The sequence below is a fragment of the Ambystoma mexicanum genome, chromosome 2q (genome assembly GCF_040938575.1).
Source record: "Ambystoma mexicanum isolate Mex_15411 chromosome 2q, UKY_AmexF1_1, whole genome shotgun sequence".
Lineage (NCBI taxonomy): Eukaryota > Metazoa > Chordata > Amphibia > Caudata > Ambystomatidae > Ambystoma > Ambystoma mexicanum.
In genome coordinates this window covers 172,456,192-173,609,624 of record NC_090924.1, presented here as the reverse complement: position 1 = coordinate 173,609,624, position 1,153,433 = coordinate 172,456,192, and the positions used below count along the sequence as shown (strand labels likewise).

Here is a 1,153,433-nt window from a genome sequence, read left to right as displayed (position 1 = left end):
CATCTCCACGTCATGGGTGATCGCAGTAGTCCATTTTATTCGGAAAGTCTATCCAGCAACATATGACTGCAAAGGAATCACAGACTAGAATTCTAGTTCGTGGTGTGATCAGTGAGCTTGCGAACAAAATGGTTGCCGGAAAATGAGGAAAACGGTCTGGTGGTGTGAGGGAACACGGTTCGACCATGCCTTTGATGATTCCATATGTTCACCATCCTCTTCTGGCTGTAGATTCTGCAAGGTCGAGTCCGAAAAACGAATCCATCAAACATGTGATGATTAATTGCCCTGGCCTGGCTGCAGAGCGTCACCAATTTCTAACACCTCTTTTTCGATCCCTACAAACACTGGACGACCATCAACGATGGATTGCATTGATGAGTGGCATCTCCACGTCATGGGTGATCACAGTAGTCTACTTTATTCGGAAAGTCTATCCAGCAACATCTGACTGCAAAGGAATCACAGACTATAATTCTACTTCGTGGTGGGATCTGTGAGCTTGTGAACAAAATGGTTGCCGGAAAATGAGGAAAACGGGAGATCGTGGACTTTTACCTTAAATGTTTGTTTGTCTTTTTGTAAAAATTGCTATGCAATTAAATTCAAATAAATAAAATTAAAAAAATAGTGCTTCCTATGTATGTTTTCATACAGATGCATTGGATTGCATAGCCAACAAATTTGGTGTTGCAATTGATTAATTGTTTCACTGTTTTTTCTTTCCCATTTACCAATACGATGTTGTTCATACCATTAACTATCCGTAGGCAGAGTTTGCAATTTCCCCATATATATGTGCCATGCATTGGTTTTTGATTGAATAGACTCATAAGATCTTGTTGAGCAGGCGATTTTAGATGGCTGGGACTAATTAGATGTTTTAAAGTTGGTGCTTTTCTGTAGAAGATCCAAGGTGTTTCATTAATGTGATGAGATATCTTGTCATCAAGTTTCAAAATTTTCCATTTTTTGAAAAGGATTTTCCCAAGAATTGGAGCATCTGATCCATAAGTGGTGATACATTTCGTGGTTGTCAGTACTTTTGTTTTCTGAGGTTTGTCTTGTAGTAAGAAATCTCTTGAAACTTGTTTTGCTTTTTTAATGGATTCCTTCAATTTGCGTGTTTTGTATCCTCTTTGTTTGAATTTGTTTATTGTCTGTTCAATATTACATTCAAATGTTGTTTCTGTAATGCAATTCATTTTAATTCTGAGGATTGCTCCTTATGGAATGTTGGCAATGATGTGTTTCGGATGGTTGCTGTTAGCATGTAAAATGCTATTGCCTGCTGTGGGTTTAGTATGCAGATTGGTTAGAATTTTGTTTTTGTCTGTGTACATTTCCAAGTTTAGAAATTGAATTTTATCTTTACTATGATTTGTGGTAAACTTAAGGTTATATTCATTGTTGTTTAGATGTTCCAACTATGAGTTAAGTTCCATTATTTCTCCTTCCCAAATCATGATAATATCATCGATATACCGACCCCCGAAAACAAGTTTATAAAATGTGGGCGTGGTTAGATATATTTTGGGTTTATGTCCAGTACTTGTGGTATTTTTATTGTGGTATATTTGCTATGGTGGCTTTTTAATGGTATTTCTATAGTGGTGAGACTAACTTCAGAATACTGCCTAATAATTATTTCACCCAGGTCACTACCAACAAACAAACACTGTACTTAATACACTGAATAAATGGTTCATACTCTCCTGTGATGTTTTATTTACAACATCACAATGATGCCCTTTTGGCTGTGTTCCCACAAATGTAAAGCATGCAATTGAAATACAACACATTCAGTCAGCCTCTCTAAGTAAAACAATTCACTGCAATCACTCATTACAAAGACTTTATTTAAACATGTATAACATGCATTTCAATAAAGATTGTGCACACTTTAAATAGCTTTTCTAATAATAATCTTCTGTTACGCATTTGTTTGCTGGCTGGCTAACACACGGTCTGATGTCACTTTGAATGTTTCTCTCATACAGTTCTTGGCAGCTATAATTCCCTTGTCTTAAAAAAGCTTGCCTCAAAATGGGAATCCATGCAAAATATAGATTGTGAATTACTTTGAGAAAACAAACATATTTCTATCACACCACCTGTAAGAATTTCTAATGTACGCTACACACACTCCTCAATTGCTGTATATTTACCTATATCTAGCTGGTGATATTCCCAACTCCGCTTGGCAGTAAATCTTTCCCCAGCCTTTCTGCCTGCCTCGCACAGGGTCAACCCAGGTAAGGTTTCTCGAGACTTCGCAGCTCTGCTAATTGTTGCCAGCCAGGAGAGAAAAAGCTTCAGCTTTAATCATCTTGCAATCAGCCCAGCACCAGCCCTCTGCTCCCTTTGTCAGTCAGTGCCAGAAGAGGAATGCCCCTACCCTGCCTCAGAACTCTTTTTTATGAAACACCCTATCACTCCAGAAAACCACCTCCCCTTGACCAGATCCACCCATTAAAACATCACATGATTTCCTCTGTGCCTCTCATTGTACTAACTGCATTGTTGAAGAGCAGAAAGATACATATCTCTTGTGCTTCGTTCTCCAAGGCAAAGCCATGTGTGTAGGGACAGATTTTCACATTTTCCAGCTTAGCACAAAGCGCAGATTCAGCATGGATGTTTAAAGTGAATTGGTCTTCCTATTTTCAGAGCATTATGCATTGGCTCAATCTGCATTGAGTTTATTTCATGGGCTAATTTGCAGTACATGTTATTATGGGATTCAGTTACATGTTAGATGGGGTTGGGTTAATTAGTATCTTACATTTATGTTAGTATTATATTCAGTGCAGCTCAGTTCATTCAAATAGCATCCTGGAGTAAAGTGATAATTTTCTAGCATGTGCTCTGTGCATTGGCATCTCATACTCTTGACACATTAATGAGTCTCACACCCTTGGTCCTAGTTAAAACTCAAGCCTTCACTAAAATGTGAATGCTCAAATGAGGCTCTAGATGTTGAAACGCGGAATCTTGATGCCCACTCCTACAACCCCTCCTTTTTTTCTGCTGGGATATAATTCAAAATCACTGCAGGAACAACAAACATACATGCTCTAATTCCAATAAACCACATCTTAATAGTCAAAAATAAATAACATGCAAATGGTAATATCATACACAACAAACATTATGTATATAACCCGAGTCTTGAGCAAAAGAATTATGAGTCTGGAAAAAAAAAGAAACACAATCTTTAAGAAAACAAAACATAAAAACCTTTTCTTAGAATGTGCGTCTTTTTTCATTTTTTTCATCTCTTGATCACCTTTATATTTTATCTTCTTTTAATTGGTGATCTATTTTTTATTTATTTTGTAATTTGTTTGGAATTTTTGTTTGAATTTAATTGCATTGTTTTTGAAATATTAAAGAAAAACATTGACACTTTCAGAAAACATACGAAATATAAAACGGTGCCACTGGCGTCAGATAGATGTAAGAATCAGAAAAAAATCAGTTTGTGATAAAAATCAGTTTGTGATAAAAATAGTAAAAATAGTCTTTGATAAAAATAGACTTTGTAAATAATTTAAAAAAATCACACAGGAAACCGTACTTGGAGAAATGGACCTCCATCCCAGGACTTCATGGGACTTCTTTTGGGGTCATCAAATACACGGCTTTCAGGGTCATCATCTTCACCCCCTTCTTTGGTCCAGGGGGCTTTCCAGGGGACTCCAGCCCAGTGGTATCCTCCAGGGATCTGGCGCTCCAAGGATCCGGTGCTGACGGAGAAAACAATTATTTTTCTACAGTAAAAAGAAAAGAAACTTAAGTATCAAGCACATCAAACCCTTTACTTTTCCTTTCGCACTGGGACATCAGAAATCAAATTCAGTTATGCACATAAATGCAGATTATACTAAATAACATATCATAAATGGTATTTTTTCTGGAAACAGACTTAACACAACACTCCTTTCTCTTAGTTGCTTACTTGTATTTTTGTTCACTAGCTTGACATGTTCTCTTAAAATCTCATTTTGATATCCTCACACAACTTACACCTATCCACCTGCTATGGTAATTCTATTAATAGATAAGCGTTTTACTTTTTCACTCCCTGCTCGTCTCAACTCCTCTAGTCTTTTCACTTCATGTTTTGGGTGAAAGGGTTTAATTTGTTTAACATGGACAAACTGTTCCACTGTTAATTCTCCCTCCTTTTTAGCCATTCTGTAGACCACAGTTGAAATCTTATCTACAATTATATATAGCACTTACCATGCTGCAATGAATTCTGGGTTTTTATGCTTACCCTTTCTGAAATGCACCGTCAGCAACCTTTTCCAAATCTCGCTGCGCAAATGCAAATGCATATTGCAAGTGCTTTCGCAATTCTTCCACATATTCATGAATTGTGGACTCATTTACAAGCAACTGTTCATTTGTTCTGTAAAGTAAGTCTTGTGGCAGAACCATTTTCCTTCCTGTCAATATTTTTTGGGCACTGAGAATTATTGATTTAGAGGGTGTCGACCTGATAGCCATTAGTACCAATGGAAGCCGCAAATCCCAACTAGATCCTTCTTTAGCTACAACCTTTTTCAACATATAAACTATCAATCTGTTATACCGTTCTACTCCCCCTAAAGAGGAGGGCCGGTAAGAAATGTGTAGTTTCCTCTTCACACCCAAGATTTGCCATATGTTTGTCATTAATGCACTAGTGAAATGACTTCCACTGTCTGACTCTATTCTTTGAGGTAAACCAAATCTTGAAAAAATATGATTTACAAGTAGAGTTGCTGCCGTTTGCGCACTGCAGTCTGGAGCTGGAATGCACTGTCATCCATTTAGACATTAGAAAAACTACTGTCAACATGTCTGGTTTCCCCTTGGTTTCCCCTTGCCGAACTCCTCACAGGCCCGACATAGTCATCTTGTAAATCAGACCATGGGAGTGTCACAGCCCTGTTCATTAATGGTGCTCTATGTAATGGTGATGCAGGTTGAAACCGTGCACACACTAAACACCATCTTGGGACATATGCGGCCAATAGGCATAATCTTTTAAAATTTCCAAAGTTTTCTTTGAACCTCTGTGTTCAGCAGTTATGGCATTGTGGGCATGATATAATATCAATCCCCGGAGTGACAAAGGCATTCTCTTTTTGTTTTTTAATAGCACTCTCAATTCCGCTTTCCCTTTGCAGTCCTCTTCAGTCAGTGGGTTTTGTTCTGCATTTAGAAAAATGGTTGTAAAATAGGCCTAGCTTAAGATCTTGCTTTTGCGCTTTGATCAAGTCCTGATCTGGAGTATCAAAACTCCATTGCGCCACAGGCTTTTCAACAGTTTTTGAAGTTTTGGAACATGTTGTAGCATCTACCTGTATTTCACCAAGCAGGTGTTCAATGGGGAATTACTCCCCCATTACAACTCCAATTTTGGCTAACTGATCTGCCTTATCATTTCCTTCCTTATCCTCACCTGGTGTTTTCAAATGACCACACATTTTCCTCCAATGGATTATTAAGTCATTTTCTGACACAAACTTGTCTATAGCTTGAATCATCTTACCATGTTTAAGTGGCTTATTGTTACAGGTGAGCATGCCTTTCACCTTCCAGTCAGGTAAATACTCCACAAAACTATTTTGTGCATAGTCAGAATCAGTTACTAGAACTATTTCTTTGAGTTTATTTTCTACTGCTGTAGATATTGCCTTATAAATAGCAGCAAATTGTGCCACTTGACTACTTTTGGGGCCTATCCTCATGCTTACTCTTGGAATATTGTCACATTTAAACCAGGTGTTTCCTATTCCTGCTACAAGTTATTTTTCCATGTCATTTTCAACATGGTGTGCACATCCATCTGCATCCACATTTTTCTTCTTTGAATGTCTTGTGTGGGGATTGATCAAATTCATTCAAACTTGTCTCTAGCTCTGTGTCATCAGGTCCACAGACAGCTGCACAATCATGCAATGTTGCTAGTCCTTGAGCAACTGGGTTCTTTTTATTCTGTCCATATCTCACTTCTACAGGAAACCCCTGGAGTGCTAATGTGTAGGAAGTAATTATTGACTGGCCCAAATTACCTGATCTGATTCTCTTACTTTGCCAAAATTGCAGAGGCTTGTGATTTGTTTCAACAATCACCCACTCCCCTTGAATTATGGGATGGAAATGTTGTCATGCCCAGACAGTGATCAGAAGTGTGTTTTCACACTCACTGAATTTGGTCTCCACCTGTGACAATGCTTTGCTAGCATATGCAATAGGTTTTGTTATTTGCATCATGATATAACACTGCTGACATGCATTGATATGTAAATCCTATTTCTGCAAAGAAATCCTGATTTTGTGTTGGATATACCAAACATGGTGCTTTTATTAGACACTCTTTTAACATGACCACTGCCTAACTTTGTTCCTTTTCCCATTTCCAGGATGTGCCCTGCTTCAGTAATCTCATTAAAGGTTGTGTAATCTCTGCATAACATGTGATACATTCCCTGTTGTAACTTGTCATTCCTAACAAACTCTTTACACTTTTCAAGTTAGTTGGATCCTTTAGTTTATGAATCACCACCACTTTTTTCTTTTGTTGGTTTAACCCATGCTCTGTCACTTCATGACCTGGGAAGTTTACCCTTTTACTGCACCACTGTGCTTTCTGTAAAGATACTTTTTCACCAGCCTTCTGTAGCTGACTGAGCACATGCCTAATCTCATTGAAATAACTGTTCAAATCTTCCTTTTTGATTAGCACATCATGCACATAGACTATTGTCCCCCTTTCAGCTGCATCCGGGAGTGCCTTGCTCAGGAATATCCCAAACTCACTGTCATGCCGCTGACTTGGAAGGTATGGCATCGGTGGACCTCTGTGCATCGGAGGTAACTTGGTTGCTGAATAGTTAGTAGAAGCGCTAGTGGCAGTCTAGTCTTCTACCAACATGGTCGACGGAGACAGCGTTTCCATATCAACGCTCCCAGCCTTCCCTTCAGCACGTTGTATCTATCTTCCTGATAGCCGCTTGGTGTCCTGCCGTCTTCCGGTCACTTACCCTTTGGATTCTTTCTCCGGTGACCTGTTAGACCCTCTTCGTGAGCGGCTGTGTATTACCGGCTGCATTCTTCCTCCTGCGATCTCTACGTTCCTCTTCCTTTCAGTGTCGGGTTCTCTGGCAGTGCTCTCCCTCTCTCTTTACCTTCCTTTCACTGTGGTAAAGCCTCCCTCTCGGACCACTGCCTTTCTCTCGGCGGACTCTCGGGTTCACAAGTCACTCCTCCTTTACTTTGCTTCTGCACACGCTGCAGCCGTTCTGGCATTCACAATCTTTGCTTACCTGAACTTTCGCTTACCTTTTCTCTCTCTATTGCTTACCTGCCTATTTCTAATCAGTCTCTCGAACCGTCCGCTGCACTTGCAGAACCTCTCATCAACATACCCAGCCTCTAGTCATCCTCACAGTGGACTTTCAGTTGCATCATTGGAATCACCATATACTACAGCAAGTCGTCAGTCCACAACAGGGTTTTTTGGTGCTAAGAAGCGTTTTCCCTGTATCTGAGGCAGGCTTTCTGGGGTTCCCTTTGGTCAGGAAGCTATATCCTGCCAAGGTGGCCTCCAGTGGAGCCCGTCCTTACCTGCACGACAAGAGGGTCAAGATCAAGAAGAACCCTGAGGAAAAGAAGACACAGAGGAAAGGGATTTCAGAGACAAGGAGCAGTTCACCTGAAGATACAGGTGAGGAGGAGTCTTGGGAAAGTACAACAGACTTTACCAGTTACAACATTATACAATGCCCACAACCCTCAATGGCCTCATTAGAGCAACATCAAGAATTGGTGGCGGCCATCCAGGGATTAACTGCTCAGATGCAAAATATGCAGGCTGAAAATACAGCATTAAGACAGCAGGTGGCTGCTCGGAGCGAAGAAAGAGGTGATCTACCTCCCATGCCGCTGTCCTTTGGTAAATATGATGGCAATCCTAAAACCTGGAAGGAATTCATGGACTCTTGTTGAGTATATTTCACCTTTCGAGCTAAGGCATTCGAGTCTGACAAGGCCAGGGTGGGGTTCCTCCTTTCTAATATGGTCACGAATGCACTGGCATTGGCCACTCCACTGGTGACTAACAACGACCCAGCTTTACAGACTTTTGAACAGTTTTCCCAGCTTTTTCAGACCAGATTTGACAGAACTGAAGTATTGTTTGCCTCCTATGAAGCAATCCTGGATATTAAACAAGGAGGTTTGGACATCCAGTCTTATGCGGCTCGATTCCAGAAGCTTGCTGCAGATTCCGGTTGGCCCGATTCTGCACAACAAACCATATTTAGAAGAGGTCTGCATGAAGATCTTAAAGATGAGTTGGCCCAGGTTCCATGACCAGGGTCTTTCCGGTAACTAGTCACGTTGACCCTTCAGATCAAGTACCGAATGAGTGAGAGATGACAAGAGAGAAGACGACACAGAGTTTACTCTCCCTTACCTGACCTTCCTCACCCTTCCACGGAATCGACTAAGACTGAAGGCACCCTGGAAGAACCGATGCAGATTGGATCCACACGGGACCCCTAACACCAGAATAAATAAGGAGAAGAAAGGAATTAGGCCTGTGCATGTACTCCGGGTCTTCATGCCATTTGCGCCGTAATTGTCCAGAGGTGATTCCTAGGAGGAAGGGAAACGCTACCCCCGAGTCAGTGCAGGAGTGACTCCGGGGGAAGTAGAAGACAACCTTGCAACCACACTCAAGCAATAAGGACAACCAATGACTCCAGGCTAATGGTGTTTTTAATCTGGTTAATAATCGCTCCAAAGAGTGTGGTGGAAGACCTGGCTATGTTGGATAGTGGAGCCGCATGTAACTTCATAGATGTCGCCTGGCTGAAGGAACAGGGCATTCCTGTCTTGAGCAAGCATAGAGCAATACCTGTGGAGGGAGTGGACGGTTCCCCACCACCTCAGGTCCCATTGTATTGGAGACAGAACCTATAACCATCCAGATGGGAAGACATCAGAAAACAGTCATATTTGACGTAATTCGAGCCGCCCATTTCCCGGTGATCCTGGATATACCTTGGCTCAGGAAGCACAATCCTCAGATCGACTGGATGCTGAATACCATGAGTTTTGATTCAGCTTATTGTCAAGAAAATTGCCTCCATCCACTTACGCAGGGAGAGCAGTTGGGTCTGAACATTACGCTTCCTTCAACTGTGGTGTCTAGCATACCGGTAGACTACCAAACCTTTGATGGAGTATTTGAGGACAGAGTACCTCGATTGTTACCTCCACATAGACCCGAAGACTGTTCAATTGAACTGCAGCCAGGGGCTGTGGTACCTTTTGGAAGAATGTTTCCGCTCTCCCTTCCAGAGAAGAAGGCTCTCAAACAATACCTCAAGGAAAACATGCAAAATGACCTCATACGTGAATCCCGATCTCCAGAAGGGGCTTCCTTATTCTTTATTCCCAAGAAAGATACCTCTGAATTACACCCTTGTATAGAGTATCTAGGTCTCAATAGCATCACTCTTCGGGATCGGTATCCTATGCCCCTGATAAGAGACATCTTGGAAGCAGTACAAGGTTCTACAGTATTTACTAAGCTGGACCTTCAGGGGGCATATCACCTCCTTAGGATCAAGGAGGGGGATGAGTGGAAGACCACGTTCCGTACTCCTTTGGGACTCTTTGAATATAGAGTGATGCCATTCCGCTTAGTGAATGCACCTGCAATTTTTCAGGGATATATGGACAAGCTATTTTCTGACCTACTATATTTGTTTCTGGTGGTTTATTTGGATGACATCCTGATTTGCTCTCCAGATCTCATTGCACACACTCACCAGGTGAAGGAAGTACTCAGACATCTTCAGGAGAACCAAATGTTTGTGAAACCCAAAAAGTGTCAATTTCATGCAGAGTCGGGTTCTTACCTGGAGTTTATAATTTCTAAGGAAGCCATACAGATGGACCCCGGCAAGGTCGAAGCCATACTACGATGGCCTGAACCTAAGAGTGTGAAGGAAATCCAATGATTTTTGGGGTTGGCTAACTTTTATCGCCGCTTTATTCCCCAGTTTTCAAGTTTAGTCCTTCCCATTACTGCCTTTTTGAAAAAGGTAGTAAGGTTTCACTTGTATTCAGCCGTCACCCAAGCCTTTCAGAAGCTAAAGGAGCTATTCACATCAGTATCCATTCTTGTCCAACCTGACCAGTCATGACCTTTTATTCTGGAGACTGACCCTTCAGATGGGGCAATAGGAGTAACCCTCCTTCAGTAGTCGGTAGACGATATGGAACATCCTATCGCTTACTATTCAAGGTCACTTAATCCCAGTGAAAATAACTATTCAGTTCTAGAGAAAGAACTGCTGGCCATTAAAAAGCATGTGAGGAATGGAGGCATTTATTACAAGGATCCATTGAGCCTTTCATTGTAAGAAGGATCATCGCAATCTATGGGTTCTCAAACAGATGGAGTGTTCCAATCCCGTCATGCCCGGTGGGCATATTATTTCTCTCAATTCGATTTCCTAATCATATATATCCCAGACTCACAGAATATCGTAGCTGATGCTCTTTCTAGGAGCTGGCAGGTGGAAGACGACACACATCAGGGAAAGGAACTGCACCTGTCTAACAAGAGGTTCATATCTGTCATGTCAGGATTTTTACAGGCAGTCCAAGAAGGGATTAGGCTGGAAATAAGAATCATGAACTGGTTCTCAAGGAAGGTTTGTTGTATCACACGACAGCCTTGTTCATTCCCACCACGGATCTACAAACACAGGTGTTAACCTAGTGTCATGCCACACCTTTGGCGGGTCACAAGGGCTTAAAAAACACCCTGGAATTAGTTAAGAGACATTTCTGGTGGCCTACCATGTCCCAAGATGTGCAACGGTATGTATCCACCTGACCCATATGTGCTACCGGGAAGCCAATGTCAGGCAGACCTCTAGGTCTGTTACAGCAACCGCCTCTGCCCTCTCAACCTTGGGAGCAGGTATCCACGGATTTGATTGTGGACCTTTCAGAATCAGAAGGACATCGAGCCATTAAGGTAACTGTTGACACCTTTAGTAAGCTGGCCCACTTTACGGCACTTCTGGCTCTTCCTACTGCACCTCAGATGGCTACTGTCTTTGTCAAGGACATTGTCCGGCTGCACAGATTACCCAGGACCATCCTCTCGGATAGGGGGTTGCAGTTTACGTCAAAATTCTGGTCCACCATGTGTAATCAGTTAGGCATTCAGAGAGCACTTTCTTCTGGATTCCATCCACAAAGCAATGGACAAACAGAAAGACTAAATGCTACCCTTGAGCAGTACTTAAGGTGATTTTGCAACAGTCAACAAGATAACTGGTCTCCATGTTACCATTGGAGGAATTCTCTTATAATAACAATTATCATACCGCCATTAAGATGAGTCCATTCCTTTGTACTTATGGGTTCCACCCTTCACACTTGCCTTGGTGGAATCATGCCCGTCCAACTCTCCAACGGTTGATTGCCTCTTGGAGTCCATACTAAATTCCCATAAAGAAGCTGTGAAGGCTCTGGAAGAGAGCAGAATGAGGTATAAGGAAGGAGCCGATCGCCATAGACGAGCCAATCCTAATTGGTCACCTGGAACTGTAGTATGGCTCTCAACCAAGTATTTACCCCATTGGTTACATCTGGGCAAATTCGCTCCTCAATACATTGGTCCCTTTCCCATTCTGGAGAAGATCAACCCAGTCGCTTTCAGACTAAAGCTCCCATTGAAGATGAGAAGAGTACACCCAGTATTTCACACCTCCCTATTGAAACAATTCAGTCCGGATCCTTATCTCAGGAAGAATTGTCGGACTAGGATCGGACACCTATAGAACTGGAGGAATATGAAGTCTCCCATATTGTAGACTCCAGATATCACCGGGGCACATTGCAATACTTGGTACACTGGAAGGGCTACTCTGAATCAGAACGTACTTGGGAACCCAGACATCATCTTCATGCTCCCCGACTCCTACAACAATTCTATAGCAGACACTCCAGTAAGCTGGGGGGTTCCCCGAGGAGAAGGGGGCATACTCCCATGCCACTGACTTGGAAGGTATGGCATCGGTGGACCTCTATGCATCGGAGGTAACTTGGTTGCTGAATAGTTAGTAGAAGCGCTAGTGGCAGTCCAGTCTTCTACCAACATGGCCGATGGAGACTGCGTTTCCATATCAACGCTCCCAGCCTTCCCTTCCGCACGTTGTATCTATCCTCCTGGTATCCGCTTGGCGTCCTGCCATCTCCTGGTCGCTTACCTTTTGGATTCTTTCTCTGGTGTCGTGTTAGCTTCTCTTCGCGAGTGGCTGTGAATTACCGGCTACATTCTTCCTCCTGCGATCTCTCTGTTCCTCTTCCTTTCAGTGTCCGATTCTCCGGCAGTGCTCTCCCTCTCCCTTTACCTTCCTTTTGATGCATTAAAGCCGCTGCCTTTCTCTCGGCGGACTCTGGGGTTCACGAGTCACTCCTCCTTTAATGTGCTTCTGCACATGCTGCAGCCGTTCTGGCATTCACAATCTTTGCTTACCTGAACTTTTGCTTACCTTTTTCTCTCTCTATTGCTTACCTGCCTATTTCTAATCAGTCTCTCGAACCGTCCACTGCACTTGCAGAACCTCTCATCAACATACCAAGCCTCTAGTCATCCTCACAGTGGACTTTCAGTTGCATCATTGGAATCACCATATACTGCAGCAAGTCATCAGTCCACAACAGGGTTTTTTGGTGCTAAGAAGCTCTTTACCTGTATCTGAGGCAGGCTTTCTGGGGTTCCCTTTGGTCAGGAAGCTATATCCTGCCAAGGTGGCCTCCATTGCAGCCCGTCCTTACCTGCAGAACAAGAGGGTCAAGGTCAAGAAGAAGCCTGAGGAAAAGATGTCACAGAGGAAAGGGCTTTCCAAGACAAGGAGCAGTTCACCTGAAGATACAGGTGAGGAGGGGTTTTGGGAAAGTACACCAGACTTTCCCAGTTACGACACTCACTTCCACTATTGACATACGCAAAAGGGGTCTGGGACCATGCATATTGTGATTTGTCAAATGGAAAGGCAAATACATTTTGAATATCTTCTGATAGTGGTATACACCAGTATCCAGCTGTAAGGTCTAATGTGGTAAATACCTTTGACCTATGAACTTGTGCCAGGCCTTGATCAATAGATAGAAGTGGCCATATTGAAACAGGTACCTTTTTGTTTAATTCTAGTAGATCTGCAGACAAGTGCCATTGGCCATTGGGTTTTAGCACACCTAATATAGGGGTATTTGATGTACTATGAATAGGCCTAATGATTCCTCTAAATTCTAGATTTTTGATTATTTCAGCTAGTGATTCCAAACATGCCAGGGGTAACCTATATTGTCACACAAATACTGGCTCCTTACCATGTTCTTCTGGTGGTGTGGCAGCATGTAAATCGGTCAACCCACAGTCATAGCAATCTTTGTCAAAAACCTGTTTGAATTCAAGAATTATTTTTTCGCAATTTGTCTTTTTCTTATTCAATTGTGCAAGCATCTGCAGCTTGAATTTGCTCTTCTGCCATTTTGAAAACTCTGGGAAGTCCTCCAAAGGAGTGCCCTCTGTACTTTCCTCTTATCATGTGGCAGTGTCTCTTTGTAGGGTTGCTACACTCAAGTATTATGGAATATTGACCTCCATATAATTATGCTGTTTTTCTCTTTTAGCTTCACTTAATTTGAATAGAATACAATCTTCATGACAGACTATTATACTTGGCTCATAAAGGTACACTCACAGAACTTTAAAGATTACTTTAGGCTTCGACTCCAATGATTCTGGTAACTCACCGTGTGCAGTCACATAGCTTTCAGGAATGTTTCAGGAATGTTCCCGATCACTGGGTTACTGAAATCTGCAGTGTAGTATGATTTCTGTATTGCCATTCCTATTGCTGAATTCTCTTCCAAATGAATGTCTTGACACCATTTATTGTCCACCAGGATTTGAATGGGTCCATCCCTGAACTCTATCAGTGGTATCTAGTCACATTCTAACTCTTGCTGCCTTGTGGATTCATTTAGGCATACAAATAGATCAGAACTTTTTATCCGTTGTCCCTTTCTGTATTTTAAAGCTACTGTAAATTGTCTGGTGAATGCGGGAATGGTAAAATCTTTTTTTTACCAGAAGCTCAATTGCATATGGCGTCATTTGGGCACAATGGGAAGCCTGTCTTTTGTCTTCAAACTCAACCTGGACCAAACTTTTGATTTAAAAAGTCTAATACCATCCACATCCTGTGCATGATGTTGTTTCCCAAATATAATTTGTTTACTGTCCCGCTCAAGATCCACACATTGTGATGAATACTCCTAGGGCCAATTTTAATCTTTAAAATGCATCTTCCTACAATCCTTTGTCCAAAATCGGGGTCATCTAAGCCAAAAATGTGTTGATTCTTTATTCTGAATTTTGGGATATCCTCCCTGTCCATTATTTGCTGGATTATCTTTTCATTAAATAAAACTCCTTTCATGTTCAAGCACCAAAGTGGCTTCAATAATTTCAGGATGCCCATTCACATGGATAGGGACGCATGGCTTCCCTTCTCCCATTTGTATTTCTGAGAATTTTGAAATGTGTTTTTCCTTTTTTACCTCTGGAGTGACATTTGGTTTGCATTTTTCTTCATTTAGATAACAACGCAGCACGTTTTCATCTATGTCTGTTTGCCAGTTTTTCTTGGGGTCCAAATAAATCTCTAAAGACTTTCTCTCCCCGCATTTCATCCTCACACATGAGAATGACAGTGACGTTGGGCACAGAGCCATTCTGAAGATATACTTCCACTGCACTTTCTGATTTAGCAATGGTGTGGCATTCTTTTACATTGTTGCTTTGGGTCATTATTTTCTTGGGTCTCAATGGATTTTTATCTAATGACCACAAAACCCCATTTAACCCATCAATGTAGGGCAACAATCTCTTAAGGCAATTTGTCCATATGAGAAAGGGTATTTCATTAATGATGTGATCAACACTCCCTGTCTCATCCGATGCTTCCCTATCTTTATGTCAACCTCAGTGACACCTTCGATTGGTATTTCTTCGCCATTGAATTTGCGCACTGGGCCTTCATTTCGCCTCACCTTATTTGATTTTGTGGGGATCTGCCTTCATTGATACTTTTCACCAGTTATTTTGACATTATTGTTGCTTGGGCACCGGTGTCAATCATAGCAGATGCATGACATTGTTCTCCAATGGTCATTGGAGCATAATATCTATCTTCAACCTCTTCTAGTACACATAAGAAGTGTGAATTTTTGCTAATTTCAGGACTTACTTTTCTTAACTCTTTTTTGCTCTTTGCTAGGCAAATGGGCATATGAAATGACATTTTAACCTCCTTTTTGCCCACTTCATTTTGAATTTCTTTGTCTATTCTCCTGGGTTCAGAACCCAAATGGAGTCTAGCCACTGACTGCCCCTCTGACTTGGGACCACTGGTGCTCACACCCCAATTTCTCATTGTACTTTTCTCATTGTCTGGGTACTCAACATTTATTTGTACACTGCAAACATTTGGCTTGGTATTTTCACAAGTGTCACATAACAGCCTGTCAACTTCTAGCACATGACAATTATCTGCGTTTTGCATGGAGCCCGTCATTTCTGTCCCTTGGAATATCCGTGGTTCAAAATACTACTCAAGTGACTGACCTGCACCTGCCTTTGGGCAATTGTTTCCTCTGTGTGGGTATCAACGATATTCTGATCATCAAGTAAGGATACCCTATCTGTTGATCTTAATTTTTCGTTTTGTGTTTCACTTTCATATTGGATGTTCTTTTTAAATCTGCTTCTCTGTTCTTTGGGTTTTTCTTGTTCATTTTCCACCTCTTGATCTATCTTCATTTTCACACACCTGAATAGCCTGGTTCAACTCTAAATTGAAATCACACTCCCTTTTTGTGTGTGTTGAAATTCCCTGTTTCACTTTCATTTGTAGGTTTTCTCTTTTTAAATCAGCAAGAAATTCAGTACAGTTATTCAAAGGTTATTTATAGGCATTCATGTTTTCTTCAGTGCAGAGATGATTAGCTAGTCACTTGTTGTCACTACACACACATTCACTCCTATGGCCTCAGCACCTTCACTTGGCTGTTGCCTTTGGACTGCACATAATTTTCCTGTCTGTTCAGACAAAATTTTGACTTGGGCCTCTAAGCATTGAAACTTGTCCATGTGGCCTGGCCCGGTAATGATTAAACTTACCCCAATTAGACCTGTTCTGACATCTCTCAGGGGACTGATTTCTATTTTGTGTTACCTCTTAATTCACGTGACACAGGACGGGGAGAACTCGGAGTGACCATCCTATGACCATGGTCGACTGGTGGTGGTTATTCCATATATTGGCGAGGGACATCATTCATATTTGGTCTTTCATTTGGTGGGAATTGTTCCCAATGCTGGATTCCATTTTCATAGACTCTATCCACACATTGTGGTCTTTCCTGGTGGCCATATACCATTGTATTAGGGTCAAATCTACTCTGGGCCCCAAGTGTCTCATATGGGTCATTGTACATTTGATTTTGATTGTTATTTAGGCCTAGCATGTTGTGGCAAAATCCCACTCTGGGAGAATTACCAAGATATCTAGGACTAATGTAAGACTCCCTATTGCTGGGATCAATGAATTGGAACATAGGTGTTTGGGGGGATGTCCTCTGTGGGGGCATACCCCTTTTACTAGATGTTATATTGTTCCTTGCCTGAGTTTGGGCTGATGATATAGTGGCATCTTTACAAATTTTACCTTTAAAATTGCTGATGTGGATTCCTTAGACTTTGGTTTTATCTCTTTATTCTTAGTTCTCTCCTCAATCTGACCAAATATCACTTCATACAGTTTGGTCCCATGTTCTATTATCCATTCTAGCGACTTTTCCCTGTCAAATTCACAAATTAACTGGGGCACCATTTCTTTTTGGAGCCCATAAAAGTATGCAGTCTTAAATTCAACAGAGTTAGGATTAAAGCCCACATCAAATTGTGAAAATGCTCTTTTTAAATTTTGGAGTTATTGGCAAGGTGGCCTATCTGGCTTTGCCTTCATAGCATACGCTGCTTTTTTGGCATCCTGTATAGACTGCTAAGGTGAGAATTGATGTCTAACCTCCGTCTCAAAGTTCACTCATGACACATTTTCCTGTCATTGAGACCACGAATGATGCGAGCTAATGTTGCATCTATGGTTAGGTGAAAGTACTGCCTATATTTTTCCCTCGGTATCGGGAGGGGTGTGAATATATTGTGAATGGTTTCTAAACGGTCTTCCATGCAACAATCACCTCCCCTTTTGAATGGTTTGATTAAAATCTTGATGGATTTCCTGATTTATATAGGACTACATGGTGCATTCTGGTATGTGTCATTTTGTCGCTCATTCCTGTTCTCTTGTGGGCAAGAATTGTTGTGAATATTTGCAGGTGAATCAGACTCCACCATTGTGTTATAACCAGGTCTGGCCAAAGGGACATCTGTTGGTACATTGTTTCCTTGGCCATGCTGTGATTGAGTTTAGCTCCAGTGAATGTAGTACCCTGTCGCTTTTTCTGAGATCTGAGATTAAATGAGTAATGTAAATATTTCCTGTTCATAGCATGGAGTCTTTATCTTTCTCCCTGCCATCTTATCTGAGGGCTCGCATTTCCGAAATAGCAGCACCTTTATCATGCCTTATGTCCTCTAAAATTGCTTTTAAGTGAGTTAATTCTTGCTCACTCTCATTGAATTGTTTCTCTCTCTGAGCCAATTGAGCAGCAAGATCATTGCATTTGCCTTGCAACTTTGTGTCTAGCTCCCGCTGCTTTAATACTGCATTTAATAGATGCACCTGATCACATTCTTTGTCCAAAGTGCATTTTAACTTACTAATAACTTCACTGTCATTCCCTTTCATCTTTATGGATTTGTGTAGCTGGAACCACAGTTTTGCCCACAGTCGGATGATTCAGGTCTTCGCTTCCGTGCGATCTGATGCTCGGAATAGCATAAGGAGGCACACCTGCGCAATTCTGCCTTCATCAAAAACATTTTCAAATGCCTCCTCTCCTAACTCAGTAGTAATACCTTTTTTTCATATTGTCAAATTTTCTGAGGACCAAACTGCATGGGCATAATGCTTTCACTCGAGGTAATCTGATAGAAAACTCAGCCTGGATCTGGGACATGGCAGCACTATTGCCAATGGCACTATAATGTGAGTCAAATGAGCACACAGTCCTGCACTACCTCACCACACTAATTCAATTGATGATTGCACAATATGGTTATGCTTTTGAATGCAAGGCCACAGCCAGTAATTGGGGGTCATTACGAGTTGGGGGTTAAGGGTTTACCGGCACCGTTAAGGATGCTGGTGCCGGTAAACCCTTACCGCCCTATTCCGAGGTCCCTTAGCGGGTCCCAGCAGGAACGACTGGTCTGACCGGCCATTCTCTGCGGGACCCATTAAGGGACCTTGGAGCTAATAACGGCCCACAATTTGCGGGCCCGTTATTAGCGCCTTCCCCATTCCCATTGAGCCCAATGGGGGCTCAAATGGGAATGGGGAATGGTTTACTGAATGGGGAGTTACCGTGTCTGCATAGGTCGGAATGTCCCGGTAAGTCCCCATTCAGTCAGACCGGACCCGGGTTTGGAGGCAGCCATGGCGCCTCCAAACCCGCTATCAGCGCCATGGCTGCCTCCAAACTCATAATGACCCCCATTGTCTTAAAGTTTCCCTGCCAATGCACCAAATCTGTTAGATATATTTCAGGGTTATGTCTAGTACTTTGTGGTATTTTATCATGGTATTTTTGCTATGGTGGTATTTTTGTGGTATTTTTATAGTGGTGAGACTAACCTCAGAATACTGCCTAATAATTATTTCACCTGGGTCACTACCAACAAACAAATACTGTACTTAATACAATCTGAATAAATGGCTCATTCTCTCCTGTAATGTTTTATTTACAACATCACGATGATGCCCTTTTGGCTGTGTTCCAACAAATGTAAAGCATACAATTGAAATACAACACATTCAGTCAGCTTCCCTAAGTAAAACAATTCACTGCAATCACACACACCCATATAGCACCTCTGAAATGCGAAACTCCCATGATTAATTTACCTTATATTTTGCCACATGTTGTAAAATGTGAATTACCGCCTGTAGCAAAATAGGTTTACCACCAGTTGGACCTCAGTTAACTATAATTCAGACACATAATACAATGTTAGTTCAATTTGTTTTTCTGTTTTATGGCTTTATAAAATGTTAGAATTCAGAAAATGACCAAACAGTTGTATTCTGCTGTACTCCTTTACAGAGACTTATATTTAAACATGGATAAAATGCATTTCATTAGAGAGCTTGCACTTATTAAATAGCTTTCCTTTACAGAGACTTATGTTTAAACATGGATAAAATGCATTTCATTAGAGAGCTTGCACATATTAAATAGCATTATATGTTTGCTGGCTGGCTAACACACAGTCTGATGTAACCTTGCATGCTTCTCTCATACAATTCTTGGCAGCTATAATTCCCTTGTCTTAAAAAGCTTGCTTCAAAATGGCAATCCACGCAAAAAATAGAATGAGAATTACTTTAAGAAAACAAACATATTTCTATCACACCACCTGTAAGCATTTCTCATGTACGGTATCTAGACTTTCCATCGAAAATACATTCATCTAAGTAATTTCCATCGAATTGTATTCATTGAAAAAACTTTCCATTGAAATGCATTTTCATTGAATAAAATGTTATGGATATTTGATGGATTTTTTAAATTTAAGGGCAAGGGTTAGAATTAGGGTTAGGGTAAGGGTAAGGATTAGGGTTAGGGTAAGGGGTAGGGAAAGGGTTAGGCTTAGGGCAAGGGTTAGGGTAAGGGGTAGGACAAGGGTTAGAATTAGGGTTAGGGTAAGGGGTAGGGCAAGGGTTAGAATTAGGTTTAGGGTTAGAGTTGGGTTAGGGTTAGGGTTAGGGTTAGGGTTAGGGTTAGGGTTAGGGTTAGGGTTAGGGGGGGGTGCCTTGGGGTTTGGGGTTGAGGAGAATGCCCCCCCCCCCAAAAAAAACTTGAAACATTACACGAAGCTGGCCAGTGCCGAAATACTTTGAAGATTCCAGCATTGGACAGCCCCATGTAATGTTTTAAGGTGAAAAATAAATGCATCCAAATGATAAGTTATACCTTTAAAAGTACATATCCATTGAAATGTGTCCATTCCTATATTTGACGGACAAGTTTCGATGGATATGTACCTTTAAATGTTAAAGATAGCATGTGGATGGATTTGCTTTTTGATGCATTTGTGTGCGTTGAAAAAACCATAAACCCTCATGTACGCTACACACACTCCTCTGTATATTTACCTGGATCAAGCTGCAAAAGTCCCGACTCTGCTTGGCAGTGAATCTTTCCTCAGCCTTTCTGCCTGCCTCACACAGGGTCAACCCAGATAAGAATTATTGAGACTTTGCAGTTCTGCTAAGTATTGCCACCCAGGAGAGAAACAGCTTCAGTTTTAATCAGCTTGCAATCAGCCCAGCACCAGCCCTCTGCTCCCCTCGTCAGTGAGTGCCAGAAGAGGAAGGCCCCTACTCTACCTCAAACCCTTTTTTTTTTAAACCCCGTCACTCCAGAAAAACAGCTCCCCTTGACCAGATCCACCCCTTAAAACATCACACGATTTCCTCTGTGCCTCTCATTCTGCTAACTGCATTTTTCAGTTTACCACACAGCACAGGTTCGGCCTGCGCATTTAAAGTTCATTTTTCTTCCCATTTTCAGAGCATTATGCATTGGCTTAATCTGCATCCAGTTTATTTCATGGGCTAATTAGCACTAAATGTTATTATGGGATTAAGTTACATGTTAGATGGGGTTTGGTTAATTAGTATGCTAAATGGTTGTTAGTATTATATGTAGTGCAACTCAGTTCATTAAAATAGCATCCTGGAGCAAAGTGATCATTTTCTAGCATGTGCTCTGTGTGTTGGCATCTATGTGAATTCAGTCTGAGACTCATACTCTTGACTCATTAATGAGTCTCACACCCTTGGCCCTAGATAAAACTAAAGCCCTCACTAAAAGGTGAATGCTGAAATGCAGAGTCTAGATGTTGAAATGCGAGTCTATATGTTTACTCCATTAAAAAATAAAGGGTTCCTGGAAATAATCTATGGTCCTCCAGGTTACGATAAAGTTCACAATAGGGGTGTGGACCGATAGATCGAGAATGACCAGAGAAATGTTTCTTAAATCTTCATGGGCCTGTGCTGCAGCCAAAGATGGATGCAAACTAGTGAAGGTTTCAGCGTTGATGGTACCACACATGCAATTTAGTCTGGAATCGGCAGACTTTAAGTTGGACTGTGAATGCCGCAGAATATGCACTCACACCTCATGGATCATCAATAAGTAAAAGAATAATGACAATGAGGACGATCTGATTTCTCCATATGGTCAAAAAAACAGTATACCATTTTGGAACGGGAGAATGGTGAAAGAAGTTTTTTGGAGGCAATAGTAACCCTAAGTGAATAAATAGCTCTAATTCAATTATCTGTGATTTGGTCTGCAAGGGCAGCACTGCGGACGTTTGTACTTTGTTCAACAATGATATATTGGGGATGATGTCTCTCACTGCACCCACTTTTGAAGCAAGGCATTTCTGGCATAGAGTTTCTGTTCTGATGAAAGTTGGATCAACACGAGGGCCATAGTTGTAAGGCATGAGAGAACCGACCGAAACACGTATCATTTATGGCATGTACAGACAGACAAAACTGGATTTAAGAAAGGGTGTACAAACTTTGTGTTAGTTGTCTCTTAGAGAGAGAGATTGTAGGTTGAATGTGTGAATGCGTATAAACTGTGGAAAAAATTAACGTGAGATTGTCTATATATGTATTATGATATTGATCATGGTGAAGATTACTGTGTATTTAAAAAATTGATAAGGAAATAAAATAATTTTTGTAAAGAATTAAGAAAAATGTCTCTGGTCATCCTCGATCTATTGTTCCACACCACTAGTGTGAACTAGATGCTTACTCCTACAGAGGATCTACCCACAATGAGGCAACAGGGTTAGTATCAGGTACACCTGACTCAATGAGTGGTAAACAAGGTGGAATAGTCCAGGCAGCACTCTCAGGAGGTCAAAGGGCTGCAACCACCATAAAAATCAGGTATGGGCGACACAATATATTAAATCGTTCTACATAATTTTTATGCAGGATAAAAAAGGTAATGCATGAGAAATGCATAGTTCAACTCTATAGTGTGACATCCAGACAAGTTAGGATCTCCAGAAGAGGTCACAGTCAACCAGGGCCTCTGGGTACCAGGATTGCCCAAGTTATGAATGGGGTGTCCCGACGTCAGTGTTTGGAATATCCCATACCTGTGAATGCAATGGTGTAAAACGACTAGGCAAGCCTTTGCGGTTAGAGGCAAGCAGATGTGAGCTGTCAACAAGTTTAGAAATACATTTGAAAGTCAATGGTCAAGAGCTGAAGAGACTACCTCACATTGATTCCACTGAGGAAAAGGAAGGCTCCTTTGCATGTAGAAATCATTTAGAGCCAGAGATGTTGCTGAGTTGGATTAATAAATGATCTGATGCTAGGTTATAATGATTCAGCTGTCAGTAGCCAATGGTTACAAGCTGGTGCAGACAATACCTCAGTAGTTCAGATCAAGTAGCACAGGTTTCCTTGAAATACAAGTAGTCTAAGATGCATGTTTCTTGATTTTAGGTTGTCCTTTTGTAACAGTAGGACACTGGCTGCAGCAGTCCTTACTCTTATCTGTCAAAACCTTCTGCCATCTCTGGTCAGGTTCTGCGTGGCAAGTAGCAGGGCTTCTCTTAAGAGCAGAGGGGTGTTGGTGGCTTTCAACCCATCTGGTCCACACTTGTTAAAAGTGGCTTTACATCAATGTGGATGAATCCACCTATCAAGATCAACAACAAGATGTTATTCTGGCCCAATTGATATCTAGGTGGAATCCTTCTGATAGGTCACTTGGTTATGACCATGGCTCGCGGGTTTCCTTTAGGGCATTGCAGGAGGTTCATGACCGCAGAGATTGCTTATACAGAGGGTATAGGGAGGGTATAGGTCTCTCGGGCCTGCTTACCAATTGAGACACTTGTAGATACCGACCTCACAGAGACCTTGGCTCAGATGAAGGACCAGGAACACTTGGCCTCAGCTGTCTGTAAACCTTCAAGCTTCAGATTGGAATACCAAGCTCTTGTGGGAGTGGTCATGCTGTCTTACTTCTGAGATGATGATATTGTGATGTGAGGCCTTCCATAGGAATATTCCAAGAATATCAATTAATGTAGGCGAGCGAGCACAGTAAATCCATCTGCTAAAAAGAGTATACTGCACACCAGTGAGATTGTGCAAACAAGGCCAAGTACATCTGAAGCATGCTGGAGGTGTAAACAAAGTAAGAACACTAGAGCATATGCTGTGGGACTGTTATAAGGTCTCCTGGTTCCTGTACCTGGCTCTGGGTGTGGACATGAAATATGATTTTGACAATCTGATCTTTGGAGAAGATGCAAAGCTCAAAGATCTGACCTACTCACAGTCAACCTAGCTCTGTGGGACTTCCATGGTAGCCAAAGAGATTATACTGCAAAACTAGAAATCGTCCACTTTCTCAACCAAGTCTATGTGACTGCAGGAGATGTATTCCCTCTCTAACATAGATAGAGCTTTTTTGAAGTATCAAAAGAAAAGACATCTGAAGACATATGGGGAGAGTTCTGAAGATGAACCTGGATTGAATAACCAGGAAGGAGTGATCACAGTCTCAGTGACTTCCATTTTCTCTTTTCATTCTCCTTTTATTCCCATCCCCTTCTCTGCACCTCTTTATATGGATGTTATTGTGTATTCTTTTAAAGTGTAAATTCATTTAAAAAAAATACCTAAAAAACATCCTCATGAGGTATACTCATGTAGCATTTGAAATAGAAATATTTTTAATTGTATCTTACTTATGTTGAGGGCTTTACAGGTAGGATTACTCTGACGCAAATATCTTTATGAAAACATGAAAACACAATATTATAATGTTTAGTATTATTGTTATTGTTGTTTTTATTCCAATTACTGTTTTCAAAACGGTATAGCAAGTCCCGCTCCAAGTAATATAATCAGTCCAAAAGAACCAAAAAAACAACAAAAATGTATTATAAGACAGGGAATCATCTAAAAAGACATTCAACTACAAATTGCAAAATGGCTGGTTATATAGCACATTACCGGAAAGAAAAGACAACAAATTTTAGCTTGTTTGCACTTTCCAGGTTTTCATTGTTCACCGTCATTTGCACTATGGGTGCTTCAATGAATTTCCTAACTCAATTGGTGTATTCTAACCTCGGGACGAAATTTAATATTACAGTGCTCATTAACATGCCTTGAGGTCATCTCCTGTCACACGTTTACTAATTGGCTGGCACTCTCCAAAACATGTTTAATTCAATTGGCTGTTGTAGTAGGAGTACGTGTGGAGTGAATAATTGAGTAATTTTCAACCAATCCCTAGGTGAAGTGTAACAGTGTAACATTGAAATTATAACTTTCACATCCTTTTCCATTGACCTAAGCGATTGATACCATATTACCACATTCTCATCATTGTGGACTGATTTATATTGAGTACACGTTGCGACTCGTCATTGGAAACAATACTTACATGTCCTTCATTTCTCATGCTTTCATCGGTCCTGCCTAGGACCCTAAGCTTTGGGATTTAGCTGCTTGCAAACTTCATTCTCACACAATGGCATGGATATATGTGTATATTTATATGTGTACCGGTGCTTGTATAACTTGTGATTGCATCAATTGTGCTTACTGTTAGGGAGAATTCTCAGAAATGTGCTAACTTCCTCCACCTTTGAGACCCCCAGCAACTTTGCTGGATTTTGAGGACACATTTTTTCTAACCTTGAGAGAGTAAGACCCGTTTTTCCCCACTTCTCATGTATTTTAATGTGATTTTTGACCTCTGTGTTTCTTTTGGTTATGGAGCCTGAAAAACTCCATAGGCATCATCTTTTACATTGTGTCACACAGCACCTTCAGTGCAGTGGTACAGGGAAGTCTTCCAGATTTCCCCAAGGTTTAAATACCTTCTCTGGGATAAACTACTGTTTCCCAGAGCAGTGAAGTGAAATTTACTTTACTTACATTTGTAACTTTCTAGACCCAGCACACACCATCTTGCAGTAGGGTGCTGGATGGGTTACTTACTATCCCATTTGTCTAGCTTCTTATCTAACATTTTTTTATGTTACCCTTTCCTCACTGAATGGCTGGTGGCAGTGGTTTACGTTTAACTACTGTGGTGTACATTTACTGTGGGCTGCATTTGCAGCTGCAGTAAAGCACCCAAGGTTGCCATTTTTGTGAAAATGGCCCAAGTCTTGTTTTTACACCATATCTTTGTGGAAAGGTCCTTCTTGAGATTTACTCTGCACGCCAAACCAGAGTTGGTCCCTTAGTTCACTTTGACTTTGGCGGGATTCACGAGTGAAGCCTGCCTCTGGCTCCAGGGTGTCTGGTGGGGGCAGCAAGTGAGGGAGGTGCCCAAAACCCCCTGTGCTTAGTCTCCTAGGAGACCCAAATGCACTCTGTAGTGATTGGCCGGCTAACTCTCTGGCAAGGACAGTTACCCTGCTGACAGCAAGGCTGGAATTAGTAGGGGAGAACTGAATACATGGTAAAGCTTTTGGCTTGGAAGGCAGAGTCGACCGCTGGACAAAGGAACCGAAGAAGAATTTAAAGAGGACGCCTGCTGCAACTCCTAGACTGTTGGTTTGCCCAGTGAAGGCCTGCTGCTGTGCTGAAACTCCAAATTCGTATCGACAGAGAAGCCTCTGCAAGGACCACTTCTGTCCTTGAGTTGGTTGGACCATCAACCCCAAAGTAAGCCACTTGGACATCTTCTTGGAGCTGGTTGAATCTCTACAGAGTTGCTGCTGGAAACCAAAATGCCAGGGAGAGCAACACCCGATTGTGTGCGTTGCTTTTAAATTGGCCAAGAGTTCCAGGTTGATCCTCCGGACTCCCAGGAAGCAGGACTGACCGAGCCTGAGCCCCCTCAACAGAGTGCAGGACCCCAGAAGCAAGGAAAGTACATCTCGACAGTCAGGAACCACAGTGTTGCTGTTTGGGGTAGTCATAAGGTGCCACTTGTTTGAAGATTGCCAGTTGCAAGCGGTGACCATCCCATTGCAGTGTAGGAGTCCCCAGAAGTTCTCCCTCTTGTCCCTACAACTGAGTCCCAGGAACAGTGAGATCTGCAGAGCTGCACAGGAACAGAAGTCATCTGCTGAGCTTTTTCTTCAATCCAAAGGTACTGTAAAGTCTGAGAGAACTTACCTCTTATTGTAGAGTTGCTTGCATCTTCTACTATTCACAAGCCTAAACAGCTTGTGGCCCTACAGTGATTCTTCTTTTCTTCAAAGACTTCTAGAACATTGTGCAAAGACTTTTCTACTTACCTACCAGAAGTGCTTCAGCCCATAAAGACTTTTGCCCATTGACTTTGGCTTAAACTGTTTACTGAATGACTCTGCTTAGGGGATCCAAAAGTATTTGCCTGCTTAAGAATATTTGTGATCTTTTGGTTGGTCTAATAACCTTTTCCTTTGACCAAGTTCTAATAGTATTCTAAATGCAACAGTAAGATATTAATGCCCCCAGCAATCTATTTATTGAAGTCACGTGAGGGTGTAGGTTGTGACTGTGCACCATCTCAGAAGGGTCTTTACTGATTCAGAATCTAAGAGTGTGTATTTTGGAGTGTACTTCTGTGTTGCTTTAATATTGCTCCATTCTGAAGAAGGCTTATTATAACTGACTGATTAATAAATTAATAATTGTTTAATAAACCTGCTACCAACCTGGGTAGTACAGACGTATACCAAAGGTTGGGTTCCTATTGCCAGGAGGTCAGTGTTGTTGGAGTACATACAATTGTGCCTAAAACATACTTCTATTATGCACATGCTGTGAATGGTTATTCAAGAATTTCCATGAGAATCAACAGTTACTAATTATTCTTACCTCATGAGTAATAGTTGTTTCTATGACTTCTTTCTTAATAATTGGTGCTCTGCAATTTATCCTACAGAGGGCAGTGCTGCACCTCATTCATTCTGTCTCGACAACCAGGTTTGTACACTGTGTATTGCTCTATTCCCACTGGCTTGTGACCTTCATTATAATACATTTTGATGTACTGCTTAGAAACATTACTTGTTATATCTCCTTTTAATACTAGCTTGGGAAACCGGCTAAGCTGATATGTTTTGACCAATCAGTGTGCAGGGTTCTGTCCTTTAGCTCTGGGGTCTGCTATCTCTCTGTGTTGCTCTTTCATGACCTCACTGCCACAACTTGGGCCTGGGAAGATGCTCACTCCCCTTACCTTAACCAATCACTGCATGGCATTCAGTCTTTTACTCTGGGAAGTTGCACCTTGAAATGTGTGCGTCTCTCTGCAAGGATCTGGCTAATGGTTTCTGCTGAGGGTTGGGGGGTTTCATGCTTCAGGAATGGCAAACTAGATCTTGAGGCTTGTGTTCACTGTATGTTCAGCTAATATAAAGGACTACAGTCCTTCATTATCACTATGAATATTTATTCTATGCTTCCCTAACTATTGTTAAATGATGCTGCATTTACTTAAGGACACATAGTTATGTTCATCTTTAAGGTGTATGCATTATGGTTTACTAAATCATGGCTGCTAGATCCTTGTTGGGCCTGTGCAGGAAAGCCTTCTTTGTATGAGGCTGCACTGGCCTTTTCATAGTGACTTTTGCAGTTCCTATTTTCGTGCACGTTCAAGGCGTTGGATGTATTCTCCAACATTGCTGTAGTCCCAAACATTTTCATACAACCATCACAGTGAAATGGCAACAGAAAACTTTCTGAAGAGAACAGGATATATAGATGCATTTTTCTAAAGAATACTTCCTGATTAACGAAACTAGACAGAAATCAAAAGTAAACAAAGGTAGCTACTTACAAAAAGAACAACAAAAGCAGCTAGTCGCAAAGGGTTCAGGGGAGGAAATGCTGCTCATGGTATCATCCAATCGATCAAACTGTGGGATCCTCGAATCCCAGTAGCATTTCACCTTCAGAATGTGATTTTGGCCAGGATCTTTGACTAAGTGTATTTCTTGACACTTTGGTAGATCACCTTATTTTACACTTATTTTTGAAGGCATTAGAAAGTATTTGTCCTGTCTCCATTATTCCTTTCTCTATAGACAAACAACTAGAAATCACACTAAATGAACTGGAGGCGGAAACTCGTACTTAGGTGGCCAGAAATTGGAAAAAAAAAAGTGTAACCACCTCATCTTTTCATAAGATCAAGAATTGCTTGATAATTGTAGCAAACGTTGCTTAATAATTCTGGTAGGCAAATGACGAAAAGGACGGACGGCTTCGGTCGGCTGCTTTTCAATTATTCCTCTACCCAGGTGATATTTTTCCACTTGACACCTTTTTTCTGTTCTTCGTAACCTCTCACATTTCCCTATTTCATTTATTCACATGTATTTTCCTTTAGTGTTTTCCCTGCATCGCAGACACGTGCTTTACCCGCACATAAACATTCGATTAAGCGAGAGTGAAATCAGTGAGCAGAGCATCCTGTGCCTAGCTCCATTGAAGGCTAAGGATACATTTACAGAAAAATGCATGTTCCAGTGACTTCTTTCAGTCAAGCCGTGCTCTCACTGACACGGATACATTTTACATTTACAAGTTGCATTACTGGTGAGAACAATGTCTTATTCTGAAATCCAGAAATAGGCCAAATCATGTGAACCGTGAGCATCAAAACTGGAACTTTCCTCTGAATAAAAAGCTGTCAAAATGTGCTTCAGAGAGAAAAAAGAGCTACCAAAATGAAAGCCGCTTATCTTCTGAATATTCAACAAAATAAGTTATTCCCATTTTGCAGTGTTATTGGAGGTAGGGTTTAGGGGTCTGCCTAATGGAAGACATATGTTATGCTTTGTAGTTGTCATGGCCGCCTGTGGCATCATGGGAGTGATGGAACTGTAGATGGTCGCTTTGTCTGGCTTAACAGTCAGTGGCATCAATTCTGTATTGTAGCACTGGCTGCTATCCTTCGTATGATAGGTTGTTTGATGTTGGGTTAACATAGCTGGTGTTCTGTGATCAATAACGCAGATCACCCCATAAATTCTAATGTGTTTGGAACCTTTGCCCAATGAAAACAGATCCACCATTGGGCTACTCTGAATACCTCTGCATCTAATAGAGAGATAGCATAGTGGTGCCAGGAAATGGCCCATATGTCCAGGAGATCAAAGAACAAAGAGACCTTGGCTGATCAAATCCAATACCCTGTGTCTTTTCTGGAGAGGCAGCGTCCATGACTTCAGCATTTCCCCAGCATTCTGTGCTGTCTAAAGCCCAGAGCATAGTGAAACTACCAAAAAGAGAAGACAGGCTCGTGCTTCACCTGTGTTTTTGAACAACAAATTATGCACGCTCCTAAAGATTGGTGAAGCTTGGGTGGTTCTCGTTTACCTTATCTTGAATCTCTACCTTGTTGATGACGTCCTCATACCATATAGTCCCCAGGTTCACACAGAGTTGTTTTGCTGGCATGCTTGAACCTTTGAAACTTGTATATCCTCTCACATAATACGTGAAAGCTCTAGCAGACAGATGGTAAATATGACTAAATAATCTATGCTACTGAAAAATGGTCTTGTACATTATGGCTTCTAATGGAGCATAACAGCATATGCAGATGTAACCTTAATCAAGTTTCTTCTTCCTCTTTGCAATATGGGCCCAGCATGAATTGTTTTATAAATGATTCCTCAGTACTCCTTAGTATTGCTCTGGGCAACGATGATCACAAACGAGTGTTTTATTTTTCATATGTCGTATGTCTTCTGTTACTAATCAGTTTTTAAGTATCAAAGTGTTCCTTAGTAATCAATTCTAGGTGGGTGGCCACCTCGAGGCCTGTCATATGATATTTGTTAAGCCAACATATGTCACACCCACCCACTGCCAGCCAGAAGGTAGTGATTTTTCAAGAACCTACATGAAAGGAACAATCGCTGTCAAGCTGAATGTTTTTTTTTGTGGGTGTGTGTGATTTAAAGCCCAGGCTGAAACAAGTTATTTGTGTGTTTATATTTTGTATCTGTATGAGCCGGGGAGTGAGAACATCCCAGTGAAGTGTGTTATAACAATGTTCTGGATGCTGAGGAAATTATAGAAAAAAGTATCACGGACTGGGTACCACACAGACTGGCAACAAAGACAATGTACAAAGTACCAAATATAGTAGATATTAGTCAGATAAGCAATGTGTTTAAAGGAGGAGAAGAGGTGTCCATGAGAATGTATTCAAGGGAGGGGGTAAATGAGCTGGGTAATGGCTGGGTCTCCTTTCAGTGAGGAGAAAGGGTTAAAGGCAGACATGAATGCAGGGAGTGTTGACACTAGAAGGTGGTCATTGTTTTAATAGAGGTCAAGGAGCAAAGGGCTAGCAGTGAGAGGTGGTGCATTGGGGAAGGGCACAGAGAGGTTGAGTAGGGTGGATAGTCAGCTATGAGTCGGGGATTAGCAGGGGATTAGGTTAGTCAGGTAATGAGGGCAAGGCCAGGGATGGTTGTAATGGAGAGTAATAGTAAAGTTAAGAGTGAACAGAGATACATAGAGAGTCACCTCAATTGAGTCAATGGTCAGGATAGGATAGAAGAAGAATGTGTAGAGTGCAAGTTGCAAAACTATGTATCCTGTTGAGAGGGGCAAAGCAGTAGAGAGGGAGACCCAATAGAAGGCTTGTGCAATAGTCAAGATGACTAAGAACTATGGTGGAGATAATATGTTGTGGAGTGTTATGTGAGGAGGGGTTGGCTGTTTCTCATGTTAAATAAGATCCCAATGTTGCAGACCTGGTGGAGGAGAACTAAGGTTGGGTGAAAAGAAAGTTGGAGGAAAAGAGATTAACAGTCATATTAGAAATTACCCTGGCGGGCGTGGCTGTGCACCGGAGCTGATGAATGCTTAATCCCGTACCCCCACTCTGGCAAGTTTATATACTAGTATATTGCCGTTTATATGCAGAGAAAACATTAAAAAATTGTTTGCCTGCATGTCCGAAATCAACGTGTAGGAGCTGGCTTTCTGTGTGGAGCCTGTATTCCGCCTGAACAGTGAGGCTGATGAAGTGGGATAGAGGTGTGGGCGCGGCCTACAGCAGTGAGGTTGGGTCGCGGGCAGGCTGACGTTCCTGTCAGCTGATGCGGCCAATGCGAAGGAAACATACCGCCTTGCGCATGGAAGCGTGGTTCCTCCACAACTCAACTTGTTATGAGCACAACACTATAAATGAAGGTACTTGTAACACACAGCTGTATGGATAATAAATGAAAATTAGTAATTTAAGTCCTGAGGCTTTCATAACCAGTTATCTAGTGGCTGGTATAATTTCTGGGCAATTTCATTAATGTAATTTTGGAGCAAGATACGAAGCTATGGCTTATATGAGAATTCCCCTTCACTAATAAGGTGCACTATTTATATGGCTTTCCCACCTTTCATGAAATCCTGGGGCAAAATCTCTGTGTTATTTATCAATACAATATATCATCAAGTTTTCAAGCTGTGGCTACATGGTATTTCATATCCATTAACAGGATGCACTAGTTGTGTGGCTTTCTTGCTACTGGTTGCATTTTTGAGATTTGTTTTTGCTTTACCACAACCTCGCAATAAACTGTGAAGTTACTGGCTCATATAGAGCTGTTCTATCAGTAATAGGGTGCACTATTTCTGTAGTTTTTCAATTTTTGACTGAACGTCAGAGCAGCTATTATATGCTAATCTACGACCACAACCTTAACAAGCTACTGGGGGTTGACATATTTGACCTTTGTTACTACATAAGACATAACGTCTGGATTATACCCTCACTATCAATTGAATTGTGAAGCAGAAATTCTATGTTAAAGTAGTACCAGATTTGTTACCAAATTATGGCTTTGAAAAAAGGGAAAACCAAGGACGTGTCCTTAAATTATACTTAAGTTTCCTAAAAGACAGAAAAGTGAGTCCCCCACACTCAAGGACGATCTAAAATATCCTGCCATGCAAACATTTCTAACAGCCATTAAAGCCATTAAACCATTTATGGAGGCCACAACTGCCAAGCTGCAAATGTTAGATGAATAATGGTCCACTTTCGAATCAAGAATTAACAAAGTAGAAAGAAGTGTTAGCGATGCTGAAGATGTAACAGGAAGAGTAGCGTCACTAGAAAATTCTGTCAACTCTTTGTAGAAACAAGCTGAAAAGTTGGAAAAAAGAAATAATTTACGAATTGTGGGTCTTCCAGAGAAAATTGAAAAGGACAATCCTATTCAATTCCTATACTATATGCTTCCTTTGCTCCTGGATCTTCCTATAGTGAAAATACCAAAATCTTTCTGTCTCAGGATGTGTCTAATGCCACTGCGGCGAGAAGAAAAGAACTGTTGATGTTCAGGCCTGCTCTAAGGCAATTAAATGCTAGATACAGAGTCATCCATCCAACCGTTCTAAAGGTTACTGGGTATACTTTCACCTTCCAAAATCCAATTGATCTGTGCAACTTCATTCAGAGCCACAGAAGAGAGGAAATTGACACATCAAGACCACCAATATGAACTTCAATGTGCAACATGAAGTATTCATTCTTTTGTGATGTCCTTGCTGGAGTGGGATGCTGGTTGAGCCCTTCATTATCCAACTCTCCATCCCCACTATTCTCTGTTCCAATCACAACATGGTTTAAAGTGGCTGTTTCTTTTAGCCACTACTCCTTCATACAATATTCAGTTTACTTGGAAATGACAGAATTCCATGTTGTTTAAGTTCGTCTTCCCCTGTCCCTTATGTGTCTCTCCCATTAGTCCATTAATGCAGTTATTGAATACCTTGACACTACTTCTTGTACAACTGCTATTTATTCAGCTATCTATCACCCAATCTCTATCACTCCCTTCCTGGGTAAGCTCCTGGAGAAACTGGCCATCTCCCAGCTTAATCTCCATGCTGAATCTGTTGGTAGTCTTCATGACCATCAGTCTGGCTTCAGAGCTGCCAGAAGCACGGAAACTGCTCTCCTGAACATCCGCGAGGACCTGCTCTCAAACCTTGACTCCAACACTCCTTGTGTTCTCATTTTGCTCAACCTCTCATCTGCCTATGACACTGTCAACCACACCATCCTGCTCAACCGTCTCCGTGATAACCTGGGTATCACTGGTCAGGCTCTGGCATGGCTGACCTCCTTCCTCTCCAATCGATCCTCCCAGGTTCAACTGGGTTCCTTCCTCTCTGACATATTTTTCTCTACCTGTGGTGTCCCCCAGGGATCTAACCTCTCCCCCTGGTTGTTCAACCAGTATCTGGCACTTCTTGCTCACCGCATCGCCGCTCTCTGTCCCAACTTTCAGTGCTACACGGATGATACCCAGCTCATTTTCAGGCTAACCTCATCCTCCTCTTCCCCTTCCCTCATCTCTGACTGTCTTTCTGCTATCCAGGAATGGTGTGCCGCCAACGACCTCTACCTTAATGCCAGTAAGACTGAGATTCTACTCATCGGCACACCCACTCCCTCCTTCCCTGCAGCTCTCTGGCCGGCCTCCCTTGGCCCTCTTCCTGCTCCTACCTGCAAGGCAAAAAACCTTGGGGTCCTCTTTGACTCCACACTCTCTTTCTCTCCTCACATCTCTGACGTCTCTAAGAAGTCACACTACCAGCTACACCTCCTCAGAGGTATCCTTCCTTTCCTCTCCTTCCCGCAGAAGCTCACTGTCTCCAGAGCCCTGGTTCTCTCGAAGCTGGATTACTGTAACAGCCTCTATCTAAATCTTCCTGTCTCTACTCTCCGCCCTTTGCAACTCATCCAGAACAGGACTGCGAGACTTGTCCTTGGCCTCAAGCCCAGGGACCGTATCTCTCCAGGACTGAAATCATTACACTGGCTCCCAGTGGCTGCGAGGATTAAGTTCAAAACCCTCTGCATTGTTCACAAGGCCTTCTGGGGCCTTGGGCCAAAATACCTTCAACTCTCTCTTCCTAAATATCTTCCTTCTCGAGCTCTTCGCTCATCCACCTCCAACTACCTCAGGGTCAGCCGCTTCGCCAAGCAACGAGTTGGGGATAGATCTCTCTCCGCAGCAGGGGCCTCCCTCTGGAACAGCCTTCCTGCCTCCCTGAAACTTGAGGAGAACCATCTCCGGTTCCGGAAGCACCTCAAAACCTTCCTCTTTGCCTCTGCTTTCTCTCCCTCTCTCCCCTGCTAAAATCACTGAACCTGCACTGAATCTGCAACTGGGCCACTCACCAATCTCGGTCCTTGGCCCAGCCACTCTTCCCTGCACTGCCTACCTGCACTATGGGACTGTCTCTGTTTCCTACAGCCCCTTCTCCCGGCACTTACCTTGCACTTGCCACCAGCTGGCCCTATTATTTATCTTGTATTCTACTAACCATGTACTGCACTTTCCCCTCTCCCCTTCCCCTTGCACTTTTCCCATTCCCCTCTACCCTTGCACTTGCGCGATCTGAATGACACCTGGCCTAGTAGGATCGTTATCTGTCTCCCCTTGTCCCCCCCCTGCCTCGTCACGCCTTGAAACACTTGTGTATAGGCGCGTTACAAATGCCATATCATATCATATTATATTCTACATTTCATAAGAGAATGTATTATTCTTCAGCTCTTTCCATTTATTACTGTAATTTACATTTTGGTGTACCTTGTTCCCATTGTCATTTATGTCATTTAACATAACTTCATGAAATGTTAAAGGGCTGCATAATCCGATCAAAAGATGTCCTTTCCCATCTCAATAGAGCCGAGCCTTCCATAGCTTGCCTGCAAGAATCTCACCTTTCTTAGATGGAAGTGGCTAAACTGAAACGTCTAGGGTTGGGTCAAGTATTTTCTAGTGCGGCGAATAGGAAAAGAAATGCAGTTGTTATGCTCATCAACAAACCTTTCCAATGCAAGGTTATATCCACAGAATCAGATGATGTCGGAAGAAGGGTTCTGCTGAAGTTACTTATTCTACTGAATATTCGATTTTAAATGTATATGGCCCTACTATTCCTGATCCTGCATTCTGGATTCAGTTAACGAATCATATCCTCAACTCTAGCCCTAATAACCTCATTGTGTGTGGTGACTGTAATGAGATTATGGATCACTTTCTTGATAGGAAATCAAATGTTTGCTTAAAAACCCATCTGTTAGGCATTCACATCCCTTGCGCCTTTTAGATCATGTTTCCTTTCTCAGGCGCTTTTGATTTGTATCCCGTTCCAAGATGGCACCCAGATGTTTTTACCATGTTGTGACATCATCACGCGTACGTGATCCTGGACGTCAGCCATCCAGAAATAAGTAGTGAGCAGTCTGGAGGCGTGCCGCATTGCAATTGAACTTCATTTGCGGTATGCTAGTTTTGACTTCAGACCGAATTCCTTGCTTGTCTGCTTGTTGTTTCCCCTCTCCGTTCCTTTTCTCCGTGTTTCCTGGTTCCTCCTGGCTCAATCGCGCTACTTCCTCGGCAGCACTCTGGTTCTCCTGCCTGCTCAGTACAGTCTCTTCCATACTTCCCTGTTCTTTCTGGGTTCCAGTGGTTCCATCAGCTCTGTCCTTTCCTCTGCTCTTTCCTGCTGGCCCTTGCTGGTTATGGGGCAGCGGAGCTTCAGTAGCATTCTACCTCCGTGTTCACTTCCAGGAAGCCTGCAGCACTGCTACTGCCTGATAGTCTTCTGGGATTCTGAGTCTTCATTGTTGCATCTTGAAGTTGATGAACTTTCAGCACATACTGAAAACTGGAGATTTCCTCTTATCTTCACTGAAGAGTCTCTTGGATCTTCCACTTACCTGGACAGCTTCTCTGCACCTTGGGGTATTTTCCCCCCTCAAGGTTTTTTTTCCCTGGGACCTGGCTCTCTGGGTAGCCCTGTTGCCCACCTATTTTCCTACATTTTCTTTGCACAGTGGCTACCTGAAAGGACATGCCTTAACTCTTCTCAGCAAAGGAAGCAAAGACTAAAGAGATAAGGGCTGAAACGGACACCATCCCTCTGACTTAGAATATACTTTTTACTCCCCCCTCACAACTCATTCTCAAGAATTGACCATGTCTTTATCTCAAAATCCCTCACTAATTGTCTGCTAGATGCCAACATAGAGTGTATATCTCTATCTGATCATGCAACTGTTCAGGTTCATCTATCCAATCCATAAAATTCACTTAAACATAATAGATGGAGATTTAATGCAGCACTCCTGAAAGATGAACAATTCTCTCAATTTATCCAACATCACACAAACCTTTTCTCTGAAAATCTTAGTGTTGATACATCCATTGTAAATAACTGGAATTGCAATAAAGCTGTTCTTAGAGGGCATATCAATTCCTACACAGCTATTAAAAAGAACAATGCTTAAACAAGAAGCTGATGATATTCTTAAAAACAATAAAATCTCTAGAATCTGAGTATGTACACTCTAACTCAACCTCAGTCCTTCAGAAAATCACTAGACTTAGAATACAGTATAACAATATGGCTACATAATACTTGTGTGCTAGTCTGCTACAATATAAATAAAAAATGTATCACTTCTCTAATAAATCTAGTAAATCTCTGGCATCCTTTCTTTAAATGAAAAAAGAAAATACTAAAGTTACAGTTATTAAGATTCGAAATGGCAATAGAATCTTCTCTGATAAAGAAATTCTACAAGCATTCTCAAACTTCTACATAAAAAGATATTCCTATGAAGCCCCGACCAATAGCACCCATGCTCATGATTTTCTTAGAAAGACACACCACAACTCATTCAAACACACATTTCTAGACGTTAAATGCTCCCATTTACCCTAGTGAAATTAGAAATGCTATCAAAAACCTCAGAATAGGTAAGGCTCCAGGCCCTGGTGCCTTTCCAATTGACTTTTTCACCCACTTTAATGATCTGTTAGTTCCTGAACTCAATCAACGTGATACCTCCTTCATTGCTAACAAAAAAAGCTTTTGGAACCTTTTCAGAAGCAATGCTTATTGTATCCTCTAAACCTAACAAAGATTCTGAAATGACCCAGAACTACAGACCTATTTCACTCAATACTGATTGTAAAATATTTGCCAAGATTCTAGCTAATAGACTTTTTCCATATCTTCCAAATGTAATAAAAAATGATCAGGTGGGTTATGTTAGAGGGTGATTATCCTCAGCCAACATCAGACTCTTTATTGATATTCTTAATGTCAATCAGAAATCTACTAACCCTTATGCAGCAATAGCGCTTGATGCAGAAAAAGCCTTTCATAGGGTTGAGTGGAATTATATGTTCCAGGCTCTTAAATGGCTCAGAATCACTGATCTGTTTATTTCTATGGTCAAAGCTTTGTATTCCAATCCCAAAACATCTTTCTTTGTAAATGGACAGATGTCTTCTTTTTCCCACTTCACAGAGGTACTCGCCATGGTTGTCCCCTCTCCCCACTCCTCTTTATTCTTGCGCTAGAACCCTTCCTTCAAGCAATTTGACAGGACGATAACACAGCTGGTGTTTTTTTTGATGGTATCCAAATTAAGACATCTGCATATGCTGATGATGTATTACTACTCCGCAATATAACAGACATGTGTTTGCATAATCTACTTCATGCTATTGCCCAATTCACTCTGGCATCAGGATGCAAGCTCAATGTGGATAGGTCAGAGATCCTACTACTTAATCTACATTGTACCAAATATCATAGTTCACTCTCTGACATGAAATGGTGCCCTGCAGATATTAAATACCTAGACATTCATATATCCTCCTCCATGAAAGAAATGATCAAACAGAATACCACAACTATCTTGATGAAATTAAAGGAGATTACTAATTCATGGTCCACCTTTTTTTATCATGGTGGGGTAGAATAGAATTTGTCAAAATCTTGATCGACCCATTTATACTTTACTTGCTATACATGCTCCCATTCTCCTTTGCCGCTTCATTCTTCAAATCACTGGATTCCTGTATTGTAAAGTTTATCTGGGGTAAAAAGAAACAAAAAAATATCCCTATGTAAACTTAAGAAGCCTTGAGCTGGTGGTGGAGTTGGCTTCCCTGATTTTAAAAATACCACATGGCCTTTGTGTTACGTTAAGCTCAACTGTGGTTTATAAATACTGGTTCTAACATACCCAACAGGCTGTGTTTAGAGAAAGCAATGGTCTTCCTTCATGTTCTTGCAGATGTTCCTAATATTAATGGAAATAATGCATTTCTTACTTGTCCCAGTATTAATAATTCTGTTACATACCTATTTATTTCCATCCATCACAAAAACTTCCCAATTTGTCTCACAATACATTTGGATGAATCCCAGGAGAAAGGTCAACAAAAGCTTCATATGCTAGAGACCATGGTTTTCTTTAGGTATTACGTGTGTTGACGTGTTTTGGACAACTCTTCATTCATGGTACTCCACTCACTTTTAGTGAGATGGTAACTAGATACCATTTGCCAATTTCATTTATACAGCAACATTTTAGTCTGATTGATTCAATCATGGACAAATATGATGTACTAATATGTAATCCTAAATTCTACCAAATTGAAAGAATACAACACGTGTCTAATTCAAAATGTACAGCCTCCATGTTTTATAGGATGTGGTTATTGCGTCCAACCAATGAAAACCTGTGGAATTTTCTAGTGGCATGGAATCAGGAATGCTCATTAACATACTCATAACTATTATGTCCATCTCTATGGAAGAATATATCTAAAGCTATAGTCTCAGCTAACCTACTCCAAACCCTGTACTTCTTTTACCACAGGGCTTTTGTCACCCCACTAATTCTCTTTAAGGGTAGAGCTACGCAAAATTATAGTTGCTGGTCTTGTCTTCAAGCTCAAAGCTCTTTCAAACATGTTGGTTTGAATGTACCTATGTTAAGGAATTCTGGGACAATGTATGGAAAACCCTCAAGTGTATTTTTCATCTGCAAAAAGATATATGTTTTAGCTTTCTCTACACTGGTAGTACAATGATAAAACCAACAACTGACACAAATAAATGTCATTTGTTTGATCTTTTAATGGCAATAGCAATTTAAACCATCACCTTTAACTATAACATATAAAGGGTCTGCATGTCAAAATATGGTGGAACTCTGTTTGTAAATGTCTGTGTGAACCAATATAAAGGTTAATACTCTGCTGTTAGTGTATATTGCTAGCATACACCCCTTGTCTATGTCCGTCCTGTATGTCTTTGTTTGTTTAAGTTTAAGATACATTTCTTACACAACTATGAGTTTGTCTTAAATTGCATTTTATGCATTAGGTTATAGAATTCATACTTTACCATATGTTATCAGTACTTTTATAGCGCATGGTCGCCCAAAGGCATCATGGCGCTTAAGGAGAGAGAGAACAGGCAACTAAGTGAGTTTTGATCCTCTTTCTGAACTGAAGGTAGTTAAAGATTTGCTCGCCCGCCTACACGTTCACGGTTGTAACTAGGTACTAGAAGCATTTCGGCAGTGGCGGAATGAAGATTGCGAGTAGGATAATAGCGAGAACATTTCGCTTGGGGTACTCCGCTCCCTGATTGTGAAGAGCACGATGAACAATACATAGGGCCTTAAACTCCACTCGTTGGGCCACCGGAAGCCAGTGCAGAGTCTGGAGCACCAGTGAGATGTGAACTCCTTAAGGGGTATCAGTGGCCACCCGAGCGTGCAGGTTCTGTAAGCGCTGCAGTCATATTATCAGCTTCTTAGGTTGGGCCAGATATAGGGAATTACAATAGTCTATCCGTGATAGTACCAAGGCGGCAACTACCGGGGGGGCGGAGAGGGGTCGGGATCAGGGGCAACACCTTCCTAAGGGTTTTTTATTGGAGGTGTCCAGCCTGAAACAATGCTGTAACCTGTTGGCCCATAGACAGAGAGGCTGATAGCATGACACCCAGGTTTTTTACTTTCTTAACTGGGGTAGGTAAGGGACCCAAAGAGGAGGGCCAGAAAGAGGACACCCAGAGTTTAGGATTAGGAGGGTAGCCCACCACCATCACCTCAGTCTTGTCACCGTTCAACTTAAGCCAATTGTGGCCCATCCAGTCCCCCACCGCCGGCAGACACCCCCGCAGGCACGACGACACCTCAGATTGATCAAGATCTAATCGAATCAATATCTGGGTGTTGTCGGTGTACGAGTAGCATCTGACGCTGAAGGAGCGGATGAGACACACCAGGGCCCAGATATAAATGTTGAACAGGATAGACGACAGAGAGGAGCCCTGTGGAACCCCACAGCTCAGGTGACAAGGAGAGGAAAGGAAGGGTGACATTGCTAGGGTCTGAAAACGATCTGCAAGGAATGACCTGAACCGGGCTAGTACCTGCCCTGAGATACCAAACTGGGCGAGGTGGGACAACAAGATGGAGTGGTCGATCGTGTTGAAGGCCGCTGATAAGTCCAACAAAATCAGGGCCCCCACACCACCAGTGTCCACCAGCCTCGTCATGTCGTCCAAAACGGATACCAGAACACTTTCTGTGCCTCAGCCAGGGCAAAAACCAGATTGAACTGTGTCCAAAAATTTTTGGATTCCAGATGAGAGGAGAGCAGAGGGGACACCAGTGACTCCAGAAATTTAGCCAGGAGGGTGAGTAGAGAGATAAGAGATAGGGCGAAACTTAGATGGGATAGTGCAGTCCAGAGTCAGTTTCTTCAGCAGAGGGACCACTCTTGCTGATTTCAATTCCTGTGGGATAAGCGCTGTCAGAAATGAGTTGTTAACAGCAAGGGTGATCAACTATAGGAAGTAGGGAGCTATCTCTTTCATGACCCTCAAAGGGATGGCATTAGAAGGGGAGCAAGATTTAATCTTCTTAATAGCCTTCAAGACTGCTTCCTCAGAGAAAACTGGGAACGTGGACCAGGTATTAGTTGTGTGAAGAACTGTGGTGATGGGAGAGGAAATAAAAGATGTTGTGGCCGCCCTGATTATAGTAGAAGAAATATTTTGCCTAATAGTCTTGATTTTCATGATAAAGAAGCGAAATAGTGCATTGCATAGTTCTTCAGATGGCGTAACTAAAGGGGTAAGTCTCTCCATCGAGGCAAGAGCCTTGACCGCAGAGAACAGAGCCCTCGGCTGAGATAGGGACGATTCGATGTTAGTGGTAAAATATTGCCTCTTGGCAGCTTTAATTTTAACTTCATAGGCAATAGAGCATGTTTTATATCTTACTTTAAGAATGGGATCATAGGTCCTACGCTATTTCCGTTCTGCTTGACGCCGTTTAAGGCGCTCCTCCTTCAGAGGGTCAGTGAACCAAGGCTCCAGGGCAGTCTGCGAGGTTGGATCAGCTGAAGTGGGGCCACTTCATTAGCAACCTCAGTGATCACCTTGAATAGTAAAGATAGAGACACTGTAGGTTCCTTACAGCATTTCGTTTGAATTATATTAACCAGATTAAGGGTATTCACTGCACGCCAGGAGCGCTGCCAGATTTTTCCAACTGTGATGTTAGAGGGCTTACCTCTATTTTCAAGTCTGCACGAAATCAGACAGTGGTCGGACCATAAAACGGGTTAGACTGACTGAAGTGTCAGGAGAGTTTTTTCAGAGAAGATCAGATCTAACATATTGCCCAATTTATGAGTAGGGCTATCAATGTGTTGATGAAGATGGAGGTCTGTTAGACTCTCAGCAAACTGATCCAGGACGGGGGGCCTGGGAAGATTATAGTTTACATTAAAATCTCCCAGAACCACCAGGTGATTATATTGGACATGAAGATCAGCCACAAGATCAGGGAATGTTTCAAGAAAGCTACTTTGAGAAGTACTCAGGGGTCGATATATAAGCAGAAAATGACAGGTAATAATGGATTTACTCACATACCTAAATAGCAGGGATTCCATGGGTATATTGTGGGGGCATTCAAGTTGGGTTATCATAATCTCAGACCTGAAGATTACTGCAATACCTCCACCATGATGTGGTGATTCACGGTCAACATGAAGTACACAATAGCCGGGAGGCATAGCTTGGAGGAGGTGAGGGCCGGAGCTGACCTGAAGCCACGTCTCCGTAAGGCATAAAAGAGTAGGGCGACATTCTTCTAACAAGGTGCAAAACTCATCAGCATGCACAGGGAGCAAGCGAGTGTTAAGCAGTAGTACTGTAAAATCACTCAAAACAATGCCAGCTGAGAGTTTAAGTTCAGCAGTGTATGGTTTGTTACAGATACTTTTCCATCCAGGAGGGAATATCGTACCCTTCGGTGCACAGTTAAGCAGGAAATCTCTAGATAACATAATGTTTGACTGGCATTCCACGGCCATGACACGGGCGGGCACAGACAGGCTTGCCTTAAGCGTGCCTTCTGCACGCTGTAGGTGTGCCTGCTGCGCCCGTCCACTGCGCCTCTGGTAAATGAGGCACATAAATGCTCGCACTGACAGCGAGGGGAGGCTAAGCCGGCCCCTCAAGAAGTAGAAAGGGGACTGCCGAGGCAGCGTCCCAAATAGCAGTCAAGCGTTAGGTAGAAGTAAATAAACAAGTTTAGGTAGCGAGACTAGAGCGCACCTCTAGTGCTCAAGAAATAAGTAAAAACAGTTAAAACACAATTTCAATAAAAAAACACGCAGAGGCTTTATAATGATCAGCTCCAGGAGTTGTCTCACCTGTCTAGCTTGTGCAAGGACTGCCGGCACTAAATGCTCGCGGTGAGAGGGAGGGGAGGCTAAGCCCGCCCCCTCAAGAAGTAGAAAGGGGACTGCAGAGGCAGCGTCCCAAATGATACTCTGTCATGGTTCCCTCTACTCCAGATGATCGGTTTGTTATATCTTCTGCCTTTTCTTATCACTTGTCTTTGTATATATTGTAAAAGTCTTATATGCTAATTGATTTCAATAAAAATATCTAAACAAAAAAAAGACATTACCCTGGTATATGAAAAGGCCCTGCAAATAGCAACTAGACAGTGCAGGAACCTTTAGAGGCTTGCACCACAAACAATCCCAAAAAGTACTCTAACTAAGGGCCCACCTTACAATCTAAAGCCTAAAAAATAATGTACATGACCAGGTGTGGGTTGGTCATTTTTCAACTGTTTACAAGGAAACTAACCCTGCTTCTGAAGAACAGCCAGTATATACACTAACTCAAAATGCCAATCCGACAGAGGAACAGGTATCAGTAGAATGTTCTATACAAGAGGTACTGGTATCTATTACAAAACAATTGAAGAATTGATCCGCTGACTGGACAGAATCCCTGCCGACTCATTCCGAGATAAGATAGAATTCTGTGCACCTATCTTTGCGATTGTTTACAATTTTTTAAATAAATCAGTCAGGTTCCTGAATCATGGAAATTAGTGGTAATAAGCTAAATATTTTAAAAGGAAATAGATCCAGACTTTTTCTGCTGGACAAACTGGATCATTGGTTAACCATAAAAAATATTATTGCAGGGGTCTTACTGGGTTTCGGTCCAGGGCTGGTGAAATCGAACTAATTTTCTGTATATAAAACAGGAGCCATCATATGTAGTCTTTATGGACCTGAGCATAGGCTTCAACAAAGTTAATAGATCTAAACTTCGGTCTGTGCTCAGGTCTCTGAATTAAATCTTCAAAATTTCATGCACGTGGAAAAATACATGCGCTCTCTGCAACCATATATATATATATATTTATTTTTATTAATTTTATTGGTTTACAAACAAACCTTTAAAATATCACAAGGAAAACAGAGCTTAAGAACATCCATCCCCACCCTTCTCACATTCTCTTTTACAATTTTCAGCGTCTCGCCAGGGTATATAATAAAATAAAATTTCCTTTACACTATATTGAGTCCAATATCAGCAATTTTTCGATCTCATTTAGCAAAAACATTAATGGGATTAATAATTTCATGTCCGTACCATTAAACATTTTCTGCCACCATTCGTCTGAACTCAGAGAAGGATGTTTAACGATCCAGGGTCCCAAATGTTTTGTTCTCGCTGACCAGAGCTCACAGCAGAACAACACCAGATGTTTAAGGGTCTCCTTTTCTTTTGCACAAAACCTACAAGTTGCATTTAGGCTTGCATTACTCGACCATGCTTGGAGTCGCTCTTTTGTCTTAAAAGTGTTCAAGCGAAAAAGCATGAATAATCTCCTTCCATTCGTGTCTGGAAAAAGTTTGACGTATCGTTGGAGACTTTTAAAGCCCCTGGCCTCGATAGGTGCGTCCACCATAAGTTTGTTTGCACCTCTCTGTGAGCTGGTCAGTTCCCAGTCAGCCCGCCGAATTTTTTTCTTTGCTAAATTTTAATTTTCGTGTAGCGTTGTTAGCTTAATGGCAAACTCTTCAAGCAGCGTTTCACACCGACTAATCCACATAGACAAAATGTCAGTCTTATTTGACTTTGCACTGTGCAGAATGCCAAATTGAGGAATTTTCTCTGTAGATCTTGTTTTTCGAAATAAAGACAGCATATTCCAACAAGTTCTTGCAAGTAATGAGATCAACAATAACTCGTATCGTATGCAAGCTGTCGACATGCCTTTGGGTAGACCCAACACTTTAGACCAATAGATGTTTTCAAGGGTTGACCACAACTTGTGTGGACAGCCAACCGCATTTTCTGCTCCATATATTAAGACCGGGATTACTTTCTGTTGGTAGAAGTTCATCACCGGTTTTAAGGAGAACTTTCCGAATTTATTGTTCAGGACAAGCACTTGGCTGGCAAGTTGTCTGCACTTTCTCTTGGTCTCTAAGATCCATGGGCCATCATAAATGCTTGCACTTATCAGCATGCCCATGCATTTTACGCTACTTGATATTCTCAATGTTTCCTGCCCCAATTTCCAGGAGGCTTTCTTACAGCTGGTATTCTTTGCCATTTTAAGATTATGGAGTACTAAGATCTCGCATTTTTTGTGTTGATCTCTAAGTGATTCAATTTCACGTAATCTTCCACTGCATTCAATTTTCTATGCAGACCTATAGGAGTTACATCCAACAGGATCAAATCATCTGCATACAGGAGCCCACTTAGATGTGATCTATGTATCTTTGGAGAGAAGGATTTCACAGTGTCTATGGCGGCTCCAATATCGGATATGAACAGGCTGAATATGTTTGCCGCCAGGGGGCAGCCTTGTTTTACTCCCCTAAAAGTTTTAATCTCTGCAGACAAGATGCCAGTCTGGTCTAGTCGGATTTTGATATTTGGCTCTGTTTGTAACTCTCTAATAGCTGCCAACAATCCATCTGGACATCCCACAGAGTAGTTCATGGTCAATGCTGTCAAAGGCATAAGAGAAGTCAATGAATGCAAGATAAACCTTTGTGTTTGATCTCAGAGCCTCCATTTTGATTAAATTCAACAACAGAAGGTTTAGCGTGCATCCTACATTCTTCACAAAACCCCTTGTCTCAGATCCACATAGTTATATGTTATGGCCCACTCAACTAACTTTCGTTGTAACAATGTTGCGTAGATCTTTCCCAACACATCCAGTAAAGCTACTGGGCGGTAATTTTTTGGACATGCTCTATTCCCTTTTTTAAAAATGGGAACAATTACTGCAGATTTCCAGGACCTCGGCGTATGGCATTGCGAGTTGATCCTTTCAATCAATGCTAAGCATAACTCTGCCCAAATTTCAGGATGTTGATTTATAGTAAAATGTGTTAACCTGTCAGGGCCAGGTGCTCTAGAACCTTTTGCCTTTATGGTTATGCTCACGATATCTTCTTTTAAGAAGGTTAACACCCTTTTTTCCGTGGATTCATTTTTTCTACACAACTCACCAAAATATGATATCCACTCAGCGTCGGTCACCAAGCTGGTTTGCATTGCGCTTTGTGGCGCCTGTATGTTGTTAATTAGACGCCAGAAATCACCAGTGTTTTTATTTCGTAAGCTTTCCAGCATCACTTCAGCGTCATTTTGAAACATTAGATTTTTGTGCGCTTTCAACCAATTTTTGTAATTTTGTTTCACAGTGCGTTTTTTAGAATTTTGCTCTTGTGCATCCAATCCTTGTTTCTTACAAATCTCACAGCGCATCAGACGCTTTCTTTTTAATATTTCAAGGTTGAAACAATGTTTGCGGACAAAATTCAGATGTCTTAAACCTGCTGTTTTTGTTTTCAACTGCATTAACAGGTGAGAATATTCCACTGCAGGGCTCCCCGTACAGAATTGTTTAGAAATCTGGGAGACTTCAGATTCATCCAACCTCAGTCTTACTCTGTTAGCTTCCACAGAAACTCTATGGGTCCAGCTAGAATGTATATGATTATTGAAGGTTAATAGTTCCATTCGTAACATGTCGTGGTCGCTGTTAGTCATTTGTATAACCTTCATGCTTTTCACTCTGGGGTGAAGAGCTTCCGAAACGAACATATAATCAATGGTTGATTTAAGGTCTGCTCGACGCAATTTTGTTGCATATGGTATTTAGCATGTGCATTTCGCTTACGTCCATCTCAGCTTGCCATTCTTTTGCCAATTTCATCATCTTGGGTTGCGAGTTCTTAAAATAGTCTATATTGAGATCTCTGCAGATGATTATACTGGCAGGATTTGCGGCTTCTACCAAAGCATCCAGAATTGTCAATACTTGATCTACATAGGGGTACTTGCCTGCTCTACTGTGGTTCCAATATAAGTTTATTAACGTTACTTGATCGATAAAGTTAGTAAGTGAGTCAGGGTTTCCTAACGGTCACTTGGATAAAAGGCGAATGATTTGTTGTTTCTATGATCCAATATCCTGACTTTCTTTTGACTAGAGTTATTAAACCAGCCATTGGATGCCCCTTATCCATCTTTATGGCCGGGTTAAACGCAAGCTCATACCCTTCCACAGACGGAGATTGACATAGCCAAGTTTCTTGTAAACATACAATCTCCAGCCCTTCTAGCCAATTTAAATTGAACAAGTACATAAATCCCCTTGTGTTCCAAGAAGCAACCAAGCTCACATGTGTGGTACTCTCCCTCTGGCATTACTTTTGAGTTTCTATATTCAAAGACTTTGTCAGCCATTGCCATTCCAGGTTGTGTTCAGGTTTACTCAGGCTTTTAAGATCCCTTTCTTTACCTTCATGGAAACCATTCAACACTTTTATGGTTATTCTGATTTTCTTTTAAGCCCTCTTTTAATTATGATCGATCACCGACAAACGTGACTTTATGTATGCCAGAAACAGTCTTTTCATTCAACTCTTGATCTTTCGTTCCAAGATTTTTGGTTTCACGCAATAAATTCACAGTTTGACAAGAACAATTGTTGGCATCTGTTGGAGTCTGCAGATCCATGTTCACTGTCGTCAAGGATGCAGTTTCAACATTCTCAGTGGATTGCACTGTAAAAGCTGCATCCACTTGTTTATATACGTCAAAGCCCAGAGATTAAAGGACAGCACTTGCTTCTAAAATGGTTGCTGCAATTATGTTTGATACTAAATGCAACACCACTTTATCATTTTGCACTTCGTCTGGAAACTCTACTATTTTCACGTCATTAGAAATGATTGTTCGTAAACTTGGAACATAATGAAGCAATTTTATGACATTGATCTGATTTAAAATCAGCTTGTCTCTAGAATCCACCCGTTCTATCATGATCTTGTAAACAGGATAGCTCTCATCACATCTTCTAAACTCATTCTCTTTAATCGTAGAGGAAGGCTGTTTGTTGGATTCTTTGATGTTTTTTCTTTTTGTATTGGAACCAACCGTCCTCCCGTCATGTCCTGCTGGATTTTATGTCTACCAACTTCAACGGGGGGTCCAATATCCAGCCTTTTATGATTTACTTTAGGCTCTTTATCAGATTGTGTTTGCATTCTGCTGCTTAACATCTCTCTTTTCTCATGAAGCATGAGAAACACTGGACTCGAGGGGGCATCCTTTTTAATGACAAGTCCTCTACAACTGGAATGATGGTGCACATTTCCAGCATTAAAACGGGATACACTGCTCTGGGGATCTACATCACTTTTACTTACACTCAGCTGTACCCCTTTTGTGGTCTGCTCATCTTTACCCTCATATATGTCAGTTGTTTTGACATTGTGTTGTACCTCTGGTGTATTTTAGTCATCATTGCCCTCATTTACCACGATTGTAGTAGCAGTCACTTCAGGCTCGCCAAGTGCCATATCGTCATATGTTGACATATTCAGTAGATCAGCTGAAAGATCATCTGGAAGATCATCAATGCACGTCACGTCGCTCGCTTGACTTGTTTCTGGTAATTCATCAGCGATTTTATTTACGATGACATTCCTCTGGCTTAGCCCGGTATTCTTATTATTATCTTTTGCCATTACGTGAACTACTTTTATATTGCGCAAACATTTTTCTTGCACCAGTTGCATGAGTACTTTTTCTCCCTGGCAAGTTTTGGATTTCTTAAGTAAAGACCGAACTGGTTGTTTACCTTTCGGATCTTTCGTATGAGCCTGATTACCTCGGTTAAAAATTGAAAATACCCCGGATGTGTTAGATTTCAGGTCGTCAACGATTTTGACTGGGGTATTTTTAACCGGGCCTGGATTTTGATCTCCTGAAGACCTGGATACTTGCACGTTAGAATGTGCCAAGTTATCTTGACTTCTAGCTTGTTCAACAGCTGTGTTGAATGAAATCTCAGCAATGTTAGGCACTGGTCAGTTACAGGGTAAATTTACATTATTTATGTTGGTTACACAGTCTTCCATAATTCTCTCACCCCATTCTGAGTTAATACCGGAACTAGATTCCAAATTCTCAGTACAAGTTTCATAAGAGTTCATCCCCAGGTCGACGACTTTCACAGCTGTGTTTGTACATTTGCCTTTTCCTTTAATCTCCTCAGACGGGCTTTATTAAGTAAGATGTTACTCTGTGACCTATGAGTAGCTATTAAGTCCTCGTCTTCCACACTTCTACATGTTGGTTGCTTGCCATTTGATCTCTTTCTTGAGACTATATTTTCGTGTTTAAATAAGGATAGAGCCACTTTGGTTACTTCCGCAAACAGTTTTTTGTCCGTTGTGTCATTTCGCTTTTGTTCACTTAAGGATTTTAAGGATGCGTCTAGTCTTTTAATATGTACATTTTGATCATTGTTAGACCGGCCAAATAACTCCTCTAGCTGTAAAAGCTTAGAGTTCATTAATGCCACCAAGGTTGTCAGGTCTTTCGTGTTTTCATTGATGTTTTCATATAATCTTGAAAATGGCACAAGTGAAATTGCCAATGAGGAAATCAAAACAGATTGTAGCTCATTTAAAAGTACTTGATCGTGAACAACCAAGATGTGGATCTGTACCGGTGGTTTCTTTCGTTATTGAACGTGCACTCCTCGAAGTACTCGCCTTAGCCCTCCTAATTTTGGGAAATGGGCGTTCCATAAATGATGAATCGGAGGTTGAACTGTCTGACGACTCTAGGTCGTCACTGAAGGGTAGTTGAAACCATTTCTTTACCGGCAGACATATCTCGTTCTGCACTCTCATTTTGTCACCAGAGATTTTTCTAGAGTTGGGCTGGGAACAGATGATATCTTGTGCTGAGTTGCCTTTCAATTCTCCTTTTGACATCCTCATCTGTTTATATTTCACACTCGTCCAAATATCCTCATTGGTGTCTAATAATCGTTGATTATTTCTCTTCAAACTACCATTTTCTTGAATTTCATCTTCAGGAGGGGTCTCTTCCTGGTGGTTTTCAATCAGTGGCGTTGCTAGGGGGGGCCTGGGGAGGGCAGGGCCCCACCTATGAAACCCTGGGCCCCCCATGTGCATCCCTACCTAAGACAAGCAGTGACCATGTTCTCCCCTTACTTTTGTCTGTGCCCCCCTACTTTTGTCTTTGGCCCCCTCTCTGCCCCTCCTAAATTTGATTCCTGGTAACGCCACTGTTTGCAATACGTGCTTTGTTAATCTGAACAAGATTTTGCAATACTTTGTTCACCACTTCCAATGAATTGCACCTGTCAGCTCTCAAGGAAACCAGTGTTGTATGCTACAATAAGCTACTGCCACCTTGCGCAACAGCAGACTGCCTGCTGATGCATGGGATGGCACCTGAGGACTCAACGTCAGAGGTCAATACAAAGAATACCTCATCATCTGCATCTGCAGCAGTGGGAGTGTTTGGCTCATTAACTTGCAGACTGATTGTTGTGGCCATTTTATTTTGACTGCCAGCTGCTTCTTGCAAAGTGGACTGCAAGTTTCTTCTTGAAGAGTTATGATGCAGTGGGTCATTCTGGAAACTGGAAGGAGTGGAGTGATTGTCCAACTCGCCTATCCACCCAGCTCGTTCTTTGCAAGTTTGTAATGTATCAGCTACCGGTCCCCCTGTTTCAGTGCACAGCTCCCCTTCAATGGGAGCACTATGTGTATTAGACGTGTTGTGAGCACATCACGCAAGAGCGCGCAGGGAAGGAGGCAAGATCAAAGGAGACGCGTCAGGAACTCGCCATCTAAGTGCCTCACAATTTGTAACAATTGACTGCCCCCGCTGGCTCTCAGATAGCATCTGTGTGCTCAGCATTTCTGATGACTTGTTTGAATTGTTCGAGTGAAAATGTGACGTCACAAGTTCAGAATTTGCCATTGATTCCTGACAATGCTGTCTAAACACAGGTCCCAAAAAGCCAGTGCCTATAGCATCATTACCCAAAGCATTTGAAACCTTGGATGGCTTTGAGGGCGTAGGCAACATGACATCATTTACCACTGTACAGTCATTTGTCTCTGTTGAGTAAGATAACTTACACAGTGTCGCCAGAGTCAAATCCTCAGACTCTGAAATACATGAGAAGTAGCGACTTACTTGTGCATGTCGAGATCGATGGACCGCCTCTGAATCTTCTATCAGCACATCTCATTTTCTCTGTGCTATAGTCTTTAAAGGGGTGGTCACATGCGCTTGCTCACGTAGCACCCCAGGCATAGCTCGTAACTCGTTGAGCGAGTGTACTGATTAGGCAAGGGGAGGTTCAAATGACCGTGCTGCCGTACACAAGCTTGATGCCGCCTCCACCTCCACCACACACTGCAGCAGATGAAGACCAATATACGCCAACTCGCCAAACAGCAAAACACTAAATCCTCACCCTTTCTCCTCAGGGCTTACGCCGCAAGGGCGTTAGAGGCGCTGTTTTATGGTCAGCTGACCAGCACACTCGGCTCCCGCTCTTAAAACAGCAGGCACCTTCAGTCCTTAGCTCACCGGGACTCAATGTTCAGGATGCAGCAATGTCCTGGCAGTCTCCACTCCGCTCCTCTATCACACTCGCCACAGCAAAACAGTAAAGCCTCACCCTTTCTCCTCAGGGCTTATGCTGCAAGGGCGTTAGAGGCGCTGTTTTATGGTCAGCTGACCGGCACACTAGGCTCCCGCTCTTAAAGCAGCAGACACCTTCAGTCCTTAGCTCAGCAGGACTCAATGTTCAGGATGCAGCAATGTCACGGAAGTCTCCACTCCGCTCTTCTCTGACACTCGCCACAGCAAAACAGTAAAGCCTCGCCCTTTCTCCTCAGGACTTTTCGCCTTTGATCCTGGAGAATTTCTTACAGAAATCAGAGCAAAACCCACAAGGTGAGAGGTGAGTTTGGATAAGAACCATATTTAAAAGAACACATCCCTAATGAACGATTTGTATATGTATCCATAGCAAATTAATTGCATTTCACCAGCTTCTGCAGAATGCAAATCATGGCATATTATGCCCTTTTTGTAATTCAAACAATTGTTCCACCATACAAATAAACTCACATAGCCAATATGTCATACTATTTCTTCTAAGGTTCAATGCAGATGGTACCAAAAATAACTGTAAGCTTACAGGCTTCACACATGGCCAAGTATCTCTCGGAATGAAAACCTTCAGAACAGTAGGTATCGTATACCACACTTGTACCACAACCACTTCAGAGCACTACACTGCATATTTTAAAAAAAAATGGTTGCTTTGAATGTAACGATACCTACGTTACTCCTAAACATAGGTTACCAGCAAATTTAACAAATGCCTAAATTAATATTCCTTCAACCCAAATTTAGTCACTAAACTATAGCACAATGAACAGTTAGAATACGCCAACAGGTATCTAACTACAACCATAATCTAAGATAGCTCAGTGGGTTGAGCGCTCGCTGCTGCAATCTGAGCGGGATCTGCAGGTCGCAGCTACGAATCCTGGGAAGGCCAACTCAGCCTTTCATCCTTCCAAGGTCGATAAATGAGTACCAATTTCGGTTCGGTGATATTATATGTAAATATGTGCTCTGTAAGGTCTAGGAGAGACTTTCAGAGCACCTCACTACATTAGCTTCCAGATATTATCACTCTCCTTTCCATTCCCACCTCCGCCAGTCCACTGGATCGTGAAACATACTCATACTATTTGTTTATGGCATCACTGCCACGAACACACATTCTTTTGACATGATCAAACTAGTCACTGCAGGCCTTCTGGTATCAACACCTTGGTTATTACAAATAAAACTCTGAAATGTCCAGCACTATCACAAAACTCACAGAAAGCCAAGTAAACCATCTGGGTCCTTATTAAAGGATTTAAATGGGCCGAGTTAACACTCTAAACACTCCAACACCATTCAGCCTTTAGCAGTTCCCGTTTGTGTACAAGCCCCGTTTCCATTATATCTCATCTGGGAACATGCAATGTTTATCTAGTAAACACTTTGCTGCATTATAAGTAGTGGCGGCTGGTAAATCTTTTATCTGGAATGGAGTAAATATTTGTCCCAGATATGACAGAGTGACTCAGCGTAGCGAGGGATGCCGCACCACTGAAGGGTTTTTTTAAATAATGGGTGAAAAAGGTTCATTTTAGAGCGCACCTTTTAGAAAAATTGTGTAAAAAGCCAAACGTTTGCAATTGGGTTTTGTAGGGTAACTCATGAAAAAAATCACAATAGATGCAAGAAACCAACAGTGCACAGGAGCATTTCTCGGACACATTTTCATGATTCTTTCTCACACAATATGTGCCAGTATAAAACTTTTTCACAATGGTTGTGCCCATATATTTCCATGCTGACTGCTCCGTTATACCTTATATTTCCCATCTAAGAACATACTCATGTTTGCTTTGTGCATAATGCTAGAAAAGATACTATAAGAACACATCTCCATGTTTATTCCCCCAACATATGGCAGTATCACCACGTAAGAACATACTCCAGTTGGCATTACCATTAAAAATGCATACCAAAGTATGAAATCATGTCCAAACTGGCTTTACTAAAACGCCAGTTGAGCTACATAATAACACTTATCATAGTTGCTTTATCAAAGATGCCCAATACAAAATGCCATACCACAATAAGAAATGACTAGACTGGCCGCATTGAAATACCAGTCTTGCTACATAATAACAATTATGCTTGTTTTCCAAAGATACCTAATAAAAAATGTCATGCCACAGTAAGAGTAATACCACTGATCCTGCTTGCTTTGTAAAAAATGCCCAATACAAAATGTCCTGCCTCAGTAAGAAATGGCTATACTGGTTGCATAAAAAATGTCAGTCTTGTTCCGTAATAACTCTAATCATGCTTGTTTTATCAAAGATGCCTAATACAAAATGTCATACCACTATAGGAAATGCCTAGACTAGCTGCATTGTAATGCCAGTCTAGCTACATAATAACACTTATGCTTGTTTTTCCAAACATGCCTAATACAAAATGTCATGCCACAGTAAGAAATACACCACTGATCATGCTTGCATTATTAAAGCTGAACAATATAAAATGTCATAGCACAATAAGAAATGGATAGAATGTCTGCGTTAAAATGTCAGTCTAGCTACATAATAACACTTATCATGCTTGCTTCATCAACCATGCACACTAAAAAATGCCATGCCTGCTCCATGGTGTGCTAGCGCCTTGCAGTCAGACATAATCGCATTAATGGTGAATGTGATTATGTGTGATTGTGAGGCACTGAGGGGCTTAGGATGCAGATGCATGTCAGGAGCTGGGGTCCCAGGGTACAGTCATGCCATTTTCTATTGGACATAGATGCCAAGGAAAAACTGCCATGGCCGCCCCCTAATGCCCCATGCGCCTCACAGGCAAACATTCATTGTGTGCATGCAAGGTGCTGGGGGGCACATTCATGGTATATTTACTGGGCATCTATCAGATGCCCATTAATAAATGACATTCCTTCCATCATTGCCCTCCAGCACCTCACATGCACAGATAATCAATTGTGTGTACATGTGAGGCACTGTGGAGCTTAGAGGTCAGGCTTGACATTGCATGTGAGGCACTAGGAATCCCAGCGGATTGCATACCCAGTGCAAAATACCATGCCTGTCCCCTGGGCCCCAGTGCCTCACATTTACACAATGAGTGTGATTGTGTGTATGTTAGGCGCTGGGGGCACTGTGGAAAGGCATGTTTTTTTTTTTTTACTGAACATCTATCATAGATGCCTAGTAAGAAAACATGACACACCTGTCCCCTGGGTCCCGAGATCCTCACACACGCACACAATCAATGTGGTTATGTGTGTATGCCAGGCACTAGGATCCCAGGGGTCAGGGATGCTATTTTTTTACTGGACCTCAATCATAGATGTCCAGCAAACAGTACCACGCCTGTCCGCTGGGCCCCACAGCACCAATCAAACTAATTATGTGTGTATATACTAGGAGCTGGGTGCCAGGGGGCAGGTATGGTATTTTTCTACTAGACATCTATCATAGATGTCCAGTAAAAAAATACCATCCCTGTCTCCTGGGCCCCACAGCACCTCAGACGAAGAGCTGATTTTGGCCAGTGGGGAGGGGGGTTGTGCAACAAAGGCATTTTTAAAATGTGTTTGTTGTACAAACCTCTTACCCCCACTCGCACACTTACACAAAATACACAATGCAATCACTTGCAGACTCATTCACAGTCATGAGCATTCATCATGCACTCACTCATAACACAAACATGCTCGCATTCATACACATATTGAAATAATAGATAAATGAACATACAAACACACACATTTACACTACATACACACAGCAAGCACTCTCTGTCTTAGTCACACAAGCACCCATCATGCAATCACTCATAACGCAAGCATACATGCATCCACACACATATTTAAATAATGCATAAGTAAACATACACACACATTTACACAACATACACACAGCAAGCACTCTCTGTCTCATTCACTCAAGCACCCATCATGCACTCACTCATAACACAAGCAAACACACATCCATACACATATTTAAATAATAAATAAAAATACAAACACACACAAAAAGGTACATACAATTTAGCAGACGCCCCTCTCTAGAAAGAACATGGCATGATAACCTGCTCAGTGTTTTTACCCACTTTGAGAGTCCAGAGACATCGCTTTTTGCTCACTGTACTTTTCACAAATGAGGAACATCGATTTGCATATCAGTCTTTGCCCCGCCCACAAGTGCAGTCCAGCACCAAAATGCCAGGCAAACCTCCTCTGAACAAGAGTACCAACAGCAACCCCAGACACATGTTTCAGCCTTGTTGGGCCTTCTCAGTGAGATGGAGCTGTGCCTCTCTGAGCACAGTGAGCAAGGGGTTCACGTCTGGGTTCCCCCAGGTAACCTAGGGTGACCAACCCCAAGTTCTTTGTAAAAAGACAAAAAAGGTAGCAGGCGCACCTCTCGAGAAAGAACATGGCATGATAACCAGTTTAGTGGTTTATACCCACTTTGAGAGTCTATAGCCATCATTTTTTGCTCAATGTATATCATTCTTTGACACTGTTTCAGCTTTGTTGGGTCTCATCAGTGAGGTGGAGCTGTGCCTCTCTGAGCATAGTGAGCAAGAGGTCCACATCTGGGTTCCCCGAGGTAACACACATATACAGAAAATACACACAGCAAACACTCTCTATTTGAAACAAATGAACATCCATCATGCATTCAGTCATAACACAAGCATACACACATCAACACACATATTTAAATAAATGAACATACAAACACACACATTTAGACAACATACACTGAAAGACCAAAGAAATATCGAGGCTTAGTACCACAAAATGAAATACGCTAATCACGGGTTGAACAGATACAAGTTTCTTTTATTCTGTACAGTTTCAAAGCAAACAGATAGCTATCTGGCTCCCAACACCTCACAGTGTGTACCAGCAGACACAGTGGGGGTGAGAGTGCTGGACATCTTAACATGGACACTTTTATACAATTTCCAAAACATTGTCCAGCCCCTCTCCAAACTAATAATTTACATGCTAGGGTTCGTGCCTAGTTCACATGTCAAATATTACAATATTGTACAATGGATTAAACAAGTTTGCATGTCCATGAAGTTACAATGATGCTGTTGGTTCTCTAATTCACAGTAAGCCTTGTTTCAAGAATTGCTACAATGCAGTTCGGCAAAAGCTCACGATCTGAGTTTGGTTGTTTGTTTGTTTGTTTATTCACTTATTATGCAAGGCTTACATAGTTATACAATATACATATATATATACATGTATAGTAAAAGCTTCTGTAGATACAGAGCACAGTTTGATGTGCGAATATGGCAGCTATATAATTACAGTAAAATATAATGTACAACTTTAAAAATTATAGATAACTCCTCCGTGGAGCCCTGGTACACGCAGGTAGAGTAGTTACATAGACATTTCAACAAGATGCAATGTTCAAATATGCAGATTACAACATGTTACACTCCCATGTAACAATTAGACTCTCAGGTAGAATAGATTCCACATGTGTTTCAGTGGTAGCATGAGGTTAAAAAGGGATAGAGGGTAAGAGGGAATAAGTGACTCCACACAGCCTGAGTTTATTCTACATTGTCTCATTGCGTATTTGAGGATGAGGCTTATGAGCGCAGACAACACTTGGATTGCAGTTAATTCGAGTCACAAGGTTTCTTTGCATTGAACAAACAGTCTGCTGTTGGTCAGCCTAAACATTAACAAAACTCAAAGGTCGTTCGGCTCGACTGCAAGTTGAAAACACAGTCCACCATTTTAGAAAAGGAAAAAATTGGTACATTACAAATACGGTTTTCTGTGGAACACAAATGGGTTTAGGCTAATATTCATAACGAGGCAGAATTATATGAATACGGTTTAACAAACCCTCCTTTTAGCGTAAGCCAAGAGCATTAGTCAAACATTCACTTTACTCAAAACCCTGCGTCTCAATTTACGTACATCCTGAATCACATTCTTAAGAAATATTAATCGCCATAAGTTCCTTGATAGTAACATCCTTCATTACAAAAGCATTAGCAGTTTTCTTGGGCGCATGTACTTTTGGTCCCAATGTACCTATCGTTTGTACACAACATCCTCCTAACATCGAACATATGGCAGGAAGACATTGTATACAGCAACAACAAAACAGTAGAACACCAAGAACTATCATTAGGACTGCAAAGAGCTTCCAACCCCATGAATATAACAAGTCCCAGAACCAAGCACTAAGATTCCAGTTTCCCTCAGGACATGTACTTCTGTACTCAAGGTATACAGATTTTGTATTGCCTTGAATATGGTAGGGGAGGAGTCCGGTACGAAAACACAGCACGCAGATCCCACCAATTTACATACCCCACCACGCTCAGCTAGGATGATGTATAACACCATCCTATTTGGTAGGGCCACTAATCTAATGGCCTTTTGATCTAGTGTCATGTTGTACAGTATATTGGTGGTTCTGTTGATGGTTTTCTCCAGTACTCTTGCTAGTCTTCTGATATCCTCAGAGTTTATTATTTGTCCCCAGAATGGCAGAAAAGATTTTGCTACATCACCCATGACTTGTGAAGGAGTATCACCATTCTCATCCCACCTTTGACAAGCTCTAGAGACTTCAGGGCTGCTAGCCACATATACCCCTGGTAACAAGATACCCAAATAACAAGTACCCTGCCAATCTCTAGGTAACCAAGGATAAGCTTTATTAACACAAACAAAGTAAACAGGATCTCCTACGTACAAAGGCCTGCTCTCACTAGTCAGATTTGCAATGTTGGTACAACCCTCAAATGTACCCATTGGCTGAGAACCATTCCTTAGTATAAAGAAGGAAACAGAGTTGGGGCTATGATTGATAGTATAGGAAGGGGGCATGACATCCCGTTTGCCTACAGGAGCCATCTTGAAAGAAATCAATGATTGAAAAGGTCTAGAGAGTCTATCAGAAGGCCTGATAGAAGCAACATTGAGTTTGTTCCTATTTGCAAAGAGGGAACATCCCAAAGGTGTTAGGACTTGTTTTTCGAGCTCATTCAGATTAGTCCCATCGAAGTTCCATTAAATACTGTCATTCCAACGACCAAAGAATAGTGCCCTTAGTGAGGCGTAGCATGCAGTAGTTAAAGGAAGAGGATGAATATACCAGCCCAACCCCTTTTTCTCCGTGTTGTGGTAAGTGTGAACACACCCAGCAATCCGTCCTGTTTAGAATCGCCTGGGTCGCATTCATGATCAATAAAAGAGTGTTATTATGATAACCCTGTCTATGTTGGGAGTCTTGAGGAGGAAGAGTGTGCAGATGCACGAAAGGCAGAGACACAGTGGAGATAATTTCAGTAGGTAACAAAGTCCCAAGCGGATGCACCCCTTCCATATACCAAAACCAAAGCAAAAATACAATTACCAAACAGACCAATACTGTGATTAGAAAACAATGGGTCCTCAAGAAGCATGATCTCTGATGAACAGATTCTTTGTCAGCCACACGACCAATAGCTTGTTCCACACAAGTAGATTTAGGAAAGGACATTGTTTCTCAGAGTCCGTTTAGAAGCCTCTCTGTTAGGCTCTTTTAGTTCATCCATCGGTGGCTCCTGACCACATGGCATATCTTGCTTAGAGGTAACTTTGCCGGTCCTTGCCTCTTATTTATTATTTTTTTTGCCAGCGAAAGAGTGACAAGGGACTGGCTCAAAGATGATTCCTTATGGGCACAGCCGATGATGTGCTGTAAATCTGATTCCTTGGACGCAGATCGTACCTCAAGACTCCAGGTACTGCATGATCTGTAACAGAGTTTCGTCATTTCCTGAAGGAAGTGATGGATCAGAAGCAAGATTGCTCAATGGTGCAGAACGATCCAAAGAAGAACTTGAAGGCAAAGCGGCAGTCTCCCCAGGTCCCACGGGCTGAGGAAGGATTTCCGGGACACCATCAGTGTTGATTAGAAGAGATTTGCGATGCAGAACAGAGGGAACAATGTCCTTCTCTTCTCCTTCATCATGAGGCAGAGGAAAAGGTATACTTTTGATGTGAGTTGCGTGAATCCAGTGTTGTTTTCCTTCTACTCGTACAGCGGTCTGTGTGGCCAACATGACTTGAAACGCTCCTTTCCAGCGAGGTGCGAGACAGGATGCTCTTTCAAATTCCTTGGTGAGCACCGAGTCGCCAGGTCAGAGTCGATGACCTGGCCCCTCGTATTTTACTGGGAGGGCTTCTCGCACCTGTTGATGAATCAAATACAAATTTTGAGTTAACTGGTCACAGTACTCAGAAATTAGAAAATGCTCTACATCTTTTAACCGCTTAGGCTTAGGTACATTCCAAACTTTGGCTGGTCTTCCCATGATTATCTCATAGGGAGAGAGCACAGTCTTCATTTGTGGGGTTGTCCGCATGGACAATAGAGCTATCAGTAAGGCATCTGGCCATTTCAAATTGCTACTGGCACACATGTTTGCCAATTTGTTCTTCAAAATACCGTTGTGGCGTACTACAAGTCTGGCACTCTGAGCGTGTATGGCCGAATGGAACAGTTTACCGATCTGTAATCCTGCGCGTACTTGCAGGATAACATCAGTGATAAAATGTGGACCATTGTCCGACCAAATGACCCTCGGAAAACCAAACCTAGGAAAATATTCCCTCAGCATGGTTTTCGCCGTCGTCATTGCTGTGGCATCTTTTAAGGGAAAAGCTTCGACCCATTTGCTGAGAGCACAAATAACTACCAGAACATATTTATAATTCTGACAGTGCTCCATTTCAATGAAATTGAAATGTATAACCTCAAAAGGCACAGAGGGGGGACAAAAACTACCCCTCGGTGTACCCTTCCCCACATTATGCTGTAAGCATAACATGCAATTTTGGGCCAAACGCTCAGCAGTTTTCGAGATATTTACATTCACCCAGACAGGTTCTAACAGTTTACAAATCTTCCTAGCACCTATATGAGCTGGACCATAAGCCATTGTAACCATAGCGGTGACATAAGCATTGGGTAGCCTCCACCTTTGTTGTGTATTATCTACCCAACAACCTTCATTGTCTAAACTTGCTAAACCCTCAGCCCATTTCTTAAGCTCTTCTGGAGTGGCATCAGCCTGAATGCCTTTTATGCATCATCTATTATACAAGTGTTAGTGACTTCTCTCGTTATATACATTTCAGAATACAAATTGGTGGCAGTCTGTTTGGCTATCCTGTCAGCAAAAGTGTGTCCTCTCCCCACATCATCTGCTACTTTCTGGTGTGCTGCACACTTCATTATTGCTAGTCGAGTAGGAAGCGCAAGTGCTGAGAGTAGCCAAACTATCAAAGTGCCATGTTGTATCTTAGTTCCATGTGAGGTCTAGAAATATCTCTCTGCCCATAATCTACAAAAGTTGTGAACCACCCCAAAGGCATAGTGACTATCTGTAAATATATTCACATTAAGCCCTTCAGAAAGTTCACAAGCTTGAGTCAATGCAATAATGTCAGCGGCATGTGCTGAGATATGCAGAATTTTCTTGGTCTCCACAATAGTGCTTAATGTAGTGATGGAATAAGCAGCAGTGGATGTACCATCCGGAGGTTTGAAGCAGGAGCCAATGCAAAACAGCTCCCCTTGTGGATCTTTTAACAGTGTATCACTTAAATCAATTCTGCCTTTAGTTTCTTGCTCTGTGGTATAGCGGCAGTCATGTGACGTCTTGTCACTGCAAGCAATTTCTTGCGGAAGAGGCAATACTTTGGACGGATTTAATGTGCAACATCTCTTAATTTGGCCATGCGGTGCAAATAGAATCAGCTTGTATCTTGTTAATCGTGCTGATGTGAGATGTTGCGTTTGTGTTCTGTTTAATAGAACGTCTACAGAGTGAGGTACCATCACATTTAAGGAGTGACCCAGAACCATACCCTCACTTTGTTTTACAGATGCAGCGGCAGCAGCAACAGCTCTCAAGCATCTCGGCAAAGAGCATGCAACAGTCTCAAGCGTGGAGGAAAAATAACTGCACTGTAGATGCAGCGGCAGCAGTAACAGCTCTCAAGCATCTCGGCAAAGAGCATGCAACAGTCTCAAGCGTGGAGGAAAAATAACTGCACTGTCTATTCTTCCCTCCATGTTCCTGCGTTAACACAACCAAAGCGCATCCATCACTTTCATGCACATAGAACACAAAGGCCTTTTCATAATTTGGTGTGCCCAAAACCAGTGCTGAACACAACTCAGCCTTGAGCATATCAAAAGATTTCTGGCAATCCAAGTTCCACAGTAAAGGCAAAGAAATGCCCTTCTTTGGCAATGCCAACATTGGTTTTATCATTAACGAAAATTATTGGATCCACTGTCTACAGTACGAAGCCATGCCTATCAAGGCTTTGACCTCTTTCTGTATATTTGGGACAGACATGCTAGAGATGCTTTGTATTCATTCAGGTGTCAGTCGTCTCCCCTCCTGTTGACAATATTGAAACTTTGTCAATGAAGCCTTATGCCCATGCTCTGCTAGATGAATAAGCAGCAACACGTTGGCCTCCTTGCAAGCAACTTCTGAATCTGCAGCTAAAAGAAGATCATCAACATACTGTAACAATGTACAAGTGGAAGGCAACTCAAGTGTATCGAGCTGCTCCTTCAAAGCTCTACTGCAAATGCTTGGACTCTCAGTGTACCCTTGTGGCACACAAGTAAATGTAAACGAGCGTCCCCCTATGGTGAACGCGAACAAAAATCTACTGTCAACATGTACAGGAATACTAAAGAAAGCATTCTTTAGATCTACAACACTAAAATTAGTAGCTGAGGCTGGAATCATTGTTAATATAGTGGTCACATCAGGCACAATTGGTAATTGTGGAGCAACAATCTTATTAATAGCAAGTAAATCAATAATAAAATGGAAAGGAGCCACATTATCCCCTTTCGTATACACCGCTAGAATCGGACTATTACACAAATGTCCTGCAATTTCCTCTATCACTCCTCGATGTACAAAACAGAAACTATACTCTTTAAAGCTTGCTCACTGTCAACTTAAATCTTATATTGTGGAATATGTGGTAGTTTAACACTTGGTGTCAACACAATTTTAAAAGGTTCAATTTGTAAAATACCAACGTCATTATCATGAACCGCCCATAAGCATGCTGGAACTTTATCCAATTCAGTCGGTAAGGGCCTAGTCAAGAATTGTGAAAGAGAAGTTTGCTGAGGTGAAATCGTCAAATGCACTCCATCCAGCGAACAATAAATGACCGCATTCAATTCTTTCAACAGATTCAACCCCAACAAATGTTTGCCACAATTCATCATCAAAAGAAATGGACATTAATCAGTGAATGGCCTCAGTGAAATCGGTACCAGCTGAGAAACCAGACTAACCACTGGCGTACCAGAGAACCCTACAGAAATGTTGTTCTGCCCTGACAGTGGAATATCTGGAACCCGCAAATGATCAACGGAACCCTTCTGTGCTCCTGTATCTATCAAATATAGATGCTTCCTATTCCCCGCCTTCATTTCTACGTAGGGACCTTTCTGATCGACGGGAATAGGTACTGGTTCCATACTCTGCTTCGGACTGTTCTAGCAGAACAATACATCATCAAATGCAAGATCCTCAGAAAGATAGCAGCCGAAGGATCATCAAAAATGTTCCCATTATTTGCACTATGCTGCTGACTATCCTGTGAATATGACTGTTGATTGTAAGTACAAGTGTAAGTACAAATTCACCTTTGGTACAAGCCTTTACTACACAGTAAAGTGGTAGCGATGGCTGAGCAGCCAGACTTGTCTCAAGAGTAAAGTGAGCAGTACAAGAAGTTACACCAAGGATAGCAATTACTATGGTACAAATAAACACTGATTCAAGGTTTCTGAGTAAAAGAATATACATTTATTTACACCATCAGTTATAAAACAGTTCACTATTATAAAGCAGCAGAAATGCACAATCTTACTACAACACCACCCAGTCAATTCTGGACAAGTTAAGCTCAAAATGAAGTGTGAGCAAAATGCCACTCCAGTAATTTAAAAGGGAGAAAAGACAAGGTTATCCAAAATCAACAACACCAACAAGTGATAGGCAGGGCAATCTAGAAAAAGCTACTACAACAAGGATTCAAGTCAATAGGACTGGGCCAATGTTAATGGTTCAGAGTCTTTGCAGAGGATCACACAGTTCAAAGTAGTTCACGGTTAAGTCTTTGCCAAGAGTTCAAAACGAATTTGGTTGGAGGAAATGTTATTCAAAGGAGAAGAGAAGGACAAGCCTTTGGATAGGTGAAAGATTTCAAACACTTTCACAGCGGGCGGAAGGAACGAACAACCAAATTTGCACAGTACCTTAAAAGAAGAAGAATGCTGTCGCTGAGGCAGTTGTTCCTGGCAGTTCCTGCAGGCTCACGGTTCCTGAAACCACTGTTGTGGTGACAAGAAGAAGGACGCATGGAGGGTCCTGCACCGCCCAGGGAAGAAGCCAGCAGCAGAGCAAAACGTTGAATAAAAGTTGTGCTCCTTAATGCCCAAACAGGTTCTGTTCCTCCTGGCTATACGGTTCACTGCAGTGATGTACAGCAAATTCGTCCAGGAGAAGCAGGCCGGCATTTGGTGTCTGGCGAGCTGATTGGTCCTACCAAGGTCAAGGGAAGAAGATTCCTTGCAGATCTTCTCTGTCGTCTGAGTTTTGGGCGATTCAGACCTGCAGCAGGGCTTCACTGGGTGTCCAGTAGTTGCAGCAGTCGTCTTCCTTCAGCTTCTCGTTGGTTCTCTCGTTCCAGTGGTGACTCTGCTTTCCAGTCCTAGAGACTGGCTTTTTATGCACCAAATCCCCCATTCACACAGCCTGGCTGTCAATCACACAGCAGGGTGGCTGTCCTGGCAGGACAGCCACCTAGCCAATCAAACTAGAGTGCACCTTGGGCCTCCAAGGAGACCCTGTGCAGGAGGCCTCAAACCTTTCCCTCACATCCTGTCCACCCAGACACTCGGGTGCCTAAGGAGGGCTTCTGTGCAGAAGCCCACCAAAGGCCAGCGAACAAAGGAACCAAACCTGGTTTGGAGCGCAGAGTAAAACATGAGAAAGACCTTTACAAAAAGAAATGGCGAATAACCCATCCGGAACCAAATAAAAATAAAAGGGGTCCAGTGGGTTAGAGTTTGAGGCTACCACCATAGCCTCTAATGTTACCAAGGCTATTTTCATAGCTTGCGGTAGAATAAAAATGGTAGATACCACTGCCACCAGCCAAATCTTAGAGAAAGGGGAACATAAAAATGTCCCATGAGAATTAGACAAAAAGGGATAACTATTAACCCTTCCAGTACTATATTGGATGTGCTGGGTCTGTTAATTAAAAAAGACTAGTAAAGTCAATGGCAACTTTACATGTTCTGGGAGACAGTAGTCAGTCCCAGAAAATGGAGTTAAAAGTGGGAAATCTGGAAAGACAACCCTGTGTCACTGCACTAAAGGTGCTGTGTGACACATAGTAAAAAGATGATGCCTATGGAATGGGTGAGACTCCATAGGCCATGAGCATAAAAATAAAACACATTGAAAATAAACAGTTCAAAGGCCAAAAATATAGCAAAAGAGTTAGAGTGGTCTAAGGTAGAGGGAATTTAGCACTTGTGTGAGAAATCTCCCTAACACTGACTTCTACCAGGACCCCCTATCTCAGGACAGCCTCTGGATCGTCTACCCATGGTACCATATGTGTTATTCGATCGCTGCTGAAGGATTGGGCATTGTGCTCGCACATGACATACTTGTCTGCAATAAGCACATTGGTTCATGTGTACAGGACCCATTTGCGCAATACTCTGTGGTGCAAATTGGCCTCTAAACTATGTATTCCCACCTCTCGTTCCTCTTACTATTTGCTGCAACAATACTCCTGTCTATAAGTGTCCCTTCTTCTTTAAAATCCTCTCTTTTTCATTATTGACCCTATTTTTGTAATACTGAGCCATGCGCAATACTTCAGACTGCGATTTTGCTTGCCAGGCGCATTCAGAATTCATAATTTTTGTTTGGATATCAGGCAACAATCCACGCACAAATGTGTCCATAAACAACCTTTTTCCTGACTCAGTACTCAAATCCTGACCGCCAAAATCTGAAAACACTTGTTCTAACCGATTACAAAACTCGGTAGCGCCCTCAGATGTCCCCTGGATGCAAGCTGTAAGTTTGTCCCAAACTATTCTTCTCGCAGGAACCAAAGTCTTCAATGTAGTGACTATTCTGTCTGGCAGTGTCAATATCACCTGTGGCATTCTCTCACTAGCCTTCCTCTCTCCATCTATCCATACCAAGTTAACCCATGTGTCACCCAATCCTGCCAAATCATCTACAGTTCTAATCTGTTTCCATAAATCAGCAGGTAGAATCACAGGGAACAAGTCTATATCATCCAATGTGAAAACTGACAAATGCAAGACAGATTCAATGTCTTTATAAAACCTGTTGGATTTTTCCTAATGTCTGGAATTGACTGTCTAATGGTATTCACTTCCTGTCTAGAAAATGGGACATGAACAGACTGTTAAACATAATGAGCTTCAATAGTAGTGGCTGCTGTGCATGTTGCAACATTTGTTATGAATTTCTACTTTAGGAACAAATATCGGAGGATCTTCCTTCATTGGCAATTGAGAAGTTGGCAATCCTGAACGTTCATTAAGCAGCAAGGCTAAATCAAGTGACAAAGTAGTCAAAGCAGTATCGGACGAAAATGCTCTCCTATAAATAACCATCAAATCTGCAGGACAACAAACATTTTTCTTCATACACTCATCCTGCAGGTACTCTACCATTACCTGTAACACTTTCCTTTGCATTGCTGGAGTATACTGACTAAACGTGTCATATACTTCAATGGGAGCAATTGAAACATCTGAAATCCATCTAGTGTGTCTCTTGTGCAAATACGCGTCTCTTCAATCATTGGTTTACAAGAAGGAAGAAATAATTTCTGCACATACGAAGCGTCCAATCTATCGCCATCCATATCATCATTGTGTAACCAATCTAACTCCCTCTTAAACTCAAAAACACTCTCAACATGGTCATGTACTTTCTCTGCAGTGTCCCATGAGTAATCTATGACATTCAAATCCCTCAACCCTTGTGGGATATCCATGTCCGTCAAATCACTCCACATTTCAGCCAAATGCATTTCCATCCCCTCTATCAAAATATTCCATTCGGGAATACTTTCTTGGGCAGAAATTGTAGTTAAGACAGCTGATTTTTCACCTTCTTCTATACATTTCTTAGCCCATGCATACAGTTCTCTTTTTCTAGCCTTTAAAACTGTACTACGAGTCACTACTTTTGAATCAGCACTCACCCCTTCAATCGCTACAAGTGGAACAGAACCACTTGGAAAAGAAAGTTCAGATAAATCTTGTACAACAGGTAGTGGAGACACTACTGCTAAAGACGGAATTACGGGAACAGCTACTGTCGGTAAGGACGGAGTTGCAGAAGGGTGCACAAAAACAGGAAGAGGAGCAACAACTAGAGGAGGAGCAACAACGGGCGGAACAGAAATAAAAATGGGAGGAGGTGCAACAGCGGGAAGAGGTAAAACAACAGGGCTTGTCACATAAGGAGGTGGTGCGGTAGCAACAGTCCTACGTTCATTCAAAAGCTTATCGATTAAATAATATGAAATATGAAAATCCTGAGACGGATATATATTCTGTACCCCAAGTTGAAAAGCCGTATCCAGGTTTCTAATAGATTCCGACAGTTTCTGTTGATCATAGAATAATGCTTTCTCAGAGTTAGCCATATGTCGACCTGCGTGTTCCTCTTTACTCTTAAGTTGCTGCATATCTTCTTTTCTCCAAAGATATAGGGCCTCATTACATGGTAGGCGGTAGCCATGGCGCTATTAGCGCCATTGCTACCCCCTTATCGCATTCCGGGTCCGTGTTCCTGGAATGGGAACTTACCAGGTCATTCCGACCTTGGCGGGACCGGTAAGTCCCCATTCCGGGAACTGATGAAACTGATGAAACCAGGCGTTAAGGGAGGGACCTGCTAAGGGACCTCGTAGTAGGGCGGTAAGGGATTACCGACACCGGTGTCCTTACCGGTGCCGGTAATCCCTTACCGCCTACCATGTAATGCGGCCCAGAGACTCCAAATACTCTATATGGGCAATTTCTAAACTACCATGAACTGGCCACTGCAATTCTGAAGCATGTCTACTTTGCCTGTGCCAAATATCGTTGAATACTATACTACCAAGACTGTACTTACAGTACATAGTACACGCCGGTGAACCCTCAGGTGGCTCTGGTCGGCCATATTCCAAAGATTGTCTGTCTCTGTGGAATAAACCCCTGAAACGGCAGACAATTTCCCATGCATGTAAGATCACTGATGTTACCTGGCGTTGTTTGAACTTGCGAGTGCAAATCTACAACCAAATATCAGGATACCTAGGAATCGGGGCATGACTCACCTGATTACAAAATGCAAGGGATGTTCGGTCGGATTTTAAAGGATCCTCGTGGTTGGCGATTTCGGCAAAGAGACTGCCTCGATATGGGGACCCTCGTCGAGATGTCCTCTTGAACCACTGTTCAGGGATCGGATTGTACAAAGGGGCCCCCTTTTTCTCACTCCCCGATCCCGGTCCGTCTTCTTTTCAGCGAGGAGACATATATCTTGAGGGTCCCTGTTAGGGCTTCATCTGAAAGACCAAAGAAATATCGAGGCTTAGTACCACAAAATGAAATACGCCAATCACGGGTTGAAAATATACAAGTATCTTTTATTCTGTACAGTTTCAAAGCAAACATATAGCTATCTGGCTCTCAAAACCTTGCAGTGTGTACAAACAGGCACAGTGAGGGGTGAGAGTGCTGGACATCTTAACATAGACACTTTTATACAATGTCCAAAACATTGTCCAGCCCCTCTCCAAACTTATAATTTACATGCTAGGGTCCGTGCCCAGTTCACATGTCAAATATTACAATATTGTACAACGGATTAAACAAGTTTGCATGTCCATGAAGTTAAATGATGCCAATGGTTCTCTGATCCACAGTAAGCCTTGCTTCAAGAATCGCTACAATGCAGTTCGGCAAAAGCACACAATCTGAGTTTGTTCTACATTGTCTCATTGTTTACATGAGGATGAGGCTTGTTAGTGCAGTCAACACTTGGATTGCAGTTCATTCGAGTCACAAGGTTTCTTTGCATTGAACCACCAGTCTGTTCTCGGCAGCCTAAACATTAACAAAACTCAAAGGTTGTTCGGCTCGACTGCAAGTTGAAAACACAGTCCACCATTTTAGAACACAAAGCAGGAGTCAAAATCAAAATGGCGGATGATTCTTAAAATGGCGGTGAAATTAATCAAAAATCGGTACATTACGAACGCGGTTTTCTGTAGAACATGAATGGGTTTAGGCCAATATTCATAACGAGACGGTATTATATGAATATGGTTTAACAACACACTGCAAGCAGTCTGTCTCATTCACACAAGCACCCATCATGCACTCACTCATAACACAAGCATACACACATCCATACACATAATTAAATAATAAAGAAACGGACAAACACACACATTCACATAACATGCACGCAGCATCCAGCATCATTCATTCATTCACCTAACAACACAGCATGCAGGCATCGACACAAATAATTAAAATAAAATAAAACAAAACATAAATACACGTACCTTCTCGTTCTGGTCTTTCCTCACCAGCTCTCAGGCCCCGGCTAGCATGAACAGGAATCAGGAAGCTTCCTGGTTTTTGCTCATTCATGGAGGGGCCTGAGCGTGGGTGATGAGATGCTCACTCCAGCCTGCCGTGTCTGTATGTGCGAGGAGGTGCAGGAGCACCCCCTTTCACATACCGACATGCCATACCCCAGCCAGCATTTCCAGTGAGCAATGCGAGGCAGGGGAAGCAAATGCCCCCAGCCTTTCATGGTTCATTGCGCTTGCACGGGCTAGGGAACTTTAACGTTAAAGGGAAACAGTGTGTCCCTTTCACAGTTAGGAGCGCTCCCTCAGCAGAAAAAAACAGCTGATGGAGTACCCCTATTTCACTGTGCTGGCTCCTCCAAAATAGGTGAGATGGGGCCAAGACCCAGTGGGTCGACGCCCCCTCTCCCATTATTGACGACCCATCCCTGATTATAAGCACACATTAAAAACACAAGACTTCATAGTGCTATGGGTGAAAGTAAAAAATCATATGTCCCCACACTTTGTGCAACTCTGAGAGCTAAAACAGCGACCAGATTTATAAATCTGCTTTCAGTTTACCACACGATTATATAGGCAACTCCTGTGATAGCATGCCCACACTGAGCACCCATATGACCGCAGCCCCAGTCATTCTCATCATCCGTGACTGTTCCCTCACTTACCAATGGGCACTTACCAACCACCTCTGCCTCTACCGTATGGTCATGATTCAGTTATCTTTCATACATGCAGGTGTTTTACAAGACACCAACAGCAATTATAAAGGTGCGCTTGAAAGAGAGAGTTAAAAAGTGTACACACAAATGTTTTTGAACCGAATAATAATGCTCCTTATATAACCCTTACTCCTCAAAAGCTCTTGTTTGATTTTGGAAAAGCTAATTAGAGATTAGGATTTGGGATTTGCAGCAGACCTGGCTATGCAGAGAAACTAAAGGAAACTAAAAAGATTAGGGTGATTAACATGAGTTATTGCTTTCTTCTTTTTTGTGTAAGAATACTGCAGTCGTTTTGTTTTACTAATTTGAAATGTTTCCTTGGAAAGGTATCTGCTTTTCATTAACACAACATCTTTGATGAAAAGCTAAAGGATTTACTAATTATGAGCACTCACTGCAAAGTAACTATTGGCATAAGAAAGACTTTTTGCATGTGCTTAAGACAATGCTGTTGATCTTTAATTGGCACTTGCCTGATCTCCTGATGAAAGAGACACGTTACTGTAGATATAAGCAGATTTGCCCCTTGTGGACTTAAACCCCCAATTTATTGGGGGCTATTAAAATTAGAAAATTACATTATATTAAACTAATTTCACGAACATGCTCTGTGCCGGGTCATATAAAGTCTTGTGGAAGGTGCTGCTTTATTTAGCTGCAGGTGAACAAAAGGGAAAGAAAACGATGGTAATACAAAACACGGATGTTTCATTGTTCTTATTAGGCGCATGATTCATTTCGTGCTGGTAAATTTACATAAGACACATAAGACTCAGCTCACCTGTCTTCTGGCAAATGAGTTGTGGAGGATGCACTGCAAACCTAGCTCTTGTCCAGGAGCCTGCGCCATCTTTTCCCATTCTTTGCATCTATCTTTCTCATCCTTATTCCATTCACCTTTCTTTTGTACTTTCTTTCCTTCTCTCTTCCTTCAGTGGGCTGCGAAAGTGGTAAGCCAAAGAAAAAAGGAAGGGGGGGAAGAAAGAAAAAGGAAGGGGAGGCCAGTGGGGCAAGTAAAGCAATAAGGCATGAACAAATGGCTACGTCCATTGTGCAGTGTGCTATGCACCCATTAAAAACCGAAATTACCTTTTTTGGTTATTGATATTGCAATGGCACCACCTGCCATTAACACTGCTGTAAATATGTAGAAATTAGGAGCACTTATAGTGTAAAATGAGTATTATGTGTAAAAAGCTCTGTTGTCAGTGTAGTTTATCTGATCTGGCCAGCTATGTATTATTAGATATTAGCACACTGTGGTCATTATTGACTCCTTCCCGACAATCAGAATGCTCCAAGCGCAGTCAACTACTACTGGTATTAACCTGACAAGGAAACAGCAAAACACATGTATCTGCATTTAAGAAATAGTAATGCAATCCGGGGATAGGTTTTTCTTTCACCGCAGCACCCAATTTAACAACAGGAAGCTGAAACACGGGAAAATGCTTTCACTTTCTTATAGAAAAAAGGTTTACTTTCATGTTACATCTAGTACAGGGTTAGCAAACCGGTCACGTGGAGATGTTTTTGGTCTAGGGAAGCCATGACCCAACCCCCCTCTGATTATGCTGGCTGAGGCTGATGGGAATTGTAGTTGAAACTATATGGACGGTGATGACAGGTTAGCTACTCCTGACCTAGTGCCCGCGCCTGTTGAAACTGTTCGAGTTCACTCGAGTTTGTAATAACTAAAACACGTCAGATATGAACACAACCTTGCTATTTAAGTACTACAGAATAAAACCTAATTTCATTTATTAATGCTGTTCGTCTACTTAAAAAAAGTGTTGTTTTTCAATTCACCACCAAAACTCCAAAACGTGCATTGCTATTACCACAATGTTCTAATAAATAGCCTATCAACCTTGGAAAAGGTCCTTATATATTGGGATACTGACCCGTCCCCCTATTATCTGGCAGGTCGTTATCTCACAATATTGACCTTTCCCTTGGTAACTAAAACTGCATTATGCCCTCACAATAAACTCGTTTTAAAAAAATAATAATAATACACACAAAGGGCCAGTTCAAGAACTGTTTTCCTCACTTTTTCCCCCATATTTGGAAAAATACTGCATTTTGCACGTGTCACTACTTGAAATTGAATCAGCCTGTATGGAGGCCATTGTGCAGGAAAGTGCTTGGTATCCACGTTACAGTCAAGGAGCGGAGTAGAGGCATACCATACATATCCCCGAGTGCCATTATGTTTCACAGCACTCCAAATGCAGTTCGTGTGTGGCACATGTCCATTTTGCCTGGTTTGCCCTGTGAAAAGCCCGGTGCTTGGGAGTGCATAATGCAGTTAGACGTGCTTTCAGACCTCTGCATGCATGTTTATAACACGAATAGAAATGCTCATGCTAAGCAAGTGGTTTTCTAATTTCATCACATTTCCACCACTGAAATATGGTGACTGTTATTGGCAGTGACTGACCTTTAAGGTCCACCACTGCTAATGCATAGCCAAAGGTTCTATGAGTTGATGACTGGCTGCAGCTCTCTACCTAAGTGGTGGTATGGGGATGTTCCATGCATAACTGAGCGTTGGGCACTGCTTTTTGTCCCTCAAGTTTAATTTTTATTATTTTCATATCCCATTTCACTTTATAACCAGTTTAACCAAGTGATTTAATCATAACCATATTGATACATTTGGTCTCATAAAATGTCTCTCGATCATTACCTTCATTGCTCAAATGTGAGCGGTATCCCCATCCTCTCCTCCCTTTGAGGCCCTTCCTAAAGTCTGCAAACCTTCCTACATTTTCCTCTGTTGAGCTCCCACTGTTACCCTTTGTGTCTTTCACCTCCTTTTACTCAGATGTATTATAATTCTTTCTTTTTGTTGTGAAGATTTGGAGGTTTAACAGGTCGATTTCCTGTAGGGTTTATATGGATCAATTTTCACAAGTATTTACTTCTTACTATCCATGGGGCAGTCCCTAACGGTCTGTAGCTCCTCGATTACGATAGATTCCGGTCTGAATTCTGACTGCTCCATCAAAAAGAAAGAATTATAATACATCTGAGTAAAATCAGAGATCAAGCTAAATACATGTATACCTCCTGATGAGCCACTGCATTCAAAAGTGGTGAAACACGTGTAGAGGACAATATTCTGAAGTTACAATTAATAAACCCATATTGGAGCGCCTGCCAATTAGTGTTTTAGAGTTTTTTCTTTGATACATCTCTTATCCAGGACTATATTGTTGGGCCCTCAGGGCATTTCCATGACATTGCTATTCTTCTCTTTGCTAGGATGAATAGAAATTGTACCATCTTTTCTTGGGCCCTGGCTGTCGTTCCTTCTTCCCGGCACCAGTCCCCACAGACAAACATCAGGACTCTGCTTATATGTTCCCTGTATCAGGGAGTTGACTCCAGTGAGTACCCCTTTCCAGAAAATTATTATTATTGGACATTCTCACACCATATGCCAGAACCCAGCAGAGACCCTACCTCATCCTGGGCAATAGTGTGATACCTGTTGGTCAAGAACATGTGCTCTCAATGGAGTCATGTATGCCCTAAGTAGATAGTTAAACTGGAGTTAAACTGGAACAGTCTGAACCTTGTGTTACTCAATACCATTTTAACCTGTTCCCATATTCAGACCCATTTCTTCTCTTATATCGTGAACCCTACATCTCTTTCCCACTTAACCTTGATGCCCAGTTCCCATGTCTGTTTCTGTTCCTGAAGTCCCTTATATTTGCGTGAAATAATCCCCTACACTTCATCCTGTGCCAGAATGATCTGTAAGAGTAAATATGTGTCTGGTTCTTCTGGGATGCAACAAAAGAGTCCGGCAAACCTTTTTACCACCCGTGCATGTGCAAGAAAGGAGCCCTTCTGCATGTAATATCTGTGACTCCATTGTTCAAAGGTGAGTAATCTCACGTCTAAAAAAAAAGGTCTCCAATCTTCGAGCAGCCATTACCCTGTAATTTCTTTAGATCTGGTGTCCCACTATCTCCCAGAGGCGATTATCAAACCCCAAGGGGAGGTCCAGGCTGTACATTTCTTCAACTTACATTTTTTGCAGGATCTTGCTCCAAATCTCCCATTGGACTTTATATATATTCGCCATCCTTATGATACCCATCATGTCCCATAACAATTCAATCCCCTGCCTCTTTTGTGGAATGTTGCCCAGTAATCATCTCAAATCCCCTTCCGAGAGTCATCCCATTGGACTACTGTCTGCAATTGGGCAACCATAAAGTATAATTTGAAATCCGGAAGGGCTACCTTCCTTCTTCCTGTACTTCACAGTAATTCCCCTATCTTCATGGCTAGCATTGTAAAGAATATCTTTTTGATCATGTATGGGATATTTACAAAGTAATACAGTAGCCTCGGCAGTAGCACCATGTTGCATAATACTATTCTTCCCATTAAGGATAAGGGTATCTTTTTCCAGAAGTCCACAGAGTCTCCAACCCCCACCAGTACCCTACTGATATTGTAGACAAAGGTCTCCTCTATATTATGGAATATCTATACCACTAGGTATCGGATGGATCCAGTTTCCCACTTAATCTCCCAATTCAGAAGTGTCTCCCTTCACCTTTCCCTCAGTGCTTCCAATGGGAACACAAGGATTTCTCCAAGCTTATTAAGGACCCTGATAGTCATCCACTTACAATGATATATTGTGAAGAATACTGCAAATTCGAATCCCCATTTCTGTGACATATTTTCTCAAATACCCTGCCAGAGGTTCTAACGCCATGGCCAATAAAAGCGGGGAAACTGGACACCTCTGTTTGGTAATCCTCTCCAGAGTCCAGCGCAAGGAAATCCACTCCCCTGCCTTCACTCTCACCATGGAGTTCTTGTACAGAACCATAATCCATCGTCTGATGCTTGATCCTAGGCCAAATGCCTCTAACACCCTGAAAAGCCATTTCCATTCTATTGAGTCAAAGGCCTTTATGGAGTACCATATGTGTTATTCGATCGCTCCTGAAGGATTGGGCATTGTGCTCGCACATGACATACTTGTCTGCAATAAGCACATTGGTTCATGTGTACAGGACCCATTTGCGCAATACTCTGTGGTGCAAATTGGCCTCTAAACTATGTATTCCCACCTCTCGTTCCTCTTACTATTTGCTGCAACAATACTCCTGTCTATAAGTGTCCCTTCTTCTTTAAAATCCTCTCTTTTTCATTATTGACCCTATTTTTGTAATACTGAGCCATGCGCAATACTTCAGACTGCGATTTTGCTTGCCAGGCGCATTCAGAATTCATAATTTTTGTTTGGATATCAGGCAACAATCCACGCACAAATGTGTCCATAAACAACCTTTTTCCTGACTCAGTACTCAAATCCTGACCGCCAAAATCCGAAAACACTTGTTCTAACCGATTACAAAACTCGGTAGCGCCCTCAGATGTCCCCTGGATGCAAGCTGTAAGTTTGTCCCAAACTATTCTTCTCGCAGGAACCAAAGTCTTCAATGTAGTGACTATTCTGTCTGGCAGTGTCAATATCACCTGTGGCATTCTCTCACTAGCCTTCCTCTCTCCATCTATCCATACCAAGTTAACCCATGTGTCACCCAATCCTGCCAAATCATCTACAGTTCTAATCTGTTTCCATAAATCAGCAGGTAGAATCACAGGGAACAAGTCTATATCATCCAATGTGAAAACTGACAAATGCAAGACAGATTCAATGTCTTTATAAAACCTGTTGGATTTTTCCTAATGTCTGGAATTGACTGTCTAATGGTATTCACTTCCTGTCTAGAAAATGGGACATGAACAGACTGTTAAACATAATGAGCTTCAATAGTAGTGGCTGCTGTGCATGTTGCAACATTTGTTATGAATTTCTACTTTAGGAACAAATATCGGAGGATCTTCCTTCATTGGCAATTGAGAAGTTGGCAATCCTGAACGTTCATTAAGCAGCAAGGCTAAATCAAGTGACAAAGTAGTCAAAGCAGTATCGGACGAAAATGCTCTCCTATAAATAACCATCAAATCTGCAGGACAACAAACATTTTTCTTCATACACTCATCCTGCAGGTACTCTACCATTACCTGTAACACTTTCCTTTGCATTGCTGGAGTATACTGACTAAACGTGTCATATACTTCAATGGGAGCAATTGAAACATCTGAAATCCATCTAGTGTGTCTCTTGTGCAAATACGCGTCTCTTCAATCATTGGTTTACAAGAAGGAAGAAATAATTTCTGCACATACGAAGCGTCCAATCTATCGCCATCCATATCATCATTGTGTAACCAATCTAACTCCCTCTTAAACTCAAAAACACTCTCAACATGGTCATGTACTTTCTCTGCAGTGTCCCATGAGTAATCTATGACATTCAAATCCCTCAACCCTTGTGGGATATCCATGTCCGTCAAATCACTCCACATTTCAGCCAAATGCATTTCCATCCCCTCTATCAAAATATTCCATTCGGGAATACTTTCTTGGGCAGAAATTGTAGTTAAGACAGCTGATTTTTCACCTTCTTCTATACATTTCTTAGCCCATGCATACAGTTCTCTTTTTCTAGCCTTTAAAACTGTACTACGAGTCACTACTTTTGAATCAGCACTCACCCCTTCAATCGCTACAAGTGGAACAGAACCACTTGGAAAAGAAAGTTCAGATAAATCTTGTACAACAGGTAGTGGAGACACTACTGCTAAAGACGGAATTACGGGAACAGCTACTGTCGGTAAGGACGGAGTTGCAGAAGGGTGCACAAAAACAGGAAGAGGAGCAACAACTAGAGGAGGAGCAACAACGGGCGGAACAGAAATAAAAATGGGAGGAGGTGCAACAGCGGGAAGAGGTAAAACAACAGGGCTTGTCACATAAGGAGGTGGTGCGGTAGCAACAGTCCTACGTTCATTCAAAAGCTTATCGATTAAATAATATGAAATATGAAAATCCTGAGACGGATATATATTCTGTACCCCAAGTTGAAAAGCCGTATCCAGGTTTCTAATAGATTCCGACAGTTTCTGTTGATCATAGAATAATGCTTTCTCAGAGTTAGCCATATGTCGACCTGCGTGTTTCTCTTTACTCTTAAGTTGCTGCATATCTTCTTTTCTCCAAAGATATAGGGCCTCATTACATGGTAGGCGGTAGCCATGGCGCTATTAGCGCCATTGCTACCCCCTTATCGCATTCCGGGTCCGTGTTCCTGGAATGGGAACTTACCAGGTCATTCCGACCTTGGCGGGACCGGTAAGTCCCCATTCCGGGAACTGATGAAACTGATGAAACCAGGCGTTAAGGGAGGGACCTGCTAAGGGACCTCGTAGTAGGGCGGTAAGGGATTACCGACACCGGTGTCCTTACCGGTGCCGGTAATCCCTTACCGCCTACCATGTAATGCGGCCCAGAGACTCCAAATACTCTATATGGGCAATTTCTAAACTACCATGAACTGGCCACTGCAATTCTGAAGCATGTCTACTTTGCCTGTGCCAAATATCGTTGAATACTATACTACCAAGACTGTACTTACAGTACATAGTACACGCCGGTGAACCCTCAGGTGGCTCTGGTCGGCCATATTCCAAAGATTGTCTGTCTCTGTGGAATAAACCCCTGAAACGGCAGACAATTTCCCATGCATGTAAGATCACTGATGTTACCTGGCGTTGTTTGAACTTGCGAGTGCAAATCTACAACCAAATATCAGGATACCTAGGAATCGGGGCATGACTCACCTGATTACAAAATGCAAGGGATGTTCGGTCGGATTTTAAAGGATCCTCGTGGTTGGCGATTTCGGCAAAGAGACTGCCTCGATATGGGGACCCTCGTCGAGATGTCCTCTTGAACCACTGTTCAGGGATCGGATTGTACAAAGGGGCCCCCTTTTTCTCACTCCCCGATCCCGGTCCGTCTTCTTTTCAGCGAGGAGACATATATCTTGAGGGTCCCTGTTAGGGCTTCATCTGAAAGACCAAAGAAATATCGAGGCTTAGTACCACAAAATGAAATACGCCAATCACGGGTTGAAAATATACAAGTATCTTTTATTCTGTACAGTTTCAAAGCAAACAGATAGCTATCTGGCTCTCAAAACCTTGCAGTGTGTACAAACAGGCACAGTGAGGGGTGAGAGTGCTGGACATCTTAACATAGACACTTTTATACAATGTCCAAAACATTGTCCAGCCCCTCTCCAAACTTATAATTTACATGCTAGGGTCCGTGCCCAGTTCACATGTCAAATATTACAATATTGTACAACGGATTAAACAAGTTTGCATGTCCATGAAGTTAAATGATGCCAATGGTTCTCTGATCCACAGTAAGCCTTGCTTCAAGAATCGCTACAATGCAGTTCGGCAAAAGCACACAATCTGAGTTTGTTCTACATTGTCTCATTGTTTACATGAGGATGAGGCTTGTTAGTGCAGTCAACACTTGGATTGCAGTTCATTCGAGTCACAAGGTTTCTTTGCATTGAACCACCAGTCTGTTCTCGGCAGCCTAAACATTAACAAAACTCAAAGGTTGTTCGGCTCGACTGCAAGTTGAAAACACAGTCCACCATTTTAGAACACAAAGCAGGAGTCAAAATCAAAATGGCGGATGATTCTTAAAATGGCGGTGAAATTAATCAAAAATCGGTACATTACGAACGCGGTTTTCTGTAGAACATGAATGGGTTTAGGCCAATATTCATAACGAGACGGTATTATATGAATATGGTTTAACAACACACTGCAAGCAGTCTGTCTCATTCACACAAGCACCCATCATGCACTCACTCATAACACAAGCATACACACATCCATACACATAATTAAATAATAAAGAAACGGACAAACACACACATTCACATAACATGCACGCAGCATCCAGCATCATTCATTCATTCACCTAACAACACAGCATGCAGGCATCGACACAAATAATTAAAATAAAATAAAACAAAACATAAATACACGTACCTTCTCGTTCTGGTCTTTCCTCACCAGCTCTCAGGCCCCGGCTAGCATGAACAGGAATCAGGAAGCTTCCTGGTTTTTGCTCATTCATGGAGGGGCCTGAGCGTGGGTGATGAGATGCTCACTCCAGCCTGCCGTGTCTGTATGTGCGAGGAGGTGCAGGAGCACCCCCTTTCACATACCGACATGCCATACCCCAGCCAGCATTTCCAGTGAGCAATGCGAGGCAGGGGAAGCAAATGCCCCCAGCCTTTCATGGTTCATTGCGCTTGCACGGGCTAGGGAACTTTAACGTTAAAGGGAAACAGTGTGTCCCTTTCACAGTTAGGAGCGCTCCCTCAGCAGAAAAAAACAGCTGATGGAGTACCCCTATTTCACTGTGCTGGCTCCTCCAAAATAGGTGAGATGGGGCCAAGACCCAGTGGGTCGACGCCCCCTCTCCCATTATTGACGACCCATCCCTGATTATAAGCACACATTAAAAACACAAGACTTCATAGTGCTATGGGTGAAAGTAAAAAATCATATGTCCCCACACTTTGTGCAACTCTGAGAGCTAAAACAGCGACCAGATTTATAAATCTGCTTTCAGTTTACCACACGATTATATAGGCAACTCCTGTGATAGCATGCCCACACTGAGCACCCATATGACCGCAGCCCCAGTCATTCTCATCATCCGTGACTGTTCCCTCACTTACCAATGGGCACTTACCAACCACCTCTGCCTCTACCGTATGGTCATGATTCAGTTATCTTTCATACATGCAGGTGTTTTACAAGACACCAACAGCAATTATAAAGGTGCGCTTGAAAGAGAGAGTTAAAAAGTGTACACACAAATGTTTTTGAACCGAATAATAATGCTCCTTATATAACCCTTACTCCTCAAAAGCTCTTGTTTGATTTTGGAAAAGCTAATTAGAGATTAGGATTTGGGATTTGCAGCAGACCTGGCTATGCAGAGAAACTAAAGGAAACTAAAAAGATTAGGGTGATTAACATGAGTTATTGCTTTCTTCTTTTTTGTGTAAGAATACTGCAGTCGTTTTGTTTTACTAATTTGAAATGTTTCCTTGGAAAGGTATCTGCTTTTCATTAACACAACATCTTTGATGAAAAGCTAAAGGATTTACTAATTATGAGCACTCACTGCAAAGTAACTATTGGCATAAGAAAGACTTTTTGCATGTGCTTAAGACAATGCTGTTGATCTTTAATTGGCACTTGCCTGATCTCCTGATGAAAGAGACACGTTACTGTAGATATAAGCAGATTTGCCCCTTGTGGACTTAAACCCCCAATTTATTGGGGGCTATTAAAATTAGAAAATTACATTATATTAAACTAATTTCACGAACATGCTCTGTGCCGGGTCATATAAAGTCTTGTGGAAGGTGCTGCTTTATTTAGCTGCAGGTGAACAAAAGGGAAAGAAAACGATGGTAATACAAAACACGGATGTTTCATTGTTCTTATTAGGCGCATGATTCATTTCGTGCTGGTAAATTTACATAAGACACATAAGACTCAGCTCACCTGTCTTCTGGCAAATGAGTTGTGGAGGATGCACTGCAAACCTAGCTCTTGTCCAGGAGCCTGCGCCATCTTTTCCCATTCTTTGCATCTATCTTTCTCATCCTTATTCCATTCACCTTTCTTTTGTACTTTCTTTCCTTCTCTCTTCCTTCAGTGGGCTGCGAAAGTGGTAAGCCAAAGAAAAAAGGAAGGGGGGGAAGAAAGAAAAAGGAAGGGGAGGCCAGTGGGGCAAGTAAAGCAATAAGGCATGAACAAATGGCTACGTCCATTGTGCAGTGTGCTATGCACCCATTAAAAACCGAAATTACCTTTTTTGGTTATTGATATTGCAATGGCACCACCTGCCATTAACACTGCTGTAAATATGTAGAAATTAGGAGCACTTATAGTGTAAAATGAGTATTATGTGTAAAAAGCTCTGTTGTCAGTGTAGTTTATCTGATCTGGCCAGCTATGTATTATTAGATATTAGCACACTGTGGTCATTATTGACTCCTTCCCGACAATCAGAATGCTCCAAGCGCAGTCAACTACTACTGGTATTAACCTGACAAGGAAACAGCAAAACACATGTATCTGCATTTAAGAAATAGTAATGCAATCCGGGGATAGGTTTTTCTTTCACCGCAGCACCCAATTTAACAACAGGAAGCTGAAACACGGGAAAATGCTTTCACTTTCTTATAGAAAAAAGGTTTACTTTCATGTTACATCTAGTACAGGGTTAGCAAACCGGTCACGTGGAGATGTTTTTGGTCTAGGGAAGCCATGACCCAACCCCCCTCTGATTATGCTGGCTGAGGCTGATGGGAATTGTAGTTGAAACTATATGGACGGTGATGACAGGTTAGCTACTCCTGACCTAGTGCCCGCGCCTGTTGAAACTGTTCGAGTTCACTCGAGTTTGTAATAACTAAAACACGTCAGATATGAACACAACCTTGCTATTTAAGTACTACAGAATAAAACCTAATTTCATTTATTAATGCTGTTCGTCTACTTAAAAAAAGTGTTGTTTTTCAATTCACCACCAAAACTCCAAAACGTGCATTGCTATTACCACAATGTTCTAATAAATAGCCTATCAACCTTGGAAAAGGTCCTTATATATTGGGATACTGACCCGTCCCCCTATTATCTGGCAGGTCGTTATCTCACAATATTGACCTTTCCCTTGGTAACTAAAACTGCATTATGCCCTCACAATAAACTCGTTTTAAAAAAATAATAATAATACACACAAAGGGCCAGTTCAAGAACTGTTTTCCTCACTTTTTCCCCCATATTTGGAAAAATACTGCATTTTGCACGTGTCACTACTTGAAATTGAATCAGCCTGTATGGAGGCCATTGTGCAGGAAAGTGCTTGGTATCCACGTTACAGTCAAGGAGCGGAGTAGAGGCATACCATACATATCCCCGAGTGCCATTATGTTTCACAGCACTCCAAATGCAGTTCGTGTGTGGCACATGTCCATTTTGCCTGGTTTGCCCTGTGAAAAGCCCGGTGCTTGGGAGTGCATAATGCAGTTAGACGTGCTTTCAGACCTCTGCATGCATGTTTATAACACGAATAGAAATGCTCATGCTAAGCAAGTGGTTTTCTAATTTCATCACATTTCCACCACTGAAATATGGTGACTGTTATTGGCAGTGACTGACCTTTAAGGTCCACCACTGCTAATGCATAGCCAAAGGTTCTATGAGTTGATGACTGGCTGCAGCTCTCTACCTAAGTGGTGGTATGGGGATGTTCCATGCATAACTGAGCGTTGGGCACTGCTTTTTGTCCCTCAAGTTTAATTTTTATTATTTTCATATCCCATTTCACTTTATAACCAGTTTAACCAAGTGATTTAATCATAACCATATTGATACATTTGGTCTCATAAAATGTCTCTCGATCATTACCTTCATTGCTCAAATGTGAGCGGTATCCCCATCCTCTCCTCCCTTTGAGGCCCTTCCTAAAGTCTGCAAACCTTCCTACATTTTCCTCTGTTGAGCTCCCACTGTTACCCTTTGTGTCTTTCACCTCCTTTTACTCAGATGTATTATAATTCTTTCTTTTTGTTGTGAAGATTTGGAGGTTTAACAGGTCGATTTCCTGTAGGGTTTATATGGATCAATTTTCACAAGTATTTACTTCTTACTATCCATGGGGCAGTCCCTAACGGTCTGTAGCTCCTCGATTACGATAGATTCCGGTCTGAATTCTGACTGCTCCATCAAAAAGAAAGAATTATAATACATCTGAGTAAAATCAGAGATCAAGCTAAATACATGTATACCTCCTGATGAGCCACTGCATTCAAAAGTGGTGAAACACGTGTAGAGGACAATATTCTGAAGTTACAATTAATAAACCCATATTGGAGCGCCTGCCAATTAGTGTTTTAGAGTTTTTTCTTTGATACATCTCTTATCCAGGACTATATTGTTGGGCCCTCAGGGCATTTCCATGACATTGCTATTCTTCTCTTTGCTAGGATGAATAGAAATTGTACCATCTTTTCTTGGGCCCTGGCTGTCGTTCCTTCTTCCCGGCACCAGTCCCCACAGACAAACATCAGGACTCTGCTTATATGTTCCCTGTATCAGGGAGTTGACTCCAGTGAGTACCCCTTTCCAGAAAATTATTATTATTGGACATTCTCACACCATATGCCAGAACCCAGCAGAGACCCTACCTCATCCTGGGCAATAGTGTGATACCTGTTGGTCAAGAACATGTGCTCTCAATGGAGTCATGTATGCCCTAAGTAGATAGTTAAACTGGAGTTAAACTGGAACAGTCTGAACCTTGTGTTACTCAATACCATTTTAACCTGTTCCCATATTCAGACCCATTTCTTCTCTTATATCGTGAACCCTACATCTCTTTCCCACTTAACCTTGATGCCCAGTTCCCATGTCTGTTTCTGTTCCTGAAGTCCCTTATATTTGCGTGAAATAATCCCCTACACTTCATCCTGTGCCAGAATGATCTGTAAGAGTAAATATGTGTCTGGTTCTTCTGGGATGCAACAAAAGAGTCCGGCAAACCTTTTTACCACCCGTGCATGTGCAAGAAAGGAGCCCTTCTGCATGTAATATCTGTGACTCCATTGTTCAAAGGTGAGTAATCTCACGTCTAAAAAAAAAGGTCTCCAATCTTCGAGCAGCCATTACCCTGTAATTTCTTTAGATCTGGTGTCCCACTATCTCCCAGAGGCGATTATCAAACCCCAAGGGGAGGTCCAGGCTGTACATTTCTTCAACTTACATTTTTTGCAGGATCTTGCTCCAAATCTCCCATTGGACTTTATATATATTCGCCATCCTTATGATACCCATCATGTCCCATAACAATTCAATCCCCTGCCTCTTTTGTGGAATGTTGCCCAGTAATCATCTCAAATCCCCTTCCGAGAGTCATCCCATTGGACTACTGTCTGCAATTGGGCAACCATAAAGTATAATTTGAAATCCGGAAGGGCTACCTTCCTTCTTCCTGTACTTCACAGTAATTCCCCTATCTTCATGGCTAGCATTGTAAAGAATATCTTTTTGATCATGTATGGGATATTTACAAAGTAATACAGTAGCCTCGGCAGTAGCACCATGTTGCATAATACTATTCTTCCCATTAAGGATAAGGGTATCTTTTTCCAGAAGTCCACAGAGTCTCCAACCCCCACCAGTACCCTACTGATATTGTAGACAAAGGTCTCCTCTATATTATGGAATATCTATACCACTAGGTATCGGATGGATCCAGTTTCCCACTTAATCTCCCAATTCAGAAGTGTCTCCCTTCACCTTTCCCTCAGTGCTTCCAATGGGAACACAAGGATTTCTCCAAGCTTATTAAGGACCCTGATAGTCATCCACTTACAATGATATATTGTGAAGAATACTGCAAATTCGAATCCCCATTTCTGTGACATATTTTCTCAAATACCCTGCCAGAGGTTCTAACGCCATGGCCAATAAAAGCGGGGAAACTGGACACCTCTGTTTGGTAATCCTCTCCAGAGTCCAGCGCAAGGAAATCCACTCCCCTGCCTTCACTCTCACCATGGAGTTCTTGTACAGAACCATAATCCATCGTCTGATGCTTGATCCTAGGCCAAATGCCTCTAACACCCTGAAAAGCCATTTCCATTCTATTGAGTCAAAGGCCTTTATGGAGTACCATATGTGTTATTCGATCGCTCCTGAAGGATTGGGCATTGTGCTCGCACATGACATACTTGTCTGCAATAAGCACATTGGTTCATGTGTACAGGACCCATTTGCGCAATACTCTGTGGTGCAAATTGGCCTCTAAACTATGTATTCCCACCTCTCGTTCCTCTTACTATTTGCTGCAACAATACTCCTGTCTATAAGTGTCCCTTCTTCTTTAAAATCCTCTCTTTTTCATTATTGACCCTATTTTTGTAATACTGAGCCATGCGCAATACTTCAGACTGCGATTTTGCTTGCCAGGCGCATTCAGAATTCATAATTTTTGTTTGGATATCAGGCAACAATCCACGCACAAATGTGTCCATAAACAACCTTTTTCCTGACTCAGTACTCAAATCCTGACCGCCAAAATCCGAAAACACTTGTTCTAACCGATTACAAAACTCGGTAGCGCCCTCAGATGTCCCCTGGATGCAAGCTGTAAGTTTGTCCCAAACTATTCTTCTCGCAGGAACCAAAGTCTTCAATGTAGTGACTATTCTGTCTGGCAGTGTCAATATCACCTGTGGCATTCTCTCACTAGCCTTCCTCTCTCCATCTATCCATACCAAGTTAACCCATGTGTCACCCAATCCTGCCAAATCATCTACAGTTCTAATCTGTTTCCATAAATCAGCAGGTAGAATCACAGGGAACAAGTCTATATCATCCAATGTGAAAACTGACAAATGCAAGACAGATTCAATGTCTTTATAAAACCTGTTGGATTTTTCCTAATGTCTGGAATTGACTGTCTAATGGTATTCACTTCCTGTCTAGAAAATGGGACATGAACAGACTGTTAAACATAATGAGCTTCAATAGTAGTGGCTGCTGTGCATGTTGCAACATTTGTTATGAATTTCTACTTTAGGAACAAATATCGGAGGATCTTCCTTCATTGGCAATTGAGAAGTTGGCAATCCTGAACGTTCATTAAGCAGCAAGGCTAAATCAAGTGACAAAGTAGTCAAAGCAGTATCGGACGAAAATGCTCTCCTATAAATAACCATCAAATCTGCAGGACAACAAACATTTTTCTTCATACACTCATCCTGCAGGTACTCTACCATTACCTGTAACACTTTCCTTTGCATTGCTGGAGTATACTGACTAAACGTGTCATATACTTCAATGGGAGCAATTGAAACATCTGAAATCCATCTAGTGTGTCTCTTGTGCAAATACGCGTCTCTTCAATCATTGGTTTACAAGAAGGAAGAAATAATTTCTGCACATACGAAGCGTCCAATCTATCGCCATCCATATCATCATTGTGTAACCAATCTAACTCCCTCTTAAACTCAAAAACACTCTCAACATGGTCATGTACTTTCTCTGCAGTGTCCCATGAGTAATCTATGACATTCAAATCCCTCAACCCTTGTGGGATATCCATGTCCGTCAAATCACTCCACATTTCAGCCAAATGCATTTCCATCCCCTCTATCAAAATATTCCATTCGGGAATACTTTCTTGGGCAGAAATTGTAGTTAAGACAGCTGATTTTTCACCTTCTTCTATACATTTCTTAGCCCATGCATACAGTTCTCTTTTTCTAGCCTTTAAAACTGTACTACGAGTCACTACTTTTGAATCAGCACTCACCCCTTCAATCGCTACAAGTGGAACAGAACCACTTGGAAAAGAAAGTTCAGATAAATCTTGTACAACAGGTAGTGGAGACACTACTGCTAAAGACGGAATTACGGGAACAGCTACTGTCGGTAAGGACGGAGTTGCAGAAGGGTGCACAAAAACAGGAAGAGGAGCAACAACTAGAGGAGGAGCAACAACGGGCGGAACAGAAATAAAAATGGGAGGAGGTGCAACAGCGGGAAGAGGTAAAACAACAGGGCTTGTCACATAAGGAGGTGGTGCGGTAGCAACAGTCCTACGTTCATTCAAAAGCTTATCGATTAAATAATATGAAATATGAAAATCCTGAGACGGATATATATTCTGTACCCCAAGTTGAAAAGCCGTATCCAGGTTTCTAATAGATTCCGACAGTTTCTGTTGATCATAGAATAATGCTTTCTCAGAGTTAGCCATATGTCGACCTGCGTGTTTCTCTTTACTCTTAAGTTGCTGCATATCTTCTTTTCTCCAAAGATATAGGGCCTCATTACATGGTAGGCGGTAGCCATGGCGCTATTAGCGCCATTGCTACCCCCTTATCGCATTCCGGGTCCGTGTTCCTGGAATGGGAACTTACCAGGTCATTCCGACCTTGGCGGGACCGGTAAGTCCCCATTCCGGGAACTGATGAAACTGATGAAACCAGGCGTTAAGGGAGGGACCTGCTAAGGGACCTCGTAGTAGGGCGGTAAGGGATTACCGACACCGGTGTCCTTACCGGTGCCGGTAATCCCTTACCGCCTACCATGTAATGCGGCCCAGAGACTCCAAATACTCTATATGGGCAATTTCTAAACTACCATGAACTGGCCACTGCAATTCTGAAGCATGTCTACTTTGCCTGTGCCAAATATCGTTGAATACTATACTACCAAGACTGTACTTACAGTACATAGTACACGCCGGTGAACCCTCAGGTGGCTCTGGTCGGCCATATTCCAAAGATTGTCTGTCTCTGTGGAATAAACCCCTGAAACGGCAGACAATTTCCCATGCATGTAAGATCACTGATGTTACCTGGCGTTGTTTGAACTTGCGAGTGCAAATCTACAACCAAATATCAGGATACCTAGGAATCGGGGCATGACTCACCTGATTACAAAATGCAAGGGATGTTCGGTCGGATTTTAAAGGATCCTCGTGGTTGGCGATTTCGGCAAAGAGACTGCCTCGATATGGGGACCCTCGTCGAGATGTCCTCTTGAACCACTGTTCAGGGATCGGATTGTACAAAGGGGCCCCCTTTTTCTCACTCCCCGATCCCGGTCCGTCTTCTTTTCAGCGAGGAGACATATATCTTGAGGGTCCCTGTTAGGGCTTCATCTGAAAGACCAAAGAAATATCGAGGCTTAGTACCACAAAATGAAATACGCCAATCACGGGTTGAAAATATACAAGTATCTTTTATTCTGTACAGTTTCAAAGCAAACAGATAGCTATCTGGCTCTCAAAACCTTGCAGTGTGTACAAACAGGCACAGTGAGGGGTGAGAGTGCTGGACATCTTAACATAGACACTTTTATACAATGTCCAAAACATTGTCCAGCCCCTCTCCAAACTTATAATTTACATGCTAGGGTCCGTGCCCAGTTCACATGTCAAATATTACAATATTGTACAACGGATTAAACAAGTTTGCATGTCCATGAAGTTAAATGATGCCAATGGTTCTCTGATCCACAGTAAGCCTTGCTTCAAGAATCGCTACAATGCAGTTCGGCAAAAGCACACAATCTGAGTTTGTTCTACATTGTCTCATTGTTTACATGAGGATGAGGCTTGTTAGTGCAGTCAACACTTGGATTGCAGTTCATTCGAGTCACAAGGTTTCTTTGCATTGAACCACCAGTCTGTTCTCGGCAGCCTAAACATTAACAAAACTCAAAGGTTGTTCGGCTCGACTGCAAGTTGAAAACACAGTCCACCATTTTAGAACACAAAGCAGGAGTCAAAATCAAAATGGCGGATGATTCTTAAAATGGCGGTGAAATTAATCAAAAATCGGTACATTACGAACGCGGTTTTCTGTAGAACATGAATGGGTTTAGGCCAATATTCATAACGAGACGGTATTATATGAATATGGTTTAACAACACACTGCAAGCAGTCTGTCTCATTCACACAAGCACCCATCATGCACTCACTCATAACACAAGCATACACACATCCATACACATAATTAAATAATAAAGAAACGGACAAACACACACATTCACATAACATGCACGCAGCATCCAGCATCATTCATTCATTCACCTAACAACACAGCATGCAGGCATCGACACAAATAATTAAAATAAAATAAAACAAAACATAAATACACGTACCTTCTCGTTCTGGTCTTTCCTCACCAGCTCTCAGGCCCCGGCTAGCATGAACAGGAATCAGGAAGCTTCCTGGTTTTTGCTCATTCATGGAGGGGCCTGAGCGTGGGTGATGAGATGCTCACTCCAGCCTGCCGTGTCTGTATGTGCGAGGAGGTGCAGGAGCACCCCCTTTCACATACCGACATGCCATACCCCAGCCAGCATTTCCAGTGAGCAATGCGAGGCAGGGGAAGCAAATGCCCCCAGCCTTTCATGGTTCATTGCGCTTGCACGGGCTAGGGAACTTTAACGTTAAAGGGAAACAGTGTGTCCCTTTCACAGTTAGGAGCGCTCCCTCAGCAGAAAAAAACAGCTGATGGAGTACCCCTATTTCACTGTGCTGGCTCCTCCAAAATAGGTGAGATGGGGCCAAGACCCAGTGGGTCGACGCCCCCTCTCCCATTATTGACGACCCATCCCTGATTATAAGCACACATTAAAAACACAAGACTTCATAGTGCTATGGGTGAAAGTAAAAAATCATATGTCCCCACACTTTGTGCAACTCTGAGAGCTAAAACAGCGACCAGATTTATAAATCTGCTTTCAGTTTACCACACGATTATATAGGCAACTCCTGTGATAGCATGCCCACACTGAGCACCCATATGACCGCAGCCCCAGTCATTCTCATCATCCGTGACTGTTCCCTCACTTACCAATGGGCACTTACCAACCACCTCTGCCTCTACCGTATGGTCATGATTCAGTTATCTTTCATACATGCAGGTGTTTTACAAGACACCAACAGCAATTATAAAGGTGCGCTTGAAAGAGAGAGTTAAAAAGTGTACACACAAATGTTTTTGAACCGAATAATAATGCTCCTTATATAACCCTTACTCCTCAAAAGCTCTTGTTTGATTTTGGAAAAGCTAATTAGAGATTAGGATTTGGGATTTGCAGCAGACCTGGCTATGCAGAGAAACTAAAGGAAACTAAAAAGATTAGGGTGATTAACATGAGTTATTGCTTTCTTCTTTTTTGTGTAAGAATACTGCAGTCGTTTTGTTTTACTAATTTGAAATGTTTCCTTGGAAAGGTATCTGCTTTTCATTAACACAACATCTTTGATGAAAAGCTAAAGGATTTACTAATTATGAGCACTCACTGCAAAGTAACTATTGGCATAAGAAAGACTTTTTGCATGTGCTTAAGACAATGCTGTTGATCTTTAATTGGCACTTGCCTGATCTCCTGATGAAAGAGACACGTTACTGTAGATATAAGCAGATTTGCCCCTTGTGGACTTAAACCCCCAATTTATTGGGGGCTATTAAAATTAGAAAATTACATTATATTAAACTAATTTCACGAACATGCTCTGTGCCGGGTCATATAAAGTCTTGTGGAAGGTGCTGCTTTATTTAGCTGCAGGTGAACAAAAGGGAAAGAAAACGATGGTAATACAAAACACGGATGTTTCATTGTTCTTATTAGGCGCATGATTCATTTCGTGCTGGTAAATTTACATAAGACACATAAGACTCAGCTCACCTGTCTTCTGGCAAATGAGTTGTGGAGGATGCACTGCAAACCTAGCTCTTGTCCAGGAGCCTGCGCCATCTTTTCCCATTCTTTGCATCTATCTTTCTCATCCTTATTCCATTCACCTTTCTTTTGTACTTTCTTTCCTTCTCTCTTCCTTCAGTGGGCTGCGAAAGTGGTAAGCCAAAGAAAAAAGGAAGGGGGGGAAGAAAGAAAAAGGAAGGGGAGGCCAGTGGGGCAAGTAAAGCAATAAGGCATGAACAAATGGCTACGTCCATTGTGCAGTGTGCTATGCACCCATTAAAAACCGAAATTACCTTTTTTGGTTATTGATATTGCAATGGCACCACCTGCCATTAACACTGCAGTAAATATGTAGAAATTAGGAGCACTTATAGTGTAAAATGAGTATTATGTGTAAAAAGCTCTGTTGTCAGTGTAGTTTATCTGATCTGGCCAGCTATGTATTATTAGATATTAGCACACTGTGGTCATTATTGACTCCTTCCCGACAATCAGAATGCTCCAAGCGCAGTCAACTACTACTGGTATTAACCTGACAAGGAAACAGCAAAACACATGTATCTGCATTTAAGAAATAGTAATGCAATCCGGGGATAGGTTTTTCTTTCACCGCAGCACCCAATTTAACAACAGGAAGCTGAAACACGGGAAAATGCTTTCACTTTCTTATAGAAAAAAGGTTTACTTTCATGTTACATCTAGTACAGGGTTAGCAAACCGGTCACGTGGAGATGTTTTTGGTCTAGGGAAGCCATGACCCAACCCCCCTCTGATTATGCTGGCTGAGGCTGATGGGAATTGTAGTTGAAACTATATGGACGGTGATGACAGGTTAGCTACTCCTGACCTAGTGCCCGCGCCTGTTGAAACTGTTCGAGTTCACTCGAGTTTGTAATAACTAAAACACGTCAGATATGAACACAACCTTGCTATTTAAGTACTACAGAATAAAACCTAATTTCATTTATTAATGCTGTTCGCCTACTTAAAAAAAGTGTTGTTTTTCAATTCACCACCAAAACTCCAAAACGTGCATTGATATTACCACTATGTTCTAATAAATAGCCTATCAACCTTGGAAAAGGTCCTTATATATTGGGATACTGACCCGTCCCCCTATTATCTGGCAGGTCGTTATCTCACAATATTGACCTTTCCCTTGGTAACTAAAACTGCATTATGCCCTCACAATAAACTCGTTTTATAAAAATAATAATAATACACACAAAGGGCCAGTTCAAGAACTGTTTTCCTCACTTTTTCCCCCATATTTGGAAAAATACTGCATTTTGCACGTGTCACTACTTGAAATTGAATCTGCCTGTATGGAGGCCATTGTGCAGGAAAGTGCTTGGTATCCACGTTACAGTCAAGGAGCGGAGTAGAGGCATACCATACATATCCCCGAGTGCCATTATGTTTCACAGCACTCCAAATGCAGTTCGTGTGTGGCACATGTCCATTTTGCCTGGTTTGCCCTGTGAAAAGCCCGGTGCTTGGGAGTGCATAATGCAGTTAGACGTGCTTTCAGACCTCTGCATGCATGTTTATAACACGAATAGAAATGCTCATGCTAAGCAAGTGGTTTTCTAATTTCATCACATTTCCACCACTGAAATATGGTGACTGTTATTGGCAGTGACTGACCTTTAAGGTCCACCACTGCTAATGCATAGCCAAAGGTTCTATGAGTTGATGACTGGCTGCAGCCCTCTACCTAAGTGGTGGTATGGGGATGTTCCATGCATAACTGAGCGTTGGGCACTGCTTTTTGTCCCTCAAGTTTAATTTTTATTATTTTCATATCCCATTTCACTTTATAACCAGCTAAACCAAGTGATTTAATCATAACCATATTGATACATTTGGTCTCATAAAATGTCTCTCGATCATTACCTTCATTGCTCAAATGTGAGCGGTATCCCCATCCTCTCCTCCCTTTGAGGCCCTTCCTAAAGTCTGCAAACCTTCCTACATTTTCCTCTGTTGAGCTCCCACTGTTACCCTTTGTGTCTTTCACCTCCTTTTACTCAGATGTATTATAATTCTTTCTTTTTGTTGTGAAGATTTGGAGGTTTAACAGGTCGATTTCCTGTAGGGTTTATATGGATCAATTTTCACAAGTATTTACTTCTTACTATCCATGGGGCAGTCCCTAACGGTCTGTAGCTCCTCGATTACGATAGATTCCGGTCTGAATTCTGACTGCTCCATCAAAAAGAAAGAATTATAATACATCTGAGTAAAATCAGAGATCAAGATAAATACATGCATACCTCCTGATGAGCCACTGCATTCAAAAGTGGTGAAACACGTGTAGAGGACAATATTCTGAAGTTACAATTAATAAACCCATATTGGAGCGCCTGCCAATTAGTGTTTTAGAGTTTTTTCTTTGATACATCTCTTATCCAGGACTATATTGTTGGGCCCTCAGGGCATTTCCACGACATTGCTATTCTTCTCTTTGGTAGGATGAATAGAAATTGTACCATCTTTTGTTGGGCCCTGGCTGTCGTTCCTTCTTCCCGGCACCAGTCCCCACAGACAAACATCAGGACTCTGCTTATATGTTCCCTGTATCAGGGAGTTGACTCCGGTGAGTACCCCTTTCCAGAAAATTATTATTATTGGACATTCTCACACCATATGCCAGAACCCAGCAGAGACCCTACCTCATCCTGGGCAATAGTGTGATACCTGTTGGTCAAGAACATGTACTCTCAATGGAGTCATGTATGCCCTAAGTAGATAGTTAAACTGGAGTTAAACTGGAACAGTCTGAACCTTGTGTTACTCAATACCATTTTAACCTCTTCCCATATTCAGACCCATTTCTTCTCTTATATCGTGAACCCTACATCTCTTTCCCACTTAACCTTGATGCCCAGTTCCCATGTCTGTTTCTGTTCCTGAAGTCCCTTATATTTGCGTGAAATAATCCCCTACACTTCATCCTGTGCCAGAATGATCTGTAAGAGTAAATATGTGTCTGGTTCTTCTGGGATGCAACAAAAGAGTCCGGCAAACCTTTTTACCACCCGTGCATGTGCAAGAAAGGAGCCCTTCTGCATGTAATATCTGTGACTCCATTGTTCAAAGGTGAGTAATCTCACGTCTAAAAAAAAAGGTCTCCAATCTTCGAGCAGCCATTACCCTGTAATTTCTTTAGATCTGGTGTCTCACTATCTCCCAGAGGCGATTATCAAACCCCAAGGGGAGGTCCAGGCTGTACATTTCTTCAACTTACATTTTTTGCAGGATCTTGCTCCAAATCTCCCATTGGACTTTATATATATTCGCCATCCCTATGATACCCATCATGTCCCATAACAATTCAATCCCCTGCCTCTTTTGTGGAATGTTGCCCAGTAATCATCTCAAATCCCCTTCCGAGAGTCATCCCATTGGACTACTGTCTGCAATTGGGCAACCATAAAGTATAATTTGAAATCCGGAAGGGCTACCTTCCTTCTTCCTGTACTTCACAGTATTCCCATATCTTCATGGCTAGCATTTTAAAGAATATCTTTTTGATCATGTATGGGATATTTACGAAGTAATACAGTAGCCTCGGCAGTAGCACCATTTTGCATAACACTATTCTTCCCATTAAGGATAAGGGTATCTTTTTCCAGAAGTCCACAGAGTCTCCAACCCCCACCAGTACCCTACTGATATTATAGACAAAGGTCTCCTCTATATTATGGAATATCTATACCACTAGGTATCGGATGGATCCAGTTTCCCACTTAATCTCCCAATTCAGAAGTGTCTCCCTTCACCTTTCCCTCAGTGCTGCCAATGGGAACACAAGGATTTCTCCAAGCTTATTAACGACCCTGATAGTCATCCATTTACAATGATATATTGTGGAGAATACTGCAAATTCGAATCCCCATTTCCGGGACATATTTTCTCAAATACCCTGCCAGAGATTGTAACGCCATGGCCAATAAAAGCGGGGAAACTGGACACCCCTGTTTGGTAATCCTCTCCAGAGTCCAGCGCAATGAAATCCACACCCCTGCCTTCACTCTCGCCATGGAGTTCTTGTACAGTAACAGAATCCAGCATCTGATGCTTGATCTTAGGCCAAATGCCTCTAACACCTTGAAAAGCCATTTGCATTCTATTGAGTCAAAGGCCTTTACGGTGTCTAAAGCAACTAGGGCCAATTCATCCCTGGCATTTTGTACTTCCTCCACAACATAATGCAGACATCTAAGGTTCATTGAGGTGTTCCTACCACCTACAAATCCGCATTGGTCCAGGTGTATCAAATCTGTTAACTCTTTTTTTTTTGAGAGCCTCGAAGCAATGATCTTTCCCATGTTTTTTGCCTCCCCGTATATTAATGATATTGGTCTATATAATTTGCAATAACTAGAGTTCTTCCGTGGTTTCAGTCCCACCGTGATCACAGCTTTTTCGCATTGATTCATAGGAGGAGTATCTTATTGTACACTGCCTCGTACACTCGCTTCACTGAGGGATCAGCAAGTCTGCATATGTGTGATAGAACTCTACTGGAAACCTATCCATACCTGATGATTTATTCCGTTGCATGGATCGTAACACGCTTCTTATTTCCACCTCCTTCACCGGTGTGTTTAGCACTGCATTGTGTCATCCGAAAGCCACAGTACCTTCACTGTGTCTAGAACGTCACCTGCTTCCTCTTCTATATATGTATTCTCGCTAGTATAATGCTTTCTGTAATATTCCTTAAATACAGTATTAACGTCACTTTATGAGGTAGCTAAGTTCCCCTTTAAATCAAAGATCTGGGTGATAGCCACCCTTGTCGATTCCTTTCATATCTGCCAGTCCAGCAAACCACCCGCTTTATCCCCCTTCCCATGTATCCTGCATGTTCATTTCCTGTCTGGTTTCCCCTCATTAACTTGTCCTCTAGCTGTTTAATCTCCCCTTCCACCTGAACCAATGATTCATTCAAAGTCTTACGTACCCCTACCATCTGTGATATGTACAAGCCCCTCATTGTCACTTTAGAGACTCCCGACATAATGCCACCTCTATCACCAATCCTTTGTTGACCTCAAAGAAATTAGTAATCTACCCCCATATCATGTTGCAGAACGTTAAATCGTCTAACGCTTCCACCCATAATCTCCAACGAGATATTGCTGATCTCTTGATTGTCCATCTATACATTGTTACCGTTGGGGCATGATCTGATAAGATCTCCCCCAACTATTTCATGTTCGTGAACCAGTGAGCATATTCTCTTTGCCTCTGAAGGTGTAGTCAAGCCGAGAATATGAACCGTGTACAAGTAGAACAAATAGGTACTCTTTGTCATCTCTGTGGGAGCCTTTCCATAATTCCAACAGGTGTAAATCCAATACCACTCTTTTGAGTGAGTCATTCGATTTCTGTTTGATCAAGCCCTCGCTCCCTGACTGGTCCTTTGTGGGATCCAGCCAACAAGTGTAGTCCCCCATATGAAAACGTCGGCCCTATTTTCTCCTGCCATTGCCAGCACCAACTGGAAGTACTCCTCATTGTCTATGTTGGGCATGTATGAATTCACCATACAGATGTCTACACCTTCCATCTTTCCTCCAATCATCAAGGTTTGCCCCTCTGGTTCTCCCTTGGATTCCTCTACTTGCATTGGGACACCCCTATATATCCAAATTATGACCCACCCTGGCATATGACGAGAAGGTGGTTCTATACACAACCCCAACCCATTTCTGGTGAATGTTCTCAAGATCTGGCCTCAATAGATGTGTTTCTTGTAATAAAGCCACCTGTATCCCATTACGCGTAAAGAACTTCCTAACGTTCAATCTTTTCACTCGATTCCCTAGAGCTTGAACATTCCAGGTCCCTATCTTGAGTTTAGTGGGTTCTGTATGAGGTATGTGTATCCCCCTCAATCTTCTTCTGTCTCACCTATTTCAGTTTCTATTCCTTGACTATTTTGTATTGTATGCTGTGGACCAAGCTCATCAACTGTCAACAAAGTAACTGCTACCCTGAACATATTCTTAAAACACCCTCTCCCTTCTCTTTCCCCCCATTTTCCCCTTCCCAGATCATTAATTTTTCGCAGTGTAACCTGAGCATAAGACCCTACACTGCCCCACCCCTCATCCCTCCTGTGACCCTCCAAATTGGACATAACCAGCTTAAATTGCTCCACATATCATGCAGGGTCACTTGCTCTCCATCATCAGTTTAAGATTATCTGTGACCATCAGTCCCCTTATGTTCCTCCGAAGGGTCCCCCCCAGCGACAAATGGACCTGTGGTCAGGGGTGTGTGGCCGCAGCTCTAGGCCTGGACTCATTGTTGTACCTGCAGATAATGTCGCTCCTCCCACACATTTTCCACTTCTGAATTAGCTAAATCCCACCATTTTGGAATAACTGAAGGTGATCTTGTCCTGTCCAACTCTTATTCCTCTACTCCTTTACTTTCGCACCACCTTGGCCCTTCTATTGATGTCCCATCTTCTCACATCTTGACTCCAGCCAGGTCCACACTTCAGATGCAGAGAGGAAAAAGTGAGATTTTCTGTCGGCCAGTACCTTCTGTTTCACTGGGAAAAACATTGTGTATTGTAGGTTGTTTTACCAGAGCCTCCTTTTCACCGCATAGAAGGACCTTCTCGGTTTTTGAACCTCTTGTGTGAAGTCGGGAAGATTAGGATCCTGGCATTACCCAGTTGAAAGTGGCCCGCTCCCTTGGCCTCCTTCAGGATTACATCCCGGTCTCAGAAATGTAATTATTTGGCCACTATTGCCCTTGCCCAACCTCCCGGTGGCAGCACTCTCCCCAGTAATCAATGAGCTCTTTTTACTGTGAACAGTTTTGAATTGCTCTTCAGGTGAAGAGAATCCAGCAGCAATTTCTCCATAAATATATTCACTCAGTGGCCCTCTTCTACTTCGGCTACACCTATCCTCTGAATATTGCATTGTCTGGAATGGCCCTGTGCATCTTCTGCTCTTTCTTCTAGGACTCTCATTGTCCCTGCTAAGACTTTCACTTGAATTTTCAACAGCATTAACGCATCTTCGCGTTGCTCACTCTCTGCTCCATAACAACCACTCTGTAATTTACCTTCTTCAAGTCAGAGCTCATAAGAGACACATCCACCCCGACTTCTTACATTTTCCCCTACAGATACACCCCAGATTTTTGTATTGCCGCCAGGAGGCTTTCCATCATGACAGCTTCCTCCTCCATCTCAGTTTATTTACTGTCTACTTCTGTCATGCCGACCTGCTTGCCATGTTTGGATTTAGCTCCAATATACTGCTCCATCCTCTGCTTTCTTTTCACCATTCTTATCTCCGGAGTGTCTCCAGTCAAGTGGCAAGCGTTTGTTTTTTGAGAGGTGTGAGAGGTTTATTGAACTCTTTGCCTGAGTAACCTCTGCTATACTGGAGTCCTTGCTGTGTTATTCAAGTGTGCAGTCTGTCTCTTCAAGTTCAGATACACTAGAGTTCACTCAAGATCCTTTCACCCTCTGGTGTTTGCAATCATCAGGCTTCCCCCTCCTGTCCAGGTCTGAAAAGGTTCTGGGGTCTCCTCTTACTCTGCTTGTGGGTTTTTTCTTTTCAGCCACTCCGCCTGTTCACCAGGTGAGTTGGATCCTGGTGTGGTCTCGTTACTTCCCGGGACTCCTTCTTTCCCCTTCTGTTTAGATGTAAATTATATTATATATATATATTGCAGTGTTCGTTCTCATAGAGGGGCGCCCATGACTAATGTAGGGAGAGGAGGGGGTTTGTGTGGGGGTTGGGCTAGGGAGAGGAGTGGGGTGGGTGGGGGTTAGGGAGAGGAAGGGGGTGGGTGGATGGGATAGGGAGAGGGTGGGGGGTGGTAGGGAGAGGAGTGGGGTGGGTGGGGGTAGGGAGAGGAAGGGGTGGGTGGGTGGCTTTTAGGGAGAGGGGGATTGGTGGGTTTAGGGAACGGAGGGGGTGGGGGTAGGGAAGGGAGAGGGGTGGTTGGGGGTAGGGAGAGGAGGGGGGTAGGTGGGGTAGGGAGACAAAGACTGATATGCAAATGGATATTTTCAATCTGTGAAAGGTACAGTGAGCTAAAATGTGGCTACAGTACCATCCCATAGAACAGGCCATTTTTGCCGTGTTCGGTCTCATAGAGGGGCACCCTTGACTCATTTTTTTATTTTTTCAAGGGCCTTAGGTGTAGTCACCCTAAGTGTCCTAGGGTCATCCAGACGTGGACCCCTTGCTCACTGTGCTCAGAGAGGCACATCTCCACCTCACTGATGATGCCCAACAAGGCTGAAACACGTGTATGGGGTGCTGTTGGTACTCTTGTTCAGAGGGGTATTGCCATAGCATTTTGGTGCTGGACTGCACATGTGAGCGGGACAAAGACTGATATGCAAATGGTTATTTCCGATCTGTGAAAGGTACAGTGAGCTAAAATGTGGCTGCAGACTCTAGAGTTGGTACCATCCCATAGAACAGGCCCTTTTTGCCGTGCTCGTTCTCACAGAGGGGTGCCCATGACTAATCTTTTTGTAAATTATATTATGCCCAGGTCGGTGGATTCAAATAATAGTACACGCTCGGTCACAGGTGCGCAGGGGCGGGGGTGGCTCCCCTCAATGTGTGCTAACTCTAATCAGCTCTTCTCTTCTTTATGTCTCTGAGGGGTCCCATATCCACATTGTAATCTTCCCCACTTCAGTCAGTATCACCCCCCCCCCCCGGGCAGTAGATGCTCCCTCTCATGGTTTCTCAGCAGAGGTCCACCTGTCAGCCCCTCTGTCTTCTTTCACTCTTTACATCATGCTGGATAGACAATCCACCCCCTTCTTTCACTCTTTGCATCATGCTCGTTATACAAATCACATTTTCACCTTCTATCTGGCAATCCAAATATCAGTGACTGCCTCTATCATTGCAACATTGTTCTTCCCCACAGCATGTTGTTCATATTATGGCTCAGCTGTGGGCGTAGGACATGGGGGGGAAAGGGGGAACAAATCCCCCCCACAATTTTAAGTGGGGGGGATGAATTGTCATTTATCCCCCCAGAATATGTGTTTGGTGTGTTGTGCAGGGATCCGTTTGTGAAGTGGGGGGAGGGGCTGCTTACTATGTAAGCTGCCCTCTCCCCCCTGACCCCCAAAGCATGGGGGAAATACCCTGGGGGCAGATGGGTGATCATATGCCCCCAGGGAAGGGGGGCAAACAAAAAAAAAGATTATTTTTTTAAACATAGTTTTGGGTGGGGTGGGTGCGGGTGGGACCACTAGCCACCGGGGATTTTTGCAAGGGGTGTGGCCCTCTCCTCCCCCACCCTAAGTGGATGGGGGGCAACTTATGTAGCCCTCCCTGGGGGCAGATTTCTGCCCCTAGGAAGGGGTCCATGAGATGTCCTCCATATATTTGGGGTGGGGGGGAGAGGCCAAAGCAAATATTGGCAGAGCCACCCTCCCAAGCCTGGGGCAGTACGTTTTGACCCCCCCGGGAGCAAATGGGCACACGCATGTGTCCATCTGTCCCTAGGGAAGGGCAAAACAAAAATATATATATTATAACTTGTTTTGGGTGGGGGCGCGGGGGCCCACTAGACCACCAAGATTTTTTGTGTTTGAAAAGGGGACGCCCCCCCCCACCCTAAGTGGATGAGGGGGCCCCTTATGTAGCCCTTCCTGGCAGCAGATTTCTGCCCCTAGGAAGGGGTACATGAGATGCCCCCATCCATTTGGGGTGTGGGGAAAGGCCACTGCAAATATTGGCAGAGCCACCCCCCAAGCCTGGGGCAGTATGTTTTGCCCCCCGCCGGGGGCAGATGGCCACACACATGTGCCCACCTGCCCCTAGGAAAGGGGCAAAACAAAAATAAAACAAATTATAACTTGTTTTGGGTGGGTGTGGGGGGCCATTGAACCACCATGGAAGTTTTTAGTGGAAAGGGGGTGGCTCTCTCCCCTCCACCCCAAATGGATGGGGGGCATCTCATGTAGCCCTCCCTGGGGGCAGATTGCTAGCACAATCTTCCCCTAGGAAAGAGGCAAAACAAAAATAAAAAAAATGATAACTTGTTTTGGGTGGGTGTGGGGGTCACTAAACCATCATGGATGTTTTTAGTGGAAAGGGGGGTGCCCACAGGTGTCTTCTTTTCGGAAATGCATGGGGTTCTCTGTTTTTCTTTGGTGGCTTCGACACCCTAGACCCAAATCTGTAGGTTGTCCACATGAGCAAAATCTCCTTTGCCGAAAGGCTTGGGGTTATCAGTGGGTTAGCCTTTTCCCTTTGCGCCGAGGTAGGTGCATCCACACATGTGAGGTACCGTTTTCGTCGGGACACCTTGCAAAGCAGAGCTGTTAGTCGGCTAAAGCAGGAGGCAATGTCTGCACACCCTCAAAGGGTATGTACAACCAAAAGTAATAGGCCCCTCCCCCCATCATGGCTTTAGGGGCCAGTCCCCAAAACAGGGCAAGAATGCTCTCCAATCATCCATGCCCACGAGTATGGTACCCCTCGTGCTCCAGGAACCCTGTTGAGCAACCTCTGTGCTTTCCAGGTGAGACTAACGTTATTTAAAGCCAGAAGTCTAAAAGGTAATTGTTTAATTGCAGCTGGAAATGAGCTCCTGGCGTGATCAAAATGTCTTAACCAAGTGTGACATTATCCCCTTCCTTTATAAGCAATATGTGTGCTGTCACGTTTCTTCATCCACTGAATTACTGTTAGAAACAAAGGCAAGAGATGTGTCTCTTGTGTAGGCATTAGGAAGGCAGTTGCCAGCCTCCAGCCTCTGGCATAATATGCCCATGTTCTTCCAATATTGGCTAGCTGTTGCCATCTTATGGCCAGGTAGGACCATCATGGCAGTGACTGGCAAATGCCTTTTTCCTGCAGACAGAAAAGTGGAAATGAGAGGCCAATTCAAGACACGGAACAAATAGAAGTTAAGACAGATTGCAGCTGCCTTTGCTGTGTAAGGGAGAATATGTTGAGTGTTCAAGCAAGGAGGTATGTATTAAGCAAGCAATCAGTAAGACAAGGGAGAGGCAAATAAAGGCCAGAGGGGCTCTTTGAATAATTTAACAGGGCAGAGCACCCATGCTCTGCTGTCTTAGTAACATATGAGAGAATCAAATAGATCAGGCTTTGCAGCAAATGTTAAACGAGAAAGGAACAGAGTCCAGCTCTGCATTCAGAATAAAAGGCATAGAAAGGCTAGGCTCTGAAGCCAGGATGAGAGGGAATAAGAGGGACCAGACTCATCGTGAGAGGCTGGCCCGGCCCTCACAGGGGCGCTAGAGAAGCAGCCCACATAACAGGCTGCCCCTTTGGCCACCCCCTGGGTCCACATACACCCCACCTACTAGACATCCCCCAGGTCCGGCACATCCGGCCGCGGACCTGGGGAGTGCTTATAAGGGGGTGGGCTTGCGATCGCTCATCCTCATTGTTTGCTGTACCCCCCCCCCCTCCCGGAGGACAGTCAAAGCAGCAACATCACACACCTGGTCCCTCTACTCCCATAACAGGGCTTATTCAGAGGTACAAACAAGATCTTCTCTTTCTTTGAAAGCCCCATCTTTCCATTCCAAGAGACACACACGTCTCCTTGCCCCACACAAAAAAAGTAGCAACTTGCAGTTGGTAGAAAAGGCTTCAACTCCTTTATTTGGCAGGAGTCCACTTACAGGTGATCTGTCTCTTAACGAGCTGGCATCCTAGCTGCGGCCCACTGGAAGTAATTATTTCCTCTCTCTTACCATGAGCTCATAGTCGGATGAAAAATCCAGAAATGCAACATACAAAGACATGTTCTTTGTTGCTGCATCCTTTAATTTTCTTCTGTTTTCTTTTCTTCTTTTATTTTGTTTTATACAGTGACATTTGTAATTTAATACGTACTGCTATTTTAATTCTAATGTTGTGAAAAGTCGAGTTCTTTGACTAAAACACAATAAATAAATAAAGCAAAGTCCCCAAAATGTCCCCTGTCCCCCCCCAGATTTTATGTGTCTCCTACGCCCCTGGCTGTCCCCCTGTCCCTCTCCTTGAAGGGGAACTCACAGTCTGCAACCAAACAATCTCACAGCAGCTGCTTTCTTAATTCACTGCTGTCGACGCCCGGTCTTGTGCCGCTGAATTGAGTGTTGGGCACTGCTTAATACATATGCATGGAGGAGCAGACTGAGGGTCCCCTGCACTCAAAGTCGTTCCCTCCTATGGCACTTAGTAATTCAGGGTACTTGTATGCAACAGATGCAGGAGCATAGTAGAAATATAAAAAAGATACATCATTTATGAATCATCAGGCATTTAATTTTTCTTAAGTGTAGGTGGCTATTGATTTCAGAAATAGTCTTTACTGGAGTAGGTATGAATTTGACTTTTTGTGTGGTTGAGTTGCAGGCATTGAGATTTAGTACACTACCATTGTGAATCAGGAAGGATTTTGTACTGGAAACCAACCGTCCCAAGGTTCATTGTTGGCAGTGCGTTCATTATTTATTGATTGATTGTTTATTTATTATGCACTTATATACAAGTGTTTAGAAAGCACAACCATGCAAGTGAGGGGAAGACATAGGGAAGAGAAGACAAACAATCTTACTAGGCCTGGTACATTCATATTATGCAGGTGAACAGAAATGAAGTGCGTGGAGTGGGGGGCAATTGGGACCGAATGCGCCCAGGCCCGTAAGAACATAGGTTAAGTGCCGAGAGATACCACTCTCATGGGTCGAAACAAAAAGTGCAGTAGTGCTGCGGCAAGTGCAAGGCCCGGGGGAAGGTGCAGGAGACTGGCGAGAAAAGATTGGGACCTGTGAGGCTCTGAAGGTACACCATGCAGCCAGTCAGCAAAACTGAGCAGAAGTAGAGGACAAAGAGTGAGAAAACAGAAAGCGGTGGTTAGCAGGGGAGAGAGAGAGAAGAAGAAGGAGGCGAAAAGGAAAGTCTTGAGGAGTTTCTGAAACTTAAGGCGATCCGGCTCAAGACGGAAAGAGGCATGGAGGCTGTTCCAGAGGGAGGCACCTGCAGTGGATAGAGATCTACCCCCAAGTCTCTGCTTGGAGAAGTGACGCACCCACAGAGAGTTGGAGGAGGACAAGCAGAGGGCTCGGGAAGGTGTGTATTTAGGAAGAGAGCTTTGCAGATAGAGTGGGCCCAGGCCCCAGAAAGTCTTGTGGACAATGCAAAGGGTCTTGAATTTAATCCTTGCAGCCACGGGGAGCCAGTGAAGGGATTTCATCACCAGAGAGGTGTGGTCCCTGGGCTTGAGGCCAATGATAAGTCTAGTGGTTCTGTTCAGGATGAGTTGAAGAGGACGGAGGGTAGAAGAGGGCAGGTTGAGAAACAGGCTCTTGCAATAGTCCAGTCTAGCGAGGAACAGGGCTCTGGAGATGGTGAGCCTCTTGGGGAACGTGAGAAAAGGTAGAATACCTCTGAGGAGGTGCAGTTGATAGTGGGATTTTTAAGAGATTTCCGCAATGTGAGACAAGAACAAGAGAGTACAGTCAAAGACGACACCCATATTTTTTCCCTCATAGATAGATGGAGGTCCAGGGCCAAGGGAGGCCAGCCAGAGTGAAAGAGGGTAGGGGGGAGCAGGAGTCCCAATGAAGACAATCTCTGCCGTACTGGCATTGAGGCAGAGGTTGTTTTCAGCACACCATGACTTAATTGCAGACAGACAGATATGAGTGTGGAAGGGTAGCCTGAAGTAGAGCTGGGTCTCATCTGCGTAACACTGAAAGTTGGAGATGAAGGTTAATATCATATGGGTCAGGGGTTCCATGTAGCCATTGAAAAACCAAGGGCGTAGGCTAGATCCCTGGGGGACACTGAATATAGAGAGAGTGATAGGGGAGAGTAAGGACTCCAATTCCACCAGGGATGGGCAGTCGGAGAGAAAGGAGGTTGTCCACGCCAAGGCCTGATCAGTGACACCCAAGCTATCACCGAGACGTGTGATCAGGGTGTTGTGGTTCACTGTATCAAAGGCAGAGGAGAGATTGAGTAGAATGAGGAAAGAGGGAGAATTAGAATCAAGATTTGAGAGCAGATCTTAATGGGTGTTCAGAAGAGCAGTTTCCAATCCTTTGTATGCTCTAAAGCCAGACTGGTGGTCATGGATGCAACCAACAGATTCAGTGCAGAGGGTAAGCTGAGAAATAGCCAACTTCTCCAGGAGTTTGCCGAGGAAAGGAGTGATAGAGATCAGGCGATAGTTTGCCAGAATGGAAGGGTCAGCAGAAGGTTTTTTATGGGGGTGGTGCACAAAGGAGTGCTTAAGAGCAGTGGGGTAAACTCCAATGGAAAAGGATAGGTTGCAGAGGTCGGTCAATGCTGGGACGAGAGAGTCAATGTTGTCCTTGATGGTTTGGAGGGGCAGGTGTCCACCTGTTTGGAGGAGGCTTTCATAGACCGGACTTGTCTAGTGACCTCCCCAGATGTGCATTAACATGTGAGCTCAACTGTTAGGGCCCGCAATGCCAAATGTTCCAAATGTCGGATATTCTGCCTAGAAGTAAAAAAGGCCAGATTTATTACTTAGTGAGTGCATTTCTGAACCTGATTTACAGATTCAAAACATTTGCAAAAAATGATTTATTTATACTCCTTTCATTTAATCAATGTACTACACCTTTAACAGCATTCAGCTTCTATGCAGTCTGAAAATGCTGTTAAGTCTATAAAACATGAGGTGTGTGCTTTTATCCAATTCAATATTGTACAGGGAGACCAGGCACTGTTAAAAACAGGAGCCGCATTTCATTGTGTTAGCCTAAAGACTAGCGTGCACCGCCTAACTTGAATGAACGCAAGTAATATATCATGCGCGTTCATGTCGCAAGGATTCTTTTGCAACGTTCTCTTTCACAAAAACACGTTTCATGGTGTTGGCATCAGTTGTTGAACATTAATATGCACAGCCTGATTTAGATGAATGCCGGTGATACAATGTTAGCGTTCGTTATTCAAAACTAATTAGGCAGCGTTCTATTTCAAAGGCGCGATCATTGCTCACCTTAGTCAGTTACATTCTTTCATCGGAGTTAGACTGCGTTGCATCTCTTGCCGGCAGCAACTCGTACTCGGCAGCCTTAGCGTATTTGAAAGGGTCACATGATTCTTAAAACGTCACGTGACATCCACTAACGTTCGTAGTATGAATTTACGCTGTGTCCCATAGTTCATGTTTAATAGTGCATGAATGGTGGTGCATTTGGTTTTTTCCTAATATTTGTTTTTACAGAGATCCTCTATTTCTTATTTCAAAAACCGAGTGCAATCTGCTCGTATTGGAAACTCCGGCTGATACTATATACCATGTAATAGTTATGCATCATGGATTTGAAAAAACACACGTAACGCCTATATTAGGCGCGCTAACTGCAGTGCTTTCTCTTTAATCAGATATTCAACTTGAATGGTTGTTATAAGAGCCTGATTTCAAAGGCTACCCAAATAGGATGGCTGCTATTTCGACCGATCCATGCAGAATAACTAAATTTTCACGTAAGTTTTACTCTATATCGTTGTAGTTAACAACACAATGTGATATGGGTATTATTACATGTAAGTGTAGGTAAGGACATCTACAGGTACGTATGGAGGGCCAGCATAACAGAATATTTTTCATCAACAGCTAATCCTCATTTTACTGTGGGAATTTGACAGGTATTCTTCCCAGTCTGCGGTGTCATGTTGGAGATTGCATCAAATAAATGCACTCCATTCCACGGCGATATTAAGGCTGTTTTTAACTGTGTCAAGATTGGAAATCCATTTTTGCTCACATCTAGTGAGATTCAGGTCCCTATTACCTCCTCTCGGGGACGGTTTAATGACCTGAATTACACACCATAATAAATCGGCGCATTTATGTTGTTTAGTTATATAGTGAGCCACTAGAGGTTTATTGTCGATTTTATTATGAATACAGGATTTATGTTCACAGATTCTTTGGCATACCTGTCGTTTAGTCTTCCCTATGTACACAAGGTCACAAGGGCATTTGATAGCATATACAGCCCATTGAGCGAGACAGTTGGTGAACGTCATAAGCTGCACTGTTGTACTACGTAATTGAATGCTTTTCATAGTAGCAGTCTGTGCACAGACAGAGCATTTGCCACAACGGTGGTGGCCCACAACTGGTGGTAAACCCCATAGCTGAGTCTGAGATATTGTAACCCTGGGATTGTTAGGGTAAGTGTGGACCAAAGTGTCCTTAATATTACGTTGTCTTTTAAAGGCAAACCGAGGCACTGATGGATTAAAATCCTCTGTTTTGATCATATACCAATGCTTTTTAATGATCTTTCTTAAATGACTGCTAATTGGACTGTATGTGCTGACACACATGATTTTCTCATCAGTATTACGATGTGTAGGTTCCAAACATGTAGTTCTATTAGTGTGAAATGCTCTTTTATATGCACGATGGATGGTGCTTTTTGGATATCTTCTGTCTTTTAACCTTGATTTCAAGGTTTTGCCATGTTGCTTGAACATCTCAACTTGGGTGCAGTTTCTGCGAATATGCAGGAACTGGCCATAAGGAAGGCCTTCTTTAAGGCTCAAGGGGTGTAAACTGCGATAATTAAGCAGAGTGTTTTTATCTGTGGGCTTCCTGTATAGAACAGGTTCTATATTGCCTGAGTCACTTTTCTGTATTTGAAGATCTAAGAAGGGTATTTTTCGCAAGTCAGTGTGTATTGTAAACTGTAATTTGGGATTCTGAACATTTAGCCATCCATGAAACAGTATCAATTGGTCACATGTACCTCTCCAGATCATGTAGATGTCGTTGATATACCGTAACCAGGTTATAATCGATGTAGAAAAAGGGTCAGAAGAATCAAAGATGAATTGTTGTTCAAGATTATCCATATATAAATTATCTAGGTCGGGAGCAAAGGTCGCTCCCATACTAGTACCCTGTAGCTGGTTGTAAAAACATCCATTGTATAAAAAGAAATGTTCTGTTAAAGCTAATCTTATACATTCTAGAATGAAAGCAGTGGAGACCTGGTTGAGTGTTCTAGTACATTTATCCAGATACTTAGCCATCACCTTCAAACAATCCTGTTGGGGGATACTGGTATAAAGACTGACCACATCCAAAGTCACCAAGATGTCAGATGGATTCAGTTGAAAGGTCTCTAGTATTTTGAGCATGCTTGTTGTACTTTGACATATGATGCCATTTGAGACTCAAAAGGTCTTAAGAACCAATCAGAATAGATTGACAAAGGTTCAAGTACCGAATTTATGGCCGCCACAATTGGTCTTCCCGGGGATGTTTTGTCATTTTTGTGAATTTTAGGAAGGATATAGAAAGCCGGGGTGGTAGGATGTTTGTTTACCAGGAAAGCTTTCTCCTCGGGATCTATCCATCCTTCATCCACAGCATGCTTCATGAGACTTTCTGTCTCTTCTTGGAGCCTGGGTGTGGGGTCCCGTGCCAGTTCCCTGTATGCAGTTCTGTCATTCAGATGTTTCATGACATCAATTTCATATGCTTCCTAATCCCACAACACAATACCACCCCCTTTGTCAGCGGGCTTAATTATGAATTAATCGTTCATTTGTAAGACTTTAAGAGCCTCTCTCTCAGATTTTGTGAGATTGTCTTTAGAGTTGTTTTTAGTTTTTATAACTCCCTGGATTTCATGAGAGATTCTTTGTTCAAATGCTACAATTGCAGGGCTTACAATTGCATTTGTACGGGTACATTTAGATGGAGATTTCAGGCATGTAATGGTCAGTTCTTTACTTGAGGGTGTCGGATTTCTAAAGAAATTTTTCAGATGTATTATTCTGTAGAACTTCTGTAGTTCTACTTATGTCTCAAAGGATTTGGCCCTAATAGTTGGAACAAAGGACAATCCTTTGAAAGGACACTGATCTCAGTTGCAGAAAGAACATAGGAGGTTAAATTAAAAATTGGAACTACCAGGTTGGTGGAGGAGGACCCTAACCAATTCCTGGTCTTCATCCGGGATGGTCCTTGATTTTTGTTGCGTCCGCGCTTGCCCTGTCCCCGAAAAAACTGTGGGGGTGGTCCTGTTTGACTAGTGTCAGAGCCACTGCTGGTAGAGGCTTTTGAGGAGTTTGAAAAATTCACAAATTGTTTCCTCCTATTCCCTGCATTGTATGCTCTGCCCTGGTTAGCTTTTTGTAAGTCTTCATAGTAACTTTCGATGAGATAAGGATAGGTTTTGGTCTCCTTACATTGTTCAACATCCTTCTTCAATTTCCAGATTTTTTTATCTAGAGTCAGTTTCTTAAATTTACTTATTTCGTCTTCAATTTTATCTAAAGTTTCCTTGATGTTTTGAATAGTGTTGTCTTGTTTCATTTTACCCTCTAGTGTTGCGATTTCAATTATTGTAGGCCCGATTCGTCTTCTGCTGTATCTATGATAAGTATCAATAGATCTCTCTAGCACTTATTACTCACTCCACTAAATTTACATTTAAACATAGAGTTGTTGGTAAATACTCTAGGGATGTTTTTAATGTGCAGCCCCTCTGGTATTGTGCCTGCTTTCAAATATGCCAACATCAGTTGGCCGTGGGACTCAGTACGTATATGTTGTTTCTTTTTCTGAGTCAGTAGTTCAGCGTCATTGGACTGTGGTAAAAGAGCTGCCTTGTCAATATTGTCTCCTAATAGTGATGGCAGGCTCATCATTTTTTGATAATATTCATCAGAGAAGAAAAACAAATTTCCATTGTCCATTTCAGTGATTCTCAGCACAGCTAGTACACACTTGTGACAAAAATCAACCCAACAACCAAGGGTTGTCCTATGTAGATATAGATAATTGGGTACTCCCTAATTTTTGTTCACGGGGGGTCAAATCTGTTGAAAGGGAGAGTCTAAAGGAGAAAATATAAAATACAGATTGACTACCCCTCTCTAAAAGTCCTGTATGTAACACAGGTAAGGTTGGAGGTTACCCTGTCTCATTCATTAGCAGGGTTGACACCTTAATGGGGGAATTACTGAAGCTGAATGCAACTTTGCAAAATACAAATCTCTTTAATTGTTTTTCATAAAAACATTAAAAAACATTACAAACATTTTCCAGTGATCATCAATCATACCATTCAATCACCATGTTCCTATTCTAACAATGGAGTGCTGTAACTTGAAGTTTTCTTCCAGCATAACAATTAGTGTGAATATGCGTACAAGACATAGGAAAAAGAAATTAGGTTTTCCCTTATCGGTCGACATAGGTTTCGGCCCTTGATGGTGTACCACTTATGTCAACAGTGGTCACTGAAATAGATGTTGGGCCATCTTTAGGACAGAGGTTACTTCTAGAAGATCAATCTTGTTCCCCATTTGACAAAAATTGACAAATCTAAAAACATAAGTATACATATACCAGTATAAAAAAGAGATAGTGCTCCCCAATAGAACTTATTGAAGGTGATGACTAGTGTAATTTATCCTAGACATTAACACGGCACCCACCTGTGGTCCATAAACTGTAATTTGGACTTCTGAGCTTATTTGAACTCCTGGGTGTAGCAATAATTAAACATCCAGTGTCCAAATTCCTACATTCATAAGGAAAAATAACTGATCAATGTTCTGTTTAGGCTGATTCAGGATAAATGGTATGTCTAATTCAAGAAAAAAACGTACAAGTAAGACACGTCTGTGTGTATGTCTTCTGATCCGGTCTTAATTCTGCCAGAGTAGACAGTTGTCCATTTATTAACATGTGAGCTCAACTGTTAGGGCCCGCAATGGCAAATGTTACAAATGTCGGATATTCTGCCTAGAAGTAAAAAAGGCCAGATTTATTATTTAGTGAGTGTATTTCTGAACCTGATTTACAGATTCAAAACATTTGCAAAAATGATTTATCTATACTGCTTTCATTTAATCAATGTACTACACCTTTAACAGCATTCAGCTTCTATGCAGTCTGAAAATGCTGTTAAGTCTATAAAACATGAGGTGTGTGCTTTTATCCAATTCAATTTTGTACAGGGAGACCAGGCACTGTTAAAAACAGGAGCCGGATTTCATTGTGTTAGCCTAAAGACTAGCGTGCACCGCCTAACTTGAATGAACGCAAGTAATATATTATGCGCGTTCATGTGGCAAGAATTCCTTTGCAATGTTCTCTTTCACAAAAACACGTTTCATGGTGTTGGCACCATTTTTTGAACATTAATATGCACAGCCTGATTTAGACAAACGCCTGTGATACAATGTTAGCGTTCGTTATTCAAAACTAATTAGGCAGCGTTCTATTTCAAAGGCGCGATCATTGCTCACCTTAGTCAGTTACTTGCTTTCATCGGAGTTAGACCGTGTTGCATCTCTTGCCGGCAGCAACTCGTACTCGGCAGCCTTAGCGTATTTGAAAGGGTCACATGATTCTTAAAACGTCACGTGACATCCACTAACGTTTGTAGTATGAATTTACGCTGTGTCCCGTAGTTCATATTTAATAGTGCGTGAATGGTGGTGCATTTGGTTTTTTCCTAATATTTGTTTTTACAGAGATCCACTATTTCTTATTTCAAAAACCGAATGCAATCTGCTCGTATTGGAAACTCCGGCTGATACCATATGCCATGTAATAGTTATGCATCATGGATTTGAAAAAACACACATAATGCCTAGAGTAGGCGCTCTAACTGCAGTGCTTTCTCTTTAATCAGAGATTCAACTTGACTGGTTGTTATAAGAGCCTGATTTCAAAGGCTACCCAAATAGGACGGTTGCTATTTCGACCGATCCGTGCAGAATAACTGAATTTTCATTTAAGTTTTACTCCATATCGTTGTGGTTAACAACACACTGTGATATGGGTATTATTACATGTAAGTGGGTGGGTGCCATGTTAATGTCTAGGATAAATTACACTAGTCATCACCTTCAATAAGTTCTATTGGGGAGCACTATCTCTTTTTTATACTAATATATGTATACTTAAGATGTGTCAATTTGTGTCAAATGGGGAACAAGATTGATCTTCTAGAAGTAACCTCTGTCCTGAAAATGGCCCAACATCTATTTCAGTGACCACTGTTGACATAAGTGGTACACCATCAAGGGCCGAAACCTATGTCGACCTATAAGGGAAAACCTAATTTCTTTTTCCTATGTCTTGTACGCATATTCACACTAATTGTTATGCTGGAAGAAAACTTCAAGTTACAGCACTCCATTGTTAGAATAGGAACATGGTGATTGAATGGTATGATTGATGATTACTGGAAAATGTTTGTAATGTTTTTTAATGTTTTTAGGAAAAACAATTAAAAAGATTTATATTTTGCAAAGTTGCATTCAGCTTCAGTAATTCCCCCATTAAGGTGTCAACCCTGCTAATGAATGAGACAGGGTAACCTCCACCCTTACCTGTGTTACATACAGGACTTTTAGAGAGGGGTAGTCAATCTGTACTTTATATTTTCTCCTAGTTCCTTGCAGACTTTGAAAAGTTTGGCGGTGTTATTGGATGCCGCGGAGATGCAGGATCGAATAAAGACTCTTTTCTTGGAGTGGATGCAGAGTCTATATTGCCAGTTTTTCAGAGGATTTGCCTGATGATTCCCATTTCCGTTCGGCTGACGTGTACTTGCATTTATGGACAGCCAGTTCGGAGTCATACCAAGAGTTGCAATTTTTGGTAGGCTTCAATTGTACCCTCATGACTTGGGCAAGAATATCATGGGTGTTGGAAATGGAGAGTTTAAAGTTAGAGAGGGTTGTTTCAGGGTGGGACTCAGACGCAGGAGTAGAAGGAGCAGAGTAGGTAGAGTCAAAGTGTCTCATCCCTGGAGTATCACACAACTCCTTCCTAGCCACCAAAGCCAAATGCAGTTGACCCCTCCCACCTTGGTCAGCACAGGCTCCTAATTTGAATATTCCCAGGCACCTCAAGGCAGCCAAAGGGGAGAACTGGGGAAACACAGGGAAAAACAACGTAACCTGACCATGCAGCAACCTGTCTCAAACTAGAGTTTCTAAGTAGTCAGTACCCTTATTGATTAGTATAAGGACACTCTTGTCATGCATTCATATGCATCAACTGAGTAAGCAACAAAGATAAGCACAGAAAAGTGTGAATGAAATGAGGCCATGGCTAACTGTGACAAACGTACACATATAAACAAGAACACAGGCAATAATACCCTTCTCATTTAGTAGTGCCCCAAGAGTGTGACTCAACCTCTCTTACTGTGGCACCAGGACATGGTTTAGAATCAGAAGTTGGTTCGGAACATAATGACCTGGTACAAACATGAAATGGACTAAATGAGCAGCCACAAACAAACATACCCTTACATCACGTCATGCATTGATTACTGCCCCAACACTCTGAACATTAGCGTTCCATGCAAACAGCGGTATGCCTAATATTAGTTTGTACTGCTTGGTACAAAACCACGTGGAGTTTCAACGGCACGTGAATCCACACTGTTTTGAAAGATAGGTTCATTAAATTCTTCCCAATGGTGCGTACCGCACCCAACAGAAGAGAACAACATTATTGCATGATATTCGTTCATTAAACACTTATATGAGGCCTGGGGGGGCTCACCGGCTCCTCCCCAGGCAAAGATGCTCCTGCATTGAACAGACTTCTGTGGTGCTCCTGCTCTGTCCCAGAGGGGAATGGAATGCTGCTTGAAACGCAGAGTTTCACCACGGGCCTGATTCCTGTCAGTTTCACCACCTGGCACGGGTCCTGCGTGTATTGCTTCATACAGGCGCATCGTCTGCACACCTGCTCCCTAGGGCCCGTGCCTGCCACGCCAACAATCACCAAAAGGCAGCACGGGCGGAGGGATGCCTAAAAATAGTCAACTCAATACACCTGACTAACTCGGACCAATTGCCACCGCAAAGGATCATGGGGATTGTAGTTATTTGCTTGATTTTGCCCCCCCACCCCCAAACATCCCATTAGAACTGCTTTGCAGGCCCAACAGCCCCTTTTTCCTCCCACAAGGGCAGCTACTGACACTCTATTCATGGGTCGGATGACCTTGTAGATGGGGCAGTGCTGGGTTTACCGATGCAAGAGGAGAAGAGAGCTTCAAGTGAGATTAGAGGAGAGAGTGATCAGTCCAGGAGGGAGAAGTAGTGAGAGGGATAGACAGAGGAAGGTCAGTTGAGATGAGAGCATCCAAGGTGTGGCCAGCGGTGTGCATTTGTCCAGAGGGTAAGATAGAAAGAGAGAGAGAGTCGTAAAGATTACAGAAAAGTCCTGAGGAATCAGGTGAGTCGAGATGGATGTTGAGATCACCCAGTAGGAGAAGTTGAGAAGAGGAGGATATGAGAGAGGAGGCCAGGTCAGCCCATTCCAAAAGGAAGCAGGGAGGCTGACCAGGTGGCCGATAGAAGGTGGCCAGCAGGAGTGAAGAGCTAGGTCAGAGGGAGAGCCTACAGACCAGGCACTCAAAGGGTGAGTAGGCCAGAGTGGGAATGACAGACACAGGGATCCACTCAGTGACGATCATTGCCACTCCCCCCACCTGGTCTGTTTGGTCTGGGCAGAGAGAGTAACTTGTTGCCTTCTGGGAGAAGTGCATCAAAACTCGAGAAATTCTCAATTCTGCCACAGCTGTGTTAGCCTTTTATTTTGGCAGGCTATATTTGCTTACTGCACATATATGTAATTGACTGGCCAGGCCTTGGATATGAGAGCATAATATGCAAAAGTAGGCTATTGGCAAACAGGAAGAACGCAGTTGCTCTGAACCTAATCCGTGGCACGGAAACTCCTTTTGGATATCAACACAATAGCTTTATTTGGAAAAGGAAGATAAGATTGAGACATATCCACCACAATATGATTACCTGCAGAAATTAATAGAGGTATCTGTGTGCACTTAATATAAATGACTGGATAGAAATCACTAAGGTATGAGTTGTGACTCTTCAGTTCTTTTTACCTTGCTCAGTGGATCGGGTATTTCAGTTATATTAATTTACATGTTGATTTTGTTGATTTGTATAGTGTCAAATGCTACCATTGCATGAAAGTAGCCCTTATCAACAGGATACAGAAATACATATGTGTGCATAGTGTACAAAATGAAGATCACAAAGTACTATACAAATCATACGTAGTTTCTCATGATGTTTATAGGATACTATAAACATCAAATAGTAGGGTGTTTGTCAAGGTCTGGGAGAAAGACAAAAGGCGATTTTTACAGAAAAAGTATGGTCTTTTGGGGGTTTCAGTTCTGCGGCTTTTACCCAGAGGATTTCTTTTTTTTACACAATTATAAATGTTTAAATTGACCTGCTAATATTTTGATTGCATGATTTTTAATCAGTTCTCTTTGTGGCATTTTGGGTGTACGTTTTGTTGAGGCAGTCAGGACTTGACTGCAATTGTAGTGTTTCATATTTTTGTATTCTGAAAAACGTCTCTGAATAAAGTATCTGAACAACAATTATCAGTAAAGAAACTTAAGAAAACAATCAATATTAATATTGATTGTAATAGAATTATATGGCAATAAAGAAATGTGCAAACAATTATGACATTGGCGTATTTGCAGGGTTGAATTTGGATATCTAAGGAAGGGAACGGAATAAAAAGTGGCCATGGGAAATTAGCCTCAAAGAGAGAGAGAACGATTTTACTCAAAGGAACATGTATGTTGATGATGATCTAATCTTGGTAAAGAAGAAAAGGGAATTGAGAAGGCTTTGAAGTAGTCTGACATGGCGATGCGTGTATTTTACTAAAGAATATACTTTAAAGATAATAACTATAATGCAAATGCATATTAACTAGCATGTCTATTATGAAAACAATAGACATATTGAATAATTGGAGTAGCCGGCTGAAGATCCTTTTACAAAACGATGTGAAGGAATTCAGAAGATAAACACCAAAAAAAGCTGTCCGGTAAAATGGTCGAAAATAAAAGAGCGAATGACCATTTGATCGAAAGTCAAATGGTCGAAAAAAAAATGGTCGAATTTTTTTATTTATTTATTTATTTATTTATTTATTTATTTATTGTGTTCGGTAAAAAAAAAAATTAATATAGAAAAAGGTGGGTGGGGGGAACCCCCAAGAAAAAAAAAAAAGAAAAAAAAAATAGACAATTTTTTCGACCATTTGACTCTCGATCAAATGGCATTCAATCATTTGGTTTTCGACCAAATGACCTACAACCCAAAAAAAAGAACTGGCAAAATCTTCCAGATCCCGTTTATGAACATGAGATCAACATATTAATAACAACTTGTAACAGTGAATAACTAAACAGACATATAACTGCCCTGCAGAGAGGAACATTTGCTACAGATGGCATTGAAGCAAAAATAAAAAAGACTGAAAAACGCTCTAGCTCTGGGACCAATCAGATTGTCTGGTTTGGACCCAAACTCACATCCTGATTTGTGGTCGGCTGAGTTGATGCCTTTGGTACCATTATTTGGGAACATTATGAGGGTGAACTTTTATTTAACAGCCTTGCATTAATCTATAATGGTTCCAATATACAAAATGGGCAATATGATTATTATTATTATTATTATTATTATTATTATTATTGTATTTGTTGAGCGCAGACCTAGCTTCGAACTCAACTGTGTGCTTTACAGAGGTATATAACAATACAACATACATAACAGAGTGCTTTACAGAGGTATCCAGCCGTAAGAAATGCATAACAGAGGGCTTTTCAGATGTAACAACAGAACTGATATACAGCAGGGGGTGGGATACATAAGAGGGGTACAGATGTACTGCGTCGAGGAGAGGGGGGTGGTGTCTAGCGAGTCAGGTGGCGCGATGGGCCGACGTGATGGCCTAGGTGCTGAGGAGGAGCGACTCCTTGAAGAAGTGGGTCTTGAGTTCCTTTCTGAGTTGTAGGACTGTGGGGGTGAGTCTAATGCTGACAGGAGGGAGGTTCCATAGCCTTGGGATCTAGGCAGAAAAGGCTTGTTTTCTGGTCTTTTACATTTTTGCAGCAGCAGATTTACAGGGTAATTCATAGATTTCAGCACAGAGGCAGCGCAGGCGAGCAGCGGAGAGAGCTAGCGTGCGCCAGTGTGCGCCAGCCATGTGCGCTAAACAGCATTCTGGCGCACTGCGTATTCATAGAATATCAAAGCCATTTTGAGCGCTGGCACAGAGAACATCCCGCAGCGCCAGTTATGCCCCCAGGAACGCCCCTTGCACAAGGATAAGGCATTCAAATCCCCAATGCAGCGCAAAGGGCCGCGCTAACCCTGCACCAGTTCACAGGGCCGGGACAGTGCATTTGGGGGGTGCGCGGGAAGTTTCACACGCGATAGGCATTGGGCGAGTGGGGTACGTGTTTTCCAAAGGGTGCGCGTGGAGAATCACACACGATAGGCCTTGGGGAGCGGGGTATGTGTATTGCGAGGGGTGTGTGTGGAGAACCACACGTGATAGGCCGTGGGGAGCGGGGTACGTGTATTCCGAGGGGTGCGTGAGGCGAATCACACGCGATAGGCCTTGGTGAGCGGGGTACGTGTATTCTGAGGGGTGCACGTGGAGAATCACACGCGATAGGCCTTGGGGAGCGCGGTACGTGTATTCAGAGGGGTGCGTGTTGAGAATCACACGCGATAGGCCTTGGGGAGCGGGGTACGTGTATTTCGGGGGTGCGTGGGGAGGCTTAAACGTGTTTTCGCTGCCACAGGAGGGGTACGTGTACTCCTGGTGTGCCCCGATGCGAATTGGCAGTGTGTGTCCTCCCAGGTGTGCCCTCTCACCCCTCCCAGGCCCTGCAGGCATCCCACAATACAGGGGACTACCCTGCACCCCTGGCCATGCCCCGCAGGTAGCCCATCCACCCTGGCCATGCCCCCCAGCCACCCCACATGTCACCATGCACAAGTGAGCACCGACACATGCCCCCCTGTACCCCCAACCACTCAGCAGTGACAGGCACCTGCCAGCAGGCCCCGACTCATGTCCCCCCACACACTCACCCACCCAGCAGTGACAGGCACCTGCAAGCAGGCCCCGACTCATGCCCCCCTGCATCCCCACCCACCCAGCAGTGACAGGCACCTGCCAGCAGGCCCCGACTCATGTCCCCCCACTAACTCACCCACCCAGCAGTGACAGTGACCTGCCAGCAGGCCCCGACTCATGCCCCCCCAACACCTCATGCCGATCCACAATCATGGACCTTATGGCCACCCAAATCACACCCCATGCCACCCCAGTCCAAACACACAACCAGGTATGACATCCACCCCACAATGAAATCCCCATCACATGATACATCCCAAATGGAAAGTATGCACATCAACATATTTCTGTCACACCCACACAATGGGTGCATGTGATTGAAAAAACACACATTGTGACATGCATGAAACCAAAGAGAGAATACCACAGATTGAAGTAGGAAATAAAAATGTAGTAAACACAAAAGCAATGAATGAAATGAAACACACAAAAATGGAACTAAATAATGAATAGCTGCATGTCCAAAATATAAACCAAAAATGCATGATAGCAAAATCCAAAGCAATCCAAAAGCATGCGTCCAAAGTGTCAGTCCGGCAAAACAAATCCAGAGTCATCCAACTGTCATCTTGCAACAACGTTTTTGCAGGTGATGAAGCACTTGATGCTGTTGAGGAGGAGGAGATGGTGCAGACCCAGGAGGAATCACAGCCACAACCGGGCACCACTGGGGTGGTGGTGGGTGAAAACCCATTTGTCCTACAGACCATGCTGTCCACGGGTGCCTCTGGGTACACCTCCGGAGACCTCTATGAATCAGGTGCTGAATCAGACATTGAGACATATGTGCCGTCGCAGGTGAGTGTTTATGGCAGGGATGCTGTTCTGTCTAACCCACCTGCAATGGGGGTAGACCCCTCTATGGGAATTTCAGTGTCGGAAAGTCTGCCTTTGGCGCTTACAGATGCAGGGTCACACTCCACAATATTTGCTCCTGTTCCTGGGCCAGCAGATCAAAGGAGGAATGCAGTCCTGCAGCCTCAGGCAGTGCCAACACAGCAAGGTGCACATCCCCTTGCCCCAAACAGGTGTGGTGCCCGCCAACGTGGTGGCCGTGCGCCACCAGGCAATACTGTGTGGGAGAACTCCATGTACAGTATAGCAGCAAAACAGGGGGCATCATGTGAAATGATGGCTCAGGCAATGGATAGGGTGGCCACTTCCATTCTCCCCCCTGAAAGGCAGATGGAGCTCCAGCAGAAGGCAACAGACTCCATTTGCCACTCACACAGGGAGGACATGTTGGCGTCCAACAAGGACCGACGGGCTGGACGGGAGACTCTGCGCATAGCCATATCTGTAGAGTCACAGGCCCCCAGGGCAGCCCTCAGGTTAGAACACAGCTCCCTCAGAGAAACTCTGGGTGAACTTGAGGTGTCCCAGAGTACAAGGGCAGAACAGCAGCTGGAGCAGCTGACATGTACACTGTCAGCTGAGCTCCAGGCAACCCGTCAGGAGATCCGGGCATCACGCGAGGCCATGCAGGCAGAAATGCGTGCTACCCGTGAGGTGCTGCATGGGGATCTCCGTACCATTATCCTCCAGAACCAAACCCTCCACACCTGCATGCTTGCTGCCATGGTGGACCATACCATGGCTTTGCGTGGTCTGCCTCCCATATCACAGCCACCTCCTGATATAGCAGCAGAGGGTGATGACAGCGACAACGGTTCTCCCACTGTAGCGTAGCCGTGCAGGCCATGAGCCCATGGAGGATTTTTTTTCTCTCAACATCCACGCATGTGGGTGTTGGGGTGAACCCTGTACCTCATCCCTCCTGGGTGGCCTCCCCCCCACCCTGGTCCACACATGGGCATTTGTTTTAATTTTATTTTACAGTGTGTTGCTTTGTGTGGCTCCCATAGGCATCCACTGTGTATTCCAGCTGGGCACATGCAGGCTTGTCCTGTCTTTGGGTTAGATGCTTGGGTTCCTGACACACACACCCCTCCTGAGTCCCCTTTCCATGGGCTTGCAAAGGGTGTGACCAAGTGACAGTAACTTACACAGTGACATTGGGCTCCCATGAGTTGTGTGGCCAGTCTGTAGTCAAAACTGTGTGTACATCCCTAGTGGGGATTGTTGTTCGATTCTCCACTGCATGGTGGATTGATATTTGCTTGTGCAACCATGTCTTTATCGTGATATACATGTAGCTTTTTCATGTCTTAATAAGCCCATCTCCTTTGCAGATGCAGTTCATGTTGTATGCAGTACACTGACACATTTGCCTGACAGCAACACTCTGTAGTTGGAAGGGGTCGATGTGCTGCCTTAGTCAGGTTGTTACACTTGCAGTACTTTAATTTTTTGCTGTCATATATTGCCACTGTTTCATCCTGTACTGATGTTTTGTGTTGCTGGTAAATATTTGTTCATGTGTGCTGTTTCTTATGGATTACTGAGAGCATATTGTCTGTGGTCTGATTACATTAGAGACAGTGCACTTTGTGACACTTGTGTCATGTGTTGTGCATTCATTTGGTTTCTTTCACATTGCATGCCATGCCATGGTGTGTTGGGCAGCTGAGATGGGTAGGGGTTGGGTGACATGGCACTATTTTGATGTGGTATTTTGCAAGGGGGTAGTCATTCATGCTGCATGAATGTGTGTCTTTTTGGGACACAGCATTGGGTGTCTTTAGGTAGCTAGGGATGCACACAATGTAACACTTCCAGGTGAACAATCTCAGGCTGGCATGATTGTGACAGTTGACTGTCCCTTTTGTCATCATCATTGATTGTCAGCTGGCATGTGCCAGGGCTGTGTGCACTCTGCAGGGGTGGGATTTTAGGTGAAGTAATTTGCCACCAGCTGGGTACGGGCTGCCTCACCAAGTGCCCTTTCACCTCGCATGCGCAGCGGCCGTGGATGTGGTTGGGGATGTGGGGAAACCACCATGTCCACCGCCATGCCCCGGTGGGTTGCAAAGTTGTGCTGGACCCATGCTGCCACTATGATCCTGCACACTACTGGGGGCGCATATAGCAGCTGCCCACCAGAGCGGTCAAGGGAGCGAAAGCGTGACTTGAGCACTCTGAATGTGATCTCCACTATGCCCCGGGTTGCAATATGGGCTGTGTTGTATCTTACCTCGGGTGGTGTGGTGGGGTTCCGAATTGGCGTCATCATGTAGGTGCTCAGAGGGTAGGCACTGTCCCCTGGGGAGGTGATGATGGCTATCATTAGTGGGGTTTTCACATTACTCAGTATCTGACATGCATGCATGTGCAGAGGCATTTATACTCACCAATCAGCCATGTGTCGCCATGCCGCCCAGCTTCCAGGTCCCAGTTTAGGGGTGACATTCTGAAAATGAAACTATGATGGCTTGACCCTGGATAGTTGGCATATACTGAAGTGATGATTCCCTTGGCATCACATACTACCTGCACGTTGATTGAATGCAAGTGCATTGCGGTTTCGATATATGTGGTTGTTTGTTGTTTGCGCGCACTTTTATGCTGCGCGGGGCCGCTTATGCCTGCCTCCTGCTGGCGTACGTGTTTCCAGATTAGCGCGTCTTTTTTGGTGCACACCTTTCCCCTGTTCGATTCCATGAATACGTGTTGTTGGCGCGCATGTGGGCATTGAGCGCATTTACCTGCTGTACTTCCCCCGTAACACCCACATTTTCACGCGGTGTTCCCCATTCCGCGTGTTACGCCCCGTGTTCCGCCTGCCTTTCTTGTGTGTGCTGCACTATGTGCGCTTTCCCTGTGTGTGAAGCACACGCTGCTTAATGACGCGTGCGCCCGGTGCGCCACCCACGATTTTAGCGCGCATCCCAGGATTTTCACGCGCACTGAATTCCATGAATCGATGTGCGCTGCCATTTTCATGCTTGCGCTGTGATTTTCACGCTTGCGCTCCCCTTTTTGGTGCACATTTATACCATGAATCGGCCTGTTAAAGTCTGCATGTGTCCTAACTTCTGGTGGTGCACTGTCCACCAGAGATGCTGAGATTCTTCACGAGGTAGCTGGGTCACTAGAGGGTGACTACATTATAGATGATGCAGCAAGACTTGAAGGTGATTTGTGTGTGCAGTGGGAGCCAGTGAAGGTCGATGAGCACCAGAATGATATGGTCCTATATGCGTAGACCCTTGATGAAGCGTGCAGCCACATTTAGGACACTTCTCAGGGCTGAAGAGGGAGGACAATAGGAGGCCTTTGAGAAGTGTATTTCCCCCATCCAGGTGGCATAGGACCAGTGCTTGAATGGTTGATCTGAAGCTGTCTGGAGGGAGGAAGGGGTGGACTTTACGCAGGTTGGAGAGCTGATACCAAGCTATCTGGGTATTCTTAGCTATGTGTCTCTTGAAGGAGAAGAGTTTGTCGATGTGGCACCCAAGGGACTTGGCGCAGGAGATGAGTTCAGATGTGAAGCCCTCAAAGTTCATGGTTGATAGCCAGACCTGTATGTCAGGGTGTTCAGTCTTGTTGGTGAGGAGTAGAAATTCAGTCTTGGAGGGGTTGAGCTTCAAGTATGCACTGGACCAGCAAGATTGGATCAGCGAGAGGCAGGTGCTGAGCTTATGGATGTCCCAGATGAAGTCCATCTTGAGGTATAGCTATGTGTCGTCGGCAAGAGAAAGGACCCTTAAACTATCACCAATGTGTCCATTAAGATAATACAAATAAGCTTTTCACATCCATAATACTGAAGGAAACATAACTAGATTGAGAGCAAGCAAATATTCTCTAGACTACAAACAGTTTTTGGGGAATTCCACCGAAATCCTCATGGAGTCGTATGGACTTCATAAATGTGAACTAACACGCCACACCACCAGTTGCGATGCAATGCTAATTCCGCCAGACCGAGTGGCGGTAATGGTAAATCTGTTAGGTGGTATTTCAGCAGATTTTCTAAAAAAATACCAGCAAAGCTGTAATGTATTTATAATTGAATTCATCGTATGATTGGTCTAAGTCTATAAAAACTGTAAATAAATTGTAAAGGTTTGAAAATGAAGTTTCTGGCAGACCACAGTCTGAAGCTTAAATTACATAGCATTCATAATGACAAAGTATGTACAACATTAAAAGAGTCTAAGGGCTGTGCATTAATTTAAGAAATAGACTACATGCAGAAGCTCTGTATTGGGTTCCAATGTAATGTGTGATGCTAAGTCTGTAGCTAGTGTTGTTTGAGTGAGGGTTCAAAATAGAGATTGGCACAATGTAGAAGTTAGCTGAAGCCGTGCAAGAGAAGCCCTTGGTGTTTACATTGTAGTGGGATTGGCACACTGAAAATTGTTTGGAAATTGTGGACAATGGCTTTCTTTCCATTTTAATAGTAGATTCATACAGACACTAGAAAGAAACTCGAATCAGACTAACGTTTGTTTTGCAGAGTCCCATTAATATGCAAGTAGGAGTGGAGCCCTGGATCTGCAGACAGGTTTAGAGGATTGGGCAGCATATAGATTAAGGTCTGTTTGTTAGGTGGCACAACCGTCAAAATCGGAAGCAGGGTTGCGAAGGGAGTTTAATAAAGAATATCCAGCATGGTATGCTCTTTCAACAGATGCTGCTAAACTGCTGGTCCCATGGGCGACTGAGCAGAAGGATGATATTTTGAAAAGACCCACTCTGGTAGAGGGTCGAAGAAATCTTCCTCCTGTAACATGCATCTTATCAGCAGAGGCTAATTTGTGAAGAGTTTCCTGATAAATGTGTGATTCGTGTGCACCCATCCTTTTTGTACCAGTTCCTATAGATGGTCAGGTTAGCTCATGCCAGTTGCCAATCTGGGAGGTGCTGGATGGCAATAATGCATTCTACTTTTTTAGATGGTTGATCTTTCTCTCCAAAGTTGTGTCATTTATGGGTTGGATGGCTGCCTTTACTGATGATATTATCATATTGCCTTATTGGAATTATTTGTAAGGGAAAATCATCTTGTAATTAACACCACCAGATCAAAGGTGACCACTTTTCCTAGTACCCGACTATCTAAAATGTTTTGCCGGACTTTGAGCATTAGTAACCTTAATACGGATAAACATTTTCTGTATCTTGGTTTCCCAATTCACAAGTATGACAAGGAAAGTTACAAACATAAGAATACAAAGGGTATTCTAACAGCTCTATGAGGAAGATCAAAAGGAAGCATTGTTGTTTTTTTTAAAAATGTAATTAGGCTAGTCAAGTTTTAGAAGAAGGACGATTATCCTGGTCATGGTATATGGTTTAGAAGTCTGTCAACTTACAAAATGGGAATGACCGAAGCAAATTGTACGTAGGAAAAGGTTATTGAAGCAGTACATGTTCTGCCTACAACAACAGTATTTTTTGAACTAGGCTTGATATCTTTAATTGCTGTGCTAGAATGGAGGAAACTTGTAATGTACAGCAATAACTTGCATGCACCTAAATGTTCCTTCTGTGAGGATTTTCTTTCAATTTGGATAGGAATGTCAGAAAATGTTCTAACTAGTTTCAGCAATGATTGTTATGATATGGGGGAAGCCACAGTTAGTACAAATAAAATGTAAATTAGAAATACCTTATTTGTAAAAAAAAATAAAAAAAAGTACGATACCTCAAATCAATTCTAAGTTGCAAATTGTGAAGTACACAATTGTTAAAGAAACTGCAATTTTGAATTTAAAAAGTTGCGTGTCATTAAATTATTCATGAGTTTTCCTGAGTATTTTGTATCAATATATTTTAATTTGTTCCCATTTGAATAAACGTTTTTCTTTGAAAGTAATGGGTCCTCATAGAAATATGGGAAGCTTGAATACGTAGATTGTGTAAAACGCGCAATAAACTGCAAACTCTGAGATTTGTCATTGTAGGGTGGCTAGTAATAGGCAATTTGCAAAATATGTTTAGAATTTTTCAGAGATATTTAAGGCTAGTTTGTTTACTCATTTATTAAATGGTCAGCAGACATCCTTGGACATATCTCTCTCTAGCCAAGATAATATTTACATTGTATGCAATGTTGGAGGGAAGACCTCCACTCAGTTGACAAGGATCTTTTTACTGCTTTGAGGTTTATTTATTGTTGTTTCTATTAATTGAGTTTTTGCAATGTTTGTAAGATGTGTAATGTTGCTTATAATGTGAAAAGGTTTAAGTGTAAACCATATCACAATAAAACAAAAATATAATTACAAAAACTAATGCATCATGTGAATTTTAACACACGCCTACGATGCCCTGTTTATCTGCATCAACACTTTAAGACAAAATTGGTGGAACTAAAGTTGCAATTCTGTTTGTGCACAATGCATATTTAAATGCCTAGTGGCAATTTGAATCATGACCTAAAAACAGTTAAATCTATAAAAACAATTCATTCAGGTGTTCACAGTTTGTTTTCTTAGATTCCATGCTCTCCTTAGATATACAAGGAAGCACCAATCTACAGGACAGGACTCAGCCTGTAGTAAAAAATATCAAGGCTGGCTGACACTGGGTACATTTGTGTTGCTTCAGTAATGGCATCATGCCTTCTCATCTCCTTAAAACGTGCGCAGAATAAAACAAAATGTGATAAATCCTCAACTGCTGCACCACAACATGGCCAGATTGAGTCTCATACATATCCCTGCCAAGATATGGCATTTACTTGCAGCATCAGGCAGTTGAGGCGTGTTCTTGTCAGGGCCCATCGGTCTATTGGGTTGTTGCTATGTGTCAGGTAGGGATGCATTACATCAATTTTGGTTATGGTAGCATGTTTACTGTTTGATTCAAGCAACATTCCCATTGATTCCCGTTTAGACTCTATAATATATCAAAAACCCATTTTGTATATTTTGCACTCATTCGCATTTACCAAATTCACAGGTCATAGAAAATTTGAAACATTCACATGTTTCATAAATCCACTTATAAACTTCAGACGTGGTATTTTACTCCAGAGGGCGCCATGCATCAATGCCCTAATGATTTCATGGGTTAATAATGCTTTGGGGTTGCACGATTTTGTGCCTGTTAGTTAATGGAGGTCTGTACCTCATTCAATATCAGCCATAGAAGAGAACGTTGATCCCCACTCTTGCTCTCCGTCATGTGGCCCCCATAGAGTCCCACGAAATGGGCAGTCCATGATTTTGCTTCAACGTGGTTCTCCCTGTGTGTCACTATTCCTACATATGGGAAACCTTCAGTAACAAGCTCCCAGTACTTCTTTTGAGTCCCTGGAGGACTCAACACTCAGAAGATCTTCCCATGCTTAGATCTCCAGGAGCTCCTTTGTTGACCTCACAGCCAGTTTATAATCGGCTCTTGCTTTAATTATCTCTCCCATGGGACTGTCTGGCTCCTTCAAGACCCTAAGTAGGTTGCTTTGTGTGCTCCAACATGCCTCCAACATGCCTCGTCACACTACCTCATTGCCCCCCTTCGCCTGCTTGTACATTCCCTTTACAATGAGTCCAACAAAGACCTCATCAGGCCCAGAAACATTTTTGTGACCTGCCATGGCTGTGAATCATATTCGAGTATTGACAACATAAGTTTTCAATTAGATGACACAATTTCCTGTTGGAAGAGCTCAGGATCTCTCTTTGGCCATTTCAATCTACCTTTGCAATGTGGGTTCACATCACAGAGATCTAACTGAGGGAAGCAACGTGCAGATGGCTGAATGTGCTCCCATTTGAAAGACAGACTTATGGGAAAATGATTGGTGCATATTTCCTTTTCTACCTTTAAATCTTGAATTAGATTCCAGTGTTGGACGTGCATAAAAATGTAATCACTAGTGGAGCATCCACGAGTATTTCCAAAAGTCAGTATAGCCGGTATTTCTGACTCAATGTGCCCATTTAGAGCATGCAGACCCCATTCCAGTGACCACACGCCCAATTGCAGATCCTTTGGGCATACCCGAGAGTCCACCATCTGTGTTTGCATAATACCATAGACATGCTCCAAGCCTATTGGATTCTGAGGCATGCAGGTTGTCATAGAAATTAACGAGCACCAAATTATTTCCCTGCTTGGCAGCCATCTTGACATATTGTATACAGTTTGTGTTGGTTGCCACTACCTCAGTACAGATGTTCATAGAACATCTAATCAGTGTCACCAAACCCCCATAACATCTCCCTCTGCTGTTCTTAGCTGCCACGGCAGAAAATGAGACATACACGTCCAATGACATATTGTCAGCAGCCCATGTTTCTTGTAGCTGGACAATGACATGTTGTTTGATATATATCACCCCATCGACAGCCCTAAATTTGGATGCCACCCCAGCTAGATTGCAGCTAAGAATGGTTATAATATCCTCTACATGAATTTCTATTTCCAAGTTAGCATGTTCCCCAAGATTAGTTTTTGCCAAAATCTGGCTGGCAAAACAGGGAAACTGGAAAGAATGTACTTGTCCGACTCCACCTATTTCTGTCAATTTCCCAAGGATTTAAAGCAGTCGCCAATAGCTCAATATGGCTGGGGTTGGCATTGTGACAATTACACAATCTCCCTTCACAGATTTTACAGTTTTTCCTACCCATGAAGCTCTTCTTACCTGGCTTTTACATTCAGTCCATGTTTCTAAGAGAGCCCTGACTTGGAGACCAATCGGATCTAAGTACACTTGAGGGCTGCCAATAATAGATCAGTGGGTATAAATTGGATTCTCCAGGTTCCACAGTAATGTTGTGGCTACTACAGAGGTCAGACCCTTTTGACTTTGTGGTTACAATGGATGGGTTAGAGGCTCTGTAACTGAGTTTTGTGAATTATGGGGTCCCCCAGTTCATGTCAACTTGGCCAGATCCCACTCTTTACACCACATATAAGGGTGTAGAAGGAGCAGACTGATACACAGGTGACATGGTTGTTGGCATAAAAATGTATTATACTAAATAATAAAGAGAACACCTAGCTTTCCTGAACTCTAAGAGGGTTTTCCCTGCCTCAACTTAAAGACTACTGGCTCTGTAAGAATGCGTGTGCAAATCAATAGTCAGCTGTCCTGCATCAAAACCCTACTTCTGTCCCTTACAATCAATACTAAACTAAAGAGATAGTGGATCTTCTTGGTCCAGAAGAATGGCTCCCTTCTTCTGTACAACGTGTCAGAGTTTCAACTGTAAGGTGGAATCTTTACCTGGGGGAATGACTCACTTCCCCAGGTTTCAATCCCTTTCCAAGGCACAAAACAAAGTTCCAAGTTATAATGCTGAAAGCAGTAAAGTTCTCAGTTCAAGTTCACAAAGTAAAGTTCCAGCTCAAACATCAACATTCCTTATTGCCCATAGTTGTTTCTTCACTATTGGGTTCCTGAAGAATGCCTCCCTTCTCCAGGCATCTTGTTCTCAGAGTTTCCACAATGCCATGATGATGTCTCCTTTCCCCTGGTCAAAACACCCATGATAAAGTGCAAAACAGTTCTCCTTGGAAGATAAGTGGAATGGCTCCTTTCCCCAGGTCACAACACAAAAGACAAAGTTCAGCACAACCAGGGGGAATGACTCTATTCCCCTGGTTTTGGTTACCAGTAGAATTACTCTTCTTCTGGTATCTTGATGTTAGAATTCATACCACTTTGTTTACTATGCGAATGCCTCACTTTTTCTAATATCTTGACAGGTCAACACAGCCAGAGGGAATGACTACCTTCCCCTGGTTTTGGTTACCAGGAGAATGACTCCCTTCTCCTAGTATCTTTTCGCTTGATATCACAGTTCCAAATCACCACGAGGAATGACTTCCTTCCCCTGCTCTCTCGTCTCAGAATTACACAGTTATTTGAATCGTCACACACTTCATATAAATGTGCTAATGAATGCAATACAATGTAAATCACTCCTAACAACGGAGGAGCCAAGGTGGAAAAAGCAGATGGGGAAAAAATGCAATCTTTTTGTATGGAAGTCATTGCAATGGATGGGGAATCAACAGAGAAGCAGATTCAAGATCATGAGTCAAATACTTGATAAAAGGGTTGTTATAGCAAATACAGGCTTGTTACTAACAATCTCATCTTGGAAATTTAAACAGGACCTCAAGAAGTAGGATGTACTGGAAAAATCATGGCTATGTTGCACTTTAAATATTTCTGATCTTACTGAAACACAGTGACTCATGTGATTACTAGACTCAGGCCCTTTTCACTTTTCCTCCAGGTTGCTCCAATTTTTCAGAACTAAATATGCAATCTTTCCCATATACAATGGATTATTCCTTTCCTTAGAAAATGCAAATCCTACTCTGTTTGCGGGTTCCAAAACTTGTGGAAATCCTCATAGATGCAATGGAAAAAAAAGTTGCTCACGCCTTCAGCCCAACCCGCTGGACGGATGTTCACCAAATTTGCACCAGGAGTGGCAGATTGGTCCTGAAAGTGTGCTTTTGTAAATTTGGTGAAAATCCACCCTGTAGTTTTTAAAAAAAAACAGCCAAAAAGTATATACATTACATAATTAGGAAAACACATTTGGGGTTATTTGATTGGTGAAAGAGTGTGTGGAATGGGAAGCGGAGTGGAAGGAAGATAATATGGAGCTTTTTTTCAAGGTGAAAGGGGGTGTGCAGGTGCTGCCGAGTCCGCGTTCACCTCTTACTGTCCGTGGACATTATATGGATGGCAAGGGGGTTCTGGGTGAGTTTTGTTATTTGAAGGTGTATTGTAGGTAGGCCATGGCTTGCCCCCAAAAATGTTGCCTACAGCAACACATAGTATAGTAATAAGTGTGTAGTAATTATAGGTAATGCAGGGGGAGTATACAGTATTTGTAATATGGTGGAATTATATAATTAAAGTGTTATTTAATATTTATGATTTTGCTACAATTGAGGATAGTGCTCCTTGATTTCTCATCCACCTTTCATACGTTGAGCCATTGTATCCTTATTAAATGGTTACATGATACCTTTAGTATAAATGACCAGGCACTGGACTGGCTGATCTCTTTTCCTCACTAACCGCCCTTCTCATCTGCAACTGGGCTGCTTGTACTCCGACACCTCACTGTGTATTTGCAGAGTACCCCAGGGTTCTAGCCCATCATTGTGGCAATTACATATCTATATCCTCCCTCTGGCTCACATGATGTGCTTTTTCTCATTTCCAGTGCTATGTTAATGGCACACAGGTTTCCTTAAACTTTCCTGAATTAATTTGTTCTCTTCATTTTCTATCCCTGATTGTCTGACCGCCATTGAGGCATTGTGTGCTGCTGACAATGTCTGTCTCCTTAGTGTATATGATATTCATGATTGTAGTATAATTGAAGATAGTGCTCCTTGATTTCTCGTCCACGTTTAACACTGTGAACCATTCTATGCTTATTAAGTGGTTATATGATACCTTTAGCATCATGGACTGAGCACTGGACCTGCTCATCTGTTTTCGTGACTAACCACCTTTCCCAGCTGCAACTGGGCTGTTTGTACTCCACCACCTCACTGTATACCTGCAGAGTACCCCAGGATTTGTTCATATCATTATGACAATTAAATATCTATTACCTCCCTCTGGCTCACCTGATGTCATTCTTCTTTTCTCATTTCCAGTGTTATGTTAATGACACACAGATCTCCCTAAACTTCCCTGAACTAATTTGTTTTCCTCGCTTTTTTAACTTTGATTGTCTAACTGCCATTGAGACATTGTGTGTGACTAACAATCTCTGTCTCAATAGAGTATATGGTAGTTAGTATTGTAGTAAAATTCAGGACAGTGCTCATTGAAGTCCTGTGCACCTTTTACACAGTGAACCATTGTATCCTTATTAAATGGTTACATGATACCTTAAGCATCATGGACCGGGCACTTGGCTGATCTGTTTTTCTCACTAACCGCCCTTCCCAGCTGATCTGTTTGTACTCCACCACCTCACTGCGAACCTGCAGAGTACCCCAGGGTTTTATCCTATCATTGTGGCAGTTACATATCTATTTCCTCCCTCTGCCGCACCTGACACATTTCGTATTTTCTCATTTGCAGTGTTATGTTAATGATAGACAGCTTTCCTTAAACTTCCCTGAACTAATTTGTTGTCCTAGTTTTTCAGCCCTTTTTTTCCCCTAGCCTGTGGCTGCTGTCTTTGGGCCGGCTTCTCTTACCATTCTGTGATGCCAACAACCTTGGGGTTATCTAGGCCTATGGTTTGAACTTGACCTCCTTACAGGCATTGTACCGTTCCTTTCCTTCCCCCAGAAGCTGAACGTCTGTAGAGCCTTGGTACTATGTAGGCTGGACTACTGCAACAATCTCATCCTTAACCTCCTCATTTGCTGTCTAATACCCCCTTTGGCTAATCTAGAATAGGGCTGCACAACTTATCCTTGGCCTGAAGCCCAGCGATGGTATCGCTGCAGCCCGAAAATGTGTACAATGGGTCCTGCTAATTGCAAGGACTATAATATGTCTAACTTTGTTTTCCTAAATACTACACTGCTTCAGCGATTTGCTGCTGTAACTCCAATACTCTGCTTGTTAAATACTTTTTGAAATGGAGCAGGAGGCATGCTTCTGTTTTTCGGCCGGTGCCTCTCTTTAAAACAGTCTTCCTGCTCCTTTTATACTTGAGCTAGACTTCCTTCGGTTCTGAAAAATTCTCAAAACTGGGATTTTGTGTTCCTGTTTTACTTAATCCCTTCCTTGCTAACTCATACCACTGCCACTGAGACTGGTGGCTTGGTTCCTCATAAACCTCACAGGTTCAAGGCTCTATATCTAGTCGACACTAGTACACCCCACCACCCTTCAGTACTGCCCTTGCGGATGTACCGCCTGGCAGCTGTGTACCACACCCTTGGGACTCCTTTACCCAAGCAGGTAGTTAGTAGCCTCCCACTTTGGCATGTGTTGGTCCTTTCCTTCTGGGCTTCTATGAGCTTTTGGTAATCTCGACTCCTCTTTCCATTCATGCACTTCTTTTACTGTACAATGCATATGTGCATTTATAGCAGCAGTGTGTACAATTTTCTTGAATAAGCAACACATATGGAAAGGATGTGTACAACATTTTTAAGTGGCAGTTGGTGTGTGAAAGTTTAATATGCTGATAGGGTTATCTGTATAGTTTCTTTTAACAAATTGGTGAATATATGTGTGACTGTTTCAAAGCAGGGGATGAGGGATTGTTACAAACATAACAGTAAAAAGGGTAGATGGGCTGTCTTTTGCGATGGTGTGCACATGCAATCCGGGTTTTTTAATAAAGCGTGACACTGTCTGGAAAGTCTGCAGTGACGTCAGATGTTCGCGAACATCAGCGAACAAAAAAGCAGTGAAAAAAGTTACAAAAAGTGTATAGAAGTGTTAAAAATGTTGCTAGGAGGTGGGGCATGCCACAGTTTTAAGTTAAAACATTGAGCATTGATCGAAAATGCAGCTATATTGGGGGTATTATATTAGAAAGTTGTAGCAAATTAGGGTGCACTGTTAAAAACCCATGAAATTCAGTGAAAAAACTTTGTTAAAGGGACATTTTGGGTAAATTGCAGTAATAAAAACCTACGAAATTCAGTGAAAAAACGTTGTTAAAGGGACATTATAGTTACAAGTAAAACCGAAAACCCCCAGAAATTCGCCAGTTATGGTAAGCTAAGCAACCATAACTCGCGCCCCCACCATGCACTGCTAATACTAACACCGAGGACATCAAAGAGGACATCACAAATTTCATTTATGCCATAGCCACTGTGTATGTTGCACCAATACGTTTATTCAGAGCTCATCAGTGATGTTATCAGTGATGCCATCTGTGATGCCATCATTGTGGTCATATGCTGCCCAACAGGGGTTGCAAAGTTACAGTGAACTTGGTGCAAATGCGAGTGCTGAATTTTAAGGGTTTCGTTGCATTAAATCTGATCACATTAACTCTCCCTTAACAAAGATTATTTCACTGACTTTCAAAGATTTAGCTATAGCGTTGTTGCTCTGTGGCCTACTAGCCATGGCCTTTTGCGTTGGACACTGTGCTTGCTGCACCAAAACGTTTCTTTGTGGCCCACTAGCCATGGCATTCTGTAACATGGGGCCACGCTGTTTAAAGTGTTCGTGTTGTAGCTTTCTTTCATCTGAGGTAATTTGAATGTTGTTGTTAATATTATAGCGTTCATTGCAGCTGTGTACCTTTGAAAAGGTTGTACGGTCCAAATGTTTTAGGCATTGCTTGAATTAATACAGATGGGATGGGCATGCTGTAATCTGGTGGGGATATGACATGTGTATACTTCTAAAGTGATGGTGCCAGTACGGAGATCTTTTTTTTAATTCAATGTGTTGCTGCTGCAGCTGGAAACTAACTTAACAATTCATAAAGATGTGATAATGTGAAAGTACAAGAGGCCATTTCAGCTGACAAACCACACATATCACAGTACCACTTTAGAGCCATTACTGGATGATCAACTCCAGATCACAGCTACACATCTGGGCACTATAGGTGTAGGGACAGCTGCAATCCTTATATTGCTGCTCCATATGGTGCTGAAACGTGTAGATTGTTAGTTGAAATGGCCTATTCTACTCTCATATTGTAGGTAGGAGGGCGTTGTCTTGCCTTTTTTAAAACCACCTTCGTGCCGTTCGTAGTTGGTGAGCATTCCCCAGTGTTTCAGTCACAAAGATGTCGATTGCGCTACACTGATGCGTCCCATGAGGGGGAAATCTGTATGTGGTGATTGCATCCGTGAGGGCGTACTGCTGCTCTTGGGCTGATAAAAGTTTGTGTAAAGTACTATTGTCCCATATAAATTACATTTAACTCAGGTGGAGCGCAAATGCAAGGTTTTCAGCTAATTTGCATACGCATAGTGCGTTGATTCTGGACTTGAGGCGAATGGCTACTAGAATGTGCAGTGACAAGTGTGGCTTATAACGTGAAATTACCTTTCTACTTTCACATTACAAGTAGAACTGTTGTCTTGCATTTTGATTCCTAGTGTAATATTCATGGTAATTGCTAAAGCTCTTGTATGCATTCAAATTCATTTGAAAAGCAACATTTGCATAAGGGCAAAATGTGAAAGATACACAAAAGGGGCACAGATAAATGTTGCAGTATTTCTTAGTGATGATTGCACATATCCAAACATGTGAACAACTTGACAGTAAAGAGAAGGACTTGTGATCATACAAGATGTGCATAAGGGGTGGCTGTCAAACCATTGAAACAACGATAACGCCTTAACACCCACATGGACCATCAGGCTTAACAACAAAAGGTACAAATCACTTACTCAGGTTCACCAGTTCACATCTTAACAGGTTCCAAAATGGAGTAAATTGGTTTTAGAATTGGGAGAATATGAAGCGAATCTTTGCAGGACATATTTTCTAAAATTGTTAAACTTTCACATCCGTGTCACACCACTTTAGCAAAGGCAAGTGTAACTGGGGGATTTTCTACTTGTATCATGTTGTTGTGGGTACATTGCAATATGTATTCAGTATCAATGGGCAACATGCACTCTTTTCTCAATTTGGCCCTTGGATTCTCTGTAAACAACCATGCAGGTACAGTTTGCACATGAATGCAAGCACACATTCTTGAATCCTAAATTGTCTACAGTTCACAGCTTTTTATATGAATTAAGCCCACTTGTTATTGTAGCTTTCCATCTGAGGACAAACTGGCACGAAGCTGTTCTTTAATGAATTAGAATAATCATGCCTGTCTAAAGAAGACCACAATTTAGCTGTATATGTCACATGATTCCTGAATCACCTTGTCAACCAAAGTGATTTTCTAACATGTTGGTATATTACAGCTAGTCATTCTCAAATTAGTTTGAGAAAATTCCTATTCAACCACATTTTAATTGATTCAAAGGAAAAGGTTTAAGAGGCAGTCCTCTGCAAAAGAGTTCGGGCTGCCACACAAAATGTTTTCTTCCTCAACCTAGAAAAAGAAAAAATGCTTTGAATACAGAGTGAAGTCAGGTGATGAAGATCTCTGATTGGTTCTCTATACTAACAAGATGGTGACTCAGGGGCCGGGGTGCAGCCCACAGCATGTGGATCCTGGGTCCAGTAGGGGTGCCTGGGGGATTCCAAAGCCACCTGATCTTGGTCCCTTCCACATGGCAGGAGACAGTCACATTTCTGCCCCTGAGGACAGCCCATGGAAGCCAGACCTTCTTTGCTCATCTGGTCTGATATGGCAACTCAGTACTGATAGCTCTGTACCTAACCAAATCTCTTGGGATAGCCCGCAGAGCAACCTTAGCTCTCCCCCTGCCCAACTGAGAGGGATCAAAGCTCTCCTTGAGCAGACCAACATTCATAACATTGTTAAAAGGAACATTCCCTTAAAAGGGGGTTCCATGCATTTCACGTTCGAATTTCGTGCTCAGACACGATTGCCACCATGCCAGATGCGTTAAAGAATTATTTTCTGACACTGGGAGGGAGCCATGGTGAACTCTATGGAACTACAGATACAATACTGTGTGTTCACAAATTCCCCAATGCCAAATCCAGAGCTGGAAGGAGCACTTCAGCTGCATTGTTCACATGCAAGGGATTCTCCCACTTGGGATAACATATTGCCAGTTTCTCACATGCCCAGTGATCCAAGGTATCCCCCAATATATCCCAGTGTATTCAAAGACAAGGAAACACACCTTGGGCATACCAAAGAGTGCTGGCAGCACATAGGTGGGCCATGTTATCAAGAGTAAAACCAAATAAACTATTATATACTTGGTCCAGCCCCTTAGACCCAAAACAGCCACAGGGGCACACAGAGAGGACATCCAATCACAGCCCTCGCCTAATTATTACCACAAGCTGTGACTCTCGTTAGGAGGCCCACCCAATGGAAGGAGTTGGCATACTATGAAAACACTGAAGTCCCTTCAGGCTGTGGGGATAGTAGGAACTGAAGGATCATGTTTGGAGATGACTGTACAATTGTGGGTGAACCAGAGGCTGCAGAGATGGTGGAGTGATGAGCAGTGGCAGCAGTGGTGAGCTATTTAGTATGTAAGATAAAATGCAAGAACACGAGGCACACCTGTGTTTTAAGGTATTGTAAAGTAACCTTAATAGGATTAGGAATAGTTTGAGGTGCGGGGGCACAAAGCTCAACCTTGGCAACTAGGTTGGAAGAGATAGGAGGACAAGAAGTGGTTGTTCCTAAAAATTTAGGAACTCCCGTCCCCTGCACACTGTCTAGTATCTGCAGAGCAGATCAATAACTTTCTTGTATTTTGTATTACTAAAATTCATAACACATTCTTTTACAATAAACAATTAGATAGGTGGAGCAATCAGGGTGGATAATAAGTTCACAAAACGTTTTTACTCAAAATGCGTCAGGCTCAGAGATATTGTACAATACATTTTTTGTTTGTTGTCTATATAAGTTTTGTGAACTTATTATCCACTCTGATTGCTCCACCTATCTAATTGTTTATTGTAAAAAAATGTGTTATGAATTTTAGTAATACAAAATACAAGAAAGTTATTGATCTGCTCCGCAGATACTAGACAGTGTGCAGGGGACGGGAGTTCCTAAATTTTTAGGAACAACCACTTCTTGTCCTCGGGCTATAGAGTGGGTGGCAACATCAGGGGATGAGAGTGAATAGAAGGAGGTGTTGGAAGTTGAGAAGGTCAAGAAGGAGGTAGTAACATAAGGGAGGGATAGTCAACAGAACTAGGTGGTGGGGATCAAGAAGGGGAAGAAGGAGGAGCTGGCGGCTTAGAGAGAGAGAGCAGACAAGAGGAAGTGCTAATCAGAAAATAAGTCATAACAATGGAGGAGAAAGGGCACAGGTGGATTTAGTGAGAGTTGAAAGAGTAGGAGGAGGTGGTAACATCAGGAAAAGGATAGTGGCGGGAGGAGTAGATAACATCAGGGCAGGAGAGAGGATGGCAAGAGAAGGTGGTGTCCGAAAGAAAAAAGGAGGTGACAAAATTAGAGACTCTGAGTGACAATAGGGTAGAGAAAGACACTGAAGAGGTTTTAGGGAGCACCAGAAGGAGAAGTTGGCAGTGATTATAAATCTACCGTAGGAGAAACAAGGCAAAGGATTAAAATACACCAGCGTGTGAGGGTTTGATGAAAGAAGAGAGAGAACATGGGTTCAAAGTGGGAGACAAAGTGGGAAGAGGAATCAGTGAGGTTGAATGATACATCAAGACTAACAGTGAAAGAATACACGACTTGACAGTGGTTAGATGTTAGGGAGCAGAACATGATGCTTACAGGTTTGAAATGGCCCAGGGATGCTACGGACTGTGCTTCCATGCATCACTTCCCTTACAGTATTTGAAAACATGCGCCTGCTCCCTCCCAAAAGGATATATTTACCTGCAGAACCCAAACAGATATGGAGAATCCGATTATTGAGGGCTGTGGAGAAGGTAGCTATTACTCACCAACTCATTTCCTTAGACAAGGAGAAAACCATGAATATTGCTGAAAGGATTTTCTCTATATCACTTATGAAATCTTGTGGCACTAAGCTAGCACAGGATGAGAGAAGCTGCTGACAATAGAGGACATATTGGGACTGAGATGGCAGCAGTGGGCATGAGAGTCACTGAATCTGGTACTTACTCTAGTGTACAGCTATTATGCTCATATTTTGGTAGTGGAAGATGTTGACGTGCCTGGCTTCATCAGATATATGTCATCCATTCACATATTTACATCATGACACCAAACACCGCCGGCATGCACAGTGTGCATGGCATAAGACTCTGGTGCTACCACTCCATTCTGATAGACCTCAGCATGCCTGCTGCTAGGGTATGAACCAGCATTGTGTTTGAGAACTAGAAGAAGACAGGGCGTACCACTGCAGAAGTGTGAGTCATTGTCATAATACCACAACTTAGCGGGTATTATAGGTTTTCAGTGGCACTCTGCCATAAACAAAGGATGGAACTGTACCGAGGTAAAGCTTGCATGACTGCACTTCTAGTGTTCTGGAGTGTCAACCGGTGAGGTACGTGAGGAAGTGAATGAGGAGATTGTGTCTATCCATGGCATTGGCGTGGCCGGGGCTTGAACATTCTAACATTTGATTTAAAGCTCTCTAGGATGGTGCCACTCTACCAGAGCTGGAAATAATTGAGGGGCTGATGACAGAGTGGTAGTGGGAACAGGAGAGAGTACAAGTGGGGAAGGAGATGGTAGAGTGTCACTCTGGTAGTATTAAGGCGTGTGTCATTCATACAATGGCACTTCAAACAGTTCCAACATGTCCACAAAAGTAGACCATAGTCCTCACTCATTGGTGCCCCTAGCTTCTCTGATTAACTAGCACTATTCGTGTACCTTCCTTGTTTCATTGGTCATTCATGTGCCAAACTAATCCATGTGTGACTACCACCATTTTGAGATCGGTATAGCAAACATTTTACAGAATGTTGGTTAGCTCTCACCAGCAAACATTGCAATAAAGCATCATCCGTGTGCCCTTTTCCTTTGCTTACAATGGTATATGTTTGGTTGAGACACAAAGGCACCAACGATGTAACATCCCAGAGAGAAAATGCTTGGCGTGTCTTCCTTTCATTTGATTAGTATTTGAATATGTTTGCTACTGTAGTGGCAACCCAGCGATTAGCATTCTTGCAATCAAATACCTCCCATTTCCTCTCCCAGTAATCTGCCATTTGCATCCTCTGTAGTCATTGCTAATTACTACTAATTGGCATGTCAGAATATGAAATGGTAACTCGGGAAACGTGAAACAAGGCTGTGTTTTAATTAGTTTCTAACAGTGTACACATTACTACTTTTTAATTGCAATGTTGCGAGCATTGTATTAATGCAAATGCTGGCTATATCAACTAACGCAGAGAGAATGTAATTTCCTGTAGCAAGATATACATTTTGCACCACCGTGATAATTAATATTTTTTTATATAGATTGTTATTTGGTGCACTCTTTAAAGCACTCGGTCTAACGTTGACAACGTAGGATCTGATGGGGTAGTGGTTGAGCTTTTAAGCCACTGATTAGGTAGGAATTAAATACAAAAATACAATTGTCGTGCCAAAAGGGGACAAAATAAAAATCTGTATTACTCCATTTCTAAGTGTGAGTCACAACTCACACTGCGTTAAAAGTATGCTTCAAACCTAAAACATTCAGCATAAAATGGTTCTTTATTTATTTATTTTCAAATTTGTTTATTGTCATTTATAAACAAACATGGTTCTTTATAACGCCAAATCCTACATTACAAAAAGGTGTCTGGAGCACAAAGCAACACAGACCCATGTACTACGCTTTGCGTTAATTAACATTAAAGACACGGCCAATTCCATAATATGTCAATGACAACGGTGATTTGTATAGTGCCGTTTCCACTGGCGTGGTTTCAAAGCCCTGTATCTTTGTCTGAAATAGCATGTACGCAGTTTTGGTGGCAGATCAATTAGGACCTGATTTCAGGATCGATGGTGCCTTGGGTGTAGAATGTCTAAATAGGGTGGCTTGCAGTTGTACAGTACAGTGTGTTCCAGACTAGCAGCGCAAGCTCATCACTGCAGTGTACATTTCAAGAGGTGAGTAATGAATGCAGTGACAGGCATGGAATAGGTTAGGTCTATGACTCTGGGTTTCTTGGGTCTTAGCATGTGTGGAGCAAATACCCAATTGCTGGAGTCTAACCTGGGTACTGTTGTGAGTGTTGGTTGTGTATCACTGTACAATGGTGTAATGGCTGATGTTGGAGAACTTATTTGCATGTGACACTGAACAGTAGTTTTGTTTAATGGCTTCAATTATAAAGGCCAGTCCAGTCTCCTCAACATACATCAGAGCAAGGGTTGTTGTAGTTAGTTGATTCTAAGATGCAGGTGACCAGTAAATGATTAGCAAATCAGGTATAGATGTTTGCATTTCATTCGTTACATGCTGATAGTCAGGGAAATTATATGATATGATAAAAAAGCATACCCTGTTTGGCATTATAATAGAGAAAATCAAGGAATAATAAAGCAGATACAATGGGATTATCAATTCCCTTTCTGTGCTTCTCTTCGTTATCTTCTAGTGCACATGCTATAATACTCTCGTCCATTGACAGTATATCACATTCCTTGCTGAGAACATGCCATGCTAGAGGATGTTTAACCTAGCACTATCCACCTCAGCACGCAGTCGTGTTATGCCTGCTTCAGTTCTAGTTATGCTTTTCAAGAAGCCATGTAGGATCAACATATGTAGATATATAATCCAATGAGAAATGTTTAGGAATATTTAGGGATTGAAACAAACAGCTCATGACAATCAACTCAGAAGAAGGATCAGAAACACCAGCCAGGTGGATCCTCCTTGAGATCAACATAATCATGTGTAGCCACAACCACAAAGTAGCTTCTTCTGCAGCAGTAGCCAATGATATTCAAGGATCAGACCGTAGCATAACCTCACCTTGGGTTCAGCCTAGCAAGTTTTAACAGTGTTCACAGCACAGCTTTTCCTTGAATTCACCCTCTCGATGAGCTCAGCGACACACTGCATCTGTAGGGGGAATGGAGCTCTACACTACAATCATAATATCAAGTTCCCCATGATGGTCAACAGAGAATGAAGACAATAGGAAAGGTACTAGGCTTTGCCCTTAAATTGGATTTGCAGTTAAAAAGTATTATTAGCATAAATAATAGCCACCCATAGCTAAGATATTTACTATGTTAAACACTGTGTACCAGTTTTGCCCATGCCACCCTAGGAGACAAAACGTGTCTACTGTAATTCTTTATAGGCCGGAATGACGCAGCATAACCTGTATCAGCTGCAGGTATCAGTTACAAAACACAGTCGGTCCACATGTGAAGGCCAGGATTTCCTTTAAAAGGCTGACCCTTTCACCTAAAATGCTTTATGGTAAAGCCCCACATTTTCTGAAACATCAAGTTTAAGTTCATAGATCCTCTCGACCACAAAGTGCTAGACATTGGAAACAAGTAGCTATTCCACACTGTCAATGGTTCAGAGCATTTGGTAGGCTTTTCTACAAAGTTGTTAGTAAAAAATAGAGTGTGTTGCCAGAGGAAATCTGTAGTACTGAAGACTGGTATTCCTTTAGTAAGAAAATCAACACTGTATTTGTTTCGTTCTTCTTCGGTTTCATTCCTGTTTTTCTCCTCTTCTTTCAATTATGTTATTTCAAGCCTGTACACACCTCTGGGATTCCCCCGACCCCCTAAAATCCAATCACCAAAAACAAATACAACTACCACATATACAGCTATGCAAAGAGAATAAAAGTGATTTGATAACATTCAATTTTACCTTCTTTTAAAAGAATAGGATTACTCAAATTCAACAAATATTTTTTTGATGACCTGAATCTTCCAGGATTTATCATGTTCATAATCCTGCGGCAAAATAGCCCAATAGTAGAGCCTTAATATGCCATGTGTGTCTACTAGACCCCTAAACTGAATACATGCCACTACAGGAGTAAACAAAACTTCCTGAGGTATCTTATACTAAAGTCTGGAAAACATGGCATGATTCCGGTTCATAGCAAATGAGTCAGCCTTTTAGTAGTGGGATGTTCAAGTTTTTGAAATGCTAATCACATAGTTTCGACCATTTTTATTTTTTTCGCAATTTCACTGCATACAGGATTACTCTTTGTCACAAAAGGGGTCTGAGCAGAATGGGTCGAAAATGCCCTTGTGTTGAATCCCTCTGCGATTTCGATCAAGTAAGTTGTAGGAGGGTGGTGAGTATCAGGCGAGACTTGGACCAGCGTCCTGTTTTTGGCTGCCTTGCTCGTTAGAACTGAGGGAGAGGTGTGGGACAGGAGCAGCTGGAATCATTTGTTTTGTTATCAATGGCGGCTAGCCTTGCCAGTCCTGGATGGCTTGGAGACTGTCTGATTGACCCGGCAGACAGGATTCCTGGCACCATTTACTTTCATAGATCCCAGGCTGCACTCTGCAGGAACACATGGCATTTTCTGCACAGTTTAAGTGCTGTGTGGGGAGGTTGGCTCTCTTGCTAGGTGTGGTTTGTGGATCAGCTACAGGGGGACTATGATTGGGCTGCCAGATCATTATTCGTGGGCCTTTCATCTCGCTCAAGATTTGTGTTTTTGAATGGTATATTATTTCTGGCCAAATGACTCTTTATTGTGGCTTCAAACCTTAGAATGATTTACCTGGTGGAAGATGTTTGTGGAAATTTAGAGAGTGACTGATGAGAACAAAGAGAGACAGATTGGCAACGGCAACAATGAGCAAGCTTAGATGAGCCGAAAACGTAGCCTTTTAGAATGGTGGAATACAGCACATGAGAGAAAATAGTCCACACTTCCCACACCTCTTGGCACACGTACCGGTTGTGCACCGTATATGAAGATACTGTTCATCATGTCAACGAGAGTTCACTCCTTGCCATTCAACAGGGGTAGAAACACCCACACGTGTATCGCCCTGGCAACAGGCTTGCTCCCAGTGTGAGGAGAGTGTGCCAGACGCAGTCTTTGAAGAATGTAGGCATTCAAACACCTCTCACTCTCTGTAGCAACAGCAACTGTAGTTTGGAAAGCCCACCTGGTGTGCCCGTGATAGATTGGGAATCAGGAGTGGGGGCAAAATTGCGAAAATTCTGTTAGTGGAAAAATTGGGCATTCCGGCAAAATTCACCCACTTTGCCAATTTTGCTCATGGAGCAATTGGACCTTTTAGTTATGTTCCTTCCTAAAATACTATTTGTTTCATGACATTTTATTTTTGGGGTTACAAAATAACATTTTGAGGAGAAAAACAAGTTTCTGGAAAATGAAATTTGACAGACAAAAAGGGCTAAGCAGGTAGAGAATTGCCTGACTGCAAATTGAAATTGGAGGTGACTTTGAACAATTTCGTTCCACTGGTGGTAATTACACCCACTCCTATTGGAGACAAGAGTTCAAACCAGTTGAGTCTCATGAACTGCTCCCACTCACTTTTAATTCCTTCAGTAAATCATGTATTTCACATCTGTGGCAAGTATTGGTTTGGTTTGTATTTATCCGCTACTCTTTTGCATGTGTTTTTCTATACTTTTTGTGTATGTGGGAAATATCCAGCAGAAATAAGTGTCAGCAAGTGTGTGCAGTGTGTATTGTTGTTTGTTTATTATTTACGCGTTTCATGTAGCCGCTCCTGTTTTATAGTACATATTGAATGCAAGCCATACGTACAACACAAAGGTACTATTCAGCACACATCTTGAGGAACCTCCACGCCACCTCTTTGTTCAAAAGTGATGTTCAGCTCAACCTGCCCTCCCCTTGTTCACATCTCCTTCCATCAACTTGCTTGTTCAAAAGTGTTCTTCACCTCAAGCTTCCCTTCTCCAGCTGTTCACTCTCCATGGAGTTCAGAGGACTGCAGCTTTTGGCTCATCAATCCTTCAGTACTTAGAGCAATATCACAGCAACTGGGGCCCAGGACACAGACAAGCATATTCTACGTGTTAAATGTTTGTTTCATCTACGATACATATAGTGACGTCACTTGAAAGCAATCATACCGACCGTACATCTTCAAAATTGTTTTTGAGCTAATCATACAGTACCCTCCACAATCTTCCCTCAACTTACGACCTATTAGCACCCATCCACACACCTGACCAAGTGCTGACTTGTAAAACAGACAGTTCCTGAACGCTGGCGCCTTTTTTGCAGAACCTGTATTGCTCTAACTGTAAGTCAGCAATTAAACTGTGTATTGAGTGCTGTTAAGACAGCCATTTAGGGCCTGGTTCACAGAAACATTTTACAATGGTGCAGTCCCACAGGAAAACGCTGCGTGAATCAGGCTATTCATGTTTTGTACCATAATCAGGGTTTATAGACATGTTACATCAGTGGTAGAAGTGGGCCGGAGCAGATGGGAGCAGTATTCCTCTACTTAAAAAAAAGTTTTACTGTTCCTATACTTTTATTTTAAAAATAATCAGTTCCAGAATGGTTTCGTTTTAAAATAAAAGTGTAGGAAAAAGTTGAAACTTGCACCTCGATTCACTACCGTCAACGTTCCCTTGAACAGCAGGTGTGTTTGGCGATTGGATTGCGTGTGTAAGGGCGTGGTGATGGGTTTTGTGGGGAGCGGGGGAGGGGGAGGAGGCAGGCCAGCAGGGAACATAGTTCCACTGCTTCTTTCCGCACACTTCGACCACTGTGTTCCACCCTTATGAAACGAAAGTGCCCCATGTGAAAAGGTGCAACATGCCAACACCTTGCAAAAGACCATTACTTGCATAAAGCACTCTGCAGAGGTTTAGCATCTTCACGTGAGAGGTAAGCTCTCACTCTGTAACCCAGAAATCCACAATTCAAAGTTACTGTACAAAAGGTATTAAATAAGAAAGGCGACCCAAAGCAAAGTTCATATTGAAATTAAGAGACAACAATCGTATATGCAAAAGTACAATGTATTAAGTGGGTGACCCAGTTTACAACACAGAACTCAAAGGAAACTAATTAAAAAAGACAAAAGACAGCCCAATATGTGTGTGACTATTTTACCAAGTAAAGGGAAATTGCGTTGACTGTGAAGGTGTTCAGAAATTGTAGAATGTTTAATCCCCAGAGGAAATGCTTGAATCTGTGCTGGGTATCTTCATACATGGACAAACTAGCTCGAGTTATTAAAATAATCTACAAAGAATCCCACGGCCAACCAAGCTTCAAAGCTAATTGCTGTTCCAACTGCAAATAAGTTGCAACTACATACTGTATTGCCTCTGACACCATCTGAATATTAGGAAGGCTAGTGAGCACTATTTTATTTATTCTGCACTTCTTCAATTAAAAGTGACATTGTTTGCTGATAGGCAATTAAATTTCATCACTGGAAGTTGGATCCGAAGCAAAATCCGACCGTTTCTCATTATTTGGAAGCAAATGTCGTATACCTAGTTGGCCTACCATTGACTGAACATTTGATGCAAACAAGACCCGGTTTTCTTGAGTGGCTGGCTGAAAGTCCCCATACTCTGTATTATCCTTTGTGTTTTGTTTGTTTGTTTGTTCGTTGTGTGTAGCTGTTGTTATATTATTTATGGGTGCGTTTTTGCACATAGGTCGTAGTTGCGGTATAAGTAACTAAATAAACGACATAACACCACTGTCCCCGTGAAGCCCAGCGAAGAGTAGCTAAGCACTGGCAGAGCCCTGTGAGTCATCATGTGCTGGAAGAGGAAATATACTGGGCAAGTGCATTGATGGAAGCACTACTGTTAGCTTGTAGGCAAATGGATATTTGCTTCCTTTATACTGTTTGCCAACGTGAAAAAGCAGTAACATAAAATAAACAATTCCAACCCAAAAAGGCTTTTGGAGAAATGAGAGTCACACCCATCTGCGATTGCTTCTCACCACCCAAAGTGAACGCTATCACCAATTCTAAAACAATGCATACATTGGAAGGCTGAAGAAGTATATTTTAGTGTTAACACATCATCTAACATTGCCATTAACTCATGTTAGACAAAACCTTGCACATGGTTATAGTGGTTTATGGATAGCAGAAGACTGTGGAAAGAGGGTGAAGAGAAAGCTGACTTAATACTATTTTACTGTTTATTCTGATGAGATTCATTTTTGTGAATTGAACCTTAATATATTTGTATTTTAAAATCCCCTCGGGCCGTGCAGTCAAATTGTGTTGTGAACTTTGCTGACCTCACTTTTACTAAAAGGCTGCCACGTGTCATTCTGAGATAGAAGTACAAGTCCCAGCGGACATGTAGTTCTCTGACCGTTTATTTTCCCACAACATGCCCGTCAGCGCCGGCGCGTCAGGGACCGACTGATACGGTCAGATAAAGGTTCAGGGAAGTTCAGGTTGGGTTGTTTCCCTCTTCCTTGACATGGGACTTAAAGAAGTCTTGGACTTATTAAAACTTGCACAGGAGAGCTCCCGGTTGAGAATGGAACGTATACAAATTGATACGTTGGCCTGCATTGCACTACTCAATGCTCAGAGCCCGGGTAAGAATGTCGAGCAAACAAATGCTGAACCATCTTTGCTGCTTACGACTAACACTCCGATAGACTCCCCCTTTACTATAGAAAACACAAAACATCATGGATGTAACACCACGAACCACAGTAGCCAAGGGGTAATTACTAAACCCACCCAGGAGGGGGGCTTCAAGAAATATGACTGCTTGACAAAGGTCAAGGGTCTAGATAAGAATAATACTGCTCATCGGCCACATGACCACCTTAATTGTTGCTTATTAAACACCCGCTCCATGGTAAAACATGCAACAGAAATTGCTGACATGATCTACAAGAAGAAAGTCGATATCCTGTTTCTCACAGAGACTTGGATGACCCAAACTACTAGCCATGTGATACCACTGGCTATTCCAGAAAGTCACACAATACTTCATGTAAATCATTTTAACCGGAGAGGAGGGGAGTTGCTATTATTTTTAAAAAGGATTTAAACATTCACATGTCCAGTACCCTTGACCTGGAACATTGTGAAGCTCTTCATGTCAAACTTAAAGCTGATAACGTGACGTCTATAAGCTTCCTACTGCTGTACCACCCCCCCCAAAGCTCACTCCTAAGTTTGATGAACATTTATTGGCTAGTAATGGTAATATCTCTAAAGACAACTCAGCAGTTGTTGTCCTGGGGTATATGAACCTATAGAACAATAACTCACAGGATATAAAAGCTAAGGACCTTAAAGCTTCACTTGAGGCCATTAAATTCCAACAATTAGTTAACACTCCTAACCACAATGCTGGTAACATATTGGATTGGATACTGACAAAAAAACAGGAAATTACCATCACCTCAATTTTAGATTGTGCATGGTCTGATCATCATCTGATCAATTGTACCTGTCACATCACTAATAGACAAAGTCAGTGCCCCACAAAATCTCCACCTATAGGAACCTGGCGTAACAGAAAGGCAGTAACCAGTGAAGCTTTTAAAGTTAAGGTCGGTCCTCTCCTGCCCCTGCTACATCAGCAAACATCCTTGGACTCCTTCACACAGGCCTTTAGAAAGGCAACTAATCAAGCCGTTGATGAATTGGCCCCCCTTAAACCTAAAAAAGTAACAAATCCAACAACGTGAACAAGTGGTTCAAGATATTCTTGAAGCCAGAAGAAATAGGCGTAAGGCAGAACACCTTTGGAGAAAACACCAATCTGTAGCATAACTAGCATTTTATAAGCTAGCTGCTAAGGATTACAAACTGACCATTCTTCGATTCAAAGCTGAACACTTTAATGCAAGGATTCAGCAAGCAAAATCCCAATCTAAGGAAATCTTTTCAATTCTTAAAGAACTGAAAGATCCTCCAATTACACACCCATCTTAAGAGAGCGATAAGTGTTGCCAAGAGATTCATGAAGGTTTCTCTGAAAAAACTAGTAAACATCAACAGGCTATTGAAATCCAAAAAAAACTATTTTCTGATCACGAGTTAACTCACTTAACATTGACTACCGTTAAGAGTGATCTGCCAAATAGTCATTTAGATCTTTTCTCTTTCAAAAAGGTTAAATTTCAGAGGTTTTGGAAGTGATTCATAAGTTGAGGCCATCTTCCTGTCAGGGAGACATGTTCCCTGCCAAGCTATTCAAAGATTACGCAGACACCTTGGCACCATGGGTTTTGCAATTTGTCAATCAATCTTTTGAAGAAGCCTATGTTCCTGCTGATCTTAAGGAAGCATGGATTACTCCTCTTATAAAAAAGGAAAACCTGGATCCTTCTATACCAGGCAACTTCAGGCTCATAACAAACGTACCATTCCTGCTTAAAATTATCGATAGGATTGCCTACAGACAATAGCAGAAGTTCATAGATACCAACAAAATCTTGGCTAATGAGCAATCCGGCTTTAGGGCCAAACATGGAACAGAGACCATGCTTCTGGATCTCCAGGCCAACATTGCTAGTACTGTTGAGAAAGGAAACACTGCCCTACTTATGCTACCTGACCTTTCCTCAGCTTTTGATCTTATAGACCATGATCTCTTGGCTGAGAGATTGAAATCCATTGGCAGATGTTCCCCCCTAGCAATACATTGGTTTAAATCTTTCCTAGGTCCAAGAATGGCCGCAGTCTTAAAGGGCAATTTCAGCTCCCTAAAAACAATGCTGACCTTTGGTGTACCACAGGGTTCATGCCTGTCGCCTCTGCTCTTTAACATTTTCTCAAAACTCCTATGCGAAATGCTTAAAAACCTGGGTGTTCAATTCACAAATTATGCTGATGATACCCAGCTGGTCTTTGAATTGTCAGGTTCCTATGAAAAGGACGTGGAAAGAATAAAGAAAGTGTTCAATGCTATTCAAAAGTGGATGGCAAACAACTCTTTGGCAAAAACAGAACTCTTAATTCTTGGCACACCTCAAAGAATAGGGAAACTAGATCAACAAAACAAAAAAATCAAGATAAACAATAGCTTCATCGAAGTATCTAAGCATGTTAAGACCTTTGCCATTTTTATGGACTCGCATCTCTCGGATAAGAGACAGGTCTCCTCTCTTAAATGCATATGTGCCTTTTACATCAATCTCATATGGCAAATACAACCATATCTATCACAACACTATCTTGCACTGATTGCAGGAGCTATAATTAACGCCAAACTGGACTACTGCAATAGTCTCTTGATGTGTACCTCTAAGGCTAACATTTAGAGATTGCAGACCATTCAGAATGGTGCAGTTAGGGCGGTCTGGGGCTTCAGCGGTGGGAGAAAACATCAGTTGCCAGGAAAAAACTTCAATGGCTGCCAGTTCAACAGCGAATACAATTCAAATGCTCAGTTATGACCTTCAAATGTCAGACAGACATTGCTCCTAATTATCTCACTAAGAGACTAATTAAGGCCCCGGCTCAAAGAACTCTGTGATCTAATGGAAAAAATAATCTGTAGCAACCACAGAAAACCTTGGAAAGAGTTAGTGGCACAAACATTACTCACTAGGCTCTGATGATTTGGAATGCTATGCCATCTCCCATAAAAAACAGACATATCTGTTCGAGAATGAGAAGTCTAATAGAATCTCTATCTTGCTCTCTTTGTAGTCTGTGTTTTACGTTGTTTCTGTCTCTGTTGTGAGTGCTCTGAGGCCTATGGGCGATAGGGTGCTATATAAAAACCAGAATAGATAGATAGATAGATAGATAGATAGATAGATAGATAGATAGATAGATAGATAGATAGATAGATAGATAGATAGATAGATAGATAGATTAGAGTTACTGCAATAAGTTTCTATTCAGGAATATCAATACATGTACACAAAAGAACTAAATCAACCAGAAGTCCTGCAAAGACATAGCAGGGGTTTTGTTCATAGCAAAATGTGCATTGCTTGTCGTCTGATCCTGCAAATCTCAATGATAATTACTGTACACAAGAGATGAGAAATACCTTAAGGTTTGCCTTTCTGTATTTGATCTATCAGGGAGACTGTATGTTGCTGAAAAGTTCTTCTATTCTAGAAAAGGTAACCTGCCCAATCGTAAACTCATTGCCCACGTGGAGAGGCTTTCAAGGATGGACTGATTTAAAAGGGTCTTTGCCAGTGTCAGATTACAATAGTTTTGGAGTGCTTTTTCAGGTTGGAATTAGGGCATAGTTGACATGTTCTCCATGGGGGCTCATAAGGGAAGACCAGAGATCAAACTGTGAGTCACCACATGTTGGCATTTATCGGTATTAGAACATAGACCAGGGAGAGGATCAGAATACACTGGAATTGAAAGGACAGGGGATGAGGTGCTTGCTTAAATATTAATTCTGTAGGTATTGACAATCTCTTTTCTGGTGGACAGAAGTGAGGATGCTGCAGGGATATTACTTGGATGGTTACATTTGGGGATTAGGATGTAGTAGGGTTTCTGAGGTGGGGGTGTCTGGGGTGGACAGCAGTAAGGGGTTGGGGAAAGAGTCTGGGAGATGTGGTGGGAGAGGTAGGAGAGCAAATAGGGTTGTTTTACTGTGATAGATATCATGTGTGTGTGTGGACTAGGTTTGGGGCATAGTGGTTAATCAGTGTGAGAAGACAGATTTGTGCATTGTTATTAAACCTGTGAATATTTAACAGCGAGTGCATTGGTCCTATAAGGACAGACCGGTTAGTCCTACTTCGGCCAGCATGGTTTGATGACTTGTAGTTGACTACATATAATGACGAATGGTCTGGTGGGAAGTTTTCACTAAGGACATATGAGATCGGAGCACCACATCTGTAGATACTTCATAAAAAGCCTCCTCTCAGAACCTCTCTAGCATTTTTAATAACTCTTCAAATAGAGTGTTCCAGTACTGCAGATACTTGTAACAAAACATTAGAAGGGTCACATTTTACCGTTTTCTAGGACAATGTGCAGTGAACCTCCTGCGCCTCCCTTTTAAAGCATGGCCTATTATCTGTGGATCTCTAAATCTGTAAAAAAGCATCACTACTGCTGCTGTTCTCCAACCAAATAAAGACACTATTACTAGTCTAGTATAATGGGGCACAGTCCTAATAGCAATACACCCAGAGCCAATGGTGCATTCCTGCAACAGATAATGCCCCACAGTCTTTATCATAGTCTCACGTTGGTCAAACCTGTAGCTACGAGCATGCTAAATATTCACCTTAACTCCATGGAAGAACCAGTTTGCCCAGTAAACTGGCATTCACAGCTGCCACTATTTCTGTATCAAGTAGCAGTAGAGTAACAATAACATTAAAGACAAATCCCTGCGCTTCCTATTTTAAACTGTTGCACATGGAAACGTGTAATCATCCATCCCAAAATTTAACAACCTCTAATTTGTGTACTAAAATTGGATTGCTAAGCACATACTGCACCTGCATTTATTAGGGCAATTTGCACCAGAACATCCTTTCCATTTCTATTTTACACAATAGCAGTTTGCACAACTAATACCATTCCTATATTATTTATGAAAATATATTGAAAAATAAAACTAATCACACAAATTCTTCATGAAATTAAACACTTGGTTTCACAAAACAACAAACACATGAACACAATGGATTTTCTCTTATAGATAACCACACAGTAAGACAAACCAAATCTTTTTTAAAGCACACAAATTTTCAAATCACCCCACAACAACAAAAACAATCATTTTAAAACAAACCCAGTTTCATATCACCCCCAAAAGCACTTTAACACACACCATAAGTGATGATTTTAGATAAACTCACATTTCTACTGCCTTGTGTTTATTCTTTTATTTTGAGTGGAGGAAGTATACTTAATGATTCTATATCATGCAGCTCACTGAAATAAATTTACTTCCCTAATAAACAACTTCCAACAATTATTCCATCACATTTTTACATATACAGCAGGAGCACTTCATTGTTAGCAAATACAGTAAAAAAAAAACAAGAGCCCCATTATCAACATATTAACAAATAAATCTTTCAACCAAACAATGACAAACAACTGATGAATGCCAATCATATTTTATAACAGGTAACATGAACTGCACAGTGTGAGTTCTACAGTCAAAATGAGAAAAGGAAACAAAATGGGGAGTTTCATACTTTCCAAAATCAAAACCAGAAAAAGAGGACTATATTCTAAGAAAACAAAAAAAAATGGCTGACACATATTAATTGCAACCTATCACAAAGAAGTACACATTTACAACATTAACACACTGCCAATTAGAAACACTGAAAAACAAACAAAACCCTTCCCAGCATCACTGGTAGCCACGGATATTCAACACGGATACACATCTTACTTTTAGCCGTGGCTATACATACATATTCTACAAAGTAAAAACCAAATGAAGCCAACCTTCAAAACTTCAAATAAGACAAGACAGTACCTAAGCACACAAAAAAACACACACATAAAATTATGTGCTATATCATCCACATAACAATATGATTATTGCACAGTAAATGTATGTTTATATACACGGCTATATATATAACCGTGCCTACGAACACAGCTAATAAAAAGACGAACAGTGTTGATGCACCTTCACACATGCTTTTTATACACACGGTTATAGAAAAACCTATACATGAGCGGTCTACTGATAGCCACGGCTATTCGCAAAAACTACAACATAAAATTTTTATTTCCACTCCCCCAAACTCCAAACAAGTGTGCCTAACACATATACCAGCCCCCTTCCACTCCCCATTGTCCTCCACCACTCCTCTGGTATCTCCCAATCCCTCGAAACAATCAATGCATCTATGATGCCACTCCACACAAAATGTCGGGTAGCTGCGGCTACCACACGCCCACAAACACACAATGTGCCACATGGCTGCTCAGGGTACCACATCTACCTGCGGGTAGCAACGCCACGCACTGAGTGGCCGCTGGATAGCTATAGATAATTACAACAGCACCATCAACCAATTACAAACTCGAAAACACAAACATCATTTATACTTTGCTCATACAAACTACTAGAAATTCAAACTTGAAATAATTTTCCTGGAAACAGAGACAGACTGCAGATATCATGGCTGGTTTGAAAACTGTGTAGCTGATTGGAGACAGTTGGCTGTTTTAGTTACTGCCTTTTTAATAAATATATGCACAATACATCAGTCTTCGAAATATTATACATATTAGATCACTCTTAGAAGGGACTCTTTTAGGTAAAAACAGTGTACATTTTTGCACATTAAGGCCTATAGCTGGGTATGGTCCAACAAACCCGTGGCTACCTCCCTCTCCGGTCGTTTGCTGTGGTTAACAGCGCCTCCAATATTTAGCAGGTCATTGGGCTACACCGTAGCTGTGGTTATTCATCCTTGTTTAAAAAAATAATAATAATATCCTTCTATCTGAAAAAAAGAAAACAATCAGTTAGAAAACACACACACTTTAAGAAACACAATTTAATACAGAGGTTCTTATGATCCGCATATCTTGTATGCAGTGCATTACACACACTATATAAGATACAATGCTTGTTCATACAACATTATTGTTCTCTTTCCACATACTAATCATTGGGTCATTGAAAAATAAATCCAACTTGAATTTTAAAAAAAACATTAAAAAGTATGATGTGAGCAGCTTTTGTGCATAATCAATCCCCACACATTAAAAGTGCTGCCACCAACAACCAGAAACTTGAAACACCTGCATCACTCCATTTCTCGAATCATCGGAAATGCTAGACAAGTTCAAAAAGAAGGCTTTCCATTAACTGTCTACAAATGTGCTGTTCCCATCTCCATCAGTACCATTGTGTTTTGAATGTAGGTTGGCCTTTCACAGAAGTTAACAGACCAACATCTGGTGCAAATGCACTGGGATGATAAGAATAATACAGTTAAAACACAATGCAAACATAACAAATTATTAAAATGAACTTACAAAACACCATCAATTGCACTACCTCACAGACAACTAAAACAGCTAAGAGTACTGCATAGTTCAAACTGCATTAAAATTACAACAAATACAATCAAATAATCATTGCACCTCACTAACATGAATACAAAAACGAAATGCCTACATATAAATGCTGTTGATTGACAAATCTAATATTGTAGGTCCATGTTAATGAAAGTTAAGACATACATTAGAAAATACTTGCCACACAATCAGAGCAGATTAAAAAAATGATAATAAACACCATATGAAAGCAGTGATTAATTCCAGCCGCCTTGTCCTCGGCGGGGGGCGTGGCAGCCCCTCAGCCAATGAGGAGGCTCAAAGCTTGGCTATCCCCGCTCCGAGCCTCCCCACGACTGGGAGGCTGCCTTCGTCCCCCGCCGGGGACTCAGGTAAGCTTTTCTTTTTTTTTAAGCAGCGGGGGCATTACCGACTCAGGTAATGTCCCGGGGCCTTTGTTAAGGCCCTTGCTTCGCTCGGGCCTATAACTATGGGCCCCGGGGCATTACCTGAGTCGGTAATGCCCCCGCCGCACGGGTCATATTGCTTATATAATGTGGATGTCATCTGTTATGAGATATTTAAAACTTGGAGAATTCACAATGTTTTAGGTAATGCACAATGAGATAAAATTATTTGACAGAGCACACACTTTGGTTAAGCAGTGTTCTCTAGGTGGTACAATCCTTTTCGGTGCCATGATTTTGGCGTGGGCCTATTTGGCACGGGCATTCCACTGCAGCACCCATTTCGGCCCGAAAGCCATTCTGGCACTGTTATTTTGGAACAAGGGATGTTTGGACTTGGCTGTCATTGCAGCCATGTCTAAATGCCCTCATGCTAATTAAGACCACACGACTGCACTGCAACAAACCTTGCCACCTCACAATTGCATTGCTTTTCTTTTAATTAAATTAAATTAGTTAAATAAAAGAAAAACATAAAGCCTTGAACCCTGGTTTCATGAAAAGTATATGCACGTGTGATGTCATCAGTGATGTCATCAATGTCATTTGTCATGTCATGTCATCTTTGATCCTGGGCGTTAGTCTTAGCATTGCACGTAGGTGGCGCGAGTTATGGTTGCTTAGCTTACCATAACTAGGGAATGTGAAGGGTTTTTCAGTTTTACTCTGAACCATAAAGTCCCTTTAACAAAGTTCTTTTTACTGAATATACATATATGTATTTGGCAGTGATCAAAAACAAAGGGTCTACACATGTGATATTGTCAGTGATGTCATCAATGACATTTGTGATGCCATATTTCATGTGCTGGGTGTTAGTGCTAGTAGTGCACAGTGCTGTGGGCAGGTCTGGGTGCTTAGCCTACTGTAACTGGGGAATTTTAGGTGTTTTCCGGTTTTACTTTGAACCATAATGGCACGTTTGTAAAGTGTTTTTGAATTGCACAGGTTTTTAGTAGTGCAACTTTACCATAACTTCCCCTTGACAAAGTTTTTTTTTAATGAATTCTACGGGTTTTTAGTAGGTCAATTTAAGTGTAACGTCTAGTTAATAAAAAAAAAATGTGTACTGAATGTCACAGATTTTCAGTAGAGCAACGTAACCATAACGTCCCTTTAGCAATGGTCTTTTGCTAAATAGTATACACCTTGTGAAGAATGCCACATGACAATATGCTGGCATACAGCACGGTGACATGTCCCATAATCAGTACACACTTAACAGTAAGATCTATGCCTCGTGGACAGTGTGGAAATAGATTTTATATACGTCCACCTTCAACATTTCCCTTACACAACGCCAACACGTATTGGTATGCAGCGATTACCAATGCACTACACATTATATATCTTTAGCAAAAGGTGTACTTATCTGAAAATGACAACAGCTAAAGCCATCCCTCCTCCCCAAGAAACAGCAGCACTGCTGTAATGAAGAAGCATGAGAAACAGTGCCGCTACCTTGCAAATAACAAACGCACAAAATTTGTCGCCGTACATGTACCGACACATATTACCGTGTGTTGCCTCTTTGCTCATTGCCGTTTGCAAATTGCCTTATTACCTGCTGTACCAAAAAATAAAGTCACCCGTTAACAAAGTAAATATTGTTTTAATAGCGACCTTTCACAGTGTAAATAAATTTAAAAAAATGTGTTGCATACACTGCAAGTACTGCATATTTCTCAGTAAAATACATAGAAGCAATAATCTTTGCCAGTAATGGTCTAAATTTGCACAGCAGTAACGTGTGCTACTAAAAAGGAGGAGTACGTTTTTTAATCTGGAGCGGTTTAGGCGTGTCGGATTACAAAACAAAATCCTTTTTCAAGATGGCCACAATAGAAAGGGAAGGCAGTTGTTTCATACATAGCCCCTCTTCCCTTTCCATGGTAGGCTGCAAAAAGCACAAGTACGTGACGTGACGCAGAACCTGTAAGTACAGTGACGTAAAACCTAATAACTTACATTTTGAAATAATAGACTGGATTGTAAAAGAAAAGTGAACATTTTAGAGTTCGTAAAGTAGGTTTATTTACCAACAAACTGTCAGAGATCATCGGAGTAATCCCATTTTCAATGCAATGATAACAATGGTTCTAAGGGCGGCATGGCAAATGTTAAACATGAGGAACACAGTGGTTTTTTCCAATATAAAAATTATGGTTTCTTGGTTAAAGCAGCTGCTTTGTTTCCACGGTGATTTCCAAAAACGCGCTATGACCTTGAGCCTACAGCACCATAAATGATGTGATGTTGCTCCGAATAGCGAGTTCAGCGTACGGGCAAAGCGGCCTTAGGGTGTCATCCCACATAATTTTTGTGGACAGGCGACCGCTCACAAGCAGTTGTATTTGCCGTCCGAAAAAGCCCTCACTCGGCATCTGGAAACCATGGCACGGACAGTACGGCAAGATGTACCTGGGCGGGAAACGTAACAGAAAATACGTGTCAATAACCAACCTTTACCAAAAAATTTCAATAAAGACACAAAAAATGAGCAAAGTAATACACAAATATAAGTGTTTAGTGAAATGTTGCTATTGACCATGTGTAACTATAGTAACAGGCTACAAACGCCGAGATTCTGCATGCACCGTAAAAAAAAAAATGGCAACTACACAGGAAGACGATAATTCAGTTATGAATGGAAAATGAATGGACAAATATAAAAAGAATGACGTTTCGTGATTTCAAAGAAGACCAAAAAACATGCAAAGTGATACACAAAGCTATCTGAGCAAACATAACGTTTCAAACAAGAAATATTAATGCTAAAAAAGGATGAGTGTAGTCATACCCTACAAATGGGGAACCTGTGCACTCTGCAATGATACAGGAAAAATGTAACAGTGCAGAAAGATAATACGTCAGTTATATTGGCACAATTAGATTGTCGGTAATTTAAAATTAAAGCGTGGGTCGCTGTAGAGTGGGCAAAAGTAAACTTACATAATATTTACTGCCTCCATTCTTTTTGTGCAAGTCAGACATCAATGTATTTGCATCGAAGAATCTTCATGGACTGATATTACATGTCCCTTACAAACTTTTAAAAACATAACCTTATCAATTGCTATTTTTTTCAACCCTTTCATTCCTTGAATTTCTTTTAAGATTTCTGTGTCGCTCAAGGTCAAAAAACAATTGCCCCTTTTACATTCAGTCGGATGTGTGGGCATATTGAGCGTCCAACCAAAAAAGCAACTCATGTGAATTTCACTAAGAAGGCAAATACATTCTTACTTTGTAACAACATATTGAAATCCAATTATGAGAACCGCTACTCCCATACACCTCCATAATAGCTGTTTCCAGCAAACAGTGCAGATGGTGGCCTCAGTTTTCAAAACTTAGGACGCCAGTTTGACGGCAATATTATTCCAAAAACATTTTAACCCACAAGCAGTAATTGGTACTGGTACAGTGAGCAATAACTTCCATTTAAACGTATGACGTTGGTGACAATAAAACTCCACTTTTTCAGTTTGTGCTCCCACATCCCATCCCCCATCAAAGCGTACACGAAAACATGAATATGAGATAGCGGGGACACCAAAAAAAGATGACGTACTTCAAGCTGTTGCACAACCAATCAGGGAAAGCGCCAAATGTTTGCGGCCAGGAACTTTTTCGCCCATTCAGTCTAAGGGGAAAAGAGACGTTTTGAAAACCCTCCTCCCTTATAACTTTGCCCCCCGGACCAAACATCACCAAACTTTCAAAACAAATTCAGAGTGTCCAATATATTTTTTTTGCAAACTTTGGTGAGGAATCGTCCTAGGGGAGCACAGTTATAAAGCACTCAAAAAGTGCTCTTCTATCTAAACAGCAACTTCACCATAAGTACACAACCACTAACGTGCCTGTCTGATATGCTGCAGTCGGTGTGGGCAGGACCTAGAGATTTGGATGTATGTGCATAGATATTTGAATGAGTGGGTGTACATCGGGTTACAACTCCACTGCTTATAAGGTTGTTCTTGGGTGCCTGGCCTTTGGCCAGGCACCCAAGACTGTACACCCTCCCGAGAACCATCTGACTGCTAAGCAATAGTACGGGTGTATGCAATGATGTAATATGATGTGGTGGTTCTGGCCAGGGGCTAGAGTTTTAGGAGTATGGCGTACGGCCTATGGCCTGCAGCCATGCACCCAAAACTCTACATCCTGGCCACAACCACCTGAGTGATGTGTGGTAGTACGGTTGTATCGATAGGTGTGGAATGCTTCACTTGTTCTTGCCAGAGGCTAGACTCCTAGCTGTATGTCAATAGATATTACAATGTTTGGGTGTGCAGTGGCTAATACCTCCAGTGCTTATAACTTTGTTCTTGGGTGCATGGCCTATGACTGTACACACTCCCCACAACCATGTAATTGATATTCAATACTACAGGTGTAACCATTGCTGTGACATGCTGCGGTGGTTGTGGCCACGGCCTACAGTCTTGGAAGTATGACCTTTGGCCTACGGCCTACTGCCATGCATCCAAGACTCTAGTCCCTGGCCACAACCACCGCACCATGATGATTTTGTTCACTGATAAAGGCATAGTGTGTTCAACACCAGAAATGCATTATTTAAACGTGAGTGAATTTATTATGGCATTTGTAGGACAAAAAGCCATGCGACAGTACCGTTAGAACCAGAGGTTTTCACTATGGGGTACTAATTCTGTTGACATGACTGCCAGGTTTAGTGGGCAGGACTATGACAATAGCTGATGACCTCTTATTCAGGCCAAAGAAACCTATGGATGAAGAGGAAGGGCAACTCTTTCCTTTAGAATTACAAGCAGCCATAGTGCAAGCAGACATGGTTTTGCTTGATGGAAATGATCATGACGGCAGACAATGGGGTACAGTGATTGCCATTGGGGAAGGTTACAGATTGACTGACGTCACTGATGAGGATATGTTTGGAGACCATCTGTCAGATGACGAAGTAGTATTTGATTTGAGTATTACTTATTGGGTAAGGGAAATTAAGCGTGAGGTTCCTCATAAAATGATGTTAGCACAGAAACGCCCCGAGTATTTTGATGAAGACATGGCAAAAGTGCCAGTTTAATTGTGGACAAAAGGCCCGTACGACATAGGCCTACTGAAAGGGGCTGGAGAAGTGAAGATTAAATTGAAACCAGGAGCAATTTTACCTCGAGCATGATAGTATCTCTGGTCTCGAGAGGCAGATGAAGGTATTATTAAGACAATATTCGCTATGATGGAACAGGGCATCTTAGTGACGGCAGAGTCACCGTGTAATACCACAATTTATCTGATTAAAAGGGAAAAGGGGGTTGTGGGGTTTAATTCAAGATTTAAGACCGATTAACCAGATTGTAGAGGCTGACTTCCCTCTAGCTCCTAATCCTGCAACGACCTTATATAATATCCCTGTTAAAGCAGAATATTTCACTGTGATTGATTTGAAAAATGTGTTTTTCTCAATCCCATTGCATAAAGACTTACAACATCTGATTTCATTTACGTTTAGACAAAGTCTTCTGAAAAGCACTCATTTACCCCAGGGGTACTGTAAGTCTCCATCGATTTTCAATAGAGTCCTGCAGATGGACTTAAGCAATAATGATTTAGAAAGTGTTGTGTTGCAGTACATGGATGACATACTGATCTGTAGCACCTCATAAGAAGAGTGCAGACACGATTCGTTTCAACTGATGATTATTCTTGCAGACAAATGATATAAAGTAGACAAGGAGGAATTGCAGTATTGTCAAGAAGAAGTGTTATACATAGGTCAGCTAATTTCACCTGAAGGAAAGAAAGTTACTCCTGATAGGGCTGAGGCTATTTTGAAAACAGTAAAGCCACTCATGGAAAAGCACATGTAGAGATTTCTGGGACTGTGTAACTATGTAAGAGCATGGGTCTTTGATTACAGTTCATACATAAGGCGATGTTGTAAACCCTGAAGAAAGCACAGGCAACTCAGGAGAACATTGTTTGGACTGAGGAGATGGAAGCAGGGTTTGATGAGTTCAAAAAGGCATTTTTCAGAGCTCCAGTTTTAGGGATTCCCAATTATGCTGAGGAATTCATTTTGGTCTCACACATGAATGGCACTGTTATGACAGCTGTACTCATGCAGAGAACCATGTTAGGGTACAAGCCCCTTACATATTACAGTGAGATTTTAGACTGTAAGAGGATTCAATTCAACACTACAGCTAAGTCAATGCCTAGTCTGGGATACTGAATGGAAACCCTTATTGATGTATCTTTATGTCCAGTTCATGCGTTCTGGATGACTACCCCTATATAACACCCCTCCCTTGGAATCCCCCTGACCCCACTGAGCCAAGAAGTAGTTCTGTTTTGCAAGTTAAAAGGTTTATTTGATAATTTAAACAATATATATATATATCACACTTTATAATAAATTAATAATTGGATATCACACTTAATCTGATATGTAATCAATAATGGATAGTCTGGCACTAGCACACTTGTGAATAGGAACGGAAGAATAAGGTGGTAGAGAATATTTTATATAAGTTCAGATGGATGTAATGTTGAATGAAAAATGCAATACAGAAAATACTCAATATGATTTCAACAAAACAATGTAATCACTTTTCTCTGGCAATCCCCTCTCCCCTTTATGCAATGCAAGGAAATGGAAGGAAAGCACACAGTTCTCAGAAATACAATCAAATGTAATTCAGTTCACCCCAGCAAGCTTAGAGTACAGATCGGAGTTTTAAACACAGGCCCAAAATGCTTTTACATGTGCTGGCAATGAATTGAAAAATATGCTAAAATGCTTTTAATTCCCTCTAGAGGTTCAGGGTGAGTGAAATATACTTGGGATGAGTTCAGGCTCACTTTATCAAGGATCTAGGAGTAACTAGCAGGTTAAACGAATTTTTGGCAACTAAAAGCAAGAAAACTTCTGTTTTCACACGTGGAGAAATTTGCAAATCGCGGCAAAATTCGCGTGTGCGGTTTTCACGATTACAGAGGAACTACAAGGACGAGCACTATCATTTTGGGGTCCTAGGACAGCCAGAGAACCCACCCCTGTCAACTTTACACACAATCTATATTTGCTCAAAAAACATATTTCATAGCTACACAGTGGTTTGAAATTACATGCACCCATCATGCATTACAGGAGGTATACCCTGTCCAAATCTGCTCTTCCTGAGAGCTTGCATTCAGAAATGGCAATATTTTGCACTTTTTAACTGGTTTGCAATACCGGACATTAACCCAAATTTACACACATGTGCACAAGGAGTATGGACATTAATTGATGAAGGGTCAGATTTTTAACATGCATACATTTTGAGTAATATCCTCTTTTCCGCTAAAACCCCCCTGAACATACCACCGGGTCCTAACACGTCTTAAAATGTGGGCAGAAAAATCACAAGAATTATGGTATCATTTAAATAATTTTCACAAGTCCGTACTATGAGTTATTCATCTTTTTCTAAAACCATATTCTGGCTATAGAGGTGTGTCTTTTCAGGTCACATGGTACAGAAACCAGTCTTTCCAGTTTCTGCCAAGCTCAGAGACCCTGCCCCTCCCAGCTTCTGCCAAGAGGAAGCTGTTTTACGACATCTGCAATAAACCATCTGCCTGGGTGAAGGGGGTTGCATTGTTCAGAGCTCCTGTATTCTGTGGAGGCTCCCCTTAATTCAATTATCAGAGAGATGGCATATCCTTAGTGTGGCCAGCAGGAAACAGCCAGGCCTGGGAAGTTATTTGTGAATCAAGTTTCACTCCTGATGGGGGTAGTTGCCAGGCAAAATTGGAATCTCTTTAAGCCAGTTTTTAGCCATATGTCATTTCTGTTCCCCAGTTTTCTGCATTCAAATAATTAACAATTTTTACATATGCAGCTAGAATGCTGATTCTAAGTTTAAAACTATGACATTTAAACAATTGCAGCCTATGTGACACTCAAAAGTAGGTCACTCATTTCTTTTAAACATTTGGATTTTTAATGTCTGTAGTTCAGTTAAACTTAAAACTGCTGACTCCATAGCTCAGCCAGTTTGGTTATAAGCACAGTTCTGGGCTCTTCATCTTCCCAGATTTTTGTAGGCACACAAAATTTCCTTCTGCCAAATGTCTGCTGGTGTTCAGTGAACGTTTTGCATATGTGCAATGTTTAAAATGGGCATTTGAAGCTTGCATTCAGGGAAACCAGGGTGGTTTTTGAAGCGCTGTTTTGAGCTAACCGGCGCTACTGTTTTTCCTTTGGCAACCCATTTTGGTGTGCGCACAACTGCGCAGCTCTCCTGGATTCTAGGATGAAATGATGGGCGGCGACAGCGCATCCCCATCTTTACCCACTCCAATGATTTATTTTTGTTCTGGGGTAAAATGATGGGCAGCGACAGCTTAATCCCCACATTTACCCCGTCTAATGATTCCACATGGGTCAAAACCCTCCACAAACCCCCCCGCCCGACTGCGCTTTGACTTGAGTCGAGGGGGAGTCGGTTGCAAGGGAGGTTTTGAACCCTGGCGCTGGTATGTCCACATTATCTTCTTCCAATTCTGTAGATGGCACAGTTCAGCCCCTTTTCCTCCATCCGGTCGGATCGATCGGTTCTCCTCGCCGGTCCTGATGGGAATATTGGGCGGTACCCCGGGCCCATTGGATCTTCGTTCCCGGTCCCTGGGTCATCCTCCTTGGTCATTCTCCATGGTTTCATCTCTCCTAGGATGATAAAGCAAAAGCGGCAATACCTACTCATAGACTTTTTTCCACCACTGTTGAGATAGTGGGGCAGCATATGCATTTCATCATAACGAAACATTACATTCTTATTTTGAAAAAAAAACAGTATAACTAAGAGACAGTTTCATGCAAATCACAATATTTTAGAGACTAGATGTGGTATGTTTTATGGTTGGAACTGAATTAGTCTGAGACAGTACCCGCTAGGATTCCAGAGGATTCCTCCAGTTGTTGCAGAGTGTGCCTGGGATGGCAACATATCAACTGGTTTATGTGGACCCACTTGTCTTCCCCCGCTGCCAAAGGACCTTTGGGGATGTGGATTTTGTAGGCCACAGGGGAGATTTTGTCTATAATCTCAAAGGGTCCCTTCCATGTAGGCAAGAATTTCCGCTGTTTTGCCTGGTTTCTTTGGAAGTTGTATAGATAGACCCGGTCCCCCACCTGATATTCCTTCCTGGAAGTCTTCAGGTCATAGTGGGTCTTCATGCTATCAGCCGATCTTTCTAGATTCCGCTGAGCGTAAGCAAAAGCATGTTGGAGGTGTTTCCTTAAATTCTCCACATACTCATGAGTTGTGGAGGCATTTATTAGTGTCTGATCTTGGGTCCTGTAGAGCAAATGCTGAGGAAGCACCATCTTGCGCCCAGTCATCAACTCAAATGGTGACATTTTGGTTGCAGATGAAGGGGTAGATCTGATGGCCATTAGGATCAGAGGTAATCGGATATCCCAACTTGGCCCCGAATCTGCCACAAACTTCTTTAATATGCTCACAATGGTTCGGTTATATCTCTCTACTGCCCCAGAAGAAGCTGGCCGGTAAGCAATATGCAACTTCCTTTTGACCCCCAGTATCTCCCACATCTTTGTCATTACTTCACTGGTGAAGTGGCTACCCCTGTCTGACTCAATCCTTTGAGGTAGACCGAAACGGGAAAAGATGTGGTTAATCATCAGGGCAGCTGCAGTTTCTGCCTTGCAATTTGGGGCTGGGAGACATTCCACCCACTTGGTAAACAAGCATGTCACAGTCAACATGTACTTATTCCCCCTAGCAGAGCGAATCACGGGGCCTACAAAGTCGATTTGTAAATCTGACCATGGCAGTGTCATCCCCCTCTTTTGGAGAGGCGCACGGTGCGTGAGGGATGATGGCTGAAATTGTGCACACACAAGACACCCCTTCAAGTATTGGTTAAGGTCCTGCCCCATGTGTGGCCAGTATGCAACCCCTCTTAAGATTTCCAATGTTGTGTGAAACCCCCTATGACCTGTGGTGGCCGCATCATGGGCGTGACTTAACATCAGGCTTCGGAATGAGGTAGGAACCACCCACTGATCGTGGCCAGCTTTGGATTTCCTTACCAGCAAACCGTCTTGGATTCGGAACATTTTTGGACATTTCATCAACACTCTTAGGTCCTCTTTCCCAGTGTAATCGGTATCCGTCAGGGGAAAGTTCTCAGGGTCCTCAAGGTGCTGGTAAAATTTACCAATTATTGGATCCCCCTTCTGAGCGGTAATCAAATCAGCATCAGGGGTCTCCTTACTCCATTGTGCAATTGAAAGGTCGTTGTGAGCATTTGTCTGGGACCTAGTGATAGCAGTGACCTGGATTTCCCCCAACAGGGACTCAATCTCAATTAGATCCCCTTGGATGGCCCCGGTTTTGGCCAGCTGATCAGCTAAGTCATTTCCAGTTTTGTCTGGTCCCTCTACTTTGGAATGCCCCTTGATCTTTTTCGAATAGATGGTCATCTCATTCGAGGTGACCAGATCGTCAATGTTTTGGATCAACTTCCCATGTTTCAAGGGTTTGTTATTAGCACATAACATGCCTCTGGTTTTCCAATTAACCAGGTGCTCCACGAACCCGTTCCGTACATAATCCGAATCTGTGATTATGACCAGTTCGTGGAGTTGATGCTGGACAGCAGTGAGGATGGCCTGATGCACAGCCATCAATTCTGCCACCTGACTACTTCGGGGACCAATTTTGTATCCAGCGGAGGGTTCTGGGGACTCCTTCACCCATGCATTCCCTACGCCGGCCACCAGTTCTTTCTCCCCGTTGTTGTCAACATGGTAAGAGCATCCATCCACATAGACAGTGGGCATTCCCTCACACTTGTCCTCTTCAAAGACTTTGTGTGGGGAATTAAGGTATGCCTCCATGTTGTCCTTGATTTTTAGACTTTCGTCCTCGAGACAGTTTTCTCTGGCACAATCATGCAAGTCAGCCAGACCTTGCGCGAGGGGACTCTTCTTGTTTTGGCCATATCTGACCTCCACAGGAAAGCCTTGCATTGACTGAATCCAGGAAGTAATTCGGGAATTACTCACATTCCGGCCCGGATTCTGTCACTTTGGAGATATTGCAGAGGCTGGTGTCGAGTCTCCACTATGATGTGTTCCCCCTGGATAAACGGGCGGTAATTCTTCAATGCCCACACCGTTGCCAGGAGTGCCTTCTCACAATCGTTGAATTTTTCCTTCACAGAGGATAAAGTTTTGCTCGCATAGGAGATTACTTTATTGACCTTGTCATGCTTTTGGTATAATACTGCCGTCAAGCACGTATTAGAGAACCCCGTCTCCAGGAAGAACTCCTTGTTTCTGACAGGGTAAGCTAGGCAGGGCGCTTGTGAGAGGCTTCTTTTGAGTTGTCTTACTGCCTCGGATTGTTCTGGACCCCATTCCCACTTGACCCCCCCTTCAAGAGATGAATCAGGGGTCTGGTGATCTCTGCGTAGCCCTCAATGAACTTTCTGCTGTAATTAGTCAGTCCAAGGAGGCTCCTTAGTTCCCGCAGAGTTGTGGGGTCTTTCAATTTTTGGAGGGCTTCCACTTTCTTTTCCTGGGGACAGAGACCCTGAGGAGTAATCTCATGCCCCAAGAAATTAACACGGGTTCTACACCACTGTGCTTTCTGAAAGGAAAGTTTTGCTCCGGCGGCCCTCAACTGTGTCAGAACATAACGGATCTCCGCTATGTGTTCCTCCACAGATGAACTTTTGATGAGGACATCATCTACATAAGCCAGGTTACCCCTCGCACCCAGGTCGGGCATGGCCTTATGTACGAAAATGTTGAATTCATTGCCGGAGTTGAGGTATCCGAAAGGAGTCCGGGTCCATGTATACTGCTGGCCCCCAAAGGTAAAAGCCAGCTTGTATTGGTCCTCCCTACTGACCGGCACAGTCCAGTATCCATTGGTCAGGTCTATTGCAGTGAATACCTGTGACCCCTGAATCTGGGCCAGCCCTTGGTCAATGTAGGGAAGAGGCCATCGGGAAGTATGGACCCGTTTGTTGAGCTCCCTAAGGTCAGCACAGAGTCTCCACTGGCCGTTTGGCTTCAATATTCCCAGCACCGGATTATTGAAGGTGCTGTGGACAGGACGGATTATTCCCCTGGACTCAAGGTTCTTAATTATTTCAGTAAGGGACTCCATGGATGCGAGAGGCAAACGATATTGCTTCACAAACACTGGAGTCATGCCAGGGTCCGTGGGGATTGTTGTTGTGTGGATGTCGGTGCGGCCACAGTCATATGAGTCTACCGCAAAGAGATCTTGGAAATCCAAGGAAACTTGTTTCAACTTTTGCTTTTGTTCCAGAGTCACACAGGCATCAGCTAGGTTGACTCTCTCTTCCACCATCTGCCTGAAGCCTGGAAAGACTTCTGGTTTGGCTATTTCAGCGGCCTCCTCCAGCTGGGTGGAGAAGTCCCTGGTCAGAGTGCTGATTTGTACTGGAGGCTTCAGGTGGGAAAGGCAGCCCTCATGGACCTGGAAAATCACCTCATCCCTCCTGAAGTCACAAGTCACATCTTCCTTACCATAAGGGCAAGAAGTGTACACCAGGAAGTTCCCCCCATGCCGGGTAAAAATCCTGTCTGGTGTTGTATTGTCATCACTGTCACTGTCAAAGCAGTCCTTGGGGATTGGCCCTAACAGTTCATTACCTAAATCTATGGAAAAATGTCGGTCATCAACCGCCATTCCAATAATGGTGCCTGCGGCTATAGTAATACTCTTTAAGTCGCTGTTATCCACCTCTATTGGAATGGTGTCATGTTCTATGTTGACTAATGGAGTTGGGTTTACCCCCAACCCTTGCTGTTGGAGAGAAGCGTTTAGATGTATGTAAGCATCAGGGTTTTTCAACTCTTGTCCCCTTTTAACTTTCACTTCCAGGGAGAATTGTCGGGTCCTTTCTGGGATGGTGACTTCCTCTTTAATCTGAATTTCAACTGCATAAGGTAGCAATTGAGCTGACCTAAATGCTTTTTCTGGATCATCAAAGCCCATGGGATTATCTGCTAATCGGGACCAAGCTTTGAAGTTTATTAGGTCCAAACTAATGGCAAAGCGATTGAGAATGTCACTGCCTAAGTAAAAGGCGGCAGTGACGTCTCGCACGACCAAACAATTATGGACTATGCTCTTGTTGCCAATGGAGATTTTGAGCATACACCTGCTTGGCAGGAGATGTTTGGAATTAGGTGCTTCCAGGTCCATTTCCCATTTGTCTATCAGTTTGAATGTGGGAATGGCTGGATCTTTTGGGAGTTGGCGGAACATGGCTTCGCTGATGAAGCTCTTACCATTGTTCACACACACTCGAGCGAGAACAGAGTCCTTCCCATCATTTAATTGGACAGGGATGAACAACTGCTCTCCAATTTGCTGAATATCAGCCAGGCACTGAGCTGATTTCACATCTTTCTGGACTATAGGAGTGGGAGTTTCTGATTGTGGATTAGTATAGAATCTCAGAGTGTTTCCCTCCAGCGTGGAGTACCACTTTAGACTGGAAGGAAGGTTGATTTTCAGAAATAGAGAGGACCCTCCATCACCAGTCTGTTGTCCTACTGCTATTACTGTCACGTCTGGAATTTGGCTATTCTGGAAGTGAAAGTCTACTTGGTCAGATTTTTGTTCAACCATGTGGCAGGTGCCGTTTAAACTAACATGGTTGACACTCTGTTTTAATTTTATTGGTCGGCTAGTCTGGGTCCAGAGGACCTTGTTTACACAATCTATTAGGGGTGACAACCTTCTCAGGAGGTGATTCCCTAGTAAACAAGGGGTGCCCTCTGGAGTCACAACTATGACCGGGTGTTTCAACTTGTGTCGCCCAATTTTAATGTCCAAGTCTGCCGTCCCCTCGACGGGAATTTCCTTCCCGTCAAAGTTCTGGAGTTGTCCAGGAAGTGAGGTGAGAGGAATTTGGTAATTCCCTCCCCTTCCTGCATTCAGTTCATCAAAGGCCCTTCTGGACAGAAGGGTAGCTTGAGATCCAGTGTCCACCAGTGCCAAAATTGTACCCTGCCCCTGTACTTGTACCGGGGCATAGTATCTTCCCTCCTTCTCCTCAAGGGGGCACAGATTATGCACATTTTTGGACAACTGGTGGGCTAACTTTCTGGTTTTAGACATTGCAAGAGAAGAAATTTGGGCAGAATTCTGTGGAGAGCCTTGGGAATCTGAAAGAAAAAGTTGGCAACTGGAGATCAGAGCCATGGTGGGTTCCCCGGGTTCCGGTTCCGGGCCGCCCCCCCTTTTTGGAGGCAGTCATCAGGATGGGTTTGAACCAGGGGATTTTCTTGCTGTTGGTTCTGGGATGAGATGGTGGGCGGCGGTAGCTCAGTCTCCACATCTCCCCAGTCTGGATTTGCATCCCTAGGGACCCATTTTTCTTTGGGAGGAGTTCCCCCCTCTCTGAAGGAGAAGATCCTTTTCCCAGGATCCTCTGAGGATCCCTCTCCCTCAAATTGGAAGATCTGTACCTCCTCCTCAAACTGAGTCTGTTTGGGTCTTTTGTTTCTCCTACCACCCCTCTGCTCCTTAGGAGGCAGACTTTCAGGGGCAGGAGATTTTGTTTCCGGTTCCTGGGTTTCCAGGGGCTGTTTACAAGTGAGGAAGGAAGCTTCCTCCAAGGCTTTACACCCCCCTTCCCTTTGTGCCTCCTCCCTGGGAACCGGTGAGTTATCGGGGTGCTGCCCCCGTCATTGTTCTGGAGCACCAGGTCCAGAGTTGGGTGCATTCTGTGCCGGCACGCCCATCTGAGGGTTCTGCTGAGCCCTCAGTATGTGACCCAGATCCTGCACCATGTTTTGAACCTGGCGCTCTAACTGGGAAACCCGCTCAGGCTGATACGGGGCCCTGTTTTCTCCCCTGGGCTGATCCCGGGAAGGGTAGCTGTCCCTCCTCTGGTAATACCCCAGGTTGGGAAGATTTGGGTACCCCTCCACCCTTGGCCTCCCCTCTCCCGGATTCAGTGGTCTGGGCTCAGGGAATTGGGGAAAGAAGGATGGATGGTTTTGGGGCTGAAAGTCGGGTGGATATCTGGAAAAAAAGTTCTGCCCAGGGTTTGGTAAATTTCTGCCCTCCTGTGGGAAGTTTGGATGGAAGTTCCCTGGGTTCGGTGCTCGGTTGGATCCCCACCCCTTGGGCTGGGGGAGTCCACACATAACCCAGGATTGGACTGTTACCTTTGTAGCGAGGACTTACATAGTCAGGAGAGCGAGGGACCCCATTGGGGGGACTACCTCTTTCACTCCCTGCCTGTGACTGTCCCGAGTGATTTCTGGGCTTAGGATTATTAGGTGCAGGTAGGTTTTTAGGCCCCCCCATCTCCAAATCCAAAACGGGGGTGACCTTTACCTCTGCCACCTTGGCAGCAGCAGGGGTGCTGTTGGCTTTGGGGTTTTTCTGGGCATTACTTTTGCTATCTACCGGTTTCTGCACCTCATAGATCCGGGTAGCCTGTTCAATGACCCAGTCTAAAGATCTTTTCTTGTGAAAATCCCTCACGAGCTGGGTCATTATGTATTTGGGCAAGGAATGAAAAAATGTATTAATGAATTCTCTACTGTCTGTGCGCACCCTTCTGGTGGTCTGCGCAAAAGCACGTTTCAGTTCTTGCACAAATTCTTGTGGGGCCTGATCCTCCCCACATTGCAAATTGTAGGCTGCCTTGCGAGCCTCTTGAGGATTTCTGTGAACAGAAAAATGTTTCAAGATGGCCGCCTTATAGGTGGACCATCTTAAATGATTTTGGTCCTCCAGCCCCGCAAAGAAACTGGAGAATTCCGGGGAGAAGGTCCACTTTACATATTGAATACAGCTTTGGCTGTCATTCAAATGGAAAGTCTCCATCATTTGCTCAAACAACTCTAAGTGCTCCCAAACAGAATACTTAGCGTTCTTATGGTAAGGCGTGATGACGCTCCTGATCGCCTTAATCTGCTTTAAGGGGTCCTTAAGCAAGGCCCTTTTTGCCTTACTGGCCCTTTTGGTTCGGGTAACCCTGGTCCATTCATCTTCTGACTCAGAGGCACTGCTCCCAGAGGTTCCCGTCAGATCTTCAAGGTGTTCCCGGATTCTGCGAGCCTGGGAATGGCTGGTAGAATGTGGGGATCTGGTCTCCTGTTTCCTGTGGTGCTCAGAGGAGTCTTCAGATCCCTCCTTGCGGCCAGGATTTGCTGGGTACCCCCCCACTGACCTAACTGGGCAGAGGTTTTCAGAATGCCCTTAATGGGCCCACTCTCCTGGGGTTCCCCACTAAATTGCACTGTGCCTGGGTGCCCATACCTGGATGCCCGCCCCTCCATACCTGGGTGGTACTGGCCTATGAGCCCCATACTTTTGTCTGGATAGTAGTCTGCCATCCCTGTGGCCCGGTGCTCATGTGCGCCGGGGAACATGGGGGTGGCAGAGTCCAGGGACTGAGAGGTATGAGGGCCTCTGGTAACAGGGCTCCTGAGGTTATGCTCCGGAGTTTCCCTTTCCCAGCGAACCTCAGCTCTATCCGCCCCTGCTCCCTGTTGCAATGCAAGAGCCTGCATTTGTGCCTTCAGTTCCTCAGTTAAGGCCTTACTAGACTCTATCAGTCTCTCCTGCATCGCTACCTGTTGTTGGAGCCTATCATTGTGTTGACAGAGGGCCTCATTTTCCCTCTGTGCTTCCTGGTTGGTCCTGGAGAACTGGGCCAGTCTTTGCTGCAGGAGGTTTACCTCCTGAGTCCCATCCCTACTGGCCTGCTCCTTTCTTGCCAGAGCCTCTTCCACACTTCTGGTGTGCTCTACCAAGTTCTGGTTTTCTTTTTGGAGGTCACCCAGCCCCTGGAGGGCCAGGTGATTTTCTTCAATTTCCTTTTGTAAGTGGCAGACTTCCTGGCCTTAAGTGTCTCTTTCCTGACTGAGAGCCTGCATCTGTGCTGCCAGGTCGTCCCTCTGCCGTTGAAAGGCACCAGCTTTTTGGCGCTCCTGATCAAACTCTGCCTGGGTATCCAGGTCTTTCAGAATTAGTTTGTTGCTCTCTGCCTTCACTCTATCTAGGTGGCCTTGCAGGGTGACTACCTGCTCAGCACATACCCTGTTGAAGTCCAGTTGTTGCTCCAGCTTTTTCTGGTTTTGCAGTAGGGAGTCCAAACCTTCTTGGTATTCCTTCTGCAAGGCCAGAAATCTGGTATCCTGTTCTGCCTTTTCCTGTTGCAGGATGTCCATATCCTCTTTTATTTTAATGATGTGCTGTCTACTCTCATTTTCTGACTCCTGGCTCCCCTGCAGCCTCTGCTCAGAAGAGACCAGGTCAGATTGGACCTTCTCTAACGCCATCTGTTGCCTATTTGCCAGATTTTGGCTTTCAGCACATCTATCCTGCATGTCTCCCATACATAGGTACAGGTATGCCGCTATCCTAACAATCTTGTCGTGTTCATCTTTGGCCTTAGAGGCCATGTATAGTTCACTCAGGGCCACATGTAAGGGACCCTGATCTCTATATATATCTGACCCTGTTTCAGTGACCTGTTGTGTGATTGCCTGCAACCACGCATCCTGGCCCTGTTCGGTCCATTCACCTCTCACAAATAGCTTATGTAAGAGGTGCTCTCTGGCTATTTTCATGTCCACGAGTGTCGTCATTCTGGAAATTTGATTTCCTTCCTGACTTACAAGAGTTAGTATTTTATTCTTGCAAAACAGACCGTTTCCTTGGAGCGTTCCTTTTGAGGAATGCTTCACAGCGTAATGCAGCGTGGTGATCCGACTGGATGTGTGTATCAGGTCAGCTGGCACACTGTATTACTCTGCACAAATGGTAGATCTAACCCAAACGTCCGGCACGAGCCCCCAATTTGTAAGAGGATTCAATTCAACACTACAGCTAAGGCAATGCCTAGTCTGGGATACTGAATGAAACCCTTATTGGTATATCTTCATGTCCAGTTCATGCGTTCTGGATGACTACCCCTATATAACACCCCTCCCTTGGAATCCCCCTGACCCCACTGAGCCAAGAAGTAGTTCTGTTTTGCAAGTTAAAAGGTTTATTTGATAATTTAAACAATATATATATATATATCACACTTTATAATAAATTAATAATTGGATATCACACTTAATCTGATATGTGATCAATAATGGATAGTCTGGCACTAGCACACTTGTGAATAGGAACGGAAGAATAAGGTGGTAGAGAATACTTTATATAAGTTCAGATGGATGTAATGTTGAATGAAAAATGCAATACAGAAAATACTCAATATGATTTCAACAAAACAATGTAATCACTTTTCTCTGGCAATCCCCTCTCCCCTTTATGCAATGCAAGGAAATGGAAGGAAAGCACACAGTTCTCAGAAATACAATCAAATGTAATTCAGTTCACCCCAGCAAGCTTAGAGTACAGATCGGAGTTTTAAACACAGGCCCAAAATGCTTTTACATGTGCTGGCAATGAAGTGAAAAATATGCTAAAATGCTTTTAATTCCCTCTAGAGGTTCAGGGTGAGTGAAATATACTTGGGATGAGTTCAGGCTCACTTTATCAAGGATCTAGGAGTAACTAGCAGGTTAAACGAATTTTTGGCAACTAAAAGCAAGAAAACTTCTGTTTTCACACGTGGAGAAATTTGCAAATCGCGGCAAAATTCGCGTGTGCGTTTTTCACGATTACAGAGGAACTACAAGGACGAGCACTATCATTTTGGGGTCCTAGGACAGCCTAGGATCTCAGCTTCCAGATGAAAGTTGCTCCAAGTCTCTAGGACAAACGGTCACGGAGATATGAGCGATTAAATAAAGGTCGTTTTTCAGATTTGAAATTTTAAAGTTCAAAAAGACAAGTGACAGCTAGCAACTAGAAAATGACAGGTGACAGTTAGGAGGCAGTTCTACTTAGATTAAAATAGATTGAATTATATTATTTTAACTAAGAGATTGGTTCTGCACAGTCTTGCTAGGTACTCACACTATATTCTTGAATTAGATGGGCCTCGCCACGAATCTGGTCAGGTTTTAGACTGGACTCTGGTCTGGTCTCTGCACTTCACAGTGATCTGGGTCAGCTCTCTCTGGTTCTGCTAACAGCGGTCTGGTCTGGCTCTGCTCTCTCTCTGGATTCTGGAGATTGATGGATTTAAAGTCTGGATCTTTCTGCACAGCTTTCTCTAGAGATTGATGTAGGTAAAGTATGGATTTTCCCGGCAGAGCGTCCCGCAGCAAATGGATTTGAAGGTCCCTATCTGTCCTGACTGTCTGCTTTTATGTGTTTTGAAAATGGGTGTGTGTGCAGCATCACGAGCCAGCCCCTCTCTCAACTGCCCATTGGCCACTTCATCCCCTTCCCCTTGATTGGGGGAATGAAATGAAGTGTCATCATGATGAGGTCTGTTTATGATACAGAGAACCCACCCCTGTCAACTTTACACACAATCTATATTTGCTCAAAAAAACATATTTCATAGCTACACAGTGGTTTGAAATTACATGCACCCATCATGCATTACAGGAGGTATACCCTGTCCAAATCTGCTCTTCCTGAGAGCTTGCATTCAGAAATGGCAATATTTTGCACTTTTTAACTGGTTTGCAATACCGGACATTAACCCACATTTACACACATGTGCGCAAGGAGTATGGACATTAATTGATGAAGGGTCAGACTTTTAACATGCATACATTTTGAGTAATATCCTCTTTTCCGCTAAAACCCCCCTGAACATACCACCAGGTCCTAACATGTCTTAAAATGTGGGCAGAAAAATCACAAGAATTATGGTATCATTTAAATAATTTTCACAAGTCCGTACTATGAGTTATTCATCTTTTTCTAAAACCATATTCTGGCTATAGAGGTGTGTCTTTTCAGGTCACATGGTACAGAAACCAGTCTTTCCAGTTTCTGCCAAGCTCAGAGACCGTGCCCCTCCCAGCTTCTGCCAAGAGGAAGCTGTTTTACGACATCTGCAATAAACCATCTGCCTGGGTGAAGAGGGTTGCATTGTTCAGAGCTCCTGTATTCTGTGGAGGCTCCCCTTAATTCAATTATCAGAGAGATGGCATATCCTTAGTGTGGCCAGCAGGAAACAGCCAGGCCTGGGAAGTTACTTGTGAATCAAGTTTCACTCCTGATGGGGGTAGTTGCCAGGCAAAATTGGAATCTCTTTAAGCCAGTTTTTAGCCACATGTCATTTCTGTTCCCCAGTTTTCTGCATTCAAATAATTAACAATTTTTACATATGCAGCTAGAATGCTGATTCTAAGTTTAAAACTATGACATTTAAACAATTGCAGCCTATGTGACACTCAAAAGTAGGTCACTCATTTCTTTTAAACATTTGGATTTTTCATGTCTGTAGTTCAGTTAAACTTAAAACTGCTGACTCCATAGCTCAGCCAGTTTGGTTATAAGCACAGTTCTGGGCTCTTCATCTTCCCAGATTTTTGTAGGCACACAAAATTTCCTTCTGCCAAATGTCTGCTGGTGTTCAGTGAACATTTTGCATATGTGCAATGTTTAAAATGGGCATTTGAAGCATGCATTCAGGGAAACCAGGGTGGTTTTTGAAGCGCTGTTTTGATCTAACCGGCGCTACTGTTTTTCCTTTGGCAACCCATTTTGGTGTGCGCACAACTGCGCAGCTCTCCTGGATTCTAGGATGAAATGATGGGCGGCGACAGCGCATCCCCATCTTTACCCACTCCAATGATTTATTTTTGTTTTGGGGTAAAATGATGGGCAGCGACAGCTTAATCCCCACATTTACCTGTCTAATGATTCCACATGGGTCAAAACCCTCCACAAGACCCAGTAATGAGAGGTAATTTTCCTTGCGAACAATCTTTGGCTGCCGCCGCGTTCGCCATTGAGAAGGCTGCCGCATAGTGATGGGGTGTTCCATGACGTTATTTGTTGAACATGTATTGTTTGCCATTTTGGAAAAGCCTAAAGGTATGTTGACTTCTCAAAGGACGCCTGCCTATTAGGTGGTCATATTGAATCCAGCGATTAAAATAGTCTGATGCAGGATAGTGAATCCTGCCATGTTTGTAGCAGAACCACTGGCAGGGGATGAGCATGCACATGATTGCTCGAATTATGAGGAACTCCAGAGGGTGAAGGAAAAGGTGTTGGCAGCTGGGGAAATTCTTTTTATTGACGGTTCTTCAAGAATTTATCAAAATGACAGACAAAGATATACAGGTGCCGCTGTGGTGAAGCACATGGCCAATGGAGAATTTGAAGTACTGACAAGTGCACGACTACCGTCTCACTTTTCGGCACAGGTTGCAGAAATAGTTCTGCTGATTATCGCGCTCGAGAGACACGCACAGTGTACAGTGACTCTGCCTATGTGATGTCAACAGAGAACGCAGGGCTAACACGGAGGGGCTACCTCCGAGCGGATGGCACTCCAGTGCCACACGCAGTCTAATTGGACAGGCTTATTGGAGCACTACAACTCCCAGTAGCCAGCGCAGTAGCTAAATTGCCAGCACACTAAAAGCGCAGACTTTATCTCACGTGGAAATCAAAAAGCAGACAAGGAAGCAACTCGAGTTGCATGTTCAGAAATGATCATGTCATTTGATGCGCCTAATGTGAATGAAAGCATGGTGGTAATGATGAGTGTGCCTGAGTGTTATAAGAACTTGTCTAGGACTCATTTGGTAGAGATTCAAGGGGAAGTGCCTCAAGATGAGAAAGACTTGTGGATGTAGAGAGGGTGTTCTTTAAACCCCTCTGGAGCACTGTGGCGACAAGACAGCACTAGTAAACCCGTGATGCCTGTAGCCTTATTAAGGGTGGCATTGGAACAGCTACACTACCCTGTGCACGTTACTACAGAGTGCCTCACGGCAACAATTGCGGAGGATTGGTTCTTAACACATTGCATTTTATGTAGTAAATTGTGTCATATGTCAAAGGATTACTGCTGGGCACACATTGTGCACAATTAGAGGAGTTATCCTAAGACCTAATGGACCCTTCCAGCATTTGCACATCAACTATGTCGACATGCTGCAAGTATGTAATCGATATAGATATATGATTGTAATGGTATGTCCTTTCTCGAGGTGGATTGAGGCTGGACCGTGTACACACCCAGATTCCACCTGTGCAGCAAACATTTTTGTACGAGAAGTGTTTCCTAGATGGGGAATATGTGAAGTATTGAGATCAGATAATTGCCCTCATTTTGGCAATTAATTCTTTGAACAAATAAGCATATGTTGCTTAGCATAAAGCCCAGGTTTTCATCGGCGTATCACCTGCAAGTGAACATACTCTGTGAGAGACTCAATGGCTTGCTTAAAGAGAGAATAGCCAAATGAAAGCTTTCTCTGAAGAAAGGATGGTTGTATTTTCTACCACTGGCATTGTATGATTTGAGAAGTCAGCCAGGTGCAGACCACCATCTTACCCCCCACAAAATAGTGACAGGGAGGCGAATGAGCACACCTCTAACACCTCAATATAGACCTAGAAGTGATGCCCAGACAGCAGCAGAATTGTTAGGAAAGGAGTTGCGTGATTATCTTACATGCATGACTTCAAGTATCTCTGTCATTTCTGATCAGCCCAAGCGGAAGGGGTGTGGGGCAACTTGGAACACAGAAGGAGTTGTTACAACAACCAGAGTTAAAGAGTTATGTCTTCCTAAACCTTTCCCCGGTGATTCGGTCCTAATCCACAACTTCACTAGAAGGTGGCACAAGCCTTATTTGAACAGCCCCTTTATAGTGGAGGACCTGACACCATCTGCAGTCAAAGTGCAGGGCAGACGCGCTTCGATTTTCCTTGGAGATGTGAAAATCTATGCTGGAGCATCACCATCACACCTGTTGGAAGCAAGCATCGGTGAAGATCCAGAGCACGTGCAGACTAGGTCTACGATGAGGAAGAAGGACACAGAAGCTGTTTAATAAAGATAAAGAGTACATTGGACTGTGGCTTTTTTCGGGACACTCTCTTCAGTCACTAAAAAAGGAGTTAAGGGAAGTTATTTGTTGTTGAGCCGAAGGAGTTTGTTGACATTGGACTGAGATATAGTTAAGTCTTGATCATAAAGGAGAGCATGCCAGATTTGGAGTTCCTTTTCGAAGACTGGAAGAGAGAACATTTCCCCGATTCCTTTCTCACTGAATTTCTATTCGGAGGCACGCATGGTGGTACCTAATGACAACGTTTCATGGATCGTTCTTGCAGTTTTCCTGTTCATTTTGCATGCATACCCTGCACTTTTGGGTAGAACTACTAGCGTTCATCTGTTCCTGCAAGATCCTAAGAATGGTCCAATCATAAGGAGATTGCTTGCGGCTATCATTGAGTAAATCCTTCAGCTTCCTGAGTAAAGTAGGAAAAACACAAATGCCCCTATCTGCTGATAATGTGCATAGACTGGTCAGTTTGGTGTTCTATTATCTGAGTGAGGAATGCCTGCATCTCGTTGGGAAACAAACTGATGTTTGCACGTTCCCGAGAGATCCGAGGAATAATGCTGCACTTAATGAAATACTGAGAGACATGATAATACAAGTCAACCGGTACTCTGAGCGAACACTGAGAACTGAATGAGACATTTGAGGCAGAAGATCCAAAAAGTCTACTGGTTAAGGAACTTTGTTTCATGCTGAAGAAGAATCTTCATGTCTTCTGGTAAAAGGCCAATTTGTGGTCTTCACTGGGAACTTTTGTTCATCATCGTATAGCCAGCTGAAGCTGATTGAGGGAACATTTGGAGCCGACTCAGCGTGTTCCAGAATTAGTGCATGATGTTGCCCAATTAAAGTTTCTTCCTTAAAAAAGAGTAAAAAAGGGCAGCATCAATAGCAACATTATTATGGCAGATCACAAGAGACGTCCACGATGTGCAAGAAGCTATTGTTGTAAATGCTCTTATTTGTATGTAATTTACACTTGCATTTTGTTCATAGTGATACTGCTCTCACTTACAGTATGCACCGCCTACTACTTAGATCCAAATGGAGCAAAGATTTCTGTGTATCCTCCTATACATGAGAAGGGTACAGATGTGGCAACTACTAAGCAACCAAGACCCTATGTAATCATCCCTATTCCTGTAGACGGAGTACAATTGCCTGGGTCTATGGCGGATGTCACCAGACATCTTTCTTTAGAAAAAAGTGTTGTGGGGAATGTTCCTGAGCACCAGAAACAGGCTCAAAAGGAGAAACAAAAGAAGATATTCTTTAGGAGTGAACCTACACATGTAGCACATGTAAAAGCACCCAGTCCACCGACGAATGTTCCTATGGTTTGTCCAATAAGTAAGAGTTATGCTGACATGTTTCATGAGATAATTATAGAGGCTCATAAGAAAAGAACAATACCTAACAGAAGTGCTAGGGAGGATGATTATGAGCTGAATGATTACCTGGATATTACAGCACACCTGGGGAATAACATATGGTATCAGCATATGAAATAAGTGGGAAGAAGGCCCTCAAAGGAGGAATGCTTTGTATGTGCACTCCTGCCTTATAGCATTGGGCAGTCTAAAATCTTCTCATAGCTATTGAAATAGATGTCCTAACTGCACATTGCATATCACACCTGGTATTCTGTCGTACAAGAAGCCAGTTCATGTGTCGAACATCCTATCTGAAATGGGCAACTGAATGGACATATCCAGATGAAGACGACTATGTCCATATACAAAGACATGGCTAAGTGATCATACTAAGAATCACGTGGTCAGATACGAAAAGCTTGCAGTGAAAGGAGCTGGAATCAGAAGCGAAGTGACGAAAAGACTTGGGAGTCCAGGAAAATCTACAGAAGACATTGGTAAATGGAAAAACAGAGGCAGATGCATATTTGGGCAACAGTGTTATCACGAGATGGTTGGGAAGAAGGTGTAGTGATCTGCAGAGACTGGGTAATAACAGGTCACTACCAGCCAAGTATTGAGAATGCACAAATGCTGTGTAAACCTTTATAGTGGAAAATTGCTACGTTACTGACCTGGGTCAAAGACAGAGGAGGACCCTTGCAGATAGTGCCTTTGGAGCGTGTAAAGCTGTGCATCAGAAACAATGGCACAAAAAAGTTGGAGAGAATCAGAACTGTAGTCGAATCATTGAGCCACAGGGAATGAGCATTTTGACAGCAGTGATCATGGATCACTACTGGGCTTGTGGATCTAGAGCGTATATATGAAGTTACCCACAGACTGGGGAGGAGTATACTCTCTAGTGAATGTTCATGTTCCAGCGTTGGTGCTTCCTAAAAGTGATTTGAACCTTGACAGTTTCCCGAAAGCAGATGCTCACCTGAGAATGAAGAGATCTATGGAGCTGATTAATTGAATGAAGAGGGAGAATTATTTCTCAGCTAAGTCAATAGAAGCTTTTGACTCCATTCCGTATGAGCACAGACTGTTCAGCAGGACTTCGTCAGTATTCATATTGATCTTCATGCCGAGATCCAGGTTGGAGCAAATACCAAATGACTGCAGATTACCAGATGGGAATTGCTGCAGACAATGAACACTACCATAAAGGGATTCAATGCTATCAGAGAAGAGATGAGAACTATACGACTGATGACTCCTCAGAATGAATATGTCCTGGACATGATCACAGCTATGGATGGAGGTGTTCAGAGAATCATGTTGCACGTTCATACCTTCTCATGACGACGAGAATGGCACTTTGACAGAGAGCATAGAGATGCTAACAAAGCTACACGTCCAGATGATAGACAAAGTAGAAGACATTGCTGATGGCAGCTGGTTTGGATCACTCTTTTCTTGAATTCCACAATGGATGGCAGACATGTTCAAGTTCCTTGGAGCCCTGATCATGTTGATGTTTCTCGGATTTTGTGTGATCAATATAATAATCACACAATGCAAGAAGACAGCAAAGAAAGCCATAGGGATGAAAATCATGATTGATGTTGAATCAGGATGGAAGGCCAGAGATTTGACGGATGAAGAAATCAAAGACTTTGTGAAGGCCAGCATCCAAACATCTGAGGGAACAAAATTCCTGTATCCAAAGAACCATAAGAAAAATGTGGGAAAGTGGATCTATTGCAGCCCAAGTGGACAGTGCATGCCCATGACTTGAAACAAGGATGAGCAAGTGAAATAAGCTGAATGCCTGAAGAGTCATAAATATATGGATCCCAAAGAAGCATTTCTTCAGACAAGTATGTCTAGATGTGAAGGATGATGGGAGAATGGTTGATGAATCACCCAGAGGGGGGGAGTGTAGAGAAGGAGCTAAGTACCCCAACCTCAACCATTTTACCCATATTGCCTATATGTTGGGAACCAGAGTGTGAGACACATGCAGTACCAGTGAAAATACTGATACCGAAGAGAATCCTGGAAGCAAGGTTCTCATTGAAGAAACCATACCTGCATACAAGACAGTATGATGGCCATTTGAATGAAATCCGGAAGAAGAAGGACCAATAAATGGAAGGGGAGAATGGTGATGTCACACAGTGCCAAGCTGATGTACATGGAAGAGATGCAGAGACTAGAGAATGCAGATATTCTATAAGGCATCAAGAAGGTATCAAAGATAAGTGACATCTTGGGATCAGGATGAAGAAACTTATGCTACAGAATTGATGAAGATATCATGTCTTTTTACACGTGTACAGATGCAAAGAAATACAAGCAGATGAAGTACTCTTGAGGCTAGCTTTACAGTGAATAGATTGTGGCATGTGCCAACATATACATATGTATAGAAGTGAGTAACGAATTGATATTTCCACTATGTATTATAACAGAGCTGGGCTAAAGAAAGAAGGCCTCTTTTCCAGTATGTTCAGTCAAAAAACAAATAAATTACAAAGTGAGACTCAGAAAGGCTGGGATGGGTGAGCCAAGATGCCAAGGTCGTATCAGGCTGGGGTGAGCAGACATTGTATACAAATCGTTTGAAAGACCGGAACTCTTGTTCAGGAGGCATGGACAAAAACAAGGAAGACGTCAGAGGTCTATTAGAAAATAGTATTTTAAATACACTAGGGCTCGATTTTGTGGTCTGCAGTCATGTGGAAGGATGAAGTTGGACGAACATGATGGTCACACCTATGCATGAGGCCAGAGCGTGCCTCCACTCCCCTGAATTCTTCGGAGCAATAGAATACTCCCAAGGACAAGTTCAAAGCCTTAATTGCCAGCAGACTACTAAGGTGATGATAGATGATTCTGCTAATTGGTGGGAAGCTTTGGTTGAAGACTAGCTCACCAGCACCTGGAAGACCAGTATGCGTGCTGTTAACATAGGTGGAAAAGAACTGACGGGGGTTAGAGTGTCAACCAGTGGTAGGAGGCTGTGTGATTAAGGGTCCTATAGTTTGTGTAGCCAATGGGACATCGTGTATTTAATGAAGTTCGTAGTGACCTGTTTAAGGGGAGGGATTAGTTGCCCCACCTGATGTTAAGAAACCTATGACCTTTCTTCCCTCTCTTAGACTAGTATGGATCGTATACTTAGAGGTTCCTTACGAACCAATCACTTTCTTCACTAGGTTTTTGTAGTTTGCCACGTAGGATGACTTTAGTAATATATAGGTTAACGTCATCAATGACAAGTTTTTGCTATAAAAGAATGCTTTTTGTTAAGATGCATTGAGAGATCTTATGTTGAGACGTCCGTTGATGTCCGTTGTACTCCCTGTTTTAGATAATTGATATTAAAACAGTTATCCTTTTGCCAACTACGTGAGTCGTTTCCATTATTCATGGTTGAGTACCTTCTGCGTCCCCATCCATCTCAAGGGTATTGCTACCTCGTCTTAAAAGGGTGGAAGCCTCCAGTTCAATTTAATATGTTCAATGATAAAAGGCTATGTAAGAAACGTGTCAAAATCCAAACAATAACATCATTTTAGCATAATGGTTAAGTGCTGCGTCTCAAACTCCTTAAGGCCAGGGTAATCTTATAGCAGTGTTCAGCATAAATGTGATTTATTTTAATTTATTTTTTCTGTGTTATAAAAATGCGGATGCCATGTGTTATGAGATATTTAAATCTAAGAAAACACACAACATTCAGGACGGTGGATTGTCTGCCATCCATGCATGAACCAGGACCGGCCCTGCTTAGTTTTAAAGCAAGGAAGGATCCAGCTCCCTTAGACCATATATTTCTAAGTGTTCATTTAAGGGAGGTCACATATATTAGGCCACATGGCCTTAGTGGGCTGAACCCTTCCTCACTTTGAAGCTAAGCAGGATTCGTCCCAGTTACTGAAGGGATAGGAAACCCACTGTTGCTGTAAAAATACCTATATATTTTTTTAATTATTGACTGGGAGAGCACAAATACCAGAATGCAACTAAGTAAAAGTAAAAAATTGTCTCTGATTGCAAAACCTTCAAAGACTAACAGCAGCACTGTTTAGAAAAAGTAAATAATTCAGATGCCCACTTGGTCGCCCATCCATGCAGTAACCGGTACTGACCCTGCTTAGCTTCAAAGCAGGGCTGACCCTGCTTAGCTTCAAAGCAAGAAACGGGCTGCTCCATTCCTCTAAGTGGTCTTGTAATTTGTGATAATTTATCAGGCAACATGGCATTAGAAGGCTGGCCCCTTTCTCACTTTGAAGCTAAGCCGTGTCTGACCTGGTTACTGCATGAATGGGAGACCTGGAAGGCAATTGCGTCACTGGCTATATAGATATAAAAATATCTGTTGAAAAAATATAACTGCAGGTACCAATCTAAACATACCTGCAAGTCCTTTGTTACCACGGATATAGCCACAAAGATGGTTTTCATTTCTGAAAACCGTGATCCTGCAATGCATTATGGGAGATACAACTATAATTTTTGGGGCAGGGGGCACCCCCTTTTCTCAGTCCAATTTTAAAATAATTATGGCACGGAATAACCCCAAACCATGCATGGATCGTGAGTCAATGCTTCATGCCTAAGTTGTTTTGGACCTGATCCAAATCCGTCCAGCGGTTTAGGCTGTGCAAACATTTCCACCTTTTTAGTCTATGGGAAAATGAATGGCAGTAGGCCACACTTTGAAGCTGTGTTTTCATGATCGGTAATGTTGGCACGAACATTTTTGTTGTGTTCACACTTGTTTTCCCTTTCAAGGGCTTTTCTGCAACTGTCATAATCATTCTATGGGTTGCAGAATGTGCTTGTTGCATGTCTTTTTTCATTTTTGTATTTTATTGTTCTTTTGTAATGCGCCTATACACAAGTGTTTTGAAGCGGAGCAAGGCAGGTGGGATGATGGAGGAACAGGTAGGAGAAAAGTAGCGATTCTAATAGGCTTTACAACATTCAGATCATGCAAGTGTGGTGATAAGAAGTGCATGGGGAGGCGAGCGGGGGAAGTGCAGGAACTGGATGACAGGACCCATGAGAAGGAGATTCCTATGGAGGCCAGGTGAACAAGGCCAGGGGGAAGCAGAGAGTGTGGGGGGTCCACAATTAAGTGCAAAATAAGGGCTGGAGTGGCTCCAAGGGATGCAAGCCAACCAGCCAGTGTAGGGATAGGGGCCCAAGAGGGCAAGTGCGGGATGAGGTTTGGGGGCGGGGTCAGGGAGAAATGCAGAGGTAGACTGGGCAGGGGAGGGCCTGGCTCCCTGTATGACTGTGAAGGAACCAGACAACCAGTCTCAGGCATATGAGAACATTAGCAGGGAAGAGGGGGGGAGAGGGAAGAGAAAATGAAGGTCTTGAGGAGCTTTCGGGACTTAAGGAGATTTGGCTCAAGTTTGAGGGGGGCAGGGAGACCATTTCAGAGGGAGGCGCCTGCAGAGGAGAGAGATCTACCCTCACTCTCTGCTTTTAAAAACGTTGGATTTACAGAGACTTCGAACTAGAAGAGCAAATGGCTCTAGTAAGGAGGTATTTAGAGAGAGAGAGAGAGTTGGATATAGCATGGTCCCAGGCCCCAGAAAGCTTTGTGGATGATGCAGAGGATCTTAAAATGTGATAATCGTAGCAACCTGGAGCCAGTGGAGAGATGTAAGAGCTAGAGAGATGCGGTTCCTGGGCTTGAGGTCAAGGATAAGACTTGCAGTCCGATTCTGGATTAGTTGGAAGAGGTCAAGGGAAGAGTTAGGAAGTTTCAGGAAGAGGCTGCTGTAGTAGTGAAGCCTATTGAGAACCAGAGCTTTGAGAGACATTTAGTTTGTTGGGAAAAGTAAGGAAGGGGAAAAAGCCTCTAAGGAGGGGAAGCTGAAAGTTGCCTTATTGGTCAAGTCTGTGATGTGAGGCGAGGAGAGGGAGGAGTCTAAGATGACAACATTGTTTTTTGCTTCACACGAGGGTGGGGTAGGAGGCCCAAGGAGGGTGGCCAGAGTGTGGGAGAGAAAGAGGGAAAGAGGGATCAGGGGTACCAATAAGAAGGATCACCTCACCATCTGACTGGCATTCAAGGCAGATATTGTTAGTAGTGCAGCAAGCCTGAATAGCAGACAGGCAGTCAAGAATGAGAGAGGAAGAAGAGGAGGTTCAACAGTGTAGCTTGAATGGGAGCTGTGGCTCAGGAGAGAAGGTGGAGATCAGAGGGCTAGATATTGAAGAGTCAGGGCAAGGGGATAGAATCCCTGAGGGACTCCACAGGTGGAGAGGAAAGTGCCCAATTGGAGCTGGAAAGGTTGAACAGAGAGGCAGGAAGTCAATCAGTCCAGAGCTAGGTCTGTGATGCCAATGGTGTCAAAGAGCTGCTTTATCAGGGTGGATTGATTGACCATGTCAAAGGCAGAGGAGAGGTCAAGAAGGATGAGAACAGAAGAGTAGAAGAAATGGAGATTAGTAAGCAAGTCTTCACAGGTGTTCAGGAGGGCAGTTTCCATGACTCTAGCTGCTCTAAAGCAAGGCTGATAGTTGTGGAGGCAACCAACAGATTCAGTGTGGGTGACCAGCTGGGAGATGGCCAGCTTCTCCAAGAGTTTGCCCAAGAAGTGAGTAGTGGATAAGGGGTAGTAATTTCGAGGAGAGGAACAATCAGCAGAATGTTTTTTGAGAAGAGGGTGCTGAAGGGAGTTCTTGAGGGGTGAGGGAAAGGATCCAGTGGCAAAGGATTGATTGCAGAAATCGGCCAAGGCTGGAGCAAGGGAGACAATATTGTCCTTGACAGTTCTGGAGGAGCAGGGGAGCACCTGTTTGGAAGAGACTTTCATACAGTGGACTTGCTTAGAATCCTCATCAAGTGGTATGTGAGAAAAAAAGTGGAATAGAAGGGGAGGGCTGAGCGAATGGGAGGGAGCGGGATGTGCGGTAGAGGTGAGTGCAGTGAGGATGTCCTGAGTTTTAGAGATGATGTGAGAGGCCAGAGACGTGCAGAGTGCCAGGGAAGGCAGATGAGAGGTGCAGATTGCAATGGGATTGGCAAGCTCCTTGCAGATTTTAAAACATTCAGCTGTGTTGTTAGTGGTAACAGAGCTGCAGGCTTGGATATAGGCCCTCTTTTTAGAGCAGATGTTGAGTCCGTATTGCCTTTGGAGCAGGCAGCAGGCCATTTTATCAGAGGGTGTTCTGGAAGCCTGCCACTTCCGCTCAGCTACTCTGCACTTGCGTTTTATAGTGGCCAGAATGGAATCATACCAGGACTTGCATTCGGAAGCAGGCTTCAAGCGGGTCCACCTGACAGGGGCAAGGATGTCCAGCGTGTTGGAAATGGAGAGTTGAAGGTTAGAGAGGGCTGTATCAGAGTGAGAATTAATTGAAGTAGTAGGAGGGAGAGAGAAGGTGGCAACAAAAGCGGCAGCTGACACTAGTTCATCGGTAGAGTGAAGGAGAAGGAGAGGGCTGAGCGAATGGGAGGGAGGGGGATGTGCGGTAGAGGTGAGTGCAGTGAGGATGTCCTGAGTTTTAGAGATGATGTGAGAGGCCAGAGACGTGCAGAGTGCCAGGGAAGGCAGATGAGAGGTGCAGATTGCAATGGGATTGGCAAGCTCCTTGCAGATTTTAAAACATTCAGCTGTGTTGTTAGTGGTAACAGAGCTGCAGGCTTGGATATAGGCCCTCTTTTTAGAGCAGATGTTGAGTCCGTATTGCCTTTGGAGCAGGCAGCAGGCCATTTTATCAGAGGGTGTTCTGGAAGCCTGCCACTTCCGCTCAGCTACTCTGCACTTGCGTTTTATAGTGGCCAGAATGGAATCATACCAGGACTTGCATTCGGAAGCAGGCTTCAAGCGGGTCCACCTGACAGGGGCAAGGATGTCCAGCGTGTTGGAAATGGAGAGTTGAAGGTTAGAGAGGGCTGTATCAGAGTGAGAATTAATTGAAGTAGTAGGAGGGAGAGAGAAGGTGGCAACAAAAGCGGCAGCTGACACTAGTTCATCGGTAGAGTGAAGGAGAAGGAGAGTGGCAGTGTGGATGGAGGCTTAGCTGGGGGACCAAGGAGGACAATGTGAGAGGAAAGGAGGGCATGGTCAGACCAGGAGAAAAGTGTCTGAGGAGATTAGAGCATTCAAGGTATGTCCAGCAGAGTGCCTCAGACCAGAGGGAAGAATGGAGAGGGAGAGAGAGTCACAGGGGTTGCAGAAAACCCCAGAGGCTGCATCATGGGAGTCAAAACGAATATTGAAGTCTCCAAGGAAGAGAAGTTTGAAGGAGGAGGTCAGGAGAAAGAAGGTGAGGTCAGCCCATTCAGTGGGAAACCAGGCCAGTGGGCCTGTAGATGGTGGCCAGAGTCAAAGAGACGCCAGGGGAGACAACAAGCCTGCAGGCAATGCATTAAAAGGAGGAATAGGTCTGAATGGGTATGATAGTAGCAGGGACCCAGTCAGGGAGAATGAGGGCCCGCTAGGCCTGGGTTTATCGAGGATGTTGTAGACCTCAGGTAGGAGAGTGTTGTCAAAACTTGTGACAGAGCTGTCCATAAACCATGTCTCAGTGAGGGCAAGGGCATCTAACTCGAGGTTGAGGTCCTCAAGGAGGTGGCAGATGTCAGAGGAGTATTTGACAGCAGATTGAGCATTGAGGGTGCCTAGATGGAGCAGGTTGCCAGGTCTTCCGAGGAGGGGTACAGGTGTGTGGTACACCCATCAGAGATGGCAGAGGAGCCAGAGGGATGACAGACGGATGGGGAGGCTGGAGAGGAGAGGAGGAATCTGGTGAGAGATGGGAGTCACCTGTCAAGAAGGAAGAAACCCACTTTTGCTCTAAAAATACCTATATATTTTTTTTAATTATTGACTGGGAGACCACAAATACCAGAATGCAACTCAGTAAAAGTCAGAAATTGACTCTGAGTGCAAAACCTTCAAAGTAAGTACAAAATTTTGTGATTTAACTTTGCTGCCTGGGCACTGGGTCTGGCCCTCGGCAAGGACACATGTCTACTCTGATTCGCATATTGTGGAATGAGGCATGGCCGAAGCCCATGCCCCATGGATTGTGGAGACTGGCCATGCAAGCCATGAGCACTGCCCATTGGTTACATTATGAGGGTATATTGGACACTGAACTAGGATGCAGGGTAGATGCAGTGGATAACGGGGGTGCTTTGGTGAGGCTGGGGTCATGGTTGAGCCTCATGCCATAGGCAATTCAATCATGACTTGCATCCCCAGCATGCACTGCTGGTAACGACAAACATCAGTATGCGTTGCAAAAAACATATTTTTTAAAGGAGGTTTGCAGTTCTTTCATATATGTTAAAAGAGGAATTATTAATAACTTATATAAATTGATGTAACATCATGAAACATTTTCACTCATAAAACTCTATGAAATTCACAGAAAATGTTTTGTAAAAAGGGACTTTTTGGTTAAGTCCCACTAATAGAAACCTATGAAATTCAGTGAAACAACTGATACAAGTAAAACCAAAAAAAAAAATAGCCAGTTATGTTAAGCTTTGCAACCATTTCTCGCACCACCACCGTGCACTGCTAAGACTAACATCCAAGACATCAACTACTTCATCACAAATGTCATTGATTGCATCACTGATGGCATCACATATAAAATTAATTTTGATGAAAAATCCCCACAAAGGGTTGTGTTTATAATATTGGTAACAAGATGTCAGGGGTGATCGGGACACCTATCAGGAACTACTTAATGTATTAAAGAATGTAAATGTCTAAACACATTTTTTATTGGTGTGTTGTTGCTAATACAGGAACCTAAAAATACTTACACATAGACAATGGCTGCAGCATGAACCATAGAAGTACATTTGTTTTAATCTGGTAATTTATTATATTAAAATAATGAATGCTATCAAATCAGAGTTTTGAGTAACGTGAAACATGGAATAAATAGCTAACAATTCAAGACTTACTACACAGTTGTGTTAGTACAAACAATACTTATGAAGACTCACAATGCATACAAACCAGAGGCACATAAAGGGAAACTAAAGTAAGGAAGAAAGAAACATCAAAAGAAAATTTCAATAACATTAAAGTTCATCTTCATATATGCAAATGAATTGTGTGTTTGAGGCCTGCTTATTGCTCCGTCCATGTGCACCATGAGCTGAGACCAAACCCGAAGGAAAGCACTTTAAGAACATAAAACAAGGTCAACATCTACATATAAAGAACCTTTAGAATTTTCATATTCTGTCAGTGAACAAAAACACCTGGCCTACATATGTGATGTCATCAGTGATGTCATCAATGACATTTGTGATGTCATCTTTGATGTCGTGGCTGTTAGTCTTAGCAGTGCACAGTGGTTGCACGAGTTATGGTTGCTTAGCTTACCATAACTGGTGAATTTCTGGGGGTTTCCACTTTTACTTGTAAGCATAACGTGCTTTTAACAAAGTTTTTTCACTGAATTTCATAGTTTTTTTTTAGTGAAACTTAACAATAATGTTCCTTTTGCAACGTTTTTTCACTGAAAAAAAAATATATATGTTAATTAAACACACCATATGCAACAATAACTAAATAAAAAACACTTTAAAAAACACCCCTGTAGAAAGAACACAGAATATGCAAGATATCAAAATACAGCACTCTGGCTGGGTAATGAAACAGGTGATGCACATGTTTTTAAAAACAAAAAATAGTCCAAATATATATGTTCTTGAGTTGCAATATGGGATCAATGTGACCCAGCCAGTCTGTATCGCTCACAATGGACCAGTGGGACGGTTATTAGGCATCAATATGTTTGCAATCTCATGGTGGTTCTACAACAGCGAACTAGGCTTCTTGGTGCTGTTCAGTGGTTTGATTTGGTTTGAAATACGGCAGTCACAGTAGTCCATCAGCATGAAGGTACCCATGTGGTGTCAAATGGAAGGATGCTGCTGTTCTAAGTGTTACTCAAGCGATACCGAACATGGAGGTGACAAGGTTCGGTTTGGCGGTTGGGGTTCAACGGCAGTTGAGTTGGTGACGGGATGCACAGGCGAGTAGGTTCGATGTACGGGTTTGAAAGATGAGGCTTGATGAGAAGGTCAGTCTTGCTGGCAGCCGCGAAGACAGCTAGACTATGGGGCTTACCTGCCCACAGCTAAAATGGGCTCAGAGGTCTGACACATCTATAATTTTAATTTCATTTGGATTGTATAACTCTGAGAGATGCCATTCACCAAACGTGTAACTCAACTATGGCATATATTTAGAGTTTAATGTGCAACCAGGACACGATTCTCTTACTTGTGTAATTTTTAGAACAGAGGGTTATATCTTAAATGCAGCCTCTGTGCTGCAGAGACTTGTGTGTCGCTGCAGCTATCAAGAAGGCACCTTTGACCCCTGAACCTGCCACTGGAGAGCAGGCACTTCAGATCAGGGCACTCATTCAGCAGGATCTGTGTGTGCACTATGCTTTTGGCATGGAGCTTATGAGAGGGAAATCTGATCAGCAGATGACCCTACCTGAAAATGAATTATACGCATATTCTTAATATAGTAATACAAATCAAAAATAATTAAGGGCATCTACACCCTTGCCAGATGGAAATTCCTCAAACTGTAAAACTCAACAGATTCTTATGTTCTTTGAAACAAAGCAGCCTTGTTTTGTTTGAGAAATGCAAGAAGGGTGAGCAGCCCTCATGTGTGTCAGGGAATGTTAGCAATACAGCAGGGCATCTGAATGAGATAATGGGCCCATATGGACCATACACTAATATCTGACATAGTGTATGACCTGTTTGATAACAGCAGCAACACCAGACATTTTCTAAGTTGAGTAATAACATTCAATATGGACTGATTGTTTTAGTGATTGTTTTAGACAAACATAATTGGAGAAATAACAGTTGTATAGCTTTGTGGACATCCACCGCAGGCAATACATTTGTCAGCCTTTGCTATTATGATACATGATACATCACAATACAAAATGAAGCATAACATTTTGGGCGTCATCACGAGTCTGGCGGTAACCCTTAAATGCGGCGGTAGCGCTATTACCGCCGCATTTAAGGATCCGCCAGATCATGGCTTTGGTGGATTTCCACGGCAAAATTGCTGATTTTTGTCGCGATAGCGCAAATTTTCCCCATTGGGCCCAATGGGGAATCAGGAGTTCCCGAATGGGCCCAATAGGGAATGGGCAATAACCCTTCCGCCAAACCCGTGATCTGGTGCTAATAGCGCCGGGGGGTTTGGCGGTAGGGCTATTAGCGCCAGCGCTAATACCGCCGGCGTTACCACCCAACTCGTGATGAGGCCCTATAGTGTGTAACCTAATGTAGCACTGCATAAAGTGATATATAACATACAATTACATAACTCAACTATCACACACATTATTGAAGAGTATTTATTTGATGCCATTCTTCATGCATAGATTTACTAGAGTGACTATACAGTTTCCCTTACAATCAGCGGACGGAAGCATCAGTGGGTTGGAAAGCAAAACACATACGCATGCTTCAGATGTGAAATTAGCGCAGGAGAAACATGCACCCATTTCACACAATGAAATGTAAACTCCTCATATGTCCACGATGCACATTGATAGGATACGTTAGTGTACATTTTACGTATGTGTAAATAACACATCTATAGTGGCTACAAGTTTGACCTCTTTTTTCTTCTAATCTACACGTTGTGTGTACAGGAAACACTGCATATGCTAATGGCATTGCACGACTTCACGTAACATGGCTGCAAGTATCATAGGAAACAAATTGGTATGTGCCAGGCCATTCAAAATGGCAGAGCACCGCTGCTAAAGAATTAAGAAAGGATTTACATGTTTGCAGCACCCTCAGTAAAAGAAAATGTGGCAGATTTCCGTCCTCCTCTTTTACATGTATCCAAGTTCCTCTCAGGTTACATTGCTAATTACGACCCCTTTGGTGGCTGTGCACTTTCACTAAGGGAGCAGATATGAGATAAGTGAACTTCTCTGTGCATCGTGCAGTGATTTCATATTTGCCATAATCAACTTTGTGCAAAATATTTTGCCATTTGCATGTGATCCTGATAGAGCTGTATGTCTTGTTTTGATTTTACCGTGGGGTATTATGTGCTCTGTATTAGTACACAATATATTTCATAGCATGATTTTCACTTTTGAACGTTTTTTAATTCACATACATTTATATGCAAATTGAAGTTTTAATGTAATATTAATTCAAAATATTTAACATGATCCATAAATTAATATCCACGACTGTACAATGAATTCGGTTCATAAACAAAGTGTGCCTTCTCGAAATTATATATGAGATTAATATGTACATGAATCCAGAAAAGAAACTGGTCATGGGATAAGTTTAAAACATACTTTCCATAGGTTAACAATCCAGTTGATTACCAGACATCGTGCACAGAAACACCCATAGTGGAGCATGTAGCCGATCATAACAAACATTAAAAATAGTATTCCATTTTGCATAACTAACATGAAAGCTTGAGACCCTGTATTAGTGACATGCTCAATTGAATCAAAAACAATTCTGTTTTGCAAAGCTCTTAAAACATGAATTCAGCTGGTTGAACGACAGTGAAAATAAAAACTTTTAATCAAATACATTTGCGCAAACAGTGAAATGTGCAGTAAGAATTTTAAATTAGTACCCGGCGAGAGTCAAGCAGAATGCAACACGCATTCTGATTGGCTCTCGCCGGGTCCTTACCCGGCCGAGGGGGGGGGTGGCAGCCCCTCAGCCAATGAGGAGACTCGAAGCAGGGACATCCCCGCTCCGAGCCTCCCCACGGCTGAGAGGCTGCCTTCGTCCCCCGCCAGGGACTCAGGTAAGCTTTTTTTTTTCTCTTCCCTTCCCGCGCTCCTCCCTCCCCAGCCCACTTACCTGCTTGCTCCTGCATCCCCGATGGGGGACGATAGCAGCCTCCAGCAGTGTGGAGACTCGGAGCGGGACCATCCCCGCTCCGCGCCTCCACACGACTGGAAGATTCCATCGTCCCCTGCCGGGGACGCAGGTACGTTTTTTCTTTTGTTCTTCCCCTCCTTCCCAACCCCACTTACCTTCTGCTTCTTTTTCTTTTTCAGGAGTGGCACGCTGGGAACACATGTGTTCCCAGTGCGCCCGCCCCCGATGGCCGCCATGGAAAGGGAAAATGGACTCCGTTTTCCCTTTGCATGGCGGCCATTTTCTTGGTCGTTTTTTTTTTCTGTCCCGAAACGCTGCAGCATTTCGGGACAAAAAAAAATGCTTTTAGTGCCCTGGTCACGCACATAATGCGGGCCGGGGTACTAATAGCAATATGATCCTCGCGACGGGGCATTACCGACTCAGGTCGTTAAGGCCCGAGCAAAACTTTGGGGCCCGGGGCATTACCTGACTCGGTAATGTCCCCACCGCGAGGGTCATATTGCTTAAATAATGTTTTGGTTGGTTGTGGAAGCTTAGGAGGATTGTTTGTTAAACCAAGGTTAAAACGCTGAAAGTGAAAAAGTGAAATTGATGACAGTAAGGTAGAATACTTTTGAACAAGAGCTTAGGTTCCTTTTTCTAAGCAGTTCTCTAAGATAAATTCATCAAACGCAGTGCGGAGTACGCAGAGTTGAACATCCTCTATTATGTTATGTGTCATTCGTTTTTATTGCTTTCAAGATGTGCACTAAAAAGAGAACACCATTTGTTCATGAAAAAGCAGGAGGGAAGGAAAGTGGAAGGAAGGATGAAGTCAAGTGCAACATTATTCAGCGAGCAGCAGGAAATTGTGCTAAATGGAATAGTGTTCGAAGGTCGCCAGAGTAAGGAGCTGGAAAATTACAAGTGGGGTGGTGACAGATGAGACCATGAAATTGGGGGGGAAATGCTAAATAAAACATGCAGAAACACATAGAGGATGCAGAGATGAATGAAGGGTTTGAGTTAGAGGGAGAGAAAGAAGGGGGAAAAGGGCTGTTTGAAACTTGGGGTCCCCAAAAGGATGAGTCTCTGAGATGCTGTTTGGCTTTGGCTGGTGCAGATTCATTTGAAGGCTGTGATTTTCTTCTCTGGTAAAGGGGTCTGGCAAGAACACACTCGAAACTGGTGGATGTCTGGACGTTGATGCTGGCAGCTTTGCACAGCATTTGTAGAATTTTCTGACAGCTGCACAGAGCAGTTGGGGTTTGAATTGATGGTGTTGAGACAAGCGTAGCTGCAGGAAAATAAGTTATTTGGATGGTAAATATAAATAGATAAATACATAAGTACAATTCCTCTTGCAGGACAATTGGAAAAGTGCCAGACCGGACACAAAGTAATAATTCCTTAGCCTTTACAGTACCAAAAGGTTCATGAAGTAATCTGTATTTACATTTTCAAATGATAATTTGTCCCTTTGGTGCAACGGGTTTTAGTATAACGAGCCATCCAATGATAAATGGGGAAAAGAGGGTAACAAAAGGCTGAAATCCAAATGTTGTTATATCGCTATAATAACAAATGAATCCAGGGGAGGGTCACTTAGGGTTCTAACACATCTTATGTGCTGTTCCAAAGTTAATGTTGATTTGCACGTGTGATTTATATTTGCTGCTTTCATGTGTTAGTGCCTATGCACAAAAGTGATGTAACAAGATTGTCTGCTACAAGCTGATAAATACCTATATAATGTGGTAACTGGGAAGTTTGTAGCAGTTTTATTGTGTCTAGAGCCTGTCCTTTTTGCGTTGGAATTGAATGAGCCTAATTGACAAAAGGATGATGCATAGCTAAAAGTCACAAACTAAAAACAAAATTAGCAAAAAGGAAGAGTCAGGCTGTTTCTTTCTACATATTTGGTTGAGATACCGGTCAATTAACTGGTGAACCAACCAGACGTGACAATAGTGTGCTGCAAAGGTACATTACAATGGCTTTTAGACATTGTGAGTTTAGCAGACAAGGTGAAATATGATCGAGGTTAGCATGACAGATTTACAAGGCTATGCTGAGCCTAAGTTCTTTGGTTTGGGAACTTGGTCTTTGGATACTATGAATCTATGGAGTGAACTTTTACTTGCAGAGATTGAAAGAGAAACTCCAGATTGATTATTTGAAGAGGGCACGGTTTTGCATTTATGTTTGGTTAGGCTCTTCTACTGCAATTACAAGAAATTGCAGTCAGGCAGCTTGGTTCATTTGGGTGCAAACGTGTGGTTCATTCTTCACAGGAAAATGGACATTCAGAGTCATGAATTACAAACAATGGTGATGTACCAAAATGAGTTGACGGAATAGCGTAAAAAAGTGGTTCAGGTAGAGATAGCCTCAGGCGACGAGAGGCAAGATTTCAAACATCTGCGAGCCAGATATAAAAAGCTAATGGAAGAATTGTCGCAGTTAGAAATACATTGACAGCGATATGTCACATTGCAAAGTGAATGGGAGGGGAAAAGGAAACAAATACAGGAGTGTTCAGAAGATATTGACCAGTTAAAACTGCAAACAGCTCATATTCAAGTTGAAAGAGATGAGGTCAAGACAGAAATAGAATCATTGCATAAAAGCAAACACCTGTCATGTGATGGTCATTGCTTCGACGATGTGATTACTAGTTTGATGGCAGAAAGTGAAACACGCTTAAAAGTAGCTGCTGAGTAAAAGGAACAAGTCACAGAACTCAATGTACTAGTTACAAGGTTAAGATTGGAGCAAGGTAAAACGGATGCAGTACAGGGCTACAGGGCGAGACAGGGGTTCTGAAAGCACAAATAAGAGAATTAAAACCACAAAACAGGGGTTTACGAGGACATATTTACAGTGAACTGAAAAATATGCCAGAATTCTGTTGATGTATTAGTATATAGGAGATGAGGCAGCAAGGCTGTCAAGTATTGGCTGGCTGCCGGAGTCAGCAGGAAAAAAATGCGAAGTGCCTCGAGCTGGCATAGAAAGGTGGAATGATGCAGTGGGTCAGAAGGAGAGAACTGTTTCACTGAAGGAAGAGAGACGGTCACAATAGAACAAATGAGATGGGGACATGATGCTCAGTTAAATATTAGGTGCACAGGTGTGCAGGAGATTGTGAAATGGGAGCAGAGTTCCACACAGGTCTCACAACTATGGGCCTTCCCAAGAAAATGCAATACAAATAGACCCAATTAGGGTTATGAAGTCACTTAAAGAGATTATAAAGCCATTCACAAAGGATGCTCTTGGGCCGTGTAGGTAAAATTAGTGCACCCATTTCATCCATGCGCTAATTTCAACAGAGCCACTGATCTCAATGGGGAAGTAAACCCCAATATGAAGGATCCCAGTGTGCAGCTTGGGTGTGATCTGGGGCTGATGTGAGACACTGATGAGAATCATACAAACCAAAGAAAGGAGTTTGGATTTAGCATAGAATAGCCTGGCAGTGTAGTGTAGGGTAGCGACTAACAATTAACCCGACTAATTATTAATCCACCCACCAATAACCTTAACAGACTAAACTATTAGTAATTAGAAGGCCACACTGCAGGCCGTGAGTGAAACAGCAACATTTACACAGGGATGTGGGTTTAGAAAAAAATGTAGAAAATTCAAAAGCTGACGCTGAACTGAAGTGTATGTGGATAATAGCAGAATGCTTTTAGTAAAAACTCTTTGTTTGAGCGGGAAGCTGCAGGATGAAAATGTTGCATGTTTATCCGGGCCTGGAGAAAGAATGATGTACAGAGGTCATGGTGAAGAAGCAGGAGTGTAGAAATGTATAAAGCGTTAGTTAATGGAGTGGCGTATGATGGATGGTGACTGAAAATACAATTGGAGGGAAATCAGGTATAATTAGGGATAGCGGGGGGCAAACCTGACATATCTGAATCAAAAACAAAAAGAATCCCCCATGCTACAAATAGGTTTTGAGCACAGCACACAACTAGCTGGATTTTATTGGGATTCTCACACTCTCGAGAAAAGTTCAAGCATAGATAAGTAGAAGTTCTAGGAGAATACAACCTGACTTCACCAATAATTCTGTTAAAAAGGATACATTTTAATACAAATTGTAATTGCATAAAAACAAATACATAAAAACTAACAAATAAAAACTGACAACAGTGACAAGTGCTTCAGAAAGTGCTAAGTGCTAGTCACTAAATAGCTGACAATGTGCAAAGTTTGCAATTGATCTGAATCTCTTCTCTGAGATACTATGGTGACATCAAGTGTACATGTAAACATATTAACAGTTCAGGTACTTGTAACCTTAACTCTTTGTTGAACAGCAAACCACACAATATATAGAATCAAAGACCATCATTATATAGTGACTCTAATTTAGATTCCTGAGTCAACATGTACCTTAAGTGCATTTTATATGATTGATACTTGTCCAGATACTTGTTACGCTCACCTGGTATCCACAGGGGCGCCACCCAGCCAGGTTACTCGCTGGTATGCTTCTCAGCTTTGCCCTGATGTGGTCTGCGGGGAAGGTTCTGACTTGTGGTAGAATTAGGCGTGCTCTCCGTCCTGCCTTCTTTGCAGGGGCGCGTTGTCTTTCATGGGTGAGTGCGGTCCAGTTACTTCACTGACGCCAGCCCGTTTGATATTGTTCAGGTAGGTCTTATTGGTGTTCTTTAGTTTTGTTGCTATCCTGCATGCCTTTCTTTGTTTAAAATGTCTCTTTTTTCTCCCTTAGGTATGCAGAGCTTCAGCACAGCGAACTGGCTTGATTGAGCCCCACTGGTAAATGATGGCGCATTAAGAGCTCTATGATGCGGTAAATAAGCGCTATGTGCAGCGCTGCAAAGTCTTGCCTTTGCTAACCTGTGTTTTCCTTCCTTGTAGGTGGCAGTGTACTTCAGCGCAAGTGGAATGTCCGGAGTGGTGCCAGCCGAGAGGCGACCAGCCAGGTAAGCCTTTTGAGCAGTTCATAATTTGTAAATGTCTCAACTGCTTTCTTTAATGTTGCTTCTATCTTCCTCTTTCAGTTCGTCCTGTCCGGGAGGCGTGCAGATTCGAGGAAGCTGTTCTCAGTAGCTGCGAGTGTTTAAAGATGAAGACTGCAGGTAAGATGCTGCTGCTAATGATGTTCCTTTTGTCTCCTTGCAGGTTCTGCTTCTCCGAGGTTCGAGGGAATAGCTGGACACGGTGAGCGTCACGTTGCAAGCTGCAAAGTAACGCAAAGCAAGTTGTCTTGCTCGGGTGTGGTTTAAATAGCCTCAACAAAATAGTCCAGATAAAGTAGTCCCTATGCTACCACACCCAAAACACTAGACCGCATAGCTTGGTTCTTAGGAACCAAGCTATGTGGGTGCCTCCATGTTGGCTGACAATACAATAAAGTAGTTCCCAAGCACATTGTTTTCCATGGTGTATGAGCCTGGCGCCATAGGCACCAGGACTGGCCCCATGAGGGCTTTTGAAGAGGATGCCAGGCTCTAGAGACCTGAGACCTGACTCCACCTGGCCAATGAGTTTGCCATGGGGGGTTTTGGGTGAGGGTAGTGACAATACTTCTCAGTAGTATCTGCGAATACCCTACATGTTTCATTCCTACAGCCTTTAAAACTAGTAACAGGAACTTCTTCAGGGGAACATGTGAGCTGGGGCCAAAGGGCACCCACAGCCCAACTTGTGGTGGTATCAAGATAACACTTGAAGAATTGAAGTTGTCATAAAAGTGTGAGGTCTTGAATGGTGTATCCCAGTGGGCACTTGAATGAAGTAATAGTCCCAGTTTGCTTGTATTTTTTTTTGATAATTTAGTTTGTTTGTAAACTTTTTCATCATTTTCATCTTCATCTGTGGATAGTAAAAACTAATGGTTTAAATTGAGTCTCATGGTGTTCTTTTATTGAGTTCCAATATAGTGCTAAGAAAGAGAGTAATTGTGTATGTATATTTATTGTTATGTCCACTGAGTAGGGCGGCCCATCTTTCTTGAGTGTCCATTTGTCGTGATGAGAGTTGAAAGAAAGCTCCAAATTGGTTACGCTGAGAGGATAGTGATTGGCATTCCATGACCAAGTGAAATAGGGTTTCTGGGATTGCTTGATCCTTGCAGAAACAACAGTAGTTGTTTGTGGCGTCAATCTGCCTCGTTGTTGATAGGTATGAGTTTGTAGGTAGAATGTTCAGATGTATTCTTAAAAATGTTGTTCTAATGATCTGGTCTGGGAAGATTTGAAGATAAGGAGGTAGCTCATGGATTTTCCTGTTATCTTTAGTGCATTGAAGATTCTGTTTGTAGGCATTTTTTGTTTGAATCGTTTTTATCCTATCATTCTGGAGAAGTTTTATTTTTGCGTATTGTGGGCTGAGAGTTAGAAGTTATTCTGTTATCTCTTAGTTTTCCATTTCCTTCCTCATAGAATGTTTCCATTTTTGTAATACCGTGTTGTTGAAGGTATTTGCTTGAGCCCGCAGGATTTGAATCACTGGGGTTTTTTGATCGGTAAGTATTTTTCGGAAGATGTCTAGTCTTTTCCATAGTACAATGGATTCAATTGATTGGGTTGCCATTTCAAATCGTATTCTTGGCATTGGATATGACTGTGGTAGGCAGAGAATTTTGTGCCAAAAAATAGCTTCAAATTTCATCCAGTTTATTGTGCGGGCGTTCAACAATGCTTCTGTTCCATAGGTTAGTATCGGGATGTATTTTTGTCTGTAATAGGCAATGATGGGTCTGAAAGAAAACTGGCCGTATTTCCTCTGAAGTATATATACATCCGTGTCTTGCCAGGGTTTGTGCTGTTTGTTCAATTTTGTCGAGACATTGTTTCTCCGATTTTGATTGATTTATTAGGATACCAAGATATTTAAAGGTTGACACATTTTCTATTTGGTTTCCATTAATATTGTAAGTCAGTTGTTTTTTTTTTTTTTGTAGGTGGTTTGGTTAAGGTCATTGTCTTGGTTTTTGTAATGTTGATCGTTAGTTCATTTTTTTTCATATAGCTGCTCAGGGATGTCAGAGATGCTTGTAGTCCGGTGGGTGTTTTATCCAGCACAACAATGTCATCTGCATATGCATGGCAGGAACTGGTGTTGAATTTATTTTCGGAGGGTTGGTTTGATTACTGCTTAGGTGTTCTTCGATGTCCACTGTGAACAGATTGTATAAGGTTGCTGCCAGGGGGCACCCTTTCTTCAGACCGTTTACTGTAGGAATGGCGTTGGTGGTAGCTCCCTGTTTTGATAGTCTCACTTTTATGGAAGTTTCTGAGTATAGTAGGATGATTGGTTCGAAGATATTCGGTGGACAGTTCCATGCTCTGAGTTTTGACCATAATTTGTGCCGTGAGATGGCATCAAATGCCATCTTCAAGTCAATGAATGCTGCATGTATAGTGGTGTGAGAGTTGATGGCTTCATGCTTTATTAGATGAAGTAATATCAGGTTGATGTTGGTTCCGACATTGGCAGTGAAGCCTGTTTGCCTGATCGAGAATTTGCCATTTTCAATTGCCCAGGCAGTTAGTTGTTTCAGTAGTATTGACGCGAATAGTTTTCCAAGCGGATTCAGCAGGGCAATTAGACCTCCAGGAGTTTGGCATTTGGTTGTGTGTGTTTACCAAAGTTATGATGTGACACATGAAATTCGCCCAGGCGGACGGGTCTTGCTTGATGACTGCATTGGATAGTCCATCGGGGGCCAGGTGCTCTAGACGTGTTCAAGTTTTTAATGAGCTGTATGAAGTCGTCATATTCTGCGTTTACATGCCATTTCGGTTCAGTTCTGGTCGTTTCATCTTGATGCTGCGTTGTTCGGGCTCCATAGATGGTCGAGAATTGCGTGATCCAAGTTTTTTGCGCAACATTAGCTATTAGTTTGTGTTGTTTTTGCAAGTTGTCGTTGAGCAAATTCCATAGCTCTCTCGTGTTGTGTGACTTGTATAGTTTCATTATGTTTTCTGCATCTGCTTGTTGAAGGATTTTTTGTTGAGATTTTCTCCAATTGGTGTATTTCTGTTTCAGATTTTTGATCTGTGTCCTATTTTCTCCGGATGTTATTTTCTTTAAGTGCCGTATTGATCGTGTTAGGCATTTTTTCTTGTCAGCTATTTCCTGGTTGTAGGTATGGCGATGATGTGGATATGGCCGGTTTTTGAGTGTTTGCCGGAAGGGCAATAGGATCCATTCATTATGAGTTTTTCGGGATCTGTCAAGTTGGAAATATAGAGATTCTTCGGTAGGTTTGCCATAGCTGCTTGTGGGATCCGTAAACGTGATGTTGTTCCATCGAGTTCTAGAGAGCCTACTGGTGTTAGTTCTCTTTGTTCAGTTGGCGGCCGCGAGTGCACAGTGAGATGGTTATGATCACTTTTGTCAGTTATCGTTTGAGCTTTCATGACAAATTTGTGTAAATTGTATGAAAGAAATATGTAATCAATGATTGCAGTTGATGATCCTCTGGTTCAGGTTGGCGTGTAAGCTGTGGGGTTGTTCGTTGCATGGTCCAAGAGTATGAGATTGTGAGTTGTGATTTCATTCATCCATCTGTTTGCTTTTGGTGAAAGTTGTGAATGTGCTCGGAGAGTTCCGTTCTGAGTGAATAGACTGATGTTCAGATCTCCGCAGATTATTATTTCTGGTAGTTGGTGATTTTGTCACGACCACGTCAATTGCCATGAATACTTCGTCAATGAATGCTTCATTGATATTGCTGCAGGGTTCCAATACAGGTTTAATATTGCAACTGTTGTGTCATATCCCTTTGGTTCGCTTGTATTAACTACAAGGGAGTTGATCCAGTGTAAACCTAATGATAATAATAGACCACAGACTAATTTGTGTGATCTAATTAGTGTGGTTGCTTAAATGGGTACATCAATCATTTGTTCTCTATGTTAGATGTAAGTAGGAGCTTACCATCTCACAGTGTCGGTAAAGCATCCTCAGAAACTGCATTAATTCTCTGTGTCGCAGTTCCAAAGTATCCCTGTGGACATACAAAATGACAGGACACTCAGCCCTATAAGCCCCATAGGTGAAGAAACTAGGCATCATATGACATTATTGATGTGCTAGAATAATAAAAAGTCAGTAATAATGACAATTACTGATAGTAATAAGACGACTTACTTCAATCGTGCCTCGAGATTAAGTGAGCATCTCGTTTAATAGACATATAGGTTATTTCATAGGGCACGTCAAGTCGGCAAGTTTGAGGATCAACCTGTGAATAGATCAACACTAGGTTAAACGTCCAGGTAGTTAAGATATATGTGTAGATTGATCAACTAATTTTAGCAAAGATCTAAGACAAAAAGTATGGGCTCTAAGGTCTAGTATTAAGTGGAAATGGCGACTTGAGTCGTATGGCGGTAGTTACAAATGGGGAGAGTGTCTGCATAGATCAACTGAATATTGCTATAAAGATAAAGCCGTCAGAACATACCGCACAAAGTGTGGCGGAAAGGGCGTAGGAAATACCTTATAGGGTTCAGGCTGATCAGGCGCTCTAGAGATAGTGCTGCTCTCTGGGCTCTCCCCGTGTCGACTGGGAAACCGTAGCTCCGGTAGCCTGGTATGCTATATTCAATCAACAGGCCCGGATTGCGCATGCGTCGAGCAGGGTGCGCTAATCCCGTAGCTTAGTCACATGTCCCGCTATAGACTATGCCAGCATTGTTAGTGGAACTAAACCTAATGTTGGCGGTGCTAAGCGCATGCGTTCAACGGGGTACACCTCCTCACATCGATTGTCAGACGTCGAGGGGAAGTGGTGACTAGGTCTAATACTGGCAATGCTATGCGCATGTGCGCAAAGGGGTAACGCTACTTCTATTGAATGTCAAGCATTGAAAGGGGAGTGGAGGCTTCCGTGTCCGATCAGTTCACGCCATGTCTCAGACTACATTGCGCATATATATGTACTGTAACGCTAGTCTCTTAGGTAGCTGTCTAACCCTATCGGAACGCACTGTAAATGCCGTTCACAACGTGATTGATTATAGGGTTGTGGCTAATCACAGGTGTATTAAAGATCACGCTCCCTTCTGAGAAAAGCATAGAAAATTTAAAATGTAATGTAGTAGCAACAAGTCACTCACGCATTACTGCAAAAACGAATACTATTGACCCCACATTCTCAACAATGGGTGAAGTGAATAGTAATTCATACTGATTTCAATACTAAGTGGCAGATGAGCAAGTCTATCTCTCTTAAATGGAGTACGGTGTGAAGGGCGCCGAATAGCGCCAGACGTGCAAGGATTAAGACAAATATGTATTAATTAATAAATACATTCCAGTCAATATTTTCATATTGAGGTAACTTTTGGTCAGAAAAATCATCTTTTGCTCTTGTATGCTTACAGTACGTTTATCCACACTTTGATCTTGAGTTTGTCCAATTTTGATAATCACAGTCCATCTAAGTTCTTTTGGTTTGTGTCCTAGGCAAGTGAAATGTCCCGCTAGCGGTGCATTCGCCGTATTATTCCTTATACAACTTTTGTGTTCTCCTATCCTGACTTTGATTTTCCTTTCAGTTTTACCGATGTAAAGTCTATCACAAGGGCACCAGTTGGCATACACTACCATCGTGGAGTTACAGTTGGTAAGGACTCTTTGTTCCCATCGTTTGTGCAAGCCCAAATTAATTTCTTTAGTTCTGCTAGTTTGTGTACATCAATTGCAGTGACCGCATGGACTATGGCCTGTGGTTCTGGGGAGAGCCCAGCTCTCGGTTAGTGTGGATTGTGCACTGGGTTTTACAAATACATCAATTCTGGTTGTCAGTTCTTTCACTTTTCTGCTTCTCCGGAAAGCGCAGTTAGGGATAGATAGTGGACATTCACCCTTTTCCAACACATGCCAATTGTGTCTCACAATCTTGGATATTTCATTTGACAATGGGTTATATGTACTTACAAATACAATCTTGACATTATTTTTTTTTTCTCTCTATATTCCAAAATAGCATCTCTAGTATTGTTAGAGGCTCTTTTATATGCATTCTTAACCACCTTTTTCGGGTAGCCCTTCTGTATCAAATTGTGTTTCATGTTGTCAGCTTCTTCCACAAAATCTCTTTTTGCGCTGCTATTTCCCTTCATGCGTAAAAATTGGTCAAATGGCAAATTTTGTCTCAAATGCTGTGGGTGAAAGCTAGAATACAATAGCATGGAGTTCTTGTCAGTACTCTTATGGAATGGCCTGACTTGAAGTATTGATTGTTCTTTGTTCACAGGCAAAGTACATTATGGAAGGAGGTACAAAAACGGGTGGTAAAATCATATACTTTCTTTATGAAGATATATGCAAGGATGACGGAAGGAAAAAGGCCTTAAAAGGAAGAGGAAACACTAAAAAGGGTGATTTGATTTGGGTGTGATGTTAATTCGATCCATTTCAAAAATACATTCTGTGGCCATTAATGACGGGCCATGGCTCGCGGAAACCAAAAGGAAATGCAACCAACTAGCAAACCAAGCACTGATAATCAACAAGAAATTTGGCAAATTCTCATTACGTCCAGTCTTGGCCTTTTACCAACAGAAGGTCATACCGGTTGTGACATATGGCGCAGAAAATGCGCTGGGATGCCCCCACGAGACCTGGGCCACACTGGAAAATTGTTTCTGGACGAGAGTCTTAACACTTCCTAGAGGTGTGAAAACCTCTTGTATAAGATATGAACTGGCTTTAATATCCTTGCATGCAAGAATATGTTGGAGCCTGTTGAGTTTATATCGAAAGACCTGTAGTCGGGCGCAGATCCCACAATTTGAGATCTCTTACAATGCCCAACCTGGAAATCACAAAATATTCCAGATGTGGTCGAACAGATGTGAGGCAATCTTGAAAAAATATGACATAACAGTCGACTTGCTTCATGAGAATCCGGATGCAGCTAAACTAAAGATCTGGCGTACAGATTGGGACGAGACTTGTGCGGAAAGAGCTGCCGCTAGTAGTTCGCGCAACGCTCCATTAGAAGCACGTGCCTTTAACAGCCTTCAGAAATATGTGCTTCTATTCCCCAATCCACAGGCACGCAGACTATTTACACTGTTCAGATTGAACTTGTTCAAAACGAATGATCGCCTCCGCTCATGGAGGGGTTTTTCCCACCTGAGACCTGAATGTAGGTTGTGCTTAAAGGGAAACGAATCACTAAAACATCTAGTCCTATTTTGCACAAAACTAAGATCTGAGAGGACCATACACTTGGGGCCCTGGAGCTTAGCATATCCATCATTGTGTGCGGACGAGTGGTGGAGCTCAATGTTCCAGGGAACCGACTTAAAACTAATCCTGCCCTTAACAAGGTTGCTGGAAATTATAGAAGCATGTCTGCTACCAATAGTTGAAAGTTCTCTGGTGAATAGTGAACTTGGTTGAACTACCATAGATGGAAAAGAGTTGACAAAGTTATAGCAATGGATGTTATGTGGATGGGTCTAAGGAACTTTGATAAAGATGTGTGGAGAATTTGTGTCAGATTTTAAAGGTTTGTAAAAACCAATAAAAAAAAATAAAAAAAAAATACATTCTTTTATGGTCTTATTCAGCTGATTGCAGTGCTGTTAGCACGTGAATTCTCAAATGAGAAGCGTAATCAATGGATATTCGATCTATCTATGAAGGTGTGGAAAGTCATCTCCCACACACAAAATAAAGGAAAAGAACAGAAAAACAAAGGAAAAGAGGTGGTAGTTTGTACTACAATTGCAGAAATTAAGTGAGGGAGGAGTATGGCTTTGGAGATAGTAAAGACAAGGATTGACATGATACAAAATCAGAAGCAATTGCCAATACAAGGAAGGCTCCAGGCAAAGAGCATGGCATTACCAATGCCAGTGTTATAGTATACCGACCTTAGGATAGAGCTACCTATGTCAGTCCACAGTGTCTAAGAAACTCTCCCTAGGTAGGCTTTCAGTATAGTGCAGCAGAATCACCTCAAGTCGATTGCCTCAGGGACTGTATCAGGCATTGGGAGCTCAAAGTAGGTTTAATACTACAACAATGACATATGGCAACAGTAATCAAATGGAACCAATATATTTAGATAGGTTCATTGAAACTGTATTTCAACAAAAGGAGCAATATTAGCCTAATGAAAGACATAATGTGACAAATAGCCCATGCTCATATGCCCAAGCCACAGCACAAGTGGGTTATGGACAGAGAACAACCCCACGTTCTCCCCCGCACCTGTCATAGGGAAATACTAACCAAATCCAGTCACCTGATGGTAACCATGGCAGCCAGAAAAGGTCAGGGTGATTTTAATCAAATCAATACAGGCCTAGAGAGCAGAGAGATTAATTTAGGGATCAGGAAAGATTTCAGAGCCTAGAAACACAAGTGAAGATTAAGATTGCTGACCAAGTGTGGAGACTGTGTGCTAGCCAAATAAATCACCAACAAATGACAAATCATAGCGAAGAGCATAAGAATGATGTTGCTCAAGGAACTAGTAAGAGACTAGTTAGGCAAACACCCCAAACTGGAGAACAAGTACAAATGACACACCATTGTATAAACATACAGTGATGCACAGTAATTTCCTCCTCCTGGGATGACTCCTTTCCTCGTCCTGGCTCCTGCAGTGTGGGTATTGAGCTCCTGTAAACCTCCTGTAAACCTTTTTGGATGGGAAAATAATTACTAATTTCTATAACAGAGGAGCAAGACAGACCGGTTAATGGCCAAACACCAGTAATCCTATCCAAGGTTTTTCCTTTTTTTTCCAAATGCCTCAACCTTTCATTCATTCCTTCCTTCTGTTACACTAACCATACCTAATCACCTGTTACAATTAACCAATTTGCTCTCAATCTTGTGTTCTGCCCATTGTGGACTATCAGGAATCAATGAACTCACGTAGATCATGGTGCAGCCCTATTTCTGATGTAGCCAGTAGGCCTTTCAGGCCTAGTTTGTTTCACCTGGTTGCTGCATTCTTTTCATTTCATGTTTCGGGCGGAACAGCTTGGTTTAATTTACATGGGCTAACTGTTCCACAACCAAATTGTCTTCCTTCATTAGTATTCTACACACCACAGGTGAAATATTGCCCACACTTTTGAATGGGCCACGACAGGTCATCAGAATTCTCGCAAAATTGAATTTATATGCTTGGCCACCTATCTCATATTCTCTAATGGTTGATTTTCTGTCATAGTAGGATTTGGCACCTTCAGCTGCCCATTCCAGATTTCTCTGCGCAAATGCAAATGCGTGTTGCAAATCCTGCCACAACTCTTCCACAAATTAATGAATTGTGGATGCATTTGGCAATACTTGCTAACAATTGGTCTTCTACAACACATGTTGGGGTAGTACCATTTTCCTGCTGTTTTATCTTGTGTGGGCTGAGATTTGTAGATTTTGATGGTGTCGCTCTAATGGCCATGAGCAGTAAAGGGAGTTGTAAATCCCAACCAGACCCTGCCTCAGCCACACACTTTTTTTAGTATATTCATTATTGATCTGTTGCATCTCTCCTCTCCCTCACTAGATGATGGTTGATATGAAACATTTTCCACATCTTGGTCATTACTGCACTAGTAAATGACTTCCACAGACTGACTCTATTCTCTGGCCCAAACCAAACCTGGAAAATATGTGATTCATCATCATTGTAGCTGTGGTCTGTGCACTGCAATCAAGAGAGGTATACATTCCAACCTTTTTGACATTAAACTCTCAAACCCTTAATATACACTTGATATACTGCCCCCCGGCCCAATCGGGACATTCGAGGATGACATTAACACGATCGTAGCTAACAACCTTAAAAACTCAATGCAAGCACTACTATTAGGTGACCTTAATCAGGGTTTCAACGACCCTTCAGATCTGCCTGCCCTGACAATAGCCAATACACTAGTAGAATTAAGCTTCACCCAAAGAAGTACTATCCCAACCCACAACAAAGGTAGAATACTAGATTGGGTTGCAGACCATAACAGCCATGCCAACATCCTTTCTATCTCACCATTAGCCTGGACAGACCACTGCCTGCTGTCATTTACACTCTCCACCAACAGACCCCTACCCACTTCTCCCTCCATGGCTCCTCCCACTCTTACCAGAAAAAAAAAGTGCATCACAGCGGATAAATGTATCACTGCCTTACTCCAAACCCTCAATGAGCTACCTGATAGTGCTGATCCAGAAAGCTTGGTTGAGGAGTTCAACAAAATGATGGCCTCTTCCATGGAGCAGATAGTCCCGCTTAAACTTAGACCAAGCAAACCAAAAAGCCATCTGAAAAAATGGTTCACACCTTTCCTAAAAAACTTAAGGCAACAAAAAAGAAATTGTGAGGCTGCTTGGAAACTACTACCCTCGGAAACTAACAAATTAAAGCTCACTAAACTCTCATCCCTCTACAAAAAGAAATTTGCTTAGCTGAGCGGGCCTCCTACGACACTCGGATCTCTCAAGCTATCTTCAATATGAAAGAATTATTCACTATTCTTAAAAAATTAGAGACCCCCATCACCATACCAGACACATGTAATAAAGATAAAAAATGGTGCTCAGACATCCAATATGCACTAGCCAATAAAGTATCTACGTTACAAAATGAAATCTCCACAACAACAAAAAACTCCTTAAAGAACACACCATTGCCCAAAACAACTGAGAATACAGCTGAAGCCCAACCTACCCGATTCAACTTCTCCAAAGTATCTGTCCTCGAGGTGGAATCATTCTATCCCTCAAACCATCCAATTGTCAGGGCGATCATTGCCCAGCAAAGCTCATCAAGGATGCAGCGCGAGACTTATCTCCCTTCATATCCAAGCTTATTAACTGCTCTTTTACCACCTGCACCATACCCACTAACCTCAAACAATCTTGGGTACTTTCACTTTTAAAAAAAACAAGGCTAGATCCCTCAATACCCACCAACTATAGGCCTATTACAACAGTCCCTTTTCTTCTAAAAATTATAGATAAGGTGGCCTATACGCAAATACAAAAATATGTGGAACTACACTTACTAGGAGCTAGTCAGTCAGGATTCCACCCACAGCACGGAACGGAGACTGCTCTCATTGATCTCAAGACCCAAGTCAATGAGCTCAGAGACAATGGCAAATCAGCCCTGCTCCTCCTCCTAGACCTCTCAGCTGTGTTCGATTTGGTGTATCATACAATATTATGTGACTATCTTGACAAAGCAGCACATTTCTCGAACAATGCTGTAACCTGGATTAGATTGTTCCTCAGTGGCACAACTATGAGAGTCGTTTCACCCTCTGCAGCTGCAGACTCCATACCTATCACTTGTGGTATCCCACAGGGATCCTGCGTTTTGCCCACACTCTACAACATATTTACCAAGCCTCTTTTCGATGATCTGGACCATCTTGGTATCACCTACACTAAATATACAGATGATACCCAGATCCTCCTCCCACTTTCATGGCATTATGACAAGGATTTTGCCTTGGTGAACAGAGTGTACATCATCATCCAGGCATGGATGGCCACGCACAGTCTATGCCTGAATGATGATAAAACAGAACTCATCATCCTGGGTACCCGTTCCAACTTAAAAAAAATTGGGACCTGACTGCTCATCATTCCTAATTGACGGCAACTGCATTAAGGTAGCACAAGAGGTAAAAACATTAGGTTTTCATTCTCTCATTCTCCAAACAAGTCAACACACTAGCGTCCTGAACGGTCTATACGTGCAAACTAATAAGAACAGGCATTTCTCTCCAACAACAGTTGTATCACCCTGGCCAGAGCACTCATCCTTTCCCGCCTGGATTACCGCAATGCCCTGTACATAGGCTCCAACAAATCCATCATTAGAAAAATTCGAACTTTACAAAACAATGCCTTTAGAGCAGCACTAGGCATCTACAAATGAAACCACATTTCTGAGAATAGACGTCAGAATAATTGGCTCCAAACCAATAACAAAATCCTTCTAAAAACCTTGTCACTCACTCATAAATCTCTCAATAACGCCTCCCCTATCTACCTCTCCGAGAAATTCCACAAACTGAGTTCCACAAGACCCACCAGATCAACAAATAGGGACCGTTTGTCCATCCCTAAATTCAAACGTACCACGATCGGAGGTAATAGTTTCCCTGTTAAAGCGGCCAAACTCTGGAACTCCTTGCCTCCTACACTGAGATTAGACTAACCTTATCTCAACTTCAGAACCAACACCATCCTATGGCTGAAAGCCAACGACTTCTAATTTACATGACGCCCACTGTACTGTAACCAATGCCTACCACTAGCTGCAACCCCTACCAGGTGCCCTCAGAGCATAACCATTGTAATTTTTTTGTAAATTTTGACATTGTAAGAATTTGTATTGCACCTTTCGTGACCCAGTTACCCCGCGGGGACTATTAATACTTTCTTGTATACAATGCTTTTTATAATTTCTGTAAATAGAAATTTTACCTGCTCTGTAATTAATGCATCTCATTCTTGACTCCCTGTAACGAAGCTTCGCATTATCCTGTAACTGTTGTGCCCTGTTACCCTTGGGTCTGGCGCATATTATAAATAATAAACAAACAAACAAACAAACATGTAACTGTCAGCATGTACTTGTTTCCCCATGATGATCTTTGGACTGGACCAATGAAGTTGATTTGCATATCTGACCAGGGTAGGGTCAGTCCTCTCTTAATTAATTGTGCACTATGTGTTGGAGAAGTGGGCTGGAATTGTGCACACACCAAAAATCCCAGCATATACAATTCGACATCTTGGAACATATTTGGCCAATAATCATGTTCCCTTAAAATTTCAAATGTTTTCTGAGTACATCCATGACCTGATGTTGTTGCATCATGGGCAGGATGTAACATCAGCCCCCGAAACGAAACAGGGACCACACACTGAACATTATCTGAAAAGGACTTTCAGACCAACAGTCCATCTTATAACAGAAAATGTTTTTTACTCTTCATCACCCTCAATTCCTCTCTGCCCTTGCAGTCCTCCTCTGAAATGGGATTATTTTCTGCATTAACCATATTATTGTAAAACATACCTATGATTGCGTCTTCCTTTTGTGCATTAATCCTGACCCTAATCCTGATCCTGTTCAGGTGTGTCAAACCTCAATTGAATTACTGGTTGATTGTCTGCCCCTTGGGATTTAGAGAGTGTCACTATATCTAACTGTACCTCCCTGAGCAAGTGTTCAATGGGAAACTGTTCTCCCATTACCACCCCAATGTTGGCTAATTGGTCATCCTTATCTTTCTTTCCTTTTCTTTTTCTGGGGTTGTGGAGTGTCCCCTTATTTACCTTCAGTCAATTTTCATCTCATTTTCCGAAGCAAGATTGTCAATGGACTGAATTTGTTTGCCATGCTTACATTTTTTTTGTTACAAGTGACCATCCCTCACAGCTTCCATCCCAGTAACTATTCCATAAAGCTATTCCAGGCATAGTCAGAGTTGGTGACAATCACTATTTCTTTCAATTTGTTTTCCATGGCTGTGGATATTGCTTTGCATCCAATTCTAATACCTGACTAGTCCTGGAATCTATACTCCTGCTCACTGATTGGATGTCATCATGTTTTACCCACACATTACCGATTACTCCCAATAACTCCTTTACAGGATTATTACTCACATGATATGCACAACCATCCACATATACGGCTGGGAGATGGTTTGTGTGGTGAATGTTACAATTCAATCAAATCAATTTCCAGTTCTGTACTGTCTTTGGTTTCTATAAATGCACAATCATGTAATTATACAAGTTCCTTGGCCACTGGACTTTTTTATTTTGCCCATATCATATTTCTACAGGGAACCCTTGTAATGCAAATGTGCATGAAATAATTCTTGATTGGGCTAAATGTGCTGATCTGATCCTTTTACTTTGTAGAAATTGCAGAGGGTGATGTGCAGTTTCAACAATTACCCTCTCTCCTTGAATAATGGGGTGGAAATATTGTAAGGCCCAAACTGTTGTCAATGTTACTTTTTCACATTCATTAAATTTGTTTTCTACTTCTGACAAATGTTTGCTGGCATATGCAATGGTCTTGTAATTCAATCATGCTTCTGAAACAAGGCCGCTGACATGCACAGGTCCATGAATGCTATTTCTATAAACCAAACATGGGGCCCTTACCAAACAATTCTTGAACGTATCTACCCTCTCAAGCTGTTCCTACACCCATTTCCAGGGCATGGACTGTTTCAGTAGCTTAATCAATGGTTGTGCAATTTATGCATACTCTTCAATGGATTGTCTATTGTAACTTGGCATCCCTAACAAGCTTTTCAAAGCCTTTAAATTTGTGGATTCTTCATCTTTTGAATGGCTTTTACCTTTTTCATCTGCGGGTGTAACCCTGGTCCGTGACTTCATGTCCCAAGAAATGTACCATTTTTCTGCAACACTGCGCTGCGCCTTCTGCAATGATACTTTTGCCCCAGCCTCTTGTAATTGACTGAGGACATGCCTTATTTCACTGAAATTACTTGGTATGTCCTCACTCTTAATCAGGATATCATCCATATAAACCACAGTTCCTTTCTTGGCTGCATCTGGAAGTGCATTATCCCGGAAGATTCCGAACTTGCTTTTGCTTTAGTCATGCATATTGTTTTCCTTGGACGGTAAATGCAAATAGGTTTGCTATGTCCTTTGCTAATGAAACACACCAGTACCCAGCTGTCAAATACAAAGTGGCCTTGCATCTATGCAAGGCCCTTGTCAATAAATGGAAGTGGCCACCTTGACACCAGTACTCTCTTGTTAAGTTCTCTCAAATCTGCACATAACCGCCACATACCATTGGGCTTCAAAACCCAAAATGAAGGCATGTTTGAGGTACTCTTCATAGGTCTAATGATCTCTCTGGACTCCCCGTTTTTAATGATTTCCACTAATGACTCCTTACAGGCCAAAGGTAGCATATATTGTTGGACAAAGACAGGTTCCCTACCATATCCTTCTGGTAATGTGGTTACATGCAGCTCTGTATGATCACAATCATATGCTTCTCTGGTAAATATATCCTTGAATTCTAGAAATACTTTCCTCAACTGGTCCCTCTCTAAATCTAATGTACATGCATCTACAGCTTGTATTTGTTCATCAACCACTTTACTGTCAGAACCCTGGCAAGTGTTGGGGTGGTGGCAGGGAAAAGAGCCCCTATGTTGGGTTATGGAGGGAGGAGGGGGCCTTTGCAGCGCCCAACGGGCTTCTCAAGACGTGTTCTCCACCCCTTTAGCAGGTCGTGTGGCCAGGGGTGGAGAACAGCCAAGAGACTACATTTCCCAGCGGCCCCGGCGGCAGGACACATGAGAACCACGCCCACGCGAGGGCGCATGCGCGAGCCGTGCCCCACGAGCGCTGCTCGCAATCATGCCCGGCAACCTGAGCTGACGTGCATCCGACGAGCTCCAGTCGGCAAGCATCTGCGGGGCACCAGCCCGCCTGAAAGCATACCCCAGGCCCCGCATCACACTTAAGATAAGTAGCGCAAGGTTCCACGCGCAGCGGCTAAATTGCATGGAAGAGATTTCTTATAAAACTAACAAGAAAACCACGAAAACCAAGTCGCGTGCAAAACGAAACTAACTCTTGGGGCACAAACTATTAACCCTGCATGGGTAGTGCTTGCATAACTACCGCATGCACCGTGGGGGGCATTGCATGGTCCAGACTACTAAGACCCGTATGGGGAAAACGAAAGACACGGGCCGCTCGATCTCAGAACAATTAACCCATTAAGGGTAGAACAAGCGCACACATCCGTTCTGACTTTCCTTGTTTGCTTTTAGAGAAAGACGACTCCGCGGAACGGTGCTGAGACAGGAAAGACGGCAGTCGCCGCAGATCATCAGAAAACGAAGCTAAGTCCGAGTTTATGTTTCTTGTAGCTTTTAATGATGGAGTGGGCTTAGCACAGAATTGCCCCTCACATGAAGCAATGTCCGGAATGCTATTTTCTACATGAAGTAATGTGGGAATGCTTATTTCTACATGATGTAATGTGGGAATTTTGCATGCAGTAACCTGGGATATGTTTAGTAGGTGTTTGTGAATAACATAGGCAATCACACAGGCTCTGCAGAAGCAGTTGGCCAAACTGGTTGGAGCTCCAGCACAAAGGCTCCCGAGTTTACCAGAAGAGGTAAAGAGCATTGGAGTGACAAGTCACAACTCCACTGAAAGGAAGCAGGAGCCAAGGAGCATGTTATCCTAATTCCCCCTTCCCTATCCACAACTCCTTCCTCTACCTCTTTCCGGTGATCCTAAAACCCTCTGCCTATCCAATCCACGGACCCTAACCCTCTTTCCCCGAAGGGTCGCGGAAGCCTGCGATGGTGTAATCTCCAGGCCCCAAGACCTAACGGGAAGGGAGGCGTTTGTGCTGCCTCTGCACCAGAAGAAGAAGACTGAAAGCTCTGACAGAATTGCAAGCCCACGTGTAAATCAGGCGCCCAGGCAGTACAACCATGGCGGATGTGGTTACACTCCTTCAGGAATTGAAAGCGGAATTGTCCGCAACCAGACAGGATTACCAGAATCTGGCGGGTCAGGTCCATACTTTAACAATCCAAAGCCAAGCCCAAGCAACGCCACTTCCAACCCCTAGAGTGTCATCCCCAATTCCAGTACAGGTCCAGGTGTCCACAGAACCGCCAATACCACTAGCGGCCCCAGAAAGGTACCATGGAGATCCTCAGACCTTTAACCGGTTTATAATGCAATGTCAACTGCATTTCTTAACCAAATCAGCGGTTTTTCCGACAGCCCAAGCGCGCACCGCATTTGTGATTTCCTACCTTTCGGGCGATGCGGCCTCATGGGCCACCCCCTTGGTCCGAAAGGACGACGGATTGCTCTACGATTGGGATTTGTTCCTCGAGGAATTTGGCAAAATCTTCAATCGTAGGGCAGCAACGCTAGTGAAGGATCGTGAACTATTGACACTAAAACAAGGCAACAGAGAACTGGTTACTTATGTCACGGCCTTTAATCGACTGGCTATGGAAACCGATTGGCCTCAGGAAAAAAGGATGGCTTTTTTCTATCAGGGGCTAAGGGAAGATTTAAAAGACCTAGTAGCACAGGTTGACCCACAACCAGAGACCTGTTCTACAATGATCGATCTTGCTCTTAGATTAGACCAAAGACAAAATGAGCGGCGACAAGACCGGCGCAGGTGGGAGAACAAGCCTCTAGTTAGGCTCGATCAACAAAAGACCCCAAAGACATCGGAAAGAGGAACAGACGAGCCAATGCAGATCGGAACTGTGCGTGGGCCCCTGTCTAAAGAGGAGAAAGAGAAGAGGCGAAGAGAGAAACTGTGTCTATATTGTGGCAAGGCCGGCCACTTTGTGCGGGAATGTACAAACAAGCCTGTGAAGGGAGGTCCTTCGGGAAACGAGACCGCTCGCCCATGAGGGTGGCAAGGACGAGCAAAGTTGAAGACACCCCCGAAATTCTAGCGAACGTGCAACATAGCCAGGCAGGTCATGTTTTGATAGCAGGTCACCTCAGATGGGAGGAAAAGTGGACACCAGTGTCATTGATGGTGGATTCGGGGGCCACAGGGAATTTCGTGGATCGCCAGGTGGCTTGAAAATGGGTATTCCATTGTGTGATAAATCCCGTCCAGAAGAAGTCAAATCGGTGGATGGTTCGCAGTTGGTTTCAGGACCAATTACACAGCAAACACTACCTTTACACTTGAGTTGTGGTGTAAAACATCAGGAAACAATCCGCTTTGACGTAATAGCAGCTCCTCAGTTCGGGTTTATTTTGGGGTTGACTTGGCTGCGGCAGCACAACCCAACCATAGATTGGAGTACCGGGATACTGGAATTTAATTCCACTCACTGTCACGCGAACTGTGGAGCATCAGAGAAGGTAACTCATTGTGTTGGAGGAAGTTCGGAAACCGACCTGCCTATGGAGTATGAAGCATATCGGGACGTCTTTAGCAAAGCCGCGGCCGAGACCCTACCCCCACACCGGCCTTTTGACTGCCGAATCGATCTAGTGGAAGGAGCAGTATTGCCCTGCAGTCGAATATATGCGCTTACGGAAGCAGAAGAAAAACATCTGAAAGAATACATCGAAAAGAACTTGGCTAATGGATTTATTAGACATTCCAAATCTCCGTTTTCTTCACCCCTGTTTTTCGTGCCAAAGAAAACAGGGGATCTAAGAACATGCATTGACTACAGGGCAATTAATAAGATAACCATAAAAAATCGTTACCCCCTGCCTTTGATACCAGTGTTACTAGATCAGGTACGCGGATCCACAATTTACACCAAGCTAGATCTCCGTGGGGCATATCATCTGGTACGGGTAAAACAAGGCGACGAGTGGAAGACAGCATTCCGCACGAAGTTTGGCCTGTACGAATATCAGGTAATGCCCTTCGGGCTCTGCAATGCGCCAGCAGCGTTTCAACATTTTCTAGATGAGGTTTTGCATGATTACATCGATGTATTTGCAGTAGTGTACATCGACGATATACTAATCTACTCACAAGACCCAAAAGAACACCAGAGTCATGTCAAGGCCGTTCTGCAAAGGCTACGGGAACATCATTTGTATGCCAAACTAGAAAAATGTGAATTCCATCAAACAACAGTAGAATTCTTGGGGTTTATTCTGTCTCCTCAAGGGGTCACTATGGACGAAAAGAAGGTGCAATCTATTCTAAACTGGCCCTCTCCTGGTTCAGTGAAAGACATTCAAACAGTCTTAGGATTTGCCAACTTCTATCGCCGTTTTATCGATGGGTTTGCTAAGAAGGTGCAACCGATGACACGACTATTATGGAAAGGAGTTCCGTTCCAGTGGGACGAGAAGGCAGAGGAAGGTTTCCAAGCTTTGAAGGCAGCATTTACCACTGCGCCAGTTCTGCGACATCCGGATCCAGCCAAGCCGTACATTGTGGAAACCGACGCTTCCAGTTATGCAGTTGGGGCAATATTGTCGCAAAGAGATGAAGATGGTCAGTTGCATCCAGTTGCCTTTTACTCCCGGATGTTGTTGCCAGCTGAACAAAACTATGCAATAGCAGACAAGGAGCTACTGGCTATCAAGACAGCCTTCGACGAATGGCGCCATTACTTAATGGGAGCTCGACACACTGTCACGATATACACAGACCACCGGAACTTGCAATTCTTGAAATCAGCCAAAGCATTAAGTCCAAGACAGCTATGGTGGGCAATGCAATTTTCGGAATATGATTTTGTGGTGACATACCGTCCGGGTATGGAAAATCGGAAAAGCTGACATACTGTCACGGTACCCAGAACCTAGTCCGGATTCCAGTCAATCAGAACTCGTGCCAAAGACAATTTTGGACCCAAGTCGTGTCATAGGTAGCATAGCTGTGGATACTATCTTTGAAGACATCAGAAAGGCCATGTCGGCACAGGAATTAGTGCATTGGACAGCCGGAGACAAAAACAAGACCGTGAAAGACGGACTACCTTTCTTTAAATCAGCATTGTATCTCCCAACAGTGCCTCTTCGTCAACAGGCCATTCGATGGTGCCATGACTCACCTTTCGTGGGACATCCAGGGAAGAAAAAGACTATAGAATTACTCCTCCGGCATTTCTGGTGGCCAGGGTTAAGTCAGGAAGTTCAACAACACATCGCCAAATGTGAAACCTGCTTGAGAAATAAGTCGGAGCATCAGAAACCGGCGGGAGTTTTACAACCACTCCCAACACCACCCACTCCATGGCATACCGTGTCTATGGATCTGATAGTGGAGCTACCACAAAGTCAAGGCTACAATGCCATCTTGGTTGTAGTGGACTATCTCACCAAAATGGCACACTTCATCCCCTGCCAAGGAACCCCCTCAGCTAGTACAGTGGCAGACTTGTTTTTACAACACATAATTCGGCTACATGGTGTACCCTATAGTGTGATCTCGGATCGAGGACCACAGTTCACGTCAAGGTTCTAGCAGGCCTTTTGCAAATCAGTGGGAATGGAAATAAGGCTTTCAACCAGCTATCACCCGGAGACAGACGGCCAAACTGAACGCTTGAACTAGTCGTTAGAGCAATATCTCCGTTGTTTGACACAAGGTCTAGAGAACAATTGGGCAAAAGTGATATGGCTGGCTGAACTGGCGTATAATAACGCATTTCACACATCAACGAAAACCTCGCCCTTCTATAGTATGTATGGGCATCATCCTCGCTTCCAGCCGGTGCCTCAATATGAGTACCCAGAGGTACCAGCAGCGGAGACAAAGAAGGAACAGCTAGAGGTCATCTGGCAACAGGTACGAGACAATTTGGATAAAGCCAAACAGGCATACAAACTACAGGCAGACAAGAAAAGGCGTCCCAGCCCACAATACCGGATTGGGGACAGGGTTTGGCTGTCAACACGGAATCTTCGATTACAGGGGTCGCCTAAGTTCAAACCTCGATTCATTGGCCCATTTAAAATCACAGCTCTGATTGGACCAGCAGCAGCAAAACTGGATCTACCGGCAAATATGAAAGTGCACCCAGTATTTCACGTTGCTCTGCTCAAACCAGCCCCGTCTTTCATTCCGCCCAAGAAACCCTCACCTGTCCTGATCGAAGGGTACCCCGAATTCGAGGTTCAGGCTATCCTGGATTCACGTGTAAGGCAAAGTACACTGTGGTATCTGGTGGATTGGGTGGGGTATGGCCCTGAGGATAGGTCCTGGGAACCAGCGTCTAATATTCATGCTCCTCGGCACCTCCGCCAATTCCATCGAAGAAATCCTTCTAAACCTGGGCCCACCGGAGGGAGGGGAGGTACTGTCAGAACCCTGGCAAGTGTTGGGGTGGTGGCAGGGAAAAGAGCACCTATGTTGGGTTATGGAGGGAGGAGGGGGCCTTTGCAGCGCCCAACGGGCTTCTCAAGACGTGTTCTCCACCCCTTTAGCAGGTCGTGTGGCCAGGGGTGGAGAACAGCCAAGAGACTACATTTCCCAGTGGCCCCGGCGGCAGGACACATGAGAACCGCGCCCACGCGAGGGCGCATGCGCGAGCCGTGCCCCACGAGTGCTGCTCGCAATCCTGCCCGGCAACCTGAGCTGACGTGCATCCGACAAGCTCCGGTCGGCAAGCATCTGCGGGGCACCAGCCCGCCTGAAAGCATACCCCAGGCCCCGCGTCACACTTAAGATAAGTAGCGCAAGGTTCCACGCGCAGCGGCTAAATTGCATGGAAGAGATTTCTTATAAAACTAACAAGAAAACCACGAAAACCAAGTCGCGTGCAAAACGAAACTAACTTTTGGGGCACAAACTATTAACCCTGCATGGGTAGTGCTTGCATAACTACCGCATGCACCGTGGGGGGCATTGCATGGTCCAGACTACTAAGACCCGTATGGGGAAAACGATTGACACGGGCCGCTCGATCTCAGAACAATTAACCCATTAAGGGTAGAACAAGCGCACACATCCGTTCTGACTTTCCTTGTTTGCTTTTAGAGAAAGACGACTCCACGGAACGGTGCTGAGACAGGAAAGACGGCAGTCACCGCAGATCATCAGAAAACCAAGCTAAGTCCGAGTTTATGTTTCTTGTAGCTTTTAATGACGGAGTGGGCTTAGCACAGAATTGCCCCTCACATGAAGCAATGTGGGGAATGCTATTTTCTACATGAAGTAATGTGGGAATGCTTATTTCTACATGATGTAATGTGGGGATTTTGCATGCAGTAACCTGGGATATGTTTAGTAGGTGTTTGTGAATAACATAGGCAATCACACAGGCTCTGCAGAAGCAGTTGGCCAAACTGGTTGGAGCTCCAGCACAAAGGCTCCCGAGTTTACCAGAAGAGGTAAAGAGCATTGGATTGACAAGTCACAACTCCACTGAAAGGAAGCAGGAGCCAAGGAGCATGTTATCCTAATTCCCCCTTCCCTATCCACAACTCCTTCCTCTACCTCTTTCCGGTGATCCTAAAACCCTCAGCCTATCCAATCCACGGACCCTAACCCTCTTTCCCCGAAGGGTCGCGGAAGCCTGCGATGGTGTAATCTCCAGGCCCCAAGACCTAACCGGAAGGGAGGCGTTTGTGCTGCCTCTGCGCCAGAAGAAGAAGACTGAAGGCTCTGAAATGGTTGGAAAATCTTCCAAAGGAGGAATTTCTGTGTTTTCCTCTAATCTTGTGGTAGTATCTTTTGGACAGACACCACTATTAAGTATCTTGGCACCTCAGCCCCCATATTAATTTGCTGTTTTACTTCTATCTCATTGCTATCCAACCTAAATAGAATGCAATTGTATGGATGATGACACATCACTTCCTTTGGCTCATAAGGAAACACTGACTGTATTCTGAATACCCTTTTGGTTTTGTAGTCTAAACATTCAGGCCGTTCATCATGTAAAGTAACATACATTTCAGGAACATTTCCAATAATTGTGTTGTTCAAATCTGCAGTGTAGTATGATTTTTTAATTGCCATTATGATGGTGTACCTTCTTCCAAACAAATCTCCCAGCATCCCGTGTTATCTACTAGTATACGGATGGGACTAGCCCCAACTTCTACTAGTGGTATGTATTCATATTATTTTCCCTGTTGTCTCATGGTTTCATTGATACACATAGATGCATCCGACTCCAGCATCTTTTGTTCCTTTTATGGATTTTAATGATATTGTAAACCGCCTTGTGAATTCAGGAATGCTAACATACTTTTACACCTGCAATTCAACTGCATATGGCATTATTTGCCCCCAAATATTTGCTTGCCTTTTATTCTCAAATTCCTCTGGTGCTCTACCCACTCTGGACCAAACCTTTTGATTCAATACATCTACAACCATGCTCATTCTGTACATGATATCATTCCCCGGTAGAATGTGGCCTTAACTCCAGTCTTAAGCTACACATTGTGATTGATGCTTTTAGATCCTATTTCTATTAGAAGCATGCACTCCCCTACAATTCTGTGTCCCAGAACAGATTTATCTAGTGCAAACATCTGTTGGCTTTTTATGGTAAAATATAGTATTTCGTTTCTGTTAAGCATTTGGCAAAACATTTTCTCATTGATAAAACTCCTTTCCTGTTTAAGTGCCAGTACTGCCTCAACCATCTTTGGATACCCATCCATGCACATCAATATTTAGGCCTGACCTTCATCCAAGTATATCTCAGCAATGGCTGAAATTTATTTTTCCTGATCTGACACAGATGTGTCACAGGATTTTCTCATATGAATAGTATCTACATGTGTTTTCATCAACCTGTGTTTTCCAGTTCCTTTTTGGATCTAAGCAAATCTCTAATGGTTGTTTAGCCCTTTTTTTCCTGCACTTCACCCTGGCACTTAAGAATGACTTTGGCACTAGGGACACAGCCATTTTGAAGATATACCTCAATGACCCTTTCTGACTTTGCAATGGTGTGGCATTCTTCTGCATTGCTTACCTGGCTTACCACATTTTGAAGCATTAGGTTTTTTTGACCAATGACCAAAGATCCCCATTTACCCCATCAATTAGCAGTGATAGATACGTCAGACAATTTGTACCTCATAAGAATAGCATCTCCTTTTCTCTTCTTCCTTCCCCCCCAAATAAAAAATAGAATATATTGATGAGTTTTTTCAGCTGAAAATATTCGGCAAAGAACATCATGAAAAGAAATCCTGGTGACCTAAAAACATATTAACCCTGAAACATAAGGAAGCACATATGATAAAGTTGAATATACAACATAATAATATCACAGTAAGTGATCTGATTTTGGCAGATGGAACTTTAGATGCATGGAAGACATTGCAGTGGGCAGTGAAGGGATTAATAAGTGTAGGTGTGTCTATAGTTGCCATCATGATATGGTTAGTGGTGCTTACAATTAAGTTACATGACAATTCAGCTGGATTGATAGCCATAGAAAGAAACAAATTGCATGTATATGGGGCGCAGAATTTCTAGCTATGGAGGTTAGTGGTTCTGCAGAGTCCCCAGTTTTGATTAGTGTCCTCTGCAGAAAAGGTGGGAATGTTAAAGGATTTATGATCTGAAGAATGTGATAAATATTTTCAGCGTGTAGTTTAACATTTAATACTTACACTTAAAATTGGGGGTAAATAGAGTGAGTTGTTGATTGCTTAGGCCACAAAAATGCTAGAACCCCTAGGTGCACGAACAAAGTCAATGCCTTGTGAAGAAAAGATTCAGAGCGTGCAAAGCAATGTAACAGCAGCGAGATGGGCCTTGAAATGAGAACACCCATTGTTAATGCAAAATCAGGAGGGAAGTTAAGGGGAAAGTAGAGTGTGCTAAACGCAATACTGTTTAAAGGTCGCCAGAGTCAGGAGCTGGACAATTACACATGGGATATTGACTGATGACACCATGAAATAGGAGGGGAAATGCTAAAGCAAACATACAGAAACGTATAGAGGAGGCAGAGATTAATGAAGGGTTTGAAATGACAAAGGGGGGTAAAAGTCCTCTTGCAAGATAATTGGAAAGGTGTTAGATTGGACACAAAGCAATACTTCCTTAGCCTTCATAGCACCAAAGGGTTAATGAAGCAAGCTGTGTTTAAACTTTCGAATGGGAGTTTGTCCCTTTGGTGCAAGTAGTTTTAGTATACAAAGCCATCCAATAATAATGAGGAAAGGAGGATCACAAAAGGCTGAAATCCAAATGTTGTTATATCGCTATAATAACAAATCAATCCAGGGGAGGGTCGCTTAGGGTTCTAACAAATCATATGTGCTGTGCAAAGTAAATGTTGATTTGCGCATGTGATTTATATTTGCTACTTTCATGTGTTTGGGCCTATGTGCAAAAAGTGATGTAACAAGATTGTCTGGTCCAAGCTGAAGATTACCTATATAAAGTGTGTAACTGGAAAGTGTGTAGCAGTTTGTGTTGAACCTGTCTTTTTTGCATTAAAAGTGAATGAGCCTAATTGACAAACGGTTCCAGTACTAAGCCTGATGGTGCATAGCTAAAAGGCCCAAACTAAAAACAAAATTAGCAAAAAGGAAGAGTCAGGCTTTTTCTACCTACATTATGTACTCCTTACATGTATCAAAAATAACTCTTGATGAAAACATATATACTAGCTTAACTACCCGGCTTTGCCAGGGATTTCAATTCTCAGATTTTTAAATCTCTGATCGGTAATTCTCACTGCAGTATCTTCAGCAGTTTCATTGCTTTGTTTTTTAGCGGAACAAATTCTCAAATCAGTAAATCTCACTTGAGTTTCTTCAGCAGTTTCATTCCTTCATTATTCAGTAGCACTAATTCTCTTAACAGGTTGTATTGCAGTTTCTCCAGCAGTTGTTTTGCTTTGTTTTTTAGCAGGACACATTCTCTGATTAGTAAGTCTTGCTTCATGTTCTCCAGCACTTTCATTGTTCTGTCTGAGAGCATGTTGATTTCTATCAGCATCATTCTCTTGAGATGTACCTTCTTCAAAATGTTGATCATGTTTCAGCTTTCGATGTTCTGTTTTGATTCGGTTGGGAATAAATACTGCTCTTTTTTTTGGGGCATTTCTGCTAAAATGTATTTGTGGGATTAAAGCATTAATGAAAGGAGAGAATACAGAAGAAGTATTTTTGTTAAACAATGAACCTGATTCAAATCAACTGATTCAACTATGTCATCTTCAAATTGTTGCAAAATGCCATTTGATGTCATGATAGTGAAGTACCTGTCCTTTACAAAATGTTGCATGCAAATTAATCAGGTGTTCATCATGTTTCAGCTTTGATGCGCGATGATGAGCACTTTTTAGAAATGACCTCTAGATGGCTGTGTATCAGCAAATGTAATGCCGAAAAACAAAGCTGAAAAAACAAAAAGATTAATTATCTCGGGAACGGGATGACCTATCAATCCAGAAATAGTTGCATTAATATGGCAATGAAATAAAGAATATGCAATGCAAAATCCATTACACCAGACCTCACCGTTCACGAGGAGTTGCGTTCCCAAGAACGCCACATACAAACCCACAAACACAACTTTGTTTTATGTATAAAGATTTGTCTACATAACTTGATGTGTGAAAGCGTGACTCAGAAGTAAGATTGAGCAAAATACACGGACAGAATCGAAACACTGACATTATGGAGACTCGTGAAATTACGCAAAACTTAAACTCATAGAAGAGAGGAGGCAATGGAGTGTAGACACTACAGTGGAACTAAGGATCATTCTTGCTGGCTATATGTGAATGCAGGCAAAACAATGCAAAAGCAGAAAAAGGAAGGACAGGAGACATAGTGGCTCAGCCACAGACAGATATATATGGGGGATTGAGATTAGTAGCAGGGAATTGGCCTCTGTTGGATGAAAGAGATGACCTACCATAAAACTAAATAGATCTTATCTCAAATAAACAACAAAGAATCGGAAGGATTGTTTTGATGGAGAATTGAGGGACTTATTTTCTTTCATTGGGTCGTATTTAGGTAAAAAATTAAGAGGATGTTAAGTTTAACTGAGAGGCAATTTGGGCCCACTCTGTTGGAGGATTAAAAAGACAATGGGCCTCATTAAAACTGTGGTGGCCAGGGTATGAACGGTGCCGGTAAGGGACCGGCATCGTTCATACTGGGCCGCCACATTACGAGTTCTGCAGCGGGTCCCGCTCTGTACGCCTGCCCAGACCAGACGTGGAGAGCGGTACCTGCTAGCAGAACAGGATGCTAACAACGGGCCATCATTAACTGGCCCGTTGTTAGCATCCTCCCCATTCCCATTGAGCCCTACGGGGGCTCAAATGGGAATGGGGACGTACCGGGTCCGGGTCCCGCGGAAGGGAATTACTGGCCCCTCCAAGGTCGGAATGGCCCGGTAAGTCCCCTTTTGCAGGACCCGGACTCGATTTTGGGGGTAGCCATGCCGCTAAAAACGGCATGGCTACCTCCAAACTCGTAATGAGGCCCAATGTTTGTGGTTGAACTGATCTTGCGTTAGCAATTCTGGGTGTGATGTTGTGATGTCCATTGTTGGAGTTGCAGCATCTGAACAGGGGTTTTGTTTCTAATAATATATCCAAGTGATTGATGAATATTACTATGTTGACATAATAAAGATAATGTATGGCCCAAGTTAAGGATACAAATGGACACTTAGGGATTGTATTTAAAAAAATGGCCCAAGTTTAGGATACAAATGGACACTTAGGGATTGTATTTAAAAAACATGTAAAAGGGTAATATCAAATGAGTCATATTTTGTACTCCCAATTAAAAATGTTTTGTGTATTAAAATATTGAAAATGTTACATCCTAGAGATATTTTAACATTCAATGTTAAAGCTCAAATGCACCAAAATGAAAGTTAAAACCACCCAAATATCTAATCAGTTTGAGTCTGCCATTAATGTTTTTAAATGTTTTTAAATTAGTCCTAAATGGCACTTCTGGGCAATCACAATAGGATTTTAAATATTTATGGTCCTGCAAATGGAGGAAAGGCCCCAAAGAGCAGTGCGTATATGTTCATACAATGACCATTATGAACAAAATATCAAATCTAATTAAGCATTATCGCAGATAGAACAATGCAATACCAGGCAGTAGATTATTCATAGCCTTACTTAACAGCCCGCAACAAAGTGAGGGCCCTTAAGGAGGGTGTTGTAGTGGTTCTGGTAGAATCAGAGCATAGAACACAGTGATGTAGTTGTTGATGATTGAATATGTGCAGGGTTCTAACCTGCAGTGGGTGTAGGCGGTCTGCGTGGCCGGTGGCTCCTTTGGGTCCATACCATCAAAGGCTGTCTCCCTCCACCTGCAGGCTCCACTCTCATCATTTTAGAGGACATACGGCACCTAATGTCTTGCTGCAACCTTAACACTCTTTACAGATTTACTGATGGTGCGGCTGCACCCGCACCTGTTGGTTGTGGCCTAGCCGGCTCCTGGGCTGCTGTCCTTCATGCAGCGGTTTGCGCAGGAGCATCCTTTGAATGCGCTTGTGTGAAGCGCTACATGGAGGACAGCAGCCGACAATTGCTTTGGGACTGATATGGTGCGGCTCCCATGTTGGGAGTACATTTACTTTAATAAAGGTACCTAATTCCTGATTCCAGCCTATCTCCTGTCTTGGTCCTGTTGGTGCCCTGCAAAAGGGGACTCGCACGCAACTTCTCTTTACTGCACATGCACGATCTGAATGTCACAAGGCCTAGTAGGATTGTTTTTGTTTTGTCCTAACTGTTCCCCCACCCCTTGTCTTGTTGCACCTCGACACACATTGTGTGTAGGTGTATTATAAATACCCAATCACCAAATCAATCAACATATAACTAGTTGGCTCCTCCCACATCAAAGTCAGAAGGATTTGAGAAGTGTGACAACTGCTGAGCTTCTGGTGCCACCTTATGTTTGTTGGTGGCATTGGTCCTGCAATTTGCTGATCATATTGGCCTTGAAGAGTGCTTTGTGGAATTGTATTCATTTTCATCTGTATTTGCTAGTGGGCATTGGATTGGTGCATAGGGAGTCGCACCAGGTACAGTCATGGATGCATGCATGTATTACAAGCAACACCTTCTGAACCTGCCATCACATGGGTGCAGCGGAACAAGATCTTTGATGCATACCTCATTGTGATTAGGGAAAGGAGTTACACCCCTGAAAGAAAGCAGGCTATCCAGCTCAACTACCAGGGTGTGGAAGTACGGATGATTTTTTAGACCTTGCCCATACTTTCCATTGGAGAAGGGAAAGGAGATGCCAGGGATGTTTACCAGGCTGCAGAGCAGGTGCCTCTGGCCCAATTAGGACCCTGTGTGAATGTTGTGATGGAGCGACATTTGTTTTTTCCCATTCCCAAAAGCCTGGAGAAAAAGTGGGTTTGTGGATTGATGAACAATAGCGAACTTGTCGCTCTAACTGAAAGTCTTCTACGTGGCCAGATTGTCAGGTGTACTCTGGAAAAGGAGCTAGAGGAATGGTTATTGATGATAAAGGATCTTTCCCTCGCCCAGGCCATCTCCATGGCCAAGGTGGCAGAGAAATCCTTGGCCTACTCAGCGACTCTGAACACTTCCAAGGGTGAAATGAATGCTGTGGGCAGCAAGTCCCCAAAGGCCTTCAGGGCGCAGGCTCCCTTCTCTGCTGCAAGGGGCCAGGGCAGATTTGGTCCCTCCCAAGGGCCTCATGCATAAGCTGCAAGGATGAACATTGCATGTTATGCATGTGGAGAGGGAGGCCACTTCCCAACCAGTTCTCGCTGTCCTGCCAGAAATTTTGTATGTAGAACATGTAAGAAGAAAGCGCACCTGGCCAAAGTGTGTAGGAGTGGAAATGATGTGAGATATGTAGAGGAGGAAAGTTTATTCCACGAAGGAGTCAGTGATTTACCTATTGCTAGTGTTGATCAAGAAGATGTAGATGCTCCATGGTGCGAAGTGCAAGTTGATGGTTGTGAGTTTAGGATGATGGCGAATTCTGGCTCCATATACACTGTGGAAGGAATGGATGCTTTGGAGATTTAGGGATTTACTGTGGATGACTTGGATGTTCTTGATACATCTCCCAGGCAGGGGATATGGGATTGAACCAATCAACATTGTGGGGTCAAATGGCGCCTCAAAACACTTTTTGATGAATAGGCGTCACATAAATGCTCAATAAATAAATAAAATGAAACCCGTGGAGATTGCATTCAAATATAGAGCCATCAGAGATGTGCTGTATGTGGCTGATAAAGGAGTGTCGCTACTTAGCTGAAGACACCAGAAAGAACTACAAATCATTTTAAACCTGAATGCCTTGTAACTCGTAATGTTTGTGGGACAAGATGTGTGCCAACAGTTTCATGTTATGTTTGCTGACCAGTTAGGGTTTTGCCACAATATTATTTTGAAAAGGGGGTGAAACCAGAAGTGCACAAGGTTCGTGCTGTACCCCTGTTGTTGAGAGAAAAGCTAAAAGTTGAGCTTGACAAACTCTGTAAGAATGATGTGATTGAACCAATAGAAGCAGCAGAGTGACTGTCACCCATTGTAATTGCACTTAAGGGAGTCAGCAACATTAGGATGTTTGTGGACCTCAGGTCTGTCAATAACAACATTTGGGTGAACCGACATCTCCTATGTAAGGTGCAAGAAATTATCTCCCAGTTGAATTGTGCCAAGTACTTCTTGATGTTATGATATGATATGATATGGCATTTATAACGTGCCTATGCACAAGTGTTTCAAGGCGCGACGAGGCAAGGGAGAGGAAAACAGTGGAAGACAGACACCGATCCTACAAGGCCAGGTGTCATTCAGATCGGGCAAGTGCGAGGGTAAGGAGAAAGGGAAGAGTGCCAGGGGGAAGGGAAAGGGGAAAGTGCAGTACATGGGAAAGAAGAATAAATACGATAAATAAAAAGGCCTGATTTTGGCAAGTGCAAGGTAAGAGCAGACATAAGTGCTGGTAAGGGGACTGAAGGGATGCAGAACCAGTCCCTAAGTGCAGGGGGTTGCCAGGGAGGCAGGGCACGTGTGCAAAAGGCAGGTCCTGGCCCCAAGATCAGAAAGGGTGGCCAGGTAACCAGTGCAGAATCGGCAGGAATTTCAGCAGGGGAGAGAGGCAGAGAAAGCAGAGGCAAAGAGGAAGGTTTTGAGGTGTTTCCGGAACCGGAGATGGTTCTCCTCAAGTTTCTGGGAGGCAGGAAGGCTGTTCCAGAGGGAGGCCCCAGGCAAGGAAAGAGATCGGCCACCAACTCGTTGCTTGGAGAAGCGGCTAACCCTGAGGGAGTTGGAGGCAGATGAGTGAAGAGCCCGAGAAGGAAGGTATTTAGGAATAGAGAGTTGAAGGTAATGCAGCCCCAGGCCCCAGAAGGCCTTGTGGATAATGCATAGGGTTTTGAACTTAATCCTTGCAGCCACTGGGAGCCAGTGCAGAGATTTCAGTCCTGGAGAGATACGATCCCTAGGCTTGAGGCCAAGGACAAGTCTTGCAGTCCTGTTTTGTATAAGTTGCAGAGGGTGGAGAGTGGAGGCAGGCAGATTTAGATAGAGGTTGTTGCAATAGTCCAGCTTAGAGAGAACCAGGGCTCTGTAGACGGTGAGCTTCTGGCGGAAGAAGAGGAGAGGAAGAATACTTCTGAGGAGGTGCAGCTGGTAGTGTGACTTCTTAAAGATGTGGGAGATGTGAGGAGAGAAGGAGAGTGTGGAGTCGAAGATGACCTCGAGGTTTTTAGCCTTGCAGGTGGGAGCAGGAAGAGGGCCAAGAGAGGCCGGCCAGAGAGCGGAAGGGAAGGAGGCAGAGGGTGTGCCGATGAGTAAGAGTAGAATCTCGGTCTTACTGGCATTAAGGCAGCGGTCATTGGCGGCACACCACTCCTGGATAGCAGACAGACAGTCAGAGATGAGGGAAGGAGAAGAGGAGGCCGAGGGTAGCCTGAAAATGAGCTGGGTATCATCCGCAGAGCACTGAAAAGTGGGGCAGAGAGCGGCGATGCGGTGGGCAAGGAGTGCCAGGTCTTGGTTGAACAGCCAAGGAGAGAGGTTAGAACCCTGGGGACGCCACAGGTAGAGAAAAAGATATCGGAGAGGAAGGACCCAAGTTGGACCTGGGAGGGTCAGTCGGAGAGGAAAGAAGTCAGCCACGCCAGAGCCTGTCCTGTGATACCCAGGTTATCACGGAGACGGTTGAGCAGGATGGCGTGGTTGACAGTGTCAAAGGCAGAAGAGAGATCAAACAAGATAAGGACACACGGGGTGTTGGAGTCAAGGTTGGAGAGAAGGTCTTCATGGATGTTCAGGAGAGCAGTTTCCATGCTTCTGGCAGCCCTGAAGCCAGACTGATGGTCATGAAGACAACCAACAGATTTGGTGTGGAGATTAAGATGGGAGATGGCCAATTTCTCCAGGAGCTTGCCCAGGAAGGGAGTGATGGAGATTGGGTGATAGTTAGCCAGGCAGGAGGGGTCAGTAAAGGGTTTCTTAAGAAGAGGGTGCACAAGGGAGTGCTTCAGGGGGATGGTAAGACTACATTGGCGAAGGAGTGATTGCAGAAATCAGCCAGGGCAGGAGCCAGGGAGTTGATGTGGTCCTTGATAGTTTTGGAGGAAAAGGGGTGAACCTGCTTTGACGAGACTCTCATAGATTGGACTTGTCGAGAAACCTTGTCTGCAAAAAAAGGGGAAAGGAAGAGAGGAAGGGAGGGGGAGTGGCAGTGGAAGGGCCAGAGGAAGAGCAGGGGATAGAGGGAGGGAGTTGATAGGAGGAGAGTGAGGACAGGATGTCCTGGGTTTTGGAAATGAAGTGAGAAGCCAGTGCCGTGCAGAGGGCCTGGGCCGGGGCAGGAGAGATAGAGACTGCAGCAGGATTGGCCAGTTCCTTGCAGATTTTAAAGAGTTCAGCCAAGTTGTTAGATGCCGCAGAGATCCGGGCTTGGATATGGGCTCTCTTCTTGGTGAGAGCGGAGAGCCGGTATTGCCGTTGCAGCAGGCGGCAGGCCAGTTTGTCAGAGGATGAACATGAAGCACGCCATTTCCTCTCGGCCACCCTGCACTCGCATTTAAGGGTGATGAGATCGGAGTCATACCAGGAGTTACATTTGGCTTTGGGCTTTGGGATTCAGGCGGATTCTCATGACAGGGGCAAGGATATCATGAGTATCAGATATAGCAGAGTGGAGCATGGAGAGGGCTGTATCAGGGTGGGAGTCAGCCAAAGGGGAAGGAGGGGGTGAGAAGGTGGCAGCGAAAGCCTCAACTGACACGCGCTTCATGGGTCGGATGACTGCGAAGGTGGGTGGCAGTGATGAAGGTGGCTTGGCCTGAGGGGAGGGAGGGTGATGTGGGAGGATAGGAGAAAGTGATCACTCCAGGAGAGAGGAGTGCAGAGGGTGACAGAGAGGGGAAGGTCAGAGGAGATCAGAGCATCGAGAGTGTGCCCTGCAGAATGAGTCGGGCCGGAGGGGAGAATGGTTAGTGAAAGAGAGTCACACAGGTCACGAAAGTGTCCAGAGGGGGGACAGGAGGCATCCAAGTGGATGTTGAAGTCTCCAAGAAGGAGGAGTTGAGTGGTTGAGGCCAAGAGAGAGGAGGAGAGGTCCGCCCACTCGGAGAGGAAGGAGGAAATCTGACCAGGCGGTCGATAGATAGTAGCCACGGTAAGGGAATTTCTAGGAGAGAGAGAGAGAGAGCCGGCAGACAAGGCATTCAAAAAGAGGAGTAGGTCTGCGTAGGAGTCACAGAGGCAGGAATCCACTCAGGGAAGATAAGGGCAACACCCCAACCAGAGTGGTTGGGCCTGGGCACAGAGAGGATCTTGTAGCCATCAGTTAGAAGCATGTCAAAGCTAGTGACAGAGGTGGTCGTGAACCATGTCTCAGTGAGACCGAGGACATCAAGGTCAAGTTCTTCGAGAAGGCGGCAGATATCAGAGGAATATTTGACAGCAGAACGAGAGTTGAGAGTGACAATGTGGAGAAGGTTGCCATCCTTGAAGGACTTCCGGGGAGGGATACAGATCAGAGGTAATCCCTGCGGAGGTGTAGAAGGAGCCCGAGAGGGGGCAGAGAGGGAGGGAGAAGGCAAGGTAGCCGAGGAAAGGGGAGGGGGGACAGCAGGAGAAGAAAGGAATTTGATGAGGCGTGGGAAGCGTCTATCAAAGATGTGAAGGTTAGCCTGAGTGCCTTGGACCAAGACGGTCCCGTTAGAGTAAACATTAATGATGGCCTTGGAGGAGTGGAAGGAGGCCAAGAGGACATCCCAACGGGTGCCTCCATTAATGGGAGAAGAGGAGAAAGGAGCGAGCACAGAGACCATATGAAGGGTCCATAGGTTGGGTGAAGGCACGACAAAGAGGATGTCGGTGAGAGTTTCCTTGGAGGAGTCACTGGTGTAGGTGTCAGCGATAGGGAGGCCTGGATTGTCTGTTGGGTTGTCTAATGCATACCACCAGATTGTTTTGCACCCTGACTTGAGATTGTTTTGCACCCTGACTTGAGCGCCCTGACTACTTTTGTTATGTGTTTTAGGGCATACCAATTTAAGAAAATGCCATTCAGAAAGGTCTCAGATGCCACTCTTTTCCAGCGTGCGATGGAAAAGCTGTTCAAGGGTTTAGGGTTTGTAAAATGTTTCCAGGATGATACTCTGGTATTCGCGACAGATCTTTAGCACCATGAGAGATATGTAAGTGATGTGTTGTGTTGAGTATTTTGCATCAAGCAGTCTGATGCTTAAGAAAGAAAAATTTGAATTTGTAATGACAGAGTTGTTCTATCTGTGGCATGTCATAGACTGGAGAGGCACCAGGCCTAACACCAGTTTGTGCTAAGCATATTTGGCTAAGGGGGAAGGTGTGTACATGGTTACTGTTGGTGCGGCTGCGCCCACACGTGTTCGTTGTTGCCTCATGGGTCACTGGGCTGCTGTCCCTCATGCAGCGGGGCACGCAGGAACCTCCTTTGAAGGCTCCTGTTGATGCACTGCATGGAGGACAGCAGCAGGCAGCTCAGGGTCTCGGGAGGCCGATGGTGCGGCTCCCAAGTTGGGAGTACATTTACTTCAATAAAGGTACTTACCTGGTTCCTGTTACCATTTCTTGTCCTGGTCTTGTTGGTGCCCTGAAAAGGAGGACTCACAAGCAACGCATGCCCTTCAAATACCAAGCAAGAGGGGGAGGGGTGTGGGAGAAAAAAGCTGTATACCAAAGCTGTATACCAAAGCTGACACAGCAACCACAGTGTGAACCAGTGGGTGAGATTCACGGCCTTGATATCTACATCATTAAGAGGAAGAGACACACACACTCCTAAGGTAAAGGGCCAAAGGGACAAGGATGTAAGAGGGACATCAGGACCAGAAAATGTGTGCAAGAGAGATGGAATGAAGAACAGAGACAAAGGAGAATATATTGGACAGAGGCATACAGAAGTCAAATGGGACACCTGGGGCCTGGAGTATCTGTAGAGGATGTTGACAGTGTCCAAGCTACAAGGAGCCCCGAATTCGGAGCTCTAGCAGAGATCTTGCGTTTCCTCTTTCTGATTGCCTGAACCAGCAGTACAATTACGAAAGGGTGCTTATTATTCGGTTTGTTCGTTGTCAAAAGAAAACGTTCTACTGTGAATAGAGCACCATAAAGAAAAGGTAGACCTTTCACTAGGGTACTATAACTATGGCTTTGCGTATGACATCGCAGCAGATACAAAATATTTGGTCCGGCTTATTAAAAACGTTTTATTTTCATGTTAGTACAAGATAATGATGAAATAACTTTTTTTTTAACAAAATAAAGTCTGAGTTTGGTAATGTGGAATAACGCACGCTATTTGAAAATGTACAGACAATCGCTGGTGCTTAAAAGACGAACAACTATTACTGGCCAGAATCATAGCTATACCAGTCATCATCTTCAAGACCTACTGAAAAAGGGCAATAGCTACACTCTTGGTAATTGTTGCACAAACATGCAAATATTTCGGAATGTGCATCACAAAACCCAAGTCACTATTAGACGGTACTGATGCTCGATAATAAGTCATTATGTATCATACCCTCACCTCGTCATGTTATAACGTTCAGCTAAGAGACCTACCCACCTTACATTCCATTACTGTGATCCCCAGTTTCTCCTTAAAAGATGATGACTGCTTGTTATGTTCCGGTTTGCATATTTGGCGTCATCAAAAATAGTGGGTGAGTTTTATTGCCTTTGCCTGGTCCCACAGTTACCATTTCTTGATTTTAAAGGTCAACCAGCCCTGTAACATAATAATCTCAAGTCATGTTTTCTTAACAAAACCGGCAGTGCCTGTCTATAGGGCAAGCTACGCCATGGGAAGGCAACACATTGCCCAGCAATCGCTGCTACTATGGGATTAGAGCTGCAAAGTCACAGACACCCTAGTGCACTGCTCATCCTGTCATTCACACCCCCTTTAAAGTAACCCCAATTGGGCTGAAGCCCTTGGCAGGTCAAACCAACTCCAGGGAAATGACAGATCCCCAAACAGTTAATTGCCCCACATGCCACTCCAGCCACTTTTGCAGTTGTAGAGACTCCGCCTAGGCGTTTGCAACTTTAGCACTGTCTTATGTTGATCAGATCATGGGTGCTTTTGTAGCAGTTACAACATCCTCTGTGGTTGCATAATCAGTAAGTAAGTATTTGGTCCACCCATGGCAATGATCTTATCAGTATGTCTGGTACTGTTTCTTGAGTCACATGTTTACACCCCTTATCCGGGTTAACAGCGCCACAAGTACATTCGTGAAATAGTGGCCACCTTGATCAACTGTTAATTGTGCATCTTCATGAATATGTGGCTGATGTGAGTGGTCTAAAACAATGCTTAATCTAAATCCCAAGACCAATCACATGTTGTCATTCATTCCAAGGATGCCATTACTTGCTAGTCATACAAAGTGCATCTTCTACTTCTACTACTCATTGATTCCCATGATTCAAGAGTCACCAGTGCAGCTTTCCATTCACTATGATGGCTGCAAACAGAGAAGGCATGCTCAACAGGTAAGAAAATGGTTGACGATCCGTGGTTTCCAGTCCTGAAGTCTATACCCATCATGGCATGTATGTTTGCCTCTTTTTTGCCGAAGTTCCTTTATAGTGCTCTTAGGCGTTCACACATGAGCACTCTGTGGTATGTAACAATTCCGCCTGTTCTCCTGTGATCAGGGAGGAGGGATCCACAGGAAACGCTATCAATTTCCATTCCTCGCCGCTGTCCATGAAGATTGGTTCAAAACCTTCGCTAGACATACAGAGATCAGCCATTGAGGATTCATCAACAGATCAATACAGCGAGTTAAAGAATCACATGGGCAGGGAGCCCTAGCTATCAAAATGTGAACGATACCGCCATCTTAGTCTTCTCATGGTCGTGAATGCTAATACTGCAAAGGCAAGCTGAGATACTTCAATCTCTCCGAATGACAGGGGATCACTTCTTGGCTGCTGGCTTTTTGGCTGCTGGCTTGCCCGTGCCCCCGCCCTTTGCGTCCGTCTTTGCACTGCTCCCTGATTTCTCGCCAGCAGTCTCCTTGCCTCCTTTCTTTCCAGCTCCTTCTTTGCCTGAATTTCCTTTCCCGCCATCTTGCTTTTTGGCTCCGTCTTTCTCTTCTTTGCCTTCTTTGCCTTCTTTGCCTTCTTTCTTTCCTTCCTTTTCTCCCTCCTTTTTCTTGGCGCCTTTGGCCCCGTCTTTCTTGCCATCTGTGCCGTCCACTTTCCCAGAAACTGTGGGTACATCCGTTTTCTTGGGTTCTGCTTTATGAGCTGCAGAAAAACAACAAAAAAATAATTAGCGTATTAGGTCAACTTGACATTAATATTGGGATGTCTTTCTCTGTCGACTTTGTATTGTACTTTAGGAACCGTTACGAGCAGCGCCTATTATTTCAGTCCACCTGATTATGAATGATTTAGATGACAACGTTTCAGTATATGCATAACGGTATTATCCTAACAAAAATCGCAAAATCACAGAAAACTGAAATAATAATAGCATTAATATGCACATTCTACTCAGAAGTCCTGTGGGTCTTCAGAATACAAATGACAACTCACAGGGGTTCATTTTTGTACGAAGTCCTAATTGCATGGAAGGGGTTGTGATGTGGGCCCTTGCATTCTGTTGGAACCCTCCATGCAATGTTCCTCATTTGCAATACAGAGTCCAAAAACAAAGTGTAACAACAGGTGAAATCACCTTTATGATGTGTTTCTCCATTCCATTGAAAGTGGAAAAGCGGAACCCTCCAAGCGGATTTCAAATCTACTAGAGGCTAAACTCGGGAACCACTTAGGCCATGGTTCTTTGCCTTACATTTACCCTAGAGGGCTTAGAAGATGCAGGTGGGGTTTAACCAGTGGTGACAGTAACTCTGGGTTGTGCAATTAGCCCTAGTAATACCATCAAGCTCGTAGTGAGGCCCTTTGTGATTTCATATTGTCCATGCTGGAGGAGCAATTGGTCTCATGGAACATAGCGGGACTAGCTAAAAACGTACCTAACGATGACTGGACGAAATGTATAAGACCACACCAAATCGTCTGTTTACAAGAAACATGGTCAACTTCCACCATCAACCTACAGGTTTTAACCATGTGTGATATTGTGGGTATCGTAGGGGAATCCCTTGCGTTAGTAGACATTGGGGTGAGTAACTTAAACACAAAGGGAGGTGTTCTGTATTTTGGCTGTTTTTGTTGCAGAAGATGGCCCCGTAAAAACGTACTGAATAAGATCATGAATTAATTGCTGAGAAGTCTACCTACGGTAGTCCGCTTTTTGGGATTTTAAAAAGAGTTAGAGAATTGTGCCCTAAATGTGGGGGCATCTGTTTGTATTAGGTGTTATTAATTTTATTAGATATTTTCTAGATAATGTATTGTTTTTTTTATTTTCACTTGTTCACCAGTGAATCCTTTCCTGAAGAAGGTGGCTAATTTATTAATGCCGAAATGCAGCTAGTTTGCCTCCACCAGGGACTACTCGCAAATGTCATTTTGGGCATTTATTTTGCTATTTTGTGTTATCTTATGTCTTTCACTATTGGAATTATGCATATACAATGTAGTTCGTATTGCAAATTGTCCTAGCACTTTGTAACACTGTCAATATGCAAGCCTTTGTTGAACTATTTTAAATTGGAATTAAAGGCTGTTTAGTAAGTAAGCTTGTTGGTTAGATGTCGTTTTACTAACAGGAATTACTTATAAGTAATTTGCTTTGGAGTAACTCATCAATTTTTCCCTCCCCAAGACTCCACTTTCCCCCAAACTAGACATCATAGGGGTCGTTCAATCCTTAGACCAATTGGAGACATATGACTAACTTGGAACATGTTTCCAAAGAAATGAGAGCTGGTTGAGTCAATTGGCAAAGTCCATGGTAACAGCGGAGAAATACAGAGGTGGAATACATGCTTTCTTTAATAGACATGGGCAGAGGGTATATCTCCAGCCCTGGGCCTGCATGGGAAGCAGACCACAGCAGCCACGCTCTATGGGGTGGAATTGTGAGGGAATTGTGAGGGCATATAGATCTGAAAGCACTGAACATAGAGGAAAAGGCATTTTAAAGTGTCTTCTAAGGCTCCCTCAGAGTACACCTAATGCCCTCATTCATTTAGAAGTTAATATGTTCCCCATTGGTGTTAAGGCTGCAGCCAGACCCATCATGTATTGGTTAAGGTCATGACTGAAACTGGAACTTGTGATTTGTAGGAATGATTTGACACATCTGGGAAGCATTGATGGTGCCATGAGTCTCCCACCGGTGGCTCATCTTAGGAAGGGTTGGTCAGACATAAATGAATTAGATATTTGGTCACCTCCAGAGCAGATAAACAAAGCAAAAGTCAATAGTATAAAACGGAAATTAAGTGGTGTATCCTTTAGGGAAAGCATGGTTGCGGCAAGTGGAAACCTCAAGTTAGCACCTAATTACGTGAGAATTAAATCTGATTTTGGCTACGAAGAATACCTGGATTTGGTAAACCCTCCTTTTGCACATGCACTGTATATCAGTTTTAGATTGGGCACTCTGAACGTGGAGAAATCGACTGTGTATTGGGGGCAAGGGTACTCGGGTCTCTGCCCTCTCTGCAGTATCTCCGAAGAGACAGTTGTCCACTTTCTTTTTCTTTGTCCTGAAACCCAGGGACTGAGAGTCTTGTATCTCAGGTCTCTGTTGAGAACTTCAGGTTAACGTCGCACTGCCGCTGATTCCTTGGGACTATGCAAGAGATCTGACGACTGTGATACAGTGTACAGAGTGGCAAATACATACATCGTGCATGGCTCATGAGACCAAAGGTGTAGCATGGGATTCTCTGGGGGCTGCAAGTATAGCATCTCTCCCTCAAAATCTCGGACGATTGTCTGTTTTCCAACTGAATTTAGTTTTATATTCGGGGGTTGAGCGCATATTCCCTCTCCCTCAAAAACATTTACGAATGCTTGTTTTGTAATGGAACATGGTTTTACATTTGGTTATATCATGTTATTTAAAACATATGTGCATGTGTGTTAGGTGATACATTGTAACACCTCATGACCAAGTAGCCTGTGATTATGTTTTACAATCTTTTCCGGCTGCTAATGTGTTTTATTTTTGTGATGCGTTTATGGCTTTGAGCCGAACAAAGATTATTAAAGAAAATATATAAAAAAACAAGTTCTATTACCATTATTTGCACCTATAACCAGTAGATTACATAGATCTCTCCTATCGGTCACATGCACATCAACACACTGAGCTATGTCTTCGCTTGGTAACTGTAATTACTGTAATTACTGAACCTCCTTGCTTTCTATACAAGTTCACTAAATAAGCCAAACAGTTCTGTCACCTTGTGCCTACCCTCAGAGTATTTGTTCTAGGTGGCTTTCAGTCCCATGCTTTCCCTCCATAAATCAATGGGAGCCCTTACTGGGACATTTGAAATCCACCATTTGAGAACTGTTTTACCAAAGGTGCAGATATGCTGTGTTTCTGCGTATGGGGAATCACATCTTAGGTTTAACTTTCTGTTTATTTGATTTTGAAGAACATTTTTGTGGAACATTGTAAACACAAAAATGGATTCATTAATTCCTAACTGGGCAACACATAGATTTCAGGGACAAGACTTACACTCACATCCATAGAAGGGGCCTTGCTGATACAGTGGACTGATTATATAGATATATGACATCTACGCATAACTCAAACCCATTCAGTCAGACCTGGTTTTCTGTATTGCATGCTCGGATATGTAGGTTCACTTTTCATTTAAAACATATTGCTCCAACTGCAGCATTCGATGTACAGAACTAGAGTTGGCTGAATGAGTCACCCCATGACACTGGGCTACTTGACAGGTATGGGGCTATGTCCGGAGGAGGGGATTGAGGCAGCCAATATACAACAACCAATGGCACCTTAAGCATACCTGCCAAGTTGCCGTGCATGACACCTCGAGCCAGTCCTGTTTTTCCCATTGCATTCAGGAACTTGTAGTTGTGTTGTTCCCATCATAAATATACAATGTCACTCGCAACATTACGCGACTTGGCAGCTATGTTTACGACCCATGCCAGCATGAGGTTTGGCTAAATTGGCAAAAGTGGGGAAACACATGGAAGCAATACATTTAGATGAGGAAAATTGTACTGCCCTGGACCTTGGAAAATATATCGTTTTTAGTGTTTGACTGCCAGCCACTGAAAATTGTATGTAAAAGATAAGCTTGCTTATCCTGGGCCGATTGATACCACCTACCTGGCAGTAAATGCACTTCAGTGACAGCCATCTCAGTGAAGATCTGTGCAGCTCAGACCAGACCATATCCCGAGAGGTATGGCAAGAACAATCTTGCCTGGGATTCCAGCCTGTATGTTTGGGCTTGGCATGGATATAATTTGAGTGTCGACAGGGATTGCAGCTGCGACCCCTAGCACTGACTCTGCGACCCCTGAACAAAGATTGCAGAGGCAGTGTGGAAATGAAAATAAAGCTGCACTTAGAATATGCTTTATTTTAAGAAACCAGCCTGTGAAGTTTTGTTTTTTTCTAATGTGCTATAGTAACAAAGATGTAGCTAGAGATTAGAGTTTGTAAATATAGGATAGGCAGACTGGATGCCCCAGACCCAGACCCAGAGTTTCTTATTTAGAATTAGAATGATTTTTTGTTTGTTTTTGAGGCCTATAACTTTGTGCAAAAATACTTCATGTTTTGATGTTACTGTTGTCAAGGGTTTTGACCCATGTTGAATCAATAGACTAGGTAGATGTGGGGATGAGCTGTCGCCGCCCATTATTCTATCCCAGAACAAAATAAATCAATAGACTGGGTAGATGTGGGGATGAGCTGTCACCGCCCACATTCACGCCAGAATCCAGGAGAACCGCACAGTTTGGGCACACCAAAATGGTCACCTAATCTGCCACCCACCAGTGCAAAGAAAGATGGTTCTGTTCAAAATCCGTTTTTATTGATGTCAAAAAAGTTGCTAAAATCATGGGCACAAAACCACTCTAAAAATACAACCTTCTTGTGGGGGGTTCCACATCACCACTCTAAGGATGCCATCAAAACAATGTTAAGCAAGGATCCTATACTATCAAGCAAAATACCACTCTATTGAAATGCATTAATTCAAGACAGATCCCAAAAATGGGTGCAGTACCAGCTTTGTCCACAAACCAGTGCTAGCGGTCTAAACTCTGACAGGAGAACTGCTACTTCAGAAGCTAATCAGCCTCCTGAGACAGCTGGAAACTTCAAAGGCCCGCTGGTTAATTAAAACTCTTAACCACCTGCTGTTCCCAGAGACAATCTGATTGCATTAACAGGCCAAGAGGCTGGGAAACCTTCTCACCTCAGAGACCCACAGAACAGCCCAGGAAACCACAGGTTCATGCTAACCAAATGCAGAGTGGCCCTCTGGCCTGCTGACCTCAGCCGACACAATAGACTCTTGCAATTGAATGGGGTATGTTGATTTTCAGTGTGGACTGTAAACAGAGCCCTGCCTGGGAGAGGAGAGAAATGTGGTACTCCCAAGTTTCTGTGGGTGGACTCAGACACTTTTGTGGAATCATATTGCAGCAAACATATGTTTAAGTTAAATGCTTCTAAAGTATTGTATTAAGCTCATAAAAATGTGCAATTTGGAGAACCTTAATCTAAGAAATGTACCCACAATTCAAGACTTGATTCAACTCTGTACCATGTTCTAGGACCAAACCCCGCTATTTATTGATATTACAGACACTGGGTGTATGCTAGAGACCTAGTAAAGTACTGGAATATGTGTAGAAGGGGGGTGTACATTTGTGTAATTTTTGATGAAAAACCAATGTTGCAAAAACCACTAAAAACGAAAATAAGTTAGAAACATCAGAGTTGGAACAGAGACTACCTTATGTGATATATGATGTGAGTATGTAATGTCAACCACTTGTGTATCTGGGAAAGGTGTTTAGTTATGAAAATGATTTTCTAAGGTAAGAGCAAAGGGGAGTGTTCTTTCTGTATGCCATAAAGAGGACACCTCATGACTCACTCTGACACACAACTCTGTTCTCCAGTGAGAGCACAGAAAACTCTTCAACCTATCAGAACCCTTAGTGGGTTGGGCATGCAGAATCAGCCGACCCACCCACTTTCTAAACACATAAAAAGAGCCACTGGAAGCCAGATAGGATGTTTCTTTTTCACTTTCTGCGGAGCATTTTCACTTCAGACTTTACATCCAGAGATCCAGACTTCAAATCCATCAATCTCCAGAGACCTGAAATTAACTCCAGAATTTGTAGCAGAGAGGCCTGAATCCACAAACTGAATCCTTTTTCAGCAGGCCTCCAAATCATTTGCAAACTATTCAACAGCCGGGCGAGCTGTTTGAATTTTTGCCAAGAACTTTTGTCAGAACCAGAGACCAGACCGCCGTGCTGTGCCGAGAACTTTTGTCAGAACCAGAGATCCAGACCGCTGTGCAGTGCCGCTAGCAGAGCTGACACAGAAGGTAGAATTATCCAGTCATCAGAACCAGGCCGAGACCGTCCGGGGCGAGGGAACCGCAGTCCAATCCTGACCCGATCCGTGGCGAAGTCGCATTCCTGTCCAAAATATAGTGTGAGTACCGCCAAAACTGTGCAAAACCCAATCTCTTAGTTTAAAATGATCTAATCCAAACTATTTTAACCTATTTAGAACTGCCTCCTAGAATCGTGTCATTCTGTCATCTTTAAACCTGAAAACTGTCATCTGTCATTCTGAGCTTTAAAATTTCAAATCCGAAAACTACCTTTACTAAATCAGCCGTATCTCCGGAACCGTTTGTGATAGAAGCAAGATTTTACTTTTATTTTGCTACTCCTCATACTCCCTCCGTAATTGCGCTTGACGCACGCGACTAAATTGCCACGATTTGACATTTTGCTTAATTTCAGCCACGTGTAAAAATATTTGTCCTTGCTTTCCTTTGCTGAAATTCGTTTGCAACCTGACAATCATTCATAGAGCATTGCTAAAGTGATCCTGAACTAATACAAAGTAGCTATCACCTACCCTGAACCTCCTATAGGGAATTAAAAGCATGTTTTGCATATTTTTCACTTAATTGCAACCACATCAAAGTATATTGCCCGTGTTTAAGACTCCTACCTGTTTTCCTCTAAGCTTGCTAGGGGGGAACTGAATTATGTTTGATTGCATTCCTGAGAACTGTGTGCTTTCTTCCCATCTCTTTGCCTTGCATAAAGGGGGAGAGAGGTGAATTGTCAAAGAAAAGTGATTACATTGCCTTTTGTTGAAGTCATATCAAGTTTATTTTCTGTACTGCATTTTCATTCATCATTGCATTGTCCTTGAAGCCATAAAAGCATTCTCAGCTACTTTATCCTCTCTATATCACTTCTAAGCCATCAAAAAGAGTGTACCACTGTAACATTATCCATTGTTGATCACTATCATCTTCACAAGTGTGCTATCAAATATTAAGTTATTATAAAAGTGTGATATATATATATATATATATATATATATATATATATATATATATATATATATTGTTTCATTTTCAAATAAACCTTTTAATTTGCAAAACAAACCTACTTCTTGGCTCAGTGGGGTCAGGGGGATTCTAAGAGAGGGGTGTTATGTAAGGGTTGTCATCCAGAGTAAACAAACTGGACATAAAAATACATCAATAAGGGCTTCCATCAGCATCCCAGACTAGGCATTGACTTAGCTGTAGTGTTGAATTGAAGTTGCTTACACTGTGGCCTACATGTTCCCGTATCCAGAGAAAATAAATCGTATTACATCATATTGTTATGTATAGCGCTTCATGTCTGACTCCTGACTTTTCCTACTTCTAAGTGTTGTAATTAAATTAATTGTTGTTTTAATATCGTATTCATGCCAGATTCAAGCCTGTAAACGTGCGACGGGTATCCCATGCTGCGCGGCTCTTGTTTCCAAGACGAGCGCCTTTCCCCTTAGCTAAGCACCGTATGTGTTATTACTACAAAATATAATGGTACTTAATGTATTAATCTCAGAGGGATAAAGGGCTGATTCAACCCTGCTCATTTATAAACTTCAAAAGTGTAGGCTGGCACATGTCAGAATTGAGCATAACAAGCTTAGCTATCCAATTGCCATAAAGTATGTTGTTTAATCAATTGCTTGATTAAAAATAAACATTTATTTTGCTATCCGCCCGCCCCCCCCCAACCTTCAAGTCCTTTTTAAAACAAAATATAGCACTAATATTATCAGGTTTACTAGTGGGCAATGACATATTCCTTCTGCTTCTAAGCACTGTACAAATAACTGTTGTTTTAATAATAAAGGTAACCTCCCACATGAAATGCATCATGGAATGCCTTGCTATGCATGCTTAAGGGGAAATATCTGGTAAAATAGGTCAGTGGGTTAAATGCTCACTGTTGGGATCTAGGTCACAGGTTCTAATTCTAGAAATGTCCACTCAAACTTTCATCCTTGTGAGGTTGACACATGAGTATTCATTTTGGTTGACAAATAACATTTTTTATTCAAGTATTTTATGTAATATGTGTTGGGGAAGGTGCTATATAAGCAATGGATTATTATAAATTCCTACATTTGTGCATCAATAAATCCAAGCATAGAATAATGTCAAGGGACATTACAAGGCTGGCGGTAGCCGTGCCGGTAAATACAGACATGGCTGCCGCCGGAGTATTTTTTTTTCTGGCACCCGGCAATGGGCAATTACTGGGGCATTATAGCCCCGGTGGACACGGTAATTGCCCATTGCCAGCCGCCAGAAAAATCACTCCCCATTCCCATTTGAGCCCCACTGGGCTCAATGGGAATGGGGAGGACGGTAGCACCGGGACGATTCATAATGGTGCCGGTGATAGCGTCAATGTCTGCGGGAGGGTGCGGATCTGCCCGCCAGATCGGAACTGGCTAGCGGGACGGCACCCGCCCGCAGAACTCGCAAAACAACAGTACCGGCAAGCTTACCGGTACCGTTGTTTCTGGCCCGGAAAGCTTGTAATGAGGCCCATAGTCTTAAATTATTGTCGCTGTAAAGTGCCCTTACTTGCTTGAGAAACATGGGAATCTTATTTTATACTAGAATGCCTGAAGCTGAATGAGACTGGGTAGTTGTCATTTGCTAATTTGCTAGGGAATTTGAGGCTGGACATCACCCATGGTACCAGGCATAAAATTAACTGTGTAGTGTGTTTAGATCGTTTGATGCTGTAATTGTTACATGATAGCATTGGTTACATGTGAGGCTTGTCATATGGTGCCATGTACAATGCATGAAAGGCATTGCATGGTATTACTGGGGCTTGTGAGGCGGCAAGTCACATACGATGGCAGTAATTAGGCATTTGAGGCTCTCCCTTATATATGGTGACTATCCCAGACGCATGAGGCATTAACTGATATTGGGTGGCATTACTGGACACTTGAGGATGCACTTGGAATATGATAGTAGCAACTGGATATATAAAGCTGTAACTAATATATCTTGACTGTACGAAGGCTGTAAGGCTGTACATTTTGCATGCAGTATTATGGCGGCACCCAAAAAGGTATGCCTTTACTTGGCACATGTTTACTAGAACTGACATTTGCTGCTGTAATTGGCAAAACATGTATGGCAAGTAAGAGCTGGCAAAATCCTTAGTCATAAATGGCCATATGAGGCTGTAGTGGCATTTACATGGCTATGCTCCTGGCCTGTGTTGGTTCTACTGGGTCTACCCCTGTCATAACGTGACACCCTTTATTGCATATCAAGGCAGATAGCACAGCAAGTAGATTGCTCGCTTTGACATTGGTGCAGAGCCTGTCAATGCAGGTTCGAATCCCGGCAGCACAGCGCCAAACTCATCATTTGATCCTTCTGAGGTTGATAAATGAGCACCACACACCGTGGCTAATAAGCAGCGCTCAGATGCCTGAGGAATTGTAGCGCTATATACATGCAGATTATTATAATTGCTATTATTAAACTTGTTCAAATATGGCTGGTATCAAAAAGTATCATGTCTGCTTTAGAAATGATTTGGTATTTTATAAAAGTATGCTTTTTTCAACACCCATGAGTCACTTCCGGTAATGTGTTTGGAGCCAAAGGTTGTATTACATGACTTCCTGTGATGTCATTGGGCATGTGATGTCACTTCTGCTCCCCGTGGCATTTTGGTGAATTGACATCCCTGCTGTAAATTGCATACCTTTTAAATAAATTGCACCTATTAATTCAGTCATGTGGACAACACATCATGATATTTGCATTACAATCAGGCGTATTATTATGATTGTTAATATTGTTATAATCAGTAGTTGTAGTAATAGTAGTAGTAATAGTAGTTCAAGTAGTACTGCACCTGCCACACACTTTCACAATTAGCATATTACCATCCTCAATAGATTTCATGTAAGTGACTTCAGTAGGATGCATTCAGACATCAAATGTGATAGACTCTGCCCAGCACTAGTTTACTGTTAGGAGTAAATGCTTGCTACTAACTACCCTGAGATAATATTACCAACCCCAGTGGTACTCATCTGAGTGACCTGACAAATAGTAAAGGCTGCATCATACATGCCTGACATGTAGCTAGCACTGTCCCAGCCATTCGGGACTTTCAGAGTAAATGGGATTTATGCCACTCCCATCCACGCTAGTCATAAAACCAACCTTCCTATGATAAAATGCTGCATTATTCAGGCTTGACGTGACTGACTGTTCCCACAGTACTGAACTGTAAGTCTCATTAAAGTAATAATGGCCATTTTTGTATTGACTTCAGGAAAATGAACGACCGAGATATCTTTTTTGAGGGACAACCGAATAAATAAATAAATAAATAAATAAATAAACAAATAAACAAACAAACAAACAAACAAACAAACCAAGAGGGTCCGTTCATATTTGTAAAGAACAGAGAGTGTGCTGCATTCGCACCTTGACAGAAATCCTTCAGGGGCCGTACTTGTTGATGCTTTGCTTAGCATGTTCTGTGACTTTAATGCTTATGTTAAATTGTGTGCACATTTCAAACAGGGGAACACCAATATGTATTTGTACCTGCATTGCTGGCCCCACCACGCATTGTGTGCTGTCTGCACTGTTAAGTGCAATAAATGAGCACACATCCAGGCTGATCTGGGCTCATGTTCATCATTTGTACTCAGTTGTTCAAACAAGTGTAAACGCCTGCCATCATGTACAGATGGTACGAGGCATTTACAATGGATTTTCATGGAATGTGCCAGCTTTTAGCCTTAGGAGTCCAATGTATTACTGCCAGCAACAAAATCAGATGCAGAGAGAAATGTGTGTGTTTCTTTCTGATCGGCAATGGAGATGGGGGCAGCGGACATGGACATTGTGGTTCGTGCCCCTGCTCTGCCTGTCAGAAACTTCACAGACCCAAGACCAGAAAAAAGAAAAATGATTAAACCCATGAATAAAAATGTCAGGCATGGCTCTTACTCATCAGTGGAATTTGAAAATTAACCCTGCTTGTCAGGTGAAAATGGTAAGGAAAATCAGATAAGCATGTTCCCGAAGACCTGTTGATGGATTTGAAGCTCTTACTGAAGACTAATGGAGCAGAACACACAGTCCATTTAGCTTCTATTTAGCCCAGGCATAGCATGTTGCTAAAGCCGAATCCAGTGCATTCAATGCACAGGTTCAAACAAAAAGGGCCTGATTCGTGGAATTTTTTGGCCGGTGCAAAGTGACAAAGTGAAAACAAACACCCCGGTTCATGGAACAGTGCAATGGGCATCATTACAACCATGCTGGTTCGGTAACAACGTGCCGGTAAGCCTACCGGCGCTGTTGTTACCAGACCGGCATAGTACAACGCTGCAGGCGGGAGCCATCCCGCGCACCAGGGTCAGACCTGCCGGGCAGAATGGCACCCGCCCACAGAGTTTCACGGAAGCACCAGCACCATTATTAACGGTGCCGGTGCTTCCATGATCCCCATTCCCATTGAGTTCTATGGGACACAAATGGGAATGGGGATTAACAATTTACCGGCTCCTGACTTCCCAGAACGCCAGGGTCGTAATCCCCTGGTGTGTCCGGCAAGCCAGGCCCTGGTAGATTGGCAGGGTTACCGCCGGACTTTTAATGAGGCCCAAAGTGTCTTTTTGCAGTGCAAGGTCACTTTGCACTGCAAAAATATACTTTGCACTGCTCCATGAATCAGGGTGGAGCAGTGCAAAGTGTATTTCTGCAGTGCAAAGTGACTTTGCACGGCAAAAAGACACTTTGCATAGTTACATGAATCAGGTTTTGTGTCAGCAGTGCAAAGTCACTTTTCAAAGTCACTTTTCAACTTTGCACCATGCAAAACATTCTATGAATCGGGCCCACATACAGCACTGCCACCTGATAGAATGACGTATACCATGGCCTGCAACTCGACAAAAAAAATGTGACTTGGCAGTTTTCATTTGACTTCATTATACATCCTGGGTGCTTTCACAGCATCTTCACACGGGTACAACTGCAATTATCAGCAGGGCAAACATTGGTATAGTGCAAATAACCTATTCAATCAAAGCATTTTTGCGCCAGGGCAAAGGACTTCGACTCGGACAAACATGGGTGTGTGCAAAATTGCCATTTTAGAATGTCGGTTTACGGGGCAGTTTTCATCCTTGTCCTAATTGTGCAAAGTTTCTGTAATGCCTCCCCTTGAATACTTTATTAGTTTATTTAATAGGCAATCCACAAGCATATGTTTCTACAGATATGCAGCTTTCCCCATGCTTTTCTGACTGAGGATGTTGCCAGCTCTTACTTGCCAGTCATGGAATGCCTCTGCTGGCATCATTGTTCCAGAAAGAGCGGTACATATCAACTCGATTTCAGGTTTAGGCGCACTAACTTTTACAGCTGGCAGCTGACATCTTTCTTCCGGTAGATAAGGGCAGACTGTCTTTACGCGCGAACTAAAACGCAAGATGAAATTATTCCTTTGACTATATAACTCTCGCATTGATAACACGGCTATGTGAAAACCATTTCAGATGTCTGCAGCTGTGCTTTCCTCAGTCGAAATTAATTTCCTGTTCGCTGCTCAGAAACGTTTATTCACTTTGCCAAATCCCTGAAATAGTTTGCAATTGCGCTATCTAAAAACCTTTCAAAGCTTTACAAGTTCAACCATCCAAGTGAGGTATAGTAAAGACCGGACGTAGGTCATTGGCAAGCTGCCAACCTGATATTGCACAGTCAAAATGCCAGAAAAGAACAAAGTAAGAGGGTTTGCTCTAGGTCAAGGGAAATCGCAAAGCAAAAAATCCGAGCTGGGATAGGCCTTGCACATTATGAATCGCAACCAATCATTGGAAACCAAAGGACCACGTAAGCGAAGCATTGTGCGTCGCTTGGAAAGTGAGGTGAAATACGATTGTCTGCGTAGAAGGCACAATTCACAAAAAGGAACCGCCCACGTGCGCCTCCTTCGTGAAAGTGGCTGGCAGTCCAAAAGCACTGAATTCTGAGCCCCTTCTGTCTCCCATCCCTTGCAGTGGAAACCATTCCAAGAGAAGCCATCAGTCACCACATTCTCAGGGTTCAAAGGCCGCCACCTTTCCTCCCTGACCACAGGCGGGCACATCTACAATGTAGACAGAACACCACACAGCCACTTTCATGTCATACTGATGTGTGCTGAATGGAGTCGAGTTTCATGTAGTGCAGGTGAAAGGATGAGTTCTGGCCACCTCACTCATTTGTATCCATGTGGGAAAGCTGGGATTTTACTTCTGGATCTTTGTCCTTGCTGTCACAAATGTATTTTCCAGAGGTGAGACAAGATTGTTTTCTTTCTAAGTGTGCTTTTGAATTAATGTCGGTACTACCTTTGGACTGTCAACTTGATGCAAAGTAGCAGAGAAGTGTAAGTGTCAGTGTGATGCTGCTGTTTGGAGAGGATCACTGCACATCAGGAAATTGCAAATCTGAAATAAATCACTTTACGCCATCCCGCATCCCCCTAACTCCTTTTCTGCGGCACACACAGAAATGTGCGGCCCACTCTCCTGTACGCCTGCAAAGCCAGTTCCCACTCACTAAAGTGGGTTGGAACTGCCGCTGCAGGGTGCCTTTTTCTATTTTTTCATTTCATTTTATTTTATTTTTCTTTATTGTCCCCCGCTTCCAATGTCATGGAAGCAGGCGACACCCCCCGCAACCCCTGAAGCCCATAATGCTGAACAAGGGGAGCAGGGACACCCCTGCAACTCCTGTTCGGCATTATGGCATTCGTTTTTTTTGTTTTTTTAATGCCCAGTGCGCACTAAAAGCGCATTCGACGTTTCTTTTAGTATTTTGGGGAATACCGTTTGGAGATATATGGATGATTACACCTCTGGCATGTTACGGGTCGCATTTGTCGTACATCTTCATTGGGCTGATGGTGGGCGATGTTGAAAAGAATGAGTTTGTGTTTTGGTTTTATTGAACAGAAGTCATCAGTTTTGCTGCAGAGATGTCAGGTTAAACAAAGGGAAATGCAAAATGGGGTTAACAATGCTGTGAAAACTCTTGCAACGCAGCCTTGCTGAATGACGTGGGTTGTGATTATCCGTTAGAAGCCAGAACACTGCAAGGATGTTTTCCGCCCTAGATGAAAGGTAATTTTGCCACTCCATACCACCATCAACCCCATATTCTCTGTCTGCATGAAATATCTCCAAATGTGTCCTGACCCCTACACTTATGTGCCATGCACTTACCCAGTTCTCTGACTAACTGGGCACACTTGGATTTTCCCCACCCTCTGCTCTTGCCCCCCCTCTTCTGTAACGTCTGTGCACCTGCATGATCTGAATGTACCATGCCTTTAAGAACATCTATCTTTGTTACCTGTCTCCCCTCCTTGCGTGGTGGCACCTCAATGCAATTGGTAAAAAATGCAGAATCGCTGTCAGACCTAAGACTTAAAATAAGCTTAAAATAAGCTCTCCATCCTTCTACTTCTAGCAGGGTTGCGTCAAATGGAATCTAGTTCCTTCACTGATCCCTGATAAGGATTAGTATAGTCCAGCTGCGACTATGCTTCTCCTTATGATTGGTAAGTCTTTCTTGAGCTCTTGTGATGCTGTTCGTTCTGTTTAATGTCTTTATATGTTGCTCCTATTTATGCCAGCAATAATGTCTCTCTTCTGTTTTCTTCCCTTAGATGGAAATGCGGCCTCAATGCTGCTGTGAGACGCGTCCGGATGGAAGATGGATGCTACCACAATGTTCGACAGCAGGTAAGTGATGGTTTAAGTAAAAGCGCGAAGTATGGTGAAGTGCATCCTTAAACTGACTGTTTTTTTGAAGTCTAACCTTGTCTTCTGTTTTTCCTTGCAGGCGCTGCTGTCGACGATAGAGCGTGTCGTGCTGCGGTGCCAAGATGAAGTTTTCAGCGTTCCGGAAAGTGTAAAGATGAATGTTTGGTTCGCCGAAGAGATGTACAGGTAAGAACAACTTCCCCCAGTTGGTAAGTATGCTGGTAGGAAGCAGGATGTCCAGTAAGCAGGATCTTCAAAGGTAAATCTGACCTCAGGTGACGGTGAGTGTTACGCTGCTTGCAAGTGCAGAATAACGCAAAGCGTCTGTATTGAGGATCGGGGCAGCTTATATAGCTGAGATCGTGGGCACGCCCATTAGGGCCGGCTTACCAGCCACACCCTCCCACTCCTAGAGAGTGAGCACGTGCAAAGGCAATCCATTAGCACCCACACCCAAGAATACACTTGGGGCTGCTTAATGGGTGGAATGTTCAAGGTTAATGCATCCTGCTTAATGGATCGAATGGTGAAGGTTAATGCATCTGAAGTGCTATGTCCATAATACAAGCTTTTTGGTGTTAAATGGATGTTCTTGTTTACTTGTGTTCATGAGCCTGGCGCCAGGACATTGTCCACCCAGGTCCTGACTTCATGACCATGACAGTGGCTGTCCAAGAAGCCAAGTTCTGGAGCTCTTGTGCCCATTGAGTTTGGGCCAATTGGTGCACATCCAGTCTTGCACGGCCGCCAGGCAGTCACAAGGACAAGACAACACCTCCTGCCAGTCCCGATCTAAGGGGTGCAGTATCTGCATGTCGTCCGCATAAGAGTAACACCTGCAGCCATGAGAGTGGATGAGGTCAACCAAAGGCTCCCTTTAGATATTAAATAATATCAGGGACAAGGCGGAGACCTGGGGGAATCCACAAGAAAGAGAAGAAAGAGAAGAAAGAAAAGGAGGTAAAGATACTGATTAGCCCGTATCGGTCAGAAAGAGGTGAACCACACCAGAATAGGACCTGAGATGCTGATGGAGGCCAGGCAAAATAGGAGTATGGGTGGTCAACAGTGTCAAAGGCTGCTGATAGATCAAGCAAAATCAGTGCCGCCACATCACCTCCATCAACCAGCCTGGCCATATCACCTATTACTGAAACTAGGACACTCTCAATGCCTCTCCCAGGGCAGAAGCCAGACTGAAAGGAGTTGAGCAAAGAAGAAGACTCAGGAAACCCAGAAAGAAGTGGAGATATCAAAGCTTCAAGAGGTTTCATGAAGAAGGTGAGCAGAGAGAAAGGGCAGAAGTTAGACAGAACAGGAACATTCATTGACGGCTTCTTTTAGAAGAGGGACCGCAATAGCCTGCTTAAGTCCTTTAGGGACCAAACCAGAGCAACAAGAAAGATTTACAGCCTGAGTCACCAAAGGGATAATCGCAGGCAAGAGATTTTTTGGAATGAATAGGGGAATAGGGTCGGATAGTTCTGCAGATTTCAAGCAATGACCTGAATGTTCTGAAATGGTCCCATTTGTGATCCGTTAGCATTAGCTAGAATGCTCATAAAATGTAATTCTCAAGTGCTACTGCTATATGAGAATGCAGAATACACCCTTTGTATTCTAAACGTATACTGAGGTACTGGCTCAAAGGTGCCTCAAAGTGAAACCCAGTGTAGGGAACCTAGTGTAGGCAACCTACTGTAGGCAAACCTAGCGTAGGCAAGCTAGTGTAGGGAACCTAGTGTAGGGGTGAGGGCATTCATGTATGCATCTATGCCAGTGCTTTGACCATGTTTTCAATCTCTGTCTAATTTCAGACTTGAGGTTTAGTCCAGTCCAGCTGTGACTCTAATTGACCTGTCATGTATGCTGCTTAATGTTTTACTAGTGGACTATAAAAGTGAGGACCCGCTGTTACGATCAGGCTGTGATGTCTCTGACATTTTATAGGTCTGTCTTTTTATTACTCAACTGCATTATCATATATGACTCGGGGTCAGTATTCAGTGAAGGAACTCATTTTTGTGGAGTGATGCAGAATTAGGTGGTGATTGAGAACCGAACTGAGTACTTGCCCAGTGTTGTGGATTTCCAATTTTCATGACTGTCCGATGATATCAGTGACTTTGAAATGGGATAATCTCAGACTTTTAAAATATTACTTCCAGGTTTCGTTTCGTTTACAATGTAGTGAAACTTGGAAAAGGAACATTAAAATGTAAAGCCTGTATCTAATCAACGTGAATTTATTTTAGTAAGCGTTGTTAAGCTCTTAATCATTTCTGTGATTTTTGGATGGAACGCCTAAGTCAGACAGGGAGAAGCAAAAGCCGGATTTGTTGGTTTTACAATGTCTGTTTAAACGATGCCAAGAGGTAAGCTTCTGTTAAAACTCCTTGCTTATATGCCAGGAAAAGGGTCATATGAGAGCAGTAACTGACTGGATAAGGGTTCTCCGCCCAAAATATATTTCCACAATGTGTTCTCTAAATTTGGCTAATGAATGTGCAAGACGGAATTATTTTTCATCCAGTTGGTGACACGTGGAACACGCCTGGAGATATGTTTAATTGCTGCCTTGGGAGCTCCAGGCATGTTTTATTGTACATATTAAGTTTCCATTGTTCTTTAGATGGATATATGATATGATATGACATGATAGGTTATTTATAATGCGCTCAATACCCAGAGGGTTCTAAGTGCGGACCGGTACCTACGTTGCTGCGTATCGTCTTGCTTCCAAGTTGAGCACGTTGCCCCTGAGCTATCCTGCCAGGACTATGTGAGGTCCAGAATCTCGGCATCCAAATGGCAGCACTGAACTTAGTTAAAGCTGACACAGAGTCACTTGAGATGCACACCCATGCTGTAATTAGCCACGGCTCTCTGGGCTTTCCCCTGCTTATAAAATCCAGTTGACTGTTTCTGAATGGTTTCTTATGGGCCCAGTTGCTCACATCACAGGTAGGTTTGGTACATTCAGGGACGTGATTTTTTCCAAAATGCTAGGGATAGCGGAAGTGACATCACACGAGCCTTGACCTCTGGTGACCTCACAGGAAGTGATGTAATTTGATCCCACCCCAAAATGATTTTGCGGGAAGCAATAGAACACAACCTTTTGCCCCTTGACAAAAAAGGAAGTGGCATCATATAGCATTGTTCTTAAGCACACTACGAAAAATATGGTTAAGATATCACTATAATGTGATACACATTTCCTACAAAAATGTATCGCCATATGTATCATTAAGATCAGTGTGTATAGGTCCATATTACCAAATTGCTGTGAATACAAGCAGACGTCCATGGCCAAATGATAATGATGTGCTATTATATAGCACTTACGCTTAAGTGCTTTATATAGAACAAATATACATACAATATCACCCAACCTGTGTTGATACTCATTTATCGACCTCAGAAGGATGAAAGGCTGAGCTGAGGTGTTCAAGAACAGACTAAATCAGTGACTCACCCCCTGAAGTGTGCCTGTAATAAACCTTTAATGAGTCTAGCAATTATTGTATAGAATTCTAGAAAGACAAATGATTTGCCATTCTCATTCTTTCTTATTTAGGATCACTGCTGAAAGTGTTAGACTTGGGGAACACCCGTCCTTTTTTGTTTTTTTTGAGAGGCCTGAAAAAGAATGCCAGCCAGCCACTCCAGAAGCAAAGAGCCACATGGTGCTGGCCACAGCCCAGGACATTGCATTAAAACAAAGCAAAACAAAACAAACAAAAACAAATATTTTTAATTTTGTTTTAGGGGTAGCAAGGGAGATCCCAGGGGTAGCGAGCAAGACCTAAGGGCTCGCAGTTGCGACCCCTGTCGACCCCTAAATGATGTAACTGGGTACATGCAGGCATTTAAAGCTGCACATGGAATATGGTGAAAGCATCTGCACATGTGGATTTCTTCTTATTGTATGGTGACTGTAAGGATTTCGAATGCATTAGTGGACCATGTGAGGCTGCACTTGGTGCAGGACAATAAACCTGTTGCATTTGTTTTAATAAAGATTACAGTTTTTTGCGAGATTTCTGTTTTTCTGTGGTTTTACTAAACTAGGAATGTTTGATTTGTCTATGAATTAAAATATAATACGTAATCATTTGTGAAGATCCTATTTTTTTTTCTCAGATTTCATCTTTGTAACGTAGTTTACATTGGTATAGGAACCACTCTCCTGAGAACCTACATGGCTCAAATAACCTGTTCTTTGGGCTGGCCCCTGTCCGGGGAGTCTACTGCCAAGCCATTTGCATACCAGTTTGGTCCCACCCACCTGAGCAGTCCAGCACCAAAATGCTCGGCAATTCTCCTCTGAAAAACAGTACCATCAGCAACCCCAGACACACATTTTGGCCTTGTTGGACATCATCAGTGAGTTGACTCTGAGCCTTTCTAAGGCCCAGTGAGCAAGGTGTCCATGCCTGATTCACTCTTGGGAACTTAAGTTAAAACCCTAAGTTTTAAAAAATTGACAAAAGTGTGAGAGGCCCTCTACTGAAGGCCAAGTGAGGAGTCAAGTTCAGCTGGGGAGCTAGGGTGTCATGTGCCTCATGTATGCTTGGGGAGCGTCAATGTGATTTTTAAATCTGGAATTCTCGGTCCTGCATTACAGAGAGTGTGTAGAGTTCAGAATTGACCTATATGACTCCAAAGTATTGCTCTCTTGATATAAGCATCAAGTGGGGGTTAGACCTCCCAGACAATCTATATTTTGCATGGAAAATGGAAGGAGGGGGTTCTTTCCTACACTTCAGCATGCGCTTTGAATCTTGAGACTATTCCAACGTGGTTGCTCGCGTTGAAGTTGTTGACGGATACCCTGTCCTTTTGATATGGCCATTTAAGAATATGTATCCTTCTGGTGATACTATAGAAGTATTACTCAGGGATGCTGCTGAACTCCTCGACCTGTTTGCTCCTCATCCTGATCTTTCCTCCAATGGACATCCATTACATCGGGCATATTGTAAACCTCTACATCAATATCAAAGAGGGTAGGGTGGCTAAGGAGAAGAGATTGTTTTTTCCTTCAGAAAAATAATAAGAACATTACCAGGTTGAGTCAAGACTCTGGGCCTCATTACATGGTAGGCGGTAAGGGTTAACGGTCACCGGTAAGGGTACCGGTGATCGCTAACCCTTACCGCCTGATTACGAGGTCCCTTTGCGGGTTGGTACTTTAACGCCTGCTTTTTAGCAGGCGTTAAAAACCAACCCATTAAGGGACCAGGGTGCTAATTATGGTACCGCAATTTGCGGTACAGTAATTAGCACCTTCCCCATTCCCATTATGCCCTATGGGGCAAAAATGGGAATGGGGAAGGGCAATCAGGGAAGGAGGAATTACCGCCCCGCCAACCTTGGAATAGGGCAATAATTCCCCTTTTCTCCAAGGCGGTGCCAGTATTTTACTGGCATGGACCAAGGTGCTAATAGCACCTTGGTCCACCGCCTACCGTGTAATGAAGCCCTCTGACACTTGAGAGTAAACCTGAGCTTCAAGACATGCGAACAGCAGTTATTCAAATTTGAATTTGTAGTGTGGCATGGGAAACTATTCTGCATGAAGTTGTAAGCACACAGGGAACAAACAGTGAAATTGGACCAAACCAAAAAAAGCAGTCAAGCGTCATTACCAGAAAAGTAATGTCTAAAGGGACTTATGGAAGATTAAGTAGTTGCCCAATTTGTGCCCAGTAACTAGTTACACATTCCATAACTGAGGCCCAACAACAGCGAATCTTTGATCACCTCTAGATTTATACTTATATTTGGGGATATCTGAGAAGAAAGTATTGTCTGGGCGACAGCTAAGACCAGTTCTGTACAACTGTATTTTGTTTTCAAGATAGATGGGTGCCAACCCATGCAAACATTTGAAAACTAAGCATAGGACCTTGAAAGTAATTCTACTTTTAACAGACTAACCATATGCTCTTATTGCTCAATTTCTGCACTGTAAATGACAGGGTTTGTGTATCCTGGGGCACTAAGAACTCAATGGTGTCACTTTTAACCGATACAGATACATTCCCGTTCCGCCATGGATGGGCTGCACCACTCCGGAAATCTTTGATCGAAAAAAAAAATCAATTCATCTAGCACTGCAAAAACTGAAAGGCTGAGTCTCTGGACATTCTTACATCACAGAAGGCTGACTTTCTTTCAATCATTCTTTCTGTGTATGTAGCTGTGGGTCTCACTACAAAATATTTCTCGCGCCAGATTAAAACTGTACACTTATTTTTTATTTTTTTATTTGTGACCTGGTTTAGATAAAACCTTACACAAAAGGAAAATACAAATGTTAAAGAACACAATTACATGAAATTCTTTCCAAAACATACAACATCAATTTAACAGATGAGATCAATTTCATTTAAAGAAATCATACAAGAGCAATAATTAAAGATATGTTCTCGTCCCACATGAAATGTGACCAAAACAGCTCCTTCCAATGATCTGAAGAAAAACTATCCAATTCCTTAGGAAAGGATTTAGTTATGAGCTATCTCAAGGTATGGCAGTTCATAATCCAATGTCTTAGAGTTTCCACAGTAGACAATCACTTACAGAAACGACAAGTTAAAGTAGAAACCTCCTTGGAAGTGATAGGTCAGGTCTTAGCCCTTTCTTTCATGTGAATTTGATTCAACTTGAATCTTAAATATACATAATGTGACTTATCACAAGGGAACTGCTAAGATAAACAGATAAGTGACCCCCCATATACCGAAACCTAGCATATTCGTCATAGGATGAATAAGTTGTCAGTGCTTCAAGAGTCTTTCTCCAATCATCCCTGAACAATTTGATTTCACTGCTTCTGGATTGCTCGACAGTTTCCTTTCAGTGGAAACAATTTGCTCCAACAGATTACGCATTCTCGCCCTGTACATGATGACTGATTTTACAGAGCAATTAGCAATAATCTGATGGAAATCTATGTAAAGGGAGTTGGACGAGGGGATTTTCAAAAACTTAAAGTAAGTCATTAGCTGTTTCCAGTGTAATCTGGCCTGAAGGAGAAATCAAATTTCAAGGGCCCAGGTCTACATACACCATGTCTTCCCCATACAGCAACACGGGTTCTATTTTTCCCAAATAATACTCCAATACTGGATATATGGAAAATGTACACAATTTCCTAAAAATATGTTTCATTTGTGAAGACAGAGGAAACATCTTAACCTTCAGTGACACTTCCCACATATCTACAGAAGAAGAATTGGATAGATTATCACACAGGTATCTAATGGATGCCACCCACTCAACAGTTTAGGCCCCCAGGGTCCATTGCATAACTTTGGGTTTTTTATGGTTAGAGAAGACCACCACCTTAGATTTGGCCCCATTCACCATCAAGTTGTTCTGTTGAGTATAGGAATAGTAGATGTTCAGCTTTCCTTGGAGGCCTTGCAGAGTCCTGTTAAAAATGATGATGTCAATTTGTCTGGATACGGCCCCTTCCTCAGTAAGACATATTCTCAGCGATAAATTGTGATGCAGCATGGCAATGAGCTGAACCAGCTTCCTAGATGCATTAAACCTCAGAAGCTTATCCAACAGGCGTTGATGCACCACAGAGTCAAACGCTGAGGATAAGTCCAGGGAGGCCATGTAGATGTTTCCCTCCTGAGCAGTCTTAGCACTGAGTAGCATATGTATTACTAAGGTAGCATTAAGCGACGTGCCCATCTGTTGGTGAACCCCACCTGAAAATGAGATAGAATATATGTTTTACGCAAAAAGGAGTGAAGGTCTCTAATCAACAGAATGGAAAATACCTTACTGGAGGAATCAATCAGAGCAATGGGCCTACAATGGCACGGATCATGAGATTCTCCTTTTTTGTAGATGGAAATGATAATGGACTGTGTTCAAGAAACCGGGACTTTATGAGAAGCGTATATAGCATCAACATAAGGCTTAAGAAAATAGGCCCATGTAATAGGATCGCTCTTCAGCACAGAATGTGGAAGGTCATCAGGCCTGGTGCCCTGCAAGGTTTAAGACTCTTGATTGCCCAGACAATATCCTCGGTATCCCAAGCACACGGCCCATTAGAGACTGGAGTGTCCAACAAATCTGCATTGTCATCCCATTCCGAAGGAATCCTACATTTTTTGTGTGATAAAAGACACCCAAATATTTTATGAAATGGCATCACCCGAAACTCTGGCAGCTGCTTCAGGTTTCATATTAATGTGGGACCAGAATTGTCTGCTGTCAGCATTCAACAAAATCCTTAACATAGACTGATTGTCCTTTAGAGAAGATTTTTAAAAATTTCGGTGTCGTGGGCACTCATGTTTTTTTCATTTTAAGGAACTCCTCCGTAGAGAAAGATTCATACCCCCTAATTGATGCTGTTTATCCCTTTTGGTGTGATTCATTCTAAGATCAAACCAACGGGGATGTAATCCTTTCAAACGTGTTTCTGACTCTAATGATGCCTTCTTAATGCATTTGGTAATGCATACATCCAAAGGTTTTCTGCCTAGTCAAACAAACAGCTGGCCAGGTTTAACAGCCTCTACTCTTCCCGGCTGTCATCCTGGGCGAGATGTTTTGCAAATTAATTATGCTTTTTCCAATCCCGGCGCCACATTAACCCATTCCTGTCCGATTTTACCAGCACTAACATTGGACATAGCTCATGCTTGACAGTTGAAGCTTTCAATATTTAATTGCCCCTGGATCGTGGTAGAACAAATGACTACACTTGGATTTAAGGAAAGAAGACACAAAAAAGCGATTGATCCATGAAGTAGAAATGCCCTGGTGCCAACTATACAGATATGTACCTGCAATCTGCCCAACCTATAGTTGTTACAAGTCCCAGGTAGACATGAAGGAATCCCACGCCATCCCCCTCTCCAGATTTTGAGTACATGCTAACAGAGTACAGAAAAGGAGGTTGAGATCCTGGCCCTCACAGAAAACATTAAAATATACCCCCACAATCATAGCATGCTGGTACTCCTTAGTCAGCCAAAACTCAAATATTTGTATAAAAAAGAGTGAAAGCCAAGAATAGAATGTTTGGTCGGGTTCCAGTAAAGGTTGACTAGCAAGACATCTCCAACTGCCTCTGGGAAGCATGCATGCGCTGCAAGGATGCCTTCACCAATGAACCACAAGGAGGATGTAAAATGCGCTTAGTATCTAAGGCAATCAGCATACCATCAGTGTGTCTCTCCTTTTCCACACATTTCACCAGGCATGAAAAAGTGACACACCCTTCCATTGAAAATTTACCCATGCACATTGTTTCCTGTAAAAACAGAATGTTGAAATTATGTAAGAAGGAAGAACTCTGCCAGGTATGTCGAAGGTTAGTCATACCACATGTGCACAAAGGTTTTAATAGCAGCCAGGACCAATGCGGCACCTCCTTGGACCTGGTAATAAGGGGTAACTCAGAATGTATAGTAGATGTGTGTTCATATCACCCACATTTGATGGTAATTTTTCGAACAGTGCCAGGTGGTGACAAAAACAGCTTGGCCACTTCACTAGAGTTGAGTTCAACCAAATCGTATTGCAGGGAGTGAACAGTGGCCCTCTGTGTCCAAACCAAATTAGAGACAATGGGCTCATTACGACCCTGCTTTTTGCAGGCGTTAAAAACCAACCCGCTAAGGGACCTCGGAGCTAATTACGGTAAAACCAGACGTTCTTTCCAGGTCCCGCGAGGGGAACAGGGAGCTAATAAGGGGCCATTTGTAATCTGCCCGTTATTACCTCCCTCCCCATTCCAACTGAGCCCTATGGGGGCTCAAATGGGAATGGGGAATGGTTCCTTCAAGGAGGAATTACCAGGTCCTCCAATGTTGGAATGACCCGGTAATTCCCCATTGAAGGAACCCAGTATTGGAGCCCGGTATGGAGGCAGCCATGGCGCTAATAGCACCATGGCTACCTCCATACTCGTAATGAGGTCCAATATGCGAATAGTAATATGAAGCCATGTGATTGTTCTTAGTATTAACTGAAAGGAAAATTAATTGAAGATCCCCATAATGTAAAGGCCTCTGACGGCCGATTTGAGTGAACAAATCAAGCAACCTTGACCTTTTCAACTGGGTGAGGCCATGCCTCTGTTTGTTCACCTCCCAACCAATAATTTTTGAATGACACGTTGCAATGAGATGTGTTGGTAGCAACTGAGCACCTAAAACATCAGTTGGAATTGTCTGATATGATATGATAATATATTTGTATCAAGCTCATACACAAGTATTTCAGAGTGCGACGAAGCAAGGGAGGGGAACAAGGGAGGACAAAACAACAATCTTACTAGGCCAAGTGACATTGAGAATGCGCAAATGGAGGAGAGAGGGAAGTGGGAACATTGCAGGGGGGAGGGGAGAAGTGGAAAGTGCTAAGCAAGGGATACAAACAACTGGTAGTTCAGCCAGCAGGGTGACAAGTGCAGAGTTTAGCGAGCAGACAATGGTGGCTGATAAGTGCAAGTAAGGGGACTGTAGGGTTACAGATAGAGACCCAAGTGCAGGGTTGCCAGGATGCAGTGCGGGAGAGTGGGTGGGTCAGCAGGGACCTGAGACCGAAGTCAGAGTGTAACCAGGTGCAAGGTACAGAAGCAGTTAGATCAGATGGATCAGCAGGGGAGAAGAAGAGCAAAGGTAGAGGCAAAGAGGAAGGTCTTGAGGTGCTTCAGGAAACGGATATGGTTCTCCTCAAGTTTTAGAGTGGCAGGGAAGCTGTTCCAGAGGGAGGCTCCAGCCGAGAAAAGAGATCTACACCCAACTTGTTGCTTGGAGAAGCGACTGACCCTGAGGGAGTTGGAGTAGGAGGAGCGAAGTGCTTCAGTGTGAAGGTATTTTGGACCCAGGCCCCAGAAAGCCTTGTGGACAATGCAAATGGTCTTGAATGTAATCCTTGCAGCCACTGGGAACCAATGAAGAGATTTCAGAGCTGCAGAGATACAATCCCAGGGCGTGAGGCCAGGGACAAGTCTTGCAGTCCTATTCTGGATGAGTTCCAGAGGGCAGATAGTAGAAGCAGGCAGATTTAGAAAGAGGCTATTGCAATAGTGAAGCCCAGAGAGGACCAGAGCTCGAGAGACAGTAAGCTTCTGGAGGAAGGAGAGGAAAGGAAAAATACCTCTGAGGAGGTGCAGTTGGTAGTTTGACTTCTTGGAGAAATCGGAGCTGTGAGGAGAAAAGGATAGTGTGGAGTCAAAGATGACGCTGAGGTTCTTAGCTTAACAGGTGGGAGCAGGAAGAGGCCAAAGGGAGACCGGCTAGAGAGAGACAGAAAAGGAGGGTGCAGGTGTGTTGATGAGGAGAATCTCAGGATTGCTGGCGTTAAGGCTGAGATCATTGGTGGCACACCACTCCTGGATAGCGGACAGACAGTCAGAGATGAGAGAAGGAGAGGAGGTGGTGACTAAAAGCCCAAAGACTTGCTGAGTGTCATCCGCATAGCACTGAAAGTTGGAGCAGAGAGTGGCAATGAGGTGGGCAAGGGGTGACAGATATTGGTTGAACAGCAGGGGAGAGAGGTTAGACCCCTGGGTGTCAGACTCAGCCCCTGTTCTCACCTGTTTGTCCTTAGTAGTCTTCTTCTTTGGAGGTCTTTCGGCGTTCCGGGATGTCAAGGATTTATACAGGTAAGGGTGGTGGTCTTCTGTATCCAGTGTGGGGACTGTAGGCAGTCTCGGGAGAAGACAGGAGTTCAGGGTTCCGGGAAGGTAAGAATCAGGTAGTCTATGTCCGGGATGATGCGCGGAACCAGGAAGGGAACAGCACAGCTCGCAGAGGAAAGGGAGATTGCAGCAAGCATGGAAGTAACCAGTGGTTTCCAGGAAGGAGGGAAAGAGCAGCCTCAGGCGGAGGCGAAGGCCGTGCTAGCACTTCAAAAATGAAGAGGAAGGGAAAGACTATCGGGTGGTAGGTTCTCCGAGAAGTAAGGAAAAGCGAGCACACTAGCCATGAACTCGAAAGGGAGCGTTGAGACGCGCAGCGCCGCGGGGTGTGCCTGTTTTCTAGGAAGCCAGGGTTCCTGCATAAATGCTGAAACGCTAAGTGTCTGAACCGGTGGCCATGTTGGGAGGATAGCGACTCCAATGTTGCGGTGCACCATGGACCAGGAAGTCCAAAAAGGGCATAAACGGTGAATCATGACACTGGGAGATACCACAGGTAGAGAGTGAGATAGAGGAAAGGAAGGACCCAAGTTGGACCTGGGAGGGTCGATCAGAGAGGAAAGAGGTCAGCTAGGCCAGGTCCTGATTGGTGATGCCCAGGTTATCACAGAGACGGTTGAGCAGCATGGCAAGTTTGACCGTATCAAAGGCAGAAGAGAGATTGATTAGGATGAGGAAAGAAGGGATGTTAGAGTCAAGGTTGGAAAGCAAGTCTTCGCGGATGTTCAGGAGAGCAGATTCCATGCTTCTGGTAGCTCTAAAGCCAGACTGATAGTCATGGAGACAACCAACAGAATCGGTGTGAAGATTGAGCTGGGAGATGGCCAGCTTTTGCAGCAGTTTGCCCAGGAAAGGAGTGATGGGGATCGGGCGATAGCCAGGCAAGAGGGGTCAGCTGTGGGTTTCTTGAGAAGAGGGTGCACAAGAGAGTGCTTCAGAGGGGTGGGGAAGGCTCCAGAGGTGAAGAAAAGGTTACAGAAGTCAGCCAGAGCAGGAGCAAGGGTGTCAATGTGGTCCTTGATGCTTTTAGATGAACAGGGAAGAACCGGTTTTGATGAGACTTTCATAGATAGGACTTGTATAGAAACCTTGTCAGGGGAGAAAAGAGGAAAAGAAGAGAAAGTGGGGTGGAGGCAGCTGTAGGCAGGCCAGGGGGAGAGCAGAGAGAAGGGGGAAGAGGAGGAGAGGACGGGAGGGTGGACAGGATGTCCTGTTTTTGTGGGTGAAATGAGAGGCAAGGGCCATGCAAAGGGCCTGGGAGACGACAGGAGAGGTAGAGACTGCAGCATGGTTGGCCAGCTCTGGCAGACACATTGCTGCACTATCCAGACTTATATCTACCCCAGACATAGGGTAATCCTGCAAAGACTCAACATTCAACCCTACCATTCTCATTGCTGGTGGAATCATTTTGTCCCCAATAATCGATTCAACACCAATGTTGTCAGACAGACCAGGTCCCCTGTGGGAGTTCGGTCATAGGAGGATTATTAGTCTTGGAAATTATATTTGGAGACAGCCAAAAAGAGGTAATTTCTTTGCGCACTGAGAGTCTATCATTGCCAAGAGTCAATCATTAACTGGGATTTACCATCAGTCCAATTGTGGCTGATGGGATCAGTCCCTATGTCTTTACACCACACCATGGAACTAGTTGGCTGATCTACCATTGTTGGAACAGATTTAGCCTTATCTATCCTTCCCATTTTTTTTGTATCAATATACCCCCCTCCCCCAGATGTGTAGATGCTGAAGACCTTAGGATTGACACATTCGGCTTAGTTTTGACGGTCTCCCCATGTTTGGGTGCTAAGAGATGAATATCAGACTCCCCTTTTTCTCTACAAGAAAGCCCCCTCAAATATCCCTCCACAAAAGACAATTTTAATTCACACATTCAATGTTTCCGTATTAGACCCCACAGCACTTGAGACCAGATCTTGTTGATCATAAAGTGCTGTTAGCTCTTTATTCACATTAGAGGAAAATCACCCCAAACATGCTCTTTTCTGGGCCTGTGTAACTCGGCCAGAGGAGGTTTACTCCAAAAATCTCCAGCTGGAGATGATACAAGAGGGCAGTACAACACTTCACGTACCACTGTTTGACTGGCTACCTGCCAGTCTGGAGTATGGGGTGCCACGTGTTTACCAATCGTCCTTATTACTTTAGAACAAACTTGGGTATCGTTACCACCTGCCCCAGTGACCCTCCCACAACATTGCAGGTCTGGAAGGCTTTGTAAAGAAAATACACCAAAGAAACTGTGCTGGACCCCCAGCAACATCTCAAAGCTATTTAAGCCCCCCTGGCAGCTATGTTGGCGTTCCAATTAGGGCCGAGTCTCTATGACCCACAGGGCAACCCACTCCCCAGTTTTATTGGCATCAACTTGACCAGTCCCATCCGTGCCCATATTACGTGCCATAGGAATGGGAATGGGAGATTTAGCTGTTTCACAACCAGATAACAACTGCAAGTCAGTAATCTCTTTCAGACTACCCCTTCTCTCTATCTCTATTGATAGGTTCATGAAATAGACATTAAGCAGTTCTCTGGAGAGTTGTCAGATCAAATTTCCTCAGACATTTCTTGGCCCAAGTTAAAATCCACCCAGTTCAACCCCACCTCCTTGTCTGATAAATCTTTAAACATAAAGGAGTGAGCCTGATGAGAACCAAAGACAACAGCATCTGCCATGTGAGTCTGTGGATGCAGACTCTGAGGAGCAGAATATAGACATCTCTGTGATTCACCATATGGCTTCAGGGTAGATGCTGTGCCAGTTTGCTTAACCCACATGAAGATTCCTCTAATGAGAGAACCACCTCCAGTCCCCAAGCCCCCTTTAACCCTTTACTTCCAATCCCGTGCGGAGAACATGAACCCCCTTCCACCAATAGAGTCTGTTCCAAAACATTTACTTCATTAGTCCCAACTCAGGCAGCAAAACACCGATGTCCACTAAATCATGTTGTGTATGTTATTTGAGACTAGACGTGGGCAATACACCATTGGCCAGGCCGACCAAGGACGATGATGTGCCCAATTACAGTACTGCCCCAGACCTTAGTGTACGATGAGACATGGTGAGGAATCTCAGAGTGAAACAAGCATTCTCAGAACAATCACCAGAAGAATAGCTCAAAGGTCATCAATCCGCAAAGTTCAGCCCTAGAGGTGCTAACAATAGTACCCAATGTCTAACAGAGGTACTGTGGCTGTAAAAGCACAGGGTATGCTAGCGGGTTGTGCTAACTTCCTCAGAGGACTGACACAAAGGCAATATACTGACAGTCATCAGTCCTCCGAAAACGTGGAGTGGCAAGTGATCTTAACACAATAATTTCACCCAAAGAGCTCTCTCCGCCCACAGTTGTCAGCTCTCAATTGACTGTACAAGTATAATACAGTATACAACGCAATGGTTATGCAATGATTATTCCAGGAGATGGCATGTTTATGAAGTCGCAGTGCCAACGCAGTACTAGCGTGTAGTGCTAGCTTCCCCCGAGGACTGACTCAAAGGCAATATACCGGCAGTCAACAGTCCTCCGAACTTGTGGAGTAACAAGTAACACTGAGGGTTACACCAGTAAGCTGACTCCATGGCCTTCCGCCCACAGTCTTCAGCACTCAATTGACAGTACAGACACAGGAAGATAACTCTGATGCAGTGGTTATTGCAGGAGCTGGCACGGTTATAATGTCACTGTGCCAACACAGTTCTTACAAAGGCAAATATTCCAGTTTTTTTAAGAATAGGCTTACCATAAGTAAGTCAAAGGTCAGACCGTCCTCACAATACAAACAGAGCTTACGTCCTTGATTCCAAAGTCAGTCGGCCAACTTCCCGATTCTCCCCGTAAGTGAATCCTCTTTGTAAACTGGACCCAACTCAAAGGCCCGTGATTAACATGATCAACATGGACGGCATGGACTGCACTGAAAGCCTCTCTGCCGCATCTCTGCCCCGCACAGCGTGTACAAGAGTTTTTTGTTTAGAATGTGCCTCCTCCACAGTAGACACCAAAAACAGACTCCAACAAAGTATAGTGACTGCACCGACTGCCTCTCTGCCACCTCTCAACACCGCTCGTGGGAACAAGAGGTTTTGTTAAGAATGCACCACCTCCACAATAGACTCCAAAGACAGGCTCCATAAAGTATAGCGGCTGCGCTGACTACCTCTCTGCCGCCTCTCCACGCCGCTCCGCAGGAACAAGAGATTTTGTTAAGAATGCACCACCTCTGCAGTAGACACCAAAGACATACTTCAAAAAGTATAGCGAATGCACCAACTGCCTCTCTGCGGCCTCTCTGCGCTGCACCGTGGGAACAAAAGGTTTTGTTTAGAATGCACTGCCTCCACAGTGGACACCAAAGATAGACTCCAAACAGTATGGCGACTGCACCGACTGCCTCTCTGCCGCCTCTCCGCTGTACACATTAAAAAAAAATAGACATACCTGAATCCCCGGCAGGGGACGAAGGCAGACTCCAGCCGTGTGGAGGCTCGTAGCGGGGATAGCCGTTCCCCCGCCGGGAACAATGGCTGTGGAATACTGGCCGAGGGATTCCCGGCCGGGTAATGCCCCGTCGAGGGCCAATAAGAATGCTTGTTTTATTCTGATTGAGCCCTCGCCGGGTACTAATACACAATATCCCACCCCAAAGGAAGAGCAAAGAAGATGCAACAGACTGGAGAAAGTAGCACCCTGGGGTGGTAGGTAAGGTGCTACTATAAAAAGGATATTGTGTTGGAAACAGGATGGAGGTCAACAGTAACTGGATTTAGTTCTTGCTTGGCTGACACAGTCAGACCCGGGGTCAACTGTCGATGCAAGTGGATCAGGCTCATTTCTGGCAAATAGGATTATGAAGTCCCCGGCAGCAGGCAGACATCAAGTAGGAATGCGGGTGCTCTGTGCTTTAGAATGATGGCTCTTCAAAGATGCAGGTCGATGCGGTCCTAGGAATGCTTTGCAATTAGCCAGGCCAAGTCAGGTTTTAGCCACTGGGGGTGGTTGATGAGTGACAATCCAGCTGTTTGAGTCAGCGGGCGATGATTGTCGAAGTGCTAACCTTGGGTGCGTTGATGTGTGATTCATGAGGCGTCAGTTCAAGGGCTAGCTGGGCCGTGGCGTGGTTGTAACCTCCATTTAGAATCAGAGAGTGGCTCTCCAGTGATTTGGTTCAAGCCCCGGCATTGAGGCATCGCTCTAGGCCTAGCAGTCGTTGTGCTTCACTCGGACACAATGCAATGTCAAGCTCGTTTAGATGCAAGCAATTGTTTGGCTGGTTGGGGGAATGCAAACACCAAGGGTATCAAGGAGAAGCTGGGTCCTCTGGGTTTCTGTCCTGCCATTTGGCAGTATCAGCCCATCTGACCTGAATGCACATACGCTTCCACAACAGAGCTGACACACAGGGGCTGACAAATGTGCAATATCAATTTGGATGTGGCGGCCATGATCATAAGTAGTGTCATGCATAGCCTATTTTTTAGAGGTTACCACCCCCCACCAGCATGATGTATTTTGTGATCATTGGAGTTTTGGTACATGGGGCACATCTGAAATGCTGCCACTGTGCGGCAGTGACTTGGCTGCCGCTGCATCAGTCGAGTGGGCATCTTGTGACCTTTGAGCTTGCTCTGCACCATGAACAGAGCAGGTGCTGTGGATCAGGCTAGAACAAGGGGGATCTGGTTAGCAGATTTCTCTTTGGAGAAGAAATCACTAGCATCATTTTATGCATTAATACAAATGAAAAAGCCAGGGGTTTGCACCCTTGCCAGATGGCAATTCCAGTAGGGTTTAGGTACACACTATGCATATGGCATGGAGCTTATGAAAGGGGAATCTGATCTGCAGAGTTTGCTTGCAGTGATGGATTTACACAGCTAATTTTACTAATGTAATAAAAATCTAAAAATCCAGGGCACACCCTTGCCGAATTGCCATCTGCGACACTGTAACACAAAGCTTGATAAAGAAAGTAAAAATACTTACAAAAAAATATATGGAGCATAGTAACTGCTGAGCCTGAAGACACCCACGGGTACAACGCAGCAAGAACAAAGCCATACTAATCATAATGACCCCATAAACAGACTGCTAGTGAACATGCAGAGAATAGAGTTGCCCAGAGCAATTGGCAGAGGTTTAAGATTAAACCTAAACCTTCCAGCCATTACCTCGTTGTGTTTGTTATGCAGCAGTTGGTCTGGTACTGCCCCCTTTGCATGTAATATAATCATTGGCTAATATGAATATCTGAAAAATGCATAGTGCATCGTTCTCTTCTGTGATGAGAATTCCATTGTCTACCCAGGTCACGGCAGCCAACTCAAAGAAAGCAATTGCAGAGAAACCCAACCCACAAAAACGACAACTCATTGGAAGGCCAAACGACCAAAATGTACGCATTAGTTTCAATGGAAAGCTCACTGAAAGTTAAAAATAAAAAGCAACCTGTTAAAAATTACCCAATATACAGAAAGGGGAAACAGGCATATAAAAAAGATGAACCAAACAGGAAAGAGAAGTCAAATTGAGGTCAGAGGCAGAAATATGTTTTGAAATCAGTTCCCATATTCTGCAACAAAAACAGTGTGGAAGCAACTAAAACGGGCTAAACGGAAAAGATAACGGAATTCGATGGGATGGCTTCAACATCAATGCAGATGATTTGGAATAATATGAAATGGCTGCAATAAATTGGGAATGGGGGGAGTTGGCTCACAATGAGATTTCACAAATGTAAAAAAAGCCCTCAAAATTTGAAAATCTTTCACCACTGTCAATGAATGATCCTTGGGAAAGAGATGTTCCAAGGTTTTAAGAAGCCTTCCTAAGGATCACAGCATCAGTGCAGTGACTCCACAGTTTCTCTCTGCACAGTGGGGGGAAAATAAAGTCTTATGCCTTTCTTCTGCAGCCTTACGCATCCCACATCCTAGATCCTATAGAATTAGCATTTGTGCAGCACAACATGCTTTCAGAGATGTTTTTTGGATGGGGTATGAACCAGGTATGAGGAGGTGCAGAATGTTCCTGTATATACTGCACAATAATGCTGGTACTATTTTTTTTAGCAGATTGGTCATGGTTGTCTTCAATGCAAATCTGCATTCTCTTTTCCACCGCCATAGCAGTGATTCTAAAAAACGGCATCCAGACCCAGCTTCACCAATTTATTTATTTATTTTTATTTTATTACATTTGTTAAACGCCCAGACCCGGGGGTATCACGGCGTAGTTACAGACAATGGGAGAATGCAATCTTAGAATGAACACAGAGGTACACAGGAATAGCAGTCAATAATATACAACAATAAACAAAATAGTCAGATATTATACAACAATATACAAAGCAGTCAGATATGTACAGTTAATTGGAGCGGATTAGTGCTCTGGTTCAGTTAGTACTTATTTAAGAGCCAAGTCTTCAAGAAACTTTTGAATTTAGGGAAGGAAGTTTTGTTCATAATGTGGGTGGGTAGAGCTTTCCAATGTCTGGGGGCCAGTGTTTTGAAGTTGCTACCCCCTGCTTTCTCTCTTTTGTATCTAGGGGTTTCAAGGTATGCGTTTTTTATTGGACCTGAGGAGTCTGGTCTGGGGCTTCATCATGACTGTGTTGTTGAGGTATTTGGGTGCTTTGTTAGCCCTGCATTTGTGAGTGATGCTCAGGGTTTTAAATAGAATTCTAGCTTGGATGGGGAGCCAGTGGTGGTCTCTTCTGGTGTTAGAGATATGTTCAGATTTTTTGATGCCTAAGGCTGCTCTGAGGGCTTTGTTCTGCATGAGTTGAAGTTTGGCTATGTTGGCTTTGGAGGTGCCAAGGAAGAGGATATTACAATAGTCTAGCTTAGACAGTACGAGTGCTCTGGCTAGAGTAACGCAGTTATTGGCTGAGAGGAATTTACAGCTGAGGTAGATGAGTTTGGAGGTGTAGGAAGTGGATGAGGCTAATGTATTAACTTGTTTAGACATGGATAGTGTTGCATCTAAGTAGACGCCAAGGGTCTTGACTTGTTTAAGAACAGGGATTATGGTTCCATTGATGGTGAATGATTTGAAAGCGGGCTCAAGGGTATTGATTTTGCTGGAGGAGCCTAGTATGAGGAGCTCGGTTTTGTCGTCGTTGAGACAAAGGCTATTATTAGCCATCCAGTTTTGAATGAGTGAGTAGATTTGGTTAACCAGGAGGGAGTCTTGTTCGTGATTGTCTCAGAGAGGAATGAGGATTTGGGTGTCATCGGCGAAGTTAGTATAGATGACACCCATGGCATCCAACGCTGCGAATAATAGCTTGGTATAGGCATTATACAGAGTGGGGGATAGGCAGGAGCCTTGCGGCACACCTGCCGGGACAGGCACTGGGTCTGCTGATTCTTTGCCGATGGATACTCTGGAAGTCCTATCGGCCAAGAATGATTTGATCCAGTTGGTGGCGTTCTGAGCTAGGTTGAAATTGTTTGCTAGAGTGTTACAGAGTTTATCGTGGTCAACCAAATCAAAGGCCACTGAGAGGTCCAGGAGCATCAGTAGACAGAGTTTACCTGCTTCTCTAGTGGCATCCATTTGGATCTTCAGATCAAGGAGGACTGTCTCTGTGCTATGGTTGGGACGGAATCCTGACTGATGGTCTCCTAATAGTTGATGGTGTTCCAAATGGTTCTGAATTTGGCAGTAGGCTATTTTATCAATTATTTTTAAGAGGAATGGGACCGTTGTAATAGGTCGGTAGTTGGTGGGTATTGACGGGTCCAGGGATGGTTTTTTTAGAAGTGGTGTCATCCAAGCTTTTTTGATACTGGTGGGGACTGTGTTTGTGAGGAAAGAGGCATTGATGAATTCAGTGATGATGGGTGTAAGGGTGGGGGAAAGAGTTTCACTAGGTGAGAGGGGAATTGGTCTTCTTTACAGTTGGAGGCTTTGAGTTTCATTATGGTGTCAAATACTTCTTTGTTAGACACTGGTGTGAATTGAAATGGGGGGCCAGTAGTGGCATTTGATGTGGTCATTGATATGGTGGGTGGAGTTTTGTCAGCTAGGAGCATTTTTTTACTATCGATTTTATTTTGCAGTAGGAGGATTTTAGATGAGAGGGCGTTTTGTATAGTGGTGCACCAGTCTTTACTAGCGTTGGAGGGTGCTGAGGTTTGACCCGGGTTTTCAAGCTCACTAAGGATGGTAAACAGTTCTTTGCTGTCTGAGGAAGCATTAGTAATGCGAATGTTGAAGGCATTGGCTTTTTGGGTGATTATTGCTGATTTATATGTTTTGTTGGCGTCAGCGAAGGCTAATGCCGATTCTGGGGTATTGTTTTTCTTATGGAGGTGTTCAAGTGATCTTTTTGTGCGTCTTAAGGCTACAAGTTCCTCATTAAACCAAAAAAAGGAACGTTTGTCCGGTCTGCGGGTTTTAGTGGTGATGGGCACAAGTAGGTCAATAGTTTGGGTAAGGCATTGTTGGTATTGTTCTGCTAGGTAGGAAGGGTTATTGGTGCATAAAACCGTATGGGCAAGGGCAGCACTCAGGGATGGAGTGAGTTTGTCGGAAGAGAGCTTTTTGATATTTCTAGTTTCGAAAGTTTCTGGTTTTTTGGGGGTGATGTGATCTGTACTGGCGTTGTCTATAGTGAAGTTAATTACATAGTGATCTGACCAATTGACTGGGAGGATGGAGTCAATGGTGACTAGAGAATTAAGAGTGAGAAGCCAGTCCAGGGTTCTTCCTTTTGAGTGGGTGGGTTTATCTATCAGCTGTACGGAATTCATTTCTGACATGGTTGTATAGAATGTAGATGCCTCCGAGTCCAGGGGGTCATTGGATACTAGGTTAAAGTCACCGAGAACTATGCATTTAGTTTTGGGCTTGATGAGGGGAGTTAGGAGTAGCGGGATGTCCAAATCGGGGTGTATATTTTTATTGGATGATCTGTACACCACTAGTAAGTTGGTAGTGGTTTTGGGGTTGGAAGTATACTTCACTAGTAGGAGTTCATAACCTTGTATCTGTTCTATTGGGCAGACTCTGATTTCCAGAGTGGTTGTGGCTATTATGGCAACTCCGCCTCCTTGGGTGTTTGTCCTGCCTGTTCTAAGGATGCTGACTCCCGGGGGAATGGCAAGGAATTACACAGTGTGGGTAAGGAATACAGAATACCACTGTGACGAAATAACTGTTGCTCTGTAGGTGTACAGTGATGAAAAGTATATACAACTCCTACACAGCCACACGCTACTAATAAATGAGCAGTGATCCCAGCCATAAAGGTGAAACAGACAAAACCCACAATTGTACCATCTTTGCCTCTTAGGGCAGTACAGCCTGAGCACTGTCTAAACTCTTCAGGAGCAGTGTGAGCTGGTACAAAAACAAAGCCAACTACAATAGTATTATGATGCCATGAAAAAGCATATCCCACCAAGGTTCTATAAAAATAGAATGTCAGCCTAAGGTTAAGTCTTGGTATGAACGTTGGTAGTATATGATCACGCTCATTTAGAACTCGGCACTGTCTTTTTTATGTTTTACTTGTATATCTTTACGCTCATTTAGAACTTTTTTTTGTCTTTTACTTTTGTATTTATATCTATATCTAAAGGATGAAATGTTGAGCTGAAGTTGTATGTGCACTCTTGTGTGTAATGTTGTTAATAGTTCTTTGGACTAATAAACAACAATAATAATAAAAATAGAATCAGTATGTAAACTAACAGAAATGCACCCAACTAATAAAAACACTAATAACTGACACTTGTTAGGAAAAACAGAGAGGAAGCAGATTTTAGGAATAAAGGACCACTCTGGGTTTGGAGGCGGGGATGCCCGGCAATAGTTCAAGCAGCATTTGTCAAGGTTATTGAGGAGGTCCTTAAAAAGGTACACCATGGGGACAAACAAGGCACTATGATCCTTTAGGGTAGGTCAGAGGGACATAACCACTTCAAATAGCTTGCATTCTCTTGTGTTTGGGGTTCAGCAGTGTCGACCCAGGCTTCTGGGTGATTTGCTGGCATTGTGTTCGTGTCAGACAGTCAAGATGCACTTTCCAATGGCGAGTCAGAGTTGAAATGGTTTAAGGGGAGGGCTCCCAATTGTCGAGTCAATGGTTTCCAGTAATTCAATTGGGGGGTTGAGTTGGTGTCGAGATGACACTTAGGGTGTGTCGCGTCAGATTCCAAGTCATGTTGAATTCATGGATATCAGTGGGTTGATTCTGTGTTTGAGTCAGGTCGATAAGATGCTTCCATTGGTGGATCATATCAGCGGTCGAGAAATGGCAAATGGGTTACTTCCATGGAGGCAAGACAGTGTGCGAGTCGCAGCAGGACAATTGCCTTCAATGGGTCGAGTTGGAGTTGAGATGGCTTGAAAAGCAGGAAAGTTGATCACAGGTGCTTAGACTGCCAGATGCAGCACTGCATGTCCTGCAGCAGCCCAGAGTGAGTTGACCATGGTTGAGCCAGCTAAAAAAGCATCTTGAGGTGGGATGCAGCCTTTGGGCTGCTGCCTATGGGCTTTTGAGTTGCTGAGAATCTTAGTTCAAGCTGTTGAGGGGTAATGGTAGCCCTTTGTTATGGCCCTCCACAGCCACACTTTTTCCAGAGATCAACTTCAGTGATCCTTCAACTTAATTGATCAGGATCCTGGTTGCAGGGTTCAGACAGCGGATAGGTCTTGGTACACAGTGGCTACCCCATGTCATTCCTAGAGGTGGCTATATAGAAAACCTTCCCTCTTCCTTGGAGGTTATGGCCGTCATCGCTCCAGAAGACGACTTTGATGTAGATTTCACTTGCAATCATCTTCCAGATGAATCATTATTCAAGAATTGTATATATATAGGAAAAATGCCAAAGTGGATTGGTTCATATTAAGACTTCTGCTGATGGCTCAATAATGGCAGCTGTAAGAAGTGTCCATTGCCTTCTGATGTAATTCCCAAAATCTAAGGAAAGTGGGTAGATGAACATGATGTTTGGGAGTCCTAGCAACATTCTAGATTGTAACCCTCTTTGAACTGGAGGTCGATCCTGGGCTATTGTAACACCTTCTCTGTCTGACTGCATCAAAAGGAATCCAGTCATCAACACCCTGATGATAGGTGGCCATTTTAATGGCAGGAGAGTCTAATGGCTAATGTTTTCTTTGTGAGAATGCTATCACAAGTCTAATAAGGCAGTTATAGCTGTTACACACTTAGAACTATAGTAAATGTCTCAACATTACAATAGAGATTTTAAGATTTGACATCAATGGTGTGTTTTATCTTACATGTTATTGTTGCATTTTTTTCATGTCACATGGTTGTTTTTTGGTATACATTGTTTAGTTCTGTCTTGTAATTCTAACAGTTACTTTCTTGTTTATGGTAATCAGTTTTTTTGTTCTCTTCTAGGTCCTATTCTAGGACCGTTGTTCTAGCACACACTTGGTTTACAAATTTGTTTTATTGTCTTTGTCTAATGGTTGTCGTCTAGCATATTAGAAGGTGTGACGGGTGTTTTCCCGTCCTTTTTTACTATTTTTTTTTAATGTTTTTTTATATAATTGTAAGAATAAAATAAAAAGAGATACATATTTATTTTTTCAATTATGACTGTAGTGTCATTTGTTGCAATCGAGAAGCACAGTTCTTAATGTCTCCCCATAGATGAATCCAGATCTCAAAGGGTGAGCCTCTGAGAGGAGTTAAGACTATTTTGTGATAATTTAAACGTTTTGTATAGGGCACTGTCTTAAGCCGCTCTCCCTTTGTTTTAAAAAAAAAACCCCTAGTCCTCTGTAAGTTTTTCAGGAGAGTCTTTGGATCATTGATTTAAGTTGAACCCTCAAGGAGTGTACCTGTTCCCCGGAGAGTATGTCAAGTCTTCTCATGTGCATGAAGGAGAGGGCTTCCTGGATGGGACCCACATGGTTGTTTTGGGTACAGACAGCCCAGGCAGCTGGATATACACTAGGTGCCATCATAAATGAGTCAATGTACACTAACCTGAAAATAAAATTGCATCAGTTGTGACTGTATACTTGTGTAATTCCAGCAATCACCATGTCAAAACCAGATATGATTTAGAATTACTTTTTCAAGTCTTGGTGCATGCAAGTATGATATGTTGAATCAAGGTTGCATACAGTATGGCAATGTAATAAAAAAACAATATATAAACACTTTGACGGGGCAATGATGTGGTTTTCCTTTTTTAACTATCAGCTTTCATGAGTTTTTCTCCTCCTAAAATTACAGTCAGTACACATGGCGAGCAATATTCAAATTGAATTGAACAGACTACAAAATATATCATTCAGACATTGTGATTAGCCTTTTTATCACAGGGGCTAATCTCCACTCCTTCAGCTATCATCTAAGAAAAGATTGAAATGAATTCAGGATCACGAAAATCAGTTATCATTCATCATGTTTCACTGAGCACAACTCCTTCACCAACGCAGCTGGCGGGAGATATTAATAACAGTGGCCCAAAGCATATTGCTATGTTAATAAAAGTCATCATTCAAGAACTGCATTTAAATATTTGGATACAATAAAGCTAGTCGCTGCACCATTTCTTATCCAATGGCTACACCTCTGCTTACGAGATTAACCATGACAGACAATTCAATCCACCACATGTGCTGTTTGCCAGGCTTGTGTCTCTTTAATTGACAGGCTATTATTTTATTTGTTTGCATTTTTAAAGCTCTCACAGAGCCCGCGGGCATCGAGGCGCTGTCGAACCTGTGTTGCTTTGTGTCGTCTTGCTCCCAAGGTGTACATGTTGCCACTGAGCTATCCTCCTGGGACCATTACATGAGGAAATCCTGTACACCATGCTCTGTTGAGCAATCCTTACTCCCTGATGGCTTCTTAGGTCCTGGATAAGGGAAAAGGAGAATGCCTAGCCTAAGCATGAAACATTTTGTCAACTATTAATGTACCTATTTGCATAATTGTATTTGTACAACTTTCAGTTGCCGTTTTACCGGCATGGCTACCCCCAAACTCGGGTCCAGGTCCCGAAAAATGGGAATTACCGGGCCATTCCGACCTTTGCAGGCCCGGTAATTCCCATTCGTGGGACCCGGACACGGTAAGTCCCCATACCCATTTGAGCCCCCATAAGGCTCAATGGGAATGGGGAGGATGGTAACAACAGTCCCATTAATAACGGGGCCGTTGCTACCATCCTGTTCTGCTAGCGGTGCCGCTCTGCGCATCTGGTCTGACCAGGCGTCCAGAGCGGCCCCGCAAGCAGAACTCGAAATGTTTCGGCAAGGTAAAAATGACACCGGTAGCACTACCGGCGCCGTTGTGGACTTACCGCAACAATGAATGTCTTAAAATCACATTTTGATGAGCAGACAATAAAATGGGGTGATGATAGATGCGAGATAAAACATGAACTGGGGATAGAAAACAGACACACGAGAACAGAGAGCTGTATTTACTATTCCTAGAATCATTTTTTGGACAAACCCTGAAAAACCTGACTATCAGGAGCTTCATCCATGTCGAATCTCAGAAAATGTTTTGTTCAAGTTTGTCCCAGTTCGTCCTTGTGCTGTGTAAAGGACACACATGGTAAATGCTTGATTTCACAGGAAGGTTTTAAAAAAGGCAAACTGTTGTTTCTGGAGACAAGCTTAGGTAATGCAGGCAAAGGTTTACTGGAGATAGCATAGCTGAATAGATAGAAGTGGATGGTGAGGTAGTGAAGACTCAGAGTTTGATGTAGGGTAGGTTTTCTTTGGATAGGTTTTGTTTTGTTCTATCTACACTGTGTGACACATTCAGTGTCTATCTCTTGTAGCGAAATAATGACACATCTGGTGACATTTGGTTGGAGGAGGAGAAACAAGGAATACCTAAGGGCAGCTTACGGAAGACACAAACTCATGGGAAGGTTGCAGAGGTTCAGGGTTGTTAGGCAAGATTGTATGCAGTACCCTTTGGGAGACTACACCAACCGTGCCCTCCTGGCAATAGGTAACCCAACCTTTGGTATAAGTCTGTACTACACAGGTTGGTAGTGTGGCTGAGCAGCCAGGCTTATCTGAAGAGGGGTCAATGTGAGCAGTAGGGTTTTTACCTAAAGATTCACAGTGCAAAGTATTCAAATAAACTCTTACACTCAAGGTTGCTTGATTTAACAATTAATAATTTATTTAACAGTCAGTTGATTAAGCCTTCGTCAGAAGGGAGCAATATATAAGTAACACGAAAATACACTTCAAAATACACACTCTTAGTTTCTCTAAATCAGCAAGTACCCATTTGGGATGGCACACAGACGTTTCCTACACCCTGAGGTGACTTAAATGACTAGGACACTGTGAACATTAATGTATCACTGGTACATTTAGAGCAATTCTGAGTTTGGTGTTAAAGGAAAGGGTTTGGGAATAAAACAAAGGCTACACAAATATTCTGAAGCAGGTAAGTACTTTTGAACCCCCAATGCAAAGTAGATTAACCCTTTGCTGGAGGAAAGGTAAAGCACAAAGTCAGAGATGAGAAGAGTCTTTCAGGGAGCCATGCCAACCAATGTTAATTGAGCAAATGTCTAGGTGAGCTGAAGCAATTCTTGCAGGTAAGTAAAAGTCTTGCACAATGTTTTAAAAGTCTTTATAGAAGAAATAGAATCACTCTAGTGCCACAATCTGGGAGGATTGTGAGGAGCATACCTGCACGCAACTCTGCAAAAGCAACCAAGGCAATTCTCAACTGAGAACTAGCAAGGCTACACGACAAGAGGTAAGTCCCCTTAGTTTTACAGTACCTTTGGTTAGATGAAATTGGTTACAGGTGGCTTCTGTTCCTGTGTAGGTCTGCAGATCCTGTTGTTCCTGGGCCTCAGTCGTGGGTACAAGAGGGGGGACATCTGGGGACTCCTGCACTACGAATTGAAGGTCGGCGGTAGCAATGGGCAAACTTCAGATCAGTGCACTTCGCCGCTTCAGCTCCTCGTGGCTCCTGCAAATAGCACCACCGCAGTTCTCGGATACCTCTATGAACTTTCCTCGCATCAGGGGTCCAGCACTCTGTTGAGGTGGCTCAGACCTGGTCAGTCCTGCTTCCTCGGAGTCTGGAGTTTCTTCCTGGAGCTTGGGTCTGACTTAAAGACACTCACTCGATTCTGGTGTTCTTCTCCCTGTCACTTCGGTTCCTGCAGCAGCAATGGAAGTACAGCCAGCTCCGAGGGGATTTCCAGATGAGCTTGTCTTGGGGTCAGTTGGTCCCACCAACAAAAAAGGGGGAAGTCGTCCTTTGCAGGTCTTCTCTAGTTGCAGCGAATTCGAAGCTTCAACACTGCAGCAGGGCTTCACCGGGCAAACCAATGGTCCAGAAGTTGCATCAGGCGTCTCTTCCAAGTTCTACTTCGGATTCCTTTGTCCAGTGGTCGACTCTGCCTTCCAAGCAAAAAGCCTTGCCTTTTATGCTGGTTCTCCCATTCATTAGCTGTCAAACTCGCAGCGATGTGGCTTCCCTCCAAGGACAGCCCTCCAGCCAATCACCCTTGGGTGCATTCTTGTAACCAAGGAGACTAAGCACAGGGAGTTTCAAGCACCTCCCTCGCTCCCTGCCCTGCTAGACATGTTCGAGCCGGAGGTGGGCTTCACTCGTGAATCCGGCCAAAGACAAAATGAACAAAGGGACCAAACCTAGTTTGGCGTGCAGAATAAATCTCAAGAAGGACCTTTGCAACAAGAATGTGGAAAAATGAAGACCGAGGCCATTTGGACGAAATGGGCACCAATGGGTGTCTTACTGCAGCTGCAATTGCAGCCTGCGGTAAAAACATGTGGGATGTATCAACCCACTCATCCAAGCCCTGCAACATCACTGTGCATTGTTGGCAACAGAAACATCATAATGGCCACTGGAAAGCATGCTGCTGGCTAGAAATCACCAGAAATTGCGCAGTGAAAACCTGAAAAATAGGCCACCATCCACTTTTGCCTATCTTAGTGAGCACAGGAGATCACTGCCAAAAACCACCATTGGGCTACCCACAAAGTAGCCTGAAACCACTTGGAAATAGCAATGCTGATTGAAGAAAAGAAACACAGAGCTGTTTGAAAATCCGTTTTCTTGATTGTCAAAGATTGCTAAAATCATGGTTCAAAAAGCACCTGAAAAGATCCAACCTCTTTGTTGGGTGTTCCACATCATTACTGCAAGAATCCACATCAATACAATGTCAGCAAAATTCATATGTTCTCAGGACGAAATCCTCTTTTAAAGATCCTTGATGGAAAGACAGCTGTCCAAAATGGGTGTAATACCGTTGCTCACCTCTACCAGAAAGCCGGCGTTTTAAAACCATTTTTTGTAAAGTTGACCAATTGAACCCCAAACTATGCCCAAGAAAGACTTGCTATCAGAAGCCTAAGAGGTGGATACAATTTAAAACTATATTCTAAAAAGGCTTGAAGGAAGAAATTGTTTAATGTATGTGTTAAAAATCTGGGTTATATTATAAGAAAAGACAATTTGTAGACATTGGGCCTGATCACGACTTTGGCGGTAACGCCGGCGGTATTACTGCCGGCGGTATTAGCCCTACCGCCGAACTCCCCGGCGCTAATAGCACCGGATCACGAGTTCGGCGGTAATGTAATTCCCCATTGAGCCCATTTGGGAATGCCCCATTTCCCATTGGGCTCAATGGGGACAATTTGTGCTCTTACTGCCGGCAGATTTCCCGCCGGCGGTAATAGCGGGAATTTTCGGCGGATTTCCCCCCAGCTCAGAGCATATTCGGCAGTATTAGCGTGTTTCGGCGGATTTCCCCCCAGCTCAGAGCATATTCGGCAGTATTAACGTGACCGCAGGATTTAAGGGTTACTGCCAAACTCGTGATGAGGCCCATTGAGTTTAAGAATTAAGAGTTTCCCACACTGTGCTTCAAACGAATTTCACACCTTTTCCCTGAACAAAGGAAGCTTCCCCTGCCCTTGGCCAAGAGATTGACAGGCTGGTGTGAACAGGAACTAGCAGAGGCACCCTGGCCTGTTGCTCTCAGTCAAGACAATGGATTCTTTGGGATGAATAGGAATATGCTAAATTCGGGTGTAACTAACAACAAACTGCTGGAAGGAAACAAGACATGTGACCCTCTGAGTCAGCCCAGCTCTAGGAGACGGACCAGACTGAGATGTGAATTGAATTGAAAGCAAATGTATGTTTTATAAAAATGCTTATAACAAATTGTACCGAGCTGACAAAAATGTAAAATTTTGAGAGTGTGAAAAATAAAAATTCTCTCACAGTTCAAGACTAAGCCGGACTCTGTGCGATGTTCTGAGACTAAACCCCAAAATGTATTCATATTGTAGCTGCAGTGTTTTTGCTATCAACATAAGAAATTACAGTAATATGCTCAGAGAGGATATGCATGCATGTATCCAATTTGGTATAGAATGAATATTGAGAAACCCTCCAAAAGCGCAAAAATGTTGTCATTTCTGAACCAAAGCTCTTAGGAAGAGAAGAGTTGAACAGAAATATACCTTAGTTAATCTGTCATGTGATTTATGTAGTAGTAACAAGTTGTGTATATTGTAACTATGTGTTTTATGGAAAATAAGATATGCTGTACAGACACAAAGGGGAGTGTTCTTTCCCTAAGCCATAAACATGACACCTGATGTGTGTTCTTTCCCTAAGCCATAAACATGACACCTGATGACACAGGATGACACACTACTCCCTTCTCAAATCAGGGGACAGGGAATCCTCTAACCTATCAAATCCTTAGAGGTTTGGGCATAGAGAATCAGCCTCCCCACCCACTTTGGAAATACATAAATAAGGACTGCTAGGACAGATAGGACACTCACATTTTTCCACTACTCAACTGATTTCTTGGTGTAGCACCCTGCAGGAAGACTCCAGACTCCAGACTCAAAATCTAGACAGAAACTCTAGAACCAAACTCTAGAACCAGAGCTTCAGAAGCAGATGCCTAACCCAAAACTGAACTGTTTGCAGCAGGCCTTCAGAACATAGCAACCTGATTCTAACCTCTAACTTTCACGGGGCCTAACTAAACCATTCAACAGCCTGGCTGAGCTGTTTTGCTTCTAGCTAAGAACCCTGTGCTAGAACCAAGATCCAGACCCAGAAAGCAGCGCTGTATCCAGAACCCGTCAGATCCAGTCCAAGAGGCCGTCCAGACCGCCGTGCTCCTGAGAGCAGAACCCAGAGTGCCTGAGACCTGTCCGGTGACGAGAATGAAGCCAAACCCTTGACCAGATCTTAGACGAGGCCCATTCCATTCTAAAGCCTAGGAGTGAGAATCTAGTCTAGAACTGTGCATAACCAATCTCTTAGTTTAAAGTAATCATCTTCCATCCATTTCAACCTGTCCAGAACTCCATTATAGAATCTTGTGTCCATCCTGTTGATTCCAAATCTGTAAAGCGCAATCTGTCATTTTGAAATCTTGACTTTATTTCTCAAAATCTACCTTCACAAAAACCTCAGTAACTTTTGAACCGCACGTCCAAGAACCAAAATGTAACTGTCATTTTGAAGCTAAGATCCTAAACTTTCCAACAAATAGTTTTTTTGTAATCGCTGTGAATTGCAATTTAGCTCCATTTCACCACATGTTAAAATTGCTGCTTCTTGTTTTCAACTGCTGAAATTCGTTTTCAATCTGATAAATCATTCATGAATCATTGATAGTGTTGACCTGAATCTCCTTTAGTGAATTAAAATCATTTTAGCATATTTTCCCATTCATTGCTATCCCATTAAAAAGTATTTTTGCCTGTTTTAAAATCATACCTGTTTTCGCTACGCTTGCTGGGGGAACTGGGATTGAACTGCATTATTGATTGAATTCCTGAAACCTGTGTGCCCTTCTTTCCATCTCTTCATAATGCATATGGGGGGGTGTAGTCACAGGGGAAAAAGTGATTATATTGTCTTTTGATTGAAACCATATCTAGTTTATTTCTGTGCGGCATTCTTTCCCATCTTGCATTTCCTTGAACCATAAAAGTATTCTCTGCTACCTTATTCTCCTATTCCTACTCCTAACTGATTAAAGAGATTGTTGATATTGTGATATTACCCATTACTGATCATTGTCATATTCCTAAGTGTGCTATTCAGAGATTATTCTATTCATAAAAGTGTGATATATATTGTTCAATTTTTCAAAAACAAACCTACTTCTTGGCTCAGTGAGGTCGGGGAGATCCAAAGAGAGGGGCGTTATATAAGGGCTCATCATCCAGATTTAAAGAACTTTGAGAAAAAAATATATAAATAAGGGCTTCCATTGGGCATCCCAGACTACGCATTGACTTAGTTGGAGTGCCGGATTGAAGTCACTCACAAACACACAATGGTAGTAAAAAGTAAACCACTGCCACCAGCCATTAATTGTAGAAAGGGTAACATAAAAATGTTACATGAGAAACTACACCCAGGGGATACTAAGTAAACCCTCCAGCACCCTATTGTAAGATTGTGTGTGCTGAGTCTAGAAAGTTACAAAATTCAAGTAAAGTTAATTTCACTTCACTGCTCTTGGAAGCAGTAGTTTTACCAAGAGAAGGTATTTAAACCTTTGGGAAATCTAAGAGACTTCCCTGTGCCACTGCACTAAAGATGATGTGTGTCACAATGGAAAGATGATGCCTTTGGAGTTTGTCAGACTCCAAAGTCAAAAGAAACACAGAGTCCAAATAATAAAAAAATACAACAAAGTGGGAAAAAGGTCTCACTCTCTTGAGATTAGAAATTAAAAGTCCTAGAGTGCAGCAAAAAGAGCTGGGGGTCTCTAAGGTAGAAGGAAATTAGCACATTTCTGAGAATTCTCCATAACAAGGGTGGACTACTCAAATATGTCAGAGGCTTGGGGACATTTTATTATTCTCCTGATGATCTTTGCAAATAAGCAGCAGCACTTTGTGTGTGAAGTGGGATGTCAGAATTGCAGGTGGTCATATGAAAGAATACTTGATCTCATGTTCCACAACTCCATCACAAGTCACTCTGGAGAACATGCACTAGTACAAAATCATCTAGGTATTTTTCTGCAATGAACTTCTACTGAGACCACAGGACCAACAGAGGAGGTTGCTATTGAGTTATTATGATTATACATTATAATAGTTCTTTTATAACATGCTTAATACCAACGAGTTGTTTCTAAGCGCAGGAACAGGATTCAAACCCGTGTTGCACTGCACAAACGTGCTGCCCCTAAGCTATGTTTCCTCCCCTAATTCCACATAGCATGCAAGGGTGAGATGAGAAATGGGTGCAGGATCAGAGAAGGACAACACATGATGTGAGTGAAGAGCAGTAGGGTAAAAATCCCACAGCTCTTTTTATTAGAACCTCAGCCACCAATAAATAAGACACAAAACACTTGAGGTGACATTGATGATGATTACAATAAATATTATGATCCATTACAGTCAAGGCAGGAAGGTGTAATGCTGCTGACATGCAGTGATACTGTGGAGGAGGAGTGGGGGCATGCCACCACGGATACAGAGGCAGGCACAGTATTACATGCTGAGCTGTGTAGGGCGTCCTTGATAAACTGTCTTGAAATCTGTAGTGTTGATAGTGCAAAATTCAAATCAAAAGCATTTCAGTACTTCACACAGAATATATAGCAAGACAATCTGGCCACTGGGGCAGACTGCCTGAAAATGGTGTGCTGTTCTCATATGGTGCTGCATCATATGCACACGTGAGAACAAGATCAGAGATCTGAAGTGTGACCCTTCCTATACCATCAGACAATCAGCATACCACCAACAGACTGCACAACTAATCTTGAAAATACTGCCTCTGTGCCACTGCTTTGGACACTGAGCCCTATCCTTAGTACAACAGTAATGCATGTCAGGGATCCACCATAGTGTCAGGGCAGAGTTATGGAATCATTTGAGTGTGGTAAAAATATATCACAACTGGCATGATAGACAGGGCGTTTTCAATGCCAATTTTGGCTATAATGCTGCCACCAGACGATGGTCCTGGTTATTTTGTTGAAAAACCTTTATTCTGGTGGCTTATCTTTTTTTTAAAGGCCAATCACTGCTGGGAAATTCTCGCCTGCCATTTTGTCTCCTGAAAGGTAATCCTGGAATTGTACAATGAGTTTATGGCCATGGTGGCTTACTAACTACAGAAATGCAAGTGCTAAACACATCTTCAGCATGGATATTTTGTTCAATTGTCAGATCATTGACTTCATCATGACCACAGCACACTGGTGATTTGTTCTATGAGCCAAGAGGGATCCAAAAGTAATGCAAGGAGGTAGAAGGAATATGCAGTTCCTCCCCAGGCATTGCTTGCTGTTCATGGAAAGAATTCAGGGCGAAAGCCACAGGGGAGTTGACATCTGGAAGAAGGTGGAGGAGGTGGAGTCAAAGTGGCTAAGGTCTTTTGATTTGAAGTTTGGCTTTGATGCGGTAGGCAGTAATTCAAACGTACTTTCTGCCTTTTGAACTCGCATGACAATGCATATCCTCGCCTTTGAATATGCCCTTTGTCTCCTTATCAAATGCTTTATCAGCAATATTCAAACTGCAAAATGAATGTGATGATCAGCTGTGTTTACCATGCCATAAACGCACTGCATTAACTACAGGTGTAGAAACATATTTGACAAAACAACTTGAAGACCTGAGGGGCCACCCATTGGAACTCTTATTTGCACGTTTGGTAAGCTGCATGTGGAGTGCGTTGCTATCATGGAATATAGCAATATTCACATAAGAACACAAGACCTCATCGGACAGCACTGCCTCCCACTGGAAGCATGTATCACCTACAAATCCTGATGCATTTCCTAAAAGGTAGTTATGTGTGTTCGATCAAACCACAGTGCGCTAATGACCACTCTCTTTATTCTTTAAGCACACAAGGAAAACAGCATTAGGTGGCAGCAAGCTCACTATTCCTACAAACCACCCACAGGGTCTGTGGAATAGAAAGTAATGCGAGTAAGGTGATAAAGGACAGGCTGTCCTTTATCACCTATTAAAACTTAGTTTTACAATGCTTGTATTGACAACAGCGCCATTATTAAAATGTTAGTTCTGTTTTCATTATTTCATCTGCGGTTAGCGTGCAAGTTACCTTTTCAAAACCCTCTATGCATTTCCTAAAAGGCCATAGCCCTCAAATACCCACTCTACCTTACGGACAAGATCAGTACTCCTGAGGCCTACAATGCACCAGGAACAAGAACATGTGCAGAATTAGGGTGTGAAGAAGAAACCAGAAAATGGGCCTCTTTGTCTATGTCCCCAGATGATAGAACCTCCTCCTCCTCATCAACATTAGCCCTCCCTCACGTGTACTGGATAGCCATTCCTTAACTGGTGTTCAACCATTCCAAGATCAAATTCCTATTGCTGACTTCCAGATCTTTACGCTCCTCCAGCGCCAATTATCTGTGTGTCTAAACAGCGAGCTGGTTACCAATCTCTTTCCTCAGCTGGCTCTCTCGTCTGGAACAGCCTCCCCGTTCTTCTCTATCTTGAGCCAGATCTCCTTAAATTCCAGAAGCCCCTCAAGACTTTCCTTTTCACCTCCTCCTTCCCCTTCTGCCTCAATTGCTAAACCCTACTGTCACTGAGTTTGCTGAACAGGGCCCTTATGTGTCCTTCTGGGTCCTGCCCCCTCAAATTGCCTTCATCCTCCACCCACCTCCCAGCACTTGCCCATTAAAATATGTGCACAAAGATGTTAGGACATATCCATCCAAAAACATTGCATTGGGAATACATGGCTCCTTAATACCAGTAAAAGCCGCTGTGATGCCCTCCTTGCCTGCTGCAGTCCTGCTTGGTACTGACCTCCTCGGTTTTTCTAGAATACTATCCACGAATGAGTGATTAAAACAGGCAACTTTTTCAGACAGTTGCATAGCTCCAACTAATCCACCCAGTCCAGGCAAATCCCATTCGATCAAGTGACAGTTAAAGGACAAATGGAGGGAAAACCTTTGGGAGGTGGGTTTATTAGAATCTGGGAGACCACTTACTGTCTTTCCAGACAGAAACAGAAATGGATGAAACCCTTAAAATAGCATGTGAACAGACACCAGCTGCTATAACCAACCCTCCTAATCACCCCTATTATAAGGCAAAACAGGGACTGCTGTATAGAATCATGGTCGAGGCCGATAAGCCCGAGAATGAACAGCTATTTGTACCCCGATCTTATCAGACAGGCCTCTTCCGGTTGGCACATGACCACAATACAGGGGGACATTTGGCAGAAACCATGACACAACAACGACTCTTGAAGGGTTTCTACTGGCCCGGCATATCCTCTGACGTTGCAAAATATTGTCAAGTATGTCCCATATTACAAACAAAAAGTGCCCATATTCCACCTAGGGCACCCTTACAAAAGATGTCCCTTATCAAAGAACCTTTCCAGAGAATAGGTATGGATATGATAGGTACCCTGGATCCTAGCAGCTGAGGTTACCGATACCTATTAGTAGCCGTGGACTATGCCACTAGGTATCCAGAGGCCTTCCCTCTGAGGGCGACGTCAACAAGACAGGTTTGTGATGTGTTATTTCCATATTTTGCACAAGTCAAACTGCCACAGGAAACAGTCACAGACCAGGGTAGCAATGTCATATCCTTGTTGATGAAACAGTTCTTTAAAACCCTGGGAATCCATCACCTGAAAACTACTATTTATCATCCCCAAATGGATGGCCTGGTGAGAGAGGTACAATAAAACCATTAAACAAATGCTATGACATGCAACAGGACCAACACAACTTGGCTGGGACCGAGCCCTTCACTGGGTACTTATGGTTTTTCAAGATACCCTTCAATCCTCCAACAAGTTTCTCCTTTTGAGCTCCTTTTAGGAAGGCAACCAAAAACCATTCTAGAGATCCTGAAGGAGATGTGGTAGAACCAATAAGAAAAAAACCTAACAGATCATCTGTGGGCCCTTCAAAACCATCTGGGGCATTTGAGTGACTTCAACAAAGACAATTTGGGATAAGCACAGTGACAGCAAGAGGAATATTGCAACCGGGCTACTTGGGTGCGCTCCCTCAAGGTAGGCGATAAAGTATTGGTTCTACTTCCTATCAGTAAGAACACATTATTAGCCCAATGCAGGGGCCCCTATAAGGTGGTTAGAGTATGGGACCAGTGGATTATGAAATCAAACAGCCAGATTGGAAGCAACCCGTACAGAACTACCACATCAACCTACTAAAATTTTGGAAGGAAACCCCAGTTCTGATACTAAATACCACCAATGTATATCTCTCACTACTAGAAGAACTGGTCACAAGCAGTAACTGCAACATCAATGACGTACTCCTTGGAGACAATTTAAGTGTAACCCAAAAGAAGGAACTGTTCAAAGTTCTGGCCCCCGTAGCTTCAAACTTTTCCGGTATCCCAACCAGGCTGAACATTCAATTAGAACTGAAGTGGTGTATTGCTCGCCCAGAGTTCACGGACAGTCATTAATCACCAGTGCAATTACAGAGCCAATACTTTAAACACAGGTTGACGCAATAACTTGCAACCACACACACTCTTAGAAAATAATGAGCACTTATATGGCTATTTATTCAAAGCTTGGAAGCAACAAGTGATAACATAGAAATAAATCACAGAAGAAACAGAGAGTTCAAAAGAAAATACATCACTTCGGCCGTAACTGGATCCCTCATTTCAACAGAAGCGGCTAGAAGACCCCAATGACAGCCAGGCCGAGAGCACAACAGCCCACAGGTATGCCGGACGAAAGCGTCCTCCCTCCGGCTGGGGTCTTACCGCTAAGGGGTTCCGCATAATTGCACTCCTCAAAAAGGGGTGGCAATTTCTCGAACCTTCTGGCAACGCACTTGCGCATTGATGATCAGCCGTTGGTTGCCAGCTGGGTCAACCGACAGTAACCTCAAGGAGCAAAGTTCTTCCCTCCTCTCAAAACAAGCACCACAGAAAACAGTCCTGTAACTCATAACAAGACATAACAAAGCTAGCTTTCCCAGCAGAAATGTCCTTGACTGCATATCAGGTTTGGAAAGCATGTTTTCTTCAGCATCTTGAATCTAGCTCTCAGCAAAATGAGTACAGCTTTTCACTGCGGCATGAAGTAAATATCCATCATGGCTCTGAGTGCCCCCAGAATACACTGCGCACCAGCGCCATGTTTTAGCTCAAGCATAACAAGTGTGAAAAGTAGTCAGACTTCGACCCTATCGGATACCAGAAGACAAAAGAGACGAAGTCACTAAAGAGGTGAATGAGACGTTAAGGATGGGCATCATAGTACCATCAAAAAGCGAGTGGTGTTCTCCGGTCGTACTTGTCCCAAAACCAGACATCAGTACAAGGTTCTGCATGGTCTTTTGACAGCTGAATGATATATCCAAGAAGAAGGCTTACCCTACCCCATGCATAGACATGCTATTGGAAAACCTGGGCTCTGCTATGTACCTGAGCACAATAGACGTGACTAAAGGCTATTGGCAAATCCCTCTCAAATATGAAGACCAAGAAAAGAGCGCTTTCTCAACCCTGCAGGCTCTTTTCAAGTTCACTGCCCTCCCTTTTGGACTACACGGAGGACCTGCCACATTTCAAACAATGATGGATATAGTTCTAATACCCCATGTAGCCTACGCTGCTGCTTATCTGAACAACAATGTTATATACAGTTCCTCCTGGGATCAGCACCTTCAACATCTCTTAAAGGTGGTAACAGTACTAAAGGAGGCAGGACTTCATATCAATTCGAGAAAAAACCTGATTGCTGCAGAAACAACCAAGTATCTGGGCTATACGGTTGGACAGAGGATGATAACTCTGCTAACTGATCAACTCCAAGCCATACGGAAGTTACAAGTATCCAGCACGAAGAAGGGGATACAGGCCTTCTTAGGCTTTGCAGGGTAGTGATGCCCTTTTATTCCTCCTTTTTCTACCAATCCTGCCCCTTTAACTGATGCTCTTTTGGCTGATTATCCTGCAACTTTGCCTGCAGAGGCTATCAAGGCATTCCGCGCCCTGATTTCAGCTATATCATGCTGTCTGGTGCTACACTGCTCCGACTATTACAAGCATTTATTTCTGCAGTCCGATGCTTCTGTTTTGTCTCAAGGAGATGAAACCGACCTTCGCCCTGTTGCATTTATCAGTAGGAAATTGTTGACCCATGAGCTACCATACTCTACCCTTGAAAAGAAATGCCTTGCAATCCAGTGGGCCATTGAATCTTTGAGGTACTACATGTTTGGGCACCAATTCACCTTGTTCAAGGATCACGCCCCTCTTCAGGGGCTGGCCCTTCAGAAGCACTCCAACCACCAGTTCCTATGCTGGTTTCTGACTCTGCAACCGTTTGACTTTTCTATCATGCATAAACCGGGTTGTTTTCAATTGGTGGCCGACTATCTGTCTCAGTGGCTGGAACTGCCCAAACGGCCTGGTCCCTTGGTGGGGGTTTGTAAGAGGATGTCTACCTCTACCCGGGTCCAGCCATACAATACAACTCCCATAGTGCAACATTCCCCACAATGCTCCAATTACCTGGTACTTCATGGTTTCCTCCATCTAAACGTACACGACTCTACCGTGTTAAACTCACTCCCTATTCATGGTTGGATCTGAGGGGGCAATCCCGACCCTGTGCACGACCACCCACGGAAAACACAATAGTCCCCGATCCCATGGAGTGCAGGAGCTGTGTGGGCTGGAGCTAGGCTTTGACAGGGTTATGCAGCCCGTAGGAGGTTACCAGGCAAGGGGGTGGGGTGGAATCAGCTGGGAGACACAACACAGTGCTGCGTCCATTGAGCCCACCAATTGGTTTACAGTCAGAAAGGGCCAGACTCAAGAGAAGAGCACTAAGACTTGTTTTCGCTCTATCTTTTCTTTTCCTATGGATCACAGACAGAGAAGAACACAGAATGCTGGAACAAGGACAACAAGAGATTCTGCTGGGCGAATTGAAGTACTGCTCAGGAAAACCACCCAAAGGCATCCATATTCCAGGACCTTACCTTTTTCTTTGAACTTTGACAGACATTGAGTCACCAATACTGTTATGAGTGACTTGTATAAATACCTGAATTAAGGATATTTACATTCAGACAAACCGTCTTCCGTCTGATCACTTTACATGTTCGCAAACATCTTAGATGTTCGGGGGCATCTATGCTTCTTTGTGCATTGCAGGGTTGATGAAAAGCAGTTTTTGGATGGCTTATAACTTTGGTGCCACTCAATGAAACTGCATGACATTTTGGAATTCCATTCTATACCTGATTCTGAATGGTTTTGGAATGTGTGGTGCTCTTTTGTCAAGTGGGAAAGAAATTAGAGGGGGGTCCCAAAGATTTTTAAAGGCTTATAAATGTGGTGACCTTTGATGAATGTGCACAAATTTTACAAAGAGATTTCAGATCTAGATATAAATGTGTTTGCAAAGTTTGGTGGGATTTTGTCAGTAGAGGGCAAAATTAGAGGGGGGGGGTTTAAAAAATATTGTAAAGGCTTATAAATGTGGTGCCATTTGATGAATCTGCACAAACGTTTGCACATTTTTTTATATCTAGATATAAATGTATTTTCAAAGTTTGGTGGAGTTATGTCAAGAGGGGGCTAAATTAGAGGGGGGTTCTCAACATTTGTATATTGCTTATAACTTTGTTGCCATTTGACGAATGTAGTCAACATTTTTCGGATAGATTAGTGACCCAACCTTGAATATTGTGCAAAGATTTTGTCAAGTGGGGGGTAAGTTAAGTGACTATTGTATGCATGTAAATTTGGACACTTTTATAAAATTAAAACATTGTCCGATTTCCAGCAAATTTCTGTAAGGAAAATTGGCAAGGACTTGAAAGCATCATTTTGGAAATGTGTCCGTGTCATAATGTAGGTACAAAAAAAGTGATATACATTTGGTGACTGAGGTATAGCCTGTGGCCATGGGCAGTGGGCAGATTGTCCGGGTAATAGCATAAGGTCATGATGCGGACAGTCTGGCTACTGGCCATGACCACGATGAATGACCAATAGGGATAAAGTAGCCAAGTCCACCAGGTAATGGCTATGTGGTAAAGTTTTTTGAAATTGGGATGGATTTGAAATGGAAAAAAAGTTGTTGAGGTAATATGGTCTTTACCTTCTACAGGCTACCTTGAAGAGCGAAGAGGGGCTCTATACGGAGCCCTGCCTTCCCTTTCCATGGTGGCCATCTTGAAAAAGGATTTTCCTTCCTACAGTGGGATGCTGCGCGCATCCCAGTGTAGGAAAAAAATCCTTTGTTTAGCACCCCGGGTTACCGCTTTGGCAACCCGGGGTAGTAATGGCCTTCATCCCCCATTGGAAAGGCTGCAATGGGGGATAATGGTCCGGATCCCTCGTTATCCATCCTTGCTTTGCTTGGGCAGATAACTTAGGCTGGCGGGCCTTTATCCCCCGTTCCAGTCCCCAGAACTGGAGCTGAATGCCACATTATTCCCAACAGTATAACACAAAATGCTAATGAAAATATTGGATAATCTTATTGAGTCAATGTACTTTACTGAGAAATATAAAGTACATGGAGTCTTTAAGATTTTTTTTGTTCTATTTTTTTTACTGTGAAAGATGGTTCCTAAAGGAACCTTTTTTGTTGTTGTTTTTATTTTGCAGGAGAGGTTGGAACGTAAGGTCGGGAGGGAAATGAGGGAAGAGGCACCAAGCACTAATATGGAGGAACAGGTGGACAGGGGAAGATGTTGCACGTGTGTTACATCTAAGGTGGGGTCAGTGTTCCTTATGCTCTTTGATTACAGCTTCAAAAGCACTTTGAAATTGCTTAGCTCTGCAGAGTGGTGTGTTGCAGTATATACAGAGGACTGTTGTCTTCGAAAGATATGGATCAACAGCCTCTTTTATTGCTTGCAAGTTTCCTGTTGGGATTTTGTATCCAACAGAAGTAGGCTGTGTGGTTACTGTATTGGCTGCAGAAGATGAGGTGGGGGAAGACAGCCTACAGCTTGCTACAACTTGCTAAGAAAGGAACAGCCTTTCTGAGAGCATTGCAGTGGTTGGATTGGGTGTAGTGGCGCATAGGGTGGTCCCGTAGGAGTACTGTCCAGGTACCCCACGCCTGAGTGCACTCAGTGCATTTCACTTTGGTAGCTTTGGCCTTTACCAACAGTGGTAAAGAACTGCCACACCCATGATTCTCTCCTAGTGCTAGAGGTAGGCACTTCCTCTACCTTATCTTCTTGGTCCTCTTCATTGTCTCTGGAAGTATTCCGTTTTTTTTTTCGTGTAAGTCCTCCTGCTGGTGCTGTGGTGGTGGAGGCTCTTGGAGAGGAGGGGTGGCAATAGCTGATGCCATTTTTTAAGATAAATAGCATATTTGCTAATATTCTTCCAAGTATGTTGTTTGTGCTAGTTTGTTAATGGATAATGAGTAAGAATGGGTGAAGGAGCTGTGCAAGGGGAACATTTTGAGCTTGAAAGTTCCTATATCAGTATAAAGTACAGTTCTGAACTGTCCGTGAAGCAATGACCCGATGCGAAGTGCAGACCTGTTCGCGAACATGTCATCATGCTGCGCACGTGGATGCGGTCACATGACACTGTCCAAAAAGGTGTATTAAAGTGTTAAAAATGATGCTAGAAGGTGGGAAATGGCAGAGTTTTAAGGTGAAACTGTAAATTAGACAACAATTTTGCTATATTGGGGTAAGTTAATATTAGTAAGTTGTAGGAAAATATCATGCACTGGTAAAAACCCATGAAATTCACTGAAAATACAAGGAATTGAATCCAAAAGCGATGGCTGTGTCCTGGCCACCTGGATGATAAGACACCTTCAGGTTTTTCACAGCGCACACATGGTAGACGTTCGACTGGGAGAGGGAGGATAAGTTGCTGTGTTCAATTGCCCAACGAGGCAAGGTCATGGAGGAGATGGCCAGCGACATCCAATGCCTGGCTGGCAATGCCATTTCCTCGAATGCTGCACACACTGCTAACCTCTGGAATCCTCTGACTTTTTCAATCCATTTCAATCCGGGTTCATCCTAGCAGGGGTACAGAGTCAGTCTTGGTTTATGTTGTGGACAACCTGACTCGTCTGGTTGATGAGGGTGGGGTGGGAGCTCTGATTCTGCTTGATTTATCAGCAACTTTGGATACCATCGACCACCCTACCGTGATTGCCGGCTTTCCACCGCTGGCCTCTTTGGCCAAGTACTGGCTTGGTTCTCCTCTTTTCTGATAGGATGCTCTCCTTCTGTTTCTCTTCCACCTTCTTACTCTTGGGTGATTTCTTTTCTTTGTGGTGTCCTCCAAGGTTCTTCTCTGTCTCCCACTTTATTTAATTTATATATTCAATCTCTTTTGGCCATAATCCATGCTTTTGGCATGCTATGTTACTCCTACACTGATGGTACCCAAATCATTGTGCAGCTGGATCTTACTAAATCTGAATCACAGGTCAATTTTAAAATTGTTTGCTAGCCATTGGTGAGTGGATGGTGAGAAATTGGCTTAAGCTCAAAAGTGGAAAAACTGAGGTGTTGGTGGTGGGTACGGCTACACCCTCCTTGTTTTGGACCCCGAACTTTGGCCGGAGAGTCAATGCCCATTTCCTCAGCTGGTCTCATTGGTGAAAAGCCTAGGCGGTAAAATCTTGTCCTCTCTTTCTATGGCCGACCAGATCTCTCTTGTATGTCAAAAAGCTAATTTTAAGCTACGGACTCTCCGGAAACGCCTACCTTGTATTCCCGCTAAGCTCCACGCCCCTGTTGTTTCCTCCTTAGTCGTTAGCAATATTGACTATTGTAATGCCTTCTACTTGGCCCTTCCAAAACATCTCTTGCAGCGCCTCCAGCTTCTGCAAAATTCAGCTGCCAGGGCTGTTCTTCGCCCACCATGGGGGTCTATATGACCCATTGATGCGGCATCTCCATTGGCTCCCTGTTGAGCAACATATTAGGTTAAAAGGCAATGTGCATAGTGCACAAGGCATTCTATGGATTAGGTGCTCAGTTTCTTCAGAATAAATGTGGTTTGTATATTCCTTCTGGGCATCTTTGTTCACAGGATTTGAAGACTATACAGCCCCCGAGGGTCAGGCTTGCACGTATGGGTGGGCATGCTTTCTGAGTGGCTGTTGCAAAAGCCTGGAACCAGCTTCCTTTCCTTCTGCTTAGAACTGAATCTCATTCATTGTTCTGTCGAGCGCTTAAGACTTTCCAGTTTTAGCTCTTTTCCTGTGGATTGGATAGACCTCCCTTAGCTTAGAGCCAAGATGCCTTTGGACTTACGCTGTGCTCTACAAGTTTTATTAAGATAAGATAAGAACATGCAACAACTGAGGCAGGAGTTTCGTTATGTGGGGTTGGCTTTAAGACAATACCTGCATGATGAGTTCTTGGCCTCAAGTGTCTCTCAGCGGCAGGAAATGCACACCTTGAAGCAAACACTGCTTATGAAGATGTTGTCCTCAAGGGAATCCCAACATCAAAACATGGATTCCATGTGTGCATACCTGCATGAGGATATGTTGGCCTTAAGGGAATCCCTCCGTAAGTACACAGATTCCTTGAAGCAATCTCTGCCTGATTAAATGTTTGGCACAATGGACCTCCAATGCCAGATGTGTGGTTCTGGGATGTGGCTGCTGAGCCCATACCACTCCTTCCCCCTCTGTTCTGCTGCAATGGCTAAATGCCCAGCATACGGGTGGTTTTGGAGTGATTTGGAGGTCCGTGATGTGGTAGTTTTGGTGCAGGACCCTCTGGGTGATGGGTGAATCTACAGGTAAGTGAACAAGCAGATGGTAAGCTACTGGATCTATGCACTTCCCCCCAACATCCCAGGTTTCCCCAGGATATATTGGCTGGCAGGGTTTGCAGGGCAGATGCTCACCTTAATGACTGAGAAGCAGGAGTACCCGGATTGGCATCTGTCTCCCAGCTGCTTCACTGCGAGTAGTGGCCCAGGCCTGCTGCGGCACACTGGATGCTGGTAGGTAGAAGGTACTCCTTTATGTGCTTTCCTGTAATGTTCAATGCTGTCCTTTAATGTTCTATTGCTGCAGAATTGCCCTTTATACTGAAGGGCGCTGTGCACTGGTGTTTCCTTTCCTATCCGAGCACAATAATATGTCCTTGCTTTTGTTTTGCAGGTTTTCTGCAGCGCGATGCTATCAGCCTGCTGCCGATGCGGAACAAAGCTTGCAGTTGGAAGAAATGCTAAAACAGCTGTTGACAGCTATCAGACTGCTGCCGGAGGCAAGCCATAGGTCAGAGGGATGAGGGGAGGAGCTGAGAATTATTCTGGGTGCCGCCTTGAACTCACTAGTCTTATCCTCTTTGCCTCCAAGGTGCTGTGGGCCATGACGGTGGAGGAGGCTTGCATCAGATGTCTCGGGAGCCAAGCAGGTAAGTGAAGGAGGAACCAGGAGCTTTTGGATCATGTCGGGAAGTGGAGAAGATGCAGTAAGCACGTGGAATCCTGCAGGGCAGAGCAAGCGTTAAGCTGTCTGTCTCTGTCAGCCGAGGAGCACGCAAAGCACTGGGTGTGGCCCAGGGCGGGGTTTATATAGCACCTGGCTGCACCAAGCACCACTAGACCACCACAGATGCTTACAAAAAGGGTTAGCCAGGGGCCATCTTATGTTTTACATGGCATCCTAATCTGGGGGCCATGTTGAAGGTGGTACTTCCAGTGTTAAACTGTACCCTGCGCCAGACAACCATTCCTAACATCCAGCCTTTACCTACACTGTGGTTCCTGCCAGGTATCATGACAGTTCCCACACACCCGTAACCTCTTGCCACAACAACCCCTTCTTCATGTGCCCTGGTGTTCATGAGCCTGTAACAGAAGCATGGATTTATTTTTTCTACTTTTCTAGGCCTTCCCCCACTGCCCAAGGTGCACTGCACTATATATAGTTTTAGTTTTACCCTGTCCAAGATGGACTATATTTTTAGTTTTTCTACTCCTGTCCAAAGTGGATTTTATTCTTTGTAACCCCGTCCAAGGTGGACTATATAATTTTTTCACCACGTCCAAGGTGTACTATAATGTAATTTATTTTTGTCTTTATCCATGGTGGACTGTTTTTCTTTCTTTTCTAATTTCGCCCAGCGTGGACTGTATGATTTTCTTTGTTGTCCTCATGTCAGGGCTGTTGTGCCCTCAAGGGCATTGAGTCCACTTTTTCAAGCTGGGGGACTGGACATACAGCCATGCTAAGTGATGGCAACTGACATGGTGTTGTGGACTGCAACAGCCTCCCACATAGAGTTGAACATTCCATCCAACACTTATGTATATATGTGCAGTCTGTCAGACCGACTCCTTTAGCTGGTACAAACAAATGTCCAATGTCATTTCAGGTATGTTGTCCTAATCCAGTGCCCAAACTCCCTGAAAAGACCCCTGGTCACCCTATTTCCATCCATGTCCCCATTCCCTCTTCTGGACACTGACACTCCAAGCACCAATGCGGAGGCCCAGTATTAGGTTGAGGTGCTGAGGGATCCACAGCACAACAGCAGTACCACCAGCTAAGGTTGTGCACTGGCATTCATGTTCATGGCTGCTAACATATGCATCCCAAAAGTTGTTAAACCGTATTCCTATAATACCGCCTAGTTATGAATATTGGCCTAAGCCCATTCGCGTTGCATGTAAAACCGCATCTGAAATGTTCCGATTTCTGATCAACTTTGCCGCCATTTTAAGAATCATCCACCATTTTGATTTCAACTCTTGTTTCTGTATTCTAAAATGTTGTGCTGTGTTTTTGACTTGCAGCTGAGCTGAACGACCTTTGAGTTTTGTTAATGTTCAGGCTGACTGAGAGCAGACTGTTTGTTCTATGCAAAGAAACCTTGTGACTCGAATGAACTGCAATCCAAGTGTTGTCTGCGCTCACAAGCCCCATCCTCATATAAACAACGAGACAATGAAGAACTAACTCAGATTGTGTGCTTTTACTGAACTGCATTGTAGCAATTCTTGAAACAAGGCTTACTGTGGATCAGAGAACCAACAGCATCATTGTAACTTCATGGACATGCAAACTTGTTAAATCCGTTGTACAATATTGTAATATTTGACATGTGAACTGGGCACAAACTCGAGCATGTAACTTATTAGTTTGGAGAGGGGCTGGACAATGTTTTGAAACTGTATAAAAAGGACCATGTTAAGATGTCCTGCACTCTCACCCCTTACTGTGTCTGCTGGTACACACTGTGAGGTGTTGGGAGCCAGATAGCTCCAGACAGATCTGTTTGCTTTGATTCTGTACAGAAATAAAAGATACTTGTATCTTTTCGACCCGTGATTGGCGTATTTCATTCTGTGGTACTAAGCCTCGATATTTCTTTGGTCTTTCATATTGGCATGATGTGACACACGTAGGGTTGGACATGTATAATTAAATCTGGCGATGATTGGGTGATGGTTGCTGTAAGTGAAAAAGTGAGTTGCCCTACATATTTGTGTGTATGCATGTGCTTTGTGTTACTGGTTACACCTCCACAACTTGCTGCTTGGATTCAGTCTCCTCGGGATGTTCTTGTGCACATGTCTATGGTGAGGGCTGATGCAGTAACTCTTTTTATGTGTGGCATTACAATTTCAGTTCTGTCATGTCAGCCTTGCATGCCGTCTCCTGACATGTGTCATGTCAAGAAGCCACTTCCTGATCAGGGGTAGACTGGCCTATAGGGGAGGCCTCTGTACCCTGGGCCTCTTTTGTGTGGTATTTACAGTTGTTGCCATGGGAAATCGGTTGGGCTTGTTGAAGAAGTGGAATATGGGGTCACATTGAGATTTATTCTCAGTCCACCCCTGTCCATTATTTACAAGCATACAACATACCTGACTCTCAGAATCCATGTTAGGTGATGATCCAGATGACATATATGAATGTGCATGAAGGGTGAGGTATGTTGTGCATTGCTGGTGAATGTGCAGGTGTTGAAGGTCTGCATGTCTTTCTCATGCATCATGTGTAATGTTGCTGCTGTGTTCCCATTGCTGTGATCAAGCATTGTTGATAGTGAGGGGTGTGTAACCTTACATCATTTAGTTTTGTTTGTGTATTCCGTTAGTGCATACATTGCTTTCTGGTCGTTTTGGAGGACATCTTCATGATATGACCAGGACCATGTTGAGTGTATCGGAGAAATGCTTGAGGAGGGAATTGGAGGGCAGCTGTTGCTTTTCCCCATTGCAGCAACACGTACATCACAGTGGTGAGTGGTGGTGAGCAGGAGAAGCAGCTATCGTGCAGAGGGACCCAACATGAAGTTGGCTGTCAGGTGAGCCATTTTTTTTGCACTGGACTCGGGGATACACACGATTGTGCCATTGTGACAGAGGGTGGCTTTGCACTGTCAGCAATTTTGGCTGTGAGACATGGACAATTTTCTTCCAAATTGACTTGAGTGTGGCCATTGTTTGTGCACTTTCTGTGACGGATATCAATGAGATTTCTGTCTATTTTGAACCTGCCATTCAGAGACACGCATTCTCAGGGTTTTGTTATGGGAATACTGGTTTAGCCCGACTGCATCATTGAAGGCCATGAGGGATGTGGCTTTACTGTGTGTGTGTTCCACAAGGGTTGTTTTTTATTTGAATTCAAATTTCAAATCTTTATTCGGAAACAGATTTTTTAACATTAAAGGATACAATAGTAAAAGAACAGTACAAACAGTAAAAACAATAGCATAAAATCAGAGCTAAAATATATAAAAGTAATAACACTTAAAAGGTTTTGGTTCCTAATGACTCAGCGCGGAGCAAAAGAGCATTCTCAACATAAACATAAATGCACTGCGCTAAAGTCAGAGCAGGAACTGAAAGAAGAAGCCTAAGAGCTACTATTACATTCCTCACTCCTCGCTCCCTCCACAATGGAAAGAGGAATCTTGTCCTTGCAATCACAAATATGGGGCAGAAAAGTAAAAAGTGTGGTAAATCATGTACGTTATACCGAGAGCATGCACATTTCTGCTCAATGGAGTCTTTATTCTGTAAAGAAGGTACTAATTTGCTCACAAAAAGTAGATTTGTCCCAAAGCAGAGAAGTATTCCCCTTTTTCTCGACTTTCTGTACAAGTGAACATAACCGGCACTTGGAACTATGGGCATTAAATTCTCATTATAAAATCGCACACTTTGTTTTTTTGCTTCAGTTGTCCTCCTGACATTTGCTTGATAACGAGCAAAACTGGCCACACACTACTTCTCCCCAGCCTTGTCTGTCATCAGCTTCTCATTCAGGAGGTGAGTGCTACCAAATCTGTGAAAGGAAGACTTGATGCAATTTAGCCACTGGGAAAAACCACTGATACTAGAAGTCATTAGACTTCTTACTAAAATTTGAGTCAGCGACAAACTAGTGTTACCCCATAAACGTAACCAGTAGATTAATGGTTGCAATGATATAGTATCATGTATGTGTGGTAAATCTAGTTCTGCATGCAGCAAGTACCCTGGGAAACCCTGGGATAGACCCAAGATTTTCCTCAGGAATTGATTTTCACAGACCTGGGCTGCCTCAGCCTGATAATGGCCCAAGGGTGCTGCACTATATGACAACAGCTGTGTAAATGCGAAGAATGTGCTCTAGTGGCAGCCTACCCAATCGTTTAAGAAACTTCAGGATTCTTGAGTCGGTGAAATCGTGACACCAAAATAACGAAAGGAAGAGACCCATTCCAGTTTTTTGCCTTGTACAGATATTGCGTCACCCCAGGGTTCGCTTTTACCCACGTACATAATCTTTGATTTCCCCAAATTTATTTTCAAATCTTTCTGTACCATGTACCTATTGAACCCATTCACCAATATTTGCAAATGGAAAATGAATTTACATAAAGGTTGAAGAGGAGTAGGGCTATTACACACCCCTGTGTCACTCCCCGGGTCACTCGAAATGCCTGAGTTGTTTGACCACTGATCCCCATTCTTACTATTGCCGACAAGTTTGTGTGTAGCTGAAGTAGGATCTGCCGTAAATCCTTTGACATGCCAACGTCACACAATACCCTCCAGAGCTAGTCATGAGTTACACAATCAAAACAGTTGGAAAGGTCAATGACCCCCAGGTATGTTCCTTTGTAACCTCGAACAAACTTGACGAAGAGCAAAATCAGGTTCAGTATCTGGTCAACTGTACTGATTCCCTTACGGAAACCATATTGGTAATGTGACAAAATCTGGTTTTCGGTAACCAAATCCATAATCCTGTCATACAAAACTCATCCAAACCACTTCGGTGAAGTATCAATTAGCGAGATTGGGTGATAACATGCTGAATCCCTTTGGTCACCTTTCTTAAAGACCAGAACTATACTTGCTTCCCTCCATGAGTTCGGTATGATCTTTAAATGTAGTATCATACTGAAAATCAGGGTAAATACTAGAACCCAGACCCCCATCTCGCTTTTAAAGAACTTGATTGGTATTGAGTGTGGTCCAGCCGATTTACCATTAGCCATTCCTGCAGGGGCTTAAGCAACTTCTCCCTTATTTGAAGTAGCTTTGTACATGCTGGTTGTGTGTGTCCTGTACCTGTGTCCTTTGGCTTGCTAAGGGAATGGGTGGTGCCTGCTGATGAGGGCAGAATCCCTCCGAAGCTCTACTGCTATGCCACAACATGTGGCAATATTATGCAGGACACAACATGCCACAATGATTTTGAAAACTACAGGGCCTGTATATAGCAATAAGCCACCTGAGTGGTCAAGGGAGCAGATGTGTGTCTTAATCACTCTGAATGTGTGCTCCACTGTGTCCCTATAGGATGTATGTACTGCATTGTAGGATGTCTTACCTGGGGTGGCTGTTTTCCTGATGGGTATCAACAAGAAAGGTTACAGCGGGTAGGCACTGTCCCCTGCAAAGTAGAAAATGGTTATTCATTTCAGGTATTGTAACTTATTGTGTTTTTGTGTGTCATGTGACTGCTTGTGTGTGCACTTGATAGTAGATACTCACCCATGAGCCAGCTGTTCCCAAAGGTTCCCAATGCCAGTGCCTGGTTTATGGGAGAATGGCACAAGATGTAGCTGACGTTTGTGCATACTGGAAAATATGCATTGACATGCATGATGTGTCCCTTGCCATCACAAATCACCTGCACATTGATGGAAAGTTTCCTGTTGTGATAGATGTACACTGTCTGTCGGCAGGTTGTAGCGCTACATGGGTGCAGTTGATGGTTCCCAGGACCCGAGGAAAATGTGCACCTGCATAGAATTTCTGGCACACTCTCTGCCTTGCCTGCAGTGTCTGTGGCATATTAATGTGCCTTTGCACACATTCTAGGATGCAGCGCAAGACCTGGTGGAGGCACCATCATTGTGTGGGCTGTGATATTTCCCCAATGCTGGCTGTGGTATGCTGGAATTATCCAGGGGCCACAAAGTGTAAAGCTGCTAGCACTTTAACCAGAGTTGTCACAGCGGGTGAGCACATGATGGGTGAAACCAAGTCATTTTCCCAATCCCTGACCAGGTCTAGGATGACATGAAGGAGGGAAGTGGTATCTTACATGCACCTTGTCATCTGGCATCCCACATAGTGTTTTTTGTGATAGGAAAAATCTGCCCCCCTTTCTCCTCCTCCTCCTCCTCCTTCCATGTAGTAGGATCAGTGCTAGCAAAGCAGGATCTGGCATTGTAGTAATCCTACATTCGTTGGGGTTGCATAGCACTTTTTATACTTGGCCTTTCATTATGCTTTGGGATTGGCGACATGTGAAGGGTGGCGGTAAGATCAGTTTCCTTTGGACCTGGAAAGATTGCCCAATAGCTTCTGTGAATAGGGTTTACTTAACGGTTGAGTGTAGGGTGCCTCCCACCTCACGCCCATGATCTTCCCCATTTTGCACTGCTAATGGGGATTTTGCATGTTCCCCCTTTTTAGTTCTTTGCGCTAGCCCATCCTCTGCGCTGCGCTCTGTGTCACACAAAACATTCATGCACAGCGCAAAGTAGGACGGGCAAGGGCAAAGTCTGATTTGTGAATTGGGAAAAGCAATTTAGCACAGCGCAAAGTGCACATTGTTGGGCGAAGTGATTTTGCTGTGCGCTGAAACTTTTTGTAAATGAGGGCTATTGAGTGTGGACGACTTTCCATTCAAAACTATAAGCTAAGATGTTCAAAAGGATATAATAAAGGTAACTAGGCTCTTTACTATTTCCATAGCCATGTGGTGAGCGTGTGCAACACAGAGTAACATAGTGGAGCATAGAAGGTGGACAGATCAGTAAGGGATGTTTGGGTGGTGGGAGGTAGGGATTACAGGATGCCTCGGGGGCAGGGGAATAAAAGAAATACGGTGCATCGAGGACTGACTGACAAAATGAAATGGTGGGCATAAAGGAGAGGCTCACACGAATAGGATGCAGCATGGTTCTAGCCACCTAATTGGCTGGCCCGTCGCAAAGTGTGTCAGTGCAAAGCCAGTGCAGTCACTTTGCACTGCAAAAATACACTTTGCACCGGTCTGTGAATCGGGGTGTTTGTTGGCAGTGCTAAATCACTTTGCACTAGTGCAAAGTCACATTGCACCACTCTAAAAATTCCATGAATCATGCCCAATGTCTTTTTGAAACAACTATTTTAAAGGTGCACTGCTAAATCACAAATGTACGTCGTGACAGAGCAAGGACTGAATTCATGAATTCATGGAATGGGTTGAGTGCTCTCCTTTGCCGATTTTGGGGCTACTTATAATCTCGTCTCTGAGGTGAGCCTGCTTCCTTTCATTGTGTAATGGGGTAGCAGCTGTGGGAAGGGTGATTTGGTCTGGTTTACAAATTCTTAAAAAGAATTGTCAGAGAAATGTATATCGCCATCAGCTTCATATAGTTAATTGTAACATGGTGTGAAACGTTTACCTTTGATTGGATTACTGTGCTGTTCAAATATATGTGTTGCTCTCTTTTTAATATGTTGTCACAAGGGAAATCATGTTGAAATGCTCTATGTGAAATATAGGTTTTTACCCAACTGCACACTAACCTCATGCATTTAATCTGTGCATGTAAGGAGTGCCCTTTCGCCACAACACCCTTAAACTCAAATGGCATGCATTACATGAAAAACAACTCTTGCGTAATCTTTACATTCACGTTTCACAGTACGCGGAAATCGCCAATCACCTTATTTTGTCCACCTCTTGAAACCACACCTCAAAACACGCTCTGCACATTTTTCAACTTGTTTTTATTTTCCCATAAAGAGCTGACAGTAGCAGCCTGCACACCTGCTTTCATCCATCCGCATTTCCCACTCACAGGTGTAAAGGGCATTTCCTTTTATCTCCCCAGAGAATGACATACATGTGTTCAAATGATTCAATCAAAACACACCTCTTATGACATAGGCTCTAGTAAAGTATGTTTGGCTGGGTTGGACGATATCTCAAAACTATATCACTTGTTCTACACCATAGTAGTATCCAAACTTGCATATATCACATGTATGTAGTCATTTTTTATGTTTATTTATGTATAAATCATGGTTGAAACAGTGCCTTCTTTCGCCAAAGTACAGTTCTATGAATCTTGGCTGACAAGGAGATTCTAAAATGAAAACCCTCGTGACAATCCATGCAAAGTATCGGAGCACATGTGTCACTTTTAGGACATAATTTTATTCATGATGAGTGAGATGCTAATATGGACTGAACAATGGATGAAGGTTACTGTGGACTCTAAATCTGGTGGACTCTAAATCTGGTGAAAAGGGTGACCAGAGTTGCAATTTTAAATATTATCAGGCCATTGTTTTCTTCCTTGTTGTTTCGTCACTCTGATGTTGCTACGCCTTTTCCCAATCAAGGCCAGCGTGTCAGGTATGTTTGAGGCGTATTTTAGGTATGGACATTGGAGGTATTTCATATTAAAACCTTTTGTAGAATATGTGCAATTGTGCAATTCTTTCTTTCGGAGACAATCTCCACGAGTGATTGGAGGCTTGCTAAGTATGTTTATTTTGGATGTGAGCCCTACTAAAGATTGCCAAACTAAAAGATTTGGAAAGCTAATATAGATGATAAAAAGATACACCATTGGACAATTTGGTCCACGCAGTCCAAAATTATGAAAAACAATAAGTGAGTTTGGAAGTGCATCATCCCTCACTGGCTGCTGAACCCAGCGACAAACAAACCCCGGTGCAAAGAACTGCGGTTTTGACCGCCGAGCGCTCCACATTAAAAGAACCAAGATCGTCTCAATCTTGTACATCGACTGAACACAAACAAGAGATGTTGGCGAATTGTCGTTCAGAAATTAGGAAGGAAGTTGATGCGTATATGAGCAGATTTGCTTCGTTACCGATACTAAAAGGGCCCTTACTTGCACCACTCAGCCCCGATACTCCATCCATTCAGCGACCTGGATCTAAACCTTCGGTCTCATTCAAGTGTGACAACACCAAGAAAGTGGCAGTCTCGTCCACTTCCTTGTCTATTCATGATGCTGAAATTGCCTCTTTGCTGAAATCTTTACGCCCTCTTGCAAGCAATCTACCTTGCTCTGCAACAACAACATCCTTCAGTAATCCACCTGTTAAATCAATTATGAAGACAAAAGTGGGTAAGGAAAAAAATATTGCCTTAGTACTCGGTTGTCGTCCAGCACCATATCCACAATATGTGCTAAACCGTCATAGTATCTTACAGATTTTTTCCGATATTCCACTGTTGCAGGACATCGGAACTTCAGATATAGCGCAGGTAGAGTTCTTTAATGATAATTCAGTAAGCACGGCGTGTCTTTGGCTGACGTCCAGAGTTGTTAGAAATCTTATATGGGAAGCGAAGAATCAACTCCTAGCTTTGGGTTTCATACTTCTATTGGGTCCAACCAACTCCTCTGACGGATCACTCAGGGCGGAACCATGGATCAACTCAGCCATAAGCGAACTCAACAAGGGTACAGACTCTACAAAAGGATACTCAAAGGATGATGTGACCTCCAAATGCTGCTGTAATTGTGACTCCAGAAGTTAACTATCGTACAAGGTTAAGAATGAACGTATTATTTCCCTCGCTTCATGGAACACCCGAGGTTTTAGTCATTTGCTAAACAACACACTAGACACTCTAAATAATTATGATGTGACTCTATTACAAGAAACGTGGCTTACAAGCGTTCCCTCTTGGGACAATCATGCCATACACTTTTCACCAGCACTACAAGGCGAAAAGGGGCGACCAATGGCTGGTCTTTTGACGGCCTCGAAATTAAGTTCTAATGCTAGTATAATTTACTCCTACTCCCCAAATTCTTTTGCCCAACTAACTGTTATCTCAATAGAGTCAACCTTGTACGCTTTAATCAACTTATACTGGAATCCCAAGAGCATTGATAATCGGAGGTTTCTGATTGATGTTTCCACGATGCTGGACTTCATTGTATTTATCCCTAAAATACAGTACACAATTGTTGCTGGTGACCTCAATCTACACTGTTTTTCTGCTAATTATGTTTTAGGAGATTCGAGACGCATATTGTGGGAACAACTTATGCTTTCCAGAGGCTTTTGTATGATGAATGGGAGTAAATTTGACATCAGTGATTCAGCTCATACGTGGCAACAAGGTGCTGCAAAAGCCACAATTGATTATATCTATGTGGATGACGAGTTGTATTCGAAAATCCATTCCTTTAATTTAGAAACCAATCCAAATAGTGACCATCGTTTGCTCACTATTAATTGGTTGACCTATGTACCTTCTACCAAATGCAACACAGTGGCAAATTTGGGTCAAATAACTGTTTCTAATCAGTTAAATCGTATAATCTGGAATGAAAACAAACTAAATGATTTAAATAATTCCTTGCGTGCTGCCTTCCGTCACTCATGTGAAAAAACATTCTCCACTGTTGTCCCCTATTATGATCTTATACAACATTTTGCAGATAATACGGTGCGTAAAAAACAGACCTTTAGAGGCTCACATAATTTTGATGTAGAAGCGAAAATCAAAAAAACTGAATTTCGATTCCAAAAAAGAGAGGCCTTGAAGCTCCCATTAAGCATCAGGTTCACAGTTCTCGCTCAAGTTAAAACCTCATACAGAAATTGGCGAAGACACCATCGCAGTAGACTATTCCAACGAGATGGAGAACTAATGCTGCAAACCATCCGCGACCATAACACGGCACAAATTTGCAAAGCTTTAACTAATGCCATATCCCCTGTGCAATCTATGTCGCAACTACAGAGTGTGCCGGAAGCAAGTTGGATTAGCCACTTCTCTAATGTTTACGCTGGTCCACCCAATTCCGAATAAACTCTTAGCACCTTTCCTCATAAACGGTTTCATATCACCATCTCTAAATCTGACATATTGTACTTCATCAATAAAATAAGTCAGTCTAGAGCTCCCGGTCCTGACGGACTGTCCAATAAAACTTTTAAACAACATCCAGTAATATGGTCATCAATTCTACACCAAATTTATGAACATATCAATGAAACTCAAGAGATTCCTGCATCTTGGAAACACTCGTTGATTGTTCCAATCCATAAAAAAGGTGATCGGAGTCTCCAAGAGAACTATAGACCCATTGCCTTACTAGATGCTCCTGGGAAACTTTATAGCCGTATCATTTTACAAGAATTGAACAAATGGACCATAAATGAGCTCAAAAGAGATCCGTTTCAAACCGGCTTTGTTGCTGATTTAGGAACATCAGTGAATTTGATCACCCTGAACATGCTAAAGTCTAAATATGCAGAAGTTAATCAACCATTATATATGGCCTTTATAGATTTTTGTCAAGCATTTGATTCGGTCGACAGAACATTGCTTTTCCAGAAACTGCAGAAGTATGGTTGCCCTCCATCATTATTAACTATAATTAAAAAACTACATACAAAAACATCTATTCAAGTAAGACTATCTCTCGATGGATTACTATCTGCGCACATCGAGACTTTGAGAGGCTTGAAACAAGGGTGCATTTTGGCGTCCACTTTGTTTAATTTATTCATTCTAGATATAGGTGTCTCCTTTGAACAAGTAATATCCGATTCACCAAAACTAGGATCTCAAAAGATCACATGGCTTCTTTATGCCGATGATCTTGTCCTTATTTCTCAAACTCCTAAAGGACTACAAGAATTATTGAACAAACTAGACACTTATACCTGCATTAACAACCTGATCATTAATGTGGACAAGACACAGATAGTAGTATGTCAAAAAAAAGAGACATACAAAATTGGTGAATTTCCAGTGGTATTTGCAGAAAGCCCCTTTAAAGATTGTACCCTTTTATAAATATCTAGGGTTACCATTTTCTGGCACTGTGAAAAATCAAATTCATAATGATACCCTGAAAGCAAAATCCATGACTCTTATATCTCAAGCAAAAATAATTTTGCATAAGTATGGTAAATTTACCTCAGCTCATGTTGTCACTTTTTTCAATCAAAAAGTTGTCCCTATTCTAATTTATGGAGCTGAAACACTGCTTCCACAATCAAGAATTTATTGGGACAGACATGAAGGGAATTTTTGGAAAGCAGTTTTTTGTCTACCTACGTGTACTCCTATGTGTATGTTAAGGTATGAATTGGGCCTCATCTCTCTGTCTGCACTAGTTCTTTGGAAGTTTTGTAACTTTTACCGTAAATGTCTGTTAGGAATCAACACCAAGAATTTGTTGGGCCCAATTGCAATGTACATCTGCTCTTCCAACGATGTGTTTTCCAAAAAATGGGTAAAAGACATTTTGAAAGTATTAGTAAATGCTGACATCTCCATTAACCTGCTACTTACTAACCCTGATCAAGCAAAAAAAAGATTATACTGGCAAGACTGGATTGTAACACAAGAACTTTGTTCAAATTATGTGGATTTTGATTTAAATCTCTTTCCACATAAGAAGTTCAACCAAATGGCCAATTATCTTCTAAAGTCTCCATCGCATTATGTACGTGCAGAAATGTTAAGAATGCGCCTGAATCTTCACCCGACAAATCAAATTTTGGCAAGACGTGGTCTAATTTCAAAAAATGAAAGTTTCTGTCGCTTCTGTAAGGACTATAAACAACTAGAGTCATTAGCTCATATAGTGGTTGATTGCCCGGCTTTGAATGGCTTACGCGAACACTACTTTCGCAATTTGTTGCAATTAAACTGCGATCACTCTTCAAATGAAATATGGAGCTTATTAATGACGAGCAATCGAACTGCCATTCATATCGCTCTTACGCAATTCATAAAAACAGTCTTGCCTTGAAATCCTTTTCTTATGTTTAATTAACAATTTTATGAATTTTCTTAAGATATAGGTTGTTCTTTTTCTTTAATCTATGTTTCGCTAATATTTGTTCAATTGTTTTTTGTGAAAATCGAGAACAACTTCATTTTAATATTGGTTAAACTTGCTATGTCTATCCATATGTGTATTTTTAATGAAAAAGATTATTAATTGATATAAATTATGTAAAAAGTATTTAATCATGTATGTTGTAATGAATAATATTTTGAAAGGTTGAACTTCTTCAGCCAACCAAAATAATAAAAAAAAAAGATAAAAAGATAGGTTGCCTCCACAGTGTGGGGGATACACATCACAACCTACACAGTGATTTGTTGTGCTACTTTTGTTTACATATGCACATGGAGGCACACTTTACGTAGATCCAGTACAAAAACAAAAGTATTGTGTCGTAGGTTGAGGCACCACAACCTTGCAGTATCCTAGCGCGCTTAGGCTGTAAGCAAGAAAGGAGGGGGCAGACCCCCAGGGAGGAGTAAGGTCTTGTTTAATTCTTAATCACCTTGGCTCCAGCAGTGGAAAGGAATATGCGCTGAGTACAATGCAGATGGCTTGACATAACTAACAATTCCCAATCAGCGTCTTCCTTTTTCCTCAGGATCATCTCGCAATTTACATACAGAAGCGCATAGCAATGCTAATGGCAAAGACAGAAGAATTTGTCAGGTATAATTAGACCTCCGTGAATGTGAAAAATGCACGTCAATTAACATGTACCATATGTGCAGAGGTCGCCTACTGCACAAATGAAGACACAGAATACAATAATGGCTGTCGTTTCATAGACGCTTGTTTTCCCATTTTAAAGGTGACGCTAATGTGGTATATAATAAATGGCTACAGGAAATGTCTCCAGTTATGTGCTTTTTGTTTGGCAATTATGCAACGTGCAGCATATACACGTGTGCGGCACACTAGCATGTAGGATTAAATACACTAGAACCCATCAACATTTTGATTTGATCAGTTTTATATGACTTGATCTACATAATATAAACGCTCATATGTGAGTTTATTCCTATAAACATCACATGGATTCTAGCTATGCACGTGTTCATAATTATAATTATAAAAACAATGAATAGTGTGTTGTAGTTCATATGGACCTTTGAAATCAGTTATATTATAAAATAGAAAATCGACAATCACTACACTACACAATAAATCATTTAATCCACGTATTGCATATTTTAAAATCTATACCAGTAACATTTTTAGTGCATTCATATATATATATATATATATATACAAATGCATAGAGTTCCTAATGCAAATGCCTCCACATCTCATTCCTAATGTATCTCGCCAATTAGTGCAAACACCTTTTTAATACAGATAATACAAATCCATATGTGCTTTAAACACCAACACCAATTAATAGTACCATCTGCAGCTGAAGTCCGTTAGTAATGCTCTTTTAATGTAATTACAACCTGCTGCCGCATTCTGTAAAGTGCAATATTGTGTGCAGTATTATTCGCATCTACACAATAATGCCAACATTTGCACATTTTAATGCAATCGTAATCATATACAAACTTCTCAAGATGACACATGTATAAGTTCATCAATGCCATCTGCGGTTCCGGAAGCACCTCAAAACCTTTCTCTTTGCCTCTGCTTTCTCTTCCCCTCTCCCCTGCTAAACTCTTGGCAGGCACGGCACCGGTTACCTGGCCACCCTTTGTGATTCTCGGGCCCAGGCCCCGGCCGTTTCCCTTCTGCACTGCCTCCCTTACTACCCCAGCACTTGGGGACTGTTTTCTGTATCCCTACAGTCCCCCTACCAGCACTTATGTCTGCACTTACCTTGCACTTGCCAACAGTGGGCGTCTTTCTTTTTTTAATTTATCTTATTTATTCTACTATCCCTTGTACTGCACTTTTCTCCTCTCCCTTCCCCACGCACTTTTCCCTCTCCCCCTCCCCATGCACTTGCGCGATCTGAATGATACCTTGCCTAGTTGGATCGTTTTCTGTCTTCCCTTTGTTCCCCTGCCTTACCTCGTTGCTCCTTGAAACACCTGTGTATAGGCGCGTTATAAATGCCATATCATATCATATCATACATGAGGTCATTGCGTGCTTATTTGTTTCATATATATATATATATATCTGCAAACTTGCATATCCTACAGGTTTTGTTTGCTTCTAGAATACCCAGTTGTGGGCCACGTATTGCTTATGTTGGCAGGTGATTCAGTCTCATTAATACACCACATATTTCTGGGGTTTCAAATAATAATGTGTCAGACGTATGTGTTTCTGAAATGTTTTTAAAATGTCTAAGTGTTCATAATTCTTTCTCCAAACCCAAAGTCTTAATTTCTTTTAAAAAATGACCTTCAAGTGGTGATAGTCCATCTCCCAGTTTGGGACCCAGCCAAAGGATTGGAACAGCTTTTCATTTACATTTTTGAAATCACTTAACTTTGTCATGGTTTCCTTCTTCATTACTTTGCCCAATATATTGAGAAATGGATATGCAAGATGTGTTGCTGCTTTTATATATAATATCCCCACTTTATTAAGACCTTTCCTGCCAAGAGGTCAGACCCAATTCCAGTCTGATTGCTTCTATAGGAACACATTGAGATAAGCCCAATATATGTTGCCAAAATGTGCCGTAGAGAACCTTCAGCCAGGCATAGTTATTGGTAACTATCGCCTTGAGTCCGTACAAGAACACCGGACTGAAGCACTGCTTACATATCAATATTACTCCTTTCATACAATAACCGGCTGTCCGTTCCACACATGTTTTGATCATTATTGTTAGGATCATCACCTTTTTATTTTAGTCACAGTCAGTTCCACATAACATTTGATAAACAAATTGGGTGCACCAAATAATTGTAGGTAGCTACTTGCTCAAGAGGCCCTTCAATAATGTTCAAAGGGCAAGGCGGTTGTCTTTTTAGTCCAAATAGGCACTCAGTTCCCTTACTGATCTTGTCCGCCCCATGTACGTGCAGCCTCCTAGAATGACATCATCAGCATATGACAAACAATGAACGTGTGATTGGGCAATGTTCGCTGGAAAATGTCTAACCTCCAGCGGCCTGCCAGGCAAGTCTTCCAGGTACAGTTTAAACAGCATGGGCGGAAGCACTCTTCCCTGTTTACATGCTTCGTATGGATGCTAGCAGTGCATGCACCCATGCTGCTCAATCTGACCCGAACACTGGTACCCTAATACAAATGAACCAATACATTAAGCAAGTCTCTCGGTGTAGACTCAATTCACCTCTAATTTCCACCATATGAGACTCCTACCTACCGAAACAAAGGCTGCCCTAAAGTCCACATACAATACAAATAATGGGGGGTTAGTATTGTTTAGAGACGCATGGATCAATGGGTTTGACGTCAGTATACTATGGTACTATGAGTATACTATGGTGCTGTGACAGAGCCAGCACAAAATTCTGTCTGAAATGTACAGGTTTGCTAACTCAGTGCAACTCTATAATTCTAGCATAATTTTTTAAAATGTTTTTATTGTAAAACTTCAGTTCAATACCGAAATATCAAACTTTTGTTACATTGAGTTGACGCAAAGTTTCCCATTTGTATCCCAAACAAAGTGAAATGAAAGGACGCGTCTTCATGCTTATTTGCGTGGGTGTTCCTCTAAGTCTCATACATGAGATAATTCATGTGTCATTACTTTACATTGGATCTATAACCAGTATTGTATCGAGGAAGTTGATTAGGCTGCATGAAAGCATGATGTTTCTACCAGCTGAAATGAGTTCCCACCATTCTTCGACATCATAGTTTATAGGTTTGAATGTTCTGAGATGTAATTCTCGCTTGGGGATGAGATCTGAGCATGCAGTTATGAGATGTTTTAACGACTCAACTTCACCTGTTTCACAAAACCTACATTTGTTGGTAACAGTGGGCCTCATTGCAACCCTGGCGCTAAGTGTTTAACGGCGCCGTAAAAGGCTGCGGCATCGTTAAACACTTAGCGCCTGATTACGAGGTCCCTTTGCGGGTCCTGACCTTAATGGCTGGTTTTACCAGCCGTTAAAGTAGGGACCAGCAAAGGGACTTTGGTGCTAAGTACGGTACCGCAATTTACGGTACCGTACTTAGCGCCTTCCCCATTCCCATTGAGCCCTATGGGGCAAAAATGGGAATGGGGAAGCGCCATGGAGGAAGGGGGAATCACCGCCCCACCAACCTTGTAATGGGGTGGTAATTCCCCCTTTCTCCATGGTGGAGTTGGTAAGTTACCGGCATGGACCATGGTGCTATTAGCACCATGGTCCTCCGCCTGGGTCGTAATGAGGCCCAGTATCTTTGTTTAGGCGCATCCATAGCATTTCTCTGGTGTTAAATGCATTATTTTTTAATTATTTTGGTTGGCTGAATGATCAACCTTTCAAAATGACAACATATTGTTATAAAAATGCCAATAAAACAAAAACAAATTAATAAAAGATTTCATCAATACATAAAACAATCATATACAGTGTTGAACATTATTGCAGAATTCTGAGAACATAGGCATCAAATTAAGAAGACACACAGAATGAAAAAGGGGAAAAGGAGTACAATAAACTACAAACATAAAACCTTCATAAGTCCATAAAGGGATGATTACCTCTCTATTCCACCATAATCAAAATCCCATTCAGTGTCAGCTCCCAGAGCCTCTGCAATAAGTATTACATTAATTACTCTGGAATTACCACATTAACAAATTGGACCAGTGCTATCTGTATCGAGCTTTTGGAACTAGACAAAAGATGAGCCCACATTTCCTCCCTAGTCCGAGGTAAAAAGGAGTGGCAGCATTTATCAAACAATTTATGCCGAAGCATACTCAAGACGGGACAATCAATTATCAAGTGAGACAGTGATTCGCTTTGGGCAGGATCCTTACAATATCGACAATATGTCTCTTCCTTAGAGATAAGACGTCTCCTTCCTAGAATCTGCCTAGTGGCGCATAAGTTTAGTCAAATGCGCAGCCAATATTAGCACCCTAAGATAGGACCCCTTCCATCGGATACTGTTGTGAATACTTAGGCCACTGTATATTGTTGTGAATATGTTGTAACCTATATCATGTAATGCAACCAATGTAATGTTTGAATGTGACTAATTTCTAAGCTATCTTATAACCTCGCCGTGACACCCGAGGGTCTGGGCGTGTAACAAATAAACAAATAAATAAATTTGAGATCTCACGTTACCAGAGGGAGATTTCACTAAGTAAGGTTCCATACAACGCATTGTTTTATGCTTTAGCAGCTTGATACTGTCAGGAATGGCACTCTGTCAAGAGTGGCAGAGGGTACCCAAGTAGGGCTTGGGTGGCTGTGCTGAGGTAAGGTAGCAGATAAGCACACACAGCAGGAAGTTCAACAAGAAAGAAGAGTAGGAAACAGTAGCTGTGAGCCAAAAGGGGCAAAAGATACAAAGGTACAAACAAACTGGATTCCCTCTTGGGATGTATGCTGAAATGGGAAAGAGTGTTCCACAAACCTTAGGAAACTCCAGCCTTCTGTACAGATTGCTATAACAGAGGCCCACGCTGGATGCTCATGGCTGGGAACAACAGCAGTGGGTGTCTGTAACACTGAAAACGCGACAAAGGAAGGGGCAGAGGTTGCCTGCCGGAAACCAACAGGCAAGCTCTGTACAAAGGGATTACATAAGACACATGAGAAGACAAGAACATAAATATCCAGCGAAAAGGAAGTCAAAGAGCAATCTAGCAGAAGGAAATGAAGGAAAGGCAGTTAGACTGAAATAGATAACCTAAGGTGGAGTACAGAGGACTCAAGGAAGAGAACAAGGGAGCAGCAGTCAGGAAAACAGAAGGGCTGCAAAGTAGGAAGCAGGTCTGCAGTCAAGAGTGGCACTAGGTGCAGGCAAACTGTATTGGACTGCAAAGGACTGTAGTAGGCTGAAAGGCAGGGAGTCCAGAAGAACAGGACAGAGAGAGATTAGTAGTAGGCGACAGACAGAGAGCCCAAAAGAATAGGGCCACTAGGTAGGGAGCCCAAAGGAGCAGGGCTGTAGGCAGCGAAGAGGTGCAGGCTGCAAGGTACGGAGCCCAGGGAACAAGGGCTTGGAGACAGCAGATGGTTGCAAGCTGCACGGTAGGGAGCCCAGAGGACAAGGGCGGTAGGCAGCCGGAGTGAAGAAGGTTGCAGGGCAGGGAGCCCAGAGGACAAGGACGGTAGGCAGCCGGAGTGAGGCAGGCTGCAGGGCAGGGAGCCCGAGGACAAGGATTGTAGGCAGCCGGAGTGAGGCAGGCTGCAAAGCGGGCTGCAGAGGACTAGGACTGTAGGCAGCCGGAGTAAGGTAGGCTGCAGGGCATGAAGCCCAGAGGACAAGGACTGTAGGCAGCCGGAGTGAGGCAGGCTGCAGGGCAAGGAGCCCAGAGGAGCAGGGCAGCAAGGAGTGAGCTCAGAGGAGCAGGGCCGCTAACTGTAGAGGGCTGCAGAGGACTGTAATAGGCTGCAAGGCAGGAAGCCCAGAGGACAAGGGCTGTAGGTAGAAGGCAGCAGAGCGTGATTGGCTGCAAGGCAGGGAGCACAGAAAGGGCACTGGATCAAAACAGGATAATGCAGCAACAGGAACAGCATACAAAGTAGCGCATCAATTAGGGATGTAACTGTATTACGGTATACCGTTAAAGATACCGTGAACCACTTAATTGAACAATAATAACCGTCACATTGTTTATACCGGTATACCGTTCATACCGTTAAGCGTGCTTTTCAGTCTGATTTGAAAAGGCTGCAGTAAGCAAGTGCTGAACAGTCTTGGCCTTTCACTGTTGGATGTGCCGTCTGCCAATTAGTTTCAGTTGGAGCAGTTTTTAATGCCATTCTATAAACCACACATGCCTGACACAAAATCAATATGTTAGCAAGAGAAAGAATAAAAACAGTGCAACGAAGGAAAAGGGTTTCTTTGGGTTGGCGGCTTTGGGATTTATATATTTATGATGGATAATGTTTTCTAAACATATGACAATGGGGGATTTCCCTAGTTCTATCATTGAATTTACATATAATAAGTCACACTGCGAAATTTACTCATCTCTGTGGGTATTCCCTGCTACCATACCAAAGGGTAACATGTCCGTGATTACTGAACACCTTTTGGCCCGCAAGTAAACTAAAGGCTGTAACGTAAAGAGAGAGTGTGTGTGTTTGTGTGTATGCGCACAAGCGTAAAATACCATCAGACTCCATTGATCTGTGGAATGCAGGTTATCAAGATGGCAACATGTTCACCTTCACCAGTAGCCAGTGGGGGAGCTAGAAGCCTAAATGAGCACTTAAGAAAAGCTATTCAGTTTGATTTGCCAGTCGCAGCAGGGCTCCCCCTCCACCCCCTCCTCCTCCTCTCCACACGTGTGTTTGGTGGAAGCAAGGGGTGGCATTTCAGTGGAAAGTATGTTGAAAAGCCCAATTCTGGCCTTGGGTGCCTGGTTTTGTTTGCGATGATAAATCTGACATTTATGACCTTTTAGAAAATATTTGTTAAGATTAGTTAACGCCACCTGCTATACCTTGATAACCATGATATACCGTCATTTGGCAATAAGGTTATTGTACCGTCATAAAACTAATACCGTGACACCCCTAGGGTCAATGCAAACAGGAGCGGGGAGATCTCAAGATGCAAGACACTGTGTCCTGCAGGCAGCTGCTTATATACAGCCCTGCCCTGTTCTGAGGCAGGCTAATTGACAGCACCTGTAGCAGCACACCTGAAGACAATCTGCCTCCTCCCTCTCTGGTCCTGAGCAGGTGGAAGCAGCACTGGCCGCTAGGGCTTCTGGGGATTGTGGTCCCAATAACGATGAATGAGAATAGCCAGGAATTGAGGACTGCAGCCAGGTGCATTATGGTAAATGTAGTTAATTGAATAAAATAAGAAAGAACCAAAGTTGAGCAAATGGAAATAAAAGACCAAGGCGTGAAAAGGAGTTGTTCAAGGAGTATTAGGAGGATAAATGAGTACGAAGTAGTCCATGATGGTTGCCAATGCGTGCGCCAGCGGCGCGGGCATGACAGTATGCACCTCTCCATGCCCCTCTCCAGGCCCTCTGAAGACTGACCAACAAGAAGAGCACGTCCAAGGCCTGTCACACCGCGAGAGAGTCGTATACCAAAAAGGCACATCATGAAGCACCAAAAACTGTTTAATGCTGCAAGGTGAGAGTCTTGAAGGGAGGAGACATTACCAATGTTTCGAACCTTTGAGGTATAATTCAGAAAAGACAACTTCTTAGGGACCAAAAACCCAACAGTGCGTTCATGAACTGAGGAACTGTGGAGATGTGCTGCAGACTCCATGGCATATATTGCTTTGAAAGAAGTGGTCTTCCTTAGGACTAGCAATGGTCCAGTGCTGAAAGGTGGAACCAGAAATTCAGCTGAATTGGTTTCTCTAGGACGGTCGTCCAAATAGTCAGAAGCAGCAATGGCAACATGAAGATTTGCGACAGAGACTTCAGGAGTAACAAATGTTGCAGGAACACCATGAGTTACAGGAAGATCAGGAATGGCAGTAGGAAGTTCAGATGCTGTAACAGCTGGAAGTATAGGTGTCACAGGAACACCAGCCGACAGGGACGCAACTGAGACTGATGGTGTTGTGACTGGTAGTTTAGGTGCTGCAGAGGCACCAACAGTATCTACCGGAGCTGTAGCCTTAATAGTACAACTTTTAACTGGCTTTGCAACAGGTACTGTCCTTGCAGGCAGAGAGGAAGGGGGTGCTTTGACTGCAGTAGGAGTGATCTGAGATGAGGCATCAGTAGCAGATTCAGGAGTACTAGCAGGGGGAGCAGCAGAGATAGGGCTAGCAGATCTTGTAACAAGTAGCATGGTGGATGTAGGACCAGGAAAGGGTAAGCCTTCCGAAGGCTGGCCTGCAAAGTCTTGTGTGCCCAAGTTGATACATGGATCTGGGGTATTGACAGTAGGCAAAGTTGGATTCCAGACAGGTACTGGGTATGTTTCAGGATCTGACTCCTGGTCAGGAGTGCCAATGTTCATAGAAGCAGAATACATCTCAGATCTGGTCACTTCAGTAGAGGCTGTAAGTGGGAGTAAAGGACTGACATCAAGGGCAAGAATGGAACAATCCTTTGACTCAGCGGAATGTCCAGTCAGATGATTACACTTGATCTTTGGTGTAATGGCCGTGTGAGCGATCTGGCCCACTGGAGGAGTCCATCCTTCACTATCTGAACGACAGCCTGTGTTACTGTGGCTAGTAAGTGAATGAGCGGTGTCAAGCTTCAACTGGTATGTATATGCCAAGTTCAAGTCTTCCAACTGCTCTGTATAAGTCTGTATCCTCTTCTGTGTTACCAGTACAGGCCTTAATCTGTTAAACTCTAAAGACAGAATGTCGGGTGTTGGACATAGTGTCAGATGGTCTGGTAAATTGTGTCCCTTAGCTAGATTCTTATAATGCAGATAGACAAATTCATCATAGAGGTCTTCGGTTTGTCTTTTAAGGCTTAAGAGTTGTTCTTGTAACAGGTATGTCCCATTAGCCTGTTGTACATCTTCAGAATCTGGTGCAGCAGAAAATTCGGGTGTTGCAATAGGAAGACTGACCTTAGAGTTATCATGGTTAGTAGTTACTTGGGATGCATTAAGACAACCGATGGTCAGTATTGGTCTTTTGTACCCACGACCAACTGCGCTAACCTCAGGATACTGAATGCCTTGTCCGGTTAAATGATTGTTTACAGCAGTCAGGGGAGGTTGTCTAGCTTGCCAAGCTGATCTTGAGCATATCACTTTGGCAACAGCGTACTCTGGTTGAGAGTCTGCCACAATGAGTGCAATATCCCTGGCTGTAGCAGTGTTACGACATTGCTCCTGAGACAGGGTAGCCTGGGATAAAGGAATACAAGGTTCGTGTACCGGCTGAATGTCGAATGTAGTGTCAGAAGAAATGCCAGAAACCGCATGAGTGTTTTCCACTGGTTGGGCTAACAAAATCTGCAGGAATTCATTTTCTTGCTGCAGCTCTTCTATAGATAGAGACTGCGGATTATAGTTGCAAATGTCATAGTAGTTACACATGGAAGGGTCAGCGAGCCAGTGAGTGTAGTACTGTACTTGTTAACCTTTGTTTACTAGGGTGAGTCTGTCTTTTAAACTATGGTTTTTGTTTGCAGTCCTTAAGAAAACTTTAGATTTTTGCAGAGGTTTCTTGAACCGAAAAGAAAGCATCTTTGGTCTGTGTGTGCCCTTCCTGCCTATGGAACAAGAATCTTTTTGATCTTGCATTCTGTCAGGAATGGCACTCTGTCAAGAGTGGCAGAGGGTACCCAAGTAGGGCTTGGTGGCTGTGCTGAGGTAAGGTAGCAGATAAGCACACACAGCAGGAAGTTCAACAAGAAAGAAGAGTAGGAAACAGTAGCTGTGAGCCAAAAGGGGCAAAAGATACAAAGGTACAAACAAACTGGATTCCCTCTTGGGGTGTATGCTGAAATGGGAAAGAGTGTTCCACGAACCTTAGGAAACTCCAGCCTTCTGCACAGATTGCTATAACAGAGGCCCACGCTGTATGCTCATGGCTGAGAACAACAGCAGTGGGTGTCTGTAACACTGAAAACGCGACAAAGGAAGGGGCAGAGGTTGCCTGCCGGAAACCAACAGGCAAGCTCTGTACAAAGGGATTACATAAGACACATGAGAAGACAAGAACATAAATATCCAGCGAAAAGGAAGTCAATGAGCAATCTAGCAGAAGGAAATGAAGGAAAGGCAGTTAGACTGAAATAGATAACCTAAGGTGGAGTACAGAGGACTCAAGGAAGAGAACAAGGAGCAGCAGTCAGGAAAACAAAAGGCTGCAAAGTAGGAAGCAGGTCTGCAGTCAAGAGTGGCACTAGGTGCAGGCAACTGTATTGGACTGCGGAGGACTGTAGTAGGCTGAAAGGCAGGGAGTCCAGAAGAACAGGACAGAGAGAGATTAGTAGTAGGCGACAGACAGAGAGCCCAAAAGAATAGGGCCGCTAGGTAGGGAGCCCAGAGGAGCAGGGCTGTAGGCAGCGAAGAGGTGCAGGCTGCAAGGTAGGGAGCCCAGGGAATAAGGGCTTGGAGACAGCAGAAGGTTGCAAGCTGCACGGTAGGGAGCCCAGAGGACAAGGGCGGTAGGCAGCCGGAGTGAAGCAGGCTGCAGGACAGGGAGCCCAGAGGACAAGGACGGTAGGCAGCCGGAGTGAGGCAGGCTGCAGGGCAGGGAGGCCAGAGGACAAGGATTGTAAGCCGCCGGAGTGAGGCAGGCTGCAAGGCGGGCAGCAGAGGACTAGAATTGTAGGCAGCCGGAGTGAATCAGGCTGCAGAGCAGGGAGCCCAGAGGACAAGGACGGGAGGCAGCCGGAGTGAGGTAGGCTGCAGGGCATGGAGCCCAGAGGACAAGGAATGTAGGCAGCTGGAGTGAGGCAGGCTGCAGGGCAAGGAGCCCAGAGGAGCAGGGCAGCAAGGAGTGAGCCCAGAGGAGCAGGGCCACTGACTGTAGAGGGCTGCAGAGGACTGCAATAGGCTGCAAGGCAGGAAGCCCAGAGGACAAGGGCTGTAGGTAGAAGGCAGCGGGGCATGATCGGCTGCAAGGCAGGGAGCCTGGAAAGGGCACTGGATCAAAACAGGATAATGCAGCAACAGGAACAGCATACAAAGTAGCGGGTCAATGCAAACAGGAGCGGGGAGATCTCAAGGTGCAAGACACTGTGCTCCTGCAGACAGCTGCTTATATACAGCCCTGCCCTGTTCTGAGGCAGGCTAATTGACAGCACCTGTAGCAGCACACCTGAAGACAATCTGCCTCCTCCCTCTCTGGTCCTGAGCAGGTGGAAGCAGCACTGGCCGCTAGGGCTTCTGGGGATTGTGGTCCCAATAACGATGAATGAGAATAGCCAGGAATTGAGGACTGCAGCCAGGTGCATTATGGTAAATGTAGTTAATTGAATAAAATAAGAAAGAACCAAAGTTGAGCAAATGGAAATAAAAGACCAAGGCGTGAAAAGGAGTACGAAGTAGTCCATGATGGTTGCCAATGCGTGCGCCAGCGGCGCGGGCATGACAGATAGCACCGTCCCCATAGGCCATACATTGGTTACGAGTATGAATCCAATCTACACGAAACAATTTAAATTTTGCTTTAGTTGGATTCAAGATTAATAGTTCAAGTGAGATGTCCGCCTCAGTTAGCGCCTCCAGCATGTACTCAGTCCATTTTTTGGAGAAAAAAGCAGATGATTTGCGAGAATACCCAATATGTTCAAAGAAGAGGCACCCAATATACATTTTCTATATAGAGAACAAAATTTCCATACTACTTGAATGTACAAAGAAATGCTGCCCAGTTTGTGCCGAAGTAATGGTAAGGTGTAGATTGGGGGAGCCTTAGTACATTTTTCCAAAAGGATGCTTCATAGTGGTCCCAATACGATCTTAACTCTGGGAGTCCTGTTTCCGCTCCATAGGAAATAATAGGCACCACTTTTTGTTGATAAAAACTATGAGCTGCTGTGAATTTTCCATATCTGGCCAGCAAAATTCGAGCTTGAGAAGATAAGGAACGCATTTTTGCGTCCAAAGTTGCTGTATATATAAGGTCGTTTTGCAGTTCCGAGAAAGGCAGCACCAAGTATTTGTAATGGGAAACTCGCACCACCTTCTGATTTAATAGGGACCAATTATACCTAGCAGACTTTTTATTAAAAGAGGTTAGACAAGTGACAATTTGAGTTTTAGCTATATTGATGGTCAGCTGGTTCTCGGAGACATACTCTTGAAGTTTGTCCAACAAATTTTGCAAACCACGCGGAGAGCATGACAAGAGAACAAGATCATCGGCGTATAATAACCAAATGATTTTCTGAGAGCCCAATTTTGGAGCATCCGACATGGTATTTTCAAATTGCAACCCTATGTCTAGCAGAAACAAGTTAAATAATGTTGATGCCAAGATACACCCCTGCTTAAGCCCGTGATTTGTTGTAATATGGGCAGATAATGAACCATCCAAACCCAGTCTAACTTGCATTGAGGTGTTAGAATGCAATCATTTGATCAGCATAAGTATTGAGGCAGGACAGCCGTACTGTTCAAGTTTCTTAAAGAGTAATAGTCGATTGACTGAATCAAAGGCATTACTAGAGTCAACAAATGCCATATATAGGTTTTGTTTACGACCAGCGTACTTACTCTTGATCAAACTAAGAAGGAGCATGTTAGGTGAAGTGCCCAGCCCTGAGACAAATCCTGACTGGAAAGGGTCTCTTTTCCCATTAGATTTCGTCCATTCATTCAAAACTTGCAAAATAATGCGACTGTATAATTTTCCAGGCGCATCCAGTAAGGTTATAGGACGATAGTTTTGTGGTTTGGGGCAGTTACCCTTCTTAAACAGTGGGATAATGATGGAGTGGGTCCATGATTTTGGAATCATTTGAGTTAAATTGATATGCTGAAAGATTTGAAACAAAATCTCGGTCTACAAATTAGGGTTATGTTTAAAGATTTTATTCAAAAGCCCATCTGGGCCAGGGGCTCTAGAGTGGCTTATTGAAGAAATGTAGTAATAAATATCAGCCCTTGAGCTATCAAGATGAAACAGAGGCAAACACTCCTCCTCCTGAACTGGGCTTGCTGTCACCGGCAAGGCATACATGTTTGTAAAATAATCAACCCAAGCGTGCTCTGAAACATGTGTATCTGTGTCAACATCTGGGAGGTAGAAACCGCTTCATTGAGCGTAGCCCACATTTGTGCGGTATTCTGATTGCCCAATGATTTCAACATGTGTTCATCATCTTTCTGCCACAGAGTAGCGTGATGTAAGGGCAGCCAATTTTTGTAATTTGTCTTAACTTTAGTTAAAGCTGCTAATTTAAGCTCATCTGGAAGCAAGGCTGCTCTACGTCTCGATGCACGGTACTCAGTTTTTTTCATTTTAACTTAGGCATCATAAGCGTGCCTTTGCATATTAAAAGGTTTTTTGATGTTCCTGTTACTCACTGAGTATCTCTGCATGAGATCATAGTAGCACACATTCCCCATCTCACCCGATAGTCATGAATTTGCATAAGCCGCTGTAAGCAAGTTTGAAAATTGCATTAGGATATCTTCAGACCACCTTATCCGATTGCCCTGCACATTTGCCTTTATGGTTCCAGGAAACTTAGATCGAACGCTAGGAGCCACACTCCAGGGAACTTTCCAGGAACAACATAGTAAACGATGGTCACTATCCACCGAGGGGACTATGTGAAAGCTTTCCATTTGCAACATCAGCTTTGGGTCAACATATATGTAGTCAATAGTGGCGCACACCAGACCTCGTTGCCAAGTGACCTTTGACTGGTTAACATCTATGCGAGATCCATTGAGCATAACTAAGCAGCGCAAGGTCATTATGTGTTTCCACTATGTTTGCCTCATATTTTCACAGGCTCTACCCGATGAGAAGAGATGCAAGTTAAGGTCCCCTGCAACCACCGTATGCACAATGTCAGGTGACAAAACAACTTGATCTAACAGGTTCTCAAGGTCATTAAAGTATGTCATATCATCAATCGCCTGCCAGTTCCAATAAATATTAACCAACGCATACTGTGTGGTACGGACAGATATTATCGTCAATTGCATGAATGGATTTGGCGAGAAAGTAGAGATCAAATTATGACCAACACTAGTTTTGATACACGTAATCAATCCAGCCATGGGGCGCCCTTTAACACCTTGTAACGCGGGTGTACAATGCAGAATGTGATCATTCCAGATTGGAGACGTGGTTAACCACGTTTCTTGTAACATTATAATGTCAAAATTATTTAGGATAGAATTTTGGTTATTAAATAAGTGGGAATACCCACAGGTGTTCCACGAGGCAAGTTTTAATAAGTCCTGCCCACACCGATGCGTTGGCTAACTATTTGACCCACAATTGCAAACACATTTCACTGACATTGCTTGAACACCGGCAGTAGCATTACTTGGAGTTGTCTTAGGGATGTTACATTCCAATAACTCGTCACCAGGGGCAGGACCCAACAGTAGAACAAAGCCCAAATCAAATAATTCATCCTTAGCAGCCAAGATTATATTACGCACCAACCTTGAGCGTAATTTCAGGCAATTCATAGTTAAAACTTTGTCATTCATGAATTCAATTTGCTCGATATCCGCTGATCCTATGTCCTCAAGTTGTTTGACATCAGAAAAAATTTCGAGCAGACTATGCCTATTTAACAAATATTGCGGATGAGGAGCGGGCCTACAACCCAAAATAACCGTGTTTGCATGAGCATCTTGTTTACCATTCGCCACTGGTTTTTTAGAAAGTTGCTTATGGCAATGTTGAGTTGTTTCAACTGGGGCTGTAATTTTCACTTGTTGTTTTGGGAGCAAGTCCTTTAGTAATTTAGCAATCTCATCCCCCCTCCCCTCAAAAGGGTCTGAACTCGCTGGAACTGATGCAACAGATCCAGGGACCACAGACGGAAGGCAATCACGGCGATCCTCATTTGCCATGACTACAAGAGGGCTTTGTTTCAACGCTGATTTAGGCAAGCATTTCACCACATTCAGGCATTTCTCAATCAATTGTGGGGCTCCCAAGATTGACCCTTTATCACAAAACAACACCACTTTAGATGTTGTGTTGGGAGCACCTATCAAGGGAAGCTGGACAAATCTAACCATGTACGCATCCACTTCTTTTCTAATTTCCTCTCGCCTTTTTTTTTCTTCCAAAGGCAAAGAGATGACCTTAGAAGCCAGCGGAGATGCTACAGTCCCATTTTTCAATGGTAGATCAGAGGAGGGTTTGCAATGATCGTTCATGGCCTCGATAAGATTATCCAAGGGAGCATATTGCTTCGTAACAGAATTTTTTGATAGCCCCAGCTTCATCTTTTTTAACTGATTTAACTCCACATATTTTTTCTTCACATTAGCAGCCAAGGCTGCAGAGGAGCTTTTAGTTGGGGTTGTTAGAGCCTTAATAAACTGTTTAGTCGTCCCAGAGGACATATTTTTCTTACCTTTTACATTCTTAGTTTTTTGCTTTATAGCAGTAGTTATGATGCTGTGTCCATTATTCACCCCCAAATTCAGTTTATTATTCTGAGAAGGGGGTGCTTTGGTAGGTTTAGCAAAAATGGTATAAATGTGTCTTTCCATTAACTTAGGTGACTGTGGAGGAATTACACCCTCATTATTACCCGAGGCCAGAGGATCAAGAATAACATTCGGGAAGAGTGGAACTGCGGGGACCTCTTCAATCAAGGGACATGACCAGTCAGGAAGCCTAAAAGGAATCCCAGCTATAGGGGAGGAAGCTCTATCCATGAGATTTCCTTTTCTTGGAGAAACTGCTATTGTCTGGAGACCCACACTCTCGTTGTTCTCCACAGCTCTGGGTTTGGCTTGCCAAGCAATGATATTAGCTATTTGCAGGCTCTGAGCTGAGATTTTATCATTAAGTGATTCAAATAGCTTCACTAAAGTATTCATGGTGGTGTTCATTGCATCAAAGGCCAAGTGCACCATTCTAGTATCCCTAGAGGCAGGCAACCCATCTTCACTCTGCGTAATATGCGTAGGAGTCGGATTGAAAAAGGACGAAGACTTATTAGATCTTGGCGGACTGACATCCGGAAACATATTAGGTGAAAAGGATAATTTTTCTGAGATGGTTTGTGCCGAATAATCAGTATGCATTGAATCTAAATCGATCACTGCTACATCCGCAGGTGTTATCCTAAAGCTCCTACTAACTGCAGAATCCACCATGATAGCCGAAGCCCCTCGTACCACCATGCTATCTGTAAGGGAGCAGATAGAGCCTGGCTTTTGATTTATTGGCTCCTCCCGCTCTTCCCCAAGATTCGCTGGCACGAGTTTCACAGTACCTGCAGTTGGGGGTGGGGTATCAATCACTCTTTCAATGTTTACAGGAAAAAAAACACGAATATCAGCGGTGCCCAGCCCCTTTATGGCTTGAGAAGCACCATTAAAACCTGCAACCTGACCACCCTTCGGGGTCGAGCAATTTTTAGATTCAAAGAAGCTTTTGTAGGACATCGTATGTTTCTTTTCTATCATTACACAGGACTCGGATCTGTGGGTTGTAAAGGCATTCCCGTGCGTAATGTGTAGTACGGAGGTTTCATTGGAAAACAAAAAGGGGAAACTCACTCAACACTAGAGAATTCCCGTTAGGGAGAGCCCACGCCCGCTCGGGACGATCACCGGAGGCGCACCGCACGACACCGCACAACGCCGCGGCGAAGCGGTAAAGCAGTGCTTCACCGGTGCTTCCTCCTGGTGCGCGCGCTGGTGCGCGCGGCTGCCTTGTTTTGTAGCATCACAGCAAGGGGGAGTGGCTTCACAATTAAAGTAGCTGAAAGAATTGAATATGAAGTATATATAAATATGGAATGAGTACTATATACTTAGTATTATGTCCAAAAGTTAAGTAATTTAAGCAAGAGCTTAAATGTCCATATATCCAAATACCAGCAGCAAGAGAGAGAGTCAACAAGTCCAATGATTTCCAACGAGCAGGGGGTCCGGCACAAGCGGTGCTTCACCGGTGCTTCCTCCTGGTGCATGCGCGCTGGTGCGCGCAGCTACCTTGTTTTGTAGCATCACAGCAAGGGGCTTCACAATTAAAGTAGCAGCAGCAAGAGAGAGAGTCAGCAAGTCCAATGATTTCCAACGAGCAGGGGGTCTGGCACAAGCGGTGCTTCACCGGTGCTTCCTCCTGGTGCGCGCATTTAATCTAAATCTTAGGAGCTGATTCATGTGATGGCGTAAAGGGCAGGAAGTTAGATACTTTGGTTGTGCATGTAGTTTCAATATGCTCAGTGAAACAGGGAGAGTTGATTTGAGAGATGCTCGGTGATCATAGGTCGAGATCCAATCCCAGGTCTCTAATTTCTTTTTTGCATGCTGGGTCGATCGAGCAGCTCTTCGACGGTTATATTGGCAGATTCCATGATCATTTTTATTTTTAACTTCCATGATTGAAGTAATCTTGATTGTGTTTGTTCATTTCCGTTGTTGAAAATTTGATAAGCTGGAATTTGCGATCCAAGTAGCATTTTCCTCCATGACGATAGAGATTTCCATATTATCGTCATTTAGAGCGAGTTTAATGTCAATTCATATCTTAATGCCACCATTGAGATGTATTTGGGAAGCCCCAGGCCGCGTCTCCAGAACCTGCCTTCAAGTTTCTGCCAAAAGCAATGGTCGAGATTCCAACCTGTTTCTCCACCAAAGGTTATTGTGGGGATGAACTTCTGCAGGTAGAACGTTAATATCGGAGCAAATGAAAATTTTCTGTAATCTTTATTGATTTTTGCTCCTTGTAGACCTAATTTGTTGGTTCTTTCAAGTAGGTCATTTGTCCAAGCGGATTCACAGGTTGAGTCATTGACCATTATGCCTAAGAAGCGTATATATTTTACGATGGTTAAAGGCACTTTTTCGATTGCCCATCTGAAGTTTTCATCTTTTCTAGATATGCTTTTTCCGATGCACATGATCTTAGTTTTCTCCGTATTTAGATTCAAGTCATTGGCTTTTAAGTAGTCATTTATACTGAGCAGTAGGTGTTGCAGACCTATCTGAGTCCGGTAATCAGCACAATATCGTCTGCATAGACGAGGCATTTGATAGGTGTTCCGTTTACCATTGGGGAGAAGCAGTTGGCTGACTCCAACCATTTAGGTAGGTCTGAGATGAATAATTTGAATAGCTCAGCTGCTAATGGGCACCCTTGCTTTACTCCTTTGTGCGTTGGAATTGGTTGGGTCAGGACACCTTGCATGTTCACTCTTACTTGGACTTTAGTGTTCGTGTGAAGGGCTATGAGCGGGACCAGAATCTGAGCCGGACAATTCCACTCTCGAAGTTTGGACCAGAGCTTTTCGTGATTTATAGCATCGAACGCTTGTCTAAGGTCGACGAAGGTGAAAAATACTTTGTTCTTTGACTCTAGGGCGTCTAGTTTTATTATGGTTAGTAGTGTGAGATTTACATCAACACCTACTTGTTCCGTAAAGCCAGTTTGTCAGCAGTCTGTTCTCTTTGCCCTGGACGCCCATGCCGTCAGCTTCAGTCGAAGGAACAAACCAAATATTTTCCCCATGGTGTCTAGAAGGGCAATAGGACGATAGTTAATCGGATCGTCCCTACTGCCCTTCTTGTAAATCAGAACAAGTATTGCCTTTGCCCACGAGTCTGACGTTTTCATTGATTTTGAGATTTTACTGAATAGACCTTCCATGAGTTTGGCACAGCAATGTTTGTGTTTCTTTAGCATGATGTTAGAGATTTGATCTGGGCCTGCTGCTCGCGAGTTCTTTAGCCTTTGAATTACGGTTTCGAGGTCTTCGCAGGAAGGTGTTATCTCCCAGGATTTTGTGGTTTTTTGAGGATTTTTTTGTACTTCTTGGTTAGGCATCGCGTATATCATTGTGAAGTATTCAACCCACTTCGAGCTTGGGATTTCATTTGAAATGTTTGGAATTACTTTTGTGTTACCTTTGTTTAGAAGTGACCATATCTCTCGCATGTTTTTGGTGATTATTAGCTTTAACATGATTTCAGCTCTGTTTTGTTCAATTATCACAGAGTGAGATTTGAGCCAGTTTCTGTAGACCTGGCGCCTGTCTTTAACTTTTTTTTGTTTGGCGTCTTGATGACTCGAGAACTTCTTTATCATGCGCAAATCTTTCCTCAGTGCCTTTATTGCCTGGCCAATTTCAGGTGTTTTGAGGTATATCCAGATGTTTTTGAGTTGACAAAATTTAGCATGAAGTCGACCAACATCGGAGCATATTCGACATTGTTTGAATCGGAAATACTCTGGGATAGTTTTTGAATCAGAGGTCCATTGGTTCTTAGCCGATTCCCTGCCGCGTTTATTGCTAGTTGTACTTCATGTTTGTCAGGCTCTATATGTGCTTCGCGGTCCCACAAGAGGCACAACATATCATGGTCACTAGAGTCCTTCTGGACTAAATGCAGAGACTCCACTTTTTCAAATACATTTCGGGATACCCAGATGTAATCCAAGGTGTTTCTGCGTTGCAGTCGTTTCCAAGTAGTCTTACAGGGTTGGTCGCCTTTGGTATTACCATTGACCATCTGGCAGTTTCATGATTCGAGACCTTGGGATCAGAGTTGGCCTCGTTCATCTACTTCGCTGTCAGGTAACTGAACGTTTTTCTTCGTTCAATGATCATATCGAAACCAGCTACAATTTTGATCGCCACATATAATCACTGATAAATCGTCGTAATTGAGGAAAGCATCATCGATTAAAGTTGTTACAGTAGTTATAAAATGCGTGGTTGAGATCATTGTCGGGTTCCAGTATCCATTGATTACAAGTAGATGACTGTGGTTGTTAGAGTTTGTCGCAGCAATTTGAATTAGAGTACCCTGTACAAATGGATTCGGATTTACTGATGCCAGTGGGGTCGTCCAGTTATGTATTTTCACTAGTGTTATTAAGCCTGAGTATGGGCGACCTTTGACGTTTTTTTTTGCTGGATTTAAGAAAATGGTGTAGCCATCTCGAGTCGGAACATCACAGAGCCAGGTTTCTTGGAGGCAAATTGCAAAAACGTAATCTAAGGGTTCTGTGAAGTTGTTAAACAAGTGAGTGAACCCACGAGTGTTCCAGGATAGCAACCTCAGCTTGGCCCATGTCACTCATTTTTATTGGCGTTGATCATTATTCGAACGAGGCTCGGTTGTGCTTCCTTCAGCTTTGGCTTGTTTTCCCAGGTCGCTTCGCATACTCTGGAGTATGATAGTGATTTCCGTAGGGAAATCCGACGAGCTTCACTTTGAGGTTCATTTGTATTTGACTTGCTTTCCAATTTCCCATTTTGGGTCGTGGATTCAGATTCCAGGGTGATGTCAAATCCAAATACAAGCAGCTCTTCTATTGCTTGTAACAGAATGTTTTTGACTGCACAGGATGTTATGTGCAGCAACACCTGGTCTGTTGTTTTCTCTGTTGCATACTCAACAATTTTTATGTCGTCGGTCGTTATTGTCCGAAGTTGTGGGACAAAGGCAAATAATTTCAGGACATTGGCTCTGTTCAAATTTACTTCATTTTCATCGGTTTGGAAGTTTTGTAGGTGAAGTTTCCATAGGCTCATGTTAGATTTTGAGCCTTTATCGCCATGTACTCTGGAGCGGAAATGCGCTCCGTTTTTCCTCTGATTCATTGTTTGCTTAGGATTTAGCATGGAGCTTGTAAATGATTACTGAGTCTTTGAAACGTTGAGGTTTCCTTTTTTTGATACTTCCCGAGTTTGCAATTTGATCAATTGAGCTTTTGCGGGAGGTTTCTTCTCTTCAGATTTGTCACTAAGTGTAGTTGCTGGAACCTCAGAAGAGGAGTCGAAATCAGCATCGCTTTCAATTGAATACGTTGATAAATTACATAGGTCAACAGAACTTTCCGCTGCCGAGCTGACTGAACTTTTGGTGTCAGAATCCATACATCGGCGTTTAGCCGTTTGCTTGTTTGGTGGTTGAATCTGTCCTTTCCCCTGAGCTGGCGCTTGTGCTTGTTGGAGATCAGGCTGTGATGGACCATTTTTTCGATGGAACAGGCTTGTTTTTTTTGGTGTTGTCATGTTTCTTATACATTTGTTAACATTTTGACGCACGCTTTTTTGTTGTACATCTTTTTGTCCATGCGCAGTTACTTTCTTTTTGTTGAGCATTGGTCCTTTCCTGGGGATTTTGTTTGTGCCTATAGTTTTGGCTGGGCCACTGAATACATTAAACGAGTTTGGTTGGAATCTGGATTGGACCGGGTGTTTCTTCTTGTGCCAATGAAGCAACCAGCAGAGGAACATTCTCGTTTCCTGAAGCGTCAACATTGGTATTTAAACTTTGAACCACTTGGGGGGATTCGGGTGCTGATAGAAAAGGATGCAGGAGCATTTGGACAAGGTTAGCGGCATTTTGAGGCGGAACAACGCTAATTGAGTCAGGATTTGCGGCATTTGGATGCAGAGCATCGCTAATTGAGACGGCTACATTACTTTGTGAGATGGATGTCGGTGTATGGATCTTTAGGTTGTGATTAACATTTTTCCTCATCCATTTCACAGCATCTAACAAGCCTTCAATTATTGTATCATTTTGGCGATGAGGCCTAGCTGCCAGGTCACTGAGTCATTCTTGCCATCTGATCGATAGGTCAGCATTCTTTGCCATAAGAGTTTGTAAGAATCCTGTGAAAAGGTCGATTTTTTCTATTTTTTGTACCAAATTTTGAATCACGGCCCCTAAGTCGTTTAATTGGCTGTTTAGTGATTCATACAATTTGGTAAAGGGCGCGAGCGCCACAGCAGATGCCGCAAGGACATAATTGTGTATTTGATTTAAGGCTTCAGCAGAAATACTTGCGTGCAGGACATGGTCTGATGTCTTATCTTGTCTAGTTGATGAGGTATTTGAACAATCCAAATTGAACCAAGAATCAAGAGGAGAACAGTTTCTTGTTGTGTTGAGCGGTTGAATTTCATCATAGGAGGGCTTAGTCTGAGCTTGGCGGGTACTTGAGTGCCCCGCTTGGTGGACTTGATCTCTTGGGAGATATTGAGATTCGGACTTAAGCTTGGCTATGCATTGTAATCGTTGCGTCCTTGCGATGGAACTCGTTTCCATGTCGGATAGATTTTGTGCTGACAGTGGCATGAGCTGGCCAGAAGGACGTCTTGGCGAGACTCTAGGGCGTGCTCCTGTTTCCTCAGGGGCCTGACAGGCATAGCTACTGCGATTTCCTTGATCTAAGGAGTCAGGCGTTTGTCTCGGCATGAAAATTCCCCCCTTGTTCTTTGCATTCAGCCCTACAGACTGCAGTGGAGACTCGTGAGTTTTGGCTGATGTGTGTTCTTTCTGGAAGGAGGACTGAACACTGCCTGTTATTGGGACTTCCGCCATTAGTAAAGGCAGGCACGTTGGAAAGCAGATTGAAGAGTTAGACAGTGGCGGTCATTACAACCTTGGTGCTAAGTGCACCAACTTTACCACCATGGTGTAAACTACGTTTACACCATGGTGGATGGCGGATTTACCGCCCCATTCCAAGGTGAGTGGGGCGGTAAATCCCCATTTCCCATTTTCCCTTCCCCATTCCCATTTTTGCCCCATAGGGCATAATGGGAGTGGGGAAGGCGCTAATTACGCCGCCGTAAATTACGGCGGCGTAATTAGCACCATGGCGGGTTAGCGCCATGGACTTTAATGCCTGCCAAAAGCAGGCGTTAAAGTGGGAATCCGGCGTTAAGGGTTAACGCTGTCGTTAACCCTTAACGCCGGGGTTGTAATGACCTCCAGTGTCTTTGGCAGTGGCATGCCTTGGCTCGTGCATTTGGGTAAGTCTCCTTCACTTAATTTCAAAGGTGCAATGTGCAGCGTCGCGTCTCTTGAGCTTGCACAATTTAGGATGAGATGTAAAACCTCAAAATTTGTCAGGCTTAATAATTCATCGTCGCTCACCACAAAAGGGGAAGAACTCTTGTCATTTGGAAGCATAAGTTTTGTGGAACTTACAGCCGTCACATCTATTCGGAGATCGAGTGAGGCTTCAATATTCTCTTCCGAACTGGGTTGAGTGGCATCGCTGCTCGTAGCATGAGGTACAGTTGCTGAAGGCGCTGAACACAAGGAGCTTTCAGACTGGTCAGGTAACTGGTTGGATGGCTCTTTATATGTAGGGCCGTTTTGCTGGAACGGCAATAAGTTCGCAGAAGGGACAAAGTGAGGTGCGACTAATGCTGGATCTTCTATGGCTTCTCGTTCATCGACGACTAATTCATCTTGTACTGGCGTAGGTTTCCCGTATTGTCCTTGATGTAATTGTTTAACAAGATGATTTACTGCCGAGTCAATGTTAGAACTCGGCTGGTAGTCAAGGGGACGGGGAAGCAGTTCGCATTCGCATTCGCATTTCCGCACTTCATGACATGGGTGGACTGTTTGCAGAGCAGACGGCAGATCGAATGGAACTAGCACAGCAGGTAAGGTGAGCGGTGCAAGTAGAATTCGACTTGCAGTTTTGCTTACCCTTTTTCCAGCAGGTGCCTTCATCGCTGTCCATGGATTCATCATTAGCCGATGTTGAATTGTTTTTTTTGCGCGTCTGGGGGCCTTCCGCCAACAGAGTCATTTACTCAAGTCAAGTTGAGTCGGGACAGACAGAAGGGCGGGCGGGCACACTGGCAGCGGACTGGGGGCAGACTGGACTCTGCACCGGACTCTGCTCCGCGCTCCGCATGCTGGATAGGTTTTTAAACATTGAGTTAACTGGAGATGAAAATAGGACTGAAACTCGTAGTGCAGCTCCTCTCACACCAACTAACAGCAGAGCCTGGGGACAAACTGTACTCTGCACCGGACTCCGCGCCACGCTCCGCGTGCTGGATAGGTTTTTAAAGAATGAGTTAATGGTGATGAAAATAGGACTGAAACTCGTGGTGCAGCTCCTCTCACACCAACTAACAGCAGAGACTGGGGGCAGACTGGACTCTGCACCGGACTAAAATAATTGTGGCAAATATCTTGCTGGAAACATCCAACAAGGAGCACAGTCTATAATTAGAAGAGTCCATTCTGGAGTTGTTTTAATGTATCAAGATAAACACTGCTTGCCTCCACGATTCAGGTATTTTTCCTTCCTTAAAGAACTTTTTGTCACTAATATTGAGGCCCGATTTTCAGAGTTTCTCAGCAGCACTGCATTTGCTAAGCCATCAGGCCCTGCTGCCCTAGCATTTTTTTATTTGGTTATGCCCATTACTACACTGTCATAGTCAAATTCCAGTCTAATCCTACCTGTGGCAGAATTAGGCAATATATATGCATGTGTACTTTCGCTTATATAGTTATCTTAATATGTTTATTCCATCCTACCTCACTAATGAGGTTAATAACGATATCAGTTTTCTGGCCCTTGACAGATTTTAGAACGTTACAGATCTTTATTTTGTATTACCATTCCTTAATATCACAAGCATTGTTTGTCACTGTGCGTTTTTTATTGAAAACCTCCATCTCTTCAAGCAATTTGTGTACTTATTTTGAGCTTTCCTAATTAAGGAATGTATTCCTCATTTATTAATATGTCTCCTGTTGGTCTAATATCTTGCCTTAACTCACGTTTTGCATCACAAATTACTTTATCGTACACATTTACAATCTATGTTTGCCCCATGCACAGCTGTTCCCGAAGTGAGCTGCTTAATCCAATCTCATTAGCATTTATATTTTTTATGTGATTAAAAGGATTTTTTCCGGTGGTACTAGCTGCTCACTGACATTATTTACATTTCTATTTGTCCATGTGATCTTATTTCCACCATTGTTTATGTCAACATCGGAATTCTTAATATTGTTTGTGTCATTCCAGTCAGTTTTTATGCTAATTATGAAAGCAGTGTGGTCACTAAAATCATTAAAACATACTGTAAGTTTATCTGCGATGGTCGCTTTACCCGCACTGCCAAAGAAGTAGTCACGAGTGGCCTTTTTATTTCCTCGACGCCATATATGATTGCCTGGAATGCCTCCTCTTAATTGCCCATTTATCATGATAAACTCTCATTCTTCCATAAAACGTGACCGAGACCTTCCCTGCCTATTAGTCTCTTTCTGCAAAATTATGCTTACAGCCTTTAAGTGGATTGTTTCCTCGATGTCCCCTTTATCAGCACAATATGCAAGTGTTTTTGATTTTATATCAGTTTTGATATAACGTGAATATACATTTTATGTAAAATCTATGTATAGATGGGAGCGGCTGTGAGTGGTGCTCGCCGGTGTTTCTTGATCGAGTGCCGAGAGCGAAGTGAGCTCTGAAGACAGGCACTGTGAATCTATGATTTTGCAGAGTGACTCAGTAATGATGTCACATAGGGGTTTCCGCCCCGGGGTGATAGGAAGTGCATATACATTTTATATCCAATTGATAAGCCCCTTAAAGTTTTTATTAGCAATTTTATTGAACCCCCAATCATTTTATATAAACTTTATAGGAAGCGGAAAATGATATAAAGCAATTTTGATATATTTATAATATAAAAATGTATATAAAATATAAACAATATTTTTTGATATAGACATTTTGTTATTATTTTTTTTATTGTGAGTTAGTTTACATATAAACTTTTAACACAATCCACAGTTAAAACAAACATCCATTTTTGTTAAAAACTAAACCATTCCACTTCCAATCCTCCAGATTGTTCAATTAATATTCCGGTCTGTTTGTGTCTGCCACCTCTATTCCTTTCACCAGTTGTTCTAGGAAGTGTATTCCTGCGCACGTAAAACCTATTTGGTTTCCAGTAAGAAACCTTTTCCACCAGTCATCAGCAGATTCTGTGCTTCCGATGTTTACATATCTCCCCAGAAATAGTGTTCTTCTTTCCATCAGTGCTTTGCACTCTGTCATTAGATGTCTGACTGACTCATTTTGGTTTTTGTCTTTACACATCCTTCAGAGACCGTTAGCTGTTCCCCTTTTCCCTGTCTTCCACAGATATTAGTTTGTTAGAAATTAATATAAAAAAACAAAATATACAAAATCATATTTTTGATATGGAATTCCATACACAAAATAATCTGAAAAATAATATTTTTCAATATAGAAATGTATATAAAAATAATATATGTTTTATAAAAAAATGTCACTTCTTCGAATATGTTATCAACAGTTTTTATATGAATTTTGATATAAAACTTTAACGTGGATCCGTACTACTGTGACCAAGGAGTGAGGGCCACTTTCTGGAAACAGACAAGCACAGCAAGAGACGAAGCAAAACATACCATCCAACAAGCAGTGCCAAGACTGCTAGCGATGTAACTAAGGTGGAATGTGAATTCCCAAGCCTGTAGCTGAACATCGAGGAGCACTCCAAATAGAGGCCAAAACTACCCAAATTACTCAAACTGTGAAGTGTCATACAGCCATGAGAGAGACCACAGTATAAATTACAGCCTTAGAATCTGCACCATATAAAGATAGCGACAGCTGGAAACAAATGTTGGCATAATCTACAAAGAAGAAGTGAAGAAACATTGCAAAATAGCAATAGAGAACTTTGAAGGAATGCATATTGGCATAAATTAAAAGACAGTCCATGAAAGAAATACAGAACATTGAGATAAACCATTTGTTGGTTGTTTTAAACTGAATTAAATGATGTGGAAAACTAGTAGTGTGCCCCTGAAGAAATTCCCGAGAAAATTGGTTTTAAAGTATGCAAGAGTGGAATTAAACATGTTGGGTAGAAGAATAAGTATGAAAGAATTGTAAATTAATGTGATGTAAGAAGAAATGCAACAGTTATATTAATTGGAGAGCTAATTTGTCATAACAAAACATTGTTTTTCATTTAAAAAGCTAAGAATTACACTGGTAATCCACAGAATCTAAAAAAGCTGCTAAACATATGAATTGTACTGAGCAAAAATATTTACTGATTGAATAATAAAACATGTGTGGGAACAGTAAATTGAATGGCCTGTACAAATCAATTCCTTCTATTTTTGTGTCCATATTGTATTCAGCTGTTCATATAGGAAATATGTATTATGAGTAAGCCAATAGTTGTAGACCGTGAATGTCAGCACTTGACCACCAAACCATTATAAAGTATTTGTTGAATATTTGAAAAGAGGGATTGTTTGAGGTGGTGAGTAATTTACCCTCTAGTACACCAATCTTATATGAACTGGCTTTTATACATAGTATAAATATGCTTCCCAGAGCCCTTACAAAAGTCAAACTATTGTTTCTAAGGGGTGTAGAGCTTCTCATGCATGGCATACATGTGTCCCTCTGCCACCCACCAAAGAGCTGTTAATCAACACTGCAGGGGTTTTATATTATGACAAGGCCTGGGGAGTCCTCGGCATCTGGTGACTCATAGAGAGGTATTCTAGTGACATCAGAAGAACGCAAAGTTGGGGTTTATATTTAGATCGCTGGAATACAGGATGCTTGCGCCTGCTGTATAAACAAACCATCCATGTGAATACACATGAACAATGTTTACCAACTAAAACACATGGTTATTGGCAAGGCTATTTTTAACTTATGACTGAAAGCCGGCACAGGAAGCATCTGCCAGCTGAACTTAATTTTAGATATTGCTATAACACATAGGAAGCAGTATGCAGAAAATACTATGCTCTGCTTCTGTTGATAAGGAAAATGGCATTGGTCCCAGGAAGCATCTGCTGGGGTTAGGGTATTTTTGGATGTTGTTATAACACACAGGAAGCACTGTGCATGAAATAGAATGCTCTGCTTCTGTTGATAAGAATCCCATGACTGCAAACTAAACAGAAAATAATAACTCTGTGCGTTGTTAATTATTAAACAACATTGAGCTTTCACCCCTTTAAAAGAGGTTCTCTGACTCCAGCAGGGGTACTGTCAACGCCAGTGTCAGAACACCTGCCCGATGATCCACTGAAATGGCAACTAATTGACTTGGATAGAAGTCCTGCAAAGCCTGCAAAGCCTGCTGGTTGGAATATCGGCCTGCTGTTTATTCAGAGTTTTATTTCAACAACAGGAAAAAGGTGAGTTTGGGGGATATTTCATTACTTTAATGTATTGTTTTTGTGGTTGTGACAATTTATGTTGTTTTTATTCAAACTTGATAAGGCATTTTTTACTGTATTTATCGATAGGCAGGTCTTGTTGAGGCTGACCATGAGGCAGTCCCTTTTTGAAACAGGCTAAGCATTTTTAAACTAAATAGCTATGTTCTTTTAATGACGTGTTTGAAAATGTATAGTTAGCTTATAATGCCCTGTGCTTTTGCATATTACTTGGATAGCGAATAGATGTTGGTTGCGCAGGGGGCTATTTCTATGTGTTGAACGTATGTTCCAGAACTGTTATTCAATACTTTCATTTATTGTTTTTTTGGTTATTACAATTTGAGGTTTTAGCCAAGCTTGATAAGTATTCTTTTCACTGTATTCATTGATAGGAAGGCCCTTTTTGAGTCATGCCTCATGGCCTGCCCATTCTGAGAGAGGCTGTGCACTTTTAAATTAAACGGCTGTGTGCTTTTAATGACATGTTTGTAAATGTATAGTTTGCTTAGAATGCCCTGTGGTTTTGAATGTCGGCTAGGATAATGCAAAGATGTTGGTAGCGCCAATTTCTATTTCTGTGTGTGTGTGTTTGTGTTATATCATGTCCTAATGAGGCCTGATCAAGAAATGACACAGGCACAAGGGAGTAAGCGGTGCATACCCAAAGGCCAAAACAGATGTTGACAATCTTCGTAAGACTGACTTTTGCCATAAGATCTACTTTATATTAATTGTACGATCAAACTCACCTGAGTATCAGGGTATGGAAAACATCAATGTGATGCTATCACATTTTTGTGCACAAGTCACCTTTTACTAACAATCAGTACTTTGAAGAACACAATGCACAGTATATAATTATAATTGTATAGTTCTTCTGTCCCATGATTGTCTAACGTTTTTATAATTGTATGGAATAAAATAGGATACTTTTGTACATATATTTGTTTGTAACTCTATGATTTTGTTGAGCAAACAAGGAGGTAATTTTGAGGTTTGTTGGGTGCGCACGCACACAGGTGGTAAGTGCAAAAAGGAAAGGGTAACCCGTTTTCTACCTTGTTTCAGTTGAGGGTATCAAACAATACTCTCATGTTGATATCTGTCAGGAATCATAGGGCAAAGAGGCATTTCAGGAGACATAATACACAAACACTTACGTCTCTTTCTTTGCCTTCTCTGCGCTATCGATCTCCAGACTCATTCAGGAAGCAAATGCCTAGTATATGTGTGTTCGGCCATCCAGTACGTTGTTGTTCTTATAGGAAGCACTGGGCATTATCTTGGAAACGCAGATGCTCCCTGTCTCTGGGCTCAGGTGTCTTCATCAGGTGATCTCTGTGAACTGTCACGTGATGTGCTTACATATATTTATGTCCCTCATATCACTTTCACTTTGCTTCTGAATTGGGTTCTTTGGCTTACGTACTTGCATTTACTCTTGGAACTTGACCCGGCTTGCCTTTTTGGATTCCTGCTTCTTGTCCCCTTACCTACCTTGGTTGCTGTGTTCTTTTGCCTACGACAGTTTGGAATGTTCAACAGACTGTCTTCGGATCACGGTCTCTTCTGTTTGTTCTAGCCCGCATTGTTTAGACCCTAGGAATTGTTTAAAGGACCTGCTTGCTCATCGCTTCTTTGCTTCTTTGCCTGACGGATTGTCGTACTGGAACTCTTCTCTGTGTATTTTGAACCCTGGATTCCTTGAACTTTCTTGTCTACAGTAATTGGATCTGGTACATGGAACTTATGAATTAGAGACACTCCAGTGTTTTAGGCGTCCTCGTGCCTTCATTTTTTAGGTGGACCCAAACTTTCTCTTTGGATTGTGATTTTAGGTGTCCTCGTGCCGGCGATGGGTAGGCGAAACGTTACTTCCAGATCAGGCGTCATTTCTTCATTGACGTTCATCTTTTCACGCAATCTAACAACAACTCACACGTGGTAACACCGTTCCATTATTTTCAATTCATTCCTTCGCTCTAGGTATTGATTGTGTTATTCGTATTGGAATCTAGATGCCATTTTTCTATCCATTGGAATAGCCACCTCTTTGCAGTTCAAGTTATTATTCAGGTACTACATTCTAAGTTATCTGATATTCCTTGCTGTCTGTTTCCTACTGCCTTGCTAAATTGGTGTTCCTTTGCAGGCTGGCTGGTTCCTGAGGCATCCATTAATCTTTAGGTCAATTGATCTGTCAGGGGGTTCTTTTGGTTCCTCTGAGAGATACATTGGCAAAAAGAACTTGCCATCTACACAACGAGTTCAAATCTCAAGCCAGAGCTCTTCCAATTGGTCAAGAAAGGGCTCTGTTGTTACAATATCCTCAATCTGGCCCCACCTCACTCTTGGTCGCCAGTGTGTGTGAAGGGGGGACGATGCGCGTGTGTCAGATTTTAATAATGGGTCTATGAAAAATGATGAAGGGATCACCACTTCAGAGGTGAAAGGGCTGAGGAGAAGTGGGGCGACTGTCCCCACTAGGGCCCTTAAGGGACTTTTAATTAATGCTAGGTTAGCTGGGGCACATCGGAAGGACATTTACAATGTACTTGAGGACATGGCCCCGTATATTCTGTGTGTGACGGAGACTTGGTTTTCGGCCAGCTCTGATCCGGATGTCTGTCAGATGCTGCTTGACTCCTGGTCAAGAGGGAGACCTAGCAATGATCCATCATGCATCTCTTAAATGTTTGCATATTTCTCTAGAACATTCTTTATCATGTGAACTTGTTTTAGGTAAGAGTACAGGTGATCCCTAATATGGTGACCAATTCTTTCCTGGTGTATCGTGCACCTTCACTTAGACTAGTTAACTTTCTAACAGACCTTTAGCAATTGAGTACTGATTTTGCATTGAGATTTTCTAATCTGCTGATTCCCATGATAAAAATGCGGTGGCTAGTTTATCTGACTCCTCTCTCAGTCTGCGCAATTACTTGTCCACCCACTATAGTGGAAAAACTCCTGATCTAATTTTTTTTCTGAAGCGAGTCTGACTGCCACTTTTACTGCCCTTCCATTATTATGGTCAGATCACTTCTTGGGACCTTTTATTGTTTCCTTATTCTACTGCCCTACCAAGGTTTCCTACTTTATGCAAACTGTATGCAAACTTGTCGGTTTTGGAGCAAGGTGGATCTTTTCTCTCATGACAGATCATATGGTGGAGACCAACAATCATTTATCAGTGGTACACGGGAAGATCCATGTACTGCCCTTCTTAATACCCTGACTTTGGTAGCAGACTCTTTAGGTCCAGTAGAGTCTGCCTTCATACCCAAGTCGACCGTGCCCTGGTTTGCTTCTAGTCTGCGGACCCATAAACAAATTTGCAACTGTCTAGAGAGGAAGTGGCAGACAAACTATTGCCAGGAAGCCCGTACTGCCTATAAGCAGGCAGTACATTCTTATCCCAAGTTGATTGCTCCAAAAAAATTGCAATGTTATGCTAATGAAATTACGGAACCTGCATGCTCCCCTTGGGAGCTTTTTGAGTTGCAAACGAGCTTTCTGTGCCTCCCTCCAAGAGGTCTGATAAAACACCGGACTCTCAAACAAACAAGTATGCTATTCATGTTTTATTTTGTGACAAGATTAAGTGTATTCGGCAATCCATCCCTGATAAGAGCCAGATACTTGGGTCTAATGCCCTCAGTGATGGCTCTATTATGAAGCTAGTAACACCTACCCAAGGTGCATTTCTCATCTGGAACCAATGGGCGATGTAACTGTGGCAAGGACCTTGTGTCTGCTCAAATTGGCATCCTCCATTGACCCTGTTCCGCTTCATATCCTTAAAGCACTCCCTTTAAACGCCATTTCTATGCCTACAGCAGCTCTGCAGTACTCATTTTCTTCTGGGCAGATTCTTACTATCCTGAAGCATGCGTTGGTCACTCCTCGCCTTAAAAAAACCTCACATTGACCCTACTCTAATGGATAACTAACAGCCCATATCCTTGTTACTCGTTTTGATGAAGCTAATGGAGGCTATGTATTTCTATTTGTATTTTATTTATTTATATAGCGCACAAGGTCCGAGGGCAATCTGGCGCATATCTTAAGGCACCTGGTTACATGTTTAACAATTACATAGTTGCATGTTTAGCGTGGGTATAGTTACAGACATATTTACAAAAATGGTAGGAAAACACATATTAGATTCACAAGGTAGTAAAGTGCAGGGCCGAGCAGTAGTGGCGAGCTAGATGGTATAGAGGGTACAGTTGGCTTGCAGTGGTAGTATGTCAGATGTGGAGGATAGCCAAAGTTTGGCTTTGTGTTTGAATAAAGTAGGGGATGTCAGGGTTCTGATAAAGAGCGGCAGTGCGTTCCAAAGTTTGGCAGCGAGGACTGGGAAGCTCACACCACCGGCTGTCTGTAGGTTGTATCTAGGTATCGAGAGCCAGTGTGCTTGGACAGATCTGAGTGGTTGTGAAGGGGTGTATTGAGAGAAACGGGAGGCAAGGTTGATGGGGGCTTTATTTGTTTAGGCATTTGTGGGTAAGGGTCAATGATTTGAGTGAGATCCTTTGGGCCACAGAAAGCCAATGTAGGCTCTTCCTAGTATCGGTGATGTGTGCAGATCTAAGAATGTTAAGGGCTGCTCTAATAGCATTGTTTGGGGTAATCTGGAGTTTGTTGAGGTTACGTTGGTTGGTACCTTGGTAGAGCACATTGCAATAATCTAGTTTAGACATGACTAGTGCCCTGGTAAGAATAATGCAGTTCTGAGTGGAGAGGAATGGGCGGCAGGCTGTGATCAGCTTACAAGTGTAAGCTGAGGCAGCGACTACTGCATTGGTTTGACGATTTAGGGAGAGAGTAGAATCGAGGTAGATTCCTAATGTTTTAGTCTCTTTAGCCACTTTGATGGAGTTACCGTCGATATTGAAAATGCTGAACGAGGGGTCCAGCTTATTGAGTCTTTGTTGGGTACCAAGGATGAGGAGCTCTGTCTTGTCGTCGTTGAGACAGAGCTTGTGTTTTGCCATCCAAGCTTGGACGACTTGGTAAATGTCGTTCAGAGCTTTGAAGTCTGCAATGTAGTCACCCGTAATGGGGATGAGTATCTGGGTGTCATCAGCGTAATTGGTGTAGGTGACACCCAGATAATCAAGCACATCAAACAAGGGTTTGGTGAATAAATTGTAGAGTGTAGGCGATACACAAGACCCTTGAGGAACTCTGCAGGGTACTGGGGATGGATCGGCTGATGAGGTGGGTGAGAAAACTCTCATGTGTCTATTATCCAGGAAGTAGCTGATCCAGTTGGTGGCATTGTCCGAGAAGTGGGCAGCTGATTTCAGGCGTTGGCAGAGGATTTGGTGGTTAACCAAATCGAAAGCGGCAGAGAGGTCCAGAAGTAGTAGGAAGGCTAGTTTGCCATTATCTTTTAAGTCCTCAATTTGCGTTTTGAGATCTAATAGGGCTGTTTCTGTCCCGTGCTTAGGTCTGAAGCCGGACTGTCTAGTGCCTAGTAAATTATTAGCTTCCAAGTACTTCTGGATCTGAAGATAGGCAGCTCTATCTCGAATTTTTAAAAGGAACGGGACCGTGGTGATAGGTCTAAAATTGGTCGGTATAGATGGATCCAGTGTGGGTTTTTTCAGTAGTGGGATGACCCAAGCATCCTTCAAATTGTTGGGGACAAATCCAGAATGAAATGAAGAATAAATAAAGGAGGTAATGAAGGGGTAAGGTCATGAGCAGATTCCTTAATGATTGTGCAGGGCAGGAGTCGCCTTGGCAGTTGGATGGTTTAAGGTTGCTGATTATTTTTTCTACCTCAGGTATAGTGAGAGGTTGAAAGCTGAATGGGGGCTGGGTGAAGGTGTTTGCAGTTTTCGGTGCAGGGAATTTAGTAAGGAGGGAGTTTTGTTTGGCATTGATTTTTGCTTGTAAGGTGGTTATTTTGGAGAGGAGCGCATTTTGGATATTTTTGCACCAGGTGCTATCTTTATTGCAAGTATCAGGTATAGGTGAAGGGGATTCTAATTCTTTGAGAATTTTGAATAACTCCTTCGTATTGGATTCAACTTGTGAGATGCTCTGGTAATATGTCTCTTTTTTGGCCTGTATGATCGCTTCCTTATAGTTAAGAGAAGCAATGAAGAGGTTGTCTTTGTTGGTAGAGCTCGGGAGACTTCTCCAGAGTGTTTCTGCCTTATGTTTTTCATTGCGCAGGGTTCTAAGTTGTGGCGTAAACCAAGAGTTCAGGTGAGCTCGTTGTTTAGCTTTCCGTAGTTTGAATGGGGCTATGGTGTCAATGGCTTTAAGCAGAGTTTGGTTGAAAGTGTCCAATAGGGCTGTGGGGTCATTGTGCAATGCGGCACAGTTGTTCAGAATGGGTAGGATCAGCGGTAGTAGCTTATCCCTCGTAATATTCTTTTTATTCCTGGTGGGAATGGAGGGGGCTATAGTGGGTTTGGAGCTGGGATTGGTTGCTGGTAGATGGAAGATGATGATGTGGTGGTCAGACCAGGCACAAGTGGAATTGGAGCTTATTGATGTGTTACAATTTATGTCTGCGATCCAGTCGAGCGTTCTACCTTTGTTGTGTGTAGGTTCGAGGATGCGTTGGAAGCCTAAGTTGGATACGACACTAGCAACTTCAGTGGCCATAAGATCCTTAGGATCCGTTAGGCCAAGGTTGATGTCCCCTAGTAGCAGCACTTGTGAGTTAGGCTTGGTGTAATTGGTCAGGATGGACGTGATATCCTATGAGAAGGAGGTGAGGGTTCCTGGTGGTCTGTAGATGAGATGTAGTGAAGCTGTGTTCGTAGGCAATAGTGTGAGTTTCGCTGATAGAGACTTGGCCGAGCTAAATTGGGTGTTAGGGATAGTTCTCATGTTGATGTTGTCCCTATGAATGAATGCGACACCGCCTCCTCTGGAGAGGTTGGATTGGCGGTTGTTTCTGAGTATCGAGTAGCCATCAGGGATGGCGAGGGCCAAGAGCGGGTCTGAGGCGGTATGAAGCCAGGTTTCTGTGATGGCGATGAAGTCAAGGTTCTGTGTGGTGATGAGATCTGAGATATCGAGGACATGGGCAGTGAGGGATCTAGCGTTTATGAGAGCTCCCTTGAGTTCTGTGGTAGGGGGCGTCGTGGGGTGTTCTGGTGAAGTCTGTGTGGAGGGCTGAGAACTGGTAGCATGATGGCGCTGGACATAGGGTATGCGCGGCAGTCTAGATCTAAGTCTAGCATTCCTGAGTGAGAGTGAGCAAGGTTGGTTGGGTGTTGGTTTGGATGCGAAATGTTGGAGCCACAAGGCAAGATCATTGAGGTAGGGGTTGGATACAGCCTTGTGTGTATGTATAGGGGCGGGGGGGGGAGAGAGAGTGAGTCAGTGGTGTTATGCTGTGGTGCATACTGAGAGGGAATGTACAACGGCAAAGGTATAGAGTCCCAGCGGTATTGATGGAAGGGACGTCTTGTGCATTGACTGCGTACCTTCTAAAGACTAAGTAGATAAGGAGAATGCTGTCAAAGGACTGAGGCATCATATCCACAGTGTCAAAGTAATTCAAATAAAGGAAGACAAACTGGCACGCAGTTGTTGACCAGTTAGTGGGTAGCGCAGATCAAGTATGAGGCCAATCAGATGTTTCATGGTACGGATATGGCACTATTAAATTATAGCAGATGGCAAATCAAAGTAAGGTACAAATCAATGTTGCAATAATTCGCAAAACAGGTATGAGGCCAATCAGATGTTACACGGTACGGATATGCCACAAATAAATCTGATCGCTCTGCTTTTTTCTTACTACCTCCTAGTTAACAACTGTCTGCATCCATTTCAATCAGGTTTCAGGCCCTTAATGGGCACTGAGGCAGTTATGATCCCTCGCCTGGATGATCTTGCACTTCTGCAGGACCATGAAGGGGTTTGAGTGCTGATTCTCCTTGACCTCTTCGCAGCCTTTGATACTGTGGATCGCAGTAGCTTGCTAGGCTGCCCAGAGCAGCCAGGGATTACAAGGGCCCCATCGGCATGGTTTACCTTGTTTTTGGTTGAGCGCACTCAAACTGTCGCCTTTAAAAGCCTTCTGCTCTCCTCCTACTTTTCTTCCTTGTGGTGTATCCCAGGGATTGGCACTCTCCCATCTTCTGTTTAATTTGTATTTGCACCAACTGACAGACCTCGACAGACCTCATTTCGGAATCTGGGATTTTATTTTACACATATGCTGATGACATACCATTATTGTTTCGCCTGCACTCCCTCAATAAGGAACCTCCGCATAAATTGAGACTCTGTTTATCAATTATAGGCAGGTGGATGTCTGCCAACGGGTTAAAACTCAGTGGTGAAAGAAAACCAGATTCTTGCGTTTGGCCACCTGGCGGCGACTAGCCCTTGGAGTTCCCAATTTTGTATTGACTCTCTTGGTCCCTGTCCAACTCTCAGCATGTCTGTGGAAAGCCTAGGTGTCAGATTCTTTCGAACAACTCTTGTGAAGCCCAGATTGCGGCTTTTTGCAATACTGGCTTTCAAAAACCTTTTGAGAAAGTTTCTGCCGACTGCCAGTCCAAAGTAGTCACTTTGGTAATTATGGGATCGTTGGACTACAGTAATGGGGTCTAGCTTGTGAAGCCTGAACATCAAATTCAGTGGCTGCAAGTACTCCAGAATTCAGCTGTCAGGCTAGCCCTGAATGCCCCTAGGATGATCCCTTCTGGAGGTCTGTTGCGTCAAATTCACTTGCTACCGGTAAAGGGGTGGGTTGAGTTAAAACTTTGTGTGTAATTCACCGGGCACTCTACGGTACTGGTGCTATTTACCTGAAGAAAAAGGATGAGAGCTACCATCCTAATAGATGCCTTTGTTTGTCTTCACCTGCACTTCTCAGAGTACCAAGGTATCACTGTTTGGGTGGTCACTCTTTCTCAGTGCTTGCCCCTACTTCATGGAATGGACTCTCCCTGTCTTTGAGAGTAGTCAAGGTGTATCTGCCTTTTCTCAGGGCACTTTCAAACTGTTCCTTTTTGCATGTGCAGGATTTTTCCCTCCGAATGTCTCCTTGTGGTTAGCGCCTAGACGCCTATGGGCCATAGTCATGCTTTATACCTTTTGTTACATTACATTACAGATATCGATGGGTCAAGAATCTATTGTGCCTACTGCCCCCTCCAGTTGCATGTGAATCATGTTTTTTTATCATGCCACTTGTTAGGATCCCCTCTTTCTTACTCTCTCTTTTTGACCAGCGGTTAGTTGTTTTTCTCACCTTTTCAGTATTAGATAAGCCCGGTGGACCACCTCAAACAATATCAGGAGGTACTGCACTGGTCAATTCCTTTGCTTTGCCCCTTTTCCTTCTCATTCTTCATTTCTCCTTCCGAGTTATATAAATCCTAGTTGAGTCATCCACTTAATTTACGACGTGGTTGCAATTGTCAGTAATCATATTCTCTTTAAGAGGTAAGTTTGTCATGCCAAGAATATCTTCCTCAATTTCAGGAATGGCAGTATTTCCACCCGTGTTCTGATTTATTTAAGCGTCATCCACCCCCTGTATATTGGAAAAATAGCTTTAGCATAAGAATTTTCAAAACGTTGTAGAATGAGTCCGTGAGTGCAGATGTCCTTATGCATCTTATTGCATAATTTAAATAAAATGTTTTATAGCAAGTTGCATGGTGCTCATTGTAGTGGTCATTAACAAGGAGTTCGATGTAATTGAGCAGGAGTTATCATCAGTCAAGCTGTGGTTTCAAGAATACCTCGCAGTTGCTGAACATTTTGCCACCGGGCCACAGTGATTACTGCCTGCATCTGCATTTTCCTGTCTCAGATTATCCACAATTTTAGATTGGAGAGAGTAGCATAAATTAAATAAGGAGTTGTTATCAATGACTGAAGGTTTTGAGTTGTTATGCTCCCTGTGTTCAACAGCTCCTGAGGCCTATTGAACGCCCTCATTCGGATTTTCCCCAGGGCAAGAAAAGGCAGTTATGTTCCCGTTTGTGCCCATGTTTACTGCATGCTGATGATCACGCAAATTTCCTTTGGCAGGGGGCAATGGATCAATAGCCAAAGTACCAGGTAACCGGTTGGCTGACTATTTACTGACACTCTTTTAGAGCGAAGATTCTATGCGCCTTTTTTGTTTTCCAGTTTACCGGACATGTTAATGCTGGACACAATGTGGCAATATAGGTGCCTGGGGAATTACTCAGATGCTGCTTGAGCCGCCACCAGCTGTTCAGTGATCCATGTGCCAGGCAATAAGTCTTCTGCCTAGAATGCCTAGAATTCTTTAATTCTATATCTACCTCAGCATGATCAATGGGTCCGCACAGATGGGAGCAGGGCATTTAGAGTGTAATTCATAGAATTCAGCGCACAAGTGGCGCACGCGGCTGGTGCACAGTGTGTGCGTGCGAATCCCTGTGCCAGCCGCGTGCGCTAAAATCCATTTCCGCGCACAGCGTATTCATGGATTCCAGCTACCAAAACCAGCCGTGGCGCACAGTGGCGCAGCGACCCTGCAGCAGCACCAGTTACGCCCCCAAGAACGCCTCTCGCGCAGGGAAAAGCCATCAAAATCCCCAATCCAGCGCAAAGGGCTGCGCTAACCCTTTACCAGCACGGCAAGCGGGCTACGTGTATTTCAGGGGTGCGCGGGAAGTTCCACACGCGATTGGCCCCGTGCGAGCAGGGTATGCGTATTTCAGGGGTGCGCGGGAAGTTCCACACGCGATTACATCAGGGTACATGTATTTCAGGGGTGCGCAGGAAGTTCCACACGCGATTCCATCAGGGTACGTGTATTTCAGGGGTGCGCGGGAAGTTCCACACGCGATTTCAGCAGGGTACGTGTATTTCAGGGGTGCGCGGGAAGTTCCACACGCGATTGGCCCCATTCGAGCAGGGTACGTGTATTTCAGGGGTGCATGGGAAGTTCCACATGCGATTCCATCAGGGTACGTGTATTTCAGGGGTGCGCGGGAAGTTCCACACGCGATTTCAGCAGAGTACGTGTATTTCAGGGGTGCGCGGGAAGTTCCACACACGATTTCAGCAGGGTACTTGTATTTCAGGGGTGCGCGGGAAGTTCCACAGGCGATTGGCCCCGGGCGAGCAGGGTACGCATATTTCAGGGGTGCGCGGGAAGTTCCACACGCGCTTTCAGCAGGGTACGTGTATTTCAGGGGTCCTGGGGAGTACTACACGTGAATTGGCAGTGTGGGTCCTCCCAGGTGTTCGCTCTACAACCTCCACGGCCCCTGCAGGCAGCCCACACCACGGGGGACTACCCTGCACCCCTGCTCATGTCCCGCAGGCAGCCCATCCACCATGGGCATGCCCCCCAGCCAAGCCACATGTCACCTTGCACTACTGATCAACAATGCATGTCTCCCAGCACCCCCACCCCCCAGCAGTCAGGGGCACCCTCCACCAGGCCCCCACTCCTGTCTCCCTGCACCCCCACCGCACAGCAGTCAGGGGCACCCTCCACCAGACCCCCACTCCTGTCTCCCTGCACCCCCACCCCCCAGCACTGTGGGGAACCTGCCAGCAGGCCCCCACTCCTGTCTCCCTGTAACCCACCGCCCAGCACTGTGGGGCACCTGCCAGCAGGCCCCCACTCATGTCCAACTCATGTTCCCCTGCACCCCCACCCCCCAGCACTGTGGGGAACCTGCCAGCAGGCCCCCACTCATGTCCAACTCATGTTCCCCTGCACCCCCACCCCCCAGCACTCTGGGGCACCTGCCAGCAAGCCCCCACTCATGTCCAACTCATGTTCCCCCAGCCAACATGTCATCACAATCTAGATCCCTGGTCCCTATGGTCAGCCTCCAAATGCAAAACACCCACCCGAGTATTGCATCCACCCACTTAGAAATGGAAATAACATGATAGAACACCAATTGCAATTTGGAAACGAACACATGTCCCTCACATACACCCAATGGGTGTCAGTGAATCTCAAAACCCATATCATGATATGCATGAAACCAATGAGATGATACCACACATTGAAGTTTGATCAAAAAATATGTATTAAAGGAAACATGAATTGAATCAAAAATAAACTAACAGAAATGGGAATGTAAAAAAAGTGAAAAGAAGCATGTCCGTGATAAAATGCAAAACAAAAAATCAGAATCCAAAGGAATGGTGTCCAAAGTCACAGTCCACAAAAGAAAATCCAATGGGAAATTATAATTGAAAGCCATTGCGCCATTGGTAAATTTTAAAAAGAAAAGAAAATCCAACAGTGAACTATGTACAGGTGAACAAGCCAGGGTCCATGATCCCAACAAAAGAAATGAAACCTATCTAACAACACTACCTAATAAAAAATAACTATATACAAAAATGTGGCCCATTGTCCAAAAGGTCCAAAGAAAATGCAAAAACAAAGGAAACCTAACACTAACTACATAACTATTTACATGGGCAGCGGTCTAGTCCAACGGCTCACTGGATGTTGTCATGGGCCAGGGCATCATCGAACTCCTGTTCAATGGCTTGGAGGCGGGCATGTTCCCTGGCCCCGAGGTCTCGCAGGGATAAGGCAGTGTCCAGCTCCAACTCCCTGCGAAGACCCTCGAGGCACTCAGCCCACCTCAGCGCCCTCTACATGGAGTTCTCCGCCCTGACCATTGTGAGCCGTTCCTCCTCTGCCCGCTGCCGCTCCGCACCTATTTGCTGGCCCAACTGCTCCCACACGGAAGCCACTCCCATTCCAGGGTTCTCCTGCCCCCCGGCCGATGCCAGCACCCCTGATGTTGATGGGCCCGAGCCATGATGCCTCCCACATCGAGCCTGCCGCTGCCTCCGACGCAACTGCCTGTGCCAGCACGACGGCATCCAGGCTGATGGAATCCACCGACGTTGTCGTGCACGTGCCCTGCCCGATGATGCCGTCACATCCTCCATCTGCTGGGGTCCAGTTGCTGGTGTGTCCAACTCCCGACTGTGTGTCCAACTCCAGTTGCTGGACCTCCGACTCCCGACTGTGGCAGGCATGGGATCCCCACCAAGCCGGCTGCATTGGTCGGGGCAGGTCCACAGGGGGCCCTGGTGGCATCAGGGCCAGAAGATGGCATGGAGAACGACTGGTGCATAGTCACCACAGTGGAGGAGAGGGTCGCCAGATTGACCGACACATGTAGGAAACCCCCGACCATGGCCGATCCCAACTGGGCCACGTCGGCACGGTGCTCTCCGTGATGACGTGCATGCTCCCCCCCGGGAAGCACGCACCTCATCACGAATTGCACCTGTGCACAACGCAACACCAATCAGGACCTTCTCCATACGGCGAGGGGTCCCCTCGTCCGCAGGTGGAGGGGAGTCAGATGACATGGACATCCCCCCTACCTGCGGACGGGCCTGGGATGGGGCATCCCTGCTGGTGCATGGTGGTGCAGTCACAGTGTCAGGGACAGTGACATGCACAGGCCCCTCCACGACGACCTGCGCTGCCTCCTGCCCCTGCCCCTGGACTGCAACACTTGCACCAGCAGGGATGCTCCCACCAGGCCCCATGTGCGCCTCAGTAGCGTCCTCCTCCTCCTCTGTGGAAACCACCAACCTGGATGGCTCCACCCCGTCTTCTGCCGTTGCAAGCCCCTGTGGGGGCTCACCCACCCCTTCTGCTGCAGCTGTGGGGGCATCCCCGCCGCTTTTCTCCACAGAGCCGTCTCTGCCCTCTTCTTCACATGGCGCTGTGTAGAGGGAGACATAGAACACAAGCATCAGGGTACTGTACAATGGTCCCCTAGACAGGAAGGAATAGCAGATGAGTGGCACTGTCAAAGATCACTTCCATCATGTCCCTCCACAACACATGGCTCACTGCAGGTAAAACACATGCAGTAACAGGCATGGCGCATGCTATGGACATTAGCATACATGTCCAAGGGATTCTTGAAACATACAATGTTGTTTTGGGACTCACATGCATCATGGGCCATGCCTATCACATGCACACACTTCACCCTAGTTTCATCCATCTGGCCTCGTACACCACAGACACAGTGGATACAAGGATGACTAGGCTGCATCAGTGAACCTGAACATTGCGACAGACATGTGTCATGCATCCCTGGCATTCACAAGTCACAGACACACAGGTCAGACACACAGACATGGACAGCATACATGTACATGGCATCAGCACCCATCCCTCACCCCCACCTATGTCCAGGAACAGAGACTGGCATGCTTTCATGTGGCCATTCCGCATAGGGCAACCCATGTTGCATTTGAACACATGCACCAACCATGTGGTTCACACATTACTGGTCTCACATGCATGACCTCCCTGCACACACATGCATACATGGCCTATGTCACACATACAGGCAAGTATCAGACAACCAGCACACTGCGACATGCCCTGTCTCACACAGCAATGCTTGGCCACTTACCGCTCAACTCCAGACGGGTCTGCCTCTCAAGGATCTGGGCGTGGAGCGCTGGGCCTACGCATTCCAGGACCCTCATCTGGATGGTAATCATGCGGCCCCGGCCCCCCTCCACGAGGTGCCGGGCCTTCAAGAGGGTCCTAGACCTGCAGTCATCCCAGCGCTTCTTGACATGTTGGTAGTCGTGGACTGGCACCCACTCCGCGTTGATGGCAGTCACGATGTCCGTCCAGATCCGAGTCCATCCTTCCTTGTTGGCGCGCTTACTTCCGAAGAGGGCATCATACTGCCCCAGGACTTGCTCCACCAGGACACCAACTTCGGTGGCAGTGAAGCTGTTGCCCCTCTGCCTCTCTGGCCGGGGGTTGCCAGTGGTGCCAGATGTTTCAGTGCCTCACATGGCAACCCCAGAGGCAGGAGTGGGTGGGCAACTGGGTCCTGGGGCTGGGCTGTGGAGCGATGGTATCCCAGTCGTGAGTCTTCTGTTCCAGCAGGGGTGGACACAGCAAATGGACCCCTGCAGATGGCTGATGTGCAGGCACCAAATGGCAGGGCACAGTGGCAGCAGGCAGGCAGGCAGCAGCAGATGGCTCGTGGGAGGCTGCTCGGGTCTCTGGGGGGCAGTAATTCGGCCTTTTGGGCAGGAGCGTGGTCTTCCGTGTGCTTACGCGTGGCCAGCTTGATACAGAGTGATTTGGCACGTGAAAATCTTGCACGTCTGCGTGTAAATCAAGGAAAGGCCCTTAGCGCGTAAGCGCGTCAGCACGCATGCGCGATTTCATTGGACCAAAGGCCTTTAGTGCCTAAGCGCGTCTGTGACGTTTCGCGCACGGGTGTTTCCCTGGCAGGGCTTGTAGATCCCACGTGCCTTTACATTGCTCTGTACGTGCTTTTCGTGGGGTGCGGTGCGTGTGTTTTGCAGCCGTTGGGGTTCACATGCTATTACTTCACAGAGGGTGTTGGCTACGCGTTCTTCTACACGCAAGGTAGACAGTGTGTGGTAGCCTGCTCCCCCAGGCCCGATCGTGTGATAAACTTCACGCGAACCCCCGTAATACACGTAGCCCGCTCCCCCAGGCCCGATCGCGTGAAAAACTTCACGCAAACCCCCATGATACACGTAGCCCGCTCCCCCATGCCCGATCGCATGATAAACTTCACGCGAACCCCCGATCACATGAAAAACTTCACGCGAACCCCGTGATACACGTAGCCCGCTCCCCCAGGCCCGATCGCGTGAAAAACTTCACGCGAACCCCTGTGATACACGTAGCCCGCTCCCCCAGGCCCGATCGCGTGAAAAACTTCACACGAACCCCAGGCACAATAGCAGTATGGGACATTCATCATTGCTGTATATTGGCGCTTTTGTGATGCGCAGGGACGCTACCGCCTGCCTTCGTGTGGCGGACGTGTTTTGGCCTGTGCGTGTCTTTGGCCGTGCGTGGCTTTGCCCCTCTTTTGATTCATGAATACGTGTGCTTCGCGTGCGTGTGGGCGTTTCGTCTGCTTCCCAGCAGTACATCCCAGTTACGCCCTTATTTTCGCGTGTTGTTCCCTATTCCGCGCGTTACGCCCCATGTTCCGCCCCCTTTTTGGCGTGGGCGCAGAGGTTGTGCGCTTTCACTGTGCGCGTCGCGCACGCCGTTCGGGATGTTTCAGTGACGTGTGCGCCATGCACGGGTTTGGCGCACAACCGAGGAAAACACGCGCAGGGACTTCCATGAATCGCACGTGTGCGCGTGCGCCTGTTTTTTCGCACTTGTGCCTGCTTGCGCCTGCTTGCGCATAGATTTTTGGCACACATTTGTTCCATGAATCGGCCCTGAAGTGGGAGAATGGAAGAACAGGCTCCCGCCCTTCCCCTCTCGCGCTTGGCCTAGAGGATCACGGCCTAGACACCCGCCACGAGAGGAGTTTGCCTACCTACCAGACGACCAAATACCCTGGTACAAGAACATACAGATGTGCCCACCTACCTGCCCAGCAGCCCGCCCTGTCCATGCCGACACCTGCGGCATGGATCAACTCGACTAAAACCTACACGTCGTTAGAGATGCCATGACGACCTAGCCAACGGTTAGCACACCTGTGCAAACATGCACACCGGACACTCCCACACCAATCCACACGAAGAACATACTCAGTGCTATGACGTAGGCGACAGACATACCCACGGACGTGCATCTTTATTATTTTCCACATAGGCTCTCAAAATGCAGAAACGCAAGACGCATAATGAACTTATCTAAAAAGGCTTGCTCACGCTTCTTCTAAGAACCATGTACCATAATGAAGAATATAACAGAGACACGATACTGAGGATAGAGCAATATTATACCGTAACTTAAAGCGCTCTACATCAAACGGTTCCACCTATGCACCAGGCCCAAGTAGGCCGCAAGCAAAAGCTTCCATGAACACTGAATGAGCAAGAGCTCGGTTGCTGACCCTGCAGAATAAGCCCGGCGAAAGCCGACGCCAAGGTCGCACCTGCAAGATAAACCAGGCACACAGTGGGAAAAAACAATATTAATTGTGCTGAATTTTGCCTCAAACACGGTCCCACCTCACATGACAAAGCTAAACCTGACAGGATGCCAAGCCCAGGAGGAAGGAGACGCCTGAATCCCACGTTTCAAGACACAGGCAGATACAATTAAAAGACTCATTGGACATCTGCAGCAGTGGGAGTAGTCGACCTCCCAACATATGAATAAATCCTCACATTGTTTACATCTACCCATAGTAAAACATTGTTGCAAATGACAGGTGCACCGCGAGCTAGGAACAGCGATAGTCTCAGACTGGGAGGCTCGCGAGCGGACCAATCAGAACATGGGGCTCTTATCACTGACGCCATTAACATTGACCGATCCTCAGAGGTCTTCATGTAACAATTTTCATGTATCAAATTGAAGGGACAGCCCAAGTATACCACCTGACTAACCCTCAACCACTAACACCGTTCTCTATATGTATGCTATACTAACCCTACCACTCGAGAAACCAATCCAGAGAGGAAATAGGTTTTTTGCTAAACTTTCTAAGGTGACGCAAGTAGCGCGTCATACTAAGGTAAAAAGGGCCTGCGAGCCCCACGATTGTGTGTGTGTCAGGATGGACGCGTACGATCCTTGACCCATCCCTGCCGTTTTGTCTAATAAACAGCAGAGTCAGCTTGCTTCTTGCGTGTGTCTCATACTCTATCTCTTTTGGGATATACGGGAGGAGTTGGGGCCTCCCTGCCCGGAGGTCTACCGATGGCCCCGGCCGACCCCGGCAGAATTTCCCCCCGACAAGTTGGAGGCACTGCTGAGATCTGTTTAAGATCTGCTTTTTTATTTTTATTTTTTTCCAGGTACTCCCGTTGCGAGGAGGCCCGGCGGCGCGGCCCCCTCTGCCGTTGCCCCCTTCTGAGGACTACAGGACCATCGCGGAACTGCGAGAAGACCGGACAGCACAATCCGGATATTGGCCTTCGGGAGCCGGTTGGGAAGTATCCTGCCCGCGGTTGGCGAGTGTCCAGACGTGGTCCAGACGAGGGGAGGTGGCGAGCCGCTTGGAGGGGTGCACGCAGTCGAGCGGCCCCGCATCAAGAGAACTTGGTGAGCATGCCACGCACAACAAGCAATGTGAAATTGTGAGGGAGGGGGGAGGAATTAAATACGGGAGGTGGGAGGTGTTGCACAGGTGCGCGGCGAAGGTTTGACAATTTAGTGTAGGCAATGAAATGAATGGTAGCCGAACGAGTGCGGGAGCAGTCGGCTACGTTACGCGAGAGAAGGAGGTGGAGCACGAAAACATCACGTGCGGCCGCTCGTAGACACTGATTGGCCTAGGTCGCGACTACGTGTAGGGGTATGTGTGTGGTTTCCTACGATTTGGCATTTATTGATCAATGAGTAGATGAGGATCCCTATTGTTCCAGCCAGAAACTCGATAGGTAGATGTTGTTTCCCTGTAGGCGGTAGCTAGTTAGTTGCCCAATACGGAAGATAATTGGCTGGTTAAGCCCTCCTGTCGAGGGGCGTATCACACGCGAGGCGACGCAGTGTGCGCAGTCCGATTATATTATTGATTACCTTGTTCCAGGAGTGACAGGAAGACAGCTGTGAGGATTAACGGGGGTAGATTGCAAGTGTATTTTAGACTCAAATAATATATGAAGAACTTACCAGTAGTTCGAAGAGATCGGTGACGTCACCAGTAGGGCCTTCATAGGATATCCCGAGCACAAGGCATCTTTCTTTCTGAGAGTGGTGGGGAAGAGAACTGTGGTAAGGGAGTGGAAACGGAGATAAACGGTAATGAGCTGATTGAGGAAAGGCGAAACGGGGGACGTGGCGGCGCACGGAGAACGCCGGCCACGGCAAGTGTAGAAGAAGGAGGAGGAGCAAGTGAAAATAGGACGACTGTATAAGAACGTCACAAGGGGTACGCAGCCGCAGGGGGCTACGTGCGCCTCGGCCGCAGGGGGCCGTAAGGGTGTTGTGTAAAGGAAGAAAGAAAGAAGAAAATATACAAATGTAAATACTATATTTTAATAATTTTCCTTAGCGGACTATCGCAAGTCCCCAAACTTACGGGGCCAGGTAAAGGTATAAGGCTGTGTATTGTAAGTGTTAGTTAGATAATAGCTACCAAATAGGGGAAGGATAACAAGTGAAGCATTACGATGTCATATGGGACGGGATCGGGAGGGTGGGGGAACACCCTCACTACCCCACTACAACACATATGTACAACACTGTCACCCCATAGGGAGAAACTGATCAAGTATAGCATAGAATGGACACAGGGGACGGACAAGAAAATGATAACACCATGGCCGCCTAATGGTAGCTTCGATCCATATACCCAACATTCACTATTAAACCATTTGCATAATACATACAAAGGGAAGAAGTTGACAAACCACGTGGAGGTGTTTAACTTATGGAGGATGTTCCAAGGGTCCCGACCAGGACCAAATTCAATGTTCACTGTGGGGGAAACACCGGAAGAAAAAGAGATTAAGGAGGAAGGAGAGAATGGGAAAAAGGGAAGTGAAGACCCAAAGAACACAGGGAACGGAAAAGAGGGAGGAGAAAAGAATAATAACCCAAAAGAAAATGAAATAAAAAAGGAACAGAGCAACGATACACCCCTAGCAAAGGTAGTGAAAACAGAGGGAGGGGGGTTGTACCCTTTAAGAGAATTAGGAGAAATAGAAAGAGGACAGTTAAGGGCAGCTGAGGGGTACTCGAACCCGGCATACAGCCCGCCACCATATGTGGCTCCTAGGAAGATGCCAGCAGGGGAGGGGAGGACTGGAGAAGAACAAACTGTGGAAATAGGACATGATGAGTGGGTAGCTGCGCAGATACTATTAAAATTACGAGGTTCATTAACAGGAGAAGAGAAGGAGGTAGTAAGGAAAATAGATGAGGATAATACCAGGGAGAGTGGAATGAGAGGGGAAGAGCTGTTACGTCAAAGGGAAGAGATTTTGGAGGAACGACTAGCAGAGTTAAGGAATGAGCAGAATGAACTGATCAAACAGCTCGAGAGGGAGGAAAGAGAGAGAGCGAGGGAAAGGAAAGAAGGTAAGAACGAATTGGAAAAAATAAGGGAACGAACTGAGGAGCAAAAGAGAGAAGCTGAAAGGGTAAGAGCAGCAGCAGAAAGGGTATCAAGAGCAGTGCTACGAGAGAGGACAAGGGAAGAAGAAGAGAAAGAAAAAGAAATGGCAATGTGGAAGAAGAGATTACTATCAGAAACGACTAAGAAATACGAAGAAGGGAGGGTGATAGAGAGTATATTAGAAAGGGAGAGGGTGAGATGGGAAAGGAAGAAAGAGGATGAAAGGATATTGGAAAAGGTGAGCAGTGAAGTAATGGAGGAATTAAAAAGGAAGAGGGAGGAAATTGGTAGAGAGATGGAGGAGAGAAATGAAGGGGAAAGAGAAGATAGGAGAAGGGAAAGTGAAGTAAGGGGGTATGTATATAGAGACACAGAAGTAGCAACGACATCAGCGCAAAGGGGAGCGGTTGACAAAGGAGAAAAGGGAGAACAGGACCTAATAGACTTAAAAACAGTAACAATCAAGGGGGAAAAGACAGAGTGGGGGCTGCTGTTTATGAATGACTTTTGTAGTGAGGAAGAAGAAGGAATGGAGAAGGAAGGAAGAAACAGTGAAAGGGAAAGCCTATATAAACTATACACCACCCAGACTAATACAGACTCACCATGGATCTGTAGGAGAAAGGACGAACTGGAGAGAAGTGAGGAGGAAGAGCAAGGAATAGCGGAAAGACAGACACTTGAAGCCACACCGTCACCATCACACCCTCTCCCATCCCACCCTACATGCTCAACCACCTCACGCTCATTAAGTACAATCAAACTTGCGCCCTTCACAAATGAACTGACACCCTATGCAGGTCGGCTTAGAGACCTCCCTAGACGCAGGCAGGAAGGACGAATACACACGCCCACATTAAATACAGGAAATGATGGAAGAAGGGGAAAAGATGGAGAAGAAAGAGTTACGAGCAGGGGAAATACAGACGAAATTGACGATGTAGGAGAGAGGGAAGAAGAGGAGGGGTGTGAGGACTCGATTTTATGGAACCCAAGGGGTAAAACGAGACACAACTTAATGCCACTTCTGGAGAGGGGAGGGGTTAGACCACAGTACGTCCCTTGGAAACATACAGACAAAGAGAATATAAAGTGCAGGCTCCCATCATTAAGTGGAGGTGCGGGTAAATGGATATATAAAATGGAAAAACACACCGCAGGACAGAAACTGGCAGTGGGAGATGTAAAGGGCCTTCTAATATCGATATAAGGGGATGCAGCGGATGACATTTGGAAGAGAGCGGGATTCCCTGGGGTAACAATAACAAACACATCGCATGATGGGGCACCATTCGCAAACTGCAGACATGCACTATGGCAGGCATTGAGGGTACAGTACCCAGACACATCAGACATAGGAGCAATTACCTCACGCAAGATGCGTGAGAACGAAGATCCTGTTGATTATATCCAGGAAATCCAAGAGAAGTGGCGCATGGAAACTAGAGAACAATGGGACAAAACACCAGCAATATTTTATCATATACTAGTACAAGGGCTCCCAGAAGGAGTTCAGAAACAACTGAAGAAAGTAGTGGGAATGGAAGCAAAAGCATGGCCAGAAATACAACTGACAATAGTGCATCATTGTAGGGCATGGCAAGGAAAAATGAAACAAAAGGAAGAGGACAGGAAAACGGAAGAGGCTAAACTAGCACAGAAAAAACTTACTAAATACACAATGGAAGGGGCACTAATAACTGCACCTACAACAATGACCCAAAGCCCCACACAAGTAGTGGCTGCACAAGATCCCTCCCAAATACCACCCTCACAGACTATAACACAACAGGTGCCGCCACTCCAACCATACACGACCAACATGGGAGGAGGATACTCAATGCCAGGAGCTGGGTATTATAATTACAACAGGGGAAGAGGAGGAATTATGAGAGAGAGAGGATACGGATATAACACACAACAGCAGGTGGGAGGACTTAGAAATTCCTACCCCACCGGGCAACCAGTATACCAGGACAACACAGGAAGCTTTCCATGGCAGAGTAGGGAACCACCGGTGTGTTGGAGTTGTGGATTAGTAGGGCACATGTCACGCACGTGTAGAGTAAGACCAGGTACACCATCATGGAGCGAACAGGGACAACCAAGGCCCACACAGGAACAGCAGGGCATACAGCAACAGCAGACGTTGCAACAGGGAAATGAACAGCAACAACTAATAACACAACAACAGCCACAGACATATTCACTGCCACAACAACAGGTAGCGATAACACAACAACCCCAAGCACAACAAACACAACTGGGTAGGGTGACGGTCCTGGGACACAACCCTTACACAGGAAATGGTCAATCGTTGTACCCTCAATAGGACAGCCCACAGACGGCCTTGGTGTGTCCCATCCTGTCGGTAACACCTAATAGTGCGGAGGAACCATGCATAGAGGTAACGATAGGTGACAAAAAATTATCATTCCTTGTTGACAAAGGGGCGACCCGGTCTTGCATAAGGGAAGGTAAATTTAAGATGTCGGGCGAAGCCATGAACACCCAAGGATTCTCTGGGGCTAGAGGGTTGGTTCCTTTTACTGATAACATTCCCTTATCTATAGGAGATTATGACATGTCAGTCCCACTTTTATATTATAGTGCCTCACCAGTAAATATACTGGGGAGAGACATCATGAACAGGTTGAATATGACGATCTGCTTTACGGAGGACGGCATAATTTGCTCTACTCCAGGAATGAACATGCTCACAGCACGACAGATTATGCAAGCATACTGCGGACAGACAGCGATTAGGGCTGAGCCAGTAGATGGCGAACTCTTCCAGTACGGGACAGACATGGCATTTGCATGGATGCCAGGGATAGAGGGAAAGATCTGGAGGAGGCCAGCAGCCTATTTGTTCAGACCAGAAACACCAGTCAATGAACCAGAAGGAAAGGTGGTTCCAGTGGACATTGAGAGCATTATAGCAACAGCTGATTACATTGCTGTACATGCCCAAGACAGAGAAGGAAGAGCATGGAGGGCAGTGATAGCACTAGCAGAAGGATGTAGACTCACCCATGTGTCAGATGAGGAGCTGTTCTCAGAAGAAAAGGAGGAAGGTGAAATGGTGTTTATGATGAGTGTGGAAATATGGCTAAGAGTGGCATGCAAACAAGTGGCACAGAAAATGGCAATGGCACTTGAGGCACCCACATCCACCCCAGTTCCCTTCTTTGAGGAGGATATAACAAAAGTACCCACATCATTATGGACTACTAGCCCCTATGACGTGGGGTGCATAAAAAGTATAGGGGGGTAAGGATAAAATTGAAAAAAGGTGCCATACTCCCCAGAGTGAAACAGTACCCACTATCAAAAGAGGCAGATGAGAGCATATATGAAACCATAACGGCCCTTATAGATAATGGCATATTGGTCCCCTCAGAATCACCATGTAACACGGCTGTATACCCAGTGCGCAAGGCTAGAGGGGGGTCTTGGCGCTTCATACAGGATCTCAGGCCCTTGAACAACATAGTAGAAGCAGAATACCCCATAGCCGCAAACCCGGCCACAATATTGTGTGGCATTCCAGCAGAAGCATCACGATTTACAGTGATCGACCTTAAAAATGCTTTTTTCTCAATACCATTGCACCCAGACTCACAAGATCTGACAAGCTTCACTTACAGAAACACAAAGTGGAAACACACCAGATTGCCACAAGGGTACTGCGAATCACCCTCAATCTTCAACAGAGTAATACAGATGGATTTGGGTAACATTGAAGTGGAAAGCACAGTGTTGCAGTATGTCGACGACATAATAATTTGCAGTACAAACGAAAGAATATGCAGAGAGGACTCATTAAAGATGCTGACAATATTGGCTGAAAAAGGTTACAAGGTAGACATGGAAAAGTTACAGTACTGTCAAAACAGGTACTTTACATTGGTCAGCTCATATCCCAACATGGAAGAAAGATTGCACCACAAAGAGCACAGGCCATTTCAAAAACGCCAGTGCCACAAACAGTGAGGGAACTGCAGCAGTTCCTGGGTCTGTGCAACTACTGTAGAGCATGGGTATTTGATTACAGCTCATACATAGGACCCCTGCTTGAGGCGTTAAAGGAAGCTAATAAAGGGGAGAAAAAGTTGGGGTGGACAATGGAAATGAAAGAGGCTTTTGATGAACTGAAAGATGCGATATCAACTGCTCCGGTACTGGCAACCCCAGACAATGAGCTACAATTCTTTATATTTTCACATTGCGACTCAGCAGTAATGAAAGCAGTTTTGGCTCAAAAAACAAGCATGGGCTACAAACCAGTAGCATTTTACAGCGGCCACTTAGATCCTGTGATGTTAGGTCATTTCCCTTGCGAACAAGGTCTCGCCGCAGCTGCTTTTGCGGTAGAAAAAGCATCAGCAATCACCATGGGGTGCCCAACTACACTGTTTGTGGAACATGCACTATTTGCAATATTGAATAAACCTAAGTCCACCCTAACCACGCAAAGGGCATCAGGTTATGAGATCATCTTAGCCAGAGCTGAACTATCAATTGTTAGATGTAGCACGGTCAACCCTGCAAGGTTCCTAGCAGAAGTACTTGAGGAAGGAGATTATGCCCACGATTGTACGCAAATAACTGAAATGTACTCATGTACTAGAAAGATTGAAGAAAACGCACTAGAGGGAGGTGAGCTCCTGTTCATTGATGGGTCATCAACTATCGACCAAAGGGATGGTATAAGGAGGACTGGGGCAGCAGTGGTAAAAATGATGGAGGTACCGGTGTGTGTGGCAATGAAATGTGTACAACTACCACAGCATTATTCCGCTCAAGCAGCAGAATTAATTGCACTAATTTTGGCATTGAAGGAAAGCTTTGACAAACGAGTGACCATATATTCCGACAGCGCATATGTTACGTCCACTGTCCACTCAGGGCTGTCGAAATGGAGAAGAAGAGGGTTTAGGAGAGCTGATGGCACTCCAGTGCAACATGCCCTCCTATTGGCTGAACTAATTGAAGCAATAAATGACCCCCAAGAATTAGCTTTGGTCAAATGCACCGCACACACCAATGGTGAAGACCACATTTCAAAAGGGAATGCAGCAGCAGACGCACATGCGAAGTATGCTGCATATTTTGGTGAGATATGGAACCCCCCAGAGTCAGAGAGAGGGAGAGGGAGGGGAATGGCTAAGGAGATGTTGATAATAGAAGGGTACACCCATCTCCCAGCCACACAGATAATGGAGCTACAAGCGGCTGCACCAATGGCAGAAAAAGAAATATGGGTAAAAAGGGGATGCACAATGTCACCAACTGACGCACTATGGCGCCAGAGTGACACTGGGAAGATTGTAATACCACTGGCACTATTGAACACCGCCCTGAGCCAACTACACCACCCAGCCCACACAGGCAGGGAAGTAATTGCAGCACGAATTAGGGAAGACTGGTTCTGCCCCGAGTTAAATTCTCATGTGTCAAATTTTATCAGCAATTGTCTCACATGTCAACAGTTTACGGCCGGTCACACTCTGAAAGTGATAAGAGGTACTATACCCCGGCCAGAGAGACCCTTCCGACATCTCCATATTGACTATGTTGATATGATCAACGTATGTCAAGGAAATAGGTATATGATTGTAGTAGTATGCCCATTCTCGAGGTGGATTGAAGCAGGGCCCTGTTCACACCCAGATGCATTCAGAACAGCTAAATTCCTAGTGAGGGAGGTCTTCCCCAGGTGGGGAGTGTGCGAGGTACTGCGGTCAGATAATGGCCCACATTTCGCAAACGAAATGTTCCAGCACATCACATCCTTACTGAACATCAAGCATAAATTTGCATGTGCATACCACCCACAGGCCAACGGTGTATGTGAACGCCTGAATGGCCTATTAAAGGAGGCAATTGCAAAAATACAGCAAACAACAAAGAAGAGTTGGTTGTATTGCCTTCCATTAGCCCTATTTGAGCTAAGGAATAGACCAGGAATGCCCATTCTCGAGGTGGATTGAAGCAGGGCCCTGTTCACACCCAGATGCATTCAGAACAGCTAAATTCCTAGTGAGGGAGGTCTTCCCCAGGTGGGGAGTGTGCGAGGTACTGCGGTCAGATAATGGCCCACATTTCGCAAACGAAATGTTCCGGCACATCACATCCTTACTGAACATCAAGCATAAATTTGCATGTGCATACCACCCACAGGCCAACGGTGTATGTGAACGCCTGAATGGCCTATTAAAGGAGGCAATTGCAAAAATACAGCAAACAACAAAGAAGAGTTGGTTGTATTGCCTTCCATTAGCCCTATTTGAGCTAAGGAATAGACCAGGTTCCGACCACCACCTCACCCCTCACGAGGTGGTTACCGGACGTCAAATGCGCCTTCCCCTAACGCCAACATCAAGAGCATTTACCGACCACGAGAGTACTGCAAATGTCCTTGGTGATGAAATGTACCAATATGTGTCTTCTTTGATTACTAGTGTAGTGTTTGTGTCTCAACAGCTCGAGCGCACGCGGGGCGGGTCTAACAGCGATCAGCAAGAAGACGCGGATAAAGAATTGGAAAAGGAAAGACTGTGCAAAGTTGCTAAAGGTGACCACGTACTACTCCGCAATTTCAACAGAAAGTGGAACAGCCCACGCTTCACTGGCCCCCATCTGGTAGAGGAGGTATCAACGAGAGCGTTGAAGCTACAGGACAAACGTGCCTGGAACCATCTACACGACGTAAAGATCTACAAACTCCAGACCCGCCCCAGCGCCACCGACAGGGCCACTGGGAGAACAACAACAGCGTCACCAACGGAGGAAGAGACTTCTACCGCAACTAACGGCCTAAGTGTCCCCATACCCTGCCACCCCCCAGATTCCCCAGAGACAACTACTAGACAAGAAAGGGGTGATCCCCATACCGCCCACCCCATGGTTACACGATCAAAAAGTAAAGAGACTTCCGCCAGTTGAACCCCAAACCCTCTGCCCATTGACCCCCTACCCACTGTAGTAATAACTGAACTAAAGGACATTGTCTTGCACATATACACATGTAAACACCTGAATGTTCTCTTTCTTTTCTCTCGCACATGCAGGTACAGCATATTATTGTACTACTAAGAAAGTAGATAACTAACCAATTCACTGCCCAGGAGTAGATGGTACCCTCAGACGATAATTACCTGGAAGAATTGTCACACCAATTTGTATATGAAATAAAAAGGCCAACGTATCTGAAAAAAAGGAGGGTACGTGTCTACTACACAGCATTCCTATTGGCCATAGAACATTCAATGCCCCACCTCCAACCATACTTGCCTGCCCTAAGAGATAGATCGCTTAGATTGGCGTGGGAACAGCTCTTCGCCTGGGCACTGAATGACTACTTGATAGGGAGAGCTTAAAAACGACAACTAACACTAATAACAAGCATATTAGGAATTTTCAGGCGGGCAACTGTAACGTCGCAAGAATAAGCTGCCGGACTGCAGCAAGGTAAGAGCAAAATGCCGGTGAAATTAGCATCTGTAATAAAATTGATGGGGATTTTAATGATCACCGGGTTCTTGGCTGCCTCTGTATGGCAGTACAGCTATGCTATTGATATTATTGCTGTACCCAAACCTAAATCACCCCCACCCCCAGCTGCAACAGGTGTTACGTCAGGTGGTACTAGTAAAATCCCACACAAGGAAAATAGAGCTAAACGCAGCACATACTCAGATAATAAAGGTATTGACAACTACATACAAGATTCAGCACACATCTCAAACAACATATGGTACCAACACATGACCCACATAGGTAAACAGACAACAGAAGACAGCTGCTACGTTTGCTCATTAATCCCATACGCCATGAGCACTTCTCGAACATTTGTTGCCACGGAGATAGATGAAAAATTAGCACGATGTATAATATACCTGGCACTGTTCCAAATGAAAGGAAGATTTCAAGGGACAGTGGCGCAACTGGTGTGGAAAACACGAGATACATATCCATATGAAAACAACTTCCTCAAGACTTATTTGAGTTACCACAAGAGCAGTTTACATGCTGAAGGATTCAGGTACATAACAAGTGGTCCTGAAAAAGGAGAACCAAAGAAAGTAACACTACAGTACCTACCATGTGATTGGTACGCCACTGAAGTCCCTGGTAAAAACGGATTTTGGGAAAGACCACTGGTGATAATAACAGGGAAGGTGTACATGAACAACAAATGGGACATAGGAGTGGTTGGCAGCAACATGGTAACAAGAGAAAATATTTCAACTATTGATGGACACAACCATAGATGTTGGATGACTTGGGTCAAGTACGTACCCATGCTCACGTGGATGGAGAAGGATGAAGACCCAATAACAATACTGCCGCTAAGTGCGCCTAAGGTATGCAACCAACATAAAGGAGAAGTGGACGTAGGATACAACACCAACTGTGAAAGCGTGATGGAGTTACCTGAGGGGGGAGCAGGAACAGCAGTAGTAATGGACCATTACTGGGCCTGTGGAGACAAGGCATACCACACACTGCCCCCTCTGTGTAATGGTGTATGCACAATAGTACACGTTAATGTACCATCACTAGTGGTGCCCCAGAAACATGTGAATATGGCGAATTTCCCCAAAATGGATGAAGGAAACAAGAGGAAGAAGAGATCTGCACAGCTTCAGAAGAAGCCAGAGAACAGGAACAACGGCAACAACACCGTCCTGAATAGGAAGAAAAGACAAGGAGAACCTCTGACAGGAAATTACCTGTGGGGAAGGTCGGAAACAGCACTCACTTCAATTCCGCCAGAACACAGACTATTCAGCAGAGCAGCAATGTTCTTCTCCTCAATAATACATCCGGGACTACAGGCTTACGCAAACGCAAAATGGCTCCAGATAACTAGGTGGGAACTAATGATGACAATTAACTCTACAGTGAATGGATTCAACGCAATAAAAGAGGAACTGCGAGCTGTGAGGATGGTAGCGCTTCAGAACAGATATGTACTGGACCTCCTCACAGCAATGGAAGGAGGAGTTTGCGCTATGATAGGACAATCATGCTGCACATTCATCCCTGCCAACGATGCTGACAATGGTACACTGACAGAAGCAGTTTTACAATTGGCCCAGATGCACTCAAAAATGATGGATGAAAGTAAAGGTGTGAAAAAGGATGACAGCTGGTTTTCAATATTATGGTCATGGATGCCATCTTGGCTGTCAGATGGACTGAAGATTATAGTTGGATGTACTATTTTGGCTGGAGCTACACTGATCATAATAAGATTTTGGAAGGCCCGGAAGGCACGCACCACAGACGAGATGATCGAAATGGTTGGTATGCACCTCCTGATGCCAACAGATGACGGCAAACACACAGGCACAATCATAAAAGAGAGAGAGAAGTTGCGCAACCAGATCATCACCAACCACCTGGACCCACCATCAGTGAAGCTCGAAAACCCAAGAAACCCAAGGAGCTACATAGGGAAATGGGTATACTGCACTCCTGGAGGAACCTGTGCATATATGTATTGGTCATTTGAAGACCATGTTAACCACTATGGACATTTGGGAGGAATAACTAAAATATGGAGAGTAAGAGGAGATAAAGAAAAGGATATGTTTGTGGTCGACAAGTCGACCAGAGGGGGGACTGAAGTGGGAGAATGGAAGAACAGGCTGCCGCCCTTCCCCTAGAGGATCACGGCCTAGACACCCGCCACAAGAGGAGTTTGCCTACCTACCAGACGACCAAATACCCTGGTACAAGAACATACAGATGTGCCCACCTACCTGCCCAGCAGCCCGCCCTGTCCATGCCGACACCTGCGGCATGGATCAACTCGACTAAAACCTACACGTCGTTAGAGATGCCATGACGACCTAGCCAACGGTTAGCACACCTGTGCAAACATGCACACCGGACACTCCCACACCAATCCACACGAAGAACATACTCAGTGCTATGACGTAGGCGACAGACATACCCACGGACGTGCATCTTTATTATTTTCCACATAGGCTCTCAAAATGCAGAAACGCAAGACGGATTAATGAACTTATCTAAAAAGGCTTGCTCACGCTTCTTCTAAGAACCATGTACCATAATGAAGAATATAACGGAGACACGATACTGAGGATAGAGCAATATGATACCGTAACTTAAAGCGCTCTACATCAAACGGTTCCACCTATGCACCAGGCCCAAGTAGGCCGCAAGCAAAAGCTTCCATGAACACTGAATGAGCAAGAGCTCGGTTGCTGACCCTGCAGAATGAGCCCGGCGAAAGCACACCGCCAAGGGCACGATGTTGCAATCTCGCACGCCGCAAGCCGACGCCAAGGTCGCACCTGCAAGATAAACCAGGCACACAGTGGGAAAAAACAATATTAATTGTGCTGAATTTTGCCTCAAACACGATCCCACCTCACGTGACAAAGCTAAACCTGACAGGATGCCAAGCCCAGGAGGAAGGAGACGCCTGAATCCCACGTTTCAAGACACAGGCAGATACAATTAAAAGACTCATTGGACATCTGCAGCAGTGGGAGTAGTCGACCTCCCAATATATGAATAAATCCTCACATTGTTTACACCTACCCATAGTAAAACATTGTTGCAAATGACAGGTGCACCGCGAGCTGGGAACAGCGATAGTCTCAGACTGGGAGGCTCGCGAGCGGACCAATGAGAACATGGGGCTCTTATCACTGACGCCATTAACATTGACCAATCCTCAGAGGTCTTCATGTAACAATTTTCATGTATCAAATTGAAGGGACAGCCCAAGTATACCACCTGACTAACCCTCAAACACTAACACCGTTCTCTATATGTATGCTATACTAACCCTACCACTCGAGTAACCAATCCAGAGTGGAAATAGGTTTTTTGCTAAACTTTCTAAGGTGACGCAAGTAGCGCGTCATACTAAGGTAAAAAGGGCCTGCGAGCCCCACGATTGTGTGTGTGTCAGGACGGATGCGTACGATCCTTGACCCATCCCTGCCGTTTTGTCTAATAAACAGCAGAGTCACCTTGCTTCTTGCGTGTGTCTCATACTCTATCTCTTTTGGGATATACGGGAGGAGTTGGGGCCTCCCTGCCTGGAGGTCTACGGACGGCGCCGGCCGACCCCGGCAGAATTTCCCCCCGACAGCCCCTTAATGCTTGAGTGCCATTCTCTATGTCAATTAAGACATTGGACTTTGTTTAGCACTGGAAGAGATTCACACTGTTAGTGGAAGGAAAGTGCAGGGGAGTGTGGGGGGGTTGCTATTATTGTCATCAATGATGTTGATGTCTGTATGGTTAATGTCTGTCAATTGTTGACATGCGATCATTCGCAACAGTACGGTTTCATTATTATCTGGTAGGGTTAGGTTGGGTATATTATGTGGCGCTCCTGTCTTACCTTATTGTTACTGCTTGCACATTGTTCTTGTTTACGAAATGCCAATAAACATATGGTACAAAAAAAAGAAAGATTTCTACCTTTCCTCTCCTTCAGCCACAAAACACTGACAATCATCGCCCTCATCATGTCAAGAATAGACTGCGCAAACAGCCTCTACCTCGGGATGCCAAAAAACCTCCTGAAGAAACTGCAATGCATCCAAAATTCAGCAGCTAGACTCTTCCTGAAAATGTTAAGACGAGATCACATCACTCCAGTGCTAAAAATGTTACATTGGCTTCCAATCAAACATCGTATCACATGCAAAACAATGTGCAAAACACAGAGGGCAATCAACGGACAGGGAGCATAGTTCCTACAAAAGAAAATAACCACATACAAACCAATGAGACTCCTCAGATCAAGCAATGAAATCTGCCTGGAACCAAAACCTTATGTGAGGAAAAGATTAGGAGGCTCCTCTTTCTCCCACCTAGTAGCAAAAACCTGGAACAACCTACCAAAAGGAATAAGAAATACCAAAGACCACCTACAATTTAGAAAACTACTAAAAACCTGGCTTTTCAACACCTCGGAACCAGACAGAAACAACTGAAACAATCAAATAGGAAATACAAAGAACAGGCTGACAGAATATATGATGGCACAGAGAACACCTAGGAACGACTAAGGGAAACGCCTATAAGAACAAGAGCGACAATGGGCCTCATTACGAATGTGGCGGTAAGGCAACAACGGCGCCGGTAGTGCTACTTGTGCCGTTGTTACCATACCGCCACATTACGAGTTCTGCTTGCGGGTGCCGCTCCACACACCAGGTCAGACCAGGCATGCATAGCATCACCCGTGAGCAGAACTTGTGATTGCACCGGCACCGTTATAAACGGTGCCGGTGCAACCATTCACCCCAACCCCATTCTGCCCTATGAGGCAGAATGGGGATCGGGAGCCCGGCCATACCAGCACCTGCAAATGGGCACTTACTGGCCCATTCAACTCGTTCTGGGCCAGTAATGGCCCACTCGCGGGTGCCGGTGCCGGTAGCGAGATTGGCGGCAGCCGTGCCCTTATTAAGGGCACGGCTGCCGCCAAACTCATAATGAGGCCCAATTCCAGGTGGAATAGAACATGAGCAACAACCTCATCTCGACAGAACAATAGCAGACATGCTTAACACAAAAGCACCCCGCCAACCCACCTACTCAGACCGGACGCAGGGTAGGGATGCAGGGAACATGCAGATTGATCAGAAAGGACTAGATTACACCAACCACAAACTGGGATGTAGGAGCTGACCAAACACATAGATAGAAATGCTAAGACTAGCTAACTTAACATAATAAAAGAGAGATGAGAGACAGCCTTATTGTTCGGAATCCTAATCACTGATAGTAAGACAACCATCTCTAAATTGCCAAAGACACACAATAAGAGTGGGCATCTCTCCCAATTACAAGGCTACTAACCACCCACAAAACTTCTACAAACCTCACCGCTACTCATACACCTCTCACACTCTAACTAAACACAACCACAACCCTCAAACTGCAGCACTCCCACGAACTTCAGCACACTGCAACAACACACACACCACACAGACCTTCACACAACAGCACACAATGAAGTCAGACTGCAAACTACACCAAAAAGCTCAGCGAAGAGTGTTAACTGAACTGAAGCTGACAACAGTACATCACAGCTCCCTTGCTCCTCTCAAAACTTTGTGCCACTAACATACCCTTAACCTACCCCCTTCTCTTTCAGGTCAGCCACAGCGCCAGGGGACCACTCCAGTGGTGATAGTGCGCAGTATAAATATCCTTTAACATTAACTTTACCAGGCATTCTATAGACTTCAAAGTGGGTTGCCGCCTTTGTTTACCGATTGTTGTGCGAAACCACTGCTGCTGGGAGGAGAATCCCCTCCATGTGGCTTCCCTGCATTCCTGATTGATATTGATATTGATATTGATATTTTATTTCTATTGCACTCGTACAAAAGTGTTTCAGAGCGTGACAAGGCAAGGGAGGGGAACAGGGGAGAACAAAACAACGTTCTTACTAGGCCCAGTGACATTGAGAACACACAAATGCATGGGAGGGGGGGGGGGGAAGTGCATGGAAGGGGGGAGAAGTGGAAAGTGTGAAGCAGAGGAGAAACAGATAAATAACAATAAATAAATAATAAAGGCAACAAACAGTGGTAGTGCAGCCAACAATTTGCAAGTGCTAGGTTTAAGGCAGCAGACAGGGTAGGTCTGATAAGTGTAGGAAGAAAAGGGAGGGGCTGTATGGCTACAGATACAGTCCCCAGTGCAAGGGGTGGCCCGGAGGCAGTGCAGGAGGGTGGCAGGGTGAGCAGATATATAGGCCCGGAGGACAGAGGGTGGCCAGGTGCACTGTGCCAAGAGAGAACAGATCAGCAGGAGATAGGGGGAGCGAAGGCATAAGCAAAGAGGAAGGTCTTGAGGTGCTTCCAAAACCGGAGATGGTTCTCCTCAAGCTTTAAAGTGGCAGGGAGGCTGTTCCAGAGGGAGACACCAGCCGAAGACAGAGATCTACCCCCAGCTCATTTCTTTGAAAAACGACTGACCCTGAGGGAGTTGGAGGTAGGGGGGCGAAGAGCTCGAGAGGGGAGGTATTTGCGCAGGGATTGCGCAGAAAGCCTTGTGAACAATGCAGAGGGTTTTTAATTTAATCCTTGCATCCACTGGGTGCCAATGGAGAGATTTCAGAGCTGGAGAGCTACGATCCCAAGGCTTGAGGCCAAGGGCAAGTCTTGCAGTCCTGTTCTGGATTAGTTGCAGAGGGCGGAGAGTAGATGCAGGTAGATTTAGAAAGAGGCTGTTACAATAGCCCAAGCTAGAGAGAACCAGAGCATGGGATACCATGAGCTTCTGGGGGAAGGAGGGAAAGGCAGAGTACCTCTGAGGAGGTGCAGTAGGAAATTTGACTTTTTAGAGACCTCAGAGATGTGGGCGGAGAAGGAAAGGGTGGAGTCAAAGATGATCCAGAGGTTCTTAGCCTCGCAGGTGGGGGTCAAAGGAGGCCGGCCAGAGAGTGAGGGAAAAGGATGGTGAAGGTGTGCCGATGAGGAGCATCTCCCTCTTGCTGGCATTCAGACAAAGATCATTGGCGGCACACCAATCTTGAATGGCAGTTAGGCAATCAGAGATGAGAGAGGGAAAGGAGGTGGCAGAGGGCAGCCTGAAAATGAGTTGAGTGTCGTCAGTGTAGCACTTGAAGTTTGAGCAGAAAGTGGCAATGCATTGGCCGAGAGTTGACGGGTATTGGTTGAAAAGCCAGGGAGAGAGGTTAAACCCCTGGGGAACGCCACAAGCAGAGAGGAAGATAGATGAAAGAAAGCTATAAGATTGATGCCAGGCCTGTTGCCAAGCCATAAATCAGACACATGCAAAAGCTTGCGCTTTCGTGTCACTGCACCACATTCTTTCTTCATCCGAATATGGTGTTTATAAGTAAAGTGTTGCTCCTTCATGGAGGAACACTTTCTTACATTTGCAAGCACCTCAGAACCAGCCCCTCAGACAGCGCACAGTTCAAGTTTACATCTTTCCTTGCTGCAAGCCTTGAGAAGTGTTGTTTAAGGTGAAAGAGGGCTAATGAATCAGTCCCGTACAGCCCCCATCTGAGCACAGCAGACTGCTTTCTATCCATTTCTAGTCAGCGCTGCACTCTGCACATTCTGCAGCATTATATACAAAAGCAACCTTCTCCTCAGCGAACAACTGCAGAAAGACTGTGGCAATACTCCAATTACTCCAAGCAGGCACAGAAGACTACTTTCAATCCAATTCTTGTCCACCTCAAAATGAAAGGAGACCATTACACATGCTGCAAATTTTACATGGGGAATTTTAAAAAAGCATGATGGCCCCAGGAGATGCAGGGCAGGCACCATGTGAGGGATTACAGCAGCCCGGTGAACAAGTAGTAAACTTTGAAAGTGAGAGAATAAGAGCCAGTGTCATGCAGAGCAATTCCTTAGGCACACAAGTCAATCACAAGAGTGCAATAACTACCGTAGCCATGTTATTGGTATAGAAGATGTAGTCATGTGATTATGGGGATTCAGGACATGTAACAACATGTGTATGAATATGGTTCCCATTCAACATGTGTGCATAGAGCCCTCTGAGAATGACTTAATCGAAGTTGAGCTTTTGTTTTATGTTTCATAAGGATTTTCTTAGACATTAAGAGTGGATAGTGCTGGTTTCCATGTACTGCAAGATCGATGTCACTTGTTTAAAAGTTCTTCTTTGCATCTTCTTTCAATGACCGGTTTTGCTCTGTTCTATTGAGCAGTATGACACTTGTTTATGAAGTCATCTTCAAAGTTTCTTCTCTGTTTCCTTATTCGAAGTCCAAAGCAATGGCAGAAAAATATGATTTGAAGAAGTTGTCTACTCAAAGACCATTATGAGAGCACACAGACAGTAGAGGTATGTGGTTACTCTAAAGGGTATTTTTGATACATTTGAGGAAAGCAAAGGGAAATATTATGACTTAAACACTAGGAGGTGTCTCGTGCAGAGAATGTGACATGAGTTCACAACATACTCTGTGTATCACTTCAAAAAATCAGACTTGTTGTCTCTCTATAAGGAGACAGATCTATGTGAAACATATGTATGGTTCACAGTGAAGTGACTGAAAGTTAGGGAACAATAAGTGACTTTCAGAATGAATGAGAAATGGAAACTGAAAATCAGGGTACAGGGAGAATGAAATGGACAGGTACAATAATAAATCTATGACTCCAGAATAATGTGGTAAACACGGACCTTAATGCCTGTAAGGGAAAGACACAGGGAAGAAGTTCTAGTTCATAAGGAATGGGTTGTCTAGTTATGGAATTGGAGAGGACGTTAATGGCTTGGCAACCTCTCTTGGTCTGTTCTCAAGGTGTCATTTCCCCTATGTGCTCTTTTGGTTCCCTGCTCATTGTCCCTTCTGGATTCTCTCATATTCAGCATGCTCACCTTGTGTTATGTAGAAAGCCTACTTTGTAGCTGATGAGGTAGCTCGCTGCACTTTTCATTGCTTTCCTGAGTTTGGTCATTGCCTTTTGGCCAGCCAGGCTTAATCCCAGGCTGAGTGTGTAACTCTCTTTTTATGTGCTCTGCCTTAAGAGTCCTTATGACACCTAAGCGAGGGTTACCCCAAATGTGCCTCAGAGTTTCCCAGCCAAAGCACATGTTCCCTGTTACTTATGTGACTAGGCTGGTGGTGGCTTTTCTTTTTACCTGTGCCACATGGCTCCAGTGGGTGGAATCCATTTGACATGGTTAGGTCCTTTTTGATGCCCTCATCCTTTCAACAAAATGGAGGAGATTGTATTTGTTTGCCTTGAAGACCACCTGAGGGTCCACATGGCCATCCCTAGTCTGCCTATTTCAGAGAAAATGTCTGGCTTATGCATCAGGATGATTGTATCCAAGACTGCAGGCTACAGCCATCTTTAAAATGGTTAAAAGACCCAACAGAGGCCAACAAAACCAAATGGAAAAATGCAGACATCAAATATAAAACAAAACTCAATTAACTAAAAAAAACATTAAAACAAACAAATTGCCTCTGCTTCAAATTCCACAGGGAAACTCTTCCAAATATTGAAAGCCATAGAGAAACCAAAAGCCCTCTTCCCAACATTCCATCCTACAGACATAGATTGCGAAAGGATACAAACGGCATTGCAAAACATAATTCTTAATGCTAGGGAAGAAATAACAAGATGCAAGACAACTAGCCTCCCCCAATCTACCATCACCAAAGAAGAAACTCAAAAAACTCACAGCCCCAAATTCGAGTTTACACCAATCACAATGAATAACAAGAGGAAAACACTCACAAGCAAAAAACTGTACATCCTGTACAGAAAACATACTACCACCAAAACTGATACTATATAACTCAGAAACATTCATCCCATTCCTCACAAGAATGGTAAATGCCTCCTTTAGGGACCATACAGTACCTGCAACCATCAAAACAGTCACGGTTACACCTCTGCCCAAAAAGCCAGAACTAAATCAACAACACCCCTCCAATCTCAGACCTATCACCAACTGTAACTTCTTACTGAAAATATTAGATGCAATCTCCACAGAACAATTACAAGAGTATGTAGACAAAAATAATCTACTTCATCCACAACAGTCAGGATTTAGACAAGCCCACAGCACGGAGTCAGCATTAATCGATCTACAGACTGAGATGCTGGGACTACTGGACCAGGGCAAAGCAGGTCTGCTGATTCCGCTGGACCTCTCAGCAGCTTTCGATCTACTGGATCATCGGAAGCTCCGAGAGGCCCTAGATCTTGTTGGAAATTTCTCCCAAGGAGCCATCGATTGGGTGACCGCTTTCCTTCAAGATAGACAATCCAGAATAATCTGGGGAAATCACGCATCATCATCCAAACCTGTGGATTGCAGCGTCCCTCAGGGAGCTAGTTTTTCCCCACTGTTGTTCAACTTATACCTGCGGTGCTTATGCACCCTGTTGACCCATCTCTGCATATTCTTTACCAATTTCTCTGATGATACTCAACTGGTGTTTGAACTCAGGGGAGACTAAAACCAAGACAGCAATAAACTAACATCTATATATAACACCATTGAATCCTGGATGAAGGCAAATTGGATGTGCCTAAATGGCTTCAAATCAGAGCTCATGATCTTTGGCTCATCCCATGCCAGAAAAAAACTCAGGCCAGCCTATTCCACATTTAACCTAAAAGAACCACCCATCGTAGTATCGGAAAAAGTAAAAACTCTAGACATCTATTTACAGGCATCACTGGGAGCTGAAGCCCAAGTAGCGTACCATAAAAGGAACTGTCAATACCATCAGAAACTATTGAGGAAAATCGGACCCTTACTAGACAAACAAAACAGCACAAGAATCGCCAGGGCCATCCTACTCTCAAGGTTAGACTGTGGAAATGCTCTGCTGTTGGGTGCTAGCAATAAATGCCTAAAACAGTGCCAAATAATTCAGAACAATGCCGTAAGAGCCATAACCGGCAGAACAAAGAGAGAGCACATCACAGGAGAGAAGAGAGCCCTTCACTGGCCAGCCATAGAGGAACGCATAACACTGGCTAGCCATAGAGGAACGCATAACATTCAAATCACTGACACTGGTCCATCGCTGCATATATGGGAATGCGCCAACATACCTTAAGAAGCAATTCAAGAGATATGAAGCAAGTCGAAATCTCAGATCTACAAACAAAGATCTATTACAAGCCATGTCGACCAAAAGGACTAAAGGTCCAGGTAGGGCCTTTCCAGCTACAGCAACAGCCGAATGGAATAAACTACCAGTGACACTAAGAGCGGAAACAAACCTTCAATGTTGAAAAAAAAGACCCTACTCTTCAAATAAACCAGTGCTAATTTAACCGTCAAACACCAAATTCACTTTCCTTGTTTGTCCCGTCACTAAGTCCTTAACGTCATTTAATGCGCTCTGATGCCTGCGAGATGCAGCGCTATATAAACACAAATAAATGAACCAATTCTGAGTGGCATATGCAGATTCATGTTTGGGACAGTATAGATGCATTTCTTTGTGTGAGATACCCTTTCAGATTCCAGAATGCATTGGTGAGATTGGATGGATGGGTGCCACTGGCTGACTGGCTCTCTTTGTTTGAATGAGTCATGGTGTGCGATTGGGTGCTTAGTTTACTCACTGCCTAACCAGGTGGATAAAAGCAGACCCACTCACCTTCTGAACAGCTGAAATTCTGTACCGGCAATCCTGGAATTCTTGCTGAATGACAAATGACAGAACTCTGCACTGTATGCTTTGGTGCTCTGAGGAATCAGATGGGAAATCTCTGTCTCACCAGAAAACCAGAAGGAACTAACTGAGGTGCTCCTACCAACTAATCCAGTGGGAACAACTTGATCAAGGCTACTGCTTTAAGGCATTATCTTCCTGAATCTCATGACTGTGCCTGCATCACGAAATCCAGAAGTGGGTTGCCCATGTGGGTAACAGGACTCTGAGGATTTTCCATGCCACACCAACTAGAGACTCCTATTCCAGAGAAAGTTCCATCTCCCCTGACTAGGAATTTCCCGGGGGCTGCGCCTTAAGTATCCTGCAATTGAATAACCAAAATCTGCCTATGTTCATTCTTCAGGATTTATTTGTTCTTGCTGGCAGTCTTCTAAACTGGACCCCATTCTCAGAAACTGAATCTTGTGCCTCAAGATTGTGTGGCATCACTACCACCAACCACAGCTGACTTGTCTTTCTGCTCCTTTTGCTCTGACCCTCGATCTAGGAATCACCAAATCCTGAATAATCTTCCTTCCCCACCCCTTAGGGCACCTCTATCAATGGTGTGTTGTTGCTGAATCTGAAGGTGATTCCCAAACAATATACACAGTGAACTGCCAACCCTCTGCTAAAGAACTACTTTATCGGTCCAGGGGTGTTCCTATCTTGACTCCCCAGCTTTTCTGGTAAGCATCTTCATATCTTTTTTCAAACCTGGGCCCCCCCTCTTCATCATCAGTTGTCTTATGTGTCTCTAACTTCCCAGGAACTCTAGGAACAGCTTCTTGGGACACTTGCATAGAATGTAACCTTGTCTTGCCAATGACTGCCCTAAATCTGCACACAATTGCCCTTAGCCTGACTTGAAACGTTGTGGCTTCAATAGGCAAAATGTGTTGTTTACCTGCTATTGTATTTTCTCTTTTAGGAAAGACTCTTTGGGTTCGATTCAGGGAATTCTTTGCATGGTTCAAAGTGACTTTGCCCTACTGAAAAGTGACTATTCACTGCTGACACAAACCCAAACGTCTGTTGAAGTGTGTCATTGCCTCGGTTTGAACTACGAAGTACTGCTGCCTTGCTCGAGTCGCCATCCGAATTGCTAGCTTCTTCGTCTCAACTCCTGTGAGTAGTTCAACCTGACCCTGGTGTTCCGCAAACTGCAACCTTCAAGCCGTCACTTCGAACCAACTCGTCTGCGCATCTTGGTACCAGCTCCACCGCCATCGATGCTCGACCCCAAAACCAGACCTGGCTCCTGCCCTATCCGCACAGCTCGAATAGACGCTTCAACAGCATATCTCCCTTTCCGTTCAACCCTGATTGAATGCCAGGTTGCCTCTGGACTATCGTGACTGCTGAATCTGCAACCTAAGCTGACATTATGGTTGACGCCAAGAAGCCTGGCCTGATGCGGTCAAACCCCCAAGACAATTGCAGAGGTATTATTGACTAATATCTGCCCCCTTTTGGTCTAAGTATGGGCCCTAGAGACTGGCTAGGTCATTGAAATGCGTTTTCAAATTCATGAAATATCCTTTTTGAACATTGTGGTCTTTAAATTCCCCTTTCAGTCCCCTGTGTCATTACCCAAAGTGCTGCATCTATTCTATATTTTCATATCATGTGTAATCCTACAGAGGTAGGTTTTTACAGTATTTTCTAATTAGTTATTATTGTACATCGTGTGTTTGATTAAAGTATAGATTTCAATAGAACCTTGAATGGACTTTCATTTATTTTGGACTATTATACTTCACTGTTTCAGGTCTTACTGAACCACATTCACACCCCTCTAAAAGTATAGCCTTCCCTCGGCCCACGCTACCACAAAACGCAAAGGAGGTCTCTTGACTGTGCCTATTTAACTTTTTTGATTGTGTTGGCTCTTGGTTTTTAAAAGTATTAGGGATGATTGAGATGTTGTCCTCTACTCATCCTTGTACTCCTGCAGGGCAGAAGTTATTTTGTCACAGTTTACTTACCTATGATTGTAGTAATTTTTCTCTTAGTCTTTTATATAAAATGTATGTGTGTACAAATATAGTGTGTGGCTATTCTCACATTGGGTATAAATGAAAAGTGTGTACTGTACCTGTTAATCACCAGACTCCACCTCATGAGAGTTAGGCCCCGTCTGTTCTGTCATGACTACCACTTAGAAATCCTGTTGCGCTTGAGAGGATCACTAACAATACCATTCTAAAAGATACAGGTAAATATCTTGACAAGAAGGTTTAAACTAACTCTTCCTAAAACCTTGCAAGTGTTTGGCACCTCCCCTGATCCTGTTCCTCTGCCTCCGACTCTCTGTCCTACTGCTTTGTCTGCTTCATCCATGGTTGCACCCTATACCCTACCACGGACATGGCCTCTGGGTGTCCCACGTTTCTAGTCTAACTTTCCCTTTTGGAGTAGGGCTCAGCGACTGACATCCTTAAAACAGATACACGTGGCCTCCACCCTCTGGGTCTCCATAGATAATTAGGGCTTTACCAGTTGTACTGTATGTGTAAGCTCCATGCGTCAGTTTAGGATATGATTTGTAAAATTTATTGGAAACATTCCACCGGCATTAGTGCTCCATGTCACACTGAGTGCTCCAGGTTATCAGCCATTAACCTTGCTCCAGATAAGTGACACCCTATTATTCTGCCATCATAAAGCATCATCCACACTTCTAGAGTTAATCCTGACCACCTGATTGCTGTATTCTGTAGGCGCTCTCTCATAAAACAGCCCTTGGTAATCCAGCGTAATGCTTTCTTCTACTTATCCCTGAGGGACCACCAAAAGCAGTCAGGTCCCTTGATGAGGTTCAGTGAAAAGATGGAGGTAACAGCTGAGCTTCCACCTTCTAACAGCAAATACCGACATCACTGACATTACATAACACCTTGATGAAAAATCCTCATTGGCTACTCGGGCATTCAAAACACAAAACTGTAAACTTTCTGGTAGAGACTGTGAATATTACGTTCTAAACTGCTTAGTCTGTCTTGAATTTGTATGACACAATACAAAACAATACAATACAATACAATACAATGGTTTCAGCTCACTTGCAAGTTTGAATATGTTGTGGGAAATATGTACCATGTGTAATTTTGATTGAAATCAACTCAAAGACAGAGAGGACTTTCCTTTTGTGCGCAGGGGTTGCAGCTATCCACAGCTTGTTGAACAATGGGGTCCTGAAATGTTCCTTGTCTATAATATTCAACAGAACAGGAATGGTAATGTGTTCAACATTTATATGATGCGATCTCCAACTTACACCGAAGTTCTGGAACTATTGGTGCAGTTCTGGATCTATTGGTGCAATCAAGCTATATAGCCCCTGTCTTCTGTTTTTATCCAACAACAAGATATCAAATATTGCCTACAAAATATGCCAACTTTGAAGGTACTAAAAGGATCTGTGCATTTCGAAGGTACATATTGTAAAATAATTTCTCCTAATGAATATGCAGGAATCTGGTTTGGTAAAATCATCGCATGTTTGTTAGCTGTCAGATGGATCCCCTGCAGTGAAAAAGACCCACTACAGCTAATATGTTTGACCAGTATTCTGAACCGCCGATGTTTGTTCTCTTGCACCCCACTTGTGACATGTTATAACGGTGTATAAAGCAAAGATTCTAGATGTTTTACTGTTGCCACAATAAAACGATGTCTCCGCATTGCCCCTAATGTTTAAATTCACATTGTATTTATTTTCTGGGCGATCAAAGTCTAAATAAATTCCGACCCTACAGCACCTGCCATCATCTACCAATCATTTAATTGGTTACTAACAGCTCGGTGCGGTCATGACTGTAGAGTCACTATGTACATGATGTGATGCAGCCATTCCTCATGCTAATGGAAGGTTAATGTGTTATTCTAGCATATATGTTTTGTTAAATGCATGGTTTAAAAAACATAGTTCAAAGCCTTTTCACAATTACACACAAATTCTGCTTGCACTTAACAGTAAGCAACATTGCATAAACAAAATGTTAGTATTCCACTTGATCCCTCCTCCTTGGTGACATTTTGGGAAAAGGTTGAGCCACGTTTTCCAGTTGTACTTTTTCTACTCATATTTTGTTGTGCTTAGATTTCGCTGCATCCTCCTTTCGGGTAGAGAGTGTGTCTGGCATTACCTGAATGTTGAAAGCTCCACCATTTCGGGAATTGCTTACCTGTTAATGCATTTATTGTTCTTCAGTTTTCTTCTGCCTTTTGTTCTGTGTCAATTTCAATTTCAAACTAACATCTCAAGAAACCATCAATTTGCCATCCACACACCTTACTCTAGTTATTTCACTCCACTTGCCATTATTGGAGACTGACAACTTTACAACTACACCACAATACGCATGTAGATGTAGACATATACATTGGGCCTTGGTACGTGTCCAGCAGTAACCGTGCAGGTGCGACTGGCGGGTTCCCGCCGGACCCATAAAAAATGACCGCCGGCTGACTTCCCGGTGCCACCGGGCTATTCCAAGTCTGGCGGCAGGGAAGTCAGACACCGGCAATTTCGTTAATCCCCATTCCCATAGAGTCCTATAGGGAATGGGCACACGGAAGCACCAGCACTGTTATACAAAAGGAAATGAAGACCTTGGTTGTAAATAAATCAATTATGTGGCAGCATGGCTTATTAATTTCAGACCCACAGCCAGATTGCACCAGGACGAGAAGCTGTGAATGTGGATCAACGCCTAGCTTCAGAGTCAGAAAGCATTATATATGCTTGTGAGAAGGATGACAAATGGCAAAACTATGCAAAGTTATACCATGATTTAATTGGGTTTTTCATCACATAGAAACATACATATTTACAGCACACTTCAACGTTTGGTAACAATATTATTGGGACACTGGTCTGAAGGATCGCATTGGAGTTGCAAGGAGGCCCTTGGGGGGATGGGGAAATAATGTAAACATGTGTGGTGCTCAGCTCTACGGGATTCCAACTTAATGTGACGGAACTTTCTGATGACAGATGAAAGATCCTAGAACCATGGGTAATAACACCTTTAATATTAATTGGAATTTTAAAAATCAGACAGAAATGGCACATTTGCTCAGCTCTATATATCAACCCACCCCTTAGTAAAACATTCCTGCGAGAGAATGAACCAAAAGAACGATTTAGTGTGATCGCTGGCTCACATATGCCAGTAAGGAGTACAATATTTGTCAACACTTTTTCACCTCCTCTGGCAGTAAAAGCTACATTTCTAAATTGTAAGGAGTTGGTGTATTCAATTCCAAACTGTTCATTCAAACAAATATCTTGCAGGTGTGTAGGTGTATAATGGTAATAGCTTTTTAAATGTCATATTTTGTCGAAATTGAATTAATAAATAGAATAGTAATATTAGCAATATAAATAATAACCGAGCAATATTATTATTCGTAGTATTAGTATTATTAGTATTATTAATTATACTAATAATAATAATATGTGTTCCATAAAGAGTAAATATACAATAAAAAAGCCTCAAACATTATATACTGCTACTGATAATAAATATCATTATTGATATTATTATACTTTTTGTTATTATTGTTGTTACTATTATTATTAGTATTTTTAGTATTTTGTAGTCAAAGGTAAAGGTTATTGTGATAATAATACTCATTAATGGTGGAGTCCGCCATTCATTTTCCTTTGGCTTGAATGAAAGTCAATACATAAGTAATGTATTATCTACATACCCAGCTCCATTGAGGAAAACTAAGATTTCCAATTTGTCTTCTGGTCTCATTCATGGCAAGAGTAAAATAAACATAGTGTTCCATGAGGTAATTCTAACATAACACAAAATTCAGTGGACTAATTGTTCCCAAATTGGAGAAATTCAAAGAAAATACACTTTGACCTATGGGATTCGCCATTAAGCAAATGTCATTGAGTTCATAAGTGACCCTTTAGTTTTAGTAAAGGAATATGTTAGCTGACTGGGAATGTATTAGAAACATTGAGGTAAGAAAGGACAGTAGGAGAGGTAAGTTACAGAAAGAAAATAGTTCAACAATAGACAAATGAAATAGAAAGTTCACAGAGCAGAGACTCTCCCAGGAGGCCAAGGGAAGCAGAGGTGAAAGATGCAGCGGGGAAAGATGTTGGTCCCTAGGTGCCTTGGAGAGCCATCTCATCTTCTTCTTTAACAACTGGTAGAGCGCTGACTGGTCTGGTTTGGAGGTGCCCAGAAAGAGTCTGGAGATTTTCTGCAGAGCCTACAGGATAGAGTCAGGAAGATACTGAAAGTCAGGACATGCAACGAAAAAGAGAGACAGTACAGAAATCAGATGAACCAAGAAGATATGTAAAAATAGGAGCAATGCAAAGAAAGAATGGGGAGCCTGGTATGTTTGCATATTTTCACAAGTTCTTCAATTGTTATGGTTATATTTGTATTTTCTCAACTTGAGTATTTGTTCTTGAAGGTAAACTGTCACTGTTGGACATAGGAGACTGATTTCTAATCTCAGCTCTCCCACCCACCACTTTTGTGAAAAAATGACCCATTTCAATGAAGCGGGAGGTTGGTTGAAGAAAGTTGATGAAGGACACTCAAGAATATTAAGGTGATATGCCTCAAGGTGGCAGGCCCACCCAGTGGATAACGGCCCGCCACCCAAGTTAAGGGCTAAGCGAGGCTCCCTTAACGAGAGTGGTGTGCCATTACCCACAGCATGGGCCCAGCCACCGAGGGGCATATCACCATTAGCACCCGTGTAGCATGCTACCCAGGTGCTAATGTTTTTATTTTTTAAATGGAAAGTATTTTCTTTCCTTGCATGGGACGTATCGCAGCATCCCGTTCACAGAGAGAAAATACTGTACCAGCATGGCCACCATGGAATAAGAAGGCAGGGCTCAGTATGGAGACCCTCTTCCATGTCCATGGCAGCCGTAGCGGGGACGAGAGCAGCTAACAGGTAAGTCAAATGGGGGGGTTAAATAGAAAAAGCAGTGTTGGTGGGCGGAAGATGGCGGGCGGGGCAGCTGGCCGTCAGGTGGCATAGAACATGGGATTTCACTGGTCGTGTCAGCCTGCGTTCCTAGTCACCTGATTGGCTGGCTCAGCCATCCAGGGTTCTAATGCACCATATTGTAAGGTTGTATTTAGTAAGGTGTAAACTCAGTCCTTCTTTTCAGATCTACAAGTTCATACCCTGAAGACTTGCTTAACAAAAAGAGCTGAGCAAAGTAAAGGTATGTTCAGACATCAGGTAGTTCAGTTAAAGGGACACGAGAACATGTTCTTTTTCATTGCAGCTAGAACTCCAGGTTGACATAAGTATCCAAAGGACAGGGCAGTAAGAAAGTTAATCTATGTTCTGGCAAATCCATGAAGGAAAATTTGACTTCAACACATTTATCACACATGTATTACCAACATTTACAGTGAAATATCAAATTGAAGATATTAGTAAAATGGAAATAAACTAGCCACAAGCTGTATTGAAAAATATGCCTCTTGTGAAGGCAGGCATTTGACATTTCTTTGCCATTGACATATTTTAAATTACTTCACTTTGTCCATGCTTTTAGTGCAATACGTGTTGGTTCTAGTCCCTCCCTAAATGATATAACGATTGTTTGTCATTGGTAGTCACTTTCCTCCATGAAAGAAATGGATGGATTATTTACTGCCAATCATCATTGCACCCTCTTGCAACCTCCATCACCCCTGACTGCCTATCTTCCATCCAATCCTGGTGCGCCTCCAATGAGCTCTGCCGTAACGCATATAAAACTGAGATTCTTCCCAATGGAACCCCTGATCCCTCCTTCTTCCCCTCATTCTGCCCTTCCTCCTGGGGCTCTCCCCCTGCGCCTTAAACTGAAGCCAGAAACCTTGGAGTCATCTGTAACTCCAATCTCTCCTTCCTCACTTACACTCAGAACATTGCCAAGAAGTCCAAATATCAGCTCTTCCTTCTCAAAATAATTTTACCTTTTCTCACCTTCCCTCAGAGGCTCAATGTGACTGAAGCACTGGTTCTCTCTAGACGTGACTACTGTACAGCCTCATCCTGAATCTTCCTTCTTCCAATCTGAAACCCCTCCAGCTTATCTAGAATAGGGCAGCAAGACTTATCCTCGGTCTTAAGCCCAGGGACCGCATCTCTCCTGCACTAAAAAGTCTTCACTGGCTCCCATTTACGGCACAGATTAAATTCAAATCCCTCTACATCATCCACAAGGCGGTCTGGGTCCGAGAACCACACTATATTTAACTTTATCTCACAAAATACTCTCCTCTAGACCACTTTGTTCGTCTTTGTGTATAAAGCATTTTGCTAAATAGAGGGCTGCGTGTCACTCAATTACCTCAGCGGGCTCCTGCCTTTGCAATAGCCTCCTCCTCTCCTGCGCATTGAGCAGTATCTACTCAAACTCAGGAAGCTCCTAAAGACTGTCCTCTTTTCCTCCTCCCTCCTTATCTTCTCTGCTAATCCCACAGTTGCTGAATCAGTGTCCTTGGCCATTATGCATGCTCAGGGCCTTGACCTCCCACACCCTCCGCTCTGGAGGCTTGCATGTACACCACCAGCGGCGCATGCCATGTAGTACTCAACATTCCTGGCACTATGTCTATGTCTCACCCACAAACACAGACTACCCAGCACTTAGCCCCTCTTCCTTCTTCCTTTCTGCACTTGCACATTTGGAATACTCACAAGGGTTAGTAGGTCCGTCTTCCCCCCTATGCTCATAAATATTGTGCTGGAATGTATTTCCCACCATTGTTTCTCCCTGCTCTGTGGGTGCTCAGAAACAGTATGTTCTTATTGTATAAGTGCCTAACAAGCAAACAATAAATACATAAATATATCATCAATCCTATTCTGGTCTGCATCATCAAAGTGCATATGTTTTGAATAAGTGCCTCCTTTCCAAACACTAGCTCTTGTAACTTAATGTTCCCCATTTTGTTCACCCCAGCCCAGATCTCCATAATCTACCGCTGAGCACACAACACTTTTCCAATAAATCCATGTTTCAAGGACCAAAGTAATTTATTTTAATGTAGGGCGAGGTGGGGTTAAGCACTGTGATGCGAAAGAGAAGGACTACGAATAACAATTATTAGTAATGCACAGAGCAGACATTAACTCCATGCCCCATCACATATCCCTGTCATTACTTTTGTGGTGTGCCAAAGCTAAAATCGCAGATGAATGTTAACCAACAGACCCAGCAGTGAATTGTATTGATGTTCGATTGGACAAAACAAGAAAATGTTTGGCGAAATCAAATGTAGCATTCCAATCTTAAGCCTTCAGGAATTTGAATCAGTAACATGAAGTAGTTTTTGAATAAGGCATGTGAAACTGATCATATTAGCAGTTTACATACCACACCAAAAGTAACTCATTGAACCTCCACCCAGGAAATTGCCCTTCCCTCTCTTCAGTATATCCTCCCTGAATAACTGCAAGTAAAGGAATATCTTCCAAGCATCTAGCCAAAGTCATATTATCCAACATACATCTTCTTATGGGAACTGCTGAAGCCTATTATTTTCCTTGCTGAACCAACGGTACAAAATCGATCACATTATCTATGGAATAGGACAATGTTCTCCTCATAAATAGGGTACGTCGTCTTGGTGTCAAATAGTTTCAGCCAATGTAAAGGATAAGATGACATCTTGTGAAAGATGGGAAACAAGAACATTTGATTTGAAGGCTAAGCCACAATGAAATTCCAGAGGTTAAGACTTCATTCACAGAAAAGGAATTGTGAAGAGAAGATCCCATAGCTTGTCTATCTTCTTGCTGATAGGATTTCAAAGAAACTAACAGTTGTGACAGTAAGAAATGTCATATCATTTCATCCAATAGGTCTCCTTAACGTGGATGATCATACTGAGCATGGGCCCAACTAAAAAGTACACGTTCTGTTTTGGAAGTGTGGAGGTTTAGTCTGTGTTTTGCCATCCATGAGTCCACATGTTTGTGACATCTTCTTAGATCCGAAGGACTGGTTGAAAGTTTGTTTACCAGATTGTAGACAGTTTGGATGTCATCCGCAAAGATTTAGCAGATTAGGCTGATGAGTTTTAGAAGGGGTGTCATGTAGATGTTGAACAGGAAAGGGTGTCAATGTCAACTGTGGGGTACTCTGCAGTATAGACACCACACATGTGATCTGTAAAGGGCCATAACAGTGGTTTGTATTGTGTTGGTGAGGAAGGAGGAAATACAGCACAGGGCCCCTCCTGTTATATCAATGTCTTACATCCTCTTCAAAAGAATATGTGGCTAGTGGTAATATAAGTTGATGCAAAGTCTAGGAGGATTAGTTGTCATCCATGTTGTTCTTTTGCATATCCCATATTGAGCACAAGGTTTATTATATGCAGGGGGCGTGGCTTGGACGGCCATGTAAAGGGTCGCACTCTGGAGGAGCTCTGTTGATCCTGTTTTGATCCTGATGGAAAGGTGCGTCCACGGGGGCCGGCCGACGCTGGAAATCGATGTCCAGGTGTGGGAATGCCACCACTACACCCGCTGAAAGTTTGTGATGTCTAGGAGACCCGGGAACCGAAATAAATTTGATTGACTAGGATGATCCCTGAGTAGGCGGACAAGACAAAATGGCGGCGACACTTTGCGAACACCGAGGACCGTGAAGTCAGCGTCGCGATCACGAGTGCAGGACCCACGGGTCCCTTCGCTTGGGGACTAGTACACGTGAGCACCGCCTAGGACGCACGGTGGCCCGGCGAGCTGGAGGGCCGAATGGATGTAGCTGTGACGACGGGACCGTGGGCCCGGGAGTTGGGGTGCTTGGGGCGTGTTGGATGCCCTATGGTGTGGTGGGCCAGGCTTTGCGCATTGAGTGGCGTGATTCCCCTTCGGCGCCTGGCGGGACGGGCCCCCGCCCGACTCATACAACAGTATGACCACGAGAGGTGTGAAACCCAAGGCCAAACAGCCCACGATGGAGGCTTACGCCAAGTCCCCCTCCTGGGCGGAAGGAGGCAAGAACAAAGAGACCCCCGTGACGGTCGCAGAGTCGCCGGGCACGATACAGGAGGTGCTGGCGGCGATTGCGGACTTAAAAGTGTCATGGGAGACCAAGTTGGGCCTTGCCATGAAAGGGCTGCAGGAAGGCTTAAACCTTAAGATCGGTGCCGTCCAGGAGGAGGTGAATCTGCTAAGACTGGATGTGAGGGCGATCTCGGAGCGCACGGGGACCATTGAGAAGGAGACGGCCACGAACACGGCAGACTGCGCTGCTCACAAGAGGGAACTACACGCCCTTGTGCAATGGGTGGGCAACCTGGAGGACAGAGCGGAGCAGGCGGAGGGACGTGCCAGGCACAACAATATTCGCATTGTGGGCCTACCTGAAGGAACGGAAGGACCAGACCCCACAGAGTTTGTGGAATCCATGCTTTTGCAGGAGATTACCGGCGGGGTGCTGACCCAGGGGTTTGCAGTCGAGAGGGCGCATAGGGCCCTAACCAGGAGGCCGCCCCCTGGGGCCCCCCCGCGGCCAGTGATCGTGAAAATTCTGAACTACCGAGATCGCGAAAAGATTCTTGAATTCTTTCGAAAAGGGGGAACGATTGACAGAGGATCGGCCAAGATCACGGCCTACCCTGACTACACGCTACAAGTACAGCGGAGTCGGATGCACTTCGGGGCGGTGAAAAGGAGACTGCGTGAAGCTGGCCATCGCTACATGCTACTCTACCCGGCCAAATTTTTTTACAGAAACAGATCCCTGTTCTTTGAAACACCGACTGAAGCAATGGACTGGCTGGACGCGCTGGGCAGTCCTCAAGAACCGGGCATCCAGGAGGAGACTACGGAAGATAAGTAGCTTACAGCTGGGTCGCCTAGGGCAATGGGGCCGAGACATTGGGACTTGAATATAGTCATTTATACGGCATATGGTGCGTGTGATGTGGCGCTGACTGGCTGGCCCATTGGGCGTGCCTACCCGTGGTTACTTGGTTGGGGGCTCCGAGAGGCTTCCTTTGTCCCCAGTAGTAAAATATCTAGTTAGTCAGGTCGCTGTTAGATCGGCGACGCCCCGCAGGGTCCTATTCCTTGAATACGGGATAAGACCAGACGCGGGTGGGCCTGAGATCCAGGGATGGAGCTGGGCTTTTGTTGGGGTGGGATGGGTTGTTTGCTGTGGTGTGTAGTTGGGAAACAGGGAGGGGGGACGGGGATCAAGGACGGAAGAGCCGGCGGAGAGTTAGACCAAGGGAGCATTGTGGGGAGGGCGGGGCTGAGTATAGACCGAACTGATGGCATCGGATAATCTTCGCATAGCTACCTGGAATGTCCGAGGCCTCAATAGCTACCTCAAGCGGAACACGGTAATGCTATACCTGAAGAGGATGCGGATAGATATAGCCCTGCTACAAGAGACCCACCTCACTAGGGAGAAATTGGTGGTCAAGAGGAAATGGAAGGGCAATGTGGTGGGTGCCACGTACTCGGCGTATGCTAGAGGGGTTATCACCTGGATGGCGCCGCACGTGCCGTTCCGGGTGCTTGACTCGATAGTGGACCCGGAGGGCAGAATGGTGGCGATAACAGGACTCCTGGAGAACAGGGAAGTACACATCCTCAACCTGTATGCCCCCAATCATGATACTGCAGCCTATTTTAGATCCCTCTATGTCAAACTAGGCCCCATGGTAGGGGGTGCGATGGTGTGGGGTGGGGACTTCAACTGCGTCTTGGATCCCAAAATTGACCGGTCCGCTGATACCAAAGGGAAAATGTCGCCGGCGGCCAAGGCGCTCGGGACATTGCTGGGAGACCTGGGACTGGTAGATGTGTAGAGGAAACTCCACCCCACAGATAGGCAGTATTCGCACTATGCGGCGCCATATGATTTACACACGAGATTGGATTATGTGTTTGGAACTGCCGAGATAGCGGGTGAAATGGTAGGGGCAGAATACAAGGCCCGAGTATTGTCGGACCATTCGCCCCTGGTGGTAGAGTGGCGACACCAACCCCCTAGGCCTCGGGTCCCCACATGGAGGCTTCGGTCGGAGGCACTGCAGGATGAGGGATTCCGGGAGGACCTGAGGGTTGCCATCGGGGAATACTTTGAGATAAACACGGGTAGCGTGCGCTCTGTGGGAACTCTGTGGGAGGCCTTTAAGGTGGTGGTGCGCGGAGTGGCCATCTCTAAATCCAAAGGACTTCAAGGGGGTATCGAGAGGGAGCTTCGGGACACCGAAAGGGAACTGGAGAGCCTAGCTCGTCTCGAGAACGCCACTCAGGAGGACAAGACTAGGGCGAGGGACCTTCAGGTGGCGTGCAGTGCTCTTTGGGATCGACTATGCAGATTGAACCATAGGAAATACACCGAGAGGCTGCACGCGGGGGGCGACAAGCCAGGCAGACTGCTGGCATGGCTGTACAAGAGCGAGTCCCCCCAGGTGGTTATTCATGAGATCTGTGGTGAGGAGGGCTGTCTTCGCAACACTCAGGACGGGGTGAACGAGGAATTCCTCAGGTTCTACAAACGTTTGTATGAGGACACTGGGGATGACAGGAGTCAGGACATCCTGAACACACTCGAAGACATTGGTCTGCCCACCCTAGACGACCTGGAGCGGGAGGAACTGGACGCCCCTATCACTTCAGACGAGCTGGAGGTGGTGATCCGGGGCCTCCCCACGTGTAAGGCACCTGGAACGGATGGACTGCCTAGTGAGTTTTACAAGGTGTACGCGCAGGAGCTGCTCCAGCCACTGCTGGCCTTGTTTAACGAGGCATACGAACAGGGAGAACTCCCGTTGTCCCTCCGTGAGGCCATGATTGTCCCATTACTGAAACCAGGCAAGCCGGCTGTTGAGTGTGGATCTTATAGACCTCTGTCCATGCTAAACCAGGACAGCAAAATACTCACGGCGGTGCTGGCCAACAGGTTGAAGAAGGTGATCGGCAAGCTGATCCACCCGGATCAAACGGGATATGTCCCAGGCAGGAATATCACTGATAACCATAGGAGGCTGCACCATGTTATCGACCATACTAAGGACGACATGGGCGAGATGGCGGTAATGCCGCTGGATGCGGTCAAGGCCTTCGATTCAGTGAGATGGCCTTGGCTGAAAGCGGCCCTGCAGGGATATGGCGTGGGCCCTGGGTATATCAGATGGGTCCAGTTGTTATATAGCAGCCCGGTGGCGAGGGTCAAGACAGGGGCCACAGTCTCGGATGCCTGGCAACTTAGCAGGGGGACCAGGCAGGGATGCCCTTGGTCACCCATGTTCTATATACTCTCGCTGGAGCCGCTGGCGATATGCCTGCGGCAACAATACGGAGAGGTGGGCATTAACACCGCCAGCGGCAGTCACTTAATATCTCTGTATGCGGACGATATGCTGCTTTACTTGCGCTACCCGGAGGAGAACCTGCAGTACGTACTGGAGGTACTGGATCATTACGCTGTCCTCTCGGGCATATCAGTGAACCCCAGGAAGTCTAGCCTGTTCCCTCTGGGCGGGTACAGGGATGTCCCGCTAGAGAGGCTGCCTGTGTTGCCAATACCATGGCGGACCAACACGTTTAGGTACCTGGGGGTAAATATTTACCACCGGACTGAGGCGGTACACAAGCATAACACAGAGAGAGCCATAGAGGGGGTCAGGAACAGCATGGCATTCTGGTCCAGATTGCCCCTGTCCATGATGGGGAGGGCGGCTTTGCTGAAAATGGTGGTCCTTCCCAGACTCCTGCATTTCTTCGTGAACGTCCCGTATTTGATCCCTAAGAGCCTATTTGGGCGACTTCATAGTATGTGTAGGGGCTTCGTGTGGGGTAACTCCAGGAATAGGGTGGCCCTGTGGAAGCTCCAGAACCCGCACGAGAAGGGGGGTATAGGCTTGCCCAACTTCGAACTATATTATCTGGCGGGGCAGCTGTTGTATGTAGCTAGGTGGTTGTCTGATGAAGATTCGGCGGAATCTAGGTTGCTGCGGGAGGATGCGGCCCCATACTTCCTGAGAGAGGTGGTGTGGCTACCAAGGAATAAATTGACGGGAAGAGGGCGGCTATTGAGGTTGGGATGGGAGGTCTGGCACAGAACGTGGAAATTGATGGGGGAGTCAGAACCGCTATCTCGGCAGGTCCCGCTTGTGGCCCTGTGCGAAAACGACTCCCAACTGCTTCAGTCTGTCCGTAGGCACTGGGAGCCGGTGGGCCTGGCCACGCTCGGGGACATATGGCAGGAGGGGGAGGCGTTGGACTTCCAAAAGTTGCAGGATGAGACGGGGGTGCATAGAGGCCAGTACATCACCTATGCCAGGCTAGTGAAACGAGTAAGAGAGAGATGGCCGGTGACGGCACTGGCAGATGACCCTGATGCCACCCTTGAAACTATGTATGATGTCTCAGAGGGCGGGCATGAAATATCACGGATATACGAACTCCTTAGAGCGAAGGCTGGGAAAGAGTTGCTCCAACTGAGGCATCAATGGGAGGAGGAGATGGGTGGACTCATGACGGAGGGTCAGTGGAAGAGGGTCCTGGGGTATCATAAAAAGGTGTCCCGAAATGCACGGCTCCAACAACTCCAGTTCTACATTACTCACAGGGCCTACCTGACTCCCCAGAAGATCGCACGGTTTGGAGGCTCGATCACTCAAAAATGCCCCAGGTGTGGGGTTGTGGACGCAGGGTTGCTGCACATGTTTTGGGCCTGCCCGGAAGTGTATAGATTTTGGGAGGAGGTCAAGATGAAGCTTGCAGGTGGGGGAGTGGTGTTGGACGTGAGATCGGCCTGGTCGTGTATGCTTGGGATCTTCCCCGGGCCCAGACACTTTAGGCACCTGAGCAAGATGAGGGACCTGGCATATGTTCTGGCCAAACGCAGGATTGCCATGAACTGGAAATCGGCCAGCAGGCCGAGAGTGGAACTAAGGTGGGCGGACCTTGTGAGGTGGGCTGAGGCGGAATCCGTGGTATGGTTTGACGCGGTCACTAGAGGGGGCGAGGTGAAGATAGGGCCCTTGCTGGCCTGGCGACAATTGGTGGCCTCTATGACCAACCCACAACAGGGTTTGGACGAATCTGAGAATTCGGATGACGGGCATACGGACAATGCTCCACCTGACGGTGCCCCGACTGAGGATACAAGGGAGCCGGCTCTGGCTTGATGGGGGGTGGGGGGAGTTTTTTTCGTATTTTCTTTTGTGTTTCTGTAAGTAATTAACAGTTGTATTGTGTTGTGTGTTGTTTGGTTTTCTAAAATATAAAATCAATAAAATATTTAAAAAAAAAAAAGGTTTATTATATGCCTCATATTTGTCTAAAGCTATGATGTGCCGCATGGAACAGGTTTCTTGTTTCAATGAACTCCTGGAGTTGAACAAATGTGATATTTCTGTATTCTTATGATGAAGTCAGTGTTTGAAATCGGGCAATACTTTACACTGTCATTTAGGTCTGTTTTTTGTGGCGTGGTATGACAAAAGCTGATTTTAGCAGTGGAGGGATGCTTCAAGTGGTGATTGAGTTATTGAGGAATTAGAAGAAATCAGGTGTCACTTGCACATGATTCATGAAGATTTTAAATAGGTTAGGGGCAAATATCTGTCAGGGTTACAGGAGTCAATAGTCGTGAGATATTAAGTAGAAGGGGTGGAAGGTGGTTATCAATAGGAAGGTTGATTTCATAGGCGGTGTCCCTTGGAGGGGTAACAAAGGTTTTGACATTTATTATCCAGCTATTCTTGGATGCATTGTATGTTTTCAGATCAGGGCATGGACATTTGGTCATATCATTCTTGTTGGGATTGTGGTTCTGTTGAATGTTGCTGGGTTTTTTAATTCTTTAATTATCTTCAAGATTTCCTTTGGTATGTTTTGTGCTAATTCAATGCATCCGGATCAGTGCACTGTATTGTTTTTGATGATGTCTTCCTGTAGGAACATAGCTGTTGATGATAGTCAAGTCTGTCTGGTTGCAAGTTGTGTTACCTCCAAATGTTCTTGAGTTTTTGATCGTTTTCCTTCAGGAAGTGTAATTTTAGTTTGTACCATTTCTAAATATTCTTCTTCTGGATGTACTTGAAATCTGTTTTTTCGATGGCAGCTCATCTAAAGTTGAGTGAATCCAGTTATGAAGGCTGTGGGGTTGTCCCTCCAGGGTGATTGTCAATGTGTAAGATGTGATGGTTGGTTTGTTTGATTACATTATTTCTAAGAATGTGTTGTTAAGCACAACCATCCTTGGTCTGGACATTGTCACAGACCTATGGATGGTTCTGCGTGCTTCTGTGAAACCTGTGAATTAAATGGATAAATTATCTACCCAAGGGAGCAGACTGTGAACAAGTTTTCATTAAAAAAAGTGCCATCAATGGGATGGCCAGCTATGTGCGTACATCATTTTGCAAATTGTTTGAGATGTAGTGCAGCAATGTTAGCTACAAAGGATTTTGTGATGGGATTATCTTCTTTCTTGAGGCAGATGTTAGTCAACAAGAATAGTCAGATTTTGGTGGTCTATGGATTGGTTGATGGCTGAATCCACAAGACTGTATTATGAACTATTGTAAAGGGATCTGTTTCTGAGGTGTAGTTTAGTGAAGAGGTGCGAGAGGGAGAGCAGGTAAGTATGATCGACTCACACTCCCAGATGTCATCAACATAAGGGGTTATGACTTTGCTAGAATCTCTGCTGACTAGTGCTCTCCCTCCACCTTTTTAGTTGGGTCTGTTTGCACATGTGATCTAGAATCCTGCTAGAATACTTTCAGGGATTACTGACGAATGGTCATGAGATAACCAGGTTTCTGTGATAAAAGTCGATCTAGTTAGCCTACTGAGAGGCCAAATATATCAGGCGAGTGTCTGGATAATGATTATGCACTGATTAGAAGATGTCTGTTGACCACCATGTTATGACAGCTAATGTCCGTGGGAGGTTAGTCTGTGGTAGGATCGTTGTTGTTTTCATTTGTTTCCTGGGCTCTTGGGTAGGGCTTTAAGAGTTGAGAATGCTGAGTAGATTGTTCCTGACGTCAGGGTATTCACCTTGGCATCCTTTTGTGATTGTTGTGTCTGTTAAAGAGTGTCTTGTGATGAAAGGCTGTATTGATCAAGACCTCTTGCCATTGTTGTTTTATAGATGGCTGTAGCTTTATAATGAGAGTGGGGTTGTTGGGTTACATTTATGCTATGTTCCTCCTTTAGTAGCTTCTCTCCAGTCACCGGTTATTTCCTCATAGACAAAGTATTCAGGTGTATAATGCAGAAAGAATATGTATATGAAGATCGTTAAGAGTGTTTTAGGATGCAATCAGAAGACTTCTAGAATCTCGAAGATGAGCCACAAGGTGTTGTTACAGTGGCTTAAATCACTTTCTGTTTCCTTTCCTCTCAGATTTTATTGATTTTGTAGTTTCTTGGCACATTGTGGTGTTTATTATGTGGAGTGCATGCTTGATGGTGTGGGTGTAAGTGGAAGAAACAGAAAGGCACAGTTTGTTTGAGTGTGGGTAATTGTTCATTGTGGAGGTTTAGCTATGATACATTTGTTCAGCTCATGCACCAGCTCCGGAGATCTGAACAAGGCATTGATTATGTTACCAAGAGAAGAGTCTCAAGCGGTGCTATAGAAAAACCTGGTGTTGCACTGCGGTTGATCTTGTAATGCTGTTGATTTTGCTTGCAGTTTATTAGAGTTGATCTACCGCAGTTATGCATGTATAGCTGGCAACACAGTGTAATTGATCTAGTAGTGGACTTTACGCAGTTAATGACACAATGAAAAATTGGCCTTGGAGAGCTATGAATTTCAATGGTAGGACTAGGTAATTAATTTCAAAATTGCTAAGGGATCAGTTATTTGGATTTTAGAATTATTTATCTACTTACTTATATAGCGCTATGTAACCCTCAGGCATCTGGGCGCACATAAACACAAAATACCTCACATATAGTACGGGACATGTCAAACTAATACCATCAGATTATGGAACTATGAAATTATAGTCACTCAAAGGACCAAGAGAAATGGATAGAGGGGAGACATTATGAGCAAAGTCTAGTCTTCAAGGCATGGTGAAAGGAACTAATGTTTTGCTTTTGACATAGGGTAGAGGGCAATGAATTCCAGACATTTGCTGCCAATACCAGGAAGGCGCTCCCTAGGTCTTGTAAAACTTCATGACTTTAATCAGTGCGATATTGGCTGACCTCATGTCACGTTTATGTTTATACAATGAAAGGTGCGCTTCCAGATAGGCCCAAGCCCTACCATATGAACACTTATGTACCAGAGAGGCTATCTTAAAGTGGATCAATGTGGGAATGGGGAGCCAATGTAATGATTGTCTTCCCCGAGTGACATGTTGCCATCTTGAAATTCCTTTAACAATGTGCACAGCATTGTTCTGGAGTGTATGAAGTTGCTTCATACATTTCTTGCTAGCCCCCCTTAGTAACGCATTGCAATAATCCAAACATGAAAGGATTATTGCACGTGCAATTGTGGAGCAATTTGCTTCAGTGATGAAAGGCTTGATGTTCCTCAGGAAATTCAGATAATATTGACAATTGTTAGAAACATTGTCTGACTTTTTCAGCACTAATGGATACATTAAATCACACCGCAAGAGTCTTTACTTTGTCCACCACGAGATGGTGCAGTGCTTTAGCTTGAACCACTTATACTCCTGTACTAGTTTAGCTATTGCCAATGGCCTGCCAAATAGTAATAGTTCCATTTTTGCTCCATTCAGAAAGAGACAATTTCTTGTCATCCATTGCTCAATGTCCCCATAGAAGGAATTCAGGTTCCCTGTGTCTAGTCATGATCCCCACTGATCTCCAGAATCAGCATAGTTTATAAAGGAAAACCCAAGGAAGTCTAACATGTCACTGAGAGGTCTGACATAGAGATTGAACAATGTGTGCGAGAGGCACACCCCCTGTGGGACACCAGAAGTAATGGGGACTGATTGAAAGGTTGCATTTTCCCAGCACACAGATAACTGTCTTTCAGAAAGAAACAATTCAATCCAATCAGTAGCCCGCTGCTCACAATTGAAAAGGATGCAGCTTTCCTATGAATGTAACTGGTGTACTAAAGCAATTGATCTGCGTTGTACTTGGGTTCAATTGGTATCAGTGTGTATTTGATGTAACTATGCTTTGGATGCATCAAAGGTTGATGTAACTATGCTTTGGATTTGTCAGTATCACAGTGCAATTGATTTAGTATTGTATGGATTCAACAGGTATCAAACTACAATTAAAGTAGATTTATCATAGATTCAACAAGCATGATATGGATTCAACAGGTAAACTTAAAGATTGAGATAGCCATCCTATAGATTATACAGTTAATACACAGTTGACATAGGTAATCTGTGAATGCAATTGCTATCACAGTGTAGCTGAAGTAGTTATGCGATGGATTCAACAGGTAATTCATTAATGTATTTATTGTATTCATTTATAAAGCGTGCTAAACCCATAGGCATGTTACATCCAGTTATGCAAGTAATTAAGAGGAGGGGAAAAAGTCAGGGGGAGAAGCAGGAGCTTGATTTCCGTAAAGCCTTTGGTGTTCCCCTGAACAGTCAGTAAGATTGTTCCACTCTTAAAGCTGGCAAAAGTGAGTTCCATTGTCTGGTCGCGAAGGAACAGTTACATTAAGAATATTTGATGTAACTATGCTATGCAATTCAGAGGTATTAAAGAGCAATTGAGTCTGCCATGCTATAGATACAACAAGCAACACAAGAATAATTGGTGTAGCTAGGCATTGGATTCATCGGGTAACACACTATAATTGCTGCAGCTATGCTGTGGAGTCAACAGACGACACAGGAATACACCGTGCAGATAAGCTATGGGTTTAACAGGCAAAAGAAGAGGAATGAATGGACAACAGAAAAAGAATGACTAGCTATGCTATGGATTCAATTGGTATCACAGCGTGAAGGATGGAGATGGTATATGGATTTAAAGGTAACCCAAAAGCTGTGCATTATCTGGTGCTAAACAGTACTAGATAAAGCTAGTGCTATTCGTTAGTGGCAGGATGAAGTCAGGGTAGCTATGTTATGGTTCAGCTGAGTGTTTAGTAGCAGGAAAGGAGTTGTAATAAAGGTAGTTGCTGATTTACCATGCTGCTCAGCAGCCTGCTAGAGCAGATATGCAGTAGTGGAGCGCCAACCGCACAGGAACACGGGAGGTTAATTTAGCCTCTAAAGTCCACTGGCTACTCTGGGATGCCTGGTCAAGTAGCTTGATCCAGGTCACGTGACCCCCATATGGGCAGGAGACGGAGGGGCACGAAGCAAGGGGCGAGGAGGGAGAGTATGGGGAGGAAATGGAGGGATACGAAATCAAAGCTGAAGAGCTGATTGCACTTACACTATAACAAAGAGGCAGAGTATTTCCAAAGTTATACAGGCGGGCTCCTCACTCACTAGTTGGCTGCAGAAATATTACAGGTAAATGCCTGGACAACCTGGGTGTTAACAAACCGCATTGACAGAATTTCAGATAGCTGTTCAATATATTTCAGCCAGACGAACAGTTCTCAACAAGGCTCCCATGGCTACCTTACACATGAAGGTGCTATTTACCAGTAGCTACTGTTCATTTTGGCTATCGCTATGCTTCTCCTAAAAGCAAGTCCATGGACTGCGTCTGGTCTATTCACCTGCACATCTCAAATTATGGCCTGGCAGTGTCAATCACCACCATTGCATTCCTGTTGTATTTGTCGTAAAGGACCTGCGGTTGTTCCTCCCACAGCAGTATTGTGGCGGGTCTTCACCATGTTCTCTTAAATGTCTATTCAGGATTTACTTACCGCTATAGATTGCTACGTGGTGCACCAGTGTGTGCTTGAACTCGCCTTGGGTTTCTGGGAATAATACACTGTTGTCGTTGGCTCTACGAATAGTTACTGCAGGAACCTAACATGGCTTCTACTGGCTGAGCCCGTTAAATCTGCCCAGGTATAACCAGTTAGTGAATTCATTGGGAACCAATTTTAATCTTACTTTGCTGAACATTATTTGGCACAGTTGGGTTGTGAGGCGTGCGTGCTTGTGACTGTGCAAATGCCAGTCACGGCCTCTATGTTAAGGTACTTTATAAGGTTAGTGTTGGTAGTGTTGTGGGTGGTCTAGTTAGCATGCTGTCTTCCACATGTTCAACCACAAGGCAATACCGAGATTTGAACTATGAACTGTGCTAGCTTTGAATATTAATGCTTACACTTATCAATGTGTTATGGTGCTTACTTGTGGCTTTGGGCTATGGTGGAACAGTAATGTTATGGTGTGTCTGCAGGACGTTATTTACGAACCTTTTCTTAACTGTTTTTTGTGGCCGAGCAAACCATGAGCCTAGGATGGCGGTGGCATGAATAGTTGCGTTGTTTCGTGTGGGTAATTTGCTATGAAGATGGTGTGATGCTGTAAATATGCTGGGAGTTGTGCTCGGTGACAGGGTCACGCAGAGACGTCTTTATGGGAGGGCATTGATCATGTGCAGTTGCCAAAGTTGAAATACATATTGATACATTTGAGTGTACCGATGGTTCACAGGATAGCTCAGTGTGTTAAGCACTTATTGCAGAGATTTGCTTTCACATGCAAGATTACAATACTAAATTCCAGCTAGGCTGACTCAGCGTCTCCAAAGTGTGAAGTTGTTAAGCCTGCATGTATATGTACATTGTTCTATAGCACTCCAGATGTTATCGCCAATGTACCTGCACTAGATTGCGGCTGCTATAGAAACTAACATAGTGTCAGTAAAATGATGGTCTAGAAATCGGTTTGTTTAGATGGGGAGTTGTAAAACGTAGGCAGGCACCTCCAATGATATGATATGATATGATATGATAAGATTGGTTATTTATAACGCGCTTAATACCCAGAGGTTTCTAAGCGCAGACTTGGGGACCAAACCTGTGTTGCTCCATGTCGTCTTGCTTCGAAGGCGAGCACGTTGCCGCTGAGCTATTATCCTGCAATGATGACAATAAAGTGTTAGAGGTGTTTATGTATCCAAATTCCAGACTGTGGAAACAAAGCGTTCATGCCTGGATCCTGGCTTTGCTAGCAGACGATACAGTGATCCTGGACAAATCTTATATCACTGACCGTACTGTACTGCCTTTTATGAAAAGGTTTTCTTCTAACATACTGGTGGTATTTTTTGGCCAATTACCTGATCTCTCCTATCATGTAGGCCATTTGAGTGAAAGGAGTTCTAGACAGAAGAGAGCAGACCAGATATTGCAGGCTTCCTACTAGCATATTTTAAGGTCTGCTTATGTGTTAACAAAATGGTTTGCTTTTATGTACAATTCAAAGGTTTTTTCTGCATGTTTTTAAATACCAATGCACAAGTCTGTGTTTGGGGTGTATTTTATTTTGTTTATTTGATTTTAATTGTATCAATGACCATTTTTACTAAAATGGAAATACACAAGAATCCAAGGTCCAAGGTTTCATCGTTTTCCTTGAGGTGTGTTTCAAGCTTTACAATACAAAAGAAACACCTATCTGAAATCTTTTAAGATCACATCCATTAGTATGCTGGTATTTATATATTTTCCTTGATGAAGGAGGCAATAAAGCTAGAATAATTCCCATTTTGAATAATATGTTTCTATAATGTTTTTTTTTTAAATGTTTATATTGGGTTATGAGATTTTCATATTTTCCAAGTCAGTTCTGTAAAATGGGATTATTTTAGTTCAAGGTAAAAACTAGAAAATAAATTGGTAAAGAGCAGAAATTGTGGGTACAAATCCCAGCTTCACCTCTTAATCAATGTGTGATCCTGGGTACCTCATTTAATCTTGTATTTCTTCACCTGTCAAAATTGAAAGTCCCTAAACCTTTAAAAATTGTCAGCCCTTCAGAGTGATTCTGTTCTCAGCGTATGATCTTTAAGAAAGACTCATTCATGGTTTCACTGGCTATATATAGTGTTGCTCCTCCATAATGATAATGAGCATTGATATATTACACACCACAGAAACCTGTTTCTTTGCTCTCGAATGGCAAGACTGCCTGAAAACCATGTCCCAATTCTAATATCAGTCTGTCTGGATACAGACACCTTCTTGGTATCTTCAAATCTTTATGCTATGGTATGTGTAGTTTTATCCTTGCTTCCCATTGGTCTTCTGTATCCATGCTTGAGCACTTATGCTGTCTCTGAGGTAGCTAATCTCAGACTATTCTGGATTATGTGTACCTTTGTCATAAAATCTGTGTCCTGCAGTTATACTATGTTCTGTATACCTTCCATGTGGCTGCTCTTGATGACTTGTTTGCTTTACCTATGCTTGAACACAAGTACTCTCACGTAGATGCTAATGTTGCCCTTGAAATGCTACTTGTTTATCACAACATGAATGAAGAGTGTAAGGTATCTGAAAGGACGTTTACCATGCTTATTTTGATCTCTGTGAAGCAGCATATCAAGCTATGGTGTGTTATCGTGGCATGATGTGTGGCACACTGATATTCCATATCCCTTAATTCCTTTTGTCTTTTGGAGGGGGGGCACCAGAGCTGTCCGTGCCCCGGGCTCCCAAAGTGCTTAAGATGGCCCTGGGGTCATGTGAGGTTGGATGGTGTTTGCACAGTGTATGTGTTCAGCTTTGGGTGTGCCCCTTGTTATTGGCTGCAGGTGGAAGGAACGTGTGTGCGGTCAGATGTTGCTTAGTGGTTGCCAGTGTATGTGTGTACGCTTGCAAGTTTTACAGTGGTTTCCTGAAGTTGAGAAGCTGTGGGTGATATGGTTTTGTGAAGACTGTTAGTTAGGGAGGGTTACAAGAAGCCTCCGTTTGTACCCGAGTCTCCTGGTCATCTTCTGAGAAGACAAACTACAATAACCACCTTAAAAATGGTAGATATAATAGACTAATTTTTGCATTATCATGGCATTTTAGGGTTCAATTGGCAAATGCTGTCAGTACCTGGATGTGTGGGTCTACACTAGGCTTAAGGTATTGTTATGAGGTCAGTTGGCGTATGATGGCGGCACATGTGAGGCAATGCCTTACATATGGCAACTTACTGTGCTATGTATTCGGGTGTTTAAGGTTGCACTTTGTATGTCATGGCAACAACTGCATATATAGATCCTATGGCAACTATACAACGAATGCAATGTAATACTTATGGCATTTACGGTTTTACTTGACATAAGACATCCAAATCATATTTGTTTTGCCATTGTGCATTGCCAGTGATAAATTAGGAATGGGGAGTAATTGGCACTGTGGTTCTGAAGCTCATATATTAATGGGGATTTTCTGGGGTAGGCATGAGCTTGGCTTCACAGGTGAGGGGGAAACGTTTAATCTTCTCTCAGATCTGCGCTCTACTCGACGGTCGCAGAGGCGTAGCCAGTATTGTCTAACAAGTGGGGGCTGAAGCTAATGTAGTTGGGCCCACCGAAGTGACCTGAACATCTGTAAATACCCACACAGTGCTGCTGAGTGGGCATTTACAGATTTTGGGTGGGCCTTGCCTGCTCAGGCCCTATCCTGCCTCTGCGCAGGTGGCTCATTTGGTATGTGTGAACCTTGTTGGTGCAGTGGTCTTTAATGGCGGGTCTTTGTTGCACTTGTGCAACATGGAGGGCATTTTTTCTAATAGGTTTATATGAAAGTAGGTGAAAGGTCCTTCTTCTGCTTGTGCAATTTTGACTGGTATCATATGGCACTGGCTTTATGGGTATGCTCTTCTAATCAGTTTTGGAGTTGCTTAAGCTAACCTGTAGGGTGGTGCTCTCTTCTAAATGGTGAACTTTCATCTCAGCAGTTGGTGGGTGGTCTTCTCTGGTAGGTGTGAAGAATGTGTTCAGGTGAAGAAGGGGCCACCTCTTTGAGATGTTCTCTAGTATGAATGATCTTTAAAAGGTGGAGGACATGCAGTCTTCACCGTCACTCAGAAAATGTGACATATATTTATTCACTGGCAGGAAGGAATGTGTTATGCCTGGAGATGTTAATGTGTGGAGTGGAAGTAGGCTGCTGTCTGTAGGAAAGTGCCAGCCCTCACGATAACATCTGGTAGCACTGGCCTTTGGTTGAGGGAAGTGTAATCTGTGCTGTTATTCCGACATGCGTAATACCGGTGACATGTGGTGCGGCCTTAACTGATAGACGAAGGGGTTATTTTACTCTGCTTGGACATGGGTATGACCCATTTCGAAGACTCAAGCTTGATGCTTTGCAGATGGTCAGCCCTAAGATCCAACAGGAACTTGAACCTTATGGGTATTGTTCAGAAAAGCATGATAAGCAGTGCACAACACTGCCACTCCCATGATCCCACCCAAAGGCCACCACCAGGCTGCCCTAGGGCTCAGCATGGCCAGTGGCATCAAGCACCCAATACTGGCTAATGATGGCTAATGAAGGATTTGCTGTGCAGCTCCAGGAGTGGTGGGCTCCAACCCTTGGGCCTTCAGAGGTATCAGGGGCACATAATGGTGCATAAGATATGAGCTCATCCATTCTCAGCCAGAAGCAGGTTGAGGGTGTCAACATAGAAGCATAAAAGCATAAATAGATTGTTCCACCACAATAGGTGGCAAGGAATGGACATCTTGAAACAAACAAGCAGAGCCACCATCAGCCTTGCAACACAGTGGCTTCATCCCACAATGCAGAGCACTCACATGCACAATGCATGCTCTCCTGATACTGCCATATCAAAAAAGAAGCTGAATGCTAGATATGTCTTACCACATCTAATCCAGGCAAAGGGGCGCCTAAGAGCCAGCAGGAGAAGTTGGATAGAGGGAGATATGAGCTAGAAGGAGCATGTTTATTCAGTTATAAGACTTGGAGGAGGGACTAGAGGTAACATTATGATTGGAGTGACTGTAGTATTCATCCACTCGGGGTGTGCATGGTGATGTGTGAATTCTCTACGAGAAGGAAACAACCATATGAACTATGTTGCATCCTAACACACGTACAAAAGGCCACAGAAAGTTCAGGGGTATTGTTGTCAACTTGCTTTTAAGGCAGTAGATAAAAGGAGACTGAGGAAATGATAATTCTAATATTGAACTTTCTTCCAGGGCTATGCAACACACCTGGGAGATGAAGGATTACAACTCATTCAACTAGGATCCTCAGCCCATTGGTCCACGTTACCTGACCCTGTAACCCTGAAGTGACATTGGTCCTATGTGATAATGTTTTTTTTACATGATTTTCATTTACAGGGTACCCCCTGTACAGATATTTTTGCAGGAGGTACCCTCCCGTACTCCTCTTTCTCCCCTATGACCCATATTTATATCTCGTCCTATTACACCCGTCACCACCATGAGGGACAAAGAGGAATACTGAGGCCAGCAACTTCACCGCCAGCAAAGGAAAATGGTATAATGGTCCAGCAACACTGTGACAACTTGTTGATGGTGGTTGCGAATTAGAAGCTACTTCATTCGCTTGAACTTTTTGTGTAGCTGTGCTGTTAAAGCTCACAACAGATCCGTATTTCAAAACTGCCTGGTTGTTCAGAATGTTCCTCACATTTACTACATGGCTGATGGCAAGAGATGGAGAACAGTCAAGTAGAAGCACTCTTCACCATAAGGACACAGAAGTCAGTGTTGCAGAGCTACTCGATTTCAAAGGGACCCTATCAGAAGGTGAAAGTGAAGAGTTATTTTTGAGGAGTACTCGTAGGTGTGTCCTTCTGAGATGTTCCAATCTTTGAGAAGGCTAAATGATTGTTCATGATTGTGGCCATAGTCTTTTGGGTGGGCAGGTGTGCTTTGTTGCTTCGTCTAGTCTAAGAAAAAGGAAATTCATCTGGCTGATTCATTTGCGGAGAGGTAGGTTTTGGAGGAACAAATTTAAAGCATGATCTTTAATCACTCCCATGGACAGCCAATCACACTGTCATTGATCTCTTTCTTAAAGCCCTCCACTCGGTGAGTTGGCTGAGCCACAGGTATTATCTGTATACTAGCTGGCTCTACTCCATACCTATTCCTAGTGTGGATGGAACACAAGTTAAATTGTGTCTCTATGTTTTCAGAATCTGGGCAAACAAGGGGAGGCAACGTTTCTATAAACAAGTGAGAAATATCTCTTAATTATCTCTCAATTGTCTCAATTGTCCCACATGAATAAAAGCAGAAAATGCCTTCCCAAAAAATAATAAAAACAGGATCAGCAATACTAAAAGGGCAAAGGTTCTCACAACAAATATGTATATAACTCTTACAGGACAATAAATGTGTGCACTGAATACTGTAATCCCTTCCATTCCACACCCCAAAACTAGACATATCATGTATTTAATGGTACAAAGGTTACTCTCAGGAGTTGTCATAGAAAGAGGCAAAAATGCAGTACCGCCAGGGATGTCGGTGAGCTCATTCAATGGTGGCACAGTTTCTAGCTTGTCGGCGTACTCCTTTCCTGCTTGTCGTTGCGCGTATCGTGCCTCAATCTCTTTTTTGGTTCGCGGAATTCGGCACTTGAAGATGCAACATAATGTAATAACTGTGGACAAAGAAATTAAAACATTGATTGAGATCACAAAGAGCATAACAAACTCTAGCCAGTGTCATTGATTTGCCAGTATTAAGTCAAAGTGGTGCATGGCGCAAAATACTGAAACACGTTCTTATTCTAGTTCAACTAACATATCTATCTTCTTTATTTCTTAATATTAAAAATGTGAAAGGGCTATAAGCCCATCAGTATTTATCGATACGATCTACTAAGAAAACAGTATTACAGGCACTCATATAACAATATTTAGTATTTTGCACATTGTAATTTTGATTTGTAATGGCGCTTCAATATCAAACCTTGTAAAGAAATAATGTATGTGAAAAAATGCTTTTATTGTCAGTTAAAATGACCAGTGGTTCTACATAATTTCAACTGGTAACCTCATTGAAGTCAGCTATTTACAAACCAACTACTTGGGTGTGCAATGGTGCACACCCACTAAGCTCATCAGTTCAAGGCAAGCTATTCATATTATTCAAACATGCACTCCCCCGCTGCATGTCGGTCCCCCCAAAACAAGGTACATCATTTACATGTGATCTCACATCGGTCTGATAGATCATCGACCTTGGGATCTTTGGCTTCAAACTTCAGATAAAATCAGGGAGATTGGAGTAGGTAATTCCTGACAGGGCTTTTGTCAACCTCCCTTTGAAGTTGGTATAGTAGTTCTGAAGTTTGTTATGGTTTAAAGGTCACACTTTTTGGCTATCAATTCAATTAAGTTTTCACAAAGCAGTACGATTCTCGGTGGGAATCATAATAATAATTATTATAATATTAATAATAATAATACTTTCGGTTTTCCTAAAGTGCTGCTATCATGAGGAATCCAGTTTCTCAGCTCTAAGTTGCCTATTACTGTCATTATTACTAATAATGTAGTAATTAATGTATCGACTAAGGTGATTTGTGGGTAGTGCAGGGGTCAGAGGAGTGGACCGGAGGGTTGAACCAATAATGCACAGACTCATCATGTTGGTAAGGCAAGGGGATGCCACTTGAGCGACCATTCTGGCTTAAGTGCGTGTGACCCCTCTTTGTTGCAGAGCGAAAAAAAAGTATTTAAAACGCAACTCACAGGACTCTTGATACACCCCTCTCGAGCGCTATATGCACCCCTTCACATACACCACAGCTCAGGTAAACAACTTTCGCAAACGCCACACTCGCGCAGCGATCTCCCAACACACGTCGCACACAGCAATTGTAAACGAGTGATACAGTTAACGTTTTGGAAAAATAATAAAAACTATAGCAAAAGCCTGTGGGCCTCATTACGACCCAGGCGGTAAGTTACCGCCTGGGCCGTGACTTTACCACCATGGCGTAAACTACGTTTGCGCCATGGTGGTTGGCGGACTTACCGCCCCATTCCGACCTTGGCGGGGCGGTAAGTCCCCAATCCCCATTTACCCTTCCCCATTCCCATTTTTGCCCCATAGGGCATAATGGGAGTGGGGAAGGCGTTAATTACGCCACCGTAAATTACGGTGGCGTAATTAACTCCATGGTCCCTTAGCGCCATGGATTTTAACACCTGCTAAAAGCAGGTGTTAAGTCCGCCATGGCGCTAAGGTACCTCGTACTCAGGCGGTAAGGGTCAGCGCTGTTTCCGCCGCCGTAAAACCCTTACCGCCTGGGTCGTAATGAGGCCCTGTATTGCATTAACTGGTCAAACACAGAGAGTTGCTGAAATGCGTCCTTGAAGGAAATGTATAAAGTGGTTCACTGGGAGAGCATTCATTCATGGATCACTTCATGCGCTTGAACTGTTTGTGTTGCTGTGCTGTTAAAGCTCCCAACAGATACGTTTTTCAAAACTGCCTGGTTGTTCAGAATGTTCTTCACATTTACTACATGGCTGATGGCAAGAGATGGAGAATAGTAAAGTAGAAGTACTCATCTGTCTCGTGATCGTCTTAGAAGCAAGATGGCACGGAGCATCACAGGTTCGATTTCCGGGTCCGCGCTTACAAATCTCTGGGTATTAAGCGCGTTATAAATAACCTATCGTATCATATCACCATAAGGAGACAGTGTTGGAGAGCTAATCAATTTCAACATGAAGGTGAAAGTAAAGAGTTCTATTTGAGGAGTGCTCGTAGGTGTGTCCTTCTGAGATGTTACAATCTTTCAGAAGGCTAAATGATTGCTAATGATTGTGACCATAGTCTTTTCGGTGGGCAGGTGTGCTGTGCTGCTTCTTCCAATCTAAAAAAAGTGAATTCATCTGGGTGATTCTTACTGTGATACTGTCATTGAGCTCTTTCTTAAAGCCCTTGACTCTATTGGTGGGTTGACTCCGCCACAGGTAGTATATATACACTACCTGGCTCTACTCCTTACCTATTTCTAGTGCCGATGGAACACAAGTTAGTGTCACTATGTCTTCAGCATCTGGGCAAAATAAGGGGAGGCAATAGCTACATAAATACAACATGCATATATTTATTTTTCTTATCACAGCATTGATCTGCAATGACACATCTGTCTATAACTGAAAGATATTTGTACTATTCAGATTCAACTATCAGTGCACAAAAAAATTCATGGCACACTTCCAAAAATCGGGACACCTGCTGAATGGGACGCCGCTCACAAGATAGCTGCTATGAATCTGGAGGGTGGGGCTACATAAGGAGCCCCTCCTCCAGTTCCCTGGCAGCTGGCAAAGGGAGAGGGAGTGAAGCTGCGGCAGTGGGAGTCACCACTGCTCCAATAAGGTAAGAGGGGCTGAGGAGTAGGGTTGGGGTTTTGAAAAATAAATTAAGGGAACGGGAGGGTGGGAAGAAGATGATGTTGCGGGTGGGAGAAGTAGCCTCCAGGTTTTGATGAAATCCGGTCTGAGATTAGCAGTTTCAGCCTACAATCCAGGGAACCTGTTTGCCTGCTATCCACTCCAGGGTGCTAATAAGGATTACGAGAGACAGGACATTGAGTAGTAAGTTATACTCCATTGGCGAGACCTCACAGCAGAGGAATGCAGCATTTTATCTGCTTCCTTAGGTATCCTGTGAAGTTGAAAGTTAAGACATGTAGTAATAAATGTAAGTGGAGAAGTTGGCAGCACTCTAGGTGTTCTTCAGGCCCCTGTTGCCTGAGAGGCACTCATATCAACCTTATTTCACCGCCAATGCTGCTGTTACATGGGGATGGATATGTGGGTTGGAATGGGTTGTAAAAGAACCCTTGAGAGATACTACAAAGCATAGATTATTTGAAAGACAATTGTGCAAGTATATACACATACCTGATGGCTACATCTACCAGAAGCCCTTGCAGCAGGTTATCATCACCTGCACTTGCTGTGAGCTGCAAGTTAAGAGCCTCCCTGATGACGTGTATTGGCACAGAAACCGGTCGGAGGAGAACGCCAGTGGCTTGGAAGGTTGTGCAGGGAACTGGAGTGCGCCCCTTTCCTCGTTTTTTCCATATATATATATATATATATATATATATATATATATATATATATATATATATATATATATATATATATTCAGTAAAAAAACTTTGTTAAAAGGACATTATGGTTAAGCTGCGCTAATAAAAACCTATGAAATTCAATGAAAAAACTTTGTTAAAAGGGACGTTATGGTTAAAATGACCTCTGGAATGGCCTGTCATCATATAAAACAGTGTCTCAGAAATTATACAGCTTGGGAATAAAAATGCTGTCCTATAGAGAATGTGGATCCTATGAAGCAGCTGATCGATTAAGTGGTACTGCATTGTATGGTAAATCTGCAAATATAGTATGGCTAAGTCTTAGTCCAGCTAAATCTAGAAAAAGAGTTCTAAAATCATACGAAGATATAGAAAAAATAGCCAAACATGATCCCAACAGTCAAGACATTTTAAAAAACAATTTATTGGACACATACTACCCAAACAGGAGTACCACTTTGGAAACCATGTGTCTATACCACTTAGCCCAAAACTACACATACAAAAATAATATAAAACCTGATGAACAAAACCGTAAATACAAAGGCCCTCATTAGGACCCAGGCGGTAAGGGGTTTACGCCGGCGTAAACCATGGCGTACCTTACCGCCTGAGTACGAGTTCCCTTAGCGCCATGGTGATTTTAACGCCTGCTTTTAGCAGGCGTTAGAATCCATGGCGCTAAGGGACCTTGTTGTTAATTACGCCACCGTAATTTACGGTGGCGTAATTAACGCCTTCCCCACTCCCATTATGCCCTATGGGGCCAGGAATGGGAATGGGGAAGGGTAAATGGGGATTGGGGACTTACCGCCCCGCCAACCTCGGAATGGGGCGGTAAGTCCGCCAACCCCCATGGCGGAGTTGGCAGCTTAGCGCCATGGACCATGGTGCAAATTGCACCATGGTCCTCCGCCAAGGTCGTAATGAGGGCCAAAGTGACAAACTGTGAAGGCAGCTTAGTAAAACTCACCAAAACAAATTTAATTAATCATATCAAATTGTCATTAAAGACTCCTCAACATAAAGAAGTATATTACATGTCCCTGCTACAACTCTTTAAGCCAAGGAGAAAAGAAGAAGAAATACTAGATAAGTATGACTCATATGAAGACGCTTTCAAAGCAAATGAAAGCAGTATAACTGATGTGAACTTTGCACAGTACAAAACAATGTTGCACAATGAACAGAAACACGAAGAAGAACTCCAGGCCCAGCTAGATAAGGACACTCCTGACAGTAGTCAACCTTCTGTCACAGGAAGCCAAGAACCATTGCGAGACCCACTAATAACAAATGAGGCAGAATTAGCTATGACAGAAGTAGAGAACACCATGTGTCAGTATGAAGATAAAGAAGACTTAATTATACTACAATCAAAGCTGAACAATGAGCAACGTAGCATTTTTCAAGAAGTAACAAAAGAAATTGCACATGGTGTACAGCATGAAAACAAAGAATGCACCTGTCAAAATTACAAACCTATACTATTGTATGTCAGTGGTGAAGCTGGTTCTGGCAAATATATTCCTAATCAAAATCATCAGTAAGTTCCTTCAACAATTGACAAACAACAAACTGTCAGCTGTTGTCACTGCCCCCACAGGTTTAGCTGCCTACAACATAGGTGGTGTCACTTTACACCGATTACTACTCCTGCCAGTAGAAAACCAAAACAAATTAGATTATTACAAACTTTCTGCAGAAGGTGCAATGGAACTAAGCAGAGTATTGAAACAAATGAAAATGCTACTAATAGATGAAGTGAGCATGGCGTCCAACCTAATGTTGGCTTTGATTCACCTCAGATTACAAGAAGTACTCAAAACAAACTATGAAGAGCTCTTTGCAGGAAAACACATTATTGTTTTCGGAGATCTTCTTCAATTGACACCAGTAAAAGGTGAGCCTATTTTTAAAACATTAGGACACAAACTCTGCGGTAAAACTGTTGGCAGCATAGGAAATGTCAACCTTTGGCAACATTTCCAATACAGATAATAAACAGAAAACATGCGCCAATCTGCAGATCTCACTTATGCCAACATCTTAAAAAGTATCAGAGTTGGTATACTTTCTAAAGAAACAGAGCAATATTGAAAACCCGGCACATTCATGCACTTTATGGTGATAATGCATTTGCTACAGATGTTATGGAACAATTAGCCCACAAAAATGTCAATTGTATGGCCTTAATGCCATCTCTTGAAAGCTGTTTCAAATTCAATGAAATAATGTTAAGTAAAGAAATGCAACCAATAATGGAAATTAGCGCCACAGACAAACTAGATTTACATAGAATGACGCTACCCATGTGTGACCAAGCCTCAACAAGAATAAATTGTTTAGAAAAATCAATCTCAAACACAGCAGGCTTGGAAAAGATATTAAAATTATCCTTAAATTGCAGAGTAATGCTGAAACGTAACCTTGACGTGGACCAAGGACTAGTTAATGGAGCATTGGGTACAGTTGTTGGCTTTCAAACATACCCACATGACAACAAAATTCAGTTTGTCAATATTCTCTTTGACAAACTTTTAGAAGTAAAAAGAATAGGACGCTCAACAGCTCGATTCCTTCTCTTCAAAGACATGTATGTCACAGAGAACAATTTTCTCTAACTCTTGCATACGCAGTCACCATTCATAAATCACAAGGTCTTACCCTAGACAAAGCAATGGTAGACATTGGTAACACAGTCTTTAAAGAAGGCATGAGCTATGTAACAATATCATGCTTACGTACACTTGACGGTCTATTTCTAATCAACTTTGATGCAAGTAAAATAAACGCTGATATTCCTTGCATTTTAGAAGACAATAGACTTCGTTCACTATACACTCCCCATCTAAACACATATTCTGTTCCACAAAAAGTAAAACATTATAAAAAAAAAAAAAAAAATCAAACAGAAAAGCAACAGGATGTCACTGCAAATCCTCCAAAGAGAGTAAAAGAAAGTAATATTTCATCAAGTGCCACAAGCAAAAAAGAATCAATTAGGGAAAGTAAACCAGGTACTTCTTCAAAGAAGGAAGACAAACTCCAAAAAAAGCAGTCAGATACAGAACTACCTGGTCCATTTAAACTCTCAAATATAGTTGGTGTAAGTTGCTACGCAAATGTAGCAATGAATATTCTATTTCAATTACCAGCAATTGTTGAGAACATTTACTTACACAGTACAGACCCATTGTGTTTGCAAATGTTAGTACTTCACAGAAATGCAGCAAACAATCCTGACAACACGTATAGTGTTTATGGAATAAGACAACAATTGGACTACTGTGCTGGAATGGTGAAATTCACTATAAACTCACAGGAAGATCCACAAGAATTTCTAATGTACTTACTATTAGTACTGGAAAACAAAAACATACCTATAAATGAAATCTTCCAGATTTCATACATGTGGAAACATACATGCACTCTCTGCAACAATGTGACCCAAGAATAAATCCCCAATGAACGCTTTGTGTATATATCAATACCTAATTGTGAATCAGTTCCATTTCAGCAACTTGTACAAAATGCAAACCATGGTAGATTATGTTCGATCTGCAATTCAGATAATCGCTCCACGTTAGTAATACAAACACATAGTAAATACGTAATACTAATGCTTCTACGTTACAATGCAGATGGTACCAAAAACAACTGCAAGCTGACTGGATTCACACATGGTCAAATTTCACTTGGTAGGAAAACCTTCACAACAATAGGTATAATCTACCACGCAGGAGCCACAACCAATTCATGGCACTACACTGCATATATAAAAAAGAAATGTGGATGGTTTGAATGTAATGATAGTACCATTACTCTAAAGCAGAGATTACCAGCAAATCTTACAAACGCTTATTTAATGTTCTTAAAACCAAAATTTGATAACTAAACTGTACTTAAACCTTAAGTACACTTGTAGTAAAAAAAATATAAACTGTCACAATATTCCAAAAGCTATCTAACTGCCCAAAGATGCTACAACAACTAATCAGATAAATTAATACCACTCAAATAGAGAAAAAAACAGACAGTTAGACTACGCCAATTGGTATCTAACTGTCCCAAAATTTAGAAATATCCAAACAGATAAATCAACACCACGAAATTATATAAAAAAAAGAAACAGTTAGAATATGCATACTGGTATCTAACTGCTCCAAAATTTCACAATATCCAAACAAATACCTAATATCTTACTGCTCCCAAAAACTGGAACAATCCAATGTATAAAGCATTAGCCAGAAACAACAAGTAAACACTGAAAACAAACAAACAAATAAACTGTAGCATAACACAAAAAGGTTTTTATTTCTAATCCAACATGGATTTTCTTTCTCCCACAGACCCAATGATTTTAGCAACAAACACAGAAACTGAGCAAATTGCACAGTACTCTGGTTTGCCATCTACTAAATATGAGGAACAATCCAATTTATAAAGCATTAGCCAGAAACAACAAGTAAACACTGAAAACAAACAAACAAATAAACTGTAGCATAACACAAAAAGGTTTTTTTTTTAATCCAACATGGATTTTTTTTTCTCCCACAGACCCAATGATTTTAGCAACAAACACAGAAACTGAGCAAATTGCACAGTACTCTGGTTTGTCATCTACTAAATATGAGGGTAAAAAAAAGAAGAAAATGTTGATTGTACAATGTAATAAGTCTTTATAAAATACTAATACTAACATGCTATTTTCTTTTATCACAGAAATTAACAAGAAACACATGGACTCCCATTACTAAACCAAATAGTAAGTATAACATGATAAATACAACCATCGCAGCATATCACACCCATACTGGCTTATAACAATGTTCCTTATAAATTTGTTTTTGACCCAAAGTTATAAGCCACTATGAGTGTGATATGCTGCGGTGCTTGTGGCCAGAGCATAGACTCTTGGGTGCATGGCATATGAGTGTGATATGCTGCGGTGGTTGTGGCCAGGGCATAGAGTCTTGGGTGCATGGCCAAATGGCCATGCACCCAACATTCTATACCCTGGCCACAACCACTGCAGCATATCACACCCATAGATTCAAGCATTGCAACCATTTTAATGTCTGCGAACACAAGGAAGATCCTAGAACACATTCAACTTGCCAGAGGACGATACGGACAGCGTCCTCAGGACACCCCCATTTTCTTTATGTACGAACATTTCAGGACAACGCGAGTGTTCTTCGAACACCTTCAGCTTGACAACGAACAATGCAGACAACGTCTTCAGGACACCCCCTGCGAAAATTCCAGAACCCCACAAGTTTTCTTAGAACACTTTTAACTTGACACTGAATACATTCTGCTTATTTACGAACATTTCAGAACAGCCGTGTTGTCCGCAGACAAATCGAACACAACAAAAGCGTCTAGCACATAAAAAAAATACAACATTGCACCTATCTCATACTCCCCCACCCTCCCCAAATACTCTTACACACCAACACACTCCACTAAATACAATTTTTAAACCAAGTTTCTCCTCGCTGTCCGCGGTCGTCCGCAAATGCAAGATGTCGGGCGCCACCAAAAATCTGACACGCTCCATGCCCCACGCCATCCAATCAGCGAACACGTCAGATGTCCGCGGACATCACGCATGCCGCTTGGCCAATCAGGGCACTGTCCGCGGAGCGAACCGGGAAGTCCGTCCGTGAAGCGAACAGAGATATCACAAATTTTTTTACATTACATTTTGGTCATTTTAAAAGAAACTACTGGACGAATTTACACCAAATTTGCAAAAGCACACTTTTGGGACCAAGCCCCCGCTCCTGCCGTAAATCCGTCCAGCGGTTTGGGCTGTAGGCGTACGCACAGTTTTTTCCCATTATGTCTATGGGAAAAAAACAAAAGTTTTGGGACCCCCCCCTATAACTTTGCCCCCCCTGGACAAACCTCTCCAAACATTGCAAAAAAATTCAGAGTGGGCCATATACTTTTTTTGCAAAGTTTGGTGAGGATTCGTCCAGAGGGGGCAAAGTTATAGGGGGAGGTCCCAAAACGTTTGTTTTGTTTTTTCCCAAAGAACGAGCAAAGTTATATAAGCCACCCAAAAAAGCTCTTCCTATGGAAACACCAACTTAACCATAACTACATGGACGCTATTGCGTCCATGTAATATATTTATAAATATATATATATATATATATATATATATATATATATATATATATATATATATATATATATGTATTTATTTTGCAGGTATATGCAGCACAGGTCTCTACCACAACTCCTTTGCATCATGGGTCTTTACTGCGATCCTAAAACGGGTAAACTGGCCATTTCTGGATCTGTCACAGGGAAGTGGTTGGTAGTGGGCAGGAAGGGATTGAAAGGAGCCAGGCCATGAAGAAGAGGTAGAAGTGGAGTAATGCAGTTAACCTGGATCGATGCCGCAGGCACAGGTAAATGTGGGGCGTGGGTGAGGGGGTAAAGTGTGTGCGACACCCTACCCATGCTGGAAGTGTGAGGTGGGGTATGGGGCAAAAGGAAGGACCCTGTATGAAGAAACAGGTCGGTGTGGGACAATGGATTGTCAGCAAGAGAAAGTGCTCTGTGGCATATGTCTGCAACTAGAAAGGATCTCCATTAAATAAGTTGTTGCAAGTGTATGGTGACAAAATGGATGATTAAAATTAAATATAAATTGTTGGGGATTTGAAGGAGGGTTGTGTGAAGTTACAGGACTTACCCTCTTTAGTTGACTGCAAAATCTTTCAAACTTCATGAAGTTACAAACGTTTTCCCAAACACAATTTAATACCTGCAAATTGTATTTTGCAGTGATCTAAGTATGCATATATGGTTATTTGTACAACAAAAAGTTATTTTTATTTTACCTCTTCAAACAAATGTAAAGTCAAATGGTTGCTTAGCTTAACATAACTGGCGAATTTCAGTTTTTGTTTGGTTTTACTTGGAACCATAACGTCCCTGTAACAAAGTTTTTTTCACTGAATTCCATAGGTTTTTAGTAGCGCAACTTAACCATAATGTCCCTTTAACAAAGTTTTTTACTGAATTTCATAGGTTTTTAGTAGCGCAACTTAACCATAACGTTTATGTAACAAAGTTTGTTCACTGAATATAGATATATAGATAATGTAAATTTGATAAATGTTTACTAGGATGCCCTTAGTTTATATACATGTGACATAGAACATACTGAACCCCCTACCTGCACTAGTGGGTCCGATATCCACGGACCATGCGCCTGTTCACGGACGGACTCAGACAACATCCACACTATCCAAAAACTCAGGGGGTATCTTAGATTGTTATATCATCCAAAAAAAACACTAAACATGTTCAGAAAGCAGCACATAAATAAATTACATTCAATAATAAATAAGAAGTGAAACTGTGTATGTAAGACACTAACAGTCCAATTCCATAGCATATGAAACATAGTGGAATATACCGAAACACAATAAATATGCCTCCAACAGAATAGCCTCACAGAAATTGCACAGTTAAAATCAACAGGACTCCTACGCAGCAGTAACAGCAAAACCTAGCAAGAAACTAGTGAGTACACTCCATTTATTGTAAATATTTATAAACTTTCTGTATTAGGTACACTAAAACTAATATTTTTTTTTTTTTTACACAGAGATGTCTAGTACTTTGGAATGACTGGAAAAAACCTTTTCCTCGGGATGAAATGAGTGAAGACAGTGATATTAATGGTAGACACTACACTTCTCTATATAAGCCAATTAATAACCATTACTTTATATGTACTTAACCATTTCTTTTTTTTTAACAGACCATACAAACATTAAACATAATACACCAGGAGAGACGTTAGAAAATCCTCTGCAACGAATGGAGCTAAAAATGGATCTGTTAATGAAAAATGTCATTATTTTAAAAAACGTTGTGGATGACCATATAAGAGAAAAAAATGTAATATCACTGTCCCACATGTACCTGTACCCCCTCTCCATGTCCCACACAACTATCCCCAAAAACTCCACAGCAAGAGAAACGTTACAATGAGATTTCACTCCCTTCCTCCCCTACCATCCATCATGTCCAAAGCCCTAAATCCCCTGCATTTGTATTCATTTCTGCTTCACTGTCTCTTTCATATTTGTATACTTGTATACAATAATAAAATATTAAGTGTGTTGTTAGTATATTCCTCTGTGTCTTTTTTTTTTTTTAAAAGGAAGTTAGGGTGTCCGCGGACAGCGCGACTGTCCAGGATGTCCTCAATTAACCAACATGGGGGTGTCCTAAGGACACTATACCTGTTTGTATTGTTGGTAATCAAAATGTAGGTGTCCTTAAGACAAACAAGATGTCTGCCTGTCCGCAATTAACCAAAATGGGGGTGTCCTAAGGACACTATACCTGTTCGCACTGTCCTCAATCAAGATGGAAGTGTCCTTAGGACACATAAGATGTCCACCTGTCCATAATTAACCAAAATGGGGGTGTCCTAAGCACACTACACCTGTTAAATTGGCTGTAGTCAAAATGGAGGTGTCCGCAGAACACTAAAGACGTCCGTGTTCGTAGCTATGCAAAATAAAGTGTGCTAAGAACATTCCCCTTGTTCGTATTGTCCGTAACCAGAATGAATATGTCTGTAGAGCATATAACCCGTCCGCCTGTCCGCAAAGTTGTGACGCACATTTGTTTTGTTCGGGAATCTGAACACTGTCCGTAGAAAACACCTGCGTGCATTCGTAGCACACCCTTGCCCCTACAAACATTGCGCCTGTGTGCAACTGTCCACTGCACGTGTGTCGCCCTACAGACAGCCGTCCCAATCGCCAACGTTTCCTCGACATCATCATGTGACTGCACCTGCACTAAGCGTAACAAACACTGTCCGGGCCTCTGGACACCAAAAAATTGTTTTTTCAGCAATCCAAGGTATTTTCCTGGGAAAGTTCACACTTGCACATGTCCCACACTATGTTCCTGGCGATCTGCATTCTTTTTGGAATTTTTTTAGCCCTTTCTTAGTGTTCGAAGCGTCCTGGGACAGCGCGGGTGTCCGCGAAGTGCGACCCAGCACCCCTATTAAAGTCCACACCTACTCCTTATTCTGTTTTTGGGCTTCCAGGACAGAGACTGCTCCTTGTTGCATTGGAATGCTCTTGCTCTTTGAAACAGCTGTCCTGATGGCATCCATGTCTGCTGCTGGTGCTACTGCTGTCTCAGCAGCACCCCCAACCCCTCCACCACCAACACCTCGCCAACGGCCTGCAGAGTGATGAAGAGGATGAAGAGGGTGAGGTAGTGGAAGTCCGTACTATTAGTTCTCACCTTGAATCTTGGGTGTGGAGGTTATTTACCACTGTTGATGGAGTACCAAAAGCATGTGCACATAAGGTGACCTGCAATCCGTGCAAGATGGTGCTGAGTCATGGAAAACCGGGTTTGTACAGCTATGGTACTACCTCAATGAAGAAACACTTAAAATCGTTCCACGGTGGGGCTATTCATAAGGTTGTACCTTGCGATAAACGTAGTAGGTTGAGTTCTTCTGCAGCATCACCGTTTCCGCTCCTGCCACCACAAGAGAAACTCCTGTGGGGCAGCACATCCCTCCAGCTGTGTCGCAGGCCATACATGATGCTGTTGATCCTTACCTTTTGAGGGTCACAATATTGTGCATGTACTGCGATGCAGTACTCTGCAGGGGGTAGAACCTTCAATGTGCTTTTGAGTCTGTGGTCAAGGAGCATGAGAAGAACTGCTACCTACCTGAATAAAGCCCACCCTACATCTTCCTCTCTCCACCTGCCCTTTCTTATCCCTGTGCTTGGTGTCCCTTCCTTACCCTCCTTTCCCTTCCTTTCCTTGTGTGTCGTGTTTTACAAAACCAAATAAATATAAAATGCTCTTTTCAGAGCCGCCTTTCACAGTTCAAAAAGAGAAGTGTCAATGAAATGTGCAGGGCCCTGATCATTTTTAGAAGTCCGCAGACATCTAAAATCTGTGCAGTGCTGCCCTGTCACAACCATTGCACTTTTCTCTGGGAAGAAGTGGTGGCTCTGAAAAGAGCCTTTTTGTGGTGGTTTTTTGTGTTTTGAAAACTTCAAATTCCCAAAAAGGTCGCAATGCATTTAGTATATTTCGCAGAAAAATCAGAGTGCCGGCATAAGTAAGATGTACCCCATCTCTGCGAAAAATGTGTACTGTGAAACATAATGTTTTCATTGTGAAAAGAGAACATACCAACATCTCTCAAAAAGGCACAGACAGCCTTGATAACATTGTGCCTTGCTTTCTCCATTTGTGGACCAAATGAAGAAAAACACAGCTACATCTGTCTCTGTGCAATACAGGAAAAAATTACTTTGGAGTTTGGATACATCTCCATGACTTTCCCAAGTCCTACTTTCATTGCAAATTGCAAAGAGATTCCAGACACATGTCCTAAACTGTTCCCTCCACAATTAATAATAATAATGTCTGGATGATGCTTTGTCACCAAAGTAGCACTACGAGGTACCAAATCCAGCCACTTCATTCCATGCACTCCATGCCAGTGCACTTCCAAATGAGGGAATACAAGATGTATAGCCAATCCGCAGCGATCTGCATGCACCTCCAACCAATTTAGACATGAATCTACCAAAATCCAGACAATCTGCTTTCTGAAACACACAGCCATTGCTATCTCCTCTACTCTAAGGAAAAATACTTTCTGACAAACTCTCTGCTCACACATCACACCCAGTAAACCATATTGACTAATCCCTTGCTGTGCTACATCTCAACCTCAGAAATCCTGTATGTAGTATGTGCTGTTCGTGGACCATCGCGGTGTGCACGGACAAATCAAAAAATCTGAGCAGGGGGAATGAAAATGTAAATAGTGTGCCCCATTTCCCCTTTGAGGTTAGCTCTGAAAAGAGCCTTTTTTTGTTTCTTTGGCAGATGCTTCAGAAAGACCTTTTATTTTTTGTTTTTTTTTTCTTATTTTCCTCCAAAAATCTTCACATTAGCTTCTCCAAAGCAACCCTTATGTTCCAAAACAGCATGGCATTTCCCATAACAGATAAAGACATGCCATCTTCTTTAAAGTAATCAACATTACCAGAGTCAATGTTCTCATTGTTGCAAAAGAACATGCCAGCTCTAGTCATAAAAGCAAACATGCCTCGGTTGATTAAGCACATACCAACATTTTGCTGAGGACAAAAAACAGAACTATTATCCTATACTGCCCTAGGTTCCAAAGTAGAAAAATTAACCTTGGCATTTGGAAGTAATTTCATGACTGCCTGATCCAAGTTTTGCAGATATTGCAACCAAGTAGCGGCACTGACATAGCCCAAATGCAAAACACCACAGTGCAGAACAACCACATGTGGACTATTATACCTAGCCATATCCTGACAAACTTCTAGCATTGCCTGCAAATTAAAACCAGGCACAGTGCACCACACCACCTCTACTCCTTTTGTGTCAAAATGGTTAGCCACATTCCTAAATTTAGCATAGTCCTCCAAAGCATTCACAAACATATCTCCAAGCACCACCACCCTGACTTTCTCCACCTCCCCCATCTTCACGGCACACAGCCTCTCTCAATACGAAGCAGAACCTCAACACTTGGCAAATCCTCAAAATACACTCTAATTTTATGCTCGGAAGCCTCGGATGTGGCATGTCCTGTCTGCAAACAGCCGTGCTGTCATCTGAGCGCATAACAGAACACAGAGGCAGCCCTTCTATCCTTTCCATTTCACTCTCTGTACCATTCCCTCATTGGCTACTGTTAAGCAGTCACACAACCATCCACCAATCACATGCAAGACCTCTACATCTAACTCCATCATCACAATTCAGCACTTTATATGTACTGTTGATCACTCCAAATACAATTGTGCTTTGACTGCAAACTACCTACAGCAACTACTAGTAAACTCTCCAACATTTCTACTTGCAGATTCATGCACATCCACATTCATGAACACAAAGTACAGGTATGAATATTTTTTGCACAGTACATCATACATGCCAACATTCCAACCCACCTGGGAGGGACATTTCCTCCGAAAAATCAGGAGACAACATTTGTGTCATAAGAATGCATTGGGCAAAGATGTATTTTTGGTGGGAGAAAGTGCAAAATAATAATATTTTTCATGGAAAAATCAGGAGTCTCCCGCCGAAATCTGGAGGATTGGCATGTATGGTACATGTACATCTCTTGTATAAATGCATATAAACAGAATAACTGCCACTTACCCTTTGTAACCTGTAAAACAAACTTACTGACATTTCTCCCATTTACTAGGGTCAAGTGTCACTTGCAAAGTTGTCTGCTCTCCAAATGTTTATTTACCCATAGAATTAACTGCAATGTGCAAACTGTCATTTTCTTCATTCATTCTATCATTTCTCTAACCACTGCCACATATTTAACCACATTTCAACCATGATAGCATTTAATGCATTATAGTGCATACAACGTAGATACAATGTCCTTGCTTTACATTCTGCATATTTCACATACATTCTATCATTTCAACTTCCTCTACAAATGATTATATTAGTAATCATATACAACACACACAGCTATCTAACAAAGTGTCATTTCATTTTAAAAGATGGGAGAAATAACAGTATAATTATGGAAGAAAGGCTTTCTAGTGTGTTATAAAATTACACGCAGCCAGGATGAGTACATGCATCTTTATTGATGCACACAGATAGCCAATATAATTTGAAAGGCTCCCAGCTGAAACAACACCACTGCCTCTACAACTGTTCTTCCAATCTACACACGTCTCTCATTCCAGCTGGTTGCCCATTCCATTCTAGATTTCAGAACAGCATTCAACTATGCACAGGTGCAGTCATATCTATCACATCATCTACAGATGTGTACAGTGTTGTAAAGCAAGACATACACCCCCCCTCCCTTCAGTCTGCAACACAAGCACCAGGTCCTTCCTTGCAACCCTTACTTTATTTCAGACTCTCCAATCTCCAAGCATCACAGAATCACTCAGTACTTTAGTAATCACCTACTGAGTAATAAGCTGCTGACCCCATCAAATCCTTCTGATTTATTTCCCACACCTTCACAAATACATACATTGCATACTTTTCCATACAGTTCCTGCCATAAATAGCAAACAAAGCATACGATTATTTCTTCTATCTCCTAAAATCGAATAACACCGCCTTACAAAGCCAAGGGTGCTCTCTGCGCTTAGTATTGTACTCATTTTTAAAGCACATTCAACTAACAGATTCTAAATAAAATATACAGAATGCACATAAGCAAAGGAAGGTGCATGTACATGCTATGCACAGTTATCAGAAGCACTACTATTGCAAATACAAAGAAATCCAAGTCTACATTAACAACAGTGCTATTAACACACATATTTACTAACTTCTGTCTTTTACAATTGCAGTGAAGACCACTCGCCTGAAAAGCAGCAGCGTCTGAAGTACGAAAGAAAACTCAGAAGAAACCTACTCTTTCCATCCCAAAAAGTAAGTGCAATACTGCCATAATGCTGTAACTGTTACTCAAACACTGTAGAATTCCAGTATTCCAGAACAAACAATTGTATTAACCCTGCAAAATTAGATTCAGTATTAGTGCTTCCCCTCACCAGCTCCATACTTTATATTGCAATCTGAACACCAGTATAGTAACACACAAATACAAGAATAGCCTTCTCAACCTGATGTAGCAGCCCATTGCACAATCACACACCTCTACATACATCCTTACCATCATACTCACACACTCATGCACAAAGCACAAATACACTGCACAAGATCCCAACCTCACTTTCTTTTTTTCTCCAACAGACCCCAAAGAATTCCTACCAAAAATAATCTCAGCAGAAAACAACGCAAAAGCAAACAAAATCAAACTAAAACTCTCCAAAATAAGCATCCACCTCTAGCAGAATTTGTACAAAAAGTTCAAAGAAAACAGCTAATACAGTCATTAAGCGAAACAAAACAAGCTTTCAATATAGAAACTTTGCCTCCTCTTTCAAAATGTAAAACGAAACAGAAAGTGATTAACAAGACTGCAGCTACCGCTGGTGCTAACACTGCACCTATAAACCTTGATGTAGCGGAAAGCAAGCATACCCAAAACATTTTTTACAAAAAATGTTCCGCCACAGAGTCCTTCCGAACCTTATAAAAACAGGAGAAAAATCGTGCACAACCCTTAAAACCTACCATAGAAAATTAATCCTAGAAGCTCTCATAGACAGTGCAATCCTTCTCAAAATGAAATTATTTATTTTAGTTTTAAACAGAATTAAACCACTAACAAAACTAAGAACTAAACTACAAAAAAATACTACTGAATAAACTAAATATCAACAAAGATAACTTCACAAACATCTGTGGAGGTGAATGGAGTCACACCACGAGCACAGAAACATATTTCAATGAAGAAGCATACAAACAAAAGCAAATAAACCCAATTGCCATACATAGCAGTGGATGAGGGTATGAACAACTCAATAATACCATTATAAAACAAGAAACACTGCTCACACAAATATCCCCAGAAAACTCAGAAACACCTGTCCATTCCACTGAACCAATACGTTCAGTCTACAAATGGCCATGCACATCAATGTGTAACATTGCCAAAAAATCTTTGAAATCTTTACGCCAGTTCCTCAATCAGAATGTGAAAGGTAAAGACAAATTCAAAATTAAATTACTACAAGGTATGGACCCCTGTCCAGTGCACAAATACACAGGACTACAAGGACATTCATTAGCCTGCATTTCTGAACCTTTTTGTTTTGTAAAAGCACCTTCCACCATATCAAAATGGTATCAACACAACATACAACTATAAGAAATCTGGTCCATAAACTGTACTATACCAAAATATCTGCTTTAGCACTAGCCAACTTAAATAACAATCTTCTACATGGTACTGCCAAACTACTACTCGAAGAAATAGAGCATATCCAGAGAAAATATTTGGGAATTGAAAGCCACTTACAAAATGAAATAGATTTACAACAGACTACCAACACAGATGGCAACTTTCTATTACGCACATACAAAAAAGAAATACTAAAATTTAAAAGTACATCTGCTGAAGTATGTTGCCGCAAGACTTGTTATAAAAATAGCACAAAAACTGTAGATATAACATACAAAATAGAAGACAATGAAGATTCCAAATGGTTCCAATTAGCTCTCTATCTTATAGCAGAAAACAAATACGAAATTACTGACCCCTTAATACTAAGCAGTTACTGCACTGCAAAGCTTGACAACAACCAAGCACCTTCACGTGCTATCACAAATAGCTTTTCCCATTACCAAAACCCCTGCAACAACTCAACTTATATGAGAGCATCATAATTCAAACAGTCCACCCATTTCAAGGAATGATACGCCTTCAACCAAAAACAGCAGAACTACCTCCCTCTGAATTAGTGAAAGGCATTTGTGGCAAGGTAGTTTATTTGCCATTAGATCTCAAAGAAAATGTACACACTCTGGAAGTGCAACGTACAATAGATCAATTTTTAATTATCTTAGTAAATGGCGTACCTACAAAAGACAAAAGAATTTGGCAACAACTTGTGGACTTACATAAAGTTAGACAAGCCCTACAATATCTAAAAGACAACAATGAATACTACAGAGAAATTAACATTGAAGAAAACCTGAGGGAAACCACTGATATAATTCAAGAGTCATCAGAAACTGGTCAATTTCAACTTCTAGATCCTGCTACAGAATCCAATATTTTAGAGCATTATAAAATTCACCCATTACACTCTAAAGACACCATAGATGATGCACTGGAAACATACCAAATGCGACAAGCCAAAGGGGAAAAAAGTATAGAAGCATGTGCCTTCCCTATACTCTTTCCTACTGGAAAAGTAGGAAGGTACGATGATAGACCAACACAAATAACAGCATAAGAATACCGCTCTTTACGAATGTATTCTGAAGACCCCAGATTCCGACAAAACGTGGAATGCATATTCCACCTTCTCTTTTAAAGTGAACTAGCAACTCTATGCTATGGAGTTGCACACACATTGAAATCAGGTACCAATTTTCAAAATATGTCAGCTACGGAATTACTACAAAAAGTGCAAGAAAAAGATGAGATTTTGCTGTCAAGCATTACAAATCTTTCAGAAAATATGAGTGGTACAAAATAATACTGGTTCCGACGTCACTGAGATGTACGCTGTATGAAAAGAAACCTTGGCCCACCCACTTCGTTTGTGACATTAAGTTGTGCAGTATATGCTTGGGAAGATTTACATGATTTACTACGCATAGCAAACAAAAACAAAACAAACATAGTTATAAAAACACCAGGAGAACTCTGCTCTCTAGATCCTGTGAATGTATCAAGATATTTCCATCATCGCTTCATTGCAATGATACACTTCATTTATAATAAAACTGTTCCTCCCCTCGGAGAAGTGCAACACTTCTTTTGAAGAAAAGAATATGAAGCCAGACGAGCACCACACATCCACATGCTTTTTTGGATTAAAGATGCTCCTAAATTTGGTCACGTTAGTGATGCCACTGTTTTGCAGTTCATCCAAAAATATGTGACTTGTGAACCCCTTCACAAACATCACATAGTCATCTTCTTGCACAAATTTTAGAATTTCAAGGACACAAATGTGGGAAATATTGTTGTTGCAAATATAAAAACAAAGGGAAATACTACAATAAATGCTGCTTTGGTTTCCCTGGACCAGTTTCAACAACAGGTCAAGGAAAGAACTTCATGTCTTCAGTTAGACATAGTGTCAAAGGTAAATCACCTAAGAACACGTATTACATAAAAAGAACAGAAGAATCAAAATACATCAATGATTACAATGCAATCATTGCCTTCCTATGGAATGCAAACATAGATGTGTAGTACATTGCAGACAATTCCACTGCAGTTGCACAATATGTCACAGCCTACTTAACCAAAGCAGAGAAAACAGAGGTTCAGAACCTCTGGGATGACACATCATCTGACAAAACACTATCACAGAAATTGTACATTTTAGGCATAAAAATTATCTCTCATAGAGAATGTGGCTGCTATGAAGCTGCAGACCATTTAACCGGTACTGCTTTGTATGGAAAAGTTGACAATATAGTATGGCTAAGTCTTGGTCCTGCTAAATCTAGAAAAAGAGTTCTCAAATCATCTGAGGACAAAGAAACAATAGCCAAAAATGATCTCAGCAGCCAAGACATTTTGAAAAACAATTTACTAGACACATACTACCCAAACAGGAGTACCACTTTCGAAACCATGTGTCTCTACCACATAGCCCAAAACTTCACATACAAAAATAATATTAAACCAGATGAAAAGAAAGGTACCTACAGAGTAGCAATTTGTAATGGCAGCTTACTGAAATTTATCAAACGAAGCTTAATTAATCATATCAAGTTGTCATTAATAACTCCTCAACGTAAACAACTGTATAGCATGTCCTTGCTACAACTTTTTAAACCATGGAGAAAATAAGAAGAGTTACTGGATAGGTATGACTCCTATAAAGATGCTTTCAAAGCAAATGAAAGCACTATAACAGACGTAAACTTTACATACTACCAAACAATGTTGCACAATGAACAGCAACATGAAGAAGAACTCCAGGCCCAACTAGATGTGGACACTCCAGACAGTAGTCAACCTTCTGTAACAGGAATCCAAGAACCACTTGGACAGCAACTGATAGCAAATGAGGCAAAATTAGCCATGAAAGAAGTAAAAATCTGCAGAAGACTTTGCTGTACTGAAATCACAACTAAACACTGAGCAGCATAGTGTTTTCCAACAAGTAACAAAACAAATTGAACATGGTGTGCAACATGAAAATAAAAACTGTACCTGCCAAGATTACAAACCTATACTGCTATACGTGAGTGGTCAAGCTGGTTCAGGCATAACATTCTTAATCAAAATCATCTGCAATTTCCTCCAACAGTTGACAAACAACAAACTGTCAGCTGTTGTAACTGCCTCCACAGGTTTAGCTGCCTACAACATAGGCGGTGGCAATTTACAATGATTACTACTCCATCCAGTAGAACACCAAAACAAATAAGATTATTACAAACTTTCTACAGAAGCTGCAATGGAACTACGCAGAGTTTTCAAACAAATGAAAATGCTGCTAATAGATGAGGTGAGCATGGTCTCCAACCTAATGTTGGCTTTAATTCACCTCAGACTACAAGAGGTCCTCAAAACAGACTATGAAGAGCTCTTTGGAGGAAAACACATGAACGTTTTCGGAGATCTCTTCAATTAACTCCAGTGAAAGATAAACCTATTTTTAAAACCTTAGGGCACACACTGTGCCATAAAACTCTTGGCAGCATAGGAAATGTCAATCTTTGGCAACATTTCCAATAGAGAGAATTAACTGAAAATATGCGGCAGTCTGCAGACCTGACTTATGCCAACATGTTAAAAAGTATTAGAGTTGGTGTACTATCTCAAGAAGCACAAACTATATTAAAAACCAGCCACATCCATGCACTCTATGGCCATAACTCATGTGCCACTGATGTCATGGAACAATTAGCACACAACAATGTCAATTATATGTCCTTGATGCCAACTCTTTCAAGCTGCTCAAAATTTAATGAAACAATGTTAAAAAAAGAAATGCAACCAATAGTTCAAATTGCCTCCACAGACAAACTGGACGTACATGGTATGACACTACCCATGTGTCAACAAGCCACAACAATGCTAAACACCTTGGAAAACTCTTTCTCTAACACAGCTGGTTTGGAGAAAATATTAAAATGATCTTTAAACTGTAGAGTAAAGCTTAAACGTAACCTTGACGTTGACAAGGACTAGTTAATGGAGCACTTGGTACAGTTGTTGCCTTTCAAACATACTCATGTGACAACAATATTCAATTTGTCAATATTCATTTGACAAACAATCTGAAGTTGCTCAACTGCCCATTTCCTTCTTTTCAAAGACATGTATGTACGCAGAGAACAATTTTTTCTAACGCATACGCAGTCACCATTCACAAATCACAAGGTCTTACCCTAGATAAAGCATTGATAGATATTGGTAGCACAGTCTTTAAATAAGGCATGAACTATGTAGAACTATCACGCTTACGGACACTTGATAGACTATTTCTTATCAGCTTTGATGCAAGTGAAGTAAATGCTGCTATGTCTTGCATTCTAGAATAAAATAGACTGCGTTCACTCTACACCCCCATCTAAAAACCTATCTTGTTCTGCAAAAAGCAAAACGCTGTAAAAGAAAACTACTTCAGACTCAATCTATGCAGGATCTCACAGCAATTCCTACAACGAAAGTAAAAGAAGGTTATACTTCATCAAGGACCACAACCAAAGAAAAATCTACTGCTCAAAGTAACTCAACTACCTCTTCAAAGAAGCAATGTACACTCCGAACAAATGACTTGGACAAAGAACTGTCAGGTCCATTCAAATTTTCAAATACACTGGTGTAAATTACTACGCAAATGTAGCAATAAATATTCTATTCCAATTGCCACCAATTATTGACAACATTTAATTACACGGTACAGACCAATTGTGTTTGCAAATGTTAGTCCTTCATAGAAATGCAACCAACAATCCTGACAAAACTTACAGTGTTTCTGGAATAAGGCAATAAATGGACTACTGTGCTAGAATGGTCAAATTCACTATAAACTCACTAGAAGATCCACAAGAATGTCTAATGTATTTGCAACAAGTACTAGAAAACACAAACATATCTATAAATGAAATCAGATTTCATACATGTGGAGACATACATGCACTCTTTGCAGGCACGTAGTACAAGAAGACGTTCCTAATGAACACTTTGTGTATGTATCCATACCTAACTGTGAATCCATTCCATTTCAGCAACTTGTACAAAATGAAACCATGGCAGATTATGTACTACCTGCAATTCCGATAATTTTTGCACCTTACAAATACAGAAACATAGTAAATATGTAATAGTAATGCTTTTACATTATAATGCAGATGGTACAAAAAACAACTGCAAGCTGACTGGATTCACACATGGTCAAGTATCACTTGGTAAGAAAATATTCCCAACAATAGGTATAGTCTACCACGCAGGAGGCACAACCAATGCAGGTCACTACACTGCATATATAAAAAAGAATTCTGGATGGTTCGAATATAATGATAATACCATTACTCTAAAGCAGAGATTACCAGCAAATCTTGTAAACACTTGCTTAATATTCTTAAAACCAAAATTTTATTACTAATTTGTGTATGAACATAAACAAAACTTCAAACGTATGACCAGTTAGAATACGCCAACAGGGATCTAACTGCCCCTAGAATCTACAACAAAGAAACAGATAAAAAAATACCACTAAAATTAAACAAGAAATAAACAATGAGAATACGCCAAAGGGTATATAACTGTCCCAAAAATCTACAACAAGCCAACAGATAGATGAATACCACTAAAATGGAAAAAGAAATAAACAAATAGAATACACCAACTGCTATCTAATTGTAACAATACTACCACCACTTCCAAATGAAAAACTATACACCTATTCAATTCCTCAAATTGCACAGTACACTGGTTTGAACTATAGTACTTCTAAAGTACTAACTATGAGGGTCGACAAAAAACAGAAATGTCTACTATGCAATGCAATATTCATTATAAACTACCTACACTAACATGTGATTTTTTCTTTTATCACAGTGATTGAAAATAAATGAGTGCCCCAACTACCCATGTCATGAAAAAACTGCATACAACCACAAAAAGTCAAACAGTCAGTACACAATGATTTGACTCGCAAACATCACAGCATAACACACCCATTCAAGCAAACACCTCACCATAAACCACAATTCAAAATGTTTGCTTCCATGGGTATCTTATGCTGCAGCGCATGCTGCCAAACACTACAATCTTGACTGCATGGCCTGGCCGAAACTTTTCATACAGCCGCAATAAAGGAAACAGTAAGTATATAATAATTAAACTCACAAACACTGCAACATAACACACCCATGCAAACGAACACCTCACCAATAAATACAACCCAAAATGCGTAGAGACTTCAATACCAACAATCTGAACACAATCCAACAAACAAACAAACACACATCATCTCACTAACCTATAAACACTATTACACTACTACCAATCAGTACTCACATTTTTGAAAACATATCCCTAAGCAGCCCACATACCACAATCAAAACGTTTGGTAGCATTGTAGAGTTATGCTGCGGTGGTTGTGGCCAGGGCCTAGAGTCTTGGGTGCATGGCCTACAACCTACGGCCTTCGGCCATGCACCCAAGACTTTAGGCCCTGGCCTCAACCACCACAGCATAACACACCCATAGAATCAAACACCTACCAAATGACCACAACCCAAAAACATAATACATCCACTGCAAAACTATGCACTTCAATTAACATTCTAAAAAATAATAACAACGAACGTACAAACTCTTCAATACATATGCTCTTCACCCAGTGCTCTTCTAATGACCCAAAACCAACATCATACTAAACTAAAATAGCCAGTAGTGCTGCCATTGTTTAGTATGTCCGCGGAAACCCGCAGTGACCGTGGACACCGCAAACACATCACGGCCTTCTCCCACCTAAACAAATACAGCATTTGACCCATCTCTTATTCCCCCACCCTCTCCAAGCACACATACACACCAACACACTCCCCAAAACTGGATTTATGCTCACTTCCAGTGCATGTCCAGGTATCCAATATGACGGGTGCATCAAAACAATTTGACGCACCTCATGCCTCATCCCAGCCAATCAGAGAACACGTTGCATGTCCACAGACATGACGCAAGTCGATTTTCCAATCAGTGTATGTTCCCCGGAGCGGACAGGGAAGTGTGTCCGCAGAGCAGACATAGATATCACTAATTTTTTCAGACCTACGTTTTGGTCATTTTAAAAAAACTACTGGACGGATGTTCACCAAATTTACAAAAGCATGATTTCGGGACTAAGCCACCGCTCCTGTCACAAATGTGGTGAAAATCCGGTCCAGCAGTTTGGGCTGTAGGCGCAACCGAACTTTTTTTTCCATTCTGTCTATGGGAAAAAGACATTTTGTGACCCCCCCATGTAACGTTGCCCCCCCAGACCAAACCTCATCAAACTTTGCAAACAAATTCAGAGTGGGCCATATACTTTTTTTGCAAGGTTTGTTGAAAATTCGTCCAGAGGGAGCGAAGTTATAAGCCGCCCAAAAAGTGCTCTTCCTATGAGTTTAGCAACTTAACCATAACTACATGGACACTACCATAGGCCATGTAATAAAGTATATATATTTATTATATTTACACCAGACTCACTTCAAATACTTCAGACGTTTATGGTAGAATACTTCGGAATACTAGATAATACACTTCCAAGTACACTTTCACTTTTATGTTTGTTTGTGGTTACATTTGTAGCAAAGTTAGAAAGGGAAAAAACACGGTTATCATATTATCGGTAAGTGTGCACTCATGCAGTTTTCAACCAGTCATACAGTAATGCATTTACTCTGCAAACACATATAGGAAAGTCACTTAAAGGGAGGACATTAAGTGATTAGTGCAACATGAGCTTAGCTCAAGTTCCTAAACATGGTTTGTTCACCTAGCAAGTCTTTTAAGTCCAAAAACGCAACCCTAGCTAAAGGCTGTCTGGAGAGGGTTTGAAGTCTTGACAAACACTCAATAATGAAGAGTTCCTGTGGATTTCTTCCAGTGTCTAAAGTTTTTGAAGCATAAAGTTAGCAGCTAACAAAAGAGACCTAAAAACAGACTCAAAAATGGGACACAAGCAGCAGCTTGGGTCAGAGGTCAGGGGTGTTGCCCAGGGACGTCATTTCACCAAAATGCCAGGGGTCGCGGAAGTGACATCACAATGACACGCCCCCAAGAGTGACATCACAGGAAGTGATGTCATTTGACCACGCCCCCGTGTGACATCACACCGAGTGATGTCATTTGACCACGCCCCCGCGTGACAAGTGGCATCGTAAAGCATTATCACTCAGTACACTAAGAAAAATATGGTTACGATATCACTATATTGTGACATTTCATACACGAATGGATCATCATATGTAGCAGTGTGTCAAGGTCCATGTTGCCATGGGAAGTGTATGAACAAAAATCCCCACGGTCGTCTCGGTTCTGCTTGTAAAACTGAAGAATTTCAGTGCAAGAACAGTTTGTAGCTGTAAAAAACGTATGTGTACCATTATGGCATTTGCGGTATAATTTTGGAATTACCCTTATGCTTTACTCAGTAGTTAATTCGGATAACATGATCGATATATCTCAGTTAGTTAAAAGAACAGTCAGATTCAAAATCGATAAATTACATGAAATTGTTACATTAAACATTAAAGCAAAGTCCAACACAAAATTAAGCAACGTCCAAAATAGATATGTTTAAAATGTAATTCTGCTGAAATATCTATCCAAGGCGTATGCAATATTTCCACACGCAAAAGTAGCATTTCTTGGGCCCAAGACACATTCACGTTTACCGATGCTAGGGTGGTAAAAATAAACGAGCTTCTCACTTCAGCATTACTTGTAGGAAGGATTAGAACTGGGGCTGTGTGTTTTTTAATAGAACGTGTGTGAGCAGCCGGTATTGCCAAGGTGAAGAAGATTCATGTAATGAGTGTATGAAAGTTTATATGTTTATAAATCAGCTCCATAAAAGTGTAATGTGTTTGAAAGTGTTGCATAGATGGCAGCTTCCCCCAATGCTCGTCAAGTGCGTATTTTGATTCGTAGTGTATGGAACATTTAATCAAGGTTGGACAGGGACTGGGCCATCACATTGTCTCGGGCGCCAATGAAAAAGTGACCCACTTGTAAATGGCAATTAATTCCCTGCGGCAGCAGCTGCCGGCAGACTGACTGTTTTGGAACGAACCAGTCTGCCAGTGGGCCAGGAGGGCCTGTTAAGACTTGAGGAATAATACAATTATCACGGATAAAAAGCTTCAGGCTATGGTGGGACTGTCATGGTTAGCCAGTAAACAGGCAGAATGGATGTGGCTGGCCGACTTCGTTCCGTTTTGTGTGTTTGGGGTACGGTATTAGGGGGTCGGTGGCACGGTGAGGTGGTGGCGTGGGTTAGAAGGGGTCTAGAGGGGAACCCCCATTAAAAAAACACAGCAAAAATGGCCACAGTGAAAACACAACAGCACATATGCAAACGGCTAAAGTAGCCCAGAGGAAAACACGGGAAACCAAAATAACATAACACAACAAAAATAAACATATCTTTCAATGGAGTGAGGAGGACAGAAACCAGATTGGAGTGAAGGAAAAAGGGAGTCAGAATCAAGATAATATGAATGTCTGAAAATAGACAGCTCAAAATATATTATTAGAAAGGGAAGATGGTAGATTTGATGATCGTTAGAAAGAAGAGAGGAATCAAGAACATACTTTTTAAGAATAGGTAGAATAGTAACATGTTTAAAGAGAGAAGGGAACGTGGGAGCAGGTTGAGGAGAGTTGAATGGAGAAGTAAAATTAGAAAGACATAGGGATGTGCCAGAACAATAAGGGCCAAGGAAAGAGCGATAAACAGAGGCAGCACTGGGATTAGCCTATTACAGCATGAGAGTAAATATATATGGAGATAAGGAAGAAGGCGAGAATGAGACAGGTGAAGAGCAAGAAGAGGAAAACAGAGAGACTGATGTGAAAGCAGAAGGACGATGATCAATCTTTGACAAAAATAAGAAGCTATGTCTGAAGCAGGGAGAAAAGAATTAGGCACAGGATCAGGAAGGAGGGACACCAAAATAGTATTACAAGGAGGAAAGAGATTACATGGATAGTGAGAGTAACAGTAGAAATAGTGCAGTGATCATTTGGCATAAAGTAAACATCGATCATAGGAAGCGTGGAGCGAAGATTCAGTACCAAGATCATATGGAGAATGAGAGAATATGTATTGCATTGCGCTGACGCCCCGTGTGCGAAGCACACACACCCGACCCACACACCCGACCTCAGTCAGCCTGGGCCTGCAGCGGCGGCGCCGTGGCCGCAGGCGAGGGCTCAGGAGCACGCCGCGCACATCTTTTAAAACAGAAACCACGCCAAAATGGAGGACAAGCAACACACAGCACGGAATGAAGATCCCTGTGGCCACGCCCCCTCCTCTGATTGGACGGATGCCAGAGGTCGCAAGAGATTGACAGAGGTCGCTGGCCAATCGTCAGCGGTCGCTCTTGCGACCTCTGGCGACCCCCAAATGACGTCCCTGGTGTTGCCCTGGACACATCTACATGCACTCCAACTCTCTGGAGTGACTTCTTGGAATCAGGTAAGCAATACCTTTTCCCCACAGAACCTTTGGATTGAAAAAAGTGTTTGGGTTGGCTCCTCTGCTATGTGACAGTTCTGGACCCGACCTCCGATTCCTTGCTCTGGTGATGAATGGCAGAACAATGGATGGTGTTTCTCAGCAGCAGTCTCGAGGGAGGACCTGTAGCATGACTTTCAGGAACTTCTTGGTTCACTCTGCGGTTTTGGTGCCTTTTCAACAGCACCAACAAAGGACACAATTGTATGGTCAATCTTCTTTACTTCCTGCAGCCCCACACTCATGTGAGGGGGCTCGGAAGAGTTTAATCACATCTTCTGAGTGTCCTTACAGTTTCAGCAAAGATTTGGATGGATTTGGCCTTTCCACAATGATGCTCACATGCATATCACATAAGAGTTGAAGTACAGAGTCTGGCATGATCTTGCAGAATTCCATTGGCAACCCATTGGGTCCATGCGACTTCCCCGAATTCAATGATGTAATCGATTTCTGTATTTCCTCCAAAGTTAATTCTCCTTCTAGAATAAGTCCCTCTTCTGTTGTTAATTTTGGCATCTCCAGGTCTTTCCTAAAACTTCCTTCTCTTTTGGGTTAAAAGTAATTGAACCATCCATTTGAGTAATTGATGTTATAGCCCTATCTGCCTCTTGATTCGTCAAGCAGTGGGCTAGCCAACGATCAAACTTTTCACCACTTTCAAAATATGTGCTTTTGATCTGAAGTAATATTTGTTGAGCTTTTTCTGACATTTTTGTTTTATACCAACTCTTCATGTTACGAAGCTCCTTAACTTTCTCTTCTTTAGGGTCTCGTAACACTTCCCCCTTCAGATCTTTAATCTTCTTGTCCAGTTTCCTCAGTTTACCTCAGTTTCCTTTTTTCATTTCTTTCGACCACTCGACAGACTGAATAATAATCCTTGCATGGTGCACTTGAAGGCTTCCCAGACTGTTCTAGCATCTATTTCCTCCATATGATTTTCCTCAATAAAATGTTTTGCTTCACTGATAATTTTCTCAACAAGTTCATCGTCTTCCAACAGTCATATATTCATCTTCCAAGAACTACTCTTACTTTTATTAAAACATAGGTCTAGACGCATTTCCTCTGAAGCATGTTCAGATAGATGTATATTCCATATCACACCTTTTTTGTAATTTTCTGCTATTTTGCCTGACACTAGTAGCATAGTCAATCTGGAATATGTATTATGTGCATTGGAGAAGAAATTATAATTTCTGGTCGACGGATGTTCTAATCTTCATGTATCTACCAAATTGTGTTCATCAATTAAGGCGTGTAGGCACATCAAATGCTTACTCTTTAATCTAGTCATAGTACATTTACTTTTGTCCATCAATGGGTCCAAAACCTTGTTGAAGTCTCCCCCATATATTATGGTTGGAGTATTCACGTCCAGTAATGTCTGAGCAATGTATCTATAAAATGTACCATCATCTATCGTCGGAGCATATATGTTACATAAAGCTATAATTTCACCCTGGATACTCATTAGTAGTGTAATCATTCTGCCTTCCTTGTCCGAGTAATGCTTCAATATTAGAACTGGAGAATTTTTACAAACCAATATTGCCACACCACGCGACCTTGAGTCATAAGAATAGCCAAATACTCCCCCGACCCAAACTGAATTTAATCTGTTCTCCTTCCCTTGTAGCAAGCATGTCTCCTGCAATAGACATATATCTGCCTTTAGATCATTGAAATGGTTAATTATTGTTTTCCTCTTCAATGGGTTATTAATACCATTCATGTTCCATGAGACAAAACATAGTTCAACACCTACCTTAGTCATCCTTCGTTCTTTGGCTGAATTGCCGATCACACACCACACGAGCTCTGTTAATAAGACACCCAAGAACAAAAGAACCCCCCTCCCTCTTAAGGTTATGTTAGTTTGGAGATGCAACTGCTTCAACTGAAGAGAAAACATTCCAAACAACCCCTCACCCCGCATCCCTTACCCTTAGTAGAACACTTTAAGTTTATTGTATGTGCACATCACTATATGTTTGATATGCCCTTTACTCCTAATCCTAGGTAAATAATGTAATAACATTAATAAACAATGTATTGCCCGTTCTCAATTTGATGCCCATTAGCATAGTAATGAGATTAATAATAACAACATTTCCTGGAGCTATAACGATTCCAGTATGGCATTGTTATTCCGCCCATACAATATTCCACAATGTATATTATCCAATCTACTCTGAAGGGCTCACTATAAGCTCGGATGCTTCTCAGATATTATTGTATTAAACTGTTCTAAATTATTCAACCATCAAATGATACTACCCACGCTGCTGGGAGATCAAATACCAATGTAGCATTATTTTTTTAATAATCCATCATCCTGCATTTATTTTCTTTCAGTCTACAATCCCTAAATATTATCTGTCTGACTGAACTCATTAGTTTTCCTTGAGACCTTATATTTTAGGCCTGGCGAAGGCACCATAAATGACATTGTGTGGCCTCGGTTCAGTAATTTCTACAGTCACGCATATGTTTGTCAGAGGTGCATTCCACTCAACAGTTACCCCGTTCTCTACACTTTCTTAAAACAAGCTGTAAAAAATGTGTTCATTTATACTAGCGGAGAACAGCCCTAAATCAGTGCTCTTAACTCCCTGCAATTATAGCCACATAGCAGGTCTTCTAGCAGGATTACAAGGATTCCTTCTTCTGTAGCATTCAGTTTGGGTTGGAGAGTGGTTGTACAAGTTGATTGAATACCAAATGTATCACTCCTACCTGGCCGCTTTTAACCTCGTAGAATAGTTTACCTAACAATAGTCAGAGGTGCAATTCTCAATGTAACTGTAGGAGTGCCCAAGGGAAGAATTGTTCCCAAGAAACAACCTAATTTAAGGTTTTGTACGATTGGACCGAAAAAAAGGTCCGACCGTACAAAACGACCGAAAAATGCTACCACCAAAGGTTCGAACACCAAAAGTTTGAACCTTTGGTGTAGCATTGCAGGTAAGTAAAAGAAAAAAAAGACTACAGGGGTGTCCCCCACAACACCCCGCTCAATATACTGTGTGGAATAGTGAGCGGGGTGTTACAGGGGACAACCCCGCAGCACACCCACAAAAAAAATGAAAAAAACGAGGGTTGCAGGGTAAACCCCTGCAGCCCCCTTAGTATGTAAGTGTGTTCGCATGAGAAAGGTGCAAACTTTTGGTAGTTCGCACCTTTCTCATGCGAACATTCTGGCCGTGGCAAAATCAGCCGGGGCCCGATCACTTAGAATCTTATTTAAGGCCTCATTGGGTTGCCTATTCAGCAGATAAATACATGAAACAACTGTTTATCGCGTTTATCGTTTAACGTTTTTGGTGAAATATCTGCTGCTGGGCGCATCAATGTCAAATTTAACAAGTCGCAAATCACTTTGTTCTCGTGGCCCCATGAAATCTTCCACGTTTTCCAGCATCTCACGGGAGGGGGGGTGAATGTCATCATCACAGGCAGTGGTGATTATGCACCTTAACGCAAAATGAGAATTGAATTGGCTTGGGACAGTGCTGCAACCACAGTGGCAGAAAGTGCTGATAGAAGAGCTTGTCATTCCGGAACATAAGATTAATTAAGGTAATAAAAGAGGTGTGGAGAGGGAATGTGTGCAACACTGTCTTCTGGTCACGTAGGGTAACAAATACAACTCTTCTAAGCAGTAGCCAGTTACGAAGCATCCAATGCGATAAACTTTAACAACATATCGAGTTTCTGTCTGTGGATGAACTGTGCAGGGCATTGCCACTGAAGGTAAAGTGTGCCCCAACAATTTTGTTGACGCTCTACTGATTATAGTAATATGATCAACAATGAGGCCCCCAGTAATGGGGCTCTGGGCACATTGCAGGCTCACATTCTGTTATTCCAGGCCTCCTGCAGATCATAAAGCAAGTTTCTGTGCCGCAGCAGGAATTGAAGTGAAAGGCGTTTTTGGATATTACGATTGTTGATAAATAATTCTTCTGGTCATCTCTGTTCTTCCAATTGTCCTTCCCCCTCTTACTTTGTCCCTGAATACTGGTCTCAGCTCTACACCGCGACCAGTTGCCTCATTCGTACTCCTTCGAATCAACTCCATGTTATGATTGACTTCATGGTGAGTTGACGGCTTCCGGGCGTAGATGCACATTTGGAGGTCCATTTCTCTAATGCAGTACAGATTATGGAAACAAGTCCTTGAGGAAGCCAACAATATCAGGCCACAATCCATTAACTGCCTTTTGGAGCCGGCGCCATATTGTGATTATTAAAGTCAATTTGAATAATCTTCTGTAATTAAGCAAATGTTGAAAAGGGCACAGTAGTTTATAAAAGTACCAGAAGTGGGTTGGGTGGAGCACATACCTTAGTGTAATACAATATCTATATGAGAATACGAGGTGGATTTCAAGCCAGCATTTTCAATCCACAATAAGGCTTCAGATCAGCTTCAGAAGAAAATTGTTCTCCATCAGGGAAATTGGCAAATAACAAATTTCAGCCTGTAACAACTTGTGGCAAACTCCAAATGTATTTTAGGATTTTTTGTAGGTTTTTTTTGTTGTTGTATATAGTGACCTGACTTGGCTATGTTGGCGGCAGCATCTCCATCAGGGAGCGACAACGACATGACCCCAACTTTATTTAGGAATGCCTTTATCCCTTTTTAGTAAGCAAGGTTGTTGGCTGCTTTACATGTCCTCTTTTTAACTATTATCTCTTTAGGGTAGTCCAGAAAGAAGTAAATTGGGTTTCCTTTGAAGCAAACACCACCTCTGGTCCTGGCCACTTTGAGCAGTTTTCTTTTTCCCTCAAAGCTATCAATATCTGCCTCTCTCTGGTTGGGGAGATTTTCCCTACCATGTAAGCAAATTTAATTTCATTGAATTGAGATCAAATCAGTACTCAGGCACTCCAAAATTATCTCCAGAACAAAAGTCAATATATTTTCCGTTTTGCCATTTTCCTCCACTCCAACCAGCCTCAAGTTCCTTACACGAAATTGTAAATCCAGTTAAAAAAGTATCCTTTTCATACTGAAGTTCTGTTTTCACATTATTATATGCTCCGAAACTTCCTGTAATCTCCGTCCCCAAAGACACTGATCCAGCTTCCAGTTTAGTGACCCGGTTATCCAGATGAGATACCTTTTGAGTAAGAACAGCCAGAGATGATTTGACCTCACCAACATCCTGAGCCACTTTCAGCAGCAGAGTATGAATGTCCTGGGTGTTGGGGATATTGCCCATTTCTGCAGTCTGCTTTGGCTTCTTAGGAATTGTATTTTCAGCCAGCTCTATCTTTTTCTTTGTGTTCATTATCCTTAAAATGTTATTATAGGTTTAAGCAGCTGCCTCAGCGACCAAAATTTCGGAATCCCAACAACACTGGTAAAGTTACTCCATCTTTTTGTGTGTCTGGCGGAGTCAGGCAAGGGTGTGTGCTGGTGCCGTTATTACTTAATGTTTACGTCAGCACACTTTCCTTAGATTTAAACGAACTTTCAAAGGACACGCCTAGAATACTTGTCAAACACATTTGTCCTTTCTGATGCAGATGATGCTGTCCTCTTTGCTCATACCCCAAAGGCTGTTCAGACACTTACAGATGCATATGTCAGATATAAGGATTCGAGAGAGCTGTTTCTGAATGCTGAAAAATCCAAACATATTTGTGTGGGTAAACCCAGTTGTAATTGCCCCTGTATTCTTGCATTTGAATGAAAATTAGAGGGTGTTCCCAAATTCATTTTAGGATAGTGTTTATTGGTGGATCAAACTGGAAAGTTCACATTAACAGTGTGGCCACAAAATGTGCACACGTTAATGGGGCCATTATTAATTTTGCCAGAGACATTGGAAGCCTAACCACTGATTCTGTACTTTCGCATTTATCAGGCCAGGTCTATTGCAATTAGTATTTATGGGGCCGACTGTGGGGTCTTCCCCACACCATCAATTCAGATTAAATAAAACAATGTATTGCAACATCTTTTGGATCTGCAAAAAGTGCCTGGCACATCTGTTACATTGGAAATTATGTTTGGACTATAAAGGTGATCTAATCAGTCTTAAAATACTATAACTCTGGATTAGACTATGGTTAAATACAAAGTCTCATTTAACACATGACATCATTAAATAATTATTGCTGCCCATTTGTATAACAATTCCGTGGCTAAATCAATTGAAGAAGGAATTTACCTCCATTGGCCTTGTGAAATTATTTAGCTCCTTTCCTAATACAACGAAAAAGTATGTATCTCTGTTCTTATTGAGAATTATAGAACAGAGAAGTTATCTGCGCCATATTGTTGAGTCAAGGAAGCACACAGTCTCCCATTAGTTTGTATATGATAGCCATGTGTCAAAAGCTAATTATGTACGCTGGTTTTTGCGCCTGCATAAGAGGAGTGTCTTATTCTGCTTAAGGGGTAGTTGCCTACCAATACTTACATTGTTAAGCCGCCGCGTAGACAGAAAGGTTTGTCATTTGAGAGATTTTTGTCCCCGTAATAAGAAAACTCTGAGCAACCTCCCACACTTTTATTCTTTTGCCCGTTACCACATAACTTCAGGCTAAGGTTTTTAATTCCTTTACTTAGAAGAAATAAATGCAGTACAATTAATGAAGTGATTAAATATTTATGTCTACTGTTGAACAAATATGACACCCACGCAGTTTATCTATTTATATGAGGTGCATTATCAATGAATGAAGAATGTCTCCAGAAGAACAAAAAATAGTATTTTAATATTATTGCATACGATTTTGTACTGTTATAATTTTTGTGCATTACTGTGTCTTTTATTCTGTGCTGCATTCTTTTATGATGGTTTTAACCTTAGAAATAAAGATTTAATTGATTGATTGATATCTCAGGAAATGATGTTTGTCTGCATACTTGTGACCTGAGGAATCTGTGTGTTTCCTTTGATTTGCTATGTTATCATCCATGTTTTTCATACCAAAACAAATATCATTACTAATTACATTAATTAGAACTAACTCGTTCATTTTTTGGTCAGCTTTGTTTACATTTCTGTTTGTGATGGAAGGAAATGTGTGAATGAGATTTTTCTGCTAAATGTTTGTTAGAAATATTAAACTTCAACACATGTGGTTGTGCATATTTTGCTTTCTGCTAAATGCACGTTAACTAGTAGTAATCTTTAGAAATTGAGGAAGCATCTCTGAACAAATGCATTTTTCTGAACTTCATAGGCAAAAACATCACACATTTATGTATACAATAATTGTTTTGCTGCAATGAGGATTCGTAGGACATTTGGTATGTTCAATGAATGGTTCATCAAACATGTTTGCTGCTGGTGAAGTTGGGGAATACATTAGAACTTTTGCAATTTAGCATAGTTGCGAAGTCGGGAACTACGCAAAATGACGCCAGCGAAAATAAATACACGCACCCATAATTATTTCTTACATGGCTTGTAAATGCTACCTTTACATACAACATTGCTCTAGATTCCATAAAAGAGGTCATGGTCACTCCCCCCTAAAGAAAATGGGGTTATATGCCAGATAGGCTGGTAACTTAAGACCAATCACAAATGTTCAATTTATTTTCAAAATTATTGATCAAGTAGCTACTCTACAGTTTCAGAAACATTTGGATCTCTCTTCTATTCTCCAGCTGAGACAATCTGGCGTGCACCCTAATCATGGCACTGCAGACTCACATGTTGAATTTCATGGATAGCAGTAAGACTGGGTTATATGTGTTACTGGACTTATCTGCTGCGATCAATCTTTCAGACCACAAACACCTCGTGAGGACGTTATGAACAACGGGAGAGAGTTCAGAAAGCACTTTGCAATGTATCTGATCATGTCTAAACAATAGGAGACACACAAGGCACTGGGGTGATGCTACTTCAGAATCAGCTCTGTAGTTTTGCAGAGTTCCCGAGGGTGCATGTTTGTTGCCTGCACTTTTTGATATTTGCATTAAACCACTTTTCGATCTGATTTCTCAAATCAGAGTGCGGTTTACGAACTATAGAGATGACACCCAGCTACTGTTTCGTTTGAATGCTGACTACACCACAAACTCAGAGAAACGATGGGCCTGATTCATGGAATATTTAGCACAGTGCAAAGTGAGTGCAAAGTCACTTTGCACTGCAAAATACAATTTGCACTGCTCTCTAAATCAGGGTGTTTGTTGGTAGTGCAAAGTCACTTTACAGCGCGCAAAGAAAACCATGAATCAGACCCTAAGTGTTATATATAAATCCATGAAACATCGGATGTCCAAGCATTAGATGTCTCTGAATAGTTCTAAAACTGAACTTGTGAAATTTGGATCAGCCCAGGCCATAGCTAAACTTGATTTAAGGTTTTCAAACTTTGTTTTTCAGGACTGTAAAATTCCTGTTTCAAATAATGTTAAAATACTCATGACATTGTTAGAAATGTCTAGTATCATTTGAGACTTCTAAAACAGATTAAACCGTTTGTCTCTGAGAAAAACTGTGAAACTTTAGCCTGAGCTACAATTTTGTAGAACCTTGATTATTGCAATGCCCTTCTGGTTGGGGCAGGCAAAGGTGGTCTTCATGAACTGCACGTTGTGCAGAATGAGGCAGTTTGCATTTTGAAAAATATTTCTAGCTGAGCTCGCGCTCTATATTTAGAAACAAACTACATTGGGTGTCTGTGGATGCTAGAATACAATTACCCTGATACATAAATACCTCTATGACACAGCACCACTTTATCTTAAGGAAAGCCTAATTAAACATGAGTCAAGGAGAGTACTACCTCAAGCAATACTAGCCTTCTTTCTTGTCCAAGAGTTCAGCGTATGAATGGAAACGGTTAGTGTTTTCCAGTACAGGCGGCTAATGACTGCAACTCTTTGCCTATTTGGAAACTTGTGAAAACTCAGTTATTTGAATACTTGATCTCTGCCTGTTATTGTTGATCTTACGTCTATTTTTGTGCCTTGTCTTTTTGTGTTGTGTCTTGTGCGTTTGTGTGCGTAGTGATGCCTGTGGCCTATGGCGAGAAGCAAAAAATAAATAAATGTTAATCCCTATGGCCATTCCCACCCAGTCCCTACCACTCCCCGACCAAAAAACCTCCTCATGGGAATTCTTTCAACCCGATGCCTTCAAGCCTTGCCAGGAAACTTTGCACTCAAAGTGCCTGCCAGTGTTTTTTCAAAAACAGTCTTCTGAGAGTTAATGTCTTAATTGGAGTTGTAAACCCGCTACCAATGTACTAAAAATTAACTAGTATTCCTTCAGCCACTTGATGTATTACCACTCTGTGTGACCTTCACTGAAGTCCTGTTACAAACAAGCATTGCAAAGCCAACTGTTTTGGCTTGTGTATAAGTATTAGGTATTTGCCAGGCACTGCTTTTATATACTCAGATACTGGCACCATTTTGCACCTGCTACCATCAATGGACAGTTAATGCCACTACAGCTGTGTCTGGCAAGTGCCTTTCCCAAGCCTACAGAAAAGCCCAAACTGTTGGCATTGGCAATGCGTGTTTAAAATTACATTTCTCGTTTCATCTGCTGGCCCTTTTATGTCCTCAAGGAGCCCCTATATGAGTCTTTCTCTTCTGGGCTTTAAAGCGTTCTTTTAATTGGCCAACTCTGTAACCAATTATTCTTCTCCAGGTACAACTGCGTACACATTTAAATTAGAAACAAAGGGTACAGAAATGATTACACTTCCTGGACCTGGTATCTTAATTGTTATAGGAAGAAGGGAGTCTCTCCTCTCCCACACTAGTGTTTTGCTCCACCAGTTTTCTCTGCAGCTCTGGGTCACTTTCTTGAAGTAAACCACGGTCAAGTTGTTCTGCATTCCACAATATACACTCAGAGAAGATTAGGAAAACATCACTCCTCCGTCAGGCGACAGGTAGACGGTACGAAGTGAAAAATGGCAGGGCTGCTAAAGGGTCGAACAATCTAAACTCAAGAAAGCTGTTCTTAACAGTGGTGATGTCACTGCGGCATTCAAAGTGGAACACATAACTGCCATTCTGCCTCACCATAGAATTATCAGCACTCTTTCTGCTCGTGCACTTCAATGCAGAGGAGATAAGAGGAGGAAGGATCATCGTGTCCTCCTCGTCCCCCCTGACGGTTGACTTGTATTATTGGCATTCCATGTAACGATGCCCTGCTCTGAGGGGTAAATGTGGATTATTATTCCTTCACTCCACCTGCAAGAAAACGACAGCAGTTCTTCTCCAACAATAGTGGTATTGCCTTTCTTAATAATAATAATAATAATAGTAATGTATCATCCTTTTGTAAAGAAGGGATTCTATACAATACCCTTCCATGAAGTATAAAAGCCTTTGGATCCATGCCATTATGTCATTATTTCGGTGCAAAGTCTCCTCACAGTCTTTTTACCGGCACAAAATCAAGTTTTAAAGTGTGTGTTTTATGTTTTTGTTTTTGTTTGTTACTTTATGGCGAATGGGGCAATCCCTTTAGCGCTCGTTATTCAAATCTGTTGTATTCACCTGTACGTTTTTTTTCAATTTTATTTGACTTTTCATTGCAAAACATTCTCCCACATTTCAAACCGAGCATGTTGTGCTGGTAGAAAGGCACACCGATCATATAATACCTTGTCACCTATTGCCATAGGCCACAGACTGGAGAGTAACTAGAATTCCTTTTGCTGCATGTGTTTAGTGAGGCAGTTGGTAAAAGGTGTATTGGTAAAAAGTGTATTTTTTCAGAAGGAATTTTTATTCATAATGCCAAAAGAAAAAACAATATCATTTATAGTTCATGGTAAAATCAGTAGAAAACGACCGTGAACAACATACCTTGCAAATCTTGCTTTATACTGCATTAGCACATTGTTATTGTCAAACCCCATCTGACCGCCAATCAGAATGCTCATAATTCAGTCAGTAATTGCTGCTGTTGACAACGTTATTTGTTGTAGCGTTCAGCGTATTAGTGGTGCAACCCTGTAGTCATGATTAGGTGGGCCTCTCGTAGGAGGAGTACTCATTCAGATGCGTATACCTCTGTGGTCATGTCAACATCTTCACAACACTTTTCCAAAATAATCTAAACCTGTCTCTGGAAAGTTAAAGGGGGTCCAAAATCTATGTTTACCTTTACATTTCTTATAAGAAGGGTTTCCGGTTTTCAGTGTTATGTTTTGTCAATTTAAGTGGTGTTTGACCAGTGTTTTCAAAAAATATAAAAATCTGTGTATATCAGTGTTTCTACATTTTTTCCAGAAAATAATGGAGCACAACCATGTTTTTTCAGTGTATACGAAAAACATGCGTTCATTAACATACATATTGTTTTAGTAACACTATCATGGGATATACTATGTTCTGAATGGAAAGTCTATGGAAGGAATAGTTTATCAACATACATATTATTTAGAAGTACTAACACGGGATATACAATGTTCTGAATGGGCAGGATATGGAGGGAATCGTCTCTCCAATGGGGAAGCCAATGTGCTTCAGCTCAGATATCTGCCAACAGATATCAGTGAGATGTTACCCTTGGAAAGGATGTAGACAAGTTTGTGTACAGAATGATGCCCTTTATCAATATCCAGGGAAGGTTGCAGGATGTGTGAGGCCTGCGTGGGGGTCATCATTTGCATATGTATTGGCATCAGTCTGAAATTGCAGAAAAGTATGTAACAGGAAGTGGCATGAGTCTTTAATACAACATTACAAGAAATTATCATGAGTGACACAAAAAGCAAACAAAATTTGTGATGTCCAATTTATGTTATGTTATATTGATTTATAGCATTTACCACTGCCATTGTTATGGTATGCAGGCGCTCTATGAATGGTTACTCTTATTAGTTATGTATCATCAGTATGAGTGAGATATGTTGTTTCTAGAGTACAATGTGGACAGAAATAGTTCTTCTACTTTTCATGGATAAGTCACAGTAAATGATTTGCCTAAAATAGCTTTTTGTAAATACAAATATTTGTCAGTGGTCAGCGGCTATTGTGGCCAGTTTTGAGACATGAATCGGAAGCCTAAAAATGGCTGAAATGTGTCTACAATTCCTAAAAATAGCCTCTGATCACTGTTAAATATTTGTATTTTATTTTATTTTGTTGCAAAGAAAACAATGTAGCATAGAATGTATAGTGTTTTTTTTTAATAAGGTCAAGGGAGAAAGCATATATGCATACTTGGGGAGGGCAAATCCATTCTCCTGTTGTATTCCAAGTACCCCCTGCAACCACCCCTTCACCCCCAAAACTCCCTCTCATCCTTACTCAGACTAAAGCAACAATTGGAAGAGGGAGGGCCGTATATTTCGGTTTAAACCGAGGAGGCCCTTTTTAATCCCGGTGGTGTTTTTCCACTGTTTATCAGATTCAACTGAACACCAGAAAGCCTACTTTTAAGCACATTTTGCTCTCACATTCAGCTCAATACACTAACAGTGTTGCACAATTCTTTCCTGAGAATTTGGTGTCTCGTCATGAAAGCATGTTTTTGCTTGTTTTCCAGACACCATCCAGAAGTGGTATATTTAGGCCAAAACACTAATATCAATTTGTGGGCCTCCTGATATCGGCCCACGGACTACATTGTCTTTTTTAGGGACAGGATTGTTCTATATGTCTATGTGAATGCATTTCAGCTTTAAGGATACTAATATGCGGCAACCAGATTGGCCTGTCCTACTACACCCATTATGTTTGGTGTCTGAATGGGAGTCTGTGGAACCTACGGTGAAAAATCACCAATATGAAACATATTGCATCCCACTAGCGATAACCCCCACCAATAAGCTAGCCCTAGGACTTGAGCCAGCTCTCAAATCCAGCTCAAGATCCTTGGTTGGATGGGCTATTAGTAGCCTGCAGATGCACAAAAGGGAAGAAGTGGAAACTGGGTGTGACCACATTGGTGGCTAGATGGGCCTGGGAAATTAACTAAGGCAATTCCCTGAGCAAAGTGGCCATGTGACATGGCTGGAGGCTGTATTACAAACTCAGTCTAAGATATGTTTTGATTAATGTATACTACATCAAGTGGACACCTTGATCTTAGTTTTCCTAGTTAACACTCCCGCGCGCAATGGCAAGAAACAGGTGCTTTGATAAAAACTCAGATATATTTAACAAATGTATTTAAAGATGAGATCAAGGCAAATGTGGCCCTGAAGCTTCATGTAGGGGAAGTTACCACAAAAATATACAATCACAGACAGCTTGTCCACAAAAACAAAACTGACCTGCCTGCAATTATCTCACCATTTCTCACATGCAAACATTAATTTCCATAATCAATTCTGTATACATATTGAGGTCTGCATAACTAAAGCATCCTAGTTGTAACTCTACTCCTTACCGGCCATTGGGTTTAAATGGGCCATATAGCAATCACGAAGGTTGGTGGATTATTCTAAACATTTTAGTTTCTCAAATATGCTACTGTTTAACTGCACATAAAGTTAGACCTGTACATATTTCACAGGACATTTGCTTGCCCCAAATATTACCGACACATGCAGTTAGCAGGGAACAGTTGCATGTCTCATACTTCCCATGTAAATATATTGCTGTGGTCTGCTACCGAGTGTGTGCAGTTTACTATATGCTTACAATAACCTGCATTTGAATTCTGCAGATTTTCGGTTAGGGAAGCTGTGGTATTGATTCAGAACACACAGTTTTTCGATTCAGCCTCTCAAACTGGGAGAAAGGTTTCAGGATTTTGTTATGCAGTTATAATTGTCCCTCCCATTTTATTTCACAGATTAAGTCCCACTTGTGCAAGATTAGGTTTCTATATTATATATTCACGAGGGAGAGGATTGCAGAGGATGTATATTCACATCATTTTTGTGGGAGTGAATATGACACAATTAATTGCTCTGATTTCTTATTCCTTATTAACTAGCTATGGCCTTCACAGAATACACATTATCAAGAACAAATCTTCATTATATTCTGCTATGGATATCAAAGTGCAATGTTAAATATTTCTGTGAAAACATGCTGGTAACAATATAATGAGCTTATGCTTTTCAAAGAGCGGCGTGCTGAATGCACACAACTGCTATCTGTATCATTGAGCCCACAAGTCAGACATATATGTTAAATTGGATTGAATTAACATCTTGCTTAATTTTACACGCAGTGGAATTGCACTGTATTCCCCATTTAAAACAATATATTTTGATAACACTTTCCAAAACCACCACCTTTTAGGGCATTAGCAGGAAAATAGCTTAAGAGAGCATATACTATTTCTTTTTGGGGAACTTCATACTCACTTTTGAGAAGATTCTTTCAATTTTAGGAAGAGACTGGACTCTTTACGATGACATTGTCAACAGATGGGCCCCTCCATATCTGCTTCCATGAAGTTAGGACTGCCTCACATTCTCACTTTGCAAGTTCCACTATGGACAGAACTCATCCACTGGAACAGGAATCTTCCTTCTGCAGTTCTTAAATTGGCCTGGCTCTGATTCATCCGTCCATAATCATAATCCAAGGTGGTGTTTTTTTCCTGCAGGTTTGCCAATGTCGAAATCCTATTCCCTCTGTGCTCACACTATTTAAAGCGTCCAGTATTCCCATGTTTCTTTCTTAATTATGTCAAAATATGTGATTGACCCGATATATTTCAATTGGCCTGCCTCATAGTCAGACACTCCTATGGAATACACATCCACAATCTTCAGTTGATGTTCATAATTTCTAATTCTAAAACCAGAACAAGTTGGAGGCCCAATCTACTCTTACTATTCTTGACAGCAGATTGATTTTTGTTGTATAATTTCTGGTAGCAACACGCTACATTAATAATATAAGGGTTACAGCACTACAGCACTCCCCTCTCTAAGATGCATACCCACATATGCATCCTCAATTTGTGGTGTACATTTTCATAATGCTATGAATATTAATATTGTATTAATTGTAGACATAATGGAGTGTGATTCCTAAATTATGAGCCATTGTTGTTTCCATATGCAATTGCAATGACGATTTGAAATGGTGCTTGATTTCCTATGGATTCCCAGCCTTGTTTTATCAAATCCTCAGACTCCAGAAGGCCCAGAATGAGGGAGTCAAACTGGTGTTCAGAGTGAGTAAGTCCTCTCCCACTCCCATCTCAGGCCTCATCATTCTCTTCACTGGCTGACAGTGCATGATAGGATCGATTTCAAGATTCTGTGTATGATATATAAATGTCTGAACAACCTTGCTCCCTCATATTTATTGGCAAAATTGAGTTTCTATCTACCAACATGGTCCTTTCGATTTGGGGACAGACTGCTTTTGTCTATCCCCTCTACTTTATGTGTATATAGAGGAGACAGTAGATTTTCTGTGTATGGACCCAAATTATGGAATAGTTTCCATTGGAGATAAAGAAACTGGAGTCATCCCCAAAGAGGTAAAAACCTACCTTTTCAAATAATGTAGGCATTTCTTTTATTTTGTAATCATCTACGTAGACATGCTTGTCTTGAAACATGTTTCTCTTGGTATTTGTACCAGCTGTGCCTTGATACAATTAAGTTCAGTTATGCTGCACATTATAAAACCCTCAATCAATCAATCAATCACTGTAATTACAATTATGTATTCTTTAATGACCAACCAGAGCCCTGACTCTCTTGTCATTTCAGATCTTAATCTTTGTTAATAAAATCATGAATTTCATTTCTGTTGCTATTTTAGTGTGTATTTTATTCAGAAGATCTTGTCTTAAATAGACTTTCAAAAGTGGAGGCTGCTCAGTACTCGGATTGTCTGATCACAAGGTGTTTTATCCTGGAAAGGTAATAGGTTCTTCATGATTAAAGCACATAACACATCTGTCCGTCCAGAAAGGCCAAAGTTAGTCCCATGGGAGTGTTAAGCTCCCCATACCAGAACCGCTATGCAAGACCGAAAAGGAATGAGTTCATCAATGATTTCGCTTTAACACTTTTCAGCTTTGCTCCAAGCCAACTCAATGCATTGTATGTTCCTGTATGCCTGAAAGGCCTACTCATTTCTACTTGCATGACAAATACAAACCAACACAAAATACCATACTTCACAAAGTATGTGTAACTATGAATGCATCCATAATCAGCTATTTTAATAAAATGTCATTTTTAAAAAAATGTTATCTGGCAGAAACTTTAGAATCAGAATTTGGGCTATTTCTATGATGTGCAGTGAAAATTTGCTTCTTAGAAAAACATGGCAACATCCTATAAAATCACAGGAAGATTTACTTGACATTTTCATTTTAAAGTGTAATTCTGTAACACAGGCTGTGTTTTTTTGCTTGCTGAATCACATTTCTGACACATGTGCAATATGGTATTTTTCTATGTGCAGTTCCATTGCGGCGGACGCATTTCTCTGTGAATACAGAGAATGTTTGAACCTGGAGTTTTTGTTAGCATTTGCTGTAGTCCACCTTAACTTATTCAAACTTAGTTTTTAGGAACAGCATGAGCTCAAGGCCCTATATTGTTCCTGAGATAGTTTAATTTGTGGCACCATCTGCACCATGTTGTGCCTGCTGGCTCTCAAGATAGCAAGTGACTGGGGAAAATGTTAATGAACTAACTTTACATTGTGGCAATCTCCATGTTGTGTACCATGTGCTGTCCTTTACAAAAGGTGGCACCTATTCACTATTCAATATTTCTCCTAACAGTTGAATCATATGTATCAAACTTGAAGAAGCAGTGTCATGTTTCAGTGCCCTTTGCTTTCAATTCAGACAGTCTTTATTTCTGTTAACCTTTCCCCACACCAGTGACCACTTCATATGGATTGGGAAGACCTGGTAACTTCACCTAACAAGTCACACATGCCATAGTGTCAAGTAGTAACCACCCCTGGAATTTCACCTCCACATCAGAGCCATTGAGCAATGCATTGTGGGTATGCACATTAGCCCAAAGCATGCATTTTGCTCTATAAACGTGTCTTTGTATTTTAGGGCAATACTATTTCATAAATAGATGTATTAACCCAGGGCAGATAGCTCACAAGATTTAAACCCCCAAAAACGTAACGGGCCAGGAATGGTTACTGTGTGGCGTTAAGGCATTTGTGGCTTGTTACCTGATATGGTCTATTCTACTCTCACATTTACGAAAAATTGGCTTTTTATGCATTTGTAAACCCATCACTGTTATGATGGATAAAAAATAAACAAATAAATGCACCTTTTGCCAGGTAACCCTATATGGAAGCTCACCTCCAGATCATATTATTATAGTACCATATCCAGTATATGCAAATTAACTGAATCAATGTGTTATTTTACTCTGTGCATAAGCATTAAATTGTCTTAAAAGGCAGAACAAACAATGGCATCGTTCCAAAATACACCAACTAACCAAGTATGCTTTTCACCCTAATAGGAGACCATTAATGAGGCACAACATGCCATTTTTGTGATATGAGCTTTGTGACATGTTTACCAAACACTATCACTATGATGGTGAGTTTAAAAAAAAGAAAAAAACTTCTACCAGTAATTTGAGAGTAGAATACGCCATTTTAAGCTATCAGAGACATGCAACTACACTACCTAACAGGAACTAGAAGTTGACATTCATATCAGAGCCATACAGAAATGCATCATGGGTCTTCATGTTGAAGAAAGATCTGTCCAGTGTGTTTCTTTCCTACTCATTTCACTCTGCGGTATCTAATGAAGAAGTCTTTGGGACTTCAAATGCAAAGAAAATAAGACGAAGAAGAGAAGATAATGCTCAGCTGTGCCCTGCTGGAGCAGCCACAAGCACTAAATCCATCATCCCACTTACACACCTGACACAAGACGCTTTGAGGTGCAGTTAGTTCTCTTTTTAGACTACTTAGCTGCTACTCAGGATGCTGCATTACTTATTTTTTGAAAACTCATTCTCACTTTTGAAAAGTGTGCAAATTATGGGGGTAATTCATAGAATTCAGCGCACAAGTGGCGCACGCGGCTGGTGCACAGTGTGCGCGTGCGAATTTCTGCGCCAGTCGCGTGTGCTAAAATCCATTTCTGCGCACAGCGTATTCATGGATTCTAGCTTCCAAAACCAGCCGTGGTGCAGAGTGGCGCAGCAACCTTGCAGCAGCGCCAATTACGCCCCCAACCCCTCCCCGTAAGCCATGCACAGCGCACAAATTCCGTACATGGCGCACAGTCCCCCAACCACGAAAACGCCTGTAAAACTCCCCGCGCACCCCTCCGAATACACGTACACCACTGCACGGGGAGTGTCACACATGATTGGAGCGGGGTACGTATATAACAGGGGTTTGCGGGAAGTTTCACATGCGAAATGCCCTGTGCGAGTGGGGTACGTGTATTCCTGGGGTGCGCGGGAAGTTTCTCATGTGATAGGCCCTGTGTGAGTGGGATACGTGTATTCTTGGGGTGCGCGGGAAGTTTCACACGTGATTGGAGAGGGGAACGTGTATTTTGGGGGTGCGCGGGAAGTTTCTCACGCAAAATTCCCTGTGCGAGTGGGTTACATGTATTCCTGGGGTGCGAAGGAAGTTTCACACGCGATAGGCCCTGTGCGAGTGGGGTACGTGTATTCCTGGGGTGCGCGGAAAGTTTCACACGCGAAATGCCCTGTGCGAGTGGGGTACGTGTATTCCTGGGGTGCGCGGGAAGTTTCACACACGATTGGAGAGGGGAATGTGTATTTCGGGGGTGCGCGGGAAGTTTCACACATGAAATGCCCTGTGCGAGTGGGGTACGTGTATAACTGGGGTTCGCGGGAAGTTTCACATGCGATTTTGCTGTCAGAGCGGGGTACGTGAATTTCGGGGGTGCGCGGGGAGTCCTACACATGAATTGGCAGTGTGGGTCCTCCCAGGTGTTCCCTCTACACCCTCCATGGCCCCTGCAGGCAGCCCACACCACAGGGGACTACCCTGCACCCCTAGTCATGTCCCGCAGGCAGCCCATTCACCATGGGCATGCCCCCCAGCCAAGCTACCTTGCACTAGTGATCACCAACTCATGTCCCCCAGCACCCCTACCCCCCAGCAGTCAGGGGCACCTGCCAGCAGGCCCCCACTCATGTCCCACACATGTCCCCCAGCACCCCCACTACCCAGCAGTCAGGGGTACCTGCCAGCAGGCCCCTACTCATGTCCCCCAGCACCCCCACCCCCCAGCAGTCAGGGGCACCTGCCAGCAGGCCCCCAATTATGTCCCACACATGTCCCCCAGCAACACACCCCCCAGCAGTCAGGGGCACCCGCCAGCAGGCCCCCACTCATGTCCCACACATGTCCCCCGGCACCCCCACCCCCCAGCAGTCAAGGGCACCTGCCAGCAGGCCCCCACTCATGTCGCCCAGCATCCACGTCATGACGATCCTCAATCATGGGCCTCATGGCCACCCACATCACACCCCACGCCACCCCAGCCCAAAGACCCAACCAAGTATTGCATCCACCCACAAAGAAATGGCCATTACATGATACAACCCGAATGGCAAGTATGTACATGAACAAATGTCCGTCACACACACACAATGGGTGCAAGTGAATGTGAAAACCCATATCATGACATCCATGAAACCAATGAGAGAATAACACACATCGAAGTATGAAACAAAAATGTATTGAACACAACATGAATGTAATGAAAAAAAAACAAAAAACACTCAATAATGGGAATAAGAAATAAAATGCAGCATGTCCGGAAAAAAATAAAAAATATGAAATCAGAATCCAAAGAAATCCAAATGAAAATTTGTCCAAAGTCTTAGTCCAACAAAGCATATCCAAGGGAAAAAAAATATGAAATCCATTGCGCCATGGTGAAATCAAAATAAAAATGAGAAACATCCACTGTTCAACTATATACAAATCACCAATCCAGGGTCCATGAGCCCAACAAATGAAATGAAACCTACAAAATACACTACCTAATAAAGAACTATATACAAAAATGTGGTGCATTGTCCAAGCGGCCCAAAATAAACAAAAACAGAAAGGAAACCTAACACTATCTAACTATTTACAATGGCAGTTGGCTAGTCTGACGGCTCACTTTTTGATGTCCTGGGCCAGGGCCTCATCGAACTCCCACTCAATGTCCTGGAGGCGGTCCTCTTCCATGGCCCTGAGGGTTCGTAGGGACGACGACATGTTCACCTCCAACTCCCTGCCAATTGCCTCAAGGTACTCGGCCCGCCTCAGGGCCCTCCGCATGGAGTTCTCCGCCCTGACCATTGTGAGCCTTGCCTCTTCTGCCCACTGCCGCTCCACATCTATGGCGTGGCCCAACTGCTGCCACTTGAAATCCGGGGTCCTCCTGCCCTATGGCCAATGCCTGCCCCTCCGATGTTGAAGGCCCTGAGCCATCATTGCTCCCACCATGTTGCTGCTGCTGTGCCTGTGCCTGCACCCTGACTCTTGCTGCCTGCAAGTCCTCCTCCGGCTGGGGTGCAGTTGTCGTGGTGGCCACCCCTGCTGGATGTCCGACTCCCGACTGTGGCAGGGATGTGTCCTCCACCAGCCTGGCCGCTGGGTCAGGGCAGCTCCACAGGGTACCCAGGTGATACATGGGTGGGAAGATGGCATGGAGGACAACTGGCGCGTAGGGGGTTCAGGTGAGGAGGGGGTTGCAAGAATGTCCAGCACACGGAGGAATCCAGCACCAGTGACCCGTCCCAGTAGGTCAACGTGGTCAAAGAGGCATGCAAGACGACGTGCAGTATCTCCACGAAAAGACTTCAGGTCACCTCGCATGCCCCATTGACGCAACGCTATCCCACTCAGGACAGGCTCAACATGGTCCCAGATAGCCACGTCGGCAGGGAGAGGAACGCCAGTTGTTGTGCGCTCATCCCCTCCCTGAAAACGGGTCTGGACGTAGGCATCCCTGCTGGTGCCAGATGATGCAGTGACAGGATCAGGGACAGGATTACACACAGGCACCTCCGCGGCTGCCTGTGCTGCCTCCTGTCCCTGCCCCTGCACTGCACCACTAGCACCAGTGGAATCCCACCTCCAGACCCCATGTGTTTCCCTTCCGTGGCCTCCTCCTCCACCAAACCCCCCACCAACCTGGATGACTCCGTGCCATCTTCCTCCATTGCACCCTGTGGGGTCTCAGCTGCCCCTTCTGCTGCCGAGGACTCTACCTCCGACCTCTGCATCTTGGACCTACCCTCGTTAGCAGCGGCCTTCGACGCGGCACTAGACTCCTCACTCCCCGGCGAGATGACAATCTGGGAGGGAAGCCGGGCCTTGCGTCTCCGGCTGGTGGTGCGATCCCTGCCACTGTGCTCCACAGGACCCTCTCCGCCCTCTTCATCAGTTGACGCTGCAGACAGGGAGAGATAAAACACAGACATCAGGGCACTGTACAATGTACTGATACACACATGACAGTTGCACATGACTGGCAGTGTCAAACTTCAGACATGGCATCACACTCCACGACACACATGTAATTTCAACTCACACACATGAGCATTTCCACAGCAATATTGCACCAGGCAGCAACATCCATACACATACAACAGCATGAACAGCCGAAGGTGAGCCTGACATCACATGAAACACAGGAAGTGCACTAGACATGCACACATGCCACCACACTTACATGCATGTCTACATCTCCTCCAACTGTCGCAGTGATGCGATCGCCATACATGTCACATCTGGCATTCAGCCTTCTACATATCAGTGACACATGCATCCATGTTGCATCACAGTTGCACACTTGTCAAATACACACACATGCACATGTACACAGTGCAGATACATGCAGCTGGAACCACCATCCATGTGTGACACCACAACCATGCCAACGTACATACACAGAAATTCAAACATGTGTGCTCCCACACCTGCATTTGCACAGCATGCTTACCAACAAATACACCATCAATGTGTCTCACACCTAAGAGGACTCACATGTGGCAGCCTCAAGCCCCTGTTCATACACATCCCTACATGGCCCTACGAAAACACATGTGCAACCTGCACACTACTGGCACACCACCACATGCACAGCGTCCAATCAGTATGCATGTACACTTACCGCTCGACTGTAGACGGGTCTGCCTCTCAAGGACCTGGACGTGGAGCGCTAGGCATATGTGTTCCATGACCATCATCTGGTGGTGTCACGGGGCCCTGGCGCCCCTTGGCATCCGCTGCCTTCAAGAGGCGCCGGGCCTTGTTGAGGGTCCTGGACCTAAAGTCCTCCCAGGGCTTCTTGACATGTTGTAAGTTGCGGACTGCCACCCCCTCCACGTTGATGGCAGTCACGATGTCCATCCAAATCCTGGTCCGTCCTTCATTGTTGGTGCACAAACTTCCGAAGAGGGCATCAAACTGCCCCAGGACTTGCTCCACCAGGACACCAACTTCCCTGGCACTGAAGCTGGTGGCCCTCTGCCTCTCTGGCTGGGGGTTGCCAGTGGTGCCGGATGGTGTTATGCCCGACATGGCAACCCCAGAGGCAGCAGTGGGTGGGCAACTGGGTCCTGGGGCTGGGCTGTGGAGCGATGGTATCCCAGTCCGGAGTCTTCGGTTCCAGCAGGGGTGGTCACAGCAACTGCACCCCTGGCTGACGTGCAGGCAGCAAATAGCAGGGCACGTGGGCAGCAGGCAGTCAGGCAGCAGCAGATGGCAGGTGGGAGAGTGCTCGGGGCTCTGGGGGGCAGTAATTCGGCCTTTCTGGGCAGGAGCGTGTTCTTCCGTGTGTTGTTGCGTGGCCAGCTTGATACGGAGTGATTTGGCACGTGAAAATCTTGCACGTCAGCGTGTTATTCGAGGAAAGGCCCTTCGTGCGTAAGCGCGTCAGCACACGTACGCGGTTTCATTGGACCATAGGCCCTTAGCGCGTAAGTGCTTCTGTGACGTGACTCGCGTGGGCGTTTCCCTCGTGACGTGGGCATAGTGGTTCAGCGCGTGTGAAAAAACTGCATGTCCGCGTGTGGATACGTGTAATCCGAGGAAAGGGCCTACACGCGTAATTGATTTGACTCGTGCGGGCGTTTCCATCAACACGGGTGCATGTTCATCATACATGTCCAAAGTGTCAGCTCATGTAATTGGACAAAAGGGCCTCAGCGCGTACACGCGTAAGTGACGCTGTATGTGTGGGCCACTTTAAAAGGTACATGTAGGACCCCATTCCCTTGTACGTGCTTTTCGTGGAGAGAGAGTGGGTGTCCTTCTTGTCGGTTCACACACGATTACTTCACAGTGTTTCAAGTTTGTACTCCATGTTACCTCTGACAGCGTTCTTTATTTTTTTGGGCCTGTTTCCTCAAACAGCGTTCACTTCTAATTTTGTCCTGTCTCCTCAGACAGCGTACAGTTCTTCTTTTGGCGGGGGTGTTGCCTACGCACAAACGCGCATTTTATTCACATTCTTTTTCCAGGCAGATGGTGAGTCGCGCACGCATTTACCAACTGTGCTTGCCCCGTGTGTCGCGTACCCCTTCAGAGGTCATTGTAGGCTGCGTGTAACACGCATACGCTTGTTTTTGTGTTTCTGAGTGCCACAGCGTAGTGCGGGTTCATTTTTCCACACACGTGGTCTACGAGGGGTGGCGTGCACGTTACCTTTAGTTTTTGGGGTGCCTGTGCGTTGCGTGACCCGTCATCTTCCCCCAGTGGTCACAGACAGCTTTGCTACAGCACTAGGGTACGAATTCCATCTAGTACCCTAGCCCTTTCACCCCCAATTGCCCAGGACAATTGTTTACTGCAACTCCCATATGCACAACAACATCAGTGCCATGGTTGGGAGGCGACCAAGCGGTAACGGAGGCAAAGGTGGCCGACCTCCAAAAGGTGAGCGTGGTGGGCGCGGTAGGGGACGTGGCCAGGATTTGCAGGGTGCCCCTAGACCCCCATGTGTGGAGGACCAACCAGGGACACCCATGCACCCCCCCCATGGTTGAGGGAAACGTGGCTGACACCATCCCAGCTCAGCCCTTATTGGACCAGCCCATTATGGAACCTGATGCACAGGATGACTCCCAGGCTGACTTCCAGCTCAGCAAGTCTAAGCCACATGTGCCGGTGCAAGTTGGTGTCACCAGGCCATGTGGATATGGGGAAGCAATGTCATCTGCTGCCCCAAGTAGGCAGGGTGGGGAGGCTGCAGGGGCAGCTGCAGCTCTATCCACCCCAGCTCTGAGTCTCCCAGCCGGGACAGTATCGGTCCTGGTTCATCAAACTGACGTTGCCCCTGCCAACATCCACTTCAGCCAAAGCCTGCACCAAGACCTATGGTCATTGTGCATTCGCACACGCCCAGAACCCAGTCCACCTGCGCTCCTGCCCCTACTGACCAGAGCGGCGCAAGCCACTCAGGCTCTGCTCCACCTTTGAAGAAGAGGAAGAAGGGTGCTCCTGCACTACAGGCTGAGACCCCAGACACGGCTACAAGGTCCGGAACGTCAAGGAAGCCTAGCTTTAATGACCCCGAACTTGATGCACTTGTGAGCTATGTGTCGGCACATAGCCGCAAAATGTTGGTGACTGCAGGGTGCAAGACCACACCTGGTCAACGTAGGGCACACTGGCAGACCATTGCGGACCGCATAAGTGCCCTTGGATTTGTGAGGCGCACAGCTGATGATTGCTACAAGCGGTGGAATGACCTGAAACTCAGAGCAAATAACAAACTGGCCTCAAATCATGCCGCTACTCTGGTGACTGGCGGTGGGTCTCCACAAGAGGACAACAATCTCACTGAACATGAGTCTGTTGCTGGGACCTTCGTCACAGAGGAACAGTTCCAAGGTGTGGGAGATATACCTGATTACGACGCATTGTCCGGTGAGTGCCAATGCGTGTGTGTGTAATCCATGTGTATGTTGTTTGGGTGACGGGTTCTGATTGAGTGCCAGGTGAGGGTGTGTACTCCTGAGTGTTATGGGTCACCCATTTGCTTCCTCCTATACATTCACATGCATTGGATTTGGGTATGACTGTATCCCTTCTGCCCAGAGTTGCCAATTAGGCCCACATTAGTGCACTTTACCTTGAACTGTCATCTTGCAACTACATTGTTCAGATTTTGTAAGTGTTCATTCAGGCTGATTGTTTCCACTCTCCCATTTTTACTGCGCATTATTCTGCCCTATTGCAACATATGTGATATGCTTCGGTCATTGTTTACAGCCCACACTGGGCAACTATTTTTACATGGTTATGTTAAGGATTACACCATTCAGGCCGATGGAGTATTGGGCTGCAGAAATGTTTTATTAGGGCCTGTTTGCATGTGGAAGATGACAGATGTTTCCTGTAATGTTAAAGTGACCAACCATTGATCAGCCCACAATGACTGTGTTATTGGACACTGGATGTGTTTCAGTGTGTGGCACATGCATATTTTGCAACACTATTCAGCATCAATCTTTGCATCATGTCGATGTGACATGGATGTGTGACAGTACTCATTCACTGACATATTGCTGTAGTTTTGTAATTTACTGTGGCTATGCTACATGACATCTGTGTGGTGGCATGTGTCATGTATGTGTATTGGACATGTCACTCAAAGCCTGATGTGTGATGCCAGTGCTACCCAACATGCTGCAAATGTGTTGCTTTTCCATCTTGCTCTCCCCAGTGTCTGCCTTTTTGACTCCATTTCCAACTCTTTGACAGTGCATGCATGGCAGGGTTATAGTCATATGTGGTACATGTGTAAATCATGTACTGGATCTCTGGCTTGTCACGGCCTATGTGTGTGCTATGGTGCTCATGCCTGTTTCCATTTGTTGTCTTTCATGTTTTTGCAGGTGATGACACACTTGATGTTGTTGAGGTTGAGGAGATGGTACAGACCCAGGAGGAATCTCAAGCACGACCGGGCACCAGTGGGGGACGTGGTGTGGTGGTGGGTGAAAACCCAATGTTACAGCAGACCCTACTGTCCAGGGGTGTCTCTGGGTGCACCTCCCCAGACCTCTATTCAGGTGCTGAGTCGGATGATGAGACTTATGTCCCGTCGAAGGTAAGTGTTTCTGGCAGGGATTCTGTTCTGTCCAACCCACCTGGACCAGGGGAAGAACCCTCTATGGGGATGTCAGTGTTGGTAGGTCTGCCTTTGGCGGTTACGGATGCAGGGTCACACTCCATAGCATCTGATCCTGTTCCTGGGCCAGCAGATCAGAGGGGGAATGCAGTCCTGCAGCCTCAGGCAGTGCCAGCACAGCAAGTTGCAGATAGCCTTGCCCCAAACAGGTGTGGTGCCCATCGACGCGGTGGCCATGCGCCACCAGGCAATACTGTATGGGAAAACTCCATGTACGGTATGGCAACCCAACAGGCAGCATCAGTTGAAATGATCACTCAGGCAATGGAGAGGGTGGCCACTTCCATTATCCCCCCTGAAAGGCAGATGGAGCAACAACAGCAGGCAACAGACTCCATTTGCCAATCACACAGGGAAGACATGTTGGCGTCCAAAAGGGACAGACGGGCGGCACTGGAGACTCTGCGCGAATCCATATCAATAGAGTCCCAGGGCCACAGGGAAGCCCTGAGGGTAGAACTACATCAACTCAGGCAGACTCTGGTTGAACTTGAGGCTTCCAGTAATTTAAGGGCAGAACAGCAGCTGGAGCAGCTCACACGTTCGCTCTCGGCTGAGCTGCATGCAACACATGAGGAGATCCGGGCATCACGCGAGGCCATGCGTGCAGAAATGCAACCCGTGATGTGCTGCATGGGGATCTCCGCACTTTAATCCTCCAGAATCAGACCTTCCAGACCCGCATGCTTGCTGCCATGGAGGACCATACCAGGGCTTTGCGTGGGCTGCCTCCCATAGTGGCACCACCTCCTGATGCAGCAGCAGAGGATGAGTTGAGCGACAGCAGTTCTCCCACAATGGCATAGCCGTGCAGGCCATGAGCCCAAGAAGGGTTTTTTTTCCACAACATCCACGCAGGTGGGTGCACCATGTCCCCAAACCTCCTGGGTGGCCTCCCCCGTCCCCCTGGCCCCCACATGGCCATTTTTGATTTTTGATTTTTTTTTTACAGTGTGTTGCCTTGTGTGGCTCCCGTGGGCATCCACTGTATTCTGGCTGGGCACATGCAGGCTTGTCCTGAGTTTGGGTTAGATGCTTGGGTTTGTGAGACACACACCCCTCCTGCTTCCCGTTTCCATGGGCTTGCAAAGGGTGTGACCAAATGACAGTGAATTACACAGTGACGTTGGGCTCCCATGAGATGTGTGGGCAGTCTGTAGTCAATACTGTGTAGACATCTCTAGTGGATATTGTTGTTGTATTGTACACTGCATGGTGTATTGATATGTGCTTGTGCATCCATGTCTTTCTCCTAATCTGCAGGTTCCTTCCTCATGTCTTCACAAGGCCGTCTACTTTGCAGCTGCAGTTCATGTTGTATGCAGTACACTGAGACATTTGCGTGGCAGCAACACTCTACAGTTGGAAGGGGTCGATGTGCTGGCGTATTCAGGTTGTAAGACTACCACTACTTGAACTTAGTACTGTCATGTTTTTGCATGTTTTCATGGTGTGTTGCAGCATTGTGTTGGTGGTATTTGGTAATGTGTGCTGTTAGTTATACATTACTGGGAGCATATTGTGTGTGGGCAGTTTCCATTAGGGACAGTGTACTTTGTGACACTTGTGTCAGGTCTTGTGCATTGCTTTGTTTGCTTTCACATTGCATGACATGCCATGGTGTGTTTGGTGGTGGAGCTGGGGAGGGGTTTGGTGACATGGCGCTGTTCTCATGTTGTATTTAGCAAGGGGGTAATGAATTTAGCAGCATAGGTTCGGGGATGCACACAATGTAACACTTCCAGGTGACCAATCTCAGGCTGGTATGGTTGTGACAGTTGAGTGTCCCTTATGTCATCATCATTGATTGTCAGCTGGTATGTGCCAGGGCTGTGTGCACTCCAAAGGGGCGTGATTTTATGTGAGGTAATTAGCCACCAGCTGCGTACAGGCTGCCTCACCATGTGCCCTTTCCCCTCCCATGCGCAGCGGACGTGCATGTGGTTGGGGATGTGGGGGCACCACCATGTCCACCGGCAGGCCCCGGCGTGTTGCAACATTGTGCAGGACACATGCCACCTCTATGATCCTGCACACTACTGGGGGAGCATATAAGAGCTGCCCACCAGAACGGTCAAGGGAGCAAAAGCGTGACTTGAGCACTCCGAATGTGCGCTCCACTATGCCCCGGGTTGCAATATGGGCTGTGTTGTATCTTACCTCGGGTGACGTGGTGGGGTTCCGAATTGGTGTCATAATGTGGGTGCTCAGAGGGTAGGCACTGTCCCCTGGGGAGGTGATGATGGGTATCATTAGTGGGGTTTTGACATTACTCAGTATCTGACATGCATGCATGTGCAGAGGCATTTATACTCACCAAGCAGCCATGTATCGCCATGCCGCCCAGCTTCTAGGTCCCGGTTTGGGGTGACATACTGAAAATGAAACTGTCATGGGTGGACCCTGGATAGTTGGCATATACTGAGGTGATGATTCCCTTGGCATCACATACTACCTGCACGTTGATGGAATGCCAGTGCTTGCGGTTTCTATAGATGTGCTCAGATGCCCTGGGGAGACGTAGAGCCACATGGGTGCAATCAATGGCACCTAGCACTTTGGGGAATTGTGCCACCCCGTAGAAATCCTGGACGGCAGCCTGCCTTTCTGCAGGTGTTCTTGGCAGGTATATGTGCCTGCGGACTGATGGGCGTGCAGTCATGATGGCCAACGCCTGGTGTAGGCAGCATGATTGCGTGGCCTGTGACACCCCCCCTCCACTATAGCACTTGTCCTCTGAAATGATCCAGTGGCCAAGAAGTGCAGTACATTGAGGACCTTCTCCAGGGGGCTGAGTGCTTGGGAGCACAGGGTGGGTGATGTGAGGTCATCCTCCCACTCACTCACCAGGTCGAGTATTATGTGAGGTGGAAACCTGTACCTCCCATACACCTGGTCATCAGGCATCCCAAAAAGGCTGGTTCTAGGTGTAAAAATTCTGGGCCTGACTATCCTCCTCCTCCTCCTACGGTATCCCACGACCACTGCTGCTAGGAACAGTGTATTCATCTTGGCTCTGAGCTTGTTTGTTGTTTGCGCGCACTTTTATGCTGCGCGGGTCCATGTACGCCTGCTTCCTGCTGGCGTACGTGTTTCCGGATTAGCGCGTCTTTTTTGGCGCACACATTAGCCCCGTTCGATTCCATGAATATGTGTTGTAGACGCGCGTGTGGGCGTTCTGCGCATTTGCCTCCTGTAATTCCCCCGTGATGCCCACATTTTCACTCGTTGTTCCCCATTTCGCGTGTTACGCCCCCTGTTCCGCCTACTTTTGTTGTGTGCACTGCGCTATGTGCGCGTTCACTGTGCGCTTAGCGCACGCTGTTTGGAGACGTGTGCGCCAGCGTGCGCCACACAGAATTTTAGCGCACATCCAGGGATTTACACGCGCACGGACTTCCATGAATCGCTGTGTGCGGGTTTCGCTGCGATTTTCACACTTGCACTGCGATTCGCACGCTTTCGCACATTTGCGCCGAAAATGTCAGCGCACATTAATTCCATGAATTGTCCTGTATATGATATGATAGGTTATTTATAACGTGCTTAATACCCAGAGGCTTCTAAGCGCAGACCCGGGGATTGAACCTGTGTTGCATCATATTGTCTTGCTTCCAAGGCGAGCACGTTGCTGCTGAGCTATCCTCCCAGGACAAATGAGGACCAGGTCTCAAAAGAAACACCAGCAGCTCAGGCCTCAGGAAGCGTTGCAAACCTTTGCATCTAGAGAAAGTAGCCTCCACTCACAAATTGAAATGGTGTAGAGAACATGATAACCATCTTGTAAAACATTGTCATCTTGTCATATGCGATTATCAACGGCCAAGAATGGTGCTTGACTGTGCAACCAGATATCTTCAAACAGCTACTTGACCGCACTTGGCCAAGGGACCATCTCACATTTTATAAATGATTGAAGAATTCCCTCTACTTTCCAAGCCTCTTAGCATTTTGTTTTATACCATTCATTTTTGTCAAAGTTTTCACGAACGACATGCCAGTATCATTAATGAAAATGGAAACAAAACATGTATAAATACATATGTAAATATAACCATATAACAACCCAACCAAGTGCAAAATTTAGAGGAATGTTATTATTATTTGGGTATTTATTGAACGCGGGCCCAGCTTCGGGAAGCAACACAGCACTTTACAATCATAGGGGGAAGAATAAGGTTAGGGAGCATAGAAACAAGGGAGTGGGGGTCTAACAACATGGGAGGGATGGATCAGCAATGGATCTACAAGTCACCCAGGAGGAATACAGGCATCCCTTTGACTTCTATATAATGGCAAAAAGTTCAAAAATGTTCAATTAACCCATTCTGTCACTAAATGGACGACTTTAGTGCTGCAACCATTTAAAATCTAGAAAGCACATTCTAATGAACTCACTTAATGGCACCCATTTTAGACGCCTTGGAAGGAAGAAAGGATGAGTCATCCACATGAGGATTCAGACTTAAACCTGAACGTTGCTCACAGATTTCAAAGTAGATGTTGAAGTAACTTAAGAATCCTGCGAGGTATATGATCTTGGGAAACCAACAAGTACATCCACTTCAAAAAATGGCTTTCAGAAATGTAGCTTGTTGGTTCCCTACGCCAAGCCCCTACTATTTGACTCCATCCCTTCACCTGTCCACTCATTTCATTATCAGCAGTGACGTACTGCACACGTACATGCAGACAATGTTCGTACATACAAAGATTCATATATGCAATGTTAGTGATGGCCCATTGAAGGATGCTTCTATGTTTGAGCCATTACAACTACACACACTTAGCAACACATGTTTCTCATACTGCAAAGGATCCACTGATCACCACAATTCTTTTAATCGCTGAAATACTTCCTGTCGCTCACTCCTGGGTTTCCCTTGCATTCACTGAGCAGCTCTTCCTTGTTTTTGTTTTAAACCAGGCAGTTTGAGTCGAGAGCATATTAAAGTTAACGAGATTCTGATAGGTTCCTGCCAAGAAATCTGACAGCTAAAATACAACATACTCAATTCTACATGTTGTCACTTAATTAGCACAAGCACCTGGGTCCACTTTATAAGAATAAACAGCATGTCAGAGGAAGGCCTGCATTCTGTCCGAATTCAAAGGACACAGTCAATATTTTTCAAAGTAATAGGGAAAGGAAGAGCATGTGCTAACAGTTGAATTTTTAGAAGAGGAATGCCGATTGGTGAAGTCATATTTTTAGAACTGCGTGTCACTGTGAAAATCTGTACAATCCACCCAACATATCACATTTCTAACATGCCAAATTGTTCAGCCAATTAAAAATAGCTAGGAATATGCCTTATGAAGGAATGTCAATGCATGCGTTATTACTAACCAGTGAAAGAGGTGTGGCAGCCTCCCAGCAATGAGGAGGATCAGAACGTGGTCTTTACAACACTGGTAAAGACCCCACTCCAAGCGTGCTCAGAAAGGGAGGCCACCATCTTCCCTCACTGGGAATCAGGTTAGTGTGTACCCTGAGCCCCTTGCATCCCCATCGCCCAGCCCCCTTTTCCTTATATCTAAGCCCACCAACACCTCCCCACTGAACCTGCGCTGCATTGTCCCCACTGGCCCCGAGAACAGTAGTTTTCCCAGCGCATCTCTGACTCCTGAATGGCCACCATGGAACGGGAGAATGGACATATTTTTTTTGTAGTTTTATTGTGAGCTGAGAAACAGCAAACACGCATTTCTCAGCTTGTGATAAAAACACTATTAGTACCCTTTTGCAACGTGCAGGGGAACTATAGAAATATAACCCGCAGAGGGGCCATTACTGGTGGGGTAATTCCCCGTGGTGCTCACGTTAAAGCACCAGTGCACTATCTTACTGGTAATGCCCCCCTCCTCTGGCTATATTGCTTAATATGTGATCCTCTCTTAAAGCATCTGCTCTCTTACCACAATCATGCAGCAGAATGGCCTGTGGTGTGCTCCTTATTCCAGTGAAAACTGTAGTAAAATGACATTCTTAACAGCAATTCCATTTCATCATGCTGCCCATCCTATTCACTCCCATCACACACACACTCCTTGACTTGCTCATTCTTTTTTTGATCTAAATGTATTTGATTTTAGCATTTGCAAAAGAGATTGCAGCTGTAACAGTTGCTACCTTCCCTCCACCCCAATGTTGCATGATCCAATTCTTCTAAATTACACGTGCAAAATCCATTCTTCACTCTACCTGCTTAAATTAGTCTTCCATTTTGTGCCTTCAACTACTCCTTGTGATTCTCCTCATTTTCTGCACCTGGTCTGCTTCACACACATCAGTTCATATGCCCTTCAGATGTCTACTTGGATTTCCTGAGGATCATGTACAAATCCAGTCACATATAAAGAAGATGCCTTTATTACAATTGGCAAGCCTGACTAGTGCGGACAAGGCACCATCTCTCCCTCAACAGAAGGTGAGCTGGCCATTGAAACAGAGTAGAGGGGCGGGTACTATTCAAACAGTAACTGATGTTGTCTGTGTATTAGACCATTGTGTCTCACCATGTCCCTAAATAATTGGTCTGACTAAAGATACATACGATTTAAAAGGATTTGCCAGACGGATCCTCTTGAACTAGGCTGCATTAAAGTGTGTGTTGGGAAACTGTCCTGAGGAATTTTGTGAAATGCGTTCCAGCAGAAACCGGTAGACAAGATTGACGCTGGATCATCTACATTAGTTTGATGTTCTACAGTCTTAAATATGTGATTTTAATGCCGAAACTGACATCACCAGTAGATATAAGAGAGACAGGAACAACAATAAACCATAATACACATAAATTTGTTTTTTGGTTCCAAAATATAATTTCCCCAAAATCTTCATTACATGAATTCATTTGTTTGTTTAACTTGGCTTATACATGGATCAAGTTTAGGAATGATGAGTGACCCATTACCTGAAGGATTAGATGGAGGCAAGGGGTACTTTTGGGATAGTTTTCACACGACTGCACTGTTTTAAGGGCAAGCTAATCTTACTTCTGATGAGGGTTAAATAACCTTTGCTACATTAGTCTGGCTGTTGTTGCTCTAGAGAACTAAAAGCAGATGAACTGTGTGCTTCTGTGCAAGATGGAGATAGTGCACCAACGGGATGAGAGGAGGACGTCCAATGGGAGGGAAGTACCTTTCGCGTTGGCACCCAAGGATAACCTCGGCGGCACATTCCCAAGGACTTAGTCTCGCCATATGAGATCAGGAAAGACATAATGTATAGGTTTGAGGGATTGCAAGAGTTGTGGGGTTCAGCCCTTATTAGCCATCTACCAACAGCTTGAACTGTTGTTAATATTCAGTTGGCTCCTAAGGAGGCATTCACTGGTTCTGCGCAGTGCGTGGTTGTATATCAGTAATTTGTGAGAACATACTAAGTTCTACAAGGTTATAATGAGGGGGAAAGTGGTGTTGACTCAGTTCACACTGAGCTTAGGGACTCAAGAATGGCAAATAGAATATTAGGCATGTGTATGAGAGTCCAGCTCCCCCGAAATAGCGCAATAGAAATTAGATTTCATTCGCTTCACAATGCATAACAATGCTGATTACCCAGCCGGCACTAAGTCACACCACCCCATACTTTCATGTGCCAATGCAAAGCCTTGGGAAAAAGGGCAGGGGGTAAGCCTAGCTGGTGAAAGTCAGCATGGAGATTATATTTGGTCATGGGTTGGGTTGCGCGAGAGGCGCTATCCGCATTAGGCCCGTAGCCTTGGACTAGTGGGAAAACTGCTCTGTTATAGGGTCATTGCATTTAGTCTAATAACAGTCTAGAAGGAATGTTCATTTGTTTAATGTTTACTTTTTTTATGTGTCATGATGAACTTTTTATTGATGATGATGAAATACCAAAGGGGAAATGTGGAAAGTTAGATTCAGGAGACGTACGAGGTGGCATCTTGGTAAAAAGGTTAATTTATTTTTAACCTCTCAGAAACCTAGTTTTGCAAAGGTAGCGGGCGCCCCTCTCTCTAAAGAACAGACTTAATAACCTGTTCAGTGGTTATTAACCACTTGAGAGTTCGCAGCCACTGCTTTTACTCACTGTGCCTTTCACAGATGGGAAATATCCATTTGCATATCAGTCTTTGTCCTGCCCAGGGGCAGTCCAGCACCGAAATGCAATGGCAATTCCAACCTGAACGAGAGTACCAACAGCAACCCCATTCACGTGTTTCACCCTTGTTGGGGATCATCAGTGAGGTGAAGCTGATGCCTCTCTAAGCACAGTGAGAGGGAGACCACGTCTGGTTGCCCCCAGGAGACCTATGGTTACCAATCCCAGGTTCCTTGAAAAATAGTTTTGCAAAGGTAGCGGGCGCCCCTCTCTCTAAAGAACAGACTTAATAACCTGTTCAGTGGTTATTAGCCACTTGAGAGTTCGCAGCCACTGCTTTTACTCACTGTGCCTTTCACAGATGGGAAATATCCATTTGCATATCAGTCTTTGTCCTGCCCAGGGGCAGTCCAGCACCGAAATGCAATGGCAATTCCAACCTGAACAAGAGTACCACCAGCAACCCCATACACGTGTTTCACCCTTGTTGGGGATCATCAGTGAGGTGAAGCTGATGCCTCTCTAAGCACAGTGAGAGGGAGACCACGTCTGGTTGCCCCCAGGAGACCTATGGTTACCAATCCCAGGTTCCTTGAAAAATAGTTTTGCAAAGGTAGCGGGCGCCCCTCTCTCTAAAGAACAGACTTAATAACCTGTTCAGTGGTTATTAACCACTTGAGAGTTCGCAGCCACTGCTTTTACTCACTGTACCTTTCACAGATGGGAAATATCCATTTGCATATCAGTCTTTGTCCTGCCCAGGGGCAGTCCAGCACCGAAATGCAATGGCAATTCCAACCTGAACGAGAGTACCACCAGCAACCCCATACACGTGTTTCACCCTTGTTGGGGATCATCAGTGAGGTGAAGCTGATGCCTCTCTAAGCACAGTGAGAGGGAGACCACGTCTGGTTGCCCCCAGGAGACCTATGGTTACCAATCCCAGGTTCCTTGAAAAATAGTTTTGCAAAGGTAGCGGGCGCCCCTCTCTCTAAAGAACAGACTTAATAACCTTAGAGAGGCATCAGCTTCACCTCACTGATGATCCCCAACAAGGGTGAAACACGTGTATGGGGTTGCTGGTGGTACTCTCGTTCAGGTTGGAATTGCCATTGCATTTCGGTGCTGGACTGCCCCTGGGCAGGACAAAGACTGATATGCAAATGGATATTTCCCATCTGTGAAAGGCACAGTGAGTAAAAGCAGTGGCTGCGAACTCTCAAGTGGTTAATAACCACTGAACAGGTTATCAGGCCTTGTTCTGTCGAGAGAGGGGGGCGCCCGCTACCTTTGCAAACTAAATTTCAAGGAACCTGGGATTGGTAACCCTAGGTCTCCTGGGGGCAACCAGACGTGGTCTCCCTCTCACTGTGCTTAGAGAGGCATCAGCTTCACCTCACTGATGATCCCCAACAAGGGTGAAACACGTGTATGGGGTTGTTGGTGGTACTCTCGTTCAGGTTGGAATTGCCATTGCATTTCGGTGCTAGACTGCCCCTGGGCAGGACAAAGACTGATATGCAAATGGATATTTCCCATCTGTGAAAGGCACAATGAGTAAAAGCAGTGGCTGCGAACTCTCAAGTGGCTAATAACCACTGAACAGGTTATCAGGCCTTGTTCTGTCGAGAGAGGGGCGCCCGCTACCTTTGCAAACTAAATTTCAAGGAACCTGGGATTGGTAACCCTAGGTCTCCTGGGGGCAACCAGACGTGGTCTCCCTCTCACTGTGCTTAGAGAGGCATCAGCTTCACCTCACTGATGATCCCCAACAAGGGTGAAACACGTGTATGGGGTTGCTGGTGGTACTCTCGTTCAGGTTGGAATTGCCATTGCATTTCGGTGCTGGACTGCCCCTGGGCAGGACAAAGACTGATATGCAAATGGATATTTCCCATCTGTGAAAGGCACAGTGAGTAAAAGCAGTGGCTGCGAACTCTCAAGTGGTTAATAACCACTGAACAGGTTATCAGGCCTTGTTCTGTCGAGAGAGGGGCGCCCGCTACCTTTGCAAACTAAATTTCAAGGAACCTGGGATTGGTAACCCTAGGTCTCCTGGGGGCAACCAGACGTGGTCTCCCTCTCACTGTGCTTAGAGAGGCATCAGCTTCACCTCACTGATGATCCCCAACAAGGGTGAAACACGTGTATGGGGTTGCTGGTGGTACTCTCGTTCAGGTTGGAATTGCCATTGCATTTCGGTGCTGGACTGCCCCTGTGCAGGACAAAGACTGATATGCAAATGGATATTTCCCATCTGTGAAAGTCACAGTGAGTAAAAGCAGTGGCTGCGAACTCTCAAGTGGTTAATAACCACTGAACAGGTTATCAGGCCTTGTTCTGTCGAGAGAGGGGCGCCCGCTACCTTTGCAAACTAAATTTCAAGGAACCTGGGATTGGTAACCCTAGGTCTCCTGGGGGCAACCAGACGTGGTCTCCCTCTCACTGTGCTTAGAGAGGCATCAGCTTCACCTCACTGATGATCCCCAACAAGGGTGAAACACGTGTATGGGGTTGCTGGTGGTACTCTCGTTCAGGTTGGAATTGCCATTGCATTTCGGTGCTGGACTGCCCCTGGGCAGGACAAAGACTGATATGCAAATGGATATTTCCCATCTGTGAAAGGCACAGTGAGTAAAAGCAGTGGCTGCGAACTCTCAAGTGGTTAATAACCACTGAACAGGTTATCAGGCCTTGTTCTGTCGAGAGAGGGGCGCCCGCTACCTTTGCAAACTAAATTTCAAGGAACCTGGGATTGGTAACCCTAGGTCTCCTGGGGGCAACCAGACGTGGTCTCCCTCTCACTGTGCTTAGAGAGGCATCAGCTTCACCTCACTGATGATCCCCAACAAGGGTGAAACACGTGTATGGGGTTGCTGGTGGTACTCTCGTTCAGGTTGGAATTGCCATTGCATTTCGGTGCTGGACTGCCCCTGGGCAGGACAAAGACTGATATGCAAATGGATATTTCCCATCTGTGAAAGGCACAGTGAGTAAAAGCAGTGGCTGCGAACTCTCAAGTGGTTAATAACCACTGAACAGGTTATCAGGCCTTGTTCTGTCGAGAGAGGGGCGCCCGCTACCTTTGCAAACTAAATTTCAAGGAACCTGGGATTGGTAACCCTAGGTCTCCTGGGGGCAACCAGACGTGGTCTCCCTCTCACTGTGCTTAGAGAGGCATCAGCTTCACCTCACTGATGATCCCCAACAAGGGTGAAACACGTGTATGGGGTTGCTGGTGGTACTCTCGTTCAGGTTGGAATTGCCATTGCATTTCGGTGCTGGACTGCCCCGGGGCAGGACAAAGACTGATATGCAAATGGATATTTCCCATCTGTGAAAGTCACAGTGAGTAAAAGCAGTGGCTGCGAACTCTCAAGTGGTTAATAACCACTGAACAGGTTATCAGGCCTTGTTCTGTCGAGAGAGGGGCGCCCGCTACCTTTGCAAACTAAATTTCAAGGAACCTGGGATTGGTAACCCTAGGTCTCCTGGGGGCAACCAGACGTGGTCTCCCTCTCACTGTGCTTAGAGAGGCATCAGCTTCACCTCACTGATGATCCCCAACAAGGGTGAAACACGTGTATGGGGTTGCTGGTGGTACTCTCGTTCAGGTTGGAATTGCCATTGCATTTCGGTGCTGGACTGCCCCTGTGCAGGACAAAGACTGATATGCAAATGGATATTTCCCATCTGTGAAAGTCACAGTGAGTAAAAGCAGTGGCTGCGAACTCTCAAGTGGTTAATAACCACTGAACAGGTTATCAGGCCTTGTTCTGTCGAGAGAGGGGCGCCCGCTACCTTTGCAAACTAAATTTCAAGGAACCTGGGATTGGTAACCCTAGGTCTCCTGGGGGCAACCAGACGTGGTCTCCCTCTCACTGTGCTTAGAGAGGCATCAGCTTCACCTCACTGATGATCCCCAACAAGGGTGAAACACGTGTATGGGGTTGCTGGTGGTACTCTCGTTCAGGTTGGAATTGCCATTGCATTTCGGTGCTGGACTGCCCCTGGGCAGGACAAAGACTGATATGCAAATGGATATTTCCCATCTGTGAAAGGCACAGTGAGTAAAAGCAGTGGCTGCGAACTCTCAAGTGGTTAATAACCACTGAACAGGTTATCAGGCCTTGTTCTGTCGAGAGAGGGGCGCCCGCTACCTTTGCAAACTAAATTTCAAGGAACCTGGGATTGGTAACCCTAGGTCTCCTGGGGGCAACCAGACGTGGTCTCCCTCTCACTGTGCTTAGAGAGGCATCAGCTTCACCTCACTGATGATCCCCAACAAGGGTGAAACACGTGTATGGGGTTGCTGGTGGTACTCTCGTTCAGGTTGGAATTGCCATTGCATTTCGGTGCTGGACTGCCCCTGGGCAGGACAAAGACTGATATGCAAATGGATATTTCCCATCTGTGAAAGGCACAGTGAGTAAAAGCAGTGGCTGCGAACTCTCAAGTGGTTAATAACCACTGAACAGGTTATCAGGCCTTGTTCTATCGAGAGAGGGGCGCCCGCTACCTTTGCAAACTAAATTTCAAGGAACCTGGGATTGGTAACCCTAGGTCTCCTGGGGGCAACCAGACGTGGTCTCCCTCTCACTGTGCTTAGAGAGGCATCAGCTTCACCTCACTGATGATCCCCAACAAGGGTGAAACACGTGTATGGGGTTGCTGGTGGTACTCTCGTTCAGGTTGGAATTGCCATTGCATTTCGGTGCTGGACTGCCCCTGGGCAGGACAAAGACTGATATGCAAATGGATATTTCCCATCTGTGAAAGGCACAGTGAGTAAAAGCAGTGGCTGCGAACTCTCAAGTGGTTAATAACCACTGAACAGGTTATCAGGCCTTGTTCTGTCGAGAGAGGGGCGCCCGCTACCTTTGCAAACTAAATTTCAAGGAACCTGGGATTGGTAACCCTAGGTCTCCTGGGGGCAACCAGACGTGGTCTCCCTCTCACTGTGCTTAGAGAGGCATCAGCTTCACCTCACTGATGATCCCCAACAAGGGTGAAACACGTGTATGGGGTTGCTGGTGGCACTCTCGTTCAGGTTGGAATTGCCATTGCATTTCGGTGCTGGACTGCCCCTGGGCAGGACAAAGACTGATATGCAAATGGATATTTCCCATCTGTGAAAGGCACAGTGAGTAAAAGCAGTGGCTGCGAACTCTCAAGTGGTTAATAACCACTGAACAGGTTATCAGGCCTTGTTCTGTCGAGAGAGGGGCGCCCGCTACCTTTGCAAACTAACTCTCAGAAACCTAAGCTGTCGCTGAACTCTTGGCCCTAACCTAAAGAAAAGAGAAGAAAGCAAAAGAGTGCTAATCAGGAGGTCTTACAATTGAACTCAAGCCTGCCGTCCAGAAACCTATTATCATCTGACTTCTGCCACTACCACTTTATACAAAGGAAATAGCCTAACTCTTAACAGAAGGTACTGTAAGGGCCTTTGCCCATCTGAGGAAGGGTGGTGGGTTTCTGATCCCGTTGTGATGTCTCTTACTCAACAGCTAGGGCCCCCTTGCCCTGTTTCACAGTTCCATTCAGGACAGCAAGTTTCTGTTATAGCCTTGCCCCCTTCTTTGGGGCTCAGGACCAGTCGTTGGTTAGTCTCTCTTCTTTGGTATTCACAAACCCTCTGTCACAGTCTTTTGGGTGCTTTCTTGCTTGTATGCCCACACCAGGTATTTCCCTGCGCTCCCCACCGAGGAACTCTGCTTTACGCGCTCCAGTTGCTTGCCTATGGGTTTTCACCCCTCCTTGGCCTCCTGGGTTTCTCACCTCGTCTTGGGATTGGCCTAGGGATTGGCTTTCTTTCAATCCATCCTGGAGTTCACTCTCTTTCACCCTGCCCTAAGGTCTGTGTCGCACCCAAACATGGGGTCTGGTTTCTTTCAACCCTTGTTGAGTTTGGGTTTTGTTTACCCCACCTTGAGGTTTGCTTTTTTTCAGCCCACTCTGGGGTCAGTGTCTCACTCCACTCTGGATCTGGTTTCTTTCACCTCACCTTGCAGTTGGCTGTCTTTCACCCCACCTGGGTTTGATTTCTTTCAGCCTGCTCTGGGAATGTTCCTCGCCGAGCAATGGGGTCTGGTTTCTTTCTCCTCACCTTGGGGTCTGTCTATCAGCCTGCCTTGTGGGATCATGGGGCCCTACTGCACACCACCCGGTTCTCTGAAGCAACCATGTATCTTTTGTTTCTGAGCAGTGTTTATCTGGGCAGGTGTTCCTTTAGGTTGATGCAGCTTTTTTTCCACTCAGTTTCCTCCTTGGGTTTGCATTGATTGGCGATGTGGCTCCCTTCTCACTGTTGTTTGGCAGGGTCCCATGTCTTTACCTCATCAGGGCTTTTTGATCCTGCATGGGCGTCCTCTTCCACACACAGCTCTCTGGGACAGAGCCTCTCCGGTCTGTCTTCCAGCAGGGCTGCTGTACATTCTGAGGGCTTGTCCATGCATTCGTTCAGGAATTCTGAGTGGGTGCTTCTGCTCTGCTGCCTCACCTCCCAGAAGGAGGTTTCCTGGCTTCTGTTGATCCCGGGCCTGCTCTCTTTCTTTTCCTTCAAGCGAAATGCAGATGTATGTACCAGATCTCCATTCTCTCTCTTCCCGTACGGACAGTGTCTGAGAGAGGTCAGAAACCAACCAGCCATTCCTGATTGCAATTGCCAGTTGTCACAGAAGTTAACTCACATATAACCAATAAAGCGATTTGCATTTGGCATGCCTTGAGTCAAATGGCACCATACAGCTCAGCAGAGCACAGGGACATCTGGTGGCAGAATAGCAGAGTTTTCTAATCAGTGCTAACACATTTTAGCCCCTCATCAATGGTGAATGACTGTGTGATAAATATGCTTATTAACAAATTGTAAAATGTACCATCATCTGAAATATGGGCCAGCCTGTCTTGATCCACAATATCTATGTCTGTATCCGAAAATAACTTTAGAAAATGAAGCCAAAGAAAGTAGCACCAGTAAAGGACCACCAGACAAATCCAGCCTTCCCAGTTAATTGCATACATGAGAACACAGGCCCTGTGTGGCTTCCAGCTTTACATTTGCTAACTTAAAGTGGATTCCCTAAATTTACCTCAGGGGTTCTTCCCACCCTTACACTCACAACGTCTTCTGTGAGGTGTGTTTTCATGCATTCACTATTATTTCCTATGAATTCACTACTGCAGTACAATGTGATCTGGAGGCCAGTCTCAGTTGGGTCATTCTGCCAACACACCCTGCAAGCAGATACATTTTACAATCAAAACCATCCCTGCAAGCAGGAGCAGTCATGGCTTATGACGACCATAGCATAACATCTGCAATCTTGATTATGTTTGCTTCTATACATGGCTTGAGTTTTGAGGACCAATCTCTGAACCGCCTCAAAAGACTGGACTGGCTTCTTTTAATTTGTTTTCCTTTTCTTGAGATCCAATCCAATTTGGCATCTTGAGGTACATTATAGCCCATTGTTTCATTTCAATATTTTATTGATGCGGCACTGAAACACAGATGCATAAGCAGACGCAGCTTCCCCTGCGGCGCTTGCTGGTGATTTGCCTAAGAGTAAAAGTCTTGTTTTTATGTCGGGCTTGCTATTGGTGTTCCGTCACCTTCCAATCAAACACAGTTTGGGCAGATAAGTAGCCTGAGGTAATGGGAGGTACATTGTTTTTGATAGGATCGGGCAATCTTCGGTGGAGAAATAAACATTCGAAATTAGGTCTCCTGGTTTAAGAATAAAGGACTTAGCCATTGGACCACATCTCACATCAGAGGGGAGCACGATTCTGCAATCGCCTATGATGTCTGGTGTAGCCTAACTTGTGAAACCTTCATTCAGCTTCATAGTTGGCTCGTCCTGCTATTAAAACTTCTCTAAACTTTGCAATGTGTTTTTGATGCAAATTACAGTGCTTGGCTAGTAGTGGGATGCTTTCAAGAGCTATTTCTGAGTTAATTGCTCTCTTCGGAACAGTCATGTTAATACGTTGTTAACTTTTGGCTTTTTACTGAAGTAATTGAGGTTACATTAGGCTCTGTGATACGTGTAAAGAAAGAGAGCCATTTTACTCAGGTTGTCCTCTGGGCTCCGCTCCCACAAACACCGCCCTCCCTGTCAAGTCAAGCAGATGTTCCCGACTGTTATTATTCCACTTCAGTTCCTTTGATTAGATTTAAATTGCACATTTCAATCAGCTGTTTGCTTTCTTTTTTTCCCAAGTGTCAGCTCATAACATGACATGGCAGATTTCTAAAGGGCGGTTAGTATTGGCTGCGTGTCCCAAAACGACAAGGAGATATTACTTGCCATACTGCAGCTCGGCTTCCTGGGTTTCTTTTGTCCACTTAAGGGTGGGAACATTTGTGAAATGATTCCCAAAGCTGTTGTCCAAACATAATATGACGGACAATGCCCTGAGGTGAGGTATACGCACTTCTTTTGTTTCAATTAAATTGAACTCCAGTTGGTGCACAGTGATCACCCATCTTAGAACTCTGAAGGCTGGACTGGAGGACTCCAGTCACATTACATTAAGCCATTGCATGCATGTAGCAACTAATTGGAAGATTCAAGAGCTGGGAAAACAGGTCCACTGAGTGATGGGAATGCAATGCAGAAGTGCCAAGGGGTTGAGATCGATATTACATTCCAAGATGGAGTCCATTATCCAACACTCCCATGTGACCGAGATACATTGTGCAAAGCCTACGCTACAAACAACCCTGCCATTAAATTATGCCATTTTACATGAACCTGGACGGCGGATATATGGAAGTGGGATGGAAGAAGAAAAGCACAAGTAATGTGAAAACAGGTCTAGTGCCAGGAATCTTGGAGTCCTCTTTGACTCCTCCCTCATATTCAGGACATTGTCAAGAAGTCCCATTTTCAGCTATTTCTTCTCAAAGGAACTCTACCATTCCTCACCTTCGCCCAGAGACTCAATGCTACCCGTGCTCTGGTTCTCTCCAGGCTAGACTCCTCCATAATCATTTGTCCACCCTGGGACCCCTCCAGCTAACCCAGAATAGGGAAGCAAGACTTATCCTTGGCCTCAAGCCCAGGGACCGCACCTCTCCTGCTCTACAAAGCCTTCACTGGCTCCCGGTCTCAGCACAGATTACAAAGCCCCGCCCACCGCTCTTTTTCACCACTTAGCAAGCCCCGCCCACCTGGTGCCTGCCTGCTTCCCGCTCTTTTTCACCACTTAGCAAGTCGCGCCCACCTGGTGCCTTCCTGCTTGCCGCTCTGTTTCCCTACTTAAGGAGCCCTCCAGCTTCTTTTCCTTTGCAGAGGGGGAGCAGGTGCAAGTGGATCTAGATCACCTGGCCTAAGCCCCGCTCACCTGGTGCCTTCCTGCCTGCCTGCCGCTCTTTTTCACCACTTAGCAAGCCCCGCCCACCTGGTGCCTTCCTGCTTCCCACTCTTTTTCACCACTTAGCAAGCCCCGCCCACCTGGTGCCTTCCTGCCTGCTGCTCTTTGTCACCACCTAGCAAGCCCCGCCCACCTGGTGCCTTCTTGCTTGCCGCTCTTTTTCACCACTTAGCAAGCTCCGCCCACCTGGTACCTTCCTGCTTCCCGCTCTTTTTCACCACTTAGCAAGCCCCGCCCACTTGGTGCCTTCCTGCTTCCCGCTCTTTTTCACCACTTAGCAAGCCCCGCCCACCTGGTGCCTTCTTGCTTGCTGCTCTTTTTCACCACTTAGCAAGCCCCGCCCACCTGGTGCCTTCCTGCTTCCCACTCTTTTTCACCACTTAGCAAGCCCCGCCCACCTGGTGCCTTCCTGCCTGCCACTCTTTTTCACCACTTAGCAAGTCCCGCCCAATTGGTGCCTTCCTGCTTGCTGCTCTTTTTCACCACTTAGCAAGCCCCGCCCACCTGGTGCCTTCCTGCTTCCCGCTCTTTTTCACCACTTAGCAAGCCATGCCCACCTGGTGCCTTCCTGCTTGCCGCTCTGTTTCCCTACTTAAGGAGCACTCCAGCTTCTTTTCCTTTGCAGATGGGGAGCAGGTGCAAGTGGATCTAGGTCACCTGGCCTAAGCCCCGCCCACCTGGTACCTTCCTGCCTGCCGCTCTTTTTCACCACTTAGCAAGCCCCGCCCACCTGGTGCCTTCCTGCTTCCCACTCTTTTTCACCACTTAGCAAGCCCCGCCCACCTGGTGCCTTCCTGCCTGCTGCTCTTTGTCACCACCTAGCAAGCCCCGCCCACCTGGTGCCCTCTTGCTTGCCGCTCTTTGTCACCACCTAGCAAGCTCCGCCCACCTGGTACCTTCCTGCTTCCCGCTCTTTTTCACCACTTAGCAAGCCCCGCCCACCTGGTGCCTTCCTGCTTCCCGCTCTTTTCTCACCACTTAGCAAGCCACGCCCACCTGGTGCCTTCCTGCTTGCCGCTCTGTTTCCCTACTTAAGGAGCCTTCCAGCTTCTTTTCCTTTGCAGAGGGGGAGCAGGTGCAAGTGGATCTAGGTCACCTGGCCTAAGCGACGCCCACCTAGTGCCTTCCTGCTTCCCGCTCTTTTTCACCACTTAGCAAGCCCCGCCCACCTGGTGCCTTCTTGCTTGCTGCTCTTTTTCACCACTTAGCAAGCCCCGTCCACCTGGTGCCTTCCTGCTTCCCGCTCTTTTTCACCACTTAGCAAGCCCCGCCCACCTGGTGCCTTCCTGCCTGCCACTCTTTTTCACCACTTAGCAAGCCCCGCCCAATTGGTGCCTTCCTGCTTGCTGCTCTTTTTCACCACTTAGCAAGCCCCGCCCACCTGGTGCCTTCCTGCTTCCCGCTCTTTTTCACCACTTAGCAAGCCATGCCCACCTGGTGCCTTCCTGCTTGCCGCTCTGTTTCCCTACTTAAGGAGCCCTCCAGCTTCTTTTCCTTTGCAGATGGGGAGCAGGTGCAAGTGGATCTAGGTCACCTGGCCTAAGCCCCGCCCACCTGGTACCTTCCTGCCTGTTGCTCTTTTTCACCACTTAGCAATCCCCACCCACCTGGTGCCTTCCTTCACCATCACTGTCTTGTGGCCAATGCTGGATTAGACTTTTATGGGCTTCATTCATTCACTGTGTGTCACTCTTTCTCAACTCTCATGCTGGACTTCCTTTGCATCTTGTACTCATGGTGGCCCTGAATCATGCTGTCCCATCTTCATCTTGTATCCTGGCTTGCAACATTATGTGTTACTACTGACTTCTGCAATTGTATTCGCTCTCCACTCTTGCTTCTCCACTCTATTTGGCTGCTTACTCTCTTTTCTCTCCTCCTTTCCCTTCTCCCTTTTCCCATCTCCTACTCTTACTTTCTTCTATGCACTTACTCTATCAGAATTGTCCCTGGATCTAATATGATAGCAACCTCGTCTGTTTCCTCCACCCTCCCATTACTGTTTTTTTCCTCCCCACCATCCCTCCAGCACTATCTGAAATGTCGTCAGGCCTAGTATGATAGTCGCTTGTTTTGTTCCTCCCCTCCCTTTCTGCACCCCTCTCCCTCACCTTTTGTTTTTCTCCGGCTCTACCAGAAATGTCGTCAGGCCTAGTACGGTAGTCGTCTGTCTGTTTCCATTTCCTTCCCATTCTCCCCCTCCCTTCCTTATCTGTCTTAGGTCTTGCACTATCTGAAATGTCGTCAGGTCGAGTATGATAGTTAATTTCACATCCTTACTGTTCATGGCCTGTAAGAATGTGGTTGTATTTTCCCTTGTTCCCTCCCTTGCCTTGAAGCGCTTTGAAACACATTGTGTATAGGCGCTATATAAATAAACTATCATATCATATCATATCATTCAAATCCCTCTATATTGTCCACAAGTCTATCTGGGGCCAGGGACCACTCTATCTTCAATGCTTCTGACCAATACTCCCCTTCTAGACTCCTGCATTTCTCTGGCACCCACTCCCTGTGTGAGAAGCACTTTGCTAAACAGAGAGCTGGTGGCCGATCACTTTCCTCGCCAGGATCTCTCCCCTGTGGAATAGCCTCCCTCTCCCTCTGCGTCCTGAGCAGGACTTCCTTAAGTTCCAAAAAATCCTCAAGACCTTTCTCTTTACCTCTTCCTTCTCCTCCTCGCTTCCCTGCTAATCATACTAATACTGATGTGCAGGGCCCTTATGTGTCCTCGGGGCCCTGACCCCCCACATCTCTCATCCGAGCCACTGTCTATTTACTGCACTTACTTAGGCTCAGCCTCCCCACTTGAGCTTGCACTTACATTCTTCTCTTCTTAGCACTTCACCACAAGCACTTCTCCATGAGCACCACAGCACCTATCCCTTAACCCACTCCTTTCTGTATCTTGTATTCATTGTCTACCTTTCCCTGTCCCTGCCCGGTTGCCCTGTGGGCGTTTTGAAACAGTTTTGCTAAGTGTATAAGCGCTTAACAAATGACCAATAAATAAATAAATAAATAGTGAAGACAACACATTGATGGCCTTGATATTAAACAAGACATTTACATCAAGCTTGCTGTTTTTTTGAACTGCCATCGTTTTTATTTGCTATGCACAGTTTTTCTTTTGAATTAGTCATTTGAAAAGACGAATATAAATAATTTACTAATATAGTCCATAGATTTATGTCAGGGTTTTATGAGTGGATACCATGAAAGCAATGCAGCTATGGGAAGGAGATTCACAAATGTGTGTTTTGAGAGGCAGATGAATACATAATCTGTGGCTTGTGCCCCTCCACCACACCAATACTGCACAGGTGAGAAACGTTACTCACTGAGGCAACCGTACTGCCCTGATCCCAGGCAGGTACAGCCGGACATATAGACAACTTAGGCTTAGCAGTCAAACTACTGCTGTAACAATACATGTGCATGCATTAGACACAAAGCAGATGTGCGCTCAACATGAAGAATATATAAACTAGGTATAATATGCATTTATAAAAGACAAATACTATCATAGCATCCAAAAGACATTAAGAATATGAAAAAGCCTAATATATGAGGGGAATGTAACATAAACAACATGCAAATATAGCTCACTAGAATAGAAACAAGAGTGTAATTGGACAGCCATCTTCTTTAAACTGGAAGCTGCAGCATGCTTTTAATTAAAGGAAATGCCTCAAGGCTTCAAGAGAATGCAAAACACAGAATCCACAAAAATACAGATCCATGCAGAGCTCAGACAGTAGCTAGCAGCTCAAGCCAAGGTTACCATGCATAACGGAGAATAGGAACGGCAGAGCAAAGGCACAAGATAACAATTCCCAAGACGCAAGCAATACATTCCCATAAAAATTAAGCGAACAAGCAGTCTTTGTTAGCCAGGTGCACGGACACAGTAAGTCAAAAAGCTCCATGTAAGATATCTCAAGAGTGTCCCCGGTGGCATGAAAAAAAAGCACACGAAAAATGATTAGCTTGAATTAGAAAATAAGTAGGAGTTCACTTGATTTGACACATGGTCTCTGAGCATGTGGCACATAATTCAAGAACATTGTCTATTCATTAGAAGCAAACACAGATAGGACACCTAAGGTATTCCCTACAAGTACACACAGACATGAGGTGCCACACAAGGTCAAACACAAAGAGATTTCCTGGTCTCATGGCCTAGGAATGAGTGATGGTAATTTCTTTAATGAACAATGAACAGTCCACAGGCCTCTCTCCTCCCACAATCTGTCTGGCTCATGTCTTGACAACATGTCAATTGTCCAAGGTTGGGTAGGAAGAAGCCAACCAATTAGAAACCCCACTATTATACCGCCCATGAAGTAAGGCATCAACCAATTACCTATTGTAGCAATGATGTATTTTTACCTTTATCATTTTAGAGGTGGTCCCAGGTGGAGCCATCAGATTGTTGTAACTGAAAGAAATGTTTTACACTTATGGAGTCTATATGTAGTCACCACCAATACCTGCCCGTAGGTTTGTGTAACAAAGATTATCCTATGACTTCATTTATGACAGATTTTGAGTATGTAAGCTATTTCTTTTCATGAGAAGATAGAGAACCTCAAAATGTCAATTCTTGCATGCTGTCTCTGCTTTATTTTAATAATAATAAAGCTGGATTTTGTCTTGCACTTAGTCTGCTGTGTTTGTGAGTCTGGCTTGGATTGACTCCAAGTCCTCTGGGTAATTTAGAGCTTTCCTGGGCCGTCTAAATACAAGAATGTGAAATCTTTCAGGTAACCTAGTAGTTCTATTCTCAATAAATCAAGATTGTTTTGCATTTAAAATAGATCCTGTCAATTCATTTCTGAAAAGGTTTATTAACAAGTATTGTAGGATGTTTAATTTCAGATTGTTTTGTGCTATATAATTGAATACAAAAGATTTCAAAAACCATTTGAAGTGTACTTTTGGAATACATTAGGTGAGAACCTGTACATTAATTGAATTAGTTTATATACTACAATCATGAATCATTTGTTATAGTGCCTGCATAAAACATGTCATACCAAGTCAGCAGTCTCAAGTAAATTGCAAGCCTTCTCATCTGGTAAATCTTCCACAATGATTTCAAAAAATGGTTAGAAGGGAGAACAAAGTAACGAACAAAGGCATCATAGATTTTTGTTCTATGTTAGTGTCCTCAGAATGACTAATCTGCCTTGATCTGATCATTGCTGCACTTGTCCCACAGGACATCTCTTTGGGCAGCAGCTATCAACATTGATGGTACCAGATTAGTGAACGTCCCTAAAATACATTTGTATAGCTGTGTTGACCATATTGCCCAATTAATTACTTCAGAAACTAGGTTCTAATGGCTGCATTCATGAAAATGTGTACTTCCCGGAGTGCGATCTGTAAGAGTCTCAATGGCTACACTCCAGGCTCAATTTCCCGATAGATGCCAGAGTTTGAGCCAAAAGTCCATCTTACTCTGGCTTTTCCAACTGTGTATTCACCTATGCCATTACATGCACCAGCTTACTCCCAAAAGCACTGCCAGCACAATACTTTCGTCTTCAGCATGGTTCCTGTCTCCTTCCTATTTTTGCTGGTCGCATAGAGTCACACTCGTAATATGCTTACAGACTGAACCCCACTTTCTGCAATGACCCAGCATTAGTACATCCAGGAAACTGTGGCATGCGCAGTCGGTCCTTGGGTACTGATATGTGTATACCTCTCCACCGTTGGGCTACAATGGGTGGTAATGACCCTGATCCCGCATTGATAGCCTTGTTTCACTTAGAAGTTAACTTGACATGCTGTGTCATTACGGCCTGGTGAAACACATAGGATCATGCTATGAAGCTTAATTAGACTTGTAACAATCTACAATAAAAGTTATGTACTATGGGCCTCATTACGACCCAGGCGCTAAGTTACCGCCTGGGTCATACCTTTGCCACCATGGCGTAAACTATGTTTACGCCATGGTGGTTGGCGGACTTACCGCCCCATTCCGAGGTTGGCGGGGCGGTAAGTCCCCAATCCCCATTTACCCTTCCCCATTCCCATTTTTGCCCCATAGGGCATAATGGGAGTGGGGAAGGCGTTAATTACGCCACCGTAAATTACGGTGGCGTAATTAACAACAAGGTCCCTTAGCGCCATGGATTTTAACACCTGCTAAAAGCAGGTGTTAAATCCTCCATGGCGCTAAGGGACCTCGGAATCAGGCAGTAAGGGTCGGCGCTGTTTACGCTGCCGTAAACCCCTTACCGCCTGGGTCCTAATGAGGCCCTATGTAAGCTGTTTGTGGAGAGGTTCATTATGGCAATGTCGTCAACATACATCTGCATGTCTTTGTTCATGCCATCCAAACACAGTGAGAAAGAACAAGCCAAGTTATTAGTCTATAGCACATCTGACAAAATGTGGGGAAACTTCAACACTTTTTTGGGGCCACTTGGAGAGCGGCTCTGGGAGGCAAGCGAGAGGGAAGTAGCAGTTGTGACTCCTGAGTTGTTGATTGGTGCAAGTCTAAAGTACCAAATTATTTTGTGCCAGTATGTTTCTAGGTGGTTGCTGATGGTAACAGAGAAGGGATCTTTATGTTCTGAGAGGAGAACCAAGTTTTTGGTAATCGGCTCAATTCACTTCCTATACAAGTATACCTGGAGAGTCACCGGTGTGAAAGATGTGGCGTGTATGTATGGTGGGGAGGGAAGTGTAGTAGGTTCATTAAATGATAACTCACCATGGTTCGGCCGTGATTAGGGAGGTTTTAGAGAGGCTGCAGTATGTGTGGGTATTTGTGTATATTGTGAAATATTGGCCATGAACATTTTGAGTAGATCAGGGGGAGTCTTGGGCTTAGATGGATATCTAATCTGACTCGAAGCCCAGGTCCTCACACGTGCCATATTTAGAATGGTGAGTATTTATGGCTACTCTGTATTTGCCCACTGCTTATAGTGTGGTTTTGGTGCATAAACATCATTAATGCAGCCCTCACAGCCAACAAAGCAGACTTGCAGCATTGATATTACTCTACGGGACCTCATTACAGCCTCATGCTAGCAGTTAGTTGCTAAATGACCTATCACGTTATGAAGGCTTACCTGTGCTCAAGCAATGATGCCATGTCTCTAACTCCAGATAGCTGAATAATCAAGGCAAACGTGTAATCAATAATTGATTCTACCTGAGTGGGATATTACAAACCTATACCTGGCTAACTATATTTTCGTGTTTCAGATAAAGACTGTCAAACTAGTTGTGCAGAAGTTCCATCAACAGGGAACCAAAACAGCAGAGGCCCATTTATGCAGGGTTTTGGAACTTTGAAGTAAAGAATCAATAGGGAAGATATGGGGACCAATCAAAACTACCTACCGTAGCTAAAATGTATGCCTACTGACTTAGAGAACAAATGTCAAAGTCGAAAAATCCCCATGCCAAACAATTACTCTATTAAGGAGCACATAATTCCAATCACAACTGACTAGTAGTTTAAAATCGACTGGCTCAGGCTAGTCCAGAAACGACCACTTCATCAGCAAAACCATGACCTCATGCCCAAAATGATTGAGCAAATGGAATAGACCACAAATCACAGCAAATGTTTAACGTCACCTCATACATTAAGTTCAAACCCGGTCCCCAAATTGCAGGTATGCCAAACAAGTGTTTACCAAATGAGGAATTATAGAAATGTGTGTTACCTATATGACATTTTATGATGATAGCATTACGTTGCTCTGTTTAATGCAAGAATGCCTCCCAGTATCACTCACATTATCATGTTATAAAAGTTAATTCATTTTCTGGCAACATTCCCATGACTTCTGGGTTACACATGCTTTTGACTAAACTTTCCAAAGATAAATTGCGTTCTGTTCAGTAATGTCCTGATTACTTACCGGTAATCAACACTACTCCAAATCCTCACCGTCCTTGTCCCAGTGTGTACCAGGTGAGAGGTGTCACATCTAGACTTACCCTTACTTAACAGGTTTAAAGAAAAATACACCTTTTTATGTTTCAAATATGTATGTCGGCTCCCAGTGGGAGGGTGCACTACATATACCTGCTCTGCATCCCTCTGATCCTGCTAGTCACAACTTGATCTTTCCTTCAAGACACGAGTCTCTGGGAGGGAGGAGAGGAGATTGGAACAAGGACGACGCAGACATCAGGGTAATGAAGGTTACCGACAAGTAATCAGGTCATTACCCCCTCCTCCCATCTTCCTCGTCCCAGAGCATGTAGCAAGCTCACTTTGAACTAAGAGGACTAATGGCTTTTGTGACATAACACCTTTGAAAGGCTTCATGAGCTGGCTAGTTGCTGGCACCCTATTTAAGTGAGAAGCTCCTTGCTTCTGTGTCGGAGTGGGGAGCTTTTTACTGAAATAGGATGCCACTGCCCAAAGAAATTCTCTGGGCTACCCCACCTCCTTGGGGAAGGAGGAGGGCGGAGCCGAAGGCCATGGCCATACCTGGCATTTTCCTGGCATGTATCATACTGCCAACTACAGAAAAGGTAACAGTGTCCAGCAGAGGAGGGTCAATATATTTGCACAGGGTTCCTAAATTGCCCCCAAATTATAATGCAAGGAGCATTTTAAGAACATAAGAAACTGTTATGTTCCTAAGGTGCTCTTTGCTTTAATCAACATCAATAACTTTATTTTGGCAAGAGGTCTTTACAAGTATATCACGACACAAATAAGCCAAAAACAACAACACATTCCATTCATATTATAAATACATTGTATACAATGTCTCTGAAACAGGCAGTTATCGCCTCACTTGCCACCGTGGTTTGGCCCTAGGGACATTTTCCAGTTTCCTTTTCCCCAGGAGGGACTGTGCTTATGTCAGAGAGCAATAGCCAGCAAGGGCTGTTTTCGAAGTGGGCATCAATATTTACCCCAGGGTGAGCGCTACCTTTGATCATGATGTTGGCTGAGGGGTGGCATCTCCCTACGAAGCCCATAATACTATTTCCCACACTTGGCTCCCTAAAATCAATTTGGACATAGTCAAAGGCGCTTTATCCCCTGATATGGCAGCCTAGTTCACCTTAGACGCTTTTCCCGTGTTACAAATAGGATGCACTGCACCGCCCGAATACAATGAATGCACTTGTTCACTAGGGAATCTCTTGGTTCATTATAATTTGGGAGCAATTTAGGAACCCTGTGTAAATATATTGACCCCCATCTGCTGGTCACTGTTACCTTTTCTGTAGTTGGCAGTATGATACAGTGGCGCGTATCCAGCTCCACTGGGTGGCTTTCCCATTGTGGCATTAATCCTAAGGCCACCTTCAGCCTTCCTGCTGGTGGTCTGCTGGGGTGGGAGAGGAATGGCCTTCGGTGTACTTGTGATGTAAGCTCACGCCCTTTGAGCTATAGGGGCCAGTGGCGCTATGGTAGGCGGTGAACTTTCAGTTTTGCAGGTTTTGCTACAGGTACAGAGAAATTCCAGCCTGTCAGAGTTTGAATTTACATCATTAAAAGAAGTGGCATGGTTAAAAAGTGGTACAATTGACAATGCATTTAGGTCCCCCTTGTTGCTCTCCTTTATGGTGGGTGCCTCCTCCTTGGGCCATCCCTTCCCATGTTCCTCCAGCAGCAATAAAAGAAGTGTTTTGATTACCGCCAACTCTGACAAAAAAAGGTTACATTTGCATGCGTGGGCCACTGCGACATCCGCCCCACCCTGATCGGTGATGGACATTGGTACTGACCCAGACTGTTAAGAGGATGCTGGGGGGGAGGGGCAGTGAGGGCAATTGGTTCCCGAGTTAGAACCATTGTTGACCCTATTAGTACAACCAACATCAAAACAGTATCAGAGCCCCTGTTGGTCGTCTTTCAATAACCCCCACCATCCCCACCCTTCCCTGGTGTTCATTGGTTTGCATTCTGATCAGGGTGCTTTTGTCTCTGCTGTCTGCCATCAATGTGACTGGACCTCTCACCAGACCGGTTGCTGTAGGTTCTGTGATATTTTAACGTGAGTGGGGAGCCCTGATGGTGGAACCTTGGGCTGTGTACAACAGTGTATAACTGGGGGGTATGGTAGCTGCCGGTTTTAAAATAGTACATACCTTTAATGTTGTATGTTATAGTATTCTGATATAGCTAGATTGGTGTTCTAAGGAATCACCAAGGACCCAACATAAGAGTGTTCCTTTAGTTCTCACATGCAATAAAGTGTGGAGGCTAGTTTGGAATAAATTACAATCCTGTTCCTAGTCTCATAGGTATCAAAAAAGTACATGCATTTAATTACATGTTATAAAATAAAATGACATTAAGTCAATTAAGGTAATACATATCATTTAGCTATGCAAATGAAAGACAAAGCCAATATGCATATACATGAGGGCCCACATCAAAAAGCTGAACGTTGGTCTCAAAATTGTGTGACATAAATTATCTACATATGGACAGGAAAGACATTACTTTCGAAAGAACCATCCATTGAGTTCAAACAAATCAAAGACAATTAATTGCAATACGGCTGTTGAAGTGCATTGGTGGAACTCAGTAACAGCAATTTTTCAAAAGCAAATAGGAAGGGAGAACAAAGCAATAGACAATCAATGTAAAAGTCTAATAATGAACAACTTCCATCTAATAGTAGTTCTAGAAAAAATTGTGTTCTAAGTATGGAGGATGTTCAATGTCCAAGGGAACAATCAACAGGGTTGATGTTCTATAGGATGAGTTACTTATTTTTATAAAAAGAAAAGGAAGGGGGTGTTTCATAGTAGTTTGGTAATGACCAATCCTTGGTCTACGTCGGGAAAAAGCTTCCCAGATTTTAGCTGCCGGCAGGCTGGTGGTGGGGCCTGCTTCAGGGACGTTTCGGCTTCCAGCTATGTTGCCTTCTTCTGGGCCGCTGGATTGTGTCACTCTACACAGTGTGAGCATAAAAGGGGACAAAGTCCACTTAGTGTAAGTTTTGCCTATAGAATAATATGACAATACATGTTGGGTCAGAAACAATAAAGGGACATTGACAAAACCAGAAATTGTTTGTCTTTTATATAGTTCCTCTGACCTTGTGCTTTTGGATCCGGACTGTGAGTGGAGAGAGGGAAAGACGTGCATAAATGACATTTATTCAGGCTCCCCAGTATGCACAACTGGTGTTCTTAATACACAATGCTTCTGATGGTGTCCATGGGGAGTCTCTGCATAGGTGAACCTCAGTGCAAGCTGGGAATAAAGAAAATGACCATTGACTATTTCATGCTGGGTAGTTGTTCAGTAAGAACTTAAAGATGATATAGTTTTTACCTCATCCGTAGTCCACGTGATCATCAGTGGAGTGAATGTCTGTGTGCCGAACTGCTGGAGGGCTTCACAAATTTGGCCACTGGCATGGCTGTTGGCAAGTATGTTCTGGTGGTTTAATCCATGATTAGCGTTTAGTGCTCAAAGAACATGGCCCAGTATTGGAGAAAAATCAACTCATGGGCATGGAGGTCTCCCTAGTGGTAGTAAATACAAAAAGGGGTGGTGGGAAGTGCAGGAAAAAACGTGATTGGACTGTGATAGTGTAATATAAAAATCACGATAAAGTGTGAGCCAAAATTGAGTCATGGTGGGCACCTGTAGGGATAGCATCAAAAGGCATACCTGCAGCTGCAGGGGCGCTGATGTAAACACAAGCACATGTACAGTAAAGATAAGAAACATACTACACAATGCATGGCAATGAATGTACACATGAATCATGAAACACCCCATCTAGCAAAAGCAGAACAGTGGTCAATAACACTCCAATCACCCCCACTTGGGGTGTTAACACAAGTTCCACAGCAGCAGACATGCCACAGATATGACAGTCCAAAGCCCTTGTGTAATAGGCTGTTACACCGAACCATCCTTGCAAGCCCATGGATAAGGGAAGCAGGAGTGACATATGTGAGTCAAGGACCCAAGCTACTCCTCACTGATGAGCCCCAACAAGGGCGAAACATGTTTGGGGATGCTTGTGGTCTCGTGCAGAAGGGATGTGGCCTAGCAGTTCGGGCTGGACTGCCCCTTTTGGGGTGGGGCCAAGCCTGATTTGCATATGGTCTTTCCCTTCTGTAATGGCTTGGCAGGCGAAGAACGGTGGTCTGGAGGGTTGCCCAGAGCATTGCCAGTGGTTAAGATTAAGTCTAAACCTTCCAGCCATCACCTCTTTGTTTTTGCTATGTCACCCCGAGTGGGACGGGTATGCCCAGACGTGGGTCCCGTGCCTGCTGGGCCTAGAGACCCAAGCTACTCCTCACTGATGAGCCCCAACAAGGGCGAAACATGTTTGGGGATGCTTGTGGTCTCGTGCAGAAGGGATGTGGCCTAGCAGTTCGGGCTGGACTGCCCCTTTTGGGGTGGGGCCAAGCCTGATTTGCATATGGTCTTTCCCTTCTGTAATGGCTTGGCAGGCGAAGAACGGTGGTCTGGAGGGTTGCCCAGAGCATTGCCAGTGGTTAAGATTAAGTCTAAACCTTCCAGCCATCACCTCTTTGTTTTTGCTATGTCACCCCGAGTGGGACGGGTATGCCCAGACGTGGGTCCCGTGCCTGCTGGGCCTAGAGACCCAAGCTACTCCTCACTGATGAGCCCCAACAAGGGCGAAACATGTTTGGGGATGCTTGTGGTCTCGTGCAGAAGGGATGTGGCCTAGCAGTTCGGGCTGGACTGCCCCTTTTGGGGTGGGGCCAAGCCTGATTTGCATATGGTCTTTCCCTTCTGTAATGGCTTGGCAGGCGAAGAACGGTGGTCTGGAGGGTTGCCCAGAGCATTGCCAGTGGTTAAGATTAAGTCTAAACCTTCCAGCCATCACCTCTTTGTTTTTGCTATGTCACCCCGAGTGGGACGGGTATGCCCAGACGTGGGTCCCGTGCCTGCTGGGCCTAGAGACCCAAGCTACTCCTCACTGATGAGCCCCAACAAGGGCGAAACATGTTTGGGGATGCTTGTGGTCTCGTGCAGAAGGGATGTGGCCTAGCAGTTCGGGCTGGACTGCCCCTTTTGGGGTGGGGCCAAGCCTGATTTGCATATGGTCTTTCCCTTCTGTAATGGCTTGGCAGGCGAAGAACGGTGGTCTGGAGGGTTGCCCAGAGCATTGCCAGTGGTTAAGATTAAGTCTAAACCTTCCAGCCATCACCTCTTTGTTTTTGCTATGTCACCCCGAGTGGGACGGGTATGCCCAGACGTGGGTCCCGTGCCTGCTGGGCCTAGAGACCCAAGCTACTCCTCACTGATGAGCCCCAACAAGGGCGAAACATGTTTGGGGATGCTTGTGGTCTCGTGCAGAAGGGATGTGGCCTAGCAGTTCGGGCTGGACTGCCCCTTTTGGGGTGGGGCCAAGCCTGATTTGCATATGGTCTTTCCCTTCTGTAATGGCTTGGCAGGCGAAGAACGGTGGTCTGGAGGGTTGCCCAGAGCATTGCCAGTGGTTAAGATTAAGTCTAAACCTTCCAGCCATCACCTCTTTGTTTTTGCTATGTCACCCCGAGTGGGACGGGTATGCCCAGACGTGGGTCCCGTGCCTGCTGGGCCTAGAGACCCAAGCTACTCCTCACTGATGAGCCCCAACAAGGGCGAAACATGTTTGGGGATGCTTGTGGTCTCGTGCAGAAGGGATGTGGCCTAGCAGTTCGGGCTGGACTGCCCCTTTTGGGGTGGGGCCAAGCCTGATTTGCATATGGTCTTTCCCTTCTGTAATGGCTTGGCAGGCGAAGAACGGTGGTCTGGAGGGTTGCCCAGAGCATTGCCAGTGGTTAAGATTAAGTCTAAACCTTCCAGCCATCACCTCTTTGTTTTTGCAAAGGACCCCAAGCAGCAAACACATACACAAGACAAGCCTGAAGGGCCCAGCTGGAACAGACAGTGGATGCTTTCAAAAGCCACAAAGCACCACACTGTCACATGAAAGCACAATAGACAAGCAATTTTAAACTATATTAACTAATTACACTAACAATGAAAAACCTACTTTACCTAATTAAACTAACTATCAAACAGAAACTTAACTAACTAAACTAAAAGAAAAATCAAAAATGGCCACATACGACCCGGAGGGGGGGCAACCAGGAGGGGAGAGGTACAGGGTGCTGCTCAACACCCACATGCGATGATGCTGAGCCAAAAACCTCCATGGGCTCAACGCCTGCACAGCCCGACCTATGTGGGAGCTAGATGGTCGTCCGAGTCTGGCTCATCCTGGAAAGGAGGACGTGGCACAGTAGCCTGGCCACGCCTAGCCGCAGCTTGCCCCTCGTCGGCAGCAAGTCTGCCGGATGGGTGAGCCTGGTTCTGTGTGGCAATGACTCGTAGGTCTGCATGCAGAACCTCCCGTGATACACGTGCTTCCTCTTGCAAGGTAGCACGTGTAACACGGAGTTCCTCCTGCAAGGCCTGGCTTGACAACCGCTGCACCTCCCGGCAAGCCTGTAGCTCAGCCGAGATGGTACGCTCAAGCTGTGCAAACCTCTCCTCTGACCGCTCCCTCTGGGACATCAGAAGGACACCCAGAGTGGATCTGAGGGAAGCATACTCCTCCCTCAGGGCCTCCATGTGTGCCTCTACGTGAGCAGCAATTGCTTGATGCAGAGACGACATTTCAGCCTGGCGTGCCCTGTCTGAGGCCACCATGCCCAGTCTGAGCGAGCGGGCCATGGACCGCGCCGCCTGCTGCTGGAGAAGCACCTGCCTAGCAGGGCCATGCTCTCAGCGATGTTCTCCACTGCTGCCCCCTGCCGTTCTAAATTGGCAGTCATGTCTTGCTCCCACTCAGTATACATCGGTTGCGTGCGGCGACAGCGTTGCTGGGCGGGACCCAAGGACCAGTTGTCCTCATCGTGTTGGCACCGCCCGCGGCTGCACGACTACATGCCCCTGTCGACGTGATGTCCCAGGCACATCAGTGACTGGTGTGGAGGGTGACCCTGCATCCTGATCCGATCCACGGGCGGAGGTTCCAAGACTGTCTGCCCCGTCAGTGCAGGTGTCGCGGACAGAAGAGTGTCCACATCAGAATCACTCACCCCTGACACATGGACCTGATGCTCATCCAACTCGACATGGACGTCAGAGTTGTCATCGGGGCTGGACTCATAGGCAGCCAGAAACAAGATGGCCTGTAGCACTTGGGGGTTTTCGTGGCCTGCCACCCCATGACCCCCACTTGTGCCGGGTTGATGTAGTGATACCAACCCTGTGCCTGGCATGACAACACCATCCTCTGTCTCCATTGTGTCATCTTCTGAAAAATAGAGAGAAAAAAGGTCACTACACATGTCAGAAGCACACAACACACACACACACACACGCACTGACAACATCAGGCAGACATGTGACTCACAAAATAGAACCTGGCATACATGCTGGGTCAACTTGGAATTGCTTCTGTGATTAGACCTGTTGAAAGGTGGCAGTCTGCATTGAAGTGGGCCTATGCAGTGCAGCAAATATGTATGTTACTCACTACCTACATGTACAAGCACTCCATGGTGTGTGTCAGAAAATGTGAAGGCAGTGCAAGGTCAACTTCAGGCATCACGTGCAATGTGCATTCAATGGGTAGCATATCTACAAGCAAAGCACCCCTCCACCCAAGTGCAAAAGCAGGGATGCCTAGCATGGTATCAAAAGGCTGACCATAGACCTGTGTATTGACAGACAGTGTTGACTAGCATCAACAGCTTCATGCGAGTCAAGTGACAACACTGCAAATGATGATGGGACAGTAAGCAGGACACATGATGAAACGTCTGGAGGCCACCCACGTGTGAAGAGGACACTGCACCAGTTGGACATTAAACAGGCTGAGGCCTGTGACCCACTCAGATTGTCAGACCCTAAACATGTGTGCAACGCAGTACTGAGCCACAGTAGACATGGGAAGGCTGATGAAATGCCATGCAATGTATGTCACCCAAGGACACATAGGGGCATGCGTGCAATGCACATGGAGCATGAATGGGCACTCATGTCCCTGCGAGACATCTGACCTCTGCACAGTACAAGTGAGATACCCTGCATCAAGAACTAAGGCTGTACCACACAGCATATGTCTGGCAATTGGTTGCGGGAAGTTAGCATGTACACAGGGCGCATTAACATGGAGGTACCCAACGGCAATATTGAAGCAGAACAGTGCAAAGGTGGAATTGGGGTGCAGAGCGGGGGGTGGAGGGGCAAGGGAGCATGCCTACATGGAGTACCCGCATGCAGGCAGAGGACACATGCACATCAGTCATGCTATGACATCGTGCCTGGGCTGAGAGGAAGGTCACCCCACGCTACATGCAGAAGGGCCAGTGAGCCTGGTAACCAGCATGTGAGTAGGATGCAATAGTGTTGATGCCGACAGTCCCTGTCTGCTCCACATGTCCACCATCCAGCAGAGTAGACATGCATCACGGAAGCATTGCATTACTTGCACATCCAAACCATGTACACCTCACATGTAGTGGCAATCATGCACAACACATCCCACAAGTAAAACACACACGTCCTCAACAAACACGCATCCACACTCACTGACTGGGCATCAAAGTCCGGCATCTCTCCCACTCCTTCGACCGATTCAGATGGTATGAACTCCGCAACAAGTGACTAAAGCGGAGTGAGGACTTCCTCCTCTGGTGCAGGCCCACCGCAAGTCACCAGAGTCAAGTTCTAATTTGAGGCACGCTTAGCCTTAGCGCTGCGTTTGATGTCATTCCAACGCTTTTTGCACTCTTGCGCCATGCGCACCTCATGGACGAATGCACTGACATTTTCCGCAACATGCTTCCAGTGGGTATCACGTTGGGCAGCCGTAGTCTGACTATTGACACCCACTAGCATTTCACGGCTATGGCCCCGCACGTAGCCCACGAGGAAGTCCAGTTCCCGGTTGCAGAAAGGCTTCTTCCTCGACGTGCAGGAGGTCGTGGCTGTGTGTGAGGTCCCAGCCTGTGCTGCAGGTGCAACCTTCCTCCTCTTGGAATGTGGCTCAGACCCTGGCAGGCTAATGCCACCCTGACCAATATGGCCAGTGCTTTCGGTGGATTGAGCCAAGGGAGTGGCATGTGGAGGGACGACCAAAGGCCTGACTTCTGTCAGTGGCAGCTGGGTGCCCTCTAATGGACCCTGCGCAGCAACATCTACCGCAACTGTCCTGGTTGGCAGACTCACAACCGGGGTGTTGTTGGGTGCATCTGCCAACACCCGGCTGTTTGGGGCAGCAGATGACATAACTGCCCCAGGGACATGTGTCTTGGACATGGCAGCCCTGCGTGCCCCTACGGTTTCCCTCCTGGCCTGTTGGAAATCTTCCAAGGGCTCCTCCAGTGCCAACGCAGGCTGCGCTGGCAGACCCTGAGCCTGGGTGGTGGTGTCCACAGCTGCACCTGCAGCTACCACTACCCTTGGGCCCGTGGCAGTCAATGGAACGGGCTGCCGGGTCAAACGGGTGCCAGTGCCAGATGCAGAAGCTGCATCTCCCGAAACCACAGGGGGTGGTGGCATGACTGCAACGACACATGGCACGACATCGTGCTCAAGTGGCGCACCCCTGCCTCTTCCCCCTCTGCGGCTGCCCTGGACACCCTGGAGTCACCCTACTACCTGGTCACCCCGGCCACGTCCCTGACCACGCCCGCCATGAGGAGTATGCCCAGCTGAGGCGCCCCTCACCTTTGGTGGCCTCCTAACCATGGCACAGTTGTAGTAGTGCCGGCACAGATGGAGTAGTGCCAATGGGAGGTGTACACCACAATTGACCTGGGCAATTGGGGTGAAGGGGGTGGGAAGCAAGATGTTAACAGCCCCCCTGCACCTGCAAGGCTGTATGTGACCCCAGTGATGTAGTGACGGGTCACGCAACGCTCAGGCACCCCAAAACTGCTGGAAAACCGTGCACGCAACCCTGCAGCCTACGTGCGTGGAATCAACCTCCTGCAGTATGCAGTGGCACCCAGTAACACGAAAATCGCGTACACGTGGGACACGCAGGCTACTATGACATCAAAAACGGTGCGATACACAGGGGCACCCGCAGTGGGAAAAATAGCGTGCGCGACTCACCGTCTGACTAGCGCGATGCAGAAAAACACACGTAGCCAATCCCCCCGCCAAAAGAAGAGATACGTCCTTGATAGCTGTGAAGTTGTGATGGAGCGCAAAACAACAGGAAGCAGCAACACACGTCGGTCTCCACGAAAGGCACGTACAGCGAACTGCTAGCCCCGCTCACCTTTAACCCATGCTGAGGGAAACGCCCAGGCGTGTCACGTCACTTATGCGTGTAGGCCCTTTCCTCGGATTGCACACATTCACACGGGAACGTGCATTTTTTTCGCGCGCGTGCTAATCCACTATGCCCACGTCACGGGGGAAACGCCCGTGCACACGCCGCACCTCACGTCACAGAAGCGCTTACACGCGAAGGGCCTTTGGTCCAATGAAATCGCTGACGTGCTCACGCGCTAAGGGTCTTTCCTGAATTACACGATGACGTGCAAGATTTTCACGTGCCAAATCACTCCGTATCAAGCTGGCCACGCGAAAACACACGGAAGACCACGCTGCTGCCCTGAAGGCCATTTTCCTGCCCCCCAGAGCCCAGAGAACGCTCCCACCTGCCATCTGCTGCTGCCTGCCTGCCTGCTGCCCCCGTGCCCTGCTATTTGCTGCCTGCACATCAGCCAGGGGTGCAGTTGCTGTGACCACCCCTGCTGGAACTGAAGACTCCCGACTGGGATACCATCGCTCCACAGCCTAGCCCCAGGACCCAGTTGCCCACCCACACCTGCCTCTGGGGTTGCCATGTCGGGCACATCACCATCTGAGACCACTGGCAACCCCCAGCCAGAGAGGCAGAGGGCCACCAGCTTCACTGCCACCAAAGTTGGTGTCCTGGTGGAGCAAGTCCTGGGGCAGTATGATGCCCTCTTCGGAAGTTCGCGCGCCGACAAGGAAGGACGGACCAGGATCTGGATGGACATCATGACTGCCATCAACGCGGAGGGGGTGGCAGTCCGCACATTCCAACATGTCAAGAAGCGCTGGGAGGACTTCAGGTCCAGGACCCTCAACAAGGCCCGGCGCCTCTTGAAGGCAGTGGTTGCTAAGGGGTGCCGGGGCCACCTGTCGGAACACCAGATGAGGGTCCTGGAACGCATATGCCCAGTGCTCCATGTCTAGGGTCTTGAGAGGCAGACCCGTCTGGAGTCAAGCGGTAAATGTACATGCATACTGATTGGAAGCTGTGCGTGTGGTGGTGTGCTAGTAGTGTGCAGGTTGCACATGTGGTTTTGTAGGGCCATATATGGATGTGTATGTATAGGGCCGTGAGGCTAGCACATGTGAGTCCTCTCATGTGTGAGACACATGGATGGTGTATGTGTGGGTAAGCATGCAGGCCAAATGCATATGTGTGAGCACACATGTTTGAATGACTGTGTATGTAAGTTGGCATGGTAGTGGTATCACACATGGATGTTGGTTCCAGCTGCATGTATCTGCACCGTGTACATGTGCATGTGTGTGTATTTGACAAGGGTGCAACAGTGATGCAACATGGATGCATGTGACACTGATATGTAGAAGGCTGATTGCCAGATGTGGCATGGATGCCGATCTCATCACTGTGACAGTTGGTGGAGGTGTACACATGCATGTAAGTGTGGTGGCGTGTGTGCATGTCTAGTGCATTCCCTGTGTTTCATGTGATGTCTGGCTCATCTTTGGCTGCTCATGCTGTTGTATGTGTATGGATGGTGCTGGCCGTTGTGATATGGCTGTGGAATAGCTCATGTGTGTGATTTCAAATGAAATGTGTGTTGGGGATTGTGATGCCATGTCTGAAGTTTGACACTGCCACTCATGTGGAACTGTCATGTGTGGATCAGTCCATTGTACAGTGCCCTGATGCCTGTCTCTTATCTCTCCCTGTCTGCAGCATCAACCGATGAAGAGGGCAGAGAGGGTGCTGTGCAGCCCAGGGGCAGGCATCGCACAGCCAGCCGGAGACGCAAGGCCCGGCTCCCCTCCCAGGTTGTGATCTCGTCGGGGAGTGAGGAGTCCGGTGCCGCGTTCCAGGCCGCAGCTGCCTAGGGTAGGTCCAAGAGGCTGAGGTCGGAGTTGGACTCCTCGGCAGCAGAAGGGGCAGCTGAGACCCCACAGGGCCCGACGGAGGAAGATGGCATTGAGTCATCCAGGTTGGTGGGAGGTTTGGTGGAGGAGGAGGCCATGCAAGGGACAGAGACGGGGTCTGGAGGTGGGGATTCCACTCGTGCTAGTGGTGCAGTGCAGGGACAGGAGGCAGCACAGGCCACCACGGAGAAGCCTGTGTGTAATCCTGTCCTGATCCTGTCACTGCATCATCCCGCACCAGCAGGGATGCCTACGTCCAGACCCGTTCTCAGGGAGGGCATCGGCTTACACCAACTGGCCTTCCTCTCCCTGTGGATGTGGCTATCCGGCACCGGGTTGAGCCTGTCCTGGGTGGGGTGGTGTTGCGTCAACGTGCCATGCGAGCTGACCTGCAGTCTTTTCATGAGGAGACTGCACGTCTTCTCGCATGGCTCGTTGACCGCGTTGACCCACTGAGACAGCTCACCAGGGCCGGATTCCTCCGTTTTCTGGACCTTGTTCCGACCCCCTCCTCAACTGAACCCCCTATGCGCCAGTCGTCCTCCGTACCATCTTCCCGCCCATGTGTCACCTGGGTGCCCTGTGGAGCTGCCTGTGACCCTGCGGCCAGGCTGGTGGAGGACACATCCCTGCCACAGTCGGGAGTCGGACGTCCAGCAGGGGTGGCCACATCAACAACTGCACCCCAGCCGGAGGAGGATGTGCAGGCAGCAGGAGCCAGGGCACAGGCAGAGGCACAGCAGCAGCAGCAACAAGGTGGGAGCCATGATGGCTCGGGGCCTTCAACATCGGAGGGGCAGGCATCTGCCAGAGGGCAGGAGGACCCAGGACAGGAAGTGTCTTCCGTGCGGCAGTGGTTGGGCCATGCTATAGATGCGGAGTGGCAGCGGGCGGAAGAGGCACGGCTCACGATGGTCAGGGAGAAGAACTCCATACATAGGGCCCTGAGGCAGGCCGAGTGCCTCGACGCCATTCGCAGGGACCTGGAGGTGCAGATGTCATCGTCCCTGCGAACCCTCGGGGCCATGGAAGAGGAACGCCTCCGGGATATCGAGCAGGAGTTCTATGATGCCCTGGCCCGGGAAATGAGAAAGTGAGCCGTTGGACTAGCCCGCTGCCATTGTAAATAGTTATATAGTGTTAGGTTTCCTTTTGTTTTTCTTTTCATTTGAGGCGCTTGGACAATGCCCCACCTTTTTGTATATAGTTGTTCATTATGTAGGGTTTTTGTAGGTTTCCTTTCAATGGTTGGGCTCATGGACCCTGGATTTGTACTTTGTATATAGTTCCACAGTGGATTTCACTTCATTTGCCATTTCTTTTAACCACAGATCAATAGATTTTTCTTTTTTTTCACTTTGGATTTGATTTGACGGACATACTCTTTGGACCCATTTGCTTTTGGATTGATTTTTATTCTGGTTTTACACATCTTCTTTTTCATATTTTGGACATGCAGCTTTTTATTTATTATTTACATTATTGTGTGATTTCATTTCATTCCCTTGCTTTTGTGTCTAATACATTTTTATTTGATACTTCATTGTATGCTATGCTTTCCTTGGTTTCCTGCATGTCACGATGCATGTTTTCTCATTCACTTGCACCCATTGTGTATGTGTGATGGACATGTATTGATGTGCATACTTGCCATTTGGGATGTTTCGTGTGATGGGGATTTCGATGTGGGGTGTATGTAATACTTGGTTGTGTGTTTCGACTGGGGTGGCGTGGGGTGGGATTTGGGTGGCCATTAGGCCCATGATTGTGGATCGTGACGACATGTTGTGGGGGACATGAGTGGGGGCCTGCTGGCAGGTGCCCTGCACTGCTGGGGGGTGGCGGTGCAAGGGGACATAAGTGGGGGCCTGCTGGCAGGTGCCCCGCACTGCTGGGGGGTGGGGGTGCAAGGGGACATGAGTGGGTGCCTGCTGGCAGGTGCCCCACACTGCTGGGGGTTGGAAGTGCAAGGGGACATGAGTGGGGGCCTGCTGCAGATGCCCTGCACTGCTAGGGGGTGGGGGTGCAAGGGGACATGAGTGGGGGCCTGCTGGTTATACACGTACCCTGCTGAAATCACGTGTGAAACTTCCCGCGCACCCCTGTAATACACATACCCTGCTGAAATCATGTGTGAAACTTCCCGCGCACCCCTGAAATGCATGTACCCCGCTCGCACAGGGCCAATCGCGTGTGAAACTTCCCGCGAAACGCAGTAATACACGTACCCCGCTTGCCGTGCTGGTACAGGGTTAGCGCAGACCTTTGCGCTGGATTGGGGATTTTTGATGGCTTTTCCCTGCACGAGGGACGTTCTTGGGGGCGTAACTGGCGCTGCTTCAGGGTCGCTGCGCCACTGTGCGCCACGGCTGGTTTTGGTAGCTGAAATCCATGAATACGCTGTGCGCGGAAATGGATTTTAGCGCACGCGGCTGGCGCAGAGATTTGCATGCGCACACTGTGCGCCAGCCGCGTGCGCCACTTGTGCGCTAAATTCTATGAATTACCCCCATTATATCATTTGATTTTATAACATGTAATTAAATTCATGTACTTTTTTGATACCTATGAGACTAGGAACAGGATTTTGATTTATTCCAAACTAGCCTCAGCACTTTATTGCATGTGAGCACTAAAAGAACACTCTCATGTTGGGTCCTTGGTGATTCCTTAGAACACTGATCTAGCCCTATCAGAATACTATAACATACAACATTAAAGGTATACACTAATTCAAAACCGGTGGCTACCACACCCCCAGTTATACGCAGGTTCTGTGATGTCTACGGTACCAATGGAATCACAGTTATCCAGCATATACTGGGTCAGAGGTGGTTCCCAGTAAGAAATGGCACAGAGCAGAATGCAAAAATGCAGTGGAAACATCTAGAAGGAAGTGAAATAAGGCACTGGAAAACTTTTGCTGGAGCACTGGGTTCAACTTTTTCAAGCACAGGAGGATAGCTCAGGGGCAACGCGCTCACTTTGGAAGCAAAACAACACGGAACAACATAGGTTCGATCCCTGGGGCCACGCTTAGAAAACTCTGGGTATTAACTGTGTTATGAATAACCAATTATAACCCTGACCTACTCCACCAGGATGGGGTATATCTATTACCAAAGGGAATAGAATTCTTTACAGATAGCACATTCAAGACCCTAGAAGAAAGGGGTTCCTTATAAGGGTGCTTTTGGTGGAACCTGAGAGGCCAGGCACCCACTCAGGTGTGGCGACATCTGTCAGAGGAGAGAATGCCATTTGGTTTTGATAAGGGGCACCAGCCAAGAATGGAAGGAAAGAAAGCTGGAGAGGCAAACGTCCAGCTTGCCAAACGCAAAAAGGGACTTACCAACAAGGCTCAAGTGACAGTTGGATGGGCAGTGTCGAGAATCGAGCAAGAGCTCTGTAAGTCGACATGGCTGGTGATGGTCATCGCTCTCCTTGAACACGAGTTGTCCAAAAGCACACCTTTTTTAAAAAAAAATGTTTTTTTATAAATAATAAAGCCTACGGCCAAATCGTTTTTCCACACAAACTATAGTACAGTGTGCTATTTGCAGGTGAAAGAGTTGTGATCACAAAGCAATCAATGCCTGCCTTACTCGGCTTCATCAGTGCTCATCGCAATGCTCTTCTATTATACTGCAGTTGATGTAAATCCCCGTTGGATAATTAATGGGACAAGCTTTCCGCAGACATGAGACAACCTTGCAGGTTAACATCCAGCAGGGCTCACTTATTGGTCCATCCTTCTAAGGTAGATAATAGCAAACAATTGTACTTAACAGTGGGAGGAATGTAACATGAAGGGCGGCATAAACCCATTGTACTATTTTCATAATATTAAACATTTGGCATTGTATTAGAGCAGCGCAAGGCTTGATTAGTGTTGGTGTTGCATAGTACGGTATTATACAAAAGGACCGAATACCAAAAGTTCGACTCCCGAATGTCTGACCCCACTTTTCCGCGTATATATATATATATATATATATATATATATATATATATATATATATATATATATATATATATATATATATATAGGGGGTAAAGTGTATAAAAATGTATAGGGGTAAGGTGGGGGGACTATGGGGGGTTCTCCCCCCACATATATATTTGCGGAAAATAAAAAAAAATTGAACTTTTGGGAGTCGAACCTTTGGGTTCGGTAAAATCACACAGATCCACATAGAACACCATCCTCCGCCTATTGTATGCAAGCACAATGGCTAAGCGGCTACTAATAATATATATACTATACCGCTAGCTTAGGTTGTGAGTTTGGTAAAATTGTTCTGGGGAGATCCATTTAGGTGTTTTCCTTTATAAGTGCTTTGATGAAGCACGTCACCTCTCTGCAAGGCATGGATACCTTTTAGGATTCAACACTTGAAGTAAAATGGTGTTTAAACACTCTAAGTAAACATGCTCTGATTTGCATATTGCTTCTTAAAGGTTTAAAAGTGCATGCTCATATTTTCAAGGATTAAGCGACTCAGTTATGCAGGAAACGCCTGGAGAAGGCTTCAGCTGATAGCTGCGTGTTACAGCAAAAGTGCTCGAGATGAACTTGTTTTTTCTTTTTTGGGGCAATGTGTAATTTCAGCTGAGGTTTCTTGCAGTCTTACTAAATGATTTGTATTCTGTTCTCTCCGTTCTACCTTTATCCTTTATTCCATTTAATCGGCAAGCTCTGCGTATCCTCTGCGCTTTCTGCACGGCACATCATTCTACAGTAAAACCTTGTTATGTCTTCGAAAAATGTATAATGTTCCTTGATTGCACGTGCATATAATAACAAAAAACAGTATTGAAATGGACACTCTTTCCTATGCTCCACCCGCCCCGCCTACAGGGTGCTTACAGGCGTGCTCATTCTTTGGTATAAATGAACGTTTTAACAGGAATATATCTTCATAGAGTTGCCTCTAATTATTCTCCAGGAGAATAAAGACCTCCAGAGGTTGTGCTGGCAGAGTGCAGCTGGTTAATTTGGGGAAATTATGTATTTAAGGTTTCAGAGTACAGAGTGCTCAGATGAAAACATAAGGTGATGCGCGGGGCTAAAGAATGACCAGTATCAAACGGCAATAGAAACTACAAAAAGTTATGGATCTAAATGCTTGACCCATTGCTTTTTTGCTCCTTTATGCTGTTGTTGCAAGGTTCAACCACTTGGTGATTCATGGAATTTTGTGCCAAAAAACGGGGTTTTGTGCGCCATTCTATCCGCAAATCCCTGTTTAACAAATGGGGATTTGCAGGCAGAATGGCGCAAAAATCCCTGTTTTTTCGGCGCACAAATTCCATGAATCACAGTCTTCACCCCGCCCCCATAAGAGTGGCCAACGCTCGGCCTCTGCCAGGTCCAACCCTCTGCACTGGAGCACGCGCAGCCCAGCCCATGGGTATACCTTGCTGGGATTCGGCAGTGAGGTGATGCTTCTCTACCTGGCACAGTGGGCACTTACAGAGCAGGACAAAATAATTAAGAGCAAGATACACGGTTCACAAAGACAGCTGGTGACACAGAAATCTATCCAAAACCCCCTGAAGAATTTTATTAATGACTTTATGGGAATTCAACATGTTGGGTGATTAGGAGTCATATTGGTTATGCTCTATGAATGTGTGCATTATTTAGCATTTTTGAGGATGTGATTAAAAGTTTTAAGGATTAACTTGCTGTTTTTTTGGTTGAGAGAGATTATTTTGTGTCATTTGTTGTGTTTGGCTAGGAAGACTGAGTTTGCATGACACATGAGTGTGAACTATCAATAGAATGTCTTACCAGTGTCTGTTCTGTGTTTTCTTAAAAATTGTTTTTTTTTTCAAAAAAGATTTCTTAGAAAATGATATTTAAATAAAATGTAAGATTTGTATATGAAGAAGAGTAGATCTAATTTCTTTCCCCTTCGTATCTGCTCTGTTCGTGAGTCCCTGTAGTTGAGTGAACCTCAGCATCTGATCCTTTCTACAGTGGGCAGGTTACTGTGTCATACCCTCTCCCACTATGGGAGACTCACAATAAAGTGATAAATGCACCGCTAAGAATGCTTTTGGTCCCATAGCCGGCCTTAGGGCACGGTGGGCGGGGCAGCCGCCCAGGTAGCCCTGCCATTAGAACCCCCCATGCCAGCCCGGGCAGTCTTACAAGGTCTCCCCCGAGCTGGCTTGGTGGGAGAAGGCGCGCCAGGTGCCCTATTACAATTAAATGTTTTCCGCTGGAGCACATTAAATAACAATAGGGCGGCTGCCAAGCCCATTGAAAAATTCCAAATTTGGCGCCCCCCTGCCGCATGACTAGGGGCACTTGGGGGGAAAGGAGGGGCGCCACATTTTGTATTTGCTGCCCAGGGCGCGGCAGCTTCTAAGGCTGGCCCTGTCTGATCTCATCGTTTTTTAGCTTGCTTCTGCTAAGAAATAAAGAATACAACTATTCACAAAACAGTCTTGACCCCCATGCTGCCCCACAACGTTAACGGCAAGCCACATTCGCTCTGCACTAGAACACAGGCACACCCACCCATATTCGTACTTCGATGCCCATCTTCAGTGAGGGGTAGCTGCGCTTGGATAGACCGAGCAAACAACCCTGTGTTTATTCACACACCCTCAAAAATGGAGAATCACAAACTATATATGGCTACAAACACTGGAGCCAATACATCTGTACCTTTAAAAAAGAACTCCTCTGGCTACCATTTAATTTAGATTGTTTGTGCCCATCAACAAGAGGAATGTCCATCCACAAATCCCACCTCCAATTTGTGCCACCCGAAGTTACGCATGTACAGTGTGGCCAGGTATGTTTCCTGAGGTCACTACTTGCAGCATTAATGAACTCAGGTTGGATGGGTGGTGGGATCTACGTGAAATGACCGAATCCAAAAGTCAGAGTCCCAAAAGTCTGTTTTTTTAATGTTTTATTTCCCATTTGTTCTCATATATATGCGTGGGGGAGACCCCCTACAGCCCCATCATCTTACCCCTATACATTTTTATTTTTTTTACCCCCCCCCAACATACACATATTCAAACAATTAGGGGTCGGACTTTTGGGCTTCAGATTTTTTGCCCTCTGTAATTTCATACAATACCGGGAGGTGGGCTAGCAGCACTTTCTGGATAGTCCTCTGTGAGGGTGGGGCCGAGCTTGATTGCGCACAATGCTCCCCTTCTACACTGTCACAAATGCGCTGCAAAACAATCAACTGCACTACATCCAAGAGATGTTCCCATTGCATAAGAAGTGTGTGCTCAGGTTTTGCAACCCATCAACGTTTGCTTTTTGCACCAAATTCGAACACAGAAACACAAAGTGGTGCCTAAAGACTGGAGTGATAGCAGAGGCAGGCTGTCAAACTCCTTATTAAACTCCCTTCCTCCTCACCTGGTTCTTCACTGAAGCTTGTGTCTTCTTCTGTATCCCTCTTCTTCCTTCTGGACTTCCTTGATGTAATGCCTTTCTTCCTTTCCTTCTTTTGCAGCAAGTAAGGTCTGTCTCCCCGGGATGCCACACTGTCGGTAGGGGAAACCCCCAACAGCATGGCCTCCCCTGGAGCAAGCCTCGAATGCAGGGAAAAGCCTACGGGTTGAAAAACCCTGCAATCCTCAGGTGATGTTGAAAGGCGAGGATAGCTGATTGAATACTTCTATGTTAATCAGACGGGCGGATTCCGTAGAGCATAGCCTCTGATGGAGTTCCGATATGCGAGACAGAATGGAAGCTCGTCAGGAAGTAAATAAACAAATACGGAAGATCCAGTATCAAGAGGCTTCGTAGCCGAGTGGTGACTGGGAGTAGCAAACGCAACTGACGGGAGGACGCCAGAAGAGTCCAGCGAGTATGAGCCAGAAAGGAGAGCGGCAGGAGAAAGTGCCAGAAGATACACAAGTGGACAGGACAGGTAAGGAAAGAGAAAGGAGCGAGTGAACCGTGAGTATGGAAGAAAGTATAAAACAAGGTGAGCCGGAGTCCAAGGATTCCAAAACAGAACGGAACCTGTAAGGCAGGCAAAGCAGGGGCAAAACTTAAGCACGGAGAGAGATACGGGATCAGCTAAGAATAGCAAACAGGAGGACTAGAGAGAGCGTCATGCACGGAAGGATCCAAGGTGCAACGCACCGGCGAGCCGATTGTGTTGCAGTATTTGCCTGGTGGCGGCAATGTTGAAAAGAACAACTAGACTGTGCATACATCAACGGTCTAATACGTGATGGAACATCCTAATGGCGACTTCCACCGATTCCAAATCTACCAGGAAGGCATGACAGTATACCCCCTTATCCTCAGGGAGCCCCCTGTCTTCCCCGGATGTAATCTATGGAACCGGTGAATGAGAAAAGTGGCATGTATGTTCCTTCTTGGTTCCCAAGTGCATTCTGCTTCAGAATATCCCTTCCAGTGTACCAGGTGTTGCAGCCTCCCTTTCCTATATCGGGAATCCACTACACGACAGACCTCGTATTCATCTTCATCTGAGGGGGTGAGGTCTTTGGCTTTGGTATCTTTCTATGGTAAGGATCTGGTTTGTACTCTTTTAACAGTGAGGTGTGAAGCACAGGGTGGATCTTCTTCATGCTGATAGGGAGGCGAAGGCGAAAGGCTACAGGATTAATTTGGGCTTGAATAGGGAATGGACCAACATATCTGGGTGAGAACTTTCCTTTCCTGATCCATCTAGGCAGGAACCTATTTGACAGCCAAACCCGAGTATAAGTAGTCCAGGAAGGATTCGATAACCTACTAGCGCCGGCTGCCTTCTTGTAACCCTTCCTGCTTTCCTCCAGAGAAGTCTTGGCAAGCTTGTGCATCTCTCTAATAGTGTCCATTAGCTGTTCGATGGATGGCATCTTGGTAAAGGAAGAGAGTTGTAAAGTAAGAGGACGCGGATGATATCCATAAATACACAGAAAGGGACTCGTCTTGATGGCTGCATGAAAGGTGTTGTTATATGTGAATTCCACCATATGTAGATAACAGTTCCAGTCTTCCTGTTTGTGACTACAGAAACACCACAGATATTGTTCAAGTGTCGCATTGAGCCTTTCTGTTTGGACATTACCCTGTAGGTGGTACCCTGACGATAGTGCGGGACATATTCCCATTTGGCATAAAGAAGACCAGAAGGACGAGGTGAATTGGGATCCACGGTCAGACACAATGGTCGTAGGTAGGCCATGTAATCTAACTATCTCCCTAAGGAAGGTTGTAGCTGTTTGAAGAGCAGATGGAAGACCGGGAAGAGGTGAAAAGTGGGCCAGGTTAGAGAAGGTGTCAACCGTTACCATAATGGCCGTATTACCTTCAGATCTGGGAAGGTCCACGATGAAGTCCATGGATATATGAGACCAAGGTTGTGAAGGCAAATCTTCTTGCTGTAGCAGTCCTATTGGTCGACTAGTGGAATGTTTACCTGTGGCGCACACTGGGCAGGTGGAGACATAAACAGCTGCATCCTTGCGTAGGTTGGGCCACCAAAAGTAACTCGAAAGGAGTTTGACTGTCACCCTTTGTCCCTTATGTCCTGCTAATGGTAGGTCATGACACCATGCTAAAGCTTGCTCTTGAAGTTCCTTCGTCGGGAGATATAATGGAACATCCTAATGGCGACTTCCACCGATTCCAAATATTCCTGGAAGGCATGACAGTATACCCGCTTCTCCTCAGGGAGCCCCCTGGCTTCCCCGGATGTAATCTATGGAACCGCTGAATGAGAAAAGTGGCATGTATGTTCCTTCTTGGTTCCCAAGTGCATTCTGCTTCAGAGTATCCGTTCCAGTGTACCAGGTATTACAGCCTCCCTTTCCTATATCGGGAATCCACTAGACGAGAGACCTTGTATTCTTCTTCATCTGAGGGGGTGAGGTCTTTGGCTTTGGTATCTTTCTATGGTTAGGATCTGGTTTGTACTCTTTTAACAGTGAGGTGTGAAGTACAGGGTGGATCTTCTTCATGCTGATAGGGAGTCGAAGGCGAAAGGCTACAGGATTAATTTGGGCTCGAATAGGGAATGGACCAATATATCTGGGTGAGAACTTTCCTTTCCTGATCCATCTAGGCAGGAGCCTGGTTGACAGCCAAACCCGAGTATAAGTAGTCCAGGAAGGATTCGATAACCTACTAGCGTTGGCTGCCTTCTTGTAACCCTTCCTGCTCTCCTCCAGAGAAGTCTTGGCAAGCTTGTGCATCTCTCTAATAGTGTCCATTAGCTGTTCGATGGATGGCATCTTGGTAAAGGAAGAGAGTTGTAAAGTAAGAGGACGAGGATGATATCCATAAATACACAGAAAGGGACTCATCTTGATGGCTATATGAAAGGTGTTGTTATATGTGAATTTCACCATATGTAGATAACAGTTCCAGTCTTCATGTTTGTGACTACAGAAACACCACAGATATTGTTCAAGTGTCGCATTGAGCCTTTCTGTTTGGACATTACCCTGTGGGTGGTACCCTGACAATAGTGCGCGACAGATTCCCATTTGTTGGCATAAAGAAGACCAGAAGGACGAGGTGAATTGGGATCCACGGTCAGACACAATGGTCGTAGGTAGGCCATGTAATCTAACTATCTCCCTAAGGAAGGTTGTAGCTGTTTGAAGAGCAGATGGAAGACCGGGAAGAGGTGAAAAGTGGGTCAGCTTAGAGAAGGTGTCAACCGTTACCATAATGGCCGTATTACCTTTAGATCTGGGAAGGTCCACGATGAAGTCCATGGTTATATGAGACCAAGGTTGTGAAGGCAAAGCTTCTTGCTCTAGCAGTCCTATTGGTCGAGTAGTGGAATTTTTACCTGTGGCGCACACTGGGCAGGTGGAGACATAAACAGCTACATCCTTGCGTAGGTTGGGCCACCAAAAGTAACGCGAAAGGAGTTTGACTGTCGCCCTTTTCCCTTATTTCCTGCTAATGGTAGGTCATGACACCATGCTAAAGCTTGCTCTTGAAGTTCCTTCGTCGGGAGATATAAGGCATGCTCCTTCAAATAGAAACCATCCTTGACTTGGAGAGAAGTCTTCAAATCCAGAGGCAGAACTGTTGGAGCAGAAAGGTCCTCGACCTTCTCGAGAAAGGTATTCACTGTAGCTATGATCTCCTTGCCTGCAAGTAACGTCACACCCCTCGGGAGGGCCTTTAGCTCTTCCTGGTGGTTGCGAGACAGGGCATCTGCCAGGGTGTTCTTCGTACCAGGTATATAGGTGAGAATAAAATCAAACTGGGAGAATTAATACGCCTACCAAGCATGTCGTGGATTCCTACTCTCCATTTGTTGGAGGACCCAGAGATTGTGGTGATCCGTTCTGACGGAGAATTTATGGAGTGCCCCTTGTAGCAGATGTCGCCACTCTTCACAGGCCTGGCATATAGCTAGCAATTCCTTCTCAATTACAGTGTAATTGAGTTCACTGGGGTTGAGAGTCCTTGAGATGTAAGCTATGGGATGCTCAAATCCATCTTCCCCTTCCTGAAGAAGAACTGCACCTGTAGCTCCATCCGAGGCATCAGTCTCTATGATGCACGGGAGACTTTGGTCAGGTTTTCATAGAATGGGGGTGGTAGTGAAGTCTCGTTTGAGAGAAATGAATGCTAGATCAGCCTCTCAACCCCACTTAAATCGTATCCCCTTCTTCAGTAGAGCCGTTAATGGTTAGACCTTGTCAGAGAAGTCCTTTATGAACCGACGGTAGAAATTCGACAATCCAAGAAAACGTTGGATATCCTTTACCGTCTTAGGGGTAGGCCAATTAACAATGTCCTTGATCTTGTCTGGATCCATCTGAATACCATTTTCAGATAAGATGTACCCCAGATATGTTATCGATGGAACTTCAAACAAGCACTTTTCCGGTTTAGCATACAGATGGTTTTGTCGTAGGCATTCCAGGACTTCATGCATATGTCTTCGATGTTCCGTGAGAGAGGAGGAATTTACCAGGATGTCATCCAGATAGACTACTACACATACAAACAATAAATCTGCAAATAACTTGTCCATGAACCTCTGGAATACAGCAAGGGCATTGACAAGTCCAAAGGACATCACAGTATATTCAAAGTGACCTAGAGGGGTCCGAAATGCTGTTTTCCATTCATCGCCTGATCTTATTCGCAACAAATGATATGCCCCCCGAAGATCCGATTTGGTGAAGATAGATGCCCGTTGTACTGCCTCCAGGATTTCCTTGATCAACGGCATGGGATATCTATCCTTGATGGTGTATTGATTCAGGCAATGATAGTCTATACAGGGTCGAAGCTCTGTGGTTCCTTTCTTAGGGATAAAGAAAAGAGAAGCGCCTACCGGTGATCTAGACTCTCTAATCAACCCATGCTTAAGGTTTGTCTCCAGGTACTCTTTAAGGGCCTGTCGTTCAGGGATGGACAGGGGATACATTCTTCCAAACGGGATGGAGGCCCCCAGTGTGTTTTCTATGGCACAGTCTTCTGTTCTGTGAGGAGGAAGAAGGTAGTAGGTCTTGTCTTCGAATACTTCCTGGAACTCCTGATATTGTTTAGATATCAAGCCAATAACTACTGAAGAAAGATTTTCTTTAGTTTCTTCAAGGGATGCAGATTGTGTATGGTTGAAGCAATTCCCTTGGCAATAGGAGGAATCAAAAGTCACAGTATTCTTTGCCCAATCAATGGAAGGATTATGATGACCCAGCCAAGGCATTCCCAAAATGACGGGGAAATGAGCAGCCTTAATGAGGTCAAAGATTATATTCTCTTTATGTTGGAAGACTGTAGTCAAGAGAGGTTGAGTTTCTTTGATAATAGGGCCTGAAGACAAAGGAGACCCGTCAACCCCTTCTATGAGTATCTCTTTAAATTTGTGTTGGATGGGAATAAGATTCTCTTCTGCCCAACTTATGTCAACAAAATTGCCGGCAGCCCCACAATCTAACATGGCCAGGGCCTCCCATTCGACATCATCAATAGATAACTTCACCTTCAGCACCATAAGACTCCCATCGTCCTGCTTCTTTTATGCCTTGGAAAGACTACAGGTACTGATGGCAACTACCCCCGACCTATCCCTGACTAGGACCGGGGAGCGGCATTTCCCGACTGCCTTGGAGGGACTTCGGGGCAATTTCGTAACAGGTGTTTCTGAGACCCACAATACATGCATAACCCAAGATCCCTTCTTCTCTTCCTCTCTTCGGGTGTCAAGGGTCCTCGAGTCGTTCCGATTTGCATGGGTTCTTCTCCTGTAGAAGTCATGGGTCGTTCCCCGGAAGGGAAAGGAGTAACCATAGGTGGTGGAACTGTCCGACTCCTTCTCTTTTCGGATCTCCTTTCCGCCAAACGGTACCCCATTTGTAGGGCCAACATGACAAGTTCTTAGAAACTTTGTGGTCTTGCTGTCCGAGCCAACTCATCCTTAATGTCCTCTTGAAGGCCGCGTCAAAAAAGGGTCTGTTGTGCTGAATCTGCGCCACCCTGCATATGTAGCCAACCGCCCTTATAAGGAGACATAAGTTTGAACATCCTGCGATCCTTGTCGGAGATCTAGGAACGCCTCATAAGTGGAGAACTGGACCTCGGGTCTTTCGAACCGAGCTCTGAACTGTTGTGTGAAATTTGCATAGTCGTTTATAATGGGGTCAGCTTGATCCCATGCCAGGGCATTCCCAACCAGATTGGAGACCAAAAATCCCACACAAGCCCTAGCGGACTCATAGGCCTTTGGACGAAAAGTGAAATATATCTGGCAGGCATCAAGAAACTCTTTTAGGGTCTTAGGGTTGCCATCGTACTTGCCAAAAGGCAATGGTAAGGGAGGTAAATCCCCACGAACCCCATCATCGCGGGCTGCTATTTGTTGCTTTAAGGTCACATTTTCTGAGCGAAGGGATAGTACTTCAGTGGTTAGACCCTTTATAGCGTTGACCAGTTCCTGGTACTGTTCAAGCAAAGCCATGGTTTCCTTTTGGTGTTGCACGCTGTCAAACTCCTTATTAAACTCCCTCCCTTCCTCCTCACCTGGTTCTTCACTGAAGCTTGTGTCTTCTTCTATATTCCTCTTTTTCCTTCTGGACTTCCTTGATGTAATGTCTTTCTTCCTTTCCTTCTTTTGCAGCAAGTAAGGTCTGTCTCCTTGGGATGCCACACTGTCGGTAGGGGAAACCCCCAACAGCGTGGCCCCCCCTGGAGCAAGCCCCGAATGCAGAGAAAAGCCTCCGGGCTGAAAAACCCTGCAATCCTCAGGTGATGTTGAAAGGCGAGGATAGCTGATCGAAAGCTTCTATGTTAATCAGATGGGCGGATTCCGTAGAGCATAGCCTCCGATGGATTTCCGATACGCGAGACAGAATGGAAGCTCGTCAGGAAGTAAATAAACAAATACGGAAGATCCAGTATCAAGAGGCTTCGTAGCCGAGTGGTGACTAGGAGTAGCAACGGCAACTGACGGGAGGAGAGTCCAGCGAGTATGGGCCAGAAAGGAGAGAGGCAGGATAAAGTGCCAGAAGATACACAAGCGCACAGGACAGGTAAGGAAAGAGAGAGGAGAGGGTGAACCGCGAAGTATGGAAGAAAGTATAAAACAGGGTCAGCCGGAGTCCAAGGATTCCAAAACAGAACGGAACCCGTAAGGCAGGCAAAGCAGAGGCGAATACTTAAGCACAGAGAGAGATACGGGATCAGCTAAGAATAGCAAACAGGAGGACTAGAGAGAGCGTCATGCACGGAAGGATCCAAGGTGCAACGCACCGGCGAGCCGATTGCGTTGCAGTATATGCCTGGTGGCAGCCATATTGAAAAGAACAACTAGACCATGCATACATCAGTGGTCTAATACGTGATGGAACATCCTAATGGCGACTGTCACCAATTCCAAATCTTCCAGGAAGGCATGACACAAGCATGTGGCTTCCAAGGAGGCACCCAGGCATTGTGAAAAGCCCAGGTCATCTATTTACTACACATGATTCATGGATCAATGAACGTTTATCAAACATGCAAAAAAGTGGTAATGAAATGTGGCAAACAAAATCGATAAAAAAACTGTCATCCAGCAAAAGTGTGTAATAATACCTGATTCTTCTGACTGTAAATATAAGGAATTAATCTATAGGGAGTTTGTCGGATTAACTGTGAATAACCCCTGGAGATACCCCATTTGATTCCGAATGAAGTAACTGTTAGTAACACGGACATACTACTGACCGACTCGTCCCTTCAAGAAGTAAGACAGTGGGCCTCATTACGACCCTGCCGGTCTGGTAACAACGGTGCACGTAGGCTCACCGGGCACCGTTGTTACCAGACCGGCAGAGTACAAGTCTGCGAGCCGGATGCCTTTCCACCCACCAGGTCTGACCTGCTCGCAGACTTTGACGGAAGCACTGGCACTGTTGCACACGGTGTCGATGCTTCCGTGCTCCCTATTCCCATTCGAGTCCTATTGGACTCGAATGGGAATGGGGAGTTACTTTTTCTGGCGCCTGGCTTGTTTCCGGGACCACCGGGGCTGTATAGCCCCAGAAAATCCCCAAAGCAGATGCTGCAAAAAACACAACTCTGGCAGCAGGCGTGCTTTTTTTACCGGCATGGCTACCGCCGGAGTCGTAATGAGGCCCAGTACTTCTAATAAACGTTTGTGTCCACGAGTAACTCAGAGTTACTCCTGGCAACATTTTCTATGAATGAACTGGCCCCCAAGTCAATAATAACTGTCCACGGCATACACCAAAACAAGACAAACAATTGTGACTTACTGACTCCCAGGACAAAGATGCTGAAAACTCCAATCACTTGCCAGAGTCGCAGCCCCCAAAACACAACCGTCTCTGATGTGACCGGGTCTGGTTTCTTTTTAGGGGTCTCTGTTGTTGCCTACAGGATAGAAGGAATGGGAGCATTAGAGCGACAAGCGCTGAGGCAATTGAGGTACTTCGCCATTGCAATTCTTAATACTTGATGGGCACGATAAGCAGTTACATATGCTAGGCCCAAGGTTCTGTACATGTCAGAAGACCACATGATGATAACAATAGAAGATCTTATTTTTCCAGTCTAGGATGTATAGAAACACTCTCTATTCGTTTGCTCTTGACTTTATTTTGTATTGAGTAACTACTTCTATGCACTTAGGAAGAAACAGTTTTCGGCAATGATGTGTTAGAAGGTGCTCTTCATGTTCTTTTGGTTTCTTTGTTGTAAATAATACAATTGACTCATTTTGGGGGATCTGCTAGTGGCGAGGCTACTTCTTCCGTTCTGTAATATATAGTGTGCCTCTATAAAACATTTTACAAGCGTTATTTTTTTTTAATTTGAAGTTGGAATCACCGCTAACAATAATGCCTCTGTTAAGAGAAGGATTCTTACTATCACAAACAATATTTTTTTTAAAAGACAGATAAAGTGTTGTAGGTCACAACATTTTGATGTTAACATTTCAATTATTAACAACACAGAAACACGTATTTTAACAACATCGTAACCTTGTCACTCACAGAAGACATTGGCAATGGATTATGCCTTTTAAACTAGTGCGTAAATATGGCAAGTGACCCCGGTTTTGCATACATAATTTAGACACCTATTGCAAAATTGTGATTAATATCATCGTGGAAGAATAGGATCATCATAAAGTTGTCATTAATGGACCTCTCACCACTTCATGCATGTGCTTAGGCCTGCAATATACTTCTAGCAATATACTGAGGAGGTCAGCTTATTTTGGTGAAATACTGCCTGATCCACCTTGATACAGTGACTAGATGATGGATCTACAAGCTTTGTGCCCTAGATGTTTTGGACTAAAATTCCCATCAATCGTATCCAGGATGTTATGTTGTTATTTTGCATTTGTATAGCACCTTTTACCATTGTTATGATTCCAAAGCGCTGTGGGTTGAATGACCTCAGGGACCACAGTTCAGGTCAGTAGAGAGAGTAGTGTGGAACAACGTGCGTAGGTGCACACCGTATATGTGCAGCCAGAGTGCAATTGGTGATGTGTAGGTGTGATGGGGTGGTTGGGTAAGGTCAGTAGAATGTGTGCAGCAAGACCAATGGACTGTGCTATCTGTATTCTGGTGGTGCTGGTTGCTTGAGACACACGTTATGTGTGCAACTAGGTCAAAATGTCAAGGGGTGTAGCCGCGTTCCAAAGACTGGTGAGGCGAATGTGGGGGAGTGTTAGTCTGTGTGCAGCTAGGGCAAATTAATCAAGGGGTGTAGCTGCATTTTATTGTTTGTTGGTGCAGAGGAAAGAGTAGGTATAGTGGTGTGTTTGAGTGTCTGTGTGTTTTCCAGGGGAGCCTTGTTCCTGTTCAACTTCCAGTTCCTGTCGAGGGTGTGGTAGCTCCTTGTTTCTTGATGGGTCAGATTGTTTTGGCGAGGACTGATGGGTGGTGACAGGTAGATCTGTCCCAAAAACTCAAGTTGCTATTGCATAGATACTGTTGGGGTCCTCGGTCTGCAAATTGCTACATAGAATTCCGGATAAGAAGTTGTACTAGGACATTTTCTGAAAGTTATGGTTAGACAAGTATACGTGCTAGCATGTTCCTTGCATTATAATTCTCCACAGGGATTTCCAGGTATGTATGATTAGCAAGCAAAGCCATTTCCTGCTTTGATAGTGTAGTGCATAGTTTCCTATTTCCTTTTCTTCCCACATGTCTGATGTCTCTAAGAAGTCAAACTTCCAACTGCACTCCCTCATGGGTATTCTTTCTTTCCTTTCCTTCCCCCAGAAGCCTACTGTCTCTAGAGCCCTGGTTCTCTCTAGGCTGGATTACTGCAACATCCTCTTTCTAAATCTACCTGTTTCTACACTCCGCCCTTTGCAACTCATCCAGAACAGGACTGCAAGGCTTGTCCTTGGCCTAAAGCCCTGGGATTGTGTCTCTCAAGCCCTGAAATCTCTTCATTGGCTCCCAGTGGCTGCAAGGATTAAATCCAAGACCCTTTGCATTGTCCACAAGGCTTTTTGGGTCCTGGGTCCAAAATACCATCAACTCTCCCTCTGTAAATACCTTCCCGCTCAAGCTCTTTGCTCCTCCACCTCCAACTCCCTCAGGATCAGTTGTTTCTCCAAGCATCGAGTTGGTGGTTGATCTCTGTCTTCAGCTAGGGCCTCCCTCTGGAACAGCTTCCCTGCCACACTGAAACTTGATGAGAACCATCTCCGGTTCCGGAAGCATCTCAAGACCTTCCTCTTTGCTTCTGCCTTCTCTCCTCTCCCCTGCTGATCTTTCTGCTCTGGCACCGTGCACCTGGTTACCCTCTGATTTTAGGCCCAGGTGCATGCACAACCTGCCACGCACTTACACTGCCTCCTGGCAATCCTTGCACTTGGGTCTGTATCTGTAACCCTAAAGTCTCCTTATGTACATTTATCAGACACCCCCTGTCTGTGCCTTAAACCTAGCACTTGCCTCCTTGCTGGCAGATCTACCACTTGTTGTTTTTATCCTTTGCTCAGCACTTTCGACTTTTCCCCTCCCCCCTGCACTTTCCCCCTTCCCTCTCCCCTGCACTTGAGCATTCTCAAAAAGTCACTGGGCTTAGTAAGATCGTTGTTTGTTCTCCCTCATTCCCCTCCCTTGCCTTGTCGCACTTTGAAACACTTGTGTATGACCGCGATACAAATAAAATATCATATCATATCATATTTGAAGGGCAATGATCAAGTTCGTAAGTGCTATTAGTGCTTGGGTTGTTAGTTTTGCTAGATAGATTACTGGTGGGTGGTTCTGCTATACTTATACAAGGGTAGGTGTGATTAGCAGATTGACTGCCCGACGGCCATCGGTATCTAGTTCCGCTCTTACATTACCAGGTGCATAGGGTTAATTGGAAGGTGCCTTGTTTGGCTGATTGCATAGTGCATAATTGCATAGCCTTGATCAGGCTTATGAATGTTATTGGTTCTCGGGTTTCGAGTCTAGCACAATTGCCCATGATTCATTGTTATGGTTGCTTTAGGCCTCACAGCGTACAGAATTTTTGAGGATGAGGTGAAGAATAAATTGTGTCAGGTACAGAACTTCTGTTGCTATCCTGAAACGATTCGGGTTCCAAGACTGGGCCAAGGCTCCAGGTGGTGTAATTGGATAGAATGAGGCCTGACAGTCTATGGCGGGGTCTGAAATCAGTGGGTTACCACGCCAAGTGTCGGTCATGGTGGTAGGTAGGGTGGATCACTGCATTCCCTTGTGTGTTTTTAGACAAAAAAACAGGTTTTGAGTGCCTTCTGGAAAGCCATGTAGTCTTGGCTGCGTCTAATGCGGGCAGGCAATGATTTCCACAGAGATGGTGCCAGGGTTGAGTAGGCTAACCCTCTGATCCTAGCAAAATTGGAGGTCGGGACCACTAGGAAGAGGGCAGTGCTTGACCCATGGGTGTGAGTTGGGTGGTAAGGCGTAACCGTATCTTGTAGAAATTTGGGGCCTGATTTGTGCACCCCTCTGTGAATAATATATAGGAATTTGAAGGTGGCCCTGCATCCAATTGAAAGCCAGTGTAGGGTGCGAAGAGCCGGTGAGATGTGGTCCCTTCTTCCCAGTGAAAGAAGCAGTCTGTCAGCCGAGTGTTGTACTCTTTGGAGTTTGTTTAACTGGTAGGCCGGTGCACCCAGATAGAGGTAGTTTGCATAGTCAAGTCTGGGCATGACAATGGACATAATTGCAGCCAGTCTATAGGGTAGGTAAGGAAGGGGAAGATATGCTTCAGGAGCATGAGGTGTAAGTAACAGGCTTTGGAAGTATTGTTGATATGGTGAGACAGAGTTTGGACCGAGTTCATTGTGCAGCCAAAGTTTTTTACAGTGGTGGTAGGCGTGGGGGAGGCTGAATGAGGGTCATCAGGAAGTCGGTGGGGGAATACCATGATCTCTGTTTTACCTGGGCTCAGAAGGTGAAGATTAGTCATCATACAGTGGTCAATGTCTAAGAGACATGTTACTAGGTCAGGGCTGGGGTCGGTGGTAGATTTAGGGATTTTCAGGGTGATTTGTGTGGCATACGCATAGTTGTAGCAAGTGAGGTTGTGTGAGCAGTTGATGCTGCGGAGAGGGGTCAGGTAAATGTTGAAGAGAAGCAGAAAGAGGCAGGCGCCCTGGGTCACTCCAGTGCTTACTCAGTGAGCAGCGGAGAAGAAAAGGGCAGAAGGGTGATTTGCTGTCTGTTAGAGAGAAATGAGACAATCAAGGAGAGAGCTGAATCACGTATTCCGAAGGAGTGCAGTCTGTCAAGGAGGATCATGTGGTTGATGGTGTCAAACGCTGCCGAGAGGTCAAGAAGAATAAGAGCTGTGCATCCCTCTGATTCGACTGTCACTACGTTGAAGTCATCCCATATAGAGATCAGCATGGTTTCTGTTCCAGGGCATGGACAGAACCCTCATTGTGCAGGGTCTAGGAGATTGTTAGATTTCACAAAGCCATGGAGCTGTGAGTAGGCAGTGTGATCGATGAGTTTTGCCAGGAATCTGGTGTTAGAGATTGACCTGAACTTTGAAGAAGTCTGGGAACTTGCCAGAGATGAGAGAGTCATTGAGAATGGACCTCAACAGTTCTCCTGTGCAGTTGGAGATAAAGATTTCTTTGTGGAGAGAGGCAGGACAAGGGTCCATGGGTGAGCCGAAGGGTCGACTGTCAGAAAGTAGTTTTGTGAACTCCTCGCTCGAGAGAGTTGGAGGAGCAGAAGGATGGGTTCTCGGGATGGAAGGAGGGTGGGCCTGGTAGAGTGGGAGTAGAGCAGGTAGACAATAAGGAGAGTTTGACATTGATGGTGGCCATCTGTCTAGGGCTGTTTTGGGGAAATGTTCAGACAAGGAATTACAGAGCATTTGTGATAAAGCAGTCAGAGCTGTGGTGCAGGGAGGGTTCAGGAATCCAGTGATGATCCTGTGGAGCTCTTTGCTGCGACTCCAGAAGTTCAGGATCCTTGTACTATAATATGCTTTTCTGGCCATTCGGATCTCTGATTTGTAGATTCTGTGGTGGTGGGCGAGTACTGATTTGTTTTGTGGAATTCTGGAAGCTCACTATTTGTGCTCAAGGGAGTGGTAGTGTTTTTTTTTAGAGTCTTCAGAGGGGGGTAAACCATTTGGGGGTAGGTCCTATGTGGAAGGATGAGGGCGTGGAGGGGGTTAGAGGAATGAGGGAGTTGTTTAGCAAGGACTTGTAGAGCTCTATGGGTAAGGGTCTAGCTGTGGTGGGGAGTGAAGAAAGGGTGCTTAGTAGTGCCTCGGCCAGGTCTGGTAGTACCATGACCTGGTTCCAGCACTTGAACTGAGTGTAGGGGTAGATTATGGCTTGGGAGGTGTCATGTGTGAGGATCAAGAAAGGTATGGCAGACTGGTTTGTCCAGATGAGGGGTTGAGGGGTGGACGTGGTGATGGGGTCAGAAGAGCTGAAAATGGCATTGAGGGTGTGGACAGCCTCAAGGCTGTCAACCAGTGGTAGAGTCATGGAGTTGTTGGGGACGTCGAACCAGATGTTCAAATCTCCCAGTAGGGTGAGTGCCGGGTGGATAACTAGAATGGCTGCTAGTGAGTCACATAGACTGTTGGCAAAGTGTCTGTAGTAGCCCGGGGGGCTGTAGATGAGTAGGAAGCTGTGTGAAAGAGCAGGCAAGAGAAAGGGGTCATTCCGAGTTGGGCGGTAGCCATGGTGCTTTCAGCACCATGGCTGCCTCCCATACCGGGTACGTGTCCGGTCTGGTTGAATGGGGATTTACCGGGTCATTCCGACCCGGAGGACACGGTAAGTCCCCATTCAACCAACCATTCCCCATTCCCATTTGAGCCCCCATAGGGCTGAATGGGAATGGGAAAGGCGCTAATAACGGGCCCGCGAATAGCAGGCCCATTATTAGCACCCTGGTTCTCTTAACAGGACCCGTAAAGGACTTGTGGTTAGACCATACGTCCTTTACGGTTCCAGCTAAGGGACCTCGGAATTGGGTGGTAAGGGATTACCGGCACTGGTCTCCTTACCGGTGCCGGTATCCCTTACCACCCAACTCGGAATGACCCCCAAAGTGTTTGACTAGGAGGTATTCACAGTGAGCTGTGCTGGGTTGTTTTTCAGTGGAGGTGATATAGATATGAGGTTTGTGCAGGATGGCTAATCCGCCTCCTCTGGAAGGTCTGTTGTGGGTGATGAGTGAGTAGTCAGGTGGGAAAGTTTAATGAGCGATAGGCTTGAGGTCGTCCAAGAACCAAGTTTCTGTGATGAAGATAAGGTCAGGGTTTTCTGAGTTTAGGAGAGCAAAGATGCTATGTTTGTTCTTGGCTACGGAGTGGGCATTGAAGAGGAGGCAGGTGACCTTGTCAGAGGTACAGGCAGCAGTGTTTCCCCGGGTGTCTGGGGTTGGCTCTGCAGGGATGGTCGGGGTCATCAGGGGACAGTGTTTGTGGTGGGGAGAGGGATGATTGGGAGGGGCAGTGTAATAGGACTGATGGAGGTGGTCACGGTGGGGGGATACTCTAGTGGGTGTGGTAGCGGGCTGTGGGTATGTAGAGACTGGGAAGAGATGGAGGGTGGTGTAGGCCTTCGACTTACTAGTGGCGTGGGAAAGTGGATTCAGGTGGTGGAAAAAGGCTTGGAGGGATGAGGCATGGTGGTGAGAGGTGATAGATAGTACAGAGGTGTCTGGCTAGATGTTGATAGGGGATGATGCACAGGGGCTGGGAAAGGGTGGGGCAGGATTATGGAGAGATACATGGGGAGCTGTCTGCAAAGAGGGGGAGGGGGACAAGAGAGGTAGAGGGGACGTGGTAGTGGGGTATGAGAGGCAAGGTGGATGGAGAGGTGTAGGGCAGTAGAGGTATGCAGAGTGGACGGTGGGGTTAATCGTCTACCTCTGACTTATGTTTGTCTACGGTGCTGAGGAGGTGTGTGGGAGGGTGGGGGATTGGCAGAAAAGAGGGTAGAGACGATGGTTCGGGAAAGTGCAAGATGTGCCACGCTCAGTGAGGGGAAGCGGCTTGCCAGGTGAGGCCATTTAGGGGTAGTCATTGAGGTGGAGATGGTGGTAGGTGGGTGGACAAGGCTTGCTGAGGTGGGTGTGGTTGGGGCAAGGGAGGAGGAGATAGTGCCCAGACAGGGGAGGGGTTGGGCGTAAGCTGTCAAAGCGCCCCCGTGATTCCTCTGTGGTGGTAGTTGTGAGTTTGTGGACAGGTCAGGAGTGTGTGTGATGGAGGGTGTGTATTTGGAGGGTCCTGGGGAACATGGGGGGAGGTTGGGTTGAGGGGAGCATTCCCTTGTGTGAGATATGAGCGGAGGCCAGGGTCTTGAGGACTCTGCATGTGTAGCTGAGTGTGCCTGGGGCAGGGGGGCTGCAGGGTGTGTTTCCAAAAGAAGGCTCAAGAGTTCAGCTGGAAGAGGGGCTGATCCTTTGGGAGCAGCAGAGAGCTCCTGTGGACTGAGAGTTGGATGCTGGGTGGTGGGAGGCTTTGTGAGTGGGACAGCCTCCTGCCTGGGGAAGTGGAGAGGCGAGGAGGGGGACAATGAGAAAATGGATTGGGGATGAAGAGAAAGATGCAGGGGTTAGCTGTTTCTGGGTGCGCCAGAGTGTCCCTCGTGTCTGAGAGTTTGAGGGTCGGCACTGAGAGGAAGTGGGAGGCTGTGGGACCTCAGTCAGTGTGGGTGGTGAAGAGGGTTTGGAGATTGGAGGGAGTCAGCACCAGTGATTGGTAGTGGGGTATTCATTGAGCGATTGAAGGTGGGCCAGGGAGTTCCTCTGGGTAGCAAGTTGGGGTGTGTGTGGTGGGAGGTGGTTGCGATGGGTAGGAGGGTGTGCGGGATATGAGTGAGAGCCTCAGAGGTAGCAAAGTTTTATGAGGTTTGAAGTGGCTGCAGAACTGAGGGTGCAAGGGTGTAGGATGAGGGTTGTGAGGGGTGTGAGTGGGAGTGTGTGAGAGCTCCATGAGTATGAGGGAGGGGTAGTGTGTCTTGAGAGTAAGGATGAAGTTCAGAGGGGGTGTATTCCAGGGAGTCTGAGAGTTCCATGTGGGAGTGAGTAGGTGGGGCTGTGGTGGAAGACGGTGTGTGCGTGCATGATTCTGGAATAGCATTGGCAAGGGTTAGAGAAGGAGGGTGCAAGCAGAGGTGGTGTAGAGCAGGAGTGGTATGATCCGGGGAGGGTGATTCTGGGAAGGTGTGATAGTGGATTTGAGAATGAGGGTGCGAGAGTGGATGGTGTTGGGTGGATGAGGTCTGTTCTGGAGTGCTTGAGAGCTGCTCTTCTATGTGGGAGTGGCGGTGTGTGATGTGTGGTAGTATGTGCATCATTGAGTCTGGGTGAATGTGGTAGTGATGTACGGGATGGTGCGGGGGATGTGGATCTAGGTAGTGCAGTGTCTGGCTTGGGAGTATGCTGAGTGCCATGGTCGTGTAAGGGTGTGGCTGGAGGTGGGCAGTTTTGAGGCACTGGGAGGAGTAACGCTGGGTGGGACTGAGATTGAGGTACTACTGTAGATGCGAGGGCTACATTTCAGAGAGTCAGATTGGTGCGTGGGATGCCCGGAATAGAGGGAACAGTAGCTAGTGCATCTGGGATGGGGAGAAGGATTTACAATGGGGACACATCATCTAATGCAGTACCACCTAGATGGGGGACACCTGGGAAGCGTGAGAAGGGCCTAAGATGGTTGCACAAAAGTAAACTAGTAACTTCTAGATTTGAGGTACCTGGACCTAGAATGGGGGCACAACAACAAATTCAGCAAGGCTCAGGCTTGGGACACCTGGGTAGAGGGAGAAGGGCCTAAAATGGGTGCACAACAGTATATGCAGTAGCACTCAGATCTGTGATACCTGCACCTAAAATGGGGGCACAGCTGTAAAGGCAGTATCGCTCAGAATTGGGATACCTGGATAGAGGGGAAGGACCTAAGATGGGAGCACAATAGTAAATGAAGTAACACTTGGATTTGGGACACCTGGATAGAGGGCGAACGGCCTAAAATGGGGACACAGTAGTAAACTCACAACAGTAAATGCAATGACACTTAGATTTGGGACACCTGGATATAGGGAGAATGGCCTGAAGATGGGGTACACCAGTAGGTGCAGTAATATTTAAAGATGATGGTTTACCAAAGCAGACACACTAAATATGAGACATGGCTAACTTAGACAATCAGGCTAACTTACACAATCAGGCTAAATGTGGGACATGGATAACTTACACAATCAGGCTAACTCACACAATCAGGCTAACGTACACAATCAGGTTAACTCACACAATCAGGCTATATATGAGATGGCTAATTTACTAAATCTGTCTGACTCAATAAGGCTAAATGTGAGGTATTGATTGACTGATTGATATTGTATTTCAGTTGTGCTCGTACACAAGTGTTTCAGAGCACGACAAGGAAAGGGAGGGGAACAGGGGAGAACAAAACAGCGATTTTACTAGGCCCAGTGACATTGAGAATGCGAAAGTGCATGGGAGAGGGGGAGGGGAAAAGTGCATGGAAGGGGGAGAAGTGGAGAGCGTGGAGCAAAGGAGAAACAGATAAATAATAATAAATAAATAACAAAGGCAACAAACAGTGGTAGTGCAGCCAGCAATTGGCAAGTGCTGGGTTTAAGGCAGCAGACAGGGTAGTTCTGATAAGTGCAAGAAGAGAAAAGGGGGGGCCGGGGACTGTATGGGTACAGATACAGACCCCAGTGCAAGGAGTGGCCCGTAGGCAGTGTGGGAGGGTGGCAGGGTGAGCAGGGTGGCAGAGTATGGCTAACTTACACACAATCAGGGTAACGGACACAATCAGGCAAAATGCGAGATATGGATAACTTATATGATCAAGCTTACTTACACAGCCAGGTTAAATGCGACAGATGGTTTACTTACACAATCAGTCTAACTGACACAATTAGGCTAGCTGACATGATCAGACTAACTGACACAATTAGGCTAACTTACACAATCAGGCTAACTGCCACAATCAGGCTAACTGCCAAAGTCAGGCTAAGAGCGAGATTAGAATACTATGCAAACTGTGGGCAGTACACATCAGACTAAATGCTATTAGAGAAAAGATAAGATAAGTTCATATTAGGCAATTTAGTGAGGAGCAGTAATAGCTGCACTCCCTGCTCGAACCACATTTACTTTGTCAGTAGCTGCTGGTTGATGGCTGCAGGCCCCACTGGCTAACAAGGTTTGGAGTGGTTCCTTTAGGAGCTGTTCTTTGCCTTGGGGTCCTTATCCGGCCGAGGCACGCGTTCCAGATGGCGGGTGAAACTGCCCAATCAGGGAAGAGGGTCAGGGAAGCACAAGGGATCAGGGAATGAAACAAGATACAAATAAATTCTAAAAGTACCCGCAAATACGCACAGGGACACCAGTCAATGAGACATGGCTAATTTACATAATCAGGCTGCAATCATACACAATCATACCTCCCCTGCACTTGCGCGATCTCAATGTCACCTGGCCTAGTAGGATCGTTGTCTCTGTCTTCCCTCTGTTTCCTCTCCCTTGCCTCGTTGCGCCTTGAAACACTTGTGTATAGGCACGTTATAAATGCCATATCATATCATATCATATCATATCATATCATAAATACACACAGGGGCAGCAGTCAAGGCGGCCAACAACCTTACCAAATGCCAGGGAACATGCCAGTGACTGAGGTAAGGTGGCAAATGCAGGGCCTAGGCCTGCGCTGCAGATGGTGGGTGAAACTGCCCTATCAGGGTAGGGGGAGGGTTGGGAGGCGGGAGCTACACACAGGCAACACGATAGAGGGTCGATAAGGCACAAGAGATCACGGAAAGAAACAACATACAAATAAATGCAAAAATACCTGCAAATACGCACAGGGACACTAGACAAGGGGGCCAGCAACCTTACCTCACGCCAGAGACCTAAAGTGGCTGAGGCAAGGTGGCAAGCACAGAGCATAGGCCCGCCTTGCACATGGTGGGTGTAACTGCCCAATCAGGGGAGGGGGGAGGGCCAGGAGGTGGATGCAACACACAGGAAACAGGGTAGAGGGTCGGAGAGGCACAAGGGATCACAGAACGAAGCAGGATACAAATGCATTAAAAAATGCCTGCAAATACACACAGGGACGCCAGTCAAGGGGGCCAACAACCTTACCGTATGCCAGGGGATCATGTAGTCTCATGGAAATCATAGTCCAAAACATCGAGAGAGCCACAGGTTGCAGACCCCAGGAATGGATTTACTAAAGAAAGTTACTAGAATATGCATGATGTCAACTATGAAGTTCTGCTTAAAGTAATGTCAGAAGTTACATAGCCTGAACCTCATTGTTTGAAGGATACATGGTGTAAATCACTGCTACATACATTGTCCCAGTGGTAATCAGTTCAGTGGTACAAAATAATAATCAGGACATAAGGGACATAAGGGAAATCATTAGTGAATATTTGCATTAAAGCAAAGGCAGTCTGGGTATTAGCACTGAATTTGCACTATTGTAGTGCAATTGGACATGTGCAAAGTGCATTTGTGTAGCAGCAGATGTTTGCTAATGTGAACCTAATGTAATGGTATATGTGATAAGTACAATATACATTTTATGTTACCTTAAATACAATAGCACTAACAGGATATTGCCTTGCTTCATGAAATGTATGTATGGTTCCTGGGGGTCATGGCCTATTTCCATTCCTCAGATGCAGTATCGATTGCAAAAACGGTAATCTTATGCTTAGGGAGCACTAATTATGGCAGTGAGTTAATTGTCACAGACAAAGTACAGTGGTCACTCAGATAGTATCACTGTGCCCCTAGATATGGCCAACACCCATGTCCCTGGCACAGTGCCATCTAGGTATGGCCACAAAAATTGCCAATGCCCGTAGACCATGACCATGAGACACAAAGGTAGGATTATGGTGCCCAGTAACGACTCGGTAGGGATACTCTGCTAGAAGTATGGAGAAATGCCATGCTGTAAGCACTGTGCCCACTGGACAGAGCCGGAAAGGCATGACCGGTGGGCACTTAGGATGTGTCATTGTTTTAGGATCACCAGGCACACAGGTAGAGCCAATGTGTCAGTGACATTGCCCAAGGGCTTACCCTATGTACAATGAAAACTGCCCCTGTACACTGGCCGTGTCAAGAGAATAGACTGGTAGGGATAAAAGGTCCAGTGGGCACCTAGTTAGGGTCACTGTGATTGGTTGATGGCAGAAGCCCATACCCAGTGGTCACTCACTGTGACAGGGGTATTTATAGAGGCCATGCCCATGCATAGTGCAACAAGACATGGCTGCATGCCCTGCTGATCAATTCCCCATTTAGGGTTACTGTGCAAGCGGTATAGTTGAGTCACGTGTGCCAGTGACACTGCCTTGCTGTTCGTGGCTTCATTTCATTCCCATGAGAACTCAACTAAAATCAGGGTGAGATCATGGGCCTGGTCATAGGACATGTCTACTGTGAACCTATGTAGATTTGTTGTGAATCAGAAATGATGGTTTGCTTACATATTGAAACAGCATCATAATTAAAAAAATGTATAATGTATATAAACTTAGTTAAAAAAAAAAACTTCAAATGCCCTGAAATAACTTTAGCTGAAGGGATGTTATTGTTAAATTGAAATTTACTTGTTGTTAGCTATACAACCATATATCAGCCTTCCTTGGTATGCACACCTCATGGCCTAACATATGGTGACAGACATCACACAATATTTCATCAGCAACATCACTGATGACATCATACATGATATCCAAATGGCTTCATCAGTGACATTATTGATGACACCACATATGTGATCAAACTCATGATCCTTTCTAATATTGATAACAATCCATATTACATTAGTACTGTAAAATACAATGGCATTTTACAATAACATTACACATGAATAGGAGCATCAATAAAACACAGGCAAAGTCAAAAGTATCTAGCACTGTTTGATTGTATACATGCTTTGTATTTGTATATTGGGACAGATTGACAATTGGCCCTTGTTTTAGTTTTTATTACATGATTAATATGATATAGGTAATTCCATCACTGGACGGGTGCTCTGTCAATCAGATTCCCCTCCTACAACCTCCATTCCAAAAGCATACTCTACACCTGTAGCCTGTCGCATCAGTAACCTGACCTGCAACGCCTGCTCTCCAGTGGCACAGATCAGGTTCAGATGTCACAGGTGTAGCGAGAGGCAACTCTCTGCAGCGATGGTCTGCATTTAAGATGTGCACCACTTTCCTAAATCTGTATATATTTTTGGGAATGTTTGTTTGTATGTTCGGGATTGTATGTTTGGGCTTGGGCTTGGGCTGAAATGTTGGCCAAAGGTTGGCATACCAGTCTAGGGTGTGCTGGCGATAGTGAAATTTGACCAACCCCACCCATTTGCCTTGCACTATCAGTATGGGCAATTTTGGAATTTTCCGATTTTGGTATGGTGGTCAGCATCTCACATAGTTATCCAAGCCATATCAATTTGATATCAGACATGTGTCAAGCATGTAAGCTGAGTTCAGCTGTGGAAGGGTTTTGTGGATTCTCCACAAGACAGGCTGTCCTTGCTGCTACTAGCAAGACTGTAGTCTTGAGGATTGCATCTCTTTGTTCCTTTGTGAGGGCAGGTAACACCCTCCCAGAAAGACAGCCACTCCACAGGAAGCTGTCATGGGAACAGGAATCAAAGGGCACACCCATTCACAAAAGTCTAAGCCTCACACCACAGAGTGTGGCACACATCGATAGGGTCTCTGATCCTAACGAGATGGGCAGGGAGAAAGGGGAAGGTGGAGGATTAGTGCAGACAGAATGAGCTCTTTACAGCTGGAGGAAGGTGCCAACATCTTGTTTCTCTCAGCCTCTATCTTGCCATTCTTTCTTCTCCACTTTCTTCAGCACAACACACTGTTGTTTTGATTCTAGAAGGCAATGTCCACTTGCTACTAGAACAGGGACTGGCCCCCCAAAGCAGATTAGCTTTGGTCCAATCATTTGTGGGTTTTTGCCTTTAAAAGAACGGGTTTCACACTACCTCTGTGATTCTGTGATTCACTCTTGCACAAGAACCTAAAGAATAATTCATTGGACCTCTGTTGGGAATGCTGATCTTTCCATAGTCCTCTGCTAGTGAGGTGAAGAATGAGTGTCAAAGACAGAGGCAAGCAATGACCTCCCACCACCCCAAGGGCACATTGGATGTGAACTGCTACTGGGCAAATACCTACCTCTCTGCCAGACACAACTGTACCTAGGACCTCACTATGTTGAGGGACACCTGCAGTTGTGGGCAGCCTCCTGCAACTAATCCAGAGCAGGACTGCAAGACTAATCCTTTGCCTCGAGCCCTGGGACCGTATCTCTCCAGCCTTGAAATCTCTCCACTGGCTCCCTGTGGCTGCAAGGATCAAGTTCAAGACCCTCTGCATCATCCACAAGGTTTTCTGGGGCCCGGCACCCGCACTACATCCAACTCTCTCTTCCGAAATACCTTCCTTCCAGAACACATCGCTCAGCTATCTCCGATTCTCTGAGGGTCAGATGCTTCTCCAGGCAGAGAGTGGGGGTAGATCTCTCTCATCTGCAGGTGCCTCCCTCTGGAACAGATAGGTAAGCTAGCAAGGGGGCAAGAGAGAGAAGGCAGAGGAGCCTTGTTGCCCCTCACACTTGTGCCGGACCACCTGAAGTTCCTGAAGCAGCTCAAGACCCTCCTTTTCTCCTCTGCCTTCTCTCTCTTGCTCCCTTGCTATCTTACCTATCTGCACCCCTGACTGGTTTGCTTGGTTCGCCCAGACATTCACTATGACCCAGGTTCCTCCAAACCAGAGACCAATCTTCCTTTGGACTGCCTACTGGCCTGCTGTGCACTTAGGGGCTGTAACTGTAACCTCCACAGCCCCCTCCCTCCTTGCACTTACCCATAGCCATGCTGCTCTGATTGCACTTTCCCTTTCCTCTGCCTTGCACATCCACCTCTCCTTCCCCTTGCACTTCTAGCATTGCAAATGCACGATCCGAATGACAGTAGGCCTAGAAGGATTGTTTGTGTTGTCCTCCCTATGTCTTCCCTCCTTGTCTTGTGCTACCTAAAGACACGTGTGTACAGGTGCTTTATAAATGTTATATCATTTCATATATATATTTTTCTTTAATTAACAGACCAAAAATGCATTTTTATAACCACAGATCACAGAAGATCTAAGACACCACAACAATTCTGGTCACATTTAAAGAGAACACACGTCTAATGAATACTTCAGTTAATTGGACCGCTCACAAGAATGTCCCTAATGGGATGAGAATTAATGCAGCACACTAGAACATGACAGGCCAATTTTGTTTTACAGTGTAATTTGTGTTTGGCCTACATAAATAACATGTAGCACCTTTCTATTGGACAAAGCGGATGACATTGACATGTGCAGCACCTTTTTCTGACATTCCTATGCACTTTCCATTTCTAGCAATATTCTAACACAACACCATTTGAAGAAATACACTTCTCAACAGCTAATGGATCAAGGAGTGCTTGAAGTGAAAGCGTGGAACCATGTCTGAGCTCCCGCTCTTTTTTGAATTAATTCCTTTGTGTTTGGGGTCTCTCTACTGCATTGGCTACATTGTGGCCTGTGTGTTACATCTGAATCCTGGTTCCTGCTTCGCTCCTCCCTCTGAACCCATTCCCAAACCGTGATTGGGCAATCAGCCTGGTGTTTTTGATACTGCTAGAGGTTTATTTTAGCCAACGCTCTTTGCAGTGTGTTACTATCAAGGAGGGCTTGCAGTGAGTGCATGTAACCATTTCTGAGCTCCTGCTATTTTTGTAATTATTTTGGTGTGTTTGGGGTCTCTCTACTGCTTTAGCTGCATCATGGCCTATGTGTTACATCTGATTCCTGGTTCCTGCGTCCCTCCTGCCTCCCACACCACCCCGCCCCTGAACCCTTATTGGGCAATCGGCCTGGTGTTTTTGATACTGCTAGAGGGGTACATTAGCAGATGATCCAAATGGAGTTTTACTATCAAGGAGTGATTGTGGTGAGTGTGTGGAACCATTTCTGAGCTCCCACTCTTTATTTTATTAATTCCTTTGTGTTTGGGGTCTCTGTACTCCTTTAGCTGCAACGCGGCCTATGTAATATATCTGATTCCTGGTTCCTGCTTCCCTCACACCTACCACCCCACCCCAAACCCTGATTGGGCATTCAGCTTCACTTAATTGAACCCAGCGCAGGGCAGTCGCACTGCCTGTTCTGTCCCTGCAGCTAAGGACCCAGAGACAAAGAGCAGTTCCTACAGAAGCAGCTTCAGTTGTGTTTGCCAGTTTTCGCTGGTGGAGCCTGCAGTACAGCAGTCAACCAGAAGTGACTGACAAGGTAGGTGGGACAGCATTAACTGCTCCCTATTAAACTGTCCGACCTCTCTTATTACTCCTATTAACAAAATGCATGTAGTCTGTTGCACATCTCCCACAGTGTGTATTATCCAATTAGGCCTCTATCCAGGAATCCTGATTCTGGATGTTTTTGTATTTGCTGTGTGTTTTGAGATTTAGGCTTTTTTCTCTCAATCTAGGAAACTCAAATCTCAGTTGCATTTGCAGTGTTTTTCTGAGATTTAGTCTGTTTCTCTCTATCTAGGAAAATCAAATCTGGGTGCATTTGCATTGCTGTAGTGTTTTACGGTAAGACTTTTTTCCCTGCTTTGCTGCTAGGCCGCCTGGTTTGTTTGTCGTGCATTGTGCCGTTTCTCCCTCCCTCTCTTTCTCCCCCTTCCATCGTTCTGCTCTCTCGCTCCATGGTTCTTTCCATCTCAACTATCTTCTCTAACTGCTACTCTATAACCTGTCCTATCTCTCTTTCAAAGTCTGGAAGGAAAAAGTTCAAGAAAGATCTCCTGGTCTCCATTCCAAGACTGCCAATCGCTGACACTGATGTCAATGCTTCTTACAGGCAGACTGTCACTGATATCCTCTTTGTTGTTCCCACTGCCAAACTTTGGTCTCCCCATATGGTCTCAGTGGTCTCCCCTTTCTCTTCTTCTCCCATTAATGGTGGAACCCAATCAGAAGTTCTCTTGGCATATTTCCCATTCTCTAGCGGCATCATTAATGACTACCAAAATAGCACTGTCATGGTCCAGGGCTCTCAGCCCAACCTCCTTCTTCTTGATAGGTGCCTTCCGTCTCTCATCAACTTGCTCCATGCTCATGCAACTCCTCCTTCTGCCACCCCTCTAACCACATTTTCACCACCGATGGGTGTACCACATGCCTGCAGCCCTCCTTGTAAGATCTTCAAAAGTGGCAACCAGGTCCACTTAGCTACCATCAACTCTTGCTCTGCCATTAAACACTTTTCTGACATCTGCCACCTCATTGAAGAATTGCACCTTGATGTCCTCACTCTCACAAGATGTAGGTCACTGTTGGCTCTGTCACTACATTTGTCACACTGCTCCCGGAGGGCTATAAGATCCTCTCTAAGCCCAGGCCTAACCTGTCTGGTGGCAGAGCGACCCTGATATTCCCTGAATGGGTCCCTGCTACATTATACCCACTCAGCCCTACTCTTCCTTTGAATGCCTCCTCTGCGGGATTGCCGTCTCTCCAATTCTCTTGCTGACTCTTGCCACCATCTTCAGGACCCCAGGTCGGGTCTCCCTCTTCCTCTCAGAGTGCTCTGACCTAACCTCACCTCTTCTCTCCTGGCCTCCACCTCCAAGCTCCTCTTCCTCAGAGACTTCAATATTCACATTGACTCCTCTGTCATGAGGATCCACATGAAGCCGACCTCCAAGCGCACACCTGGTATGATTCTTACCTGGCTTCTCTGAAACACATGTGCAGAGTTGCTGAGCGGAAGTGGCAGGCTTCGAGCACATCCTCTACAAACTGGCCTGCCACCTGGTCCAAAGACAATACAGACTTCCCATCCCCTCGAAGAAGGCCTATATCCAAGCCCACATCTCTCAGGCCCCTAACAACATGGCTGAATTGTTCAAAACCTGCAAGCAACTTGCCAATGCTACTGCAGTCTCCACTTCTCCTCTGCCATCCCTGACCATCTGCAGTGCACTGGCCTCTCACTTCACAACCCAAACTCTGTAATCCTGTCCTGGCGCTCCTCTACACCCCTCCCTTCTCCCTAACCTGCTCTCAGGCCTCCCTTGGCCCCCTCTCACATTCCCTCCTACTCTCCTCTTTTCCATCCGTATCACTGGATGGGGTCTCTAGACAAGTCCTCTCTATGAAAGTCTCTACCAAAGAGGTGGTCCCCTGCTCCTCCAGAACTATCAAGGACAATATTGCCTCCCTTGCTCCAGCATTCACTCATTTCTGCAATCACTCCTTTGCCACTGGCTCCTTCCTGCCACTCCTCAAACACTCCCTTGTGCACCGTCTCCTCAAAAAGCCTTCTGCCAACCCCTCCTGCCCGGCTAACTACCACCATATCTCCATTACCCGCTTCCTGGGGAAATAATTGGAGAAGCTGGTCATCTCCCAGCTTATTTAACACACAGTAACAATTTTAGGAACAAACATTTCTTCAAATATTATTTCTTTATACAATGAATGTGTAACCGTTTCCTTAAGTGTGGGGTGCCTGTCCCTATGAAGGAGATGATGGAACGCCTATCTAACAGGGAAAGAAAGGAAGTTGTGCCTATATCTACAATGTATGCTCCGCAAGTATGTTTCTTAAAGGATAGTTCCGGGACTTTTTTTTTATTGTCCCTACGGGTCGGCCATGTGTTTGTAAGCATAAATCGGTAGATCGTAGGAAACTTTCCTATGGACCTTACCCGACTTTTCGCCCATTATCGCACTCGAAATCAGCCTCCATTTTGTGATAATCCTATCATTTCGCCCCATCGACCTGGCTCACCTGCCTTTGCGGCACTAAATCAAATCCCCCGCCCCTGAAACAGACTTTATCAAAACATTCATATTCCCCGCCTCTATCCGTGACGTGACTGAGCTGCGTAGGCAAACGCGCCCAGGCGTCTTCTACGCGACTCCACACAGACCCCGGAAATCAACACAGATCAGCTCACAATACAGCGCGCCACAATTCGGAATATGAAACTGTACTTTGAAATCAAACCGCAAGATTGTAAATGTGGTAAAGTACATTTATTTGACATCAAATGTTTAGAGAATATTCAGCAATTTGCATTTTTATTTGCTCATGTTCCAAAAAGTTCGTATTGAGGGAAGCGATGTTCGTGTGCAGTACACAGGGTGTTGGTTTACGATAAAAATAAGCTCTTCGGTCGCACTGATAATCGCATGGCTGTTCCAACAACGAGGCACTAGGCCACCACAACGGTAGGTATGTTGCATCTAACCGTTAGTACCGCGTAAGGGCATACTTGTACTTGGCGATCGTCCCATAAAATGGTCAGGGTGGTAACGTTGTTCACGCGGAGAAGCAACTGGCGGCTGTAGAAGCCGTCCGCCGGTGTCTGGTACTCGTGACACAGACAGTAGTGAATGATGTACCTAAAAACATAAAAAATGAAATTAGTCTCACCATCAGATCCTTATTAAAATTATTCATTTCATAGCGAGGACAGCGCTACTGGGTGTACACAAGTGTTTAAAGGCGTGGCGAGGCATGGAGGGGGGGGAGTGGAGTACAAGGTAAGTAGCATAAAATAATAAATAAATAGGGCCAGCTGGTGGCAAGTGCAAGGTAAGTGCAGAACAAGTGCTGGGAAGGGGGGGGCTATAGGATACTGAGACAGTCCCCCAGTGCAGGGGTTGACAGGGAGGCAGTGCAGGTGGACAGTGGAAGGGCCCAGGACCGAGGTCGCAGACAGTGGACCAGTTGTAGCAGGGGAGAGGGAGAGAGAAAGCAGAAGCAAAGAGGAAGGTTTTGAGGTACTTCAGTAAAAGCAGATGTTTCTCCTCAAGATAGTGCACGGTAGAAAACAATATGCCACATAGAACGAACAAGTACAACTGAACCCGTCTTTAAAGCCACTGTATAGTAATGAAACTGCGGTATAAACTCATCAAAAGTTACTTACATTATATTTGCATTTTCCATTGTGTCTCTGTGTAGGGCAGACCCGAAACACCACTCCTTCTTTGCCGACGTTACTTCTTCTAATGAACGTGGCTCATCGTTTCGTTTCTGAAATTTTATTCATTATCTTTTCTTAGTCTTTCGGGATGGTCCCGGCCTGTCAAGGTCAAATCACAATAGAACCTTATACTGGGTCGTGGGCCGTTCCGCCACCCGAGCAAAACATCAAAGCAGCTGACCTTCACTTTGAGCGAGCACACATTTCTAGTTTGGGCCTGCAACATGAGGAGACTCGAGAGAACAGACAATCAAATTACAATCATTTAAACCGTGATGTGTATTTCTCAATGAGCTCTGCTTTAGGTGGACATGGAACAGAGGCAATGTTGGGTGGCAATGCAGTTGTCCCCTGCATAGGTTCGTTCACCACTCCATGTATGTGCCTATCGAGGACATCTACGATAAGTCTCTCAATAAACTCATATTGCATATCCTCAAACACTGGTTTGATCACCCATTGTTTACTTCTTTTAGTGAAGGCCTTATTGTAGCGAAGCGTCCCTAAAGTTCCGGTCGTCCTACTTTGTTGACGGCCAACATTATGGTTATGTGCCAAGACCGCTAGAAGAGTCCGATTTATCATGCCTTCCATGCCAAAATGCAATCTTTTGGGCATGTACTTTAGGCACATATTGTGGAACACCTCCAAATCTCCTGTGTGGCAGAATTCCGTGAGTCCCCTCAAATCTCTTGTTATAGTTTTATCAAATACAATCTTTTCAATGGCCTTGTGAGTGGGTGATGAAGGAATCAACCACTTCTTCTTCCGTGCCTCCTCTGTGGACAAATGGCCATGTTCACATTTGTGGAAATGTTCATTTGTCGACCATCGATGTACGTTGCTACAGTGCAACATTACTGACTGCCATTTTTCCAGTAGAATTTCCAACGACCCTTCACATGTTTTTGAGCTCCACCAAAGATGGTTGCTGATTGACTTGGACCACTGTGAAATACCTTGCAATTCTTTTTTTTTACCTGCAGCCGACAATTTTTTATTGATTGATTTTGCAAGATGCCAAACGTCAAATTGGTGATTTATATTTTTGTACTGTTCTCTCATTGTCTTGGCAATTGAAACGTGTCTGTCCGTGGCTATCAGGTCGATCACCATTCCCCGCGATTGTAGTTCTTGCAATGATGCTACAAAGCCAACTTTCTCCATGGCCACTGAGGATGTACTTTGTGACACCTGCACGACCACCGAACTCACAATTTTCTTACTTTCCATGTCCTGAAAGTGGTAGGTGCAGTACTTGGCTGAAAATCCTGGGCTGTCGCACTGTCCATCACCGGCTAGCCTGAAGCGTTTGCCCGCGAATGTACTTTCCATTGACATTTTTTCCATTCTCCAAGCTTCGCTGATGGCTGGAAATAGATAATCGGTTTGGTATTTGTAGAACTGAGTTTTCGCAATGAAATGGATTCCCACAAACTGAAAGAAATACTGTAACTTTTTAAAACTTGAACCACTAAAAAGTGCGGCCGCTGCACAAAGTAGATTGCCTGCTGGCAGTTGCCCCAGCATGGGTTGTGCAGACCATGCGAACGGATGATATTGTGTACAGGTGGCATGTATTTTAAGGTTAGTGCCTCGAATTGCACGAGTCACATTAATCAATGGCTCCCCACATACTTCCCCACCAACCGAATGCCCACATTTCATCATCATAATAATATCCATCAAACAGCTATCGAATACAATGAATTTGGCCTCTTTCCTTATACTGTCACTCTGCATCCCAGCTGGTTCGGCCTGTAACGTTGAGGACATGTCACTCACATGAAAGGTACAATCTCTGATATCGTCTTCCGCTATGCTGAGTGATATTGATGGTGTTTCATTGTCGTCCATGTCATTCTCTTCCACTGCAACAACTGTTCCTTGTCCGGAGATGGGAGAAAAAAACAATGTCTTCAACTTTCGCGCGCTCTTATTTTTTGCGGGTGTGGATTCTGTGAATTGATCTCCGACTGCATCCAAACTACCAGGAGGACATTCACTATCAATGGCTGGTGGTGGTATAGCTCCGTTGTCAATCACTTCATATTCTTCCCATTGGCACGATGCATCTCCAGTCTCAAGTCCCTGCCAAAAGGTTTGACAAGCAACATCTCTCGTTCGCTTCACTGTCTGTGTAGATCTAGTTCTTACACCCACTCGCAACTAGAGGACAGATTAGAAAAGGGATGTTCAGTTTAAACACAACTTACAGTATTGAACTATTGACAGTGAAAGACAACATAATATAGTGAACAGGACACTAACCTTCTTTTGCTTTCTTTTCTTTGAAACTTTCTTGCCTCGAACTTCAACATCTGGACGCTGTTGCTCCGACTCGTGTGTGCATGTCTCCACTTCCTCTCGCGCTGCAACGACTATATTTTCATGATAAGCACATCCATCACTCACTGAGGCTCCATCGACTCCCTGAAACATAGAACTTTCATTAGTATGTATAATAATATTGAAAACACAAAATGTACTTGGGGACCAATACCCATACGTACATCTCAATAGCAAAACACGAATGAACGCATTGTGTAGAACATTCAAACGACAATAGTTCACGCATTGTTGATCTAGTTAGATTGAACTGTCAAGATCCATACCTCGGGCTCCGCATAGACTTCCATTGATGATATTATTGAAGATGACGCTTCAGCAACTCCCTGAAACACAGTAATTGCATTAGTATGGTTTTCTATTTTGTTTAAAAGAACATAAACTTTCTGCAGGCGTCAACGGCTCATCTAAATAGACCTGCACAAATGATCAGTTGTCTAAAATAAATAATGGATATCTAAATATGATTCGATTTGCTCCATCGTTGGAAGTGTCACCACCCAGAGATCTGCATCAACTACTAGGGGTGATGTTCTTGTTGAAGAAGCTCCGTCAGCTCCCTGAAACATAGTACTTGCGTTAATAAAGAAGGAAGTATAGCGGATGTAATCACGTCATTTGATCTCGCATGATTGATCTGTCAGTATCCATACCTCGAAATGCATAAGAACATCAAGGGACGCTGTAACTGCGGTGCACACTTCTGCAAGCTGTTGCGCCGACCCGTAACTGCATGCTCCCCCTTCTTCTTGGACTAATGCTCCATCGACTCCCTGAAACATAGGACTTTCATTAGTAATGAACACAATATTGAAAAAAGAAGACACATAGGAGGGCGACGACAGAAGGACATACCAATGGCTAAAAACGAAAGAAACATTGTGTGTAACAATCACGCTACAAGAATGCAAGATCTGATGATCTCCATCGATGGAACTGTCCGGAAACGTACCTCGAGCATCTGAGTGACATCTACGGTTGTCGTCAATGCGTTGGACTCCTCAGCATCTCCCTGAAAGACAGTACTTGCATTATTTTGGATAACAATAATTATAACTGAAAACAAAGACTAGAGGACGAGTACTGTGGTGTACCATTAGGTAAAATAATTACACGATCAATTAAAACTATTGATTTACATGCCTAAAACAAGTCAGTGTCAGAATAGCTAAGTAAGATTACCCGATAGGCGCTTGAAGTGGCTGATGACTGCAATAACGACACGGATGGAGAATCTTCCGCCTTCATATTGAGTGGATACATAAATGGGGAAATTATTGTTAGCTAATGCTACACACTACCGCAAGGCCGAGAGCTAAATACGTAAACTTGACTCACCAGTGGAGGGATGTGGACGAATAGAGTGGGAATAGCGTTTGAGAGCAATTTTCGCCTCGCTCGCGGTGTTTTCTTCTTTATTAGCAATGATGTGGAGTACATGTCTGGGCTAAAGTGCCTGCTGCAGATGCGGTATCGATCACCCCTCTTGTCCGCAAAGACTTCTAGGACTCTACTTTCTAGCTCAGAGGCTGGATATCCGCAATATCGGACCCATTCTCTTATCTGATCTATTGTTTTAGGGAAAACATGCATTATAGTACCTTCAGATTTGTTATGGGTCTTCGAAGGGTAACCGCCAATGGAACAGGCAGGCATTATGGAAAGTTCTGAAAAGTTAAGATCAACAATTCTCTATGAATACCAATGTGTTAAAACATTAAATGACACATAAAAGGTTCAATGCAAGGTCCGTTTTGGTTCTTGGAACTATACACGTTATTCACATGCGGATAAGTATTTCAATAACTTTCAAAAAATAGAAAAAGTAATTTGACTAAACTCAGAACATGTGACTAGTTCCTTGCATGTACTGTCGTGAACGAAAAGAAAACATGGATGCAATTTGATGACTACTAGCAAATAGATATAAATTAAAAAATTGGACGCAAAATGATTATGGTACATGGACTTACCTTGACGAACAAACAGTTAGATGCAGGGATCAGAGTAGTTTCTTGTCGTAGAACAGGGAGCAGTTCACAGGTTGCAAACTGACGAGTTTGCTCAAAGTGGTCACGGAAGTTCACAGAGATGAAGAGCAGATAACCAGCACCTTCACGGGTTGACTAGCAAAGCGCAAAGAAGTTCTCATTAGAAATATGAAGTGGGTTATAAAGAATTCGAAACAGGGGTGTGTTTGTGAATGAATGACGTGTATATGTCGTGGCATTATGCGGTTTGCAGGGGGGCGTCCAGCGTGAGGGGGGATGCTTGGCAGGAGACACGGGGTCTGGAGGTAGACATGGGAACAACAACCCATGCTCTATAGACCACTTTGAAGTGTACATGGTCTTTGGCACCTCTTGGCCTTTATCGCTCCCTGACAGCTCCACTTGCCAGCAGCGCAAGTACCCTGGTGCGAACTGCCTTTGATAGGGCGGGGGGTGGATCGGGGCGGTGGTCGTGCAGACAAGACACAGGAAGACTCGTGAATGGAGACACACTTATGTGGATTGCAGGGGGGCGTCCAGCGTGAGGGGGGATGCTTGGCAGGAGACACGGGGTCTGGAGGTAGACATGGGAACAACAACCCATGCTCTATAGACCACTTTGAAGTGTACATGGTCTTTGGCACCTCTTGGCCTTTATCGCTCCCTGACAGCTCCACTTGCCAGCAGCGCAAGTACCCTGGTGCGAACTGCCTTTGATAGGGCGGGGGGTGGATCGGGGCGGTGGTCGTGCAGACAAGACACAGGAAGACTCGTGAATGGAGACACACTTATGTGGATTGCAGGGGGGCGTCCAGCGTGAGGGGGGATGCTTGGCAGGAGACACGGGGTCTGGAGGTAGACATGGGAACAACAACCCATGCTCTATAGACCACTTTGAAGTGTACATGGTCTTTGGCACCTCTTGGCCTTTATCGCTCCCTGACAGCTCCACTTGCCAGCAGCGCAAGTACCCTGGTGCGAACTGCCTTTGATAGGGCGGGGGGTGGATCGGGGCGGTGGTCGTGCAGACAAGACCCGTTTGCCGCAGGGCCTCACCAAGGAGAGGCCATCTAACTGAATGTAAGAGGATGGCTGCAGGATCTACTACATGGAAGGCAGGGGGGTGAGTTTATAAATACCTCACCCTCCCAGGAGAATATATGGGGGTCATCTCTGTACCCGGTGCCCAAAAAGAGGATTTATTATGATCAACCATATTTATTATTTACCTATAACCATGTTTTGTATCAATAAAATCCAACGGCTTTTTATTGCCAACGCTTGATGCCAACCCACAAAATAATATATGTATGACTGCTGCATATATGGGTTCAACGGTTATGTGGATTGAAGGTGTGCGGCCAGCGTGAGAGAGGATGCTGGCCGGAGACATGTGGTGTGACAAGACAAGGCACTGGAAGGCTATTCAACGGAGACACACTAGATTCATTTAAAAAATCAAAACAACCATTGTTAAAATATATGTTGGGCTTTATTTTAGATTTTAATTAAACATAAATAATAAACATTACACATTGTAAAGTTGAGGTTGCAGCACATCGAGGGAAAATCCGCGGTATTGTCCACTGTCACTGGGGAAATGTTGTCTAATGGCAAGTACCGCACAGGCAGGTATTACTCTCCGAACGCGGTGTCCGAGCCTCCCGTGAAGCCACCAAGTGAAGCAACGATAGGCCACCAGCCTGTACCACCTGTGAAAAAAAAAGATGCAAACTGTATTAAACTGACAAAACTTTCTTATCAATGTCGATTCAGGTAACACATGTCATTTTTCTTAGAAAAAAATTATATCTAGAAAATGCACTATATGGAACCAATTTACATGCGTTCGAATGATATGTAAATGTAATTTTATATGTGGGAGACGACCATGAAATAGTAGTGGCATCACTGACATCACAAACAGAGTATACTTACTCGTTACTCGGATTACGCGGACGAACAGTGCCACGAAGTTCGTGCATAAGCACCATCATCATCCTCAACACGGTCCGTGAGAGGCAAGCTTCCCTGAACTCTGGCAGCTCGGTGATGCATTGCGGACTTTGCTCGCCTTCCTGCAGACTTTGCTCGCTTTCCGAAATGTAGGCCAAGCACCCGGAATTTTCACGGCAGCAGCAGTTCTCCTCCTCAGTTGGCATTAGCTCGCACCGATTGCACGTGCACCAGGTGGAGACGCCGTCCATGCGACATGGTCCAGGCTCTTCATCCGTTGACTGGTCCTCCCAACTGCCGTCCAAATCCCCATCGTTTTCGCGTGCTTGCCTTTCCAGTAGTTCCTCCTCGGTGTACTCGGGCTCGTACATATACGGCATTATTGTGGCCATTGTGCGGTAAAGATAGTAAAATAATTTACAGAGATGGTACAGGTGTTCACACGGGCTACAAGCGGCGAAGGTAGCTGACCAGAGCACTGAAACGAGTCACAGAATACTCAAAGTAACACAGAGAGAGGAATGGAATCGAAAATCTGCTGCTGTGTGTTGTGAAACGGTCTGTTTATACTTATTGGGGAAAGAGGCGTCCTGCCATTTCCATGGCAACACGTCAATAGCTGAGGCGCAGCGATTGTTGACACGAGACGTGCTTGAAATGGGCAGTACGCGTCTGCTGATGTCAGGCTCAGGGGCGGGGGATTTGATTTAGTGCCGCAAAGGCAGGTGAGCCAGGTCGATGGGGCGAAATGATAGGATTATCACAAAATGGAGGCTGATTTCGAGTGCGATAATGGGCGAAAAGTCGGGTAAGGTCCATAGGAAAGTTTCCTACGATCTACCGATTTATGCTTACAAACACATGGCCGACCCGTAGGGACAATAAAAAAAAAGTCCCGGAACTATCCTTTAATAGAAAAACAGGCTATAGTAAAATGCTAAAAACTTCTCAGCCATATTGTTAGGCAGAATCATATGCAGTACCCTTTGACAACACGACACTCAATTAAGACTACAAGTGAAAGTACAATTTCACCTTTGGTACAAGCCTGTACTATACAGTAAAGTGGTAGCGATGGCTGAGCAGCCAGACTTATCTCAAGAGTTAAGTGAGCAGTAAATGAGTTTACACAAAGGACAATAATGACTATGATTCAAACAAACACTGATTCAAGGTCTCTGAGTAAAAAAATATACATTTATTTACACCATCAGCTATAAAACAGTTCACTATCATGAAGCAGCAGGAAATCACAGTCTTGATATACTACAACAACCCCCAATCAATTCTGGATAAGTTAGGTTCAAAATGAAGTGTGAGCAAAATGGCACTACAGCAATTTAAAAGGAAGGGAGGAAAGACAAGGTTAGTCAAAAACAATAGCACCAACAAGTTATAGGCAGAGCAATCTAGAAAAGGCTACTTCAACTAGGATTCAAGTCAATAGGTCTGGGCAAATGTTAATGGTTCAGAGTCTTTGCAGAGGATCCCACAGTTCAAAGTAGTTTGCGGTTAAGTGTTTACCAAGAGTTCAAAATGATGTTGGTCGGAGGAAATGTTATTCAAAGGAGAAGAGAAGGACAAGCCTCCGGAGAGTTGAAAGATTTCCTGCACTTTCACCGCGGTCAGACGAAACGGATGACCGAATTTGCATAGTACCTTTAAAGAAGAATGCTGTCGCTGAGGCAGTTGTTCCTGGCAGCTCCTGCAGGCTCACGGTTCCTGAAGCTTCCGTCGTGGTGACTAAAAGGAGGACGGCTGGAGGGTCCTGCACTGCCCAGGGAAGAAGCCAGCAGCGGAGCAAAATGATGAAAAAAAGGTGCGCTGCTTAAAACCCAAACTGGTTATCTTCCCACTGGCTATCCGATCTACTGCAGCGATGCACAGTAAATTCGACCAGGATGAGGACCGGTGTCTGGTGTTTGGCGAGCTGGTGCTTCCTACCAAGCTCAAGGGGAGAAGATTCCTTGCAGATCTCCTCTGTCGTCGAATTTTCAGGCGATTCTGACGTGCAGCAGGGCTTCACTGGGTGTCCAGTAGTTGCAGCAGTCGTCTTCCTTCAGCTTCTCGTTGGTTCTCTTGTTCCAGTGGCGACTCTGCCTTCCAGTCCCAGAGACTGGCTTTGTATGCACCAAATCCCCCATTCACACAGCCTGGCTGTCAATCACACAGCAGGGTGGATGTCCTGGCAGAGCAGCCACCTAGCCAATCAAACAAAAGTGCGACTTGCGTCTCCAAGGAGACTCTGTGCAGGGGGCCTCAAACCCCTCCCTCACATCCTGCCCACCCAGACACCCAGGCGCCTAAGGAGGGCTTCTGTGCAGAAGCCCGCCAAAAGATGGCGAACAAAGGAACCAAACCTGGTTTGGCGCGCAGAGTAAAACATTAGAAAGACCTTTACAAAAAGATATGGCGAAAGCACTCGACCGGAACCAAGTAACATTAAAAGTGGATTACCGGGTTTGAGTTTGAGGCTACCACCATAGCCTCTAATGGTAACAAAGGCTATTTTCATAGTCTGTGGTAGAATAAAAACAGTAGATACCACTGCCACCAGCCAAATCCTAGAGAAAGGGGAACATACTAATGTTCCATGAGCATCAGACAAAAGGGGATAACTATTAACCCCTCCAGTACTCTATTGGAAGAGGATGTACTGGGTCTATACATTTAAAAAGACGAAGTAAAGTCAATGGTAACTTTACATGTTCTGGGAGACAGCAGTCAGTCCCAGAAAATGGAGTTTAAAGTGGGAAGTCTGAAAAGACAACCCTGTGTCACTGCACTAAAGGTGCTGGGTGACACGCAGTAAAAAGATGATGCCTATGGGGTGGGTGAGACTCCATAGTCCATGAGCATAAAAGTAAAACACATTGAAAATGAAAAGGTAAAAGCCCAAAAATGTAGCAAAAGATCTGGAGGGCTCTAAGGTAGAGGGATTTTAGCACTTGTGTGAGAAATCTCCCTAACACTCGTCCCCCCCAGACTAAGGGACAGGAGGATCTGATCCCCAGCAGGATGGATCCCCTGTTGCAGGTCGGTTAAATGGCCTGCTGAGTAAATCAGCAACCTTTTGTAACCCTTGCTATGAAACTTTCTATCAGTGGTTTTCATTTGTAAACTATATGACCTACAAACCTGTTGTGGTACTTCTCTCTTTTTTAAAGAACAGGGGATCTGATCTAACAGTCCCTCAGAAGTTGTAACAACCTCTGAACCTACAATAGGCTTTTTCAAGGGGTCCTTAGAAAGGAATCCCTTAGATCTAGAGAGGCCTCCATGGTTCCTCACCACCTCGCTCTCAAGAGCAGGTTGGGTCTCAGGCATCCTGGTGGGAGGGGTTGTGGTCAAGCAAGGTACATGCTTCCACTTCCTCTGAGATCTGGTTTTACCTTGCTTAGAAGTTTCCCCCCTAATACTTGGATTTACATTGGAGTCTTCAGTTGAAGCTCCAACAGTCTTAAGATTTTTAGCCTTAGACCTATTTTTCCTGTTTTTCCACCAACTCTGAGAGTTACCAGTTCTCACAGGCCTAAAGAAGGGTCCAATGTGTCTATCCATCTCTTCCTCAGAAGCAGGGGGGGTCAAGGACTTTACATTTGGATGGGCAATGATGGAGCTTGGTTGGGGCTCCCATTTCCCTACTATACTAGCCTCAGATTTACCTGAGTTACAGGTCAACTTACTAACACCAGGGCTTGAAGTGGGTTCTCTGGAGAGGTTCCCACTGGCTCAGAGTGGTCTCATAAGGTTGCCTCTCTAGCCAATTTGGTTTGGTTCTTTTTTCTCTCACTGGGAGGCCTGGCGGTACTGGATACTACTCCTAGAGTTTTAAAATCATTCCCCAACAGGACTCTCCCAGGCACCTCATTCTGGACACTGACAGGGATCCTCACTGTCATAGTATTACACTGAATGAGAGCTGGTAGAATTGGAACCAACTGGACAGGGCCTCAAGAGAATTTAGTGGGACCTGTGAGTGCCTTAGCAACATCCTCAGGCTTGAAAAAGCTTTCATCCACTACTGTTCCCGCTGGCCCCAGTGTCTCTAATGGCAGGGGTATCCTGGTCATTGACAAGAACACTGTCCATATAAAACCCTCTAGAGTTCTTTGGAATGGAGTTGTACACATCCATATTCTGTTTCTTACCCAGACCCGTGGACTCTAAGGATACAGTAGCTTGAAGACCCAAGGGTGCTTCAGCAAATAGTTGAAAGTGGGCACTAGCCATTTGCACTTCTTCCTCTGGCGAGAAGGCTAAGGAGGCAGTGTTGATCCCTGGAGGCTTACCCTTGCACCTAGGATCTCCTTTCATATTGTCAGTTGACCCACAAACATAGCATTTATCAAATGCTCTCTGGAATGGGGATTTCTACTGACCTCCCTCTGGTTGGGCACCAGAGGATTCACTAGCCCTATTTGGTTTCCCAGGTATCTTACCTTGGTTATGTTTGGGGGCCTCTTCTGGTTGGATGGAGTTAGATGTATCTGTGTTCTCACCTTTGTGCTGCTTCCCCCCATCCTTTTTGGGAGTTGCCTCAGAATCCTTGTGAGTAGCCCTGTTGGCAACCCACAAGTCAGCAGCCTTAGCTAACTCCTTTGGATCTAAGCTCAGGAGAGCAGGCATCATAGATTGACTCCAACATAACAAGATTTCTCATACCTTCATGAGTGTTAACTCTCTAACCCTTAACCCAATCCTCTAAGTTCTTCAAACATTCACACACCTATGTAGCCCCAGGTGTACCATCATGTTTTTTGAGGGTCCTAAACCTCTTAAGGTACTGGGAACGGGTCTTGCCAAATCTAGCAATTAAAGCAAGCTTCACACACTCATAATCCATCCTATCCACCTCCCCAACTCCATCACAACATCAGATGCAGCAGTGGGTAGCCTTGAGAAGAGCCAAGGAAGCAACTGATTCCCTGTAATATCTTGAATCCCATTGTTATACTCAAACATTGCCAACCAATCCAAAATATCAAGCTTAGCCTCATACATACCCACAATTTCTTTAGGCATACAGGGTCTCTTAGGACTGGAAGACCTAGAAGACTCTGGGAGAGAAGCATTCTCAATAGACAACTGTTTCCTTTCTAGTGCATGATTCAACTCCATTTCTCTGAGATTAAGTTCTTGATGCTTTTGTTCATATTGAGCATTAATACATTTGAATTCCAATTCAAACCTCATCTTTTCTAGAGCAATGAATTCAGGACTGAGCGTATGACCTGGTGGGGTCCCAGTGGACAAAGGTTGAGGTTTCTGAACAGGTAGAGGAGCAATAGGGACTACATTGTGAGACTCATCTGCCTCAACTAACTCATCCATAACATTTGAAACATTATCTTCTTCTACATTTGCTGGAGGGGTAGGAATTCCAGACCCACTCCACAGACTTTGGTTCTCCAACAACTTTTCAATTAATTCTGACTTTTTGCCTTTAACAGAGAGATTCCTATCTCTACACATATTTGTTTTTTAAACTTTTATTTTTGTTGGCAGAGGCATACAGCATACACAGACATCAGTGCAACCAGGAAATTCAATACGTACATAGATGAGTACAATGGTGTACAAAAGCAATGGTACATCAGTAGGTGGGAGGTAAGACATCATGGGGCATCTAAAGTTTCCACATTCAACGGAGAAGTCTGTGAGGAATTGTCAACAGAAGAGTGCTCGTCCAATCTGTTATGGTAGCTGTTAAAGGCAGCCCATATATTTTGGGGGCGGGAGCGAGCAGGAATCATAGTAAGGAACTCTTCTTCACAATTACGGGAGCATGCGAGTAAGTTTAACCATTCCGGAATGCGGGGGGGGGACACTTCCAGTTTTGTAAAATACATTTTTTAGCAATTATACAGCTTACATTCAGGAATTTGGCCATGTTTTTAGCCCCTTCCGTCTGCCATACTCCAAACAGAACTCCCATCGGGTCGGGGTCAACAACAGCATCACTGATTTCAGATAGTGTTTCCAGGATCTTTTCCCAGAATGCGGCCAGCCCAGGACAGCCCCAGAACATGTGTAAGTGATCAGCGCCCTCCGCGCCACAGCGTGGGCAGAGCCGTGGGTCAGATCACACAAACTCGGAAATCCTGCGCGGGGTGTAATACAGCCTGTTCAACAATTTGTACTGTATGGTGCGATAACGGAAATTTAGGGAGACTCTGTTAGTGTGAGAGCACATCTTCACCCATAGATGGTCGGTGAGCTCCAGTTCCAGCTCGGACACCCAGTTGTCCCGGGCCCTGGAGGGTTGGGGAGGGGCAGCAGCCTGCAGGAGTTTGTAGAGTGAAGAGACCACCCCACGGGCGCCGCCTGAATTGGCGCTGTAGGCAATCCCAGGAGAATCTGGAGGTTCATTGGGGAAGTCGGGCCAGGCATTTCGGAAGGCGGAGCGGAGTCTATAAAATTGTAGCAATTCCAATGCTGAGCCCGAGTGACCCAGCTTCCACGTCTGTGGTGTTATGAACTGTCCATCTGGGTAGAAATCGGTTAGGGCGAGGTATCCCAAGATCTCCCAGTGTCGTGCCAGGGCTGTGTCATATGTGGGTTCCAGCCCGGGAAATCGCCAGGCAGCGAGCCACTTGTAATATAGATGTTGCTCAGCGCTTGATTCGAATATGCTACCCCAGGCTTGCACAGTGGATCGGACCAGGTCGATGGGCAAGTCCGGCTCATACTGACGGTGTAATATTAATGACATTGTGTTGGTACCAGCTGCAGCCAGGGTTTCCAGTATGACATGGGGGCGCGGAGGGGGCCCAGGGTACCAGTAAGAAGCGAACTGTGCCTGTGCTGTGACCCAGTACCTCAGCATATCAGGCGCGGTGAACCCACCTCTGTCGTAGGGGAGTGTCAAATCAGCCAATTTTTTACGCACAGCGCCAGAGTGCCATAGGAACTGAGCGCAAAGCTTGTGTACATTTGTAAAGTATCTCTTACCGGGCCAGAAAGGTACGTTGGTAAATATGTACAGCAGTTTGGGGAGTAATATCATCTTTACAAGTGAAAGTCTCCCAGCGAGGGATAGTGGAAGAGAGCGCCAACGCGCCATTTTGGTTTCGGCCTGTTCAGCTGCGGCCAGGTAGTTGTCTGTTAGCATTGTGTCTTTGGTCAGGGACACCTGAACTCCTAGGTACTTAATCCCGTTAGGGGACCAGCGGAGCGGGCATTCAGTGGCAGGTTGTAAAGTGGAGCTGGTAAGAGGGAAAAGCTCAGATTTAGTTTAATTTATAGTGAATCCGGAGTATGTGCCTATGCGGGTGATGTCGCGCAGGATTGGGTCGAGGTGAGCAGCGGGGTCTCTAACAAACAATAACACGTCATCCGCGTAAAGAGAAATAATTTCCGGAGCGTCGTGCAGCCGTATCCCTTTACGCGAGTGGTGCTCCCTGAATAGTCCGCCATTGGCTCGATTGCCAGGGAAAACGGGATCGGGAGAACGGACAGCCCTGGCGGGTGCCTTGAAAGAGGGGGATCAGGCCGGATATCTGGGAGTTGATTCAGACCCTGGCCATGGTGGAGGTGTATAATAGCTTGATATATGCAATCATGTTGGGCCCTATGCCCATAGTTTCCAATACTAGCCACATGTACTTCCAGGACACCATATCGAAAGCCTTCTTGGCATCCAGTGTAACTGCAACCGCACTCACACCCTGATCAAATCGTGACATGACAATGAGCAGCCTTCTAATATTATGGGACGTGGATCTTCCGGGCACGAAGCCTGACTGGTCATCATGGACCATATATGACATGACCCGGAAGGAAGCAATTAGCAATTACTTTGGCAAAGATTTTAGTGTCCGGATTCATTAGCGAGAGGGGCCTGTAAGAACCGTAATCATCGCTGGGTTTACCGGGCTTGAGCAGGACCATAATGACGGCCTCACGTAGTGTTGCGTCAAGGGACCCAAGACGAAGCAACTCGTTCCATACTTCAAGTAGCCTGGGGACCAATATAGCTACATGCTCTTGGTAAAATTCTGCTGTTAGCCCGTCGGGGCACGGCGCCTTTCCCTTATGGAAACTGGATATGGCCTCAACTATTTCATCCAATAGGATTGGGGAGTCGAGTTGACCTCTGGTTGCGGAGGAGATACAGGTAGTAGGTGTCTGTTTGAGTAGGTCCCGCATGCGTGAATCGCTGTGCTCAGGGGGTTGAGAATAGAGTTCCGAGTAGAAGTCCGTAAAGACCTCCAGGATCTGCTGGTCAGACCATTTTACTACCCCATGGCAGTCCCTGACACAAGTAATCTGGGTTTGGCCCCACTCACCCCTCGCCAAGGCGGCCAGTGTTCTGCCAGGTCTGTCACCCTCTCTGTATTTCCGCGCAGCTTGTGGATGGCTGAAGTACTGCACTTCCCTAGTGGCCTGATCATTGAAAAATTGGAGTTCTTTGCTAATTTGGGAGAGAGTAGCACGGTCAGCTGATTTCGGATGGGCTCGCTCTAGTTTGTGTAGTTTGGCTTTGGAGCGGGTGAGGGCTGCTCTTATGGTTTTGAGGACTTCCGCCTCTCTAGAAATGGACATTCCCCTGATAAAGGCTTTGAAGGCATCCCAACGGACTCCCAAGGTGGTGGAATGGGACATATTGTGCTCAAAATAGGACTGGATATCGTCAAGGATGTATGCCTTGAAGACAATGTCCTGCAGGGAGGAGGACTTAAATCACCATGTGTGGATGGCAGGGGCCGGTATAACCAGTTCCGGGATATCAAAATCGGTGAATGATCCGACAGAGTGCGCGCGAGTATCTGTGTTTCTTCTGCTACTCTACCCAGCATTGCGCTTGACAATAGAAACATGTAAATTCTGGAGAAGCTGTTGTGTACCGAAGAGTAGTGAGTGTACTTGCGTGCTTGTGGATGCAGTGCCCTCCATGCGTCTCGAATATCAAGGGTTTTGCAATGTGCCAGGAGCCTGCGCGCTGTGCTGGACAGTGGTCTAGGGGCTATGCCTGTTCTGTCCAGCATAGTGTCCAATATGAAATTCATATCCCCCCCAAATGATCTGCACCCCAACATAGCCGAGCAATATGGATACCACCAGGTCGACAAAGTCGGGGGAATCTACATTGGGGCCATAGGTATTTACCAACAGCTATTCTCTGTTAGCTATCGCACAATGCAATATAATGTATCTTCCCTCCGGGTCTATATAGCTCTTGTGGAGAACGAACTTAAGTGATTTGTGAACCATTGTCAACACCCCTCTGGCACGGGTGGAGTACGAGGTGGAGTATCTATGGGGTCCCCATGATGGTGCCATACATTTAGTCAGAGGGCCCGTAGAATGAGTCTCCTGTAGGAATAATATTTTGCAGCCATGTCGGTTAGCGTAGGTCATAATTTTATGAGCCTTGGTATAACAACTCAAGCCCCATATGTTCCAGGACAACACTGTTATGAGTCTAAGAGTCTAGTGAACATCCCACCACTGTTGTCGTGAAGTATATTTACGGCGGGATCTGCCATGCGCGGGCCCCCCGACGTCTCGTGGTCTGCCAGTCTGCCTCTGCCTTTTTCAATACCGTTACTCAACCCAGCCCCCACCCCCTCCCGCACCACCCCATCCTGGCGGGCAGTGTGTCCCACCTCCCCCCTCCCTCCAAAACCAAACCCCCCCATGGAACAGGGGAAAACAGGCAGAGCCCAACCTGGATCCACTTTATTTATGGCCCAACCGGGGCCAGAACCTAACATCAAATTAACAAGACTGAACCTTGCAATCGCAGTGGTGAGTGCTGTTGCAGTGTGGGGGCACTTAAGCAAATAAAAATGACATATAGTGGCCTGCATTACATTGAACAGACATAAGCATAGTAATGGTTCCTGACCCACATAACCTGAGACAGAGTAAAGAAGATCTGCTCAAAAAGGCGGGGCTCCCCGCACACAAGTAGTCAATATTCAGGCTTGTGGGTGCAGGCAAGTAAGTCACCAGTGCAAGAATGAGTCAGTGATGGCAAGTAAGGCGAGGATGGCGGAGAACCGCCCATATGCACGGGTGGTGAACTTGCCAATTATGTTCTTCTCAGGTGATGAATGCATACATATAGGTGAACCAATAGGTTACATTGCCATCAACACATGGAGGAACAAACAATAATGAGCAGATTAATGAGACTCAAGGTGATTAGAGAAAAAGACAGGGAGCATGGACAATATGAGAAACCATGCGCAGGACGACCTCCTCGCAGGGCAGTCGAAGGGTATGGACCCTGTCACTGTAGCCGAGAATTCTAGTGTACATCATTGCCATTTGCGCATCAATAGGCAAAGGTTAACAGACAGGATAGGCAAAGGAGTAAAGGCGAATCAGGGTTAATCATCCTCAGCACGGGCCTTCCTGGCATTGGGAACAGGAATTTGTGATTCAATAAACTTCACCGCCTCATCTGGAACAGTGAAAAGTAGAGTTTTCCATTATGGGTGATTTTGAGGCGGGCCGGGAACAATATAGCGTAGGGTACATTGCATTCTCTTAGCAATTTTTTTTACGCCTAGGAATTGGCGCCTTTATTGTTGTACCCCCACTGAGAAATCGGGGAAGATCCTGATAGTGTGGCCCTCCAGGCGCAATTCCCCTTTCTCGCGCAAGACGCAGAATGAGGTCTCTGTCGCGGTAGTTGAGAATTCGAGCAATGATAGGCCTGGGGAAGTCACCTGGTTTAGGCCGCGGCGATAGGGCCCGATTGGCTCGCTCAACAGTGAAATATGGTGACAAGGCCGGGTTACCAAGTAAGTCTTTGAGTAAATTCTCGACCGCGTCTTCCATGCGACCTTTGAGGGCGTTTTCAGGAACACCGACTAGGAGAAGGTTGTTCCTGCGTGAGCGAGACTCCAAGTCGTCACACTTCGCCATTACAGTCTTCATATCCTGAGAGAGAGTGGTAACTGTGGTCTGGAGTGAATGTATTTCATCCTCATTTGCAGAGATTCTGTTCTCGGCATCTGTGATTCTGGTCCCGGCCTGGTCGACTCTGGTTTTCAGTGAGACGACATTGGCGTTTATGTCATTAAGAATCTCATGGAAGGAGGCACAGTTACTGGCCATTGATTCCATTATTGTGGTTAGATCCGGTGCTAAGGAGTTGGAGTGTGAGTTAACCTTGGGCTCCTCCTGCAAGGACAATGTGTGGGACACTTCAGCTCTAGGGACAGATTTGGTGAATTTGTCCATGGTGCCCACTTTACCCTTTCCACGGGACCTGTTAGACATCGCTGCTGGAGGAACGAGTGCTGCAGCGGCCCGCTAGTGGAACCGGGGGTGAGCAGGAGGCACAAGCACCGACCAGTACAGGTTGCAAGGGGCAGTGGCAGCAGTGAGAGCAAGCAGCTGGGTAATTTTAGTAGGGGGTGGCTGTAGCAGGGCTAGAGTTAGATTGGATGAGCCAGTACCGGGGGGGCCCTGAAAGGGCGGTCCGCTGCAGGCAAGTGATGAAGTGGCAGGCCAGGGCAAGGGACCACAAGCCTCCTCTGGTTAGGGATAGTACGCAACAAGCTTGCCCCGGCAATCCGCCACTGCTAGCAGCACCGGAAGAGTGGTGAATGATCCCTGCCCAGTAAATAAGAGGATCCATAAAGTACTGGATGCCCGTGGTGATGATGGGCTATGGAATTGGTTATAGCTTATTGTGACCGAGCCACATACAGTCTGTGCGGCCAGGGACAGTATGCAAAAACATGTGTCTTCAAACGGATGGGCGGGCCAGTTATGTGTCTACTGCAGTAGGTGCCACGTGGAGCTCCAGGCACTCCGTATGTGCGTTGGTCAGGCAAGGAGGATATATATGATAGCGGGGGCCTCCATGCATGGTGAACACCACCGGACGACTAAACGTGACCCCCGCTCCTCACCTGAGATGCGGCCTCTCCAGCGCAGAATCGGGCATGCAGGAGTGCAGGGGAGCTTAGGCCCGCAGCCCACACCGCCTCCGAATGCATGTGGAAGGGCCAAGGGTGCGCTACCCCCAGGCTGCTGATGGTAGTCTTCACTGTAGAGGGCCGGGCAGGCGGGAGGTTCTCCAAACAGGACGGGGCACGGAGGCCCGGCTGCAGAGCCAAGGGGGCGGGGAATCCAGCGTCCACCCAGCGGGCCCGATGTGTGCCGCCTCCCCAGGAAACACTGGTCGGATGGTTGTCAGGCTCCAGCCCGCAGTCTGCGCTGCCCCCCCAGGCACAGGCCGGCCGGCCCACAAGCCTATTCGGCGAGGGTGCGTCCCAGCCAGGCTCCCGACGCCGGGCCGCTCCCCAGGGCTGCACCTCGCCCAGGCAGCCGACAACTCAAGCGGGGGCAGAGCCTCAGAGGCGTAGCCGGGGACAGCCAGGAAGATCCGTGGGCAGGTACGATGGTGATTAGTTGGCGACACCAGGAGGGTCAAGGGCAGAGAAGGCCAGGCTCGAGGGCGGCCTTCGCGCTAGCAGAGCCGGCCAGGAATGTCAGGCGCTGTAGATCGGTCCCAGGTCTCCGAATACAGCCCGAACTCGCAGTACACAGGCAGGAAGATGTAATCTGTCACCCATCCAGTCGTTGGGGAATGGGGATGGCATAGACCACAGATGTATGCAGATTTTCGTCGTGTCCACACGGAGCTTGGAGACTAAGCAGCCATCTTGGGCTGCTCAAAAGCACCACCTCCTCTACACAGATTTTTCAAATGATCAACAGTGTAAGTAAGGAGGGTCTCTTGACTGTAGTTTTCCATATCAGAGATGATTAAAATTGCTTTTAGTGGTGTTTAGCCTTGTGGTTAGTTGAGCCAAGGTAATAGCAGCACTCTAAGTGTAATCACTATGCAGGACCCTTTGGAAACACTACACACAATAAGACTACAAGTGTAAGTACAATTTCACCTTTGGTACAAGCATGTACTACACAGAAATGTGGTAGCGATGGCTGAGCAGCCAGACTTATCTCAAGAGTAAAGTGAGCAGTACAAGAGTTTACACAAAGGACAACAATTACTATGATTCAAACAAACACTGATTCAAGGTTTCCGGGTAAAAGAATTTACATTTATTTACACCATCAGTTATAAAAACAGTTCACTATCATAAAGGAGCAGAAAATCACAGTCTTAATATACTACAACAAACCCCAATCGATTCTGGACAAGTTAGGCTCAAAATGATGTGTGAGCAAAATGGCACTCCAGCAATTTAAAAGAGAGGAAAGACAAAGTTATTCAAAATCAATAGCACCAAGTTATAGGCAGGGCAATCTAGAAAAGGCTACTACAAATAGGATTCAAGTCAATAGGTCTGGGCCAATGTTAATGGTTCAGAGTCTTTGCAGAGGATCCCACAGTGCAAAGTAGTTTGCGGTTAAGTCTTTGCCAAGAGTTCAAAAGGAAGTTGGTCAGAAGAACAATTATTCAAAGGTGAAGAGAAGGACAAGCCTTCGGAGAGGTTAACGATTTCCTGTGCTTTCACCGCGGTCGGACGAAATGGGCACCAAATTTGCACAGTACCTTTAAAGAAGAAGAATGCTGTAGCTGAGGGAGTTGTTCATGGCAGTTCCTGCAGGCTCACAGTCCCTGAAGCTTCTGTCGTGGCGACTAGAAGGAGGAAGGCTGGATGGTCCTGCACCGCCTAGGGAAGAAGCCAGCAGCAGAGCAAAATGACGAATAAAAGGTGCGCTCCTTAAAACCCAAACTGGTTCTCTTCCCACTGGCTATCCGATCGATTGCAGCAATGCACAGTAAAATCGACCAGGATGGGAACCGGTGTCTGGTGTTTGGTGAGCTGGTTGTTCCCACCAAGCTCAAGGGGAGAAGATTCCTTGCAGATCTCTTCTGTCGTCGAAGTTTCAGGTGATTCAGACCTATAGCAGGGCTTCACCGGGTGTCCAGTAGTTGCAGCAGTCGTCTTCCTTCAGCTTCTCGTTGGTTCTCTCGTTCCAGTGGCGACTTGCCTTCCAGTGCCAGAGACTGGCTTTTTATGCACCAAATCCCCCATTCGTACAGCCTGGCTGTCAATCACACAGCCGGATGGCTGTCCTGGCAGGGCAGGCACCTAGCCAATCAAACAAGAGTGTGACTTGGGTCGCCAAGGAGACCCTGTGCAGGGGGCCTCAAACCCCTCCCTCACATCCTGCCCACCCAGACACTCAGGTGCCTTAGGAGGGCTTCTGTGTAGAAGCCTGCCAAAGGACGACGAACAAAGGAACCAAACCTGGTTTGGCGTGCAGAGTAAAACACTAGGAAGCCCTTTACAAAAGGATATGGCAAAATAACTCGACCGGAACCAAGTAAAATTAAAAGTGATTACCGGGTTTGAGTTTGAGGCTACTACCATAGCCTCTAACAGTACCAAATGCTATTTTCATAGTGTGCAGCAGAATAAACATGTTAGATACCACTGCCAGAAGCCAAATCTTAGAGAAAGGGGAACATACTAATGTTCCATGAGAATCAGACAAAAGGGGATCACTATTAACCCCTCCAGTACTCTATTGGAAGATAGAGTGTACTGGGTCTGTAAATTTAAAAAGACTAGTAAAGTCAATGGTAATTTACATGTTCTGGGAGACAGCAGTCAGTCCCAGAAAATGGAGTTTAAAGTGGGAAGTCTGAAAAGACAACCCTGTGTCACTGCACTAAAGGTGCTGGGTGACACGCAGTAAAAAGATGATGCCTATGGGGTGGGTTAGACTCCATAGTCCATGAGCATAAAAGTAAAACACATTGAAAATGAAAGGTTAAAAGCCCAAAAATGTAGCAAAAGAGCTGCAGGGCTCTAAGGTAGAGGGATTTTAGCACTTGTCTCAGAAATCTCCCTAACACATATCTATTGATATTATGAAAACATTTTGTGGAGGAACTTTTTCCTCAAGGCGAAGGCCCCGTGTTTTATTTATTGACTTTCCAGGAAGTGTGTAAACAGTATTTCTATAGATGCAATGGTGGATATGATGGTGAGTCCAGGTAATCTAAAATCTGGTCTAAAACTAAATTAAATCGATTGGTTAGATCATAAGACTGATCTTCTTGCAATCTTCTAAGCGATTGCTCAAGGAACTTAGTTTAGTTTAGTTTATTCATTTGTATTGCGCGCCAAACCCGAGAGTATGAGGGCGCAAGAGCATTAAGGTTATTCTCAGCTTGGTTACAGTGCTGTATTATAAAAGAAGGATAAGATGGTAAACTTTCTCTACTTCCACCCCTCCTTCTCCCCCAACGATTAGACACCTCTGACAGATTCTCCGGCACTACAGATCTTGACAACATAGACTGCGTGCAACATTCCAAATTTCAAAAAACATTTTTGTTTAATACAGAATATTTAAATTAAAACATAAGATACTACCCACACCTAACACAGTGTACAAAACTACCACTAAAACCTACAAAATCTAAAAAGCTAAATTTCAAATAAACCACTTATAAATGGACACAGACGAAATCACATATCACAGTACATAGAAAAAACCTAAATGTGTCACTAAAACAACATATAATCCCAACATGTTTCTGTTCTTTAAAGCCCCTTTCGGGCGAACATTCTTCAGGGGAACCTTTAAAACATCCACTATTCTTCTCAACACCGTGTTGAATGGGTAGTTTCAGGCAACCAGCCTTAATGTGGTGAATCTTCAACGCACGTCTGTAAATGACAGATAGGCTAATTTTTCTTCATTGAAAAACCAAGATACTTCAAAAGGCGTCTCAATCCGCCAAAAATATCGTCACACCTTCACGCAAGTGAAGCCACCCACAACGTGGGGCAAGGGGATGAAATCCCTTGTAATGACAACCAAGTCTGCAGATGATTACAAAAGAGGACGCAGAACCAATCTCTAGATTAGGAGAAACAAACTCCTCGCTGGTTTGAAAGCCCCGCGAGTCATTAGCGAGGAGTTTGTTTCTCCTAATCTAGAGATTGGTTCTGCGTCCTCTTTTGTAATCATCTGCAGACTTGGTTGTCATTACAAGGGATTTCCTCCCCTTGCCCCACGGGGCCTCCACCCTGAGGTAGTATGTTTTAATTTAAATATTCTGTATTAAACAAAAATGTTTTTTGAAATTTGGAATGTTGCACGCAGTCTATGTTGTCAAGACCTGTAGTGCCGGAGAATCTGTCAGAGGTGTCTAATCGTTGGGGGAGAAGGAGGGGTGGAAGTAGAGAACGTTTACCATCTTATCCTTCTTTTATAATATAATCTATGTTCCTATTGGTGGAGTAAGATGTGGTACATATAAATAGGATCCTGTGTACCTATTTGATTACATGGTTACAGTGCTGTACAGTAATTTACAGTGTGTGCATAGGTTAATACATTTGCGATGGATACAATTATGTAAAGATTATTAATATACATATTTACATAAAAGCATAGATTACAAGTGCAAGGTCAGTTATTGGTCTTTGTTCTTTAGCCACTGAATGTAGCTGCGTCTAAAGATGGGGTAGGTCTGTGGTCTCCTCAGGGCAGCAGGTAGGGAGTTCCAGTGTTGGGCTGCTTTCACCTGGAAGCTGTTCTGCCCATTTTGGAACGATTGAATCTGGGAACTGCAAGTAGGTTAGCATTGGAGGTTCTGGTGGTCCTGTTGGGGGTGTATCTTTTTATTCTGTCAGCTAAGTAGAGGGGGCTGCATTGTTCAGGCATTTGTGTGTTAAGGAAGCTACTTTGAGCCAGATTTTGTCAATAGTTGTAAGTCAGTTATTGGATCTCCTAAAGTTGGAAATGTGTGCTCTTTTAGGGATGCTAAGCACTGCTCTGAGGGCATTATTTTGCAGGGTCTGGATTTTATTAGTGATCTGTTTGTTGGCTCCAACATAAAGGGCATTGCAATAATCAATTTTTGATAAAACAAGTGCTTTGGCTAGGGTGATGCAATTCTGAGTAGATAGGATTGGCTGCTCTTATAAGCTTACATGTGTAGGCTGTGGAGGAGGCCATGGAGCTAACCTGTCTATCGAAGGATAGGGCAGAGTTTAAATAAATTACTAGGGTTTTCACCACCTTAGCTACCTTGATGGGGTTGCCATCTATAATGAAGCTTGAGTAGTTGAGGTCTAGTTTGTTTAGATTGGCGATGGATCCGAGGATGATGAGTTCAGTCTTGTCATCATTCAGGCATAGACTATGGGAGGCCATCCATGCCTGGATGATGAGGTACACCCTGTTCACCAAGGCCAAATCCTTGTTGTAATCTCCCGTCAACAGGAAGAGGATCTGGGTATCATCTGCATAGTTGGTGTAGGTGATACCCAGATTGTCAAGATCATCAAAGAGGGGCTTTGTGAACACATTGTAGTGTGTTGGGGAGATGCATGAGCCCTGAGGGACCCCACATGTGATGGGTATGGGGTCAGCAGAGGCTGAGGTGGAAAAGACACACATAGATCTGTTGCTTAGGAATGACTCAATCCAGCTGATGGCTTCTTGGGAGAAGTGGGCAGCCGAGTCCAAGTGGTTGCAAAGAATTTTGTGATCAACTAGATCAAATGCTGCGAGAGGTCTAGGAGAAGCAGTAAAGCCATTTTCCCATTATCTCTCAGAGTGTCAATTTGGGCCTTAAAATTAATGAGAGCTGTCTCTGTCCCATGTTGGGGTCTAAAGCCTGATTGCCGGATTCCCAGGAGTTGGTTTTGCTCAAGGTGTTTTTGTATTTGTTGATAGGGTGTCTTGTCTAGTATTTTGAGTAGGAAGGGGACGGTGGTAATGGGTCTGTAATTAGTGGGTATGGTCGGGTCTAGGGAGGATTTTTTGAGTAGAGGGAGGACTCAAGATTCTTTAAGGTTGTTGGGAATAGTACCTGATGAGAAGGAGGATTTGATAAGTTTGGTGATGAATGGTGAGAGGTCTCTTGCTGCGTCTTGATGATTTGTGAAGGGCAGAGGTCGCCCTGGCAGTTGAATGGTTTAAGGCTAAGGATGATTTTTTCCACTTCTAGCGTAGAGACTTTGGAAAAGCTGAAGCGGGTGAGCGGGTTAGGTATCTGGTTCTGAGGCAAGAGGTGAGGTACGGGTTGTGCAGGAGTGTTAGTGCGGTTGGTAAAGTTGGTTAGGGAATTTTTCTTGTTGGTGATTTTGATTTGAAGACCTGATACTTTATTAGACAGGGCATTTTGGACACTGGTGCAACATTGTTTATCTTTCACGCATGTATCTGGGACTAGGACAGGTGTTTCCAACTCTTTGATGATAGTAAACAGTTCCTTAGTACTGGATTTGGCTTGTGATATTCTCTGGTTGTACGATTCTTCTTTAGCGATAAAGATTTCCTTTTTGCAAGTGGAGGCTATTTTATTAAGGATCTGGTTATTGATGTCTGTGGGAGATTGTCTCCAGGTTTGTTCCTTTGTGCGCTTCTCTAATCTGAGGGATTTTAGATGGGTAGAGAACCATGGGTTCAGATGTTTTTTTGGCTTGCATTTTCTCAGTTTTAGGGGTGCGATAGTATCTAAGGCTGAGCGCATGGTATTGTTGTAACTTTCTACGAGGTAGTTGGGTTCGGGGGTAGCTGAAAGTTGGTTCAAAGTTGGGAGGATAAGGGGAATGAGTTTTTCCGCTGTGATGTTTTTCTTGCTTCTCGTAGGGATAGCTGTGGCTAGAAGGTTGTTGGTAATAGGGATGGCGGCTTCCAAGTTGAAGGTGAGGAGGTGATGGTCAGACCAAGGTTGGGAGGTGTTGGCTGTGATGGAGGCCACACAGTTGTGGTCAGCTACCCAGTCAAGTATTCTCCCTTTGTTATGGGTAGGAGTGGACACTGTTTGTGTAAAGCCTAATTCTAACAGGGTGTTGTTAATGAGGGTAGCCTGGGGGTCTTTGAAGCCAAGGTTAAGGTCTCCTAAGAGGAGGCTCTGGGAGGAGTTTTTTAGATTGTTGGTGAGGGTGGTGGTGAGATCTTCCTAGATGGAACATAGCGGTTCCGGGGGCTCTGTAAAGTAGATGGATGGTGATAGTTTGGGAGTTAGCGGTGGGAAGTTTAGCTGTGAGAGATTTGCATGATGGGAGGTGGTTACTAGTGTCTAGTTTAATGTTGAGGTATGTTTTTGCAATTATGGCGAGGCCTCCACTTCTGGATTCTGTTCTGTCCGCTTGGAGGATAGTATAGTCATCGGGGATGGCTAGTGAGAGAGCAAGGCCCGCAGCTGCATGCAGCCAGGACTCAGTGATGGCTAGGAAATCTAGTTCTTCTGCCAGAAAGATGTCTGCTATATCTGTGGCATGGGCTACTACAGATCGTGCGTTGATTAAGGTGCCTCTTATGAGAGGGGTGATGGATTTAGTGCGAGTGGTTGTGGCGGTTAAGTTGTGCGCCTTATGCTTGGTCATAGTATTGGTTAGGCTGAGATTAGGTGTGTCCATGGGGTGGTTGGTGAGAGGGAACGAGTACATAGGTAGGGTCCGATTAGTAGAATTGGACTGGATGGAGTCTCTGGCTCGGGGCTCATATAGTTTGGTTAATCTGGCACGTAATTTGGAATTTCTGGTGGCAAGAATTATCTTTAATTGTGAAAGAAATCGGGGGACAGGTGAGAGACTGTTCTCTACTCCAGTAAAATCAGTTCTTTATTCCGTATCCTGTGGCTTCTCAGGGATATCGTTCATCTTGGTTGGTCGACCGGTTTCAATGAATTTCTCATGTTCGTCATCTTCATCAGGACCGTTACTTTACGACGTCGGTTCAGATCGTCATTCCCATGCGATGCAATGATGGTCACCGCATATACAAAGGGAGAATATTGAACAGTATTTTGGCTTTGGTCCCATACAGTTATATTTCTTTCATATTTGCAGATTTGCATCGGTTTTGTAATTTATCTCTGGGATAGCTCCCCTTTCTATTCACATGATATTCTGTCGAGGGACTATGAGCTCCCCCCAGCCCACTGTGGAACATTTGCTGGTTACATTAACAGTCACATTTTGTCATGGATACATTGTTGTTTTTACCTTAACCCCAGGCTTCCTTGGTTCAGGTCTGGATGCAGTACTGCAGATAAGATTTTGAGGTAGGAGTATTTTACTCACTATTTTTAAACCTCGAGCGTAAATGTGATTTCAAGAAAGTAAAAATGACTTTCTTCTTTGCAAGAGGGTAAAATATATGTGACATCTAGCCGACATGTGCAAAAACTGTAGGGAAATCATTACCATGCAGCAGCTTTCTGCATTGTGACTACACCTCTCATTATTTCTTTAAGATCTGGCCATTTGATCTCTCCTGTATTTATTTAAATGTTGAAAACACAAAAACCTAACCAATCACATAGTAAATCAAAAATAAATTGTATTGTGTGTTTTGAGCTTAGATAGCAGCATTGTCTTTAGATGTTTAATGAAAGTCCTAATTTTCTGGAGCTGCTACTACCTTATTGTGTGCCAATCTTATGATACAACAGTGCAGAGAGGCAAGTACTCTATGCTAAATTCTACACCTAAACTCATGGTCAAATGGTTATTTATATAGCGCTTTTGGAAAAGTGCTGCACATAGAACATATTTATCACAATTATCACCAAACCAAACTCGGTACTCCTTTATCGACCTCGAAAGGATGAAAGGCTGAGTTGGCCTTGCCGGTATTCGAAACTGCAACCTACAGATAACGCACAGATCACAGCAAAGAGCGCTCAACCAGCTTTATATGTACCCAATTGACTGCAAGGTTGAATGGATGTAAACTAGACCGTGCATCCTCATCATTTTACACTGTTTTTATAATTGGAGTGTAATTTAAATTAGAAGTGTAAAAATGATTTGCCTCTGCATGATTATGCACACAGCACTGGAACTCTGAAAAATACAATTGTGCAATACTGGTTTGCTTTCACTGGGAAAAAAGCATAATTTGTTATAAAAGATTAATTTTCAGTTGCAACTTAGTTTTCCATCTTATTAATTATACAATCCCAAAATGCTAGGAAAATAAATATGCACAGTGCTTCTATTTGCTCAATGTGCATTAACACAGCAGAAGCTGAATGGAAAGAAGCCATTCATTTTATCAAAGTGTGCAGTTTCTTTTTTTGAAAGGCTTCAGGGAAATACATTCTGTTTCAGAGGATTTTCTCCACGGACTGCAATTCCATCCATGTGGATACAAATCAAAAGAAGCGGTCTGGTTTCTGTCAAGTAACCTGACCTATGCACTGCCCTCTGCTCTAAACTTGTGTGTAAATGTACACAGGAAAATAATAAAGCTGTCGTATTTACAACATTTGCATGCGTAAAAAGGCCTAGTAAGCACCTTATCTAGAGGCCTGTCTGGGTGTATATTATTTTCTGTCCTGGTCTCCATGGACAGAAAACACTTGTGTATAGGCGCGTTATAAATGCCATATCATATCATATCATATGTGGTGACCATCATTGCATCGCATGGGAATAACGATCTGAACCGACGTCGTAAAGTAACGGTCCTGATGAAGATGACAAACGAGAGAAAGTTATTGAAACCGATCAACCAACAAAGATGAACGATATCCCTGATAAGCCATGCAATATGGAATAAATAAGTAACTTTACTGGAGTGGAGAACAGTCTCTCTCCCGTCCCCCGATTTATTTCACAGTAAAGATAATTCCTTGAGCAATTGCCTATAAGACTGCAAGAAGATCAGTCCTGATGATCTAACCAATCGATTGAATTTAGTTTTAGAGCAGATTTTAGATAAACTGGACTCAAGATCATGTCCACCATTGGATCTATAGAAACACAGTTTACACATTTCCTGGAAGGTCAATAAATAAAACACTGGGCCTTCACCCTGAGGAAACAGTTCCTCCACTAAATGTTTTCGGAATATCAACAGATTCATTGTATAACGAAATAATATTTGAAGAAATGTTTGTTCCTAAAAGTGTTATTGTGTGTTAAAAAGGTTACCTTTGATAACACTTAAGGTCAATTGATTATTACTGATCAAACTCCCTGATTGTATTTGTGTATCTCCCATCTTATCCACCACACTGAATGAGTTGATTGTCTCCACGACCACCAGTCTGGCTTCAGAGCAGCCAGAGGCATGGAAACTACACTCCTGAAGACTTGCTATCAAATCTCAATTCCAACTCTCCCTCCATTCTCATACTTCTGGACCTTTCCCCTTCCTTTGATATGGTCAATCATGCTACCCTTATAAACCCAATCTATGATACTCTTGGCATCACAGACCTGGCAATGGACTGGTTGACCTCCTTCTTCTGTGACCGACCATCCCAGATTCAACAGGCCCTTTTCTCTCCTCATCACACTCTCCACCTGTGGCATCTCTCAGGGCTGTATACTCTCGCTGTGGCTCTTCAACATCTACCTTGCCCCTCTAGCCCATCTGATCTCTGCCATCTCCTTCTAGTGCTATGCGGATGGCACGCAGCTTTCCTTAAAGCTTCCCTCCACTGCCTACTCTTCTTCCTCTCTCATTTCCGACTGCCTGACTGCTATTCAGGCATGGTGTGCTGCTAACGATCTCTGCCTAAATGCCAGTAAGAGTGAGATCCTTCTCATTGGGACCACAGCTCCCTCCTTTCCTCCTACTCTTTGGACACCCTCCATGGTCACCCCTCCCCATCCTATGAGGCAAAAAACATTAGTGTCATCTTCAACTCCTCTCTCTCCTTCTCTCCTCACATCACAGACCTTCCCAAGAAGGCCCACTTCCAGCTGGACTTCCAGGCATTATCCCTTTCCCCACCTTCCCAGATAAACTCAATGTCTCCAGAGCTATGGTCCTCTCTAGGCTGGACTACTGCAACAGCCTCTTCCTCAATCTGCCTAAATCCTCCCTTTGTTCCTTCAACTAATCCAGAATTGGACTGTGAGACTTATCCTTGGCCTTAAGCCCAGGCACAGCATCTCTCCAGCCCTAAAGTCTCTCCACTAGCTCCCAGTTGCTGTGACAATCAAGTTCAAGACCCTCTGCATCATCCACAATGCTTTCTGGGGCCTGGGACTCTGCTACATCCAAATCTCTCCCTTGTAGAGCCCTTTGGTCTTCTAGCTCCAAATCTCTGCAGATCAGATGTTTTTCGAAGCAGAAAGTGTGGGGTAGGTGTGGGGTATATTTCTCTCTTATGCACGTGCCTCCCTCGGGAATGCTCCCCCTGACCCTCTTAGACTTGAGACAAATCTCATTGGGTTTTTGAAGCTTCTCAAGACCCTCCTTTTCACTTCCTCCTTCCCTGCTAATGCCCCCTTTGCCTCATTTGACTGGCTGCCTGTTTCCTTCTGATTCTTACAGGGCAACAAGCCCTCCTGGACCTGCACCCCAATGAGCCCATCCAGCCCCGTTCCTAGCACTTAGCATGTGGACCTTCTTTCCCCTGCACTCTCTGCATTCCCCTGGCACTTGTCCACCTGGCCTCCCCTTAGTACTCACCTAACCCATGGTCCCTTTCCTCCCTTTGGCCTGCCCTCCCAGTTATAGCATGCTTGCCACTCCGACCTGGACTTCCTTTCCCTCCTTTGCATTAACGCATTCCGCTCTTACTGGCACTTCAACACTCCGCTCTCCCCCACACCACTCGTTACTGCACTTGCATGATCTGAATGACACAAGGCCTAGGATGACCATTTTGTTTTTCTTCATCCCTGCCCCCCCCCCCCTTGTCTTGCTACACCTTGAAACACCATTTGCTGTATAGGTGCATTATAAATACCCAATAAATAAATAAAATAATGAACCCCTTTTCCTTTGCCACTATGCACTGAGAATGTCCCCCTTCAGTTTGGCGTTCCTCGTTCACTCCCTGTAGAGCGTGCACTGTTAAATCAGCTATCCTCCCTTGGATTCACAATATTTTCACTTTTCTGCACCAGCACAGGCCCAGAGACTCAACCTACTATTAGGATCCCTTCTGTTTTAATGCAGGGTGTGGTCACTGTTGAACAGTTTGGAACTTAATTTTTAAATTCACCCCTCAACTTTAGGGGATTTTTGTAGTTCGCAAAAGTGATATAGGTGATCCACAATTACTTTAAACAACTATATCATTATTGATACTTATAGAGAAAACCACCTCGTGTTCATTGGCCATGTGGGAATTAATTAAATTAGTCATTAATAAGTCAATGTAAAGGATCTACTTCTGGATGCCCAGCCCATTAATGTCCATTTCGGGGGGAAAATTGTAATCCAAATAGATGCCCACCAATCCTTTTTTTCAGTTTGAATAATGCACTTACTCTGAATATCTCTGGGTTCTGCACAGGAGCAGTCAGCAGGGATCCTGGTTCATCTCATTAGAAGCAGTGAGAGCTGGAGGTGGATGGAACTCCTGTCTCTGTTATGGATGGCCCCAGCCTTAGCCCATTTGTCTGCCTCTCCCGGCCTCATTCATGGATGATACTCCAGGCTCAGTCCTTCTCCAGTTCTCCGTCCAGATTTTAGTTTCACCTTTCTTCCTGGAAATGTTATTCCCCCTTGTTCCATTGTGCATCCAGTTTCCAAGCCCCCTAGCCCTCCCCCCAAACAATATAATTAGGATGTGCTAGCTAATTGGCTAAATATTCTGAATGGGCATCTATTGTTCTTTCACCATCCCAATGATTGGTCATGGGATGTCCACACCCCATTTCTGGCAGTACTTATTCAACCCATCTGAAATTACATTTCTGAACAACTCAAATATGAAGTTATGAATCTTCAACATGGCACTTTTCTTCAATGTATTGCTAAGTGACACAACCCATAGATTTCTAAAATTGTCTGCTCATACAGACTGCAATGAAATGTGTCTGGTGTTGGGAGGTGGTTGCCTGAGTGAATTAAAGATTTCTGTACATTCTATGGACAGAATTAATGTTAGAATTGTGATATTTTACAGACAGGTATTGGATTCCATAAGCTGCCATATATCAGGCTCCTAATTTGTAACATCTTCTGGGAAGTCACAATTAGATTTTACCTTCTGACTTTGGTTCCAAGGGTCGAATTTCTATGGGAGTCCTATCCAGTGGAGTAACTTTGCTGAAAATGTTGGGGGAGACAGGGGTGGGGTAGAGGGAGGGTGGATGGTGGCTCTTAGGGATCATTTCGGCCAAATTGTTTGAAAGAATTTCGACGAATGGTAGATTTGACTGAATTCGGTCACCAGCATTAGTTCGAAGCCAAAGATACCGAACTTGAAGAGCTGGGGTTGCGGGTGTGATCCCCGCTCCCCATGTTCGGTATTTTCGACTTTGGCGGTTGCAGGGGTGTCCCCCGCTTCCTCAGCATTGGTGGCAGGGGACCCAACAAAATAAAAGAAAAAAAAGGGACCTTGCACCGTCAGATCCAACCCTCGTTAGATGATGGATCTGACACTGCAGGGTACAGGAGAGGCAGCGGATGTAGAAAAGGTAAGTAGGGGGGGTTTATGGGTGTACTGGCGGTTTGGGGGGACATGGGTTTGGTTTTTTGTACCGAGGTAAAACGTATTTGCAGCTAAAATGACTACGGTCAATTCCGCCGTGATTTTGTACCTCGGTCAAACAACCTAAATCCTTGAGGGATAACACAAAACTACTACAACACAAGAGACCATTGTTGACGCTCTTTTCTAACTTTCATAAGACTGGTGCCATATTTTTTAAATTCAATTGGGCCCCCACACATCTTCAGCCGGCCTGCCATGCAGCCAGTGACACAACATAGCATTCACAAACTTAATTCCAATAGAAAAAGAAAACCCCTCACACTTCTCGCTTGGTAAATGCAGCTCTACAACATGTTTTACAAAAGATTATTCGGTTTTAGTAACGCTTGAGTTAAAAGTCATATAGTCTTAAGTGGGCTTATTAAGTCCAGTTTATTTTCTTGTGCAAAAGACCAGCCAACACGTGTTTCGACATGATGTCTTTTTCAAGGCTATTAAATTCTTGATGCATTACCAGATTTGATACTTGAAGCGTCCTGTAAGGAATCACCTCCAAAACTACCATCTACATATGTCAGGTCCCCAAATTCAGCAGCCAGGTTGCTGAACTGGGTGTTGCAGGGCCTAGCGCCTGTACTTCCACACTAGCAGCAGCACTTCCAGGTGCCGCAGCGCAGAGAATTGCTTTCCAGCTTTTTTTCGTGAGATACACAGACAGGAACTAGGAAGCTCATTCAGCTGGCTGGTTTATGTCTGGAGGTGCAGGGGGGCCACAATCATCACATTCAGGGCAGTGGGATGCCCTGCGTCTGGAGGTGCGTGAGTGCGAGGTTAGGTCGGTGTAACATAATACGTGGCCTGGGCGGCATTTGAAAGAAGAGCAGGGGTACTTTTTTTGGTTATTTATAATTTTTAATTGTGTTTGTGAAAGTTTTTTGGGGGCTGGGCTGCTTGCTGACCCTAGTGAGGGTGCGTGTCACACTTGGACAATATGAGCAGAGCTTACAGTACACCTTAAGACCCCAGGTATGAAGACACACAAACAATAAGAAATGGTGAATTCTATGTGGGAAACCACAGCTTTACAACACCTCTAAAATTAGTCTTGCCACTTTTCAGATGCTACTAAAGCACAACCATCCTCATTTCAAAATGAAGTTGCCCGAAAGGTGCACCCTCTCCAAGTAGAGTGGAAAGAGTCAAACTGAGAAAACCTGTGACCCAATCTGTCATACTCTGCAAATTCTGTGAAATGAAGCTGAGGGCTATACACCTTCCAGGCATGGTGAACTTTTGTTAAGCAGTTTTTGCTCTCTGTGCGCAGAAGGGTATGGGATTTTGTGTTAAAAGCACACGTTTAAAAGCCCTTCCCCTGCCACCAAAAATAATCTTCACCAAACTGGCAAAAAGTATTTCGAGTTTTGCAGACACTTTTTAACAACGGTTTGGTGCAAACAAGTAAATGAGTGTCATGGTTCAGGTTACAGGCTACCAAAAACTGCTTCATTTATCAAAATAAGCAGGGGATCATCCAGCATTGTAAGAGTGTGGAGGTAGGAGGGGGATGAGCACCGAAATGCAGTGTGTGGAATTCCACATGGTTTCATTGGCACTCCCAAACCGCCCACCCCTGGCCCAATCTACTTTTTTGGTAACCATAGTGGAAGATGGCATTTTAATACACAACAAAAAAAATAAAACTGCAGGGTCATTCAAGATGCAGGAAACTCTTCTATTGGAGCTCTGTCCAAGCCCTCTGAGGCAAAATACATGCAAACTTCCTAATTATTATATGGATTGCACCAACAGAAATGACTTCATAGAAAAGGACATTGCAAGGTGTATCATCAGTCCTTGATACTTGGAGGCACCATGGAAGTGACTTTAGAATAAATTGCCATAAATAAGCAAAGTGACAAATAACTTTGTGGTGCAAAATACCTAAATTGCACTATACTTATATGTGGAGCAACTCTATAGTCATTAGGCTTTTCCATTATAATACCATGATACATTAATATAAGCTTTGAAGTGAATCAGAATCCCTTGCAGAGCTGCTGAAAAGGCACAATGTGATTAAGTGATTTGCTCAGGATCACACACTTGGTTAAATGGTGAAACTGGGATGTGGATAATTTAAGCGACTGCGCACATCTTTCCAGGTTTAGTTAATATATATATTTATTAAGGTTTTGCTTTACATTTCATGTGCTTAAATAATTATTTATAGCAATGCCTTGGAAGCAAACCACATTACATAATAAACTAGCCTTTCATAGTAAACTAACCATACACTATATTCATTGTCAACTCTGCAGAGAGCTATCAAGGAAGGGCTTAAATCAGCGCCTGCATGGGCTTTACTAAATGTATTCCTATTCGGGCAAATTCATGAAGAATTGTATTTGTGGGTCTAAAGAGCGGTAGGCACACATTGTATTTGCAGTCAAATGCAAATCCTGTAGGCATAGACATCCCAAAAAAATCGTACAGGTGATACATGCAATTTGCGTCTCCTTCCCTTTAGACCCACACACATGCACCTGAGGACACATGAAAAAGAAAACCAGGCACAAATCGGTGTGGAAGTTCATGTAACAAAAACATTGTGACAATATTTAGCTTAAAGTGGAGTACAACTTTGCGGAGAGTGAACCACTTTCAGGAGAAAATGTTTTAAAGAGTAACGTTTTCCTCTGTGGCGCTGCCCGGTTACAACGGTGGCACGAGGCCAAATGTGCACATTGCATTGAGTGTGTGTGTTTCTGACTAAGGCAACATTCGTAGCAGTCACATTTTACAAATGTGTCTGCACCTCACAATGCCTGTTTTGATGCTAAATGCTTAGTAAATTGGTCCTTTAGTGTTTACCTATGCCAGGGCTCTGCAACCTTCACCTCTCTTGATGGTTAGGGTTAAACGTCCAGTCAGCCCTAGCCAGCACAGTTAATGGTGTGGGCTCTTGAGAGTCGTTGTCCAAAACATCTGTATTTACAGATGCTCCGGATAAACGTGGGCCTGGTGGCCTCCCTTCATACCGGTTTGGTTCAGGAGACGGCCGCGACCCAACTTCGTACGAAGCAAGTCATATTTAAGGACCATTTTTCTAAGTTATGATAAAAATACACATTCCCTAAATGACACCAAACCGAACACAAACCAATCCCCACGAAGTAAACGGAGCACGTATAATTCCATTAAATCCTACAGGAGTGCCCACATTTGCCTTTTGTTTTGAATAAAGGTCTGCAGCCATTATGGGAACACCTCTCTGCTGCGTGTTTTAAAAATTGCACATGCAAGAGTTTTGTGAAAGTACATTTTCCCCGCCCCCTTTCTGTGCTCACATGGTGATCTGACCGCTCAAGCAGTGCCTCATCAAGCTGGGGAATTCGTGGCAGGTGTATTTATTTATTTATTTATGTATTTATTGCTGAGTTATTTGGCGTCTTCCACAGTCTACGGATTGCTTCGTGGCATTACTTTCAATACAGTTTTAGGAATCAGGTTGCTTAACGTTCTTCGGGAAAGTATTTGAAATCTTACTTTTGTGTTTAAAGAAAAAACAGGGCAGCATGATTAAAAGTAGCAATTAATAGAGTTGCCTGCACAAATCCAAAGAACATCGAATTAGGAGCTAAGGCTTTGATAACGCAGTCCTTCATCTGTGGCTCAAGTTTCTTACTTCTTACGAACTGCCTCTAATTCGTTCATGCTTTCCTCTGACTGGTATACTTTTATGGTTCTAAAATATCATTATACTTAAATCTTATGAACACTGACAGCTGTTTTAAGACCTGCTATATTTCTATTTTGTTTCCGAAATGACAGCTCCTTTTTCAGTTTTAACATTTTTTTCCTGACATGAAATAATATCGTGCAATATATTGTGCTACAGCGGCATCTTCTGGACATATTTGGTAACACGGCTTGGTAAATTGTTTTTTGCTCCCTAGACATTCCGCAGTGGATTACCAGTGGCTCTGTTTTATTTGGTGTCATCGAATTTTCACTATTACATCTTGTGCAAAAAATAGAAGAAAAAAAAACGTTTGATGTGTTGGCACAAAGAAAGTAGAGGTGTGATTTTATCTGACTGCAATCGCTAGTGATTGGCTTTCAGGCGACCACACGAGTAATGGTAAGTTTATCACATGTGCAATGTTCATGCAAAAATAATATCGAAATAATGCAATAATCTAAGATTGAGTCCAATGCCACGGTAGAGAGCTTTCTTTTTTACAATCCTTTCATCCCATACCAGATCACGGCGAATTGGGGAAAAAGCACTCAACGTTATCAACTAAAAGGTGGTGGGAAAAGAGTAAAACAAATTAAACGCCTAAGTACGAAAAGGGAGGAAGAAGAGGTCTCGCTCAATCAAAAACCATTTACTCCCAAAAGCGAAAGCAATATTGCCCTCATGTGAGACATTTGTTTCGATGCCCACAAAATGTACCATCGTCAAGCGTGTGGGCAGTATTTTCCCACAGATATGGGGCAGCACATAAACAGAGGCGTTGCTGGGGGGGGCTTAGGAGGGCTATAGTGCCGGGTCCCAGATGCGTTGCTGGGGGGGGGGGCTAGGGGGTATAGCACCGGGTCTTTTGGTTGTAGCCCCGGATAGAATATCAGGGTCTGGAACCAAAGGGCTAGCTAGCCCCGAGTCCCGACAATCCCAACATTAGTGTAGCCCTTGCACCCTTGCACGTAACAGTAATTGGATTGGGCAATGCTGCAGTGCCTCACAAAGCGAGGCAGGGTAACTGCTGTTACCATTCAGCAGGCCCGGAGAGGGGCAGCCAAACCTTTTCCCTTCACTGCTCCTCTCCCCCCCCCCAAGTCGAAGAGACACGCAGTCTGACCTACACAATGCTGAGGAAGGGTGAAGTGTGAACAATCACTTCACCCTTCCTTCATGCAGCAAGGTGCTAAGCACCTAAGGAAACCAACAGGCAGGCAGGGACCAGGTTCAAAGACCTGCCCTCCGAACCCCGGGGGGGCAGATAGTCGGCTATCCGGCCAGGGGCTGAAACATAACAGCCCCCACTAGTACGCATAACAAAGACCCAGGGCTTCCCTGGGTCTTATAAATACAGAGCAGCATGCTCTGAGAAAACCCTGAATGGGGACCCAAACACACAGGAGGTGCACTGTTTACTCAGTGCCTTCCAAAACCTTTGCTTCTTTGCAATCTTTTGAAGCGAGACGAGCAGCGGTGTTTTGAAAAAACAGACACAGAAGCGGAAAGCAGAGCAGGGTTTTCCACTTACCAGCAGTGCGAACAAAGAAACTTTCGACAAAGCAGGTGGTGGCAGCCTCTGCGAAAGAACGTGTCAATCTCCAAGGTAAGCCGCCTCGCCAGGCAACGAGCACACAAATAGGAACATTGTTTCCGATCGCGAACAGATTAATTAAACATCCGCAGGCATCCGCTTGTGCCCGGCGTCTTTGAGCACGTGCCGCACGTATCATTCAATTTTAAAGCAGCAAATGTATTTAACTTGAAGCCGCGAGGAAACCCTGGACCGGGGACATTACTCGTATGTCCCTGCAACAGGCTACTGCTTCATTTTTCAAGCCTATAGTGTGCACAGTTTATATTAACTACTGCCGGCATACATCGATTGGGTTTTTCTAGAACCCAGCCCAAAAATGGGCATGCACGATTCATCATGACAAGGGATGGGAAGTCAACTGAATAATCGTATTGAACAACATAGCATTTACCTACATGGGTAATCCCAGCAACAAAATTCAAAACATCACAATAGCACAGCGAGTAGAGCTTGCGCCTTTTGACATCCGTGCAGAACCTACTGATACAGGTTTGAATCCTGGCCGGGAAAAATCCAGCCAGTTGTTTTTAGATAAAACATCTATTAAAATACCAAACTATAAAAAACAAGCACAGGATAACCATAACAATTTTTAGCAAGTACAAAGTTAAATTTGACATCTGTGCAGAGACCGCGGACACGGGTGCAAACCCTTACAAGTAACAACCTTTTTTATATATTTCCCGTTCTAATCTAAACAGGTGGAAAGGAAAGCATGGGTCCCAAACGAAAAACACGGGAACCCAAAACACCAGCACAGAAACCCAAATCGCCCCACCTGCTGGCAGCCCTCGAGGCAGCAGAACATTACGGTTGGCCATGGGTAAGAGAAAACATGTACGGACTACCAAGGGACGGGATCCCCGCACCGCCCAGTCAAGATGACATGATACCTCCAGCAAAAAGACAGAAACTGACAGACGGCCCTAGAAAAGTTAACAAAAAAATAGCAAAATTGTGTAATAATATGTCAGAAATGCAACAGCTATTGCGGGAAATGAGGGAGAAACAAGTTCCACAAACAGGGGAGTTGGGGCCCACAAACCACAATAGAAACTCTGAACCTATCATATTGGTGACCCCCACTACACCAACAACAGCACAAATAACAGCCCCAAGCACATCAGTGACACAAGTGCCAACAACGCCAGCTGCAGCTACCACAACTGCACCAGCAGTGGCCACGGCAGACCCAACAGCTGCTCTGAAAGCATGGGAAACCCCCAGCACAGAACCAGTGGGGCCAATTGGACAAATCAAATGCAATACAGACATTGCAAAGATCTGCACTGAACAATTAGAGGTAAAATTGAAATTCTCCCAGACGGAGATACTAAATAGATATACAAGATACTTATAAAAGATACCTATCATGGAATATTGATATCACAATCAAGGAAGCCATTTGGGCAAAAGAATTCATAGATATATTATCACTGATAGAAGCGCAACGCAAAGGTAAGGATGCCTTCAGGGATCCCAAAAAGATTGAAGAGAAAGCCATAGCCAGAAACACCCAAGTAGAACAAAACTGGGACAATTGGCTATAGGCCTTCGCCATCCTGGAAACAATTTATGAGGAGAAATTCCCCAATGATTGCAGAAAATGATGGGCTTACATGGATAAAATACGGGAAATAAAAGTCGCTCAGAAAGGGAAGACCTGGCTAGCTTATGACATCAGATTTAGGAGAAGCATGTCAGAGAGGCCAGCCATTGAATGGGACGAGGTCCAAAATGATTTATATATGTTAAACACTGAGCCTCCAGCATAAGAAGAGGCGACACAGAACCCCTCCAAATATAATAAAAATACCCAAGGTGCTAGGAACAATGACAATGACAAGCACGAAAAGAGCGAACAGCCTTTTCTGAAGAACCAGCCATGGGGGGCAAAGTCTAATACCCACAAGCAGAACAAAAACCATTCCACAAAAGCCAACATTCCATGCAGGAATTTTGGAAAGAACCATTGCACCTGGGGCAAAGAATGCTGTTACAAACACAGTTGCACAAACTGCAACGGCGACCACGCAGAAAGTAATTGCACCAGACTACCAGCCAAAAAATGATAAAGACTAGCAACAACCATTCCCCTCCAAAACCCAGACTGACACCAGGCAGAACTCCCATTAACCCAAACAATTTTAGAGAAGGACTCAGCAACTACCCAGACCGAGCAACCAGTGAGGCAATCTTACAGGGCTTTACCAGGGGCTTCAGGATCCCCCTTTAAGGGTACGGGATCACAGAACATCCCATTGAACTTAAGTCTGCCAGGGACAACCCCCAAATAGTGGAGAACAAAATCAAGAAAGTACTGCTGTTGGGCAGGATTGCTGGACCCTGGGATCACATGCCCCTCAAAGATGACTTAATATCACCCTTAGGCCTGGTCCCTAAAAAAGAACCAGGGAAAATGAGGCTAATTCACCACCTATCATACCCCAAAGGCCAATCATTAAACAACGGCATTACACACACGAAATCCGCAGTATCCTACACTCAATTCCAGGAGGCGGTAAGACTCATTCAGGAATGTGGTAGGTACGCCCTGATGGCCAAACTGGATATTGAATTTGCATTCAGACTTTTACCTGTCCATCCAGATTCCCAACAATGGTTAGGTTTTACGTTTAATAATAGATGCTATGTAGACAGATGTCTCCCCATGGGGTGCGCAGTATCCTGCGCCCTATTTGAGCAATCCACCTCCTTTTTCCAATGGGCCTTTCAGAAAAAGAGACCAGGGGCCAAATTGGTACACTACCTAGATGATTTCATGGTTATGGGTCCAGCAAACTCAGAAGAATGCCATGGGGCCCTGATGGAACTAGAAAGAATGGCCGCACAGTGTGGCATACCCCTGGCAATAGAAAAAACGACCAAACCAGCCACCAATATAGTTTTTCTAGGAATTGAGATTGACTCTGCACAAGGACTATGCAAGATCCCGAAAACAAAAATTGCAGAACTCCTGGAGACAATACAAGCCCTGACAATAAAAGACAAGGGCACAGTTAAAGACAGCCAATCTTTAGCAGGCAGTCTTAATTTCGCTGCCAGAATAATCCCGCAAGGGAGAGTTTTTTCCAGAAGCCTGGAACTTAAAACCAAATCTTTGACCAAACCCCACTTACACATCCGACTAGGCGCAGAGGTGAAGAAACAAGATCTAGAACTTTGGAGGAATTTCCTCAATAATTTCAATGGGATCTCACTTTGGCGAACGCCTTTGAACACATGGACAAAAAGGGTCCTTTACACCGATGCAGCCGGGAGCAAGGGGTTTGAAGCCATACTAGACTCAGAATGGGTGGCAGGACACTGGCCCAACTCATGGCAACAGGCAGGGTGGACAAAAAACATCACCCTCCTAGAAATATTTCCCATCTGGCTAACATTATACATCTGGGGCAGGCAGCTAGCTAACAGGGAACTCTTGGTCTGGTGCGACAACATGGCAGTAGTAGGGTCCATAAAAAGAAGGTCTACCAAATTCCCTTTAGTGCTAAAAGTCTTACAAGCCATCACAGCAGTGACACTACAAGAAAACATTGTAGTCATAGCAAAGCACATCGCCCGTACAGACAATAACATAGCGGATGCTTTATCTCGCTTTCAGTGGGCAAGATTCCGGGAGCTAGCGCCGCACGCCCAAGAACAGATGACCCCGATACCAGCGGAATGCTGGAAAATAATGGGAAATCAAAAATAACGGCATCAACGCCAGCACCAGAGAGCACAGGCCGGGATGCCCAACAAGAACCAGGCACCTCAAAAACGGGTGCCAATAATATAACGGCATCAACGCCAGCGCCAGAGAGCCCAGGCCGGGATGCCCAACAAACACCAGGCACCTCAAAAACGGGTGCCAATAAAAGAACGAAATCAACGCCAGCGCCAGAGAGCCAGGGCCAGGATGTCCAACAGGAAGCAGGCACTTCAAAAATGGGTGGCAACAACGCCCTAGGCTTCCTCACAGAGATGGCAGGGAAAGAACTGGCAAGCACCACCGCTGCTCAATACAGTAAGTGCTTGCAAACAGTCTCTAAGTCCACAGGCATAGAACACGTAGAGTTAATATCAATTAAAGACATAGAAATATTCCTAAAATGGGCGCATGAACAAGGTTTTAAGAGAGACTGGGCAAAAAGACACTTAGTCGCAGTCTCATATTTTTCAAAATGACGGGGTGATTCAGACCCCACCCAAAGTGCCCTCATTAATTATGCATTAAAAGGTTGGGGCAGATTAGAGGGCCCCCAGGTAGACACCCGTCGCCCCCTTGATTTCAGCCAACTGGTACATATTACAAACAAGCTGGAAGCCATATGCTGGCATCCATACGAGATCCTACTGTTCAGAACAGCCTTTTTCCTGGCATACTTCGGGGCTTTCCGTGTGAGTGAACTCATCGCGTCCAGCACCAAGGCCAGCAACGGGTTGGGCGTCATGGAAGTCAGGGTCAAAAATGAGAGCATCAGCATAGAAATCCAAAAATAAAAAACTGGGGCTAAAAGAACCATCAACAAATGTATCGATGAGGCAGTAAACTGCCCGGTATGTATTATCAACCTCTATTATTTACAAAGACCCAAGGTTGTGGGGAGGTTCTTGATCCATAAGGACGCTTCGGTACTAAGCCGCTACCAATTCAAAGGGGTGCTGATGAAAGCAATCACAAGGGCTGGGTGGGACCCCAAGGGTTTCGGCACTCATTCTTTCAGAATAGGGGCAGCCACCTCAGCATGGCAGGGAGGTTTAGCCCCTAACCAACTGAAAAACGTAGGGGGCTGGAAATCAGATTGTTACAAAAGGTACATCAGACCGCAATTAATTTAGCCAGCCATCCTCACCCCCCCTTTTTATTTGCACCCCTCCCTTCATACAGAAACACCCGGCGAAGGGAGGACCACGTTTCAATCAGCATGGATAGTCGGCTACTCCTTTATCTTCAGGATGGGTCGATGGGCGGAGGAGACCAAAGAAAGGCCAACCTTCAGGAACACCAATGCATCATGGTGGGCTTACAGAGGACTACGATGGGCAGAAATCCATGAAACATTAACAGATCTAGTGGCATACAGAGATCCGCCAGTATTCCTGATTATACATTTAGGGGGCAATGACCTAGTATCTTTTGGGAGGAGAAAGTTATTTGAGGATATGTGCTCCTCTCTCGCAGGCATCTCACACAATTGGAAAGAAACAGAAATATACTTCTCGGCCATCCTACCCAGAAAGAAATAGCAAGGGGTCAAATGCTACAAATCTGTAGACATTTCCAGATGAAAAATCAACAGAGGTTTAGAAATATTTTGCACAGCAAGAGGGCTGGGCTTCATAAAGCACCCAGCCATTACTTTGGGTGACCCGACCTTTTTCACAAAGACGGCACCCACCTATCAATCAAGGGCACAGAACATTTCTTCCGTGAAATTACAGCAACTCTAGCTTCTAGGGGTTGTAAGTAAGAAATACTTTTGGGGGAACGTGGTCAGCCGACAACCTGCCCACGTGTGGCGACACGGGCCAGAGGGGGTAACCCCAAGTCCCGGTGCCCAAAAAAAATGTTACTTATCATGATATGTGATCATTGTTATCTGCATAACCATATCTGTACAATAAAACCTACGGCCTTTTATTGCCAACACTGACAAACAACATGTGAGACAAATCATTCTGGGTGATGGTATGAGATCTGCAATGTACAAGTATGCATGCATATGAAACATAACAGCCCCAACTAGTACTCATAACAAAGACCCAGGGCTTCCCTGGGTCTTATAAATACAGAGCAGCATGCTCTGAGAAAACACAAACAGTTTGTGGACCCAGAACGGGGACCCGCACGCACAGGAGGTGCACTGTTTACTCAGTGCCTTCCAAACCTTTGCTTATTTACCACAAAACCCTCCCACCCTACAAATAAGGGAGAAGAACAAAGGAAAAGAAGTGCAGGGCACTGTACGGTGCCCACAACAAGTCGTGGGACAAGAGAAGGCGGGCACGGGCCAGAGGGGGAACCCCAAGTCCCGGTGCCCAAAAAGTATGTTACTTATCATGATATGTGATCATTGTTATCTGCATAACCATATCTGTACAATAAAACCTACGGCCTTTTATTGCCAACACTGACAAACAACGTGTGAGACAAATCATTCTGGGTGATGGTATGAGATCTGCAATGTACAAGTATGCATGCATATGAAACATAACAGCCCCAACTAGTACTCATAACAAAGACCCAGGGCTTCCCTGGGTCTTATAAATACAGAGCAGCATGCTCTGAGAAAACACAAACAGTTTGTGGACCCAGAACGGGGACCCGCACGCACAGGAGGTGCACTGTTTACTCAGTGCCTTCCAAACCTTTGCTTATTTACCACAAAACCCTCCCACCCTACAAATAAGGGAGAAGAACAAAGGAAAAGAAGTGCAGGGCACTGTACGGTGCCCACAACAAGTCGTGGGACAAGAGAAGGCGGGCACGGGCCAGAGGGGGAACCCCAAGTCCCGGTGCCCAAAAAGTATGTTACTTATCATGATATGTGATCATTGTTATCTGCATAACCATATCTGTACAATAAAACCTACGGCCTTTTATTGCCAACACTGACAAACAACGTGTGAGACAAATCATTCTGGGTGAGGGTATGGGATCGGCAATGTACAAGTATGCATGCATATTGGTTCAGCAGTTATAAGGTTTCATTCTCTTAAACACGGGAGATGATACCCCCAGGACCACGGGTTGCTCTTGGAAGGAGCAGGGTGGTGAAGAGTGTCTGTGGCGAGCTGACATTATGCCTTGTTTCAGACAAGGAACAATCTTAATCTTAATGTTTTTCCTACATTTAGTGAAATTGCTGCTCTTCAAGGGTCGCTTAGTATTACTGTTATTATTATTATTATTATTTGTTTATTTATTGAGCATTGACCTACCTATGGGGATGCAACTGAGCACTTTGCAGGTCACAGGCGGACGGATGTAAATGGCAACGGAAGCAGATCACAAGGGATCAATACCAGGAAGCGGGGAGATAACAATGGGGGAGCTGGAGGGTGGACGATTTTTCAACAAGGGATAGAGCAACAATCAGGGGTGCTCCAGATAATGCCAATGAACAGTGTGAAAGTTCCCAAGAGGTGGCTCATTCTATATCCCATAGCTGTTGCAAGTGGAATGTATTAGATTTAACTCTAGAAGGCATTGGGGTATAGTGAAACGGTAATCCTGCAATAAAGGTGATTAGGGAAAGTCCCATTGAAAGCATTTGTGTAAATCAGGTCCTTAGAAAGAACACGTGACATAGCATAAAAAACTCTATTTTGGAGAATTATTTGCACTGTGAGGCTTTACTTTTTTGGTGGGGGGAACACAAGAATGTAGGGATGTACGTCCTTACATTTCAGGAACTCCAGGCCTTAACACAGGTGATACATGTCATCAAGGAATCCAAACTTAGTTTACTTAGCAAACACCATAATCTGTATTGTCCCGGGAGGATAGCTCAGCAACGTGTTCGCCTTGGATGCAAGACGACATGGAGAAACACAGGTTCGATCCCCGGGTCCGCGCTTAGAAACCTCTGGGTATTAAAGCACGTTATAAATACGTAACTAAAACCAACAAAAAAATAATTCTGCCACAAAACAAAAAAAACAATCCTGTAACAGTGCCTCAATGCCCACGTGCTGTGTGAGTGCTTTAAAAAAACAAATAAATAAAAAAATATATATATATAAATATATTACATGGCTACAGTATTTGTGTACTAGAGATTTTTATTATAATGTTGCGAAAAAAGTGTCAAGGATGTTGCAATAAATATCATACCGTTATTAGTGCTTTGAACGATGCATTGATATAAATAGCATTGTATTATGGGATTCTATCTAGTATACTGAGCTACTAATGGAGAAACATAGCATTGTGTGCAGAGTACAAGATGAAAATATAATATTTGTAATGTTAATATGTTGAATAATGAAATAATAATTATCCTGAAATGTTCGAAAATTCACAAAATGGGGTTGTTCTGAGGACGTTATTCGTATTGTGTGATTGCTTAGCTGTATGCAATGAGGGAATGGCACAGAGAGTAAAGTGGACGCCGTCCGCGGACACCGCGGCTGTTCGTGGACAGGGCGTGCTACATCCGGGTTTTTCCAGGAAATCCAACATGGAAAGAAGACTGTACGGATCAGCCAATCAGATGTCGAGGTTGTGGATTTGTGTTGAAAGAGACTGTATGTGGTGAAGATGGCAGAAGTGGAGAAAGTCAGGGTGTTGGTGCTCGGAGATATGTTTGTGCATGGTTTACAGCAGTACGCTGAATGCAGGCATGTTGCAAAGAACTTTGATGTGAAAGGAGTGGAGGTGGTGTGGAGCAGTGTGCCTGATTGCAATGTACAGGGAATTGTACAAGTTTGTGAGGATATGGCCACGATGAACAGTCCGCATGTGGTAGTTTTCCACTATGGTGCTTTCCATTTGGGCAACGTCAGTGCCCCTACCTTGTTGGCTGATTTGGAACGCTTGGTTCAAGCAGTAATGAAGATCCTTCCAAATGCAAAAGTAATTTTTTCTGGATTACTACCTAGGGCAATATGGGACAATAGTTAAGTTTTTTGCCCTCAGCAAAATATTGCTAGGTGTGTCATCAACCGAGGCATGTGTGCCTTCATGCTTAGAGCTGGTATGTTCTTCTGTAACAATGAGAATATTGATGCCAGTAATGCTGTTAATTTTAAAGAAGATGGCATTTCTTTATCTTTTACGGGAAATGCCTTTCTATTTTGGAATGTAAGGGTTGCTTTGGAGAAGGTTATGTAAAGATTTTAGGAGTAAAGTAAGAAAAAAAAACAAGAAAAAAAATACAAAATAACAGGTGTCTGTCAAGCATCTGTAAAAAAAAAAAAACGGCTCCTTTCAGAGCCAACTTCAAAGGGGAAATGGGGCACACTATTTAAATTTACATTCACCATGCTCAGATTTTCGATGTGTCCGCGGACATGGCGGTAGTCCGTGGACATGAAAATCACTACGAGGGGGTTAGTATGTTCTATGTTACATGTATATGAAGTCAGGGATATTATGGTTAAGTTGTGCTACTAAAAGCCTATGAAATTCAGTGAAAAAACTTTGTTAAAGGGACGTTATGGTTAAGTTGCGCTACTAAAAACCTATGAAATTCAGTAAAAAAAACTTTGTTAAAGGGACGTTATGGTTAAGTTGCGCTACTAAAAACCTATGAAATTCAGTGAAAAAACTTTGTTAAAGGGACGTTATGGCTCAAAGTAAAACCTAAAAACCCCTGAAATTCGGCAGTTATGGTAACATAAGCAACCATAACTCGCGCCACCGTGCACTGCTAACACTAACACCCAGGACATCAAAGATGGCATCGCAAATGTCATTGATGACATCACTGATGACATCACATGGCTGGCTCTCCCTTTTTATCCTTTACTGACATATCGAAGCCACATAGTTTTCTTCAGTAACAGTCAGGAAGTAAAAATTGAAAAGGTACTATATTTGTAGACTTAGGGTCCAGTCACATCATATGAAACATATACATAGCGGAAGATACAGGCTTGAAAGAGAGCAATCCTTTCTGTGCATGAAGATAATCATTATGGTTATCAGCACTTTCTCATAGTTTTATTTTTATTACTCTACCTTCCCTCTATATGCTCATATTTGTATACATTATACTCACTCTCCATAGAGTGAATGGGAAAAAAAAATTGCTCGGGCCTACAGCCCAAACCGATGGACGGACTTCCACCAGATTTGGACCAGGATCAGCGGCTTGGTTCCGAAAGCGTGCTTTTGCAAATTTGGTGAAAATCCGTCCAGTAGTTTTTTATAAAATGACCAAAAAGTAGGTAAAAACAAATTAGTGATATCTGTGTTCGGTTCGCGGACTCACTTCCCTGTTCGCTCAGCGGACAGTGTCCTGATTGGCCAATCGTCTTGCGTGATGTTCGCGGACATGCAACGTGTTCGCTGATTGGACGGCGTGGAGCGTGAAGCGCGTCAGATTTTTCGGTAGCGCCCGCTATCTTGGATTCGCGGACGTCCCCGGACGTGTTGGTGTGTAGGAGTGTTTGGGGAGGGTGGGAGTGTATGAGATAGGATGAAAGTTGTGTTTTTTATGTGTTAGACGTTCTTTTTGTGTTCGATTTGTTTGCGGCGATCACGGGTGTTCTGAAATGTTCTAAATAAACTGACTAGGGGGTGTTCTAAGGAGTCAACATGTGTCCGTTTTGTTCGCAAGCAAAGTGAAACTGTTCTAAGAACACTTGCGGTGTCCGGGGAGTGTTCGTAGGGGGTGTCCTGAGGACGCTGTCCGTATTGTTCTCTGTCAAGTTGAATGTGTTCTAAGAACACACGCGGTGTCCTGAAATGTTCGCAAATAAACAAAATGGGGGTGTTCTGAAGACGTTTTTGAACACACTCCCAGTGTCCTGAAATGTTTGTAGGGGGTGTCCTGAGGACGCTGTCCGTATTGTTCTCTGTCAAGTTGAATATGTTCTAAGAACACCCGCGGTGTCCTGAAATGTTCGCAAATAAACAAAATGGGGGTGTTCTGAAGACGCTTCTAAGAACACTCGCGGTGTCCGGGGAGTGTTCGTAGGGGGTGTCCTGAAGACGCTGTCCGTATTGTTCTCTGTCAAGTTGAATGTGTCCTAAGAACACTCGCGGTGTCCTGAAATGTTCGCAAATAAACAAAATGGGGGTGTTCTGAAGACGCTTGTAAGAACACTTGCGGTGTCCGGTGGAGTGTTCATAGGGGGTGTCCTGAGGACGCTGTCCGTATTGTTCTTTGTCAAGTTGAATGTGTCCTAAGAACACTCGCGGTGTCCTGAAATGTTCGCAAATAAACAAGATGGTGGTGTTCTGAAGACGCTTCTAAGAACACTCCCGGTGTCCGGGGAGTGTTTGTAGGGGGTGTCCTGAGGACGCTGTTCGTATTGTTCTTTGTCAAGTTGAATGTGTCCGAAGAACACTCGCAGAGTGCTGAAATGTTTGCAAATAAACCAGATGGTGGTGTTCTGAAGACGCTTCTAAGAACACTCCCGGTGTCCTGGAATGTTCGTAGGGGGTGTCCTTAGGACGCTGTCCGTATTGTTCGTTGTTAAGTTGAAAGTGTTCTAAGAACTATTGCGTTGTTCTGAAATGTTCATAGGTGGTGTCCTGAAAACGGTGTCCATATTGTTCGCTGGCAAGTTCAAAGTGTTCTAAGAACACTCACATTGTTCGCGGACATTAAAAGTTTCCCATAGATCATAGTTGAAATGTTTGACTCTATGGATGTGATATGCTGCGGTGGTTGTTGCCAAGGCATAGAGTCTTGGGTGCATGGCCATTTGGCCATGCACCCAAGACTCTATGCCCTGGCAACAACCACCGCAGCATATCACATTCATATTTGCTTATAACTTTGGGTGAAAAACAAATGCATAAGGAACAAAGGTATTAGATACTATGGATGTGATATGCTGCTATGGTTGTCCTTATTATTGTACACTTACTGTTTGGTCTAGTAATGGGAGTCCATGTTTTTCTTATTCATTTCTGTGATAAAAGAAAATAGCATGTTAGTATTAGTATTTTGTAATGACTTATTACATTGTATAAGCAATATACTTTTATTTTTTTCGACCCTCATATTTAGTAGAGTACAAATCAGAGCACTGTGCAATTTGCTCAGTTTCTGTATTTGTTGCTAAAATCATTGGGTCTGTGGGAGAAAAGAAAATCCATGTTGGATTAAAAAAAACCTTTTTCTGTTATGCTACAGTTTATTTGTTTGTTTGTTTTCAGTGTTCACTTGTTGTTTCTGGCTAATGCTTTATACTTTGCTTTGTTGTATATTTTTTGGAGCAGTAACAGATTCTTCATTTGTTTTGATATTATAAAATTTTGGAGCAGTTAGATACCAATTGGCGTAGTCTAACTGTCTATTTTTTTAATATATTTTAGTGGTTTTGATTTATCTATTTGGATATTGTTAAATTTTTGGACAGTTAGATACCAATTGGCGTATTCTAACTGTGTATTTTTTGGTCTAATTTAGTGGTATTCATTTATCTGATTAGTTGTTGTAGAATCTTTGAGCAGTTAGATAGCTTTTGGAGTATTCTAACAGTTTATATTTTTTTAACACAAATTTATTTAAAGGTTTAAATACAGTTTATTTATCACATTTTGGTTTTAAGAACATCAAATAAGCGTTTGTAAGATTTGCTGGTAATCTCTGCTTTAGAGTAATGGTACTATCATTACATTCAAACCATCCACATTTCTTTTTTATATATGCAGTGTAGTGCCCTGAATTGGTTGTGGCTCCTGCGTGGTAGATTATACCTATTGTTGTGAAGGTTTTCTTACCAAGTGATATTTGACTACGTGTGAATCCAGTCAGCTTGCAGTTGTTTTTGGTACCATCTGCATTGTAACGTAGAAGCATTAGTATTACGTATTTACTATGTGTTTGTATTACTAACGTGGAGCGATTATCTGAATTGCAGGTAGAGCATAATCTACCATGGTTTGCATTTTGTACAAGTTGCTGAAATGGAATGGATTCACAATTTGGTATTGATATATATATGAAGCGTTCATTGGGGATTTCTTCTTGTGTCACGTTGTTGCAGAGAGTGCATGTATGTTTACACATGTATGAAATCTGAAAGATTTCATTTATAGGTATGTTTTTGTTTTCCAGTACTTGTAGTAAGTACATTAGAAATTCTTGTGGATCTTCCTGTGAGTTTATAGTGAATTTCACCATTCCAGCACAGTAGTCCAATTGTCGTCTTATTCCAAAAACACTATATGTGTTGTCAGGATTGTTTGCTGCATTTCTGTGAAGTACTAACATTTGCAAACACAATGGGTCTGTACTGTGTAAGTAAATGTTGTCAACAATTGGTGGAAATTGAAATAGAATATTCATTGCTACATTTGCATAGCAACTTACACCAACGATATTTGAGAATTTAAATGGTCCAGGTAGTTCTGTATCTAACTGCTTTTTTTGGAGTTTGTCTTCCTTCTTTAAAGAAGTACCTGGTTTACTTTCTCTAATTGATTCTTTTTTGTTTGTGGTACTTGATGAAGTATTAGTTTATTTTACTCTCTTTGGAGGATTTGCAGTGACGTCGTGTTGCATTTCTGTTTGATTTAGTTTTCTTTTACAACGTTTTAGTTTTTGTGGAACAGAATATGTGTTTAGATGGGGAGTGTATAGTGCATCAAAGTTGATTAGAAATAGACCGTCAAGTGTAGGTAAGCGTGATAGTGCTACATAGCTCATGCCTTCTTTAAAGACTGTGTTACCAATATCTATCATTGCTTCGTCTAGGGTAAGACCTTGTGATTTATGAATCGTGACTGCGTATGCAAGAGTTAGAGAAAATTGTTCTCTGCGTACATACATATCTTTGAAGAGAAGGAATCTAGCTGTTGAGCGTCCTATCCGTTTTACTTCTGAAAGTTTGTCAAAGAGTATATTGACAAACTGAATTTTGTTGTCACGTGGGTATGTTTGAAAGCCAACAACTGTACCCAGTGCTCCATTAACTAGTCCTTGGTCCACGTCAAGGTTACGTTTAAGCATTACTCTGCAATTTAAGGATAATTTTAACATCTTTTCTAAGCCTGCTGTGTTTGAGATTGATTTTTCTAAATTATTTAGTCTTGTTGTGGCTTGGTCACACATGGGTAGTGTCATACCACGTACATTTAGTTTGTCTGTGGCGCTAATTTCCATTATTGGTTGCATTTCTTTACTTAACATTATTTCATTGAATTTGAGACAGCTTGCAAGAGTTGGCATTAAGGCCATACAATTGACATTTTTGTGGGCTAATTGTTCCATAACATCTGTAGCACATGCATTATCGCCATAAAGTGCATTAATGTGCCGGGTTTTCAATGTTGCTTCTGCTTCTTTAGAAAGTATACCAACTCTCAAACTTTTTAAAATGTTGGCATAAGTGAGATCTGCAGATTGGCGCATGTTTTCTGTTAATTCTCTGTATTGGAAATGTTGCCAAAGGTTGACATTTCCAATGCTGCCAACATTTTTACGGCAGAGTTTGTGCCCTAATGTTTTAAAAATAGGTTCACCTTTTACTGGTGTTAATTGAAGCAGATCTCCAAAAACAATAATGTGTTTTCCTGCAAAGAGCTCTTCATACTCTGTTTTGAGTACTTCTTGTAATCTGAGGTGAATCAAAGCTAACATCAGGTTGGAGACCATGCTCACTTCATCTATTACTAGCATTTTCATTTGTTTCAATATTCTGCATAATTCCATTGCAGCTTCTGCAGAAAGTTTGTAATAGTCTAATTTGTTCTGGTGTTCTACTGGTAATAGTAGTAATCGGTGTAATGTAACACCACCTATGTTGTAGGCAGCTAAACCTGTGGGGGCAGTGACAACAGCTGACAGTTGGTTGTTTGTCAATTGTTGAAGGAACTTACTAATGATTTTGATTAGGAATGTTTTGCCAGAACCAGCCTCACCACTGACGTACAGTACTATCGGTTTATAATTATGGCAGGAACATTCTTTATTTTCATGTTTTACACCATGTGCTATTTGTTTTGTTACTTCTTGAAAAATGCTACTTTGCTCATTGTTTAGTTTTGATTGTAGTATAGTTAAGTCTTCCTTATCTTCATACTGACACATGGTGTTTTCTACTTCTATCATAGCTAATTCTGCCTCATTTGTTATTAGTGGTTATCCCAGTGGTTCTTGGCTTCCTGTTACAGAAGGTTGACTACTGTCAGGAGTATCCTTATCTAGTTGGGCTTGGAGTTCTTCTTCATGTTGCTGTTCATTGTGCAACATTGTTTTGTACTGTGTAAAGTTTACATCAGTTATAGTGCTTTCATTTGCTTTGAAAGCATCCTCATATGAGTCATAGTTATCTAGTACTTGTTCTTCTTTTCTCCATGGTTTGAAGAGTTGTAGCAGGGACATGTAATGTACTTCTTTATGTTGAGGAGTCTTCAATGACAATTTGATATGATTAATTAAATTTGGTTTAGTGAGTTTAACTAAGCTGCCTTCACAGTCTATCACTCTATATTTACCTTTTTTCATCAGGTTTCATATTATTTTTGTATGTGTAGTTTTGGGCTATTTGGTATAGACACATGTTTTCCAAAGTATTACTTCTGTTTGGGTAGTATGTGTCCAATAAATTGTTTTTTAAAATGTCTTGGCTGTTGGGATCATGTTTGGCTATTGTTTCTATATCTTCATATGATTTTAGAACTCTTTGTCTAGATTTAGCTGCACCAAGACTTAGCCATACTATATTTTGAGATTTACCATACAATGAAGTACCAGTTAAACGATTAGCTGCTTCATAAGATCCACATTCTCTATGGGTGAGCATTTTTATGCCCAAGCTGTATAATTTCTGAGATACTGTTTTATCTGATGACAGGTCATTCCAGAGGTCTTGGAGCTCTGTCTTTTCTGCTTTAGTTAAGTATGCTGTGACATATCGTGCAACTGCAGTAGAATTGTCTGCAATGTACTGCACATCTATGTTTGCATTCCATAAGTGGACAATGATTGCATTGTAATCATTGATATATTTTTCTTCTTCTTTTCTTTTTATGTAATATGTATTTTTAGGTGATTTACCTTTAACACTATGTCTAACTGAAGACATGAGGTTGTTTACTTGACCTGTATTTGTAACTGGTCTAGGGAAACCAAATCGGCATTTGGTGTAGTATTTGCCTTTGTTTTTGTATTTGCGACGACAATATTTTCCACATTTGTGTCTTTGAAATTGTAAAATTTGTGCACGAAGATCACTATTTGTGGCTTCTGATGGAATTTCACAAGTGACATATTTTTCAATAAACTGTAAAACAGTGGCATCACTGTCTTGACCAAATTTAGGAGCATCTTTAATACATAAAAGCATGTGGATATGTGGTGCTCCTCTGGCTTGGTATTCTTTTCTCCAAAAGAAGTGTTGCACTTCTCCAAGGGGAGGAACAGTTGTATTACAAATAAAATGTAGCATAGCAATGAAGCGATGGTGAAAATATCTTGAAACATTAACAGGATCCAAAGAACAAAGTTCTCCAGGTGTTAGAATATCTATGTTTGTTTTGTTTTTATTTGATATGCGTAGGAAATCATGTAAATCTTCCCATGCATATTCTGCACAACTTAATGTAACAAACCAAGTGGGTGGGCCAAGGTTTCTGATCATACAACGTACATCTCCATGACGTCGAAACCAGTACTCTTTAGTACCACGCATATTTGCTAATAGATTTGTAATATTTGATTGTAAAACCTCATCCTTTTGTTGCACTTTCTCTAATAATTGTGTAGCTGTCATATTTTGAAAGTGTGATCCTGATTTTAATATGTGTGCAACTCCGTAACATAAAGTTGCTAGTTCACTTTCAAAGAGTAGGTGGAATATGTATTCCACATTTCGTCTAAATCTGGGATCTTCAGAATACATCCGTAATGAGCGGTATTCTGAAGCTGATATTTGAATAGGTCTATCATCATACCTTCCTCCTTTGCCAGTAGTAAAGAGTAGAGGAAAAGCACGTGCTTCTATACTTTTTTCCCATATACTGATTGGCGATCCTTTTGTTTGACGCATTTGGTAAGTTTCTAGTACATCTTGTACGGTGTCATTACAGTGCAAAGGATGAATTGTATAATGGTCTAAAGTATTTGATATTGTAGCAGGATCTAGTAGCTCAAATTGACCAGCTTCTTGTGTTTCTTGAATTATTTCAGTTGTATCTTTCAAGTGTTCTTCAATATTGATTTCTTTGTACTATTCATTATGCTCTTTAAGATATTGGAAGGCTTGTCTAACTTTATATAAATCTACCAGCTGTTGCCATATTTTTTTGTCTTTTGTAGGTACTCCATTTACTAATATAATTAAAGATTGCTGCATTGGACATTGCACTCCTAGAGTGCACATTTTCTTTTAGATTTAATGGTAAATAAACTACTTTTCCACGAATGCCTTTTACCAATTCAGAAGGAGGTAATTTTGCTGTTTTTGGTTGAAGGCGTATTCGTGCTTGAAATGGGTGTACTGTTTGAATTATGATGCTCTCATATAAATTAAGTTGTTGTAGAGGTTTTGGTACTTGGTATAATTCCTAATTATTTGTCATAGAACGTGAAGGAGTTTGGTTGTTGTCAAGTTTTGCAGTGCAATAACTGCAAAGTATTAAGGGCTCAGTTATTTCATATTTGTTTTCTGCTAGAAGGTAGAGAGCTAATTCAAACCATTTAGAATCTTCATTGTCTTCTATTTTGTATGATAGGTCCACAGTTTTTGTGTTACTTTTATAACAAATTCTACGGCAACATACACATACATGGTTTGGTACTTCAGCTGATATACTTTTAAATTTTAGTATTTCTTTTTTGTATGTGTTTAGCAAAATGTTGCCATGTGTAGAATTGTTGCTTAATTGGTTTAAAGCTATTTCATTCTGTAAATGGCTTTCACTTCCAAAATATTTTTTCTGGATATAGTGAATTTCTTCAAGTAGGTCTTTTGCTGTACCATGTAGAAGGATGTTATTTAACTTTGCTAGTGCTAAAGCAGGACTTTTAGCATAGTACAGTTTATAGACTAGATTTCTTATAGTTGAATGATGTGTTGATATCCTTTTGATATCATGGAAAGTGGTTTTACAAGTAGGACCTGTAATGCAGGCCAATGAATGTCCTTGTAGTCCTGTGTACTTGCGCACTGGACAGGTATCTATATTTTGCAGTAATTTAATTTTGATTTTGTCTTTGCTTTTTACATATTTATTGAGGAATTGGTGTAAAGATTTGAAACATTGTTTGGGAATGTTACACATTGACGTGCATGGCCATTTGTACACTAGACGTTCTGATTCAGTTGAATGGAGGGGTAATTCTAAGTTTTCAGGGCATATTTTTGTAAGGAGTACTTCTTTTTCCATTATGGTATTATTCACTTTTTCATAACCTCGACCACTGCTGTTTATGGCAATTGTATTTGTTTGCTTTTGTTTGTACGCTTCTTCATTAAAATATGGTTCTGTGCTCGTAGTGTGATTCCATTCACCTCCGCAGATACTTAAGAAGTTCTTTCTGTTGACATTTCGTTTATTGAGAAGTCTTTTTTGTAATTTAGTTATTAGTTGTGTTAGTGGTTTCATTTTGTTTAACAGTAAAATAAATACATTTCTTTTGAGAAGAATTGCACTGTCCATCAATGCTTCTAAGATTAATTTCCTACGATAGGTTTTAAGCTTTGAACCTGATTTCTCTCCTGTTTTTATAAGATTTTGAAGGACTTTGTGACGGTATATTTTGGCTAAAATACTTTTCTTGGTATGCTTACTTTGCACTATATTAAAATTTGAAGAAGTAGTTTTATCTGTACTGATAGCTGATTTTCTGTTAATTGTTTTTTGGTTTGTTTTACATTGTGATAGAGGAAGCGAAGTTGTTGTACTTGAAACTTCTTGTGTTTCACTAAATGATTGTATTAGCTGTTTTGTTTCAACTTTTTTTTACAAATTCTGCTAGAGATGATGCTTATGTTGGACACCTTTATTTTCATTTGCTCTACTTTTGCGTTGCTTTCTACGGAGTTGTCTTGTGGTAGGCATTCTTTAGGGTCTGTTGAAAAAAATAAAGAAGATATGGGTTGGGGTGTTCTGGAATGTATGTGTGCTGTGTGCATGAGTGTTTGAGTAAGATGATAAAGATGTATGTAATGGTGTGTGATTGTGCATTGGGAACTAAAACTAGTAGGGATAGGTATTCTTGAATTTATGTGTTACTAAACTGGGGTTCAGATGACAAAAAAAAGTAAGCTAGTGGTGTGAAAAAGTACAAATAGTAAATCTAATGTATACAATTAAAACGGTTGTTTGTTCTATAATATGAAAATTGTAGTGGTTCAGTTGGCTAATTTGCGTGTCCAAAAATAGAAATTTGTGGGCCATTCTGGCTGTAAATCGCTGTTTAAGACATGGACATTTTTGGACAAAATGGTACAAAATCTCTATTTTAAGAAACCAAAATAGCTGGTATGAATGTTATAGTATGTTTGATTAATAATATAAATATTATGGTGATATTTTACTTACTTTCTTTTTTAAATTAACAGGTAACTTCTTAGTTTTTCTTTCTTCTTCGAATTCGGCTGCTTCTTTTCAGGAAACTGGTCTTCACTGCAATTGTAAAAGCTTCAAATTAGTAACTTTGTTTGTATATAGCACTGTTTTTAATTTAGATATTGATTTTTTTTAATTGAAATCCTCAGTGCCTTCTGTAAAACCATTAAACTAATTTATTTACATAAGATACATTGCATCAGTTCAGTGCATATGATATGTTCTTAATGAACAAATTGTATTGAATGACTAACTGAAGCAAAAAATAAATATCTTTACTATGTCTTGTGAAATTTATAAAATATTAGTGAATACCACTATTTCTGTAAGTAAACTGTTCTAGGTAATAGCGCCTCAATGTCATGTCTAATTTAAAGTAATTAAGTAAATAAATAAATAAAAACAAAAAATATGAAATTGTATAAGTATTTTTATAAAGGTTTAAACATAGATTGTGTTTGCATGCAATTTTGTTTGAATGTATGTAGTCTATATATTTCATTTAAAAAATGTTAGTTTAACATGATTTGAGTGTGGGTGTATAAAGAAAGTAAAAAGTATAAAGTTATATAAGTGATAGTTGATTTTAGGATATTGAAAAAAGTACAGTAAATTAATTTTACAGATTTTACAAGGTAAAAGTCTGTTTGAAAATGTGTTCATCTACCATAGCTCTCAACTCACACGCTTTTGGCGGGTGTCAACACGCCTTGTAAAGGGCAGACTCACCCGCCAAGCCTCCTGCACGCCCATTCATTCCAATGGGCGTCTCACCCGCCTAAAACAAAATCGGGTGATTTCACCTGCCTGTAAAACAAAAATGGTTGAGAGCTATGTCATCTACTATACAGAAAATATGCATACCTGAAGTTTGTGTTCATGCATATGGATATGCATGGAGCTGCAAGTAGATATCTTGAAGACTTGTACAGTATTTCTGGTAGATGCTGCTTGCCAATGATATGACAATTGTACTCAGAGAGATTCAGATTACATTTGCAGTGCTGATCTATGATGATGCAGTTAGATGTAGAGGTCTTGAATGTGATTGGTGCATGGTCATGTGATTTTTGAAGTACATCCAATGAGGGAATGGCAGAGAGAGTGTGGTGGAAATGGTAGAAGGGCTGTTCATGTTACGATATGTCCGCGGACATGGCGGTAGTTCGCGGACATCGGGAGTTACATCCGGGGATTTTTGGCTTCAGAAGTCATGCAAATGAGAATAAGCACTGAAAGGGATTGGTCAGGAAAGTTTGGTGGGTGTGTTGTGCCAGGAGAGATTTTCTCAGATACTCTTTTTACTGAGAGAACAAAAGATAGCTATGGCTGTGTGTTTCAGAAAACAGATTGTTTGGATTTTAGGAGATTCGTGGATACATTGGTTGAAGGTGCATGCAGAAAGCTGTGGAGTAGCTGTAGATCTTGGATTCCCACATGTGGAAGTACACTGGCATGGAGTACTTGGAATGAAGTGGTTGGACTTGCTACCTCTCTGTGCTACTTTGGAGTCAGAGCAACATCCAGACATAATTGTAATTCATTGTGGAGGGAACAGTTTAGGACATGTGACTGGAATTTTTTTGCAATTTGCTATGAAAGAAGGACTGAGGAAGGTTATGGACATGTTTCCTAATTCTCAAGTGATATTTTCCCGATTGCGCAGAGACAAATGTGGCTTCGCTCTTCTTCATTTGGTCCACAAATGGAAAAAGCAAGGCGCAATGTTAATAAGGCTGTTTGTGGCTTTCTAAGAGATTTTGGCATGTCTTCTTTTCACAATGAAAATATTATGTTTTGTAGTACATACATTTTTCGCAGAGATGGAGTCCATCTTACTGATGCTGGCAATCAGATTTTTCTGAGAAATGTACAAAATGCATTGCAACCTTTTTTGGAATTACAACAACGATTTTGAAGTAGATGTTAAGCATTTACAATTTTTGACTTACAAACACCACCCAAAGGCTCTTTTCAGAGCCACCACTTCTTTCCAGAGAAAATTACAATGTTTGTGATGGAGTAGCAACCCAATCTTTTCAATGTTCGCGAACTGTCCGTGGACTTCTAAAAAATACAAAGAGCCCTGCTTCATTTATTTTCACTTCTATTTTTTAACTGGGAAAGGCGGCTCTGAAAAGAGCCTTATTTTTTTTGGATTTTTGTAATTTTGTATTTTTTTTGGTTTTTCAGACACGACACACTAGGAGAGGAGGGTAAAGGAGGGTAAAGGGGGGACACCAACCACAGGGATAAGAAAGGGCGAGCTGAGAGAGGAAGATGTAGAGTGGGTTTTATTTGGGTAGTGAGCAGGTCTTCTCGTGCTCTGAGACGATAGTCTCAAAAGCACTCTGAAGTCGCTCCCCCCTGCAGAGTACTGTGTCACAGTACATACATACAACTGTGACCCTCGAAAGGTAAGGGTCATCAGCATTCTGTATGGCCTGTGAGGCAGCTTGAGAAAGACGCTGTCCCACAGAGGTGGTCCTTGTGGTGACAGGATCAGAAACAGAGGATGAAGTAGAGGAAATCAACCTGCTACGTTCTTCGCAAGGTGCAACCCTGCGAATAGCCCCAGAGTGAAATGACCTCAGGCGTCGCTTCATAGTGGTGGTCCCAAAGCTGTAGTTACCGTGCTTCCCGCGACTGAGTATCATTTTGCACTCATTGCAGGTAACATGGTTCGCACGAGCCTTAGGACCATTCCCATGAATGGTAAATAACCGCCACACCCAAGACTCACGCCTAGTGCGGGTAGTAAGGATTTCCTCTACCTCATTCTCATCATCCTCTTCTTCCTCCTCCGCATCCTCAGTCCTGTTACCCTCTTCAGGCCCTTGGGGAGGTGGTGGTGGTGGAGGGGGTGGTGGTGGTGCTGAAGCAGGTGCAGCACCAAGTGGCAGTTCAGCAGCCAAGGATGCCATCTTGATGATGGTGTAGTCTGCAGGTGGCAGCAAAAATCACTGTGTTCTGAAGAATAGCCAGAAACACAATGGGAATAAGCTCTTGGGCGTGGTCTTTTATAGGGGTGCTTGTGCACGGTCCGCGGACATGCGCACTGTGTGCGGACAGATCGAACACAAAAAAGGATCGGAAAGTTTCAAAAGGTATATAGAAACTCAAGATTGCTATGTGGTACTTGTGGCATGGTGAGATTTTATTGAAAAATATTATGGATTAACTGAAAATGTACTTTTAAATTGTTCGGGGACACGAACAGTGTCCACATTTCAGGACACACGATGAGCGTGGGCGCGGTCATATGATCTGTTTGCGAACTAGTCTGCGAAGGAAGCGCCTGTCCGCAGGACACCAAGTGCACAGAGATTGGTTAGCGCATGCACATTGATGTCCTACGGACACTGTTCGGGTTCTGAAGTAATTAAAAGTGCGTCACACGTGAAACGAACATTTCAGGACACCGCATGTGTTCTTAGAACAGTTTAAACATGGTAGCGAACAGTAAGGACAGATATAGTGTTTTTCAGGACACGTGTAATTTAGTTTATGTACGAACATTTCAGGACACCAATTGTGTTCTTAGAACAGTTTCAATTGGGTAGCGAACACTACGCACAGGTATAGTGTTCTTCAGGACACCTCAATTTTCGTTTACGTACGAACATTTCAGCACACCAATAGCGTTCTTAGAACAGTTTGAACTTTCTAGCGAACAGTACCGGACAGGTATAGTGTTCTTTAGGACACTTTAATTTTTGTTTGTTTACGAACAATTCAGGACACCGCGTGTGTTCTTAGTACAGTTTCATGTTGCTAGCGAACACTACGAACAGTTGTACTGTTGTTCAGGACACATCATTTTCGTTTATTTACGAACATTTCAGGACAGCAATTGTGTTCTTAGGACAGTTTTAAGTTCATAGCGAACATTACGGACAGATATAGTGTTCTTTAGAACACTTTAATTTTTGTTTCTTTACGAACATTTCAGGACATCACGTGTGTTCTTAGAACAGTTTCAACTTGCTAGCGAACAGTACGAACAGGTGTGGTGTTCTTCAGGACACCTCCATTTTCGTTTATGTACGAACATTTCAGAACACTCGCACTGTCCGCGGACACTTTTATTGTTTTTAAAAAGAAAACGGAAACTACTCACAATACAATATAAAAATTTAACTTTATTTAACATATATTATTAATTTATGACAGAGAAGGTGAGGCAGAAACAGAAACAAAAACAGGAGAATTTGGGGTTTCAACATGATTGGTACTAGGTGAAGAAGGCATGGAAATCTCATCAAAACGTTTTGGATTATGGAGAGGGTTTGGGGATAATTGACTGGGATATGGTGAGGAGGGACAGGTACATGTGGGGCAATGGTATGACGTTTTTGTTTTTTGAAATGATCTTCAACAAAAGTTTTCAAATTATTAAAATTGGTCAACAGTAAATCAATTTTTTCTTTTATGTTGTCAAGCGTGTTTTCCATAACAGCTTCTTCAGAGGTAGTTTCTATTTTGTTATGCTCTGTACAAAAAAATATATATATGTTAAATGTATACAAAATAATAATATTTAAATGGTTTATATTATAAAGTGTTTACCATTAGTTTCACTATCTTGTGACATTTCTTCATGTGGGAAATTGTCCTCTAGCCATTCCAGAGTACTAGACATTTCTGTGAGAAAAAAAAAAAAGATAATATATTTTTTAATCTAATACAGAAAGTTTATAAATATATGAGTAAAATGAAGTACACTTACTATTTCTGGTACGATAAGTCCTATGTATTCAGTGGGTCTGGTCTTGTTCTCAGTTCTGTTGTGTCTGTGAGGTAATTATGTTGGAAGCCAATTTATGTTCTTGTGGTATATTCCATTTCAGAACATATTGTATTTAAATGAATGGTTAGTGTGTTACATATATGGGTTACATTTCTTATGTATTACTAATTATAATGTGTTTGTGTGCTGCTTTTTGAATTTGTTAAATGTTCCTATATTATGATATAACAATCAAACATACCCCACCACCCCCCGCCACAGTTTTTAGGTAGTGGTACTGTTCTCCGAACATGTCCGCGAACATTAAATAAGTTTGCGGACATCACCTTCATAAGAAGAGATCTAGTCAGTTCCATATGACATGTATATAAAGTCAAAGTTATTATTGTTAGGTTTTGCTACTAAAAAACTATGAAATTCAGTGAAAAAACTTTGTTAAAGGGACGTTATGGTTAAGTTGCGCTACTAAAAACCTATGAAATTCAGTGAAAAAAACTTTGTTAAAGGGACGTTATGGTTAAGTTGCGCTACTAAAAACCTATGAAATTCAGTGAAAAAACTTTGTTAAAGGGACGTTATGGTTCCAAGTAAAACCGAAAAAAAACCTTGAAATTCGCCAGTTATGGTAAGCTAAGCAACCATAACTCGCGCCACCACCGTGCACTGCTAAGACTAACACCCAGGACATCAAAGATGACATCACAAATGTCATTGATGACATCACTGATGACATCACATGTGTATGTACTTTTCATGAAATATGTGTACAAGGGATTCTTATTATAATGTTGCGAAACAAGTGTCAAGGATCATTGCAATAAATATCATACCCTAATTAGTGCATTGAACGATGCATTGATATAAATAGCATTCTATTATGGGGTTCTATCTAGTATACTAAGCTACTGATACAGAAGCATAACATGGTGTGCAGTGTACAAGATGAAGTTATAATATTCTTAATGTTAATATGTTGAATAATGAAATGGTAATTGTTTTCTTAATAGATTTTTGTGTACTGTGAAATATGTAATACGTAGCTAATAAAACATTACTATAGACAAAACACAAAGACACAAGAACACATACCAATATGGGTATATACAGGGAAAGTGAAGTTAGCAAAAAAGTACAAGTAGTAGCAGAAACAATTCATAATTTAACTGATTATTTTCATGCAAATAAATGATTGCTCTGTTTCAAAGCTGCTATTCACCCTATGTATATGTATCACTTGATGTGATTGGACCCACATGGAAAGTACAGCCATAAAAAAAAAAAACAGAACTATCAGAAAGTGCTCATACGTCTATTGATTATCTTTATGCACAAAAGGGATTGCTGTCTTTCAAGCTTGTGTCTTCCCGTATGTATATGTTTCATATGATGTGACTGGACTCTAACAGAATTACTGTAAGAACCTACTTGAAGGATACGTCTACAAATAAAATAAAATGTTTAGTTTCTGACTGTTACTGAAGAAAACCATGTGGCCTAGATATGTCAGCAAAAGAAAAAAGAGTAGGCCAGCCATGTGATGTCATCAGTGATGTCATCAATGACATTTGTGATGTCATCTTTGATGTCCTGGGTGTTAGTCTTAGCAGTGCACGGTGGTGGCGTGAGTTATGGTTGCTTAGCTTACCATAACTGGCGAATTTCAAGGGTTTTTCGGTTTTACTTGGAACCATAACGTCCCTTTAACAAAGTTTTTTCACTGAATTTCATAGGTTTTTAGTAGCGCAACTTAACCATAACGTGCCTTTAACAAAGTTTTTTTCACTGAATTTCATAGGTTTTTAGTAGCGCAACTTAACCATAACATCCCTTTAACAAAGTTTTTTCACTGAATTTCATAGTTTTTTAGTAGCAAAACTTAACAATAATGACTTTGACTTTATATACATGTCATATGGAACTGACTAGATCTCTTCTTATGAATGTGATGTCCGCAAACTTATTTAATGTTCGCGGACATGTTCGGAGAACAGTACCACTACCTAAAAACTGTGGGGGGGATGGTGGGGGGGTATGTTTGATTGTTATATCATAATATAGGAACATTTAACAAATTCAAAAAGCAGCACACAAACACATTATATATAGTAATACATAAGAAATGTAACCCATATATGTAACACACTAACCATTCATTTAAATACAATATGTTCTGAAATGGAATATACCACAAGAACATAAATTGGCTTCCAACATAATTACCTCACAGACACAACAGAACTGAGAACAAGACCAGACCCACTGAATACATAGGACTTATCTTATCAGAAATAGTAAGTGTACTTCATTTTACTCATATATTTATAAACTTTCTGTATTAGATTAAAAAATATATTATCTTTTTTTTTTTTCTCACAGAAATGTCTAGTACTCTGGAATGGCTAGAGGACAATTTCCCACATGAAGAAATGTCACAAGATAGTGAAACTAATGGTAAACACTTTATAATATAAACCATTTAAATATTATTATTTTGTATACATGTAACATATATATATTTTTTTGTACAGAGCATAACAAAATAGAAACTACCTCTGAAGAAGCTGTTATGGAAAACACGCTTGACAACATAAAAGAAAAAATTGATTTACTGTTGACCAATTTTAAGAATTTGAAAACTTTTGTTGAAGATCATTTCAAAAAACAAAAACGTCATACCATTGCCCCACATGTACTTGTCCCTCCTCACCATATCCCAGTCAATTATCCCCAAACCCTCTCCATAATCCAAAACGTTTTGATGAGATTTCCATCCCTTCTTCACCTAATACCAATCATGTTGAAACCCCAAATTCTCCTGTTTTTGTTTCTGTTTCTGCCTCACCGTCTCTGTCATAAATTATTAATATATGTTAAATAAAGTTTAATTTTAATATTGTATTGTGAATAGTTTCCGTTTTTTTTTTTAAAAACAATAAAAGTGTCCGCGGACAGTGCGAGTGTTCTGAAATGTTCGTACATAAACGAAAATGGAGGTGTCCTGAAGAACACCACACCTGTTCGTACTGTTCGCTAGCAAGTTGAAACTGTTCTAAGAACACACGTGATGTCCTGAAATGTTCGTAAAGAAACAAAAATTAAAGTGTTCTAAAGAACACTATATCTGTCCGTAATGTTCGCTATGAACTTAAAACTGTCCTAAGAACACAATTGCTGTCCTGAAATGTTCGTAAATAAACGAAAATGATGTGTCCTGAACAACAGTACAACTGTTCGTAGTGTTCGCTAGCAACATGAAACTGTACTAAGAACACACGCGGTGTCCTGAATTGTTCGTAAACAAACAAAAATTAAAGTGTCCTAAAGAACAGTATACCTGTCCGGTACTGTTCGCTAGAAAGTTCAAACTGTTCTAAGAACGCTATTGGTGTCCTGAAATGTTCGTACGTTAATGAAAATGGAGGTGTCCTGAAGAACACTATACCTGTGCATAGTGTTCGCTACCCAATTGAAACTGTTCTAAGAACACAATTGGTGTCCTGAAATGTTCGTACATAAACTAAATTACACGTGTCCTGAAGAACACTATATCTGTCCTTACTGTTCGCTACCATGTTTAAACTGTTCTAAGAACACACGCGGTGTCCTGAAATGTTCGTTTCACGTGTGACGCACTTTTAATTACTTCAGAACCCGAACAGTGTCCGTAGGACATCAATGCGCATGCGCTAACCAATCTCCGTGCACTTGGTGTCCTGGGGACAGGCGCTTCCTTCGCAGACTAGTTCGCAAACAGATAATATGACCGCGCCCACGCTCATCGTGTGTCCTGAAATGCGGACACTGTTCGTGTCCCCGAACAATTTAAAAGTACATTTTCAGTTAATCCATAATATTTTTCAATAAAATCTCACCATGCCACAAATCCCACATAGCAATCTTGAGTTTCTATATACCTTTTGAAACTTTCCGATCCTTTTTTGTGTTTGATCTGTCCGCGCACAGTGCGCATGTCCGCGGACCGCGCAGAAGCATCCCTATAAAAGACCATGCCCAAGAGCTTATTCCCATTGTGTTTCTGGCTATTCTTCAGAACGCAGTGATTTTTGCTGCCACCTGCAGACTACACCATCATCGAGATGGCATCCTTGGCTGCTGAACTGCCACTTGGTGCTGCACCTGCTTCAGCACCAACACCACCCCCTCCACCACCACCACCTCCCCAAGGGCCTGAAGAGGGTAACAGGACTGAGGATGCGGAGGAGGAAGAAGAGGATGATGAGAATGAGGTAGAGGAAATCCCTACTACCCGCACTAGGCGTGAGTCTTGGGTGTGGCGGTTATTTACCATTCATGGGAATGGTCCTAAGGCTTGTGCGAACCATGTTACCTGCAATGAGTGCAAAATGATACTCAGTCGCGGGAAGCACGGTAACTACAGCTTTGGGACCACTACTATGAAGCGACACCTGAGGTCATTTCACTCTGGGGCTATTCGCAGGGTTGTACCTTGCGAAGAACGTAGCAGGTTGATTTCCTCTACTTCATCCTCTGTTTCTGATCCTGTCACCACAAGGACCACCTCTGTGGGACAACGTCTTTCTCAAGCTGCCTCACAGGCCATACAGAATGCTGATGACCCTTACCTTTCGAGGGTCACAGTTGTATGTATGTACTATGACACAGCACTCTGCAGGGGGGAGCGACTTCGGAGTGCTTTTGTGACTATCGTCTCAGAGCACGAGAAGACCTGCTCACTACCCAAATAAAACCCACTCTACATCTTCCTCTCTCAGCTCGCCCTTTCTTATCCCTGTGGTTGGTGTCCCCCCCTTTACCCTCCTTTACCCTCCTCTCCTAGTGTGTCGTGTCTGAAAAACCAAAAAAAATACAAAATTACAAAAATCAAAAAAAAATAAGGCTCTTTTCAGAGCCGCCTTTCCTAGTTAAAAAATAGAAGTGAAAATAAATGAAGCAGGGCTCTTTGTATTTTTTAGAAGTCCGCGGACAGTTTGCGAACATTAAAAAAATTGGGTCGCTACTCCATCACAAACATTGTAATTTTCTCTGGAAAGAAGTGGTGGCTCTGAAAAGAGCCTTTGGGTGGTGTTTGTAAGTCAAAAATTGTAAATGCTTAACATCTACTTCAAAATCGTTGTTGTAATTCCAAAAAAGGTCGCAATGCATTTTGTACATTTCTCAGAAAAATCTGATTGCCAGCATAAGTAAGATGGACTCCATCTCTGCGAAAAATGTATGTACTACAAAACATAATATTTTCATTATGAAAAGAAGACATGCCAAAATCTCTTAGAAAGTCACAAACATCCTTATTAACATTGCACCTTGCTTTTTCCATTTGTGGACCAAATGAAGAAGAACGAAGCCACATTTGTCTCTGCGCAATCCGTGAAAATATCACTTGAGAATTAGGAAACATGTCCATAACCTTCCTCAGTCCTTCTTTCATAGCAAATTGCAAAACAATTCCAGTCACATGTCCTAAACTGTTCCCTCCACAATGAATTACAATTATGTCTGGATGTTGCTCTGTCTCCAAAGTAGCACAAAGAGGTAGCAAGTCCAACCACTTCATTCCACGTACTCCATTCCAGTGTACTTCCACATGTGGGAATCCAAGATCTACAGCTACTCCACAGCTTTCTGCATGCACCTTCAACCAATGAATCCACGAATCTCCTAAAATCCAAACAATCTGTTTTCTGAAACACACAGCCATAGCTATCTTTCGTTCTCTCAGCAAAAAGAGTATCTGAGAAAATCTCTCCTGGCACAACACACCCACCAAACTTTCCTGACCAATCCCTTTCAGTGCTTATTCTCGTTTGCATGACTTCTGAACCCAAAAATCCCCGGATGTAACTCCCGATGTCCGCGAACTACCGCCATGTCCGCGGACATATCGTAACATGAACAGCCCTTCTACCATTTTCACTACACTCTCTCTGCCATTCCCTCATTGGATGTACCTCATAAATCACATGACCATGCACCAATCACATTCAAGACCTATACATCTAACTGCATCATCATAGATCAGCACTGCAAATGTACTCTGAATCTCTCTGAGTACAAGTGTCATATCATTGGCAAGCAGCATCTACCAGAAATACTGTACAAGTCTTCAAGATTTCTACTTGCAGCTCCATGCATATCCATATGCATGAACACAAACTTCAGGTATGCATATTTTCTGTATAGTAGATGACATAGCTCTCAACCATTTTTGTTTTACAGGCTGGTGAAATCACCCGATTTTGTTTTTGGCGGGTGAGATGCCCATTGGAATGAATGGGCGTGCAAGAGGCTTGGCGGGTGAGTCTGCCCTTTACAAGGCGTGTGACACCCGCCAAAAGCGTGTGAGTTGAGAGCTATGGTAGATGAACACATTTTCAAACAGACTTTTACCTTGTAAAATCTGTAAAATGAATTTACTGTACTTTTTTCAATTTCCTAAAATCAACTATCACTTATAAACATTTAAACGTTTTACTTTATTTATACACACACACTCAAATCATGTTAAACTAACATTTTTTAAATGAAATATATAGACTACATATATTCAAACAAAATTGCATGCAAACACAATCTATGTTTAAACCTTTATAAAAATACTTATACAATTTCATATTTTTTGTTTTTATTTATTTATTTACTTAATTACTTTAAATTAGACATGACATTGAGGCGCTATTACCTAGAACAGTTTACTTACAGAAATAGTGGTATTCACTAATATATTATAAATTTCACAAGACATAGTAAAGATTTTCTTTATTTTTGCTACAGTTAGTCATTCAATACAATTTGTTCATTAAGAACATATCATATGTACTGAACTGATGCAATGTATCTTTTGTAAATAAATTAGTTTAATGGTTTTACAGAAGGCACTGAGGATTTCAATTAAAAAAATCAATATCTAAATTAAAAACAGTGCTATATACAAACAAAGTTACTAATTTGAAGCTTTTACAATTGCAGTGAAGACCAGTTTCCTGAAAAGAAGCAGCCGAATTCGAAGAAGAAAGAAAAACTAAGTAGTTACCTGTTAATTTTAAAAAAAAGTAAGTAAAATATCACCATAATATTTGTATTATTAATCAAATATACTATAACATTAATATGAGCTATTTTGGTTTCTTAAAATAGAGATTTTGTACCATTTTGTCCAAAAATGTCCATGTCTTAAACAGCGATTTACAGCCAGAATGGCCCACAAATTTCTATTTTGGACACACAAATTAGCCAACTGAACCACTACAATTTTCATATTATAGAACAAACAACTGTTTTAATTGTAGACATTAGATTTACTATTTGTACTTTTCCACAACACTAGCTTACTTTTTTTTGGTCATCTGAACCCCAGTTTAGTAACACATAAATTCAAGAATACCTATCACTGCTAGTTTTAGTTCCCAATGCACAATCACACACCATTACATACATCTTTATCATCTTAATCAAACACTCATGCACACAGCACACATACATTCCAGAACACCCCAACCCATATCTTCTTTATTTTTTTCAACAGACCCTAAAGAATGCCTACCAAAAGACAACTCCGTAGAAAGCAACGCAAAAGTAGAGCAAATGAAAATAAAGGTGTCCATCCATCTCTAACAGAATTTGTAAAAAAAGTTGAAACAAAATGGCTAATACAATCATTTAGTGAAACACAAGAAGTTTCAAGTACAACAACTTCGCTTCCTCTATCAAAATGTAAAACAAACCAAAAAACAATTAACAGAAAATCAGCTATCAGTACAGATAAAACTACTTCTTCAAATTTTAATATAGTGCAAAGTAAGCATACCAAGAAAAGTATTTTAGCCAAAATATACCGTCACAAAGTCCTTCAAAATCTTATAAAAACAGGAGAGAAATCAGGTTCAAAGCTTAAAACCTATCGTAGGAAATTAATCTTAGAAGCATTGATGGACAGTGCAATTCTTCTCAAAAGAAATGTATTTATTTTACTGTTAAACAAAATGAAACCACTAACAAAACTAATAACTAAATTACAAAAAAGACTTCTCAATAAGCGAAATGTCAACAGAAAGAACTTCTTAAGTATCTGCGGAGGTGAATGGAATCACACTACGAGCACAGAACCATATTTTAATGAAGAAGCGTACAAACAAAAGCAAACGAATACAATTGCCATAAATAGCAGTGGTCGAGGTTATGAAAAAGTGAATAATACCATAATGGAACAAGAAGTACTCCTTACAAAAATATGCCCTGAAAACTTAGAATTACCCCTCCATTCAACTGAATCAGAACGTCTAGTGTACAAATGGCCATGCACGTCAATGTGTAACATTCCCAAACAATGTTTCAAATCTTTACACCAATTCCTCAATAAATATGTAAAAAGCAAAGACAAAATCAAAATTAAATTACTGCAAATTATAGATATCTGTCCAGTGCGCAAGTACACAGGACTACAAGGACATTCATTGGCCTGCATTACAGGACCTACTTGTAAAACCACTTTCCATGATATCAAAATGATATCAACAAATCATTCAACTATAAGAAATCTAGTCTATAAACTGTACTATGCTAAAAGTCCTGCTTTAGCACTAGCAAAGTTAAATAACATCCTTCTACATGGTAGAGCAAAAGACCTACTTGAAGAAATTCACTATATCCAGAAAAAATATTTTGGAAGTGAAAGCCATTTACAGAATGAAATAGCTTTAAACCAATTAAGCAACAATTCTACACATGGCAACCTTTTGCTAAACACATACAAAAAAGAAATACTAAAATTTAAAAGTACATCAGCTGAAGTACCAAACCATGTATGTGTATGTTGCCGTAGAATTTGTTATAAAAGTAACACAAAAACTGTGGACCTATCATACAAAATAGAAGACAATGAAGATTCTAAATGGTTTGAATTAGCTCTCTACCTTCTAGCAGAAAACAAATATGAAATAACTGAGCCCTTAATACTTTGCAGTTATTGCACTACAAAACTTGAAAACAACCAAACTCCTTCACGTTCTATCACAAATAATTTGGAATTATACCAAAGTATAAAGCATTAGCCAGAAACAACAAGTGAACACTGAAAACAAACAAACAAATAAACTGTAGCATAACAGAAAATGTTTTTTTTTAATCCAACATGGATTTTTTTTTCTCCCACAGACCCAATGATTTTAGCAACAAATACAGAAACTGAGCAAATTGCACAGTACTCTGATTTGTACTCTACTAAATATGAGGGTCGAAAAAAAAAAAAAGTATATTGCTTATACAATGTAATAAGTCATTACAAAATACTAATACTAACATGCTATTTTCTTTTATCACAGAAATGAAGAAGAAAAACATGGACTCCCATTACTAGACCAAACAGTAAGTGTACAATAATAAGGACAACCATAGCAGCATATCACATCCATAGTATCTAATACCTTTGTTCCTTATACATTTGTTTTTCACCCAAAGTTATAAGCAAATATGAATGTGATATGCTGCGGTGGTTGTTGCCAGGGCATAGAGTCTTGGGTGCATGGCCAAATGGCCATGCACCCAAGACTCTATGCCCTGGCAGCAACCACCGCAGCATATCACATCCATAGAGTCAAACATTTCAACTATGATCTATGGGAAACTTTTAATGTCCGCGAATAATGTGAGTGTTCTTAGAACACTTTGAACTTGCCAGCGAACAATACGGACACCATTTTCAGGACACCCCCTACGAACATTTCAGAACAAAGTGATAGTTCTTAGAACAATTTCAACTTAACAACGAACAATACAGACAGCGTCCTAGGACACCCCTTCCGAACATTCCCTGGAAACCCGGAGTGTTCTTAGAAGCGTCTTCAGAACACCACCATCTTGTTTATTTGCGAACATTTCAGGACACCGCGAGTGTTCTTAGGACACATTCAACTTGACAAAGAACAATACGGACAGCGTCCTCAGGACACCCCCTACGAACACTCCCTGGACACCCGGAGTGTTCTTAGAAGCGTCTTCAGAACACCACCATCTTGTTTATTTGCGAACATTTCAGGACACCGCGAGTGTTCTTAGGACACATTCAACTTGACAAAGAACAATACGGACAGCGTCCTCAGGACACCCCCTACGAACACTCCCCGGACACCCGGAGTGTTCTTAGAAGCGTCTTCAGAACACTACCATCTTGTTTATTTGCGAACATTTCATTACACCGCGAGTGTTCTTAGGACACATTCAACTTGACAGAGAACAATACGGACAGCATCCTCAGGACACCCCCTACGAACACTCCCCGGACACCGCAAGTGTTCTTAGAAGCGTCTTCAGAACACCCCCATTTTGTTTATTTGCGAACATTTCAGGACACCGCGATTGTTCTTAGGCCACATTCAACTTGACAGAGAACAATACGGACAGCGTCCTCAGGACACCCCCTACGAACACTCCCCGGACACCGCGAGTGTTCTTAGAAGCGTCTTCAGAACACCACCATCTTGTTTATTTGCGAACATTTCAGTACACCGCGAGTGTTCTTAGGACACATTCAACTTGACAGAGAACAATAGGGACAGCGTCCTCAGGACACCCCCCACGAACACTCCCCGGACACCGCGAGTGTTCTTAGAAGCGTCTTCAGAACACCCCCATTTTGTTTATTTGCGAACATTTCAGGACACCGCGATTGTTCTTAGGCCACATTCAACTTGACAGAGAACAATACGGACAGCGTCCTCAGGACACCCCCTACGAACACTCCCCGGACACCGCGAGTGTTCTTAGAAGCGTCTTCAGAACACCACCATCTTGTTTATTTGCGAACATTTCAGTACACCGCGAGTGTTCTTAGGACACATTCAACTTGACAGAGAACAATAAGGACAGCGTCCTCAGGACACCCCCTACGAACACTCCCCGGACACTGCGAGTGTTCTTAGAAGCGTCTTCAGAACACCCCCATTTTGTTTATTTGCGAACATTTCAGGACACCGCGAGTGTTCTTAGGCCACATTCAACTTGACAGAGAACAATACGGACAGCGTCCTCAGGACACCCCCTACGAACACTCCCCGGACACCGCGAGTGTTCTTAGAAGCGTCTTCAGAACACCCCCATTTTGTTTATTTGCGAACATTTCAGGACACCGCGGGTGTTCTTAGAACACATTCAACTTGACAGAGAACAATACAGACAGCGTCCTCAGGACACCCCCTACAAACATTTCAGGACACCGGGAGTGTTCTCAAAAACGTCTTCAGAACACCCCCATTTTGTTTATTTGTGAACATTTCAGGACACCGCGCGTGTTCTTAGAACACATTCAACTTGACAGAGAACAATACGGACAGCGTCCTCAGGACACCCCCTACGAACACTCTCCGGACACCGCGAGTGTTCGTAGAACAGTTTCACTTTGCTTGCGAACAAAACGGACACATATTGACTCCTTAGAACACCCCCTAGTCAGTTTATTTAGAACATTTCAGAACACCCGTGATGGCCGCAAACAAATCGAACACAAAAAGAACGTCTAACACATAAAAAACACAACTTTCATCCTATCTCATATACTCCAACCCTCCCCAAACACTCCTACACACCAACACACTCTACAAAATACACATTTTGAACAAAGTTTCACCGCGCTGTCCGGGGACGTCCGCGAATCCAAGATGGCGGGCGCTACCGAAAAATCTGACGCGCTTCACGCTCCACGCCGTCCAATCAGCGAACACGCTGCATGTCAGCAAACATCACGCAAGACGATTGGCCAATCAGGACACTGTCCGCGGAGCGAACAGGGAAGTGCGTCCGCGAACCGAACACAGATATCACTAATTTTTTTTTACCTACTTTTTGGTCATTTTAAAAAAAACTACTGGACGGATTTTCACCAAATTTGCAAAAGCACGCTTTCGGGACCAAACCGCTGCTCCTGGTCCAAATTTGGTGGAAATCCGTCCAGCGGTTTGGGCTGTAGGCGCGAGCAACATTTTCTTCCCATTCACTCTATGGAGAGTGAGTATAATGTATACAAATATGAGCATATAGAGGGAAGGTAGAGTAATAAAAATAAAACTATGAGAAAGTGCTGATAACCATAATGATTATCTTCAAAAGGATTGCTCTCTTTCAAGCCTGTATCTTAAGCTATGTATATGTTTCATATGATGTGACTGGACCCTAAGTCTACAAATACAGTACCTTTTCAATGTTTACTTCCTGACTGTTACTGAAGAAAACTATGTGGCTTCGATATGTCAGTAAAGGATAAAAAGGGAGAGCCAGCCATGTGATGTCATCAGTGATGTCATCAATGACATTTGTGATGTCATCTTTGATGTCCTGGGTGTTAGTGTTAGCAGTGCACGGTGGTGCGAGTTATGGTTGCTTATGTTACCATAACTGCCGAATTTCAGGGGTTTTTCGGTTTTACTTTGAGCCATAACGTCCCTTTAACAAAGTTTTTTCACTGAATTTCATAGGCTTTTAGTAGCGCAACTTAACCATAACGTCCCTTTAACAAAGTTTTTTTTACTGAATTTCATAGGTTTTTAGTAGCGCAACTTAACCATAACATCCCTTTAACAAAGTTTTTTCACTGAATTCCATAGGTTTTTAGTAGCACAACTTAACCATAATATCCCTGACTTCATATACATGTAACATAGAACATACTAACCCCCTCGTAGTGATTTTCATGTCCGCGGACTACCGCCATGTCTGCAACACATCGAAATTCTGAGCTTGGTGAATGTAAATTTAAATAGTGTGCCCCATTTCCCCTTTGAAGTTGGCTCTGAAAAGAGCCGTTTTTTTTTTTTTTTTCTTTTTTACAGATGCTTGATAGACACCTGTTATTTTGTATTTTTTTTCTTGTTTTTTTTCTTACATTACTCCTAAAATCTTCAAATAACCTTCTCCAAAGCAACCCTTACATTCCAAAATAGAAAGGCATTTCCCGTAAAAGATAAAGAAATGCCATCTTCTTTAAAATTAACAGCATTACTGGCATCAATATTCTCATTGTTACAGAAGAACATACCAGCTCTAAGCATGAAGGCACACATGCCTCGGTTGATGACACACCTAGCAATATTTTGCTGAGGACAAAAAACTGAACTATTGTCCCATATTGCCCTAGGTAGTAATCCAGAAAAAATTACTTTTGCATTTGGAAGGATCTTCATTACTGCTTGAACTAAGCGTTCCAAATCAGCCAACAAAGTAGGGGCACTGACGTTGCCCAAATGGAAAGCACCATAGTGGGAAACTACCACATGCGGACTGTTCATCGTGGCCATATCCTCACAAACTTGTACAATTCCCTGTACATTGCAATCAGGCACACTGCTCCACACCACCTCCACTCCTTTCACATCAAAGTTCTTTGCAACATGCCTGCATTCAGCGTACTGCTGTAAACCATGCACAAACATATCTCCGAGCACCAACACCCTGACTTTCTCCACTTCTGCCATCTTCACCACACACAGTCTCTTTCAACACAAATCCACAACCTCGACATCTGATTGGCTGATCCGTACAGTCTTCTTTCCATGTTCGATTTCCTGGAAAAACCCGGATGTAGCACGCCCTGTCCACGAACAGCCGCGGCGTCCGCGGATGGCATCCACTTTACTCTCTGTGCCATTCCCTCATTGCATACAGCTAAGCAATCACACAATACGAATAACGTCCTCAGAACAACCCCTTTTTGTGAATGTTCGAACATTTCAGGACAATTATTATTTCATTATTCAACATATTAACATTACAAATATTATACTTTTATCTTGTACTCTGCACACAATGCTATGTTTCTCCATTAGTAGCTCAGTATACTAGATAGAATCCCATAATACAATGCTATTTATATCAATGCATCGTTCAAAGCACTAATAACGGTATGATATTTATTGCAATATCCTTGACACTTTTTTCGCAACATTATAATAAAAATCCCTAGTACACAAATTCCATGAAAAGTACATACACACGTGATGTCATCAGTGATTTCATCAATGACACTTGCAATGTCATCTTTGATGTCCTGGGTGTTAGTCTTAGCAGTGCATGGTGGTGGCGCCAGTTATTTTTCAAAGGTTACCATAACTTGCGATTTTCAGGGGTCTTTCGGCTGTACTTAGAACCATAACGTCCTTTAAACAAACTTTTTTTAATATCAAGCAAACAATATACAAAGATGGCGTGCAAAAACCAACTTCTACAGATGGCTTTACACAGAATGTTGCAAAGTAAGAATTTATGCTCGTTCACAGTGAAGGTCAGCTGCTTCCACAACTTCTACAGATGGCTTTACACAGAATGTTGCAAAGTAAGAATTTATGCTCGTTCACAGTGAAGGTCAGCTGCTTCCATTTTTATTTCGGGCCCTGGAGAGGCTCACAAAGCGGACTATAAGGTTGTATTGAGTTTTGACCTTGTCAGACAGAGATTGTGATGAAAGACTTCTCTTGAAGGAGTGTTGCTAAAACGTAAGAGAAGATAAAGATGAAATTTCTGAAACGAAACCACTTTTATATATTATATCACTATGCGAAAGATCGTTGGCACACGCGGAGTCGTATTTTGGGACTGCACCACTCGTAGACAATGGAAATTGCAATTGTACTGTAAGTAACCCTTTAGATTATTTTTTACCAAATATAATTACAATAGCGTAGCATTAAAGACTGCTCAAGTTGAACTTGTTCGTTGAAAGTGGCATAATGTTTTCTACCACGCACTATCACCGCCGAATTGATCCCCTGTCGTTTAGAGGGCTCTGAAAAAGGCAGACGACACAGGGTGGGTTAATAGAAATAATTTAACCGGTCTATAGGCGGTCAAGCGCTCTACTCGCTGTGCCACTTCACTGTAGCCTGTCAAGTGGCACAGCGAGTACAGCGCTCGCTTTGACATCCGTGCACAGCTTGCTAACGCAAGTTTGAATCCCGGCAAGGCCAAACCCAGCCTTTCATCATTCCGTGGTCGATAAATGAGCACCACACACTGTGGTTAATAATAAGCACCGCTTAGATACCTCACGGTTCTTAGCACTATATGAATGGGAAAATATTATTATTTTATTATTAACATACTCTGTTGCACTATCTTCGATAGCAAATAGTTTCATGCCCTAATAAATAAAATGATGATTTTAATGAAGATCGGCTGGTGAGACTAATTTATGTTTTTTAAAACAGGTATGTGGCTCCATTTTGCCTATTTCACAATTTACAGACTCCAGCGGATGGGGTCTTCAACTGCCAGGTGCAGGTCCAAATATGCAACTTCATGACTCTCACCATTTTATGGGACAATCGCCAAGGACCAATATGCCCTTACGCAGTACTAGCGGCTACAAACAACATACCAACCAATAGGGTGGTCTAATGGCTCGTTGTTGGAGCAACCTTCCGATTATCAGAGCGACCATTTACTGCTTTTATCATAAACCAACAGCCTATCTACCGCAAAGGAACAATGCGTGGCTCCAAATAAACTTTTGCTGATCGACAGCAGAGGCAATAGCAAATCGCTGAATATTCACTAAACATTTCATGTGAAATAAGTGTACTTTAAAAGTAAACAGCAGGATTGTACATTTGGTAAACCACAGTTTCATATTCCGAATTGTGGCACACTGAGTTGTAAGCTGATCTAACACCCTCTGTACCGCAAAGGAACATCGCGTGCCTCAACATGAACTTTTGCGGATCGACAACAAAGACAAATGCAAATTGCTGAATATTCTCTAAACATTTGATGTCAAATAAATGTACTTTACAACATTTACAATCTTGCTGTTTGCTTTTAAATCACAGTTTCATATTCCGAATTGTGGCGTGCTGTGTTGTGACATAATGTGTGTTGTCTTCCGGGTTCTGTGTAAAGTCGCGTAGGACTGGAGACGACTGGGTGCGTTTGATTACGCACCCTGTAACGTCACAGAGAGAGGCGGCGAATATGAATGCTTTGATAATATCAGGCTTAGGGGCGGGAGATATGATTTAGTGTCGCAAAAGCAAGTCAGCCAGGTCAATAGCGCCAGTCATAGGATTATCACATAATGTCGGCGCACACCAGCCGGATTTATCGTTTCTTTAGTGGACAAAAAGTCGGTTGACGCCCCTAGGAAATTGTACTATTAGCGGACAAAAGGAGTGGTCTTAAAACACTTTCATTCTGACAATGAACAATACAAACAACGTTCTCAGAACACCCTCATTTTGTGTAATTGCAACCATTTCGGGACACTGCGAGTGTTCTTAGAACACATTCAACTAGACAGATTACAATACGGACAGCGTCCTGAGGACACCCCCAGTTTGTGTATTTACGAACAATTAAGTACACCGCGAGTGTTCATAGCTCATTTTCACCTTCCTTGCGAACAAAAATGACACATACTCCGTCCTCTAAACACCCCACCATTTAGTTTATTTACAAAATGACAGAACAGCCGTGTTCTCCGCGGACAAATCGAATGCAACAAAAACGTCTAGCACATAAAAAAAAAACATTGAAGCTATCTCATACTCCCCCACCCTCCCCAAACACTCTTACACACCAACACACGGCACTAAATACAATTTTTTGTCCACGTTTCACTGCGCTGTATGCGGTCGACTGCGAATACAAGATCGCGGGCGCCACAGAAAATCTGACGCGCTCCACGTCCCTCGCCGTCCAATCAGCGAACACGTCGCATGTCCACGGACATGACGCAAGGCCATGGGCCAATCGGGGTGCTGTCCGCGGAGCAAACAGGGAAGTCCGTCCGCGAAGCGAACACAGATATCACTCATTTTCTTGCCTTACATTTTTGTCATTTTTAAAAAAACTACTGGACAGATTTACACCAAATTTACAAAAGCACGCTTTTGGGACCAGGCCGCCGCTCCTGCCGCAAATTTGGTGTAAATCCGTCCAGCGGTTCGGGCCGTAGCCGTGCGCAAAGTTTTTTCCCATTCAGTCTATGGGAAAAAGTAAGTTTTGGGACCCCCCCTATAACTTTTCCCCCCCTGCACGAATCCTCACCAAACTTTGCAAAAAAAATTCAGAGTGACCCAACTACTTTTTTTGCAAAGTTTGGTGAGGATCCGTCCAGGGAGAGCGAAGTTATAAGCCACCCAAAAAGTGCTCTTCCTATGGAAACAGCAACTTAACCATAACTACATGGCCACTACCGTGGCCATGTAATGTATATAGGGAAATGTGTGTATTTGTGTGTGTGTGCCTGTTTGAAATGTTCAGCATACTTCCTAACATGCTACAACCCTGTCATTTGGCATGTGGGTAGGTTCCATGGGGTAGACAATGTAAAACGTCTAAAATATAAATATACCTTTCTCAATCAGTTTGCTTTTTAGTAGCAATTACTGTGCGAAGCACGGGTACAACTGTTAGTACTAAATAAATTGAACATCATTACATTTACAAAAATGTCTTACCAGTCCAGAAATAACGTTTATTTACTGGTTTGCACATTGTACATAGATGCAGCGTAGTCCAAAAGGAACCATCCAATATATTCATCTGATAAGACTACACTTTGGAAAAAACCTCCGTTTATGCACTCTGAACAGAGGTACCAGAGTACCTACAGAGCAGTGGTGCCTGATACACGTATATCTGACAAGAGGCATATCCTCCTCCACCGACAGTGGTAACTGCAAATGCCAACTCGCTGGGTTGAGGGGCAAAACTGGAGAAACCTGAAATATAAGGAAAATGGTGCCAGGAAGAATGTTCTGACTCTGTGAACTGGAAGTAAATGGCACCAGTATAGAAGGTAGCTTCCTCGGCCAGGTCGGGACTCCAAGTGAGTGCACACTTCTGCTGGTTCACTCTGGTCCTCAATAAGTTAAAAAATGACAAATGTCAAATTTTAGCAGACCTCATGTTGGCTGTGGCTACGTTAGGCCTCCACGAGGGCGGATACATTTTCTGGTTTGTCTTGTTCCTCTACAACTAGAAACACATGTAAACAAAAATAAATTGTGGATTTTCATTTGTGAACATTCTAAGGTCTTTATAACCAGTGAATTATGAGAAATATATGACAAAAAGTGTATGGTTCCAGTTATAACCAGTGAATTATGAGAAATATATGACAAAAAGCGTTTGGTTCCAGTTGCACCGCGCTCTTTGCCAAATGAAAAAACAAATACTTGATGGATTTCCACCAAACCAACAAAAGGCACATCTGCACCACTTTTTATCACTGCTGAAACAAATGTGAACTAAAACTGTCTAGCAATTTAGACTGTGCACCCATTGACTGGCAGTGGATTTTCTCTATAGGAAAGCTAATTTGAACTTGGGAACTTTTAAACCATTGGATACATTGGCACCAAACTTTCAAATGTGTTGGCCCCTGGCCAAAACATCCCTGGAGAGTTTCACACTGTCATGTGGAGCCACCAAAAGAAGTTCTAAATTGCTAGCCGCAGAACTCCCAGAAAGTGAATGCATCATAGGTTTCTCCTTAAATATATGTATTACAAATTAAAAATACATAACTGAAGTTAAGGTTAATCTAACACAATGTAAGAATTACAAAGAGTAGGAATAGCAATGCTATGGTACAAACACCCACCACTACAAATTCAACCATAAAACGTGTTAATAATGTAACCTGCCTAATATTTGAAGTGCGTGTTAAGGTTGGATATCCAGTGGTATGGAGTCTTTATACTTCATGTCGTATGGCTGAATGTGTAGTGGTACAAGGTTGCTATTCCTACTTTTAGTAAACTTTACTTTGTATTAGTAGAGTAATAATAAATGTAACTCTTTTTTAAAAAGGGTATTTTTTTAATAATTAATTTCTTTATTTTTTTATAGGGAGTCTGGCATATAGCACACGAGTGTAGGTTCTATGAGTGTGTTGCCTATGAGTGTATTAGCATGTAAGCATATGGTGAATGAGCATATACCCTATATGTATGTTAGGTTGCATGTGTTTTCACCATGACCACTTTACACGCTTGCATTTTAAGCTTTGCCGATTTTGTTATTTGATTTAAATGGTAGGTTCACCCCAACTTCCCATGTAACCCACCCCCACCACCTCACCCTGCCACCAAGTACGCCCAATCCTCTACTGAAAACACACAACATAAATATGTATCTAAGGGAAAAAACTTGTTAAAGGGACGTTATGGCTACAAGTAAAATCGAAGATCCCAAGGAATGTTATCAGTCATGGTAAGCTATGCAACCATAAATCACACCACTACCATGCACTGCTAATATTAACACCCAGGACATCACACACAACATCATCAATGAAATCACATATCTGGTGTGCTTGTTTTTGTTAAGTGACAGAATTCATTTTAAGCTGATGACTTTGTGTGGTTATACTACATTAAAGCCATGATACACATACTATAAAGGTACTCTGTGTGTAGAGCTTAACCGTTTAATATATTCTGAAGTTATTTTCCATAGGGTTTACCCTGAGGTCCTAATACACATACATAGAAAAAGAAGCGTGTCACATGCAGATAATCCATTTCTCAAGAATGTGATATGCTTTGACCTATCATTGTACTACCTAAACATACCATCTTAAAAATACTTTAGTTCTATGATCCATACTGCATTAATTGTTTCTCTTTATGTAATACTAGCTGGGGTACCCGGCGTTGCCCGAGTCCTGATCGAGTGGTGCCTCATGTGCCCTGGAGAATGGTGCTCTTGTTCTCATGTCAGCAAGTCTTGCTTCAGTTTGCTCTGGCATCTCATTTGCCCTGGAGAAAGTTGCTCTTGTCCTCGCGTTGGCAAGTCATTCTGCTGTTTGTTGTTGTGTTTCAGAAGCTCTTAATATTGATTTTGGCTTTACATTAGATGGAGGTCTTCCAAGTGATGTTCGTTTTTTGTGCAGCATGTTTTAATGATATGATATGATATGATATGATATGGCATTTAAAACGAACGCGCCTATACACAGGTTTTTCAAGGCACGATGAGGCAAGGGAGGGGGTACAGAGAGCAGACAGAGACAACAATCTTACTAGGCCAGGTGACATTGAGATCACGCATGTGCAGGGAAGGAGAGAAGGGGAAAAGTGCAAGGGCAAAGGGGGAGAGGCAGTGCAGTACATAGGCTAAACAGTAACATAAATAAAAAAAATAAAAAAGAAGTGTGGCCAGCCAGTGGCTAAGTGCAGACATCAGGTGTCAAGTGCTGTAAGGGGGCTGTAGGGATCCAGAAACAGCCTCCGAGTGCAAGGGTTGCCGGGGGGGCAGTGCAGGGGTGCAACTGGTAGGGGGGGGATCTGAGCCAGAGAACAGAGGGTAGCCAGGTGACCAGTGCAGTTTCAGTGTCAGCCAAGAGTTCAGTAGGGGAGAGGAGGAGAGAAAGCAGAAGCAAAGAGGAAGGTCTTGAGGTGCTTCCAGAACTGGAGATGGTTCTCCTCAAGTTTCAGAGAGGCAGGGAGGCTGTTCCAGAGGGAGGCCCCAGGCGAAGAAAGATATCTACCACCAACTTGTTGCTTGGAGAAGCGACTGACCCTGAGGGAGTTGGAGGCAGATGAGCCAGAGCTCGAGAAGGAAGATATTTAGGAAGAGAGAGTTGAAGGTATTGAGGTCACAGAAGACCTTGTGAACAATGCAAGGTGTTTTAAACTTAATCCTCACAGCCACTGGGAGCCAGTGCAGAAATGTCAGTCCTGGAGAGATACAATCCCTGGACTTGAGGCCAAGGACAAGTCTTGCAGTCCTGTTTTGGATGAGTTGCAGAGGGCGGAGAGTAGAGGCAGGCAGATTTAGAAAAAGGCTTGCAGTAGTCCAGCCTAGAGAGAACCAGAGCTCTGGAGAGAGTGAGTTTCTGGGGGAAAAAGAGGAAAGGAAGAAAACCTCTGAGGAGGTGCAGCTGGTAGTGTGACTTCTTAGAGATGTCAGAGATGTGAGGAGAGAAGGAGAGTGTGGAGTCGAAGATGACCACAAGGTTTTTAGCCTCACAGGTGGGAGCAGGAGGAGGGCCAAGAGAGGCCAGCCAGAGAGTGACAGGGAAGGAGGGAGTGGGTGTGCCGAAGAGGACAATCTCAGTCTTACTGGCATTAAGGCAGAGATAGATGGTGGCACACCACTTCTGGATAGCAGACAGACAGTCAGAGATGAGAGAAGGAGAAGAGGTGCAATCACTTATTGTTTCAGCACACTTGAGAAAATGTCCAAGAAAGATTGATTGATTATGCTGTCTCCTCGTGAATTAACTTAAGTAAACTGTAACCTTGCCATTTCCCATATTTGGAGTGGCGTGATAAAAGAATTTTAATTCTTTTTTTTTTAATTCCCTTTAAAAATGCTTTAATAAACAGTTTCGAACTGAATCATTAGTAAAACATTTTAAAGGAATAACCAGCATATCAAACATTTTTCTTCAGACACTTTTCCAAATGTTGCCTCCTTCTAGAACCTACTGTAGTGAATCGGGGTGAGCATCAGTACATGAGCGTGTCTATGGAGTACATTTTTCGCATTCATATATAGACTACAATATTGCCCCAGATAAATGAGGAATCCAAGCAAAATTTGGTATCAGTTGGTTCAACGGTTTGGATTTTAATAGCCAGGCAAGCATACACACACACACATACAACATTTTGCTGCATAGAAGATTTTTGCATCCAAACATAGACTACGATCTTGCCCCAGACAAAAGAGGAATCCATGCAAAATTTGGTAGACGTGGGTTCAATGGTGTGGATTTGAATAGCCGTACAAACATACACACACACATACATACATTCAGCTTTATATATAAAGGTTTGATTGGTGTATTCACAAAAGAACTTCACTACAAAGTTTATTTTTCAATAAGCACCTTCTATGTGACATGTAGTTGTTTATTACAAGGCTACTGATCACCATTAATATGTTGGAAATTAGAATGTAAGCAGTACCCCTTATACCGATGTTCCATTTGCATTGTTATGCGGTAGTAATATCATATGTGATGTCATTATTGATGTCATTTGTCATGTCATCTTTGATGTCCTGGGTGTTAGTGCTAGCAGTGCACGGCAGTGGCACGAGTTATGGTTGCACAGCTTACCCTAACTAGGAAATTTCTTGGGTTTTTCGATTTTACTTGTAATCATAATGTCCTTTTAACAAAGTTTTTTCTCTGAATTTCATACGGTTTTATTAGTGCAACTTAACCATAATGCCCCTTTAACAAAGTTCTTTCACTGAATTTGATAGTTTGTTTAGTGCAACATATCATGATGATACATCACTGTATATAAGTTATTAATAATTCTTCTTTTAACATATGTAAACTCTATAAAAACCTCTATATAAACCTCCTTTAACAAACATAATTTTTGCAACGCATGCTGATGTGTGTCGTTATCAGCAGTACATGCTGTCGATGCAAGTTGTGGTTGAATTGCCTGGGGCATGAGGCTCGACCATGACCCCAGCCCCCACAAACCACTCACATTATCGACTGCACCTACCCTGCATCCAAGTTCAATGTCAACTATACCCTCCTAATGTGACCAATGGCAAGAGCTCATGGCTTGCAACCATGGCCAATCTCCACAATCCATGAGGCAAGTGCTTTGGCCATGCTGTATGCCCCAATAAGCAAATCAGAGTAGACATGTGTACTTGCTGAGGGTCAGGCCCACTGCCCAAGCAGAAAAGTTACTAAAGTCACTATTTTTTGTACTTACATTTTGACACTTTTGAAAAAGTAAAACACAGGAAGGATTTGCAAAAGCATGCTTTCAGGTCCTTGCTTATGCTCCTCATGCAAGTTTGCTGTAATCCCATCCAGAACTTCGGGCTGCAGCTAAAAGCAGAATTGTTTTTCTCTTTTGAACCTAGGGCTTCGGCATACTGCATGCCCCAATAAGTCAATAACAGTAGACATTCGTCCTTGTCGAGGTCCAGGCCCACTGTTCAGGCAAAAAAGTTATATCCCAATTTTTTGTACTTACATTTTGACACTTTGGAAAAAATAAAACACAGGGCACATTTGCAAAAGCATGCTTTCATGTCCTTGTTGATTCTCCTCGCACACGTTTGCTGCAATCCAGTCCAGCACTTAAGACTATAGCCGCAAGCAGATTTTATTCCCATTCAAAACTAGGGCTTCAGCAATGCTGCATTCCCGAATAAGCACATCGGCATACACATTTCTACTTGACGAGGGCCAGGCACACTGCACAGACACCAAAGTTATATCACTAGTTTTTTGTACTTACATTTTGATACTATCGAATAAATAAAACACAAGACAAATTTGCAAAAGCATGCTTTCAGGTCCTTGCGGATGCTACTCGTGTAGGTTTGTTGTAATCCAGTCTAACACTTTGGGCTGTAGCCACAAGCAGGATTCTTTTCACATTCAAAAATATCCTTATTTTTAAGAACTTTACCACATAGCCGGTGCCCGGTGGCCATGCCCACTTTAACCCCATTACCAGTCCTTTGTGGTCATGGCCAGTAGCCAGATTGTCTGGCCACTGGCCAAGTTGTCTGGGTCATGGTATGACCTGGACAATCTGACCCCTGGCCATGGCCACAGACTATACCTCAGTCACCAAAGGTATATCACTATTTTTTGTACCTACATTATGACACTTTTCAAAAACTAAAACAAGGACACATTTGCAAAACTATGCTTTTTAGTCCTTGCCAATGCTCCGAGCATGGGTTTGCTGCAAATCCTCCTGTGTTTTATTTTTTGAAAAATGTCAAAATGTATGTACAAACATTCAAGTTTGGGTCTATGATCTGTTTGACAAACTTTGCGCAGATTCATCAAACGTCACCAACGTTATAAGCCATCTAATAATGTTGATACTGCCCTCTATTTTGCCCCTCTTGACGACACCTACCAAACTTTGCAGAACCATTCACATATGGTTCTAAAATCGTTTTGCATTAATTTGTGCAGATTTGTCAAAAGGCATCATATTCATAAGCCGTTTAAATATTTTGTGACCTCCTCTTATTTTGACCTTTCTTTTCAGAAAAGCATAGAACTTTGTAGACCCATTTGATGTAGGTTCTACAATGATATTGCAAAATGTCATGCCATTTCATTGAGTGCCGCCAAAGTAATAAGCCATCCAAAAACTACATTTCACCAACCCGTTAATGCAGAAATATGCATGGATGTCCTCGAACCTTTGGCAAGTTCACGTACATCAAGGAAGGTCCCCGAACATCTGAGATGAAAAAAACAATTATTGGCTTTTTATGGCCATATTCCATCCCATCCGCATCACCCCTCATCTCTCCAGACATTTTTTTATTAGTTTGACAGTGTAAAGTAGTGTTTGTTAATATGTTTTTACCACAATGTTCGTGGACTACTTGCGCAGTACGCGAATACAACATGGCATCCTTTTCAAAAGGTTTTACGCACCTCATGTTTTTAATTGATCGGTCAGCAGGCGCGTATGATGTCCGTGAACATCACACAGCTCTCTGAATTGGTCCACCAGTGTCCACGGACAATGAAGCAGGAAATGAGTCCACAGACCGGACGCAGATATCACTAATTTGTTCTACCTACTTTTTGGTCATTTGTTTAAAAACTATTGGATGGATTCACACCAAATTTGCAAAAGCATGCTTTCGGGACCAAGCCCACTCTCCTTGCGCATGTTTGGTGCAAATCCGTCCAGCGGTTCTGGCAGTAGGCGTGAGCAACATTTTTTTTTCCATTATGTCTATGAGGGTTTCAAATGTTTTGGGACCCCCTTATAACTTTGCCCCCCATAGACGAAACCGCACCAAACTTTGCATAATCATTTGGAGGTGGCCATACAATTTTCTTTGCAAAGTTGTCTGAGGATTCATCAAACGGCACCAACATTGTAAGCCGCCCAAAAAGTGCTCTTCCTATAGGTTGAGCATCTTAACCATAACTACATGGCCACTACTGCAGGCTGTGTAATATATATATTTATATATATATATATATATATATATATATATATATATATATATATATATATATATATGTATATTTCAAAATCAGCGAAAACAACTGCAGTGAAAACTGCACATTTGAAATGCAAACATGTATAGTGGCTGCAGTGAAAACACAGTATATGGTATATTGAATGACTGTATTGCATCTGGGTCAATTGCATATGGTTGTATTGTGCATAGGGGTGTGGCATATGCGTGTATGGTGTATGACTGAATTGCATAGGGCATATGAGTATATTGCATATCTCGTGTGAATGTTTGGAAAATGTGTTTATGTCATATGTGTTTATGTTGTTGGTGCATGGCGTATCAGTGTACGGCATATGACTGCATAGTACATGGTAAATGAGTATATGAAGTATGATTGTCACTTGAGGGTTTAGTATGTGAGCATCCGGAATATGATTGTCTGAGTTTTAAGGGTCTAGTTTTCAGCATATGGAGTATATGTGTATGGTCTATGAGTGTGTGGGGTGTGAGAGTATGATTCTCTGAGTTTTAAGGGTCTAGTTTCCAGCATATGGAGTATATGTGTATGGTTTATGAGTGTGTGGGGTGTGAGAGTATGATTGTCTGAGTTTTAAGGGTCTAGTTTTCAGCATATGGAGTATATGTGTATGGTTTATGAGTGTGTGGGGTGTGAGAGTATGATTGTCTGAATTTTAAGGGTCTAGATTTCAGCATATGGAGTATATGTGTATGGTTTATGAGTGTGTGGGGTGTGAGAGTATGATTGTATGAGTTTTAAGGGTCTAGTTTTCAGCATATGGAGTATATGTGTATGGTTTATGAGTGTGTGGGGTGTGAGAGTATGATTGTCTGAGTTTTAAGGGTCTAGTTTTCAGCATATGGAGTATATGTGTATGGTTTATGAGTGTGTGGGGTGTGAGAGTATGATTGTCTGAGTTTTAAGGGTCTAGTTTTCAGCATATGGAGTATATGTGTATGGTTTATGAGTGTGTGGGGTGTGAGAGTATGATTGTCTGAGTTTTAAGGGTCTAGTTTTCAGCATATGGAGTATATGTGTATGGTTTATGAGTGTGTGGGGTGTGAGAGTATGATTGTCTGAGTTTTAAGGGTCTAGTTTTCAGCATATGGAGTATATGTGTATGGTTTATGAGTGTGTGGGGTGTGAGAGTATGATTGTCTGAGTTTTAAGGGTCTAGTTTTCAGCATATGGAGTATATGTGTATGGTTTATGAGTGTGTGGGGTGTGAGAGTATGATTGTCTGAGTTTTAAGGGTCTAGTTTTCAGCATATGGAGTATATGTGTATGGTTTATGAGTGTGTGGGGTGTGAGAGTATGATTGTCTGAGTTTTAAGGGTCTAGTTTTCAGCATATGGAGTATATGTGTATGGTTTATGAGTGTGTGGGGTGTGAGAGTATGATTGTCTGAGTTTTAAGGGTCTAGTTTTCAGCATATGGAGTATATGTGTATGGTTTATGAGTGTGTGGGGTGTGAGAGTATGATTGTCTGAGTTTTAAGGGTCTAGTTTTCAGCATATGGAGTATATGTGTATGGTTTATGAGTGTGTGGGGTGTGAGAGTATGATTGTCTGAGTTTTAAGGGTCTAGTTTTCAGCATATGGAGTATATGTGTATGGTTTATGAGTGTGTGGGGTGTGAGAGTATGGCATATAAGTATGTGTGTGGTTTATGAGTGTGTGGGGTGTGAGAGTATGGCATATAAGTATGTGTGTGGTTTATGAGTGTGTGGGGTGTGAGAGTATGGCATATAAGTATGTGTGTGGTTTATGAGTGTGTGGGGTGTGAGAGTATGGCATATAAGTATCATTGATGTTTTGTGGAATGTCATATGAAATGCAAAGCCTATATTGTTCCTAAACTTATGAACAATGGACTGTAATGATTTGATGTCAGTTTTTATTCATATATGAGGTGTATAAGAGTTTTACATTTCTAATATGTGCTCAATTTACAGTTCTTATGCACACATATAAACATGAAAAATTGCTTCAAGGTTAGTCCTGGCTTTGATGTGATTTTTCATATGTATATCAGAGTACATGTGCAAAAGGTACATCTTCTACACTTACCTGTACAGTTCATATACAAGATGCACATTAATTACCTGCATGTCTTACATGCCTCCTGTACACATGAAAGCTCTCATTAAGGGAGGGGGTTAACTTTGATGTGTGTCTTTGTGTGCATCAGAGGTGTAGAGGAATTGTACATGTCATACATGTATATGATTTACATCAGCTATAGGTATCATGTACTTATGAAAACTCAGATAAAAATCAGATCTGACTTGGACTTTGATGTTAATTTTCACATATATAGTAGTGCACATGTACACAATTTGAGGATTTTTTGGGAGGCCTGATTATGAGTGTGACTAGTGGAGGCTGATTTTGATGATGGATTGTGAGGGTGTGTTGTGAGGTTGGACTTGGAGTGGGGTTTTATGAAAGGTGATTTCCTGGGGTCGGTTTTGTTTGCATTTGTGAGTGTCAGAGCTAAGGGTCTATTATGAAATGTGGATTATTAAATTGTATTGTTTATGGTGAATTGTGAGCATATATTTTTATGGTGTATTATGAGACCAGATTGTGTGGGTTGATTTAAGTGGGGATTATAATGACAAATGTTGAAGGCAGATTTCGAGTGGGAATGCTCAGGGATAATTTGATTGCAGATTTCAGGGCAGATTGTGGTATTTGATTTTGAGGGTACACTACAAAGGGACATTGGGCCTCATTACGAGTACTGCGGTAGGAGGTTAACGTCACCGGTAAGGATGCCGGTGCCGTTAACCCTCTACCGCGGCATTCTGAGGACCCTTAGCGGGTTCCACTAGGGCTGGCTGTCTTTTTTAGCTCCTTCCCCATTCCCATTGAGCCCTATGGGGGCTCGAATGGGAATGGGGAATGGTTTTCAGAATGGGAATTTACCGGGTCCTCCAAGGTCAGAATGACCCAGTAAATCCCCATTCCGACTACCCGGACCCGGACACGTGTTTGGAGGCAGCCACGGTGCTAATAGCACCATGGCTGCCTCCAAACTCGTAATGAGGCCCATTGTGTGGTGCGGTTTCCATCACACATTGAATGATTATGGGGAAGATTTTGAGGCTCTTTGAGAATGCCATCAAGGGGTGAAAGGTTGTGTTCCATCACTTCCGGTGATGTCATTCTGGTTGGGGTCAAATGACATCACTTCCTGTAATGTCATCAGAGGTCAAGGGTTGTGTGATGTCACTTCCGCTACCCCTGGCATTTTGGGAAATAACATCCCTGTCCCCATTGCCCACAGAGCATGGACTGTGACCGTACCCTGTGAGTACATGCTCTACTTCCATAAGATCTGTGCCAACAGAGCATGATGTAAGCATGTCACTCACAGGGTTTTCATGCCGTAAACATAGTCCCACTTTCCTCAATCCATCAGGGCATGCAAGCATTACTGATGCCATTCATAATGTATCCTGTGATGTCATAGCCTATGAATGAGAAGGGGTGGGAGGCGAATTCTGATTGTACTGATTATCATAACTGCAATATGTCAGTGGTTTAAGGTTTTGCTATAACATCCCATCAATTAAAGTTGTTTTCATCATTCTTTTTAAGTGAATATGTTGTTTACAAATGCCCAGGCTTTACATGTGATCGGTTTATGAATCCCCACATCAGCAAAGAGAGAAACACATTTAGGTCTTGAAATGCACAAGTTTCCTTTGGATGCCATGAGTCAGAGTGGTCCATTGTCTGTCTGGATGAAGCATCCAAGAACAGTTGCCACAGTTTAAGTACCCAATATAACTTCAGGACACATGTTATAGCAAAGCGGTGGTGCCGGCGAGCATGAACTGTGAAATTAAATGCCACAGTGTGAGAGAAATGAAAGACAGCGTCAGCAAGGGTTTTTCAAAGAGCACATCAAGTGGTCACATGATGTACAAGATCCAGGACGGGCAGGTAAAAAGGAAAGAAAAGCATGTAATACATGGATAGCTTAAGAAATGCCAGCGCAGACATTGCATGTGATCTCATAGCATAGGGCTCTGAGGATACCTCAGGGGCACCGTTTCTTTATGAAGCAAGACAATGCAGAGCAACACAGTTTCGAATCCTGGCCTAGTGCTTAGCGACTGGTCTCCGGTATTAAGCGTTATAAAATATTCATTAAATAATTAACAGTCAATAATCAATGTCCATAGTGTTTATATAGATTTTTTTTAATTTATTTTTTTAAAGGAAACAATTCCTTCTTTTTCTGTAAAAGTCCACAACCTCTTATCTACATAGTGCTGCAGGGAGTTTGCAGCACATGTATGGTGTACTTCTTGTATGGAAGTATGCTTTGTAGTACTTGAGTCCCGGTGCTGGTTCCTCACAGCTCTATGGCCGCAAAGCCCTATTCTAGTTGACCGCACACAAGTTTCTTGGATAAGTCAGTACATCCAAGATTATGGTCTCTCATGGTCCAAGAGCAAGCTAACCCAATCTGCCCTCATACTGTGGGGATAATGGCAAGAGATATGTGTTTTATACACTGTTGTGGTTCTTTGTTTCATGCGCTGAGTCTAGCCTAGTACCCTATCTTCCCGCACAATGTATGTCACTAGCATGTTTCTGGGTGTGGAAATAACAGACAACTTGAAGATAAGGTCTCGCGGTTCAGTAGTCTTTATTAAACAACGGACTTTCTAAAGGATTCGGTGGCATTGAAGCAGCGTTATGGAAACTCAAAATACCATAAGCAACTCAAGCTTTCTGGAGGGCATAATCCATCACTCACAATTATGACACCAGCCGCTTCCGGGATCTGAGGGTTCCAAGTGGTGTGGCCAAGGGGCCTAAGTACCTCACCGAGCAAGAGGATGGGTATCCCTGGGGTGAAACTGGGACAACTCATTGTTCACCCTCGAATGACCCTGGCTCAGGGCTGGGAACAATTACAGGTATCCTAACATTTTACCTACCCCTGCGTTCAGAAAAGTCAGGGGTCACCTCCCTCCAAAGAGTCCTGAGGCACTGGCTCAAAAGATGTGCACAGCAACATTTACCGGCCCCACTGCACAGGCATCGACCCTTCCCTTTGCAACAGGCATTGACCATTTCCAGCTACACAGAAAGTCAGAGCTGGTCAGTCATGGTGACCTTGACTCTCCCAAGGACTCCAGACAGGCTGTGCAGGACAGGCCTGCTGCCTTTTTCCCTCTCTTGCACCCCATCAAGATAGTGTGGGACAGTCACAGCTACATGGACTCTCTCTAGCCCAACAATAATTCAGCATGGGAAATTCATAGTAATTTAGACCCTCCCCAAATCAAACGCCCCTCAGAACAGGGGATACAGAGCAACCTTGATCCTCCCCTTTGCACCACCATTTGCCTTTCTAATCCCCATAGGAATTCAGTATGGGAGAGTCAGAGAAACATTGACTGTCCCCAGGGCCATAGCAATTCAGACAGTCATAGCATCATGGACCCTCCACAGTAGCAGAACAATTTAGACAGAGAAATTCTGAAATGACCCAGCTCCACTTTACAGTATGCCATGGAGACACAATAATGGAAAATCCCAATGTGAGAATGCTTTCAAATTGGCAAGCCCAGACTATATAGGCTTAGGCCCACCTTCTGGTAGAGAGGAAAAGAAACACCTGAATTAGCCCGAGACAATTACATACCCACCCCACTTTGGCAGCACATCTGCAGACTCTCATAAGGACTGTCACTCACGACCTTACCTCCATAAAACCTCGGTGGCCCTGTCAGTCAATGTGGCTTGCAAGAGCTCATTGGGCATTTGGAGACAGAAGTGTTTTGCGGAAAGCTGGTAGTAGAAGGATGGGAACACAAGCAGGAAGTGAAAGGCAAGGTGTAGATGAGACATGGACAAAGATAGGAAACAACCGGAGTTGGAGATGGGTGATGATCAGGAGAGGGAGAAGGTAAGTGAAGATCAGGGAGATTACTGGAGGTTGGTAATTCTGAAATTACAAAGGAGTCAGTTTCTTAGATGAGGTCGGTGGGGCCGATAAGGAGATGGAGGAGGAGCATCATGAGGTAAAGGGTGAACATCAAGAGAAGGGGAGTTGTGAGTCTCATACAGAGATTAAAAGTGAACATCAGGAGATGGAAAGCATGAAAAATACAGGTGCCCAGAGTAGTTAGCCAGGGGGATGAGTTGAGAGAAGAATGATAGAAACAGAGTAGTAGAAGCAGGTTCCTGATTTTCGAAGCAAGTTAGGGTGAAAGTAAAAAAGTGGAGGCTGGTGCACGGGGGAGCGAAGAAGACAATTTCAAGCGGAAAGTAGGTGAAGAGGAAAATGGGGCTAATAATTAGACTGAGGGTGAGGTCCGGAGGTGAAGAAGGTGAAGAGGCTCTGAGAGGGGCTAGTTGGAAGGTGATGGGTGTGCAAATGGGTCAAAGAATGTGAAAAGGATAAAGAAGACAGCAAAGAAATACTTTGGTGAGGAAGGAGTTCCCAAAGGGGTGAGGAAGACAGACTAAAGAACAGAAAGGAGGGAGACAATGTTGAAAGGGATGAGAAATGGTTAAGGAAGAAGAGGGAGCAAGAAGAGAGAGGATGAGAGATTATGCAACAACTGATTCGGGCTGGGAGGGTAGCTCAGGGGCAACACGTTTGCCTTGGAAGCAAGACAATGCATATCACACAGGTTCGAATCCGGGCCTGTTCTTAGAAACTGGTTCTCGGTAATAAAAGAACAATTGTAGATTTTTATATACAAATTTAGGATATAAACTATTGCAAACAGGTGAAGCTGAGGTGGTAGATGACGCCAAGAGAAAGTTAAGGAAGAAAGGGGCCTGAGAGTGATAGGAGTGATAGAAGTAGAGGAAGCGGGCTACTATGTTTAGGGCCTGAGCCATCGAAACATCTGGATAGAGTAATTGGCCACACTCTACGACAGCCTAAACCTCCTGGCCTCTACTATGGACTGGTGGACTTTCCACAGCCTCATCCCAATGCCCTAATTATGGGACAGTCAAAATCATCTGTGGCTGAACTTGCTGGAGAGGATGAGCCCAGCACTACTTTCCCTGGAATTGAATTTCAGTGACTGGACAACCCCTTTCCTAAGGTATATGGAGAAGGTTTCTGGACCCCTCGAAACGTGCACTGCAAAGAGGCGGATCAAAGGAAGCAGGATCAAGGGAAGCAGGAACCCATGAATCTGAGTCAGGAAATCTCATTCCAAAACTATCCAGACTTTGCTGCATGAGACTTTATTTCCGTACACCATGTCTCACATTGCTGAAGGGGAACTGCACTCCCAAACTCTGAAACTCTGAGAGACCTTTTTGAACTTTTAATTACCACTGCATTTTGTTTACAAGCCACAAGAGTATCATGACAGTTTTGAGTTGCACTTTATGCATTTCCCGCTGCACTATATTAGTTCCTAAATAAACCACTTCAAATATGATTTCATGACGGTGTCTGGATTACTGATACCAGTAACCTCATGTGACAAGCCTGTAATCCTGATGCAAGATGAGGGTGAGGATTTACAGAAAGAGAGAGAGAGAGAGAGAGCGAGAAAGAGAGAGAGAGAGAGAGAGAGAGAGAGAGAGAGAGAGAGAGTGTGTGTGTGTGTGTGTGTGTGTGTATGTGTGTGTGTGTGTGCGCGCGCGCGCGCTCGTGCGCATATGTGAGAACCTTCTGGGTAGGTTGAAAAGAGAGCATAGATAGCAACATCATGACAACAGTGGCGCCTTTAGGGAAGATCCTCTGAGTGTTGAATCTATACGCAATAGGTGTGGCTCAGGGAAGCGCGTCAGTACAGGCCCGAGTGTCACAGGCTGCATTCTCCAAAAAGTCTGCACACAGCACCAATTACCATGAGGCACTTCCATGAGAGTCATTCAGAATTCTTTGTCCAAAGTCTGTCTTTTACCTCAATGCTGCATTACCCAAAACGTTGTTGGAGCATTCATGGACATCAGGCGTGTCCTTCCAATGGACACTGAGGAAATATACCATATCCAGAAGATGACATGCTCTGTTAATATTCAGTCATCATCACTTCAAGCGCATCAATTGATCAGTCTTTGACACCTTGATTTCCAGAAGCAGCTGAGTGCCGGAAAGGATGACGTCAGCATGCCAGCGGTGCAGACGACTGCTTGTTAACCCTGCACTTGCACAATCTGAATGACACAAGACCTAGTGAGATCGCTTGTTTTGTCCTCCCTCTGTCTTCCCACCCTTGTCTTGTCGCGCCTAGAAACACGTGTGTGCAGGCGCGTTATAAATGACTTCTCACATATCATCATATCAGGCAAGCCACACTGTGTCCAGTCTCTTGTGGCATCATAGGGGTACTTGTGTTGTCTTTAATTCCCGTGAAAGTATTGCATTGCAGACGAAGGCGGCTGTTGTGCAGCAGATGCTGATCCCGCGTTGGTGACTAAACGTAATGAACATACCAGAAATGAGGTGTGTACAGAGCTTAGGCATGCATCTGTCACATAATTGTTTCTGACCCAGCCTTAAGCGTGTCAACTTAAATTCATATAGTGTTCTTTATTTCTAGGAAGTGCATGGCTCTATAACGCTATCCACGCCCTCCTGTGCATCCTTTTGACAAAGAGGGTCCGATGCATGGAATATTTGCCCGGTTCAAGGTGAATTTGCACTGCTGAAAAGTGACTTTGCACTGGCGACACAAACCCTGATTCGTGAAACTGTGCAAAGTGTATTTTTGCCATGCAAAGTCTGTGCAAAGTAATTGTGTACTGCAGAAATGACTATGCGCTGACTTTGCCCGGACTTTGCACAGGAAAAAGACACTTTGCACGGTTCCATGAATCAGGGTTTTTGTCAGCAGTGCAAAGTCACTTTTCAGCAGGGCAAAGTCACCTTGAACCGGGCAAATATTCCATGCATCGGGCATGTGTTTAAGGTTTTGCATGGTTTTGCAGGTGCCAGTGCATATGCTCACAAGACCTAAGTGTGGACTCCCTTCCTGAACCAACCGACAGACCCAGAAGGGTGTTATAATGTTGCACTCACACACATATACACACACATCAATATGCCATGTAATTAAAAGGACCTTTGCATTCTTGAAAGCTCGTTTTAGATGTCGCCACAGGTCAGGGGGTGTTGTGCTCTATGCACCAGAAACACGATGTTGCGCCATTGTTGTTTGCTGCATGTTGCATAATCTAGCTATGTGGTGCAAGGTGCCTTTGCCACAAGGCTGTGTCCTGGAAGGCCGCATAGCTTAACTTGTCGTGCGTTATGAGGCTGTAATTGTGTCCTGCCCATTGTTTGATGTGTTATCGCACAGTGAAGTACATTAATGCTGTTTCGTTGTTCACACATTGATGTTTACTGTCACAACGTTTCAAGGTCAACTGTCAAGGTACGTAGTATTGCGTTCCTTGTCAAAGGAAGATCCGTTGTGCTTGTAAACGGCAGATGTTCCATTGAATCAACTTTCTTTTTTGTAATTTTTTTTTATTGCATCAATTAGTTTACAAAGTAAAACGTTCAATGCAAACATGTAAAAAGAAATAAAAGTCAATAGTACGGGAGGAAAAAAAAAGAGAAAAAAAAAGACATAAACCAACTCTGGGAGGGGAGAAAAAGTGAAAAAAGAATAACAAATCCCGATATTCAGACAAAGCAGTACAGAAAAGCAAAGGCGCTGGACCACTATATGCAAATCAACTTTCATACAGCCCTGCTTTCCAGGGTCGAAATAAAGGAAACGCTTTCATCTCTGCATGTACAAAACGTGTTTTGTTTTCATTCACCGCTATATGATCCCCACAGTGAACCCCATACACGACCCTTAGCACAGAAACACTGCTAAGGGTCACATGTGCAATTCGTTTCCGTCAAGCGCATAGCTGACAACTACCTAATGGGTGCCTTGTACCAATTGTCAACCTGTACAGTGCATCTGTACACATTTAAAATGTTGTCTGCGTGCCTGTTTCACGTCAGCTGTACAAAACCATGTAACTCCTTGAGTTCTTCGAAGTAACAGCGGAAATAGACACCCTTTCAACATGTGATCTACTGACAGGAAATAAGAGGTCCTACTTCCGGAAACGCCAGAGCGCACTTCCTGCGAGATCGACGACATTCTTTCCCTCCTTGTGTGATTTTCACCGTACCAAGTGAGGAGTGACCTGACTCTTGACTGCCTACTTCCACCTGGGTGTGCTACGAACTAAAGGAGGGAGGGCATCTGCACCCTGACTGCCCATATTAAAATGCCCCGGGTTTCGGTACTTGTGTTTGTGTTGCTGCATCTTCCTGCGTGGCTCGACAGAGTAAGCTGGATCGCCGGGCATTATCCACTAAAGGTTTGGGGCCCGATTCATGGAAATGTGCGTAGAAATCCTGCAAGGGCCGCGCAGTGAGAAGGACATGCAGGAGCCTGCACGCAGATAAAAAAATGTGCGCCCCCCGTATTCATGGCCCCAACACGCCGACATGCAAAGCATAAACAGCCAGATCAGCCACATTTGCGCGCTCCAAGGGCGCGAATACAGGCACCCTTCAAACAGTTGGTGCGTTCCCTTGCATGCAGGCTGCATCTCGGGTACCCTGCAAAGGGTTCCCTGTAACTGTTCCTGGCACACCGACTGTCAGGAACCGTGAATGGACGGTTTGGAAGCGCTGGAAGCATTGACTGTGCGCGCTCTAGTCCTCACCCAATATGGTGGCTGTGCCTTTAAATTCTGGCTCCTCCCACAAACCGATGCGTTGTATCTGTACACTACGCTCCGGTTCGTGTGGAACTTCGTTCGTGGATTTTCCTCCCTGCCGATCCTCTTTAACTGCTGCCTTTTTCCCTGTGCCTACCTTCTGTGCTCGCCTTGTTTATACTCCCAGGTTTCCTGTCTCCTGGCTCTTGCTACTTTCACCTTATATAAATTATATCTCCTCGTCTGTTCTAACGGCTCCGCCTTGCCTGAGCCACTGCCTCCTACGTTTCTTGCCTTCCGCCGAAGCATTCTATTTATTGGGCTTCGTGCTTTCTGACTTTCGGCTTCTCTGCACTCTACAATTCTCGTTTGCTACTTACTTACTCTCTGTAGGCATCTTCCTACTTTCCTGCTTGAGACCTGGGTATTTTCTTGCACTCTATTTACATACTTACTCCTTCCTACTATCTTGTCACTGTTATTTGTGGGCATTCCTGTCTATACTCTCATTCCTTTAGATTTCTTATTTGTTTATTTGGGTTCCTGTTTCTTTCCTCTGATTGCCTCTATTGTGTTTTCAAAGTGAAAGGGTTCCCCTACTGTCACTTCTGAGCTACAGACTCTCTCCACCAGTGCTGGAATCCGACTTTCTTTGGGTTCAGCTGAAAACAGAACTCCATTGTCTTGTGAAGGGAACCCACAACTCCCTCATAGAACCCATCTGGAAACAGGGTTTTTTCTGCCTTCGTGCTTTTTCCCTGGCATTAGGACTGGCCCCCTGGGGGTCCCCGCAGACAGGGTTCCATCTCTGCCAAGGTGGCCTCCGGAGGGGCCAGACCCTATCTACACGAAAAGAAGGTCAAGATACCAAAGGACAAGACTCCTATAAGGAGGAGGGACCGTAAGAAGACGGAGTCGAATCCTAAGGAGTCCGCCACAGAAGATTCAGGTGAGGAGGAAGGAGAGAAGGCCTCTGATCTTGACAGCATACAACGCCCAATATCTACCATGGCATCGTTAGAGCAATATCAAGAATTGGTGGCAGCGATGCAGAACCTTACCATGGAGGTCCATGCATTGAGGACTGAGAACATAGCCCTCCGACAACAGGTTGTGTTGCATCGTGACGACAGGGGGGACCTGCCTACGATGCCGCTTTCCTTTGGCAAATATGATGGACACCCGGCAGGGCTGAAGGACTTCCTTGACGCATGTAAGGTGTATTTTGCCTTTCGGCCTCATGCTTATGAGACTGCTAGATCCAAGGTCGGGTTTATCATTGCCAACCTAATGGGTAATGCTCTCTCATGGGCTACACCGTTTGTCACCGGAGATGACCCGATTTTGGGTGACTATGATCGTTTTACGGAGGTGTTCAAAGAACGTTTCGACCGACCAGAAGTCTTCTATTCAACTCTAGAAGCTATCCTAGATGTCAGCCAGGGAAACACTGACGTCCAAACCTATCTATCTCGTTTCCAGAGGCTGGCAGCCAAGGCAGATTGGCCTGATTCCGCTCAGCAAACAATCTACAGACGGGGCCTTCATGATGAAATCAAAGATGAGCTGGCCCGAGTGGCTAGACCCGCATCTTTCCAGGATTTAGTGACATTGTCTCTTCAGATTGAGTTCCATCTACAAGAGAGACGATTAGAAAGAAGACGAACTAGAGGCTTTTCACAACCAACCGGTCTCCCCTCTCCTGTTCCTCCACCCAGAACTACCCATCCTCCAGAAGAACCTATGCAGATCGGGGCTGCCCGAGGACCTCTGACTCAAGCAGAAAGAAGGAGAAGAAGAGATGCTGGATTGTGTATGTATTGCGGCTCCTCGAAGCACTTATTGAGAGATTGTCCTGAGGTCCCACCTCGAAGACAGGGAAACTTCAACCCCCGATCTACAGCAAGGGAGGTTTCGGGGGAAGTAACAAGCACCCTTGCAACTACACAAGAGCAGTAAGCACTCCGGATGATAACAGCCTAATGGTGTTTCGAGTCGACTTGTGGCTGTCCGATGCAGGTCGAACAGAGGTGTTCGCCATGCTTGACTGTGGAGCAGCAGGGAACTTCATCGACTCCAAGTGGGCAACGGAACATCTTGTTCCCACAATATTCAAGGCCACCCCCATTCCGGTGGAAGGGGTGGACGGGAAGGCCTTATCTTCTGGACCCATTACCAAGGAGACCATTCCGTTGAGAATGAGGTTAGGCCATCACGAGGAGTTCCTGATATTTGACCAGATCAGAGCAGCTCATTTTCCGTTGGTCATTGGCTTTCCTTGGTTAAGGAGGCACAACCCTCAGATTGATTGGACGGCTAACAAGGTGGTCTTCAATTCTGCATTCTGTAAATCACACTGCATGAGCTTGCCTTCGACTCCCAACACCCTAGTGTATGACCGAAGCAGTACTCCAGATCCAATCACTGTGGCCTCAGTTCCCATCCATTATCAAGAATTCTCAGAGGTGTTCCTGGATGCTGTTCCCCGTCAACTCCCGCCTCATAGAACCGAGGTTTGCTGGATAGACCTGATACCTGAGGCGGTGGTTCCTTTTGGGAGGATGTACCCTTTGTCAGTACCAGAGAGGAAGGCGTTGAGAGACTACCTCGACGCAAATCTTCAAAACGGACTCATCCAAGAGTCCCGATCTGCTTGTGGGGCTTCTTTGTTCTTCATTCCCAAAAAGGACTCAGCAGAGCTGCGCCCTTGTATAGCCTACAAGGGTCTAAACAAGGTTACCATTCGGGATAGATATCCCATGCCTTTGATCCGGGACATCTTGGAGGCAGTACATGGGGTGGTGTTCTTTACCAAGCTTGACTTGAGAGGGGCTTATCACCTCTTGAGAATCAGGCAAGGTGACGAGTGGAAGACGGCGTTCCGTACCCCTTTTGGACTCTTTGAATACCGAGTGATGCCATTTGGTCTTGTGAACGCACCAGCCATCTTCCAGAGGTACATGGACAAGGTTTTCGCAGATATGCTGTTTTTGTCGGTGGTAGTGTATCTGGATGACATCCTCATCTTTTCCAAGACTCTATCTGAGCATAGGTCACTGGTCAGACTAGTCTTACAGCGTCTGCAATCCCATCATCTACTGGTAAAGCTGGAAAAATGCTCATTTGAAGCTACGTCCGTGTCCTACCTTGGATATATATTATCCAAGGAAGGTATCGAGATGGATTCCAATAAAGTAAAGGCGATCAGAGAATGGAGAAATCCTGTCAATGTAAAAGAACTCCAAAGCTTCCTAGGATTGGCCAATTTTTATCAGAGGTTCATTCCCAACTTTTCAAACAAGGTACTCCCACTGACCTTTCTATTGAAGAAGGGAGTCAAGTTCGTATTTGATGAAGGGCCTCAAAGAGCGTTCTGTTTTCTAAAGGAATGTTTTTCTACAGCCCCCATCCTGGTCCAACCGGATCAGAACCGACCCTACATTTTGGAGACAGACGCTTCTACAGGGGTGGTGGGAGCAGTTCTACTTCAAAGGTTAGAAGACGAATATGAACATCCAGTAGCTTATTACTCCAAAACACTGACCAGTAGTGAACGCAACTATTCAGTCATAGAAAAGGACCTGTTGGCTATCAAGTTGGCCTGCCAAGACTGGTGACATCTTTTACAGGGAGCTACTCATCCATTTACTATTGGAACAGACCATCGTAACCTTCGGGTTTTGCAACAGTTGGAATGTTCTAATGCCAGGCATGCCAGATGGGCGTATTTTTTTTTACAATATGATTTCGTAATCACATACTTACCTGGTACAGAAAACATGAAGGATGACGCCTTGTCAAGATGTCTTGGGGATACTTCTGGTTCCTACACAGGACACAATTTGGTTTTCCCAAATCTCACGGTGTTGGCTTCAACTGTTTCATTCCTTCAAGACCTAATTCCACAGTATCATATGGACACCAAGCTTCCGTCAATTGTCAATCAGGATAAGGATGGATTGTATTATCATGAAGGAGCTCTCTACGTACCCACTAAGAAGCTACAGAAACAAATACTTTCTTGGTGTCATGACATCCCTTTAACTGGACATTCCAGAATTAGGAAGACATTTGATCTGCTACGGAGGGGTTTCTGGTGGCCGACCTTAAGAAGAGATGTAGCCCAGTACGTTTCCACTTGTTCGGTTTGTGCCTCTAACAAACACCGAACAGGAAAACCTCTGGGGTTACTGCAACAAGATTCCTTACTGGACCGTCCTTGGGAACACATCTCTACCGATTTTATAGTAGACCTCCCTCCGTCATATGACATGACAACAATCATGGTGACAGTTGACTCATTCAGCAAGCTTGCCCATTTTTCGGCCTTCAAACAGGTTCCTTCAGCCTCCGAGATGGCCGCAACTTTTCTTTAGGACATAGTCCGTCTACATGGTTTGCCCAGGACCATAGTGTCTGACCGAGGACCCCAGTACACCTCTAAATTCTGGGCTTCTCTCTGCCAAGTTCTAGGGATTCACAAGGCTCTCTCTTCAGGATATCACCCGCAGAGCAATGGCCAAACGGAAAGATTAATTGCTAGCCTAGAACAATACCTCAGGTGTTTTTGCAGTCTGCAACAAGAAGAATGGTATCGTTTCCTCCCACCGGCAGAATTTGCCTATAATAATTCTCTCCATACCTCGATCCAGATGAGTCCTTTCTATTGTACTTATGGATTTCATCCTCAACATTTACCCTGGCTCAGTCCTCCTTCTACCAAAATTCCGGCTCTAGATGGGGTTTTACAGGACCTGCAGGAGGTACACAGACTCGCTAAAGAAGCACACCAAGCGAGTCAACTTACACACAAGAAATGGGCAGACAAGGTCGTACTGTCAATCCGAGCTGGAAAGTAGGGCAACTAGTCTGGTTGTCCACCAGATTTCTCCCCAGATGGGTTCATAAGGGGACATTCTCCTCTCGGTTCCTTGGGCCATTTCCCATTCTGCAACAGATCAACCCTGTAGCATTTAAACTGAAGCTACCAGAATATCTCAGGAAGGTGCATCCAGTCTTCCATGTCTCCCTTCTCAAGGAACATAAGGAGGACCCTTTTAAGAGGCCTGTGCTCAGAACGCGTGCTCAAGTGAGCCCTGCACCTGAAGAATATGAGGTATCTCATCTTATTGACTCCAGATATCGCAAGGGGAGGTTGCACTATTTGGTTCATTGAAAGGGTTAGAGAGGACATGGGAACCTGTGAGCCATACACATGCCCAACGCCTAGTGCAAAGATTCCATCGACTTCATCCGGGCAAACTGGGGGGTCCCCCGAGAAGACGGGGTATACTGTCAGGAACCGTGAATGGACGGTTTGGGAGCGCTGGAAGCATTGACTGTGCGCGCTCTAGTCCTCACACAATATGGTGGCCGTGCCTTTAAATTCTGGCTCCTCCCACAAACCGATGCGTTGTATCTGTACACTACGCTCCGGTTCGTGTGGAACTTCGTTCGTGGATTTTCCTCACTGCCGATCCTCCTTAACTGCTGCCTTTTTCCCTGTGCCTACCTTCTGTGCTCGTCTTGTTTATACTCCCGGGTTTCCTGTCTCCTGGCTCTTGCCACTTCCACCTTGTATAAGTTATATCTCCTCGTCTGTTCTAACGGCTCCGCCTTGCCTGAGCCACTGCCTCCTACGTTTCTTGCCTTCCGCCGAAGCATTCTATTTATTGGGCTTCGTGCTTTCTGACTTTCAGCTTCTCTGCACTCTACAATTCTCGTTTTCTACTTACTTACTCTCTGCAGGCATCTTCCTACTTTCCTGCTTGTGGCCTGGGTATTTTCTTGCACTCTATCTCCATACTTACTCCTTCCTACTATCTTGTCACTGTTATTTGCTGGCATTCCTGTCTATACTCTCATTCCTTTAGATTTCTTATTTGTTTATTTGGGTTCCTGTTTCTTTCCTCTGATTGCCTCTATTGTGTTTTCAAAGTGAAAGGGTTCCCCTACTGTCACTTCCGAGCTACAGACTCTCTCCACCAGTGCTGGAATCCGACTTTCTTTGGGTTCAGCTGAAAACAGAACTCCATTGTCTTGTGAAGGGAACCCACATCTCCCTCATAGAACCCATCTGGAAACAGGGTTTTTTCTGCCTTCGGGATTTTTCCCTGGCATTAGGACTGGGCCCTGGGGGTCCCCGCGGACAGGTTTCCATCTCTGCCAAGGTGGCCTCCGGTGGGGCCAGACCCTATCTACACGAAAAGAAGGTCAAGATACCAAAGGACAAGACTCCTATAAGGAGGAGGGACCGTAAGAAGACGGCGTCGAATCCTAAGGAATCCGCCACAGAAGATTCAGGTGAGGAGGAAGGGGAGAAGGCCTCTTGATCTTGACACCGACAACCTGCGTATGAAAAATCGTAACTCGGTCTAAACTCAGAAAATCTGCATGCAAACCGTTCCTGCACCCCGCTTCACTCCTTACGCGCACCCCTAAGTATGTTCAGAACCATGGTTGCGTACACCGCCCCAAAATCTGACATGCAACCCCACCTCCGCACAGCAAATCCCCTGCCTTCAGGTAGCGGATCGTATGAAGGACTTGCGTGGCCATTTCCCAGCCGAGAAGTTGCGTGATCAAATCCATGAATACATCTCGTGCCACACAATTGTGGGTGTGCGAGGGACTGCCTGTAGGCCGTCCCTCAGAACACCCTCTTTTTTGCAAGTTCTTCCCCATTTCTAGTGTTCCGCTCCCTTCCCAGCCCTCTCCACAAGCTACGCCCACGCTCTGCAAGGCTCTCGACAGCTCACAGAAACATGCCAAGCCAGTGCGAACTCCACGCAAGTCCAAAAAAAAAACAGCAGATTTGATTCCATTAATCGACAAACAGGGAATTGCATGCAGATTGGCATGAAAGTACCCTATTTTACGCACAAATAATTCCATGAACCAATGCCTTGAAGAGTATCCTTCCTCTCCTGGACTTCCAGTTGATTAACCAGAGTATGCACCACCATTGTGCAAAGTTTTCCCCACAGCTAGAATGTCAGCCTGGATCTTTTGGTGCCTAGCAAGTGCCTCAGGTTGCAAAGTTGCACTGAGAGCATGTAACTTGAAGTTCACAAGGTAGATTCATTGACTAGTGGTCACCTGGCTTTTGTTACTACCACATCCTGTTTCCTGGCATTCCCACTAAGGAGTGGCATAGTGCTTGTTTATTCATACGGTCTCCGATAGCCCGTGAACTTGATTCTGCTGCTTTCAGGCATTTCTTTGCTGTGCTGTGCCTGTGGGTCTCACCCACTGTGGATGCCCCTATCTTGCCACCCTCTACCACCATATTGATGTCCTTCTCAGTCATCTCACTTGCACCAGTTGACAGGAACCTTTCTTTGGTAATGTCCACATGTTGCGTGGAGACTACATCTTCTGCTGTCCCATCAGGCTGCGCTTGTCCGTGTTCCCAATCAGGGCTTTTGAGCACTTCATCTGCACGTATGTGCATATGTGCGGGGGACAAGTGAGGAGACACATGTAGAATAGTATGTTATGTGGAAGTGAGGAAATGCAAACTGACCCGGACACATGACCACATCCACTACCTTCCCGTTCCCTTCTGACATGAGGACACCCCCTCACTCCTTCATGAGTTGCAGTGCCCATGCCCCCAAGACTTTCAGCTCAATGGTGCTCCAATCTGCGTCCTGGAGACGTTACTTCCAAACACTGCACCTCACTTCATACAATGTCTTCTTCATCTCATCATTGGGGTTGATGAGATGGGGGTCACCTTCTCTGCAAACTTCTCCAATGTAAGGATCTGGACCGCAAATGCCGTGTGTTGTGCCCGAGCTCAGAAACAAAACTACCTCATTTGCATTGATCTCATTAATCAGGGCTCAAGTCAAGGGTACACGCGGGTGGACAGCGTCCACCCACTTTTTTCAGGGGGTGGACGCCGTCCCCCGAGACAGCGAGGTGACTGACCCTCATAGGAATGCCTGCTTCATGCATACACAGCACTGCGTTGCTTCATGTGCAGCATAGTGTTGTGTATGCATAAAGAAGCACTATGCCTCCAAGAGCCCGACGGCTGGGCCAGGGAGCGAATGGGGCACGCATGCACGCAGTATTACTGCTCCCTACGTCTCACATGCGGCAAGCAAATAACTAAACCGGAGCGGTACTGCTGGGGCAGCCGGAGTAGTCAAGGTAGACTTGCGACACATAGACCCCTTTCTAGAGCCAGTGCTGGCCGCGACAGGGAGAGGGATTAGCAGCACAGAGAGAGGGAGAGGGAAAGGCTTCATGGAGCGTCTGCATGTGGGACTTGCACAGAGGGTCTGCAGCGTTTAAGAAGGCTCGTAATTGTATAAGCCTGTCCCTGCCCTGAAATGCGCCATTATAAAACAGCGTCAGTAGTTCAATCCGTTTGTTTGAAACCTTTTTTTCTTGTTTAGTTTGTGATAATCGTCCCTCTCTCCCCACAACAACACACAAGTGGCCCAAAGAGTTTCATTATTCGAAATCCACTGCGAGGAAGGCTGCAGGCACGATTAAGATGGATGTGTGGGTGCGCCCCCTGACATTCTCTGCCCCAAACATCTTAATCTCAATGCCGTTTCGTCCACTCACCTTCCTGCTACCCTGGTCCACTGCGACATTAACACCAGCATGTGCTTTCAATTTCACGGACAGCAGGAGCTGTACCAAAATAATGAGGTGTGGGAAGGAAGTGGGTCAGGGCAACCTCCATCCACACCAGCTGGCAGGAGTGCAGAGCTGTGGTGACGGCGAAAGGATTCAGGATTATGTGCGCCAATGCTGGGATCTGCCGTTGACTGCTTGTGTGATCGTGGGCTCTCTCCAGCGCAAGCGCCTTGGTGCGCTTGAGACACCTGCTAGAAGGCACATGGCCCCTTCAGCGTGATATCATTCTTCTGTTTAATCCAAGCAATTGTGCACTTTTTGGGGGTGATGGCTCAAGTCCTGAAACAGGTGGGAACCTACAATATCCATTGGGGTTGGGGGCGAATGAGGAAGAAACCAGGGTGAAAAGGGCGCAGGACAGGTGGAGGAAGCGCCAAACTTGAGAATGGAGCCATGATGTCAGTCTTGGGGCAGGTGAACCCAGCTTGCACTGGAAGCAGAGTCCGTTCCTGCTTGCACTGGGACGTCACAAGCCTAAGGCTTCTGTGAACACTGCCATCTGCTTACGTTTGAAAATCTAAAACCCAGAACACCGCCCTTGAGTATTCAATATTCAAAACTGCTAAATATTGATGATGTGTTTATAATTAAAAAGAGCCACGCACATGTGTCTGTTTGGTTGTCAGATCTTCTGCCATTTTATGCAAAAACAGGGCTTATGGAGTTCACTTTGTAACGCCGCTTGATAAGGCACTGAAAGAAAAATTATTTTGCCGAGGATCACACACTTAATTTAAATGGCGAAGTTGGGAGTAGCCTGCAACTTGACCTCATATTTTCTCAGTTCTAGTTAGTAGAAATGTGTTCAATGTGCGGATTTCAAAAGTGCACAAATGATAAACCAGTTTGGCAACTATATGAACCCCTATAGAACATGATAAGGCAAAAAGTAATGTAGCCTGCCTATTACAGCAGCAGGCATGTACTGCTTTTGGACAACTGAAGGTAGCGACAGCTACCCTTCCATTTCACCACCACCCCTTCATTCGGCATACTTATATGATTATTAGTAGTTTTTGTATGCTGCACTGTGCACAGAACATCTTGAGTTATGTGACAGTGAGGGACAGGGCAGCTGGATCAAGAAAGGCACAATACATCAAATGCAGCACTTGTGAGATAGCACAGTGTGTTGAGTGCTGATTGCAACACGCATAATCGTCAGCAGTACAGGTGCGACTCTTGCCAGGAGGCCCTTCCATTGCAGACTCCGGTAGCACATATGAAATCCCTAAGGTATCAAATTGCCCTAGAGAAAGACTCAAAAGCCCAGAGCCTTCGGCCCAATAAAGGTATTTGGGGGCTTCTTGCCACTGATGCATGGGAGTATACTGGGACATTAGGGGCTTCTGGTGGCACTGGGGGTAGGGCAACGCAGAGGGGTGGGGGCTCCTGCTTGTAATAGAATGAAGCATGCTTTTGCTTACACTGGTGGGATAGGGTGGATGGTGACGTCTGCTGATACTTGGATGCACGAGGCTGCTGCGGCTACAGGCAGGACATTCCTGCTACTCCTGCACAACAGATTTGGCCTGACCACTCCCTCCAAGGGTCAGGTGTTCTATTAATGAGGCTCCCTTCCCATTTTGAAGTGAGCAGCACTTGCTAATTTTGCAAGATGCTTGCGAACACAACACCAAGCATGAACTCAGCAGGAGAGGGGCAGAAACCCTGCCACAACAAGTGAATTAGATGAGCATTGCAAGGATCAGGGGTGCAACTAGGCTCTCTGCCGCAATGTATCATTGCCTATGTATATATTATTGAGCACCCCCACTTTTATTAAGTAAGACTTGATCCTAAATGTGTTAACATTTGAAGACCTGAAAAATTGCTTATTAGCATGTCTCAAGACCTGCCAGGTAAATAGGTTCTATTACACTATGAGGCGATCTTGTGGTACATGCAACCTGCCCTGTCACCCACAGGCCCAATCGCTGCCCTGACATGACATGCTTGGAGTTTTTCTTTTCACAGCCTTATATGTAGCTTCTGAAATAAAAATATGTAAAATTGGGATACGCCTGCAAAAGCAGCAGTTAACTTAAGTTAGCAAAACACAATCACCATATTATTGCAATGCCTTCCAGTAAGATGGTGTTTTCAAACAAAAGTTTCAAAAAGACCTTTTACAAACAATATTTCTACCGATTTAATCAGAGAAGAGATGTGTTCAAGTTCCTAAATTGCAGACTGGTCTGGTTTCAAATCCCGGCTTCTCCACTTAACCAAAGTGTGTGCTCCCGGGCAAATCCTTTTATCTCGTTATACCTTATCTTCCAAAATTAAAAGTGTATTTGAGATATTCAGCTCACAGTGTCTGCTTGTTCCAAAATAGCCTCACTCCTGATATTCCCACATAGATAAATATGACACAGTGACAATTTATATACTGAATGACAGTTTATTTCTTTCCTGCCTTGCTCATGGCAACAAGTTTTGAATTTAACTTACCATGATAGCATTGTGTATTCAAGACTCATATTCTAACATTTTCTGTAATATCACTGATGTCACTATTCATAGAAAAAAAAGGGAGCCCACACCATTTGCCACCCAGGGACCTGCAAATCGTAGGGCCGGCCCTGTTTCTAATATTATGTTTTCACTGTGCAATTTATTTGTAATATAATTTTTCTGCCCATCGATGCTAGATAAGGTTTTGGAAATGTATTACAAAGAATCATTTTTATTCCTATTTCCAGCCCCAGTAGAGCATTGCAAGAAGGTGGATGGCGATGACACAGAGGCATACCTGATCAGAACTCATGCTCTTGTGGTGCTATTTTTTGACCTCACAAACTTTGATCACTTGTTGAGATTTCAGTGCACGAGTTAATCATGGCCCACTTTAAGTGCAAGTTGTGATTGTGTGGTTACAATGCATTCGTTTCTTCAGGGTTGCTCGATTTCAGATGTTATTGTTTTACTGCAAAGTGTTGTTCCCTCATTTTTATGGATTTGGAATCATCTTTTTTTTTCTTCTGTTTGTTTCAGTATGTTGTTTAATTTCCTGCGAGTTCCATGCTTTTAGAATGGGGGATAGCTAGGGGTCCTCGCTTGACTTGTGTTCATGTGCTTTCTGTAAAGGGCCCATATGTTGGTTATGCTTTTTTGGTAGGTACATCTGTCTCCTATTCTCATGATATTTTCACTCATCACCTGTGAGCCATGTTCCACACAAGAAGCATCTCTCCGGGAGTAGTGGGGCCGCTCTCTTTGTTGGGTGCAAGGATGTGCCATTGAAGTTATTGGTTGGGGTGTATATTGCTGTAGCAGGCTGCTTCCTTCGTTGCTGAACATGCACTGTGGTTTTACAATTATGATAAATTGTCCTTGCTGTGCTCATTTATTGCTTTACTACCCATAGTAGCACACATGAGGTCAAAACAAAGCAAATCGTCCCCACTTTGGGGTCTGTTGCAAAACCCCACTGTCTCCACTGTCTGGGGACACCATGACAAAGTTATTTAGTATATAAAGGAAAAACAGAACTGTTTGATATTTAACAAAGAAAAATGGTGTAACACAACTATATTAATTCAATTAGCACATTATTTTTATTATATAAAAAGATTTTATACTCTTAAAAATCTCTGGTACAAAATACACAGGCATAAGAAAAACCCCAAAACCAGGTTTTTTGACAAGACAATTACATACAGTACACAAATACAGAATGAAAAAACAACCAATTTGTATCAAAACAACATTTAACATACACACTAACACATGCAAAATGCATTTGTTGCATTTAGATATAACCCAACATGTTTCTGTCTGTTGAGTCCTATGTGTCTGACATTCATCAGGGGTAGCTCTTCATAGTATTTATAAACAATCGTCCCTTCCAGTCCTGGTGGGCGTAGATCTAAGATCTAAGATCTAAATACTATGAAATTGCTTCACTACTCTTCATGTGTACTTACAGTGGCACACACACTGCTGGCCTTTGGCTTTATCGGACGAAGCCAACACTAGCGTGTTCTTACAGTGACAATTGTAGGATATTGTGGGCCCAGGCATCCTGAAAATGCATTGAAAAATTATTTGTACCACTGGTTACCAGATATATGCCGAGTTTACTATGCCGGCCGAAAATGCTGACTTGATTTTCAAACAACCCTCCACCTTTCCTCAAAGTTGGCATTTTCAGACGGTGTAGTAATGGTATGATCCCCTGGTAACCTAGCATCCACAGGATGTTTTCAGGTGTTACTCTGCAGAACTGATAGTAAACTCTATGGCCTTTTACCCAAATGTTCAGAGGGGATACTATAAAATGCACAATTTTAAGAAATAATTTCTGAAAGTGTCCTGAGCTCCCTTGCTATGCTTGGTCACACACACTATTTACTAGGGAATATTTACGCCCCTTCATTAAAATAATTCCCCAGCCCCCATTGGTATTATTCCTACGTGAAGCCCAACATCCATCTATTTAACTCTCTCTCTTATGCTCTCACAAACCCTTGGGAGTCTCACACTCTATCCCTTTTTCACACCCATATTATCATGTCTCAATCCCATTCTGCAGAAACCGATCTAGTTCCATCCTATACCCCACCTCCCCCTTACCATCTATTATAAAGTAGAGCTTGGAGGGCTATACTGGTGTGTAATTGTCCCAGCTCCAGAACAGAGTCTGTATCAACTGATGTTTTCGCTGGCTTGGATGCACCACAGGAAAAGCAGTCTTTCGTGGCCAGTTCTGTGTAGTACCCCTTAACACGCACACAGTGCAACTGATGTCACTTCCTGTGGGGCCACTTCCTGTCACACAACTTCCTGTGACATCACCACGTACTGTGACATCACTTCCTGTTGGCTCTGATAGTGAGTCCCCCACCCCACTTCTTTTTTTAGGACTTGACCTCTGTCATTAATGTGCATGTCCAGTGTGTTGTTACACAATTGTCCCATGCAGAAGCGACATTGGTATGATTCAGGAGCAATGGAAAAGCAGCAGACTTTGAGTTCACACTGCTCGCTCGGGTTTCATAGGTGTCACGAAATAGTGCCGTTCCAAAGAAAACACTAAATGCACAGCCCAATGACTTAGTTGTACACAGCTGATGACCCTCAGCTGTCTGCAATGCACAGGGCTGGTATCAGACCAATTACAAGCGCATGGTATGCAGTAAAAGGATTAAGCACGCTACTGCTGCAATTAGGTTGTAGGCAATAGTGTGCTTTCGGAATGGTGCATTTATTATGCATCCGAGAATGGGCACTGTGCAGTGGTCACTTAAAACATGACACTGATGAATTGTCTCACTATGCCCACCCTACAACTTTTCGCTCTGCCCCCTTCAAAAATATGCAACAGGAAACACTACTCCTTTCCGTGGGCCCTTGTGAATGCCCCCCTTTCCATGGATGTTGGATGTTTTTTCCGGACCTGAAAATAGCAGTAAAGCCACCGTGCACACATCCACTGATTTTGCTTGTGTTTAACGAAAGTGCAGCTGACAAATGAGCGCCACGGCAACACTTTCTCTCAACCTAAAATGTGTTGCACCAGTCACGAAAACATGAAATTAACTACACACGTGCCAATTGTCTGCCGCCTCCACTTTCCTCTCACACCTTTGCACGGCATAACTCTGCCAGTCCTGCGCCGACATCAGAATGATGTCAAGAAGGGAACCTGTGGCGACTTGCCATGCCTAAATGCCACATCCATTTGACTCTTTCTATGGCCACACATGTGGCCTTATGTATGCTAACCTTTGGCAAAAACACCAACAGCATCTTACTCGGGTGCTCAAGTTCCGATTAGGCAATAAACCATGACAGGCATGGGGTTAATCAGGCCAGGGAATGCCGTGTGGCAGAGTCACAGGCCAAGTGAAGCGAGTCTCTTCTCCCTGTCCATGGCAGCCATTAAAGTGATGGGGATGTGCCAGGAGTACTGAGCCTTACGATGCTAGCGAAGTGCATGGAAGCTGCAGGTAAGTCAGGCCTGGGTGGGCGTGGGATGTGGAAATTGGGGGTGGGACGTGGGGGGAGGGCACACAGGATATCGCAGGGGTGCACTTACCGTAATCCCACTTCCGACTAGGCTCAGAACAGGGGCTTTACAATGAGGTAAATACCCTGTTCTGAGCTTCCTGATTGGCTGTGAGGATACCTGACCCCCCGACCCCGAGCCATGGTGTTTATTAGGGAATACATCTTCATGGGTTGGAGCATTACCAGGTCAGGTGATGCCACAGGGGGGATGGGGGGGGCGAAGGAAGGCTATGGGAGAAGTGAGGCTATCTGAGAAGGGCGTGTGGTGACTGCTTTAAATAGAAAATGCAGGCATGTTTGGGGCTATTATGGCCTGTGGGGGTCCAGAAACAATATGTTCACTTCAGAGAGCGGCGGTGCACAGTACAAAGGGGTTTGGAGCTCACTATACTAAGGTGTTTTAAAACATTGCAACCTCTTAACATGGCGACCTTTGAATTATGAGCTTCCCATTTGTGGGGGAAAGTATCCGTATCTATGTCCGGTCAAGAATAAGTGCCTTTAGCACAGAACACATAGGGCCTCATTACACGGTAGGCGGCAAACCATGGTGCTATTAGCACCATGGTTGCCGCCGGTACCATACCGGTACCACCATGGAGAAAAGGGGAATTACCACCCTATTCCAAGGTTGGCGGGGAGGTAATTCCCCCTTTCTCCATGGCCCTTCCCCATTCCCATTTTTGCCCCAAAGGGTCAATGGGAATGGGGAAGGGGCTAATTACGGTACCCCAAATTGCGGTACCATAATTAGCACCAAGGTCCCTTTGCGGGTCCCAACTTTAACGGCTGGTCTACACCAGTCGTTAAGGTCGGGTCCTGCAAAGGGACCTCGTAGTAAGGCGGCAAGGGTTTACCGGTACCGGTGCCCTTACCGGTACCGTTAAACCCTTACCGCCTACCGTGTAATGAGGCCCATAGACCATTGGCCATCTAAAATGGCCAATAATCACTTAAATTCCATTAACACATATTTTAAATCACCTCTCGACTAACAACATTCATTCTGTCTGCACTTTAATTATTTCATAGAGGGTTTTCTTTTTGGCTCGAGGTTTTATTTCTCCCACTAGCATTTCAGTTCATCAGAGTGATGTCAGACAAGCAAATACAACCGTGATGAAGGTTAAGTAAGCTATTGTATTTGGGTTACAAGTATAATTTAAAGTGAAAGTGGTTTTAATTTTTAGGTACTTTCGGAAAATGGTTAAAACTTGAAACATAGATGTCTGTTCAGCTAAGGCATAACTAGGCCTCCTACCGGCACCTTGATGATAGGTTAAAGTTCCTTGATAATTGAATGTAGGAGCAATCTGTGTTCTGGAGGTGATCATTTCGAATGTGTTCATGTTTTGGGAGTTATCGAAGTCTGGTACTTTTATGATGTGCAAATCATAACCTACTCCGGTCCAACCTGGGAATCTACCTCAGAGCACCACTACCGTGAAACATGAGGACGACCACTGCCAGCTCATCGAGACCCAGAAAGTCAACAAGCTCATCGAGACCCAGAAAGTCAACAGAAACAGTGAACTCCTAAGGGTAGATGATCCACTCCAGACACTAACCTCTCCTACCGCTCGCTCTCCACTTCACACCAACAAACAATAGAGCGCAGCTATACCCCTCGATCAACTTCAGCCTGCCTGCAGACATACAAACAATTCTACATGGACACCTCAACAACCTGTTAGAACGCAGCTATACCCCACAAAAGAAATCAGCCTGGCTGCACACATAAACGTCCTACACAGGCCTAATGCTGCCAGAATGCTGTCTCGGAGACCAACCACCTGACGGCACACATTTGACGGATCACTCACTACCACCGCACATAGGGTTAGGATGCAGCCACCATCACGCAAATCACACTGGCTGCACACATATTGAGTACACCCTAGCACTGTATTCTACCCTACTCTCTCGACTGACCTGGGCTACGATCCCCAAGGGCGTTCAATTCACAAGCGCTTTGAGATCCTACGAATGATATATGGGGCACTATATAAATGCCAAAGAACATAGCATAACATGTGTGTCTACTTGTATGCTTATTAATGATTGAAAGTCACTCTAATTTCTTGGGCAAGTATTGCATTGCCCCCCATACATATCATAGAATTTCAGTATTGCTAAATTGTTGTTAGTAAATAAGGACTGTGTACGTTTTGCTGGAAAATTGCCAACCACCCTCCAGATCTAAAATGTGAGGTTGTGCCATAAGATTTAGCAAAGACCCTGGTTCAGGATGTGGCTGAGTGACTCGACACCACTGACTGAGGAACACGGCAGCTCAAGCGCTTACATGTATATCCTGATTGGGATGTTTAGACATGATCCTCTCTGTAGAATATTTGAACATTGTTCTGAGGATATTTTTGAGTGCTCCAAATTTGCTCTGCGGGTATGTCTGATGGGGAGTGGAAGGGAGCGAGAGGGAGAGAAAGATGGGAGAGAGACGGAGACAGCTCAGGTGGTTAAGAGTGGGTTTATTTGGAACAGAGGATGCACTTTTGGGTGGTACATTGGTGTGTGTCACAGTACATGACCGAACCAGGACGCATGGAGAAGACCACTGAATAGTTTGACATAGGAAAATAATAAAGAAGAAAGCGTTGCTGATGAAAGCAGCAGATCCTTGAGCAGTGACACATTGGGCCTCATTCAGAGTGTGCCTGTCTGGAGTAAAGCCACCCGCCTGCAGACGGAAATGGAAACACTGGAACCGTTCATTAGGGTGCCAGTGTTTCCATGGTCCCCATCCCAACGTTATTCAGCCTCCGGAATTACCGGACCACCACGCTATAATGCCCCGGTAAGTCCGGCAAGTCCGGAGGCAGTAATTCATTCCGGGTCTGCCGGCAGCCTGACGGTTTTTCCGGCACGGCTACCGCCGGACTCATAATGAGGCCCATTGTAGGTTGGTGTTTATGTGGATGTGTACAGGAACAATCCCAGAAAGCAACTGAAATGTCATGATTGATTTCAATATATAAGGAAGAAGTGACAGGCCGGGGAACTATCCAACGTGAGTGCAGTCTTCACGCTTTCTTTTATTCCATGAAGTTATTCCATTTGAGCAGATACCAAGGTGCTGCCAGGTAAACATTCCCAGTCACCATGCATTACTTCTTTTTTCAGTACAAATGTTCTGGTGTGGCACATCCTTACCCAGCACCTCAAACTAAGGAAATAGTCCTAACAAACCTTTCTTGTAGAAATGTTCCAAGATTTGAATTTGCATTTGGACACAAACATCTTCAGATGTAACTTAAAAATCGTAATGATAATCCGCGCAATAACCTAAATTCCGCCAATTCAAAGCAGATTCCTTTTCGTATTTACAACTTTCGCAATAGCTCTAGGAACGTCTTTAGAAATGCACTGTTAAGAAGCTGCACTATCATAAGTATGGAAAGTATTACTAAACATTCATAATACAATTTGCAACATAATGTAAAGCAAGCAAAGTGCCAGTCGTGCATTGCACTGGAATTCCACCACCAGAAATCCAGTGGCTTCAGCAGCAGCCATGTTTGAAGGTTGCAGACCAACAGAGCATGAAGGACCTAGACAAAACACCATAACAAAAGCAGGTTTCCTGTTGATGGGCAGAAGAAGAAATGAAGGGGATGTAAACCTGAGGATTGCACCTGCTCGGGTTATCATCAAAATCAGTCTGTGAGTTAAGATCTAATGAATGTGTGGTGATTAATTAGGATCGATGCCTGTAATTTCATGTGGATGCTAGAATCTAAGTGCCCGGTAAGATAGACAATGTCATACATCCAGAGAATGAGAGACTATTGTTCAAGCAATGCGCATGGACGTGTAATGTTCACCTGTTTTTGCCAAGACTTACATAAAAGGTCAATACATGTTGTCATAGGAACACATATTCGTCAATAAACCCACTCCTTTAAAGGCTACATTATAATTGTATCTAAACAAGAGCTCTGGGCATGTACCCCACGTGTAGAGGCGATTTCACTGGTCAAGGTCCACTTATGCGGCTGCAGCGTTGTAACCTGTACCGTATCCACCTCTGTACCTGTAACCATGTACCCTGCAATAAGCCTATCTCTGTGGGCGGCAGTCATGTAACCCAGAATCAAGCCTTCTTACGCTCCTCTTACAGCGCCTCGATGTCCTCGGGCTGCACTGCAAATCCAAAGAAATAAATAAATAAAAATAAGGTGGCAAGAGAGTGACGTGCATTTTGAGTATCTGTAGTGCTCAAAAGCTATGCCCCTGTGTAAAACCCAAGCAAGGAAAGCCTGCGGCTAATGCCACATGCCCTTCACGAAACACCTTTAGCAATTCCCCAACCACGTGTTCGAAGCCCAGATTCCTGCTGGCTGGGATATGATGGTGTTGGTAGTGGCCAGGAAAATATCACAGGCTTCACATTTCACAGTTTCTTAGATTTCGAAAGGAAATGAAGTGCAGAACTTTCTGATCCACAATTGATTCTGCAGGGGGGATATTTGACCCTCATTTTGCAGTAAAAGCACATTTATGAAGTAGCATTCCATGCTGAAAACGCCATGCGCTACTCTGCAACATAGCATTTTTATTGTATTTGTGCATTAGAAGACACAATAAGAATGTCATTTATGCAGACGTGAAATAGCATCGTCATGTCTTGCAAGCATGAGTATATATGTATTGAAAGCAATTACATATAATTTGATCGAATTTAAATATTCAATAATGGGCAAAACAAAAAATACTAGAAACAAAAACAGATATTGGGTGCATTTACAAAGTGGCCACACCTGTCAACATAGTGTTTATCCTGATCATAGGCAAACATGTGGTATTCTCTCTTCTGAGAATGAACACAGCCTATTCACCTGTGCTATGTGAAGGTGTGCACTAAGGTGTATTAGAATGTTTGAGCTCACTGGTCCTTGCAGAGAGAGGAAATATCCCTGCATATCTGCCTGGTCCCATCCACAAGGGCAGCCGAGCACCACAATGCTCGGCAATTCTCCTCTGAACAAGAGTACCATCAGCAAACCCAAAAATGTGTTTCTGTTTTGAGCTTAGATATGGTTGTAGACCCCTTTAACTGGGAACCATCCCAAAGAGCAGATTATTTACTGACCATGTTCATTTTATGACCTGTGAAGGAGCTCCCACATTTTTGCAGATTTGAAAAACCAGTAGTGTCACAATAAGTTGCTCGAGGTAATGCAGACATGCACCCCTTGGTCCGTGTGCTTGGAGAGGTGCAGCTTTACCTCACTGATGGGGCCTAACAAGACACGTGTCTGCGGTTGGTGATGGCACTCGTTTTCAGAGGAGAATCGCTTAGCATTTCAGTGCTGGGCTGCCCTTGTGGATGGGACGAGACAGATAGGGAAATTACTATTTCCCCTCTGTGAACGCTACATTGAGCTAAATTGTAGTTTTAGACCCAGCTGAGTGGGACCCATCACACAGAACAGATTATTTTGGCCGTGCTTGTTTTCAGATGAGGGGCTCCCACAATTCTTCATACTTAAGAAAGCGATTGCTCAACTCCCCAAAAATCCCAATAGTGTAGCTGTTTTCATTAAGATCTCCCATTCGCCATCATCTCTGCCCACCCTCAAGCACACAGTCAACTCTTGACTGAGATCTGGCCTGTCCAGGCTGTGATAGGTTGACTTTGGGGTCTAAGATAATGTAGGACATCTCAAGGCCATCTCATAATGTCTCGCATTTGCCTGGAACATGAATGGAGTAAGCAAAACAAAGAAGTGAGGGCTGGAAGGTTTCAAATGAATCTTAAACCTCTGGCATTTGCTCCATGCAACCCTCCAATCCTTCTTCGCCTGCCAAATCATTACAGAAAAGGGAAAAACCTTATGCAAATAAGGTTTGGTCCCACCCCAAACGGTCAGTCCATCCCGAGATGCTAGGTCACATCCCTTCTGCATGAGTGGGATGGGTATGCCTAGATGTGGGTCCCGTGCCTGCTGGTCCAAGACCCAAGCTACTCCTCACTGATGAGGTCAAACGAGGCAGAGACATGTCTGGGGATGCTTGTAGTCTCATGCAGAAGGGACGTGACCAGGCAGTTTGGGCCAAGCCTGATTTGCATATGGTTTTTCCCCTTTTGTAATGGCTTGGCAGGCAAAGAAAAATGGTCTGGAGGGTTGCCCAGAGCCATGCCAGAGGTTAAGATTAATTCTAAATCTTCCAGCCATCACCTCTTTTGTTTTACATTAATTTAGTTTTCAGACTTGCCTAAAATAATTATCATCTCCCGGATAACTATTGGTATGTTATGGTATGGTATGTTACAAATACTTTATATTGTGCGAAATCACCACTCTAATAATCACTGAGTGCCCTGTCTTGTCTGTGGGCACCAGTATGCCAGTCTGCAAAGAAGCAGAAAAGGGGAAGGGCTAGAGGTAAAGAAAGAGTACCAAATGAAGGGGAAACAGGGTACAACTACATCATAAGTTAAAGAGGAGAGGTGTAATTACTGGGGAAGCTTGGATGGGGAACTCCAATAAGCATACAACATGAACAGATGTTTACTTCAGGGCAGTATAATGGTGTGCAGTCAAAAAATCGAAAACATTCCGGCGAAAGTCTTAATATCGAAAACAAAAAGTTCGAAAAAAAGAAGTCGAATGCCCTTTTTTTAAATTATATATTTATTTTGGGGTCCGGGAATAAAAAAAATGGGTAAAAAAAAAAGGGGGGGATGGGGAGGAACCCCCCCATATCGAATAAAAACCAAATAAAAAAAATTGAAATTTTTGTTTTCAACTTTTTTTTAATCGATATTATGACTTTTGAAAAAATGACATTCAATTATATCACTATAAACCCAGTATAATATCAGCTATTGTAAGTTTTAGTATATGGCAGTGTCTGTCAAGTTGGGAAGCACGAGAGGGCTGCATACCTGGTTTCTTGGTCTTTGATCTTGCCGGGGTCGCCAGTCTGTATCCAGTTGAAAGATGAGCTTGTGGCACGAGAGACCAGCCTCTCCGCCACCCAAAAACTGATACTTGGTGGAGGATGGGCCGATTCCCAATGTCACGGAAGGCACTCTCCTGATTAACGTGACGAAGGGACTGTGCAAGCACAGGCAGGAGAGGCAACGGTCTTGTTACAGATCACGGGCCGGGATGGAGTCCGTAGGAATAAAGTCCAAAGTACGTGTACTGAAGCGGAGGTCTAAGATTCCGGCGTGGCAGGTATTTTCTTGGTCCACAGGAACGGATGAAGAAGGTAAGGCCGGACAGGAAAGGAAGGAACCAAGGCTGAGCAGGAGATCTAACAGAAGGAGCCCGAAAGGTACTCTAGGGCAGCAAACGCTGGGGACCTTGGACAGTGTATGCTGGCAGACCCAGGGAGGTCCAGGTAAAAGTATGCCGGCAGAACCTGAGTTATTCTGGTAAGTTGCTGGCAGAGCCTGGGGAACCCAAATATGGAAAGCTGGCAGGCCCAGGGAGAGCCCAGGTAAGGTAAGCTGGTTGGCCCAGGGAGATCCCAGGTAAGGTAAGCTGGCTGGCCCAGGGAGATCCCAGGTAAGATAAGCTGGCAGCCCAGGGAGAATGCAAGCCCAGGGAGGAACTCTGGTAAGGTATGCTGCAGGCCCAGGGAGGAACTCAGGTAAGGTATGCTGCAGGCCCAGGGAGGAACTCAGGTAAGGTATGCTGCAGGCCCAGGGAGGAACTCAGGTAAGGTATGCTGCAGGCCCAGGGAGGAACTCAGGTAAGGTATGCTGCAGGCCCAGGGAGGAACTCAGGTAAGGTATCCTGCAGGCCCAGGGAGGAACTCAGGTAAGGTATCAGGCAGCCCAGAGCGGGCTCAGGTGAGTAGCAGGCGGCCCAGGTAGGAAGCTCGCAGAACGAAGCAAACCGCGTTGAGACGCGGCTTGCCTCGAACTGCGACTCCTTTTATGGGTCGCCGGCGCCCGTGAGGCTTGGAACGCAAGCCGCTTCACCTCCGGGCGCCGGCGTACCCAAAGCGAGTCCTGGAAGGCAAGCCCTTCCTAGGGCTCGAGCCCAGTCCACGGCGCATGCGCGGAACCGAGACAGAGGTCTTCCGTGCATGCGCCGTAGCCCTCCGGCCCCGACACCCAGCGCTCTCCCTCTGGCGAGCCCCCAAGCGCGGAAGCGCGGGTAGATCCGCCAGGAGGTGAAGGGACGAGCGGGCGCGGCGGACCCCAGTCTCCAATGTGGCGTGACACTATGCCCCCTCCCAGGAAGGCCTGGGGCCCCGGGTTTCCAAGGAAACTGTCTATAGAACTCACGCACCAAGCGGGAAGCGTGAACATGCCGATGTGGTTCCCAAGTACGATCACAAGCTGGGTACCCTTTCCAATCCACCAAATAGTGGAGCACCCCCCTGCGATAACGAGCATCGCAGATCTCTTGAACCTCAAATTCCGGGACGCCGTGCACCATGACTGAGGTTGGGCGAGGGCAGGAGCGGCCGTAGGTATCGACTACATAAGGTTTCAACAAGGAGACATGGAAAACTGGGTGTACATGCCAAGAGGGGGGTAACTGGAGACGGAACGCTACTGAGGACAGCCGCTTGGTAATAGTGAATGGACCAAAATAACGGGGAGCCAGTTTGGCAGGCAAATTGCGAAGCGGCAGGTTCCTAGAGGATAACCAAACCTTGTCCCCGACTTGAAAATCTGGTTCTACACTCCTCTTCCTGTCCGCCTGAGCCTTCATCCGATCCTTGGTTTCTCTCAGGATCTTGCGTGCCAACTCCTGTTGCTGTTGGATGCTTGAGACCAGGGCATCAGCAGATGGAACAGTACTGGTGGGTACGGGATGGAAGGGCAGCACTTTGGGATGTTGACCAGTTGAGCAGAAGAATGGACTGACCCCAATGGAGGCATGAACAGTATTGTTATAGGATACTTCAGCAAGGTCTAATCCGGCCTTCCAGTTGGACTGAGTAGCGTTAGCAAAACAGCGGAGGTACCCCTCCAACATCTGATTAGTCCTTTCGGTGAGCCCATTGGTCTGTGGGTGATAGCCCGAGCTTAGAGCTCTATGAATTCCTAGATGGCCACACACCTTACTCCAAAAGGAAGAGATGAACTGGGAGCCACGGTCTGAAATGATCTTTTCCGGAAGGCCATGTAACCGATAGATGTCATGCAGAAATGCTGAAGCCATTTGGGTCGCCGTAGGAATCTTGTTAAATGGAATGAAATGAGCTAATTTGGTGAAACCATCCACAACAACCATTATGCAGATGAATCCTTCGGAAGGGGGCAGATCCACAATGAAGTCCGTGGCGATGGTATGCCACGGGTAGGGTGCCACTTCAGTAGGTACCAGCAATCCCAACGGCCGTCTTCTCGGAATATTGCACTGGGCACAAACAGGACAGCTTTCGACGTATTTCTGAACTTCGGTAGCCCATCCAGGCCACCAAAACTGTCGGGATATCAATTCTCGAGTAGCTCTCATTCCTCGATGACCTCCGATAGGTGAATCGTGGAATCCATGCAATATGCTTTCTCGGATTGTTCCCTTAGGAATGTACAGCCGTTTCCGGAAAAACAAGAGCCCATCATGTTCGTACACTGACCGACGTCTAAGAAGGACCGACCTTTCAGGATCCGTCTGGGTGGCGTCAGCGATTGACTCAAGGTGAGGTGACAAAGTCTGTAAAAAATGCTGAGGGGAAATCAGTGGTTGATTCGGACAGGCCGTCTCTACCTCTTTCTCCAGGGATCGGGAGAGAGCATCTGCTTTCAGGTTGGAGGTTCCCGGAACGTACGTGACATGAAACACAAACGGAGAGAAAAAGAAGGCCCACCTGGCTTGACGAGGCGTTCGACATTGCAAGGAGTGTAGGTACTGCAAATTGCGATGATCAGTCCGAACCTCCACTGAAAAACGAGCTCCGAGTAAATGATGTCTCCATTCCTCAAAAGCGATCTTAATAGCCAACAGTTCTTTTTCAATAACCGCGTAGTTTCTCTCGCTGGGATTCAATTTGCGAGAGAAATAGGCTACTGGATGTTCTACTGACGTTGCTGGATCTTTCTGTAAGAGAACAGCTCCGACGGCGAAGTTGGAAGCGTCGGCCTCCACAATGTAGGGTAGATCATCCTGTGGATGGCGCAGAATCGGGGCTGCCATAAAAGCTGACTTCAAGGTGTCAAAAGCCTGAGAAGCAGAGGAATCCCACTTGAAAACCACTTTACTACTGGTCAACCTGGTAAGGGGCGCTGAGATCTGAGAAAACTGTGGAATAAAGCGCCTGTAGAAATTGGCAAATCCCAGAAAGCGTTGGAGAGATTTCACGTCGTGGGGTGGTTTCCACTCTTGTATTGCTTGCACCTTCTTAGGATCCATCTCTATCCCATCCTGGTTAATCACAAATCCTAAAAACTCGATACTAGGTTGATGAAAGCAGCATTTTTCCGCCTTTGCGAATAGATGATTACAGGACAACCGGCGAAGGACCTCCCGAACGTGTTCCACATGCTCTTCAAAGGATTTGGAGAAAACCAGGATATCATCCAAATACACCCAGACTGACAAACCAATTAGATCACCAAAGATGTTATCCATAAAACGTTGGAAGATAGCGGGGGCATTGCATAGGCCGAATGGCATAACTCTATATTCGTAATGCCCAAAAGGAGTCTTGAAAGCCGTTTTCCATTCATCTCCACTCTTAATGCGGACCAAGTGGTAGGCCCCGCGTAAGTCTAGTTTGGTGAAGATCCGAGCTGTGTGTAAAGTTTCTAGGATACTGCGAATCAATGGTAATGGATAACGGTCCTTTGCAGTTATGTCATTTAGTTGCCGGTAATCCACACAGGGTCTCAAGGTGCCTTCCTTCTTCTTCACAAAAAACAAGGGAAATCCTGTGGGCGACTTGTACGGAACGATGTATCCTTTCTGCAAGCAATCTGACAAGTAATCCTGCAGAACTTGTCTTTCATCCCGGGTTAAAGCATACAGCTTCCCATGTGGAATAACACAGTCCGTTAACAACTCGATGGAGCAGTCGAATGAACGGTGTGGCGGAAGAGGTATGTCGCCTGGTTCAGAGAATACCTGTTCGAAGTCAGCGTACTCCTGCGGGATCAGAGAAGTGGCACAAAGACGGACCCCACTGCCATATGTTTCTAGAGTGGTTGAGAAAACCTGGGTAGGAGCTGATAATTTGCACTTCTTGGTGCAAACTGCGGAGGAAAAGGTCAAGGTCTGTGTTCTCCAGCCTATAACCGGGTTATGGTGTTGTAGCCAAGGTAACCCCAGGACTACCTTATAGGTAGGAGACTTGATAACCTCCAAGGCGAGTTCCTCAGAATGACCTGCGATCTGGAGGATTAGACCCACAGTAAACTGGCGGACAGGCCCGGAGGACAAAGGAGTCCGGTCAATGACCTCTACTGGTAGGGCGGTGAGTCTAGACAAGAGCGGAATCTTGTGACTGGGGGCAAAGGCCTCGTCAATGTAATTACCAGAAGCTCCACTGTCCAACAGTCCAAACACTTCCAGATTGTTATCAGACAACTTAATTCGGATTTTCAAGGTCTGTAATACCGCAGGTTGCATGGGAAGAAGTATAGAACAAAATGTGGAAAGGTCTGAAGATGGAATAGGACCTGTCGCTGCCCTTCCATTACACAACAGGTCTTTTAGTTTCCCGCCTTCTTCTTCTGTGGTCGTAAAGGACACGTACCCAGATAATGCCCGGCAGCTCCACAATAAAGACATAGGCGTAATGTTCTTCTCCGTTTCTTTTCTTCCTCAGACAATGGACCTCTCATGGCTCCCAACTGCATTGGCTCTGATCCTGATTCAGTAGGACCAAATGATCCGGCGGGTAAACTGGTCATTCTGGGATTGTTTCTTTCGAGCCGGCGTCTTTCTGCTTTCCGCTCGGCTAGCCTCTGATCAATGCGGAGCACCTGATCAATCATATGTTGGAGACTCTCTGGTTCAGGGATATGGAGTAACTCGTCCTTGTACTCCTCTCTCAAGCCTCGACGAAACAGGGTCTTCTGCATGATCTCAGGCCACTGAGAATCAGTTGCTAATAGACGGAAGCGACTGATATAGGTTATGATGTCGGCGCTTCCCTGTTTGAGATCCATCAGTTGATTCTGTGCAGCAGAGGCCAGATTTGGTGTTTGGAACACCTCCAGGAATGCCTTTTCAAAGGCTGCGAAGTTATTCAAAATAGGACTGTTTGAAACCACAAAAGGGGTTACCCAGGCTAAGGCATTCCCAGTTAGGTTCCCCAAGATGTACCCGATCTTGGCCTTATCATTGTTGAAATGAGTCGATCTGAAAAGAAAATGAATTCGGCAGTGGTTACAAAACTCCGACACCCGTCTAGGGTCTCCATCAAACTTGATGGGTGTTGTATGAGCCAAGGAACCCTCCGCCTGTGAAGTACTTATTGCTCCTTGGGTTATCATTTGACGTAGCGTCTGATTCTCCTGACGCATGGCGGCCATCTCAGCTCTGAGTGCTTGTAACTCGTTCCGCAGGTCTTGCGAATCCTCCATCTCCATGTCTGAAGGCAGGCGTCTCAATCTGTCAAGTTGGGAAGCACGAGAGGGCTGCGTACCTGGTTTATTGGTCTTTGATCATGCTGGGGTTGCCAGTCTGTATCCAGTTGAAAGATGAGCTTGTGGCACGAGAGACAAGCCTCTCCGCCACCCAAAAACTGATACTGGGTGGAGGATGGGCCGATTCCCAATGTCACGGAAGGCACTCTCCTGATTAACGTGACGAAGGGACTGTGCAAGTACAGGCAGGAGAGGCAACGGTCTTGTTACAGATCACGGGCCGGGATGGAGTCCGTAGGAATAAAGTCCAAAGTACGTGTACTGAAGCGGAGGTCTAAGATTCCGGCGTGGCAGGTATTTTCTTAGTCCACAGGAACGGATGAAGAAGGTAAGGCTGGGCAGGAAAGGAAGGAACCAAGGCTGAGCAGGAGATCTAACAGAAGGAGCCCGAAAGGTACTCTAGGGCAGCAAACGCTGGGTACCTTGGACAGTGTATGCTGGCAGACCCAGGGAGGTCCAGGTAAAAGTATGCCGGCAGAACCTGAGTTATTCTGGTAAGTTGCTGGCAGAGCCTGGGGAACCCAAATATGGAAAGCTGGCAGGCCCAGGGAGAACCCAGGTAAGGTAAGCTGGCTGGCCCAGGGAGATCCCAGGTAAGGTAAGCTGGCTGGCCCAGGGAGATCCCAGGTAAGATAAGCTGGCAGCCCAGGGAGAATGCAAGCCCAGGGAGGAACTCTGGTAAGGTATGCTGCAGGCCCAGGGAGGAACTCAGGTAAGGTATGATGCAGGCCCAGGGAGGAACTCAGGTAAGGTATGCTGCAGGCCCAGGGAGGAACTCAGGTAAGGTATGCTGCAGGCCCAGGGAGGAACTCAGGTAAGGTATCCTGCAGGCCCAGGGAGGAACTCAGGTAAGGTATCAGGCAGCCCAGAGCGGGCTCAGGTGAGTAGCAGGCGGCCCAGGTAGGAAGCTCGCAGAACGAAGCAAACCGCGTTGAGACACGGCTTGCCTCGAACTGCGACTCCTTTTATGGGTCGCCGGCGCCCGTGAGGCTTGGAACGCAAGTCGCTTCACCTCCGAGAGCCGGCGTACCCAAAGCGAGTCCTGGAAGGCAAGCCCTTCCTAGGGCTCGAGCCCAGTCCACGGTGCATGCACGGAACCGAGACAGAGGTCTTCCGCGCATGCGCCGTAGCCCTCCGGCCCCGACACCCAACGCTCTCCCTCTGGCGAGCCCCCAAGCGCGGAAGCGCGGGTAGACTCGCCAGGAGGTGAAGGGACGAGCGGGCGCGGCGGACCCCGGTCTCCAATGTGGCGTGACAGTGTCATGCATTGAAGACACACTCAAATGGTCCCTTGAAGGTATTTCCACCCTATTTTCTCACCAGCACTACTTGCTCATGCCACCGCCTCTGCAAGCCCACACATACATCAAGAAACAAGCCTCTCTTCATCTTCCTCATCTTAATAAATTCAGTCCCTCTAGGCTATCTAACACTGCTCTCACCCTGATCCACATCCCATGTTCCTTTCTATCTCTAATAACAAAAGCTGAATACACAGAGCATGGGCACAATATGCTTTCTGGAGGGCACCCACATCTGGGAGACAAATAGGGTGATAGCTAAGCGAGTATTAATGCAACTCTTGGTATAACTCTGTCTTGGCCGCTTTTAAACGCAAGTGCAAAGCTGCAGAGACGAAGTGACAGGCATGAAGGTCATCCTCTGACAAACTGGCCTGCCGCCTACTCCAAAGGAAATATCGTCTCTCCATCTGCTCCAACAAGAAGAGGGCTCATGTCCAAGCCTGCATCTCTGGAGCCACCAATAACACGGATGAACTCTTCAAAATCTGCAAGGAACTTGCCAATCCTACAGCAGTCTCCTCCTCTCCTCCTCCCTCCCAGGCCCTCTGCTCTGCACTTGCAGCCCACTTTTCCTCCAAAACGCTGGACATCCTGTCCTCTCTGTCATTTGCTCCCTCTCTGCCCCCCTTCTCTCGCCTCTCTTGGCCCCCCTCCGCTCCTCCATACTCTTTCTCTCAAATTGCATCATATGAGATCTCTAGAGTTGTCTGCTCTATGAACGTCTCCTCTAACAGGTGCTCCCCTGCTCTTCCAGAACCATCAAGGACAACATCACCTCTCTCACCCCTGCCTTGGCTGATCTCTACAACCACTCATTCACCACTGGCTCATTCCCTCAAGGCCTTAAGCACTCTCTGAGCACCCTCTACTAAGAATGCTGTCTGCTGACCCTTCTTGCCAGGCAAACTATCGCCCTATCTCTATCACCCTTTTTCTGGGCAAACTCACAGAGAAGCTGGTCATCCCCCAATTGACTCTCCACACCAAAGTGGCTGGCTGCCTCCATGACCACCAGTCCAGTTTCTGGGAAGCCAGAGGCACGGAAACTGTTCTTCTGAACACCTATGAAGACCTACTCTCAAACCTGGTCTCAAACACTCCCTCTGTTCTGATCCTCCTTTATCTTTCTTTTCTGCCTTTGACACAGTCAACCACTCCATCCTCATAAACTGTCTCCTTAATACTCAAGCCATCATGGACAGGGCAATGGTATGGTTTACCTTCTTCCTTTCAAACAGACCATCCCAAGTGCAAATGGGTTATTTTCTCTCCTCTGCCAGACTCTCTATTTGTGGCATCTATACTATCGCCATGGCTCTTCAGCATCTACCTTGCACGTATGACCCTCCTGATCTCCACTTTTTGTACTAATTTCCAGTGTTATGCAGACGACACACAGCTCTCTTTCACGCTGCCATCCTCTACCTCCTCCTCCTCCTCCTCCCTCATGCAAGACTGCCTGACTGCTATTCGGGCATGATGCCCTGCCAAAGATTTCTGCCTTAATGCCAGTAAGACAGAGATCCTTCTCATTGAGATGCCTGCTCCTTGTTTACCCCCCACTCTCTGGCCTCACTCCTTAGGTCCCTCCCCTCAACCACCTATGAGGGAAAAAACCTTGGGATCATGTCTGACTCCTCTCTCACTTTCTCCCCACACATCACAGACCTTGCCAAGAAGTACAACTTTCAGCTCCACCCTCTCAGGGGCGTTCTACCTTTCCTCACCCTCCCCCATAAACTCAATGACTCCAGAGCCCTGGTTCTCTCTAGGCTAGACTACTGCATCAGCCTCTTCCTCAATCTGCCTCTGTCCTCCCTTCGCCCACTTCAACTAATCCAGAATAGGACTGCAAGACTTATCCTTGGCCTCAAGCCCGGGGATTGCATCTCTCCAGCCCGAAAATCTCTCCACTGGCTCCCGAGTGACCACAAGGATCAAATTTAAGAGCATTTGTATCATCCACACGGCTGTCTGGGACCTGGGACCTCTTTACATCAAGGTCTCTCTCCCTAAATACCTGCCAGATAGAGTTGTTCGGTCTTCTGGCTCGAACTCTCTGCGAGTCAAACGTTTGTATAAGGAGAGAGTGGGAGGTAGATCCCTTTCCTTGGCTGGTTCCTCTCTCTGGAACGGCCTCCCTTCCCCCTCAGACTTGAGCCAGATCTTCTTAAGTTCCACAAACTTCTGAAGACTTGCCTTTTCTCCTCTTCCTTCCCTCTCCTCTCCCGTGCTAACTCTCCTGCTGCTGCTGCGACTGGGGCCTAGTCCCTTCAGAGCCATACAGGGGCCAGACCACCCCCTACCAGTCCCCACAGCATCCTTCAATAGTTCTTGCCCTCAGGCTCCCTTTCCCGGACTAGCCCCACGTGGTCCTCCCTGTCCACGGTACTCATCCTCCCTTAACCCTTTTCCCCTGGCACTTGCCACGTGGCCCGCCCAGCACTTGTCTACACTCCCTCCCTGGGGCCACCACACTCCTGCACTTCTCTCTCTACCCCCTCCCCCTGCACTTACCACCTTGTCAAACCCTTGCACAGTAGGATTTTCACAAGGCCAATATAACCGTTTTTGTTGTTCTAGTTGTGTGATTCCCATGCCCCCACCCCCCATCTTGTCTTGTGGCGCCTGGAAAAACTTGTGTATAGGTGCCGTACAAATCTCCAATAAATAAACAATAAAAAATATGATATGTATATCTTCCATTTACATGACTCAAATCAAATGGGAAGCATATATCATTGCCGTCCCCTAAAATCCAGTGCTCTAGTTCAGTGCAAGTACGAATCATGTCTAAACTCCTTGCCATCATACTCAAAGCTGTCTATGGAATCACCCAACTAAAGCATTATATCCCATCACCAAGGGCAACATGGACGTTAATGCCACATCCATCTTTATATACCCTTGTTTAATCTTGGGGATTTACTGATGGGGAGGGCATTAATGGCAGGTATAGCCCAAATTGGAAGTGCTATCATTCTATTAGAATATTCAACTCATTAGAGGTACAATCTTTTGTTTAAAACATGGGAAGCAAAGGAGAAGCATTGGAATGTTGCAGAAAAGTCTTATACCAGGCGTTATTGCCTTCTGACACTACAGTGGCTGCAATGGATCTGCCAACATGTTAATGTTCATGCATGCTTTAAAGACAGCATCTGAACACCCAGATCACAGAAGGACATGCACAGTACGCTCCCAAGCCCAGTCTCTCCATCACATGCCTTGCTTCTCTGAATGCACAGGGTGTCCATCATGCAAAAAAGGTGCCTTGGATAGCTGGGGAGTCACCGACCCATAAGAGCCCTCTTAGAATGCATATCTCGCCTGTACTATGCTGCACACCCCAACATCCAAAGAGAGCCTACATGCAGCCACTCACTATGATAAGGGTTTCCCCCGCAGGGTTTTAGAACAGCATACGTGCAAATAACAACATACCTCAGAACATAACATAACATAACAGCCTTGTTGTAAGAAACATGTCTAGCCCGTTCATTTTTAGAAATATGTTTTGTTTACTTGATTTCCCTGCGGTATCAAAATGGAAAGTTGCATTGCAATGTTTAACTTTTCTCTAGGCTTTGCTTGCTTCCTTTTACATAGAGTACTGCGTGCAGACAATCCAATCACACTGCAGTGTGATGAGTCCCCATTGCAATGTCACACGAGGGAATGCTTATTGCATACAGGACTGGGTTGGAAGGCAGCAAAGGCGCTGCGTCAATTGGCTAAATAAAGTGAACGGAAATGTGCACAACACCCCAACCCCCTCTGACCCCCCTCGAAACGAATTGAGCGAATAATGACAAGGAGCTGGATTTACCAGAGGGGGGTCACAGTGGAAATCGAGATTGAACATGGGTGGTTTTATGGAGGGGGCATGACAATCTCAAAAGGGAGCATTTAGTTTCATAAAACATTATTCGAGGAGATTTGTTTAATAAGATGCCCTGTTCAAAGTTAACAGCGTGCTATTTCCCATCAGTTAATTAAGCCTGTGCCATAATGTTTCCGTTTCATCAGCCTACCTATGGCGGACTTAATTGCTGAAACCACTCTCTTAACACAGAACATTCTGATCCTGCCTCCAGGTGAACTCGTTTGGCAGAAGTTTTGCAAAAGTCTGAAACTTTAAGAGGCGGATTTAATTGACTCATGGAAAACGATAAACTGTGGCAGTTTGAGAAGTACGTATTAGTCAATAGATCTCAGTTCATTTTCCTATGAAACTACGTGCTTGTTAGTGCACCGCAAGCATCATAAAAGTGCACAACCGCAAGAAATGTGAACGGTGTTTCGGGCAAGTAAATTCTAACCCATTCTCCCTCATTGGAAGCCTGCACCAAAATACAAAAAAACGAGAGCCGATGGATTATTTCGTAGTTCATTAGTACCTAGTTTCACAGTAGAGCAACATTGCATCGCTCATGTTCATTAGGAAGCATGTCTGTGCATACGCGACGAAGTTAATTACAGCGTAGGTGTAATGGGTTTTTCATAACGAGTGCGGAGTCGAACCTGTGTTGTTCAGCATCTTCTTGCTTCCAAAGCGTGCGCGTTTCCCCTGAGCTATCGTCCCGAGACAGCGCACAGTATGACCTGGCTCATGAATATTGACCCGATTTATCTCATATCATTTCCTTTACATGGTCTGTGGAATGACGATTGTACATTTTTGGAGCCACTTACTCATCCTCTCACCCTTCTGAAGTAGAGAAAATTAGTTCAGAAAATTAGTACCACTTAGTTACGAAATAACAATGCTTTTTGTGCAAGAAACCATTTTATTTGAGCGTCATTCTGCACAAATTACTAATGTATATGTTTATTAGTCCAATATTGTTATGTTATTATCCAAGTCAAAGATACTCCTCTCAGTGGGCCTCATTACGAGGTAGGAGGTAAGGGATTACCGGCACCAGTAAGGGTGTTGGGGCCGGTAATCCCTTACCTCCATATTCCGAAGTCCCTTAGCGGGTCCCTTCCTTAACGCCTGGTCTGACCAGGTGTTAAGGACAGGACCCACTAAGGGACTTCAGAGCTAATAACGGTACCGCAAATTGCGGTACCGTTATTAGCTACTTCCCCATTCCCATTGAGCTCTATAGGGGCTCAAATGAGAATGGGGAATGGTTCTCAGAATGGGGACTCACCGGGTCCTCCAAGGTTGGAATGACCCGGTAAGTACCCATTCTGAGAACCCGGACCCGGTATGCGGTAAGGGGGTAGCCATGGTGCTAACAGTGAGGCCCATTGACTTTAGACGGATATAAGTCCCCCTGATCTCATGAATACTGGTGACCTACAGGCTATACAGTGATATCTGCCGAAGCTATATGAACCCAAAGAGCTGTCTTACAAAAGAGTAAGAGGAATGGAGAATGTAATGATGCAGTGCAAACCAACATTATCTGCAATCCGACAACTCTTTGGAAGGAAGCTGCAGACATCTCTGTGCAATCACAATGTCTAATGAGGGCGGGAGGGCTCAGCCTCTTACCCTTCTTAAGTTGATGACGTGATTTCCACTGTTTTGGGATAGTAACTCCTGTTGTTCCTCCAGGTAAAATGGCCATGTGTACCTGACACTCCACAACTCACAAATATATTTGTTTCTTGGCCCAATGTTGCAGTATTTTCCCAGCTTTTTGAAAGCCTTCACATTTTTCAGTCAGACATTTTCAAAAACTTTACATGAAGAGTTCAATGTGTCCTTGCACACATCATTTGCCCAACAGAACACTAGCTCGCAGTTAGCCTTGAAACTGACATTGTTTTTTTTTTCTTTTTCTGGAACTCTTCCTCCTTTTTCATCACTTGCTTAAAGCATTTTCAATAGTTAAATCAGTGCACACATGTTTGCTTGGACTCATGTTGAAAGCGAGAAAATTGACTTGGTCTAAATCATAATGATTTGGAAGATTCATAATTTGCTCATACCAGTGCAATGCCTATTTTGAACAGAAGAAAGAAAGAAAGAAAGAAAGAAAGAAAGAAAGAAAGAAAGAAAGAAAGAAAGAAAGAAAGAAAGAAAGAAAAACGCTGGTTGTTGCAGTACCCTAGCGCTTATGTAGTCATAGCTCTGGCTACATGAACTGACAGGGAGACTCTTCCAGAATAAACAGACTTGATAAATAGTAGAAAGATGACCCTGTTTGATGCAATAATTATTGGCAGCCTCAATATTGCCTTTCTCGAAAGATGTATCCAGGGATTATAACATACACATGCACCGATTTCGCCTGGGCTGTGACTTGACATGACTGCCTCAAAGCTCTACTACACACAATTGCATCAGACGAAGACGAACTTATCCGCAACCCGTGCAGAGTTTTACGCAAAATTAAGGATGCTGACTGGGCAAAGACAACAGAAACTGCAGCCAAATGACATCTTACGTCACATCTTCCAGTCAACACGAAAAAAACGAAATGAGCTGCAACACCTAATAAAGCAATTTCCGAATAGACAGGCTCGTAAGCTAATTTTGCGTGCACGGCTAAACTTACTAAAGACAAACAAAATTCTGCATATCAGAGGTCTCGCGCAAACTACCGGTTGTCGCTTTTGCCATGAATCAACACTGCCGTCAAAGGAAACAGTAAGACACCTACTGATGGTGTGTTCAGCTACCCGCGCAATAAGACAACGTTATCTACCTCATATTGCGAGTTTTGACATCTTACAAGAGGAAGAAACATGGTGGTGTAGGCTCATTGAGGGCGACAGAACAAGTTGGCAAATTGCCACGGCTAAAATCCTGGATTACATTGTCAATAATGTACTTCATGTCGACATGTAGTTAGTAGAAAGACAGCTATAAACAACAACAGACTTGCTTTGCTGAAAATATGCAATTTAAGTTGACCAAGAAAGATGTAAATGAGCAACAATATTGTAAAAATCTTATTTTTGATTAAACAATAATAAAATAAAAAAAAGAACCATACTTAAGTCTTAAGAACCCTTGTTAGGACCTACCCCAGAGGCTCAAAGGATGACCTCTGTACTGATTGTAAAATGAGGGAAGATCGCAAGGGGAGCCATGGAATTAGGTAATATCCCACCTTCATAGCAGGAGGCTGTGATAGTATCCATTTACAAAAAAAATGTGGAAGGGAGGTGCCAGGAACTATCAACCCAACTCCCTCCTTGATGCGGCTGGGAAAATCTATTCGAAAGTAATTCTGGAACATGTGCAAAATTGGTCCGTCTCAGAAAGCATTTTGAGCCGGTTGCAAGCTGGCTTTCACAAGGGCATGGGAACAGTGTAACAATTTGTCAGCTGGATATCTTGGTCAAAAAATATACAACTCTATGTAATACCAAGTTGTGTGCTATACTTGTAGACCTCTGCACTGCTTTTGATTCAGTCTCACAGAACAAACTATGCTCAGTTTTAGCAGCATATAATAAACCTCCAGCGTTACTTGTTTTAATCCAAGTCTTATACAAGGATAGTATGGCTGTAGTTCGCTGGGGTGTGACATGTGAGTGTACTGAGTCATTTGCGTTAAAGCGGGGAGTGAGACAGGGATGCGTTCTGGCTCCGCTACTCTTCTATCTCTATATCAATGGTCTAATTGAAGAGGTGGGGATCAAAAGTTTAGATACACTGAGGATGGGCAACACAAGTTACCCACTGCTATTGTTTGCCGATGACGCTGTGCTGCTTGCAACAAGTCATATCGGAGCTAAGCACGCAATGAGAACATTCACAGAGATGTGTGAGAAAATATGCCTGGATATAAATACAGAAAAAACAAAGTTGTTGATTTCCAGGCACAGATCCTCTAAGAAAAATAACATCTGCGTTGTAATCAATGGAATAAAGTTGGAGCAAGTGGCGGCCTATGATTATCTGGGTCTCGTTTGGCTGAGAATGGCCTCTGGACAGAGCATGTGGGGAAAACGAACCAGAAATTGGACAAATACGGAGGAGGAATAAGGAAGTTATTTTCATTGCATGGTGGTGGTCGTGGTGGTGCACTGTCCCCAGCTTTACATCTGTACAGGCTGAAATCTGGGGGTATACCGAGTCAGTCGCTTTGGGTGTTTCTGAAAATAAATGTTTAATATCCATGCTCATACAGCCTAAAGAAGCCCTGGATGCAATTTTACATCTGCAATGTGGAATTTGCCCCATTGAAGAAACAATGGCCTCATTACAACTTTTCCGGTCCGGACTGCGGTGATTCCGCGGTGGCGGTAACAAAGTTTCCACCTCCGCAAGGTTGCGGAAAGACCAGCCGATTACGTGCTGTTGGTCGCGCGCACCACACGGACTTGGAAACGGTGTAACCGCCGCCACGGAAACACCCACGGAAATGGACATAGCGGCGCCATAAGTAGCGTAAAACCCGTGTCCGCCACCATCGCCACGGACACGGAACCGGAAATACAATGATTGCCAAAACAAGAAACAGAGAGGCGGCCATCATATAAAGCACAATCCATTGCCATCCAGGGTCAGCACAAGCACAATCCACACTGTTAGAAGCCAAAAGGGACCACCGGCATGTCTGCCAGGATTCCAGTCCAGAGGCAGCTAACTGTTCTGGTCGAGCACATAGTGGAGCATGCTGAGATGCTGTTCAGCGCCGATCAACGGCGTGCTACACAGCAGCAGAGGAAGGAAGTGTGGGCGGAAGCAGCACGCAAGTGCACCACTGTGGGCGTGACTGTGAGGAGCGTAAAGGACTGCCACAAGCAGTGGGACGACCTCAGGCTGAGGGTGCGGAACCTGATCTCCACACACCGCCAACGCAGCAGTGGGACAGGTGGAGGACCCCTTTCCCCACTGAGGCTGCAAACATGGGAGGAGCGCTGCAGCAGTATCCTCCACCTTGAGGGCATCCATGGGATCAGGGATGCTGAGGCAGGAGTGAGTCCACCTGCAGATACTGGTAAGTGCGCAAATATGAATGCCATATGAGTATATGTTGAGTCCAGGAGTGGCCCAAAGTACCCATTAACAACCTCCCCCCCCCCCCAGGCAGTGCATGACTGGCCCAAAGGACACCATAATGATCCAGATGGTGACCCATATCACTACAATGCATTTCCGGCAACAAGCAGATGCATGTAAATGCTACTATTAAATGATCAACCTGTATGATGCAAGTGATGCACCCATCAGGCACCACCACATAACTAATTGCATGCCCTCTCTGTCCCCACACCCATATCAAGTGACAGTGATACCGCACAACAGCCCAGGCAATCTGCTCCAGCACATGTGCAAGCCAGCGCCCCTGCCCAGGAGGATGCTGGCAGCAGTTCTGCATCTCTGCCCCAAGTAGCATCTGCCACACATGTGCCAGCCACCATCACCAACATCTTCATCATCTCCACGCTGCCTGATGCAACACAGGTACCACGGGCACCCATCATGCCCATCCAACCCTCCACAGAAAGCATCTGCACTGCAGAGGAGGCAGCATGTAGCGACAACAGTTCCCCGGCACTGCAGTATGATACTGGGCCACAGGGGGAGGTGCCCACCCTGGATGACTTGGCATCGTTCCATGAGCTGCAGTTCAGCCCCACATCAATCCACAGTCCTATGAGGTCACCTACCCCCTCAATGGCAGAGCTCAATTCCCGCATGCAGCGGATGGAGGAGCAGCAGGCTACCCTCACCCAGCTGGTCGAAAGGCAGCTTGAGGAATCCAGGCTGCAGCGGGAGTGTTACAGCACATCTGTACTGTAACACTCCCGCTGGTCCATTGGACGCTTTGCCAACACAATAGTGACCCTGGCATGCCATGTGTGGGAGGGCAATGACAACACCTCGAGGATTCTTGAGTCCATGTTGATCGGCCAACAGGCATATCTTGCACAGTTGCCTCCAATCCCAGCTTCAGTGCCATCCACTGCATCCACCCCATCCAGCTCCACATCAGCCAGTCCATGGAGGCGCTCAAGTCGGCTAACAGGGCCCTCGGCAAGGATGCACAAGCGCTGAAGCGCACACGGAAATGATGGCATGTGTGTCAGGCACTGCAGAACGCATGGGGACTCTTAGGGTATGAGGGGGTGGGCACGTTTGGGTGGTGGGGGTGGTCTATTAGGGGTTTTGTGTCTTAGGGCCTGGTAGGGGGTGGGTACGTTTGGGTGGTGGGGGTGGTCCATTAGGGATTTTGATTCTTGGGGCCTGGTAGGGGGTGGGTACGTTTGGGTGGTGGGTGGGCACTGGTGTACAGCTTCCCTAACCATTGAACCTCCACCCCTGTTGTGATTTTATTAATATATCTTCATTTGAAAAAACACTCACATGAGTGGACATTCATCATTTAAGTTGCAGTTCAACAATTTATTTACTGTCATCACCATTTCCATGCAATGCTGTGAATGTGCAGTATCTCAAAAGTAAATGCGAATCAGTGCATCCCGTGTTCGTTGTCCATCTAGTGGACCCCCAGGAGGAGGATGAGCCATCCCCATCCCCATCTCCATCCCCATCCCCATCCCCATCCCCATCTTCATCATCTGCATCTGGGGGCATCGGAACGTTCCTGCGCAGGCACAGATTGTGCAGCATGGCACACACAACTGTTATTTTACCCGTCTTCACTGGGCTGTAGAGCAGTGATCCGCCAGATCTGCCCAGACAGCGGAACCGGGCCTTCAGTAGTCCAAATGTCCTCTAAATCATGCCACGTGGACGGACATGTGACCTGTTGTAGTCTCTTCATGCCTGTTCCTTGGCCTCTGTACAGGCGTCATCCTCCATGGCGTGAGTGGATATCCAGCATCACCTACATGGGATGTAGATGTGGGAGACATGTCAGTGTTTGTTGTATCATGTCTTCATCAGATGCAGTGCAATCTTGTGTCATTGTGCATTCATGAAAAAGTGGCATGCAGGGATTGGGTCGGTGGGTGTTACCGTTCTTTGGTCATTGCAGTGGACGTTGGCAACTGGACATTGACCAACGCATTGGTGTGCCTGCGGGTGACATTGGCTTGTAAGTATGGCATTGTGCAGTGATGTGCACACAGGGCAGAGTCACTCCACTATGATGATGTCGTCAATGCAGGATGTTTCATGTACAGGCATCATGTGCATTGGGAGGGCAGTGCTGCATTTTGTGGGTGGGGGTATGCAGTGGCTCCAGGTGTATGCGCCAGCAGCAGTTCAGGCTGTGTGTGTCATGTGGCAGGGTGTGTACGGGGACACTGTGGCAACTTGGCATGTGCTGCTTTGTGATGTTTGGGTTGTGCTGTCTATTGAGTTAATGGGCAGGGGGATGCATGTGCAGTCGCATCAGCACACTCACATTGCTCATTGCCCTGGACACACACACCTTCCAGAGGGCCGGTGCATTGGCAGCTGTACTCACCCAATAGCCATGTGCTTTGTCCAGCATAGCCTTCCATGTACTGTGGCAATGTGGAATTCCGCAGGACCATTGAGTCATGTGTTGAGCCCGGGAAACGTGCGCAGCAATGTGTTATCACTTGTTTGGCATCACATACCATCTGAACATTCAGTGAGTGGTACTGTTTCCTAATGCGGAACACCATCTTGATTGCATGTGTTACTGTCAGCTCGATGTGGGTGCAGTTAACTGCACCTATGCAGTTTGTATGCCTGCAATGGCATGGAAGGCCAACTCGGTGGCAATTACCTGGGGGAGGGTACGGGGTAGGGCAATCTGTTCAGACACATGACGCAACTGGGCATCCAGTACCTGGACCAGTATTTTGGAGAAACAGAGTTGTGATAGGCCGTGCAGCTCACCAACTGTGTGTTGATAGGTACCAGTGCCAAGAAAATGCAGTACTGATAATACCTTCAGGGGGGGGTGGCGGTGGGGGTGTCTATGTGGCTGCTGATGTCATGCTCTATCATGGCGGTGATGTACAGGATTGTTGGACTGTCCAGCCGGTATAATGTGTGGATCTGTCCTGGGGTTAGGGTCCAGGGTGAGGCCCTGATGCGTGGTATTGCAGGCTGCCTGCGGGGTGGTGCCGGCTGGAAAATGGGGTTTGCCATGGGTACAGGGTTAGCTGGTTGGCGCCTGCGCCTCCTATGCCTCTGCCTCCTCCTCTGCACCATTACTGCCATCATGTGCAGTGCTGCCTGTTGGTTGAGTAGGCAGAGTCTCAATGCTACTAGAGCTGCTGCCTGCATTGCTCTCTTTTGAGTTGGCCTGGGTGTGGTCCTTTTGTAGGCTCCCAGTGGTCTGCTGGGTCCGGCTCGGCTGATTTGGTGCACCTGTGCCCTTATTCAGGTCACCAGGCACTGTTTAGTGTCTTGTTTGCGGTGGCAGTGGTACCGTCACTGTAGTCATGGTTTTAGCGCCATTTTTATGGCGGTGTTTCCATGTTTGTGCTACTTGTGATGCTCGCAGTGTTTAGTATTGCCGGTAACGGAGGGGTTTCCATGCAGGCGGAGTTTACGGGTGCTTAAACTCTGTGGTGGCGGTTTATGGTGGTGCTATTTCCGGGTCCTCAGGTCATGATTGGACGGATGCGGAAACGGTGCCGGTATGGTTATACCGGCAGCTTTAAGTCTGGACCGGAGTAGTTGTAATGAGGCCCAATATCTTTAAAGTTTCTTTTCTGGGTCCGTGTTTGGACCTCAACTGCTCTAATAGACTACAAACTAATGTTAAATGAGTTTATAGCACTGGAATGTAGTGGCTCAACTCTAAGGCTTCGACGTATCAAATTCTGGTTACACCGATTTGGCCTGTCTGACTTGTGGGCAAGACATTTGCAATGACCAAGGGAAGCTCGGACTTGACTAAGGAAGTAAGCCTAAAGGGATGCAGGAAGGTTATCGTAAAAACCTCCCTCAAACATTTGTGTGGCCAGCAATATCTTGGATGCAAGCAGGACTTTGGTCCAACCTCCGTATGCACGCTTGTTTTGTTTTTTTTTAATCTGAGAACGGGTAATTTGAAAACTGCTGCATATACATTACATTGGTCCCTGCGTAATTCTTCTGCTTGTCTGATGTGTGTGGCTTCTGAGGGTACGGATTTTTATTTCCTATTGTTATGCCCTGAGTTTGCTGTATTAAGATCACCGAAACGAAAGTTCAGGCCCGGCACTATCTCTGGCTATTCCACCTGGATACTCCATCTTTAGGAAAGACCGCACCTCTCAGAGAGGTGGGGGCGTGGCCCTCATCACCAAGGAAACCCTTGCCGTCGGAGAAGCAGCAGGGCAACTTGACCACAATACTGACTACCTCCCAATAAAAATGAATGTCTCCCCTAATTGCACCATAACCATGCACATTGTCTACAGACCTCCGGGTCCCTGCACTGACTTCCTTGACACCCTCATCTTCGCACTGTCTGATAACATCAAAAAGACTTCCCAGGTCATACTCCTGGGTGATCTCAACCTAGGGCTCAATGACCCTAAGGACTCCCATGCCAAATCCCTCAAGAATGCCCTATCCACCTTGGGCTTCGCGCAATCTATTTCTGATGCTACCCACATCAAAGGGCGCACCCTCGACTGGATCAGTCACCATAACTGCTCCCTACTCATCACCGCTAACACTCCTACCCATGGTCTGACAACCATTACATCCAATTCAACCTTAACACCAAAAGAGAGCCCCTCCCCACCTCCTTCCCCGTGCCCAGCAACATTCGCAAGGAGCTCTCGCCAACTCACAGTTGAGAACATAGCACCTTACCTTCTCAACCCGGCGCTGCAAGCCCCATTCTCTAACAACCCAGAAACCCTAGCCAACAGATTAAAAGATCTCATCACCCAAGCAGTTGACGCCAATGCGCCGCTGATCCTCAAAAAAGCCAAAAAAGCCAAACACTCCAATGCTTGGTTCTCCAAAGAACTCCTCGACCAACGCGCTCAGAAGAGGATTGCCCTCTCCGCATGGAAAGCCAACCCACCTGAAGCCACCAAAAATGCGTTCAAAGCCATTTCAAAATCCTACGAAACCAACATCACCCGAGCCAAAGCTGCCTCTTTCGACGCCAGGATTTATGACGCCAAATCTGGGAATAAGGAAATCTTCACCATCTTTAGGGAATTGGAAAAACCGTCCTCTCTCCCTCCCTCTCTCATCAAAGATGATAATTGGTGCAATAGTATTCAATCCGCCATGTAAGATAAGCTAAACACTCTTCAAACTAGCCTACCTGCAAGTCCAAAAGTTCCTTGAAGAAAAGCGTCTCCTTGGCCTGCGGCAATCTGGCTTCCGCCCAAAACACGGCACCAAAATGGCTCTTCTGGACCTAAAGAATCAAATGGACGACCTAAGAGACGCAGGGAAACCTGCCCTCCTACTGCGCCTGGATCTATCCGCTGCTTTTGACCTGGTGGACCCTGTGCCACCATCTAGCCACCCAAGCCAACTTCTCCCCCAAAGCCTGTGAATGGATTACCTCCTTTCTCCAAGGAAGGGCTATGAAAGTCTTTTTTGACTCAGCCTGTGCCACCCCGAGCTACATCACATGCAGTGTTTCACAGGGCTCGTGTATCGCGCTCACGCTATACAACCTCTTCACGAGACCTCTGTTCAGCATCCTTGACTCCCTGGGCATCTCTTATACTAACTACGTGGATGACACACAGGTACTCATCCCACTCACGGGTGACTACCTAGCGGACACCAAAACTCTCCCCACCATCTACTCCACTATCCAATCATGGATGGTAGACAATTGGCTCTGCCTCAACAGTGAAAAAACCGAACTCCTCCTCATAGGGGCACCCTCCACCCTAGGGAACCTTGGTGAACAATACGCTTCTTTCACTATTGACAATATTCCCATCATAGTTTCCAACCACGTGAAGACACTCGGAGTCTACCTAGACTCCGATCTGTCCATGGAAAGACAGGTCAATGCCATCCCCTCCTCCTCAGCCTACTACTCTAAAGTCATCAATGCTGTCAGACCCTTCCTGTCACGCCAGAATTGCCTCACCATTGCTAGGGCAATAATTGGATTAAGGTTAGACTACTGCAATGGCCTGCTTGTTGGGCCCTCCAATAAAAACCTTTCCAAACTTCAGCTAGTCCAAAATAATGCTTTGAGGGCAGCCACAGGTACCGCCAGAAAAGACCACATCTCTGAAGTCAGGAGGGAGGCCCACTGGCTCCCGGTCAAAGAGAGGATTGTCTTCAAAACACTCGCCCTCACCCACAAATGTCTCCATGAACTTGCTCCACCCTACCTGACGCAAAGAATCACCAAGTATACTGCCACTAGACCACTAAGTAGGTTCTACTCCAACACGATTGTCACGCCCAAAACGCGTAAGGTGCGAGCCGGTGGGTCCAGCTTTCCCACCCGGGCTGCCATTCACTGGAATGCACTGCCACCTCACGTAAGAATGATTGAGTCCCACCAAGCCTTCCGCAAAGCCATTAAAACCAAGCTCTTTGGATGAAATGTACCTGACTTCCGGCTGTAAACTGTATAATGCATATCATGCATCACATGTATTTATGCTTGTATCTGTGTAAGCAAGAGACCTCTGGTCACCTGTGTAATATCTGAATCAAAAGCCCTACAACTACTTGTAACAGCGCCTCGATGCCCCTGTGCTGCAAGTGCGCTATACAAATGCAAATAAATAAATAAATACCATATTTACCACCCTTATTTAGATTGAACAACATTCGTAGGGTAGCTGATGCACTTGATTTATGCTCAATAAGTAACAACCCACTTGCGATCCCAAATGTGGCTAAGTATTTGCACAGGGCCTAGCTCTTGAGAACGAGAGTCCTAAACGAACTTCGCAAAGTAATCTAGTGTGATATCTAACCATTTTAAAAATGTTACTAACGTTTTTATGAGTAGAGCTGTTTTAAGGATTGCACAATTTATTTACAAAACAAATGTCGATTGATGTTTATTGTGTATGAAGTGCTTTGATGGTGGTTTTTATATCCGAATAAAGCTTGTAAAAAAAAGAAAAGATAACTGGATGCCTAAGCGCAAAGATGAACTTAAAAACGAATAGTTTAGCCTGGGAGATCCTTCCCCAAATTTCACAGACTGCTCTGATCACCAGATTGTGACACCTTCATGTTCAGACTGACAAATTCAAGAAAAACCCCTGAAAATGTCTACAGTATGAGAAAAAAGTCATGCTTCAGTGGGGAAGTGCCATTACACAGACACCAGGCTGGCATTTGAGTTTTAATAAGACTGATACCCTGTCCTTGTACATGGCGTTCTACCCCCCATGGACACATATTGGAAATCCTTTCAAGCATCCCTTTCTTCTCAGCATCTAGACCTATGAGCTTTGCAGAGGGCTCTGGGAAACAGCTGGTGCAACCAACCAAGCGAAGACAGCAGCCAATTGGTGCATCAGAGGGAACCAGGTATGTCAAGATCACACTGGGTCTCAAATACCCTCTAAATCTTGTTTCGTTGGACCACCATCTCCTTTCGCTAGATATCAATATCAATAACCTAGTGCCCAAACAAACACTTACTGTACCGGCCTGCCCAACTAGAAATAACAGCCACATCACAGCTGAAGCCCTAATACCTCTGGTAGTCCCCATTCTGAACGCTCTACCTGACACAGATGACTTAAACCTGCTAGTCAACACCTACAATGATTCCATGGCTAAAGCTATCAATATCATTGCCCTGCTAAAAATGTGCAAAGGTAAACCAAAAGCTCACCTGAACTCATGGTACACTCCTGAACTGAAACTTCTCAGACAACAAAAAAGCAAACTAGAAACACTATGGAAAACTACTCCCACCCCAGATAATAGAACTAAGCTTACTAATATCACAGCTCTCTACAAGAATAAAATAATATGTGCTAAAAAAGAATCCTTCAACTCTAGGATAACCCAGGCACGCTCCAGCACGAGATAACTATTTAATATATTGAAGGAACTTGAAAACCCCAATCACCTACAGATACCTGCACCAAGGACAAACCCTGGTGCACAGGCATCCAGAATGCCGTTGCCAACAAAATCACGGGGCTCCAAACCAAAATTAAAAATAAACGACAACAACTTACCTCAAGCTCTACACCCAGTCTAACCCCACCATCTTCGCTCACTGTTATCAACTCAGGCTTTACTTTCAAAAAGGTAACTATACCCGAAGTACAAAAAATGATTGCCTCCTTGAAACCTTCTAACTGTAAAGGGGACAGCTGCCCTGCCCAGATCATAAAAGACGCAGCCAGGGATCCACCCCCCTTCATAACCAAACTAATAAACCTATCATTCACCAGCAATTCTATCCCAAGTAACTTGAAACAATCATGGGGTCTACCACTGTTAAAAAAACAAACACTCGTCCCGTCTATGCCTACCAATTATAGACCGATCACCACCGTCCCTTTCTTACTAAAAATCCTAGACAGAGTGGCCTACATACAAATTCAAGAATACCTAGAAACCAAGCAACTACTAGGAATCCGGCAATTGGGCTTTCGTCCTCAACATGGGACCGAAACGGCCCTTGTTGATCTCAAAAGTCAGATTGACGAACTTAAAAATAAAGGTAGGGCTGCCATCCTCCTTCTCTTAGATCTCTCTGCGGCTTTTGACCTGATTGACCACAAAATCCTTTGTAATCACCTGTCAACGGCAGCACACTTCTCCCAGTCGGCAATCTCATGGATCCAATCTTTCCTCAATAACAGGACCATGCGTGTCTTCTCTCCACTAGCAGCGGCCGACCCGATTCCCATCACTTGTGGTGTCCCACAAGGTTCATGTGTTTCGCCCACTTTGTACAACATTTTTACAAAGCCGTTGTTCGACAAGCTGGACCATCTGGGTGTCACCTACATCAAGTATGCAGATGACACCCAGATACTCCTAACCCTATCTGGTAACTACAAAACGGACATTAGCCGGATCAACGAAGTCTTCTCCATCATTCAGGCATGGATGGCCACACATGGCCTCTGCCTGAATGATCACTAGACTGAATTGCTCCTTGTCGGATCCCCCAAAACCATCCTGAAACTTAGTCCCAGCTTCACTAACTTCACCATTGATGGTAATACTTTTCCCATCGCTAAAAGTGTAAAAATCCTTGGTTTCTATCTAGATACCAATACCAACCTAGCCAAACACATCAATATGACCGCCTCAGCCACTGCCTACAGAGGCAAGCTGATCAGGGCCTGCAGACCACTGCTATCTACCAATAGCTGCCTCACACTAGCCAGAGGCCAGAGCACGTATTCAGTCCAAACTTACTACTGCAATGGCTTATACGTAGGTGCAAACAAATCCGTAATCAATAAATTACAAGTCCTCCAAAATAACACACTCCGAGCTCCTCTTAATATTCCCAGGAGAGAACACATCTCTGCTATCAGAAAATCTTGTAAATGGCTCTCCATCCAACAAAAAGTCGATCTAAAAACTTACAAAGCCCTCAACCACCTTGCCCCGCCCTATCTAGCTGACAAATTTACCTTGAAACCCACCACCAGAATCACCAGATCCACCAACACACTGAGCCTGGTGGTGCCCACATTTTCCCATAAAAGAGCCGGTGGATCCAGCTTCCCGGTTTTAGCCGCCCAACTGTGGAACACACTTCCACTGGACGTCAAATCCATCCCCACCTTTCAACCATTTAGAACCCAGGTCATCACCTGGCTACTGAATGAATAACCTACACCACTTCAAGTCCTTGGGACACCTCACATACACACCAGTATGCACCCATTACCACCGCACGCCCATTGACACTGTCTCTATTACTCCGTCCCCTATGTACTCACTTCAAATGTATTGCGAAACGTTCACTTTTGACTGCTTTTGTATCTATTGTATATTGGTAAACTGTATATATTATACACCTGCCGTGTAACCATATTCTTGAGCGCCCGCTTACCCCTGCGTCTGGAGCTCTTTATAAATAAAATAAACAAACAAATAAAGCTATCTGTTTGATAAACATTTAAGTATATGAAGCCAAGATCACGAGTTAGGGCTGCAGCCTGGTATTGGTGTCCCTTGTATAGGAACCTCAAGAATGCCTGATGACTGAAAGAACATGAACATGGATATATTATCCTAGAGGTCTATGAACGCCAATGAATCTCATGGCTAAATTTAAGGGAATTGTTGCTTAGCGAGTCACCATTTTGGAAGGACAATAAACTGCATACTTGTGGAACCTCTTGAGATCCAAGATGGTTCTGTAAACACTTCAGGTTTTCTCAACAAGAAACAGGTTTTTCTAGACTCACAGGCCCCACTCCTGAGAAGGAACATGAACTATTGCTTTATTGGTGGAAAGAGCCTGACTATATCATTCAAAAGAGCCCTCTGATTGATGTGTCAAGTGGTACTGGTGAAAGAATGCTGCCAAAACCTGGAGGAAGCTACAAATATCAATAGAATATATTTCTGACATTAGCTGGAGGCCCACTTCTCCATTAAAGAGGCTTGCTATAATGGGAGAAAGATGCAAATCCGACGTGCCATTGGGCATCAGAACTTATAATATAGTAATGACTTAGGGTAGAGAGACAGAGATTTGACTGTAGAAGATGCGGGTTTAGCAACTAGCATAAATCTGAAGAAGGGAGACCCTGAGCACGGGCCCTTCTTTGAAATCTATTCTGGAAACATCGAATGGCCCCTGTAGGTCTCTGGCCCAAAAAGGGTATTTGTGTTGGGCGTTGTATAAGTTCTCATCCAAGCTCTTCATTAGTTCCTGCAGGTGGGACTCAGAAATGGCAAAAGGAGTAGCAACATTAAGTGGCGGGCATCCATTTTCTATGGTCACATCCAAATCTGGCATACAACAACAATCCCAGGCACTGGACCGTACCTCTACGGACACAACAAGCTAGCGTGCACAACCATAACCTTAAACACCAGCCAATGTACACATAAAACAAACAAACACACACAAATGCACACCCAACACAACAGACATACATACAACATCAACCCAGGAATTGGGCATCACCTTTATGGACACAACAAGCCAGTGCATGGAAACAACCCATCTGCAACCCAACACACACAGATGCCAGTTTCTATTGGTTCTGGACCTACCCTATCCCTCTACCCTCACTAACCAACCCTGTCCTCTTTCAGGCAGAGCCACGTGAGCACCTGGAGACTGTCCATGGGTGGTAGCTGTGTACGGTATAAGTCAACATAACATAACATCTGGCCACCAGACATCAGTCTCCAAAGGCTTCTTCTTCACAGAGACCACAGTGAGTCACATCAGTCATCAATATGTACCTGTGTTACATATCGGTATGGAGGAAAGGCGTATCCTACAGATATTGCATTATCTTAGACAGAAATGTAATGCCTATTAGTAATGTTTAGGTGAAGAATAATCTTTTCTGATTGAACAATTTGCAGTGGAAAAGGACCTCCTAACTACCACCTCCATTTTGCCATCAGTGTCATCTGCTAGTGGAGGATATTTGGAAGGAACAGAAATGTGTCCTGAAGAATGTATTGCAGCAAATCTATGTTTCCACCGGGATGACATTTGAATTAAGCTCCACCGGTGGGTATTTTCTCACCAATTTACTTGGTAATACTGGCACATCAGTGTTCTTCCATGTCTTTAACAATAGGCTTCAAATGGCTATGGGAATGGCTAAGACATCTAGTTTGGGTGTCCCATATTGCTCCAGAACGCTTGTCTGCTTTAGGAGGTGTGGGATCAGGGAGACTTGATACCTCTTTGGTGTTTTGGAAGACTTTGTCCAATTGCTGCCCTTGCTGATAACTGTTTTTATTTTACACAGATACATATGGGTTCGCTGATAAGAAAGTATCAGCATTGGGTCATCTTTCCATGGCATTGTTTTCACAGTCAGACTTACTGCTGATATAAATATAGATTCTGTTTTGGTTGAGCTTATAAAGGACAATGCACCGTAAAATAATGAGATGAAGAAGTTTGTTTAAGTAGAAATTGTGTATTCCATTTATTTAAAGTTTCAGCCTTTGCTGGGAGAGCAGTAAATCATGGGGTTAATCCTGCTTCATTCGGAACGGTCCTCTGCTGGACCACTCGGCACACGGAGGACCGTTCTGAATGAGGCGGGATTAACCCCATGACTTACTGCTCTCCCTTTGCAATATGCTGATATCTATCTGAAACGGAATCAGGCCTGGATTTGAAAAAGGCAAATGTGAATTCTGCCGAAACACGTGTCATCCGCAAAGACTGAAACATTAAACAAATGGAATACACAATTTCTACTTAAACAAACTTCTTCATCTCATTATTTTACGGCGCATTGTCCTTTGTAAGCTCAACCAAAACAGAATCAGTTTTAACAAACGGAGTTGGGGGGCTATAGGTCTCCGTAGAGGTTTACTTCAATGCGACGATGGATCTTAAACATCTGTTGAATTTAAAACTTTGAACTCCAGTACATTCTATAACAATCTCTATTAGGTCGCAAGGTACCATCTTGAAAAAGGTGTCAAACCAAAAGGTCCCTCAATAGTTACGCATGATATAGATATAGCATAGGGTGGGCAGAAGGGTGGACCCCATGCTGAGAAACAAAAAAAGAATAAGCAAGTGGGTCAGAAGCCGTGACTGAGGTAGGTGGATGAAGTGACAACAAGCTCGGAGAAACACTGTGAGTAGAATACTACAGAAAGATTTCCCCTATCCAGAGACATCTTCTACGGCTGATTGTGTCAGCTTCCGATTCTACCACTGGTGTAATACCCTTCTTTCTCTCTTCAACCTCCTCACCTGTGGAGTCGAAATCCTCTTCAGCTGGACTGAGTGCTCGATGCGCCGTATAATCCTTTTCCTTTTTTCGAGATTGAGAGTGTCTCCCACAAGAGGAAGCCACAGTGAGAGCGTGTAAATGCGCCCTGACCGTGTCCCCCTCCCGGGAGAGACGGGAAGGGGGAAAAAAGCCAGAGTAGGCAAAAAACCCCTTGGACCGGTAAGTATCCTGATGGCCGCTGGACGTGTATGCAGATGAATGATGGGAGAAGGCAGCAACCGGAACCAGGTGGAATTATATTGCAGCGAAAAACGCCAAAAGGTAAGAAAACAAAGTAAAGGCAAAGAGCTGGAACTAAGGAATGGAGGTAGAGAGGAAACGAAAGACTGGGACCGGAGTAGGACCGGTAATAAGGACGGAAAGAGTAAGAGTAAAAATGCTCGAGGAGCAAAAGGTAAACAGCGTGTAGCAAGACCGCGGCAGCGAGGAAAAGCAGCTGACCGTGGAAGGTTGCAACGCGCTGTGCTCAGGGAGAGGAGTGGTTAAATAGCGCTACGGCGGAGAAGACTAGACCGCATAGAGAGAACGTAGCGTCAGCGTGACGGGAATCAGGAAGTCCCTAAGCGGCAGCGGGGCCAAAGACGCCAGGTGCGGAGGCGGCGCATGACAGATTGTCCCAGAGATGCCAACTCCTTCAATATTGCTCCCATGGAAATATCCATCATTCAATGTGACCTTATTAGGTTTTCCTCTCAGTGGCATTGTAAGCACTGACAGTAAGCTGAAACTAATGGTATGGGAAGCGAAGATGCATGAGAGATTGGGGTGTGAGGATCAACAAACTACACAGGAGAAAGAAACAAGTGCACGCCTACTCTTATTCAAGAATCACACAAAATAGTTTTCAGGGAGAAGCTAACAGAAAACCTGGGTGCAGGGGAGGTGACACAACCCTGGCACAGAGTTGGCAGAATAATGCACAATGAGAAAATGGCGTCCTAGAATGAGAGGAGCAACAGACAGCCTATAGGTGTGTGGTATTTCTCACCCATTGCCCCTCATGGACATGCTAGTCCATATGACCATTTCCACCCACTAGCTACGCCTCCCTGTCCAAAACACAGACCCCTATCTCTTTGAGCAAGCTCTGGCCTTATAAGGGAATGCCACCGGTATTTCTAAACAGTCGTCTGAAAGGTAACGGTTTCATTGCAGCTTCAACCCAGCCTTGTGCATAATAAAATGTCCCAATCATGTGTGCCGGGAGCCAGTTGATTTATAAGCAATGTGTGTGTGTCCTTGCATCTTCATTACTATTTATTAATAAAAGCATATATTTGTATAGCTCAATCCTAGCTTGGGAGCAACGCAGTGCTGTACAAGTCACAGAGCAAAACAATGGCTGCAAGAATGTAATAAGTCAACAAGTAAACATTAGTGGGAATGATCAGAGTACAGTACAGGGATGAGGGGTACACAAGGTGGTGGGAATGTAGGTTCCACCAAGGAGTTGTCCGACGAGAAAGGCCTCCAGTTATTTCCTGAACTAAAAGAAACTTACAGCACTCCAGATCTCCACAGAGAGTTGTTGAGGGAGATGTATTTTATTTGGTCTGTTATTGTTTATAGTGGACCTATAGTTTACTGGGTCTTCCAGGCTAAGGGTGCTTTCTCCAGGAGTGGACATATAAGCCCTGTTTAGGGAACATCTGCGGGAGGCTTTGATAATCCTAAGAAAAGCAGTATGATATGGTGTAATATGGCATTTATAACGCGCCTATACACGAGTGTTTCAAGGACCAGTAGATTTTTAAATATGGTGGACTGGAGGATGTTGTCAGTGTAAGAGGTCAGCTTTAAGGTGGGTAGCATATAAGAGAGTTTGTCTTCCGGTGAGTGGGGGGGGAGTCGGTCCAGTGTTGAACGGCTTATTGGGGGAATTACAAAGCGCATTAGAGGATTTTGAGCCCTCAATGTGGAGCCGGAGGGTATGGATCTTGCTGAGAAAGGGCTTATTGATGACCTCACAGCTCTACCTGGGTAATAATGTAAACACATACTAAAATACAGTACTTATCGGTCAACGCTGGAAAGCATCAAGAGCATTGTGACTTCTGGAGGTAGACACAAAATAGGTAGTGAGGGTTGAAGGCTGCAAGTCATAGGGCCATGACCAGGCAGAACATGTAATTATCGCTATAAAGAACAGAATCTGAAATTGTCAACATTTTAAAATGAATGAACCAATTTTTTTATCTTTTTTTTAGTTATTTTTTATTCCAAAAACGTGAGTCAAAAAGTTTGTAACAAACTTTAACATTCAATATTTCTTTTAAAAAAAAATAACCAGCTAGAAAATATCATAGAAGAAAGGCTAGGGTGATAAATGTTGTCTTTTTTCTAGTAAGTTGGGAAGGGTAGCAATACGAGTCTGTCTCGAACTTCCATCTCAGAAAAGGAATGTTATAAAGAGACAGGGGATGAGGTAATTTAGCAATTTTGTGATGTTCTTGTCTTGTTATTCTGTATGAAAATGATTCATAAGACCCATAACACTACATTGCCTGAGTGTTTAGCAGCTAACCTGTTTAACTCTACTGTGTACTTTGTGTTCATTTATTAAAGCAGACTACTGCATCCAATGTTAGCATTAATGACTATGAAAAACGGGGATTCTATATAGCAGATTTTCTGAATTTGTTGTGGATAAATACAGCATTGAACTGCTGTAGTATGTGCTAATCTGACACTGTATTTCAATGTACACTGGGCCAGCCTAGTCATACTCCGAAACAAATGGTTGCGGAAGAGAGTGTGAAAGCTGACTGCCATCTAGTGGCTATATTGCAGAAATTAGACAACACCAAAACAAAGTCAAAATATTTCAAAAGCATTTTAATAAATACACGTAAAATGTAAAAAAAAAATGCGTGCTAGGATGGCAATGTATTCAGCATCATCAGGAATGTGATATTTAAACTCTATGGGCCAGGTGCTCAAAAAGCAGTGCCCATGCAAGGAGCGCAAAGAATGCCCTTGTTTCATTTGCGCTGCTTGCAGAAATGCTCAGGTCACCTTATTCACACTTAAAAATGCCCAGAAACGCACTATTGTTTGCGCAAAGGTGTAAAGGGGGAAACGGGCATTTGAATGAGTGCATCAAAGATGCACTCATTCAAGTTGGTAGGGCTCCTGATCGTCATCACAACTACATATAATCCATTATGAAAACCTTCTGCAAAGCACAACTTGCAGGTGGCATTTACATGTTTTACAAAACGGAATGTAAATCCAAAGAGAACAGGTGATTTCTCCTGGGATTACTCTACACTTTAACTCGGCTTTGCAAAAGTATAAAATTGCATGGGGCGCCCTAACAGCATGTAACACTTTTTTTTAATGACCCAGAATTGGTTTATAGTATTTTCTCTAATTGGCATTACCTTAAAAGGGCCATATGTTTTCTGCAATTTACCAGAAATGTTTCTTTTGATCCCCTATCTCAACTTCAGTGGGATCATGGCCCATGCAATTTTGTGAGGACGGTCATATGATCAGTTAAAAAGGCAGCAGGGCAGGATTTCTAAGATGGTAACGGTGTGACGGCCTAGAGTCATTGGGCCGAGCAAAGAGTGGTCCATTATTGAGGGTTTTTGCTCTGTGCAGCCTGCTCCCGTTGTTTATTTCCATTAGAACCTGGCAAAATGTCCAAAGTGCTAATGGGGAACGTGCCTTTCTTTTTTTAGTACAGTTTTCACATACTAAAAACACATTAAGAGAGACAAAATGGCTGCTTTCACTATAGAAATACCCCTCTTTCTATGGCTGTCCTACTTATGTGTGTTTGGCAAGGGATGCCACAACCATGAGCAAAAGAGGACCACTAAAGGAAAAGTACCATGGACGTGGCCGGATACGGATTTCTAAATTTGGGGAACTTGCATTGATGAGGACCACAGTTACAGAGGAAGGTGTTTCTCATGTTCCTCTCTCAAATGTCATGAAACTTTAGTTACTACCTGTCATGATAATGTAATACATGTAATTGTCTACAATCCCTACAGCTACCTGTGTTTTCCCCTGCACATTTAGGGTGTGGGGCTTATGCCGCTTTATTTATTTTATTCATATATTGGGTATTTATAATGTGTCTATACAGCGAATGGTGCTTCACACAGTTATACTTCTGCTGTACATCAGCACTAAGCACGACAAAGTAAAATGATTACAAATATAGCAGACAAGGAGTATGCATGGTGCCTGAATACCTAAACAAGGAATGGCCGAAAACCAAGTATGTCAAGGCTTTTGCAGAATGGTTTCTTTGAGTGCTGATAACCGACTATCGCTCAAGCAATTTTTGTTTCGGTTTGGTGGGCTGCAGTGAACCAATCATTGCAGGTTTGGTTGCTCATCCGAAAGAAATTAGAGGAAGGAGTTGGGAGGGGAAACGGGTGCCCATGAGCCGACCCCATGAGCAACTAAGGGAGAATTTGACCTGTGTGCAATGAAAAAGGGAGTTTTGGGCTTGCAGCAGGATCCATTTTGGTTGGAATCAGGACCCTGGGAGGTGCCCATCTTGGAGGGATCTCATAAACTTTGTTGTGCCCAGGAACCCAAGGCCTCTGAACTAATTAAGGTCCTGCTCTCATTCATATTGGCAACATTGGAAACATTATTCAGTAAGCAGTTCATCAATACATTTGTGCCAGAGCTCTCTCAAGCAATACGTGTCTCATGCTATCATTAGTTTCTCAATCCTGGGTGGATAGCTAAAGGGTTACTCGGCAAATCTGGCTGACTCATCCTTCACCCTTCCAAAAATCAATACATTCAGTACCATTAAATTGGTTAGTAATAACAGCTGCTACTAAAGTGCATAGAAGTGGAGGGAATCTAATGTGAAGTGCTATACACAAACGCAATGTTAATACTTTTGAGCTTTTTAAGAATCAGAGACCAGTGAACACACATCTGCACAATGTACTGCAGACTTCATCTTCATTAGAGAGGAGGGCAGCTAAGGCTATTTAAATGGCTACAGCTTGGGGCTTGCAACGAAATGTCCCATCGGCCAAGACTCTTCTCTATTCAAGGTCCTTGCCACTGGTAATAATTACCATATCACATTGAAAACATTGAAATCCGGGGACATTCGAAAAACAACTCGTATGGAAATTCTTGGAAGAATTCTTCGCCACACAGTGACAGTAACTTGACTGTGCAGTCATTTCAGGAATGTAGAACTGCTTGTGATCTCAATTCCTTTTCCTTATTCTCTCCCTCCCCTCAATCTCTCTCACCCCCCTGAAGCAAATTATTTTCTATATGGGCGCTATACAGAGAACAGGCTCACCTTGGCTATTTCTTAGGGTACAGGTGGCCACCAGCCTGGCACTATACAGCGGTTTCCTTCCTGTGGACTTTGGAATCCTTGGTGCACATGCATAGTGAAAGTGATGGACTTAGAATACATTGGGATTACTATTGTGGGGGCACCATACAAAATCTGCAGTGGCTCTTCACTGCAATTTAGCGTCCCCTTTTGCAACACGCGTTGGAATATCAGAAAACCGAAAGTAAAACAGTTCAACGACCAGAGAAACATGGGCATCGCAGGTTATCATGAAGTATTTATTGCATGTATTTGAAGGTGAATGTGTCATTCTACCTGAAATGACACAGGAAACAGGACACAGAAGTAGTTCCGGTACTTGGTACCTTTACCATAGATTGAGGTGGTATGGGAATGAGAAACTGACTGTTATAGAGGATAAATAAAGGGTAGGATAAACTGGGACCCACCTTTACACCTTTGCGCAAACAATAGTGCGTTTCTGGGCATTTTTAAGTGTGAATAAGGCGACCTGAGCATTTCTGCAAGCAGCGCAAATGAAACAAGGGCATTCTTTGCGCTCCTTGCATGGGCACTGCTTTTTGAGCACCTGGCCCATAGAGTTTAACAAGGACACACACATACCTAGTACGCCTACCTTAGACCTAGCGTCATACTATACAGCGCTTTACATAGACACATATGTATAACTGAGCATATGAATGGTAGAGTGTGTCTGGGGTGTGGTTACATCAGTTGGAGAGGATTGGAGACCCCCTTCACAGGACCGAAGGTGGAGCTAGAGTCTAATCTTGAAGCATTCAAGACATGGGATAGTTTTGATATCTGTGGGGATGGCATTAGAGTCGAGTACTGCAAGTAACGAGAAGGAGCGGGAGTGGGTGCAGTGGGAGTCGCATGCTGAGCGGTTAGGGAGGGAGAAGGAAAATAGTATGCTAGAAGGAGCGAAAGGGAGAGAACAGGGAGATGCAGTCTGCAAGAAGAGGGGGCGAAAAAAGGGAATTGGGGGGGGCAATACCATGGATAGATTTAGATGATGGCAGTGTAGAGAGGTGGCAGAGGATTGATGTAGGTTGTAGATGGTGTGAAAAGCAAAGGTCAGCACTTTTTTTTTTAATTTCCTTTATTATATATTTTGTTTAAAAAAACCTTTACAAAATTTTATTATCAAAGCATAAAATAGTAAAAATGCAGTTATGATTTAACACAAACATCTTAAACCAACATTTTACACATCAAATAAACATTCTTTTCAGTCCACAACTACATAAACATTTTCTTTCTAAAAATAGACTCAATCAAGTCTTCAATTCAATACATTTCTTTCAGCTAAAATAAACGACTTGAGACCTTCTATGCAACTTTGCATACATTTGCCAAAAACGCTATCACCCTTATTTTGAATATGATGTTGCGACCATGTAGCATTTCAAACCATATTTGCTCTCTGAATACACACAAAGTGTCAGTTACAAATTCCGCAAAGTAAGCAAGTCTTTCTTCCTTTAACATAGGACAACCAAGTAGCAAGTGTGACAATGATTCCGGAGATTCTTCATGCATACAGAATCTGCACACTTTCATATTTTCTGGGATCAGTTTTCTTACTGCGCCTATTTCATTAGTATTCATAACATTAATCTGAATCTCGTGATACTACAACGCAATTTCCGCGATGGACATTTTACCAGATACTGCTCAGGTTCAGGAAACCATTTCCAGATGGAGAATACTTGTGCATACAGTTTTGAGTTCGTTATTACATAATTATTTGCTAGCCAATCGAAAGCTTTAATCATCATTTTGATTTTGTTGGGTCTTTCCAAGAGGGAAATCATTGTCACCCCAATGTTACTCATCATCTTTTCCACCTCGGCTTTCAAATCAGACATATATCTCCCCGTATCATTCATACAAACTTGATATATTGAATTATGCTTAGCAAGCACACATTTTCTATAAAGCATCGCTTTTTTGCAGTCCATACAACATTTTAGAGAATTAAAACCAAACTCGTATCTTATTAATTCCATCGGTATGCATTTTGGCAAAAAGAATAATAGCTTTTTCCAGATTTTAGATTCAATACTTTTTAACTGTAATACTTCTTTCTCTGGATAGAATTCCAAACCATATGCCAACCTTGTAATCACCTTCATGCGGTAGAAATCCCTACAAGCATTCATGCAGAATTTCCCATATTTGCTTTCAATTACTCTCATTTGATTCGCTGCATCGATGGCTTTCACTTCCAAACTTTGTTTCACAAAGCTATATGACATGTTGCTAACAAAGGAGTAGCCCAAATACTTGAATGCTTTCTGTAGGCGAACTGCGGTTCCCTCTACGTACCATACATGATTTGCAGATTTTTTATTGCTTTCCCCTAGGTTAATCACCCCTGTTTTATGTTGATTGATTTTCAGTTTCAAATCACTAATAAAACTAACAAAGGCATCAGTAAGCCTCTGTAGGCCGATCTTAGTTTTATCAAGGAGCATAAAATCGTCTGCATAGGCTAACCATCTAATCGCAATTCCACCGACCTTGGGAGCTAATAGGCACGCAGATTCCAGTCTAGCATTTGCTCCAGAGACATACAGATTGAATAAAATTGCTGCCAAGGCACAGTCCTGTTTCAAGCCATTCTTTGATAGAATTTCCCTGGACATCAGGCCATCATTATTCAATCGAACCTTTAGCTTTGTATTTGAATATAGGTGAATAATCATTGCGAGTAGGCCCCCCTCTATGTTTAACGTCACCAGTTTCTGCCATAGAAGTGGCCTATCCACCATATCAAATGCAGCAGAGAGGTCCATAGATGCAGCATATATGGGGCCATTCCCTATTTTAGATCTTTAATTCTGCAAGATAGTCACTATAAGACCCCCAGCATCAGTTCCCAGGTCTTTCCGAAAGCCAATCTGACAGACATCAAAAATATCCTTTTCCTCCATCCAATCAAGTAAACTTTCAAGTATTATAGCTGAAAATATCTTTGTTTCAATGTTTATTAAAGAAATCGGTCTGTAATTTGACGTACTCTGACGATTACCTTTTTTAAAGATCACATAGGAGATTTTCCAGGATACTGGCATAGTTTGCGTCTCAATTACATTTTTAAATATCATATGGAATATTTTTGCCCACAACAAATCATTTTGCTTTATCAGTACCATAGATAAATTATTGGGACCCGGCGTACATGAGGCTTTCATTTTCTTTATAATCGCTAGTATCTTATTCACAGATACATCAAGAGTCCAATTGGGAGCCTTTTTTCAAACACAAACTCCTCATTACAAGAGCTTGTGTATAACTTATCGAAATGCTCACACCATACTTTTTCACTTATCGGATTGGTGTTTAATTGAGTTTGTGTAATCTCGGTACTATTGATGCGGCCCCAATAATTTCTCGAGTTACTTTGCTTCATAGCTTTCAGCATTTTTTCACCATCCCTCTGTAATAAGGAGGCTTTATGATGTAGCCTCCAGTTCCTGTAAGCTTGTCGCCTCTTTCTACATAGCTCTCTGTTATCCTCAAGGGGTAGCTTTTGTTTTTTTATGGCACGGAGGTCCTTATTCAACCAGGCCCTTTGTATCTTGATCTCAAGGTCAAAAGTGTGCCTATGGGTTTTACTTTTTGACAATACTCTAGACGTTGGTTGCTCTAACTTGTCCATCATTATGTCCAGAAACTCGCCAAATTTATCAACCGAGTATTGAGTCTTTTTTACCTCTAGAGCACATTTCTCAAAATCATGACTCATCATGCTATTGAATTTAGCTGTTTTGTTCATATTCCACTTTATTCTCGATCCTCTAACATTTACAATTGTTTGCACACAATATACTTTATTAAGCCTATTTTGTTTCTTTATATTTAGATTTATAGATAACATTGTATGATCGCTTACCGAATTGACTTCCACATGCATATTTGACCTATTTCCAATTAGGAGATCACTAGCAAAGATAAAATCAATAACAGAAGATACTCCACGCGCATTCCATGTCGGTGAATCATTAAACAACCGTGTCAAGCCCCAAGAATTAGCAAAAATTACACCATAACGCTCCTCTATTCTGTTTGTTATTAGGCCCCCTTCCCTGATTACCACATCCACTTAGTCTTGCCGTTCTTTCATCACTTGTTAAATCACAGTCCGCATTTAGGTCGATGATCATCAGATGAGTGTTCCCCTCATTGGTTACAATTCTGAAATTTGCTGCTTGGCATGACTCCTGAACATGTCTCTCTTTTATCAATGCTATATCATGATCATTACGATACGCAAGCGCTAAGCCACCCTTAGGTCGCCCTCTTTGTCCCTTTGTGCCACACAGGCAAAGTACAACAAAGCCATCCCATAACAGTGGTCCACATGCCCAAGTTTCCTGTAACAGGACAAAATCGAATTTCTCTAAGTTCATGCATACTTTTTTGTTTTGTACCAGATGTGTGTGTCCTCTTGAATTCCACGACACCAAGTTAAAAAAACTGTCATCACTAAAGGGATTTACCCAAACCTTTTAGTTGTTCCAGGGTATCCCTAAGTGAAACCGCCATTAATCTCCATTCTTCCATTTCACTTTGTGTTAAGTGCTCACCCCCTACTTGATTCATCACCCTTTGTTTCTCTACTATATTCTTATTTTGAGGTAATTGCTCCTCGTTTCTCTCTTCCATATTCTCACCCGAATACACAAACTCATACGTGTTGAACCCCCTCTTTTGCAAAAGCCCAGCTTCCTTAAGTATAAGGGCTCTCACCATTGGAGATGCAATCACTAGGCGTACAAAGTCCAACCTATTTGGGTCAATGAAGTCCACTAGCTGTATATCACAAGATGAAACAAGAGCTAATTCAGGTATCTCTCTAAACAGATTCAAGATATAAGATCTATTTAATACAGGGTAGTAACCATCATCGAACACATAGTATAGAATCAAGCATGGTTCAGTAGATCGATTGGTCTGCCGCACTCTATCATATTGGTTACTACTCTGATTTTTCCCATTCACATAGTTTTCATATGCCATATCTTGCACTCTATAAGCGTTCTCCCCTCGCTCCCTAGGAGCATCATCATACTGAGAACTTATAACCACCGGTACACTCGCTTCCTGCCTAGATTTCAAGCAGGAGCCTTTACTAAATTCATTATATATGTCATCTTTCCGTATACCACTCTCGGTGATTGTATTTTCTATCATCGCCGATCCTCCAGATTTATTTGACAATAATTCCTGTATTATGTCTCACACATTTGCCACAGTCAAAGGCCGCTCTTTATCCTCTCTGTCCTCTTTTTTGGATAGTATATTGTCTCTCTTTATCAATATCTCTGATACCGGCATTCCAACTATGCTATCCGTACCACTCTCCACAGTGTTACAGATGACTTGCGTCCCTCTAGAAATCGGCGCCTGCTCTATACTCGTACCTTCTTTATGAGTTCTCTCAGGACTTCTCTCGCAATATCTCTCTCCCCTTATTCCCTCTCTTTGCTCACCCATTAGCTCTGCATTTTATTTGTCTTAACTTACTGGTATTCTCAGTAATTTCATTCGATTTTTCAGACATCCTCGTATCACTGAGAGGGATCTTTTTTCGCATCTGTGCTTCAGGGTTCTTGAATAGATCAAAAATGTCAAGCATCCCCATTTCCAGGTTTTTCAGATTAGCATCAATTCTGTCGGTGACTATTTTATTCTTCATAGCCTCCGATAGTTTATTTACCGCATCAGAGTAACCAGTCTCCTTTAAATCCTTATCTATCCCTATATCAGACACCAGGATCGCCCTAGGTTCAGTACTTTTACCATAATCATTCCCCATCTGGGCAGTATACTCCTGCTTTTTGTCAGCAGGATTTATTAGGGGGCTTATTGTCATCGTCTCTCCTTTCGCTAGCTTACCATCATCCACACACACTTCCATCACATCTTTTGACTGTTCAGTATCTTTTTTTTCTGTCGTTGCCACATCAGGGTTGCCTATATTAACCTCCCGCAAAAATTTTAAGGAAGATGCATTCAAGGCCTTTTTATCCCGCACCAGTTTTTGTCTATTTTTTTCATTTTTTTTTTGGATATCTTGACATTAAATATATTTGCCACCCTGATAGGCTCGTTGGCTGTAGCAGGAATTAACAAATCATCCGCTAAGCTATTGCTATTTAATGCGCTATGTACCTCAATGACACTCTGCTCATTATCTACATTGGCCGGGTTTGTCAAAAGCAGATCCGACTCACTGGAGTCCTGTGGCTCAGTACTTGCTCTATTAGGTGGAGTCTTAGGCAGCCCTTCACCTATCATTACTTTCCACTTAGTCATATTTTCAGCTAGCATACCAGGGAAAGCTGTCAAGGCAAGCAGTATTTCTTTTAGAATAAAAGTCTGCGACTTCACTTCTTTTAGTATATCAACATGAATCCCATCACCAATCCTCCTAGACTCACTCAGAACTTCCTCTGTATTCACCATATTACCCACCAAGTTAGAGCATTGTGTGGAGGAATCAAAATGTTCAGATATTCCCAGTAAAGTTATTTCTCCAGAAGCAAATATATGAGGTGTATCTATAAATGAGACGGTATTTTGTACTGATTCGCCACATTCCATCCCGTCTCAATCCCCTCCCTTCCTCCCATTCTCGGCTCCTCATTTGACAGAGACTGCGAGGAGGCAGGGATTACATCATCACTCTTTTTATTAGCCAATCTAGCGGATTCATTTTGGGCGCATTCAATTAGATCCTCATCAGAGTCAGAGGGCAATGGCATAGCGATTGCATTAGCATGCGCTATACTCATGCGTCGGGTTTTTATATTATTCATTGCCATTGCTAAATCTTTTTTACCTCTCACAAGCTTTCTTTTCATTACTTCACCAACAAGCTAAAGAAATAAAGGAGTATCAGCTAACGCTCATATACGCGGGTACACAGTTTTACTCTTCACGTACCTTGCACAATCCAGCCTCCTTCACCACACACCAATCATGTGGCTGTATTTCCATGCAGCCATGCCTAAAGATTTTTTTCCAAAATTCTGGTTTAGCACAAATAAACAAAAAAAAAAAAATGCTACTGACTGCACACTGCGCAACGCAGCAAACAGCCAACAGCCGTACTTCGGGTACTTCCCCAGGTGCGCGCGCAGGTGCGCAGTGCAGAGCGTATTTCAAGGCTTCCAATGGCCAGGGGTGGGGGCGGGCTTGATCAGGAAGTGACCAATGAGAGTATCTGTAAGAGGAGGGGCAAAGAATGAGGGTTAGACACACTCCTTACTTTCTTTCACCTTTAACCATTGACAAGACAGGTTGTTTTAAAGTATGTAGTTGGTGTTCAGCAAGGACAGGCAACTTCCGTGTTGCCTTTAAAGACGTCCTGTCAGTTCGAAAAAACAAAGGCTTTCAAGTCACGGCGAGCAGCGCCAAAGCAAGATTCCACAGCAGAGATCCCCAGCCAACAGCCGTACTTCGGGTACTTCCCCAGGTTCGTGCGCAGGTGCGCAGTGCAGAGCATATTTAAAGGCTTCCAATGGCCAGGGGTGGGGGCGGGCTTGATCAGGAAGTGACCAATGAGAGTTCTTGGTGTTCAGCAAGGACAGGCAACTTCCGTGTTGCCTTTAAAGACGTCCTGTCAGTTCGAAAAAACGAAGGCTTTCAAGTCACGGCAAGCAGTGCCAAAGCAAGATTCCACAGCAGAGATCCCCAGCCAACAGCCGTACTTCGGGTACTTCCCCAGGTCAGGACTTTGTTAAGGGGAAGAATGAGTAGAGTGGGAGAACAAGAATTAGGCTGCAACATTAATCAAGTTTACTGAGCACATAAGTGGGTGTTAGCATTTTAGCTGCGAGAGGGGGTCAGATTTTCCTAATTTTGAGGAAATGGACTCTCGCAGTCGTCGGTTTGGCCAAAAATGTTGGTGAAAAAATGCTGAATGTGCGTTTTCTGCAGATTCGGAGTGGGAAAACATAAAGAATTCCCATAATATCGAAAAAGGGGAGCAGGGGGTTGCAGCGATGTCCCCTGTTTCCATAACAAGGAATCCGGGGAAAAGAAAAGTAGCAAAACAAAACTTTAAAAACGAACCCGGCGATGCAACGTTTTACTTTTCACGCTTTTCCACCACGTTTTTTTCACCTACGATCATTTCACATAGATTTGCAGTCGTGGCAGTGACTATAAAAACTGACAGTCTAAGCACACTGTGGACCCCAAATTGTGAACCTTGGAGAAGGAGTAAGTATTTTCGCAGCGAGATGGGAGAGTGGGATTAGCATCAGAGGCAGATAGGAATATAACTTTGGTTTTAGAAGACAGCTTAATTTCATCCAGTGGTTAATGGATGGCTGTGAGACAGTTGCTGATGTTCTGTGAGATGGCGTGGGTGAAGAATGGGAAGGAGAGGAGGTGCCATCGGCAAAGAGGTAATAATGAAAGTGAAAGCAGGAGATGAGCTTACTCAGGAAGGGGGTGCGGAGTGTGAAGAGGAGTGGGTCCAGGTCTTATCCTTGGGTACACCCAAAACAGGAAGGACTGTTGGGGGGAGATGTTGGAGTTCCAGCATCTTGACACAAATGAGGAGGTAACTCATCTAAGTTCAGTGCCCTGAAAACCAAAGGAGGAGAAGGTTTGGAGGGGAAGGGATGGTCCACAGTGTGAAAGGTTGTAGAGAGATTGAGTAGGGTCACAGGCGTAGACAGGGTAGGGCCTGAGCAGGCAAGGCTCACCCAGAATCTTTAAATTCCCACTCAGCAGCGCTGTGTGGGTATTTACAGATGTTAATGTCACTGCGGTGGGACCAACTACATTAGCTACAGGCCCCACTTGTCACAAATCTCCGGTTTGTCTAGGTCACTTCCCAAATCGGTATCTTCCCCCTCCTCCTCACCTGAAGAAAGGAGCTTCTTAATCTTCTTCTTTCTTTCTTTTCCGTAGGTCCTCTTTTTTATTAGATATGGTCTACCGCAAAACGACGCCACAATGGTTTCCGAAAATTACCGGAAACCAGTGGCCCCGGATCCGCGATAACCGGAGAGGAAAAAACCAGGTAGGTTAAAAAAACCCAAGACCCTTTGATGCCAGAGGATGGAGTCCCGATAACTTTCAGCGGAAGAGGTTGGTCTTCGAGTATCCACGAGAACCGGGTAGTAGGTGCGGACTTCACCTGCAATGGAATCGAAGTTGTCTGCAGGCGAGGGGGACCAATGAAAGAGAAGGAATGAGGTCCGAGCATCCAGAGAGAAGTCTGAGGTAAGTACCGAGGGAGAGGAAGGTAGAATGACAGGAGAATGCCGGAATCCGTAAACAATACGGAAACAGAGAGCCAGAGAGAACCGAGACGGGAGCCAAAGAAAGAAGGACCGTCCGCCAGAGGGGAACGGACGAGAGAAACAGAAGGAACGAGAAGGACAGGCAGGAGCCCTAGGCAGGACAGGGGGGGCTTAACAGAGCCAGGAGAAAGCATTAGCGTATTAATCAGCAGTGACGAACTAAGTTGCAAATCGAGTTGCTCGAGGAGTGAGAGCCCTGATAACCCTGGCGGCGGCCATCTTGATAAAGACTAGAATAAAATACTTTTGACATACAAATAGATACCCCTAACCTCCGATATAAAATGTGCCATTGCAAATACCAATAATGGCACAGAGTTCGAGAATGTGCGAGAGTAAGTACAATACAATACAATCTGCACTTAGCCATAACCCTAACTGCCGTAACCTTGAGGGCAGTGCAGTACCACCCACTGTATTCAAACCCCCCACACCCTGGTACTGGGCGGCTCACAGTTAAAAGTAAATTTAGGTAGTGCCAAATCTCAGCACTACCATCATATGCGCCATTAAAACTAACGGGAGCACTATTGCTTGGTCTCTCAATACATAAATAAATAAATATTAAAACAAATGTGAGGCAACCAAACAGGAGCTCACCGGGTATTGCTACATCAATACAGAACCAAGCACATGGACGTCTTTCCATAGGGAAAATGCACAATGATGTATGAGTGGCAGTGATCAGTAATGGTGGCTGCTATAGTGAAACCATGGCAGCCACCAGTATCATGTATCCCTATGGGCACTACCTGATCTTTGCACATGCAAAGGGTGGGCCGGAACTATAGAGACCAATATCTCTGTGATCACATCAGAATGATGATGCAGGTCGAGACATGTACAGATGCCCTGCACGAAGTGAAACAAATGCATAAATCAGATTTCTGCCTTGGATGCACCTGATCAATGCAGACAATTACAATCAAAATTGCAAATTTAAATTCAGGGACAATGGCTCCTCATCCTCTCGTTCCTCTGTTCCACAAAGAACATCATACCAGAATGGCGTGCACAGCGTCTGACTGAGGCATAAAATTGTCTCGGCCAACAGGGGGCATGAATAGTTATTAAAATCTTACAGTAACTTGCAATATATTTTAAAATAAATATTTACCAGACTACTGCCCATATATGTGTAAATATATTTATATTGTTTTTTTCAAAAATGTGTTATAGCCGCATCTACTAAGGATACATACGTGGCAACGCACAGCAATGACTGGGAGTGCGGGGGTAACCCGCATTTGCGAAATGAGCCAATAGAACGTCTGCATCCTTCGACATTGCAGCCATGTCTAAATGCCAACATGCTAAATAAGATCACAGGACAGCACTGCAACAAACCCTGCCACCTCCCACTTGTGTTGCTTTTATTTTACTTAAATTAGATTAGTTAAATAAAAAATAAAAAATCTTGAACCTTGGTCTGCCGGAGTACACAATGGCTTGTTACTTCATGGGGCATACATTTCATACTTAGCCTAAAATGAAATATGTTCAATGATAAAAGGCTAGGTATGAAACTTGTGAAAATCCAAACAGTAACTTAATTGTAGCATAATGGTTAAGTGCTGCGTCTTCAACTCCTTAAGGCCAAGGTTCTCTGATAGCATCGTTCAGCATAAATGTGATTATTTTAAAACATTTTTTCTGGTTTATAATGTTGCCCAGAGACAGTGTAGTCCTATTTCCTAATGCATATGCAGTGTAAGGGGGAATGTGTGGTGTGAGGGTGTGCATGTTATCTTAGAGGGTGTGCATTAATGCGTGTTTGATGTGAGCGTGTATGTGTACATGGTGTGAAGTTGTTTGTGATGGATAGTTGCATGCAGTTATATTACGTTCACCTGATATCCACAGGGGCGCCACACGACACCGGATGGAAGGCTGTGCACTATCCTGGACTCCTTCTGGTTGTTTGTATGTTGGCTGGTGGACAGATCCTAAGACAGGAGAATGGAGGTTAGGGACCGAGTCTGTGATGGAGAACCCCACCTCCCACAGATCAAACCCCTTCCCTTGGAGGTTCTGCCTCACCTTGGTTTTTGTATGTTGAGCTCTCCGTCCTGCGTCTCTGCGCAGGGGAGAGTTGTAGTTGGGGGCTTTCAGAGGGCCTAGTTACGTCACTGGTCCAGTGCCCCTTGTGTCGGGTCCAGTCCGGCTGTGATACCGACTCTGTTTATCTGCTTATAGAGTTCAGGTAAGTCTTTTAGTTCTGTTCCTTCTCCTGTCCTTTTTGATGTTTCTTAGAGTATTTTTCTGTCTTCCACAGGAGTATTGATTGCGGAGCTGCTGCGCCGGATGAATAATGCTAAGGTAAGTGGTTTAGCGTGAAGCACTGCGCGACTCAATGTGACTTAGTTGCTAACCTGCCTTTCCTTCTTTCTCGCCTTTTTCAGGATGCAGTGCGCTGACGATCCAGAGTGAAGTAAACCAACGACCGGTTATTCAGGTGAGTGAATTTTGGTGTTTTTAGCTGTCACCTTTGCAGGAAGCGTTGCGCAATGTACAACCTGTTGCTCTCCGTGTGCAGGTTATTAATCTGCTGTCCTTTTATCTTGCAGGTTACGGAGCACTCCGGAGATGGCAAAACCGTTGAGCGTTGATGGAGATGCGGATGAACGTAGGAACTGCTACTCACAGGTAAGCTCCCTTTGGTAATGCTGTTCTTGTTCTTACAGGCTGTGAAGCACTCAGGAGATGGCAAAACCGCGGAGCGCTGATGGAAGTGGGGATGGAAGTATCACAGCTAAGCTTCCTTTAATGCTGTTCTTGTTCTTGCAGGTTCCCGATGGTATCAAGGTTGATGATTCCGAACGTAAGCCGCTGGAAGAGGCTGATGAGCTGGAGCTGGACACGGTGAGCGTTACGCTGCAGAAGTGCAGAATAACGCGAAGCGTGAATCCTAGTTCGGGCGTGGCTTATATAGCCAGCCACACATGAAGATCGACCACACCCAAAACACTAGACTGCCAAGTTCAGTTCTTGGGGCTGACTTGAAATAAGGTCCCAAGTGGTGCTTGCTTCCTTCTGAATAATGAGCCTGGCGCCAAAGACTCCATGTCCTCTGCTGATGGGTCTTTAAGGCCCTTGGAGACTTTTGGGGGGTGTAGCCTCACTGCTGTCAGGGGGCTGTTGCCTTTGAGGTAGTCATGGATAGAAATCGTGACAGTTAATAATGTTGCAGTAAATAAATGTGTTTCGTGTTTAACACGTGTTCAATTCTGCAATAGACGGTGTAAAACATGCCCCATCCTGTTTAATAATGTTGCAGAAAATAAATATTTTTCATGTTTAATCCATATTACAAAAGTGAATGCCACCTCTCGCGCCAAAACATCCTAGCACTGAGAGGTACAAAATGCAAAGTGAATGCAGGTTCAAGCTGCGCTGATTGCGACCTCTCATGACAAAACATCCTTGCACCGAGAGGTCCCTGCCCCAACTGGCTGCGTCTAATTGGGCACTACCAAACACAACCTGTGGAGAACCGGTCACGCCATAACAGCATGCACCTAATTGGCCAATTCTGAAATGTCCTGTCCCGTGCTCGAAGCCCCTTGTATTATGGCCGGTCTCTTGGTGACTGTTGTGATACATCCCACGACCCCAATCCCACTACCCCAACTAACCACATTTAAGCAGCACGGAAACAGGAATGAAATGCCGGGCTGCAAGAATTACATATGCACAGGTACTTTCTTCACGTATAGCTAAAATCAAAAGCTGGCACTGATGAATATACGCACAGTACTGCATAGCCTCAAAGATAGGAAGGGGCCAACCCCCTCAGGCCATGTTGCTTTAAGTGGTCTTGTAACTTTGCATTATTTATTAGGCACCATGCCCTAAGAGGGCTGGCTTTTCCTCCATTTGAAACTAAGCAGGATCAGTCCTGGTAATTGCATGGATGGGAGATCTGGGTCACCAGTGATTTTTCACCCTCGATGTTACTGTAGCTGTGAACATTTAGTTTTTTTGTTATTATGTATAAAACATTGCAGGCTCTGAGAACTCCCAATGTTTTAGTTAATGCCCTGTGTGATTAAATTATTTGCTGAGGATCATACACTTTGGTTAAGCAGCATGCTACAAGACCCTTATTTTATGGTCAGTCTCTTGGTGACTGTTGTGATACATCACACAACCCCAACAACTCGCATTTAAGTAGCACAGAAAAGGATACAAAATGATCAGCTGCAAGAATAATATACGCCCAGGTAGCTGTCACTCATGAATATATGCACAGTAACTTGCCACATATTTTAAAGTGAAATATACAAATGTAGTTCAATTGACCTTTGCCTTAAAAGAAAGTACGCAAGACAAAATATCATTGGACGTTTAAAAAAAGTAATGAACACCAGAAAAATAACCTGAGAGAGGAAATCTTTCAATAAATATGCTGGCAAACTATAAAAGGTGCTCACTTTTTAAACCCATCAATCTGTTGTGAAATATTCCCTGGAAAACAAAATCCCAATATGAAACAAGTGCTTGTGGTTACTGGTGCCCTGAAAAGCAACCACATTCAGGGGAAAATAACTGCACCAGTGTCCAGGATTGCAAACACACTTGCCACATCGTGGGCAAATACTCATGACTTACTTGTCCTCTCATCATTTCCCCTACTCACCCCCATGTCTGGTTTTCAACTATAATCTGCTTTATAAAGCTAACTTGAAAAGTACACATACCATAGTGTCACTCAAATATATAAATCCTTATCGAACTATGTTAAGCAAAAAGTGTACAATTGTAGCGTTATTCTCCCATCTTGATTGTGAGACTACAAATACCAGCATGCAATTCAGCAAAAGGCAAAAAAATTGTCTCAGACTGCAAAACTTTCATGGACTGACAGGAGCATGGCTTTGAGAACTCACAATGTTTTTAGGCAATACGCAGTGAGATTAAATGATTTGCCATGGAACACACACTTTGGTTAAGCAGTGTTCTCCAAGAGGTACACCCCTTACGGTACCATCATTCTGGCACGGGTCGATTTGACATGGGCATTCTGCCACAGCACCCATTTTGGCATGCCATTTTCGGCACACAAAAGCCATTCTAGCGCCATTTATTTGGCACAAGGGATGTTTTGATGTAGCTGACATTGCAGGCACGTCTAAATGCCCTCATTCTAAATAAGATCACAGGAATGCACTGTGACAAACCTTGCCACCTCCCACTTGAGTTGCTTTTATTTCATTTAAATAAAATGAGTTAAATGATGAAAAACCATACAGCCTTGAACCCTGGTCTGCTAGAGTTAAAAGCACAAATTCTACCCACTAGGTCACAATGGCTTGGTGCATCATGATGCCTACATTTCATACTTACCCTATGTTCAATGATAAAAGGCTAGGTATGAAACAAATAACATCATTGTAGCATAATGGTTAAGTGCTGCTTCTCAAACTCCTTAAGGGCAGGGGTCTGTGATAGCAAATCAGATCCTTCGTGTCTCTGACTCACCTTAACTATACGGTGGCTATCGCCACCCTATAATATAAAATCAGAATTAGACATTTCAAAATTTCAGCCAAGCTGCATATAGCACTGCACTGCACTTCCCAGTAGCAATCATTTGAAGTTCACCTCCAGTTCAGAGCCAGACTGTCTACGCGTAATGTGTATGTAAAATAACCCATATGTTAAACCTGTGATCCATTAAAAACACATTTTGTGTAAGTGAATGTTACTTTATACAAAGCATTTTACATCCCAATACAGACGTCTCTCAATAAACCTGACAAATGCATAATGCATAATGTTTTTTTTTATTATTTGAAAGCTACATAAATATTGTGCCTTTACTTAGACCAACCACCGGAGTATAGCTTGAAGCTCTGGGTTGGAGCTTTGGGGCATGTTGAGGAAAGACCAGAAAAGTTATGGTGGGTTTAATAGGCTTGAATGAAATCCATCCACATCAGACATGAAGCAGAATTATGCATTCCAGCCAAAACACACACAGCACAGCCCCACGTAGTAGCCATCAGTGGACGTTCACCTCCAGTTTAGAGCCAAATGGGCAATGCATTGTGGATATGTAAATTTGTTCATAAGGGTTACACTTATGAAGTTGTGTGTATCCTTGGGAGCTGCCAGTCCTGGGTTGAAAAATAGCACTCCCCTAGAAACAAAGACATTTTCTTGGATAAAAGGCTTGACCTTTGAGCTAATGTGTGCAATGCATTGCCTATTTGGCTCTATACTGGAGTTGAACACCCAACCGTGCTATTGCGTGGTGCTGTGCTGTGTGTGACTTGGATGAAAAGGCTAATTCTGCTTTTACAACTCGGTGGAAGGGTTTCTTCAAGCCTTTTAAACCCACCATAGCTTTACTGTTGTTTGCTCTCTATACATTTCTTATTATAGCGTATTCACATTTCAGGGGGCAGGGTATTTTGGATCCTTTTAAACTCTATACATTTGCTGGTAGCTGCTACACATACCCCAAAGCTCCAACGACAAGGCTGTCAGATTATACTGTGCTCATGATCCCTAATACCGGTAAAACTGGTGCACACTCGACTTCAGCCTTGAGAACAGCCCATCTTGGGTTGAAGAAGCTATGAACAAAACATCACTGACCTGTCAGACAGAGGTTTTTTGAGCAGGAGCTAAAGGCTTGTGTTAGGGGTAATTTGCATATCAACAATGCCTTTCTAATCTGGCTCTGAACTGAAGGTGAACCTTTAGTAATTGGCTAATGAGTGGTGCAGTAGCAAATGTAATTTGGCTCAAATGGCATATTGTACTTTCACATTTCATGTGAAAGGGTTTTTTCAAACATTTTCAAACCCACCATACTACTTCTTTGCTGCACACACCTCAGTACATGACTGTCACACTATACTGCATTGATGATCCCTAACAATGGTGAAAGTGTAATGCAGTTGTTTGCTACTTTCAGAATTGTCGGTTTTCACTTGCAGAAGCAACGCATAAAATAGTACTGCTCTGTAAGACAACAGACATTTAACTTTAATTCGGGTGTTTGTGTTAATTGCATAAACACAATGCTGTGTGTATTTGATATGATAGGTTATTTATAACGTGCTTAATACCCAGATGTTTCTAAGCACGGACCCGGTGATCAAACCTGTGTTGCTCCGTGTCATCTTGCTTCCAAGGCGAGCACGTTGCCGCTGAACTATCCCCCCGAGGCAGTGAGCTACCATTGAAAGCTATTGGGTAGCATTGTGGCATATGTGACTTGACACAAATTAGTTATTTTACGTTCACATTTCAGGTGTAAGGGTTTCTCTGAAGCCTTTCTAAAGGCACTGCACTTTTTTTGCATATGCCACAATGCTCCAACCCCAAAGCTGTTAGACTGTACTGATCTGATGATTCGTAATATGGGTGATGTGGGATTTCATCAAAGGTCCCTACAAACAGAACTGAAGGGTCCGCTTGAAAAATGACCTGCCAGCCTTAAACAAAAAAAACTTCACACTGAAAATGGCCATATTAAGTCATACTGTGTGGGGTTCTGCAAGTAACACAAGAAAGTGATGTCATTACAAAAGGAAAAGCAGCCTTTTAATTCACAGTGGCAGGAGAAATTCAAAGGCACCTTTTACACGAAAAGCAAGATTTTCAAACACTGACACTAAAATCGCTTTGCATGTGCATTTGCCGGTTTAAAGCAAGATATGAAGAAAAAAATTCCCCAGCTAACATAAAGATGTCAGGGAAAAGACTTGGGTCTCGGTCCGGCCGTATTAGCGCCTGATAATGAGTAGCAGCAGTAAGGCTGCTGTCATAGTGCCTGTCTTCTGCCACAAAGATCTTCTCGTGCTGAAGTTTGGAGGAGCAGGAGCTCCCTCCACCTACTGCAGGAGCAGTAGGCAACTGATTCGCTGCCCGTGTGCCCTGCCTGGAGAAAGGTAGGCCCCTTGGTGCTACTCGAGCGAACCCGCATCTTCATGCAATATCACGGCGATATTACTATTTCCACTCGCGCCATCCTTTAGAATTGGCCAGCTGCCCCTCCTGCATTTGGAGCACCCCAGATTTGCACTGGAGTGCATTATTCACCATTGTAAGCCACGAGGCTTACCACACTCCAAGATGGCTGCCCGCCATCATCACAGCCTCCTATCCGGCCCCTCAGCACTGCGCACGCTGTTATTGGCTTCCCACCAGCATTTACAGCCAATCACAAGCCGGCAGGCTGAGAGCCAGCCCACGCTCGAAGGCACTAGCTCTAAGGCACAGTGCCTGTCTTCCGCCTGTCTGCGCCGGCAAGCCCAGGGCACAGACCCCACCCTCTCCGGCCCATCCATCTACCTAGAGGGTAAGCACGCCCTTCTTTCTATACAACCCCCATGAATGCACACTCATTGACCTGCACTAGCAGAGGTACCCAGCTTTCACTCATCCTATGTCAACAACCTTTGAACTCTGCATGACCGCAACTGCCTCACTGCAGCTCAAATGAAACTATTATTGCACAACTGTATTGGTTCAAATGCTGCTCATCTGCTAGGCCCACCTTGGTGCTACCTCACTGGCAAATTACGCGTTTTACCCTATGCCCACCCGTTATTGCACTACTAGAATTGTCCTCTTCCGAACCCTAGCAGTAACTTGGAATTCAGCCTATGCCTACTTGTTGTTGCACTACTAGTATTGCCCTTTGATCCTACACCTACATGTTGTTGCATCACTAGAACTGCCCTTTTTGCACCATAATAGTAACTTCGATTTTAGCCTATGCCTACATGTTGTTGCATTACTAGATTTGTCCTCTTCTGAACCCTAGCAGTAACTTGGAATTCAGCCTATGCCTACATGTTGTTGCATTACTAGATTTGTCCTCTTCTGAACCCGAGCAGTAACTTGGAATTCAGCCTATGCCTACTTGTTGTTGCATTAGTAGAACTGCTTTACTAGAACTGCCCTTTTTGCACCATAGTAGCAACTTTAAATTTAGCCTATGCCTGCATGTTGTTGCACTACTAGAACTGCCCGTTCTGTAGACGTAGGAGCAAATTCGATTTCAGCCTATGCCTACCTGTCGCTGCAATTACTGCAACCGCCCGCCTCTGCACTCTGCTATGCTAGCAACCAAACTACCCACTCACTGCATTACTCCAACTATGCTCCCTTGGCTCATGCTCACCATGCTCCCTTTCTGCATCATAAACAACAGCATTCCATGCAGCAGCAACAGTTATATACCATATGTCAATGGACTAGCTAAACTAGGCTGCCCCAGACACCACCCCATCCCCTGTCCCACACCCTTCCTCCCTACCCTCCCACCTTTCCCACACCTCACTCCCCAACACTCTACTGCCTTAATTAATGCCACACTAGATAATATCCTACCCAACACCTCTAATATAATTAAAGTTGACCATATTGCCTTCAACCCTTACCATCCCAATCCATTGGCTCACTGCCCCACAAGTAAGCCTACCCTCCAGGACTGCAATAACAGACTCTGCGCCAGACTCCCTACCACATTTGGCAAGTTGCCTACCGCACCTGCGACCAAGACCACAACTAAGAACAGCGTTAAGGCCACTAACTCGTCATCTCTAAAAGGGGCACTACTCAACGTTAGATCCCTAGTAGCCCACCCCACCGAAATTGCTGACATTATCCTTACAGGAGATCTTGACTTCCTTGCTACCACAGAAAAATGGCTATCCGAAGCAGCAGGACCCTACCTCACTCTCGCTATTCCCGATAACTACTCCATCCTCAGAGCGGATAGACCTAATGCTCAAAGAGGAGGTGTAGCAATCATATTCAAGTCCTCGCTTGACTTCAGATTCATCACCTCCCCCCCGCTTAAGTCCTGCGAACACCTCACCATCAAAGTACAAACTACCCCTAAGAGTACCATTACCCTGCAACTCATATACAGGCCTCCAGGCCCCATAAGCTCCTTCGAGGAAGACATTACCTCTCTCATAGCAGAGAATTCCAAGCCCCACTCCCAAAATATCATTCTAGGAGACTTTAACCTAGGGATTAATGACCCTAACGACTCTCCTGCTGCCTCCCTGGCTAACGCCTTATCCGAGCATGACTTCACCCAAGTTGTTATACAACCTACCCACCAGGAAGGTAGAACTATTGACTGGGTCGTAGCCCACAACTGCAATATCACCTGCAAAGCCCCTCAACCTCTTGTATGGACTGACCACTGCCTCATATTATTCGACATTTACCAAAACAATCCGAACCTAAAACAGCGCCCTTACCCACCAGCCTGCCTGACTAGAAACAAGCGCAACATCACCGCAGAAACCCTTACACCACTGATCCTCCCCTTCTAAACACAATCCCAGCTACCACCGACCTTAACCTTCTAGTCGACTCCTACAATGATGCCCTAACCAGCACCATTGATGCAGTCGCCCCATTAAAGCAACCAAAAGTAAGCCTATAGCTCACTTGAACCCTTGGTACACACCAGAACTCAAAATTCTTAGAAAAAATAAAGCCAAGATGGAAAGCCTTTGGAAAAATAACCCCCCTGCAGAAAACAAGGTTGATCTTGCGACCATTTCCTCCCACTACAAGAAGGAGATAATCCGGACTAAAAAGAAGCCTATAATGTCAGAATAAATAATGCCCAATCCTCTGCTAAAGAACTCTTCACCATCCTGAAGGAATTAGAAAATCTGAATCCTCCAACCGATATCTGCGTGAAGGACAAGGCATGGTGCACCAGCATCCAAAATGCCCTAGCTAACAAAATCACTGGTCTTCAAAACAAAATCGAATCCAAAAGATTACAACTCTCCAACAGCAATGCCTTCATACCTAGCACACCCACCTCTACTAGCAATACCTCCGGGTTTACATTCAAACCGGTTACTATACCCGAAATTCAAAAAATCATAGCATCCCTTAAACCATCTAATTGTAAAGGGGACAGCCGCCCCGCACAGATCATCAAATACGCGGCGCGAGACCTCGCCCCATTTATATCCAAAGTAGTAAACCTATCCTTCTCAACTAATTCTGTACCTAACAACCTAAAACAGTCTTGGGTTCTCCCTCTCCTAAAAAAACAATCCCTCGACCCAGCCATTCCCACCAATTACAGGCCTATCACCACGGTCCCCTTCCTACTAAAAATCCCCAACAGAGTTGCCTATCTGCAAATCCAGGATTACTTGGAGTCTAATCAACTTCTAGGCCTGCGTCAATCTGGCTTTCGCCCTCAACATGGACCGGAAACTGCCCTTGTTGACCTTAAAAGCCAGATTGATGACATCAAGGTCAAAAACAAAGCAGCTATCCTACTTCTCCTAGACCTTTCAGCAGCCTTCGACCTGGTTGACCACAAAATACTCTGCAACCACCTCTCTTCTGCTGCCCACTTCTCCCCCCCTGCTGTCATGTGGATACAATCCTTCCTAGCCAACAGAACCATGAGGGTTTTTTCATCTGTGGCTTTAGCTGACCCCATCCCCATCACCTGTGGTGTCCCACAAGGGTCCTGCGTCTCCCCTACCCTCTATAACATCTTTACAAAACACCCCTTTTAGATAAATTGGACCATCTGGGTGTCACCTACACCAACCATGCAGATGACACCCAGATACTGCTCACCATCTCTGGCAACTACAACACTGACGCCACCAGGATTAACAAAATCTTCGTCATCATTCAGGCATGGATGGCCACACACAGTCTCTGCCTGAATGATGAGAAGACAGAGCTTCTCCTATTCGGGTCCCCTAATAATCTACAGAATCTCAGCCCCGATTATTCGAACTTCACTATAGATGGCAACATCATCCCAGTTGTGAAAAACGTGAAAACATTAGGCTTCTACCTTGACGCCAATACTAACCTCGCCAAACAAGTTAATATGACTGCCTCAGCCACCGCATACACGGGAAAACTAATCATGGCCTGTAGACCGTTTCCATCTACAAACAGTTGCCTCATTCTGGCGAGGGTCCTTATACAATCAAAGCTTGACTACTGTAATAGCCTTTACCTTGGTGCCAACCAAGCTATAATCAAGAAACTTCAGATCCTCCAAAATGATGCGCTGAGAGCAGCACTAAATATTCCCAAGAGAGAGCACATCTCCCACACAAGAATATCTTGCAAATGGTTATCCATTCAGCAAACAATTTACCTAAAAACCCTTTGCCTCACCTACAAAGCCTTAAACCACCTAGCCCCCCAGTACCTGACCAACAAACTCACCCTTAAACCCAACACAAGAGTCACCAGTTCATCCAATACCCTTAGCCTCATCGTGCCCAGATTCACTGCCAAAAGAGCGGGAGGTTCGAGCTTCACTGTCCTCGCCCCTCAACTTTGGAACACCCTGCCACTGAATATTAAACTGGCCAAATCCTTCCAATTGTTCAGAAAACTAGTCATTAGCTGGCTTCTGGAGAAGGTAATCCTCAGATAGACTAAGCTTAGTACTTATTGTATATATTGTACATATTCTGAAATGTTTCCTAATACCTGCCTGTACATACCATATATGGCATGCCACAATTGTTTAACTGTTTGTATACTGTAACCTTGTAACTTGTCCTTTAAGCGCCCATTTACCCCTGGGTCTGGAGCGCTATACTAAATAAAATAAACAAATAAACAAACAAAACAAACAAGGCAGTATATCCCCCTTCCCATTGGGTACATTAGACCCAATGGGTTTTTTTGCCGCTGTTAGTGCCAGGTTAATAGTGCCGAATGAGGGCAGAAAGTTGAGATTTTTACCTGCAGCAAAAAGCTTGAGAAAGAATTCCAACTTTCCGTCCAACTTGTGATTGGGCTAACCCTTAAATGAAATGTGGTGGTAATAGTGTTACCACCACATTTAAGGGCTACCGCCCAACTCGTGATGAGGCCCCAAGTGTGTGTTGACAAGATTTATCGTATATTAGGTTGCATGTGTTTATATCAAAATATTTTATATTGAATGCACATATCTTGAATATTTTATATTGAAAACATTTATAGTGAATGCACTTTTTGTTTTGTTTTAGGGGGTCCCCCAAAAAAAAAAACTTTTCCCACCCCTAAAAACCCATCCTGACCATTTCCCAAAAATGTTTAACCCTTTACAGCACACCTAAATGCATTCACTATAAAAGATTTCACTATAAAATATTCAATATATGGGCATTCAATATAAAAGATTCGATATGAACATGGTTTACCATATATTATGCTTCACATGTGAAATACCGGCAACAATTGAAAATAAAATGCCACTTTGTTTCCATGGGTCACATGTAAATTCCATGTAGGCCGGAGGCAGAACCTTTTGCTTGTTGTTGGGCAGACTTTACAAAAGTCTCCCCCACTGCAAGCCTGTAGGCCTTCTGGTCTGGAAAGAGAATTCCTTTGAAGCTTGTGCATCCCTGCTATTAATGTCTTGCAGCTCACCCACTTCAAACAACAGAAGGGCAAATGGCCCAGCCAGTGCATGACTGGAATGTGGTGAGGAGTTGGGCAATCAAGGGAAGGTTAACTCTGAAAAAATACAAGACAATACAAGGTTTGTAGATCAAAATGGTGGAGAACTTCAGATAACAGGTCATATGCTGACGAGGAATGGCAAATGGCCCAGAGACAGGAGAGCGCAAATTTGCATACACTGAAGATTTCCCATTAGTATGAAAAGACTATAATAACTGATACATTTTCCTCAGCAACCACAAGTTGTACTGCATTCACTTTTGTGTCATTTTTAAGATAATTTCCAGGCGTTTTTGTTCAAAGAAAATTCATCCACCTGCGTTTTAGTGAATTCTAACTGGAAGCTAAAAAGTGTTCCGTTCTGAAAATGTCCAGAATTTCCAGAATTTAAGAGTTGGTGAACTGGTGGAAGGTATAATTAGGTATTTGGTGAGGTGCATGATCATAACTATTATGCTTTATGTTTAAATGGCAGAAAATTGCCACACACAGCATGGTGCAGACCCGGCTGTCGTTTTATAAAATTCCCCATGAATAGCTGAAGTGGAATATATATATATATATATATATGAAAAATAATAGGGGACTTCGAATGGGAGTTGCCATATGTCTGTTCTAGACTCCTAAACCAATTCTTAGAGAGAGGCTGGATTTGAGGGGGCGTGGGGTAACTGTCCATTTCTGGTAGTGAGAATTCTTGCAGGACACAACCCAATATTGAAATCTTGATGGTGTAATTGCTGGCATATAAAGTATATGCACTATGAGAGAAGAGAGAGCTGCTATAAATTACCAACTGACAGCCGCAAGGAAAAACCAAAGGAGGGAGAGCTGCTAAAAACGATCAACTGACAGCTGCAGAGAAACACCAAAGGAGAGGGAGTGGCTACAAATTACCAGCTGACAGCCTCAAGAAAACACCAAAGAAGATTTGGTGAAATTGCATCTGTGTGAGGCTTGGAAGAGGGCTGGAGCTGTCTATTGCTGGGGAAGCCTAAATGCTGTCTGGGCCCTATGGTGAAGAGCTTAGGACCATCTTTGAGAGTGGTGTAACCAGACCACTGCCCTATCCTACAAGAGGGTTCTGAAATGCAGCTGGCTTTCCTGAAATGTAAACAGAGGTTGTCAATGTAAGTAGAGTTGAGCCATTTGAAACCAAAAGGTCAGGGTGATCTGCTTGCCTTAAATCCTTTCTCTTTGTAGGGGCCGGGAGGGGGGGTAAAATTGTGTAGATCTGTAGCCTATTCGACTGAATATAATTTAATTAACTCCCATTTAGGAAAACACTCTGTGGTGATTTTGTGTTAACATTTGAAATTAACAAAGCTAATTCCCAGTGTACACTGAAAACTATAGCCTGTAATTTAATTGGGTAATCCTATTTGTCGTGTTGACCCATACTTCTTTATTGAGGAGTGGTATCCTTGCCCCTAAACTAAACAAAACTGTAAACTGCCAACTTCCCCAACACAGGCCTTTAAGGGGGGTGGAGGCCTTTGAATGGAGGGGGGATCTGCAAATCCAAAATTCCTAAATCAACCGCAGTTCACTGTCCAACTTCCCCAATACAGGTCTTTGAGTGGAGGGGGGATCTGTAAATCCAAAACTCCTAAATCAACCGCAGTTCACTGTCCAACTTCCCCAACACAGGACTTTAAGTGAAGGGGGTCTGAAAAACAAACTGCTAAATCATCATGTGTTTATTTTAAAGCAAAAGTGTGGGTGAAATAATAATTGACACATGCATATGTACAAATCTGTAAACCAACTGCTAGCCTTTTTAAGCACACAGGAAAATCGAAACAGAACAGCACATGTAAATTGATTTTGTTCATTGACCAGTGTTGATTATTCCTTGAAATTAAGTCTGTAAAATGTAAAGTATTGTGATTTCTGTTTTCAAAACAAACTTGTGTGATTTATTTATGGAAAAAAAGGTTTAATTGTGAGCCACAGAGAAGGTGCTGTTTGTGGTTTTAGTGTGATCACCATTGCTTATAATTCCAATGAATATACATATCTTTTCTGTACACCGGCCTGGTTCTTGGCTCATTGGTGGCACAGGAGGAAGGATCCAAGGAGCATGAGATGAATCTGAAATAGGCTCAACAAAGAATTTACATTAAACAGTTTGTTGTGTGACACCTTGATTCGGGTGGGAAGGAACTCCCTGTATTGAGGTTGACCTCTAAATAAACGGTTACAGTGAAAACTGTATTCAGTTGTCTGCAACCCTCCGAGAGGTCTGTCTTAGGTTGAAACAGCTTTTTATGAAATAAAACTGCTCTGTAAACTGGAGATATTTTTCTGAAGTTCACACATCGAGGGAATCGAGGCGCTGTTACAGGAATATGTCTTAGTTGTGTATTTATAAGATGCTTAATACCCAGTGGTTTCTAAGCGCTGACCCGGGGGTCGAACCTGTAATGTAGAGGCCTGAGAGGAACTGGAAGCAATGAAAGCTAAACATGGCGCCTACTGTGCCATAAATGCTGACCCTTCCCAGACTCCATGCCCGACCACTTGGTGACAACCTCGTTCATTGGCTTAAAGAAGGGAAAGATAAACAAGAGTGTCCTTTTTGTGCTGGGTCTATTGAGACACTCAGGCACCACATATATTTTTTCAAGAAATACTGCGCTTGTAGAAACATGTTGATAATCCCATTAATAGAATGTTGTAGTAAGGATGGCAAGGAGTCATAGATAGGTTAATCAATAAGAGGACATTGATTGTAACTGAAGACCCCCATAGCAGCGGGTGACAGTGTGGGCTGCTGCCTCCAGTTCAACTTAACGGTCTTCTCCGTGGTGCTCCAGAATCGATGGGCACTCTAGAACTCACAGAGTGGTTCGGAGGCATATATCATAACATGAAATCATACGGCTTTTTCCAATGAAGGGCTGAGTTTCTCTTTCTTTTACTGCTGCGAGATGTTTTCGTGGTATGCCGTGTATACCCGCCCTTCCCCCTGCGCCTCCGTTTAGCGCGTTTTTTTATCAGTTTTATTTCACAGGGCCTTTTCGTCATCCACACTGTCATTTGTGTGCTCGGCTCCTTTGCTTTGGGTGTCAGCCTACCTGCCCACCGGTCAGTCCACAGCCCTGCGGAGATGAACCATTGCAAACCGCAGTAACATTGCCGCAAACACGTGGCTGCGGAATCTTGATGACATACTCCGCTTTGTGGGATTGCAGGCAGCCACAGCACCTCTTCAGGATCTACAAAGTCCCTCTTGATCCGATTGCACAATTATTATTTTTGTGTTTGTTACATGAAATTGATATATCTATGAAAATAGTGATTCTGACTATCAAGGTTTCGGAATGTATTGAAGTGAGTGACGTCAGTAGCCAGGCATTTGATTGACTTTACCTAACTTTAACTCACACCTCACTGCCAGAAACTTTACAACGTATAGCCCAAATCTCATAGGAGCCTAATAATGGTGTGGCACAAAAGGTATGGAGATAACAAGAGTGGAACGAGACAGCCATCTACTGGCCATTTCTAAAAAACACAAGAACGAAGCAAAAAGAGTCGATGGAAATAAATTCAAACACAACTTTGATCCATGCGACCTACAATATTATGGTAAATATATAAATTGAAATGTCTTGTGTTGCTGTTTGTGTCACCATTAAAACTTTAAAATGAGAACGGAATGCCTGCTGTATGAAATAGAGTGCTTGCTGAGCACAGGCCTGTACTATTCTCCTCGCGTGTACTTCCTATCGTCACCCAATAGTGCAACACGAGAGAGCGGGAGTGTGTGAATAACACGGGGAAGGTTTGACTTTGTAACGCATACTGCACCACAAACTTCTTGCAGCACCTGTGTCTTGATTTTCCAGGTTTGCCAAATCTGGGTGTTTAAAGGCCTCATCAAAATATGTTCAATACGATTTATATCAAAACAGTATATTTACACGGGGCCAATTATGTTACTGTATGCTGTGGTAAAAATCAATGCCAAATCACCACTATAGTGACCTCAAAGATTGACTAACCCTCGCTAGAGGTCCTGTATATGGCAAGAGAAAGGAAAACGAAATACTTTTTCCTATGTCTTGTATGCATATCCGTAATAACTGTTATGCTGGAAGAAAATGTAAGTTATAGAACCCCGTTTTTGCACCAGGTGTATGTTGGTTGAATGGTATGATTGATGATCATTAAGTAAAATGGCTGTAAGGTTTTTTTAAAATATGTTTTTATGAAAAACCATTAAAGAGATTTATGTTTTGCAAAATTGCACTCAGCCTAAATAATTGTCCCCATTAAAGTGTTAACTCTGCCAACTATATAAGCAGGTGCCCTTCACCCTATCCTGTGCCATATAAAGGGACCTCTAGAGAGAGGTAGTCAATCTGTAACGCATTTACTTTCTTCCTTAGATTTTCCCTTCCAACAGATTTGACCCCCTTCAACAAAAATTAGGGATTACCCAATCATTTATTCCTGTGATCTCAAAGAGCCAAGAGTTGTTGAGTGGTTGGCGTATTGCCCCCCTGCCGGAATCGAGACCGTAGTCTGTGGAGGGAAGCAAAATGGGAAGGGACGAAGCAGTGTGTGAAAGAGGGTACAGCAGTGTTCGAAGTGAGCGGGAGCGGTGTTCCACTTCTTTTATTTTGTACTGTTAACAGTTGCACTCATTTTTACAACAATTTTCACCATTACAGAAGTGTCCCTTGCGAAGTTCAATCACACTTCTCTACTTTACCACCGGATAACAGTTAAACTGAAATCTAAATTGGCTGTCAAGCAGCATGGCCGCAAACCTGCAAAATTGTGTTGAACATTGCTCCCTTCCTTCTGATTCTATCCACCGCCCTAGTCACAGTTCTACTCCTTGTTTTGGTACACTTCAACCACTGTGGTGCAGATAAAAAAAACGGGGGATAGATGCAATGGAATCTGATTTCATCCAGTCAAAGTAGATCATAGATCAGGATTGCAGAAATGAGGCGCGTAAATTCCGAGTTGTCTGAAGAAGAAGGAAGGAAAGTGTATGGCTGTATGATGGTCTTAAGATGCGCTCATGCAGGTTACGGAAGCATGTCAGCTTTTTTTGTCCAAGTATACATTTGATTTCGCCCTCAAAATAAATGTATGGGTCCGGATTATCTCAAATTTGACTGCAAAAAAACGAAAAATGGAGCAGATGAATTTGGGACCGGGTTTGCAGGATTCGTAATAGGGATTGGAACATTCAGGTTTTCCCCAAAGGATGTTATCCAAAAATGTTTCCACAAGGGTAACAATGAACTACTCTGTGTGTAGCGTAACATGAAATGAAATGTAGAAACTATGTTTTGCTAATTGTTATGCAGTCATCATAGTGCAAAAACAGCCTGATGCACGTATGCCCTGGTGCAAATGTTTTCAAATAATATGAATTGGGAAAATAACTGTTTCCTCCATTCTGTAATAAGTAAGCATTTGCTCAGTTTGCGCACTGGTGCACATGTTATATGATCTAGCCCCGGAACAGTAATTATGGGACTGGCAAACCCAGTGATCAAGTGTGGACTGAGTCAAGAATAAACTGTGTGAAAGGCCCATTTGGATGGTGACCGACAGCCTAAGTCGAGCCAGCTGTCTTTCTTTCTGCATGTAGTGAACGCCTAGCACTCTTTGTGGGAGCTGTTCTACAGATATGAGCATGTCTTTGGCTCATGTGTTGTCATGATATGGAATGATCCACAACACATTGGTGTTATTTTTAAGGTGGGTATCATGAGAAAATGCACAGTGTAATAGGAGATCAAAGCCCCTTCTCTTACTTCCTCTGCCATTGATGACCAGGTTCTATGTACAGACAAATTGGAAGGAACTTCGGGCACTCTTAATTGAGGGTGGGTTTTGAATGATGGCTCCTCTGAAAACAATACCCTGGTTCCAGATGCTCAAAGGTTCTTGAAGCTTGGTGGGAGCTTGATCTTCTGGGAGTTAATCTGCATAACCCAGTCTTCGCCCCACCGCCCCACTTCTTCACTTGAGCTGCAGTAACCCTAACCTGTTAAAAGAGGTGAGCAGGGTGATAGTTGGTCAAAAGATGGGTGTAGATGCTGCTTCCTTGGGAGTTATGGTGATTTTCATGAACTGAATTCCATTAGCCTATATTATTTATTTGCTAGGAATTTTGTGGAGTGCTACATGTCCCCTTATGGCTGCTTTAAACCACTGGTTGGCCTTCTGCAAAACAACATGATATTAATATAAATCACCATAACAAAACATAGAATGGCATAACATGGCATAACATGACCTAATCAGCTAGGGTCCATTAAATCGGCCTTTGTGTACCCAATGCCCAGCATTACACCCCACTGGAGGCTTTACTTCTATTTTTTACAGAGTTTAGAAATGGGAGAATTCTATCATGAAGTGCTACTTAAAAATATGATATTATTTATAAATGAATACAGCTTAGTATTCACTAGAGCAACATTTATTTCACGGAATGGTGTAAGAAGATTTTTGAGTTTTTGCTAGATATTCTACAGTTGCACAGCTAAAAATTGAAAAATTAAGAAACTAAACGTGGGTGCATTAGTGTGCAATTGGTCGGATAAAGTGAGGAATATAGAAATGACACATACATTTTTTGACATAATGGACTGAATGTTTCCCATTAATCTTTATTCCCCTAAAGTCACTCTTCATCATCTCTGTTCTCCAAAAATTAGGTGAACCCGCCTCCACCAGGAACCCTTAGGAAATGGGTATACAGATCCTCCATTCCATTCAGTGCCCCTTTTTTCTTTTCCTTTTCCCGGGAGGGAGGGAGAGGCTTCTATGGTGCAGTGGGGACCACAGAAGTAGTCTCTACAATCCTGGTCCCTCCTGGTGAGTGGGGTGTGTGTGGAAACATAGATTGTTCAGGCGCCCTAGAACCTGCTGTGGAAGGGTCCCAGGTTGTGAACATAAGAGGCATGAAACGCCCTAGTGTAGCCCTGCTCATTAGTGAGAGTCAGGTGTTCAATGCTGCCAGTATTCTGAGAAGATCTGCACATGTACATAAGGGGTACCATACTCCCCATTGCCGGACAGAGGGCGGACTGTGGATGCAGATGAGAGGTGCACGCTTGCACACCATATTGGGAGTGCCAGTGTGGCCGAGTGCCCTCTCAACTGTTATTTAAAAAGGATTCCGCAAGCGGTTGTCTACGTGCAGATCTACATAGTCTGTTTATTTGCACAAAAGCCAAGGGGTATTTGAAAAAGCCATTAAGGGCAAGTCCTCTTTCTAAGAAGCGAGACACTAAACGAAGTCCTACGTCAAGCAGATCTCATTCCTCTTCTCTCTCTGATGATGAGTTACACAATGGGCACAATAGAAGACACGCAAGTCCAGGCGTCACAGAACCCCTGCCTGGTGTGAAATAAAGGAGAAGGAGTAAAGGATGCCATGAAGTTGGGGTGAGCAGAAAACATAGAAAGATGATGCAGTCCTGGTACACAGACTCTCCAACTTCTACGTCTTCGGCTACAGATCAGATCAGACCTGTGTAGAAGGCACTGAAAATTGAAGAAGAGCCAGGAAGAAATATGTCTAAGGTATTGTCTCAAACAAAAAAAAAGGCAACAAAATGTGAGGACATGAAATCACACTGCCAAGAGGTGTTCTCCTCTGTTAACATCTGTGAAGAATAGGATGCTCAGGGAATGGACGGATTCTGAGAAATTCAACATGGCCATTTCATGTCAATGACAGGTGTGGTAAAAATGGATACTCTTTTGTTGAGCTTGGGAGGACGGCCATCCATGTCCACAGATAATTCAACTGAGAGGAATGCTTTGGATAAACGAGTCAAGTTGTCTTTGAAAAATAGAATTGTCCTGCCCTCATCTTAGTTTAAGTTTAAGGGGAGACATGTAGGCCACGTAGACGTCTTCCACTTAAAGAAACTTCCTGAGTGGTGAGGGGATTCGCAAAACAAAAGAGGTGATGGCTGAAAGGTTTAGAATTAATCCTAAGTAGGACATTTGGCAGTGGTGGAAAGGATGAAAAGCAAGTCCCCACGTGCTAAGGGTGTCAGCGGGACCACTCTGTCTTCAGGGGCTTCCACTTCTGCAAGAAGTCAGATGTTGGGATTGAAACACTAAGGCCTCACAGAAAAATGCAGCTTTTAAAGTCCCATTTGAAGTGTTCATTGTTTCTAGACATAGAATAGGAAACATGCCATGGCAGTAAAAAAGCCAGAAGACATCTGAGCCCCAACGAAAGAAGATACTATTTCATCAGGTGCTGCAGATTCAATTCTATGGATCAAGATGTTTGCAGGGAATATGCCATGGAAGACAGGATGAGTTCCAGGCTGGACAAAGGTGTCACCTCTCACCAACCTAGAAAGAGCTAAAATCTTGACTGTTCCAAGACCAGGGAACAATCATCACTGACATCTGGATAAGTACTAGCCCAAAGAGATGTTTACAGAAAGTGACAGGTTGAGGGAAATGAAAATGAGTTTGCTCCGTTCCGCCAGAGATGGGTAGCCCTGCATTCCTTCAGCTTGGAAAGAATCAAAGAAAAATGTCTGCAAACAGAGAGGCAGTGTCGCTAGCACTGATCACACTCGAGGCATGGGCACTTTTGTCAGCTTTAAAAGCCTCAGTTCAAATCAATCTCTCTCTGGTCAATCTTCTAGTGCTTCAGTTTGGGGCTGGTCCCAGGTTCCAGGTGCCATATTCCTTCTTTCTAGTTCCTAGGTCCTTGCTCCTGAAGCCCTGGATTTCAATTTTTGGTTTGGTGTGTAGCATGTTCTGCTTCCTGGGTTCCTTTTCTAGCTTTTCTCTGTTTTTAAGCAAGCAATTTCTTGTGATGTCCCATCTTTGAACAGCCGAGGTTGCTTGTGCTCTATCATTCTTTGATCTTCCTGTGTTCCGTAGTGTAAAGGTGATACCTGAGGTACCCTTTTTTGAGAGAATTCTTATTTGCGTTCCATTGTCCTTTCCTTTACTGAGTGGGAAGTGGATATTTTGGACTTGTAACTGTGCTGTCCTTGTTCTGGTTCTCGACTTACTCATGGGCTCTGCTCCTGGGTTTCACCTGCACTTCTCCCTTGGATCCATAATGATGGCTAGGTGTGGTGAGCTGTTTTTATTTCCTGCATCTGTGTGTATGTCTATGCTTTCCTCCATAATGTAAGTATTGTTCCTACTTGTCCATTGTCAAGAATCGTATGTGCTAAGTTATCCTGCCTTTGCTGTTGTAGCCTTTCAGGGTACTAGCTTGATCGACAGGGTACATGGGCATGCAGGCATCTCAGGTGATATTTATCATCTTCGTGAGTATTGTCTTTAATTGGCCTTACATAACACTATCAAGGGTGTCAGGTCACATACCCTTTCATTGATTGTCCTGTATGTGACAATACGCATAACATTAATTGTGGGTGATGACCTTATTGACTTTCCTTGTCAACATTAGGAGCTTTTAAGCGATTACCATTCATCCCTTTACGTATATTTTTATTTATATCAGCTTTTACTTGCACAACCCTGGTATTAGCGTGTGGGTAGCTTGGTTCCTGAAAGCTTGTTATTTGATGCAGATATATTTAACGTGTGATCTTGTGAACATTTGAGTTGGCATGTCCTCTGCCTTTTGTCTACCCATGATTAGTCGATCCATCACCACCTACCAAAGGTGGTCAACATCAAAAAACATGGAAAAGCTGGAGTTGAGTTTGATGTTCTGGCTGGAAGAGTATTTTTGTCCCTGGGAATTGGTTACATGATATATGTGGATAAAGTGAGATTATACCAGTTGAGCAGAACATTTCTGGCTTCTCAGCAGCTTTCTCTGCCACTAACGAGTTTCAAGCTTTGTGCCAAATAGTTGGTGACCTATGGCTGGATCTCTTTGTAGCCGACGACAGTTTTCATCTGAACAAATTGTTTTCTAGGAACCAACACGCTAAAGCTTCTGCATGGGCCACTCTGAATCGGAAATTGAACACGCGGTTGTGCGACGTGTTTCTCCTTCTCCAATCATTTCTTGGGTGATAAACAAGACAAGACGAGGGAGAGGAGAGGTTATCCCTATTGGCTCAGATGGAGTTGGTTTCCCTGGTTAGTACAAATGGCCGTGGAACAGGTTGGCTGATCCCCCGGCAGCCAGTTCTAATTCTGCAGGTAAAATTATGGTGCCGGCAATGCTGGTGGTGCACTAGTCAGTGTGGAGGTTGAGCAGGAAGGTCTTCAGAGGCACGGACACTCTACAGAATTAGGCATGGCTGAACAATCCAGGGTACCTTTCACTGTAAACCGGGATGGTGCATCTCTTCTAATTGGGCTCCTGTGTCATGTTCTGTCACTCAGCGTCTGAGATTGTTCAGGGTGGGTTTTCAGCTACTTGGGTAGTGGCGACTCTATGTTTACCGTGGTCATCTTTTAGGACTTTAAGAAAGCTTTAGAGATGAGAATGAATGTTGGTTACAGAGTTGGTTCTAAATGTTGTTAAAAGAGTTCTTCAGCAGTCTTTATATACCAGGTGGGTTGTCTGGCCAGGGTAATCATGATTCTTTCATGGTTATGAATACATGGATGATGTCCATTCATATGTTTATTGCTCTACAAGTGTTTTCTTCTCTCTCCCCTCCCTGGATATTCAGGGAAGGTCTACATGGGCAATAGTGGTCTCATGGACCAAAGCACATGGTGTTCCATTGACACAGAGGTCTGATGTGGTTAAATGGGTGCCACCTCATTCTTTGGATTCAGGGCATTTGGAAGCAGTACGCTGATCAGTAATGTGTGTAGTCTGGGTTTTGATTAAAGTCACTTGTGTCACAATAGTTTGGATGTAGAATATGTGTCTCAAAAACATAGGCATGCCTCACTTTTAAGGATGGAATAGGCACTTTTAGTTAACAAGTAAAATGTGCCATAACGCCACGCAGTAGCCATCCCTGGAAGTTCACCTTCAGTTCCAAGCCACAAAGCCTTGCAACGTGGTTATGCAAATTATCCGAACGCTTTATATTTTTAGCTCTATGCAGGAAAGCCAACTTCCAAGGATGCAAACATCCACCATTGACCCTGTTTTGGGATCATCAATGTGCTTGTGCTCCGAGCACTTGGAATGTTTACCAAACACCATACATGTTATGGTGGCTTTAAACATGCAAGAAGAAAACATGTTTCTTGTATTTTAAGAGTAGGATAGACCAATTATCTTAACACTACAAAGATGTCATAGAAACACAGTCATCTCTAGTTTAGAGCTGCAAATATAATATGAATCAGTAATCATCATCACTCATAGTCCTACTCTTCTGTGTCACAGTGCTTATATCCTGTCCTCCTTTCCACACATTCTTTTTTCTTTTTACTTTAATAAGCAAAACAAAAATAGTACTATCCCCATAAGACTAGGTCACATACAGGAGGATTATGGGTAAGGGGGAGGTTTATACCTTAGAAATGTGGCCATTTTCAGCCTATTCATAAGAGTTCATGTCAGGAGGTGGGTTCTCATCATTTCTAAACACTCATGAGTATGAAAAGCTGAGGATGCCAGAAACCTAAGCCTTGACCTTGGGGAAGAAGATATAAAAAACACAGCCATCACTGTCCAGTACAGCTGAGCACACAGACCTGGAGACGGCCATGAAACTGCCTATCCCAAGATGTAGTCACACCACGATTGATTGTAGATGGGTGCTTGAGGAAAGAATACTCAGCTAAGCTCTATAGCAAGCACTGGGGCAGTCAGGAGGATAAAAGAGTTGTAAAGGTGGTTGACTCATGGTGAGAACAAACCGGCATACCTAGCTAGAAGAGATGGGCAAAACTACTGTCGTGGAAGAGACCAAACAAACACTTTTGGACCCCTGTCATAACATCAACATACATTGAAGCTACCCTACTGTGATGACATGAAACATGCTCAGATCACACGTTAGCTGACATGGTTGTCTGCATTATACCAATATGGAAACAATAAAACAAGGTTCACATGAAAATGTCTACTGATAATACAAATACAAGAAGTTTCAAGGCAGCTATCGAAACATATTACTCACTTCTACACAACAGTTAGACCAAAGAAAAATGCCGATCGCACCTGATCTGAAGTGTAGAATATAGTGTAATGTTCATAGTTGTCATAAGTGTGCAGGGTGAGATTACCCAATCACACCAATACACGAGCAGAGAAACAAAGTAAACAACGTTACACCTGAAGAGCTATTGACACCTAAAACATCTGACTGAAAGTCATACAATGCAACAATATGTGTATCAACCGATGGGTCCTAGAGTAGGAAAATCATTCAGTCTAGTATGAAACATTGAACCATTTTACAGAACGAAAACAAGATGGCAGCATTTTTTTTAACACTATGGAATGAGACTTTATGATGAAAGTAGACATTTATAAACCTAAAGAAACACAGTCATTTCTGTAAAAGCAGAAACAAGGAACTAGAAACAAGGAACATTTTCTTGTTTAGAAATGTGGTCTTGGCACCACAAGCCTCATTATGAGCTTGGTGGTAATGAATTGCCACCAGTCATTTACCATTATCGCCACTGTGCACTGCAGGATTAGGAGTAGGGTAAGAGCAGTTCAGCATGGGGACATTGGAGGATTTACTATGAGTAGCAATTCTGATGCTGTAAATCCTCCATCTCTTGGGAGTTAACGTGGAGGAGATACAGAGGTAGAGTGTCCCGTTCACCTCCAAAGTCGTAATTTGAAGGGTGCTATAAAAAGATGGTAATTCTGTTTCTGCCAAAAATGAACTGTGCTGTTGTACTCATAATGTAGCTCAATATCTGTACAGATGATACTCATAGCATATAGTTTGATAAGAAGCATTCTTTGAAATAACTTCAACATGTCTCACCCGGTATTTGATACAATAATTGGAATTCCATGAGAAGAAATGTATTTGTGAAAACCCCCTGGTGAGGATCAATGAAGAATCAATGGATCATAGATCACCAAATCTAGGTTAGTGAGACATGTCACAGTCCATGGTTAGTCCTTGAGTCAGCTGTGATTTCAAGTTTTTGGAGTGAGAAACATGGTACAACTACAGCAAAGATGTTGAGGCCGAGAAATAATAACATGGAAGTCTTTTGGATCTTCAGTCATAACTGTACCAAACCCTCAGGGTTTAATGGGGTAATTGATTGGGTGGTATTCCATTAATGTGAGTTTCAGAAATGTATAACCATATTTTTCATACAATACAGAGAAACTGGAACTGGTTCACTGTCCAGAATCACTGTAATCTGGACTGCCTACCTAAGTCAGGTAAAAGTGAGCTACTCTTTATATTATCTTCAGTTTGATAACACTTGTGAGAAATATTCAAATAATGTATTTGTTTTCCATTCTTAGGGCTTGAAAAACAGGCAGTTTCATTAAATGATGTGTGAAGTATAATTGCTAATAAGAGGTGCACTTTAAGAAGGGGTTTGAAACCAGGAATCACCTAGCATGCTCGTTAAGCTAGCTGATTAATAGCAGCGCATTGTATGGCTGAATCATATCCAGAATAGTAAGCATTTCTTCTATGAAGTTCAGAATTCTGAGAGGAAAGTTTAGTGCTGATGTGTTTTGTTCTGAAAACGCATGATTCCATATATTTGATTATTGATCTACTTATTTTCAGGGTGAATTTATTTAGGATGAAGCAAGCTAAGGGAAGCAACAGGGTTTAAAGGCATACATTAAATAATTACAGACATGAACAGTCCTTAGAAAGAAAATCAAAGCTTTGTATCCTACATGTGCATTGTATGGAACTGTTTCTTTTGTTGTTATTTACAGCTCGCAGATGCACCCCGCGGCCTAGTTTTGTGAGAATATGACAATATATACAAAATAAACCAACTTAGCATGTATTACTGGCATGGCATACCATTTAGGGCAACAGGAAATAGATAACATGTACAGATAGGTGGAACATTTAGCAGTGCTGAATGGAGGATATAAGGTGTAATAGAGGGACGTGCTGTAGAGAGGATTGTCAGCAGGTTACTGGGCGGGATGGGGTTTGGGTTGTACCTTACATGCTGTGAAGAAAGTGTGCGTTGAATAGGAAAATACCATGATTTCTTCTATGAATTGTATGAGAGTACAAATGTGATTTAGATTAATATAAGGTGTTACAGTTTGGGAGTGCAGATCCAGAATGCCTGTTTTCTAGTTCTTTCATTTGTGAATGGTGGCTGCTATTGTCTTGCCAAGCAAGAGCAGTATTCGTTTGGCCGGCAAGATCTTGCACAAAACGCCAACAGCCCACATCACCCACAACTTGCTCATGCGTTCGGACGAATAGATTTAATTCGGCGGGCCAATCAGAGCCACTGAATCCCCCTACTCTGGGAAGTTCAAGGGTCCCATAAAAGTTCTAGCTCAGTTTAATTCCTGCTTTGTGGGGTTTTTTTTGGGCTGTATGGATGGGATTGTACAGGGCAGGATCCCAACTTGTGTTGTAGAATAGTTGTGGTGGCCTTTGGAAGTGTTTGTGGTGCTCATTTTGCCAGGGTATTAGTTTATAGTCATTCATATTCCCTATTTGCCCCCTTTTGAATGATTTGTATGTGTCTTGTTATTGGACCCCTTTATTGTGTTTCTTTCTTTTTTACCCTTTCTCCATGACATTAAAAAAGACACATACAAATTAGAAAGAGTAAAGCAAAGGCCATTCGTCACTCCTAATCTGGATTTGTGGTAATAAGCTCTCTGTGACTTCTTTCATAAATTTACCATACTTTCCAATTAATCGAAATAAAAAATATGAACATTGGTTGCTTTCAAATTCCTGTATTTGTGAAGCAGGAGGAGATGTGTCTGGACACTGAACAGCAATAGTTGACTTACTATATGAGGGGGCATTATAGATGCTGATACATCAGAGTTGTTTTGATGGACAATGACTAAAATCAATTTGAAGTTGAAGAGGAGATGGTAGCACTCTCTGCAGGTTGAGGGTGTGGCAGAGGTGTGGGACTGTCCAGTGACATATGACAAAAAAGATGCAGGTAGTTTTGCTGAAGGGTACAGCATAGAAATATCTGTGGGTGATAGACCTGTTCCTCCAGTAGATGGCACAGGAGGAGAAATCGACTGAGAAGTCTGCACTTGTAACTGCCTTTCAGAGGGAGAATGGGAGTCACAAGTGTCCCTTGTCAGATTAAAGGTGGGAAAGTCAGGGGGTTCTCCTCCATTTCCATGTCAGAACCTACCTCATTATGGGTCTGGTACCAATTTTGCTTGCCAGAGGAATAGACTGTGAGGGAGTGGCACTCTGATATGCCAAAAAGCAGGTTTTTAGCCAAGTAAGGTATGCCAAAGAAGGATTGCTCGTTGGGAAACATGTCAATGCAGAAGCATATGACACAGAGGTAAGATTTGTCTTCAAGTAGGGCATGTCCTTCATCTTCCAATGGCCCGTGGTTCACGGGAACCTTCATTGGTCGGGAAAGCAATGCAGCAGTATCTACAAGTTCCTCACAGGAGTACACACCTGATAGTAGCCAGTCATAATGGCACATGCACCCTTAGGCACATCTACCCTCTGATCATGGCCAAACCCCTGTATCCTCATTGTATACCGCAACAGTGGCACCATCCATAAACAGCAGCTTGTTGCCATCATCACCCCTTGTAGGTGTGGCAGCATATGGACAGTAAGGGGGGAACCAATTGATGTGCCATACTGTCTGGGTTCCCAAATGAACAACAACCAGGGAGACTTGAATCTGATGGGATTAGAGGATGTCAAAGATAAGCACATGCCAAGCAACATTCTACCCTCCTTTAGGTGGATTTCTGGGAATTGGGCAAAAAGGTGGTAAAGGGCAGGTGGAGTATCAAGAGAAATAGTCCCCAAATATTGTACGTGAGGCACTCAAATCATGTGAAAGTGGCACGAAGAGTTGTTTGTGGAAAAAACGCAAATATATTCAGCACTGAAATTTGTACCATTGCCATCAGAATTGAGCAGTGAGTAGAAAAGTGTTAATGAGTTAGTCTGAGTTGGATGACTTAATCCTGAATCAATGGTGGACCGAATGTAGGCCTCATATAATCCATGTTTGCCAACTTGTGATATGCCACACACAACACACATGCATAACATTCTATGATGTAAGAAACCCAATTAATTGTATTCTGATTGTTTGCAGACATTTGCATATTTTATCCGTGGCATCCAAAATGTTGCCAGTTAGGAATGGGCACCGTGCATTATTAAATCTTAAGTCATGGTTGGAAGAAAGCCCAATGTGGATTTGATATGAAGGAAACGAAAATGAAAGCAAGCAATCACTAAATCAAATGCCACTACAGTTGCTAATTGCAGTGAAAGCCAACATATAATGCTTTCAAGAGAATTTGAGGTCAAATTGCGAACGTGATAAGTAAGATTGTGTTAGAATCATGCTTCATGAATTCTGCATATTATCTTTGATGACATGGGACTGGTGGGGTGTTTTCATAAGCAACCTTGTATATGTTCGCAATTCTGGAATGGCACACCAAAGTAGTTAATAATGTAGAACATATACAATACAAATAAGACAGTTGAACTCTGCTGGAATATACAATTATACAATGTGTCCTGAGAATATTAACTGATTTCTTTTGTGTAAGAGAGCTTTAAATATGTTGCATCTACGGTTCATGTGTGCTGTAGTGCTGAGAAACTGTGGTGGTTGCTCAAATGGGCATGTTGCTGTGTAGCAAAGACTCATATACCCAAAATAATACAGATGCATGCCACACTTGATTCTGTGGAAGAATTAATAACATGCCATGAGTACTGTATCCTCCATTGGAAGGTGGCTATGTCTTCATGAATGTAGTTGTAAAATAGCAGGTACAAAGTTCAAGAACAGAACAGTGGTAAGGAATATTCGAATGGCATTGTCTGCCATTATAATCAGTCACTGCTGTGTCAGTCACTAGAGCTTTGTCAAAGCAACAACTTTTTCTGGAGTGATAGTATAAAAAGGGCTGTATGGTGACTGGCTACCTGTGATAAGGCTGCAGTAAAGGATTCCTGGGATGATAGCAATCCTGTTCATAATGTCTCATGATATGGCACTGCAAGGATGTGGTACCCAATGTGGTTTCAACCTTTCACTGGCACACATTGATGAGATGCAGCTGATCATTGTCCTCCGGTGTGCAGAAGGTCCACACTTATAAATGTCTTGCCGGACTAAGAAGATGTATCCTCATGCACTCAGCTGGTCAGAAAGGTGGTGGTGGAGGAGCCAGTTCTGTGGCTGCCACATGCTAATGTTTTTTCAGTTTCAGATATAACAGGTTTTTATTGAAAGACCATGTCATCATCATTATTTTTAGACTCATCGTCTGTTTATGTGGGCAGGGGTGTTGGTGATGTTGGTGGTGTAAAGGGAGATCAATGACATTTCATGTCTTGCACCTGTGTTTTGTTTCTCTTAGCTCATCAGTCGATATATTCCAAAACCCCTCTTCCCTACTGCCAGAGACAGTGGAGGAATCCTCCTCAAAATACCTCTATCCGCCCCTTCTACTTGGAGGTGCTCTGGACATCCTGGAAACTTGCCTAAAAAATGAGTCACTACCCTACAGCCACAGGAGGATGGCATGCATGGTGTGCAAGTTGTGCACTGAGTTACAGGCACTGAATATACTCTTTTTCTGCCGCCAAAGAATTCTAAGATATTTTGTAGTTACTACTAATATGTTATCACACAAACAATTGTGGTGGTACATAGAGTGAAAGTAACTGAATTTAATATCTTTCAACCTCTGAATTATTTTAAAACGTGTTTCTAGTTTCTAGTAATATTTTGTCTCTTCAGGAAAATATGACACACTCAGTTGCAATTGCTGAAAATGACCTGTTCTTGCCTCCGACTACTTCCCCACAACTATTTTCTTCTTGTGTTGCAAAGCTGACACACTGAGTTGTAGACACTCTATATAACCTCTTTCTGTCTCTAAGTAATGTGATTTTGTGCCTGCAACTAGCATGTTGTCCTGTCATAAAAAGATGGCACAGCCAGTTAAAACCACTGAATGAACTCACCTATCCTGAAACAATGTTAAGCCTATTTCTCTGTGGGTAGATGTGTTTCTGAGTTAGAGCAATTGGATATATTCTGCCCTTGTTTCCAAAGCTTTCTAAAGCTTTTTCTAGTGAAAATTGGCATTTTGTCTAATCACAAATACATAATGAACTGGGAAAAAGTCACTCAATATCATTTGCTTCTGCCTCAAAAAAATAACAAGACGTTTGTGTCACTGGTAATGTTCTGTGTATACCCTCAGCGGTTCTTACGCAATCTTGCCTCTGCCTCTACTAACAAAGGGATATAGAAATCGAATCACCCATTCCCTATTTTTGCCCAAACAACCAAAACATTCTGCCCAAACCTCGCATAATGTTCAGGAAAGCCTAATGTTTTTCCAGGCATAGTCACTGGCTCACTATGTTTTCTAATATGTGAGTGATGGCATGGTGGTTTTTAGAGGCATATGGGGGTGCTTATTCCACGTAGTGGTTATGTGTTCTTGTCCGCGTGCCTGATTACTACAACACATCAATTGACATATATGGTATACGTTCAACAGTATTTATGCTTATATATCTGGACGGGATGTAATTCATATCTACTAGAAATGTCTATGGCAGGGGGCATTCTATAGGGGGCATTCTACATTCTACAGGAAGAATTCTAGTTCGGCTTTAGACCCGGTTAACGCACAAAAATTGCTACTTTGCACATTCTGAAAGCAAGTTCAGGCATCACTGTTGGGGTTGTGTTCTACAGCATTATTTGGACTGCTGGATCTCTCAATGGTTTTTGGAGTGGCCGACTATGGGACCATTTTGAACTGCACATGAGGGCTTGTGGAGTGCTCATAGCAAGGGCTGATTCATGCCTATTCGACCAGAATCAAAGTGCCCATCTGTTTGCAGCAAGAGCCACCTCCAGACCCCTGAATTTTGGGGGTCTGGCCGGGGGCTTTGCGCTGTCACTCACGTTAGTCATTCTGTTCATGGGGCCATTGAGAGCCTAATGTCCAGAAACACAATCGCCTTAATTTTGTTTGGCAATACCACACATTTAACTCTGCTCATCACATGCCTACATAAGCGTACAGTGGTGTTAAGCAGGGCTCAAGTCGAGGGTACACACGGGTGGATGGTGTCCATTCACTTTTTTCAGAGGGCACCTCCGTATACTAATGTCTGGTGACACCACATACAATTGATATGTGATTGAGTCCCCCTATTTTTTTCTTAGGTCTTGACCCCTGGTGTTATGGTGTCTAAACGAAATACCGGTGCTAAACTGGACCACTTCAAAATAGAGATGATGGTGTCTCTGGTACTAAGAACCTCTTAACAGACCTTCAGTCATGTGCGGACACTCTTGCCCAATTTTGCTTCTAAGACGGAATATCACTGGTCATTAAATTCTTAGCATTTCTACATGGAAAGGCAAATTGCAGTCATATTCAATTCTTGCAGTTTCAGCTTTTGTCTCATGAAAGCTGGCAAAAAGAGTTTCCACAAACATATTTTAGGACTTTGATTCAGGATATCATAGTTTATTTTATTTTTATTTTATTATTTATTTCCTCATTTGGATTGTGGGGAGTCACATTTTTGTAGATATCCGCCTACAGAATGTCAAATATTGAATCTTTTCAGAATACTGCTGCAAAAATGAATTACTGACAACGAGAAATGTGTCAAATATGTACTGTATTGCAGCACAAGCACTTACCTTCCCACCCTCCTGGGAACATGATTTTGTTTAAGAACCCATGTATTCTTCCCCAAGATCTCAATCAAGTTTCCTCACAGTATTTGGCGCAGAACCTTCTCCTCCAGGTATATATGTCATAACTGGGACATTTAAGGGTGAGCCTAGAATGTGATCAGAGTAATCCAGGAGGAAGTCTTTTCCCTCAATGACATCCAGGATCTAGAAATAGCCTCTGAAGCACCTATAAATAAATCAATCATGCTTGCAATTCACAAATGGCCTAATGACTGCCCTTTTTGCAGTAGCATGTTCACTTAAATAGTGTAGGGTCTTTATTGGGATCAGTTTAGCATGTTTCATTGAGGAGAGGTTCTGGGGTAGCCCTACATTTTTTTTAATTTTGGAGAAAGCTGCTTTGTATTTTGGTAGGTGTGTAGTTTACATTTTGTTTTCCATTTTAGTGTTAGTTGGTTCCTTTTACTGGATTTTATTTGTTCTGTATCGTACAGTATTTAAGGCTCCTTGGCAGTGTGGCTTAACACTTTATAAATAGATCTAATATAACAAATGAATAGAAATAGCTGGGAGGGATATTCAACCCGTAAGAATTGGTGGACCGATCCGCAGGTCCTTAAAATGTGCATAGTGCTCAATTGTTGAGGCATTGACTGCATTTTGTCCAGCAGGCCCTACTTTAGTGGAAGATGAATAGCATTTTATGATGTCCTGTCCACTGTATAAAACCTTTTGTTGTAAGTGGCTGAAGTCGTTAATAAGCATACATGTGATTAATACCAGACGAGAGGCTTTTATAGTTAGGCAATCATGCTGAACACCTTGGTCTTTTAAAGTGGTTTCCACATTTTTATTAGCTGCCCTTAAAAAAAGGCAGTTTCGTAACGAATTCTTAGCAAATCAGGCCCTCTAGCTGAGGTGGTTCTCCGCGTCTCTATAAAGCGTGACCTGCTTCGTATGCCTGCCTATATACAATTTTGTTTTCAAGCTTATGAAATATGATGCTGACAATGTAGTTATCAATATCTTCTGTATCAATTGAGATTTAGATTAACTGGATGGAACACTGTAAATAACTTGCTGTGTGATTCTATTTATTTGTTTGCATAATTGTTTGTTCTGCTTTTATGGTGTTCAGCCAAAAGAAAAGCTGATCTGATTGATTGATTAAAGCACACAATTTCAATGCGATCTATATTTTCAAGGACAGAACAGTAATTGCATGGCCAGGTACTCTCTGTCTAGACATCGTGGGCTGCTGTTAGGTTGGTCATTGCAAAAAGAGTACTTTTGCTAATTGCCTCTGGGCCATTCAGTACAAAACGGGCCTCATTATAAGTGTTGCAGTAAGGAAACAACAGCACCAGTAGTGCTGCCGGCGCTGTTCTTACCTCGCCGCCACATTACGAGTTTGCTCGCGGTTGCCGCTCTGGGCGCCTGGTCAGACCAGGCGCGCAGAGCGGCACCCGCTAGCAGAACAGGATGGTAACAACGGTCCCGTTTTTAACGGGACCATTGTTACCATCCTCCCCATTGCCATTGAGCCCTATGGGGGCTGAAATGGGAATGGGGACGTACCGGGTCTGGGTCCCGCGAATGGGAATTACCGGGCCCGCAAAGGTCGGAATGGCCCGGTAATTCCCATTTTTCGGGACCCGGTTCCGAGTTTGGGGGTAGCCATGCTGGTAAAAACGGCATGGCTACCTCCAAACTCGTAATGAGGCCAAATGTCTATGCAGTTCTTGTAAAATAGATGTTCTGTATAAATGCACATTCAATTTACTGTTTGCTGCTGCGTGATATCCTGCATGTTGGGAAGCCACCTATCATACAATTAATCCACCTCATTGCAGATAGGCCTATTTGCAAACAAACTTGACCTGGACCTCCTTTCAATGGTGTGGCACTAGACACAAACTGTAGTATTTATGAACACGGTTCTTCCCATACCCAACATTTTGCACTGTCTACTGCCCTTCTTGGTAGGCAAGCAATGTGATCCCCAAGAGGTTGATGTGTGGATAGAGATGGAGAGTCATATGTGTAATATTGCATATACCTGTATGTGATTAAGTACACCAAGATTTTTAGTATAGGGGGCAAGACACTTGTCATCGATTTACGGCATGATAGGTTACTATGTAATACGTATGATTGATAGGCAAGCCTGAAGGTTCAACAAAACTTGAAATGCAATTTGAAGGTTAACAAAAGATGTTCTGAGAAATACACCATGGAAGGAATAATTGTTGAATCCAAAATGGAATGCATATACCTTAAAATAAAGTGAGGACAACTATAATTGAGCAAGTGCATGGAATGTTCACAAACCTCAGTGGCCATCCCTGTCAAGGTGAATAACTGGAGGTAAAGGTTGGTTCAGTCAACAAAGAAAAGCCATGTTTAGCTCTTTAGGGATTGCTGCCCGTGGAGACTTTTACATCAAACATCTTGGTGACTGATAGTTTGTTTCGGCTGCAGATGGCCATTGATTTCTTCCACATCAATCTGGGTGGATTTCTGGGCCACCGTAACTGTTATTCCCCCTACGAGGGCAATGTGGCAACAGAATTCCTTCTTCTCCAGTGCTGGAAAGTTTTCTTTAATTCCTTTCGTGGCTTTACCAATCCCACCAGATCCAGATTATGGCTCCCAACTTGTCTTTCTCTCATTCTGTTTCTACCAGATTTGCATGTGCCTTTAAGCTTCGGAAATCCAAGTCTCTAGGCACAGATCCACAACACTTTCATCTGTCCCAGCCCAGCGATCTTGGCTTCCTCCCAACTTGGACTCCACTTGTTCTGCCTGCTACCACTGGGCACACGCTCGCTATTTAGGCTTAGCAAATAGTGGATGTTCGATCTAGGCCTTACTGTTCACCATCTCTTCATATGCTCTGCCCACCTCTTGGTATGATGGGACATGCCTCATTAAATTCTTAAATGCATATTATCCTTTCTGTTTTTCTCCTGCCTTCCTCCTTCTGGTATTTCCTCCGTTCCACCTCCGCCTCATATTTCCCTTTAGATAATCCTTCCTCTTCCAGCTCTTACCTCCTTCCACCTGCTCACTTTCTCTCTCACACCAGTTCTGATCTTTACCTCATAGCCAAACCCCCTGACTTTCCTCAAAGGCCTGCCCCACTGTATACTATGACCCTTTCTCTAATAGTAGTATATTTAATCTGAGGAAGAGCACCTGTGTGGGCTTATCATTAGGCTCCGGATTAACCACTAAAATTAATTACACAAACCCTTTCAGGGGAAAACCCCCGGAATCCCTGCCCTACCTTCCTAGTCCTCCCCCACAACACCTTGCCCACGATCATCTCTGTTACACATAATGCAGAACGACATTATGGTCCACCATTATTAAATTCCTGCATTATTTTTGTGTCTCTGTTTCTGTGAACTACGTTGTGGTAATGATCATATCACTGGCTGTCATCTGTTCAACACTCCAAACCCTTTAAATGCACATGCAGGCCAAACAGTGGTTTGACTGACGGTGCACATGAGCGGCAGTTAAGCAGACATTCAGGGACAGTACTTACATACTGTATTTAATTGAAGTGCCCCAATACTGCAAACCCTAAAATGCATTTGGTGGAGAAGTGAACGCCCAGATTCTGTCACTACTTGTAAACCCAGGGCCTACCTAAATTACCTAGTGTTTGAAAATGAGAAAAATATCATTCACTGTAAGGGAACACTTATTCATTAAATGTCTAAAGTTTAGTAGAAGACAAACACCTGTCATGCAAGTTTATTATTTTGTCCTTCTTTTATTGTGGTGCCTATGAAATTGGTGTTTATTTCTGGTTTCCCCGGTCAATCTTCACCTGAAATGCAAAGTGAGTTTTCTTCATGTTGATGTATCATGCCATACCTAACCGTATATATACTTGTATGGGCTTCATGACCACATTCACACCCGGGGAAGTGTGAGTAGCCAATCAGATGGTTGGGACAGTGGGCGAGAATACACATTCTCCGTCTGCTGTTCCAGCCACCCGAGGCCCTTCCAAGGTGATGCCATTTATTTTATGTGGGGAGGCATCAGGGAGCCTCTCCCTGCTTTCTCCCCCACTGTGGGGGACAGCCATGGCCTTTACAGGTCCTAGGCCCTCGTCAAGCCCTTCACTTTGCCCGTGCCTACCTGGGCTCAGGCTGGGGGCTGTTAAAGGCTATATCAAACCTGCAGCTCCTACTGCTTCCCTCTTTCTTGGTGAGGGTTCTAACATCTGGCCTGCCAACATGCTGGCTATGTTGCATGCCAGACTGATAGTCTCACTGAGAACATTGTGCGTGTGTGCATTATGAACAAGGCATGGATGTGATGCGCTGAACCACTGTTAAATGACAAGTAGAAACCTTCTAGGGAAATTATACACAATGATTAATGCAGCTGTAACAGACGAGTGTCAAAATAGAAGTGAGAAGTGTCAATTAATTGAATCTTTCAGGTGATAAGAAAGAGCGGTGTGTCCAAATGTCCTCCAAGGACAATAGGCTCACTCTTCATGATATTTGGAGTGGCATGTCATGTGTTTCTCCTTGAAAATGAAATGCAAAGCACAATCCGATCAAGACCAGAGTTTGTGTCTTATTTGCAGAGTTTCTCCAGGTAATTAGTTCAGCCTTTCAGACTCTCCCTTTGGGCTATATCAGTAGTTAAAACCTTGAGACCTACTTACAGGCCAGGGCCTTTGACCCATTGTCTGGTGAGTTTGAAGGCTGCTATTGACTGCTGTAGCAGACTATAGGTCGAATAGCATCAAGGTAAAACAAAAATAGATTGTTGTGTGTGGTCTGACTGCAATCCTAATAGAGGTCAGAGGGCTTTCCCATTTACATCCCATAGAAACAATGGAAACATGCAATAGGCTCCTTCTCTAATGGGGGAAACCCCTGGCAATGTCCATGAAGGTCAAAGAGATAATGGATGCAGTGGCTACACTGTAGAGTCCAGAGAAATGATGCTGCGGCCATGAGCACTTCCCTCCCGGCAAGAAGATGGGCACTGCAAGGAGTATCTCAGGAATCTTGAGAAGGTAGCCAAAGCTGTTCATTAATGACCAAACTCGGCCACATGATTGCCTCAGACATACCCCCGGGTTCTAATTCATATGTTAAGTGCAAGTAGAATATTCTGAATGTTTAAAAGGTTAAATTCAACACAAATGCTTGTCACAGATGTTCACAGTATCTTATTGAAGATCCCCAAGAATGTGTGCTCTAGCACCTTGAAGCGTCTCTTGTGCTAGATGGAAATACCAAAAAAGACCATCTCAGACCAAATAACCAGACAGACTCAGAAAATATGGCTAAACACTACTTTATTCTCAATTTAATAAAGCACGGCAAACTGGCATCTGAACGATATTTGCACACTCACACACAAACTTGATTATACAGAGTTTATATACCCCAATATGGATCATTTATGTTGTCATCTTATGTGGCAATCTACAATACCAATTGAAGGGAAGGATTGGTTAAGGGGACATACGTACCTAAGGTATACATGGGTACTAGTACCTCATTGGCTGCCCCTTATATGTAAGGCATGCCTAGACCTACCTCTAAATAAATATAATAATGATTATAGCAGAGAAAATGGCAATGGAATGTTCTATGCAACATTGTATAGCATGTCGCCACATCGTCCCTGTGATTGTTTGGCATTCTCACTCCATCTTGGACTTTCGACTTTTTAGCAACGCTTAAGCAACACAAAACCTAGGTTCTTGAGTCACATCGGATTACTCCCCACTTTCCCAATTAATCCATCATCTCTCATCAGCCCGGCCATAAAACAAAGTTCCCCATCTGTAGTTGACCATGTAGTCTTCTCTCTGTTCTGGGACATTTGAAGGAGTGTAAGCACATCACTATCTTCATCTGAAGCTTAATGAATAGGCCTTGTTTTGGACTTCTGAATCACATGTGAAGAAACCAGAAATGTGTCAATATCAACCTCCTATTTACTGTTTTCTTTGGTATCCCAGCGTTTTATTACAAATAAAACAGAGTGGTATAATAACACTGAAAAAACACTGAAAAGATCCAATAAATATATAAAGGGTAAAAACAAAGAAAATCAGTGTTTGTCTGTGTTTTGTCCGCAATTAAATTTGCCACTCTGTAATTGTGGTCGGTAAGATCACATATAGCCGTTTTCTTCTTCTTTAATCTAAGAGAAGTATGTCTTACGTACATAGCTTATCCATCTGCCTTCCCATGTGCCTTCCGATTATTCCTTAAAATAGCAAGCTTGATCTCAGGCCAAAACAGATTCCTTTTTATTTTGCACACAAAGCTATTTCTCTAATGTCTCCTGAATCTGCATCCCTGGTCTGTCTCGGAGGTAGGTGAATTGAGTCTTCCTATTATGGCTGCATTAGCAAAGTTATATGTTCCTCTATAGCAGGCTTCTATATGTCTCATCTATCTTGCGTTACTGCGTATTTACACCTATTGGTCAGCTAGTTATTCTATCTTCTTCGTATTTATGATTACTTTATCATTTTGTACATGTTTCAGTTACGTTGTTACTCTTAAATATTTTCATATCGTTTCTGTATGTCCTCCTATATTTTCTTCATGATATCACTCTGCCCTCGTCAGATTTCACTCAGCGCTCCATAATGTCCAAAGGTGTGTGCTGACAACCTTACACTCTTTCAGTATGAGGGTACATTCGGGATGGTTGCTTGAGTGCATAACATTTCTCATACACACGATGAGGTATAGGAACAACACATGGTGTCCCACATATAGCTCTTCTCCTGCTGTTTCAATATGACGGTGGTGAGGCAACGGGAGATAGGGAAAACGCATCCACCTGCTCCTCTACAAACGTATTGAAAACCTAGTCCTAGAATTATTCTATATATATAATTCTCCAAGGATGTTTGCACATTGGGGACTGAGCTTGTGCACAGCTACCCATATACTGAGACACAGCACTCACACACCCTCATCTTTCAAAACGCTGCAAGGGGAGAAGAACCAATATGTCACCTTCCACCACAATAGATTGACAGATGCTGCATCACTTTTCACCTCAAATCCAAAACCAGAGGCTGTTGGAATTACTATATTTGGTGGATGATTACAAACATGTTAATATTAGAGTGAGTGATGTGAAAAATTAAATGTGCATCACGCCCACTGTGCATTATGTACTTAGTGATTACATTTTAGAACTATTTAATCACAGACATATTTGTCAAATATAAAGATCCATGGTCATACTTATGTTCCAAAATGCTATTTGATTTTATACAAAGCAGCTAGTAACACTCATTGGTGCAATTTGTCCCTTCAGCTTCAACTGTTCTAGGGTAATTCGACTGAGTACAATAGAAGTGTACCAGACTGTCTATCTTGGAAGGATACCTTCTATCCAAAATAATATAAATGGTTATTCTAGATTTTGATAATGCACTCTTCTCAGCAAAACATGTGCAATGTTGTTATTACAACTAAAATATAAACTTGGAGAGAACATTATGAATAAAGATTGTTCAACATTAGAAAATGGCAGTTTACGTTAGTCTGAATAATTTCCTTTTTATTTTTTAAATGTATTTAATGTATTTTTAAAGCGCTAAACGAGAGGCCTTGAGGCATGGGTGCGCCGAGACTGACAGACAACAAGCAACACGTAAAATCAGATGTTTTTTTAATAGCATTTTTGTACAAAAGATGCACCAACCACCCACTTTGAAGAAATCAGTTTTTGTTCCTGTGATTACACTATCAGAAACGACTGCAGTATCTTTAGAAAACATGTACCTGACAATGTGACTCTCACCCACATACGAAGACAGAAATGTACACCCTAATTTTAAATGGGACGGAGTGGGAAATGAAGATGAACATGCAAGAGACAATGGCCCTCATTACGACCCTGGCGGAAATCGCGGTGCTAAAAGCACCGCGGAGCACGGCGGAAAGCTGCCGATAGCGCCATGGAGGTTGGCGGATTTTCCGCCCCATGCCGACCTTGGCGGGGCGGTAAATCCCCAATCCCCATTTTACCCTTCCCCATTCCCATTCCTGCCCCATAGGGTATAATGGGAGTGGGGAAGGCGTTAATTGCGCCACCGCAAAATACGGTGGCGTAATTAACATCAAGGTCCCGTAGCGCCATGGATTTCTCCGCCCGGAAAAACCAGGCGGAAAACGTTCCATGGCGCTACGGGAACTCGTAGTAGGGCGGACGGGTCCGCCGCGATTAACGCTGGCGTAAACCCACTCCGCCAGGGTCGTAATGAGGGCCAATGCCTTTACACCTTCATTTCCAGCTCTGCCCCATTTTCCTGCTGATAGAAGGTGGAAGAGGGGATTATAGTAGCGATAGGATCTCCGCTATGCTCGCCTCCTCCGTCTCCTGTGAGCACTTCATTATACGACTGCATGAGATTTTCATACAGGTGTAAAACAAATTGATTATATGTCGAGACCGGAGGCTCGGACTGTGCTTTTTCTTAAACTTTACTTCTCGAGCAGCTTTCACAGAACCAATAATTAACGCTAACACAGTTAAAGAACTACAAGTCCCACTTTAGTTAGAGTCTTTGGTAGTCCACGGTATTATTGGTCCATGGATAAACATGTGATAAAGCTGACCAATCCACAACTATATAGTCCCATAAACACTGCTACTCCTTTGAAACCTCCTCTTTCTTTGCTGCTCGGGCAGCATGTTAAGTACAATTTTCTTTATTCATTATTAATGCTTGCATTGTGTGTGATATATTACAAGCTTTAGATGCAGCATGAGCGCAGCGTTTATACAGTGACTGGTGGTGCCTATCAGCGTAAGGATCTCTATCGTCATTATGGTTACAGTCGCGATTGATCTAGCGCTCCGGCGACTGCAACAGTTCAGGGAATCAATAGGGGGCATTGTGGTTACGGAAGAGAGCAAAGCACAACAGGACCTTTTAGTTACAGCGCTTCAGATCTGCTTCCTGACTGTTACAGGAGAGCATAAGGAAGCGCAGGAGCAGTTCACTCTAACAGGAAAAGTGCAATTTATAAGATGCAGATAAAATGCGACTGGAGACTGTTCGTTCTGACAGGAAAAGCACCATTTATAAGGTGCAGGCAGAACGCAACCGAGAGTGTTATAAACTCGCAGGTGAAATCGTTATATGTGTGGAGTGGGCACAGTGCCCCTGCAGGTCATGAGAGCTGTTGCAGTTCCTGTAAGTGACAGGCACAGTCCCGGGTAAACCCTGGTGCTGAATGATCAGCTTCTGGAGTCATTAACTATATACACATTATAAATTGAGGGGAAACAGGCCCAAGCCTCCTATATTGACTTCTATATATAGTTACAACCTCCCTGTCAATATTAGTCATGAGCTCCTCCAGTGAAGAAGAGAAGGCTAACATTAGCCAGAGGTGAATTCACCCAGGCACAAGACTAGTATTACAGAAGGCTCTGTGAACCACACTGGGACATGGTTCCCAACAGATTACACTGTTGGAGGATTGGCTAAAATTCTCCCAGGTCTTGGAATAGCTCAAGGGATAAGAGAGCACGGGAGAGTAAAAGGGGGAATAAAAGCAGCCGCATTGCACAATAGGCCCAGACCCCCCTCCACCCTCAGGCACACCAAAAAGGAAGATGTGTGGCAAGAGAATGAAGGCGAGATCCAGAGCAAGATCTAGCAGGTGGCGAGACAGGTCATCCAGTAGCTCAGATGAAGGGGACAATGACTGACAGAATGAATTCTCTGAAGAGGAGCTGATTTAAATATCTTCCTCAGACAAGGAGCATAAGAAAGCTCCAAAGAAAAAGCTCTGAAGCAGAGGGTGACAATTTGAGCCAAAGGCATTAATCCATCCTCGGTTCTCAGAATTGGAGCCACCTAAGAAAATAGCGGCATTTCTTAAAAAATGCCTTAGGGCACCAAAGATGAATGAGGTCAGAAACAAGCTAAGGGTGGAATGCCCAAGGTCACTCCTCCCTGAGAGGATTGCTGACACTCCAGAGATTGATGATAAAATCGTCACTTTCATGGGGAAAACGTGAAAGATGTGAGGAAAGGCCTGCACAGGTCCTGGCGATCTTGTCAGGACAAGATGTTGGACATCGTGTGTCCGCTCATGAAAATACTTCAGATGGTGGAGGAGGCCCACAAGAAGAATTAGGCAGTAGACCCTGTGATGTTAACCAGATAGGCAGAAAAGGGCCATCTTCATATTGGCGAATGGCAAATGGGCGATTACAACCAAAAGGAGGAGGTCGCTGTTGGTAAAGAAAGATCCCAAACTTAGCGAGTTTTCAACCTTGGAGTAAGCCGCGTCTGGGAAAGGAAAACTGTTGGGGACTCCTTTATAAAGGAGCTGACAAAATTTGCCAACATGTATGCGGCCCTCGACAAAGCACAGGCCTTGCTAAAGAGGGTTTTCAGCAGGCATATTTTCGGGAGGGCTGGTAGGGGCTGCTCTACCAGCTGGTACCATTACCCCAACCCTTCAACGATAGAGCACAACGGAGTGAACAAGAATACTGGAAAACAAACCCATTTTTCCCCCCCAAGGTAGAGGAAGGGACAGAGGCTGGCGACAAGGAGACCGCCAACAAAATAACACAGGTGAGAGCAAGCGAGTGCAAGCACACAGTAAGCGTAGATTTCCCAGCAGTAGGTGGGAGATTAGCAAAGAATGTAGACTATTGGTATACCCTATCCAAAGATGATTGGCTCTTGGACACGGTCCAAGAGTTTCACATAGATTTTTACATGACACCAAGGCAAACAACTCTCCAAAATCATATATGCCTTAGCATAGAAGATCAGCAGTTGCTAGAATCAGAGCTGACAGGCTTAGAGCGCAAAGCTGCCATAGTTCAAGTGACAGACACTTTGATAGGTTTCATAATGTTAAATGACTCAAATCAAGCAGTCCACTAAGTCAGTGCCTTGTCTGGGATTGCTCAAGGGAAGCTGTAATTTATATATTTTTATGTCCAGTTTGTGTACTCTGGATGACAACTCTTATATAACACCCCTCTCTTAGAATCCCCCTGAGCCCACTGAGCCAAGAAGTAACTTTGTTTTGCAAATTTAAAAGGTTTATTTGAGAATTAAACAATATATATATATATTGCGCTTTTATAATAAATTAATAATTGATATCACACTTAGACATATGACAGTGATCAACAATGGATGATGTTATACTAGCACACTGGTTTAATTACTTAGGAGTAGTATAGAGGATAAGGTAGCTGAGAATGCTTTATATGGTACAAGGAAACGCAAGGTGAAAAAGAAGCAACACAGGAATAAACTTGATATGATTTCAGCAAAACATAATACAATCACTTTTCCCCTTTTGGCAATTCACCCCCCCTCTATGCAATGTAACGAGGTGGAAGTGACACACACAGACTTCAGGAATACAATCACATTACAATCCCAATTCAGTTCCCCCCTAGCAAGCTTAGATCAACAGGGATGATTTTAAACACAGGCAAAGTACTTTAAAGGTGGTATGCAAAGAAGGGAAAATATGCTAAAAATTATTTTAATTCCCTCTAGAGGTTCAGGGTGAGTGATAGCTACTTTAAATTAGTTCAGGATCACTTAAGCAATGCTCTATGAATGATTGTCAGGTTGCAAACGAATTTCAGCAAAGGAAAGCAAGGACAAATATTTTTTACACGTGGCTGAAATGAAGCAAAATGTCAAATCGCTGCAATTTAGTCACGTGCGTCGAGCGCAATTACGGAGGAAGTATAAGGAGTAGCAAGGTTTAGAGCTTGTTGGAAAGCTTAGAATCTCAGCTTCAAAATAAAAGTTAAATCTCGCTTTTATAACAAACGGTTCAAGAGATACGGACGATTTTGTGGAGGTAGATTTTCAGAAATGAAATTTTAAAGTTTCAGAATGATAGATGACAGTTTTGCAGCTTTGAATCAAAAGACGGGACACGATTTCTATGATGCAGTTCTCAATAGGTTAAAATAGTTTGAATTAGATTATTTTAAACTAAGAGATTGTTTTTTTACAGTTCTGGCTGGGTACTCACACTATATTTTGGAAGGAATGGGCCTCGTCACAGATCTGGTCAGGTTGACTGCGGTTCTCTCGCCACGGACGGTCTTTAGTACTGGTTCTCTGGTTACAGCGGTCTGGGTCAGCTCTGCTCTGCTGGTCTGGTCTGGCACTCGGCGCTTCACAAAGGTCTGGTCTCTGGTTCCGGGTACAGCTCTGCTTTCTGGGTGTTTCTGTCACACAGTTTTAGGCCAGAATCAAACAGCTCAGCCCGGCTGTTTTACTCTGATGTGCCCCTTGGAAGTCTGGGGTAAATCAGTTTGCAAAAGATTTTGAGGCCTGCTGACAAATTCTGAAGTCTGAATTCAAAGTTCTGGTCTCTGTCTGGATTTGAAGTCTAAGTTCTGGATCTGGTGTCTTCTGGCAAAACGCTCCGCAAGAAATCAGCTTGAAGTGGGAAGTGAATCTCCCTACCTGTCCTGCACAGTCTACTTTTATGTGTTTAGAAAGTGGGAGGGTCGGCTCATCTTCTATGCCCAACCCTCTCAACTTATCATTGGCCAGTTCCTCCTCTCTCCCTTGATTGGGGGAACTGGGTTGTGAGTCAGAGTGATGAGGTAGGTTTATGGTCAGAGGATCCCCCCTTGTCAAATTGCACACAAATCTATTTCTGATCCAAATACATATTTATCTATGTACCATTTTTCTAATATTATATGTCCAGTTAACATATTTTCTGTAGCACCAAACCATCAGATCCCTGTCTTTGTAAGATGTTGTGTCCACTTATGACAGAATTCTCCCCTTTTCATCCAGATAACGACCTCTAAACCTTTCCAGATTTTACACAAATGTGCACCAGGGATATGGGTTTCAGATGATAAAGTGTCAGATTTTTAACATGCATACATTTGGAGTAACAACCTTTTTTCCGCTACTATCCCCAAGAACATACCCCAGAGTCCTAACACCTCTTAAAATGTGCACAGAAAAATCACAAGAATGATGATGTTATTTATATCATTTTTACAAGTCCGCACTATGAATTATCCATCTTTTTAAAATTATGCTCTGGCCCCAAAGGGGTGTGGTTTTCCAAAGCACATGGTGGAATTTCTGGTTTATCCACTTCCCCCAAGCTCAGCTTGCTCACATGCAGTGCCCCTCCCCGTTTCCTTCCAAGAGGAAGCCATTTACGACCCCCCTAATTTAACATTTGCCTGGGCCAAAGACAGTGCTTTGTTTAGTTTCCTGCAGTCCCCAGGTGCTCCTCCCCTGATTCAATCAGGGAGGTGTCATCTCCTTTTGGTGGGGGCAGCAGAATGCAGCCAGGCCTGGGAAGAGTAGCTGAGCAAGTTTCAACTCCTGTCGGGGGTAGTTGCCGGGCAGAATTCACTCTCTTCAAGCCAGGCTTCAGCTAAATGTCACTTTAGTTCCCAGTTTTCTACATTCCAACCAAACTTGCAATTTTTACACATGCAGCTAGAACGCTGATTCTAAGTTCAAAACTATGGATTTAACAGTTGCAAACTATGTGCCACTCAACAGTAGGTCACTCATTTATTTTACACATTTAGATTTTAGTGTCTTTCAGTCCAATTTCACTTTTGCTGCTGACATCCACAGCTCAGCCAGTTTTATTATAAACATTGTTTTGGGCTCTTTCTCTTTCCAGATTTTGTATGCCCACAAGTCTACCTTCTGCCAAATGTCTGCTGGTGTTCATTGAGATTTTTGAATATCTTGCGATGTTTAAAATAGGCATTTTTAGCTTGCATTTCAGAGAAACAAGGGTTATTTCAAAGCGCTTTTTTTTTTAGCCACCGGTACTGCTGTTTTTCCTTTGGCACACATTTCACTCATGGCACTCCTGGCCCCTCACGCTCACACTGGTTGGTGGTAGGTCAGGCGACCATTTTGTTGTGCGCAAAGACTGCACGGTTCTCCAGGATTCTGGCGCAAATGTGGGCTTTTCCGCCCTCTTGGATTTCCTAAGCCCACAGCACCAAATGTTGCAGCATAATAGTCCAAACGTGGGTCAGGACACCCAACAATAAGCAATGTATTCCTAGTCAAAGGGAAACACAGGTTGAGGCCAATTATCAACTTGACAGGGTTGAACAATTTGTGACTTACAGACATTTCAAATTGGAGGGGATTCACCTCCTATTGGGAATCCACATGGGAGTTGTATTGCCTACCTTTTTGCTTGGCATCGACACCATGGTGATTCACCAAGCTGATGAAAACCATAGTGACACATCAGAGAGAATAGGGCATCTGAATTATAATATACCTGGACAACATTTGCATAATGTGCCAGAACAGGGAAATGCTCAAAGTTCAAGTGAATATCACACTATAATTACTCCAGAGACTGGGGTTTCTGATAAACTGGGAGAAATCCAGTGTTAAAGCAAATCAATGCAGTGAATCTCTGGGGTTTGTAGTAGACACGATCAGAGGATCCCTCAGTTTACCAATTGGCAAGGTGAACGACATCAAGAAACAGATCAGACACACTGACGAGGAGAGAGATGTTGTTGTGAGAAATTGCCAGGCTGGTGGGACGTTTGGCTTCATCGATTTAAGCCATATTCCCGGGGTCTTTACACTACAGAGCTCTGCACAGGCTAAAGATCCAACACCTCAGGATGGGGCATATCTTACGAGTAAAGCATCCAGATTTCTCAAGAGGGGAAAAAGGAGTTAGAATGGTGGCTACATCACATGGATGCATGGAACACAAGGGCTATATTTGGCACAACTCCGGACCTGATTATAGAATCTGATGCCAGAAGATGGGGCTGAGGAGTCCGAGGACAGGAACCTGTTTACAGAGGGCAGGTGGTCCGACCAGGAAACGCTGTTTCACATCAATTGCCTGGAATTACTGGCAGGGTTCTTTGCTCTGAGATAATGGATTCAGTAAAGGGTGCCATGTCGTGTGCTCCTCAAGATGGCAGGGATGGCAAAGGAGTTCTGACACCTCTGTCTACAGAGACGAGTTTCAGTGATGGCGGAATACCTGCCGGGCCACAAGAATGAGGTAGCCGACTGGAACTCCAGATTCCTCAGGGATATCAGTGATTGAAAGCTGGACGAGGAATTGTTTCAAGACCTGATGGCGTGATGGGGACCATGTCACATAGACCGGTTTGCATTGAGGTTGAACAACCAACTGCCTTGGTTCTTAAGTTGGAGGGCAGACCTGGAGGCAGAACCAAGAGATGCCTTCCTCCAGTGATGGGGGCAAGGCGTGGGTTAAGCTTTCCCCCCCTTTTTGATGATTTTGAGAAAATTAGCACAGGTGAGGAGGCAGAAGGCCTCTCTATTTCTGATCACTCTGGATTCGAAGGGCCAAGCTTAGTTCCCAAGGCTCCTGGATTTAACACAAATCAACCCAGTAGCTCTTCCCTAGCACAACCTCGATGTATGGGACACCAGAGGAGGCAGCCACCCGCTAGTGTGGACAGACAAACTCAACCTGATTGCCTGGCTGATTTCAGGGGATCTTGGATTAATCCAGGCCTATCGAGCGAAGCTGAACTCATTATCAATGTATCTTGGGAACCGGGAATCCATAGAGCATATAAATCTGCATAGGCAAACTGGCGTAGTTGGTGTGTGGAAAGGGACTTACATCCCGATGGAACAGATGTGGTTTACATAGCCAATTTTCTTGCTCAGGTGAAAGCACGAGGGAAAGCGTATAGGACCATTAATAGTACCCTCTCTGCGATCTCGGCGGGCCACCTTAAGATTGAGGCAGTGCCGATAGGGGAGCACCCTCTGATATGCAGACTGTTGAAAGGGGTACGAATGACTAGACCTCCCAAGGAAGTACTCACAGTTGTGGGACGTAGATACAGTACTGAAACTGTTTCTAGGGTGGCCGAAATAATTCAGAATTATCTAGGAAAGATTTATCAGCTAAACTTACTATGCTGTTGTGCCTTCTTTTGTGTAAAAGAACTTTGAATGTCACAGCGTTAGTAGTGAATAAGAAGTCACTTTTGCCGACTGGAGTGACTTTCTTCATCTCGAATAAAATAATAAAACAGCCTTAAAATCGATTTCCTATGATGCTTTGCCAACTCAACCCAAAGGATGTCCAGTTAGATGCTTAGCAGCACACAATGGGCCTCATTATAAGTATGGCGGTACAGTAACAACAGCGCCGGTAGTGCTACCGTTATGAATGGTGCCGGTGAATCTGAGCTCCCCATTCCCATTTGCCCATTCGGCCCTATAAGGCATGGGAGTCCCTTATTGCCGGCACCCGCGAATGGGCAATTACCGGGTCCGCCAAACTTGGCATGACTCGGTAATTGCCCATTTGCGGGTGTCAGAATTTTTTGCAAGTTTGGAGGTAGCCATGCCTGTGCTACAGGCATGGCTACCTCCAAACATATAATGAGGCCCAATGACTTTACGAAAGATGTGAGACCAGTGGGCCTACCACAGTTATTCATAGCCTTATGTAGACCATATGGAGCGGTATCACCAGCGGCTCTAGTGAGATGGTTAAGTTGGGTGATGATACAGGCCGGTATCGACATACACTGTTATGGTGCACAATCAGTGAGAAGAGCAATGGCCACAAATGCTTATAATATAGGAGCCAGGTTGGAAGACATCATGAGATCAGCAGATTGGTCGAATGATTCAACCTTTAAAACGTTTTATTTCAAACCAATTGAGAAAATGGCATGGTTGGTGTTAAGTAAGCTTTGAACAAGCATATTCCGAGCCTCTGTTCTTCACATAGAATTCAGCTTTTCAACACATTAGTTCCAGAAAGTCATCATGCTATTAAAGACATGTAGGAGAAGGATTATCCCAACCTTGCAATCGTGTTGGTTAATGAATGTATATGTATCATGACATATTGTGATATTATCGTAATGATTTTGTTGTAATGTCATGACACCATTTACCACCCTCTTTGGATCAGTTAACTGTGATATGTTTTTCATCCTAGGTACCATTGTGGATAACAAGCCAGCTGGGAACTGAGAGGTTGCGGAATTTCATTGGAGATCGCGTTTACCGGTTGGGATGAAAAATTGTATCAGCTAAAGAAAGGGGAGGTTTCAAAGGAGTAGTGGTGTTTATGGGATATATTGCTGTGGGTTGGTCAGGTTTATCACATGTTTATCCATTGACCAATAATACCCTGGACTACCAAAGACTAACTAAAGTGGGACTTGTAGTTTTTTGACTTTGTTACTGTTTATTATTGGTTCTGTGAAAGCATGCACGAGAAGTAAAGTTTAAGGGAAAGCATTATCCTTTGTCTCTGTGTCTTTAATAGAATTATGACTTTCTGGAACGAATGTGCTGAAAATCTGAATTCTTGGGGAATCTTACTCGGTTTTTCACCTTGTTAAATCCAGGCAGGTTCCATAGGACTCCATTGGTAAACGCTGCCTGAAAAGTATATTTTCAGCCTGCATTTACTTTTCCAGAGATAGAGTGGCAATTGGAAGAGTAAAAGCATATGTGCATTGTTGTTGTGCTTTACTTGTCCTTTAGTCTAGTGGACCTTTAAAATGATACGCAGGTGATGTAAATGTTAACGTTAGTGGTACTCGGCAGGAAGCCATCCAAAGAAGCATCATACCAACAAACATCGGTGGACAGAGACTTTATTGGAAACAATAAGTGCACCGTGTACAATAGTCAGATATTTTAATCCACCATATTCCATGCGGCTATATCCCCTCTCTTAAAATTACAACTTGTCTCCTTGCAAACCGCGTTTGGCTTCATGTCGAAGAGTGAAAGTGGAAGTGCACTTTGTGTTCTGTCTGTTTCAAAATGGAATAAGTGGTGATTTACTGCAATTGACCTTAGAAAATGGTAATGAGCACCGGGCCTTTCTAGCTCATTAAAACACAGAGAAATGAAAGGTCATTGCAATGTTTTTAGTCCCGCAGTTTTAATTAGGTCCAGGGTGTGTGCTCAGTTGAACAGGGTTCCAGTTTTCTTATGTACATGCGCTCAGCAGTTTAATAGGTTAAATAGAAATTAAATAAAATTCTCAGCCCTATCCCCAGAGTGGTTGACCTTCCAGGAATGCATACTGCCAGCAATTAAAACCATGTTCCTTGACGTAGGTCGCTCACAATCCTATCCATACTGGCATGCTATTAGTTGCTGCTGGAACTTATGTTCTGATTTAAATAAGCATGCACGCCCTCTCAAAGATATAATTTTCCTTTCATCATCGCCGATGTCCTAAGCCTCTGGTTTTTACGAGGATTTCAGAAAAGGGTAAAGAACCTCATGGTGTGTAATGGAATGCTGGTGGTGGAACTCCTTTGCCTCCCCTTGATAATGATGGAGATGAGCATGGAGTACTGGTTTCCAGCGCTCCGCTACCTGCATGGTAGTTCACGCATATACTTATTATTTGACTTGGGCTGAGAGTATCTCTTGTAAAGGATCTCTGCTATGATCCTCTGCTGGTGGCCAAATCCACTGCAGGGGGAGATTTGGATGAGCCAGTCCCCGCTCAGTCCATCAGACACACCAGTATGATGAGAATAGACCATTACCCGTGGCACACCCTATGAGTGTGAAAGTTAGTTGATAAGAAATTGACTCATGTATGTGTACCTGAAAGCCTCCACACATCTCCAGCTAATGACCCATCTATGCCTTCTTCAAAGAAAATTAAATTGAGTCATAAGTAAACCCTCCTTTTAGTTTATTTCAATAATGTTTGCTGTTTTGATTGGGGCAAACAAATTTTCTTTTTTTTCGTGTAGGTAGCATTTGCTTGACATTAAGCATAATAACAAGTCGCATGCCTGAATCATAACACCCAAGACTCTAAGCCCTGGCCACAAACACTGCAGCATAACACACCCATGCTACCAAACATTTTGACTGTGGTATGTGGACTGCGTATAGGGGATATTAGTTACAATCAATGCTCTACTAACAAGTTGATCCCCACTGATAGACAACACTGGCTGCCATCCTTCAGCACGGAGTAGAACGGTGGGCTGGTAGATGGTGTGAGCACAGACTGGTCTCCTCTGCGTCACCCGTCACTCTTTGAACTGCTGTGACAAAGGTGTCCATTTTGCTGCCTCTCCCAATAGAGAGGGATTCTCTGGTGAAAACTTTCCCCACGAGGACATTTCGAGGGCACGTTGTAAGGCACTGCTCCAATTCAGTGGAGTGACATCCCACGGAACACAGTGTTGCGTGTTTTTAAACTACAAGAAACAGTCAATTTACAATAAAAGCACAAGCTCATGAAGAGTGCGCAGTTGCGTATCTTTTGTTTTTCTTCTTTCATTATGTACAGAAAATGTTTCTCACAAACATGAGATGTAGGCTAATGCAGCAGAGCGCATGCTCGAGAGGCACTATGCACACTTTGCATTTGACATAATAACATCAGGTTCCCATAACACAATTAGCATTGGGTTTCGGCAGCTTCTAAGCAGCGTAACAGTAGAAGTTACCAGGCCCAATTTAATGGCACTGAAGGCCATAGTAATAGGAATGGTGAGGCAGCCCTGCAGGGAGTCAAACACGTGAAAACATGCTGGCCCAATGCTAGAGTCGAGCGCTAAACTGGTGGCCTATCCACCCTGCTATTCTAAAGGAGACTGTAACATTCCATATAGACATGGCCATGACCGAACACCTCAACATAGTGCACAGGGATGGATTCTGCGACATAGAACACTTCCATGGCTACAGCAATGTGAGTAAAAGCCTTCTATTCATTGGGGAGTTGTATGGCACACAATACTAAGGTGCAATAGTGGCATGGCTGCTGTGGAACCTTCAGGAAGAAAGTGGGCTGTTGATTAGTATTGAGGAGCCTAATGTTGTGAGTAGAAGGGCTTGGCATAGAAGAATGAGGACCGTCATTGTTAGTGGCAAATGCATACAGAAAACCAAGGAGTTTGCTTGGGGGAATTGCCGATAATAAATGGATACGCTGGTTGTGTCACATGATATGATATGATATGGCATTTATAACGCGCCTATACACAAGCGTTTCAAGGCGAGAGAATTTTTTCATCAAAAGTGAATCAATCAGGTGGTTTAGTAGCCCCAATAAAAAGCATTGCAGCAGGTCAAAACTACACTCACGGGCAATGCACAGAAAATGAGGGGACGAAGTCGCAGCGTCTTCAGCAGCAACCGAAATTAGCGCTAATCGTGGGCAGTAGCTGTTGCTGGGTAACGTTGCTCACTCTCCCGATGTGTTTGTCTGTGAGACACTGAAACGCGACAGAGACGCCAATGCACTTTCATGTGTGTCCGTTTTATACTAAGGCTTCAAAGTAAATAGTTACTGTCTGTACTGCTCCGGCTGGATTTTAAACACTTGGCTTCCTTTTTATCATTGTTAGCTTTGCTGCAAAGTGCTTTGATTTGCTATAAGAGTGGCTTCATACGTCTTCCAAACACAATCTACAAATATATTCCATGTTGGATATCCCACAGCAAGTTCGAATATCCGTGGTTACTTCATTTAATACAGAACAAGCGCATTAAGGTAATTGACGCGTTTTGCAGAAGAGAGCATAACATGTCATTACTATGTCACTCAGGAAACCAAGTATCAGCTACGGGGTTACAGTATTATGATAGGCACTTGGTGTACAACTCACGGTTCAATAGTTTTAGGCATGATTAAGTATTCCATATGATATTGTTGACATACAAGCTGCTAGTCCACATGTTATGCAACTGTTTTATTTTTGATACACCAACAATTGGCCCGATTTATGAAAAAGTGTGCAGAAATCGCACAATGCCCACGCGCTAGGAATGTCACTGCGCAAGCTTGCGACCAGACGTTTTTCTGTGCGCTCTGCGTATTTCTGAAATTGTTTGCGCAAAGTAACCGTATATGCAAGTTGCGGTTGGAAGGCCCCCGGCACGACCCCACGCAAAACAATAACAGCAACAAATAGCCATCTTTGCGTGTTCCCCTAACACGAATACATGCACCCTAAAAACAGTACATGGGGTCCCACGCAAGCAGGTCTGCATCTCGGGGACCCTGTGCTAGGTCCACCATAACTGTACTGGCACCCCGAGCACATGGGTACAATGAATCTTAACGCAGGTAAAAATCGGAAAATCTGCATGTGAACCCCGTAAACCGTTCCTGCACACCATTACACTGCGTATGAGCACCCCTAAGTTAGATCGGAACCCCGGCTGCATGCACACACCCCTAAATCCAACACACAATCTTTCCTCTGCATGATGATTCCTATGTGCAAGTGTCTGTATGCCTGTCTTTGGGTTGCGGATAGTATGAGGGCTTTGCGTGGCCATTTCCCTGGAGGGAGGTTGCGCGGTCGGATCCCTGAATACGTATTGTTTCACACAATAGTGGGTATGCGATGCACTGCCTGCGGGCCGTCACTCGTAACGCCCACTATTTGTATGTTCTTCCCCATTTATAGTATTCCGCCCCCTTCCTCACCCTCTGCTCAAACCACGTCCATGCTCTTCATGGTGTCTAGCGCAAGGCATTCGGTGACTTGCAGTGGCGTGCCAGGCCGCTGCGAAATATACGCAAGTACAAGGAAAATCCTGCGCATTCGATTTCCACAGATCAACGAACGGGATTACGCATTCAGTTCGGCACGCAAGATCCCTATTTTCCACGCAAATAATTCCATGAATCGGGCCAAATAGCTTTATTGGACATACTGTGTAAGAGCCAATTAAACAAAGTATCAATTAGTAAAAAACAAGTAAAACATCCTTGATGTCATAAGAATCTAAAAAAACACCAAGGAGCAATTTAAAAAGCTGCAATGATGCATCAGACAAAATCATCAACATCAATTTGCAAAAGAGGTTTTTGTTACATTGCGTCTTAATTGGATCTAAAAATATAAATCAGGTGATCTTATATGTTTTGTTAAGCCACATGGAGAGTTGTATAGAATTGAATTTACTACAAGGGTCTATTGCTCTAATATGAATTTTAATGTGTGTAAGGAGTAACATTTATGAAATACGTCAAATATGATTGAATGATATGGAAAAGTGTATATAGTATTTAGGCTTATGTTGTGATGAACATATATTTTTAAGCAATATTTAGTGCTATTTTAATTTTGAAAAGTTTAGACATAAGCCAGATCACTTACTCTCAGGAATAAACCCCCCTGTATTAAAATAACAAAGCAGTCATAATTCAAGCACTAACAGAGCGCTGTATAATTGGACTTTTACGATTCGCGGACACAACTTCTATCATTTACAGCCATAATGAGTGCCTGGAGCTACTCCACTTAACCTTAACGCGCCACGGGTGAGCTGGAACAATCCACGGGATACTAAATAGCTTCCTTGACGTACACTTCCCGATGCCATTTTGAAATGGGTCACTTGCTGTAATGGGCTTGTCAGCGCACAATAATACCCTCCAGCACATGATGTTCCAGTGCTAATACATATCCTATCCCTCGGGGATTTCAAGTCTTCATTTGAGGGAAGAGTTTTCTCAGGTGACAGCACGTTTCCCATCTCCCCACCATAATTAGATGAGAATTACAAAAGCGGGCACCGGCATGCAAAACTAAAGTTCTTCAGACTTGCTTACCATCACTGCAACTGAGCCTGGTAGATTTTTAATCAGAATACGAGTGGGCACGGGTGCACTTAGGCTAAAAAAGGGTTTGGGGGCCGGGTGGGCTAACCCTTCAAATGTTGGGAAATGCGTTAACTTCAGAGACTGTGGGTCAAAGGTAAACTTACTTGTGTGGGGGCATGTAACTTGATTACACTTTCAAATGAGACTATTCTAGTACAGCTTCAGTGTTACAAGCAGTTAACTCTCTCCGTCACGACTGGACCAACACACTTAAGAAATGCTTTTAGAGTGGTGTTAGAATGAGATGTCACCTGCACCCCACCCTTCCAATCACTCCCATCACATGCAAGTACACGGTTTCAATTGCCTAAAACTGGATTTATCGTGGGTAGTAATTCTACCAGGGATGTCATTTAGGTGCGACCTCTGAGGTCTCCCTTGCGACCTCTAAAAAAAACTGGAGTGGCTGGCTTTCTTGTTCTGGCCCCTGAAAAAAAGAAGAAAAAAAGAACAGGAGTGCCCCAGGTCTAACACTTTCAGCACTGACCCTAAATAAGAAAGGATAGGAATACCAAATAATGTGTCTTTCTGGAATTCTCTACAATAATTGCTAGACTCATTAAAGGTTTATTTCAGGCACACCTCAGGGGGTGAGTCACTGATTTAGTCTGTTCTTAAACGCATCAACTCAGCCTTTCATCCTTCTGAGGTCGATATATGAGTACCAACACAGGTTGGGTGATATTGAGTGTATAATTTTTCTATATAAAGCGCTTACGCGTAAGTGCTATATAATAACACATCATTATCATTTGGTCATGGACGTCTGCTTGCATTGACAGTAAATTGGTAATATGGGCCTATAAACACTGATCTTAATGATACATATGGCGATACATTCTTGTATGAAATGTACATCACATTATAGTGATATCGTAACCATATTTCGTAGTGTACAATGCTTTGTGATGCCACTTCCTGTTTTGCCAACGGGTGAAAGGTCGTGTTCCATCGCTTACCGCAAAATCACTTCGGGTGGGGTCAAATGACATCACTTCCTGTGATGTCGTCAGGGGTCATGTGATGTCACTTCCGCTAGCCCTGGTGTTTGGTGAAATTACATTCCTGAATTCTACTTGTGAAAATTCCTCCAACATTTGGCTACAAAGTGGAGGAAATACTTCTAGTTATGTGCCAGAGGAATCTCCTTAACCCCACCACCAAAGAATGAATTCGTCTAGGCATTAAATTGCCATTAATACCATTAGCGCCACTTCATTGCAACTTTATTACTGGACTGCTGAAATTGGCATGAGGAACAAAGGGTAATAGGCATCAACTAGACAGAAAATGAACAATGATCGACATACACAAATACCAAAAAGCAATGCATGGAAGGCTTCCATGTGAATTCATGAAATAGAAACAAGTGCACATTTCCGGCTGCCCTGCGACAGAAGTAAGTTTATTCAACGAAGTTGCTGTACTGGAAACATAGGAAATTGAAAGTATGGAATGCATGGTCAAATGTAGAGAAAATGCAAACAATAGAGATTTTATTCAATTGGCAAACATGAGATGTAGAATAAAGCAGCAGAACCCATGCTTGGCAGGCACCATGCACGCATTGTAATTGACATAATAACATCAGGTTCCCGAAACACAATCAGGGCCCGATTCATGGAAAAGTGCGCATTGACCACACAAAGTCTCTGCACCGTAAACGACTCTGTGTGACCCTACATTTAAAGTCTCCAATGCACGGTCTGGAAACCAAATCGCAAAGCAACCCGATTCGCAAACAAAGCTGAGCTGCGCAAGAAATGCCAACAACGCCCCCCAAAAACCATAGCTATAGACGAACCACACCGCAAACCTCCGTGCCCATCTCTGACCCAATATGCAGCACCCCAGCAACACTGTGCAAGGTCCCCTGTAAGTTACAGCTGCACCCCTGCCAATCTGCGCGAGGACCCACGTAAGGGCTGCTCCCCTGAGATCCTGTGCGAGATCCCCAGTAAGTAGCAGCTGCTACCCTGCCAATCTGCGTGAGGACCCATGTAATAACAGCTGCACCCCTGCAATCCTGCGCGAGGTGCCCTGCAAGTAACGGCTGCACCCCTGCCAATATGCGCTATGTCCCATGTAATTAACGGCTGAACCCGTGCCAAATTGCGCTATGTCCCATGTAATTAACGGCTGCACCCCTGCCAATCTGCACGAAGACCCACATATGAAATGGCTGCACCACTGCGATACTGTGCGAGGTTCCCCTTAAGTAATGGCTTCACCCCTGCCAATCTGCTCTAAGACCCACGTATGTAATGGCTGCACCACCGCAATCCTGTGCGAGGTTCCCCTTAATTAACAGCTGAACCCCTGCCAATCTGCTTGAGGACCCACGTAAGTAACGGCTGCAACCCTGCAATTCTACATGAGGTCCCAGTAACAGTTGCACCCCTGCGATTCTGCGATCCATCCACCTTACTCCCAATGCACCCCAACTGCTGCTATTTCCCCCTACCGGACAGCAGCCTCCTCAAGCCCAGAGACCACCCACCAGCCCCCCTCACCTCCAAAACCACCCCCAGGCAGTCCTTCAGGTCCTGACACCACCCACCATCCCCCCTCACGTCTGACACCACCCCCAGATGTCCCCTCAGATCTGGACAGCACCCACCAGTGCCCCCTCTCCTTTGATCACAACCCCAAGCAGCCCCTCAGTTGCTGATGCCACCCACATATGACCCCATCATCTCCAACACCAGCCCCCCAGTCTGATGCCACCCACCAGCCCCCCTCACCTCTAACACCACCCCCAGGCAGCCCCTCAGTTCCTGATGCACCCACCAAACCCCCTCACCTTCGACACCACCCCAAGGTAGCCGCTCAGATCTTGCCACCAACCACTATCCCCCCTCACCTCTGACACCACCCCCAGGCAGCTCCTCGGGTCCTGACACCACCCACCAGTCCCCCTCACCTCTGGCACCACCTCCAGGCAGCCCCTCAGTTCCTGATGCCACCCACCAACCCCACTCACCTTCAACACAACGCCAAGGCAGCGCTCAGAACTTGCCACCACCCACCATCCCCCCTCACCTCCGCCACCACCCCCAAGCAGCTCCTCAGGTCCTGACACCACCCACCAGTCCCCCTCACCTCCAACAGCACCCCCAGGAAGTCCTTCAGGTCCTGAAATCACCCACCAGCCTCCACTCACGTCCAACACCACCCCTAGGCAACCCCTCAGGTCCTGACCCCACCCACCAGACCCCTCACCTCTGACACCACCCTGAGGCAGCCCCTCAGGACCTGAAACCACCCACCAGCCCCCCTCACCTCTGACACCACCCCAGCTTGGTCCTGCCACATGACACCCTTAACAGTCCAATGTTCACCAACAACTTACCTCAACTCCAATGGCCTGCCACCAACATGAAGCACAGCAACCTCATATCCACCCCTAGATTGACCAACTGGGGTAACTGGTGCAGAATCCATGTCCGTAGCCCATCACAGGATTCCCTGGTACATCACAACCAGTTGTACAGCAACAGGACAGCACAATGTAGCACCAGCTACACTGTGAACACACCATGTACATGCAACATAGTAAAGCAATGTAATGCAATGTGACGTATCATTGTGCCCATATGTCATTGCCATGGCCTAAAAGCTCTGTAGGTGAATGACCTAGGAGGACACAAGACCAAGACATCACTGATAGGACAGACTCACATGTATTGGGCCTCATTACACGGAAGGCGGTAAGGGTTAACGGTCACCGGTAATGGTACCGGTGACCGTTAACCCTTACTGCGTTACTATGAGGTACCTTTGCGGGTAGGTACTTTAACGCCTGCTGTTTCCCCATTCCCATAGAGCCCTATGGGGCAAGAATGGGAATGGGGAAGGGCAATGGGGGAAGGGGGAATTACCGCCCGCCAACCTTGGAATAGGGCGGTAATTCCCCTTTCCACCAAGGCGGTGCCAGTATTTTACCGGCATTGACCAAGGTGCTAATAGCACCTTGGTCCTCCGCCTACCGTGTAATGAGGCCCAATGTGTGTGCATAGTAGTATGTACAAATAAATGAATGAAGGGAGTCAGGGAAGAAAGCATAGCAGTAAAAGCCCATAAAACAAACACAAGTTGAACAGGCATATGTTTGGGTGATGAGAAGGATGTCTGAGAGTGGGTGAGCCACAGAGATGGATGATTTGTACAGCTAGACTTAAAAAACTCACATGTGAAGATGAAGACTTTGAGTGGCAGATGTGCAGCATGATGTGAGATCATTTACTCGGTGGTAGCTGATGTGTGTAGGTGGGTGGTCATGCATCGGGAGGGACACACCTACTACACAGTGAGTACCCCAACCCACAGTCACAAAACAAATGAATACCAATTCCAAAGCAAACCAAGTGCAGCACATTAACAACGGGACACCAACAACTGTGTTTTGAAAAAACTCAAATCTGTATTATGAATATGTACACTATGAAAAAATATTATGTGGAAGGGGGAAATATCCATGGACAAAAATTAACAAAAGTGCAAAAAGAAAATCCACACAAATAACTATATACACAGGCAGCTGGCTCAATAGTATCTCATCTCCAGGGCAGAGTCACATTCCTCATTCTCCACTATGATGCAGGGTACTGTTCTCTCCTGGATTGCTTACAGGCCCACCAACAACCTTCTCTCCTCCTCCTCTGCATCCCTGCAAGCCTCCCACAGAATGGCAGCCCACCTCAGCGTCCTTCTCTCCACCACCTCTGCCTTGTCCCTAGCAACCCTTGCCATCCTAGTCTGCTGCCTCTCTGCCATTAGCTGCATTTGGAAATCCATTATGACGCGCACCATTTGTCGAAGTCTCCTCCATTCCTCCTGCCAGATGACTGAACTGTCCAGCCTGTTTTGCCTCCTTGATTTTGAACGGCCCTGTGGGTATTGCCTCTGGGCACTCCTCATCTGCTGCTGCCTGACTGAGCGTACGCTGAGATGCGCAGGTACCCCTGCTGACTGGATGTAACACGGTGGGGGGGGGTACAGTGCCAGCACTGTCCTGAAGTGCCAGCTGTCCAACTGATGCCTGTTCCTGTGTTGGGGCATGGGCAGGCACAGTGACTAACCCTTCTGTAGTAGCTGGGACTTTCCCCTGAGGTGGGGACGTGGTGTTTACCAGACTGGGCGGTGTGGGTGGTATTGGTGTAGAGAGGGCCTTGATGTCACCTTGCAAGGAAGGCTCCCCAGAGGATGACTGGGGCACAGAGGAGTCAGTGGAGGAGGGTGCAAGTAAATGTGCCAGTGCACAGAGACCACTTGAGAGTATTGCACGTGCCAACTGGCTCGGTAGAGGCACATCGAATTGTGATGCTGTACCAGCTCCTCACAAGTAGCTATCACAGCATCATGAACAGTGGCTGTCCGGCGTCCACCAACTCAGGGCTGGTCTCCTCAAGAAACAAGGGGGACTTGGTCTGGGTGGAGGTATCCAGGATGGTGAGCCAAGCTGCAGCAGATGGACCAGGGACTGGAGGTTGGGCAGCTGCCTCCATGGTGCACTGCATATCCTCACGTCCCTGGCCTTGGGGTGCAGCCTGAACACCCTCCTGGATGTTCCACCAGACCCTGTGTGCTGGTCTTCACTTGCCTCCTCCTCCACCAACCCCTCCATCTCCCTGGTTGACTCCAGAGAGCCTTCCTCCCTAGATGGCCCCTCTGTTACCGCACCATGGCCCACAGCCACTGAGGAGTCCCCCAATAAAATAACCTTCTGGGACGTACCCTCAGAAGCTCCACCTGATGTTACGTGCGCTCCCCCAGCCAACTCTCCCACGGATGAGGTGGTCTCAATGGTGGCTGGCCGGGGTATGCACTTTGGTATGATGGGCTGGTCCCTGCCTTTCTGCTCCACAGAAATGCCTCTGCCCTCTTCACGTACTGCAGCAACTGAGGAAAATGGGACAAAAGACATTGGGCCTCATTACACGGAATGCAGTAAGGGTTTACCGTTACCGGTAAGGGTACCAGTACCGGTAAACCCTTACCGCCTTACTACGAGGTCCCTTCGCGGGACCCGACCTCAACGGCTGGTTTTACCAGCCATTAAGGAACGGGCCCGCAAAGGGACCTTGGAGGCAATTACGGTACCGCAATTTGCGGTACCCTAATTGCCGCCTTCCCCATTTCCATTGAGCCCTATGGGGGCTCAAATGGGAATGCGGACGGGCCATGTTGAATGGGGAATTACCGCCCCCACACATCTTGGAATGTAGTGGTAATTCCGCCATTCACCATGGCAGACTCAGTACGGTACCGGCGGCAACCAGTACGGTAATTACCGTACAGACTCAGTACGGTACCGCCTACCGTGTAATGAGGCCCATTGACAACAGTCGTCGTAAATGCATGAGTGGCATACAAAAAAAATCAACATCACCAATCATGCAGCTTCTAGCAACCAGGCATTGACACACACACAATGCACACACACATGTATGCGTTAAGCAGGGTGTCTCGCTGGCACTTTCTACCTGATGTTCCTGGAGAATGCAGTGTTGACGTCAGGCTGTCTTGAGTAGATTAGGCAATGTGGGAAACCAACCCAGGAACCACGAGAATGCGACTAGGGATTCCTGAATTAGCTTCCCATGCAACGGGACAGCTCTTCCCAGATTATCGTGGTGCATGAACAGTGCAAGCACTGATTAGGAAGGCACGTGATGACACGGTCCGAGGTTCAAGTCTTGCAGGTGGTAGTAGGCAGCAGATGCTGATCCTGAGTATGTCGGAGTCCCAACCAGGATCTCTGGGATGGATAACAGGCTAGGACTTCCAGAGGCAGGCAAAGAGGAACAGGCAGTGCGAAGACACTGGCAGGAAGAAAAGTAAAAGGAAACAAAAAGGAAGGAGAGGAGCCAAGGCAGGAAGGAAAGGAAGGCAGCAAGGCAAAGGCAGGAGGGCAAGGCACCAGCAGGGAAGGCGAGCCTAGGGCAAAACAAGGTACGACAAGGCACAAGTGCTAGCAAGGCTAGTACAGGAAGGTTCCTGGAGCATAACACGGTAAAACGAACGTTGAGAAGCAATGCCTGGTGCCTCTCCTAATAATTTTATGGAGCTGGCACCACAACGAAGCTTGAAACGCAAGCCTTCATTGCCTAGCGCCATAAACACTGTGGATGCAGAATGAAAGACACGGCAGTCCACACATGATCAGTGATCCCGAAGTAGCCATGCCAAGCGAGTGCCAGGACCCCATACCACAAAGTCGAGGAAAGCACCAACGCGGATAGAGGTGCCACCGACTTAGCGAGGAGCTAGGAAGCCACTGACAGGTAAGTGGATCTGGGTAGGAGGTGGCCGGCCGCGGGCGCAGTGTGACAGTGTGTGCCCATGTAAACTGCAGGTCAACTGCCACATGAGTGTAGTGTGGAGGATGAATCGCAGCCATGACTCACGGACATGTCAACACAGCACATTGTTCTGTGGCCACCAAAACATCACCCAAACAAGCAACGCCTCCATACCAATGACCAACCAACACAAGGTTGACATGCAGCCAGCGGCATGGGACTTGCACCAGGGCACCTGCTCACATAAACACAGTCACCAACATACATATGTGACAGCATGACCTGCAAGAAAGCAACAAGTACCCCCATACATATCTGCAAATCAATTGGTCATGTTGTGGTGCACAGCATACACATATTGCATGTAAACATGTGCCCCAAATGCAGTGGAATGAGAGGCCACATCCCTGTCCTGGAGGTATCAATGCAACAACAGACATCCATGCACATGTGTCTCCCTTAGCACATTCAACTGTATGGATGCACTTGCAGTTGTGCCACACATGGAGGTGGTCATCATGCATGTCCCTCACATGCCCACAACATAGCATGCCTGCGTCCATACTGCCACTGCACTTTGTCTATGATCTCACGCAGCATGTGCCCAAGTCCAACAAGTCAATGATGAATAAACTGCCAATACCCATACACGCCACATACACCAAGCATTGGCACGAGGCAGCAAGCTGCTGCATCTCACACCACATACAAGCTGCAAACAGAATGCGGCATCTGCAAACATGCATGCTGCACATACTCTTTAGAGCATTGCTCCACATGGGTACTCCCCAGCAGCTTCCAGACAACATTTCCAGGCACAGATCTGGGCATGAAGGTCCCGACAGAACCTCTAAAGGACCCGCAGTTCTACCTGGGTGAACTGGTGGCTGCCTGCATGGTACACCTCCATGGTGAGTTCCTTGGAGGGGCAGCCACCACGCTAGAATGGCTACAGGCATGAGGTCATTGCAACATTTCTAAACCGTGGTGTTCGTGCGATCTGCCATCCCATCTGCGTTGATGGCAGCCATGATGTCATCCCAGATCTTCATCCTTGCGTCGTTACCCAGCTGCGTTGCTGGGCATCATAGGCATCCAAGACCTGATCCAACAAGATGCCAACTTCAGTGGAGTTGAAGTTGGCAGCCCTCTACCTCAAGGTGGGGGTGGTGCACTCTTTTGATGATGGCGATGGATCTGACATGGCACCCCAAGGCTGGTATGGCTTGGCAGGGCCCTCGGTAGGTGCTGTGGAGCTGTGGTGGTGTTGGCAGGGAGAGGTGGAATTCCAAAGAACAGAAGAGCTGGTTGCAGACCCAAAACAGGCAAAAGTAGGACAGCTGGCACACCAAGACAGTGCTGGTTGCAAGCAGACATTCACATTCAAGCAGGCAGCAGCAGACAAGGAGTGTGTGAGGCAAAGCAGCGCTGTAGGAGCATAAATCAGCAGTTCGCAAGCAGGAGAAACTGTGGTGTGTATCTAACATCCATAGCAGCCGATAACAGATTAAAGGCCCTTAACGTGTAAGTTATGTTTCACGCACAGGACGCAGCACACCTACGTGGCATGCCTACGGAGCTCACAGCATTGGCGGTGTAATATATGGTGATGCAACATGCATCACTGGGTGTGCGCGTAAAGGTACAAGACGAACAAGTATCGCAAACACGTATTTGGGGGTGCTATGCAACCCATTTCCTTCAGGTAACGGGTACCACATTTGTCTTATTGGGGATTGCCTCTGTGCATACATGCATGTATTTTTCTCCATTTTGTGGCCTACGGTGTGTCGCATACACCATTTTTTGAGTTTAGGGGTACCGCTGCGTATCGTGTACCACTTTTTTCACTTTTCTGATGCTTTCTGGGTATCACGTATGCAATATTAGAGTTTAGGCGTGCCTCTGCATATCGCGTACCATATGTTTTGCTCTTGAGGTACATTGGAGCCTTGCTGGACCACACATCTATGTTGGACATCATGTAAACTGTTCCCTTCCTCATATTGCCCAGAACAATATCTTGGTGTGCCTTCTATTTATTCTTTACACCTGAAACATGAGTGGAAAGGCCCCAAGAGGCAAAGGGAGCAGCCGGGGTAGGGTTCGGAGACGTGGTGAGGACACATCTGCCCCAACCCCAGGAGGATGTGGTGGGCCTCAGGCCCCAGGTGACCCGGCACCTGGACGCCAACGTGGTCACAGACAGATAGGTGAAGCACCAAAACCTAGGGCCTTTAGGGCTAAGAAGGGACACCCTGCAGAGCAGGAAGACGCTCCATCCAAAGACACCGCACAGGAGACGGGCCCGCAGAGGAAGAGGCATTTCAATGACGAGGCACTCCAGTTCCTCATTGACTACCTAACCGATTACTGATGTGAGATGTGCCAGTATGGGAGCAGCACCTGTACAACGGATGGTGCATTGGCAGCAGGTCATAGACCAGATCAACGGCATAGGTGTGGTGATGCGCACTGCTGAACAGGTTCAGAAGCGGTGGAATGATCTCACACGTAGGACAAACACAACCTAAGTGTCAACTTGGCTGTCATGCGCTTACCTCCATCTGGGCTGAAAGCGCGCACCCCATCCCACGCCAGCATGGGGCTACGTATACATTGCAGGAGCGCCTTGGGGGGTCTTGGTTGGCGGCGGTGCCGCCCCTGTCTTGGCAATTGCCATGGCAGTTGCATCGATCGCGGCGGCATGACCCCTAGTAACTGCCTCACTGAGACATCCATCACATGCTTTGGGGCGGGGCCTTCTCCCTTCCATGTCCTCTTCCGTGCCACATGACTCCTCAGCCTCCAATCACTGCCACTCAAGAAGACCACATGTTTCCTCCTACGTGTTACTCACGCACTCATGTGATCAGTAACAGGAAATACAAAAGGATGCTGAGTACGCTACTCCACACTTCTCAGATGTCCTTTTGCAGCGTGTGGCGTTCGTTTTGCTCTTGGATTATTCTCTAGATCACAAACTTTTGGCTTTTTGTTTCCTTGGATTCCTGCCTGCGTTTGCCCCTTGGATTTAGCACCCTTTCTTTGGATTGATCATCTGTACTGCTTTGACCTACAATTACAGACTTGGATTGCCTTTGGAACTTGTTTCTTGGATTTCTGGTTCTGGACATTTCCCCTTACACTGAACCCACCTTGGAACTACCCCTCTCTCCCTTCAGGAAACCTACCATTCCCCCTCTACCCTTGATGGCGTCCCATCGCTGTCTAGCGCCAGTAACCATCCTGTTACATCTGTGTTGCCCTCACCACGACTACTAGAGACCAGGAGGAGGCAACTGACACCTGTTGGTAGGTGTTTTAAGAATTCCTATGGTTTGGGGTTTTTTGTAATTCTGTTCTTGTTTGCTTAATTTCCTTGCCTGTTTTTTCTCACAGTCATCCGGGACCCAGAGCTTGCTGTTCCTGCCACCTGTGGCCTCAATAACCAGTCAGCGAGTCTGTTGTTTTCTTTCTGACTGGTGCTTGGGGACAGAAGTATTCAAAACTATGTGGATCTCAGTTCATGACATTGGCCTCTGCACGGCTGCTAGAGGAGGCCACCAGAGAAGGAGCAGTTGACACTGCATGAAGAGACCACGGGTCAGTTCATCACCCTTGAGCAGGTGAAAAGCATCAGAGGCCTGCAGAACTATGAGGACACATGTGGTGAGTGGCATTTCTTGTGCATCATATATTTCGCCAATCATGTATGGCCCACCATATATGTGTGGTGATACATCTGGCTGCAGTTGTAGAACAGCCTTGGGGAATGCATGTTTGCTAACGTTTAGACACAAGTCAAATTGCCTTTATTCTGGAGTTATCCTGTATGGTGGACATGTGTGGCTCATGTTTGTGTGACAGTACACATCACCGACAGGGTACACCTCTGTACCATGGCCAATTAATGACACACCTGCATGTACTGTTGTTTTCTACATTCTTGCAGCCTGTCACTTTGCATTGCTCAACAGGTATATGCGATAGATGTTGATCAATCACATCAATTGATGCTGAATTGCATGTTCAGATTGTCACTTTCTTCCCTGAGATGCCTTGTCATGATGCATATCAGAGCTGTCTGTCATGACACCCTGAGGTGTGACCAGACTGACGATGCATCAGAGCCCACAGACCACTGCCCCAAGTAGCAGGCATGATGTTGATACAATTAAACTTTTATGTTGAAAGGGGTTACTCTATACTCTACATGGTGAACAATAGCGCATGGTGGGTCATCATGCAGAGGTTGACATTCAGGCTATCTGAAAATGATATGTCCATAGCCAGCCCATGTGAACAGTTAAGGGAATTGTTAATGCCAATGGGTGAGGCTGTCTTCATAACATTTCATTTATGTGCATGATAGTTGTTCGAATATGTTTACCCACTTCAAATTAGAAGCACCAGTCTGACATGAAAGGCCTGTAATTGTCCATCAGTTGATACATGACAGACACATGCCTTGTCACTCGCATCATTGTGCTGCACACTGGCATGGAGATTGGCCTGTCTGTGTACTTGAGACATGAATACTTGTCCACACTTGCATATTCTGTTTAATGAGGAAAGACATGCCAGCTACATCCTCCACTCAGATGTGGCATGATGGCTCTGTTGTTCCTTGTACCATGTGAGATGCATGTCATGAGGAGCAGGTACTTAGTCCAATCATGCACGATCATGAACAATGACCCATCATTGTGGGTTGATGTTCATAGACAGGGACATATTCACTGACAATTACACCTATCCCAGATGGATTATGGTAGGGGATAATTGTTGCACCTGCATGCTACTCCTGGAACATGAATGACCTTCATAAGTATGTCTGACAAAGATGGCTCAGGATATGTCATATGGGCTCCACATTTGTACAGAGACATACACCTCAGCATCATGTGTGGAGCGTGACCAAAAGAGCAGGGCTAGGCTTCTACTGACAGTGCTTGTATCTGCGTCTCTACTCAGTGCTGTTCTGCACATGTAGTGACGGTGTAGCAAGGGTATGTGTTGCAGTGGAGTATTGCATTTGAGGAACAATCTGTGATTGATGCATGCCATAGATAGCGTGTAGAATATGGCACACTCATGGCAGATGTATATGTCAACATTCCCACTTCACTGTTGGCGTAGTGCTGGTGCAAAGGTGTACCAAGTTGTGCAGCCACACATGGCAAGGACAAATATGGTGCTCAACATACATCCATGATGTGCAGCAGCACTGTGCATTGTATGAGATGACAGTGGCCATTGCCGGACAATGTCAAATGAAACGACTGTCAGTGACTTGGTCACTCATGGCCAGTCATCGACTGATGCTTCATTTGACAATGTCATGTGAATTCCTCTGTCATCACACACAATATCAATTTACAATGCATATACCTGACTTCTGCTAGGCTTACAGTAGAGGACTCACGCCAATAGGAAGCCCCACAAAGGCTCCCGGGAGACTTGGTGTTGTCATTGATGTGACATAGCACACAGTGACAGTCATATGTGTGGTCACTTTACTGCCAAACACAGGGAGCCCTACACTGAGAGGTCTGAGATTTTGATAGCGCACACATCTTTACTGCACACATATTAGTTTGTTCATTGTACATGCACTACGCTCCACACAACAATGCAATGGACTGTGCTGTCCTGGTCCGGGTACATGATAGCATTAGGGTGACATTTGGCAGTGGTTGTCATGTTGGGTGGAGGGAGTGAATCCAACGGATGATGGAATGCTTGTATGCCATGTCCCAATACACCAATGGGAGCACTTTTCAAAGTATTTTCAAGTTTACTGTCTCAGGCATGCAGCGTATGTATTGATGGTGCCAAATGGTTGAACAGTCTACATGTCTGTATTGACTGTATATGGTTGTCCAGTAGTCAGTTGAAATCATTTAGTGTGTGTGATGTTTTGATGGTGGTAGTATCTGTGGATTTGGATGGCTGACTGATGCCATGTGCTGGACTTCAGAATTACATTGACCCATGTGCAGTACTTGTCCCTGGGTTGTGTGCTGACATGACAGTTTCATAGACCATCAGTGAATTGTAGGCCACTTTCATACGTCAATATGTCCACTGATGGCATGGACAGGACCCGGGGGGGTGGGCAACTTTCCTGTATGTCAGCAAGAGCCATACATCCGTGGCTTACAGCTCATAGTGTGGGATGTCACGATGTCAGATGCTTTCATGTCATTTTGTGTCTGTCTACACATTTTAGTCTGGAGGCACCTGACTCGATATGTCATTCCCTATGCATGTGCAGGTGAGGATGCACCAGATGCAGAGAAGGAGGAGGAAGAAGAGCCGTTGGTACGTCAGACCACCAGTGGAGGCTGTGGTTCTGTTCGCCATGAAAACCCAATGGTGCAACAGATAATCATCAGTCGTGCTGCGGCCTCTTCAGACTTTTCTGACTCAGCTGGTTTGGATGCAGAACCAGATGTGTTTGCCTCACAGAGGATGAAGGTGAGTGCACCAACGGGCGTCTCAGATGGCGCCACTGAGTATGCGGCTGTGCAGCTGGCTTAACAACGCCAGTCAGTGGTGGGGCCCATGTCCACAGTGGTTACGGCTGCAAGGCCACCCTCCCATGAGTTGGCGTCAGGTTCTGGGGCTGATGTCCAACAGAGGGTTGCAGACCTGCAGCCAATGATAAGGGCACTGCAGCAACAGGCACGGTCCCTTGCATTTGCATGAGGCCACCATGGGACCTGCACACGTGGTGGACATTTGCAGGCTGGAGAGAGAGTGTGGGAGCAGCAAATGTTGTGTGCTGCCATCTGACATGGCAATGTGTTGTACAAAATTGCAGATGGCATGGATAAAATGGCCGAGAACATGACCCCAGTAGCAGCCCGGGAAGCACAACAGTTGCAGGTCATGCAGTCCTCCAGCCGCTCCCACAAACTCTCACACACTGGGCGTGGAGGCCAACATCAAGGGCAAACAGGCTGATCTTTGGGCACATAGAGAGGCCCTGAGGCATGAGATGGAGACTTTGAGGACTGCAATGCATGATGAACTTTCTGCCACAAGAACACATCTCCATGAGGAGATGGCTGCCTTAAGGCAGACACTGTCACACCAACTCAATGCGTCATGAGTGAGTGAGCATACAGACTCTGTTGACATTCGTGACGAAGCGCATCGAGAAATCACTACTATTGGAGTAGCCCACTCAAAGGTATAATCTTTGCAATAGTGGACATGCAGCCATGCACAGTGGTGTCAGCTGCCATTGTTGCTTTGAGGACAACATGATGGCATGTGCAGGTAACAATGAGTTGATAAAATATTGACACATATGTGCTGTAGGCATATTTGGCATCTATGTATGGTGAAATACAAAGTCCCATGTTGTTGCAGTGATCCTGATTCATCCAGTGACTTCACTCCAGGAGAGGTCCACCTTGCACCCTTTCACGTCCCTAGTCCCCATGCCCTCTGCCAGGCACTGCCCTTCCTTTCATGAATTTGGAGGTACTGTTTCCAGTGGAGGTGATGAGGGAATCATATCAGGACAGCTCTATCAGCAGATAAGGATGTGCACTGTCTCTTGTGTTATGTCTGTATTATTGGTCACACCAGTCTTTGCATGCATTCCACATATTTTCTAGCTGGGGGTGTAATCATTGAGTCACAGTAAATGTTACTGCAGATGTGTGTTTGTCCACATGCATGTGTTTGTATGTGCACTTCCACTGCGATGCGTGAGCATTGTTTTGGAGGATGCACTTACACAATTGATGACAAAAATGGATGGGAAAGTGCAGCACTTGTTACACTTGAGCCAATGGCAGTATTTCCCACATCATGGATGAACATGCTAATTTACGACATGCATTCTCTGTGAATCTATACACTGTGTATTTTGGCTCTCCAATACTTGTCTCACTGACTGTGATAATGTCTCCTTACTGACACCCTTCTATTCCCCCTGCCCCATGTTTTCTATGGGTCCCTGCAGGTGTACTCTCTGTCCACTCTACTCTTTGTCCTGTGCCACTGCACACTCCACTCCCTTATCAGCTCACATGACCTGCCATGCTACATTTCCACAAGTAACACACACGGCCATTGTTAGGTCTACACATCCTTGGCTGCTCCACTTCATGGCATAGCCTATGGTGACAAAGTTCTGAGCATTTGTGTGCATTGACTCCAAAGGACAGGTTTGTCAAACTTGCTTCATGTATGGTTGTACAGATATGCACATGTGTAGCCTGATCGACTGTTCCTATGTTCCCCAATCAGGTCACTTGTTGTTCATTGTTCTTTCTGTATGTTCTCTACACCTGCATCTATTGCATACATTCTTTTTTAAATTACTTGTTGATCTACTCCAGCACTGTGAGTGACTGCACAATGTGTGTGCAAATTGTGGGCTCATGCATGTGGTACATCACCCACTCCCTCCAGCTCGTGTTTATCTGTTGTCCCTGTAGGTGTTGCCAGTGCCTCCTGGGATCCATGCACACTTACTGGGACTGTCTCGCACATGGTGTGTGGTGTATTTGAGGGTGAGTGAACTGCTGCATATTGTCCTGAGGTCCATTTACAGTGGTCTCTAACGGGGCGGCGGGTGGTTGGTGGTTGGTACAGGTTATGGGTTGTGCATGTTGTTTCTTTGATGTGAAGCTGTTGATTGACCTTTCACAGGTGTCCTTTTTGCCAGTATGCCCTTCTCCATCACCCACTTTTGTCCTTACTCGCCCACTACATGTGCTACTTTTCCATGTATGTGCCTTCCAGCAGATTCTCTGACCAGGCTGCTTCGTTTACAGGTGTTCTTCTCTTGGCCCCCTACTCTCTGCCCTCACCCACTATGATGTCAGACATATCCATCCTCATCTCCCCAGCATTGACACCACTAAATGCACCTATTAAGTTCCTTGTTCCAGACAGCAGTTTCATGGTTCATGGTTGTACAGTATCTTTACATTGATGCAATGTGTGTATTTGTGAGTTCAACATGTTGTTTCATGTGGGATGTAGAGGATGCGAGCCAGGTGGGTACGTTGTGCAGGTAAGTCGAGGGCACTTATGGTGGCACGTGTGGTGTAGTTGGTCTCAGGGAGTCTGGTAATGTGTGGGGTTATTATTCTTTTCCTTCTACTGAGGTGGGCGAGTCCAGCTTCATGAGTGCATGTGACACATGGTGACGGTAGGCTTGCTTTGTCTATGCATGCAGTTTTATGAAGACAATCATGTTGGAAATGGTTGCAGGGTGATTGTTGAGGGAGGCTGTCACTGTAGGGTGTTTATTGTTGAGCTGTCATGAGGGTGGCTGCAGGTCCAGCTGTATGTGTGCTGGGACACATGGTGATGGTAGTGTTGGCGAGTGTTTACTTGTGGTTGTTGCATGTGTCTTGCCAGCCGTGTGGCATCCCGTTCACTGAGCTTTTCTTGTCATGTCTACCCCATGTCGGCAGTCCAATCTTTTCCCCCTTCTGGGGGTGCTGCCCGAGAAAAATCCACACACGCCACAGCATTGATGGCCATTTTAGGCATGCCATATTCAGCACAGAAAACCCATTGGCCAGGTGTTGTTGTTTGCCATGGTGAACATGTACCATGCACTGTACACCAGCAGATATTTTGCAGCCTGTTGACAGCTGCTCAGTGCATCTCAACGCTCTCTTCAGTTCCAAGCACAATGGTCCCTGTTCAATCCAGTCCCTCTGAAGTCTACCTTCCCTTCCTCTTGCCTGTTGCCTGCTCCCTGTTGTGTGGCTGAGTCCTTGGCCTCTGTTTCTCATTACATTCTCATGTTTGCTGGTCTCCTTCATGGCCATTGACTATGTGCCCTACATTCCTGCATGACTGCTGCCTCTGTGACCAGCTGCCTTCTGCCGGATTATGTCTTCAATGCAATTGCTTATATGTTTGCATCCCTTCATTGTGGACTTCAGATCATTGGCACCCCAGCAAGTGTTTACTGCACTGTCCCGTTGCCACATTAATCAGGGGATGCCATATTGTGGCATTGGGAGTACTTCCAAGGAGATCCTGTGTTTCTAACCTCTCAGTGATCTCTCTTTGGGTGTCCTCTCAGTGTCATACTGACTTTGGTCAGATCAGAGTGTTCACAATGCCCCATCATCATAACAAGAGATAAGTGGTACCTGGTCCTTCACTGCATGGCACTCTGTGGGGCAGGCACTCTGTGGGGCAGGCACTCTGTGGGGCAGGCACTGTAGGTGTTGTGGGTGGGTAAGGTGTCATTCTGTGGGTTGTTTCATTGCATTGGCGTGAGGTGGGTGGATCTGGATGAATGGGTGCTGGGACACAAGGTGATGAGTGACTGGTGAGTTCTTGTTTGCATTTGTTGCATAGCACTCAAGGGGGCACATATTGTAGTGTAATTGGGTACATCGATGGGTTGCCTGCCCTGACCTTGTGTTGTTTTTCTCTACAAAGGCATTCTGCTGGGGGAAGATGGTTTCTGCAATTGAAGGGGACATTGTTGTTGTGTGCGTGTACTGGACACATCAACAGAGTTTGGTGGTTTGCAGGCCTACCAGAGGGGTACCTCCCTGCATTCCAGGATACATCCGGTGTAGGCTCACAAGCTATAAGGTGTGAGGTGAGATGTGCATATGTATTGCAGTGCAATTGCATTTCTCAAGGTCTGCATGAATATTTTGATGTAAATGTGTTTTGTGAGCATACTTGTTGTCAGGGAATGGGTTGGCCACTCAACCTGTTTATTGTTGTGGAAGATGTACATGGAGTCCACGGCACTTGTCACATGTGTCAGCTGCTCTTTTACATTTTGTACTATGCGTTCCTACTTGTGTTCTCGCGCATGTAGTTTGGGGGCTACATGCAGAATTGTGGTTGGTGTCTATGTGACAGTGGTCAGGGACTTTGTTGCTTGGGTGGGCTACATGGAAACTGTTGGTTCCAGTTGCTATAACTCTTGTTGGGAAGGACATTAACCTATCCCACCCTCCTAGGCGCTTTAGAGTAAGGTGAATCCCATAAAGACACTTGTGATGTGCCAGAGGGAAGGGGGCACGCTAGGAGACCCTGCACAGACACAACACTATGCAAATTGTAGATATTTAGATGTAGTGCGTGCAGATGAATAGGTGCCATTTCATATAGCTATGATAGAAACATTGGGCCTGCATGGCAGCATGGTAGGCACAGGCCAAACCCTGAATAGGCCCAAGCGCTGAGTAGAGACCTGCACTGTTAATTTTCCACAGAAACACTCTATTGTTCCACAACTGTTGCCAATACGTGTTATTCCGAGAAGGAATGTGCCCTGCAAGGCCATGAGACAGTAGCAGGTGCATGTTCATCATAGACAGGCCAAGGCAGGCCCCTGACCAGCCAACCATGAGTTATGGCACCCACAACTGTCCCAGTCTGGAGACCCCTGAATTCCACGATAGTAGGTGACCCCAGACCACCAACCATAAAACACTTATCCATTAAAGGTCTGAGTACTTGACCTATCATCTTAACCCCACCATGACAAGATTTGTAATGTGAGGTACATGGAGGAATACATTATAGTCCAAAGCGACGGTGAAAGCCTTGGGTGCAGATGGTGCGATACAGAATGAATGAAGAATGTGTGGGTCAGCCTGACCTCAAGGCTCCCCCTGAGCCAGTCTCCGAGCCTGCCAGGTGCATTGAATAATGATAGAGCAGCATTGGCTCATAAAGTAACTAATTGCTAACTCGAACTTGGTTCTCTGGAGATGATGAGCCCGGCAGACCCCAAGTGATAGCAGATGGACAGACTGGGCTGGGACCAATGGCCTGGCATTCCTATAGAGCAGGCTGACCATGCATAAGGTCTCAACAACCAGCCACACAAGTTTTTACTGTATATATTTACGATGACGATTTGTTTCCTTATAACATTCTGCTTGTATCATTTTCCGGCAGAACCCTCTTCGGCAGCAGAGTTCTTTTCTGGCATACCTATTTTTTGTGTAATTAAAACTGTTATCCTTTCAAGAATCTCTTGGCCTCTTATGCCTAGCGGGTTGTATTTTTTCTGGTGTGAGTGTTTGTGAGTGTGCCTTCATTTGGTGCCCGTGACGTAATCCCAGAACCCCCTGTACCTGCGAAGGTACACAGGCAGCATTTAGGAAGAGGCTACGCCCTACTACAGTGACCAGTCCCAGAAATGCATATTTCCCAGTGGCTGTTTAGGATCCGTCTTTACAGAATACCTGTCTGCTCTTTGGAGCGGGGCGCGGTTCTGCTGAGAAGTGCAGGCCGGTGTTGTTGGAACCCAGTGATGGAGGAGTTTGTATGGACACATGAGTATAGCCTTGCAAGGGATAACAAGTAGGGGATAGACATATGGGAGAGTGTGAACAATGTAAATACATGGATATTGAAATTGTGGGTGTGGCATGTATGTGGTTTGTTTTGTTTTTGGTAATATTCATTTCTTGAGGAGAATATTAAGGGAAGGAAAAAGGATTTGTAGGGAGCCTCCCTAAGTGAGGGAAGAAGGTGGTGCCACTTATACTGTGTAATGGAGGAAAAGGAAATACATGGGAGCCCCGTATAATTAGATGGCTCAGGAATAGGAGTTGTTGTTATTTTAGCTTGTTATTTTAGCTTCTATTGTTTGTATTTTTATTGTACAGGTAGAGGGACGAGGAAGAGCACTGTGTAATTTGTGGTATGTTTTGAATGTGTGGAGTGTGTAAGTGGCAGCATGAAGAGAGAGAAAGTGATGGGGAGTATTTTTTTGCATTTTTGTTACAGAAGAGAGGGGACGAACATTGACTGTGTTTTTTGACAACCTGTAACAATGTATGCAGCGCGTTAGTACAAGCATAAAGACAGCAAGTACACAACCACAACTACCATAGAAGGAGAAACTCCAATAGAGTATATGTGTGAGTCCCTACTTCTGTACCGAGACAGACATGAGAAGCACCATAAGCAATGGGTGACGGAAACAAGAGGAGGGGGGATGCCCTGCTTGTGGCCAGAGCAGGGCTCCCATAATAAGGGTATGCTAGAGCATATGTCCATATTCCTAACAGCCATAAGGGGAAACAATTACAAAGAAGGAAGGATATATTAGACCTTTCGAAGATGTTCAAAGACATAGAAAAAATGTAAGAAGGACGTTTGCTCAGAACGAGAGGGTGGGCCAGCGATAGAGCACGAAGGGATATGCCCACTGACAATCCACCCCACTGTAGGCTATACTAACCCAACCTATGTATCCACAGCAGCGTCAGCCCCACCGCCCCCATATGTCTCCCCTTCGGATGCCCCAAGACAGGCTGTTGTCAATAAGAGGGATTTAGAATTAGCATTGCCTTTAGAAAGAACAGAAGAGAATAGACTGCAAACAGTGCAAAGCCGACAGAAATGTAGGGAAGGCACCAGATGAATGGAAAGCAGGAGATTTCCTATTCAGGATAGACAATACATCCATAAAAAACATGAATGTAGAAAAGGAGGGAGAGGGAAATTATCAAGCGGACAGCCTAGGATATGGCAATGCTGACTGGTGGAGTACATTCGATGAGTTTGAGGATGATAAGGATGAGGAGGCAGAGCCAGCAACTGAATGAACTCCTAGGGTGGAAAGTTCATGGGATGGGAGGTTAAGGAGCAGGTTTGGCCAGACGGCGATAGAAATTAAAAAGGAAAGTGGGAATACGGCTCAAGGGAATAAGGTCTGAATGCAAATGCCTCTCATATATAAAGGGGCTGGCAGGCCTCATTAAGTGCCACAGGCACAGATAGACAAAAACAACATAATAGAAGCACTCCCAACCCTTACAGCGGTGCAGGGAAGTGGATCTATGCATTTGAAAAACAGACAGCAGGAGACATCAAAAGCCTATTGGTAGCTACTATCGGAGATCAGGCTACCGATGTATGGATAAAAGCAGGGTACCTGGGAGTAACTCTGGGAAACGATGCACATGATGGAGCATCATTTAATAAGATTCCAGCAGAAATATGGGATATGCTGTGGCAAGCATTCCCTGACACACCCGACTTACATGAAATGTACTATGGAAGATGATGAAGAACCAGCTCACTTCATTCTTAAGGTTCAGGATATGTAGAGTGCAGAAACGGGTAACGCATGGGATCAATCAATACCCTTTTTCTACTTCAAAGAGGTTCAGAAGTCATTATACAAAATTGTGGGGTTTGAAACAACGGAGTGTCCTGAAATACAGAGCTTAATAGTACACCATTGCAGAAGAATAAAGGAGCATGACAAGGAAAGGGCTTAGAGGCGACAAGCAGAGGAAGCAAAACTAGTACAAAACAAATTAGCTAAAGTGGCTGGGGAGGCGTCAGTATCGACGCCAGCACAGACGGAAGTGGCAGGATACACCCGGAATTTTGCCAACACTATAATAGCAGTGGTGTGTTTGGAAGGAGGACAAGGACAGTGGGGGGGAACACACAGTACCCTAGCCCACAGTGGCAAGGAGGACAGCAGCGACGAAAGGTGGGCTCTGAGGGTGAAGGGGACTGGGATTTTGAGGAATTGGACCAGGGCGGGTGGGAATAGGGCTTTCACAATGTTGGAACTGTGGAAAATGGGGGCATTTTCTGAAGGAATATAGAGGCAGACAGGGAGTGGGGTATAATTATGGTCAACAAAATGATGTTCCTCAACCCCAAGGGGCCCCTCAAGGGCCAATGCAAGAATGACCTCAATACCCCATAAAATACACCAGGCATACACACAGCTGCCCCTGCATATCCCAAACCCACCCTTACAGCAGCAACAACAGCAAGCGATGCAACAATATGTGCCACAGAACACTTGACAACAGGCAGGTGGCACAAACACATTTAATGGTACAGTCGCCCCGCTTTGAGGCACAACCGTGGTTGGGGAAAACCCCTTCTCATTTCCCAGGCCGAATGCAAACCCTGACTAGGACAGCCAACAGAGAGCTCCTGCGTGTCTGGTCCTGTCAATGACCCAGAACCCTAAAGAGGAACCCTTAGTGGGGACAGAGATAGTATACAAGCAATTCATGTTGATTGTTGATTCGGGTGCTGAGAAATCATGCATCATTAAAGCTGACTTCCCATTATCTGGCAAAACTCTCAAGGATTCGATGGGGCTATTTCTATGGTTCCATATACTAAAGATTTAGATGTAAAGGTGTGGGGGGTGTGCACGCTCTCCTATTGTACCTGAGAGTTCTCCTGTGAACCTCATCAGGGATCTGGTTAGCAAGTTAAACATGACAATCTTGTTTACTGATCACAGCATTGTCTGTGCCACGGCAGGGATGTGCGAAATGAGAGTGATGGTAATAATACAAGCCATGGCAGGTGGTTCAAGGAATACCTGTAGACACAGACATGTTTATCTATGGCATAACATTACTTGTGGAGGCAGTGCCACAAATTGCCAAGGCCTGCTGGAAAGTGGCAACTGATTACATCTTTCACCTGTGGTGTCCTTAGAATTGGTGGCAGGTACAATCTTGTCTCTAGACCTATCACATTATTACGGGAGGCAGAGGAGGGAATCAAAGATACAATTCAGGCCCTGCTGTAGGGTGTCCTGACCCACGTTTAAGCTACCCTGCTACAACATTTGGTGCTGTGGGCTTAGGAAATTCAAGATGGCGGAAAACCCACAAGTGCGCCGAAATCCAGGAAAGCTGCGCAGTTGTGCGCACACCAAAATGGTTACCTAACTTGCCACCCACCAGGGTAAAGAAAGGTCTTTGTTAACAAAATCCACTTTTACTGATGTCAAAAAGTTGCTGAAATCGTGACTCATTGGACCACTTTAAAGATTCAACCCTTTTTGTGGGGTTCCACATAACCATCTTACTGTAAGGAGCCCCATCAAAACAATGTTAAGCAAGGATTTACTACCATGTAAGAACCATTCCTGTTTAGAATGCATTAATCCAAGAAAATCCCAAAAATGGGTGCAGTACCAGTACTCACCACTATCCAAAAGCCGGCGTTTTAAAACCCACTGTGTGTTTTTCTGAAGGCAAGCAAAATGCCTATTTCAAACCTTGCAACATGTGCAAAATATTCACTGAACACCAGCAGACATTTGGCAGAATGGAGTTTTGTGTGCCTACAAAATCTGGGAAATGAAGAGCCCAAAAACAATGCTTATAACAAAAATGCTATGGAGTCAGCAGCTTAAGCCTAACTGCAACTGGATTTAAAACCACCAAAATCGAAAATGTTAAATTAAATGAGTGACCTATGTTTGGTGTCACATGCCTTTGTAACTGTTGAAATGTCATAGTTTTGCACTTAGAATCAGCATTCTAGCTGCATGTGTAAAATTACAAGTTATTTTAAAAGCAACAAAAAGTTAGCTGAAGGTCTGGCTTAAGGAACTTGATTTTGCCTAGCAACGGATCCCATCAGGAGTGAAACTTGAGTCACAACTATGTTCCCAGGCCAATGTTCCTTTTGCTGCCCACACTAAGGATATGCCAGCTATCTGATAATTGAATTTCCTGTGCTCTGCCAGAGAGTGAACAAAGCCCTCTCCACTCAGGCAAAGGTTTTTATTACAGACGTCGTAAAAAGTGGCTTCCTCCTGGAGAAGCTGGGAGGGGCACTGCCTGTGAGAAGCAAGCTGGCTTGGCAGAAACTGGAAAGACTGGTTTCTGTACCATGTGACCTGAAAAGACACACCCCTGCAGCAAGGATATGGTTTTATAAAAAGGGGGATAATTCATAGTGCGGACATGTGAACATTTTATAAATGATACCATAATTCTTGTGATTTTTCTGCCCACAGTTTAAGACGTGGTAGGAACCGGTGGTATGTTCAGGGGGGTTTTAGCGGAAAAGTGGATATTACTCTAAATGTGTGCATGTTAAAAATCTGAAACTTCATCAGTTAATGTCCCTACCCCCTGCACACATGTATGTAAAGTTGGGTCCATGTCGGAAATTGAAAAAGCAGTTAAAAAGTCAATTATGTACACTCTTTGAATGCAAGCTCCGAGAATGAGCAGATTTGGACATAGACATGGCTAAATCCAGCCACACCATGTATATGTAATTTCAAACAACTGTGTAACTCTGAAGTATGGATTTTGATCATATATATATTTGGGTGCACAGATGATAAGGGAGGTTGTTTCAAGAGATCATAAAATGACATCAATCTGACTCACAGTTCAGTTTGCCAATCAAGCGGAGGAATGGAAGCCTGACCAATGACGAATGAGAGGGGCAAGTCTAGTGATGCAACACACACACCCATTCTCAAGAAACAGATAAAAGCAGAGAGTCAGGACACATAGAGAGATTCAATTTCATCTGCCGCTGGAAGCCCTGCCGGAAAAATCCATACTTACCTCCATCAAACTCCAGAAAGCCAAACTAGAGACTTCAATCTATCCAGAGCAGAGACCAGACCAGAGAGAAAGCAGTGCTGTGCCTAGCAGAGACCAGACCAGAGAGAAAGCAGTGCTGTGCCTAGCAGAGACCAGACCAGAGAGAAAGCAGTGCTGTGCCTAGCCGAGACCAGACCAGGCGCTGTGAGCAGAATCCGGAAAGACCTGACCAGACTGAAGATCGTGACCAAGTCGCTTTCCTGTTCAAAATCTCTTGTGAGTACTTAGCAAAACTCAGAACACATCTCTTAGTTTAAATTCATCTAATTCAATCTATTTAACCTAAGTAGAACTGCCTCCTATCTGTCACCTGTCATTTCTAGTAAAATTTGTCATTTTGAAAAAGTGTGCGTTTAAAATTTACAAAACCAAAAACGACCTTTACTAAATTACTCATATCTCCGCAACCGTTTGGGCTAGAGACTTGCAATAACTTTCATTTGGAAGCTGAGATCCCAGGCTTTCCTAGGACCCCAAAACGGTAGAGATAGTCCTTGCGGTTCCTTTGTAATAGCGCTCGGCGCATCCGCGAATTTTGCCGCGATTTGCAATTTCTTCACATGTAAAAAAACTGCTGCTGCCTGATTTCATTTGCCAGAAATTCGTTTAACCTGCTAACTATCCCTGCATCATTGCTAGTGTGAGCCTGGACTAATATTAACTAGATACCACTCATCCTGAACCTCTAAAAGGGAATTAAGAGCGTTTCCAGCATATTTCTCATTCATTGCTAGCACCTATCAAAGCATTTGCCTGTGTTTTCAAACTTCTGTTTAAGCTTGCTGGATTGAACTGAATTACAGTTGATTGCATTTCTGATAACTGTGTGTTTTCCTTCCATTTCCTTGCCTTGCATCAAGGGGGGGAGGGGAATTGCCAGAGAAAAGTGATTACATTGTTTTGTTGAAATCATATTGAGTATTTCTATACTGCATTTCATTCATTCAACCTTGCATCCATTTGAACTCCATAAAGCATTTTGTACCACCTTCTTCTTTTGTTCCTATTTACCAGTGTGCTATCTTATCCATTTCCTGTCAACTCATTAGTGATTATAAAGAAGTGTGCTAGTGCCAGATTCTCCATTGTTAATCTTTATCATATCAGATTAAGGGTGATATTCAATTATTAATTTATTATAAAGTGGGATATATATACCTATTGTTTAAATTATCAAATAAACCTTTTTAACTTGCAAAACAGAACTACTTATTGGCTCAGTGGGGTCAGGGGGATTCCAAGAGAGGGGTGTTATATAGGGGTAGTCATCCAGAACGCATGAACTGGACCTAAAGATATATCAATAAGGGTTTTCATTCAGTATTCTAGACTAGGCGTTAACTTGGCTGTAGTGCTGAATTGAATCCTCTTACAAAGTGGGGGCTCGAGCCGAGACGTTGGGTTAGATTTACCAGTTGTGCAGCTTAATACAGTGTGCTAACTGACGGGATACATACACCCGGTCGGATCACCACGCTGCATTACGCTGTGAAGCATTCCTCAAAAGGGACACTCCAAGAAAAGTTCTGTTCTGCAAAAATAAAATACAAACTTCTGTAAGTCAGGACAGAGACCAATCTCTAGAATGACGACCTTAGTAGACATGAAAATAGCCAGAGAGCACCTCTTGCATAAGCTATTTGTGAGAGGTGAATGGACCGAACAGGGCCAGGATGTGTGGTTGCAGGCCATCACACAACAGGTCACTGAAACAGGGTCAGATATATATAGAGATCAGGTTCCCTTACATGTGGCCCTGAGTGAACTATATATGGCTCCTAAAGCCAAAGAGGAACACAATAAGATCGCCAGGATAGCAGCATACCTGTACCTATATATGGGAGACATGCAGGATAGATGTGCTGAAAGCCAAAATCTGGCAAATAGGCAACAGATGGCATTACAGAAGGTCCAATCTGATCTGGACTCTTCTGAGCAGAGGCTGCAGAGGAGCCAGGAGTCAGAAAATGACAGCAGACTGTACATTACTAAAATAAAGGAGGATATGGATGTGCTGCAAAAGGAAAAGTCAGAACAGGATACTAGATTTCTGGCCCTGCAGAAGGAGCACCAAGACAGTTTGGACTCCTTACTGCAGAGCCAGAAAAAGCTGGAGCAACAGATCAATTTCAACAGGGCATGCACAGAGCAGGTAGCCACCCTGCAAATCCAACTAGACAGAGAGAAAGAGGAGAGCAATAAACTGATCCTGAAAGACCTGGATACCCAGGCAGAGTTTGATCAGGAGCGCCAGAAAGCTGGTGCCTTCCAAAGGCAAAGGGACGACCTGGCGGCACAAATGCAGGCTCTTAGTCAGGAAAGAGACGCCTTAGGCCAGGAAGTCTGCCATTTAAAAAGGAAAATGGAAGAAAATCACCTGGCCCACCAGGGACTGGGTGACCTCCAAAAAGAAAACCAGAACTTGCTAGAGCACACCAGGAGGGTGGAGGATGCTCTAGCAAGAAAGGAGCAGGCCAATAGGGACACAGCTCAGGAGGTAACCCTCCTGCAGCAAAGACTGGCCCAGTTCTCCAGGACCAACCAGGAAGTACAGAGGGAAAATGAGGCCCTCTGTCAACACAATGATAGGCTCCAACAGCAGGTAGCGATGCAGGAGAAACTGATAGAGTCGAGTAAGGCCTTAACAGAGGAACTGAAGGCACAAATGCAGGCTCTTGCATTGCAACAGGGAGCAGGGGCGGATAGAGATGAGGTTCGCTGGGAAATGGAAACTCCGGAGCATAACCTCAGGAGCCCTAGTACCAGAGGCCCTCATACTTCTCAGTCCCTGGACTCTGCCACCCCCATGTCCCCTGGTGCACATGAGCACAGGGCCACAGGGATGGCAGATTACTATCCAGCTAAAAGTATGGGGCTCATAGGCCAGTACCACTCAGGAATGGAGGGGTGGGCATCGGGGTATGGGCACCCAAGTACAGTACAGTTCAGTGGGGAACCCCAGGAGAGTAGGCCCATTAAGGGCATCCTGAAAACCTCTGCCCGGTTAGGTCAGTGGAGAGGGTACCCATCAAATCCTGGCAGCAAGGAGGAATCTGAAGACTCCTCTGAACTGCGCAGGACACAGGAGACCAGGTCCCCACATTCTGCCAGCCATTCCCAGGCTCGCAGAATCCGGGAAAACCTGGAAGATCAGACGGGAACCTCTGGGAGCAGTGCCTCTGAGTCCGAGGATGAATGGACAAGGGTTACCCGAACCAAAAAGGCCAATAAGGCAAAAAGGGCCTTGCTTAAGGACCCCTTAAAGCAGATTAAGGCGATCAGGAGCGTCATCACGCCTTACCATAAGAACGCTAAGTATTCTGTTTGGGAGCACTTAGAGTTGTTTGAACAAATGATGGAGACTTTCCATTTGAAGGACAGCCAAAGCTGTATTCAATATGTAAAGTGGACATTCTCCCCGGAATACTCCAGTTTCTTTGCGGGGCTGGAGGACCAAAATCATTTAAGATGGTCCACCTATAAGGCGGCGATCCTGAAACATTTTTCTGTTCACAGAAATCCTCAAGAGGCTCGCAAGGCAGCCTACAATTTGCAATGTGGGGAGGATCAGGCCCCACAAGAATTTGTGCAGGAGTTAAAGCGGGCTTTTGCACAGACCACAAGAAGGGTGCGCACGGATAGCCGTGAATTTATAAACACGTTTTTCCATGCCTTGCCCAAATATATCATGACCCAGCTCGTGAGGGATTTTCACGAGAAAAGATCTTTAGACTGGGTCATTGAACAGGCTACCCGCATCTATGAGGTGCAGAAGCCCATAGAAAATAAAAGCAATGCCCAGAAAAACCCCAAAGCCAACAGCACCCCTGCTGCTGCCAAGGTGGCAGAGGTAAAGGTCACCCCCGTTTTGGATTTGGAGATGGGGGGGCCTAAAAACCTACCTGCACCTAATAATGCTAGGCCCAGAAGGTCCTCGGGCCAGTCGCAGACAGGGAGCCAGGGAGGCAGCCCCACAAATGGGGTCCCTCGCTCTCCTGACTATGTAAGTCCTCGCTACAAAGGTAACAGACCCATCCTGGGTTATGTGTGGACTCCTCCAGCCCAAGGGGGGGGATCCAGCCAAGCACCTAACCCAGGGAACTTCCCTCCAAACTTCCCACAGGAGGGCAGAAACTTACCAAACCCTGGGCAGAACTTTTTCCCCAGATATCCACCCGACTTCCAACCCCAAAATCATCCATCCTTCTTTCCTCAATTCCCTGAGCCCAGACCACTGAATCCGGGAGAGGGGAGGCCAAGGGTGGAGGGGTACCAAAATCTTCCCAACCAGGGGTACTACCAGAGGAGGGACAGCTACCCTTCCCGGGATCAGCCCAGGGGAGAAAACAGGGCCCCGTATCAGCCTGAGCGGGTTTCCCAGTTAGAGCGCCAGGTTCAAAACATGGCGCGGGATATGGGTCATATACTGAGGGCACAGCAGAACCCTCAGATCAGCATGCCGGCGCAGAACGCACCCAACTCTGGACCTGGTGCTCCAGAACAATGACGGGGGCAGCACCCCGATAAATCACCGGTTCCCAGGGAGGAGGCACAAAGGGAAGGGGGGTGTAAAGCCTTGGAGGAAGCTTCCTTCCTCACTTGTAAACAGCCCCTGGAAACCCAGGAACCGGAAACAAAATCTCTTGCCCCTGAAAGTCTGCCTCCTAAGGAGCAGAGGGGGGGTAGGAGAAACAAAAGACCCAAACAGACTCAGTTTGAGGAGGAGGTACAGATCTTCCAATTTGAGGGAGAGGGATCCTCAGAGGATCCTGGGAAAAGGATCTTCTCCTTCAGAGAGGGGGGAACTCCTCCCAAAGAAAAATGGGTCCCTAGGGATGCAAATCCAGACTGGGGAGATGTGGAGACTGAGCTACCGCCGCCCACCATCTCATCCCAGAACCAACAGCAAGAAAATCCCCTGGTTCAAACCCATCCTGGCGACTGCCTCCAAAAAGGGGGGGGCGGCCCAGAAACGGAGCCAGGGGAACCCACAATGGCTCTGATCTCCAGTTGCAAATTTTTTCTTTCAGATTCCCAAGACTCTCCACAGAATTCTGCCCAAATCTCCTCGCTAGCGATGTCCAAAACCAGAAAATTAGCCCACCAGTTGTCCAAAAATGTACATTATCTGTGCCCCCTTGAGGAGAAGGAGGGAAGATATTATGCCCCGGTACAAGTACAGGGGCAGGGTACAATCTCGGCACTGGTGGACACTGGATCTCAAGCTACCCTTCTGTCCAGAAGGGCCTTTGACGAACTGAATGCAGGAAGGGGAGAGAATTACCAAATTCCTCTCACCTCTCTTCCTGGACAACTACAGAACTTTGACGGGAAGGAAATTCCCGTCGAGGGGACGGCAGATTTGGACATTAAAATTGGGCGACATAAGTTGAAACACCCGGTCATAGTTGTGACCCCAGAGGGCACCCCTTGTTTACTAGGGAATGACCTCCTGAGAAGGTTGTCACCCCTAATAGATTGCGTAAACAAGGTCCTCTGGACCCAGACTAGCCGACCAATAAAATTAAAACAGAGTGTCAACCATGTTAGTTTAAACGGCACCTGCCACATGGTTGAACAAAAATCTGACCAAGTAGAATTTCACTTCCAGAACAACCAAATTCCAGACGTGACGGTAATAGCAGTAGGACAACAGACTGGTGATGGGGGGTCCTCTCTATTTCTGAAAATCAACCTTCCTTCCAGTCTAAAGTGGTATTCCACGCTGGAAGGAAACACTCTGAAATTCTATACTAATCCACAATCAGAAACCCCCACTCCTATAGTCCAGAAAGATGTGAAATCAGCTCAGAGCCTGGCTGATATTCAGCAAATTGGAGAGCAGTTGTTCATCCCTGTCCAGTTAAATGATGGGAAGGACTCTGTTCTCGCTCGAGTGTGTGTGAACAACGGTAAGAGCTTCATCAGCGAAGCCATGTTCCGCCAACTCCCAAAAGATCCAGCCATTCCCACCTTCAAACTGATAGACAAATGGGAAATGGACCTGGAAGCACCCAATTCAAAACATCTCCTGCCAAGCAGGTGTATGCTCAAAATCTCCATTGGCAACAAGAGCATAGTCCATAATTGTTGGGTCGTGCGAGACGTCACTGCCGCCTTTTACTTAGGCAGTGACATTCTCAATCGCTTTGCCATTAGTTTGGACCTAATAAACTTCAAAGCTTGGTCCCGATTAGCGGATAATCCCATGGGCTTTGATGATCCAGAAAAAGCATTTAGGTCAGCTCAATTGCTACCTTATGCAGTTGAAATTCAGGTTAAAGAGGAAGTCACCATCCCAGAAAGGACCCGACAATTCTCCCTGGAAGTGAAAGTTAAAAGGGGACAAGAGTTGAAAAACCCTGATGCTTACATACATCTAAATGCTTCTCTCCAACAGCAAGGGTTGGGGGTAAACCCAACATCATTAGTCAACATAGAACATGACACCATTCCAATAGAGGTGGATAACAGCGACTTAAAGAGTATTACTCTAGCCGCAGGCACCATTATTGGAATGGCGGTTGATGACCGACATTTCTCCATTGATCTTAGAAATGAACTGTTAGGACCAATCCCCAAGGACTGTTTTGACAGTGACAGTGAGGACAATACAACACCAGACAGGATTTTCACCCGGCATGGGGGGAACTTCCTGGTGTACACTTCCTGCCCCTATGGTAAGGAAGATGTGACGTGTGACTTCGGGAGGGATGAGGTGATTTTCCAGGTCCGTGAGGGCTGCCTTTCCCACCTGAAGCCTCCAGTCCAAATCAGCACTCTGACCAGGGACTTCTCCACCCAGCTGGAGGAGGCCGCTGAAATAGCCAAACCAGAAGTCTTTCCAGGCTTCAGGCAGATGGTGGAAGAGAGAGTCAACCTAGCTGATGCCTGTGTGACTCTGGAACAAAAGCAAAAGTTGAAACAAGTTTTCTTGGATTTCCAAGATCTCTTTGCGGTAGACTCATATGACTGTGGTCGCACTGACATCCACACAACAACAATCCCCACGGACCCTGGCATGACTCCTGTGTTTGTGAAGCAATATCGCTTGCCTCTCGCATCAATGGAGTCCCTTACTGAAATAATTAAGAACCTTGAGTCCCGGGGAATAATTCGTCCAGTCCACAGCACCTTCAATAATCCGGTGCTGGGAATATTGAAGCCAAACGGCCAGTGGAGACTCTGCGCCGACCTCAGGGAGCTCAACAAACGGGTCCATACTTCCCGATGGCCTCTGCCCTACATTGACCAAGGGCTGGCCCAGATTCAGGGGTCACAGGTATTCACTGCAATAGACCTGACCAATGGATACTGGACCGTGCCTGTCAGCAGGGAGGACCAATACAAACTGGCGTTTACCTTTGGGGGCCAGCAGTACACATGGACCCGGACTCCCTTCGGATACCTCAACTCCGGCAATGAATTCAACATTTTTCTACACAAGGCCATGCCCGACTTGGGTGCAAGGGGTAACCTGGCTTATGTAGATGATGTCCTCATCAAAAGCTCAACTGTTGAGGAACACATAGCGGAGATCCGTTATGTTCTGACACAGTTGAGGGCCGCCGGAGCAAAACTTTCCTTTCAGAAAGCACAGTGGTGTAGAACCCGTGTTAATTTCTTGGGGCATGAGATTACTCCTCAGGGTCTCTGTCCCCAGGAAAAGAAAGTGGAAGCACTTCAGAAACTGAAAGACCCCACAACTCTGCGGGAACTAAGGAGCCTCCTTGGACTGACTAATTACAGCAGAAAGTTCATTGAGGGCTACGCAGAGATCACCAGACCCCTGATTCATCTCCTGAGGGGGGGGGTCAAGTGGGAATGGGGTCCAGAACAAGCCGAGGCGGTAAAACAACTCAAAAGAAGCCTCTCACAAGCGCCTTGCCTAGCTTACCCTGTCAGAAACAAGGAGTTCTTCCTGGAGACAGGGTTCTCTAATACGTGCTTGACGGCAGTATTATACCAAAAGCATGACAAGGTCAATAAAGTAATCTCCTATGCGAGCAAAACTTTATCCTCTGTGGAGGAAAAATTCAACAATTGTGAGAAGGCACTCCTGGCAACGGTGTGGGCATTGAAGAATTACCGCCCGTTTATCCAGGGGGAACACATCATAGTGGAGACTCCACACCAGCCTCTGCAATATCTCCAAAGTGACAGAATCCGGGCCGGAAATGTGAGTAATTCCCGAATTACTTCCTGGATTCTGTCAATGCAAGGCTTTCCTGTGGAGGTCAGATATGGCCAAAACAAGAAGAGTCCCCTCGCGCAAGGTCTGGCTGACTTGCATGATTGTGCCAGAGAAAACTGTCTCGAGGACGAAAGTCTAAAAATAAAGGACAACATGGAGGCATACCTTAATTCCCCCCACAAAGTCTTTGAAGAAGACAAGTGTGAGGGAATGCCCACTGTCTATGTGGATGGATGCTCTTACCATGTTGACAACGACGGGGAGAAAGAACTGGTGGCCGGCGTAGGGAATGCATGGGTGAATGAGTCCCCAGAACCCTCCGCTGGATACAAAATTGGTCCCCGAAGTAGTCAGGTGGCAGAATTGATGGCTGTGCATCAGGCCATCCTCACTGCTGTCCAGCATCAACTCCACGAACTGGTCATAATCACAGATTCGGATTATGTACGGAACGGGTTCGTGGAGCACCTGGTTAATTGGAAAACCAGAGGCATGTTATGTGCTAACAACAAACCCTTGAAACATGGGAAGTTGATCCAAAACATTGATGATCTGGTCACATCGAATGGGATGACCATCTACTGGAAAAAGATCAAGGGTCATTCCAAAGTAGAGGGACCAGACAAAACTGGAAATGACTTAGCCGATCAGCTGGCCAAAACCGGAGCCATCCAAGGGGATCTAATTGAGATTGAGTCCCTGTTGGGGGAAATCCAGGTCACTGCCATCACTAGGTCCCAGACAAATGCTCACAATGACCTTTCAATTGCACAATGGAGTAAGGAGACCCCTGATGCTGATTTGATTACCGCTCAGAAGGGGGATCCAATTATTGGTAAATTTTACCAGCACCTTGAGGACCCTGAGAACTTTCCCCTGACGGATACCGATTACATTGGGAAAGAGGACCTAAGAGTGTTGATGAAATGTCCAAAAATGTTCCGGATCCAAGACGGTTTGTTGGTAAGGAAATCCAAAGCTGGCCACGATCAGTGGGTGGTTCCTACCTCATTCCGAAGCCTGATGTTAAGTCACGCCCATGATGCGGCCACCGCCGGTCATAGGGGGTTTCACACAACATTGGAAATCTTAAGAGAGGTTGCATACTGGCCACACATGGGGCAGGACCTCGACCAATATTTGAAGGGTTGTCTTGTGTGTGCACAATTTCAGCCGACATCCCTCACACACCGGGCACCTTTACAAAAGCGGGGGATGACACTGCCATGGTCAGATTTACAAATCGACTTTGTAGGCCCTGTGATTCGCTCGGCTAGGGGGAATAAGTACATGTTGACTGTGACATGCTTGTTTACCAAGTGGGTGGAATGTCTCCCAGCCCCAAATTGCAAGGCAGAAACTGCAGCTGCCTTGATGATTAACCACATCTTTTCCCGTTTTGGTCTACCTCAAAGGATTGAGTCAGACAGAGGTAGCCACTTCACCAGTGAAGTAATGACAAAGATGTGGGAGATACTGGGGGTCAAGAGAAAGCTGCATATTGCTTATAGACCAGCTTCTTCTGGGGCAGTAGAGAGATATAACCGGACAATTGTGAGCATATTAAAGAAGTTTGTGGCAGATTCTGGGCCAAGTTGGGATATCCGATTACCTCTGGTCCTAATGGCCATCAGATCTACCCCTTCATCTGCAACCAAAATGTCACCATTTGAGTTGATGACTGGGCGCAAGATGGTGCTTCCGCAGCATTTGCTCTACAGGACCCAAGAGCAGACACTGATAAATGCCTCCACTACTCATGAGTATGTAGAGAATTTAAGGAAACACCTCCAACATGCTTTTGCTTATGCTCAGCGGAATCTAGAAAGATCGACTGATAGCATGAAGACCCATTATGACCTGAAAACTTCCAGGAAGGAATATCAGGTGGGAGACCGGGTCTATCTATACAACTTCCAAAGGAACCAGGCCAAGCAGCGCAAATTTTTGCCTACATGGAAGGGACCCTTTGAGATCGTCGATAAGATCTCCCCTGTGGCCTACAAGATCCGCATCCCCAAAGGCGGTTCGGCAGAGGGGGAAGACAAGTGGGTCCACATAAACCAGTTGAAATGTTGCCATCCCAGGCACACTCTGCAACAACTGGAGGAATCCTCTGGAATCCTAGCGGGTACTGTATCAGACTAATTCAGTTCCAATCATAAAACCTACCACATCTAGTCTCTAAAATATTGTGATTTACATGAAACTGTCTCTAGTGATGCTGTTTTTTTTTTCAAAATAAGAATGTAATATTTCGTTACGATGAAATGCATATGCTGCCCCACTATCTCAACAGTGGTGGAAAAAAAAATCGTCTATGAGTAGATATTGCCGCTCTTCCTTTATCATCCTAGGAGAGATGAAACCATGAAGGATGACCAAGAAGGACGATCCGGAGACCGGGAGCAAAGACACAACGGGCCCGGGGTACCGCCCAATCTTCCCATCAGGACCGGCGAGGAGAACTGATCGATCTGACCGGATGGAGAAGAAGATGCTGAACTGTGCCATCTACAGAAGAGGAAGAAGATTATGCGGACAGACCGGTGCGTGGGTCAAAACCCTTGGGCACGCGACTCCCCATCGACCCAAACTCAAAGTGCAGTCACGTGGGGGGGCTTGTAGGGTGTCCTGACCCACGTTTAAGCTACCCTGCTACAACATTTGGTGCTGTGGGCTTAGGAAATTCAAGATGGCGGAAAACCCACAAGTGCGCCGAAATCCAGGAAAGCTGCGCAGTTGTGCGCACACCAAAATGGTTACCTAACTTGCCACCCACCAGGGTAAAGAAAGGTCTTTGTTAACAAAATCCACTTTTACTGATGTCAAAAAGTTGCTGAAATCGTGACTCATTGGACCACTTTAAAGATTCAACCCTTTTTGTGGGGTTCCACATAACCATCTTACTGTAAGGAGCCCCATCAAAACAATGTTAAGCAAGGATTTACTACCATGTAAGAACCATTCCTGTTTAGAATGCATTAATCCAAGAAAATCCCAAAAATGGGTGCAGTACCAGTACTCACCACTATCCAAAAGCCGGCGTTTTAAAACCCACTGTGTGTTTTTCTGAAGGCAAGCAAAATGCCTATTTCAAACCTTGCAACATGTGCAAAATATTCACTGAACACCAGCAGACATTTGGCAGAATGGAGTTTTGTGTGCCTACAAAATCTGGGAAATGAAGAGCCCAAAAACAATGCTTATAACAAAAATGCTATGGAGTCAGCAGCTTAAGCCTAACTGCAACTGGATTTAAAACCACCAAAATCGAAAATGTTAAATTAAATGAGTGACCTATGTTTGGTGTCACATGCCTTTGTAACTGTTGAAATGTCATAGTTTTGCACTTAGAATCAGCATTCTAGCTGCATGTGTAAAATTACAAGTTATTTTAAAAGCAACAAAAAGTTAGCTGAAGGTCTGGCTTAAGGAACTTGATTTTGCCTAGCAACGGATCCCATCAGGAGTGAAACTTGAGTCACAACTATGTTCCCAGGCCAATGTTCCTTTTGCTGCCCACACTAAGGATATGCCAGCTATCTGATAATTGAATTTCCTGTGCTCTGCCAGAGAGTGAACAAAGCCCTCTCCACTCAGGCAAAGGTTTTTATTACAGACGTCGTAAAAAGTGGCTTCCTCCTGGAGAAGCTGGGAGGGGCACTGCCTGTGAGAAGCAAGCTGGCTTGGCAGAAACTGGAAAGACTGGTTTCTGTACCATGTGACCTGAAAAGACACACCCCTGCAGCAAGGATATGGTTTTATAAAAAGGGGGATAATTCATAGTGCGGACATGTGAACATTTTATAAATGATACCATAATTCTTGTGATTTTTCTGCCCACAGTTTAAGACGTGGTAGGAACCGGTGGTATGTTCAGGGGGGTTTTAGCGGAAAAGTGGATATTACTCTAAATGTGTGCATGTTAAAAATCTGAAACTTCATCAGTTAATGTCCCTACCCCCTGCACACATGTATGTAAAGTTGGGTCCATGTCGGAAATTGAAAAAGCAGTTAAAAAGTCAATTATGTACACTCTTTGAATGCAAGCTCCGAGAATGAGCAGATTTGGACATAGACATGGCTAAATCCAGCCACACCATGTATATGTAATTTCAAACAACTGTGTAACTCTGAAGTATGGATTTTGATCATATATATATTTGGGTGCACAGATGATAAGGGAGGTTGTTTCAAGAGATCATAAAATGACATCAATCTGACTCACAGTTCAGTTTGCCAATCAAGCGGAGGAATGGAAGCCTGACCAATGACGAATGAGAGGGGCAAGTCTAGTGATGCAACACACACACCCATTCTCAAGAAACAGATAAAAGCAGAGAGTCAGGACACATAGAGAGATTCAATTTCATCTGCCGCTGGAAGCCCTGCCGGAAAAATCCATACTTACCTCCATCAAACTCCAGAAAGCCAAACTAGAGACTTCAATCTATCCAGAGCAGAGACCAGACCAGAGAGAAAGCAGTGCTGTGCCTAGCAGAGACCAGACCAGAGAGAAAGCAGTGCTGTGCCTAGCAGAGACCAGACCAGAGAGAAAGCAGTGCTGTGCCTAGCCGAGACCAGACCAGGCGCTGTGAGCAGAATCCGGAAAGACCTGACCAGACTGAAGATCGTGACCAAGTCGCTTTCCTGTTCAAAATCTCTTGTGAGTACTTAGCAAAACTCAGAACACATCTCTTAGTTTAAATTCATCTAATTCAATCTATTTAACCTAAGTAGAACTGCCTCCTATCTGTCACCTGTCATTTCTAGTAAAATTTGTCATTTTGAAAAAGTGTGCGTTTAAAATTTACAAAACCAAAAACGACCTTTACTAAATTACTCATATCTCCGCAACCGTTTGGGCTAGAGACTTGCAATAACTTTCATTTGGAAGCTGAGATCCCAGGCTTTCCTAGGACCCCAAAACGGTAGAGATAGTCCTTGCGGTTCCTTTGTAATAGCGCTCGGCGCATCCGCGAATTTTGCCGCGATTTGCAATTTCTTCACATGTAAAAAAACTGCTGCTGCCTGATTTCATTTGCCAGAAATTCGTTTAACCTGCTAACTATCCCTGCATCATTGCTAGTGTGAGCCTGGACTAATATTAACTAGATACCACTCATCCTGAACCTCTAAAAGGGAATTAAGAGCGTTTCCAGCATATTTCTCATTCATTGCTAGCACCTATCAAAGCATTTGCCTGTGTTTTCAAACTTCTGTTTAAGCTTGCTGGATTGAACTGAATTACAGTTGATTGCATTTCTGATAACTGTGTGTTTTCCTTCCATTTCCTTGCCTTGCATCAAGGGGGGGAGGGGAATTGCCAGAGAAAAGTGATTACATTGTTTTGTTGAAATCATATTGAGTATTTCTATACTGCATTTCATTCATTCAACCTTGCATCCATTTGAACTCCATAAAGCATTTTGTACCACCTTCTTCTTTTGTTCCTATTTACCAGTGTGCTATCTTATCCATTTCCTGTCAACTCATTAGTGATTATAAAGAAGTGTGCTAGTGCCAGATTCTCCATTGTTAATCTTTATCATATCAGATTAAGGGTGATATTCAATTATTAATTTATTATAAAGTGGGATATATATACCTATTGTTTAAATTATCAAATAAACCTTTTTAACTTGCAAAACAGAACTACTTATTGGCTCAGTGGGGTCAGGGGGATTCCAAGAGAGGGGTGTTATATAGGGGTAGTCATCCAGAACGCATGAACTGGACCTAAAGATATATCAATAAGGGTTTTCATTCAGTATTCTAGACTAGGCGTTAACTTGGCTGTAGTGCTGAATTGAATCCTCTTACACTGCTCAAACAAAGGAATAATAGTACCATCCACCTCACCGTGCAACACTGCAATCTACCCTGTCAAAAATGCCACAGGGGCCAATTGGAAAATTATACAGGATTTACGCCCCCTAAATAGTGCGGTACAGATAGAATGTTCTGTAGTCTCTAAACCGCCCACCATTTTGTGTAGTATCCCTAAAGAAGCAACACACTTTACAGTGATCGATTTAAAGAATGCCTTCTTTTTGATGCCATTGCACCCTGACTCAGTACCTCACTGCCTTTACCCATGGTGGGAAGTGCTATGAACACACTGCCAGAGCTCAAGCATCTTTAACAGAATACTACACAACAGAATACTACACGCCGGCCTAGGTAACATACAAGTGCTCAGCACGGTCATTCAGTATGTAGACAATGTGCTTGTGAGTAGTGACAGCGAACAAGACTGCCGAAGGGACTCCATTACTCAACTACAACTTTTGGCCTGCAAGGGGTACAAGGTAGGCAGGGTCAACCTCCAGTATTGCCAACTGGAAGTGCTGCACTTGGGTCAGTTAGTATGAGCAAATGGCAAGAGAATAATACCAGACAGAGGGGCGTCCGTGTGGCCACGCCCAGACCCGTGACAGTGAAGGACATGCAAAGATTCCTTGGGTCGTGCAATTACTGCAGAGCATGGATTCTAGACTATGCAGCGTACATGAGGCCACTAATGCAGGGTCTCAAAGAAGCACAGAAACGCAATCACAAACTTGAATGGACAGCAGATGTGGTACAGAATGTCAATGATTTGAAATAAGTGATATCCACATCCCCAGTTCTTGCCACCCCACACTACACACAAGAATTCTACATATTCTCCCATTCAAATGGCACAAATATGACCACCGCACTGACCCAGAAAAGTATGGGCCACAAGCTATTGGCCTACTACAGCAGTACGCTCAATTCAGTTATGCAAGGGCAATTCACATGCAAACAAGCACTTGCTGCAGCTGCCTTCACAACTGAAAAAAAGCTCCACAATTGTAATGGGATGTTCAATCACTTTGTACATGGAACATTCAGTATTCGCCATCTAAGAGAGCTGGAAATGCACCCCGAATACACAGAGAGCACCCCCAATAAAACCCATCAACCATGACCTACCTCACCAGTTACTTATATAATTGACCTCAACAGTTACTGATAATGTTTTTGCTGCTAAAAGCATTAAGCACTTTATAAAAATCTCTCTCACTCACTTTCTCTCTCACTCTCACTCTCTCTCGCTCTCTCTCTCGCTTTCTCCCTCCCCACCCCCTTTTTTGTTTCCTCTACAAGAGTGAAGAAAATGGAACCCTCAATGTCATTGTATAATACAAAATTAATTACATTTCATATCAATTCTAGATGGTTATGTTCATACACATTTGGATTACACTTTAGCGCCTTATTTACTATTTTGATGTTTATATTAGGTATTTATTGGGGTACCTCTGTCATCTGGGCAAGCCATCTAAAAGAAGGGAGAGGGGGAACATGAAGATAATTATACAGGCAAATAGAACTAGCAATGCCACTGTAAATATGAATAATCTCTGTCATGGGAGCAGTAATGATGTTAACACACAAGCAAATGTATCTGGACGAATGAGTGTGAGTGTGAGTAAAATATTAGAACAAGTATTCCCTACCATTTTGAGAAACATTTTTTGCAACACAAGTACCAATAGAAATTTTAGTATTAGTACACTAACAAAAAGATATATATCAAGACATGATAGATTGAGAAGGCAAGTGCATAGGCCCAAATATAATGCATACCATGACCTAGGCCCGGATGCTATTGAAGATATAAGACATCCTGAGTGATCCAACAGCTGGTACACTGACATGAGTGCAGTAGGAAGACAAACAGCAGCTGCTATGTATGCTCATTAATACTGCACGCGTTAGGGCGCCCAAGGTTTTAGTAACATAGGACGTTCCAATTATAGAGGCACAATGCCTGCTTCATCTTGCGCCATGTAGAATCAGAGGACCTTCCAGGCGCAGAGCCTGTGACTGGAGCCAGTGGATTCAGACCACAGGCAATGTGCAACAACAACCCAAGAAACCTCAATTGCTTACAGTGATTTACGGACACAAATACATAGACAGTAAGTGGCAAGAAGCAACGCTCAGCTGCCTAGCGCAAGGCCTTCTGGGGTACGAAGAAGAAGTTCTGGCATTAGTGGAAACAACTTGTGCACAAATATGGACAGAGCACATCACAAAGTTGACATGAATTGCAGCAATGGAAAAACCAGTGAAAGTGCACTGGGAAGAAACGTATGAATTATATTTCCATAGTGAAGGAACTGTCTTTATTGGTGCCAACAAATAATGGAACAGAAAACTTCTAATTCCAGACTTGAAAAAATGCACAGCGGCAGTAAAGGATTACTATTGGGTCTTTTGGCAACAGGCGTACCTGCACCTACCACCATCATGGAGGGGCTACTGTTCAAAGTCCACATTGTACTCAACACTACTGGTGTCCCAGAAGAACACGTAAAAGGAGGGCCAATGCCAGACACTGCCCCAACTATCTCCCCTGCCTTCAAAGAGCAAAACCCACTTCCACCACCCGCGTTCCGCATTTTACCCAGAAGAGGCCAGTAGGAAACACTGAAAAGGAAGAAAGGTCCAATTATTTATTGCTCACCACGATTCCAGATGAATACTGACTTTTCAGTTCAACAGAAACTGTCTTTGTTTCCGTCTTGCTACCCGGCATACAAGCAGCAACCAACACCAAGTGGCTGCAAATTGTATGCTGGAAACTGGTCCAAATTCAATGTCATAAAGGTCGAGCTAAAAGCACTTAGACTGATGACGATGGATGTGCTTGACATGCTGATGGAAATGGAAGGAGGTGTTTGCCGCAAGATTGGCAAATCTTGCTATACATTCACGCCCCAGAAGATGCAGAGAATGGGTCACTATCTCATATAAGATATTGTATTTTTTCTGGTGTGAGCGCTTGTGGGCGTGTCTTAACTGTGTTGGTGATTTGTGCACAACCCTACAGATAACGGGTTTATCGGCCGCTTACACTCCCTAAGAATTGGCACATACTCACACAATATAATAATAGGGAGTAAAATATACTCCATAGATATAGAAAATATACATAAGAGCCATGTGGAATCTTACGCCCATGATTTCACCCTCACTGTGACAGTGGTGCATGCAGTACCACAGGTGTACAATACTATTCTGACAGCCTGATTGGAAGAAGTCAGAATGTATCTTTTGCTTAACATATATGAGTAGGTGCAAAGGAATATATATTACCCAAAAATGCAGTTTCTCAGTTAAAACATATTTTTACTCACTCCTCAATTACTCCCTATGAAATCATTTTACTGCCAAATTTGAAAAATAGGGAGTGAAATACTCCCACTTACAAATCTTATAGGAATCACTGTTTGTGCATGTTATTTCTTGCCTAATGGACGCACACAATTTGCCTCTCCCAGAATCACATTCTTAGGGTGTTGTTATGGGCACAGAGGATAGACTCCACGTCATCATTGAATGGCACCTGGGGTGTGCCTTCAATGTGTGTCCCCCACAGGGGAAGGTTATTAGGTGAAGTATGTTTTCACCAGCTGGGTTCGTGCAGCATCTCCACGTGCCCTTTCACCATCCAAGGGCAAGGGTGGTACCTGTGGCTGAGGGAGGTGTCCCACCTGCATTTCTTTTCACTGGTACGCCATGCCGTGTTGCAACATTGTGCAGTACACATGCTGCCACTATGATTTTACAGACTACTCATGGGATATATAGCAAAACTGCACCAGAGTGGTCAAGGCAGTGGAAATGTGATTGTTTTTATTGTTTAAAACGTGGACCTAGCTAGAGGGCAGTAGAGTGCTGTACAAGGTTTGTGCAGCCAGAATTTGTGATGGCACTTTTAACAGTAGCACAGTACTGTGAGTTGCACTCTGTGCATATATTGTAATTAGTCCATGGTCCAGTGCTGTTGAAAAAGCTATATTTTGAGAGAATTGCAAAATTATAGAATTGTGGGGGCATTCCGAGTCGATGCTGGGATCGAGCTGAAGAGGCTGGATTCATAACAAGATAACAATTGTTTCTGCGTCCTCTCTTTGTGGGCTAGTTGTGAATCAAGCTGGTTAGTCAATGTGCTGTGCAAGGAGTGTGTGCCACAAGATATTGGGAGCTTAGCTGCCAGATATGCGGGTGTGTTACTCGTGACTGCTTTGTAGGTAATACAGGAAGTCTTTAACTGTATCCGGGCCTGGAGAGGAAGTCATTGTAGTTTGCATAGATAGGGCTAAAGTGATTTGGTTATATTTCTGCACACCAGTAATAAGATGTGCTGCAGCATGGTGGACTGCTTTTAGGGGAGCTAAGTAAGTAGCTGGGAGTCCTGTCAGGAGGGCACTTCCTCCATCGATGTGCAAGACCACAAGGGAATGCACAATAGTCCTGAGGTCATGCGGTGGCTTGAAGGGTTTGATTTTGCGAAGGTTAGGGATTTTCAGCCTGGCTGTTTGGGACTTCTTGGCTATGTGTTTCTGGAAGAGCAGGCTGTTGTCAAAGGTGAAGCCTAAGGGTTTTGATGAATCTCAGCGTTGCTGATTACATTATTATAGGTGCATACTATTGAGCAATTTTGGGACTAGTTGTTGTTTAGCATTAGGACTGATGAGGATTGATTCGGTCTTGGCTGGGTTAAGTTTGAGGTGGGCAGTTGACATCTGGGACTGTATGATGGCTAGGTAATCCTGGAGATAAGTGATGTCCTGTGGGCATTTTATCCTCGTGTACAACCAAGTATCGTCTGCGTATTGGTGAATAGCTATAGAGGGTCTTTGAGTAGTGTAAACGTTAAAAAGGATTGATTATAGGATGGAACCTTGGAGGACTCCACAGGAGACTTTGAGTTGGATAGAAAGCAATGTGTTCATTTGAATGGCCTGGTGTCTGCCTGCTAGGTGGGAGGTAAACAAATTCATGACTGTGACAGAGAATCCCATCCTGTTGGTGAGGAGGGCAAGGAGAATACCAAATGAGTTAAATGCAGCTGAAAGGTCAAGTAGGATGAGAAGGCACAAGTTGCCCTTATCCATGATTTGGAGGGCATAAACCATCATATGGTTGGTGGCCAGCTGCTTCTACACCTAGGAAGGAACCCAACTTATGAGGTTTAGTTTATTAATTCTGGTGAGTAGTTATGTAGCTACTACCTTTTCCATGATTTTGCCAATAAACGCGAGGTTCGTAATGGGCTGGTAGTTGGCCAGGTCATCTGGGTCTAGAGTAATCCTTTTCAAAAGAGGTCATATGAGACCAGTCTTGAGGGTGTCTGGGAATGGCCCTTCTGTGAGGGAGGCGTTAATGGTGCTGAGTAGTGTATTGTGTGGCAGGCCCATCAATTGTTTAATGATGCAGGCCGGGATGATATAATCAGAGTAGGAAGTAGGTTTGAGAGAGTGATTGTTTTTAGGAGGTCTGTGGGAGAGAGATAAGAGAAGTCTAGAGGGGCATTGTGCCTGGAGTGGAGGGGGAAGCTAATGCTGTGGGAGATCGATTTGATGATCTGTCAAATGTTTTCTATTTTTTTCAATAAAATAGAGTCAATTCCATTGCATTTTTTCTGAGTTGCTTGCACCTTAGGGCTGAGTAAGGGTTTGGTGCCCTGCTTTATTACTTCAAACAGAGCTTTGTCTCTGGTAATCAGAATCCTACCATTGGTGCAGTGACATTTGAGGTTTTTTCACCACTGTTTCTCTACGGCTCTGATTGAGCATTTGTACGAGAAGAGGTCAGGAGTTTACCAAGGGGCGGATTGATTGGTTTTAGCCCGGGTGGTTTTTAGGGGGACATGAGTGTCCACCAGATTCAGAGCTGAGTTGTTGAATAATTCTAGGAGGACTGGGGCATTCCCTGTGGTGGGGAAGTCTGCAAAGTTTGTTTCTAGCTCATTGACCGAAAAGGTTTTGAATGAGCAGCGCTGAGGGAGGGTGCATTTAGCCTGAATCTTTTGGGCCATGGTTGAGTGGGTGGTTGATAGTGGGATGGTGGCGTGGTCAGGAAAGAGGAGTGGGATATGGTCTGAGCAGGTTATGTGGGGACATGATGTAAAGACTAAGTGTAGGGATTTGCCTGCATGGCCAACCGCTCCTGTGGATGATTGCCACTTTGCCACATGCCCTTCCTGACTGGTTATCATGTTGGATTCAATAGCCTTGGGGGTGGAGCAAATCGAAAGCATTGCATAGACTGCCAAAAGATACTGACACAGAGGATGGACAACAACTGCCACCTTCACCCCTAGAAGAAGAGGGTGCAACCTCTCAAGGTAAAGCTAGGATGCAATAAGTGGCAGACAACTACCTCACAAGTGTCAGACTTTTCACAATACTGTGCATAGAGAAGCATAACACATTAACTCTAATTTAAACACCTGCAAATGCATTGATTTTATAGCATATTAGGTCAGTTTTCATATGCATATATCTCTGGTGTAGCATGTGAAAATGAGAGTACCTTTAATAACACAAAGCACATTGTGTTTCCAATGTTGGAATTTAAGGGCAATATTAAACAATGATTGCAACAATGTCCTTTAGGGGTCACCAGGGGTTGTATCTGTGACTCCTGAGGTCTCCCTTGCTACCCCTGTGGTCTCCCTTGCAACTCCAGTTTTTTAATGAAATGTAAGCTCCTGGCCTGTGGCCAGCGCCATGTGGCTCTTTGTTTCTGGAGTGACTAGATTTCTTGTTCAGGTCTCTTAAAAAAAACAGGGGTTTCCATAGGTGTAACACTTTGAGCAGTGACCTTAAATATGAAAGAATAGGAATAACAACAACAACAAAAAATCTGGAATTCTATACAATAATTGCTAGACTCATTAAAGGTTTATTTCAGTCACATTTCATGGGGTGATTCACTGATTTAGACTGTTATCAAACACACTTCAACTCAGCCTTTCACCTTTCTGAGGTCAATTAATGAATGCCAACACAGGTTGGGGGATATTATATGTATATGTTTTCTATATAAAGCGCGTAATCGTAAGTGCTATATAATGACACATCATTATCATTTGGCCTTGGGCGGCTGCTTGCATTCACAGTAATTTGGTACTGTGGGCCTATACACACTGATATTAAAGATACATATGGTTATACATTCTTGCATGCAATGTAAATCACATTATAGTGATATCGTAATCATATTTTTCGTAGTGTACTTAGGAAGAATGCTATGTGATGCCAGTTCCTGTTTTGTCAAGGGGTGAAAGGTCGTGTTACATAGGTTCCCCTGATGTCACTTCAGGGTGGGGACAAATTACATTACTTCCTGTAATGTCATCAGAGGTCAAGGGTCGTGTGATGTCACTTTCGCTACCCCAGGCATTTTGGTGAAATGGCATGCCTGAATGGCAGCCATGTTCCATCCATGGTCTGACCAAAATGAACCAGTCATAAGAAGAAACTGACATACAGTGGGCATTGCTACCTGCTTCTTATGCAAGGAACTGGTACCTGTTTTCAGGAACGATGCAAGGATTTCTGATGTCAATTTCTGACCCACTGACACCCAGATTGCCGCTTTTTCTGGCCAGACCTTCCACACTGCATTGTGTCCCTCCCAATGCCCATCTTTGATGTCATCTGAGGACTTGAAGATGAGGTGAAGCCATTTACATTGGCAAGTCAGGCTTTTGAGTTGCTCGCTGACCGATAGCATTGGAATTTTGCACATCCAAACATTGTTTCATTTTTTATGGTAAAAAATGCTGCAAACACACGCACACTAGGTAAAGAGAAAATCAATGCTATGCATGCAATGTCTGGAATTAAAGAATGTAAAGTGTAAAGAATAAATAAATGCAATGTTAAATATTGATCATGTACATTGATTCATAATTGATCCACAGTTATAGTAATGGCCCAAAATGTCACCCTCACAATTACGACGGCCGAAAATGCAGACTTTTTTTTTTAGATCCCCCTTACAACATATATATAAATATATGAAGGGAGATTATGTAATATAATGGTAACATGGGAGGGGTGCAGGGGTCTCCACCCGCATATGTATGTGGTGTAAAGGGGGTTTAAAAAAATGAAGAAAAAAAAATCGGCTTATATATTAGTGGTCGCAATAAACACATAGATCCACAGTTACTAGATGGCTGTTACCTAGATATCACCCTTTCAAATACAGTTTATTTGCTCAGTTCCTGTAACACATTTTGAATATTTGATATCAAAGGAGATTTACAATATCCCAATAATAGCTTATTGGCTTCTAGCAAAATCCTGACTGCAAATGTTTGGTTTTCTTTGAGAGCGCAGAAGTTGCCTTATTACAACAAAGGAATTCTAGGTTTATGTTACTGCTAAGATATAGGCCTCGAATCAGACAAGTCCTTCTCCCCATTAAATCAGAATATGTCTAACCTCCAGCCCAGAAAGGTAAAGCACTGGGGCAATACCCCAGGTGCTTCGTACTCAACCAAAAAAGGTTCAAACCACAAAATTCGGGAATATTAGAAATATTTATTCCCACAATTGATATAAACGATACATTCAAACATACAATACTATGAAGCAATTGTTGGAATTGAGATCCAAATGTTTAATTCATGACATCCAGTGTCATTGGTAAATTGGTAAATTGAAATTCGACTTTATCTGCAATAGGCTTAGGTTTGAAAAACATATGTTTTGAGAACTTTTATTAGGAAAACTGAAAATAATATGCTAGGGTGGTGCAATTGTTCAGCGTTCAGTGTCTCATTGGCTGCTCTATCAGATGACAGCAACACAAGGCTGTCGTGGGGAGCAGCAGCAGATGGGGCCGACCAGCAGCAATGTGAGTAGGTGGGCCGGTCTGGTGGATTTGGCCTACAACCAATAGCCTTTTCCAGCCAACAGTGGTACTCCCCAGTGGCAGGAGACAGCTTTCCTGAGGACATGTAAAAGTGGTGCAAGGCAGTGTTCTGGAGGCAATAGGAAAGAGGTGCAAAGCAGGTTTTCCAAAGGCAATGTGGGAGTGGGATCTAGCAGTTTTTGTGGGGCAGTGGGAAAGTGCAAGGAACAATAATCTTAGGTCAAATGAAAAGTAAAATATGGCAGTTATTCGGCTGACAGTGTTAGTGTTAGTGTTGATGGTATAAGGCAATACCACCCAAAGGCACCTTACCGCTTGACCAAAAAACCACATCTCCAACCAAATCAAAAATAAAGAGAAAGTTGCAGAATGTGAAACCGACATTACTCATCTCTAGGGTCATTGTAGAAACATGCACGAAAAATATGCGTATATGTGGCAAAAAGTACCTACTCCTGAGCTACTGATAACAATTGAGGGTAAGTTGTTGCAGGGGTCACAGTAATAACTTTTGAGAACCGAGGAGCCCACTGCAGTAGTTAGTCTTGAGTAAGTCAGACTTACTCATAGTACTGTATTTACCTTTCAAGATATTCGATAAGCTGGGGAACACTTGAAGGGCCCGATTCATGGAACTGTGCAAAGTGTATTTATTTTGTCAGTGCAAAGTCATTTTGTACTCCAAAAATGGCTTCGTACTGACTTTGCCTGCAAAAATCCATGAATCAGGGTTTGAGTCGGCAGTGCAAAGTCACTTTGAACCGTGCAAAACATTCCATGAATACGACCCGTGTGGTCTTGGTTAATGCATTGGTATCAGCGAGGGAGAGTCAACATTTGAACTGGTAATGCACTAACAGTGACACGTGATGAAAACAGAAGTGATCTCAATACACTGACGAAATTGTAAATGTTGTCTTCAAATAATGTATGAATGTTTTTTTTAACGGTGATGTTTTGTGCGATTTGTTCTGCGAAATAAACATGTTTTAACAATGTTTTGTTTTACACTTTTTAACACACCTTATCAGCATATTGTTATTTAGCGAGTAGTGCCTGTATTCAACACGTTCTGGCTGAACTGCTTATTAAAGTTACTGGGTCAGTCTGACACTGCAAGCTGCAGTGCGTTTTCTGTCCCAGGCTCAGCCATTTCATGTCACGTATTCGGGGTGAAATCGTCTCATTATTATGGCCGACTCGTATTTTCTCGTTCAGATGTGAAGGGCTCATCCGGGAATGTTATTGAAGAAGACCAAAAATCTCGATAACTGTGTGTTGGTTCATGAATTTCATTTTATTCACCAGTAGATGCACATTGCAATCATTTCTTAATTAATTTACCAATATCGAAAGCATGTACAATGTTGCTTTCAGTATGCCTCCTGCGGCCTAATGTAATTTGCAGCCCATTTGCACTTGTATTTCCAGGAAAATGCCATTACAAGGTTGTTTTCAGGGGTGGTGCTAGCATTAAATGCATCTGGACTTGGTAGTTTCCTAATCTTACCTTTAGAGGTCATGATTTTGCTCACAATAATCTTGCTCACTTACATTAAATGCTGTGCCTGCATCCAGAAATTCCTTCATATGTGGATTTCCAAAGGATATTGCCATAGGCATGTAAACAAGTGGGGTTGGCTCATGTTCGTAACCATCTAATGACTTAGGGCCTCATCACGAGTTTGGCGGTAACCCTTAAATCCAGCAGTAACGCTATTATCGCCGCATTTAAGGGTCCGCCGGATCACGAATACAAATACCGCTGGCGCCATTACAGCCGGCGCAAGTACAGCCGACTGTAATAGCACCAATAGCTGCAATAGCAGTATCCATTCGCACTATAACAGAGCAATCACAAGTCCGGCGTAGGCGCTATTAGAGCCAGAAAAGCGGCGGAAAATGTGCCGGAAATACCCCTAGCCAAATGCTGGAGGTATGAGAACACAGGACACAGCAAAAAGTGCCCAGGTAAACCAATGCAAATCAGAGGCCTAGAAAAGACCCACCCATGCACAACACACCCTCCACAACACCATTACACCAGCAGGAGCAGGGAGGAGACAGCAATAAGGGCCCAAGTGAAACCAATGCAAATCAGAGGCCTACAAAAGACCCACCCATGCACAACACACCCTCCCCAACACCATTCCATCAGCAGGAGCAGGGAGGAGGCAGCAATAAGGGCCAAGGTGAAACCAATGCAAATCAGAGGCCTAGAAAAGACCCACCCATGCACAACACACCCTCCCCAATACCATTATACCAGCAGGAGCAGGGGGGAGACAGCAATAAGGGCCCAGGTGAAACCAATGCAAATCAGAGGCCTACAAAAGACCCACCCATACACAACACACACTTTTGAACACCATGCTGCCATTTGGAGCCAGGAGCCTTGATGTGGACATTTACCTGCTGCGCCCGGAGCTACAGAGGCCAGCCAACCAGGACAGGACCCTGGGAGCGCAGGGGGTGGTGGGGATGAGGAGAAGGAGGAGGAAAGCAGAACCAGCAAGGCGGCCAGCCATCCCCAGGGTCAGGCCAACACCCTGGGCCCTGACTGATGGCAGTTGGTGACCGAGTATAGGCTGGACAGCAACCATCACCCAGTTGCTGGACACAATCCAGGCTGACATCGGCAGCTGTATAGCTATCAGCACTGCAGTGCCCCCGCTCGTGAAGCTTGTGTCCGTGCTACAATACCTTGGCACTGGCAGCTACCAACACAACGTTGCCATGATGCATGCCATGGCCCAGTCCACCTTCAATGCCATGCTGGGACAGGTGCTGGATGCACTGGTGCTCACCTCACCTTCAGCCACTGTTGCGCCCGCTATCCAGGATCCACCCACTACTCCATGGTGCTGCGCAACAGTAGCCTGCCAGCATACATAGAAAGGCACCGAGGCCAAAACACATGGATGCTGGGTGAGTACAAATGTAGTCTGAAATGCATGTTAAATGACATCTGATTGGGCTGAACATACACAGTGAAATCCCTGCACGCCAGCACGAGACATAGGCAGCACCAGCACTGCAATATTCCCATGCATGTACCTCTCACGAGAACCCTTGGACATGTTCAACACAGCAGAACCCACCCAGTCTGAATGGCAAAGACATGTGGCAGCACAGTCACATACGGAAGCCCAACTACCACAAAGCCTCCTGTGTGTGTCGCAGTATTGCTTCTCACCGTGACACAGCAGAGACATCCCACCCTGGCCACCAGTCATGCCAATGGTGCACGAAAGTAGGCACATCCACAAAAGCACTACACACATCTAGTTTGATTCAAGACAATGTACAACCCTGAAACACTGACCCCTGATTAGCCAATCACATGCCTGGAGAACTGTACATAATTGTGCCAATCAGCAAACGCAACAGCAGCCAAAGGGAATGCCAATGACACATGGGCTAACAACATGTTGCATGCACAAGCAGATTGAAGGGTCCCCTCCTCCAGTGACAAGGGACAGAGTACTGTTACATTTGGAAACAGGGGTGTTGCAAGTAGTACGTACTCCATTGAATGAATGCTGCCCCCAGCACAGCACACATCACAATGTAAGTGACCATATGATAACTAGTCCACATGTAATACATGAGTGTGATGCACATAACAACTCACATATGCATAGATACACAGCTGCATGGCAACCTCACACCATGCATGTCCCGGAAGGCAAAGGGTGGATGCCAACATTGCAATGAGATAGCGTGACCTCTTCAACACAAACTTGATCCTGCTGCCAATGTCACTGATGACTGAGCCTTGTGCACCCACTGAACTAACCTTGTCCTCATACCTGCATTCTCTCCTCTGCAGGTGATTCTGGATATCCCCAGTACACATGGCTCATGACCACTGTGCTTCATCCACACACTGCAGCTGAGCGGGCATACAACATCGCCCATGGACGTACATGCATCTGCATGAAGAGGGCATTTGGACTGCTGAAGGCATGCTTCCGGTGCCTAGACCATACGGGAGGGGCATTGATGTATGCACCTGAAAAAGTTGGCAAAAATCATACTTATATGTGCCATTCTGCACAACATTTGCTGTCGCAGGAATGTGCCACTGCCCCCCGATGCTCATGTGCAGCCACCTGAGGATGGGAGTGAAAATGATGATGTGCCAGAAGGTGTTGCATGTGTACACAGGGATGGGGTGAGGGAGGGGAGTTTGGCCAGACAGGGCTTGATTGAGAATTATTTTTGATACGGGTGATGGCTACATTTGACACATATCACTTGAACATTAAACAGCACTTTATTACAATCATGAATGTCCATGCTTTGTATGAATTTTGAACGTGATTTATTAAATGTTTGACAATCCCACTCCCCCAGTGAACACCCAGCACACAATCCGCCCTCCCCCCACTGAACACCCATCACACAATCCCCCCTCCCCAGTGAACACCCAGCACACAATCCACCCTCCCCCAGTGAACAACCAGCACACAATCTCCCCTCCCCAGTTAACACCCAGCACACAATCCCCCCTCCCCCAGTGAACACCCAGCACACAATCCCCCCTTCCCCCAGTGAACACCCAGCACACAATCGCCCCTCCCCCCAGTTTACTCCCCCTAACAGTGCAGGTAGGTGCATGTTCTCAGGGCACCCACAACAATGCCATGTCCATCTATGATGGTTGCAGGCACTTTCCAAGTTCTGGCCCCTCTGGTGTGCAGGATCTCAGGTGGCACAATGAATGGCACCTAGGTGAAGGCTCCAGGGATCCTCTGTGGCTGTAGTGGAGATCGATGGGTCTAGCCAGGTGACCTGCAGCTGCTGGCAGAGAAGGTTGTTGGATTCCCTTGTCTGCTCTGCATGCGCCATACTGCCTCGTACAACTCCCGTACCCTTTGGCCAAAACCTGTCAGGGCTGCGGTGCATTTCCCCACCACTTTCTGGGTGCGCGCGTTGTCTCGGGCCATGTACTTGCAGCCATGCCGTTTGGCTCCACTGATGTCCTTGATATGCAGCTGTGCACTTTGGCCATGGACTACACTTTTGGCAGTTTGGCCTTAATTATGTCCAGACGTTCTATCACGACAGCTCCCGTGACGAAAGTTACCACGGGTGCCGTGGGTACCGGGCTGGCAGATGTGCGCTGCCTGGGGGGGGCTGTATGGGGACATGTTGACAGCTTTGATGGGGCTGCGGCGGTCCGAGTGCCTATCATCTGGGTTGCCATATGATGATGTGTCAACGTCAGGCTCTGGTCTGTGGACACGACGCACATGCACATGTGGGGTGTGTGCTACCTGTGTGACTGGCTCTGGGCTCCCCTGAGGTGTGGCCATTCCTTTGGTGTCGCTGTATCTGGGTGAACGCAACCGTCCTGGCTGAAGTGCAGCTGTAGGTGTCTGTCCCTCATCAGGCTCTGACCCACAGGTGACTCCCTCTACATCGAGAGTCTGCATGATGGGTTGGGGTGAGGTAGGCGCTGACCCCCTGCAGCCATGTGGGTCCTGCAGCCGTCTTTTTGGGCTGCGGTGTGGTGATGTGGGATGGGCCCGGCGTCGGTTTGCTTCCGGGCGGCCCCTTTGTGGGGTGGTGGTGCTGGTCGAGGAGCGTTGTCTCGGGCACTGCGATGCAGTGGCCTCCTCACCGTCATCGTCGTCCTGTGGTGATCGATGTGTACCTGTGGGGTACATAGGGTGTGGATTGAGTTCAGGGTGGCCTACATTAGTATCATGCATTTCATGCCATCAAGTGGGATTGTAGGCAGTAGCAATCATGCATTGCACTTGCATTGTGTCCAATCCCCATGTTGTGATTGGTGGAATGTGTCATTGTGGAGGGACACTGCATGAATAGGTTTGTGTGTCATCATCACATGGGTGATGGGGATGCACCGTGCACATGGTGCTGGGGGTTTATTCATGCACACTCACACTCCACCTAGCTGTGCCATGGCCATGGATGTCTATCCCCTGGCCCTTATATTGATGTAGTGCATGTACAGGGGAGTCTAGGGGGCACTACGGTACGGTGGTACAAAGGCTCAGTTATGGGTGTCTGCAGTGCCTCACACGCATTGCAAGCACATTCATTCACTCAGGGTCTGCATGTGTGGTCCTTTCAGATTCATGCATTTGGGGGGGCTCGCCTGCAGCCTGCTGGATACCGGTGCCAGCCTCCGCTCCACCGACTCCCTGTATGGTGCCCATGTCGATGAGCGCTGCCCTCCTCCAGTGCACATGCTTGCACTCCTGTGCTGGGATTGTATGCCACGTACTCTGACACGCAAGTCATTGAGGCACTTGCGACAGTCCTCCCCATCCCGGGGCACATGCCCCACTACAGACACCCTCTGGCTGATGTGCATGACGCTGCCCGCTTGACTTGCGCTGCTGTGCACCATGTAATTCTTCATGGTGAGTCACTGCCTCCTCCACAAGTACGGCCAGCTCCTGGTTACTGAATTTGGGTTTGCTGACCCTGTCCAGGGCTGACTTGCCCGTAGTGCGCACCAGTGACATTTTTCACTCTTCCCGGGGGTGCTTGGCTTGCAGGGGCTGTTATATTAGACGGATTCTGATTTCCAAAATGGCCGCCGCTTTATTTCCCGTTCCGGTGTTCACGCGTTTCCCGTGCGCTATTAGCGCGCGCTATTGACATGGTGATAGCGCACGGTACGCTGAATTTACGGGTTCTTGGGCAATTTCTATGGTGAGCGCTATTTGCGTTAATGCCATGTCCCTGTGCGTGTGGACCCCAACTCGTGATCTGGCGGACTTTCCGCCGGGGGACTTGCCGTTAGCGCTAATACCACTCGACGGGAAATCTGCCGGATTACCGGCCAACTTGTGATGATGCCTTTACTCCTGGAAAGAGAGGTGTGAGCCAGGAGTAAGACACAGTTACCACCAGTACCTTTTCTGTGAATTAAGTATTCTCTCAACTGGAAGCTTCTTTTTAGTTGTTCTGCATTTTTGTACTGCAGAGACCAAAATATCATCAACACCATTGCTACTGTAAAGTGAGATAGGACCTAATTCATGGATTTTTTGGCGTAGTGCAAAGTGACTTTGCACTGCCAACAAACACCCTGATTGATTCACAAAGCAGTGCAAAGTGTATTTTTGCAGTCCAACGTTACTTTGTACTGCTAAAGTACTATTTGCACTGTGAATAAGGCCCCATTTATTGCAGCGCAAATAGTACTTTTGCAGTGCTAAGTGACTTTGCACTGTGAAAATAAACTTCGCACTACTCTGTGAATCAGGGTGCTTATTGGCAGCGCAAAGTGACTTTGCACCACGCTAAGAATTCCATGTATCAGGCCCATAGAGTGAAAGGAGGTCAGAAAGCAGACTGTGTGGTTGGCATAACAACTGGAAATGCTGTTGCACTAAGTGTTATTTCTTCTTTCCTGTAATCCAATAGCTTGTTTAACTTATTTTTTCCCAATCAAGAGTACTGTAACATGTCATGTGTTGTGTGTGTGTGTGTGGTGTGTGTGTGGGGGGTGTCCATTTTAAAGCTGCCGCTGCATAGTGATCTTTCTTTTCGGCGTCAGAGGGAGCTGGGCTATATTTGGTCTACTTTCCTGTCCACATTGGGCTACAGGTAGGTTTCATTTTCTGGTTATTGTTACAAGCATTATCGTTTGTAGCGGTGCAGTGCCTGTAATTGTTTCCGGCAACCCGACAACATGCGTCTGAAAAATCGTAACTCAATTCAAATCTCGAAAAATCTGCGTGCGAACCCCGCGTAAACCCGTTCCTGCACCCCGCTACACTGCATACGCACACCACTACGTTGTACTGGAACTCCGGTTGCATACATGCACCCCAAAATCCGACAAGCAAACCAACCTCTGTGCTCTGATTCCTATGCACAAGTGTACTTACGCCTGTGTTTGGCTGGTGGACAGTATGAAGGACATGCGTGGCCATTTCCTATCCAAGAGGTTGCGTGATAGAATCAATGAATACATCACCTGCTGCACAATTGTGGGCATGCGAGGGACTGCCTGCAGGCCATCCCTCGGAACACCCACTTTTTCGCAAGTTCTTCCCCATTTCTGATGTTCCATCCCCCTTCCCAGCCCTCTGAGCAAGCCACGCCAATGGTCTCCGTGGTATATCGCGCAAGGCGCTCCACGGCTCGCAGAGATTTGCTGAGCCTGTGCGAACTCCACGCAAGTACAGGAGAAGTCCCACGCATACAATTCCATGAATTGTCAAACGTGGATTTACGCGCCTTTTGGCGCGCAAGTCCCCAATTTTCCCCACAAATATGTCCATGAATCGGGCCCAATGTTTCGAGTGCAATGTAATGCAGGCATTATTTTTTGGAGAGGTGCAGTACCAATGACAGCAGACAGAGGTCCTGAAAAGAAATCTGAGAGGTCATCTGTATGTTGTCAGTGGTACTGCACCTCACCAAAAAAATAATGCTTTTAAGGCAATGGAATGCAAGCATTCTTTTTTGCAAAGGTGCAATATCATTAACAAGATACAGAGGTCCTCATAAGAAATCTGATAGGACCTCTGTATCTTTTCAGTGGTACTGTACCTATCCAAAAAATAATGCCGTACAGAGGTCCTCGTTTTTACAAGGACATCTGTATGTTGTCAATGTTACTGCAACTCTCCAAAAAATAATACTTGTAACCTAAACCTTATGTTTTACCAGCGGTGCAGTACCACTGACAACATACAGATGACCTCATAAAATATCTGACAGGTCCTCTGTATCATGTCAGTGGCACAGCAGCTCTCCAAAAAAGTATGGTGCACAGAGGTCCACATTCTTATGAGGACATCTGCATGTTATCAGTGGTACTGCACGTCTTCCAAAAATAATGCTTGTAACCAATGCCTTGTTTTAGAGAGGTGCAGTACCACTGACAACATACAAAGCTCCTAATAAGAAATCTGAGAGGAATTCTGTAGGTTGTCAGTGGCATTGCACCTCTCCAGAAAATAATTCCAAACGGAGAAAGTGACATTTGTTATGAGGTCCTCTGTGTGTTGACATTGATTCTGCTCCTGCCTAAGAAACAATACCTGCAATGCAATGTAATTCTGGGTTACCATGGTTTTCATATCTGCCTTAAGTTTTCATTGTTGGCTAATTGTGGGTGCTCTGAATGTGTTGTATACTTTGTTCAATCATTTATAGCTCTGTTGGAAGGATATACATTAAAAATAGCATCACAAGGTCATGAAGGACACAACTGATTGAGTGTCTTCTTCTGTAACTATGTATCCCTCTTCTGTAATTCTTTGTGATCAGTTAAATAAGATGCAGGGAGCTGATGGTGACGATACACACAGAACACATGGTAATATTGAAAAGCCCTCAGTAGCTGAGCATAGATGGCAAAAGAAGGTGTTGTTGTCTAGACAGGTACTAGAATGTCCTATCCTTTAGCAAACAAACAACACATTTCTTTCAGCGTACTGCCGAAACGTCTCCTTGGTTTTTGAAAGGAGTGATGACCTGTGCTCTTCCACCCATACTCATCCACAGTCCCTGGGCTAGCCACCAATACTAGTTGGAAGAGCACTGTAAAAAGTGAGAAAGTATAGCAGTAGACACTGACTGGGATATTTTCAGACCCACAATACTTTGCAAGCAAGGCATATTTAACGCCTCTTGATATTATGTGCATTTTAAGAATGTCATCACTCTTCATGTACAAAATTCTTTTCCAGTGCATAGTAGATTGTTTGCAACATACCCCGCCCTTATATCATTGTGTAGGATTACACAAGTGTTCAGTAAAACAGTTTTTGTATAGAAGCGAGTTACCATAAAATGTGTGAAGGTCTATGCACAAAGGAACTCTGGACACTTGGAAACGGTGCAGATTGTGTGCAAAGCATTCTCTTGTCTGACTATCTGGAGCCCTGATACTTTGGACGAGTAATCCCAGACATAGTCCATACCCATTATCCCTTGCAGGCTAAGTAAATGATATTACAAGTTGCTCTCCACTTAAAGGGTAATGTTAGTAATGCTAAATAGGAGACGCTGAGCATCACATTTGTCTTCTCAAAATCTTTAGAGGCCAAATTAATATTTGAGTTTTGTAATGCGTTGACATATGTAAAAAAAAAAGAAAAGAGGAAGTATGGGATAAGGTTACACATCCAAGTAGCCTCCTTACTTACAGTCAGCATCCGTTATTTGAGCTGGTAGTTCGATTACATAGTGTGGGTGACACTTTTGGTAAGGCGCAATGAGTAACAGAAATGTTGGCGCGTGAACGTTATTCATGTTACAACAAACATAAAACAAGTGGATATAGGTACACGTCTGCTAACCTTTCGCAGAGCCAAGAGAGAAAGATTCAAGGTTGTTTGGTAGTATCTCAATGTGTTCTGGAGCCGAAGTTAGAGTCATAGGATAAAAGTGTGGTAGAGTCAGGTTTAGGAGTCATGGGTGGGGAGGGGACATTATTTGGTTGATGTGTGCAGGCATATCTTGATTCGATTCTTCTGTTCATGTAGCCAGTTTTTCATATTCATTTTTACCCTCGTGTGTGTGTTATTTGCTGTTGGGATTTTAGGTGTTTACGGTCACCCTTGCATAGTAGTGTAATGCAAATGAGCAGAATAGCAAGACTAGTTGCTTAATTTAATAGATAGACAATTTTATGTAATTGCAGTGGCTTCTGCATTATTAAATCTTTTTGAATAGGTGAGAATTGTCTGTGTGCACTGCTAAAAATCTTCTGAGCGGCACCCAGAAGGAAGCTGGGCAAGCGCACATGCGCACAGCTTAGAGGGAACATTGGCCTGAAGGGTGTGTCAGTTTCCCCATAACAAGCAACAAAGGGTAGTGCAGCGAAGCAGAAGGTATCACTGTACTGCTTAAAGTTCAGGTCCGATTCAAAAAGACAAAAGCAACATTTTGGGGCTCCACAGAAATGGAGGAAAAGTTGCAAAAAGATAAGTCTTTCCAAGCCCTCTGCTGCCCCTTCCCCCGTGAGATTATGAACAGGGGGAACTAATCCACCCCTGGATGGGTACTCTGTTTGAGTCAGTTATCCAAGTTGGACAGCCCATCAGCATTGCTATCTTTGGGATCTGGCCTAGGCTCCATAGTGAAGTTCAAGTCCTGTAGACTTAGGGACCACCTGAGCCACTTTAAATTCTCTCCCTTACCATCCATCAACTGCTTCAATGTTTTAGGGTGGGCATACACAGTGAAGTGAGTCCCATAGAGGTAGGACCTCAGCTTCCTAAGGCACCATATAATGGAAAAACATGTCTTCTCCACCTGGGGCCACCGGAGTTCTCCACCCCTAACTGGTAGCTGATGTGACATATAGGTCGTACCTCATCCTGGTCATCAATCTGTGATAGTTTCTCTACTACCCCAGTGTCATAGGCATCTGCCTGCACTATGAAATGTCTCTTCCAATCTGGGGCCCTGGGATCGGGGGCCTGAAATAGGGATTTGTTCAGGCCAATGAAAGCCTTCTCAAACTCCAGGATCCATAAGAAGCCTTTAGGACCTCTTGAAGTAGTGAGGGCAGTGAGAGGGGCACCTATATGGCTATAGTCTGGTTCACAATTCATGTATTTCTCAGTGAGGCCCAGAAAGGTCCTCACTTGGGTTTGGGTAGTGTGGTTGCTCCAGTTCTTTACTGTGTACTTCGCTGGCAAGAGGTTGTATCTTGGCATCCACTACACCAATTGTATTCTGCTCAAGGTCAGCCAGGGGTTCAGAATCAATTTGACACTTGTCTGTCTTCTTGATCCAGTTGTCTGTTGGGTAGCCCTTATCCACAGTCTGCTGAGTTGTCTCCAGTTCTTTCCATGTAGGATCATAATCTTCCATATCCTCTAGATGTGTTTGGCTTAGATCCTTCCTCCCATTCCACATGATCCATTCTCATTTGAAAGGTGTCAGTTGCAGTCACCAATTCAGAAATCGATCCACCTAAGTAAGATTCTGTAAAGGTTAAAGTTGCTGCCTTTTCCTTAGCATAAACTGACAGAGATATGTTACTATACCCTGAAGAAATATGAAGAATGCCACTGCACTTTTCGGTATTATGCTTGACCACCAGGTTGTTACCTTCTAGTGAAGAGTGGGCATCTGTCATGAGGACAGTATGATGAGCTTTAGTGTCCATACAGAATCCCAAACTGGATGTACCTGTACCCAAATACTTGGATCTGGGGCCATGAGAAGTAGAGGGTGCAAACCACCCCTTGTTCCAGCAGAAGGCCTTCTGAAGTGGCCTGTTACGCCTGGAGACTCAGAGGAATTGTTCCACTACTCTGTTGCTGTCCTTTCTGGACTATTATATGGACGCAAATGCTGCATGGCCATGCCCACCAAAAGTAACTCTTCTATTTAAGCACACGCGCCGATGCGCGCGTGCCCTTGCGAAGTGGCCTTCTGAAGTGCCCTGTTATGCCTTTTACCCATGTCGCGTGCAGCGTGTGGTGTTGTTAGAACTTCATTCTCGTCTTTAGTGAGAGCATACAAGTGAGTGTTTGCTTGCGCGTAACTCTGTTAAGACAAAGGATTACGTTCTATCGAAGCGTACAAATTGTTCATTCTATTGCTTGCATTTTCCGTATTGCTTGGAGTATTGCTTGGAGTGAAAGCACTGAAGTAAGAATGAAACAGAAAAATAGTAATGGAAAAAAGGACGCTGCAGCAGTGTCTTTGGCCCGCACAACCCAGTGGATGAGTATCGCACGAGCGGCTGCTCTGCCGCTTCCTGGTTCATCCGATACGGATGAAGATCTGTTTGAATGCGCCCAACAGTGCTCTAACATTTGCGGCAATAAAACGAGCTCTGAAGATGCGGGTAAACAGGGGGAGAGTCTACAAGGCTCGTGATCTATGTTTGGGGAGGAGCGCAACATGGATCAGCTCAGAAATGTAAATGAAGTGACCTAGCGAGTTGCTCCAATGTCAGATTTGAATTCCAGTTATTTGTTCACCAACACACCACCGATCTTTAGTACTGGCGAAATAACATTACTGGGTCTCTCTCAACACATTGATACAATGACCAGACATCTTGATGAGCAAGGAAACACAACACAGAATATTAATGTGGAAACGGCAGAAGAAACTCATAATACAAATTGCAATATGCAGGTGCTCGCTGAATAAAAAAAACATACGAGAATATTAAACAAAATTATGCTTGTATTAACAGCTATGCCTGAGATGTGCAGAAAGGTAGCCACGAATTTGCACCTAACTAACCAGACACAAATTACGTACCATGTTCAGTAAACAAGGCTGGTGACATTTCCGTTAACACAATAATCACCATAGAGTTAAGGTGGTAAATACTATGGAAAACGCTGAAAATTATCCCAAAGATTGTAATGTTGACCCTGAGCAATTTATAGTGAACATTTTTTAAAAAAGGAAAAAAAAAACAAGATGCAAACGAGCACTTGCCCTTAAAGCTTCCATCTTATCTTCCCGCAAGTTCTTGAGAAATATGGACTTGCAGTAGGTAATGCTGGAAAGTCAGAAGGATAAGGATGTGATATTCATCTCTGAAATGCCTTCTGTAACCTCCGATCCCAATGTACACAGAAAGTAAATATAACGGCGAAGATAAATGATCAAGAATCTAGATCCACACAATGTGAGTTCTCAAAAAGCACTATCCGGCTATCTGAATCGCTCGAAAATAAGGAGACATCGGGAAGGATCGACAGACATCTGAAATCCATTGACATGGGAATGCCCGACATCTTTGATATTTTCAAAAATCTAGCATTCATATCGCAAACTTATACACCAACGTCATTGGGTCCTGGCATGGAAAATTGATTGCAATCATTTGGAACAAATGATCCAAATGAAAGAAGTTAATTCGCAAAAGCACGAATTACTGCGACAAGTTCACTAGGAGCTGAAACTTCAATTCGGCAACCTCGTTCAAAAATCTCAGTAAGTGAAGAGGGGGAAAAAAAGGCTCCCACGAAAACCGCCGTTCCACAAACAAAGGAGGTACACAAAAAAATTACAGAAGGAAGGATGCCCTAACCTTGAAACAAGTGTATCTGACAAGGCCTTATTGGCCTCTGATGAAAGTAAATCAGATGTACGGTCGAAGAAGGACCTATCTGAGGAAGCAGTTCGATCATTAAGAGAAAACATGCTGAATAAAAAACTCCTTGAAGCGAAACATGGGACCTTAAGTGAAATAATGGGTCCGATGGGTCTAGTGAAACTTGATGTATCTATAAATCCTCCCATCTCACACTATTGTTCTAATAATGCCCTGCAAAACATAACCATCAAGGCTCATTCAGATCCTTATGTAATAAAAACAAACGCGGTTTCAAATCAAACGTACAATGTGACAAGTGATACAGATGTAAGACATGACTATGATACATTTTCGAAAAAAACTTTCAAAGAAACTGCAAACTGTCTAAGACAGCCAATCTATCCTAATGAGCCAAGCCTAATAACGTATTATGTGTTTGAAGATGGTGGACCAAGTTCATTGAAAGACCGTACATTTTAAGCCTGTTTGCTGATATACCGGAACTTGCTTTACAAACATCTGCAGAAATTAAGTTGGTATACTTCTTTCACAATTTCAGATATGACTATGTTAGGTTGGTAAATCCATGACCCCTGGTACATTCATTAATCGTGAAGGAAGTCGGTTCTCTACAGAAGAGGGGATTCGATGTAATTTGCAATCAGGAACCCATGAAAACAAATCAGGTTGACAAACATAGCTCTGGAATAAGCGAGGGAACCGAACCAAGTCAAAGCACGGGAGCATCAATAGTATCTGAAGCAAGAGCCCAATTAAAAGATATGCAGGAATGGCGATGGCATGCATTATCTCTAAGAGAGTCAATAGAACAATTAAAATCTGTAGGAAAACCCCTTTAGCGAAGATAGGTTTTATACCATAGTTTCCTGGAATTCTAGAGGGTGTTCACATTTAATATCCAACAACAAAGTTTGAATCTTGGGCCAGAAGTCAACTGTTGCGGGATGGATTTAATGTCTTATGCTTGCCAGCAAAATGTGGAGTTACTGGACGTCCCAAAGGCGGCCTAGCTATTGCATTTCGCATTGATGCAGCAATCATTAAAGAAACTGAATTCCAAATTATGGATTGTACTATGATTGCTACCTTTCAGGTAGAAACAAAAAACTGTAAAATACACATAATGTTGATAAACATATATTGGAACGCTGCCGCCAACATTGATAGTGAGCTGTGTAAACTGCTTGTGAAACTAAATCGACAGATAAGCAATTGGCTGGATGTAAATCCGGGAGGTTTTACCTTCCTAGCAGGAGATCTGAATGCAGAGTGTAATATGTGAAGTAGTGCTATGCAATGGGCAACGGCCACCTTAGGGAAACTTGCTTCTAAATCCTTGAGTAAAATCTATAGATGTGGTTTATGGCTTGAATTTGCAAAAAATTGGGGAATGAAACTCATGTATAACATCACTCCCACATGCCAAGCACGTGGCAAGGTTCAATAATTGATTATGTGTTTGTGAACAAACATTTGATTGAAATAATGGGAAACATGATAGTTCACGCAACTACATACCGTGATCATGCAATGCTTGCAATTAGTCTAGCATGGGCCAAAAAAGTCAATAATGATGAGTGCTACATTGAGACGTTTGAGGTTAATAATACAGGAACAAGGGTTAAATGGAATCTGTCAAAAACTGTAAAATGTAACAACCTGATGATACAAGATTTTAACTCACACACTTTGTAAGAGAAAGTTGATATCTATTCGGTTTATGAATTCAATACCTATCTTGCAACAATGTTCCAGGGATTTGAAACAAAGATTTTAGATACAATCGAATTCAAAGTCACACATAAACATTCATTTGATCGAGAGACCAAACAACAAAAAGCCTCGCTTAACACAGAATTAAGAATACTAAACAAATGAAACTTGGAAGCATTGGTAATTAGGCAAAAAATTAAACAATGTAAACAAGGTTATAAAAACTGGATTATCACCCATCGTTCTGTGATACCACAAAGGGACGGGGAAGAGATTCTAAATTCTATGAAAGGTCACAATTCACGTACATTTTGGCCATTAATAAACAGAATTGAAACTTCCCAAATACAATTATCCATGAATCCAATTGATTTAAAAACATGGAGAGAATACTTAGAAGAATTATATAAAAATTCAGATTGCAAATACACTGTTATGCAATATGATCGATTGGTATGGCAGATTGATATTTCGGTTGAAAACATAACAAGACACATTAAAAAAGCAAAATCATCAAATACTCCGGGTCCAAACCACTTACCATTTGTAACTCTCAAACAGAATACCATATTGTGGGCACGGTTACTGTATTTCATCTATAGTGATGTAATTAAAAGCAAGTGAATACCTGATTCATGGAACATGGCCTATGTCCTCCTTATTTTCAAGAAGGGTAACCGATTGTTCCCAATCAATTATCTGCCCATATCACTTATAAAAGTAAATTCATAAATATTTGCCTCAATTCTTTTAGACAAACTGAATATATGAATAGACGAGAAAGGTATCCCTGATCTAAGACAGATAGGATTCAGGAAAGCAATGGGAACAGACCTTGGTGGTCTATTAGTGACACAATTACAGAGTAAATCTTTGGTGAAGGGTCAACTCCCTCTTTATATAGCAGCAATGGACCTATCCATGGTGTTCGATAAAGTTGATAGATCCACCTTATGGAGAACGCTACTAGAACTCGAAATAGACAAGGGCTTACTGGAACTCCTCAACTCCTCATATATTTGTACTCGAAAACTGTGATGAAAGTCAGACTAAACAACAAAGGTTTAATGTCTGAAAAAATAAAGACCCATAACGGTCTCAAACAAGGGTGCACACTCGCTGCCACTCTTTTTAATCAGTATGTATCAGCAGCAAGCAAAACATTAGACAACAGTGGCTTAATTGCTCCTAAGATCGGATGTATGAATATAAAATGGGTCGCATATGCAGACGACTTTCTACTTATTGACTACACCAAAGTCGGTCTTCAAAGACTAATGTAGACATTAGAGATATTTATAGTAGATAAGAAACTGCAAACAAATCAGTTAAAAACAGTAATATTCTATACAGGACCAGGAACTAAAAGAATTTTGAAAGACACTTGCATATGTGAAGGGTTAAGGATTAAACAACAACATGTCCTAAGATACTTAGGATATACATGTTCATGTTCTCGTCCGCATAATTGTATAATAAATGGCCTACAGACGAAAGCCATCGAATCATCCAACCAATTAAAAGCCATAGTGAGAAAATATGCTAAATATACGTTGGCACCCTGCAGATCTACATGATTTGACCGCGGCTGATTTTACTGCGGCCGAAAGGTTTGCATGTGAAATGTACGAACCACAAAATGTTTGTACATTTCATGTGCGAACACACGTACGAAACCACTACATACCCACACCCACGACAACCCCCACCACTCCCCCAACATAAACAAACCCTACTTACCTTCTCTTCACGCTGTCACCCTGCGGCGCCAGTTCCCTTTCACTTCCATGATCGGGAACCGGCAGAGCAGGTTTATTTTTATTTTACAGGGAATGCAGGGGTTTCCCCCGCAACCCCCACTCACTATTCCATAAAGTATAGTGAGCGGGGTGTTGCGGGGGACACACCCGCAGCCCCTGTATTTTTTTTCAGGTGTGCTGGGGGGGTGTACCCCGCAACAACCCGCTCACTGTACCACACAGTACAGTGAGCGGGGTTTTGCAGGAGACACCCTGCAGCCCCCGCAGTCTTTTTCTTATATACTTACCTACAATGCTACCACCAAAGGTTTGAACTTTTGGTGTTCGAACCTTTGGTGGTAGCATTTTCTCTGGCTTTTTGTATGGTCAGACCTTTTGTTTTCAGTCCGATCGTACTATACCCACCTTGCATACAATATTATTGATTGAAGATCATTCCGCATCTCTAGTAAGCCCTGGAATTCTTTCCTGAGGCTCTCTCACCTTAATTAAAGATAATAGAGGCAATAGTATGGAGAAATGTATTGTTCTTTCTTCCTAAGTGTATTCCAATGGAATTGATATGGTATGAATTTGGGCTCCAATCACTAAAACACTACATGCATTGGAAAAAGTTATCTTTGGTAAGAAAATGTATAACAAGTTAAACAAAATCTATGTATCATCAAACAGGGAATGACAAATAAGGGCAATTTATGTGCTCGTTATTTAATTAAGCAGAAACTATGTTAAGTAATTTGGGGCTTTCCACAGAAATCCTTACGAAAAATCCTGCAAAGGTGAAAAAACGTAGGTTTCGATTGGGTAGAAAATAATGCAGTTTTACTGAATTCGAAACTATATAGTTTCATTCTGGAAGTGGTATCCAGCCCCCGAAACCTATATAGTAAAATATCCTTCATGTATGTTTAGGAACAGCATAATGAGATTTAGATTAAATGTTTTAAATGCACAAGAGATCATAAACATTTGAATGTATAATCCTGGTGACTCGAAATACTGTCGACACTGTAAGGTAGTTGGTGTGAATGAGTCATTGAAACATCTGTTATTTTTATGCCCTAATCTGATGTTGGAAAGAATTGAATATTTCTCGCAATTTGTAAATAACATTGCATATGCTAATAGAGAAAAATTGTGGAATGAAATGCTCCATGGAAACTCAATAGCACTGAAATTAAAAGTGAATGCATTTCTAAAAAATGTCTGTTAGAACACGGAGTAGTAGATGTGTTTTTATGAATTTGTTTTAACTTAAAGGGATGGTCTACTAAACATTTTTATTTAAAAAATAGATAGGAAACATAAAAAAAAATACTAGCATTCTCTGTTTTAAAACTTCCTATGTAAAATTTTGAGCTATTGAAGCTCAAAATTCGCAAAAGCAAGCACATGGGCGCATCCATTTTGTGAAATGGAGGCCCTCCTGTGCTGGCTTTTGCTTTTGCGGCACTAATGAAGGAAAAGCCAGCCAGCTGTAGTAAACAAAAGCTACCGCTGGGTGGCTTTCCCTTCATTAGTGCTGTAGGCGGAGGACGGGGACCGGAGACCAGAGCAGGAAAGCTGCAGCTAAATCTCGGTAAGTGCTATTTATTTTTTTTTTTAAATAAGCACTAGCTGCGGTTTTTTTTCTAAGTTTTCCGGGCTGGAGGATCCCGGAAAACTTAGAAATAAAACCCCAGCTTTAAAAACGTTGTATTTATGTTTGCGGTCGCTTTTAAAGCGACCGCAAACATAAATACAATGTTATTGTGTTGGAAAACGCTGCGGTTTTTCTTTCCAAGTTTCTCAGGCTCCTCCGGCTCGGAGGAGCCTGAGAAACTCGGAAAGAAAAACCGCAGCGTTTTCCAACACAACCGCGTTGTTTCTGCCTGAATCTGCTTTCCCATTTGGGGCTCTCGGGCTCCACACGGGGAGCCCGAGAGCCCCAAATGGGAAAGCAGATTCAGGCAGAAACAACGCGGCATTGCGGAAAACAACCGCATTGTTTCTGCCTGAATCTGCTCCCCCCGGGGAGCCCGAGAGCCCCAAATGGGAAAGCAGATTTAGGCAGACACAACGCAGCATTTAGCATTTCCCATTTGGGTCTCTCGGGCTCCCCACGGGGAGCCCGAGAGCCCCAAATGGGAAATCAGCTGTAGATAGAAACACTACGCGGCATGTAAACATAACGCGTTGTATTTCTGCCTGCTGTGGCTTTCACTTTGGGTCTCCGGTGCTCCCCTGGAAGCACCAGAGACCCAAAGTGATAGCCACAGCAGGCAGAAACACACGCAGTTGTGTTGGAAAACGCTCTGGTTTTTCTTTCCAAGTTTCTCAGGCTCCTCCGAGCCGGAGGAGCCTGAGAAACTTGGAAAGAAAAACCGCAGCGTTTTCCAACACAATAACGTTGTATTTATGTTTGCGGTCGTCAAAAGTGACGGCAAACATAAATACAACGTTTTTAAAGCTGCGGTTTAAACGTTTTTAAAGCTCCAGCCCGGAAAACTTAGAAAAAAAACTGCAGCTAGTGCTTATTTTAAAAAAAAAAATAAATAGCACTTACCGAGATTCTGCTGCAGCTTTCCTGCTCTGGTCTCCGGTCCCCGTCCTCCGCCTACAGCACTAATGAAGGGAAAGCCACCCAGTGGTAGCTTTTGTTTACTACAGCTGGCTGGCTTTTCCTTCATTAGTGCCTCGAAAGCAAAAGCCAGCACAGGAGGGCCTCCATTTCACAAAATGGATGCGCCCATGTGCTTGCTTTTGCGAATTTTGAGTTTGAATAGCTCAAAATTTTACATAGGAAGTTTTAAAACAGAGAATGCTAGTATTTTTTTTTTATGTTGCCTATCTATTTTTTAAATAAAATTTTTTACTAGACCATCCCTTTAAGGTTGCTATTGGTATATAGAAGTTGTGATACTAATGTTTTAGAAACTTTTGTAAAGGTTTTTGATAAACCATAAACAATAGAAAAGAAGAAAAAAAAAAACAGAAGGTTGATCTAAAACCACCCGTTAGAACTTCTTGTTGTTCTGAATCAACACATCACCCAAACTTGGTGGGTTCACAAATGCCCATAACAGAGCCATGCTCACACCAATCTGTTAGAGTGGGTCTTAGTTGGAACAAGGGGGGAGTTTGCCTCAGCAAATTCTCCACCTCACCTTGCTGATGTGGGTCAGGTGAGAATACACTAGGTCATCCTCACTAGAGCCATTAGAAGGGCTGCTCTGGCACAGAACAAGGAGACACTCCGATTCCTCTGACTCCCTTTCTGTAGCCATAAGCAGGGCTCTAATTCTATCTTTCAGGACAAAATCTTCCATACTACTCATAGGGAACTCTGCAGGTCTACCCAATCCTTCTGAATAGTTTACCTTGCTAAGTTTGGAAATTTGGCAAGGCCCAGATCTTTACTATAAAATGGCAGTTTATTATGTAATGTGGCTTGCTTCTAAGGCATTGCTATAAATACAGTATTATTTAAGCACATGAAATGCAAAGCAAAACCTTAATAAATATCTATATCAGCTAAACCTGGGAAGATGTTGCTAAAATTGTCTACATCCCGGTTTCTCCATTTAACCAAAGTGTGAGATCCTGGGCAAATCATTTAATCACAGTGGGGGTCATTCCGACCCTGGCGGTAGGGGGTTAATGGCACCAGTAAGGATGATGGTGCTGTTAACCCCCTACTGCCCTATTACGAGGTCCCTTAGCGGGTCCCTCTAAGGGCGGCTGGTTTTACCAGCCGCCCTTAGCGGCAGCCGCTAAGGGACCAGGGAGCAAATAATGGGCCTGCAGGCCCGTTATTAGCTCTCTCCCCATTCCAATTGAGCCCTATGGGGGCTCAAATGGGAATGGGGATTGGTTTTTTGAATGGGGACTTACTGGGTCCTCTTAGGTTGGAATGACCCGGTAAGTCCCCATTCAAGGAACCCGCATCTGGACCAATTTTGGAGACAACCATGGTGCTAATAGCACCATGGCTACCTCCAAACTTGGAATTACCCCAATGTGTCTTATCTGCAGCTCTGTAAGTGATTCTGATTGACTCCATAGCTTATGCTAATATATCAATCTAATATAAAAATAGCCATTATCACTATAGAGTTGTGTTGGGATGCATGTCCATAACACTGCCCCTAGTAGACAATTTAGATTGCAAAAATATATTACATTATGGAAATGAACACGGGACGGTGTAGGTGGGAGAGGGGTGCGTGATGGGGTGGAGTAATTGGTGAGAATAGGAAAACCATAGAATAGAAAATGTTGATTAAACAATGTCACGATTCATTTATCTAGGCCATAGTATGTTATGCACATGATAATTTCAGCACAAACTATCATCGCATTCATGGGTATGCTCGAATCCTCGCAGCCTGTGTTTGCACATACAACACAGAACAATGAGGCCTCTTTTCTCATCTCACCATTGCATCCCCATTCCCAGGAGCGGTAAAGAACACACATAGGCCCCCATATCAGTTAAGGTCTTTGAACTAATTAGGTAGGAATGTGTGTAGCTGAAGCAGGGAAGGGTTGCGGCCTAGCACTAAGGTTGTGTTCCTGAGAACAAAGGCAGAGGTCTTGAGATGCCAAAACATGCACCAAGATTTAGGACATTAGCGCCCCCAGAATGATGGTCACTCCATTTGAACTACCAGATGTGCAGGTAAATGGGGTCTAAAACCTTTGTGAACTGGATTGATTAGTTGGACACTCTTGGGGAGGGGGAACTGATAAAGAGGAAAACAGAGAATGACATGATCTGCGCTTTGTGTCAGGGAGAGCTAACGAATGATACCCATACAGTAGGGAGGGCATGATGGGTGAGCCAACGTGTCTGGCATGAGAAAAGGGCTGCTTTGTTCGCAAGGACCAGACGGACCTCGAAGAGTCCCACAGAGTTCATAGTGATAACCAAGTGTATGTCATGTGGTTTGGATAAAAGGTAGTGTGGTGCCAACTGAATTGCCTTACAGTATTCCATGATGGACAAGGACGTTACCCGCGTGTCATGAAGATGAGTGAGAAGACAACAGGACCAATGGGAGAATGGGCTATATGTGTTCGTTAGCATGTACATAGGCAGCAGCCAATGAGGTTGGGGGATGAACACTGTATATTGACTGCGTCATGAGATGACAATGTGTGTGTTTATAACTTCATTCTTGTGCAAAAGACTTCAGAGAGCACTTTGCCAGTGGATTCATAATACCCTGGGATCTTTTCCTTTTTATATACTAAAATAAAACTCTCGTCTTTCTCAAAAGCGGGTGCACCTAGTCTTTTTCCCTAGCGGGTTGTATTTTCTTGGTCTGATCATTGGGAGTTGCTCCTTATATAATAATAGTGCAACGTAGGTATTTTGCACCACAAAGTTATCTGCCACTTGACTTATTTATGGCAACTTATTCTAAAGTCACTTCCATGGTGCCTCCAAGTATCAAAGACTGATGATGCTCCTTGCAATGCCCTTTTCTGTGAAGGCACTTCTGTTGGTGCAATCCACATGTAAATTAGGAAGTTTGCATGGATTTTGCCCCAGAGCGCCTGTACAGAGCTCTAATATAGGAGTTTCCTGCATCTGTAATGACCCTGCAGTTTTATTTTTTTGTTATGTGTTAAAATGCCATCTGCCACTAAAGTTACCAAAAAAGTATATTGGGTCTGGGGTGGGCACTTTGGGGTGCAAATGTAACTGCTGAACCCATATGCATGCACTTGTGTTGGCCGACCCCTTACCCTCACCCGAAATAATTTGGCTCACAAAATGTTGTCAAGTGTTGGCAATAAAAGGCTGTAGGATTTTATTGTGCAGATATGGTTATGGAGATAACAATAATCACATATCATAATAGTGTCATACTTTTGGGCACCGGGTCCTGAGGTTACCCCCTCTGGCCTGTGCCACCTTCTTATGTCCCACGACTTGTTGTGGGCACCGTACAGTGCCTTGTACCTCTTTTCCTTTGATCTTCTCCCTTATTTTGTAGGGTGGGAGGGTTTTGTGGTAAAGAAGCAAAGGTTGAAAGGCACTGAGTGAACAGCGAACCTCCTGTTTGTTTGGGTCCCCGTTCAGGGTCCACAAACAGATTGTGTTTTCTCAGAGCATGCTGCTCTTATTTATAAGACCCTGGGGAGCCCTGGGTCTTTGATGTGCATTGTAGTGGGGGCTGTGTTCCAGCGCCTGGCCGGGTAGCCAACTGTCTGGCCCCCTGGTGGGGCAGATCTTTGAACCTGAGCCCTGCCTGACTGTTAGTTTCCTTAGGTGCTTAGAAACGTGTTGCTTAGAGGAAGGGTGAGGTGATTGCTCACACCTCACCCTTCCTCAGCTTTGTGTAGCAGAGACTGCGTGTCTCTGCAGCTGAGAGGGAGAGGAGCAGGCAAGGGGTTGGGGCTGCCCCTCTACTGGCCTACTAAATGGTAACATCAGTTACCCTGCCTCGCCTTGGGCGGTCATGTGGCAGTGATTGTTCACACCTCACCCTTATTTTGTAGGGTGGTAGGGTTTTGTGGTAAAGAAGCAAAGGTTGGAAGACGCTGAGTGAACAGCGAACCTCCTGTTTGTTTGGGTCCCCGTTCAGGTCCACAAACAGATTGGGCATCATTCCGAGTATGGAGGTAGTCATGGCGCTATTTGCGCCATGACTACCTCCCATACCGGGTCCGGGCTTGACCTGGTTCAATGGGGACTTACCGGTCCATTCCGACCCTGGAGGGACCGGTAAGTCCCCATTGAAAAATCCATTCCGCATTCCCATTTGAGCCCCCATAGGGCTCAATGGAATGGGGAAGTAGCTAATAACGGTATTGTAACGCTCACCTGATTCCCGCAGAGGCGCCGGTCTTGACTGGGTGAATGCCGTGTCTTCAAAGGTGATGTGTAACACACGGTTGGTTCCTCGGGCTGGACCTCTGTGCTCTGTGTGTCTGACTCGGAGAGTAAGATGTCTGCAGATAGAAAATATGGGATTAATGAACTGGGGTTATTGGGTGCCTCTCTCCTCTTCCCTTTCTCTTCTCCTGTAGGACCCCAAAGGTTAACGATCTCACCTTAGGTAGGTGAACGCCGAGCTCTCCATCTGCCTCGGGGGCAGGGTGCCGTAACCAGTTTCTTCACTGGATAAGGGTGCAGGCCTCTTGACCTCAGAGGACTGCTGTCCGTCGTTTACTGCACGAACGGTAAATTCTGGGCACTTCAAATGTCTTAAAAGTCTTTAAGTGCGTAAGGCGTGGCTGCTGTGGAGCGGTGCCGAGGAGCACGTGAGTATTGCTTTTGACTTATGTAAAGTTCTTTTGTAATGATACCTCTTGTTTTGCAGGGTTCCGGCGATGGCGGATGGCGGGCTGAAGAGAGTTGAGGATCGAACCCGCGTGAGGAATAGAAGCGCTTGGAAGCACGTAAGTGAGCGCTTGTTGCCTGCTTCACGATGCGCACTAACTGTCTCTTTTACCTTGCAGGTACAAGTTCGGGACTTTAGAGAAGCTGAAGGGTGCTGGGATACCCGCTGATTTCGGCGTGGGAAGGAGTGATGGCACGTGAGTAGTAAAGTTGCCCAATGTCTCTAAACGCACCTTCTATTGTCTTTCAGATGCGGGATGCAGCGTTGAAGGCCTCCGGAGCGTGCGAAGAGTCGGTAAGCCTTTGTCTTTCAGATGCCGGAATGCAGCGCGAGGCGTTGGTGACAGCCGCTGGACCAGGTAAGAGACGCGCTGCCACTGAAGACTGTAGTGCTAACCTGTTCTTTCTTTGTCTTTATAGGTGCTGCTGAAGACTGGATTCCAGGATGGTAAGCCTTAGTTCCCTTAGGCACAGGATCAGAAGACACGGTGAGCGTTCTGCTGCAGAGAATGCAGAATAACGCAAAGCAAGATTCATCCATCGGGTGTGGTTTAAATAGCCTCCTGTAGTGCTTAGGTGTCTCCTTCCACGGCCTGGCCTAGGTAAGAAAAGAGTTCCTGCTTTCCAGAAGAGTTCCAGTGTTCTGAACCTAGGGAGTGGCTCCTGCCCCACCCAACAGGAAAAGTAGTCCCAAACAGAAGAGGATCAGGGGCTCAACTGGCAGGTAAGTAAGCAGCATGGTCTGCTGCAGGTAAGTCCACCCAAGCATTATGAGCCCGGCGCTTCCAGCGCTGGGACTGGGCATATTTATGAGCCTGGTGCCACTGGCGCCAGGACAGGGTCCAAAAGGTCCCAATTGGGACTGGCCGGCACCCGGAATCGGGGTTATGGGTCCGCTTCCAAGGGAGTTGGGTAAGTCCTGACCCTTTGGAAGCAGAGATCATGACAGCACCCCCCCTCAAGGCCCCTCCCAAACCGGGCTTCTCCGGGGGTTTGGGCTTGTTAGGAAATGTTCGATGAAATCTTTTGATTAGACGAGGCGGGTGGACATATTCTGCAGGTTCCCAGGACCTTTCTTGGGGGCCGTAACCTTTCCAGTCAATCAGGTAAAATAGTTTAGATTTGGAGATCTTAGAATCCAGGATACTTTTGACTTCAAACTCGAGTTCTCCATCAACTAGGATAGGTTTTGGAGATTTAGTTAGTCGGGTTTTAGGTTGCACGGGTTTTAGTAGAGAGACGTGGAAGACCGGGTGTATCTTCATGTGAGGGGGCAAGTCCAACTTGACCGCTACCGGATTTACTATGGTAGTGATTGAATAGGGACCAAGGTATCTTGGGTTGAATGTGCGTGGTCCTTTTAGAGGTAGATATTTGGTGGATAACCAGACTTGATCTCCTACTTGATATTGGGGGGCTTCCTTCCGATGTTGGTCTGCTCCTTTCTTGTATTGTTCTTTAGCCCTTTGAAGGTGAGAAACGGCTTCCTTAAAGGCTTGGGTGATTGTAGAATGCAGGTGGTCTACTGCTGGTGTTCCAAGATCTTGGAGTGGATCCAAATCCGAGGTTCGAGGGTGACTACCGTATAAAAGAAAGAACGGGGTCTTCCCGGTTCCCGAGTGGACAGAGTTATTGTAGGCATATTCGGCTATCCAAAGGATATCTTTCCAAGTTTTTTCAGTTTGTTGCAGCATGCAGCGTAAATACTGTTCCAGAGTTTGATTGGTCCTCTCGGTTTGTCCGTCGGTTTGGGGGTGGTGGCTGGTCGAAAGTCTCACATCAATTTGAGCCGACCGACAGCAACTTCGCCAAAAATGAGAAATAAATTGACTTCCTCGATCCGAAATTAGAACCGAAGGAAAACCGTGCAGTCGGACGATGTTTTCGAGAAATTCTCGGGCCAGAGTTGCTGCTGATGGTAAGCCTTTGAGTGGAATGAAGTGCGCCATCTTGGAGAATAGGTCCACGATTACTAAGATCGTATTGTATCCGGAGCATGGAGGTAGATCGGTGATGAAGTCCATAGAAAGCGTATGCCAAGGGCGAGGTAGGATGTCAATAGGGCGTAAGAGGCCGGCTGGTTTTTCCTTTTGACTCTTGTTTTGGGCGCATACTCCACAGGACATTATAAAGTCTCTGATATCTTTTTTCCAAGACGGCCACCAGAAGTAGCGCTTGATCTTTTCCGAGGTTTTGGCCATACCGGGATATCCTTCCATTAAAGAATCGTGATAACAGGAGATTACCTTTTTCTGTAAATCTGTGCTGGGCAGGTATAACCGTCCTTGGAAATACAATAGATTGTCCTTCACCGTAAAGTCCTTTCCCTGCAGATGCCAATTCTGTATGTCTGCTGGAGTTACCAGTTGCCTGGCTTTATCCTTAACTTCTTCAATGGATTGTGTGGCGATTACACCCAGAATTCTTTGTTCGGGAATGATAGGTACAGGTTTAGGATTGATCAAGTGTTCTTCCACTCCCATCAGAGAAAGGGCGTCAGCTTTACCGTTTTTCGTACCAGGTCGGTAGGTAATTATGAAGTCAAACTCGGCAAAGAATAGTGCCCAACGGAGTTGCCTAGAGGATTGAGCTTTCGCGGTTTTCAAATATTGCAGGTTACGGTGATCTGTGATCACAGTAACGGTGTGTCGGGCCCCCAGAAGATAATGCCGTCAAGCCTTAAAGGCGGACTTGATAGCCAGAAGTTCCTTATCAGTAATAGTGTAATTGATTTCAGGAGGCGAGAATTTGCGGGACCAAAATGCCACGGGATGCAACTGATTGGTTACTGGGTCCTTTTGTGATAAAACTGCTCCCATGCCAAGACTCGAAGCATCAGTTTCAACAATGTAGGGGAGTTCTGGGCGAGGATGTTTTAAGATCGGTGCAGAGATAAATTTAGTCTTCAAATTCTGGAAAGCTTGTTCCGCCTCGGTAGACCATTCAAAACGTTTGTTTTTCTTTAACAGGGCGGTGATGGGCTGGACTATTCGAGAGAATTCGGGGATAAACCTGCGGTAAAAGTTAGCGAAGCCTAACATGCTTTGAACACCTTTTACGGAGGATGGCGAAGGCCACTTGAGAATTGCATCGACCTTCTTTGAATCCATACGCACTCCGCTAGGTGATAATATGAATCCCAAGAATTCAACTTCAGTCACGTTGAAAACACATTTTTCCAACTTAGCGAAAAGTTTGTGTTGATGCAACCTCTCGAGGACCATTTTCACGTGTTTCCGATGTTCAGTTTCCGATGAAGAATAAACGAGGATGTCGTCAATGTAGACAACGACACACACATCTATGAGCTCTCTGAGGACGTCGTTCATAAAAATATTGAAAGGCGGCCGGGGCATTGCAAAGTCCGAAGGGCATGACCTGATATTCAAATAGCCCATACTTGGTGCGGAAGGCCGTCTTCCATTCATCGCCCTCTTTTACTCGTACCAAGTGGTAGGCTCCTCTAAGATCCAGCTTTGTATATATGCATGCTTTTCTGACTTGGTCCAGGAGTTCAGGGATCAAAGATAACGGATATCTATTCTTAACGGTGATCTGGTTCAGGGCGCGATAATCTATACAAGTTCTAAGGTCCCCTTCTTTTTTTGGAACGAAGAACAAAGCTGAAGAAGCAGGGGACTTGGAAGGACGGATAAACCCATTCGCTAGGTATTGATCCAGGTATTGTCTGAGGTGAATATTCTCAGGCTCGGTGAGGGCATAAATTCTACTACAAGGAGGGGTAGATCCAGGTATCAGGTCTATCTGACAGTCATAAGACCTATGAGGAGGTAGAGAGTTAGCTTGATCCTTCCGGAAGACATCTTGGAATTCTAGGTATTCGGGAGGTAACTGGGGAACCTCTGAAGAAATTGCTGCCAGTGCAACATCAGGTCGAGGGTAACAAATGCAGACACATTCTGGAAACTGAACCGTTCTTGCTCGCCAATCGATCTGAGGATTGTGCTTCTCTAACCAAGGAATTCCTAGAATAATCTGGAACTGAGGGGCCTTGATCACATCGAACACGATCTTCTCATAGTGTCCATCTTGACTTACTAACGTCACTTCTTGGGTGGTATGCGTTACTGGTCCGGAAGCTATCTCCGTACCATCCACCGTAGTAATGACGTCCTTTACAGCCTTTGGACAAAGAGTCAGATTCATCCTCAATACCATTTCATGATCCACATAATTGCCGATGGCACCGCTGTCGACGTAAGCTTCAATCGCATGTAATCGATCCGGACGTTCAGGACTAATGAGGACCATAAGTATCACGAAATGCGAGGTCACGGAACTGGTTTTAACGCTCGGCAAGAGGACCTCTATTCTTGTCGGGCGAGGTCGTTTCCCTGCTCAGAGTTTGTGACCCTGGTAACTGCAGCTCCTACTGCCTTCTTGGCTGGTTTCACCGGACAGTCTCGAAGAAAGTGCCCTGAGTTTCCGCAATAGAGGCATAATTGCAGCTGTTTTCTCCTTTCCCGCTCCTTTTTGGTTAGTGGTCCTTTCAGGCCCCCTATTTGCATGGGTTCCCCAGAGTCTGCTCCTTTGGTAGGAGTTGGTGGTTTGGAAAACACTCGAGCATCAAACTTGGAACGATCGGCCTTCCTGTTCTGTAGTCTGTGGTCTATTTGAACGACTAAGTCAATATAGTCCGAGCAGTCTTGCGGGGGATTCACTACTTGGGCTAACACATCTTTGAGCTCTCCACGTAGACCTCTATAAAACAGCGTAATCCTTTTGTCCTCAGGCCATTGGGTTTCCACTATCAGTCTGTTGAAAGACGCAATATAAGCCAAAATGTCTTGATTACCCTGTCGTAATGAAAGGAGCTCATTGTCCAAGGCCTGCCCCAGTGAATGTCTTGCAAACAGTTTTTCCATGCTGAGCTGAAAAGCTTGAAAATCATGGAGAACCGGATCATCCTGATTAACTAGATGGATCGACCAATCTGCCGCACTGCCACTGAGGTACGAAAGCACGAAAGCTACCTTAGCTTGATCTGTTGGGAAGGCTGCTGGCCGGCATAAGAAGTGCAAGCGGCACTGATTAATGAATACTGCAAACCTCTTTGGGTCACCAGAAAATCGTTCAGGCGGAGCCAGAGGCACATTCCCGGGTAGGTTGATCTGCACTGGGTTCGTAGAGGATGTTGAAGGATGATTTGCCCCTGTTGCGGGCAACTGAGTTTGTCCGGTTTGTGACTGTAGCAATTGTCTAGCGAGATCATCTGTTTGCTCCTTGGAAATAATCAGTTCCCTTCTTAGAGCATTCGTTTCCTGGCGGGCTGCATGCACTTCTGCTCTTAGTTCCCCAAGTAAATGGGCTAGCTGGTCGGTATCTGAGGTTTCCATAGCGCCTGGGTGGGAGTTTTGCGGTGGGCTTTGCGTTCTGTAACGCTCACCTGATTCCCGCAGAGGCGCCGGTCTTGACTGGGTGAATGCTGTGTCTTCAAAGGTGATGTGTAACACACGGTTGGTTCCTCGGGCTGGACCTCTGTGCACTGTGTGTCTGACTCGGAGAGTAAGATGTCTGCAGATAGAAAATATGGGATTAATGAACTGGGGTTATTGGGTGCCTCTCTCCTCTTCCCTTTCTCTTCTCCTGTAGGACCCCAAAGGTTAACGATCTCACCTTAGGTAGGTGAACGCTGAGCTCTCCATCTGCCTCGGGGGCAGGGTGCCGTAACCAGTTTCTTCACTGGATAAGGGTGCAGGCCTCTTGACCTCAGAGGACTGCTGTCCGTCGTTTACTGCACGAACGGTAAGTTCTGGGCACTTCAAATGTCTTAAAAGTCTTTAAGTGTGTAAGGCGTGGCTGCTGTGGAGCGGTGCCGAGGAGCACGTGAGTATGGCTTTTGACTTATGTAAAGTTCTTTTGTAATGATACCTCTTGTTTTGCAGGGTTCCGGCGATGGCGGATGGCGGGCTGAAGAGAGTTGAGGATCGAACCCGCGTGAGGAATAGAAGCGCTTGGAAGCACGTAAGTGAGCGCTTGTTGCCTGCTTCACGATGCGCACTAACTGTCTCTTTTACCTTGCAGGTACAAGTTCGGGACTTTAGAGAAGCTGAAGGGTGCTGGGATACCCGCTGATTTCGGCGTGGGAAGGAGTGATGGCACGTGAGTAGTAAAGTTGCCCAATGTCTCTAAACGCACCTTCTTTTGTCTTTCAGATGCGGGATGCAGCGTTGAAGGCCTCCGGAGCGTGCGAAGAGTCGGTAAGCCTTTGTCTTTCAGATGCCGGAATGCAGCGCGAGGCGCTGGTGACAGCCGCTGGACCAGGTAAGAGACGCGCTGCCACTGAAGACCGTAGTGCTAACCTGTTCTTTCTTTGTCTTTATAGGTGCTGCTGAAGACTGGATTCCAGGATGGTAAGCCTTAGTTCCCTTAGGCACAGGATCAGAAGACACGGTGAGCGTTCTGCTGCAGAGAATGCAGAATAACGCAAAGCAAGATTCATCCATCGGGTGTGGTTTAAATATCCTCCTGTAGTGCTTAGGTGTCTCCTTCCACGGCCTGGCCTAGGTAAGAAAAGAGTTCCTGCTTTCCAGAAGAGTTCCAGTGTTCTGAACCTAGGGAGTGGCTCCTGCCCCACCCAACAGGAAAAGTAGTCCCAAACAGAAGAGGATCAGGGGCTCAACTGGCAGGTAAGTAAGCAGCATGGTCTGCTGCAGGTAAGTCCACCCAAGCATTATGAGCCCGGCGCTTCCAGCGCTGGGACTGGGCATATTTATGAGCCTGGTGCCACTGGCGCCAGGACAGGGTCCAAAAGGTCCCAATTGGGACTGGCCGGCACCCGGAACCGGGGTTATGGGTCTGCTTCCAAGGGAGTTGGGTAAATCCTGACCCTTTGGAAGCAGAGATCATGACAGGTACCACAATTTGCGGTACCGTTATTAGCTCTCTGGTCCCTTAGCGGCTCCCGCTAAGGGCGCCTGGTAAAACCAGGTGCCCATTGCGGGACCCGCTAAGGGACCTCAGAATAGGGAGCAAAGGGATTACCAGCACCGATGTCCTTAACGGTGCCGATATCCCTTTGCGCCCACCTCGGAATGAGGCCCATTGTGCTTTCTCAGAGCATACTGCTCTTATTTATAAGATCCTGGGGAGCCCTAGGTCTTTGATGTGCATAGTATATTGGGGCACGAGTGGGCAATTTGGGGTGCAAATGAAACTGTATGGAATTGGACGCACTGCATTTTGGGAGGAAAAGTAGCAGGGCTTTTTCTGTGGCTCACCCCTCAACCTCTCCCCCCACTCTTGCAATGCTGGATACTCCCCTGACCCCAAGGTCCTACCCTTACACTTTGGGACCCCTTCCTGTGGTCACTTGCTCCACAAGTGTAACAAGTCCCACTGGGTCTTGGTACATAGGGAATCTTAGAAAAACCACTCTCATGCTTGGGAGGATTAGTCCCACTACCCTGACCTGATTCTGGTGACTTCCCCTTATTAAAACATTTTGTCAGTCTTTTTGGATGAAGTTGTATCTGTAAAGCCACCCTCATTCTCTTTCTGCTTATTTCCTTCTTCCTGCTTACCAGAAGCAGGCTTGTCCTTATGGGATACTCTATGTGATACCCAGAAGTCAGCAGGAATGGATAGCTGCTTAGAATCTAACTCATTAGAGCCAGCCAAATGCTGCTTTAGCTGAGGGCTACAAGAGGCAAAAATGTGCTCAAGCATGAACAAATTAATCACCCCCTCAAAGGTGGTTAATTTATAACACTCTACCCAGCCACACAAGTGTTTTAAGGTGTATGCAACAAATGTCACATAGGTCATACCTTCAGGGCTTCCTTTCTTCTTTACATCAGTGGCATCTTCTAACCCACGGGGCCAGGAAATGGGTCACATGTAGATGGACATAGAAGAAAGACTTACCATTCTGAGTTTGCCTAGTTATCACAGAGGGCATATCACCACAGATAGCAGACACAGTTAAAAAAGTGAACATTTACCCCAGAGTGGCGTTGCTGATTTATAGTTGGGTAACAGATGCTTACAGCTTCCCCATGTAATGGTTCTCATTTTATTGACCTCAGAATGATGAAGGACAGGGTGACCATGAGTTCAAAGACAGGCACTTGTAGTATATGTTTTAGCACACTGAGCCACAGACAGCCTGAGTTGTAAATCGTGATTCGTGTTGCTAGCTCCCTTTGCTCTCAATTACAGCTTACAAATGCTTTCTTTATTTGGAGAGATACATTGTTGTGGAAGATGTTCTGCAGGCCAAAATTTGAAGGGGGATGAAGAATTGTATATGGCATTGCTGGGTAGCAATGCTCAGAAATATTTGCCAATATCTTAATCATGTGGCCTCATTACGAGTGTGCCGGTCCTGTAACAACGGTGCCGGTAAGCCTACTGGCACCGTTGTTACTGGACCGGCACACTATGGGTTTGCACGAAGCCGCTGTGCCCGACAGGGCTGACCCTGCCAGACGCAGCGGCCAAGGTAAGCAAGCCATAATGGAAGCACTGGCACCATTATTAACCGTATGGTGCTTCCATGTTCCTCTTTCCCATTAAGTTCTATGGGACTCAATGGGAATGGGGAATTACAAAATTACCGGCAACTGACTTCCCGAACGCCGGACTCGGAATAGCCCGGTGGCACCGGGAAGTCAGGTGCTGGTAATTCATTACGGGTCCGACAGCAACCTGCTGGTTTTACCACCACAGTTACCACCAGACCGTAATCAGGGCCATAATAGTATAGATGGGTCTATCTCTGGTGGTAGTGTTTAACCCCAAACAATTGATACATCTTGTCAGCCCTTTGTTATTTTGTTTAAAGCCATGAGCTTAAAATCTCCAAATGTTTCTTGAAGGGATGGTGGGATATTGCGATTACTTTGAAATCTACTGTGTGTCAACTTTGAAAAATTAGCACTAACCCGCATTTGCCAAAACACTTCATAGAAATTAGTGAACAGACTCCAGTCAAGAATATGATATTTTCTTTATAAGGCTCGTACCTCAAACCTTATAAAAATCATAGGTATAGATTACAGGGTGAAGGTATGGTCAATAATTGTATTTTATGGAAATTGATAGGTCTCAGAATTAACAGGGCCTAATCAGAGCTCTTTCCTAGTCAGTCTAAAAGAGTTGGTATCTGGTTACATAATCTTTATTGGTAAACATTTTGGATAAGAATAAAGACATCTAATGACTCATTTTGGACAGCTCTATGCTTCATTTTGTTCAAAATTAGTATTAACTAAATAGGAAGACAGTTCCATCTCTTGCATCTTCATGCTTCAGCTAAAATTTTACACATGACAAGCACCGCCTATGAGTCTTCATTGGAGAACCACCTCCAGAGAAGAGCACCCCAGCAATGCACGGTGTGCATACAAATTAGCCAAATAGATTGTGTTTTGCAAATCAAAAAAATGTTGTCATTGTTTTGTAGGGACGTGCTACCTTGAATAAAGCTTTATCATCCCAAGACTGATAGCTCTCAAAAAAGCAACAATCGAATAAATACACACATGTTTCATCTTCATTAAGAATCATCAGTGGAGCGTAAATTGACATCACTCAGATGGAAGTATTAGGGCAGGTTTACCATTCCCCATCAATATTATGATGGGTTTAGAAAAAAGCAAGAACAAAAACTTGTACCTGCAAGGTGATTGTAGATTTTGCCATTTCAGATAAAAAGCCACACATGCCCAGTATCACGTAGTAGTCATCACTGGCGATTCGCAGAGCCACAAAAACATGCATTACGGGTAAACTGAAAGTTGAAAATCTTGCTTTTTGCTCCATCTGATTAAATTGGCATGGCATAGTCTACTACCATGTTTCGGCAGAGGTTTTTTTTTCTTGCTTTTTTTGAAAGGCCATCATAATATTGATGGTCAATGGCAAACATTGCCCAATGCTCCAATCTCAAGGATATCAACCTACACCGCTACACCACACTGAAGATTCGCAATGAGGGGGTAATGCGTATGCCATTGGTTGTTGCATCTTTAAGAGCTGTCAATCTTGGAGTTGTTAAAGCTCTCTGTGAAAAATAGCAATATCCTATAAAATAGATGACAATCTCTTCATCTGGGGGAAAACAAGAATTTTCAGCTACTATTCACACTCATAAAGCACTGCTGAGTGGCACTGAGCTCGAGGTGAACTTCCAGTGATGGCCACTAGGTAGTGCTGTTCACATATGGTGTTTTAGCTGTAATGGCCTATTCTGCTATCACATTACAGGTATAAGGGTGTAACGCTCACCTGATTCTCGCAGAGGCGCCGGTCTTGACTGGGCGACTACCGTATCTTCAAAGGTGATGTGTAGCACCCTGTTGGCTCTTTGGGCTGGACCTCTGTGCACTGTATGCCTGACGTGTAGAGTAAGATGTCTGCAGATAGAAAATATGGGGTTAATGAACTGGGGTTATTGGGGTGTCCCTATCTCTTTCCTCTTCTCCTCTCCTGTATACCCCCAAAGGTTAACGCTCTCACCTTAGGTAAGTGAATGCCGAGCTCTCCATCTGCCTCGGGGCAGGCTGCTGTAACCAGTTTCTTCACTGGATAGGTAGCTCAGGCCTCTTGACTTCAGAGGACTGCTGTCCGTCGTTTACTGCACGAACGGTAAGTTTCGAGTCATTCAAATGTCTTTAAAGTCTTTAGTAATGATGTCTCTTGTTTTGCAGGGTTCCGGCGATGGCGGATGACGGGCTGAAGTGAGTTGAAGATGGAGCCCGTGTGATGAATAGAAGCGCCTTGAAGCACGTAAGTAAGCGCTTGTTGCCTGCTTCACGATGCGCTCTAACTGTCTTTTTATTTTGCAGGTACGAGTTCGGAGCGGCTGCAGGGTGCCGGAATACCCACTGGATTAGATTTGGAAAGGAGTAATGGCACGTGAGTATTAAAGTTCCCCAATGTCTTTAAACGCACCTTGTTTTGTCTTTCAGATGCGGGATGCAGCGCCGAAGGCCTCCGGAGCGTGCAAAGAGTTGGTAAGCTTTTGTCTTTCAGATGCCGGAATGCAGTATGAAGACCTCCGGAGTGCACGAAGAGTAGGTAAGCCTTTGCCTTTCAGATGCCGGAATGCAGTGTGAAGACCTCCGGAGCGCACGAAGAGTAGGTAAGCCTTTGCCTTTCAGATGCCGGAATGCTAACCTGTTCTTTCTTGTCTTTATAGGTGTTGCTGAAGACTGGATTCAGGATGGTAAGCCTTTTTCCTTAGGCCCAGGACCGGATGCAGAAGACACGATGAGCGTTCTGCTGCAGAGGGTGCAGAATAACGCAAAGCAAGATTCATCCACCGGGTGTGGTTTAAATAGCCTCCTGTAGTGCTTAGGTGTCTCCTTCCACAGCCACGCCTAAGTAAGAAAAGAGTTCCTGGTAAGAAAAGAGTTCCTGCCTTCCAGAAGAGTTCCAGTGTTCTGAATCTAGGGAGTGGCTCCAGCCACACCCAACAGGAAAAGTAGTTCCAAACAGAAGAGGATCAGAGGCTCAACTGGCAGGCAAGTAAGCAGCATGGTCTGCTGCAGGTAAGTCCACCCAAGCATTATGAGCCCGGCGCTTCCAGCGCTGGGACTGGGCATATTTATGAGCCTGGTGCCACTGGCGCCAGGACTGGGTCCAAAAGGTCCCAATTGGGACTGGTTGGCACTCGGAACCTGGGTTATGGATCTGCTTCCAAGGGAGTTGGGAAAACCCTGACCTTTTGGAAGCAGAGATCATGACAGTACCCCCCCTCAAGGCCCCTCCCAAACCGGGCTTCTCCGGGGGTTTTGGCTTGTCAGGGAATGTTCGGTGAAATCTTTTGATTAGGCGAGGAGCGTGGACATATTCAGCAGGTTCCCAGGATCTCTCTTGGGGGCCGTAGCCTTTCCAGTCAATTAGGTAGAATAGTTTAGATTTGGAGATCTTGGAGTCCAGAATGTTTTTGACTTCAAACTCGAGTTGACCATCAACTAGGATAGGTTTTGGAGATTTGGTTAGTCGGGTTTGAGGTTGCACGGGTTTTAATAGAGAGACGTGGAAGACCGGATGTATCTTCATGTTTGGGGACAAGTCCAACTTGACCGCTACTGGGTTTACTATGGTAGTGATGGAATAGGGACCAATGTATCTTGGGTTGAATGTGCGTGGCCCTTTTAGAGATAGATATTTGGTGGATAACCAGACTTGATCCCCTATTTGATAGTGAGGGGCTTCCTTCCGATGTTGATCTGCTCCTTTCTTGTATTGTTCTTTAGCCCTTTGAAGGTGAGAAACAGCTTCCTTAAAGGCTTGGGTGATTGTAGAATGCAGGTAGTCTACTGCTGGTGTTTCAAGATCTTGGAGGGGATCCAACTCCGAGGTTCGAGGGTGACTGCCGTACAAAAGAAAAAACGGGGTTTTCCCAGTTCCCGAATGGACAGAGTTATTGTAGGCATACTCGGCTATCCAAAGGATATCTTTCCAAGTTTTTTCAGTTTGTTGCAGCATGCAGCGTAAATACTGTTCCAGAGTTTGATTGGTCCTCTCGGTTTGTCCGTCGGTCTGAGGGTGGTGACTGGTCGATAGTCTCACATCAATATGAGCCGACCGACAGCAACTTCGCCAAAAATGAGAAATAAATTGACTACCTCGATCCGAAATTAGAACCGAAGGAAAACCGTGCAGTCGGACGATGTTTTCGAGAAATTCTCGGGCCAGAGTTGCTGCTGTTGGCAAGCCTTTGAGCGGAATGAAATGCGCCATCTTGGAGAATAAGTCCACGATTACTAGAATCGTATTGTATCCGGAGCATGAAGGTAGATCGGTGATGAAGTCCATAGAAAGCGTATGCCAGGGGCGAGGTGGGATGTCAATAGGGCATAAGAGGCCTGCTGGTCTTTCCTTTTGACTCTTGTTTTGGGCGCATACTCCACAGGACATTATAAAGTCTCTGATATCTTTTTTCCAAGACGGCCACCAGAAGTAGCGCTTGATCTTTTCTGAGGTCTTGGCTATACCGGGATGACCTTCCATTAAAGAGTCGTGATAACAAGAGATTACTTTTTTCTGTAAATCTGTGCTGGGTAGGTATAAACGTTCTTGGAAATACAAAAAGTTGTCCTTTACTGCAAAGTCCTTTCCCTGCAGATGCCAATTCTGTATGTCTGCTGGAGTTACAAGTTGCCTGGCTTTATCCTTAACTTCCTCTATGGATTCTGTGGCGATTACACCCAGAATTCTTTGTTCGGGAATGATTGGTACAGGTTTAGGGTTGATCAAGTGTTCTTCCACTCCCATCCGAGAAAGGGCATCGGCTTTACCGTTCTTTGTACCAGGTCGATAGGTAATTATGAAGTCAAACTCGGCAAAGAATAATGCCCAACGGAGTTGTCTAGAGGATTGCGCTTTTGCGGTTTTCAAATATTGCAGGTTTCGGTGATCCGTAATCACAGTAACGGTGTGTCGGGCCCCCGGCAGATAATGCCGCCAAGCCTTAAAGGCAGACTTGATAGCCAGAAGTTCCTTGTCAGTAATCGTGTAATTGACTTCAGGAGGCGAGAATTTGCGGGACCAAAATGCCACGGGATGCAACTGATTGGTTACCGGGTCCTTTTGTGATAGAACTGCCCCCATGGCAAGGCTTGAAGCATCAGTTTCCACGATGTAGGGGAGTTCGGGGCGAGGGTGTTTTAAGATTGGTGCAGAGATAAATTTAGTCTTCAAATCCTGGAAAGCTTGTTCCGCCTCGGTAGACCATTCAAAACGTTTGTTTTTCTTTAACAAGGCAGTGATGGGCTGGACTATTCGAGAGAACTCGGGGATAAACCTGCGGTAAAAGTTAGCGAATCCTAACATGCTTTGCACACCTTTTACGGAGGATGGTGATGGCCATTTGAGAACTGCATCGACCTTCTTTGAATCCATACGCACTCCGCCAGGTGATAATATGAATCCCAAGAATTCAACTTCAGTCACGTTGAAAACACATTTTTCCAACTTAGCGAAAAGTTTGTGTTGACGCAATCTTTCAAGGACCATTTTCACGTGTTTCCGATGTTCAGATTCCGATGAAGAATAAACGAGGATGTCGTCAATGTAAACAACAACACATACATCTATGAGCTCTCTGAGGACATCGTTCATAAAATATTGAAAGGCGGCCGGGGCATTGCAAAGTCCGAAGGGCATGACCTGATATTCAAATAGCCCATACTTGGTGCGGAAGGCCGTCTTCCATTCATCGCCCTCTTTTACTCGTACCAAGTGATAAGCTCCTCTAAGATCCAGCTTTGTATGTATGCATGCTTTTCTGACTTGGTCCAGGAGTTCAGGGATCAAAGGTAACGGATATCTATTCTTAACGGTGATCTGGTTCAGGGAGCGATAATCGATACAAGTTCTAAGGTCTCCTTCCTTTTTTGGAACGAAGAACAAAGCTGAAGAAGCAAGGGACTTGGAAGGACGAATAAACCCATTTGCCAGGTATTGATCCAGGTATTGTCGAAGGTGAAGGTTCTCAGGCTCGGTGAGGGCATAAATTCTACTACAAGGAGGAGTAGATCCAGGTATCAGGTCTATCTGGCAGTCATAAGACCTATGAGGAGGTAGAGAGTTAGCCTGATCCTTCCGGAAAACATCTTGGTATTCTAGGTATTCGGGAGGTAACTGGGGAGTCTCTGAAGAAATTGCGGCCAGTGCAACACCAGGTGGAGGGTGACAAGTAGAGACACATTCTGGAAACTGGACCGTTCTTGCTCGCCAATCGATCAGAGGATTGTGTTTCTCTAACCAAGGTATTCCTAGAATAATCTGAAACTGAGGGGCCTTGATCACATCGAACACGATCTTCTCATGGTGTCCATCTTGACTTACTAGTGTCACCTCTTGAGTGGTATGCGTTACTGGCCCGGAGGCTATCTCCGTACCATCCACCGTAGTAATGACGTCCTTTACAGCCTTGGGACAAAGAGTTAGATTCATCCTCAAAACCATTTCATGATCCACATAATTGCCGATGGCACCGCTGTCGACGTAAGCTTCAATTGCATGTAATCGATCCGGATTATCAGGGCTAATGAGGACCATAGGTATCACGAAATGCGAGGTCACGGAAGTGGTTTACACGCTCGGCAAGAGGACCTCTATTCTTGTCGGGCGAGGTCGTTTCCCTGCTCAGAGTTTGTAACTTTGGTAACTGCAGCTCCTACAGCCTTCTTGGCAGGTTTCACCGGACAGTCTCGAAGAAAGTGCCCTGAGTTTCCGCAATATAGGCATAATTGCAACTGTTTCCTCCTTTCCCGCTCCCTTTGTGTTAGAGGACCTTTCAGACCCCCTATTTGCATGGGTTCCCCGGAGTCTACTCCTTTGGAAGCAGTTGGCGGTTTGGAAAATACTCGAGCATCAAACTTGGAACGATCGGCCTTCCTGTTCTGCAGCCTGTGATCTATTTGAACGACCAAGTCTATATAATCCGAACAGTCTTGTGGGGGATTCACTACTTGGGCTAAAACGTCTTTGAGCTCTCCACGTAGACCTCTATAAAACAGCATAATCCTTTTGTCCTCAGGCCATTGAGTTTCCACTATTAGTCTATTGAAAGATGCAATATAAGCCAAAAGGTCTTGATTACCCTGTCGCAACGAAAGAAGCTCATTGTCCAAGGCCTGCCCCTGTGAATGTCTTGCGAACAGTTTTTCCATACTAAGCTGAAAGGCTTGAAAATCATGGAGAACGGGATCATCTTGATGAACTAGAGGGATCGACCAGTCTGCCGCATTGCCACTAAGGTACGAAAGTACAAAAGCTACTTTAGCTTGATCAGTTGGAAAGGCTGCTGGCCGGCATAAGAAGTGCAACCGGCACTGATTGATAAATACTGCAAACCTCTTTGGGTCACCAGAAAATCGTTCGGGCGGAGCCAGAGGTACATTCCCAGGTAGGTTGATCTGCACTGGATTCATAGAGGATGTTGAAGAAAGATTTGCCCCTGATGCGGGTAACGGGGTCTGTCCGGCTTGTGACTGTAGCACTTGTCTAGCAAGATTGTCTGTTCTCTCCTTGGAAATAATTAGTTCCCTTCTTAGAGCATTCGTTTCCTGACGAGCTGCATGCACTTCTGCCCTTAGTTCCCCAAGTAACCGGGCTAGGGGGTCAGTATCCGAGGTTTCCATAGCGCCTGGGCGAGAGTTTTGCGTCTGGCTTTGCGTTCTGTAACGCTCACCTGATTCTCGCAGAGGCGCCGGTCTTGACTGGGCGACTACCGTATCTTCAAAGGTGATGTGTAGCACCCGGTTGGCTCTTTGGGCTGGACCTCTGTGCACTGTATGCCTGACGTGTAGAGTAAGATGTCTGCAGATAGAAAATATGAGGTTAATTAACTGGGGTTATTGGGGTGTCCCTATCTCTTTCCTCTTCTCCTCTCCTGTAGACCCCCAAAGGTTAACGCTCTCACCTTAGGTAAGTGAATGCCGAGCTCTCCATCTGCCTCGGGGCAGGGTGCTGTAACCAGTTTCTTCACTGGATAGGTAGCTCAGGCCTCTTGACTTCAGAGGACTGCTGTCCGTCGTTTACTGCACGAACGGTAAGTTTCGAGTCATTCAAATGTCTTTAAAGTCTTTAGTAATGATGTCCCTTGTTTTGCAGGGTTCCGGCGATGGCGGATGACGGGCTGAAGTGAGTTGAAGATGGAGCCCGTGTGATGAATAGAAGCGCCTGGAAGCACGTAAGTAAGCGCTTGTTGCCTGCTTCACGATGCGCTCTAACTGTCTTTTTATTTTGCAAGTACGAGTTCGGAGCGGCTGCAGGGTGCCGGAATACCCACTGGATTAGATGTGGAAAGGAGTAATGGCACGTGAGTATTAAAGTTCCCCAATGTCTTTAAACGCACCTTGTTTTGTCTTTCAGATGCGGGATGCAGCGCCGAAGGCCTCCGGAGCGTGCAAAGAGTTGGTAAGCTTCTGTCTTTCAGATGCCGGAATGCAGTATGAAGACCTCCGGAGCGCACGAAGAGTAGGTAAGCCTTTGCCTTTCAGATGCCGGAATGCAGTGTGAAGACCTCCGGAGCGCACGAAGAGTAGGTAAGCCTTTGCCTTTCAGATGCCGGAATGCTAACCTGTTCTTTCTTGTCTTTATAGGTGTTGCTGAAGACTGGATTCAGGATGGTAAGCCTTTTTCCTTAGGCCCAGGACCGGATGCAGAAGACACGATGAGTGTTCTGCTGCAGAGGGTGCAGAATAACGCAAAGCAAGATTCATCCACCGGGTGTGGTTTAAATAGCCTCCTGTAGTGCTTAGGTGTCTCCTTCCACAGCCACGCCTAAGTAAGAAAAGAGTTCCTGGTAAGAAAAGAGTTCCTGCCTTCCAGAAGAGTTCCAGTGTTCTGAATCTAGGGAGTGGCTCCAGCCCCACCCAACAGGAAAAGTAGTTCCAAACAGAAGAGGATCAGAGGCTCAACTGGCAGGCAAGTAAGCAGCATGGTCTGCTGCAGGTAAGTCCACCCAAGCATTATGAGCCCGGCGCTTCCAGCGCTGGGACTGGGCATATTTATGAGCCTGGTGCCACTGGCGCCAGGACTGGGTCCAAAAGGTCCCAATTGGGACTGGTTGGCACTCGGAACCTGGGTTATGGATCTGCTTCCAAGGGAGTTGGGAAAACCCTGACCTTTTGGAAGAAGAGATCATGACAAGGGTTTTGTTCTTGTTTTCTTTTTTTTAAAACCCATCATAATATTGATGGTTACTGGTTATCCATTTGAGACATTGTGGGAAAATGTTCTCCCACCGTTCTGGGAGTGATGGATTTATACACGGCAGAATTGACTTGAGACATAGCCAAGGATACAGATCAGAATGTAACCTTACTTTACTCCACCAGAAGGAGAAAGTGTATGCAAAGAAAAAGGAAATTGTATTTCTATTATATAGATTGTCTTCGGTCGTCTTCTGCTAAAATAACACGTTGGGCATTTTCTTTGTATTTCTTTCAAAACCGAAAAAAGGAATTGTCCTGGCAAATTGAAGTCTGTTTAATCATTACCCTTTAAGGAGAAAATTTTCTTTAAAGTATTGCCTGGTTACTACTCAAAATACTCGATCAGGCCTGCCTAAGATAACTGCAAATCAAAGTTAGCAAATACCTATAAATTAGGACTTTACGATGGGATCATCAAAATGTTTTGGGTTTTTCTCCTTACACTGGAATACAAGGATTTTCCCTACTAGATCCATTATTATCGATTGGGATCCCTCTAGATCTTCAGCAGATAATTATTCTGAACATCTGGGGATCATCCCAGGAAAACACTCAACCTGATCTGCATTTGGCAGTCAGCATGCCCTGTTGCCTTCCATTTCCTCACTGAAGTTGACAGTGAAGAAGGCATGAGGAGTGACCATGTGTGTGCAGGACCTACTTATGTCTGGAGCCTCCACTTAACACATACCGTCACTTTTAATACATATCTGCTCTCTCTAATACTATGAGCATGTGTGCACTGAGGAGATATGTGGTGCCCACCACAATAACACCCCTCTTTCCCTCTAGCAGTACAAGTCTTAGGATTGTGTTTGGTTTGGTATGGTGTGGCTGACCAAGGCATGATAACAGAAATTGCACTCATGCTGTGATCATTGGGATGGGCTAGCACTGCCACATCCAGCGTACACACATGCATGTAGTGCCACTGCATGAGGCAATGCTTATAATCTGCTGCAGTTGAATATTTCAAGGTAAAACCATTTTGTCCAGAATTGTTACCTGACAATGGGCCTAATTCTAAGTAGGCTGGTCCAGTATTAATGTGCTGGCAATACCGTTTACTGGCATTTTCTGCACCAGCCAACTATGAGTTTGCAGGTAAGGGGCCTAATTTACCTCCAGCTAACAGATGGAGGTAAGTCAGACCCCTTACCAGTAGAAACTGCTGGTATTACTGGTGCTGGTAATACTGGCAAATACCCCCATGGAGTCCCGTAGGACTCCATGGAATGGGGATTTACTGCCCTTGCCGGGGCTTGTAATCTGGCTGTAATTTGCCAGACCTAGTGCCGGGAACAGTAATACCGTTTGGTGGTATCCGCCTGGCCTGGAGAAGGAGACGGGTATGATAAGGACGCATTGCTGCCTATGCTATATGTTGTAATTGCTCAGATACAAGCTATGCTAAATTGCTTCATGTTTTAAAAAATGTTTTAATACAACGATTTACAAAAAAAAGATGGTACAGATGTTATATTTGTCGTTTCACTCACCCGGTCTCTCCCTCAAACACTCACCCTATCACTTACTCAGTGAGAACATTCTCGATCTAGTCTAAGGCATATTTGAATAGAGTCTGCCAAACACAGTTAAAATGTAATGTGCTCGATCTAGTGCGTTTTAATAGGCATGCAGCCACTGGCTTACAAGTGAATTTCCATCATTGGACAGACAATGTGTAGTTGCCTTGCCAAAGCCATTTAAAGCATGTCGGAAAAATCTACTGAGGATAAGAGTATATGCCTTTTAAGCAAGTAGGATTGAAAGAGGCCTTGTATGGTCACAACTTTCATAGAAGCAAAACGCTGCATCATAAAACACGTAACATCTGCTTGTGATCAGGGTGAAATCTGTAAGCAATGGCTCTGCTTTTGTGACCACGCACTTGTAGAAAAAAATCAGAATAGACTTAAAATATAAGACAGAGACTGGGACAAGAATCAGAGATGTGTGGAGCGGGCTGTGAATTATGTTATATACTGGCCAACACAGAGATTGAACAGAATAAAAAGCAACATGGCTGGTAAAGCATAGGCGCTCCATGCATTTGTACATTGATAGAGTCAGAGAGCCAAATTTGACAGAGGGGTAGGAAACCTGAGGCTCTTCAGACGTTTTAGCCTATGACTCCCATGATCCCTCAGCACCTCAGCATTGACTACTCTTGCTGGGGCTGATGGGAGTTGTAGTCCAAAACATGTAACCATTCGCTGATTGCAACACAGCACGTTTATTTTGTTTGTAACATATATAAAATGAGGGTGAAGCAGGTACATTCATTTGTCTGTTTACCAAATCTCAAGTTTCTTTTCCAGAAACTTTGAGTGCTGGTTATTTCATGAAGCAGTGGTATTGTATATATTAACTGACAATGAGGATGGTGAAAGCTCATCCATCCCAGTGGGGGAGTGAGGTGGTGGGCAAGTGTGGCAGTCACCCTCCCTTGCTCTTCCCTTTTGCCCAGTTCAACCCTAAACCTCCCACTCAGTGCAAGGGCCAGCTCTGCTGTTTAAAGAAAAACAACAGCGAGATTCACGCAGCATGTGAAACGCAGCGTGCTACTTATAAATGATTGCTAAGCAACCAACCACATTGCTCAACTGTATGGGTCTCCACGCCCTGGGAGTTCAAGTCCATCCGGAGCTCAGTGGTGCTGCTCATCTGGGTTCTTCCTACCTGGTGGAGGCCAGTGCTGCAGCTGTTGTGTCCATGTGTCTCGCTCTTCTCCCGTAACAGAAGACCTAAGGTGTTGTGTGATTTGTATTTATGCCTGCGTGTCTGTGTGAATACAATGCATTATGTTTGTGTTTGTGTCTGTGTGTATTTTCTGAGCGGTATCTGAATGTAATGCAGTGTGTGTGTGTGTGTATGTGTGTGTATGTGTCCATGTTTATCTGTGCCTTAGTGCCTATGCGCATGTGTCTGAATATGTATGGTTGGTCACTGTAAATCCCTTGCAGGGGACGCTGACATATATAGATGTGTCAGCAGTTTCATGCATGTGATTTATAGTAAACATTACTGGAAACTGGAAACAGATTGTGGCATCAGCCTCATGCAAGCGATTTGCACTGACCATTTCTGGCATATATAGGTTGTGGGTGGCAGCAGCCTCGTGCAAATGATTTACACTGACCATCACTGGCATAGATAGGTTGCGGTTGACAGCAGCCTTATGCAATCGATTTACACTATCACTGGCATAGATATATTGTGGGTGGCAAGAGCACCATGCAAGCAATTTTCACTGACCATAACTGGCAAAGAAAGGATGTGTTATAATACTTTGGGTTTAATAGCGTTGTCTACAGGGCCATCATATACACTTTTGGGGGCCTGCGCATGGACATCTTTGGGACCCCCCTCCACCAAACTAAAGTAATTAAGTGATCAATAATATCTGTTCCATCCCCCTGTCCCTGCCGCGATCACAACCCATAGTTTAATATGCCGCCTCACAGCATTAAAAATAAGCATGTTTACTCCCTTTATGATTGTTTATTTTATTTATATAGCGCCTATACACAATGTGTTTCAAAGCGCTTCAAGGCAAGGGAGAGAACAAGGGAAAATATAACCACATTCTTACAGGCCATGAACAGTAAGGATGTGAAATTAACTATCATACTCGGCCTGGCGACATTTCAGATAGTGCAAGAGCTAAGACATAGATAAGGAAGGGAGGGGGAGAGTGGGAAGGAAATGGAAACAGACAGGCGACAACCGTACTAGGCCTGACGACATTTCTGGTAGAGCCGGGGAAAAATAAAAGGTGAGGGAGAGGGGTGCAGAAAGGGAGGGGAGGAACGAAACAAGCGACTATCATACTAGGCCTGACGACATTTCAGATAGTGCTGGAGGGGTGGTGGGGAGTCCCCTTACCCTCTGCATTCTTGCTATAATCAGAATGATAAACAAGTGCCATTTGAAGGCCAACATTATCGGGCTTCGAAGAAGTTACATCTTTTCTAGCATAAATACAGGAGACTTGTTATCAGTAGCATCCAGGAAGGTATGCCGCCTGTAGTATTAATGCATGAATCTATATAAAATGTACATGTAACCCAGAATAAACAGAGAACTCACATTTGCTGCCTCACAGAATGTAACAGTACTCAAGCATGGATAGAGGAGAGCAATTGGAAGGAAGGAGAAAGCGACACATACCATAGCATGGATAGTGGATACAGATTAGAAGCTACCGGGAAGGTGCCTGTATCCAGACAGAGTGAGATTAGAAGTGGGGCGTGGTTTTCAAATAATGTTGCCATTAGAAATCAAAGGAGCAAGTGCCTGTGGTGTGCAATATATCAATTATCACTGTTATAGTGGAAGCAACACTATAGCCAGTGAAACCGTGAGTGAGGCTGTTTTGAAGATCATACCCTGAGAAGGAAATCACTCTGAAGGGCTGACAATTTTGAAAGGTTTATCGACTGGCAATTCCAAAAGGCTAGGAAATACAAGATTAAATTAGATGCCCAGCATTACACACACTGGTTAAGCAGTGAATCAGGGATTTGTGCCAACTCTGGAATGTCTGCATTTGAACACTTTCATTTCCAGTTCTTACCATGAACTAAAATAATTTCATTTTATAAAACTGACATGGAAATTACACCAATCACATTACCAAACATTATATGATAGGTTATTTATAAGACGCTTAATACCCAAAGGTTTCTAAGCGTGGACCCAGGGATCAAACCTGTGTTGTTCCGTGTCATCTTCCTTCCAAGGCGAGCACATTGCCCCTGAGCTATCCTCCCAAGACAATTTTTTAAAACTAAATATTATAGAAGGGTGTAATACAGAATGATTCTAGCTTCATTCTCTCCATCATCAAGAGAAGTACATAAGTACCAGCATAGCAATCAGTGTGTGATTTAACAGATTAACTTCCAAAACAGTGGCATGTGAAATAGTCATTTATAAATGTGCCGAAAAAACCTTTAACTTTTACAAAAATGCAAAGCATTTTTTGTGTCGAACGAGCAGACTTTAAAATATGCTTGCCCGAGCCCTGCATCATTTGGTCTGCTCCCTTCTGTCTACCACCACTTCCACTCAAATGGCCTACATAAGAAGAAAAATCATGTAATGGGCTAAACGATGTCACCAGCATGAGAGAAAGCAAACTTGACAGAAGACAGTACAGTAATTTACGAGATATTAGATGATTTGTACAGGATCACTGTATTGTCTGCTGACAAAGCCAGGATACAAGCGCTTTGGTTTCAAATTTGGATACTTATTAATCTCTTGGACTAACAGTTTATGCTCATTTTTTAAGGTGATTGCCTAGGTATTACAACACCCCATCTGAACAAACCAATGTCTAGACCTTCACCATAAGGATGACATGTTCGTTTTTATTGTAACCCCTATCTGAGCAGGTACATTGCTGATAATAGCATCTGTTGTGCTGCAAGACGAAGTACATATACATGCAGGTTTATAAACTTCAGACATAGTAAATGCTCAGCCAGCATTACAGGATTGTGCTATTCTAATCCTGCACAGGAACACATATCACTGCAATGAGTGCTTAACACACTGTGAATCATTGTGACACTCAATTTACCAATATGCATTTCAAATTTAGCTATTGCACATGATCAGCATAATCCCCACAGGAAGCAAAGAATTCTACAGGAGTTATGCCTCAAGGAACACACAAACTATATATAGCACAGTAAACACAGAAAGCATTACATGATGAATTGATTGAGGCAGAATGTACTTGCCAAAACAGGCAGGCAATCGGTTTAGACCCTCATCACCATGCCATAAAATATCATGATGTGTGTTATTTAAGTCTGGTGAACAAAGGAGTCTTACTTCTTTAGATCAGGCAGCTTTGTGGGCCCCCCTCCAAGCTGGGGGATCTGGGCAATTGCCCCTTTCGCCCCACATAAAGAATTCTCTGGTTGTCTATTTATTCTGAAATGTCTTCTGTTATCCAGTCTATAATGCTGACAATGGGCCTTACTTTGGGTAATATTTCACAAGGTTTGTGTAGGTTGAACCCGAAAATTGACAGATTGAAGCCAGATGGATTTGTAAAATGAGAACAGTGACAAAGGGACTGAATACGGAGCATGAAATTCATGTTTTTCTCTGAAACAGAATCTGTTTCTGTTGCAGCGTGAAGTGCATTTATCATGGCTTATTCTATAAACGTGGTTGTTCCTTTATAATAAGGACAATACATGACACATATCAAGCAGGGCTGCATATATTCATATTTTGTCTGTAATCTGTCTACCACACATGACTGAGCGGTACCCTGATGTTTACACCTAGTGCATGCAAAATCAGGTAGTGTCTTTATCCACAATCATGTTTGACAACATGTTAACCAGATGGATTGTATAGATTTGCTACTTCCTAAACAGGTATATTTATTACACCCAACACCCACACACATAGTAACTGGGGGATCAGTATGTCCATACAAATACCCAGTAAAGTACCAGGACATGCACAATGCATTTGCCGCTGTTATAAAACATATGATACCATACCACAGTTGTGATCTACATGATTTTCACTTATATAACCTCCTCCTTTTGATGCACTATAAGAAAATGTGTCCTTCTGTGCAGCACTTATATCATTGTCCATGTGGAACCGATTCTGTATTCACATCATTGTTTCACCGTAATTCCAATCACCCAATTAAAGGATAGTTCCGGGACTTTTTTTTTATTGTCCCTACGGGTCGGCCATGTGTTTGTAAGCATAAATCGGTAGATCGTAGGAAACTTTCCTATGGACCTTACCCGACTTTTCGCCCATTATCGCACTCGAAATCAGCCTCCATTTTGTGATAATCCTATCATTCCGCCGCATCGACCTGGCTCACCTGCCTTTGCGGCACTAAATCAAATCCCCCGCCCCTGAGCCTGACATCAGCAGACGCGTACTGCCCATTTCAAGCACGTCTCGTGTCAACAATCGCTGCGCCTCAGCTATTGACGTGTTGCCATGGAAATGGCAGGACGCCTCTTTCCCCAATAAGTATAAACAGACCGTTTCACAACACACAGCAGCAGATTTTCGATTCCATTCCTCTCTCTGTGTTACTTTGAGTATTCTGTGACTCGTTTCAGTGCTCTGGTCAGCTACCTTCGCCGCTTGTAGCCCGTGTGAACACATGTACCATCTCTGTAAATTATTTTACTATCTTTACCGCACAATGGCCACAATAATGCCGTATATGTACGAGCCCGAGTACACCGAGGAAGAACTACTGGAAAGTCAAGCACGCGAAAACGATGGGGATTCGGACGGCAGTTGGGAGGACCAGTCAACGGATGAAGAGCCTGGACCATGTCGCATGGACGGCGTCTCCACCTGGTGCACGTGCAATCGGTGCGAGCTAATGCCAACTGAGGAGGAGAACTGCTGCTGCCGTGAAAATTCCGGGTGCTTGGCCTACATTTCGGAAAGCGAGCAAAGTCTGCAGGAAGGCGAGCAAAGTCCGCAATGCATCACCGAGCTGCCAGAGTTCAGGGAAGCCTGCCTCTCACGGACCGTGTTGAGGATGATGATGGTGCTTATGCACGAACTTCGCGGCACTGTTCGTCCGCGTAATCCGAGTAACGAGTAAGTATACTCTGTTTGTGATGTCAGTGATGCCACCACTATTTCATGGTCGTCTCCCACATATAAAATTACATTTACATATCATTCGAACGCATGTAAATTTGTTCCATATAGTGCATTTTCTAGATATAATTTTTTTCTAAGAAAAATGACATGTGTTACCTGAATCGACATTGATAAGAAAGTTTGGTCAGTTTAATACAGTTTGCATCTTTTTTTTTCACAGGTGGTACAGGCTGGTGGCCTATCGTTGCTTCACTTGGTGGCTTCACGGGAGGCTCGGACACCGCGTTCGGAGAGTAATACCTGCCTGTGCGGTACTTGCCATTAGACAACATTTCCCCAGTGACAGTGGACAATACCGCGGATTTTCCCTCGATGTGCTGCAACCTCAACTTTACAATGTGTAATGTTTATTATTTATGTTTAATTAAAATCTAAAATAAAGCCCAACATATATTTTAACAATGGTTGTTTTGATTTTTTAAATGAATCTAGTGTATATTCTCCTGGGAGGGTGAGGTATTTATAAACTCACCCCCCTGCATTCCATGTAGTAGATCCTGCAGCCATCCTCTTACATTCAGTTAGATGGCCTCTCCTTGGTGAGGCCCTGCGGCAAACGGGTCTTGTCTGCACGACCACCGCCCCGATCCACCCCCCGCCCTATCAAAGGCAGTTCGCACCGGGGTACTTGTGCTGGCAAGTGGAGCTGTCAGGGAGCGATAAAGGCCAAGAGGTGCCAAAGACCATGTACACTTCAAAGTGGTCTATAGAGCATGGGTTGTTGTTCCCATGTCTACCTCCAGACCCCGTGTCTCCTGCCAAGCATCCCCCCTCACGCTGGACGGCCCCCTGCAATCCACATAAGTGTGTCTCCATTCACGAGTCTTCCTGTGTCTTGTCTGCACGACCACCGCCCCGATCCACCCCCCGCCCTATCAAAGGCAGTTCGCACCGGGGTACTTGTGCTGGCAAGTGGAGCTGTCAGGGAGCGATAAAGGCCAAGAGGTGCCAAAGACCATGTACACTTCAAAGTGGTCTATAGAGCATGGGTTGTTGTTCCCATGTCTACCTCCAGACCCCGTGTCTCCTGCCAAGCATCCCCCCTCACGCAGGACGGCCCCCTGCAGACCGCATAATGCCACGACATATACACGTCATTCATTCACAAACACACCCCTGTTTCGAATTCTTTATAACCCACTTCATATTTCTAATGAGAACTTCTTTGCGCTTTGCTAGTCAACCCGTGAAGGTGCTGGTTATCTGCTCTTCGTCTCTGTGAACTTCCGTGACCACTTTGAGCAAACTCGTCAGTTTGCAACCTGTGAACTGCTCCCTGTTCTACGACAAGAAACTACTCTGATCCCTGCATCTAACTGTTTGTTCGTCAAGGTAAGTCCATGTACCATAATCATTTTGCGTCCAATTTTTTAATTTATATCTATTTGCTAGTAGTCATCAAATTGCATCCATGTTTTCTTTTCGTTCACGACAGTACATGCAAGGAACTAGTCACATGTTCTGAGTTTAGTCAAATTACTTTTTCTATTTTTTGAAAGTTATTGAAATACTTATCCGCATGTGAATAACATGTATAGTTCCAAGAACCAAAACAGACCTTGCATTGAACCTTTTATGTGTCATTTAATGTTTTAACACATTGGTATTCATAGAGAATTGTTGATCTTTACTTTTCAGAACTTTCCATAATGCCTGCCTGTTCCATTGGTGGTTGCCCTTCGAAGACCCATAACAAATCTGAAGGTACTATAATGCATGTTTTCCCTAAGACAATAGATCAGATAAGAGAATGGGTCCGATATTGCGGATATCCAGCCTCTGAGATAGAAAGTAGAGTCCTAGAAGTCTTTGCGGACAAGAGGGGTGATCGATACCGCATCTGCAGCAGGCACTTTAGCCCAGACATGTACTCCACATCATTGCTAATAAGGACGAAAACACCGCGAGCGAGGCGAAAATTGCTCTCAACCGCTATTCCCACTCTATTCGTCCACATCCCTCCACTGGTGAGTCAAGTTTACGTATTTATCTCTCGGCATTGCGGTAGTGTGTAGCATTAGCTAACAATAATTTCCCCATTTATGTATCCACTCAATATGAAGGCTGAAGATTCTCCATCCGTGTCGTTATTGCAGTCATCAGCCACTTCAAGCGCCTATCGGGTAATCATACTTAGCTATTCTGACACTGACTTGTTTTAGGCATGTAAATCAATAGTTTTAATTGATCGTGTAATTATTTTACCTAATGGTACACCACAGTACTCGTCCTCTAGTCTTTGTTTTCAGTTATAATTATTGTTATCCAAAATAATGCAAGTACTGTCTTTTAGGGAGATGCTGAGGAGTCCAACGCATTGACGACAACCGTAGATGTCACTCAGATGCTCGAGGTACGTTTCCGGACAGTTCCATCGATGGAGATCATCAGATCTTGCATTCTTGTAGCGTGATTGTTACACACAATGTTTCTTTCGTTTTTAGCCATTGGTATGTCCTTCTGTCGTCGCCCTCCTATGTGTCTTCTTTTTTCAATATTGTGTTCATTACTAATGAAAGTCCTATGTTTCAGGGAGTCGATGGAGCATTAGTCCAAGAGGAAGGGGGAGCATGCAGTTACGGGTCGGCGCAACAGCTTGCAGAAGTGTGCACCGCAGTTACAGCGTCCCTTGATGTTCTTATGCATTTCGAGGTATGGATACTGACAGATCAATCATGCGAGATCAAATGACGTGATTACATCCGCTATACTTCCTTCTTTATTAACGCAAGTACTATGTTTCAGGGAGCTGACGGAGCTTCTTCAACAAGAACATCACCCCTAGTAGTTGATGCAGATCTCTGGGTGGTGACACTTCCAACGATGGAGCAAATCGAATCATATTTGGATATCCATTATTTATTTTAGACAACTGATCATTTGTGCAGGTCTATTTAGATGAGCCGTTGACGCCTGCAGAAAGTTTATGTTCTTTTAAACAAAATAGAAAACCATACTAATGCAATTACTGTGTTTCAGGGAGTTGCTGAAGCGTCATCTTCAATAATATCATCAATGGAAGTCTATGCGGAGCCCGAGGTATGGATCTTGACAGTTCAATCTAACTAGATCAACAATGCGTGAACTATTGTCGTTTGAATGTTCTACACAATGCGTTCATTCGTGTTTTGCTATTGAGATGTACGTATGGGTATTGGTCCCCAAGTACATTTTGTGTTTTCAATATTATTATACATACTAATGAAAGTTCTATGTTTCAGCGAGTCGATGGAGCCTCAGTGAGTGATGGATGTGCTTATCATGAAAGTATAGTCGTTGCAGCGCGAGAGGAAGTGGAGACATGCACACACGAGTCGGAGCAACAGCGTCCAGATGTTGAAGTTCGAGGAAAGAAAGTTTCAAAGAAAAGAAAGCAAAAGAAGGTTAGTGTCCTGTTCACTATATTATGTTGTCTTTCACTGTCAATAGTTCAATACTGTAAGTTGTGTTTAAACTGAACATCCCTTTTCTAATCTGTCCTCTAGTTGCGAGTGGGTGTAAGAACTAGATCTACACAGACAGTGAAGCGAACGAGAGATGTTGCTTGTCAAACCTTTTGGCAGGGACTTGAGACTGGAGATGCATCGTGCCAATGGGAAGAATATGAAGTGATTGACAACGGAGCTATACCACCACCAGCCATTGATAGTGAATGTCCTCCTGGTAGTTTGGATGCAGTCGTAGATCAATTCACAGAATCCACACCCGCAAAAAATAAGAGCACGCGAAAGTTGAAGACATTGTTTTTTTCTCCCATCTCCGGACAAGGAACAGATGTTGCAATGGAAGAGAATGAAGTGGACGACAATGAAACACCATCAATATCACTCAGCATAGCGGAAGACGATATCAGAGATTGTACCTTTCATGCGAGTGACATGTCCTCAACGTTACAGGCCGAACCAGCTGGGATGCAGAGTGACAGTATAAGGAAAGAGGCCAAATTCATTGTATTCGATAGCTGTTTGATGGATATTATTATGATGATGAAATGTGGGCATTGGGTTGGTGGGGAAGTATGTGGGGAGCCATTGATTAATGTGACTCGTGCAATTCGAGGCACTAACCTTAAAATACATGCCACCTGTACACAATATCATCCGTTCGCATGGTCTGCACAACCCATGCTGGGGCAACTGCCAGCAGGCAATCTACTTTGTGCAGCGGCCGCACTTTTTAGTGGTTCAAGTTTTAAAAAGTTACAGTATTTCTTTCAGTTTGTGGGAATCCATTTCATTGCGAAAAGTCAGTTCTACAAATACCAAACCGATTATCTATTTCCAGCCATCAGCGAAGCTTGGAGAATGGAAAAAATGTCAATGGAAAGTACATTCGCGGGCAAACGCTTCAGGCTAGCCGGTGATGGACAATGCGACAGTCCAGGATTTTCAGCCAAGTACTGCACCTACCACTTTCAGGACATGGAAAGTAAGAAAATTGTGAGTTCGGTGGTCGTGCAGGTGTCACAAAGTACATCCTCAGTGGCCATGGAGAAAGTTGGCTTTGTAGCATCATTGCAAGAACTACAATCGCGGGGAATGGTGATCGACCTGATAGCCACGGACAGACACGTTTCAATTGCCAAGACAATGAGAGAACAGTACAAAAATATAAATCACCAATTTGACGTTTGGCATCTTGCAAAATCAATCAATAAAAAATTGTCGGCTGCAGGAAAAAAAAAAGATATGCAAGGTATTTCACAGTGGTCCAAGTCAATCAGCAACCATCTTTGGTGGAGCTCAAAAACATGTGAAGGGTCGTTGGAAATTCTACTGGAAAAATGGCGGTCAGTAATGTTGCACTGTAGCAACGTACATCGATGGTCGACAAATGAGCATTTCCACAAATGTGAACATGGCCATTTGTCCACAGAGGAGGCACGGAAGAAGAAGTGGTTGATTCCTTCATCACCCACTCACAAGGCCATTGAAAAGATTGTATTTGATAAAACTATAACAAGAGATTTGAGGGGACTCACGGAATTCTGCCACACAGGAGATTTGGAGGTGTTCCACAATATGTGCCTAAAGTACAGGCCCAAAAGATTGCATTTTGGCATGGAAGGCATGATAAATCGGACTCTTCTAGCGGTCTTGGCACATAACCATAATGTTGGCCGTCAACAAAGTAGGACGACCGGAACTTTAGGGACGCTTCGCTACAATAAGGCCTTCACTAAAAGAAGTAAACAATGGGTGATCAAACCAGTGTTTGAGGATATGCAATATGAGTTTATTGAGAGACTTATCGTAGATGTCCTCGATAGGCACATACATGGAGTGGTGAACGAACCTATGCAGGGGACAACTGCATTGCCACCCAACATTGCCTCTGTTCCATGTCCACCTAAAGCAGAGCTCATTGAGAAATACACATCACGGTTTAAATGATTGTAATTCGATTGTCTGTTCTCTCGAGTCTCCTCATGTTGCAGGCCCATTGCAATTAAACCAAACAGTAATATAAATCATTTTTACAAAAATTATAGAATGTTTCCGTATTACAAACACATGGCCGACCCATAGGGACAATAAAAAAAAAGGCACGCAGACAAGATGCCCTTACACTAACTGGAGCTAACTAGAAATGTGTGCTCGCTCAAAGTGAAGGTCAGCTGCTTTGATGTTTTGCTCGGGTGGCGGAACGGCCCACGACCCAATATAAGGTTCTATTGTGATTTGACCTTGACAGGCCGGGACCATCCTGAAAGACTAAGAAAAGATAATGAATAAAATTTCAGAAACAAAACGATGAGCCACGTTCATTAGAAGAAGTAACGTCGGCAAAGAAGGAGTGGTGTTTCGGGTCTGCCCTACACAGAGACACAATGGAAAATGCAAATATAATGTAAGTAACTTTTGATGAGTTTATACCGCAATTTCATTACTATACAGTGGCTTTAAAGACGGGTTCAGTTGTACTTGTTCGTTCTATGTGGCATAGTGTTTTCTACCGCGCACTATCTGGAGGAGAAACATCTGCTTTTACTGAAGCACCTCAAAACCTTCCTCTTTGCTTCTGCTTTCTCTCTCCCTCTCCCCTGCTACAACTGGTCCACTGTCTGCGACCTCGGTCCTGGGCCCTTCCACTCTCCACCTGCACTGCCTCCCTGTCAACCCCTGCACTGGGGGACTGTCTCAGTATCCTACAGCCCCCCCTTCCCAGCACTTGTTCTGCACTTACCTTGCACTTGCCACCAGCTGGCCCTATTTATTTATTATTTTATGCTACTTACCTTGTACTCCACTCCCCCCCCCTCCATGCCTCGCCACGCCTTTAAACACTTGTGTACACCCAGTAGCGCTGTCCTCGCTATGAAATGAATAATTTTAATAAGGATCTGATGGTGAGACTAATTTCATTTTTTATGTTTTTAGGTACATCATTCACTACTGTCTGTGTCACGAGTACCAGACACCGGCGGACGGCTTCTACAGCCGCCAGTTGCTTCTCCGCGTGAACAACGTTACCACCCTGACCATTTTATGGGACGATCGCCAAGTACAAGTATGCCCTTACGCGGTACTAACGGTTAGATGCAACATACCTACCGTTGTGGTGGCCTAGTGCCTCGTTGTTGGAACAGCCATGCGATTATCAGTGCGACAGAAGAGCTTATTTTTATCGTAAACCAACACCCTGTGTACTGCACACGAACATCGCCTCCCTCAAGACGAACTAATTTGGATCGAGAGCAAAGAAAAATGCAAATCGCTGAATATTCTCTAAACATTTGATGTCCAATAAACGTACTTTGCCAAATGTACAATCTTGCCGTTTGCTTTTAAACCACGGTTTCACATTCCGAATTGTGGTGCTGTATTGTGAGATGCTCTAAGACCCTGTGTACAGCAAAGGACCATCGCGTTCCTCAATACGAACTTTTTGGAACATGAGCAAATAAAAATGCAAATCGCTGAATATTCTCTAAACATTTGATGTCAAATAAATGTACTTTACCACATTTACAATCTTGCGGTTTGATTTCAAAGTACAGTTTCATATTCCGAATTGTGGTGCGCTGTATTGTGAGCTGATCTGTGTTGATTTCCGGGGTCTGTGTGGAGTCGCGTAGAAGACGCCTGGGCGCGTTTGCCTACGCAGCTCAGTCACGTCACGGATAGAGGCGGGGAATATGAATGTTTTGATAAAGTCTGTTTCAGGGGCGGGGGATTTGATTTAGTGCCGCAAAGGCAGGTGAGCCAGGTCGATGCGGCGGAATGATAGGATTATCACAAAATGGAGGCTGATTTCGAGTGCGATAATGGGCGAAAAGTCGGGTAAGGTCCATAGGAAAGTTTCCTACGATCTACCGATTTATGCTTACAAACACATGGCCGACCCGTCGGGACAATAAAAAAAAAGTCCCGGAACTATCCTTTAATGCTGCTTGTTCACTTATAAACAGTGGTAAATATTTATTTTTCATGTATATTCACTTATTCTGAATGAACACTTGATTTTTGAAAGCTTAATTATCCCATGTGCATGATCAGTAAGCTATGATTACTTCGAAAAGCTATTCCTACGGTGACAAATGGAAGTAATATGGGTGAAGTCACATGTACTACGTTTGACATCACCTCTCTCGCCTTATTTAAACAACATATGATGGCGACCACAGGGAAAACCCGCGGTATGCCATTGCCCGAACATGGCCACTTAATTTACAGAATAAAGTAGGAATATTGGCGAACTAGACATTTCTAACCCTTAGACTAGCATGTCTCACTGCCAATCATCCTTTTATGAATGAAATCCCTGGATTCACTGCCTATCCTTCCCAAACAGGTGCATGGTATACCACGCTATAGCCTTCAGAGCGATATCTCCATTCACTTTGTGATACTGCAAGTAAAACGTTGCCTAATATTCTCAGTGCACCACGGCTAGTTTATTCCAATATTTGCCCAACACATGTGCGTGTTGCTACAATAGCAATATACTTAATGTCTAAGCCTACGGAGATTGGTACCGATGCAAAAGTATACATGCTTTAATTTACAGAAATAACAAGGCTGACAAATATGTTAACACATAACTCAGACTGCTCAGCAACATTTGCTTCTAACTATGAAATTCATGTGCAACCTCTAAAGTAGGTGCACCTGGGTAAAATAAATTACCCCATATAAATGCTATAACCTAATCACTGAGTGCAGGACACTGCTACTTCATTATTCATCTGTTACAGATTATAAACAGTACAATTTCAAGTGTCTCCATCTTTTTATAATTTTTTTATTGTATTATTATTTATATTGCACTAAAACCAGGCCCGTAGGCACAAAGACGCATATTCATAGTAACACACTTATACTGCCAACATAGCTCAATAGACACAATAGGTGTCTGGCATCTGTCTATACTCTGGAATTTCAACATCTAATCTTTTCTCTCTTCCTTGTTCTTCTCTCCCCAACATCTTTAACTGCCAAACTGTACATCAGCATCTACAATTGGTAACATGATTTGGTTATTTGTGTTTTCTGTTAGGGAGAATTCTCTGTTTAGGCTGAATTTCCTAACCTAGTGAGTCCTCCAGCAGCTTTGCTGGATTTCGGGAGTTTGTTTTTTTCCATCCTGCCAAGAGTGAGACTCTTTTCTCCCACTCTTGGACATGTATGTGTGTAATTCCTTCAAATGTCAATGTGTTCTATGGGCTATGGGGTCTTTTACTCCATAGGGTCTCATATGTTTTTCTATGTGTGTTACACCGCACCCTACGTGCCGTAACACGGGGGCGTCCTAGCGGATCCCCCACCATAGACTCCATACCCGGGGACTGACTACCGTCTCCCCGGGCATGTAAAGTCACCATTGGCTTTACTAGACCTAAATTTACTAACAGAACTTGTACAAACCATCTTATTGTGGACGTACTAGAAGGAGTAATTCGATTACTCCTGGACCTGTTACTCGAGGGGCACTGTCCCATCCCCCCTCGTCGAGTTTTGGCTGGTGGCAGTGGAAACTACTTGTTACGTTCGACCCCGGACATAACCCTATGGGATTCGTCCCATTGTTGGAGATTGATACTTTTCCTCGTTAATCTCTAACGTACCACCGGTCTACTTATCTTAAATAAGTTTACCGGATGGTATTTTCTGCCAGAACTCGGTTTTTAAAATGGCGTCTGTGTTCGTCTCTGTGACTCCTAAACCAAAGGTCGAGCCCTTTGTTCCACTTTTGGCGGGCTCTGTACAGAGACCCTCCAAAGTGGTGCCATTCTGTCTGGGTTACCACAGGGGTGTGGGAGGGGGTTTAGGCACCCTGGACCGAGTTGCCTTGCCAACTCCGGTCGCACTCTGGAGTGATTGGCCCAAGTGGTGAGCCTCCCCGCTCACCACTTAGCATGTGTTGATTGACAGCTAGGCTGAATGAATGGGGGTTTTCTGCATAAAAGCAGGGCTTTTGGGACTGGATCTTCAGAAGTCGCCACAGGACCTAAGAATCCGACGAGGGTAACGCTGAGCCGACCTGCACGATGACACCTCCGGTGAAGCCCTGCGGAACCGACTCACCACTTCCCGATGACAGAGGAGATCTCCCTGCCGGAGAGTGTCTTCCCCTGACTGGTGGTAACAATCAGTCCCCTTTGCTTTTTATTCACCTCAGGACGCAGTGGTCGAATTGCCCGTGCAGCGCACCCGGCAACCGGATAGCCACTACCCCTGAACCGCGACCGAAAGGTGGTGCCTTGTGACAGAGCACTCCGCGGCTGGTCTCTTCCCTGGTGGTGCACCAGACTTCACTTCCTTCGACGACGAGAACCTCTCTACTCTTGGCAAAGACCCGACGTGCATCCACCACCAGGAACAACTGCCCCCGCCGGAGCTGGCCTCCACAAGAAGGTACCGTGTCCGCCTGGCTTCCCTTTTGATCGGTTCGAATGAAGTGTCTTAATCCTCTCCGTTCCGTTGGGTCGCCTCCAAGCTTTTCTCATTCATTGTTCTGAACTATCTGCCGATAACAATTTGCTATAAAGACTTGAATGCATCTCCACTAGAGACTTTTTGGGACATCGCGCCTTGCCTCTCTCCGAGTGGGCCTGGGCTCTGAACATTACGATCTATTGTGATTCTTGCCTTCCTGCCTTGCATTTTATCCGCGTAGGATTGAACTGTGTTGATTTCATAACCTGCCTATCTTTTTCTCTCCCGTCCTAACTAATATTCGAGTGTCATCTGGGTTGAGGTATACACCTCTGTCTGAAAATAAGTGGTACCGGTAGAACCTAGAGTTGTCGATATATTGCTAGGGGGATTGATCGTTTCTACTTCGTAGAGTAATTGTGTTTGATTTGTTTGCCGTGATTTGCCTTAGTGTTTTCCATAGATGTTTCATTATAAATAAATACCGTAATATCTTTACACTAAGCCTTGTTGCGTGTTTACTTGTCTTGCTGTGAAGAATTGCCCTATTTTGTATACTCCACATACTGCTCAACTCTTCTTGAGGGAAGTCTGACTGCTCAGCCACAGCTACCAAGTGAATCTGTGTGGTACAGACTGCTACCAAGTGGGTTCACCGCCAAACACCTGTAGTCCTAAATCTTTTGCAGTGGTCCCAGAGGGAACTGCACAGGTTTCTGCCTAACACTGGTGTACAGCGGTGGGATTTGCATCGAGTATACAGTTTAGAGTGCTTTTCGACACTGTAGGATAACTAACCACAAAACTTTGCACAAAAAGCAACTTTCAAAAAACATGTCTACGATGGAAACTTACAGTCAAGAGTCTTTGTCAAGTGAAAATACTGAGAGTCTGCGAGCTCTCTGTAGGCAAGAGAATCTTCCTGTAAGAGGCAAGAAGTTAGAACTAATCGAGAGATTGCTGGCGAACCAAAGTCTGGGTACTAGTTCAGAGGAACCAATCTCTCCAGCGACTGTAGCTAACAGTGATGGTGTTGATCTGAATCGTAATTCTGATGATAGCGATGAAGAGGCTGACGAGGACGGAGAGGCTAACGAAACTGTCTCCCCTGCTCCTCTACCTGCCTTACCAGCTGTGCCTACGGGGCCCATACCAGGTCCCACAAGTAGCCCTGCTTATTTTGAACTTGAAAAAATGAAGCTCGAACTAGAATACAAACGGTTCTTGGCTCAATCCGAACGAAACCAAGAGCTTGAGGTCAGACGGATGAATGCCCAGGCTGAGCAGAAGCAAGCTGAGTTAAGACTCAGAGAAATAGAATGTAATCACGAGTTAGAGATGAAAAAGTTGTCTATGGAAAACGCTTCCCTCTCCTCTGGTTCCTCTAGGAGCTCCAGTCCCAAAAGACCCCGGATGCCGAAGGAATTAGTGGGTATGTATGAACCGAGATTGGATGTTTTGGATTGGTTGAAACTGTTTGAATACAATCATGGGCTCCAGGACATCACCGGGAATGCTCTACTTCCCTGGTTGTTCTCTAGGCTCCCTCCTGTTGCGACTGATGTGGTAATGGAGTTGGGGGAGGCGGATAAGACGGATTACGAAAGTGTGAAACTAGCGTTAATAGCTAGATTCGGGAAGACCCCTTCCCAGTATCTTAAGAGGTTTAGAACCCAGCATGATGGTACCCCTTGGGCTACCTGGGTGAGTGAAGGGTTGAAAAACTTAGAGGGATGGATTAAGGGTTACAAAGTGAACACTTATGAGGGTATGAGAAATCTTTTTATGTTGGAGTCTATTTATGATGCCTGTTCTCCTGAGCTCAGACAGCACTTGGCTGATTCGAAGGAATTGGATTCGAGGGAGCTAGCTAAGGCTGCTGACTTGTGGGTTGCCAACAGGGCTACTCATAAGGATTCTGGGGCAACTCAGAAAAAGGATGAGGGAAAACAGCCTAAAAAAGACTCAAAAGAGAATTCTAATAACTCACATTCCAAAGAGGGCCCCAAACAAAACCAGAAGGGTAAGCCACAAGGAAAACCACAGCAGAATAGTGTGCCTTCTGGTGCCAAACCGGAAGGAGGTCAGAACAAGCCACCATTCCAGAAAGCTTTCGGTAAATGCTTTGTTTGTGGCTCGACTGACCACGTGAAAGGAGATCCCAGATGTAAGGGTAAACCTTCAGGGGTCCAGCTTGTCTCCTTAGCCTTCGCTCCAGAGGAGGAAGTCCAAATGGCAAGTGGAAACTTTCTACTGCTAGCTGACGAACCCATTGGAGTCTCAGCCAGCGTTTCTTTAGTATCTCTGGGGTTGTGGGAACAACAGAATTTAGATGTCTATAATTCTATCCCCGATAATACTAAAGAGTATTATAAGGACAGTGTCCAGGTGAATGGTCAGGAGACTCCTGCCATTAGGGACACTGGGGCCAGCATAACTGTGGTGGATAAATCATTTTTTCAGGCTGAGGATGTTGCTAAGGCACCCAAACGCCTCACCAAGTTAGCTGGAGGGCCTGTGCAGATGCTTCCCCAATTACCAGTTCTCATCCAGTGTAACGACATGACTGTGAAGATACCTGTCAGCATACAGAGTGAGGTACCAGGACGCGTACTGTGGGTAACGATTTGAAAACTCTCGGAGTTGTATCGCATACTCCCAGACCTCCTAGTAAACGGTTACAGGAGCTAACCAGACCTGCAAGAGAGAGGACCATGCGCGGTACTCTCCAGGAGATGATGAAGAAAGAAATCACTCCTGCTCCACTGGAATTGTCGGCCGCTGTCTCCAAGACAACAGAAGCAAAAGCGAAACCTAAGGCTTCTATCCCGAAACCAGCAGCCAGCATTCCAGTGCAGCCAACACGGACTTCCCCACGGTTGTCCAAAGTTACACCCGTAACTCCACCTCCAGCCGAGGCTGAGAGGGAGGTACAACCCTGTGTGGTAGAATTAGACTCTGAGGAAGAGCTAATGGAGGGCAAGGAACGCATTGGAGATCTGGATCCTGCTGACCACCCTGAGCTGTAGTCTTTACTGGCAGAAGGTGGACCCAGCAGGGCAGACTTCAGTAAGGGACAGAGAGAATGTCCAACTCTGGAAGGTCTTCGCCACCAGGCAGAAGCTCGGGCTGAAGGGCAAGAGCCTGGGAAATACAGGTTGCACTGGGAAGATGGCCTCTTCTACAATGAACCGACTGAGTCTGCACCTGGAGACTACAAACGACTTGTAGTACCCCAAGGGAACAGACCACAGTTCTTGCAGTTAGCCCACGAGATTCCTTTGGCTGGTCACTTGAGTTTCAAGAAGACTAAGGAAAGGCTCTCTCTCTATTTCTATTGGCCAAAGATGGGGGCCGAAGTAGAAAAACACTGCAGGAGCTGCCACACCTGCCAGATCTCTGGTAAGGTTGGCTCCAAGAATGTGGCACCTTTAGTGCCTCTCCCAGTTGTGGGAGTCCCATTTGAGAGAGTAGGGATTGACATCGTTGGTCCCCTTGATCCTCCAACCTCCTCAGGCAACAGGTTTATCCTTGTTGTAGTAGACCATGCTACTAGGTATCCTGAGGCAATTCCTATGAGAACTGTTACAGCTCTGGCTGTGGCTAAGGCCCTCCTTGGTATTTTTACTAGGGTCGGGTTTCCTAAGGAAGTAATCTCTGACAGGGGGTCAAACTTTATGTCCCACTACATGAAAGCCATGTGGAAAACCTGTAGAGTTACTTACAAGTTCTCAACAGCTTACCACCCACAAACCAATGGGTTGGTAGAACGGTTCAACCGAACCATGAAGAGCATGATAGGTGCTTTAGAGGAACCCCATAAGCGTAAGTGGGACCTTCTACTGCCATGCCTTCTCTTTGCTTATCGAGAAGTCCCTCAGGAGGGAGTAGGTTACTCTCCCTTCGAACTACTCTATGGTCATCCCGTCAGAGGTCCATTGGCCCTGATTAAGGAGGGGTTGGAGAGTGCTCCTTCCCCCAAGCCAGTCAGAGTGACTGACTACGTGATAGATCTCCGGAGGAGAATGTCGCACATGATGACGGAAGCAAGCGATAACTTGAAAGCTGGACAAGCATTGGTCAAGCACTGGCACGATTAAAAGGCTAACATGGTTGAGTTCGCTCAAGACCAGCTCGTTCTCGTTATGATCCCAACAAGGCAGAGGGCCTTGCAAGATAACTGGATGGGAAAGGTAGGGAGCACCCAGTTTGCTTCATCAGCCGCAAGCTGAAGGATCCTGAAACAAGATGGGCAACAATCGAAAGAGAGTGCTTTGCTATCGTGTGGGCGCTGAAGAAGTTTAGGCCGTACTTGTATGGTTCTACTTTTGTCATTCAGACTGACCACCAACCCTTGAGATGGTTAATGCAAATGAAAGGGGAAAACCCAAAACTATTGAGATGGTCGATCTGCCTGCAAGGGTTTGATTTCACCATTGAGCACAGGTCAGGATGTCACCACCAAAATGCTGATGGTCTCTCTAGGATGTATGTCATCGACTAGAGGTATGAGATTCATCCAGGAGTGGATTAAATCCTCCTGTCCCTTAGTCTGGGGGGGGGCGAGTGTTGGGGAGAATTCTCTGTTTAGGCTGAATTTCCTAACCTAGTGAGTCCCCCAGCAGCTTTGCTGGATTTCGGGAGTTTGTTTTTTTCCATCCTGCCAAGAGTGAGACTCTTTTCTCCCACTCTTGGACATGTATGTGTGTAATTCCTTCAAATGTCAATGTGTTCTATGGGCTATGGGGTCTTTTACTCCATAGGGTCTCATATGTTTTTCTATGTGTGTTACACCGCACCCTAGGTGGCGTAACACGGGGGCGTCCTAGCGGATCCCCCACCATAGACTCCATACCCGGGGACTGACTACCGTCTCCCCGGGCATATAAAGTCACCATTGGCTTTACTAGACCTAAATTTACTAACAGAACTAGTACAAACCATCTTATTGTGGACGTACTAGTAGGAGTAATTCGATTACTCCTGGACCTGTTACTCGAGGGGGCACTGTCCCGTCCCCCCTCGTCGAGTTTTGGCTGGTGGCAGTGGAAACTACTTGTTACGTTCGACCCCGGACATAACGCTATGGGATTCGTACCATTGTTGGAGATCGATACTTTTCCTCGTTAATCTCTAACGTACCACCGGTCTACTTATCTTAAATAAGTTTACCGGATGGTATTTTCTGCCAGAACTCGGTTTTTAAAATGGCGTCTGTGTGCGTCTCTGTGACTCCTAAACCAAAGGTCGAGCCCTTTGTTCCACTTTTGGCGGGCTCTGTACAGAGACCCTCCAAAGTGGTGCCATTCTGTCTGGGTTACCACAGGGGTGTGGGAGGGGGTTTAGGCACCCTCGACCGAGTTGCCTTGCCAACTCCGGTCGCACTCTGGAGTGATTGGCCCAAGTAGTGAGCCTCCCCGCTCACCACTTAGCATGTGTTGATTGACAGCTAGGCTGAATGAATGGGGGTTTTCTGCATAAAAGCAGGGCTTTTGGGACTGGATCTTCAGAAGTCGCCACAGGACCTAAGAATCCGACGAGGGTAACGCTGAGCCGACCTGCACGACGACACCTCCGGTGAAGCCCTGCGGAACCGACTCACCACTTCCCGATGACAGAGGAGATCTCCCTGCCGGAGAGTCTCTTCCCCTGACTGGTGGGAACAACCAGTCCCCTTTGCTTTTTATTCGCCTCAGGACGCAGTTGTCGAATTGCCCGTGCAGCGCACCCCGGCAACCGGATAGCCACTACCCCTGAACCGCGACCGAAAGGTGGTGCCTTGTGACGGAGCACTCCGCGGCTGATCTCTTCCCTGGTGGTGCACAGGACTTCACTTCCTTCGACGACGAGAACCTCTCTACTCTTGGCAAAGACCCGACGTGCATCCACCACCAGGAACAACTGCCCCCGCCGGAGCTGGCCTCCACAACAAGGTACCGTGTCCGCCTGGCTTCCCTTTCGATCAGTTCGAGTGAGGTGTCTTAATCCTCTCTGTTCCGTTGGGTCGCCTCCAAGCTTTTCTCATTCATTGTTCTGAACTGGTTCAATCTGCCGATAACAATTTGCTATAAAGACTTGAATGCATCTCCACTAGAGACTTTTTGGGACATCGCGCCTTGCCTCTCTCCGAGTGGGCCTGGCCTCTGAACTTTACGATCTATTGTGATTCTTGCCTTCCTGCCTTGCATTTTATCCGTGTAGGATTGAACTGTGTTGATTTCATAACCTGCCTATCTTTTTCTCTCCCGTCCTAACTAATATTCGAGTGTCATCTGGGTTGAGGTATACACCTCTGTCTGAAAATAAGTGGTACTGGTAGAACCTAGAGTTGTCGATATATTCCTAGGGTGATTGATCATTTCTACTTCGTAGAGTAATTGTGTTTGATTTGTTTGCCGTGATTTGCCTTAGTGTTTTCCATAGATGTTTCATTATAAATAAATACCGTAATATCTTTACACTAAGCCTTGTTGCATGTTTACTTGTCTTGCTGTGAAGAATTGCCCTATTTTGTATACTCCACATACTGCTCAACTCTTCTTGAGGGAAGTCTGACTGCTCAGCCACAGCTACCAAGTGAATCTGTGTGGTACAGACTGCTACCAAGTGGGTTCACCGCCAAACACCTGTTGCCCTAAATCTTTTGCAGTGGCCCCAGAGGGAACTGCACAGGTTTCCGCCTAACATTTTCCTTACATAATACTGTCTTAATAATGGGATTCACTGACATGTGTACATTTTCTTTTCCCTGCTTTGATGTTTAACTTATTCTACTATATAATTAATGCATTTTTGATGTGTGTATATCATGATTGTTATACATTACATTTTGGATTTGTCGAAACACAGGCTGTTTGGAAGACTGTGTGGAGGTCCGTGGTGGCTTGTTGTCAGACTAAAGTTAAGGAACTTGATCATGAGCTACCAAGTAGCAAACAAGTCTGAGCCTGGGTCTGAGCCACACTGACCACCATCGCGGTGAGTGAAAACCTCTCTAGATTTCCAGCAGGTTAATTTTTGTTGTGCTTTGCAAGGTCTCCTGGTAGTGCTTGAGGTGAGCGGATACTAACGCAGGAGGAACCGACTGCGGAAAATTGAATCTATTACCGTTCAACTATGAACATTGATCTAGGTTACATGTGGGAATGTTAACCCCAGATTACTAAAAAGGAAGCTGCCAGCGATCACAATAGTTCTATACCGCACCAACTGGACTTTTCCATCACAGTGAGAGTGGTTGGTTTAGTTGAATTGAATTCAACGCACTGAAGCATTGTGAGGAGGGGGGCTAACAGACTATGAATGCCCCTTAAGCAGTCAAGCATTCCCCCGCTCTTCGCTTTTTATATATTTTATAATCTTTGGTTTTATTGCGTGCACTTTGAACATTATTCACTGCACACTTTCATACTTGTGCTTAAAACTTCCAGGTCAGCTAGGTCCCTCCCTAGTGACATTTATCACCTTACTACAATTGGAAATAACTCGGATTTTAAGTTATTGTATTATGGAAAACATTGTATTTTATTGTTTTACTCCTCCCGTATATATGCCCTTTAAAAACAACATGGAAGAAAGCATTCATTTATTTGGATTGGTATGATAAAGAGTGTTGTTCAGCAAAAAGGGAAGTGTAACATTTATTCAGGCCGGAACAGGGTGTGGATAGGTGTCACGTCCCGGTTAAATTGGAGACTACCATGGCGTTTGTCCGAGCGCTATCCGGCACGGAGAGCCCTTTGAGACTACAATCCCCACAACTCTCGCTATTGTAGTCACGTGACACACACGCACTACGTTGCTGTGTTTCCTTCATTTGTGGACCGTATTTAAATACCATGTATTCAGAGATCGAGTGCTCCTAAACTGTTGTTAGTTGCGAGCATCTGTTTCCGGACTCCTTTTTAATTACCAATTACTCTACGCTCGAACCAAGTCTTTGTCTCTGCATTGCCCTTGTCTGTCTCCCGACGCCTGCCTCCCTCGACTGCCTCCCTTGGAATATACGAACCCGGCTTCCCCATTTTGACCTCCCATTTCTGAATCCTTAGGTTTTGGTGACCTGATAATCTGAACATTTCTGTAAGGGAACTAGCGTGAGGTGAACGCTTGTTTCCCTGGTCATTATTTTTTTTTGTCTGTTACTATTACTTGGCCAAACACTTTTGACACGTGTAATTATTGCTTTGAACACTTTTGGGACGCTTTGCTGCCTTAACACTGAATTGCTTTGAACACTTTTGGGACGCTTTGCTGCTTTAACACTGGATTGCTTTGAACACTTTTGGGACGCTTTGCTGCTTTAACACTGGATTGCTTTGAACACTTTTGGGACGCTTTGCTGCTTTAACACTGGATTGCTTTGAACACTTTTGGGACGCTTTGCTGCTTTAACATTGGATTGCACCTGGGCACCTTTTGGATGCTTTGCTGCTTCAACATCGATGTTCTGGAATACTGGCACACTCCTCCTTCACCATACACCCTCCTTGTTTCTGCATTTGATACTAGTGGGTTACTGGTATATTGTCTCTACGGAGCGGGTAAGAGTGGGTACTTGTGGGCGGTGTTGGCTGTTTGTTTTCTGGCACTACATGGCTGCATTTCCTGAACAATTGTTTTGTTCTTTGTCCCTCTAGCTCTGATGATTCTGCTCCTGCCTTTTCACTCAAGCCCCCGGCCTACCAGGTGTTTTGATCTCTGTAGGCTGAGCTCTTGGGGGGGAAGTCTCCATAAAGACTTCACCATAAAGATTTCATATTCCCGGAGTGAAGGTAACTTCCCCAAAAGAGCAGGGAGGTAGTATCTGCAACGACTGGGATACAATCTCTGAGTTGTGACAGATTAAGGAGCCTTATAAAACGCCTATTGGTTATGGAGGCTGCATCAGATCCAATGGCAGCTCTCATGCAGGCTTTTTCTGCTTTACGTACCGATATGGCATCCGCACATGTGACTTTACATCAACGCATGGATGTGTTACAGAGCTTCGTGCAGCCATTGCCCCATGACGAGGAGTTTGGTGATGCCGCTGCGGCGGCACCTCCTCCTGTACCCCCTCTGGCTCCAGCCCCAGTTTTCCTTCCTGGGCCCTTTCCTTTGGCTCCACCCGAACGCTTTTTGGGGGATCCCAAGGCGTATCAGACTTCTGTGAACCAATGTCGCCTTCACTTTCTTTGTCGTCCCTTGGCGTTTCCAGATGCTACCACTAAGGCGGCATTTGTTCTCTCCCATCTAGGTGGCACTGCCGCAGCATGGGCTAATCCATTGCTGGAAGCTAATGACCCGGCTCTGTATGACTTTGATAGGTTAATCCAAGCAATGAATAGCGTTTTTGATATGCGATATAAAGCACAGACTTCGGATTTGGAGTTCTTGGCTATTAGTCAAGGCAAGACAGATCTTTTGACTTACCTTGCTCGTTTCAACCAACTAGCGGCTGAGACCACGTGGCCAGAACAGAAGAAAGCGGCTGTTTTCTATAAAGGTTTGTCAGATGACCTAAAAGATGCCCTATCAATGGTGCCCGCCCTTCCGCCTGGTTTTCCCGAATTGCTCGACCTAGTCCTGCAAGTCGATGCTTGGCTTCGGCAAAGACGCGGCGAACGTCGGTATCCCGATATTCGTACCTCTTCTCGACCAGATGGAACTACTCCTGTTTCCCATGGCGAAGCCGAACCCATGCAAATCGGGGCCATCAGGGGTCCATTATCCAAAGCTGAACGAGAAAAACGGGCGGTGAATAACCTATGTTTCTATTGTGGCCAGTCAGGTCATTATATTCGTTTGTGTCCTAAAAGACCCGCCAAGTTGGCGGGAAACGCCAAGACTCGTCCTTAAACCGGGCCTTCCGGACGAGTCGAATGAACCCGGGCTCGGATAAGTGTTTTCCGTCTTCTCATGTTTACCTTTCTATGTGCTTCAAGGCCCCTGGCATCAAAACCTTTTCCAACCCTGTAATGATAGACTCAGGGGCTAGTGGGAATTATATGGATTTCAAGCTGGCCGAACATTACGGACTACCCATATTTTCCAAAACACGACCTGAGGACATTCATGCAGTAGATGGTTCCTGTTTGGTATCTGGACAGGTAACGGAGCAAACTGCTTCACTACAAATGTCCACCGTACAAGGTCATTCGGAATCCATCACCTTTGACCTTATTACGGCCCCTCAATTTGGCATAATTCTGGGTCTTTCTTGGCTACAAACTCACAATCCTGTAATTGACTGGGTTGAACAAACAGTGCGGTTCTCTTCCTCTTTTTGCATACAGAAATGCTTTGGATCTCATGATGTAGCGGCATTTTCTCCTTGCCTGGCGATGGTGACTAGTGTCCCTTCCATCAGTGCCATGTCATCTAACCCAGTCCCTATACTTCCATTGGAATACCGGGAGTTCTCGGATGTGTTTGATAAAGGCCTGTCAGAAAAACTGCCCCCACACAGATGTCATGACTGCCCCATTGACCTGATACCTGGAGCAGTAATTCCACATGGTCGTATTTACTCTCTCACTCAGAAGGAAGAGGAACACCTACGGGATTATGTGGACAATGCTTTGCGCTTGGGACACATACGTCTGTCCCGTTCACCGGCGACCTCCCCAATCTTTTTCGTGCCGAAGAAGGAAGGGGACTTACGCCTCTGTGTGGATTATCGCGCCCTCAACAAAGTCACGATTAAAAACCAATATCCGTTGCCGCTCATCACGGAACTCCTCGATAAAATGACCTCCTCTACTATCTTCACCAAGTTGGACTTGCGGGGAGCATACAACTTGGTGAGGATGCGAAAGGGAGATGAATGGAAAGCTGCATTTAAGACAAAATCTGGGCTCTATGAATATTGTGTAATGCCCTTTGGGCTTTGCAATGCCCCAGTGACGTTCCAGCATTTTGTAAACGATATCTTCAGAGACTTGCTGGATTGTTACGTCGTAATATATTTGGACGACATCCTGATATATTCAGAATCCTTGTCTCAACATATACAACATGTACGCTCTGTCCTACTTCGTCTAAGGGAGCATTCCCTCTTTGCAAAACTGGAGAAGTGTGTGTTCCATGCATCGTCTGTGGAGTTCCTGGGGTTTCAGATTTCCCAAAAGGGAGTGCTCATGTGCACCTCCAAGGTCCAGGCAGTATTGGATCGGCCTGTCCCGACCTCAGTAAAACCTCTTCAATCCTTCTTGGGCTTTTCTAATTTTTATAGGCGTTTCATCGCCTCCTTTTCCGAGATAGTAGCCCCATTAACCCGGTTGACCAGTCCGAACGTCCCTTTCCTTTGGGATGACAAAGTGCAATCCGCATTTCAGAAATTGAAAGAAGCTTTTACCACCGCTCCTGTATTGCAGCACCCTAATCCATCTATCCCATTTATTGTGGAAGCTGATTCCTCCGCTGTTGCAGTAGGGGTCATCCTATCACAGGTCTGCCCCGCTACTCAACGCTTACATCCAGTGGCCTTCCATTCTCAGAAACTTACGTCGGCCGAACGTAATTATACGATCATGGAAAGGGAACTACTGGCAATCAAGGTGGCGTTTAAGGAGTGGAGACACCATCTCTTAGGTGCCAGGCACCCAATTACTGTGTATACGGATCATCGAAACCTCCAGGCCTTGTCCTATGTGAAATGTACCAATGCTAGGCAGATACGTTGGCATTTGTTTTTTACCATGTTTGATTTCATAGTGACGTATCGCCCTGGTCCATTACATGGAAAGGCGCTTTATCCCGCATTGGTACAGATATGGAAACTACGAAGCAGACAACCCCGGTATTACCCTCAGGGGCTGTTGTATGTGTTTGTTCGGTCTCTCCTTCCATCATAGACGGATTAAGGAGATGGGCTAGGGATCATGTTTCTATTCTTAAGGAGATGGACGCCGAGCTTATCACCGGCCTTCCTTATATTAAGGGTCTACTATACCTGCCTGACAACCAAACCAGACGGAAGGCTCTCAAATGGTCCCACGATCTCCCGTTAACAGCTCATCCTGGCCGGGCCAAAACCTATGATCTTCTACACCGATGGTGCTGGTGGCCTGGTATGAAGAAGGATACACAATGCAAGAGACAGCCAGGCAAACCCGTAGGTCTTCTAATGAGCATGCCATTACCACCGCATCCGTGGCATACGGTTACCCTTGATTTCGTGGTGCAACTCTTTTGTATCGGGGGCATGTCCACCATTCTTGTGGTAGTGGATGTCTTTACCAAGATGGCTCGGTTTATACCATGCTCGGGAATACCTACTCCTTCTATATTAGCCAGCTTGTTTTTTGACCATGTGATACGCTTTTTTGGACTACCTGCGGTTCTGATTTCCGACCGAGGGTCTCAGTTTACCTCACGTTTCTGGCGTTCTCTCACTTCCTCCTCGGGTATTGATGCACGCTTGTCCTCGGCCTACCATCCTCAGACGGATGGCCATACTGAACGTACCAATGGCACCATGGAACAGTTTCTTCGCTGTCTGTGTCTGCAACATCAATCAAACTGGTTCTCGCTACTAGGTGCAGCAGAATTTGCCTACAACAATTCCAGGCACTCATCAATTGGCTGTTCCCCGTTTTATGCCTTATATGGACTACATCCAAGGATTCTTCTGCCTGTCTTGCCTTCCTTAAAGCAATTCCCCGCAGCTGATGCTGTGAGGGATTATCTGCTCACCATCCGTAAATCAGTGTTAACGCATCTGCAAGCTGCGCAACGTCGCACCAAAATGCAAGCTGACAAGCGGTGCGCACCAGCTCCTTCATATTCTTGTGGTGACCGTGTATGGCTCTCTACTAAGCACCTGGCCATTCGGGGTAAAATGAAACTTTTGCCATGTTTTGTGGGACCCTGTACGATCCTACGGTGCCTCAACCTTGTCACTGTTTGTCTAAAAATTCCATCTCATTGGCGGTTGCACCCTGTGTTTCACGTCTCCTTGCTTTGCCCTTTTGTACCCGGCACTCGGTTACCTGCTGTCCCAGCCCCAGTCAACGTCAAAGGAGAGAATGAGTATGAGGTGCATGCAATTTTGGACACTCGCCTCTGTCGTGGAGTTTGATCTTACCTGATTGACTGGGTGGGGTACGGTCCGGAGGACAGGTCCTGGGAACCAGCCTCTAATTTGAATGCACCCTGTTTGTTGCGTGCCTTTTGGTTGCAACGCTTGTGAAGGCACAGAGGAAGTCGCCCTTTGTGGAGGGGTACTGTCACGTCCCGGTTAAATTGGAGACTACCATGGCGTTTGTCCGAGTGCTATCCGGCACGCAGAGCCCTTTGAGACTACAATCCCCACAACTCTCGCTATTGTAGTCACGTGACACACACGCACTACGTTGCTGTGTTTCCTTCGTTTGTGGACCGTATTTAAATACCGTCTATTCGGAGATCGAGTGCTCCTAAACTGTTGTTAGTTGCGAGCATCTGTTTCCGACTCCTGTTTAATTACCAATTACTCGGCGCTCGAACCAAGTCTTTGTCTCTGCCTTGCCCTTGTCTGTCTCCCGACGCCTGCCTCCCTCGACTGCCTCCCTTGGAATATACAAATCCGGCTTCCTCATTTTGACCTCCCATTTCTGAATCCTTAGGTTTTGGTGACCTGATAATCCGAACATTTCTGTAAGGGAACTAGCGTGAGGTGATGCTCGTTTCCCTGGTCATTCCTTTTTTTTGTCTGTTACTATTACTTGGCCAAACACTTTTGACACATGTAATTATTGCTTTGAACACTTTTGGGATGCTTTGCTGCTTTAACACTGGATTGCTTTGAACACTTTTGGGACGCTTTGCTGCTTTAACACTGGATTGCTTTGAACACTTTTGGGACGCTTTGCTGCTTTAACACTGGATTGCTTTGAACACTTTTGGGACGCTTTGCTGCTTTAACATTGGATTGCTCCTGGGCACCTTTTGGACGCTTTGCTGCTTCAACATCGGTGTTCCTGGAATACTGGCACACTCCTCCTTCACCATACACCATCCTTGTTTCTGCATTCGATACTAGTAGGTTACTGGTATATTGTCTCTACGGAGCAGGTAAGAGTGGGTACTTGTGGGCGGTGTTGGCTGTTTGTTTTCCGGCACTACATGGCTGCATTTCCTGAACAATTGTTTTGTTCTTTGTCCCTCTAGCTCTGACGATTCTGCTCCTGCCTTTTCACTCAAGTCCACGGCCTACCAGGTGTATTGATCTCTGTAGGCTGAGCTCTTGGGGGGGAAGTCTTTGGCACATCACCATAAAGATTTCATATTCCCGGAGTGAAGGTAACTTACCCAAACGAGTGGGGAGGTATTATCTGCAACGACTGGGATACAATCTCTGAGTTGTGACAATAGGGCTAAGCTATGTGTATTAAGAGCCAAGTAAAAAGGTTTGATATTGTGTAAGAAGAAATAATCAACTGCAGACAAATTGAGGAACCTACAAACTGCCCTCAGCTCTGGGGATAACTCTCTTTTTTTAATTCAATGGTTCATGACACCGATTCGAAAAACAAAAAGCTCGTCCAATGTTGCATTAGTAGCAATGCTTGGAAGACCCATTTTGAAAATCTGAACTGTGTCCCTTCTCCTTACTCTCCTCCCTGCTTGTTATCGGTGTCTGAGCATAAGTGTATTTCAATGAAAGAAGTGGAAATTGCCATGCGCTCCTTTAAGAGGGGTAAGGCTGCTGGTGCCGACTTGGTACTATTCGATATTTTTAAAGATGAGGAGGCCATTTGGGCTCCAGTTCTCTGTAAGATCTTGAATGCAATCTTAGTGCAGAGAATTATTCTGAATTCTTGGCGAAATGCAGTGATTGTCCCTATTTATAAAAAAAGGGCATCAGGACAACCCTGAAAATTACTGCCCGATTTCTCTTTTGGACAGAGTAGGCAAGCGTTTTGGGAAGATTATACTCTGTTATCTCCAGGAATGGGTGGATAGCAATAATATTATTAATGACTCGCTGGCCAGATTCAGAAAGAACAGAAGCATATTGGATCAATGTTTAATATTTTATTTGTTCATTTTAAAATATACAGGGCCTCATCACGATTTGGGCAGTATCTGAGCGTAATTAACGCCGGGAGTCGTGGTGCAAACAGCACCCTATCACAAGTCTGTGGGCATGCGCAAACCGCCCAAGCGGTAATAGAGGCTTGAAACCAAAAAACCAAGCAAACATAACGCTAGGGTCGATGGCACCCCACAACGTGCACTAATAGCATGCACCAATAGCGCGCGCATATACTGCCACAGGAAATACGTCAGCGCCAGAATGGGTAACAAAGCAGTGGCCATTTTGGAAATCACAATCCAACGAAAATCAGAGCCCCTGGAAGCCATCCACTGAAAAAGACCACTGCTAATGTCCCAGGAGCGTTTGAGGGGCAAGTCTGACCTGGATAGACTGCGCAAGCCCAAGTTCACAGACAGTGAACTGGCAATACTTGTGGAGGAGGTGATTGTGCACCAGGATGAACTATATGGGCCACAACAAAAGAAGACAGGGTCCCAACAGCATAACAGGATCTGGGCGGACATCCGTGAAAATGTCACTGCGGCGGGACATGTCCCCCGGGATGGTGAGGACTGCCGCAAAAGATTCAACGACCTACGGGTCCGTGTCCGGGGCCTCCTGGCACAGCACAGGTGCAAGAGCAGGGAAACCGGGGGATGTCCATCACCACCACCACCGGAGCTTGCCCCATGGGAAGAGCACTGCACCACCCTCATAGACATGACCTCCATTGAGGGATTTGGAAGAGCGGAGGTAGACAACGGCACCCAGGAGGCTTGAGGTTAGTCAACCGCCACCTATTGGCAAATTGCAATGGGACCATGCCACCACTCCATCTGCCAGTGTGAATACTTGAGAGCCGGGTATTGTGAGTGGGTGCATTGTGTGGGAGCGACCACAGGCATCCACGGCAGCACCTATGTGCCAGTGCACCTAGGCCACCCCTGTGAGCCAGATTCATGGGGAGGGCAGCCAATGGACAAATCCAAGCACCATGCAATACACAGCCATGGCGAGGGCACAGCATCGCCCCATTGCCAGGTGGGCATGTGTAGTACCAGTTCCCCCCGTCATTGAGTGTGGCATGCCAGATATGCTTGTGAATCATACACATGCAAGACATGAAATGCCACCACAGGAAATACAAATTCCAAAGTATGTCCCCCTCACGCACCATGCCCACCCATTGCAAAATGCAAACAGGCCAGGCCCAAGCATGAGTCAAAATGCCCGGTGAAACCTCCCCTGTAAGCACTGAAATGCATGCCAAAATATATGAGGGACTGTGTCCTCATGCCATACCCTATGTTCCCTACAGGCACACAGGCATCTGCTGAGGGCAACGTGGATGACGAGCGAGCGGGGCCATCCCAATATGTGCCCAGCTGCACCTCCACCAACACCACCACTCCGCAAAGGGAGCAGCAGGACACACCAAGGTGAGGACCCACTGCACTGTTGCAGTGTCACACCACCATGGCACTCCCAAGCCACCAGGACCTCACCACCAAAGCACTCCCAAGCCACCAGGGCCTTGCTACCAAGCTGTTCCCAAGCCACCGGGGTCTTGCCACCAAGCCAGTCCCAAGCCATCAGGGCTGACCAGGGTGATGTAGTGGAAGTGGTCACGAGTACAACCATCCCGGAGGAGGGAGCCTGAACCAGCGATGAGAAGCAGGCTGCATCTGCCCTGACAAAGGTACATAGTCTGGTGCAGCAAATAGGCACCTCAGAAGGGACCCGTGACCATGGGGAGACAAACAGCCAAAGTGCACAGGGCCAGGCATGCCGCCGCCACTCATACACACCAATGGCAGATTAGGACACTCCGTCGTATGCCTCATCTGCTGGCAGCCACTCCATCCACAGCAGCCCAACCAGACAGCCCAGCCCCTCCATCACCCTCAGCCCCACAACACAGCAGAGCCCTGCCCAGGCCACAGCAAAGTCATGGCACGGCTGAACATCATAGAAGCATGCCAGAGGAAGAACAAGGGCATGGCCAGAGCACACAACCAGCGCATTAAGTCCATCAGCCATGCAATTAGGGGTGCAGCCAGGTCCATGGCGCGTGACAATACACGCACACATACGACCGTGGAGACATGCACTGCGCCCCTCACAGGGTTTGCCCAGAGAGTCTGTGAGTTGTGTGAGGGACAATCTGCACATGCAGAACAGATGCGGGAGTCTAACAATCTGCTCCACCAGCAGCTGCAGTTGGCTGAATCTGTGCCATCTACCTCCATCACCCCCACAGAGGGGTCTATACAGGAGTCACCCAGGCAGAGGTCACAGCGTCAGTTGCGACACTGGTCACCTGATGCCGCTGCACGTGGGAAGTGTCCACGTCCCCATTAGATGGACATTGTAATGTTGGCCTGAGGGCCGGACACATGGACCCATTGGCACTGGGAGGGGTCATGGGGTCTGTGTGCTGGAGAGTTGGTGGGGGCGGGGGAGGGGGATATGTGTGCTGGGGAGTTGGTGGAGGGAGGGGGAGTGGGGTATGTGTGCTGGGTAGTTGGTAGGGGAGGGGAGGAGGGTCTGTGTGCTGGGGGGTTAGTAGGGGCAGGGGGTTAGTTTCACATTCATTAAAGCCCATTGAAACTTGAGATAATGCAAGGACAATCATGTCTGTGTACAAGTGCTCTTTATTTTACATGTGCAGATCGTGGTATGTGTGCATTCACCATGCTAAAAATTATTTTCTGTCAGCGCCTGTCTGGCCAACCTTCCCTCTCTCACCCCATCCCTGTGTGCAAGATTCCCAGCCACATACTCATCATCACTGTCATCCCCAGGAGGTTGCCCGTCTGCGTCGGGAGGTAGTGGCACATTCTTCTAGTAGCAGATGCTGTGTAGCATGGCACAAGTGAGGACAATCTTCCCGACTTTGTCCGGCGCATACATTTTTGCCCCTCCAGTATGGTCCAGGCACCTGAATCGTGACTTCAATAGTTCAAAGGTCTGTTCAAAACATGGTTGTATGCTTGCTCTGCAGGTGTGCAGGGATTCCACACAGGGGTCATCAGCCATGTGAGCTGCAAGTATCCTGAGTCACCCGCATGGGATAAATGGGTTTAAATGGGATTAAATGAGCACATCAGGCCTACGCCCCTTGAATGGGTGTGCAGTGACAAAGCATTATTACACTCTGCACCGTGGTCCTCCTTGTGTGATATGCAATGTGATTATTTGTACATCCATCATGTTTCATGCCATGCATCATCTAACCTGTACATGCACCCTGTGTGGTTGAGTGGGCTGTCCTGTGGCGACTGACAGTTGCCTGCACATAGGATGACTGCTGTGGCATGGGTGGATGCTGCACTATGTGAATGGGGGTCTATGCACTCACTCCTACTCATCATGTATGTTCATGTAACCACTTCAACTTGGAATAGGATGTAGTCATGTCCATCGGTTTGCTCTGCAAGTGGCACCATGACCATTGTAGCCCAGGTTCCACCTGCACCGCTCCCACAGTGGTGCATGGAGACCCTCAGGATGGGGCTATCGTTATGACTGGCTGTTCAGGGAGAGTGGTCATTTGTATCTGGATATGGCTGTATCCGTGTATGTTGGCGAATTTGCATCATGGCCACACTTTTGATTTTGCTTTTCATGCATGTTAATGTGCACTCATGGGTCACTCTCTCTGGGACGTGTTTGCTACTGATCATCAACAGTGCTTTAGGGAATGGGGAGTGTGTTCCTCTCAATTTGCATTCCTGTGTGGTGCCCTGGGTGGAGTTGCTCTCGGGTGTCAGGGTGTAAAGCAGAACTGCAGCACAAACAAGGTCCATTTTGGTTGTCGTGGTCCTATGTGTTATGGTGTTTGGAGCAGTGTGTGTCCATCACCTTGCTTGGGTCCAGGGTCCAGGTGTGGTGGCCATGTGCAAGTGCCGGTGCTGGCTGTGGCTCCTGGTGGTATGGAAGGCTTCCTGTGGCTATGCCCTCTTCATTTCTTGTGCTTTAACATACATTTCTGGCAGGGTTTGTACTCTCCCACTATCCATCTGCGCTATCCTCTGTGCCTCTCTATGTAGTCCGACAGTGTGCTGTTGTGCAGCACCATGGAGCCGTGGGTGATCCAGGGTAGCAGGCACATCAGTGGCTGATGGTGAGGTCAGGCCCACAGGTCATCTGGACATTTCTTTGAATGGAAATGTTTTCAATTTTGGTATGCTACCTCATGAGCCTGGGGTGCAACCAGTGCAACATGTGTGCAGTTCAGGGCTGCAATTACTTTGGGCACTTGTACAATCCCATAGAATTGTGCCTTCAGTTCATCCACCTGTGCCGGGGTGGTGGGCAGTGCCAAATGTTGGTTCATGTGGCGCAGCAGTGCATCCAGCACCTTGCCCACGACTGCACTAAATGTAGAATGGGCAATGCCATGCATAATTCCTACTGAGTGGTGAAAGGTGCCTGTCCCCAGGTACTGCAGGACTGCCACCAGCTTGACGAGTGGGGGCACAGCAGTGCAGATGGCAATCCTGCTCCCAATGTCCCTGTCAATTGTGGCCAGCAACTGGGTGATGCTAGCCCTGTCCAGCTTGTACTCTGCTACAAACTGGCCATCAGTCAGGACCCAGGGTGATGGCCTGACCCTGGGGATGGCTGCACGCCTTGCTGGGGCTGGTCTCTTCCTCAACCTCCTCCTCATCCTCATCCCCCATCGTGCTCCCTGTGCCCTGGCCTGGTTGTCAAGCCTCTGTAGCTCCAGGCGCAGCATGTGGAAATCCATGTCGAAGATCCATGCAACAAATGGCATCATGGTGTTTGGTAGTGTGTTTAGGGCCTGGGTGGGTCTTTTGTCGCCCTCTGCTGAGCATTGTTTGCACCTGTGGCTTTATTCCTGTCACCTGGGTGCATTTACCTCCAGCTGGCGGCTGGGCTAGTTTGAGCAGTATTAGCGCTGGTTTTTCAGCACTAATAGCGCTGGTACTGTACTTGTGATAGGTCTGTATCAGCGTGTGTGTTGTCGGTGCTAGTACAACCAGCGCTATTACAGCCAGCTGTAATAGCATCGGCTGCAATAGCACCGGTAGAATTTACACTCATGATCCGACGGAGCGGTATTGGCAGTGCTAATACTGATACCGCCGGATTTGAGGGCTACCGCCCAACTCGTGATGGGGCCCACAGTCTTGCAAACTATGAATTTATATGTGGTGTATTTAAACTTACAAACTGCCTTTCATTCAATTTCTTGGGCAAACCTATGGCAGATGTTGTTAACTCGCAATGCTCCTTTAAGCCTGATATCAATAATAATTCAGCTATACTTTAAAACGAAGGCCTGTGTACGTTATGGCCCGGGAGGCGAATTAACTTCACAGTTTCCTGTAAATACGGGCATAAAACAAGGGTGTGTCTTGGCCCCCCTTCTTTTTAATATTTATATTCAAGAAATTATTGATGTTTTATTAAACGGGTGACAAGACTGTCCGAAGTTGTCCGCTGACATATATCCAGCTCTTTTTTATGCAGACGATGCTTAAAACCACCCCCAAAGGCTTAGAGAAATCTCTATCTGTTTGTGTAACTAACTGTAAGGAGCTACAACTAAATTTAAATATTGGCAAGGCCAAATCAATGGTGTTTAATCCCCATCAAGATAAACGTAAATCAATGTGGTTGATCACTTTGATTATCTTGGTGTGCGATTCCAAAGGTAACCAGGTTGGGGGGGCTCAAGTTACAAAAGCAGCGGTTAAGTTAGACATACAAAGTGTGGCTATTCGGTCCTAATTTGTGTGCCATGGTAGTGATGCCATATCCCCGGTTCTGGATCTGTACGACAAGCTGGTTTTACCTGCTGTTTTGTACAGCTCAGAGCTTTGGGAGTTTAACGGCGAGCCATTGGTCAACAAAGAAAATACATTCTTAAATGATCTGTCGCTCCTCACTATGAGCGCTCCTTCTGCATCTGGAACTTGGCTCTGCTTCGATTCATACCAAGGCCATGCTAAATCCTGTTTTTCTTTGGTTAAGAGTATGGCATCAACTGGGTTTGAGCAAATGTAGAAATGCATTAACGCATATATTGTCTTTAAATGGTGGGCAAAGTCTTATTTGGTTTGTGCATTTAAAGAAAATGCTCAGTACTCTGGATGCTATCGAGGTGTGGTAAAACCCTATGGCAAGCAGCCACGAGGCCATAAGTAAATTAAGAATGACAGCTAAATTGCGAGTTTGAGATTATCTTTCGACTGATGCCATCAATTGTAAATTGGGTCTGGATTACCTTGCCTACAATTTAGAGATTGGTTTTAAACACTACATATAATGTATTATTCTGTCTTTACCGTCACCTCTTTTACCCACTCTTGGTGGGGATTAGCTTCAGATATTTTCTCGCTGTGCTGGGAAACTAAAGAAGCTGTTCTACATTTTATATTGATCTGTGATAGGACCTTGAGGCTGAGACGTGTATATTTGAGGCCAATTTTAAGAGCTGCCAGAATTAGTTCAACTAGCACTGCAATGCTTTTCTTAACTCGATGTTTACTTCCTCAAGTAGTATTTGCAACTGTTCTATACAGCCATAAAGTATGGTGCTTAAGGAAAAAGACATTTCTTTATGCTGCTGTAGCGTTCAAGGCAGCGAGCATTGCTCTCCTTGTCTTAGATGGGTGATGCACAATTTTCCTCAAATCACTGTAATATTTACTTTTCCGTGAAGTTTGTTAAATGTTTTGTTTCGGTTTACTTTTTATTGCAAACCATCAAATTCATTTTATAATTCTGCAATGCACTGTATTTTATGCTTTTATGGCTTTTTTTGCTGAATAAAGCTTTGTTGATGAATGTTTTAATTGTCAACCCTCAAACCAGGCTGATGTTTTTACGGTTGTCATGCGCCTCATAGCCTGAAAGGTAGTTTCATTGATATTTCTTTTCATATTTTATGCCACATGTTTTATTGTCAAACACTGTGTATAACTACATTAAATGCTGTCCTACTTTCTGACTTTATTTATTTTTTGGTAATTTTATGACAATTTGCACCTTGCATCTTAAACCATCATTGCACTTGATAACCTGTTCATACAGTCTTAGTAGTTGAAACGCAAGCAGGAGATACCAAAAAGGAAAGCTATCTTGGAAATGTCCCCAGATTAATGAAGTGAATGTACTCATAACTGCAACAATAAAAAGGTTTGCTTAGTGACAGGGAAGCACCGAAAATGGTGGTAGGAAGGGGGTAAAATCAAATTTTGTGGTGGAAGGAGATGCTGGGGATTAGGTAGCGACAGGCCTAGTGTCAGAATTCCTCTTCACTGGTTGACCCCGTAGTGTAGAAGAAGAATTCTTCCCACCAATGTACCCCTCTGAATGGTAATAATTCACATACAGAGGGATCAATTCATTGAAAGATGTTTTCAATGATGTTTGGATTTCCCTCAGAGACCACCGTAGCTGTAGAAGGAAAGAAGCATAATTAGTATCCAAGTATACCGTGTCTTCTCTAAGTACTAACACTCCTCCCACACTAACCTGCTTAGAGATAGAACAGATCTTAAGTTGATTAACCTTGATCTAGCAGGAACCGGAAACAATAGGAATTCTCTGCAAAACAAACAACCTCTCTGGTTACTATCCCCTTTTACACTACGGTACTAATAAGAAGAAAAGCACAGAGATTCTTACCAGAGGGAATCCAGGGTTTAACTATGCATGGTAAATATTCGTGATGCAAGAGAAAGATGAATTGGGAGGAATACGGGAAGTCAAAGTGTTTTTCCTGATGTGCAACTCCCGTGATGCAACAAACGTTGTCCCACGTAGCAGCGGAGGCTGTCCCGCGGCGCAGCTGATGCTGTCCCACGTTGCAGCGGAGGCTGTCCCGCGGAGTAGTATTCAAGAGAAGTCCTTTAAACAGTCCGGGTCAAATCCATACGAGCAAATGTAAACTAGAGGAAAGACGATAATCAAAATCCGAGGGCAGAAGGCAAGGGTCGAAAAACCAGTAGATCAATGAAATACCAAAACAGAACAGGATTATCCAAAAGCAAGGTCGGTTATGGAAGCAAGGGTTCAGGATACCAGGTAAACAAGATGCAAGACAGTAAACAAGTAGCGCCAAAAATGCTTTATCAGAAGCACTGAGCAAGCAGGGGGGCGGGGTTAAATATCCAATGTCACATGATCACCGCCGTGAACCGACACGCACGTTGCCTCTCCTTAGCAACGCAGTGCTAAGCTTCCATGGCAACCTCCAGCCACCTCGGAGGCCCGTAGTTCGGGTTATTCCTTTCTGTGAACCACAGCGCAAAACTCGGTTGAGTCCCGCGTTTCTACTGATGAAACGAACAGTACGTATCCCATTCCGGGGATTTGCGCGCATAACAGTACCCTCTCCCAAAGATGGACACCGTCTTCTCGAGGCCCAAAACTCAGACAACAAACGAGGAGCGTGAATATGACCAACAGGCTCCCATGTTCTTTCTTCCGGACCATATCCCTTCCAATCAACATAATACATTCTGACACCCCTGGAAACCTTGGTATCCAGGATCTTGTGGACTTCATACTCCTCCTCACCCTGCACAGACAGGGGAGGCGGACGGGAAGGGAGAGAGGTATCAGGATGAAAGGCCTTGAGAAGGGACACATGAAAAACAGGGTGTACCTTCCATTTGGCAGGAAGAGATAGTCGTACAACGACAGGGTTTATTACCGCCGTGATAGCAAACGGACCGACGTAACGTGGGAGAAGAGCTCGTCTACCAGGGATACGCAAATTCTTTGTGGAGAGCCAAACCTTACCCCCAACAACATACTTAGGAGACGCAGAGCGATGGGCGTCAGCGAATCGTTTGGCAGTAGACTGAGCACTGTCCAGGTGTAATTTAACCTGTGACTGTATCGAAACAAGTTGCTGGATGCAAGAGGAGGCTGCAGGGTGGTGAGTGGGCAAGACCGGAGAAAGGGGCTTTGACCTAGGATGTCTGCCATATAAAGCAAAAAACGGCGAAGAACGTGTAGAGGTATGGAGAGAATTATTATAAGCAAACTCTGCCATAGGAAGCATAGACAACCAGGTGTCCTGATACTGATGAGTAAGACATCTAAGAAACTGTTCCATGGTTGAATTGAGACGTTCGGTCTGTCCATCCGTTTGAGGATGGTACGAGCTGGAGTACCGCTCATCAACACCAAAAGAAGCGGTAAGAGATTTCCAGAAACGAGAAGTGAATTGTGAGCCCCTATCAGTAATGATAATGAAAGGGAGACCAAAGAAACGAAAAACATGTTTAAGAAAGAGATCCGCCAATATAGGAGCAGTAGGGAGTCCTTGGCAAGGTACGAACAATGCCAATTTAGTAAAGTAATCAATGACCACCCAAATGGTATTGAAGCCCGAAACCGGGGGCAAATCCACCACAAAGTCCATGGAAATCATATGCCATGGATAATCAGGAACAGGCATAGATTGAAGCAAGCCGACCGGTTTGGAACAAGTACTTTTACATTGGGCACAAACGTAACAACAAGCGATGTGTTTAGTAACATCTTTAACCATAGAAGGCCACCAACACCACCGTTGTAAGAGATCAATGGTTTTCTTTATACCCGCGTGTGCTGCTAGCATTGAATCATGACACCACTTGATGGCCTTTATACGCGTATCATCATCCGGAAGAAACAGCAGACCCTTGATATGAGGTAACCCTTGTAATACTTCAAGGTTAAGTCTAGCGATCTCCCCAGGATTGTCTCTCGCCCAATCCTGTAATCCATCCCGCAAGGGGGGTTGTAAAGTACATGCGCAAATCACTTGGTGTGGTAAGAGCGGACGACCATCCGTACTTGGATAAGACGACTCACCATGAATGCGTGAAAGTGCATCGGCCTTCGTGTGTAAAGAACCGGGCCGATATGTAATGATGAAATCAAACATAGAAAAGAATTCATGCCACCTAGCATGCCGAGCAGTGGAACACTTAACGGACTGCAAGGCCAGTAAATTCTTATGGTCGGTAAAAACCCGAACAGGGAACGCCGTACCCAATAAGTGATGACGCCAGGTCAAAAAGGAATCCCGTACCGCTAACAACTCTCTTTCAGTTATGGTATAGTTCCGCTCATAGGAAGTTAGTTTCCTTGAATGAAATGCCACCGGATGCAACCCCTTGGTTTCAGGACACTCCTGAGACAATATGGCACCAAGAGCAATGTCTGAGGCGTCGGCCTCTACAACAAATGGCAGGTTCGGATTAGGGTGTTGAAGCACCGGAACGCTGGTGAAAGCTGTCTTGAGAGTCTGGAAGGCCTGTTCACACGCATCGTCCCAAATAAAAGCCGTTTTACTGCTCGTCAAAGAGGTCAAGGGAGCGACCAAAGTGGAAAAATCCTTAATAAACCGCCTGTAAAAGTTTGCAAAACCCAAGAAAGATTGCAAGGCTTTCAAAGAGTTGGGCGGTGGCCATTCCAAAACCACCTTGACCTTAGACTGGCTCATTTGGATCCCTTTACTGGTTATCTCATATCCCAAAAATTCCACTTCCGAAGCATGGAAAATACATTTTTCTAGCTTAGCAAACAAATTATTCTCACGTAATCTTTGTAACACACGGGAAACGTGTGTAACATGTAAGTCATAGGATGCTGAGTATATCAATATGTCGTCCAAATAGACTATAAGAAACTGGTCCATCATGTCATGAAACACATCATTAATGAAATATTGAAATGTGGCGGGAGCGTTACAAAGCCCAAACGGCATGACTCTGTATTCAAACAAGCCATACCTGGTTTTAAAGGCGGTTTTCCACTCGTCTCCACTACGGATTCTTACCAAGTTGTAAGCACCACGTAGGTCTAATTTGGTGAATATAACGGACGAACCCAGCTGATCCAGAAGTACTGAGATGAGAGGAATTGGATATTGATTCCGAACAGTAATGGAATTGAGAGCCCTATAATCAATACACGGGCGGAGGTCCCCTTCTTTTTTAGGCACAAAGAATAAAGGAGAGGCCGCAGGTGAACGAGAAGGGCGAATGAACCCAGTTTTCAATGACTGATCAATGTATTCCTTTAGAATAAGGTCTTCCTTGTGGGTCAATGAATACATTCTACCGGAGGGTAGTTTACCCCCTGGAATCAAATCAATAGGACAGTCGTAGGGTCTGTGTGGAGGCAAAACCAAACCACCTCCTTCATCAAACACATCTTTGAATTCCGAATATTTATTAGGTAATACACTGGTGATAACTGCTCCAACAGTAGGGGCGATATCCAAAAGAGGACGACAAGGACTGCTTACTGGGAGTTTGTCCTTCCAACATCGGTTCTCGCAGAACTCTGACATAAGTTCTATACTGCCCGAGTGCCAATCAATGATAGGGTTATGCAACCGTAACCAGGGAAGACCCAAAATGAGCCTAAACTGAGGTGCAGATATAAGATCAAAGAAGATCATTTCGGAATGCCCCATTAAGGTTTCCATTTTCAAATCCTCTGTCTGCTGGATGACCATTCCGGAAACCAAGGAAGAACCATCCACAGCGTTAACCAAAACAGGATTTGCTTTATCAATGGTAGGAAGACCCAGATCCTTGGTGTATAAAGAATCAATGTAGTTTCCTGTGGCGCCAGAATCTATGATTGCTGTGGCTTGAACTATCTTATCGTGCGGTAACGTGAAAATTACCGCTACTACAATTGGTTGGACAGATATGGAATCCTTGGATACGTAATTGCTCGGCAACCGGACTCCTTTCATTGCCGAGCTTTCGCGTTTCCCTGTTTCTTGGAGGGTTTCTTGGTACAAACCTTCAATAAGTGTTCCGCAGAACCACAATAGAAACATAGATTGTTCTTCTTTCGATGCTCTCTTTCTTCTTGTGAAAGAGGACCTCGTATAGCTGCCCCAATTTGCATTGGTTCGGACGTACTAGGGGAAGATAAAGGGTTGACTTGGACTTCAGGAATCAGACCACGTTTCTCCCCTTTTCTGGCAGCTTTCCGAGCGTCTATCTGAAGAACTAGTTCCAGTAGTTCAGGAAAGGCTGTTGGAACTACAGGTACTATAGCCAGGGTATCCTTTAAGGTTTCAGACAAACCTTTATAGAACAAGGAGGCCTTCTTATCATCAGGCCAAGCCGTCTCAGCAGCTAACTGATTGAATTTGGCTACGTAGGCCAACAGCGTCATATCCCCTTGTTGCAGGCTTAATAACTCCAACTCCATGACTTGGGCTTTGTATCGAGTATCAAACACCTTCCCCATGGCTTCAATCAATGCATCACAATCGAACAATAACGGACTACCCTCTTCCAAAAGAGGATTAGCCCAAGCAGCTGCTGTACCCCCCCCAGATGGGACAACAAGAAGGCTGCCTTAGTAGCAGAATCAGGAAAAGAACCTGGTCAACATAAAAAATGTAAACGGCATTGATTTAGAAACGTCCTGAAATGTTTTGGGTCCCCATGAAATCTTTCTGGTGGAGCCAACGGAAACTGGGAAGTAACATACACAGGACCGGCCCCCGCCTGTGCAGGTTCAACGACCGGCGGGGGTTGGTAAAGCTGGTGCTGCATGAGGCAAGGGTTGTATGGCTGTCTGGAGCTCTAGAATTTGTTGCTGAGTGGTGGCATGAGCGGTAGCCATATCCGTTCTCAAATCCGCCACTAACTGGAGGAGGTTAGCTAGGGTCTCATTGGGGTCCATGTTTAAGGCTTCTGATTATGTCAGAATTCCTCTTCACTGGTTGACCCCGTAGTGTAGAAGAAGAATTCTTCCCACCAATGTACCCCTCTGAATGGTAATAATTCACATACAGAGGGATCAATTAATTGAAAGATGTTTTCAATGATGTTTGGATTTTCCTCAGAGACCACCGTAGCTGTAGAAGGAAAGAAGCATAATTAGTATCCAAGTATACCGTGTCTTCTCTAAGTACTAACACTCCTCCCACACTAACCTGCTTAGAGATAGAACAGATCTTAAGTTGATTAACCTTGATCTAGCAGGAACCGGAAACAATAGGAATTCTCTGCAAAACAAACGACCTCTCTGGTTACTATCCCCTTTTACACTACGGTACTAATAAGAAGAAAAGCACAGAGATTCTTACCAGAGGGAATCCAGGGTTTAACTATGCATGGTAAATATTCGTGATGCAAGAGAAAGATGAATTGGGAGGAATACGGGAAGTCAAAGTGTTTTTCCTGATGTGCAACTCCCGTGATGCAACAAACGTTGTCCCACGTAGCAGCGGAGGCTGTCCCGCGGCGCAGCCGATGCTGTCCCACGTTGCAGCGGAGGCTGTCCCGCGGAGTAGTATTCAAGAGAAGTCCTTTAAACAGTCCGGGTCAAATCCATACGAGCAAATGTAAACTAGAGGAAAGACGATAATCAAAATCCGAGGGCAGAAGGCAAGGGTCGAAAAACCAGTAGATCAATGAAATACCAAAACAGAACAGGATTATCCAAAAGCAAGGTCGGTTATGGAAGCAAGGGTTCAGGATACCAGGTAAACAAGATGCAAGACAGTAAACAAGTAGCGCCAAAAATGCTTTATCAGAAGCACTGAGCAAGCAGGGGGGCGGGGTTAAATATCCAATGTCACATGATCACCGCCGTGAACCGACACGCACGTTGCCTCTCCTTAGCAACGCAGTGCTAAGCTTCCATGGCAACCTCCAGCCACCTCGGAGGCCCGTAGTTCGGGTTATTCCTTTCTGTGAACCACAGCGCAAAACTCGGTTGAGTCCCGTGTTTCTACTGATGAAACGAACAGTACGTATCCCATTCCGGGGATTTGCGCGCATAACACCTAGCTAAAACTGTATCCCCAACCTGCAGACTTCTGTCAGGGAAAACAGAGGATATGCGAAAAAAACCTTATGTAACTTTGAAGTAGGGCTAAAAGAAGAGCAGGAGGGGTGTATAAATGATCTCTTACCTGCTGGATAGATTAGTGCCCCCATGTATAATTGAACATAGCCCCACCATGCACTTAAAATAATTGAAGAGGTGGTGGACATTTTAGTCCCATCCTCAAATATTTTCTCTAGTCTGGAACTGGACACGGTAAATGGTTCCTGAGAGATTACTTTACTTTACTTTAATATACTTATAACGCGCACCATTGACCATGAAGACAAGACCACAGAAGTAAGTTCCAGAGAAAACGAGCTTTATGCGGTTCAGATCAGCACATGCGGCAATGTCTAAATAACAGAGTTTTCAGCCTTTTTCTGAAGATCATTGTAGAACTCAGCTCTCTTAGATCCACAAACAGGCCATTTCAAGCCCTAGGCACAGCCATGGCAAAAGTTTATTATTAGACCTGAGGGTCCTTGCGCATGATTTCTTGAACAGAGCCTCACGCAAGTACAACGGGCTTGATCCCATAAAGCAATTATGGGTAATCACTAATAGACAGTAATGAATCCTTGCTTCAACTGGAAGGCAATGCAGACTGCGTCTTGCGTCAGAGACGTGATCTCTCTTTTTGAGTCCAGATGTCTCTTACTGCACTATTCTGAATCACCTGCAGACAATTACATTCTACTTTTGAAATGACCACAAGCAGGCTGCTGCAATATTCACTCTTTGCACCCGCAATAGCCCTTTATTTTTTATTTATTGCATTTGTATTATGCCCAAACCCGGAGGTACCACGGCTTAGTATACAGGTATACTTAGTCTTGGTAGTTGCATATTTAACAATGGATAGTACAGTTTACAAGTACACGTTGTGTTGCACGTCTTAGAAATCTCACAGTGGAATGCATACGATAGGAAAAGAACACATATAGGCAGCCATAGTTATCTTGAATGTTACAAGGACATATAAGGGGATGGGGAACAGTGGGTCAGAACGGAGCTAAATTGTTGGTTTTCTAGCTGAGGGGTAATAATTAAGGTTAGTATTTATTAAAGAGCCAGGTTTTGAGGAGTTTCTTGAATTTGTTAAGTGAGGGCTTGTTAGTGATGTTGGAGGGGAGAGTGTTCCAGATTATGGGGGCAGCTATGGGGAAGCTGGATCTACCTGTTCCAGTGTTCTTAAATCGTGGAATGAACAGATGTTGGTGGGCATTCGATGTGAGTGTTCTATTAGTGTTTTTCTGCCTTAAGCTTTGATTAAGGTAGCTAGGTACAGTGCCAGAAACACACCTGCGTGTTAGGGTGAGTGTTTTATGAATTATCCTAGCTTCAATCGGGAGCCAGCGGGCTTCTTTTCTATATTGAGATGTGTGATCCCTTTTTTGTGTCTAATGCTGCTCATAGGGCTTTATTTTGGATTAGTTGTATTTTATTTATATTTTGTTGAGAGGACCTAATAACAGTGGTCTATCTTGGCTAGTATAAGGGCTCTAGCAAGGGTGATGCAATTGTTTTGTGAAAGGAATGGTCTACTTAATGTGATGAGTTTAGCCGTATAGGCTGTTAAAGAAGCAAGTGTTTTGATGTGTTTGCCCATGGTGAGGCTAGAATCCAAATAAACTCCTACGGCCTCATTACGACTTTGGAGGTTGCCATGGCGCTATTGGCGCCATGGCTGCCTCCAAAATCGGGTCGGGGTTCCCTGAATGGGGAATTACCGGGCCATTCCGAGTTTGGAGGGCCGGGTAATTCCTCCTTCAGGGATCCCGGGCCCAGACCTTCCCCATTCCCATTTGAGCCCCCATAGGGCTCAATGGGAATGGGTGCGGGAGCTAACAACGGGCCGATTACGACCGGCCCGTTGTTAGCTCCCTGGTCCCCTCGCGGGACCCGATCTGGACGCCTGGTACACCCAGACGTCCACATCGGGTCCCGCGAGGGAACCTCGTTGTCCTGACTTGCCGCGTAGTGAAGAGTAATGGGCCTCTGTCCACAAATCACCCACAGGGAAATGTAAATAAACACCCTGTGCGAGCTTTGAGGCCACAGGTGGTTTGATGGTTCACCGGATCTGATGACGCCAAGGACCCCAGAGGCTGTTGGAAGGAAGTTAAGATTAGCACAGGCAAACACAGTACTTTGGTATGAAGACGTGTGCAGTAATCTCTTACCTAAAACCAGCAGGGATGATACTGGGGTAACTTGGGTCTGGTGCGAGGGAGTGCCGCAGATCCGGCCAGTCGTGTCCCAGATGGTCGGTACCGACTGTACCTGTGTTTCTGCCGTGACTTGAAAGGCAAGTGAAACCAAAACGCGTAGAGCCAATGGCCGGAGATCGTAGAGTCAAAAAGGGGCAATCCGTAAACAATCCGTTAAGCAAAGCAAAGTGTCCAGAGTACCGAAATCCTTGCAGTTCCGAGCGACAAGATTGAGGAGTAGACAGACCAGTCCGTGATTCATAAGCCAAAGTCCAAATCCAAAATATCCAAGTAACGTGATATCTGCAAGCGCCGAACAGTGTCATGAAACAGCTGTGAAGCGGTGAGAAACTCGAACTTCCCGGTTTTTACGTGCGTCGACTCCCGATCACGTGAGCGGTACTCTGGACACGTAATCGAGAAGTCGACGCGGAACCAGGAAGTAACCGCGATCGGGTGTTCCATCCCGAGCGCAGTCTCCATGGGAGTTGCCAATGGAAACGAGGCAACAAACCGGGCCAGCTTCTACGCACGACCCGCACTCGCTGGTGACAGCGACTCCCTCGCACCCTAAGTGAAGATATGTCTCGAGAGGTGGACGTCAACCCGGGGCGAGTAACAGTGTGTGCTGGGGTATCAATCAAAGAGGTGCATCGTGGCGAGACTGGTTTGTTGTGCATGACATAGCCCCGCCTCAATGGCCCACGACCACGTGGGCAGGAAGGAAAGTCCCGGTGGAAACGTGAAACAAGTCTCGGGGCATGGACATCCCCAGCAGGGACCCAACAGCGCTCCTCGGGGCCAAAACCCACCCAGTCCACGAGATACTGGAGTCCACCCCTAACCACACGAGAACCCAATATAGCAGAAACCTCATACTCCACTGAGTCACCCACTATGATAGGGCCAGGTGTAGATCGGAGACGAGTAGGGGCCGGGCAAAGCTTCAACAAAGGAGTGTGGAAGACGGGGTGAATGCGCCAGGAGGCAGGGACTGAGAGGCGATAGGCCACAGGGTTGATCACAGCAGAAATCCTATATGGGCCCACAAAACGGGGAAGCAGCTTGCGACAACCAGGAAGCCTAAGGTGACGAGAAGAGATCCAAACCCTGTCCCCCACAGCATAGGAAGGCGCCGCTGCCCTCTTACGGTCCGCAGCAGCCTTCATTGATTCCCGGGCCTCCTGAAGATGAGCAAGTGTTTGGGCCTGAACGGCCGCCAAGTCGCGGGTACAGGCGACAGCAGCCGGGTTGTCAGAGGGCGCCAGGTCTGGGATAGGTAAGGTGCGGGGGTGTTGACCATACAAAACATAAAAGGGAGAAGAGCCAGTGGAGGAATGTGCGGAATTGTTGTATGAGAACTCAGCGAGATGTAGCAAGCCCAGCCAGGATTGTTGGTGTTGCAGAATCAGACAACGCAGATACTGTTCCATGGCCTGGTTCACCCTCTCAGTCTGGCCGTCCGTCTCCGGGTGGTAAGCGGAGGAAAAGCGGGAATCGATACCCAGGAGAGCCATGAGAGCACGCCAGAACCGAGAAGTGAATTGGGGCCCTCTATCCGAGATTATAATCGTGGGTAACCCAAAGAGACAAAAGACCGATTTGAAGAAGAGATCGGCCAAAGCTGGGGCAGAAGGGATACCAGAACAAGGTATGAAGCGAGCCATTTTGGAAAACGAGTCGACCACCACCCATATGGTGTCGAATCCCTTGGTCCGGGGGAGGTCTGTTACGAAATCCATGGAAACCGTGTGCCAGGGTCTGGGGGGTACAGGTAACGGAAGCAGGAGCCCCACCGGACGCCCTCTGCGGTGCTTACACTGGGCGCATATAGCACAGGTGTTAACATACCCTTCTACGTCGTGTTTCATGGAGGGCCACCAACACCAACGTCTGAGAATGTCCAACGTGCGCTTTTGTCCGGGGTGACCATTGATAGCGCTATCGTGGGACCATTCCAGGGCGAGATTGCGAGCGTCGGTCGTAGGTAACCACAATCTGTTTTGGATATACGGTAACCCCTCTTGAAACACCGGATCCCACTCGGTGACCTGATCAGGATGTAGCGAAACCCATGTGCGAATCGAGTCTAACAGAGACAATGGAGGGGTGCAGAGACAAATGACATGTTGGTTCAGTAGGTTTTCTGGGAAGACAGGTAAGGACACCCCACCCGGAGAGCGAGACAAAGCGTCCGCCTTCCCATGGGACAGCCCGGAACGATGTTTGATCTGGAAGTCGAAGGCCGCGAAGAATAAATGCCACCGCACCTGCCGACTGTTAATACACCTCAGCGAGGCCAGATCCTGGAGGTTGCGGTGGTCGGTGAACACCGTGACTGCGTGCCTTGCCCCCAATAAGTGATGCCGCCAGACTGAGAAAGCATCTTTGATGGCCAACAGTTCCTTCTCCGTGACGGTGTAATGTAGTTCCGTAGCAGAGAATTTTCGGGAATGAAACGCCACCGGATGCAACTGACCCGAAAGAGGGCATCGTTGGGACAAGACCGCCCCAAGAGCGAAAGAGGATGCATCAGCCTCCACAATGAACGGGAGTTCTGGATCGGGATGTTTCAGGACAGGAGCAGTTGTAAATGCAGACTTCAGGGCTTTAAAAGCTGCTTGGTGTACTTCCAACCAGACAAAAGGTGATTTGGGGCTGGTTAAGGCAGTCAGGGGAGCTACCAGAGATGAGAAGTCCTGGATGAAGCGTCTGTAGAAATTCGAGAACCCAAGGAAAGACTGCAGGGACTTGATGTTGCTGGGCTCCCGCCAGTCCAAAACCGCACAGACCTTGGACTGGTTCATGGCTAAACCCCCAGGGGTAATATGGAATCCCAGAAATTCAACGCTTTCAGTGTGGAACTGGCATTTCTCGGGTTTGGCGTAGAGCGAGTGTTGGCGGAGGCGGGACAGTACCTCGCGGACGTGCCCTATATGTTCTTTTATGTCCTGCGAGTATATCAGGATGTCGTCAAGGTATACTGCCACGCATACGTCCAACATATCGTGAAACACTTCGTTCATGAAACGTTGGAAAGTAGCAGGGGCGTTACAAAGCCCGAAAGGCATGACTACGTATTCAAACAATCCGTAGCGAGTACAGAAGGCTGTCTTCCACTCGTCTCTGGAGCGGATTCTGACCAGGTTGTAGGCCCCGCGGAGATCGAGTTTTGTGAAGATGGTAGCGTGACTTAACCTGTCCAGTAATGGGGTAATCAACGGTATTGGGTATCGATTTTTTATGGTGATTGAATTTAGCCGGCGGTAGTCCACACAAGGACGCAGATCGCCCTCCTTTTTAGGGACAAAGAATACAGGGCTGGCAGCTGGAGAGGTGGAGGGACGTATATGACCGACCTTCAAGGCTGTATGGATGTACTCCTTTAGTGCCTGTTCCTCCGAAGGAGATAAGGAGTAGATGCGTCCTGAGGGAATCGCGGAATCAGGGACTAGGTCAATGGGGCAGTCGTAGGATCGATGTGGTGGGAGCACCTCCGAGGAACCCTTGTCAAAGACCTCCCGGAAATCTCCGTATTCCGTAGGGATACCAATGGCAATTGCCCCCACTACATGAGGCTCCGGAGCCGCAGGGAAATCCCCGTGCAGTGTGAGCTGCGCTATGGCCCCTAGGGCTCGTGGAGGTGATTCTGTGTCTTCAGGAGCGGTGAGACAAAAATTCTGACATGTCTCAGATTCAAAATGGACCTGCCCCGACTTCCAGTCAATCAAGGGATTGTGTAGATGCAACCAAGGAAGACCCAGGATGATTCCGAACTGTGGCATTGTAATCAGATCGAAAGTGATGATTTCCTGATGCGTGTTTTGTATAATGAGGGAGATCGGGGCGGTTTGTTGCTTGATAGGGCCTGATATCAATGCTGTACCATCCACCGCTTGTACTGGCTCCGGATGTTGCTTGGTGATCAGAGGTAGGTTTAACGATCACGCCAAGGTTATGTCGATGTAGTTGCCCGTGGCGCCTGAATCGATGTAAATCGATACAGCGTGGGCGGTATCGGGTGTAGGGTTAAGTGTGGCCTGTACTAACACTGGTCTGATCCTGCCAAAGGCGGGGTTCCTGTCCGGGGAAATGGAAGTACTGCTCGAGCCGTTCCCCGGATCTAGGGTCGAGCACTCGGAAAAACCGGGTTCTTGAGCTTAGGGCGTCTGGGACATGACTTTACAAAATGGCCATTTAGGCCGCAGTAGAAGCAAGCATGGTCGGTTCTCCTGCGATCCCTTTCTAGTTGCGTGATAGGACTGCGAATGCCACCTATTTGCATGGGTTCGATGCCTGTACCAGAGGAGGAGGAAGGTGAGGTGGCAATGGGGTTTCCTGTTTCAAACCGACGTTCGGAACGTCTGGCGTCGATTTGAAATGCGAGGTCCACTAACTCAGTGTGGGTCGTGGGCAAGGATGGGACAACGGCCATAGCATCTTTCATGGTGTTATTGAGCCCCTATAGAAAATGACTGCCCTTTTTGGTTCAGGCCAGGACGTTTCAGCGACTAGCTGGTTGAAACGGGCAATGTATTCCAGAAGAGACCCCTTCCCTTGAGTTAGGTCTAACAATTCGAGGTCCCGAGATTGGGCTTTGTGACGTGTGTCGAACATACGGGACATTTCTGTGACTAGTAGCTCAAAGTCATACAAGACAGGGTTGTCGTTTTCCAACAAGGGGTTGGCCCAATCTGCCGCGGTGCCGGCCAGATGGGACAAGGCGAAGGCCGCTTTAGTGGTGGCGTCAGGAAAAGCCTGAGGTCTACAGAGGAAATGTAATTTGCACTGATTTACAAAGGTACGACACTTTCGGGGATCACCGTGGAACCTCTCTGGGGTGGCCAAGGGAAAAGGCGTGGGCATGAGTACTGGTAACTGAGGAGGTGCAGGGGTAATAGGAGGCTGGGGAACAATCGGCTGAGTAGTTGGGGGTTGTACTGCCGCGGCGGCCTCCCCGAACTCAGCATCAACGGGCAAAGGAAATCGTGTGCTTTGGATTAAGTCTAGCCTCTGGTGTATTGTAGCATTAGCGGCAAACATATCCGCTCTTAGCAGTGTGAGTGCCTGTACCAAGGCAGCCACGGGGTCCTCAGCCGTAGGCTCCATACTCTCCACGACGCAACGGCTTCACAGTCTGTCCTGACTTGCCGCGTAGTGAAGAGTAATGGGCCTCTGTCCACAAATCACCCACAGGGAAATGTAAATAAACACCCTGTGCGAGCTTTGAGGCCACAGGTGGTTTGATGGTTCGCCGGATCTGATGACGCCAAGGACCCCAGAGGCTGTTGGAAGGAAGTTAAGATTAGCACAGGCAAACACAGTACTTTGGTATGAAGAAGTGTGCAGTAATCTCTTACCTAAAACCAGCAGGGATGATACTGGGGTAACTTGGGTCTGGTGCGAGGGAGTGCCGCAGATCCGGCCAGTCGTGTCCCAGATGGTCGGTACCGACTGTACCTGTGTTTCTGCCGTGACTTGAAAGGCAAGTGAAATCAAAACGCGTAGAGCCAATGGCCGGAGATCGTAGAGTCAAAAAGGGGCAATCCGTAAACAATCCGTTAAGCAAAGCAAAGTGTCCAGAGTACCGAAATCCTTGCAGTTCCGAGCGACAAGATTGAGGAGTAGACAGACCAGTCCGTGATTCATAAGCCAAAGTCCAAATCCAAAATATCCAAGTAACGTGATATCTGCAAGCGCCGAACAGTGTCGTGAAACAGCTGTGAAGCGGTGAGAAACTCGAACTTCCCGGTTTTTACGTGCGTCGACTCCCGATCACGTGAGCGGTACTCTGGACACGTGATCGAGAAGTCGACGCGGAACCAGGAAGTAACCGCGATCGGGTGTTCCATCCCGAGCGCAGTCTCCATGGGAGTTGCCAATGGAAACGAGGCAACAAACCGGGCCAGCTTCTACGCACGACCCGCACTCGCTGGTGACAGCGACTCCCTCGCACCCTAAGTGAAGATATGTCTCGAGAGGTGGACGTCAACCCGGGGCGAGTAACAGTGTGTGCTGGGGTATCAATCAAAGAGGTGCATCGTGGCGAGACTGGTTTGTTGTGCATGACACTCGTAATATTGCGGAATGGGTTTAACAGCGCCGCCACCATTAGCAGCGCCCGTTAACCCATTTCGCAATTTTTATAATGAGGCCCCTAGAGTTTTTACTTGTTTAGAGATAGTGATGGGGGTGCCATCAATATTTATTGCTGTATATTGTGGAGGAAGCTTTGCTAATTGGACTGGAGATCCTTCAATGAGGATCTCTGTGTTTTCTCAATTTAAACATAGATTATTTGCTGCCATCCAGTTCTGGATGATAGACTAGATTTTATTTACCTCAATGGTATCCTGTTCAAGGTTTCTTTTTTAGGAATAAGTATTTGTGTATCTTCAGCAAAGTTGTTGTAAATGACTCCCATTGCATCTAGTGATGGAAAGAGTAATTTAGTATACACATTATATAGCGGTGGACAGAGGCAGGAACATTGAGGCACTCCAAGTGGGACTGAGATAGGGTCTGTTGCCACATCTCCAAAGTCTACTCTGGATGTGCGGTCTGAAAGGAATGAGTTGATCCACGTGGTGGCATCCATAGAGAATCAGAAATTGTTTGCTAGCATATGCTGCAGACAGGTCAGGTAATAGGAATATGCATAGTTGACCTGATTCCCTGACCGCATCCATCTGATTTTTGAGGTCCAATAATGCTGTCTCAGCACTATGGCCTGGACAGAAGCCCGACTGTCTTTCTCCTAGCAAGTGATTGTTTTCAGGTGGGATTGGACTTGGGTGTATGCGATTTTATCTCTGGTTTTGAGTAGGAAGGGGACAGTGGTGATGGTTCGGTAATTGGCGGGGATGGTGGGAACTAGGGTTGTTTATTTGAGGAGTGGGGTAACCCATGCTTCTTTGATGTTAGATGGGATGGTGTTGGTGTTGAAGGAAGCATTAACAAAATTGGTGATGGTTGTTGCTAGGGTGCTGCAAACTCTCATCTCAGAACAGGTTATCATGCCATGTTCTTTCTGGAGAGGAGCGCCTGCTACCTTCTTTGAAATGTTTGCAGGGTACTTGGGGTTGATCACCCTGAGTTACCTAGGGGCAACCAGACGTGGACTCCCTTCTCACTGTGCTCAGAGAGACAAAGCTTCACCTCACTGATGAGGCCCAACAAGGCTAAAACACGTGTATGGGGTTGCTTTTGGTACTCTTGTTCAGAGAAGAATTGCCATAGCATTTCGGTGCTGGACTACCCATGGGGGTGGGACATAGACCGATATGCAAATGGATAGTTCCCATCTGTGAAAGGTACAGTGAGCAAAAAGCGTGTGCTGCAAACTCTCATCCCAGAACAGGTTATCATGCCATATTCTTTCTGGAGAGGAGCGCCTGCTACCTTCTTTGAAATGTTGCTAGGGTAGGGGAACATTCCTTGACAAGTTTAGTGGGCAATGTGTCTCCTTTACAGTTAGAGGGCTTTAGTTAAGCTATGTTTTTTAGTACTTGGTCTGTGGTGACTGTGGTGAAGTGGAATTCGGGTGTATCCATATTGGCATCTGATGGGGGCAGGGCGGATGACTTTGAATTGGTGGCTAGTATTTCTTTTTGTGAGTTGATTTTATTTTGCAGGGTATTTATTTTAGAGGCAAGAGCATCCTGAATGGTGGTGCACCATGCTTTATTAACTTTGGCTATACTAGGAGGAGGTATGGGGGTTTCTAATTCCTTAATAATGGCGGATAGTTCTTTACTATTTGAGGTGGCATTGGTAATGTGCGAATTAAGGGAGTTTGCTTTCTGGGCATATACTTCATGCTTATATAATTTGGATATTCGTTGCATTTCATTTTTAGTGTCGCTGGTGGGGTTTTTTCTATAGAGGGGTTCTAGTGCTCTTTTGTTTTTTCTGAGTTCTCTAAGATTGTCATTGAACCATGTTTTGCTATTTTTGGGTTTTGGTTTTTTGAATTTGTGTGGGGCTATTTCATCAATGGCAGATAGCCTTGCTATCGTCTGAGCATTTGATTGCGAGATAAATGGCTGAAGTTGTGCCAACAACTTTATGCAGTCGGCCATGGAGGAGGCAAAGCTGCTAACATGCACCGCATATACATTTTTTTATCTACAATGATTCCCAAAGTTTTCACAGTCCCTATTACCATAAGCTCTGTTTTTTCTTTGTTGAGAGCCAAACCATTTGCTATCATCCAGGCTTGTATAAGATCATACACTTCGTAGATGTTATTTACGTCCTCTATATAGGTACCTGATAACGGGATGACACATTGTGTGTCATCCGCATAATTGGTAACTGCCACATCACTTTTTTCCAGTAGACTAAAAAAGGAGACTGTGAAAATATTGTTCAATGAGGGGGACAGAGGGCGCTAGAGAGCCGTCCAAGATGGCGGCCTCCCTGTGAGCTCCACGGAGCTCCCTCAGAAATCCTGACGAATCGAGGCATCTGCGCTGGGCATTGTGTATGCAGCCACCCCCAGTTTGTAGCCAAAACGATTCTGAACAAAACGAAGTACTTCTTTCGTCGTAATTCGGATGCTGGGTCCAGATTCCTCAGCGACGAGAAACCCTCCCCCTCCCCGGTCCGAGTGGAGCGCCGGCGCGGGCTAGACGCGAGGCAGTCGGAGACAGAGCGGGCCCGGAGGGGGACGGCCTGAACGGCCGAAAGCGGTGGGACATCCGGCAGAATCTCGGAGGAGCCGTCCTGAACGAACCCCGAAGATCAGGTACGCGCGCCCCCGTGCGCCCCCGTCCATACTCCCCGGGGTGAATTTCAGCCTGTGTGAAGGCGCGGGGCGCGGGAAACCGCAAGCCGGGGTCCGCGTGAACCCCCAACGTACGGGCCAGCCGAGAACCAGCAGTAGATAGCGCTTGGACCCGGCGTCACTCCCGCTTCCACTATACCCTATCACAAAGGGAAACATCAGGAGAGAAACCCCATCCGAGATAGCGCAACGGAGGCGCGGATCAACCGGGACCCCGGACCTACCTCCGGTGCCCTGTAGGACCCCCGCTACACAAGCGCCAATGGCGGCCTCAAAGAAAATGGACAGAGCTCAAAAGAAGCTAAACTTTGAGGGCAGCTCCGTGACCAAACCAACCACCTCAAATGGCAGAGCGCTATCTCCCATCCAAGACGAGGAGGAGGCCCACGGGTTCGACATCAGGGAAATTCTCCTAGAACTGAAAGCCGGAATTGGCGGTCTTGGGAGCAAACTCGACACCCTCTCCTCTAAGGTTGATCTGCTCCAGCACCGGTTAGACAAACACGCCGATAGACTTGACACAGTCGAGCAGAGGGTGTCGGACCTCGACGACGGAGCAGCGGCCCTGACTTCCAGAGTGGCCTCCCTAGAAGGGCAAATGAAAGCGGTAAACGCAAAGAATGAAGACTTGGAGGGCCGCTCCCGACGCAACAACATCAGGATCGTTGGAGCTAGGGAACAACAACTCAACATAAAGATGGAGGACTACATTGAGAAGTTATGCGTAGACCTTTTCGGCACAGACATCCTGTCCAAACTGTTTGTTGTGGAGAGAGCCCACCGAATTCCCAACACCAGACCGATCCCGGGGGCTAATCCTCGCCCAATCATAGCGAGAGTGCTCAACTACAAAGACCGGGACGCCATCCTACGGGCGGCCAGGGAGAAAGGCGATCTTCAGTACGACGGTGATAAAATCCAATTTTTCCCGGATTTCTCCCAGGCGGTCCAAGCGCAAAGAAGATCGTACACGGCAGTAAAGCGCAGGCTTCAAGAGAACCAGATACAATACGCCATGCTCTACCCTGCCAAACTCCGAATCCAACATGAGGGGACGACCCAGTTTTTCAACTCTCCGGAAGAGACGAGCGATTATCTGGACCGCTCGGGCTGCAGACCCGCCTCCTCCAACGGAAGGCCTCAAAGGGGAGAGAGACCGAGAAGAAATCCACCATAAATTTTGCCTACAAGGTACCTAATGGGAGGGCTAGTGTCTGCATGGCTGACAAGGAGAGACCACCGCAGACCACTATTGTATCCGGGGAAGGGAGCTAGCCCTCTCTTGGAGGGCCACTTGCGCCCCGAGCACAGCAATGCAAGTTGTTTCGTTACTATGGGACTGTTTACCACGGGCCTGTTGGGGGTTGCCCGTGCATGGGAGGGAAGTTAATTCAGTAATACCGCCTCAACCCACATACCCCCGATCCACGACAGCCACGCGAGGAACTATGTACCTACAAATCGCCAAGTCTTCCTGGCTCCTTCTCCGAAAGCGACTCCAGCTAACTCCGCGGGCCCCGGCCCGACAGGATTACACTGATCCGTTCAGATGGCAGCGACAACGTTGAGAATCGCCACCTGGAATATACGCGGCGGCAACCAGCCTACGAAAATGAGGAGAATCCTTCAATATCTGCGGAGACACAAAATCAACATAGCGATACTCCAGGAGACTCATCTACTACCCTCGTCGGAACAGCGCTGGGCCAGATCATGGGGATGCCACCGGTACTTCTCGTCCTACTCATCGTTCGCCAGAGGCGTGGCGATCCTGATCGATAAGAGGACCAATTTCAGCCTCATCGAGTCAAAGAAGGACACCGAAGGAAGGGCCCTACTGGTGAAAGGAATAATCGCTGGAAAGGAAGTGGTGGTGGTCAACTCTTACGCTCCAAACACAGATGGACACGATAACTTTAACTGGATAATGTCCCATCTAGCCACGACCGACGCGTCGACTGTGGTGTGGGGGGGCGACCTCAACACCGCGCTCGACCCCAGGCTCGACAGGTCCCACAACACTTCAGGAAACCCGTCCAAAGCAAGTACTCAGGTTCGAGAGATTTGTCAGGCCTTCAATCTTTCCGACATGTGGAGAAGACACAACCGAGACAGGAGAGACTATACCTTCCGATCAGCTGTGCACAACACCAGTTCTAGAATCGATTATATCCTGGCGTCCTCCCACAGCCCTTTCAGGTGGGACGCGTGCCAGATCCTACCAAGGTCCTATTCCGACCATTCGATGGTGGTATTGGAGGCCACCCTAGCGGGCACAGCAGTGCCAGGCCTCAACTGGAGGTTTAAACCCGGTTCACTCACAGACGCAGTGTTTGCAGCAGAACTGCGGCAAGAAATACTCTCCTTCATAGACACCAACCAAAACTCGGTTGACTCCGCAGGCACCATTTGGGAAACATTCAAGTGCTTTGTCAGAGGAATCTGCCTGACCAAAGAAAACGGGACACTAAAAATGATCCGAAGGGAACTGTCCAACATAGAGGACCGTTTAAAGGAATTGGAACAGAATCTCCTCAACACCCCCGATCCATGCACGCAAGCCAAGCTTAAGCAAGAACTCTTGAAATTTAAGGAGACAGCGGACCGCGAACTGAAGTTCATGGGTCGTAGACAGCAGATCAGGCAGTACGGTGAGGGGCAAAAACCAGGTGCACTGCTGGCCCGACTACTATCGATAGACAGAGTCCCACCTCATATTGAATGTGTCACAGATGCGCAAGGACAGATAGTCTACACGGAGGAGGGGATCTCCAACACCTTCCGGGAATTCTATCAAGACCTGTACAGCTCAAAAGGAACATCAGACCCCGAAGCGATACAAGAATACCTGAATGACACAGAACTGTATTGGGTAAGCCAAGACTTGCGCGAACCCCTGAACGCGCCCATCTCACTGGAAGAAATCCGGATGGCAATCAAATCCCTACCTAATATCAAAGCACCCGGCCCCGATGGGCTCAACGGCGAGTTCTACAAGGCGCACATGGACATAGTGGCCCCCCTCCTCTTGCAGGTCTACGAAGAGGCGGTGGGTCGAGGAGCACTTCCCCCCACGACGCGTGAAGCCAACGTGATGATGCTGCATAAACCCGGAAAACCTACAGAGAGCTGCGCCTCGTATAGACCGATCTCTCTGATCAACCTGGACAACAAAATCCTGGCCAAAATCCTGGCGGCCAGACTGCTCCCTCTGATGCCAGCACTAGTGCTGGGTGACCAGGCCGGGTTCATCCCGGGGCGTAGCACAACGTTCGGCATAAGGAGGCTGTTTGGCGTCATCGAGGCCCTAGACTCGACACAGCAGGCGATAGCAGTACTGCTGGACGCCGAGAAGGCGTTTGACTCTGTAGAGTGGCCTTTCATGTTCGCGACACTGAAGCAGATGGGTCTGGGCAACTTCTTCCTGAAGCTAGTAGCTCTGCTTTACAATAATCCACGCTCGTACATCACACTCGGGAACACTAAATCATCGGGGATCACATTGGAACGCGGGACGAGACAGGGTTGCCCTCTTTCGGCCCTTATCTTCGCCCTGGTGATGGAACCCCTAGCCTCGAGGCTACGGGCCGAGCAGTTAGAGCGAGGGTTAAAACTGGGTCCTCACAGGCTAATCGTCTCCCTATACGCGGACGATGTCATGCTGTTCATTAGCGACCCCCAAGTCAACCTCAACCCCGTAATGCGAGAGGTGATAAAATTCGGGTTAATGTCAGGGCTCAAAACCAACCACTCCAAATCGATAGTATTCCCCCTGACTCCGTGCACCTCAGAGTTCGCCGACGACCATGGGTTCCAATGGGAAACCTCGAAAGTGCGCTACTTGGGGATCAAGATGTCACGTAACCATCACGAGATATTTAGAGATAATTACGGAACCGCACTGCAGCTATTACTTGAACGTATTCAGAGATGGAAATCACTCCCATTGACGCTGTGGGGCAGGACCTCACTGACGAAAATGGTTATTCTCCCCAAACTCTTATATCTCTTCACAAATATCCCGCTACTTCTCCCCAAGTCCTTTCTGTCAAAGATCAAGAGCACGATCCTAGAGTTAATATGGGCGGGGAAACCGGCTCGGGTGGCTTACGACACACTCACTTTACCTATAGCGAAGGGAGGTCTGGCGCTCCCAGATATAGAGAAATATTACTGGGCGGCTCAGGCTCAATTCCTGAGCCACTGGTACTCAATCCACTATGTAAGACCACATGTGCAAGTGGAAAGAGCCCTGGCCTCCCCCGATTTACTATCCGCAGTCATAATCAGCCACATCCCTGTGCCGCATAAGACACTGAACACGGTCCTGTCTACATATGCGATATGGAAGAAGATCGCCAGTGCGTGTGGAGTGGCTGTACGATTCTCCCCCATACTACCTATAAAATTTATCCCCGGTATCCCTCTCACGAACGAAAAGGTATTCCTGCTATGGGTAGACAAAATAGGAGTAAAAACGCTAGGAGACCTCTTCCCAGAGGGCACCTTTCTGACCACCCAAATGGCCAAGGACAAGGGAGGGAACACATCCTTGGACGTCTTTCTCTATTTCAGACTCCGTCACGCCCTGCAGGAGCTATTCCCCTCATTCCCTAAACAACCCCCCACGTGGGAGCTGCTACATAACACAATATTAGCACAGGGAGAGGGCAGACTGGTGTCAACTCTGTACAAAACCCTGGTGAGTGACACGAGGAAGCTCCTACCTAAAGTGCAACACAGGTGGGAATCGGTTTTGCAGGAACCAATCAGTGAGGAAGACTGGGCCTACATTCTGCGACAAACTCAAAAAGTGGCGCTAAATTCTCGCTACAAACTGATCCATTTCAATTTTGTACACCAAACATATTACACACCCGCCAAAAAACACAGGCACCACCCAGAGGCGTCGGCCCAGTGTGAGAGATGCGTTTGTCCCAACGCCGACTTTCTTCATCTGGCATGGGTCTGCCCCGGTATCCAGCAATTCTGGTCCACCGTTATACAAACAACATCCGAGATTATAGGAGAGCAGATGACCCCCCTGCCGCTGGGCCCGCTTCTTGGCCTCACAAGACATCTGCAGCCATCGTCACGCAAGCTGGCGGCACTCCTCATGGTGCTAGCACGAAGGAGAATAGCCATGTCGTGGGGCAGGGGCCCACTCCCTAGGGTAGCTGACTGGGAAAAGGATATAACTTATTGCCAAGATATGGACACTGAATTTATTCGTACACTACCTTTACACGCACGCCCTCCTGATATCTGGGGACCATATATCACCTACCTGATGAACAAATCTGTTACTTCGGACCCTGATAATCCAAACACCCAGAACTCAGGTCCGTAAGAGGGAGGAGCGGGAAGACAAGGAGAGAAAACGTCCATGCGACTAAGGCAATGAGTAGAAACTCTCAAAGATACTGTGGATACGGGGGATGGGGGGCGGTGGGGTGGGGGAATTGTTGTGGGATATTGCATTCAGCAGCTCCCTGTTGGAGCCATGCCTACCGGTTATTGTAAAATATAAATAAAGTTTGGAAAAAAAAAAAAAAAAAATGAGGGGGACTGGTATGCCCCCTATGGTACACCATACGCCAAAAGCACAGTTTGGTCTTCTGAATCCTTGCTACAGACCCTACACCACCTGTGCTGAGAAAGAAGGTGATCCAGAGGGCTGTATCATCTGAAAAATGGGAAACTTCTTTTAGCCTTGTTACCAACAATGCATGGTCAACCAGGTCGAAAGCCGCTGAGAGGCCAAGCAGCATCAACAGAGCTGTTTCCCATTTGTCCATGGTATTCAAATGTCTTGATTTCAAGTCAAGTAAAGCCGCTTCTGTTCCGTGGCTTTGTCTAAAACCTGATTGCCATTTATTTAGAATGGTGTGTTCATTCAAATCTGCTGAAATATGAATCTACGCCACAAGGTGTAACATTTTTCAAAGAAAAGGAGTTTTAGTAATCAGCCGGTATTTGACAGCGATACTAGGGCAAAGACCCAGCTTCTTCAGTAAAAGTGTAATGCATTCACTCTTGAGCCCCAGTGGGACATCATTTTCTGAGAAGGATGCGATTACAAATGTACACAAAGTACTGATCAGGATGGGAGAACAGGCCTTTATAATCATTGCGGGGCAAAGATCTCCCTTGCAGCTAGTCGGTTTAAGATGATCAATGATGTTGGCTAATTCGGTTTTGAATATAGCCTTAAAATTGAACTGCATGTCTTGCAATGTTTGTGTAGGTGCTACCACCTGATTGCTCTCAATATCCTTCTTTACCCGGTCCAATTTGCCCAGCATAGCATCTTGAATCAGAGTACACCAAGCAGTATCTTTTATTAGTACCCAGTGGCAAGAATCCATGGGATACACTTAGCGTGGGTTAGCTCATTTCCAAGGCCTACCACAGTGTAATCCTATGGATGAGCTTGCATGCATAGCGTGCTGGGTACACTCTCTTTTTTTTTTTAGGCAACCATGGAAAGAGAGAAGGGGCCCCACACGTGGTCCCTTCTCCCTTTTCCAAGGCGGCAATTTTTAATTTTGCTTTTCCACCCATTAATTAGTACGGAGCAAGTTGGCCCAAAATTGCGCCCTGTTGCTCCATAATAACAAAGCAGTACATGCATTCTAGTGTTCCAAGAACTAACGCATACTGCTATGTCACCTTTTCAAATGGCAAAAGAAATGCTGTTTGAAAAGGTTTTGTCAGCACATTAGTATTCCGGGGCTGAAAACTCTGAGAAAACTAGTATCACAAGACTGCAAACCCCGGAATACTAATGGCAGTAACTGTTAAGGCCCTTGCTACACTTGGGCCTGTATCTTCAGGCCATGGGGGCATTACCTTAAGCGTTAATGGCCCGTCGGCTCAGTGGTTATTTCCATATTATTCTATCTGAGTTCTTCAAGTACGGGGTTTCTAATTCTCTTAGTATTTTAAAAATGTTGTTGGCCTCCGATTGGGAATTACTAATTCTATCATTGAATCAATTTGTTTTTGCTGCTATAACTGCTGTTTTTAAATCCTTCACAGTCAGCTTGTATGCCTCCAAGCTAGGGCTATCCTGTAAGGATCTGCATGCGTGGAAACATTTATTTTTAGTTGCTTTCAACCTTTGAAAGTCAGGAGTAAACCAGTCTTTGCCTTTTTATTCAAAGACACTCTTGGCTGCCAGGGTGTTAGTGGCCTCAGCAAATACTGCAGGTAAGTACTGGCAATATCCTCCGCTGCCTCCAACTTGTGAACCTCATGAACCATGGGTAGCAACCAAGGCTCCACGCTTTCCGGAGTCCATTTCTTTATATTGCTTAGAGTGATGCTGTATTTTTCCCTGATCCTAGTCCTAATGATTTTTTTGTTAATTATTGTAAAGTGAACAAACACGTGGTCTGACCATGGGCAGGAGGTGACCACTAGATCATCAGCTTTCACATTATGAACAGCAACCCAGTCTAGAGTATTCCCTTTAACACCCAGAATATTTAGTAAATCCTCCAAAGATGCGGCAAGAGGATCATTACTATGACCCAGCCAAAAGTTAAAATCACCAAGGAATACTTCTTTGGTATTTGGTTTAAGGATAGTTAACAAAAGGTTACAGAATTGTGTAGGAAAATCTGGCATAGCAGCAGGTGTTCTATACACCAGAACCAAAATTAAGGTGGTTTTAGTGTCCGTACTTATCTGTTCATTACACTCAATACCTGGGACAACTACCTCCCATATATCCAGGTTGGATTTAAATATGATGGCAATCCCACCTCCTCTCCCCTCTAATCCGTCTTGTCGGATCATATTATACCCAACTGGAATGGCCAACGCTAAAGTAGGACCTGCTGCCTCATGACACCAAGTTTCCGTAAGTGCACAGATGTCAACATCCTGATCACTAATATAGGTTGCAACTTCTAATGCATGTTTAAGAAGTGACCTAGTATTCAAAAGAACTACTGTAAGACACAAAATATGACCACTTCTGGAGTTCTGAATCTTTTTTTCCAGCAGAGGAGCACTAAGCGTGCCTATCTCTACAGACCCCAATACATTGCCCCTCGGCTCTTCCCGAAGCTTGTCCACATTGCAGTAATCCCGACTCTCCCCGACTTCCTCTCTATTCTGCTATGCTGTTGCATTTACCAACTGATCCCACACAGAGACATATGACGCTGAGTGCGGCTCTTTTACAAAAGGTTCCTTTGTGCAAGCAATTTGTGCAACTTCCCATTGCATCACTGAGTCGTTTGCTGCTAGGGTGGAACCCAATACCCCTATAGTGGACGTCTTTTGCAGAAACTGCTGGAGGATATCCATGCTACGGACACTCACAGCGGGTGTCCTTGCACCATTTTCTTGCAGGGAGTACTCTTGCCCTTGCAGCCTCAACTGCGGCAAGTACCTGCATAATTGTCATGGCTAAAAGCTTACCAACCAGGAGAAGTAGAACACCCCAGCCACCAAATAGCACCATGGACAGGCGCTGACGGCTAGATATTCCAACAAAAGGAAGTATTGACCCTACGTTGCGCTCCTCCTGAAATGAAAACAATTCAAATTTACAATATTTGCAAAAGTTTTTTTAATGCTATTCCTTGAAAAAGTAGGAAAGAAAAAATTATTTAAACACAAACTTGTTTGTTTGTGGCAAAATAGTTATGCTCCACTAATTTGCCAAAATAATTGACTTTCTGTTAAGAGTCCAAACTTGGTGCAAAGAAACTGGCTACCATTGATTTGATGATTATCCAGTTTTAAGGATAATTAGTTTCTGTGTAATGGACAAAATGCTGTTTTTGTCAAGTATTGGCAGAACTCATCGGTGTTAGGACGCCGTAATTATCCGGCTTCCACGGCTTCCACGAGGCGTAATACTTATGGATCTCGTTCTTGCCAACGAACGGTGGTTACGGCCCCTTTAAGACCTCGTCTGCCGGGAGCTTGGAGGTTGGCATGGAGACGATGGCGTCCTCTCACGGCATTCAGTTTTCACCGTGCACGCTGAAGGACGTATTGTGCTCATGTGATTCCCTATTTAAGCCACGCCTGTACGTTATGTCGGCGCTTCTGAATCTTGTATTCTAGCGGCTTGCTATCCTCGTATCTAGATTCTGTCCTTGCTTTCTCTGCCTTGTTTTCCCCGTGCTCTTCGACCTTGGACCGCCACCGGACCTGCCTTGCCTTGCCCCTTTGTACTTTGCTGCCAGCCCTGCTCTTCGACCTCGGACCGCCACCGGACCTGCCTTGCCTTGCCCCTTTGTACTTTGCTGCCAGCCCTGCTCTTCGACCTCGGACCGCCACTGAACCTGCCTTGCTTACCCCTTTGTACTTTGCTGCCAGTCTTGCTCTTCGATCTCGGACCGCCATCGGACCTGCCTTGCTTGCCAGCCAGTTTTTGTACTGTTTCCCGCTTGCGGTTCCTACTCCTGCATTGGACCTTTGCCCCACTGGTACACGGACTAGAGACTGCCTTATTGTACCGTTAGGCGTCCTCGTGCCGTCGGTTTAGGTGTTGCTCTTTGGGCATTTGCTTGGATCTACCTCCTGTTCCCGGTTTTGCCTTCACTTCTGGTTGATTCCTTGACATTTCGTATTTCTGGTTTGCCACGAACACTTCCACATTACTTCTCCTTCCTGGGGATTTTCTGACACTCTGAAGAACTGCACAGGTTAGTGTTTGGTTTCACTCTTGATGTTTGAATTTCTGCATAGAATTGCACCATTGTGATTGTTGCTCTTCTTGCAGTTGTCTGGGGGTCTTCCCTGTACACCCTGAGAAGTCGTCTCGTCCCAGTATCCTGTCCCATGCGGTTCTGGGTTCATCGTTGGCATTCCATCTTTCCGCCAATCAATTGTTCTAGTTGTTCATTGTATCAACTAGTTCGGTAGATTGGCGAGAAGAATTCCTCGGCTACACTACGAGGGCAAGAGCGCTACTGACAGTTTTTGACAGTAACATTTTTAAGTATCAATGGTGTCCTTCTCTTAGATTGCTAATTTGTGGTCACTTGACAGGATTTGTCTACCATTTCGCTCTTTTTATCCAATGGTTATATTGTTGAATGTTAAATGTTGATTTTCCCAAAGATACTGCTTCAAATAAATCAGTTCTACCTTTGTTGTTGAGGTTTTTTTTGTAAATCCTTTTGTAATGTCCTTGATGATATAGTTGGAGATGTCACTAATTATCCTTGTTGTATAATTATTATTACCAGTCCTCAACACGTGTTTCCCCACTCTGGTTTATCAGTGGTTCTTCAGTAGGTGAGATGGTTAGTAGAACTAAACTGAATATGTGGATCCTTGTTTTGATGCTTTAACAATCTTTCTTATGTAGGTTACTGATGTTCTGATTATTTATCCAATATGATGATTGCCTTCATTAGTTCTTATAGGTCCGCAGTAAGAAGTTTCTGGACTTTCAGTAAGAGGTGCCTGTCCATGACTTGATTATGGGGTGAATCTGTAGTCCATTTGCAGGGGCTTGAGCTTCTCTCTACGGCTTGGATGGTGTGATTGCCATGTAATGGCCACTTTCCCTCTGACCAGTCCGCAAACTATACATATTACATCCCAAATGGGAGTTCAAGGATAGCTCATGCCTTGGTCCTTGCCTGAGATTGGCAACAAGTAGTAGGGTTCCAAGTGGTCAAACACTTTGAAAGTGCCCCCAGGCCATTAGTTCTCCTCTTACGGCAACAGTAAAGCAAAAGCCACAATTCCACTTTCCTATTGTTCTACTGATATTGTGGTACCGGGCCATGCGCATTGTTCTGTAAAATGGGCAACACTGATTCAGAAAAAAAAATTCATAATATATACAGTTCAGTAGTGGGGAACATTGAGCACCTATGCTCAGATAGTGTGAAAGGCACCATTTTGGGGGAATTTGGGAAACTGATTGAGTAAATTCAGCCCCTTATCACCTCTACTAGATCTCTTATTGCCAAGGGTGCAAAGAAAGAACAACCATGTTTCGATACTGATTGTAGAAACACTAAACGTAAATTGTTTGCCTACTTTAAATGCAAAGAACAGCTGGACAGAGAGCATCGTTGGGGGTTGAGACGTGGATATGAAATCCTACTAATGCTGCAGTTTCTCAAGGCAGGTGACTTTTGAAGTTTGTAACTGACAGAGACTTGACGGCCAATGCATATATCAAAGCCTGTATCATGCCTGATATGTGGCACTCACACTTTGAGACCCTTTACAAGTCGCTTTGTAAGAACGGGCAAGAGGAGCTTGAATACTGCCACTATAGTAATAACCAGGGCTACACCCACCTGGTACTTTCTCTGATGGAGGTAGACGAGATAGATCTGTATAAAAGTGAGCCTGCAGTCTGGGCCGAGGTGCTGACAACATTTTTCAATGCCATTTTGGCCACAGATAGAATACCAGAAACGTGGACGAGCACCGAGATCGTTCCGATCTTCAAGAAAGGGGATAGGGCTGTACCTTCAAATTACCACCCCATCTCCCTTTTAGATGCTGCAGGCAAGACATTCGCCAATTTCCTATTGAAGCACCTACAAACCTGGATCAATGGTGTTTCCCCCCTGAACCACCTCCAAGTGGGTTTTCAAGCCAGGATAAGCACCATAGACAAGAGTTTTTCGTTGCATTTGATTATCCAGAAGCATTTATTAATAAAATGTTGTATGCTATGTTCGTGGACCTGAGGACTGCCTTCAACATTGTTGATAGATGTTTTGATTGAGAGCCCTACCCATTGTATGCACTTATGTGATGGTTTTAAAGATTTGAGGAGGAATTATTTGATACCACTTTTTACATTGTTTTGAATATCAAAAACCGGGGAAGCCATGTACCTCTGTAAATCAGCAGAAAACCTGAATGTAATACACTTTGTTTCTATGTACATTGATTGGGCATGCTACAAGAGCAATACGCTGCTAAACGACACAGGCTGAACCTTGATCTGTCCTTTGCACTAGCAATTTATGTTTCAATTTTGCACTAATCTATGACCTATGCACTTTGCCTTAAATTTGTAATGATGGATAATACGCTGTACTACTGTGTTTTTATGGATTTTAATCTGTAATGTCTTGGTCTATGGGTGTTGCCCTGGTGTTTGTATTTTGTAGCTGATGGCTCATGTCGAATAAAGATTCACAAAAGCAACAATAAACAAATCAAGTAACTTTTCTTATGGAAAGACTACTTGCTATTTACAAAATATGGAGGGGATGATCTTGCTAAAGATCAGGAAGGGAGTTTGCGCCTGCTAACTCAGGCATACACTACAGAGGCTCAACACACTGTTTTGGCATAGGTCATAGCCAGTGCTCCAGATAAGATTTTTAAGTGGGAGTATGTTATTCCAAAAAGTCCAATTCCCAATGAGAGTATTTTTTAACTGAAAAACTGAAATGTTTTCATAATACTTTTTTCTTTGTACCTAGTTATTCATGCACATTAAAAGATGCATGTTATCTTCTTCCAAGCAGGCAGTTAAAATAGTGGTTTCTTCTTGTGCAATAGTGTTCCAAACATATCCATGGAGATGGGAGGGTGAACTCAGAGTCACAAGATTCTACATGACTTTTTCCGATTTTTTGGTGGGAGTATTTTTACTCCCTATTTTTATTTCTGGGAAGTATTTGCCAATTTTTAGGGAGTAAAAGTGGCTGATACAGCCCTTATCTGTATGGCTGATCATAGCCACCAGACCTGTGTATACGCAGCAGTCCCCTTGAATTCATCATCCAAACAGACTTAATCACCCAGTGCAGAATCAAGGTGTGTCTATATGCCCAGACCCATGCAATGATTTATACTGACCATCACTGGCAAAGATAGGTTGTGAGTGGCATCAGTCTAGTGCAAGTGATTTACAATAACCATAACCGGCATAGACAGGTTGTGGGTGGCAGCAGCCTCATGCAAACAATTTACACTTACCATCTCTGGCACATATTGGTTATGGGTGGCAGCAGCCTCATGCAATCGATTTACACTGACCATCACTGGCATAGATAGGTTGTGGGTGGCAGCAACCTCCTGCAAGTGATTTACACTATCACTGGCATAGATAGGTTGTGAGTGGCAGCAGCCTCTTTCAAGAAATGTGTACTGACCATAACTGGCACAGAAAGGTTGAGGGTGGCAGCAGCATTATGCAAGCAATTTAAATACCATCACTGGCATAGATTGGTTGTTGATGGAAGCAGCCTCATGCAAAAAATGTACACTGACCCTCACTGGCATAGATATGTTGTGGGTTGCAGCAGCCTCATGCAAGTGATTTACACTATCACTGGCATAGATAGGTTGAGCTTGGCAGCAGCTTCATTCAAGAAATGTGCACTGACCATCACTGGCACAGAAAGGTTGGGGGTGGCAGCAGCCTTATGCCAGCGATTTAAATACCATCACTGGCATAGATATGTTATGGGTTGCAACAGCCTCATGCAAGTGACTTACATTGACCTCCACTACCATAGATTGGTTGTTGATGGAAGCAGCCTCATGAAAGAAATGTACACTGACCATCTCTGGCATAGATAGGCTGTCGGTGGCAGCAACTCTATAAAAATAGTAAGACGTGCTACTGTTTAGTAGTGTACTGTCGGTGAATGGTGTTCACTGGATTTTACCATGTGTTACCATAGAGAAACAACTGTACATTTTGTGTCATTTACCTTGTTTTTCTCAAATGTTGTGCTGCAAAATACATAATTTCAGATCAAATTCTCTGGGGGACCTCTCCCCACCCCGCGGGACCACCCCACCGCCCCCCCAGATTACTATTCATTATTTTAGGGTTCCTCACTACACTCAGTTGCTCACACTAATTTTGAGAAAATATTTAGGCCCCTTCACTGAAAATATTCACCAGATATGACTGGCCCTGAATCATGATTATTTCTAGATATGTGTCATGTTTCCCTTGAGGAGCAGTTGTAAATTGAATGCCTTTCTACCCCACTTTGTTTAAAAAATGCTGTGAAAGGCATCATTTCAGCACATTATTTTAAAAAGAAGTTTCTGGGGGAAATCCTATCGGAACTCCCTTAATTATTGGGTGCTTCCTTGCTATGCTTGGTTGCTGGTACAAATTTGAGGAACTATGTAGGTCCCTTAAAAGAAAACAATCACACTGTTTTGAGGTCGGACAAAGCCTGATTTGCATATGGTCTTTCCCCTTTCTGTAATGGCTTGGCAGGTTAAGAACGATGGTCTGGAGGGTTGCCAGAGCAATGCCAGAGGTTAAGATTAATTCTAAACCTTCCAGCCATCTTCTCTTTTGTTTTGCTAAATGTAATGAGAAATATTGTTAAGCATTATTTTGTACCTTGTTGAATGAATGTACTTAATGTCTTAAGCAAAGTGTAAAAGTAGAGTCGAGTACTTCTGTGATTGTGTTGTTCATATTTATCTATGCTAAATATGTATTGCTCGCCTTAGCTTAAGATAGATGTTCAAGGTTAGGTAGTGGGGTATTTTATGCTGTTTCTGTAAATACTTGTGGCTGTGTAGTTATGGTTAAGTTGCTATTCCCATAGGAAGAGCACTTTTTGGGCAGCTTATAACTTTGCTCCCTCGGACGAATCCACACCAAACTTTGCACAAAAAGTATATGGCCCACTCTGAATTTTTTTGCAAAGTTTGGTGAGGTTTGGTCCAGGTAGGGCAAAGTCATAGGGGAGGGTCCCAAAATTTCTTTTTTTCCCATAGACTGAATGGGGGAAAAACTTTGTGCACACCTACAGCTTAAACCACTGGACAGATTTTCACTAAATTTGCGGTAAGAGCAGTGGCTTGGTCCCGAAAGTGTGCTTTTGTAAATTTGGTGAAAATCCGTCCAGTGGTTTTTTTTTAAACCATCAAAAAGTAGGTCTAAAAAAATGTGTAATATCTATGTCCGCTCCGTGGACACACTTCCCTGTCCGCTCCGCGGGCAAGATAACGATTGGCTAATCGGTCGTGTCATGTCCGCGGACATGTGACGCATTCGCTCATTGGATGGTGAAGAGCGTGAAGTGTGTCAGATTGTTCTGATGCGCTAGCCATCTTGGATCCATGTTTTGGTGTCCGCTGACATCGCTGCAAAAACATATTGAAAAACACAACATTGCACTTGTTACACTTATCAAATACTGTCTGGGGAGCTGAGGATTGATGAGGATGGAATGGGATATGGCAGCAAGAAGCAGAAAAGTGTTCTTTTTTTGTCACGAAAGTCATACGGTACATTTGGAGGGGTTCCACAATATTATGTGCGTAAAGTACAGGCGAAGGACTAATGTGGCTGTGTTAAAATGTATTTTAAATAATAATGGAGTCACACTGCCGTCCCATAGAGTCTGGCATCGGAGGCAGCCACTTCCAATGTTTGTTGGAAACAGCGGCCTTGCACGTGTATAAGAATATGGTTCTCATGGATGCCTTGAACCATGTTGTTGCAAAGTGAGAATGTATTTAAATTCTGAGTGAAGGTCACCAGCTTTGATTTTTTGGTTGCGAGCTAAGGAAGCCCACGCATGGGACACAAAATATAAGGTTCAATTGTTTTTTGACCTTGAGAGAAAGGGAATATTCCGTAAGGAATGCAGTGAGAGGAGTTTTGTAATAATGAACATTTGATAAGGTTATGCATTCCAAAAGTGTGTAAGGAACATGTAAATTCAGTTCATGAAGAATCTTTGGTACGAGCGCAGTGAGCGTTACGGTCTGATTCACGCAAGGCAATGGAAATGGTGAATATAATGTAAGTTTGATTTTGACGACTGTATACCGGAACGAGCATTCATTTATTATTTTCTGAAGATTAATTTTGGGTTATATTCTATTAGTTTGTTCTTTGTTTCTTATTGCAATGTAATGCAAGTACTATCTTTCTGTGTGTGTGTTTTTATTTTATGTGGTTAGGGGGAGTGCAGGATCTAGGTGCATGTAGACTATCAGTAGGTTCACCCAGGTTCAACGCTAATACTTCATTAAAATGTCATGTCTGGCCATATCGAATTTTGTATCAGTTTCCACATTGTTTTTGTCTTTGTTGAGATTGTTTGATGTGTGTGCTAATCGTTAGTTTAAACTCTATACCGAATTAAAAAGTCAATAGATATATTGTAATAAAGTTCGGGTATTGATACACATTTTCTGTCATGTTTTCCAAATAGCTACATGCTGAACTTAATGGTAAGCTCTTTACTATATAAACCAATTAATAAATATTATTTTATATACATTTAACATATACATAATTTTTTTGTACAGAGCATACAAAAATTGAAAAAAATAAAGAAAAAGAAGTATTGGATAAGACTCTCCAGCACATGGAAGAAAACATTGACCTACTCATGGCAAATTTCAACAATTTAAAAAACTTTGTGGAGGATCACTTGAAACAAAAAACGAGATACCATTGTCCCACATGTACCTGCCCCCTCATCATATCCCAGTCAATTATCCGCAAACATTCTCCATGAACCAAAACGTTTTGATGAGACTTCCATCCCTTCTTTACCTCATATGAATCCTATTGAAACCCCCAATTCTCCTGTGTTTGTCTCAGTTTCTGCTTCACCTTCTCTGTCATAAATTTAACCTCCATATATAATAAAGTAAAATGATTATATTGTGTCCTAATTCATTTCTTGTTTTTTTTTTTTTAAAGCAGTTCAGATGTCCGCAGACAGCACGGATGTCTGGAATGTCCATGAAAAAACGAAATTGGAGGTGTCCTCAGAACACTATAGCTGTCCGTTCTGTCCGCTAGCAAGTTAAAACTGTTCTAAGAACACACGAGATGTCCGGGATATCCGCAATTAACCAAAATTGAGATGTTCTAAGAACTTTATGACTGTCTGTAATGTTCGCAAACAAGTCCAATCTGTTCTAAGAACACATTCGGTGTCCGAGATGTCCGTAATCAAAGTAACACACGCTGTGTCCTGAAAAGTTCATAAATAAACAAAATGGGGGTGTCCTGAGGATGCTAGACCTGTCCGTGCTGTTTGTAGGCAGATTGAAACTGTTCTAAGAACACATCAAGAGTTCCAGAATATTTGTAAATAAACAAAATGTGGGTGTCCTGAGGACGCTGTCCGTATTGTTCGTAGGCGAGCGAAACTGTTCTAAGAACACAAGCAATATCCTGAAATGTTCGTAAATAATCAAAAGGGGGGTGTCCTGAGGACGCTGTCCGTATTGGGCGCAAGCAAGTTGAAACTATTCTAAGAACACATGCAGTGTCCTGACATGTTTGTAAATTAACAAAATGGGGTTGTCCCGAGGACGCTATGCCTGTCCGTATTGTTTGCAAGCGGATTTAGACTGTTCTAAGAACAACCGCCTGTTTGTAACTGTTTGTTTCACTTGTGTCGCACTTTTAATTAGTTTCAGGAACCGAACTGTGTCCGTAGAACAACAACGCACATGCGCAAAACAGTTCCTGTGCATTTGGTGTCCTTGGACACCGGTTCCCTTCACGGACATGTTCGTGAAGCTATCATGTGACCGTGCCCACGCTGAACGTGTGTTCTGACTGCGGACACTGTTCGTGTCCCTGAACAATTTAAAACTACCTTTTCAGGCAATCCGCAATATTTTTCAATAACAAATCACCATAGCGCAAGTCCCAGACAGTAATCCTGAGTTTCTACATAATTTTTGGGACTTTTTTAACCTTTTTTTGGTGTCTGATCTGTCCGCAGACAGTGTGTGTGTCTGCGAACCGCGCACAAGCACTCCTATAAAAGGCCACACCCTAGAGCTCATTCTCATTGTGTTTCTGGCTATCTTACAGAACACAGTGCATTTTGCTGCCAACTTTCCAGATTTTCATCTGAAACCTAATGGCATCCATGGCTGCAGTACTGCCACCTGGTGCTACATCTTCCTCAGCACCGCCCCCACCCCATCCACCACCACCACCTCCCCAAAGGCCTGAAGAGGGGAACAGGAGTGAGGATGCAGAGGAGGATGAAGAGGATGACAAGAATGATGTAGTGGAAGTACTTACTACCAGCACTCGCCGTGAGTCTTGGGTGTGGCAGTTATTTACCATTCACGGTAACATACCTAAGGCATGTGCGAACCAAGTCACTTGCAACCAGTGCAAAATGGTACTGAGTCGCGGGAGGCCTGGTTCGTACAGCTTTGGTACGACTACTATGAAGTGACACCTAAAGTCATTCCACGCGGGGGCCGTTCGCAAGGTTGTACCTTGCGAGGAGCGTAGTAGGTTGACTTCCTCTATTACATCCTCTGTTTCTGATCCTGTCACCACAAGGAACACTCCTGTGGGACAGCGTATTCCGCCAGCTGCCTCACAGGCCATTCACAATGCTGATGACCCTTACCTTTCGAGGGTCACAGTTGTGTGTATGTACTGTGATGCAGTACTCTGCAGGGGGAGGGACTTCGAAGTGCTTTTGAGACTCTGGTCTCAGAGCACGAGAAGACCTGCTCACTATCTAAGTAAGGCCCACTCTAAATCTTCCTCTCTCCACCCGCCCTTTCTTATCCCCGTGGTTGGTGTCCGACCCTACCCGTCTTTTCCCTCCTCTCCTAGTGTGTCATGTATAACAAACCAAAAAAAATATAATACAAAAATAAAAAAGGCTCTTTTCAGAGCCGCCTTTCACAGTTTAAAAATAGAATTGAAAATAAATGAAGCAGGGCCTTGTGTATTTTTTAGAAGTCCGCGGACAGTCCGCGAACATCTAATTGTTTGGGGTGCTGCCCTATCATAACCATTGCAGTTTTGTCTGGGAGGAAGTGGTGGCTCTGAAAAGAGCCTTTTGGTGGTGTTTGTTTGTGTTTGAAAAATTTGAAATGTTCAACACCTACTATAAAATGGATGCTGTAATTCCAAAAAAGGTCGCAATGCATTTTGTACATTTCTCAGAAAAAAGTGATTGCCAGCATAAGTAAGATGGACTCCATCTCTGCGAAAAAGGTATGTGCTACGAAACATAATAATTTCATTGTGAAAAGCGGACATGCCAAAATCTCTTAGAAAGGCCCAAACAGCCTTATTGACATTGCGTCTTGCATTTGTGGACCAAATGAAGAAGAACGAAGCCACATTTGTCTCTGCGCAATCCGTGAAAGAATTACTTGAGAATTTGGAAACATGTCCATGACCTTCTCAAGTCCTTCTTTCATTGCAAATTGCAAAGAAATTCCAGACACATGTCCTAAACTGGTCCCTCCACAATGAATGACAATTATGTCTGGATGTTGCTCTGTCTCCAAAGTAGCACAGAGAGGTAGCAAGTCCAACCACTTCATTCCACGTACTCCATGCCAGAGCACTTCCACATGTGGGAATCCAAGATCTACAGCTACTCCACAGCTTTCTGCATGCACCTTCAACCAATGTATCCACAAGTCTCCCAAAATCCAAACAATCTGTTTTCTGAAACACACAGCCATAGCTATCTGTTCTTCTGTCAGCAAAAAGAGTATCTGAGATACTTTCTCCTGGCACAACACACCCACTAAACTTTACTGACCAATCCCTTGCTCTGCTCATTCTCATTTGCATGCCTCTCCACCCCAAAATCCCTGGATGTAACACGCGATGCCCACGGAATACCGCCATGTCCGCGGACATATCGTAACATGGATAGTCATTCTACCATTTCCATTTTACTTTCTGTGCCATTCCCTCTTTGGATATAGCTAAGCAGTCACACAACCATCCACCAATCACATCCAAGACCTCTACATCTAACTGCATCATCATAGATCAGCACTTCAAATGTACTGTTAATCTCTCTGAGTACAAGTGTCATATCATTGGAAAGCACTTTCTACAAGAAATACTGTACAAGTCTCCAAGATTTCTACTTGCAGCTGCATGCATATTCATATGCATGAACACAAAATACAGGTATGCATATTTTCTGTATAGTACATGTACAATTCTTATAGATTCATATAAACAAATTGACTGACTTTTAGCTTCTATAACCTATAAAATGAACTTACTGTCATTTTTCCCATCTCCTATAATCAACTGTCACTTCCAAACCTATCTGCTATTTAATTTCTTTTTACACACACATTTGCAAAGCATGTTGAACTAACATATTTAAAGTACAATATAAAGAGTTAACATACTCAAACAAAATTGCATGCACACACTATGGTCAAATATCAAACAACAATACTTGTACAAAAACATAAAAATCAATGTCTAAATTAAAATCAGTGCTATATACAAACAAAATTACTAATTTGTTTCCTTTACAATTGCAGTGAAGACCACTCTCCTGAAAAGAAGCAGCCGAATTTGAAGTTCACAGAACAACTAAGAGGAAACCTGCTCATTCCAGAAAAAAAGTAAGTTAAATACCACCATAATACTTGTACTATTACTCAAACACACTGTAAGGTTAATTCATGCTATTTCTGCGCCTAAGAATAGAGATTGTGCACCATTCTTTCCACAAATCCCCATTTCTTAAAAAGAGATTTACAGAGGCAGAATGGCGCACAAATTCCCATTTTTCGGCGCACAAATGACCAAACTCAGCCCCTAGAATTTTAACAAACAACTGTTTTAATTGTATACCATTAGATATACTATTTGTACTTCTCCACATCACTAGCTTACTTTCTACTGTCATCTGAACCCCAGTTTAGTAGCACATAAATTCAAGAATACCCATCCCAACTAGTTGTAGTTGCCAAATGCACATTCATACACCATCACATACATCTTTATCATCATACTCAGACACTCATGCACACAGCACACATACATTGCAGAACACCCCAACCCATACCTTCTTTATTTTTTCAACAGACCCTAAAGAATGCCTACCAAAAATCAAGTCCATAGAAAGCAACGCAGAAGTAGAGCAAATGAAAATAGAAGTGTCCAAAATAAGCATCCATCTCTAGCAGAATTTGTAAAAAAAAGTTCAAACAAAACACCTAATACAGTCATTTAGCGAAACAAAACAAGCTTCAAGTACAGAAACTTTGCCTCCTCTATCAAAATGTAAAACGAAACACAAAACAATTAACGAAAATTCAGCTACCACTACTGATAAAACTGCTCCTATAAATCTTGATATAGTGCCAAGTGAACATACCAAAAAAAGTATTTTAGCAAAAATGTTCCGTCACAGAGTCCTTCAAAAACAGGAGAGAAATCAGGAACAACCCTTAAAACCTATCGAAGGAAATTAATCTTAGAAGCTTTGATAGACAGTGCAATCCTTCTCAAAAGAAAGTTATTTATTTTAGTGTTAAACAAAATGAAACCACTAACAAAACTAATGACTAAATTACAAAAAAGACTTCTCAATAAACGAAATGTCAACAGAAATAACTTCTTAAATATCTGTGGAGGTGAGTGGAGTCACACTACAAGCACAGAACCATATGTTAATGAAGAAGCATACAAACAAAAGCAAAGAAATACAATTGCCATACATAGCAGTGGACGAGGTTATGAAAAAGTTAATAATACCATAATGGAACAAGAAATACTGCTTACAAAAATATCCCCAGAAAACTTAGAATTACCTCTCCATTCAACTGAATCAGAACGCCTAGTTTACAAATGGCCATGCACGTCAATGTGTAACATTCCCAAAAAATCTTTCAAGCCTTTATGCCAATTCCTCAATCAATATGTGAAAGGCAAAGACAAAATCAAAATTAAACTACTGCAAAATATGGATACCTGTCCAGTGCGCAAGTACACAGGACTTCAAGGACATTCATTGACCAGCATTTCAGGACCTACTTGCAAACCACCTTCCATTATATCAAAATGATATCAACACATCATTCAACTATAAGAAATCTAGTCTATAAACTGTACTATGCTAAATGTCCTGCTTTAGCACTAGCCAATGTAAATAACATTCTTCTACATGGTACAGCAAAAGACCTACTTGAAGAAATCAACTATATATAAAAAAGAAATACTGAAATTTAAAAGTAGATATGCTGAAGTACCAAACCATGTGTGTGTATGTTGTCGCTGAACTTTTTATAAAAGTAACACAAAAACTGTAGACCTAACATACAAAATAGAAGACCATGAAGAGTCTAAATGGTTTGAATTAGCTCTCTACCTTATAGCAGAAAACAAATACGAAATAACTGACCCCTTAATACTTTGCAGTTACTGCACTACAAAACTTGACAACAACCAAACTCCTTCACGTGTTATCACAAATAATTTGGAATTATTTCTACTACCAAAACCCCTACAACAACTCAATTTATATGAGAGCATCATAATTCAAACACTGCACCCCTTTAAAGCAATAATACGCCTTCAACCAAAAACAGCAAAATTACCTCCCTCTGAATTAGTGGAAATTTTTCATGGAAAAGAAGTGTATTTACAATTAGATCTAAAACAAAATGTGCACACTCTAGGAGTGCAACGTCCAAAGGAGCAATCTTTAATTATCTTAGTAAATGGTGTACCTACAAAACACAAAAAGATTTGGCAACAACTGGTAGATTTACATAAAGTTAGACAAGCCTTGCAATATCTAAAAGACAATAATGAATACTACAAAGAAATTAATATTGAAGAAAACGTGAAGGAAACCACTGAAATAATTCAAGAGTCACCAGAAGCTGGTCAATTTGAGCTTCTAGATCCTGCTACAGTATCCAATACTTTAGACCATTATACAATCCATCCATTGCACTCTAATGACACCGTAGAAGATGCACTAGAAACGTACCAAATGCGACAAACAAAAGGATCACCAATCAGCATATGGGAAAAAAGTATAGAAGCACGTGCTTTTCCTCTACTCTTTCCTACTGGCAAAGGAGGAAGGTATGATGATAGACCTATTCAAATATCAGCTTCAGAATACTGCTCATTACGGATGTATTCTGAAGATCCCAGATTTAGACAAAATGTGGAATACATTTTCCACCTACTCTTTGAAAGTGAACTAGCAACTTTATGTTACGGAGTTGCACACACATTAAAATCAGGATCCCACTTTCAAAATATGTCAGCTACACAATTGTTACAAAAAGTGCAACAAAAAGATGAAGTTTTACAATCAGGTATTACAAATCTATTAGCAAACATGCGTGGTACTAAAGAGTATTGGTTTGTTAAATTAAGTTGTGCAGAATATGCATGGGAAGATTTACATGACTTCCTACGCATATCAAACAAAAACAAAACAAACATAGATATACTCACACCTGGAGAACTTTGTTCTCTAGATCCTGTTAATGTTTCAAGATATTTTCACCATCGCTTCATTGCTATGCTACACTTTATTTGTAATAAAACTGTTCCTCCCCTCGGAGAAGTGCAATACTTCTTTTGGAGAAAATAATACCAAGCCAGAGGACCACCACATATCCACATGCTTTTATGGATTAAAGATGCTCCTAAATTTGTTCAAGACATTGACAGACTGTGTTACAGTTTATTGAAAAATATGTCACTTTTGAAATTCCATCAGAAGCAACAAATAGTGATCTTCATGCATACATTTTACAATTTCAAAGACACAAATGTGGCAAATATTGTCATCGCAAATACAAAAACAAAGGGAAATACTACACCAAATGCCGCTTTGGTTTCCCTAGACTGGTTACAAAAACAGGTCAAGTAAACAACTTCATGTCTTCAGTTAGACATAGTGTTAAAGGAAAATCACCTAAAAATACATATTACATAAAAAGAACAGAAGAAGAAAAATATATCAATGATTACAATGCAATCATTGCCCACTTATGCAAACATAGATCTGCAGTACATTGCAGACAATTCCACTGTAGTTGCACTATATGTTACAGCATACTTAACCAAAGCAGAAAAAAACAGAGCTCCAAGACCTCTGGAATGACCTGTCATCAGACAAAACATTGTCTCAGAAATAATACAGGTTGGCCATAAAAATGCTCTCCCATAGAGAATGTGGCTCCTATGAAGCAGCAAATCCATTAACTGGTACTGCTTTGTATGGAAGAAGTACCACTTTGGAAACCATGTGTCTATACCACATAGCCCAAAACTTCACATACAAAAATAATATAAAACCTGATGAAAAAAAGGTAAATAGAGAGTGTCAAATTGTGAAGACAGCTTAGTAAAACTCACCAAACAAATGTAATTAATCATATCAAATTGTCATTAAAGACTCCTCAACCTGAAGAACTATATTACATGTCCCTGCTACAACTCTTTAAACCATGGAGAAAAGAAGAAGAAATACTAGATAACTATGACTCCTATGAAGACGCTTTCAAAGCAAATGAAAGCACTATAACCGATGTAAACTTTACACAGTACAAAACTATGTTGCACAATGAACAGCAACCCGAAGAAGAACTCCAGGCCCAACTAGAAAAGGACACTCCTGACAGTAGTCAACCTTCTGTAACAGTAAGCCAAGAACCACTGGGAGAGCCACTAATAACAAATGAGGCAGAATTAGCTATGACGGAAGTAGAAAACACCATGTGTCAGTATGAAGATAAAGAAGACTTAACTATACTACAATCAAAACTAAACAAAGAGCAATGTAGCATTTTTCAAGAAGTAACAAAAGAAATTGCATATGGTGTACAACATGAAAACAAAGAATGCACCTGCCAATATTATAAACCTATACTACTGTACGTCAGTGGTGAAGCTGGTTCTGGCAAAACATTCTTAATCAAAATCATCAGTAAATTCCTTCAACAATTGACAAACAACAAACTGTCAGCTGTTGTCACTGCCCTCACAGGTTTAGCTGCCTACAACATAGGCGGTGTCACTTTACACCGATTACTACTCCTGACAGTAGAACTACAAAACAAATTAGACTATTGCAAACTTTCTACAGAAGCTGCAATGGAACTACACAGAGTATTAAAATAAATGAAAATGCTACTAATAGATGAAGTGAGCATGGTCTCCAACCTAATGTTGGCTTTGATTCACCTCAGATTACAAGAAGTACTCAAAACAAACTATGAAGAGCTCTTAAGAAGAAAACACATTATTGTTTTCGGAGATCTTCTTCAATTGACACCAGTGAAAGGTGAGCCTATTTGTAAAACCTTAGGACACAAACTCTGCCATAAAACTGTTGGCAGCATTGGAAATGTCAACCTTTGGCAACATTTCCAATACAGAAAATTAACAGAAAACATGCAGCAATCTGCAGATCTCACTTATGCCAACATCGTAAAATGTTTTAGAGTTGGTATATTATCTCAAGAAGCACAAACAATATTGAAAACCCGGCACATTCATGCACTTTATGGCGATAATGCGGTGTCTAGTCAAATGGTCGACAGACAAATGGTCGACAGACAAATGGTCGATACAATTTGGTTGACAGGTCAAATGATCAAATTTCTTTTTTTGTTATATATATTTTTTTAGGTTTTCGTTTAGGGAAAAAAAGTGTTTTTTAGCAAAAAAAAAGGAGGTTGGGGGGACCCCCCAAAAAAAAAAGTTGAAAAAAATAAATAAATAAATTCGATCATTTGACCTGTCGACCTTTTGGTGTCGACCATTTGTCCTGTTGACCATTTAGATTCGACCATTTGACCTACAACCCGATAATGCATGTGCTACGATTGTTATGGAACAATTAGCCCACAAAAATGTCAATTGTATGGCCTTAATGCCTTAATACCAACTCTTGCAAGCTGTTTCAAATTCAATGAAACAATGCTAAAAAAAGAAATGCAACCAATAATTGAAATTAGCGCCACAGACAAACTAGTCATACATGGTATGACACTACCCATGTGTGAACAAGCCACAACGAGACTAAATAGTTTAGAAAATTCAATCTCCAACACAGCTGGATTGGAAAAAATATAAAAATTATCCTTAAATTGTAGAGCAATGCTTAAACGTAACCTTAACGCGGATCAAGGACTAGTTAATGGAGCACTGTGTACAGTTGTTGGCTTTCAAACATACCCACGTGACAACAACATTCAGTTTGTCAATATTCTCTTTGACAAACTTTCAGAAGTGAAAAGGATAGGACGCTCAACAGCTCGATTCCTTCTCTTCAAAGACATGTATGTACGCATAGAACAATTTTCTCTAACTCTTGCATACGCAGTCACCATTCATAAATCACAAGGTCTTACCCTAGACAAAGCATTGATAGACATTAATAACACAGTCTTTAAAGAAGGCATGAGCTACGTAGCACTATCACAGTTACGTACACTTGATGGTCTCTTTCTGATCAACTTTGATGCAAGTGAAGTAAACGCTGATATTCCTTGCATTTTAGAATACAATAGACTTCGTTCACTATACACCCCCATCTAAAAACATATCCTGTTACACAAAAGTAAAATGTTCTGAAAGAAAATGTGCAACAGAAATGCAACAGGATGTAACTGCAAATCCTCCAAAGAGAATAAAAAAAACAAATACATCAAGTACCACAAACAAAAAAGAAACTATTAGGGAAAGTAAACCATGTGCATCTTCAAAAAAGGAAGACAAACTAAAAAAAAGCACTCAGATACAGAACTACCTGGTCCATTTAAACTTTCAAATGTAATTGGTGTAAGTTGCTACGCAAATGTAGCAATGAATATTCTATTTCAATTACCACAACATTTGACAACATTTACTTACACAGTACAGACCAACTGTGTTTGCAAATGTCAGTACTTCATAGAAACGCAACAAACGATCCTGACAACACGTATAGTGTTTATGAAATAAGACAACAATTGGACTACTGTGCTGGAATGGTGAAATTCACTATAAACTCACAGGAAGATCCAAAAGAATTTCTAATGTACTTACTACAAGTACTGGAAAACAAAAACATACCTATAAATGAAATCTTCCAGATTTCATACATGTTGAAACATACATGCACTCTCTGCAACAATGTGACACAAGAACAAATCCCCAATGAGCGCTTTGTGTATGTATCAATACCTAATTGTGAATCCGTTCCATTTCAGCAACTTGTACAAAATGCAAACCATGGTAGATTATGTACTACCTGCAATTCGGATAATCGCTCCACCTTACTAATACAAACACATAGTAAATACGTAATACTAATGCTTCTACGTTACAATGCAGATGGTACCAAAAACAACTGCAAGCTGACTGGATTCATACATGGTCAAGTATCACTTGGTAAGAAAACCTTCACAACAATAGGTATAATCTACCACACAGGAGCCACAACCAATGCAGGTCACTATACTGCATATATATAAAAAAAATATGGATGGTTTGAATGTAATGATAGTACCATTACTATAAAGCAGAGATTACCTGCAAATCTTACAAACGCTTATTTAATCTTCTTAAAACCAAAATGTATTAACTAAACTGTACTTAAACATTAACTAAACTTCTATTAAAAAACTATAAACTGTTACAATATGCCAACAGCTATATAACTGCCCCAAGATTCTACAACAACTAAAAAGATAAATGAATACTACTAAATTATATCAAAAAATAGATAGAATACGCCAACTGGTATCTAACTGCCCCAAAATTTTACAATATCCAAACAGATAAATCAATACCACTTCATTATAACAAAAAATACACGGGTGGAAAGAGGAATTACCGCCCCATTCCAAGGTTGCCGGGGCGGTAATTCCACCTTCCACCATTGCCCTTCCCCATTCCCATTTTTGCCCCATAGGGCATAATGGGAATGGGGAAGGCGCTAATTACGGCACCGCAAATTGTGGTACCGTAATTAGCTCCCTGGGTCCCTTTGCGGGTTGGATTTTAACGCCTGCAAAAAGCAGGCGTTAAATTCCCCAACCCGCAAAGGGACCTCGTATTAAGGCGGTAAGGATTTACCGGTACCGGTAAAATACCGGTACCGGTAAACCCTTACCGCCTACCGTGTATTGAGGCCCACAGTTACAATATGTCAACAGGTATCTAACTGCTCCCAAAATCTGCAACAAGCCAATATATAGAGCATTAGCCAGAAACAACAAGTGAACACTGAAAACAAACAAACAAGTAGACTGTAGCATAACAAAAAAGGTTTTTTTTTTTTCTCGCACAGACCCAATGATTTTAGCAACAAACACAGAAACTGAGCAAATTGCACAGTACACTGGTTTGTAATCTACTAAATATGAGGGTAAAAAAAATGTTGATTATTCAATGTTATAAGTCGTTGCAAAATACCAATACTAACATGATCTTTTCTTTTATCACAGATATGAACAAGAAATACATGTACTCCAGGTACTAAACCAAACAGTAAGTATACTTTAATAAGTACAATCATAGCAGCAAATCACACCCATAGTGACGTTTAACTTCGGTGCTTATAAATTTGGTCTTGTCCATGCACCCAAGACTATAGGCCCTGCCCACAACCACCACAGCATATGACACCCATAGTGGCTTATAACTTTGTTGCTTATAAATTTGTTATTGGATCCCAAAGTTATAAGCCACTATGGGTGTGATATGCTGCGGTGGTTGTGGCCAGGGCATAAAGTTTTGGGTGCATGCCCATATGCCCATGCTCCCAAGACTCTATGCCCTGGCCACAACCACCGCAGCATATCACACCCATAGAGTCAAACATTTTAACTATGCCATATGGGCACGTTTAATGTCCGTGGACATGATGAGTGTTCTTAGAACAGTTTCAACTTGCCTACGAACAGTACGGACAGGCATAGCGTCCTCAGGACACCCCCATTTTGTTTATTTATGAGCATCCGAGGACACATGATGTGTTCTTAGAACACTTTCAACTTGCCAGCGAACAATACGGACAGTGTCCTCAGGACACCCCCATTTCGTTCATTTACGAACATTTCAGGACACCGTGAGTGTTCTTAGAACAGTTTCAACTTGCTTGCGAACAATACGGACAGATGTAGCATCCTCAGAACAACCCCATTTTGTTTATTTACAAAAATCCCAGGACACTTCATGTGTTCTTAGAACAATTTCAACTTGCTTGCGAACAGTACGGACAGGCATACCGTCCTCCGGACACCCCCATTTTGTTTATTGACGAACATCCACCATCCTCAGGACACCCCCATTTTGTTTATTGACGAACATCTCAGGACACATAATGTGTTCTTAGAACAGTTTCAACTTGCCTGCGAACAAAACGGACAGGCACACCATCCTCAGGGCATACCCATTTTGTTTATTTAGAACATTTCAGGACATCCGTGCTGTCCGCAGACAAAGCAAACACAACAGGGGAGTCTACCACCTAAATAAATACAACATTTAACCCATCTCTTACTCCCCCACCCTCTCCAAACAGTCTTACACACCAACACACTCTACTAAATAGTATTTTCCCACCAAGTTTCACCGCGCTGTCCACGGACGTCCGCGAATCGAAGATAGCGGGTTTTCCCGAAAATCTGACGCGGTTCACACTCTTCACTGTCCAATCAGCGAACACGTTCCATGTCTGCGGATATGACGCAAGCCATTTGGCCAATCAGGACACTGTCCGCAGAGTGAACAGGGAAGTGTGTCCGCGGACCGAACATAGATATCACTAATTTTTTGTGACCTACTTTTTGGTCATTTTAAAAAAACTACTGGATGGATTTTCAACCAAATTTGCAAAAGCACTCTTTCGGGACCAAGCTGCTGCTCCTGCTCCAAATTTGGTGAAAATCCGTCCAGCGGTTTGGGCTGTAGGCGTGAGCAAAGTTTTTTCCCCATTCAGTCTATGGGAAAAAAAGAAGTTTTGGGACCCCCCTTATAACTTTTCCCCCTCTAGACCAAACCTCACTAAACTTTGCAAAAACATTTAGAGTGACCCATAAACGTTTTTTGCAAAGTTTGGTGAGGATTCGTCCAGGGAGAGCGAAGTTATAAGCCACCCAAAAAGGGCTCTTCTTATGGCCTGACTATAGTTAAGTAAATTGATGTACTAATAACATTTGACTCGCATGACAGATTTGCAAACAAAAAGTTTGTCACCGGCCCCCAGACTGGAAATTGGGGAAATATATGTTTGAAAATGCAAAAGTTATTAAGAAAGATTAAAAACCCTGTTTTGCCCTAGTGCCCATTCATTTTCCCATAGAGAAAAAGTAAAAATGTCTGCGCAGTGCATAGTAAAAACCGTTAAACAGAATTGGACCAGGTACGAAACACTTGGTCACAAAACCTTGACTCGATTTCAGGAAGGGGCCTGGGGTTATTCTATCCAGTAGTTGTTAAAATAGGGTGCCCCCTTCTCCCAAAATTATAGCTATTTCTCCAGTTGTTAAAATAGTTAACAGAGAAGGGGGGTGCCCCCTTCTCCCAAAATTATAGCTATATCTCCCATGGTGCTTTGCAGGAGAGATGATTTTCAGAAATGAAAAACTGCCATTTTCTTTTTGTATGGAGTTATAGATAACTGCGGTTATAATGGGGATAAATCACGGCTAGCCAAAGTGGAAAAAATGACATTTGGAGGATAAAAGGAATGCAATAGAATCAGGCTAGAGGTAGGGAGGGGGAAAGAGGACACAATGTGAAATTGAAGAGTTGTGGAGGGCCTGGAGACTAAGTTCAGAACGTGAAAATGTTTGCATAGCCGCGGCTATTCAGTGGGATAACCGTGGTTATAATGGAAAAAGCGAGCAGGAATGAAAGTGCATCACACGAAACGACGAGTGTTGGGGGAATGGGAGAGAGCTAGGGTGGGAACATGGACTTGAGGGGAGTGGGAGGAGCATGGAAAGAGGAGGGGGGCACTTGGTGAGGGTCTGGGAGGACAGGGAAGATTTTGGGATTTTGCATGCTTTTTTCCTGATAATCACAGTTATTCGTGGGTGCCTACAGATAACCGTAGTTATTTGTAGTACATTGCTCACATAACCGCAGCTATGCGAAAAAAGTTTTTAAGAAAGAGAGAATTAAAAAAATTAGACTATTACAAAAAAGTGGGATTTTACAGCTACAGTGAGGTGGAGGTGTGGCTGAAAGATATGGCTATTAGGTGACTTTAAGCAACCGAACAGTGCAATATGGAAAGTGGAGAAGCCCACTAGCTGTGGCCAAAAACCATGACGAGTGGGCTGGAAGTGTTTTAAAATATACAGTAAGCCCAAAAGACATGTATCGTGTCTTTGGGCTGTGGCCACCTAGTCCAAAAGAACCATATTGAGGGAACATGTACAGTGGACATGGCCAAAAGCCATGCTTACTGGCCAGGGCTAGTGACCTGGTCGTTTTCTAAATATACAGTGGGGATGGGCGAAGGCTGTGCTCATTGGCCAGGGCTGAAGGCCCTGGCTAGTAGGCCCAAAAATCATGTATATTAGCCATGGCATAAGCCTGTGGCAACCTAGTGGGTCCCAAAGAAACACATTGGGGAAACATGCACAGTGGACAGGGCTCAAGTCGAGGGTACATGCGGGTGGACAGAGTCCACCCACTTTTTTCAGAGGTTAGACTCCGTTCTGCCCAGCTAAAATGAGGAACATTGAATGTCCACTTTGAATGTATTAATTAAAACCAACCTCAAGGATCAAGCAAGAGTCTGTAAGGTTTGCAGGCTGGACACTACACCAGTGCATTATACAACCTGATGAAAAATAGCAAACAACTAAAGGTGAAATGTCCCATATTGGTACTGCAAGTTCCAGGGAAAACATTTGTATTGGTTCTTGGAGTTTGAAACATGTACACCTTTTAAAGTTTTCAAAAACACCATTAGAAGCAAATATCCTCTCTTGATTTTGTGTGTGTGTTAATTTTATGAAAGGCAAATGCCATTCGTCCTGTGCAATTTGGGTGGTTATGCAAAGCCAATTTAATGAAATGTGCATATTTCACCTGAAGACGTCACATCCCATTGCCTTTGTTGAGGAGTCTCCCCACTTTAATTTGTAGGACTTGACCCCTGACAGTGGGCAAGACAGAAGGCCATTGCTAGCGTCCCGATAGTGTTTTAAAATATACAGTGGGCACCATCAAAGGCGGTGTTCACTGGCATGAGCCAAAGGCTCTGGCTAGTGGGCACGAAAGACATGTATAGTGGCCACTGCCAAAGACCAAAAGAACATTTCCTGGAGATATAGGTTTGCACTTAGGCTAATTTGCATACCTGCATTGCCTTGCTGATTTGGCTTGGAGGAGAACATCCAGCGATGGATACCAGGTGGCTTTGTAGAATGTGCAACTTGGCTCAAATGGATTATTCTACTTTCACATTTCAGGTGAAAGGATTTCTTTCAAGCTTTTTTAAACTCACAATAACTTTCTTGGTGTTTCGAAAACACGGCCCAATGCTCCAACCACAAGACTGGCAGGACTATAGTGCACTGATGACCCCTAATAATGGTGAACCAGGTATGTGATTGTCCACGAAGCAACAGCAAAAGTGAGAAGCACTCCCTCTATATGGATGACATCTCAGTCTTCTGCTTAGATGGAAGCTCCGTGAGGACTCTGGTGAAGACCTGTGAGGACTTTGGCAGTGCTTCAGGGGCCATGATCAACTGCACAAAATCAGAGGCCATGCTCTTTCGGAGAGTGGAAACCACACACAAGCAGCAGCACTTCCCCATCAGGCCGGTCCACATGAAGATCCTGGGAGTGTGGTTCGGATATGAAGGTGCTACGATGAAGATGCAGGATGAACGAGTGTCGAAGGTCAAGCAGAAGCTTGGACTCTGGAGCCTGAGGAAGATGACTATCGAAGAGAACTCACTGGCCCTGAGGAATAACATGCTACCGGTGCGGCCGTAGGTGGCCTAGGTATGCTCCATGCAGTAGTGGATGGTAGAGACCATCAACTGGCTGGTGTTCTACCTCATTTGGAACTCCAAGATGAACAGCGTGAAGAGGTGCACAATATGCAAGGAGCACAAGAAAGGAGTGCCTGTCATGTCCACAATCCTGAGAGACTTCTTCACTTGCAATTACTTGAGGAACGCAGTGAAGACCAGCGACGAGAGTCACTTGGGATTCCTGATGGCCCACTTGTTCCTCCTGCCAGTCTGGCAGAGACTGGGGTGGGTAGAGTGTAAAACCAGGATCCCATGCAACTGGATGGATCCTTGGTACTATGCAGAAGCAGAGGGATTTATGAGGGATTTCCAGCTGGAGGTGGTGACTCCGGACCAGTGGAAAGGAGGGCCCATCTATACACACATCGATGACAGTGATGTTTGCAAGCAGATCAGCCCCCTACCCTCAGCGACAGTAGAACACGTGTGGATAATTATGGCATTGGAGCGGCTGACGAAAAAGCACAGAGACATCACCTCGATAACCCTCCAGGGGATCTGCCACTGAGAGTCTTCATGCATTCCAGAGGACTGAACCACTTCAGGAACTGCCTGCCGAGGTGATGCGCATCAGAGGAGATGAAGTACCACCTCTTCTGGGACTGCACCTCCACCAGAGATCTGATGAGGGACCTGTCCACGGAGCTGTGGAGCCTGATCCCTAAAACAAAAATCACTGCTGAGTCAGTGTTGTAGAGTTTGTCCTCAGGGTCCCATGCACAGCTTGAAATCCAGGCCTGCTGGGGAATACTGTGCTGTGTTAAAGATGTGCTTTTCTTTTCCAGGGACCTCATAGTGTTGATTAAGAAAGAAGCATCAACCAAATCCTTTCGGCAGATGATCCACAGTATCCTGAGCAACTACGAAATCATCGACGGATCAGACTATCGCAGCAACAAGGAAGAGTGAGTAATGAACACTTTTATCACCTGCTTTTGTGCTTTCTCTTTCAGAAACCAACTAGTGGTGCTGAAGAAAGGAGCATCAACCACACCCTGTCAGGGTTAAGATGAGAATGTGTAAGTAATGTACACTAAACCTAACATTACCTTTTCCTTTCACAGGCAAAGGCCAACAGATAAGGCTTGTACATAAATATGTGGAATTCCAAATGGGCCAATTTTCCATATCTGAATGAAACGATGACACCAGCCAAAAAAGAAAATGTGATTGTCCCGACAGCCTTAAAAAATGTCTGTCTTGGATTGATTTAGCTATGTATAAAGAAGCACTGCCCTCTTAGACAAATACCATTTCCTGGAGAAAAAGGTTTGCATTTCGGCTAATGTGCATACCCACAATGCCTTTCTGATGTGGCTAGGAACTGGAGGTGAACCTCCAGTGATGGCTACTAGGTGGCATTGTGGAATGTGTGCCTTGGATTAAATGGACTATTCTACTTTCCCTATATATATAAAGACAGCCCTGCACTGGGTTATTTCAAATCAACAGTGTATTACACCTTTATTATTGAGTATTGAGTCCTTAAAAGCATAAAAAATATACCTGGGAAAGTTTGTTTGTTTTTCTCTTCCACGGGTGCGGATTCTGTGAGCAGGCCACAGGTTTTTTTTCTCGTGGAGGCTCTACCTATGGAACAGGTAGGAGCAGGAGGTACCATCCTTACTACGTCTCCCGGAATTTAGCCAAGAGTGCAGGTACCCATTAATGGCTTTGTCCTTCTCCTGCTTACCCACAGAATGCTTTTGTCCTCATCATGTTTTAGGGTGGTCAGATATAGCCACATTCTTCAATACAAATAAAATGCAAATACACCTTAAATTGAGGACTTGTACAATATGCCGATTGGGCTGACACCTATGGTCCCATCAAGTTGCACCCATTGGGATGACACCGATTTTGGGTTCCCTTGCATTATGATTGTCGGGCGGTGTAAGTCTGATGGGGAGAAATAAGTTAGTAAGATTTACTCAACTTTGCAAATGTCTTCGATTAAGTATTGTGTGTGGTGTTGCTGCATGTGTTAATGAGGTTGATCTGAAAAGGCTCCACCTCTATTTTATCCTGATTCAAGCCTTGGTAATTCTGGCTGGACTTTGGGTCTATTTTCCTGGTATCAATTAAGTTGTTAAAGTCCAATTCATCTGGCCTTTTGGATTTGCATGTTCAACTGGTTCATCACTGGATTTGCATGTTCAACTGGTTCATCATTGGGTTTGTATGTTCAACTGGTTCATCTACCTGTGATGGATAGTGGGTTGAAGAGAATCAATTGTTCCAAAATTTGGCAGCGGCCAGTGGTCGAAGTGTATGAAAAGAAGTAGTGAAAGGCCTGTCCCGCTCCCCACAAACCCCATCTCCATACCCCCTCACAAGTGCAATCCAAACCCCCCAAACACATGCACCTGCTGTTTAAGGGTACATTCAGTCCCCCTGCACTGAAAGTGCAAGATTTTACTTTTTCCTACACTTTTATTTTAAAATTAAACCATTACGGAACAGTTTCTTTTTAAAATAAAAGTATAGGAACCATAAAAAAAGTTTTTAAAACATGTAGAGGAGCACTCCTCCCAACCGATCCCACACACTTCAACCACTGGGAGCAGCGTTCTAGTTTGTCCGTTGCAGCGATGGACACAGCTACATTTTGATGGATTTCCTGAAGTCTCAGAGTTCATCTTCTGTGTGGATTTGCCTGGGCATTGAGTTATACAGCTTGATTGCTAGGAACGAATAGTAATATCCTCCTTGGCATCACCTTTTGAAACGCAACGCTACTAGTAAGGAGACTCTGTGACAGCAATGCGTTCTAACTGGCTTGTAGTGAATGCATTTCTTCATGGTGGACCACATGGCTCCTGCTGTGGAAGGTGCCAAGACAATACCGAGGATTTCGAAATTGTATCTTGCCTTTGACAGGGTGCCAACAGAATGTCTGGGGAGCTAGCTTGCTGTGTTCCTATCTTTACAAGCTTAGGGGGAGACTAGCTGCCACATTAGGGGCTCTTTGTATCCAGTGTAGAGAGTAATCTCAGAGGCCTGCGAAGTATTTGGTGTAGTAAAGCCTGGAGTGCACCAGGGCAATTAATGCATTGGTTCTCTTCGGGATGGTTAGTTATGGCATGATGAGGCAGATGGTTCAATGTTAGAAGAATCAGTTTCTTCCTCTGGCATTATCTACTGCTTCATGTGTGATTGAGCTGTCCATGAAGACTATGACGTTTTTGTTTTGGCTCACAGAAGGCTGTGGACAGATCCCCCTTTCTTCAAGCCATCGCATCTGTGTGCAGTCATTGTAGTTGTGTTGCAAATCCTTCTGTGTTGGTTGGATTTAGTTTAGTCAATTTGTGTTCACGAATGTGCCAGTACATTAGAGACAGGTGCCAAGATGGTGTTGATTAGTGGTGGAATTATGGATGAGTTTGTAGATGATCTAAGTTTTGTCTGGGTAGTTGAAGCGTGTGAGGCCTGACATGCTTATGAGTTTTTACCAGGGGGTCATATAGTTGTTCAAAAGTAGAGGAGATGGGCTTGAACCTTGGGGTATCTACAGCTGAAGTTGCAGAGGCGGGGCCTGAAGTGGGTCATGTGGGTATTCTTTGTCCTATCCAAAAAGGAGCAATGTAAAGCAACTTTGTTCAGTTCTCTCTTGTCTGATGTCCATAAGTCTTTTTAGCCGGATGTTTTGGCTGATAGGGCCGACGGCTGCAGAAATGTCACGAGGCATGAGTGTCCTTGGTACGCTTGCACCACCATTGTTTTTTAGTGAGTCTCATACAGTGTGGAAGTTCCATTCCCCTCAGAGGTCTGAATTCTGGGGTGTGATGTGTGCGAGATACTGTTGGTGTCCAAGTAGTGGCAGTGTACCAGTAAATTCATTTTGTGAGGAGTTTTGCTTTGAAGCCTGTATTGTAGAGAGAGCAGTACGTAGCTTGCTGGACCATCTGTGTTAACTGTGGTTTTCTTAAGTGGAGCCTTAACGCAGGTGCTTTTGAAGCCTGGTTGGCTAAAGCCCACTGATTTGAGGAGATGTTGTTGTGTTATTTGCTCGAATGTCATAAAAGAACGAGCCTAGGCGGAATGTATGGATTGTGCTTTGTGAGTCTAAATATACCGACCGGACAGCAGGGGACCTCTCATGTTGAGCTATGCAGAGTCATTCTACAATGGAAAAAAGGTGAACTCTACCTTTTGCAGATGCTTGCATTTCTTTGGGCCAGCACTAGGATTCCCTTTCATCATTTTTGACAGATCATCCCCATTGATGAGAAGTATTCCAGGACTCCCTTTAAGTAATGAAACCTCTTTCAAAAGGAGGATAGCTCAGGGGCAACGTGCTCGCCTTGGAAGCAAGACGACACGGAGCAACACAGGTTCGATCCCCAGGTCCGCAATTAGAAACCTCTGGGTATTAAGCGCGATATAAATAACCTATCATATCATATCAATAATGCCACTAAATGACTCTCGGCAATGGAAAAGCAGTTCCATAAAGCACGCACTAGAACAGAGATGACCTGGACGTTTGAGAGAGCCGCATGTTGAGAGAGTATGAAGGCAACAGGCAGAGGAACGCTCGGATCTGAAATCAGAAGGGAAAGGAGTGTCCCAGGCATACAAATCTCTGTGTCAAATGCCAGCAGGCTGCTCCATTAAGACTCTGCGGAAGAGCAGAAAAGCGTGAAGCACATGCCGCAAGAGCCGGGTGCGAGGTGGTGCAGGCAGACGGCATGCCCAAAATAGGCAGGACAATTATGGCTGATTATCCCCGCTGCTTCTCCTGCTGAGCAGATGGCTTTGAAAAATAAACAGCTTTCATTATTAATAGTGTCAGTTTAAGAATATAAAGACCACAAGCTGTCCTGCAGGGTAGCTTTTAAAATATACATAACACGAAGAGAAAGGCTGCCTTCAATTAAAGTGCCAGAAAGGCTAAGTATGGGTATTAAGGAAAGGCACCAAGCACTTTAAGACCGCTCATGTTTATAACTAATATGTTGTGCATCGGGAAACAGATGAGTACAGTGGCTTAACTTCTGCCAATAGAGGCAACGGAAGCCAAAACCTGCATTTTTGTGGAGTTGCTGCCATCAAAAGGTCATTTCATGATATTGTTGGGGCGTTACTAATTTGTGGGAAATTAAAGTCAAAGGGCCTCATTACATGGTAGGCGGTAAGGGCACCGGTACCGGTAAACCCTTACCGCCTTACTACGAGTTCCCTTTGCGGGACCCGACATTAACCGCTGGTTTTACCAGCCGTTAAAGTAGGATGCCGCAAAGGGACCTCAGTGCTAATTACGGTACCGTAATTTGCGGTACCGTAATTAGCTCCTTCCCCATTCCCATTATGCCCCATAGGGGCAAAAATGGGAATGGGGAAGTGCCTTGGTGAATGGGGAATTATACCACCCCCGCTCACCTTGGAGTAGGGCGGTAATTCCGCCATCCGCCAAGGCGGACACGGTAAAATACCGGCGGCAACCATGGCGCTAATAGCGCCATGGTTACCGCCTACCGTGTAATGAGGCCCAATGACAAGTAACCAGTTGTTCTCCACTTTACCTGTTCTTTAATCCCTTTTTAATGTGCAAATATTTGATGCCAGAGTTTTGCAATAGCAGATACCGCCTATGATGATGATCCAGCCTAGGATGATGATCCAGCCTATGTTGATGATACCATCTATGATGATAATCCAGCCTATGATGATGATCCAGCCTATGATGATGATCCAGTCTATGATGATGATCCAGCCTATGATGATGATATTTTGTAATCTTATATTCCACTACATGCCACATTCCTCTCCCTTCTGAGCAATGTAGTAGTACAGTGTGTTATCATTACCCAAATCATGAGTGCTCATTTGATCCACCTCAGAAGGATGAATGGCTCATTTGGCCCTGCCTCAGGCTTCCATGTTGCAAACTGCAGGCTGGCATGTCTGAAGGGAGTCCTTAACTCATGAGCTATCTACCCAGATTCTTCCTAGGAGAACCTGCGCACCTGATCCTCCTGCCTGGATGCCAGCTGCATCACCCCCCTAGCCTGCATTGCTCTACCTCGGTGATGCCCATTTTCAGAGGTCATCTGGTTAAACTGGTCAGGTGTCAGTCTGTCGTTTCTCCACATCCGGTCCCAGGCTCATTGTGAGCATGCTCTTTTGTGCAACACCATTGAATGTGCACCTGGAAGTGCACCAGGTAGGATGGAAGGACATCAGGATATATCAGTGCCACAAAATTCCTGTCCCACAACCCAGGCTTCGGCCACATCATTACCTTGTCAGCTCAATCCAAACCAGAGGGGATAACAGACCAAACCTGCTTCCCAAACTAGTTAGCAGTCTGTTTTCACTTACTTCCTTGTAGATTCTCAACATACTCAGGCATTTCAAGTGATGAAATGTGCACATAGAAGTGTGGATATTTGCAAGAACCCAGACGCACAGGACTAGCATGGTCTGTGCTGTCAGGCCTATAAGGACTGCCCGTTTTCACCACTTCATGCATGGACATTTCATGGTCTGGCCTGACCCTGTGTTTTAGAATGCAAGCATCTTTTTGACAACCATATACGAAGGACTGTTTTATTGTTGCTCTAGTGTGTCACACTGCATTTGCTGAACTCACAATATTCTGCTGATCCTGATCTTATCACCGCCATCTTCTCCTGGTATTTGATACACATTTGAGTGCACGTCTTTGGGAAAAGGCCCAGGCTGCCCCATCCCTCCACAAAGATTCTCAGACTTGGGGCCTCATTACAAGTTTGTTGGTATTTTGGTGGTAAATCTGCTGAGATTTACAGTTACCAGAATTACCGACGTTTGGTCCGGGGGCATTACCGCCGGATTACAAGAGGTGGTAGACGGTGTTAGTCCCCATTTATTGGAGTCTATAGGACTCAATGGAGATTTCAGCAGAATTAATGCTGGTGGCAATTCTGCCGATTTTGTCAATTTTCAGTGGCAAACCCTGCGGATTTACCTACATCCCTTCTGCACAAGACCACAAGCATCCCCAGACATGTGAGGCTGATGCATGTTTGGCGATGCTTGTCGTTTTTTGCAGAAGAGATGTGCCCTAGCAGTTTCGGCTGGGATGCCCCTTTGGGGTTTGGGACAAGCCTGATTTGCATATGGTCTTTCCCCTTTCTGTAATGGATTGGCAGGTGAAGAACGATGGTCTGGAGGGTTGCCCAGAGCAATTGCCAGAGATCTAAGATTCATGCTAAACCTTCCAGCTTTCACCCCTTTGTTTTTGCTTTGTCTGCTCAAGTGGGATGGCCATGCTGAGACGTGAGTCCCATGTCTGCTGGGCCTAGAGACACAAGCTACTCCTCACTGATGAGGCCTAATGAGACTGAAACATGCCTGGGGATGCTTGTGGTCTCGTGCAGAAGGGGTGTGACCTCGCAGTTCGGGCTGGACTGACTCTTGGGGGCTGGGGTTAAGCCTTTTTGGAATATGGTCTTTCCCCTTTCTGTAATGACTTGGCAGGTGAAGAAGGATGGTCTATAGGGTTGCCCAGCAGGGTCGGATTGGGTCGTTGGCCAATTGGCCCATAGCCAATGCAAAATCATGGCCGGAGACCTGGGGGCCGGTTCCTGAAGCCCACGTGGGCTGGTTTCAGCACAGGCATGGCTTCACGCTTCAGGAACCAGCCCCCAGGGCCTCGGCCTCACCGGACGGATGAAAGTTGCAAAGGATCTGTAAGTAAGTAACTTATAGATCCTTTCCAATTGCAGCCCCGTGCCGCCGCCGCCGGCCTGCCGCAGATGCAGAGAAAGGTAACACTGAAGAGTTACCTTTCTTTGATAATTGCGGCAGGCCGGCAGGCAACTGCTGCGGCCCGCAACACTCTGGCGCCAGCTGCAGTCAGTGTTACAAAACACTGCGAGGGAGCGGCAAGGCTGGGCGGGGCTGCCTCAGCCCGGCCTGCTCCCTCCCAGTGTTTTGTATTACACAGACTCTGCTCTCCAGATCCTGCCCCGCATACCTCCAGCCATGATCCCCGTTTCCTCGGGTTTGGCGTTGTTCAGCACCCACTCTCCTCTTCACCCAGCTCCAGGCCCTTGCAGAAGATCAGTACTTCCAGGCACCTGCTTAGCCCTCTGTGGTAAGGCCGGCTACACATACACAATACCAGAATGACAGCGGGTAATCTTCGTTTGCAGAACCATATAGGTGGCGTTTGAAAAACGCTGCAGCTGTTCGAAAGTCCCTTAGCATCTGTCTTCAATGTCAGTGAATGTGGGCACCATGAGCATTTAAGACGGCCACCAAGTGCTTAGCCATCTCCTTTTTGTATTAATATCTCTGGTGCGTTACACTTGTCCTCTGTTTTGATTCAGGAGGCTTGGCGTACGTAGCCTTTGGAGGTATGTCTCTCGTGATTCGGGGCAGGGTGTACTACTTATGTTCAGAAGATGTCTGTTGTTCGACTACAAAACATGCACCTGCGTTTTGGTGCTGCATTTTTTTAGTGTAGGAAACCTCTGAGGTTGAAACTTTGTTGTAGCATTGCACCAGACAGCAGTTGGACACGTGCCACAGTGGACACTCCTTAGTAATATTTTGATGGAACTGTAAATGCAATAAAGGTCTCTGAATATTTCAGACATAACCAATTTATGTTAAAAAAATATCAACCTCAATCCTACAGGACATTTCATTTTGACGCATTTGGTATTGTGTCGGATAACACTGCCTGTGTCCTGTTGTGTTGGCAACTGCTTAACTTTATGGGCGTACAGCCTGTGCCTTTGGATGTTTGAGTCTCTGGCCTTGGAAAGGTTCTCACGGTCTGTGTAAATCCCAATCTCCTTTTGAAAGCCACTGTGTCTCATTTACCAGATTAATGGTATCCACACTACGGAATAATTGCTCTATTTTACTATAGCCGATATGATAGCTCAGTGGTTGAGCGCTCGCTGCTGCGATGAGTGTGTGATCTGCAGGTTGCAGGTTCAAACCATCTCAGCCTTTCATCCTTCTGAGGTCGATGAATGAGTACCAACACAGGTTGGGTGATATTGTATGCATATTTGTTCTATAAAAAAGAGTTTAAGCGTAAGTGCTGTACAATAACATATTATCATTTGACCTTGGAAGTCTTGGTCATCTGCTGGTATTCACAGTAATTTGACAATATGGATCTATACACACAGATATTAATGATACATATGGTGATCCATTCTTGTATGAAATGCATATCACATTAGTGAAATCATAACCATATTAGTCTACTTTTGATGCCACTTCCTGTTTTGTCAAGGGGTGAAAGGTCGTGTTTCATTAATGGCACTGATACTGTAGAAACATCCATGTTTGCGCAGTGAGAAGCGTGGTAGGCGATTCACGGATGATGGTTTGAGGGCCACTTTTTTTGAGGCGCAGGGTGGGCCACTTTTTTGAAGCGAGGGTTGGGACACTTATTTTTGGGTGTCCAGGCCTATTTCCTGTCCCAGTCCAACCCTGTTGCCCAGAGAAATTGCCAGAGGTTTAGGATTCATTCTAAACCTTCCATCCATCACCTCTTTGTTTTTGTTGCTGTCCCTAAACACCCACCTTCATTGGTTTTCCACAGGCACCGTTGACGGGAACGTTTCTTATTAAGAGCATGTTATCCTTGTGGATGCTGGGATTGTGAAAAAAGAATAATGTGTGTTTGTGATTAAAATGACAAAATCACTAATGCAATTGTGGGACTGTGTGAGGTTTCCAGAGCAATGCGAAGACTCGGCCTGTCACTCCACTCGCAACACACACAACCTGATAGGCTGCTAAAGCGATTGAATTGTCTGAAGAGACAGATACACAGCAAGGTTGGTTTACAACACATACAGTCCATTGTAACAGGAGGCTTTTCTCCACAACATTTAGAGCTGTGGGAGTAGAAGGTACTGCGTGCTATAGACCAGATTGCCCTGGCAGAAAAGTGAGCCCTGAAGATAGGAGAAGGTGATAAGTACCGGTGTACATAAAATGTGTAGCGCAAAATATACTCCTCTCTAACATGCACACATCCATGACCACATGAAAATGGAAAACATTATATCCAAGGTGACCTGACCCACTATCATTTCTCACTTATCTGCCCTTCCCTGGCAGAATGATGAGAAGGTCTGTCGCTATCCATTTCCATAAAATGGTCACTCAGCAGAATCATCTACAAGACTACAAATCCTGAATCGGTCCACGATGTTCCATAGATATCATCACCATCCACGTTATCCAAGATGTTAATGCCCGATCCTGGACAAAGTGTACCCCTGTTACTTCTCATACTACCCAATGCACTCCTCAGCCTCCTCTCGAGGTGCATGGGTCACAGTGAAGTCCTGCAGTGGTGCATCTGCTACCTCTCCATCTGATAGCAACTTTTCCAAACGGGTCCCAACAGATCCCAACACTGCCCAGTAGCCAGCAGTGTTCCCCACTGCTCCATCCTATAAACTGTCAACTTCAACCTCTACGTCGAACATCTGGTGGAACCTTTGGTCAACACTGATGAAGATGCGATAATGCACAAAATGGCATGTAGTTTTCCCTCAATATCCATTGCTTCAATGGCATCCCTTGACTCGATCACTGCCATCTTCTACTTTCCAATCTGCAAGTATCTACTAGCATAAGAAGACTAGTGCTTTTTACCTTTAATAATAATTGGGATTTGCGTTTGTCCATGTAGCCGCGCTTACTGATGCTGATGTTTTGCATTCATGTTTAGATAGCTATTAATTTGATTGTATAACTATTAACACGACCCAGCTGTGCTGCCACTTATACTTTTCTATATACATTTATACATTTAGATATTTGTGACTTTGCTAGCACACATTGGCCCTACCTGCAACTAGGTTCCGGATACTAGACTTTATCCTCTGCTTATTGCCTCGGACAGGATGGCCAGACATAAAGCAACGGACCAACGTGGAGCGAGTGGAAGTATTTTGGTGTCGCTGTGGGCAACCATAAGCAATCTAAACCCACAGATGTGGGCAGACTGAAGAAGAATGGCACAGGAAAACTTGGGAATAGGGCTGGCACATTTGAACTTTTTTTTTTTAAAGGTGGCTTGCGCTTTGGAAGCCCAAACAACACAGGCTGAAAAATCTAATGCAGTCAGAGATATCTCAGAAGCAGGCCTTGTGGTGCTTGAGGAGTTCCCACCTCAAGGAACTGATCCCGGGGAGCATGCCGCTTGCATAAAGAGGGAACAACTTGGGAGATTAAAGGACAAGACCACTACAGGGCCCCCAGAGATTGCATCTGTAGTAAATAAAGGCCAGGGCAGCCACACACATTTAGCAGAGACCTACCCAGAATACATTTATGGTCAAACACTGGCCCCAATGGACAGTCAGATCCTGAATATAAAGAGTCCCTGACGAGAATTGAATTAATGGTGGATAAGATGTTGGGTCATGGGCATGCTGCCACTGTAGAGGCACCAACCTCTACAGTTTGGTGCCTCTACACCAAACTAGTGTTTGGCCGTAAAGCTCAGCACGAAAGGCAGGCCTTCTGGTGCACTCGCTATCTATCTGTCAACAACTCTAGCAGTATCCAAAACTCACCTTATGAGTTCTAACCCAAATCTTTTATTTATGTTTCTCAAGTTTAGAGGGGGGCAGGAGTTAGGCCTGGTGAATTTTTATAATAACAAAGTAGGCAGTGCGTCAATTGCCTTAGTGTCCTCGATCAGGGAGATTATAGAATATAATCTAGACACAAATTCAATTACCCTTTATTAATTGGTGGTGATATGAGACTCAGTACAGGGCAAAACCTGCTAAAGGTAAAGAAAAGGAAGTTTCTTTCTGCCTTCCAAAAGCAAACTTGGAGGTCTAGGCCAATACACAAAACGCCTTATATGTGGGGTAAATATTGCTCAAGATTGGCTTCAGAGCAATAAATGGGAGGAGGGATTCATCAACAATGGGCAACTTCACATTCGCAAATGGGAAATATCACAGTATAATCAATTGTATACTGATGTGTGCATTATGGTGGGCCAATATATGTAGCTTTGAGATATAATAAAGGATTGAAAGCACCATTATCCTCTCTTGCGCACATGGGTTTGGGACAGAGGGACTGACCTCTAACTATGTGTCCGTCCTTCAGCCCCATAACAAAAAGTTATCAGAGTAATTAGGTGGACGTCTTCTAGGGGAGCATCCGTACAGCTGAGGGTGAATTGCTCCTCTCTAGGGGAGATAATGACTTGCCTAAACCCACATGCCAACTCCCATTATTGACAAATGCGGTAAGATCTTTAGATCTAATTGCCTTGACATGGAGGGTACCAAGAGGATTAGGAAGTCTTAACTCTCCCAATTATGTAAGGACAAGAGGAAAGCCCTAATGTTAGCCCTAATATGTTATCCAACTGACCTTGCATGCATTAGAGATAGGTGCCAGGATTACAAAAATGAACTATCGCAGAGAAGCCGGAAGATCACGATTGACAGGTGGGATAGATAGGCTATGCCACAGAGCAGGTCAGAAAATAGCAAGGATTTCTGGCTTATAGTATCAAGGAACACTAAATAACTAGGCGTTGGAGAAAGGGAACTCCGAGAGTGACATATTACAGAGCAGGTAAGAATAGACCATTTTCAGGCCTTGAACCAATGTAGTAAAAATAGCCAAGACATAGATCAGATGGAATGTCAAATGACTATGGAAAGGCTAGACCCTTTCACAGGGGTAGAAGTGACATATGTGATCTCTAAGCATAGACCTTTTAAATCACAAGGCATAAATGACATTTTTCTCAGCCAGCCTGATCTATGGATACCAGCATTGGTGCAATATGTCAACACACTTATTAACCTATATATGCTGCCACTGAGTTAGTGCACTGGGATTATTGTAGCGATTTTTTAAAAGGGTGACAAAGTGGACCTTTGTGACTATTGCCCAGTTACACTATAAAATGGCTCGTCTAAGTTGTTCGCAAGAATTTTGCTAAGTAGATTGGTGGAATAGGCGCTGAATAACGACATCCTGTCTGACACCCCGCTTGCTTTTAGGCCAGGGATGGGTAGTATCCATCAGGGCATACATTTGTATTTAATCCTGACCAAATAAGTCAAAATCCTGGGCGTTCCTGTCCACGTAGCCTTATGGATTTGGGTTCCGCTTTTGACTACGTGGACAGGAACTGTCTGTGGAGATCGTTGAGCGAGATGGACATGCCCAACCCACTTCTAAGGACAATTATTGCCTTCCACAACAACTCTAGGGTGCACATCCATTTCAACACTAAAGGGAAATTTAGTGATGAAACAGGTGTGAACAGGAGGGGGGGCGGCAAGAGTGTGTGCTGGCCACCCCTTGTATTGAACCTGTGCACAAACTCACTGGAAGAGCAACTCCTTGCCTTGAAGGCAGACGTCCCACAGTGTGGTGGACTGCCAGTATTGAGTTACGCGGATGATGCGGTTCTCCTGGCCACCACACCCAAATCGCTTCACCTCTTGGGCGATGGATGCACAGAATACATGTTGAGCAGGGGGCTTAGGGTGAATCCAAAGATATGTCTGATAATGTGTGTTTCATAAAAATGGATGAACAGCCCCCCCCCCCAGATTTTGCCTAAATGGTTATCAACTTGGAATATGTGAAAACGTTGATTACCTGGGCCTCAGGTTTAATTCCAAACTGACCCGGGAGAATCAATATAGTCAAATCAGCAGCAGAAATTAGACAGATGTCCAGGGGTATTTTCTGATTTGCTAAAAATATCAGGCCCCATTTTCCGGGAGCATATGCTGACTAATTACCGAGGCAAAGCAGTGGCGGCAGGGACATACAGATTCGATATATGGGGCTATGCCAATCTAGACTGTCTTCAGACGGCAGAGAAGACAACTATCCGTACCTCAATCCACGTCAGTTTACATAGCCCACTTGGGGACCGGAATGCCATACTTAATGGACAAATTCAGTCTAGACCAACCTTATTTTGGCATATTCTCTGGATGGCTAGAGGGGACACTTTAACTAAGTTCCTGGTCACAAATGTACTGATGCTAACCAGCTGGACCAAGGCGGGATGGCTCACTCATATTAAGTTATTTCTTTATAAGCTGGATTTGGGAACCTGCTTTAATGACCATAAACTGCTAGCTATGATACCTAAAAGGACACTGAAGACTGAGATTGTGCAGTACTTTGTGGACAAAAGAGAGTATGACATGATATCCAGTTCCCAGGTTAGACCATGACTCCCATTAGCACCTAGGTTGGGTCTACCAGGTTACCTTATTTGTGTGTCAACCCAGCAGCACATTATCTTGCTTACTAGAGCCAGGTTGAATGTTCTTCCATGGGCAGTACGCATGTTCAATTGGCAGGTGGGAGCCAGCAATTGCTGTACGTGCATTGCTCTAGAGAACTTGGCACATATTTCCTTTTCTGTCCCCTTTACACAGACATCATGAAGCGGTGGCTGATAAAGTGTACTCAGAGACAGCGGAACAATGCACTTTAGACCTGCTCTCACTTTTTTACTCCTATCGGAGGTGAGAATTGCCTTCACCCTAGGTTCTCACTTAAACAGGACTTGGAAAAGAAGAAGCCAACTGATGAACACATCTGTGCTCCTTACACTTTGCCCTAATCCACCATGCACACCAAAGTTGGCTGTCATTCGCAAGCATGTACTCCATCTGAATTTTGACAAGCAACATTTTGCTCTTTTTGTTCCTTATCAGAGTGTTGTATGTCTCTTCCCACATTCACACTTTACTCTGTTATCTTAATTATTTATTCAATTGTTATATGAATATGGGAAATGGCATGCTAAATCCTGTACCTAACATATATTATGTGGAGATTCCAGAATCAGAGCCCACAATCATTGGTACTTCCTCCCTGAGCATTTATGTTTCAGGTTGATACCCACACCTTACGTCTGGATGAGAGGGACGCGTAACCGTTATGATTTGTGATTATGGCATATGCCATAATTCTGCTCTTATTAGATGTGATTAGTTTTACTGTTTTTCGGATGATGTGTAGGAGATTGTTTTATTTTATTTTATATTACATTTTATTGTGAAGCTTTTATGGAATAATACGCTGAAATAAAAACTATAAAGACTAATTGACTTACCCTAAAGACAGGAGTCCCAGATGCCTCTTTTGCCCCTCTGAAAGCCACCCAGCAAACTGCAGCATGCCTCATCAAAGATCTAAGAAAATGCAACCACAAGACCCCCATATTCCCAGAGCTACACTTTAAAGCACGCATCATGTTCAGAACTGCCTGCACTACCTACTGAGAGTCACAAGCAAAACCCCACTCTACTTGGTCAAGAAACTCACCATCTAAAAATGCACACGTAGCATCACAAGCCACAAAATAACCAAAATGGAAACAAAGAGCTGCAAGAAGGAAAACAATAAGAAACATGCCTTTTCCTGCTATTCATCCTGTCTCATGGTCAAGTTACAGGTAAGACCAAACCCTCCACCCTACACTTCTGGAAGGACCCGAACATCCTTCTCTTCAAAGACCACCTTGTCAATTGCTTATCTCCCCACTGAACTCTTATTCTACCTATTCATGGTACCAACTTGCTCCGAACCCCAATTCACCTCAGCTACCTCTGCTACCCCATGCCCAATATGTAGGCCCTTGGGTGTGTCCCATAGCCTCGAATGAGTGTCCACTTTACTTATCTGACCTATCTGTTTTGCAGGCATGGCAGCACCCCAACATCTCTTGACTTCCTTTTCCATTCCCCCTCGTCAACATAGCAGGCTCTGAAGTGTCCTAGGTGGTTGCACACCCAGAATGCCGAAGGGTGTAGAGCACAACCTACAAAGCAACAACCTTCCAAAAGCATACACGGATAATTAAGTTTGAATGGACAGTGGCATTTGAGTTTAAGTGCTGCCTTAGGGACTACATTAGGCCTCAAACTTGGGTTAGAGTAGCAGGTTTTTCTGGGGTGTGTGGCCTAATATAAAGAAATTGAAAAGCTGACTAGCAGAACATGTGGTTTATCCCTTCATACATCTACATGCCCTCATCAGCTTTGTCCCCTAGTTATCCTGGTGTGCCATGACCATCTGAACCATCATCAGAGTCATCCCCCTGCCCCCTCCAGGTCTGGCTTGGGAACTTGGCATTTATGACACACCTTGTCTGTCTTATATTGCAGTGCTCCTCTGCCCTCTCTAGGCACTGCAAGTGTTTCTGGAGAACACCAAAATCACATTCTTTTTATTTCTTCATTTTTATTGTGTTTATAGTTAAAAGCAAACCATACACAATTTATAACCATTGAAATACACTTAAAAGCTACACAATGATTTTCACAATCTTACACAAAACAAAGCAAAAGTAGAACAGAAGCACATACACTTAAAATGTCCATAATCACATTGCTAAAATACTCAGTGACCGATTCATGGAATTATCTGTGTAGAAAATAGGGCCTTTACGCACCAAACTGTGTGCAAACTTCAATTTATTGAAACATGGAATCGACTGCGCTTCACTTTTTTCGTACTTTGTGTGGACTTCGCACAGGCTCAGCACATTAATGCAAGCAGTCCTGTGACTTGCGCCAGACAACACACATAGCGTGGGCGTGGCTTGCACAGAGGACAGGGAAGGGGGTGGAAATCATGAAAGGAGGAAGAACAAGGGAAAATGTGGGCATTACGAGGGACGGCCCAAATGCAGTCCATCGCACGCCCACTAGTGTGCAGAATAATACGTAGTCATGGATCTGATTGCACAACCTCTCGGCAGGGAAATGGCCAAGCAAAGCCCTCATTCAATCCGCCACCCGAAGGCAGGTGTACCGACACTTGCACATAGGAGTCACAGCGCAGAGGTTAGATTGGGTGTTGGATTTAGGGGTGCGTGCATGAAGCCGGGGTTCCGAACTAAGTTAGGGGGGCTCATATGCAGTGTAGTGGGGTCCACTAACGGTTTGCCGGGGTTCGAACGCAGATTTTCAGAGTTTTTACCCAAGTTACGATAAATCGTACGCATGTTGTCTGAGTGCCAGTAACATTACAGAGGACCCTGTACAGGGTCCCCCGAATACCCCAGGCCCAGATACAGGCCTACTTGCGGGGGACCTAAAGCACTGTTCTGAGGGTGCAGGTATTTGCGCTCGGAGAGTATGCAAAGGTAGCTGTTTCTGGCTGTTTTTGCTTTGTATTGGGGCATGTCGGGGCCTTCCGACAGTCCTTGAATACGCAGAGCATACATAAAAACCTCTGCGTGCAGGATCGCGCAGTCGTTCTCAGCACACGAGCATTGCGGGATCTCTGCACACTATTCCATGAATTGGGCCATCAATATCTAAAACAAATAATCTGTTATTCTTACCGATTTCGTCAAAAATGACCCTAATCAATTCTACCATGGCCACAATAACCAAAACACGGCTGTCCTCTGCTATTGTGGCCCATAAATTACAAGGTAGAACTGCCGTTGTGGAGTGCACAGCCTTTTCAGAATACAAAATTCTCTTGTGCATGACTACAGGAGATTTCATAATGAGATGGAACAGTGTTTCAACTTCATGCATTCTGCACAGTGTGCACATACTCTCAATCTCAGTAACCCAATCTTGGACCAATTACTTCCAATGTGTTCTGTTCTCACCCCTCCATTTGCTGCTGTTTGTTGTATTGAAGAATTGCTGTCTCGCAGTCACTCACTGGCAGACTAGTGTTATCAGCCACGTCTCTTGGGGAGACAAGGTATTTATTGTTTGCTTGTTAGGCGCTTATACAATAAGAACATACTGTTTCAAAGCACCCACAGGGCAGAGGGGGAGCAAGGGTGGGAAATATATTAAAAACTCAATATTTAAGAGCATAGGGTGGAAAAGGGTAGGGGGTACGAACCTACTATGCCTTGTGAGTATTCAGAACGTGCAAGTGCAACAAAGAAGAGGGAAGAGGGGATGAGTGCTGGGGAGTCCAGGCTCATGGGTGAGCCACAGATGAAGTTCTAGGAATGTTGAGTGCTACACAGACTGAGGCTTGGTAGGTGTAAGTGCGAACCTCCAGGGCGGAGCTTGTGCAGCTGCAGGTGCTGTGGATAGACCTCCCTCTCTGATAATGCAAGCACAAGTATCAATTTGTGCACATTTGTCTGGTAATCCGCGTTCAAATGTACACTGTCTCGCTGGGAACCTTACTGAGAACTCAGCATCTTCACTTGCTCAATTAGTGCTACATCAGCCGCCCACACACCAGCAACATTCTGGGCTGAAATCTGAATGATGGTTAGTTGGAAAATATTACTATAGTCTGGCAAATATAGCAACGTTTTTTAACATAGTATTTCGCAAAGCTTGCAGAATGTTTGCAGAGTAGACAGAACATTGATGTCTGTCCTAGTAAAATGTCCTTTATTTGCAATATAAGAGGATTCTTCCAAGTTCCACAAGGAATGCCTGCACCTAACGGGGACAGTGGTAAGTTTGGATGTCCGGAATTTTAATTCTGCTGGGTTACTGGGCAACATGCATAATTACATTACTTCCCGAAATTGAAAAACCCTTCATTTATTCTCCAGGCCTCTTGCAAATGTGATGGAAAAAATCTTGAGAACACATTGCTCACAGTTTGCCAAGAAAATCTCTAGGAACAATCCTTTGCCCGAAATCTATGCAGACATGTTGCAACCTTTGCAAATCACAAACTTTATTTTTATTGACACTATTTCCAACAAATACACTGATTATATTTTCTCTGAACTACTCCAATTTCAGGAAATTTTCTAAAACAGAATTCCTCATGTTAACATAACCCTTGTCATTAGCTATCCAAAACACGATATGTTCACAATATGTAAGTAAAAGCAGACAAGGCTACCAGAGCATGAACATATGGTGGGCTAACTATGATTAGCAAAACTGAAAGTTGATAGCTGGAAAGTTTTTGAATTAATCATCTCTAGAATTGTGTGGGCAACTGTCCAGAACATCGTTTTTTCAGCAGCTATGCCATTAAAGAAGGGAGAAGCAAATATAGAATGTAGTCTTGGTCACCCCACCAAAAGTGGCATTTCTGTCTAAACTCTGAGGTCACATCTCTTCTACAACAGACGTGTTTTGGCATCAATGGGTGTCACCAGTGCCATGCAGCTTGGGTCCCTATGCACAGCAACCTCGGGAACCACATCTGGGTACACCTGGCCCACTCGGTGGGTCCATTGCAAAACTGAAGATTGACAGCTAGAAGGTTTTGAATTAATCATTACCTCTGTCATTAACTTGGAAACTTTTCCGGACCATTGTTTTTCAGTTTACCATGCAAGAGAAAATAACATGTGCAAATCAGGTTTTCTCCCACCCCCCCAACAATGCATGTGCTGTATACTAAAAAGGTTGACACCAGCATCATTGATAATGGCATGAAATATCAAACAAGCCAAGATGAGCATAACACATTGAGCTACACTGTGTGTGCACATTTAACGTAGCGACGCACAAGGTCGCTTTCACTGGTTTTTTGAGCTAGCACAGAAGCAGACCTATAGGCCTTGTGTGCTTCGCCTAGACTATCCTTTCTCATAATCCACTACACTGCCAGATTACAAGCGTGATTACAGCGAATTTAGTCCCCATTTTCAAAGTCAATAGGACGTGGTGGTAATTCTGCCTACGGAAATTAGTACACTATTTGTCATTAACATGGAGAATATATCTCCAGCACGTGACCACAGATATCGCCTACACATCGATGCCAACCTGCAATTTGATGGTGCAATAGAAGAGGCTGTAAGTTCATAACCCCTAAAGAAATTGGTGGTAACAGAATTCCGACCATTTTTCACTGCAGCTCCAAACCCATAATCAACACCATTAAGCTAGTTCTTAGACAGACAGATGTTTTTTTTGGTCACATGATCTCATTTCAAAACATTATTCATAAAAAGCATTTTATTCTTCTTTGAGTTTGTCTTACTGGGTTGAGGCAACACTTTTCAAGTTATCAGTTTCCTATGGTTGAAAAAAGATTCTTCTGATAAGAATCAATTGGGCCTCATTATGAGTTGGCTGGTCCAGTAACTACGGTACAGGTAAGCTTGCTGGTACCGTAGTTACCGACCGGCAAACTATGAGTCCTGCCCGTGGGTGCCTTTTCGACCTGGTGGGCGGAATCGGCACCCACGAGGAGACCAATGTCGGATGCACCGGCACCATTCAGTATGGTGCCGGTGCATCCGGCCTCCCGATTCCCTTTGAGCCCTATGGGGCTCAAAAAGGAACGGGGAGCATTTTATTCTGGCGCCCGGGAATGGGCAATTACCGGGTCCGCCGGGGCTGTAATGCCCCAATAATTGCCCATTCCCGGGCACCAGAAAAAAAATGACTCTGGCAGCAGCTGTGCCGGTTTTACTGGCACGGCTACCACCGGAGTCATAATGAGGCCCAATATATGTCTATTGTCCAAGAATACTTAAACCAGATTCAAACCATAGAGACTTATTGACTCGAATTGGATATAGCTGATTTGAACTATGTATGAGTCGAATGAGACATTTAGCGACTAGGTTTTATTCCACTCCCAAGCCATCTCTTGAAAGAACGAATGGTCCGAGCCAAACTTAACCATTCTTGGCATTGTTCGAACCAGCATTTCAGTCAACTCACCCATCTCTAGTTCAAATACAGAGTTGACATAGCACAGCTTTGTTGACTGGGTGTCTCCCATTCCCATTAGTGGCAGAACAAAGCCTCATTTTTTATATGGCTGACCACTTCTGTAGAAGCAGAGACAGACCAAAGAACAATGGTATGGAAGTTCACAGAAAGGAACCTCAGTGATTATGAGTCAATCAATACCTTCTTTCAATCACTGTTTGGTTTTACCAATGATTCAGTGGAATACTGCCTGTTCAGCAGTGTCAGTCTGGTTGCGGCCGCAAGGTCAGTGCAGAAGCTAAATTAGCCTATGAGCAAAGGTATCAACAGAAACTCCATACACATGTTTCTGGTGTGTTGGGTGCCATCCGTGGGGTGCGGCTAAGGTGCCGTGTGTGACTAAACACAAAGAATAAGTAGTTCGCTTCTGGATAACCCATGAGGCTACCGCAAGATTTTCAACATTTGCGAAACATGTGAGAGTCCCTCTTCTGCAAGCCTTTTGGTCTAGCCTTATCTTCCTGAGAGAGAGGAATAGTGCCCAAATGTGGATCCCTTGCTGTCTGCCCAAAAGGAATGCATTTCAAAGGGTTGAGTGGAGAGCATTGAGCGAATGGAGAGGGATGAAAGAATAAACCTGGGCGCCCTGGCTTTACAATAAGTCAGAAATAGTCCTCTAGGTACACCAATAGAGTGCTCTTTAGAAGATTGTGTTCACTAAAATGCACAGAATGGAAATATCACAGGCTACTTTAAAAAAAGTTGAACCACATCTGCTTCAAACCCTGAGCGACTTTGTGAAATGTCATGGAGACAATTGCACCAGGGGGTCATGAGTGATCTACTGGAAATCTGAATGTATCTTCCAATCTTTCTATGGTGATTCTGACTTTCCCAGGGGGGTCCAAGGTGGATTTCCTCCTTGGAAACCTCTTAAAATATTCTAGAAAACTAAAAGCATTTTGAGGGAAACTTACTGACTTTATTGCTGCATTTATAACTTGAACAGTTGTATTACATTTCATTAAAATATGTACATTTTCTGAAGAAGAGGTATAATGTTTCACAGAAACATAATTAAAGCATTGCCTAATACAGAAACATAATTGTTGCCTGTGGTTACCAGAGCATAAATGTACAGCAAGTTGGGGATTCTAGAGGGTGTCTCTCAACAGGCTTCATGTATACGTTCCTTTGACTGTTGCTTGGCGGTGGGGGTTCTCTACCCTGAGGTCTTGACAGGGGAGGGGAGAAGCAGTGAGTGATCATGTCAAAACAAATAAACAAACAAACAAAGGCACCTGGTAAATCTGAAATATATTGTTCACTCTAGACTCCCCATCAACCGTTTAAAAGTGGCAGGCAAGATGGCACCCGTGACGTTTCAGTGGCAGTGACTGCCGTAATCAGCTTCCCTGTGGAGGGTAGCTATAGGAGAAACAGGAAAAAAGGAGGAGGAAGCTATAGGGATTGGCAGTGATAACAGAATGTGCTCCACCTAAACCTTGACTCAGTGCTGACTCAAAGAGAGGAAGAATGGAAGTGCCAAGGAAGGTGTTTGAGTGAAAGCTGTTCACAAAGGTGATGGGCTTCAGTACATAATGACTTGGGTCAGACCTTAGCACCACTTGTTGGATATGGAGGAGCTCTGGCACTGTCCTACATATGGAGCTTGTAATATAATGAGTTTGAGATCCATAAGTGTGGTTACTTAAGAAGGGACCTCTTCTTCTGACACGTCTGATGTTCCTCATAATGCCACCTTACCATCCAAGTTTCCATTCACACTGAAGCCCCGTGGGAGCCATGTATAATTCCCCTTTGCGGACAGATAGTTTGGTAGCCATTTTAGAGTCCAAACAATAGTTAACTGAGGACATTTGACAAAACCGTGCACACTTTAAAGGAGTCAAAAACAGACCCACAAAAAACATGCAGTAGAAAACAGTGGAGTGGGACACCCATCCCTCTCACTGTGGCTTGATTGAAGTACCCACACCTAGCATTGTGTGCCAAGATCAGCCTTCAAATGCAGATTTTACGATTGTTTCAGTGGATGCAGCAATTTGAAATGGTTTCCTAGATATCAGACAGTCCAATATTGCTTTTTTTCACCCTAAGTTACTCTGGGTAATCCAGATGTGGAACCTTCGCTCACTGTGCTTAGCACTGTGCACAGTTTCACCTTACTGATGACGCCTTTGGGCTTCCACACCTTTTTGTGCAAGATTGTTTGCTGTGTATTGTTTCCTCACTATCTGAACAAGGGAGGATTCTCCTGGTTTTTTAAGTACCTTCCTTAAGTCCTCCCGATATCTTATCAAATTTGGTGAGCCACAGATGTTCATCAAATATAAAGTCGTATTCAGTTAAGCTACCAGGGAAATACTAACGTTCACCAATTCAGATTGCAATGCAAGATTAGAGGCACCTTTTGGCAAACTCAACAAATGCTTGACATTAAGCTTTCATTTTTAGCAAGTGCTAAACTTGTAGTTTTTGAGATGCACTCTAATTCCATCCAATATAGTGCTGCTTTACAAGCCTGATATTGATAAACCTCCAGCGCTGGGCCTAGAACTCGATGCCCAAACTGCTCGGAAATATGAGATACTAACATGCCCATGTCTGACCCGGAATCGATCTGTTTTAGTGATCTGTGAGTGCAAAGTAGAACACCAAGGTTTTCAAATGTTTCTACTCTCATCACTAGGTTTTCCTGATGTAAGAGTTGGAACTTCAGAGCGCATTTAAAGTAAATGTAGGGTAAACTGGATTTTGTAATGTAGCCTTTCTTGATACATAAGTTATTGAAGTAGGTGGGGATAGGTTTGTGGGCCTCATCCCATTAATTAAATTAAATGAACTTTGGCCACAAACATTAGGATGCTGTTAAGTGTATTCTTCAGGGTTAGTACATCTCCATCTATAGTAGACAGAAGGTGAAACATATTTCAAATAAATAACAAAAACAGAAGGGGAAAAAAATGCACCAATGACATATGCCTTTAGAGATAGAAGGGGCTTCAGTAAGTTAGACATTTTTGGTTTGGAAAGGTATCTCACGCTCATACCCCCTAGCATTACAAAAACCCTTTAGTATGTAGATTTAAATCACAGCAGAAAATCAGATAATAGAAGAAACATTGGATTTATTCTTCAAAACGCGACAGCCGACACGTGTTTTGACCTCTTGGTCGTCCTTAAGGCCAACACGAGACTTTATTGTTTCTGGTCATAGGTAGGATCAGTATAGGATGACAGTAATTCGATGAGCGTGGAAGATCACGCTTTACTTTAGGTGCCTCTGATTAGGGCTGGTCACTCTTCAGGGTGTGAAATGTGTGCGGTGTCTCTTGGACTTCAAATGTTGACTAGGATAATGGCGATTATCCAACAGGATGTCACTCGTGCGAGATTCTCAATGTCGCATGCCCTGATATTGATGTTTGACACTTTCATTTGGGAAAAGTACCTCTAGAAAATATATATATGGCCGATGCCTGGATACATCTTCCTTTTGGCACATGAGTATACAATTGACTAAGTGGCTAAACCCTCTAGATTACATAATATATGCATCCAACATTGCTGGTCACATTTGCCCACCATTTGCCATATGTAAGAAGTCAATAGTTCTATGATGAGATGAGCTCTGCAAAGCATCTAAAAGTGTGTCTAAACTCACAAGCATATGAGGAGCTTCTATTACTGAGATCCTTTAAATCCTAAGGTAGCCTGCCCTTAAGGGGCCTGCACTCACTCTAAAAGCCCGTTGTCACTTTGCCCAAATGCCCAGTAGATATGTAATAACTGTGCAAGGCTTAGTAAGAAACGTCTTTAATGAAAAAAGCGATTCCACATACATTTCCCCTGGTTCTTTAGCAAAACTGCCATTGTTCATCTTCTCTGAAAATGGAAGTAGGTTCCAAAAACTCTAGGTCCACTGAGGACTATAAAATGTTCCAATGATTATTAGAAATGTATTTATTTATTTATTTATTTATTTATTTATTTATTTATGTATTCCAGATTAGTTCAAGTGGAGCAATTAGTGCCACACTGGCCAATTGAGCAATTCATAACCAGGGGATTCTGATCGCACTCAACCCTTACAATGTCCTTGAGGTATTTTATGTGCATTCCATGAGGAACATCAAGTAATAAAAAGTCGATATAGCTGATACTGTGATTGGTCCTAAAGGTAGGCCGCAAATCAATGTCTCCAGGCAATGACCCATTGCATTCCCCTGAGTTCATTTTATCCAGAGAGCTAAGCGCACTTATAATGGGTGTTGCCTGGCAGGTATAGTTTAGTGGGTGATTGATATTCCCCAAATCTTAATTTGCTTTTATCGAACCCTTCAAGGCCAATGGTTGTATTCAATTTAGATATTCAAATCACCCATACCAAATTCCTCTCTGAGGTCAACCCTGGCGTCCACAAATGTATCAAACTGGGCCACTGGGGCATACATGTTTGCAAACCCTGGATGACTGTAAACATCAAACAGATTTATTATATCAGTATTGGTTAGCACAATTTTGAGTCTTTGAATAACTGGGCAACTAGTAGGTTCACAATTCACCTTTGAAACCAAATGTATTTAGACCCATATCATCAACCTGTGACCAGCAAAGCTGCAGGTATTCTTGGTGGCTATGATATCAAATCTTTGGTAGGCTACAATAGATACTGGTCCCACAGCCAACGTTTCTTGGAAAAAAACTATCTGATAGGATGACACAAACTCTTGCGAGTCAGAATCCACCACCTTGCCTTCAAGGCAGGCAGTGTTCCAAGATTAAAATGATTGGCTCCCACTGCCTTTGTGGGATGTAATAGGACCATGCCTCTTTTATTTATGGAGGTGGGGGAAAACTGTCTGTCTTTTAGATGCCACTGCATTTTTGACTAATGTTTGACAGATGATGGAGGTGCCTGGATTGTACGTTTGGATTGATGCAGAGGTATATTCAATTGGGTATTGGAGTTATGCAGAGCGATAGCTCTTTACCGTATTGAGATCAGACCTTTGTCCATGACTCATTTACCTTGTTTCCTTTGGATCATATACACCCAGGGTTTAAAATAATAGCATGACATAGTGCTTCCTGCAGCATACCAACACAAGAAGCTCTTCACTTGGCGTAACCAATGTGAACATTTGCTACTTCGGTGTAATTAGTAACAAAAACCTTGGAAGGGATGTGCTTGAAAGAAACATTGTGGGCAGATCAACCCACAGTAAGGGACTATACCATCTAGTCACATATCCACCACAGCTATTCACATATTAACCTATTATTTGTAGAGTCCCATATTGAAGACAAATAATACCATCATAGGACAAATCTCATTATCAGACCACACCCCAGAAAGTCGTGATAGTCACCTGAAAGAAAGCGATATTTAAACTAAAAACTTCTAAATTAGAGTAGCGGCTACTATAGCTTCTGATAATGTAAAGGGAGATAGGGAACATAGAGAGGAATTCGTCTAAAGAAATACGAAGCAAGGTGCAAGTGAAAAGACCAGATAGGCAGCATACATGCAATCATGAGAGGGCTCAGTATTGAGAAAGCAAGTAGGATGAATAAAATTAGGGCAAAGGAAGAGGAATACCTCTCACGGATAATAGCAGACTTTGAAAGAAAGAATAAGACAAATGTACCCCACAAATTGTTATGGCAATTACATTTTTTCTAGGACACATTGAAATGAGCTGCAAATTAATGAAACAGAATTCATCAGATAGAGGACACAGCAGACATTCTATGAATCAGGGAGAAAAAAAATCAAATAAGCTATTGGCCTATTGGTTAAAAGCTCAGACTAGAAAATGAAGTAGCACACAATTGAAAGGAAAGGAAGGTGATTTGATAAGTAATGAGAAGGGAAAACTCCAATCGTTTCAAATGTTTGTACAAAACTATATACACTAGAGAAATCGTCTAAAGAAGCAATTGATTACGCCCTGAAACTAAAAAACTTGTATAGTTAATAAAATTCCATTTCCACTCAAAATTCTGTCCCAAAATGTATCTGTAGTCAACCAATCAGCATTGGACGTAAATCTGCCCAGCTTTAAGGATCTTAGATTTTTTTAATGCCTGGCAGTTCATCAGTAAATGCATTAGGGTGTGGATATCTCCATTTGGATCACATAGGGTACAGACACTGGAGGTTTCATTGTTTTTTGAGCGTAGTGAAAGAACCTCATTAGATGTAACATATTAAGCCTGAATTGTAGAAACAAGTTTCTCCAGTAAGCGTTGGAAAATAGAGATATGATAAGATATGATAGATATGATAGGATATGATGGTAACATACATAGGTATTACTCCCAGTGCCTTATCTCCTTTTGAAAAGCTTTGATACCGAGTGTATCCATGCATCTTAAAAATAGTATGAATACAATCAGCTTGAAATAACAATTTTTTAGATAAAACAGGATTTGTTTTCAGCACAGCAGAGGACTGCTGGCTGCTAAATTAGAATAATTTACACAAATGTCTTAAAAGCAGCTAAAGTACCTGGTTTATCAGAGCCTGGTATCTCATTTAGGTACACAAAAAGCAAAGCCTGTGGCGTAGTCTAGCATATTACGATATAATGAGAGAACCTTCCAGGAATCTCACCCTTTACCCAATACCAGACCCTGCTCCTATCTCAAAGCTGTTATAGGTAAGCCAGATGGTAAATTAAGAGCCTTTTTCCAAGTCCAGCCTTCGATAAGGTCCCAGTTAAATTCCCTCACTAAATAGGAAGTCTCCAGTCCATAGAAAATGGCAAGCACTACCTTCAATTTATAAAATTCAATAAAGAGCAGGATAAAAAATCAACAGAATTTTTGATTGATTCTCTTAATTTGAGATGCAAATTGATCAGCCATATTTTTTTAATCTAGTTAATATCATATTTGTATTAGGGGTTGCATTTAGTTCAAATCTAAAATAGATTGTATACTTTACAGGAATCAAGATGGTCTCACCTATTTTCCATCTGTAACCATGTGGTTTATTAATGCTCTGATTAAAACTGAATACTTTCGATGTGTGTGCTCTCATTTATAACCAAATAAGCTAGCGTGGCATTAATAAGACGCTGCAGTCCCAGCAGTGTTTAATCCGCTAGGACAACAGTCCACATAGGCCATCCAAGGCACTGTCACAGAGTGAATTCTAGGCCTGACAAAAGCAACAGCACTAAAATGGTCTCCCATGTCTGACAGATAGGCCTCTAAAGGTATGACATTCTTTTGACAGGCTGCCCTGACCATTCATCCTGACCTGTAGGGCAGCATCCTCATGGGGGTACCTTAGGATCTCGCAAACAGACGCTGGCACTTCACACCTCATCACCTTGTACAATAATAAGCCATGGTTCTCAGTATCAAATTCCTGGGAGAAATCAATCAAAGCCACATATAAATGTGGTGAGTTTTTACACCAAGCATTCTCCTCTAGGCACCTCATACTGTATCCATTAAGTACTGTAACCATACCTTTTCTAAATCCAGTCTCGTATTTGCGGAGTCATTCTACTGAAGATGCCCATTCCAGTTCTTTTAATGCTATTGATACAAATGCCATACTATCTGCATCAAGGAGGCCGATTGGCCTGTAATTTAAGGGACATGTTAAATCGCTCTTCTTATAGATAGGAATAATAATGGACAGCGTCCAGGAAATCGGGGTACATTTAATGGATAGAATATCCCGAAATAATAGATATAGAACATGTACCCACATAACTACATCACTCTTAAAAATATGGTTATTGAAACCTTTGGGGCAAGCAGACTTAGACTTAGATGATTTCATAATGCATTGTTCAACATCCAGTATATCAAAATTCATGAAACAGTTGACGTCACTACAATTTTTGAAAATGCATCTTTCACAAGTCTTCTGTAATGGGTTTGTTTTGCAAAGCAATCTGGGTGGCAGATAGTTGATTAACGAGAGCCCAGAATTGCACAAATGTTTTGAAATCACCTTCCGTGGTAATCACCATACTAACTTTGCTAACATAGTCCCCCTCCTATTTGCTTCACTTACTAAGCAACCTTACATAGTGTCTCAATTATGTTTTCTTTACTTGAACCAGGGGGTCAAAACAATGTCTCCAAAATGCTTTTCGATTTCCCTGACCATCCAGACATTTTTCTCTTTGCCACGAAAAGCTTATAAAATTAGATGTTGTAATAACCTCCATTTTGATCTTTTAAGAAGAATTCTGGAGGGAATGTCTTAAAGGATCCCTGAGACCCTTCAAATAATGGAATTGTTTCGTTATTCTGTACCCTTTTTGAGATACCAACAGGTTCCTATGATCTGAAGAGCGTTCTGCCTCAATATCAAGATTAAATTCACCCATTAAAATATTATGGTCACTTAGACTAGTTTCTCCAATTCTAAATGACATACATATATCAAATAAGGCTGAGGAGAGTGCTAGGCAATCAATTGTTGATGTTAGACTACCATTTTTCCACTTATGTTTTCCCACCAGATCACCCTCGATGTTCCCATGTGCAATCTTGAGAACCCAGATGTCAAAGAATTTCCTCAATTCTTTCCCATATTTATGTCGTACTGCTTGATTATCATTTCTAGTACAACCGGGTGTGCATTCAGAGTTAAAATCGCCCACCATAATTATGTTCTTACCATCTATATCACTCATATAATCTTAAAGCAATTTATTCACAATAGCCATAAACTCTTCTAATTTAGAACTCAAGGTGTTCCAGTATATATTTAACAACGAAAAATAATTGGTTGTCGACCCCTCTTTTAAGGAGATCTCTACAGCTAATATGCCAGACATCTCATCAGATATAATTTCAAATGTATTTTGGATGCATTAGCTAATGGTTTGATTATTGTGTATCCATCAATCACGACTCGATTAGTCAGACACAATTTTGTAAAGCAGGGCTACATGTTAAAATCAAGTAACATTACATTACAGGCAGGCAGACACACCTCATGTTACGGGGACTACAGTATTGAAACAGGTACGAAAGGCTAAGGGTCAAATCAGGTGGGTGCGTGGTAAAATCAGGCATGAGGGCAGCGCAGGACTACAAGGACAAATCAGGTAAAATGCATTGCAGGCAGGCCAACTGGCTGAGACACACCTCATGTTATGGGGGCTGCAGCAATCAAACAGGTAACGCAAGGCTCAGGGTCAAATCAGGTAGGTTACATGGTAAAAACAGGCAAGAGGGCAGCTTAGGGCTATATGGTCAAATCGGGAAAAATTACATTACAGGCAGGCCAACTGGCAGAGTCACACCTCATGTTACTAGGGCTATAGCAGTCAAGCAGGCATCATATGGCGAATAGGTAGAGCAATGCATCAGAGTTTGGTATGCATGTGAGGAGCACTTCAAGGATCTGCAATTTGGCAGAGTACAGTGTGCACGAGAGGTTACTTGAAAGAGGATTTAAACAAACCTTCTGAATCAAGATCTATCTAGTCGTAGAGAAGCAGCACAGGTCGGTAATGCATAGCGTTGCAGGTTGCATTTAAAAGGTGGTTGAAAGTTGTTTCTGGGCATCCCATTCACATCACACAAGGCCACTAAGAATAGGGCATGTGGAAGACTGGCAGCCGGAATTACAATCAGGTTTGGATGAAGCACGGGCAGGATATTAGAGTATATATAGGTCATCGGTGAGGCACGGTGAGCAGGCAAATCGTTGCTAATTAGTGTATCAGGGTGCTCCGGTGATAGTTCAGGTAAGTGTCGTTCAAGTGTAAGTAGATTGCAGATTAAAGTTGCCGACAGATATTAATCAGCCTGAAATTGTGTATGTAAAAGTTGGTGATGTCAATTGCGGCGTGGCGTTCCTGGCAATCAGGATTTCCTTGTGTTAGAACACAGATGAAAGGGAAGGTAGGGTGCAACCACCTGCCACCAGATATAGGGACTGCTTTGGGCAGGTATACGTGAGCGGCGAGGTAAATGTGCGACTGGGCTCTTAATTCACAATATCAAGTCAGCAGGGGTGATCGAGGTGGAATCAGAGATATGGCTTGCAAGAATATTGCAGCATACCGCGGGGAGCACCCACGATCATGACAAACTGTTTAGGTGCAGAAGTGGATCGGTGTGCCTTAACTAAGGACTTGCAGGCAGAGAGGTTAGGGAAAGGGTGATCATAGTTGAAGTTATTATCAGTATGAGAATCGAAGGTTGTGTACTGGTGCAGTCGATGGGCAATAACAGGGTGAGGAGCGGGAGTAAGGACAGGAGAGTCTGCAGAGAGGGGTGCAGATCTTACCTCCGATATCCGGCATCCCGTCAAGACACGGAAAGACAGGTCATGCAGCCTTAGAGCTGGGCTTGGTGCAGGGCTGGCTTTGCCTCCCGGCTTAGGGCCAATCTCCCATTCGATCAGGGGCTGGGCCAATAAGAAGGCGGAAGACTGCTGGGGGCCACAGATCAGGCAGCCAAGGCAGAAAAAGGTGGTGCGTCGCTCCGGTGGCCATCTTGCTGTTTCGTGATGTCCTGTGCAAGCAATGCGAGTTGAGGAGAGAGTGAGGGTGCCAAGGTGTAACAGGCACATCCTCTTCTCGCCAGCTCCAGCGGAAAGACAGGTTGTGCAGCCTTAGAGCTGGGCCTTGTAGCAGGGGCCAGCTTCACCTCCCAGCTTGGGGCCAATCTCCCATTTGATCGGGGGCTGGGCCAATCAGAAGGCAGAAGATTGCTGTGTGCCACCGATCAGGCAGCCAAGGCAGCCATGGCGCATCACTACGGTGGCCATCTTGCTGTTTCTTGATGTCCTGCGCAAGCATTGCAGGTTGAGGCGAGAATGATGGTGCCAAGGTGGGACAGGCACATCCTCCTCTCGCGAGCTCCAGTGGAAAGACAGGTCATGCAGCCTTAGAGCTGGGCCTTGTAGCAGGGGCCAGCTTCGCCTCCCGGCTTGGGGCCAGTCTCCCATTTGATCAGGGGCTGGGCCAATCAGAAGGTGGAAGACTGCTGGGTGCCACAGATCAGGCAGCCAAAGCAGCCAAAGCAGCCAAAGCAGCCAAAGGTGGTGCGTCGCTCCGGCAGGCCTCTTGCTGTTTCTTGATGTCCCGTGCAAGCGTTGAGGGTCGAGGAGAGAGTTAGGGTGCTAAGGTGGGACAGGCACATCATCCTCTTGCCAGCTCCAGAGGAAAGACAGGTTGTGCAGCCTTAGAGCTGTGCCTTGTAGCATGGACCGGCTTTGCCTCCCAACTTGGGGCCAATCTCCCAATTGATCAGGGGCTGGGCCAATCAGAAGGCGGAAGACTGTTGGGTGCCACAGATCGGGCAGCTAAGGCAGACAAAGGTGGTGCATCGCTCCGGTGGCCATCTTGCTATTTCTTGATGTGCCGTGCAAGCATTGTGGGTCGAGGAGAGAGTGAGGGTGCCAAGGTGGGACAGGCACATCCTCCTCTCACCAGCGCCAGCGGAAAGACAGGTTGTGCAGCATTAGAGCTGGGCCTTGTAGCAGGGCTGGCTTCGCCTCCCAGCTTGGGGCCAATCACCCATTTGATCAGGGGCTGGGCCATTCAGAAGGCAGAAGACTTCTGGATGCCACAGATCATACAGCCAGCACAGACCAAGGTGGTGTGTCACTCCGGTGGCCATCTTGCTGTTTCTTGATGTCCCATGCAAGCATTGCGGAACGAGGGGCGGTGGGACAGGCACATCCTCCTCTCACCAGCTCCAGCGGAAAGACAGGTCGTGCAGCCTTAGAGCTGGGCCTTGTAGCAGAGGCCGGCTTTGCCTCCCGGCTTGGGGCCAATCTTCCATTTGAGCAGGGGCTGGGCCAGTCAGAAGGCAGAAGACTGTTGGGTGCCACAGATCAGGCAGCCAAGGCAGACAAAGGTGGTGCTTTGCTCCAGCAGCCATCTTGCCTTTTCTTGATGTCCCGTGCAAGCGTTGCGGGTCGAGGAGAGAGTGAAGGTGACAAGGTGGGACAGGCACATCCTCCTCTTGCCAGCTCCAGCAGAAAGACAGGTTGTGTAGCCTTATAACTGGGCCTTTTAGCAGGGCCCGGCTTTGCCTTCCGGTTTGGGGCCAATCTCCCATTTGATCAGAGGCTGGGCCAATCAGAAGGCGGAAGACTGCTGGGTGCCACAGATCAGGCAGCTAAGGCAGACAAAGGTGGTGCGTCACTCTGGCGGCCATCTTGCTGTTTCTTCATATCCCGTGCAAGCGTTGAAGGTCCAAACAAGGCATTGCTGATCCCTCAGGCTACCCCGATCATCTAAGGTCTGAGTAGTAGCTGCCTTCTTTCCAGGAAGCAAACCCAATATTTAATTGGCGGATGAATTAACACCGGTAGGGCTCTTGTTCGCAGTAAGGGAGTGATGTACTGCCACAACCAATGATTCATCAGCCGCTTCTTCGGTTGCATGGACATTCCACACTAATTTTTCTGAGCTTTTCCTATTATTATTTTTCCAGCCGATCTTTGACTTTTAGTGGCCTTTTAGGGCATCTGAATAGGGTGACTTAAATGAGCATATGATGTACAGCCCGCAACATTTAGTGGTGATGCCCTAGAGCTAGGAGACCTATGCATCATTAGGTTTACTTCAGTGGCATTGTGGCACCAATGCCTCGATTTTGCAAAAGATTTTGCCCCAACTGAAGGGCTATTTTTATATCACTTAGCTGTAATGTATGCACCAGGAGTTCCAATTTTATATTGTCACATAGTGAAACAAAAGAACTAAGAACCATATTTAAAGCAGATATTGAAAGAGCTGTCAATTTCACCTGATTTTCAAGGTCTCGCAGGGTGTGTTGCAGTCCTTGCTGGGATGCTTGACTACCTGAAGTAAAAGAATCAATGTCAAGTGAGGTTTGAACCTCAGTCATAAATAATGCAACATCTTGCAGATCTAATAATTAATTCCCATCCTCACTAACACTCCCTTTTAGAATAAGTTAATATGAAGGGAGCTGATTGGTGTATCTTGTTGATTAACTGAAAGTTACAGTTCTAAAATACATCCATCATTGATGAAATTGTCTTTCTTCTTTTGAAAGCGCCCTGTTTTTATTATTTAAGCACACTTCTGTACTCGAGCCAGCGGAAGGATAACAGTCTTCGATTTATTTTTGAGTAGTGCCTTGATTTCTAATGTTCTTGCTGTTAAATTTGGTTGCAGTTTGTCTGGGCCATCCATTACTGTATTGCAGAACCAGTGGGCGTGGCTTAATGCCCTTTTCAGAGCTTTTCAGAGCTTTCCCGCGCACATACACATGCTGGAGTGGTGAGAGCAGCCTAGATTGTGCAGGGAAAGAGCACCCATCACTAGGAAACAAAGAATACTAAAGGAGGAATAGCAAGTAGGAAGGGTGCATTTACCGGGTAAAGTCAGAAGTTGATGTGGAGGATAACCAGGAGGCAGAAATTCGAAATGGCTTGATGAGTTTGTTAGAGCAGGTGAGGAATTGGTTTAGGAGTGAAATTGAATATGTAGTTGACTGTGTGTGTTTATGTGATGAGTGAGTGAAAGAAGTAAGGAGTGAATGTGAAGTGAATGATATTGGGTGGAAAAAAACGTGCTTGTGTAGTTGGGTAGAGGAGTGGAGGAGTGGGTGGAGGAGTAGTGTAGTAGTAGGCAGAGGAGTGTACTGGTGGGCAGAGGAGTGTAGTATTGGGTGGAGGAGTGTGATAGGGCAGAGGAGGGGAGTAGTGTGAGGAGTAGTGTAGTAGTAGGCAAAGGAGTGTACTGGTGGGCAGAGAAGTGTAGTATTGGGTGGAGGAGTGTGATGGGGGAAGAGAAGTGTACCTCTGGACAGAGGGATGTTCAAGTGGGAGGAAGAGAATTGTTCTAGTGAGAAGATGTAGTAGAATGGAGATGAATGGGTGGTTACAGCAAAGGGTGGAGGGAAGCAGTAGGAGAAGTGATGCCAGCATTTAGGGAGACCACCTCAGGGCAGAAAATGCCACAGTAGGGGTTAACAGTCGATAGTACTAGCCAGGGGTTATAGACGCCTGGGAGAGGGTGGACATCTCTGGGGAGAGAGAGACAGGGACGGCCCTAGGCCTCTCAAAGGATGAAATAAAAACCTTTCAACTGGCCCTGACACTCTGAGTGTTTTCTCTGCAATCTGACACAAGAGGCTAGCAGGTTTATGGTTTAAACATTCTGGCATGTGTAGCAAACAGCAAATTTGTGGGTTTAAAAAGTCTTGAATCTGAACTGAAAAGATATTACTGCGCAACGATATGAGCGTATGGGTAGCGTCGATGCCTCCAGTCTCACAGTATGCAAAAATAAGTTCTTAAGGGCACTTGATTACGTTATTAAACTGCAGATGTGCATATAAGCATATTAATTCAAGGCGACAGGCACCAAACCAAGTTCATGGAACAAAAGCAAAGTAGGCCCCTAAAGTGAATCAAAGACTCAACCCACAAAAATCAAATAAAACGTATATTGGCCAGAGATATGAGAAGCCCCTGTTTTCCGGTCCTAACTCAGGCCAGTGAGTGATCCTTCCCTGCTCATGTCAGGGACAGTTCTCATGGGAACCACCACCCCCAAGCCAGCTGGATAGGGAGGGGTGCTGCTTTGCTAAATGAACAGAGTGGTAATACCGTTTCTGCCATTTGGAATGCTAGAATAACCAGCATATTACAAGTGGCGGAAACGCCGGCAAATCCCCATTCTGGACTCCATGGAGGGGATTGCTGGAATAACCAGCACTGGAATTACTGGTGCCAGTAATTCCGGCATTATTTTGGCAGTGGTGGCAAGATTTACCGCCACCCTTTAAACTGGAGGCAAATCAGCACCCCCGTCTTCAAATTTGTGTGTTGACGGTGCGGTAAAAGTGCTGTATGTATGTATGTATGTATTTATTTTTTGTATAGCGCCGATAGCCCGTGGGCATCAGGGCGCTTAGGCAAACAACGAAAAACAAAACAATACAATAGGAATGTCTGCGCTAAGCCATGAGGTGGTCATAATCCCCCGTATCCCAGTTCATCATCTGAAAAGATGAGTCTTCAACCCTTTCCTAAAAACAGTAAGGTTGGTAACGGTTCTGAGTGTTTCTGGAACACTGTTCCACAAGCTGGGGGCCTGCACCAAAAAGGAACTGCCCAGCCCAGATTTCAATTTAAACTTGGGGACGATCAACAGGCATTTACCCTTTGAACGAAGATTCCTACTGGGGGTATGAAGCACTAAGCCCTTTTTCAGATACTCAGGAGCAGAGCCGTACAGGCATTTATGCACCAGGCAGAGAGCTTTGAATTTAATACGCTCCTCCACTCTGAGCCAATGCAAGGATATTCTCTCTGCAGTAACATGATCTCTTTTCTTCAGATTTTTTACCAGCCTAACCGCATTGTTCTGAAGCACCTGACAACTAGAAACATCCTTAGAGGAGGCCCCTAATAACAGGGCATTGCCATAGTCAAGCCTTGATAGTATAATGGCCCTGGCTACGGTGGCCATATTACCCTCACCTGCTGGTGCCGGAATTGCAGGCAGTTTTACCATCACTTTTACCACAGCAGCAAAACTGTAATGAGGCCCATAAACTTGAATCCCCTTCCTAAAATTCTCCTGATGTGAGTTCCCTCAAACTGGGAATCTGTCCGTCAGCCCAGCTTACCTTCGAGGTTCACAGGGACCCTTAAGGTGAATCTGATGCAACATACCCCTTCCCTAACTCCAGGTAACAACAACATTTAGTGTGAGGCCAGTGGAATACCTCTGTGGGTGGTCTCCTCTACGTAGGCAGCCACAGGCGAATCCTGCTACCTCACACCAGGGTACCTCCCCTCTTCTCTCTGATCCTACTTAACTTTGAACCTCCTTAACATTCCCATTAAAAAAATGACTTCCTACATAACAGTTACCCTACTTAATCTTCATTAGACACATAACAAATATAAACACTGATATACAACATACAAATAGTGAATTATGACACAGTGGGGTGACTGCTGCAGTCACTCAACTCATTAATAGTACCCTCTGGGCTATTCGGTGGAGACTTTGGTGATGTGGGACTCAGTCCCCTGATGATGCCTGTCCTAGTTGTTCGTAGCCCTGTCCTGGTTGTTCTGAGCTAGCCCCACAGCTGCTCTTCCTTCTGGGTGGCACCGTCCACCACATGGGGCTCCCCATATCACAGCACATGGCCTGTGCCTTTTTTAAGTCCTTCAGTGGCACCCTGCCTGAGTCGTTGGCTCGCCATCATCACTTCCATGATCGGCAGCAGTTGTTAATATTCTGGATGGGCCCATTGGTGGCAGGTCCCAGAGGCGTTGCTAGGGGGGGGGCTAAGGGAACTATAGCCCCTGGTCTTTTGGTTGTAGCCCCGGATAGAATATCAGGAGCTACAGCCAAAAGGTTAGCTAGCCCCCAGTCCCGACAGTTCTGACATTAGCGTAGCCCCGGTCTTTTCCAGACCTAGCAACACCCCTGGCAGGTCCCATGGCCACAATGCTTCATGGGTGGCCCCATTGCTGTGGGGTCTGCCCTTGTCACCCCCACATTAGCTGTGCCATATTTACTTCAGGCAGCGTCACAGTTGGTGTGGAAACACTGCCACTTTTACTGCTGAGAACTGTGTCATCAATAATCTTTTCAGAGTGGTCCCCATAGGCTCCACTCAGCCATTTCCATTCTTCAGGCCCACCCGAGTTACTGCTGTTGACCCTGTGGATGGTGGACGGCCATATTGGAGTCAGGTGGCATCCTCATGGCAACGGGGACACTGCCATTGATCCCCGGCACACCTGTGGCCTTCCTCTCTTCCCAGCGTGCCCCTCTGCATTGCGTTGTAGAGCTGCAAGGGGTAGCCCACCAGAGTAACATCCATGCCACCTCTTTGCCGCAACACGGGTTAGTTTCACCACTCCAGGCTTCCACGAAGGGCCGACTTGGAGCATGGCCAGGGGGCATGGTTTGGGCAACCCCTCACGCGATCCAGACAGGACAGTCCATCTTTGGCCTCGGTAGCACACTTCCTGGGCCCTTTGATATTCCTGGGCCTGTCCAGTGTGGCCCCCGGATGGGCTGACACCCACCACGGCCTGTGGGTGTCCAAGCTGCCCCTGCCAGGCAGCTAAGCACCATCGTCCACTCTCTGGGGGGCTCCCAAACACACGGCCCAGCGCAACATTTTCTTTTTGCTCTCCTCGCAGCTGTCCTTTTCTATTTGTTTAACATAAATCGTTGTGCCCGGAAGGTGCTACTTCCTCTACCCGACATTGCGGAGCGGTGAAGCGGAGCGGTGAAGCGGAGCTGTGAGGCCGAGGTGTGAGCCAGTCTGCGGCAGTCCGTCCACATCGTTGTGCCCGGAAGGTGCTACTTCCTCTACCCGACATTGCGGAGCGGTGAAGCGGAGCGGTGAAGCGGAGCTGTGAGGCCGAGGTGTGAGCCAGTCTGCGGCAGTCCGCTGCGGACGCGGAGCCGCACCCGAATGGAACCCGAGGTACGTCCCCCATTTGGTACCCTCGACTCGAGAGTTGTTAAACCTACCCCGAAAGTACGACACCCGGCAATGACAGCAAAGCCAGGGCGGGGGAAAAAGACGTGCCCGGAGAGAAGAAGAAGCGAGTCGGACTCGGCACATAGACCGCCTACGTCCCCGTCCCCGCTATGTTTGAGGCCGCCAGAAACTCCGTTCAGTAAAACTTTCAGACAGACCTCAGACGTTTCGGGGGAATTTACTCCCGACAAAATCGAAGATCCCGCACCCGAGCCCCACGACCCAGTGGTCGGCTCACTCTGCCCGACAGACTCGCAAAGGACCGCATTACAAGGGCAGACACGGGTAGAGTCCTGGCCCCTGGACCTGGACTGTTCAGGGGAGGACCAACAATTTGATGACAGGGTGCACGTAATCGTGGACCAACAGAGAGGAGGACCTCCTTCGGGTCCACGCAATGCAACCACCAACCACCTAGGTGCAGGATCGAATAGCGCTATCCCAATGGACGAAGGGAGTAGCGGGGCCCGGTGGCGGGTTTCGGAGATAGGCTCGGAAGCGCCAGAAAATATCCACCACACTGTCGAAGTGATAGAGGTGAAAGAGGCAACGGGGAAAGTAAGCCCGGAGAAAGAACGGACAAAGAACGCGAGGCAAATGCAGCCGCCTAAGAGACCAGCCACAAACCCAGAAGCCCGGAGGAGTGCGGCGCTAAATTGCGTCATATCTACCGGAGGGCGAGGGGAAGGAAAAGAATCAGCAGATACACAAAAATTAAATGAGATCACGGTGGCAATGGACCAAAGAAAACTCTCACCACATTACTCGTCGCTTGGAGCAAGCCCAAATCCCAAAAGGGAACAAGATAAAATGACCACGAAGAAAATTAACGAAAGGAAGAAAGATGACCAGGCATCTACCCCACTTCAAATTGAGGTGTTGCTCCACAAATCAACGGAGAAGGCAGAATTCAATGGCCGAGACGAAGAACAGACAAGGCTAAAGAGGCCATGCCGGGCAAAATCCCCCGGAGACAAAGGGCCAGGTCCGGACCCGGAGATTGAGTCTGACCTAGAAGCAGCAGCCTCGGACAGTGAGGACTTTACAGAACGAGAACCAGACGACTCCAATAAAGAAACGGACGGAGAACAAGCGAAGGCGGGAATGGGGGTCTCAAAGAAGAAAAGAAATAAAACGTCCATTCCATTTGCAGTGAGATCCCAAGGAGCAATGAAGAGAGCATCCATGAGACCTAGAAACTTGACGGGACCGGTGGTACAAATTCCAACTAAAGGCCCTAATAGAGGAGCCCCAATCCCAAAAGGGCTTCCCAACCACCTGGCGTTCCGCTCGCTCAAATCCTTCTTTATTCAACAACAAAAAAGAAAACGGAGCGTCGATACCGAAATTTCAGATGCGGAGATGCTGGAACTCGTAACGGAACCCCAGTCGGTTCAAAAACAAAACAATACAGAGCCACCTAGTGGAGTATCAAAAAAAACAAGCTCGCCAAATAGACCATTGAGTGAAATGCCAAACAAGACAATATGCAATTTACCCAAGGCAGATGCAAAAACCAAAGAATCTGAGGTCGCCGAGGGTAGGAAAAGGGATCCACAAGATCAGCTCATGAGAGCCCCCGAGATGATTCAAAGAGAAAGCCTCTGCGACGTAGGAACTACAGTTACAGAGGAGATAGAGATGGAGGATGAGGAGGAAGAAGAACGGCAAGAGTGCGATAGGACGATGTACCAAATTTCACAGACCAACAAGAACGAAGAAGAGTCTGGGGCGTGGCCGAAACCCCATCCAGGCAGCGTCCATCAAAAGGTCACGCCTGGAAGGATAGAGGAGCTTCCCAAATTGAACATAGACAGGGCTGGGAAGTGTGGCGGCTCCACCAGCACAGGGAGAATCACTGCCCGAGACCAAGGATCACCCGAAGAAAGAGCCACCTTTGATTCAGTAGTCCAAATGCGAAGATCTGATAAAATGCCTACTCCACCGAAACAGCGAAGACTTAGTGAGATTGCAGTGTCATTACAGAACGAACCATCCAACAAAAAACCTGACATGATTGCTATCATGTCTGCGATGACTGTCGTTTTAGCGCCATTCTGTAAGTTATACGAGACGATCAAGGGAAATGTTCAAGACAATACGGCAATTTTATCTAATATGATGGATAAATTGACCCACATGGAAACTCTTTTTCTAGAAACCAGTGAAAAGATGCTCATGCAACACAACCTTTGGGCAACTAAACCAGATGCCGTTGGAAAAATGGGGTCTATGGCCCTCCAGCTAGGTCAAGCACCACCAGGACTTCCAGATCCAGGGTCACCGCAGGTGCAACCCACTCACAGGTTGCTGTGGGAAAAAAAAATTGAAGCCCTGGAAAAGAAAATCGAAAAGTTGGAAAAGTGGAACAACGGTGGGCAAGTAAAATCGCCTGTAAGGGGGGCTTCAGGGATTGAGGAGGGGTCTCGCCCTCAGAAAAAAGAGAACACTCTGCTTGTTTTAAAGCAAGGTAAACGAGAAGAGAACCAGCGACAGATGCCTCAGAAGATTGAATCACCAGCAAGGATTCCAAGGGAAATTAGAATCAACCGCAAGAACCCCGCGAACCAAAGACCTGCCCCAGCCCAGAGGGCGGTAGTTGAAGAGGGGGTAACACAAATCAAAATTCATCAGGAAGTTAATCAGCCCAAATCTCCGAAAACAGTGGAGGATTTCTTAAACTGTGCGGACCTAATGAATATATCCACCTACTCAGACACCGAGGTCGTTGAGATTTTGGAGGCAACGGATGAACCGCGGGAAATAATAATAAAAAAAAAAATAAATGACGACGTCTTAGGAGGTAAAACATCCCCAACCCTACCAATCAACAAAGAGTTAGAGGGACAAAGTAGATCGGATGAGCACAATTCAAATAACAACTCAGCACAAAGATTAACGGAGGACACTTCTCATCATGGAGACAAGAAAATTAGAACCACATCACCCTCATCCCCATTAACGAAGGGAAGAAAAGACTGGCGGGTCAGTCCACGTAAAGACGGTCTACCCAAAAAGGATCTAGACACGAAAAGAAATGCTCGCAAAGAGATTAGAATATTTAAACTTGAACAAATGGTTCCAGATAGAAAATTTACCATCTTAAACAGACCGACTGTCCTACAAATCACAAAGAAAGTAAAAATTTTGGAAAACATCTCAACGAAAGATCTAGTGCTGGTGGAACCCTATCACAGGGAGAAGAGGGCGAAAGCGTATCTCCACCTGAAAGATACGGCCATCAAAGGCATCAACGACTCGGTATATCAAGAACTGGAGCATATGGGTCTTCGCCTGACGGAACTAAAGAACAGAACGGGCAACCAAAACTGGCACGAGGGAAGGGTGGAGAGGCACAAACCACAGTACCATTTTAGATCAAGAACAGAAGAATTATATCGAGATAATCGATACACCTACCCTCAACAGAGACAAGTACACCATAGCCATGAGTGCAAAATGAAGGGCGAAAGGCGTAGATCCGAAGTAGGGGAGAGGGATGATATAAAGTCACCACGATACTATAGCAGGAAAGACAAGCAAGAGCAGCTAAGGCTGTCGCCAATAAGTCACAGAGATGATCAAAGGAGAAGGGGCCCCCCTGGCAAATCCGATCAAGACCAACGACATCAGAGGAGGACGGCCCGGTGTAGTCCTAAAGAAAAAGGGAAGAACATCGAAAATCTACCAATGGGTCCATGGAAATGGCTAACAACAGCCTGGAAGAAAAACCAGGAGAAATAGCAACGACCGGGGGCGGTTCGCTCCAAGGAGAACTGCAAAGAGAGAAAAAGCGAGCTCCCCGGTAAGGACACTATCACACTCGGATCCTGGAATACGAGAGGTCACAGACACCTCACGACCCCAGGAGACGTTGACCTCAGCCAGTTCGATATCTTATGCCTGCAGGAAACCTGGCTAATGGAACAACCTGCCCTAGATGGGTTTTCCGTGGTGATCGCACCGGCAGTTAAAGGCCTGATGGGAAGACCATCATCTGGTTTGCTGACAGCGATAAAATCGGGCTCAGGCCTCACAGAACCAACGCTGTGGAGACAGTCCTACGAAACACTCGTAACCTTAACCACACAGGAGGAAAATAACCCAAAGGCGGAAATCACCCGGAAAAAAACGGTGGCAATTATCAATTGCTATTGGAATCCTCAGCGTTCATCCACGAAAGCCTTCTGTGAAAACCTGAGTGCGCAGATTGACCAGCTCTACGAAAAATTCGACCAAATCGAACTGATAATTTGCGGGGATTTCAATGCGATATGCATTGAACCCAAGGCGAACATAAAGTGCCCCACAAATTTCCGGGGTCCAGCCGACCCCACGGTGAAGAGAGGAAAGGCCTGGAATAAAATTTTGAGCTCAAGAAACATTCAAAATGTGGCCACGCTGTTCCCCAACCAAACGAATTTTCCAACATGGGAACGAAATGATTCTAAAGCAACCCTAGACCACATTTTTGTGTCCAACGGCCTCATCAGGGATCTGACAAGTTTCAAGGTGCAACAAACTGTCAACAGTGATCATAACCTATTGAAATGTTCATGGCAGACGTCCATGAAGCAACTAAACACCTATGACTGGGCGACTGAGGTCAATGCGCAGCAAACCCGCCTTCGACTAAAGGCACAAGACATCGACAAAATCAACCGAGCGTGGGATCAGAAAGAGGGCGCCGACCCCAAGTCGGCCTTTAATCAACGTCCAAACTACTTGCCCTTGTTAGTAGCCTACCAATCCAAAGGTGCAAAAAAGAAAAAGGGAAGTACTGTTACGGCCCACCAGTATGATAAAGACCTAGTGATCAAAAGAAAAGTGGTCCGCAGATTATTAAGAACAGCAAAGAAATCCAACAACATAGAAGATTGGAAGAGCTGGGGTCTTGAACAACGAAAATACAAAAACTGGCTCAGACAGCAGAGAGCAGGGCAATATCAAAGAGACGCAGAGGAGATGATGTCTAAACTAGCAACAAAAAATGCTAGTGAATTCTGGTCCCTTTTAAAAAACAAGAAAGCAGATCAAAGGACCATTACAGCAAATGCTGTAGCAGAAGAAAGGTGGGTGCAGTATTTCACGACCGAATTCGAGGGTCTTCCTGGCAACAGGAAAGATTTGCCATCGGACCTTGATACACCATGGGTTGACCTGTCCAATACTGAAGAGATCGAAATCGCCATACGGAACCTGAAAACTTCTAGAGCTCCTGGACCGGATGGGCTAACAAATGTAGATCTCAAAGCTTCTCCGGCGGAATGGGCTAAGTGGATCAGCAAAATATTCGCGCAATGCGCCAGCTCAAAGATGCTGCCAGAATCTTGGCTAAGGGCGGTGATCGTCCCAATCTATAAAAAGGGCCCAAGGCAAGAACCAGCAAGCTACAGGCCGATAGCTCTATTGGACATCCTGGGCAAATTATATGCCTCCCGCCTACTAGACCATTTTCGGGATTGGGAGAAAAAAAGTCCGGCTAAAGACCCACTACAATCAGGTTTTCAAAAAAAGGGCTCAACCTCCATCAACTTAATGGCATTAAACATTCTCAAAGCGAGAATTAAAGAAGGAGCCCCGAAGGTCTACTTGGCTTTTGTCGATCTCTCAAAGGCCTTTGATATGGTCGACAGGCCCACGTTATGGGCGAAGCTTCATGCCTGGAAGTGTCCACCAAACATCTTGGAACCCATGAAGGCTTTAAACATGGATACAAAAATGCGTGTAAAATTGAATCATCAAGGCGCACTCTCAGGAGAAATATTGGTGGAAAGAGGGGTCAAACAGGGATGTCCGTTAGCCCCTGCCCTGTTCATATCTTTCCTAGGGGACTACCAAGAAGCTGAAGCGAACATTCGGGCTTTTCCCCCGAAGATAGGGAAAATGGAGATTCCGCGCTTAATGTACGCTGATGATGTTATCCTCATCGACCAGACCAAAGTGGGATTGCAAAGAAAATTACAGATCCTGGAAAAGTACATCGAGAAAAACCACTTGGCAATTAACAAGACAAAGAGTAAAATCATGATAATGGAGAAAGTGATCAATAAAGGACCAGCCAAGTTAAATATTTTCCTTGAAAAAACCAAATTGGAAATTGTACAGTCTTTCAAATACCTAGGGATCGATTTGGAGAGCTCACAAACGGATAAGAGTTTACAAAACCAACTATGGGAGAAAGTCAAACGGCTCACAGCCCAAACTAGAGCGATTGACCGCAAGTACGGCAAATTCTCCCTTCTTCCGGCGTTAACTTTCTACAAAGCCAAGGTAGTGCCAACATTAATCTATGGAGCAGAGACCTCACTATATCTCCAAAAGACGATTTGGGCCAAATTGGAAGGATATGTATGGAAAACAGTACTAGGACTCCCAAAATCCACCTCCATGCCGGCGATCAGGAGAGATTTAGGGCTGCTTTCCTTGGCGTCTATGGTGGACCAAAGAGCGATGAGCCTATATCGAAAAATCATCATGGCTGAGGGACCACCCATTCTGGCTTCTATAGGTGAGGAAATCGCAACTGGGAAGTGCACGGCCGTGAAAAACTGGGTAAAATGGAGAAAGGACGATCTGGCAAAAATTCTATGTTCAGAAAAAGAACTAAAAGAAAACCCCAACAAAATTAAAAAGAAACTAGAAGACCTGGACTGGATCACGACCATAGAAAATGCCACCGGGAACAAACTGTTAAACCATCTCCCGCCCTCCTGCAATAAGGCAAATAAACCATTACAATACTGCGCCAAGTTCCCTAATAAAGGATTGAGAATTTTGATAATGAGAGCAAGACTCAACCTCCTCCCAACCAGAGAGATTAGTGCCATCAGAGGAGGCGGAGGGGATAAACGTTGTAGACTATGCAAGAAGCTTGACTCCATAGAAACATTGAAACACTTGGTGATGGAATGCGTCAACATGAAGGATTCAAGAAACCTGTATCTCCCTGCCCTTGATGAGAACCTATGGATATTCCAAACAGACGAGTTGTGGAACAGACTGATCGCCGGTGAAAACAACAAATGGTCGCAAGCCTTTGCTAAACTCATAGACCGGGTGTTTGACCAAATTAGACGACTAGATCTCCAAGATGGTCCGCCACAGCAGCAGGCGGGTGGCTAGTGGCCATTGTTATTGTAATTGTTATTGTATTTAAGGAACATCTGTACTTTCTACTACTGTCAATTTTGACAAAACTTGGTTTTTACCGAGTAAAGTTCAAATAAACAAATAAAAAAATAAAATTTGTAAAGTGTGCTTCTTTGCACCTAGTAATTCATGCAAATAAACATATTCATCTTTGCTTAAACGCCCTCTTCCTATCAGTGCCTTTTCTGAGACATTAAGGTTAAGACTTTGCTCATATTATACTATTGGAATGTATTTTAAAAAGTTAAAGGATGTTTAACATTGAGTTAAGACTGTGTTCATTTAATATTGAAGATCTGCTTTGAAATGTATTGTGAACAGGAACACGAGGTTGCTACTTTCGCTTTTGCAGTTTCAATGACTTCAGGGCTTTTGCGGCTGCTGTTCCAAACACAACAACAATTCCTCCTCTGCTTCGAATAGCTCCATCAAGTGAATTATTATGACAGTGTGCAAACAGTGTGGAGCTGATGCAAAGGGCACAGCCCATTGAATCTTCAGACACTTGCTTCTGAATAGCTTCACCAAAGAGTAGAACCACACATGAAGCAAGTAGGAGTACATATACATGACTTGCTTATCTTTCGATAAAACTGCAAGTACCATTTCTTTTCAAATAGGGCAAATTATAGAAAGTGCCAATAGATGAAAAGGGGAAGTAGAGGAGCGCAACTCACTACAAGGCGGGGGGTCAGCTGGAGAGAGATATATTATGTGCTGCTTTCCGATACATGGCAGAGAATAGAATGGTCATATATGAAGCGATAAAAGTTAATTGCAAACAACATTCCCTTTTATCCAGGGTTGGTCTGAGCAAGTGGCATCATTATGGCATAATGATAGATTTATGCTCTATAATCCTGATTCTAATTTAGTTTCGTTAACCCTAATGACAAAAACAATATTGATGTTAATAATATGCATATCTGCAATACACGCTTTTAAAATGAATGCTTATAGGGTGGGACATCCAATTCTTGCTCAGAAGATAAATAACTCCAGTCAGGGCACTTTATAATAAATGAATTGTATTAATCCTTCGGCGGTAATTGTGCCATGGTAATTGCACCAAAAATGGTTGGAAAGTCGGCACATTCACCTCCAGCTCTGAGCTGCAGGTGAATCCTCCAACTTTCACCCAAACTCGCGATTGGGCGGTGCGGTCATGCAGCAGTTACGCTATTACCACCACATTTGTACTGCACCGCACAACTTTTGATGAGGCCCGTTGCATTTTTATTGTTTGTTTTTTATTTATTCACAACATTGTATAATATTTTTAAAACAAAATGAAAAGAAATAATTGTTGCACATTATGGTGCTATGAAGGGAGGGGGATTGTGTAAAGTAGTGTGGGTTCGGCTTTTTGAAAATACTGTTGTTATGTGCTTTGTTCACAAGCAAACAGATATTTTTTTTTTAATGGACAAAAACAATAAATGATATGACACCCTAACCCTGCAATTTTCTGGCATGCAGCTGTCTGCAAATTCAAAATCTGTTTCAACTAGTTTGCAAATGCAGAATTGTTGCAACTACAGTATTTCCAGGATGCTGCCTAAATAAGTAATTTAATTCAAGTCAATCAATTTGTATTGTTTTTGGTTAAATGCCTTTAAACATATTTTGCTTTCCCAACTGTATTAAACCACGTTTACACATACACTTCATGCAAAAACTAAAATCTAATTGACCTTACCCGTCGTTAATAATTATGATATTGTAGCAATATTGAGGCATCAGGAGTCAGAATATCATTGGAGGAGCTGTGGAGAGCATCAAAGCAAGAATTAACTAATTCATTATAGAAGTTGTAATCTGTGTTGGGGGTTGAGAATTGATTTTTTGCTGCTGAAAGGAAAGGATAGATGATTTATTTATGATTTGTTGTATAAATCTAATACCCTTTTTCTTCCAGGATTTTCTATTTAGGGTTTTATTCTTAATCAGTATCTTATTGTTACGCCATAGGTAAGGAGAAAGGCGTTTTTTTGGGGAGTCTGTCTGTGTGAATAAATGCCCACTGACACAAAGGCTTCAACATTCTACAACATTCTCATATCATCCCTGAAGTTGTGCTCGATACGCCACAAATGGGAAAATGACTTTGGATACATTTTAAACGATCACACATGGTCTAAGCTCTTCTCTAGAATTAAATATATCTCAACATCTGCAAATAACTCCCAACATTTTTTCTTCTTTATACACAGAGCTTTCATCACACCAGCCAAACTATTTCTATCCAATATCAATAACAATGATAATTGTTGGACATGTGGAGTCACTCCTGCATCGTATGAGCACATGTTCTTCTCATGTCCCTATACCCTTAAGTTCTGGCAACAAGTGTGGAAATACCTTAACTCTATTTTTTTCACTGACATACCTCTTTCATTTATGAATATTGTTTTAGGTAGTCTGGCTATTACCACCCACTTGCCCTCTGGTGCATCCAAGCTCTATGATCTTTTTGTTTGTTTGGCTAAGAAGTGTATAACTGCCAATTGGAAAGATTCTCGTTCCTTGTGTATAAGAAGCTGGTGGAACAATATATGTCTCACGCAAAAGATGGAAATGTGCATGGCAAACAATCTTAATTCTATACCCAAGTTTAATGCTAAGTGGTCATTTTTCATTCGCTATCTGAATCACTTTAATGTAACCACGCACGGAATGTGACATCCTCAAATATCTCATACTCCTTTGATGCTCCCAAGATCTTTACATGTGAATATTGATCCGATCACTCAACTGAATATTTACTGTAATATATGCCAATGTGCCTCTCTTCATTAATATCTACCTCCCCTCTTTTTCCCCCCTCCCCTCACATCTCGTGTTTGTCAAATGTCAGTCTTGTGTTTGTCTTCCCCCACTTAAGACATCATAATGCAGAAATCGTTCTACATTAAGTTTTGCACAACACTGTGCTATAGTTGTTTCGCGTATGTTTTCAATTGTATTGACAATTTGTTCCTCAAATGCTCAACTCCTAATTATACACAGTGTACTCAATTAACTTCTCTTTCGGAACACTTTCTTTTACCATTGTTTAACCTATACTATTGTAAAGGTCTCACTGCATTATGTTTATGAAGTTATGACTTTATGATTGTATACTACATACCTTAATAAAAAAAAAATAATTAAAATAAAAAAAAAATAATTATGATATTGGGCCTCATTATGAGGTTGCCGGTCCGGTAACAACGGTACCGGTATGCTTGCCGGTACCGTTGTTAACGGACCGGCAAACTCTGAGTTGTGCTTGCAGATGCTTTTCATTGCGTCAGGTCTGCCCTGGTGGAATGAAAGGCACCTGCGAGCACAGCAAGCCTGTAGCACCGGCACCGTTATGAACTGTGCCGGTGCTACAGGCATCCCCATTCCCATTGAGCCCTATGGGGCTGAAATGGGAATTGAGATATACCTGGCACCGGTGAAAGGGCAATTACCGGGTCCAGCGGGGCTGGAATACCCCAGTAATTGCCCATTCGCTGGTGCCAGTTTTTTATGCTGGTATGGAGGTAGCCTTGCTGGTAAAACCAGCAAGGCCACCAACCTCGTAATGAGGCCCATTGTGTCATACAAACCATTTACACACATCATGTCTAAATATATCACATATTCCACAATAAAACCCTATTTTATCGCCTGATACATGGAAATGTGTGCAGAAATCCTGCAAGGGCTGCGTGCCGAGAAGGCCACTGTGTGAGCCTGTGTGCAAAATAAAAAATGCACGCCCCGTGTATTCATGGAATTAACTGTGCAAAGTTACCATATTCACACGTTGCGCCCGGAACGCACCCGACACGCCCACACACAAAGCATTAACAGCCAGAACAGCTACCTTTGCACACTGCACAGGGTGCAAATACACGCACCCTTCAAACAGTGTGTAGGTTCTCCCGAAAGCAGGCCTGCATCTTGGGGACCCTGCACAGGGTCCCCCATAACTGTTGCCTGCACCTCAACACCATGCGTATGGAAAGTTGTAAATCTGTATTTACTCGGGAAATCTGCGTGCGGACCCCTGTAAACCATACCTGCACCCAACTAAACTACATACGCGCATCCCTAAGTAAGCTCGGAACCCCGGTTGTTTACACACACCCCTATATCCGACTAGCATACCCACCTCCGTCCTGTGATTCCTACCCGCAAGTTTACTTACTCCTGCCTTCGGGTGGCGTAGAGATCAAGTGATTTGCATGGCCATTCCTATGCCAAGAGCTGTGCAGATGGTTTCATGAATACGTTTTGTTCAGCGCAATTCTGGGTGTGCAAGGGATTGCCGTCCCTCATAACGCCCACTTTTACACATGTTCTTCCCCATTTTCCGTGTTCCGCCACATACTCTGCCCTCTGCTTGCCCACGCAAGGCGCTCGACTGTTCACAGAGACGTGCTGAGCATGCGCAACCTCCACACAAGTCCTGGAAAAGTACAGCACATTCAATTACATTAATTGACGAATGCGGATTTGTGCGTAGTTTGGCGCGCAAGTACCCTATTTTCTGCGCAAATAATTCCATGAATCGGGCCCTTAATAGTTAATTAAAACTATTCTTCCCAATAAACTGTCCTGAATGCAAGAATCCTTTTTTTCAGTTTTCAATTTAATTCTATAATTAAAAAATATGATCCATTTTCTCTACCCGTGATATAAATTGCAAAATAGCCGGTGCGGCCAATATATTTTCTCTCTCTAGCAGCGGGGTACTTATGGCCACTGTAAATTCCATCTCCTTTCGCTTTACAAATATGTTTAAGGAACCGTATTATGTAATGGCGAGGACATACACGCACAACTGGTCAACAGTTTCAATACAATTATGACTACATTTACATTTCCTTTCAACCCAAGGCAACTGTTAAAATCCTACCACAACAACTCTTCATTTCAGTTGGACCAGCCAAGCCTTGATTAAGTGCCTCCGAGCTTTGTGAATGAGTCAGAATTCGAATTACGTCTGGTGCCCGGGGGCGAGTGGAAAACCGTACACTATTAGTTAAATCTTTCAAGTTCTAAACTTTACATCAGTCATCTCTCACCGACTCTTCTGACGTTAGCAAACTCATTGCCAAATAATCCAAAATATTTAAATGAAATTAAATCAGGCATCTGCAGTTCTGTCCTGCAAAACACTGCTGTTGGGGCTCCCTCCCACATTGCCATCTCAGCTGGTCTCTGGAGAAACGTTGAAAGGTGATGTAGGGACAGCTTGGCTATTGACTTGTTGCAGCATTGCATTTGTTTTCAAAAAAAGGAAGCTTTCTTGTCATAGCTATACAGCTCAGGGAGCTTTGCCCTAGTTCCAATTTTAATGCTGCTAATGGTCTGGAGGCATAGTTAAAATCTTACTGCTGAGGCCAGTGAAGAGACCTATGGCCTGATTCATGGAATTGTATGCACGTTGAAAAGTGACTTTTCACTTGTGCAAAGTGACTTTGCACTGCCAACAAACACCCTTATTCATGGAACAGTGCAAAGTGTCTTTTTACCATTCAAAAGAACTTTGCACAAGTGAGGACTCGCTTTGCACTGGGCCTCGTTCTAAGTGGGGCGGTCCGGAAAAAAGGGTGCTAGTCGCACAGTAGTGGCACCCATTCTGGACCACCACACTACAACTCTGCCTTCTCGGGCTGTTGCACCCGACAAGTCTGACCTGGCAGAGTTGCCACAGAAGCACCGACACCGTTGACAACAGTGCTGGTACTTCCAGGAACCCATTCCCTTTGGAAACCTATGGGACTCCATGAGAATGGGGATTTACCAAATCCGCTGCCTGATATCCAGGTCCGTCGGGACTTGTAATGTCCCGGTGGCACTGAGATATCACGCAGCAGATTTGGTGTTACAAGGATGGCAGCAACCCGCTGTTAGCACCGGTCGGTTACTGCCATCCTCGTAATGAGGCCAATAATGTTGCCACCAGTGTAGAACTTGGGGGGCCAATTGCTATTTTCCATGATGACCCTTCCAATTTGTATGGATGGAACCAAATTGCACTACCAATCAATACTACCACCTTCAATTTGATGACAAACACTTATTTCAGTGGGTTGAGTATAAGGCTCCCATACAGACTACTGAAACGCATCAAGTCTTGTTATACTTTTTTCGTTTTTTCGTTTTGTCAATACGACAGACTCTAACCCTAAGAATGTATAGGACTTAATCTGCTATAACATGTCAATCCTAAAGTATATCGTATACACGTTCCTAATATTTGATCTACCATTAGGATGGTTTTCTAATTAGAATATGGTTATCACTGGAGTGGGAAGCTAACCTATTTAGCATTCTCAGCAAACTGATACCTGTCTACTATCAAATAACAGTATGGTCTTCATAAATAAAAAATGAAATGCTGAGGTCAATTAATTTAGGTGAAAAGCAGCAAAACCCTAATAAAATAAATGGTAAGTCAGTACGAAACAAATGTATTAAATCTGGAGCAAAAAGGCAAGGCTGACAGAGCCCCTTTTTTGTCATGATTTTATCTGACAGTTGCCCCCCACTGCCACGGTGCACTCTCACCTAGGTGTAACGTCATTGGGGGGAGGTGGGAGAGTGGATGTGGGGAGGCAACATGGAGATGCTACCTGTTGCCTCCCCACAAACAAGATGGCCCCACCCGGGGAATGGCTTTAGGTGGCTGGAAAGATCAGGCAGAACACACTGTAGTCTCGCTTGCTCTTCCATCCACCTGATTGGCTAAGCACCCTTCCCCGGGTACAAATATATGTGTATCCTCTTATCAATCCTGCTCCTTTCCATTCCATCTGTGCACTCTCGGGTGGGATATATGTCAAACATTTACTCAATTGGCTGCTGTTGACTCTATTAAAGTTCCTTAAAAAACCATGCCAAACAGTAGACCCCACCTTGACTTCTGTGTGTCAATGAACGTTCCATCATATACAAGAGATGAATGGCAAAACAATTGGCTATTACTGGATCACACCACAATCACCCTTTAAGAATGTCTTACAGAATGGCCTCTTTTGTCAATTGGGAGTCTCCTTACAATGTCAAAATACTTTCCAAAACCCCCAGGGCACTCCATACTCCAGCCTTCATTTATTTCCTTGCTTTCCTGCCTGTGTCATTAGCCTTCATGCATACTCTTCTTTATCTATCCTGTTCACAGATCAGGCTCACATATCCCCCGCACTCTCTCCATGTCTTCAACCCCATTGGAGGACAGAAAAGTATACCAACCTGAAACATGTATCTCCCTTTATGTGAATAATCTAGGACTTAAAGGGACTGATTTACACAAATGTTTTCAATTGGACTTTCCCATGTTAAAACATGTTTGTAAATCAGACCCAAAATGTCTTAAATAAAGCCAAAAGAGCAGCCTCAATGTGTTCCACTCACACAACCCTAAGTGAATCATTGGAACACCAGTCACCCTGTCCCTGACTCCTTTCTAGTCTGTTACGAAGACAATCTAATGTATTTATTTTAAGAAGGTGATCACTTCCTAGTGGGTGTCCTAATACAAGCTTCTTCTTTTAACAACCTATATGTGCAACATTAACAAGTGAAACATCTATTGGATAGGTCCCTCTGCCATGAAGATACAATGATTTTGCAGGGCGATCACCCTGAAAACACTCACTAAAGCAGTACAAGTCCAATGTGTACAGGGTTTCAAAACTGTGCTTCCTTTTCTGACAACGACTTTCATCCCCAAACGTGGGAGTGCTGAAACGAGGTTTGCTGTACTCATCCATAGCAGACTCTATTATAATATTGGCAGAAGGAATGTGACATTCCAGGTCAGGTCTGATTGCCCATATTATGGTGGGATCAAGCCTTACTTGCAGATAATGTTTCCCTTTCTGTAAATGCATGGCAGGCTACAAAATGGTGGTCTGGAGGGTTTCCCAGAACAATTACTTAGGTTATGATTTATTCAAAACATGACATCCATCAACCTTCAGTTTATAATAAATCCACCCATTTCCAAGTGCATATTATTTGTTTTCTACACGTTGATTAAAAAAGATCACAATCTACTCCTTGCCAAAGTTCACAAGGGTACATTATAAAAAGTGTCTCTATCAACCAGTAGTGAGGTATTCCTTTTTCTCCTCAAAGAACACAAGAGCTAGGGAGTCATTGGTGTTTGCCCAGTATCACAAGTGCTGATTGCTTCCATTTCAATATGAACACATATTGTATTTGCCCAAGACGCTACTTGCTACACTTAAGAATAAACCACCTTTTCAGACACCACCAACCATGTTCTCAGACAGTACTAAGTGAAAAGATGGTTTTCTTTTTACCGAATTCAAAAAGGATCCATTTATAAAGACTGCTGTGTGACCGCACAGAGCCGTCTTTCTAAATAAAACTGTCACGCCTCTGCCGCACACGGGTGCGCGCAGGAGAGCCACAGCGAGACTCGGAGGAGTGACAGGTGAGTGTATGTCGGTCTGTGTGTGTGTGTGTGTGTGTCTGCGTGTGTGCGTGCATGTGTGTAGTAAGTTTGTGATGTTCTTGGAAGAGGGTGGTGTGTGGTGAAATGCGAGTTCGGGGATTAAATTCCCCCCGATTAACAAAATAGCCAGCAGGAGAGGGTGGGGGTGGAGAAGGGATCACCTTGCGAGGTGGCGGTGCAGTATTTTGACATTTCAAAGCCGACACAAAAACAGCTGAAATGAATCATTCTTTTTTGTGTACGGACTTTAAAATGCAGAAATATGACATAGAACCTATCAGACAATTCCAACTTGCAACACCTGTCACACTATGCTTTAAATGCAATAGCAAATTACATCTTTTGTTATAAAAGTCTGAGAAGTGTCGTTTTCCTAAATAATTGAACTTTTTCTGTAATTGCGTAGGTTTTTAGGAGTTTTGATGAGCGCATTACATTGAAGTTTAGATGGAAGTACTATGTTGCATGCCCTCCTTCGGTAAGGCACTTCCCTAACTACAAAATCAAAAGTATTTTTTTATTTTGATTACATTATTTCTGCATGTAGAAATGGTTGGTGTTCTTAAAATCACGTTTGTGAACAGTTTTTGCTTTTTTAACGGGATAAATGAATTAAGGCCTGCTTGCTTTGAAAGAACTGTTTTCTATGTTTTACACATTTTGTTCTTCTACATATAAAAACAAAGACAAGACTATTTTTATATCAACCTGTATCTTACCTTGATTTCTGAAATTTAGAGATCAAACAACCAAGCCAGCAACTCACTGTGAAACGCCAGTGACATAAACAATCAAATCCTGGTTAGATGTCAGGCCACACAAGTGAAACGTTAAAATACACACAGCGATAATGTCCACCTTAACTTTAATACAGTAATGTATTCACTATGATTTATTATTACATGTTGCAGATGAAAGTTGTCACACACAAGACAAATGCACACTGAATAGAAACATTAAGGATCTGACAGAAACAAGTCAGGCATTCTCCACCTTCCAGTTCCTACCATTAAAAGACGGCACCCGTAAAAATACTGTTTTGACTAAAATGCAATTTCTCACTGACAAGCAACCTCTGCTTCATGAGGTAGCAGATTATTATGGATGAGGAGCCTCATTGTGATATTCCGTTACCACACTGTAATGCAACACAAATCTAGAAAAACGTAAACGTTTCAAGCAGTTTTTCGAAACAAAATCATTTCTTGAAAGCAACACTTAGCAAGACTACCTTCAATTTCCACAGTTGCACTAGCTGCTACAAAATGTCAGCCAGCCCAACAGAGATTTCACCATGATTCACTCGTTTTGTATCATGGAGCAAGCAGATTATTGACGAAAAACCACACTACACCCTGCTTCAAGAGCTCTGTCAGAGAAATAAAGCAACCTCTAGAAAGACACAAATAGCTCTCATGTTGCTTGTAGATGCACCTACTGTGCACCCTCTGCCCTGCAGTCAGAAATCCAAGAAACGATGCAATAGGCAAATCAGAATAACTTTGTGTTTTTCTGAGCAGCTGATTACAGCAGAGCCCATTTAAACATGCTCGCCAATAAATTGATGGGAGAGCAAATAGTTTATCAGACTAGACCAAAATGCATCTTTACCAATATCAAAGTCATTCAACAGAAACCAGAGAGGAACACATTTCAGTTAGCTGTGACTGATGCAGGTCATTGATAGCTCATGCAACAAACCAACGCCATCTTATACAACAAGCCCACCTGAGCATCATGGAGGAACGAGTGAACTGATGGACTTTGGAACTCAGTAGTACCATTATTCTAACTGCTACAAAAGCATTTTATGAAAAAAATAAAAAAAGGTTTGGTTTTCCTTTAAAGATCCTTCGCTCACTCTATCCATCCAAATGATCAACATTTGAGGCATTTAACAGTGAAGATATTCTCTGAGCAAAAACAATATAGTTATGTTATGCTACTTGGCATTTATATAGCACTGTATGTAACACTGGTATGACTTCAAAGCGCTGGTTGGTTGAACGTCCTCGGGAACCGTAGTTCAAGTCAGTAGAAAGAAGGAGTGTTGTATGGTGCGTGGGTGCACCGGCTATGTGTGCAGCTGGTGTGGTTGATAGATGATGGCTGCTTTATAGCGATAGGTGTGCTGCTTGTGAAATCAGTTGGATGTGTTCAGTCTGGTGGGTGGACACCTAGACTGGGTTCTGACTGTGTTAGGCCTGAGGACTGCCTAAGCTAGCCGGAATGTGCTCAGCTAGCTGTGTTTTATTAGGGTGATGAGGTGTTTGTGGGGTCATGTTCGTATGAGAACAGATAGGTTGAATTTATCATGGTATAGCTGTGTTCTAGTTGAATGATAGTGTTTAGAAGAGAGTAAGCATAGTGGTGTGAATGGTGGATATCAGTACACGTGCCTGCCTGAGACCGGGCACGTGAGCAGGACATTGGGGACGTACATAGCGACATACATATATTTAACGACAGGATGGGTATATCTGGAGTACAGATACATAAGCGGATAGTGGTGCATGGCTTATATAGGCGATACAGATATTAGGTAGCTTCATAGTGAACAGGTCTTGTCTCTACCCACACCATCCGAGGCATCCGCCTTATTTGCACCATACGTGACATTCATAATATCCGCACCATCCGTATCGTCCGCTCCTTCCATAACACCTGCAACATCCGCATCATACGCAACATGCATTCCATCCGTTCCATGCACTTCATCCTATCCATCCACTTTTTCCGTTCTGTCCACTCCGTCCGTTCCATCCACTCCATCCATTCTGTCCGCTCTATGGGTTCCATCCACACTATCTGCTCTTCCACCTGCACCAACTGTTTCATCTGCACCTACTGTTCCATCAGTTCCATCCATATTACCGTTCCATTTGCACCAGCCGTTCGATCCGCACCAGCCATTCCATCCTCACTAACCGTTCCATCCGCACCAACTGTTCTATCCGTACTACCCATTCAATCCGCACCAACCGCTCCATCCCCTCCTTCGGTTCTGTCCATTCCATCCTTTCCTTCTATTCTTTCCGTTCCATCGATTCCATCCGTTGCATCCATCCATCCGTTCTTTCCACCCATCCATTCCATCCACTCCATCCGTTCCATCCACTCCATCCGTTCCATCACTTCCATCCGTTCCATCCGCTCCATCCGTTCCATCCCCTCTGTCCGTTCTATCCCCTCCATCCGTTCCATCCCCTCGATCGTTCCATCCCCTCCATTTGTTCAATCCCCTTCATCCGTTTCATCCCCTTGATCCATTCCATTCACTCCATCCGTTCCATCCACTCCATCCGTTCCATTCACTCGATCCGTTCCATCCACTCTGTCCGTTCTATCCAATTTGTCCACTCCGTCCGTTCCATCCATTCCATGCGTTTGATCCATTCCATACGTTCCATCCACTCCATCCACTCTTCCTTCCGCATCAACCGTTCCATCTGCACAAACCATTTTGTCCGCTCCAACCATTCCATCCGTGCCAACCGTACCATCCGCACCAGTCATTCCATCCACACACATCGTTCCATCCGCACTAGCCGTAGGGTTTGATTACAAATACTATAGAACTCCACAGGAAAATACCATGTCACTGCATGGGCAATTACCCACAGGCAGCAATGCTTTTGTCTAGCCATAATTGTAACCTCATAAGGCCTGATTCATGAAATGTTTATCACGGTGCAACGCCACTTTGCACTGCCAACAAACACCTTGATTCACAGAGCGGTGCAAAGTGTATTTTTGCAGAGCAAAGTCACTTTGCACTGCAAAAATACACTTTGCACCGCTCTGTGAATCTGGGTAATAGTTTCGCAATGCAGTAAAACATGCAGCGCTCAGAAATACTGCGTGATTTACCATTACTGACAAAAGCGTAATCAGAGCCACAATCGTTATTTGACGACCATTAAATCATAATTATTATTTCAAAACATATATTAAATCATGTTGTTTAGGTATGCTATCAAATCAGCCCCATTAACAATGTTCTGATCATATACCAGTATAGAATCATATTTTTCCAATTAAAAAGTGATTGCAATTCACAATCATTTTCTCAGGCTTCTTTAATTGTTTGAAAAACTAACGATAACCTTCACAAAACTCAACAAATAATAAAATATTGAAAATTAAAACATATGCACACGCATAAAAGGAGCTAGCACTACCAAACCACTGTAAACATTTTTAAATTTCAATTTGTGGCTTTGTAAATACTATCATTGATTGTATGTTTGGTATTCACATACTTGGGAATTGCATTGAATCCTGGATTTCATTGGAGAATCTGAACTTTTACTTCAAAACATGTAACAAATCCTGAAACATTTTACTGGACACATAACTACTTAACACGTTTCAGAAGTGTTCCAAGATCTAAAAGATTCTAAAAGAAGTAGGAGTTTGGTATCTCTCTCTCTATAGCAGGGGTCGGTAATCTGCAGCTCTCTGGACGTTTAGGACCATGTTTCATTACTGTTGACTATGCTGGCTAGGGCTGACAGTAGTTGTGGACCAAAACATCTGTAAAGTCTAAGGTTGTAGACCCCTGGTCTTCAGTGAGAAGAGATGGACCCTGGGTGTTAACTTGCACTCTAGAAATGCTCCTCTATTAAGAAGGCAGACTCTGCTTCCCTGTTATCCTACCTATCGGAGCAGAGTTCAACAATGGCCACATCAGAAAAGGCATGGTCTGCCAATGCATGAGCATAGAATCAATCAATTACAATATCAAATAGCAGCTGACACTGATGAAATCTTGACTAATTGCGGACCCATCTGTTCCTCGTCTGCACGGTAAAGGTTCTGGAATCCTGTGTTGCTGCTTGGGTCTCTAGCACCCTCTTATCTGACACCATTCATGAAAACTAGCAAACGCTGTTCCACCTGATCAGCAGGACCAGAACTGACTTGATGAAAGCTAGCGATCAGGGTCTCGTCGTGCACACATTTGAGCTTTTTACAATGGGAATCACAAAACCCATCTCAACAGACTTGAAAACTCTATGGGTGTTGCCAGCATGACTTTCTTCTTGTAGATCACTCCCACCATTTGCCACTGAGTGGACTACCCACCCTACCTAGCAAGATCGCCACAGCCGCTATGCCCAAGTATTATCCTTTTTGCTGACATTTTTCAATGTGTACATGGCTCCACTAGTCTTTATCATCAATATTTGTCAGTCAGATTTCACATGTTTGCTGACAACATGCAGCTACCCCTACAACCTGAAGAATGTGACAGATCTCTGGGGTGCAGTGAGATGTATGTTGCTTACCCACAGGTTGAGGACTACTATCTGTCTTAATGCTGCAGTAGCCAAATTCCTCCTTCTCCTACTATTTGCCCCGGTACAACCGACCACCAAGCAGCTATCCGACTTGGGCCCTCCATACAGGCAAAAAGCAAATGGACGGTAACCCGGTTGCCACCACAATCCTACCTTTTGAACCCCAGAACAATGCACTCAAAAACTCCACATCCACCCCATCTGATCACTGTAGAAATGAGCCCCTTTCCAATGCCCCGCCCACACAAATGGATTGTCATCATACTTTCAGTAGCCTGGCACTTTGTCAACTACTGTAATGAAGTCCCATGCATTAGCTAACAGTGAAGATGTGAATTGACTGCAGGATGCTCTGCCTAATGCATATGTTATACCACAACCCAGTAAAGGTCTTGGGGATAGAGCTCTCAAACATGTGTAATAGTCTGGATAGAACCTGCCTGAGTAAAGTTAAGAGATGTCTTAGAATGGACGATGTATGGAACGCGGGGTGCAGGTTGTGGCCTTGTGTGTCCGTTCTAGCTATTGTCCAGTGTGTGTCCCTCTTAAAGTTCCTATTCAAATCTAGCATGTAACCACAAGATTAGATGCACAAATAAAGAATACAACTTTTGTTTGCACTTGCCTTGACGTGATCAAGAAACCCTGTGAAACATGTAATTCATTCGACTTATAGATAAACCCTTACCAGGCAACCTGCGGCATGCTGCTTGCATCGCAGGAAGTCACGGGAAACACATTGCATCAGACTGCTTTTGCCAGGCAATGGCATTGCTGCGTTTATTTATTTGTTTATTTATTTCACTTGTAAAGCACGCACAAGCCCTGAAACATCCGGGCGCTGCATATTACTCAAATAATATTAAAACAATAATTTAAAAAAAACGAGATTTTGAGACTGTGCATCAGTGAGAGACAACCAATGTCTTTACTTTGAGAGATTACACTGTTTTACAAAGGATCTAAAGGCAGCCATGTCATTATTAAACTGTTTAACCAATTCAACCTTACTGAACATTTCCGGCAATAAAATCAAGAGACAAGCTAAACAGACCACTCACTTTCAGTAACACCTGCATATCGTCTTTCCATTATTCTCTAATAGGTGGGTTTGTATCCTCAACTGAAAGGTGTGTAATTGTCCTTTGGCAGAATGACTGCCAGACTATCGGCAATGGTTTGAAATCTGGGTTGAATGTAAATGAAAGTAAAAGACTGCTCGCGTAACTGAGAACCCGAACAACCAGACAGTCTTCTGCAAAGAAAACTCCATATCGTGCCAAATGTATGTTCACACTTCCACTGAAATGTCTGCAAAGAGGCCAGCAGACTCATGTGTTATCCAGTCATCAGTCGTTAGTCGTATCCCACTTTTCCATTACCTCAGTGTCAACATCTGGGCCGGCAGAAAAAATTCTCTCAACCGAGCACAAGTGTGTCAGTTGGGTGTCTAGTCAAAGGATCAAATCTAAAGGGTCGACAGGTCAAAGGATCGACACCAAAGGGTCGACAGGTCAAAGGATCGATTTTTTTTTTAATTATATATATTTTTTTAGGTTTTCGTTTAGGGAAAAGAGTGGCTTTTAGCAGAAAAAGGAGGTTGGGGGCACCCCCCAAAAAAAAAAAAATGTGAAAAAAATAATAAAAAATTTGATCCTTTGACCTGTCGACCCATTGGTGTCGATCCTTTGACCTGTCAACCCTTTCACTGTCGATCCTTTGACTGGCAACCTGTCAGTTGCTCATCCATGCCTAGGCCTAGGTACCCCTTCATTTGGTCACTGATAATAACATTAATCCACATAAAACCTCCCACCAAACTTGCCCCATTCTTCAGCAGTTCAATAACATGTGCGTGATGAGTCGCAAGACCATCACTTGTTGTCTTGTATCAACATCACACTATACATTTTTGGTGGGGTCCCATATAGATTGTCATCCACTATTGAACCAAATACCAACCTCAAATTATCTACCAACTTCTTTTTTGGAATATCTGTTCCTAACTCATCTGACCACACCCATTACAACTTACAAAAATTGTCTGTGCTCAAAGAGTTTTTAACCGCACAAGAATGGGAGAGACTACCTGGCCTCTTGCCTCCACCATACTAATTTAGACTGTTCTCTCAGCTGGGATGTCCCCGATCTAAGGGTTACTCCAATACTATCTCTCAATAAACTGCATCTCTTCATCTCTCCATCTAACAGAGTACATTTCCACTTATGCACTCAAGCAACTGGGACCCAACGTTTAAACGTTTATTCTTACTCGACCATCATGATTCCAGTGCCTATCCAAGTCTTTCATCCCAGCCTTCTCCCCTAGTATAAGGGAACATGATGTTATTCCAGAGGAAGGATCTAACAAACACCTTTTGACCTAGAAAAAACAGATGTCTTCTTCAACATATCATGAGTTATTTGACCACCTTAGGGAGTTCCTGTAGGTGATAATCATGTTTGCACAACAGCAGAGTCTTTATGCTCGGTGGACTCACTAGATTCCCCTCCAGATTCATCTAGATCACGGGTGCACAACTTACGGCCGGCGAGCCAGTTGCGGGCTACCATGCCGTTTTGTCCAGCCCGTGAGGAACAAAGACTTTCCTAATGGAGGGCAGCCCGCAAGCAGCATCGGCCTCCCTCCATTAGGAAAGTCTTTTTAGCTCTTCCGGGCTGGAAAAAACACTGGTCCTCATTGGCTCAGGGCACAAGCACTACGTGGCTCCTACTAGTCATGTAGTGCGTGTGTGCTGCACCAATGGAGGGCCAGCACTACGGCTGGCGTGGCCAGTAAGGCTTGATGCCGGAAGGCATTTCAGCCTTGCCACGCCCACGCCAGCCATAGTGCCAGAGACCTTGCCAGCGTTACTGCTAGCCTGCCTTCCAGCACGTCCGGTAAGTGGGGGGGTTGGTGGGGTGCGCTGTTTGCTTATTTGTGTTTGTGTGTCGGGTCTGTCCTGCCTGTATGTTTGTGTGTGTATGTTGAGATGCGGGGGCGGAGGGGGCTGTTGGGTCTGCCTGAGTGTTTGTTTTTGTGAAGTGCAGTGTATGTTGAGATGCGGGGGTGGGGTGTGTCGGGTCTGCCTGAGTGTTTGTTTTTGTGAAGTGCAGTGTATGTTGAGATGCGAGGGTGGGGGCAGTGTCAGGTCTACCTGAGTGTGTGTTTTTGTGAAGTGCAGTGTATTTTGAGATGCAGGGTGGGGGGGTGTTGGGTCTGTCTGAGTGTGTGTTTTTGTGAAGTGCTGTGTATGTTGAGATGCAGGGGTGGGGTGTGTGTCGGGTCTGCCTGAGTGTTTGTTTTTGTGAAGTACAGTGTATGTTGAGATGCGGGGGTGGGGTGTGTCGGGTCTGCCTGAGTGTTTGTTTTTGTGAAGTGCAGTGTATATTGAGATGCGAGGGTGGGGGCAGTGTCGGGTCTGCCTGAGTGTGTGTTTTTGTGAAGTGCTGTGTATGTTGAGATGCAGGGTGAGGGTTCGGGTCTGTATGGGTGCATGGTGTATTGGTGTATTGGTGCATGCTTGTGAGTTTGTATGCTGAGTTGGGGGTTGGGGCTCAGGTTTGTATGGGTGCATAGTGTATTGGTGTATGCTTGGGAGTTTGTATGCTGAGTTGAGGGGCTCGGGCTTGTATGGTTGCATGGCGTATTGGTGTATGCTTGTGAGTGTGTATGCTGAGTTGGGGGAATCGGGTTTGTATGGGTGTATTGGTGTATGCTTGTGAGTTTGTATGCTGAGTTGGGGGGCTCGGGTTTGTATGGGTGCATGGTGTATTGGTGTATGCTTGTAAGTTTGCATGCTGAGTTGGGGCTATGGTTTGTATGGGTGCATGGTGTCTTGGTGTATGCTTGTGATTTTGTATGCTGAGTTGGGGGGTGCAGGTTTGTATGGGTGCATGGTGTATTTGGGTATGCTTGTGAGTTTGTATGCTGAGTTAGGGGCTTGAGTTTGTATGGGTGCATGGTGCAAGGTGTATGCTTGGGAGTTTCTATGCTGAGTTGGTGGTGGGGGTTCAGGTCTGTATGGGTGCATAGTGTATGCTTGTTAGTCTGTATGCAGGGGTGGGAGTGGGGGTTTGGGGTCTGTATGGGTATGTATGCATGGTGCAGGCTTGATGGCATGAGGCATAGTGATTGGTTGGGGGCCATGTGGCATAGTGTTTGGTTGAGGGGTGGGGGCCATGGGGCATAGTGTTTGGTTGGGGGTGGGGGCCATGGGGCATAGTGTTTGGTTGGGGGTGGGGGCCATGGGGGATAGTGTTTTGTTGGGAGTGGGGGCCATGGGGCATAGTGTTTTGTTGGGGAGTGGGGGCCATGGGGCACAGTGTTTGGTTGAGGGGTGGGTGTCATGGGGCATAGTGCTTGGTTGAGGGGTGGGGGCCATGGGGCATAGTGTTTGGTTGGGGTAGGGGCCATGGGGCATAGTGTTTGGTTGGGGCTGGGGGCCATGGGGCATAGTGTTTGGTTGGGGTGTGGGGGCCATGGGACATAGTGTTTGGTTGGGGGGTGGGGGCCACGGGGCATAGTGTCGCACCCCAAGAGTGAACCCAATAATAAAGCTAAAACAGGCACAGTTAGGAGATGTACATCATTTGCTTTTAGTGGAAACCTGACTCAACGAAGGCCATACTCCTCTTGGGCAACCCAAGCAGCAAAGTATAGCAGTCCAAAATAATGAAATGTCCAATCAAGGGTCAATACAATATATATATAGTTTAATTAAATAGACAATATGCAATAACTGAATAGAAATAAATGATAACAATGGAAAATGTGTAGTACAAAATGTAAGTTTGAAATACAAATAAAAATCATTACACCTCAAAAACATATTCTTTTTCTATGTGTTTAATAGAAATTGGGGGTTGAAAAGGCCTCCTGCCCCGCCCCGCTTACCGCCCCACCCACATTTACTTTTCGGCCCACTATAGCCATCATGCAAGGTACTTTCGGCCCTCTGTCAAAATCAGTTGTGCACCCCTGATCTAGATCTACAGTTCCTCAACAGTCGCCCAATCACGGTGCATTGTTAGTATACCATTCACATGGTATACTTCCAAATATGCAAACACAAAGTCTCCCTTATGCCTCTATCTCAATGTTTCCCACAACAAACTGACTGATAGCATAGAAAGGTACTCAGAATATTATGCAAAAGTTTTACATCCTTTTTTGGTGCCCTCTAGCGGGCGTTGTTAAACATACAAAGAAGCTTTGGGAACACAACTTGAATCAATTTTGCCCCAGATTGTTACATTACATGCTTATCATCTTTCACAAAAACTTTTGAATCCAGCTCATCTAAACTCAGGATGCTAGGTGTTCTGGCCTGCCAGAGATGTAGAAATTAAAAAGCAGTGGTGCCAAGACACACCCGTGTTTTAGACCTACGTTAATAGTTACATGTTTTGAAAGGTTAGCAAAATTGTCCAAACGTAATTGCAGCAAGGTTTTTGTAAAAGAATTATTTAAAAATGAGTCGGCTTTAGCAGACCTTGGAAAAGCCCCACTTTATAAGCTTAGCCCAGAGTATACTACTGTCTACTCTATTTAAAGCAATGCTGAAATCAACACATGTTGCGTTCTTCCAAAATCCTGTTTGCAGAAGATGCAGGAGGTTTTGTTTTTTTACCCATTTATATAGTTCTTCGTGTACTTTCAATGCTAATAACTTACCAGGAGCATCAGGCATTGCTAAAAGCCTATAATTAGATTGTTCAAGTCTATTGCCTTTTGTAAATATTGGAATGAGACAATTGAATTCATGCAGAAAAGCTGTGCTCTGTCGGAGGATGCTGCCTTGGGCAGTGTGGCTTGACGGATGGGGACATCGTACGGTTCATTCTGCTAATCAGGAAGTAGGTGGCTGGATGTCAGAGCTTGAGCGAGCTCCAGTTTTTATTCACATCCTGGGACTTCTACTGAAAGTTGGAGCAGTCGCCTATCTGACTTCCGTTCCAAGTGTCGTTTGATATCGTCGGTATTCCAGTTCTGATATGAAGCCAAGGGTTACAAGGAATAGCTTCCCAGGAGCTATCACCGGGCTCGGTGTGGGGCAGATTGGCCTTGTGGTGGACTGTATGTTTCCTGTTGAATCCATTCTCGCTGTGTCATTTTTTGGGTGGAAGTGTTTTTACCCGTTTTGTCAGGCTTATAGTTTGTATAATGCTCAGCACTAGACCACAGGCACTTAAGGCTGCATTGGAATCTCTTAAGTCCTCACAGTGCCGAGTCGGCGCCCCTCTGAGACCAGATGATCGCCGTCTCCTGGACATTTTGACTAAAGGTACTCAGCGCAGACAGCGTCTGCAAAAAGAAAAAGGCGAACGGAGGAATCATGAAGTATGCTATCCGTTAGATTTTTCTGTCATTAATTAGGTCTTAATAAATGTTCCTGTGACAGTGGTGGGCCCTGACATTAATACAATAGATGCATTGCAAGACAATGATATCATAGATTGGTCTCCTGACATAGATGCATTGCAAGGCAATAATACAGCCTTGAATCCTGAGCTACCTCCTAAGAGCCTTTGACAAGTTGATCAGATTCAACAGGAGGTAGCCACTGTAAAGGGCACAAAGGTTAAATGGATAGATTCAATCTAGCAGTGAGTAAAGCCATGGAATGGCCCTTTAATAGTATGGATACTGTCATCTCTTACGCCTTCCCTAATATGGATCAGGATAAGAAGGAATGGAACCTGGCCACTTACTGGCAGTCTGTAAAAGAGAGGATTGTTAGAGACCTTGATAAGTGTGAGACCGCTTTGGACTTCCAAGCCTGAGTTGAGTCTTTTGATACTATAACTTCTCAGGTAAGTAGGGTGTATAAAGAGTGCCAAACATATCTTTTGATTTCCCCAATGACTGTCAACAAGGCAGAAAGTAAGCTGCCAAACAGAGCGGAAACCATCCAGTAACTCTTTGTCTGTGACTGTTGAATGTGCCGCAAGTCAGAGTATCTCACGTGGCATGGACTGGAGAACAAATACTTCATCTGTTTTTTTTTACCTCGTCCTTTAAGGTGAAGACTAATTGATCACAGCCATCAGTACCAAGTTTTCCTGAGAGCAATACTATCTGCTCACAGTGTAAAGACATTCGTTTGAGAAAGGCTTCTATGCCTGAGATTGCGGATCCATACCTAAAAGAAACATGGTCATTGTGAATGTAAACAATGAAAAGGGTTCTGAGCAGAGAGAGGGCTACAGTGCAAAACTGGTGGGAGGTATATCAGAACCCAAGATCTGAGACTTCTGCAGAGGGTTCAAATCAAGGAATGATCTTCAAAATATGGCCCTGATTGCATTGTCATCAGATGTGGCCGTAGCAATCTCCCTGCTTTTCTTAAATGTTGTAATTCATTAGCAAACTCAGCTCTTACCATGAGTCTTAGAATTGTAATTGATTGACTTCCTGACCATTTCTGTTTCATTCTTTTCTGATGTATGATTTTTATGATTCTATTTTGTATAGTGTTTTTATTTTTATGTGCACCCGTTAGCCTCTGGGTATTTGGTTGCGCGTTACAAATAAAGTAAAGTAAAGAATGGATTTTTGCCATGATTCCAGGATTCGGCTTTTCTATAGCACTATGCAATATAGGCTCTTTGAAAGGAGCAACCAGGTGTCAATGTTAGCTTTTAGATTGACATTAGACACTCTCAGTTTCTTAGTGTGATTCATGATTGAGGAGACAATTTTGTATATTTCAGATTTAATATAGGAGTTGTGTCCTTGTAGTACATTTGTTTCAGAAATAGAATCCATTGTGATTCATTAATTTGATTGATTGTTTCTAGTTCTACCTGAACCCTTTCTTTACCATAGTTATCCCAGAATCTCCTACTATCGTGCAATTATGGCTGGAATACTCTCATGCTATTCTATTCTGGTAACTTTTGTCTTGCTTTTTAATATGTACACGAATGCAAAATGTCAAGCAGTGCAAACAGCTGGAGTGGTAGAACGTGATTTGAGAGCTCTGGTTCAGCAGATTGTTAAGGAACATTGTATGCATAAAGTGGTGATGTTAGATCATAAAGGGGGTTAGTGTTTTTTTATATTATCACTTTAGCAGACTTTAGAATGTTCTGTGGCACAAAAGGGAGCATGTATATGTTCGGATTTATTTCTTCACAGCCAGCTCTTTCATTTTACAGGGTCAATAAACGTAATAGCATTTAGTTGAGTAACATTAACATGTATCTTTTAAAATGGTGTTAATCTCCAGAGGTGGTTACTCCTTTGCCTGTCACAATATTTTTCTAGCAAGTGCCAATGTTAGCATGTTTTGCACTGGAAAAGGTGTATTGCTCCAGCCCCCAGGCCATGCTATCAATGTCATCTTTTAAAACATAAAATTAAATCAGAAAGTAAATTCCCTTTTGTTTTACAAATTGTGTACTTGATTTGCATAATATCTGCTCGTTGATGATCCAAAAATAGTTTGATTTTTTGGGCACTTCACATTTCTTGTTACATCACACTCAGCAGCAAGTTGCATGCCCATGTCAAACAATGACTACAAGCAGGTTCCCTTAACACTCTGAATTAAGTTCTGTGTCTTGAAAATTCAATAGTAAAACTCTGAGCGTTGTTGGGCTCCAACCACTGTTGCTGCATCTAATGTGTGCATGTTAATTATTTAGTAACATGTGTACAATTGTGTACACTCTTTTAATGACTTGTCTGGTTTTCAAAGGTACATGTTGATCCTAATTTGCACTCGACTTCACTCGTTTGTAAATATTAGGTCGTTATGCGATGAGCACATCGGGCCATACTTTCTTTAGACAATGACATATCGTAATAGGTGGCGAGAAGCACGCAATGTTAATTGCGTTTCATGTAATTTTGAAATGAATTACTGGACAGAATATGGGCAGAGAGCATACATTCTTTTCTACCTGTTTCCCCTGCTCCATGGAGGAAACCCACCTGCATCTTTACTCCCATCTAATGATGATACAGCAGAAAAGGCTTGAATCAGCATCCATTCTAATTGCTTTTACACCTATGGAAAGCCAGTGAAAACAGCCAGAATTTAAGCAATTTACAGTAAGGTCACCAGCTGGGTGCATAATTTGCAGCTGGCATTACCTCTACTTTTGCTGTGTTCTTTAAATATCCCCAACAGAAAAGAATGACATTTCCAAATAGAAGTTAGAATATTATACAATCACACTGGTGCAGTGTGATTGTATAATTTGCTGTTTACCTTTTTGTGGAGTATTGGGCAGAATGCCCATGCCCTGCAATCACCCGCTGCCATCTTGAGAATATATATTGTGCACGCAAGCGGTTAGATTCCTTTGTCTTCTTGCCCCTGGATGCGTTTTTGTTCTATTTCCAAAAAGAAGGCTATAGAGAAAGGGCCTGATTCACAGAGGGTTTTCCAATGGAGGTACGCCATTATAAAACACTTCTGTGAATAAGCCCTTGAGTGTTAGCGGACTCTCACTTTCCATCGAATTTACACTACTCACAAACTAAAAGTCTGAGAGTGTCTGTTTTTTTGTTTTTTTTGTTTCTGCAATACACTATACATCTTGAGGGGGTCTTTATAACCCGGGATAATTGCCCTTCCCAAAGTATGGCCCTTCGCTTTACATTGGACCCATTATGAACCACTCCCACATTGTACAAGCGCAAGTATCCACACAAATTCGCCTTCAAAAATGTTAATCTTGAAACAATGAGCAAAATATGCTGAACAAGTTCTGTTTACTGTCTTCCTTCCAGCATTAGCTTCCAAAGTTGTTTATGACTTGGCCAGAAATATTAATGTTTTCTGGTGGAGCACCATTGTCTATAGGTTACAGCAAATGCATTTGCCAAGATTTATATTTTATCATTTATTCTGTATGTTGGACCATTGTTAAGGCTGTTCAAGCAGAAGGCAGTCTGATCTTTTGGGAGACCTTTCTGAAAGACTCTGGAGCTCGGGAGGCCGCCAGACAGCCAGTGGCTGACAACTGTGAGATGGGAAGAAAAGATGAAAAACATGTTTACTGGGGTAGGCTTTCTTATTCTGCCCACGACTACAAATGTCCTTCAGTGAACCTTGAAATTACTCAGTAATGGCTCGCAATCTTCAAAATGTGCCTTTCTCAGCAAGAGACTCGCAGTAAAAGCAGAGGGAGAAAATGCTTTCACTGGCGTAAAAGTTGATTCTGGAGTTGTAGAAATGCTACAGTAAATCAAGTTCAGGCAGCAGTATTACCTGGAAAAAATGCTTGGAGGCGACATGCGTCAGCAATTGCCCCAACTCATGGGAACATGTCGATGGCACAGTGCTGTTTGGAGCACGTCTGCATTCATTAAAATGTTCAGTCTTAGACATTTCAGGAGATTTCACAGGGACCACATGTGTGCATGACCCGGAAACACCTCCCATGACCCAGAAGCATTTTCTTGGATGAGAAAACACTCTCCATGATCTGGAAAAACTGCAAGACACCACCTTTTATCATGTCTGGTGCAGCAATAGTTCATGCTCCTTTTCTTACTGTTGTTCACAGCAGACACTGCAAAACAATTGTAGCTTGATTCTTATACCTTAGGAACAGCTCAAAGAGTGTTGCAAAGATGGTTAAATAGCCATACACCCAGTATACCACTTAAAAGTGTAACTATCACGCATGCTAACATGGAGCTGGACAGTGATCGTGCCACAGAGAAGGAGTATTCGCCTTAATTAGAGAGGCACTATAGTAGCAGCTTTAGTAATAGCAGTGGTATTAGTGACATTATGTATTCATGGCAGCCAGCGTGGACACGTTTTCTGATACTGACAAGGCAACTTTTCCTGCCATTATTTGAAAATCCAGCAAGAGGAGTTTCTGTGGGAGGTTTTGCCAGCTTTCGAGTGCAGGGCTAACCGAGAATGACCTTCACCATGAATCATTTGTCTGCATCTGTTGCTCTTACAGACATCCTAATCCCAGGTGCTAGAACTATGGAAACCAGCGAGCACAGCATAAGAGTGCTTCAGTTGGAGTCAAGATCAAGCAGTCCTAGCCAGGGGTTTTGCTAGTTCTGGAAAAGATCAGCGGGTACGATAATGTCAGAACTGTCGGGACACGGGGCAAGCAAGCTTTTTGGTTGTAGCCCTGAGCGTCTATACAGGGCTACAACCAAAAGACCCGGGGCTATAGTCCCCTCAGCCCCACCCTAGCAACGCCTGTGGTCCTAGCCTGCCAGAAAAGCGAAGGGGGTGCTCACCATCACTGCCACCAGCATACGCTGTTCAGCTACAGCCAGAGGAGGCAAGACAGTCCTTCGCAATGGCAACAGTGTCTACTGGGACAACTCTTGGAGTGAGGAGCAAATGGAAGGACCTGAGCGGGAGGGGAATGTCCATTGTCCCCCATTCACAGCTCCACCAACCACTCTTTAACCTGTCCAAAAGAGACGTAATGCTGTGTATGGACTATTTACTAGAAATGTTCAGCAAACAAAACTCTCCACCACCACCATTGAGTCCTCAAAGTCAGCAGACGGTAACCGCCTGCCTCCAAAGTCAGCTGTTTGGGCCTACCTTTCTATCCAGGTGGCCAGGACACTCATCAGTGAGACTTCTTACGTTGCCACCATAGCCTACATTGGTATAGCCAGTATAGAAATTATTTTTTTGGCCGAATTGTTTTGACATTTGTGCACATTTTTGTTAAAGAACAAATGGGGGTGGGGTAAGGGTATAACTTACGGTAGGGGGAAGTGGGTGCGAGGTGCAGGGGGCCTACCCCGGCATTCATTCTTTTTTAAAATTGCAAAAATTCCAACAAAGTTTTGTGAATTCGGCCAAAAAAAACTCTCTTTCCACCTCCATTTTTTCTGTCTTCATTTTTTTCACTTGCATCTGATTTTTCACAGTAGTATGACACTTTTTAATGGAATTATGGGCAGAGCCAACAGAAGTCAGGTCTTATGTGGAGATACTGTCAGTATGAACATGTATAGGCACATACCATTGTTTCCACTGGCAGAACATTGAGGGAAACGTCATCATGGGCAATGCACTGGATAATGCTTTCACAATAGCACCTTTGCAGTGTAGGTGGCTGCGTGGCATCTATTGGATCTTGTTAATGTGTTACCCGACTGAACCATTTGCAACTGTACAGCTTTTTACTACATTTTTCACAGAACGTGTGCTGTAAAATGAAGCATTTAACCCATTATTTTAAGTATTTTCTTGGGGGGGAATTTCCCACCCTGCCACGAGTCACTTTTGGTTGGTTCTGGCTCTCTCTGTCTATGATCAGTCACTCCTGCATTTTCATGGCAAAGGTTCACGCTGCTCCACTTAAAAGGTTCACCTGCCACCAATGAGCAAGCCTGAATGTTCACGGCTACTAAAGTGCTTCATTTTGGTGGTTATTTTGTTTCTAAACATTTTTAAATTCTGTCGGCTACTGGAACAGAAATACTATGAGAAAACATTAGTAGGGATCACTGAATAAGTCCTAGTGGGGAATGTCAGGTATAGGGTTTGTCTCCCAGGTAGACAGTAATCTATCCAATAATTGGAACCATTACCTCCACGTCCCTCTTCCTCGTAACAGTATTTACCTCTGAGGCCCCGTCTCCATACTAAGAATCCCTTTCTAATTTCTTCTTTTCTTTGGTGGTATATTACATCCCACTTCCCCATCAATCCCAGTTAATAAATGGCCTGACCTCCGCCACAGCAATTGTCTTTTCAGGTGCGGGGCACCTGAGAGCACTGTGGCTGGCCCCCTGCAAGGTTCCCTTGGTGGGGTGACAAATCCTTTCCTGTGGGTTCTGCTCCTAGTTTCCTAGCAGAGCAGGGACTCTGGTTGAGCGCCAACGGCTCCTCTGTGTCCTTCTCAGTCCCCAAGCGGGTCAGGTGCAGTCGACTGAGGATGCAGCATCACTGACCACTGGGTCCTTAGGGCTGGGGCTTTTCAGGTGAGTGCCTGATTGGTTCACACTCTCTCTCGTGGCCGGGCAGCTTGCCAGAGGCGCATAGTGCTGTGTCCCTCCAAGGTGGCGGATCTGGTTAGCGTGGTTGTCACTGGCCATATGCGGCCGTGGTTGCCATGACTCCCTGTGGCATCGGTCTGCGTGGGCAGGCCAGGGGTCATTAAAGGGCCTTTCTGGGGCCTTGCACTCTACTTAGGGGCCCACAGGCCTGGCCATATTTGTTTTGTTACCCGCCGTGCCCCTGCTGTCATTACTTTTCCTCTTCTTGTTTTACCAATCATGGGGAAGCATAAGGAGAAACAGAAGCACTAGGAGTCTGCTTCCACTTCCAGTTCCAATTCATAGGAACATAAAGTTTAAAAAGGCTGGGAATAGGGAGACACTGTGGTTCTCCTTGTCCCAGAAGGAGATTAAGAGCCTGATGAAGCAGGATATTCATGAACATAAGGGTGGGCGAAAGGGCAAGTGGGCCTCCTATTCCTCCTCCTCTTCTTCTTCTTCCTTCAGTTCTGCTTCCACCTATTCAGATGCCCCCACCTTGGATGATGAGGGAAAGGGGAAGTACCTAGACAGGGATGACATTGAAGCTGTTCTGTCGCAGGTGTGGACAGCTTGGGTTTCTCAGAACCATTGGTCCAGGGTGATTCTGCAGATCCTACCATACGACAATACAAACATTACCCCAAGATGGGGCTGCCCCTGATCTCAGACATATGGAAAAAGATCCTCAGGGAATGGAAGGACCCCAAACATATTTCCAAGCCCCAGTTTATGGCGAATCTGTATTCCTTGAAGGGTGTGGATGCTTTTCTCTCTATCTCCGTGGAAATTGAAGGCACCCTTGCCAGCCTGCTGGGCCGGTCGTCTATGTCGGCAGAGGCAGTGGTCTGGGACCCGATGGACCGCAAGGCTAAATCTGGTCGAAAGAAGGTTAATTCTGGTAGTCATCTGGCTCTCAGGGCCGAAAAAAAAGGTCTGACTGTACACAAAGTCCGAAAATGCAGACCACCAAAGGTCCGAACACCAAAAGTTCGAACCTTTCGTGGCATGCATTAGAGGTAAGTAAAAAAAAAATAAAAAAAATAAACAGGGGCTGCGGGGGTGTCCCACACAACACCCTGCTCACTATACTGTGTGGTATAGTGAGCAGGGTGTTGCGGGGGACAGCCTCGCAGCAAACCATAGAAAAATAAAAAAAAACGGGGGCTCCGAGGGTGTCCCACAAAACACCCCGCTCACTATACTTTACAGTACAGTGAGCGGGGGTTGCGGGTGAAACCCCTGCAGCTGCCCGTAAAAAAAAAAAAAAGATCTCTGCCCATCACGGAAGTGAAAGGGAACTGGCGCCGCAGGGACACAGCGTGAAGAAAAGGTAAGTAGGGTTTGTTTATATTGGGGGTGTGGGTGGGGTGTGTTGAGGGTGTGGGTGGGGTGTGTCGTGGGTGGGGTGTGGGTATGAGTGTGGGTGGGGGTGTGGATATGTAGTGATTTGCAGTGTTTGTTCACATGGGAAATGTACGAACCTTTGGTAGTGTGCACATTTCCCATGCAAACTTTTCCGTCACAGACTTTTCCGTGATGGAAAAATCACGCAGATCCATTTAAAATGTTGCACCAGGCACTGGTGGATTGTGCAGATTGTGCTTCTCTTCTCTCGGACGTGCAGAAGTAGGTGGAACTGTTCTCAGACTTGGCCTATAATGGGGTGTGTTGTTCCGCCATGGCAATGGGTGCCAGTATTTCAGCATAGCAGCATATCCATCATCCTGACTGGTAGTCTGAGGGTTCTCAGAAGATGCAAGCTCTGAAACTTCCATTTCAGGGGACTAAACTGTTTGGTGATAATTTGGAGGAAAAGGTTCACAAGGTGTTCCACGCAGACAAACATGCAGACAAGTTGCAGCGGAAATACTCTTCTGTACTAAAAAATTCCTCTTCTTCCAAGTCTCAGCAGTAGACTTAGGGGACTTGGTCCAGGTCCTTGTGTGAAGCCGCAGAGTGGGGCCGGCTTCTCCTCCGGCTGTGCACCCTTTGTGGCAGGTGCAGATGCCCTGACGGTTGCAGCAGGCCGGTGGGTGAACATCTCTGGTTCTTTTTTCCCGTGTGGGCACACTGGTCCTCCGATGCCTGGGCTCTCTGAACATTCCGGGACAGTCATCGGGTAGATTTTGTATCCCATCCTGTGTAGCACGTAATGATCATGACTCCTACTCGGCATACTTTGCCCAAGAGGATGGCCATGTTCACTGCCTTGTAGGGAACATTTCAGAAGAACACTATAATCCCAGTCCCTCTGGGTCAATGGGTCTGTGGTTTAATGCCAGAGTCTTCCTGGTCCCCAAGCCCTCTGTAAAACACCGACTCATCTTGGATGTCAATGCGTTGAACTGTTTCGTGAGGAAGGAGGGGTTCAAGATGGAGACTCTGCAGAAAAGCATCCCTCTTGTTCAGAGGGGGGATCGGTTGGCATCTCTGGAACTCCAGGGTGCCTATTTCCATGTGGCAATTCTCACTTCACACTGAAGGTTCCTAAGATTCGCTTTTGGGGGACAGCATTTTCAGCTCTGGGTCCTTCCCTTGGGGTTGAGATCATCACCAAGAATATTCACCAAGTTGTTGGCTCCTCAGGTAGCTCAGCTTCACTTGCAAAGGATACAGTTTTTCCCCTATCTGGATGACTGGCTGGTCAAAGTGGATCTCCGTGGGAAGGTCATGAAGCACCTTCATCTAGTCTGTTAGGACCAGCAGGATTGGGGCTTTCTGATCAACTGGCAGAAGTCCCATTTGGTGCCATCCCAGGACCTGGTGTTCATAGGGGCCCAATTTTGCACTTGACTGGGAGAGTCTTTCTGCCCCTGAAATGGGTTTGGCATGTGTTGCTTGGTTCTCTCCATGGTTCTCCGGAGTCAGTGGGTCCCATTTAAGCTGTTGCATACTCTGCAGGGTCACATTGTCTCTTGTGTGCTCCTGGACCCATGGGCACATCTACATCTGCGTCCGCTGATTTCCTATTTCCTGGATCTCTGGTGCCCTGCTTCTCAATCTTAAGAGGCCATGGTCTTGGTTTCCATAGTCCTGAAACAGGAACTGATGTGGTAGTTGAATGCTGGGAATCTCCGGAGGTGGGTAGGCCAATATTACTACAGATACCAGTGGTTAGTGAGGGGGAACTGTGGGGTCCCAGATGACACTGGGGATGTGGGCCTCGGAGGAGCGTCTCTGCTCTTCCAACTGGTGGGAGTTGTGTGCCATTTATCAAGCTCTGTTGACTTTCGGTGGGTCCCTGGAGGGCAGGGCAGTGGCGGTTATAATGGACAACACTACTGCCCTGGCTTATGTGAACCATCAGGGGGATTCAGGATTGCGGTCTCTCAATGCTCTGGCCTTGAGGTTATCTAAATGGGGAGGGGCATCTGCTCTCTCTGGAAGCAACGCAGGTGGGTTCCCTCCTCTCAAGACCTGGTGCAGTCAGACAGGGTCTTTTCAGAGAACTGCCACAGGTTCGGGTCCCCGAGTCTGGATCTCTTTGCCTCTCCATCATTGGTGAAGGTCCAATGGTTCTGCTCTTGGGTTTCACTGGTGGGGGCCTGGGGCTGGGAGAAGTGAACCTGGACTGATCAAGGGGTCTCTTGTAGGCTTTCCCTCCTATTACCCTCCCCCTGGGTGGTTATGCAGATCAGGGGGTGCAGGGCTACGGTACTCTTGGTGGTCCCATTTTGGTCCTGGTGCAGGTGGTTCCCTTCCCACCTGGACCTCCAGTGTCAGGACCCGTGGCTGATTCTGAAGTGGTGTTGCACTCGATAAGCGGGGCCGGGGTGTGATGCCAGGAAGGTTCAATAGGCAGTCAGGAAATGGCAAGGTCTAGGTTGACTGCATAGGGATTTTCGGGCCCAGTGGTTGATTCAATCCTTCATGCCAGATGGCCATCTACCTTGAAAACCTATGCGAGGCACTGGGGAAATGTCCTGACTTGGTGTAAGGGGTCAGCGGTCTCTCCCCTTCAGTGTGGGCTTCTTTTTGGGCTCCCATTTCTCCAGGATGTATTTGGCAAGGGGTTGTAGTGTTCACTCTTCGCTCCCAGATGGTCCTCCATTAAAACTCTCAAGGGGAATTCTGAGGGAACAATGGAGGGGAATTTCTTGGTGGGGAAGTTCCTTAAGGGTCTTGCTTCTTCTCACCCCTGTTCTTATAAGGGCTTTCTTCAGTGGGATCTGCCCCTGGTACTGAAATTCCTCAACAGTCCTTCTTTTGAACCTATTATTGACATTGACATCTGGCACCACACACTCAAGGTTCTTGATCGCTATAACTTCGGCTTGTAGGTTTAGGGAGGTTTGAGCTTTGTTTTGTCGGCCTCCCTTTCTGCGGGTACTCCATGATGCTATTATCTTGCAATGTGATACCAGGTTTCTTCCGCAGGTGGTATCAAAGTTTCACACATCTTACAACCTGATTATCAGAATTCTCAGAGCCCGAAGGAGGAGTTTTGGCACTCCATTGATGTCTGCAAGGTGGTCCTGGAGTACCTTTTTAGTACTGAACGTTTCCGACAGACAGACAGTCTTCTTGTCACTTTTGGGCAGCTGGGGCTGGTAGGTAGGCATTTGTTGTGTCCTTCAGCCGCTGGATCCAGACTGTCATTACCATGGCGTATTTGACTGCGGGGTTGCCCCTTTCCGGAACATGTCCAGGGTTGTTCCACTAGGGTCATGGCTGCCTCCTGGGCAGACCCCCAGAGAGTTTCTCTAGAGGAAATCTGCAGAGCAGATATCTGGGCTGATCAAAGCATGTTTAACAAACACTACTGCTTAACGTGAGTAACCCCAGGGATGGTTCATTTGGGGTGAGTGTTTAGTCTTTAGGAATGTTCTGGTTTATTGTGAAGAAATAAAGTGGTGTTGGTGGTGTTGCAGCACTTCTGTCTCTCTGTGTCTCATTGGGACCTCTCCCCGTTGTCTCTGATTTGATATTCCTCATAGATAAGTACTGGGACAAGGAAGAGGGATGTGGAGGTAATGTTCTGATGACTTACCATTAATATTCATCACTCCTAATGCAACTCTTCCTCATCAAAGTACTGATGACCCTCTTCTCCCTCCCTACGGGGGTGGTCCCAAGCTCTGGCTTTGAAATTGGTAACTGGGGCTTATGAGTGAGTAGGAGGTATTATATCTCCAAAGAAAAGAAGAGAAAAAGGGAGTTCTGGAAAGGAGGCGGGGCATCAAAGGCAAGTGCTGTGACAAGGAACTGCAGGACTAGGAGTAATGATAATTACCAGTAATTAATCAGAACAATATCCTCCAAAGCAGTCCATTTATCCCATGACAGGCCAAATATTGTCCTGTGTATACTCTTACTTTCAGACCTGCATTCAAAATTGCATACGCACAGTTGCAATCCCAGAATGAAAAGGAGAAACAGGACTGGTTGGCTTCAAATGCTCAACATGAGAATGCTTTCGAGCTCAGCTGTTCCCGCTTACACAAAATCCGTCTCATGATTGAGTTTTCTCTCAGCCAGAGCATATGCTTCAGTAAATGACTGAGCACTTCATAAAGGAGTTTGGAGTGACAAAAGGCAGTCACATGATGTCAGATGCCTCAGTACTGAGTGTAAGTGGTGGTGTGGTATATTTGTTCAAATTAAGCATCTACATTGAAGTGGGGGGGAAGTCCTTACTTTATTTTAATTTTTTTTATTATGATTGTATCGTGCAGTTAGATAAATAACTTTTGAAACATATCATTATAATCAAAAATGAAACACAAAGATAGCCCGCCAGGAGAAATGTATCTCTCAAATATACCAGATGCCTCAATTGGTAAAAAAACAAAACAAGAGAACAATTGCAATATGGGTGCATTCAATCTTCAAGCATTTGGATTATGCCGTACACCTCTCTCCACAGTTTTATAAAGAAAACAATAAGTCCCTCATGGGAGCCAGACATAAAGAGACCCCACAGAGCAGCCAGGGGAAGGAGAGATTCCAACCCTGATGCCCTAAGGGCCCTTATACGTAGCTCAACAAGTGCATCGCAATGTGTCAGGAGATGTACTGTCCCCACCTCATCATTACCACAAAATCGGCAACATCGGTCCCCCCTTGGAAGTTTGGACCACCGACCAAAAATTTCTAGTGTATTCACTGCATTGAATTTGAGGCAGAGATAGTCGCACACAATATGATTACCCAGGAACTTGCAAATATATGAAGGGTCCAAGTGTTTTTCCAGTATATATGGAAATAACCCATCAGCTGTAGACTTAGTGGCCAAAGGGGCGATCATTTGCTTACATTTGAGAGACATCAATTTCCCCCTCATTACATTTTTTTATTGGTTTGCACCTAGCAGCAAGAGACCCCCCTGAGAAAACCCAAGCCATTGATCAACCAAACTCAACATCCTTCCCAGAATTGAACATTTGATGTGGACAGCCTTGGTGGTAAAGGCCTTAAAAGGTATCCCCATCAGGGTGTTGCTCTGGTAATATGCAAGTCTCCAATAGAGCATAAAACTGCTTAATACAATATGCTTATGGATCATAAGGAGATCAAATTCCAAGGCAATCAGCTCTGCCGGAACATACAATGGTAATCTTACAAGATGCCTTATTTCGATCTTAGTTAGGTCCACCAATATGCCCAAACCTCTGCTACCTAGCAGCGGATAGGCACAACTTTTGTGGTGAACAAACTGAGCAATGTTCCCACCCAGTACCCTCTGCCCCGGCATGCAAATGAGCATATAGCCCCCAGACCGAGCGCACTTTAAGGCCACTCAAAGGAGACGTGCCTCTGGGAATTGCTTCAAAGAAAACACCCTAGATAAACATACTGGCTCACAACCTCAATTGCAATACCCTTCTTGTTCCAGCCAACTCTGACTACATGTCTTCGGCAGGTTTCGAAGACCATGATCTTAGTTTTGTCAGTGTTTACCATCAGGGAGTTCAGGACTGAGTAGGAGATAAGGTTATCCAAGGAGATTTGAAGGCCACATAGCCTCAGGTCCAAGACAGCAATGTCATCTGCATAACCCATCCATAGTACCACCATATCACCAAACTTCGGAGGGGGACACTTGGGATCAGCCAGAGCAAGTCTCACGTCGGAAAGATATAGGTTGAAGAGGATCAGGGCCAGGAGACAACCATGCTTCAGACCAACGTCCGTTTGAATCCAAGCCGAGGTTCCCCCATCACCCTCCAGCCTTATTTTGACATGGGTCTCGGCATGCAACAACATAATCATCTTTAGTAAGCCAGATGGAATCCTCCAGCCATCTAACTTCCCCCACAACCTGGCATGGTCCACTGTGTCGAAGGCAGCACTATATTCCACAGATGTAGCATACATTGGTCTCTTGCGAATCATCCTTACCTGTTCGACAATGCTCGAGAGTGCCAGTATATTAACAGATGTTGAACAGCCCTTTCTAAAGCCAGTCTGGTTCCAGGGAATTATGTTATTGTCCTCTGCCCAAGTTGTCAGCTCATCCAACAGAAACAGCGCAAAGACCTTGGACGAAACATCCAACATGGCCAGAAAGCAGTAGGTGTGCGGGTCAGTTCGAACACCCTTCTTATACACCGTGACTGGGATGCTGTCATGTCAAGAGCAAGGGAGGGCCTGGATAATAGCAATACAGCTAAATAGGTGATGGATAACCCTATCCCAGAGGGTGTTAAACGTATCTTCACGGGATCGTGGTTTACCTCTTTTTCCTGTAGACCGTGGAGTTGAGGTTGCCAGTCTGTCGAAGTCTTGATAGCCGATGAAAGAGTAACGCGAGGAATTAGCCCAATCCCCTCCTGACGGTATATGACAGGATGGCACTGAACCAACTCCCAACGCCACGGGTGGCACTTCTCAGGATTAGCGTGACGTCGGGACAGTGTTTCCACTGGCTGAGAAGGCTTGATGAAATCACCGATGAAAACGGAGAGGAACTCAGGAACTTCCAAGGCAGTAAGGCACAGGTACCGGCAGGGCACAAGACAGGCAAAGGAAAGCAAACTGCGAGAAGAAGCAGTACTGACAGGGGTCCCCACTACTACTAGGAACCCAGACGAAACCTCCTCCACCCTGAACCAGGGGCTGGCTAGTAACGAAGATAGGGGAAGAAAGGGTAGGAGGACCAGAAGCAAGAAGGAGTAAGGAGTAAGGAGAAAAGGCAGGACTGAGCAGGAAAGGCAGACCTGGAAACTGGAGGGCTGAAAACCTAGCACCAGGCTCCAGCAGCGCATACACAGTAACAACCGCGTTGAGACGCGTTGTCCCTGTGTATGCGATGCCTATTTATGGTCCGGGGTCAAAACGAGGCTTGGAACGCATGTTCCGATGCTGCGCATGCGCGGGACGTCGAATACTGACGATCCGCGCATGCGCAGATCCTCGCAAGATGGCGGCGTCCACGGCGCCCATCCGAACCGCGGGTCGGCGCGAAGAGAGTCGCCACCGCGGGTACAGCCTCCATGAAGGAGGAGACTGCTGCGGCCGTGGACCAGGAACCCAGGTAAGTGGCGCCGACGCCCGCGAGCGAGCGCGCGGCGTGACACCATACCCCCTCCCGGACAACCCCGGAGCACCGGGTTTCCAAGGAAAGCGGAGATAGAAATCCCGAACCAGGCGCGGTGCATGCACGAAGGAGCGCGGTTCCCAAGTGCGGTCACAAGCTGGATAACCCTTCCAGCTGACCAGGAACTGCAGAACACCGCGCCGTATTCGTGAATCACAAATCTCCTGCACCTCAAATTCAGGGACCCCCCGAACCAGTAGCGGGGCAGGACGGGAACAGGCACGACCCATAACATCGGGCACATAGGGCTTTAAGAGGGAAACATGAAAGACAGGATGGATCCTCCAAGAGCGAGGCAAAGACAAACGAAAGGCAACAGAGGAAATACGCTCAGAGATGCGGAAGGGACCAAAAAAGCGGGGGGCTAGTTTCACAGGTAAGTTGCGTACCGGTAGATTCTTGGAGGATAGCCAAACCATGTCCCCAACATGAAGGACAGGCTCCGGGCTCCGTCTCTTGTCAGCCTGCTCCTTCATATGTGCTTGTGCCGCTGCCAAGGTACTGGCCGCCAGACGATGTTGATCGCGGATCAGGGACACCAGGGCATCTGCGGAAGGAACGGTGCTGGAATACGTTGGATGAATAGGCAGCAGGCGAGGATGAAGACCAGTAGAGCAATAAAAGGGGCTGAGTCCAGTAGCGGAATGAACAGCGTTGTTGTAAGCTGCTTCCGCAGTGTCCAACCATTCCGACCAGTTGTCTTGGGTAGCATTGGCATAACAACGTAGGTATTGCTCAAGGGTCTGATTGGTACGTTCAGTCTGTCCATTAGTCTGCGGATGATAGCCGGAACTCAGGGCTCGCTGAATGTCCAAATGCCGACACAGTTGACCCCAAAAGGAAGAGATGTATTGAGACCCCCGATCTGACAAGATCTTCTCCGGAAGACCATGAAGGCGATACACCTCATGTAGAAAACATCGTGCCATCTGAGATGCAGTGGGCAGCTTAGGAAAGGGCAAGAAATGAGCCGTCTTGGTGAAACAATCCACCACCACCATTATACAGGTAAATCCACCGGACAAGGGCAGGTCAACGATGAAATCCGTGGCGATGGTATGCCAAGGGTACGGAGGCGTAGGCGTGGGTTTCAGAAGGCCAATTGGCCTTTTGCGAGGAATCTTGGTCTGGGCACATACAGGACAGGAGTCCACGTATTGCTTTACCAGTGTAGCCCATCCAGGCCACCAGTACTGTCGTGCAACCAGTTCTTGTGTTGTGCGGACTCCACGGTGACCGCAAACGACGGAATCATGGCAATTCTGTAGAATGATTTTCTGGAGTTCCAATGTGGGAACGTACAGACGATTCTTGAAGAACAACAAGCCGTCACGTTCCTTAATGTCGGCACGTTGTAGTATCTGTGCTCTTGTGGGATCCGTACGTGTGGCCTCAACAAACTGTTGGAGCCGGGGAGTCAGCATCAATAGAAAATGTTTGGATGCAATCAAAGGTTCCGGTTCATTGACACCTTCAACGTTATTTTCCAAAGAACGAGACAAGGCATCAGCCTTCGTGTTCTGGGAACAAGGAATGTACGTGACAGTGAAATCAAACTGTGAAAAGAAAAAGGCCCAACGAGCATGACGGGAAGTTCTGCATTGCAAAGAGCGCAGGAACTGTAGATTGCGGTGATCTGTGCGAACCACCACCGAGTACCTCCCACCCAGCAAGTGATGTCTCCATTCCTCGAAGGCAGCTTTTATTGCCAGTAGTTCCTTTTCTATCACTGCATAGTTTCTCTCGCTCACTGACAATTTCCTTGAGTAATATGCCACCGGGTGCTCTGTTCCTGTGACTGCATCTTGCTGTAGTAAGACCGCACCGATTGCGTAGTCAGAAGCGTCTGTCTCAACCACAAATGGTTTTTCATCATCTGGGTGTCTAAGAACAGGAGCCGACATGAAAGATTTCTTTAATTCCAGGAATGCCTCCTCGGCCTGCGTGTCCCAAATAAACGGCACCTTGGTACTGGTCAGGCGGGTTAGACTGTTGGCCAGTTTAGAAAAGCGTGGGATGAAACGCCGATAAAAGTTGGCAAAGCCCAAGAACCTTTGAAGCGACTTCACGCCATGTGGTGGTTTCCATTCTTGTATAGCTTGCAGTTTTGCGGGATCCATCTGTACTCCTGTGTTGCTGATCACATAACCCAGGAACTCCATGCTTTCCTTATGAAATTGACATTTTTCGATTTTGGCATACAGGCCGTTGTGTATTAACCTCCGGAGGACTTCCTGAACATGCACTACGTGTGCAGTACGAGAGTCAGAAAAAACCAATATGTCGTCAAGGTAAACCCAGACAGAAATCCCAATAAGGTCAGAAAAGACATCGTCCATGAACCGTTGAAAGACTGCCGGGGCATTGCAGAGTCCAAACGGCATCACCCTGTATTCGAAGTGACCAATAGGCGTTTTGAAGGCCGTCTTCCACTCATCTCCATTCTTAATCCGCACCAAGTGATAGGCCCCTCTTAGATCCAGTTTGGTGAAGATCTATGCTGATTTCAGAGATTCGATGATGTCCCGGATGAGTGGTAACGGGTACCTGTCTTTCCTCATGATTTCGTTTAATTGACGATAGTCGATACAAGGACGCAAAGTGCCCTCTTTCTTTTTGACGAAGAATAACGGGAATCCCGCAGGGGATTTGGAGGGTATAATGTAGCCTTTGTTCAGGCAATCCGTAATGTACTCCTGTAGGATGCCTTTCTCGAGTTGAGTCAACGAATAAATCTTGCCGTGGGGAATGATCGCACCAGGCAGAATGTCAATGGAACAATCAAAGTACCGATGAGGTGGTAATGGTATGTCCTCAGGCTTGGAGAACGCCTTGTGGTAGTCAGCATATTCATGAGGTACCGATTGAGTGGCACATAGACGAGTAGACACGTCAGCAGGATTGAGGGACTCCATAACTGCAGGAAAGGTTTCATGGATTACGCAATCACTAGGGCAACGTGTCGAAGTAAACATCAAAGAGCGAGCGGTCCAGTCGACCTGGGGATTGTGATACAACAACCATGGTAACCCCAGAACCACCGGAAATGAGGGGGATTTGATGACGTCCAAGGAGATACGTTCGAGATGCCCTTCTACAGAGAGCCACAAGGGATCAGAGTGTTGGCAAACAGGACCCGAAGACAAAGTAGACCCATCGATCACCTCAACCACTGTAGGTCGTTCCTTGTTATGTAAACGGATCCCCTTGGCAATCGCAAATGAAGCATCGATGTAGTTGCCGGATGCTCCGCAATCCAAAAGGGCCCAGGTCTGCACACATTTTCCAAGCCAGGCAACACCGATTTTCAGGATCAACAAAGGTACTGAGTTCATGGGAGGAAGGACGGAATCAGAAGGACGGCCCGTTGCTGCCTTCGCCTCAAACAACGGGCCTGTTAGTTTTCCTGTTTCTTCAACGGGCGCAGCGGACAGGTGCCTAAAAAGTGGTCAGAACCACCGCAATACAGGCACAAATTCTTCTGTCGTCTTCTTTTCTTTTCGGTCTCGGACAACGGACCACGGACGGCACCCAACTGCATGGGTTCTGGACCTACTTCAGTAGAAACAGCTGGTCCGAGGTTCTGTGCAAGAGGAATCGATTGATACCTGGCAGACCTGCGGCGTTCACTCCGTCGTTCGGTCAACCTGTGGTCAATGCGTAAGACTTGTTCCACCAAAGCAGGCAATGTTTCTGGCTCCGGAATGTGCAGTAATTCATCCTTGTACTCCTCTCGTAATCCCCGACGAAACAAGGTTTTTTGAGTAATTTCAGGCCATTGTGAATCAGTTGCTAATTGTCGAAACCGACTGATGTAGCGGATTATGTCATCTGACCCTTGCTTGATCTCCATTAATTGATTCTGAGCCATGGCTGCCAAATTGGGTGGTTTAAAGACGTCCAAAAAGGCTTTCTCAAAGGCAGTGAAATCACTCAACAGAGGACTGTTAGTAGAGACTAGAGGTGCTGCCCAGGCGAGTGCATTGCCGGTCAGATTGCCAAGGATGTACCCGATCTTGGCCTTGTCTTGAGCAAAATGAGTTGATCTGAACTGGAAATGGATCCGACAATGAGTACAGAACTCAGCCACTCGACGCGGATCACCATCATACTTCATTGGAGTCGTGTAAGCCATGGAGTTCTCTGACGGTGTGACAGGTTGTGCGGGACTAGCCAAACACCGATCCAATGCCTGTCTGAGGGTGTTGTTCTCCTGGCGGAGAGTGGTCATTTCAAGACGCATGGCACGCATTTCTTCACGTAGTTCCTGTATGTCGTCCATGTCGGAACTGGGGTTAAGGCGTCTCAATCTGTTAAACGTATCTTCACGGGATCGTGGTTTACCTCTTTTTCCTGTAGACCGTGGAGTTGAGGTTGCCAGTCTGTCGAAGTCTTGATAGCCGATGAAAGAGTAACGCGAGGAATTAGCCCAATCCCCTCCTGACGGTATATGACAGGATGGCACTGAACCAACTCCCAACGCCACGGGTGGCACTTCTCAGGATTAGCGTGACGTCGGGACAGTGTTTCCACTGGCTGAGAAGGCTTGATGAAATCACCGATGAAAACGGAGAGGAACTCAGGAACTTCCAAGGCAGTAAGGCACAGGTACCGGCAGGGCACAAGACAGGCAAAGGAAAGCAAACTGCGAGAAGAAGCAGTACTGACAGGGGTCCCCACTACTACTAGGAACCCAGACGAAACCTCCTCCACCCTGAACCAGGGGCTGGCTAGTAACGAAGATAGGGGAAGAAAGGGTAGGAGGACCAGAAGCAAGAAGGAGTAAGGAGTAAGGAGAAAAGGCAGGACTGAGCAGGAAAGGCAGACCTGGAAACTGGAGGGCTGAAAACCTAGCACCAGGCTCCAGCAGCGCATACACAGTAACAACCGCGTTGAGACGCGTTGTCCCTGTGTATGCGATGCCTATTTATGGTCCGGGGTCAAAACGAGGCTTGGAACGCATGTTCCGATGCTGCGCATGCGCGGGACGTCGAATACTGACGATCCGCGCATGCGCAGATCCTCGCAAGATGGCGGCGTCCACGGCGCCCATCCGAACCGCGGGTCGGCGCGAAGAGAGTCGCCACCGCGGGTACAGCCTCCATGAAGGAGGAGACTGCTGCGGCCGTGGACCAGGAACCCAGGTAAGTGGCGCCGACGCCCGCGAGCGAGCGCGCGGCGTGACAGAGGGGGGTGTCTGCCTTGATGATTAAGTTACAGAGCCTGTCCGGCCCCGTGCTCTGGAGGACTCACAGGCACCAATGAGCCCAGCAACCTCCGGTATGTTTTTCCCCAAAGAACAATGCCATGTTTCCAGAGAGACAAAAGACTGTCTCAACTGAGAATGTCCAAGGGTAGGTGCAATGTAAGCAATCCATTCAGACTCTGGAACACCATTGAGATCTGACATGGAAGGACCTTGGCCATTGACAATCTGCCAGAATCTTCTTGTTTCGTTATTAATTGTGGTCAACACCAGGTCATGCCACTTTTGGCATTCTTTCAAATATTTGTGGGATCTTAGCCACTTTGAATAGGAGATCTTGATCTCCCTCCTTCCTATAGCATGGGCCACTGGGTCAACTTCCTTCTTTGACAATTTCCATAACTCTTTGCGGACAGATCTTTTGATTGTATTGATTCTGTCATAACAGTGTCTATGCAGCTAGGGTTATAAGGACTGATTGGAAACAGCTGATAATGGAGATAGTAGAAAGACTGCAAAGGCAGCAAGGCAGCAACAGCAAACACACTCCACCATACTCTGTGACACACTCTGCGTGTGTGGTACTGTTTATAAGGAGTGACTGGAAACAGTTGATGATGGAGATAGTAGAAAGACTTCCAAGGCAGCAAGGCAGCAACAGCAAACCCACTCTATCACACTCCGAGATATGCTCAGTGTGTGCGGCTATGGTTATAAGGAGTGACTTGAAACAGCTGATAATGGAGATAGTAGAAAGACTGCCAAGGCAGCAAGGCAGCAACAGCAAACACACTCCACCACACTCCGCAGTCCTTAATGGAATAAGTCAGTTCCATGTTACTTTCGGTCCCAGGTTTTCAAGTCAACACTTTCACTCCCAAGCCTCAAAATAAATTAGTCTGGATGGATGGGTTGAGGAAGAGGGATGAGGGGACTAAAGAACTGAAATCATAGGAAGTGGTCTGTTTTATAAAAAGTACATTATTGGATATTGGATCTGAATCTTCATGCATTGAGGCAGATGAATATGCAGGTATCCACTACTGCCCCTACTCAGATGAATATGCAATTACCAATTCCTGCTGCTGCTCCTCACCATTATGGTGCACATGATAAATGATGCAAGCTAAGAGAGTCCTACCACCCCAGGGTTCTAGGGGTGAAAGACGGGACAAACTAAGGCAGATTCCAAGAAACAGTACTTTTAACAATCAATGTATACGCATCTGCCGTAAAGAATTAGTTAGGTTGTGCAACACTATTAGGGATTATAGTTATATAGCAGAAAGCACAAGTATTGTGCTGTACATAGCAGAGAAGGGAGGAGGACTCCAGAATAGCAACTGAGGGTTTCACTACACGGATACGGCAGATTAAATTATAGGCAGGTAAGATGCAGCATCCACTGGCAAGGAAACCAACGTATGTCAGATGCACAAAGTGAATGAAACATGACCAGACATGAATATAGGCCTCAGATGAGATGCTAAATGCATAAAAACACATTTATTTTTAGAAGCTTTGAAGCTGCCCAGACACACTGCAAGGTCAGATGCACAGAAGGGAGTAATGGGTGTGCAGAACGCAGGGACGAGCTAACAGTTCCCAAGATGCAAAGCATTAGCCTTCCAGGTTGACTGAATTAATAGGCGCACAAATAGCCAATGAGGTCCAGGTGCATACAAATAGTATGCCAAAAGAGTCAGACTCCATAGAGAATAGATGAAGGGTGTCCCAAGTGGCCACAAGGAACACATCATGTACATTAGAATTAGCAAAGAACTCAGTAGAAAGAAAATTATTCTTCAACACAGACCCCTAACTCGTGATCAAGACATGGAGAACATTGGTTATTCATTATGAGCCAAGCACAGATAAGACACCTGCCGAACTCCCTAGCACACAGACAGGAGATGATACACATGGCCAAATACAAGGGGAGCAGAAAGGGCAAATGGCCTGGGAATACTGGGGAGTACATTTAATTGGAATTATTGCAGACCATGGACGTCTCCCCCCCACCATATGTCTCCCTCATATCTTGACGTCTCATCAAAGTGTCCAAGGTTTGTGAGCAAATGGCCAACTAATCAAAACCCCTCTTACCACACCACCCATAATGAACAGAGCCAGTGAATCAAGTGTCATTTTAATCATCTAATGAAAGTAATATCTGTAATGGGTTGGGCCCAGGAGGGGCCATCAGATATGCATTATCCAATGAAGGAACTAACACCTATATTCTCTATAGCTTGGGATACTAACCAATACAAACTACTCATTGGTTTTGTAATTGGTATTGTAGTATGATGTCATTTATGAAGTGTTTGTAGTTTAAAAGCCGCTCACACTCATTGTAAAAATGAGAGTTACTTGCATGCTGTCCCAGCCGAGATTCTGTGTTTTGAATAAATCTGGGATTTACTGTGCACTTTGAGTACTCTATTATTGAACATTATTTCTTATTAGTGCGGCAGATTGGGCCCTCGTTACACTTGGTAGCAGAGGATGGCTCCCTAGTAGTTTATTGGACTATCAATGATTCCTCGCCATCCCCCTTGGATAGCGTGGGCAGCTTGTTGAGAGTGGAATAACGCTCATCGAGAAGAGCGGTCAGCAGCAGTCCCCGTTGATGCGAAGTTCTGCATGGTTTTACAGGCTGCCCCGCTGGGCACGGAGGGTGGAGCAAGGAGATAGAGGAGACTCAGCGCCGACGACCATCAGGAGATCCCGGTATGTGTATATAAAACGGTGACAACAAAACTGAGAATTTATGTTTTGTGTATTATTGATTTTTGAGATATTTTGAGAGATTGAAAGCTTCCAAAAAGGGTCGTGGTAAGCACTTTTTTTAGGGGCAGAGAAATAAAAGAGAAGGATTGCCTTTCTTTTGTGTTACTTAATACAGTGTGTGTGGTGTGTGTCAGTTGGCAGTTCCTCTGACTTTATCCCATACCAGGTGTATGAGTCATTAACTGATACTGGGTGGCATTACTTTTACATGTCTTTCCCCCTGCTGTTTTTTTTCCCTAATTGTTTGATATGTTTTGTTTTACTTGCTTAATGTTGGTTTTGTTTGTGTTAGCGCCCTAATGCCTACAGGCTATCTTTGGTGCTTTATAAGTAACAAAATAAATAAAAATAAATACATTACTGGACATTTAAGGATGCACTTTGCATATGAAAGAAGCAACTGGATATACAAAGCTTTTTGACTATACATAGGCTGTCAGGCTTTAACAGAAATGGGATGGCAGTATCCTCAAAGGCTACAATAGCCACTCTGTAGTATGGCAGCACCAGGGAATGCAGGGCTTTACTTGGGATATGATTACCTGCTCAGAACTGTGAAGCAATAATTGGTATAAGTTGGCAATAAATTGCCATATGAGGCTAAAGCAGCATATGCATGGCAGTGTCCCAGGCTTATGTTGGTTGTACTGTGTCTAGCCCGGTCATAACATGACCCCCTCCATGGCATATTAAGGCAGCTCCATTCTTAAAATGGGGTTATCTAAAAAGGTCTTATGTCTGCTTTAGTACCTATTTGGTATTTCATGAAATGTAAGGTTTTGTGTGTTATTATACCTGCTTTAGGTGCTAACAACGAGGTTAAATGGCAAGTGATGGCATCAAGGTAAAAGGTCATATGGCATCACTTCCTGTGATGTCATTAGGTGTGTGATGTCACTTCCGCTACGCCTGGCCTTTTGGTGAAATGGCGTCCCTGGATCTGGTGCTATTGAGTGGACGAGAAATCATTGTGCAAGACACAGACGTCCACTGCAAATTCATCCCAGAATTCATTGATGCCAAAAAGCTGTTCCATTCCTACAGGAGGGATACGTCTTTCCAAAAAGATTTGTGGGGCCTGCCAGGAGATTTCTAACAAAGTCTGTCCAGGCCTTAATCATTACAACTCCTCCAGATGCAAAGTGGGTGGTAATTGTAGTCCAGCCCATTCACAGATACACATATTTGTGCTATGATCGGCCGCAATGGACTGTTAAACTGCTTTGTGAATTGTCTGGAGGATAGCTCAGTGGCAACGTGCTCGCCTTGAAAGCAAGATGTCACAGAGCCACACAAGTTCGATTCCCGGGTGCGCGCTTAGAAACCTCTGGGTATTAAGAGCGTTATAAATAACCTATCATATCAGCTGGAAAATAGTTTTGTGAATTGGCCACAGTGTTTCGAAATATATGAAACGCCATTAAATACAAAACTGAGTTGGATTCTATGGGATTTAACATTTAGATTTTTTGCTACATCTTTTTTTCAATTATACCCCTACAATGAAATTGTGATGTCACTTTAGACACATGGAACCTATTATGGAAAGAAAAGGTGGCAATAATTATTACTCTGAGCTGCAAGGTTTGCAACTTTTACGTTTTTCCTTTATAGAAGAAATCTTTACAGTCAGAGAATATTGTTTGGTATGTCGCTGTGCTTTTTTTTACATTGCAATGAAAAGATAAATGCTGAACTATAGAATCTTGTTGTGTGCTATCTGTCATCATGTTCGGCCATGTCATGTCTTATGATAGGGTATATATTATTTATTGTTTGTGTTCGGCAATATATTGATATCATTACGAGTCTAGTGGAAAGTCATAAAAGTGCGGAAACAGAATTACTGTTACTTTTACCACTCACAAAATTCATCAGTTCCAGAAATTAGGTGCTAATGCAATTATGCAATTAGCCCGGTGGAATTACCACTGGTGGAATTAGCCCAGTGGTAATTCCGCTGGTAGAATTAGCACTAGCAACCAAAGCAGTAATTCTGCCATTTTTTTTGTTGAAATATTTATTTTAAAAAAAGATTACAATGAAATATAAACATCATGCAATAATCACATCAAATCAACTTAACTATATACATCAGAAACACCCCCTGCCCCCAAGGAGTCACAATACAATCAATAAAACAAATCTAATACAGTAACAGAAATTTGCCCCAGATCTTATTAAATAATGCATCTTTTTTTTCTCTCCGATACAGCACTCTCTCCATATCAGCTAGAGAATGCATCTCAGCAATCCATTCCTCAATAGTAACAGGGGTAGATGTTTTCCAATTCTTCCCCACCATTGCCCCACGAAAGATTCATTTCTTCTGAGAAGTAGTCAGGTTGTCCAACAAATCCCCACTACCCAGCACTATGGTCTTAAAATCCATATGAACCTTCTCGTCAAGAACCTTTTCACATATCTGTTCAAATCCAAACCACAGCCCTCTCACCCTTGAGCACTCCCACAACATATGCTCAAAGGTGTCCACCTCGTGTAAACATGCCCAACATTCAGAGCTGTAACTCATCCCCCTCTTCATCATTCTCTGAGGCGTCCAATATGTCCTATTCAAGATCTTTATTTGACGCGACCTGTCTGCAAGACTCAAAGAACACAACTTCACTTTCTCACAAATACACGTCCAATCATCCTCCGTAATATCTTCTCCAATTCTCTGATTCCAATCCAATCTTAAAGCCTCATTAGCCTGATAGTTCGACACAACCAACCTATAAACATAACTAACCAGGCCACATCCACTCACTCCAGGCTCCCAACCCAGCATATCCGTATTGATTTTCTTTCCTATATCCACAATCCCCACCGCCCTCCTAATCTTTCGATAATCTGCCAGGCTAAAATTAGGAATGCCATACTTCAACTGTATCTCCCTAGCCATCAACCAATTCACGACATTGAACAGATCACCAATCCACCGCACCCCAGCCAGGTACCAATCATGCCAGAACAATATTTTCCCCTCATGTGTAACACTTGGATTCAACCAAATTGAAGCACTCTGATCTTTCAATGCCTTGAAACCCAAACACTCACACAAAGCCACCCATGAGGTCCGCAAACTCCTGGTCAGTGGGCCTACCATCTTAGCTTGACGTGGCTTACTGGTCAACACAGCCCCAGGCAACAAAGGTCCTACATGGCTAGACTCTGCACACCCACTCATCTTGCTCCGATTTGAAAAAAGCAAATATATATACCGAGACATAAAAGCCAGATGGACGCCTTGAAATTAGGGACCCCCAGCCCACCTTTAGACAAAGGTAATTGCAGTTTGCTAATTTTCAGACGCTGAGGTTTACGATCCCACAAGAATTCCTGCATGAGTCTGTCCAACTCACGCCAAAAATGTTTCCCAATGTCTAATGGGACCATACTCAGAACAAAGTTTACTCTAGGAGTCGAAACCATTTTCAAAGCGTTCACCTTCCCCTAAAGGGAAAGGTTCAACAAACACCATCGTTCTAATTCCAATTTGAAATAAGTGCACACCATGGTCATATTTACACTCACAAAATCAGGTAATAAATTGTTTGTCACACATCGGCACCAATGGTAAAACCTCCGATTTTGCCCAATTGATCTTGTATCCAGAGCACAGGTGAAAGGACTCCAGAATGTTCATAAGAACCGGCACTGACTCGCCAAGGTTCTTAAGGACCAATAATAAGTCGTCAGCGTATAACCACATTTTTTGCTGCCATTTTAAAAGTAGGGCCGACATACCACCAGAAATGGGCAGTAATTCTGCCAAATCACAGTGCAGTTACTGCCACCCAAAAGTATCAGTGAGTCAAATGAAGCCACAGGTGCACCCATTGGATTCAGGAAGGGTACATAAGGGCCACACCTTCCCAAAACACACTGCCAAACATCATACTGCCACTAAGAGATACATCGCTGTGAGACACAACACCACCACCTCTACATTTAGGTGCAAAGACAGGAACAGAAGCACCACAGAGCCATGCAGGAGAAAGGCAGATGAGACACCAATGCATGTGAGTAGCTATTCCCCAGGTCAGGCCATCACCGTAGGCACTAACAGATGGCCAGCTCATTACATTGTACCACCTCAACAGGGAGACAATTGTTGAGCTACTCACCCCCATAGAGGGTGATATCCAAAGCAGTATTAACCTTAGAAGTGCCAAACCACCACCGCTCAAGCTTGTGTTGGTGCTGTACTTCCTTCCCACAGACACGTACCAGCACACAGCGGGCATGCTGTATGGCATGTTGCAGCCCACCTTTTCCATCATGCTTGGCCAGGTGTTGGGTGCACTCATGTGGCATGCACCTCAGCACATCTCCCTGTCCACCACCCCGGCACAGATAAATACCACCATGGCAATATTCTGAACGTCCGCCCAATTCTCCAACATCAAAGCAGTGGACTGCAAACATGTGGCCCTGGTGGCCGCCCAGGCATTGGAGGAGGTCTAAAGATTCAGAAACCAATACCATTCTCTGAATGTACAGTTGACCTGTGATACAGGCTTCACTTTGACAGATTGCTGCACCTGCTTCCCAGTTTCCACCGATGATACCTTGGTCCTGCAGAACAACACACTGCCTGCCTTCATGGAGAACAACAAAGGGCAACAGACTTGGATCTTGCGTAGGTGCCATCACACAGCATATACATGCATCACAGGTGAAAGTGATCCAGTAGAGTGGGGAGGGACACCATTACATTGACAATTCAATGCCTGCCCTGTCACAGCCCTGTGACTGAAGGACCTTCCCTGTGACACAACACTAAAGAAGCACCACCAGACAGGACAAGATCATGCAGGGCAATGCAGTAGCATGAGAGTCAAGCATGATGGAAAAGCAAGTCAAACATCCACTAAGAGTGAACTAAATGTACCACAATGCATAGGGAAAGCATACCTGCACAGGCAACAGCACAGTTCAACAGTGCACATCTGTTCATTGAGCAAACCTTTGTACTATTGAAAGGATGTTTCAAGTGTCTCCATCTGACAGGAGGAACCCTGATGTATAAGCCTGAGAAGTAGTAGTGTGCTCCATGCTGCACAACATGTGCACCAAGCGACAGTCACCCTGCCCCCAGATGTCAACATGGTTCGCCCAGAGGATGAAGATAAACTTGCCGGGATCTATTGCTTCCATGCAGTGAGCATGAAGAAGGCAGAGACAGGGGTCTTGTGCGGCATTAACTCATTGAAAATTACTGTTGAACACATTTGATAGCACTTACCTCACACATTTGTAAATAAGCACATATTACATTTCTCACACCCACTCACAAATCATTGTTCTCGCATCTGTAAAAGTGTAAATGCAATCTATTTTGTAGTGAGTCAAACACCCATGACCTCCCCGACCTCTATCCCCAACACTCATGCCCTCACACCTCCCTCAATCTACAACACCCATGCCCTCCCACCTCCCTCAAATCCCAACACCTATGCCCTCCCACCTCCCTCAATCCCCAGGGCTCATGCCCTCTCACCTCCCTCAAACTCTAACACACATACACTCCAAACTCCCTTGTGGCCAATATGAATGGCTAGTCAAATTAAGTCTTATTTCCATGCCCTCTTAGACATGGCAGCTTGCTTAGGCTGTGTGCATGCCAAGTTCCTCAGTTAGTGGCGATGGGGGTAGCCAGCAAGTTAGTCCTCAGTGGGGTTGACAGAGGTGGAAGCCTCAGATTCCTGGCCTCAGATGTGCTGTAGCGTGAGGAGCAGGGTGTTCTGCATGGTTTCCATACATGTAGAGATAGCTTCTATGAGCTCCCTGACCCTCTGGCCCACAACTGTGCTGGCAACTGTTTCCACAGAGAGATGGTGGCACTGCCGGTCTATAGCCCTTGCAATCTGGCGGAATGAGCCCTGCATGGAATCCTTGATTGCCTCCAGATATAGTTGCTAAAGTGTTTTAAAATATACAGCTTGCACAGCTAAAGGCCGAGTTCACTGGCCAGGACCAAAGGCCCAGGCAGGTTGGGCCAAAAGACATGTAACAGATTGGGGAATATGTACAGGGAAACGGTCAAAGGTCGTGGCCACTGACCATGGCTGAAGGCCATGGCTAGTGGCCTGGTAGTGTTTTAAAATATACAGTGTGCACGGTTGAAGACCATGCTCACTGGCCAGGGCCAGAGGCCCTGACTAATGGGTCCAAAAGACATGTATAGTGTAAAATTCCCCATTTTTTGTATTAATCTAATTTTTTTAACTCTCTTTTTTAAAATATATATATGTCCCCAATACCGTGGTTATATTAGTAACAGACTACAAATAACCCAGAATATTTCGAAAATATTTGTGGTTATAATACATGTGAAGCACTTTCACAGTCCCATTTTCTGCCCTAACCTTGAATATGCGAAATGGTCCCAGAATATGCAAAATGTTCCCTGATTGTATGAAAACGTTTGAGCTCTGAACTTGTTCCCCAGCCCCCAACTCCTCAATTTCACAGGGTGTCCTCTTGCCCCCTCCCCACCTCTCGCCGGATGCTATTTCCCTCTTTTTCGCCCTCAAAAAATCATTTTTTCAACTTTTCTTTTTGTGAATATTCGTGAATTTCAGAAACAACACTGCTGCAAAGCACTATGGGAGATATAGCTATCATTTTGGGAGAAGGGGCAACCCCTTCTCTGTCAAATATTTTAACAACTACTTGACGGAATAACACCAGACCTTCCCAGGAAATAAGATTCAACGCTTTGTGCCCAAGTTGTTTCGTACCTCGTCCAATTCCATCCATTTGTTTTGCTGTGTGCTGGAGCAAAATTTTGATTTTTTCTCTATGTGAAAATGAATGAGGAGCAGGCCGAAATAGCGTTTTATTACTGTCTTAAATAACATGTTTATTTTTTAACTGATTGTTCCCATCATTTCCAGTCTCGGAGGCCTTTGACAAACTTTTTGTTTTTAAAATGCCAGCAAAATCTGTCATGCGAGTCAAAAGTTATTAGCAATTCATTTTCTGGGTTTCCAATGTATCTCAATACTCAACTTAACTTTAGTGCTGTGGCTGCTGCACTATTATATATATATATATATATATATATATTTATATATATATATATATATATATATATATTCAGTGAAAAAAACTTTGTTAAAGGGACGTTATGGTTAAGTTGCGCTACTAAAAACCTATGAAATTCAGTGAAAAAACTTTGTCAAAGGGACGTTATGGTTCCAAGTAAAACCGAAAAAATCTTGAAATTCGCCAGTTATGGTAAGCTAAGCAACCATAACTCACGCCACCACCGTGCACTGCTAAGACTAACACCCAGGACATCAAAGATGACATCACAAATGTCATTGATGACATCACTGATGACATCACATGTGTATGTACTTTTCATGAAATATGTGTACAAGGGATTCTTATTATAATGTTGCGAAACAAGTGTCAAGGATCATTGCAATAAATATCATACCCTAATTAGTGCATTGAACGATGCATTGATATAAATAGCATTCTATTATGGGGTTCTATCTAGTATACTAAGCTACTCATACAGAAACATAACATTGTGTGCAGTGTACAAGATGAAGGTATAATATTCGTAATGTTAATATGTTGAATAATGAAATGATAATTGTTTTCTTAATAGATTTTTGTGTACTGTGAAATATGTAATAAGTAGCTAATAAAACACATGTATTACATAATTGCATTACTATAGACAAAACACAAAGACACAAGAACACATACCAATATGGGTATATACAGGGAAAGTGAAGTTAGCAAAAAAACACAAGTAGTAGCAGAAACAATTCATAATATAACTGATTATTTTCATGCAAATAAATGATTGCTCTGTTTCAAAGCTGCTATTTACCCTAGGCATATGTATCACTTGATGTGATTGGACCCTAAGGAAAGTAGTGTGAGTACAATGTATACAAATATGACCATATACAGGGAAAGTACAGCCATAAAAAAAAAAAAACAGAACTATCAGAAAGTGCTCATAAGTTATCTTTATGCACGAAAAGGATTGCTGTCTTTCAAGCTTGTGTCTTCCGGTATGTATATGTTTCATATGATGTGACTGGACTCGAAGGGAATTACTGTAAGAACCTACTTGAAGGATACGTCTACAAATAAAATAAAATGTTTAGTTTCTGACTGTTACTGAAGAAAACCATGTGGCCTAGATATGTCAGCAAAAGAAAAAAGAGTGAGCCAGACATGTGATGTCATCAGTGATGACATCAATGACATTTGTGATGTCATCTTTGATGTCCTGGGTGTTAGTCTTAGCAGTGCACGGTGGTGGCACGAGTTATGATTGCTTAGCTTACCATAACTGGCGAATTTCAAGGGTTTTTCGGTTTTACTTGGAACCATAACGTTCCTTTGACAAAGTTTTTTCACTGAATTTCATAGGTTTTTAGTAGCGCAACTTAACCATAACGTCTCTTTAACAACGTTTTTTCACTGAATTTCATAGGTTTTTAGTAGCGCAACTTAACCACAACATCCCTTTAACAAAGTTTTTTCATTGAATTTCATAGGTTTTTATTAGTGCAACTTAAACATAACGTCACTGTAACATTTTTTTTTTACTAAATTTTAAAGGTTTTTATTAGTGCAACGTCACCATAACATCCTTTTCAATAGATGAAGACCACTAACATCTTATGTCCTCAAAGTGGGAACGCAGGGTGGTAAAAAAAACAAAAAGATTTTCCTCGTCCCGGTGTAGGAAGGAAAATCTTTTACCAAGAAAGGGAAGGCGGGGTGTATAAAGAACACGACACAACAGGGCATGAGCGGGGGGTGGGGGGAACAGGGGAGACACATGGGCATGAGCGGGGGGTGAGAGGGAGCAGGGTACAAACGGGGCATGAGCAGGGAGTGGGGGGGAAAGGAAGGAAACACGGGGCATGAGCGGTGGTGGGGGGAACACGAGAGAGACACGGGGCATGAGCAGCGGGTGGGGAGGAACATGAGGGAGACACGGGGTATGAGCGGGGGTGGGGAGGAGCACGAGAGAGACACAGGGCATGAGCGGGGGGGAACAGGAGACAGACACGGGGCATGAGCGGGGGGTGGGGGGGTACAGGAGACAGACCGGGGGGTGGGGGGCAACAGGAGAGAGACACGGGGCATGAGCGGGGGTGGGGGTAACAGGAGACAGACACGGGGCATGAGCGGGGGTAGGGGGAACAACAGGAGACAGACACGGGGCATGAGCGGGGGGTGGGGGGCAACAGGAGAGAGACACGGGGCATGAGCGCAGAGTGGGGGGGTACAGGAGACAGACACGGGGCATGGGTGGGTTAACAGGAGACAGACACGGGGCATGAGCAGGGGGTGGGGGGAACAGGAGAAAGACACGGGGCATGAGCGGGGGGTGGGGGGAACAGAAGACAGACACGGGGCATGAGCAGGGGGGTGGGGGGCAACAGGAGAGAGACACGGGGCATGAGCGGGGGGTGGGGGGTACAGGAGACAGACACGGGGCATGAGCAGGGGGTGGGGGGCAACAGGAGAGAGACAAAGGGCATGAGCGGGGGTGGGGGGGTACAGGAGACAGACACGGGGCATGAGCGGGGGGTGGGGGACAACAGGAGAGAGACACAGGGCATGAGCGGGTGGGGGAACAGGAGACAGACACGGGGCATGAGCGGGGGGCAACAGGAGAGAGGGGGGAACAGGAGACAGACACAGGGCATGAGCGGGGGGTGGGGGGCAACAGGAGAGAGACATGGGGCATGAGCAGGGGGTGGGGGGAACAGGAGACAGACACGGGGCATGAGCGGGGGTGGGGGGTAACACGAGGGAAACACAGGGCATGAGCGGGGGGTGGGGGGAACACAAGGGAGACACAGGGCATGAGCGGGGGGCATGGTGGGTAACACGAGGGAAACACGGGGCATGAGTGGGGGGTGGGGGAACACAAGGGAGACATGGGGCATGAGCGGGGGCAACAGGAGACAGACACGGGGCATGAGCGGGGGGTGGAGCCAACAGGAGAGAGACACGGGGCATGAGAGGGGAGTGGGAAGAACAGGAGAGACACACGGGGCATGAGCGGGGAGTGGGGAGAACAGGAGACAGACACGGGGCATGAGCGGGGGATGGGGGAACAGGAGACAGATACGGGGCATGAGCGGAGGTGGGGAGAACAGGAGACAGACACGGGCATGAGTGGGGGGGTGAGGGGCAACAAGAGACAGACACGGGGCATGAGCGGGGGGTGGGGGGCAACAGGAGAGAGACACGGGGCATGGGTGGGGGCAACGGGAGACAGACACGGGGCATGAGCGGGGGGTGGGGGGAACAGGAGACAGACACGGGGCATGAGTGGGGGTGGGGGGAACAGAAGACAGACACAGGGCATGAGCGGGGGGTGGAGGTCAACAGGAGAGAGACACGGGGCATGAGCGGGGGGTGGGGGGTACAGGAGACAGACACGGGGCATGAGCGGGGGGTGGGGGGCAACAGAAGAGAGAGACACGGGGCATGAGCGGGTGGGGGTAACAGGAGAGAGACACGGGGCATGAGCGGGTGGGGGAACAGGAGACAGACACGGGGCATGAGCGGGGGGTGGGGAGGTACAGGAGATAGACACGGGGCATGAGCGGGGGGTGGGGGGCAACAGGAGAGAGACACGGGGCATGAGCAGGGGTGGGGGGAACAGGAGACAGACACGGGGCTTGAGCGGGGGTAGGGGGAACAACAGGAGACAGACACGGAGCATGAGCGGGGGGTGGGGGCAACAGGAGACAGACACGGGGCATGAGCGGGGGTGGGGGGCAACAGGAGAAAGACACGGGGCATGAGCGGGGGTTGGGGGGAACAAGAGACAGACACGGAGCATGAGCGGGGGGTGGGGAGAACAGGAGACAGACACGGGCATGAGCGAGGGGTAGGGGCAACAGGAGACAGACACGGGGCATGAGCGGGGCGCTGGGGGGCAACAGGAGAGAGACACGGGGCATGAGCGCGGAGTGGGGGGGTACAGGAGACAGACACGGGGCATGGGTGGGGGCAACAGGAGACAGACACGGAGCATGGGCAGGGGGTGGGGGGAACAGGAGACAGACACGGGGCATGAGCGGGGTGTGGGAGGAACAGAAGACAGACACTGGGTATGAGCGGGGGGGTTGGGGGGCAACAGGAGAGAGACACAGGGCATGAGCGGGGGTGGGGGGTACAGGAGACAGACACAGGGAATGAGCAGGGGGTGGGGGCAACAGGAGAGAGACAAGGGGCATGAGCGGGGGTGGGGGGGTACAGGAGACAGACACGGGGCATGAGCGAGGGGTGGGGGCAACAGGAGAGAGACACAGGGCATGAGCGGGTGGGGGGAACAGGAGACAGACACGTGGCATGAGCGGGGGGCAACAGGAGAGAGACACGGGGCATGAGAGGGTGGGGGGAACAGGAGACAGACACGGGGCATGAGCGGGGGGTGGGGGGGTACAGGAGACAGCACGGGGCATGAGCGGGGGATGGGGGCAACAGGAGAGAGACATGGGGCATGAGCGGGGGTTGGGGGAACAGGAGACAGACACGGGGCATGAGCGGGGGTGGGGGGAACAACAGAGACAGACATGGGGCATGAGCGGGGGGTGGGGGGCAACAGGAGACAGACACGGGGCATGAGCGGGGGGTGGGGGGCAACAGGAGACAGGCACGGGGCATGAGCGGGGGTGGGGGCAACAGGAGACAGACACGGAGCATGAGCGGGGGGTGGGGAGAACAGGAGACAGACACGGGGCATGAGCAGGGGGTGGGGGGCAACAGGAGACAGACACGGGGCATAAGCGGGGGGTGGGGGCAACAGGAGAGACACGGGGCATGGGCGGGGGATGGGGGGAACAACAGACACAGTGCATGAGCGGGGTGGGGGGAACAGACACGGGGCATGAGCGGGGGGGCGGGGGGTCACAGGAGACAGACACGGGGCATGAGCGGGGGTGGGAGGAACAGGAGACAGACACGGGGCATGAGCGGGGGGCGGGGAGAGCAGGAGACAGACATGGGCATTAGCGGGTGGTGGGGGGCAACAAGAGAGAGACACAGGGCATGAGCGGGTGGGGGAAACAGGAGACAGACATGGGGCATGAGCGGGTGGGGGGAACAGGAGACAGACACGGGGCATGAGCGGGGGTGTTGGGGGCAACAGGAGATAGACACGGGGCATGAGCAGGGGGTGAGGGGAACAGGACACAGACACGGGGCATGAGCGGGGGTAGAGAACAGGAGACAGACACGGGGCATGAGGGGAACAGGAGACAGATACGGGGCATGAGCGGGGGGTGGGGAGAACAGGAGACAGACACGGGGCATGAGCGGGGGTGGGGGGGAGGGGGAGAGACACACGGGGCATGAGCGGGGGGTGGGGGAGGGGAGAGAGACACACGGGGCATGAGCGGGGGATGGGAGGAGGTAGAGAGACACATGGGGCATGAGCGGGGGGTGGGGGGAGGAAGAGAGACACACAGGGCATGAGCGGAGGGTGGGCGAGAGGGGGAGAGACACACGGGGCATGAGCAGGGGCTGGGCAGGAGGGGGAGAGACACACGGGGCATGTGCGGGGGGTGGGCGGGAGGGGGAGAGACACACGAGGCATGAGCAGGGGTGGGCGGGAGGGGGAAAGACACACGGGGCATGAGCGGGGGTGGGTGGGAGGCGGAAAGACACACGGGCAAGAGCGGGGGTGGGCGGGAGGGGGAGAGACACACGGGGCGTGAGCGGGGGTGGGGGGAGGGAGAGAGACACACGAGGCATGAACGGGGGTGGGGGAAGGGGAGAGAGACACGGGCATGAGCGGGGTTGGGGGGGCGGGAGAGAGACGCACGGGGCATGAGCGGGGGTGGCCGGGAGGGGGAGAGACACACAGGCCATGAGCAGGGGGTGGGCGGGAGGGCGAGAGACACACGGGGCATGAGCGGGGGTGGTGGGGAGAGAGACACACGGGGCATGAGCAGGTGGTGGGGGGAAGGGGAGAGAGACACACAGGGCATGAGCGGGGGTGGGGCGGAGGGAGAGAGACACACGGGGCATGAGCGGGGGGTGAGCGGGAGGGGGAGAGACACATGGGGCATGAGGGGGGGTGGGCGGGAAGGCGAGAGCCACACGGGGCATGAGCGGGAGTCGAGGGGAGGGAGAGAGACACACGGGCATGAGCGGGGGTTGGGGGAAGGGGAGAGAGACACACGGGGCATGAGCGGGGGGTGGGCGGGAGGTGGAGAGACACACAGGGCATGAGCGGGGGGTGGGGGAAGGGGAGAGAAACACGGGGCATGAGCAGGGGTGGAGGGGAGGGAGAGAGACACACGGGGCATGAGCAGAGGTGGGGGGAGGGAGATAGACACACCGGGCATGAGCATGAGAGACACACGGGGCATGAGCTGGGGGTGGGGGGTAGGGGAGAGAGACATGGGACATGAGCGGGGGGTGGGCGCGGTGGGGGAGACACACGGGGCATGAGCGAGGGTGGGGGGAGTCAGAGAGACACACGGGGCATGAGCGGGGTTGGGGGGGAGGGAGAGAGACACACGGGCATGAGCGGGGGGTGTGGGGAAGGGGAGAGAGACACGGGGCATGAGCAGGGGTGGGGGGACAGAGAGAGACACACAGGGCATGAGCGGGGTTGGTGCGGAGGGAGAGAGACACACGTGGCATGAGCGGGGGTGGGGGGAGGGAGAGAGACACACAGGGCATGAACGGGGGGTGGGGGAAGGGGAGAGAGACACACGGGCATGAACGGGGGTGGGGGAGGGAGAGAGACACACGGGGCATGAGCGGGGGTGGGGGGAGGGAGAGAGACACACGGGGCATGAGCGGGGGGTGGGGAGGAGGGAGAGAGACACACAGCGTTTGTGTGCAGGTGGCAGATCCCGCTCCTCGGCCCTCCGCTGGCCACCGTGTGCCGATGGCGTGAGTGGGGGGCTGGAGGAACAGGCGAGACACGGAGCATGAGTGGGGGTGGGGGGGACAAGAAGGACACACGGGGCATGAGCGGGGGTGGGAGGAACAGGAGACAGACACAAGACTTACTGTGCAGGCGGCGAGGAACAAAGATGGCAGGCGTCTCTGAAGCCAGACGCACTGCACGCTTTCACCACATCCAATGAGAGAGCACGTCAGATGTCCGCGGACATCACGCAAGCTGCTTGCCCAATCACCGTCCTGTCCGCGGAGTGAACAGGGAAGTGTGTCCGCGAAGCGAACACAGATATCACTAATTTTTTTTCCTTACATTTTTATCATTTTTTAAAAAACTACTGGACGGATTTACACCAAATAAAGCAAAGCACGCTTTCGGGACCAAGCCACCGCTCCTGCCACAAATCTGGTCTAAATCCGTCCAGTGGTTTGGGCTGTTGGCGTGAGCAAAGTTTTTTCCCATTATGTCTATGGGAAAAAAAAAAGTTTTAACTTCGCCCCCCCTGGACGAATCTTTGCAAAAAAAATTCAGAGTGACCCAAATACTTTTTTTGCAAAGTTTGCTGAGGATTCATCCAGGGAGAGCGAAGTTATAAGCTGCCCAAAAAGTGCTCTTCCTATGGAAACACCAACTTAACCATAACTACATGGCCACTACTGTGGCCATGTAATATATATATATATATATATATATATATATATATATATATATATATATATATATATATATATATATATATATAGAGAGAGAGAGAGAGAGAGAGATATACTAGCTTATATACCCGGCGTTGCCCGGAAATTTTATTTTCTCATCGGTACTATGGTATGATTTGTTAGAAATTCCTTAAGGTAGCTTTACGCTTTTCGGAAAGACTTCATAAGAAAGGTGAAAAAAAAAAATTCAGTACATTTGTAGATTCATATTTTTAAAATGTTTTCTTATAAAGACTACACAACACATTTTTTTTTCTTCTTAAAAACTCTTTCTGTAACGTATAACTGTACGTGAGAAAAACATGGAGATGCCTGAGCAGCGTGATGGGTGACATGATGCCGATGGTGCCAACAAATATGGACCTAAAGTTTAATATTAACAAAGTACTCGTTCATTGTAAGGCTTGTTTATAGACACATTTATTTTTTCCAGTTGGAGCAAAGTTACACAACTGATTTGGGGAACCCACTCTAGAACACGCAACTTAAAACTGCATGTGGGAGAAACATGGAAATTCCAAGTTGATACCAGTGCACTTGATTGATTGGCCATGTGCCTTGTTGATCGTGATACCGAATGACAGCCTGATTGGGAAAAGTAGGCGCTTGAAACGGTCAACACCGTTGCTTCATTACATTGGGAAGCTAGCACTATTCGTAAGAGAGTAACACCTCTTTATATAGCAACAATTTGGAAACTTCTGGAATGGTACCTGCCTTCACCTTCACCTCTCAGGTCACCTCTCAGGTCCATTGGCCTACCACATGCCTGGCCTTCGCCTCCCATACACCTTCGGCTTTTGCCTCTCATACGCCTTCGCCTCCCATATGCCAATGCTTCGCCAAGCCACAAACCCACAAACAATTTTTGACTTTTATATATATAAATATATATCTGTGTTTGTGTGTGTGGAAGACAACGAAGAAACGAGCGCAATAAGCGACTCAACATATGTGCACTGCAAGGCACGATTTTGCATAAATAAGTGCAAAAGGAAAAAGTATCGGCAGGATGGTTACAAAAATAAGCATTTTGTTTCGATAAACACAGGGAGAACTGGAACCGATGTTTCACTGTCCTCCACAGCTTAGTCATGGTAACAACAAACTAGATAGGACTAATCTTTTAATCCTATTTTTCACCCACTACATTTCCCATGTTTTTAGTGTTAATGTGTAGTTTCCCCAAAACTTGGAAAAAATACCTACATTCCCCAATGTGACAGTGCTCCATGAATAAATTGCATATTGCAATTAGAAATGTTAAATTGCAGACAACCGTGCGAGTTTATACCTCCAAAATTGGTCATTCATTTTAATCACAAAAAACTTATATTTCATTTTAAGAAGGATACTTCCTGTATGTGTGTGTGTGTGTGTGTGTGTGTGTGTGTGTGTGTGTGTGTGTGTGTGTGTGTGTGTGTGTGTGTGTGTGTGTGTGTGTGTGTGTGTGTGTGTGTGTGTGTGTGTGTGTGTGTGTGTGTGTGTGTGTGTGTGTGTGTGTGTGTGTGTGTGTGTGTGTGTGTGTGTGTGTGTGTGTGTGTGTGTGTGTGTGTGTGTGTGTGTGTGTGTGTGTGTGTGTGTGTGTGTGTGTGTGTGTGTGTGTGTGTGTGTGTGTGTGTGTGTGTGTGTCCCAATGATTTCCCGATTCATTTTTAGGAACTGCACCACTAAACAGACCCAAACCAGGAACCCAGTGTAACTGTAAAGCTTTAAGGACTCCCATGATGTGTTGAGGAGATGCATTGCAAACAAGCTATGATAAAGGCAATACATTTAGCATTTTTTGTAAATGTGAGCGAGGTGGTGAATGAGTAAATATCAATGAGGAAAGGATGGGTGGAAAAGTTGGTGGATTGTTCAATAGATACAGAGACCAAGTGCATCATGGACAATCTGCAGTCATGAGATAGAACAGTTATGTTAACGAGAAGCAAAACCTTCCCTGAGTGAGATGTTCAAGGTCTTTTAAAGACTTGCACACGCATCCTTTGTAAGATGCTTAATCTGTCTGAGGTACTCCGGCTCTATCCAATGAGCTTTGTACATTTTAACTCAATGAAAAGCACAAGGTCTCCTCACTGTGATGCAAAAATATCTTCAATTAATTCATGAAGATCATACTTTGCACCTCAGATAGAACCACATTCCTCCACACAAGCAACCTAGAGACATGCATAAGCTCCTACTTATGACAGCAACAAACCGTTGTCAGTAATTTGGGTGGAGCTTTAGTCAGCGATAGCACGCAGTGTAGGTATGGGCCACAGAGAAGGAATGGACTTCAGGACAAGGGTGGGCTTTGGGCTGGAGTTTGGGGTCGAGGCATGGAAGGGTCTCAGCGAAGGATGGTTCTTGAGGCTATGTAGTGATTTTATCGGGGGAAAAAAACAAATTCATTTTTAAAGAACCCAAAACAACAGAAAAACAAATAATACATAAAATGTGTACAAATGTAGTAAGGAATGGCAATAATTTTGGGGATGGGGGAAAATTATGAAAAAAGGGGGGTATGGAGGGGAAACCCCCCAAAAACAACAAAAGTAAAATTTGTTATTTTCTTTCTCTCAATGTTTTGGATTCTTTAAAAATTCATTATTTGTTTTCTTTTCTCGATAAAATCACAAGTAACCGTTCTTGAGTGGTGATGGGTTTACAGCAAATATATACGTCAGTTCAGGCACAGGGATAGACTTTAATTGAGGAGAGGGCAAAGAAGAGTGATTGGTTGTAATGTTATCATTGGCTGGGCACAGCATTCAAAGTATCTTACATGTGAAGATGTGATGTTCGCACCCGAGGAAGGCAGTTTAGCCAATCAGGTGGCTGGACAGCAAGGCAGGAATACACCTTCTCTGCCCACTGTTCCAGCCTCCCGAGGCTCTTCCCCGGGTGTCACCATTTTTTATATTGTCTTTAATGTGGGAGGCAACAGGAAGCCTCTCCCAGTTGCATCCCCACCTCCCCACCCCTCCAAAAGGACCCCAACCCCTTCCCCACTCCTCTCACCCTCCCCACTTACAGAGCTTTGTGCTCGGTCCATGCACTCCTCCCGTCTCCCAGCAGCCGCCATAGAAAGAGAAAGGGGACTGAGTCTCGAGTCCCTTTTGCCTATTTGTGGCGGCGATCTTTCTTTTCCCCTCTGGAAATTGGCTGCACTAGTGGTGCAAATCTCCGGAGGGAGGGAAAACGGCCCACAGCCCATGCTGAGGGCCTCCCTTCGCTCGGCCTAGTTTGGCCCAAGCGGGCGGGACGTTGCCTGCACCCACTGCTAGGGTGAAAGCCATATTGTTACAGCTATCCTATTATGCCATAATCATACATTTCTGAGATCTTACCTTCATGAATAGATATGGGATAAAGTATCCCCATCAAACGTTAGAAGGCTATTGCAAGTCACCAAGGAGTTTTGTGACCAAATAGAGGAAAAATGCAGTGGCTGAATTCCTTTATAAGGTCACAGAACTCCAAGGCGACTTGCAATATCCTTTTTAGGTATGGGAGGGGGTACTTTATTCCTTATAATACATGGCTACACACAGACATTCCCTTTATTACTTCATCTCCTAGTTAATATAATGTAAGAGAACTTCTATTTGCTGATCCATATACACAATATAGAATCTGTTTGGATTCAGAAAAGCAAAAATGCAGCTCTCAGTGTGTTGCAGAGAAATAGTTCAAGCAGCTTAATAAAATGAATTGGAAAACAAGTTTTCAATGTGTCCTTTAAAATAAGAAATAACATGCAGATTCTTGCCCATATGTGTTCAACACCAGCAGTGCACAAATTAAACATTGTGCCATAAACAGTTCCTTGTCAATTAATGGATGAAATGTGACACAGAAAACTATTCAGCCAGCAAATACTTAAAAAAACTGTTCACAGCTTTAAGTGCTGCAGTGACAGCTGGAATTCTCTCTTCTGGCTCAAGCAGCAAACATTGTGACGTCACAACTGAAGCGTAATAACTGATTACAGAGCGGCTGTGATGTCATTTTCCTAGTACAGGTCAGTTGTGATGTCACGATTAGCCTCTAATAAGAACATTATTTCTAGGCTGTTCTACAGACATTGACAGGCTGCCATGAATTGTAAGATTATTCTGAAGTGTAAATTATAAATCGAATGTCATTATAAAAGCAAATGGAAAACAATAATAGAATGACATCACATCTGCCAAACCTCATGCAAAAGACGTATTGAGGAGGAACGTACAGGCGGTGTTCGTATGCACATCTGGAGCTTTTACAGAGAATGTGTGCCACATGCAGCGCTCAACTATCTTTGCTAAATAAGTACACAGATCCACCGTATTCACCTGAATTCTCTGACTTGTGCACAAATATTATGACGTGGGATGCAGGACAAATAGCATTACACTGCCGCTGCGAACCTGACAAGAAAAAATGCACCTGCTCCGACATGATTTAGAAACTGACACGAAAGGGTGCCCTATAGTACGTTTCGCTACAGAACGTGCCTGCGCGCTTGTAGAAATTTACGCAGCCACACAAGCGGTGCTCCTTCCGGTACACGACGTCCTCAAAAAGACCTCTTCTGTGATATTGGAAATCAATTTCCCGTCGCTTCAATTACCTTTTCAGTGTAAATAACCAGCGAACAAAGAATGGCGCTTTCATGTTCAATATTATCTGGGGAAAAGATGTCCACCTGAGAAAACGTTCTTTCACAAACTCTGTCCAAAGAACGTGGCTTGGTGAATACACATGCCCGCCGGTACACACACACACACACACTCGTGCATAGGTGGAGAATAATATATGCCTGTAGTTGAATTTAAACTTTGTCATATAATCATTTGTTGTACCATTCCTATCCCTTTCCCTTCCTTTCTCCCTCTCTCCCTCCTTCCTTCGTTTCTTTCTATATTCTTAATTTCTATATTTGTCTTTCTTTCATTCTATCTTTTTTCCTTTCAGTCCTGTAGTACAAACTGCCGAACATATCACATGTCTCCCTTTCCTACTGTTTTGTGACGAATTCAAATTGATACGAGTACGCCGTTATGTAAGTTACACTTTCTAACGGTTGACGAATGTGTTCAGACAACAACTACTAGAACTGGGGTCCGGTAGAGTAGAGTGGCGAGTCGCGCAACCCGGTGGCTTTTTGGCTGTCATTATTCACGAGCAAAATTGACAACAGTCAGGAAAACGGCGCGCCGCTGCTGTTACTAAAGCGACTTCTCTCTCAGCAGCAGCACCGGGGCCGGAGCAGGATGGGGTTTCTTACCTCAATGAGCTGCGCCAGCCCTGCCCTCAGGGTGCACGAGAGCAGAAGGATGGAAGTAGTGGGAAGTGGACAGGGATGCTGGGAGCGCTGCTGCCACGCCATCTTATTTCCTGCTGTCTCCCTTCCTCGCTCTTCCTCTGTGGGAAGCGTGGACCAGGCTGGCCAGGTGATGGATGGCCAGCTAGCCGATGACAGCTTCCCCGGCTTCTCCCAGCATACCTTCCCTTCCCTCGCCGCTCGAGCCCGCCTTTGCACAGCCCGGCAGTCACAGAGTCGGTGGCTAGCCCAGGGGAATCATTAATTAATGACACTGGTGTCATTTACACGAGATACGGGGAACCGGTGGGTGGAGTTATTGCTGAGGGCTGCGCAGAGTGCTCTGTTCGGGAAATCCCTGAGGTGCAAGCATTTATCACAGGGCGCAGTCAAATGTTATATTTCCAAACACTGTAGCAGACTGATGTGTATATCGCCCACACTGCCAGATCGGATCTTTATGCATCACTTGTTTAGGTCACGTGATGACATCGCTTTCTTCATTACACGCCCGGGTGGTGTGTTATCATCAAATAAATAATACAAAAGCACTAGATTGTTAGTTCCGCAGGTTGATGCGCCTCCTGCGGAGATACGTGTGCAAACTGTAGGTCAGTGGTTGAAAGTCCAGCTTTTCGACTTTGCCATTTATGCTTAAAGATTGATAAAATGGGTACCATTGAGTTGAGCTATATTCGCACCCGAAATAACGTGTTTTATGTAAGCATGGCACAGCCATCAACCGAAGTGTAACGTAAATATCTAAAATAGCCAGACAGTGATGTAGGAATCTATAACGTAAGGAGTGGGGAATGGTCCGCACAGCCTCCCAGTAGTTCATTTATGAATACATCTGTGTCACTGCACATGGGGAAAAATCATATGCAGACCAGTCTGGGTCCCACCTCGTGAAGTGCAGACCGGACAGATTGACTAGGTCACATTCATGGTAACTGACAGGATGAAAAACAATGGACTAGACAGCAGCAAAATTGGCTCTTAGTTTTCTTCCCATTTTGGCTTCGACTGTTGTGTTCTCACAATGCAGCATAATAGCTTTATAATTCTATTCTATTGAGGTGACATACAAAATGGCTGATAAAAACAGTCTAGTTGTGATGCCAGTGAACATGCACCGATGGCAGACGTTTCTGGTGGTTCATCCTTCTTTCGGAGGCTATGCGTTCAAACAAATACTGTACATTCATAGGCAGCCGAACTTTGAGTGGGGACTGTCCCACATGCCAAATGGAAGGACACTAGGCCACAGCCTCGCTGGAAAAAGACCTCAATGTCTCTTCCATTTTGCAGTGAATCTGGCTTCCATCCTCTGCATGGCGAGAGCAAGGACATGAAAGGACGATATGCTTGGCTTACTCTTGAGCTTTTTCACAGTCACCTGTATGAGAGGGCAACCATTTTAAAGACCCATTGGTGTGTCATTGCCACACCTCATTCCAAAGTCATGTTGTCCAAGCTATTATTCCATTGTCAAGTGTCCACAACTACTCAAGTCTTTCTTCCCTTGCCACATTTTTCTCATTTTTTTGTGAAACACTCCATTTCATGTCCATATAATACATACATGTGTTTTTTCATGTCAAAATAATGCTACTCATTGGTCAGTAAACGTAAACAAGAGGTTAAAAGTGAATAGTACAAATGTGACAATCAAGTAGTTGAACACTCAATTAGGTTCGCTTAAGCACAGCAATGGGTGGCATGGTGTTGGAACACAGCCTAAGCAACATAAGGGTGGTTGGGGATGAATGGAACAATCCTGGTGACACGATTTTATAGATACATAGATTCAAAAGCATCAAAAGAGTCATTCTACCTGAAATGGAGAGCAGAACAGATACTTAAACTAACACGCCACACGCACCACACAGCACCACCCAGTACTCATCTCTGGAAGTTCACGTCCGCAGGAAAGTCAGACCAATGCATTGTTGGCATGTGAAATAACCCAAAAGCATGCTTTGGTGTTTTTTATATATATATATATATATTTATATATAATTTTAGCAACTAAAAAAACCCAGAATCCAAAGGTACAGACAACCACACACCCTCATAAGTGGCACATACGTTTGGCGGCCTTAGTCTTGGAGCATTGGGGCATTTCTAGCGAACTTCAGCAATATTATGGTTGTCTTGCAAAACGTGAAAAGACCTCTTCTACCTGAAATGTGAGATTAGAATAGACTGTTTCAGCCAACAAGCCATGCATGCCACAGGGCAAGCCAGTAGATAACCCTGGAACATAACCTCCAATTCCAAGTTATGGAGCAATGCATTGTGGGTATACAAATGAGCTCACACAAATGAGTTTTGCTCCAGAAAATGATCTTTGCCTTATAGGTTATTGTTATTTTATGCATGACTTTATGAACACAAGACAGACAGACCAAGGATGCAGACAAGCACACACCCTTTCCTCATCAGGAATCTTAAGTGTGGTATAGCGTGACATCCTTGTTGTTGAAGCATTGAGCAACTTACATGGCTTCTGTTTGTTCCATCTCAGTCTGGATCTCTTTTTTGAAGTTAGCATTTGTCTGATTCTTCAAAATAGTCTTTCATTGAAACAACAAGATAAGATTTCCCATCATGACCCACTTCAGCCTTTTGCAGGGTGCTATAAACCTTAGATTATTACACGCTGCTGTTTTGTTTGCAAATTCCAGCCATTCCTGCAAGTTCAAAGCACTGCTCTGAAGCCTCCTTGCAGACTCATTCAAGGCCTTGATCTTCTCCTCAGCTGAGTGGACAGCCATCTTCTATTGTTAAGTTGGTTCTGTGACTCCTCAAATGTTTTCACTAGTTCTGTACTTGCATTAGGGATAGCCTTCTGATAACTTATAGCTGAAAAATGCCCAATATTGCACCTCTTAACTTTTTTTAAATGATGAACACGTCTGTAGAGTCAGCACTGTAGAATATTATTTTTATATATAGACTTGCTCATACAGGCATGGCAGGCCACTCTCAAATGTCCAATGTGTACTAACCCATCCTCTGCAATTCTGGGCCAGGAATAGATAGTGTGGTATTCAGATATCGACATTTATTTAAAAGAATAATGGAACTTCGACCAAACTGGTCCCCAAATTTACTCCATGGAGATGAATGCAATATATGTAGAGCAAATCCAAAATCAAATAGTAATTCAAGCAAATGTCATTCGCTATATGAATCTCATTATAAAAAGTTCACAAAAACAATCACCCTCAATTCAAACAGTCTACTTATAAATATATTGTAGTCCTGCAGTTACTAGATATTCTGAACATTTCTGTTGTTTTAAATCAGTTTAAATACCAACAAATACTGCAATACTATCTGAGAAAGTCACATGATAAATTGCATTTAAAATACATTTGCTATCGACCAACTCCCACGTGCAGGTGTGAGGAAGGAAAGGCATTGTATATGTATATGAAACTTAACTGTAGACAATGGCCAGCTTAAAGGTATCTCCTGTAGGTTTGAATTCGAAACATTACTGTCATAGATCTGCCCACTCTACTCTAGCTGCACACATTTAATATATGCATGTCATTTTCAATCTGCATGTATTTTGGGCTAGAGGTGTACTATTCCTGTAACGTAAAATATTTAGGAACCACCTTTCTTCCCACCTTACACACAATTCATTCTGCCTGTGCATTTAAAGATAAATTAATGCAGGGGTGTGTACTTTGCACAACTCTCTTAAACAGAATTAATTAGATATATATATTTTTGTTGCACCAACATCTGATCTGTGATTATGGGTTCCCCCGGCTGCAATGATGCATGATATCTCTCAGACAATAATATGTCATGACTCACACTATGGACCACAGCACTCTACACTGGTTTAAGTCGCTAAGCATGTTTTAATAGTACTTTATTATACAAAGACAATTTCTTAATTAAGGTGGCACCAAAATGCATTCATTTTTTAAATTAATTTTGTGTTCAAAGTAGATGGGGCAACACAGGGCATCAAGATATCAGAACATGTGTTCCTGGTTTTGTACGGTAGGCCAAAAAACGGATAAAAAAAAAGCACTGCAAGCAAGCAATAATAGAGTTTACGATTTGTAAGAAAAAGAGTTGAAATACATGCAAATTACGTTCGAGAGGGTCAGTCAGCGCTGTGGAACTGAAAACGAGCTTGATACGCCCACATTGGGTTACAGTATTTAAGGGCAGAAAACCCGCAAAAGTAGAACACATTACAGATATCAAGTACATGTTAATTCCACACTCCCTTTTGGCTCCCACCTATAGAGAAATCTGAACACAATATACATTAGTACCCACACATTGGTTAGTACACTACCCGTGACCATCCGAGTGTAGCCCCCATGAATGAGCTACTTGTGCAGCCAAAAAGAATACTTAATCCTGATTAACTAAAGTTATACAAGTAACATTTACTAAAATGGCAAACTCTCATTGGTCAAAACAAGTTCATGTAACTTCTAATGTGCAGTCCCACCAAATTGACCCAAACATGTAGTGACTGTGAACAGTGAAGTCAGCAAATTAGACACAGCAAAATCCTCTCTCATGAGTTCAGCCAATTTGGCAATGCCTGACTGTTCCCATGCCTTGTAGTAGTTTACTTCTGCAACACTTTTTGCATCTCCTGTTTTGAAACATGTTGCCATCTCTAGAACACATAGTTCCAGCTATTTCTTGGCAACCAGGTGGCTTCATAAAGAATGTAATTGAGGCTCCACTCCTTGGAAATTAATTTATTCATATTTATTCATGCTACCAAGCAATTCTAATGCAGATCCAGTTGTCCAAACACTTCCTAGGGGGCAGAATAACCATGATCTAGTTTTGACTCTTTAACAATGCCTTCACCCACGGCTTCGTTCACACCAAAATATGTCCTTCGCAACTTTTGTATTTTATCTATTGTTGAGAACACAAACCGTTAGTCTACATTTTGCTAAAAGCTCCTGAGAACAGCTAGGCCCTGCAACAATAACTAATATGTGTGATGCACCTCACCCTTCCTCCACAGACCTTGGCATGCTGAACACTGGTTGGGGGAAGCAGGAATAAAGTTTAAATGAATGGAAATACAGAGGCTCACAGCTGCAGCCTAGCACCCTAAATAACATAAATCTACACACTCTGAGGGGGTCTAGTTCAAAATGGCAGGACCCTGGCTAATGTGGAAAGTGGCCCTTATGCTTAGGGAAATCAGCAACAAGACGATTGCTGCCTGTAATTCCACCACATGCTTAATAGCCTAGTGCTCTCTAAACTGTGGCAAAACTAAAGCAAAACTAAATTCCATTTGAACATTACCTGGAACACTGTGACAAATGACAGAAATACTAACACTAAAAATGACCAAATATCCCTGCTAAAAAAAACCTCTGCAGCTTGTATCTCAATACACTTTTAGGGTGTTGTACCTCCATCGAAACATTTTCAAATTGCATTCCCTACAATTCCCTTATCTTTTTGCTCCCAGATTGTAGCCTGGTCAATCTATATGGATCATTTGGAATTGATAGGGGTTTAATTTACCTTTTGAATGTAGTATCTGATTTTGGAGCGCCAGCTAGGGATACAGTCAGCCTGAAACCATTCCTTCAGCAAACCCTCTCTTCAGGCAGCTTATCTGGAACCCAATTCCAGAATAGACTTGTCATCCTCTCAATGGACTGGCATCCAGTCTGCCTGGGGTCAATTATCCATGTTCATTTCCCCATATTCCGTAATCATCTCCTTCTCCTTCCTCTTCATTTATGTCCTCTGTGCATGCTGTGAAGGCATCACAAAGCAAGACACAGACAATAGATTCAAAGTTCAAAATAAAAAGGTGTATTAAATCAAATGTCAGTATGGTAGGAGGCCTCACCTGCCCTATGCTAAGGTCGGATTTCCCAACATGAACGAAACTAAGGAAAGTCTGAGTCAAAGAGTTCAACTTAAAAGTCTGTCTGTATCCAAAACCTATAATTGCCCAAACAACTAAAGCTAAACAATGTGTAGGGATGTCAATACTAAAAGAAATAGTGATCAACACAAAGTTCTGTGCTTTGTCCAACTCTTAGCTTCCTCTTTAGCTCTCCTTCCCAAAGTTCAAGAAAGTTCCACAAAAGTCTCAAGTTTACCTTTCTCAAATTCAATCCAGTTATGCAAATCATTGGGGCTCCCTTCCCCAAGTTCAAGGCAACACTGTTCCACACAATCCTCCTGGTTCCCTTCCCTAAATTCAAAGTAATGCAGTTTCAAAAGAAAAGGAGTCTTGAGGCTCTGTCCTCAAAACAGCATTTATGGTTCATCAAGTATCATGGTCCCTTCCCCAAAACTTCAATGTAGCAACTGATACTGGTCTCAGTCTTTCAGTGTTTAACACAACACCAGGCCAACTTGACCCTCCTTCTGATTTGCATCACCAGCTCATTTACGGTGCTCCTTCCTGGTTAATTTTACAATGTCTTTGGCTTTTACAATTCAGGACTCTATGGTCTAGGCCCAGTTGTCAGACCACACGGTCCGCCCATCAAAGGTCATGCAACCAAGGACCCTAGGCTCTTCAGCCCACAGCCTGTTCTGTATTTGCCCCTGTGCATAGATTTGCATTCACTTAGCTTCCCCTTGTCGGCCTCTTGGCTTTATGTGTAACACCACACTCTCCTAGCTTCTCCTGGATACCGTGTGGGTTTTGTCACAATGTGATGCAGATCTCTTGCCAGTCTTTGGCCTTGCCGCACTGTATCCATTCATAAAGTTCACTTTGTGGTGGTCTTGTGTATTTCCCACCTTTCTGTCGTACTCGTTCACAACTGCGCTCTTTTTCGTAGGTTGCTTTCAGATGGGCATTTTCCCTTTTTGCTTTCATCAACCATTAGCTTTGGCCATAAAGTTTCATTCAATTCAATATTCAATACATGTAGTTTCGCTTTGTTTCAAGATTTTATTCAGTTTGGTAGTCAATGTGCATGCTTTAACTTTGCTTAGAATTTTCTTCAGTTAGGGATTCAAAATGCGTAACTTAGCTTAACTTTGAGTTTTCATTCAGTTCAGGATTCAATATAGGTCATACTGCACTTTTGTATTCATGAGTAACCCCGGTTTTGAGTGACATCTTCCACTCAACACTTGTCTGCATTCTTCCTCCAGCAGCCACGTGGCTTCAATTCTGCTTCACAGGTGAGTGGGCTCGTCTCTGCTGGCCCTAATCACATTCTGGGTGCTTCCTGGCACATGCCAGCAGCTCTGTTCTCTTCCACGGACATGGACAGCATCCTCTCTTCCTTCCCCCATGCTCACTGCTCCAGCTGCTTTCTCTGGACAATAGAGGCTCCCACACCTGTGGCAGCCTAATGGTCCGACTGACCTTGGGCTCCACAGGTCCTCCAGGATATCAGACAGTGTCCTGGTTTCCTTTCAGGTCCCACCATGTCTGCCTCCTCACGATATGGTTTCCCTGCTGATCTCTCCCACACAGGCCTCCCTGTTGCTCTCCTTGATGCTCCACTGGTCTTCTTTCATACAACTGCAGCCACTTGACAGGTTGCAGGTGTAGATTTTCTATTGGGCTTGCCTGTCCATGGTTAAAGGGAAATGCCTGACTTTCAAAAACACTCTGCACTGGTAATGGGTGGGTTTCACCACCCATTACCAGTGTGGTGAAATTAGATTTTAGTGTTCATTACTCTTAGTCACCTCTTCCTCGTCCTAGTACTGTCAGAGGTCAAATGTGGGGAAATGAGGGGAGCTGTCTTGCAGTAGCCTATACAGGCTGAGGGAGAGTTAGTTTGATCTTCAATAGGTAAAGGGGGATACCATGCCTCACCTACCTCACACTTAACCCCTCTCCTTTTCACCCTCCTTCTGATGCTTCTGGACTGGTATTATCTCCTGTCATTTTCTTGGTCAATGGGACAGGGATAACAATACCCCATAACTGCCTCTGGGATTCATAAAAGGGAAATGCGGAATACTGCATTTTACCTGAGGACATCTCGGCCTAATCCCCAAGGACCCTCTACCCAGGTGATCCTCCCTCGCTTCTCCGCCCTCAGGGTCAGTATCTAAAAGCAATGGCCTCTCCCTGGCCACCTGAGAAGAGGATACAAATGGAGTAGATGTGAGGATTCCCTCAGGTTTCCCACATAGCCTTCCCCTATGAAAACGGCTTCCCTCAAAAGGGATTAAGGGCATGGTTTGGGTTGTAACATGTTTGGGATCTCAGTCCAGTCCCATATTGCATTATTTGTTTCCATGGTTTCCATGGTGTCTTCTTGCCAAGTGTTAGATGAGGTCTGTGGGGCACTGACTTTGTGTAGATGGAAAATTGGGAAAGTCATTTCCGATAATGATTCTCCTGGTAACCCGGGAATAATGTCAGTAGGAAAGTTGGTAGTAATTCCTTTCACTTGGATAGAGACTACTGCTTTGGGATATAGTTCTTGATCCCCATGTACACATATTATTTTCGCCAGGGAAGCCCCTTTCAACTTTTCAGTTGGCACTAGTTCAGCCCTAACCGCGTTCTGTTTGCTGCCAGAAGCCACTAGGGCCTGTACTGGGACTCCATTAACCAATGCTGATTTATAGTTCGATTGAGAAGATGTGCCAAAAAAGTAATTACTTTGGACTTCTATCTCCTCATTATTTTCTGGATAGTCCCACTCTTCTCCCACCAAACACCCAATCTCCATGAGTTTCTCTTTTCTATTCTGTGGGCAATTTCTAGCCAATTGTCCTGGTTCCCTAAATGAAAAGCATGTTGGGATTAAGGGTTTTGTGTTCTGATATCTTCCGTCTTCAGTTCCTCCGTAGGTGTGGGTTCTGGTCTCTTCTCTATCTTTGCTTTCTTCCCGCTATGGGGATCCCAGAACCAAATCGGAATTCAGCCCTTTCTTCAGGGAGAAAAGGGGTTTTAGGAGGTCCTTTGTTTTCTCTCTTCTCGATCATGTAAAGAGTGGAAATATTTATTTGCATCATAACAATTTTGGCCGGTGTCAATGACTAGTGAAATGGTAGATTTATTCAATTGTAACACAGACTGTTGGAGTGAGGGAGGCAAATAATTAATCAATTGTTCCAGGCTTAAATCTTCTAATACCTTGGGCTTTGCTTTCCTTCCCAACCACAGTGACAGAGTATTTTTAACCTTCTCCGAGTTCAACTGGTGTTTCTCCGGGACCACATTTTCTGAATTTTTGGTGGTAGAAATTGCTAGTCTGACCTACCCGCTGTAGGAGCCCTTCTTTAATATCAGCAAAAGAGGTGGCTCCTGCGAGGTTCAACAGTTGGTATGAGGTATGTAACCAGGGCCAACCTGACCAGTCGGGCATTCAGCCTGGGGCCGATTCATATCTTAATGTGTGTGGGCAGATTTTTATTTACACAGTCTGGGGCCAAAAAATACAAACAAGACAAATATATATTTCTTATTCTTTATTTTCCAAATCCAGGCAGCCAGGTTCTCATCTGCATTACGTGATAATGGTGGACACAGGGCTGCCCAGGACTGTTATTTTGTTTCCTTTGTTAAATGTTACAACAAGAACAGGAGGCCTCAGGCCAGCCCTGCAGCCATCGGCCAATACACACCTCCACCACCCTGCCCCACTCTGCCCAGCAGTGATCTGCTCTTCACTCCTAGTAACAAGTACAACAGACAGACAGTATGCCCCAGCCGCCCTCTTTTTCACCTTTGTGCACACCAGGCACTGAGAGCAGGCCATTTGACCTTCATATTTTGGTTTCGCTTCCTTTTGAATTTGCATTCAAAAGGAAGCGAGTGCTGTAGGGTATTTTGTGGAGATTTGGGGCCTGACGGTATTTTATTACCGCCGAAAAATAACTTAGCAATAATCACTCTTTGTATTCAGATTTGGCCATGTGCAACAATAATACAATGGACATGCATTATTTCAGCACCCAGACCTGCATATTTGGTATACGTGGTTGGTGGTATTTTGGTGAGCATAATTCCCTTGTTTTATTTGTGGCCCCAATGTCCAGAATCCCTTATCTTTGCTTAGATTTTTCGTGTGATCACTAGAGAGACCTCAGACCTGCATTCTAGGAATACCACATTTCCAGTGATAGTGTTGGTGTGCCACCATGGGCGAACTCACTGACTTATTTACGACAGAGAGCTATATGTGGTAGTCTTGTGGTAATTTCCACTACCTTATATACGGTAGGGAGCTATGTTCAGAGAGTCTCTCTTCCCGTTGGCTCATGTACCTCCAACAAGTTATGCTACAGTCACTCACAATTATTCATACTGATTCTGACATGCACACATCTGTCTTAAAATGACCATTGCACTGTTTAAAAATCTCCCCACATCATCGGCATTGTAATGGTAAATAGAAAATAAAACACCCGTCTGTTTTCAAATATTTTCTGTATTATAAAAGCTGCATTTAGACACGATCTCATTCTTTACAGAAATAAATAAAATGGTACAGTCAAAGCATTGTCTATGACACACTGCAAAGAGCGTGGCGGAGAACAGAATTCAAATTGCAACATTGGTATTTGATTAAGACACGCACAGGAATCCTACACTGACTGCATATTACCGTACACACTCAGCTCCCACACTTCTCATTACCTTATCTTTTTATTTGTTCTCTTTGTGAATGTGGCTCTCTTGGATTAACTCCAGCAAAAAGGAACGCTTGCCTTCTCAAGCCGGGGTCATTGCCTGGAATTCTCAGCTTTTTCAGATAGGAATGCCTCAGCCAGTGGAAAGGTTTTTCTTTCAGCTCTCCCCAATCTCGACTGCAGCAGGACACAGGAATCTGCATTCAGTCAGGACCCCACAGCCAGGTCTTCTCCCCAGTAGTGCAGAAAGATGTCTGCCTGTCTTTTTCCCTGATACTGCCCACTAAAACTTTCCTCTCAGCCCTCTGTATGACGTGTCCCAATGAAATCCATCATCTCTCATCCTCCTACTCTTCAACAATAGCTTCGCTTATACATTTGCAATTGTTGCAAATCTGACTTCCTCCTTCCTGCAGTTACTGTGCACAAAAACACGGAGAATCAGGCAGAGAAGAGAAGAGAAAAAATCTGCACACACATTTAAATGGTTTTCAGAGTATGCCTAATTCTGCAGTGGAGAACACATTTTATTAGTGGGTTATATTAAAATAAGGTTTTATTAGTCAGGTTAATGGTTAATAGGTTAGCTGTTAATTTTCAAATGTGTCTCTAGCAATATAGGCATTTCAGGTGAAAAATAGAGTGCATTTTTAAATGAACACGTGTGCTTTTAACTGTAAAAATAGATTTGCATCTTATATGTTAAAATCGTTTTTGACTGAATAGTCTGTCTTTCCTTGTTAATCTGCTAACCCATATAGCAATGCACCGCACCCTTGTGGTGGTGGTGCTGCAAAAAAATGTTTTGCTACTTGTGCAGTATTGCTGTACTCTGTACTGTAACACGCCAAATATCCTTACATATACCCTCCTTTTGTTTTTAGAACTTGGCTATAATTCAAGCCAATTCCTAAAAACAACTTGTTCTATTTTTTTTTACAATATAGCAATCCAACAAAATGAATATTCATGTGCATCAATGAAAATTTGCAATCAACATTTCATCTGAGTCCATCAGTTCATAAAATGTTCCACATTTGCCTTCTCAGTGGAAGTGGCATTACTTTAAGTTTAAATTTTCCAAGTCAATTAAAAACAATGAAATAAAACAACTAACTAAAACAAATAAGTAATATAACAAGTTAAAATAAATAATTAAAATAATAAATACGTGGAACTTCATATGCCGGAACTTTTGTTTTGTCTCTTTTGGTATGTCCCGACCAGCGATGTTATTCGGTTCATTCGAGTACTCTTTCATCTTGGCAATCTTGAATCCACAGTAGTCATCTCTTTTGGCATTCCGGTTATTTTGTCTTCACCTCCACCTGGAGGCAGGCATCTTTTGGTCTTCATCCAGGGGACTCCAGGACTCCATCGTCTCCCGTGGCCTCTGGTCCCAGAACCTCTGACCAAATAATGTTAATTGTCTAAATCAAAATAGAAAATAAACAGATTAAGTACATAGCACAATACTAACTTCATCCTTTTGCCAAAAATAAAACATGCTTGGTAAAAATATTTCTTTTCTTTTTTTTTTTCTGAAATTAAACACAAGTTAAAAGAAAACAAGCATATATAAAACAGCATTCAATATTTAATACACTTTCTCTCTGCACACCAACCATGAGCTTCAATTATATGTGCATTTATTTATTTATTTATTTATTTATTTATTTATTTATTTATTTTATATTATATATTTTACATATACTACAGTGTTTATGTGCCATCATAACAATCAACTTTTTAACTTCTTTGTCACTGCCTCCTGATTGTACTCATTTATTTTCTCAAGGGACTCTATCTGTTTCTACATGCTCAAGCTGCCTGATCTCATGCCTGGGATGGCATGGTTTGATTTGATTTACATGGACAAACTGCTCTATTGCTGTTTCACCTTCATTTTTCAAAATTTTATACACTACAGGAGAGACCTTATCTATAATTCGAAATGGCCCCTGCCAGGCTGCTAGAAATTTAGAATTTTTCTGTTTACTTTTTCCAAAATGAAACTTGTACACCTGATCCCCTACATTGTATTCCTTTACTGATGTCTTTTTATCATAATATGACTTTGCACTGTCAGCAGCTCTTTCCAGATTTCTCTGCACAAAAGCAAATGCATGTTGCAAATGCCTCCTCAGTTCATCAATATATTCATGAACCGTGGATGCACTCACTAGAGTTTGCTCATGTGTTCTGTATAGTAGGTGTTGTGGTAACACCATTTTCCTACCTGTCAAGACCTCATGGGGGCTAACACCTGTTGCTTTGGCAGGAGTCGACCTGATTGCCATCAGAACCAACGGTAAACGTAAATCCCAGCTGGAACCTGCTTCTGCCACAAATTTCTTTAAAATATCCACAACAGACCTATTGCTTCTTTCAACTGTACCTGAAGACGCCGCCCGATATGCGATATGTAGTTTCCTTTTCACACCTAGTATTTGCCATACCTTGCTCATTAGAGTACTTGTGAAATGACTTCCTCTGTCTGACTCAATTCTTTGTGGCAACCCAAACCTTGAGAACACATGGTTCACCAGCAATGTGGCTGCTGTTTGCGCACTACAATCTGGTGCAGGAATGCACTCAATCCACTTCGACATCAAACATACCACACTCAAAATATAACGGTGTCCCCTGCTCGACCTTTTTAAAGGACCTACATAGTCTATTTGCAAATCTGACCATGGGAGAGTTAGGCCTCTTTTCATCAATGGTGCTCTGTGCATTGGTGAAGCAGGTTTAAATTGGGCGCATACTAGACATCCTCTAGTATATAATTCCACATCTTGGGACATATGAGGCCAGTAAGCATAATCTTTTAGTATTTCTAATGTTTTTTGTGAACCTCTATGGCCTGCAGTTATGGCATCGTGTGCATGGTGTAGCATTAGTCCTCTGAATGAAAGGGGTACTACCCACTGTATTTGCCCTGTTATGGACTCTCTAATCATGAGTCCATCCTGTAATCTAATTCGTGTTTTGTTCTTTAATAACACCCTCAACTCTTCTTTTCCCATACAATCATTTTCTGTTAAAGGATTTTGTTCAGGATCTATCAAATGATTATAATAGATTCCCAAAATTTGATCATTCTTTTGTGCCTCAATCAAATCTTGGTCTGGCGTGTCATGACTCCACTGCACCACCGGTTGATCTACCTCCTTTGGTGCTTTAGAACGTGTGACTGCATCAATTTGTATTTCACCCATTAAATAATCAATAGGTAGCAATTCTCCCATCACAGCCCCAATCTTAGCCAGATGGTCTGCCTTATCATTTCGCTCCTTATCCTCTCCTGGTGTTTTTAAATGCCCACGAATTTTTCTCCAGTATATTGTTAAATTATTTTCTGACACCAATTTGTCTATGGCTTGTATCATTTTTCCATGTTTAAGTGGCTTTTTGTTGTATGTAACCATGCCTCTTGCTTTCCAACCAGGCAAATACTCCACAAAGCTATTCCGTGCATAGTCAGAATCAGTCACCAGGACAATTTCACTGAACTTTTTATCAACTGCAGTAGCAATTGCTTTATAGATGGCTGCCAATTCCGCCACCTGACTGCTCCTATCTCCAATCCTCATCCCTATACTAGGAACGCCTTCACATTTCAACCAGACATTTCCTATTCCTGCCACTAATTGTTTATTACTGTCATTTTCAATGTGAAAAGCACAACCGTCCACATATACAGTTGGCAAATCCTTGCATGTTTTTTCATCAAAAGCTTTGTGTGGTGATTGTTCAAATTCCTGTAAACTAGCTTCCACTTCCATTTCATTTGGTATTTGTTCAGCTGCACAGTCATGTAAGTCAGCTAACCCTTGAGCAATTGGGCTCTTTTTATTTTGTCCATATCTTACTTCTACGGGAAAACCTTGTAATGCCAGCGTCCATGAAGTGATTCTGGATTGCGCTAGATTGCCTGATCTAATTCTTTTACTCTCTAAAAATTGCAAAGGTTGATGATTTGTTTCAATAATCACCTTTTCTCCCTGAACAATGGGGCGAAAATGTTGTAGCGCCCACACAGTGGTTAATAGGGCCTTTTCACATTCATTAAATTTCATTTCAACTTGGGAAAATGCCTTACTTGCATATGCAATGGTTTTGTGATTCAAATCGTGTTTTTGTGATAACACTGCTGACATACAATGTTCAGAAAAGCCTATTTCTATAAAGAAATCCCTGTCCTTTATGGGGTATGCTAAACATGGTGCCTTTACAAGACATTCCTTCAATCTAGCCACTGCATCAGACTGCTCTCTTTCCCATCTCCAGGGAGTATTTAGTTTAAGCAGTTTAGTCAATGGTTGAGTGATTTCTGCATAATTCTCAATGAACTTTCTGTTATAGCCTGTCATCCCTAATAAACTTTTTACTCCTTTCACATTTTTAGGATCTTTTAGTCTTTGTATGGCCTCTATTTTCCTCCTTTGTGGATTTAGCCCATGTTCAGTCACTTCATGCCCTAGAAAGTTCACTTTTTTCTTGCACCATTGTGCTTTTTGCAAAGATACTTTGGCGCCTGCTTTCTGCAATTGGCCAAGTATATGTCTTATTTCATCAAAATGGCTTTTAAGGCTTTCATTTTTTATCAGGACATCATCCACATAAACTATTGTTCCTCTTTCCGCTGCATCTGGCATGGCCTTTCTCAAAAATATGCCAAATTCACTCCCACTATTGATGTACCCGAACGGAGCTCTAAGCCAGGCATATTGAGTCCTGTCAAATGTAAAGGAAAATAGGTGTTGTATCTCCTCTGCCAATGGCACACACCAATATCCAGATGTGAGATCTAATGTGGTAAATACATTTGAACCATGTATCTGAGCTAGGCCCTGATCAATGAATGGTAGTGGCCATCTAGATACTGGTACTCTTTTATTTAACTCTCTTAAGTCTGCACACAGCCGCCATTGACCATTTGGCTTTAACACACCTAAAATAGGCGTATTGGATGTGCTATGAATGGGCCTAATTATTCCCCGTGATTCCAAATTTTTAATAATCTCTGCCAATGATTCTAAACATGCCAGCGGTAGTCTATACTGGCGTACAAACACTGGATTTCTGCTACAACCTTCTGGTAGTGTGGCCACATGTAAATCAGTTAAACCACAATCATAAGCATCTTTTGCAAATACATCCTTAAACTCCATAAATATTTCCCTCAGGTCGTTTCGATCCCCATCGCTGTCACATGCATCCGCTAAGGAGATCTGCTCTTCTACCATTCTGGAAAATTCTGGAAACTCTTCTGGTAAAGGAATCTCAGCGCTTTCCTCTAACTGTGTGGCTGTGTCTTTTTGTAGAGCTGCCACTTTTAAATATTTTGGCATATCAGCTTCCACTTCAATGGGCTGATTTCCTGTTTCATTTTCATTTAAATTAAATATTATGCAATCCTCTTGATGGCAGCACACTGTCTCATTTGAATCATAAGGATACACAGAATGAATTTTAAATATTCCTTTGGGCTGAGAGTCCAGGTGTTCTGGCAACTCGCTCTTGGCATCTACATATTTTTCAGGAATATTCCCAATCACCATGTTATTTAAATCTGCCGTATAATGTGATTTTTGTATGGCCATTCCTAATGGGGAGTTTTCCTCTAAATGAATATCCTGACAACCTTTATTATTTACCATGATTTTTACAGATCCCTCACCAATGTCTACCAATGGAATGTATTCATAATCCAGGCCTTGCTGTTTTATGGATTCATTCAGGCATACAAATGCATCAGAGCCTTTCATCTGCTGCCCATTTTTGCATTTCAGTGTTATTACAAACTGTTTTGTAAATGCAGGAACAATGGTATTTTTCCTCATTTGTAATTCGACTGCATAAGGAACTAGTTGTGCACAATGATAAGCCCTTCTTTTGTCTTCAAATTCAGGTGCCGGACCACCTAGGCGTGACCATATTTTTTGATTAAGGAAATCTAACACCATACACATTCTGTGCATGATGTCATTGCTCCACTCACTATCCATACATTATGGTAAATTGTTTTCTGCCCAATGCTAATTTTAAGCATGCATCTGCCTGCAATTCGGTTTTCAAAGTCTGGACTGTCCAACCCAGAAACATATTGGTTTTTAATCCTAAATTTCGGGATTTCTTCCCTCTCCATAATTTTTTGCAACAATTTCTCATTAATGAAACTCCTTTCATGTTCAAGCGCTAAAGTGGCTTTTATTGTTTTAAGATAATCATTTATACCAACGTGAACCCATGGTTGCTCATCTTCCATGTGTATTTCTGCCAGAGTGGTAATGTGTTTTTCTGAATCTGTTTTAGGAACAATATTCTGTTTGCATGTATTCTCTTTTAAGTAAAAACGTAATGTGTGCTCATCTATAGCAGTCTGCCAATCTTTCCTTGGGTCCAAGTATATTTGTACAGGTAGTTTTTCATTGTCGCTCTGATCTTTGTCTTGACACATTAATATAACAGTGACACTAGGTATGCAGCTATTCTGGAGATATACCTCCACAGCATCATTTGTTTTGGCAACGGTGTGACATTCTTTTATATTGCTGTTTTGTGATTTTAGTTTCTTAGGCCTCAATGGTTTTTTGGTTAAGGACCACAGCACTCCATTCACCCCATCTATGAGAGGAGACAATCTTTTCAGGCAATCTGTCCCCATCAGAAATGGAATTTCACAAATAGATGTGATCAATACCTCTTGTTTCATTCTGTGCTTTCCTATTTTTATGTCAACCTCAGTTACACCTATGATGGGCACCTCCTCCCCATTAAAGTTATGCACTGGGCCTGGATTTGCCTTCACTGTGATCTGACTCTGTGGAGGCCTCCCTTCATTGATACTCTTTACCAGCTCCTTGGACATAATTGTGGCCTGTGCACCAGTGTCAATCATAGCGAAGGTGTGGCATTTTTCTTCTACAGTGATGGGTGCATAATATCTGTCCTCAACTTCCTCTAATACACATAAGAAATGTGAATTCTTACTGATTTCAGGGCTCACCTTTCTCAGGTCTTTTTCACTTTTGGCTAAGCACATTGGTAAATGAAAAGACATTTTTCCCTCCTTTTTACCCATTTCTGTGCGAGAGACTTTATGCATTTCTCCATGATCAGAGGTTTTTTGGAGTGTGGCCACTGTTCGCCCATTCATCTGGGTAGCATCAGAGACCACATTACAACCTCCCAACTGAACATGTGTAACAACATCATTCAGTAATTTGTCATTTTTTAATTCTGTGCATTTGTGATCATTTAGTGTAATACCAGCCCTTTCAGCCTCTTCAAAAATATGTGGCTCAAAGAATTTTTCAGGTGATTGACTTGTACCCTCCTTGTGAGTATTTCCTTTTTCTGTCTGTGTTTGTTCATTGTTTTGCTTGCCCAGGGAAGGAGCTATGGCATCCCCACTTACTCCCTGTTCACTGGTATTCCCCATGCATGAGTCATTTTTCTTAAATCTGTTCCTTTGTTCTTTTGGAATTCCTAATGTTTCTTTTTCATTTGTGCAAATCTTTACTGTTTTATTTAGCTCTAAGTTAAACCGTACCTCTTTTTTAGAAGTATTTGCACTTTCTGTCACAATTTCATTTACTGGTACTTTCATTTTTAATCCATTAGACATCTCAGAGTCGTTATGCAAAATTATATCAGAGCAATCTGTCATTTTGGCACTGCAGTTATCATGAGTACTTAGTCACTTTTCGGAAGCCCCCCGGTCATTGCTATGGCCATCAGCCCCCTCTTTGGAAGGTTGTTTTTGCGCTGTATAGAGCTTTCCTATTTGCTCAGCTAACATTTTCACTTGGGCCTCAAGGCACTGGAACCTTTCCATCTCTCTAGGATCCTCTTTCTGTGGCCTAGGTCGATATTGGTTGTTTTCCCCCTAATTGGATCTATTCTGATACCTCTCAGGTGATTGATACCGGTTGGGATGGTTTCTGAACTCTTGATTCATTTGTGGAGGGGAGCGGGTTGCACCCATCCTTTGATTATAGTCCCTTGGTGGGGAATCATTGTACTGGCGTGGACTGTAGTTCACGTTTTGCCTCATGTCCTGTCTCTCAGATTGTGGGTACTGGCCCCTATGTTGATTTCCATTATCAGTAAATCGATCCACATATCGGGGCCTATCCTGATTACCATATATCATGGTGCTGGGATCAAACCTACTCTGTGTCCCCAATGACTGGTAGGGACCATCATTTCTTTGATCTTGATTTTGTCTCTGGTTATTGTTCATACCTGCCATATCAGGCCGATATCTTACCCGGGGTCTATCCCCTAAATATCTAGGGCTGATGTAGCTCTCTCTATTACTAGGATCATGTGTTTGGAACATTGGTACAGGAAATGGCGATCTTTGTTGATTACCCCTTTGTTCAGGTGTCACATTATTTTTACCTTGGCTTTGAGCAGACTCAAGGGACATTTTGGCTGACCTGATTTCCATTACTGTGGCTGAGGGTTCTTTAGATTTAGGCCTAGTATCTTTCATTTTATCACTTTCTCTACCCTGACAATAGAGTACCTCATATAGCTTTGTGCTTTGATGTACAATCCATTCAAGGGACTTGTCACGGTCAAATTCACGGACCAATTGGGATATGATGTCTTTCTGTAGCCCATAGAAGTATGCGGTTTTAAACTCATTGGAATTTGAGTCAAAAGATACATCAAATCGAGAGAATGCTCTTTTTAAGTCTTGTAAAAATTGGCGAGGGGATGTATTAGGTCCAGCAGTAATAGTGTACGCGACTTTCTTTGCCTCCTGCAATGACTGAAAAGGAGAAAAATGACGCCTAATTTCTTTTTCAAACTCCAGCCATGTCATATTCTGCTGTTCATTTAGTCCCCTTATGATGCTGGCCGTCGGGGCATCTAAAGTTAAATGAAAATATTGTCTGTACTGTTCCTTAGGTATCTGGAGCGCTTTAAAAATGTCATGTACCGCTTCTAAGTGATCCTCAATGCAGCATTCACCTCCCTTTTTAAATGGTTTGATCAGGGCTTTAATGGATTTCATTATTTTTATGGGGCTACTTGTTGCAATGCATGGAATTGCACTATTTTGTGATTCAATCCTGTTTTCAGGTGTATGAGATTGGTGGCTGCCCCCAATGGGAGTATCAAATCCCCCAAGGGCGCTGCAACCAAGTTCAGTCACCGGCCCAGTCACTGGGGCACTAGCTCTTTGGGCAGAGCTAGAATTCACCTCCACTCCATTGAAGGTGGTACCCTGCCGCCTCTCCTGGGACCTGGGAATGCACATTTGCTGTTCTAAGTCCTTACACTTTTTAAGGAGTCTGTTGGCTTCATCATGCAAATAATTATTTTCATCACTCATTTTATTAATCGCCTCCTGCATATCGCACATTTGCATTTGGCATTCATTGAACTCTTTATTTCTTTTGTCTCTTTCTTGAATCATTTTAATCATTTCTTGTTCTGCACTCTGGAGATCACCTTCTTTTTCGCAATGTTCTTTTTGTAAAATCTGCATTTCTGAAACAACCTCATCTTTATCCTGCCTAATGTGATCCACTAAGGCTTTTAAGTGTGTCAATTCTTGCTCACTATCTTCAAATTGTTTCTTACTTTTGGATAACTGAGTATCAAAGTCTCTGCATTTTAATTGCATGTCTTTTTGGCATACATCCAATTCTGCTCTCAACATTTCCTGATTTTTACTTGCCCCGTCTAATTCAGTCTTTAACCTGTTAATTAGCTGAGTATCATTCTCTTGCATTCGCAGGGACTTGTTTAAAATAAACCATATTTTACCGCATAGCCGTATTAAACAGTCTTTCTCTGCACTTTTATCGGCTGCATTCAATAATCTTGTAAGGCAGACCTGAATTATGCTGCCTTCTGCAAAAATATTGTCTAGTTTTTCTTTCTGCACCTCACCCTGAATGCGGTTACTCCATTCTAACGTGGTATTCGAAGACCAATTCCCATGTGCAAATAACTTTGCCTCTAAATATTGCACTAGATCTGAGAATGTGGTTTCCCTTTGTGACATTCTGAAATTCGTTTTTAGTGGCACTCTGCTATTATAAAATGGGTTCCCTTTAATGTGCAAATGGCAGTGTGAGACACGCTTGCCACGCCCAGTAGGTACTCTATGATCACTTTCCCGGCCTCCAACGCACCATAAATATGTAGGGTATTTTGTGGAGATTTGGGGCCTGACGGTATTTTATTACCGCCGAAAAATAACTTAGCAATAATCACTCTTTGTATTCAGATTTGGCCATGTGCAACAATAATACAATGGACATGCATTATTTCAGCACCCAGACCTGCATATTTGGTATACGTGGTTGGTGGTATTTTGGTGAGCATAATTCCCTTGTTTTATTTGTGGCCCCAATGTCCAGAATCCCTTATCTTTGCTTAGATTTTTCGTGTGATCACTAGAGAGACCTCAGACCTGCATTCTAGGAATACCACATTTCCAGTGATAGTGTTGGTGTGCCACCATGGGCGAACTCACTGACTTATTTACGACAGAGAGCTATATGTGGTAGTCTTGTGGTAATTTCCACTACCTTATATACGGTAGGGAGCTATGTTCAGAGAGTCTCTCTTCCCGTTGGCTCATGTACCTCCAACAAGTTATGCTACAGTCACTCACAATTATTCATACTGATTCTGACATGCACACATCTGTCTTAAAATGACCATTGCACTGTTTAAAAATCTCGCCACATCATCGGCATTGTAATGGTAAATAGAAAATAAAACACCCGTCTGTTTTCAAATATTTTCTGTATTATAAAAGCTGCATTTAGACACGATCTCATTCTTTACAGAAATAAATAAAATGGTACAGTCAAAGCATTGTCTATGACACACTGCAAAGAGCGTGGCGGAGAACAGAATTCAAATTGCAACATTGGTATTTGATTAAGACACGCACAGGAATCCTACACTGACTGCATATTACCGTACACACTCAGCTCCCACACTTCTCATTACCTTATCTTTTTATTTGTTCTCTTTGTGAATGTGGCTCTCTTGGATTAACTCCAGCAAAAAGGAACGCTTGCCTTCTCAAGCCGGGGTCATTGCCTGGAATTCTCAGCTTTTTCAGATAGGAATGCCTCAGCCAGTGGAAAGGTTTTTCTTTCAGCTCTCCCCAATCTCGACTGCAGCAGGACACAGGAATCTGCATTCAGTCAGGACCCCACAGCCAGGTCTTCTCCCCAGTAGTGCAGAAAGATGTCTGCCTGTCTTTTTCCCTGATACTGCCCACTAAAACTTTCCTCTCAGCCCTCTGTATGACGTGTCCCAATGAAATCCATCATCTCTCATCCTCCTACTCTTCAACAATAGCTTCGCTTATACATTTGCAATTGTTGCAAATCTGACTTCCTCCTTCCTGCAGTTACTGTGCACAAAAACACGGAGAATCAGGCAGAGAAGAGAAGAGAAAAAATCTGCACACACATTTAAATGGTTTTCAGAGTATGCCTAATTCTGCAGTGGAGAACACATTTTATTAGTGGGTTATATTAAAATAAGGTTTTATTAGTCAGGTTAATGGTTAATAGGTTAGCTGTTAATTTTCAAATGTGTCTCTAGCAATATAGGCATTTCAGGTGAAAAATAGTGTGCATTTTTAAATGAACACGTGTGCTTTTAACTGTAAAAATAGATTTGCATCTTATATGTTAAAATCGTTTTTGACTGAATAGTCTGTCTTTCCTTGTTAATCTGCTAACCCATATAGCAATGCACCGCACCCTTGTGGTGGTGGTGCTGCAAAAAAAATTTTTGCTACTTGTGCAGTATTGCTGTACTCTGTACTGTAACACGCCAAATATCCTTACAGTGCCGAGCAAAGTGCTCTCAGTGCTGGATGACTGGGTCTGGCATGCGCCAGGGCATGACACTGGCAGGCACGAGGAGGAGGTGAGGCACCACCTGACCCTGACCCAGGGCTGGTCTTTGCGTCAGGCAGCTCAGGCTGCTGCCTGCCGTCAGTCACCCTCTAGGGGGCGCTGCACCAGCAGTCCACAGTGCCAGTGCTAGAATACACGTGTAACACATTTGTTTCCTAACATTATAAAAGTGAAAGAGTCTGTTCATTTTTATAATGTTAGGAAACGAACGTGTTACACATGTATTCTACCACTGGCACTGCTTAAGGCTGCAGCCTCGGCCCTCAGACATGGACGTCATTTAGGGGTCGCCAGAGGTTGGGTGGCTCGCTTGCAACCCCTGCCTTTGGCTTTGCGACCCCAACTATATTGTAGAAAAAAAACGAACGAAAACGGAAGCTCGGATCTTCTGTTTTTATGTCAGTTTTTAAAAAATCAATATTGGGGATCCTGCTGCCAGGTCTGCAATGCTGCGGCAGGCGCCGGAGCGTCTGATTTCAAGAGTTCTGTAACTTTTCATAGTTGCATAGCAACCACGAAAAGTTACAGAGCCCCTGAAAGCACGTGGGGGAAAGGGGGCAGCAACTCAGAGAGGGGCCAGCTGCCTTGGACTCACTCACTCAGCTACTCGTACTAGTGCATAGCATTAACAGTACAGCCTCACCCACCCTCAGGCACAGGGACATGGCGCCTGGCATTATGGTGCCTCTGGACAAAAGGAGTCAAGGACTAAACGTATACGGTATTTAGCGGTTCATTGCTGAAAGCACTTATGCACTTGAAAGCCTTCTTGTTGCATGATGGTAGTATTAATGTGCAGTTCAGCTGTGGTGAGGTGGTTGTTAATGTACGACCGAGTCCATCTATCGCACACATTAATAAATGCATTTGTTGCAGCTGCCGTTTTCATCAAGTTTTACAAAATGTATCTTACTCCAGAAACTTGGGTCTTATTTTTTCTTCAAGTGTTGCGTAGCTTGACAGCCAAACAAGCTGCTTTTCAGTACATCGTTTGAAAGAACAAGAGGTGACTGACGCTTGCAGGCATCTCAAAGAAGGTCATTTTTGTAGGTCTCATTCCTGACATTTTTATATTCTTGTATCTTTCACCCCAAAAACATATTAGAGAAAGTGTTGGTGGGTGTTGGTTTCGCTTTTCTGCTTTCTCCAGTGAAACCGAGGTAATCTCGATCCTCCATACACTGACTGAAATCAGAGCTCACAATAGCCACTTTCTCAGAAAGAGGCAAACACTAATTGATTGGGGGGCCTTACACATGTGGTATGTTTACATGCAGGTACTGATTACATGGTGGCTCGCATTTAGGTATACACTTTCTATAGCACCCACTATTTACATCTGCTGATATGCAGCAAGAACCACAGCCAGCTGAATATGTGTGAGCCAAAAATGTTTGTGGGTGTGAGAGAAGTAGGGAGCCCTAAATCAGAATGCTCCAAAGACAGCTCAGCAGGTTAGGTGACTGTTGCTGAGATCTTATATGTTTAGACCTGCCTGTTAAGCCTATGGCTTTTTAACAATTCCTGCTGTAAAATGTGTTGTTTTGACATAGAGATGGGTAAGGCATGCTCACCGCTCAGTGTAGGAATTTCTGCCACATACTGAAAATCACTATTTTTGTTCTTCCCCTGTAGCGGAAATCAAAAGTTGGCTCCCATGAGTAGGGGGAGGGTGGTTGAGGGCCTAGTGTCTGAGAAGCTGTCATGGTAGATGGGGGTGGGTTACACCTCCCAAAAAGTACAGTGGTATCTGAGCTTGTGGGGGTGTCGGTGCTGGGTGGGGTTGCACACTGCCAGCAGAAGCCTATTATATGTCCCAATGCGAGTTAAACTGGGACAGCACTATTACTACTTCCAGGGCTTCGTTAGCGAATCAAATGCAATTTGCAGTTCAGTCCTCAGTGAACTGCATTTTCGGCTGCATGTATTTATACAGAGACATACTGACACAATGCCATTTAAAACATCTCCCATTTTTCAAACGCAATCTAATTCTCAGTTGCGATTTCACATATTTGTAATATTGATTGCATTGCAGCATTAGCATTCAAATTACTTAATATCTCATATTATTTATGTGGCAAGACTATGGCAGCCATCAATCAGTGTGTGACAGTTGTGTGAGACCTCCTGCTGTGTGGGGGTTTATGTATTCAGAATGCTTAGCAAAGGGATAGACAGCAGACTATAGAAACTATAATCAACTACAGAATTGTAGCCAAATTGCAGAAATGTTGCACAAGTGCAAGTGCAAATTTGCAGGGTACTAACCGTAGGGCAACCTTTGCCCTTGGGCACAAACCCATTATTTCAATGCATGTTTTGCACCAGGGCAAAGTTTGCTGTAGTGCTTATCCGGAATGGTATTAGCACCAGGGCAAACTTTGCCCTGGTGCAACCATGCATTGAAAGTATGTTTTTTTGCAATAGGGAAATTGTTGCCTTAGTATTCATACCTTGCAAAATTGCACTTCTCATGGTGCACATTTACTTTGTCTGCATTGCTAGGCTGGAGTCTTTATTTGGCCAGGCCACATTACCGCATATGTCCAACATTAATTTCGCAGCTATCACTCTGGCATCTGCTGTGATGCAGCCTAGCGAGCAGGACGCTGCAGGCCCGGCCGGGCCTTCTGTCAGTCAGCCGGCTGTGGCCATCTTCATTTGGTCTGGAAGCCGCAGCATGCCTTTCACGAGCCGCCCTGCTGACTTCAGTGAGAGGGATAGGAAGGTGAGATCAGTCATTGATTGGTAAACTAAAAACAGCAGAGGGTGGTTCTATGTCTGGGCTAAGCCAACCATTAGCTCTGCAACAAGTATAAGATAGATCAGTGGGTTGAGTGCTCACTGCTACAATGTGTGTAATCTGCAAGTTGCAGGTTCAAATCCATGCAAGGACAAGTCAGTCTTTCATCCTTCAGAGGTCAATAAATGAGTACCAACTCAGGTTGGGTGGTATTGTATGTATACATGTTCTTTATAAAGCGCCTAGGCGTATGCGTTATATACTAACATATCATTATCATTACCTCTTATTAACACACCACTTCTAACCAGCTACACCATTTTACGTTCTCCACCAATTGTCCATTAATGACTAAATTTGTTCCCCCTTTCGCATTTTGGATTATTTTGTACTACACATTTCTGCCAAGAACTCTAAAGCTCCCTTGGACATTGATTTGTGGCTCGGAAAGTAAATCAGGCAGGATGTTATGTGGAGCTACTGGCTTACTAGCAGAGCCAGCTTGAACATGTTTTACTATAGTATGATTACTGGCATTAAAGCTTATATGGGAACACAACACATATTTGTGCAGCCACCATGGACCCCACACAATTGGTAGTGAGGAATGTGGGCTAGTGGAGGCTTTGGCTCATTATGTTGGCTCAGTCTCCATGTTTCCTGGAGCCAAAGGGAGGAAATGAATGAGGGTATCTCTCTGCGTTCCTTGCCACACTTAATTATGTGAGAACTGTCTAACAAATGAAAATGCTTCACAAAACTTCCAACACTGCTGTGAATGTGAGTGGATGCCATGGGTGAAAGGGACTATGAGTGTCGGACGGCCACAAATCTGGACGGAGACACGGAGATGCCCGTGTGGCCCAACTGGAGAGAATACAAAGGTTTAGCGTCTTGCTTCCAGAAAGCAATGCCAATTAACCAATAAAAAAATTAAAAAAAACAATATAGCTGAGGTGTGCCAGGAAATGGAAGCGCTTGAGCTAATTAATCACAGGTAAAAAACACTTTTATATCGAACAAAACTAGCTGCTGCACTCTGATGGAACAAGTAGGCACCTCAAACCTACTCCACATTCAAAAGAGACAGTAATTGTTCCACCGTTGAAATGCGCTGCCAGTTAACACAAATTGCATATATACTAAGGAAATAATGTTCAATGTCGCCAAAGCTACAAGTCTTCATAAATGCTACTCAAATAAGTCTCAAAAATGTTTTTCAATATTTAATTTTGTCCATGTTCAAATGTCAGAGTTATATGCCAACATTTGTTTCGACCTCCACAGGTCTTCTTCAAGGCAAAGCTCCAATATGAAATCTCTCTGATAAATGTCAGCTTCTAAGTAGCTTCAAATATTACAGCAGTCGTGATTCTGACGTCCTAAAGCATTATCTACAAAGCTATAATGCTGATCCGTCGTGGAAAAGTTTGTTAATGGAAATCCGATTCAATGAGGCATATCCAGCCTTTAATGGCAAGACCAGAATATACTGCCGTCCGCACTCGTCTTTCCTACCGCAACCAGGGCGGTAGGAAAGACGAGTGCGGACGGTAGTATATTGCAAATATACCAAATATATGTAACATTTGAATCTACTTAGAAGCTGGCATTTATCAGAGAGATTTCATATTGGAGCTTTGCCTTGAAAAAGACCTGTGGAGGTCGAAACACTTGTTGGCATACAACTCTGACATTTGAACATGGACAAAATTAAATATTGAAAAACATATTTGAGACTTATTTGAGTAGCATTTATGAAGACTTGTATCTTTGGCAACCTTGAACATAATTTCCTTAGTATATGTGCAATTTGTGTTAACTGGCAGCACATTTCAACGGTGGAACAATTCCCCCCTCTGCATACACCTCTGAAACCCTAACCAAACACAACCACAAGTCACAAGCCTACAACACAACAATCTGCACAAACTTCACTACACTGCAACAACAAAACCAACCACACATAGACTCACACAACAGCAGACAACGACTTCCAACCGTAAAACACCCCAAGCCCAGATAACGGACCCACGGGGCTGAGGCTGCCAACAGCACATCACTGCTCTCTTGCACTTTTCCAACTTATTCCCACTAACCCACCCCCCCCTTCTCCCTTTTTTCAGAGCCACCAGAGCGCCAGGGGACCACTCCATTGGTGATAGTATGCAGTACAAATATCCTTTAACATTAGCATATAGGCGCGTTCTGAATGCCACATGATATCATATCATAAATGCTGCAATCTATTTGTTTTTTTATGTTGCATATCCCGCCTGGGGATGAATGCAGATTTGCTTGGTTCTAGCTCAGTTTCTAATGGTTGAGTTTGTTGACACACTACCTTTCATTTCATGCAACAGCCACATTTGGCCTTGGATGCCTGTTACATTCACTGTAATTTGGTAGTATGGGCCTATACACACTGATATTTATGCTACATATTGTGATCCATTCTTGTATGAAATGTATATCATATTACAGTTATATCGTAATCATACTTTTCTTAGTGTACCGAGGAACAATGCTATGTGATGCCACGTACTGTTTTGTAAAGGGGAGAAAGGTTGCGTGCCATCACTTCCTGTGATGTCACATATGGTCGTGGTCAAATGACATCACTTACTGTGATGTCATCAGGGGTCACAAGTCGTGTGATGTCACTTCCGCTACCCCTGGTATTTTGGTGAAATGACGTCCCTGCCCTCAGACAGGGCCGTGCTAGAATACACGTGTAACACGTTCATTTCCTAACATTATAAAAGTGAATGTGCCCGTTCATTTTTATAATGTTAGGAAACTAACGTGTTACACATGTATTCTACCACAGCTGCAAGCTGCAGCCTCGGTCCTCAGGCAGGGCAGGGCAATTGGCAAATAAATGAGCAACATTTGTTGCTTTATTTACTTCCCCCGGCCCCGAGTGACGCGGGCGCCGCTGGCGCCAGCCAGGCCCATGGGCGCACGTGCGGCGTGCCCTCCTCCAGATGATGCGTGCGCACTGACACTGAAGTGAGGATTGATTGGGGCTGGCTGGTGTTGTCGGCCCCGGGCAGCAGTAACTACAGCCTGCCGAGGCAAGCACACTTCTTTCCTCCTGCTCCCGTCCTCGCAGGTGAGGCCTACTGCTGCATAGGCATTTTATTTATTTGAAAGTGGTATTGCAGAGATAATTGGGCCAACCAAGAACGGCCTCTGGAGGCCACAAAGCTAGACACTTTTGTCAAGGCTCAAGTAGTCATGAAAAAGGAAACGCGAGCACTGGTGGTGGACTCTCCTCAGGAGATCAAAGGGCCTGTTCATGGAAGACCTGGGCAGTGTCACCGTCAGCAGATCTTAGACAGTTGCAAGTTCCAGCGGGGTTGGATTGGTCCGTCTGTCGGCCATTCGGCCCTGGCTGGGCCTAAATCACTTCGAAGGCGAGGCCCTGGGGGCCGGTACCACGCTTGGGACGGTTTGGGGGTTACTACGCACCCCTAGTTCCCGCTCCCGAGCATATTGTTCGTCGTTCCCTCTTTCCTGGGCATGCACTGCTGACTGTATTTTAGTGCAAGAGTTTCACACATTTCACTGCTCGCTCAGACTTGTCTTATACTCTTCTTTGTCGTTGTGCTTCTTTTGTTTGGAATAGCAATCACGCTGGTCTAACGAAATAAACAAACACCTACACGAACGTGCCTTGCGAATGATGGTGTGAAGGATGGATGCAGGCGCTGGACCAAAAGCTGAGCGAAGTCTGCCCAGCAGCTGGCTTAGGAAAGCGACTCAGCAACTACAGTAGACAGACTCAGCAACTACAGTGAAACCGTCTCCATGGACGGTTGGCCTGTCTTCCGTATAATGCAAATACCCAGACTTGCAGAATGCCTGCTTCACTTTCTTTCTTCCAGTGGGGGTGACATGCTGTAGCATCAATTCATGCCCTTTAAAATACCCAGCACAGTGCAGCTTCTGATCTCCTTTAACACTAACGCTGGGAAATGGCCATGACTAGCTAACGACACATTAATCAAAGCCAGGTCTCTAAAGAATGGTTCAAGTGTTGGGGAATCACCTGCTCACACTTTCTGTTGTGTGACCAACCAGTGCGCAAAAGAGGTTTCAGAGCGTGGGGCTCTTGATGCCATTTGATACACCAGCAGCTAAACACACCCCGGGCAGGCAGCTCCTTCTACATAGTCGATTTCTCTCCCAAGCTCGGGACAATGCTCTTTACCATAAAGGAGAAAGTGAAAAAGCGCAGAGGTGCAAGGCTGGGGGTTGGGGGTGGAGGGCAAAGCGCACAAAGCTTGGGGTACACTGGAGATGCTGCCCCTGATACCAGCAGTACTCCAAGGCCCTTGAAATGAAATTCAACTATACACTGCACAATGTGCACGGGCCACTGTTATTCAAGCAGCACGCGACTAGTAATTTGCAATAAGTAAATTTAACGAGTCCCAAGAAAAGGTTGCCTTGCACCCTATAAGAATTTGATTGTTTTTGTTTTTATGTTGGGATGGTAGACATCATTTTTCTTTGCAATCTTACTGTTTCATGGTGCTGTCAGGAGCTAAAATGAGTGATCACGAAGGAAACATTTAACAATTTTGAGAGTTCACGAGCATGAGCGAAACAAACCCCAATACTCGAACTGCCATTTCTCTGCCGCAGTAATGCACTGCAGTGTGTTTCAATGTAAAGTCCACATTATATGTCATAATTTTGGAACGCCACCTCTCCAACATTTACATTGGGAGCTATGTTGAATTCTACATGCATGTCAACTCTCTGCATATGTTTAAAGTTGACTTTACCACTCACATGGAGTAGTGATATTGTTTACGTGTGACCCTCCTAAATATATTTAACTTCCCGTGAAATATTTGATGCAATACATATTGCATAAATGCATGTATTTTAATGCTGAGATAGACGGGCTTGTACAGCTATCGATGGGTATGTTGCTGGTGCTAGGTCTAACACTGTTCAAGACCAGTTCATCACCTTTTAAGGGTGGCTAAATGTTTGAGGTCACACAAATGACATTAGTGTAGATCTAAAATTGTCGATTCTCTGACCTGAGTCACAGCAGCAAACTGGTCATTGTTACTAAAAATGAAGAGCAAAAGCAAACTAACATAACCAGGCCTGTTCGGGTTTGACCCTCTTATTGCCGTTTTCTGAGGTTCATGAAATTCAGCAGATGGCAGCATTGACAATTATGTTAACTCATAATCCCCACTCCCGCTGCTCAGCCCATGACACATGCATGAGATCACAGGTCGGGGGTGGGGGGGCGCCAACGATGCTTCCTGCCTGGGGTGCAATCTGCTGTAAGACCGGCCCTGCCCTGACCCGATCCAGATCTGGGCTGGCTCACTTCCGTGTGTATAGCTGCAGCCAGAGAAAGGGAGGCAGGCGGCAGCGCACACCTTTGCCGACGCAAACATTAAGCCGCCCCCACCCCAGCCCAACTTTGAGCAGCAGCCAGATAGGCCAGGAACAGCGCCAGACAGTAGCCAGCCGACTAGACCAGTGCCACTGACATAAGGGCACAAGGATGGCCCATGTGCGTGGCAAAACGTATTGAGTGGGGGGTCATGGGGCCGTGGGCTGCCCGCGCCACTGGCTGGGCCGGCCACCCACGGGACGGGTGCACGCGGGCTCTGTACTGGCTGGAAGACGTTCAACTTTGCCAGGTAGGGGTGAACTCGATTTAGTTCTGGGGAGGCCATGTGATGCGGCACTGTGCTTGCGAGAGTCGCAGTGCAGTACTATTCATGTGCGCAATGCATCCACACACAGTGGCACACTCCGCTGCTGCCAACCTGGAATTGCTTCTTCAAATTGTTCGACCACCAGGTAGTAAATGTTGCTTCCTGAAATCCCAGCATTCTCGAACATGTTCCCAGAGAGTTGATTGCAGATGTGTTTTCAACCTCCTCCCCCCCATTGTTCAGGTATAATAGGAAGCTTCAGGCCTCCAATGCCACCGCACATCTGCTCCTGTATTTTAGAACGGGAACCATAACAATTCTGAGTGGTGCAGTGGTGATACATTCAATTACCTGATTTTTCTACTAATTATACGTGTGGAGATTTATAACACTGGAACATTTCGGCCTGGATGTGATTTATACAGCTTTCTGCTGAGTTGTTAGGTGGTGCCGTGTTATGATGGCCCTCGGTTGTATCCTTATAAGTGGCTTGCATAATAATCATTCACACATGTTCAATAATAATTTTATCTTGGTTAAAAAAGATGTTATTCAGCGGTCCCACGAGTAAATCGCTCATGGCGCAGGTACAATGAAAGCAATATTGTGCAACATGGAACTTCTCAGGAAATAATTTTTTTCATTTTAATAATCATTGTTGGTGTTTTGCATAGCGCTGCCTACCAGAGTTAACCGTTTCCGATCGCTTTGTAACAGGTGCTACATTTCACATTATCACCCATATTTGTTGTACTCCATCTGTGTGCGTCCTGGAAAAGGATGAATTGATGAGTCTGCCCAGTGGTGATTAGAACCTTCCTCCATACAGCAGCGCCTTATCCTCAAACATGCGTGTGCTACGTTTACAGCTATTGACATGACCTTAATTTACAGAGCGTGTGTTCAAATTTTACTGCTGCAGTACAAGTCCTATGAAAATTGATGTTATGTGAACAGTACTGCACCAGTGAGTAGTGGTCTTACAGGGTAGCTAAATATCAAATTCACAAAATGAAGAAATTACATCAGGGGATCAGTCCTTGGGACTTCAGGTTCAACAGACAACTTAACCACCAGCATTTATTTTTCAAAAATATTGAGACGTCTACCTTTATTTGAAGGACACCTATACCTTCTAGCATGGTAGCAAGTGGCAGCAATAACACAAGTAGTCAAAATATGAACACATTTGGGATAAACCCAGAGGTGGAATTGGAAAAAAGGAACTAGTGGTACTCTGGCTGCAACCAAAAAGGAGGGAGTGGAATGGTGGACTGATGTGCGGGGGAGGGGCGCAGTGTCTGGGTGTCGAGTGTGGGTGGGCTTAGATGACCAGGATCACAAACTTTGACTCAAATTGTTGGATTTCTAGGTCACTGGAGAACTCAACAAGAGCTCAAGATGTGAGACGAGAGGAAGTGACAGAAGCCAGCAGTTATTGGGGACATCTCATCAGAGGCAGAGGCAGTTACAACTAAACTGTCAGAAATAATTGAAGGTGCCCCCATAGAGCGAGTGGTAAAAACCAGTTGGTTCAAAAGAACAGACAACTTTCCACCAGATGAAGTGGCATGTAGTGGTCCTAGTCTGTCATAAATATTGGAAAATGCCCCCACCACAGAGGAAGTGGCACAAACCAGACGGCCACAAAGAAATTAGGTCATCCCCGCAGAGGAAAAGATAACCAGTGATACGAGTTTGTCACAAATAATTGAAAATTGCCCCACAGAGCAAAAGGCAGACACCAGTCAATTAAAAAGAACAGAGGATATCCAAGAGGAAGTGGCTGGCAGTGGTATCATTCTCTTACAAACCTTTTAAGATGCACCCACAGAGGAAGTGGCAGAAACCAGTGTGTCTGAAAGAATTGAGGACATCCCTTTATAGGAAGTGGCAGGTGGTGGTGGAACCAGTCTCTCACACACAACTGGAGATTCCCCCAAGGAGGAAGTGGCAGAAACAAGTATGTCTGAAATAATTGAGGACATCCTTTTAGATGAAGTGGCAGGTGATAGTGGTCCCAGTTTGTCACAGACAAATGAGGATTCCCCCAAAGATGCCATGGCAGAAACCAGACTGTCTGAAAAAATTGGAGACATCATCATTCCCCCAGAGGAAGTGCCAGGTACTAGTCATTCAGAAGAATCTTTAGCTGCTTTACTAAATACAGAAGACTCAGGGAACCGGGGTGTGGAGCACAGACCACGGAAAGATGATCCACAGGTGGCAGACTATTTGTTTCAACATCCAAAATCAGATCAACTTTGCCATTTCTTTCAGCACCATCCAACTCAACCTCCTAATTCGCGCCATCGAAATCGCGTGAAAAGCACACTCGCGTAGCCTGGAATACATGTACCCTGCTCGCGCCAGCCTAATTGCGTGAAAAGTGCACTCGCGAACCCAGTATACACGTACCCCGCTGGCGCCAGCCTAATCATGTGAAAAGCACACTTGCGTATGTCGGGGTGTTTCTCCCGGGGTCGGGTGGGCCGTCCGCGGACCTCTGGGCTGGGAGGCCCCAACTCCTCCCGTGTTCCCCAGAAATGAGTATGAGACACACGCAAGGAGCAAGGTGGTTCTGCTGTTTATTGAACAACGGCAGGGATGGGTCTAGGATCATACGCGTCCGTCCAGACTCTCAAAATTCATGGGGCTTGCAGGCCCGTTTTTGCCTCAGTATGACGTGCTATTTGTGTCACCTGGGAAAGTTAGCGAAAAACCTATCGCCACTCTGGATTGGTTCCTCGAGTGGTAGGGTTAGTATAGAATACATATAGAGAACATTATTAGTGGTTGAGGGTCAGTCCGGTGGTATTCTTGGGTTGTCCCTTCTATTAGATACTTGAAAATCGTTACACGAAAACCCCTAATGATTGGCTAATGTTAGTGGCGTCAGTGATGAGCGCCCCCATGTTCTGATTGGTCCACTCACGAGCCCCTCAGCCTGGGACCATCGTTGTTCCCAGCTCGCGGTGTACCTGTCACTAGCAACAATATGCAACTATGTGTTCGTGCAGACAATGCGCGGATTTGCTCATAGGCCTGAGAGCAGACCATTCCCATCGCTGTAGGTGTCCATTGGGTCATTTCATTGTTGCAGCCTGTGTCCCAGACGTGGGACCCAGGCGACTTCTCCCTCGTGGGTCTGGCACCTTGTCAGGTTGGCTTGGTCACGTGAGGAGAAACCGTGGCTGAGGCAGAATTCTGCACATTTAAAGTTGTATTTGCTTCTGCGTGCTTGGCTTTGCTTATAGGTGTGACCTTGGCGTCGGCTGGTAGCATACGAGTTGCAACATCGCTCCCTTGGCTGTCAGCTCTCGCTGGGCTTGTTCTGCATGGTCAGCACTTGTACTCTTGCTTGTTCAGTGTTCATGGCGCCTCTTGCTTGCGGCCTACTTGGGCCTGGTTCATAGGTGGGGATGTGTAATACACGGCACTTGTGTTGCGGTGTGACATGCAAGGGTCGGGAGAAGCGTCAGCAAGCGTGTAAGCGAGTGCTTTGTGCGTCTTGCGTGTCTGCATTTCGGAAAACCTATGTGAAAAATAATAAAGATGCGCGTGAGTGGGGGTCTCCGTCACCTACGTCATAGCACTGATTATATTCTTCGTGTGGGTTGGTGTGTGAGTGTCCAGTGTGCATGGTGGCACATGTATTCTTGGCAGTTGGCTGGGTCGTCATGGCATCTCTAACGATGTGGGTGCTTGTTGTTGAGGTCTTAGTCGAGTTCATCCATGCCTCAGGTGTCGGCTTGAGTAGGGCAGGCTGGTGGGCAGGCTGGTGGGCACATGCGTATGTTTTTGAACCAGGGTATTTGGTCATCTGGTAGATAGACAAATTCATCTTGTGGCGGATGTCTGGGCCGCGATCCTCTGGGCCAGGGTCGCGAGGAGATTGGGGGAGTCTTTTCTCCCATTCTTCCACTTCAGTCCCCCCTCTGGTCGACTTGTCGACCACAAATATATCTTTTTCTTTATCTCCTCTTAGTCTCCATATTTTAGTCACTCCTCCCAGGTGTCCATAGTGGTTGACATGGTCTTCAAATGACCAGTACATGTATACACAGCTCCCTCCCGGTTTGCAGTATACCCATCTTCCGATATAGCTCCTCGGGTTTCTTGGGTTCTCAAGCTTTACGGATTGTGGGTCTAAGTGATTGGTGATGATCTTTCTGCGCAGTTTCTCTCTTTCCTTTATTATCACGTCTGTGTGCTGGTCATCGTCAGTTGGCATCAAGGGGTGCATGCCGACCATTTCGATCATTTCGTCTGTAGTGCGTGCCTTCCTGGCCTTCCAAAACCTTATTATAATCAATACAGCTGCAGCCAGTATTATGCATCCAACTATTATCTTGAGCCCGTCCAACAGCCATGATGGCATCCATGATCATAACAATGAAAACCAGCTATCATCCTTCTTTACTCCTTTACTTTCTTCCATCATCTTGGAGTGCATCTGGGCCAGTTGTGATACTGCTTCGGTAAGTGTACCATTTTCGGCATCGTTAGCAGGAATAAATGTGCAGCATGATTGTCCTATCTTTGCGCAAACTCCTCCCTCCATCGCTGTGAGGAGATCCAATACATATCTGTTCTGCTGTGCTACCAATCTCACCGCTCGCAGTTCCTCTTTTATTGCATTGAATCTGTTTACTGTTGAATTAATCGTCATCATTAGTTCCCATCGTGTTATCTGGAGCCATTTAGCGTTTGCATAAGCTTGTAGTCCAGGGTGTATTATTGATGAGAAGAACATAGCAGCCCTGCTAAATAACCTGTGTTCTGGTGGGATAGAAGTGAGTGCTGTTTCCGACCTTAGCCACAGGTAGTTTCCTGTCAGGGGTTCTCCTTGTCTCTTTTTCCTGTTTAGGACATTATTGTTGTTGTTGTTGTTCTCTCTCTCTTGTGATTGTACAGATCTCTTCTTCCTCTTGTTCCCTTCATCCATTTTGGGTAAGTTGTCCATATTCACTTGTTTCTGGGGCACCACTAGCGATGGTACATTGATGTGTACCATTGTGCATATACCATTCCACAATGGGGGCAGGGTGTGATATGCCTTATTTCCGCAGGCCCAGTAGTGATCCATTATCACTGCTGTTCCAGCACCCCCCTCTGGTAATTCTAACACGCTTCCACAGTTGGTGTTGTATCCCACCTCCACATCTTCTCTGTGTTGGTAGCCTAACTTGGGCGCGGTCAGCGGTAGTATGCTTATTGGGTCTTCATCCTTCTCCATCCATGTCAGCATTGGTACGTACTTGCCCCATGTCGTCCAACATCTGTCATTGTGTTCCTTTATGGTGGTAATATTTTCTCTTGTTACCATGTTGCTACCGACCACTCCTATCTCCCATTCATTGTTCATGTATACCTTCCCTGCTATTGTTACCAGTGGCCTTTCCAAACAGCCTTGTATACCAGGAACTTCAGTGGCGTACCAATCACATGGTAGGTATTGTAGTGTTACTTTCTTCGTTTCTCCCTTTTCAGGGCCACTTGTCATGTATCTGAACGCTTCAGCATGCAAACTGCTCTTATGGTAACTCAAATATGACTTGAGGAAATTGTTTTCGTATGGGTATGCGCCTCTTGTTTTACACTCCATTCTCATCACCGTTCCTTGAAATCGCCCTCTCGTTTGGTATAGTGCCAGATATACTATACATCGTGCTGTCTTTTCTTCTATTTCTGTGGCGACGAATGTTCAAGAAGCGCTCATGGCGTATGGGATCAATGAGCAAACATAACAGCTATCTTCTGTTGTCTGCTTACCTATTTGGGTCATGTGTTGGTACCACATGTTGTTTGAGACGTGTGCTGAATCTGTTATGTAATTATCAATACCCTTGTTATCTGAATATGTGCTGCGTTTAACTCTACTTCCCTTATGCAGAGGGTTGCTAGTACCACCTGACGTCACACCTGTTGCAGCCATGGGAGGGGGTATGTTAGGTTTGGCTGCACCCATAACATTGATAGCATAACTTTTCTGCCATACAGAGGCAGCCAATAGACCAGTGATGACCAATACTCCTATCATTTTTATTACAAAAGCTAGTCTCACCGGCATTTGCTCTTACCTTGCTGCAGTCCGGCAGCTTATTCTTGCGACGTTAAAGGTGCCCACCTGAAAATCCTCAATACGCTTGTTATTATTGTCAGTGGTTGTTATCAAGCTCTCCCTATCAAGTAATCGTTCAGTGCCGAGGCGAAGAGCTGTTCCCACGCTAACCTTAGTGATCTATCCCTTAGCACGGGTAAGTGCTGGTGAAGATGGGGAAATGATTGTTCTAGGGCCAAAATAAATGCTGTGTAATATACACGTACCCTTCTTCTTTTCAGGTACTTCGGTCTTTTTATGTGATATACAAATTGTTGTGATAGCGCTTCAGGGGAGCTATCATCCGTGGGCAGCATCTACTCCTGGGTACAGTACACTGTTAGTTACCTATTTTCTTAACAAAACAATTATACACGGTACCTGCATGTGCAAGAGAAGAAAAAGAGAAAACATACAAGTGTTTTACATGTGTGTGTGTGCGCAAAACAATGTCCTTCAATTGGGGGTGACCTTAGAGGGGGGCGGGGGGGTTGGGGCTCAATTGGCGGAAGTTTGTTTACTTTTTGATCTTGTGACCATGGGATGGGCTGTGGGCAAGTGTCCAGTGTCTATTTCAGTAGTTGCCTCTGGGGAATCTGGGGTGTGATCACATGTAGTGACACTACTGTCATCAGCTGTGGTCGACGTTTCCTTCTCCGTAGCTAATTCCGTTGCTGTCGTTGCTCTTCCAATGGCCCTGTCGTTAACGCTAGGGCAGGTCTGGAGTTTGTAGATCTTCACGTCGTGTAGGTGATTCCAGGCACGCTTATCCTGCAATTTCACCGCTCTTGTAGCTACCTCTTCTACCAAATGAGGACCAGTAAAGCGTGGGCCGTTCCACTTTCTATTGAAGTTGCGGAGTAGCACATGGTCACCTTTAGCAATTTTGCTTAGTCCTTCCTTTTCCAGTTCCTTGTCGGTGTCTTCTTGTTGAGAACTCTTCGACCCGCCCCGCGTGCGCTCGAGCTGTTGAGATACAAACGCTACACTAGTAATCAAAGAAGACACATATTGATACATTTCGTCACCAAGAACAGTTGCAGTATTTTCATAGTCTGTGAATGTTCTTGATGTAGGCATTAGAGGAAGGCGCATTTGACGTCCTGTCACCACCTCGTGAGGAGTGAGGTGGTGATCAGACCCTGGCCTATTCCTTAGCTCGAATAGAGCTAGCGGAAGACAGTACATCCAGCTCTTCTTGGTTGTTTGCTGTATTTTTGCTATTTCTTCTTTCAATAGGCCATTCAGGCGTTCACATATACAGTTGGCCTGTGGGTGATATGCACATGCAAATGTATGCTTGATACCCAGCAAGGACGTGATGTGCTGAAACATTTCATTAGCAAAGTTTGGGCCGTTATTTGACCTCAGCACTTCGCATCTGTGTGTGAGCAGGGTCCGGCCTCGATCCATCTGGAGAAAGGGCACACCACTACAATCATATACCTATTTCCTTGACATACATTGATCATATCAATGTAGTCAATATGAATGTGCAGGAAGGATCCCTCTGGCCGGGGTATAGTACCTTTTATCACTTGCAGCGTGTGACCGGCCGTAAACTGTTTGCATGTGAGGCAATTGCTGATGAAATTTGTTAAACTCGGGGCAGAACATGACTTCCCTAATTCGTGCTGCAATTACTTCCTTTCCTGTTTGAGCTGGGTGATGGAGCTGGGCCAGGGCCGTGTTCAACAGTGCCAACGGCATGACCACCTTTCCGGTGTTATTTTGACGCCACAGTGCGTCAGTTGGGCACATCGTACATCCTCTTTTTACCCATAGTTCCTTTTCTGCCATTGGTGCGGCTGCCTGTAATTCCATTATCTGTGTGGCTGGGAGATGGGTGTACCCTTCCTTCATCAACATTTGTTTGGCCATCCCCCTCCCTCTCCCTCTCTCTAACTCTGGGGGGTTCCATATTTCACCAAAGTAGGCCACATGTTTGGCATGTGCGTCTGCTGTTTCATTCCCTTTCGAGATATGGTCGTCTCCATTAGTGTGTTCCGGGCATTTAACCAAAGCTATTTCTTGGGGATCATTAATTACTTCAATTAGTTCTGCTAACAAGAGAGCATGTTGCACTGGGGTGCCATCAGCTCTCCTAAACCCCCTTCTCTGCCATTTTATCAACCCCGAGTGGACAGTTGACGTGACATATGCGCTATCAGAATATATAGTAACTCTTTTGTGAACGCTTTCCTTCAACGCCAAGATCAGTGCAACCAATTCTGCTGCTTGAGCCGAATAATGCTGTGGTAACTGTACACATTTCACCGGGGCATACATCAAATCTTCTGTCATTTTTACAACTGCTGCCCCAGTTCTCCTTATCCCATCACTTTGGTCTATTGTTGATGACTCATCAATAAACAAAGAGGCCGATTCATGGAATAATTAGCGCGGCGCAAATGGGCAAAAACGTGCGAATCACAGTGGAATAGCGAAAATCGCAGTGCAAGTGCGAAAATCGCACGAAAAGCAGCGCACATCGATTCATGGAAGTCCGTGCGCGAGAAAACCAGCGGATGTGCGATAAAAAAGTGCGCGGCGCACGTTGGCGCACAGGCCATCTAACAGCGTGCGCCAGGTCACAGCGAAAATCGCACAGGCCACAGCGAAATTCGCACATAGCGCGGCGCACACAACAAAAGTAGGCGGAACACGGGCGTAACACTCGGAGTGGGGAACAACTTGCCAAAACGTGGGCGTCACGGGGGAAAGTACAGGGCACAAGTGCGCGGAACGCCCACAAGCTCGCCTGGAATAGAATAGGGGAAAAAAGCGCACGCTCAAACCAGCGTACAGGCACAAACACGACCGCCACAAGAAAGCAGGCGGTAGCGTCTCTGCGGCTGTAAGAAATGTGCGCCAAAAGGTGCGCCAACAAATAGCACCTATATACTGCCATGATGAATGTCCTATACTGTGGCCCTCCAGGACAAATGACGTGCAAAGGGGTACCCACAAACACGGACACCCGCTGACAAAAAATACGTGTGCGTGTATACCGGGGTGCGCGGGAAGTCTCACACGCGATTTCAGCAGGGTACGTGTATTTCAGGGGTGCGTGGGAAGTTCCACACGCGATTTCATCAGGGTACGTGTATTTCAGGGGTTCGCGTGAAGTTTTTCACGCGATCGGGCCTGGGGGAGCGGGCTACGTGTATTACAGGGGTTCGCGTGAAGTTTTTCACGCGATCGGGCCTGGGGGAGCGTGCTACGTGTATTACAGGGGTTCGCGTGAAGTTTTTCACGCGATCGGGCCTGGGGGAGCGGGCTACGTGTATTACAGGGGTTCGCGTGAACTTTCTCACGCGATCGGGCCTGGGGGAGCGGGCTACGTGTATTACAGGGGTTCGCGTGAAGTTTTTCACGCGATCGGGCCTGGGGGAGCGGGCTACGTGTATAACAGGGGTTCGCGTGAAGTTTTTCACGCAATCGGGCCTGGGGGAGCGTGCTACGTGTATAACAGGGGTTCGCGTGAAGTTTTTCACGCGATCGGGCCTGGGGAAGCGGGCTACGTGTATTACAGGGGTTCGCGTGAAGTTTTTCACGCGATCGGGCCTGGGGGAGCGTGCTACGTGTATAACTGGGGTTCGCGTGAAGTTTTTCACGCGATCGGGCCTGGGGGAGCGTGCTACGTGTATTACAGGGGTTCGCATGAAGTTTTTCACGCGATCGGGCCTGGGGGAGCGGGCTACGTGTATTACAGGGGTTCGCGTGAACTTTCTCACGCGATCGGGCCTGGGGGAGCGGGCTACGTGTATTACAGGGGTTCGCGTGAACTTTCTCACGCGATCGGGCCTGGGGGAGTGGGGTACCACTCACCGTCTGCCTTGCGTGTAGAAGAACGCGTAGCCAACACCCGCTGTGAAGTAATAGCGTGTGAACCCCAACGGATGGAAAACACACGCACCGCACGAAAAGCACGTACAGAACATAAAGGCACGCGGGATCACCAAGCCCTGCCAGGGCAACGCCCGTGCGCAAAACGTCACAGACGCGCTTACGCTGTAAGGGCCTTTGGTCCAACGAAATCGCGTACGCGTGCTGACGCGCTTACGCGCTAAGGGCCTTTCCTCGATTTTCACGCTGACGTGCAGGATTTTCACGTGCCAAATCACTCCGTATCAAGCTGGCCACGCGAAAACACACGGAAGACCACGCTCCTGCCCAGAAGGCCGAATTACTGCCCCCCAGTGCCCCGAGCAGCCTCCCACGTGCCATCTGCTGCTGCCTGCCTGCCTGCCTGCCTGCTGCCACCGTGCCCTGCCATTTGGTGCCTGCACATCAGCCATCTGCAGGTGTCCAGTTGCTGTGTCCACCCCTGCTGGAACAGAAGACTCCCGACTCAGATAACATCGCTCCACAGCCCAGCCCCAGGACCCAGTTGCCCACCCACTCCTGCCCCTGGGGTTGCCATGTCGGGCACATCAACATCTGGCACCAGTGGCAACCCCCGGCCAGAGGGGCAGAAGGGCACCAGCTTCACTGCCACCGAAGTTGGTGTCCTGGTGGAGCAAGTCCTGGGGCAGTATGATGCCCTCTTCGGATCGTCCCGCGCCAACAAGGAAGGACGGGAGAGGATCTGGGCCGACTGTGTGGTTGCCATCAACGCGGAGGGGGTGGCAACTCGCATCATCCAGAAGGTCAAGAAGCGCTGGGAAGACTTGAGGTCCAGGACCCTCATGAAGGCCCGGCGCCTCGTGGAGGGGGGCCGGGGCCGCATGAGTTCCATCCAGTTGAGGGTCCTGGAACGCACACACCCAGCGCTCCACGCCCAGGTCCTTGAGAGGGAGACCCGTCTGGATTTGAGCGGTAAGTGGCCAAGCATTGCTGTGTGAGACAGGGCATGTTGCAGTGTGCTGGTTGTCTGATACTTGCCTGCATGTGTGACATAGGCCATGTACGCATGTATGTGTGCAGGGACATCATGGGAATGCATGTGCGACCTGTAATGTGTGAACCGCACGGTTGTTGCATGTGTTTGAATGCGACATGGGGAGCCCTGTGCAGATTGCACACATGAGAGCATGGCAGTCTCTGTTCCTGGACATGGGTGGGGGCGAGGGATGGGTGCTGATGCCAGATACATATGTGGTATCCATGTATGTGTGCCTGACCTGCGTGTCTGTGACTTGTGAGTGCCATGGATAATGACACATGTCTGTGACAATGTACAGATTCACTGATGCAGCCTAGTCACCCTTGTATGCACTGTGATTGGGGTGTACGGGGCCAGATGGATGTGACTGAGGTGAAGTGTGTGCATGTGATAGGCATGACCCATGATGCATGTGAGTCCCATTACATTGTATGATTCGAGAGTCCATTGGACATGCATTGAAATGTCCATGGCACGCACCATGACTGTCACTGTGTGTGTTTTGCCTGGACTGACACATGTGTTGTGGTGTGACATGATGGAAGTGTACTATGACAGTGGCACTCATCTGCTATTGCTTCCTGTCTAGGGGACCATTGTACAGTACCCTGATGCTTGTGTTCTATGTCTCCCTCTACGCAGCGGCTAGTGAAGGAGAGGGCGGAGACGGCGCTGTGGAGCAAGGCGGCGGGGATGCCCCCACGGCTGCAGCGGAAGGGGTGGGTGAGCCCCCACAGGGGCCTGCTATGGCGGTAGACGGCGAGGAGCCATCCAGGTTGGTGGTTTCCACAGAGGAGGAGGAGGCCGCCACTGAGGCGCACATGGGGCCTGGTGGGGGCATCCCTGCTGGTGCAAGTGGTGCAGTCCAGGGGCAGGGGCAGGAGGCAGCACAGGTCACCGTGGAGGGGCCTGTGCATGTCGCTGTCCCTGAACCTGTGGGTGCACCACCTTGCACCAGCAGGTATGCCCCGTCCCAGGCCCGTCCGCAGGTAGAGGGGATGCCCATGTCATCTGACTCCCCTCCACCTGCGGACGAGGGGACCCCTGGCCGTGTGGAGAAGGTCCTGATTGGGGTCACGATGCGCACGGCTGTGATTCGTGATGCCGTGCGTGCTTCCCAGGAGGAGCACGCACGTCATCACGAAGAGCACCGTGCCGACGTGGCCCAATTGGGATCGGCCATGTTCGGGGGTTTCCTGCATGTGTCGGCCAATCTGGCGGCCCTCTCCTCCTCTGTGGAGACTATACGCCAGTCGTTCTCCTTGCCGTCTTCCGGCCCAGATGCCACCAGGGCCCCCTGTGGACCTGCCCTGACCAATGCAGCCAGCTCGGTGGGGATCCCATCCCTGCCACAGTCGGGAGTCAGAGGTCCAGCAGGGGTGGACAACACAGCAACTGGACCCCAGCAGATGGAGGATGTGACGGCATCATCGGGCAGGGCACGTGCACGACGGCGTCGGTGGTTTCCATCATCCTGGATGCCGTCGTGCTGGCAGAGGCAGTGGCGTCGGAGGCAGCAGCAGGCTCGACGTGGGAGGCATCATGGTTAGGGGCCATCAAGATCAGAGGGGCAGGCATCGGCCGGAGGGCAGGAGAACCCTGGGATGGTAGTGTCTTCCGTGTGGGAGCAGTTGGTCCAGCGGATAGGTGCGGAGCGGCAGCGGGCGGAAGAGGAGCGGCTCACCATGGTCAGGGCGGAGTTCTCCATGCGTCGGGCGTTGAGGCGGGCTGAGTGCCTCGAGGAAGCTCGCAGGGAGTTTGAGGTGAACATGGGGTTATCCCTGCGAGACCTCGGGGCCAGGACAGAGTCCCGCCTCCAGGACATCGACATGGAGTTCGATGATGCCCTGGCTGGCAACATCACAGAGTGAGCCGCAGGACTTGCCCGCTGCCATTGTATATAGTTCTTTAGTTAGTTAGTGTTAGGTTTCCTTTATTTTTTGAGATTTTTTTTTTATTAGGTAGTAGTAGGTTTCATTTATAGTGTTGGGCTCATGGACCCTGGAATATTCTTGTGTATAGTTGGATTTTTTAATATACATTTTTTTGATTTATATTTGTGTTCACCATGAGGCAATGGTTTTTCCTTATTTTTTTTCACCATGATTTTGCTTTGGACAACATTAGTTTTTGGATTCCTTTGTTTTTTTGATTTTTACATTACTTATCGGACATGGACAATTTATTTTGTTATCCCCATTGTTGTATGTTTGATTAGTTTACTTCATTTTCTTCGAGAATACATGTTTTTATAACTTTCTTTTGTGGTATTTTCTCATTGGTTTCATGCATGTCATGATATGGGTTTTGACATTGACTTGCACCCATTGTGTATGTGTGTGTGACGGACATGTGTTCATTTACATACTTGCCATTGGGGTTGTATCATGTAATTGCATTTGCTATGTGGGTGGATGCAATCCTTGGCTGGGTGTTTGTGCTGGGTATGCTGCCCATTACTGCCATGATTGTGTATCGTCAGGACCTGGGGGCAGGGGGACATGGGTGGGGGCCTGCTGGCAGGTGCCCCACAGTGCTGGGGGGTGGGGGTGGTGGGGAACATGAGTTGGACATGGGTGGGGGCCTGCTGGCAGGTGCCCCACAGTGCTGGGGGGTGGGGGTGGTGGGGAACATGAGTTGGACATGGGTGGGGGCCTGCTGGCAGGTGCCCCACAGTGCTGGGGGGTGGGGGTGCAGGGGGACATGAGTGGGGGCCTGGTGGGGGCTGCCCATGGTGGCTGGGGGGTGGGGGTGGGTGGGAGACATGAGTGGGGGCCTGGTGGGGACTGCCCATGGTGGCTGGGGGGTGGGGGTGGGTGGGAGACATGAGTGGGGGCCTGGTGGAGGGTGCCCATGCACTGCTGGGGGGTCGGGGCGCAGGGGGACATGAGTGGGGGCCTGGTGGAGGGTGCCCCTGGTGGCTGGGGGGTGGGGGTGGTGGGAGACATGAGTGGGGGCCTGGTGGAGGGTGCCCCTGGTGGCTGGGTGGTGGGGGTGGTGGGAGACATGAGTGGGGGCCTGGTGGAGGGTGCCCCTGCACTGCTTGGGGGTGGGGTGGTGGGAGACATGAGTGGGGGCCTGGTGGAGGGTGCCCCTGCACTGCTTGGGGGTGGGGTGGTGGGAGGCATGAGTGAGGGCCTGGTGGAGGGTGCCCCTGCACTGCTTGGGGGTGGGGGTGGTGGGAGACATGAGTGGGGGCCTGGTGGAGGGTGCCCATGCACTGCTGGGGGGTGGGGGTGCAGGGGGACATGAGTGGGGGCCTGGTGGAGGGTGCCCCTGCACTGCTTGGGGGTGGGGTGGTGGGAGACATGAGTGGGGGCCTGGTGGAGGGTGCCCCTGCACTGCTTGGGGGTGGGGGTGGTGGGAGACATGAGTGTGGGCCTGGTGGAGGGTGCCCATGCACTGCTGGGGGGTGGGGGTGCAGGGGGACATGAGTGGGGGCCTGGTGGGGGCTGCCCATGGTGGCTGGGGGGTGGGGGTGGTGGGAGACATGAGTGGGGGCCTGGTGGAGGGTGCCCCTGGTGGCTGGGGGGTGGGGGTGGTGGGAGACATGAGTGGGGGCCTGGTGGAGGGTGCCCCTGGTGGCTGGGGGGTGGGGGTGGTGGGAGACATGAGTGGGGGCCTGGTGGAGGGTGCCCCTGCACTGCTGGGGGGTGGGGGTGGTGGGAGACGTGCATTGTTGATCAGTAATGCAAGGTGACATGTGGGTTGGCTGGGGGGCATGCCCATGGTGGATGGGCTGCCTGCGGGACATGAGCAGGGGTGCAGGGTAGTCCCCCGTGGTGTGGGCTGCCTGCAGGGGCCGTGGAGGTTGTGGAGTGTACACCTGGGAGGACCCACACGGCCAATTCACGTGTAGCACTCCCCAGAACCCCTGAAATACACATACCCTGCTGAAATCGCGTGTGGAACTTCCCACGGAATACACGTACCCTGCTCGCACTGGGCCAATCGCGTGTGGAACTTCCCGCGCACCCCTGTAATACACGTACCCTGCTGGAATCGCGTGTGGAACTTCCCGCGCACCCCTGGAATACACGTACCCTGCTGAAATCGCGTGTGGAACTTCCCGCGCACCCCTGGAATACACGTACCCTGCTTGCACGGGGCCAATCGCGTGAGAAACTTCACGCGAACCCCCTGAAATACACGTAGCCCGCTCCCCCAGGCCCGATCGCGTGAGAAAGTTCACGCGAACCCCTGAAATACACGTAGCCCGCTCCCCCAGGCCCGATCGCGTGTGGAACTTCCCGCGCACCCCTGAAATACACGTTCCCCGCTTGGCGTTTGCTGTTTGCCAGCCCGGTGAACTGGTCCAGGGTTAGCGCAGCCCTTTGCGATGATTTAGCGATTTTGATGGCTTTTCCTTGCGCGAGGGCGTTCTTGGGGGCGTTACTGGCGCTGCTGCAGGGTCGCTGCGATTCTCTGCGCCACGGCTGGTTTGGGAGCCTAAAATCCATGAATACGCTGTGCGCGGAAATCGGTTTTAGCGCACGTGCCTGGCGCAGACAATCGCACGAGGACACTCTGCGCCAGCCGCTTGCGACACTTTTCTGCGAAATTCTATGAATTACCCTGTAAATGTCTCCACCTTTGAGTGCATCCTCTTCAACTTTTCTAGTGCATGAATACATTTCGATAGTCTGTGTACAATCGTGAGCATAATCGCCTTCCTCGATAACTTCCGCTATAAACCTTGCTGGGTTAACTGTACTACATCTGACAATTGACAGTTCAGGTCTAGACAAAATGATCTCATAACCTGACGCCCTCTGCGTGGTTAGTGTGGACTTAGGATTATTCAATATTGCAAACAGCGCATGCTCCACAAATAGTGTGGTTGGGCACCCCATTGTAATCGATGATGATTTCTCTACCGCAAATGCAGCTGCGGAGAGACTCTGATCGCAAGGGAAATGACCTAACATAACAGGGTCCAAGTGACCGCTGTAGAACGCTATTGGCTTGTGTCCCATGCTGGTTTTCTGAGTCAATACTGCTTTCATTACTGCTGAGTCGCAATGTGAAAAGATAAAGAACTGCTGTTCATAATCTGGGGTGGCTAGTACCGGAGCAGTGGATATTGAATGCTTCAACTCGTCAAATGCCTCATTCATTTCCCTTGTCCACCCCAATGTTTTGTCCCCTTTGTGTGCTTCGCTCAATGCTTCAAGTAGGGGTCCTATGTATGAGCTGTAGTCAAAAACCCATGCTCTACAGTAGTTGCACAATCCCAGGAACTGCTGCAGCTCCCTCACCATTTGTGGTAGTGGTGTGTTTGATATAGCTTGTGCTCTTTGTGGTGCAATCTTCCTTCCGTGTTGGGATATTAGTTGACCAATGTATAATACCTGTTCCTGACAGTACTGTAACTTTTCTTTGTCTACCTTGTAACCTTTTTCAGCCAATACTGTCAGCATTTTCAATGAGTCCTCCCTGCACCTTTTCTCGCTTGTGCTGCAAATTATTATATTGTCAACATATTGCAGCACCGTACTTTCCAATTCAACGTTTCCCAAGTCCATCTGTATTACTCTGTTGAAAATTGAGGGTGACACGCAGTACCCTTGTGGTAACCTGGTGTGTTTCCATTTTGTGTTTCTGTATGTGAAGCTTGTCAAGTCTTGTGAATCTGGGTGCAGGGGTATTGAGAAAAAGGCATTTTTGAGGTCAATCACTGTGAACCGTGAGGCCTCTGCCGGAATTCCACATAATATTGTGGCCAGGTTTGCTGCTATGGGGTATTCTGCTTCTACAATGTTGTTCAAGGGTCTGAGGTCCTGGATAAAACGCCAAGTCCCTCCTTTAGCTTTGCGCACTGGGTACACGGCCGTGTTACATGGTGATTCTGATGGTACCAATATGCCATTATTTATTAGGGCCGTTATGGTTTCGTATATGCCCTCATCTGCCTCTTTTGATAGTGGGTATTGTTTCACTCTAGGTAGTATTGCACCCTTTTTCAGCTTTATTCTTACTCCCCCGATACTCTTTATGCAGCCCACGTCATAGGGACTGGTGGTCCACAGTGATGTTGGAACTTTTGCCATATCTTCCTCGTAAAAGGGAACTGGGGTAAATGCGGGTGCTTCAAGTGCCATGGCCATTTTCTGTGCCACTTGCTTATATGTCACTCTTAGCCATATATCTACACTCATCATGAATACCATTTCACCTTCTTCCTTATCTTCTGAAAAGAGCTCCTCATCGGACACCTGGGTGAGCCTGCATCCCTCAGCCAGGGCTATCACTGCCCTCCATGCTCTCCTTTCCCGGTCTTGGGCATGTACTGCGATATAATCAGCAGTTGCTATAATACTCTCGATGCTCACCGAAATCACCTTCCCTTCTGGTTCATTGACTTGTGTCTCGGGCCTGAACAAATATGCTGCTGGCCTCCTCCAGATCTTTCCTTCTATTCCTGGCATCCAGGCGAATGCCATGTCCGTTCCGTACTGGAACAGTTGGCCATCCACTGGCTCAGCCCGAGTTACTGTCTGTCCACAGTATGCTTGCAGTATTTGTCGTGCAGTGAGCATGTTTATTCCTGGAGTAGAACAAATTATGCCATCCTCCGTGAAGGAGATTGTCATATTTAGCCTGCTCATTATGTCCCTCCCAAGTATGTTCACTGGTGATTCCCTTGAATACAGGAGCGGGACAGACATGTCATAATCTCCAATAGATAAGGAGATGTTATCAGTAAAGGGAACCAACCCCTTAGCCCCAGAGAACGCTTGGGTGTTCATGGCCTCACCTCACATCTTAAATCCACCCTCCCTTATGCAAGACCGGGTTGCCCCAGTGTCAACAAGGAATGATAATTTTTTGTCACCTATCGTTACCTCAATGCGTGGTTCCTCCGCACTATTAGGTGTTATCGACAGGATGGGACACACCAAGGACGTCTGTGGGCTGTCCTATTGTGGCTATAATGACTGACCACTTCCTGTGTAAGGGTTGTGTCCCAGGACAATCACCCTTCCCAATTGTGTTTGTTGTAGCTGTGTATCGATGGAGGTTACCTTATGGTCCTGTATTTGAGTGGGCTGCTGCACTGGCTGCACTTGGTGTTGTTGTGTTATTGCTACCTGTTGTTGCGGTAGTGAATATGTCTGTGGCTGTTGTTGTGTTACTAACTGTTGCTGTGTGCTGCTCTGTGGTAGCCCCTGCAGTTGTTGGTAACCCTGCTGCTCCCTTGTAGGCCCTTGTTGTCCTTGTTCCCCCCATGCTGGTGTGGAGGGTCTCATTCTACATGTACGTGACATGTGTCCTAACATTCCACAAACCCAACATACAGGTGGTTCCCTGGTCTGCCATGGGAAACTTCCTGCATTATCCTGGTACACTGGTTGCCCAGTGGGGTAGAAGCTTCGGAATCCTCCCCCTTGCTGTTGTGCAGGATAGCCATATCCCCTCCCCCTCAACATTCCTCCCCTTCCCCTGATGTTATTATAATATCCAGTTCCTGATGCCATGTATCCTCCTCCCATGTTAGCCGTGTATGGTGGGGGTGGTGGCAGCTGTTGTGTTATAATTCGTGGTGATTGTGGTAGTGGTGGTATTTGTAGTTGTGAGGGATCCTGCGCGGCCACTACTTGTGTGGGTTTTGGTGTCATTGTTGTTGGTGTAGTTATTAGTGCACCTTCCATGGTGTACTTAGTCAGTTTTTTCTGCACTAATTTAGCCTCTTCCGCTTTTCTATCTTCTTCCTTTTGTTTCATTTTTTCTTGCCACGTCCTACAATGGTGTACTATTGTCAGTTGTATTTCCGGCCAAGCCTTTGCTTCCATCCCCACTACTTTCTTCACTTGTTTTTGTGGAGCCCTTGTATTAGTCTGTGGTAAAATATTGCCGGTGTCTTGTCCCATTGCTCTCTAGTTTCCATACGCCACTTCTCCTGAATCTCCTGAATATAATCAACAGGATCTTCGTTCTCACGCATCTTGCATGACGTAATTGCTCCTATGTCTGAGGTGTCTGGGTATTGTACCCTCAGTGCTTGCCATAATGCATGCCTGCAATTTCGCAAATGGCGCCCCGTCATGTGATGTGTTCGTTATTGTGATCCCGGGGAAACCCGCTCTCTTCCAGATGTCATCTGCCGCATCCCCTAATATTGATATTAGTAGGCCCTTCACGTCTCCTACTGCTAGTTTCTGTCCTGCAGTGTGTTTTTCCATCTCATATATCTATTTTCCCGCTCCTCCACTAAGTGATGGGAGCCTACACTTTATATTTTCCTTATCTGCATGCTTCCAAGGGACGTATTGTGGTCTAACCCCCCCTCTCTCCAAAAGTGGCATTAGATTGTGTCCCATCTGTCCCCCCAGGTGTCGCGGTGTAGAGTCCGTATACCCCTCCTCTTCTTCTGTGTCGTCTACGTCATCTGTTATGTCCATATTTCCCCCACTCATTGCCATTTCCCCTTCATGTCTTCCCCTTCTCTTATTATTTCCTTTATTTGATGTGGGTGTGTGTGTCCGTTCTTCCTGCCTGCGTCCGGGGAGATCTCTAAGCCTGCCCGCGTAGGGGGTGTATTCAGGAGCGGGTGTGGGCGGACATGTTGGACGGGATGATGCGGGTGTAGCTGCACGTGTTTGCCTTCCCGCCATTCCTTGTTCTTTCTCCTCAACCCCCCCCCAGCTCTTCCTTCCTTCTGCATGCCCATGGGGATTCCCTGTTGGTGCGGTTGATGTACAATTTGTCTAAGCTTTCCCTTTCGCCGCTTCTTCCTTCTCCCCCCATTCCTTCTTCTTCCTCGCTGCAAAAATCATCCAGCAGTGACAACCCCCAATCTGTCTTTTTCCCCCTAATTGTCACTGTTTTCAAATCTATTAAATCCGTTCCTCCCACTTCTTCTTTATCAATTTCTCCCCTTTGTGCTGATGTTGTTGCTACTTCTGCGTCCCTGCGTACATATTTCCTTACCCCACTCTCTCCTTTCCTATCTCCTCTTTCCCCTTCCCTTTTCTCTACTATTTCACCACCTATTTCCTCCCTTTTCTTTTTTAATTCCTCCATCACCTCACTACTCACCTTCTCTAATATCCTTTCTTCCTCTCTCCTCATTTCCATCTCTCTCTTTCCCTTTCTAATATGCTTTCTATCACTTTCCCTTCCTCGTATTTCTTGGTGGTTTCTGATAGTATTTTTCTCTTCCATATATCCATTTCCTTTTCTTTCTCTTCTTCCTCTCTTTTCCTGTCGCGCTGAGCTGCTCGAGGTACCCTTTCTACTATCGCCTTCATCCTTTCAGCTTCCCGCTTCCCTTCTTCAGTTCATTCCCTCATTTTTTCTAACTCATCCTTATTTTCCTTCCTTTCCCTCCTTCTCTCGCGTTCCTCCCTCTCGAGCTGTTTGATCAGGGCGTTTTGCTCATTCCTTAACTCCGCCAATTGTTCCTCCAAAATCTCCTCCTCTGCTCGTAACAGCTCCCCTTCTTTCTTTTTACCTTCTTCCCCTTTTATTTCACTGCTACTCTCATCGTCCTCGTTCATTTTCCTTACTACCTCCTTCTCTTCTCCTGTTAATGTCCCTCACATTTTTAGCAGCACCTGCGCAGCTACCCACTCGTTGTGTCCTATGGCTGGGATTGGTTCTTCACTAGTCTTCCCTTCCCTTGCGTGCATCTTCATATAATTTGGGCCTACCGCACTTGTCACCTCCCCCCATGTGTAGCCACCTGTAGCTGTATATGGTGGTGGAGTGTATGCTGGGTTCGAATACTCCTCAGCCGCCGTTAGTTGTTGCCTTACCACTTCTCGTAGTTCCGTTACAGGATATAAGCCTCCTTCCTCCTTTTTCACTACTTTCGCTAAAGGCATGTCGTTGGTCCGTTCCTTTTTATTTCTGTTTCATTTACGTTGCTAAGCTTTTCCTCCCCCTCTCGGCCTCTTCCCACGCACTGTGCGCTTTCAACCTCCTTTTCCCCATTTCCTTCTTCCTCCTTAATCTTCTTCTCCTCCTTCATTTCCTCCACAGTGAACATTCCGGTTGGTCCTGGTCGGGACCCCTGGAACATCCTCCATAAGTTAAACACCTCCACGTGGTGCGTCAACTTCTTCCCCTTGTATGTGGTATGTGTATGTGTCAGTAGCGAGTGTTGGACGTACGGGTCGAAACTGCCGTTAGGCAGCCAGGGTGTCGTAATTTTGTGGTCCATCCCTTGTGTCCATTCTATGCTGTATTTCATAAGTTTCTCCCTATGGGGTGATAGTGTTTTACATATATGCTGTAGTGGGGTAGTGAGGGTGTTCCCCCACCCTCCCGATCCTAACCCGTATGACATGGTTGCACTGTGTTGTTAGCTCCCTTAAGTATAGTAGTCGTTACCTGGCCCCGTAGTTTGGGAACTTGCGACCGTCCGCTAAAAGAAACTCAGTCAAATATGACAACTGCAGATGTGTTACCTGGCCCCGTAGTTTGGGGACTTGCGACCGTCCGCTAAAAGAAAAACAGCCAAATATAATGCTTGCAAGTATGTTGTCTTTTCCCTGTTTTTGTTTTTCTTCCTTAATACCGTTACGGCCCCCTACGACCAAGGCGCACGTAGTCCCCTGCGGCTGCGTGCCCTGTGTGACGTGCTTATACAGCCGTCCCACTTTTCTCCACCCCTCCTCCTCCTTCCTCACTCATCGTGGCCGGCGTTCTCCGTGCACGGTCACTCCCCCCTCTCCACCTGTCCCGGAGTTAACGTGGCCGTCAACCTCCGTGCCCACCCCCTCACCACTATTCACTTCCCCACCACTCTTCAACAATGCTGTGTGTTCGAGGTATCCTATGAAAGCCCTACGGGTGACGTCACCGACCTCTTCCGAAACTATCGGTAAGATCTTTTACACTTCAGAAAGCTCGAAATAAGTTTTGCAATTTGTCCCCATTAACCCCACAGCTGTCCTCTTGTCACGCCTGGAACAAGGTAATCAATAATATAATCAGACTGCGCACACTGCGTTGCCTCGCGTGTGATACGCCCCTCAACAGGAGGGCTTAACCAGCCAATTATCTTCCATATTAGGCAACCATTTAGCTACCGCCTACAGAAAAACGTCATCTATCTATCGAGTTTCGCTGCTCGATCAATAGGGATCCTCATCTACTCATTGATCAATAACCGCCAATTCGTAGGAAGCCACACACACACACACACCCCCCTTACAGGTGGTCACGACCTAGGCCAATCAGTGTCTACGAGCAGCCGCACGTGATGTTTTCTTGCTCCGCCCACTCTTCTCCGTAATGTAGCGGACGGCTCTCGCGCCTGTCCAGCTACCATTCACTTCACCGTCAACACTAATTTATCAAATCTTTGCCGCACACCTTAGTAACACCTCTCACCGCCCTTATTTCACTCCTGCCCCCTCCCTCACAATTTCACATTGCTCGTTGGGTGTGACATACTCACCAAGTTCTCTTGATGCGGGGCCGCTCGACTGCGTGCACCCCTCCAAGCGGCTCGCCACCTCCCCTCGTCTGGACCACGTCTGGACACTCGCCAACCACGGGCGGGGTACTTCTCAACCGGCTCCCGAGGGCCAATATCCGGATTGCACTGTCCGGTCTTCTCGCAGTTCCGCGATGGTCCTGTAGTCCTCAAAAAGGGGGCAGAGGGGGACGCGCCGCCGGGCCTCCTCGCAATGAGAGTACTCGGAAAAATAAAAAGGTAGATCGTAACCAGATCTCAGCGGTGCCTCCAACTTGTCGGGTTGTTTCTCCCAGGGTCGGCTGGGCCGTCCGCGGATCTCCCGGCTGGGAGGCCCCAACTCCTCCCGTGTTCCCCAAAAATGAGTATGAGACACACGCAAGGAGTTAGGTGGTTCTGCTGTTTATTGAACAACGGCAGGGATGGGTCTAGGATCGTATGCGTCCGTCCAGACTCTCAAAATTCGTGGGGCTCGCAGGCCCCTTTTTGCCTCAGTATGACGCGCTACTTGCGTCACCTGGGAAAGTTAGCGAAAAACCTATCGCCACTCTGGATTGGTTACTCGAGTGGTAGGGTTAGTATAGCATACATATAGAGAACATTATTTGTGGTTGAGGGTCAGTCAGGTGGTATACTTGGGTTGTCCCTTCTATTAGATACTTGAAAATCGTTACACGAAAACCCCTAATGATTGGCTAATGTTAGTGGCGTCAGTGATGAGTGCCCCCATGTTCTGATTGGTCCACTCGCGAGCCCCCCAGCCTGGGACCATCGCTGTTCCCAGCTCGCGGTGTACCTGTCACTAGCAACAATATGTAACTATGTGTTCGTGCAGACAATGCGCGGATTTGCTCATAGGCCTGAGAGCAGACCATTCCCATCGCTGTAGGTGTCCATTGGGTCATTTCATTGTTGCAGCCTGTGTCCCAGACGTGGGACCCAGGCGACTTCTCCCTCGTGGGTCTGGCACCTTGTCAGGTTGGCTTGGTCACGTGAGGAGAGACCGTGGCTGAGGCAGCATTCTGCACATTTAAAGTTGTATTTGCTTCTGCGTGCTTGGCTTTGCTTACAGGTGTGACCTTGGCATCGGCTGGTAGCATACGAGTTGCAACATCGCTCCCTTGGCTGTCAGCTCTCGCTGGGCTTGTTCTGCATGGTCAGCACTTGTACTCTTGCTCGTTCAGTGTTCATGGCGGCTCTTGCTTGCGGCCTACTTGGGCCTGGTTCATAGGTGGGGATGTGTAATGCACGGCACTTGTGTTGCGGTGTGACATGGCTTCATAGGCAGTATCATGTCTTCGTTATATTTTCATCACGATGCAAGGGTCGGGAGAAGCGTCAGCAAGCGTGTAAGCGAGTGCTTTGTGCGTCTTGCGTGTCTGCATTTCGGAAAACCTATGTGAAAAATAATAAAGATGCGCGTGAGTGGGTGTATCCGTCACCTACGTCATAGCACTGATTATATTCTTCGTGTGGGTTGGTGTGTGAGTGTCCAATGTGCATGGTGGCACGTGTGTTCTTGGCAGTTGACTAGGTCGTCATGGCATCTCTAACGATGTGGGTGCTTGTTGTTGAGGTCTTAGTCGAGTTCATCCATGCCGCAGGTGTCGGCTTGAGTAGGGCAGGCTGGTCGGCAGGCTGGTGGGCACATCCGTATGTTCTTGAACCAGGGTATTTGGTCATCTGGTAGATAGACGAATTCATTTTGTGGCGGATGTCTGGGCCGCGATCCTCTGGGCCAGGGTCGCGAGGAGATTGGGGGGAGTCTTTTCTCCCATTCTCCCACTTCACGTACCCCGGAATACAAGTACCCCGGTCACGCCAGCCTAATCGCGTGAAAAGCGCACTCACATACCCCAAAATACACGTACCCCGCTCGCACCAGCCTAATCGCGTGAAAAGCGCGCTGCGTACCCCGGAATACACATACCCCACTCGCACCAGCCTAATCGTGTGAAAAACGCACTTGTGCAACCCGGAATACACGTACCCCGCTCGCGCCAGTCTAATCGCATGAAAAGTGCACTTGCGTACCCCGGAATACATGTACCCCGCTCGCACCAGCCTAATCGCGTGAAAAGCGCACTCACATACCCCAAAATACACGTACCCCGCTCGCACCAGCCTAATCGCGTGAAAAGCGCGCTGCGTACCCCGGAATACACATACCCCACTCGCACCAGCCTAATCGTGTGAAAAACGCACTTGTGCAACCCGGAATACACGTACCCCGCTCGCGCCAGTCTAATCGCATGAAAAGCACACTCGCGTACCCCGGAATACACATACCCCGCTCGCACCAGCCTAATCGCGTGAAAGGCGTGCTCGCGCACCCCGGAATACACGTACCCCACTCACACCAGCCTAATCGCGTGAAAAATGCACTTGTGCAACCCGGAATACACGTACCCCACTGGTGCCAGCGAAATCGCATGAAATGCACACTTACATACCCGTGTGGTAAGGAGCCACATGCAGCCCCTGCAGGCGGCCCACACCACTGGGGACCCCCCTACAACTCTGACCATGCCACGCAGCCAGCCCATCTCCCCTGACCATGGCCCGCCGGCAGCCCATCCCCCCTGACCATGCCCCGCAAGCAGCCCATTAGCCCTGACCATGCCCCGCAGGCAGCCCACATCACTGGGGGCCCCCCTACAACTCTGACCATGCCCCGCAGGCACCCCACACCACAGGGGACACCCCATCCCCCTGACCATTCCCCGCAGGCAGCCCACACCACAACAGATCCCCCCAACGACAGCAACCTGCCAGCAGGCCCTGACTCATGTCCCCCCACCAGTGACTGCAACCTGCCAGCAGGCCCCGACTCATGTTCCCCCCACCAGTGACAGCAACCTGCCAGCAGGCCCCGACTCATGTACCCCCACTCCAACTAGTCACAGCAACCTGCCAGCAGGCCCCGACTCATGTCCCCCCCGCCCCCACCAGTCACGGCAACCTGCCAGCAGGCCCCGACTCATGTCCCCCTCAAAACCCATAGTCATTACATAAAACCATGTACATGTATCAAATATCCCCCAAAATGGCTCCACCCGCTGCCCCCGTGCTACTCCATACCCATCAATTGCCCCCACCTCACAGTACTGGCCACATTCGATGCCATACCCAGAAGCACACATTCATGCATGCATATAAATGCACAACATAGCCACACAGCACTGACACATGTCTGAGCCAGTGGCGAACAACAAATGCAACAAACAAATGTGAGCACACAGCACTGTGATTGGACCAAATGAAAATGTATTGTGAAATCAGAAACTACACTTTACAAAAATCAAAAATGCAAATAAAAATGCAATGAACTGAAACAAAACAAAATGGCAAATCCAAATGAAGTAGAAAATCAAAAATATCCAAGTAAATTATGAAAATGCACTTCCACCAAATAAATGCAGTCAGTTCCAAATAGTAATAAAAAAAGGAAACCCGTTACTCCATGGGAAATAAAAAATAAAAAAAAAAATCCACACAAGTCCAACTATGTACAAAAAATGGCAAAGGGTCCATGATACCAAACTGCACACCTGTCAAAAAAACTACCTACAAAAAAGAACTATATACAAAAGAGTGGAGCAATGTCCAAAAAAGCGAAAAAATTAGAAAGGAAACTTAACACTAAGGAACTAGTTACAGTGGCGGCGGGCTAGTCCTACGGCTCACTTCTTGATGTTAATGTCTTTGGCCAGGGCATCATCGAACCCCATGTTGATGTCCCGGAGGCAGGCCTGGGATGTGTCCTCGAGGGATCGCAGGGATGTCGCCATGGTCTCCACCAACTCCCTGCGAGTCTCCTCAAGGAACTCTGCCCGCCTCAATGCCCGGTGCATGGAGTTCTCCGCCCTGACCATCGTGAGTCGTGTTCTCTCCATCTGCCACCGCTCTGCATCTATCTGCTGGCCCAACCACTGCGACACGGAAGAAACACGTAGTCCAGGGTCATCCTGCCCATCAGCCGATGCCTGCCCCCATGATGAAGCCGGCCCGAGTCCTGATGCCTCCCACCTCAAGCCTGCCATCACCTTAATGCTAACTGCCTCTACAACCACGACAGCCTCCGGGACGATGGAATCCCCCGGTGCCTCTGTACTCGTGCCCTGCTCGGAGGTGCCTGCACATCCTCCATTGGCAGGGGTCCCGTTGTTGGGGTGACACCACTGCTGGTCCTCCGATTCCCGACTGTGGCAGGGATGTGTTCTCCACCAGCATGGCCGCGGTGGATGGGGCAGGTCCACAGGGTGCCCAGGTGAGACATGGGCGGGGAGACAACACAGAGGACGACTGCCGCATAGGGTGTGCAGATGAGGAGGGGGTTGCAAGATCCTCCAACACACAGGGGAACCCTGTGCCAACAACCTGTCCTAGCAAGTCAACGCGGCCACACAGGTGTCCGAAATGATGTGCGTTGTCCTGCCTGGAACCACGCACATCATCCCAAATTCCCCATGTGCGCAACGCAACACCGACTAGAACAGGCTCAACCCTGACACGGATCGCGTCGTCCACAGTTAGAGGAAGGTCAGTTGGCGTAGACACATCCCCTACCTGCGAACAAGCCTGGACAGAGTCATCCCTGCTGGTGCAGGATGATGCAGTCACAGGATCAGGCACAGGATTACACACAGGCCCACTCCCACTCCCATTGGCCAGTCCACCATCGTCAGTGCCCCAACTGACCAGAGCAGCATTTGCCCCTCAGGGTCCGCATAACCGGCCAAGAGGAGGAAGTGTGCTTCTGTGCATGAGGCTGGGACCCTTTGTGGACTACGTGTCAGCACACAACCGCGATATGCTGGTGGGCACAGGTTGCCTTTGTACGCCTGCCCAGCGTCAGGTCCACTGGCAGTTCATTGCGGATGGTGTAAAGCTCAGGAATGCTACAAGCGTTGGACTGACCTCCGACGCTCCAACGCTGTGCAAAACAAAAGCAGGCCTTTAATTACTCCCTGACTCTGGCAACTGGCAGTGGGCCTCCACCAGAGGAGGATGAACTCAATCCGCATGAGGAAATCGCTGCAGAGTTCATCGATCAGGGACTTATCCAGGGAGTGGGAGAGATGCAGGTTTATGACGCAACGTCCGGTGAGTCTTGATGCGTGTGTGTCCAGGCCATGTGCGTTTTGCTTGTGTGATGTGTTGTGCCTGAGTGCCAGTTTAGGCTATGTATTGATGAGTGCCATGTGTGACACATGCAATACTTTACTGATGCGTGCTTGTCTTCATGCAGTCTGCATGCAGGATATGTGCTGCATTCAGGGGCAGTCCTCATCACCACACATGCACCCTACTTACATGCAAGTCACTCTGCAGCCTGTCCATGTACAGGCTCACTGACATGTTTGCATGTAGCCTGTGGTGTAGTTCCAGCCAACACTCAGCCTATGTCGTCACATGACTGACGGTTATGTGAGGTCACCCTGCAAGCTGCTCCTCCTCACAGGCATGCATCCTTGCCTCTCCACCACCCTTTAGTTCACTGTCACCATGGTACTGGCGATTTACGTGTAGGACTACTGGTATGGGCTGTTCCTCTTTCCTGTGTACAGGCACACTTCCCTGTGCAACCCTGCCATACCTGTCCTGTGGGGTACATCCTTAGTCCTTGATGCAGGGTGTCTCACTTGGACCATGCAGATGGCACAGGCTCGGACTGCACATGAGTGATCATTCATGGACCATTGCATTCCTGCAAGCCCCTATGGGTCCGTGGAAGGCTACTCATTGTACCACATCTCCAGTATTTTATCCGTCTCATGGTATTTGCAAATCATGTCATGCTCACTCAGTGTCACTTCATCATCATGCACATGTTTATGGTGCCCTTGTCTGTGCCGGGCACAGGCCTCCCTCTGTTACAGCCACCCTGCTTCCAGGTGACTGGTGTTGTGCCTTCTGCCTGCATAGATGTACTTGTGATGGTTCCTCATCCGGGGGGGGGGGGTGATGACTGCACTTGCCATTGCAGTGCCGTCATGTCACAAGATTGACATCACTACATTTCGGGTTCTGTTGATGGTAGAGGACTTACACATGTGCTTCAATGCACCCACGCACCTCTGAGCCATGTTTCACCCTTCAACATGCCTATTCACTGGTGTATTGTCAAAGTGACCTGCCATGTATGTATCCATTTGGCTCCCTTCACTGTATTTCAAGGCACTTGTGTTGTTGCATCTTGTGACACATGTGCTTTTATTGATATTAATGTTCTTGTAGTGCATGTTGACATGCATTTTGCATGTGTAATGGACAGATTATTTGACATACTGCTGTGGCTATTTAGAAATGGTGCCATGGCTATGCTACCTGCAATCTCTTAGTTCACATCTATACATTTTGCCAGAAATTAATGCCTGCCACAAAGTTGCGTGTGATGTAGTTGACATGCAACATGCAGTACATGTGTGGGTTTTACTTTTCACACGCATCCATGTCTGCTTTCAGGGTGCCCTTGCATTTCATTGTCACTGCATGCATGCCAGAGTGTGTGTCGTGTGTGACATGGCTGCCTCTTGTGTTGGCCCTCAATATTGTGTTGTGTATGTGTGTGGTATGCGCTGCTGACATGTGTACTTATGTTTATTTTAATTTCCCTACAGGTGATGATGCACCAGAAGCAGTGGAGGAGGAGATTGCAGACAGGATGGAGGGTTCAGGTCACCATCCCAGCACCAATGGTGGTTGTGGGGTGGTAGGCCACAAACATCCCTCGTGCTCCAGGCCATCCTGTTCAGGCCTGCCTCTGGGTATGGCTCTGAGGATCTCTCTGACTTTGATGTTGAGTCGGATGCTCATGAATCCATGCTGTCGACGGTGGGTGATTGTGCTATGGGTTATGTTCCTTCCGGCACACCTGCAGTGGGGGTGGACCCCTCAAGGGGCCAGTCAGTGTTGGTATATTGGCTTGTGGTGGTTACTGTGGGATGTTTTACCCATGCAGCCAAGCCATACCATAAAACTGTGCAGTACTGGCATTGAAAACATCATGATGGCCAGAACTCCCCAGAGAGTGCACAGGGAAAACATGAAGAATAGGCTGCCACCCATTTTTGCCTATGTTGTGAGCACGGGAGGGCACTGCCTAAAACCACCATTGGGCTACACACACAGTAGCCTGAAACCATTGGGAATGGCAATGCTGATTGCCAAAAGCAACCCAGAACTGTGGGGAATTCATTTTCTTAATGTCAAAAATGGATGCAGTACTGGTGCTCACCACTACCAGAAAGCCGGCGTTTTAAAACCAGCAGACTTTTGTGTAAAACTGAACAAATGAACCGAAACCAGGCCAAGGAAAGACTTGCTAAGAGGTGGATACAATGTAAAACTATATTCTGAAATGACTTGAAGGAAGTAATTATTAATGGATATATAAAAAATAGCTGCATGTAAGTTGGATTTGAATGTAGAAAACTGGGAACTAAAGTGACATTTAGCTGAATTCTGCCTGTTAACTACGCCCGGCAGGGGAAACCTGCTTAGCCACTCTTCCCAGGCCTAGCTGCATCCTGCTGCCCCCACCAAAAGGAGATGACACCTCTCTGATTGGGTTAGGGGAGGAGCACCTGGGGACTGCAGGAAGTTGAACAAAGCCTTCTCCTGGACTCAGGCAAATGTTATATTGGGGGGCCGTAAAGTGGCTTCCTCTTGGGAGAAACTGGGAGGGGCAGTGCCTCTGCTAGCAAACTGAGCTTGGGGGAAGTGGATAAACCAGTTATTCCACCATGTGATGTGGGAAGCCACACCCCTTTTTGACCAGGGCATAATTTTAAAAAGATAGATAACTCATAGTGCGGACTGGTCAAAATTATATAAATAATATCATTATTCTTGGGATTTTTCCGTGCACATTTTAAGAGGTGTTAGGCCCCTGTGGTGTATTCTGGGGGGTAACTAGCGGAAAATAGGGTCTTACTCCAAATGTCTGCATGTTAAAAATCTGACACTTCATCAATTAATGTCCATACTCCTTGTGCACATTTGTGTAATTTTTGGTAAATGTCCGATATTGGTAAACTGACCAAAAAGCGCAAAATGTTGTCATTTCTGAATCCCAGCTCGCAGGAACATGGGGCTTGAACAGAGACCTGTCTTAATTCATCTGTAATATGTACATGTAATGTCAACCACTTGTGTATCGGGAAATATGTATTTGAATCAAATATAGATTTATGGGCAAATTGACCATGGGAGGATCCTCTAACCCATGAACAGACCTCATCATGATGACAATCCATTTCCTTCCCCCAATCATGGGAGAGGGAGAATTGGGCGAATAACAAGTAGAGAGGGGCAGGCTCAGTTATGCCACACACACACCCACTTTCTAAACACATAAAAGCAGACAGTGCAGGACACATGGGGACATTCACTTTCCACTTTCTTGCGGGACGCTTTGTCGGGAGACTCCAGACTTCAAATCCATCAACCTCCAGAGACCAGAGATCCAGAGAGACCAGTGATCCAGAGAGACCAGAACTGTGCAGTGTTGTGAGCAGAACCGGTGCTTGACAGACCCTGAGAGCAGAGCTGACCCAGGTAGCCGGGACTTCAGAACCACCAGCCGGAAGTCCCGTCCAACCTGACCAGACCTTGACGGCTTATTTCAAAAATATAGTGTGAGTACTCACTGTGCAAAACCAATCTCTTAGTGTACAATAATCTAATTAAAACTATTTTAACCTATTTAGAACTACCTCATAGGAATCGTGTGTGTCATTCTGTCCTTTTTAAAGCTGAATACTGTCATCTGCCATTTTGAACTTTTCAATTTCCAATCCAAAAATCTACCTTCACTAAATTGTCCGTATCTCCGGAACCGTTTGTGCTAGGAGCGAAATTTTATCTTAAAGCTAAGATTCTAGGCTTTCCAACGAACCTAGAACCGACCTGCTTCTCCTTATAGGGCCTCTGAAATTACGCTCGACGCACGCGATTAAATTTGCCGCGATTTGACATTTTGCACAATTTCATCCACGTGTAAAAATCAGAAGCTCCTTGCTTTCCTTTGCTAAAATTCGTTTTAACCTGCTAGTTACTCATAGAGCATTGCTAAAGTGAGCCTGAACTAATATAAACTAGATATCACTCACCCTGAACCTCTAGAGGGAATTAAAAGCATGTTTAGCACATTTCTCACTTCATTTCATCACATTCAAAGCATTTTGGGCCTGTGTTTCAAACTTCTACCTGTTTTCCTCTAAGCTTGCTGGGGGGAACTGAATTTCGTATTGTATTTGATTGCATTCCTGAGAACTGTGTGCTCCTCTTTCCATCTCCTTATATTGCATAAAGGGGGGGAGTGAATTGTCAAGAAAAAGTGATTACATTGTCTTTTGTTGAAGCCATATCAAGTTATTTTCTGTACTGCATTTCATTCATCATTGCATTTCCTTGAACCATATAAAGCATTCTCTGCCACCTTATTCTTCTTTTCCTATTCATAAGTAACCAAGAACTGTGCTACTGTAGGGTTACCTATTGCTGATTACTGCTCATATTCACAAGTGTGCTATCCATTATCAATTTATTTATAGAAGTTGGATATATATATATATTGTTTAATTTTTCAAATAAACCTTTTAAATGTCCAAAACAAATCTACTTCTTGGCTCAGTGGGGTCAGGGGGATTCTAAGAGAGGGGTGTTATACAAGGGTTCATCATCCAGATTATAACTTGCCATAAAAAATATATAAATAAGGGCTTCCCTTGGGCATCCCAGACAAGGCACTGAATTAGTGGGATTGCTTGATTGGAGTCACTTGCAGAGTGGGGGCTCGTAGCCGGGATATTCTGGGTTAGATTTACCACTTGTGCAGCTTAATACAGTGTGCCAACTGACTGGATACACATATCCGGTTAGATCACCACGCTGTTTTACACTGTGAAAGCACCCCTCAAAGGAAAGCTCTAAGGAAACGGTCTGTTTTGCAAAATAAAATGCAAACTTCTGTAAGTCAGGAAGGAACTCAAATTCCAGAATGACGACCTTGGTAGATATGAAAATAGCTAGGGAGCACCTCTTACATAAACTGTTTGTGGGAGGTGAATGGTCTGAGCAGGACCAAAATGTATGGTTGCAGGCGATCACACAACAGGTCACTACAACTGGGTCAGATATGTGGAGAGATCAGGGTCCCTTACATGTGGCCCTGAGTGAACTATATATGGCTTCTAAGGCCAAAGATGAACACAATAAGATTGCCAGGATAGCAGCATATTTGTATCTATATATGGGAGCCATGCAGTACAAATGTGCTGAAGGCCAAGATCTGGCAAATAGGCAACAGATGGCGTTAGAAAAGGCCCAATCTGACCTGGTCTCTTCTGAGCAGCAGCTGCAGAGGAGCCAGGAGTCAGAAAATGAGAGTAGACAATACATCATTAAAATGAAGGAGGATATGGATATCCTGCAACAGGAAAAGGCTGACCAGGATACCAAAATTCTGGCTTTGCAGAAGGAGCACCAAGACAGTTTGGACTCCTTACTGCAGAGCCAGAAAAACCTGGAGCTACAGATAGATTTCAACAGGGCATGCAAAAAGCAGGTAGCCACCCTGCAAAGCCAATTAGATAGGGAAAAGGCAGAGAGCAATAAACTGATCCTGAAAGACATGGATACCCAGGCAGAGTTTGATCAGGAGCGCCAGAAAGCTGCTGCCCTTCAAAGGCAAAGGGACGACCTGGCGGCACAGATGCAGACTCTTAGTCAGGAAAGGGACACCTTAGGCCAGGAAGTCTGCCATTTAAAAAGAAAAACTGAAGAAAATCACTTGGCCCTCCAGGGGCTGGGTGACCTCCAAAAAGAGCATCAAAACCTGTTAGAGCACACCAGGAGGGTGGAAGAGGCTCTGGCAAGAAAGGAGCAGGCCAGTAGGGATGGGACTCATGAGGTAACCCTCCTGCAGCAAAGACTGGCCCAGTACTCCAGGACCAATCAGGAGGCACAGAGAGAGAATGAGGCTCTCTGCCAGCACAATGATAGGCTCCAGCAACAGGTAGCCATGCAGGAGAGACTGGTAGGGTCTAGTAAAGCCTTAACGGAGGAGCTGAAAGCCCAGGCTCTTGCATTGAAAAAGGGAGCAGGGGCTGATAGAGATGAAGTTCACTGGGAAAGGAAAACGCCTGAGCATAACCTCAGGAGCCTTAGTACCAGAGGCCTTCATCTCTACCAGTCCCTGGACTCTGCCACCCCCATGTTCCCTGGCGCATATGAGCATGGGGCCACAGGGATGGCAGATTACTATCCAGCTGAAAGTATGGGGCTCATAGGCCAGTACCACCCAGGAATGGAGGGGCTGGCATCCGGGTATGGGCACCCAAGCACAGTGCAATTTAGTGGGGAACCCCAGGAGAGTAGGCCCATTAAGGGCATCCTGAAACCTCTGCCCAGTTAGGTCAGTGGGGGGGGGGGTACCCGTCAAATCCTGGCAGCAAGGAGGGATCTGAAGACTCCTCTGAGCGTTACAGGACACAGGAGACCAGGTCCCCACATTCTGCCAGCCATTCCCAGACTCGCAGAATCTGGGAAAACCTGGAAGATCAGACGGGCACCTCTGGGAGCAGTGCTTCGGAGTCAGAGGATGAATGGACCAGGCTTACCCGAACCAAAAAGGCCAATAAGGCAAAAAGGGCCTTGCTTAAGGACCCATTGAAACAAATAAACGCAATAAGGAGTGTCATCACGCCTTATCATAAGAACTTCCAAGTATTCTGTTTGGGAACACTTGGAGCTCTATGAGCAAATGATGGAGACTTTCCATTTGAAGGACATCAGTAGCTGCATCTAGTACGTCAAATGGATATTCTCCCCAGAATACTCCAGTTTCTTTGCAGGGCTGAAGGACCAAAACCATTCAAGATGGTCCGCATATAGGGCGGCCATCTTGAAACATTTTTCTGTTCATAGAAATCCTCAAGAGGCTCGCAAGGCAGCCTACAATTTGCAATGTGGGGAGGATCAGGCCCCACAAGAATTCGTGCAAGAATTGAAGCGTGCCTTTGTGCAGACCACCAGAAGGGTGCGCACGGACAGCAGAGAATTTGTCAATACTTTTTTCCATGCCTTGCCCAAATACATCATGACCAACTAGTGAGAGATTTTCACGAGAAGAGGTCACTAGACTGGGTCATTGAACAGGCTACCCAGATCTATGAGGTGCAGAAGCCCGTAGAAAATAAAAGTAATGCGCAGAAAAACCCCAAAACCAACAGCACCCCTGCTGCTGCCAAGGAGGTAAAGGTTGCCCCCGTTTTAGATTTGGAGATGGGGGGGCCTAAAAACCTGCCTGCACCAAATAATTCACAGCCCAAAAGGCCCTCGGGCCAGTCACAGACAGGGAGTCGAGGAGGTAGTCCCACAAATGGGGTCCCCCGCTCCCCTGATTATGTAAGTCCGCGTTACAAGGGAAACCGACCCATCCTGGGTTATGTGTGCACTCCTCCAGCCCAAGGGGGGGGATCCAGCCAAGCACCTGACCCAGGGAACTTCCCTCCTAACTTCCCCCAGAAGGGCAGAAATTCACCAAATCCTGGGCAGAACTTTTTTCCCAGGTATCCACCCAATTTCCAGCCCCAAAATCATCCATCCTTCTTTCCCCAATTCCCTGAGCCAAGACAACCTAATCCGGGAGAGGGGAGGCCAAGGGTGGAGAGGTACCCAAATCTTCCCAATCCGGGGTATTACCAGAGAACGGATAGCTACCCTTCCCGGGATCAGCCCAGGGGAGAAAATAGAGCCCCGTATCAGCCTGAGCGGGTTTCACAACTTGAGCGCCAGGTCCAAAATATGGCACGGGATCTGGGTCACGTACTGAGGGCTCAACAGAACCCTCAGATGAGCATGCCACCGCAGAATGCCCCAAACTCTGGGCCTGGTGCTACACAACAATGACGGGGGCAGCACCCCGATAACCCACCGGTTCCCAGGGAGGAGGCACAAGGGGAAGGGGGGTGTAAAGCCTTGGAGGAAGCTTCCTTCCCAACTTGTAAACAGCCCCTGGAAAACCAGGAACCGGAAACAAAATCTCCTGCCCCTGAAAGTCTGCCACCCAAGGAGCAGAGGGGGGGTAGGAGAAACAAAGGACCCAAACAGACCCACTTTGTGGAGGAGGTACAGGTCTTCCGATTTGAGGGAGAGGGATCCCAAGAGGATCCTGGGGAAAGGATCTTCTCCTTCAGAGATGGGGGAACTCCTCCCAAGGAAAAATGGGTCCCAAGGGATGCCAATTCAGACTGGGGAGATGTGGAGACTGAGCTACTGCCGCCCATCATCTCATCCCAGAACCGACAATACCAAAATCCCATGGGTCAAACCCATCCTGATGACTGCCTCCAAAAAGGGGGGGGCGGCCCAGAACCCGAAACCATTTCCAGTTGCCAACTTTTTCTTTCAGATTCCCCAGGCTCTTCACAGAATTCTGCTCAAATCTCTTCTCTCGCCATGTCCAAAACCAGAAAGTTAGCCCACCAGTTGTCCAAAAATGTGCATTATCTGTGCCCCCTTGAGGAGAAGGAGGGAAGATATTATGCCCGGTACAAGTACAGGGGCAGGGTACAATTTTGGCACTGGTGGACACTGGATCCCAAGCTACCCTTCTGTCCAAAAGGGCCTTTGATGAACTAAATGCAGGAAGGGGGGAGAATTACCGTATTCCTCTCACCTCTCTTCCTGGTCAACTCCAGAACTTTGACGGGAAGGAAATTCCCATCGAGGGGACTGCAGATTTGGACATCAAAATTGGGCGACACAAGGTGAAACACCCGGTCATAGTAGTGACTACAGAGGGCACCCCTTGTTTACTAGGGAACGACCTCCTGAGAAGGTTGTCACCCCTAATAGATTGTGTAAACAAGGTCCTCTGGACCCAGACTAGCCGACCAATAAAATTAAAACAGAGTGTCAACCATGTTAGTTTAAATGGCACCTGCCACATGGTTGAACAAAAATCTGACCAAGTAGAATTTCACTTCCAGAACAACCAAATTCCAGATGTGGCAGTAATAGCAGTAGGACAACAGACTGGTGATGGGGGTCCTCTCTAATTCTGAAAATCAACCTTCCTTCCAGTTTAAGGTGGTATTCCACACTGGAAGGAAACACTCTGAAATTATTTACCAATCCACAATCAGACACTCCCATTCCTATAGTCCAGAGAGATGTGAAATCAGCTCAGAGCCAGGCTGATATTCAGCAAATTGGAGAGCAGTTGTTCATCCCTGTTCAGTTAATTGATGGGAAGGACTCTGTCCTCGCCCGAGTGTGTGTGAACAACGGTAAGAGCTTCATCAGCGAAGCCATGTTCCGCCAACTACCAAAAGATCCAGCCATTCCCACATTCAAACTGATAGACAAATGGGAAATGGGCCTGGAAGCACCCAATTCCAAACATCTCCTGCCAAGAAGGTGTATGCTCAAAATCTCCATTGGCAACAAGAGCATAGTCCCTAATTGTTGGGTCGTGCGAGACGTTACTGCCGCCTTTTACTTAGGCAGTGACATTCTCAATCGCTTTGCCATTAGTTTGGACCTAATAAACTTCAAAGCTTGGTCCCGATTAGCGGATAATCCCATGGGATTTGATGATTCAGAAAAAGCATTTAGGTCAGCTCAATTGCTACCTTATGCAGTTGAAATTCAGATTAAAGAGGAAGTCACCATCCCAGAAAGGACCCAACAATTCTCCCTGGAAGTGAAAGTTAAAAGAGGACAAAAATTGAAAAACCCTGATGCTTATATTCCTCTAAATGCTTCTCTCCAACAGCAAGGGTTAGGGGTAAACCCAACACCATTAGTCAACATAGAACATGACACCATTCCAATAGAGCTGGATAACAGCGACTTACAGAGTATTTCTCTAGTCGCAGGCACCATCATTGGAATGGCGGTTGATGACCGACATTTCTCCATTGATTTAGGAAATGAACTGTTAGGACAAATCCCCAAGGATTGTTTTGACAGTGACAGTGAGGACAATACAACACCAGACAGGATCTTTACCCGGCATGGGGGGAACTTCCTGGTGTACACTTCTTGCCCTTATGGTAACGAAGATGTGACTTGTGACTTCAGGAGGGATGAGGTGATTTTCCAGGTCCATGAGGGCTGTTTTTCCCACCTGAAGCCTCCAGTCCAAATCAGCACTCTGACCAGGGACTTCTCCACCCTGCTGGAGGAGGCCGCTGAGATAGCCAAACCAGAAGTCTTTCCAGGCTTCAGGCAGATGGTGGAAGAGAGAGTCAACCTAGCTGATGCCTGTGTGACTCTAGAACAGAAGCAAAAGTTGAAACAAGTTGTCTTGGATTTCCAAGATCTCTTTGCGGTAGACTCATATGACTGTGGTCGCACCGACATCCACACCACAACAATTCCCACGGACCCTGGAATGACTCCAGTGTTTGTGAAGCAATATCGTTTGCCTCTCGCATCCATGGAGTCCCTTACTGAAATAATTAAGAACCTTGAGCCCCGGGGAATAATCCGTCAGGTACACAGCACCTTCAATAATCCGGTGCTGGGAATATTGAAGCCAAACGGCCAGTGGACACTCTGTGCCGACCTTAGGGAGCTCAACAAACGGGTCCATACTTCCCGATGGCCTCTGCCCTACATTGACCAAGGGCTGGCCCAGATTCAGGGGTCACAGGTATTCACAGCAATAGACCTGACTAATGGATACTGGACCATGCCTGTCAGTAGGGTGGACCAATACAAACTGGCTTTTACCTTTGGGGGCCAGCAGTACACATGGACCCGGACTCCCTTCGGATACCTCAACTCCGGCAATGAATTCAACATTTTCCTACATAAGGCCATGCCCAACCTGGGTGCGAGGGGTAACCTGGCTTATGTAGATGATGTCCTCATAAAAAGTTCATCTGTGGAGGAACACATAGCGGAGATCAGTTATGTTCTGACACAGTTGAGGGCCGCCGGAGCAAAACTTTCCTTTCAGAAAGCACAGTGGTGTAGAACCCATGCTAATTTCTTAGGGCATGAGATTACTCCTCAGGGTCTATGTCCCCAGGAAAAGAAAGTGGAAGCACTTCAGAAACTGAAAGACCCCACCACTCTGCGGGAACTATGGAGCCTCCTGGGACTGACTAATTACAGCAGAAAGTTCATTGAGGGCTACGCAGAGATCACTAGACCCCTGATTCATCTCCTGAAGGGGGGGTCAAGTGGGAATGGGGTCCAGAACAATCCGAGGCAGTAAGCCAACTCAAGAGAAGCCTCTCACAAGCGCCTTGCCTAGCTTACCCTGTCAGAAACAAGGAGTTCTTCCTGGAGACAGGGTTCTCTAATACGTGCTGGATGGCAGTATTATAACAAAAGCATGACAAGGTCAATAAAGTAATCTCCTATGCGAGCAAAACTTTATCCTCTGTGGAGGAAAAATTCAACGATTGTGAGAAGGCACTGGTGTGGGCATTGAAGAATTACGGCCCGTTCATCCAGGGGGAACACATCATAGTGGAGACTCCACACCAGCCTCTGCAATATCTCCAAAGTGACAGAATCCGGGCCAGAAATGTGAGTAATTCCCGAAGTACTTCCTGGATTCTGTCAATGCAAGGCTTTCCTGTGGAGGTTAGATATGGCCAAAACAAGAAGAGTCCCCTCCCGCAAGGTCTGGCTGACTTGCATGATTGTGCCAGAGAATACTGTCTCCAGGATGAAAGTCTAAAAATCAAGGACAACATGGAGGCATACCTTAATTCCCCACACAAAGCCTTTGAAGAAGACAAGTGCGAGGGAATGCCCACTGTCTATGTGGATGGATGCTCTTACCATGTTGACAACAATGGAGAAAAAGAACTTGTGGCCGCCGAAGGGAACGCATGGGTGAATGAGTCCCCAGAACCTTCCGCTGGATACAAAATTGGTCCCCGAAGTAGTCAGGTGGCAGAATTAATGGCTGTGCATCAAGCCATCCTCACTGCTGTCCAACATCAAATCCACAAACTGGTCATAATCACAGATTCGGATTATGTACGGAACGGGTTCGTGGAGCACCTGCTTAACTGGAAAACAAGAGGCATGCTATGTGCTAATAACAAACCCTTGAAACTTGGGAAGTTAATTCAAAACATTGATGATCTAGTCACATCGAATGGGATGACCATCTACTGGAAAAAGATCAAGGGTCATTCCAAAGTAGACGGACCAGACAAAACTGGAAATGACTTAGCGGATCAGCTGGCCAAAACCGGGGCCATCCAAGGGGATCTAATCGAAATAGAGTCCCTGTTGGGGGAAATCCAGGTCACTGCTATCACTAGGTCCCAGACAAATGCTCACAATGATCTTTCAACTGCACAATGGAGTAAGGAGACCCCTGATGCTGATTTGATTACAGCTCAGAAGGGGGATCCAATAATTGGTAAGTTTTTCCAATACATTGAGGACCCTGAGAACTTTCCCCTGACGGATACCGATTACATTGGGAAGGAGGACCTAAGAGTGTTGATGAAATGTCCAAAAATGTTCTGAATCCAAGGCGGTTTGTTGGTAAGGAAATCCCAAGCTGGCCATGATCAGTGGTGGTCCCTACCTCATTCCGAAGCCTGATGTTAAGTCACGCCCATGATGCGGCCACCGCCAGTCATAGGGGGTTTCACACAACACTTGAGATCTTAGGAGAGATTGCATACTGGCCACACATGGGGCAGGACCTCGAGCAATACTTGAAGGGGTGTCTTGTGTGTGCACAGTTTCAGCCATCATACCTCACACACCGTGCGCCTCTCCAAAAGAGGGGGATGACACTGCCATGGTCAGATTTGCAAATCGACTTTGTAGGCCCTGTAATTTGCTCGTCTAGAGGAAACAAGTACATGTTGACCGTTACATGCTTGTTTACCAAGTGGGTGGAATGTCTCCCAGCCCCAAATTGCAAGGCAGAAACAGCAGCTGCCCTGATGATTAACCACATCTTTTCCCGTTTTGGTCTACCTCAAAGGATTGAGTCAGACAGGGGTAGCCACTTCACCAGTGAAGTAATGACAAAGATGTGGGAGATACTGGGGGTCAAAAGGAAGCTACATATTGTTTACAAGCCAGCTTCTTCTGGAGCAGTAGAGAGATACAACCGAACCATTGTGAGCATCTTAAAAAAGTTTGTGGCAGATTCTGGGCCAAGTTGGGATATCCGACTACCTCTGGTCCTAATGGCCATCAGATCTACCCCTTCATCTGCAACTAAAATGTCACCATTTCAGTTGATGACTGGACGCAAGATGGTGCTTCCCCAGCATTTGCTCTACACAACCCAAGAGCAAACGTTGATAAATGCCTCCACAACTCATGAGTATGTGGAGAATTTAAGGAAACACCTCCAACATGCTTTTGCCTATGCTCAGCGGAATCTAGAAAGACCCACTATGACCTGAAAACCACCAGGAAAGTATACGAGGTGGGGGACCGGGTCTATCTATACAATTTCCAAAGGAACCAGGCCAAACAGCGAAAGTGTTTGCCTACTTGGAAGGGACCCTTTGAAATTATAGACAAGATCTCCCCTGTTGCCTACAAAATCCGCATCCCCAAAGGTAATTTGGTGGAAGGGGAAGATAAGTGGGTCCATATTAATCAGCTAAAGTGCTGCTATCCCAGGCACACTCTGCAGCAACTGGAGGAGTCCTCTGCAATACCAGAGAGGACCGCTCCAGATTAATTCATTTCCCATCCTAAAATATCCCACATATAGTCTCTAAAATATTATGATTGGAAAAAAAAAAATGTTTCATGTTATATCTTTTTTTAAAACAAGACTGAAAAATGTAACCGGATGTATAAAATGTATGTGTTCGCCACACCAATAATAGTGGTGGAGAAATGTCTATGAATAGATATTGCCGCTTTTGCTTTATCATCCTAGGAGAGATGAAACCATGGAGGCTGACCACGGAAGGCGACCTGGGGACCGGGAGCAGAGATCTGAGGGGCCCGGGGTACTGCCCAATCCTCCCATCAGGACCAGCAAGGAGAACTGATTGATCGACTGGAGGGAGGAAAAGATGCTGAACTGTGCCATCTACGGAATTGGAAGAAGATGAGGCGAACATCCCAGATCTTGCGAGTTCCATCAGTGAAAGTCCAGAATGGCCATCGTAAGAGGGGGGGCTTGTGGGATGTTTTACCCATGCAACCAAGCCCTACCATAAAACTGTGCAGTACTGGCATTGAAAACATCATGATGGCCAGAACTCCCCAGAGAGTACACAGGGAAAACATGAAGAATAGGCTGCCACCCATTTTAGCCTATGTTGTGAGCACAGGAGGGCACTGCCTAAAACCACCATTGGGCTACACACACAGTAGCCTGAAACCATTGAGAATGGCAATGCCGATTGCCAAAAGCAACCCAGAACTGTGGGGAATTCATTTTCTTAATTTAAAAAATGGATGCAGTACTGGTGCTCACCACTATCAGAAAGCCGGCGTTTTAAAACCAGCAGACTTTTGTGTAAAACTGAACAAATGAACCGAAACCAGGCCAAGGAAAGACTTGCTAAGAGGTGGATACAATGTAAAACTATATTCTGAAATGACTTGAAGGAAGTAATTATTAATGCATATATAAAAAATAGCTGCATGTAAGTTGGAATTGAATGTAGAAAACTGGGAACTAAAGTGACATTTAGCTGAATTCTGCCTGACAACTACCCCCGACAGGAGAAACCTGCTCAGCCACTCTTCCCAGGCCTGGCTGCATCCTGCTGCCCCCACCAAAAGGAGATGACACCTCTCTGATTGGGTTAGGGGAGGAGCACCTGGGGACTGCAGGAAGTTGAACAAAGCCTTGTCCTGGACTCAGGCAAATGTTATATTGGGGGGGCTGTAAAGTGGCTTACTCTTGGTAGAAACTGGGAGGGGCAGTGCCTCTGCTAGAAAACTGAGCTTGGGGCAAGTGGATAAACCAGTTATTCCACCATGTGATGTGGGAAGCCACACCCCTTTTTGACCAGGGCATAATTTTAAAAAGATAGATAACTCATAGTGCGGACTGGTCAAAATTATATAAATAATATCATTATTCTTGGGATTTTTCCGTGCACATTTTAAGAGGTGTTATGACCCTGTGGTGTATTCTGGGGGGTTGCTAGCGGAAAATAGGGTCTTACTCCAAATGTCTGCATGTTAAAAATCTGACACTTCATCAATTAATGTCCATACTCCTTGCGCACATTTGTGTAATTTTTGGTAAATGTCCGATATTGGTAAAGCGACCAAAAAGCGCAAAATGTTGTCATTTCTGAATCCCAGCTCGCAGAAACATGGGGCTTGAACAGAGACCTGTCTTAATTCATCTGTAATATGTACATGTAATGTCAACCAATTGTGTATCTGGGAAATATGTATTTGAATCAAATATAGATTTATGGGCAAATTGACCAGGGGAGGATCCTCTGACCCATAAACAGACCTCATCATGATGACAATCCATTTCCTTCCCCCAATCATGGGAGAGGGGAGAATTGGGCCAATGACAAGTAGAGAGGGGCAGGCTCAGTTATGCCACGCACACACCCACTTTCTAAACACATAAAAGCAGACAGTGCAGGACAGGTGGGGACATTCACTTTCCACTTTCTTGCGGGACGCTTTGTCAGGAGACTCCAGACTTCAAATCCATCAACCTCCAGAGACCAGAGATCCAGAGAGACCAGAGATCCAGAGAGACCAGAACTGTGCAGTGTTGTGAGCAGAACCGGTGCTTGACAGACCCAGAGAGCAGAGCTGACCCAGGTAGCCGGGACTTCAGAACCACCCCCCGGAAGTCCCGTCCAACCTGACCAGACCTTGACGGCTTATTTCAAAAATATAGTGTGAGTACTCACTGTGCAAAACCCATATCTTAGTGTAAAATAATCTAATTAAAACTATTTTAACCTATTTAGAACTACCTCATAGGACTCGTGTCTGTCATTCTGTCCTTTTTAAAGATGAAAACTGTCATCTGCCATTTTGAACTTTTCAATTTCCAATCCGAAAAACTACCTTCACAAAATTGTCCGTATCTCCGGAACCGTTTGTGCTAGGAGCGGAATTCTAGGCTTTCCAACGAACCTAGAACTGACCTGCTACTCCTTATAGGGCCTCTGTAATTATCCTCGACGCACGCAATTAAATTTGCTGCGATTTGACATTTTGCACAATTTCAGCCACGTATAAAAATCAGCAGCTCCTTGCTTTCCTTTGCTAAAATTCGTTTTAACCTGCTAGTTACTCATAGAGCATTGCTAAAAATGAGCCTGAACTAATATAAACTAGATATCACCCACCCTGAACCTCTAGAGGGAATTAAAATCATTGTTAGCACATTTCTCACTTCATTGTCATCATATTCAAAGCATTTTGAGCCTGTGTTTCAAACTTCTACCTGTTTTCCTCTAAGCTTGCTGGGGGGGAACTGAATTTCATATTGTATTTGATTGCATTCCTGAGAACTGTGTGGGAGTGAATTGTCAAGGAAAAGTGATTACATTGTCTTTTGTTGAAGCCATATCAAGTTATTTTCTGTACTGCATTTCATTCATCATTGCATTTCCTTGAACCATATAAAGCATTCTATGCCACCTTATTCTTCTTTTTCTTTTCCTATTCATAAGTAACCAAGAACTGTGCTACTGTAGGGTTACCTATTGCTGATTACTGCTCATATTCACAAGTGTGCTATCCATTATCAATTTATTTATAGAAGTGTGATATATATATATATATATATATATATATATATATATATATATATATATATATATATATATATATATATATTGTTTAATTTTTCAAATAAACCATTTAAATTTGCAAAACAAATCTACTTCTTGGCTCAGTGGGTTCAGGGGGATTCTAAGAGAGGGGTGTTATACAAGGGTTCATCATCCAGATTATAACTTGCCATAAAAATATATAAATAAGGGCTTCCCTTGGGCATCCCAGACAAGGCACTGACTTAGTGGGATTGCTTGATTGGAGTCACTTATATTACGGGTGCAGAGTCACACTCCACACCAGTTGCTCTTGTTCCTGGGGCATCAGATCGACGGAGGAATGTTGTCCTGCAGCCGCAGGCTCGGCCAGCACAGCAAGGTCCACGTTCTCCTTGGGCCCCACGGGCATGGTGCCCAGCAACGCGGTGGCCCTGCGCCACCAGGGAACACTGGGTGGGAGCAATCCATGTATGCCATTGCACAGCATCAGGGGGAGCAATTGAGATGTTAGCTTAAGGCATGGAACGTGTGACTGATTCCATCCTCCCCCCTGATAGGCAGGTAGAGATCCAGCAGCAGGCAACACAGTCTATGTGCCGCTCACTCAGGCTGGGCATGGCGGCATCCAACAGGGACGCCGGTCTGAACTGGTGGCTCTGTGCTCAGCTATTGCTGCTGAGGGACAGGCCAACAGGGAAGCCCTGAGGAAAGATTACTTCTCCCTCAGTAGTACTCTGGGTGCTCTCATCATGGCCCAGGATCAACGGGTAAAGCAGAGGATGGTGCAGCTTGAATGCACACTCTCGGCGGAGCTCAGTGCAAGCTTGGAGGAGGTCGGTCTTGCATGAAAGGCCTCCATGGCAGAACTCTGTGTCACACGTGAGGTGGTGCATAGGGACCTCTGTGCCATATTTATTCAGAACCAGGTTTACCAGGCCCACATGCTTGCTGCCGTGGAGGGGCTTGCTGGGGCTATGCGTGGTCAGGCACCTGTGCCACGCACACCTCCTGATGTACAACCAGGGGGGTGACAACAACGACGACCTATCTCTCACTCAGGTCATGCCATGAAGACCATGTGCCCATGGAGGATTTATTTTTTAGTCTCAACATCGACACATGTTGGTGTTGAGGTGCACCCTGCACCTCCCCCCTCCCGGGTGGCCACCACCCCCCGGGTCCGCTATGGCCATTTTAATTTTTTGTCTATTGTGCATTTATGTTGCAGTGTGGTGCTATGTGGCATCCGATGGCATCCACTGTGTGTTCCGGCTGGGCTCATACAGGCTTGTCTTGTGTTTGTGTTTCTGGCTTGGGGTCCGGACACATATGCCACTCTTGCTTCCCCTTTCCATGGGCTCACAAGGATGGCACCGGGTGACAGTAACTTACACAGAGGCATTGGACTTTCGTCATATCTGTGGCCAGTCTGAAGTTCAACCTGTGTATACACCCCTAGTGGGGATTCATGATGGTTTCTCCAGTGCATGGTTGGTCTGCATTTTGGTGAGTATATTGTTGACTGTGCATGATTTCATTCTGCTAATTCCTGTATTGCCTTGTCTGTATACATTGTTGATGCACTTCATGCTGTATGCAGTCCCATGCCCACTTTAGCTGTCGAGGCCACTCTCATGATGTTAGGGTGACGTGTGGTGGCAATGTCACATTGAGGGACTTGTGCTATGGTGTTTACTCACTGTCTGACATTGTGACTGTTGGGTCCTGTGTTCATGATGTGTTATGCTGGTAAATTGATCATCCTGTGTTTCCTTTGCTTATGATGTGTCACAGGATTAGCAACATGTTTCCGTTGAAGATGTGTCCGCAACAGAGTGGTTAACATGGAAAATGTATGCTACACTGTGTGTTCATGCATTTCCCATGCTAACATGCATTCAATCAACCTGCAAACACCCCCCACAACACACACTATACACCCCCAAGCCCACCCCCACCCCAACATCCAACCACCCAATCACTACTTGCCTTCTGAGACATGCTGTGTCCCTGCTGCACATGTTCACATTGACTTTCATGATCGTGGACTGGCGCTGCTGGCTAATTTTTTACCTTTTTTTATGCAGCTGCACGGGTTTCCAGGCCACTGACACCATTCACAGTACTGTGTGGTGTAGTGAGCAGAATATTGCGGGGGACAACCCCGCAGCACCCGCATTTTCTTTTATTTTTTGGGATTCCCTGTACTACATGCCACCAAAGGTTCGAGGTTTTGCTGTTCAGGCCTTTGTTGGCATGCATATACATGCTTTTAGTTTAGGTTGGATGTTTTTGCTCACTCTTTTCTTCAGAGTGCGTGTCTGAGGGGATTGTCTGTGGCCTGTTTCCATTTGTAACAGTGCGCTTTGTGACAGCTGTGTCATGTGTGCTGATATTTCTATTGAGGTTTTCACATTTCATGCCATGGCATGGTGTGTGGGGTGGGTGACCTGGGGTTGGGAGAGGTTTAGGTGACAAAACAGCATTTGGATGTGCTATTTTGCATGGGGGGGTTGCAATCTGTGGCTTGCATGTGTGCCTTTTGGTCACACGGGATTGTGTTTGTTTAAATGGCTAGGGATGCACATAATGCTGCAATTCCAAGGACACATTATCAGGGTGTTTAGGTTGTGACAGTTGACTGTCCCTTTGTCATCATCGATTGTCACCTGGAATGTGCCAGGCCTATGTGCACTCCACAGGGGTGAAGTTTAGGTGAAAAATGTAGCCCTCAGCTGGGTACGGGCTGCCTCGCCACGTGCCCTTTCCCCTCCCATGCGCAGCGGGCATGCGTGTGGTTGGGGACTTGGGGGCACCACCATGTCTACCAGTAAGCCCCGCCGTGTTGCAACGTTGTGCAGGACACATGCTACCACAATGATCCTGCACACTACTGGGGCATATAGTAGCTGCCCACCAGAGCGGTTAAGGGAGCGGAAACGTGACTTGAACACTCCGAATGTGCACTCTGCTATGCCCCGGGTTGCAATATGGGCTGCATTGTATCTTACCTAGGGTGGTGTGGTGGGATTCCGTATTGGCGTCATCATGTGGGTGCTCAGAGGATAAGCGATTATGGTTGTCATTAGTTGGGTTTGTTTATTTGTCTGTGTGTGACATGCATGCATGTGCACAGGCATTTGTACTCACCAATGAGCCATGTGTTGCCATGCCTCCCAGCTTCCAGGTCCCGGTGTAGGGCTGACATTCTGTATATGAAACTGTCATGGGTGGACCTAGGATAGTTTGCATAGACAGAGGTGATGATTCCCTTGGCATCGCATACAACCTGCACGTTGATGGAATGCCAGTGCTTGCGGTTGCGATAGATGTGCTCGGTGGCCCTAGGTGGACGTATGGCCACATGGGTGCAATCAATGGCACTGAGCACTCTGGGGAGGTGTGCCACCCCGTAAAAGTCCTGGACCACGTCCTGCCTTTCTGCGGGTGTTCTGGGCATGTATATGTGCCTGTGGACTGAGGGGCGTGTAGTCATGATTGGCAGCACCTGGTGTAGGCAGCGTGATTGCGTGGGCTGGGAGACACCCCCGAGTATGGCAGTTGTCCGCTGAAATGACCCAGTGGCCAAAAAATGCAGGACATTGACCACCTTTTCCAAGGGGCTCAGTGCTTGGGAGCACAAGGTGGGTGATGTGAGGTCCTCCTCCCACTCAGTGACCAGGTCTAGGATGATATGAGTTGGAAACCTATACCTGCCATAGACCTGGTCATCAGGCATCCTAAAAAGGCTGGTCCTGGGCAAAAAAAGGCAGCGCCTGGCTATTCTCCTCCTCCTGCGGTGTCCCACGAACACTGCTGCAAGAAATGGGACATTCATTGTAGCTGTACATGCTTGTTTGTTGTTTGTGCACACTTTCGTGTGGCGGACGTAGTTACGCGTGTGCATGTCTTTTGGTGTGCGTGGGTTTTCCCTATTTGATTCCATAAATATGTGTTGTTCGCGAGCGTGTGGGCGTTGTGTGTATTTCCCAGCGGTACTTCCCCCGTTACGCCCACATTTTCACGCATTGTTCCCCATTCCGCATGTTCCGCCCCCTTTTTAGGTGTGTGCACTAGAAGTTGTGTGCTTTCGCTGTGCGTGTCGCGCAAGGCATTTGGAAAGTCTCAGTGACGTTTAAGGTAAGCACGGATTTGGCGCACCTCCCGGGAAAGCCATGCGCTGGGCCTTCCATGAATCGCTTCCGTGAGATTCGCACGAGTGCGCTGGTTTTTTCAGGCTTGCGCCACACATTTCGGCGCACAATCATTATATGAATTACCCTAATAATAATCTTAACAAATCTTGAATAAATACAAATGCTTTGTTAACTATTTAGAAGAGTGAAATTGGTGTATCAATGTTATAAATAAAAATGAAACATGACATTGGTAATACAATAAAAATGCATTGCAGAATCAATTAGTGTTAATAAAAGTGATTGACATGAAGTATATGGCCATTGAAACCAAAGGAATTCAAAGGAAATACAACATAAAGGACAATGAGAGACACAGAAGGGGGAATAAATATGGTAATATGATATATTACAGAAGTTACAATGAATAGGTATTACAATATTCAGTAACATGGTTACATTGTTGATTATAATTATGTACATCTTCAATAGTAACGGCACAACCCTTTTCAATCCTCTGAACATAACAAAGATAATGCCACCATGACGCATAGAACACGAGTTTGAAGCTCTTCCAATTAGAAGAAATTAGATAAAAGCCAATGGTAACTCATAAATGAAATAAGTTGGCAGAGGAAATATGGACTGAATATGAATTGCCATGCATTCCAACAATTAGATTATCGAGATTGAGGTGAGCAGTGAATTGAAATATTTTTTGCAATGTTACCCAAATCTTCTCTCAAAATGAATAAACATATTTAAAATAAAATATACAGTGTTTAACATCAGCAAAACAATCTTTACAGGACCAGTTAGAATTTAGTAAATTAGGAGCAAATCTTGATATGTGTTTAGGAGTAAAATAAGCTCTATTCAAAATAAAAAAAAGACAGTTTGAGTGAGATTAGCTGCTTTGGAAATCTTGAAAGTTTGTAAATCAATTTGTTCCCATGTGTTAGATGTTTGTTGAACAGCAAGATCATTAACCCAGCCATTGGTGATAGAATGATCAGTATGGGCGAGATTACAATTGGAAATGAGGAGTTTGTAAATTGCTGCAGCTTTAGTGGAAATGTTTTCAAGAAGTTCCTTTAATTCGACCGAAGGTGTTATTTGGGACAGATTTGGCATTGATAGGATAATAGTTTTAGAGATATCATTATAAGCATTAAGATCTGAACTATCAAATTTTAAGATATGTGCTAAAGTTGAAAAGGGAATTATCGAATTAGAATACATCACATGATGAATACAGGAAATCCCTTTGTTGTACCATCTGCAGATAAATTTAATATCCACTTTGAAAGGAAAACTTTTATTAAACCATAAACCAATCTCATCTTGACTCAATACATAAGAGGCAACCGTAAGCAAACTTCCACATTGAATTCTATGATGCCCTTTCCAATATTCTTGCTCCTCATCTCCTTTAACTTTTCTCACATTTTTTGACAAAAGTCTTTAGTGTTAGTAAAGGATCGTTTACAGAAGGAACTATAGTTTATTCCCTAAAGCTAACAGGGATTCATCTTTAATTAAAAATTACCGACCCATTTCATTAATTAACACTGAAGCAAAAATCTTTGCTAAAGTTCATTCCAATACAATTGATAAATGTATGCCATATTTGATTAACACTGACCAAACTTGGTCTTATATTTGCAAAAAACGGCTATATTGATACATTGGATATGAAAGGATGCCTCTACGTACGACAATTGGCTGCACAACATCCTCTGGGCCAATGATATGGAAGAAAAATATGTTAGTTTACAGGCTCCAATGAGCCGCCCGGGAGACATTTGGGGCGATTTCCGTCGATACTTGGAACGTCAAAGCGACAACAAGGTGGACATTTAAACAATATGGTGAATGTACTGTATGATATTTGAAATACCTGTACTGACAAATTATTAATGTTAATGTATGATGTGTATTGCTGTACCCCTGTGCAAAATAAAATAAAATATCTTAAAACATTTTTTTTAAACAAAAACCCTGACCAAACTTGATTTATTAAAGGTCAATATGGCTCATACTCATCTTCTCTTTAATTGTTTAGCTTCTCAAAATTCCTCCTTGGATCAGCGTGCATTAATAATGCTCAATGCTGAGAAAGCGTTTGATCGTGTGGATTGGCAATACATGTTTCAATCCCTTATTTGGCATGGCATCCTCACTAACTTTATCAATCTAATCAAGATCCTTTATGCCTCACCAACCATCAATATCTCAGTAAATTAAACCTTAAACTCTTCCTTTCTTATTCTTAGAGGTACTAGATAAGGTTGCCCCTTATCTCCACTTTTATTTGTTTTGGCCTTAGAAACTTTTCTTGAAGAAAGTATAAGAATAAAAGATAATATTCTTGGTATTTCTGTTAACTCTATAACTGTTAAGGTGGATGTTATGCTGATGACATCGTACTGTACATCTCTAATACTCAATCTTCCATCCCAAATTTTCTTGCTTCCATTAAAACATTCTCAGAGGTATCAAGATATAAACTGTATCTTGATAAGTCCAAAATTCTCCCCTTAGTTAGCTCCTTGATTTCAGATGATTTCGATTCTTTTGGGATGTCTTTATGTCCTACGAGTGTTAAATACCTTTTAATTATAAATGCAGTGGATATCTCACACTCTTTAAAAATGAATACTGATTCTATTACAACTATGATTGAAAATATGAACACTAAACAGTCTCCATTATACTTCATGTGGTGGGTAGACTTGACACTATAAAAATGATGTTCACTCCTATCATCATGTATACATTTTCCACGATTCCCATCTCTTTTCCCAAAGTGTTCTTTAAAAAAATGGACTCCCTCCTTCTCAAATTCCTATGGAACAAGAAAATGTCAAAAATTGCACTTACAAAACGTAAACTTCCTAAGAACTTGTCTGGTGTTAAGTTTCCTGTCTTTGAATCTTACCCTAAAGCTTTTGTTTTAAAACAACATATTGTATGCCTATGTTCTGAGGAAATACCAAACACTGTCCCTACTTGGTGTGAGGTTGAGCTGGATTAGTTCCAATTAATGGAATTTCTTAATGTGTCCTCAAGGTCTTGCCCAAGAATGTTCCCTGCTTTGCGTTTTCTTAAAATAGTCTCCTTATTTTTATGAAAATGAAAAATCTGCAAATACTGTTACTGAAATTTGCACACAGATTTCTATAGCACCCAATTGTCATTTAAATTTCCTTTTCTTAGTGTGTCAAGGCGCCATGTGATTTACACCATTTTGTATAACACATAGCGATGGTGGTCCATGAATAGCAATCACATTTAAATTGCTGACACATTTCTCTACACAGGACTTATAAAATACAAAACACTCTTCTTTGTATATCAGGAATCCAGAAACGTTTCACTTGTGACAATATCCCACTTTTTTCTGTATCTGCTTCATGTTCTTCCACAAACATTCTGAGCCTGATTAATTATTTTGGGAAGTAAATACATCAAACATTTTTAGGCCCCTCTATTAGATGGACCATAGTTTTTATTTGGTTCTCCACCTTGTCCTTTTAAATGTTTTAAATGTTCACACAGTGGATGAAAAAAATATGGAATCTACACCATTGACTTTACATGTGAAATCTGGCATCGAAAAGACACCATTTTTGTCCTAACATTGATTTAGAGACATAGATGTCCAACAAATTACATAATTGGTGACTATTTCCTCACTTGACTTTTCAGAAAGGTGTTGGGGAGAAGCTGGACCCCCACCAGGGCTGTGGGGCCCAGCAGCCATACCCTCACCAGCTATGGGAGACCCCATCACCTCCCATATGGCCCACAGAAATGCAACAGAGACCCCAGCAGGCAGCCACATGTTCCAAACTGCGTTTATTTCTGGGCAGCAAAAAAGAAAAAAAAACATGTCGTGCACATCAAGAGTTCAGGCGCCGTCTCCCCCGGGGCTGGCTTGCAAGCCAGCTTTGTAATCACACTGCAGGCTGACCTCACAGAATTGGATCAGCTCCCAGAAACCTATCTCCTCCTGCTATTGGCTGCTGAGTAATAGGTTACCTATGTAGCCCTTATAGAGAGCCTGATAATTGGACATTAGAGTTTTGCGTCAGTGGGTTGGTTTAGCTGTGCCAGCCCACCATTACCTAATTCTAGCTTGTTGCATTATGAATTTTTTTTCCCATAACTTTTTAGCTGAAGCAAGCATTTCGCACCTGAGCTCTGAGCGCTCATTGGCTGAGCGCTCTTGTTACAATTATGTTTCAAATGTTGTGTTTGTCTTTGCGAAAATGTCTTTCTTTCCCAGAAAGAAAAGAAAAAAACACACTGGGTTGCCGTGGCTTACTCGCATTAGTGGAGAATTAAAAAATGTCTGTCTGCAGAAAGCAATGTTATCTGACTGCGCGACCTTGGCTGCTCGTGGGTTTGCGAGGAGTATTCATCTGCAGCTAGTGTTCAGTGAGAGAAATGAACTTGGCTGTAATTTTCCTGAAACATGGCTTTACACTGTGCAATTAGACCATGTTAATTCATATAAGCATTTGCAAGCCTTTAAACAGGGATTTTTGTGTTTGTAGATTGTGATATTGCTGCATTGATTGTAATGTAGCATGGAAGTTGCACTGTTGGTGAAGTGGGTGTCTTTCAGCATATTTGTCACCCATAGGTGCGCTGGGGCCTGGTTCAAATGATAAGTGCGCTCCTTGTTCTTCCTGCTGTTCTTCTGTATATGCGCCTGAGGTGAGTGTGGTGGTCGGGGGGGCCCGTGGTGTAGTGTGGGCCCCTCCTGTGTATAGGCCCTGCGCGCTGCAGCGCCGCGCAGGAACAGACAACGGGGACGTCTGCTTGCTCCGGCACTCCGGCTCCAACTGCCGCCGGGCGCCGCCTTTATTCGTAACCGCGCATGCGCCGGCTCGTAGGCCGCGCATGCGCATTATGTGTACTACGTACACAACACCCCTCCCTTTCCCTCAAACAACAAAACATTAAAACATGGGGCCAACGTGGCTCAAACATTATATACTTAACAGACTTTGTTGCTCAGGTCGCTGAGTCCATAATAAAGTCTTGGAATCTTTGTGGAGGGCGGCGCCCCTCTCTGCGGGGATACCGGGGCGGACCTCTTTCGAGGTTCTCTGGCTCCTCCGGGTCTCCGGGCGTTTCAACGTTCTCCGGTGGTGCTTCTGCTGCCTGCCTTTGGCCAGGATCCGGTTCTTCTCCAGAGGTTGCTGGTCCTATGCGTTTGAAAAAAGACACATTTCTGGTCACTGTCCCATGCGCGTTCGCCGCCGTGATCATGGATCCCTTGACGTGGGTAACTCCCATCGGGTGTGTTTCGTACGTCATTGAGAGTTTCCCTTCCGGCTTCCTGTTTCGGACCAGGACGGTGTCTCCTACCGCTATCTCTTTTTCCGGCAGCCTCCGCCTCATTGTCTCCTTCTCGTTTCTCGCGGCCCTGTCCGCTGCCACTTGTGCGTCATCAATCACCCCTGGGCGTCGTTCTCCCGCTTCCGGTATCAACCCTCTGGGTATTCGCTTGAACAGTGCCTCGGCGGGCGCGATTCCGGTGGACTGATGTGGGGTGGACCGGTACTCACGAAGGAATTCGATCAGGTTATGGCGCAGGTCTTCCCCACCATTGACGGAGATGCGAAAGATTTTATTAAGTGTCCGCATGAACCGCTCAACCTCCCCGTTGGCTCTCGGCCACAGTGGGGTCACTTTACGGTGCTTGATGCCTCGTTCTGCGCAGTATCTGGCAAAACGCTGCCCTTGGAACGGGGCGCCATTGTCCGAGCAGATCTCGAGCGGGAAACCATGGGTGGCGAAAATTTTGTCCATGGCCAGGATGGTGTGATCGCTGGCGGTGGATTCTACGAGTTCCACCTCTGGATATCTTGACCACTGGTCCGTCACTACTACGAAGTGTAGGCCTCTGCCAGTCGAGCCGAAGTCGGCGTGGACGGTACCCCACGGCACGTCGCTCCGTGGCATGGCTTGAATGGGCAGGCTCTTTTCTGCCGGACTCGCGGCTTGGCAGGGGATGCAGACCTTTACAAACTCGGTCACCCGGTGTTCCAGGTCGGGGAACCAGACTTTCAGCCTTAGGCGCGCATTCATTTTAGCCATGCCTTGATGTCCAGTGTGGGCTAGCTGGAGAACTCTCGTGACCAGGGACCTGGGGATCACGATCTGGTCTCCCCGCAGTAGTAGGCCGTCCGTGGACACCATGAGCTCGTGTCGAGCCCTCCACAGCAATTGTAGGTCTCTCTGCGCCTCTGGGTTTCTTCTGGCGTTGTTCAGGAGGACGTCCCGCCATTCCCCTGTGGCTACCGCTCTTTTCACTCGCAAGAATGCCTCGTCAGAGTTCGAGTCATCTGCAATGTCCTCCCTCGACAGGGCTACTGGCAGGGCTGATTCAACGACGAGATGCACAGCGTCCCCAGCGGTTGACAGCTCCACGGGATTCTGGGCGTCCCTCGTGCCTGGGTGGCGGGACAGGTAGTCCGCGGGGTTGTGGGTGCCTGGGCGGTACACCAACCTGACGCTGTATTCGATGAGCGATAGCATCCATCTTTCGATACGGGGAGGCGGCTTGGAAGAAGTGCCGGACAGGATGGGAATCAGGGGTTTATGGTCGGTGACCACGACGACAGGTTTGCCGAGGATATATATCCTGAAGTGTTTGCAACCCTATAGGATGGCAAGGGCCTCTCTCTCGATCTGTGAGTAGCGCCTTTCCGTGTCGGTGAGGGCCTTGCTAGCGTATGCTATGGGTCTCATTGCTCCCAGTTCATCGGCCTGCATGAGGACTGCCCCTAGTCCTACAGGGCTGGCGTCAACCACGATCTCTGACTCTCGGCTGGGGTGGAAGTAGGCCATCGTCTCCTGCTCCGACAGGGCCTCTTTGATGGCATTGAATGATCTTTGTTCCGTCGCTGTCCATTGCCACGGTACGTCATTCCTGGTGAGAGCTCTCAGAGGTTCTGATAGGGAGGCTAGGTCTTTGATGAATCGGCCGCAGTAATTGACCATCCCCAAGAAGCTCCGAACTTCTGCTGGGGATGTGGGTGGAGGTGCATCTCTTATGTCTTTTACTTTGCCAGGATCAGGCGAAATGCCATTCGCATGAAAGGTGAACCCGAAGAATTCCAGCCGATCTTTAAGGAATTCGCACTTTTCTTGGTGCAGTGTTAGACCTACCGCCTGGAGTCTCTCAAACGTGCGTTCTAGCCTTTTAAGGTGTTCGCTCTCTGACTTGGCGAAGACCAAAATGTCGTCGGACATGTTAATGACACCCCTCAGGCCGGACAACGCTCCTCTTATGGCGTTCTGGAAGACCTCAGCCGCGGATGAGATCCCGAAGTTAAGTCTCTTATATTGGTACAATCCTTCGTGTGTCGTGAACGTAGTAATGTACCTCGACTCGGGGTGTAGTTCCAGTTGATGGTAGCCGGATCTGAGGTCCAATTTGGAGAAGACCTTGGCGCCTTGGAGTTCACCGACGATATCATCCAGGGTGGGCGTGAGGTGGCGCTCTCTTTTGATGGCGGCATTTGGAAGCCTCATGTCTACGCAGATGCGCACGGCCCCTGGTTGTTTCGGCTTCGGGGCTACTACGATGGGTGAAACCCACGGGGTGGGCCCTTCTACCCGTTCGATGATGTCTCGGTCCATTAGCTGTTGCAGTTCTACCTCCACTTGTGCCCTCAGGTGGAATGGAATTCGGCGGTGTTTGAGGGCTGTTGGCCTTACGGACTTGTCGATGTGCAAGCGAATGGGCTCTGCGTTCAGTTTGCCGATACCCTTGAAGAGACTCTCGAACTTGTGTAGCATGCTTTTTAGATCTGCGTGGTATACCCCAAATGTGAAATGGACAATGTCAAGCGCTTCTGACGCAGCACAGCTCAGCAGGGAATGGGGGCTGACGTCGGTGACGAAGAATCTTGCCTTGATGGAGTTCTGTCCATGAGACACAGGGGCGACAAATGCACCCAGGATGGGTAGAGGGGTGTCTCCACCGAATGCATATATCCTCGCCGTTGATGTCGACAGTTCTGGTGGGCCTGGCAGGGCTACGTAGTGTTTGGTGGCTAGCACGCAGACTGAAGCTCCGGTGTCAATAAGGATGGGGGTGGGAATGCCCTTGATGTTGACGGTGCACTTGGGTTGGCGTTTCGTGCTGGAACTTTTCGCGATGCTGGAGATGAAGAAGACTTCTTCCTCCTCCTCCTCCTCCTCTTCTGCGAGGTCTAGGTCTTGCAGGCCTTGATCAATTGAGGAGATGCCTCTCACTCTGCGAGTACTGCCTCGCCCCACTCTCTCTGGTCCTCTCGCCGTTGTAACAGGGACAGCCGCACGGCACGTTCTGGCAAAGTGACCCGGTATGCCGCATCGGGCGCATGTTCTTGACTTCGCCGGGCAGTCACCGCTGTGGGGGAGGTCATACCCACAGTTCGAGCACGATGGGGCGTTGCTTGGAGTGGACGCGGTGTCGGGTCTTCTCGGCGCCCATCTCGACCTACTCGCAGCCGACCGTCCAACTTCAAACGCGTCTTCGTTGTGTCCTGGTCGCGAGGCAGCGTCCATTTTCGCGCCTCTGGCTTCTGCTAGCTCATGTGCTCTGCCCAGGTCTAGAATCTGTTGGAGGGTTAGGCCGGGCTCCCTCAACACTTGTCTCCGAAGTTTACCGGAGCTGCACCCCTGCAGTAGTTGGTTGCGGACCATTTCCTCTTTGTCGGCCCATCTGCAAGAGGTCGCCAGGTGTCTCAGGCGGGCGCAGAATTTGTCTAGGGGTTCATCGTCCAATTGTTTCTCAGCGCCCATGACAAAGCTGTCAAAGTCCACGTTGGCCATGGGTAAGAAGTGGTCTTTGAGTGCTTGCTTGACCGCGTCGTATGTGACCACGGGGATGGTGAGGGAGTCGTAGATCTTGTGGACTTCTGCGCCTGCCGAGTAGATCATGGTCGCAATCTTTTCGTCATCATCGTCAACCCCTGCTGCCCTGAAGAACATGTCTAGTCTTTTGACCCACAGCAGCCACTTCGGGCCTAGCTTGGAAGGGGGTCCAGTGGCATCAAATTCTGGCATGGGGGCTAGGGAGCTGCGAGCTCTGCGGGGGATCAGGGCTGCGGCACCCTCATCGTCAGCACCGTCACCCATTTTAGTGCCTGGTACTCACTGGTGGCGGTTCCGGCCTTGCGGTAGTGGTGGGAGCGAAATCCTCTTCTTTCTTCTTAGGTGCCACAGCCTTGCGCCAGCAAGACTGTGGGCGTTCCAAAAATTGACTTTTTTTTTTTTCTTTTCCACCCGACGCCGTCGGCGAGTGGCGCACGAGCACCCTGCTGGGCCGCAACCACGGTCGCCACGTGTGACGGGGGGCGGGTAGAGAAAATGGCTGCCGGTGCTCCGTCGGTCCGTGACGCGACGGACTTAATCACTCCGTTGCTGCCGGGCACGGGAGTGGGCCGTGGCTCCTCCTCGTCGCCAGTGTGGTGGTCGGGGGGGGCCCGTGGTGTAGTGTGGGCCCCTCCTGTGCATAGGCCCTGCGCGCTGCAGCGCCGCGCAGGAACAGACAACGGGGACGTCTGCTTGCTCCGGCGCTCCGGCTCCAACTGCCGCCGGGCGCCGCCTTTATTCGTAACCGCGCATGCGCCGGCTCGTAGGCCGCGCATGCGCATTATGTGTACTACGTACACAACACCGAGGAGGCATGGGTTTGATCTCAATTTTCCCTCTTCAAAGGCCCTTTTCAACTCATTTCATTTTAGGCCATGATCCTTTGCTCCAAATTTCTCGACAATTCCCCGCTACTGGAACTGAAGACTCCAGGAGAAAGTGTGACCACAATGGTAGCAGCCCAGCCCGAACTGCTAGGCCAGGTCCCCTCTGCACGGAAACACAAGCAAACCCAGACATGTTTTGGCCTTGTTGAGCCTCCTCAGTGAGGTGCAGCTTGGTTCCCTATGGCGCAGTGAGCAAGGAACCCACGTCTGGGCATACCCTCCTCACATAGTGAGACAAACAGTGACCACAAAAGTGATGGGTGGAAGGTTTTGAATGAATCTGAACCACTGGCATTGCTCTGGACAACCTTCCACACCACCGTTTTTAGCCCGTCTGCGCCATTGCAAAAGGGGTCCAGCCATATGCAAATCAGTCAGGTACTGCCACCAATGGTAGCAGCCCAGCCCGAACTGCTAGGCCAGGTCCCCTCTGCACGGAAACACAAGCAACCCCAGACATGTTTCGGCTTTGTTGCGCCTCCTCAGTGAGGTGTAGCTTGGTTCCCTATGGCGCAGCGAGCAAGGAACCCACGTCTGGGCATACCCTCTCTCACATAGCGAGACAAACTGTGACCACAAAAGTGATGGGTGGAAGGTTTTGAATGAATCTGAACCACTGACATTGCTCTGGGCACCCTTCCACACCACGGTTTTTTAGCCGTCTCCGCCATTGCAAAAGGGGTCCAACCATATGCAAATCAGTCAGGTACTGCCACCAATGGTAGCAGCCCATCCCGAACTGCTAGGCCAGGTCCCCTGTGCACGGAAACACAAGCAACCCCAGACATGTTTCGGCCTTGTTGGGCCTCCTCATTGAGGTGCAGCTTGGTTCCCTATGGCGCAGCAAGCAAGGAACCCACGTCTGGGCATACCCTCTCTCACATAGTGAGACAAACTGTGACCACAAAAGTGATGGGTGGAAGGTTTTGAATGAATCTGAACCACTGGCATTGCTCTGGGCAACCTTCCACACCACTGTTTTTTAGCCATCTGCGCCATTGCAAAAGGGGTCCAGCCATATGCAAATAAGTCAGGTACTGCCACCAATGGTAGCAGCCCAGCCCGAACTGCTAGGCCAGGTCCCCTCTGCACGGAAACACAAGCAACCCCAGACATGTTTTGGCCTTGTTGAGCCTCCTCAGTGAGGTGCAGCTTCGTTCCCTATGGCACAGTGAGCAAGGAACCCACGTCTGGGCATACCCTCTCTCACATAGTGAGACAAACTGTGACCACAAAAGTGATGGGTGGAAGGTTTTGAATGAATCTGAACCACTGGCATTGCTCTGGGCAACCTTCCACACCACCTTTTTTTAGTCCGTCTGTGCCATTGCAAAAGGGGTACAGCCATATGCAAATCAGTCAGGTACTGCCACCAATGGTAGCAGCCCAGCCCAAACTGCTAGGCCAGATCCCCTCTGCACGGAAACACAAGCAACCCCAGACATGTTTTGGCCTTGTTGGGCCTCCTCAGTAAGGTGCAGCTTGGTTCCCTATGGCGCAGCGAGCAAGGAACCCACGTCTGGCCATACCCTCTCTCACATAGTGAGACAAACTGTGACCACAAAAGTGATGGGTGGAAGGTTTTGAATGAATCTGAACCACTGGCATTGCTCTGGGCAACCTTCCACACCACCGTTTTTTAGCCATCTGCGCCATTGCAAAAGGGGTCCAGCCATATGCAAATAAGTCAGGTACTGTCACCAATGGTAGCAGCCCAGCCCGAACTGCTAGGCCAGGTCCCCTCTGCACGGAAACACAAGCAACCCCAGATATGTTTTGGCCTTGTTGAGCCTCCTCAGTGAGGTGCAGCTTGGTTCCCTATGGCACAGTGAGCAAGGAACCCATGTCTGGGCATACCCTCTCTCACATAGTGAGACAAACTGTGACCACAAAAGTGATGGGTGGAAGGTTTTGAATGAATCTGAACCACTGGCATTGCTCTGGGCAACCTTCCACACCACCTTTTTTAGTCCGTCTGTGCCATTGCAAAAGGGGTACAGCCATATGCAAATCAGTCAGGTACTGCCACCAATGGTAGCAGCCCAGCCCGAACTGCTAGGCCAGATCCCCTCTGCACGGAAACATAAGCAACCCCAGACATGTTTTGGCCTTGTTGGGCCTCCTCAATGAGGTGCAGCTTGGTTCCCTATGGTGCAACGAGCAAGGGACCCACGTCTGGGCATACCCTCTCTCACATAGTGAGACAAAATGTGACCACAAAAGTGATGGGTGGAAGGTTTTGAATTAATCTGAACCACTGGCATTGCTCTGGGCAACCTTCCACACCACTGTTGTTTAGCTCTTTTTAAATTACTGAGGAAAAATTGCAAATCTTCATACAAACCAAATGTCTCATATTCTTGAATTGGAGGGATTATACCCTTAGTACATTTCTACCAACGTTGACCTTTTTATTCCCCTATTATTGCACCTTGTATAGATTAATTGTACCCTGTAGGTTCCCTTCTTGTAACAATGTCTCTTATCTCTGTAGACCTCTGCAGGCCACTCTGGGCCTTCTTGTAGCTCAACTCACCTGCCTCCACCCTGGGCAACCCTTGTACATTTTCTCCCTACATGTGTGCTCCATCAGGGTGGCATCTCTGGTACGAATGTGTCTTTTCTACTTCTCATGTCCATCTCAGCAGTTTTGGTGATTCTCACACCGAGAGCAGAGGAATCTTTCCTCCATTGTTCCCTGGTCTCGCATTGGTTTGCAGGCCCCAGGCACGCCATGGTTGCAGCATGGTCATGCTACCAGGTAAGACACTCCATCTCCTGCCCATATCTGCAGTTTCTGTGCTCTGCACACTTAAGAGCTTGACCCTCTATGTATGATTCTTCCACCTGCATTCAAGGTTACTCGTCTATTTATTCTCACCACCGCACTTCAAAGGGGCGTGCTGTTTTCCGTCAGCTGCTAGGTTCAATGAGGTTCCTGCATTACCTTGAGCCAAAGATGTCAAAGGTCAGTCAATAGGGTTTGAATGCAAGACAGAAGCAACAGCAGTCTTTTCCAATATATTCGGAGAGAGTATTTTTCATGTGGAGTTCCTTATAGGAATGGGAGTCCTTGTCCCCTAGAGGGTAGTCACTGCCAGTGAGGTCCCACTTTCCCACACCCCTATAGAGGATCTTGCTTAGCAGGCTCACTGCCCTAGGCTCACAGGGGGTTGCTCCCCCTAAGGGAGAAAGGCTGAATTTCCCAGAATTGTCACATAACCTCATTACAGAGATTCATTTACTTGGTCAGCATTCATCTGATTGGAAAGAAGAACTCATTCCTCAGTCCTATGAAGGGCATTTCGAGGGTGGCAGGCTTTCAGCTGCTTCATGTGAACCCAATGTTCCTCTGCTTGTTCCCCTTTTGGGATCCATATTTTGTATGCAACACAAGAGATCTTGTCAATAATCTCATATGATCCCTTCTAACTTGGAAGGAACATTAATTCTTTGGTCTGATTCCTTTGTAAATTGTAAAGATAAACTCTGTCACCTACAAGTTATTCCTTTTTGGTTGTCGACAGATCGTAATGCATTTCGGTACCTACCGCAGCTTTGACTAGGTCCCTCCGGACACATTCAAAAGCATGTTTGAGGTGCTTTTGCAGGTTCTCTACATAGTCATGAATGGTAGATGCATTGATCAATGTCTGTTCCTGAGTTTGACATACCAGATGTTGAGGCATGACAATTTTCCTAAAACTCATGAATTCAAATGGGGAAATTTCTTTTGCAGAAGTGAGTGTAGACAGTAAAGCCATCAGTACTAGTGGTAACCATACGACCGCACTAGGCCCAGAATCCACTACAGACTTCTAAAGATCCCTATTATGGTTTTATTGTATCACGTCACCCCCCCACTGGTTGCTAGATGGTGGGTGATATGCAGTTTTCTCTTAACTCAGAGAATCTACACCATTTTAGTCATTAACTCACTGGCAAAATGACTACACCAGTCAGGCTCAATCTTTTGAGGAAGACTGAAATGAGAATATATGTGATTCGTTAATAGCATAGCTGCTGTATACGCCTTGCAATTTAGAGTGAAAGGGATTCGACCCACTTGATGGAGAGAAACCTAATGGTGAACATATATCTGTTGGAGCATGCATAACAAGTCACTCAATCAATAAAGGTGATCTAAATATCTAACTATGGTAAGGTCATTTCTCTCTTTTGTAGAGAAGCCCAGTGAATGGAAGAACTCATTTGGAACTGAGCACACACTAGTAACCCATTTAAATAAAGGTTTTTGTCTTGTTCCATGTGTTGCCGATAAGCGACCTCACATAGAATCTCAATTGTCTTTTGAAAAAGCAGATGACCAGCTATTACTGCGTTATGGAGGAAATTCAACATTATACTTTGAAATGAGGTAGGTACCACCAACTGATCAGAACCAGATGGGGATTTCCTAACCAAAAGTCCATCTGGAATTTTGCACATCTTCTGGAATTTCATCAGTTCTCAAAGATCTTCCATTCCCTGCCAATCCGATTCAGATAAGGGAAAGATTTCTGGCTCCTCTAATTATTGATAGAATCATCCTACATTTGGATCTTCTTTCAGTGCAGTAATTAAATTTTGGTCTGAAGAATCTCTACTTGATTGCAGAATAAAAGGGTCACACTTAGATTGAGTTTGTGATCAAGTTACTGCTGTTACTTGTACCTACCCAAGGAGATGTTCCATGTCAATGTACACACCTTGGACTGCTCCTGTTTTGAAGAGTTTATCAGCCAAATCACTTTCTATTTTTCTGTTTTATCAGGACTTTCAACTTTTGAGTGACTTTTGTTTTCTTCCAAAATAGGGTCATGTTGTTTGATGTCACTATATCTGCTACTGTTTGGATAACCTTCCCAAGTTTCAGGTATTGGCTATTTTATGAAAAGCATACCTCTGGATTTCCAGTTTACTAAATGCTCAACAAATCCATTTTAGAAATAGTTTGAATCAGTTATGATTGCTAGTTCCTGGAGCCAGATATTTACAGCATTAGGTACAGCAGTAAGGACAGCTTTATATATTGCCGTCCATTGTGGCACATGACTACTCAGGGGACCAATTTTATACCCAACTCTGGGTTCAGGGATGTCATTCACCCAATCATTCCCGATATCAGCTACCAATTAGTTCTCCTAATTTTCTTTAATATGGTAGGAACATGCCTCCACACAAATTACGGGCATTCCCTGACAAGTGTTCTCATCATATACTTTATGAGGAGGAGTTAGATATGCCTTTATATTATTGGTGGTTTTTAACACCTCATCTATCACATGATTGTCTTGAACACAAATATTTGTGTCATTGGACTATTTTTGTTCTGACCATATTTGATTTCTACATGGTAACCCTGCATTGAAAGAATCCAGTAAGTAATCCTTGGATTAGAGACATTTACAGTTCGTATCCGGTCACTCTGCAAATATTGTAGAGGCTGGTGAGAAGTCTCAACTATTATATGTTCCCCATGGATCAACAGACATTAGTTTTCCAATGCACATGTCGTTGCCAGGAGTGATTTCTCACATTCATTAAATTAGTTCTCCACGGGTGAAAGATCACTTTATTAACCTGGTCATGTTTCCAATACAAGACCGCAGTTAAAGAGGTATTGCAAAATCCAGTTTCCACAAAGAATTCTATCATTTTGATGGGATACACCAATCATGGAGCATGGGATACACTTCTTTTAAGTTGTTTCAGGCTTGACCCTACTTTCAAAAGATGGGCCAAAGGTTGAATGATCTTGGCATAATCCTCTATGAATTTGTAAGTCAATCCTAAGAGACTACGTAATTCACATAGGTTTGTGGTTTCTTCAATTTCAATAGAGCTTCACCATTTTTCTTCTGCGGATTAAGACTCTTGGATGTGATTTCATGGCCTAGAGAGTTTACTTTAGTTCTGCACCACTGTTCTTTCTGAAGTGAAAATATGATGTCAGCATTTCGTAGATGACTCATTACATTGCGGATTTCCTCCAGGTGTTCGTCAACAGTCTTACTTTTGATTAATACATCATCCACATAAGCCAAATTCTCTCTTTCTATAAATTCAGGCATGGCCTTATGTAGGATGACAGTGAACTCATGTCCAACATTAATACACACAAATTAAGTTCATGTCCATGTGTACTTCTGCCCTCCAAAGGTAAAGACATGTTTATATTGATATTCATGGAGTACCGAGACAGTCCAACATCCATTATTCAAATCACAGGCAGCCAATACTTTTGAACCCTGGATCTGTGCAAGGCCCTGATCAATATGAGGAAGACGCCACCATGTGTACTGTCTGTTTCGGTTACCTTAGTTCTGCACAGAGACTTCATTGACCCTTGGGTTTCAAAATGTGTACTACTTTCTTAATAAAAGAACTGTGTATTGGTCAAATAATGCCATGTGATTCAAAGTTCAATTGATAATGTACATGAGTGATTCCATTGACACTAGAGGTAACCAGTATTGCTTTACAAATACTGGTGCTATATAAGGGGCCATGGACATAGTTGTATAATGAAGAGAAGTATGTCAACAATCATATGAATCTACAGAGGAAACGTTCTGCAAATCCATAAGGATTCGACTTAACTTTGATTTTCTGCATTTCTGTCTCATAGGCATCAGCCATGCTGATCTGTTCTGCTATCTGGCAAAAACCTGGAAATATTTCTGGGATAGCTAGTTCTGAAGTATCTTTTAACTACATGGAGAGGTCTTTATGGTATCCACCTGGTTTCTTAATTCCCTGACATCAAGATGTTACTTGTGACTTTAAACACTCGCTCATCTTCTTGTATCTCGCAAGTCGGATCCTCTGCTCTATAGGAGCACAGGGACTACACCATAAAATGCCCCCCTGTTGAGTATATAACATTTCTGGTCTGTTACCAACAGTATTCTCATAGCAATCTTCTGGTATAGGACCAATTATAGGAATGGATAGATTCATGGAAAAGTAGTTATAAATTAACAGCTATTCCAATAGTGGTATCTGGGTATAAAACAATACTCCAGAATTTTGAGTGTGTCATTTTTAGATCTACTACTTGGATGGGATGCAGAGACGTGCATTGTTGCTGAAAAATATAATTTAAATTAATAAAAGCTTCTTTATTAAACAAGGTTTGTCCTTTTCTAGGTTTTGGTAATGTATATTCTCGCATATTTCCTAGAATAGTCATTTTCTTCTTTTATTTAAACTTCAGCAGCATAAGGCAGCAATTGGGCTGACCGAAATGGCTGTTCTAGATCATTGAGATCCATTGGGTGCCCTCCGATTCTGGACCAGTCTTTGGTATTAATAAGATCCATATTAATTGTAAAACCATTCAGTATGTCGTTGCCGATATAAAAATCAGAAATTACATTTCTCACGACACAGCAATTATGACTTACGTTTTTATTTCCAATTTGAATCTCCAGTATACACGTACTGGTAAGCATGTGTTTTGAATCTATCGCATCAAGTCCAGATTCCCATTTATCAATCAGATTGAAAGTGGGAATCTTATGATTCTTTTTTAACTTCCTTAGCAATATTTCACTAATGAAACTTCTTTCTTGACTTAAGCAAACTTTGACAATACTGTTTCCTTACCTAAATTAAGTTGAATGGGGATGAATATTAGTTTTCCTTGGGAAGAGAATTATGGACAGGGAGCCGTCGAAGTGGAAGGTCAGGTTGAATCTTTGTTGGGTTGTGGCGCGTGGGTGGTTTTTCAGTCCTTGATGAGGATCCACAGATGGAGTTGAGGAAGGGTAGCTTAATTGAGGTGTTATAAGATGATCACCAGGGGAGAGGTATCTTCTGACGTTAAAGTTATATTTGTTTATTGAAGTTGGGAGGGGGGATTACCGGTTGGTTTGGGGCTTTAGTATTGGAGGGAGTAGACAAGGCCAAACTCCTCATGGCAAAGTAGGTTGGGCAGGGAGAGCCCACCGTCGAGTGATTTTTTGGAATAACTTAAGTGCTGTGTAGCAGTTTATGTGTTAAGTGTTTTATCATTTTATGTCTACCTCTATACTTGTTTGTCATTATGGTTTTGTTCTGGGGTGGTTCAGGGTTTAGTAACGGAAAACCTGCAGGCCAATGGGGAGAGCTGTGGATGGTACATGGTTATGAGAAGTTGTATACAACTGAAATGACAGAGGGGGGATTTGTCTAAAAATAGGTACAGTAAGGCAAGACTTCCAGAGAACCAGACAATAAAAAAACACTACTCTAAGGAAAAAGGCTCAGTGCTCCCATCATACATCCAGGTCCTTTGAAAACCTCCCCCAATCATAATGTTGGGTGTCCAGACTGCTGAATTACATCTGCCTCCATCCACTTATCCATCCTTCCTTATTCCTATGTTCCCCTTTCTTCCCTCTCTACCTCTATTTCTCTTCCCATTCTCAGTTACCCTACCTGCAACCTCTATACCCCTATCCACCCATCCTACCCCCACACACTCTAGCTCCATCTATTCACTGAATTTCAATTTTCTGTCTATATCCCCACCTTCTCTATTCCTACACGTGCATCCTATCACCACCCTCATTACCCTCACACACACCCCATCCCACTCTTTTTCTCTCCACCCTCTGAACCCTCGACATTCTTTACCACTGTGCACACACTGTACCTCCCTGTCTTTATTTCTATACATTCATGCTATCTCTACTCTGTCTACTGTTACCTATTAATTTTGAGTGGATCTTCCTTCTATGGATTTTTTTTTGTTTCAGAGGACTAGAGGTGACATATATGTTTTAATTATATTTGTTTCTTTAAAGCATTTCTGATTCATGCCATTGAAGAAGCAACAGAAATGTGTGAGGATTAAGGATTGTTTGCAGGGAAGTTAAGCATTTAAATCTAGAAGTGTGGATTCTCATGTTTCATGTTTTGTACAAACTTGTTTTGAAGGCAATATATCCATGCCTGTTAGTGATAGTCATTTTGAAAATATCCAAATTCATATAGGAGATATGTCAACAAATGAAGTGAACAGAACCAAGCATATTTAAAGTCAGGGTGATAAAATGAACAATGTATCAATGTTGCTAGTAGTTAGTAAACAACAACAGGTTTTTAAGAGAAAACAAACAAAAACTCCGTTAAGTTCTAGACAGAACAATAAAGATATATAAAGAAAAGCATTCCACTCTTGAATCTTTACAAATCTTTGGGGAATTGTAAAATCAAAATCTAATTATGTGATGATATGTTTTCTGGATGAGCAAAAAGTAGAAGGAATAGTCAGAAAAGGTTTTCATACAAAAAGAAAATTGAACATTTTTGTGTTTAACAAACTTCAATTAATTAAGATCACCATGCCTTTGTACACAAAGATACAAAAGGTTGATTAACTTACACGTGACAATGTTTGTGAAGTTTTTGGTAGAGAGTGGAAACACTTCTCATACAGAAATAATTTTTAATGAAGAAGAGCTATATTCAATAATTAAATGCAGCAATGCTATTGATGAGAGAGGATGTAGTTATGAAGTACAAAATGGTGTGATTTCTGAAAAAGAAGAAATCCGAAAATACAGTCACTAGTGAAGCAGAAAGTTTAGTACATCTACGATAAAAACAAGAAAAGAAACTCTGGAATGGATGTGTAATTCTTTGCAGAGAATAGATGATTTTGAAGATCATGAGAAAACAGGACTGTTGGGTTACTCTTCTGCTTGATGAAAGCAAATGTAGCAGTCAGTTTCATCATATACGGATTCCGGCTTCACATCATAGCATAATGAGATATATTCTTGTTATTAGTGCAAAACACTGCGTGTGTCTGTTGCACTTTTAAATAATACACTAATGACTGCAACTGTTGAAATGTTACTTTCTACACTTCAAATGATAAACATGATGCATTTAAAAGATTATGTATATGTGTACAAACCGCTTACAGGAAGTGGAAGTGACTATCCTATACTTTCAAAGGATCTAATTTTTCAAAAGTACAAAAAGAGGTATCGAAATGTTTGAGTTATCTTCAAGCGAAAGGCCTGACATTGTGTGTCTTGTTGATGCACTTTCCATAAGGCACAAGTATGACTAGTGTACACTGAGAGGAAAGCTACAAATACTGTACAAGGTGTTTAAAAAGACCTCTACCTGTAATCGTAAAACAGTGATTTGACACAAGTGATGCACTATGTTTGTAGATACTACATGCAGATACTGCATTGGGTTTTACAAAAGAAAATGCATTCTTATTGAAGTGTCTTGAATGACATGGTAATGACTGATACCCCTAATTGAACATGTTTGAAGTTATTGCATTACAAACTGTTCATCCTTTCCAAGTTACTGTTAGACTGCAAACAAAGATGACAAAACTCCCTAAGAAATCATTAGTGCAAGGTGTGAGAGGCAAAGTTGTGTATTTGTCTCTTAATTTGCAAGAAAATGTCAACACTCTAGGAGTGAAACATGACATTGCACATTCTTTGATCATATAGCTAGATGACATCTTGGTGTTCTCGAAGAATTTGGAATCACTCCGTGATCACATATATGAGGTCCTCGATAGGCCAATATTAAATATATATCTTTCACTTACTGTATGAAAGTGAATTTTCAACATTATGTTATGCTGCTGCTCATACACTTCAGACAGGAAAGAGATTTGAAATTGTTTCTGTGTGTGAGATGCTGCAACAGGTGAAAGGAAAAAATGAAATTTTAGAATGAAAAATTAACAATATCCTTGACACAATGGCCCTCATTACGACCCTGGCGGAAATCGAAAAACGATGGCGGAAATGCAATACCGCCATCGAATAGCGCTCGGTGCGACTATGACCCGTCACCGCAAAGTACGAAGCCATTAGCGACACCGTAGTGAACGCCAACGCTAACTGCACCAAGCACGCGCGCGCGCGCCATGCCAAACCGCAAACACCACCATGGCGCAAGGGTACGCCAATTCCGACCCTAGCGGACATGCACCTAACGCCATCAGGCATGGCGGAATGGACCATTCCGCCATGGCGAGAAGTACGGCATCGCGAATCAACCGTAAACGGCCCCACTGAGTGCCTGTACACCGCTCCCTGCCCACAAAGTACAACTCCCTGCAGGTGCAATGAAGTCACAATGCAACCATTGAAATGTACAAAGCACCCATGCATGCCAACGAACAAAAGCAACACAAGAGGGGCCAATGGGAGCTGCAGGTCACAGATGGCACGAATACAGAAGCCATCCCAATGGACATGACCACAGTCCCCCACCAAGAAACGCACGCAAACACAGGCACCTGTGACCAGCAACATTCCGAAAATCACATCATTCCACCAGTCCACCTGGCTGACCGCCATCTGTTACACAAAACCCAATCCCCCGCCCCTGAGCATGACAACAACCAAACAGACATACAGGCAGCCCCCATCCCTGACCTCACGGGCACAGTAGGCAAACGCGCCCAGTACAGTACCACGCAACTAAACCCCGAAGCAGGAACCCAATGCAGATCTCCTCACAATACATCGCCCCACAAATAGGCACATGCCACATCACTTGCAAAGAAAAAAGCTACACGGGCCAAATCAGAATTGAATTTAATGCACATCAAAGTCACCAAGCCCATACAGCCATCAGGCCATGAACTACAAAACACAAATCACCATTGTGGGCTGCATCCGCAAGAAATGACCAGCCACTACCTGAGTGTCGCCCTGTTCCCCCATGGTACACAGAGCCACATTCACGCACGAAAAGGCAACATGGAAGCGCACAGAACCGCAGGGCCGACCCAATGGGGAGGCACTAGTCCAGCTGAAAGGCCGAAATGTTGCTCCGAGCCACCAGTACTGCGTAAGGGCATGTGGGCCACTGGCGATCGTCCCATAAGATCGTAATGCTGCTCCACCGATTAACACGAAGCAGCAGGTGTCGGGAGTAAAATCCATCTGCAGGAGTGGCATACAGATGGCAGTGGCAAAAGGGGAGGAGACACCTGTCAACCAAAAGAAAAGAACAAGAACAGAATGGCCATCAGAACTACATTCGAACAACTCACTTCAATGATCACACGAAATCCACAGCCATATGCATGCTAGCCCACTCCAAAGGATCACCACCACCCCAAAGCCACTTGCGACTCATAACCATCTATACCTAGGTGTAAACACCATCACGAACGAGTGTACCTATGCATGCGTCTGCCAAAACAGAATCCATCAGATGGGAATGTTAACGTGCATGGACACAAGTGTCTGAGGGCGCGTCGAGACAGGGAGGGCCCAACAAGGCCAGATAGACGATGGTCCCACTATGGCAGCCCTGCATCACATAGCGTAGGGGAGGCGGATAGATCCCAAGAAGCCCTGTACATGGCAGACTCTGTATCAAATCACCTGCCCATGCATCCATTCATCACTCCCTCATCCCGGGATCAATACGCCAGAATAATTACTCACATGACATTAGAGACATCCATTGAGTCTGTGCGTAATGCAGCCTGCTAAATCCACAGTGCCCCAGCCCGTAAATCCAGTGATGTGAAGTAACATGTATTTGGGAATGGCCGGCCTCATCGCCCACGTAGCCATTGCGCATCCAAAACTATTCATATCAATCATTGCTCCCTCGCCATGGGCCTTGTCTCAAGGACATAGAACAATAGGACGTTATATTTGCAGTCAGACCTGTGGGCATCTCCTCGCCGCTAGCTGGAAACCGAAAGCGCCGCCCTTCGAATTCCTCAATTGCAACATCACGTCGAGAAGGCATCTGTGGCCGTTTGAGATCACTAATTATTCCATCGAGTGCGGCTGTGTGTGAAAATGGCAACTGCCTTCACCCACAAATGGGAAGCCACGCCCATCGTTGCAACTCGGTACAGTGATGCCTGAGGGCCCACCGTTACTCGAGTACTACGTTCCACTGACCCTTCACAAGTCCGTTCGCGACTGCACAGATAGTATGGGAAACAATGGGACCACAGCAGAATGAACATATCAACCAATCTTACACGCCCATCGGGTACAAATACATGATTGCAATAGCAAGATACCATTACCCGATTTGCAGCGTTGTGCGCGGGACGTGCTCGGCCAAAGGGGATAGCAGTTTGCACAGGTGGAATTAATCACCACAGGTGGAGGCCATACAGCCTGAAAACACATAAATTGCACAGCCAGTCTCCTCCCACAACCACAGCGAAATGCTACCGGCAGGACTCGCGATGTTGGCCCTGGGGGACCTGATAGCACTGCAAGTGCTCCGACTCCAAGAAGAAGACGAACAACAACTACAACCAGCCGCACGGAGGAGACGCAGGAGGAGGAGGAGGCCAAGGCAGGGCCAGCAAGGCCCAGCAGCACAGCCACTACCACCACGCAGGCAGCCCGCAATCCCACGCCTCCGAGCACATCCGTTCAACCTCACTGATGAGCAGATCCACACCCTCTACCGTCTGGACCGGGACACCATAGCCGCCATTGTGGACATGACACAGGCTGACCTTGTCAGCATGATAGATAGCCCAACCGCCATCCCACCCCTACTGAAGGTGGTGTCTGTACTCCACTTCCTGGCCACAGGCACCTACCAGCACACAGTCGGACAGTTGCATGGCATTTCACAGCCACTGTTCTCACGGACACTATTGCAAGTGCTCGATGCCCTCCTGCTGCACGCAGACGACTACATCTCTCTACCACGCTCGGAGCAGGATATTACCAACACAAAAGTGGGATTCCATGCACTTGCCGGCATACCGGGTTGCATTGGTGCCATCGACTGCACCCATGTTGAATTGGTCGTCCCACATGCCATGGAGGCCCAGTACCGCAACCGGAAACAATTTCATTCCCTGAATGTACAAATGGTGTGTGACTCCAACAGGATCTTTACGCATTGTTGTGCCCGATTCCCTGGATCAACCCATGATTCCATGGTCTTGAGGAACTCTACAATACCACGCTACATGGAGCGACACGCAGGGAACAGATCCTGGCTACTCGGTGAGTCTCATTTCATGCATGATGATGTGGGGTATGTGATTTGGCAATGTACTGGCAGGAAGGGGGGGGGGAGTGCGTACGTATCAATGGCATTCCACATCCTACGTTTCTCGTCCACATACAGGTGATGCTGGATATCCACTGAAGAGATGGCTCCTCACACCAGTCCGGAACCCACGGGACCAGCATGAGGAGGACTACAACCATGCCCACTCACGTACCCGTGTAGTTATTGAGCAGGCATTCGGCCTACTGAAGGGCCGTTTCCGCTGCCTCAGCAGGTCTGGCGGGGCACTCCTGTACCGCCATGAGAAGGTTGCAAAGATGGTGATGGCATGTGTCATGCTCCACAACATGTGCGTACGTAGAAATGTGCCCATGCCCCCTGACGCAGAACTGCAAGCACCGGATGATGGTCATGATGAGGGCGGGGATGTGGCAGCACCTCAAGGAGTCTGCGAGGCACCGGAGGCCCGTGACATTCGTCAGCATCTCATTGATGTATGCTTCTAGCACTCATGCCTGGTGGCTGATACATGGACACGGGACACGTGCCACTGTGTGTGTCTGGAACATGCACAATATGGACTGTACGCCTATGATGGCCTAGTACACAAAGATCAATGTCCACACATCTCATTGGTTGATCGTGCACTGTTTATGGCATATGTGATATAATGTTGAACACCCTATCGACCCGCCACCCAAGTGAGCCCAACACACCCCCTCCACCCTCCTACCTCCCACCCGAACACCAGTGTCCAAAGATGCTCATTGTCAGTGGGCAGTCGCTATTGCATGCCCCCTCTGCGGGTATCAGGGGCACCCCTGCCTGTGGAGCGCCGGGTCCTTCCAGATCTACGTTGGGGGCTGCCCTGGACGGAACTTGCAACGGATGATGTGTCTGCCTGCTCACGTCCATGCATGTCCCTAAGGGTTTGCGAGAGCTCAGTGAGCACACGGCGCACTGCGGCAAGTTCGGCACATACGTCTTTGGACGTCGCATGCAGTTCCCCCCTCAGGCTCTCGGTGCTTCTCTCAATTTGTGACCTTAGCGTCTCTGTGCCTCTCGCCATTTCTGCCCTAAGTGTCTCAGTTGATGTTTCTATGTCTGCCTTGGTGCCCCCACATTCATCGGCATGGTCCTTGAGGAGTTTGGCCAGTTGCTGCTGTTGTTCGATCAACTGGTCGAGGGACTGTTGCCTCTGCTGGGCCATGGCCATTTGCGGGGGTGTCGCAGAGGGGCTGTTGACCTCATGTTGCCTTGCCACAGGGCTTGGGGGGGATGGCCAGTCGTCGTCTTGTGGGTGCCCCTGCGTGGTATCCTCATGTTGTACGGGATGGGACAGACAGGGGGATTGGGGCAGGTCATGGATGGATCTGACTTCGGCATCCCCGTTTTCTGTGTCGGAGCATGCTGCCATCAATGGGGTGTCGCATATGGTGCTGCTGCCACCAGAAGCAGTGCCTACTGTGGCATCCATTGGGGGGACCTGTGGTGGTGGTGTTGTGGGCATGCTGGCTGCTGGGGTGCCTGTTGATGTTCCCTCCTCTGTGCTGCCACCTGATTTGTGCTGCTGCCGTGTCTTGATGCGTGCAGCTGAGGTGGAGGGTCTCTGGCCGTTGGTCTTGGCCCTCTTTGCAGGTGTGCTGGTAGGGGTGTCCTGTGGCTCGTCGTTTGGATCGGACCCTGTGGTGGAGTAAAGGAGGGCGAGGGTTATTGATGGGTCTGTGGGAATTGGAATGGCATTGTATCACATGCATTGGGGTGGTACCTGAGGGTGATTTGGGTCGGGGCCTTGGTGGTGCTTTGATTTGTGTGTGGAGTGAGGGTGCAGTTGTTTGGCAGCCTGCAGTTAGGGTGTGCCTGCTGCACGTGTAGTGCGTGTTTTAGGGGTTTTTAATTATTTATGTATTTATTGTGGGTTTTAACGTGCGCTATCAGGCCGATGTATGTGGACGTTCTCCTGGACATGTGTTTCTGTTGCACTATGTGGACGCATGGTACTTCACATGGATGGACTTTGTGGATTTGGCATTGTTTTATTTGGGCCACCTACCTGAATCTTCGGATGTCTGCACTCCTTTCTCCATCCCTCCGACTCCCTCTATGCTCTCCATTCCGATGGTGGAGGCACAGATTTCTTCCCAGGGGGTCAACTTGATGGGTGATTCAGGACCTCCCCCGGTGGCTGTGGCAATGTTGCGGTTGGCAGAGAGTATGCTGCGGACGCGTATCCGCAGGTCGTCCCATCGCTTGCGGCATTGCTGTGGGGTGCGGGGTGCGGTCCCCACCGCACTTACCCGCTGTGCCACCAGAGCCCATATGGCCTTCTTGTTTGCAAGTGCCGTCCTGGTCATTTGCGTGGAGAAGACGGCGGCAGCATTCTCCTGGAGGGTCTCTGTTAGCACGGTGAGTTCCTCACGGGAGAAGTGGACCTGCCGCTTGCGGTCGCACGCTTTCTTCGCTACTTTTCCCATTTTTCTAGGTTTCGCTAGGGTGGTTGACGGGTTGGGGTGTGTCTCAGGGTAGTGTTTTTAGTGGTTGTGTGGTTTTAGTGTATTTATAGGTGTACGCCGGGATGTTTCCCGTTCCGGGCCCGTGTTTTAACTTCCGTTTCCGTATATTTCCGGCCACCGTACTTTCCGGTAGGCGCACACTGCGGTGACCGCTAAGTGGGGTGGCGGTATTGCACCTGGGGCGCCGTACGGCGGCGGTGTGGGCCGTTTTGGGGTCATTTCCGCCATCGCGGACTTTGCACTTCCGCCATGGCGTGGTGCTCGTGCCCGATGGGTCGGAATGGGCCGCACTTTGCTCCTTCGTGCAATGGCGGAAACGCTATTTACGCTGTGGCGCTCCGGTCAGTCGCTTTCCGCCAGGGTCGTAATGAGGGCCAATGAGAGGAACTAAGGATTATTGGAAGACACTCAGAGGTTAGATGCATGATCCAAAATGTGGGCTCTCCAACTTGGTTTGGGACTTTAAAGGCATGGTCTAGTAAAAAATGTTATTTAAAAAATAGATAGGCAACATAAAAAAAAACTAGCATTCTCGTTTTAAAACTTCCTATGTAAAATTTTGAGCTATTCAAGCTCAAAATTCGCAAAAGCAAGCACATGGGCGCATCCATTTTGTGAAATGGATGCCCTCCTGTGCTGGCTTTTGATTTTGTGGCACTAATGAAGGAAAAGCCAGCCAGCTGTAGTAAACAAAAGCTACCGCTGGGTGGCTTTCCCTTCATTAGTGCTATACGCGGAGGACGGGGACAGGAGACCAGAGCAGGAAAGCTGCAGCTGAATCTCGGTATTTGCTATTTATTTTAAAAAAAAATAAGCACTAGCTGCGGTTTTTTTTCTAAGTTTTCCGGGCTGAGGAGCCCGGAAAACTTAGAAATAAAACCGCAGCTTTAAAAACGTATTTATGTTTGCGGTCGCTTTTGAAGCAACCGCAAACATAAATACAACGTTATTGTGTTGGAAAACGCTGCCGTTTTTCTTTCCAAGTTTCTCAGGCTCCTCCGACTCGGAGGAGCCTGAGAAACTCGGAAAGAAAAACCGCAGCGTTTTCCAACACAACCGCGTTGTGTTTCTTCCTGAATCTGCTTTCCCATTTGGGGCTCTCGGGCTCCCCAGGGGAGCACCGGAGACCCAAAGTGATAGCCACAGCAGGCAGAAACACAACGCGGTTGTGTTTACATGCCGTGTAGTGTTTCTGCCTACAGCTGATTTCCCATTTGGAGAGCCCCAAATGGGAAATGCTAAATGCTGCATTGTTTCTGCCTAAATCTGCTTTCCCATTTGGGGCTCTCGGGCTCCCCACGGGGAGCCCGAGAGCCCCAAATGGGAAAGCAGATTCAGGCAGAAACAACGCGGTTGTTTTCCGCAATGCCGCGTTGTTTCTGCCTAAATCTGCTTTCCCCTGGGAGCACCGGAGACCCAAAGTGATAGCCACAGCAGGCAGAAACACAACACGGTTGTGTTGGAAAACGCTGCGGTTTTTATTTCCGAGTTTCTCAGGCTCCTCCGAGCCTCACAGGAACCCTCTAAGTGTATGGCGATTCTTCCATCAACGTTTTATAGGCAGGTTACACTTTATATGTAATTAAAAATATGGTTCAATTGGTTCTGAATTAAATATGCACCTCAGTTTAGTAAAGAAAGTGATGGCTGTGTGATGGAGTTACTTGTTCATGCATGCTCAGCTTGTTAATGGTGATCTACGGTACACGGTGGAAAGGTTTCAAAAGCACTTGTGCAGAAAGTACTGTTACAGAAAATATAAAAGTAAAGACAAGTACTACACTAAGTGCAAGTTTGACTTTCCAAAGCCTGTGATACCAGTTGGTTGAGCAAATAGTCTAATGTCATCTGTTAGACACCACGTTACTCGTAAGTCCCCAAGGAATGCGTACCATTTAAAAAGAGATAAGTAATTCCAATTCATTAATGACTACAAACCTGTCATTGCTAAGCTTTGGAATGCAAATACTGATGTACAGTACATTGCAGATTATGCAACAGCTGTTGCTCCTTATTTAACAGCATACATGACAAAACAGAAAATAGCAATGTAGCTGCAGTATGGGCAGACTTATCAGCAGACAAAAGTCTTAGTCAGAAGCCTCCAAGCTTTTGTGTCAAGATGCTCTCTCATATAGAGTGTGGAAGCTACAAAGCTGCAGATCAGCTAACTAATTTGCCTCTGTATGACCATAGCATTACTGTACTATGGTTAAGTCTTGGCCCAGCTAATGCAAGAAATCGGGTACTGAGTCCTTTGAGTGAAATTCTGCAGATAGCTGAAAGAGTACCTTATAGTACAGAGATTCTCAAAACCAACTTGATTGATACCTATTATCCAAATAGGTCTGCAGAGTTGAAGGATCTTTGTATGAAGTAGCAGAACGCGAATCATTTCAAAATATTAAACCAAACAATGGCAAAGTATATGGATGTACTGGTTGCCTAGTGAGACATGAAAAGTCAAGTCTCATCAACCACATGAAACTCTCTTGCCAAACTGCAGAGAAAAAGGAATTGTTTTATTTTTGCCTTTTGCAGGTGGTATTGTCATGTCGGGCAGGTTATTTGCTTGGAGGTTTCAAAACATTTGAAAAATCTTATTTTTTACAAAAAAAGACTTAGGGCCTCATTACACGGAAGGCGGTAAGGGTTAACGGTCACCGGTAATGGTACCGGTGACCGTTAACCCTTACCGCCTTACTACGAGGTCCCTTAGCGGGTTGGTACTTTAACGCCTGCTTTTAGCAGGCGTTAAAAACCAACCCGCTAAGGGACCTTGGTGCTAATTACGGCACCGCAAATTTGCGGTACCTTAATTAGCACCTTCCCCATTCCCATTGTGCCCTATGGGGCAAAAATGGGAATGGGGAAGGGCAATGGTGGAAGGGGGAATTACCGTCCCGCCAACCTTGGAATAGGGCGGTAATTCCCCTTTCCACCAAGGCGGTGCCGGTATTTTACCGGCATGGACCAAGGTGCTATTAGCACCTTGGTCCACCGCCTACCGTGTAATGAGGCCCTTAATCAGATATACCAAATGTGAACAATACATAGAGTTACTGGAAAAATAACTACCCCAAGAAGAACATTTGGCAGATGAATTGGCAAAAGAGACTCCTGAGGGCAGTCAAGATTCTGCACAAGTAAATCGAAATGTTTTAGGCAAACCAGTTATTCAAACTGTTATTGAGCTCGCCATGGAAGAAGTAAAAAGTTCAATGTAACAGAGTAAAGCTGCAAATGTAAATTATGAGATATTAGTAAGTAAACTTAATATAGAGAAGAAGGAAGTGTATTGTAAAATCAAAGATAGGTCTTTACACAGTTTATAACATGACAAGCATGGATGTTCTTGTGTCCAATACAGACCTCTATTAATGTATGTTAGTGAACAAGCAGGAACAGTGAAGTCTTTTTTAATTCATGCATTGAGAGCAATGATACAAAATGTAACCAATTGCTTACTATCATGTATTGTAACTTGTATCACATGCAGCACAAGAAGTATGCAAAGTTCCAAGAAAATGAAATACCTTGATTGTAGATGAAGTAAGCATGGTATCTTACTTGATGTTAGCGTTAATTCCCTTGTGAATGCAAGAGGTTTTGAAGACTGCCTATCATGTTTTGTTTGGAGGTAAACATGTCCTTGTTTTCAGAAATGTGTTGCAATTAGCTCATGTGAAAGGTCAACAAATCTTCAAGATGCAGCAATCGAAGGATAGTCACAAAAACTATAGCTAGCATTGGTAATTTTAACCTTTGTAATTGTTTTGAATTCTAGGAACCTACCATTCATATGCAGCAATCTTCAGATTGACAGTATGCAGAAATGATTAATAAGATTCGTATAGGTATTCTTGAAGAGAGTATGAAAATAGTCTTAAAATGGAGACTAATTTCTAACATGTTTCATGCAGGTTGCACTGCACCTGATGGCATGTTGACTGTTCTAGAAACAAACATTCCTTGTGTTGCTTTGATGGGTACACTTGGAATGTGTGGCAAGTTCAACTCTACAATGCTGCTCTCTAAGAAGCAAGGCTTTGTAGATTGAACATATTTTTGTAAAGTTTGATCATATAGAGGAACCGCGTTTGATTTCTCAGACCTCTGCATGCTTCATGCTTTTAAAGATACCTTTATGAATTTTGCTCTGCATATGCAATTACTATTCATAAATCACAAGAGTTGACTTACGAAGCAGCACTAATTGACATTGGTCATACAGTGTTCAAATAAGGGATGTCACATCTAGCCCTGACATTTGTAAAACATTGTAAAGGTTTATTTTTAATAAACTGTGATGAATCAAAAGTGACAGCTCACATTTCCAGCATTGAAGAATATGATACATTGCGTGTACTCGACACTCCTCACCTTGACCTTATACCTCTTCCTACTACGCTTTAGCAAGAAAAAATAAGCAACCGGTGAAGCTACATTCAAATAAAGGGGCTTCTCTTAAGTCTGCAAAACAAGAGAATCTATCTGTGCTGGAAAGTCATACAAATATGACATAATCCCACTGTAGATGTAGTACTCAATCATGAGTTGAATGTTATTCAAATGCAGCTTTCTGCATGTTGTTTCAAATGACACAACTGATGTAAGAAATAGCTCCAACAGTAGAGAAACAGCTATGTGTGGAACTTTCAATTCTTAAAGTATCTGTAGATGGAAGAACCGACAACACACATTCGGCAATGCCAATCCGAAGTATAGTAGCTGTTGCAAGTGAAAGAGAAAACCTCTCTCATAATAGATAGGAAGATGGTCAAGAATGTGTAATGACTATTTTTGAGGTGCTAATGCAGGAAGCAGTTAGTGTAAATTACATGAGATGTTACAGAAAGGTTTTTAGTCCTTCCTGTTACTTATCACAAAAGTGTGATTCTTTCTGATCTTGTAACGAAAGCTTTTCATGATATGCAATGCAGTGACTGTGGTTGTAATTTACAGTCAACACTGCAACATCTAGTTTCTAATGAGTACCTTTTAATAATGATTAAGAGATATACAGGGTAATTCATAGAATTTCGCAGAAAAGTGTCGCAAGCGGCTGGCGCAGAGTGTCCGCGTGCGATTGTCTGCGCCAGGCACGTGCGCTAAAACCGATTTCCGCGCACAGCGTATTCATGGATTTTAGGCTCCCAAACCAGCCGTGGCGCAGAGTATCGCAGCGACCCTGCAGCAGCGCCAGTAACGCCCCCAAGAACGCCCTCGCGCAAGGAAAAGCCATCAAAATCGCTAAATCATCGCAAAGGGCAGCGCTAACCCTGGACCAGTCCACAGGGCTGCCAAACAAGGAACGCAAAGCGGGTAACGTGCATATCAGGGGTACGCGTGAAGTTATACACGCGATTTGGCTGGGTACGTGTATTACAGGGGTGCGCGGGAATTATCACACGCGATTTGGCTGGGTAGGTGTATTACAGGGGTACACGGGAAGTTCTACACGCGATTCGGCTGGGTACGTGTATTACAGGGGTGCGCGGGAATTCTCACATGCGATTTGGCCAGGTACGTGTATTACAGGGGTGCGCGGGAATTATCAGACGCGATTTGGCTTGGTACGTGTATTACAGGGGTGCGTGGGAAGTTCTACACGCGATTGGCCAGGGTACGTGTATTACAGGGGTACGTGGGAATTATCACACGCGATTTGGCTGGGTACGTGTATTACAGGGGTACACGGGAAGTTCTACACGCGATTCGGCTGGGTACGTGTATTACAGGGGTGCGCGGGAATTCTCACATGCGATTTGGCCAGGTACGTGTATTACAGGGGTGCGCGGGAATTATCAGACGCGATTTGGCTTGGTACGTGTATTACAGGGGTGCGTGGGAAGTTCTACACGCGATTGGCCAGGGTACGTGTATTACAGGGGTACGTGGGAATTATCACACGCGATTTGGCTGGGTACGTGTATTACAGGGGTACACGGGAAGTTCTACACGCGATTCGGCTGGGTGCGTGTATTACAGGGGTGCGCGGGAATTCTCACATGCGATTTGGCCAGGTACGTGTATTACAGGGGTGTGCGGGAATTATCACACGCAATTAGGCTGGGTGGGTCCTCACAGGTGTTCCCTGTACACCCTCCACGGCCCCTGCAGGCAGCCCACAAAACAGGGGACTACCCTGCACACCTGCTCATGTCCCCCTGCACCCCCACACCCCAGCATCCAGGGTCACCCTCCACCAGGCCCCCACTCATGTCTCCCACCACCCCCACCCCCCCAGCAGTGCAGGGTCAACCTCCAGCAGGCCCCCACTCATGTCCCCCTGCACCCCCACACCCCAGCATCCAGGGTCACCCTCCACCAGGCCCCCACTCATGTCTCCCACCACCCCCACCCCCCGGCAGTGCAGGGGCAGCCTCCACCAGGCCCCCACTCATGTCTCTCACCACCCCCACCCCCCTGACACCATGGGCAGCCCCCACCAGGCCCCCACTCATGTCTCCCACCACCCCCACCCCCCAGCAGTGCAGGGTCAACCTCCACCAGGCCCCCACTCATGTCCCCCTGCATCCCCACCCCCCGGCAGTGCAGGGGCAGCCTCCACCAGGCCCCCACTCATGTCTCCCACCACCCCCACCCCCCTGCCACCATGGGCAGCCCCCACCAGGCCCCCACTCATGTCTCCCACCACCCCCACCCCCCAGCAGTGCAGGGTCACCCTCCACCAGGCACCCACCCATGTCTCCCACCACCCCCACCCCCAGCAGTGCAGGGGCACCCTCCACCAGGCCCCCACCCATGTCTCCCACCACCCCCACCCCCCAGCAGTGCAGGGGCAGCCTCCACCAGGCCCCACTCATGTCTCTTACCACCCCCACCCCCCTGCCACCATGGGCAGCCCCCACCAGGCCCCCACTCATGTCTCCCACCACCCCCACCCCCCAGCAGTGCAGGGTCAACCTCCACCAGGCCCCCACTCATGTCCCCCTGCACCCCCACCCCCCGGCAGTGCAGGGGCAGCCTCCACCAGGCCCCCACTCATGTCTCCCACCACCCCCACCCCCCTGACACCATGGGCAGCCCCCACCAGGCCCCCACTCATGTCTCCCACCACCCCCACCCCCCAGCAGTGCAGGGTCAACCTCCACCAGGCCCCCACTCATGTCCCCCTGCACCCCCACACCCCAGCATCCAGGGTCACCCTCCACCAGGCCCCCACTCATGTCTCCCACCACCCCCACCCCCCGGCAGTGCAGGGGCAGCCTCCACCAGGCCCCTACTCATGTCTCCCACCACCCCCACCCCCCTGCCACCATGGGCAGCCCCCACCAGGCCCCCACTCATGTCTCACACCACCCCCACCCCCCAGCAGTGCAGGGTCACCCTCCACCAGGCACCCACCCATGTCTCCCACCACCCCCACCCCCCAGCAGTGCAGGGGCACCCTCCACCAGGCCCCCACCCATGTCTCCCACCACCCCCACCCCCCAGCAGTGCAGGGGCAGCCTCCACCAGGCCCCCACTCATGTCTCTTACCACCCCCACCCCCCTGCCACCATGGGCAGCCCCCACCAGGCCCCCACTCATGTCTCCCACCACCCCCACCCCCCAGCAGTGCAGGGTCAACCTCCACCAGGCCCCCACTCATGTCCCCCTGCACCCCCACGCCCCGGCAGTGCAGGGGCAGCCTCCACCAGGCCCCCACTCATGTCTCCCACCACCCCCACCCCCCGGCAGTGCAGGGGCAGCCTCCACCAGGCCCCCACTCATGTCTCCCACCACCCCCACCCCCCTGACACCATGGGCAGCCCCCACCAGGCCCCCACTCATGTCTCCCACCACCCCCACCCCCCAGCAGTGCAGGGTCAACCTCCACCAGGCCCCCACTCATGTCCCCCTGCACCCCCACCCCCCGGCAGTGCAGGGGCAGCCTCCACCAGGCCCCCACTCATGTCCCCCTGCACCCCCACACCCCAGCATCCAGGGTCACCCTCCACCAGGCCCCCACCCATGTCTCCCACCACCCCCACCCCCCAGCAGTGCAGGGGCAGCCTCCACCAGGCCCCCACTCATGTCCCCCTGCACCCCCACACCCCAGCATCCAGGGGCACCCTCCACCAGGCCCCCACCCATGTCTCCCACCACCCCCACCCCCCAGCAGTGCAGGGGCAGCCTCCACCAGGCCCCCACTCATGTCTCTTACCACCCCCACCCCCCTGCCACCATGGGTAGCCCCCACCAGGCCCCCACTCATGTCTCCCACCACCCCCACCCCCCAGCAGTGCAGGGTCAACCTCCACCAGGCCCCCACTCATGTCCCCCTGCACCCCCACACCCCAGCATCCAGGGTCACCCTCCACCAGGCCCCCACTCATGTCTCCCACCACCCCCACCCCCCGGCAGTGCAGGGGCAGCCTCCACCAGGCCCCCACTCATGTCTCCCACCACCCCCACCCCCCTGACACCATGGGCAGCCCCCACCAGGCCCCCACTCATGTCTCCCACCACCCCCACCCCCCAGCAGTGCAGGGTCAACCTCCACCAGGCCCCCACTCATGTCCCCCTGCACCCCCACCCCCGGCAGTGCAGGGGCAGCCTCCACCAGGCCCCCACTCATGTCTCCCACCACCCCCACCCCCCTGCCACCATGGGCAGCCCCCACCAGGCACCCACCCATGTCTCCCACCACCCCCACCCCCCAGCCGTGCAGGGGCATCCTCCACCAGGCCCCCACCCATGTCTCCCACCACCCCCACCCCCCAGCAGTGCAGGGGCAGCCTCCACCAGGCCCCCACTCATGTCTCTTACCACCCCCACCCCCCTGCCACCATGGGCAGCCCCCACCAGGCCCCCACTCATGTCTCCCACCACCCCCCAGCCCCCAGCAGTGCAGGGTCAACCTCCACCAGGCCCCCACTCATGTCCCCCTGCACCCCCACGCCCCGGCAGTGCAGGGGCAGCCTCCACCAGGCCCCCACTCATGTCTCCCACCACCCCCACCCCCCGGCAGTGCAGGGGCAGCCTCCACCAGGCCCCCACTCATGTCTCCCACCACCCCCACCCCCCTGACACCATGGGCAGCCCCCACCAGGCCCCCACTCATGTCTCCCACCACCCCCACCCCCCAGCAGTGCAGGGTCAACCTCCACCAGGCCCCCACTCATGTCCCCCTGCACCCCCACCCCCCGGCAGTGCAGGGGCAGCCTCCACCAGGCCCCCACTCATGTCCCCCTGCACCCCCACACCCCAGCATCCAGGGTCACCCTCCACCAGGCCCCCACCCATGTCTCCCACCACCCCCACCCCCCAGCAGTGCAGGGGCAGCCTCCACCAGGCCCCCACTCATGTCCCCCTGCACCCCCACACCCCAGCATCCAGGGTCACCCTCCACCAGGCCCCCACTCATGTCTCCCACCACCCCCACCCCCCGGCAGTGCAGGGGCAGCCTCCACCAGGCCCCCACTCATGTCTCCCACCACCCCCACCCCCCTGACACTATGGGCAGCCCCCACCAGGCCCCCACTCATGTCTCCCACCACCCCCACCCCCCAGCAGTGCAGGGTCAACCTCCACCAGGCCCCCACTCATGTCCCCCTGCACCCCCACCCCCGGCAGTGCAGGGGCAGCCTCCACCAGGCCCCCACTCATGTCTCCCACCACCCCCACCCCCCTGCCACCATGGGCAGCCCCCACCAGGTCCTCACAATCCCCAATCATGTGCGTAATGGTCAGCCTCCACAGCCAAAAAGCCCTACCAAGTAACCCATTCACCCACATAGAAATGAAAACACATGTTACACCCCCAATGTTCATGAAGCAAATGAACCCATGTCCGTCACACACATATTTTCCAATTGAATGGGAAAACACACAACATGACATGCATGAAACCAATGAGATGAAACCACACAGTGAACAATGGAAAAAAAAATGTATTGGACAAAAATATGAATGCTAAAGAAAGAAAAATAACTACAATGTAAATGTAAAAAAATAAGCTGCATGTCCGCATAAAAACACATAAGTAGAAAATCAAATCCCAAAAATTTTGTCCAAAGTGAAATGTAAAAACTCTCCATGCAACAAAGAACTATGTACAAAAATAACAAGGGTCCATCATCACAACTGAACTAAGGAAACCTCCTAAAAAACCTACCTAAATATCAACTATATACAAAAAGTGGAGCAGTGTCCGTCGACTCCAAATCATAAGAAAA

General features: G+C 44.7%; 1 protein-coding gene across 1 annotated transcript; it reads right to left on the bottom strand.

The window, feature by feature from the left end:
• Positions 1-379,241: 379,241 nt before the first annotated feature.
• On the bottom strand, positions 379,242-1,038,134 carry TMIE (transmembrane inner ear). Its single transcript, XM_069647090.1, has 4 exons — positions 1,037,685-1,038,134; positions 511,279-511,396; positions 402,847-402,996; positions 379,242-380,702 (listed from the first exon to the last, which is right to left on the bottom strand). Exons 1-4 carry the CDS (start codon positions 1,037,784-1,037,786, stop codon positions 380,596-380,598), a joined length of 477 nt encoding a protein of 158 aa, XP_069503191.1. The 5' UTR covers positions 1,037,787-1,038,134; the 3' UTR covers positions 379,242-380,595.
• Positions 1,038,135-1,153,433: the final 115,299 nt, after the last annotated feature.

What these genes read in the sequence shown, in the direction of transcription:
- TMIE (XM_069647090.1), bottom strand. Translation starts at nt 1,037,786, where the DNA reads ATGGCGTGGCAGCAGCGCTCCCAGCATCCCTGTCCACTTCCCACTACT. An exon ending in GGCTGGCGCAGCTCATTGAG is followed by an intron (nt 511,397 to 1,037,684) that starts GTAAGAAACCCC and finishes TCTATCCTGTAG; the next exon opens with GCAACAACAGAGACCCCTAA. An exon ending in GCTCACCGACATCCCTGGCG is followed by an intron (nt 380,703 to 402,846) that starts GTACTGCATTTT and finishes TCTATCCTGTAG; the next exon opens with GCTCTGCAGAAAATCTCCAG.